The sequence below is a fragment of the Pithys albifrons genome, chromosome 5 (genome assembly GCF_047495875.1).
Source record: "Pithys albifrons albifrons isolate INPA30051 chromosome 5, PitAlb_v1, whole genome shotgun sequence".
In the NCBI taxonomy this organism is placed as follows: Eukaryota; Metazoa; Chordata; class Aves; order Passeriformes; family Thamnophilidae; genus Pithys; species Pithys albifrons.
The window spans coordinates 37,249,981-38,403,413 of NC_092462.1; the positions used below are offsets into that span (position 1 = coordinate 37,249,981).

Genomic DNA, 1,153,433 nt, shown 5'->3' on the forward strand with positions numbered 1-1,153,433 from the left:
GCTTTGCACTGAGTGTAAGATCTGGAAGAATAATGCAAAGAATGAGGATTCTGATTCTGGCATATGTAAGTGTAAAACTTTAATTGACTTTCATTGAGCCACGATAACACCCGCTAGTGTTTTTGCATGTCATTGCAAATATAGATCAAAACATATGAACTACACGTTCTGAGACATGGTTCACTATGTTTGAAACCCTTGTCTTTCTTTTATACCTGACCATGACACAGAATTCCTGTTCACCCTGTTCATATCATGCTTGCTATGCTTTCTTTGGGGAAAAAAAAAAAAAAGAAGAGCAAAATATACAGAAATTCTGGTAACATACTGTGAGACCAACTTCTGAATCATTGTGGAAGTATTTTGCAAAACATTAAACTCACACAGATATTGTCAATTCAAAGTGCTAAGTCTTGTTCTATTAGCTTTGTAGTGGATTTCCCTGCTGTATCCAAGTGCATACACAACTGTGCTAAGAAATTTCAAACACAACCTTCCGCATCACTTTTGTGCAGGAGGCAAAGAACTCCCTGTCAGAAGTTGCTAACTCTGCACACTGAAATCTCCAACTGGCTTCAAGTAAGGGCAGAAGTTTTATTTGGAAGAGATGTTTCAAGTAGTGATGAATGATGTAATGGATTTTTAATGTGAGCAAATGGACACTTAGGATATATAACTGTTCTTCCTTTGTACCATTTATCCAAGTTCAAAATTTGTAATTCATTTAGTGTTTTATAAATTGTTATTTTGGAGTTGGGCCAGAAATAAGAACAAAACTTGAAATTATCATCATATTATTTTTCATCTGAAGTGTGCATGTAAATGGATGGAACCAAATCAAGACATAATTCAGACTCATTATAGATAGCAGTGTAACACTTACATATGCTGATACAAAAATTAAGTGCAGGATTAATTATAGATAAAAATAATGTAAACATGTGCAATAAAATAATTAGACATGAACTTGCTAATAGAAAAAAGAATGTTTACCCTGTTGAGAGACAGACTTAAGATCTACTGATAGTTACAAGATCCTGCTAGTAGTGCTAAAGGACATTAAAAATTTCTACAAAGTATTTCATCAGATGATACTATTCAAAATACAGGAAACTGCAAATGTTTTCATTCACTTTAGTACCATGTGCTTCAGCAGTTATTAAATATAAAAAGGTATATAAAGCTATAGCTTCTGGATGGCACTGGCCTTGCAATATTTCTACTCTATGCTAGTTCTCCTGTAACAGATTAGATTTTGTACTGAAACCCTTCAGGTTATTTTGGGCCATTTCTGCCTCTTGCACCAAATGAAATTTAACTTTGTACATTATCAAATATCATTAGGACAGCTAATTTCTATAACAAATATTCACCTGTTCTACTCTAAGTATCTATCCTTGGAGACCTTTGATGTTTAATTTATGGAAAATCTAAATTTAAATGAAGAATTACCCAAAGGTTATGAGTCAAGTAGTACACACTCAGTATGACAGCTTGTTGCCAGGCTAATGGGGAAAATACAGTAAGGTCAATAAAACCTTTCAAAGTTTTCAAAAGGCATGTAACTGTAGACTTTCTTGTTAGATCAGGGTTTGTTTTAGCAAATTATTGTAATTTGCCACAATCCAAATATCCTCATCACTTCAAAACTGTGTGCAAAGCATTCACCAATCCATTCTCAATTTCATGAGTATGATTCAATGCTGAAGTCTCCTCAATAGTCAATTTGTGCTGTTGTAGTGAAATGCATATTGATGAAAATAGTGGTTCAAGAATAAAAACCATTCTTAATTAGTCAAATTTTCCACTTCAGAGACTTCTTGACACAGTTTCCAAAGCACTGATCTAACTCCAGCCCAACAGTCAGTTGGGGAGCAACAGAACAGTTTGTGGCAAGTATGCACTGCCCTAAGCTGGACCTCTAAGAGATATCAAAGCATTAAACAGGGCATAGGCAAAAGTCCAAGTGTCATGACCTTACCTCTGATATCTTGTTTGAACAGGAGAGACGTAAAGGCTATTCCAATAGTACCTGGAGCCAGTTGTCTGTATAGAGATGAGAAATGAGAAATGGTCTCTAAGCACAGAAATAACAGCTGTCCCTGTGCTTCCTTGTTTTAAAGAAGGATTGATTTATCTTTTTAACCCATCTCTGTACTTTACATACATACACATAAATATATATGTTTCAGGAACTGATGTGAACTTTGTGAAACGAGGTGATTGTTATTTTTCCGTCCTTGTTGTGCTTTATCCATAGGAGCTTTTTTCTTGTGTTTTTCTTTCTTGCTAAAGGGTATTTGCATTTACCTTCAGGCTAATGCCAAGACCCAGTGATTAGAAGAAGTGTATTTGTGGGTTTCAGAGAAACCATTTTTTTAAAGTCCCTGAGACAGCACCACTTACAGAGAGTGTTCTGGATCCTTTATGATGTTGCATGATGGTGAATTTCATAATTTACTACTACACCGCGTGCTAATAAATGCCTCCCTAATAGGCAAATACTTTTATTCCTAAAATGTCGATTACTGTAAGTGATTCAGAAATCCTAATGAATAGTTATGTATAAGGAAGCAATTTTGAAAATTAGTTTTTGGAGTGCATGAAAACAAAAAGACATGTAGCTTGCTTAGGACGTGCTGATGAGATCAAAGAAGTCCAGCAGAAAATGGAACTCTTGGACTTGACAGGAATAATTTTGTTAAGTGTGATCAGATATGACTCTCAAAAAGAGTCAGCATCCAAATAAAAGGCATTTAATCTTACAATAAAACAGTGCTTGAAGCATTTGTGACCATTCATCAAATCCCTTCAGTATGGGCAAGGAATATTTTAGGCTAGATTGTCACTATCCTTTCTGGCAGAATTCAAGTTATGAATACAAATAGCCTCTATATATTTGGCTAACAGGGTAGAGGATGCCTCTGAACCCACTGCTGGCTTAAAAAGATCGTAGCTGATGAGGAGGTCCAAGGCTGTTTCCATGTGTGATGTTTCTTGTGGCAATGGTTAAATTTATAAGTTAGGCTGACATAATTTTCCTGTGGATATACCACAGGCCCGATTTGCATTTTTGTGCATTCTTCCATGGGTTGATTTCTTCTGGAGAATTTAATTCTTATCTGAGTCCAATCATGCCCTCTTCCTCTCAGACTTTCAGCAATCGTCCTACTTCACTTGTCCTCTAAGTAAAAACTTTCTTCAATATTTCAGGAGTCCTACAGTGTTTCTACAGTCCTGTTACACTTCAGGTGCTGGGGAGGTTGGCCTTTATTTTTTGGATTTTTTTTTCAGTAAAAATGTAAGTCTTTCTTTTCTGCATGATTTTTTGAAATTTTCCTCAGAGTGTCTGAGAAAAACCTTACAAACAGTTTGCTGCAGACTTCTTACTCTTTCTTTCCAAGTCTCTACACAACACAAACAAAGTTTCTCTCTCCACCTTTTTAGTTTTATTTAACACTCTTTCATTTGAAGAATGCCTTTTCTTTTTTTCATTTTCATTTTCTCTCAGGTGAGACTGGATTACCTCATGATGTCTTACATTAAATTTTGAACAAGAAAGGATGATCGGCTTACACACTGAGTACCGAGTGCTAAGATAGATGCCTGAAGATTTGATATGCCTCATGTACAAACCCTTCTGAGATCCTCTTGTGTAAGTCACATACCTTCTTCTTTCCCCAGTTCAGACAGCATCCTAGGAAACTACACGCAGTATGAACATCAGCAATGCCACTGCACTGTGTTTAGGCTGTGAGTCCTGTACTAATAAAAGTGATCTTTAAATTGCTGATTTGAATTCAGGAATTGCATAGAAAATCATCATACCATGTGTCTTAGACTGTAAAATTAAGAGAGGAGCATTTGAACTGCTAACTACTGAAATGCAAATGGCTCACTCTTATGCCAGTAATTTTACTGAAAAGGGTATGCTATCAATTTCACAACACTTCCATGCTGCCTGCTGTGTACATAAATTCTCACTTGAAATATCACCAGTGAGAACCAGCATATAGCCACACATAGTTAGTTATCTCATACTATCTTTCTCAGGAGAATGGATTTTGACATATGGGTACACCTAAAAATTCTCTTTGCTAAGCACCTGGTCTTGAGAAAAGCAGTATGTTCCATAAAGTTTAAGTAGTTGTTATTAGTCATTTTACTTTCTTAGAGAATGCTGTTTATCAGATTGGCATGTAGGCAGTCAGACTAGCATTTAACTACCACTAGTTGAAAACCAAGCAATGGCTGATGATCAGCTGCCAAAGGTCAAAGTGACATATTTGCCACTCTGGAAAGTCAGAAGAGTCAGTTTGGATAAACTGGACCTTTTGCTTTTCTTCCATTGCTTTGAATCAGGAAAGCAATGGCTATAACACAAAGTCTCAGAAAATGCTTCTGGTGATCAGACAACCATTTTCTCCAGAAAAATGCAATGAGTGACACATGTGATCTCATAGAACCACCTGCAGTAGAATCCAAATTCATGCAGCTCCTGACAAAAAGGAACTCCAGAGCTTGACCAGTTCGATGTCTACCTGGGGACATGAAAGATGTTTCCAGTGCTTTATGTAGGCCTTTAGTCCTAAATGACCTGGCTTTGTGCTCTGTGGACTCATAATGGGTAGCAAAGACCTTAAGCTTCCTTCTGTGATTCTTCGTAACCCGTGTCTGGTTTTGTTGCAGACTTTTGTTGCATATCTTTTCAGAGTGTTTTAAGGCATGCAGTTTGATGGCACCTAGGCAGTCACAGCTCCACCTCACTCAAAATTTACTGTGAGCCTCATTATTGGTAATGCTTCAAATATGTTCAATATTCTGAAAATGGTGAAAAAAGTAACAATTTCAGTACGGAGAAAGGAGGATAAAGTTTACAGGTAGAGAGGGAGCACTGGAAATCCTAGAGTTTTCATGTAAGTATTCAGCATATTTTATTATTAATAACTTAATAGCTGATAAACAAGTTATTTGACTGTATTCAGTTTTAGTAGTTTTTTAAATAGTGCAATATTTACAAATACTAAACAAGTAAAGAATTTTATTCAGGTATTAGATTTTGTTTTGAGGAAGGAAAATAACTTTCAGTACAGACACTTCTGATAACAGAGTAAAAAATAAATAAATCACTTTATCAGTGAAAGAAGAAAACAATCCTGAAGAAACATTTAATCTTTCCTTTTGTGTACACAAGGAAAGAATCCAAACTGCTTTAATCTGGGGTTGTATTGGTTTCAGTTTGCTCCAGTGATGAATAAGGATGCAATTATTTGTGACAAATATGAATTTCTTGTAGGTATTTTATATAAAAACACAGGAAAGTGACAAGAAACCTAATAGGTATTTGGACCACAGAGGAAGTTTAATCTAGCTTTGAACCACATTTAGTTCTGTAGGAGTGTACTGCACTTATCCCTGAATGAGATTAGTTATTTTGTGCACAGATTATGATATCACCACAATAAGCATGACAAATGCTCCAATTCGAGCAGGAATCCTGTCTGAATGTTAAAGATCCCCTTCTAGGCATTGCCTCTGAATTTCTAATTTGCTAACCATGTTCATTATGAAAAATATATGAGACATCACAAATCCATCTTTTCATAAAGAACAGGAAAAACATCGAATTAAAATTCTCTAGGAGAAGGGCTTTTTCCTTATATACATACAGACATGCACATATGCATCCACACACACCCTTTTTCCAATACAAAATTTTTAATTGTTTTGGGGTTGTCTCCAGTAAAAACTCTTCATGGGGACCTGATCAATACTGTGTTTTTCAGGTGCTCGTAAAAGTGTTTTCTGTACCATTTCTGTAGGATCAAGCAGATCTAGTCTGAAAACCTTGAGTTCAGCATAACAAAATACAATGAGAAGGTATTTTCTGACAACAAAATTTTTTTCACAGGAAATGCAGGTGAAAAATTAGAGATTTTCATCGGGTCTCAAATGTATACAACCCAGCCTTCTTCCAGCTCAAAAATGCTGATCACATATAAAGCTTTCAAGATAAATGAGGAGAAGAGGTAAAATAAAGAGAATAGAAATATATTTTGCCCTTTGATTAAGTTTATTTGTAAGGCATTATATATGACATTAAATGACTTGTTAAACTTTCAAATCTGGCATCAAAAGACATTGCTAAGACTTATGATTGTGATTGTGGCCTTAAAATGTCCTTGATCTGAGCACATTTTTTTTCAATTTACATACCTACCTTGCTGAGATTCTCTATTTGTAATTTTGGTTTTTACACTTCTGTATTTTGTGAAACCTATCACTAGCTTGAGTCCAAAATAGAGCTCTTATTTTGACTTTTTCCTTGTGTATAATGGCTTGTTCCTATACAATAGCTATCTGTAATCAGGAGGTTCTACTGAAGTTCAAATATTTTAATGAAAATTTGAACTGTGAAACTGTCAAATGGTTTGGAATATGAGCTGGACTGTCTTGGTTATGGTAACATGAGTTATAAAAGGTATTTTTTTAACATACTCTCATTAAATACTTTGCAAATTTTGTCTTAAGATTAGTTACATAAACCTGGTTATTCTGTGTAAAATTCAGCTCAGTCACATAAACCTTTATTTTGTTTGGCTAAATTCATGTGATACACAAAAATATGCTTTTATATATGCACTATGTAACTTGAATCTTTGTTTATAAAGATATTTTTATGAACTATTTGGTGGAAGGTGATCCTAATAGGAAAGTTAAACTGTAGTATCTATTAAGTAATCAAGGTAAACTTATTTATTAAGTAAAATAAGGTTTTTTATAATTGGAAGTGATCAGTGTACTTCATATAATCTGGCAGTAGAAGACTGCGCACCCACAGGGCTACTTAAGTTCAAAACCAATTTGGTAATCTTCCAACTGGAAATTACAATAAATTAAGGTCATTTCTCCAAGGAATGACATAAGCACTAAGTAATGGAGCTTCTTTTTTATGTTGAATCACATAAGTAAAATTAGAGCCTGTTTAATTACATCTATTGTTGAATGTTTTGATCGGACATTTAAATACTTGCAGTGAGGCTCACAATCCCATTTCTTCTTGCTAAGCTGCAAACATTAAACCCCCAAACAATCAGGGCAGGCATATCTGTTTTGCACAAAATGAAGCAGGAGAAAACAAGCTAACTAGTAAAGCTATAAAAAGAAAAAAAAAAAAAAAAGAAAAAAGGGAAAAAAATGCACCAGGCCCTACAGATTGTGGATTTCTATAGTTCATATTAAAATATATCTTGGTGTCTATTTTTTACACTATGCCATTAAAGTTTTACTGATTTCAAAAGGCCTAGGATATGAGGGTAAGTAGGTATTTTCCCTTCTTGTTCTTCCATATAGCCATGCAATTTTGAAAGGTATACCATATCTTCAAAGGAAAGGCTGATCATTGTACAGTACTGTGTGGAACCACACAGCTGAATTGTTTTTAGCCTTCATTGAACTTGAAAAATGACGCTGACCTTTGAGATTCACACAGGCTTTCTGATAGTAGTATTGCACTAAGAAAGATGATTCGACTTGAGGCCACCATATCCTTTTTAAGAGAGCTGACACGAGTCTTTTGGGGCAATTCTTTGCATCAGTTTACTATTAGCTTAGTTTTGCACTCCATGATCCCTTGTTTTCCTTCCTTATTTAAGAAAATAGGAATAGAAAATAGTGCTCTGAGGGCTTGAAGAAGTAAAAAGGAAAGACAATATTGCACTGCCCAGATGAGATTGTACAGATGCAGCAGAATTTTGTTCAGGCTCTTAGGTCTTGTGAGCAATAGATGCTAACTCTGCAAATACCCGTGAATTTCATGTTTTTCATGTTTAAACTTTTGGGCCTATTTGGGTAAACTGAGAGGCAATAAGTTGACTCAAGAAATGCAAAGAAGGTCTACATTCAGATGGATTAGCTGGAAAAGCCTGTGCAAACTGTAGTTGATATTGACAAGTGAACTAGAGTCTGTGCTTTATTGAATTTTGTACAGTTAAATAATGTAAGAAAATGACACAAGGAAATGTGTTAAACTTATGCATATGGATGTTACAGTCATGCATGAACATTTTGGACATAAAAAGCTACTTAATCATCTTTCTCAGATAATAATGTTTGATGTTGTTCTCAAAAGCACTTTAAATATAAGAAGACAGTATTAATAAAGCATTAGAATTGAATTTTAATAGGAATTTTAGTTCAGTTCATGAATATTCATCCAGGTAACTTCTGCCTCTGGACTAGATATCCATGATTTTCAACGCCTGCATAGCATGACTGTAGTCCTGGGTAGTCAATTAAAAACTTATTATTCATAACAATAGATGCATAAGCCAAGACCTCCTACATGGATACAAGTCTATATTGTTATAAGAAATATTCCATTTAATGTAGACAAAACTGCAAGTTTCTGAACAGTAATTATGGTTTTGCAATGAGTTATAATTGGACAAATAAGGTTGAAAATGCTTTCCTTTTTATATTCTGTAGAACCAGAACAGTGGTGAATGAGATATGCTAAAAGCACATGAAATCAATTTCTCTTGCTTATTTATTTATGGCATTTTATGTTTCATTGTAAATTTATAATTAGATTTTGTGAGTATATACGTGACACAAGAGTGACAAGATGTTCCATTTTTAAAAACACATTATTATAGCAATGTTTAACAACTGAGTTAATTTTTTTTTAAATCTTACTTTGCTCAGTAGAATAAAAAAAATGATAAAATATGTATTTCAACCTTGCTTAGCAAGTAAAATTTAAAAAAAAATATTTGGACTCCTCCTACATGTCATTATCAGTGGGTGAAATACAGGGTTTTCAGAAAATGGAGGAAAAGATATTAAATCCATTCACTGTGCAAGGATTATAAAGGACTCTAAGTTTACTTAATCCTTGCTTAAGGGTTTGTTAAGTCACTCTGTATTTTATCTCAGTGGTTGGGTAATTGCTTCATTGAAAAAAAAAAGGTTTGCCATTGGCTTCAGCCGAAACCAACATTTTTCCCCATGAAGTGCAAAGTAATGTAGATATTCCATTTATTTTCTCAATAGGGTGCTTACTATAAGATGTTAGAGAACTTTCTCCAGATCTGTCCTCAAAAGAATTTCGCCACACCAATATTAAACATCATAATAACATTCTGGGTTCCAGAAACTAAATCCTGCTTTTAGAAGGACTGAGTGAATATGTTCAAGCAATAGGAATTTAAAAATGCTGTGTCTATGTTTTGGAATCCATTTCAAACACAGATGGACTTGTTTCTCTTTTCAGATTCAGCCAAACTTCCCTTACTGGCTGAGTCGTCCCACCTATTCTGATATTTCCACAGGGATTCACATGAATCCCTGTCTTGTCTCATATAGTTTTTGTGTGAGTGGTGCTGCTTAGTGTGATTCTCAGTACTCACCAGCTGACACCTGAGTAGAAATGTTAACAAACACTAAGCTATGTGCCAAAACATATTTGATTTAAGATTCATGTAAGTTACTAACACTTTTGAACTGGAAACTGTGTTCTGTTGAGACACGTCATATTAAAACTGAAAAGGTTATGCTTTGTGTTTCTGTGCACAAAGCATGAAACAGGCTAACTTGAAAGCTTAGATAAATACGGTTAGATTGTAACTTTCTTAATGACAAACTTTGCTTTCCTGCATGACTAGTGGTTTCTCTAGCCAGAGACAGAGAATAACTTAGGCCGGAACTTCAGGAAATGCTTTTTAACGTGGTCAGGAGTCATGTCTTGATTTATCTCACTTTGATTTCAGTGAGGGTTGGAAGGGCCTCTGTACTGATTATATGGATTTTGTGTTTATACTAAAGTATGAATATAATATTAAAAATAGTATTTGCTTATTACATATTGGTGGGCTGAAACTTGTCTAAGTAGCTGGTTTAGTTTCAAAGTTGCAGTTCATGAAGATAATTTTAAAATCGTGCCAATAAACTAAAGGAAAGGTCAAAATATTTATTGCACTTTTCCCTTCCTTTTAGTATTTGATTATTAAAGTGCTCCTGCCAGAAGCAGCTTTTCCATTAGGCTTCTGTGACTATCCCTCCTTTAGGACAGACCTTTCAGACTTGAAAGGCAGATCAAAAGGAAAAAGAAGTCTCGGAAATATCTTAATATCTCTGCTCACTCTGCATATCATAAAATATAAAATTGATACATCACTTTAATCATCTCTTAGTGTTTCTATTACTACAGCATCTACAGAAAGTGTCAGATCAATGGTTCCTCAGTGCTAGACATCGTACCCCAAGTACAATACAATCCTACATCCAAGAGCTTATGATCTTCAGTTCCTAGTCTTGCAAAGGATCCCAGTACCCAAATAGAGCACAGAAAAGCCTAAAGAAAAGCCCATAATATCCAAACTCATGGACCTTTTGTTGCAGAGTTGTAAAAGCAATAAACAGTGGTAGCAGCAATAGGAAAGAAAAATTTCAAGCTCCTTTTGTTAGTTCATATTAAGGACCCATTCAGAAGTGCCTAGTGTGCCAACTAGAAGACTAGGTCACAGTACTTTAGGCAATTTCATTATAAACACTGCTATTGAGAAATTTATAAGACTGCTATAAAACTCCACTCAAGACTGATCAGTGCCAAAGAACATTCCTTTTCCAAAAATAACATGCGGCTGCTGTTTATAAATTATAGAACGGAGAAAGGAAAATCTGCAAAGGCATAATTTGGGATTGGACACCCATTCTCTCTTTCTTGGAATAGTAGTCAATAAATGAAAAAATGGGTGAAGCAAAAAACTTGTATGCAATTCCCATGTAACAAAGCATAAATTTTGATTAATAGGAGGAAGTAACAATGGAAATTTGCCTGCATAAATTTTTCCCCCCTCAACAGGCAATTTTTTTCCAACTCTCTCTTTTAAAATTATAATTACACTTTGGATTATGTTCTTTTGGTTATTGAAACTTTAAAAGGACAAGTTGCTAGAGTTTCAAAATTATCTTCTGTAACTTCTCCTTCATATAATTTTATACCTGCCCATATTGTCATTTTAACAACTTCCTGCTGTGATAAATTGTAATGACTATCTGCCCATGATCACCTGTCAGCTATAAAATATTGCAATATACATTTTGAAATTGGACAAATTAATCTTTACGTGATAGACTTTTTCACTGTCTTATTTCTTATATGCCTCTAATATTTCTTCTTCTAAATTTGGCTGGCTTCTAATTAATAAAATTAAATAAGAAGAGTTAGACAAAGGAAATTAAATTTCAAGTTGCCAAAGGACAAAAGTTTGAGTAATACATAAAAAATGCATGAAAAATCATAGTTTTTGCTGCACCTCTGTTCTTCAAGGATTTACAAAGAATGCAGAAATCAACATCTGTTAATTTATTTATGTTTTCAGTATAAGTCGTGAGTATGCACAGTATTATTAACAATATGTATTTTCTGGATGTGTTTTCTCCTTTCCATCAACACTAATTTCTAGAAAAGTGTAGTTGGCATTGACTTGGATATAACAATCTCCCTTATAAGCAGTCCACCTCCTCTCCAAGAACAAATTTATCATATGCTCTTGTGGCATATTCTTAACACAGAAACGTGAAAAATAAATAGTAACTTCAGACATGAACAAAAGGAAAAGGTGATGTTTAGGAAAAGGTGTTTCTCACTATCACTCTAAAATGAACATCTGAATAATACCTCTCTTTACAACTCTGCTGGTTTTGACTTTCTTTTCTCTGGTGTTTCAACTCATACAGTGGATGATCAAAAGAATGCTGCTGGTGGAAGACAACCCAGCAAAAAGGAATGAATGCAGTAAAGTGATCTAAGTCCTTGGAATACAAGTAGAGGGTGGGATCCTTCAGCCCTCTAAGTTCTTAGGTTTTGTGGGAACAGACTGACTTACAGGGTACAGAACATCTACCTTTTCCTTTTAAAATCCTCCGACATTAAAAGGGAAAATTTCATAGAGTCGCCGCTTTGGAGAAAATACAAATTATGTCTAGATCAGTAAAATGTCTTAAAATGTCTTCTAGTTGCAGTTAAACTGTAATCCAGATCAAACTGGGAATTAAAACCAGCCTTGTACCTCCTACAGTATTTAAAGGCCTTTAGGACGGAATTCCTAACAAATTTTAGAAAGGAACAAAGGACCTGTTAGAAATGTGAGGTGAGTCTTATCTAATCTAGCATTGTGTTACCTTCCTGTTTCCAGATATATATTGCTATACCTACATAAGGAATAAACAAGGAATAACATTTTTGGATTTTCCTATACTTGTCATTCATAATTTCATAAATACATTTATATACACTAAAAATATCATATATGTTGTGTGTAGAGATTTTTGAGATGTAGCAAATCTGCTTTTCATAGTAGCAAATGGCGGCTGGAATTTTTTCTCCCATATATGATATGGTACTGAAATATGAGGGGTATGATTTTGCAGGAGAATAACAGTTTTAACTATATAACATGTTTAAAATCCCAACTGAACATAATATAACTTTACTAGCTCATTTCTCCTGAGGCATCAACACCATTTATCACTACTACTTCCATCTGGCATGTCTGAACTATCATGATCAGCATTTTATGGGGAAATGAAAGCATTCAATATGGTCTCTCTTCTCTAATGCTCTTGGGTCAGATACCATACTGCTGGAGGCAGTGAAGATGCATTTTTATCACACACTTGAGAGACATCCATTTGACATATTTTATAGGTTAAGACCAGCCAAGCTTTCCTTATTTGCACTGACCTGGCATGGGGTCATTTGGTATGATAACAATCTAAGATTAACTGAAGTTTTTATTCTGCAGTAAAAGTTTGCACATGCAGACAAATATCTGGGGGTATAACCACAAATTTCTGGTACATTTTTTGCAGATCTTATAAAGGCAATGGAATCTCCTGCCCAACTGTTTTCTCCCTAAGAAAAGGCTGCATGTGATTTAACTTAGCTGATATCTTGTGAGGAGGTGTTAGTTACTCTCATTTTCTCACACAGGATTCATGGAATGTGGGCTGATAACTTAGTTAAGTGCATCTTGTAGTTTAGGTTTAAAACTTCAATTCTAGTGTGTAAAAATACATGGCTGTTCCTTTTTACACCACGATTTCATGAGTCTCTGTCAATTTTTAAGCCTCAGTAATCCATCATGTGAGAAGCAGTGTTACCACAAATACTTTTTATCATCAGCTCTTCTACAGTCATTTGTGATCATTTTAAGATAGAGGAGGAATTCTGGAATAAAATATTAGTCTGTAACACTCCACAGACCACACCACAATACTGAATTTTTTTAGAATTCATCCTAATAACATATATCTACTTACATAATTTCAAACTCCATTTTTCAGTGCGACATCAATATAAAGACGTTCCTTTTACTGACATTATAGAGGTTGTGAAAAAAATACAGGTAAATTTAGTATAACAGGATGTAGTGAGTACATGGGAGATTTGGACAAAATTAGTTCTGAGCATTGCCTTTTATTGCCTCATGCTTTTTCTTGATTGAATAATATTACATTAATTGGGCAAGCCTCCCTGACACCCAATCCCATCAGATCTCAGAAGCCAAGCAGGGTCAGGCCCGGTTAATACTTGGATGGGAGACCTCCTGGAAATACTGGGGGCTGTAGGTTCTAGTCCTGAGGACTTCACTGTTACTGTCCAAGCTCTCTTGGCCATGGCAGATGAACCTTAGGAGTTAAAGGGAGGGGCCAGTTCTGTGCACGCTGTGCCTCACCTAAAAAATCCACTGCGCAGGCTGGAAGGGCACACCCACGTGGGCAGAGCCCTTCCCAAATCTTCGTTCGTGAAGCCTGGTCACACATACATATATTCAATGTTACATTAAGACAAACAACTTCCAAAAGTTGTCATTTGTGTAGTCATCCTCAACTCTCAAATTTCTCTTTCTCTCTCTCTTGTTTAGTGTCACAACTGAAGAAATTCCTGTCATCACCTGCTATAAAATGGCTAATCAGGATGTCTTGTGCAGGATTGTGGCCTAATTTCTCTTACATACCTCAGCAAATGAAGATGTCAGCTAAAGGCAGCCCTTCTTTACACAAATCCAGGTCCAGCTTATGTTAGGACACAGCTAATAGCAGGTTTGAGCCTGAACTCAAACATCAACCCCATAATTCCATTCTAATCTGCCAGAAAAATCTGGATGTATGCACATGTAAATATACATATATATTCCTCATCCAAGAGCATCTTGAGAGAGAGAGAGAGAGAGAGAGAGAGAGAGAGAGAGAGAGAGAGAGAGAGAGAGAGAGAGAGAGAGAGAACACACAAAATAAGGGAAGCTTGAATCCTAAAGGCTCTTTATTTTGGAATACTGGTGATTTTTCTAAATTCCTTGTCTCTAACACTGAAACCTAACTTAAGCAGCTTTAAAGGTTTTGAGCAGTGAAATAACCTTTCTCAACCTAAGTTAGCACTTGTGAGCTAACTGGAAGAAAGCCATTCCAAAATGATAAGGTCTCTGGTGCAGGTGACTTCTCAGCTGCATCCCACCTCCTCTGGATGGTGGATGATACAGGAGTGATTCCACTTCTGCCTTATGATATTCTGCTTGCTATGAGAAAGCAATTTCACAGTGTGACTCCACTGACAGTGAGGGCACCCAGGTGACCAGGAGTCTGATATAAGCCACTGCATGTACCACCTGTCCAGTGCAGATAGTTTTGATAGTGTCCAAATTTCATCTTTTCCTCTATATTTCACTTACATATAGTTCAGGTATCATATAACTAAGTCAAAATTCTTCACATGTCTTCTTGGAAAGGGAGGTCACTTACACTTGGAACAGAAACCCTTTTGGGAAAGGTTTGTTTTGAACAGTAAAATTTAGAGAGGTCTTTGAAAATTCTCATGTGTTAATCCAGTTCTTAGTGTTGTGTTCAACAGCACTGACACAATGCCAGCCTTGTGGACATGACAATCATGAAGCACTAAAATCTCTTATGAACTCTAAATTCAGGTATGTTAATTCAACTAGCTGTCTAATACAGAACTAATATGTAGTTTATTTTTAGAAAATAGATAATTACAGAGCAGAGGCAAAACTGAAAGAATCTTACTGACACTACAATTTCCATTAATAGAGTCAAAATTGCTTCTTATATATTAGCATAATGATACCAAATACAAATATATTTACATTATCACAAATATTTTGAAAAACCTTTTACAACATTCGTATCTGTTAATTCTCAAAAAGTTGATTTTTTTCTTAACTTACTGCTTCGCCATTAATACTTTCAAATCGCTTTTTGCATTCTCTGAAAACATTTCAGTATCCATCAGAGAAACTAAAACTAGCACAACTTTGGAGGATGAAACCTAACTGACAAGGATAGCAAAGAGTCCTGAGGGAATGGTTATTCCTAGGTTTGCAAAATACTATTGGAAACTACTGGAAAACAACTAATAAGTGAGGGTTTTCTCTAGCTTCATATATCTTTTTATACTTTCCCTAGAGATAAACATGTTTTATATACTCTTTAAAGGGAAGGAGAAATGTCTTGATTTATTTATATTTCCTATTTTAAATCTCAGAGTTGAAATCCTTTGAACAGTCAAAACAAAAATGAAAATTCTAAAAATTGCAAATCAGAGTTCCTAAATTTCTACCATTCCATACTAACTCTGGCTCCTCTGTGATAGTCAGTGACATCATTGTCAGAGGTCCTGAAAGGCTTTAAGCATTCAGATCAAAAGCAGACACTTATTATACATTAAAAAAAACACAAAAAAAACCAAAACAAAACACAACAAACCAGAATACTTAACAAATATTTTCTTTTCTATATGATGAGATTAGTGTAATATTGTATACCAAACTAGAACTCATCTATACAATTATCATTTATACACTGATTTGAATTTTTTTCCCAAGTGTTTTATGTGACATGTACAGGAATCACATTGCTGTGAATGATGACTTTGAGATACTATCTCCCTGGAGTTTTTTTAAGCCTTCTAGCATTCTTATTGAATATTCATTTTCTTTTGTTTGGTTGGGTTTTTCAGGTATGAATCAGTAATACGATGAAAAAAACTATGAAAATTACCCCAGAAGAGCACACATATTTGAGTGAAAAGTTGCTTGTACGTTAGAAGTTTGTGTTTAACCTGTGTTCATGTACCAATTTCCTAATATACAATATATTAGTCACTGAAGTTTTATCAGGACAAAATTATGTCCTTAAGTAGAACTGAAATGTGAGTTGAGGATTAGTGTGCTGTTACACCTTTTGACTGGACAGAAATGGAGCGTGCCTATAAATCTAGCTGTTAAGAAGTCAGTGCAGATTAAATCAGATTACCTCAGTTAACCTGGGGTTTTGCTCTTCTCCATTTGGGAATTGCATGCCACAGTAAGACTTTTATTAAGCCAGATTTCAAATACCTATCAAATTATATGCTTTTCCACAGAAGCATGAACAAGAGCTTATTTTTCACTCGTTTATGATGATCTAACTAATGCCAGTTTATTGCAGAAAACATACATCACAAACAAGCTGAGACAAGCTAAACAAACTTCTCGAAAACTAGGACAGGGCATTCTCTTTCCATGTGTGCTCAACTATTTGTACAAGCCTCAATGAAATCCGTTGTGTCATCTCTGTTCAATGAGGCTAGAGAAAACAGAAACATTAGCATCACCGAACTGTCAAAAAGCAGACCTATTTGCAAGTGTTGAGTTTGAAGCACAGAAGGGAATGCACATGATAATGGAGACAGGAGACAGAAGCCTTGCCTAACGGAGACAGGCTCAAGGTGTGGGCCAAACAAGTCTAGCATCACAGCTTAAGGGACAATTTTTACAGGGTGTTCACAGTCCTGCTTTTCCTAGGTGTTACAATCTGATTAATTAGAATTATTAAAGAGATGCCCCTGCCTGAATTAAGGTGCAAATGAGACCATATGCTGAAGTTAATAGTATGGATTTTATTTAACAGCAAATATGAGATAGAAATCGGGGAAAAGTAGCAGAGATAGGAAGCAAGAGAGTGACAGAGAGACAGATTAAGGAGACAGACAGTCATCACCATGTGAATTCTGATGGTGTCCTATTGGTCCTCCTCTTCTGGTCCTCTTGGTCGTGAGGGTCCCAAGAAACATAAAGTTCAATGGATTAATTACATTCAAACTAGGTGGGAATGCCTGGGTACCTCCCCTATTGAGTGTGGAGAGGCGGGGAGTTTTACACTGTCTCTTGCAACAGACCCTGGATCTTTTGCAAACTTTTGGATCACGTACAGTCCTCTGGTGGAAGGCTTCAGGAATGAGTCTGAGGGGCACTTTGTTTGATGGTTTATGACCCATTCGTGGCTGCCTCTCATGTGAATATCCCAGGTAAATGTGGGAGGTGAGAGTTGGGGAAGGTGGGGGTGGAGTTTAACAACCAAGCCAGTGTAGGGGAGGGCAATTACTGTGAGAAGAAGCACAATCTCATCTTGCAGGATCTGCCTCTAACTGGCCTCAAAGCCTGGCTTGTACCTTCCCTCTCAGGGAATGCAAACCTGGCCTCAGCAAATGAGCCTGTTGTCTATGGCCTCTCTGTGCTGAACTCAGTCAGAGCTGATTTTCAACACAGCTGCTGAGTTTAGTTTCCTTGTGGATACCTTCTTCTCCCCCAAGCTTTGCTTACTTCTTCTTTGACCGGAGATAACTGAACAATAGTACCATCTTATGTCAAGTTCCCATCACAGTCCAAATTCCAATCTGAAGGCATTTTTGGGAAGGGGTGGGTTTCAGTGGTTGAAGATGAGCAGTTGCTTATTTGCGCAATTTGCTACTGTGGACAAGTCCTTCAGTGATTTTAACAATTTTTAATTCATTAACCATTTCTGTCTGCCACACTAGGTTTTTATCATGTTTCGGAGCAATATATAGTGGAAAGATGGTACGGGAGAGGAACCACCTCTAAATTCAGTGAAAACAGGATTGTGCCCATCACATAACTGCAAAAGTATTTTTTAACTACAGACAATACCAGTAAACAGAAATTACAATTTATAATGCTCTGTTTTAAAACACTCTGTAGCAAATAACAGAGTGCTATCAGAGTTTCAAAATAAGTCATTGCATACCTGCACCTCAAGATCTTTTCACTGGCCTTCTGATTGTTGTCAATGAAGCTAATAGTTAGCTTAGAAAAACAAACCAAAACACAAAAACATTGTGTGAAAAACAAGGTTCTTTTTAATTAATGCACTGGGACAGTTCCTGTAGCAAGGTGCCATAACTCCTCCCTTGCCATGAACATACTTTGGTGCTTACTTATTGGAAAAACCTTTGACTAATACAGAATAAATATTTGGAGAGCTTGAATGTGGATTGTGCTTCAGAGATTTTCACTGCAAAATGAGAATGTTACTATTTTCTTGCTTTATTCTTTAATTACCTTATGTAAAATGCAAATAAAAACTTATATTCACTTACAGCAAGACCATATGGCTTTTCTGCTTGAACCCCTGTATTGGAACTTAGTTCCACAAATGTCCTGTTTTAAGAAACATGAGATAGCTTTCTTGCAAAAAGAAATCAATCTCTGCAGAAAATGTTGCAAAAGAATCTTCGAAAAGAATCTGAGTTTCTCTGTAAATATTGAAAATATCAGCAGACTACTCTGAAGTTTAGAATGTATCAGGCACAACATCACCAGCCAAGGAAGGGAAGGGGATTGTTCCACTGCACTCTGTGCTGGTGCAGCCTCACCTCAAGCACCATGTGCAGTTTTGGGTGCCACAATGTAAGGATATAAAGCTACTAGAACGCATCCAAAAGGACCACAAAGATAGTGAAGGGTCTGGAGGGGAAGCTGTATGAGAAGCAGCTGAGGGCACTTGGTCTATTCAGCCTGTAGAAGAGGAGGCTGAGGGGAGACCTCATTGCAGTTACAACTTCCTTGTGAGGGGAAGAAGGGCAGGCACTGATTGAGGGCTGAGAGAATGGCCTGAAATTGCATCAGAGGAAGTTCAGGCTGACTATTAGGGAAATGTTCTTCACCCAGAGGGGGGTTGGGCACTGGAACAGGCTCCCCAGGGTAGTGGTCACAGCACCAAGCCTGATATCAGCAGATTGTAAAAGGCCCACTGACACAGTGGAGAGGTTTCTGCTTCCAGGAGCAAGAGGCCAGCGGGGCTCCCTAGGATCAAGCCCCTTAGAAGCGAGGTCGGCTCCTCCCCCCCCCCGGCCCGGCAACCACCCCGAAGGGAATAAGTACACACCACCCCAAGGTCCACAAGTAAAAGCCAAGTTTATTGCCGCGCGCTAGCTTATAAGGAGAGCATGGGAATTCCCCGGATGTAGGCGGGGAAGAGGGGTGGAGACGGGGCGGAGTAACACACTTCATTGGGTGCATGCAAATGAAGGGAAGGAGGGAGGGAAGGAGCGGCAAAAGGACCAATGGAGAATGAGGTGGGCGGGGAAATTCTACCGTAGGGCTTCCGGCACTCCGAGGCAGGGACAGCCCCCGTCCGGGCTCCAGCGGCACCTCGTGGGCGGCACCGCCGGCAACTGCCCCCATGGCCGGGGCGGGCCAGGACGGGCCAGGACAGGGGACTGTGACCCGGAGGGTTTTGTGGGAAGAGGAAACTTGGATAAGGAACGACTAAGGGAAAAATAACCAGGGTAGCCACATTAAGGGTATAACATTTAAACTGGGGAAACATCAATATAGGGTGTGAACTTATTAAAGTCCTTATAAATCTCTCACAGAGCTTCCATATTCGGGGAGCCGGGTTCCTGGACTTCGACATACTCGTCTATCCATCTCTTGTAGTATTTTTGTCACAGTATAAACCCTGGGTTTCCTTCGACAGCCTGACAGAGTTCAAGAAGTGTTTGGCCAATGCTTTCAGGCACATGGTGTGATTCATGGGGCAACATGTTCTCTGCAGGGCCAGGAGTTACACTATTAGCCTTCTAACTCTGGATATTCTATGATTTTATTGTTATGCCAATGTTGTTTTAGTAAGCAATAAGAAAATGATTCAATACTCTTTTTTATGTTGTCTCTAAAAGAAACTGAAAATCCAATTTGAAAGCAAATTCTTTAAAGCACCGAACAACTATGATAGCAGTTTTCCCTAGTTTCATTCACCTGCTTTCTGTTCTTGCAAACTGTTCTTCATTTCAGGTAATATTCCTCATATTTTCTGTAGTTACTATGTGTCTCCTGAGGGTGGATGTGTATTTAGCTATTCCCATCTACTTCATAAAGCCTATGATTATGGCTGTATCTCATTTTTAAAACTCATCTATTCCTTGGAAGAATTTTGAGCCTCTACTAATCAGTAAATGTAGCAAAAGAATTGGTACATTACTTACACAGAGAAAAGAATGTCACCTAAATATGACAACTTGGACCAATTTTGCTTCACCTGGGATCTTTTATATAAAATGCCATTCCTTGATTGCTTCCACTTATTTCTGCTCTCATATGACCCGTTTTCTGTCCTTCTCAGTCCTTCCTTTCTGCTGCTGCTTCTCACCTCCTTTCAGCTTTCTACTGTTGTTTTTTCTCTGGATTTCTTTTGAAATATTTGGTGTTCAGAATTACTGGGATTAACAATACATACACTATCTCTTGCTGTATGAATATTTACCATGGACACAGCTTAATTAATATTTTCAGTATTTTAGATCATGACACAATTACAGTGCTGGGACGTACATAAGACAATTGTTTATCTAGTGTAATTAACTGAATGTTACTCAATTGACAGGTCTTGGAGGCTTTACTTCCAAATTTTTATGTTATCCATAATGTCAATAATGAAGACAAAAAATGAAACTAAAAAACAGTATCATGTAGTTAGACAGCTAAATCTAAAACTGCAAAGCAAAATAGTACGTCGTAGCTTGCTGTTTCTTTACATTATGTAGATGTCCAGGTAGTAGTAGGTCTGTGAAAATCTGTGGTATTTGGATTTGGATTCTGAATTTGGAAAATCTTTCGATTTAATTCTTGCTGGAGGTGATAAGGAGTCTGGAAGCTGAGCCATAGTTTTTATCCTGAGAAAGGTATGATCATGAAAACTAGAGATAAGAAAGACATAAAACTAAAAAATTTGATGTAAATTTTAAACAGATAAATGAAGGTAATACTTATAAAGAGCAATTTGAAAAGATAAATATTAATGTTACTGTGTTCACCATTTAATACATTCATTTAAGGAAGTTAGGGTGCAAATACATAGACCGTTTTTTAAAATCTTGACCCCAGATTTACACCTCATCTATCTAGTAACAGAAATAACATTAATTTTGTGTGTATAGGTCTAGAACTATGACATTGCTTAGAGTTGTGAAATAGAAAACTGACTCTGGTAGCTTTAACTTCAATGCTTTGATAGCTGAAAAGAAGCTCTGTATAAATCTGTGTTAAGTTTTACAGAGACACTGGAACTACTTTTCTGAAATGAAGAAAATAAGCAGTGAGTCCTGAGGATGACAAAAACAGCAGCATGAAGACACTAACAAAGTAAGTTGAGTGAAAGAAGATAATAGGGAAAAGAATCCATTAGAGCTAAAATTAAAGAAATAGGAAAGAAAAAAATATAAAGTGCAGCGTACCTCAAAAAATTGTGCATAGGTAAAAGGTATGCTATTTAAAAGAAATCAACAATGTTTTTTGGTACATGCTATGTACTTATCATTTTTAAATCACATAAAAGAGATCAACAACATACACTGCAAAAGTTTCAGAAGTATGGCACTGCACACATAAATGCAATTTTTTTTAGATTCCAAATTTTTAATCATTCTGACAGTGTCGCTGCCTGTAATAGATTTATTAGATTCAAAGCAGCACTTTCTTCTATGTAGACTCCAGTGAGGCCTTCTTCTCTGCAGTTCAGGAAAGGGCCAGACTCAATCAGGTTTGTAGAAACTGAGGCAAACTCCTAAGTTAGTATGAATTGTACTCCTTGCATTCTCAGCAAGATGGATAAATGAGCTAATTTGTGCAGTTTATGAGATACAGGTTTCCAGAGAGTGCATAACACACAGCTCTGTTGCCTCATCAAAGTTAGTTCCTGCCCTCTCTGCTGCATAAACTAATCTCTGCTGAAACTTTATTCAGTTCCCCCAGTCATCTTTCTCCTCTTTTCTACCTGCTATAGAGAAGTATGATATATTAATGACATAATTAACTCATCTTCTTTGTAATTAACCTGGCCTTCTCTTTATCCTGACTATCTTCACTGGAAAGAAGGATGTCAGGTGGATTAATTTACAGCAATCTGAGTGTTTACATGCATATAGGCAGTTTAAAACAAGTAGTAGGTTAAAAAGGTCCCAATAGAAAAAAAAGTTATGTTAGCCACTGAGGTAGCTAAAAAATGGCACTTTCATTGCAGTTGTAGTTTCAAATGCTCTGCTTGTGAAAATTAGAGTATTTGCTGGGAAAAGTTGGAAAATATTCCCACTGGGCAGAAAAACGTAAGAGGGAAAGATTAGTCTGAAACAACCCCCTGCTGGAAGGATGCAGGATCAGGAAGAGCATTTCCTGACAGCAAGCCTTGGGTAAGGTATTAGTCATTCTCTCCTGCCTGGAGCACTTTTCTTTATGTAGGTGAGTGTCCTGGGGGAAATCCTGCTAAAGGGTGTTTAGGAGCAAGTAGTTCTTAAGGTTAGACTACTGCTTCATTCTGTTTGATTTAGGTGAATGCTGTTATGGAGGAATTTAATTTTTAACTTGCAAGGTTGTGAGTGTAACAAAACATTTTTAAACAACTAAGATTAAATCAAAAAGAGAGTTATGTATTATTACAAAATAATTCTAGTGCCTTGCTTTTAAGTGATTAATCTCTTGACTGGAACCCAAAACCTGATAGGAACTTTTCAGTGTAGAAATGTATATTTTATTCATTCCTTCTCCAGACCACAGGTGACCTAGCCACCGGAGGCTCAAAGTTGTAATTTGTTTCTACTTTGGAACTCTAATGTGGAGCATTTTGTTTACAGTTCTCCTTTAAAAAGAAACATTAAAAACTGGAAAAGGGGGAGAGATGAACCAAAGTACCCAGTAACTGCACTTCTGTGGTGTCAATTTTAACTGATTTTCATGAGAAATCTAGTCTGTAGTGTTTTACATATTTTACCCAGTTAAAGTTTAATGAAAATATATAAATAGACTTAGCACCTAGGGCTTCCTTTTACAAGTAAGGTTTTTTCTTTCTTTTTCTTTTATAGTTGTATATGGGTTTTTTTAGTTCTCTTTTTACTTGCTTTAACAATTGAGTTGCTACATGAAAGTTCTTGATAATATTTTTCCACGCAGTATTTAGAAGAATTAAGAGACAGACTACTAGTATGACTTTATGCATATCTCTATTCTGAAGGCATTCTGTGACTACTTTCAAGAATCACAGAAGGGCAGGAAAGAAAGAAAAAAAATTCCATTTTTTTAATATTAGATTTAGGTGGCAGTTTGTGTGGTCTGTCTGCTCAGCTTTGTCAGGACTGAGGTGTTTGTGGAATTACACTAGAAAAAACTTTCAGCACTTGAGAATCTATTAGGATAAAGAACTAGAGGCAACAATGCTGCTTTGAATTGTTCAAAGTGTGCTCAGGTAGATGAACAGATACTTCTAGAACAATAAATTCTGATATAAATATCCATCTTCTATCTAAGTCATGCTTCAGATGCTGAAATCTTATTTTAAATGAGGCTACTAAAGCTTACATAGGAGTGGTATAAACCCAAAGGAGTAATAGCTCTATATTGCTTGGGTGAAGTGAAGAATAGACTCTTTTTTTCCCACTCCATTTTCTCCCTACTCTTTTCATAAACTCACAGCCTTTTTTTTTTTTTTTGAGGAAAATGTGAGATGGGTTTAAAAAGGCTTCCAGAAAGCCTTTTCTGCTTATTTCTAGCATTTGGCCAGTGTTCAAATGCAACATAGTAATTAACTCGTCCTCAGATTAGGTGATTCTTTAGGTCTTTTCATTTACAGTAGAAAGAATTTTATCTTTAGAAATTTGAGGAGCACCCTCTTGAGTGCAGTGCACATGGGTGATACATGACATGGAAGATGCAGTCCATATGCTGCCATGTGACTCACAGGGAAGAATGTTCTCAGAGCAAGACAATGCTGTCAATCCTGATCTTCTAATTTGAGTTTATTTGCTGTAGTTGCTCTTCTGGAAACATGATCAACTTTAAATTAGCACTTGAGACACCTTTAACAGATTTGTATATTTAGCTGAAAGAAAGCAAAACTCCATGACATTTTTCACTTTGCTCTGTTGCAGTAATCTGTGTTGGCTGGAGTATGAGACACAGCCTGTAGATGTTAAGTGTGGTCTTATTTGTATGTCTACAGAGGTAGTTAGGATGGGAACACGGTCTGTCAGAAATCAGTTTGCATTTGTCAGAAATCAGTTTGCATTATTCCAAACTTTACTAGTTCCAGAACAAAGTGCCTTTTCGAGATATGTCATCAGGAGGGGATGTTAATGAGTCCAGACAATCAGTATGCTGCAGGACCTGCCAACCATGTCATATAACTGTAGGGAATGGGCTTGTTCAAGCATACACAGATAATGTTCTCTGTGTGGTTTTTGAAACTGCATCTGTATGATTCTAAAGGTCCTTATCAGCTCTGGGCACCATGGAGGCGAGAACTGTTGTCTTAGGAGATGCTGGGGGTGTGCAGCAGCTTTTTATACTGACTCCTTTGTTTGTTAGGAAGGATCTGTACCTTTGAATCTTATCAAAGGGCTGCTGCCTCCAGACGGGAAGAAATTGGCTTCCCAGTGTTCGTTTCAGGATCCTCCCGGCCTTACAGCTCTTCATGTATTTTCTTCAATTCACTTTAAACTAGCATTATGAATTTTCATTCATTCCAGCACTAACACATGTTCATTGAAGACAGTGGGGCCTGCACCTGAGCTACTCGCTGCCTTAACAGCCATCATCCAAAGAAAACACACAGCACTGGAGAATGAGGTTCTGTTTGAGTCATAGCTAATTTTTTTCAAGAACATTACTGTTTCTAAAAGAAAAGGGAAATAAGAAGAGCACAGATAGTTGTCTATGCCAAAGTTAAAAAATCCTGACCAATAAAGAGTGAAATAAACTGCATGTTATATCCTGAGCAACAGCCAACTAAATCACCCCTGATTATTCCTGACATCAGCCTCTGGGATTCCCTCTTTCCTCCTGAACTTTGTGCTCTATGAAGAATTTACAAAATAAAAAAAATTGCCAACTGCTATTCAAATGATAAGTGGTGCATGTTAATTACATTTTATATGGTGATTAATTAAAAATAACCATGCAAATGTCTAATTTAAGAGTCACTCAATTCACTAAGTCTTCAGACACTGCCTAGCTGCCCTAGGCATTAGGTTGTTAGGCATTTATTCAAGCTTTCAAAACATTCTCAAAAAGTCTAAGATAATGAAGGTTCTTGAAAAAGTTCCAGCTAGCTTGGAATATATAAACAGAGGTTTCAGAACAGTAAAATAGCACTGCATATATTTGCATTTTTGAGCCACAGTACTCTGTGTATACATAAAAATAGACCAGGAAAGGAATAATAGAGATCTTAAATAATCTGGATATTTAGCTGCAGTACATAGCAGACTACTTCATAGATTATTTCAGGAGCTGAATAAAATTAAATATAATCTTTCTTAAATCTAGTTTCTTTACATATAAAGCTGCAGACAGAGTGTTTGCCTTTTTCACAAATATATATAGTTGCATCAGGACAGATACACTATAACTGTGACTTGGTTCAAATATAATGAACTATAATCAATGGAATATGCAATTTACAGAGCTAATTACAATGGCCTAGCACATGGGAGAATAAAGTATGCAATCTGAAGAAAAGTTTCAGAAAGTAATGAATAAAATTTTACAGAAGAATAATTTGCCATTTTTGTTAATTGAAAAATGATATTAATCACTCAATTGCTGTTTTAAGATCTCTTTCCATAAGCTTTTTTGTAGAATTTTTATTGAATTTGGTCAATAAATAACAAAAACAAACAAACAAAAGAATATGTCCAAGAAAACCACTTCATTTGATTGCATGTTTCTTCTTATGTAGAAATGATACTGCAATAAATATTGACACAATTGTTCCTAGACAAAATACTTGCTGTTTCTGTTCAATGTAAGAAAATTTATGCTATTCTACAGCATCAGACTCTCAAAACTAACCTTTTTAAATTTAAGTCTCTATCAGATACCAAAATATTTTCTCCAGAGGGGAGTCTTTGATTATGACAAATGGTTTTAAAAGTGTTACCTGCACTGGGTCAGTTTCACTCCAGTAAAGAAATAATCGATACAGCAATCTTGAAGAAGAGAATGATGTTGTAGAGGCATTAGCCATGCCATTCTGGACCAGCTGGGAACTGTTTCATCTCTGAAACTTTTTTAGTAAATTCTATGTATACAGGAAGTTTATCTGCAGGAATATTCTTGTATTAAACCAGAGAAAATTTAGATCTACAAATGCAGAGGCCACTTATTTTAGCATGTCTTAGGGATGTTCCAACTGCTCTCCAAATATAAAACCATAGTCTCCATATATCATAAATACATATAAATATCAAATACATTTCAAAAACAACAGATTTTTTTTTCTGAGACTGTTTACAGAAGGCTAAAATTGGATTCATAAGCTTCTGTGTCTGCAGACATTCTTACCCGCAAACTCTTCACACACCGAAGAGTAAAATTAATTAGTTGCAGTATTAATTGTGAAGTATTTCTCCAGGTTTTATAAATAGAAACATTTCTTGCCACACAGAGTGAAACATACAATAGCTGAGATTATATAATTACATTTTATGCTATTCTTTAGAATGAGTTTTACATACAGAATAAATATTTTTGAATGTTTAAATAGAGTTTACTGTTTAAACAGTTTACATAGAAGCTGTATAGAATCAGGAATAATAGAGATGGAAAAGACATAATGAGGTAAATTTTTTTTTCTTTGTTCATACAAACTAGTTACCTGTTAAAAAATAATACACTGGGTGGATGCATCTACCAAATTCCCTCTTTGTGTGTCCAGAAATTGTGGAAATTATTTCCTAGGAAGCTTGAAAAGTCAATCAAACGATTGTGAGTACCAACAAAGTAAGGAATAAAGTTGCTAATAAGGCCTGTTTCACACTGGCGAGAAGCACAAGAGATCTGACTGGGACCACAAAGTAGTCAGTGATAAAAAACTAACATGTTGTCTTCCAACTATACCCTTTTTGTTGAAACAGTGACAGAAGACAAAGCTCAGACTCCCCTGAACCTCCTGCCTGTATGGTCCAGAAGTCCACAACTTGCTTCTCTCATCCTGCTGGAGCCTGCTAGCTCCCGTTTCTACCCCATCCTGATAGCCCCTACTATGGTTCCATCCTGGGCTCTGTGTGGGCAAACACAGGCAGCCAGTCTGTGAAAGAGAGATTGCACCAAGCAGGTGTGAACTTCATTTGTCCTGGCCAGCATCTCCTGTATGTACATAACAGCTACATTTAGCCTGTGGAATAATGTGATTCAACCAAGTTGAAAATTCTGATGAGCCCTGAGTAATGCTGTTAATCAAACACCTATTTCAATTGCCTGACTGTGACTGACCTTTTTTCTTCCTTTTTTATTTTTTTATTTGACAAATTTTAAAATTCGAGTGAAAGAAGAAGCTGTCTAATAGGATGTCTCATTGAGTTTGTTCTCCCTTTTCTTTCAGAGTATACAAATGTTATATAATCATTAACATTTAAAAAGTGCAAACAAAACAAGTGTTTATAATTCAGAATAGTAATGGTGACTGGATCTCTTTGTAGTTCTTTTATTCCATACTTTATCCTCTGAATCGGTTTGAAAGGATTTTAATGGAAAAACTGAATACAAACAATTCAGCAGAGAAAAATACCTAAACATTTTGTAAGCTCATTTGCCCTTTTCACAGACCTTGTTACCATAACAACTTGAATTGTTGCTATAGTAATATTCTTTTATTATGAAACAGAGTGCTTTTTGTATGCAAGATATTTTCATAAGCATCTCACCTTCAAAATTAAAGTTATCTGGAATATTTTCTGGAAAATATTTCATAGTTTCATAGGACAATATATGCAAGGGATAATTAAAAAAAAGGGTGTTTGATTTTTACTCAGAAAAATCAAAAAGATTCTCCCAAATAAACAAAATTTTATATACTTATATTGTGAGGGTCTACTATCTATCCCCCTACAATTCTTTTTCTCGCATAATTTTTTGGCTAATGAAAAGCAGAAAACATAGATCTTTTTAAAAGCCTATTTTTGCTTCTCACATATTTCTCTGCTCATCTGTATAAGGGTGATAATTGCTTGAAACACGATCATTTCTTTTTATATATGGAAGAACATAAGAATCACAAAAGAAGAAAGACAGTGTTTAGGAAATGTCTTCAATTTAAAAAGAATAATACATCAATATAATAGATGTAAATAATAGAATATTATTTCATCTCATATATAAATTATAAATAATAGCAAATTTCCCTTTATTATGCAGCTTGCTATATGTTATGACAGAAATGTCTAAATTTTCTAGTTCCAAATAATATATGGTAAGTATATATATTTTTCCACCAGCTTCTGTTTATTTCTCCCATTGCAGTTTCCTAGTTTTTTTCACCTTTGTGAAATTTTGTCTTACTTTTGCTGTATAATGAGAAGCTGGTTCCCAGCTCTTATTCTAGGTCTCCAAGGATAGAAGACTGTATTCTAAAGTGAGCTTTAGCAAATAAATCAAAGAAGTTAAAAGTTAGGTTCTCTAGAGCAAGCTAGATTTTTAGAAAACAAACAAACAAAAACAAAAAAACACCTGAAACAATACAACAAAAGTATTCAGAGGGATGCTATTTTTAAGCAAGACATTTTAAAGAACTTAGATATAAAATCCATCAGAAGTCTAAAGATTATTAAAACAAAAATTGGATTAGAAGGTTGATAATACAAAATAGATATTTTAATTTCATCAGTCTGATTGTATTTCTGATACCTATTTTTAGACTCATCTTTTCCTCACAGGTGTTTCCTCCCTGCCACTTATTTTGAAGGTAAGAGGTGAGAAATGTGGAGAACTGCACATGTTCCCCCATTTTGTAAGGGACAAAATGAGACAATTTTGATGCTTGCAATTTTGTACTTGGACTGTTGGAAAACTCCAGCCAAGTCCTGATTCAGATCTCTTCCTTCCTCCTGTTAGTGATTACAACTGCAGAAAGGTTATAAGTGTTAATAATTTTTTCTGTGACATCATGTAGAGATCTTTGTTCTGATGTAAACAGTGTTTAGAAAGTACAGTGTCTCTATATTGAAACTTTCTGGTACTGAACATCTCTTTTAGAAAATGCTGCTTTGGCAGAGTAAAACCTATAACCTCCATAAAGAAGCTGCTAAGCTAGTTCACTTATCTCTTGTTCATACACAACTTCATTTTCTGGATTTTGTGTAGAAGAATCACAGTAATTCATCAAACACTCTGAGCAATTTTCCACTTCTGTAATTATAAATGTATTGACCTATGCTTATGTAACAATGCAAAGAAGACTGGAGGTCATCTCTGAATTCATTTTAATGCCATAATTGCAAAATCTACAGGAGGATCCATTTTCTAGAAAGACGGCCTACAATGTTACGAAGGATTTATGTTTAGTTATTTTCTGTTCACATATTTGACATTATTAATTTTTTTTTCATTCTGTACAGCTTGTTAAAAATTATTCCCACTTCCATCAATTGCACTGATAAAACATCAAAAGGACTTTCACTACATTCTCTCTCTATTTTTCATTTTCATCTTACCACCATTATCTCATTTCTCATTACTGTCTAGTCTGACACTATGTAATAGGTCTTTAGGACAGAGTGCTACCTTTCAAGTAGACCATTTTTATTCATAGTATTTATCTCCATAAGAGTATATCTACTGTATAGACACTGACAATATGTATGCATAACACATTATTAGTTATATATATGGAAATTCATAGTGGGCATAACACTCAGTGTCTATATAATGTTCTATTTCTATATAACATCATAGATAAACTGCTAGACTGGTCTGTTCAGCCCTGAGGAGAATGAGCAGAGACCTCACTGCTGTCTACAACTAGTGAGAAGAGGAGGGGTAGGCACTGATCTATTGAGGTGACCAATGGTAGGATCCAAAGGAATGGCCTGAAGTTGTGTCAGGGGCAGTTTAGGCTGGATATTAGAAAGAGATTCTTCACCAGAGTATGGTTGGTCACTGGAACAGGCTCCCCAGGGAAGTGGTCATAGCACCAAGCCTGACAAGGTCAAAAAGCATTTAGACAATACTTTCAGGCACATGGTATGACTCTTGGGGATGGTCCTGTGACTGGACTTGATGATCCTTCCAGGTTCCTTCTAACTCAGCATATTCTTTGATTCTGTGAAATTTGTGGTTGCAACAAAGATGCTCTGAAGTGGTTACACTGATAGGTCTTTGTTTTAATGTGAAAATCTTTTACATGGTAACAGCAAATTTCCAGAGTAGTTACTCTACTAGGTTTTCTGATAAGTTGTAAGCAAGATATTAAGTCTTTGGTTTTGCTGCTTACATTATGGTTATACTAAATACAGCAAGGCTTTAAGTAGTGTTTACCTCTAAAACATTTTTTTGTCTTGAAAAAGGCTGGGATCATATTCAGTGTCAGTTATTCATATCTAGAAATACTTCATTTTTGTTATTGGAAATAATGAGGGTGTTCTTACAATAACAAAAATTAATTTACACAATAAATTATAGGAAAAATCAAGTCACCTCTATAAGACCAAACTCTGATATTAACATGAGCTCTGTACAGAACTGCATTTTACTCTCAATTACGTTTTGTGCACAAGTTATTGGGATACGCAATTGTGCTTACAATGCTGTAGGGGAAAATTTCTGCAAGCACTCTTACTTGCAGAAGCCAGGCAGAGATATAACTACCCCAAACCTGCCACTGTATTTGTCTTCTCTTCCTGCAGCAACATTGTCATCAATGTCATGTAGAAAATCTGATACCCTGGAAAGGTTCCAGTACTGCATTTGCAAAGTGCAGTAAGATCCATCGGACAGACTGCACTCAGGTTGGAGCAATGCAGCTTCACTGTATAAAACTAGATGTCTTTCAGCTACTAATACAGGTGCCTGGAGCAGGGCTTAAGGCAAATGCTAATCTGTAATCAGGTCCTTAACATACATAACATCTAAAATTTATCGTTAGAGAGGCTGCTGCGACAGGGGACTGAGGGCTTCATAAGTGGCGAGAACATTCATAAGATAAAGTAGATTGACTTGACTTTGTGTACTATTGTCTACTTTTCCTCTTAACAAAATTTTTACAGAAGGAATTTTCTAGGTTCCCCCTTTTTCTTCCCATATATATTTTTTTTTACAAGAGATACTGTAGTAATGCTGTTTGAAAGTCCATGCTATCCTGTGCATCTGAGATACTGAAAGTGCTAATTAATGAGCTTTCTTTGCAGTCCCACCTTTCTCTTAATTTTTAAGTGTTCTGCAACCCTCCCAGAGCAGTCACGCAGTACTTTTCAAATAGTTGCATTAAAAATTAGCTTGTATTTTCAGGGTCAGTTTGGAGAACTTTTTTTTTATATTATTCACTTTCTAAATATAGTCAAGTAATTTTTTGGGTCTTGTTTTGCTCTCTTATCATGCCCATTCACAGTCTTGAATGAAAAACATACTTCTCAGCAAAGCTGTACAATTAACTCCTCACTGCATTCTTTAAAGTGTGAAGGGAAAGATATGTAACCATGTTGGGCTTTATAGTTAATGATGGTATTTCTCTACAAATAAAACCAAGTGGTTGCACCAAAATGAGTTCCAAATTTCAAGTTCCAAAAATTATGTTTTATTTCGCAGTGCTACTGGAACTAGAGATGCAGAGCACTAAATTTAGTACCATAAAATTTCACTTAGACTTCTGAATTTAAAAATACAGTTCATTACTGTTCGAACCTTGGTATCAGGATCAGTAGTGTCAAGGCAGTAGCTGATTCCACATTCCTCAGAAAGACCTACCACTCATAGAAATGGTCTGTGGAAGGGAAGAAAATGGCTCATCACATAAGAAAATATTACAATTCTGAGAGTCTTGGGGCTCTGGTGACTAAACCAGACGTGTCCTGGTTTCATCTACAATAAACCTAATTTTCTTTCTAGTAGCCAATATGGTACCATGTTTTGGATTTGTTTTTACCTTATTGCATTAAAATGATAGTGATGGCTCTATATGATTCATTAGCCAAGATACTGTGAGATTCATCTTTTCACAGAATGGTTTGAATTTGTACCCCACCATGGGCAGGGACGCCTTCTACTAGACCAGTTTGCTCAAAGCCCCATCTACCCTGGCCTTAAACACTTCCAGGGATGGGGCATCCACAGCCCCTCTGGGCAAGTGGTTTCAGAGCCTCACTACCCTCACAGTAAAGAATTTCTTCCTAATATCTAATCTAAATCTATCCTCTGTCAGTTTAAAGCCATTCCCCCATGTCCTATCCCTATATGCCCTTGTAAAAAGTCCCTTTCCGGCTCTCTTCTGAGGTTGAGCAACCCAAATTCTCTCATGCCTTTACAGGAGAGGTGCTCCAATACTCCTATTCTCTAGTTCTTAAAAATATCATCCTTGAAAACTGGACTAAATTACATCTAATTCTACTTTTGTGTATTTCCCAATCAATTCAAATAAATTTACTCACTTAAATTACTCTTTCTTACACCAATAATAATTACTGCACAATATGATTGATTTTATCACTTTTGACAGTGAAGAAGTATATCTACAAGTCTGCATTGTGTAGTATTCTATTAACTCACTAAAATATTTTTGCTTATGTCTATCCAGACTTAGGCACCTCAAACCAAAATAGCACTTCAAGAATCATCTTGCTGAATTTAAGAAATTCAGTTTTCCATGAAATAATGCCCATCAGTGGCTCACTAAAGAGTATCTGATGCTAAAACAATCGAGGAGAACTGCTCAAAACTTAGTGGTTATATAGAAAATCTTCAGCCATTCAAAGGAAGCCTTTAAGGGGCTAATCTCAAACAGCATGAGCTTGACATTGATTTCTGAGGGCAGAGGATATTTGGTAAAGGTCAATAGTCTTAAAGAATCAGAGGTAAATTCTGTTTTAAGGGATGCCTTAGAGATAGGGTCATTGTGAGAAAGGAATCAGATGAAAGTTACCTTTCTAGTATTGACATACAACAAAGAATTCATAAAGATAAAATACTCTTGAAGAATTTTGAAGAATTTTGAATAATACTAACTTGGAAAGAGAAGAGTAACAGTAAGAATTTGATGTAAATAAACTCCCCATTTCTCATGACTCTCACATACTTGATTCCTAATGATTCCTAGCACAATAAAATATAATGAGTATGTAATGACAGCTCAATTTCATGCTCTTCAGAAGTAGTAGCTGGGTCTTGCTCACGAATGAGAAAGCTTGAAGCTCAAATCATTCCGAAGTTCTCCTGCAACAGTAATTGTACATTTGTATTACCCTTCATGTTTTCTGTTGAGAGCCAACAAACCATTCACTGCCTTCTGAAGCACAAGTATGTTATTTTTAAAAGATTAATGGTTCTGCAGTGCAGTATCATATATAATTAGGAAGCCTGTATTCCTCCTTTTAACCCAATTCAGTGCCCCAGACTTGAAAGAAATGTAGAATTTGGCACTCTGGTTGAGTTCTGTTGATATATGAACCAAAAACTCTTTAGCTATAGAGCCTACAAGGAAGTAGAATGACAGCAAGACTGAAAGTAGCTTGATCCACTTAGAATCAAAGGCACCTTTTCATCAGGTAAGAGAGGGGTAATATTCTGAGAAACAGTGATATAATTGTTGAATCTAGAAAAATTAGGAACAGTATCACGAATGGAAGGCTATGGCTTATGGCAGCATTTATGATAGATACTTGAAAGGTAATGGAGCCTGCAGTGGTTAGAATGGCAATAAGCTAAACCTAAGCCATTATATTCAAAATAATATGTAACTGTAACCAGGAGGTACCCATAAATTCCGAGATTACTGCACACGATATTTAGAGTGGTCTGAACAGCTCCTTCTTGTTTAAGAGAAACCAATACAAAACACAAACACACCAGAGCATCAAGGGCAACCATAACTTTTCTTTATAATTTTTTTTTAAATTGGATTAGTGTAGGAGATGGGTTTTATTTCCCCATTAATGTTTTGGGGTTTTTTCCTCACTAATGCTATGTCTATATCTAAATTGGCCCTGGCTACATCTGGAACCAGAAACTGAAAAGGAATACAAATATGGTATGTTATGGTATACTATCGTATGCAGAAGTTTAGCCTATTTCATCCAAGAGATGTTGTTGGAATATTGATCATAACAATTTGTCTTAAAACAAGTATTCTACAAAACAGTAGGGACTAGAAATTTGGGTTGATAAACATGCAGAGAAAGTTCTTAACTTCTTCCAGAAATTCCAAGGGAAGCTAGCATCTTTCTAAGTCATAGTTCTCTAATAATATATCTTGAGTAGACTGCCAAGAAAAGCAAAATTTTGTGTTACACATTAATATAAAGATATCAGAAAGATATTAAAAATTCCATGTGAAAAAAGTTTTCCTACTTATTATGGGTAAAATGAAAATCTTGAAAGCCTGGGTAATTCTTCTCCCCTCTACTCAGCACTAGTAAGACATGTCTGGAGTGCTGTGTCTGTGTCTGAGCTCCTCACTAAAAGGGGCATACTGAAACCAGTCCAGCAAAGGACATGGAGGTGGTTAAGGGATTGTGGTACGTTTAATGTGAGGAAAGGCTGAGGGAGCTGAGAATGTTCAGCCCAGAGAAAAGAAAGCTCAGGCTTATCCATGTGTACAAATACCTGATGGCAGGAAGGGGAGAGAAGTAAAGACAACAGATGGCATTTACTATTGCTAGTTTTTATGAGAACCCCCTAAAGGATGTTGTACAAAAGAATTAGGAATCTTGGTAGCTATAGGCAGGTCCAGAGGAATAATTAAATAGTTATAAATACTGTAACATTTATCATAGGCAATTAGATTAGGAATAAAATACTGCTATGATTAGATTAATAAAAGTGAAAAGGCAGAGTTTTGGAAATTTCTTGAGTGTAAGAAAATGTGCCAGAATAAAAAAAGTAATTTTTACATGACCTCTTCTGTTCCTGAAATAACAGACTGGAGTGTACATAGTCTTCATAATTTGAATTCTTGTTGGTGTTCAATTTCTCTGTATTACACACTCTGGTAAGGCACAGAAAGAGGGAAGGAGAAAAGCAGATAAATATTAATGATTTTAGGCAAACCTTCATAAAAGTTTTGATAATGTCAATTGAGATACAAATGTCTACAGCAGGGGAAAATTTCAGTGGACCTCTGATAATAAACATGATCAGTAAGAAGTTCAGAATGGACATTGACTATAGTCTATGTCCTACAATGCTTTTTCCTCCCTCCCTCCCTCCCTCCCTTCCTCCCTCCCTCCCTCCCTCCCTCCCTCCCTCCCTCCCTCCCTCCCTCCCTCCCTCCCTCCCTCCCTCCCTCCCTCCCTCCCTCCCTCCCTTCCTTCCTTCCTTCCTTCCTTCCTTCCTTCCTTCCTTCCTTCCTTCCTTCCTTCCTTCCTTCCTTCCTTCCTTCCTTCCTTCCTTCCTTCCTTCCTTCCTTCCTTCCTTCCTTCCTTCCTTCCTTCCTTCCTTCCTTCCTTCCTTCCTTCCTTCCTTCCTTCCTTCCTTCCTTCCTTCCTTCCTTCCTTCCTTCCTTCCTTCCTTCCTTCCTTCCTTCCTTCCTTCCTTCCTTCCTTCCTTCCTTCCTTCCTTCCTTCCTTCCTTCCTTCCTTCCTTCCTTCCTTCCTTCCTTCCTTCCTTCCTCCCTCCCTCCCTCCCTCCCTCCCTCCCTCCCTCCCTCCCTCCCTCCCTCCCTCCCTTCCTCCCTCCCTCCCTCCCTCCCTCCCTCCCTCCCTCCCTCCCTCCCTCCCTCCCTTCCTCCCTTCCTCCCTCCCTTCCTCCCGTCTTACTGAGGGCATTTTTTGTTGTTTTTTGGGTTTTTTTAACCCACCATGCTTACATTGCTACTTTACACACTAATTACTCCTACCTACTCAGAGGTCTTGCATATTTCTTGACCCAGCAACTACAATGCCTCCGTTGCTTTCTATCACAGAGCGTGAGGCCCTATTGTACTACTGGCTGTTATGGGATATTCTTTTGAGTTCTCAGCAAGTTGTAATATTCAAACATTAATGTTGTCACTATATTTCATTGTAAAACAGCTCTCACATGTTGTTTTCTCAGGACTATTGGTTCAGATAGCAATACTTGATTCATGAACAGGTTTCAGATGAAATGTGCTGTCTTAAGGGGGAATGGAATGTGAATGCTTTTATGTTTTCAGCTGTTTGTAGCATGGTGCTTTTAGATGATTAGTCTGCTGGGGGAAAGGTATAGTTTACTTACATCAGTTTAAGTTTACAAAAATGAATCACAGCAAGGCAGGCTGATTCACATAGAATTTCTTCAGCTTGCTTACTAAGTGAAGCTCTTCCAAATAGTATGGTAATCCCTACATGACTCTAGAGAAACAAAAAATAAGGAAACTTTGAAAGTCCACAAAAACAGCTGTAGAATGAGCTAATAATATTTACAGTTATCAGTTGAGAAGAATGTATGGTAACATTAACTTGGTGATATGCTGAGAAACTGAAAAAACAGACTGGAATGGTGATGCAGTCTCTAAAAATCTTATACACAGCAGGATTAAAATTAGATAATTTGTAATATATTACTTAGTGGTTTTTATGCTTTTCAGTATTTACTTCTCACATAACACAGAAGAGGATTTTTTTACCATAGCTGAAAGGAAAAACACTTGAATATGACTTGCTAAAATTGACCTTTACTTACACATTGTGACTTTTACATGGCAGTATTATGATAAACTGACTCTAGCTTCAAATTTATTACTCAACCCTGACCTTTGGTTATATTAGAATATTGCTTTCAACCAGACTAAATAATAATGTCTCTGTGAATGTAAGGAACTGGCAGATCTGAGATGTCAATTGCCAGCTCAATTTTCCTTTCACCTGGGAGTACAGCATGTCATAGTGCTTTATTGATCTGAGAGTCATTAAAGTTCAGTGTTTTAACTCCAGTTTTCCACACAGTGCAATACTGTAAAAGGGATGAAGCATGACTCCATTCAAGACTGCTCAAAATTTGGAATGTCTGTTTCACCAGAAAAAAGTATAATGATTTTAATTTTTGTTTTTCATACGTTGGAATAAGCACCCAAAATATCTTTAGAAAGATATTCAAAAAGATTCTTCCAAAATTATTTTGATAGATTTTGCTGATGTGTTTTATTTAATAAAATCAGTATGAGTTGATGAAAACTGTTTAGGTAATCAGAAAATTTTCAACCTTCTGTAAGCTAGAGTATAATAATGAATAAAATCACCTTCTTGCCACTTCCGTTCATCATGCTTCAGAAGAATTAATGTATTTTTGTGTCAGAATGTCTTTCAAAGGGTGCAGCAGTTTTAGGTGTTGTTGCTTTTTCAGTAGTGACTTAAATCAGTAGGATTCTTGCTTTCTCTAGAACTATGATTATAATCCTATAGAAAGTTGCCTTATTAAAATAAGGATTTATTTACTTAACATCTACATAAATATCAAAGTGTTTGACAAACTATTATTTTTATTCCCTTGGTGACAGGATTCTTCTGGATACTGCATTTCTGTTAACATGCAGGTCTTAACCAATTTTTAAGCATAGCATCATTGAACAGTTTGTGTTGGAAGGGATTTGAAAGATCATCTAGTTCAAACCGCCCTGCCATGGGCAGGGACACCTCCCATTAGGCCAGCTTGCTCCATGTCCCAACCAGCCCAGCCTTGAACATTGCCAGGAACAGGGGATCCAAAACTTCTTTTGGCAAGCAGTTCCAGAGCCTCACCATCCTTACAGTAAAGTTTCTTCTGCATATTTAACCTAAATTTCCCCTCTTCCAGTTTGAACCAATTACTCCTTGTCCTATCACTACTGTTCCTGATGTAGGATCCCTCTCCGGCTTCCTTGTAGCCTCTCTTCTGAAACTGGACAATTGCTATGAGGTCTTCATGCAACCTACCCTTCTTCAGGCTGAATAGCCCAAACTTTCTCAGCTTGTTTTCATAGGAGAGGTGCTCTAGTTCCCTTATCAGCTTCTTGGCCCTCCCCTGGACTTGCTCCAGCAGTTCCACGTGTTTATGTAGAGGGTACCAGAACTGTATGTCTATTCATAAAGCTCTTGTTGAGTCTCACACCAACTTGTCACATATTTCTGTCTGCTCTTTTGCTCTGTGGATGTCTTCACTATCCAAATTATTTTTGAGGTATTTGTGTTCATTGAACATGAAAGTAACTAAGTAGGTAGGTATCCATAATATACAGATATTTTAGCTAAGTATTTTCTAGAAGACATAGGCAGTTAAATGCCTCCCTGACATCCGATCCCATCAGATCTTGAAAGCTAAGCAGGGTCAGCCCCAGACTAATACTTGGATGGGAGACCTCCTGGGAAATACCGGGTGCTGTAGGTTCTAGTCCTGAGGACTTCACTGGCACTGTCCAAGCTTGCTCGGCCGTGGCAGATGAACCTCAGGACTTAAACAGTGGGGCCAGTTCTGCACTCACTGAGCCTCACCTAAAATCCACTGCACAGGCTGGAAGGGCCCACCCACGTGGGGACAGCCACACACATTTTCTAGAAGACATATAATTGAATTCTTTTATTTGTTCAGTGACATTTAGTTAACAGTGGAAAAGAGAATTTCTGCCTAGATTAGCGGTGTGTAGTTTTGTGGTTTAATACTTTCTTCAAATGAAATACATAGTGGTGGTGTTTTTAATATTTTAGGCAGTTTTGTACGTTATGTACATTTTTCCTTTCTTACTCATGGTGGATAGAAATATACTTTAAAAGCTATCAGAGCAAATTAATAAGGATGGAGATGATAAGAGAAATAAAAAGCATTGATATTGTCTTACAAATTTCAATGTCCTTCAAATTAACATTTGTTAAAACCTGATTTTGTTATTATTATACTTGAAGACACATGTAGATACTGTATATAATGATTTATGCTTTTCAACATCATCTGTAAAATTCACTAGTAGTCATTGAACCATCACAAAGAGGTCTCCAGTCATCTTGCTTTAACATCAGAACTGCTTACAACAGATGTAAGATTTTACTAGTTTGTTGTCAGCAATAGGGTTACCTTTAAAATGTTTGAATTAAAGAAGAGGTGCTTTCTGAAAAAAAGAAATCAATATATGTGATGCATTGGAAACACCCATCAGTCAGCAAAATGTTTGTAGAAAAATATTCCAACAAATATTGCTCACTTTATTTTACTTATCAGATAAGGCCAGTATACAAGAAGCAGATTTTTATTCCAAGACTTCTAAACTAATCTCACATGAGGAAAAAAAAATCAATCATCATTTTAAGCTCTTTAGAAGACTCCGTATCTTATTTTACAAAGCAAATACTTGTTCCTATTATGATGGAGGAAATAAAAATACAACTTTTGTCTAGAAATAACTGCTTAGCTTATTTCTGTTTTATGAGCATTTCTTCCCCCAACTGAGAATGTAGTTTAATTGCTCAATAAAAGTGTAAGGTTTTAAGACAAAAAAATCTGCTATAAAATGAAATGAGATTTTAAAAAAATATACGCTAAGCAATGTGTCAGTTCATTGTACCAGTGCTGGTGGCTCTAAGGTGAGAGTTAGGGAGTCAGATTCATTAAAACTGACTTGATGTCAGAGGAAGTTGAGGCAGCATTTTGTCCTAAGTGTACAGCATATTCTAATTCGGCAAAACTGACACAAAAAATTGGTGGAACTGATCTCTGCTGGGGATATGAGGTCTTTATTCACAGATCACCACTTCTTCTCAAATGAAAGAGTCAGATTGCAACACTGTTCTTTGGGGGTTGTGGGTTCTGCTACATTTTTCCTGCTAATTTCATTTACTGGACAATGACAACATAGACAAACAGAATTCAGCATGTCTGCTCTGCTGTTCAAAATTAATGAAAAAACCAGTAAAACCTGGGTTTTAAATCTCCTGAGAACTGGTAGTTGGAGATGCACCACAAGGGAAGTATTTTTGCTGTAGAATTCTTACGGATTCACAGATTTGTGAATAAAGCCAGTGCCTGAGAGTTCAATAAGAAGGCTACTCCACAGAAACTTGTCAGCCATTGCCTTCATCTCCATGAAGCACTTGGTAATAAGATGGCTACTCCACAGAAACTTGTCAGCCATTGCCTTCATCTCCGTGAGGCACTTGGTACTTCTGTGCTTTAACCTTCAAACCATAATGAGGACACTTTTTCATACTGATTTCGGCATCCTGTCAAACCAAAAGCAGCTTTTCTCAAGGACTGTGGCCAAACAGCGGTTAGAGGAACAGGCCCAGGACTGGATGTCTAGACAAGGTTTTCCCTTCACTCTGCTTGTGCAGGAGATGGATGGTCCTGGTTCAGGTGGGACTTAGGCAACAGGATGCTACTCCCTGACAGGGTGTCAATAGGAAGCAACAGTGGGCAGCAGCACAGAGAGCAAATTTTGAGAAACCATTGATGAGACAGAAAGAGATCAAACAGAGGTTTCCAGTTCCATTTTGATATAAAATCAGAAAACTTGGGAGTGCTTGGTGTTGTGGGTTTTAAAGAATTACTTATATATACAAAATTCAGGTATTTTATAAGCAAATGTGATACTAAATTTTAAACTGTGAATACTTTTCATAATCCTGGTCAAGATTAAATCATATTGATGACACAAATATTATGGATGTTTTTACACGTTTGCTTTCTGTTCTTTAATATATATTTATTTCATTGTCTGTTAAATCCTTGCACCACTAGAGAGTCTAAAATTGTTTGTTTCTAAAGCTGAAGCCAAGTGAACTTTATTACAATGGAAACAGCATATTTTATTCTTCATTATTGTTTTGTTTCACCATTAACCTCTGTACCTCATAGCTTTTCATCTGCTACTGAACTTTGTTTTACAGGTTGGAGAAGAATGAATTCCATATTAATAAGTCCAATTTGAGTAACAAGGTAAATTCACTGGCTCTACCCTCATCCTCAACCAGGAAGCCAGGACTTTTTATTACAGGTTGCACCCTTGAGTCTCAGTCATACGTGTTGTCAGAGAAGTATTTATCTTTACAGGAATATGCTAGCAGAATTTCTGAATCTCTCACTGTTCTTGTAATCTGTTGTTAAAATTCCATTTTGTGGATATTTCATGAATTTATGGATTTTCTCCCTGATGATGGGTTAAATCATAACAACACAGCATCTATTTCCACACTGCTGAGTAGAAGGTGGCACAGGTTTTGACTTACTGACCACTTCAGGTTGAATCATCTACCAACAGGGAACACTTCTTTGGACTTTGGTTACTCTGTTTAATATCTCTGCTTTTCTGAGATTGATTCTGTTTCCAGATGTCCTCTGAATATTTGATGAAAATACATGCATCAAACATGTGGAAAATTCCTTATACAAATGGAACAAGAGGAACAGGTCTCACTTGGAAAAGCTCTGGGCAGTGATACCTATTGAGGTTTCTCTCCAAAAAAAGAAATACAAGATATTATTTCATCTATTGCAACCTTGTAAAATGTCAGTAGCACTAACCTGACTTTTCAGTTCATGTTAGCAGTTTCTCTAACATACCTTTCACACCTGAAAGAAAGAATATTTACTATATGGGTTTTAGAAGCAATGGCTTTGAAATCAGTCATTTACACAGTAAAATTAATGGCCTTGAGTTTCAGGTCCTGAGCAGAGAAGTGCTGCTGACTTGCAGGGGAGTTCTCAGATTGCCACTAAAAGTTTTAATTCTGGATTGATGCATTTTCTCCTTCCAAATATTCCATGTAATGTATAAAAAAGGTGATGATGTTCATTCTTTTAGCTACTTCTGGCACTTCAGAAAAAAAGAAGTGCCATCTTTCTTCCTTTGTTCTAGAATCTGGCACCTTTCATTAAAGATATCTGGACACTATCTATTACGATCATAAAGTGAAAGTTTAAAAAACTATTATGCCTGTTTTTACAACTGTATGCTTTCAGTTTTCCACTTTTCATAGGTCTTGATAATTGAGTATATAAAAGACACAGTTCATGTTTGCTACTGAGATTGCAGCTAAATATTTAATTTCACTTAAGTTTCCATGCTATTCTCACCTATTTTTGTGTGTCAAGTCAAATATTTATTAGTGAAATGTGTTATTGTATTATAGGCATCTCAGTAAAGGTGTATGCCTTCCCACATACAACTTTTATGACTAAATGCCCTATGATTCTCTGAATTAATTTATCATTCAGAATTTCAAATGTTTTTTGAATAATGTTTCAATAACTCAATGTTCTACCAAAGAACTTTTTCACACACTTTGGTATTTCAAAGAAGCGTCATGGTGAGTGATCAAGGTTGTGAGTGACTTAAAACATTGGGGGAATTACCTTCTTTAATCCTGATAAAATTATATTGTAAATAATGCACTCATTCATTTTGAATAAACATTACAAAATTTGAAATTAATTGGTACTGATTCTCTCACTATGTCATTTTTCTGAAGCAGCTTCAGTACTCAGTCTGAGGCATTTTGCCGTGCTTTTTGGTGCATAAATTATAGAGATGTACTTTGATATTATATTTCATTTTAGAAAGCCTCAACCACTGATTGGAAGGAATCCTACTTTTCTTCAGGACATGTAGGACTCAGCAGACAGAAGTGGAAGAAACTTTTTTATTTTGCTCTGTCAAAACAACTGGATCAGTTAACGAAGCAGACAAAGTATTGAAGAGGTATCCATCTACACCTTAAAGCAGAGATAGATAATTCTTTGTTGTTCGTTGTATTTGATGTAATTAGGATATATTTTTTTCAGTAATTCTGGATGCATTCAAGTTGTAAGTGGCTCAGGATAACATAGTGAATTATTATACTGTTGGTCTATACTGAAAGCTTTATGAGCAGTTCTGCATCTTGATTTGTTAAAGGAAGATAAAACCACATAAAAGTCAAGCTGAAAGGTACAAAAAGCATTACTGCTTTGTTTTTCATATTTATGAAGCACTGAACTGTAGAGTACTCTAATGATAGCTTGTATTAATTTTAACAAACTTGAAAATCTTGCTGACTAATCTAACATTTAGATGCTTTTTCATTCTGTTTCTCATCAACCTTTAGCTTTTTGCTGGAGGCACCCCATTTGTTATGTTAGTGTAAGTAGATAATCACAAACAGTGGTAAAAGGAAACACCACCACTGGTAAAGCTAAGAGGCTTTTAAAAGCGTCATCCCATTCAGCTACAAAAAAATTAATCTAAATTAAAATACATGGATTGTGAATATACCATTTTTATTTACACAAACACCCTCCTTTTTTATTTTTTTTTCCTGCTTGCTAAGTAGCTCCAATTCTGTTAGAAAACATCCTGTTTCCTGAAACTAGCATTTTCTGGTTATTGTTTTCTACTTACACATAAACAGTGGAATTTGTCTTCAAAAACTACCCATGGGATTTGAGGGAGTTATAAAAAGTAATGCCTCTTCTCACAGATTGGTCTGTAACTAAAGGTTAAACTGTATAACACTTGAAACACTGGTGATCCTGAGTTGTCTGTTGGTGGTGATCTTTAGTCTTTTGTAAGCAGGGGTCTATTTTGCAAAGAGACAGGGGACATGTTGTAGGGGAGGTAGGGTGTAATGCCTGATGTGTTGTACTGGAGGGCTGAAGAAGAGAATATTAAAGAGGGGATAATAAGTGTTAGGAGAATAGCATGGGGCACAAGTGCCTCCTCTTAGGATAAATTCAGGACATGAAAAAGTACTGGTGGTTCATTTGGAACCTTAACCTATAGCTGCATCTATTGATGTTCCTTCACTTTATTTATATCTAAGCAGACTATACTTTATATATGCCCTGTAAACACTACAGCTCTTGATGCTTTCTTTGGCCTTTGACCTACACAAACCTTCAGTCACTGAGGCTCCAGCAGCTGTGAGCAAAGTGAAGTCTGTGGGGGGGGGCCCAGATATACAGGGGGCTTCCTGCATCCAGGAACACCCAAGCAGCAGCCCCACAACTTGGAACCCCTTGGCAGCCAACCAGGTGAAGAGGGGGCAGTGCTGGGAGAGACCAATGGGAGTTTAAATGGCTCCAGGGAGCACAGTGAACAGAGTGTGCAAACAGGGGCATGGCATGGCATGACAGTTCACGCAGGCAGGGAAAGCAGGAAAAATCCAGGAGTAGCCACGGGAGGCAACGAACAATCTCTGTAGCTGGTAAGGAAGAGCAAAGAGATCCTTTCAGCCTCAGTCTTATTCGTGTATTAGTTTAAGTTTCCTCAGTTATGGTGTTGACTCACTGTAAAGTCTCCTGGAGTCACTGAACCAGCCATGTCAGAGGCCTTCAGCCAGCCAGTCCTGCTGATGGCAGACACAGCTTTCCAGGTCACAGGGTGCCAGGAGTGCCTGATGGCTCTTTGTGAGGCTAGGGATGACAAACAGTTATTTTGAAGAAGGTGTGCCATGGTTGAAGAGCAGTGGCGCCAGGTGAGGGAGCTATGGGAAGATGTGAAGAGGTTTTGTACCATTTGGGTGATAGGGCAAGAAACAAACAGATTGTATTTAGAGGTGCTACAGTCTCAAGGCTCTCAGGAGTCTTGAACCTCCATTGCAGTGGAGAAGCAGGTGGACTCAGAACCCTACAGGGTAATTAGTCAAAGGGCTGTTGCTCAAGGGCCTGTTAAAGATGAAGGCTAGAAGCAGGTCACTGTATGTGCCAGGAAGAAGGTTCCTCTTCCTTCTCAAATTTTGACAGGTAAGAGCACTAACTTTTACACCAGGCAAATGGGAAAATGTTTTTGGGTCCATCAGTGCTGGTCACTTTTCAGATATCACCTCCTAAGGGTACAGGAGCAGGCAATTCCCAAATGTCTGAAGTCAAGTAGACAAGGCAGAAGACCAGCCTGGCTGAGCAAGGAACTTCTCTTGGTAATGACGCAAAAAAGAAAGGTGTATTCCCAGTGAAAGCAAGGTCAAATAACATGGAAAGAATACAGAGATTCTGCTTGATGCTGTAGGGACAAAATTTGTGCGGCCAAATTTCAACTGGAGTTGGATGTGGCCAGAAAAGTGGGGGACAATAAAAAGAGTTTTTTCAAATACATTAAGGGCATGTGACAGTATAGAAATATCATTGGCCCCCTATAGGATGAGAATTGTCACCTCACAAGCAGGGACAGCAACAAGGCAGAGGTGTATAATGCTTTCTTCAACACAGATAAGAAACCAAGGGGGTCTCAGTGCCCTGAGAATCATGACCATGAAAATGATCAACTCCCAGGTGATCCTGAAGTTGTGCACAATCTTGCTACTCTAGCCAAATCTCTAGAAACCTATGGGGACTGATGTGATTCATCCCAGAATACAAAGAGCCAGACGATACCATCACAAAACCTCTCTCGATGATTTGTGAGTGGTTGAGGTCCCAGTTGGGTGAAAGCTGGCAAATGTTGTCCTGATTTTCAAGAAGGAGGATCCTGAAAACTATAGGCCTGTCAGTTTCACTTCAGTGCCTTGTAAAGTTATGGAGAAGATTATTCTGGGAGGTATGGAAAAACACCTGAAAGACAACTCGGTCATCGGTCAGAGCCAGCACAGCTTCATGAGGGGAACGTCCTACTTATCAAACCTGATTTTCTCTTATGACAAGGTAACCCATCTACCTGAACAGGGTAAGTCAGTTGATGTCATCTTTTTGGATTTCAGTAAAGTTTTTAAAAGCGTCTCTCACAGTATCCTACTGGACAAAATGTCCAGCACACAGCTGGATAAACAAATTATACAGTGGGCGAGCACTTGACTCAAGGGTCAACCAAGGAGAATAATAGTGAATAGGGTAACATCAAACCTGTCACTTAGTGAGATTCCACAAAGTTCCATTTTAGGCCAAGTACTCTTCAACATTTTAAATCCCTTGGATGCAGGACTGGAAGGGATATTAAGCAGGTCTGCAGATGACGCAAAACTGGGAGGAGCTGTTGACTCCCTGGAAGGCAGCAAGGCCCTGCAGAGAGACTTCAAAAAAATTGGAGGGCTGGGCAATCACCAACCATATGAAGTTCAAGAAGGGAAAGTGCTGGATTCTGCACATGGAATGGGGCAACCCTGGATCTACACACTGACTGGGGAATGAGATGCTGGAAAGCAGTGCCATGGAAAGGGACCTCAAAGTCCTAGTCAATGGCAAGTTGAATGTGAGTCAGAAGTACCCTGGCAGCCAGGAGTGCCAACTGTGTCCTGGGGGACATCAGGCACACCATCACCAGCCGGTCAAGGGAGGGGATTGTCCCAGTCTGCTCTGCACTGGGGCAGCCTCTTCTGGAATGTGCAGGTTTGGGCACTGCAATGAACAAAAGATATTAAGCTGTTAGAGAGCGTTCAAAGGAGGGCAGTGAAGATGGTGAAGGGCCTTGAGGGGAAGCCATATGAGGAGTGGCTGAGGTCAATTGGTCTGTTCAGCCTGGAGAAGAGGAGGCTGAGGGGAGACCTCATTGCTGTCTACAACCTCTTTGTGAGAAGAGGAGGGGCAGACAGTGATCTCTCTGGTGTCCAGAGACAGAACTCAAGGGAATGGCCTGAAGCTGTGCCAGGGGAGGTTTAGGTTGGATATTAGAAAAAGATTCTTCATCTAGAGGGTGCTTGGGCACTGTAACAGGCTCCCAAGGGAAGCAGTCACAGCACCAAGCCTGACAGACTTCAAGAGGTGCTTGGATGCTACTCTCAGGCACACGGTCCTTTGGATGGTTCTCTGCAGGGCTGAGGGTTGGACTTGGTTGTCCTTCTGGGTCCCTTCCAAATGAGCATATTCTGTGACACTGCATTATCCGGTGTGAAATCCATCCCGGGAGCAGACACTGGGAATGAGATTACACAAGACTCAATGAAGTTGTCAAATTAAAATCTTAATAGGACATGTGTTGGCCCTTCTCCAAAGATGAATTTCACAATTTTTGGCTTGAATTTCTGATTTCTTCCTTTGTGATAGATCCTCTCTTTCTATTGAATAGTCCTTATGCACTTTAGAAATGCATATGTATTTTAGTCCTTTTATTAAAAAATGTGACAAGAATACTGGCAACTAAGTAATGTCTTTTCTATTCTTTCATCTTACAGAGGCTGGTTATAGAAGAGAAAAAATAAGAAAATAGAAATTCACTGGCACTTCATTAATATTATTTGTAAATAATATCCTCAAAATCATATTCCTTCTTTTTTAATTTGTTTTTTTCCCTGTCCTATTTCAATATTATCATAAACCCTATGTAACCCTATAAAAAATGTAAATACATTGTTACTATTCTTTTATTTCCACCTATGCAAAAGAGTAATCAATATGGCAGCACTGTAGTTTTTTAATCCCCTGACTTTATTATGCATAAATAATGCATATTGTATCCACAGATGTTTGCTACTCACCTTGTATTCATATGATTCTTGATAGAAGTAAGGGTGATATCTTGTCTTAAATCTGCAAACAGGGATGTGTTTTGTAGTAACATTTTTCTAAACATCATGCTATAGAATTCCCCTTTAAAGCCTGGTTAGCGATGACCTATAGAATCATAGAGCTGATTGGGTTGGAAAAGACCTCCGAGATCATCAAGTCCAACCCTTGGTCCAACTCCAGTCCGTTTATTAGATCATGGAACTCAGTGCCACATCCAATCTCAGTTTAAAAACCTCCAGGGATGGTGAATCCACCAGCTCTCTGGGCAGGCCATTCCAATGCCTGATTACTCTCTCTGGAAAGAATTTTTTTCTGATATCCAACTTGTGTATTGCAATATCAATACCTGTGTACTACAATGTAATTAATTTGCTAGGGTTTTGACTATAATTTTAATTTTTAAAGTGTTTTTTTCACACAAAAACTGTGCATGCAAATATTTATGTATACTGTAATTCAATTTTCAGTATACTTCATAAAGGTCACATTTTCAAGGAAAGCAGATGGTTCAGGAAAAAATTTCCTACGCATATACATGCAACAAAGCACACATGCCATATTTATGACATAGTTTATTCTGATAGAAATAGAAATGAAATATATTGGGTGAAAGGGAAATTTTTAGGCTAAAGAAGAAATACTTTAGTTGTTGTCCTTGTGTTAAGAGGAGAAACAGTAACCATATGAGTTTTCCAGGCATATTAAAATAGTCTAGTGTTAGAAACTGTGTAAGCAAATGTGTATTTCAAGATGGGAATGAGGCATATGGCAAAGTGGTTGAGTATCTTATTGCAGGAGTTGCAAGCTGATTTCAGTTTAGGTCAGGTATTGACACTCCCCAGAACTCAAATCAGCCTTATTTACCAATATTCTGCATCTGTAGCAAATGTGGTGGTTTGTGGTTTTTTTTTCAGAAAGGAAAAATGCTCTTGCATTTTCCAAGTAGTTTTAAGAAGCAAAAACACAAAGGAAGTGCTTTATATCAAACTAAATGCCTGGAAAAAAACAGATTGTTGTTTTCCAACTTCTTTCTTATGCTACAGCTTCAAAGTGTTATTAACTGGTTGTTGCACTCTATAATAAATGTGTTTCAACTGAAGAAGCATTCAATCGGCTGTTAACATTTTAAATTAATCAATGTGTACCTCACAGCCAGCTAAAACTATTTTTTGTGACTGTAAAGTGCCATCTTTGTCATCTTCTAGTACAACATATTTTCTCCACAATACCTTTAAAGTAGTTTTAAAGTGATCTCCAGGGACCATCCTTGTCATGAGATAATTACTGTCCTGTCCTGTACAAAACTCTTGGCTGCTGTTCACGCTTTACGACATCCCAGGAGAATAATCACTGTATTACAAATGAATTCTCTATTGTGATTTAATATCTTCTTATGCTGATTGACAAAGCAGTCAAAGACGAAATTAATTGATCTTGTACCAGTAGTTTCTCAGCACAGTTTGCAGCAAAAAGACATCAGGTAAATGCTGCTCAGAAGTGCATCACAGCCCTTCTTTCTGAAAATCATGCTTCAGCTACCTACATTTAAAAAGATATGAAACACGACATCTGGCAAGCTCATTTTCCTCAACCACTCTTTGTAATCAGGCTTAAGATCTCACTGGATATTCCCTAGGATGCACAAAGCATAGCTGCTGATACAGTCTTTAGATCTTAACAGACGTAGGTGGTATATTAACTTACAGCTTGAGAAGACGCTGATATCCAGAACCTGAGAAACTCATAATTCAGATCTCTTTGGGGTTATGTCACTACTGACAGATGGAGTTAGTTTGTACAAAGGTATTCCAGATCCCCAAATACAGGAGGAAGTAAATCAGGAAGAACTGTGCACGTTGACTTCATCTATTGATGAGGGAACAGGCAATCACTGAGGAAACCTCTGTGGTTATGTCTACTTTTTCCTTGGGAGATTCACACACATTGCTCTCCAAGGGATGCAGTATACATCGTGATTGGGGTAAGACTTGGGTATGCAGCTTCTGGGGCTAAAAAGGTGGACGTTCCTGACCCTTTGCCACCAGCACTGACCTTCAATATCACATACTAGCATCCCATGGAGCAGCTTTTCTCCCCCCAGACTCCGTGGTGCCTAGCAGTCAGAACAGAACCTTTTCATTCAGGGGCCACAGCCTGCTTTATTTTGTAGGACTCCCCAACTTATGACAGTAAAAAGACCAGTTAATGGTATTTTGAAAGGAAAAGGGAACCAGGTCAGAGGCAGTTTGGTAAAGGGACAAGGGGGCAAAAAAAAGCATTCACAAATCCAAGAGAATATTTTAATTTTCAAAGGAAGGATGACTGCTTCTTAAAGACAGGAATTTGGTTTAGTGAATGCTTTTGTGATTGCATGTGCTTTTGAAATTTATGTATCATTTTTTTAAAAAAAGAAACCCCACAAACTACAAATACAAAACATTAATTTTTATTACTTATGTATTACAGCAAAGAAGTATATGAAAAGAAGGCTGGAAACCATTTAAATCATTGTTTGATTTATTTTGAGAGGAAAAGTAAATTTATATGAGAATTTCTGATTCCTCATTCTCCAGCTGAAATACAGAGAAAAAGAATAATATGGCAATTATTTGTAACACAATTTCTCATTTGCCCTTAAGATATTTATGAAACTGTTATCCTTATTTCCCTTTTTTATTCTCATATAATTTGATTTGTGGGAAAATTAATAAAAGAAATTACATACACAAAAGCATAGCCCATAACTGCTGCATACTCAAATTGATAAATGTGAACCATACTCACTGTGATATTTAACAGAAATGAAAATATGAAGGTACTAAAGTTATATTTCTTTTTTTTTCTTTTCATTGGCCCTGCTATTAAATGAAAGGAAATCTGAATATTATGCATCTTGACAATGGACTCTTATATAGTGAAACACCACTTAGTGTTATTAAAATGTGAGTTATTCTTGTAATTGAAATTTTTTTCAACAATAAAACAATGATTGATGTACATAATATTCACTTGATAAGTCACAGAAAATACAATAACAGTAAATTCCTAAAAGCAATTAAGTTGTCTTTTGTTAACATTAAAACTACAAGCAAAGATTGCTTATTAAGTTAATAAAGGTATTTGCTGGATATATAATTGAGATTAAGGTAGAAACTAATCAAAACTGAATTAAAATATATTTTTACACATAATATGCTTCTAATAATATGTCTGGTTGCTTAGACAGGCAACCACAAGCTCAATATATGCACTTTGTTGCAGAAGTGAAAATATGTTTCAGTTAAGCAATGATAGTTAATGGCTGGACTGAAGATCTTAGAGGTCTTTTCCAATCTTCTTCATTCTATGACACTGCAAAACTCATCATAGAAAGCAACATTTTTAAGTGGAAAAGCCAGTCCAGTACTTCTTTCTTTCATGCTTTAGTATTGTGGTTCCTCTGTTTTCCATGTAGAAAATAAGAACTTTTCCCTACCTTATTGTTGTGTTTATCTTCATCAGTGTAAGATCATAACAAAAGGCCTCAGATGCTATGGTAACAGTGACTTATGAGCCTGGAAAATCACTAAAACCACTCTATTGCTTGAATAAAATGAAAAATGTATTTGCTTGTAGAGCCAAAGAAAATTAAAAGAAGGAAGAAAAAGCCAGGAAGAATGATGTGCACAAAGCAAAGACAAGCATAGCATGCAGGTAAAACACGGTTGTGTTGACATGCAATGAAGATTTTATAGATGCTCAAATCAGAGTGACTTTCAGAATCACCTTAAAAGCAGGAATTATAGAAAGCCTTTCTATTGTGGTCAAGAAACAATTTGTCATACTTTGGCAATGCATATTCTGTGGTTGTTAGATATTTTACAGAAAAAACCTGAAAATACTGTCTTTTAAATACGTTTTTGTATCACTTTTTATTAACACCTATTTTTGCATATAAAGACTGAATACTCAGTATGTGGGGCAAAATATATAAGTATACTTCAGAAATCTATGAAATTGAAGTGGAAGGTGTCCCTGCCCATGGGGGCATTGGAACTAGATGATCTCTAAAGTCCCTTCCAAACCAAGACATACTATGACTCTGTGATGATTCCATGAAAAGCTTCAGTTTTACCATCATAATCCCAAGTCTCACTGTCTCTTTATAGGTTACAAAAGAGAGGCCCCTTTTGCCTTTGGGAACATAGGCTTCTTGGATTCCAATTACTGGAAGCTCAATGAAGTATCATGTGCCAAACATTTTTCTAATGTGAAGTTAAATGTTGCTAGTTTAGGATTGCTTCTCAGAGAGAAAATTCCATGTTAAAAAGCAAAGCACTTTGCTCTCTTTCAAACACTGTAGTTATTTGAAGCTATTCAGAGGGTACATCATAGCTTTATCAAGATTTCTGTTTTCCTAGAAAATTTCCTAAAGTGTGTTTCTAAGCAAATGATGAGTCCGTTGTGTTCATATGCATGAATGTTAGCTCTAGGTAGAGTGGCACTGAAGTCCTGCTGTGTTTATTTCTGGATTTTCAAATAATCTGCCTAAAGAAGTGTTTTCTATCCATGCTCAGGCTTTTGGCATAAAGAGTAAGAGAACCAAAGTGAAAGAAGGGCTTTGCTTTTCTGGGACCTTAGGTCTCCATGATTTATTCCAAAATACTCCACATTAATTTCCCCAGATGAAGTGATAGCAACAGGAGGTTTGATGTTCAGTGGGACCAAAACTTCACACCAAACCACTGCCCATAATTCAATGACACAGTGGCAGTGGCAGGAAAATCCCAGCCCTTTCTCATATATGACTTTTCTCCTGATTTGCAACATAAGTGAAATATGCACACCTGAGTATTCAGCTGTTACTGTTGGCAAGTCTCTACTTGCACAAGTTATACAGTTGCAGGGTTACAAATTAAAACATCATATTCAGAAAGTGGTTCCCCTGTTTTTGAAGGGGTTTTTTATTCCAAGTTTCTTCTAGTGTAGCAAAGAATAAAACTATGTGTTTCTTCTCTCCTGGATGGCAGGGCTGACCTTCAATCAAATATTTAAGGAACTCTGCAGAGCCTGAAGTGCTCCACATTGCATGATTTGATGGGAAGGGAGCCTTCCTCTACAGGATGTCATCAAGAGATGAAGATAAGACAGCACTCTGAAAGGATCAGCAGCAGGACATATCTCAAAATATTATCAAAGGAAGAAAACTGTTTTCTGAAAGGGCAGCAGTCTCCATTGCAGAGGTAATACATTTGCATTGTGACACTTTTAGAAGATATGTGATTTTCAGTGCTGTGTCATGGCATTCAGACAAAATGCCACACACAAAAAGAAGTTTCATAATCTACAGTACGTTTTTAAAACCTTCTTGAATCTGTTCTGCCACTACAAAGAATTTAAGTAGTTTAAAGAGAAAACGTTCTGCAGCTTTCTCACTTAAACAAAAAATAATTCTTTCCCCTTTAAAGGAAAGGACATGGGTAAGTATTAAAATATTGGTTGCAACTTTAACTATAGGGGTCGTATAGAGTAGATGTAGTAACAGCACATATTTTTCAATATTTTTTTTTTAATTCAGAATTTATTTCTGAAGGGACAACCAAGGCTCTTACACATAAATGTCAGGAGCAATATTTTTTAAGAAAGAATTCATAACACTTACTTAAAAGTAAATTTTGATAGTCACAAACACATTGTCATATAATATTTCAGTGTGTTTTTATATACTCTGTTCAATGATTATAATAGTCGAATATATAACATGAAGACTGAAGGCAAAGGAACTTCAGAAGAAATACATTATGAGAATAAAAATTACATAAAACTAGCCTTCTAAGTAAGTAAGAGTCAGTCATGGCACTGGCAAATGTCAAAACATATAAGGATTATCATGTCCAAATTCATATCTGAATGATGGTATGGGGTAGCTCTCCCATGAACTCTGTACCTTTTCTGAAAGTTATTTAATTTCCCCCTCAGATTTTGCCCAATTTGTTTGCACTACTCTAGTCTTTAATGAGTAACATGATAAAAAGAATGTAAACATCTAAATTTAAATTAGATGCATACTAGGTGTCGTGTTTAAAAAAGACAACTAACACTCTCACCTGCAAAAGGAAAGCCCACCTCCCACATAGTGAAAATCATAGCCATGACTAGATTTATTAAAAATGCCAACTGAATAATTCCCATTATTGACAAACATATTGCAACTTCATAATTCAACTGCTGGTATATGATACGAACTTTTAACTGACCTGGTTTATCTGCATGTGATTTGATTACCTTAGTATCCTTTTCTCCTTAAATGCTGTAGCATTAGAAATGTAGCAATCACAGTTGCATTGGAATGTTCCTAGTGGTCAGAGCAACAGCCTATCACTGCTGAATCCCGTCTCTGACAGTGCCTGGTCACAGGTGCATAGGGAAAGCGTATTGAACATATAGGTAGAGTAGATGCACGATCCTTCAGTATTTCCTCCAAAACTCAATAATTTATATTTTATTAGGTTATTCTCTCTCGCATCATATACACCAAGTTTTTATGGGTGTTCTTTTATTACTTTTTTAATTATTTCTTAACCCATTTTGGCTACTGCTAAGTGCCATGACAAAGTTATGTAATTTACAATAATTATTTTCTTTCCCTTGTTTTAAATCTGTTGCTTGATAGTTTAAGGGCATCACTTAGGTCAGGTGTTTTGGCAGGAAAAAGTGAATAGAATTTTTTTTTCCACTTAATTCCAAGCTTTAATAAGCTCACAGAACTCTATCAGAACCTCTCCAAGTGATCCCTTTTTCAAGGTGGAAAATATATAGCTGCCTATGTATTTTTATATAAAAGCTACTCATCACCCTTTGTTTGATATCTAGGGGTTTTTTTAAGTACTAATTTAAGTCTGTGTAACAAAATTTATCAATTTTTGTTTGTGCATTTTTGCAGAATAACCTAGGTTCCTCTAGGAAGCTGGAATTCCACCAGTGATCTTCATTTCCTTGGCAGTAAAGCTGATTGAAAGCATAAGTAATATACTTAACATATTGGCCATTTCACACTGAAATGTTGAGCAAATATCACATGATCTGTGTGATTTATTACCATTCAATTCATTGATCTCTGATTGAAAATGATTTATTAGCATGTCTGACTGAAATAATTCCTAAGACTTATCTCCTGTAAAGAATGGTCTGTGCTACAGGCTTTCCTCAGCTTCTCTGCTATGAACACCAAGGTATTGGAATGCTCAAATTTTCCATGATGGCTTTTTCTTCCCACAATAATCCTTTTTGTACCTACAGGATCTATTCACCCCAAAATCACAGATCTTTGGCAAAGGATTGCAAGGCCATACAACTACTGGGCAGATTCCATGTTTGTGATAAGTCATTAAAATTATTCAAGCCTGGGAGTACTTACTAAGACATTCCTCAAATCTTTTATTTGTTCTGCATTGTTAATGTTTTCATTTTTATGTTATCAAAGGTAATGATTCTCTTGGCCTGATTTACTCATAAGTTCCCCATCTTTGATTTATTTTTGCTCTAAGATCCTCCTCTTTCATTTAAGTATGGTACATCCTATAAATAAAATGGCTTTTTTTTCAGAGATGGAGCCTTTTAGATGGGCTTTTGTTGTAATATTATTTTTATTCTGATTGGCTAGTGTGGTGTCCTTATCTGTTTTCCATGGTGTATTTTACCCTATCAGCTGCTCTTTTTTCATTTCCTTTTTTAACAGGCTTCACATTTTTATATACTACTGCTAATTAAAGGCAAGCAAAAGTATTATGAATAGTTAATACTGTAGCTCTTATTTCTATAAGGATATAGGTTACTGTCACAAAGTCATTATTTGATAAGGGTATTTGAACCAAATTCTGCCCTTGACCCAGAACTAAATCAGGTTGATTTTTCTCTCTTTTTGCAAGTTCTACAATGAGTTGCTTTAAGTAGAAGTCATACATGATATCAAAAACCTATACTTTAAATTATATACCATGTGGCATTTATCCACTCTGGATTACGTTTTCATTTATAGTTTTATTGACCACTCTTGAAACAAGATATACATTCATGAGTTTAATTCAGCCTTTCTTCTGACCTAAAAACAGATCAATCAAACTTCTGATGTACTCATATACAGTGAAATGTACTTACTATTAAAATACATCCCAGAATTACTTTGGGAATATTAATTTCAAAACATCTATGGGAAATCTAGTCCACAGATAAGGAATGAAAAGAAACAAATTTTAAACAGGGAAGAAGAAAAGTCTTCCATAAGCTGCAGAATCTTATATCCAGGCAATGCTTTCAGGCCCTTGATGTGAATATTGGGGAGTCCTGTGCAGGGCCGAGAGTTGGACTTGATGATCCCGATGGGTCCTTTCCAACTCAGCATCTTCTGTGATTCTAAGAGAAGTGTACAGATTAAAGCAAATTTCACCAAAGCACAGAATTAGAAGTAGCCCCCAGAGGAACTGTGGAGTTCTGTAAGAGTGAAATAAAGTGAAATAAAGTTGCCTACAGAGAATAATGGAGAATATAGTAAAACTTATTTGTTACTAGGTTACACAAGAACCAAAATCTCCCCTTTCTCCCCAGACTACAGGATAGCAAGTTGCTTTTATGAGAAGAAATGCAATCTAGAAATTGTGCTTTAATTTAGACTTTTGTCACATGTTTCAGGTGTATTTTGTAATTTCACGTGATGAGGTTTTAAGATATAAGGAAGAAATATTTTCCCAAATTACTAAGGTATGCCTCTGTTTTGCTGAACCTGTGCATTTGCTACACCCTAGATTTGTACAAAACTCTAGTATTCCTTCTCTGAACCCATGGCACTTCATATAAATGCCACTGCAAATGAAATGCTAAACTGAAGTACTAGTTAAAATTGCCTAACCTTGTAATCTGTTAGCTAATTTCAATAATCTGTAAAAGGAAACAGATTGTGTCATGTTAAAGTTTTCTGCTGTACCTCCATGAGTGCAGTTCTGCAGTCACAGTCACTCTGGGAAATTTTCCTAATGCCTCAGGTGAAGAAAGGTCTTCAGCATCTTATACTTGTAGTCCAGATCTCCAAGAGTGAAAGAAATAGATGTTCCTGTACCTGTTCAGAAAATATAGTCTTCCCTTTTGACCTACAATTCTAGAATGAATAGTTAAAGTCTGGGGAATAGCATGGCACTATTGAATAGGGAAGAAATGGAAATTGTATCATGTCATTCTGATCTACTACACAACATAAATGCATGCTTTATATAAAAACAAAACAAAACAAACTGCGACAATATGAAACAACAAAAACCCTTTCTGTGAGAATTTGAAAGAGGAGTGGTTACTTTGAGGCTTTTCTTTCAATTTGATGTAGTATGTAATGTATGCATGCCATAATCCCACCGCTCAAAAGAATGCAACCAGGATGGGTCCACTTAGAAAAATGGTCTCTTGCGAAGCTGGTGACATATCTTAAAGCTGCTGAATATACTAGTCAGCCTTAGTCATTCAGGACTACTCAAGTGTTTACAGTGAATTACAAAGAATTTACAGGATCATTGTGAGAGTGAAAAAACATTTTTTGTCTTCAAAAGTGCTGACAATGTTATAATACAGAAAGACAAGTATGGGTGCTTTATGATCCATAGCAAAGGAAGAATTTGGCATTGCTGTTATTTTAGTACAGTTGCATAACAAGAAACAGTCAAAAAATAAAACTACATGGCTGAGATTCAAGTATGGTCATAAAGCACAGTGTCTGGATGCTCAGTGAGCTTTGTAGCCCCAATAATTCTCACTTGTGTCATATCAGAAGCCTTAGGCACTCCTGTCCTATGATGGCATCTTGTTAGCGAGCAGCAGACTCGAGCAGAAACAAAGGCTTAGGGCAGCTCTGCCTAACTGTCCATGAACTCCAGTTTCATTATAATTCTGCCTAACAAGAAACTTGGTTACTAAAATTTGATTGTGGAAGAGAAAACCCTGGCAAATTAGAAGCAGCAAACGTTCCCAAGTGATTTGCTGCAAAGCAGAATAAATGAGCATCTGCTTTAAATGAATAATATTCCATTAATTTCATGTAGCAGCAAAAGTGGGATTCTTTTTTCCCTTGTTTATGGGTGAAAATGTCTAGTCTGAAAACATCCATTATTGGCAGTATTGATATTAAAGATGGCTTATAGAAAATACTTGATTATAGAAATTCTTGATTCAGAAGTTGCCATTTAGACAGTATTATCAATGTCAGGGGGCCAACAAGTCATTACATCTTTTTCAAAAATTGCTTCAGAGTTCAGATGAGAAATGTATTTGGAAAACAGTGGGAAAGTTTTAATCTTTTCCCATCCTTACCACACAACTATGAGAAATGAGAAATATTTCTCACACGGATGTCTCATAATCTAGTGAAATAATTACTCGAACACCTAAGTTCAAGATCAAAGAGCCTGGGCATAGTCAAATATATTTTGCCATTGTTTTCTCAGCACAAATTTTACAAGACCTTGTAACAAGAGTTAACTCAGTAGAAGAAATTAAACAAAAGAAAACTGGAACAGATGGGTCTATTCTAGGTTTTCACCTACAGAAGGTTTTGAGAATCCAAAGTGCCTTGACCTATTTTGCAAGGTCAGAGCTAAGGCAAAGTTTCTCAATAATTCTTGAAATAGCATCATTCCCTACAAATATAAAAATATAGAAAAAGGAGGACTTCCAGCCATAATGTTAGATGGAATGAAACATTTCTCTTAACATTGGCATGCTGGGCTCTTACTCATCATTCATTCTGCACCATCTTATTGTTTTTCTCTGTGATTTCTGTGACTCTTCTGTAAATAAAATAAAACAAATGTGTCAATTTTCACACAGAGATCTCTCCTTGTAGTGCTCAGCATCATTCATTGTTTTATTTCCTTTTCTTTTCAAAAACTTTCTGTTAAAGCTAAGATAAATCTTAAGTTGTAAAACTTATTCAGCTCCTGGTTTTAACAACAGTTTATTAATCTTTATGCACCTTAGCAGCCCCACTACAGTGTAATACTTAGTTTACACTAATAATCCCAGTTACTTCATTTGGTGCCTGTTATGGGCCTGAAAGCCAAATATGCATCTTTAATCACATGCCTGATCAGCCCATTTGGCATTCCATCCCACAACAGGAACCAGATGAAGTAATTGGATTGGAGCATCTATACAAGTTAAACATGTAGGTATTTTCTGGACAAATAGCCAATTGTACTTAACTGTTTCTCACAGTATGAAATAAGTAATGTGAATTGTCATTATTATATTTCTAACAATCATGGAATCAAAAAACAAGTTCCTTCCTTGGAGGCTGTTTAGGATTGCTTTTTAATTTGAAATATAAAAGATACAAACTATAGAGAAGTACAGCCTACAGAGATACATGCTACATATAACATTTAAAAGTATAACTCACTGCTAATTGTGTGAAGGCCTTGCAGAATATGGTGATATTTTCTTACCATAGGAAGTATTTAACTGCTGTAAACCCTTGCGCTATTTCTGTGGCTTAGTTATTAAAATATATTTTTACAAGGTAGAAATAAATAGTGGGTTTTCTGTGGAAAGAGGTCAACACTGAAGTCCCACCAGAATATCTATTTGAACCTGTCATGATTTATGTATTCTTAAATACCCTGAAAAGGAAGTTGAATAAGAGAGAACAAATGGTTTGCTGTTAAAAAATTACAGGAGCTTAGTAAAGAAAAAGACCAACAATGAGCAATTATAGAGGGACAATGAAACCACTGAGTGACTGGGTGACAAAATGTCTGATGAAAATAATAGTATATAATATTAAGGAAAATATTTGATTATATGTACTTGAACTTTATATGAGTTCTGAGCTGACTATTATTATTCAGGGATGAGATATGAGACTTGGCAGATAAAGCTATCCACATTACAATAGATGCTTTCTAAGAAATCAGAATGTCAATGTACATGTTTCAAAAAATCCCAAACACAGTCCAAAAGAAGAGTAAACAGGAAAAGTCCTTCTGGTACTCTATAAAACTATATTTCCTATTTTAGAAAACTCTGCACAGTGCTTTGGATCATCTCAAAAGGGATTAGAATGGATCTGCATGTTGCCATAGGACAATGTATGACAAGGGTACAACATGACTGGGCATTTGGTCTTGCTCGCTGTGACTGCTTTCACAGACTAGCAAACCTGTATCAGCAAGGCAAATGGCTCGGAAAGAAGATACTTCAGTTAGCCCAAATGTCCAGTCCACTTGCAGATCCACAGGGGATGAAGAAGACCCTGTGTAAGACAGAACACCCCTTTGGGTTTGGTGTCTGACAATCAGTGTGACTCCGCATCCAAGGGCTGATCTGTCACTTTCTGTTGATGCTCCTCCAACTCTTTGGGGTTCATTCAGTTTATTGGTGATGATTTTTCTCATGTGTCTACAAAAATGGATCACAACTTGATAAAGGAAAAGCCTCCTTATGATCGATATGGGTATTACACTTCTTACAACTTCTCAGATATTTTTTCCCAGTTATGTTTTCTGTGCCTTTTAGTGCTACCCTAGGTAACTGTGGAACTAGTCTGACACCTCCTCAGCAGCAGTTAACAACAAAGTAAAAAAGCTCTGATAACACTTTATGTCTAGTTGCAGTAACATTCAGAATTTTCATGTAAATTGGAGCTCTCTTTTTTACTTCCTTCTGAAAATTGTATTCATATAGTTAACTAGAATAATTTTTGATTCTTGATCAAGAAAAAATCTTGAGGTCTGGAAAGGTCAAACAACTCATGGTGTGTACTTTTTTTACAGATTATTTGACACAAGAGAAGTAATTATAAAGCTTGGAATTCACAACAGGAAAATTGTCAGTCTGTGAAGAGCATGTTCATGGGAAGGAGCTAGGTAAGAGAAGGAGAAATGTGTTTCCTGTTCTCAGCAATTTGAGCTATTTCTAAGCAAGAATGAGAAATAGAAGGTAGTTCTCACCATTTAAAAGTTTTGTACAATAGAAACTACTAAGCAGTAAAGACCACAGTGAGGACCCTTAAGGTAAGCTTAGATAAACAAAGGAACTAAATTACTACAGCATAGCTTGATATCTCTTAAGAACTGGCAGTGTAGGCTCCCTTTACCTCCTTTTACTGTGAAATGCACTGGTGCAATATACCGTGCTTTAGGTTTTAAAAATCTGGATTTCAATAATTTCCTTTGTTAGGTTGAATTTGATGGGGAAACTACATTTTTATTTGCAAGCAAATATGCATTAAGTGAATCATAAAATGTGGTGTAGTCTGTAGATGTGGGAGATGGATGTGTGCATGGACCAGCTAATGCCTTTGACTGAGTCCTAGTACCTATAAAGTGGTGAGTATCACTTTAGGGCCAAATAGCTGTGAAGCAGCAGGATTTTTCAGACATACATACTCTATTTACTATGGTCAGTGCAAGACAAAAGCAGAACAGTGAGAGTTGATGGTATCTATTCTTTAATATAGTTTTCTTGACAGTCACTACTCACCAGAGGGAGCTGCTTGCTCTAGAAATTTTTGAAAAATAGCTTATTTGTGAATTTTGACTTCAAGATATAATTCTTCCTCACCTTCAACTTAAAGGAACAGGGATGTTTTAGAAGTATGTTTACTGAAGTATAAGATCAATCCTAACACATGCAGTATGTCTTTTTATAACCATGTGTGGTGGCTTTATCCTTTTTGTAAACAAATTTCAATCCTAGGGTTCATGAGAAAAGCTAATGTTCAGGGCTCTGTGCCAGTCTAAGGACATAGTTATTAAGATAAGATATTAATGGAAATGACCCCTGTCAGTAAGATGGACTAAGCTTGCTTCTGAAGCCTATCCAGTCTTTACCAGTTTTATATTTCAGATGCTCCCTTAGGCCCACAAGTGCATTGGCACATAAAGAATTAAATGGAATATAAGTTCCACCAGTAAAAGTAAAGTAATTAAAAAGTTTAAACTTGATCAAAATTTGTTGAGCTCGTGACTTCTAAATACTAAAAACTTTCTTTTCTAGATGTTAGACTGGACTCTTCAAGAATCATTCAGTACTGGACCAATTTGATCTCTTATTTTGCTTTTCTTTGCTTCTCAATGCTCTGGAAGAATCCATCTATTTTATGGATACATTTTATTATATTTAGTTATAACTAAGGCATACTCTTAGGAATATTCTTATCAATCCTGAAATTTATATATATGTATCATCATATATTAAGCTGTACACATCGACTCCGAATATTTCTGAAACCAACCCTTTTAACAGCAAATTACAAAGCAACTTAGGTCAGGTTTATAGTCTTTAAATTGCAACTATTTATGTTGGTCATCCTTTGGATTACTATTCCAGGTAAATAAGTAGGTATATTTAAAAATTTAGTTGCTGGGAATGATTGAATTTGCTCGGCTTTCCACTGCGAACAAATACAATCATGTTCAACGTAATTTGAGAGGAGTTTTGCTTCATATTGAGATGGTCTGTATATATACAGGGCAAATAGGAACAACCCTTTGAAAATATGACTCTACATAAATTTTAAAGCTCCATATATCTAAAATGAAAGTAGATGAACTGGGTGCATTTTACAGTATCTATTTTTCTGTCTCACTCACAAAGAAATATAATTACCTATTCCTAGAGTAATTTGAGAAAGGACAAACCCCAAAATACTTGGAGAGCAATACTTAACAGCCAGAGACTTAATTTCTTTGCTGGAATGCTAAAACTGTAGTACCTTCTTTTCTAAGGTTATATAAAACAGTAATATATTCTAAATGTTCATATGTTTTGTTATGTACAGAAAATTAGTATTTTTTGAAAGCAGCTGCCGCTACTCATCAATTGTTCATCCACATTGTGCTTCAAAGCTGCTGGACATGTTTTTAACAAAGAAGAACTTTTGTATCAAACAGTAGGTGGATTAAATGTAATTTATTGAGATTAAGTTTGAGGCAGATTTCTGAGTCGACTTGCCAGTTGCATCTTTTTGAAAAGCTACAGGTAGCTTCAGTAAGAGGCATTTAGAACTTCCAATAAGCTTAAATCTAAATGATCAGCAGCATGCCTGGGGCTGTGTTGAAAAACTAGGGCAGATTCACTGTCTTAGAAACCAATAAAGGCAAGTTTGCTTCATGCTACAGCTGCTGGCAAGGGAGTGCATCCATTCAGCACCTGCTATATTTCAAGCTCCATTGAGCTTCTTCTGGGCAGCTCATCTTATAGCCCTGAAGGAGAGTTCAAATTTGAGTGAAGTCCAAAGAAAAATCAAACAAATGTTTTGTACCTTGAAGCAATAGATAGAAAGTTTAGATACTGCATATAGTAACTAACATACATTTGTATATGCTTTACATAATTTTGTAGGTTCATCTTACGTTTCACTGACAAAGGGAATGCCAGTTAAGACTGACACCACAGCTTTTTTTACCACTCTTGCAGTAGAAAGAGACATTTTGAATGCATTTTGATGTGACGTGATCTTTCCTAGGAGCACCATTAGTGGTCACAGATCCTAAGAGTCCCAGTCAACTCTGGATATTGGTCTTAACATATAAATTTATCATAGTAAATTTCTAATAAGAAAAAGTTACTATTACATTTACTGCTGCTGTAATTTCCACTTTAATTGCTTTTCTGCCTCAATTAATCGCATACAAATTTTGGTACAGCTCCCACATTGGGAAAGAGCATCAAAACAGGTGCTCTGAAGTCCAAAATATATTAACACAGGTGACCCATTAGATTCCCCCATCACTGTCGCCTTCTTAAATTGAGACTGGTTGTCCCAGCTTCACACCAGATTATCAGCAAAGTGTATAATTTCTGCCTTAGGCTTTCTTACCAGGAATTGTCCTTTAATTTAATTTCAACATTATCAGCTTGTGACATGATCTTCCAGAGAGAAATGTCATGTTTTAGACACAGGCTGTGATTTGGTTTTAATATTATTTGGTGTTCTCCCTTTTTCTGTATTCAACAGCATAGATAAAACTGCAAGAAAAATAATCCTTCTTTTCTTTTTCATTCCAACTGGTCAAACTAGAAAGGTTGCTGAGGCATTTAGTCCAGAAAGGTATTTATGGAAAAAGAAATTTCCTTTTCCTATTAATTTCTTTTTCATACAGGTAACTTTTTCTGAAGTGTTATTAGAGGTGAAGAAAGAAAAAGAACTGGAAGGAACTGAAAATTTCTGGAAAGCAGTTTCCCAGTTACTATGGAGGAAAGGTTTTAAAAGCCTTCTGCAAATTTGGAGTTTCTCTCCAAAGGATATCTTTGCTATTTCAGATTTGAGAAAATGGAGAGATGTCTGGAACACTGAAATATTAAAAGAAGTAAAGTTATTTTATTTTCTCAGTGTTGATTAAAACTACAGATGCTTCATACAGATATAAAGGGGGAAAGGAATATTTTGAGACTGAGGCATTTTAGTCAATATATCCTCTAAGGGAAATTACAAAGTGATTAACAACATGAAGCAGACCCAGGGCATACAGCCAGGGATTTATCTCCTCTAATAAGTAAGATATGAGAAGAGGCTATTGCAATGATATTACTCAAAGTTTCACTGAATGCAGGTATTATTGGAACATTTACCCTGACCTCTATAGAAACTGGTCCTTTTCTTTTGCCAAGATACCCTGTACTGAATCCAAAAAGTATTCCTGGATAAAGTATGTCTCCAGAAAAATAGCATGTGGGTCCACCCATCCTATTAATAAAGCATGGCAAGGCTTAATCCCACTAATTGTTGAAATTGCTTCATTTTCTATTTCCTTCTTGCTGTTTTCTTTTACTGTTAGGTACTGCCCTCACATTGTGCTGAACTGGGACATGTTTTAGGATATCATTCTCGCCTGAATAACAGCATTGTTACTTCACAATTCTTACACTCTAGCAGGTATCTTATTTTAAAAGAGTTTCCAAATTTCTTTTTACATCTTTTTCCTTAAATATTGTTTTCTAACCTACTTGACTTACGATGGCCTTTATTTTGAGGGAAATCACTTCTTTGGAAATTTATGTACTAACACAATTCTTAGTGTCTAGGACGATATTCCTTTTCCTTGAGGAGAAATAGGTGGGCAGCTGCTTTATTGTTATTGGGCTGTAGGGTCCAAAAATATTCTCTTCTGTTATTATTAAGTAAACATATTGATGTCAAAATTAAAATGAAATTGTAGTTAAAAAAATGTCTTTTGATCTTGGTAGTTATTTTCTTTATTTAGCATTGTTACAATTATCCTCATTTGTATCTTACATGCCTTGATAAAACTGTATTGCCCACAATCCATCCAAGTTTTCTTTATGCATGTTGGAAAAACAGCTAAGGACTACATCATCATGGTAACATTTTTTTAAATAACTCTTTTCAAATATTTGTATGAGCTTTCTTAACTACCACAGTTTCTTAAACATGGGGATTTTTAGACCATGTCTTCAGCAATTCATATGTGTTACAGTTCTGCATTATCATTACTTGACTTAGCTACAGATTTTTCATGTAGAGAGTTACTCCCCTCCCAAACACCCCCCCTTCCCCCCACCCCCCTTCCCCCTTTTTTAGCCACCTTCTTCATCTTGGTTAGCAGCATAGGTAAATTTTTAGCATTGCATTAATCTGACTTGTTCCCCCAGATTTCATGTAATTCCTTTCCTTTTCAGATGAGTCATAACAATTCTTTTCCTTAGCAAAACAACTGGCATTGGTTATATAAGCAGCTTTATGTTCCTTGTCAGCTCAGCTGAACTTCTCTGCAATACGCTGAGTAGGTGTCTGCGTGACAGTTGTCATCTCAGCACCCTTTTCTCCCTGTTGCTAATGCAACAGCCTCCTTGATGTCCAGCTGGTCTCTGAGATCATTAGTTCATTATCATAATCAGTGGAAGTGCAGCCTGTTCTCATTGGCTAGCCTTCTTCCTTATGGGGATTTGGTACACTATTTTGCAAAAACAGATCTTTCTCTTTACACCAGCTATGCAAATAGTAGTATGTCACAATAACAAACTATGCTGCAATAAAAACTTTGCTAGTATCCTGAAAGCTCCTCCTCTTGAAGCAGGTCTCTAATGGCGAATTATGTCCTTAGAGGCATCATACAATTTTATAATCATGTGTGATTTAATGTTGCATTTTTACTTTTGCTCCAGGCAATTTGCACAATATCTTGTACTTACTGCCAGGAGCTTTCACTCTCACCTGTAGCTGTAGTAATGCTTCCAGCTCTCTGTCTTCCATCTCGGAAATACTGTTTAAGTAGATACATCTCTTAACTGAAGAGCTTACAAATTAGAAAGGTATATTTTAGTTCAAACAGTACTTCTCAGGATTGATCTTACTTCAGAGCTTACTTAACCTCTAACACTAGGACAAATGGAAATTCACTACAAACTTGCGATGTATATTTCAATAGCTAGTGTTCTCTCCCGTTTAAATGAATGGTTTAAATGAATGAAGATGGATTAAGTATGATAGGCCAACAGCTACGTATAAAAATGTACTCTGTTAACATTCTGTATCTACCTCTGAATAGGAAGTACCCTTTCCAAAATGAGTACAGGATGTGCATGCCAGTTGCATATGCAAACTAAAATTTTATATTCTCCCTAATTGCTAGTATACTGGATGATTTTCATACATACAAATGAACACTTAACCCATTTTTGTCGCTCATTTGCTTTTATAAGTATCCTTAAAGGGCACAGCCATGAAAATTCTATCTCCAGAAAGTTGCAGAAGTGACACCCTGTTACCACTCTTGAATGAGGAGTAAATGTCATTCCTGGAGTGTTAATTACCAGTGAGGACACTGTTTAAGAAACCTGGGAGGATGCTGTTAATTCTTTACATCAGCCAGGCAAAACTTTAGCACTGTCAAAGGAATCTGCTCCAGCTGTAACAAGGAACTGAAAGCTGGGCTCCTCAAATCAGGGTGCACTTTGCTTGCTTCAAAACAAGAAGTAACCCACTGTTGTCAGACATTAAGTGAGTTCTGATAACATCATTTTTAGAAATTTTCAAAGTGAAGGTTCACAAAGCTTGACTGTCTGTTACACTCAGTGGTTCATCCACAGCAATAACCTAACATCTGAACTCTGTTTCCACAAATTCACAAGCAATGTAGTAAAGTGGTAGTGCATTTTTGTATCTCCAATGTGACAAGAAGAAATGCATTAGGAAGCACCCATTCTCCTTCTAAGAGTAATCTGTCTTGACTGGACATGGGGAGTAGCTTCAAGCTTCATTCATGATGTCAGGTTTTATGCCTTTATTGTTAATGAAATAACTATACATATCTAGTGTAAAATAACCTAGAACTGTTTTTATTTTACATAATTATTTTTGCTCATATTATTTTAATGGGTATCTGAACATTAAAGTTTAAAATACTTGAAAAGTAATCATTTCAAAGAACAAAACAACTTTCAGTTTTGGAAATGAGATTAAGGCTTCACTAAAAACTGATATATATGGCCCTTCGTATTTGAAAATATGCTTGTGATAAAGAAAGAGTACTCTCTGTTTTATGAAGCTAATTTTGGAATGATTCTTTAACAGACAAATTACTTATGCACTTCATCTGAATTAAGATACTTTACACTGAATTGTATGTTTTATTGGCATATGAAAGTATTTATCTAAAATCAAAGATACTGACTGTCCCCAGGACACTTGATATCTTGTCTGATATCTTTGTGGAATAGCTTTTTTTGTATGATTTCCTTTCTGAAATGGAAATTTCCCCCTTGCTGTGGTATACTTATGATATAATCTATACTCAGCAGCAATGAAACTTGATGACTGGCACTCTAAAAACAACTAGCTATTTCAGTTAATGAAATAGACTTCCTGACACACTTCAGTTGCAGCTTAGTTCAAGAAATAACCGTTCTGTAGGGCATGCTGGAACAAAGTGATTCTGTAGGAAGCTGGATGCTGTCACACTTTCATTATGTTTCTGATTCTCTCTCAGCTGTAAGTGTAAAGCCCATGCTTTTGGCTCCACCATGGAGTTACCAAATGTAACTGCAACTGCACTGTTGACACTCATCATACTACTTGAATATTAAACTTAAATGTCTTTATATTACTATCTCTACCCTACCTGTTTGTAGTATAACTTCAGACAGTCATATTTTAAAAGCACATGATGTTTTATTGAGGAATACAAAGAAGAAAAAGATTGCTAAGCTATCAAAAGTAAAGTTTGCAAGTTAATGCATTTTTGAGACTTTAGAAATACAAACATGACCAAAAGAAAAATCTTTTAAAATCTCAGTGAAGAAGTTGTTTTAGTACATTCCTATTCATCAAACAACTCTTTAACCTCATCATAATTTTCCTATGCTTATGAACTTTTGGCAGTCATAAAAATGGCTTTCTTACTGAATCATCTCAGTATGTATATCAAAACTGCGGAATTTTGGTCTTCTTTGGTGACACTTTTTGTGATTTCCACCTTGAAAGCTGTTATATACCATTTATTTCATGTTTCATACTGTGTCAATTCTACATTAGACTCAGCTTTTAAATTCTATTGCTGTTTTCCAAAAAGGAGCTAACTCTTCCCATGATCATAAAAAAAAAAATCTTTAAAATGTTTGAAATGCAAAAAAATAGTTGCATATTCTGACATATCACATATTACTTGTGTCCTGGTATTCCCTCAAATAAGAACATAGCACAGTTCACAATGTTAGGGTTGCCGTATTTTAGACACAGGTAGCTGGAATGGCAGTTATTAGTTTTACAACATACTTTGTATGTATTGAAAAGATTCACCAGTCCTTCTGTCCGGTACAGATTGATGGGTGTGGACTAATCAAGAAGGATTACTAGCCAAGCTTGACTAGGGTTGCTATATTTAGAAACAGATTCTCCTGCTTCAAAATCTTGGCAACTCATACATGAATCACTTTATGAAGTTCAATTTTTCAGAATTTTAAGAAATATGACTATGCCAAATTAATAAAATAAATGTGTGCAAATCTATTTCCATCCTACATCAGCCATCCTCTTTATAAGGCAGCTTCATATGCAATTTTCCAGAACTTACTGGCAAGTAATTGCTGAACATGAGTGGATCTTTGGCCATGCAAAATACCTGACAGTCCAGCCATGAAAAAAAACCCCAGTATTTCATATCTTACTAAGCCAGAAACTTTATGGGGTGGATTCCCACCAAATGTAGAATTTTCATCTGTTGGACTATATCATGATGTATACTGAGAAACTTTGATGCTTTTCAACTTATCATCAATGTCCTTATACAGTGACACTGACCAAAACTATTAGGGCTGTGTTACAGCTTTCTTGCTTCACAAATAAACAAACAAAATCTAAAGACCTATTTTGTCTTTTGATTTTGGACCTTTGTTCTGAATCAGTTGGAGATGAAATAGTAGGCTTATGTGACTCATTACATAGTCAGTGACCCAATCCGTAGAAGCAGCTTTACTGCTTCCCTTAAAAGGCACTCTGACCCTACTCCAGCTTGGTTTCAGTAGGGTTTTAGTTGAGCAGAAACAATATTTCCCTTCTCTGCTCCATCTGCTTCATCTTCTGCTCTTTTTGTTTAGCAGCTGATTTCTCAAAGTGACTAAGCCATCAGCACTTTGAAATGTAAGCATTTTCAAAAGGATCCAGTTTTTAAATACTAAACCTTAAAATAAGTAAGTAGTTGGAAAATAGATAAGACAATTCTCCTGACTCTTGAGTAGAAGGACAATACAGAATTTTGAGAGTTTCAGACAGAGGTAAGAGTCAAATAGATTCAACAAATCAGCCAAGCCCCTCAGCTGGAAGGGACCCCCTTGATCTATTAAGCAAGGTCTCTGCTGCTGCACATAGCCACAATGTAGTTTCCTAATTGTAAAGTTAAAAAGATCCCTTTCAAAGAATTAAGTTGTTTTCCTCTAATACTTGATGAAATGTTAGTCTACTAGACAAAATTTCGTTCCAAATTTGCATGATTTTTCTCTGGATATTTTACATATGGTCTTGTCCCATGCTATACTAAAGTCAGTTTTGCATTTATTATTCTAGCCCTCAAGGCATACTATCTTTTCCTCTATAACATTCTAAACTTTTCCTTTATTGATGATGATTCTCAAAATGTCATATGCCAAGATCTTTCTGTGCCAAGATCTAAGGTAATGATCAGCAGCATTTTTCCCAAAGACTGGTGCTTGACCAGCCTCTAGAAGAACTGAATTTTACACAGTGAAGATAGATTTATGAAAAGAAAAAAAAAAAAGAAGGAACATATATCTAAATTATAATTTGAAATACTGCATGTCCCCTGAGGACATAAGTATATTTCTCAGTCAACTTGATTGAATACAAGAATCAAGCTGAAGGAAAAACAAAATACCAAATCACTCATGCCAGTAATAAAAAGTGCTTCTAAATACAGATCTATATGCAGATGGCTTCCCTTTTCTTTCACAGAAACATTTAGTATGGGACATGGGTGAACTAATTTTCCCAGAACCTAGAGACCAGAGGAAATTACCATACTGAAATTTGAATTAGCTTTAGCAAGGAATAAAATTTTGACTGACATCAGGCTGACCAATAACTGATGTAGTGCTGCACTATTAATCACAAAATCTAGGTAAGCTTGAGTGAGGTATTTTCCTTTCTTGGAATTTTTGTCTCATTGTCTTCTGCACTGACAAAATAAACCTACTACCATATAGGTAGATGCCTTTTTTCTGAAAATTAGGTGGTATAGATGTGCTTCTATAACTATATTTATAGAGTTATGTTTGTTAAACATATCATGGAAAGTTCTCATAGCAGTAACAGCACATCTTCTACGTGCTGCCTGTGATCCATCTCCTCCAAAACATACCTCTCTGCTATAATTTTTGAATACTTTCCAAGAAAGTGCTCAAACAACAGTGCTTAAGTAGCTCTTTAAGAGCACATGCATAAACGTGGTCAACAACTGCATATTAGAAGTTGTTGAAACTCAGATACATAAGAATCTTCCTTGTAAATGCATGGGGTATTGGTTACAAAACAGAGTTTCTGTGAGAACAGGTCCTTAGTTGCAGTGGCCTATGTCTTAATTATGTGGTACCAGCTATAAGCAGGTTCATTGCCTCGTACACAGTGGCAGTTCCATCTTCACTCAAAACCAGACATAAGCAATACTGAGAAAACTCTAAATACTGAGGGTTCTTTTCCACTTTTTCATCAATAAAATTTGTGCCTCTGCAAGTTATAAACATATGTGTCCAAGATATAAGAGTATGTGTCATTGTTATTCATGGAAACTGTCAGGCTTTTTAACTGTGCTGAGAAACAAGAAGAGTGAATGACAGATGGTGCCCGCTCTCTTGGCAAGGAAGTTTTCTGCTAGCAGAATGCCATAGTATGAGACCTGAAAGAAAGAAGAAATGACAATTTAACTTGTTCTTATACATAAACATAATCTAAAAAGAGTCGTTTCTTAGTGAAGTAGCCTGATTTGTCATATTAACTCCTGTGTATACAGGCTGATACAGTCTTCAGTCTCACCCTTAGATGACAAATGGTCTTAAAAAGTTTGAAACATATGTAATAAATGTAATACCACTAATGCAATCTGCTTTTGTTGCTTCCCAAAGACTGGAAAGAACTTAACTCAAGTGTGAAACCTTGAGAAGATGAGCTTGAAGATTTCATAAGAAGTTTCAAAATTCCTACTTATCGCTGAGGTGCTCAAATTGTAGTGGCTCTTTATCTTGCAAAGTGCTTAGTATAATATGACTTTATATGCTTATTATATGCTCTTCAGGTCTGAAACATGAATCAGAGTAATTAGCTACAATAGTCTACATCTACATTCATGATGTAGCAATGTCGTCAATGCAAGGTCATTTAAAGTATGGGAAGGATGTAAGTGAAAAACTCTTCAACTAAGCCTGGGGGGGGTGGGGTGGGGGAGGGAACACAGGTGGGCAGGAGGAGGAGGCTGATGGCTGAAAGGAAAAAGTGAAAAAGAAAATTAATTTTGAATTATGCAAAAGCCCTCATATACATTGAAATGGAATACTTTTTCTGAGCTGTGTTTAAAAAGGCTTTAAGAGGTTTTGCTGTTTCAAATTTTAAAAGTTGCTTTACTGTGGTTGTGTTCTATCTTAAGTTTGATGGGTTGGGGTTTTTTTTCTGTTGTTATTGGTTAGTTTTTAACCAAATAATTTGCTTCTGCATCAACTCAAATTCAGACTTTTTTCCCATTGAGTAGAATCTCATTATAGCAGATAGCTTCTTCCTACTTTTTTCTCTGTCCTCTAGTACATATAAAATTGCAGATCCATGTAGCTGAAAAGTTTTAGAGATTTGGGGACTTACTATCTGACAGACTTCATTAATCACTTCATAAAAGAGCCCTTAACATTAGCTATTCTTAAATTTATCATTAACCTTAGGATGAATGTTTTTTCAAAATCCATTTAGCTCTATTCTTAGCTATTTTCTATCCTTGACCATGGAATGATTGTCTTCATATCTTATTGACTAAAATTAGCCCCCCAAAGTGTGGAGGGCCCTCAGTATCCTGGTTATAAAAAATGTTTCCTCTATATAATGAGGTGGGAAAATTTCTAAATTACATTTGTTAAGATTGAACATTACCATGGAATAACATTTCTCTTTCAGAATGTTAGCTTTTAAAAAAAAATTAGTTTGCCAAGCCACATGAACAAGTACTGGTTTATTGCCTGTAGCCTGATTTACCTCTCATTTGCTTCTGACTGCTGTAGCTAAAATGCAGCTCTTTTTGTTCTCACTTAAGGAAAAACTTCAAGCCAGACACATGTGTTCAAGAGCTCTAACTCTGAAGTGAAAGGACAGGACAGCATTCTTATTGATTCACTCTATGACAGCAGAGGATGTTATTGGCTTTACCCACATACATTTTAGTGTTGTCTAAGCACTATCAGCTCTCAAGTTAAGGTACTGCTGTTCCAGCACCTGGTGTTGCTTCTCTTTATTTGGAGTCAAAATCACATGTAGAAACACAGAGTAAGCTGGGTATTTTGAGACAATAAATTTGTATATATTTTGAAACTAGAAATTGGCAACTCTCAAACATTCATAAAAAGAATAAGCATGAGCTCATGGAATGTCCACACATTTGTTAAAATTTTCTCTGCTCTCAGTTTCTTGATAGTTATTATCTAGTCTTTTATTCAGAGTGTGAGAACATGCCTCCTCTCCCTATAAAAAAAAAAAAAAAGAAAAATACTCCTTCTAGGATTCTTTAAATTTATGACTAATTAGATACACGTAACATTTTTTACATTTGATAACAATATTTTATTTCCTCACCTTTGCACTATTATGTAATTCCTCAAAATGGAATATTACAGTTACAAATTTTATATAAGCTTTTGAAGAAACTATTTGGTTCATTTCATCTTTATTTCCTTCATAATATTTGGTGATGTCTGTATTTCTTATGTTTGATCCTTTAATGTATTCTGAGTCCTACTACTGTGGAATATCCTACGAGCCTGAATGAAGTCTAAGACTGAAAAAAACAGCTTGTGATGTCTAAATTGCAATATCTGAAAAAATCTTCCAGTTCTTATGATGGCTATTTTAAATATAAAAAACAACATCCATGGGAAAAACTAAATATCTAGTTAGTAAGACTGTAGATCATCCTGACAGTAGCTATTGGTTATAAAGGTACTGGTAAGCACTTTTTTTGAGTGGAATTTTAGTCCTTTATGTTTCACCTTGGCTTATCTCTGCTCTTCAATATTTGCATGTAAAATGTCAAAAATGTTAATTACAAAAAGCAGAAAAAACTTACTGACATCCCATACAAAAATACCTTCTAATATAAACTATTTATCTTGAGCCCTGTTTTTTCACCATTCATTTTTTACCAAATATGGTGGAATCAGTATTTCAAATCACACATTCACATAGCTCATCAGAAGTCACTTGATTGGGTGATTATCATTTTAAATAAAATGAAATTTTCACCTTAATGATGGAGCACTATGCAGTCATTAGAATACAGGTTAGGTAATTGCAGAGTTGCACCCAGAACAGACCATTATCTTGCCTTCTGTGGCATCTATTATGCACACGACAGAATACAATGAACTAATATAGAAATGCGCTGCTTATTATTTGCTTCATGTTTTTATATACATGTATACTAGAAATTTGCACTAATGGAAGTGGAGCTGTCAGCATTATGATCTTCATTTAAATTCTCTTTGACAGTTTCTTCATCTACGAATGAAGAAAGTATTTACATAGCATCCGTTGTCCTAGGTATAATTCACAGAAATTGTCAACCATTGGTGAGTTAGGGAAATTCTGCATGTATATTGAACTTTAAGTAGAAAGCCAACATTTTAGTGTGCTCACTTTTCAAGCTGATATCTTGAGCTCTGACACAACAGGGAGAGAAAAATATGCAGGCCATTACAGCTTGTGAGGTGACATGAGGTCTCTGTGCAAGCTGCTAAAGCGAATTCTTCAGACCTCAAGGATGTGTAATGTACCATAGGGAATGGCAGCAAGGCATGACAAGGGTCTGGAGCATGTGATGCTCTGCAGACCGGGAGGATGATATAAAGATGCCAGAGATGTGAACAGCCTGGTGCTACCTCATCCATTCATCCTTTTACACTGTTAATGGACATAAATGATTCCCAGTGATGGACCCAGGCACAGTCCAGCCAAGTATCATCCCAAAAAACCTGTAAGGCAAATGAGCAGCTAAGCAGTGTGAAGCTCTCTCTAGCCCATTTTTCTCCTCTGTTTATCAGTGTAGACATCTCTGTAGTTTGTTGGTGATGCCTCTAGTGGAAAGTCAGAGCTGAAGGTGGCATCTGCTACCTTTTGATACATTCTGCATATTATAAAAAATTGGTGAGATGAGACTTTCAACCTTGTTAAAGAAGTTTTGCAGAATGTACTGTTTTATTTCCAGTAATATGTTACTTTAGATCCAACCTGATCAGATTGCGTGATGAGAGTGTGAAGGCCCCAGATATCAGACCAAGGAGTCTCTCGCATATGAAAACAGTAATGGTGATATGAGGCCATAGTAGATACTTGAAAAATGTATTGCAAATTTTCTGAAATGGGACAGCGAGAAGACTGAAAAGGAGCGTTGGTCTTCAAAAAAAGCACAGTGCTAACTATCACAGAGTTGAGTTTGTTCTGTTCTTGTAAAGCTAGTATATTGCCTCTGTTTGTTGAAAAAGATCATCTAAAAGAAGATAAGTATTCTCATCCAACTTTCTGCAAATGCCATGTTCCAGTACCATATTTAGGTCCAAATTACTGTGGATTTTTGTGAAAGGAAGAATGAGCAACTATTTTTCCTGACATCAGTGTTTTATGATTACTGAGCTATTTAGAAATATTTGATATTGTACTGATTTTCCCTCTCAAAATAAACTTTCCTGATTACCCTTACATTTCAGTGATTTCTTTTGTGCAGTAGTGAATCTGCAGCTTGTGAGGTAACTGGCAAAAAGTCTGATCCATCAGCATTTTTGTTTGCTTTCTTTAGTTTGTAGTGGCACAGCAACAATGAAGAAGCAATCATCCATCATCCAGCTACTCAAACAGAATAAAGATCTGAAAGTGGAAATAATTCATGGTGTTACTCATTTAAGTTCTATCTGACTTTTAATGAAGTTTTTCTGGAAAATTTATACCAAACTTTGTAATTCTGAAAGAGGAGGGTAAGGAGGTGGGGGTGGGGGAAGGGACACACAACTTCCTTAATAATATTTTCATATACTTTAGTTCTTTTCATTGCTATTATACTTTTTATTTAAGGTAATGGACCTTTAAGTGTATAATGACTAGAAAACTTCCACTAGCTTAAAAGATCTTCCGATTTATAATTGCTTCAATTTTAATAAATGGTTCTAGTGTACTTCTCAAGTAAATTTTCTGCTCTATGCAATATTGTCAAACCTTGTAACTTAAAAAATACAGGTCAGGATCCAAAAATTTTAATAAAGGGAACTTCTCCTGAGTTTCTCTCTGGGAGGTTAATTTCTTTATTTCCTGTAAGCATAGGAGGGCTCCTAAATTTCTGTTTTAGTTGAAATTCTCAAATAACATTGAGAACAAGAGATTGATTCCAAGAAAAACCCAACAAATGAGGTTTACAAAAAATGTTTCCACAGTTAGCATCAGTAGAAACATGAGATGAAAATTTTGAAACTTGATGACAAAACGGGAAACAGAGAAGACCCAAATGACTTAGGAACAGAAACTCATTTAAAAAACCCTTTTGCATGTATTGTTATTTATACTCAGAGTCTGCATAAAAACAAGCATTTCAGTTTTTGAGGTGAATACACTGAAAATTTTCTATGCAAAAAACATTGAAAATAAATGTTTCCTGTGGGAGTTCAGAGGATCTTGGATTTTGAGCTTTTGTAAAAGAGTACTTTTGTATCACATTGAATTTCCATTTCTCTTTCCAGTGTGCTACCAGTGTCATGCCTTTCTCTTGAGGTTTTGGTGGTCATAAGACAAGTGATACAGAGAGAGGATGTGAGGTGCTCTGAGGGACCCTTGGAGGTCTGAGGATTAAAACTAGCCATGATATAGCATGTCAGTCCCCTATATACCAGAATCACCAGCTGTTTGCAACTGTTTCAGATCAGGGTTGTACTAGTTAAAGAACAGATCACTTTCCTTGTCTTGCTTCCTTGGAGTCGTTTGCAACACTACATGTCTCTCCCTCTAAGCAGACTGAAAAGTACACATGGGAACAGATCTGGCCATTTTACATTCTGAGTTACCTGTAGGTAAATACTGCAATTAAAGCGAACTCCCTTTTCATTACGTTTATTCACTCTTTTATATGGCAATATTACAGATGGTTAATCATCATTTTACTAGATTCATTCTCTGCTTAGAGCACATCAACCTCTGCTATTTGTAACAGTGAAAGTGAGGGCGGGTACATTTCTTTCATGTGAGTTCAGAGTTTGGCTGCTGCAATAGATATATTGCATAGTAGCTTTCCTGCATGAAGGGTATTGATTACTCCTGAGCTGGAGTCCCTTTTGAAAAATTCTATACATAAAGCTGTGATCTCAAAAAATTTACCTCACAGGCTGCCAGAGTTCAGCTTCTAGGTTTGAAATGCATGTCTGAACAGCTTCTCATAGTCATCTTGCTTGGTAGTTCTCATCCCTGTTTAGTCTGTTTTACACTCTTACTTCCTGTCCTAGGTCATATCAGAAATCATGGTGGAACTTAGGGCTTAGGAGGACATGTAAGAGTGGAAATGGAAATATGTCCCCAATACACTAAATTGTGGAGCCGAGATGTGCACAGTTTCAGGATGCACCTCTTTAATTCTTTATCATTTATGGCTTGAGATTTCAAACATCAAATACTTGAAGGTTTGTACATACCCCCAGTGAAGAAACTGTATATTCGCACCTCCACTGTGAGTTCTTCCAGGGCAAGCATAAGTCATTGCCACATGTCTAGTTGTGTACTTCCAGCTTTTAACTTACACAACAGTGATACTTTCTTTTACCTTCCTTTAAACTAGATTAGCATGTTGAAAGTTCAGCAGTGCTTAATAGGGCTAGATGGCTTAAGATCGTGTGAAAAAATTATTTACTGAAAAATATACCTTTAATTCTTTACAAAGCAGAGCTGGATTTGTCAGATGTGGACTATGGCCCTACAATAAAATTGTTCTCAGGATTCAGGAAATTAAAGTAAATTTCATCTCCTGAGAGTCAAAGTCTGCATTCACTTTGACCTCCAGAGATAAGCTTAACTGGCATGCTATGGAATTCTAGATGCAACATCTCCTAAATATTTCCTACCAGGTATTCTACTTTTCTATACAATTATTATATGATCTCATAGAAATAATTTCTATACTTAGGATGGTTTTAGTTATTATGCTTTTTGCACTGAGTAGAAGAACATCACGGCTGAACATCTTCAGACAAAAAGGCAGCTGAATCAAAATCTTCTATGCGCTTGGTAAATTTGCTAATTCTGGATGATAAGCTAAAAAGTAAGTGGAATTTCTGACTAGATAAATGCCCTTTGGTTGTCTGAGTACTTCTCATCTTTAGGTGGATACAGCTGTTGAATAAAACCCCAAATTTTTAAAGTTCAATTGAACTGCATACCTTACCTCCTTGGTTAGCTGCAACAATTGAAAAGTGTAAATGCTTGCATAGCATTTTTGGTGATCTTCTATGACATCCTTTATAACCTGGTAGGAGTGAAACGGAAACAATGAAGTACATCCTTTGTCACTAAGACAATAGAACAAAGCCTCACACATGAGATTCCTCTAAACAAGATTAGTTTACTTAGGTATTTCAATTATCAGGGCGAGTGCAAAATTGTCTGGAAACTACAGAGTAAAGTATTAATGGCGCAATATCATTTCACAGAAGACTGCAAGGATCTGTCCTGCATCTGAACACACAGTCTGAATTGCAGAATTGAACAAATTTATTACATTTGTATATGACAGTGGAAAATAGGCTTAAATTCAAAGTGATTTTGACAAACTAGATAAATATTCTGGAAAGAAAATTACATTAAATAAAGACAGTACAAAGGGGAGAAATATTCAACCATAGAAATAACAACAAAACTAATTAGGTGATCTTGAGGGGAACAAAACAAACCGGTGCTTAAATGAAATGGTCATTAATTAACAGCCTACTGCTGTTACAACCAAAGCTTACATTCCACATGGAAGCATGGAAAAAAGAGTACACTGTGTGACACACACACAGTTCTTTTCTTATAAACACTTACAAGGTTCCAAGTAGCTTATTAGCTCCATCTTTGGACGTTGCACCTCAAATAAGATACAAATCAGTTGAAGACAGTCCTTATGAAAGCAGGAAGAGACATCAGCTCTCGAGATGTCCTGGAGTGCCTATGAAGCAGTGTTTGGAAGTGGGCTTTCACTATGTAAAGACTGAGAAGAATACTCTGCTTGCTGTCCCTTTGGTGGATAATGTAATATTCTGAAATTACAGAAGGGAAGGTTCAGGCTAAACGTTAAGGAACAGTTTGCAACGGCAAGTCAGAACAGATTGCCTGAGGAGGCTGGAGTGGTGCTGTCGCTGGAGGACTTCAGAATGGGTTAGACAAACACTTGTCAAAAATGACACAGATGTAGCTGATCGTGCCTTGGGGCAGAGCCACGGTGGAGCTGACCTTGCAAGGTCCCTTCCAGTCCTACTTTTATGTATTGAGCATTATGCTATTTTTTCCCATCCCACCTTCATAGTTAGGTTTTCCTGTTCCTCCCACAAGCTTTCCTTTATCTCCAGCTACTCTCCTAAACATAACCTTTATCTGCCTCTTTTACTGTTTTATGCATAGGCAAGAAATGCTTTCTGCACAAGACACTTCTGTGGATGGACAATGCTGATCTCACCTATAGAAAAAGACAGGACTACTTCTCACCATTTGCAAAGATGAACTGTGGTTATGGAAAGAGGACTCTTACTGAAGGATTAGGACCTAGACATCCAGGAATATTTTAGCCACCAATAGAAACATGGACTGTCACTGAAGTGATAGCTTTCTTTATGCAAGGCAGAAAAAAACCTTAAGTTAGGTATACATTTGTTTTTCAATATTCATTCTGTACACGTTAACATTATAAGTCTGGTACACATTTTTCCACTGTTTGATATGACAAACCTGAAAGGACACTAGGTCTTAGTAAGTTTAACCTGAGCGTCCTCTTGTTTTGCTGTGAGAAGTTAGTTTGAGATGGAAAGGTAACTGCACTGCGTAGTCAGAATGAGTAGCTGAACTCAGACCAGATGGCCAAACGGGTCCAATTGTAACAAGATGAGTACAAGTCGACACCCCGAGGGACATCGCTTTGAACAGCTCCTTCCCTGAGTGCTGCTACCGAAGTGGGGGGTGACCTCACCCTCGCGATTCGGGGATGGCTTGAGGTGCTCGGGTTGCGGCCAGGCGGGCTAAGGAAAGGCGGCGCTGCTCGGGGAGCACGGGGAAAGCCCGGCAGGTGAGCGCCCCGCCCCGCCTGGCGCAGCGGGTCGGACCCCGGGCAGGGAGCCGCCCGCGGGCTCTCCGCGCGGTTCCCCCCGCGTTTCACGTAGCGCCGAGGAGGACGGACCGGAACGGGAATTGCAAGCTCAGTCCCTGGTGCGCGGCGGCAGAACCAGCATCGGCAGCAGCACCACCCGGCTGCGACCCGTGGGACCCGCGCCGGGCTCAGGCTCAGTGCCTCGCCCGCCGGGGGAACAGCCACGGACCCGGCAGATAGCGCACATGGGGCGGCCGGCATGAGGGGGCGCGGCGGGGCGGGCCCGATGTCGCCTGCCCCCGGCCCGGCCGGCGCACGTGGTGGCGGGGGGTACGGGGACGCCCCTTCTTGCCCGCCTCCCCGGCGCGGAGGGACGCGCTGTGCCGCCGCGCCGCCCTCAGCCCTCTTCTCCTGTGGTTTTTGTTTTCTTTTTTTTTTTTTTTGAACTCTTGCTAAGCAAATTGCGCGTGATGAGCTCATGATGCCGCGCCCCCCGGCCCGGGCCCGGGCAGGCAGGGGTACGTGAGGCGGGCGGGCGCGGCCAGCCGCGGGGGCTGCGCGCAGCCGGGGGAGGGGGCGTTCTTGGTCCCACGCTGTTTACTGGACTCGGGTTGCGGGATTTTCCCCTCCTTTTTTGTTTTCTTCTTCTTTTTTTTTTTTTTTTTTTTTTTTTTGTTAACGTGTGTGTTGCCCGTCTCCCGCTGCGTGCCGGGCTGTTCGCCGCTCTGTGCGCAGGTGGATCCATGAGCTGCTCCGGGTGCGGCTCCGCCGGGGCGGGAGGAGCGGCCGCCAGCCCTGGCCCCGCCGCCTCCGCGGGGGGCGGCCCCGCCCGGGCACGGGCTGGGCAGGCGTGAGGCGGGCGAAGTTTCTCCGCCGTGCGGGGCACCTCGGAGGGACGGCGGAGAGGGAAGGAGCTGGCCCCGCGGTGCCGGGGAAGCTCACACCGCCACCGCTGCCAGCAGAGCAGCCTGCCTTTGGCCATGAAGAGGAAACAGAAGAGGTTTTTGCAAATGACGCTGCTCTTCACCGCGGCTCTGATTTTCCTGCCCGACATCGGCCTCTGGTCTCTCTATAAGGAGAAGCACCTGGTGAAGCCGCCTGAGCTTGCCGAGCCTCAGGTAGGTGCGAAGCCGCCCGAGAGCCCTGCCGTGCCCCGCAGCGCTGCCGCCTCCCGGGGCACGGCCCCGGCGCGCCCGGCCCGGCAGCGGGCGGTGCGGGCAGCGGCAGCACGTGCGCTCGTCCGGCCGCCGCGCCCGACAGGGAAAGTTGTGAGTGAGGATCTGAGCCCGCCGGGCTGCGCTTCCCTGGGAAGGGGAAGGGTGAGCAGTCACAGAGGCTGCCTCTGAAATTAGGAGGACGTGGGATGTTGTATGCTTCTTTGGTGAGCCGAGGGTGCTGCTGGGCTCTGATTTTCATTGCGAGAAGGGGAGGTTTTACCGCAACTTTTGTTTGTATTAAGACTGCAATACTTCTCGAAGTGGCATATGGCTGCAGGTCCGCTGAAATTGCTCGGCATTTGTCTAGGTGTCATACCGCCCAGATATTTTGTTTCCACTTCTGTTGAAAACTCGACAGAAGTGACTGGCAGTATTTTTCTCTTATGAATGTTACTGTTGTGACCTGATACAGCTACGCTGTGTGTAACTGCTTGTCAGACTGATGTCACAACGAACTCCCAAATATTTTCAGTGTGCAGTTTCTTCAATCACTATTATTAATAACAGCAGTTGATATTAGCTGTTTTTTCTTGAGTTGTTCCTCAACTTCCTGCGTTTATGTATGGCTCATAAATCACAGTATGACCTGCATTAAGGGAAGTTTAGTTTTAAGGAGTTGTTGTAATGCAGTTCTTTATAACCCTGCCTGTAATTTACCAAAGCTTATGTTTGTTCTGTTCAGCAGTGCTATGCCCCTACTCTATAACTGCCAGTGTAATTTAAATTTAACATGAATATTTCATAGATCATTAGTAAGAAATTATGGGATTGTTTGATCTTTTAGTTTGTTTACCACTTGCATAGCCTACATGTTAGAGTGTATTAGATAGCATCATTTATCATTTTATTGTATTAGTAGTCTTCATTTCAGGGGTCATCACCCATGTATGTAATGCACTTTCCACATACTGAACATATTTAAGTCAATTACTTCAACTGAGCAATAACATATTTAATTCTTTGTTAATATAGCTGGCTATTACAGGAGTTAGTTCTCCAAAATAACATAACTTTGGTTAGTGAAATATCCTGAATATTAATAGAGGAGGAAGTTGGAGATAGCTTCTTAATTTGAAGCTTGTTTTATCTTTCCATGTGTTTTAAAATGCAGTATGTGTCAGGTACTAGAATTTAGTTGGAAGTAATTTCTGCTGAAAGAAAATTATACACAATCATAAATGACTGTCATTAGTTTACAAGGTGCACACTGCAGTCTGCTGTTTCCAGTGCCAAAATGATTTCCATTTGTGTTGCATGGCTCTTTAAAACACACATGCCTTGACATAAGATGATATTTCTAAAGTTCAAGACTGCACTCTTAAGTAGAGCATGATTGGTTAGCACTCAAAGGGCGATAACTTTTTTAATTAAAAAAAAAAAAGATAAAATTCTGTATAAAGTGGTGGAAGAAAATCTTGGGAATAAGCATCTGAGCATACCTGAAGGGTTAGTGAGACTTGCTAATAAGACTCCAGAAAATTTTAAATTCTAAGTTTTCTGGTTTGCTTTTCTCTCTCCTTTTTTTTTTTTTTTTTACCTCCTTCCCTTTTCTCCCAACATGAATACCAATTGAGCAGTAATGGGACTGTTTAATGGGAAAACAATAAAAAATGAACAGTGTAACTTTGAACCTTACAACTGACTCTAATGTTACTGCACTAACACCGTAAGTATTGAAATCATGTTGGCAATGCCATTATCCAGTGAAGAAGGCAGGTTTAAGTACAGGCGAGTAATGCAATTAGGTTACTTGTGTCTTTTGATGTGCACATTATAACCCAAAATACTTAGAAGGAACAAGGGTTGAAATACAAGTTTGAGTTCAACTCCCTTAAATGTAAAGGAAATGGTAAGATAAGACTTCCTTGAGACAACACTGAAAATGAGGTCATACTAGAAAATACTGCATTAGAAATAGTGAAATAGTATCATAGTAGAAATGTAACTTTCTTTTTCCCTAGTAAGTTAGTTAGATGTGAGAATTTAAACACTCAGCACAGTCATTCTTTGCCCTTGAGGTGTTCAGGTACTTGATACTCAATGTGACTTAACACAAGTTTGGAGGTTAGTCCTACTGAAACTGCAGCAGACTTTTGTTATATATTCTATGATTGTGTTAAGTTACATAGGTATATATTTAGAGTCAGCATGTGATAGTGATGTATGGTTGGACTGTTATGGTGTGTCTTGACTGTGGAAGACAAGCAAAGCTGTCTGTGGCTTCAGTAATTTGGTTACAGGCTCAAGTGGTTTTGTCTTCATGGGTAAAATGTGTATCTGGTGTTATTCTAATATTGACAATAATGTTTATAAATGTACCATCTTGTTTTAAGAACAATTAAATTAATGTTATTGATCATCAGATCTTTTTGAGGAGATAGCGAAATGTTTTGACTAGTTATATGTTAAGCTTTCCAATTCATTGCTAAAACTGGCATCCTCAAACTTTCCTGGGAATGAGGGCTCTGTCAGCCTCTCCCACCACCTCAGCTGCTTCACAGCACCAGAGCAAGGGAAGGATAGCAGCCTGAAGGAGGAGACATTGAATTCCTGACAGCAGTAAGCAGAGAAACTGCTTAAAAACAGTCCACAATGCAAAAATAGTCTGCTTCTGTCAGTGGTAGAACAGTGTCCCCTGGGGACTGTGTCATTCTCAGTGCCTGGAAGAGGTACTTGTGTTCTTTAGTGCTATCTAGAAATTCTAATATGACAAAATAAGTTGACTTTTTATGCATGAAAATAGTGCTACAATAAGTTACATAAGAGTATTTTTTGTCACTGCAAGTTCTGTTGCTGAGCAGAGGAGCTCTTCTGTAGGAAAAATTAAAAGATGAGAAAATTATATTGACAACTGTGATTCAGACAACAATAATGATTTTGATCACTTTAATTCTATAAACATTATTAATCTCTATGAATCATTGTTTTCATTGAAACTTTCTCTAAGCTATCATGTTTCTGTAGGTTTTTCTCTTGAGAACTTAATAGGCTTGATCTTTTTATTTTGATAACTATAATTTACTTTTGGTTTCTCACAGTATTTAAAGTGGAGCTTCAATGGTAAAGGAACATATATTAAGTTTCTAAGCTGCATAGTGCAAGAAGATCTTCATAAAATATAGTTTGACAGTAAAGTGGCACACATGAGAAAAAAAAAAGTCTGATTCTTTCTAAGTCAGTCTTCCTTGCTATAATATGGGATTAAAGGAAGTCGAATAGAGTAGTTTTACTGCCTTTTAAAAAAAGTCTTGTAAATTCCTTAGTTTCATATTTCTTTCATTGATTTGTCATCTCCCTGCTGCCCAGTGTCAAATCTCCTCACTTAAAATTGGACTGAATAGCAGCATCTCTTAGTCACGGTTGCCTTGTAATACTTACTCATAGGCGTATTACTGAAATGCTTTATGATGTGTAAAGTACGGAAGGAAGGTAGATTTCTGGCCTCATTTCACCTACACTTTGGTGCAGTGAGGCATGCTGCTTTAACCTTCTGATCATGGCACTTCTACCAGAGAAATTCTGGATGGTTTTGGTCCTTTTTATTTTGGTGCATGCATGGTGTCCAGAACAGAGAGCAAAATACAGCTGTGCTGGGAGGAGAAAGCACTGGTTCATGGGATAGAGTCACACTCTCTTTATGTTGTCCTGTGAAGTCTTTATTTCTGTCTGGTTAACCCCAAGATTGCCTCTTTCTCATGGGTTTTAAATCAACTCCTTAGGATAAGGAGAACTTAGTCCTTGCAAATCCTGTGGTCTTGTGCTGTAGCTGGTAAACATTGACCTTCCAAGACTGGTGGCTGTGAAAGTACTGACTTTGTCTTCTGAATCCAGAAAGTGGTTTCAGGTTGAAATCTGTCTTTGAACTAGTCATTAATGTGTGAAGTCTGTGAAAGAGGTAAAAATTTAAATTTACCCAAAAGTTCAATGTTTCCTAATGTTTAGCACACAGGTTCTGGTAATCATAAATTTTCCAGGACAGTCAACTCTGTTAACTTCCTATTGATTCCAGTGAAGTACAAAGCTCGGGTTGGTGAATTCTGTTTCTGGAGCTGCATGAAAGCTGTATCTTGAGAGAAAACCTTACCTTTCTCCCCCTCAGCTCTTAGCTGTATTTCCATTGTTTTTGTAGTTGATTTTAATAGCTGCAATATCTTGTACAAATTATGGTTTGGTTAGCATTCAAATACACACCTATTTTCTCTTATTACACTGTCAGAACACTGTTGGTTACTTACGTATATAGTTCCGCTGTCTCACCTTTGCTTTCACTGCAAACTTATGAGGTTGTGAGAGTTTTGTTTGTCTTTAGCAGAGGAGTAAATAAAGTATAGGATGACAAACAGTCTTAAGTCTGCAAAAGTAGCTGCTTGACTGTTGCTGACATTCATTTGTACTATTTTGGGAGAGTACCTGTCAAACCATAAAAAATACTGATAATATGAAATCTCAGTTACAATGCATGTGCTGTTCCAAGCAAGTCCTCATTTCTCTCCCCAGAGCAGCAGCGGGGACTTGGTGTGTTCAATCCCCTTTTATTCTACAGCCATGTTCATTGCTGTGCTGGTGTGTCAGTTCCAAGAGCCCCTGTACATGGCATGACAAAACAGAGCTAGCGTCTTAAAATGCAATGCACTGGGAACCTGAGTTTGCCTTTTAGGTGTTTAAGTCATACCTGTAATTCACTTCTTTAGCTAAATTGTTCATGTATAATTTTATACCCTTGTGTATATTGAAGCCTACTGAGGAAAATATGATTTGAGGTCTAAAATCTTTGTTACTTTTAAGATATAATATTATTTTTGACAATAAACAGTATGATTCTGTTGTATTCAGTATACCAGAGGGAGCCCTCCTGTGGTTAATTTAATACCTATCAATTTTCAGGAATGTTACTAAGCAGAGTATATCTTACAGGATAAAATGGACTGCTTTCTATATTTAATTTTCTTTCAATTTAACTTAGCATTTGTAATGCATTTCAGCCAGTATTATTATGTGTGGTCATTTTAGATTAGTCTAAATCAAAGTGCAGGATCAAGAAACCTCTGTGCATGCCAACACTCGGACTTGTAGAAAGATTACTGTGATAAGGAGGACTACCGTGGAGTGCAAGATTGCTCACTGATGAGGAGGGCATACCCAAGCTTTGTCTTGTCCTTTAACTGGGACATGATGCTCAGTTTTTTTGTAAACTTCCTCATCTCCCTGTCCAGGGAATTTGTCTCTTGTGTTTGGCTCTGGAGAATTACAGTGGCACTGTAGGTGCATCTCAGTCAGGAGCCAGACTGCTCTGTGTGTACCATTCAGTGGAGATGCAAGTGTGTGTGTAGGCAGGTGTCTGTTCATGAATAGAAGAAAGAACAATTCACCTTTTCTCGTGTTTTTAATGCTTAGACAGGTAACTTACGGTCTTTGTCTAGCAATATGCTGATGCACACATTTATAGCAATTGTTTTCAGCAAAACTGAGTGTATAGTAACTATTTTGATGAATTTGGACCAGGAGTAGACACATTAAGCTACTTTAAATAAGTCTGAAAAAAATAAGCTCAGAGATCAACAAGTGCAACTCAGGAATCCCAAGCTGAAAATCCTACATATATTGTGAATGTTCCTCATGGTCAAGAGACCAAACTACACTGACTGAAAGAATAGCAGCCCCAGTTTTTTAATGCTTCTTTAAAATGTGTAAAGGCTTTGAGGGGATGACAACTTTCTGAAACAACTTCTTTCTGATAATTCCATTGTGTTGTGGTTTAAACCTGGCAGGCAACTAAGCACTGTACCACCACCGCTCACTTCCTCCCATGGTGGTGGGTTGGGGAAGAGAAGCTGAAGGGTAAAAATAATAAAACTCATAGGTTGAGGTAAAGGTATGTGTAATAGGTAAAGAAAAAGCCACTCATACAGGGAAAACAGGGAAATAGTTCACCATTTCGTAAGGGCAGGCAGGTGTTCAGCCATCTCCAGGAAAGCAGGGCTCCATCCCTCATAACAATTACTTGGGAAGAAAAATGTCATCACTCCTAATGTCCCTCCTTCCTTCTTCCTTCAGTTTTATTGCTGAGTCTGATGTCATATGATATGGCGTTTCCCATTGGTTGATTGGTTTCAGCTGTCCCAACTGTGTCTTCTTCCAACTGCTTTTTTTGCACCTCCAGCCTCCTTGCTGGCAGGGCTGTTCCAGAAGCAGAAAAGGCCTTGACCCTATATAAGCACTGCTCAGCAACAAAAAACATCCCTGTGTTGTCTACATTGTTTCCAGAACAAATTCAAAACACAGCTACTGTGTTTTACCCATACCAGCTACTGTGAAGAAAATGAATTCTATCCTGTCCATAATCAGCACACAATGTAAACGAGTTTTTAAGGTCAAGCTCTGTAGTGATTCATTGGTTTCAAGCTGATTTTGACAATTGGCACATTTGGAGGAGTTTTGCTGGATGATATGCTTGTCTGGGTAGTTTTTCCTCAAAAATATGTCTTTGACAGAGAAATCCTTTCCTTCTCCTTTATGAAAAAACAACATGGGAGAGACCTGCTTCTGGAGGTTTGCTCAAGAGTTAAAGAAGAGGGGGAAAAAAATCTATTGCAGGAATTTAACAACTTCTGAATTTATCTTTCAAATTCTTTACCTTCATGTCCATGATTTTCACATATTTTTCTTCATTGAAAAGATGACATGGCTCCAAGTCTGTGCAAACACTTGGTGATTGAAGTCGCCTATTTAGTCACCAAACTAAGAATAATATCCTAGGAGAATTGCGAGAACAAAAATTATGAGGTGTATGTCCAGATAAAATAGAAATAGGTAAGCTATAATAGCACACTCTTTTCTGAATGATTGTACTCTGCAGGGTCAGAGCTGTCATGTTTCTGTGTAGTCATGTTTCACAGGGACAATGTTATCGTATGCTATGGCTTTATGATCTCTTGGAAGATCCTGTTTAAGGAATTTCCTATCATCTCTTTCTTCTGGTCAAATCCTGTTTATTGAAGACCTCTGCCCATAGGAAGCAGTCACGAGCGGGAATAGGAGGCTTTCATGTAGCCACATATGGATTTAACATATGACTACAGCATCGCTTTTACCACCATCACCTCCAGCTGTTGGTTACCATCCCAGTCCTGAACTTTTCAGCCAAGTCTCTGATGACAGGACACAACAGTTTTTTACTGATACTTCATTAGTTCACCTGAAACCACCTCCACAACAGTTTAAGCTTATCTGCCAGACTTCTCCCTGAAGACATTGGAGAATATTTATATGTTGTCTTCCAAGCCACATAAGTAGTAACCCCTCTGAGAGCTGCAGCAATAAGGAGTTTGGAGATTGGTGCCATTTGGCAGTAGCATAAACACACAGTGGCATGAAATTCTGTCAGGTTTGTTCCATCTAAGAGCTACCATGTCCTGTGCATTGCCAATTGTTTTTTGTTTGTTTCTTTTTAATGCCAAATTTACAGTGCAAATTGGACATAGTAGACTAGAAAATCTGGACTGTACAACCTAAATGTTTCATCAATCAGCTATAAACCATTGATTCCGTGCTTAAGAAGCAGTGGCAATTTAACAGTTTACTTCTTCGCTACACAGCCGTTTATAACAGTGTGTGATACTGTTAAGAGATTTAGCTAGGCAGACCAATTATCTGAACTAGAATTTTTGTCAGGACACCAGTGTTAATACAGAGTGCTTTAGAAATTGGATTGCTCACTGAAGTGTGTAAGTGTAGATTTAGCAGACTAACTTAAGGTACTCATTTGCTTTAAAAAGCATAATTTTTCATAATTTTACTTAAAAATAGAATAACAGATGAATTTACTTAGAAAATTTTAGTCTGTTTACTTATTTTTGCTCCCTGAAAATAGTTTTCTGTAAATTACTGTCTTGGGTTGAGCTGGCAAAATGCCAACTGCCCAACACAGAGTCAGTCAGTCTCTTTCTCCTCCACACTGAGAAAAGGGAGAACAGGAAAAAACCCCTCAAAGTAGGTTTAAACTTAAACTAACTATATATATTTATACAGAAAAGAGAACATTAAAAGAAAACTATCACACTTATACAAGTTAGATATAACAACTTTTTACCTCCCACCGTAAACAGATGCCATCACTCTAGATCCATAAGCACCTCAAAAGACACCCAGCAAGAAACAGAAAGTATAACAACAAAATATTTCTATTTCCATGAACTCAAACAAAATGCAAGTAGTGGCAGCAGCAGGGCCCAAGACAGCAAGACACCAGCTGCATGTCTTGACTGTACTTTGGCTATGATGGAACTGAGAAACTCCTCCTACCTATCTGAGGTTTGCGTCATCTGGTATGAAATATTTCTTTGGTTACTTAAGTCAGGTGATACCTGTCTCTCCTAATCTACATAGATTCTCTGAGCCTGCTAATATGAGGCCTAGCTAAAACTACCACAATTACTAAGAGAATGCAAACAAATATTTAGGACAAATAAGAACATTTTATTGCAGCATATTACAAGTTCTGTTTATATATGAAGATTTGGAAAAGGAAAGATTCCTTGTGTCTCTGTTCTGAGCCAGTGCCTGGGAAACACAGGCCCTGCAATGTTCACAGCTTCACTGCTGTGAGAGAAATTTATCCTGTATGCTTTTGCTTCACTGTGTTTAAAATTCAGTTTTGCATTAGATAAAATAATTTTCTGTCACCGTCAGTTTGTCTTTCTGTTTTGTCATCCAATCCCTGGACTAAAATTTGTGGATGGAATGTAACTTTTAGGTAATGTTGCTGGAACTTCATGTGGTTGTTCCAAGAAACCAGGGTCAAATAGTACACATGTACTAGGAAGGTTTGAGACTTCTCCACCCACAGGAGTTAACTCCAGCAGATATTGGCAACTGAAATATCTTCTGCACAGATTAACTTCACCCTTTGCAAAGTTTTCCCAGTCCCTTACAAAGCCTTCACAGATGCAGCAGTAGTTATCCAGAGCAAGATAACTTGAGAAGAGGCTGTAAATCGTACCAAATCTTGTGCTTAACCACCAGTGGTACTCCAGTTCTGAATTGTCTCTCTTGCACAGAATATAGTTTAATGCAATAGTTGACTTTTTTAGCAGGGAAAGCCCTTTTATTTTCAGCAGAGCAGTACACCTCCCTGTCTTGCCTCTTTTTGTCCTTTTATTTTTTTGAGAATAACCCCCCACATTTCAGATTCTTTAATGTTTTTGATCTCTCACTTGGCTGTTGGGTAAATTGCTATATTGAATTGAGTAATGGAAATTTTTTGATTGCTTTTTCTATGAAAGAGGTAGTTTCACATTAGCATGGAGAATGCATGTAAAAGACACATTATTGGCATCCTACAAGCAATATCTTTCTATTTTTCTCACTCTCGTAAATGACTACATTTTAAGCTGCATTTATTATGGGTACACAATGAATGACAGGCTTGAACGGATGTTGTTTTCCCCAAATTGCTCAATATAAACTCAAGTGACAGTCAAATTGCTGATCAAATTTTGCAATTATAACACCAGTATAAAAATGTAAGTTCAGAACTTTTATGACATTGAGTAACAAATTCTTCACTAAAGTTACAGAATCATTAAAGATGGAACATACATGGACATAAAAAGTACTTGGTATGGCTGTAAAAATGAGCAGAATATTTAAAAAAAAATGATGTGAAAACCTCACAGCAGAATATTCCTGCAGTATATTTAACCCATGTTTCATATCAGATTAAATCTTTTTCAGCGTAAGGACATCCTTGACCTGCTTTCCAGTAATGGTGAAACAATGGGAGTTTCTCCAAGTACATGGAGACACTCCTCCTAATGATGGTCAGATTTTGAGCTACATTACTATATAGTCTGAGAAGAGTGTGGTTTTCTATCTCCATTTTCCCTAAAGTAGTCCATTTAAGAACTACAAGCGTGAAGAAAGTGCAGCCAGGATATACATATTAGCCTGTACTTCACTAACATTCACCTGTACCACCTGAAGTTACATTCACCTCTACCAACTGCCTATACTGATGGAATTTAAAAGCAAAAGTGAAAGCTGCCATCTTCAACAATGCAAACAGACGTGCCATATGAGCAGGAAGGGCTGCAGAGGAGGACAGGAAACTTCAGGAACTCCATCAGGGAAAGCAGCAAAACTGCAAAGGGGTGGGAAATAAATTTGTCTGGAAACATTGTCCACTACTGTTTGCGATCTTTCCCCATCTTCCCTGCCTTCTCGCCCCATGAGGAGAAGGTGCACCAAGAGCAATAAAGATGAAGATGCTGACATATCTTTAAACCATTCATATATAAAGTGTTGAGAGAAACTGCTTGAAAAAGACTTATGTATGTGAGACTTGCTTTCTATAAAACTGAGGTGGTATCCCAGCAAAAAACTGCTCAGAAATTTCAAGTGCTGTAGTGCATGCTCTGATGCCACACACAGTAATAGTGCAGTCATGATTAAGGTGTTTTCTTTGAAGCAACTTCAATATGAACGTGTGAGACACATTTTTCTTCAAATGCACTAGACTTAAAACAGATGTCTCCTTCAGAAGCAATGAAGAAAAATTGTATTTTATATTGGGAACAAGGAAATGGAGATGGCATCATGCTAAGCAGCAACCTGCTTCTGCATCTGGAATGAATATGAATGACAAATGAACATGGGAGATCAAGGCCAGGACGTGTATTTACTGCCTGTGCACTTTGTAACCTCTTCCAAGACATAGGTCTTGGAAAAACTTTTGCTTTCGTGTGTCCTAATAATGTTTGTTTTGTGGCTTACAAGAGTAAAATCTTACTGATTAAGCTTAAAACTAAATTTTAAAGACATTGTTAGTAGAATTGACTCTCCAGAGGTACTAATTAGCATGGGCTTTGGGATTTTCCTTTTATTTAAATATATACACACATACCTACAGATATGTATGTTTGTCTACAGGCAGGAGGAGGTGAGGAGACCATCTTTGCTTCCTACATGCAGAGGAAATTTATTTTTCTTAGTGTAGCATGCCAACAATCTTGTGAGGAATGGAACCATATTGTGAGGGACACCATGCAAATACATGGAGAAGCATATCGTAATGAGTATAAATGCAGTACAATCTACAGTGTCTTTGGCATTTTCAAGTTTATTTTATTATTTTGGATTTTTATTTTGTTTTTGTCTTGTCTCTTGTCTCTTTTTAAGCACAACTTGTATGTGGGCTGACTTTCTGTTTAGTTTTTCAGCACTGATAACTCTCAACAATCTATTGAATGTTTTTTCTCCTCTCTACTTCTAAGTCTTGAAATACATGTGAAATATGATGTTGGCTCCCTTCATTTATGCCCCTGTTTCTATTCTCTCCTTCCTGTTAGTCATTTCTACTCTTCACAGAGTTGACTCCCATATAGAATTTTTTAGACCATACACAAGTTTGTTCAAAATTACTTGCCCAAGGCTGCTGTCTTTACAATACACTTTGCTAACCTGCCATTCTTCTGACTTGTGTGATCTAAAATAAACAACTGGCCTTTTCTTCCATTTAGTATCATTCTCCATATTGCAGATAAATGTCAGCTAATCTGGTTGTTTAAAAGACTGGCAACTCTTAAAGATAGAGGAGACTTAGAAACTGACACAATGCTAGGATGGAAGTGACAAGAAGGAAACATGAAAGTCAGAAAAATGTATATCTGTGAGAATAATAAGGAAAATGCATCCCATCGAGTATATTTCTTGAATTTCTCAGTCGTGTTGCTATTGTGTTTTCTCTTTCATGTTGCTCTAATCTGCATGCTTGGCATATTTTGTTATCATATTATTTTTTTAAATGCATGCTAACTACAACCTTGATTCTCTGTTCTAATTTATTATACCATATTAGTAAAGCTGCTTTGGAATACCCTGGATTAATGATGCATTTAAACTGTTTTAAAATGACCCTGAGCTAGGTCAATTATTGAAGTAATGCCAGTAAGGAATATTTTATTTTGATTGCAGTAAGCTTTTAGTTTTATGTTAACTGCATCATACAAACATGACCTGTAGGCTTTTAATGTTGTAGTGAATTGAAAATGTGTGAGTAAAGCTTTATATTTTTACATAGCAAACTAGGACTATTTCTTGAGAGGAGACTCTATAATCTTGTTTTCTTCTGTTATGTACAGGGTCACCTTTTTTGTGCAAATGCTCTGAGAATACAAGGTTGCCTTTTCAATATGAAGGGAAGACATAGTGAAGTGTGGGTACTGCTTATGGAATGTTGGGTGTCAGTGCAATTGCCCCTTCTGTATCCCAAGTTTGCACAGACCCATGCTACTACACCTATACTCTCCCTTTCTCTGCGGCCTGAAAGTTGGAAGGACTGAGCAGTTCAGCCTGTTATTGTTATTTGTGCTATAGGGTGGGAGAATTCTGTGATATAGGTTATTTCTCAAAATTTCATTTGTAAATGCTGTGCTTTTATATGTTTTTCTTGTGAAATTCACATCCTTAATTATTGCAATATTCCTTTCCTTTTTGGAAATGTAAAATGTTATTTGCTCTGTTCTTCTTTAGAATTGAGCAGGGATGAGGTCTTATATATTTCTCAAAATTCATGGATATGATTTTTCACATCCCAAATATGTCTCTATGTTTTAATCTGATCTGCTTTTCTGTGCAAAACTGCAGTATAGTTGCTGTACTAGAGTCTAAGATTAGGGGCAACTCATATTGCAAATTTAAAAAACGAAGAAAGATCTGCCCAATATAACAAAATTTAGTAACACAATGTTATGTCAGTAGAACTGGCATTGACTTTTCTTCAATGACATTGGACTTTTCAGGTTTGGCAGTGCTTTAGAAGCTGAAGTAACTTGTTAAGTTTTACAAGTAGCTTGTGGATGTAGTTTTTTGTTAAAAAGGTCTTCTGAAGGTGAAGCTGAAAAGGGATTCCAGTCATGGCCTTAAAGTACACCTATACATAACTTGTAGAAATTTACTTAAACTAAACAGAATATGCACTTGCCCAGAACAGTGTTTTCAAATAATTTGGAGGTCTATTAACTATCTAAAGAGAGTTTTTAAAATGAGGGCTCCTACTTTGTGTGGGAGAACAGTGATTTGGCAGTGACTGAGATGCTCATTAGAACAGCAGAGATCTTCAACATCAAGCCACTTGCAAGATAAACCAAAATGTAACACAAGACTGGAAAGATAATTCTGATTGCTTCTGAAGAATCATGGGAAGGAAAACAAAAGCCTTTTTATGTTTTGGGGTTGTTAGTTGTCTGAGATACTTCCCAGGTGCTTGAAAACTAAGATATTCCATGCCTAGTAATCAGAGGCATAAACACATGATCTGTGTATTCAATGGCTGGTGTTTGGAGGATTCATTGTAATGGACAGAGTTAATGTAATGGAATAGAGAGAAAATAAAGAAATGGGAAATTCGGGGAGACTATAGGCAGAATTTTGCAGCTATGTTTCAGGATCTCTCCATATAATCTTCTGTCTTTGTCTAGCACTCTGAAGAAAATGTGGATAAATTATAAAATTTTGTATATGGGGAAATAAATAATCCTAGGTTTAGATATGCAGCAATAACTTTTGACACAGTAATTGCTACTCAGGAAGGAGCTCTTGATGCTTATATTAGTTTTATGAAAGTGTTAGCTTTCGTTCAATGAGAATACCATTATTATGACTACTGTGTAAATTCATCGTGTACTCTGAAGTACTGTATGCAATTCCTGTGCAATCATAATCATCGCAGATGGGGTAGAAAAGATACCTATTAAGGGCGAGTGAATTAAGTAAAGGTTTCTTTGTTGAGTGACTGATGAGAGGACTGAGAGTATGATAGAGGTACTTTAGAAGAAAGTAACATGGAAAAGATATGCAGGTATCACTTCATTGACTCTCATTAGACATAATAGCATCAAATTAAATGCTGTACCAGTTTCAAAACAAATGGTATGTACAGGATGGCGTACAATATATTATTAAGCTGTGGAGCTTTTTGAACCAGGGATTGTGAATACTAAAAGGTTGCATTGCTTCAAGAAACAATTAAATACATTCATGGAGGAAAAATACATTAGGGATAAAGTCACTGCCTCTGTTTTGCAATGTCCTTGAACCATCAGTTGCTGGAGGCTAGAAGGGTATATAATAGGGAAATGAAGTTGTTTTTTTACCATGTATTTATATTTTTCCTTAGGATTTGCTGTTGTTCATTGTCAGAAACGAATAGTTTTCTAGATGGACCTTTTTGTATGACTTATAAAAGTCATTCTTAAAATAATAATGTGTAAGTTAAAGTCATCCATAGTAGTTGCTGGTATGAAATCAAGCTGTGGGACAGGAGATGATTTTGAATGAGTTTCTTTATGACAGAGACTGTTCTGGTAAGGCAGAAAGAGTAATATTGCCAGACAGATCCAATGTTGCTTCTCTACAATGAATTTTAGGGGTGGCAGAGTGAGAAAGCACGTACCCTAGACTACGTGTAACTGTTACAATATGCATTTTCCTATTACAAATACACATCTTGGTGTATGAATTAATATTTGAGGGAGGCTAGACACAATAAAGATCTCCATCCTCTGTTAGGTGCTAGTTGTAGAATCCTATAGTCTTTTGTGTAGTTAGCATGCTTTTAATTTTTATGTAACTTTTTCTGTATCTTAAATAATGTTAAAGTTTTCCTCCTCGGGATAAAATGTTGAATATGGTAAAGCGTCATAAGGAACATTTTCAGTCTGAGGTCATGATTTTGTTCAATATATGTGAAGCAGCTTGAAGAGGTTGTGGTTTTCAATGTAGGGGTGTTTTTTAACCAATGAAGGAAAATATTTTTTTTTAGTTGATACATTACATATAAAGAGGAGGTTATGACCTTAAAGTATTCTGATTACTCTTTGGAATATCTGCAGAGCTGTACATTCATTATCCTGTATTCTGAACTCTTGAGTACGTATAGATAGGAAGGTGGTGGTTTTCTATTTCCAAATGGTTCCCATTTTTCTGGTATTGAACTTTTTCTTTATATTAAGGCTGTATCTTTATTTCAATATGAATAAAATTACCACAGGTATGTGTATCTTAACCATCTAGGACTGAAGAAAATACCTTTTCTCCTCCTGCCTCAGTAGAGGTTACTTACAGGAAATGTTATTCATCAGGATTCTGTACACTGTGCTCCTCAGAGACTTGCCAGGTGCTTACCAGAACAGCACTCGTAGTTTGCTGACAGTAACTCATGAAGATAAAAGCTCATCTCTTTTTTCCTTTTTTTTCAATTCTTTTTTTTTTTTTTAATGTGAGTAGCGTATAATGAAGTTTCTAACGCAAAGCAGTACATCTAAGATGGAAAAGGTATTTTTAAAGAATCATGGAATCATTTATGTTGGAAAATACCTTTAAGATCATGGCCAGCTGTTAACCCAGCACTGCCAAGTCCACCATTAAACAGTGTCCCTAAGTGCCACATCTACATGTCTTTAATACCTCCAAGAATGGTGACTCCACATTTCCCTGGGCAGTCTGTTCCAGTGCTTGACAACCCTTTCAGTAAAGGAATTTTTCCTAATAACCGATCTAAACCTCCCCTGGCTCAACTTGAGGTCATTTCCTCTTGTCACAGGAAAACTGTAATTCCCGCTTGTTAGCTGGGAGGAGAGGCTGACCCCCACTTGTCTACTTGTCTACAACCTCCTTTCAGGTAGTAAAAGAGTTGATAACCTCCTTTTCTCCAGGCTAAACACCACCAGATCTCTCAGCTGCGACTCGGAAGACTTGTGCTCCAGATCCTTCACCACCTCCATTGTCCTTCTCTGGACACGCTCCAACATCTCAATGTCCTTCCTGGTGCAGAAGCAGTGGCTTCACCACTGCCAAGAACAGGGGGACAATCACTGACCTGGTCCTGCTGGCCACACCATTTCTAATACAAGCCAGATGCCACTGGCCTTTTGGCCACCTGGTGATACTGCTAACTCCCGTTCAGCCAGCTCTCAACTAGCATCCCCAGATCCTTTTCCACCAGGCAACTTTTCAACCACAAGCCTGTAGCAATGCCTGAGGTGTTTGTGGCTGAAGTCGTAGTACTCTTCAATCTTGTGGAATTCAGTTTTAGAATCATAAAAAGGGTTTAGTTCAAAGGGACTGTAAAGATCATCTAGTTCCAACCCCACTACCATGGGCAGGGACACCTTCCACTAGACCAGGTTTCTCAGAGCCCTGTACAACCTGACCTTGAACACTTCAAGGGATGGAGCATCCTCACTGTGAAGAATTTCTTCCTTAATCTGTCATGGTTTAACAGTAGTCAGCAGTTAAGGACCACACAGCTGCTTGCTTACTCCCCCAATGATAGGACAGGAAAGAGAATTGGAATGAGTTAAAGGGAGAAAATTCAAGGGTTGAGAAAAAGTTTAAGAAATAAAGCAAAAGCTATGCATACAAACAAAGCAAAACAAGGAATTCATTCACTACTTCCCAAGGGCAGGCACTACTCAGCAATAATGAAAACATCCCTATGTTATCAACACTGTTACCAGCACAAATCCAAAACTTAGCCCCATTCCAGCTACTATGAAAAAAGTTATCTCTTATCCCAGCTGAAACCAGGACCTAGTTATTCTAAAATCTGCCCTTTTTCAGTTTAGAACCATTATCCTTTGCCCTATCACTTAATGCCCTTGTAAAAAAGCTTCAGCTCTCTTGTAGACACCCGTTGGATACTGGAAGGTGCTCTGAGGTCTTCTCAAAGCTGAACAATTTCAGTTCTCTCAGCCTGTCTTCATGGTAGAGGTACTTCAGCTTAGGATCATGTTTATGGCCTTCCTCTGGACTCTAACAAAGTTCATGTCTTTCATTTGCAAGGGATCCCAGAGCTGGACTCAGTACTCCAGGTGGAGTTCCATGAGAGGAGAGTAGAGGGACAGAATTGCCTCCCCTGACCTGCTGGTCATGCGTCTTGTGATGCAGTGCAGGATGTTTGGCTTTTTGGGCTGCAAGTGCATATTGCTGAGTTATGTCAAGCTTCTTGTCAATCAGCATTTCCAAGGCCTTCTCCTCAGAGCTGCTGTCAATTGATTCTCTGCCCAGCCTGTATTTTTACTTGGGCTTGCTATCAGGGTCCCTCTGGATGGCATCCCTTCCTTCCGGTATGTCAACTGCACTACACAGGTTGCTGATGGTGACAAACGTGCTGAGAGTGCACTGAATCCCACAGTCCATGTTGCCTACAAAAATGTTAAATGACACGTGTTCTGATACTGACCCCTGAGGAGTGCTGCTCATTGCCAGTCTCTGCTTGAACATTGAACTGTTGACCACAACTCTTTGAGTGCATGTATCCATCTAATTCCTTATCCACTGAGTGGTCCATCCATCAAATCCATAACTTCTGGCTTAGAACCAAGAATTTCATGCAGGACAATGTAAAATGCTTTGCACAAGTCTGGGTCTTCCTGAACCGTTGCACAGTTATTTGCTAAATCCTGCTTCTGTACTGCACTTTTACATATGATGTAGATATTAGTTTAATTTCTTTCTTACATATATGCCTGCTATGTAGACTTAGCTTTTATATACAAGTTGCGATATGATCCAGTCAGCTATAATCTTGATCAGTGTTAGAGCTTGAATTTAAGAATTATAAAAGTTCTTTTAAAGTATTTCATAGCAAAATAATATTTCCCAAAAAATAGACTGCATTGCCATAATCCCCATTACTGGAGTAAAGCTCTTGTTGCCTTCAGTGGGAACTGAGTTTTGTAATCAGTGCTGTCAGTCACCATCTGTACTGACACAATCTTGCCATAACAAGAGTCTGTCCTTTCTGGGATGCCATCTGTCAGGCCATTTCTTTTGACTTGTTCCCAACATCAGCCTTTATACCTTCTTTCATGCTCTCTTTTGTGCTCCAAGCAACCTCTCAAATCTTCATTCTTCCTGCTGTTTTCAAAATATGTTTTTGAACACTGATGAACACCATGAAGTACCCTAGCAATAATGTCTATCACCAAACTCTGGGGCAAAATCACAGTCATCTGAAGAAAATCTGTCAGGAGGCTAAGGAGTAGATCCCAAACGCTTTTCTCATCCCTTCAAGTGATATTTCAAAGCAGTGGCTAAGGAAGGTATTTGAACCACTGATTACTTGGAGTCTTTGCTGTGGATGAAAGAAATTGGTTAGTTGTGACAGTTAAGCCTAATAATAGCTTACAAAAGTATCAGCTCTTACAAGTTTAAAAATAAGATCAAGTAGCATTAATCTAATGGTATAACTGTTTTGAAAGGCTTTTACTTAGTAAAACCAGATTTATGAAGTCTTAAAAAATTGTAGTTTTGAGCTGATACTTCGTAACAGTCTTGCAGTGTTTCATCCTGATGTAGTTAAATGCCAACAATTTATTTGGCACTACATAAGCAAATAGAATGAAAAGTGTGAACCTAAAACCTTCCATTTTGAAAGGGAGAACAAAACATAAGAATATATTAGAAATAATAATTATGTAAGAGGTGCATCTTCTTAATAAAATAACAGTAGTTATCATGTGGTTTAATGTGTTTTAAATATAATTCACTAATGATTTTTATTGTAATTCGTGCATGGAGAAGATGTGGATGTATCAGAACAGCAGCCTTTCTTCCAAGTGGTTTCAGGGATGTGATTTCTCCAAACAAAATTTGAGTGAGCTCTTGGTTTATGAATTTGATTTGAACTGTAAACAAGAATGATTTAGAGTTTCACAGAGATAGAAGCAGTAACTTTTATAGTAGTAGCCTCTTTTTAGTGCATGTGTATATATATATATTTACATATATATATATATCACCCACCAAAGTCTCTCATGTTGTGTTCTACCTGTAAATATCCTACAGATAGAAACAGACAAGTTCCTATATTCATATTGTATTCATTCTCAGAGCAGTAGCCCTAACTATTTCAAAAGTTAAAAATTGTGCAACAGTTATGTAACAGATAATTAAAGTGGATTTTACACCATCAAAGCTTGCCAAAAACTTATGATTCTATGTTTCCTTATGGTTATTTTACATAAAAATTAGAATACTGTACTGAAAAAGTATAACTACATTGCAGACTGATTAAGAACTGACATACAATATCTATAGACACTTTCATTTGTTTAAATGTATTGAAGTGAGAATCATCACTATTCTTTCTGAGAAGCTAAACTGCCATAAGACACCTTTCTTTTTCCAAATGTGAAATCCATTTCTTCTTGGGAAGTGGTGTGGATGACCAAATATTGTTATACGCATGTGACTGAGGTTCTCTTCATGACTCTTCAGTCCCTCTGTTTGCAGTGTCTAGCTTATTACTTCACTAGTTTATTATTTGTGTGATTAGCTTCCCTTGTATTTAAGGTGTGGCTAGGAAATCTTCCTCTGGAAAGCAGTTCTCACTTGACAGATGTCCAGTAACTATTGTGTGACTGATGTTACTTCTCAGCTTTACTTTACATTGGTTTCTTGAAGGCTCTTTCCTCTCTGGTAGATGCTGCAGAGAGCTGGATATGTGCCAGCTTTTTTAATTCTAGAATAAGATAGTTGCATTTAACTTTCATGTCCAGCTGTATGGTGTTAGTCTTGTACTGTTCCTCCTTGAGAGGAAAATGAAGAAATTACTCTGACAGAAAACTTAGGTTTTTCACTAAGATTAGTGACACACAAGTATTTTTCAGTCTTACATCAAACTTTCAAGGTTTCCCATACAATCAGTTTGAACTATTTCTGTCATGAAAAACTGTCCATTTCCTTCATTACACTCTTCCTTCTAAGTAGGCAAATAGATATGAGGGGGAAAAAAAATTATCATTTGAGCTTTGCCACCAAATTCACTTGTGTTGTCTTTCTGTGGAATAATGGTAGGTGAGAGCAAGCATGAGAAATCTGGCTGCTTTATGTCAGCTTTCACCAGCTCTACTAAGTTACCACTTTAATATTTTTCAAGGCGAAGCTCCAGAAGCTCATAGTTTGGCTTTTTTGTGGTCTATCTTGGAATTTTTCTGATTCAGTTCAAGCACTCTTAGCTGAAACAGGGGAAGAAAATGAAAATCTGTGAAACAACCACTGTCCTGTTGTCACCGATCCTCTCTCCCCAGTAAAATTCTGTGGGGTGGTGACAGCCTCACTCAAGTGGCCTGTGAGCTTGTTATGTCATAAGCTATGTGGAAGGAGCACATGTATGACTAGATTTTCTTTTCAGGCAGTGAAATGTATAAAGTTAAAATGCTGCTTGAAATGGTAATAAAGTAATGTATGGGAGTTTTTCACATGCACCAGAAATATTTGTTGATGCTTCAGACTTCGTTGAATGTCTCTATCTTGAGTGATCTCTTGAAGTGCATATCTTTGGTTTGGAGGCTTTCATTGTACTTATTTAGGGGTGCAATTCCGTCATTTTATCAATTCTCTTAGACCTGGTGCTGAGCAGTTAAGAGCCATGAATCAGCCTTCCTGCAACCAGCTAATTTCAAATAACTTCTACGATGCAGTAAAAAAACTATACATGTAGCCATCAGGGAATTGTAAAAAGACAACCCATTTAATAGTGGGGGATCATATCTAGAGCTTACTGTGCTTTTTCATGTATCTTACTAATATGCTGTGTCTTCAAAGTCCTCTGAAGCAGAAGTTTCCAAGGGAAAGTTCCTCACTTTTTAAGAAATCATTTCAAAAACCTAGGTATTATTAGGAACTTGGTAAAAATTATACTACTTAATTTGACTATGTAAGCTTTTTAAATAAATATTGTTTATCTTTTGTTTGTAACTATTTGCCTTTTACACTTTATTTGCAAAGAATAATCACAGTATATTTACAAAATATGAACCTCTGTGTTTGGTAAATTGGTTTTTATATCAGTCTCAGGAGCATCAGCCCCTCTCCAGCCCTGACTAGTAAGAGGTGTTAGGATTTTTTTTAGTTCCTTTGGTGGATGGTTATGGAATATCATGCTCACAGGGGAAAACTATTCCTAATCTTTGTTAGTTGGTTTATTTCCTGTAGTCTGAAGACTTATATCCTATATTCTAATTCATACAGCACTTCATTTTAGCTGCCCTCAAATTTTATTAATTACTGACTCCCAGCTTGGGCATATTATTATTCCTTATTGTCTGCACTTGGACAAAATCAGTCAAGATGCCATCACTCTAACAAAAAATTGACGGTTTTAAAAATAAATGATGCTTGCACTGACACAAGAGAGCAAAAAGATTCATTTAAACTTGTGTTGGAGAACTCTCATTACTCTTTTCCCATTGCATTTGACATGACCTGAAAGACTGTTACATGTTATGTTTATTTTAAGAGACTATTCTCTCCATACCTGCTCTGCCACTTGAGGAAAACAATAATGCTTTCAAACAGAACTTAAATTTGCAGAAGGAAGACTTTGCATATTTTTGTTATAATGTGGCTACTTTGTGAATTATCTCTTTAAAAGTAAGTTTGAGTTTGACAGGGAATTAAAAACCCCCAAATATAAGGAGAATCACAGGCTGCTTTAGGGCATACAGATTGCAAACCTGTGCACCTTTTCTCAAGAATGTAATAACATTTATGAGACCTTTAACACCTCATGCTCATTTTAATAATTTCTTTTGAAGTGCTGAAAAGTCAAACTAGTTTCATATAGTCTTAATTTTTACCCCATGATTGACCTACTCTATTACTCGTCGTCCTCACGTACGGAGCTCATACAAAACTAACATGTCATGTAACACAAAAAAGATGTTGGAATGAGTCCAGAGAACGACCACTAAGCTGATCACAGGGCTGGTCCACCTCTCCAGGATGAGAAGAGAATTTTGGCTGTTCAGCCTGGAGAAGAGAAGGCTTCAGGGAGACCTTAGAGCAGCCATCCAGTACTTGAAGAGGGCCTGCAAGGGAGCTGGAGAGGGACTTTTCACAAAGGTATGTATAAATAGGACAAGGGGGAATGGCTTTAACCTTGAAGGAGGGTAGATTTATATGAGGTATTAGGAAGAAATTCTTTCCTATAAGGATGGTTAGGTACTGGAACAGGTTGCCCACGAAGTGGACTTCCCATACCTGGAGGTGTTTAAGGCCAGACTGGATGTGGCTTTGAGCAACCTGGTCTAATGGAAGGTGTCCCTGCCCATAATAGTGGAGTTGGTACTAGATGATCTCTAAGGTCTTTTCCAACCCAAACTACTCTGTGATTCTGTGATAGTCGTATGGTTGTGTTATGGGTTTAGCCAAGGAGGCCAACAATTTAGGCTTTAAAGTTCAGACTAGGCCTGGAATTGTAAGCTGACTTGAGCTGAGCTGGGCTAGCTAACAGCTGACTTCTTCTAGCCAGTAATATTGAATTCCATACCATATTACATCATCTCAAAAGGGGTAAAATCCAGTGTGTGGGAGTGGCTTAGTCCGTTCCACCATACCTGAAGTACAGACAGGACCTGCTAGAGTTGTTTTGCTATGCCAGGCCCTGCTGCTCCTGCTGCTGCCATTACTTGCCTTTTGTTTGAGTTCAGGGAAGTAGAAATACTGTGTTATTACTCTTTCTGTTTCTTGCAGAGTGTCTTTTAGAGTACTTATAGAACTAGAGTGATACACTTTGTATTAACTGGGGAGTGGGAAGTTATTTCTTGTTATATATATATAACTTGTGTAAGTGTGTGTTATATTGTAGTTTTAATTTTCTCTTTTCTGAATAAATACATGTAGTTAGTTTCAGCATAAACCTGGTTTAGAGGTTTTTTTTCCTCTCCCCCTTCTTCCCTTTTCACTCTGTCTTGGACAGTTGGCATTTTGCCAGCTCAACCCAAGACAAGTTAGAAAGGCAAACACCCTTTCACAGTTAGAGTAAATGAATTGAAATATGTTTCAGTTTCTTTTTTAAGGCATTTAATATAAGCCAGTAAGAAAATGACGAATTACTTTGGTTATATCATAGACCAAAGCTAAAGTACAACTAGTTTCAATTGAAATGTATTTAATACACTTGAAAAAAATATGGTTTAACCAGAAAATTTGTAAAACAACACATTTCATGTATTTTCCAAACTCGTAGACAAAATCAGGGAAAGCTACCCATTTTGCATGTGCTTACCTCGATTTCTTTGTCCTCCTCTATGTTTCAATAACTAGTTATTTTGCAGGGAAAAATTACTAGTTTCAAAAATGCATTAGCTATTGCAGTGGCCTTGTTTCTCTTTTCAGGTGCCCTGTGGGTTTGTCTTGTACAATAAACATTACATGGGCTACAGGGTTGTGGTTTTCAGAGGCTGTGAATTCACATTTGCAATCCCTTTGTTTTAGCTCTCAAGACTGACTTTTGGTCAGATGACTCAGAACACATCATCCTATTTACCTGTAAATCACACCATGATTCTTCTCTTTCACATTAATACCAGGGCATCATGACTTGCTTTCATCTGAAATCAGCATTTTTACAGAGAAAGAGATTAGTGAGTAAATAAAAATTCAGAAAGTAAAGCCATCATTACATATTCTACATGGCTGAAACTGCTAACGCATTAGAACAGCTGCAAAATTACCTGTAATGAACATCCACACAATAGAAAGCACTCTGCATGCTGATTAAGTTGTGATTAACACCTATTAGCAGCATGGAATTTGTCAATGAAAAAGTAAAGATGATTCAGTGCAATATTCCAAAAGAATGCTGTCTGTAAAGTTTCCTGATTTAAGGCATAGTATTTTTATATTGTTGTTGGAAATCTGCTATTGGTTTGAAAATATGCCTTGAAACACTGTGTTCATAACTACTAAGAAAAGGAAGTGTGTTGCAAAATGATGCCTTAATGGAAAAAGTAGGTGGGTCTGTCTTTCTGGCTCTTATCCCCACCCTGTCCCCACTTCTGACTGTATTTTTTTAGTCGTTTTAGCTCTCAAATTTCCTTGGAACTTCTGTCAAGATTGTTGTTTTTTTTTCTCTTTCCTTATTTTATTCTGCATCCAAGCTCTATTAAAATTTGCTGTGTAACCTGCAATAGAAGGATATATTAATTACTGTAATACCAACCTTGTTAATCCCCCTGGAATAATGTAGAGAGTACATGGGCTTCTCTGTAGAATAGTTACTAGAAGTAGCATGTCAAGAAAATGTGCTTTGCTAATGCTCTTTTTTTAATGGCCCCAAAATCTCAGGAAATAAGTAGGGACACTGAATAGAGTATTTTAATTATTTCTTAAATTGGCCTTGTCTTGGGACTTTATGGCACAAAAGTCAGCTTTGAATCCTGTTTCTGGGTTCTAACCAGCTTGGAACCCTAGGATGATGTCTCAACTTTGGTAGTGCCGTAGAAATCTATATTTCTATGATGATAATTCTATGGAATTCACCTTGGGAATTTGTGTGCTTGTGCTTTGACTTGTTTGACTTAAGACTAGATTTGTAAAGAGGTCTGAATGTTAGAAGTGCCAAACTTCTCAACACTTACTGCTTAGGCAAGTGCACAGCGATCCAGAAACCTGTTTGGCCCTGAGGATTAAATGCCTTGATGATATGCTTACTTATGACCTGCATAACTTAAAGACGGGGGAATGAACCTGCATGGAAGTAGCTGGAAAAAATGCTACTCAATGCTGCTCAGCATGTGTTTCCTTCACAGCATGCTTCTTGAGAAGCCAAACTGAGGGGAGATGTAGATCACTTTCCTCAGTGGTGACCTTGGAATTGTGTTTTAACATTCTTCATCGAAAAGAGATGTAGTGGAAGTCTTTTTTGCATTTTTTTTTCCTAGGCATTTTTCTTTCAGACATTCACGTAGCTATGAGGGTATGTGAAGACTCAGATTTAATTCCTCCTTTGCCTGAAGGGAGCTAAGGGTCAGTTTTCATCTCTCTGGAGAAAGAAACTACCAATTTTCAGGCAATTTTAGGATAGGAATGCTCACTTTCCTGCCTTTTGAAGGTATACTTGAAGAGGATTCAACATTTGTTTATCATCCAGGGAAAATATGTAATTTCAGTGTCTTGTCTCTCAAGTGTCTTAACTTTAAGATATGCTCAGTATCAATGCCACCTAACTGGTTAAATAGGGGGTACTGGTCAACTTCCATGGTGTGTGTGGGAGGAAGACATTCAGTGCAGCCTGGGGTGAGCTGCTGAGTGGTTGAGAGGTAGTTGGATTTCTGAAGGAAGGAAGCCTGCAGATGAGGTCAGCCTATTCAACATGAGTTCTGGAAAAACAGGGTCAAATATCTTATTATGGCAACAAAAAAATTACCGTAAAACATCCTCACTGTGTTCTACTGAGACATCTCATGTCAAGAGTTCCTGGTTTGTTCTTTTTCTGCAGTGTGTTTTGTCAGATACATTTTTTGACTAATTCACTGACAAAATGGGCCTGTCAAATCTTCTCATCATGGTTTAGGAAAAGGAATAAATTTAGTAATTATTAAGTTATTTGAAGATTAGTCAGTCTCTGTGATAGTCTACTGTCTTCTGCCAGCAGAGTAGCATCATTAGCCAAATTTGGTCTTTGTTTCATCTGTGTAATCCCCATCGATGCTAACAGAGGCATACAGCTGTAGCTAAGAAGAATAACTTGAGCCAGAAAATACAAAACCAGAATTCATATGCAGAGAACTCTAATGGTAGTGCTTTTTTCATCATTGAAGACTATGTAGATGTTAAACAGTTGGCGGGGGGGGGGATTGGTTGATTTAAGAATGTGGCAGTTGAGATGGAAAATCCGCAGTGCTGTGCTTTTTTTTCCTCTGGTGACATGACAACTGGCAGAACTCATGTGCACCTCTGATAAGACATCAGAGATAATTAACTTGGGGGTTTGGACTCTTTTGGTGTGCATCTGTCACTAACACTGAAGCTCGGAAACTGGAAAAATGTGGTTTATTAGTTTAGAAATACCTGAAATGTTTACAAGGGACAGGGAGGAGTTGAGTCTGAAGCTAAGTTGCTAGAAAAGTTGTATTGATGCAGTCCTTACATTTTTTTATAGATAGACATTTCAAAGGTACAAAGGAAAATTATTCTGTGAAGTCAGTAGGCGCCCATGTTAAAGGAAGACAAGTTGAACTTTATCTGTCCAGAGTTGTTCTTTGAGAATGAAGGCTGATGTTTTTAAGACTACAAGAATTCTTTAAACATTGAAGATTTGTATTTTATATATATACAGCCCCTTAAAGAGGCAAAGGGCATAATGGGGGGTGCACTTAAGAGCATCTAGCACTGTAACTCTGCTATTTTTGATGCTACCAGGACATAACACATAGTCTGAACTACATAGCATCTGATGCCTCTTGTTTGTTGAGTTTTGCTTCCTTTGCACCAGGTGTAAGGTCTTGTCACTGGATCCTAATGACCTTTAAGGCCTCTATAACTTAAACCCCATGGAGATTGTTGTGATGTTATGCAGGGAGAAAATTTGAAGAGCACTGGTGAGGCCACACCTCGAATCCTGTGTTCATTTTTGTCCCTTCTCTACAAAAAAAGATGTTCAATCACTGGAGGATGTATAGAAAAGGGCTGGTGAAGGGTCTGGAGCACAGGTCTTACAAGAAGTGGCTGAGGGAGCTGGTGTTGTTTAGCTGGGAGAAAAGGAGTCTTGAGAGGAGACCATACTATTTGGTGGGGGAACTATTTGGTGGCAGCATTGCAAGGCTCTTAACTGTAGCTAAGGCTGCCTCCCCCCTCAGAGGCAAATTAATTTCTGAGCAATGTCCTGTGCTTTAGCTGCTATGATTGTTTCATGAATCTGCAATGGGAACAGTTTCAGAAATGGAATAAGCACGATTCCTATCTTCTATATAACTGTTTTGGTAGTACTTGAAGGAACAACCTTAAAATGTCATAATTTCTACGAATATATATATTGACATATAGTAAAGTTTCAGACCTAGCATAGAAAGCTAATGTCTCATCAGGGTTGCTGTTTAATTTTACTCTTTTCTGCTCAGAATCCGAATAGCATGCAATAAAGTAATGCAGTTGTTTGGAATATAATGTAAACCAGTGAAATATGAGACTCATCCAGCAAATGGAGGTAAGTGTATTGCAGAGAAGGTGATTGATTTGGAGTCCTTTTAGTGCTTCCGAGTTTGGTTTTCAAGGTGATTTTACCTTATTGAAAATTTTCTACGTGTTTTTGAATGACTAAAGGATTCAGTATTGATGTACTGTGGATGTTTAGGGTTTTTTTTGTTTTGTTTTTAAATTGTTAAATTTTTACTTTAATTTGCATTTTAAACAGAAGGGACCAATTTTCCTGTCTGGTGTTTAGATTTTGTTTGGTTTGGTTTTTAGCCTTGTGTTGTCACTTGTGTGCTTTTAAAGTGGGAATAAAAAACTACCAAAATAGAACAGCAGTGTTTCACATCTGCTTCACACCTGGTTCAGGAGATATAAATGTTAACACACAGTGCATACCATGCTCCTACTCTTCATTCTTGACCAGAATTTTTTCTTTATTTAATGGAAAATAGAGCAATCGAAAATATTTTTCTCTTTATTGTTCCAGGGAGTTCCTAGATAAATGTTTACTTGTTTAGAGCTTTAGTGGCAGGCCTTTGCTTTTGCTCAAATGGAAGTTCCTATATTTTAAAATAAATAAAACCCAATGTTATCTAAGCACAGTTTCTCATGTTTATTTTTGTACTGAAAAAAAGCATGACATAGAAATACTCACAATCAACGCTTCATTTTTATGCCATGGTTTGTTGTGTAGACATACTGTCTGTTTGCAGTATGTGCTGAGAAAAACCAGAGCTCTTACAGATCATGTGCAGGCTGAACACCCAGGCCCTTTATCAAATTTGAGACATTTGATATATTCAGATATTGCTGTCTGAACCCAGTGCCAAAGTGTTACTTTTAATTTTTTAATCCTCTTGTAAGGATAGTACAAGAGGATTGTAATAATGTTTTTTCTTGTGTTATCTGACTATCTAGGAAGACTAACCCTGAACTGTTACACTCCTAGCATTACCTTTTGAAAGACGGCAGTTGGTATTTTCTTCTCTCTTATAGGCTATGAAGTCTCTTGTCAGATTGCGATTTTATGCGTCTTGCTTTCAGATGGATTTGGCTCGTTCATGAGTTTTTGGCTTTGGTACCCATCACCTTTTTGTACTGGTAGTCTTTCTACACGCATGTGTCCAGAAGTTATTCAGGTATTGGAGAGGAAACAAGATAGCAAGTTGGATTAAGTGCAATTCACAGATTAATGTGAAATGAAAAAATCTACCTGATAAAGAAACCTCTCTGGTGGAGAAGAGCAGGAGGGAAATTAAGTTGATGAAAGAGCATGAAAGGGGAGGGGAGGTAATTGCTAAGAGCAGACATGGATGGATTTTAATTTTGGTTCCTAACATGTCAGTAATTTATAACAAAAAAAAACAAACCAAAAAAAGGCGGGAGGAGTGCCATCTCTGTCTACAGCCAAATATACTCCTTGCGTGTTTGTTTTTTGGGTGTTTTTTTGGATGAAAAAGAAAATGTATCATCCTGTAGACCTCCTGGAATGAAACAGAATAATCCATTTTTGCTTTGAAGGGCAGTTTCTGAGCTATGTGCAAGTCCATGTCTTATAGAAATCTTAAACAAAACTCATATATTTCAGGAAACCTGAGTGTATTCACTCCATTGCTATTGGTGATTGACTAGAACTAGTGTGACAGATACAGGAAACTTTTAGCTTTTTGAATCACCACACAATGCAAGACAATAAATTATCAAAATAATCCGGGGGAAAGCTTGAGACCCACATTTACCTTTTCAGAATGTATTTTCTAATGTAATTCCATGTTGCTAAAGCAGCTTATTATATTGGGTTCTCATGTGAAAAAAATAGTCATTATTTCTTGAGCTAGATATGATTTTAAATAACAAACCCCACACATGAGTTTCACTTATTTTATAATTTCATGTTTTTATATAAAGTCAGAATTCATACAGCTCATGTTCGTCACTCAGGTTTTGCTTATCCTTAGTGATTTTCTGTACTCTTTTTTCTGTGGTTTTCCTCTTCTAATTTTGTAAAGAACTTGGCACTTTTAAGGAAAGGTACACCATTATTTAGTACACAAGGCTCAAATGCTTTCTGTGTCTTTTTAATAACGTTCCTTTCACCTCTGTTTTTATATTATTAGTATTATTAATACTGTGTAGTACCTGAAGAATTTTAGTGTCCTTTATCATAACAACTCTGGATTGATTAACATTGAGATACAAAAAGTATTTTGTCTTAAAGATATTCTGTTGATTTTAAAAACTCATGTGTTTGTAGTATTTCAGTGTATTTCAGTAATATGTCAGAGATGACTGTTTTTAAATGCAGTGCCTGACTACAGTGGGAGAGAGTGCTCAGCATCACAACTACTTGTCTCCTGCTCCTCTGACTTGCTCTCAGAAATATAATCATAGAATCATAGATTGGCTTGGGTTGGAAGGGATCTTAACGGTCATCTAGTTTAAGCCATCTCTTCTCCAGGCTGAGCAAACTGAATTCTGTCAGCTGTTCCTCATAAGAAAGGTGCTCCAACCCTCTGATTGTCTTAGTGGCCTCCTCTGAACTCACTCTAACAGGTCTTTGTCCTTTCTGTGTTGGGGACCCCAGAGCAGGGTGCAGTGTTCCATGTGGGATCTCACCAGGGAAGAGTAGAGGGGCAGAATGACCTCCCTTGACCTGCTGGCCACACTTCTTTTGGTGCAATCCAGGATACAGTTGGCTTTCTGGGCTGCAAGTGCACATTGACAGGTCATGTCCAACCTCTCATCCACCAGCACCTCCAAGACCTCAGTGGGGCTGCTCTTGATCTCTTCATCCCTCAGCCTGTATTTAGATGTAGAAATATATTATTTGCATATATTCACAGGAACATATATAAATATATACGTATATAGATACATATAAATATATTCATCAATTCCTATAGAAGTGGAACTCAATGGCTTTACAAACACCAACCATATGCATGGGTTTCCATATGCTCAGTCTAAAGGACTTCTTATGTTGGATCTATGACTTGGCTGAAAGATTGATCAAAAGGTGTATAAAGACCCACAAACCTTACTGAAAGTAATTTCCAACACAGTTGTTCAGAGACATTTTGTTTCATGTTTTCTTGAGTTTAAAATAATAATAAAAAAAGCAATTAAGATGTATCTCTCCCTTCCTTCGATCTCACCCGGATTTCTGAATTTGAGGTCTGTTTGTTCAGCTTGGCTCACTGGTCATTAAAGTTGAAATATGAAATATGAAAAGGATTTGGGAAAGGTCTCAGTGGGACAATTTGAAATTAACCTACGCCAGCTACACTTTGTTTATATTGTAGATTTTTGGGGGTTTACTGATTATGGGACTACAGTGTTGTTGTAAAATTTATAGTTCTGAGTTAATATATACTTTGGAAATATGCCAATATTATGATTAACTTATTAAAATCACTTATCAATTTATATAATTTATGCAAGTTTTTATTGCTTTAGTGTTGAATATTATGTTTTCCTGCACTTGCCCATCTTTTAATATGCTTTGCTTGCCTCAAAATAAAAAGTTGTTTCCTGTTGCATATATATAGGTGTGGCAGCCAAAGACATTTTTAAATTGTTTTTCAGAGTACTTCACAATGACCTCTAGAAACAAATCTATAATACTTTAGATTAAATTCAGTGATGATGTTTTACTGAGTTCATGAAAATGAGTTTCATAGGATCTGCACAGATGGATCCCTACACCATTTCAACAATCCCTCCTGTGATTTTTTTTTTCATAGTTTTCCATGTCTTAACAGAATGACTTGCCAGTGTTGAATCCTAGATTTGATAGTCCGAGCTTCTAGTGTTTGTCTGGGAATTAATTATTGTGTCAGTGTCTGTCAACTTACAGTAATCACTGAATTTTTTAAAGTATTAACCTTTTTAGTTGTCACAAAAGTAGCCCTGCCTGTGGTACGTGGCCGTGGATGATTTCCTGTGCTGTTCTAATGGAAATAGTTGTGCTGACAGTGTTTCAGTGAAAGCCTAAGTCAATCCCATAGTTATAGGCTGTCCTAAAGATAGAAAGTCTCTTTTACAAGCAGAAAGCCAGCTGTCAGGAACATGGCTTTGATGAGGAAGTGCTGACTCAATAACTTGGGGCTGTTGACCAGCTCCTGGGGGAACACAGAGGGAGTGTGTATCTTGTGCCCTCCCTGTTACACAATACCAGCTGGTTCAGGTGACACGGAGGGGAGGTGTTAAGGCATATTATAATCCACAGGATGTCACCAACCATGCAAAACTAGTGGAGAGAGAGCAGGACCTGTGCCTAATACTATCCATGTGGCTGTTTGGAGTATGTACAATGGTGTGCCAAGCAAGAGAAACACCTCAAGTTACAGAAATTACACACACACTGAGCAAGCAAGGTCATTTGAATCAGGTATGATATATCAAAACCTTTCTGAAGGCAAGACAATAGTTGGTGATACATAAAGACCATTTCAAATAAACGCTTTTTCTAAAAGCCAGGAACTTGACTTAGTCCATAAGTGCACTTCTGTTGCAAGGCAGTAAGTATTTGAATAAGAAGTATTTCATTAAATGACTATTTCATTAAATTAGTATTGACTGGGTTAAATTTGGAGTTTCTTAACACTTTTTACAGGTTTCTCCTATTTTAAGTATGACAGTAAGTATGAATGCATTTTGCACAGCTATCGACATGTTGTCACTGCACATTTACTTTTTAAATGAGCATTTTCCCTAAAATTCCTCCACACTGGGGACTAAGTCTTTAATGCTGCTCTATGGTTTGGGATCATCCAGGCACTAAAAGTAATTTTTTTAAATTGTCTTAACTGGAGCCATGGGATTTTTTTTTCTGTGATTCAATGTAAGTGCTTAAGAGCTCATCACTGGTGTGGCCCTCACCTGCTGGAGAGTGGTAGTTGTTTGGTCATTGACAGCAGAATAACACGCTTTAATATGAAGATGCAAATGCAGTTAGGGAAGAATAATGAGCCAATTCCTGCATCATGCAGACAGTAGCAGACCTGTGCTGTTATACATCAAGTAAGAATTTGACTCAAACCCTGACTAATGAACTCATTTAACTCCTGTGACTCAGAAATATGACTTCTGAGGTGTGTTCAAGCAGATTTAATTAACCTATCTAAACTTGATCATCAGACTAATGAGTGTTCCTGTTCATTTAGGGATGAGGCAGAATCATTGTATTTTCTAATTAAGAACTAATCTTGAGGTTTTATGTCTATTTAAAGTACATAGTGTTTGGATTGGAAGGGGAAATATGGAAAGAAAAAGCAAGCCATCTGAACATTTAATAGAAGGAAACTTGGCCAGAGAGGACACATAAGAATTGCTGGTCATTACTCCAAGATAGGGGCAGTTAAATGCCTCCCTGACATCTGATCCCGTCAGATCTCGGAAGCTAAGCAGGGTCAGCCCCGGATTAGTACTTGGATGGGAGACCTCCTGGGAAATGCCGGGTGCTGTAGGTTCTAGTCCTGAGGACTTCACTGTCACTGTCCAAGCTCGCTCGGCTGTGGCAGATGAACCTCAGGACTTAAACGGTGGGGCCAGTTCTGCGCACGCTGAGCCTCACCTAAAATCCACTGCGCAGGCTGGAAGGGCACACCCATGTGGGGACAGCCCTTCCCAAATCTTCATTCGCGAAGTTTGGCCATACATACATACTCCAAGATAACAGCAAATAGATTAGATACTACGCTTTTTTTTTTTTTAATGTATTTTGCAATCATCCTTTTTCAGGGTTTTCATACCTGATGTTTTACATCTTTTTCAAATTTACATCTCATTTGCTTTCCTTTGTTCTCCCTGAAAGAACAAGCTGTGGGAAGACTGGGTTTAAGTTTATTTCTTTCAAGAGAAGTCTGATTCATCCCACCTCTGCCTCCAGTTTAAATAAAGCATTTGTGATGCTCTGTTAAAGCACATGTGATTTTTGTCCTCTTCCTTTCTGCTGCCCTTTGTTTTACTTTCCTATTCTCCCCAGTTCCCTGTGCCTGACAGCTCAGGGTCTCCTTGTCTCCTCTACTGAATTTACCACATGCTTGCTTCCATGCCCTTACTTGTTTTACCATTTTCAGAGCTTCCATGGCATTTCTCTGGTCATGGGAAAATTCTCCCTTTACTTCTTCCCCCCCAGGGCATCTTTGTTTTCCCTTCAATTCCATCTGTACTCACTGCCCCCAAACCATCATCATCTCCTTTGTGAGCCGAAATGATACTGGAAATGCTGTCTTCTCTATTGCTCCTGGTTGTTCTTGGGTCATTTCTTTGCTTCTCATTCCCTCTGTATGCTCTGACCTTGTTACAGCTACTCTTCTTCCTACTCTTAATTCTCTCCTCCTCAGGATGCTTTAGAACTATGAGGAAGGATAGTTAGGATAACACAGATTAGGAACATGTGCCAATCTTTATGATACTGTTCTGTTATAAGCTGATCATGACCACCCTGATCAGAAAAATACAGTCTCTGGCCTCTACTGACATTATCTCTTATGTTTGCTTTTTTTGTTACATAAAACTGATCTGAATTTCTGCTTTTTAGAGCCACTTTTACTTTGGATCGTTGTTTGCCATGCAGCAGTGGGAAGACTTCTCTATTCTCTTTATTTCTCTCAGTTTCTGAAATTGATCTTATTGTACTGAAATTTGCTGTATTGAAGGCTTTGTAGAGAATGGATTTTTCCCGGTTTGTTAGTAACTGAAAAAGTAGGAATTTAAATGAGTTTTTAAATAGTGAATAATCCTGTGCCCTTCTCATTTTCCATATCATTAATGATTTTTAGGGATTTTCATCATCTATCATGTTTTCTCCTCGTTAATTCTCGAGTTGGAGAATCCCAGTCTTTAATCTTGCCTTTTAAGATGACAGGTTGTGTGCTTGTGATCATCTCTTTCAAGTGCTACTATAGCTTATGAAATTAGGAAGAACTAAAATTTCATGCATCCTTCAAAATGTAGGTACACCATGACTTACGCAGCAGCACAGTAATGTTTCTTTCTAAAAATTCTTAGCATTCTGTGTTCCCGAATATCTACTGAGAACTGTCTGTAGTATGTACTTTACTTTTACCTAGTACATATGATTTGCAATTCTGGCAATAACTGAGGGCAGTTGTTAGTGCACTGACAATTTCAGGTAGGTAAAAATGCAAACCATGGAATTTGGGTAAAATACTGCAATTAACAGACTGGTGTAGCTGAGTTTGAGTGTGTATATATCTATATATTCATATATATTTATGTGTACACACACACATATCTATCAGCTGAGAAATGAGAGATTGCAGTATTGGGAACTGTTTAGAAGACTGATGTATCAGGCAAGTTCTAAACTTTAAAAGTGAACTTTATTAAAGTAGGCAAACACTAACAGCACACTTGTGTTAATAGTTTCTTGTACATTATGAATCTTTGTCACTGTGTTCAAAGTAGGTAGCCCTTAAAGTTTGCATTCTGCCCAAGTTGGGAGTATAGAATATGGCAGAGCTGGTGCACTAGTAGATGACAAATGCTGGTTTTACAAACATCGTTAGTGGGAACCAAGACAGCTTTAGGTCTTCCCACCTTCCCATTCTGCTCTTTGACTTTTCACAGGAAGTTTGGTGGAATTTTTCATTTCTCACTCTGAATCATAAAGAGGTACTTGTGAGAGAGAAATGCTGGGAGAAGCTGGGTGGCTCAGAAGAGCACTCAGGAATTCAGATATAGTTGATCTTTGGATCCTTGTGACCTGACCCTACTCATGGCAACGTGGGTAGAAAGATTATGCTTTTCGTTGGTGTCATGTGGGTCCTTACAGAGCTCTGCTGTTTTAGTGGTAGGTCATATGAGTCTATGCACCCAAAGCCATAGAGAGAAGTTTCCTCTAGTGGGAACTGCAAATCTCAACTTGGGTGGCACTCATTCAAGGCCAACAGTCACTGGTGTGTTATGGTTTGTGGAGGTCAATATTAACCTTCTCTGCAATAATGGATGTTAACTCTGGAAATCTTTTCTAATTTCAAATTCATGAGATTTAATAACATAAAAAACTGCCCCATTGAACTACTGGTATGTTGCTAATGTTCAAAGAAATTTGGTTGAGGTTAAGAAGGAAAAATACCCCAAAAAACATAAACGCATGCCGTGACTGGTCTTCACTTACTGTAGGTTGTTGTAGTTTGTGATTTCAGGATACTGGAGCTATAAAAGTTTACACTGGCTGAGAAACTTCTTAGTTTTTTGAAAATACATCAACAGCATTAGGTTCTGTAAATATGGTATTTCAGCATTTCAGAAGTAAGAAGAGTGTAAGCTGATTCTCAGCACTAAATGAGAAAGCTGTTTGGTGGGAATTCTGGATGTGATGACAACGTTAGAATAAAAATCATATTTAGGCACTTTAGGCATAAAATTAAAATCATTTGGCTATGTTTCTTAATGGACATACACACACAGAGGTATATTCTCTGCCTCTCCCTCTCTCATACTGAATTCAGTTTCATCAGTCTAACTGTAGCATTGTACCCAAATTGCATGGTTTGCATTTGCAAACTTGAAACTGTCAGATGATATTTGTAAATAATATATCCATACATATGTAGAAATAGATGTTTTCAAGTAAAGATGCAAAGCTGTGCTATGAATTTTTACGAAGTCCTTACCAGAACACCAGAATTACTGTATAGAAAATTTTGCATATGCCCTTGAGAAATGAAGGCTTCAAAGTTTAAAAAAAAGGAAGAGGAGAGAAAGCAGCAGCAGCTTGTAATAAGGTACTTAGAATTTTCGCAAGTTTTGTAGTGGAAAAAAATGATACTTTTTTCATTCAAAATGAAGAGAATTCAAAAAAGTGAGTTTAAATCATCAGCTGATGGTCTGTGGCATCTGGCAATAGTTACTGTAACTTCAAACAAAATATTTCAGGCTGTTTGGTGGTCTGCAATACTTGAGTTTAGTTAAATTGTTCAGAAAAAAGTGTGGTCATTTTTTACTTTCCACAATATAAAGGATAAAAAAAATTCTTAGAAAGCATTTTAAAAACTATTCAAATTTATTTTTTTTGTATCTGTTTCATTATGCATATTTACAAAGTCATTACTGATACACATATGTGGCCATTTTCAAACTCATTTAATACTGTCAGATTGGTATTAAGAGACTTTGACTTGTTTCTGGAGCTCATCCGTAGCTTATTCTGATTATACTGCAACTTTTCTTCTTGGCCTCAGAATTGTTGTGGGGATGGAGTTATCTTATTTCTACAAATACTGTGAATTCTACTTACACTGTTCTAGTTTTCCGTATTTTTTCTATAGTCACACAGCACAAGTTCCGTAGCATCTGTACATTGTAATCACAAATGTTTGCAAAATTGATAATATGAAAGTACATCTGAAAATTGTGTGCTCAGATTTTCTATTCATGATGAGGATAGGCTGCTAGAACTGTATCATACTTAAAATTTCATTGCAAAGTTGCTCATCAGTGGTTCACCACTATGAATAACTTAATTTTCTTGTAAAGCAAGGGACTAGGAATTGAAGAAATCATATTGTACAAAGATGCATAAGGTGTTTAAAGCTTCAGAATTTCTTCTTTCAAAAAAGAGCTCATTACTTGGAAGTGGCAGCTGAAAAAAGAACAAACCTAGTCTCATCAGATCATTGAATAATTGCAATCTACTAATGTGATTCAGTAGGAAAAAGGCACGTGTGGGTGTAATTTTATAAGGAAAGGGTCATGGAAGTGCTACCACAACTCCACATGTTGCTGCCAGTACTGTGTTCCAAAATGAAGAATGTAAACATGTGCAGAGAGACCCTCCTGGGTTACCAGATGAGGGGAGATGGAGCATGTGAGAGGAGATTAAAAAATCCTTTGTGTTTCGTCATTCAGGAGAAAAAAATTAAAAAAAACAGCAAAACTCCACAACCATCTGCAAACTCCACATCTGCAAACATCCAGCACAACTGCAGACTCCAAAAATTTATAAATTGCTCAGGAACACATCAAGTTGAGAATGTAAAGGAGGTCGTTAAGTATAAAAATCATGCAGAAATAGTCTGTCAGAGCAGTAATAAAGGGGTGAAGAATCCTTGAAGGCTGTGTTTACCTAGTTGGTGAAGTAGATTAAGCAGTTTTTGAGGTAGTAGGCAGCAGAAGTCAGTGTCTTTGGGTTTCCTTGTTGTTTCTACCCTACAAAATGCTAAGTTTTATAGAAGACACACTCAAAATATACTCCAAAAAACAGAGCTATCAATGAAATTCTGAAAGGCTAATTATTTAATATTAAAAGATTGAGTTGGACAACATAATTAAAAATAAAAATTAGTTGCATTTTTAAAAGACTTTCTAAATCAGTGTATGGGAGCTTTGCTTTGCAATATGCTGGATGGTTCTAATGCAGTTTTGTGAAAGTTCAGGGTGTCAGTCCCTTGCATGGTTGTGCTTTCTTTCATTTCTGCGTTGGCTTGATGTAATTATATTCGGTTTCCTTGAAACTGCCAAGTTATTCTCTGTGATAATATGGATCTCTTATGCGTAGGGGGTGGCAGACTTTGCATAAATATTCAGAAAGAGAATTTTAATAAGCAGATTTACTGTGTGTACCAGGAACAATAATTTACAACCTAATACCAACCAACTGTGTTTCAGGACACAGTGAATTAAGTGTCAGCACTTGCGTATTTCAGTGATGGTTATGTACTTTTTAAGAAGTCTTCTAAGCTCCTACATGCTGTTTAAATACCTAATTATTACAGGAAATCTGCCTTGTGATTTTTAAATCTATTCACTGCTATTAAGAAAAGTCAGAAAAGAGGAGGGCAGCTTGCTAGCAGTCAAATTTTTTGCTAGTCAAAAAATTAATTTATAAGAAATAGTCTTAAAGTGGTTTTATTGTAAAATACTCAACTTGGGATCCACGAGTGTGTTCTGAAGTTTGCAAGGTCATTCTGACAGAAATACCTCATAAAATGTTTCCACCTGTACTCTGTGAAAGGATACCTCATACAGGTTTCAGGTCTCCTAGAGGGTGCTGTAAATCTTCCAAAGACTGCTGTTTCTGGTTTGTGTGGACAGGGGAAGCAATGACAGCACTACAGCATAACTCTGCAACGGCTGCAGAGGCTTCCCTACAGTGTGGGCATTGCACTGCCAATGAGGCTTGGGCTTCTGTGTCAGTCAGTCCTAAACATTGGTGTCCTTGTGTGCTGTAAGGGTTGAAGCAATTTTGTGCCCATTAAAAACAATGTTGTCCTTACTAATAACTGTGCTTCCTTTGAACAGGCATTGTGCTAACAGTGCAGGGCCCTGCCCTGGCCTTTTATTATGCTCATTATCAACTAATTATGAGGACTTTATTGTACAGACAGTGCCATAGTGCAGGTTGCTGTGAGCATGATGTACAGTCTAGGGGCTGGGATAATAGCAAAGGCTTCGAAAGCATGAATACCAGGTGCCAGCAGGGGCCTCACAGCCACCCTGCCCTTCTGATGGGCAATGAAAAGGGTACCCTGGAGATACAAGAAAAGGTTTGTTTTGTTTTAGCCAAGCCAACAGGGTGAGGCAGCTTCTTTGGCCAGGGAAAGAAACACCTGGCGAGCACCTTGCAGCTAGCAGTGCAGCCAAGGGGTGCCAGTTTTCTGCAAAATCAAATGTCTGATGGAAGGACAAGATACCCAAGTGCAAGAAGGGGTGCATCCCCCTCTTGATTCTATCTCTCCTTCTGGATGAAGTCTCCCGAGTCTGTTTGCTTTGCCCCTGAGGTTTGAGATCACCGAAATTGTGGTGACTATCAGCTCAGTGGAGTCAGATCAAAAAACCCCAAAACAACCCACCCCAAAACCTTTCTCTTAGTGTTAAAATGAATGTATGATTTAATATCTATTCATCGATAGTGTCATGTTTATATTAGCTTTGTAATACATCAGTGTTTTACCTTACTGACAGAATATCCTGAGCTTGTATGTTGCGTGTTGTGGTTGGCACATTTCTGTTTACATCAGGCTCTGGGTTGCAGAGTAGCAAACTAACTGCCTGAAATTTAACAAAGGCAAATGCAGGGTCCTGTGACTGGGGAGGAATAACCCCAGACACCAGCACAGGCTGGGAGCTGACCTGCTGAAAAGCTGCTTGTGAAGTATGATGTGGGTGGGGGGTCCTGGTAGACAACAAGCTGTCCATGAGCCAGCAGAGTGCCCATGTGGCCAAGAAAACTAATGGTATCCTGGGTTGCACTAGGGAGAGTATTGCCAGAGGTAGAGGAAGGGGATCCTGCCCCTCTACTCAGCACTGGTGAGTGAGACCTCATCTGGAGTGCTATATCCAAGTCTGGGCTCCTCAGGACAAGAGAGACATGGAGCTCCTGGAGCAGGTCCAGCAGAGGTCAATGAAGTTGATCAAGGACCTGGAACATCTCTCTTACGAGGACAGGCCAAGGGAGCTGGGTCTGTTCATCGTGGAGAAGAGACAACTGAGAGGGAACCTCAATGTGTGTATGTATCTGGAGGGTGGGTGTCAAGAGGATGGAGTCAGGCTCTTCTTAGTGGTGCCAGGCAATAGAACAAGAGACAGGGGGGAGAAACTGATGTACAGGAAGTACCATGTGAACATGAGGCAGAACTTCTTTATTCGGCAGTAGCGGTGCACAGAGGGGTCATGGAGTCTCCCTCACTGGAGATTTTCAAGAATGGTCTGTGGGCAGTCCTGTGCCATGTGCTCTAGGGTGACTCTGCTTGAGCAGGGAAGTTGGACCAGATGACCCACTGTGGTCTTTTCCAACCTTATCTGTCCTGTGATTCTGTGATTGTAGGGAGCACAGACACATCTCTTAGAACAACCTACACTGTAGTAGGCTGTAATAGGCATACTGTGTGTGCCTCAGGAATAGCATACACAAATGGAATCTAAACATGTGAGCCATTGGGGGCTCACTTTTAAGTTCTGCAAAGAGCCTTTTTATGGTCTAATACTAGTCATGTGGAGCCTTTTACCTTTGGCACATTGAGTATTGGTCATTGGTTGCTGGCTACTAGCTGCAGGCAGTGCCAGATCCAGTCCAGCTTCCAACAGATAAAACCTAATTTGTGTAGAGAGAATTCCAAAGGTGGAGATACTCAAAATCACTAAAAATTACTCAACAACTTCCTTTTTTATTTTTTTTAATGTAGTTTGTGGTATTTTCAATCATTCCTCTGTCCTAGATAATACAAGAGACAAAGGCTTATTTTTTAGCATGAGTGAGAACCAGTTCATATTACTATAGGGAGTTTGACTAATAATTTGCAAGTGAGAAGCTGGAGAGATCTGAAAGGTTCAGGAAATGAGAGTACTTTTTCTTTATGAGTTACTGAATATAAAAGACTGATTATGTCTTTTGTTTTTCTGGAGGACAGAACTCATCATCACAACACTACCAACACCATCAATCTGAACAACCCGACAATTTAAAAATATTCTGTCATAGCTTGTAGTTGTGTATTATTCAGCTCCTTCCTCTAGAGTTAAATAATCTGGTGGTAGTGTTGAAACTGCCACTAAGAATTGTTAATGTATAATTTATCTTTGCAATTAAAAAGCATTTTTAACCAAGTGTCACAACATAGTGACAAGTAAATTAGGCTGTGATTTACATTACAGTGCTTTGCAACTTGATTTAGTGTCACCCTGGAGGAACTGACAAACAGCCCCAGTGGAGTGAGACAGTGCTTTCAGTTAAGAATGAATTCATTTCCCATGTGTTAGCAAGGATTGAAAGATAGTTGCTGCCTCATACTGAAACACTGAGTTCTATTTTTTGTTTGTTTTCTAACATGTTAGACAATACAATAGGAAAACTTTCCAGACAATAAAAATACTTGGGTCAGACACAGTGATTGATGTCAGTGTTTTTAGAAAATAAAACTTAGTTTCATCTTTTAAGGCATTTAAAAAAATATTGTTAATAATTAAAAAGGAAGATGAATCTGGTTATTTTGTATTTTCTTTAGTCATGGTCTTAAATAGGAAGCTTTGGAATGTCATAATATGAAAAAAATGAAATAGGTTAAATATTGCTAAATGTAACTAGCCAAATATAACCTAGGTGAAACACATTGGATTTATAAAAAAATATAGTCCCTTAAATATCATCACTAATATGAAATATGCACTACATTAGTATTTTGGGTATCGTTCACTCTTGATTTTGGATGATTCCATGTTTTCTTGTCCTCTTTCCAGTGAGACAACATAGAAAGTAAATGTGAAGTTGTAATGATGGTGAGATTTTTGTTGAGAGAAAAAAAAATCTTATAAATGAGCTAAATGAATAATTAATTCTCCTCATTAGCTGTAGTTAGCAGTTTCTAGGGAAACTATATGAACAGGGATAGAGTGAGGTTTACCAATTTGTTCCTTCTTTCTCCAGTTACTGTAAGTAGCTGAATGAACTTCTTGTTGTCCTGGCAATGTGAGAAATGTTCCTGAGTGTGTGGGATGACTTGGTAGTTGCAATCACCAGAGATGGTTAAGCAAAGACTGTTCCAGGAATGGGAAAAAAATCATATATTATCCTGAGTTGAAAGGGACCCTCAAGGTTCCACATCATGAAGAGGTCCACAAGGAACTTGCATTATTGTGAGATGTTCATAACAGTCAATCCTTTAATCCACAATTAGAGAGATTTTTCTCCTCAGGTTGCTGTAGTACAAACAGTTGCAAACAAGTCATAAAAAGGTAACGCTAGTTCCACATTCTAAGCACATTCACTGACTTATCACAGTGGATATTCATACATGCCAGATATAAACCAGTAAGTATGAGCTCTGCAGGACATTCTGTGACCTGCTTACTCTAAGAAACTCACAAGAGCCTGCAAGGAATGAAGTGTTTTTCACAGTTTACAAAAGTTAGTTTCCCCACCAATTTTTCGAATCAGAGTCTGAGAAAATGATATCAATTTTGACAAAAAGTGTAATCCTTTGTATCACGAAGTAATTTGGCCTTACTGTGACTTGGTCTCAAGTGCCAGCTATTGCTGTATAAAATATAGGTAGGAAGAAGGCAGATCTAGGCCCAGTGATATTTCAAAAATAATTTGCTTCTTAATGAGTTATTCTTGTTCTCATTCATCTGCTGTAGCCTTAGTACCTTAGTAAAGTGTACTCAAAGCTACTGAAAAAAATAAAATAAATTTGGAGGAAATTACATGGCATTTTTCTGCCCCCATGGAATATTAATTCAGCCCTAAATACAAATTGTTAGCTGTGACTTGTTACATAAGTTCTTGTTAGACAAACATCCCCAAGAAAAAGTACAGAAGGCCAAGATTATGTTTTGGTACAGCTCAGTTGTAACAGCTCTGATTCCTGATTTCTGAGGGTGAAGGCTTGATTACTTTGCACACATGAGGTTATGTATGCCTTGGTGTGGTCTGCTCCAGAACACTGTAAAGCCAGAAATAAAAGCATCATAAAATGATTTTTCTTTCTTGAGTAAGTTTGCTTCTGTTTTGCTCCTGCTGTTGGTGGATTCAATAACAGGACTGACTTCAGAGCTGGAAGTTCAGTCATCTTTGGTCTTTCGTATTTAAAAGTCAGGGAGCAGAAGAGTGATAAGACTGGAGCAAGAGGTGTTTATTATATGTTGACATGTCTTTATTAGGAGAGCTATATACTCAATCACAGTGAAGAAGGAAAACATTTATATGACCTGCCTAACATGAAAAACATAAATCTTGTCTTTTTGAAGCTCTTAAATGTTACTAGTAATTTTCAGAAAGTTTATTTTTGAGTTTTTTTCCCTTCTTTGAATTCTCATAGGATTCTTATTTGTATGTTTATGTCATAATAAATAAAAAGATGCTTAATAGAAATTGAACAATGCCCCTTCAGTGCCTTTTTTTCTGGGTGGTCCAATTAGAGTAATAGAGGAATAAGTGCAGATGTGTGGCAAGTGTGGTGGAGAGAGCTTCATATATTGAAAAGCTAGGTAGACCAATAACTGTTCTTTCCCTGTTTGGTATTAGAAAGGTATATTTTCTATTTAAAAAATAGTAGGTAAGTCCTCTTTTCAAAAGCTGTGAATTACTGTTGAGAACACAGGAGCTAAGTTTGGTATTTCTGATTTTTATAGATGTGACTTGAAAGATAGCCAGACTTTTGGATTTCCTCTGCTTAAATTAATGAGTAACCTGCACTTATCTTGACTTGTGCCCTCCTTTCTTTCTCTCCATGGCATAGGTCAGCATTACAGAAAACCTCTTTTATGTCTGTCTAAAGTGATTGTATTGTGCTATTGATTTATGCATCAAATATGTCTGTGCTATTGTCCAGTGTAAGCTTGACTATATAAGGGACATTAACTGAATGTACATTGTTTTCTCAAGGTACCTAAGATATCTTTGCAGTGTTAATATCAGAAGATGAAAATGCAGAATATGGGTAGCAAGCACTATGAAGAGAAGAAAAATCTTGTAGTTCGTGTAACGTAAAGAGGAGCTACTGGCAAACCATACCAAGGGAAGGGACTGATTTATTTAACTTTTTGTGTGTGTGACATAGAAACAAAGATATTTGTGGACTTCCATTTAGCACTGTACTTACAAAACTAAAATATATGAAATATTAAAAGATAATGTAATTGAAAGTAGCTGGAGTCACAAATGGGTGTCTCCATTCCTTTAACCCAGCCTTTCTCCAAAGATCTGAGAACTATGTGGCATTTAGTAAGAATTAACTGCTTGGAGCTGGGCTTCATACTTTCCATAAGACTGTGTGCAGTTTACATGTTTGTATGCACTAATAAAAACCTGTTTATCTGCTATGATTTACTTTATGAGTTTGACTCATTTCCTGGTGCCGTCAGGGTGGATTAGAAATAGAAGAGGCAGTGGGAAGGGACAAAAGCAAAAGTGGTGGAGCAGGAGACTTCAGGAGACAGGGGATGTGACAGTAGCAGGAAAGAATTCTTCCTAAAAAAGGAAAATATATGTATTACTGATGATAACCAAAGATGCCTGGAACTGAAGAAGAGTGTAAATAGGGGAGAAAATCACAGTGCCTTTGAATTTTCTGCCACAAATGAGGTTGCAGCACCTTCATCACAGGACATGGTTGGTGAAGAAGGAAGGATAAGGAAGATGAAGTCAGGATTGTTTTGCTTGTTTCTGGTTAGTGTTTTAAAATATCCACCAAATACACTAATTGCTTTGTTACAAGTATTGTTATACACAACAAAAATCAAAGGGCAGGTTTCTTTGATACTTTTTTTTTCCAAAACCAATTTGGGAAGGTGATAGAGGAAACAGACATTTAAGAAATACTGAACAAAATATTTTGCAACATATATTAAATTACATTAATTTCCCAGCCAGTTTAATTAACCACAGCTCAAGCAAACTAGAATGCACAATCTTTCCTAAAAAATTGTTAGATTATTCTTAAATTATAAGAACATTTGAAATATGATGCATATGTTTTCATATGATGGGAGCTTAATTTACAGAAGACATACTGTGAATATCTTGCTGCTTTATGTAATGTTATATCCTTAAAGCTGTTTCATATGTGGCTAACAATAGGGACTTTGAAGGCGTTTAAGTTTGTATACTGTAAAGATAGACAAAAAAAGGAAAGGGCTTGTGTTATTAATATGTGTATTTTAGTAAGAAATACCGTAACAATAGTCATTTGGAAGGAATAAAAAATTGATAAATGTTGGGATGAATTGTGGGGTAAAGTTTTTAACTAAGAAATTACTATTAAGTGGCGTGGAATTGTGCTTCTTTACTCTCAGATTCACCAGTTTCTTTCTATTTTCTGGTCTTTCAGTCTTATCCAAGTAAGTATCTTTTTTTCTAAAATTTTACTGCATACTCTTATGGCACGCAATAGAAGTCTTCAGGATTGAGTCATAAATGTACTGACAAGTTGCACCGCAGCCTTCACAGTGCTTCAAGTATACTGAATTGAATGGCACAAAATTATGTCTTGAGCCACAGAAGGCTCCCAGCTGGGGCCAAGAACCATGTCATGAAGGTAGCAGTGTGCGTGTGAGACACCCTGGCCTGAGAAGCCACTTACTTTTACCACCACAGGTTCTTGCCAAGTGTGAGAACATGTAGATACACATTAGAAAAATCTGGGATGTAATCCATTTGATTTTACATTGAAGTAGAGTGGAGAATTGTTCTCAAAGCCAACAGCTGGTGCTCAGCATGGAGGAGGAAAGTATCAGCACACCAGAGCCCAAGTAAAATGTCTGCTGTGTCTCAGCTGATAGCAGTGCCTGTCTGAATGGGCTTTTTTTCCCCACCTACTTCCATCCAGCTCAGAGAAGTGGTGCAGACAGTGTAAGTTGAAACAATTTGATATTTTGTAGAGCAGAGGAGAACAAAAAAAGGCAGAAAATAAGAGTCAGGTTTTGTAGGAAAATACAAAAGTATACAAATGTGCATTCAGGGACTCATCTTACTGAGAAACTAACTGCAAGTAATAACATACAGAAAATGTTTGCCTTTCTGAAAGAGTAATACTGTGTATTGTCGAGACCCAAGTTTACAATTACATTTGTTATGCAGTCAAAATCATGCTTTTTTATTGGCATTCTTTCTAATTGTTCAAAATTTATTGTTTTCTTAGATTCTAATAGTGTATCAGAAATCTCAGAGTGGTACTTTGAGCATTTTATACTGAGAAGTAACTGCAGTGTTTAATTCCCTTTTGGTCTCACTTTCTCCATTTCTTTTTTCTCTGTTTATCTCCTTGGGAAAAAACATAGTTGATTTTGTATTTATATACTAAGTGTAGTTCAGCTGTGATCGTAACTCCTCAGTCAAAAGAGTCCATAGTATCTAATGAGTCAGGAATGGTTCTATCTCTTGTGGAAGTGAAACACAAAAGACAGAAACAATGTATAGAATGTCTGTGATAGATATTAATGTTGGTACGTATTACTCTAGTAATTGTTTATAAATACATTTTTTTCGCTAAAAGAAAGCAATAAGTGCTTATAGTAATCATGTAATAAAACTGTCTGAATTTAAATTCTTATTTTCTAATTTAATAGCTGTAGGATGGTTGCAGAATTACAAGTTCTAGCCATGTAAAAAAATATGACAGCCTTAATAGTTTTACACTATTCACTTTCAATTAAAAAGAAATATTCCAAAGAGAGTCCAGACAAGCATTTAAAACACGTCTCAGACTTCAAATGGTATAAAGTGCTAGTGCTGTACTGACTGGCAATAATTCTAATTGTTGAGAAACTGTCTTTTCTCCCTGAATCTTTAGTAATTCATCACAGTAGATGAGTTTGTGGAAAATTGCTGTTAGATTCCACAATCATGAAAGAAAATGCAAAAATTCTAGTGGAAAAAAATTCAAAGGAACTTTTACAATAATTGATGTTTAATATCCTATTCATGAGCAAAAATGTGTATTAATGCAGTTAATATAATGGTAAAAGCTTTCTATTTGAAACTCAGAAGGACTTCAGAAACTGCCAAAGGAGACATGGAGGAGTTTATGGTAAACCTTCCTACGAGGAGAAATTCTTAAATGTTTGGTTTTTCAGTAGCAGCTTCCTTAAAGATTTATGTGCTGTTGCAGTATAATTTTTGGTACACCATGTTAAAAAAGCTATGGTTGTAAGCCCTATCCCTGAAGCAAATCATTAGCATAAATACCATTATAAAATTTTTCTTTATTTTCCTCAGTAAGTGACATATGTGATGCTGATTGCTCCCTTCCAAAGAGAAAAACTGGAGAGTTGTTGGATTTAGAGCAAATGTGTTTGAAGCATTGTTATCTTTGTATGAATCCCCCTAGACTGAAAGCAGAGCCAATGAGAAGGTGCTTTTTCATATTAGCCAGAAATGTTGTGTGGTAGAAAATGCTGTGTATAGAAGACTCAGTAAACAAAATACAGGTATTAAAAAGGTGAGTGAAAAAAGCAGTTTACAGGCTGGAAAGAGGACTACATCAATAAGAATAAAGTTTTGATTTTGTGTTTTTTCTTTCATAGAAAAATAAAGCAAATTTGGAAGTGAAAGCACTCAAATAGAAGGTTCAACAGGAACATAAAATTTTGTATGTCTCAGTGAAGAGATTTTCATGCAGTTTTTTTATTTATATAGTTTTATAGTCAGTGGCTAAACAATATAGTCCCTGGACCTTTAGAGTGATTTAACTTATCCTAAGAATGGTAGTCAATGGAAAAAAGAAAATGAGCAGATTAATTGTTGGGGTCACCATTTGTAGGGGTAAGGGGGGTTAGTTAATGAAGATCAGAAGAGGGTCATGCACAGCAGGCATCAGAGGGCTTGATCAGAAGGCTTAGCACTTAGTTTAGAATTCACAACTGCTTTATTTTTAGTTACAGCTTCACCTTTTATCTCCTCTGGTGTTCAACATGTCATCACACTATTGGCTAGCTATTTCAGGTAAGCATACATGGAAACTTTCTACTGGCTACAAGGTGTCCCACATTCTACAGGTGGCTCTCTGCTCCTTAAGGGTGCACTCCAAACTGCTTTCCTTCAAGGATACACTCTGAACTGCTCCATATCAATCTCTTCATCAGTACCTCAGACATTAGGAGATCCACAAACACACTGTCACTCCCTACAATTAATGAAGTTGTAATTTGTAATCTGGATTATGTATAAACTCCATTGAGGAGTTTATAAAGAACATACATAGGTATGTTCTTTATAAGACACTTAAAAGTGATTCAGTGCTACTCATAGTAAAATCTAGTAAACTGTAGAACTATTTTTAAAAATTGTCAGAAGAAGAAGAAAAAAAAAAAAAGGACTTTGCAGGTATGGCAGTTATTTTGGATGCTGTGATAATAAAAGATGATCAGCAGGAGGGGAGTAACAACAGTGCAGTAATGAGTTCTGTAGGGGAGAGAATGGCAAAATGTGTTAATTTACAGTTGCCACATATGTAGGAATTTTAATTGGGACTGCATTCACTACTTTCAAGGACAATGACTAAGAATTTAGTTTATGGTTTTGTAAAGGCATCAGCTGGGATGCTTCAGCAGTTTTATTTTGAATATCATCCCTGCAGTTTTGTGCAATTGTTTGCATTCTATCTTTACTCTCTTGGCCTTTTTGTGATCATGTCACTTCTTTCAGAGAGTAGGATAACTAGGGGAGACAGGCACCTGGTGTAATTAAACTATCATTAACAGAGATACAAATACTGAAAGGTAATAAATAACAATACCTAACAATATTTAGGTATTTTTACTAAGTGATTACCCTCTTCTCCACCTTTCTTTCCCACCTCCAGTGGAATACTTTACTGAAGCCTACTCAATAAGTAAAGGTTACTTTTTTTAAAATAAATATATATTTTTCAGTTTGAGATGGTCTGCTTTCTGTACCTCATTCATACCTAGGCACACAAGCACATGCTTTTTTTCTGTGTAGGGATCATGTTGTAGTTCTGTGAGAATACAAAGTGGATATTGTTGCACCGACAAAACCAACCAAACAAAAACACCCAATCCAGACAGTAACCTATGTGAGTATAATAAAGGAATAGAGTTATTAAACTGTATTCCATAAATTTGATCTGTTCATTGTCAAAATGTCTTGATATTTCTACTTGGACTTGAGGGTCAATAAGAGATATGGATGGGAGCCCCAGTAAATTAGGTTCCTTATTTCTTGTGGCCAACATTTTATAGGGGTTTTTTGCAGAAAATCAGCAGAGACAATTCCACAATACTTTCAGTAAAAATTAAAAATATAACCTTTATATTTGGAGAGAGAGGGAAAAATAAAATCTCTGCAAACTATAGTCTTTATCCCAAAGGAATATAAGAGATTTGCATGCTGTGAATACATTAACTGTGCATGCTAATGCAACACTATCAGTGTAGCAATCTCTGGCATTATTGAAGTATGTTCCAGAGTTTGGGCTTATCTAAATCTGTTAATTAAATACTGCATTTAATATTTGAAAAATTATGTTTTCTGTGCATTAAGGTCTAACAAATGTAACATATTGCTTATCTTCTAGTAACCAGCAATTTGTCTTAAACCAATCATAATGGAAGCCTCTGCTTTTCCTTGAATACTTTGAAAGGGGATGTTTTAAAAGTACAATTAGAAGATGTAGCTAGAGCAACTACTAAAAGCAACAAGGAATACCTGAAGAAGTTTTGTCAAATGTGGTGTTTGAAAGGAGTTTGTATTTCATCATCATAATTAGGAATGATAGATTTTTAACTTTGTTTGGTATTAGCAGCGGCAGAGACTTGGACTAGTAACAGTTCATTTTTCTTTCATAATAAGCTTCTATAGATGCACATACTTTTTTCGCTTGACCAAAATCTCAGTGACATCCACCAGCATACAGCTGGTCTGTCTGTATGCCATTTGGAAGCACGAGTTCTTTGAGATTCATACCTGATGGAGCATTTCCAAACCTACTTATCTGTAAGCAAAGGATTTTAAACAGGTGTCCAAATTTCAGCCAAGGACAGGGTTAATTTTTCACAGTAGCTGTGAGGGAGGGGAGCCTGGAGCCATGTGGGTATGACCAAGACTTTGTGTTATTCAATACCATCTTACATCATGGCCAGGGGCAGGGTAAAGTGACTTTCGCTCTTCTGAGAAGGGGTGTGGTTTCTGGCCCTGGGCAAACCTGATGGATATAGGCTCCATCTGTTATTGTTCATTGTCTCAGCTTGGTATTTTGCATGTAAATCACTCTCTTTTCTGTACACTGTTGTTGCTATTAGTAATTGTTACAGTACTGTTCATTCTTTTATCCCATTACTCTTTCCAGTAACTGTTCTTCTCTCAACATGTGATCTCTGCCTTTTGTGTCTCCGCCAGAGGACAGGGAAGGGGAGCAAGTGTCTTCTGGTTTGAGAGAGTCTCAGTGAGTGGGACAATAAATTAGGGATTACCATTCCTAAACTACAACACCAGGTGATTCCAGAGTGAGAATCTAGAGTTTGTCACTTTTGATAAAATGAGGTGTGAGAAATTTTAAGTTTTAAAAAAAAATCTACTATTAAAATTCTAAAAGCAGCTCCTTTCTGAACATTGGCTGGGACATGGGCATTGCAGCTGGGAGGGATCCAAAATTGTATTTGCTCTGTATTGCAATGAAAACAAAAGCTTTTGCATGTTGTTTGTAAAATGCCACAATCTTTCTCCAATCATTTTATTTTAGCCTAGTGATAAGGGCAAATCTGTACTATAGGAGTGTTACAAGTTAAATAAGTTTGAGGCAATGTCCTACTTGATTAAGGTAAGAATTTTTTACCTTAACAACTTGCCTAAAATGTCAGAGGTACTTGAGTTGATACTGCCCAAGTAACTAAACATAACTGACATCAGTAATGATGAGTGGAGATTAGCAATGATGTGTACCAGAAATTGCTTATGCTTCTAGGTTTGAAATTGCATCCACTCTGCTTGTTTATGGTGTTGCTTGGAGCCACCAGGTCGTTTAGCTCTAGCTCTGATATTTTGTAACCATGCTGTGTAAACTTCTCCTAAGTAGGAAGAGCAAAGACCAAAAGCTTCTTCAGATGCATAACCATGATCATTAACGTTAAGGACAGAAACCATTATTTCAGGCACAATACTAAGTACTTGCATGAGGCATCATGATTGTAACCTGTCATTTTGTAGCAGGATGCATATACTGTAAGGTAGTTGGAGAGAGCACCATTACATAAAATCTGTGATGGTGGAAACGTTTTCTGAGTGCCACTGAGTGTGATGGATGTTTTCCATGAATGGAGTTCCTGTTTCTGTACTGTAATGAACTTACTCTGCCACCACTGAAATTATGTACCCAGTTATTCTAAAGTGACAATATGTCTTGTTAATTGAAGTAAATGGATATACACAAAAGAACCTCTTTTCTGTGAGAGGGTTTGAGTATCAATACTCAACATAAGTCTTAGGATTTTTTTCAGAAAAAAATAGCAAAACTTCCCTGGTTTATATGTACTATAAAAAGGGAAAAATAGTGATTACGCAAAGTCTGATCAAGGTTTTTGGTACTCAAGTACCATTGTAAAATCTGATCTCATCAGACAAAGTAATTGGTGGCATGAGGCATTTTGTCTAGACATAAGAAAATCTGTTTCAGAGATGTTACTTGCTTAAAAATAGTTTAACACCCCCCCACACACACGCTCCACAGTTACTCTGTGAAATTTTGGAAGCCAAATTTTCTTCATTCCGATGTTCCTGATGATGTAATGAGTGTCTGTTCGAAACAGCCAGTGGTTACCCAGATGGATGTGCACAGCTTTTCACTCTCTAGGTAGTAACCTTTGGTGGAGAGGTATTTCAGGCCTTCATAGATGATTATTTCATGACCACGCTGTGGAAATACAAGGTGCAACAGGTAGATCTTCAAGAAAAAAATACCATCTATAGAGTTGCAGAGTAAACTCTGCAAATCATTGCTCCTCCGTTTTAAACCATTATTTAATTAATTCATTAATTGAGCTAATTGAAATTATATCAAATTGTTTCCTAGTAAATTTATTTAATTCAATTTAGTGGAAAAAATGTGGTGTGGAAAAAGCATATGTAATTATTAGGAATTGCCACTGCAATTAAAATCCTCTCTTCCAATAGGATATATTGGATGTATTGAAGCAAGTTGTATTCTCAATAATATTTCTGTCTTTTTTGACATAAGATAGAGTTGTTCTTGTCATTTCTTAGATCTGTTAGTTTTATAACTAGGTAACTTTAATGGGCTTGAGCATTTTTGTTGCAAATTGATACATATATGTATCAGCCATCTCCCTGAAAAGTCTGAAGCACCCAGAACATCAGTTTTGAAATACCAGGGACAGGTTAGTGTATAAAGTATGAATCTATACAGTTCTTTCTAATGTAGGCTTTAAAATTATTCATAATGCTTCTTGTATATTATCAAGTGTTGACTGGAAAACCACAACTCTAGCAAAGTTTTAAAATGTTTTTATGAATCGCCCTCTTCTGTATAGACATACGTTCCTGTGTGTACCCTTCAGTGATAAAAATATTTGGTGTTTTCTAATCTCTTCTGAAACCGGAATTAAAAGTGGGTGTTGCACTAAGATATTGCACAAGAAAGTTATATTTGAAAAGGTTACATGTGCCTAAGGGCAGTTAAATGCCACCCTGACGTCAGATCTCAGAAGCTGAGCAGGGTCAGCCCCGGTTAGTACTTGGATGGGAGACCTCCTGACAATACTGGGGGCTGTAGGTTCTAGTCCTGGTGACTTCACTGTCACCATTCAAACTCGCTCGGCTGTGGCAGATGAACCTTAGGAGTTAAAGGGTGGGGCCAGTTCCGCACAGGCTGTGCCTCAATTAAAAAAAAAAACCACCACGCAGGATCGAAGGACACACCTACATGGGTAGAGCCCTTCCCAAATCTTTGTTCACAAAGCCTGGCTATGCATACATACATACATACATCTGTCTAAGTGGAAGTAATGTATATCCCTTATTCACAGGTGATTTCAATAGCAAAAATCCACATCCTTAGACAGCTAAATACTGATTTTTAGATTCAGCTTGGTACCCTAACACCTGCAAGGATCTGAATAGTAGAAAAGAAGATCTTATGTAAATCAGTAGGACTATATAAACAAAATACATTTATTTTCCCATTAAATTTACTGAAAGTGAGTAAATGTTGTAGCTCATAAATAAAGCTTTGCAAATCTGAAATCATGTTAATAAGTAATGAAATATGAAATATTTTTGCAGTTCTTATTAATAACTGGTTAATGTGATATGTTAAGCAATCTCATAATTCTCTTCTAGCTGTGTAAAACTGTGTTTAAATTATGAATTCCATCAGTTGACAACCAGTTACACTAAAATGATTTTTTATAACCATCTATTTCTTACATTTCTAATTTTCTCAAATTGCTGGGTTCTTGCAGTAAATTTCATGGGAGCCTTAAATGCCAATTGAAGCAGCTGTTCTTCCAGAGTACTGGCACTTCTTCTTGTAAGTTTAGTTTATTCTAGTCTCTGCTTAAAATTGTGTATAGTCCAGTCCAATTATTTTAAAGGAATATTGCAAAGAGCACAACTTTAAAACTGCAGAGTTTCCAAATGTGTCTATTGTTGTGTAAAATAACACAACAATTCTGTTTTACCTTCAGATGCTTGTTTTTCATGTGCAGGTCTCTTAATTTTCAGTGGTAGTAATTATCAGGTGAGAAAGACTGGCCATTTCAATTCATGTGTAATGTGGATCTGTATTCATATGTATGAAATGTATGTGTTTATGTATGTGCACATGCTATTTAGCTCACATATTTTCATATTTATAGATGTAGATTCTTCCTTTATTGATCTGTCACATCTCTGTACAACCCACACACTTTATTGTTGATAGTATAAAAATTTCATAAAAAGCCAACTTGGTATAACAGGGACCAAGCATAGGCAAATATGATAATCAAAACAATAGAGTTTATGAATTAGAGTAACTGCACGTTTTATTATATGACACATTTTACATTTTATTATAGTACTCATTTTAACATTATCACAAATATTCCAACTCCTGAAATAATTTAGGTATTTATTTGCTACTAGTACTAAATTGCTTTTTACTTTTAGCTGATACAGCTATAGTTATTACCTGTTCTATTGCCTGATGGCAAAAAGAAAGAATAAAATAAAAGAAAAAAAAAGATTCTCAGGTCCAGACAAAGTTTTGTGTGTTCTGACTGCAGTCCCAGTGAAGTCAAAGAGCGTAACGTTGTCTGGCAGCATAATGGCAACATGGATGTAGTTTGGTGGAGACTCCTGAAGCAAAGAAATCCAAAGATCTGAAGTGTCAGACTACCTAGCAGGGAGAGTAGTGAAGGATCATAACCCTACTGTTTAAAAGTCATCTGGAACTCTTGGAGTGTCAATATAGGAGAAATTGTGATACTCTTCATTAATTGGTTTGAGTACAACTCTGTGTGATGAGTGTTTTAACAGGTGACTGGTCTAATGCATACTGTCAGTTTCCAAGCAAGAATATCATTCTAGGCATTTGTAAATGAGGGGATAAACTCAGAATATCTGTGTAAAGAATTAATATTTTCTACTGTTTCAAAGTATACTTGAATAGCTTTTTGTTTTCATCAGAGACAGAGTGTCTCTAGTAGGACTGTCTCCTTAATGAAATGTCTTCTGATGACTTCTCCCTTCTGTGAGAATGATATGCATTTATATTTTTAAGAGTATCTTTAAATTTGGGGAGTCCTGATAAATTGTGTACACTTTATCTTACTGACTTCCATAGGAGCATGGTCCATGGTACTCGTTGCCAGTGGATCCAGGAAATACTTCCATTTGGTACTTGATGCAAGAACGTTCAAGAACATAGGGTTTAGGTTAAATAATATGAGGTGAAAACTAGAGAGCTGTCAGGATGGAGCTTCTACTCCTTCAATTTTTTAACAAACAGGGTGGAAATTTTCTCTGGTGAAGCGTGAACCTGCTTCAATCCCAGCTGTGCCCTTTAGCTTTCATGTCTTTCTTAATATGGTATAGGATTCTCCCATTTCTAATCAGTGCAACATTTGTACGGTGAGCCCAATACTTCTGCCTTATTGTGAGTGTGTTAGCACATAGCTGATAAATCCAGTGTGATCTGAGTTTGCAGGTTGAGCCTGGCAAGTCTGAGGGGTTATGATGGTGTTGGATTCAATATGCAGGTGTCAATTTTTCCTGCAAAGTAAGGTCATCTTGGATATGTTGGACTTGCTATTAGCACACAGCTTCTGTAAATTGTGGCTGCATGTGCTCTGGACAAATTTCTGAGGGGAATAAAAGCAGACTGCATATTACACTTCTGACTTCAAACCCTTTGAGTAGTTGTATACATTTTTGTATTGTGAGCAAATGCTCCTTTGTAGCAGAAATGAACTGGTAGAATGATACTTGATTTGATATTTGTAGAATATCAAAGGAAAGTTGAGATGCCTTCTGAACTTTTCCTTTACAAACAAAATTCTTAATTGTCTTCACTCCTGTCAAAATATGGTTGAATGGTTTGCTTTATGCCTTCAAGAATTAGTTGGAAGTCCAGGACACTGAATATTTCTGACCAGTAAAGGTTTTTCTTGTAAGAGGAAAATATTTCTCATACTGTCTCTAGGTTTATGCACAACTTTATTTCCAGGTAGATTGCATAGCAAAAGAAGCGTAAAACAGTCTTTGAAAGACTTATGCATAGAGGGGTTTTAATACAAGCCAAGCATTAGCATTAGTACATAAGGCATTAATAGGCACAGATATTTGAATTTTCTAGAGCTGGGAATATATTTAAAAGGAGACAATAATGAGAGTGATACAGCTTTAGTGTCATAACAGTGAACGTAGCAAACCATAAACTGCCTTTGGTGTGGGATGTGAAGGAAGCCAGAGGGGAAATACAATCTAGTTCTTTGGATCTATTCAGATGTCAGGGAAAAGTAAAAGAAACAGGTGGCAAGAGATTGATTTCCTCCTGAGTGAGTTCAGTGGGGACTGATTGTGGAACTCATAAATCCAGATGGGAATTTCTGATAGTCATTAATAAATAAATAATCTTTTTATAACATTAAACTCTATGATTAGGTTTTGGTTTTTTTTAACTGTGCCTCTGACATGATTTCATTAGTCCTCAGATTAATCAGGATCACTGTACTATGCAAAAAAAACGTGTATCCTTAAAGAAGATGAGGTTCTAGTCAGAGTTAACAGTTACTGGTTTTTTAACTATACATACTTTTAATTTTAAATGTCACCTCTGAGGGCCATTGAGCAGGGGAGTAGTTTGTGCTTGACTTGGTGTATCTGTCGTCATGCTGTGTATCCTCAGGTGGTGTAGTCTCTGGAGCTGAACAACTGTACCACTGTTTCTGAAAAGGGTAGAAACTGTGCCATTTTTGACATCAAGTGTAGTTCTGTAATTTTAAAACATGCTTTCTACTTCACAAATGGCAAATATCAGGGAGCAGAGGATTAAAATGCAAGAATTTTTCCTAATTTGGATAATGACTTGGTGAGCAGAACTCCTGAGCCTGATGGAAGTTGCAGTGTTAACGTCACCAGAAGAATGTATCAAAAAATTAGAATTTTTAAATAGTGCATAGGTAAAAAAAACAAAACAAGAGCTAGCAATTCTGATCTATATAAGACTCTGTGAGACTGAAAGCAGCTGAGAATATACAAGGCCACAGCTGCTTGGAGGAGCTCACTCCCCAGGAGTTCTTAGCAACTCCCTAGAGGCTTCTCTTGAGAACTCCTCGGGTTTCTCACAGCACACTGGAGATGTTCCTGAAAACAATTAGGATAAGTTCACCAAAACACTGGACTTGTGAGGTATGGTTTATAACCAATGGGGATTTGCAGTTATATAGTGTGAGGTTCAATTTAACCAATAGAACATAGCTTTAACTCTATATAAACCGTGTGCAGTGTGTAACAAATGGGCATTCACTTGATCACAGTGGTCTGGTTTCTCTGCCATTTATTTATTGTTTAATAGTGCAGGATAACTTGAGTATTTTCTTTCATCATGCTGGAAGCAGCCAGAGAGGTATTCAAGACCTCTCTACTAGCTCTCCAAGTGCTTGAGGGGGATTCAGAATGTCATTCTGACCCAGTTCTTTTAAGGTGATTTGTAGCTTCAAAGCAGTTGCGCGTCACTGCTTTTCCTTTTGAAGTTTGCTGAGCAGAGGTCAATTGTCTTTTGAAGACCCACAGTTACCAAGAACCCCCCAAACTTCTGTCTGCCTCATCCAGCCTTTTCTGACCACTGCCAATCACTCCTGCCCATCTTCGTGAATATGCATTTGCAAGTGGTTCTTGTTTAGTATCTGTTTGTTAATTAAATGTGTAGTGTAATTAATACATTAAACTGTTATGCAATAAATTGTTTTGTTCTGCTCTCCTTCCTTGCCCAATATCTGAAGAAATACCCATCATGACCATACTACTCTCCTGCCCAATTAAGTGCTGGACTGTAATTCCACTCAAAAATAAATATATTTAAAAAAAATCTATCAGGACTTTTTCTTTTCTTAAATAGGGAATTTATTTTTGCAGTGTTACATTTTGATATAGAGTTAGAAGTCTTGGTGCCTACACTAGTAATTTCTTTAGGCCCTATACTGAAAATGAGAGAGAAGCCTTTTTTTAAGAGTTTGAAAAGAATGGAGTTGAATTGTATGACTAAAAATCGATTAAAGAAATTGTGAAGTATTTTGGTATAATTCCTTACCTTAAAAGCATATTATATAAATTATATCAAAATCTTAGACTTTAAAAAGATAATTCTCATCAAAAACTGTGCAAATTGTGTGCTAGATTGTTGGACATTTTTAGATAATGTATGGCTATTTCACTGAGTAATCTTTAAGAGGTATTGGTGGTGAAGAGAGGCAAACAGTGTATCAAAAGTGTCCTCTACCCAGAGATTAATGCCAGGTATTTGATTAGGGAAAATTTAATTTCTGTGGTAGATCACTTGTTCACACAATGCTGGAACAGTCCTATCCTTGAACTTGTTCCATTCAGTCAGAGCTCTCAAAATCAGCAAGCAGAGTCTCAACAGCTTGCAAAAGTAGGATGTTTTGTGTGAATCCAGGTGACCTAAATTCTACCCAGATCTCCCCCTTCATCTTTTTTTTTTCTTTATTGACTGCCTGTAAGCCTCCAGAACCAAAGGTCTCAGGAACATAAATAGAATTCAGACTATCAGAATCTGCGCTTTTGTCCTCAAGATAAAATGAGATTGATTGCATGTGCCAACTGATGTTTGTGTCCTTTATCTGGTGTTCCATATACAAGTGAATTTCACTCTTTAAAACATGAGTTAGTGTATTTGGTTCCTAAAAGAGAGGTTTTCATCCTGAAGTTTTGGATTTTCTTTAAAAACCTCCATAATAAACTTGTCGTAAGTACGGAAAATTCTGCTTTCATCCAGTGTCATGTGACTTTTTTGTAAATAAATAGGCAGCACTGAGAGTATACTGAAGTATGCTGAAAACAGATGGAGCACATTTAACAGGGAAACTTGGAATATCTGATCTTTCTACATATCACTTTTATAATGCCTTTATGGGTTTGGGGTTTTTTGGAGAATTTTGTTAGAAGCTGCCTAAGAAATGTGTTCATTTTGCATAGTCATGCCTGAAAATTCTCTCTTAAAAATAACAGGAGAGAAGTTATTATTCTGTGTCATATTTTAATTTACAGTGATCTTTTGTAAGAGTTTGCAGTCTTCAACTTTTGCACCAGGAGTAAACTATTTAGGGAAAAAAACCCGCACCTTTAAAAACGTTTTGTTGAATACACTGCAATCATTATTTTACCCATGAGAATTTTTATGGTTAAAAAAATTGTAATCACAGAATAGACAGACTTTTCTATATTCTTTTACCTAATTGTCAATTAAAATTTAATTTAACTGAAATGGGTAACAATTCTTGTTCACTTTTTGTACTTTATCTCTAAAATGGTTTAGTATTTTACTTGGGTCTAGATGCCTCACATTTTTTCCTCTTTCCCCTGAGATATTACAATAGCAGTGGGTTTTGTTACCTTTCACAGGATGCTCTGAAAAAATTTGAAATGTTCCGACTTTACTTTGATCTCACTTCACATTGCATGATGGAGATAGTTCAGTTGCAAAACGCAGCATATTTCTTAGATCTTTTTGTCTGGAAACCACTTCTTGAATTCAGATTTTTGCACCAATCAAGTTTACAGCATGAACCAGCTAGGTAAAAGATATGATTAGGCCAAGTGAGTTGGAAGTAGACTGTCATATGTTACTATATGATAGTAGATATACATGTAAATATCTCAAAGGCAGGTGCCAAGAGGGTGGTTCCAGACTTTTCATTGGTGCCCAGCAACAGAACAAGGATCAATGGCTGTAAACTAAACTACAAGAGGTTTCACCTCAACATGAGGAAGAACTTTACATTGAGAGTTGCAGAGCACTGGAACAGGCTGCCCAGGGAGATCACGCAGTCTCCCTCACTGGATACATTCAAAATCTGCTTAGATGTGTTCCTGTCTAACCTGTTTTAGGTGACCTTGCCTTGGTGGGAGGGTTGGACTAGGTGATCTCCAGAAGTCACTTCCAACCCTAAGAGTTCTGTGATTCTTGGTTAATTTCTGCTTTTCCCCCCTCTCCATGCTCTTGTAAAACAAAACTCCATGTGGTATCTTTTTTTTTCCCCTGGATAGTGTCTGTGCCTATCCCTTTGTTTCATAGTTTTGTGCCCCTTTGCAGATGCTCAGTCAGTGAAAATGACTGTATGGAGTAACCTTTGAAAGAGAAATGGTGGTGATGTCTTTCATCACCTGACAGATGAAAAAGGAACAATGGAGAAATGATTTATTCTCCTGCCCCTGCTCTTGCATCCCTACAGAAGAGCCAAGCAGAAATCAGTCCTATGCCAGTATTTAATTTCTCTTTGTTATGCTATGTAGCAGATAGCAGCAGATGTTTCTTGACTGAATACAGGTGAAAGGAAAAAAATACCTTTTTCTTTTCATATACTTGCAGTAAATACTGCCTTACTCTGCATTCGAACTGCTAGCATTAAAGAAATGTCTTTTGCTTCTCATTTATCAACTCTGACAAAGTATGCCAGAATCTGTTCCAGAGATTGCAATGAATGAATGAATGGCTTTTCTACATAGTTATTTTTAAAACTATAGAGCCCTAAAACATCAGTAATAACATTAGAAAACAATTTTATTTCCTTTTTCATGTTGCAGAATGTTTCCTTCTAAAGTGGGGAAATAAACTACTTATAAAAATGAGTTACTGTATTTTTTACAAGCAGTAATTTGTAATTCTTAGGTATATGTCTAGTGGATGCTACAAGGAGATTACCTGTATGTTCATAGAAAAATAGCAGGGAAACAAACATGCCTTGCCTTCCAAAGATGCATGGGGACTTTTTCTTTAAAATGCCCAATAAAAATCTTTTATTTTCAAATAGAAATAAGAGGGAGATTTATGCCCAGTATCTGCGTAATCTTCACTATAAGATCAGTAAAGGTCAAGAGTAAAAAAAATACAGGATGGTTAATAACCAAAGAGAAGTGTAATGAATTGACAGCAAGGAAACAAAGGCAGATGATGTAAATAAGGTGTAAAATTTAAACTTTGTTAATACAGTTGGATGATTGACTATAAATGGAAAGAGAATGATGAGAAGTTTATTAATCTCCCATTCTCTTTTCTACTATTACAATGGATTATCTTTGCCTGGTAGTATGCCTAACAGTAAAGTATTATTAGTAGTGAATAGAAGTGAAAAATTGGTCATACACTTTTATTTTGCTATTGAATGCTTGTTTCAAAATCTGCTGCAGAAAATCACTGTGAATCAGCAGCTGCTATTATTACAAAATAGAGACTGTTGGTGACTGAAGATAGAGTTTTCTAGTCTTTGATTTGCATAAGTGTTTTTTCTGAACAGAGTGAACAGTTATAATCTAGACGTTTGGTGTTTTCAATTGGATTTTCCAGTCACTTTCTCCTCTACTAGACCTTTCACAATCCAGAGGAAATGCACAGAATCAACACAAATAAAGTGTTTTTTCTTCAGCAGTTTGCATTTAAGAGCTGGTCTTTCTTAGCACAGTCATTGGCTATGCTAGAGGTGAAAAAAGAAAAAAAATAAAAGGAAAACAGGTAAAAATATGGAATATAAATTCAGGTATTTTGTTCTTGTTGCTTTAATGGGTTTGTTACACAAAAAAGATGTATGGTCTGTGCTCTCAGCTGGTGACAGCTTTCATAAAGAAGCTCCAGCTAAGACTCATATAATTGGAGCTTTTACAAGAGGATTTGCTTTTCTCTCAGTGTGGCAACCCCACAATAACTTGTAGCAGGTAGAGAGCTCCCTGAGAAGGTTCATGATCAATGGAGAGCAGCTGAACAAGGCAGCCCAAAGCCAGCAGGCTTGCTAAAACCTTTCAAAGGCAAAATCTGTCCTGCATGGGAAACAGCTGGTAAATGGAATGTCTCATTTGTATGAAGGTCTCCTGTTAACACAGGTTTTTTAAAAAAGGGAAATGCTTTGGAAGCAGAATAGTCATGGAGAATTTTTTGGCACTATTTATGGATTAAAGCTCATGAAAAGCTGAAGAAAATTAAATTAATATTAAAAAAAGGAATGAGCATTAAGTAATATTTTAGTAATATATATAAGGGTAATATGTGAAATACCATTTTATGTTTTTTAAATCTAAGGTGTAATAAAGCGTAGATTTTTAAAATAGTTAATCATGTTTATTAAGAAATACTTACATATTAGTGAGTTAAATGATTTCATAGCTCTATAGTCCTCATCCTCATAACTGTAAACACAATAGTATTATAGAGAAAGATGAGGTGTGTAGGCTATATAATGTGCAATACCATGATTATGACACTTCTGAGGTCTCTTGTTTCCCCAAGCAGACCAGAAAAGCTTATTATAAGTTGTCACACAGGGCTTTTAAGGGCAAGAGGCTGTGACTGCGCAAAATACTCTCCCCTTATCTTCAAAGTACTTCCATGACAGATGTCAACTATATTGAAGATTGCTATATAATTTCAAAGGGAAAATTAGACTGCTAATTAAATGTATGACACAACTGTACATAGTAAATTATTATATTTATAAAAAATTATTTTGTGTTTTCAATATTAGCCTCAATTTTGTCTTGTCCCCTGTTGGTTAGCTAAGTCATGCTAATTCTTTGAAGGAATGTGTACGTTCACAAACAATTCAGGAAGGAATCATAAGACTTTTCTGTAATTTATTCCCTTCAGTATCTGGACTACTACATTTTCATAGCTTGTTCACTGAATGTAAGGTACTTTATGAAACATATGCACATTATGTATTTTATATGCATGTATGTATATAGACACATTAACTCCCCCCTCATTCTTGCCCCTTTTACTGCAGTGCTTTCTCTGTTCACTGCATTGATATTTCTGCAGAGCCAAGCCTATAATTCTGGTTTACTTCATTGCTGCAGTAAAAGGTATGTGTTTTTTGTTTTTAGTTGTTTTTAATAGTGTTATTCCTCCTCTCTGAAGTGTAGAAGTCCTGCAGAAAAAAATAGAGCTGTGGATTTCTTTTTTTTTTTTCTTGCTTAGTTTTTTTCTTCTCCATTTTCCTACCACTTCAATATCTGTCACTTATAGAATTAGAGCTTGAGTTAATCATTGGCTGAAATTGGTTTTGTCTTTTCTAAGAAAATAAGATTTTTTTTTCACTGCTCCAACTTTGAGTGACACTTGGGTAGGTAGGTCAATGTTTATTTCACAATCTTAGTCTTAAAGTAAAAAAAAAAAAATCAGAGGAAATTATTTTTTCACAAAAGCAATGGATTATTAAAAAATAAAAAAACCCTACACCCTACAGTTTGCAGGAGATAATATATATGCACTTTACAACGTGTATCTTCTTTTGGATATAACTCTTTGTGAGGTTTTGTGTGTATGTAATTGCAAATGTGATACAAAGAAATGCTACATACCTGCTGGAAAAAATATAATAAAAATAGTATTTGTATTGTTGTATGCCCAAACTTCGCAAACAAAGATTTGGGAAGGGCTCTCCCCAGGTGGGGGTGTGCCCTTCGATTCTGCGCAGTGGATTTTTTAGGTGAGGCACAGCGTGCGCAGAACTGGCCCCACCGTTTAAGTCCCAAGGTCCATCTGCCACGGCCGAGCGAGCTTGGACAGTGACAGTGAAGTCCTCAGGACTGTCTACAGCACCTGGTACTAACCGGGGCTGACCCTGCTGAGCATCAGGGAGTCATTGAACTGCCTGGTACGGTCTCCACTGAGACTCGAACTCACGACCTTGTGATCAGAGTCCGGAGTGCTCACCATTACACCACGGGACTGCCCTTAATAAAAATAGTAGAGTGATTGCAAATGCTATTTTGCAGGGAAGAATTAGTTATCACCTTTTACCTTTATACTTCAAATATTTTATTATTTTGAATAACCAAAATATGAATAAAACCATTTTGTCAAGGTAAAATAAATGGTGTTCTTTTCCTCTTCTCTTCTTCTGTAGTATCTCAAAACTTCTACTACTAGGTCAGAAATTTCTGTGATATTCACTGTCATTTCTCCATGCAGTAAACATTCTTTGTAGCTGGTGAGAATTTAACAAAGAACAGCTATAAGATCAGCCTATCTCTGTAGAAATAGCTGAGGATGTGGCTCACTGTTATTTAGAGGTTTTGTTGTGCTTTTTTTGGTCTCAGGGATCTCCACCAGACTCTTTAATATAAATGAACATGCCATGTTTAGTAGTAATAAAGCAGATGTAGAACTGTTATCAAAATGGACTGTGTCAGAACAGAAGTTGTGTAGAACACCTTAGGCTAAGAACCTTTTTGTTCTTTTGTAACTGAATATGCAAATATATCTCCCCAATATGTTTCTGTTCTGCAGCTGGCTTTTTTTCCTTTACATACAAATCACTAACTAAGAAAATGTCAAAATCCTGAGATAAAAAGGCTTGTATGGAAAAGATACTGTATACTATAAACATCTATATGGACAAAATTTATATACATTATAGGAAATTTTCTTAGTATTTTTTAAGAAATAGCTTTTAAACAATTTATTTACCTACAGCAATAAATCAATAGAATAGTGTTACATCTATGAACAGATTTGGAAGGATTGATCTGAACATTAAAAACATCTCTTAGGTATTAAAAGGCATTATGTTCCGAAACCATAATATATCTTGAACTTCTTACAAGAAAAGAATTTAATCAGAGACGTTCACTGTAATCACAAAAAGTTTAAAAATTAATTTAAAAATTCATGAGTTTGTCCATGGAATGTCTGTAAATGGTTGAGGTTACATTTATAATTACTTACAGTTTTTTAGAAGCAAGTTTGTTTAACTTTGTCTGAGTTCTGTGCATGTCTACATTATATTCTTTAAAATACTGTGTTGCGATTTGTATTTTAGGAATGGTTGATGCTCTGTCTGCTCTCTCCTGCTTCTATGCTGTTAACCTGTGATTACAAAACATACTGCACTATTACAATTTTAAACATCAAGAGCTACTACAATTCAATACCACCACCACCACTCCCAATGTGAAAAGTGTCTTTTTCTCTGTGTAAGAATTCAGAATGTTACATTTTAATGTCACAAAGTGAAACTAGTCTTCTCTTAATACCTTTTGAATTAAGAAGCTCCTGTTACTGGTTAGTTGTGATTGATCTATTTGACTTCCCAGTAGTCACAAGTGGCAAAAGCAGCTGCTGTCCTGATCAGCTTTTCTGTGTGCACAGGTGGGTGCAGGTGTGCATCTGAGTCTGTGGAATGATTCTCCTTTTGCTGGGGTGAAAAAAGTTACCTAGATTACTATCCTAAACATACTGCTTGACTGTCGTACCTTACACCTTCCTTGACTGGTTCCACGAATGCTATAAAAATGCTTATGGGATTACTTACAATCCAGCTACATCACATTGGATTTCTGTTCTTTTAGCTCTAGTCTGAGCTTTAGGGTCAGACTTAGATGTTATTAGATGTTATTAGTTTTGTTGTGAGACCATCTATTTTATTGTGGGATGTTGGAATATTTTAATAGAGCATGGCCATGGAAGGGTAACTAAGCTGGTGAAATGTCCGGAAATGATGAGTGGCTGAGGGAGGTGGAGTTCTTCAGCCTGAAGACAAGACTGATGAGACATTGTTTCTGTCTACAACTACCTGAAAGGAGATTGTGACAAGGTGAGTGTCAGCCTTTTCTCCCATGCAGCTAACAACAGGACAAGAGGAAACAGTCTGAAGTTGCACCCAGTGATGTTCAGATTGGATATTAGGAAATTTTTTTCTCTGATAGAGTGGTTAAGCATTGCAACAGGCTCCCAGGGAAATGAGAGGGTCACCATTCCTGGAAGTGTTAAAAAAAAAAAAAAAGTAGACATGGCACTTAGTGATAGGATTTAGTTGACATGGTGGTATTTGGTTGAAGGTTGGACTTCATGATCATTACATAGAAAAGCTATGCTGTTCCACATATATAATTCCTAGGCTATAACATGCCTGTATCTACTCAGGAGATTCCTTGATTTATTGTGAAACTAATTCATTGGAAAAAGAAAGTCAAGCTTCAAGTTTAATGTTATTCCTGGTTAAAGACAATACGACAATACTCTTCAAGCATTGGAATTATTCTTTTTCAATTCCCTAGACCTTGTAGTGTTCTGGTTTCCAAATCACAGATGACACTGTCTTTTTTATCACTAGCATTAGGTCTTTATTGCAAAACACGTTGCAGAAGTTGAAGCAGAGTCATTATAGCAACTCTAAGTCTCTACATAATAACAGAATCTACTTTCATGTTGGCTATGATCTAACCTGGCAGACAAGATAGAGACAGGAGCAAGACTCCTACATTATGCTGGACTGTGTTCACAAATCCCAGCTTGAAGTTAAAGTGTAAATGTGTGCATTCATAAAAGTCAAATGTATACTTCAGAAAGTCATACAGAAAAAATAACCACCAAAATATAGTGCCACTTGCACACTCTAAAACATTAAAGTGAAGACTCTTGTAAACATTGTATAAATCACAATATATGCAGATTTCACATTAAGGTTTTTTTTAGGCTACACCATTTTTTGCCCCCCATAAATTTGCCCAATTAAAAGAAATACCTTACACAATTTCTGCAAAGCCAATGATCTGGTCACTAATCCCTCTATTCTATATTCCAATTATATGAAATTTTGTCTTAAAAGTTTTTTACCTGTGTTATCTGTAAATTCCCCACAGGAAAATTTTCCCAGTGTTGCATTAATTTAAGCAGGTAGGTGTATTTTTCATTTACATACTCTGTAAAAGGTCTTTACTGCATTGAGTCTCATGACTGGATATGAAGTGTGAATACTCTTTAAAAGTTTTGTTGGCTTCAACCTAACAGTTTTATTCTCACATTAGTAAATCATCTCAATAGTGCTACCTTTTTCATGTGGTATGTCTAGAAACTCAGTTATCATTAACAAAACAAATGCTGCATTGCAAGTGTACTCTTCAAAACAGCTAAGAAAATTATTATCTCCAAGTGCCTAAAGCTGCAGAGGAGCCTGTGTGCCTGACTGTTGAATAACTGAAATTGTTTTCTTGTAAATATTTCAATATTGTTTATGAGGGCAAATTAACACACCGATCCCTCAGAATCCGGTGATGTGTGGTTCCTAAATGACAAATTATTAGCATCAGTTTGTGGTTGCAGATCGGGTTTCCTTGACTCATTCCTGTTGATTTTCATTCTTGACCTTTGTTTGCTTCTGTGGCTGCCAGATGAGTATCTGAGCTCTGATTAATTCTGATGAACCAAATGCAATAAGGTCTGTCCTTTTCATGATGAAGGCTTAGCTTGTTTGAAAGTAGCACCACTGGGTTGTAGCAGCTTTCTTACCATTTATGCCATAAATATGTCCCCAGAAATGACAAAAATGCTACTCCTATTTTCCCTTGTCCCCTCTATTGGCGGGTACCAACTGACAGCAGAGTACCACCCATACTGTTCCTACTGGAGGAACTAGAGCTTTCCCTGCCCAGCTTCCTACTATCTCCCAGATACTTTGTGTTTCAATGTCAAAATAAAAGTCAGTTCTTTTGTATGGCAGAGAAAGGTTCAAGTGAAATATGATTTATTTTTATTTGTGGTAGCTGTTACTACAACATGGCTCCATAGGATCATAGTGCGGTTCCTTTTATACTAAATCAAAACCAATACGCCAGCCATTCTTAGTGCTTATAAAGGTTTTGATCTAGATATAGACAGTGCAAATGCAGAAACCTATTGAACTATTAAAACCCAGCATATCTGAAATCTCTGTGCAACTATGTGCAACTTAAGCCTTGTCATTTGTATTAATTTTTAAGTACTACTGTTTTTTTCTTTTTGTGTGTGTGTGGTAAAGCAAGAGTGTTGTTGGATTTTCTTTGGTGGCTGTTGCTCCTTTTTGTTCTGGGGGATAAGTTTCTCAATGGAGAAAAACTAATAAAAGACTATTTTCTTTTTCTCATCTTGTTTGCGAAGGAATTACAAGGAAGGGAAGGTTGAAAATCAAGTATAATTTCCTGTGAATGTGACAGTAAATGGAAAAAATACTTTGTTTATTTCTTTTGAACTGGTAGGAGTCATAAACAGAAAAGTAAGTGTTGCTTTGAATCAGCTTGTCTTATGAAATAAAACTTTTGTCTTCAGTATTTTTATTTCTTCTGACATTACAGAATTCTTCAATTTGAAACTAAAATAAGTAGCATATATAGTAATTTGTATTAGTGAAGCCAGTGGCTTCAGTATTGAAATACTGAAAAATTATGACTGAGGTCAGAAAATGTATGGTATATTAGCAATGGTTAGACTCTTTAATATTAGAGTTTGCTAACATACACAATTTTTTTTTAATAAAGGCATTTTAAAAAATGTTCATTTATTTAATTTTGCTGAGAATATTCATTCAGAATGTCTGAGTCTCATTTGCATGGGAGAATGCATAGGAATATTAATTTTGAAATGCACTTTTTAAAAATCATGCTCAATTTCTAAATTTCCTTGCCTTGATGTGGTATTCACAGTGATTGAGACCTGCATATGCATGTGTATGTGTGTGTGTGTCCCTTTGCATTTAGGGAGCAGTTATCCAATTTGTGAGCATAACTAATTTCAAAATGTGTGTCTGGAGCAGCAACATTCTTCTCTTCCATACTTGTACAAGAAACTGGTTTGCCTTCTCTGTAAACTGCTTTCACCTTTGAAGGCTTTGCTTTTTTCTGTTGTGAGTTGCTGCCAGTGCCAGAACTGCTGTGCAGAGAGATGATCCTTCCCCAGGTGCCTGGATTGGTGTGAATGTTTGCTTTTTGGATGAAATCTGCTGCTTCAGTGTCACTCAGTACTATCTCGGCATCTGTGTATTTTCAACTACAAATCTTTGTGCTTAAATAAACTTGAACATTTGCTTATACTCTTTTTTAAATTGGTCATTGTGCCAGGTGATAAAAGAAGAGAGGAACCCAGGCCTATAATGTAAGGTTAGTCCTTAGATCTTAGGAGTTTGGGGTGTGCAAAGCCCCGCTTCAAGTCTTTGGGTTACAGGCAGGATGAATCTTTGGAGTTTTCTTTCACTCAAGCTGTGAGAGGGTGAAGAGTTTAATGAAGTTAGGGTTTTCTCAGAAGATCTATTTTGTGATTTTTTTTAATATTTCTGTGGATGTCGATATTTGAAAATTGTTTCTTACAAGATGTGTTTCCTTCAAAGATGAGCATGTCATAGGCAGAAATATTTTTTATTACCATTATATACTTTACAGGGAAAGCTATTTGAGAACTAAAGTGTCATGCCTTTAAAATAGATAATTAAGAGAACATACATAAAGCAAATTGTTATTAAGCATTTAAAAAATAAATTAGGCTGTGATCTCTGAATCATGATTTCAAGACTCTTTCATGTTATCTTATGGTATGTTCTTTTTTACAGACCTTTGTAAAGCCTATAACTTCATGTCATATAATTAGCTAGTAATTTAGCTACTGTACAGTTGTGTGCTCGTACTGCAAAAGGAGGAATAATCTGCCAAAATATCTAAGAATATTTTTACTCTATATGTTTTCTACTGACAGAATAGATACAATTTAGAATAAATGGATTTCCTGGATGTATTTGAAAGTCTTTAGAGAAAACTAATAGTTTTCCTTTGGCTCCCTTCCCCTCAAATAAAAGAGTTTTAAATGCTTTGTTGCTGTTGTGTTTTGTTAGCAGAAGTATACTGGAGCAGATGTCTCCACATCAGTGTCAACTTCTGCTGTACAGGGTGTAGTTTGCTGATTTCTTTTACTAATGGAAGTAAGCAAGGCTGTAGGTCAAAATTTTATTTTTCAGAGTCAGTTTATTTAATGACATCATTGTTATTGCCTTCTAATGAATTTTTACTACTATACGGTGTTTAGTAACCCTTTAATATATCTGGCTTCTACACCATCCTACATTGGCTGGTTCTTTTGTTTTATGGTGCCTTGAAAGAGGGCCTTCTAGGAATTTTCCCTCCAAATTAAATGGCAGAATCTTTGTCTTTAGCTCAGTGGCAAAAAGAAAATAATATTTACCTTTTTTACTGGAAAGTCTTTTAACTGTAATGTTAGTTGATTAATCTCTGTTCAGTGATCCTTCTGCTGAGGTTTCCAGAAACACTTTGAATCTACAAAATAGAATTGGTTTTACAGTTCACGTGATGTCTGAGAAAGAATTTTGTCATTGGCTGGTTGATCTTTTTCTGTTATTTGAAGGGTGCTTGCATTATGAGAAACATTAAATAATGTTGTTTTATCAACTTGCCCCTTTCCCATTTAGCTTTACTTTTTGTCATTATGAATAACTACAAAGAATTATTAAACTTCTATATAACATTGCATTTTCCCTCTTCATACCATTTGCTGAACATACTGAGGAATACAGGGCTCAGAACAGATACTGGAAAACTTATGAATACTGTTTATTGTGGAGAGGACCATAGTTCTTCCCTTCGGTTTCTCATCTCTAATTCCACAAGAATGTTTTTCATTTAATTTCATGATAAGTTAGTTCTTTAAGAAATTTTGAAAAACTGAAAACATTCTGGGAATTCAGATAGTCAATAAGACCAGCTTATTTCTTTATGTCATCCTTTGCTTTTAAGAATAAAAATGTTATTGTCAAATACAACTTCCTTCAAGCCAATACTTAGCTATACACTATTGCATGGAATGCCACCTGAAGGGCTTTTCTGATTGATGAAATTTACCTTTATGAGTACTTTATCGATTTTGTTTAGAAGGTATGTAATAAATTGTTATATGGTGCTACATAATGTATATGCATGGTGTATTGATTAATAGAGATAGTATTGCATGTTCACTTTCTAGAGGTTTCTGTCTGCTGGCAATGTATTTGCCTAACAAGGCCAAGAACCAACATTATGACTTGACGATTCTAGAGAAATCCTGTGGTGAGGCATCTTATTCCATCAGTGTCTCCAATGAATTATGCCAATGCCAATATAATCATTCCTATCTTCAGTAGTCAGTGAGGACAGATAGGTTCCCAGAGCCAACCTGCAAAACTGTATGTCATGTACATTCTGTGCATGACTAGTCAAGTGTCTTTCATGGTCCTGATGTTGTGTTTCTGAAATAATGTGTGAATTCAGTTGAGTCTGTATGTCTGTTATATTACTGGGTGCTAAAGGACAGACACTATATATAACCAGTCATTGCAGCAAAATCCCCCACATGATGCAAAAGACTGTGAATGGTAAAGAAATGCTTTTTAAAACATGAAAATGCTTTAACAGAATATAAATAAGGAATTGTCAGACTCAGTTTGGTTTGTCCACAGGAATAAACTCCTTTAACCTAGTAAAACATTAATATCTTCTTCTCATTAACATTAAAGCAATACTGTGAATAATTAAAAACTGTAGATTGTCATCATCCTGTAACAAGAAAATATTTTCCTTTTCTTCATTAATAAATAGTGATACAATAATTTTTTAATTTTTTTTTATTTCTCTCCGTGTAAGGTGCTCAGCATAGTTCTCTCCTGTCTCTGTGCAGTATTTTCATTTTGATGGGTAAATAGAAGGTGTAAAACAGTGTGATTAAAGCCGTAGCTCTAACCTTACAATTGCTGTAGCTCATTGCTATTCTTTAGCAGCAAATATGCATGTGACATAAAGCAGGTATATTTCCTATTTCACTACATCTCTGCTTTATCTGGTGTCCTGCTGCTAAGGACAGATTCCCATAGAAGACCATTTAGTAGATATATTTGGAAATGCATCACTTAAGTTATTATTCTGAATATTATAAATATATAGATCAGAACAACTAATTTTCCTATATGATGTGTTTGGGAGAGAGGGTTTTACATACAAATGGTCTGATACTTGAATCACTTAGGGCCACATTCAGTCAAAACTATAGACAAAGTGTGCAGTATTTGGTTAGCAGATTAGGGCAGGCTTCCTAACTTATTCAGGTGATTATAGCAAGAAAGAGAATGAAGCACTGTGCCTTGCATGCCAAAGAGCAAAGCAGAGAAATTGTCTGTATTTGCCAAAATATATGAGAATTATCTTTAATTTTGTAATTCATAACAATACTGCGCATCCTGAATTATCTGGAACCATTGTATGTAGAATTCTTAAAGCTTGGCCTGTGAAAATGTCACATAGACACTGAATTTATGATTTTTTTATAAGCAAAGTCGTATAATTAAAATTGCAAATTCACTTTAGTGCTGTTGTTCTAAACAGCCCACCTAGGCTGAACCCAGTTAGGCCCACCTAGGTGAACCCATAACACACTTCTAGAGCATTTGCTGTCTCATAGCTTTGATTTTTTGGCACACTTCAACAGATGTTATATGAGTCCCAGCGAACTATACCAAATGTATATATCATTGCCAATTGGAAATCCTTTAGCTTACTTCACTTCTGTGCAATGTACTCAGGTCTTCACACAAATCTTTACGCTTGTTGTTCCTTATTGTATGAGGCAGGATTTATTAGATCAAATGTTACCTGAGGATGTACAGAAGGACAGTAAAATTGTAACCCATGAAGAAGCTCTTTCCAGCCCATACTGTATGGATGTTGCCTCAGGATCCTTGGTAGTAACTGATGAAACAGGAAGTACTGCTTATGGTTATCCTGCAAATATCCAGGTTCAGATCACTGTGATGTGTACAGAATTTCAGGCACTGCAGCAGAAATCTTGGGGTCGCAGAGGATCACACTGTATTTGGGATGATAAGATCAGGATAAATTTGGGAAAGGAAAGAATATTTCTTCATATTTATGAGAGATGTAGCAGTAGCGACATTTTTTATGGGGATAATTTACTGAGGTTAGCAGCCTTTGTTAAAATCACAGGCATGAGGGAATTTTCCTAAATGTTAACACTAGACCGGTGGCAAGAGGATAACAAAGAATTATTTTTTTTTAAATTATGATTTTTAAATTATTTTACTCACATTTCAAGACCTAAAGAGAGTAGTAATTCTGATGATTAGGAGTGAAGCTTGGGGGGGTGCGTGTTTCTTGGACTTTTTGTTTCTTTGTGTAGGAAGGGTTTTTGGTGCATATCTTGGATAATCCAGAAAGTTCAGTTCTGTATCTGACTATTGTAATACTATATGAGAAATTAAGTTCTGTATTAGGGATACCTTGACATTACAGGCATTTACAATATGTGTGCTTTAAAAGCTGATGCAAAAGTAGTAGGGTTTTTGCTCTTGTGGGTTTTTTTCCCCCTGTTCAAAATAAACTATATTGCGGTTCATAATATATGGTACTTGAAGTGGCTTGTAAGAGGAGCAGAAGGGATATTGGTACTCTTGCTGCTAATAACTAGCAGTAAATAAAATAATGTGATGGGGTAAAACACATGGAAGAAGCAGGACAAGAGGATTAGCTTGGGATACTGTGCACTTGCAATTTTTGCCAGCCCACATGGTAAAAGAGGGAAGTCTGTCTGCCTCAACTGAACTGCAGGAGTAAAAGAGAATAGAAATGTAGAACTGCATATAAATACACAGCTTTGCAATAAGTTGGTTGCATATAATGGGGGCAGAGAAACAAGAATTATGTAAAGCAGTTCTTAAATGTGCTGATTGGTAGAATAATTTACTAGCAAAGGGCAGTGAAATGAGCACTGAGAAGACAGATGTTGTAGCAGTAATCTGTTGGGAATTCAGAAGCTCTAAAGAGTGTGAGCAATAATCCATTGGAAATGATTGAGAAAAAACTGTAAATGTGTTGCACCACTCACTATGGATCTACGCACAGATTTGCCAGGTATTTCCTCAAGTGTTGTCAAAATTTAGAGGTAAAGAATCTTCAGTATAACATGTATTTCAATTGATAATGAGCTGGTAGTTTATCTAAATGACCCCAACAGAGAATACTGTGCTGTAAATCAGCAAGTCAGCTGGTTTCAGGATTGGACAAAGCAATCACGGCTGTAAATGTGGGGCAAAAGAAAGATCAATTAGATTGTGTGTAAGGGGGTATTCTTAATTGAGATTTTCAGAATTTTTTTCCCTGTTAAATATTTGAGATTTCGGTCCTCTGTAACTAGGATAACTAACTTCAGATACAAAAACTTAGAAGAACTTAAAATTTTGCTGTGAAATTATTTCCTTATTGTATCAAGACTGGAGATCTAGGCTTCAAAGAGAGTATCTTGCAGACTCTAAAACTGAACTCAATACCAGATTAACTTCTGTTTTAGCTGCACTACAGTTTAGCGGTAACAATAACAACTTTAAAAATCTTTTTACTTCTTGATGTGACAGAATAATCCAAAATAATTTTTGCTTGGTTATTCTAATCTCTTGCTCAGTTTAGGTGTTTTCCTGCTTTTTACCATATTCAGTAATTACTCAAAACCAAAAGCAGAAATCCTGCATCTGAAGCACGTGAACTAGTCTGTGTTACGTGCAATAAGCTTCCACGTTCTTGACAGAAACAGTCCTCTGTGTCTTCTTTTCGCACTTAAATAGATTTATAAGTAATAATGGTCAGTATTGGTCTGTCAAAGACTTTTCAAACTCTTAGTTTGAAAGACCGACTCCTGCAACACTGTATGAACTTTGACTCTGCTAAACATTAGTCCCTGTTGTCGAATGCCAATTAGTCTTGTAATTTTCCTTGATATTTTGCAGCTGTTGCTAATCTGAGGAAGATTAGTTGAAAAACAGCCAGTTTGTTGATGTCTTTCTCTGCCTGCTTATGGAACAAGAGAATTGTTTTGTAATTCTTTCTGGTAGATGTCTGTGTAAGTGAGGACTGCACGTCTGTGACACCTCTGCTGTTTGTAGCTGTGGTACTGAAATGAGGCAGTGACATATTTTTAGCACCTGGTAGCAATTACCGGCACCTTAATATCTATCTGTCTGTCTGTCTGTCTATCTATCTATCTAATAAAAAATAATAGAAAAAAGCTTCTCACTATCCCTCTGTGTGTTCAGTAACTTGGTAACAGAAATTGGATGGGTTTGAGCATGGTACTGACTTTTCCTTTCTCTTGCAAACCTTGCCTTTTCCCATTTTTATGTATCTTTTGTTTCAAGCAAATGCTACTTTAGGAAGATTATTATCAGTTAATACTGCTGCTTGCCTGTGGCTATTCACTCACTGCAGATATTGCTGCACTTGACAAGTAAGGGCCTCTGTGTCACTGTCTAACATGAAAATTGTAAACTTCTCATATCCATTCATACTGATAAACTGATAATTTTCTGTGGCAATATTTTTCCAGTCCTCCTATGAAGAACTTCATTTGATTAATGTTACTTTTCTTATCCTTTTTGGCAGTGCTGTACTTGCTTTGCTGTGTTTTCACATTCAGTTTTTGATCCTTGCAAAAACCTGCAAAGATGAGAACATATTGTCCTTTTTTGCACTTTCTTTCCAATTTGAGCACTACCTAGACTTGTATCACTTGCTGCAGTTTGTGTGGCTTGCAATACATGAGTTGTTTTTCATGTCTTTTTTTTTTCCCCCTCTATGTTTTTAATCCTATTTGCTTTTCTTTCTCAGGAATATTTGCCACGTTGCTTTTCGTTGTATGTCCATAATGTTGCACATAGCAGAGTGAGGTTTCTGTCACCTTCATATATATTATGCAAGCACTAGTGGTTGTAAACTGTTGCAAAGTAATGCAATGTGGATTATATTTTTGTGTAATTCCCAGACAGTTTTAGACTTTGCTTATTTGTGTGTTATTACTCCAGAACAGTTTTTTACGACTCTCATAAAGTTTTTTCCCATAGCCTTCTCTTATCTCATAGGGTCTTAAGTTGCTTGTAAGATTAGAAAATGTCAGCACACTTGTCTGGCACATTCTGTTGATTTTTGACACAGAATGCTAGGATATGTCATTCTCAGTGTTTTGGTCCAGAACATTCTGATCATGTTTCATGTACTTGGTAGTCTGGAATATTTTTAGGCAGATGGCAGTACTTCTGAAATTTGACACATTCCTAACATGTTGCTTTAAGTTGACTGAAGATATCGTCTTATTTCCTATAAACAAAAATAAGACAAAACCAAACAAACTGCATAAGAACTAGTTCTGTGTTCATTGAGAAGAATTATTTTTTTCACTAGTGCTCAATAAGAATTTGAAGTGCTATGTGAAATTGCTTTTTTCCCTGCATATTTCCGTTCTTTTAAAGACTATTTAATATTATAGTGAATAGTGTTTCAGCTTTCTGACTATTTCTAGTAATTGCATAGAGTCACAAAGCTTGACTTAATAGTGCCTATAACCTAATTTTTGTATCATAATTTCTGCATAAGACAGAAACAAGTTCCAACAACTAGTATAAATATCCCAAGCCTTGTAATAATAAACTTCTTGCCTTATATTATAAGCGATCACAGAGTCAGAAGTATAAAATGTTTTGGTTTGCAGTGAGGCTGTTGCTTTGACAGATGCCAATTTATGCATGGTAATGGGGCAATTTGTTATTGTATGTTAATCTGTTATTTTTCTCTTTTAAAAATATAATGAATGCTTGATAGGTTGAAATACATTTGCATAAACTATTATGAGTCAAATTCATGGATCTTCTTTCTGAGTTTGTAATGAGACATGAAAATTCTCGTGAGGCATTCTAAATGAAAGAGGTTCTTAATATGGTTCTCTGAATGTGTCTGTGAAATGTGTCATGAGGAATGGAACAAAAAGAGGACAAGGTAGTGTTTTCTCTCATAAGAGATTTCTAAAAGCATCCGACCTTACAGGACATCATCTTACATTGTTTCTTTGCTGACTCCGTCCAAACTCCATTGAAGTGACCTTTGGAAAAAGATCAGCAATGGAGAAACCAGTTGGGAATTTATAAAATTTTATTCTTTTATGATGTGAGACCACAAAGACATCTACAATATCTCAGTCAATAGACAGAGGGTCTTGCTGACTTAAAGAAAGGGCTAAGGCATCGCTGAGTGCTATCACCCAGAGTATGGTGTTGCTTATGTCAGCTACCACTTGTTTAAACACTGCATCAGCAAAATTCAGGACTGGTCACCACTACCAAAATTTGCCATATTTACTTACTTGAGGGCTTGGAGCGTTTGGCATATGTGTATCAGTTAGTTTTAGAGGTAGAGAATGCTGTCTGACCAGTGTAGATACAGGTTAAATGAGTGACTGCAAATTAAGTAATCAGCTCATTTTTATTAATCTTTGTTAGCTAATATTGAATTCATATACTGCCTTTTCTAGTTTAATGTATACAATGTGAATACTGGTTTCTTTGAACAGAATGTAAAACTCAGACCAGTTTATGAACTTAGCTTCTAATTTCTGAAAGTTGTTGCTCACAGCATTATGTACTTATGCAACCCATAGTAACAGAGAAAATGAAAAAAAATCTAGGTATGGAGTATTTTTTAAAGTTCTGAGCAATAATAGCACAAAAGATAATAATTTCTGTTATAAAAGACTGTTGCAGTTATAAGTTATCAAATTCTGTAATGTTGTAAATATTAATAGAACAGTATTTTCTTTTTTAAATTAAGATATTCTGAAAGATCATACAAAATGACTGAATAATATCAGAAATCCTGAGTTACTGGACAATTTTCCAGAAGGTCTCCTGAAAAAAAATCTGCTGAATCCATGCTGTCATCTCCTCTCAATGATGCCTGGTGTGCCAGCACAGCTAAAAGAGTACATTTATCTCCTTACACCTCATTTGAATCCTTTATTAATGCTGACATCTGTTCAAATCTTAATTACCACATTACCACAAATAGTCCCTTGTCAAATCTAACCTAATTTAAAAATAGCTCAAAAACAGAAGTGCAAAATGTGTCTCTATGTAATACAATGATGTTTTATTAATAAAGTAAATGGATATATCATTTGCACAGCATTAAAAACATCAAGATTACAAAGATTTTTATTCAGTTTATAGCAATTTTTTGGCATGAAAATTTATATTTTTGATAACACATTTGAGTCAATTTTAACATATTCAAAACTTATGCGGGAAAATACCTAGAAAAAAACTACGTAGAAAAACTGTTCTGTATGACATACAGTCATTTCCTAGTTTTATGTCCCTATTGATGCCTTTTATAGGACAACTGCAAACATTATTATTAAAAAAAAAAAACCAAACAAAATACCAGCCACCAAGACCGAAGTATTTTTGTGCTGTTTTTGATACCTAAATATTGAGCACCTTATCAAGGATTTGAAATGAGTGTTTGGGTGGCAGAACCAGAATATTAGAATATTTTCCCTCATCCAAAAAAATAACAGTAAATCAATGGTCTTCCTTTCTTGATGCACATGTTTTCAGAGGTGTGGAAAGACCCTTGAAAGGTCATTACCAAGTGTGTGCAAGTCCAGATGGACTGAAGTGGCAAAATCTCGGACAGTCAAAATGATGGCAAAAGTAAAAATTTGTCCCTAAGGCCTATGTAGATAAATTGTAGCCCTTTCAAGTGCATACAGACCCTTGATCAGGGTTTTAAAGAATCTCAAAGATGTGTTAGTCAGGCTAAGAATATGGGGTGCCTTCTGATATACTGCTCATCTGCTTGTAACTAAACAAAACCAAAGATGTGATATAGACAGGGGAAAAGTATATATATATATCTATATATCTCTATATATCTATATATAGATATAGATATATAGAGATATATAGATATAGATAAATGTCTGGACCTTCTGCCTGGGCATTTGAGCCCAGAGCTTGATTGCCAAGGCTAGTATCTGAAAGTGTCATTTCACCAGAAGTGTTGACAAAATAATAGCTATATCTGAAGCTTACAAATTGCCTTTACTACATGGGTCATTGCTTTTGTGAAAAATTTTGAGGTAAAATCTATCAGATTGGATTTGAGACTTTGATAATCCATAGGGATTTCCTTGGGTACAGCTCATCTGTGCAAAGGAACTTTATTAATAGTTATGTCAAACCTAAGAATACAACCCCCCACACACACTTTGTAGACTATAACTTTACAAAAAGTCAATTAGTCATTATTTTATCAAGTTTAATAAAATTGCTTTAGAGCAGGACAGGAAGTTTATTGCTTCCAAAGTGGTTTTCTGAGGTGTTGAAGGAATGCAGGAGGTTAAACCTGAGAAGCATTATCAGCAAGCACTTTTAGACAGTATGCTGAGGGAGTACTTTGTGTTGAAATAATAAAAAAAATTAACCTAGTATGGTGAGTTGACCCTGGTAGGATGCAAGGTGCCCATCAAAACTTCTCTGTCACTCCCCTCCTAAGCTGTGCAGGGGAGAGAAAATATAATGGAAGGTTCAAATGTCAAAATAAGGGTACGGAGAGATCACTCGCTCTTTACTGTCATGGGCAAACCAGACTCAAGTTGGAGAAATTGTTACCAAAATAATCCCTTCCACAGATGTGTAGGCTCCTCTGTCCATGGGACCACAGGTCTACCAGAAGTCTGCTTAAGCATAGGCTTACCATGGAGTCACAGCCTCCTTTGGGCATACACCTGCTCTGGCATAGGGTCCTCAATGGGCTGCAGATGGATACCTGCTCTGCTGTAGAGCTCCATCCACATGGTCTTCACCACAGGCTACAGGGGAGGGAATCTCCGCTCCTGTACCTGGAGCACTACTCTAACTTATTCTTTACTGCCCTTCGTGTCTGCAGGGCTGTTGCTCTCAGATATTCTCACTCATCTCCCTGACTGCAGTTGCACAGTAACTTTTGTCACTTGTCACATCTGTTATGCCCGAGGCGCTACCACCATTGCTGAGAGGCTTGGCCTTTGCCAGTAGCAGGTCTGTCTTGTATCCATATTCTGGTTTAAAGGTAAACCAGCAGGAGAAATGAACCCAGCTCAAGAGAGATTGTCAGAGTTACAATTTAATAAAAGTATTACAATAAATGCAATGACACAAAGAAAATTTTGGTTTAACCCACAAAACCCAGAAGTATAACCCAGCACAAACCCCTGGGGCACAAACAGAATAGTGTTTGTTAGCCCTGTGCTGAGCCCCATGTGGTTCCTCTGAGTCCAAAATAAAAGGAAGGAAAAAAACCCTGTTGGTGCAGATGATGTCACGGTCTGGTCAAGAGTGGTGGTTGCAGTCTTGTGGAGAGTGGTGGCTGCAGTCCTGTTGAAGGTCTCGTCCTCCTCTGGATCTGATGAGCAGTACCAGAAGTCTCCAAACCCCGTGATTATATATCCTCAGGTTCAGGTGGGAATGCCCATTACCTCCCCCAGAGTGGGGAGTTCCACAGTGGGTGATCTAAGTCTGTGAGTCATGAGGTATTTTGGAAATCATTGATAGCCCATTAGGGTGGTCCTGTGGTGTAATGGTGAGCACTTCGGACTCTGGATCACAAGGTCATGAGTTCGAATCTCAGTGGAGACCGTACCAGGCAGTTCAATGCCTCCCTGTCGTCCGATCCCGTCAGATCTCGGATGCTCATCAGGGGCAGCCCCAGTTATTACCGGGTGCTGTGACAGTCCTGAGGTTTTCACTGTTACTGTCCGAGCTTGCTCGGCCGTGGCAAATGGATCTCAGGACTTAAACGGTGGGGCCAGTTCTGCACACGCTGTGCCTTCACCTAAAAAAAATCCACTACGCAGGCTCGAAGGCTCCCCACCTGGGGAGAGCCCTTCCTAAATCTTCGTTCGCGAAGTTTGGCCGTACAAGTTTGGCCGTACGGGATAACCCATTAGCAGACACACCCGCACAGGATGGGTGTGAAGGTGCTAATGACTCCCTAGAGAGGAAGTTATCACAGCTCTTATCTCACAGGCCTCTTTAACACCTAGCTTACAGCCTGAGGAGTCAGGTGTGCCCCAAGCTGCTGCTGCAACTGGTCCATTGTTAACAGTTCATGGAAAATTACATAGAGGGTGGAGAATACACAGCTTTGACCACACTCACACACTGAGTAACTGGTCCCACCTGCTGAACTAGGATAATCTATCTGCCCTTGGCCCTGTCAGACATAGGTAAGCTTTGGCCACTTCTCACAGAAGCCACCCCTGTAGACCCCCGCTGTAAAAACTTGTGACAAACCCAAATACACCCAGTCAGATGCTGATTCATGGTTCAGAACCCTGTGGGTATAAAGAAACCAAAATATAAAGTATTTGCTCGTTCTCTTTCTGAAAAACCCTTGTAATACAGAAAACCAGTGGTCATGTAGCAATGTTATTACTTCTATGCATCATCATGTCATTTTGTGCTTCTCTAGATGAGACCCATCTGTCTCACATAGACAACAGATTTCTGTGGTGATCTTCATAAGATCTGGAGTAATGTGGGATCTCTTCATGGGATGGGGGATTTAATCTCTGTTCTCTGAGTTATTTTCAATCTGTAAAAGGCAATTATCATTTACATACTTTTCTTGTATTGTTTTTGGTGAATTATAGATTGTGTTCATCAAGAGAAAGACAATGTTGTAAATCTCTTAGTGGCACAATCAATGACAATTGTTCATCTAGTGTTTATTTGTGTTTTAAGAGGTCAAGCCAACACATCATAAAAACTTGTGGGATTTTAAGCACATAAGCACTCTTAATGACTTTTCTGATTATTTAATGTTTCATCATAAATACATTCAATATTTGTAACTTGCCATTAGGTAAGCTTCTAAATACGTGTGCTTTTTTGTAAAAATAGTGTACAGGAAGAAACATAGATACAATACTGGTAATGTTTATTGTGCAGTTTCAAATATATGGTAAACTCTACCAACATTAAAGATTGTAGCCTCTGATTGCAGGAACATTATTCCCCCAAAATGCAGATTTTAATTGTTGTGCTTTAATTTAAATGTAAAGCACAAATAGAGTGTTATATTACCTTCCAAGTTTATGCATACCCTTATATTTCGATTGCAGGCTGAGAACACTCCTATAAAAACTTGACCGAAAAATACCATAAGGTAAGCTTGTGAAGTAAAGGAAAATGTAGACAGAGGTCTCACATTTTCAGTTCTCCGCAATATGCTTCAGCTTCATCTACCAGCTGACTAGGCAGTTAAATGCCACCCTGATGCCCGATCCCATCAGATCTTGGAAGCTAAGCAGAGTCAGCCCCAGTTAGTACTTGGATGGGAGACCTCCTGACAATTCTGGGGGTGTAGTTTCTAGTCCTGAGGACTTCATTGTCACTGTCCAAGCTCTCTTGGCCGTGGCAGATGCACCTTAGGAGTTAGAGGGTGGTGCCAGTTCTGCGCACGCTGTGCCTCACTTAAAAAATCCACTGCACAGGCTCGAAGGACACACCCACGTGGGAAGAGCCCTTCCCGAATCTTCGATAGCGAAGCCTGGCCAATTGTCATCACCAGCTGACTGTAAGAAGACTCAGATGATGATGTTTTCTTGGAAGGTTTATAAAACCAAGATCATGTATTTCAAGAGATCCGATGAATAAAGATATTTGTCTAATCTATTGTGTATTGAAAATGCTGTCTTGTGATGCATCAGTAACACTGATTTTTTTTCAGCAATGCCTTTTGTGAATAAAAACTCATAAGAATCTTTCAAAATTTTGAATGAGACAAATCAATGAGCTGAGAAATCAAATAATGCCTTCCACCTAAAAATTGCATTGTCTTGAGACATCAAGAATATGAAATTATGACTAAAGCAGGCAGCTGAATTTGTTATTTTCTCATCTTTCTGTAAGAAAAAAAGAACATTTTCTCTTATATTTCTCAAACTCCTGAGTTACTGGACATCAATGATTTTAAAAGACTTAAAGGAGAGCAAATCTACTGAACATAAGGTGATGTATCTGAAAGAGATTTTTTTTTTTTATGGTGCAAGAATAGCAGACAAGTATTTGCTTTTATTTTTTCCTATATTTTTGTTATACAGAAATTAACTTAGCTTATGATCCAATGCATTCCTTCCTATAAAACCAGTAAAAACTCTGTTCTCTCACTGTCCAGCTAAAGGTACTGAAGGATGGTGCATGCAACAGAAACATGGTATCCTTATTCTTGGGAAGCCCGGTTCATCCTCAATTAAATACAATATTCTTTGGCCCACCATGACTTTGTTCTAGACTACATGTGTAAAAATGATGCAGGGGTGTTGTGTACTTTCTGGATTTGGATATTTTGTAACATTTGGTGATGAAATTTGTTTTAGGGTTTGGTTTTTTTTTTGTTGTTGTTGTTGTTTTTTTTTTTCTTATTCTAGCACAGAATTCTTTTCTAGTGTGGGATAGCTTACCCACAACTAATGAGTAACATCTGTGAGGCTCAAGCAAAAGCAGCTGATGCTTAAAGTCCATTTTGGATTACCAAACTATTATTGTGTCTAATCTCATGATAGCAAACATTGCACTGACCTCTCTCTAGCCCACAGCTAACTGCTGAGGGAAAATAATCTTTTTTTTCATGTTCAAATGCAGCACATTTTTGATAGCCAGTGGGAACAGAATGCTCAGTAATGGCATAGTTTAAGACTTTAAACTTTCTAATGGATATCTAGGTAATTGCTTGCTTTTCCCTCTCAGAAGCAAGTGAATGAGACAAGAGTCAGGCAATGCTGTACAAAATTATTTTCTAATTATTGAGCCAACTACCTCTAAATACACCCACAACTCTCAGTCTTGTCCAATTTCTATCACAGGGCAGCCTCTTTCTTAGTCAAGACCATTTAAATGCAATGCTTTTTATCAGTAGCAATTTTATGTCTGTATCAGGATTGCTCAGATCAATGCCCAAAGACTCAACCTCCAGAGGAGATCAATGTAATTGTTGCTTAAAACTTAGTGTGCCATCAGCGCTTTTGTTTTAGAAATGGTAACATAAGCCTTCAGCACCGAGGACCTGGCTGAAGGCTTACACACGTGAAAGCAGCAGCAAGTCTGTTGCTGTAATTGTAGTGTGTTGTTGCTAATTGTTATGCCCGTTGGGTGTGTTGCTTTAAATGTGTGTTTCCTTTTCCATCTTTTTTTTTTTATATGTCATCTTCTCAGAAGTTTGGAGAGACTTTAAAAACAAAGTGGGATTTAGTAAATGTGTACATGACACTGAGTGACTTTTCATGTGTTAAAAAGGAGATGAAGTTCTGAAATGGAATACAGAGCTTTAGATTTTTTCCTGGCAGTGAAGTATTTTGGTATCCTGATCTTATTTACTCACTTTTACAAATATATATAAAGTCTCATATCACTATATTGAGATATACAGTCTATGTGTCTCAGCAACCAATTGATTAATTATATTTTCACCTGCAGTGGTAAAAATTGAAGATGTATAAAGTCAGGTTTTGTATATACATTCAAGATTGGCTATCCAAAAGTTTACTAAAATGGTTAGACTGATTGGAGTCCCTTGAACAAGAACAGGTTGCAAAGAGTACTTTCTTGAGGAGCAAGTGCTTTCTCAGGAGCTTGTCTTAGATCCATCACATTTTCCCATAGGTCTTAAAAATTCGAATGCCTAGGTGGTAAATAGTAAAGCTTGCTATTCCACTAATGAATTAGCACAGTAATTATAAGGTCTGCACACTCTGTAGGGAGATAAAGTTACTATATTTGAAAGTATGATGTATCTCCTTGATCATAATTGTCCTGCAAAGGTGTTCTCAGTGCTTATGTGACTCAGCTGATTGATTTCTAAGACAGTATCTGTACAGAGGCATGAAATATCTCTTGCTTCTCATTCTCTGATTATGTTCTCTGTGTACTTTATTAAAATCACTGTCTGATTTTAGCTCTGGGAGTGATCTGATTCCTATAAATTTATGTTCCACCCTGATATCTTCAGTAAAGTAACAGGACATACATTCCCATCTCAGTCTTCAACCACAGAGCTTGTGTTACTGGAATCACATTTGTGAAATGACTGCTCCTTCAGCATTGCAAAAATAAGAATAATTCAAACTAATTATTCTTGATTGTTTGACTGTTACTTTGATTTATCGTTATTCCATATTTGGCTTCATTTCTACACATATTCCTTACCTCTCTTTCCAATTCAGTGCTTCCCCAGTGCCAGTGAATTTTCAGTCTCTTTATTCTCTTGTTATTCTTTGCTGAAGGGGAATGTCTTTTCATTCATCACAAAGGCACAGTTGTCTTTGGCTTCTTAAGTGGGTATTACTGTTCTTTGAATACAGAGAATGTGCATTCTAAATTCTTGTTGACTGATAAAATCATAATTTTTTGCTTCAATATGTTCATTGGATCCCATCTTCTGTGCTTCAGATTTTTTTTCTGGTTCTCTACCTACCTACATACATAATTGTAATTTATAGATGTTCATACATAAAATACCTATATGTATGTAGGGTTTTTGCCCAGTGCAAAACAGTGCCCTGTGAATTCTGTATTTTTTTTTGCCACTGTTTTTTTCTTTGACTGCCTTTGGTCTTGTCACCCTTTGCACTTATTTTTAGCCTTTAAAGAACATCCTTGTTGCCCAGACATAGATAGGGACAGAGATCCTCCATGAATTCAGATTATATTTATCTAATGGAGCATCTGTTTATTTTTGCTGCGTCCTTAAAAGGTTGGATTGTCCTTTGCTGTATCTCTGAAAGATGTGCATCTTTGACATTACAACAGGGAAATAACCTCAGGTTGGAAGGCATCATGAGATTCATATCCCAAGAAGAAATTTTCCACCCTAGGCATCTGATTCCTATTTTCTGCTATCAAAAACAAAATAAAGTACTGGTCTTCACACAGTTGTGTATGTAATCTTATTGCTCAAAACAAAAGATGGAATTATATTTTTAGAGTATTCTTAGTAATGCATTAGTAATACTTGTTTGACCAGTTTTGACGAAAGAATCAGTTTTTAGTGTCTCTTGGAGCTGTGGTTACCATGTTTTCAGTTTAGTTTAAATCCAGTTTGGGGATTTTCACCTCTTAGAAAAATATCCTGCACTATGTAACCAAAAATAATTAGCTCTATATTATTTTTCCATATGTAGAACACCAGTTTTAAGTCACTAGCACTAAACACTAAATGTTTAAGTATTAATAATCTTAACTTAGTGTACAAATATTTTTAAAAAGTGTGGAAGAAATAGCTTAGGTAAAAATGCAGTTACTCAGGGAAAAGTAGGTACAACAAAGCATTTTTACATGCAATATTTTTCTCCCACCTATTAAAAAAATACATTTTTTCATTGCTAAAATGTATATTTTTTTTATTCCATGTAATGGAATAAAATAGCATATAATAGAATTACTGGTAAGGGGAAGCATATTTTGAAGCTAGCTTATTGAGATTACTGTTTGAATTTCTGTAACTTTCAATGTGTAAACAGCATCATCCAACTAATGTTCATTTCATTAGTGAAATGAATAAAAGTTATTTATGTTTAAATGTAAATAGTTCACTAGAATAGCGTCATTATATGGGCAGAATAAACTTAATTATAAGCAAACATTTTTTGATTTCATGCCTTTCTAATGATATGAAATATTTTCTGAATTCTATTTTATTTTAGAGAATTTGAGAGATTATTTTTCATTTAAGGATCAATTTGCTATGTTTCTCTCTTCTGTTTGGCCACAATTAAGCAGTTCTGCACACTATACAGCTATTGTTAGTTTTCTGTGTGCAAAAAACTATGCTTTTCTGAGTGTATTGATCCACAATGCCTGATCTACAAGAAGATTTCTTAGTTGTCAGCATTCATAAGCAAATTCAAATAGTGTATCTCCTTCCTCCTGTGCTCAGAGTGTTCTGTCTCATGGGAAGTCACAAAATAATTTTCAACAGTTTATAATGATTGAAGAGAGGTTTTTTGTCCAGCCTGGAGGTAATATGTGCTCTTTTTAAGCTACTTGTGGTGCTTATCTCTGTCCCTAAGCACCTGGTCACTCTTAGTTCCACCTGAAAAACTGTATTTGTCCATCATAGCAAGCTTTTTTTGTTCTGCTGAGAATGACTTTGCAAAGTGTACTCCACGGAGCAAAATGATTTAAATCCCAAACAAATTTTAAGAACCTTTTCTTCAGATCTGTAATTTATGCTAATCTGTTTTCCTGGTGCTCAGACTGTTGTTTCATTGCAATAGATTCTCCTTCATGGAAAGAAATACTCAATTCTGGGTGTAAACTTACATTTTTGAGTTCAGGAAATAGCAAGTCCTAATTTCTTTTGGACATTAAATTTATGAAAAATTTATTTGTCCATGACATAGATAAATAGAGTGCCTGTGGTACAACACATGGTGGCTGTGGCAGTATGAATGCACAGTTTCCCATTTAGATTTGCATCCATTCCTTACAGTGTGTGATTAATTCAAGTAGATTAGACCATATTATAAGGGCCATGCAGCTGATGAAGAGTCATATGTGTAATTCATATGGGGAGCAGCTGAAGGAGCTGGGGTTCTTTAGTCTGGAGAAAAGGAATCTCAGGGGAGACCTTATCACTCTACCACTACCTTAAAGGAGGGTGTAGCCACGTGGGGATCAGTCCCTTCTCCCAGGCAAACAGTGACAGGGCAAGAGGAAATGGCCTCAAGCTGTGCCAGGGGAGGTTCAAGCTGGACATCAGGAATTTATTCACTGAAGAGTTGTCAAGCATTGGAACTCTAGAGAGGTGGTGGAGTCACCATCCCTGGAGATGTTCAAGAAATGACTGGACATGGTACTTAGTGCCTGTCTAGTTGAGAGGGTAGTGATTGTTTAAAGTTTGGACTTGATCCTTGGAGGTCTCTTCAAGCCTACATGATGTTGTGATGTTTCTGTATTCTTATGTTTTTATAACAGCCATTGCATTTGACATTCTTACTGCACTGCCTGAATAAAAAGAACAATTTCTGTTATGCTTTCATTACTTGAGTTATTTTAGAGAATAAATGTAAATTGTGGTTCTGTTGTTGGAATGTGCCACAGTTGCCAGCATTTTATTTTGCTCTCCTATTTCTTACATCACATAAGCAGGAGCTGAATTATTTTTTTGACATTCTCTTTATATTACATTTATTTAAAAATCAATAAAGAAGCCATTTTTTTTTAAATCTGGAAGTGTTTTTTTCTGTATTCTGTCTTTGCCAACATTCTTCCTAGGAAAACAAACAAAGAAACCAATGAAAATTCTACATGTCACTTGTTACTTTGTAATAATGTTATTTAAGGAGTTTATTCATGAATTTGTTAGAAAGGCTTTCATGTAGGTGATTGAATTGCTTATACAACAGAAGTCAGTTAAGTCTGAAGCCTTGCAAGTTGGGAAAACTCAGAACTTGTATATAGGCTGTACTTAAATCTGTTTTGTAATAACTCAGACAGGATGGGGAGTGTATGAGAGAGATTTGTTTTAAAACTCTAAAACTTGAATATTACTTGTAGCTACCCCACACCATACTGTCAAAAGAAGGGTTTTTTTCTTGTAACAGTGATCTTATATTTTTAATTAAGCTTTTTCTTAAGCTAATTTATTTTCACAGGATAACATTAAAATGTAATGACAGATTCTTTTCTTAACTTACACCATGTTCATTCCATTACCTCACAACAGAATTTGATCACTGGTGTTTCAAAAACATGTGCCACAACTAAATGCTTTGTCTCAGGGCAATGTGTTTTTAGGAAATTGATTTTTGAGTTAAACAGTGAACATGGTAAATCTGGGAAGCCTTTTCTATGCTACTAGTGCTATTTATTATCTGTCAGATAGGGAGTGAACTTCTGTGTTTTGGGCTGAACTCAGCCTTTGCTTCCTGATTGAGGAAGACTGGGGTACGGTGATTCAAAAGCATAGTAGTAATCACATTGGGATAAATCTTTTAAGCTGGTGCTTATGCTGATGTATGGCTGAGAAACGCCAGACAAAAATTGCTTTCTCTTTCTTTTTCTTCTTGATCAGTATAGGAATGGGCTAAAAGAAAGTGTGTTAACCCCTGTTTCTAGGAAATGGCAGAGAATATTGCTGTTTATTTCGGTAGCAGTTTTATCTCTTAAACTCTGCATGAGGCTGTGAATACCTACCTAGGTACTGCTTGCTGATTGTAGGTGGTTTATGTCACAAAGGAACTGCCATTTTTTGAGCTCATTTTATTTTGTTTATCATACCAGTTATATCATGGCAATTAAGTAAGTGAGAATACAAAGAAAGCAAAATATGTTCAGTTAAATCAACTGGAGCATTCAGCACCGTGTTATTTGATCACATGTTCAACTACCAAGAAAAGAGTTGAAATCTTCTGGTTTGAAACATTTTTGACAGTAGTTTCTTGTGTATAGGAAACAAAAGGACTTCAGATAATCACTAGTTTAGAAGTTTAACTTAAAACCAAAATTAAATAAGAATATTTGATTGTTTGCTTTGGGATTAAAACATGTTTCAATCAAAGTTCTTCACAGAATCTCTGTTTAAACTTGTTTTTCTGCCTTTCACATTTTTTTGTTATTACATTCTGGTTTTTCGTTTCTAATTACCAGCTGCGTTTGCTAATCACCCTATCAGACTTCAGGCTTTCATTAATTTCTGGAGATTTTTGGGTTTTGTTTGTTTGTTTGTTTTTCTAATTAGGAAGAAACTTTCTTGTGCTGGTATTGTGTTGATTTTAAAAAGTTCTCTGAAAGTATCCAGTTTGCTTTTTACTGAATCTCACAATGCCTTAGGCTGGTTTGTTTCTCATGATGTAGTCACCTTTTAACAAAGGTCTCTACTTACAGGATGTAAGTAAATGTTCTGATTTTTTCCAATGTTCAGTTTTTCATATGATGCCTTGTATGCCAAGGTAAGTTCTCAAGCTGTTTAGATAACGGTCCACTTACTCTGGAAGTGGTAGCAAATGATATTTCACACACTGGAAATATTTTCAATGTACTAGAAGTCCTTATCATAATGAAAGGTATGGTTAAGAATGGTCTAAGAGAGGAGCCTGGAATCGTCAGCAGGATTTGCAGATAGGAATTTCAGATGTTACTGTGGACCTCTGTAGGTGGTAGATTGACCTTGAAGGTCTAGAGATGGCTTATTGAATGAGTAGGGTCAGCATGCAGTGGAGCCTGTGAAATCCTGTGCTGATTTCTCAGTAGCTGATTGTCCAGAACATTAAAACTCTGTATATTAATTGTTGTAGAATTATTTTGACTTAAATGTTGCTACATGGAGGAATACCAGCAAAGTGACTAAGCTAGATTAAACCCAAGAGCAGTCTTTGAGTTTAAACCTTACTACATTTCTTGTTTTGAGTTTTTATTGCTTTTTCTCTCCTTGGACATCTAATTACAGCCAGCTATTAAGATTAACGCTTACCTTGAGCAAGCTGTATTTGCCTGGTTTACCTTTTGTTTTGTCTGCCTGATAGATGTGCTGAAAAGAGAAGGCTTACAGGATTCCCCCTCAAAAACAGGGAAGATTGATCAACTGTAATGGTAAGAACAGCAGCATATTTTTGGCTTTAGCGTGAGGTAAAAGTGTATCAAAATGATACAGCTAAACAGAAGTGAAAGCCAATTAGTCAGTGACTGTAGTTTTTCTGTAGGAATTTTGTTAACCTTTTATCACCTGACTGAATTTCTGTTTCATACAGCTGTAGAAAATGGAAGAATGTGAACATTTTTTTTTAAAATACAGGAGCTATTATCTTTTAGTAGTAACTTGTTAGTTTATTTCACTAAGAGATTGTCGCTTCCGTTCCTAAAGTAAACAACATTTGCAGTCATCTCAGCACAATGAATAGACAGTAAGCTCAGTAAGTTTAGTCAGAGGAGTTTTAAAATCTACGTAAGAGTAGAGGAAAAAAGGACAAAAGAGAAGAAAGCTGTTAGGGCCCTTTATGGCTCTTAGACCTGTGAAATATGGTATTTCCTTCTCTGCGCTCTACATGTGTACAGTGATCTGCATTTTCTTCTTTCTTGTGAAGAGATGTGTACTGTGTAACAGGACAGTAATGCTGGTTTGTTCAGTTAAGCCATATTTGCCTTTAATTATGGTGTCAGAAGTTGAGCTAAAATTTTTCAAAACCTTTTGTTAGTGCATTCTTCAAGCTGAGAGACTCCTTGATTTTTTAAAAATAATAGCTAAAGTTAAATAATCTGATTAAGTAATGATGTGCAGTCATACATCCCCCTCTCTCCCTTTTTGAAAATATTGTTATTGATAGGACTGAGAATGAAATCAAGTAATGACTCAATCCTCCTGAAAAGCTGCATCATTAACCTCACTGCGTATAAATTTTAATGAAGGAAGGTGCGGTTGTCATGCTGATGAATATGGGTAGCACTCCAGTGTCCATGACAGGTTTTCATTAGAGTTTGGCTACTCATGGTGTTCATTGGGCAGTGTGAGATTCGTCTGTCAGAGAGACAAGCAGCTCCCTTGGGGACAGGCACTCTGATACTGCAGCATAGAGATGACCATGCTAGAAAAATAAAAAAAGCTGCCTATGCAAAGGGATTTGTAGAAGAGGGATGTATGTAGCTATGGTGGTGTGTTGCTCCTTAGCCTGATGCAAGTGCTGAGATACTCAACATGCTCCAGGCATAGATGTTCTGAAAGGTAGCCCCTGCAGGAGGCAACAAAGGTCAGTTGATTCTAATGCTTCGTGATATATCAAATATGGTGCATCAGTTCATGAACTCTTAGCTCTCAAGAAGAAATATTCTACCAAGTAAAACAGGAGACTACTTACTAGTGCCAAGGTAGTCCTTCTCCTATCTTGTTTATTAAAAAGTGGATGCTCCTAAAAATCTTGAAGTTGATCTTACTGGTCTAATATCCTGTCTAATTAATTTTCTTGATTTGTTTACAAATATTTTGTGTTCTTTTGTTGGATCACAAAGCATTTGCTCCCCTAAAACTTCATAGTCTGCAAGTTTAATGAGTTATAAATAAAAGCACTGAATAATATGCTGTCTTGTTTTATAAGGAACCATTTGCAATGAGTTTTCAGGTATATTTCCACACTATATCCATGGAAGGGTTTGCTAATTGATTACCTGCCTCTTTTTCTAAACATGGTTCCTAACACATCTCAAGAACTTGTTGGGCAGCTGTTTTCAGCAGTCCTTTATTAAACACATAGCTGGGGAAGTGAAACTTCCTATCCACACTAAGTCTAGAATTTTGTATGCTTCTGTTTAATAATTTCAAAAGAAACTCCCACCCATACTACCTGTTTAGACAATGCATATAGAACCTTGTTATGAATTTTATGTGTATATTTATATATGGAAAACTAAATTACCTGGACAGAATAAATACAACAAATCTGAAGTTTATTTTTCTGATTGTTGCCACTTCAAATTGATATGCATTGTGGAGATTATATTGTAAAAACACTAGTTTGTTGAAAGAATAATAATTGAAATTCTGAATATTTAAAAAAAAACGTTCCATCTGGAGACTAAACACAGAAAACAATAATAAAAAAATCCCATTTTTTTCTCTATAAATTACTCCCAAATAAAACTTTTATCTATTTGAATACTTTGTTTATTTCTTGAAATACTTCATATTAAACATGTACATTTGTTTTGCAGTGGGAATGCTGAAATAATGCTATCATATTCTGAAATCCAAGTGAATCAGAAGACCTATATTAGCATAATCTGTTAAAAGGAAATCTACCTGTTGGTTTGATGATAAGGCCATATTTTATTTAATCCACTTTTTTGTAAATATATATGCATATCTTAAAACTGAAACAAATTATATAATAAACTACTAAAGAAAATATAAGACTTCAGAAAAGGCTGAAATAAACTTTTGGGAATTTATTCCAGCAACTAATATTTTAACCAATGTTCATAAGAAAAATCTAATCTGCATTGTTTCTTTTTATTGTGCTTTGTTTTTTCTCCCAAAGCTAAATGTGCCAGGCATTGTAATGAATTCATTACACATAGACCACAGAATTGGCTTTGGCTCTTTACATTTGCTAACAGGTAATGAACTAGAACAATTGACAATCTATGCAGATTTCTTAATGTGAAAGCAGTTTCTTTAATTTGAGCAGATGACCTGAGTGTAGGGTCCGTTAGCATAACTGTGGATGGTGTGCAAGGGGTATTTAGCAAGTAGAGTTTCTTAGTATTTTTCCTTTTCTTTCTTTTGACAGAAATAGATGACATTTGATTTTGCAGTTACTTAAAGCCAAGAACACTTTTGTCAAGGACAGGGTTTTGCTAACAGAAAACCCTAAATAATCTTGACAACAAACTGTAGAAGTATGAATTTTTCATGTTGAGTATCTTTGCTGCTAAGTTGTATAATGATCATCCCACAATATACCACAAATAAATTGTTTTTTGACTTAAAATAGGGACGACAAATTACAGAGCATGGGGATCAGAACCTGGAGTGTGACACCATCTTTTAAATATAGTTCTGTAGGCAGCAAAGACTAATTCATTTGCATCCCTCCCAAGCATTATTTCCCTCAATTTTCATCTGCAGTCATCTTCATAACTTTATTTTTCTTTGTTATCTAAGTGTAAGGATTTTTGGCTTATGATTCCAGCTATCCAGTTTTATTTTGTTGAGACTGAGTAAGTTTTTTTAAATAGCAGTGAAGTCATACTTGAAGGGTCAAAACTTGGTGTGTGAATTGCACACTGCAAGGAGGATAAACTTGGCTATTAGGATAATTTGTTGAGTGCTGACACATGATATAAACCAGGAAGACATGGCCTGTGTTGTAAAACAGCTTGTAAGGGTTAATTGCTGCCTCTGGCTAAGCAGAAATGCAAACACAGAAAAAACCTTACAATTCACAGTTTGTAGTTAAAAGTCTCCTTTGTTGGTAGATGTCAGGCTTTTGTGTAAGTGTTTAGGGGTAACACAAAGATAAATAGAGGGGAAAAGAAGAAAGCATTGGAAGGAAATAAACAGAACCATAACAACCTGAAGGATTGTGGAGTTTCTGTGCCAAACCCTCCGTTGTGTTTTCCTAGTTTCTAGGTAGCCTACATGAGTTCCTAAACTCTGTCTGTAAGCTGTGGTGCTGCTTCCATTGCTGCCTTATTTTTGTAAGTTTAAGTAAGGAAAGTAAAGCAATGAAAGCGAGTCAATGCATTTGACTTGCCATGGTGCATGAATGCTAGGATCATGGGTGTCTTCCTGTCCCTGCTAGCCTCCAAGCTTTACTGTCTCAAAAGAGTTTCAGAAGGGGGGAATTCTGTCTTTGCTATCTCATTTAAGAACTCAGAACCTTTTGCTAAATGAGTACATTCTAAAGCTGAAAATTATCATAAGAGGACAAACTGAGTGTCTTCTCTTAATTCCTCTGTTAGTGAAGTACTAATGTAGAAAATAATGTAAGGGAATCTAATTCACTAACACAAGCATGAAACTTATGGCTGGAGACATTTTGATAAAGGATGCCTATTTTCAGTTGTTACAAAGTGCTGCCTACAGGAAAAATTGCCACCCTCTTGGTAAGCAGTCATATTTGAAGATTGATAAAATATGTTTTAAAGTGGAAGCACAAAATTTCCATAAAGTCACTATTTTAAATCCAGTAAACTGAATCTCCTTCCATTATTCAACTTTCTTGCATATCATATTCCTTTGACCTGTATTGAGTTTTTCTTGTCAAATAGAATTTTGAGCTCGCTCTGCTTTTTTCACACAGCAAATAATTGCAGGGTGTCCATTTTGTCCCTTTTCTTGCCCACATGAAGCAAAAAAATCTGTTCACATACCCATATTCATGTCAGTGCAAAAGGAACAAAACCCTTTGCTTACGTCTCTTACTGTCCTGAATTATCCTATTTGTCTTCTTTCCAGAGCTGTTCTTTTTATCAATTTATTCCTGATTTTAAAAGTTCCTGGATATGCTGGAACAACAGAAGACATTTCCTTTAACTAAACAAAACCTAGAATTACACGGCTGCAGATGGAATGCCTGACTTAAAACTCCATCTTATTCTGTCATCTTGGTTTAGCAAACCTTAATATCAGATGAAGTCCACAGTAGAGGCAGGTGCTAACTAACCATTCGTCTTCTCAAACATAGTGGATAGACAGGAAAAAAATACCAGATATATGTTTTTCTGTTCCTTACTCTGTTCCAGTTCTGAACAAACAGAGGCTCAAGTAAAACACTGGACTTCATCGGAGGGATAATAATCACTTGGTAAGAGAACTGAAACTTTCAGCAAAAACCACCAAAGCAATCAATAAGAAAGTAATTGTGGTCAGAATGAACTCTGTAGAAAATAAGTTTCCTATTCATTTGTGTGTGGTTTGGGTTTTTCCATTTATTTGTTTTGTTTTAACTGTCCCCATTGTATTTTTTCCAATCTCAATTTAACAGTACTTTAAAGAAAATATGATTTTTTTTGTTTGTTTTTGGTGGGTTTTTTAGTTTTGTGGCCTAGCCAGTCACATTTCTTCTGACAGTATAGTGTTTCCTGCGTGGTGGTGGGTGTCAGATTTATCCTTGGCAATGTAATCACAGGTAAAAAAACAAAAGAGATCTTGCAATTTCTTTTTGGCTCTTGAGTATACAGTGGTAAAACACATTGCCTGTAAGATGGTAGTCTGAATGTGCTTTTCTCCATACAGCCTTTGCAAATTTTCTAGTAATTGTGTTCAAAAATTGTGATTCTCTGCCATCTCTGATGGTGATGAGATGGTGAAATTATGCTCTTTTTGCTGAGATAGGCTGAGACAGCTGCTTCAGCAAAGTGTGGACTACTTATTTGTTCGGGTTCTCTAATGAACATACAAGTTGGAGAAATTCTACTGCTGGTGAATTGTTTAGATACATATTCATAAAGGCTTCTTGGAAGCTTATATCTTGCTAGCAATATTCTCGGGAATTTGTTAAGAAAAAAGCAGAGACTCTATTTACTTATTTATTTATTCTTAATGTGTTATGAGCTGCAATAATTGCTTATCTAGGCCCAAAGTTTAAATCCAGAGCTTATGTTCAAAGAAGGTGAAACAGTGACACTGCTTTTGCACTGCTGGTGGTATAGGCATTATGCTGTCAACAAATTAAGACGGATAGCAGTAGTTAGGTGTGAAAACAAGCTGTCATTTCTCCAGGTCTTTATTTAGTGCATAATCACAGAAGGTCTGTTGTCAGGAGATTACAGAACTCTGTAAATGAAGCTAGAGAACACACCAAAAGAATTGCCATCTCTACACCAACTGTTGAAGAAAGTTTAAAGTAGCTTGTTTTGTATATTTTTCCAAAAATGCAGTGAACATAAGAAAATTGTAAGAAAGGTTGTTAAGCCAGTTGGTGTAAGATTTGCTGGGAAAAAAATGACTGGACTGCTGATTCACCTACAGGTTAATTTTGTAACCTACATCCTATGGAAATGATTGGTCTACCTTACCAATTCTTTAAAAGTCAACTGCATCAGGAAGCATGATTGAGTAATGCAAAATGATGTAGCAAAACTGTGAAAATTTTTCTTCTTCTAGTACAAGGGATAACTAGAGCAGTTGTACCAAAGTGCACTGCATGGAATTGACTCATGGAGGTAATTAACAAACGCAGCAGCTAAGTGTGCAGCTGTCAATCATCCTAAAGAATTAAAGAAAAATCAATTAACAATTTAATTGAAAGTCATTTGATGACCTCAGTTATTGTTAAAATAAGATCATAATTTCACTTCCCAGTTTAGAATTTAGACCAATTATTTAATTAAAATACCAATGAAATATTGACCTAGTGAAACCTTTGTTCTAGGTGTTTTAAATATAGATTATCAAATTATCTTTACATCTACATATCCCATGAGATATGGTAGTGTTTCCTTTATTTTGTGAAATATTCTTACTGCTTGTGAATTCTTATGCTCTAATATAGCTGTGTTTTCTGGAAGAAGGGCACTCAGACTGTTTTTATTTATTTCTCAAATTTTTAGCTGTCATCAGAAAGCTATTTTTCTTTTAGTCACAGTGTTTGTCCATTTTCTTGCATTTTGTTCTGACAATAACGAACTCTGGGAGGGAATTTACTGGCTTTTTTAAATTCTTTTCCAAATATCTTTGCTGCTGGGGTTTGCCCCTTCCTTACATACATGAGGAATCTCAGTCCTTGATTGAGTTCTGTATTGTCTGTGGGAATTTCTGTTTTCTTAGGTTCAGATTTCTCAGATTGTGAAAGATTGTGTTAACACTCAGTTCAGTTATTTAGGTTATTCTTTTAAAGGCAACTAGATGAATTTTAAATAGAATATTGTACTGTTTTGGATATATAATTTAGTCAGCCACTGTGTTTTTATTTGATTTGGTTTCTACTTAAAACTTCTGCAGAGTTGTGAACTTGCCTCTTGCATATCTGTCTACATGTGTTTCTACTAGTAAAGGTTAAAAGTATTAAATGTTGAAAGAAAAGTTGAAACTTAACATTCTTTGAATGCTTTCATTCTTGAGCAAAGAAAATGGAGCAGAAGAATATAGACTATATAAAAACCCATTATAGCTGCGGTCCTGTCTTGTCACTGATATAGTTAAGATGGTGAGGGACCTGATATGAAAGAAGTAATTACCACCCTCCCTGCCTCTGCATTCTGCTGTGGCACTCACAAGCATCTGTGACAATGAACATGTATTTCCCCATTGCTGAAGTGCAAGTTCCTGATAACAGAAGGTTATCAGCATTATCACCTGTTGTCATGGATGGGAAGGGAGGAACTTGAACTTATTAACGTAACTTGGTGGTAGGACAGGCACAAACATATCAAGCAGAAATGGGGCATCCAAGCTAACAGCAGCTAGGTAATGTGGATCTTTGCCACTGTAGAAGGTGTTACATAACTTTGAGCAATCTTTATGCATTTCTCTTGAGTAAATTTCTGTAAATCTTTGATTGTATGCGTATGGTGAGATGTTTCTAATGGGCCCTGCCTCATCAACATTCATGTGATGGGGAAATAGACAATTTGGTAAACTTAGGCTCAGGATCATCTACATTTTAAATGTCGTTTTATGCCAGTGAAGCCAGTATGAGCATTCTGCTGTTGGCAGTGTTCCCATTAGGATATTGGAGAACAGGGACTAACACTTACTAAATTACTTGGAAAAATTACTGAATCAGTAACACAAACAGACCATTGAGTTCAGTGCTCCATATTCCTCTGTGCCTTTTGAAGATGACAGAAGTATGTAGTCTTTCAGCCCAGCTCCTGTATGTAAAGGCACTCTGTCTCTCCCCATAGTTCTATGCGTAGCATGTTCTGTTAAGCAGAAGGAGAGCAGTTTATACAATGTTGGTTTTACAATTCCCTTTGCTGTCACAAGAAAGCACAGATTGGGGGTTTTTCAGATTTATATTGTGAAGCAAGCTTGAACTATTTTTACAAAGCTCTAAAAGCACCAATGAGTATCTGTGAGGACTTACACTAGAAAATGAATAATTTGAACAGTCTTGAGTTTAGGGGTTTTTGTTTGTTTGTTTGGGTTTTTTTATTTCATTTTTTTCTATGGAAATTATTCATTAAATTGACTTGAGTTTAGACTGTTAAAAATAGGGAAGGTGCATAATGTCACAGCCATATTGAAGGTCACATTAAATATTTTCTGTGAACAAATTGAAGTGTTACTGAGTGTCCTGGTCTTTGGGGAGTAGTTGCCTCCATCCTTCAATCCGTGAAAGCAAGCTTAACATTCAGAGCTCCCCATTCTTACATTGCAATAGCATATAAAAATCTAACAGATAGCGGAACATGCAGCCAGATAGCTAATGATTTTTTGCTAAAATAGAAGTCAATAGGAGTGTAAAATTTTTGTGAAAGCTGAATTATATACAGTGCATACACAGTCCAGTCAGTAGTTGTACTGCAGAGTATATAAGATATCTGTGGCATGGTAGATTTGTTAGTTCATATCAGGTGCTATTACAACTTGATGCCCTAACTAAATCTTGCCCACAGTATATGTAGTTTTAATGTACAAAAATATACTTGAAATGTGATTAAATTGGTTGTCATGTGGTTTGGAACATTTTGCATCCTCTTGTCTGTCAATGTCTTCTGGATATGCTCACCTTTAAACACTTTTAAACTTCTTGTTTCTCTTATGCAATTATAGTCAACTGTTATATGTCCATTTTTATTTCACTTGTAGACCTTTATATTGCACCTTGCCATTATGTGCTGCTTTACAATTTATTTTATAACACTCAACTATAAGACAAGGAGTGTATCTTTCAGTCTTTTACACTAATCTAAATTGATGTACTGCCTGATTTAATAGACCAGGTCATGAGCCAGGCTTGGTTTTGCTAGCTGCAGTTTATTTATACTGGTTTAAAATGTCCATTTACCCGCTTCATTTTTTTTTCTGCCTTTAAATGTGATGATTTTGTGATTGCTCATTTTCATTTTGACTGAAATGTTAAGTTTAAAGCTATTCTAAGTATAAGAGTACAAACTCATTTTTTCTTTTATGATTTTTTAATTTCATTTCTATCCTAGTCATGGATGATTGCAATGTAATTTCTTTAGGTTTTTTTTCCTTTTTTTCTCCATCTACATAATGTCTTTCTAAGTTCATTAAAAATAAGCATGTGGTGGTGTTAAACTTGACTAAAGATATCGTTTGACAGTGTTGTATGTGATTTTTATAATGGTGGTTTACTTCACGATTCTGTTGTTTTGTTAGGTTGTAAATGTCTTTTCACTTGTTTCTGTAAGTTTTATGTTAACTCTTGCACATTGAATTCTCATAAACACTGAAAATTAGCTTGGCTTCTTCTGGCAGAGGCATCGACAGCACTAAAGACCACAACTTAGTTATCAGTTCTGCTGACAATGATTTTGACTAGTTTCTCTGTCATCGAGACCCATTACAGTACTGTGTGCAAAATATAGCAGTAATTTTTTTTTTATCATTGGAAGAACATAATCTTCTTGTTGCTGCATGTCTGTTACCCTAAATTAAATAGACAAAGATTTTCTGGGCAAATTAGCCTAATGCTGCTGTCCTTCCGTAAGTACCAGGTACAATAGTAATTTGACTACTGGACTTGCAGTCCTGCCTCTGCCCCATTTCTTGCTTCTTTCCCTCATAGTTAGAGACAATTTGTGTATACAGCTCAAAATATCATGAACATTCTTTGTTTTTTTCCCAAAACAAATTTAGTTATCCCATGTGCAGTTTTAAATCCTCTTTTGTCTGCAATTTACCTAATTTCTTCTTTTTTTTTGTTGTAACTTTGTAGTATGTGGCTGAACATCTTTTCTTCATGGTTTCCTGAATTTATAAAAGTAATGTGTTCATTTCTAAACCATCTCCAAACACAGTTTAAAGTTTTTAGGTTTTCGTGGGTCATAATTTTGTGCTCTTTCTTCTTTTTCCTTCAAGGAGCTATAGATATATTCAGCAAACTGGATGGTAGGTTTACCGTAAAATTGAGTGATTCTAGAAGTCAGATATTAACAGAACAACTCTATTCTTTGGAAATAAGAATGGCTAAAATTTTAGTAACTTTCCATACCATTTCCTAACTCCTGGACCTTTTTTACCACTTCTGTTGGACTCTTCATCTATCTCCTTTTATTTTGAACAGGTTTTTTTTCTGTTTTATTCTTAAACTTAGCTATTTATGTGTATTCATATTTTTTTCATCATCTTACAATATAAAAGAAGGGGTTTATTGTTACATGATCTTTTACATTTCTTTATATTCCTTTTATCACTGCTATAAACTTCATTTTGTGAAGTATTTTAACATATGCTCTCCATGAAAGATATAATATTGTATGAAATTTTATTGTTCTCTTTAAGATTGTGAAGACGTCATTCTTAAGGGTAGTAAATTGTTTAATGTATGGCAATGACTATTAAGAATAATATGGAACATAAACCCCCAGGAACATATATTTACAGTGGAAAGTTTGGTGGTAATTATCTTTCACACTGTGATGAATGTTTCAGTATGTAAGTGATGGCAATTTCTGAGTGATAAATCTCTCAGGTATTAGAAAGGCTAAGAGCAAAACTTTTGCATCAAAAGCTGTCATTCTTTTCTGGTTCAGATATTTGTTAAGGCAGCCTGGAAAATAAGTCTTCCTTTATAATAGCATCCGAAGTTTCACAGCGTATTTTTGTCAGTTGTTTTTTTTTTAACAGACCATGCTAAAGGTAGTTTATCTAACTTCAGCCTTATGTAGAGATCATTAGTGTGGTAAAAATAATTACAACGTGGCAAAATTACCTGAACTGTGGATTGTACTTCCACTACTTAATACGGGGTGACAACAGCATTACCTTCCCACTACAGTTTTCCTTGAGATACATGTGAATTTTCTCGTCTGAAGTTTCATGATACACTTTTTGTATCATCCTTCCTATAAGATAATATACATGAAAATTTGGACAGATTTGAAGTATATTTAACATAAGCAGAACTTTTCTACATGAAGCCTTGACCTTGAAAACTTCTAGAACCAGTAGGGCTTTGTTACACAAAGGCCACTGCTTTTGCCATTAATCATAATAGACTGTGCCTACAGCTATTGTTGGCTGAATTATTAAAGATATTGGAATATGAGAAGTATTTATTGCAGATCATTTTATCAAACCAAAAGGGCAGAAGTCATTTTGTATGGAGTACAGCAAAAGGGATGTTCTTCCTGTCTGCTTTTAGAATAAGTCAGCTTAAAATCAATGTACTATTAAAGGAGTAAGGATTCGATAAACCAATTGCTAAATATTAGTGTCTTTATTCACAAAAGCATCTTCAGGATCCTTTATTCTGATCCATGTCATCTTAATTCTCCTTGCATATTTGAACAACATTCTTTTCTATCTTTGTGCATTTTTGCAAGCATACAGGATGTCAGCACAAAATCCTAGGGGCTATTTGTTAGATAAAGAAGAAAATTCTTGACTGCTGTTTTATCTTAATTAAATCATCATTGATGAAATGATGTATTGATTTATAGCTCACAGACATGCCAGGAACTTGGGGTTTTAAACTCAAATAACAATGCTGAAAATACTTTTTAAAAACAAAACAAAAATTGAATAGTAATATTCCTTTTTCAAAAAGCTCATCATTCTCTTTCTGTTTGGTTTAATCAGTTGGACTAAAGCCAGAAGAAAAAAAAGTGTAATTAGCAGTCATAAGAAATACATCATTTATGAGGCAGATAAATACAGACAGCGAAGAAGGGCTGAGACAAGTCCAACTGTGGCTCCTTAATGATGCATGATTAAGTCACTGAGCAGGTGGATAGGATTTTCCTGGAGAGGGTATGTGTGAGACTGTTGGATGCTGTACTAGGATGCACCAGTTAGGAATTTCCAGTAAATTTCCAGAGTTCCATTTACTGGAAATTCCTGATTGGTCCATTCAGTTGCCATGGCCATTCAGAACACAGCGCTATAATTTGAGGTTGACTAACAGGCTTTTCTGTGAGACAACAGCTTGGTTTATGTGTGTCTGAAGGCGTATATTTGTTCATTCAGGCTCAGGTACTTCAGAGTTAGTCTCAGTAAAAGTGGAACAAAGGGAAGACAGGTTCCTCCAGAAAGTTCCAGAATGGGCTGTTGTCACAGAGGTGAGTTGATTCCTACAGAGAAGACCAGAGAAACTGTGAAAGCCATCATCATTGGTGATGTTCTAAATTCCGTTTCTTTCAGTTTGAAGAGTCAAGAGTTAAATGAGTGCAAGCACTAAGCGCATCATTCCTTTGTTAATCCATTGAATATGGTCAGGTGACCTATGGGGAACACTTTTTTTTTTGTGCATAAAAATACGAATATATACTTATATTATTACGTTAAATCTTCTTCTTCGTTGATTGAATGCCATCAGTTCCACAAATAGATGATGTTTCTGTTAGTTGATCCTTGTTATCAGGCTATGGATGCAAAGGTTCCCAAAAACATGTTTATAGTACACTTTTTGTTCATGTAAAATCAGAAAGGTTTTAAACTTATCATATATGGTAAATAGTTAATTGCATAGCTACTCACAAGATTATGTGCATACAAGGATGCACCAATGATACGATATTGCAGAGAAAGGTAGGACCAAGGTGTATTCTTCTAGCCTAGGAAATTAATCTGAGAATTTTTGTGTCACAGCTTCCAACTTTATTCAGCCATCTGAAATTCACTGCTTGAGTCTCTAAGTGGGTTGCCAGTTAGAGTGGATGCTTCATCTTTGAAATCAACTTTGAAAAGAGAATATTACAATATTCATAGTACTTAGTGGTACAGTGGCTGCTAAGGCATAAATGCTCTGCTTTCTTTGTGTCAGAATAGACTTGAGTTTGAAAAGTTTATTGTGTGCAGTGTAACAAGTTCGGTTCCATTTTTTAATGTGTCTTTACTGTCAGTGTTTGGCTAACTCAAGTTTCTTTTCACTTTGCCAGTGTGAAATTGAAGGACATATTAATATATTTCAGGAAAAGCAGGGGTTTTTCCCCCTGGAACAAGTAGAAAACATATTTTTCTACTCAAGGTGATAATTTATATATAAGGTGTTGTAAACAGATACTTATATTGGATATAGTAATTTTCAGATTTTCTTTTGATCTGAAAACCCAATTAACCATTGGCCAGATAAGCTGCTAAACCCTCTTATGGTTAACCATGATTTAAATTACTCCATACCTTCCTCTGAGAAGAAAAATCAGGAAAATAAATTTATTTGTACTTAGAGAACTGAAATAAAACATTGTAATGCAGACATTGAAAGGAGATTATAATGATTTTATACATCTGTAGTATTTTAAGCTGGATTTTAGCAATTGCTAAATATTTTGGGTTTTGCAGTTTTGAAAGGCTTCCAGTGAATACTTCTGCTTAATGAGGACAGTGCACAGTGTTGGATGAAAAATGAGAATGCTTTTTTTCTGAGGGGAAAAACAAAGGTACACTAGAGAACCTTAGATTTTTCATACGGTATTAGCTTAGGAGTCCGTCTTCCAAAGGAGTCTAAATACATCAAACTTGACTGCTAAATTTCTGAGCTTACAACTGGGTGCAGTCTATTCCAGAGCTTCGTTAGAAGACCTTTCTAATGGTGTAACCGAGCATCAGTTGAAGGCCATTTCTTTTTGACGTGTTCATCAAAGATATGTTTCAGATTTATCTGTTTTAAAATTGCTATGGGCCTGCAGCACAGCTCTTACTTGTATATGAGAAATTTAGTTTGGGTATGAGAATAAGTTAAGGATGAAGTTATCCAGAATGATGAACGGTAGCACAAAGAAGGTGGCAATGGTCAGAGACAGTATTTTGAAGCCTCCTCTCTGACCTTTAGTGGGAAGGTCTGAGATCTCTTGAAAGGATTACTGTTTTCTAGGGTGCTTCCAGGCGTGTGTGAATTCCAGGGAATAATATCAGTCTTAGTTTGTATTTCAGGTTTCAGCAAGAAAATTTGGACTACACAAGCAGCTAGTCCTGCATGGGCATGGGCAAGAGGGCTCTGCCAGTTGGGACACTGTTGCTTTCAGGGCCAAGCACCTGTGTTTCATGCTTCTAAATTTGAATTTGATAGAGTATTTAAAATCTATTAGATGTGTGAGTAACAAAGCAGGCATCCAGATTGTTAGTGAATTGTTTGCTAGTAAATACATAACTGCGTCAAAGGTCCTGTTATTGTGTTTAACCTATGTTATAAATTAGGTGACGAGTTACATAAATCAGGGGCAGACTGTATTAATATATTTTTTATATCATTACAGTCTGGAGAAAAGTCCTGTATTTTGAAATATCTGCAAGTTGGAGCCAGCAAATATGTTCTTTGATGAGAATTTAAATTTTCTGAGAATTTTGCTCATCAAAAATGTGAGAACCATAACACAAATAAAGTTGAGTCTGAACCTTAAAGTAAAAGTCTCCTGTCCTTATTGTATTCTGTGGTGGATTTTAATTGTAAAAACATCATAGATTTTTTTTTTTTAGAAATAATCTAATGTTTTTGTGTCACTGTTAGAGGATACAAAAAAGAGCTGCATTAGAATACTCTCTCAGCAGAGAATTTCATTATAAATAAAAATATGCACTAGTGGTAGATAAGTATATATATCAATATTAACAGACATTTAAAATCTTGAGTTTTATATGTTTCATAAATTTCTTTCAGCCAAAACCACAAGTCTGTAACCCACTAGTAATGCTTTTGGAGAAAAGTATTACAGAAAATACTGTATAGCACTCCCACAAGATGAAGGTGTGAATTTTCCCATACATCATCTTAATGGCAACAATTTCTGCAAAATGACATGGAGCACTCCTTTCATATTTCATGACTTCTATTTGCCCAGCTTCAAAATGCCAAATATGCCAGTGAGCAGCACTTTAATATTCATGGGTTTCTGGGATGGCTTTGACAGTTGTCAACTAGAAAAATGGCTTAATTAGAAGGAATATGACTAGTGATTTCTTCTTCATACTCAGCCACATACACAAACATGCAACATGTATCTCCACATTTGTCTTCTAGAAAAAACATAATTCTCAAGTGGGAGTATTCTTTTCCCGTCACACTTGACTATATTGATTGAAAATGCATTTTCATTTATTGTAATTACTAGTATAATATCTTAATGGCAAATACACTCTAATGTGTGTGTGTGTGGGGAAATCCTGATCAGCACTAAAAGTGATGATTTAAAAATTTGTATTTTTTCATTTATGATTAAAATAGTATCATTATTAATTTATCAAATAAATAGAAAGCTAAACTACAGGCAGACATTTTCCAGACACCTGAGCTATTTGTGTGAGAAACAGGTTTTTGTAGAGATGAGAGTAAGTCAGGATGTTTTAAAATAACAGAACTTCTGGTGGGGGATTGATCATGTCCATACTGAATTTTTAACAGCAGGAGAGGGTAAGCTAAACAAAAGCTTCAGAAATTAATTGGACTAATCTGTAAGGAAAATCAAAGGTAGTTGCAGAACATGTTCTGAGAGGAGGAAACAGTGGACCTAAGGCTTACCGTGGTGGATGAAGTCCTAAGGGGTCTGGAGTTCTTATAACTTCATACAAACTGTAGAAAATAAGAAAATGACCATCAGTATGAAAACTTATGTATATTATCAACTCCCTCTAGTTCATCAAGTATTCATTCAAAGTGAGGTCAAGTGCAGATTTTGTCATCCAAATTGCACTGAATATAATGATATACATACATTTTGAAGCTGTTCTCAACCCAGGTTGTTACTCTACTTCACCAGTACGTCTAAAAGTGTATTGTGGCTATGCAGAAGTGTGGGGCTTTTTTCTCTGCATTTTATTCAGTGCTTGATTTGATTCTCATATCACTTATGGTAGATTCCTTAAGGAATTCTGTGAAATCATGTGTGTAAACTGCAGATGCTGTACATTGTAGGCAAGTGCAAAATGGGACATGCTTAGCAGTTCTTAACCAAAAATGTTTTCCTCACTAAATTCACAACGAAATTTCTGTAGTCAGAAAGATACCATCCTAACATTTTACTACTAGTAGTAGTAGATCTGAAGATAATATGAATTTTAATTTAAATTTATCATATAAAGTGTTCTTCATAATTTCTTGCCCTTTACTGCTGTGCAAATATTGTTATTAGATAGTAGATTCTGAGCAGTGGAGATACTCATGTTGATGAGTAGGTGCTTTGCTACACTAAGTAGTCACATAGCTGAGACAGTAGCTCTGTAGAACTAACTTTATGCAACATCCATTTATGAAAAATACCCATCATTTTCTTCAAATCCATCTGTAGTCAGGGAAGCACTTAAAAGTTTGTTTAAAATACCCAACTTCCGTAGCATTCAATGAAAAGGTATGGCATCTAAGTCTTGTATTCTGAACACCATGTTTAGATTTGATATGACAGAGCATCAATCCTGGACTTTCTCTTCAGTTGCAAAATCTGTAAACCAAAACTCTGATCTTTTGGTTATATCAGCAGTGAAATCTGTGGCAGTAGATGTTAATCTGTACAGGAAATCAGGCTTGTCTGGGTTACTTCATGCTAATTTATTTGGATTTTAGTTACTCTAGAATTCTAATACATGTTTTTTTAGCTTCTTCAAATGCTTTGGCTTATTATTATGCTTATTCCCTGTAAAACTGTCTTTTTGAAGGAAGACATTTGATTTGTTGCACGTTTTACCAGTAGAGAACCTTTTCTTGAATGCATGTATCACAGTCAATGCTACAGGTAATTAAGTCTTGAGAGAAAAGGACAGCAGGGTTTTAATTGTTTTTATTAAGAAATGAACATGAAGTTTGATAAATAATGATGAGGGTAGCCACACAATGTTACTATACTGACTTACTGTTTCCAATCATCAATAATTACTGGGTTTTTTCTGGACTTAAATACTGATCCTCTATATACTTTTATTCATGTGTATATAAATTCAAATAAACTTCCATTAACTTCAGAAGAGTTCGCATAAAATTATATATTCATAAGCTTTGCAGAAGTGGCACTTCAGATTATTATTATTCTAGACAGAAACCAGAGAATTAACTTCTACCTGGCATTAGCTGAAATAAAACTGTAGCTTTCCCTGAAACTGATCTATGTCATCTGATTTTTTTCCTTCAAAGTTTTTAGATTTGATGATGATACAAATCTGCATTTTGTCAATCAGTATTAACAGTATTCAAAGTCAGCTTTGCCGCACACAGAGATGGGAAATCAAGGAGATTATAAAGCAACTGCGGTAGCTGTTTATCTTGGGATCCCAATTTCTCAAGTACCCTGCCCTTTTCACTTAACACAGCATTATGTAACATAAGTAATATATTATATTCCAAAATAATACTTCTTTTTTAAAAAAAATTGCAATTCTGTAGTTATGGTTGCCTGATACGAGATAATCAATTCATCTATCAATGCTATGGGACTTTTAAATAAGGAATACTAATTGGACTCTTTCATCATCTGGATGAGGAATAGGTCACGAAAGAGTATAAATTTCTTAGGTGACATGCCATTATACAACATGGACATCTCTGAGAAATTCTTTGACATGGCAGTATTTCTTAGCCTGATTTGCCCATAGCTGAAGTCAAATGTGTTGTAGTCCTGCACAGCTAGTAAATCCACCGTCAGTCTGTCAGTTAACATCAGCACAGCTACGTTTTCCCAGGTGTCAGTCTGTAAATCCTTCATTGTATTTATTGATTGAGTCACACGTTATTTCACCTTTGGCCTTCTTTTTCTGGTAAAAGAACAGCAAAAAATTGTTTCTTCCTCAAAAAGAATGTTAAATTTACATTATGTGTAATATGTGATGAAAAAATCTGCATCCCCTTCACATCCCCTTGTCCTTGATGTAATTCATCTTACTTCTCTTGTTAGTAGAATTTAGCAAACTGTGGGAATTTTTCTTGAGTTTACAAGTGATTTGTTAAAAGAAGTAGTATACTTCAGTGGAAAGTCTTGAATCTTAAATTTTAATCTGGCATGTTCCATTTAGAGCATTTAATACTTTTGACATGTTCAGAAAGCACCACAAAAGTGAGAGGAATAAAGATTGGACTTAGTGCTGTTATGTGATGTATATGCTATAAAGTCTTGAAATCAGTGTAAAATGCAATGGATTTTTGCTCATTTTCTGTTAACTATAAACTATTTCAATGTATGTAGAATCAGTTACGATAATCATGACTTGAGGGGGGAAAAAAGGCTGTACCAAGTTAGCTGTGGAACAAAAATATAAAAAAGCTGTATTTGAGAGCAGTTGCGCAGATCAGTAACATTTTCAGTAATGTACATTTTGCATATGGCTCTATAAGTTTTCATCAAGCTTGTGTCTGCCTTCATACTACTGCATCATAGACTTACTCAAGTTTGACATTATTGGATTTTGAACAGATCCTAAATTTTAGCTTATTTTACAGTGAAATGCAACTTTTGAAAGGAAGGGATTTGATTTTTTCAAGGACAGGCAGTTAAATTAATATGTAGCTATTTTTGTGTCATTCTTGTGTTGTTTTATGCAAGAAATATGATATTATGGTACTAATTTTTTAGTAAAAAATAAGAAAATGAAACACAGAGGAAACATGAGACTTTAGGAAAATATACCGCAGTCAGGTCCTTCTGATTTTCCATGTTATTAAGAAAAAGACACTTGCTTGAATATATTAATTTCAATAGTAGGAAGCAGTGAGTGATAGATAATGTCATGTTAGTGCATGGAGCATTAATATTCTAGAGAAACAAGTCATCAGGTACAGCCTTCACCAGGGCAGTTTTTAACCTTTTGTGTGATGATGGGTTTGTTAAAATGGGATAGACATGAGAATGCAGATTGCAAAGAAACAATTGGAGTATGCATATTTTCTTTCTCTCTACTTTGGCAGCACCAGGAAGGGTTCTTGGAACATATCTAAAATGTTAGTAGCTCTGAAGTTAATGAAGATGAGAAGATGGATTTTGGGAATTGGGGTGAAGATGTAAATGGAAGCCAACACATTTTAGTCTGCAGCATGCTGAATTTAATGTGGACAGACTCAACAGAATAGCACAAAAATAATGAGGTTTCAGTTTATGATGTTTGAGAAGGTTGTGCTGAACACAGCAGAAAACTTTTGAGTTCTGTAGTTTGAGTAGTCTTATAAACAATATACTTCACCTATGCAGTAATTTTCCCACATCTAAAATATGTGCCATTAGAATTATATGGTGCAGGTTAACACATGCTATAAGTTAGTAAAGTACTATACCATTTCAAGTATTTATTGAGGTCCTCAGTGTTGTTGGACTCCTCAAAGCCACAACTCTTAGCTCTTATTTCACCAGCTCTGCAGTTTTTATCTCCACCTCAGCCATCTCTGATGCCCATTGCACCACCCTCTGATGTCTTCCCTCCATTCAGAGCCTCCTCAGCTCCTGCTCACCCTTGATTATTTATTGCTTTTCAATGTTCACTTATTGCTGTGGATCTCTTATGGTCATCCAAAGCAGTCTGCCAGCTTTGCCACCCCTTCTAACCAGAGTTCCCCAAAATGTGTATTGACCTTTACTAGCGATACCAGATTTTCCTGAAACTGTTGGGACGTCACCATTACTGTAGAAGTTGTATTATCCTTATTGCAGGGACACTCTCTGTTGTCAACGTGCAGAGATTTGTCTATGACCGAATTAAATTCATAGCAATCAACAAGTAGAAAATAGAAAAGAAATCCAATAAGCTGTTATCTTACAGCATCTCTTCTTTCTTTCCATACCTGTGTGACTACTTTTTAATTAACTTTATTTTTTCTAGTACATTGTTACTTAAATTCTTTCTTCCTTTCAGTTTGTATACTGACATTGTAACTAGCTTAGTACTCATACTGCTAAATCCTCAAAAAACTACCTATTTGCTCTCTTTATTTTCAGTTAATTCAGCTAGACTATTCATGATTATTAAATGGTTGTACTTGTTAGCAGGGCGAAAGTTAAGCCATAAGTAATAAACAAAGAGATATGCAAGAAAGAAGTTTGGAGTAGAAGTATAATTTATAAATTTATCATAAAGCCCAGATCCTGTCATTATGCTGAGGAATTAAGTGGAAAGGTCAATACTTTAATATTTTCTGTGCCTCATCAGATATGCTATTAAATGTCAGAACTTTACTATGGTGCATACTAAATTCATCTCCAGTATTTTGGTCTCTCAGTCTTTGCCAGGGCCTGTTGTTTTTCCAAAGTGGCAGAATACAGCCCATTGTTTTAATGGCTCCAATAGAAATTGTACTCTGGCAATTTTGGAGGATAAGATGACTCATAGGTTTTCTGTGTTTGTAAAAACTTTAGTAAGGACAGGGTTTCACAACATATTACACTGAGTTTAAGCATGGAAAGGGTACCTGCTGTCCTCTTCTGCAACTCACTGTCATGTTTTAATTGACTGACCCATCATCTGCTTTTCCTCAGTTGCTGTGTTCCCTGCATCTCTATTGATTTTAAGGTAAAAAAAAGGTTCACCGAGACAGCTGCACTTGAATCTAGCATGTTGGAGTTTTTTGTTTGTTTTTGGACTTTGATTAATTTGAATTTGTCAGTTTAAACAAGACAAGTTGTGGTTTTCTCTTACAATGGATAGATAGTATAAAAATATATGAAACAATTATGGTGGCCTAAAAGATTCATTAAAATTAAAATACAGAAGACATTATATTATATGACCAATAGGAAGGTGCACACCACTGGGTAGATAACAATGTGACAAAAAGATGAATTAGTGGAGTTTCATTTAGTTTTTTTCCTTCCCCCATAACCTGGAAAAGAATTTCCAAATCTCAAAATACTGGTTAGGAAAACAACTGAGATGGACAATGAATTGTTGAATGAATTACATAAACAAAGTATATGTAGACTTAATAAGAATAAATTCATAGAGGTTTTTTTTCATTTGTAGATTGCAGTGTGATAATTGTATAACCAAAAATTAAATTGTATTTTTCATTAATTTGTAGATTTCTTGGTAAAGGAGGTTCTATACAGTATTGTCCTTCTTTTTGTTAAAATTAATAATATATTTTCAGAAAATAGAAGCATTTTGAACAGTTGGATTTTAATTTTAATATTTCAGCTCTACGTGGAATGGAAAAGTAAGTGTCCAACTTTGGTTCTGTAATTATATCTTTGTACTTGCCTAGCACCTCTTATCTAGATCAAGAAGGCATTCAAGGTTAGACATGTCCAGTTTGCATGTCTGAAAGGCTTTGCTCTTTATCAGTCCACATGTCCAATTTTTCCTCATTGCTAAGGATTTGGAAAAAGTACAATTCCAGCTCATTATGGAACTGCAGAAAACCTCCCTCTGCCATCTCACAAATAGTTTATTCTAGTCAGGACTGGAACACATGATCTCTCAAACCAGCCTTGCAATTTATCTCCTGGTGTAAAATCACTTGTGTATCTAGACCTTTAGATCAATAGAGAGTCTGAGCAGGGCAGTAAAGTTACTGATAGAGGGCAACCCAGATTAAATTAAATCAGGACACATTCAATTAGGTTTACCAGAGACGTTGGGAGAGAACATGTCATGAAAAAGAGCAGGAGAATTGTGATAACATCACATTGCTGGTGACAGCTGATGTGCACTGTGAGTGTCTTTTAGATCTGTCTACAGAAACATAATTTATTGGTTCCTGATCTGTGTTTGTGGTGTGTGTATGGGGTGCAGTAGTACTACAATTGCATATAAAAGCAAACAGTAATCTAACATTAGTAGAGTTGCTGTATGTAAAACGCTTGGTTGTTTCAAAGCCACAAGTTAATGAAGCCTGTCAAACAGTTTAGCCTTTCTCAAGCATAAAGCCCTGAGGAAATATTACAGAATTATTTTATCTGAAACCCTAAAACTACACGCCGTATATAATATTTAAAAATAAATGAACAGAACAAAACGTAGCAATTGAAGTGTTTGTTTGAACAGAGGAATGGAGTCTAGCCAAGAGTTTTTTTCCTGACTTTAGAGCATGTGACAAAATTGCTCCATTGGCACTGGGAGTGATTCTAACCAGAAGAATTCCTGGTCCCTTGTATCCCATTTACAATTGTGCACTGCCTGCTATGAATTCTGATTTAAACACAATAGTAACAGATGATGATTCTCCTTTTTTTCCGTTTATTTGGGTTTAGATATTTTTAGTTAGTGTTTGGGGGATTTTTGTACTTGAACAGTAAAGGCTTGGATTGGTTTAGAAGAAACGTTGAGGTCACAGGTAATTCTATTCCTTTATGTAAAGGAGGTTACAAAACTTTACTCACTACCCTCCAACAAGAATCAAATAAATTTCTTCAGTAGCTTCAAAAGGTTTTTGAAATATCCTTAGTATTTTCAAACAAAACTATCATAGTACACATTTATTTGTTCTCATTCACTGCTACCTATGGCCTCTCCAGCCAATTTTAATGAGTTGCTGTCTGTATTTTGTATGATTTTTATAAACTGTGACATCCTGACTATACTTTTCACTTTAAGTTTAAAAAAAGCTTCTGCTTTCTCAGCTGTTGCATGACTAAAGTTGCAAACAGGTGTAGCCCTTGCTAAAAACTGAGTTAGTTTTTAAAAAGATTGCCGTATTTTCTCTTTATTTTGGGTGGACTTTTTTCAAGATCGAGTAGTTACTTTATCGTGTAGAGGTAGTTATGTCACTCCATAGTGGTATCAAAATGCAGCAAGACCACAATAAGTTTTAAGGACAGCAACATACCACTGTCCCAGCATTCTCCAAAGCACAGTTGGCTCTGTCAAAAGGTTTTCCCTTGAGTTTTTCAAGCCTTGTAAACTAAGCCACTATATTATGTTATCTTGTGTTTAAAGCCATGGAGTCATCAGCATGGGATATTCAGTGGAGTTAAAATACCAGCTCACTGATGGACTGAAATTTGGGAGTTTAGCCTTCCAGCCTGGTCTGAGTTCCAGTCCCAGGAGTACTTGCCACTTCAGTCTCCCTACAGATACTGATGTGTTTTCCCTTTTTACTCTCTGACACCTTTACTGCTGCCTGGTGGGAATGGTAAAGCAGTCTTACCCTTGGTGGCATGCTGTGACAGGTAAGCTAGACATTGGATAATGACGCTAAATAAATACTGTCATGGAGTTCCATACCGATTATTGTCAACCCCATCTGTTTTTCTGAAGAGTGATTTCTGTAATAGTTAAAGGTAAAAATCAAAATCTAAAAGAATTAGGATGATGTAAAATAATCTTCTTTCATCCTCTCTACTGCTGGAAGGTAGAGGTCTGATCCTGTCCTCCAGCTGCTGTCAGCTGGAAATGATACACTCTATATTTTACGTATTAGCATCCTATATGTAACAGTTAACCCTTGGTATGTTGCTAAGACTCTCTTGAGCCTCTTGTTTCCATGACAGGTTTATCAGCCCTTGTTTTTTAACCAACTCCTTGGAATACAATTAATGCAGATGAGCAGTAAGCTACATCTATAAACTCTGCAGACAGTAAGAGCAGGAAGCTTGGGCATTGGATTTTCATTTCAGAAGTTTTATTCTGCAAGTAGTAATGCATTAAGTTTCTTCTTATTTTGCAGGGTAATTTTTAAGCAACTTGTCTAGAGATTTTCAAAGTACAGGTTAAACATTTGTAAGATTCTTCATTATCTAAAGAAGTTTTGATTGGAGCCTCACTGCCCTGCGCAACATGTGAAAATATTGAAAAATTGGCTGGACGTTTTTAAATTATTAGTTCAATGGAGAAAAAAGACCTGATGTCTGAAGTGTACACTGGTCTCAGCTAGAAAGCAGCTCAGTGTGATAAGTGTAAGTGTGAAATGAATAAGAACAGATGAATGAAAATAATGGAGAAGTTTTGCAGCAGCATTGGGTTTAAATTTATTCTGGGTACAAAATATGTAATTAGAAGTACTGTAATCTTTTTTGCTATAATTACATTTTAAAAATTAGAGGATAATTAGTGCTAAGGAGCATTCCCTTTTATTCATTTCTTACTGCATGCTTTTTAGAACACTGCATTTAAAATGTGTAATCCATAGTATACTAACTTCAAGGTCTTTTTCATGAGCTGAAAAGAAGGAAGGACATTCTTCTTGGTTCTGAAGGGGTCTTGCATTCTATGTTTTCTCCTGAGCATTGCCTTTTTTGGTGGGTGTGTATGTACACAATTCTGAAGTGACTCCAAGGTAAGGAATTGCGGATGTTATGAAATGTAGCAAGGTCCCCTGCAAATCCTGCTCACCTGGGAGATGTACCTTTTTGGTGCCATCTCTATTATCAGCAGAAGAGAAGATTTAACTTTCAAAGTGGAATCTCCTTATCCTGTATTCTTCATTTGAATTGGAACACTTGTCCTGGTTGTACAATTCTATAAAATAAAATTATCAATCACAACTGAGTTTTCTTCTCAAGTGCTATAGTCAGAGAATTTAGACCCAGATACCTAGGAGTTCTACATGCTTCACTGCTGATGGCATCTACAGCAACTCCTTTTGAAAATATGCCAGACTGAAAGTTAAGGCATTAAATATTTTAAATACTAGGAGGTTTAAACTAATTTAGAAGTACTTAAATTATGCAGTGTCTCAGTTTAAAAGAAACCATATGTCTATCAAGGAAAGTGAGGAATACTTCTGGACTAGGAAAGGGGCCTCTCCCCAAAAACTACCACAACCTTTGAAATTAAGAGACTATAATCAGAAAATGTATAGGAAAAAGGATAGCAATTCTTTACTACAAATAAATATATGTATAACCAAAACCGGAATAGAACAAAACGCCATAACCAAAACTTTCAAACAAATCAAGTCCTGTCTCTGCCCCTTCGGTGCAGTTATATTTACAGACAGCAGGAGACAAGGCAAAGACAGGGTGAGGCTCTGGCTCCAAAACCTTACGTGGGAATGGTGGCCACAGGGACGGGACGAAACTTGTCCGATGGGTAGTGCAAGGACTGTCTTCTACCGTCCTTTGTCCAAAAATGTATTGCAGGGGTGGGGAAGCAACTCCTCTGCAGATGGCGTTGGCTGCTCGAGGAATCTGCAGCAAATCCAGGCAACGGTGACTGCTGTCCCAGAAGAATGGCACAGAGTGCACAGAATTGGTGGGTGAAGCAGAAAACCCTTTTCTAGTGCTTCCACCAGCCAGCAAACAGTGGCTGCTAGGTGCCAGACAGAGGAGAGAAGTGTGCCAGCACCAGGGAAACCTCTCTCCCTGCCATCTCCACAAGTCCTCTCCCCAGCCATCACATTGGAATGCTGGTTTTAGGCTTTAGGCAGTTAACTGACTCTGGGAGCAGATAGTGGCAAGTTGGCCTTCAACAGACCAAAACACTGTGTTGGTAAGGGAGAGAAAAAAATTCCATGAAGGATTTTGAAAACTTAATGTGCAATTACTACAAAGGAGTTGGTAACTGATGTATCTTAGTAGAAGAAAAAATAAGCAGACTCGTTAAAGCATCAAGAGGAAAAATCTGCTTGTTGCTGATCAGAAAAAAAGTACATATTAGAAGAATATAATTTTTTGAATTCAGAAATTAATGTGCTTTACTTACTACCTTGCATGATAGCTTAAAAATTTATATATCTATGACTTTTTTTTTTTTTGTTAGAACAGAGCTGGAATTTATGCTCTTCTTTGTTACTATTTTCTGGGCATGTCTGACAGCTGAGCTCTTGGCTTAACCATAAGATTTAGAAGTCTGACAGAGAATGAGAATGATTAATCTCTCAACCCCAAATTAAAGTCTTTCTGATATTTTGATGTAATACTTTACACCTCAGTAAGTGAGTGTCGAGTGGAGGCACTGACATCTGGCACTACAAAGACTAAAATATTCATGCATATTAAAAATACAGAATGTAAGAAATACTGCACTCTACCCACATTCATTGCTAGGAGTTAAGGCAAATATATTAATCGTTTCTTTGGTATCTCTTTATACTTTTCTTTAGTTGCCCAAAACTAAGGATATGACATGCAGCTTTTGAGCAAGTTCTCATCTTTCATTGTTTTGAATCCTGAGCATGTTGGAAAAAGAAGACAGAAAATGTCCATTTAAGATTTCCAGTATTCATCCTGTATGCAATTCTCTTCGAAAGTAATCTTTTAAAAGAAGGAGAAAGATAATAAGTTTGCATTCTTTATTGTTTTAAAATAATTATTGCCATCACTTTTCTCTCTCTTGGCAAATTGGAAAATCTCCCACAATGTAATGATTGGATGGAGCCATTAAGCATTAGCATATCCACACCTCAGAAAAAGTCATATACAGAGGAATTATATCAATCTGAAGAAAACCTATTCCTTCTGTTCTGTTCTGTTTTCTTATTTCTGTGCACCATCTAGTTTATCTTTGGAAATAAAAAGCCAATATTTATTCTGTATCTTTCTTTACTTTTGAACAGGTGGTGGGACAAGCACATCAATATACAGCAAAAACTGTACTAGAGCTATAATTTCTACTACCTATTGTTTCACTGCTCCAGTAGAAATCTTTTGTGAATATTTCTGTAATGTGATAATAGTTTTGCTTTTGGCAGCTCTTGTACTGCCTTTGAAGTGCTTTACTATTTAGTATGCATGTGGGAAGTAGCTTGAGGAAAGTGGAAGGGAGGGAAAGACAGTGTTTTCCCCTCACTTATGAATCTGTGTTTTTAGCTAATTGAGACAACAGACAAAGCCTGTGATACACAAAGACAAAACACTTTCATTTAAAATTGTATTTCAAATATAAAGAAAATAACAATTTTTGTTTGGGTTTTTTATTTCAAAAAGTTATATTTCTTTGCCATATCTGTGATAGAAAAGAGAGGCAAGTAATTACTTTTGATTTGTAGGATCATCAGTATTGCTTTTTATAAAACTGATATTTCATTTCTGGTTTTTGAATTCAGTTATCTGATGGGTTTGTGTAAATGACAGGTTTTAGAATGAATTATATGTGAATGACTTAGATATACAAAAGAAATGGATGAATTCAGCTGTATTGAATATTTCTCATGTACTTCAACTCAGTCACTGCCCAGTCAGATGTTTTGTGATTTTTTTTACCTTTTAACCATAAATAAAAAGGTATCTTTTTTGTCTTATTATTAAGCATTTACAGAGTTATAAAAAGGAAACAGTGGAAGATAAATTCAGTTACTTTGGAAAAGTGTGTTTTCCAGCTTGTTCTGTTTTTGTCTAAGATAATTTTCTTCCCAGTAGCTAGTATAGGACTATATTTTGGTTTTGTGCTGGAAACAGCTTTGGTAATTCATAAATGTTTTAATTATTGCTGAGCAGTGCTTGCACAGTGAGGGCATTTTCCGCCGCTCCCCTCAACCTGCCAGTGAGGAGGCTGGGGCTACATGACCCATTGGGAGGGGACAAAGCCAGGACAGCTGATCTCAGCTGGCCAAAGGGATATCCCATACCATATGACATCGTGCATTGGTCAGCTGGCAATGAGCAATTGTTTTTCATTTATATCATATATCTGCCTTGGGTTTTATTTCTCTCTCCTTTTTTTTGTTGTTTTCCCTTCCATTTAAATTTTTATTGGCAGCATCATCACCACTACTGGAATTATTAACTATTAAATGATTCTTATTTCAACCCATGAGTTTTCTCACTTTAACCCAACATGATAAATTTCTTGATGCCCTTCCCATCCTATGATGTTTCCTTGAAAACTGGTACCTAGATTTAGTGTTGTTGACATCACGTTAGACTAATAGTTAAAAACCAAACCAAAACAAAAAACCCTATAGATGTAATTTACTATAATTATGAAAACTGAGAGAACATTTAGAGTCAACCAGACTCTAGATGACTAAATATAAAGCTTCTGTATGACTTAAATATGAAAAGATTCCATTTTTATTAGAAAATTAAGAAAAACAATTAATTAATTAATCAGTGGAGTAAAAAGAAATAAATATCAAAACAAATGACACTCACTAAAGGACAAGAGTGATATCTGTTCTACCACAAATTAAAAAGTAATAAATTCACTCAGCATTTTTCAATAGAACCTTGATATAATCATAGAATTATATTTGTGATAACCAAGAGCCTCTGTTTTGTCTCTGCGTCTACTCTAAAATTGCTTCTCCCTTGACTTATTCTACATGCACAGGGAAATCAACACTGTGTTCACCTGGAACATCATCTTCATACTCTCACCATAATTTTTTTTTCTATGCCAAGTATCCTCATTACTTGTTTTATTATTCAAGGAATCATAGAAGTATGTTATCACTATTAGGATTAGGGATTTTTTTGTTTGTTTGCTGTTGTTGTACTTTGAAGTTCCATTGCACCAAGCAGAAAGATTTTCAAGATTTTAAGTAGTAGTTTCTAATACTTTGTGATTTGCAGAGGAGCTCTGAGAGAGGAGTAGGAATAGTAGTAGCAAAGCCTAGATTACAATGAAGAGATTGGCAAAACTAAATAAATAAGATTTTTAAAAAACAGATTCTAGTGTTACCAGTTGAGATTACAAAGACAGTTTGAAAACATTACTTTTCAATTTCTGGTATTTAAGGACCATAAAAATACATATTTTGGTATACATAATTTTTGCCAGATAATTTTGTAGTGCTCTTCAAATATATGTCAAACTGACTTTCCCAAAGAAGTTTAAATTGTAGCTCAAAATCTTACCTATTGAAAACTTAAATCAGTACTTGAGAAATAAAATACAATTATTACTAATATTATCTGTGCAGTTGATTATTTAAATTTCTAATTATGCTTCTAAGATGTTTTCAGGAGTAATTATAGTCACAGCCAGTTATATTGTGAGTAGTACCATCTCTTATGGAAAGGGGCTGAAATTCCAGAGGCTGAGTATGATATAAACCTTTTGTTTCATGTTACCTATGATAGTGATTATCTTTCTGTGATCTGGCAATGTTATAGAAAATGCTTGAGGTGAATGGACTGTGAAAGTAATTAAACAAAGAAAAAACCCAAGAGGCTGTATTATTTCCACTGCTGACAATGATATATGTATTTTCATAATTTTTATTAGCTCTCTTTACATTTATAAGAAGTTACTGTATTCTTTAAATAGCCTTTTTTATCTAATGTATATTACCTCATTTCCCTTACCCATTCCTTTATAAAGTATGCCTTCTAATTTTTATCACACTTACTGCTCTTGCATTACACAATGCAATTCACTGTTCTGCATTCTTGTTATCACTGTTCAAACTATATATATTAACAGCATATTTACAGTATTCTGTGTTTATATCAATGAATCAACAAGATAATTGCCCCACTAAAACTCTGTAGAGCCTCTCTATTGTACAATACTTAGCATATACTGCTAATTTTGTAATTTTCCTCCCATTTAGCATATTTTATTTTTTTCTCATATCTTTTTCTACAGTATTATTACCTAGTCAGTATTTTCTGAGGTTTATATTTGTTTCTTAGAGCTTTTCCTCTCTAATGGGTGTCTTGATAAAGTCTGGCTCAAATTATTGTCATATTTATCCAGTAAATAGTATATCTTTAGTCAAAATGTTAAGTCCCAAAATGTTTTCTCCTGATTCTTGAAGAAATTGTGATTTCACCTGAAACTTGCTTACTCAACCTTCTTCCTATTTAACAGAGCATGGTTAAGACATGGTCGTGCTTTTTATCATCCTTATATTAATGCTGGGATTTTTTCAGACATTCTTTTGTGCTATTTTTGAAATTTGGAGATTGTCACTTTAAATGGTTATGTGACAAACCATCATGGCTATATATATTGCCATAAATGTAGCAACTGCTTATTTCTGTGGCTTTGGTTTTAGTTATGCAAGCATTTCTTAGGGTCTTAGTAAGACATGGAGTACTGAGGATGGATTTATAAAATGTTTTATCTTTTATAAGGCCTTCTTAAACCTTCCTGTTTATAGAAACTCTTACTGTAGAGGGGAAAGGAAGCAATGCAGCTGCTTATATGCTGAAGTAGTCAATCTGATTAGGGTGAGGGTGTGAGCAGGGCAGCATATGCAGAGGTGTTCCAAGCAGCAGTGATTTTGTGGCTGAATGTTTTAGTGAGAGCTCCTCCTTCCACTCTCCTTTGACACTTGACCTTGCATCAGTGTTACCCTCTATGTGCTCTCCTCCAGCTGCACTGTGAATCCCGGCCGGATTGGATGCATGCCATGTGTCTCACCTTTCTCTGTTCTTTGCTACAGTGTGAGAGGGCTCTTGAGTTTGTTTAAGAATATTCTTCGGGCTCTTTTGCTAGCAATCAGTGACATATTTCAGTTGTAGATAGAGTAGAAATAGAGTTCTTATGGAGGAAATAGAAGTCCATTAACATAATCATAAGGCTATTTAATGTCTGCAGCTGTAGTGTTGTCACTAGTCATGAGTCATGGTAGGAAGACCTTTTCTTTTTCTCAGCCTTATCAAGATAAATGTAGAGTTTCTACAGCAGTCATTTAAGCAACCGGGAAGAACTAAATATATTCCATTTGAAGTCAACTAGAAAGCAAAACAGTAATCGAGGCATACCAAGCTGAATAATGGCATAAGATTGTGCCATTAATAGATTAATTGTATTATGAAACACTATGAGACAGTATGCAGAGGACTCAATTTCTGGGTTGTTTTTTTTTGTATTAGATATTTTTTTCCTTGGATCACTAATTGACAGTTACAGTATTGCAACATGAACTTGGAAAAGAAATGCTCAACTACAGAAAAAACTTCAGAATGTTTAGTTTATTTTCTGAATAAAAATAGAGCATTATGTTGTTATAGTGAATTATAAATGCATAATTGATTTCTAACTGACCATTTTATTATTTTTTTTCTCTTAAAGTTTGGGAAGGTAACAGCTCTCCTTTGATGGCTATATTATACAATCATCATCAAAGGAATTGGACTGGAAGCAACCTTTAAGATCATCTAGTTCCAAACCCTGGCCATAGGCAGAGATGCTACCCACTAGATCAGGTTGCCTGAAGGCCTGATTCAACCTTGTCTTTATCTCTTCCCGGGATGGGGCATCCACAACTTCTCTGGACAACCTGTTCGTTGACTCACTACCCTCTGAGTGAAGAATTTCTCCTAATACTTAGTTTAAATCTCTTCTCATTTAGTTTAAAACCATTCATCCTTATCCTATCACATATGTTATCTCACATGCTGTACAACACAGAAAGTAAATGTAAAAGTAGATCTCTTTCAGTAGTTCGTTAAGTGTAAGAAATACGGATGCAGAATCCCCCTGTTCATGTTTCTTATAGAGTTTATGTCAAGGATTCAATTATTCCTGTTATTTCCAACAGAATAATATATGAAGAAGTATTTAGTCTTAAAAAAGCAATGAATTATGTTACTACTTAATTTAATGTGACATAGGTTGCAGTAGGACAATAAATCATATGCATCCTTAGCTGGGCTTTGAAACATTTTATGACCAAGATCAGAATGTAAATTGAAAAACTGACATACCATTTTAGAATAATGATACAGCTGCAGCAGGGAGCGAGATGGCCAAGGATAAAGAGGCAGCCTCATTTGCCAAGGTAATTGCACCTGTGCTTCTCTCATAGTTTTTGACATTGTAAGAGCAAGGCCTCAGAAAGTAATTTCAGTTTATTGCCAGTGCTTCTCTTCTTGTCTGGAACAGGGATAGTGTAAACCTGGGGTCAAATGTCTTATGAAGTAACTTTTATTATAAAAAATATTTTTATGAATAAATTATGGATTTGTGGTTTACCGAGAGATTGTAGACTGTAGATAAGAAATATTTTAGATCTAATTATACAACTCTTTTGTTAATTGTTTTTGTTCCTTTAACTGTTCAAGTGAGGTTTCTTTCTCACACATTCATTTTGTTTCTCTTTCCTCTTCTCTTGAGGTTAGGTAAATGAAGTTCATTTTTCCTTTAGGAAATTGTAATTTGGATTTTTTCTTTTTTTTTTTTTTTGAGAATAGCCTTTAATTCTGTAGCTAACTGTGAATCAGTTGAATGGGTATTAAATAAGAACATTTATTCAGGTCTTTTGTCTTTATGTCCTACGAAAATTTTAATCATTGTGTATGTCACCAAACACAATATATGAGATTACTATGGAGCTATGAGCCATTGTAAAAGTACCAATAATGTAAGAGATATTAATGATAATCATTATGTTTAACAAGGTGTCCATGTGAAGGTAATGCGTGTACAATTTTATTTGCCTTGGAGAACAGTTTAAATGCAGATGAGCAATACAACCAACTCACATTTGAAATATATAAGTGGAGTTACACTATATTCAGACTTAGGAGAAGATATCAATACGGCATGACTGTTAGTATCTAATTTAGCAGGCTAAATTACCTCACTAATCTCCCTAGCATCTCTTCAAAGTATATGAGAGAACATGTCTTCTCCAGAGAGCAATTCTTCAGCAGAAGCCTAATTTCAGGTGCTGAATTATCCTCTGAAGAAGTTTATTGCTCTCCTTTCAATAAGCCAGGAGCTTGATTAATAATGCTAAGTATCAAAACAGGAAATCAGAATATGTATGAAAAGTTGACCTAGTTATGGCATATTGGGAGAGTCTATAATTTTAGGCAAAATGCCCCACATTGGAGTTTTTGTAACTCCAGACTTCTTGTTGAAGGGAAAAAAATGCTTATAGTTATATTTACCAAAAGACAAGGTATGAAAATTGGCTTCACATAAAGACATCACAAAAGAACTTCACAAAGATATTGGGCTTAATGCATAAAGGAAGACCAGAAGTAGATTGAAAGAGGCTGTAAAAGAACTCATCAATCCACGAATTCCTGGGTGTTACCCAGATGTATCTTATAAAGCCTAATAGGTCTGCCACCCCTATCCTTGTCTTTCAAAGACAGTCTCTGCAAGAGATGCAGAGGTAGCAGCACAGTCATTACCTTCTTGAAGGTAAATGTCTTTCCTTAGACCCATAAATAGCAACTGCCAAGTTGCATCCAGAGAACTCATCTTGGGAGTTCTACAGCTATTGTGTTGTAAGTAGCAGAAACTGTGGTGTTGGTGTGGGGATTTTCTTGCTTTGCCTTCAAATTGTGTGATGGTTGCATTATTTGAAGTTAAACATTTTCAGAAAGTCTTTAAATTGATGTAAAAATTATAGGTAATTTTCTGCATGGTAGGTGTTTATTTGCTGAACACACATAAGCTCATATACATGCAATATATATGCATTTATGTACAAGTGAATGAGCTCATAAGGCAAACCTCTCAGGTGAGTTCTGTTTCCAGGCTAGGAAAATCTTTTAAGCAGTACTGAGTTTCCAAAAACCAGAATAAGTGTCTTGAGATTGAGCCAGTTTATGGCCTTGTAGGACCTCTTAAATTGAATTTGAGCTAGCTCAACCTTCTGCTTAGACTGCTTCCTAAATTGGAGTAATTGCATTAGAACTGTGAAGAGATTTATTATCCCTTCAGTTCTTCCATCTAATTAATTTTGGTCTAATTGTATCCACCAGACTCAAAAAGATTTAAAAAGAAGAAAAAAAAAAGAGAAAGTAAGTGGAATTACAATTAAGGGGCACCACAATGTTAGAGAAGTCTACCTTTGATGTTTTGTTTGGGATTTTTTTGTGTTTTTTTTCTTTTCAGTGTATAAGAAGGTGAATGGTTTTATGAAAACATGTAAAATATCACTTAGGCTTTCCTGCCTGTTGTGGGTATTTCTGTACTGCAGTTAGAATGTAAGACTACCAGATTAGTTATGCATATCTGTTCTACCTTTAATTGAGCTGGCCTGGATCATCAGTGATGTCATAGCTTCACCGGTTTCTGCATTGAGTTATTCTTCACTAGATCTTGTATATTAGTTTGTGTATTCACTGCTATTGCACTTCATAATCATATGATATCACTCCTGTATCAGTGAAGTAATTAGATAAAAACTGCACTGGTGAATTACTGGTATGTTGATTTGATGCACAGGTTTTTAATGTGTTAAAAGCATGTCCTGTTCACTCTCTAAAAAATGGGAAGCTTCTTGAATAAAGTTTGCTTAACACAACAAGCAGAGATACTGAACCTAGCTCAGCCTAGTGGGCACTATTTTCAGATGGCACAAGATAATTGCATACAGCTGCCAGTTAGCAGCTAACACAGTACTCCACCTGGGTATGTATTACTCTGTAGTGTAGGTAATTAAATAAAGCAGAAAAGATTAAATCGCATTTTCCTCTTTTATATCTGTAGGTTAATATAAGTTCCTAGTGTTCTGTTAAGTAAATACACTTAAAGTTGGAAGTACGGGGAACAATGAAACAAAACATTGTCTACTAATGATATAATTGGTACTATCCTACATTGTTTTACAGGAAGATGGTGTTCTTGATGACAATGAATCTTTTTGACAGTATTATTTTGGCATGTCTTGTCACAAATAATCAGCTGTGTTTTATAATACAGAAAGTTTTATTTTCCTGATATATATCACAACTTTCCTATTCTCTAACAGTTATAATTTGAGTTACTATGCTCCAGTGTCTTATCACAATGCTTTAATTTACAATTCTAACATGACCAATGCCAGTAAAATGTTCTACTTTATTATCTGGCAGTAAGTAAAACCTGTCAAAAAATCGATAAAAAGAACAGTGCTTAACAAAAGACATATGCCTCATAAATAATATGTCATGACAACTGGCAGCTCTAGTAACATATTTGAAGAAATATGCTGAAAAAAGTAACCAACCATAAGGAGCTAATGCGTTATTTTTGCTAGAAATCTGCCATAGACTTTTCCTGTCACAATATTATTGCGTTTGTGATAAAGCAAAAGGATTTATATTCTGATTTTTCTAGCATACTATAGAAACTTCAATTAGCAAATATCATCTCATTTTTATAAAGGGCAAGTCTGATACCCCATCACTAATCCCTTTATATATCAGTATTCTGTTAACATTACTCTGCTGTTTTAACCCCAGATCTGGCGCATTGTTTTCCAAAAATACATGATGCAAAAGGCACATTGACATTTTGGCAGAAAGACGTTCTGATACTTTGGAAATGACAGGTTAATGGATTTGAGAGAAATCTTTGTTTCACTTGTATTGACAAACTGAATAACTTTCAAATCCCTTGATACTAATGTGGGGATTTTTGCAAGGCTTTTTTTTGTTTGTTTGTTTTTGTTTTGTTTTGGTTATCTCTTTTAAATGAATATGCTGGAAATATTTGTAGCTAAGGAGCATATTTTCTCTAGTGCAGCATATGATGGTGAAGTGTAATATTACAATAATAGCATCAAAATGCCACACCACCACCACCCCCTGCCAGAAAAAGCCACCCAAAAATGCACAATCTTGTCTCCCAAAAACAAGATATAAAGGTATGGTGAAACATGGGAAACTTTTAATATGAAGGCCAAATATTTATACAGAATATGGAGAACACATAGTATAGGGCAATAGGTTATAACGCAGTATAAAACAGCAGTAATATAGTAATAAAATAGAATTACAAAGAAAAGCAATTTCTGGAAATTTCAAACTAATTCAAAATTAGAAATTTAGTTAGCATGGCCAAGGGGTATGAGTGAAAGCAGGAAGAGTCATGGTGCAGCATTTGCAGTGGCAGGAAGGGAATGGATCATGACATTGGTGATTGCAAAGAATTTTTGTGTTTTATTCTTTGTGTTTATTTTTGTGTCAACTTTGCATTTAGCTCATAAATGTTAGTCTTCCATGTGTTCCCTGATGCAAAGAAAGTGTAGAGAAAGGTGTAATGTAAATACATGAGAGTTCTTTGGGTATTTATTGGGCTGGTTTATTAAAAGTTCAGTACTTGTCCAATTTATCTGCATTTACTCTATGTGTGGCAGAACAGCTATTATGAAGTATTGTCTTCCAGTACTAACATTAAAAAAAATTACATGACATGACACTTAAGTTAAATATGAGGCATCTCCAATCTTAATACATTCATGATTTTCCTTTGTTTCGTTTGTGATTTTGCTGTACAAAGAATTCAGTGCTTCTATTACTGCTGGTGAAATGAAAGTGTATTATTATCACATCAGCCTTACAGAAGGTGGTATGTGAAATAATGGTAGGAGTGCAACATCACAACCCTCCTGGTGTGTGAGGTGCAGAAGTCGTGTGATTTGGTAATTATTTACCTTTTCTTCTGTGAACAGAGATACTGAATAAGACCAGAAATGATTGAGTGGTGTTGACTGCCTGTATCAGAGAACAGTGTGTCACAATTTAAACAAAAGAGATCTGTTCTTCTTAAATAAGAAATTCTCCTTTAAGGATGAAGAATGGTATTTCTGTTATTTTAGAAGAGAGGTAAAAAGACCCAGTAGATTCATAGGTTGTTCCAGATGCTTTTCAAATGTGTCTGCTTCTGAAGTGATGTCTGATGCTTTTTGTGGATACAGTGGTATTAGATATGATTTTAGTCTTTCTGTATATTTACCTAGGAAGCATAGTGAGGATAAATACATATGTAGATAAAAGACCAGTTTGGATCATGTGAATAATATAAAGAGGATCATCTCAGCACTCTAAGAGTATGGTCCTCTGTGTCATTTGGTAAAAACTCCAAGTAGACAGGAATTTGCAAGGTTTTAGTATATTTCTCTTTTAATTCTCCGTTGATGAGAAGACACACGATGAATGAAAAAGTATTTCCAGTAAAATATTACCAAGTGTTACTTTGTGGTGTTAGTAGATCCAAGGATGGATTTTGTACTGCTTAGGATTTTCTGCTCTTATGGTTATACAGACATTTGTCCTACTTAAAACACAATTGTCTACAGATCAGATGGAATGTTCATTGTCTCTTTTGGGGTGGGACTGAGATTAATTATCTTCATTTTGCCTTGTGCTAGGCCTGCATGTGTCTAATGTCACATCTCTTGAATGCTTACTGGCATCATCTACTGTTATGAATACAAGAAGCCTTGCACACTTCTCTGTGCCAGTATTGGAAATGCAAATTAAAATATTCTCTCAGCAAGTGGTGCTGCAGAGGTCAATATGAGGAAGAATACTCTGTCTGCAATTTGTGCAGTACAAAAGATAGCCAAAGAATCAAGCTGCAGAAAACAAAAGAAAATATAAGCACATATTAAAACCCACAAAAATCATATTTAGAGACCTCAAAGCACAGAGTGAAACCATGAAAAGGGATTTATGATATATCGCTTTTAATTCTGATTTGCAGTCTGTTATTATGATATAATCTGTAGTTCTCTTCGGGGAACAGCAAACAGCATCTGGTAGCTCTTTGGATTCCCTCCAAACTCCTTTGAAATAGATGTAAATATAGTAAAGTAGTGTTAAGGATAGGCAGCTGGTGCATGTATCTGAACAATAAGAAATTCTTGTTTTCCAGGGTACTTTGTTCTTTATATTCTGGTAAAGTTTATTGTAATGAATGCTGAGTTTAAAACTTAAGTAAGCTTCTTATTTCAAGTGCTGAAATACTGTTTTGCAGTGTGAATGTGTTTGCTGCTGTCACTGAAGGTTTCTGTAAATTGGATAACATAGAACTGTGGAGACAGCTGAGCTTACCAGTCAGTCTGGAGCACTGTGCCAGAGTGACTGAACCATTTTTGGGCTGTGTTTAGGTTCACTGTCTCTTTGAAGTGCCATTTATCCCACAGCATCACAGCCAGGGAAGTCTGTCTGGGGATGAGACATCATAACTGGGAAAGCCCACCACAGCTGGCTGACTTCTGCAGATACAGCAGCCTTTAAAGGTGATAGCTCAACTTCTACTGACAGAAAATCTGCATAACCTTTTTGCAGATCACTGTGAGCTGACTGTCAATAGCTTAGGCTGATGCAAATGAATTTCCTTCTGAAAATAAAACTATTTGGTTGTGTTTTCACAGTGCAGAATGCAAGCTTACATATGCCATTTTTTAGTTTTGGTTTTGATAGGTGGTCATCACTGGCTAAGTTTATGTCAACAGACAGTGTTGTTAGCACCACGGATGCTTCTGAGCACCTGGTGTCTAGTTCTGTGTGCTCTAGAGGAGTTTATCCTTTAGTGGCTCTAGACTGGTCCCATGGACTGAATGCTTGCTAGCTGTTAGCTAGTAGAAGATCTGGAAAAGCTCAGTTCTGTGAGCCTGGGCAGTTAGTTCTTGTCTCTCTCCAAAAGTCTGTATAGATGAAGCGTAGAAGCCTAAGCAGAGGAATACCACTTTGTAGGTATACACATATACCACATTTTCCTTCCTTGCCTCCCTTGGCATTTTAATAAAATATAATCACTTCCTTTGGAAAATTAAATTACAGTTTAATTAACCTAAGTGTTATGAAATGCCTTTTAGTGTCCTGTCCAATTTCTTTAAATTGTGTCATACCTTTAATTATTTCTTACAGAAAGCAGAGAACTTGCATGAAAGTATTGTAAGATGACAGTGCTTAAATCTGTATAAAAGATTTATTTTCTGCACCATATGGGATTATTTTCCATTTATAGTTATTTACTTTAAAAATATGAATAATGAATAAGTGATAAATATATAAGAAATATAATTATGTAGGAAGTAAAGGCTATTTTTCACCCCAAAGACTTCTCATAGAGTTTCTTTTATTTCCCCTTCCAGGTGCAGCTTTTTTGTTTTGTTTTGTTTAATGGTTTATTAATAGTTGCCTCACACGGTGATCCTAATTACCATTTATTTGGCTCACTCACTGTGCTGATCTCCAAAGATGCTGAGGCCTATTCAGTGAGTGCCCAGTATTGGAAATAAGTTTCTTCTAATGAAGTCCCTGTACCTTCTGATTTGCTTTTATGTTTATAACTTCCAACCTGCATGCTTAGATTATAAGTACCATATAGTGTAAATTAAAGATTCATGATAAAATCCATGATAAGAAGGATGTATAGGATTTTTCAAGCCTTTTAGTTTTATCTCTGTTCTCCAAAAGTCACATTAATCATGAGCATGAATAGAACAGCTAAGCTCTTTATTGCTACATATGTCTTGTGAAAATGCTTACAGTATAGAGAATGTTACATACTCTGTCACAGTGAAGAAATGCAAAGAGGTGGTTATTTAATTATGTGAAATGTCTGAACAGACATAGTGAAAGCCATCAAGAAAGAGCTATATTCTTTCTATATAATGCTTTCATCAGTCAGTTGTCTCACAGATTTATAAAGACCTTTCCCATCAGTAGAAGTATTTGATTATTTTTTGGTAGAGTTCGAGTTCCAAGCATGACAGGCAAACTAAAGATTTCACGAAGTCAGTCTTTACTTGTAATATGAGAAATAATAAAATAATTTGTTAGCTAAACCAGACTTTCTTCATCAGCCCCTTAAGGTGTTATTAAAATAGGAAATGTTTTCTATGTTTACCGTACTATTTGCTTACTCTGAAACAGTTTTTTTCCCCTCTCTCTTTCATTGCATGACAATCTATTAATGGTAGGGTCAAATCATTGCGAACTTCAATCTCGCAGCCTTTGTGATTTGGAGTGTACTGAACTAGAGTGTCACTTTATTGTTTTTAAAAGCAAAGATATACACAATAATTGGGAATGTTTGTCTGTATTTCTTTTTAACATAAAGTCTACTTTAAAGTAATTTAACAGAACACAGATCCCTATTTAACAGAAAAGGATTCTTGTCAGTGCCTGGATGTGTGAGAACATCCGTATAGCACTCCCTTCGTAGAAGAAAAGTGAATAAGTCTTTGGAAAGCGCAGTCATTATCATGGTCAAAAGTTTAACCTTCCAAAAATAGATGAGTGCTATTTGCTGTTTCTTATTAGGGAAGCAGAATGACTCTGAATCCCAGCTTGTGGATTCCACAGTGCTCTTGTAGGAAAAAGTTTTAAATTACATTTTTATTCTTAAAACCCATCCATCCGTATCAGAGGGAAAAGTAGACTACTTCACTTTATTGCAGTGGGAAGTTATTTGTTCCTAAAAATCCTTGAAAAATATAATGGAGATCATTAATAAAGGAAGTCTCTTACAACTCTGCTGGATAAGTACCTTTGCAGTATGCCCAGTGACCCAAGCAAAACTGGTCCTAAACTATGTCAGAACATTTTGGGTGGGTACTTCTGTAGGATTCTTCTTCTTCTTAGAAGTTTCTTGTTTTCATATGATCATAGAATCGGCTGGGTTGGAAGAGACCTCTGAGATGATCAAGTCCAACCCTTGATCCAACCTCACTTTGATTACTAGATCATGGCATTCAGTGCCACATCCAGTCTCATCTTAAAAACCTCTCTGGGCAGGCTATTCCAATGGCTGACCACTCTCTGTAAAGAAGTTTGGGTTGGGTTTTATTTGCTTGTTTCCTACATATAAGGCGTGCCTGATGATCATGTGCTATTATGTTATGAATTACATAACACCTGGCTGAAATGGAAACTAATAAATCTTACCTCTGACAAAAAATAACAATTGCTTATAATTTATAAAACTGTATTTTTATTTATTGTATGCAAGCAGTGTAAGACATGATAGGGAATTATTTTCTCCCTTTATTTTAAGTACTGTGAATTTCTGAGTCAGGAACATTTGTGCGTTTTAATGATCTTTACCAGATTTTTAAGTTAAGCATTTGGGGTTTTTGCAGCCCAGAAAGTCAACCAAATCCTGTGTTGCATCAAAAGGAATGTGGCCAGCAGGTCAAAGGAGGTGATTCTATCCCTCTACTCTTCTCTTGTGAGACCTCACTTGAAGTACTGCATTCAGTTTTGATGTTCCAAACATAACAACATGGAACTCCTTGTTGGAACAAGTCCAGAGGAGGGCCATGAATTGATGAGGACTGGAGCACCTCTGCTATGAAAATAGCCTGAGAGAGTTGGGGCTTTTCAGCCTGGAAAAGAGAAGGTTGCATGGAGACCTCACAGCAACCTTCCAGTATCTGAGGGGGGACTACAGGGAAGCCAAGAAGGAACTCTTTGTTATGAACTCTAATGATAGGACAAGGAGTGATGGGTACAAACTGAAAGAGTGAAAATTTAGGTTGGGTATTAGGAATATTTTTTTTTTACTGTGAGAGTATTTAGACACTGGAACAGTTTGCCCAGAGAGGCTGAGGGTGCCACAACCCTGGCACTGCTTAAGGCCATGTTGGATAAGGGAGACACACCTGGGAAGTGTCCCTGCCGATGACAGGGGGAGCTGGGACTAGATGATCTTTGGGGTCCATTCTAACCCCTTAATTTTCTATGACTCTGTGATTCTTTGAGAGTTAACAGCAACATTTTAATTCAGGTTAGCTGAAGGAACTCAAATAATTTAAACAGATTAGTTGATGACATTATTATTAAACTCTTCAAATTCATTATTACAAGTATTGTTTGTCTGTAAATCTTAGTGTTTAAGAGATAAATTTGCAAGAGGGTTGCTGGTGCCTAAATATCCCTGCAGGCATCTAAATCAAGCATTTTAAATGTCAATGTATTCACACCTCACCTGTCAAGTACTGAGGAGAAAACTACTTTGGATTTTTAGTTTCAAATTCCATAGCTGTATAAGCTGAAAATTTGTTGCTCCTCAGCATTTGCATGTCTTGCAAAATGTGACCAGTGAAATGAGCTGCAAGGAACCTTTGCACCAGTGACCTTATTTGTGGAAAGAGTGGAAATGCAACATGGATGCTCATATCTCTTTTTCCATAATGATATGCAAACAATGTCCTAAAATGAGCTGGTGAGAAAAGAGCTCATGGTGTAAAATGATTTTGCTTGAAATATTTTGCTGAAATATTTGAGAAACTGGAGTAGCACTTCCTCCCTTTCTCTGAGTTTTGCATTCAGTTTCTCATGTTAAACAATTGACTAGTCCGTTCAGAGGCTTTCATGATAGAGCTGTTGTATTTAGAATTAAGTACTTAAATGTCTTTTAAGCCAGAGAGAAGAACTTTTTAACCTAGTGATTAAGGTGGCCCTCTGGGATGGGAAAGCAGCCTTGCAGATTCCTCAGTGATGAACATTTCAGTATTCTGAATTAAACATTCATTATAACAGGGTCTTGAACTCAGTTCTCCATCCTCCCAAATGAATAACCTAATCATAGAGCTATGGCAATTCTTTCATGTTCACTGTGATCCAGGAGTTATCTCCGGTTTCCTTGTGGTGCCAGAGAGGTGTGCTTCGAGAGTATAAGGATGAATGCAGAGTGTGTTATCACAAGCTGGCTGAGGCAGTCTTCTCAAAGTGGAGAGCAAGTATTCAGATGCCCCTTATTTGAAGGAGTTTTGGCATTGTGCTTTCTTTTATATCATGTGTGCCTTGTAACTAGTGAGCAACCAGGTAAAACAGCAACTCTGTCAAATGTATTTTGAAAGAATTGATGCCGCTTAGAATTATTGCTGCTTCTATCTGCTTAGTTTTCACATGGAAGCTCAGGACCCTGTATCAGAGAATTTAAGAGTAAAAAATCAGGATAAAGGCCACCTTCTGCCAGAAGTGAGCTGCCCGAGCCTATGAAGGGAAAGAACTCAGCTTTCTTGTCAGCCTTTTGTACTGGCTAGCATGGATGCTGTATGATGAGTGTGCTGGATGTAGTAAACTCCTTTCCTAGACATGCACTAGTTCCTACACATTATCAAAGTGTCATATATATATATATGTATATATATGGATAAATTTGTAGTCATGTCTAAAAAATATAGGTACATTTTGTAATAGGTGTTTTTTTTAAGAAAAATGGTACATTTAATCTAAACATCAAGTTTTGAAACACCAGGTAAAAAACCCCAACCCTCTCTATGTAATTTTCCCTATCATTAAAACCAGCAAATTAGTCATGATAATTGAAAGTGATTTGTATGACATAAGTGTATGCTGTTTGGTAAAATAATTGCAGTTCTTGTGCCAAATACTTCTAATTCTGTACTTGATTTTTAATATCTTTTGATAGAAGGTTCCTTTTGTCAGCTTTAACTATTAATACTGTAATAGAGCAATCTAGGGACTTCCATGATTTAGCTCTAACAGTTTATACTCTAATGCATTATAGAATTCTGCATTCAATTACTCTAAGTAGACCTGATAAACTGTCTGTTAAGTTTGTTCTGTATTTCTCAATATAATTTTCGCTTTTAAGAGGCTTATGAGTGACTATTGAGTGTAAGGCATAATGATTGGAATTTCTAATGTGAGGTATCTGCATCAGGTTTAATATTTGGAGAGAGATTTTATTGCAAAAATGTGTATTTCTGAAACCTCAAGTAGAGAAAACAGTATTTTGCTTATTTGTACACATTATTTTACTTTGAATGGTCTTACTGTCCTAGTTTGAAGCAGGAAGATGAAATTACTGAGAAAAAGAATTTTATCAAATCCATCCTTATTCTCTGCTACATAGGCCAAATTTGGACAAGTTTTAAAATTTTTAATAATAATACTTTTTGCATTCCTAATGATATTTCAATTCTTTCTAGATAGCTGTATCTGTCATTTAGCATCATTACCCTTGACCATTCTGTGGTATATTAAGTCAGAATCCTGTGGACTAGTAGGTTGGAAATGTCGTGATGTCTGCTGAGGCAAACTTATAATTGAAAATGGGCACACAAGATTTGTGTTGTAAGTGACGTTGGAAAAGGAAGGGAGAAAAACGGGTACAAAATCTGATAAGAATAGGAGATGGGTATGAGGGAAGGAAGCTAGGACTGAATTTACAAAGGAAAGGCACCAGAACAAAGAGAAATAAGGAATGGAAAGAGAATCTATACAATTTTATCTCGTGACTATCTCTGGGCTAGGTGAGGTATTTTGGAAACAGGGAAGTGAAAGTGGGACAAATTTCAGGTAAGGAAATGCGCCAATGACTTTGTGGTCTTGGTTTCACTTACATTGCTGGAGATTAGATTTGGAAGGTATTGTGACTTAATTCCCTTCTCTCCCTTTAAATATCTGATCCAAAAAATAGTCATTATGCAATGAAGAATGTTTGAATTCCAGACAGTAGGAAAGAACATGTTTTAAGTTCAAGAATAATGCTGCCTCATAAGCAGGGCCAGAGTAGACACAGAAAGGAAAAGAGAGAGTGGAATTCCTTTAACTTGATGAAATTCATCATCAGTCCCTCCAGTCTTGCCCTTGTCTCTGTAGCAGTTAGGAACCATTAATACTAGGTATATATTCAAATGTTTGAATGGTGCCTTAGTGGCTGATGGCTTATTTGATTGCATGTCGCAGTCTTGGTCTCTTTGGGAAGGGACCAGACCAGCGACGGGGGTTCGCAGACTGCTGACTGAGTTGTCGTTCGCCGGGATTCCTAGGCCCTAGGTAAGGTTTGCTTCGCGACGAGAGAACAAACACCCAGGAGCCAAGGATGGTCTGAACTGATCCGCAGATCAGAGCTGATCCAACTTTATTGAGGGGAACAGGGGTTTATATAACTTGGGATAGGGAAGGTTCTGGAAAAGGGGAGGAGCTGAGGCGGAGCATGCAAATCCGCTAACAACTATAGGGTAGGAGAACTGAGGGGGAGTGAACTGGGGTGTGGACTGATGACAGGCAGGACAAGGCCCGCCCCCTAGTGGGAGCCGGCCAATGGTAGCTGCACCCTTGGGGACAGCTCCTGCCTGCCTGGGGAAGGTTCTGGAACTGGGAGAGACAGAGGCAACATGACCTCAAGAAAAATGAAATGGGGTAGTAACAAGCAAAGTCCGTAGTAAAAGGCACAGTCCAGTTCAGGAATGGTCCTCCTGGACCTTCCAGATGTCAGACTCTGTCCGGCGATCCCTCGCCCTCCTTCATTCCTGCTTGTCCAGGTACTTGCCACCTCCAACAATTGCAGATGAGGCTGTAAATATATTTGTGTGACAGAGATAATGGCTACAAGGTGTAGTGCTTTCAGCATGAATTTTAATTTGGTAGAGATAAGATGTCTATTTTTTGATTTTGTAGTAGAGATACACACTTGAAATTGATTATTTGGAATGTTAATGCTAGGGGAATCTCAAAATAGTTTAAAATAGGAAATAACATCTGTCTGTGTTTATGATTTCCCAAGGAAGGCAACCATGTCTTGCCTAATTTTAGAGGTAAGTTCTAGCAAAATTCCATCAATAATAGTTATTCATTGTCTTTAAATTTAATGAGGGCTTTGACAACCAATTTGGCATCTAATCTACAGATACCAAACTTAGCAAATACAGTTCTGTAAGATTTCCTTAAAATACAGGATTTTAGATGGGTGAGTGAGTTCATCTTTCTGCTTCTCTTGGGGATGCTCCTTCCTGTGACTCTTACCTGATGGGAGGCAAACAATACCTTGATAAACCCATACTGCCATCACCCAGAAGTAAAGCTGCACATTCCCTTGCTATGAAGAGGTGTGTGGGAGTTGGACCACTTTCCCTCTCCTCACCTGCTCCCCTGAGCTCAAGTGATGTTATTTTTATTTCTCATGTAACTGAAGCTATACTTGATAACATTTGTACATTTCAAATGGTACAGTTTCTGAATTCATATATAAAAAGATACTGTATGTTCATAAAAATCTAGTTTGCTAATGAAGAGGATTTAACCATAATTGACAGTTAAGAACTATTCCTGCCAAGACATAGCAATCACCTTCTCTGAATGTTTAGTGTATAGTCTTGTTTCTTAGTTGAGAAAAGTTGGGAGTTTTTTTCTGTAAAGTTTCTTTTCCATAGAAGATGTAGGAATTGCTTCTTTTCATTGTTCCTGTCCATTCATTTTAAGTCTTTGGAAGACATTAATTTTGCAAGTGTTGAAAAGCAGGCCAAAATTGGTGCCTCTTGCATTATAACGTAAGATCTATTGTAAATATAAATTATGCTAAACTGCTAATTTTAAACGACTTCATCAGACAATTTAATAATATTGCTTTAGTTTGCTGTTTACAGCTTTAGACAGATTCTCTTTTTCTGCATTATTTTTGAGCCCTCAAAACTAGAAACTTTTTATATATGAGCTTTAGAAAATAAGCTGGAATAGTTGGGGTTTTTTAATATGAAGGAAGCATTTCATGGTTGACATAATTAACACAAATAACTTTTTAACAAGTTATAGGGTGTTTTTTTAAAAGATAAAATGGAAGAGATTTTTGCATTTAAAATCAATGAAGATGGGCCAGTATGTCCGTGGGCATTAACTGAGGTCCTGGAAGTCAATTTAAGGAAAAATGATGGTAAGGATGAAAAAAACTTGAGTCTTTAGAAGAACACTGCATCAGTGTTCCAAAGCATGGAGTGTAGGTTTATCAGGGAAGCTGTGAAATACCTACCTTTGGAAATGGTCCTGGGTACCCTGCTCTAGCTGGCCCTGCTTGAGCAGGGCTTTGGACCAGATGACCTGCAGAGGTCCCTTCCAACCTCAGCCATTTTGTGAATCTCTGATAACCATATATTGAGTCTGTAGTGCTTAGAGGCTTAGATTTTTGACTGGATAAGGTCCTTGGAAGTGAAAAAGAGGTGCAAAACCCACCATATTTAATTTTTTATTTTTAATGATCCAGCTTAACCAATATTCATGTCTTTTATTTCCTTTTGCAAGAGATCAGAGCACATGTGAATTTAATTCCACATAAGGAATTAATGTCTCTGAGATTATTAATCTGATACAATTAATCTACTCTGAGTAGTCTTGATTTTCTCAGTGTCTTGCAAGTGAAATAAATACAACTGCAGCCAGATCATGGCATAATTTGGAAAAGAGTTTACTTTACAATTTATTTATTTGAAGGAATTGTATAGCTCAAGAGAATGTTAATGGGATATATAATCTATCACTGTGAAATAACCAGTGTAAATAAGGTCACCATGATTAGTGATCAGACTTTTTTTGGCATTCCAGTGGGTCAGTGAATACCTTTATGAAATGAAATTGGTCTCAATCCAGTTCATAGAGTTTCAGTGTGATTTTTACCTCAGGAAATGTCAGCTTTTGCTCACAGTTTCCACCAACAGATCAACGACTTGTGCGGTCAGTCTGTTTGAGAGAAGAGTTACAGGTTCTGGTACTGTATCTGTATATAATTGGTTGTTTCAGGGTCAGCTGACTAGATATCTCTGGGTTTTGTTCACTTTTAGAAATGTGTGTTGCTACTTTTAAGTAAATATCTGTAATTTTTAATGGTGCCTTATCTTAATTTTTTCTACAATAAGAAACAATTTAGTTGCAACTTTATTGCTAAGAGTGTTTAATTGCACTCACAAAGCTAATTTGTATTCTGAGCTTCTCTGCTTTTTCTTCTGCTCTTTTAAAGACTTTTGCAGATTTTCAATTTTATTTACGTTTTAATAATTAGATCCTGTCAAAAATCTTCAGTCAGTAAACTCTTGAATTAGCAAAAGCCAAGACTGTGCATGGCAAAAAATCTTAATTACAGGGTGTAAATGAACATGATTTTCCTGAGAATTTTGCTTGGAGATTGGTTTAAAAAAAATTCCATATGTCCTATGAGACTGATGAAGTAATATATACTGTGAAGGCTGATGTAAGGCATAATGATGTGGCAATTTACTGGATCAAATCTCTGTGGCTTTTCTCACACTGTCTATTAATTCATCAACAGAGAAGATACAAATTTAATTTTGCTTGCCAGAGCCTGAAATACCATCTTGTACTGCTTTCCTGCTACCAACTATTCTAGACAATAAAATTGTGACATTTCCTAAATATTTATAGCAATGAAAGACTATAATTTAGAGGTTAGGAGTAGATAGTTTTTATTTTGGATAGGAACATAAGCATATAAAGAATGGTTGTTTTTAAACTAAATGTTCATGAAAAATTAAACTCATTTTGCATTTAGTTTATTCATTCCAGGTAAGAGATTAAAAACCTAGAGGTTTGTGAGTTTGAAAAATGATGTTTAAAAGCTCATTAAAAAGTACTAAATAATGTATCCTTCCCTCCAGACAGTATGTATAACCTTCTGTAAGCAAATATACTCACTATTGACAGTCACTTCCTTGCTTGTCATGTGATGGAGCCATTGATTCTTCCACTAATTCTTTCATCCTAGTTTGGACAACTTTGCTGAGATCATTGAAGTAGTCACCTTCATGTCTTAAGAAACAGAGTCATCATTAGTAATTGTAAGATTCTTCCATGCAGGCATAATAGACAGGTGATTTGGTGGAGGGGACTTTATTGCAATTTATTCTCCATCTAATTTATTGGTAATTGTAACTTACCTTAGGACTTTTCAGAATATAGCTGAGTAGAACAAATAAAGGCAAGGTAATTGTTCTCTTGTGTATGGTAAGTATGAAATGGTTTTAAACACTGTGCTGCTGGTTCCACAAACATGTACTGTCCAAACAGGATAATGGATTGCATTGTTTTGGCCTGTGCAGAAAGAATTTCAAGGGTCGATGGAAGCTCCTCCATTAAATCTTTCTCCTCATACTCAGTATTAACATGCATGCCTACTTCCTTGGTCTGTCCAGTCTCTCTTTTTCATCCTTGATTTTCAGAGATCCTAGGCTGACTTTATTCCCACTAAAAACTTCTAAAATTATCACAATAAAATGTTTGATAACCATATTAAAGACAGTACCTCCAATATTACTTTATATTTCTTATACGTGGTTTGTACCAAATCTTGCGCAGTATGTGAAGATTTTTTTCTATTTCTATTATTGTGTGCTCAAAGAGAAGGTGGAAATGAGACATTTTGTAATTTTTCTGCAGACATTTTTGTGATGTAAACATGAAGGTTAAGCTCCTTGTACTTTACCCCCACTTTGTTATAAAAATACTTGTGTACTTACCAGTTGCACTTCTTAATTTCTATCTTCTTTTGTACTTTCCTAACATTGACTAATTCTTTACTGATGTGTGTTGGCCAACAAAGCCTTGTTCCTAAGTTGATTCAGGCCTGTGTAGAAGCATACAGTTAAACATTGCTTTGACCACTTCCTTTTAAAACAAAATTGTCATTAAACTGTGTGTGCCATAAAGTTCCTTAACATCCAGGACAGTGATTTGATTTTTTTCATTTCATTCCATTTTGTGCTAATAAAAACTTACCTTCATACCTATAATCATAGAATGGCTTGGGTTGGAAGGGACCTTAAACATCATGTAGTTCCAACACCCAGTTGTGCACAGGGATACCTTTCATTAGATCCAGTTTCTCAGGGTTCCATCCAGCCTGGCCTTGAACACTTTGAAGGATGGGGCATGCACAGCTTCTCTGAGCAACCTGTTCCAGTGCCTCACTAATCTCACAGTAAAGAATTTCTTTCTAATATCTAATTTATACCTACGCTCTTGAATCCATTCCCTCTTGTCCTATTACTACATTCTCTTGTGTACAGTTCCTCTCTAGATTTCTTGCAGGCTCCTTTCAGGTAATCGAAGGCCACAATTAGGTCACTGGATTAGAGGGGGAGAATCACCTCCTTCAAGGCAGAGGCATGGCTGGCTATGCTTCTTTTGATGCAGCCCAGGGTGCACTTGGCTTTCTGGGCTGTGAGTGCACTTTGCCAGCTCATGTCTAGCCTCACAGCCACCAGCACCCCCAATTCCTTCTTGTCAGGGCTGCTCTCCATCCATTCATCCCCCAGCCTGTATTGATACTTGAGATTGCCCTAACCCAAGTGCAGCACTTTGCACTTGGCCTTCTTAAACCTTAGGAAATTCACACTGGCCCACTTATCAAGCCAGGTCCCTCTAGATGACATCATATCTTTCAGTTATGTTGACCACACTACTCAGCTTGGTGTCATGTTCAAATTTGATGAGGGTGACTTGATCCCTTTTTCTATGTCATTAATGAAGCTTTTAGATAGCACTTAGTACAGATCCCTAAGAGACACCACTTGTCACTGATGTCCATTGGGCCTCTGTGCCATTGACCACTACCCTCTGGATGCAACCATCCAGCCAGTTCTGTATCTGTCTAACAGTCCACCCATTGAATCCATCCTTCTCCAATTTAGAGAGAAGAATGTTGTGGGGAACTGTGTCAAAACCTTACAGAAGTCCAGATAAATGACATCTGTAACCTTTCTCTTTTCCATTGATGTAGTTACTCCATCGTAAGATGCCACTGGGTTGGTCAGGCAGGACTCACCATTGGTGGAGCTGCGCTGGCTGTCTCAAATCACCTCCCTGTCCTCCATGTACCTTGGCATGGCTTCCCGGAGGATCTGTTCTGTGATCTTCCAAAGCACAGAGGTGAGGCTGACAGGTCGATAGTTACCAGGGTCCTACTTTCTCCCCTTTTTAAAGATGAATACAGTGTTTCCTTTTTTCCAGTCACCTAGAACTTCATCTGACTGCCATGACTTTTCAAGTATCATGAGGAATGGGTTGGCAACTCTCAGCAAATTCTCTCGGAACTGGTATGCATGTCATTGGGTTCCATACACTTATGTACATTCAGGTTCTTCAGGTGGTCATGAACCTGATTTTTACTTACAGCGGGAAGAGCTTTGCTTCCCCATTTCTGTCCTGCTGTCTGTCTACTCAAGAGGTGTGAGAAGAGAGGCTGCCATTGAAGACTGAGGCAAAGAAGTTGTGCAGTACCTCAGCTTTCTCATCATCCATTTCTGTCAGTGTTGTTTATCAGGGTGATGTACACCTTCTTTGACCTTTCTTTCCTGGATCACATACCTGGAGAAGCTGTGCCTTGTGATCCTTACCAGGTTCCATTCCAGCTTCACCCCACTCCCTACACAAGCAGGTTTCATGTCTGTACTCTTCCAGGTTATCTGTCCTTGTTTCCACTGCTTGTTTATTTGCTTATTTTCTCTTAGTTTGACCAGCAATTCACTACTCAGCCATGCCAGTCTCTTGCCTTCCTTGCCTGATTTCCTGCCCCTGGAGATTACTCACTGCTGCACTCTATGGAAGACCTCCTTAAAGTTCTGCCATCTCTTTCTCACCCCCTTGTTCCTGAGGGCAGTCTCCCAGGGGATCTTGGTGACTGTCTCTTTGACGTGCTGGAATTTGGCTTTCCTAAGGTTAAGGGGCCTAACTTTACCCCTTATTTGACCCATATCCCTCAGGACTGCAAACTCCACAAATGTGCAGTCACCTCAGCCCAGGCTGCCTCCAATCATGATGTGTCTAATTAGCTTGATTATATTAGTGACTACTCATGCTTTCTCTTGGATTGTGTACAGCTCATTGTGTATTTTTCCAGCAGATGCTGTGGTGATTGAACTCCCCCACCAGGAAAAGAGCCTGCAAGCATGATAGCTTCTGCAAATGGAGTGATAAAGCTTCATCAATAGGCTACCCTTGATCAAGCAGTCTGTAGTAGACACCAACTACTAGGTTCTCTTTGTTGCCTTGGTCCTTGATTCTTACCCACAGGCTTTTGACCTGCTCATGGCTGTTCTTCAGAGACAATTCTTCACACTCAATCCAACTCTTGATGTAGAGGGCAACCTTCCCATCTCTCCTTCCTCCCCTGTCTCTTCTGAACAGCCTGTAGCCATTGATAGCCCCACTCCAGTCATGGAAGTCATCCTACCAAGTTTCAGTAATGACAACAAGGTTGTAACTTTCTAACAGCATGGTTTCTTCCAGCTCCTCCTGTTGGTTGTCCGTGCTGCGTGTTTTGGTGTAAAGACACCTCTGCTGGGCTGTTGGCCATCTTGCCTTCTTAGAGGAACACCCCCTAATTCCTTTGAGATATTTCCCTGTTGTCTCCTTGTTGGTTTCTGTTACCTCAGGAGTCCTGGCTTTATCACCATAAGACTGCAAGGGTACTTCAATGTGGCTGGAAGAGTTCAGAGTCACTGGCAGAGGACTCTCACTAGTACCCTGTCCCACGATCCTTTGTGTCTCATCTCACAGCTTGCCAGAGACAAACCTGATACTATCCTGCTTCCCCCTCACATTTGATTTAAATCTCTGCCAGTGAACCTCATTAGCTCCCAAGCAAAGATTCTCCTCCTTTGCTGAGAACGGTGAGTCCGATGCCAGCGTGCCTGGTGCTTCCTAGGCCATTCCATTGTCAAAAAACTCCCAATATTTTGGTGGTGACACCAGAGTAGAATATAATTTGTGCCCCAGATTCTCTTACCAGTCATCCCTAAGCCTTGAAGTCCTTTTTGATCATCCTTGGACTATGTGTTTCCACTTCGTTGCCTGCTGTGTAGAAGATTAGTAATGGGTATTAGTGAAAGTTTCCTGGTGACTTAGTTAACCCAGGCCCCAGGTAGGCAGCAGTTCTCCCTATGGGTAGAATCCAGTTGGTATATTGGGCCCTCTGCTCACCCTAGAACAGGATTGCCCACAGTGAAAGGCATAGGTACTCCCTACAGCCTGAAACATGGATGGTCACATGTTTTTGGGAGCTCTGTCTGGTCGCTACATCCTTTTTGGCAAATATGGATGACTTGGCTCCCTGTTGAGTGGATACTATAGCAGAGCTCCTCCCAAGAGGACAGTGATACAGATTGAGCTCTGGAGCCAGTACAGTATCCACAACCTGCCTGCACAAACTGCATACAGGAACTGCCACATGCTCAGTTGCTCTCACTCCCTGGGGATAGTTTCTGGGTGAGGATGGGCGCATCCCTGCTGGCACCACTCACACTCCTATCTGCTGGGTCAGAGCTATCTCCAAGTCTTGACTCCACCACTTTCCGCTCAGGAGTGGGGGGTTGGGGTGCCTCTCTCTATTTCACTGTGGAAGTCTTGCTGGGCAGGACAGCTCACATCCCTCCCTTGGTAGGATTCTCAGCTCCAGAGCATTTTTGTCTATGCAGAATATCTCAGAGTCTTCACAAAAGAAGGCTTATATTTATATAATAAATATACCAATTGTGATGCATTCAGTGTTTTTGGGTTAAAAGGAAGAAATTATACCTACCTGCCAAAACATGTAAGTCTTTATACACAGAGCTTAAGTAAATTACAGCAGTTCAAGTCTATAACAACAAAGCAGGAAACGTTAATCCACCTCTCCATGTAGTACTCATGTCTTGTGGCTGCTGTTATTGGGCTATATTATTATTCAGATTTTCAGTATAGTGTATAGGAGTGAAATAAGGTTTATTTAAGCCATAAAGGCAGATTACTCATAATTTTTATTACTTACTTGTGGCTTAGGTTGCAGCTCATATTTTATGATATTTGTGATTCAGTCATTATAGATCTGAAAAAAAGCTATGGTCATTTTCTTCAAGAGTTTGCTCATTTCTTTGAAAAGATAAGGCTTTTATTTTAAGTCCTCCATGTGGGATAGTCTTGCAACTATTGAGCTTTGGAAAGTCAAGGCCATGCAGAATGAAGAAATCAAAGGTCCTTAAGAAAAATTTACTGTCTTTTTTGCCTGACTAGGATATAAGAATCTCTGGGAATTGCCAGTTGCAATATCTTCTGTGAGTAAAGTTCCTTTTTATTCCAAGAGAGTGGAAAATAAAACCTATAGACAGGGCATTAAGGTGAACTTCATTCCAGATAGTTTAAATTATTTTATTATTACTCTCGTATTGGAGTTGAAGAAAAGACTAACTAAAAAGTGAGAGTAGTACTTCATCCACCTTCAAGTAATCCTGGATGCCCGTCTACTCACGGTTTTCTAATGAGTAAAAAAGTAAAAACCTTGGTGGCATTTCTGTCTTATATAATTTTAAATAATTTTTCTGTATCAGTGATAACTAAGAATACATAATTAAGATAAAGCCATTAGTATATTTTTAGACATAAACCCCACACCTACGTAAGCCCACACATATGGACAATCATCTCTTAATCAATGTCAGAAGCAGGGGAGGATGTAAAGCAAGACAGGTTATTGTGGTAGTGAAAATAGGATAAGTAATAGCAGGATAATTATAGAAAGATGCAGATTTTGCTATGGGGGATCAGGCTGCAGAAGACAGAGAAGGAGCTCTGAGATAAACTCCTCTTTATATTACTTTTATGTATACACAACCACAGTGCAGCTGCATTGGGGATTTTTTTTATGTATAACCTCCAGGCTGTAAATACGAAAATAGTCCTATCATAAAAACTAAATCTGAAGAATAAAATCACCTTTAAAAGAAGTGTTCATCTAGCAGTATGTAGCTTTTCATTGATAAGAAATGGTAATTAAGTAATTTAAAGTGTACACTAGAATAAAATGGTAAAATGGGTATCGAAATTATGAGGACTTCTGCTCTTAACAGCTACCAAAACACAGTTGCACACAGTTCACCTACTGAGTGCCTTGTGTCTTTTTTGAGATTTCATGGTAACTATTTCTGATCTACCTTTCAAGCTGACCCTTTTGTGGAGTTGTATGTTTAATGTACATTTCACAAGTGACTTACCTTGTCACTAGAATCTGTGCTACTGTTCTTCTAATACGTGTGTTTTTGTGTTGTGTCCACAGCTGTGAACTACTTGTTTTTGAAAATCTTCATGTTAATAAAACAAAGCAGAACACAGGCTAAGCAACTGAATATTCTACTAAGAAGCACTTTGTGGTGGTGGGAATTGTGGGGTTTTTAATTGGAAGAGGAGTGCTGAATAAAAGATGCATCTCTGTTTCTTGGAGGTGCTTTGGACTGTCATCTCCAGATGTTGTCCTTCAAGAGCCTTTACATCCAGCTTCTCAGTGTCAGGCTTCAGCATTACTGCAGGCTCAGTCTTTGCACTCAGTCATTTCTTGAGGCCTTATTGGTCTTGTTTTGCTCCTGGTGGTCCATTTGAACTCCATTCTGCTAAGAAACACACCGTTTAAAAAGCACAATGGGTTATATCCCTGTTGCTCTGCTCCTGACATTTATCCAGTTCCCTATCATCAACTCCTGAGTAAATGGATGTTGAGAGTTAATGGCCGTGCTGGTAGACAACATGTTATTCCTGTACAGTGGAGCTGTTAAGTGCAGAAAGCTCTTGATTCTTCTGTCACAGATTCCGAGACAGAGAATATCTGCTACTTGTTCAGCTTCTGATAAAAAATGGGTACTGTAATTTGCAGAGAGGATTCTGATTATAAATAACTCTCTTGTATCAAAATCAAATTCATAACCTGTGATAGGGTATCCTGAAAACTCCCATGAGTTTGAGATAAGCAACTGAAATTTTTAAATCAAAATAGTCCAAGATGCAAAAAATAGAAATTCCCCAATATTTATGGAAAGGCATTGTTTATTTTCATCACATAAAATCTTAGATAGAATGGTGTGGATCATTCAGGAATGTGACAGTTGAGGATAGAAGTATTTTCTCATGAGAGTATAGTAATGCAATCAGAGAAGGAAATAAGGCGCCTGCAAAATTCTGATAAAGAAAATTGTATATATTGATGATTGTAAGTCTGTGGAAAGAGCTTGTCTAATCTATCTCAACAGCCACTAAAGCAGCTGAACTCATTATTGAAAGGTTGACCTATCTGCTGTACAGCCTATTCAGTTCTCTGTCTTTCAGGAATAGCTTTTAAAGGATCTTGGATGTACTCTATATCAGATGCTTCAGTCTCAGCATCACTGGGGTTTTGCTACAGCAATTATGACCAAAAGACCTAAACCAAAAAAATCTAAGTGCAATTTATCTCCTTCTGTGAAATTCTTCAGACACTATTAAAAAAAAAATTGCTGCCCTGACACTAATGACTCACTCACTGTTCGTATTTGCTCTATCTAAAATTCTTATTGCAACTACTAGTGCATGTTATTTACACTAATGGACATGCAAGTAACAATATCAGCATTTTGGTGTTTGAAGCTGGTAAGTTTTTGGTTTAAAATATACTAGAAGTTGTTTCAGTTAGGTCAAATTCTGTCAGCCAGGTATAGTGCATCTTCTCTTGATATTTATTTATCTTCTTAGGTATAAGCATATGGGAATTTAATCAATCTCAGACAGGATCATGACATCCAGGTCTTATCTGGGAATCATATGAATTAAATTAAGACATTTGGAATTACTGTTTTAAATCTAGAATCCCCTTGACTAAATATATTTCAATTTTATTTTTCATATTCCATTGTAAGCAGTATGAGGTACAACATCAGAACAGAGTTGAACAAAATTGATTTGAAAGGTTTAAATGGTTCATTTTGACCACCCGACCTCACAGTGCCCTGTTTTAATTTTTTTTTTTTCCAATTTCAAGCAATCTGGAATTTCTTTTGTTTTATTTTGGGCAATGAATGGAGAAAATAAATGGTTGCCGTGTTTGCATGCATAGCCATCTATATTTTCACACCACATCAGCTGGGAATGGGCGTGGCAGGAGTAGGAATAAGAGTTTCTAGGTCAATGACAGAATAATCTCAATTGAAAATAACATTCCTGTAATGTTCTATTCTGTGCTGTCATCACATGTAGGGCATATTCTTTTCTCCTCCCTCCTCCCCCCACTCCCCCCATTTGCTTTCTGGAGCATCTACTGCATTTGGACTTCACTATGGAACCTGATCTGTTCGCTACTTATATCATTGTATTACAGATGCGAATAATGCTTGTGAGCAGTGGGGAATTGCTGAGGGAATCCCTTCACTTTCTATTGCAGAATTAGCTGCTAGGTCATGGTATGGCTAGAACTAGACAGAGCATCAGTTCTGAGACCTGAGCATGTCCAGGGAACTGTATACTGCTGCATGATTTTACCATGCTTGCAAAAATAATACACTGTGCCCTGTTTACACTATATCAAATTAAACTTAAAAATCTATGACACAGTGACGGAATATCTTATTTAACCTGTCTATTTAGGCAAAAGCACATACACAGAAATTAAATATGGACACATAATGCAAACTGGTAGTGCATTTAATATTTATTATAGTCAAAAGGTATATTTATGACTGCTTGCTATTCTAGAAATACACATTTTTTGCAGCAGCAGTATTCACAGTTTGTTATCTTTCTGCTCCAAGACCTTTTGCAAGGGCAAGTTATGTCAGGAGAAGGGTTAATGGCCTTACAGTGACAGTGGGTAGGCTTAGATGAGGTATTAGGAGGAAATTTCTTAGAGGGTGGTTAGAAACAGGTTGCCCAGAGAAATTGTGGATGCCCCATTTGTGGAAATGTTCAAGGCCACTTGGGTGGCGTTTTGAGCAACCTGGTCTAGTGGAAGGTGTTCCTGCTCATGGCAGGGTAATTGAAACTAGATGATGTTTAAGATCCCTTTTAACACAAATTGTTCTGTGGTCTTAGAAAGGTCATGTACTTGTCTCAACGTGTAAGATTTTTAATAACAAAAGAAAGCTATCATGCTTCAGTTTTAAAATGCAGTGGTGCATCACCTATTCTTGCAGAACTGTAATGTGTATTTGATAGTTCCATAAACATTGATCATGTATATTTTTTGTTATTTTACAGTTTCATTTGCATCCCTATAACAAAATCTACCAACACTGAATGTTTAAAACAAGTAATTCATCATAAACAAAGGTCAGACATAACTTGAAAAATATTTATATACATTATGTGTATTACATATGCATATGTCTGCACAGGCATCTTGTGCTGCTTATAAGCTTTAGACACTCAGAGTTGTTCGAGACAGTTTGGAGGAAGAGCAAGTGGACAGGACAAGATCTGCTAATTAGAGTTGTCACTACGCAAAGTGATATTCCTGGCTTCTAAGCTCCTGTATAAAGGCTACGAATCCACTCTCTTTCTTCCCTACTCATTTGCTTGGCACATCAGAAAAGTAAATATGATTAAATTCTTTTTGCATTTATTCAAACTGAAAGAGTGGTTTTCACAATATGATATGACATAGTGTTGCACAGTTATACATGAAACATACTCTCATAAGCTGACATTTAACCTGACTTGAGGAAGGACGAAAGTGGTAAAAATCAAACTTTGACCAGAACTCCAGAGGCTGTGCAAGGGAAGCAGAAATAATATACAGCAATTTTCAAATTCATTCAAAACATGTCTGTGCATGTTACAACCTGGCCTACAACCATGCAGTCACAGAGCTGTTCTGAAGTGTTCCAGAATCCTCAGCCTAAGGAGAGAAGCATTAGGTGTTTCTGCTCTGAATGTCTGGCCACTCTGGTAGTTCTTGGGACTCTGGTCCAACATACTCCTTTAAACAAGCTGACTGCAATATTTCAACTCTGAAATCCCTGTCTTGAGTCTCCCACAAGTCCATCCCATTGTCACTCACACACACATTTGATAGCACTCAAGCATTCACTTCTGGTTATGATAGACAGAAAGTTGTGTAGGCACAGCACAGCCAATTATAAAGCATTTGGAGAAAAATACCTAAAAAATATTCTTACAGTTCAAATTGAGCATTTGGATTGGCAGAGAAGGGCACCTTGCTTCATTATTTTTCAATATATGACATCAATACATGACATATGGTATCAGTAAAAAACATCCTCTTCCTTTGAAAGGAATCTATTTCCATAAGTTCAGCTGGAAATTCAACTCTCTTTCCCTAGTCCCACTCATCCCATCTGTGCATAGAAAATGTACCGCTTCAGAGAACAGATGGAGTCAGTGGCTGTACTTTGTTGTGCTGTGGGGTCCACATTCTGGCTTACTCATGTTCCTTGAGGAGGGTACTTTTCTTCAGTATAAGACAGCAAGCACCATTATGTGAGTTTATTAAATATTCAGTATATAAGAAAAAAAAATAGAGTTTAGAGTACTATTCATCAAGCTTTATTCTACACCACCAGAGTTTCATTTTCTGGATGCATTTGAAATTTCATAGTATCTCCTTAAATGTGATTCTGTTTGTTCATAATTTTCCTTAGTTTTGCTTTCTAATTATATATCTGCTCTGGAAAAACAAAGTCAACAACTGTTCTAAAACTAAAAAATCCACCTCTTGCAATTTGACTTTAAAAATACTTGCAGTTGCAGAAAGCACAGTATTCACAATGCAGAAATTTTCAAGAGAGATTTGTGGTCAAAAGGGTCCTTTTCAGCTTCTTAAACAAGGATAGATTCAAAAGTTGTAGGAACAAGTGCGGAAGGATAGAGTGTGGATGGTACCACAGATGTAACATTCATCTCTTGGGTGCAGTTGAAATTTTTGTGAGTTTCCTGTGAGATTTGTTTGAAATTTGCTGTTTAGAGCAACCACAAAGGAAACAGGAAAAAAGCTTTCAAGCATATGTGAGTCATCAATACCTTCGTTCCAATACTGTAATGGATGAGACTCAGACCCCTGATGTGGTTGAACAAGAAATCATGTAATGGTGGATACATGTGCATATTTAAATCTTTTTTAGTTTTGGTTTCTATTGCAGTCCTCCAACCTGCATGTGACACACAAGCACATCCTTCTCAATCATTATGCTGTGCGTGTTCCTCCCACCCATCAGCTCCCATCACTCAGTGTCCATGTGTCCAGCTCCTGACATTGGCCACCTCCATCCAGCCACACGGCACTGGCATCCTGCGATCCTTCTCCACCTTGTCTTTGTTAGGAATCTCCACAGGGTGCCACTACTGTCTAGAGAAGACTAAGGCTTTCTTACTGCAACTACAAAGTTATTTTAAGGTAAACTTCTACATCTTCTGGGTTTAGGTTAAGTATTATATTCATCGTGGCTAGGCTTCATAAACAAAGATTGGGGAAGAGCTCTACCCATGGTTGCTGCAAGTGTGCTGGTGGCTAAAAAGACTGATGCTGGAGGCAAGTCTGGTTGCAAAAGTATTATATTAAATTTAAACATTAACAAAAATCTTCTCTTTTGTAAAAAAAAAAACACAACATTTTTTTCTTCCACTGGAATAAACTTCTGTGGTTTTTAGAGCAGATGGCTTGATTTTTCTTGTAAGAAAGGTGAAAATAATGTATTGCATATATTACTGAAATTGAAGTCTGTTAATGACTTACCAAAGAGCAGATTTTCAAAAGTAAAATCAGAATATGTAAAAATAAATAAAAAATGCATTTAGTTCTTTACTCCAAAGTGTAACCAATTTAATCTTCCTGTTGTGGGAATAGGCTAATTAATGAATAAAAGAAGCAGCTAGTATGCTTTGCTGTCATAAACACATAGGATAACCTTGTATGAAAATGATAAGCCTTTACATCCACTTGTTCTTTAAAAAATATTCCAACTGGCAAATGTAGTACACACAAAGGATCTTACATTATACTCAGGAAAGAGAGACTCAGAGACCTCTGTAAGTGGACAAAGCCTTTGCTAGTGTCATTTCTTAGATCTTCTGCGTTGCTTCTTGCAAGCTGTAAATGCTGCCAGTTTGTGGATGAGGTATATCTTTGCCTATTGATAATATTTTTTTCCACCCTCCTTTAGAAGCAAATATTCATTATTCTCTAGAATAACTGTCTTTTGACACTTTGAAAGTTCTGAGGCATTTTGATGGTACTTATCTTCAGTGATAATCATAGCTGGACACACAGATTTCTGCAGCATGCCACAATTTTTGAAAATAGTCTGTTGTTACCCCATAATGTGAAAAATTTAAAAGCTGGTAAAAATTCTAGGTGGCAGCTTTGCAGGAAAACAAAGACACTAATGATGTAACGATAATACTGCTTTCATGCCATCCAAGTAAAATACTTTTTAAGATGCTTTACAGTGTTATATAAAAACACATTTTTCATGCTGCTTGAATTAAGCTCCAGTGCCCCGTCCATATTTGTTTCTGAAAACCACATTTATGGATAGTGTGCTCTGAGGTTTTAGTCTGGGCTATTCCTAGATTTTGATCCTATGTAGATTATTTCTGTGTCTGCGAAGATTGTTTTATAGATGTCATTCTTTTTAGAGTCTTAGATAATATTACTGTATCTCTTATTTGTATTTACTGTACCTGAATTGAGATGTACCAAGAGAGTGAAAGAGTGTTGTGCTCATATGGTCATCTCCTCGGTCTTCCCTGTCAAAGGTACTGCACCATACTGGGAATACATTGGCCACATGGGATAATTTATTTCCTTCTTGAACAGTATTTCAGGGTACTAGACTACATAGAATCTATTGGGAAGAAAGGGTTAAGAGCAGAAAAATGGTGAGGAGGATGGTAGATTCACTTAAGTGTCCTGGCAGCTGGCTGCCAAGGCGCATGGGAAACCCCACATATATTATGCCTACTGCTCTCTATTGTCTGTCCATTTTGAGAAGTGGAATTTCTGTGTTGACATAATGTAGGTGTTTTGAGAGACTTGAAGGCACTCTCCTGGACGTGGGTGGGCACCCTGTTTTGGGAGAGAGAAAATCAAAGCTCAGTGATACTATGAAGCACAGAGGAGATCCAGCATGATGGGAAACTACATGTGCACAGGCCCTTGATAAACGGACACAAACAGGAGGCACACCACCTGCTGGACTGAGCCAAACAGTGCCAATGTTACCATTCATGTGTCTCCACCTGGGTGATGCTTTGGGATCCTCAGATTAGCAAGGTGATGAAATAAATTCACTCTTTATGTTTCAGCCATGTTTTTGTAGTTTTTGGCTGCCTGCCTCTGTCAACTAACACAGAATCTATTTTAGATATTTAAATATTTTGTCTCCACTATAGTTATGTATTCACCAACTGAACACCATGCCCATAAGCAATTATTATGCATTGTAATACTTTGCAGACAATATACAAAATAAAATAAGGAACATGGGCTTTGCACAATGCTAAAGGTCAGAGGCTCAGGGCTTATGAAAGGTTTGATCTTCAGGAAAAGTGAGAGAAACAGTGCAAGGTCTCCTCTCTGTCCTCACTTCCTTAGACCAGATATCTTTTCAGGCAGATCTTTTCTTGTGTGTACAGGTCCTTTTTGATAATGGTGATTAACCAGGAAAAATACTTCATTAAATAAAGTGTCTTTCGGTTCTTATGACAGCCAATACTCAGCATCACTTCAGAGATCCTCTTTAGCAAAACCTTCTTTTAAGAGTGAAGTCCTTACATTAAGATGACAGTCACTACCGGTGACACTTGTGGAAGCCATCCGAGAGGGTGACAGGCATTCCAAAACCAGTCAGCAGCCTACCTGTGACAGCTACTTCTGGGTTATATGTTCTTGAAACGTAGGACACGCTTTTCCAAATACAACTACAATGTCAAATTAAGGTCACAACTTTGATACAAATGCGTACGGGTATGTATCCATTACTCTAAACCATGAGGATTAAGCAGAAAACAATGAGATGGTATTTAGGATCAATTAAGACACCATGAAGATTTTCTGTCTGTGTACATTTTGACTGTATAGTAGCTGTAGTACTTCAGTATTTGTGATTAAATTGTTGTGATGCCGAAAGGGTTTTTGTTCTGATTTTCACATTTTGTAGATTTTAGGAACACAGTAGTTGTAGATTTTTAGAGGGTTAAAATTTCTAACAGTTTAAGTTTAATGCCTATCTATCACTACCCCTGTCTCAGAACAGGGAGCTCAAATTCCTTTAGTTAATTAATCTTGTTTAGACTCCTTTCCAAGGTAAAGAGCTGAAGGATATCAGAAGGCCTACAGAACGAAACATAAACATAGGTCAGAGTGACCCAAAAGCCAAAACTGGATGAGCTCCAAGAGATCTTTGTGTGCCTGAGGAAGAAGAGTTGATGAAGACAGAGGGTCTTGACGACCCCAGACCCAATTCCGGGGCGTTGGACCAGGGGTGGGACTGGGGCTGAACTGAGAAATGTGTAAAGCAATGATTGGAGGGATCTTATTATAAAAGCCATGGAAACAAGAACTAAGACACATGCATGTCATCCTGTATTCCTGTGGGCTGTAGGCCCTGTGTTATTAAAGGACCTTTACTTTTTATCTTACCCTACACTAACGTGGCTCGAAGTCCTTTTTTTGGGGGGAAGGGTCATTCACGCCATCAGTTGTCCTATGATGTTTGTAGTGCTGGTATTTGATATGGCAAGAGAAAGGTATAGGAAACACCTTTGGCACTTTAATTAAATTCTCTCTACTTTCAGTTAATAACCATCGAAGCTATAGTAGTTATATGTACATGATAGACAATGTAGGCTTTATTTCTGTGTCTTCAAGGACTGTTTTATAGATTTCATTCTTTTTACAATATTAGGTAATATTGCAGTGTCTCTTATGTGTATTTACTGTACCTGAATTGAAATTTGCCAACTGGTGATTCAAACATTGTGAATTAACTGACATAATGAAAACTTGTTTGTGTGCTACTCAGTGCTGTGCTACACACTACAATATTGCCTGTAGTTTCTTGGGCAGGATTTGACATTACTGAAATTAAAATGAAATTTAAGTGAGTTAAAGCTGATGTATTTAGAATTTTTTCATGCAGTCAGTTAACTGTACTTCGCAGATATGAAAGGGTTTTAGTATATTTCATGATTGTTAAGTGTTAATGTTAAAACAGAGAAATTGGATGATGGAGTGAGACAGCTGATTGTTGACTGTGTTATGTTAATACTTTGTCCACGCAGTGGATTTATTACATGTAATACCCAAATTATTAACACTTTCCATGAATGGTGGCCAACTGTCAGAGTGGCCAGCATCCTCACTATTAAGTTCATGGTCTCGAAAACAAGACATCTGAATGAATAGCACCAGATGTGAATTGATGCTTAGGATATGATGACTGCAGAAATGTAGTCTAGTTGGTAAGGAATAAAAGCATGACAGGGATCATTTTAATGGTTCTCATTTATGAAAAGCTATGTTCCTTGGCCCAAAGTTACTCCAAAGGACTTTCAGAAGTGTTAGTACAGGTATAGCTTCTCATCTTTCATAGGCTGCATTCTGGTCTGTCAAATTATTACCCTTTTAAAAGCAACAAATTGTATCATTTGTTTTTATGTAGTGCCTGATTTAGTAATATCTCTGGTATCTAGACTTTTTGATAGATGACAGGTTGTTTCTATACTGACTTGACTTACATGCAGTGCAAATGATTTTTCTTCATGATTTTCCCTTCCCTTGTTGGTTTTATTTTTGTCTTCTGCTCCCATTTTTATGACTGAGATGTATTTTGGCAAGCATATTCTGTCATGTCTGATCTTCCTTTTGCTTTTTAGTAGGTAGTACTGCTTGACTGTAGCCTTATATTTTCCTCAAAGAAATACTGCTCTTTATGGCATTTGTTTTCAGATATGTTCATTTAATTGAGTGCATTACGGTCTAAACAGTATGGTCTTTCTCTTGTAAATGATTCATATTGGGTCCAGAAGTCAGGTGCCTGTGTGGTTTTACCAGAGGTGCTTTGAAGAAGCCTCTAGGTTGCTTTAAACTCAGGTGCATCACGAGCCACAGGAAATCGACTTCCATCTATTGTTCCCCTGATTTAGTTCAGCCCAGGTTTTACACATTTCTCAGGTACTAAGTTTAACAACCAACTTGAGCAGATGATCTCCTATGGGCCCTGCTGCGTTTGTCTTACAGATCCCCATGTGCATGGATGGTTCTTGGGCCTCAAGAACAGCTTTCTGGAGAGAAGTTGTGACCTTTTCTTTGTTTCTAGGTCACAAGGGTGATCCTGTGGTGGTGGTTGGGTGGCTGCAGGTGTTGACTTTTTAGCTGAGTTTATGATGTTCTTACTTAACATTATGTAACAATTAATTAATGCAGTCATAATTGTGCTAAGTATTAATTAGCGTTATGTAATGATCCCACTTAGTGATTTATATTTCTGGGGATAATGTATCTCCAAATTTCTAGTGAGCTTTGTATTTTTTAAAGGTACTGCCATGCCTTTTAAACTTGAGAAAGTGAGTAATATTTTTGGTGTAGGACCAGCCAGAGCAGCAAGTGCCCAGCTGGAGGGATGGGCCAGTCCTTAGGGTCAGGTGGCACAGTCGAGCCAGGCCACCAGCACACAGGTATGAGGGTATGGCACGGGGAACCAACCAGGATGAGATGCAGCCTGGATAGCCAGGCAGGAACAGGGGGATGAACAGACAACCTGTGGCTTGGGGTTGGGCTCACAGGCCCATGGATGGACCCAGTTTGGCATCAGCAGTCACTCGAGTAAGGTATGGGTCTCCCCAGTGAGACCCTAGAGGGGGAGATGCTGCAGTCTGACAAGATTATTGTATTCAAAGTACCTTACATAGTGCAATTTTTAATATATTGATTCATTCTAACAACAGTGAAGCATTTAAGGATAACTGTAATGTGATTATTTGCCACTAAGTTGCACTTTAGTAACTAAGATACAGTGTTTGTGAAAAATATTTCAGTATAGCATTCACAATGATTATATTATGGTTATATAATTTCTGTTTCAAGAATCACAATTTTTTAGATAATACAAATTCATAGACAGAAAGAAAAAAGCTATTTGGAAATACAAATTCAAATTAAACTCTTCCAAATAGATTTTTCTACAGTGAGTTTTCCCTTTCTATATGTGCATTAGCTACAGGCACCTGGTGATCGATCCAAGGATAATTCCATCCTTTAAAGAGATATAGAAAACTTTATTGAATGAAAAAGAAGTCACATCCAGTTGCTGCAGAAATTGAATGAGTCTTGAGTTGAATGAATTGCTTTAGCTGAATTTCTTATTGAATGAATTGCTTAAGTTGCACTGCTACAGATATTGATAGTAGGCATAGATTAGAGATTATTTTTCATCTCAGAAGAGATTGTTAGCAATAACTGAAGGGGGTTTTGCCCCCTGTAGTATGGGAAGAACTGGGTTATAGCTTCTCTTGAAGCTTTTAATTCCTCTTCAGGTGAGGTTAAGGAGAACTATTCTCACTCATGTTGAACTGAAATTGCATAGCAGAAACACTGAAACGAAACTGTTCTTAAATTATTTTGGTATGTTTCTGAATACAGATGATCTGACAGATGACTATCTGAACACAGATGAATGACAAGTGCTGCCTTAATCAGTACTGAATGGTAGTGAATCCAGAGCAGCTTATGAAAATGAAACCGTGGGCATAGAACTGGTGTATATTTGCATGCCAGGAGGTATGATGGAGGACTTCTCCAAGTCAGGACATGTCCTGGGGTAGCTGTTGCAGTGTCCGAATGATGCACTTTCTGTTGGATTTGCATGTGCGATGTCCTGATAGAGGCAATCAGTGAAATATATGCCTAACCAAGGACTATGTCATGCACATGTTCTCCAGGAAGAGCAGAGTAGCATGAGGCCTTCACTGACAGTACAGTTTGGTTTCTCCCTTTTTCATTAGTGTCATGTCCATAGGAATGAGACAAAGAGGCATGGGGGGCAGGCAGGAATGCATGAGTCCAGCTGACTGTGTAAAACCCAACAGGCATGCTTAATGTGTATGAAGAAAATTGCATCTTACAAAAAAATCAGCAAGCTAAAGAGTTACTTCTGTTTTAAGTATAGTGTATGATGTCTTGTTTGAAGACAAATTGGAAACATAAGGCTTTTTTCCATATCCTTAGGGATGTATAGCCTTTCCTATTGATCCATACAACTGAGTATTTTTTTCAGCATCAGCATCTCAATTACTGTTGTATCTTTCTCCCTGGAATTGACAAAGATCAAGGAGAAGACTACTGCCTTGACTATGACACATTGTTATTCCTAACATATAGCATGAAGCATTCTCGTCTTGATTTTAATCCCCAAGTGATTTAGAAATCACTTCATCTTGTTCATTAGGTCTTGTAATACCAACTCTCATCAGCCCATGGAACTCGGGACCCTGATCTCCCTTTTGTGTAGATGCCTGGGAGGTGCACGACATAAACTCTTATGAAATGTAACTACTCCTTTATTAAAAAGACAAATACTTTGTTGTGATGACTGGTTATTGAATTTAGTACTAGTTAGTTTCAGAATGTACTGAAAACGTAATTTTCCATATGAATAATACTGTCTCAGTGCTTTTATTTTTCTCCTCATCTTCTAGGCTTTGTAAACAAATTTTGGCAAAAACTGGAATTTGCTGCTGAGCACAGTAGACAGTGTATGATTCTTAACTAGAGTTGTTAGGCACTATCCCACTGAAGGATCTATATAAAACTTAAATTGCATCTGTTCTTGATACTGTTGCTGAAACTTTGTTTATAGTAAAAACTTAAGATTTGCTTGTACTCTGAAAGTCTGTTTAAAAAGAAATTTTCTGTTCAGCAGATTTGCTTTTAGTATGAATGCAGAGGTGAGGGTGTTTAATTTAGTAGCAGAACTAGATCCCTTTCTTTTCCTTCTGTTAACATTGTTCATGCTGAGCACAAGTAAGAGTACAACTTCAGTTTATTTCTTTTCCTTCACTCTGACTGAGTTTGATAACTCACCTGCAATTAGGGGTTTAAGAGGCTTCAGGGCTGTAAACTCAGGGAGGCACATGTACACAGGTGGCTCTGGGGGTTCAGATTTTGTTGCTCAGAAGATGTCTTGGAGGAAAATACTGTCAGAACCTTGTTTCATTTAGAGTTCATGGTGACCTGATCAACTTTATGTGACAGGCTTCTTCACATGGCTTTATCTAAGATCTAACAGTACAGATACTGATACCTCTCTTTTGAAGGTACATATATTGATGACTGTTAATATGGTGATAGATGCTGTAATATAATAAAAAGACCTTTAAATATATTTCTGAGATATTTTACTAAGTGTTACTGAGCTATTCATATTTCATTGTATAGTCTGTATGCCAAGACACTGTATATCAGAGTGATAATAGGAGAGGTACTGTATATGAGAGTGATAATAGTACATTCAGAAGTGAAAATTTGCAGTTAAATTTATACTGTTGGTGGCATTCAGAATATACTTTGCCAGGTGTCATGCTTGTAACTCTGATTTTACAGAATTACATGTTTAAATACAACCTGGAAATGCAGTTCTAGTTGCTAGGTAAAGTTAGGGAGATGTGTGCCTTTCAGTTTTGGTTTTTGTCTATGAAACATCTAGTATTGAATTTTGCCTCACTGTGTTTCTGTCAAATGTGCAAGAATCTACCACTACATACCGAATATCTCCCAGATTGGTTTTTATTTTGTAACTAAAAATTTTTGTCTTCAGGGTGGAGTAAAGGAATATCAGCTTTTATACCTGTAGGGAGGGGTTGTGTGTATGAGTAAATAATAGAGGAAAAAAGATAAATTAAAAATGTACCAAAAATAAGCTGCTACTTGGTTGACCCGTGATACTTTGATTTCCTATTTATTTTTAGATATTTCTTTCCTTGTATTTTGTGTATGATGTCATGCAATCAGTACATATTGCTTTATCTTTTTGCATAATCCCCATGTGTCTGGGTTTTTGAATTACTGTATTTATAGTTAGAGACTTTGAAGTCTCCAGAATAGGAGGCATGGAAGGAACAAGGGAGATCTGGATGTAGCTATTACTATGATTTTTGATTGTGGTTATGAATTCTTTAGTTTAAGGTAAGGCATCTTGCTCTGTGAATTGTTCTCAAGTCACCCAAGAAATGTCTGTGGGCTCTCAGTTTGAATATTATACATGAATATAACTACGCATTAAATTTATTCCCATTTATTTGTGTTTTACATGAAAATTCTGCTTGTAGAAATATGTATAGAATTCTCAATAGCCCCTTTAAAATTAGGTTTACTTGAATCTCTGTTTTTCATCTATTGTACGTTCTGGGTTTTATGGTAGTTCTGTGGTTTTGACCTTTATTAACTTCCCTTGTGAACTTTCTTCCTCTGTATACGAGCTAAGTCATAGCTCTCTGATGTTTCACTAATGTCTTTGTACTTGAGACCTCATTAATGTTTAATATTCATAGATGGAAAGTGAAATTTAATGTCTTCATGGATTCTAATATATATTAAACTGACAATTTAATGTGTTTCCTTTTTGACTCCTCCCTAGATCTGAGGCATTATAAAGTTCAGGTTTTTTTCAGTATTTAAATATTCAGCTAATAGGAAAAGGGAACTAATAATATTAATCCCTGTAATTGTAACAGTCATCCATAAAAAGTCAGTTTTTAAAGAACAGCTACTTCATGGTTTTAGTTGCGATAATACTGTTTTTTTTCTCTGTGTCTACATGGTAGTAATGGCCCTGCTTGTAGAGAGAATTGGTCTTTAAGGGAGCCCTGGAGCTTGTCTTAGAGCCTTTGAAGCATGGCTGGATATCAGATCTGCTGGGGAACATAAGGATACTGGGTTCAGCCAAGGTAGTGTGAAGGGAATAAGAGTGTTTTATGTTTATGCATAGAGAGTTCACAAAGACAGAAGGGAGACTCTCCTAAGCTCTCAGCCAGAAGGTCTAGTGAAAGCCAGCCTGCAGGCAGACATGGACTTGCTGGGATGAAAGCCTCCACAAGGGCCAGGGTTAGCTGGCACTGGAGCTGTGACCCAGCACGAGACTGACAGGAAGGTCTGTTGCCTTGAATTTACTGGAAACCTGCCCTCAGAGAGGGGGATTATTGAAAGGGTCTGAAGACCTTGCTCTGCAGCACCTTTTTTCAAGCGTAAGGATTGTGGATAGAGTAAAATTTCTTTATTTGCCATGATTTCTGCAGAATTTAATGGCTCTTGAGCACCAACTTTGCATGAATCCCTCAGTGCAATGCCACAGGAAGATCTAAAGTACAAGATGTTTGGGTATAGTAACTAACATTAACGTAAACTTAAAAGTTGACATTGGTAGAACTGTGGGTACCAATGAAAATTAGGCAGCCTGTATTAATTGATACATGTAAACACAGAGTTACTACCTAGCTTTGGACATGGGGTGAGTTCTAGTTCTTAGAAGACTAAAGGTCTTATTTTAATGAACTGAAATAGTGAACCCACACTACAAGAGAATTATTGTCTTGCATTCTAAGGAAGACTTTTTCAAAAATCTCTAAAAAATAGTCTGTAGTAAAGATGGATATTGAGTCTTCTGCCAAAAGAACTATGATAATTAATTTTAATGCTTGTCTCAGTTTGTTGTTGTGGGGTTTTCTTACATAAAAACTTTAGGCACAGCTCCCGACCTATCAATTTTTTGTCCATATGCTACAGGAAGAAAAAAAAAAAGATCTGAGAAAAAGTGAAGGTCAGCTCTTTGAAGCTACATTTGAGTTACAGTAGCTTACCCCATTTGATGATGTGTAACCTTCAATTCCTACCAAAAGAGTGGGAGACAAGGAATTGGAAATTAAAACACAGTGTATCAATCAAAGCTCACTTTGACCTTACTTTAATATGCTAGTCACACATTCTGGCTGTTGATAAAATAGATTTAACTAATCAGAGTACTCCTTTTAGTGAAATATACTGCAATTGCTTCTGTAATTGAAAACTATTGGCATAAAATGGAAAGGTCATTTTAAATAGCATTGGGCAGAGGAGATCGTCAGTTTGTCCAATATCAATGTTTTTGGTTCAGAGGCAAAAAATGAGGTCATTGTTTCAATTTGAACCTCTCATAAGTCTTCCCTCCTTCCACTCCTGTTCCTATTTTCCCATTTGGGGATGACTTCCTTTGCATATGTGAATTCTTTAAATATACTCTCACTGCTAGGGGAAAAATCAGGCACAACCAGAAGTATAAGACCTGTTAGATCGTTATTGCTGGTAGTTTGGTAATTTGAAATATATGAATCCCGTTGAACTTTAGTGTCTTTCCAGGTTTAGAACGTAATGTAACCTTGACTGCCCTAATTATGTCTAAACATTTCAATCATTTGTCCCCTTTAATTAGGAGAATTCACTGCTGCTTTACAAAATAGCGAGGTTGGGTTGGAAGTATGAAGAATATGAACACACAACATGCATGTGTGAGGCTGTTTTATTCTCAGAGAAAAAGCATGTTACAGTAGATTATTTCATCTCTCTTAATTTCAGGAAATGTTAGCTCTCCTGGTACTTGTCTTAGTTCTTTGTCCATTTAGTAATCATGTTCCTTGTTGATTTGTTTGAGGGTTTTAATAAGGGGTTTATTACTTGCTATTCTTAGCCTTAGCCAATTACTAAGAAAGTAATACTGTTCTCCTTAAACTTTCATATAGTCCCAGGGTCAGCAACAAGAGCTGAGAAGCTGAAAAAATAGGAGTATTTAGTCTAGGGGAGAAAATAATTTTCATGCCCATGAAATGTAGCTGCTGGAAAGGAAATATGTTATTCCTGTCCCTGGTGAAAAGAACAAAGAAATAAAAGGCTTAAATTATGGCAAGTAATGCAGGTTAGATGAAAGGGAAGTTTTCTAATTGCAAGAATAAAGAAGTTTGATGGAGAGGGCCTTGAGCGATTTGTGCAATCTCTGCTATTGGAAATGTGCAAGAGCAGATGTGATTTAGGCATACCCAGTCCAGATCTGAGGCAGGGCAATATTATGTCTCAAAGGAAGTTCCAGATATATTTTTATAATCTGTGACTGATTGTTGAATTTCACACAAAAAAACCCTTAAAACTTTCTGAAGTAGTCAATTTATTTTCAGCAAAAATGGACATGACAGGGTAGCAACAGGAGCTGACATAATACCTTGGTATTAAGACGTTTCAGTATTAATTTGCCAGTTCTTGCAAGTAAATGGATTCAGTTAAAGGTGAGCAAAATCTATTCTAGTTTAATTTGTTAAGGAATTCATTATGTTCTTATGTTATTTTTCCACTGGTAGAAATTAAGAGTGAAAACCTGTATCTCACATGAAACATTATGTAAACAGTGCTTTTTTATCAAATCTCCCTCAATTTACCTCATTTTTAGAGAGTTACCTATAAAAAGTATATGCATAGGAATACTTTGACTTAAAAACACTCAGAAGTAAGGAAATGATTGTGGGAATGAGTATTAGATTAGAAGGAAACAAGCATAGAATTGTCACATGGAGAAAGCATGATGAGACTGAAAAAAAACCCCAACAAAACCACAAAAACTAAAATCAATTTATTAATAGTAGGAAGAAGGGTGGGGAATAAAAAGCCATATAAATGCCATCTGACTTTGCATAGGGAAGTGAAACAAAGTCTTAAGCTCAGAGCTTAGGAACTGTTTTAAGTGGATGAGCCTCACACTTCACTCATTGTCAACGGTGAAAATGCACAACCAGATGTGCCAAAAATTTCAGTTTCTTTATTTGCAAACTTCATCATGCTGGAAATACTACGAAGACCATCTTTGATCTCAATACACCTGCACTGAGTTCATGCAAAGCACAGAAATTGTCATGCATCCAAAGACCTTGCAAGAGGTCTCCTTATCAGCTTTGAGCTGTCTTAAGAAAGCTGAAAGAGAATGAAAATCTGTCAGTTAAGTTTAATCAACTTGCTTTCTGCAGCAGTCTGTGGACTTTGAAAATCTCTTAGACAATGGAAATTACTATCCAGTGCCCACCATAAGAAGAGAATTCTTTGAGAGATCGAGTAATTCTTTGAGAGATTGAAGCTTGCTGATAAGAGTTGTCTCTCTTATTTGGACAGATTAGTTTGATTTGAGGTTTTTAGAGTACAAGATAATAATTCTTTTCCAACATGGGTTCACACTTTAGTTAACTAAACATTGTGGTTTTTTCTTAAATCCAGTGTAACCTAACCTGCAGATTACAAAATCAATTATTAATGCCAAAAGCCTTAGTATTCTGCAAATCGGTACCCATGGAGCTTGAGTTCTGTTGTGGCATGGATCAGCAAGAAACTACAAAAATACTGATTTAAACAAATCACTATTTTCCTTCTGCTGTTTCTGAAAATGTGCAGGTAATTGCATAAAATAGAAAGACACTGTATTTCACCTGTATGCAGAGCTGTTTCATCGTAAGCTAATGTAACTGTAGAGATTATAATTTAAAGCTCATTAAAATATTTGTTAAAAATCTATTGTATTGTAACAATTTAAAAAAAAATGTACTCATAGAAGGCTTTTAGCTTTTACAAATACTTAGACAGGTCAAGATAAGTTTTACCATATAGTGCAGTCAAAAATACAGAATATGCTATCTCATTGCTGCAGAAATTGATGTTTTGTACCAAATTTTTTGTTTGTGCTCAAACATTCCAGGTGGCAAATTTGGCTAAAGTTACTTTCTGCATCTGACCCTTCTCTTAAAATGTTTCTATTACAACAGAATGTGCAAACAAAAACCAAAAATCCATTTCTATTGAAAAGATTGGTCAGCTTGGGTTATTTAAGAAAAGCAGTAATAAATGGTAGTTATCTTTTTTCTAATATTACTGTGTCTGCTGGATCAGTGGTTTCAGATTTGCTGCAATGGTGTTATCAGTTGTATCAGATATTTGAACAATGTTACAGTCATGAAGCAAATTTTATTTTTATAAATAAGAGTTGCACCAAAGGAGAAGAAGGAAATAGAAAATGCTTCTGTCATTATTGCTGTTCTCATGAAGCAACAAATAAGTTGAATATTACATGTGAGGGATAACTGTAGTGAACATTCTGTACTGTTTTATAAAATCTGTTATGGAAGAGCTAATGGGCTTTTAGGAAAAAAAGATAACGGGCTTTTATTCAAAAGCAAATTACTTTAGAAATTATCATAATAAAATAAAATTTTAATCACCATCACATCAAATAGGTATCTCAAAGTGAGAAATATATTCCTACTTAAAACACCTGACTCAAATATAAAAGCACTTTATGTGTCAAGTTGGTCCTGTGGCCAGTGCGAAACAGCGTGACATTTAGCACAGTAAAAATCTAAAGACACTTTCCTAGATTTGAGGAAAAATGTGTATGTGAAAAGTCTATAAACAATAAGCACTCTTGTATCTTTATTATATTCATCCTTGCAGTGTTGCACACTGCAGGTAGTCAAAAACTTAATTAGTCCCCAGACTGTAAATAGCTGTCTCTGGTTTTTGTGTTTTTTTTTTTTTTTAATTAACTTTTAGAAATGACAAAATTACTAGGAATCTGATTCTCTGCCATGAACACAGGGTTCTGTTTTGGTTTTGGGGATTTGGTGTTTTGTTGGTTTTGTGGAGAATTTTTTGTGTGTGTTTGTTTTTCTGTTTGTAAGGAGAAGAAGGCTGTTTATATAAAAGAACATACTGAAAATTTTCTGTGACTGTGGGGGACATGATTAAAAACCTCATAAACCTAACATGTAATTAATTCTTTCAGGAGTCACTCAAACCATTGGTTATGTTGTTCATCAGAAGGGTCTTAGACACCTTTTTTGGCTCAAAGACCAATACTGACAAAAATCCTGCTTAGTCTCTTCAAGCCCCGTTCATATCTCTTGATGTTAAAAATAATGTTAAAAAAACAGTCATTAATAATGTGCAGCATTAACAAAACATCAGGTATGATTTTTAAACTTGCTGAAAATGAAAAGTTGAATATGGTTGCAGGCTCTCCTACAAGCTTACACTGTTGTGCTGCCAAAGCACTCTTCATTTGAAAGAGAAGACCTGGAGAAGCGTACTCTGTCAGCATGCGTTCATTTAGATCTGTCATAGATGCTTATGTTCCTTGAGTTTGGTTGCTTTTCATCAAATTGGAAATAAGTCAAGTGAAAATAAAACAAAAGAATTAGGGTTTAGATGTTTTCATTATTGAGCAAATCCATCAGCAGCTTTGACCAGAAGGCAGAAAGAGATGAGGGTTGCATGATCTGAGGATTTATTTTTTTAATTATGCCTTCTAGACCCTATCTCTTGTCCTACAGTCAGTTCAAATTGTCCTTTGGGAAGCCAGGATTCACTCCCAGACCTTGTAGGTCACCTTTGACAACTCATGGTGTTTCACATTGAATTAATATGGAGCCCAAAATCCTCTGAAGTTCTATGTATTTCATTTCCCGTCTGTTGAACTAATAATACCAACACTGTCCTCCAAAGCAATTGGAGTATGTGTTTTCTGGAGAGAAGCTCAGGGAGCTGTGTCTGCTTGGCCTTAACCAGAACAGGTGTTCATATGCATTATATTAGTGGGTATAAATATCTGACCATGAGGAGTAAAGAAGACACGGAGCCAGACCTTTTTTAGTGGTGCTGAGGGAGAGGGTAAAAGGCAATTGGCACTGACTGAAGCATAGTAAAATCCATTTAGACATACTGCGATGTGCCCAGGATAGCTACTTGGTGCTATTGATTTTCATTCTGCTGTCTTCTTTGGGGGATTTAGAGTACTTTTGCCTGTGTTACCCAAGTCATTCTTATCAGTCAAGAAATACAGCTTTTCAATTGCTTCTCCTTTATAGTAATACGAGATGTCAGCATGTAACTCATTGTTGATGTGACAAATTAACTGAAATTGCCCTGGTCCTTTCATCGAGTTGAGAATGGATGTTTTGAAGATGTTAGGTATTAAAAGAAATCAGAATTTTTTGAGAATATTTTCAATAGCTTTTAGGATAGATACAACAGAATTGTTAAGCTCAGAACTTTCATTGGGGTATCACCTGATGTAGTCAACACAGGAGTCCATGAGCCCTTTTCCTGATACTTGTAAAATACATGTGTTTAAAATTCTGCATCCTGAATGACAGTGCATACTGCAAGATCTTAATCCATGGATGATGGATGCAAGACAGTGCCTGTGCTAAAGAAGCTGTTAATCTTTTCATGCCAATGTATATTATTAAACATCTGTAATCCTCCATAACTTGACATGATAAATCACAACTTTCCAGCATGCAAATGCAGCATTACAGACTTCTCATTCACCCAATGCTCAAGCACTCATACACTGGGTCAGTAGGAAATTCTGAAGTTTTTAAGACTCATGTTTTAAGTTAGTTTTTGGCTCCAGTTTTGTGACTTTAAAAACATAACTGTAGTACAGCAATAACAGCTTTTACAGCTGTCTATAAAAAAAATCTCAGTAATGAAATGCTTGGGAGCTTGGCATTTTCTAAATAACATTATTAACAACTTTGATTTGGATTTGATGGCATGATCCTACTGGGTAGTTCATGATAATGTAAAATATAAAAGCACAAAAAGTCTGATGTAAGTGTTTCAAAATGAAATAAACTTGAGTCATTCAGATGTCACAGACTAAATCAAGTGCTGCCCTTTTTTTGATATGCTGGGCTAATTATTTCTACTAATGTAAATGTCAGTGCAATGAACACTTATTTACTGTGGCATAACAAATAAATGGCACAGGAAATCTGAGCATATGAAGAAATTTATCATGTCCCAGAGTCTCTATTATATAGCTTCAATCTAAGGATTTAGAAAAGAATTGGTTTCATATTTTTAAAAATGTTTTAAAAGCATATAAAAATGCAGTAAAAATAAAAGGCAATAATTATGTCTTAATGTATTCTTTTTCCTTATTTTTTAAATATTTCAGATTTAGAGCCTTTACCACCTTCTCTTGATAGCAAGTAGTAGTTTTCTACATTTTACTGAACATAATTTGCTTCATCGTCAGTGTCTCCCAACCTAATGTGGGTCCATCGAGATCTGCAGTAGTCATTTGTTTGAAGTGTGTGGGAGAGTGACACTGCAGGATGATGTCCCACAAATGTCCCCCTGATGCTCTTGTCTCTCCAGTTCTGTGTGGGGATGTCTCATATGTCTCTGAAGTGCCTCTCCAGTGGGCAACAGTTTTGGCAGGCATTGGCTGGCCAGCAGCAGTGCGGGACTGATTGGAACTGTCTGTGAATGGCATCAAAAGGTGGGTGCCACAGCGTGCAGGGCAGCTGCTGCTCCCCCTCAGAGTGTGCCAGTGCATGTACTGCAGCCACTGCTCCCCACCTAGAGGGATAGAATCCCAGAGAAGGACCCTGACAGGAAACAGGTTGTTTGGGTGCTCAAAACTATCAGCTGATATTTTTAGTCTGTGTGATGCCTTGCTTCTTCTGTCTTTAGGAAAGATCCGTAATGGATCCAAATTACTATATACGATATTTTATGGTTATGGGAACCTTACAGGTGCTTAAGGACTGATTTGTACCTGTTCACTGTGCATAATACTTGTATGCAGATCTCAGTTCAGATATAGGGTCTTTTTTGGTTTTTTTTTAGTCTTAACACTGAAGAGATGCAGGAAAAGAGAGCCACAGAGACAATGTTCAGAGCTTAAGCATAAAGGTGTAGAGATGAGATAATGTGATGCTTGGAATTTATACCTTTTCCATAGATCAAGCTGTCTTGAATCAAGCACATCCTTAGGGCAAATAATACTTTGGGTTTTACCTCTAAGATCCTCTGCCAGTCACTGTATGAGAATGGATTTTGCTTGACTATGGAAGTGAGAGAGCACTTGACTTCAGATTTGGGTGCCATGGTGCTAAGATTTCAGTTTGATGGTCTTGTGCTAAAATATAGCATAATAGGAAAAAGGGGAAATCTTTTAAAATGAATAGTTTTCATGACTGACCCAGCTACGGGGGAGGAAGTTTCATGAGGATGTCTGTCTTCATATATTTGTGATAATACTAGAAGAGAAACTTGGATAATGAAGATGTTGTGATTTTGCAGCTGATTTATAATAAATATATGGTCATATATCTAGTGACGCCACTCTTTAAAAAATCATCCTTAATTTTATTCTGATAAAAGAATGAATTTCATTGCTCAGTGTGTTCTGATTTTTTTTTTGGTTATTGGTCAGAGCTTAGAGCCCTGAGAGTGATCAGTATTAACAAGGATAGAAAAAAAAAGTTATGAATTATCTGTTTTACACAACACTGTTTACAAATACCATACAGAATCTTTTATTCCAAGAACAAAGAGGAATCAAAAAAAGTTGGTTTTATGCTTCTTTTGAAACATCCCTGGAGGTGTCCAAGCTCAGTACTTATTTATGCCTTTATTTCCCATGTGCATCTTTTCCTGTGTGTGAATAAGTGCTTGTTTTCTAAGTAAGATTATTTTCTAAAATTCGTTAAACAGATTATGCTGATTGACATATGATATTTTGTTAATGCAGTATCCAGTTGTATATTGGTGTTTAGTAAAATAACCCTAGAGCTAGTGAGCAAAGCTTCAGGCTCAAAGTGAATCTGTAATTGTATCTTCTTTTAAACAAAACAAAGCAAAACAAGAAAAAAAAAGGAAAAAGTAATATGCATTTCCATTGATATATCCTCTTCCCTTGAATCAGTCACCTCTAATTGTCTGCCTCCACAGAGTGAAATTAAAAATAAATGAATTATTCAATGAAGGTACTTGTCTCTGAGTTGGAGCTTTCAAATGTCACAGCAGAGAAGCTTTTTTCCCTCTCTGAGGGATGCAATAGTCTGTGACTGAGTTTTCCGTAATTGTGCTATTTTTGGGGCTTATAATATTCTCTGTAATTGTACCAGATGTTGAGTCTTCTCTGGAGGAGAAAAGTCTTCTGAGTCTATGTAGTAGTACATCAGTCTTCCATCCCAAAAGGTTTGAGGTTAATGTGAAAATGAAATAGTAAGGCAGTTGCTGTATGTAATGTTCCTGTAGATGGGTAATTCCTTTTGGACTGAAACACTTAACAGTGTGCAACGCAAAGGTGCATACTACATGTTAAAAATGGTTGGATGATACATTGTTGTAGGATTTTTTTTGACAGTCAGTCAAAATCTAAGACTTTGTATGCTATTATTTGCTATTGTAATAGTTCTGAAATTATGAAAATTTGTGAGTTCAAGAGGCTGTAAAGGCATACTGCACTGTGTGCGGGTGACTTACAGATGTGTTTTGGAGGGGAAAATTCTGAGTATGTTTGGGCTAATCAGCTGAGCTTGTTTCTCATCGCTGTATCAGCTCATGGTTAATTGTGTATTCAGCACAAATTCAGAATCAGGATCCATTGGCACATTCTATCATGTGATGTCATACTCACCTACTCAGAACTTGTCTTACTGAGATGAACTGTAGAGGTTTATGGGCTTTCTTTTGTGTCCTTACAAATAGAAACACTTGAATATTGTTATCTGTTATTCTACCAGAGAGTCAACCTGTGTGTAATTAAAGCTGAGCTCATTCTAGTTTGATGCAAAATAGAAAATAGTTTAAATTTTCAATGCATCCAAAAAGATGGAGAACTGAAATAAGTATATTACAAATTTTTTAATTTTTTTTTTCTTTTCCTTCCTTCTCAGCTAGAAATGCTTTAGAAATGGGAGCTCTTCCTGTCATTATCATCTGGAAAAAAAGAGTCATGTGAGCATACTTGCAGTTTTACAGTGGACCCTTTTAGCAGTTTTAAACATTCCAGAAACTGTGTTTTGAGGTCTTTCAAAATGCAATTTGTTTACCCTTAGGCAGAAGTGCTTTTGTATCTTGTTAAACAATATAGCAACAACAGCAACAACAATTTAAAAAAAAATCCTTCAGTTGCTGACAAGGGAGACATTTAGTGGAGAAACCAAAGGCAGTTCTGATTTCTTCAGAGCTATACAATTTGCACTGCAAAACTCTTGCTCTTTCCAGAGAGTTTGGCTGTGAAACTTGACATCCCATCCTAAGCCCTGTTTCATGCTCACTGCAGAAGTAAAACTAGTGTGTACACAGGGTGAATTTCATGAAGTCCAGTCCAGTCCCTCTAAGGGTCTCAATGATGAGTCCTCATTGAGACTATGCTGTCTGAATACTAGTCTTAAGAAGTGTCATGCAAGAGCATTGCATTTAATTCCCCTTACATTGTAAGGGTGTTAGAGCTGAAAAATCATGATATGATGTGAGGGAATTAAGGACTTTATTACCGAAAAAATCCAACTATCCAAACAAAACTCAGTTCTTAAACAGAGACTTATGATGGCACCAACACTATGGTTTTTGATTTGTTCATGTCTTATGTCCTCTTAGGGCAATGTTACCCTTCCAAAATATAAGCCACACAAAGATTTCTATTAGCTTTTTGTGTATCGTGTGATACTTGGGTTTATATTTATCCTTTAACTAACTTTAGTGGCTATATTTATTTAACTATATTATGCTTGCAAGAAGGCCTGCTGGTACTTGTAAAAGTTATCAGGTAAAGTAACTACGTGTAATTAATATTTTAACAGCAATGGCATCAAAATGCAAATAGACTACAGGAACTCAGCTCTAAAATGTACTACTCAGCTTTCTTTCAGTGTCCTGCAAACTTACCATTAAATCACTATTTTAAGGGATAGAAGCTAGCATAGAAATAAAGGGTCACAACAGTAAAGTTTATCCTGCTTCTGATAGTTTTGATAGTCTTGATTTTTTGAGATCAAGTGATTCACACCAGCTGTACCCATACTGACAAGAGCTAGAAGTTTAATTGAAGTGAATCTGGCTGGGCCTGACTTCCAAAGAGCCATCTAGTGCCTCAGAGTAGATGGTTTTTGGAATTTGGACTCATGAATCATGACTAATGCTCTTGCAGACTGTGTTCTACCTTATGCTTCTTACTTTAAAAACCAAGCAATTTCATATTACTATTAGATCATTAGCATTGTTTGAACTGAATTTAGTGAGTTCATTTTAAGGACATGAAAGGTTAGATATTTTGTTAACTTGAAATATTTTTATCAGGATGTATTAAGTTCTTTGGTTCTTGCAGGTGTGAATCTCTGACCTGTATGATGTTAAAATATAAAAACAGAGTATTTTCTTGGAATATATCTGCAAAAGTTTTAATAGAAGGGTAAACTCAGACTGGATTGCATTTTGATATTTGTTACCTGTAATACTAAGACTAAAAAATGTAGGTCATGCAAGCAGAATATTATGGATTTTTTTTTTTAGTATCTTAGGGATTCATTGGAGAGCACTGAGCTCACAACACTTTGTCTTGAATATCCAACATTGTCAGCTAACCCAAAACAGAGATTTTCAGCATGAATCTTTGTCAGCCAGGACTTCTAGCATCTTTTGCTTGAAGGTAACCAGTGATGCCTGGTATTCCTGACTTCTTGCTTAGAAATTCAAAAGCCTTAGAACCTCAGTTTTAAGGATGGCTTAGCTACCAGATCTGCATCATGTAGCTTGGCAAATATTTGTCTGTCCTAAAAAGAGAAACCTAACTGAACATGCTGGGACAATTTCACTTGGAGCCTTTGTGTGTCATCCACTTTTGTAGATTTGCACCCAGTAGTGTAAAATCAGAAAGGGAAGATGGGTGAGTCCAACATTTGGTGGTTTTTCAAACAATACATGAAGTGCAAAGCTTCACTGTTACATATACGTACAATTTTTGTAGAGCTTTTAATATTTCCTGTTAGAAGGATGATCAGATGCTGCATCCCTGGAAGAGTTTTTTGAGAGTGTTTTCACATAAGTTTGATAACAGCATTTGTAACATGCATTATATATATGCCCTTTGTACTGAACGTCTTGCTGATTCAAACCTACTGATTCAATCATCTTTGCTTTTCAAAATTTTGTCCACTTCCTTTACCACATTTTTCTGAAGCTTTGTACTACTTCCTACAGATCTACATTTGATGTACTTCTAATGGAACTTTTCAGTTCTTAGTTTTCATAAAAATACTAGCATTTGACAGACAGAATGATGGAAAAAAAAAAGCTCTAGAAAGATAATTTTGCATAGAAGCAAAATGCAGTTCTTAGCTTTGCCCAAGAACTTGGAGTCTGGAAAGGGGAAGTCAACTTGCCAGCTACATGTTGTATGGAGGTTTTATGCTGGGTATTTTGTGTTGGTGGTAGTGTGGGTTTAGGTTTTTTTTCCCCTTATTGCTTATCATGAAGAAAAATCTACAGGATTTGAAAGTGTTTAGAGGATCTCTTTGCTCTGTGCCTTTGATATAGGCCTTTGACCTTGTGTGAGTACCAGTAATGCAGCAGTAGCTATTGAAAATACTTGAAAAAATATTAAAGGGGACCAATGAAAGGTACAGAGTAACTGTAACTCCAATTTTGCACAGGTGATAGTTTACGGAAAAAATCAAGGTGTATTTCATTGTTGGAAGATGAAGCATTTTTGAAACTTGTTCAGTTTTAGTGGTATTTTTGACTTCCGTGAGCTTCTTGCCAAGCAGTGATGTCAGAACACCGCTGGAAAAAGAAATGCTAAGCACGAGTTCTTTGATATATTTCAACTAAATATTTGTCAAGAACTAAATTCACTGTTTTCTCACACTGTTTAGAAAACTGGCTTCCTTTACCACAGTAAAGCTTCAATATTTGCATTGAATAAGCTGAATGTTTTATTTGCTTGTGCCAGGAGTGTTCCTCTGTAATAATGCAAAACACATATGTATGTATATACTTATTTTATTTATTCATTTCTTTACTGTTTTCACAGACACTTTCATTGGGGCTGGGAGAAGGACAGCTCTTTACCTGGACTGATGGCTTGAAAAGGAAGGACTGGCATGATTATGAAAGCATTCAGAAAGATGCTATGCGTTCAGGTATACATGAGTTCAGAACAAATTAAAGTGGTTCACTCATTCTTTATGGTTATTTTTTCTTTTAAGTCATCTAAAAGGCATTCCTAGCAACCTTTTTTTTTTAATTGCAACATCACAAGGGCATAATGTTCGGAAATAAGGGGTTGGATGAAGCACCTTGTCTCTGAAAACAGCCAGGTTATAATAAAAAATGATGTGTTTCATGCTAATTACTGTATAATGATTTTGCAGTGGGTAAAAATGCTATAAACAAAATATTTGTCATGTTGAAATCACTTATTAGATGGTGACCAAACAGGAACAAATTGTTGGTTTCCAAAGGGACATTTAACTGAAGCCAAGTTGCCCTTAAATCAATGAATAATACCTGAGTTCAATGAGCTCAGTAGCTATAACTGCCAAGAATATCTAAGTTTATCTTGGAAGAAAACTTTTGACACTTTTAGCCTTGTCAAACTCCAATCCTAAATGCTAAAGCTACTTCACTTCATTCTGACAGTCTAAAATTATTTGAAAATAGGAGAAAATTGTATTTGCAGATACACTGAAGGACACTTTGTTACAATGAGTAATGTAATTTTAATGTACCTTCATGTGCTGCATGCCATAATTGCAAAGGATGGTTTATGTTCCTCTTTCTGTCATTAGAGTGTGTTCAGATTTGAATTCTTCTTTTCTAATATAATGTACAACTATTCAACATAAGATGAATTAAATTACAAGAAAGGAAGGGAAACAACAGTTGAATTGCACCTTAATCAGTGTTTGAAAGTCGTTATTTTACAAAGGCCAATCTACTGTTGTAAAATAAATTACGCTGTCTTGATCCCACTCTCTTGAGACAGCAAACACCTCCAAAATACCTCTATAGCTGAATCTAGCTGACAAATTCATAAGACTTGGGAAGTACTTAATTTTGCAGTAAGTACAAGTAAAACAAGTAAAATATTGCAAATGTAGATCAATTTTGTAAGCTGTTTCCCCCTTTCTCTATTGTCTTTTTCTCCCCCATGTGCTTAGCTTGGGAGGTAAAAAGGGTGGGTAGGAGGAGGAGAAAGTTGTTTTAGGCAACCTAGAAGTTGTCAGACAAATAAGTATTCTGTTCCACATTTCTAAATGTAAAATGATAAATATCTAACAGAGAATGTACAAAATAGAAGCAACGTGTGTGTAGAAACTTGCACATGTGTAGGCAATATTACATTTTCTGGTTAGAATGGACTTTTTGGAGGAATTTGCACTGATGCTTTGGCAATGTACTTTTAATTCTGACTTATTTATTTTTCTAAATAAAAATATATATTTATTTTTCTGTTTCCTGAGTTTTATATTTTAAGAAACATATTTTAAATTATTTTTGTCATCATTTTTCAATAGATTAAAATAACTTCTAATACTTTCTTTTTTGGAAAATCACGATATAGTAATAAAATACAAAGCTAGATTATCTCAGTGCACTCTTTTGGGCATACTATGTAATTTCTCTTCCAAATAACAAAGCAAAATATAGTTGAAATGAATTTGTAGTTAAAAATCTATCTGAAAGCAGGAAATAACAACAGAGAAAACATTTCTCGGGATATTTCAGGGAAGGCAGTCAATGCTTAATGCACAGAAAAGAAGAAAGAATTGGAGTGTTTCTTTTAATTCAGTCTAGCTGCTTATCTGTAAAGCTTACAATTTCCTAAGCACTGGGAACATGTATTTCATATTTTCTAATTATGGAGAGGTACTAGTTTCTCATGAGTATTTCTTCTGTTTCACAGCCAAATATTTTGATCCATTTTTATTTCATGAAGTTGAAATCTATGTTCCTGAATTTGCATGTTCTCTCCTCTTAAAGCCAAGGAGTAAAGCCATTTGCTTTATGAATATACTACTTATCAGTGTAGAACAAATGTGATGAAATGAAGATGATGTCATTCATTCAACCCAATCACTTCCATTTTTCTTTGAATGTTATTCTGTCATTAGCTCAAAATCAGTGACTGAAATATAGAAAAAGGAATGCAAAAATTTACCTTAAAAGGAAGTAATTTCTAACTAAACATAGATAGTTTAGAAGGAAAAAAAAGGAAAAAAACAAAGTTTAATTGCTTCCATTTTCTGAAGTGAGGCATTAAGTCAATCAGATATTACAATGGAGGGAGAAGGAACAAAATAAGCTAATCAGAAAAACTGACTTTATTGGAGTTGATATGTCATGCCATCTTTTTTGACAAGAAATCAGCATTTAAAATAAGAGCTTTTACTATTGATTTATTTTCCTTTGGGAATACAACTGATGACATGCCTTGATGAAGAATATGCTTAATTTGCATTAAAAATATGAGAACTGTAAACAAATGCAAATCTTACATCTGTCAATTTTTGTTTCAGTAAGCAATAAACAATGTCTTAAGTATGTATTGGAAGAGTGCTCTTGCACTGAAGTTCAGAGTTGTGAGTGCACCCTGCATAAACACAGCTTGCATAGCAATAACCTAGGTAGCTGCTGGTGTGCATTATTAGTCCAACTCCAGCAACACTGATTGTATCTTGGCAGTGTAAACTACCTGCATCTCTAGATAGACTGGACAACCTGAATGCTGAAGCCCCTTATATTGCCATTAGTCAACTACTCTAATTGTCATTTCTTCATTTCATCAGAGATTTTCCTACTTCCCTTCAGTTGCCTGGGGAGGACCCTGAGGACTTTTCTACCAATATGTTCATTTCAGCTTCTTTGTCACAAGCAGCCACCGGTTTTCCAAACTTTATGAACTAGGAATCCGAGATCCCTGAATGCTCCCATGAGGGATGAGATTCACAGGAGAGAGCCATGAAAAAGCCTAAGGTAGTAATTCAGAAGTATCCATGAGAAGAAATTATGTTGGTTTTACCTCTGTCTTTATGTCCTGGATAGTGAGACTAAAAGTCCTCAAGAATCGGTCAGTGTCATTATTCCTACATTTTTGAAAGTTATTTTATCTGTTTCACTCAAAAAAATTCTCAGCTCTACCATCAGTTCCAAGTAGTACCAGTATGAATTATAGCCCTTTTCAGGTAAAAGGATGGATTCATATATGTAATTCTTAGGCTTTTAAAGAAGTACAGATGGAATGTTTATATTTTAATATGGTGCTATTTCTGATCATAAAAAGCTATTTCTTACTACAAGTGATAGTTTTCCCCATGTAAAGTACTAGAAAAAGGGAACTAAAGGATTAGAAAAGGGGAGAATTTCCAGCTAGCAGAACTGATGGAAAAGAAGAAATAAGGTTTAATTTCAGAAATCGTTTTATCAGTTCTATTAGTTATATTAATAGCTATAAGATAGATATAGAAGGATTGCACACTTGAAGTTCTGTAGTGGTTTTTTTTCATTTTCAATTTTTGTTTTTTAAATACAGTCTATTTTTTATTCCTTTATAATGCTTTGGAGATATTTTTGTCTGATTGCATGTGTTTGCTGAAATGATTATTTTCTGTGAGGTTCATTGAAAATTTAGTGTCATTAGCAAGTTTCTGAGAGAATGGTCACATGTAGAGCTGTGTAAATATAAATATATAAAAACCTTTGTCTTCAAATGAAATTAGTTAAGGGATTGATGAAGTGAATTCTGAGATGTGGCTGTCAATACTTTTGTGTTTGACTAGTGAGACATTTTGCTTGTCTGCTAATAAGATCTCAGAGAAAAAACCTTTTAGAATGTACAAGAACAGCCAATGGTTATTCCAGCAGTTGTCAAGCCATTTGTACAGTCTTTTTTCCTCCTATTTGTATATTTAAATAGTACATCAAAGCATATTATGGAGGGAAGGAATGTACTATTTAAGTAGTACTTTTAATTCTTTCCTTTGTTCAGTATTGTTTTACCTTTCTGCTTCTTGAAAATGTTACCTTGACTGGGCGAAGGGAATTTTAAAGATCTTGACCTTTACATGCCTCAGTGCAGGCATTTCCTAGAGATTAGTTCTATAAACAAACAGAGAGTATGTTGTATATTTCTACAAACAAACATTCATACTGATTAGTTATATAAACAAGCTAAGCAGAGATATTGATAAATAAGTGAACTGTACATGTTTATGATGGAAATAGAATGAAGCTCTGTATTCTTGGTGTGGAATGTTAAAAAGAAGCAAAAGACTCTGCTTTTGTACTGAAGTAAAACAAGTATTGAGCACCTTATATTTGTCTTCAATGTGATCTAAACAAATTGGGCAGTCATGATTTTTTCCCAACAATTCTGTTCAAGTGTTTTTGAAAATAAAGTGCAGTAATAATCCCCCACAAGTTCCATGATTAAACCTTATAATTTTGAACAGTGCCCATTCATAAATTCAGAAGAACTTGTCAAGGCAAAGCCTAGTGTTAGAATGCCTCTAAAAGGTATGAGGCAGCATGATACAAAAGCAAAATTAAATTTAATTCCCTATTGGTTATGAAAAACTTGGTTCTGTGATACTTATACAGGTAAATGTAACAAAGGATGTGCAAGAAATGACATGTGTACTAAAATATTGATTTACTTACCCCATATTTTGTATGGGATCATACACTGGGGATTTTGTCAGCATTATATTTTTTAAAAAATTGACTACATTTAGTTTAGGTCCCTGAACTTGCAATTCTTTGCAAAAGAATTTGAGAACTTGCAGTATAATTGGAACTGTAGTAGTAACCAAGGTTTCAATAAATATTCCTAACCTAATTGTTCATAGCGTTAATCACAAATATGCTTCATGCAGTTTATAATGTATTGCTTTGTGAAAGAGAAAAAGTTTATCAGTTGTCTTAATACAAGTCTGACATGATTAAAAAATTCTAAACTGTAAGGTTAATTACAGCTTGTAAAAGAGATGGCACATAAAAAATACATAATATGAAAGATGTTTACAATCTACTGCAGTTACATAAAGTGTTTGAAATATTAAAATGCATTTGCTCTGTAAATAAAGTGTTGTAGACTGTGATGTGATTTTACCACTCTTAATGGTGTGGATATCCCACTGAAAACAGTGAGATCAGATTGCACCTAGATGCCAAGCACAAAACTCCATGTAATATACTCTCAAATAATGATTTGGGAAGATTTTCTTTTCAGTGGTGCCTTCTTCACAAATTTAAACCATGATATCTAGAAAATATGGTTTGATTAGTTTCATTTTTTTTTCACAAATGCTTATGTTTTTCCCTGGGTGACTACAGACTAGCTTCCCCAGATGGTTGTATGGCATATCACAGCATTATTCAAGTGGTAATTTGGGTTACTAGACACCCTCACTGGGTCTCAAGTTACAACTTAATATTATACTGCTGCAGAAGAAGCCAGGAAGGTTAAGGCTGTCACTGTGTAGAATTTGTTTCTGTCAGAAAACTGTGCATGTAATAGAACTAACTCATGCCAGTAAAATCTGTGCATAAGAAAGAGTTTATAGGTATTGTAAGTCATAGCACAATGCCTCTGTTGCCTTGGCTAGATTTAAGGCACTTCTTGTGATTGAAGTTAATTTGATTCTTCTCCTGCTCTTACCCATCTGTCCCCCCTGCCCCCTCCCCCCCACCCTACTCCCCCACACACTTTGGAAACTCATCAATTAAAGCACTTAAATGTAATTGATGAGCTAATTTTGTAGAGCTACCAGAGAGGCTAAGGAAGGGGAAGCAGACTTCATAATAGCACTTATATTTAGAACACTGAAAATTATCTTCTGCATACCTTTCTGTGCTGGCCATTGGCATGTTGATTTTGACCATGATAGGCAGAAAGAAAATTGTATTTCCAGAAACTTGTCAAGAAATGTCTATGGCTATGTGGGAAATCAAGTATACATATCCTAGATTGAAACTAGCATCCAGCTTTCAAGAAATGCCATTTACAATCTTGCCATTTGCTTGTGATAGTCCCAAATATGTTATTACCATTTCTCTATTAGTGATCAAGTGCTGATATTACTGAATGTGTTTCATGTGTAATACTTGTAGGTTTAGTAGAACTGCTGCCTGAAAAATAAAGGAAAACTTGACTTTAGACATTTTGGGGTTGAGGTTTTTTTGGGAGAAGAGGAGGTCTCAGCTAAAATGGATCTTTTAATTTGGCACTTGCAGTTTAGGAAGGTGGTTTGGGTTTAGCCTCTATTAGTTGTCTTTATCCTCGTGCTTGAACTTTTTCATGACTAAGTGTTATTTAGTAGGAGTTCATCTGTAGATACTTGGTTGTTTGGGGTTTTTGGTTGGTTGGTTGGTTGGTTTTTTTAAAGAATATTCTGTAGTAATTCCAGAAAAAGAATTTTATCTGGATTATCTTTTAAAATGTGTCATATTTGTGGGGAGAATTTGGAGTGAACAGCTTAAAGGCCTTCAGGCTAGACCTATCAGTGTGTATGAAGGAGAAGAGCTCTATGGACCCTCTAAATTGAGCTTGTTGTTTCCTGTGATAGGTGTAAAAATAATGAAATTTGTCTGTTCAGGGCAATTACTACTTGAGTGAACAAAGAAACATTGCTTGGTTTACTATGAAAACTCAAATTCGTAGAAGAAGGAAATTAATCCTGACTAAACTGTAGTGAAAGAGCTTTAACAAGTACTTGGCAGCAATTATAGCATATCAAGACCATGCTTTTCAATTCAGATGAGATGAGAAAATTAATTTTTCCTTACTAGTTTTGTGTCATCTTTTAATTTTAAAACATAGAATAAACTGCTGTCAACCAGTTTTGAAGTCTATTTCTTTAAAGATTTAAGAAAGACATTCCTTTCATCTTAATCCAGGTCAAAACACCCATAAGAAGAACTTCAATTTTAAAAGTTTGCCAAATGGGCAAGTCTCTTTTTTGGTCTAATCTACATGCTATTTAAGTACATTTGCTATCACCATTTTACACTAGTGCCTCATATTGCTTGCACGCTAGTCAGCAACCATGTTACAGACTTCATCATCTTGAATAATCATGATAATAATCACAAGCACATCATTCCAAAGACATTAGAAAGCTCCTTATACTCTAAAATTCACAACTTGCTTTCCCTAACATTGCAATGGACTTGCTACTGTAAACTTAATTATTTTCATATATATGGAAAATATTTTTTAACAGAGGATGTAATTCAATTCACCAACACATTTTTGGACATTATTTTAGCCTTTTGGCCTTCCAAAGGACAAAAAAAATGTTTGGATTCCTAAAAAAAAAAAAAAAACCCAAACAAAAAACAAAAACCAACAAAACCCAACAACAAAACAAAGCAAACAAAAAACACCAACCAATACATTTTGCCTACTTTCCTATCATAGCCTTTTTCTTTTGAGGATATGAATTAAGTTTGCAAGTATGAAACTGTAGTATAGTTATCTCAGTGTAGTTTATGACTGAAATATGTGTAAGGTGACTTTCCTTCTTTTCTTTCCTGCTTTCATTAAACAGGCTGACAGAGGAAAATTACTGGACTGGTGAAACAATTTGTCTCACATCCGTTGAATATATGTGAAAAGGCAGAGATATATGATTGTTTTGCTATAATTTGCTTTATAGACACTAGCTCATCAAATGATGCTCTGTAATCACTGCTTCCGAAGCAACACAGCTACCTTTTGGATGCTATTATTTAACACAAAGTCATCCGCCCTCCATGCTTGCACTGAAGTGGTGTCTGGGGGAATCTGTCCTGCTTCTAACAAAAAGAAAGTAAAAAAATGAAATGACATGCTAGGAGAGTCATTTTGTTCTGTCAACCTGTGTGAAAGTTCAGCTATCTAGAAGCTGGAAATAAACATTTTTTAGGCAATCCCGACTAGAGGCTCTGTAGGTGATATTGAAACATGAATAGCAAAACTTGCCAGGAAATTCAGTGGAAAAATAGTCAGATTAAAAATACCCAACAAGAAACATATTTAGATTGCATTATGGGTATTCCTTAAACATGGAAATAGTCTTCCTTTTGGTATACATTTTCGGGTATGTTTTTAAATGCTAGCTAAAAGTAATTTCAGGTTACTCTGATTATTACTTCTGTTTTACATGCTAATTAATTGGATATCTTGTATGTATTTTGGAAACTATGGTCAGTGTATATGAGACTGCTGATACTTCTATTTGCTTCTTGTATTTTTGTTCTATGGCAGCTTACAAAAGGTGAGACTGATCCTGAAACACAGAAACTACAAGCAGGGAAGGAGTCATCTCCAGAGCACAAGTGACAAACACTAAAAGGATACTGGTTATGTTGTCCTCCAAGGTCTTCTTTCCACTCTTGAGCAACTTTGGTTATGGAATACTTCAAGGATTTTTTATTTGAGAGACTAATCTATTTCTAATATTGTCACACAAAAAGAAAAGAAGTCTTTAAATAAATAACATGTCATTTTATTTTGAGGTTTTTGATATACTTTGTTCCCAGCTTTTAATTAAGTTCTGTCATTTTGGAAAACTTAGACTGTAATTTTAAAATGTTGGTTTTCAAAATTATATTTTTCGTTTGCTTGTTTCTACCCAGGTATGGAAATAAATCAAACAAACAAACAAACAAACTAAAACCAACCAACCAAACAAAAAGAACCCCAGCAAATACTTTTGGTTGGAACTAAATATCAGTTTTCAGCAAGTTAACTTCTGAAAAAAAGTTGCCAATGGACATACTAGTTTCCTGCTGAATTATGCATAAATGTGGCCTTGGGATAAATATTTAGTTGTGTTCTGAGGGTGATGAGTTGTCCTTTTGAATAGAAAATATTTTAAACTAATTAGTGGAAAATCTGTTCGGTTCATGGCTGAAGGTGATTCTTTGAGTCGCCACATCTGCTTCTGCCTGATTCCACAGCATATATTGACTGGGAATTTCAGTTGAATTTAGTACAGGGAATTTACTCAAATTTGTGCCAGGCATTTGAAAAACAGTTGGCCTTAATTAACTTGTGTTATTCAGAAAGATGTGAATCAATGGCAAGGGAAGGAAAGGACTGTGTAGAGCTGTGCTCCTAGCAGGTCAAGCATTAAGTTTAGCTTTCCTTACCACAAGAATGTCAGTCAGTTATAAGGTTCTTTAAAATAAAGAATGCATTTCAAACCACAAAATGAATGATAAAAGACAATATTAATGATTGCAGCATTAGTGGTATCTTTTGTAAGAAGAGGGAAAGTCAGTCACTGGAAAGTGCAGTAGTAGTGAGTATATGCAGCAGTGATGTAGTGCTGAAGCAGTTTTCACAGGCAGGAGTAATGTGTCTCATTTGAAACGTAAAAGATGGAATAACCTATAAAATTAATTTAACTATGTGTGAGTCAACAATGTGCAATAGCATAATCTTTGTGTTACAGCAACGAAGCCAGTTTCTGGAGCTACTGTAGGTTGAATTCACCAAAGAAGAAAAAAAAAGAAAGTCTTGTATTAATAAATTTGTTCCATGGAACATCCTGTTTGTTTTCCTGTGATAGTATAAAGTAAATGGCACATGGTTATAATCTGTCTTAGAATGAAGAAAAACAGAGGAGGCATAAATCTGGTGGTAACTGTAGCTGTTAGAACCGTATCATTTCTTTTGGGGGGGTTTCTGAAACACTACCTTTCAACTGTAGTTTTGTATTAATTTTGTGGAGCTGTTTAATCCTATATATAACCATGTTAGGAACACTTTAGTTTGAGCTTTTTCAAGATACTAACTTGACCATATGCATTAATTATAGAAGACCCACTGATCCTAGAGACTATTACAATCCCATTCTTGATGCAGGTTGTGTGTGTTAATTTATTTAAGTACTGAAACAAACACCTTACCGTTTTTAGTAGATTTTTTCCCCCAAGTAATCTTGTTCTGTAGTAGATACTTTTTATTCTACCAGGTTGTTCAATTACTAAATGAAACTGTGAAGTCTTTTTTTATGGTTGAATTCTGTTTCTCACATGCTTGCTCACTGGGTATTTCGCTCTGATTAATGGTCTCCACCCAGACTGTTCTAATGTTAAAAGGAAAAACATTCTGGTGGCTATCACACTTGATGATAAGTAGTTAGACTAAATAGAAGATGTACTGTGCATCCCTTGGCTACAGAGTTATGATTAGATTCAGCTCAGCCTGCAGAATGCTACTGAGGATATTGCTGCTCTGCTGTAGTGATAAAGCAACTCATATCAAAACAGCATATGTTACTGCTTATCTTGTGTTGTACACTGTGGCATTCTAAATACACTGGACAAACCAAATAGTATGGTCTATTTTTTCTTTTCTTTTTTTCCTTTTTTTTTTTTCTTCTAGACTTACTAAGATGTGAAAGGTGGTAGAATGAGTCTTTCCACTCACCAAGCCATTGTGGTACCTGCAGCATTTTAAAAGTCATAGATTTTTTTTTTTTTAAATTCTGTTACTTATTTTTGTAAAGTGTTTATTCAAACCTTCAGACAATTTACTTTTCAGAGTACATATGCAATCACTCTTAGGCTAAAACAAAATGATGCCACTGGCTAACCTTATGATTTATTTTAAAACAATCACTTGGCCCCCACAAACACACTGTGTTTATACTCTGCAAGCTGTATGTTGGAAATTTAGAGGCTGCATTTTTAATGTTTCAAATGAATGAAAAAGGTGAGGGATGCCCTACAGTAATATTTCATAAGGCACAGACTATAAGATTTAGGAATTAATTATTGATCAAAAAATGCACATATTTAAAATCAACCACATAGTCTTGCTTTCGTATTACTTATTTCATGATGGTTATTTGAAAGTTGTAAGATGAAGAGTTAGATTGTTCCAATGGTTAGCTCTATAATGCAGTTTTTCTGCTAGGACACCACTGCCAACAGCGAAGGCCAGGTTTAAATTTAAAGTGAGATTAGTAAAATGCCTCGGTATCTGCAAGAATTAATCTCAAGAGCACTGAGGTAAGTCTTTTTCTTGCAAATGAATTGACTCAGCAATTCATTTTATTAAAGATAAACAGATAACATATAAGGGCTAATTCCTGAAATAAAGCAATTATAATTTGTCCTCTTTTCCAAGGCAACAGCTAAGTCAGCTGGTTGTTCCCTGCTCCCGAACTAAAGCTTTCCTTTGTTTTGGGAACTGTGGAGTCCTGCAAGGCAACAAGCCCCAGCTGAAGTTGCCAGAGCTTTGTGCTGTGATCCGGGGCTTTTGATGCTCTGCCAGATGCTGCTGTTGATTCCTCCATTTGCTATGCTGATTCATTCTTGTGCTCACTGCCACTATCACTTCTCATTTTTGAACTGTCCTGCCTCACCACTGGAATTTTGTAGCATTTGCTCTTGTTTCAGCTTTTAAAGAGTGCTCACTCATGAAGTCTGGCCGTGTCCGTGATGGGTACAGAATATTGGTAATCAACTTCTCCCACTTCATGTACTTGTAGAAAAAAATCTTACGCCATTTTTAGCTTGCAGTTTGGCCCAGGCCTAGGAAGACTGTGGAAACCTGGAAATTATGTCTAATGCAGTTAAAAAACTATTTTCCCCCCATTTTTATATTAATTTCTTTTTACAGAAATGCTTCTCAAACATATGTAAAATAAGTGCATTTCAGAGGTTCCCATTCGTCTGTCTTACCTCCTTACTCTCCAGGAAATGCTCTTTCTTTACCTACTTCCTACCACTATGGGTTAAGGAGTGGGGAAACACATCACTGCTAGAAGAAGAGATCTCATTTTGTGTTAGTAATAGGTTCCTTTCATTTTTACCTCATGTAAATGATAAACAAACAATATTCCAAAGATCCAACTATAGTACATTATGTATGTACCCTTTTACATTTTTTAAGGAACATGTTCTTCTCTCTGTTTGGTTTTTTTTGTTGTTTGTTTTTTTCCTTGGGGTTTGGTTGCTTTTTTCAGGGGCTTTTTTTAGTTCTGGATGTGAGCAGGTAGTTAAAATAACAAAATTTAAAGATATATGTTTTTAGTTCCTTTTTCTCCCAATCTATGCTATTTGTATAAAGCCATTCCTAAGGAGAGAAGCAATTCAGTTCCTATTTCTCCTGACAATCATCATATTACTGTAGCAGCAATCTGGAGAACAAAGCCTCATATTTGTTCCCAGTACAATCTCCATACCACTTACCAAGGACTACTTGGTCATTGAACAGAAAAGCTGTATACACTGCTGTCATCTGAAGGTGGATAAAATAGTAGGGACTTGAATACTTCCTACCAGAAAACTGAGTTAATGTTTGATTGTTGTTTTCTGTAGTTTGATATTGAAACTGTAATAAATAAATTTTGTTGTGTATTTACAAAGACACCATTTATTCTTGCTTCAAAATATATTGTTAAGGATTTCCTTGACAAGGTTCTTATTTATCCCAATTGCATAAGTACGATTTGATTACAACTGTGTCTGTAATGCTAAGTAAAAGCCTTTTATATTGCCTCAGATCTTGAGAGAGTTATGTAATAAATAGTTAAAAGTGTTGTAAATCTTACTGCAGTGGCTTTTCAAGCTGTTACATGGTAGACCAGAAATAAAATAATTTTTAAAAGGTAATTTTGATCCCCTTTTTGTTGATGTAAAATCAGTTTTATTACTTTCCTATTAAGTAGACTAATGAAATTTTACAACCTAGTGACATGCTCTGAGAAGTTTGGAAAAGTAGAAGAGACTTGAGATGTATATATTTCAGTTTCTGATGGAAATATTATGGGCTCTTATGGAACATATCGTCAATTCTCCTCCTGTTTCTCATAGTGTTCATAGAAATTTAAGGTTGGGATAAACTGCAGTGGATCACCAAAACCGATCATCTCTCTGAGGCATGGTATCAGTTTTTGCTTGCTTATATGTAGAGTCTGCAGTTTCCTGGTTTGCTTATTCTGTTTTTTCACTACTCATACAGTTAGAAAAATGTTCTTTACTTTCAATCTGAAAAGCCATTATATATATATTTATACCTACATATTTTTTGCAACTTGATGGTTTCATTTAATATGAAGGAAACTAAATTAATGTGAGAAGTGCAGTTTTAATTTTCTGTCTCCATAACAAATTGGAAAAAAGAAAAAAGTTCCTTTGTGAATGTATTAAAGTTTTCATATTTTTTGTTGGAAATTAACATAAATGTGCAAACCCACAGAAGGCATTTGCTCAAAGCATGCAATTCCTCTCTAATTATGAAAGGAGAAAGTGATTTGATATAACAGGTTTCTTTTTCTCCTTTTTTTTTCCCCCAAGGGCTAGTCTATACTAATCCCTGTTTTGCCTCTTAAACTAAATTTATATTAAAATTGTTCCCTTGTATGTCTTCCCAAGGGTTCAACATATAAAATTTGTGAATAGGATGAGAATTCCACCAAGTGTAGATACTCCAGGTGAAGAGGAGGTGTATACAGTCAAAAAAAATATTTTGTGCATATATCAAATCATGTCTCTGTTAAAAGTAATTTAACCAATTTTTTAGCTGAGGTACTGCATCCTGCTCTCCTGTCTGTGAGGAAAATGATAAACAAGGAATACAATTATTTTGTTTGAACTCAAATGGAAATTCACTTCCTGAAGAAGCAGAATGTGCTGGCAGCTTGAATGGCTAATCTGTTATACTTACCAATCTAAGTAACGTGAGACTGATCTCCACAACACAAGACGGCATATTTGTATACAACTGTACATTAGGGAAATTCAGAAGTTATATAAAAGATGCTACAGATTGCCTTAAACAGAGGTTTTGCCCTCTGACCGGGCCAGTTACCATATCAGGAATCAAAGGTTATTGTGTAGTTTATATGGCAAAAAGATGTAAGGGGTCTGATTCAATGTTCTTATTTTTTTTGCTGATTTTATTTCCCATTTTACTTATCACATGCTTTTTTTCAATCTGATATGTGACTGCCTTCATTTGGAATTTGTGTTTCTCTGTCTACCCTTGCTAAGAAATGCAATCACTCTCCTCTCATGGGACTTCAGTTCTGTATTGAAATATTGCTCTAGGATAAGCCTGGATAGCTGTTCTCACTTTGAGAACTTTCTTGAGAGAGAATGGACTTGAAGTTTATGTGTGATGAGCACAGACAAGGTTGTACTAGATTCTCAATGGAATGTTACAGAGATAGTAGACAAAATTAATAATATATTTTTTTAAAATATCAGAATTAACTTATTCAAAATAATAAAATGCACTAGAAGTAAAAGTACTTATTTATAGATTCATGCATTAAACATCTTGTATTTACTAAAGCTTTTAGCATATGGAGAATTCTTATTCCCTTATACAAATGTATAAAAGGATTAAAGGATGCTTGAATTAAAGGGTGTGCTAAAATACTTTCATGAATTATAGTCTTGATTTGATGTAGCTGTGTAGCCATGCCTGAGTAAACTAATAGCAGTGAGTATAAACAGTAAATAATTCAGATTTGTACACAGTTCTTCCCCACAGACACTGAGTGGTTTGTGTTCTTTATCCATTTGGTTTCCTGTGTTAAGATGTCAAGTAATTGCTTAACTTCTTGGACCTATATGGCAAAGGCAATCTTTTTTACCATGCCTATTGAATTATAAATAATGTTCATCTGAATTTTATTTAAAAAAGAATGAAAACCCAAAAGACCTTGAAAAGAGAACCTGTTGCCATGTTTTTTATTGGAGTTTTTAAAGCAAGGTTCCCTGTCCATTATATAAGGAAGTAGTGCAGAACTCCACTTCTGTTGCATATTCAAATTTATTTACAGCTGATCTATTTGCCAATGATATCCCTATTCTCATTACAGTTGTAGTACCTGGCAACTATACCAATGTGGCTGATCTATTATTGTGAAATTAGACTTTTGTACCAAGTATACAGAAGAGTTTTTTAGTTTCTTGTTTCACCCTAATCCTCTTCCCTTTGTGCCATCTGTTGAATAAGAGAATTTATTCTCCTTCTGCTGTGTCTGCATTATAAATAAGCAGAAGATGCTTTAACTGAGGTGTCCTTGAACTGTCAGTTACCACAAGTTGTCAAGCATAAAACTTAAAATCTTTAGGGCTAGGTGTAGAGTGTATTGTTCCTTTGGAGACAGTAACATCCTTGAGTGGGCCTAAAACGGCCTTATATATCTTCTAATATTTGGCCAAGCCAGTAATTTATCTTTATGACTATAATATCTTTCTTTACCTTTTTTTTTAATCTGAATATCTACAGAGAAGCATTTTGAGATGGTATATTAAAACTCTTAAAATAACATAATACTAAGCAATGTAGAGATATTGACTTGAAAACCATCACAATGTTTTAAGAAAAAAAGCATATTTTCAAAATGTTGCTTGTATTGAGTACTGAGTTAAAAATCAGTGTAATAATTCTGTAATCACAATGGTTAGACAGCACTGTATGAATTAAACGTTGATGTTAGGCTTCCCATACAGTGTAGCATTCTGATGGGATTTTGGGGCCCAGGTTGCATATATTTCCCATTTTTGTGCTATTGAGCACTATCCCTCCTTTCTCATGTCAAAATCCTTATCTAAAACTTCTTATTGTGCTTAGTTTCTTGGGTTATTTTTACTGTAATTGTAAATTAGCCTCAGAGAAATTTGTTATCAAGTCTTAGTGCTGGTTTAGTTCTATTTATCACATTTGTGTGAGCCTCCTTTTAGATGCAGAGAGATCAGAAAATTCACCATCAGGCTTTTTTGCTCTCTGTTCCTATAATAATTTATTGCCTTGGTGCACTCTCTGTATTGCTGTTTTACCTACAGACAGAGTATAGGAGGGCTCGTATCTGTCAGTGGATTTAAACTGGCCTGCTGTAGCCAGTAATGGAACACTAAACTTATTTGTGATCCTTTTCACCAAGATTTTACTCTTCTTGCATTGTGAAGTTTCCTTGTCATCCTGGCATTTAGGTTTACCTCCAAACCAGTGTGCAATCATAACAATTACTGTCAGTCATCTAGGAAAGTAAATCAATGGCAGGAGAGTTTGATGTGCTTATAATAATTTTTAATGCTGAGGAGACTCATACATGGTACTTTTCTGTACAAAGGAAACCCTTCAAGCCTAATGATTATCCAAAAGTTGAACCATTTTTTTTAATACTTCTCTTCTAAGCTCTCTATTTTTCTCCTTCCAAAATCACTAATAAGTAGTCGTCTCTTTTTACACGAGCTCTTTTAGAGAAATTAGCAAACTGCTTTCAGCTGGATCTTGGTAGATGACCACCCCAGCTGCAAGCAATCAAGAAAACTGAGGGAAGTATTTGTGAGCTTCCTGAAGAAGGGCAAGCTGCTCTTTGTGCTCTACAGGTATGTTTTAATATAGTGTTAGGAAAGAGTTATGCTTCACAACTTCTAGTGCACATGGCTCAGCTTACTGCCAATATGCAAATACAATTTATAGACTGCAATTGGACAAATACTTCTGCAGCATAAGAAAGTTCAGCCCATTCCTCAGTTGCTCTAGATAACAACCCTGATATCTATTCTCCTGATTTATGCACAATGATACTCCTCCATTTTCAGTGGGGAAGAATGGAAGACTGTTTTAAAAATATTTATCTTCAGTTTCACTAGCAAGGGACATTATGAAGAAATGAATGCTATGAAAAATACTCATCTCCTGAATAGCCAAATGGACTCCTTTAAGAAAACCAAAACAAGAATCCACCTTTCTTTACACAAGGTCAATAGCTGGAATATAAAGAAAATTTTACAATAAAAAGAAAAAAATACTAGCAATAGTATATTTTATCATATAGAAAATTTATTCTGGAAATTCCACAGTATTTGTAACCAACTTATTAATAACCAGTTAAAATAGTTATTCTTTGTCTATCTAGAATATTTGCTGAAAGAGAGGGGCTAAGATTTCTGTGTCTTGGGGGTTGAGCAGTGTTAGCTTATTGTTACTTTATTATGAATCATTTTGATGCAAGTGTACTATTGAATTTTGAATAGTACTTTGACTCATCTGCTCCTTCTCTAATATCATGATTCCTCCCCATATTTAATATTAAATCATAGAGACTCACGTAGAGGGTTAGTCTCAGCTTTTGTACTATGTTAGTATGTTGTGTGCATTTGGGAACGTTTGAAAGTAAAAGTGACAAGCTACCTGTTAATAATGAAATAGCATAAGCAAAGCGTATTTCATGATACAAACTAACTTTTTTTTTCTCCTTGTAAGTAATATTAAATTGTTTTTATTAAGAATTTAAATGAAATTGTAAATACATGCACAAAGCTTGGAATAAAAAAATAGTTTAGCTGGAAAAATATAAAATTGAGCAACTACAGAACCTTTACCTGCATATTCTATGTTTTTAATGTCTTTTGCTTGTGCAATATGAAATAAACAGAGCATTAAGAGAGGCTCACAGGCTTTAAGGATACCACTGGATGTTTCTTTTGGCTCCCGATTGCTTTCCTCCTCACCCCCTCCTGTAGCTGCTCCTGATTAGTTGAGGCTCAGGTGCCTTTGGGCATCTACTGAATCCAGCAGGGAAATTGATTAATTTCTCTGTAAGAGCACAGGTAAAAGGAGGTATTTTTTTATGAGTGGGCTCAGAGGGAGAACAAGAGAGAGGTTATATATAACCTGATCAATTAGCTGTAGTGGAAAGAATATTTTCTTGAGAACCTGAGTAGGCATAAAGGGCTTTGAAGGGTACATTCTCTGCAAGAATGAGAAGAATAAAAATAGTTGAGAAAAAGTGAAGGTTTTTTTATCTTCTGGTTATCTTTGAAGTGTTTTTGTTTGTTCTCTGCTCTCGAACTGGAAGAGTTAGAGATATAGTAGCCCGAGGTAGGTACTAAGCAAGTTGAGTGACTGATGATGAGAACTCACTTGGAAGTGAAAGGCCTGAATAGAAAGTCTCTCCTTTGCCATAGATCAAGCCGATGATTGCAAAACCATCAGTGACTAGTTTCTGAAACCAGATCGGCTGTGCTGTGACATTAAAAGCACTGAGCACATCTGCTTGTCCCTAAGAGTGCAATTGTGTTCAAGGAGCCTAGAGCAAAACATTTGGTTTCCTTACTGTTTCTTCTGGAAAGTTGGACACCCTAAACTTTAACGCTAAAGTTGTTTTCTGAAAAGATTATTCGGTGCTAGGTGTGTTCTGACTGCTAAAATGTGAAGTAACTTAGTAACCTGGTTCCTCATTAATCAAAAGGAGTATGGAACTGATCCATTTGTTCATAATTTTGCTATCAAAAGTTTATTCTAATGCAAAAGCATCTTAGCTTAGTTTACAGTTAAAATTTTTCTGTATAAGATGGCTTTAAGCTGATTGTGTATCTGGAAAGAGGAAAACTAGTTGAATTGTGTGAATTCAGAAGAACTTCTGACTCTCATTATTTATCCCCACTTTGTGGTTTTATGTTGGAAGTAACAGGAATGTTCCGAAAGACATTATAAGGCGTTTCTTTGAGATGTTCCAGGCACAGTGTACTAATTTAAGTTCAGTGTTATTTACTGTTCTCTTTGTAGTCCATTTTGTGCTGTGAGTTTGAGACAAATAAATGTTTTGTTTTGTTATAGGGAAAGGTGAACATGGAAAACCATACCCTCTTACAGAAGAAGACCATGATGATTCTGCTTATAGGGAAAATGGCTTCAACATATTTGTTAGCAACAATATAGCACTGGAACGATCACTGCCAGACATCCGACATCCGAAGTATGTAAATTGTTTCCTGGACTATTTAATTTTTAAGATTTATCTTTTGTATATCTCTAAATAACCTGTTTTTCTGGAAGGTCAAATGTGAATCCTTAGTCAACAGAAAATGAGAAGTTAATTAAAGAGGAAATGGAAAATTTATCACCATTGTTACATTCCTTCCTCTGTCTTTTAAACTGACTTCTCATCTTACTAGTAGAACATTTAGACTATAGAAGGGCTTTTTTCTTTACAGAATGATTTTCATTGAATTTCTGGGTAGGGCTTTCTTCTAAAAAAATAATTCACATGCTTTTTCATGTGCTCATTTGGTTAATAGCTGCAGTTCTTTGGTCTGGGGAGCAGAGTAACAAGTTGCATACAGTTTATGGCTAAAGGTTTTGACCCATGTTTGTGAAATGTTCATTTTGATTTTGTGACATAAAAAGTTAAACCAGTCCAATAGCTACAGCTTGTCAGGTGCTGGTACTACAGCTAATTTATTAAGTAGAGAATTATGTAAAGACAGACGTGCATGATGCACTTCCAGAAGCTGGGGGCACTGGATGATGGTATTGCTTCCTAATAGCACTAATATAAGATGGAGAAATAGGATAAAGATTATTCTGGGAAATAGCCACTGAGATAAAAATGGTCATCCAGTTCTCAGCAAACATAACTTGCTTTTCACATTCTGTAATTTTGCATCCTTTATATGAAGAGTAAAGTTTCCTATCTGTAACAAGAAAAGGAACACTTTTGCCTTCTGAGGGTCCAAGTTCCATTCCTCAGAGTCACTCTCAGCTCTGATTTGTCTCTTTATCTGGTATTTTCTCCCTCTTTAATTAGATGTTATACAATTAGTGGGGGGGAGAAAGATACAGGAGTAAGAGAAAACTAATTTTTTTCATATAATGTTTGCATTTTCTTTCAGATATAATTCTCTTTATTATACAACTTTTCATGTTAAGATATCTACTCACTTCTTAACTTTAAAAATTTTGGCCTGTGAATTAGTTTAAAAATTTTCAGGGAACAGAACTTCAGAGTTTGACAGAAGTTCTTGGTGAAGGGGAAAAAAATATGGCAACTAATACTTCTTTTTCTTTCAAATGTGAAACTGTCTTTTCAAAGAATGAATAGTATATAAATGTTTTCACAGTAAGAGTTTAAAACAATAATTCACAGTGAAGGAATTAATCTTTTCTTAGAGATGTTTCTAATTTAATTTTAAATGTTAATTGTCTAATTTAATTGTTGTGTTTTTGAGGAAAATAACCTTGCTACTCCTCTAATTTGTATATATTAGTATTGTTTGCATAGAATTAAGTCAAAAGAAATAACATTTTATAACAAGCTGTATGTTTTATATACTTTCTTTGCTTTCTACTTTGCCAAGTTACCTGAAATTATTTAAATAAAGAGTACTTCCAAGAAGTTTGAGTTCTAATGTACAGCTGTACAGCATTAAATATGTGGTAAATTATGTTGTTGGTATAATAAATATGTCCATCAAGTATTCTCCTCTGTTAGCAAAACTGCAGAGGAAAATTAGTAAACACTAAAGGAAGCTGTCAGGTTTATCATCCCTTTGTATTTTTGTGAATTGGTCTTTTGGCAACTTGTTGGTCGCTGCTTGTACACACAGTCAGTGACATCTCCACGCGTGTTCCCAGAAGCAATTTGAGTGGTGTGTCCTCCGAAGTGACATACTAGGAACAAATCAGTGCTACACCAGCCTTTTTCTGCCCTCCTTCCCCAAGCACAAGGCCTTTTGTGACTTCACTTATGTGTCTCCCTTGGGAATATATGGGCATTGTTTCTGTGTTCCAGCTAGGCTCTTGTGGCAGTCAGTGAAATCCTGTGTGGTGGAGGTTTTAATAGTATACCAAGTGAACTGACTTTCTGTCATCTCCTTCTAACCTTCCTTATGTTAAACACTAGTAACACCAGTGGTCCATTATTTCATTAGCTGTATCACCATCTAAAGAAAAGGAAACAAATATGCTTGCATTAAAATTACGTGCTAATTAATATGCTGATTAAGGTGACAAAGCTGAGCTCTTTACTTCTGATAGTTATACCTCGAAACAAGTTTATTTCTTGAACTTCCAAGAGACACAGAATTCTGAAAATTCTTTCTGACGTACTGTCAGAAACAAACCCCTCTCTTGGCTGCTCTTTGTTAAATATGGCTAGTCTCAAATTTCACTTCACTTTTTGAAATGTGTCCTTTCTTCAGAAGTGTGTATGAAATGTGAAGTAGTTCATACCTGATTATGCTGCTTTTGGCTGGGTAAGGTTAATTTGCTTTGCAGATTTGCATGTTGTCCTTGCAGAGGGGACATGCTAGAGGCTGGAGTTAAACTGCAACACTCAAAGTTGCTTTCAGAGAAACTAATTGGAAATTTATGCCATTTCTACTCCAGGAAAGGGTGTTATTTCAATAGGATTACAGTAGATAAATCAGGTGAGGTATAGCAGGCAAGATCTGGTTTGTTCAGTTTCTGAACAATTTAAAGAGCTTTGGCTTGGTGGAGCTTCTAAACTGCCTTGAGGCTTTTAACTGTCATCATCTTCAAATTTGTGAGAGGTGCTTTTACTATGGACTTGGAGTCTTTGATCCTCTGTCTCTATTCTGTGTACACCATTTGCAGAGGGACTCATCTGCTGAAGACTAATGTCCTGAAAATGCTGTCTACAATATATATATTTACAGAGCTGAATAGAATGATTTTGTTGCCATCAGTACAGAAAACTCGCAAATTGAAGCTTCAAATATGACCAAAAACTGCGTGATGAATCCTGTAACTTGAATCAAAACTTATTTAAATCAAAAAGCAGCTACAGTAGTTCCAAAATTTATCTGAAATAACTTCAAAAATATTTTGACCTGTAGGTAAACCAAGGAAATTTCAAGTACCCCTTCCAAGTGTTTGGTTTTATGGGAGGTATGAAAAGATAGCAGATAACCAAAACTTGCTCTTTTCAATCCAAATAAACTTTCTCCTTCTGAGTCTCTTTGCAAACTGGGCTCAGGATGTGGCGTCTTCTGGTAAGGGGAATGGATGGAACTAAACAAACGCTTAGATGATTGAGCTCAGAGAAATTAGTCTTAATTTTTTTATAATATTCTTGTGTTTTTCCTGTGATTCCTTTAAAACACCTCAGTAGGATGTGTTATGGTTGATTTTTCTTTCTGTTTTAAAACGCCTAAATGTGTGTACTGTAAAAATCCCTAGAGAAATTCTGTTTCAAGGCAGACTTAACAGCTTTTCTGTGTCTTTAATATGTTTCTATTGCATCCCACTATTATCTCCTGTGATTTTTTTCACTCTCTCATAGCTATGGTCTAAGAATATTTTTTCCATTTCTGAGTGGTCTTTGATGTCTTATTTTTGTCACACTCTTGTGTGAAAGTCTTTGCACAGTGGGTTCTCTTGTCAAACTGCATTAACTAATTCTCCGTTCTTTTCCCAGTCACTCCCTAGTTTTAAGTTTAAACAAACAAAACTTTTTTTACCCCTTACCTGTAAATTAAAGTCCTAAACAAGATTATCATCTCAGTTCATTGTGTTTTAGTGAAAATGAGAGTTCTGGTCCCCTAAAGTAGGAGATAACATTATGACCTTTGGATAGTATTAAGTGAAAGCAATGAAATTAATATCTAGGGGGTAGAAATTCTACATGACTATTAAAAAAACATTTCAAAACCTGTAAGAAGAGTGTTTTCATTTTTTCCTTTTCACCTGCTTCATGCCACTTTCTGTAGTACGACAAACCTGCTAATTCTAGGGAAAGTGTTGCCTGCATTATTTTCTATTGTAGAAAGAGAAATACTATTTATTCAAACTATTGAATGTATCAGTTACAATTAATTCTTATCTTCTCCACATTATTAAGTATTCTACCATTCATACCAGTTTTGTTCAAATAAATAAAACTGAATCTGATTCAGGTTTTGAAAAGCATTCTAAATGTGATTTTAATGAGGGCTTGGGGGAATGATTGCAATCATCTAGTCCGAACAGTGAATATAAATTTTGTGATCTATCTTGTTTCAAACTCTTAAGTCCTTGTAAACTAGAGAATCCATGTTTTTTAGCTTTTCATTCTTGAATCAAAGAATTCAAATTAGTTCCTGATATCAGTAGATTTGTGACTTTTATAAATTAGAGTCTTTGGGCTTGGTATGTTTGTGCAGCTTTATTTTAGCAACAAGACTCCTTCTGTCTAAAATTTGTAGACTAATTGCAGATAACCATATCACAGATATGTTTGGACAATTCTCTCATGCAAACACTGTGATTCTTAGCATTATCCTGTGCAGGGCCAGTAGCTGGACTCAGTGATCCTGATAGGTTCCTTCCAAATCAGGATATTCTATGATCCTATATGACTTATGTAGTCACAGATCAGATGTGCAAATCCTTCTTAGCTTGCCTGAGTAACCTATCATGAGAAACCCTATCCTTTTAAGGTTTTCCTGGGCACAGATATATGCATTTTGTACTGAAAATCTTATTATTCTTATTGTACGTTAAAGATGTCAAGTCTTATTCTTGTGATGCCAGGTTTTTAGGGCTGGAGTCAGTGTTTCCAAGCATTGCCTGCTGGTCTTGCTATTGCTAAGTGAAGTGATGGCCTTTCACTGTCACTCCCAGCAGTATTTCTTTTTAGAAATCCCAACTATGCTTAATTTTCTTACACATTAAATTTTTCACAGCCCTCAGAAGAAATGCATTTTCATATTCAATGAAATATCAGTGTTTAGCTAAGGGCTGTGAGATCTTTGTCCTGAACACTAATGAGATTTTATTTCTATTTAATAATAAAACCAAATTTCACTCTACGGATTCTGCATAGCTGAAACTCTTCTTTATAGCAGCAGAAGCTGAGAGAATGCCTAAATGATTCTCTCCAAATATTTGAATGTGATGCGGTTGCTCTCTGTTGTATTTTTAAAAGAGGCTAAAATGAATATGCAATGGCATTTCTCGGGGGAGCATGTTTTTTGATTGACTGTATTTTTGTGTGTCTTTAGAGTAGTTGCAGAGTTAACAGAGTTGAAGTTACTGTTTATTACTGTGTTTCAGTAAACTTTACAAGAACACTAACTAGTATTAAGACTCACATGGGAAAAGGGGTATAGTTATACAATTGAGCAGTAGTTCATATCTGACTCCTCTAAAAAAGTAGTTATTGTATTTGTCACTTTCTATTTATAAATACAGTACAGTTGTCACAGTCTAAGCTAGGTATATTATTTCTAAAAATAAAATATAAAAATTCATCTTTAGTTTACTAGTCTCCAAATCTATTCCAAAATAAATTCCAATTAATTCCTTTAGTATTCTATGATCTTGAAGATGGGCTACCCTCCTTCACTAAAAGAAAAATTATTTAATCTAATTTAAATGTGCTGAACTTCATAATATTTAATAAAGCTCATGGAAATAATTAGTTGTCGGGATTGATCTGTTGAGTTTTTGATTATATGTTGGAAGAAACAAAGATATTAGAAGGTTTCTTTGTAGTTCTTATTCATTTCGGGAAATCAGAATTGTCTTCAGACATGCTGCATTGCCTCATGCTGCTGATTGCTAGTATTAGCTTTACCTTTTCTGGCCACAGAACAGCTGCTTAAACTCCAATTGTGCTTTTAGTGGGTAGTGAAAAAGCTGGAGGTTATTACCGTGGCTGCTTTTTGAAGTGTTTTGTGTAGTTAGTAAGTAAGGTATTGAAAGTGAGAAGTCATGTGGTCCAAAACATGATAGGCAATGTCCCCTTTTCCAAGTGTCATTGGATTGTTCCCTGCAGTTGCTTCAAGGCATCCCATTTAATGTGCATCACCTCAAAACAGAAACAGGAATATTTTATACTCAAGAAACTCTATGGTTTTCTGTCTCTGTCATGCCTGCTGTCAGTTCCTTTGCAGAATATGCATTGATAGTAGCAAGTAACATGGAATAATTCCCAAGTGCTCTCTGGGTGCTTTGTGTGTCTTTTTTTTTATGGCAGCAACAGCTAAAATGTGGCTGAAGATTGATGATTCCCCTTCCATCCTTGTGTTGAGAAACAAGCTGCACTGTTATATAGTCCAGTGAGGAGAGTCCAAGCCTGATGTGTTTGTTTCTGTTTACTGAAAATTATTTGATAAAAGAAATAATCTGCTTATATAAGTAGGCAAATGCCTTGCATGTTACTAAGAATCTAGTAAAGCCTCCCATGCTGCTGTGAAAATAGCAAGCTGCAGTAAAAATAACTGTGAAATCTAAACTTAATGGGAACGGGAATTCTAAAGCATATTTATCCTCCAGCCAGTTCTGTACATCTGGGATAGCCAAGTCTATTAACATTTGGCAATGATTGAAGCTTGAACTTTTAACTGTCAAATAATACAGTAGTAAAAGTGAAAAGTGTATCTATCTTTGTTAAGGTCTGTGTTCTTGTGTTTTGTATCTTTGGAGTTCATAGGTGAAGTGATGATGTATGTTGTTATTTTCACACTTTCATGAAAAGCCTCATTCTAACTTTTTCTCAAAAAACCTTTCTTGCTTCCTTTTCTTTTTTTTTTCATACAGTTAGGTATGTATCTGATGTGAATTTGTATGGACTGGATACTCCTTAAACAAGTGAAATTCCAACTCTGATATTAACCAAAAAAAGCAAGTGCCAGCAGTAGCTTGGCTGTTACAGCTCATGTAATAACAAGAGCAAATGTGCAGCAGTGCTGGAATGGAAAAGTGACTTCTATTTTGCCTGATTTGATTATGAATAACCTTACTGGGGTCCACTTTTCTGAAGGCTGTACTGGCCACAAGATGTGGTAGTAGGTATGAGAACTTACTGATCTTGTTGACACATGTGGTCCATGAGGCCCAACAGCTGCACTTTCACATCATTTGCTCCCACATCTACCACCTGTGATTTTGGTGTTATAGACACTGGTCAGACCTAGTAATATCTTGCCTGTTATTTTATCTCTTTTATTGCATACAGGCAGTGTTGTTGAGAGGCGTAAGGCTGACCACATATTGCCATGAAAGGAAGTGGAGAAGAGATGTACCTAGATCACAGAAAGACTGTATTTGAGAATTAAGTGTAGGGAAACCTTTTCGTTTGAAAGACAAAGTGATACAAACTCAATGACTTTGATTTCTTCAAAGACATGCAGTGCTGCTGCAGAGACTGTAATGACAGGCCAAAATGTTGCAACTTGTCATAAAGTAGTAAGTAACCTAGTTCAGTTCTGATGAAGTCCATGCTGAAGGAGGCATACATAAGGAGCACAGGGCTTTGCCTCTTTAGTTTCCAAGACATGATCACTGTTAGTGCATTTAATAGCAATAGTACAAACAATTTCTACTGTACAATTTAATCTTTTTCCTTTTTCATGAAAATAGCACTAGTGTTTTGGAGAAGGTTTATTTGTTCTAGTAAAGTGTTGTGACATTTATTGAGGCCCATACCCAGTGATGCCTGCTTGTTTCCCAGCTGCAAGCCACTGTGAAAATAGAAATTCCTTTCCCTGCTGTCAGCTCACACCCAAGCTAATTTTACAGCCCTGTCAAATGGCAGCAGAAATTACTAGTTATCACTGCTTAATCAGGCTCAGTTGACAGGACTAGATTGGAACAGAAACACAGTGTGACTGAAGCTTGTTGCTGTAAATTGAATACTTTGACATGCTAAGACAATTACTATGTAAATCTTCACTGGAAAATGTTTTGTCCTAGCAGCTTATAGAAGTCTTGTCAGTAGCTGGGAGCCCAATGATGCTGTTGTTTCTTTTAATAAAGAGAAGGAAAAGGTCAGATCTGAAAAAGCAGTTCAGCTAAGAGAGCATGAGCTGACAAAGCCAGTGGGGAAAATCTCTTTCTGTTTTGCTTTAACTTTCTTTGGCATTCTGTAAGAGGAGAAAATCAGAGGTGGGGTACTTTAATGATCCAGAAATTGATGCTACCTTGCTTCCTAAATGCAGTAAGGGGATGTCTGTGAGACACTTAACTTTTGCCATATTCTTATTTCTCAGAAGGGGCAGATTACAAGGTTGTTGATGTGTCTAGAAGGCACAGAGCCTGGTAACTGACCACAGAATTTCTACTGGTATCCCTTAATGTGCATAAAATATGGTTGATATATCCACAGGGTCAAGTAAATTGCTACTTTTATGAATTGGCCTTTGCTGTCAATTGCCTGAAATGGGGCCAGCTTTGCTTTCCTTTCTTATGATTTTAGAATCCTATTTTCTTTAGTTTTGTCTCCTACAGAGGCAGTAGATTTCTGCATGTTTCTCTTAAAAGAGAAGCTGCAAAGATGGAGAGTTTGCAAGTTCTCTATCTTGTCTTAGGACATTTTTTCCCTACATGTAAACTCATCAGAGAATTAAACAGAACTATCCCTATTCCTTGAAGTAACAGGATGCTGTTTTATCTGCCCAGTAGAGTAAGCTAATCTACAGGATTAAATCATAATAGTTTTAGGACTCTTAGTAATGAGTAAGAAAGAAGTGTAATTGTAGCTCCTTTTCACAACTTCTCTGTTTATGAATAGTCCTCTTAAAATTGTATTTTATTAGTGCCTGCTGCAGATTGCTTCACAGTGTTTCTGTGACAATTTTTTTTTCCCCGGACAGGTTAATATTTCAGCAATAAAGGAACCTCTTGCTGTTCTCTTAACCTTCCAGAGGTCTCACTGCAACTTTGGAGCCAACTCAAAAATTGTTCAGAAACTCAGTTTTGATGAGTGTTTCAACTCAGTAGAAGAATTCTGTATCTCAAAAGAACAATTAAGTCAATATTAAGTGTTTTAAAGCAAGTTAGAATATGACAGTGTATCATTTTTATAAATAAGCCTTGAACTCCAGGAGTCAAGTACCCAGCTCCAGTAACAAATTGTAGGAGCAGCATGCCAAATACAAAGCTGGTAGAAATTTCCACTTGGTCAGTTACGTATATTTAACACGTTTTACTATAGAATTTATTTGCAAATGAATTGTACCTGACCTTTTTGTAAAAAAACCTTTGGTTTCCTAGCTAGCCATTTTCTGGTGACTCTGTGACAACTGTGCATAATAAACAGTGTTGTCCAGCTTTCTGACTTTAGTTTTTCTAAACACTAATAAATGTTGTACTGTATTCATACATATTATTAGCGCTTAGTAATGTATCTAATAATGAGAGAGGAAGAAGATTCTTTGCACAGAGATAGTGAATTTGTACTTACTGCTTTGAAAACTTACATGGAAACATGGACTGATAGATGTCCTTTGTTTTTAAAAATCTCATCTGAAAATCTCTGAGGGATAAATTAATGATGAAGTGTTAGTTTTTAGTAAGAAATTCCAGATACTAAGTTCTGAAATGCTATGGAAAGAAAGACAAAATAGATCAAGAATAGCAATATATTAAAGCATAATGCAATGTTCATAACTTCTGATTCATTATAATCTTAAAGATGTTATTGTATCTGATTCATTGACAATTTTGTCATTTGGTGCCACCTTTTCATAGATACACAAGTGTTGGCATTTATAGCTTTTTTTTTGTTAAGTCCACATTGCTAGTGTTATTTCATAATTCTGAGTATTTGTGCAGGGGCAAAGTTCACTGAGAGAACACAGTGGACATCCACTTCCCAGTTTGCCTTTATGACAGTACCAGCATGCAGTATATATGCAGTATTATACTACAGAAGTAAATTATTTTGATTCAGTAGGTAACTTACCATATGACATAATGGTCAGCTAGTGTTTTTTCCCTTGTTCTTTGTGATCTTCTCCGACTGAGTGCAAGCAGTTAGCGTGTGTGTGTATGTATGTATGTATGTATTTAGGGGTGGAGGAGATATCCCTAGGAGTAACTTATTAGTTGTATCTTCAGATTATTAGGAGGAAAGAGAATAGACATATCAGTACAGTGTGCATGTCTGATAGAGACACACCTGCAATTACATAGTAACTAATGTGTCACTGTGCAAATCAGCAATAAGATGAGGTACCTGCCTCCAAGAAAGGAAGTATTCGTAAGGCATTCTGTGAGAAAAACTGAAGATGATCAATAGTATAGGCAGTATAGTCCTAAACAGTGAAAGCTGCTGTCTTTCAAAGCTCTTAAGAGTTGGCATGTTACTCACATATGATGAGACTGCATGGCAAAAGAACAAGAGAGATTACATTCCCATATATTGCTGAATTCCAGCCCTGGCTGTTAAATGGACAAGCTGTTGAATTCACCAGCCCAGTCTGGCAGTCTATAAAAGTAGGAATAATCAGAAATCTACCCTCTTGAGAAGACTGGAGGCATGGATCTATTCAGCTAGGATGAACCACAGGATGTGTAGGTGCTTGTTAAACTCCACTGGGTGCTGATGATACTCCAGAGATATGGCATGTATTTGAGCTAAGCTAACTGATCAGGATCTTTCAGAATACTCTGGTGAAGAGAGCATTAAACTTTGAGCAATTAAGCCTCCAGTTCTGTAAATAATCACTTACTCGCCATTAATGAGGAGATTGGATTAGTCTTGTAAGTGAACAAGGTAAGCTGAGAAAGAGGTGTAGCATGAGGTTTTGGAGCAAAGTGAGTAAGTGGTACCACAAATATTAAACCTTAAAAATTCTACTGAACTGAGATATTTGGTTGTTTGAAGAAACACAAGTATGGAGGAAAGGATAAAAGTGAGAAAAAGTGTGATGAAAACAGTGGAAGATGAGTAAAATACTGTGCTCTTAACATCCTTAAATATTTATCCTCTTATCAGTATGGGACTGATGAGTATACATACATAGCCAGGACTGATTACAGAGAACACTTTTATGAATATTATTGTGATCAAAGCCAAAGTGAAAAATCAGCTTGGTATAATAATTTCAGGTAGACTGATTGAGTTTTCTGCTCTCAATCCTGTAGGTAAAATTATAAAATTACATGGCAAGTTTTTCTTCTGAAATTTTGTGTGTTTATGTTAATATGTATTTCATTCAAACAAGACATTTTACAACATATACAGATCAAGTTATCAGAGTCAAATGACCTGTCTTCATTTACCATTTAAATCAGTCTTGTTACTGCAGACTTCTCATGTTATTTTACAAATTAATCCAGATTAAAATACCTCTAGGGGAAAAACTAGTCCTGATGGAAACAAGCTAAAAATAGCAAATAACACCTTAGTATTAAAAATTATTTTGAAAACTGAGTAGATGTACCCTTTTCTCAGTTACCCACTGACTTTTTTTTCTTTTTTAATTCCTTAATCAGAATATGATGTGATACTAAAATGCTACATTAATGCATTTCCCCTTATTGGTTGCCCTATGTTTTGATAATGAGAAGGAGAGCAGAAAATAATGTTGATTGACATCAGCTATGTTGCAGTCTTTTCTGTGCTGAGTTTGATCTTTGAGCAAACCCTTAGGCTGAACTGCCTATCCGTCTGTCTTAAATCTACTAACCTTTTCTGAGTATTGATTTTAGGATTTATTTCCAGGTCTGTATGGTTTTCTCACTATTCCAAACCTCACTGAAAGTCAGTGTGCTCTTTGAACACTTTATTTTGCCATTCAAACTACCTGAATAATACTGACTGTCCACATAGCACCTACAGTTACATAAAGTGCATGAGTAAGTTGCAGTGCTTTAGGCAGAGGCTGATGGTGTGCAAATTTTTGTGCAAATTTGCTAAAGCAGTAGAAGTTTGACAAAATTTTCCACTGCAATTGTGAGGCATTTGGAAAAAAAATGGAAGAAAATACTGGTTTGCTCAGTCATATTTTAAATATTTCTGTTGGAAGACAGTTCAGTTTCACTTTACACATATTCCATAATTAAAAAAGTTTACCTAATATATTTGATCTTATGGATACATAGCTTTTATACATGGCGTTTTTCCATTCTACAGTAAACCTTGCTTAATTTTTTTTTTAATAAATTTTGGTGAGACTGCCTTCTTCAGGAAATCTGAAAGAATCTTGAATTACAATTTCTTTTTTCTTTGGAGAATCAATAATCTCACCTTTAAAACAAGAAGCAGTATCTGTGCTTCCAAGTAGTCTTCTTGCAGCCAAGGTTTTTTGCATCACTTCTAAAATGCAGGACATAAAGAACCACACTGATGGACTTTGAACAAACGATGCATGCATATATGACTATTCTTTTGGTAAATTAAGTGTCTGTCATGTGAAAAGGGGAGAAGGGCAGAAATGGAAAGATTTTTAGTTCTATCTGTATTAATATAAAGTCATTAGCTATAGACATCCTTGGAACAATCAAAGCTTTATGAACCCAGCACTGCCTGTCAAACACTAGACAGAACACAGGCTGGAAATATTTTTGACCTTCCTGTGAGGACCACACTTAAGCCAGGGAGAATTTAATAGCTCTAAGTGTCTCCCGAAAGTCAGTCTTATAGACCCAACACTGCCTGTCGAACACTGGGCAGCACACAGGTTGGAAGGCTCTCTGACCTCTGCTATGAGACCACACTTAATAGCAAAAAAAGAACTTTCCACAACAGCTCCCAAAACAACATTTATTAATACAAGTATGTGACAGTTATTGTGGGGTTTGTGTTGCCGGTGATAACGTTTAGCTGGAGGATTGTATTTAATTGATTAAAAAAAAACACCCCAAAAGAAAATTGCATACCAAACTTAAGTTTCAATACAGCAGTGTATCCCAGTCCCACACAGGCAGAAACTAACAACAGAAAACTACTAACCAGAAACACAACAACTTAAAACACAAATCTAAATCCCCTCCTCGGTAACACAGGGCAACACAATGACTTGCACACCACTTTCTCTGTAATGTAAAGCAAAAGGAAAGAACAGAGCTGTTTCCCATTAACACAGATGTTGAAAAGGAACTGCACACCGTAAAGGAACACAACAACTAATGTAAAGTAAGGTATATACCTAGTAAGTTGCGAAGTGTAAGGCAAGTTATTGTTATTAATATTAAATTAACAAAACACAGTTAGTAAATAAGGTGCTTATAGAGTAAGGATCAAAGTAGCTGTAATGTAGAAGTAGAAGCATATTATAAGGGAATAAAATGCTTAATAAGGTTTAACGTAACAGGCATAGTGTAAGATAGAATGTATAAAGTAATAGGCATTGTAAGAGAGTAAAGTATAAGATATAAATTATAGAGAGCACATGGTTTCTCACCTCTACATTGACTGAAGAGGTGGGAGGAGACAGGGCAGCTGCTCTCAGCTACCCGTGCAGAGATGATGATTTCTTCCCAGTTTTTGTTCATGCCCAATCTCTTTTTATACCTTTTTTTCCTTAGGTAGGTTGAGTGAATATAGTCAGTACTTTGGGGGTGACTTTGGTGACTCCTTCGGTCTCTGAAGGGTGTCACAGAGTGTGGCAAAGAAAGGCTAGGTCATTCCTATAACACTCTATTCTTCGGTAACCCCATCAACATGACTTAAGTACTTTCAGGGAGACACTGGAATCTCTTTGTCCTCTAACAATGGTTCCTGCAAGCATCCCTCCAGGGGGTTGAGCCATTTCCCTCTGCCCATGTCAGGGGTATCACCCCACAGTGTCTCACCTGTAGAGGTCTAACTCCATCTTTATTGCAATTCTTGGGCCTTTCCTGAGCATTACAGCTATTCATCAGGTCTGTCCTGCAGCCCCTCACAGCACAGAGCAAGCTATACTCTGCTGTAGATGCTGTTGAATAGGACTTCAAATAAAATGGATTTCATATTACACATTTTGAAACAGTGACCTTCTGCTACAGTTAGAGTCCCATGTCAGAGAGCAAGGGGCTAAAAATGAGCAGAATTCCGTTTGCTGAAGAAAGGCAAGTAAGCCACTACTGTGAAACCCAGCAGACTGTCTTAGCAATAGAAGATGATGAAATTTAAGGTTTCATTTTTATGATTTTGAGAATCCAACCAGCATTTTTTGAGAAAAGTGGGAAAAGGGCATTTTGGTGGTTTGTGGCTCTTACTAGAAATCAATTTGCATATAGTCAGATACCTTTGCAATGGCAATCAAAAGTAAAAGTAAATATAAATGAGGATTAAAGGTCAAAATTGAATGATGGAGTCATGTTAAGAAAGTGTAAGATACTTTCCTCTTCTGTCTTTTAAGCATTGCTCTTTTTTAGAGCAATCTATTCAGCAGGAAGAATTGAAATAAGTTTAAATTAAATCCATCAATATTACTTTTCCTTTTTCTCACTTAGAATATGCAATTAGTCTGAACCTGTCAATGAGAACATCCAAATCCAATGACCTTCCCCAGAACTATACGCATCTGGTTACAGTATTGACCATGCAAATACACAGATTTAAGTACAATTGCTTTCAAAAGGTACATTCTTATAAAGTAAAGGTGAAATTAAAAAAACAAAACAAAACCAAAAATAACCCCCCCAAAACACCAGAGAGCATTCTGATCTGTTTGGGTGTTGTGAGCCTTTTTTTTCCTCTTACCCTTTACAATTTGTAGTCTGACTTGAGTGCATCTCTTTTACTTGTTTTTTTGTGAGCTTTTTGTTTTTTTGGCTTGGACTTTTATGGGGATGCAAACTTACTACTTTTAAAATCATGTTTACTGGTATTTGAAAATGCTGAAGGAAAAGCTTTTACTTTCAAGAACACTGTAAGAGTTACATGCACATATGGTAGTTGCATTTGTTCTAGTCAAAGAAGCATCACTGTTGGCAGTGTTGGTTTTATAGGTGGTTTTCTTAACTTGCTAGCTGAAGTCACTGCATATTAATAATGGGCTTCATTTATTGTAATTGTTCCTACAAATAAAAAAAATATGTTTTACTAAATTCTATTGCTGCAGTGGATTTTCTTTTTCTTAGAAAATATATATATTGAATGCATACCTAGACATTTCTGTCACTTGGTAATGAGCACTGTTTTCTCCAGAGCTTTACATTTTTGCTAAGCAGCAGTCCTTTTTCCAGTGTGCATGCATGTTCTACCAACAAGCTGCTTATTAAAAAGTTTTGAAAGTTTTTATTTCTAGAAATGGCTTGTCTTTAAATTGTCAACATGTTTTAGGAAGAAAAGTCTGAATTAGAAATTTAAATATTTTTCTTTTTTTTTTTAGGAAAGCATCTAAAAACTAGATAGTTTATTCAAAGCTACATAGCCATTAATATTTTGCAAATACAACTCCAGCAGCTATGAGTTTTTATTACATCTTTCGAACATTTCATCAGTGTGGTAGCTGTACAATAAATTGGTAAATATTGATTTCTAAGTGACATTTAAAAAGAGGAAATGTAAACTAAGCTGCAAATATATGTAAATCAAATTTATAACCTACAGCAGTGTTTGATATGCACAGCTATTCTTTCTGGCAAGGAGCAAATATGTCTCTACTTCTTTAAACCTAGAAGTTGCAGGTCTAAACTTTTTTTTCCTTTTTTTCTTCGTCATATTATTTTGCTTGTTTATTGCAAAACTGACATGTTCTGGCTCGTGGGGATACCTTAATCATGGTGTGACTTAGTTGGTTTTTGGGAATGAGAAATTGTGCAGTTACTTTTTCGCCTGGAGGTGAAAATGCCAGGTTTTCTTAACAACAGAGGAATGTGTCTCTTTCTTCAACAAAACATGAAAGATGAGGTCTGATCAGTTGCAGTACCTTAAAATTTAGTCATAAAATATTTTCAGATATTAAGAGAAACTGAATTAAAATTAAGATGTTGAATGTACAGTGCTTTCCTTTGAAAAAAATGAAAAGTTATTTACATGTTGGAAGCACTTATCACTCGGGATAATACTGAATTATTTTCTAGAGTTTATCTCCTGGTTTAGTAGACTGTACAAGTTTTGTTTGTGGAATTCTTTCTGGTAAGACGGTTTGTTTTCTGGAAATGAAGTCATAGAAGATGTGTGCTCTGTCATTTTCCAGGAACATGTTTCCATCAAAGGAAAAGAATTCCAGCCAGTTAAATTTTTCACTCATTCCACTCTAAGTTTTGTCATTGTTACAATTTATTCTGTGTTGCAAGCAATATACATGTTTTAAATTAACTAGTTATTGTCACATGAAAGTGCTGCTTGATTGCACTGTTGAATTTTTATGCTAGAAACCATCATGGCTGAATGGCCCAAACAGATGATGGTATATGCCAACTCAGATTTTTGTTATGCTTATACAATTATTTTCTTGCCTCTCCAGCTGTAAGCACAAGGTGTACCTGGAAACACTACCAAACACGAGCATAATTATCCCATTTCATAATGAAGGCTGGACTTCACTCTTGCGAACAATACACAGTATTATCAACCGCACTCCAGACAGCCTGATAGCAGAAATCATTCTTGTGGATGACTTCAGTGACAGAGGTAAGGCCCAACCGATTTTGTTTCAACTTTAAATGCAGTGTGGTCTGTACAGAAACTAAAAGGAAGGAAGAAAAAGAGAGGAGACCACAGACTTAGTGGACTGCTTGCCTCGAAGTACACTTTGATTTTTAGTGGGAGTCAACATTCATAAATGACTTTTGTTTCACTTGGCATGCATACAGAGGTTCACATCAAAGGGAAGAGACTGTGAACTGTTCCTTAGCCCTTATTAATAAAGTATTTTTAATATACTATTTCTGAAATACTTCACATTTTCATATTTCCCCAGCTCTTCCTTATACTTTCCTTTTATTCTGAAAATGCATTAAATTTGACCATTTTGGGATGCAGCTTATCAGTGTATTAGACTTTGATCCTGGAATTTTATTAAGCTAGGCAGCTTCACATACTAGTACAAAATAGCCATACAGAGAAATGCAACTTTTTTGAATGGTATGTTAAAAAAGTGTGTTAGAATAGTTGATCCAAGTTTACATAATTTATATGTAGTAAAATCAAGAAAACTGCAATCGCTTAATGGCTTCTGCCATCATTGCTTCTTGAATGCAACACACAAAGTGAATGTCTCAAGTTATGGAAATGAATTTTAACAATTTTTAGGTGAAATCCATCTGTGATAAGAATATGGAACTGGGAAATAGTTTTTCTTTCAAATTCCAGGGCGTCTCTTAGAAGTTTAAGCATGAAGACCTTTGACTTTTCTTTGGTGTTTGCGGGATGAGTTTTCTGTTTCTGTTGAAACATCAGTTGCTGATGTGTATGTGAGCTTTATTCTGGGTAGATTGATAGCAGGAGAGAAAATTGTACCATTTGTAATGTTTTACTTAAAACCTTTATCTCAGCTCGGACCTTAGAGAAGCAAATTTCTGACCTACTGTTGTGGGAGGCCCCTGGGTGAGTGAGAGGAATATTAGTAGAGCACTGCAGCAGCAGAATCATTTTTTAAGATTTTTAACTTGATATTTCAGAGTTTAGAAAGATTAATGCTGCACACATCTATCTTGCCCTCTCATATCTTCTGATTTACTTGCAATGTCCTTTGATGAACTGCCTCTTGGTCTGCAATGCAATTTAAGAGAAATTGTAAAGTGAGTAAAGTTCTGACTATTCTGTGTTGAGGAAATATAGACCAGGGATGAAAGTTTGTGAAACAGGAGCTGCAAAATAGCATGACCATTTTTCTGCAGGCTAACAGTTTCTTAGAGGGAAGTCTGCAAGTTGGTTTTATGAGGTACCTGACAAGAGTCAAAAGTGAAAATGGGATATTTCAGTAACACTGGTATTTTGAATGTAATCATTAAATAGCAAACATTTTTCTCTAAAGTGTTCTGCTAATCAAACTTTTCCTTTTTTTTTTTTTGCAAACATCTAGGAATTTGTAATGAAATGTCAGTTCCTGTTAAGAATAAATGAGAAAAAGTAGGAAGTTGAAAGCTGTGTAAAAGATGGAGCTTTTTAAATTTTTTTTAACAGATGCAAATATAAATACAGAAATGCAGTTAGAGAACTTTTGACAACAGGTGATGAAAATGTTTTAGTAAACAGCTAGGTACCAAGCAGTTTGCTCGTTTGTCTGAATTACTTCTATGCCTTCATTTTATTCATATTCGCTCTTTTGGCTTTTATGATCAAACCCAAAAGTTTTAGATAGTTCATGCATAATATTCACTGTAAATTAGGACATTTAGATGTTATAAAAGTAAAAGAACAGCTGCACCTTTTTAAAATATCAATATATTGCACTTTAGAGGCTTGGTATTGAGAGGGAGGTAAGGAAATGTTATGAAATTTGGAAGTACAATATTTGGTTATGGACAGATTTAATGAAGTCTACATTAATATAGAAAGTCATCTGTGGCAGAAGGAAATGTAGATTTAAATATAGGTGCAAAGTGTTGCACAATTTCTTTATTCATTTAATTTATAGAGAATTCTTACACTTGAAAATGATGAAACAATAGGATGGAGAAAAATTACTGAATTAGTGGAACCCTGTCCCAATAAATATAACAGGTTTGATTTACATTGTACAAAAACAGCCAAATGGTGGTGCACTGGTGAGATGAAAGATCTAGAGTTTATAGGAGCTCTAGAACACGTAAAATAAAAACATTGTCACTTAAGAATTTTTATAAAAGAGAGGCAAGTATTAGACTTCTACTTAGTTTACATTAGAAAGCTATGGATAAGGGAGCTAGCTGTGATATGTGCTGTTGGACACATAAAATTTAAGAAGGTTTTTTATTCTTCCCAGTTGATTTTTGCAGTCAGGTCTTCAATTGAGACTTCCACTGAATAACGTAGTCCTGGGTCCAAGTACCTTGCCTTTTTAACAAATTTAATTTGTTGGATTTAATTTAACAATTTAATGATGCACACGTTTTTGCATGCTAAAGTATGGAAAATATTTCTACTTTGTAATGGATTTGGGATTGAAAATTCCAATACCTGATTCATGTAGTTTGTGTTCCAAATTCTGTGTAAGTCAAAGACTTGCCAGTCTCAGAAATGGTCATCTACTATGGAAAATGAAGCTTTATATTGGAGGTACCAGCATACCTTTGTGACAGATATCTCTGAAGTGGCTTTTTGTGCAGCTCTGCTTTTGTGATCCTGGTTTCGTGATCCTGGTTTCAGGGAAAATGAGCCTAGTGGAAAGTGGCTTTTTTTTTTCTTCCAGGAGGGTTTGACCGTGAGATTAGTTCAGTTGGTTAGAGGATGGAGTTAATAACATCAAGGCTGTGAGTTTGATGAACCATTCAATTAAGAGCTGAACTCTGATCCTTGTGGGTCCCTTTCAACTCAGAATATTCTGTGATTCTCTGTGAAATGGGAGGAGGGGGAAGAGGATTGGTTTGCAGGTGTGACTTTGGTGATGGGGTGTTTCTTATTGACATAGTTTGCTCTGAAGTTAGTCTGTCAGCAGATGTCGCTGAAAAAGGGGCAAGAAGGAGAATGTGGGCAATAGTCTTAAAGGAAAGGGCAAAATGAAAAAGGCAACATGTTTTCGTTGGTTCTGTTATGGAACATCTTGCATTTACAAAGGAGTACTAAAAATTCTAATTAATGCTCTGAAACTTAAGGGGAACATAGATTTGCATAATCAATTAGTTAAACAGTTCATGTAGGTTGCCAACGTGATAGGTTTGAACATCAACATTTATTTCTTTTGTCTTTTAATTACTTTATTAGCATAGTCAGACCTGTGAACTGTTACTAACACAGTGTGTGCCCATGAATGTAACATTGACTTACCAGGCATTTCTGCTTTACCCTGTAGTTCATGAACTGGTACAGCACCTATTATAACAAAAAAATAAAAAATACCACAACCAACAAATAAACTTATTAGTAGTAATAATTATCAGATAGCATTTTAGTTTGGGAAAAAAACCATCAGATTTGCCACAGAAAAGAAATACTTGACAACTTAGTAGTCAACAGCTTCCTGCAGAACATAACTAGTTTCTGTCACTGGCAGTGAACTGATGTTTGGTAGAAAATAACAAACTGTGAACTTTTCCTTCATGCTAATGAGCCAGTCCTTTTCCATGTTGCTATTTGTTATGTTCTCCTATCTCTGTCCCCTTGCTGAGGTCTGTTTGCTGCACTGCTGCTACTCATTTGAGAGTATCATACTGTCCCATATCAAGTGCCATATGCTTTGTGCCAGGTTTCTGAATAGCCCAGATCAATAATGTGAAAGTTGGTGTTCAAAAGCAACCTATGACTACTTGATCAGAGCTCAGTTTAGTTGGTCAGTGAACTTTAATGCCAGTGATGTGCTTTGTTTTGTGTGAACATAGAGGAATACCTGATCTATTATTATCTTTTTTAAACTGTAGTTCTGTAAATTATATTAGTCATACAATAATGATAGGGTAAGGGAATTTGTTCTATAAGCAAAGCAACTCTATCAGAGTATCAAATTGCACAACTTTTCACTGAAGGAATAATTCAACAAATAGCTTGTAAGGTGAAATTCCCTGTAATTTTTTTGTAGACAGTTAATTTATGTAACATGTCATTGTGATTCCAATTTGTGGATGCTTAGCTTCAGGTCATGTCTGGATATAACTCTTCTGGTGGAATGAAAGTGAAGGTTCTACTGTATGAATGACTGTTTTGTCATAAGAAACCTGATAAGCGAAAACGCCTCAAAGAACTGCTAAGAGAAGGTTTTTTTATCCGTTAGCAGCAGGTATTTATTTCTGCACAGGAAGCAAGGCAGAAAAATGCCACAAAAACTTGCTTATCCTACAGGTGTCAAAGCAGGATAATTTATGCATTTGAACATGAGTGATTACAGCATCTTATTACATATTGATTACAGGCGGGGTCTGGGTGGAGGTGGGGCAGTGTTTTCTTCTGGCATCAGTTTTGGGGAGGGGTCCTTCTGTTTTATATCCCCAAAAGGAGGGTCCAACTGAGTCTTCCTCTCCTTGACCCAGCTTGCTTCCTTTCATAAGTGACCCAGACAAAACTAGTAGAAAAAAATCTTGGCTAGCCACCATTTTGCTCTATTCAAATGTCTACCATTACCTGATTAGTCAGCTCTAGGCTATGGTACAGAGAACTGAGCAATACCCAAGTCCTGGTAAAGAGAACAGAACCTGCTTGGTGATAAAGCTAGAGCAAACAGGCCTAAAACTTGGGAAGGGGATTTGGGTATTGGCCCTTGTTCCTTCTCAAAACCTCTGCTATAGACAGAAATTTTCTGGTATGATGAAAGCTCATGTCTCCAAAAATTGCCATTTTTTTTCAAAATATACAACATTTAAAATGAAAACTTGGAAGCAGATGTTCTAATATTGTGAAAGTCAGCCTCTACCAGAGAAAATGTTTATAAGCTTCCCTTTCCGTAAGTTTGGGAGTCTGTTGTTCAACATGGTATATAATTGCACAATGACTTTTAATCTGAGCTCTTCAAAGTTACACAAGTGATTTACTCTTCTTCTATATAAATGATTTGTCAGCTTCATATGTATCAGCGACCAAACTTTTGAACTCAGGTGGCTGCTTATCCCTGAAAATTAACCGCCCTTCTCAACAAAAAAAAAAATCAAACCAAAAGCAGTGTGTGCCTGTAGGGATTGGAGCACTAAGGAGAACTTAGAGCAGTGTCTTCTGGAGCACTCCTATGGAGCTGTGGTGCTGCCGTGGACAGCTCCGAGGTACGGCTGAGCCTGCCAGGGCCAGGCGGTGCAAGGTCTGCATCTTGGCAGATGTTCTCCCAGCCCAGCGGTGGAGAGGTGGATGTGGCAGGCCAAGCACCTGCAGAGAGCTGAGCTCAGCCAGCAACTACATATCCCCTTACTTGGGTAAACTAGCTCTCCACGTTTTGGTTTGTTCTCCCATTGTTTTCTTTTGTTGGGCTGGGTGGATGGGTTGGTTGGCAGGAAGGACCCTCCGCCATTCATTTTCCCCTTTGTTCCCAGGGGACCATGTGATGCACGGAACTCCTTTTTTGTGGAGAAGCCAGTTCCCTTGTATCTTTGTGGTGCTGCTATTTTCTATCTTGTTACTAAACTTATTTTTTCACTTCTAAACTTATATTTTTTTCTCGCTTTATATTTTGAGGGGGAGGGGGGTGGTGTAAAAAAGGAGAGGGAGTTAATTTTATTGGAGTTCCTGTACCAATATTTGTCTGTAAACCAAGACAAAAGTCTATAACTGTAAAGTGATTGATAACAGCAGAAGCCTGTGCTTGGCAAGACTTGCTGGAAGTCAAAGCTCTAGGTGTAATCAGTGGTGTGTGTGTGGAGGCAACAGTGGTGGCAAATGGAGAGGCTGAGGACCATGCTTGCTCTTGACCTTTCTGGCTTTTGATGGCAGGAGCCTGACTGTGTAATGCTTCTCTGAAGGCTGAGAAACAACTTCTTATATATACAGAAAAATAATTCTATCTAAGTAATTTTATGGCAGTATTTTATGACAAATCACTGGGTTTGGGTTTGATGGTGAGGAGTTTGTTTTGGTGGTTTTGTTGCTGTTCTCCATATTGTGATGACTTGGGACATTGTGTGTTGTTTGTGGTTAGAATATCTCTCTGTGGCAGAAAGGGGAGCGGAGTGAGGGGGAAGTGAAAGGAGAAAGGCTGAAGCAGAAACAAGTACATGGTTCTACAGGTATTACTATGCTAACAATGGGTGTTCCCAGTGACGTTACAAGTATCCAATTTTGCTGAGTAAGGTTAATAAGCCTTGGGGAAATGCTGCGCTTGTGGATTGCTTTTGGAATGATGCTAGCTTGACTACTTCTCTGGCATTCTGTTGAACAGCATAAATATCTAATGTAGGAGAACTGTGCTGGTGCAATTTTCTGCTGCCAACCTAAGATGTCCCATGGCTGGGAGTTTTACAATAGGAAAAGCTTTTGTAACTACCTGCTACACAAGAGGATAGATTGTAGCAACTAATAGCAGTTAAAAATGGTGCACAGAAATATGTTGCCTTAACTGAGTACTAAACTGAAATAATTCAAATCAAAAATCAAGCATTATTCTGTTTTTGCTATACAGAGGAAAACACTTTGTTAGTACTGTAGTATGCATACATCAATATTTACACTTAAGTCAAGCTGACTTTAGGATAAAACGGTCCTCTGGAGAACAGTAGTAATTTGATTGAGACTAGAGAGATCTGCTTCATTTTGGAACAGCTGAGAAACTATCAAACTAAGTGATGAACATTGAATTTGAAGCACGCTTACTCTAACAGAAGGCATGAGGAGTTGCATTATCTTCTTCATGAATGTCTTTTGTGTATTGAATTGACAAGAAGTTTGAGATGGCCATTGTTATTCCAGTATCAATAGCAAAATCTGAGGGACATGTTGCAACTTTCTGAAGCAAACTGCCGAGTATTGTTAATAAAAAGAAGCACTGAGGAATAGGAAAAGAAATTCTAATAAAAGTGCTTGGATAGGGCTTGGTACTTGATATAGTTTCAAAATAATTGATTTTTTTTTTAAGAACAAACTGTGGGTAACTGTGTGAAACTTCAATCAAAACAGTGAGTAAACAAGCATATGCTTATGCAAATGGTATTGATTTATTCCTTCCCCTCCTCCTCTTCCTTCCTAGATTTTGGGTATCCCAAAATACGACTTTGACAAAGAAGTGACACTTCACTCCGTGAAGTGAAAAGCACTGAAGTAAATTTTAAATCAGCCAAAAGGGCTAGACCAGATATTGCTGTCTTTTAAAGTAACCAGGGACTGGGGAACCTGGAAGTGACTTGAAAGGAGCAGTCTGTGCCTGTGATGTAAAACAGGCTTTCAGTGAAGGATTAAACATGCAGACTCCTCACAGAAGAGCACTCTAAGTGTTTACCATTCCTGTCTCCTTGAAGTGTCTGTCCTTGTGGTGTAGCATGAACAGAAGGGAGACTGCTGAGAACAAGAGGCATTACTGTACCTGTTAGACCACCCCAGTTTCTGCCTCTTCAAGTCAGAATGATTAGTAAGCTGTTAGAATAAGGCTGCTTGGTGACCTGATCAATTACAGCAGGATTCCTACAGTAGACACAATACCTAGGAGGACGACTTACAGGTGAGTTGGTGTCATCCGAAAGCCATCTCAAATGTAAATGTTGACAGCGCAGGTGTTTGAAAGCTGTAAACTTGCGAGAGCTAACACTGCTATCTTGAAAACTCTTGTCAAGTTCAGTGTGCTCTCACCAGCCACAGTGTTGGCAGGTATTTGCAATGCTAGGCGTAACTCATGTAAGACATTATTTGCGAGAAAGTAAGTGTGAATCCACATATCTATTAGGTTTATAGATGAATAGTTAGACCTGAAACACACAGCCTTACCAGCTGAGAAACCTATTGCTGCGGTCAAGTAATTATACAGAGGTAAAAATAGATGTTTCCTACTTCCTAAAGTATTTGTGGTGGCTTCACACTTGCTTAGTGCAACGTCCTGGAAACCAGAGTAAACTGAGCAACTTGAGTTGCACTGTTCATGTCACTGAGAGGGTAAACAAACCTTTACAGGAGCAGAATTTAATGTAGCAAAGTTTTGAAGTAATGTTTGACCTTAATATTAGCATATTAATGCATGTGTACTACATCAGAAAAAAAATAATCTTAACTTTTAACCCCATATGAAGGTCAGTCTCATTTTAAAGGAGATAAAAACAAACAAACAAAAAAACAACCAAAGGTCAGTCTCATTTTAAAGGAGATAAAAACAAACAAACAAAAAAACAACCAAAGGTCAGTCTCATTTTAAAGGAGATAAAAACAAACAAACAAAAAAACCACAACCAAACAAAAAAATGTAAAGGCCAAATAGAAAATGAAAGAAATTAAGTTTCAGGATATCTATATTTACTAGAGATCTAACTAAACACAGGATTTACATTTTTGTACTTGAAATCTTGAGCTATAAAATGCCTCTTTCATATCCTGTGCAATGCACTTATGCAGTTGTTTGAATTTAATGAAACTTGGCCTTGCTTCTGGTCAAAATGAAATACACTGTAACAAGTGGAACTTTAAAGATATCTGAGCATGCGTTGGAAAAAACTAATTTGAATCTATAATACCATACTATTTGAATCTGTTCTTCACTGTACGTTCTCAATTTTGATTATAAATTTTGTTATAGGGTTTTTATTCTGAAATTATAGTGTACAAGACTTTGCCTTCAGCTCCTTGATGTACCTTTGCCTTCAGCTCCTTGATGTACCTTGCAATAGCAGTTTCATTACTGAAGGCACTCTGACTTGACAGAAGGCTTTACCAGTGTGAAAAAGAAAGGGTTGCCTTGAGGGTGGGAAGACTTCAGCTTGAAGAATGTTATCTTGAAGGTTACTAGAGCCCATCTCAAAATGCATTTAATTTTCTGGAGTAGAAGAATGTTGTCTTGTTGTGAGAAAAGGAAAGGTGAGAACCTCAAATAGTTGAAAGTTTCCACTTTACCTAGAAAGAATTAATTGGGAATGCATCTGCTGAGGGAGAAATTTAGGAGTATCCCCACATCCCAATGGTGTCTGCACTTGGGCAGCTCAAATAGAACTGTGCTGTAAAAATGAAAACCCCAGTGATGAAACATCAATATGAAAACTAATTCTTACTTTTCACATAGTTTATTGAATTGCTTATAATGCATAAGTAATTTCACTTCTGAGTATTTGTGGAGTCAGAATACAAAATTTGTGTTTCCACAAACTGTATTGGTCAGTCTTTCTTTACTTGCCCACCCTGAGAACCTCTTGCTGGATCTGCATCACGCCTACAGCATCCCTTTTGTGTGTGAACATGCGAAGAATTTTTGAGATGGGGACCAGTGAGCATCCTGTACTTAGCACAATGGTGTTCTTTGTGTCAGCTTCTAAAAATGTTGTGCCATACTTGTTCTAAGTGTGGTTCATGAGATACCTGAAGAAAACTTGGATGTAAAACAGTATAGTCACTCTGAGTAATCTTAAAATGTTAGAAGTATGTTTATTCATGTGGCAAATCAAATGCATTCTTGTTGTGTTGGGTTTTCATTTTGTATTTTCTACTGTGCATCTCAGCTTTGCTTTACATTTCCTTGGGGTTAAATTGAATTATGGCTGAAATTATATTACTTTAAAATTTGTCATGTGGAATACGCAAATTTGATCTCATAAACAGGAGAGAAAATTTCTAAACATGAGTAAACATTGGTTTCTACATTGGCTTTTCTCTGAAACATCAGTTGTTTACTTTCCACTTGAAAAAGCATTATTGTATTACAGTAATACACTAAACAACTTGACAAGAGACTTGAACAATTAGCTCAGGATTATCTTCTTCAGCTCCAGTTAATGAACTATGGAAAATATCCACATTAGTTTTTGAAAAATTGGAAAATATATAGTTCTTACACCACATTTCCCTACATTTCTTTTAAGTTTTTATTTTTCTTCATAAGTTTCAAGATTTTATTTTTCTTCATAAGTTTCAAGATTTTATTTTTCTTCATAAGTTTCAAGATTTTATTTATTTTTCATGTCAAAGTTAATGGTGTGAATGAGATGATCTTGGGAATCTTATTTGCTTTAGACAATTCTTAATTCTATATTCTAAAAGTATTACTTCCACAACTTCACAGAGTAGTATAATGAAAATGTTAGTTTTACATCTTTGGTTGATATGTCTCCTGAATAAAAAGGATGAAAATCTGCAATCAGATTATGTAGGATAGCAGCTGAAATCTGTTGATTTGGACTTCTTGCAAGCATTCTATGTAAAGTGATAAAATTTTCTTCTCTGGATGGTTCTTTGTTATTAGATGTCAGGAGAACATGCCTGAGCTATTAAATGGTTTTGGTTTTTATAAGCTAACCAACTAGTTTGTAGTATCAACATAAAGGGTTCTTGCCAAGTATTAGTTGTCTGTTACTTATAAACTTTCTTTTCATTTAAAATTGAAATTTATTCATGATTCTCTTCATACATTACTGTTTCCTTATTTAAAATGACTCATCTTCTCATTGTACACAGAAAGAGATAGCAACTTTAGGTTTTCAAAGTTAATTGCAGTGTAATACGGTGTGATAATCTTTTGAATTCATGTCCTAGTAGTCTTTCCTAGGATGGTAGATTGTTACAGTCAAGGTTGCATATTTGAGTTCACCTAAGTAGGCTATATTTCATGAATGTAGATTTTCAAGTAGGCTACTAATTACCAATCAAAATAACAGTATCCTTAAAGAAGTGGCAATAACATTGTGCATTCAATGAGTTACATTTTATGTATCTTAAAGAAAATAACTTCAGAAAAACTTTACCTTATTTTTCCATATTATAAATGTTAAGTATTTTCTTTGGCCTTAAAGAGAGGTTATTTTCCTGTTCATTCATACTGAACTTCACATAAAGTATAAAAAAAAAAAAAGGTGGATGGTATTAGGAAAGCCAGGAGATGACCAAAGAAGGAAATTGTGATTTTCACTTGTAAGAGAATTTTAAACCCAGAGTTCTGGTGGCAAAACACTGTGTTTTACTAAAAGGCCTGTCAGATATGGGGTGCAGATAGCATCTAATAATTTTCCTGTGAGATAACTGGTAGAAAGTTGATTTGATTGCTATGTAATTTCTATTTTTTACCCAAACTAAGTCCTGGTGTCTTTTCTAGACTGATGAAGTAAAACAGATAATTTCAATTGATGTTCTGGTATATTCTATTCCAGTGAAAACAGAATCTTTCCTATGAGTATTAAGACAGCTGCTATTCATCTATATTAATTTAATCTTGATGCTTTTCTCTTGAGATAACACAAAGTATAATTTGACAACATTTGTTTCTGATGATTCTTTCCTGGATAATGGCAAGCAGTTACACTGTTATCAGTATTTATTTTATTTATTTATTCAGAATAAATGAAGGCCCTGTTGCCAAAAGCATCTATTTGTTTGGTGTTGTATATATTTATGCAAAATTTTGTTTTCTGCAGCCAAAAATCACAAGTGTACTTATGTGTGTTTGTTCATTGCTCTGCACATCTTGAATGTGTCCCAGGAAGCATTCATGACATATGGAATTTAGTTAGAAATCTTCTTCTAAAAAAATACAGTTAGTGTTTTGATTATATCGTTTGATTATTACTTGAAAAGACATGTTTTGTTGCTCTCAGAAATAACATTGAGTCAACTTTGGGGTTTTTTTGATAGGTGCTAATTTCTCAAAATGAACTGATGCATCTTTCAGGCAAGTGGACAATTTTATGAAGTTTATAAATGACTGAATGCTTTAATTGCTCTCTCACACAGTTTGTTTTATAAATGTTACTGATTTGTAAACATCACTAATTTGTATAGAGGAATTATAAAGAATTTATTCTAATAGGGCTGCTTTGAACCAGGTTCTCTAAATCAGAATAAGTTCCACATACAGTGGAAGATTTCAGTAAAGAAGAGTATGACAGAAGCAAGATTATTTATTACATGCTAAGAGCTTTTAACACTCCCCTTGCCTTCCCAAGTCACAGGTATAAAATCATTTTACTTGGGAGGCTCATTTTTTTTTCCTCTTTTTATCCAGTCATATGCTTATGCATTGTAAGAGTACACACTTCATTTTTCTTCAGCTTCACAGGGCTGCTGCATAATTTGATCAAGACATGCAGCACACAGAGGCAAACAAATATGTTGATTTTGTTCATCCTCAGTGACTTAGCAACCTTTGTTTACCAGCTGTAGGAACCCCCATATGTGCTCTCCCCACAAATTCAAGAAATATGCCTTAGGACAAATAAGAAAGGTCAGATGCCTGCAGTGTTTGAGTAAAGCAGCATTCACTACACAATATGGAATGTCCTAGCCATTTAGCACAGGTAATTGCTGAGGATTTTATTTTTATGCAGTGGAGAAAACCCTTCTAATTACATTGGTAAAAATGTACTGCAAATATGTTCATGGCATTCAGGGATGAAAACTTTCCAGTCTCTGCTGATTTCTGGCAGTTGAGTAACTGTTGCTATCATCAGAGAGGTGTGTGGGGGTTTGGGGGATTTTGGTTTTGTTTGTTCATTTTTTAAAAATAATTTTAATCTAATTTCTTCTACTGTCACATCAGGATGTTTTTACAGAACATTTTCTGTGTCTGAAAAAACAATCATAGGGAATGCTCAGTATTTATATGCAGACAATATATCGATTCTTTACTAGGGACTTAATAGTTCTTTAATTGGTAGAAATCTCTCAACAAATCTAGAAGAGGATGTCTGGCTGAAGGCTATTTATTTCCCCTTCAGTTGGAGGGCAACATACTGAATTTAGAAAAGAGAGTTGACATTCTTTGTAAAGATACTGTTTGTGCACATCTATTAAAATAGCAAACCTACTGCTTTAAATTCAGCAGGATAGACATGAGGTTGTTGTCTTACTCCATTTCTGCCTCATTTAGTCACAGAAAATACCCAAATTAATTGTTCTTAATAAGGCAGTCTTTGCAGGCTGTCTTTTGAAGAAAAACCTCCCTTGTCCTGTGGATTTTTCTGATGTTCTCTGGCTATACTGAGTACAGTAGTTTCCTGTTCAGTCTAGTATTTTCCTGTAAGAAGCCTAGGATTTGATTGTTTTTTCCTTAAGAATTTCTGAATGCTCTTATCATTAGCCATAGGAATGCAGCCTGTACAACAGCTGGGTAAGAAAGGGAGTGTTCTGTAAGAGTGGGGAACCTTTCTGGATATTGGATGTATCCTGCAATCTTAAAGTTCAAAAGACCATTAAAGTTTTGTTTCTCATAATAATGAAATTATATGTCTTCCATTTTAAATCTACATATTACATCATCTCCCATACTGCAAATCAATACTGATGAAGAAGGTGATTTAAATGACAATTAACAAGGTGTAAGATTTGTCATTTGGTGTTTGTATAGCAGTTGTCTCTGCTGAAGTTCCACAGAGTACCTGTGAGTAACATTCCTTTGCCTATTTGCATCATTTTCTGTATTTGTGATACACTCTTTCTAGTCAAAAAGAAAATCTGCTTAAGACAAAATTGTAAATATTCTAACTACACAGACTTTCTTTTTAAATGTATGTTATACAGGTCTAGGGGAAAGTGGCGATGCTTTAAAACATGTTTCAAGTACAACTAATTCATTTAGATAAGAATTGAGAAAAAATTACTCAAGGACCTTAGTCCTGTAGTCTGTTGTATAAAGCAGTCCCAGGTGTGTAGAAAGACATAGTATGTACAAACAAATGTAATAATATTGAAGTCAATATCCTTGAGCACTACCAAGCAGTACAGAACAGATGTTAGTCTTGTTCTTGAGTGGTTTACCTATTGCAATGACAGATTATGCTAATGGATGGAAAAAATTAAAGTAATCCACACTTATATTTGAATCTAAAGCTATTGCAGTTCTTGAATGTGTTTCAAGACTGAGCTGAAGTGCTTTTCATCTGCAAACCTTGTTCTTCTCTTTTTATATTGGCAGTTTGATATTAATTACAAGAAATAAGTTTGGGGCTACAAACTGTAATAATACATGAATACAGCATTGAGGTGTGCTACATGGCAAATTCACATATTTGCATCTAATCAGAGTGTTATTTACAGGACCTTAAACATCCTTTTTTTAACATTCTTTCTGGTTGTATTTTTTTCTTTGAAAGAAAGTTGTACATATTCTTAACCAGTGAGTGACAATCTGGATGCCAGCTGTGAATGTAAGGGCATGAAGTGTAAAACAGGTTAATGATGCCGATTATGCAGAAGCTCTTTTTTTAATGTATGTTCCTGAAGTACAGGTGATTAAATTTTGAAGGTAATTGATGATTATTATTTCTGAACTGAATGGATTATTTCTGTAGAGTCTTGTAAGTGTTGCCAGTAGAGGTAATTTAACTGAATTTAGAGCTTCACAAAAAAGTGTGAGCTAATTTCATTTTCCTCTTTCTCGTGTCCCTGTGTTCATTTTTGTTTTTTTTGAGGTGTTACATATTTCAGCTTTGTTTCCTTCATGGAGGGGGCAACTTATGCTGTACCTGACAAATGTCATGCATTCTAAAATGCTATGATTTTGAATGACTGTGAAGTAACAGTACATACAAAAATTCAATTAAAAGCAAATTTCCTTTATTTCAATGGGATGGAGTTTGATAGTCCTTCAAAGAGGTATGAGATTCTGTAAAGTATATGCAAATATGAAGTAGCAAAATATTCTAGCACAGTTGTTGGTAATGATGTCATCTTCTTTTTTTTTATATGAACAGTCGCTTGCCTTCCTCTGTTCTTGTTTGTCCCTTCTGGTATTAGAAGGCACGAGTTCACAGAATCACAGAATAAACTGAGCTGGAAGGGGCCCACAAGTGTAATCCAAATGCTTCTTGAAAGCTGTCATACTTGGTGATTACTTCCCTGGAGAGCCTGTTCCAGTGCCCAGCCACCCTCAGGGTTAAGAACCTTTTCCTAATATCCAACCTAAACTGCAGCGTCTGAGAAAAATGCTGAGGACAGGCTTCTGCGGTGCAAGCAGGCAAAACCACCATTTATTGTATTTCTTCTATATTTATCCCATACAGATACTGATCTGAGCTATGAGGCCAAACAGATACCTTGGCAAACCATTCACACAGGACGCGATTGTTTTCAGTAACAAGGCGTGTTCTCTGTGCAATCATACCACAGGCAGTTTTCTAGCCCAACCTTTCACTACTTCCTTGCACACAAGGCCTGTTTGACTTGCTGAAGACCTTGATATATGTCTTTTGTTTTCTTCTAATCTCCTTCTTTGATTATCCAGGCATTTCAGGCATCTGGAGCACAGCATTCTGTAGCTCCCACACTAAATCTCCCCTAACACAACTTCAGGCCATTCCCTCGGATCCTGTCACTGGTCACCACGGAGAAGAGATCAGTGCCTGCCGCTCCTCTTCCCCACACAATGACGTTGTAATTTCAGTGAGGTCTCCCCTCAGTCTCCTGTTGTCCAGGCTGAGCAGACCAAGTGCCCTCAGCCATTTCTCCTATGGCTTTGCCTCTAGGCCTTTCACCACCTTCATTGCCCTCCTTTGGATGTTCTCCAATAGCTTAATATCTTTTCTATATTTTAGTGCCCAGAACTGCACACAATATTCAATGTGAGGTCACACCAGTGCTGAACAGAGCAGGACAATCCCCTCCCTTGTCCAGGTGGTGCCCCCCAGGACGCGGTTGGCCCTCCTGGCTGCGAGGACGCTGCTGACTCAGATTCAGCCCCCAGGTCCCTTTCCATGGCACTGCTTTCCAGCATCTCATTCCCCAGTCTGTGTGAACATCCAGGTTTGCCCTGTTCCGTGTGCGGAATCCAGCACTTTCCCTTGTGGGACTTCATATGGTTGGTGATTTCACAGTCCTCTAATTTGCTGAGGTCTCTCTGCAGGCTCTTTCTGCTTTCGGGGGAGTCAACAGCTCCTCACAATTCTGTGTCATCTGCAAACTTGCTTACCATCCCCTCCAGTCCCGCATCCAAGTCATTTATCAAGATGTTGAGGAGCACAGGGCCTAAGAGGGAGCCCTGTGGAACCCCACTACTGACAGGTCAGCAGTGTGATGTCACCCCATTCACTATTACCCTCTGTGCTTGACCCATGAGCCAATTGCTCACCTACCACATGCTTGTTCTAGTATAAGACAATTGTGCTGACTGAAAAGGTCTGTGACTAAAATGGTTTTATCTCTTCTATGCTATCTAATTAAGCTGGCATATACTGAGTTGAATTTTAGCAATGTGCTTTAGGTCAAAAAATATGAAACCTATCATGTGCCCAAGAACAATTGCCCCCCAGAAACATGTACCCAAATCCCCTTCCCCCCCTCCCTCCCCCCGCCCCGCTCTAGAAAACACGCTGACATCTGCATTCTGTATTATGAAAAGATAATCATTTCACTTTCAATCTGTTCTGTAAACAGTTTATTTTTAGACAGGTGGCATTTTATTTTGGATAGAGTCACCTTCTATTCGAAGACATTGTCTGCCTCAGTAGTCTGTCTGTGATGGGAGACTTGTAACTTGTGTGGCTCTCCTGTATTACAGGAGCATGAGCATCCTCACATGTATACAAGACACAAATGGTGGTGGAAAACCAGAATTGTCTCTCTTTTAACTGTCTTCATTCTCCCCCTTCAGGCTGTGTTCTTTAGCATCATGGAAAATGGATTTTCTTGCTTCTTTTAGATTTTTGTTGAAAACACAGTGTCCCTGAAGCTTTAAAGCCCTGCATAGCTATGGAATGGGATACTAAATACCAGGGAACCTGAATGATTCCAATTTTCAGTAGGTGGGAGGGAAGTGTACAGATGGGGATCAAGGGGGATCTTGTTCAGTACCATCTATGAGGAGCTGAGGGGCAAGAATAAGAATTTGTTTTGCAGGAAATGTGGAGGAAGATCATAGCAGAAAAAAATGACTGACAGAAGAAATCAAGGCAGTTCAGAAACATAATTCTGATATATTCATTTTCAACTTTGAGATGCATTTGTTTTTCTAGTTTTATCTTGCTGCATAATGTTGCATTTAAGATGAATCAGCAATATTTTTCTTAATTTCTTAGTGTAGAATAAGAGAGCTGGAGCACCTCTCCTATGAAGACAGGCTGAGAGATCTGGGGTTGTTCAACCAGCAGAAGGGAAGGCTCCGGGGGGACCTTATAGCAGCCTTCCAGTACCTAAAAGAGACCTCCAAGAAAGCTGAAGAGAGAGTTTTGATGTGGGCATGTAGTGAAAGAACAAGGGGGAATGGCTTTGAGCTGGAAGAGGGTAGTTTTAGATGTTCTATTGAGAAGAAACTCCTTTTTATGAGGGTGGTGAAGCACTGGAACAGATTGCCCAAAAGTTATGAGTGACCATCCCTGGAAGTGTTTAAGGCAAGGTTGGATGGGGCTTGGAGCAACCTGGTCTAGTGGAAGATGTCCCTGCCCATTGCAGGATGGTTGAAACTAGATGATCTTTAAGGTCCCCTCTAGTCCAAACGATTCAATGATTAATCAGGTATCAATCAGACATCTAAAAGGAAGCTTCCATTTGCTGTAAAGGTTAAAGCAGATTTTTCTGAGTGTATATATGTACAAATGCGATATATAACTAGAATTCTTCCTGTCTGCTTTAGATCGCTGAACAGAGCTTTGAAATCATATGGTTATACTAGTTTTCTGATTAGTATGTGATATATACATGTTTTTGATACAATAGTTCTAACATATTTGTGAGTATAAACAGAATTATTTAAGCATTACATGTAAATATAAATAATCTAGTAAATTTAGTGTTCCCAGAGATGTATTTCAGAAAAACAAATCCAGAACTATAAGCAATGTTGGTTGTCTCACAGTGGCACACTCATTTATTTAATTGACTGTTTTATTCAAAGCTATGTTGTGAGAAAAGTATTGTATAATGCTTTTTCAATCATTCAAAGAGTATCTTGCCAGAAAAATGTTCTTATTAAATGTTCATATACAACTTTGTGGCATGTTGCCAAATGTATATGTTATTTGAATTCTGTTGCTCTTAGAATTATTGCACAAGGAAACTAGTAATACTAGGTCTATGGAAATTGTTCTTGAATTTAATTACTATTTTATTGGTTTATTTCAATGTATAAAATAAAAAAATGGTTACTATGTTTATTTTTTGAAAGAATAATTTGTTTTAAAACTACCAACATGAGCATGCCTCCTCTGTGGCATGTCAGTTCTCTCCTTTAAATTAGTTTCAGAAATGCAATGTGAAGAAACACATTAAGGTTTTTATGAGTAACACAATTCACAGAATCACAGAATGGGTAAGGTTGGAAGGCACCACAGGGGGTCATCTGATCCAACCTCCCTCCTCAGGTGGGGTCAGAAATTGCACCCACACAGTTCTTGATTATCTGCAGTGAGGAAGATTACACAGCCTCTCTGGACAGCCTGTTCCAGTACTCAGTCACTGCAGAGTAATGTTCTCCCTCATATTCAGGTGGGACTTCTGTACATCAGTTTCTGTTCACTGCCTCTCGTCCTGTTGCTTGGCACCACTGAGAAGAGCCTGAATCCATCCTCTTGGCACCCTCCCCTCAGATACTTACAGTCAGTGATGGGATCTCCCCTCAGCCATCCTTCTTGAGGTGGAACAGGCCCAGCTCCCTCAGCACTTCTTTTACCTGCCTTCATAAGTATTACTGAAGAATACTGTATTGTGCACTTTGTATTTTCTTTCATATTTGTATTTGATTTTACGTGGCAAGGTTTTTATAGTGTGAGGGCTATAAGGATGTTTTCTGCCAGAAGATTCTCCAGGTGGAACAGAGACAATGCCAGCCAGCTTCAAGACGCACCTGCCGCTGGCCGCGGCTGAGCCCCATAGGTGTTGGTGGTGGTACCACTGGGATAACAAATTTAATAAGTGGAAAGAAGTTACTGTGCAGGAGCAGTTTCAGACAAAGAAAAGAGGAGTGAGTATATAAAGTCTATAAAGTCAGTGAACAAGGAGGGAATGGATGTGCTCCACACAGTGGAGCAGAGGTTCCCCTGCAGCCTGTGGGGAAGACCACAGTGAGGCAGGTTGTGTCCCTGCAGCAGTGGGGGTCCACAGTCTACAGATATCACATGTAGCCTATGGTGGAGTCCCACAACAAAGCAGGAGATTGGCTGAAGGATGCTGTGACCCAGTAGTAAGCCTGTGCTGGAGCAGACTCCTGGCAGGACCTGTCCAGGGGGGAGCCCACACTGAAGGACTGAACCTCATGGAAGGGACCTCCTCTGGAGTAGTTTGTGAAGAACTGCAGCCTGTGGGAAGGGCTCATGTTGGGGAAGGTGGTGGAGAACTGTTTCCCATGGGAGATACCCCACACTCAAGCAGAGGAAGAGTGTTAAGAGTCCTCCTCTGAGCAGGAAAGGAGTGAGTGGCTGAGTCATGTGATGAGCTGATTGCAGCCTCCATTCCCCATCTGCCTGCACAGTCTGGGGGAAGGAGGCAGAGTAAATCGGGAGTGAAGTTAAGCCTGGGAAAACAAGAGTGGGGGGAAGGTGTATTAAAATTTGGCTTTATTTTCTCATTATCCCATTATGGAGGGGGCAATTAAAATACTTAGAATAAGTCATGAGAAATCAGAGTAGCGAAACGGCTCATTTCTGGGTCTGATGAAGCAGCTCTGTGATGACATAAAATGCTATTCTTCACTATTTTACTGCATGGCTTAGGGGACTAGTAGTTGTCAAGTAGAATTGAAGTAGAGTGATTGATGTGTTAAGGTTAAAAGTCAGTGATGTAACCTTTATCCCAGAAGGCATGTTGTTCCTTGGTATATCGCCTGTTTTACAGGGAAAGACTTAGAGTAGATTGATTATGTATGAGAAAAGTAAACTAGAAGAATTAGCCAAGAGAGCATACATCTAGACAGTTTCCTTCTTAAACTGAACAACAGCAACAACAAAATCTATGCAAGTGATGATAATGACAAGCAAATAACCTTAGGGTGAAACATAAGTAAGAAATCTATTGTGTGGAGGGAAGAAGAAATCAACTGTCTTTGTAATCATTGCAACAGGGATGTGTGTTTCCAGCTACATGAACCTATCTAATGCTTGTCTCTTTTCTCCTGGGAAACTTTGTAGGGAACACTATTAGATAAGGTGGCAACTAGAAAAAAAAACATTAAGGAAGTTTTGTTGCTTTCGTATGTATTTCTAATGAAAATTTTCATTTTAATTATAACTTCATAAGTCCAGGGTATATGCAAAGGTATCTAATGCAGCTTCATGATTTTTGTTCTATGTTCTTTGAGTCTGTGTCTGTGTTCCAAGATTTATTTGGGAGGTTTTAAAAATAAAAACAAATAAACCCTGTGGTTTCAAAAAAAATAGGAATAATACATCTTATTGATTTTTTTGTTGATTATGTTGGGTTTTTTCTGTTTGTTAGTGGACTTCTGTTACATAAAGCATTTTAATTTTGTGCTGAAAGCTGGTGAGTGATGGGTTCTTTTGCTAAATTGATTCTGCTGTCTGATAAACAACTAAGTACTGTGGCTTTTGCTGGTTTAGGAAAGATAGAGTTGACCAAAAAGTGAAATAGAAGACAAAGTGTAATTAATTTCTGGGAAACCAATTTAGAATTTCTCTTGGATGTTGCAAATTATCTATTTTCCACTGAGAAATCTGAGAAACTTATTTTTAATTGGAGCATGTTTTAGAAGAAGAGACATTTTTTATACTTGAATCCTGTTTCCAGCTTTTTTAATTATCTTTAATATTTGTCTTGATTTTTTCCTGATGTTGGACATCTCTGAACCTACTTAAGTCCAAAGTCATTCTATCTGGTGTTTGATATCATGCAGTAAACTTGCTTTGCCAGTGTAATAATCTAATTTTATTTTGTCTATTTTGCAATTATTTTTCAACAAGGAAATTAACGACATCTTATCTAATTGAGCAAAATGAACTTAGACTCCTTAAAATTTCTGTTGATTTGTATGATAGTCTCATACCAGGGAAAGCATCTCATTCACTAGTTTGCTCAGCAGTACTTTTAGCCAGCTGGAATGCTAACCCAGCAGATAAGATTATGCATTTGAGAAGCTTCATGCCAAACGAGTATCTCTTCTGTTGGTATCCAGCAATATTCCACAAGCATAGAACATCTTACATTAACATCTTATTGTTAACATAACATGAGCAGGGAAAAGAGGTTTGCTGTGGGAGCATTCTCAGGTGGGCCTCAAGATTTGCATACGTTTATGCTTGTTTTGTGTTTTAAACTTCTATGCGATTCCCTGGCGCTCTGATCAGATCTCTTGCCTTGCCAGCAGTTGAATGCATTCTGTCGGTGGGGCCTCAAAGCACATGTTAATGACTCCAATGTTTGAACTGTAAGACAAATGTTTGTTGGCTGTGGGATGCAATGAAAACAAGATGCGTGTAAAGTGTGGTGTACTCTAGTGGCACAACACAAACAATGAATAATGAGGAAAGTTTAATTTGCTTTTTGCACAATTTGTTGTAGAAGATTAGTGTCTTCCCCCAATGCCTATGTTCTGTTACTGTTGAATGTTGTGTCTTGGGAACGCAACTCTTAGGTGAATGACCATGTATTTCTCTGTTACTTGCATTTTCATGTCCACTGCAATTTTAATGTCTGTTTTAATGTCTGTTTGAATCTCTGTTCTGTAGAAGTTGAAAATTATTTTGGGTGGGCAATGTCTCAGGTAGGTCCTAACAGGAACCAAAGCAAAACATACCTTTTTCTTAAGCCTACATTGAGCAGAATGAGACATCTAGGGTTGATATTTTCCCTACAGTTTGTATCACCTTGAGGTCACTAAACTGCTGTTACAGTAAGTAAGTACTATGTTTTAGAAAAATGTTAACAGTATAAATGCTTTTAGACTGATAAAACTGTCCATACTGAAATGAAACAATCTTCTAAATGGCTTTCCTTAACTGTTCAATGCAGGATAAACACTGAGGTGAGTCAATGTAAGGTCAGCAATCCTAACATGAAGTGGAAGGTCAGCAGCTATGTAAAGCAAGTTGCTTCCCTAACTTGGCTGGCCTTATTGGCATTACATTAATGATTTATTTAAGATTATATCTACCTTCAGCATAAAAGTTAGGCTTGAAAAAAATTGATAAATCATTAAAGTAGTAGATCATGACTGAAAAATAACCTTATTTTGGTCACAGGATTGTAGTGGAGCACTGAATTAGGTTTTAATAGACTTATTCGACTATCTGTTTAATTTTTCCTTAAAGTGAATGTTACTAAAAGTGACACTACAGATTATTAGTCAATACATTGCTATTGCAGCATAGCATAAATTACATTATAAAGTAAGAAAATAAATGAGGAATTTCATTTGGTACACTTGACTATTAAGACCAATTATCACTCTTTCAGTGTTGCCTCACTCATTTTGAAAATCCCTTTAATTCAAACTTTTTCTCTAAAAAGTTTTGTATATAAAATTCCAATGTTGAAGATTAACTGGAAGAAATTACCTGCCATAGGAAGGGAACCAATTGTTCCAAATGCCATCCTGTTTCTTAATGCCTCAACAAGAGGTTCATGTCAGGCTCTGCTCACTTCTCCCCACTTTGCTAGAACTTTCTTGGTTTTGTTGCTTGATGGTAAGACTGTCCTGTGATGTAATGGACTCTAGAGTTTTTTAGTAACGAGCACAAATTGCTCCCAGGGTGACAATAAATTATTTGCATGTTTTCAGTGTTCCTAATTGCTGCTTTTGCAGCCTTTCCACAGGGTTGTCAGGTGTGTCTTAAGCTGACTGTAGGTCATGACTGAAGCAAGAAAGACAGTGAAGAAGTAAAGGGCAAAAAGACATAACGAATTCTTGACATTGCTTAACTTTCATCTCAGACCATTATGGTTACTTAAAACTTCTTGAATTTAAAGCACATACTTAAGTAGCAATTAATTATATTTAGTGGATGATGCATAAATGATACTGTAATTTGTAATGTATTGCTATTTTAAACACTCAACAAGAAACTGTATGTGCATTTCTTATATATCCAGCACTTACCAGACATAAAAGCTGCAGATCTTGTATAATTTCTGCATTAAACGTGGTGACAGGTCTGGAGTATGCCACCAGAGAGATGATCATGAACAACCCATTTGCCTTGGGAGTTGAATCTTGATTTTAGCTGTTTAGGCACTGGAGTCTTTTGCCGTAAACCTATTTTCCCTTCCTTTCTTGAAAGTTGTGCTCTCTGTGCAGTTTCTAAAGCTTTGTACTTACATCTAAGAATATCACCATTGTGGGGTTTGGTTGGGTTTGTTTGTTTTTAATTGCATCTGTAATGATGGTACAGTGTTGCGTGTGGAAACTAAATGCTGAGAGCTTTTGACCTGATCAGATTACAAAGGAGAAGAAAGTTATCTTTTGGATAAAATACAGAATTTATTCTTTTCCGCTCCTATTTGCTCCTTAATACTTTTGCAATAATGCTAGAGATTGAGACAGTCTTTAACTTGTATGTCTTTGCATAGACATTGTGACAACTGTGTAGTGTCTGTCAGAGAAGTTAAAGAAGATAATCTTCTTAGAAGTCTGTATTCAGCACATATATGGGCACAGTTATCTTGGCTACCTTCTGACTTAAACCTAATTGCTCTTACATCTCAGAAGTGCTTGTTACTTTAGGGATAACTTCTTTAGGGATGTCTACTGAAACTTGAAACACAGTGTCTGTATTCACTTTATATTTTTAGAGACATTTTGCTTTCTAGGTAGTTCTTAGCTGCCCATTTATAACAGCAGGAAAATTCTGTCAGTAAGGGCAGAAGTAATGACATCAGGGAAACTGTTTTGTTTTTTTTTTCATTATCTTATTTTTTTGAAACACACTGTTAAAGTGTTGTTGAGATTACATTTATAATATTTCTCCAACATTTTTTAGATGCACTCAAGTATCTAGCAAGTGAACAGATGCACATCCTGCAGCAGCAAGGTAAAATAAGAAAAGAAATAAATGCCAATGGCTCCTTTAGGGCTGAGTTTCTTCAGTTGTCATTTTATTCAGTTGTCTGATTCTGCAGTCAACTGTAGGCGCACTGAAACAAGAGCTATTTTGGGGAGAATGTGTCTGTGTGTGTCTAGCATGGTTGCAATCTCAAGTGATGCATGTAGGAATTACTACAAAACACATTGAAAATACAAAAAAAAAGATTACCTCATAAACAATTAATATTAATTGTGTCTTTTAAAGGTAAGTACTAGTGATGGCTTGAATATTAAAGAATGCCTCAGGCTGAATGAAGCTTGCCATTATGTGATGCAGGTATGCTTTTCTCTTCATGAATTATTTAATTCCTTTCTCTTTTTATGTGACAGGTGGTACCTTCTTGGAAATGCTTATAGTTTTCCATGGAAATAGCTTGCAAAATTTTCCAACATTACATTTCCAAAACTATGTTATTACAAGTAGTAAATGATCATTTAAAGCAGTAAACTGTTCCTGCTTCATGCTAATGTATGCTATTAACCTCATGCTCTTGACTCACTTCCTAAAGTTTCCTTCTAGAGCGTGAATGTCATTGTGAATGCCATCGCTCTCAGTACTTCTTAGAACACTTTTGTTACAGTTGGCTCATAGTTTGGAAACTTCATTTAATTTTGATTAATTACCCATTCAGCAATGTACAGACTGTAACTCCTGGACTCCTTAAATCAGTAAGTGTTGCTTATTTTGTCTTGTCATTTCCTGGGATAAATCATCATGACCCAAGCAACCAAAATTATTCCGGTTATGAAAGATGAGTCAAACTTAATTTCTGGAGGTGAAAACCAATAGTGTATATTAAAGCACACTGCCACCTTCCTCTCTAGTTAGCAGTTTCATTTGCACTGTGAAGATGGCAGCCAGAATGGTTAAAACAAATTGCTTATTTTATGATATGAAATGGGGATAGAATTAGTTTATTTCTTATATGAAATTGGGAGAGGTAAGCCGTGGAAATGTAGTAGTGCATTGGTGACATTTCTCAAAAGAACTCAAAAACTTCTGTATGTTTGAAAAATAAAACCAACTTTAAACTTCTGGATGAATTTACCCAGAAAGTAAAAACTGGAAAAATGCAGACAGCTTTCTTCAAAACGGCAGTTACATTAAAGGAAAAGGCAGCAATGAAATGCAGTTTTAATGTCATGTCCCTGGTATTTGATAAAGAATACAATACAAAGTAAAACCAGAATTTATTTGAAGGTGGTATGTGTGTATATGTTTTACTACTTCTACACCTATCCTTGCATAGACAGAATTCTCATGATAAGTGCACAATACGCACACTTTTTTAATAAATAAAGCTCTTAGCTCTGTAACATTTTTCTCTGTCTTTTGCACTTCCCTAGGTCCACTCAGCAACATTTGTGTTTCTACTCGCCCATGTATTTATTGAGACATAAACCAAATCTGTGAGCAGCAAACTCTTTTCTTTGAATAGATATGTTACGATTGCATCCCCACTGATGCTTTTTATGGTTTTTAGAAGTTTGGGGTTTTTTTGTGAAAGTAGTAATATCTTTATTGGTCTTCATAATGATTTAATTTATGTAACTTATACGTGTCTATGTATATATTGAACAAGCTTATTATCTCATATTAGTTGATCTTAAAGTACTTTATCATGCCTTCTAAATCTGCATGCTTTAAGTTCTAGTTGAAAGCAAAATAAAAAAAATCCTCTGCCTCACTCTCCCCCTTGCAATTTTTTATCTTTGATCAATCTCAAATATGCAGGTTGAAGATCTCCCTGGTCTGGTTGTGTTGTCTAAACACAGCTGAATGTTTTTCACTGTGGGTTTTCTGATGTATTATTGTCCTAAATAGCTCCTTAAGGTTTGCTCGAAAAAGACTATAGACTGTTTTTACAAAACACCTTAAGTAGCACATTCCTTCTGTGAAACACTTAAGATCTTTATTAAGACAAGTTTTTTCTGGAACTCAGTAATATTACAGGAGGATTTTAAAGACAGCATACTCTTACAGAACTGTTAAGTTGATTCTCTTTGATATTGAGTTTTCAAAAAGTTTTAAAATGTTTGCTTCTTACCTGAGGAATGTAATAACTTATTTCATTGAAGTGAATTTATCAAGAGCTGTTATATTTGTGGAAATTGTGCAAAAATAGCAAAGAAAAATATGAATTTCTAAGTTGTATAAAGCACCCAGTAAAGAAGTATTTGTATCTTTAAACCTAACTAGAATTAAATGTCTAAATGCTAATGAGATTAAAAGAATAGAGATTTTCTCAATAACTACTAAGTAATAATCACCAGCCAGTGTAATATTAACAGCGTAAGCTTGTGTCATCATTGTCATCATCATTATAGTATTCTTCTCAATTTTTTTTAAAATATCTGTCTCCAGAACAGTGGTCTTTTATCATACTGTCAAGATCAGCAGTTCTCTGTATTTTGTACTAATCTGGTCACTGCACTCATAACTTGAATTTTGCACAAAACAGGTGGTTACACACATCAGACCTTAAACTAACACATTAAAACAATCAATGACTTCACTTTTCCATTTCCGTAGTATACAACACTATGATAAATTAGGCTCTCTGCAGTGATAGATACAGTGTTCAATTTGACTTTATTGTGATTATCTAAGCTAAAACTTAGAAGAGTACTAGCCAGATTTATAGGTAGCAGAAAACATTATTGTTTGCAGTTTATCTTTCAGTTATTCTGAAGTAACTGGAAAACTGATAAAACCTGCTTTCTCCTTTTGAATACCCACAGAAAGTCAGCAGTCTTCATACAATTTTTTGTTCTATTTTTGCTGTTGTGGTGATATGATCCAGTTAGTGAGAGATGCCTCTGCCCGAATTAAGGTGCAAACAAAGCCATACGCCAAAGTCAATAATACAGATTATATTTAACAATAAATATGAGGTACAGAGATAGAAAAAAACAGGAAAGAGTGGAGGGAAGAGACAGAGAGATCAAGCAGAAGATAGTGGTGACCCATTGGTCCTTTTTCACCCTGGGGTTCTTGGTGGTGGGGGTTCTGGGGATGTTCTTCTGAGGGTACCACCTTTATACAGTGAAGTTCCCGGTATCTACAGTGTGGTTGTAGATATTCCCATAACTTAGAGTTGCGTGTGTATGAGTTGCTTCCTTTCCCATGGTTTGCCACTATGGGGAAATTTTGTTTGCATGCATTAACCAGGATGTGCTAACCAGATCTCACCTCTGCCAGGTGTGGAATTAGCACCTTCCTGTTGTAAATTTCTCCCATCTTTACTTATCTCAAGTTCCTGCTGTGGTGGCCCTTTTGTGGCCTTGACAGTGTTTTGAGACAGGCAACTGTGATTTGTAAGTCCTTACAAGTGACAGGATGCCATTGGCCAAAATTAATGGTTTTCTATTATTAAAGTGGTACAGGATGTCTAGGGCATGCTTACTATTTAATTCTGGAGGAATATAGGGTTTACCATATAGTCAGAGCAATGCTCTGCGTCCCATTCCCATGAGGCTCATAGCACATACTTGAGAATGAGTAAACAGGTAAAAAAATGATGGTTACGTGAAATACTGGTTCAACAACCTGTGCCTTAGTAACTCTTTGACTCTGAAGGGCTAATTTCTTTATTTTTAGAACTTTGTAGCTTTTCCTTCCAGGATTTTTTGTCATTATTTTGAACAGTTTTTTTGTGGCATTGAGCTCTGTTTTTTTAAAATGCATGTAGTGTAGAACAAGTACCTGTTTTGTTCACTTGCGTTTGCTTTCCTACTTGCTGGTTCTTCCAATGTAAGAATCAGTAAAAAGAAGCAGGGTTATCTCTCTTTTCTCCATCATTCATGATTTCATACATAAGGCTTGCCTTCAGTCCTCACTCACCTCTTTTGTATACTGAAGACTCTTGCTCCACCTACTATTCCTATAATTTCTTGTTCAGAAACAGTAATTTTTACCTTTGTTTTGTTTTTTCTATCTCTATTTTTAGCTGTCCTTGTCCTTGAGTGATGTCAGAGGGGTGCTGTAGATAACACTGAAAATCTGGGCACACAGATTTGAGTGGGTTTATATTTTCCTTGCACTTTGTTTCCTGTTTTACTAGTGAACATTAAGCTGTCATTTCCACTGAGATGTCTATATTTATACCTAATGTCAACATTTTTTTCTGTGTAGTAGTTCTCAACTCAGTCCATCACGTATTTGAAGTTAATCTTTCTTTTCCCATGTGAGTTATTTTGTTGATCTACATTGAAATTCATCTGCCATCAGTTATCAGTGAAAGAATTTCATCTATTTACTAGCCTTTTTGTCATGAAAAAAAATGTCATTTCACTTTTAACTCTTTTCTGAATCGTATAAATTGAAAAGCAGTTGTTAAGTAGATCTTTGTGTAAATTTAGTATTGTTTTTCCTCTGATATGAAAACTTAGCATTTGCCTACGATTAATCTTGTGATTAGTCATTAATCCATTTATTAAAGGAATTTTTCCTTCTTAACGTTTCTATTGCTTTCTATTTCTATGTTTGGTAAAAACAACACAGATTCTGTAGAGTAATGTATTATCCATATGGGCATTAATTATGTATAATTCTGATATGTGTATATGTGCATTAATTCCAATAAATAATTTTCCACTTTTTGTCAGTTTTCTTTACTGGTGTCAGACTTCAGGAGCTGTAGTTTTCTAGATCCTGCAGTCACACTCCTATTAAATACTGAGTCTATATTTGCCACCTGCCGTTTCTCTAATGTCCAAATGCTAACTGATAGTTATGGGCTGGAGTTGCATTTCAGCCATTTCATGCTAGAGTTCCCTTAAATTTCAGGTGGGATAGCCTCTGCTTCTGACATTATGAATTTGTTTTATAGCTTCTTCTACTAAGATAGATGATCTTCTACCTGAGAGATCTTCCACCATATCTGTGATAAGTAGAAGTTGTAATGTGAAAATCACCACAAACTCTTTTACAGCGTATGCACATGCCACTTACTGTGCAAAGATTTCTGCTCTGTTCATGTCTAATTGGTTTTATATGGTAGTCTTAACGGTTTTGGCAAGCTTCTCTTTTTTGGAAAAGAATTTATTAGGCATGTATGCTTTTGCAAGCTGTTCCTCAACATCTTTTTTCTTTTTTGTCCTACCTTCATGAGGTAGGACACTCAATTTTATAGCCGTGAGGGAGTTTTTAATAATTTAGATTTGACATAGAGTATAACCTTATTTTAAACAGGCTTTGATGCCTTATTGTTTGACCAGGAAAACTTCTTCTCACTCTCTCTTTTTCTAAGCTGTTATACATTTATTGCTCAGAGACAAGTATAGACAGTACAAAGACTATGAAACCAAAAAATCCTTCACTGCCTCAGGGATGCTTTTCACCTTTTCTGATGCTCCTCTTAAAATTCTCTTACTTTGTTATTTTGATGTAATTCTTGTTGGACTATCTTACTGCAGACTTGTGCAAAAATGTAGAATATAGGAAATTTCAAAATCTGAATGGAAGTTGCATTAAATTATTTAAAACATCTTGGATAGTCTTAGGATAGAGTGAAAACTAATTTTTCTTTATGTACTTTACTGCACTCTCTGCTGACATATTTTTGGTGTTATCATGAATAAGTCTTTGAAATTGTGTCCTGACCTGAACTTTAGATAAATTGCACTGGTAATGAAGTCATTGCTGATTTAATGTTTCCTTATCACCATTTAATTTGTTGCACAGTACTGTTTTTCCCCGATCAGACCAGAAGTGTCAGTTCATATTTACTGTCTGCCAAAAAACCCAGCCCAAAAAAACCTCAAAGTAAAACACATAAAAGCTCCAACCAACCAACCAAATCCAAAACCCATGAAAATAAAAAAAGCAAAACCAAATAAACAAACTAGCAAAATAAGGGACTTTTTGATGTACTGATGAATGCTAGATTGATGAACACTGAGAAAATTGGAGCTGTCCAGTTAAACTGATAAAGGTTTTTTCTTTAATATTAATGAAAAATGAACACTTAGTGGTGCTCAGCAGTTCAAATAACTGTCAGTCGTTACAATTTGGTGGATGATTTTTTTCAAGTAATATTTAGTAATCCTGCCCCATAAAGGAGGGTGACTGGTAAAGTCTTGCTGAAACAGAGTGGAAGAGCTGATTATTCCTCATTGCTGCAATGAATATATCAGGCTGTCTCATATTAGCAAGTGCTGGAATTGTTATGGTGTTTGCCTCTTCAATATCAGTCAACATAGGATCTTCCAGACATTTAGATTTGAATCTCATCCATTAGAGTAGCATAATATTAACAATTACACCTGACTGTTCCTCCTTTTGCACATTATCATGTCTTCCCTTTCTAACATTTGGTGTTTGGTTTTCCTTTCGATCTTAATGTATTTCTAATAAACAACTAAATGTAAACCAATCACTGTGTCTTCCAGTATCTTGTTGCAGTCTAGTCCCAGGTGATCATGTAAGGGACAAACTCGTGTTTATTAACTACTATTTAACCACTATTTAAGCATTTTTGTGACACTGAAACAGTCAAATTCATATTGATACAGTTGAATTTGCCCTCTTGCTTTTACTCATCTGAGAGATTGATGTGTAACCATATACCTAGAAAGGAGTAATGTTTCTAAAATGTTTTATGAAATGTAAAAAGCAAAAATTGTTAAATTTATTTTATTAAGGATGTACACAAACAAAGACATAGTGAATATCTCCCTGCTCCTTTTGAGCTGAATAGACTTAAATTTTCAGTGATGACTGCAGAACAAATCATGATGAAGCAAAGGTTGGCCCTTTTGACTGCAATTTTAAGTAGCTTCTATATGTCTTGTTAGGTGTTACCAACATTGCAGCTTCAGCGTATGGAGGGCTTGGGGCATATAAATCTTGGCTTCTTTTTTAATTGCAAAGAATTGTGACTATTATGTAGCTGATCTTGCAAATTCAAAAATATTCAGTACTTTAATTATGCTTACTTTATTTAAGTGCTAAAGGCCGCAGCAGGCCTGCAATTGCTAGCATGCTAACATCATATAATGCAGCCAATTGCAAACAGCAGTCTAATTTGTTGATTTCAACTGAGGTGTAATTATATTGCTTCATTTGCTGAGCAAATCATATGAGAGCTTCTCTAAATCAGCCTGATTGTGTAATGAAGAGCTAATTACAAACAGCAGTGTTCTTGCAGTAAATTTATGGTGACTGCTAATGCCAGGTTGGCACCACTATGACAATGGCTCATTAGTACATTTACAAAAGCAACAGTGGAACTCTGCCCAAAGCACAGCAACTGTTCTCTATTTTGGGAGATGAGAGTGATTAACTCTCTCCCTTCCATTGTTACTACTTCAAACAAGAAAACATAACCCCACATTTTTGTCACTCCTTGGAAGGAATTAAATACCACTTCTAGAAAAGTCCACCGTAAGATAGAATGACTTGGAAGGAGTTCTTCCTAACATTTAAGTCATCATCTGGTATGTCCTTTTGCAATTTCTCTTCTCCCCTTCTGCCTTTGCTGCATGCAGTCGAGAATTGTCTTCACAGTCATAAGGCTGAAAGAGAATGTCTGACAATGACTTTTGTTTCAGCCCTGTGATGATTACACGTTTTGAGGTTTCTGCATTTCAATTTTTTTTCTGTTTAAGTTATAATTAGTGGTGACCTGATACAGCTTCTTTTATTTAATTCTCAGTTGTTTAGTGTCAGACCAACCAACTCAAGTGGAAAGATGAACTGGTCACTTTACAAATTCACAGCAGGATAAGTTCTCTTTTTGAAATTTCCACTAATCTGTGGTGTTTTATTAATTTCTTTGAGTTCCATGAAGCATACTTTCTTATAGGTACTTTGAAGCAATCAGAATAATTTATTGCTGAATTTGATGTGTGTAATTGCCTGTTCGATTTTAAGCCTGACACCCACAGTAGATTGAATGCTATTTTACACAAAGGCTTCTAATCTATTAAATGGTGCAGTGGGACTGATTTCCTATGAAATTGTCTGAATCACTTTCTCTCTTGGCACAATAGCATAGAATAAATTTCTTCCTGTATATTTCCATCTTGCTTTTTTTCTCCTGTAAAACAGAACAATGAAACTATGGCCTTTTTTATATTTCCTCTGTAATTTTGCGTAGTTGCAGGTGACCCTTGTTGAGTGGTTTGAATTGGACAACCACCCTGAATATGGAAATACTTATTAGATCGCAGCAATGGCCTTGAACTTAGAGAAAGCAGACTTCTTTGAAAAATATTTTTATATTTAACTCAAAAAAAAAGTAGTGCTTTGGGTTTTTTCTCTACAAGCTCCAAAGTAGCTGCTTGCTTTCATGACTTTAAATTTTGACTGCTTTTGGAGCTTGTATATATCATGAAGACAGTCCAGGCTAAATTTCTAGATCAACACTTTGTGGTCAGTAGTGAATTTGTGGAGAAAAGGTAAAAGAAAGCTAGTAGAAAGAATAAAGCAGTCACTGATAGCTATTGACTCTATACGGGCATGCATGCGCAGTGTTATTTTGAAATTCCAGAGAGGAAAGAATACATGAAAATTTCATCTAATTACACATTATTTAGGCATAGGAAATGCTTTGTAAATAGTGATTTTTTTTAAAAAGGTACTTTGCCTCAGTCTTCTGAAGTATACATTCTCACTGAAATATTATACATGCTCTCTATTTTAGCACTGTATTCTGATATAAAATCTGTTTCACTAAGATCATCTTCTGCTCCAAAGCTAATATAGCTGTTAGTGAGACTATCAAAAGAACCATATTTTCACATTTCATGAGACACAGCCAAAATATTGCAGTACAGAATATCATGTTTATTTTTGTATTTCCCTAATTGTTCCTTTGTTCTGTGGAGAATATGGGGAGAGGAGGTCCCAAAGGCATAGCAAAAATTATTTCCCAAATTTATTCTCCCAGTTTTTCAGACTAATATACAAAATAATTTCAAGAGGACCCTGTCATATTCAGGGTCAAATGGAAAGAAAGAAGGAAAAATGGAATGACATGGCAAGATTGATGAATGATTTGGCCCACAGAGCAGGCTTCATTTTTTTCCAAAGTCATAGTGACTCAGTTGACTGAAGATGATGAACAGATGCAGGATTATTCTGGGGCAGCAATACTATTTTAAAGGCATTAATGGAGATTATGGATAAATAGGGAATTTTTTTTAGGAATGCTGATACTATATTTTGTTTTGCAGCACTTTGCTAATTCAGTTATGTCTGTTAGATGTCAGTGAACTAATTTTTTTTTTTAATAACATGAGAAATAATTTGACGGAGTGTTTGAAGTGTATTTGGGGCATAAGAAGTAGAAGTTATGACTTCTGATTGTAGAAGTTTGTATGTTTGGATTTGGTTTGCATTTGAATGTGTATGTATGCATGCACAATGCATGCATTTGTACACCACATCTTCTGGATTGTACGATACTATTTATCTTAACTGTCTTTATAAGTATTAGGTAGGTATCTTGCTTAGTGCTTTCACTTAAACAGCGATTTTCACTGATAGAAGAGTGTCTCATTTTGATTAGCATATTTCTAATCATTCTGAGTGATATCATCTTGCACTCATGATCCTTTTGTGGAACTGTTTGGTTTGAGGTCTCCTGAAGCCAGTTGTCCTTAAGTGTTCCCTACAGCTGTTCAAGTCTATCTTTTAATTCTGCATTTGTCAACTGGTGCATTTAAGGTTTAGGGTTAACTATTTATTTCTGTTTATCACTTCATTAAACCCACTTCATGCTATCCAAAATCATCCCAGTTACATTGATTTCATGCTACTAGTGTCGTGTTTCGATAATACTTACTGCAATTCCATATTGTTAGCTGAATCAGTTTCCTGAGACTTGTTAATGAAATAGCTATCCCAATTGAGCATATCCTAATTAAACCAAGTATTTTTTAGTAATGTATTACACTTGTGCAGCAGTTCTCGTGAAGCCTTTTACAATCACATATCGAACAGCTCCTGAAATGGTAGAGGGCAGCTATTAACTGAGGTTTTAGACAGTGCAGATTAATGACAAGAGGAGAAAGTTCAAACAGTTATGTTAAGGCAAACATCTTATTTTAACATGCAGTACAGGCTCTTCAGCATCAGTTCAGTTCAGTCACTACTGAAGCTTTAGAACCTACCTGAAAGCCCTTAGAATAAATGATCTAAGACTTTGTCATTGAAAGATGTACTCATTTTCCTGTTGCATTCACCAAGCTTTGCACTGGTCTCCCTTGAAGGACTGGAAATTCTGTTTTATTTGAGAAGCTACTTTGCCTTGAAACTTGTTTGCAATATTGTAAATACACTACTAGCACATCTTGTTGTGTTATCGAAGTACTGAGAGCACCTCTGAAGTACTAATAACTTTTCATTCAGTTCAAGTTGCCATCTTCAAAAGGAATATTGACTGGATTTCACCCTACACATCCCCATCTTTCACAAATACTGGCAATAGCCTGGCAACTGGCTGTTTCTCATCTGCATGTCTTTAAAAGACATCTTTTCTCTGCTTAGAACAGGTTAGAGATTAATATTAGTAATAATTGGATATGGAAATATGGTCATAAAATCTCTTAGAAAAAAAAACTATTTATATTTGTCCCAATTTCTGATTGAACATGGTAGAAGCTTCCTTCATCAAGTCTTTTCTGCTGCCTTCAATCTGTCTAAATATTTATTTCTTCCTAAGGAAGAGGGGTTTTGCAATTGCATCAGCTTAAAGTATAAAGGTCATATATAGGCTCCAAAGAGCAAGCCCATTGCAGGAGTTTTGATATCCTGATATTCATTTGCAGTTATTTTTGTTTCAGAAATGCTAATGGGTCACTCGCACCAAAATGTCTGTGCTGAAAACTGTCACTGAAATGAGCAGCTGAAAACAATCTGAAAGTGTCCAATTTTCACAGTTTAGGAAACGTAGGATTTCATAGTTAGTGAAAACTAGTATTGACAAAAGAGAATAAAGGAGAAAAAAGAGGGGGAAAGTAGGTTTTTCATTATCTGTTTGTGTTGCAACTGCAATGAAATTACACTCTCCAAGGAAATCAGATAGCTCTGAGCAGAATTCAAGTAGAGCCCAGAAAAATTCTTCCACTCTTCTGCAGTGTCACTGACAATTTTTTATGGTACCATCCCAATAGCAGAAAGGTATTGTGTTATCAATATCATGAGGATAGACGCTGAGGGAAAAGGACTCAGAATTTTTGGGTGAGCTGTCAGTTCAGCCTTTGGGAAGTAAAACTGAAAATCACATACTAGTGAAAGGGAACAGATAAGCGTACAAAATTTTAAAGTCACCAAGTGAGACATTCTGTGCATAAATGTCACATAAGTTTTAAATATAATACAGTTAGAGCAACGAGATATAACTGTGTTGCATTTCTGAAACATCAATAAAATTATGTAGTCATGTGCACATCTCATATATACGAGTTTCTTCTCTGAGGAATTGAAAAAGCAGTTGTTGTCAACTGTCATTTGCTCTCAGAATACATGAGTTGCAACCAAAATTTTTGTATATATTTAGGAAAGTTCTAACTAGGAAGTGCTGGGTTTGCATTATTTTTAAATGAATGGTAATTTATTAAAGTATTTGGATCAAGGATTTGTAGGTGAATAACAGATAGACAAACTGTACAAAGGGTTTCAAGTGTTAAAAAGATGATACTCTTTAGTCACAATTCCATGTTGTTTTGCTATTTTGCAGTATTTTAATGCTGGCTCCAGAGCATAAATATTAAAACATATCTGAACTTCAATAAGAAACTGTCTCAATTATGTAAAATATATTTTGAGCATGCTTTTCATAAATTTTCTAATAAATGGGTTTACTGATCAAAATAGTTTTTAAAAAATTGAGTGTCTTTAAAAAATATCACTTGATTAATCTTCTTAAAGGTTTCTTAAACTATAATTCTGAGGAAACTAAAAGCTGTACTCGCACCATTTCAGATTTGAAGCTTGTTATTTCTGCTCAAGTTTTGACTGAGTATTTCAATGAACCTGTTACTAAGCAATAAATACTTGTGTAACTTGATTGGCCAATTTTTATTAGAGATCCATACATGGGAGTCTTGATAAGTTCACAAACACTACATGAACAGACTGAGGGAAATTACAAAGATCAGTTACAACGTTTCAGAATGGTTTCAATGTTAGTTTGATGGCATATGCAAAAATAATAAATTATATCTCTAACCATGCAAAAGTACATTCCTTAATTACAGAGAGATTGCAGTTAAATGTTATAAAAACAAATTGTCAATATTTATGAATATATTAGTTCTCCTCTAGTATCTTCCAGTCATTCCATATGGACTTGAAGTCTGACTTCATGCCATTATGTATTATTTTTTCATCAAACATCACTAGAATCAAGCTATGGGCAAAATCCTTTTTGTGAAGCTGCATGCATTCTAAATTGGCAAACATCAATTCTTATAAACAGGAATTCAGTGCAGCTCTGTCTGAATGCTTATTTTAAAGAAGCTAGCATGGTATAATCTGCTGAAATGGAAATCAATTTTTTATTTTTCTCTTGTTTGGCAGTGGTGTTGGTTGAAGGGATCCCCAGTGTTATTTTACATTTGCATGCACTTTTCATGGTGTACTCATAATATTTGGCTCTGACACAGTGCACTTCAAACTACTGATGAGAAGTACTTTCCTGGGGAGGCCAGCATTACTATCTCAATTCAGATTGAGACTAGGAGGCACACATATAGTCACCATTTCTCTGAAGTCACTAAAAATCTCAGTAACAAGAGAGGGAATATTCTCAGTTCTTGAAACTTAACAGAAAAAAATATAGTCGAGTCCTGTTTTACAAACTGCATAGTTTTGAATTTTCTCATGGCAAATTGCTGGCTTGAAAGCCTTGGTATCTAATTTTACAGTATAGGCAAACTCTTCAAACAAATAGTACACCTTCCTGTCTTTTTCTTTCTCTTGATACAGTAGTATATAAAATAAACTAGAATTTCTCATTTCATGTTTTGCCATTAATAAACATAGTATTTTCTTTAGTGTTAGAAATTTAGTTGACCTTTACATCCAGGTGAACTCAAATGCTACATTATTTTAATATAGCTTAACTAGGCAAGGTGTTTTTCCATTTTGCTAGTCCTATTCAGTTCCTGTCAGCGTTCAGCTCTGTTCATTGGAGCCTTAGGAAAATCCAGTTTAAGTCTCAGAAAGTATTAATATGGACTGTTTTCTGTAAACAGACTTGGATTGGCAAGCAGCTGTTGGAAACATGGAAAGTTTTAGTTCTTTGCAGCATCCAACTTGTGTGCAAGTCAGCTGGAGAGAGATAAACTCTGCATCTAGAACAGGAGATACACAGTGTTGTGTGTCAGTATCACCTGAATTCTGTTTCCAAGACTCACAACAGATTGTATTACAACTTTGGAAATATCATTCAGTTTGTTTTTCTCATCAGTACAGTAGGATATTATTTACTTTTAAAGCCCTTGGAGGGCAAGTGAGCTGTATGCAGAAAATAAGCATTTGAATTCCTATTCTTTCCTCATAGGTCACTCTTAACGAGTATTCCTTTACTTGTCTTCAAAATTTAAGTTCACACTTTGAAGGTTAATTTAGCTCACGGCAGAATTAAGTTGGCAGACAAATGTGACAACACGTGAATGTTCTCATATAAGAAATCCTACCCTTGACTCTCACAGTTTTTTAAGCTACATGATAGTTTAGTGGTGAACAGTTAGAGCCATCTGTGAAGGTGGCATGTAGCCCATTTCTAATAGGTGCCAGATAAACATATTCTTAGATGGCAATCTTGTGCAATACTGCAAATGCCATTTCAGCTACAGAAAGGTCATGTGTTGTGAAAGCATCTCGTTACACTTCTTGATACTTATTGACATTAACAGACCAGAAAAAGAGGTTTTTTCTTAAAAAGTAGCCACCTGTGCCTCCCCACAAGGAACTATAACTGTAGGAGTGACCTTGAATAACAGAATTTGTCAGAAAATTAATGTACAAAACTCCTGTTGCAATGCTCTATTATTAATCTAATTCCAGAGTGCATTAGTAAATTAAAGAACAGGGCAAAAATTTCAAACTTTATAAAGAAATTGGTAACTAGTAATGAAAACAGAAAGTACTTCCTCCCACAAACTGTCATTGTTGAGTTTTGGCGTTGCAGTTAAATGAAAAGCCATCTTACAGATTTGCCATTTGTCATGATGACTAGTCAATTTTCTTACAGCCAGCTTAATTAGACTCTTATTTCAGCTCAGAAAAGTTCTGACCTTTGCAAAATATCGAATTGATAAAGTGAAACTTTCTGCTTTGTGTTTTGTTATCTCTTTTTTTATCCTTAAATCCTTACCTGCCTGCCTGCCTTTTAACACTTCACAAGGAATTACATATAAAGTGTCATCTGCTGTACTTTTCAGCACAGTTCACTGCACAAACTTGCAAACAAGGTGTATTTAAAATACTGAATTTTCATCACATGGAAGCCTTTGAAGAAATTTTGTATCTTAAATATACATATTTAAAAAAACAAACTAGGCAAAACCCTATACTGGATGTGGTTCGTATTTGGAAATTTTGCTTACATAAAGAAATAATACATGTTTGAGAAACCTTATCTATAATTTAGACCATGTTTTGTCATTTCAGAACTCATCAAAAAGTTTATCACACTAATTCCCTCTTTAGAATCTAAATAAAAATTTGGGCATGTTTATACCCAGGCATTATCTTAGGTGTAGTTACTCTTAAGAGTACCATTTGAACTAATTATTTTTTTGTGCAACATTAACATCATTAGTCTTACATTAGGATTCTGCTTTCTTTCTTTTTCCTTTTTTTTCCTTCCCTATTATAAGAGAATGTAAGATTTGGGAGAAGAATGAGGGGCATAAAAATGTTAATGAAAACATAAGTAGTTTTCTTGTGATGTTGCTATTCCCCACTGCATATGCACATTTTACCATGGCTGAAGTATCAGAAGAAAGGATTAATTTATCTATCTTGATTATCCTAAAGAGAGTGACGTAACTCACAAAATTACGGATCTAGTAGAATAATTAAAATCCAATTTGTGCAACTTACTCATAAATCTGAGTGAATGATAAATTCATTTTATCTTGGACAGAAAAAAATGTGTTATCCCTTCCAGAATGGTTCAGTTTTGAGTAGTGAAAATTAACAGTATAAAAATGAATGAACTGATTCATTTCTGCCTTGACTATAGTGATGATCCCAAGTTGTGTTTTCATAGCTGGAAGGTGTTTGTACAAATGCTACAACATCTGCTCTTATTTTTCAGCTGAGGACATGATTATGGTGCAATGTAATCAGTTCTACTAGTATCATAAACTACAAGGGCATAATCTGTACCATCTGTCGAATATCAGCAACTATAGCAGAGTATTTCTGCATTGGTATGCAGTTCCAGCTAAGGTATTGTCTTCTGTACTTAGTACAAAATAGTATTCTTTGCCCTCAGTTACAACAACAATTTATAGTACTCGGTTACAGCAAGTAGAGTTGGTGCAAACTGGCTTCAGAGAATGCCCATTACTAGCACAAAGGCTGTGGATGCTGATGAAACACAGAAACAGAAAAGAAGCCTAAAATGCAGATTTGTTTTGGTTTGTCTCTTGCTGCAGCATTTGATGTGTGAGAAGGGTGGTCCTTGTAAATAGCACTGTGGTTGCATTCAGGTGACTCTGTGCAGTTGTGACTTCTGCTGCTGACCTGCTGTGTATACTTCGGTAATAATATTTTATCTCTTCAATAGCCATTCTTTTCTGATGAAATTGCATATTAGTAAACCAGGACTGTTTGGTACTGCGTACAGAGCCTGGTATAACACATTCTTAAACTTGATTAGCTCCACCTTATATTTTACTGTAATGGGCCCTGCCCACGCCCCTGAAAGTTATGTAAGTCTAACTGATGAGTTTTTTTAGTCACCTTTCATTACTGTCCAATGTTGACACCACATGATTCTAGGATTTAAGTTCAGAGAATTAATATTTTGAGACTGTTTCTGTCCTCTTTCTTCATACAGATTTTATATGTAAGTTCAAAATAACTTTTTTATTCTTATTTATATAACTAAAGTTTTAGTAATATGTTGTCTGTGTTTAAAAAATTTTTGAGCACCAAAGTGCTACTATATATGTTATGAATGAAACATGATGAAAACTGATATTTAAACTTGCTGAGTTTTTTTCTTTAGTGTTAGTGGTTGTATTGTTCCCATGTATGTGGCTCTATCCACATTCTGTTTAGAGCAGTATTCAATCTAAGACTGCTAAGAAGCACTTGTCTGTTTCAAAAAGGACTAGTCATTCATATGATTGTCATATAGACTTTGAGAGTCTAAGTATATGATCAGAATTAGAGCCAAATTTCTCTTAATGTTCCTTCTGTTTGTCTTTACTTTCATTAATTTCACCACCACTCCATCATGGTTGAGAGGCCTGAGTCATTTTTTCCATCTCTAACACATCTTTTTAACCCCAAGGAGATAATACATTTAAAAGTTAATTAGTTTCCTCACAAATGTGCAAGTCAATAAAATTGAGTTATGATTATTAAAATCATAAAAATTACATCAGTTCTGCAGATCTGGAGTATTTCTGAACATGTATTCATCACATGCAAATTTCATTGGGATACAGATCATCTGCCCTTCAGTCTCTGACAAGACAATATGCCAAGACAGGGATGATCTCAAAAAAAAAACCCCAAAACCAAAAAAAACCACAAACCCACACGGTCATGCTTAAAGAAACAAAGGAGTGAAATGTTAACTGATGCTAGCCTGCAGAACCTTTCTGCTGTTTGGACTCTCTTTTTTTCTTTCACTCTTCTTTCTTGGTTCTAGTTTTCATTTGGATAATTTTGGGAGTGCAATTAAGTTACTTGCCTGTGTAAGTGTGCTGGTAATAACAGGAAGGTAAATGCCTGATGTGGTAGTGAATAATTTAGCTACAAGTAGAATATCTGAAGGGAATAAAAACACCAACAGGAAATAAGCAGCAATTTACCAGAAATTTTGTGTGTCAGGTACCTTTAAGTTCCACATTTCTGTTTTTGGCAAACGTAATTTTTCAGGAAACTCAGGGTTGCATGTGGGAAAATGTCATTTACTGTATGTGTCCTACTGTGTAATTAGTGTAAGTCAACAGTATATCCAGTGGCTGGGGCTATTGATAATTACTCTTCAAAGTGCAATATGAAGACCTTAAAAATTGGTTTAGGAATTGAACAGGGTTATGTGTTTTTTGTAAAGGATATGAATATTGTCTCTTTTTTTCTGTATGCTACTTTCTTTTGCATGGGATTAAGCTATTTTATTTCCATGCCTTATTTCTAGCCTAAATATTTCTGAAGCTGCTGCTATTGATTCACAGTTTGCTACAGTTCTAGTACAGTTTTAGATATGGATCATTTCCATTGTGGCTGAGAATGTCAAGATGTGATTTTCATTTTAAAAACTTATAAATTATATTTGCATTAATTAGTGACTCATAGGTGAAACTACTCTAATATGTGCAACTGTGCTTAGAGTGATTTTTAGTGTCTATGTAGGCATTTGTAAGTCTATCACCTACATGTTATATATGAGACGCCACATGAAACTAAAACAGGCAACGAGGCAAAAAATGATGCAATGCACTTTTTCTTTTACTCATTTGTACTTTTCACAAACCTTCACAGGAAGGTTGTAGATTTCTCCCTAGTTTTATGGTAAAGGATTTTTTTCTGCTTTTGGCTGAATGTGAACTGCCACTATTTCACAAGGGTTGCCCTTTCTTCTACCGTGAAGGTATGAGGAACAATGAAAGAATCCGTAGTTTTCTGCAAGTACAAGATATGTCCATTTTTCTACACTGTATGTCTACATTTTTTCTACTGTACTTGTAGTATGAACTTTAATGTTAAGAAAGAGCCAACTCTCATTGTTTAATCATTATATTACAATTTTAACACAAACACTAAAATAAAGCTGTTCTGAAATGTGTCACACCTATGCAAAGCTTAATTCCCTTCATTTATTTTCTCTTCCTGACAGCATAATCTTCTACTGATATGCAATTTCTATTAAATGATACAAAACAGGAAAACAATTTCTTAATATAACAAGGAAAAAACTGTTCTTAAGTTTATATGTTCAGAATAAAAAGACTTTGTTTTCATGAGAAAGCTTTATGCTTTTTCAGTAAATAAGGCTTTTAAATCTAGTATAGGAGTACTTGAAAATCTCACTGAAATACGAGCATCTGTACTACAAGTAATAAAGGTCAGAGAAGAGACTTGGACAAAATGTGACAAATCAACATAGCTTCCACAAGTTTTTCAGGCTTTCCCCAAGAGAAATAGCAGTCTTGTAACTAGTGACAGTGAGTCCTGATATGGGGTTTTTTTTGAGTTATTGCTTAAATAATCTCCTTTTCCTTAAACTACAATGTGTAATTTTGAGTTCAGTTTGAAGGAGATTTTTCATAATTGAAATATTTCTCATTCAAAGAAATTGTATTTCCTGAACTTTCCGTGAGAATGGATCTTCAGAGATTTATGTACTTTATAGTAGCAGTCAACAGGGACAAGAATTTTCATTTTGTTTTAAAAAAATAGTTGTCCATTTTCTGCTGAAGACTCACAGCATGTATTTCACTGGTCTTTCAGTTCTAACTTTGAACAGTTGAGATACAATAAAAATGCATTCCTCTGCTGATGGACAAAGACGTTAGAAAAATCTCCAATTGTGTGTTGGATTTTTTTTTCTTTTCAAAGAGAAACCATATGGAGGATGCTTTATATCACTGATTTTCTAATATATATATAGGCTTTCATTTTTTAAGCTGTAACTGCTAAACACTTACAGCATATAATTTATTAGGTGTATTTAAGCAGTTACATATTTGTTCTAAATTTTTAAAAGAGGGGAGACTGAATGCTATGGGCTTTTTCCCAGTATTTTGCTCTGAAGTACTTTATTTCTGTTTCATTTTCAATGGCAAGTTTTCCAGGCAATTCAGTAGCATCCCTCTTGGACAGCAGAGCTGGCCAGACACCCCTTATAATTATGTCACAGTCATGTGTGTCAAAACTCCTAGTCATATTATAACTATGTACTTGGGAAGTGGATAATCTAGTAGTATCAGTTCACAGTTGTGTAAATTGAATTAGTATAATAGGAAAATCAAATACTTAGAGTTTAAATATTTTATTATATGTTTGTAAACATATGCTCTCTTTCCTTTTATGAAGTGAGTTTCTCAGATTTATTCTTTATTTTTTAATTCTTTTTTTATTTTTTGTCTTAATTTTAAATTTTATTGATCAAGACAGCGAGATAATGTGACAGCAGTACAAAGGATGTAACTGTTGTTGTAAAAGTGTAATCATAGATTTATATTATGATACAGTCTTGTACTTCAGGCTCATGAGGTTACTTTCCTGTGGCAAGACTTTAAGAAAGCAATGAGGTATTTTTCAATAGCACCAAGAATTTTTAATTTTTTTGCTAAGAATATATTCGAAATCATATAATTTGATTTTGATATTTGTCTTAACTGTTCAAATCACTTTAGCTTCTAAAGTATGTCTCATATTTCAGTCTGCCATGTGCTCTGCTTTTGGCCAGGGTAGGTTAATTTTTGCAGTAGCTGGGAGGGGACATGGCTAAGGCCCAGATATTTTTTATGCTACTTCAGGATATTGCCAGAGACAGGGGAAAGGGACTCTCTCTTCTGAGGAGAATTATGTTCCTTCCAGTTGAGAAACCATAGCAAGGTGTTTTTCATGTAAATAATTTTTTTTGTCTTGCACCTTTTTGTTACTAATACTGTTGCTGTTACTGTTCCTTTTCTTATCTCATTGCTGTTTCCAGTAAATTGTTCTTTTCTCAACCAGTGATCTCCAAATTCGTGCCTCCAGTTCTCTACTCCATCCCCAGAGCAGTAGTAAGGTGAGAGGGAAGGGAAAGCAAGACAGCAGCAGAGTAGTTTGGAAGAGAGTCAGTGGGGACACTGAATTGGGGAGTACTTTTTCTAAACCATGACAGCATGTTTGGATAGAATTCTCCTTTAGGACAACTGCTGTACTATTCCTTATTCTAACTGAATTCCTGTAATTTCTTTTGCATTTTTTTTAACATACTGATTTATAGTTGGGGATTTTTCTGTTTCAAATGTACTGTTATGAGCATGTCTTGATGATAAATAGATATAACCAAATCCAAGCTTGGCTGCCGATACTTAAGCGTACTCACATATCCTCACATGAATACAATGGGAATATATTTAGCACCCATTCTTTAATAAGCATTATTTATCTTGTACAATAGAAAATATCAGTAGAATCTGGTAGAAACTGGTTTCTAAACAAGCCAGAGAAAGGGTAGCTTGTTTATGAAACACAGGTCATGCAGCTGTAGAATTCAGTGGGCAAGACTGTATTTGCTGCAGTGGAGGCGCATTCAAGGGAAGACTGGAAAATTCATTAAGAAATACATAAGAAGCCAGAAAATCCTGAAACTGCCTTTAATGAAAATTGTTAAGACCACTGGGGGAAGTATTGTGTACATTTGCCCTAATTTTTTCTTTACTTTTCCCTGGCTTTTGGAGACAGGATAGTTGAATCGAGTTGTTGATTAGTTCAGTTCTGTACACCTGTTCTTACATTGCACCATGAACCATACCTGAGTTTGCTTTTTGAAAGAAAATTCTTTTACCTTCCTCCTTGCTCCCTAGATTTATTCATAGTGTGAAGTATTTTAAAAAGGGTCATTGCACAAAAAAGGCATATAAAAGTTCAGTATTTGATTTTGATCTGAATGAAATTGTTATATTAAAAGGAAGTTGATTAGAAAATCAAGGTTCATGTTATATCTGTTGAGAAACAGTAGAAAATTTACAAATAAAATTTGAAATACATATATATTATATTTTGCTCCTAGTGTGTAGTATATATCAGAATTTTGCTTGACTAAAGTTTCACTGGAGTCCAGAAGGTAATTCCTGACTCTCTATTGAAGCATAAATGTCAAGTTACAAAGTCAAAACCTTTAAACAGGCCAATTAAGAGTAGTTAAGATTATTTTTTTTAGATGTAGTATGGCTGATACTCCTTTAAGTTCATCAAAAGAGTAATATGTAAAATGTTGGTTTAATTGCAAAATTATGTGCACCTATATTTTGCTTTTTCTTGTGTATGAGATTTCTACAACCTTCTTTGTAATTCTTATGATTTATGCTGTGATTGCAGTTGTAAAATGTGTTCAGGCATAATGAGTACAATGAACCTTATGGAATAACTCATGTAGCTGTTAGGAAAAGAAGGTATCCTTCTGAGTAATACAAGTCTGAGTTAATTTGAAAAAAAATTCTCTGCTTCATGGGAGAACAAAACATTCTTATGGAAGTGATGGTGACAGGAAGAGTTTGATCATTTTATATCCGTATAAAACAGGTAAAAAATAGATGAAATTTTTAGTAATTTTTAATAATTTTAAAAGAGACTCAACACCAGAATCAATTATATTAGATATCAATGAGGAAGGCTTTTATCCTGCAATAACTACGTGGTCTGTAAAAAGACTTAACAGGATTCCAACAAAAAAAAATAAGAATTTAAGAATTGCTTCAAGCAAATGTTTCATGATGCATTACCTAAATATATATCATTTAGATTCCGACGGCCTCAGCTACTTGAGAAACACTGGATTTAGAGTCAGTAATGTACAACTAACTAAAAGATAGAAGGTACACTGATACTCATTTCTTCACATTATGGGAAAAAATATCATTAGAGTTGATCTTACATAGGAAAGATATCTTATTAAAGAGTATATGGAATTGGTTTTGTTTGCTAAATAAGTGATGTGCAGTTGGAAAAACAAAGAAACAAAAAAACACCTGTAGCAGATCTTGCTGATTTTCATTCACATGTCATATATGGATGTGTAAGTGAGAAGAGGTCTGATTTAATGTAGACCTGAACTCGGAGATGATTTACTTTAGCTAAGCCTGCTTGTAGTAAAGAGCAATTTCTATGTGACTGTTAGTAGCCAATTAGTTTCTTTTTATTTAATTTGCTTTTATGCAAATCTTACAACTTTAATTTTATTGAAAGTGTTCATATGATGAGTAAATCTGAATGGATAGTTCCATTTTGTTACTGATTTTTTACTAAATCAAGGAGTTGCAAAACCAGCTTGAAAACCATTTTTTTTAAAATGAGTAAAACATTACATTAAATTTACGTCTTTACTCCTTTTCATTCTTAAAGTAACAAAAGATAACTCCAAATCAAGAGTTGGATGTCAAGTATTTTAAATGAAAATTGTGACTTCAGTTTTTGTTACTTTAATCAGAACAATTTACTAAATTTCACATGAACTTCTGTTCAACCAAAATGCATTGCCCAGCAAAGAAATTACTTTCTACATTTTTTTGAGATGTGGTATTGAGTCTGATTTAATTATGAGTGCTGACATGTTAACAGCTACCATCTGCTTTATGTAAATTGAAAAAGGGAAGTAATAAAAATGCAAGTAGTTAATGATATACCCCTCTCATATCCCAGGCTATGTGTTAATTACTTTATTCCACAGTTTGGTGGAAAAAAAAATTTAGATCACAGGTATTAACATTGTTCATATTTCTCACACTCCAAGTTTGACATTCCATAAATGATTATTGTCTCTTGCCAATGTCAGTTTCTCTATTAATAATGTCCTTTTTAAGAGTTGTTTTTAATTTTATATGTGTAATTGCAGTCAGAAATGACTAGATATACCTGCCTAACTAATTACTTCTTTTAAAATTCTATTATCTGAGCCTTAAATTAATTGTGAGTGAAAATAAAATTTAAGTACCTAGACTTTCACTGAAAAAATTAGAAATTGAAGTTTAAAATATCTTTAAACATGTTCTTTGCCATGTGAAGAGACATTATTCATGTTATGCCACTTTAATTATGGACTATGCTTGGAAATAAGAATAGAGGGGAAATCTTTACCATGTAGAGATATGCACGCTGTGAGACTGACAAGCTGCTGTTGTCCAGTAGGGGTGAGTCTTGCTTTTGCCAGACCTACAGATGCTCTTGAACCAGAGTTGTGCATGAATCTCTGAGAGCAAAAGAGCATAAATCCAAAGGACCAAGTAGTGTGCTTGGGATTTAGTGGCCTGTTTTATTGTGCATGTACTTAATCCGGTGAATTACATCAGTTTATAACATCTGAGATGTGTATTTGGATTTCTGGCCTTCTTGCTACTTGAGGCAGACCTATAAATAAACTACACGGACATAGCTAAATTTTTCTGATTTTCTTCTTTCTCTGTTTGCACATGACCTTCATCATATAAGGTCTTTTTCTCAGCCCATCTCATGGTCACAAGTATCTGCAAAGGAAAGGAGTTGACAGTAACAGTACAAGTTGCATAGTCTGTACTAGAACTCGAGACCAAATGAAAACTTCTCTCAAGATCAGCACCTATGTTTATCAAATTTCAGAGACCAAAATTAATTTTGTATTTATTGAGTGAATTCTAATATGAAATTTATTTCAGAACCAAATAGGATATGGAGAGATTATATATTCCCTTACTTCTGTGTTAATAGGTTATTTAATCATTTTTCAGCAACAGTTTCAATAAATATCAAGATACTCTTTGTGTTATGCTGAGCCACTCTGAAGTTCAGTGTAGACATTAAGCATTTTTTTTGTGTTTGTTGTTTGATGTACTTCAGTGCAATGTAGCAAAGTAAGATCTATGCAGAATCTGTTCCCATTGGCAGTGGTATGGAAAGGTGGTCTCCAAGCCTCAGTTACTATATTTTTACCACTTCTAAGCTAATAGTATTCCTTCCTGTAAGCTGAAGTAGTTGTTATGTTATAGCTGTTTTACTGAGCTTTTCTTCTGGTTTTTCTTCTTTTTTTTTTCTTTCTCTTGCTTGTTTATAACTTATTGATTTCTGTAAAATTTTATTTGTTGAACATCATGACTATTGTTAGTAAAGGTTTTCCATTTTCTTCAGTAGTTTTGGTTGATACCAACAAATTCACTTACAATTTAAACATCTATTCCACCACAATGAAGCATGAATTGAAAACATGACATGGAAGTCAGAGCAATTATACCACCTAAGAGCTTGCAGTTGTATTGAATGCTTCTAGACTAACACCATAGGTTAAAGCTTTCTTAAGACTATTCAAATCTCTCCTGAACAGTTACATGAGTTATAATTATACCAATGACTATTGAACAGCCGTCATTTATAAAACATTCAAATCAGAAATGTTGCTGATTGTAAAATTAATGAAAATCAATGAAAGAGTTTCAAGATTTTAAAATTGAAGTCAAATTGAGTACTTGAATTAGTCAAAATAATTGTCTAATTTGGATGTGGGTTCTTGGGTTTGGTAAATTTACCTTAAATAGGTGTCTTCATTGGTAGACAAAGGAATGTGATTTCTCACTATTTGTTATAAGCGTTATTGTGACATGTTTATTGAATGTCAGTGGATTAAATCTTATTGAATTTTGATTGCCTAGCAGATTTGTAATGGATTGCATAGCAAGAGACTTTGGCTTATATTTACAGCTCTAATATACTACTTAAAATTCCATTTCCTCATAAACAATTTCATTTAATGATTCTGTTTGACATATGAGTCAGCAATGAAATGCAAAAACTTACCTATTGCCTGTCATAAGTATGCTTTAATAGAGCAGAAAAATAAAAATGTGAGGTTTTTTGTGTTTGAATGAAAGGCAAAATCTAATTTCATTTGGACTGACTTGTAGAGTTAAATAAAGAAAATGTCATATTGGGGAAAATGGCAAGGTCAGATGAAGAAGAATTTAATTTGGTTTTTTTTAACTCATTACACTGTGTGACTAAACTTGATGAAGAAAAGCTTTCCCATTATTTTCAATTGACTTTTGATCTATGTGTATAATAGCCTGTTCCCAACAATAACTTTATCAGGAACCTTTTACTTAGCACAACATTTTATAGCCTCATTGACCAAATATACTGTGCAAATGTTTCTACTAAATCTTTCAGTGATAATTTTTCAGTGGGTAAAAATACACCAGGTAAACATATATTGTGGGAACTTTTCAAAGATTTCCTGTTTGTGCAGAAAAGGTAGAACAACTGAGGCATCATATGCGAAAAAGGGAGTCAACTACTGCAGCAGTAGATCTGAAGTGAGACCATCATACGTAACAGATTTGTGTAGGAGGAGAAATGCAGCTAAGCTCCTGGTTTGGTAGCCAAAGTGCCTTGGTAGTCAGATCTGTCCATATTTGCTCTTTTCAGTCACTGCAGACCTGACCCAGCAGTTAGAATCAATGCTAGAAGGTAAAAGTATTATGTCACAATGTTTTAGTGTCTCTCTTACTAAGGTCTGAAATAAAAGAACTCATTGTCAGGAGCTGACAGTTTTACCAGAAAATATTTTGTCAGCATGGTATCAATTCTGTATTCTACTTCATCTGCCTTTCCTCTGGTTTGAAGAAGGAATTTTGCTGCGCATTACAGGTCTAGCAAGTTCGCTTCCTATTGAGATATGTATTCTGATTTTTCAGCTGTGTAATAAGCAGTAGCAATGGGCTGCTCATTGACCTTGAAAAACGGTCTCTTAGTGTTTTGCTGTATCTATAAATGTTCTTTTAAATATTCCTTATCTTTATTGTGCTGGTACTAATAACCCCTGAAAAAAGAAACAGCTTTTTTTTTTCTTTTTTTTTTTTTTTCCAATTACCACTTCTTTCCTTTGTAATGTGTTAAGGAAGCTTCCCTGTCTGGCCATCCAGCAGTCACTCTGGCACTCACTCTCGCACCACCTGAGCTGGGACCGATGTCCCTTCGCAGCTACACCCCCGCCCCTCACACTATCAGACTGCATTTCCTTACTGGATCGACCCCAGGTTTCCCTTAGCAGAATCTCAGGCGTTCAGATCTTTAAAATAATGTAATCATGGGCAATAACTAAATAACAAAGTAACAGCTGAAGCTGGTGCCTCCGAGAAGGTACTCTGAACAAAGGAACCCTTGGGCAGTTATACCCTCACAGTCTAAGCACTGGAAAGTCTGGGGGCCATAGGCTCCTGCTATGTCTCTGAGTGTCCAGTCTCCTGGCTGGGCCTTGGGCCCGGTCCCTGTGCTCTTTGTTATGCAAAGGGCTGACAGTTCACTGCCTCTTGCCTCAGGCCTGAGCACCTGCTCCCTCCCAGAGCTCAACCTGCAGCTCCCAGTGCAGCTGCACACCAAGCTACTTGCACCGAATGTATTCTTTAACAAATGGGTGACCGTTTATATATACCATTGTGAAATATTTGCGGTATTTCAGCCAGATACCTCTAGATACTCCAAAGTATTTTAAGTAACAAAACAGATGCTATTCATGCAGAGCTCTATGGACTTGCATTGTGTTCTGTAGGAGGAGCTTGAATAATTTATTTCCACGAGTGTTTGCAGAATCATGATGGTTGAAAGAGACCTTCAAGATTACCTACTCAACAGTAAACCTAACCTCACCATAATCACTTATAAACCACATCCCCAGGTGTCACATCCAGATGACTCATGAACCCTTCCAGAGACCACCTCCCTGTGCAATGTCTTCCAGTGCCTAACCACTCCTCCAGCAAATTTTTTTTTTCTAATATCAAGTTGGAACCTCCCTTAGTGAAACTTAGTGCATTGCCTCTCATCCTTTCACTTGGGACATGGCAGAAGAGACCCACACTCACCTCACTACAGCCTCCCCTTAGGAGGCCCTGTTGAATTTTATACAGCTGGCTTTGGCCCATTAATCAAGTCTGTCCAGACCTCTCTGTAGAGCCTTCCTACCCTCAAGCAGAACAACACTCCCACCTAACTTGGTGTTGTGTGGAAACTTCCTGTGCACTTAATCCCCTTATCCAAATCATTGATAAATATGTTAAACAGGACTGGCCATAATATTAAGACCTGTGGAACACCACTAGTGACTGGCCACCAGCTGGATTTAGTTCCACTCACAGCCACAGTGTTAGGGAATACAATCAAAAGTAGAAGGTCTGCCTGCATTAGAAGGCAAATGTTAGACCTCCCTGGTTATTTCTCAGACTAGGCTTTTGATCTCAGGAAAAAAAAAATTACTTACTTTGAGAAGTGATTTCATCAATAACCTTGGGCAGAGACTTTTTTCTTTTAATACAGCCTGCTTTAAAATGGCTCTTGTTGCTTGTGTTGCTGTCATAGCTTGTAATGTCCCTGGTGATTTTGCTGAGTTTGAGTCATTCTTTAAAGATCTTTGTCTGTTGCGTATTTAGAAAGAAAGAAATAACTGTATAACATCCAAATATTTCCTGGGAAGGAGGAAGCAATAGTTTTATCTCTTAGTCATTTGCTGTGGCACTAGCACTTGCCTTTCTAATGTGTTTCAGCAGCTCCTTTGAGAGTCAACAAACGTCAAGTGAATGGCCAGAAATCAGAGAAAGGCTTTATTCCACTTCTCAGGATGGTGACACACTTAAGGCTGTGTCTGCTAATTACTGTAGATTAGAGTCAGAGTGGAATTTAGTCGTCTCACATTGCTGTGGTAGAAAAAGGCTTTGGCTCTGTTATCTTTCTCCTCTCTGTGTCTGGGCTAGAGAATAGCAAAAATAGGAGGACATGAGTACAGTTAAAAGCTTGAATTTCTTCTACATTCTAGGGTCTTTTAAATGACACATAGCTCAGAAGACAAAGTGGAAGAAGTACTGGGTTGTGACAAGTTGGGGGGAAAGGGACAAAAGAGCATTCCCTAGAGAAAAAGGTATAATAGTTAATTTCTTACGGCAAATCAGTAAAGGTGAACATTTCTTGACCCTTTGCCATGTCAGTCAAACAGATAATGAATGACTTGCAGCAGTCTGGTATCTGCGAAGTCTCAGCTATTACGACTGTTTCACTGTTGGTAACAAGTTGCAACCAGAAGCTGCTAAATTGTATCTCTAAATGCTTTGAGTCAGAGATCTATTTGACAGCCTTTTGCTGCCTCAACCAAAGAAAGCTTCCAGCCTTGAATAGTTTAAAAGTTTGGCAGGAGGTAGTTCCTACAGGGAGCAAATTTAGAGTTCAAATTTAATAATCTTGACTTCCATATCCCTTCTATGGTAGACTATGCAATGCACACAAGTAGTCTTAAGGTATGTCTGCTTGGATTAGTTATTTACATGGATTGATATTGTTAGGTTTTGTCCTGCAGATTGTGAGTTTTGCACTTCATGGGCAAATGGAGGAAGGTTACAAGAGGTTTCTCTCTAGCACTCTGAGTGTGTATTTGCTCAGTAAATAGCCCCAAATGAAATATATAGGGTTTATCTCAAGAATCTGTTTTTTTCTACATAAAGACAAATCCTTCTGATGTAAAGATTTTATGGATTTCTGAAAATATAGAATGCACATTTCTCATGTCCCTGATGTGCATGACAATTAATTATTATGTTAGCAACTAACTGGACCCTTTGAATGAAATTATGTGAATGCTAAATTCTGACAATTCTTTCCTTCCCAGTCCTTGAGGAGTAAAGAAGAAACTTCATTTTTTTACTGGATTTGTTCCTCCAGTTACTTACACATACAATTCTAGTAAATAGAGCTCAGTTTAATATCCTTACTCAGTATAACCCTTCTGAGAGAGTGTTTCATGTCAAATGGAATTAGACATGCACCAGACTCTTAATTTGAGGCCTAGGTTTGGCACAGGAATTATCCTTTCATCCTTTCACGTGTGAAATTGAAGGTTCCCTGCTGGCTTAACACAGCCCTTAACAGCTGAGCACTTGGATGTAGTGCTTGAGCTGCGAGTATCTTTCCACAAATACTTCCCCCCCATGCCTATTAATCTGGGGAGACTGTGAGCAAGGCAGCTCAGTGTGTGGCTATTGCAGATTTCTGTACAGTTCTGCTGACACTTAAGGAAAAAAGCTAACCTATACAATTTAGTAGATCTTTTCCCTTTATAATGATTATTTGTACCAGAAGTCTGTATTCAAAGGTCTCAGAGTATTACCAAGTACATATGTTTGATAAAGATTTTAAACTGAGAAAGTAAGTAAACTAATTATTGTAGTTATATCTGAGGCCCGTAAAATTCTCCAGTTGTCAACAATAGCTGCAACCCACAGTCTGTATGTGAAAGTCTTTTTCTGCTAAGTGTATTATTTGCATCAGTGTGAAAGATCAATAGGTAAAATTGTTTATTTTATATATTTTATTTATTCACAGTAGCAGAATCACAGAATTGCTGGGGTTGGAAAAGACCTCTAGAGATTCTCTAGGCAACACCCCCTACACTGTTTGCCAGCTTTGATAGTACTAGAGCAAAGACATTCCTTCAAAGCTTTGGTACAGCTAGTTGTTGGGGTTTTTTTCTTTTCTCATATTCTTGTGCTCTCATTGGCACATTGTTAGATACTTATAGACCATTATGTTCCATTTGAAACTATTTTGTAAATAACTCTTTTAGGTGGAAATTATCTCTGCTCTCTCCTTTTGAATGTGTTGTTGGCTACAAAGTCAAAGACTGTGCTATTTGTCTCAGATTTTCTACATACAACTAATAGTTTAAGAGGCTTTAGAAAAATCTAAGGAACAATCTTGCATAATAATATGCAGTGATAATAGTTGAGGGAGCATCTTTTTTTCTAAAACTACTGTCATTATAAAATACATTCATGTTTTTCATGCAAATACCTAAAGTAGCAAAATACAATTAGGTCAAAGGTAAGGTTTTGAGAACTTTAAATCAGAAGGAGGCCCTTGCTAATTGTCTGTTCTGTTAAATACTTAAAATCTGATAGAATGTACACCTCTGGGGGAAAGTATTTTGTGTAGTACCATTCTGCATGCTGTGAAGAATTCATTTAGAATTGGTTCAATAGTAAAGAACCAAGGTTTCATTCAACTTTTAATAGCTATTTAAAGAAACAGGAAACTACATATAACAGTTAAAATACCTTATGTTTTTGGGGAGGGTTTGTGGTTTTTTTCCAGCAGACAAATATTAAAAGAGCATCAAAACATAAGAATTAGTGGCTGTCATCCATAGTGTTTGAAATAGTAATGTAATGAGCCTTAGGATGAAATTGGAACTATTGTTCTAGTTTAACTCTATTAGAATATACCATTCATTATAAAGAATATGCTCTTCTAAAGCTAATAAATGTAAATGGTAGTTTTATGAAGTCAGTGGCAGTATACAAAATATATTTTAAACTACGTAATAAATTGCAGGAATAAAATTCTATACCGGGCAATTTTTTCAGCCTTGGAGGTCATATTGTAACTGCACCATATTTTCATTATTAAAATTTTAGAAGTACTCATTACTTGATGTGGGTCACTGCATGCTCAACGTGTGAATTGCATTTCAGTGATCACTGAATGGCTAGAATTCTATGAATTACTGAAGTCCACTAACATGTGAAAGTTTGTCTTGATTGCACTATTGTCCTTTCTTGGGACCACATTGAAGCAGGAAATTTATTCTAAAAGGCCGGCAGATGAATTCTCAAGATGGTAATTCAATGCAATTTTAATTGAATTTGAAAAATTATTTGATGTAAGCAGTTGTTCATCTTTAAGCCTTGTTATAGACTTAAAAATATATAAACTCCTGCAGATGAAAATTTCTCCACCCATCTTCATGTACGAGCCACTTTAATGATTCCTCAGGTGATTTATTGGATGAAGGTGTTAGTGTTGTGACTTTATTTGACCTCTACCCAAAGAGGGAGTAAAGGGGATTAAATGAGAGGTTGCTCCATTTGTATATATGTCTGGTCTGGTTATTCATTTTCAGGCTAACTACAGCAACCCAAAATGAGCATGAGTTCCACTACAAATTAAAGGAATGTTTTAGGATTTAGAATTTGGGGGTTTTGTTGGTTGTTTTTTTGTGTTCTAATCACAATCTTGAAGTGAATTTAATATTAGGCCAGGTGCAAATTAATATCTTGTTTATTTACACTTGTTTGGATTTTTAAATCCCCAACTGGTATAAATTTTCATGGCAATAGACTTTTTAGTCAATCTTCAATGCAGTTTTTCCAAATGGCAGTTAGAACTTCAGAATCCCTGTCATAGAGTTTCATTAGGTTAAAAAACATATATATATAAAGGGCATAAGAAGTATATGAGAAAAATATGAAGACTCATTTTTACTTAAAATCTGTGAAATCCTTCCTTTGTACTTGATGTTTGAGATTATTTTAGTCTTTGTTCTAGACAAAGTCTTCTATTCTTACAGTTCCAGGAGCAATTTCCATTGGAGTCATAGTACTATTCATGTGCCTGAACTTCCTTAAAGGATTTCTGGGCAAATTAAATGATCAAAGATATAGGCAATTGCTTCACTGTTATTTTGTTTTCTCCTTTCCCACTCTGTTCAATGGAACCTACTGTAAATTCATTTTACTGAAACTTACAGTGGAGGTAGAGATGACAAAAAGTGATATATTCGTGCCCTGAAAAGAAGCTTATAGTGCAAGAAAAATAGTTGTCTGTGTCCATCGAGTTCTTCTTCTACAGAAATTAATGACTTTGAAAAGCCTCTTTCTGAAAAGATCAGACTACTGAATGCACAATGCTCAGAAAAAAAAGGCAACAACAAAAACAACACCCCAATCTAATTTACACATCTCCTAATTCTAAAATATGAGTACTACATTGTTTAAAATGCAGATGTCCCAGATATTGATGTTATTATTTGAGTATTTCTATAAATTGTGGCAGTGTATAAACATACTTTTTGAGAGAGAAGGGAAAAGTCTTCTGTTACCTATGTGGCCATATACACTTTTTTGTGTATTAATATATTTGTGCTTTTATTGGTTTCTTTCACTGTGATGACAAAGGAGTAAATCCTTGAGTCTTAGTGACCACAAAGGGTGTCACAAAAACTTGTCACAGTAGCATGTCTGATTGGAAGTGTTTTAACTGTTTTGGAATGAGTGTGACTCCAGCCTGATGTTTAGTGTGTGTACTTCACAGAATCGCAGGGGACCCACCAGGGTAATTGAGTCCAACTCCTGGCCCTGCACACAACCACCCCAAAAATCACACCATCTGCCTGAGTGTATTGTCCAAATGCTTCCTGAATTCTGTCAGGCTTGGTGATGTGAGCATTTCCCTGGGGAGCCTGTTCCAGTGCCCAGCCACCCTCTGGGTGAAGAACTGTTTTCTGATATCCAACCTAAACCTCCCCTGACACAACTTCAGGCCATTCCCTTGTGTTCTTTCACTGGTCACCACAGAAAAGATCCATGTCTGCCTCTCCTCTTCCCCTCAAAAGGAAGTTGTAGACTGCAATGAGGTCTCGCCTCAGTCTCCTCCAGACTGAGAAGACCAAGTGTCCTCAGCTGCTCCTAATATGGCTTCCTCTCAAGGCCCTTCACCATCTTCATTGCCCTTCTTTGGACACTCTCTAACAGCTTAATACCTTTCTTCTATTGTGGCACCCCAAACTGTGCACAATATTGAAGGTGTGACCTCACCAGTGCAGAGCAGAGTGAGACAATCCCCTCCGTCAACCAGCTGGTGATACTGTGCCTGATGCACCCAGGATACTTATTCCTTGTTTAAATGTAGTGATATTTTTAAAACTTTAGTGTCAACAGCTTTATACGTCTATGTAAATACCCCAGGCTCCACTTAAAATTGTGTGTCTGTGTTTGGAGCAAGTTTCTTCCTGTATTTGACTATATTCTAATGTTTTGATGTGTATGAAATAAACAATCTTTTCTTATGGCATAGAATTGTAATGGAAAAGAATGAAGCTTAAGATAATGCTGAATAAAAGGGGTTTTTTTAGAAAGTGCACCAGCTCTGGTTTTGGTTGGTTTTTGGGGGTTTTTTTGGGTAAATACAGGTACATGCAGTGTAATCATCAATATTTTTGTCTCTTTTTGTTTTGTTTCCCTCTAAGAGATTAATAAGGCAGGATGATGTTAGAAGGAAGGAGAGATTTTCTCTTATTATTTTATATGAATTTTATGTCTTTTTTTCATTGCTCACTTTGAATAGTCTGAAAAATTTATAACAATGACTAAGTGATTAGCTGGCTAGCCTGCAGACCCTGAGTGAATTTCTGCTATTCAGAGGTGGCAGAATTTTTCAAATCTATTTCTTTGGTTTGTGTGCCTTTACCACAATGATATGTTTGTAAAAATAATTTGGGAACTTTTTTCTTTTCAAAAATCATACTTAAAATGTAATTGCATTTCTGTCTTCATTACATTTCACTGATTTATTTCTGAAAGTTCGATGCCAGTATGTTGCAGTTGATTCACTGAGATTTGGTTATACTTTATAGTTCTTGAAAATTGCAGTGAGTGTCATTGACAAGAGTCTGGCAGACATCCAGAGACCCTTTGAGTAAACTTAGTCTTCCAACTAAGTTTAGCCCTCTTAGCCCTCTTTATTCTCTTTGGAAAGCATGTTTTCTTTCTTAAAGCAAGAAAATTGTTAACTGCAGAGAGGAATATTAGATATTGAGAACCAGGCAGTGAGCATTCAGAATTTGGAAGATTTTTTTTCCTCTCATTAGAAGTTCTGATTTTTAACTTCTCTATGTCCTGAACAATTGGAAGCTATTCTTACCTCCCAATAAGGATGAAAAATATTCACTTAATGATCAGGCATCTCAGTTTTGCACTGTGAACATTGATCTGTTGTTGTATGTATAATACCCAAACATCTTAGTGACCAAAACAAAGATTCTGTTAGTGTGAAGATGCTGACAGGAACGGAACCACTCATACTACTCATGGCAATGCTTCCAATGTTTTTAGAAATATTACCTCATTGGACTAATATCAAAGACTTCTAAAACCTTTACTAGAGTCTATCATCAGGCATGCTGAGAGGTGAGAGATAGTTGAGTACTGAAACTCCTGTTCAGTGAGAAATGGATAAAAGAGTATATGATGGACTGACCTGAGCAAAAACTGCTTTGCAGTTTTTAACACACTTTGCAGAACAAATGATACTACTGGTAAACATTTTTGGCTTAAACTTAATTGTGTAGGGGCAAAAAACTGTGAAAGACCCTTGCTTTCATCATTTATGTGAAAGCAGCCAGAAGAAATGATGCTATCGGAATCTCTAGACTAATGGAACTGTCTGAATAGGTAGGCTGTTCTTCCTTTATCTGATGAGTTGATATTTGGGTTACTGAACCTTACGGTGCATTTTGTCAGTTTTACTGCTTGTGGTTCCCTGTGGAAAAAATAAATCAGCAAATATTTTCTATTCAACAGCCACAAAACTGTGAGGAAAATAATGTATTGAAGGAGTGAGTATCTCTTTTCAATAAATGCTATTGTTTTATTTTTTTCTTCTACTTCTTTTTCCAAATGCATTTGCTTTCTAATATTTCCTTTTTTTTTTTTGTTAATTGCTGTGGTGCCATTTCTCTTTTTTTTTTTTTTTTTTGCTTAATCATTCAACCTGTGTGCCACAGAAAAGCAGGACAGTAGATTAGCACTTTCTAATGTCTTTAATAACTAATGTAGTTCTTAAAATGTAATCAGTATAATTAGTTAAAATCATTCGTGATATTTTTGGTTTTAACCCAAATAAGTTTTTATTTAAATAAGGAGAAAAATATTATTAAAGCATCTATATCAACTTTTGTATGCATTTCTGTATATCTTTAACAATCAGGTGATAATAATCATAGCACCTCTCAGATCTGTAGACATCAGGGTGCAGGCAGGCACGATTTGGTCTGCCGGTGCCAACCTAGCTATTTGAATCACTAGGAGTATGCTAATTGCTTGACAATGCTCAGGCACTTTTTCAGACGTCTTTACCATGAGCAAGTCTTTTCAGAACTTCTTTGCATCATCAGACTTGTGGGTGTCTGGATCAAGAAGACCAGAGAGGACTTCCCACCATGATCACATCCAGATTCTTGATTTTCAGCTTTGATCTCCTTTGCACCTGATAAGCCTGATTTAGATGATAGTAAAAACTATGGGGTCAGCATCATCCAGCAGGTTATATATTTTATCAATATTGTTAAGCAAATGATAACCTCAGCAAATTCTCTTGATTCCCAGGGAACAATACTAATTAAATTCTGCATGGTGAATACACGTGTATGGAACTCGTGATTCGGGAGTCCTGGTGGTTCTTCTGTCTGATCAGACCAACAGGCCAGATGTTACTTGATATAACTGTCGTGCTAGATAAAGCCTAGAGTTGTTTTGTTTCTATATTTGATCCTTTAGCCCATTCACAGTCTGCTATGAGGAGGTGAGTTCCTTTGCCCAACCTGTGGTGGGCCATTTTACATGCCTTTTGACAACTTCAGCTATTTTCTTTATTTAGTCTGTTATATATATTCAAAGAGAAGCTGAGGAATTCCTTTCACATGTGTACTTCGTGTCACTCAGTTTAAAGTGCAGAATTTGAGCATTCTTTGTGCATGTTTGCAGTGAACCTGAGACATAGTCAGTGCAGTGTGAGCATGCCAATACAGAGAAAGGAATGAACACAGATATGATTCTTAAGAGGTGAGACGTAATTGTGACTCTAATTTCTTCTCAAGCTTTAACTTTTTCGTTTATTCAGCTCTGATTCTCTGGAATTTTACAGAATGTGTATGGAAGGATAGAGGAAGATATAAAAATAGTGCAGAGGAAATTTTTTCTGCTTTCCAGTCTCACTTGTGTTGCTTGCAGTAGACCAGGTCTTTGTGAATTGAAATTTCCCTGCCTGCACATCTGAGCAGTCTAAGACAGGAACGTACGACAAAAAAGTAGATTAAAAATGAGCACAGCAACATATCTTCAATTTCTCTATTTTTTGCCTTTTTCTCTTCTGTTGATATTACTCCTGATGTTCCAAATTTGATGAAAATATGTACAGTTCAAATGAGGGAGAGCAGAATGGTGAAATGTGGAATTTATTTCCAACTGTAGGTAGTGCATTTCTCTGCAGATTCACATTTCTATATGAAAATAATGTTTGCACACAATACATAAACTGATAAATTGACAAAGGCAGTCACATTTCCATATACAGAGCAATAAGATGCATCCTGTGAGAGGACTGTCACCATTTTATTCTGACAAGTTTGTGTGTTTGCATATGTTTCCATATGTATGGCCATATTCATTTAAAGTATTTTTCAAATATCAGCTAAATTCTTTCCACTGATTCCTCAGTTAATTTTGCTTTTCTAGGAAGATAGTGGATAGAGTTTTACCATTTAATTTCCGGGTGAAATTGATCTGAACTGTCCACATATTGAGCACCTCTAGAAGCAAGTCCTCACCTGATATATTCCTTAATTCTATTAAGTCAGTGGAGCTACAGCAGTATTTATATATCATCTTTAAATAAGGTATGAAATATCTCTTCTTCCTTTTCTGAGAATTTTTGTACCATTGTTCCATGCATCTTTCTTTTTGTTTGCCAACACAGAATCAGTCTTAAAATATTTGCAGGTATTAATTTTTTTAGAAGTTTATTTAAATGGTTATACTTTAGGTTTTACTTTCTGAATATCCAGTAAGTGCACAGACGTTTTAAAGCAAAGTTAAGATAAGGATCTGTTTTGATATATTTTGCCATTCAAGCCTGCCTTGAATTATTATGTTCCTCTATTCCAAGTGAACCCTCTTATGATATATTATTACCATTTCTTGTTAGCATTTTTTAATTATTGATATTCATATGGATTCAGTTTATTACAACTGAGAATGGGACTATGCCTCATTATTGTGGGTGTCTGAGCAATTTTTTTTCCATGATTTTTTAATTGTTGAGACCAATCCTCCATTTTGACTTTTACTTCCTGAGATTCAAGAGAATAATCCAAAATTTCAAGAAATTTTACAGTTGAGGCTTAAAATTTCTTTTCTATCCTCTTTTATGAAAGTAATTCTAACACACACAAGAAAGCAACCTACTCTTCATTAAGATAGTAACACAGCTGTGAATACAGGGAAGTCATCCAAAATAAGTAAAAGGTCAGTGAAAAAGGTAAAAACCCTTGAATATAAATATTAACTTTAGTTTCCTGATTTAAAAAGTAAACCACCTTAGGAAGATATATTTTTATTGTGTTTGCCTCATTACCTTTGCTTGGATGCATGTAAGAAGGTGATAGAAGTGGGTCTGAAGAAAGCCACCTGGGGGGAGAGTAAATGGAAGCAAATAAGACTTACACACATGGAAACGGAGAACTATTAATATGTGAAAAATGTGTTTAGCAACATGTGTGAAAGACAGTCTGCCACATTTGGTGCTTGTGTTGTGCTTGTTTGCTATCTCCTTCAGTGGGCTTCTCCATTGCAGGATTTTCATGAACTGCCAGACAAAAAGCAGCAGTAGAAAACCACCAGTTGGAAAGTCACCACTGCTGATAGCACAACTTACTGCACAAAAATCCGTAGTGGCATATTTTAATGTCCTTTTCTATCTGCTTATGCTCCAGAAGTAACTGGAAAAATAAGTAAATGCTGTACTACTGCTGCTTTATACGGAAGAATCCTGTGACAATGGAGCCCACCTGCTGTTTCTTGGGATAAGGAAGTTGAAACAATGTAGAAACCCATTCCAACTGTGAAAGGAGGCTTTTCAAAGAAACTGAAAGAAAATTTGTAGCTACAAAAATAAAAGAAGAAAAAATCCAAAACAACAATGAAAAAACACTGGTAGCTACTTATAGTTGAGAATAAGAACTGTTTTCTGTCTAAAATTAGAATATGTATTTGTTCCTAGTCATTCACGTAAAGGATTTGGGTGCTGTTCATGCATGATGCTGCGTTGAACTGTCCCATCCAGAGGCTGTTTGCTATTCCCCTTTCCCTGAAATCCACCCTTTAGTTTCTGAAAATTCAGCAATAGAGAGTAGAAAAGCTTGTTGTTCAAAACTACAAATAAACATACGTGTCAGATTGTATACAATCTGCATTTCCCTATAGGACAACAAGGGTAGGCAGTTTTCAGTTTCTGTTACAGAAAACGAGAAGGCACCATACGTTCACTTGAGCAGAAAATCCTCCCGTGACCCACCACAGTCAGAGCTGCCAGCCTGTCCTGCAGTTTTCCTGTGTTGCCTCCTCTCTGGAGTGAATGTGCATGTCTTCCTGAAGCAGAACAGACACATGGCTCTCCCACCGGGAGTCTATTACCATATTGCCCTATATTGTCTTTGTTTCTGATAATGTTTGGTTCAGACAAATGTTGCCTACTGCAAAAAAAGAAAAAAAGGTACTCTGTTCTCCACAGCGCCTTTTCCATGGGATTCCCATCTTCACAAGTATAATGATCCATGAGGTGATATTCCCCTATTGCTAATGGGTTCTGATTTTCACTTTTAAGTGCCTATAGCTTGCTACTGCTTCATCTTCTGAAGTGTACATAAACCTGAAAGAAAACAGCTTTAGCCCTTTTCTTTTTCCCACCTGTGTCTAAACTATTCATAATTAATACTCTGTATAAATCTTATAAAGTTAGTTACCAAAGCAAGAGAGCCCCAATCTATGTTTTATACCTCACTGCAATAACTCACTTCACTGTTCTTCTCATAAAAGCCCTTTTTATATGTGTTCTAGTAGATTTGCTGTAGTATTTGTGTGTGTTCATGGGGTGGTTCTGATTCCTTCACAGATTTTCTTCTCCCCTTCTTGCTTCTAAGCAATTGCATGCTTTTCTGATTTTTTTATCTTTGCCAATTCTTCATCCCTTTTCTATGATAATCCAACCATTTTCTTCTTGGAATTTTAGTATCACCATAACTATATTATTTCATGAAATAAGGAGAGATCAAATACATTTCAGTGTCTTAGCAGAATTTTCAAGTATTTGCATCTGCTCGTGTAAGTGCTAATATTTGTGGAGAAAAAAAAATGTTGCTAAAGTGATTCCTACATGACTGTCAAATCAGTAAGTATTTTGAGTCAGCTTTAAGGTATTTGTTTGCTTTTTTGGTGTTTTCCTATATGTACTTGCAACTGTGTAACTACCATTTGTACCAGATACAATGTTGTATTTACTGAAACTCAGTTCACAAACATGGCCTCTTAATCAGTTTGTGTACTTATATTAAGAGGGCTAGTGCAATCCTTTGCAATATTGATACATGAAATGAAGCAGTTTTTCAAAATGTTTTTTTCTGTGGTTTTGTCCTTATTTTGTATTTTTCTTTCTTCTTTTTTTTTCCCCATCTTAAACACAAGTCTTGCTCGTGGCTGTTTTCTTAGTTTTTACATCCAAACTTTAACCTAGCCAATTTCCTGCTGCAGAATCTTAGTAACTGTTGGTCTGATCTGGGATATCCTACACTGTGCCTCACTATTGTCTTCAAATCTTTCTTTGATAACTATAAATCTTATGGGGCTGTTTCCCATGAGCAGCTGTGAAATGCCCTGTCTTCCTTGACTGTGAATGAATAGGAATCCCTTTATTCTTGATTTTGTGTTGCTACATCTGTGTGCCTTTTTTTTTTACTTTTTTTTTTTTTTATGTCTGTGACCCTTTATATAGAGGGAAAGCAAGAACTAGTTACTTTTACATCATAGGGCTTTAATGTTCTGAAATGTTTGTAGATGTCAGGCAATGCTTATTACAAAAAATCCTAGTACATCATGTCAAATAACCTTTCCAGAAAGGCACTGTTCCTACAGTGTCTCATCCTCTTGGCAGTTTATCTGTTTGAGAAGAGAACCGAATTGTTTTCAATACTTTTCTATTGGCAAACTTGTGGTTGTTTCACATCGTCTTCTGTTATAGATGCTCATGGGGGTTTTCTGTTGTTTTTCATTTGGCTTTTTTTTAAAGTATTTTTCTAGGCAATAAATCAATTTGGACTAGTCTATAAAGTCTTAGGCTCTCAATTGTTCATACGTTCTATAAAAATAGGTACCATGTTTGCCCTCTTCCAGTCCTCTTGGATTCTCATCCTCCTTTAGTTCACAGTGACACTGTAGAAGTTGCTTCAGATCCTTAGTTACTCTAGAGTAAGTTCCATCTAGTGCTGTGGGCTGTTCTGGGCCTTTTATCCTTAAGATTATTCTTGTTGAGTAGCTATACATAATTTATTGCTCTTACAAATATTCTTTTTTTATTCAAGTCTCCTTGAGTCGTGGAGATCTCCTTAAAGCAGTTACACTGTGTCCCTAATATCAGTGTCTTTCCACCACATCAGGTTAGTCACTCAGGAAGGCATTGAATGTTCCTTTCTAGCAACTTTCATGCTTGCTTAAAGTCTGTGGTCTTCTCAGCAACACTATTTTGTAAAACTGTGCCATGATGTTCCTCTTGATGCTGTCTCCAGTGCTGTGCTTTTGCCTCTAGTGGTATTTGAATGAATGTCCACAGTGCAGCAGAAAATTATTTGCAGAAAAAAAAGTAGGTGCTGAGGAGCCAAAATATTCACTATTATGGTTTGTGTTGGAAGGGACCTTAAATACCATCTAGTTTCAAGCTCCCTGCCGTAGGCTTGTCCTGGTCTACATAGGTATGTGCAAAAGGAGATGGTAAGAGTCTGATGACGATAGTTCTCATTGTCTTGCTATCACAATGGAAAGATATTTAAGAAAGTATTAGGCTGAGAATATAAAAGGAAAGAAATTTCACTTTATCCTGTGAAGTATAACTACAACATGGAACTTATTCTTTAAGATGTGCAAAAATTTCATTAGGTGAAGCTATATATACCAGATTTACTGCTTACTGGGAAAAATGATGTTCCACATGCGATTTAGCCTATTGTTCCCTCCCAGGTAGGGATGCATCACTGAAGAGTTCACTCACTACCCAGCAGTTTTCTTCTGATTTTCTGCTACTGAGAAATGGAGGAAGTGTAGCAGTGCATCATTATGCTTTCCTCTGGTCCTGGGTTGGAATAGTTTTGCCTTCAGTGAAACCCGTCAGATGGCCACATCTATCTGAGGTATCAAGCCTGGCCTTTCAGCACCACACTCAGGGACCTTTTGAACTTTCCAGACAGGCCTGGAACCACTGAACTCTAAAGTCAGTTTTGTAACACGTTTGTACTTAAATTTGAGCATTTGCTATTTGAGAAGAGCAATGCAAATTTCCTTAGCAGGAACCATTTTTATAGTATAGGCAATCTGTCTGCTTGAATAACACCAGACTTAATCTTCTGAATGCAGAGTTGAGATAAAAGGATTACACTCTAGCAAACCTATTGTTTACTGATATATTTGGTGTTTAGAGAGGTTGAGTGCATGAACATGCATATATTTTTAAGTGATTCTGTACTGCTTTTAAGAGGTATCGTATGGATAGCTAACATTTTGTCTATGTCTCCACTGAAACTTTGCAAACTTCAATGTACATGTTGTTGAAACCATAACAGACACAAAATAGATTCTTTTTTCAAGTCTTTAGTTACAGGTATGAAACGCTTTTCCACACTTAAAATGTGTCCTAATAGGCCTATAGAATGTTTTTCCTGCTTTCCATCCACTCCCTATCCCTTCCTCCCACCTCACCTCCTACCCCCAGTTCATGTGCAGTTGTTAGTGGTGAATATTGTACGTGTTCTAGTATATATTATAGTGCAGAAAACTTTTTGCATGTTGTAGGAAGAACAGGTTTTGTTTTAAATGAAACATGAAGGCCTCAAAGAGGGAAAAACACAGCATTTTAATGCCAAAGTCATGCTGGCTTCCATCTTAATACATTAAAGGAATTACAAAAGTAATTCCTGTAGAAGATAGATAAAACTTATCAGCAGTGCAATCTTACGACTCTTTTTCTTTGACTTTCTCTTTAGAAGGACCGTTAACTTTGATTGTAATTCCGTTGTCATGTCCTATTATAAATATTTTTCCCAATGAAAAGACAGAAAGACATCCATATTGTATAACTATATTTACCTATCATAATCAATAATATAATTAGACCATGTAAACTTTCTTACTACAGCATGTAATGCTATTACAGTGATTTAATGCAGGGTCTTTTACATCAAGCAAGCCAACCATAAACTATAGACTACGTTCTTGGTTATGAATTCAGAATAATGTCACAACTGATGGTTAATTTTTATCCTGTAAAGTGACATAGGAAAGATGTGAAGATTTATAGAGGTTGGCCCATGTTATTTAGGAGGTTAACACAATTTGTATTATTTTACTGTGGTGTTGATTTCCAGATGTATTTTTAGTTCTGGAAGAAATGCTCTGGTCTTGTTTTCCAAATGCATGCTAGGTCCATGTGAAAATCCATCCCAGATTACTGTTATTTAACCAACTACATATACAAATGCAATTTCTATATATTTATTCCATGTGCTTTGATGTTGTTTGCTTTGTTTCAGTTTTCCCTCAACAAATATGTTCAGAAATAGGCCTTGTTCAAAGGGGTTTGAGACACAACTACAGTAAACAGATGTCTCATAAAGTTGCCTTTTACTGTAATTGTTTCGTGTTCCCATTCCTCACAGGATTATTTTGCTTCTGCATTTCTCATACTTGTAAATTTGATTATTCTACTACACTGACTTACTCTAAGAAAATTAATATAATCTGTTCGAAACTCTCAGTTGTGAGCTGTAACTCCCTGGACTGCTGTTTTACTTTCCAGGCATTATAAATGCATTTCCCTAGTTGTTCCTTGTGGAAGTCATCTCACAGTGAAGTGTCATTTTCCCAGAAGACTCAGGGCATAGAGTAATAATAAGTGCAAATAGTAAATATTTTTAAGACTTGTGGTACACCATTCAGAGAATACCACCCTATTTATGAGAAACATTCAAATAGTAGCTTTCTATTTTAAACTTAAAATGGTATCCTGAGTGTGAAGTGTGATGTGTCAAACAAGTTCAGAGCTATGTACCTGCTGATGGAACCTCATGAATATAAACTTGGTAACTTTGTGGATAGCTTTTTGGATGATGAAGTTATGAAGATGTAGGAAAAGTATGTGTGAGAGAGATACACCGCATCAGACAATATTCCAAATTTTAATGAAAAATACAGCTTCGTTGCCTACCTTTAAGTGCAAAAGATGAAGAGTTAGCAGTCCAAAAATGTGTTCTTACTTTGCTGTATATACCTCATCAGATACTTAAGGAATGCCTTCTAAGTGCTTTAGACAGCAAGTGCTTCAAATATTAATTTTTAATTGCTTCAAATATTGTATTTCTGAGCATTATGTGGCTTAACTCAATCATTTAATTACAGTACTTACCATTCACATGTCGCCAGGTTTTTTCCATCATATGCGTGGGGAGAATTCTTTACCTAACTCTGTAAAAACTCTGAATCATGATATATAGAGTGATAGAAATTCTGCAAAGAAGATTTTTTAAAAATAGTAAATGCATGTGTCTTGGTTTGAGATAAGCAACTGCCAACCCCCCCCCCCAAGCACAGAGAGAAAAGCCTCCCTCCTAACACCAGGGAAAGGGAGGAAAAGAGAAGGGAAAGAAGAAAACACTTCAAACCGCGTTTATACTAAAACTACACATATTTTTACAGAAAGAAAGAGACAATTAGAAGAGAGTACAAATATACACTCACACAAGTCTGCAACAACAAGTTCCCCACCTCAACTTCATAACGAACACACAAATTCTACTGTCTTAACTATTACTTAAGAAAAGACTTATTCCCCAGGGAGACAAACTCAAGCAGAAAGGAGAGACCCCGAACAACACATTTTACTTTCCTGAGATACCCTGTGAGCCTGTAGTGGGCCTGGTCCTCTCCATCCCCCCTGGGACAGCATCGTGCATCCTCCCAAGAGGAGGGCTGAGAAGCGACTGCCTTAACCACTCCCACACTGGTTCCTACTTCCCTGGAGATGATGTCATAATGTGGTATGGAATACAAAATTACTGGCTAGAAGAGGTCAGCTGCTAGCTCAGCCCAGCTCAAGTCAGCTGACAGCTTCGGCCTGGTCCACACTTCAGAGCCCAAATTTAGGCCCACCTAGGTGAACCCATAACAGCGTGCATGGGCATAGACACACATGTATATGTATTTCTATGTATAAAGGCCACATGTCCTTTTTCATACCTGTGCAGAAAAATTGTACTGTTTTCAGTTTTACTGAATTGAATTTAAGCATCTTTAATTTGATTCTGTTACTGAGAAAAAAGTTAATATGTGGACGTGAGAACAGAAATGTCAGAGGGTGAATGCTCTTTGTAATAGGAGGCACTGAATGCTTGCACCTTGTTGTCATCCCCTTTGACTATAAGCATTTTGAAGATGGTTAAGGTAATAAATAGGATTATATTTTGTTGAATGTTCCCTCCCAGTGTTAATTTCCAAAAAAAGTACACAGCTTAGGTAGAAAAGCAATGCATTTCTTCTCTCTGGGTCTGAAATGAAGACTTCTCAAGAGAAGATTCAGAAAAGTGTATGCTTTCTTGAAAGAGAAACTAAATGAAAAAGAAAATTCTTACTTGTTTGAACAAAGTAGAAGAAAAAAGGTATCAGTCATCATAGGGTTGAAGATTTTAGTTGCTGTACAAAGAGTGTTTTACCAGACCTTACTTTAAGACTGCCTGTGACAGCAAGGACTGGGACCCAAAATGTTTCTTCCAGATCAGTGGTTGTAAGGCTGAGGTAGTGATATGTATCTGTGTTAATTTGAGATAAACTGAGAGAAGAAATCAGATTTTCCAGTATTCATCGAAGGGGGGATTCTGTTCTTTAACCCCTGACAAGATGAATTTCCTCTTTGCTATTGTATGTAAGCTATTCTGATAGGACAAGCATGTAGGGTAAGGAGACAAATAGGAAAGTGCAAGACAGTTCCATGTTCTTACTTGCGTTCCATAGAAGTACACCTCTTTCTCATGAAATGTTAATAGCAACAATGCTTGATTATTACCAACAATTCTTGTCTGTTATTGTAACAATACTTCATTGGCTTCACAGCCATCTGGCTACTGGTGCTTGAAACATACATTTTACTCTCTTCTGGGATTCTACAATGATAAGAAACTATTTTCAAATTGTTATTTATAACTTTGGTTTAGACAGAAGTTTCTACGATTTGCTGATGAGAGTACATGAAAGCATTTTGTAACTTCATAATTCATTCTTAGGACTGCAAGAATTGCCTACATTAGCTTTCCTTTATTATCTCTATATTATTTCAGTATGTACAATTGGGCAGGTGTAAATGTGTACGCAACATAGGTTGCCTTGGAATACATTGCCTATAACAAACATATATTCTTCAATTGTCCTAATGAGGCAAGAGTGCATCTATCATGATTGCTTTTCTGTTTTCAAAATAATACCATGAGATTCTTTTTCCATCTGTTGTGTTTCTGTATTAAAAAAAATTTGCATATTATAACCATATTTCCCCTGTCAGGTGTAATATCTCTTCTAAGAGAAGTGTCTGCCTTTTTTGGGTGAACCGTGAGGGCGTGAGCTCCTCTCCAGTGAAAAGCAGACTGATGGCTGCAGTAAGTGAGAGAGTCTGGACTGAAGTTAGTTCTTAGTAGCTTGTTGTGCAGTTAAAACAGTCAGCCAAGCTTCATTAAAAAGGTGAAATTCAATAAAGGTAAACAGAACTCAATAATCTGTGAAGCCAGCCTTACCTTAGACTTTCCAAAAGATGGTATAAAACCTTAATTATCATTGTATCATCATTATTGTCAACATAAATTAAAGTGGTGTTACATTACTGATAAGGGTCATAAATGCCTTTTTTCCATTAGTGATCACTATGATGTCTATTTTCATAGAAATTTGCATAATTTGTAATTTTTCACTGGTGAGTTCTGAGAGTATTTCATCAATAGATATGCTACATTTTCATAGTCTTCTAAATGCTGCAAGAATTTACTAGTGTTCCCATTGTCCCATGTCTAGATAGAACACTTGCTGATGTAATAACTTAAAAAGCACCGTTCCATTCACATCACAGAATCACTCAATAGCTGAGCTGTTATAATTTACATACCAGTGATTAAGAAAAACCTTATACAAGGGTGGAGTTCTGCTGGGCTTCCCAACTCCCAATACATTATTGAACAGTTACCAGCTAAATGATACATGCTGTCATAATTGTAAAATGAGTAGCTGTACATCTATGACCACTGGTGAAGACTGTGAAAATGCATTTTTGTTTTGGAGCAGACCATTGTAATATTAACTCCAAATTAAATTAGGCTGGTTCTCCAGTCTAGTACATTCGTTCTTGTATATTTGCTCTTGACTACTGAGGTTAAAAGAACAGCCTCATTACAGGTCTAAGAATTTACATAAGCAAGTACCACAAAACCAATGCCACATGAGTTTGTTTCAAGGTTGCTTTACTGAAGGCAGTGACAGTGATGTTATAATATATATCTGAGCTACTGACCAAATTTTTATTTCATTCTTTAGTTGTACATGATTATTTGGAAGATGCCATCTAGACAGCTTTTTTCATAGCTGGCCAAAACTTTACATCCAGAATTTTTTTGTCTGTTACTGACTCAAAAGTAGTGGTGAGAAATCTCTTGGCACTTGCAACCAGTAAGCAGAATTTGGTCCTTTTGTCTTCCCCTCATCTCATCCCGAAGGCCTAGTCGTGACTCCTGATGTTACACTGTTTCATCATTTTGTGACAAAATTTGGTTTCAACCCAAGTCATAGTAGTTTGTCCATCTTACTCCTTTTTGTTACCTAGCATACTCATCTTGTTAATGTTTAGCATGACATACTCAGTTTAGTTTTATTTTCAATGTCCTTGAGAAGACATGTCTCTGTCAACTATGTTTGCTAGCCCTTGCTGGTTCTAGCATGAAAAGTATCTGATCTGATATAATGTAGTTATTTTGCACACCTAGATGTGCCTACAGTACAAATCTATGGCACTGGGGTACAGATTGTACCAGTTGCATTTCGCTGACCTTGATGTCAAAGAATGACTCTAGGCTAAATGAACTTGATTAGTTTTTCAGCCTTGAACTGCTGCATTTCAAGTCTGTAATATATGGCAGTTGAGGGAAACAAAAGGTTTTGGGAGAGACTTATAAAAAAGAACAGTGGTACTCTACAGGCTGTCGTAAGGAACCCTTAAAATAGGTCAAAATAAGATGGAAAGGAGAAAGGGCTGTTAGATAAATAACTGATGTCAGCATCCTTTGTAGATATAAATGAAATTATCTTTGATAACTTCCATGGTGAGCATTTAGACAGTGCTCTCAAGTAAGATGTCCTTAAAACTGATCTCCTTTGGATTTTAGTCTTGGAAAACAAAATATTAAAATGCTTATTACTCAGAATTTTCAGACGTTCAAGGAAATGCAGAGACTGACCATTCAAGTTTAGAACAAAATTATTTTAGTCCTTCTTTGAGGCCTGTTTCAGTGAAATACATAAATGCCCATTTTGGAGTCTTACTGAAATTAAGATTTAAACAATGTTATAGCTTTATTGTTTCAGGGTATATATGCAAACGCTAAATGAACTTTCACTACACATACCTGCATCTTGTTAGGATATATTAAGGCAGAATGATTCCTGCTCAGCTTTATACTCTCAGCCTCCTGTTTATGTGTATTCTGGAAATATTAAAGGGATCAATAATTTTTCTGCAAACATACACTGGTTTTGTGGATAGATTGCTCAGCTACATCACTTATTTATTAAATAATACAGTAATTATTTATTTTGAAAGTTTTTATGCTGTTGTGTTAACCATATAAATTGTAGCTCAATGCACATGAGTTTGTGAATAATTAGGTACTGTAGGAGCTGGCTGAAAATGCGGGTGAGCAGTCGGTGTTGTTCCTTTAAACATACGCAGCTTGAAAAGCAGATGGAATTGTGTTCTCATGATGTTTAAGGACTTTTAGAGCACTGCATATCACCAGCATCTGGAGACCAATTACTGAAGAGTCTCCATAGGGGTCCTGCCTCAGGGTTTTTATTTGGATGAATAATATATAAACTCTATAGTTTCCCACAGAGAGCAACTGGAGCAGTATCAGAAGGAAATAAGCCTTTTAGGAGTCGAGCTGAAAATGAAATAGAAGCATAGGATTTAAAATGAGGCAGTTTTGCTTTTACTTGCAAAGTTGGGTATTGCATATTAGTTACATGAATTCTGATTATTTTCTTTTTAGCCTTTATCTTTCAAAATCACGCTCTTTCTAATTTTGTTGCACATCTATTTGAAAGCCTTAGCAAAATGCTGTAAGGCATATTCAATTACTCCAACAACTAGCATGCTAAATTTCCTTTTTTAGGAAGTGGTGGAAATTATGTTTTATATGTACATCATTCATTTTATAACACAGGTTCAACATTATAGTACTCAAACCATAATCAGATTTTATCTTACCTGTCATTGTGTCTGGTTCTGGGTTTATTCGGTATACTTATGAGAACTAGAAACGGTTGCAAAATAGCATATTCTCTACTATTCAAAACCCTCTTTCAACTCAAGACATATACCTTCAAATTCCTAGTCACTGTGTTCTGTTTAAATTTACTTGAAAGCAGAATACCTTTGAGAAGGAAATAAAAATACTCCAATGCTAATACTTTGATCTGAATAGAAATTATGTCTTTTTCCTAATTATAATAGAAATTCTTCTCTACTGATTTGCTGCAATACTGATGCAAGTCAAAATTCCATGAGTGGGTACTTTAGAACTGAAGAGTGTATTAGCTGAAGAACACTATTGAGACCTATACAGAAGAAAACAAATGAGAGTGTATCTTTTATGAAAAACAAAAAAACCAACTAAATAAAAAACAAACAACAAACCCCAACAAAAACAAACACACAAAAAGAAAAAAAACAAACCCAAAACCTACAAAAACCAACCAACCATAAAAAAGTCCCCAGCATTGTCATTGGTGCTGTGCTTGTTTTAGTCTGCAACTCTCCACTAGATATTTTGGGCAAATTTGGAAGCTCAGTGCCTTGAATTTTTAACTGTGGTAGTAATCCTCATAAGGCAAATGTTCCTATCAACTTTAGTATAACTATTCACCTGAATAGGCGACAGAATCACAGAATGATTAAGGTTGGAAGGGACCACTGGAAGTCATCTGGTCCAACCTCTCTGCTCAAGCAGGGTCATCCTAGAGCATGTTACTCAGAATTGTTTCCAAATGGCTTTCCAGTATCTCCAGGGAAAAACACTCCACAACTTCTCTGGGCAGCCTGTTCCAGTGCTCGGTCACCTGCACAGTAAAGTTCTTCCTAATGTTCAGGTGGAACTTCTTGTGCCCATTGCCTCTCATCCTATTGATTGGCAGCACCAAGAAGAGCCTGTTTACATCCTCTTAACACCTTCCCTTCAGATACTTACAGGCATGGATAAGGTCCCCTTTTGGTCTTCTCCAGGCTAAAGAGGCTCAGCTCCCTCATCCTTTCCTTGTGAGAAAATAAACTGAAGCATTTGAATGTTTGATCGTGGCACCAAAATGTCCTAAATTTTAAATCAGAATTGAAGGAAAAAGGTAGCAGTAGAGTCATATTCCTGGGATAAAAGGATCAGATTATGTGTGTAAGCTATGTGTTTTATTATGTCAATCAATTTGGTATTTAGAGCTTTAGAAAAACAAATGCAGCTTACCTCCAAAGAAGAGAAAGTGCTATATTATTAATAAAATAGCGATTGGCATGTAGTGGAATGCTAGACCCACAAGAAAAATCAGGGTATAATTATGCTAGATTACATATTAAACTGTATTGAAGTTATGTGAGTTATCCTGCTTTTTTGCATGAGGAACTACCCATGTAATAAAGGGAAAGAAAAGTAGTTACCAGGACTAGGTATCAGACTAAACTGAACCTGGCTAACATTGCAGAGCTCAAGCTGCACTTTAATGAGATTAAAACAATCCCTTGGCTTTGATGGTTCCAAACCCTATATCTGTATTTGAATAGTCTTGAGTTGTTCATGTGCATCATTGCTCTTTAGGTCTGGTACTCTGTTTCTGATAATGTTTGAAAAAGTCATTCATCATCTCTCCTCTGTTCCCTGTTTTTGTTTTCCAGCCTCTGTTTTCATTCAAAAACATTGTATCTAGTGTGAGTCAGTGGTACCAAATCATCCTTGATCTGGTCATAGTTGGTGTGCCAGGCCATTGCTTCTTTGTGAAAAAAGTATCAAGGTTATTCACCTCAAAGTTTGAACTGAAGACTTTAAAATAACCAAAATTTGATTTATGTGGAAATAGCATATCTTGGTAACTTCTAACACATTCCCAGAACATTCAGGTGAACTGAAATGAAATCCCTGAGAGCACCGAAATATGTGATTCAGGTATAAACTGTCTCCATAACATGACTTCTGAGTCTGCAATCTTGAGTAGTGCTGCTACATAGCAATAAAACAGTTTAGGAGCATTTCTGCAAATGGTCCCATAATACAATCATTATTCAATGTCTGTGCAGAGTCCTGGCTTAGACCAGGCCAGGAGTGGGGGAGCTGCTTGTTTCTGCTGCCTGCATGCAGGGACTTACCATTCCCTCTCCAGGAGAATTCTACCTAAGTTGTTTCTTTTCCTTATCCATTGGTCAGCCTCAGAGGTTGCAGCCAAATATTCCACATTTTTTCTGAGCATCTTCATAGCAAGATGAAAGCTCTGGGAACTCAGCATAAGTCCATAAAATGAGAAGTCTCTAAAAATAGTCAATAATAAGGGATGTTTGATCCCTCAAGGCACAAAGGCATAGGTTTCCTGCGCTGCTGGAGTGAATCGTTCCACTCTTGGACTGGATTCAGCTACATGTGGGAATAGAAATGCAGGCATCAAAATAAAAGTACAAAGAAAAAAGATACAGCACATCATTTTCAATGTCTTTCTTTCTGCTTATGACAGCACTTTTACTAAGCCATTAAAATTCCTGAGAATGGAAGACAAAATTATATCTGATTTAGCATGTCATCTTAGTACCCATTTCTACTCCATGCCCCTCCACCTGTGAGAAATGGCGTACACTAATTTTGCACAACAGCTGAATCTAAAAAATGTAAGCTTTGGCCCTGCAACTTCATGTGCTCATTTTAGTATCTGATATACGTGAGAAAATAATTATCAATTAGGCATAATTCTTTTCCTAATTTGTCTGATATGATTTTTTTGTTACCTCTTAGTTTTGTCATAATTGAAATGCATTTCCTGCATTTCCTGCATTTTGCAGGAAATCATTGCTTTTAAACTTTGTTTTCTCTAAAGCTGTACATGACTCAACAAATAAAACTACTAGTTAATTTACAAAAGCAAAACCTTTTTTAACAATAGTGGAAAAATTAAACAAACATAATTGGATTTCAGTTCTGGACTTTACAACATTAAAAAAGACAAAAAGTCCTTCTTGATTTGCAAATCTAAAAACTTCAGCAGTAGGCCCATTTGGAGAAAGTAGGTATCCGTACTGGAAAAATTTTTTTTTTTTTTAGGAAAACACATATTGATGCATTCCAGTAAGTTGAGAGATGTTTATTTTATGTTCTGGGTCTCAGCCTCTGGAGAGCCTTCTTTCTCAGCAGCCTGTAATTATCAGGCCTGTCAAGACTCTGATTTCCATCTTGTTACAGCTTTAGTGCTGGATCCTTCATTTGAAAGTTTCACAAAAACCTTCCTCTGGTATTTCCTGTCTAATTCAACATATCTGTAAACATTGCAAATAAATACCACTTTTCCAAAATCTCTAAACTGCTTTGGTCTTCTAGGAGTACTAATAGCAATAGATGACACTCTTTTTTTTTTTTCCCCTTCAAAAGAGCTTTATGGTTTAGTTCTTTTTCTGTTATGCATATAAGAGGAATTTTTGAGTAAAAGGACTTGTATCTGCATGTAGGAAAGAATTCTTCACTGAAAGGCCTGTCAAGCACTGGAACAGGTTGAATCACCATCCTGGCAGTATTTAAAAGATGTGTGGATGTGGCATTTAGGGCTATGGTTTACTAGTGGACTTGGTAGTGCTGGGTTGGATTCAATGATCTTTACCAAACTAAATGATTCTTTGATCCTGTATATTCATTTTTTGTAGTGGACAAAAGGAAGAATTAAGAATCAGAGTCTTTGCATTTCATAGCATCATCTGCTGTATTGCAGTTCAAACAACAGGTTGACTAAAAAAATCACTTAGCAAATTTTTAATGAAAAATGAATTCTATTATAAAATACACTGCAATTTTACATCTTCAAGGTTTCTTTAACCTTTTAAAGCTAGTTTAGCTTTTTAAAAAAGAAACAAGTGTCTTAGCTGCTTTACGTAGCATATGTGTGATTGTATTCCATAGTCATGCAATGTTTACAAACTGTAGTATTTTATTTAAATACCTATTAAATAGACTCCTTCTTATTTTTTTCTGCTGCTTGCTGTGCCAAGAGTTGTTTGGTCAAAATTGTCATCTTTCCAGCAAACTAGCTCCTTTGTCCAGTTCACTCTTTGCAACATTGTGACTGCTCAGCCATTTCCCAGGAGGTGAACCATGATGTTTCATGCAATTTTACAGTTCTCTCCTTATTTTTGTTACTGTATTAAAGCAGACTGGTCACAAAAGAAAAAACTTCTCTTGGACCAGAGATACTCTGCACACTACTTTGATAAAGAATTTGCTTTTTTTTTTTTTTTTTTTTAATCGTGTACCACAGTGTGGCAGTAGTTCTTTTTCGTTCTCATGTGCTGATCCTTTCTGTTGCAAAACTTAAGCATTTCCTATTTGGCATCCATCTGACACTTTTGAACAAATTTCAACTCTTGTGCTACTAATAGTGACAGGATTCCGGCAGCATTATAGTAGAGATATGATCTTCTAGCATCCAAAGTATTTTCCTCCTTCCCTTTTCATGGGTATTCAATACAAAATGTCCTTCTTTATTAAATGGGTGACCCAGATTGAGGTATCTCTGGCAGGATTTTCTTCAGGCACACACCCCTGAATTTCTACTAGAAGTCAGTAGTTTGATGGTTGAGCTCTGCCACTCTCTGTACTCTTCCTTCAGGCTCTTTGCTGTTTTTCCCTTCATTTCATCACTCTTTCATGGTGGTGGTGACAATGGTCATTCTCCAACATCTCAATCTACCTGTTGATTCAACTCTTATTTTTTCATTGTTATTCCAGCCTTATGCAGGTATGATGCAGTATAATTAACGGCTCTGTTTAGTCCAACATCATAGTCTGGTCTAAGTCTATAGACTAGAAAGAAAAATCAGTATACAAGGTAGCTCTGTGTGTCTGCATTGTGATTACAACTCTAATCAATCGATTGTATCACCAAAGTACTAAGAAGGTTGTGCCATCAATAACCTGACTCAGTAGAAATGTACTCATTCATAAAACTTTTAAAAGTGCTGTCCCTCTAAGCCTCTGAGAGGCAATATTATCTGATAATGTGTTCTCTTAAAAAGAAAGGTCAGTCTGGAGATAGTAACCTTCTCTGTGCTTCCTTCAAGTGTGGGAACACAAGGGACTGCATTCTGATTTTGTTGCGTGGATACTTTTGATGTTGCATGGATACTTTTGATATTACATGTTAATAGAAGTTTCTTGTACTCAGAGCAACCAGAGAAAGGCTAGCCAGTCTGTTATGTACTTCTAAATAAACAGTTGAGTGTGTTATGAATTGAATCTTCAGAGCAAATGCTGAGCATTAACCAAAAATACTGTATTTTCTTTTGAGTGAAATATAAGACTGCTTTGTGAATATGCCTGTCTACAAGGTTATCCTTACAGAAATTTCTGGTCTGTTGATGGAAAGTGAGTGTAGGCATTTTCCCTGAGTTTAAAATATGGAAGCTGAAATTACATTTTATTCATTCCAGCTCTGGTGGCAAGGCACAATGCATAACATTATCTGTTTATGGAAGTAGTTAGACTGCTTCGTCAGCAGCCATGAAGAGAGTATTAGTGCTTTGTCTTCAAAATAGCCAAGAAATACCTGCAAGATGAAAAGATTTTGTTTGAGATTTTCTGTCGGTTTGGAGAGCTGGTATATGCACTGGGTCTGATTACATGAGTGTGTGCTGGCATTATTTGTTAAGTGAGAAAAGTTTATGAAGAGGAGGCAGGTTTTATTATAGAGAATGCCTGAAGTGTCTGAATCCAGGGAGCTCATAGAAATTGATGTGCAAAATTCATTAACAGAAAAACTAGCAGGAGGTCAGCTGGAGAGCTACAAGAGTTTCTCAAGCTATGTTGTAGCTCAGCCACTGGAGGGTGAAAGGACAAGATAATTGCTGATGTCTGTGTGGTGTGAATGACATAGCATCTCAAGCTGTATTAGCAGTGATTAAGGCAAATAATTTCAACTACATGTGTTGGTAAGATTTGCTGACAGTTCCAGAAATCAAAGGATTCTTAAAGGGAAAGTAACAGTAAATTATCTCAGTAAATTTCTACAAAGCTGTGAAAAGTTCCATAACTCTGTCTCAAAGGGGAGGGAGAGAAAAAGGAGGAAATAAGAATTGTTACCTAAGAAGCTGGCACTGTACAATAGTCAAAGATCTGATGAATACTCTTTGTCATCTCTCTTTTTAGTGACTTCTTCAAAGACAGACAGTGTGGTTATTTCTTAGTTACTAAAAATGAGCCAGCTACAGAAAATAGATAGCAATTTAAAAATGCCCTCTGATGTTTTGCTGACTAAAAGATAGAGCTATGCTGAATAAAATTAATCCTGTGCACAGCACCTGGAGTTTTGGGCATGTGTAAAATTTTGATGTAGTCCTTTATATCCACACAGTATTTACCGTAAGGACGAAGTTTCCTCAATTCCTTGAGTTATAGCATCATAGTTTAAGGATTTTAAGAATTTTTTTTTGTCCTCAATGTAGTTTAATGCACTGGTACCAGCTTAGAGGTATAGCTAAAAGCAGGTAGCATTGACCAAAAGGTTAACTCTGAAATAGCAGCCAAGAAAGCAAATTAGGAAAGGAGTTGAGAAAAGCAAATGGCGACATTGTTCTATCGATGATGTACCCTATAAGCTATAAGTTGAATCCTGTGTGGAACGCTTTCATTTCAAAAATGGCAGTGTAGAATGGGGATAGATTTGTAGAAGAGTAGCATGAATGCTCAACAGTGTGAAATTATTTTTCTACAAGTGTCATGAATACTAGATGATTGTATTGATTCAAAAGACTGAAAAAATTAAGGCAAATTCATTGAGGCTCCATAAATACATAGGCAAGTCCTTCACCTCAGGACTCAGAGGATCACAGCTGTAGAAGCAGAGAGGTGTGGAAAGATACAATGACAAATTCATTGTTCTCATAACATTTTGAAATTACCTGCTATTGGTCACTCAGAAGATGCTGAGCTAACTAAACCCAGAAAGGATTTCTAATCCAAACTGACTGAAGAGAAAAGTGAAGCTGAGAAATTATTCATATTAAAATTCCATTTTACAATAGAATAGAATATGAACAATATACAATGAAATCCAGGTTTAGAACTTTTCACACAGCTACGTTAAGCTAGGCATAGAACCCTCCCTGAAAGCCTTTCTGAAGTAAATGAAGTTTTCCCAAGTTTATGACTGAAGAGTTACTCAACACTTTATTTTTCCAAGGAAAATAGTTTCTAAAAGTATGATGTGAGTAGATAAAATATAGATCAATTAGTAAATATTTAATGGGAAAGGAATATTTATTGGGAAAGACATGCAGTTGTTTTAATAAAGTGAAAGGAACTGAGTTTAATGAAAAGCCATTTTTATGTTTTCCTGCTGTTATTGTGGTATCATCGTAAAGATTTACTGTTCATATTAATTCTTTATGAGACCTCTTAAATTTAATGATTCAGGACTGATTTGCGCTGCTTACAAATAGAAATCTGGAAACTTGTCTCAAATTATTGAAGGTTTGCTTCAAGGTAATCAAGATTCAGTTTTGACCCTCTTTTTTCTTGGGAAAAAGAGATTAATAAAATAATAAAAATAGAATTTTACACTATTGAAATAATCAAAATAATAACCTATTGTTTAAAAGGTAAAAAAAAGTTAATAAGTAGTATGTTGTCCATTCTTCTCTTGCCATGTTCTTCTTTTCTGTTCACAGCACAAAGGATAGACAACTTAGCGTTCAGTAGTCTGATGCCTTTTCAGTTCCATGAAGTGTGGAACATATGTTACTTCCGTGAAAAAAAAAAAAATAGTCTTGTTTTGGTAATGTTTCCTATGGGTCCTGGATCTACTGCAAAGGAGTAATATCTCAAGAAAACATTACAGCTGCAGGTGTTGGCTTAACGTTCAAAGAATGGAAACTAAAATTATCTGCCAGGGAGTGTAGTTAGTCTGGATGTAAAGGAAGCTGAGCTCGTGGTATACTGAAAGCCCATAAAGGAGTAGTAGAAAAATCAGAAAGAAGCATGATATAAACTTTCATAGTTACTTTCTACTTATTGAAATATAAATTGTATCAGTATTTTTTCAATATTTATTCTCCATGTATGATATGAACGTGTATGTCTCATACTAGCTGTGCAAACTATCGATATTTTGAAACTTTAAAAAAGCCTATATAATTTCCACAGTGCCAAGGTTAAATATGGGGACCATTTGTCATTTATTTATTGCTACTGTTTTTGTTCATACTGTAGTTGTATAAAGAACATGTTAATCATTATAAAAACAGAAAGACTGTTTTTCGTCAGGAGTTTCCTGTTTGTCTTTCACATCATATTTCTGACTGGCATTTACAGATTCTGCAACAAAACTGTTAATTTAATTTTGACATCTTTTAGCCAAGGGAAAGAAAATACTTTCTGCTGTGAAAGTCTTCATCACTTTTTAGTGAAACGTTTCCCCTTTGGAAAATAGGGTTTTCTGAAAGTAATTTCTTCTGTGAAGAATCATACCTTCATTAAACACGTCAACAATGTAACAGAAAATTAAACAAAATAAAATTTAAAAAGTGATTTCAAAACCATTTTCACTTTCCCTTGCACCATGGTTTAGTCTAGGACAGAAAAACAATTGTGACCCATTCTCAGATCTTAGGATTGCTTATATTTTAACTTTTTTTTAGCTTTGAAGCTGTTCAATGAAGTCAGTCTGTAATTATGTCATCTACATCTTTTTTTTATTGTTGCTTTCCTTAGCTTTGCTAAACAGACAAATATAAATAATAAACAATAATAAATTATGAAGCATCTGAACAAAACCTTGCATATAGCATAATGCCTTGAAAACTTTGTAACAAAGACATATCAAAGAGTAGTCCCATTTTTCTATTTTAAGACTTGGGAAATCTGGCGTTTTTAACAATATGTTAATGGAAACAGGAGTTCCAACTCTTTATTAAGGTCTAATGAAAGTTTAAATAAAGTCTAATTAAAGTTTAATGAATGTAGAAAATTTTAATAAGTGTTGTGCTATGTATGTGTGCTGTGAAGTGCGTGCTGTTGTGAACGAGTTGGCAGAACATGGGCTTTTAGAGTTTGCATTTACAGCTTTCATAAAACTTTCTTTTGATTTTGCCAGTTCTGCATATCTTTGAAAAGCTTGAGCAATTTGAAGGGAGAGCATTGTGATCTTGTTCCCAGGTGAAAAAACTGTTCTGCCTTTGGTTGCAGTTTCTTATTTTCTTTGTACTTTCAGTATGATATTTGTAGCACCTTGGATCTGCAAATGTATTTTGCTGCAGATATTGCTCATTGTTAATGGCTAATTGTAAACCCATAACACATCTCAAAATGTTTAACTATTAACACCATAAACAATACTTTTTGAAGAATACTGAAAGCTGTCCTAAGAGTAGCTCCTGAAAGGCTGTAAGTACCACAAGATGCAGAAGGTAACTGGTGACTTATTTAAAGCTCACCTATGAGGTATCAAACCTCAACATCTCTGGCAGCTCCCATTTCCTGTTCTGGAACTTTTTCTCTTCTGTCTTTGGAGAATGGGCCAAATAAATTTGGAAAACTGTAGCCATAAGCTATTATGTTCTGTATAATTATTACTGTAGTTGTTTTTTTCCCCATAGTTCAAATAGATGTCATTAAAAATATTACTTGAAAAGCAATTGTTTCCTTATAAAGCCATAGTAAGTAGCTAAAAACAAAAATCTAGATAAAAAATGGAATAGGTATTTTATTTATTTTACGGGTATTAGATACAATTCAAAAAGTATGATGATGATCAAGCTTCACGAACGAAGATTTGGGAAGGGCTCTCCCCACATGGGTGAGCCCTTCGAGCCTGTGCAGTGGATTTTTTAGGTGAGGCACAGCGTGCACAGAACTGACCCCACCCTTTAACTCCTAAGGTTCATCTGCCATGGCCAAGTGAGCTTGGATGGTGACAGTGAAGTCCTCAGGACTAGAACCTACAGCCCCCAGTATGTTCCCAGTCTCCCATCCAGGTACTAACTGGCGTTGACCCTGCTTAGCTTCCAAGATCTGACAGAATCAGGCATCAGGGTGGCATTTAACTGCCCCTCAAAAGGTATAACATTTGCATTTATTACTAAAATATATAGCTATGAGATGTGTCTGCCTTCTAGAATATACTTAATATGGGGATAAAAAGGAAGATTCAGAAATTTTTAATCTCTTTTTATCTGCTATGGCATTTTTCTTCCCATAATTACACATTTTCCATTTGTGTCGCCCCCATTACAAACACTTTTTAGGCCTTTGAAGGACTGAAGAACTCTACATTTAGAATTTGGGGGGAAAAAAAGAGCAGTCTTTTAGTACAAACAGACCTTTGGCAGGTTTAGCACATCCGTAACAGCTGTTATAATTTGCCATAATTTTTTATGCAACATCATAAAGGAAAGGCTGTAACTCCTGTCTCTAAATGCAACTGGCATATATCTCCCTGCTTCTCCTGCTGTGGACTGCCAATTACCAAGAGTGAGTAATGAAAGAGTAAAGCCTTTGGAACAGCCAATTCTCAGAGCCATTAGTTTTCTTTTATACTCAAGCCTAATTCCAGGGATGTGCTAGATGAGAAATAAGACATATCATGTCATTTCAGGATAATACCATGTAATTTTGGCGTAATAAAGAATTCATTTCTGGAGAGAGAACTGATCTGATATGGAAAAGTTCAATTTCGGTCTCTCCAGAGAGCTTTATCTCTTCAGATGTGACCTTGTATAATTAAATATATTTCAAATATCAAAAGAAATGGCAGCAGAGCAGACAATAGAAATCTCTATTTTATGTAGAAATGAAATGAAATTATATGAAGCAGTCAGTGTAATATAAGATGAAGTAGATTGCTACTATTCATTGTTTCCAGTGGAATTCCTACTGTTTGATTTTATTCATTACCGTTTCATGAGAAGGCAATTGTGTCGTTATGACTAGAGTTTTAGATTCACACTTAATTGCATTAATTCAGAAAGTACTGGCAAGAATCAGTACTTAATTGCTGTTATTACTTGAACATAAAAGAGAAGAGAGATGATGTCCACTATATCAGAAGTGACAGATTTCACACATGAAATATCAGGTGTCAGAAAATACAGTTCTGATCCTTAGAATAATATGTGTTTAGTCAAAGAGGATCAAATTCCCTTTTTAATCCAACAATAAATGAAAAATATTCCAAAACAAACTCTAAAAACAACAGACCTCATTAATCTAAGTCACTAAGTTTTGACTGTTTTGAGATGAGAGGCTCAGACACAAAAATTGCCATTGCATTAACATACCTAGAGATTAGCTCAATATGTTTTTAAATCTGATTTTGTTAGTGTCAGTCCTTATTCAGAAGGAAAGTGAAAAAAGATAATTGTTGATATTATGTTAACTGCTAAAAATGAGTGAGAATGGTTGAAAACATTTTCCCTGAAACCAGTATGTGTCTGTCCTCTGTTGCATTTTCACATTTCACATTCAGTCTTTTTGAGCTGTTACTTAAGCATAGTGGTTAATGATGCTCAGCAAATAATTTTTATTGTTGTGTTCATTGGGTTGCTTTCAGAGTAGAGGCGTAGGGTTCTTTCTTGAGCTCTTATCCAATTCTGGTGAGTCTTGTAGCATACAAGTGGGGAAAAAAGGAGCATGATGTGTTCTCACCTTGTGTCTCTCCTGCTTGCAGTGTGGCTGGACTTGCAATGTAGGCTTGTCACTGGGCCACTTAGACATGCTGTTCCTGAATTGGCAGGTGTTTTGCAGGTGGCAATGTGGGTGCACAGAGTCTGAGTTACAAAATATGCTGAACTTCAGCCTGCTCTCTGACAGGCTCTCTGGAAGGCATGGCAAACATAAATTTTGTAAATGTTTTCTTTAGCTCTGATTTTAGAGCTTTGGCACATGTCAGATGCTATCTAGAAAATATATAATAGATGTAACTCCTTGCAGTGGATGGGCCCTAAACGTTTCCTTATGAGTGGTGTCATTTTTAAAGCAATAACATAACTTAAAGTAACATGGCAAATTCTATTCCATAAATTAAGCCTGAAAGAAAATTAGATTTAGATTTCCATTCACTTAGGGTACTTGTGGTTAATGGCATTTCAATACTCACTGAAAAGGCAGTTTTAGGAAGTTGTGGTTCGAGGTATATTAATAATACAGCAAGGTGACTCAGTATTGAGCTAGATTTTTTGTTTCCTTCCCATCATATGAAATGTTAAGAAATGTAAATCTTGAGCATAATGATTTTTAATGATTTTCTGTAAGACTTGCTGTAAAAAGAAATGTGCCAGTTTCAGCATAAAGTGTGGGGTGTGATTTTGGGTTGGTTTGGGGGTATTTTCCATAGTATTGATTAAAAATTACCCTCCACTCTGGGGTGGAGGAATAGTGGGTTGAAGCATCTGTCTCAGAACATGGCCTTGTGTTTTAAAGAAAAATATAAACTCATGTTTATGCCAAGCTGAAGGCATGAGTTAGACCTTATTGTTGTTCACAGCAGCTTCTTGAAGTTCCACAGGAAGGTGAACCATTAAAATCTCTTTGAACAGAAAGGCTTCAACGTGTTCTCTACACTGGCACAGTAACCTACTCTACAAAACAATGTCAGTTTTTCCATGTTGCTGTTTATTTTGAGAAAGATAGTAGGTTTTAGAATGAGATGCAAGCGAGAAGCATTTTGAGCTGATTTACTTTGCTAGTGTCTGAGCTGTTGCCTTATGCATCTGTGTTGGAAAGAAAGGTATTTTCTTGTCTTTTGCAAGTGTTCTGTGAGAATGATCTAAGCAAAGGTCAGAACAGGAAACAGCTATCTTAATTCACTCTAATTTGAGAATCTACAATGTTGTGAAGTCAGTGACAGAAAGAGTTTTGAAACAGATAGGTGGTTTTGGTGTAGCCTCAAAATTAATATTGTATTCATTACCTTTTGAACTGCGTGAAAATCATGCTTTGCTGAGCTTTTAAACTATTCCAAATGTACACTGTTGCTGGGCTTTTATAACTCATGTACATCTCAATTCAATTCATAAAAGTTTCTTGTCTTTCTAACTCTAGTAAAAGTTAATTTTATGGAAGTTGCCAATTCATGTATTTTTATACTGCTAAAATGTTCTGTAAATTGTAGTTTTACATTTCACTTGGATTTAAAATTATATGATTAGTTTACGGTTTATTTTTTCAAAGCGCAAATTGCAACTGAGTATCTGAACATGAATTATGCAAATTCACATTCAGCTTAATGTCAAAAGTCCTCATTTAGGCTTATTAATTTCATTAATATGACTCGGTATCAGCTACACATATAAATTTGTTTGAAATGCTGAAGACTTACTAATATTAAAGGACCTGGAAATTTAAGTAGTATTTTCTACTCCCCCAAGGATACCAAATGAAAAACATATGCAATTAATATATCAAGCCAATGTTATTTTGGTGGTTTGTAGACAAATAGTCAGGAGCTAGAGGTAAAGAGTTTCATAAAGATATATGCATAGTTCCATTTTGTGTATTATTTCTTTCAAAGAAAAGATAGTTGATTATGTGACCCCAGACTTCTATAAAAGATAGGAGCAAAATAAAAAGATTTTTTTCATTATGGCATCAGTCAAACCAGTAGGATAGAGATCTGATAATGCTTGTCAAATGTTTCCACATCTCTTCCTGTGTATTGCCACAAAATGGTTTGATCATGATAACAAGGGACTTGATAAGATGATGACTGGTATGTTGTTTAATTTTACATCATGGCAACTAAATACATGAAATTGTAATAGCCTTTAGCAGAACAATCTCAGTAACTGACCTTTTCTGGCTTTTTGTCTGTGCCTCTGTGTGACCCTAATATACCCTAATATATTCAAGTTAGTATCTTAAAAAAATTGCAATGATTATGAAGAATTTGTATTGATAGTTCTCACATGTAGTCCTGTGCTGTTATGTGCATGTACAAAAGTAGAAAAAAAAAGTATTTCAGTAGAAGAATTGTAAATGGTATTATTTTAAAAGAAATGTTTAAATTCTTTTTTAAAAAGCAAACTTTAAATGTATCGTTATTTTTCGTGTTGCCAGTATCTTAAATAAATGTAGATACAGGTTTTCAATGGAAGTCTTATATTTACTCTAAGTTTACTTATATTATTCAAAACAGAATTTTAGTTACTTATGATTATGAAAGGTTATTTGTCTGCTCTCTCTCTTTTCCTATTCCCATATTCTTTACCAAGTAAGTGTGTATGTATGGAAAGCATTTTTATGTGTGGTGGGCCAATAAATCTCTAGACATATGTATGTAGCTATCACTAGGTTTCTTGTGAAGTGATGGCCTATGAATGAAAGGCAGGGAGCCCACACATGTTATGTGTCAGACAAGCGTAGCATCTTCTGTCTGGCATCCTGAGAACACCTAGATCCACCTGAGACCTGCCCCTATTTTGAATTCACATTTTAGAAGTTCTCAAGGATGAGCACAACTGACAAAGAGTGTAGAAAAGCTCCAAGGAACTTAGCAGCTAAAATCTACATCTCTAGGGAACATATGCAAACTTTATTGAAAAGACTACCATGGAAATGACAAAGAACAAAACTCTGCACAAGCTACACCTACATCTATCAAATTTCAGTTGTCTGTTGTGAAACAAAGTTTCTCAACAGGACTTTTTCCTTTTGCTTTTTTCCCAGAGCAACAATGCTGAAAATTGTCTTTCATTAAAGAAATATTTTTTTCCTAGTTATTCAGAAGCTGTTGAGCCCTTTTCTGAAGTTACTTTTATGATTAGAAAATTAAAATAAATCTTCATTAGGACCATGATATGGAAGGTTCCAGCACTGATCATTAAGTTTTTCTAAGGCTGACATAGTGAAAGTCGACTTGTACCAAGGAATTTTTGAAAAACATTATCAATAAATAATACTACAATTTTTTCTGTATAAGATTATTGCAAAGCACCTTCAGTATGTACTACTACTTCTTAACAGCAGTGTATTAGGCCCAAAATGGCCTATCTTCTTAAAGGGAGATATTTGTGAAATACAGAATTTGATGAATTGCTGACAAAGCAGTTTTGTAAAAACGCCAGTAGAATGGTCAGACTCTTTCTGTTCCATGTGCTTTGACTTACCTGTACAGTCATGCTGTTGTACTGGGAAAAGGATTAAGTTTCTTAAACATTGGGTTTCCCTGACAGCAAAATAAGACATGGTTTTATTCCTACTGGTTTTCATTCTATTTAGAAAGCAGCAAACAGTCTCTAATATCACAGAAGGAAAAAAAAATAAATTAGTTCAGAATAACTGTATGGAATTCTTGTATTCATGAGCAGCCTTAACCTTAAATGAAAATACCTAACTGAAGCCCTGGATCATGCTACTTACAAAAGAACAAGAAGGGGGTGGGGGGATGGCGGTTGGGCAGGATGGGAACACCTTTCATTTTGATTAATATTTTTCTTTGATCTTCCTTTTGAAAGCAAAAGAATTTTTAGTGCAAGCATTGTTATTCCCAATACCTACAGTTCTCTAGTGACTCATTTCTCAGGAGTTCCTAAGAAATACCTTGAAAAATATCTCATAAGTTTTCAGATTAGAAGAATATAAATTAGTAATGTTCTGACCATTTATGAAATACTATGTTTTTAAGTGCCTCTCTCTTTGGTCTTTAGCTTACAAAGTTATTTTTTTTAGTGAGTTACAGTAAGTCTCAAATACTGAAAACAAGACTCTTCCAAGTTGATAATGGTGAATCATAACTTATTAAGGTTTTTCTTTTAATAATAGTTTTCCAGTATATACTTAGTAGAAGAGGTAATAGGAAAGAACATTGTAATCATAAATAATGTAGAAGATAAACCATGCAGGTATATTCATAATAACTCCTTTGATAACATCTCCAACAGTTTAGCTATGACTTAGACCTGAAAATATGACCATTAAGATGAACAAAATTAATAAATTTCAAGGTCTTAAAAAGCCTCTGGCCTTGTAAAGACAAGGATTCTTTCGTCTGTGCACTGCTGTGGTGAATCCACTGGGGTGGAGTCTCTTTCTCTGTGTTGGGCAGTTGGCATTTTACCAGCCCAACCTAACACAACTGCATGTGAATAAAATCTGTCAAATATTATACAACTGTAGAGTTGAGCACATCATCTTTTTGTAACACAGAGAAGCAAACCAGTCAGAAAGACGAACAGTAACAATGCTGACGTTTCACAGAGCTACCTGCTTGCTTTTTGAAGTGTTTCACTGCAGTACTTTAGAAGGGGAAAGCAAATGAATATCTGAATGTTTGCTCTAATATATAAAAAAAGGTAATCTATAACCAAAATGTATATAGTTGACCCTGAAGGTTACACACCAGAGTACGTTTTCCAGTTTGTAGCACAAGCTACTAAGGTGTTAGTAGCTATCAAAGTTGTCAATGCTGTCTAGCTTTGAAGAGTTGCAGGATCTTGGTAAGATTTTAGAAAGTCTTATCATGTTTCAGTCAGGGTTCTAAATTTTTCATAACAAAACTACTTATTGTGATCACCCTTGACTAATGCATTCTTCACACCAGCAAAGAGCCATAGGAGTTGGAAACAGTGGTTGTGCCAGGTTTAAAGCAATCCCCATGGGCTGTCTTAAAGAAACTAAGAGAAGCCCACTTGAGATTCTGAACTTTTGCTCCCTTCTGAATTTCATTACTATGTTTAGACCAAAACATCTCATTACCTCTTTATTTTGACAACCATGCAATGAGGAAATATTACTAAGTTCTCTGTTTAGCTGAGACGATTGCCAGATAATGTTTCAGGAGGATAGTTTAAAACCTTGGAGCTGAGTGTATTCTTTTTGCCTCTTTTATGAAACTTCAGTGTTTTTTTTTAGCTTTAGGTGGGTATTTTGAAAGACAAAGAAGCGTAGGGAGTCACAAAAGTAAATGTTTATTCATAAATATTTTTATATGTAAATGAATTAAAATATAATTTCCATATCAAATATATGCATCTATTTTTGAATTTTTGAAAGTATTCACTAATACTAGTTTTTGCGTTTCTTGTATTCAGATTTTATTTCTTGCAATGCAAGCTTTTCACAAGTACAGGATTACCTGTGCTTTTGTCTCCTTCTGCATATCTCTAAGTGCTTCTGTAAGCTTTTTAGACATGAACTTTTATTTCTTATGTAGTATTTTCAACTGGAGACAGCACTGTGATGCAGCTACCATTTTTGTTCAAAAATCTGTCTGTCTTTCCTTGGCTCTGGCCACTAACACGTGTAATAATCAGACACGCTTTTTGAAATAAATGTTTATATCCCTCTTCAGAGGAAAAACATGTTTAAAAATACTCCACATTTATTTTCCTAAAGGTCTTTCTACTCTTAATTTCTAGCTGAACAGACTTGCCTTCAGTTAACCTTAGTAAACTGTCTTCCCTTACTCTCCCTGATCCTAGTTCCCTACTGTGTCCGAGAGTAGCATTCCTATAGAATTTGAAGAGAAATGACTTATCCTGAACACTTCATTTCTATCTTTGTACTAGACCTTGAACCAAACTTTTATATATATATATTTTGTAACCTGTGCACCAGTATATCATCACCTGGTATATGGGTAAGCAATTCTATAGTTCTTCCCTTTTGTTAAATATATTAGATTAAAATTATTTTGTCAACTGTGAGCTTTGAGGCTTTGAAATCATTCTGCATCTTGACACAATAGTTTGAGCAAAATTGTTTCAGTTTCTAAGGGGAACTATAGTACTGTTGTGAAGGACCTAGCAAGATATTATCAGTATTCTCTGTTTTGTACTGATATCCTGACCTATATTGAATCATAGATTAAATTCTCACTTAACATAAATAAGCATTATTCTGTTTATTTCACTTTATTCCTACAGATTAATTTTACCTGTGATTCTGTTCCAGTAAATTCCTCTTCAGCTTGCAAATATGAAAGATCAAACCATTATAATATAAAGAATTTTTAGGTATTATTTCAGATGCCCAGATTCCTTGAAATCATGAAAGAGAAAAGCTATTCCTTAAAAGATGTTAATAAACCTTTTCTTTAACTTCAGTATATGAGACAAAAATAAAATAGCTACATCATTATTAGCTAGTTATGGGCATTGCTAAGAGCACCAAATACAGTGATTCTGCTACTTTATTTGTACTTTACTGCTTTCCAGAATTTTGATTCATTTGGCAGAGTTGGTAAAGTTGATCAGGGAGAGTAAATTCCATTTCTCTAAATACAAATAAAGCAATTTAGTGGTTATCTTGGTACTTTTTTAATCTGCTTTATATTAAGTTTTCCTGGCGAACTCTGGCTCTCGAAGATGTGTCTTCACAGACTCTGTGATTGCCAGGTAAAGCATATTAAGGGGAGTTAACAGTTTGACCTTGTCTGAGTATTCCACAAAAATAGGTGCTAGTGTTTTTTGTAATGCAAAGCACACGGAATTTACAAATTGCCACTGTGTTGTGATGTCCTAATATTATTTAATATCCATGAATTTTTACTTAACACAAATAAAATTAGGATGAAAGATGTTTATTAATGTACAAAAGCCACAGTGAACTATGCTCAATGTAATGAAAAAAATAAAAACACAATGATCCACTTATAACACCAAAAGCAAAAACCTGCTGGCCACTTACTCCTTCCTTCATGCAGCTGACAATTAATATAATCAGAAGTTCAACCCTGAAACAATTTTTCTAACTTTTATATTCTTGGAGAGAAAATTCAAATTCAAATTTTGCTCCTGAAAAAGAGTGTTGATCCTTCAGCACTCTCCTCATGTGAAAATATTCCATAAATTTAAGTGAGAAATTAAGCTATAATCCCCAAGTTCCATGGTAATATTTTACACAGAAGAATTGATTTAACTGAGTTAGAAGAAACATATCAGAAGAACATTACTTACAATTTTCCTCCCTCTTATCTTCTGGAGTTTTGGATTGATTTTGGTTTGGTTTGGGCTTTGTTTTTTGGGGTTTTTTTCTGACTGTGGTGAATGTACATGGTCAGGTGAATAAGACAGAGGTCTACATCACTTCTTTACTTCACCTGCACCCTGTAGATTGTGCTTGGCAGTATCTGCCGTGCTTGAATTTCTTACAAGTTGTGTGGATAAGAAACAGTAAGATCTCGTTTCACTTCCACACTGCTCCTGATGTCTAGCACCTCCAATTAAATCAAAGACTATGAACCCAAGAGTTTAAAATTATTCTGTCTTCATCAGAAGATACTTTTAGAAATTGCTAATTGGCAAATACTTCAAAGGCTATCATGACAAGTCAAGACCATGCTGAGTCTGTAAAGGATTCTGCTATTTAAGGGGATGTATTTGCCTCCCCTTGCTGGATTTCAGATCTCATCTCCAGTCACTCAGCACCATGGATGGAATGTTTCCTTGATGGGGGTCACAATATATAGATTTTGTTTATTACTACCAAAGTCTCAGAAATGCCTAGAGGTAAGAATTCTAATGGCTGGCAATGTGACATTTGGTATATAATCTAAGAAAACATTCTAATTTTGCACACTGTAAATGAAAAGATTTGCAAACAGGCTCATACCCAGAGCTTCTCTCATGAAAGGCAGTCGGTCTAGTATTATTTACCATCCTGGGTATAAATGCATCTCACTAATGAAATGATGCCACTAATCTTTTCAGAGGCATCTGTTGTTATGAAGCAAAGATATCATCTATCAAAATAAAAAAATCTTTTTAATGAACAAAACTTCAAAGGAAATTTGACAAATTATTTTTTTCTTTTTTCTTATTCTAAAATAGATGCTAGATGCCTTCTGTAATAGAAATGGGGAAAATAAGATTAAGCACTTTTTTGCCCTAATTATTTCTGTTTTCCTTTTTTTGTCATCATTATTGGAAGAAACAAAGGCCTACAAGTTTGCAGGATATTAATTGCTGTTTATTAATGAGTATATCTAGCAGGAGGATTACAGGATTCTGTAAAATCATTCCTGTAGATTTCTAATTGTGATTCAAATGCTTTATCCACTCTTGCAAATGATCCAAAATGAACCTTCTAGTGACCAGTTTTAAGGTTTAACAGCAAGGTGGTGGTTGCATTGCAAGACAGATTCTAAAAACTAATTTTGTGACACTTAATACTAGAGAAACTGTAGCAGCTACAGAAGTTTAAAGTGAGATCATCTTTGCTACCAGTTCAATTATTTTCTTTACTATTTATTTAACTTTGGTTTTATAGCTAGAATTTATCAATAATGTGATATGTTGCTCTCTGTTGCATACAAAAGGTGCCGTGATAAAGTATTTTATTAACAAATTCATTGGTGAAAGGTAGTGAAGCTACAGAGGTGATTCTGGAGTCACCTGCAGTTCATAGTGATTAGTGTAACTTAAAGTCTTGCATATGTAAGTGCATATGCACTTCTGCTGAGTATTATGTGCTCACTAGTTTGGGATAAGATATTTGACCTTATCCCTTTTCATCTTCTTGTGCGTTAGATACATTATTATTAGTTGTTATTTAAAATACTGAAAAATCCTATGGCTCATATAACTCAAATATATTACACAGGTGCTTTAAAAGTCTACTTGCCACATAAACTGACTTATTAAGGTGTATTACACTCTCCGTTTACAATTAACATTTGAGTCTATAACTGCTTTTTGCACTGGTTTGTGTTGTAGTCTTCTGTTATTTTCCAGTGCCACTAAGTAAGTAAAAATGCTACAATAGTTGGAGTTATATTTGGACAGATGATGTTTTAACAGTAGCCTTCATATAAAATCTTAATGTTGTTGTTAATTAATTAGTCTTGGTTTTGAAATGAATGGTTTTATCTTTCAAATCCTGCTCCGGTATTCATGAAATTCAGAATCTGAATTTCCCAGAGCCATAGACTGAATCTTCTGAAGTTAAAGTTTACAATGAAGAGTATGCAAAGTGCTTTCCAGATGATGAATCATGTAGATAATTTTTCAAGGAATGCAAAATAAATAAGATAAAAAACTTTTACATATTATGTATGCATATTTGAGCTGTCCTCTCCATATTTAAGCACGTATTTATTATTACATGCTAATACTGTTTTTGAGATGGAACCACCTGGAGAAAGAAGTGCTCTTGTGTGACTTTTTTATATGGAAACATTGCAGGGGTATCTTTTCCTAGTAATTAAGAAGACTTCTGCAATGATATTTTAAAAAATAACTGAATCCTGAATACAGGAAGCCGGGCAAATAATTTTTTCCTCCTTTTGAGTTACATGGCTTAAGGATGCTAAGAATTAAGCTGCAGTCAGATAAACATGGTAATACTGGTAAATTCTATCCTTCAATATGTAGTGTATAAAGCGTTGTCTTCTTGTTGCAAATTATTTTCCTATGATGGAGAATAGCATCCGGCACTCCTCAGCACAAGAATGTGCGCAGCTTTGTCATGTAGTAGTGGTGCTTTTTGGAAGGGAAGAAAGCAATCTCTTTTCCTTTTTTCTCTCTCTGTCTCTTTCTGTGTTTACAATGTCAATGGAGTTACCAAAGTCATCTGGAAGTCAGTGTTCTGACTCTACACAATGATTTAAGCTTTTTCATGACTGATTATTTAGTCTGAATTTCTTGTGAAATAGTCCTTGTTTGTTTTTCCTCCCAAATATTTCATTGACAACAGATCTTAGTTAGAGGAACGGCAGTTATTGAAACTTGACTAAGAAGGGTCTAATACCAGCAGTGACTCTGTCTTGCTAATAATGATCCAGACATATTTGAATATAAAAATACTTTCTCAGTATTTTTAGATACAGTTAGGTAATTAGAAATCAGCCAAAGAGGAAAGAAAAATGCTGAAGATAACATGTCAGGCCCAGTTTAATATATGTGATATAACAGAGCAAGCATAATGCATGCTTCCTTCAAGGTCAGTTATCGCCACTAACCATAGTAAATGTTGGCTCAGAAGGAACGAGAGAATATTTCATGGAACTTTGACTTGAAATTTCATTGTTTGTGTAAGGGAACAAAATATACCTTATAATGATTATATTGTAGACATGCTCATGATACAACATCACTGCAACTCTAGTACACAAGTTGCTGTGTATAGCTACTGAATTAGATACAAGATAAATGCTAGAATTGCAAATATAATTACATACATAAAAATCAAGATAAAAAAAGCATTCAAAAGTAATAAATCCAGAAGTGACAAAGTAGTATTTTCTCAATTAAATGCATGTCTCAGAGTATATGAATTATTTTCTAGTTTTTCACATTACACCTCTATGTGTGCTTAATTGCAATTCCATGGGAAGATATGTTGCTAAGTTGTCCAAAGGCAAAAAGAATCATAGAACCTAAGATTTTCTAAAATCTGGATATGCAAGCTGACCTCTGTTTCATTGCATACTGGACAGTAAAAGATGGCACTTTTTATAGCAGTGGAATAATAGAAAAAAAAGCAAAAAAGGGTTTTTTCTAATTGTTCATACACAAAAGTAGTAAAACTTTTTGACAAACTTTTTGACAAACTTTTCAAAGTTTGAAAATTTCTGTGAAAATATTTTGGTTTCATTTAAAATTAGAATTCAATCTTTAAAAGATTTAAAAATTGAATAGCTGAGATGAAACCAAAAGGCACATTTGGTTGTGTTCCCCAAATAAAAAATAGGGCCATTGCTTTGTTGTTGGTGTTTTTTTGTGTGTATGTGCGGGGCTGCTTATGAAATTTATATTGTCAAAATGGCCTTGAGTTTAGCATACTTGCTTATGTGTAAACTCGCAGAAACCAGGTTTGATACTATCATTTTCATGTGACAAGATAAAGATGCAAATGTGGGGATACAAGGGAAAGAGAGAAATACTTATTAAGGAAAATAATTATTATAGGAGCCTCTAGTGGTCTGCATATAGAGTTCTATTCATAGTCTTGGGGAAAGATTGCAAACTCCAAACAGTTTTGCTACTTGTCTCAGGAAAAAGGTACTTATCTTCCCCAGAAGGAGACTATGAATATTAAATACTTAATGTATTTGATAAGCTTAGAAGGTGACAAGGAATTTAACAGTACTAGGTTTTAAGGATACATTCTAATATACCTGGTAAAATTGCCTGGTGCCTAACTATTATGTAAAATAAGCAAAAGAGTTGTATTTTGTTGTAGTAATTCTATATTTATCTGTGCATTAGTAATAATTCCTATTGATCCTAGATATTTCCACTCACTTCAGTAACATAAGGCCTTTGTTTCTGGTCTTTGACTTAATCTTACCAATCTATTGAGAAAGTGGGGAAGTAACTCTTCTGATAACCTCACTGAGATTCTTGTGAGTGGTTTTGCATTCTTCAAATATGGTGTTATTCCCTGTGGTATCTTGACAATGTAGGAAGTCTGTATGTTGGGTTGATGATATACCGTTACTCTCATCATTTACAAGCCACAATTTTGTGTATTAGATGTGAGTGAAACACTGGCCATTTGTGAAACTTCAATCCCTATTTGATTTCTTCTGTCTCACTTCTGTAGATTTTTTTATTATTTCCCAGAAGGCTTGATAGTAGTTGTATTTGCCTCTGAAAATTTGATGCAGTGTGATGTTGCTGCTACAACCTACTCAAACCAGAGGGGAAAAGAAAAGGCATTTGAACACACTATCAGAAATACTAGTTGATGGAGGAAAAAAGTGACAGCATGAGGCTGTCTTCAACAGAGTAGTTTTAAGGATAGAGTATTTGTTATGGAAGTATGAGCAGAGTCTGACTGTCCAAGCTGTCTCTCCAACCTACCTCTAGTTCCCTGAAGCCTTTTTTTTTGTTGTGAAAAATGACCCAGGACTCATCCCCATGAGAGAAAATTCATTTCTGCACATTAAACTGAGGAGTGTGGAAGCAGTTCTGGCAGCTACTGAGAGACTTATATAAGGATCCAGCTTTCAGATTAATCCCTGTCACTCAAAACCAATATAAGAAATGTACCTCCAACAAGTTTTAGCACTGTGTCACCGTTTTTTCCTTTAAATATTTGAGGTCCACTACTGTAGTATTTCTTAAAGTTTGTTCTAAAATGTGAATCAGTTGTTTCCATAGTGAATGCACTTGAAGAAAAGCAGTCAAAGAGAGAATGTTGTGGTTGGTGGCAGGGAGAGGGAAGATTCATTTACCAGAAATATTGTTATTATTTTCCAAACTGAAAGAATGTAAGTATTATAATAGGTCATTTAGGAGTACAAGGTACTGGAAATATTTCTGAATTTTGAAATTAAGTATTCCTTTCTCTGGAGAGGAAATTTTTAATGGAGTATGTCATTGTGTGGGCAACCCTGTACATCTGTAAGTCTATTGTATATCAGAAAGTGAGAGTTGTTTCTTGTTATAGGTGTTGATTACTATTGATCTGCTAGTGATATAAATGATTATATGTCTAAGCAGTCTCCACTTTTCATGTGAATTCAGACAGATGTGCTTGGGTCCTTTTCCTTTTTCAACAAGCTATTTATGAGTTTTACCAACATTTTTTCTTCAGGAATCTGTCTCTGAAGTTGTATATGTAAAAGAAAAAACACCAAAATAAAACAGAAGAGTGTGTTTTTAGGGAACATTTATTAGGACCTGTTTGGTTATAATGCTAGCAGTTTGCAATCAATATTATTTAGCATGAACTTTTTCTACATAAGGCATGTTTTCATGTGAATAGCCATTTGTGTTGACAGACCACTGTGAGAGCCCACAATGTGGTACATGTATATAATCATATAGCATGTGTTACTTTGTGAAATGCAAAACAACTCGGTTTTGCTGTACAACTTTAGAAGACTTTTAAAGATATCTGTGATAACTTCAGTTTTGGTGGATACATCACAGAGACTTAGTTCTTTCAGTGTCTGAAAAGTCTTCATTCTTTTTTATGTCGATTTTTATGTTAACTAGAGAACTCTCAGGTTGCTTCTATAGGGCAAGCAAAGTACAAACTTCTCTGTCAAATACCTCTTCAAGGAATCAGTCTCCTTATTTTGGACCACTGTCGCAGTTGTCAGATATTTCTGACCCTTTTTAGAATTCCTGCATGTCTGTAGTCATGTCCTTCTACAGATTGTAATCTCTTAAATACCTTATAGCACATTAAAAATTATTTTGTGAAGTTTTTTAGGTACAGAATACCATCCAAATGGCAAAAATGTCTTTTAAGAATGAAAGTTAATTTTGTTATAGCACCTTACAAAATCTTGCTGACATCTCAAATATTAAACATCTGTCATATTTCCTGCAGTGTCTCCTCATATATTTGTTCAGAGCACAAAATGTTCCATCCTTAATCTTTAAATACAGAAGCCCATCAACTCTGACTGTGATTTAATTAATCCTTTAACTCAGCCATCTAGCAAAAATATATACAAAATATAATATTGCTCTCTCCAATGATCTCTAATGATTTTAGCCCTAACTTTTTGCTAATTTTAAAAATACTGCTTGATGCAATGTTATCTCAGTACTCAGTTACTCAGCTGTTGAGATTCTTGGGTATAAATAAGGTGTGAATACCTCCAAAGACTAGGGAAGACCTAAATACTATCAGTAGTTGTCTTCTCTTTGTCTTTTTGGTTTGTAGTGCTTGGGGTTTTGTTAGTATTTTGCACATTAATAATACACGTCAGCAACTTACAATGAATGTATCTGATTGCCAGAGGAATTGTGAAAGGAATCTAATTTTTAGCAACGTATCACAAATGCTGTCCTGATTTGAGAACTTGTGCCTCATCAACAAGGTATTCCCCAGCAGACAATAAAACAAAACATGTTCCAGAGAGAATTGGAGGCAAAAACAATTGTGTTCATCATGTCTTTAAATGAACTGATTCAGAGTATGTTTTAGGATATGTAGGGGAGGCAGAAGGCATCACTGTAAACAGTAATAAATAAAATGTGGGCATGAATAAGAAGCGTAGTTCCTCGTCTTTTCAAGTAAAAGCTGCATAATTAAATCCAGTTATTTATGTTATGAGAGAAGATATAGGGTTAAATTTCTGATTGATGTTAAAATTGCAGAATCCCAGTAATTAGACTCATGTTCTCAATATCAAAATATGTTTTTTATTCTCTGATAATATTAGCATTCTCATACATTTAACTGTGCTTCAGTAAGTTTTATTTTCTACTATTAGACTACTCCATACATCAGCTTTCCAAGGTTTTAAGAGATTAATTATATTTCAGTCCTGCAGTAGTCCATACTTGTGTGGCCTAATAAAACACACCTTCACTGCTAATCCAGACAGGAGATTAATAATAATATTGACATGTAAAAATAAACTATTCTTTGAACTGTATGCGCAGAAGAGGTTGCATGCAGAGTGTGGAGGCAACAACTGCTTTACAGGCAGCTCTGACTGATGGATTGACTGGAGTAGTGATGGGTGCTTCTATCAGGGGAAGCTCTTGGTCCACAGAGTGAGAGCAAGGCTACTGCACTCCTGTATCTTTGAAGTGGAAAAATTGAGTCCTCAGCATATAGGAAGGCAGCTGAGTTATCAGCTGTCTGATGCTAAATACTGGGAGTCTGGTAGTTCGTGGTGAGTTAATTCTATGTTTGCTAAGCAGTGTATTTGATGGTGCATCCTGTCAGAAGGTAACTAACTACTTTCTGTGAGGGTCTGCTGTGTGGGAAGACCACCTCTGACTCTTCAACTGTTCATCCTGGAAATCTCTTCTAAAATGACACGTGCTGGTGTTATAGGGAAGATTCAGAAGAATGCTGAAAGTGAAACTAAAACACTGTTGAAAACTTAACAAAACAGAATTTTATTACCAGAGTTGGCCAAGTAAATGGGAACCCAAGAGAGCGAGAAGGAGGGAAATAAGCCCTATGTGTAACACCCCCCCACTCACCTAAGTGTTACTCATGAGGTTGTCTTACTGCCCCTAGAATGCCAAGACAGCCCAGAGCAGAAACTGCATTCTCAAAGCATCGGCAGGCTCACAAAGTAGCAGGCATCACCACCAGAGGTAATGTTGTTCTTCATTTGAAGGAAGTGAGCTTAGAGTATGAGCTGTCTGCTTTTTATCCAATCTGCAAATGATGTCTACCTGGACAGGTGTGGCCACCACCACCCACTCAGAGGCCCTTGGTTCCTCCACCTGTTATGTAAGTGGTACTCCTGCACGTGTGTGTGGGCATTGGAATTTCCCCGCACTTGCATGTTAGGATCCAGAGGGTCTTTATCAAATGGGTCTGGGGGCTTACTTCATCACTCTCCTTTTCACTTTCTCCTTCAAATGCCCTTGAAGAGCCAGTAGCCAATAAGGAGACCCCAACTAATTTTAGTTTATATAAAATGCTGCCTTCAAGGCTGAAGTCTTTGTTTATCAGTCCTTGTTTTCCCATAACTTGGCAGGAAAATAATAAACTCTTAGCAGGGTACTGGTCAATACACAAACCAAAAGTATTAGCATCTAATTAAGCCCAGATACAGCTGGGATGCCTAAAAAATACCTGGTTTTCCTCTACCGGTGATATTGATCATTCAATTGGTCAAAATAGATGCACTAATTTTATGAATCAGCAGTGTGCCCAGCTGGCCAAAACGTCCAATGTCATCCTGGCCTGTATCATCAATAGCATGGCCAGCAGGACCAGGGCGGTGATCATCCCTGTGGTGGTGCTGCACCTTCAGTCCTGTGTCCAGTTTTGAGCCCCTAAGTACAAGACAGACATTGAGGTGCTGGGAAGAATCCAGAGAAGGACAATGAAGGTGGTGAAGGGTCTGGAGCACAAATCTTATGAGGAGTTGCTGAGGGATTGTTTATCCTGGAGAAAAGAAGTCTCAGGGAAAGCCTTATTCTCTGCAACTACCTGAAAGGTGTCAGCATTTTCTCCCAGGTAACAAGTGGCAGGACAAGAGGAAATTTGTGCCTGGAGAGGTTTAGACTGGATATTGGGAAAAATTTCTTCACTGAAATGGTGATGAAGCATTGGAACAGGCTGTCCAAGGAAGTGTTTGAGTCACCATCTCTGGAGGTACTTAAAAGATGTGTAGATGTGGCATTTAGGGACATAGTTTAGTGGTGGACTTGGCACTGCTGGATTTATGGTTGGACTCTGATCTTAGAAGCTTTTCCCACACTTAATAGTTGTATGATTCTGTCATTCAGCTTACCTTCTCATTGCCTATTTGTCTTACCCACAAGCTGCAGAGCTTTCTATTATATGCGCTTTGTGTGGCAGTGTGTGATGCTTACTGGTGCTTGGTGAGTCTTGGTGAAACTCTACCTGTAGATTTATGTTCTTTTTCATATGTTTTGCTTCCTTTCTGTGCTTTCAGAACACATTGAAGGGTAAAACTGTAACAGGACTAAACTCAGAATAGTAAGTGTAACCTCTGCTTCACTTAGAACAGCTTTTAAATGTGATACACTCTCTTGGACAGAGTTCTTCAGTCTGGTTCTTATCTATCGAGAGACACAGGGCCACGTACCTTGATACACATTCTTTACTTGAAATACCATGTAACTTTCACTGTTTTGTATGACTATGAGCAGTAGAAAATTACAGTAAGCAAACCTGCTTTAGGTTTTGTTTAGGAATTAATTGAATTTTTTAGATTCGATTTGCTAGGTAACATACCATTCTCTGTGTCTAGCAGCTCTCTGAATCTTCTTAATGGACAGATAAGGAAAATATCTTTTTCTTTCTCTGCATTTCCTAAGTATTCCTGAGTTTCATAAAAACAAAAAGTTGGAGGACTAAGAAACTTGTAAATTAGTTTAGCTTCTCCTCTCTAGTGTGTTCTGCAAGGTATTAATATTTTACTCTGTAGTCATAGATTCTGTTCTATACCTTTGTTAGAGCTATTTTTTTTCTGAAGTCATAGGCTTCTTTTCTCTTTGCAAGATTCTTTTTATTGTTTTATTATCTACATTTTCTCTGAGTGTCTTCTGCATTGTATATTAAGCTCCTAATGTAAATGGTTGCCATTTTGTATTGCTTTTAACTGTTTTTGAAGCTTTCCGTTCTGAGGAGGAATTCCCTGGCATGCTCAGGTCTTTATGCTTTCCCTAGTCTGTGTATGACAATACTCCCAATGGCCCTGCTTGAAGTTAGTGTGAGATGAGAAACTGGCAAGTAATGCTCTTTTGGGATGCAGTTATTACCCTTTGGATACTGGATGATTAATGAGGTTTGGGTACAGAAATGAATATTATCATAATCTGATCTCTCTTGTATACTTGTATGCAGCATACCTGTGGTTTTTTAGGAATCATGCTTTCAGCAGCACTAGTGCCCCTAGAATGTTATTCCTCTCCCCCTGCACTGAAAATGTCATTACTTTCAGACTAAAGGACTTGCTGCTTAACCAGGCCTCTACAGAAGATGAGAAAACCTGTCTCAATAGTTAATCACTGACTATCAGTGTGTCCTCAATATCATCCTGAGCAGCGATTGAATTTTCTAACCAAGCCTGAAGAGAGAATAGTATCTGTATGATTTCTAGTAGTTGCATAACTAATATGGTGGTGTATAATATTTTGCGACTTCTTAACTTTGTATGCTCTTTTTTAAAGTTTTTATGTAGCTGGCATTTTTCATATGTGTTTGTTTAATTAGAATCTATTGATTTCTCTGAGTAAGAAAGGTTTTCCTCTTTGAAAATCAGCATAGGGGCAATGTTTATCTTCTTCTCATAAACCTATATTGCATAAATTTTTGATATTTGGCTTCTCTGGCTTTTATGATACTGAGATCTCCACAAGGTTTCTAAAGTTGGTCTCTTGTCACTTTTTTCTCCTCTTTTTAAAGCTACCAAGAGATAGAACAGAGAATAATTGCTGCCATAATTACTGAAATTGTTTACATAGCTATACAATTTGTCAAATTTTGTTCTGCTTAAAAATGGTTCTTTATAGATCCAATTCACCAAGCATCAATAAAGAATAAGGACAATTAAAACTGAATTTTAATGCAAATGTGGCCTTTTCCCTATTCTGCATGAATACACATTTATCAGGCTCATAAACCCTGCTGTTGACAGCATACCATTGAAATAACCAAGAAACAGCCATACTGTTATTGTTTCATGAGCCTTTGATAGCAAGATTCATTTCCCTCCAGAAAAAGATTGCAAAAGGTCAGTAACATGCCACGGAAGTCTGTACCAAAACAGCTTGGGGACATATTTGCCAAAATTTCTGCAGTCTGCAACACTGATGAGCCAGATCCCTGAAGACTGAGTCATTCGAACAAGCATTTAACACAAAACTGATCTCATCCTCCCTTCACCTATTACCTTATTACTGACAAGTTGGGATTGTAGAATCATGAAGTGGTTGGGGTTGGAAGGGACCTCTCGAGATAACCTCATTCAGTGCTGCTGGCTGGGCATTGTCACTGGATGGTGAGCATTTGCACTTGTTTTCTATTGTAGTAGTAGTAGCTTCCCTTCTATTTCTGCCCTATTAAATTGTCTATATCTGAAAACATAAACTTTACCTTTTTTCTTCCAAGTTCTGTCTCCCATCTCATCAGGATGAGAGGGAGTTGTCAAGCAGCTGTGTGGTGTTCAGCTCCCTTCCAGGTTCCCCCATGTCCCACAGAATGAACCTCTTATACTTGAAAGCTGAATGTTTATTTATGTAAAGTAGATGCCCTAAAATCAAGCTTCTGAAAGGCAAATGATGTTACAAGACTCATTTCAACTCACGAAAATTCATAGTCCCACAATGAGAAATAAGAGCAACTGCTGTGAATTCTGAAATCCTGAGTGATGTTTGATGCATTGATGTGTTATGTATATATATATAGCAAAAGTAGACAGTATCAGTCTTGTTGAGATTATACCACCAAGCAATTCATTAATGTGTAGGGACAATGCAGGTTAGAATAAGCAAGACAGTTTGTGACTGAGCAGCTGTTGAGTTCCCGAACAAGCCTACAGCTCTGGGTCAGAATTTCATGCAGTGCATGCATTATGGGAGAACCGATAAGAAATTGAATGGTGCTTTCACCTTTTCAAGGTATGGATTTATTTTGTTAAAAAGCTTTACTCCTTAATGGCAGTCTTGAAAATTATATCACTCTTTTTCCTTTTCTCCACTTAGGGGTTGGTAGTGACTTCTGATAGTTTTGGGGGATTTTTTTAATAGGATGTTTTTTTCACTTGCATCAGAACTGTCTTGATCAAAGCCATCTTAACAGTTCTAAAACCCAATAATATAGCAATGATTTTAGAGATCTCATCATCAGGATCTTAGACTCCTTTCCATCCAGCAGCCAAATTCAGACTGGAATTAAAAAGTATTCCATACTTGAATCTAAACCTGCCCACTACATTCAATGTTGGATTTGGAATTTTTAAATTGTTGTTAAGCTTTGTGATGTAAAGCAAGAAAAGCATGACAACATGTGCAGTTTATTACATTTAATGATAATTTTTATTGTGTTATTTTTATGCAGTAAAGTGTAGGCATGTTTGAGTTAGAACATCTGAGCTTGTCATATATGATATGTGATCCTTCAAGTAATAATAATAATGTAAAAAAAGTATTAGCGTCATTCCAATAATGATACTGCTTAATAGATTTTCATGGTAAAGATCATTATCATTATCATCATCATTGTATTTTTACAGGAAGTTTTGAACTACTTCATCTGAAGTGCTGTGCCCACTAGATTGGGGTGCTAAGTAGTAGGGCTAGAGCTGCATTACATATACGTGTAGTGAGCCCCATAGCTGATTTTGGAAGGACAGAGTTTGTTCAATATTCTGAATGTGTTGACCATGCACAGTTAGAGTTGTCATCTCTTTACAAATTCCTAAGTACTAGAGAGATGCTCCTTAGAGCTTGAAATAGCAGATTTATGCACACACTGAAGCTGGAAAAGTAAGGAGAAAACTCCATGTCCCCTGAATTTTTCCTGCTAAAGTAGAGCTACCTCTTATAGTTGTTTCATAAACTGGTTATTGTTGCAAAGTGAATGAGAATGCATCTACATTTGGGAATTACAGACATGGGTCCTTTTAATTTTTTTTCTATACTTAAAGAAAAAATTACAAAATCACAAAATCATTTCCCTACTTTGTGAGAACTTGTAGAGAAGTTTCTCTCCAGTTTTGACCACTGTTTCATTTATAATAGAAGTTCCTAGATGAACTTCCTATTTTGTTCTTCTTTTGCTTTGTAAACCCTTTGTTTGGATCTATAGAAGCAGCATAAAAGTTCCAAATTAAATTGCTAATGGATCACTGTTGTTCAGTAATATAAATGAAAATACTGAGTATATAAATATCACCCCATGTAGTTATTGTTCCCAGAGTCCTATTCATTTGCATCCTCCTGGATGCAGTAACAAAGCTAATAGATTTGCTACCAGGGGACATTAATTGGGGATGGCACTATTTTAGTTGTGTGCACATTCCTATTCAGCTGTTTTATTGTAACTTGATTACTTTTCATTCAATTCTAAAAACTGTATTATATCAAATTACCATAGCATAACTTCTGATATGATTTTCTGAAAAATTAGAATGCCTGTTATCAGTATACTTGGATTAATTCAAATCATTAATCATGCTGGATTTCAGTGTTCTCTGGAGGAATATTACAGGAATCACTAACACCTCAGTACTGATTTAGCAGCATTATATATGAGTTACCTGTGCTTTGAGTAACAGAGAAAGGACTGTATTCTTATGTTGGAGGAACTGGATGTCAATACTTAAAACTATGGAAAATATTTTTAAATGGATTTTATTTAGTTTGCAAGTTTCCTCTTACTAGCTTGCATGGCATAGGAGTAATTGTTGTAATGTTTAATGATTTGATTATTTGTATACTGTAATTTGATCAGTCCTGAGTTGGATGCAGAATTGGTTTTTATTTATTTTACTGCTAACAAAGATAGAGGCATATAACACTTTCTAGTTAATACACTCAGTATCTCTTAAGATCATTAAGCTTAATAAAAGCTCCAGTAGGTAGAATTTTACTTCAGACTGTGACTGGTACTTAACTGCTAACACAAACTTTACAGACCTGCCCAGAGTGCCCACTGCTTCAGAAACACTGCCCACATAGATGTTCCCATGGCATTACACAACCCAAACTAATGGGACCTTGATGGGCTCCTACTGCTTTTCACAGTCTGTCTCTCTGCCAGTTCAGCACTAAAGGTACCCAAGCACATCAGCAAATGCAGCATTGCCTGTGACAATTCAAACCTGTTGATTTCATGTGAGACAAACACAGCTCTGTTAAAGGTTCAAAGAAAAAGATGGGGGGAGGAAAGGTTTGGGGAGTTGAAGTGCCAGGACCGAGAACAAAGGAGTGCTTGATGACTCTAGATTCCAGCTTAATGGTGGAGTGGAGGTGAGGAACAGACCCCCAGCACCTGGGAGGGGGAGAAGCTTTTCCTGTGTGCTGACTTCACTTTGTTTCAAGTGGCTGCAGTGACTGGAAGCTGCCATTTGCCAAACTGGTGAGCACACTTTAGAGGGTGGTTGGTTCTTCCTGCTTTCCGTGCACCCCTGGGCTTTGGAGGGAGAGGCAGCCTCCAGCTCCCAGCGCCTCCTTCTTTGGACAACGGGACAAGGAGAGAGAGAGCCTCCTCTCTCCCTCCTCCCCCCAAGAACAGGTTCCATCCCGCCCCTGTGTGACCGCTATTGCCACATGAAGCATTCAGAGGAGTCAATACCGATTCTTTCATCTTTGTTTTACTGGAGAACTGTGACTTAGCGGCCAGCCAAGGTGTGGCAGCAACCTCTGCTGTCTGTAAATATAATTATACCAAAGGAGCAAAGACAAAAATTTGGTTTCATTTAAAGGGTTTGTTCTTTGAGGGGTACAGTGTGGTTGTTTGTTCCGTTGTTCTGCCCTAGTTTTGATTATATATATATATATATAGTTATCTAATTTTTCAGATTATATATATATAGTTAAGAACTGTTATCCTGTTTCTATACTTTTCCTGACTAAAACTCCTAAATTTCAAAGCTGTGGTGATTCCCTGGGGGAGACTCTTCTTTCCTGGTCCATATAAATCTTTTCCTTTTCTTCTAAACTAAGACAAGCTCACAGGCTGAGGATGATGCATGTGACAGTGAGAGAGAAAATGGTCATGGCTGAGGAGTGCTGGTTGTAGAAAAAACCTTTTATGGAGAGTGGAATACGCCTTTTGAATTCTGTTAATATGGACACTATTTCACAGTATCTTTTATTGATAAAGCTTTCCCACCACAGCCAGAATAACTTGCTTGCTTAAAGGAAAAGGGAGAAGAGAATGGTTTTCAACCAGGTTCACCTGGAACATTTTAGGGCAGATAAACATTGCTTGCATGGTGATTGGTTCTATAGGTGGATTATCCTATATGTCATTTGATAGCTATGTCATTTTCTCCAAGAAGGTAAAATGTATTTCTATTTTGAGTTGCTTGGCTCATTATGTAGTCATCTTTGTGTTCTTCTTCACAGTGTCCTGAGACAGACGAGCACCCTAGCCCTGTTGTAAGCATGATGAACACAGTTATGAAATTTAGTGAAATCTAACTTTGATTCAGGATTAGATTATTCGAAACACAATGGTTAGTTTTATCTGTCATAGCCCTCTATATTTTCTTTCATATTTAGACTGCAAACCTTTCTGTTCAATGCAGGTGGAAAATTTGGCAGCTTGCAGAGTAATGCAAAATGCCAGACTCATCAGGAAATCACTTCAGAAAAATATGAGCCATGACTCCCCAAATATTGATCCTTTTTCTGCTTTAGTGCTGTGGATGCCACTTCAATATTAAGTTGGAAGCAGACATATACTTTTAAAAAATATCTCCCTGTCATCCCATTTGACTGTGCTTTAGCTCACATCATGAAGAGTTCCTGGTCTGAATCAGCTTAGCTTCCTTTGCAACCTGTTTTTTTGCAAAGCCATCACACACAGAACAGTGGAGGTTGGAAGGGACCTCTGGAGATCATCTTGTCTGAGCTCAAGAAGGGGCAGCTAGAGTAAGTTGCCTAAGACTATGTCAGACAGCTTTTGAATATCTCCAAGGATGGTGACTCCAAATAACTAATCATTGTGGGGAAAAACTGGAGAATGAAAAGCAACAAAATAAAAGTATTTAAAGCAAAAATTTTCAATAAGTAGCCAGTTCTATGACAAAAATGGTGTCCTAATTATAAAATGAACATCTGTCCTAAAAGTATGTTCTCTACAATAATGGCAAAGAAAAAATATATCGCTGCACCACAAAGATTATGACATTCCCATAAGTTTATGATATGGCGTTACAAGCCAGCCAAAAGACAACGGCAACCCAGGTTCTTGTTAATAGATCCTTTGGGGCAGATTAGAATGAAATGACACTGAAAGATCAGTGTTCATAAATACATACATGTAGGGTTTCTTTTAGTACAGTGTGGTTGCAAATTTGCTGAGGTGGTACACTCCACCCCCTTCATCTATGCCATTAATGAAGATATTAAATAACAATAGCCCCTCAGGGACACCACTTGTCACGGATGTTCATCAAGACTGAACCATTGACCATAGTGGCAACCATCCAGCTGTTTCCTTATCCAGCTAACTTTCCACCCATCAAATTATTCTCTGTCAAATTTAGAGACAAGGATGTTGGGGAGGACCGTGTCAAAGGCAGAAGTACAGATGAATAACATCTGTAACCCTTCCCTTGTCCACTGATGTAGCCCCTCTGTTATAGAAGGCCACTAGGTTGGCCAGGTGTCATGTGAAAAACAGCAGAAATGCAAAGATTTCTGGTCCCACCTGTATTAATATATCTTTACTGGCTATAAGTGTCCCCAGAATATCAGAGCCTTTTAAAGCCCAAATCAGTCTGTCTGTGTCTCACTTAAAAAGACTCTTCACTAGACAGATTAACTGTCTGGACAGGACTTTTGATACCCTGATATGAGACTATACTTAATAGCAAGAGGGAACCTTCTCCATAAAGTTCTCCTATAAGTTATGTCACTGGCAGCACCACAAACAAAATGGACTAACTCTAGCAGTTCCCAAAATAACTTTTATTAATACAAGTATGTGACAATTAGTAAACGGGTTGCATTGTTGATGATAAGGTTTAATCTGCATGGTTGCACTTAACTAATAAGAAAAATACAAAACCAGAAAGACACTGCACAAAGCAGCACAACAATCTAAGCTTCAATAAAAAAATCCAGCAACAATATAAAACTCAAACAACCCCTGCCCTCCATGACTAATACTGGAACAAAATCTAAACACACTAGTTAACATAATGTAAAAAAAAAGAAACAATAGAGCTGCTTTCCACTAACACACATTTTAACTCACTAAGATAAGGGACAGCACATAAAGCAAATGACTAACAGTGAGTCAGCAATAAAGTACGGTGTAACAAAACAAAATAAAACAACAAATATAAAGTAAGATATATACCCGGTGAGTTACGAGGTGTAAGGCAAGGTAAAAGTAGTATCAAAGTAGCACAGTATAGTTAGTAAACAATGTGTCTATGTAATAAAGATATAGTAAGGTAAGATTATTAAATAAGGTAGCTATAAAATAAAAAGTGAAAGACAGTAATCCAGAAGGCATGAAGTATTATAAGGGTACAAAGTATAGGGGTATAACGTAAAGTATAAGGTAATAGGCATTATGAGTATAAGGTACAAGTTCTAAGACATAGGAAAACAGAATACATGATTGCTCATCCCACATTGAATGGGAGACAGGGCAGCTCATTGGTTACCCCCACAGAGATGATGGCATTTCTCCCTGGTTTTTGCCCATGTCTGATCTCTTTTCATACTTTTTTCTTAGGCAGTTTGAGTGACTGTAGTCAATAATAGTTTTGGGGGTGATAGACAGATGATACAGGCGTAAGGGTTGGGTCCCTGTGTCTCCATAAGATGTGGTGAAGAAAGGCCATGCTATCTCCATAACACTCCATTCTCCATTCTCTGTTAATCCTATCAAGTCTCTTTTGAACACTAGGAAAGCCACTGGAGCTTCTTTGTCCTTCTTGTGTAGTCCATTGCCATGTGACAATGGTTTCTGGGAACACCCCATCCAGGGGCTGGAGTGTTTCCTGTAACCCATGAGGCCTTGAATGGGTCTATCACCCTACACCAGGCAGTACTTGCCCTTGGTGAAGCCATGCTGGCTATCTTGAATCACCTTGTTTTCAAGATGAGCAAAATGATCCTTCAAATCATAGTGAGTTATAACAGAGTATTTGATAAAATTTTCTGTATCATTTCAGTAGTTTTTTATTCTGTTGTAACAGTTTTCAGATGTCTTATAAAGACATCTGATGTAATTGGAAGAATTATGATTTTATTTTTTCTTTCGGTAAAATAGCAGTAGTTCAGGTCCACCACCTCTCACTACTCAGAATTCTGATGACTCCTGTGTACTTGATAGATAGTTTTCAGACTTTCTGGTCATGAAGTCCCTCTAAATTTCAAAACTAAACCAATGGCTTTACAGTGAGATTTTCTGTTTGAAAGATGCATCCATGAAGTGGTCATGAATAAAGTTATTTTGTAAACAAAGTTTTAATACATTTCAGTTTACTTTTGAAAGGGTAAGAACATCCTCTTATGCTCCACTTTCAACCCTGAGTTTAGCAAAGGCAGACCAGTGAGTAGAACTATGACTATGCTGTTAAGTGTCTAGCAAAGCAGCCTTTTTCACCTCAGATGTGGGAGTATATATGTAGGGCATTCAGTCCCTTTGTAGCAGCAATGGGGAACTAGGAAGGAAATTCTTAACCAATCATCAAAAGCTGCTGGTTAATGTGACTCTGAACAAAGCTCCTCTCTCACTTTTCTTTAGGCTTTGGTGCAGTCACAGTGTTCTTGAGGTTTTCTTTCATACTACTTTTCATGTCTTCAATTCAAATAAAGTCATAATTTGAAAGTCATTTTCTTTGAGTAATATTATTCTCACTCATTTTCTATGTTCTCTTTGTACCTTTCTGTCCCCTGTTAATAATTTCTTTCCACGCAAGCAGTAAAGCATACAGTAAATCTCTAATTGTTCTTTTTTTTCCTCTTTCTTTTCTGAAAAAAAATCACAGGGGTTTGGAGGTTTCTGTTTTATTGCTTTTCCATTCTTCTGCTTGCTATCTAAACGTGAATAATGATGGATCTTTCGCTACACTGGCTTTTCTCTACATATTGAATAGAGTCCTTCATTTTTCTATGTTCGTGGCATCCTCTTTCTGCCAGACGTAACACAATTCTTACCAGCACATACACACAAAGATTCCTGAATTAGAAAATTATGTTGTATGTATGACCAGTGTGTTGTTCAGTGGTAAAAAAAAAAATACACTATATATATTCTAATAGAAGATTTCTGCCTCAAATACTAACTTATTCTCAAAGACATACTTTTTTATGGTGACTAACAGAACAGTTAATCTCCAACTCATTAAGTAAGCTCTGTGATATCATAGGTAGGCATTCATGCCTTGATGTGGAAGGGCAATGTTTTCTCTTCCTTCTTCAAATTTCTGCTGTGGGATAACAGTATATCCTTTAAGCAGTGATGCCCCAAGCTGGACCTCCCATCTCCCATCACTGTTTGTGTTGGATGTGAACTAAGTTGGTAGGTTTTGTCTGGCCTGTTTATGTCAACAAAAAAGGTTCCAATCCTCTGAATCAGAGATCTTCAAAATAGGGGGTAAACCCCATCCTTCCTATATGAATACTGTTGTAGCATTGGATCTTGACTTTGGTTGTTGCTAAAATTGCTGTGCAAAGACAGCACGGGAAGCATTATTTCCTATTTTTGTCCTTTTGGAAAAATCTGTCTGCTGTTTTGTGAAGCCCATGGGGAGCAGAAATTCTGCTTTTTACTGTGTACTCTGTGGCTTTGTTTTTCTTTTTTTTTTTTTTTTTTTTTTTTTTTTGGGTAGGTGGGGGAGAAGCTGCACTTTTTAGCAGGTCTTTTCAACATATTGATCATACAAGCAAAAAAATTTATTTATACTTTTGAAGAATGAATACTGAATGTGATGTCAACTCCATTTTGCCTTCCTTTATTTGAACAAAACTATGTGGAAAAGTTGATGTACACTATTTCTAAAAATTACATTCAGATGATAGCCAGCAATGATCATTCAATGGAAGGCTGCTTACAGGCTTCAGGGAAGTTTATAAAAGTCACTTTAACTGCCTCTTAACTTTGTATCTGAAGAAAAGAATCTGCAACATATATTTTAAAGGATCTATTGCACTGAGACAAAAATCTGTCATCTGATCCTTTGAGAGTTAGTATGTCAAATCTTATGCAGTAGTCTTAAAATAACCAGATGGGCTACAATTCTGAGTAGAACTCAGGAAGCATTGTCAGCATTGTAAACTTAATAAGGTAGGTGATGTGGATCAATTTGTTCTGTCCTTGACTTTCTGCTTCTATTAGAATTCTGGAAGATCATTAGTCACCTCTGGGATGTATTTGATTAATAGGCTTGGTTAAACAAAAGAGGTGAGGTCAAGCGTGATCTGAAAAATATGAAAAATGTGTATCCCAAAGGGACTTTTCACTTTCCAAATTACAAATGAGGGAAAGTACCTTCTCTCTTTTGATTCTGATTAATTTGACAATTTTTAACATAGTGATAACCAGCAAAATCTTAGTTTTGTCTATTTTATGCTATACTGCACTGTTTAAAAGCAGCATGTTAAAGTCTGTACCGTTAGTATGCATGTTAGGGAATAATAAATGACAGCTCTAAGGAACTAGTGTACAAGACAGATTGTTTAACCTAGAATAAGACAGGCAAGTGTGCATCTTTCTGATGACCATTTTTTTTCTCTGAGAATGATGGTATGGACTTTATTTTGTATCTTCATAATTTTGGACAGAAGACAATCCAGCCAATTCATATTCCATTATCTATGTGCCCATATTTTTCAGTGCCAGAGAAGAATCTGTTGTCTGGTTGTTACAAATGATATGTTGATTTAAAAAGAGTGAAAATGAAAATGTATTTCAGCCATTAGTAATCTGTGCTTTTCTACTTCTCTTCCTCCTCAGTTCTGGCTCTGCCAAAATTTGTCAAACAGATCATTTATTTCAAACAATGATGTAAAGCAGAAATTATATGGACACATATAATGCTATAGTTTGCTTATCAGTGGCTTTTATTGGTTTTTTCTGTTGCTCGTATTTTCTTCTTAAGGTCCATTAGTTTGTGCAGGTTAAGTGTGTTTTATAGCTTAAAGATGCTATTTCTGTCTACTTAGTTCCCCATGAGATGAAAGCAATGAGTTTCATTGTCTTTATTTCTGTGCAATTCACAATTACTGTTATGATCTATACCAAGCATGTCTATGTCCTATAAATCCAATCCATAACTCTCACTTTTCTGATGATGACAGTGAGTTCCCTGGAGACAGAGTATGACATAATTTCGTTATTATAACATCCTTTTCATCTAAATTATTGCTGTACTAAAAAATGCTGCCAACACACATAACAGGTTTGCACTAGCTAGATTGCAATCTGGAACAGTGGTATCATTAGCTTTAATTAATATGAGTAATTTTCTGTTTATTATGTTCCAAAGGCATGATTTTGTTTTGTAAAATAGGTAGTTTTGCATTTTTATGCAATTTTTATTTACAAAACTTTGACAGTTGCATCAAGTGCTTTACCACTAAAGTAAAGCTTGATTGGTTTTCATCTTTTCAGAGCTGGTATTACTCTGTCATCATGTGCTTGCTCAGATCTTAAAGATCTGTACCAATTTCTTTAATAAGAAGAACTTATTACTGAGATGATTTTTCTACATTTGTCTTGGTTGCCTCTAAACAACTTGATTTCGTTTTCATTAGATACAAATGAAATTCAGTGTAATTATATATGTTTAAACAGCTGTTTCCTTTATTGACAGGCTTCACAAAATCTATTTCAAACTCCATCTGCTGCTTCTGACACAAAAGCAGTGACATACTTTGCCTATAAACCTAGTCACATCAATAAATGAAGATGTGCAAGAAACTATTTAAAGCTGAGCATAGGGATTTTATTCTGTCATTACCAGATTTCCCAAAGTTATTCAAATATTATAGACATATGGACAAATAGTGTGGAAATATTATGGACACACTGACGTATTCAGATGTTGAGTCATTCTACAGTCAGATTTACAAAAACAGAATGTAGATTCCAAGTGCTCCCAAAGAATAAAAAATCCTAAACATAAGTGGCCATAAGGTCTGAATCTAATGGATAAAAGAAAGTCTTTGTTTTTCATCTGAGTTGTATTACTGGCTTAAATTTAGATACTAATAATTTAGTATCCTCAGGCCTATGTATTGTTCAAGCTCCTCGTACATGCTCTTTACAACTAGCCATTTACTTGACTTTGTATAATCAACAAACTAATGTCAGCATGCATTTTTCTCCCTTTTTCAGGTTATTTTTAGTGTATTGAATGGCATAGGTCCTAGCACACACTGTGGCAAAACTTCACTGTCAATATCCTATAAGAAATAAGCATTTTCTTTTACCCTCTACACTCTGTATTTCAATCACAGCATTTCTGCATATGCTGTCTCTGTTCCCCAGAAAGCACCGGTCCACATGTGTCTGAAACAGCATTATGACTTTAGGTGTTAGGCAGTTCACCTGGATGGTGCATATAAAAATTGGAAGTAGTAATTTTGTAAAGCCATACTTCTACAAAGTTCTGGTTGTTTTAGTTCTTTTGAATGGAGGATATCTCTTTAGAATGCTTTGCTTCTTGGTTTTAGAAGAAGGATTTCATGACTTCATACTCAGGAAGTCTGCTTCTTGGCTTTTTGCAGACAGCAGCAAGCTTGGAATGTGTGCAAAAACATGGAGGAACAAGTAAATATAAATATATTTATATACATATATATATCTGACAGTTATTCTGACAAATAAGTAAACTGATGTAATAAGAAGATGCCATTCAGTAATGGCAAATGCAATGTTTCTACACTTTTATATAGATAAATATTGTAATTATTGTAATATTATAACATAATAATAATAATAATAATAATAATAATAATAATAATAATAATGCCATTATCTATAAATAGATATATTAAGAGAACTAGAAATAAAGAGAAATGGAAACAATTAGCAAGTAGAGAATAGAGAAGCTTACTCTCTAGCAAAATAGGAACTTGGTGTCATGTTGCTTCACAGAGTGACTTAATAGTCTTTTTGTGTTGCCAAAACTTAAAAATATTCCAAGTCTTATTACTATATAAATATATATTCTATATTTCACAGAAATTTCACTGCCTCCATTGATGTACACTACTCAAGTTTTGTTTCCACATTGCATAAGTTTCTGGAGTTAATGTTTTAAAAAAGATGTGACAAAATCAGGTCTATATGCTGCACTCTGTTAATTTGTTCCATTTACTGACAAAACTATCTCTTGCAATCTGGTAACACTGGAAAAACAAGACAAGTAAATTAATATAGTTTCAATACACAAGATTTGAAGTAAAAGTTTTTATCAACAGGCCCATTAAGAATATGCGCTTACTTTCCTAAGCAAATCTACATTATCTGTCATTAAAAAAAAATGATTTAACCATTTTGAAAAGTAGATGCTTTGAAATCATAGAGAAGAAATAATCTTAGGTCCTACAACATTTTCCTTTATTCTACAACTGTTATTAGGATGACTGAGAGGAATTATTTCTGACCATTACATAATCATTTTACATGCTGAAATCTGAGATTTGATCACCATTGCTAAAATATCTGGAAGTTAAAAAACTGACAAGTAGTTCTTCCAGTCCAGGAATCCACAACTTCCTCCACTGTTCTCCCCAAAGTCAGCCACTGGCTGTCTTAAAACCTGTTGTTTTTTCTGGGCTGTCCATCATATAGTGCTTTGTTCCTAAATTGGCCCTTGACTAGATTTACATGGAAAACTGTTTCCATGTGGTTGCAGGGATAGGTGCTTTTTTTTAATAGTGTATAATAGACATTCAGTTAATGACTTGCACGTGTCTCTTTTGAGCCTGAATATAAAGGCATGGATTCCGCATCATTACCTTAAAAATTTATTTTAAGACTCTTATGTCTGTACCTGAATGCAGGTACCTTTTTGGAGAAAGTCATATGACTTTAGGTAAGCCTGTGGAGCATTATGGACATTCAGCTTGCAATTTAAAACTGACAGTTGAGATGGTCTAATTTAGAAAACAGAAATTAATTATTACAGTTCAGATGGATTAAGGTTTCATGTTAGTAAGATACTAACTTTTAATATAAAATTGTGTTGTTTTTCTGCTGTGTAAAGTGATGTAATCATATCTTGATAAATAATCTGATTTGACTCTTCATAGAATCACAGAATATGCTGAGTTGGAAGGGACCCAACAGGATAATTGAGTCCAACCCTTAGCCCTGCACAGGACCATCACCAAGAGTCACACCATGCGCCTGAGAGTATCATCCAAGCACTTCTTGAACTCTGTCAGGCTTGGTGCTGTGACCACTTCCCTGGGGAGCCTATTCCAGTGCCCAACCACTCTTGGTGACAAAACGTTTTCTAATACCCAACTTAAACATCCCCTGACACAACTTCAGGCCATGCCCTCAGGTCCTGTCACTGGTCATCACAGAACTGAGATCAGTGTCAACCCCTCTTCTTCCCCTCACAAGGAAGTTGTAGACTGCAATGGGATCTCCTCTCAGTCTCCTTCAGGCCGAACAGACCAAGTGGCCTCAGCCGCTCCTCATGCAGCTTCCCCTCAAGGCCCTTCACCATCTCCATTGCCATCCTTTGGACACTCTCTAACAGCTTAATACCTTTCTTATATTTTGATGCCCCAAACTGCACACAATATAGCAAGGTGAGGCTGCCCCAGTGCCAAGCAGGGCAGGACAATCCCTTCCCTTGACTGGCTGGTGATGCTGTGCCTGATGCCCCCCAGGACATGGTTGGCCCTCCTGGCTGCCAGGGCACTGCTGACTCAGATTCAACTTGCCATTCACCGGAACTCCCAGGTCCCTTTCCATGGCACTGCTTTACAGGATCTCATTCCCCAGTCTGTACGTACTTCCAGGGTTGGCCTGTTCCATGTGCAGAATCCAGCACTTTCCCTTGTTGAACTTCATATGGCTGGAGATTGCCCAGCCCTCAAATTTGTCAAGGTCTCTCTGCAGAGCCTCGCTGTCTTCCAGGGAGTCATCAGCTCCTCCCAGTTTTGTGTAATCTGTAAACTTGATTAGTATCCTTTCCAGTCCTACATCCAGGTATTTCTAAAGATGCTGAAGAGCACAGGACCCCAGATGGAGTCCTGTGAAACCCCACTGATGACAGGCCACCAGTCTGATATCTCCCCATTCAGTGTCACTCTATGTGCTCAACCCATGAGCCAATTGCTCACCCACTGCATGATGTGTTTATTCAGCTGTGTGCTGGACATTTTGTCCAGAAGGATACTGTGAGAGGCTTGTGCTTAAAGAAGTTTTTACCTAATTTATGATAGTCTAAGATTCTTTAAGAGAAAGGTAGTGCAGTTTGCAAACAAAGTAGTTAATTTTGAATGTTGCTTCTGGTCTTTTCACTTAGCCCAGAAATATGGAGTTTCCCCTCTGCTAGTGTACAGCATCATTAGAAATCATATGTATAAATTCTTTGGTTTAAATGTTATTTGAAACATTTTTAAGAGTTTTGGAGAATCTTTTTATCCATTTTTTAAAAAGAAATTGGACAGATGGAAAAATGCAGACTGAAAGTTGATCAGGATAAATATATAGTCTTATTCTGTATGCCATTGTTAAATGTAGGCATTAAAGATGTAGGTATTTGTGTTTATATATGTAGTTAGCAGTTTCGTACTAGAGCACACCACAGATGATTACTACTCTTTTTAATCTCAGAACACTTCTGTTGTTTGACATAATCAGTCAAATCTCCCTTCATAGTAATGGTTGCTTTCTAAATTATCTGGCCGTATTAGGTTATAATGTTATTGGAGCAGTAACTCAACTAACAATAATTTAAATATTAATAATTGTAAGCTTTTTAATTTGATACATTCTATTGAATTTCTTGCTCTCTTATGACTAAGCTTATAAAGAAAAGAATATTAGGTTCATATTTTTTTAAACCTAAATTGCTTCCTTTCCCAAATAGACCAAAACAGTGTGAAATACATTAGCAATAATATATAAGAAAGTGTGTCATATTTCTCGTACTTTTCAATCTTTAACCATAAATTCTATGGCATGCCATACAGCTGAAACCATACAGCCACAGCCTGTAGCTAGGAATTTTCTAAGATATATTACTCATAAATTAACATATCATGTATAGAAAAAACAGTCTTGACCACGATGATGTCAGTTTTGTATATCTTGATTATGAACATCAGAATACCATATATTATCCTACATTCATTGATTACAGTTCACATGCAAATATGTATCATAAATTTTGGAAGCCGTGTACCTTTCTGCAGAAGTTATCAGTGATGAATAATGTACTCTTGATAAACGGTGATAAAAGGTGTAACATCTTGTTGTTGCACATTTTTGAAGGATTTTTTCATGAAGAATAAAACTATAGACAGCATATCTTTAGAAGAATATGCTTATAGGATCTCAATCAGTAAGTTTGTACAGATTGAATTTGTTAAAACTCAGCCCACTCTTTAAGGTACAGTCACTCTTTAAGGTACTTTCATATTTCTCTAGAATTTGTTCTCCAGTGCCTCATTGTGGTGAAACTGAGCTTCTGCTTGTGGTCTTGGAATAGAAAAAATACACACAATTGACTTCTCCTCTAAAAGTCAGAAGATCTTTGTGGTAAAACACATTAAATTACTTACACAAGAGAAATTTTATCAAAGCTGGATTAATAACAGAGCTGTTTCAGTCATTAAAAGAGAAGTTTATTTAATTGCTGTGATTTACCATTTCTTGTGAACTGAACCATTACTGGTATTTAGAGACCTCATTCCACAGGTTTCTTGTTGCACAGAAATACTGACATGTTTCTGTCAGAGTATAGCCATCTGTTTTAAAGCTTACACAGCCTGTTGCTATTCTAAAATTTGCTTTGTTGGCATATATGTAAGCCATGATGCTTTCTGACAGAAAGAAGTTTCATAAAAACACTGTAGCAGAATCAGGAAATATGTATTTCCTTCCTAGTACAATATGTATTCCTTACCTATATTACTAGGTAATGTAATCCCTACTAATAGAATACCTGTGGCCTTATCCTGTCTAATATTTAATAAAGCTATGATATTTGGGATAATCAGGTATATTACTAATTTTCTTATATAGTCTAAGCTTTCATGCATTAACTTAGCCTACAGTTTGGGATGTTTTCTAAGGGCCAGTTATTGTGTTGACATGTGACAGTGTTTTCAGAAGTCCTAATTCTTGGTTGTTCTTCCCTAATAATGAGCTCTACAATTTAATATCATCATCTTTACTGTAGATACAGTAATTACAGGATTTTTTTTATAGGCTGAGGTTATGCCTATTGAGTAGACATTGATAAAGAAATGGTGGGATTTTGGAGTAATGTTTCTCAGTATCATTTTATTAAGAATGAGTGAGATGTGTGCCTTTTGCAATGCAATGTTCAGAACAGTTCTGAGCAGTTGCAAGCCAGCATCGTCTTCTTTATCTTGCTGATTCACCACTCATATCAGATGCTGCTGTGATTTATTTTATAAAAATGGAAGACTTCTCAATAAAATATCTTTAGTTTTAAAAATAGACACAGCAACAAAACCCCTTTTTATTTATTTTTACACAGTTAATTAGATGGCAACTAAATTCCGTAGAGGAGATAGTATGAATTTCTGTATGTGTAATCTGATTTTGGTTTATATCTGCAGTTATTAGTGAAAAAATACAATATATTATAGCTATTAAAGATGTTGCTTATGATGTAGGAAGCACATAAGTACAGAGCACTTAGTTATTACTCCTGATTGACCCAGTTGAGAGCAGTTTGGTCATTGAATGAGAGGTCCACTTTGTGACCAAGAAGAAGTTCAGCTTCATGCTACAAGAAAACTACCTGAAGGCGCTTTTTTTTTCTTTCTTTTTTTTGTTCTTTAAAATCTGTCTCTTTTTAACCTACCACTCTCATGTGATTAAATTTCAACTTATGACTCAGTGGCATACAGCCACCAAGTCTATCATTATATGTCTCAAAAGAGAGTCCATACACAGTTTTCCCTGCAGTAGAATTTTTCTTTTAGAATTCCACCATTTTCATTTTCCCTTAATTATTTATATTTCCATTAAAAAAGATAAATCGATCTAGGAGAACAAGAGAATAAAAGGTGATGCTTTGAAGGGCCAATTCATTAGGTGAAAACAAATATACCTATCTTTGTTTTCTGATTATAGCTGAATAATAGTAGACCTGAGTACATCTGGCTCTGTCTTCCACGCAGCATGTACATCTGTTTTTAACAGAACTGAATCCACAAGAGACATGAACAGGAGGAGTATTTTCTGAACAACCAAATTACTGACTCCTTGAGATGCCTGTTGCCTCTACCTGCTTTCCTTTGAAGTAATGTAAAAGAAAGAGGTAGGCACAGGAGGCAACGGTCTCCTAATGTTATTGAAGAAGACCACTAAAGATAAGTCAAGAGTGCAAACAAGCCTGAAAGCAGCCTTTAGATGTCAGACTTTTAAGAGAATCCTACTTTGTGTGACTAAATTTGCAGTAGACTACTGAAGGGTGAAATAGAAGATAGTGTCTAACCTGATCAATAGGTGTCATATTGTTCACCTGCTGACTTCAGTTTTAAATTCTGAGAATAAAACTTCAGGCTAAATATAAAATAATTCTCTGAAGTTTTACAATGGTCAGAATCCAACTTTACTTTGTCATCTTAAAAAGAAAGCCACAATCACTGTAAAAGTTTCAAAGATTTTAGGAGATTTATGCTTATAATATATTATGGCTCATTCCCTCAAAGATCATAAAAAGAGACTTGATTTTTAGAAATGATTAAGCAACACCCAAATTCTAACAGTTGGATACTACAGAGTCCATGGACTCAGCATCTAAACATGCTGCATTTCCGATATGATTTGTTGTGAATTATTCACTTTACTGTCAGCTATCTGTTGTTCCCTAAAGCTGAGGGATTATGTTAACTGCTTTGATAGATCTTCGTTTTTCTAATTGCATTTCTTTGCCCTCTCTTACAAAGTATTTTGATTCAACTCTCAATCCTACTGGTTGGTTGCTCCAGTAACAAGGACTGTCAATGACTGTGGTTAGTAATTATGCTGATGTGGGCAGACAATCCATCATAGTGGGTTTTGCATGTGTTGCTTTATAATTAATCATGGGGCCATGGTGCAGAAACCACACAGCAAAGTAGAAATTTGTCTTTTAAAGGCCATTCAGGGTTGGAGCATAAAGAATAATGAGCCCCAGAGTTGGTAACTCTTGTTTACCAATCAATCTTCCTATTTTGTCTTTTAAACTCTTCTGTAGGGTTTCATGAAATCATCCATGGAAGTGACAATCATAGCTCAATGGAAAAAAAATGCACATTTGAAGATTTCAATTTTTTATTTGCTGGAGTGTCATTTTTTGTGGAGTTTTTTATGTTTTAGTGCACAGTAAGAGGAGTTAAGTAACTGATAAATTAGAAACTGGATATATTAGTTCTAGCACCATGTAAAGAGAAAGGAGTCAGTGCTAGGTTGGAAGGTCTTGTTGCTATAGGTGTGACAGAGGTAAAGTATTCCTCATAAGATCAGAAAAAAAAAAAAGCCTGAAAATAATGTGAATGTTTTGTGATCATGCTTTGGCAATGTATCTGGAGATAACTAGTGTTCTGCCAATGTATCTGCACTCAGATTCATTGAAAGTGTTCGTGCTTCTAAGGATTCAGTATCTTGACTGTAGGATATTGTATGAAAATGATTAAAAAGCATTAAGTTCTTTCAAGCTTGTGCCCTGAACTTGCCTAGTACTAACTAAGATGGTGTTCCCACAGATGTTGTACCCCAATGTTTCCATAAGGATAGAATCCCTCGGCCACACAGTATGTAGTTGAGGAGAACAGACTGCATTTGTCTGTGATAATAAAGGCTTATGGAAATTCAGAACACAAAAGGACCAAGCCAGCATTCATTTTTTGTCACTTGACAATAGCAATCTCAGAGCTGCTCTTTGAAAATTTTGTCAGTTTCTTCTCAGTTTTTGTTTTACTGCTAAGTTTCATTTTCTATGCAGGCTTTCTCAGCCTTTCCTGATAATTATTCTTTTACTGTCTCCCATGTCAAGCACTGGGTGGTGGTATCAGCTACAATGTGAACTCTACCTCATGGTGTTTGAAATTAATCCTACCAGAAGATATGTCTTGCCTATAACTGCCAATCTTAGAGCTGCTCAGTTTTATCCATTCAGTCCAGAATCCAGCACATCAGAAGGAAATTTGGCCCAGTAACCAGAAAGGAAGACCAAGCAACAATGATTTCATTATTGCAATCTATACTTGTTTCTACATGAAGGAGTTTTGTCAAACGGGAGATAAGCTGAAATTCCACTCCTTTTCCCTCCCTCATGAACACTTCTGCTGAAGCTAGCCTGTCAGACAGCCTGTGTGAGAGACCAATTTTTGATTTTTTTTAAAGAAAAATGTTTTAAAAAAACCACCCCAGCTTATAAAAAGTAGCACTTTAGAAAATCATTAAACTGAGTGTCATTTTTCGTGTTTTAAAAGTCATTGTCTGTCTGACAGCAATAGGATATTGAGTGAAATGGACTATAGTCTGACTCAGTATGGCTACCTTATTAATAACAATCTCTCTGAAAGCTTCATGGCCTCTTAGGTTCTTTAAACACAAAGCTGTAGTGCATCAGATATATACAGTGTACCTTGAACTAGTCCCCAGATATACCCTAGATAAACCTTGCATCCAGCCTAGTGGGTTGAGCAGGTGACTTCTGAATAGGTGATATATGACTATACAATGGACACTTCAATACACTGTCAATTTCTCCTAAAATGAGAGGTGATTGGTTTTTCTCCTGATATTAACCTGAACTCCTAATGTTCTAACACTGGTGACATTTCCACCCCGAGTACTTTTAAGTATGCGTGAGATAAGTGTCTGCCATAAAAATATCTTGCTCAAAGTAGAGGGATGGATTAGCTAGTGCTGAAGGACTCCTTCAGCAATTTGTATTAGATTTTGATCTATATTTTACAAAAAAACACAACAGCTTCTCAGTAGTGCTTTTGGACAAAATTTGATATATGCCTATGTATGTTAATTATTAACACAATATCATTTACTCTGCTTCTTAGACAATTTCTAAACATGCACATTTTGTGTCCAGTAGTTTATTGAATGCAAAGCACTGAATTCATTATTTCATTATTATTTAAATCCTCCCTTTAATTGTCAGAGTTCACACAATGTGTATGGACCTTTCTATTTTGAGTGGTAACTGTATAATTCCACTAAAGATTTTTCATCCTCTCTTTTTTTCTGTTCCAGTGAAATATTTCAAAATCTCGGTATGTTACACCACAATATCATTTGCTCTCTGGGATGCTTCTTTGCCTTTCTGTTACAACCATTCTCAAGCTTATTTACTCAGATTCTGGAGACCTGAAATCCATGCTACTTATTTATTAGACCTCTGTAATACTGACCTATTCTATATTAAGTAGCAATTTTCATCTCTTTTCAGAGATATTTTGCCTGATGAGAAAATGGTGACTTTTGTCTAGAGGACTCTGGGTAAAATTTTGCTTCTGAACTTTTGTGCAGCTTCTCCCTCATCATGAACAAGTCACTTTCCTTTCTGTGTTTGTCTCATACTCTGTGAAGTGTGGCATGGTTATCTTCATTTTTGGCAATTCTAAAAACTAAGTGTTCTTGATTTTGCTATTATTTAGGCTTTCTATGCAAAATTAGTAGAACTCCTCCCTTTTCCATGCAAATGATTTAGTATAGAAAAGACCCTAATTAAAGGTCTGTCATCAAGAGGATGAAAGATTAAAGAGGGGTGGCTGTTTCACTCATATAAGAAAAGTAAGGATCTATGATTTCGCCTGAGAGCTTAATCAAATCAAAAGCACTGTTCAGTCGGCAGAAAGCTCTGTGAGACTACACAGAAGCAAACAGAGAAAAGTGAAATCAGACTTTCTTCTGATGAAGAGACACATGCATCTGGACTTGATTGTAGAAATGAAACTTTTAATATTGAAAACTTAAGTGATGCACAGTTTTGTCATTCACAGAATCACAGACTATTCTGAGTTGGAAGGGACCCACAAGGATCATCGAGTCCAACTCTTAAGTCGATGGCCCACATAGGGGATTGAACCCATGACCTTGGCATTATTACACCCAAGTTTTAACCAACTGAGCTAATCTCAGAGTATATGTACACAGTGAGAATCTGTACGTGAACAAATAGTACTTTTCAGTAGTATGAGCTGAGGTGGGTTCTCTAATGGTTTTATTCTCTGTCCTAAACTTCACATAAAGAATTCGAGAAAGAAAAAGAGCTCATCTTCTCTCCCGGTAATTTGTTCTTCCTCTCCTTCTTAGTTGCACTTTACAGCTTCTCAACAAAGCAATATTTTTTGCAGTTTGTTTAGTGCCACTAGTGCCTAATCTCTTTTCATGGGTTATGGGTTTAGCTAGGCCTAACTTTAGGCTTTGATTTTTAGAGCAGGCCTGGGATTATCAGCTGGCTGGAGCTGGGTCAGGGCAAGTACCCAAACACAGAGTCAGAGATTCCCTCCCCCACATCGAGGGAAAAGGGAAAGAAGGAAAAAAACTAAAACTTAAAACAGGTTTATATATTTACACAGAAGATGGAAAATTAAAAGGTAAAACTACAATATAACACATATATACAAAGGTAAAAATAAACAATAACTCCCCATCAACACAATTCACAAACCATTCTGAACCCACAAAGGACCCCAAAAGACACCTCCCAAGAGAGTTCAAATGCCCTAGGGACAAACCCAAACAGGGAGAAAACTAAGACTAAACATTTTGCTTCTCTATGATAACATGGTGGTAAACTAGCACTACAAACCTACAGCCATGTAAAAAGGACCTGTCTGCTTTCTCTTGTCTCTGCTCCGCCTTCACCTGTTTCCTCATTTGGGTCATTAGAACCAACATAAGACAAATAATAATAGTGACTCTCAAATATTGAAAAAAGTTCCATTTCTCTTACTGTTATAAAAGTGAGAGCAAGGAAATTGGTAAGTATCACAAGATGAAACACAAGACATATATTTAGAGGCAGCACTACTTGGCACAAGTATCAGAGATTGTCTGGTTTGTATCACTAAGGGTTTTATTGATTGCTAAAACTTATTTTAAATTTCTGTGTGTACTATTTACATGTAGTAAGGAGAAAATGAAATAATTGGCATAGTTTGAGGAGTACAGATGTCATGCAGGAGGATTGTTTTCTGACGCTTCATATGTTTGCATTGTAAAGTTACCATCATGTATTTCAGTACTTGAGTAGGTGCCAAAAGGTTACTCTGTCACAGGCAGCAGTATAGCAACAGGATTTAAAATGCATGAGACTGACCTGTGTGACGCTGCATTAATTGAAGTTGGTACACTGTACACTGGCAAAGAGAATGACACTGATTAAATGCTGAAGTTAAAAATGTCTGAGTCAACATTGCTGTTACCATTAAACTACAATAAAGACAACAGTCTTGGAATATTTTGAGACTATGAAATAACTGTTTTGACTATACTGTTTGAATAAGATTCTAAAGACCCAACAACATTCTGTAGCCTTGAGTACTGTAGGAGTTAAAAATTATTTGGATGATGACACTAAGCATAAAGATTAGTGGTAGAGATTGGATTATTAACGCCTCGTAATATCATACCCTTTTTTTCCAGCTTGCAAATGTATATCCTATTTGAGAAATTACTCCCAAAAATTCTACATTTCTCCTAAGTCACTGAAGTGCTGCCTACATCTGCACTAAAAGAAAGAGCACACATAAGAGATCAGTATAAAGTAATCCTTGAAAACAAAAGTCTCAACTGCATTTGCCATGGCTAAACCATTGTTCTTTGGGTGTAGCAAAAAGGTCTAATACCCATTGCATCATCCTACCTATTGATGAGGTACATAGTGTCAGTTTTTAAAGATATGATGTATCATTTACCTGTGGGGTTTTTTTTTCCCCACAGTGTATCCTGTAAATCAGCACTATCAAACCTGTGATCTACTTAACTATGTCAGTTCAGGTTTTTTTATTAAGTAACAGTAACAGTTTTACTTGATGAGAAGGTCTAAAGAAGAGCAAACAAAATGCTTTTCAGTTGAATCAAAAGAAAACTGATTTGAACAGAACAGTTCCTGCAACCACTGCAGGATTCAAAGGTAGAAATGCTGTGTTGCAGGATGGAGGGGGGAAAAAAAAAAGGATATTTCTTCATGCTTTGGGTTGTGAAAGGTGGCATCATATCAGTTCTAGGAAGAATATTGTGAGGAATAACTTTTGCAGTTTTCAAAACAGACAGACATTGAAAACTGAATCCATTACTGCTTCTTTTCCTTAAGCTAGGGAGTTTCTGGGACTTGAGCCCAGAAACTTAGTGTGAGACACAGGCTGAGAATTGATTGAGAGCCAGCTTTTGATCTTTAGGTAAATTCCTAAGAATTTAGGAAGAATGAGATGGAGTGTTAGAAAGGGCCATTTGACCTGGTTCCTGCCGTCTTTATTTCTTCCAAGTAGAACATGCTGCATATGATTTCTGAGGATTTATAGGTAACAATAGTACAGTCCAAGTTAAGAGAAACTGAGGGAATTTAATTTTTTTTTTCTTAAAGGAGTATTGGACAACAAACATTTTAGCAACAAACATGGAAAGGGCAAGTTCTTTCCAGGATAAAGAAAATCAAGTGCTTTAGGGGAGAAAGAACTGCTCGTGTTTTCTACACCTTTCATTACTGCATCCCCATTTGGAGACATTTCTGACAGTAATATTCACATTTATGCCATATTTCTCATGGTTATCAAAGTTTTACAATAAGTTGACATATCTTTGGGTGTTGCTCTGGGGTAGTAGAAGTATGTTCATTATCTACCAGGATTAGTGCTACTTTCTTGGGAAATAACATAGAGAAGTCATGATTGCATGTGACATCCGCATCTGGAGAAGTCAGGGGAAGATTGCTGTATTGATTGCCCTGTAAAAACAGGGTTGAAATGGTAAAATTTGTCTTTAGAAGTTCAGTTTTTACTGTGGCAGTGTAGTGGGTCTGGCTGAGCTGGAATTTATTTTCCCATAGTAGTCCTTGCAGTGCTGTGCTCTGCCTTGGGAGCTGGAGAAGTGTTGATAACAAGCCTGTGTTTTGTTTACTGCTGTGTGCAGCGATGTAACATTTCTTCTTCAGTCAGGGACAAGATCCAGCAAGGGGATATAGGTAGGCCAGCTGATCCACACTGACCAAGGGGATATTCCATACCATATGACATCAATCCATATGTAAAACTGAGGCAAGGAGCTGGAAGGGAGGGATTCATTGTCTTGTAATGGCTGCTTGCTGTGCCTGCTGACAACCGTGATACCCAGAGAACAACTGGTCTTGCTATTAAAGACTGAGGCAAAGAAGATATTAAGTACCACCACCTTTGTCACTTTGCTTCCTCCAACAGAGGATGAAGATTCTCCTTAGCCTTCTTTTTGTTGCTAAAGTATATATAAACATTTTTTCATGCGTTTTAAGACAGTTCTGCTTGGGTTTTGACCTTTCTAATTTTCTCCCTGCATAACCTTGCGACATCCTTGCAGTCTTCCTGAGATGCCTGCCCCTTCTTCCAAAGCTGATAAATTCTGGGTTTTATCCTGAATTCCTGAGTCTCTGTACAGCCAGGCCAGTCTCCTTCCCTGCTGGGTCATCTTTTAGCACATGGAGATGGCCTGCCCCTGTGCCTTTACGTTTTCCTTCCTGAAGAATGTCCAGCCTTCCTGGATTCCTTTGCCTCTCAGGACTGCCTCCCAAGCTGCTCTGTCCACCAGCCTCCTGAACAGGTCAAAGCCTGCCCTCTAGAAGTCTGGGGTAGCTTTTCTGCTGATCCCACTCTTTACTTGTCCAAGAATCAAAAAGTCTGTAATTTCACAGTCATTGTGCCCAAAGTGGCCTCCAACTGTCACTTCACCCACTAGTCCTTCTTTGCTGGGAGCAGTAGGTTCAGTGAGGCACCTTCCTTTCTTGTCAGTGGAGGTTAAACCATTACTGTAACTATAAAGTTAAAAGGTTTTTATTGTTAACTGCAGATTTTTAGAGGAAAAATATTTCATTATATTTAGTTTTCTGTAATTGTATGTTACCATATATATGATCATAGAATGGGCTGGGTTGGAAAGCACCCAAAAATAATCTAGTTCCAATCCACCTGCCAGGGGCAGGGACACCTTCCTCTAGTCCAGGTTGCTCAGAGCTCCATCCAGCCTGGCCTTGAATACTTCCAGGCATGGGGCATCCACAGCTTCTCTGGACAATCTGTGCCACTGTCTCACCACCTGCACAGTAAAGAATGTCTTCCTAATACCTAATCTAAACCTACCCTCTGTCAGTTTAAAACTATTGCCCTTTGTCCTATCGCTCGATGTCCTTATACAAAGTCTCTCTCCATCTTAATTGTAGCCTCCTTTTAGGTGCTGGCAGACTGCCATTAGGTCACCCCTAAGCCTTCTCTTGACCAGGCTGAACAATCACATTTCTCTTAGCTTTTCCTCATAGGAGAGGTGCTCCATATCTCTAATCATCTTGGTGACCCTCTTCTGGACTGGCTCCAACAGGTCGATGTCCTTCCTGTGCTGAAAACCCCAGAGCTGGATGCAGCACTCCAGTACTCTCACCAGAGCAGAGGGGCAGAAGCTCCTCTCTCAGTCTGCTGGCTGCACTTCTTTTGGTGCAGCCCCAGGACACAATTGGCTTTCTGCGTTGGGAGTACACATTGCCTCCTCATGTCCAGCCTCTAATCCACGCATATCCCCAAGTCCTTCCCAGCATGGCTGCTCTCAATCTGTTAATCCCCCAGCCTGTATTGATACCAGGAGTTGCCCTGACCCAGTGCAACACCTTACATCTTGTTAAATCTCATAATTACCATGGGCCCACTTCTTGAGCTTGTCCAGGAATATATTTTTCATCTACTGCATCAGCTGTGTTCCCTTTGGCTGTGGTTTAAAAAGGAATAGGAAGATGAAATGAGACAGTTGTGTTCTATTCTGACATGGGCCTATAGAATTCTGTGAAAGAACAGCAAATTTGGAGACAACAAGGGGCTCAAGTCTGCATGTTTCTGGGCCTTGTTTAATCCTTTACACATTTACAAAATCAGTGTGAAGCATAAACATGCTGATTTTTGTAGCATGCTCACTTTTCGCTCAGTTTTAACAGAATGAGTTACACTGAATGTTTGTCCTTTGGGCAATCAGAGCATGGCATGCTTTGACTCTCTTCTGATAAATAGTAGTACTGCGCATATTTTTTTTACTGCAGCCTGGAAGAGCATGTTAGACTGTTAGCCATTTTAAATAATGTTTTTAGTGGCAACGTCAATGTTATGACCCAGAAGTTAGTTTAATTAGCCTTTGTCCGGCAAGTTCATTCAAAGCTTAAAATTGTGACATGATCCAGTGCACTTAAACTAAGCAAAATAAGTGCATACAAATGGCTTTATAATCAAATAATTAGTTGAAGACTCTAAGGGACAGACATTGATTAAGTGAGATAGGTGCACAGAGAGCACAGGGAAATGCCAGAGCAGAGTCTGTAATCAGCTCTGCAAATGTTGGGGGTTTTTTGTGAGTTTTCCATTAACTCAAAGTAAACTTGATGATTACTTTTGGAAGCCTTTAATTTGATATCATACCATGCTGGAGGGAAGTCCACTAAATAAACTGGGCTTAATTGAATGTGTGGAAGGAATTGACAATAAGTTTTCAGGACGTCAGAACAATGGTGCAAAGATCTGTGACTGCTGTCCTCTGTGAGAAGAAAGAGGTGTTTGTATGCACACATGTAGTCACACTTATAAAGCATTTGGATACAAAGTCACTATACTGAAGGTGCTAGAAAGAGAAAAATTCCATACATGATGTGATTCCAGCCATTAAATACTGGAATTCTGTTGTCATGTTACAGATGTTTATTTTGTTGAAACACTTTCAGTTACAGACTGCAATGAAAGTAATTGATTTGGTATGAAAGTCAAAAATAATTGTGCTTTGAGAAAGTTTCTTCAAAGGATTTAGATCTTTTTTCTGAATCAGAATTAAGTGCAAGTATTTTCTGCACTCACTAATAATATGTGTCACGTATCTACTTACTGTGTCTTGCCAGGTTCTTACCATTGTTACAGGGGCTTGCTGCTTTGTGTTTAAAAAATCAACTGACATCAATCTAATTATGCATTATCCCTCAGGCTTAAATAAATATTTGTAAAGAGGAAAGAGAAAAGCTGACCTGTGCACAGAGAAAAATATTGTCAGTCATTTTGAATTTTTAGGACAGAATAACGCAATTTTTTTTGCAAGTATGAATGTGTTCTGGAAATTGCTTATTAAAATATAGTAATTCTTAAGCAGAAAACCTATTGGGTTCTAATTGAATTAATGGATAACTGAGTTAATTACAATTTCCTGTGAAGAAAATATTGCTAAAAGAGAAGAAGTTTGGGCACTGGATTAAATTCGTGGCTGTAACAGCTTTCATGCCTCATTTTGGCACATTTCTGATTGTCTGTATATCATTCCCTTTCCTTGGCTAAAAAATCATCAGCTTCCCTGATCTCCAGCCATGCTGTCAGAAGTAATTCACTAATGCCTGTAAAAGCAAAAATGGCACAAAAATAAATAAATATACACAATCTGTTTGACCTGAATTCCCCTAATCTGATTTACAGCACAGCCGCATAAGTGCTCGTGCTAGCATAAGAGGAACAAGATCAAGTAGTGAGGTGAAAGGGTGGGAAAAAGGCTTCTTTTGGAGCTACCAGCTTAAAAAGATTCATGAAACATCATCTTTAATGGATCTTAGGGCCCCTGAATACACAAAGAGGAGTACCAGCCTGTTTTAATCATACATGAGCAGTTCTAAAAGGTAAAAGGAAAACTCACCATGACTTCAAAAAAGCAAGATTTTAACTCACCTGAAAAAATGTAACTGTTTCAGCTATTCCCCATCACTGCTATCTAACTCAAGTTTAAATATGCCTAATAGTATACAACTCTGAACAAGTACTAATCAATTTCCAGATTTGGAAGGTTTTTCCTTTTTTTTTTTTATTTTTTCCTAAGAATCAAAAAGTAATTGGGTTTGAGGGAAGGAACTGACCTCAGAGGTAAAGCAGGTTACCCAGGGCTTTGTCCAGTTTAGTTTTGAATATTCCTAGTTGTGAAGATTCTGCAATCTGTGTGGTCAAGTGTTTGATCCATGAAAAACCAGTTTGACAGAAACAACACTGATAATCAAATGTAAGATTTATTTATCTTGATAATCTTTCCAGGTTTATCGTGCCAGTACTTTTAGAGAATTACTTCGATCATTTTTATACATTTTGACTTGTTCTTATTCCTCATGTTTGTTTGAAAATAACAAGTGTTATTTTCCAGTGTTGATGGCTTTGCCTGCAAGTTGTCAAGTCTGGGGATACAGCAATGTTCAGTAGTTACCATGAAGTAAAGCTAGAGTTGGCTTCATGGAATTAATTCTGTAGCTGTGTTGCTTAATTGACAGCCTGCAATACCTTTGAATGCTTCATTCACTAGGGAAATAAACAAACATGTAAACGCTACAGTAAATTTTGTGTTCTAAAATATGCAGGATTAGAAGAAACAAATCATTCAAAAGGCATTTAATTAGATAGGAATTTAGAAGTTTATTTGACTAGTGTTTCATCATCAATTCATTGAATTTTCTCATTAAACTCCTTATGTTAATGTACACTTTCTTCTGTCTTTGTCAACTGATTCAAAATGGAATGAAGGTCTGCCTTTGCTTCTAAAATATTCCAAGTGAAATCCTTCAGGTGCTGAGTCTTTTTTGACAATCATCCTGGTATGAAGAGTTGGCTTTTAACTGGCTCACTCCAGTGTGTTAAGCTGGGTGTTCAGAAGTTTGAGAACGACTATTGTGGCAATTAAGCCAACTGAAATGTGTTATTTATCCTGTAGTAGGAAATTTCTCAGACAGGAATCTGATTCTCTAAGCTTAAGAACTGCTCAGAAAGCCTGGATATAAGCTTAGGCACTTGCACCTTATCTTGCTCTGAATTCTGGAGCGGATCTGAATGTGGTCTGACAAGGCATTAGTACTTTCCTTTGTAATATTTACATGCTGGCATGGCTTACAAAAACTCTCTTATTTCTGTGGACTGAAAATGGAGTTATAAAGATGCATAATAGCGGTTTGCTTTGCTTTCAGACTGTGTTAAGAAACATTGCTTTTTCTATACCATTTTGTACAGAATGTCTGCACTACTTTCTTTTTATAGAGGATAAAAACTAGTCTTGCTTTTCTTACTGTTTTAGAGGGAGAATTTGAGTCTACTTTTGTAGGCAGTTATTGATAAAATAATTGCATCCTCCCTTAATTATGAAAAATATTCTGCACCCATATGTCATAACTGAAGAAGTAGTAACTAGTCTCATCCTAAGACATTAGGATTTTAAAAGAGAAAGTGAATAAATATAATTAATGAATTGAGCTTCTTAATTTTGTTAGCGCATAGGTACATTCAGAAGAACAAGAAAGATTTTACGGGAACATGTGCAGCTAACAGTGTTTTCCACTTACTAATTAGAAGTTTGATTACATGTCATCTAACTTTGATTACCTATGGAAAAGTGATTTTTTTCTCTTATAAATTGTGGAATTGACACCATTTTGTATTAAGCAGGGCAGAAAACCCAACACCATTGGAACTAATGGCAAAAGATAGATCTATTGGTGTAGATGCCTGTTTTCATTTTTCTTAGAAAGTGATACCTGAAGCATTTTTAGCAAAGGGATATAGCTGTAAGCTGAACAGTACCAGACACTTGTATAAATACTTAAACTCAGTGATCTAGATGGCTAAACACTTTAAATTTGTAGAAATGTTTGTGGCTCAGCTTTAGCCTAAGGCAACCAACTGTTCAAAACAGTTCCCAGGCATGATTTAGAAGGGTCCAAGACTATTCCTGATATACAGTATGAGGGTTCTGTGATGGCTGGAGAGGTTCAAAGAGTTTAATTGAGGCTTTGTAAATTATGGAAGTGTCAAAGGAGGGAATTGATACAGGACAATTTGATCTAAACAAGCAAGGAGACAAAATCAGAACACAAATCTGTAGCAAAACAAGGGGGTTTAGAATAAGTTAATTCTAACTAGTATGCACAGCTATAAAGCACAGGTTGTACCTAGATATAGTGATGAAAAGCAAAATATTCTGACAGAACAGATTGGCTCAAGAGATTGGAAAATTACATGTACTTATACCTGCGTGTTATACAGATGAAAAAAAGGGGAAGGTTTTTTCTCTGATGGAATGCATGATAAGTGGGGTGATCACCATGCATCTGGTGCTGTCACTAAAGAATGCCTGCCTTCTGAATAACCACATTGGTGTCAGAGGGTTCTCTTTATTTTCTGAGATTTCGGTAACATAGTAATGTGGTTGTCATTGATCTTCTACTGCCCTGATGGCAAAATTAGCATAGATTCAGTCTGTGAGCTGTATGTCACATTGACCCTTGTTTCACAGGATGCCTGATTTTACCTACCTGCTGGCTATGCTCCTGTACACCGTGCCAGAACCATGCTAAATGAACAGACATCCTCAGGTGCCTGAAGTTCCAGCTAAAGCCCTGCTTTCAGCTTTGAAGTAAAGGCAGATGTGGATCTGCTTGTGACTTTCAGTCACACCTCATATGCAGTCCACTGGGACCACCTTTCCATTCCAGTTTTCTGTAGTGTGAGAGTCACGACAACTCTGGTAGTAACCAAAAAACAGGCAGGGAGGATCATGGAAATACTTTAACAGGCACTATACTAGCCATAATCTGTGCATCTGTTGGAGGATTACATATAAACTTGGCTCCATCTTGTTCTTTTCTGGCTCTGTCAGTCCATTGCTATGAACTCAAATGCACATTTGCGGCTGAATAGCGTTAGAATCAGCACAATTCTGGTTGTATGCATAGCAGCATATAATGAAGTGGAATGCTTAGGTGAGACACTTAATATGTAAGTACAATTTGCTCTGGAAGTAGAACTTTCTTCTCATTTTAGATGCTGAAGAGGAAATCACTGAATAAAATTCTGTGATCTGTATTATGCAAAGCATCTTGCTGACTCATGTTCAGCTTCTGATATACTATAGATCAGAGAATTGCTTTGAGGCACTACTAGGTGAAGGAAAGTGTTTCTCATCCAGTTGTTGCACAATTGCTTATTTGCCCTGGGATGTTAGAGGCTTTCCTTTGTTGAGTGAAATTCTTTTTCTTCAGATCATCTCTCCAGTTTGACCAGATCATTTTGAATTCTAATCCCATACTTTTTTACTTTTTTTTGGCATTTTTCAGCTCTCTGTCATGTGGAAACCTATCTGAAATGCTATTGAATAAATTACATGATCTTTTCCAGATCTTAATGGAAAAAAATAGAGCAAAGGCAGGACAGATTGCATCAAATCCACATATGATACCTCTTTCTATTTTAGAAAGCTAATGATTGACAATGAAGAAAAATAATTAACTATACTATATATAATTTTCTGTGGCTGAGAAAAAAAAAAGACTATGCAAAATGAGTAAAAGGTGCATATTTCAAGTTCAGTTCATTTAACCTCCTTTAACTTAAATAAAATGTTCTGTATGAATTTAAAAGGTGTGATGGGAATGAATGACAAGTATCTGGCTTTAAAATTCAAATTTTGTCAGTTAAATATTCCTATATACATTGAGTTTGTCGCCCTTCCTGGTGGGAATTAATTTTTCATTTCACTTCTTTTCTGAGGCGTGATTTTAGCCTACAGATGTAGTATATTGGAAAGGCGGCGGGGGAATAGGTGGGTAGTGGAACATCTTTCTGGTCTCTAGTATCAGGAACCATGTACAGACCATGAAGTCATCTGAATGCTTTCAAGCTACATGAAAGAGCTTAAATAGGGTAAAGGTAGTGTTCCATTAACCAGTTGAGTGAAAGCCTAATTTCCTTCACTAATCATTTTTTCCAGTATATTCAAATATTACGCTGGAATCATTTAATCAAAGAAACATGTTGTGAATTTCTCATATTATAAACAATCAAATTATATGGGGTAAAACTAAAGAAAATAACCCTGATGCAGGTTTTGACATGATTAAAACCAAAATAATTCCTCAAGTATTTGTTCCTTTAGCCCAAGACTCCATTACTACTGAAGGCTGATTGTGCACTGTGTTACCTGTTCAATGGAAGACAGGCACAGAGTGATTTAATCATTCCACTGATGGATTTGTTGAGCTGTGGTGTCATATATGCCTGCAGACTGAACAAACTGCTTAAGAGAGTGGGAATGCTTTTTCCTTTGGCGGGTAGCTGCCAAATACCACAGAATATCAGATTTCATTCCTTTTCTTAGCCTATGGGGAAGCATCTGAGGACAACAAATTCTGTCACATATTCACAACCTCGCAAGTATTGAAATCCCTGGTTTTCTCTGTAAAGACAGCGATTTATACTTCCATATCCATAAATAGAGCTGTGAGTACACTCGCCAGGAGCTTTATCTGATTGCTGGTTTTAGTCTAGAAAAAAAAAAAAGCCATAAGGATCTGGCATTAAAAGAAAGTAGTTAAAATGCCTTTTGATACTTATATAGAGAGAGAATTATGAAATGGCATTCTTAAGCACAGAATATTTTGCTGCTGTTTTTCCTGCACCTGATACTTTGAGTTCACTCAGTTGTAGAGAGATCCCATTTAAATTCAGTGGAAGGATGTGAGGCAGGTGTGCCAGAGGAAGCTTGCACGGCTTCCCCAGCTCCAGAGCAACCACTGAGGACTTGTGCATGGCATGTAAGATTTGAGTTCTACTTAGTGACTCGTGGAGAATACATAAGATGACTGTTCTGATCTCCAAATTAGTTTTCTAATGCAAAAACTTGCCAAATGAGAGGTCTGTTAAACTGGGAAGAATCAGGAGATTACAGACCAAGGGGTTTGTTCTATGCCATGAAAAGAGTATGTAGTGGCTCCTGAATCACCACTTGCAACCTACAGTATTTTCCAACTGTAATCTGTGAGAAACAGTAACTATTTTTTCTCTGGTGACTTAAAAAGATTTGCTTTTTGAGTTCAAGCATATCAAATTACAGCATTTGTGAAATGTCTTGGACAGCCTTCTGGGAAGTTAAGCAGCTTTAAACCTTAAATCTGTAAATCTTTACAGATTTTTTAGGCTGACCAAGCACAAAGCAAATCCCTGATGCATGAGAAGTTATCAGATACTTCTACTTCTTCATGATGTATTTTTGTCTAATATTGTTTTATGAAGAAGATGTCTTCACTTTCACAAGCTGTCTGTTCCATTGCTTCATGTCTCCTACAGTGAGAAGGTTTTTGCTACGGTGTAATGTTAATCTTCCATGCTGCAAGCAGTTAGGCCCATTTTGTTCTATCTTGACTGCTATGAATTTGAGATGGTCTTTTCCTCTACAAACAGCTTTTTATTTACATAAAGACTTGTCAGTCCCTTCAGTGCGGACATCTAAGACAGTTCACGACCTCTTCAAACTATCTCCACACATCTAAACCTTTGCAAAATTCTGCAAGGACTTCTAGTTCAACTACTTGCTGCCTGTTGTTGGTGTGCAGTTGACAATTTCTCATATATTTTGGGGTTTGCATTTGACTTTTCCCAGTGCTTTACTTTCTGCTCACACCACCATAATGTACCTATGAGTGATAAATCCTTTCCTCTGAATAGCTCTTGCATAATTTCTTTTATGAACTATTGAACTATAAAAGGACTTACATATATTAGATGCCACATCTCAATCTTTTCTAAGTGTGAGCACACTCTTCTATCCGAGGCCGATATCTGTTACTAAGATGATTTTCAGCTTTAGTATCTGTGGAATTATCAACCCTTTTCCAGAAAGAATTCATCTAGGAAAATATGGGCATGAAACATTTAATTTTAAGTAAAATAAAATATTTTAAAAATCACCAAAGAAAATTTTCCTGCATCTTTATATTCCCTTCCCAGCCAGAAGTATAGTTAACTTCTTTTCTGATATATGAGGTTTTACAAGATCTCCCTTGATTTTCATCCAATGCTGTTGAAATTCTGAATCATAAATCCAGCTTATTGGAGTACTGAGAGACTTTCAGCATTCAATTATTCTGAAGATTCCTTGCCTACATTTGAACCTCTCCTCAAGACCTAAATGAGCAGAAAGACATTAAAGCAAGTGTGCTACAGAAACAGTAACGGCAATTTTGTTGTTTCATTTGAGCACAAATCAAACCAAACAAGCCTTTCCTTTATGTTCTTTGAAAATAGAAACAGTTTCCCCCTTAATATTGCACTATCATTAAATTTTTCTCTGTGTATTTTTGCAAAGTGCCAAAAGTAGAGGCACAAACCTTCAGTTCACTGCAACAACAGTTTTGGTCTTTACTCATTACAAGAAATTGTTACAAAAAGTTGAAGAAAGTACAGAAACAGGTATACAGATGATAAAACTAGCTGGGGCAGAGCTGACAGCAGTTGGTGAGCATTCAATTTTGTTCTCAAACAACCCCACAACTTGCAAGCTGAAGATTTAAAAAGAAAAAAAAAAAAGTCCTTGGGAGAGAGGCTTTCTTTACCTATTCCTTTAGCATCCAAGTCTTTCATCCAAGTCTTTGGGAGATTTCTATGGGTGAGGCTTCTGTTTTGCACTGAGTTTTCACTTTGCTTTTGGAAGTATCTGTGCTGTAATATACCTTAGAGGAAAGTGAGCTGTATTAAAAATTGAGATTAAGCTTGTAATGTTTAACAGCAAAAAGAACAAAATTCAAAATGCTGCCAGTCAATGTTTGCTGCAGTTAATCTACCTAAAATTCATGAGATGTAGGAAAAGTTACTTCCAAAACCTTGGTGGCACTTTCACAAGGTGATGGCATTGCAAAAGCAGTTTAGAGGATCACCTTAATATGAAACATGTTTTGAGGGGGTTTTTTGAGGACAAAATCATTTTGGATAAAAACTGTGATTTGGAACTGAATTTTAGCAACCAGTTTCCACTTCATGCCACCATTTGAAACAAATTGTACTTGGAAAACAAAAAACACTTGGAAGCAAGTCCTTTAAAAGATACACAGATAACAGCAGAAGTAAAGCCAGCAGTCCTTTGCAGTACTCATATAGTGTGCCATGTTACTAGTTCTGACATTTTTCAATTATACTGTAAGCCTGAGTTCATACTCTGAACCCCCTGAAATGCCACCTACCATCCACTGACACAGTTTGTGAATTGACTAAATTTTCTTGGTTCAGTTCTCTTGTAAGAATTGCTTACAGAAGAAAAACTATTCACTTAAACTGATGATGGCTCTGGGAGCTTTTTTGTGCTGTCTTCAGTTAATGATATTGTTTGCTTTACTCTTGACTTTAGTAACAGAATTTTGTTTATAAATAGTATATCTTTTGAAATGAAATTGGAAATCAGTCAACTTAAGGATATGTCTGTTACTCCTGCATGGAGCAGGAACATGAGACACCTTCTTACACAACCGGAATGATTTTAAGGATGAGATATCAGTTTTGTTGTAGATGACTGTGAAGCAAGCTGAAATAAAAAAAAATTAAAAGGCAAAATGCAGATTTGACAGCTAAAAAAGAGAGTGGAAATAAAATGAAACATGCATATTCATAAAGAAAGTACAAAATGCATATCCTATTATACACTGAAATTATCTCTTGTAATTAGGTCTGCCAGCAATGTGCTGTGCAGATATTAAACACTATATCATTCTAGAGTTTATAAAAAACATTTGTATCCAAATAATTATGTATAGAGCGTGTCTACTTAAAATATTATCTACTGTCATGGATGCTAAAGGTGGTACACCTATTGCAGTGAGACAGTTCTAATACAGTTATATATAGCCAAATATCTTGTAACATGCCATGTTCAACTTTTATAGTGTCACAGTGGAAGGCCCTCTGTATTTAAACATTAATGTCAGCATGTCTCTTCTTGTGAATATTGTTAACAACACTATGATAAGGGTCATCAGTTTTTGAAAGGGAAGAACATTGTTTCATAAAGTCAAACTTGTGGCATACTTCAAAAACTTGTTACTTCTTGAGAAAGCTACATAGTTTATAGTATTTTCTTTTTCTTGGGTGGTCATGTATCACACTTCCAGCCTGATATATTAATTTATTGGAAGAAAGTTGAACAGCAAATTATCAGTTATTCTAGATTATATATCTGTTTAGGTTATTAAAATATTTAGACGGGTATAAAGTGCAGTCTGTGATAAGAAAGTTCAGTCTGTGACAATGTCCTCTAAGGCAGTCTGGTGCCCACACTGGGTAAGACCCTGTTTCCAGAAAATAGTAGCCTTGTGAATCAGTCTCAAAACTTAGGAGCACAGCAGTTTCAAGCACATTCCTACCTTTGATCTCTCCTGTGATTGCCATGTGGATGAATTGTGGGTATAACCAGCATAAATTTGTACTTGTGAACCAACTCTAGCTGGTGCCTCTCTTATTCCTCTTGACTGTGAATCAGTACTGTATCTTCACCTGCATAGCATGAATTAATCTATGTGGGTTGATGGCACAGTGGTGGAGAAACAATTGCACACTTGGCCATCATTTTCAGCCTTGAGATGTGCTTAATCACAGAATATGCTGAGTTGGAAGGGTCCCACAAAGATCATTGAGTCCAACCCTTAGCCCAGTGCAGGACCATTGCCAAGAGTCATACCATGTGCCTGAGAGTATCATCCAAGCACTTCTTGAACTCTGTCAGGCTTGGTGCTGTGACCACTTCCCTGGGGAGCCTGTTCCAGTGCCCAACCATACTCTGGGTGAAGAAGCTTTTTCTAATATCCAACCTAAACCTCCCCTGACACAACTTCAGGCCATTCCCTCAGGTTCTGACACTGGTCACCACAGACAAAGGATCAGTGCCTGCCTCGCCTCCTCCCCTCACAAGAAAGTTGTAGACAGCAATGTGGTCTCCCCTCAGTCTCCTCCAGGCCGAACAGACCAAGTGCCTTCAGCCACTCCTCATATGGCATCCCCTTAAGGCCCTTCACCATCTTCATTGCCATCCTTTGGACACTCTCTAACAGCTTAATACCTTTCTTATATTTTGGTGCCCAAAACTGCACACAATATATCAAGGTGAGGCTGCCCCAGTGCCGAGCAGAGCAGGGCAATCCCTTCCCTCGACTGGCTGGCGATGCTTTGCCTGATGCCTCCCAGGACACAGTTGGCCCTCCTGGCTGTCAGGGCACTGCTGACTCAGATTCAACTTGTCATTCACCAGGACTCTCAAGTCCCTTTCCATGGCACTGCTTTCCAGCATCTCATTCCACAGTTTGTGCGTACTTCCAGGTTTGGCCTGTTCCATGTGCAAAATGCCTTGTTGAACTTCATATGGCTGGAGATTGCCCAGCCCTCAAATTTGTCAAGGTCTCTCTGCAGGGCCTCTTCACCTTTCAGGGAGTCAACAGCTCCTCCCAGTTTTTATGTCATGTGCAAACTTGCTTAGTATCCCTGTACCGCCCTTCAGAAAGACCTCAACAGGCTGGGAAGATGGGCAGAGAAGAACTGTCTGAAATTCAACAAAAGCAAATGCAGAGTCCTCCATCTGGGGAGGAATAAACCTATGCACCAGTACAGGCTAGAAGCTGATCTGCTGGAAAGCAGCTCTGTGGAGAATGACCTGGGGGTCTTGGTGGACAGCAAGCTGTCCATGAGAGAGCCAGCAGTGTGTCCTTACAGACAAGACCAGTGGTATCCTGGCGTACGTTAGGAAGAGCATTGCCAGCAGGTCACAGAAGACAATCCTGCCTCTCTTACCAGCCCTGGTGAGGCCACGTCCGGAATACTGTGTTCCGGTCTGAGCTCCTCAGTGCAAGACAGACTTGGGGCTCCTGGAGAGAGTCCAGCAGCATGATTAAGGGACTGGAGCATCTGTCTTACAGGGAAAGGCCGAGGGAGCTGGACCTGTTCAGTCTCAGGAAGAGATGGCTGAGAGGCGTCCTCATCAATGTCTATAATTATCTGAAAGGGAGTGTCCAGAGGATGGAGCCAGACTCTTCTTGGTGCTGCCAAGTGATAGGACAAGAGGCAACAGGAAGAAAAGGCTGCACAGGAAAGTTCCACCTGAATATGAGGCAGAACTTCTTTAAAGTGAAAGTGAAGGTGCACTGGAACAGATTGTCCAGAGGGGTTGTGGAGTCTCCCTCACTAGAGATATTCAGGAACTGTCTGGATGCAATGCTGTGCCATGTGCTCTAGGATGACCCTGCTTGAGCGGGGAGATTGAACCAGATGACCCACTGTGGTCCTTTCCAGCCTTACCCATTCTGTGATTCTGTAGTGGCTAAGATGTATTTTAAGCTGTTCCTTGCCATTGTCCACTGTTGCTGTCTCTCTTCTGACATTAAATAATTAGCATTCATGCATCATATTGTGCGGTCACCTAACTCATGAGTGTCCTTTACACTAAAATTCTCAGGTTATTACAGGCAGAACAAACAAGTGTTTATATTCTAGAAAAGTAACATTTTTGCACTCAAGAGATTATATCTCTCTAGCTGAACTTGAATATCTGCTTATTACTTAGTTTCAGTAGCTCTGTGTTGTGCTCTGAAAAGAGGGATATATTCTTCTTGGAGTTACTTTATCATAGATTATTTTTTCATTGTAGTCATTCAGACCCTAAAGGTCTGAGCTTTTGAATTTGTGGGGAGAGTACAAAATTGAAAACTTTGACTTCAAAGTTATCAGGTTTCAGGTATTTATTATCTTCCTATAAATAATAATTATCCATTAATGAACTTCAATAAGTTTCATTTTAATAGTCCATATTAGAGTTCTGAGCCAAAGCAGGTGACTTTCTCATGGATTTGTATTTACTTACATACACTTCATGAGGTTCATGTCATGATGTCTGTGCTATTAGTTTTTGTGTGAATTTGCACAGCCAGTTTCTTTAATAGGTTTTGTGGTTCTATGTTGTGCAGGAAGAATCAGGAAGACTATTTTAAGAGAATGATGTCCAGAAAATGTGTTTGACAGTACTGCCCAACCATCATTTTCTTATTTCTTTTTATTCTGTATTGCTGGTCTTGCATCAGTGGCACAAAGTACTTGCTTTGTTTTCAGAGTAGTCAATTACAGATGAACAAGATGAGCTGAAGTGAATGACAAGGAAAATAGAACATTTTATTAACCCTGAGCTGACTCAGTACTTGCTGTTGTCTTTATGCTGAGATCTTGAGCTGTTGCCACTTGGTAACTTTCAAAATGTTCCTTTTGCATTCCAAATTTTTTTATAAAAGCATAGTTTATTGTTACAGAAAAGTCAGGTTTTAGCTAAATAGCAAGCAGTAAAACAGAGAGGAAAGGGCTACCAGAAACTTTATCCAAGCTAGTTATTAATTTTTTTAGAAGTCAAAGAGTTGAAAACACCATAATAAACTTTTAATTACTAGTGTGGAACATGGACTTAATGGAGCAGTAAGTGTAAATGGGTACTAGAATAACCAGTTTTCTGTATTGCACTGTTATTTTTTGTGACGGTGTAGTCTGATCAGTACCATGTAAAATAATTTTAAAAAGAAATCATGGTAATCTAAAACAGAACTGCAAGACTGTTTTCTTGTGTGTGTGGTTGGTCACATTGCTGATGATTTCATCTATTCACTCCTGCTAGCTGTGAAAAGCCAAGCCATCTATGAATGATTGAACAGTATTGTATTGCAATTCAGCAGAATTGCTTCTCAAAAAAAAGCCAGCCCAGTGAATAAGTTAGTAGAGATCCTTTGGCTTGTATCTGCAGAATGCATTAATAAATATTATATTCTGGGAGGTATAAACAATGATGAAAATGTATAGTACTCTTTATTGTAGAATATAACCTCTGCGGAGGCAAGCATGATAATTTTAAAAGATGCTCTATGGCTGAATTATCCCTCCTGAGGGAAAAGTCCTTTAAGATAGATGGAGACACAAAGATTCTGTCAACATCCCTTTTCAATGCTTGGAGAGTGCTTCCTCTGTCTCTACTGAGGCATTTAATGACTGTAATGTTCCTACATATGCATGGCTACACAGTTAGGAATTGCTGCCGTTAGGTGGTATTCCAAAGAATCAGTATACAGCCCTTTGCTTCTGGTAGGAAACTTCTTTTTAAAGGATTTATGTATTATCACTTCGTTATTTTGGGCACGCTACACATGCCTGTTTGCGTGCCTTTGGCAAGAGCTGCTCAGATCTGTCTCCTGGAGTTACATACTTTCTTCCAAACAACAGGAAAGGCCAAGACCATTCTTTTAATGTGTGGTAAATGTGTGGAAGTAAAAATTATGCCATATATACTTACCAGAGGAAGGAAAATTTTATGAGTTATCAGTAGGTAGCATAGTTTTCCTATGGAAGTGGGAAATTTTATGCCACAGACTGTTTATATTTTTTATCCAATGGATATATTATTATGCAATATTGACAGCAAGGTGTGAAATAGAGATTCTTTATCAGGCAAAGTGAATCTTTTCCATATATTTGGATATATGCAAGTACAGGCTCACACAGATGAGCACACAGATAGGCACAGTGCTGGGAGCCTTGAAAAATGTGTTACCAGCTACTTAAGTTATGCAAAGATTTAGGTGGATTCCAAGGACTACAGTCCTAGACAGAGCCACACATGCTTTTCAGAGGAGTTTTTGTGGATTTCTTCTTAATATTTATGTTTATAGGTCAAGACTGAAGATTTTTTTGTATGTCAGTTGTCTAAAAGTGATAGTAGCTTGTTCAATTAACTATGTGTATGTTGTTCACTGTAATATTTGGCAAGTATCCATACATTCTGTATTCTTTAGTCTTTTATCATTTCCAAACAATATTGTGGCCCATACTATCAAAATTAAATTTTTCTTCAATAAGTACTTTTAAAGAATGATTTGTGTCCAGTTAAATCATTCTAAAATTCACTGTCATAAAAGCAATACATTAAAAGGCTTGCTTTTTTTTTTCAAAAATACTACTCTCACAGAATAAAAGTGGTTATAAGACAACACTTCTGCCTTTGGAAAGCCTCTTGTCATAATTCTGTGAATTTCTTGAACACCATATAAATATAACTCACAGCCAAATGTGTTTTACAGCTTTGAAAGCTAACTGAAACAGATTTATTGGACTAGGGTGTTAGGTACAACATTAGTTTATAGTCAAAAAATGTTCTTGTCTATGGTTTTCACTGGTTTATATTTTTATTTATGGGAAGGAGACTTCAGGGTATGCAGGGTGTTAGTCCATGCTTGTAGTTAGCACTGGTGAAGATCATCTCACTACAGTGCATGAAGTCAGGCACCAGATCTTTTTCACCACCCAGAGGGCAGCTGAACTTCTTGAGGTTTTGATTCCTTTTTGAAACTCTGATGCTTGGCTCCTAGGTTCATAACTCAAGTATCTCCTAATTATCAGCAGCTGAATTTTTGACAGGAAGCTGCAGCCTTACCTTCACTGCTGTGTTGAGCATCACCCTCGGGAGACATCACAAGGAGGGTTTGATGTTTCCTGTCTTCCCAGCACGATAACAATTGTTTCCCTAGTGTAACTCAAAATTATGTTAAATCCCTGCCTGGTATTTTCGTAATGTCAACACAAGAAAGTTTGGAAGGTCCTTGTCTTAACTCCTCTTAGTGATTTCAGGGCAAATTATGATGAGCTATGCCAGCAAAGTTTGCCTTATTTAAAAATACCAAATCATTTCACAGAAAATTAATGAAATCTGCTTGCTATTTCCCTAGCCAGCAAAAAATATTACAGGGTGTAAACTGCTGTCAGACTGCTTCTCCCACCACTCCAACTCCTTTTTCTCACGCCACTCATGGTATCAGAGAGAGACCAGAGGAACCTCTAGGTGACTCTGCTCCATTCAAAGTGCCTGCCACAGCTTGTGTCACCTGCCCACTCACCACTAGAAATGTGCATAAGCCAGAATAATGCTGGGTTTGACTCTCCACTGTGTGACGTGTGTTTTAGTGAATGAGTTCAATCTTATCTTGTGCTGCCCTAATTCTAAGAAGCCCAGTCCAAATTAACATATCAAGAATCCCTCCATTTTAACCACCTTCCTCAAATAAACACACACAAACAGATGTGGGGCATAAATCCTGTCACTCTGTACAAAAGGATCTTGTCCTCAGCTTTCTGCCCTGCAAGTCCTTCTTTCCCTAACCTATCGAATCTTTGCTTTCCATCTTCTTTTTTTTGCTTCTTTTTCTGATTTTGTTTTCTCTCAGAATCAAAATAAGGCTGTCACTCCCATTCTCACTAGCCCCTCTGCTCTGAAACCCTAGCAGTGCTTTCAAAGCATACAGTAAGTCTGAAGCATATCCATAGTGATGGGGTATCTGAAAGTTTCCCTGGAGCCTCTAGTGCCTTGAGTTTACTACTCTGTCATAAAACAAATCCCACTCATGACACACACTGATTATTTTCTTGTGTCGAAAGGCATAATGCCTGATGAGACTCCGCAGCATGCCAGTAATGCAGCATGCTGACGTCTCCTCTTTTGACCATTACACAGTTGAGACCCATGCTCATCTAGAAGAAATACGTAGGCTGGCTATAATGCTTAAAGAGCTGAGGAACTGTGGTGTTCCTTAGCTCTGCAGTGGTCTGAGAGGTATGCTTAAGACACTTTTGTTTCATGCAGGCCGGATACCATCCAGTGTGAACCAAAAGCTGTACAGCAATTGTGGTCCTAGCACTAAGTCCCAACAAGCACAATTCTGTTGTGCAGAAATTGTGTCTGTTTTGGAGCTGGATAGTGGCCTGAGCAAATGCACACAAATTCTCCCATGTAGTTACATAAACCTTATGAGTGAACCTCAGGTTAAAAAGGTATTGCATTTTTAAGCTTCGGGTTAACTTCCAGTAGCTGGTCTTGAAGCCTGCCCACTAGAATGAGGATGCACCAGGCTCATTGCTACTGATTCTCAGTACATTATTTTTCTTGTCTTTGCCCTTGAGTTTTTGAATGTGCAGTGCGGTCTTGAGTGCTTGGGGAAGGGGGATATGATCTCATTTATATTGCTGTATCTTTTGGCTCGAATTCAAAGAAGTTATCAGACTGCAGGACTAGTGGGCACTGTGGTTGTTCTAGATTTATTTTAAAGTATGGTGCATGAAAATCTGATCTGTTTTATTTAAAAGTCATAAAATTGTGGGCATTAGCCTTACTATCTTGGGAATGTTTGAGTTTGTTGATTTTTTAATAAAAATGTCTATACTCTCAATTATGCATAGTAGTCTTCCCTTTCTCCTCTGTACCTCTTCACTGAGTAATGTACTGTGAAATATTTCTTAAGCTGCTCAAGAGAGCCAGATTTTAATCCTGAAAAGCAATGCCTCTGGAGTTTAAGAAGAAAATACAACTCTGAGTTAGATGAATATAAATCCAGGTTAACTCCACTAATTTCTGTTATCTGTATTGTAATTATAAAACTAAAGGCAAAAATATTTATAAAAGCATTTTTGAAAATCGGTTTTAACCTCTCTCAGGACATTAGTTTATATACAGTTGTTGGCACATAATTCATTAATCACATTATGTAATTCTCTGATAGGGACATCACAGATTTTACCAAGCTTGCACACTATTTCCTTCCCCAATATTGAAACATGTATGTGATTTGTGCTACAAAACATCTTGAGAAATGCTACATGCCATGTACTTGTTGGAAAGGCACCTTACCTTATTTTCTCCCTTTCATCCCATCTCAGAAACCAGGTCATATTTAAAGCTGCCGTAGTGAGCTTTCCTTCAACCTTCACACTTTTTCCACGTTGTTTAATTGCGTTTAATAACCATGAATGCTATGCAGTGTCATAAAGGCTGAACATCATTTCCTTATCCAGAACCCAGAATACATTTAACAACATATTGAGAGTGAAGTCGTATCAATTCAAATGTTTAGTAGCTATGCATATTAAATGGCTGTTAGTAGAATCATCAAAATCAATAGTTCATTTGTGTCTCAGGATGTGATTGAACTGGAGTTTCATTCATTCCTTGTCTAATTATCCCTAATCTGCTGCTCCACATGCTCAGCAAGTGAAGCAATTGAGATAATAAAGTTGTATTAAGGCCACCCTGGCAATAATGCAAGTGTTTTGGATAATGGAGGAATTTTGTTCATTTTGTTGCTTAGAAACAAAAATACTGCAAATAGGTTATGTGAAAAAAATTGAATTTTTTATTCAGGTATTCATATTCTGCATATTTATAGATCATGTTGCTGCTCAGTTTTGACAGGACACTGTGTTTAGGTTTTGAATCTGCAGTAAATAAGAAAATGGCACTTGGTATATATGTTTTTTTCTTTTTTATAGAGAACTCCAAGTACAGTTTAAAAATTTTTTGCTGATATTCTCTTAGGCTAGGCAAGAGGCTGTCTAATTGGTGTAAATGCTGGCAAGAGAGGACTGCAGAGCATGATAGAGCCAGTGCATATGCATACATGTAGCATTCTGTACCATGAGAATGTCTATTTACAGTAAGAACACCTTTATTTGTCCTTGGGTCTCTCATGCTGCATAAAGAGTAGGTACAGAAGTTTGTAGCTTTATGCCAGTGGATTCTTCTACTTCTTTCTTTGTATAATGGGAGAGGATTTTTATGCTGGGACCAGTGAGAAACTTGGAAAGGTACAGTTGGATCTCAGCAGTGGTTTTGTTGAGAAGAGCAAAGCACAGTGCTTCAGTAAGAGGGTAGAGCAGCCAGAACTAATTTCCACAGAATAAAACAATTGCATACACATTAAGCATAATATTTTTTAGAATACTACTATCCAATTTTGCATATGAGCCTTGGTCTTAAGAGGCTAAAACAATTTCTGAACTGTAATCATGTCTTCTGTACTTAGTGGAATGGCCACGGGTACCACAGAGGCTATACTGCTTTTCAGTATATACAGTTCTTCTGGTGTGATTCTTGGGATGGTGCTCTGCAGGGCCAGAAGTCAGATTTTGATGGTCCTTGTAGGTCCCTTTCAACTTAGGATATTCTATGATTCTATAATTCTTACTTTGTTTACTAAATGTATAAATCATTTGCTATTGTTACTCATCCCAAAGTAGCTTAATGTAAGGTATTTTCAAGTTGCTTCACTCAGTAACCACAGAATGCTCAAGGTTGGAAGAGGTCTTCAAGACCAAGTCCAGCCACCAATCCCACACCACCGTAATTACCCCAAAATGATATCTCCGAGTGCCACATCCAGTCACTTCTTGAACACCTCCAGAGGCAGTGACTCCACCATCTCCCTGAGTGACTTATTCCAATGCCTAACCATGCTTACAGTGAACATTTTGTTTTCTAATATTCAATCTGAACCTCCCCTGGCACAACTTAAGGTCATTTCTTCTTACTCTTTCACTTGAGTCATGTCAGGAGAGACCAAGCCCCACCTCACTACAACCTCCTTCCACGTAGTTTAGAGAGCAATGGAGTCCTTCCTGAGCTTCCTCTTCTCCAGATTAAACAGCCCCAGCTTCCTCAGCCACTCCTCACAGGACATGTTTTCTAGACCCTCCACCAGCTTCATTGCCCTTCTTTGGACACACTCCAGCATCTCAATGTACTTTTTGCATTGTCGACCCCAAAACTGAACACAGGATTTAAGGTGCAGTCTCATCAGTGCTGCGTATAATTGGGACAATCACTTTTCTAGTCCTATTGGCCACACTATTTCTGATACAGGTCAAGATACCATTGGCCTTCTTGTCGACCTGGGCACACTGCTGGCTCACATCCAGCTGGCTGTCAAACAGCACCCACAAGTCCTTACTACTGTGCAGGTTTCCAGCCATTCTTCCCCCAGCCTGTAGTGCTGCATGGGGTTGTTGCAATCCAAGTGCAGTACCTGGCACTTGACCTTGTTGAACCTCACACCATTATTCTCAGCCCATTGTTCCTGTCTGTACGGATCTCTTTGAAGAGTCTTCCTACCCCTACAGCAAACAGATTGATAATAACTTATTCCACTTGTTATAGTGTCTGGCAGAGTGGCATTGCTACTCTTGATAGCAGAATTATGACCATCAGAAAACACAACAATCTAACCCCCAAGTATTCTAATAATATGCACTTGTAATGAACAGTCAGTATTTTGAGAGCAGCACTCACTTTTTCTAAATGTTGTTGACTGATAAAGCATATGTTGAAGTATTCTACAAATCTGAATGTAAGTTTTGGGGTTTTTTTTACACAATTCACGTTTGAATTGTAGTTACTTGTGTTATTATTTTAAACATTATTTTCCATGTTATTTCTAATAATCATTAAATATTTATACTTCAAAGTTCATTATGGAAAAAAGCAAACTTTAAATTATTGTGTTTCAAGACATCCAGTGTTAATTATGACAGCAAAGTATGGGTAGTATTGATCTTGAATGTTAACTGTCTTTCAGTAAAAGGCAAAACATTTCAAAGTTGCTGAGTTCCTTCAGCATTTCTGGGAAGCCCAATTGCTATCGCCTGCAGTAAAAGATCTAAAGTGTTTACCCTTTCCTAAAGGTCAGTCAAAATAATTACTATAGAGAAATTATTGCTACTGAAACAAATAAAAAACATTCATTTTTGTAGAATAAGCATTATCAGCATTATTCCAGGGCTTCCCACCTTACCAAGAATTCAGTTGTGCTTGACATTGCAATTTTAGAGAAAAATCCTTAATTATGAAACATTCTGGTCCTTGGATTAAATTGTTGAAACTTCATGTTTTCTTTAAGAAGTACATTTCTGAAGGATTAAAACTCACAGTTTCACACATGGGTAAATCTTAAGTGTTCAAAGTGAATCCCAAAAGCCACCTTCTTATTCGGTTTTCAAATCAATTTGCTTTGAGGCAGAATTTATTTTTTTTAATTATGCTATTTCCTCATATTTTGTCTTGTTTCTTTAAGGGTGAGGGTAGGATTTAAGTAGTAATTTCAATAGCTTGTAATGTGTGCAAACATTCACTTCAGACATGGTTTTTGAAGTAAGATGCTGAATTTCTTTTATTTCCAGTTAGTTGGGAGGTTGTATAACTGTGAAAATGCTGTTATAATGACAAGTACAGAGAAAGCTAAGATGTGCTGCCTCAGAGGTGTGGAAGAAGAGGCATCAATGTTTGTGTAACTGTAGGAGGATAGTTCCTTTCTGGGACTTGGCAGTATCCAGTAGTGATTGTGTTGTATATGGTCATTGTGTGGTTTAAGACCATTCTTGAAACAAACTTGCATTGTGCTTATTTTGTCCATAAAATATTACTAACCCAATATCTATAGCAGATTCTTCATAAACCAGCCCTGCAGTTCAGACTTTTTCTTCTTCAATATATTTCTGTTTCTATTTATTTTAACTTACTCAAGGGTGGATCTTCCATTGCTAACATTGGTAGCAAAAGATCCTTTCATCTAATAGATCTATATTTAATCCTTGAAGTTGTTTTAATACAGGAGTCATGAATTGTCTTCTACAGGTCACTTCTCAACTAAGTTAGCTAAGAAATTAAAAATACAGTATTTTGAGGGCTTTGAAACTTAGGGGTTTTTTTTTGTAAGTATGTGTTACTAAATGTCTTGGACAGATATCACTTCAAATTACAGACTGCTAACTTGAATTCATCCTACTCACTTCCTTAAAGTCAGATTACTTTTCATTAACATTTATTTTACTTATGTAACACCCTCTATTAGATTTGGTGACCTAATTGAAAAAAAAAGATATATTCATTACATCACCTACTTTAATGAAAGATTTCATCTCTCCTGCAAATCTTTGTTTCCTCTTTACTCTTAGACTGTCACAGGTACATAACACTGATATCAGTAATTCTCATCTAAATATAATTTTTCTAAAGAACAGAGAATCTCTTGCCTTGAGTGGCATTGGTTAACTAAATTAAATGTGCACTGTTTAAAAGAATTTACATGAAGAGAATAAAGAGGAGGGAGATTACCACCACCAAGAGCTTTAACCATCTTATTCCTCTTTCTCATTTTTTGATTTTATCTTGTATCTTTTATATCCCATATCTTCAGATAAAATCAGAAATCTAGCATAAAATAGTGTTTAGTAGGAACTTGGTGAAACTTGCTCTCAGCTCCTCAGGAGTCCTCTTCTCATAAATTAGAAATTAAACTGGATCTCTGATCTTCTGGAATAGCATTAATAGTTCCTGACATTGTATATGCTCCATATTTTAAATTACCAATTCTTGTATAAACATACTGAATGAGCTTCTCAAAATTGATTTCTTATGGTGTTCAATCAATATCTGACTCAAGTGCCTGGCAGCCTGTTCTCTAATCATTCACCTGAGCAGTGTACTATGAAATTCTTCAACTGACTTAAATGAGGATGTTTTAAGAATATCTCTGAAAGCTTAACTTTGGAAGTTTGATTTTTGTCTGTTTTCTTAGTACTGACTGGTAGCTTACAAAGAGCTTTTTAACTTTAAACAATAAAGTTCCATTTACCTGAATGAGACTATCTAGATTCCTAAAGCAAAGACTGAACATAAATATCTGCAGCATTAAGTCTCTTTATGGTTGTCTGACCCCAGACGAGCCTGCAGGATTACACCATATTTTCCAAGTATTGTGTTAATGGAAAATGTTTAATATACTCTGTCTTTCTTGGAAATTAACATTTTATTCATCCCTAGTAAGTCATTGTTATGTGCGGTTGGGCATAATTTGTAATGTTCTAGTACACAAGTGAGCATGTAGATAATTATGTGAGATCTACAGTACAGAGTGCAAATCTGGTGATGTGGTAAAGGTTTAAATTAGCAAGAGAAAACCACCAAACTTTCTGTGAGTATCAGGCTAAAGCTTCTAGTTTAACATTCATGTATTTTGTATATGCCATTTGTGATATATATAAGCTACTTAAGAAATTTTTCAAACTTTTTTTTATGGTTTGGGCATTTTGACTCAATGCAAGGTATTGCTGCTGGGATAAATATAGTATTCCCTGAAGTGATTAATATCTTCTGCTATTATTATGGAGTGTGTAAGAATTTAGGTTCATAATAAACACCATTACAGTTATCATCCTGTATGATCATCATTATCATAATTTTCTTGACCTGTATCCAGCTCAAACATAATAGATATCTGTCCTCTAAGGTCTAAGTCTTCCTGTTTCAGACTTATATCATGACGAAAGTTATTGACTCCATTTGTTCAGTGCACTGACTAGTCTAATGTTGAGAATGTGAAATGGGAAATATTTCACTATGGAACTCAATATACAGCAGGGGGAGGGCGAGAAAACAATAAATCTCTGTAGGAGACTATTAGCAGACTTGGGCTGAAATGAGCTTCAAATCACATCCAAAAAGAGCCTTACATGGAAAAGAAAGTTTGCCACAATTAAATTTGTAGATAAATCAGTATCTGGGACCACAGCATGAATAAGTAACTACCTTGTCAGTGCTTAAGTAACTGCATCATGATGGAATTTTTAAGGGTAATGCCTCTATTATAAATACCTTTACTATATGCATTGTATCAATGTCAAGATTTATTCTTATTTCACAATTTTTTCTTATTCTGATCCTTCTTTTCCAAACTGACTTTCTCATGCATAAGGCATAATATGACAGTGAAGGCTGTGCCTCAAATAATTAGACTCACAAGTTCTCATCAATGCACATCAGTAATTTGAGGAACCAATCTAAACTGTCAAATATGCTTACTCCAGTTCAGACTTGGAGTACTACTGTACTACTTGTTTTTCCCAGCAGGATGAAAAATGCAAAATGCAAATGCATATTGATATTTAGAATTCTTCACGGGCCAAAGTTCAGAAATAATAACCACTGGAATTTTTATTAGTTACAACTGTTTTCATTTTCTAGACTCAGTATTATCTTAGGTTCAGCCTTCAAAGCCAGCTGGGATCTGTTCACCTCTTAACAGGCTGCAGAGTTCCAGGCATCCCTAGACTCATAAAGATAAAAGTGCATGACTGGCTTCATTTTGATTTCAGTAACTGCTCCCTGGGCTCTGGTTTCTACCCAGGTAGGGGCTACAGAAGGCTGGCTCAAAATATTAAAGAGGATAGGATGGACCAGAACTGAAGTCATCCTCCACACAATCTCACTTTCAGCTACCTGACTATCAGTGAGCCACAAATGCTTATAATTACTTAGCAAAGGCTAAATTGCCCAGAAGACCTTACTTTTTTTGCAAGTCTGATAATGCCTAATGACAAAAAGTCATTTCACTACTTAAATTGCCTTGTACTACATTAGGTACATCAATAGGAACTCTATCAGAGTTAAAGCTGTTGGATCAAATTGTTAATTTGTGCAGATGTTGAGACAACTTTGCTTACAGTACACTAACCTGTGACCAAAGTGTTTCTCCAGTGTGTACATGTAATTTTAGTTTGACAGTTATGTGTTAAAACAGAGGTTAAATGTATCATTCTGCACTATAAATAGCAGAGCTTATAAAGACATCCTTTCTGTGGCATATGAAATGTACTTTTTACCATTTTTTTTCATTTTTGTCTCAAAACCTGCTTGGTTTTGGTCACCACAACTTGGTTATGGTCAGTCTGATAGAAAGGAAATATTTCTGTTAATTTTACACCTCTCTTTCCCCCTGTTTTTACTACTGAAGAAGTGCCAGCAAAATATGCTTTACTGGCTGGTATCTTAACAATTTATAAACAGTTCAGAGAAGCATATTCACAGTGGCAATCAGACTGATAATAATCACAATAACACATGCAATTAACTTGGAAGTTGATGATAAATTCTAAATGTTGTGAGTCATGGAGAGATATCACTTCTAATGAAGAGCATCTTATAAGACTTTGCTTGGGATGTGGAGATTAATATTATTCTTTTTGAGATTTGTTAAGGTCAAGGATCGAGTCTCCTGTATTTTTTGCTAGCAATTAACTCCTTTCATATTATTAGTATTACTGTATTATATTATCCAGTAACATTGGCAAACCTACTTGAAAAATTGCAAGCCTTTTTTGAACATGCTGAACATTCAGAACAGTTCTGACTGTAATAAAGATATGTCCTCACTGACTTCATCTGCCTGAAGCTGTTGGTGTGCAAGCTTTATTTCTATTTATTATCTACTGTCCTGTCAATCTGCATTTGTTTTGGCTCCATGTCCTTGTCCATGTGCAAGTGTTGTCACTTGCACTAGTAATGGTGCTTCGGGTTTTTTTCATTTGTTTCTGACATTTAGGCTGTTCAAAATAAGCTAAGCTTCACTGTCTGCCAGATCCATCAGCATTGTGAACATATGTTCTAGTACATGTGTTAGTTCTTCTTTTTTCAGTTTGCACTGTGAACTTCAGTCTCCCCATCCCAATGCAATGCTCTGCTTCACTCTCAGTGCTGCTACCCATGGCAAAGCAGATTGCATGTGAACGAACATAAGATTTTTAGTAACTACCAATGACCAAAATATTTTGTTCATATAAGTGGTTCAGAATGTTGTAATGCAATCAGGTAGATTAATATTGACACTCAAAATTCTGGTTTTGCTTACCACTTTCCTACTTATCTGAGTTGCAGTGCTTTGATTATTAAGTACACATGCACTGCTTTTAAGTCATTTTACAGTGATAAATATTGCTCACTAATTATATCCAATTCCATTTTTCAGGTAGCTTTTACAAATGAACTTGATGAAGAAAAATAGCAGGAAGTGAGGTCAGAATATTTTTACCTATTATGCTTTTTTGTTATTAATGAGAGTTTTAAAGGTATTTAAATACTTATCTCTCATTGTTTCCAAGGACTGCTCAATGCTTGAAGAGCTTTAGCATTCTGGCCATTACTTACCAATTAGTTTATCTGACATGGTTATTGCTAGTTAAAGGATTTTCTGTACTTAGTTTAGCCATATCACTTAATGAGAACTTAAAAATGTAAGGAAGGAAACTTTTCTAAAAGCATTTAACTAACTACCATTAATTCATCTCACTTCAGATAAAGAAGGAAAGGGATCTTCAGAGATTAAATAAATGGCAGCTCTTTTACTAATGCCCTGCAACACTGGCTGAACTGTGAAAATTTTATATTACACAGAAAAATATCCCAGCCTAATGTGTGCAATTCATAGCTGTCTGAAGGTGTTTATGTGAGGAATTGTTGCTAAAGCATATATTCATAAGTTATCCTTGCAGGGATGAATTGTGCAAAGCAAAAAGAACATGAATCGTTCAGTGAGGTCTTTTTTAAAACAGTCTTTGCATTTTCCCTTCAGCAAGAACGTTTAGAGGATCTAGATTATACTTGGGGAGAAATTTTCAATTCCACAAGACAGTAATTTAATTGCTGCCACAGGATGTATCATTCCATGCTTCCCATAAGCATCAATCTGTGGTAACAGCAGTTGCCGTTTTCCAACTGTACGTTTTCCTGGACAGTTCAGATTTGAGAACAGGTGTTCATGTGGCAATTACAGGGTACAACGCTGTGTTGTTTCAAACTGAGGTGTATAACAGAAAGGAAACAGAGAAACAGGTTGTTCTTTACATAGAATTTTCGTGACATGACAGAAAAATCTGAGAGAAATTATACTGTGGATCAGATGACTGTTTCTGCTTTGCTATATTAGCTGAAGTGCAAGGTAACCATTTTAAAAACACACATATATTCACTTTGGCTTTATTTTTGGAAAAATTCAGAACGTTCATAAAAATTAATTGGGTGTTTAAAAGTGCATGTGACAGTACTATAAAATATTAAAAGAAAAATATGTCCTGCAGAGGCCTTTTAGTTTAGTCACTTTAGTAAGTCTTACATGACATGAACTACATGATGTCATTCCAGTACAGAATAACTAAAAGAGTTTCCCAAAGTTACCAATAGTAACCATTCTCCATTTTTGCCAAGGTGATCGTCTTTTCACTCAGAAATATGAAAAGAAAATTACCTTCAACTTATAATAATGAAAAATAACAAGTGATGTCTGTCTTTTTCTCTAAACAGTGCCCACAGTATAGTTTTATTCTTTAATTTCATGTAACCATAGCTCTAATAGCAATAACATAAAGTGTATGACAATTTATGAATACATAATTAACTGACTTTAAAAGTCCCTCTTTTTTGTATTTTTTTTGTTTGTTTGGGTTTTTTTTCCCTAGGAAGACAGACTGAAGAAGTGTGAAAACTATCATAGGTAATGTTTGGTACAGATAAACATATGAACTGGGCTTCACTGAAAAAAAGAAACTAAAGTTTCTACAACCTGACAATTTGGGAAAAGCTCCAAAATTAATCAAAATACTTATAAAAACTCATGGTATTAAATTGACTCCTATGAAATAAATAGCCCTAAGATTGAGTCAAATTATTTTTTCTCAGCTTTACCTTCCTAAGATGGTAGTTTGTTCAGTTTTGCTGTCCAGCCAGTCACCAGTGAGATGGGAGCTTCAGAGAGTCAGTTTCCCATCTGCTGTCACCTTCTGTCCTCATGTGTATACACACAGAGGGAGAATGTTTTGTATTACTACCTGGGGGCAATGTCTGAAAGACAGTCTTTCTGTGTAGCCTTACACAGTCCTTAGGCTACACTGGCTCACTGGAGTCAGAAATTTCCCTGCTTCCCCAGGAGTTCTTAAAGCTCCTCTTAAAGCACTTCACATGCCCCAGAAACAAGGCTCAGGAAATATGAAATGAGACAGGGACTGACCTGGGGTCCCACAGTACCCTTGTGGCTCTGGTGAACAGCAGCTTTTGGTGAGCTTGTACATGGCTGTCTGGGGTTTAGTGAAGTTCATTTGAGCTGTCAAATAACAAAGATGGCAGCATAAATTCCACCACCTGTTCTTCTGTATATGCTGTCGTTTTCCATGTATACTTCATAAATTAATCTGTGTTATATAAAACTCCTTTTCAGAACATCTTGGCTCAAAACAAAGTGAATTTTCATAAACTTTCTAGATATATAAAGCAATTGCTTGTGTGTGTACCTCAGTCTTATGGCAGATACTGAATCATTACACTAACAAGCCCTAAGTCCCATGATAAACCGCTGTCTGATGAAACAGATAGCTCTGGTGTTCAGAGGCTGCAAAAGGCCTTAAAAGTAAAAACAATATTGACATTGACGAATAGATGAAATACTGCCTTGCTGACTTAGTTGCTTTAAAGGTATTCTGCAGAGTTTTGCCAGAGTAGTTGCTAAAGGAAACACACAATAAGGTTATTGCAACAAGATACTAGGAGAAGTTTCAAGAAATGTTCAAAGGAAACTGAACTATTTTCTCATATTCAGTGAGATCTTTCCAAAGCATGATGTAAGTGTGCTGCTATATATACAATTTCGTAATGGTAAACAAAAGACCACACATTGGTATCCAAGAATTAAAATATACTTCAATTGCCTAATCAAGATATCACAGTCACTTAATTTAGTGCAATTGAAATTGTATTTACAGTTCTGCAAATTATCTAATTATTCCTTGTTCTTATTAATGATGCAACTGAAATAGTTCTAAGGCATCCTATTATCTACTGTTTTCTCTGGTGTTATGTTCACCCTCCCTATTTCTTGCTCTGTTGAGTTCTTTGCCAGCAGGAGTGTGAAGTAGAGAGGGTGAGGATTTCTTCCTCCAGGGGTTGATAATTTAGGGTTTTTTAGTCCTTCTCTGTAGATGCTATGATTTTGTTTTAGGGGGAGAACCATGCAACTACACAAAGCTAAACAAGATGCAACAGAAAAAGATCAGATATAATGTAAGTAAAGCTTAGAAACACAGAATGAGCAGCTGCCAATCTCCCACCAGTAATTGTGGTATTATAGCTAAGGAAAGCTAGACAATATCATCAGCCCTTATAGCAAGTTGCAGGTATGGTTTATGTTTCTTATGTATTTTTACAAATACAGCAAATCAAGATAGAGTAAGTTTAAGACACGGGACAAGTCCCAATGTCCTGATGCATTTAATTTATTTTTTTTTATAAAGGCTGAGGCCTATTCCTAGGGCTTAGCCATTCCAAGGTGAGTGGTCCACAGAGCTACAATATAAATGAGCCTTGAAACTGAAATTTGCACTTCTGCAAAGCTCTTACTTTACAAAGTTGTCTCATATTCTTAATAAATGGAGCAGATCACCTTCATACTGAGGCAAATTTCCTATTACGGGAGTTTCTTATCCTAAAGAGAATTTTTTCTCTGCAAAGTGAAATGTGTGTCAGTGAAAGAAACCAGGTAACATGCTATATCCTTCTGAATATCTCCAGCTGTTCATTTGGAAATTGGATTCATTTGTCTGTGAGCTTTAAGTATTTTCTTTTAGAATATGTATTGCTAAAATGCAGTTTGCCCTTTACAGCAGAACTAAAATCCCGACATTTTCTACAGCAGAATGATAGCCTGGTATGAATAGAAGTCAAATCAGTATCAGAATATTGTATTTATTTTCACTTTACCTTTTACTTATGTACTCTCTGCTGCTTTGAGTTTTATAGTTTTCCTGTATTCAGCTTTTCCCACTGTAACTTTTATCAACTCCCCTGTTATTTTTCTGATGCTCTTACTTTCTTTCAGCTGCTTCCAAGAAAATATGAACATAGACACATGTCTCAGGAAAAAAATTTAGAGCTCCAGCTCTCAGGTAGCATTGAAATTAAGGCAAACATGTGCTTGATGTATAAGTGCTGTCACAGTTTACTTTCCAGAGTGTGATAAGCATGTGTCACTCTAGCTGATAAGTAAATCTAGGAATGTCTTAGCTAATCAGAGTATTTGAGACAATTTTTTCCCCAGGGTTTCATTCCTTTCTAAACAATTCTCTAAATGGGAACAGTTACAAAACTGGTACGTGGGTCATTCTGTTTGGTTCTTACCTGTTTCACTTGAGCCTAAGATGTGCACTTACCAGAAGTGGAAAAGAACTGAACCAGGGAAGCAAACCAGGGAGTAAGTTATAAAAAATTAAACAAACATTTGAAAAAAAAAAAAGGAAAAAAAGAAAGGTGGTTACAACATTTCTATGGAAAAAAAACTACCAACTCTACAGGTCAAACTACAGCTAAAATGCAAAATACTTGTATTTTTCCCAGGTAGTCTTTGCTTGAGCATCCATGGGGATGAGTAAGTTGATTATTGGAAAGGTACAGCTGCTTATGTGATTCTGAATAATTGGAAGAGGTTGTTTGTAATACCGGTATATGTCTTGATTTGTATCTTGGACAATGCAAAGTTTTTGCAGGGAGAACATTTTCTGCCTTGATTTACTTTTGCATTGCACTTCACATGCTTACCATACTAGATCTTCACATGGCTGGTTTTTGGCTTAGAGTGCAGAGGACACACAGATTAAAAAAAAATAAATGTTTGTAGCAGATGACAGTAACTTTCCCACTCCTTTTGTTACACCTTTTCATAAAAAAGATTTACTCTGCTAAAGGTGGGAAAGCTCACACCAGCACAAAACTGGGAGAAAGTGTAAGTGAAATACACTGTGTGAACCACAACACTTCCAGTTCAGTGAAAAGATGATGGTATGGGGAAGATTCATATAGTTTTGGTCATGACCAGTGGGACTTCAGAGGTCAGCCAAGATATTGAAAGTCCACTAAATACTCAATAAGAAGTGTTTTAAAATGAAAATGACACCATTTTTTGTTTTTCTATTAACATATTTTTATAGTTTTATTATAGATTTACATGGTTATTTTTCATATATTAAGGAATTATCAAGGAAATATGAAATAAAATGCTATGCCCTCTATTGAATCTATAATTTGTAGTTTTAACAGTAGTAAAGGCATGAAAAGGTGTTCAGAATTACAACATTTTGTCTGTCTTTAAAGATCAGTAAAATCCTGCAAAGCAGATATGTCCATTCTGACTTTGAAAGAACTTTAAACTTTTTAAGAGCAATAAGACATGTTCATGACAGTGATTTTTTTTTCACTTGATACCAGCTAATCCATTTATGCTTTACTTATGAGACTTGAAAAGATCCCTAGGATAATACTGTGTTTATAAAGTAAAGGCCAGATGTAACAAATTCTTGTGTTTGGATCTGAATTCACATGGCTGTCCATATGAAAATGGAACAAGCCTGAAGCTCACTTTTCCACAGGAATTTAGAACAGTCCATGCCATCCTTATTCCTTGTATCCAGAGATGACCATGTTACCATTAATTTTGTCAGCATGTAAATTAAAAAAATACTAAGTTATATCCTATGTCACATCCTTTGTCTTCTGACATTGTAAGATAGAGAGCAGTTTGGGTCATGGAAAGTGATGGAAGAGTATTCAAAATAAGTTATATAGAAATGTATGGGCATAGTCTAAGCCTAATTGCATTGTCATCATATGAAAACTGCTAGGAGCTTTGATCTGGTTGTTAATATTCAATATAATATTTATTTATTTAATTATTTAAACTTTAGATCTTAGCTGTTTATTTAATATTCAGTATGTCATTCTATTTCTTATCCATAAAGAGGATGTGAAGAGCATTAGTGATATTGCGGAACAATTGTGACAACTGAGAGACAGGAAAAGGCAGATTGATTCAATGTTTAAAACAAAAGGACAAAAACATAAGGAAAAGAAAGGACTCTCTATGTCTCCTCTTCCAAAGCTTGATTTATGTAGCAGCTCATTTGTTTATTCTTTTTCTTGTTTTAAATAAAAATTGAAAAGTGGATCATCTATCCACGAAAAAACACGGTGTTACTCTTTGATTAATAGTTCATATTGATGTTAGGAGATGCCTAATTATCCATCAGAGTTTGCCTCATTACATAGAGGAACATCATCATAGCAGATTAGTCTATGAACAGAGAATCCTTTTTGATAATTAATTCTCATGCTTTAAAGTGTGTAGCCCAAGCAGCAGTCTAGTTCTTCCACTGTAAGATTTCTATATACATAATTTTGGAAGCAAACTGTTTGTTGCAAATATTGATGGGGGGTAAAAAGATGCCTGACCTAATCTGAAAGACTTGACTTAAACTGATTTCTTTTCTTTGCCAGTAGGTTGTCAGAGAATTCCCATGGACTGCAGCTTTCTGAAAACCTCTTATTAACTCCATCTTCTTTCACCATACTCCTTGACATAGCAGGGAGTGCAAAGGTTATGTTTTAACAACACAGCTAACTTTTGTAATTAAATGGGTGAAACAGCTAGAACTACAGTTCTAGCTTAGTAAAAGCAGAAACTTTTTAGTATCAAAGTATCAGAAGAAGGGTTGTAGTTCCACTCTAGACAAAATTGAAAAGAGAAAAACTCTCCAAATAACAGCTAAGAAAAGAAAATATTTGGATGATGGAGTGCAGCAATTGAGAGAAGGAACTGAATACTTGATTCAAGAATAAATGTTCTTGAAGCTTATAAAGGCCTGCATTCCAACTGTAAAAAGTCTAGTAATGCCAGGTGCTTTGTTATAGGAAATAAAATCCAGGAGATACAACAGAAAATCAGAAGTTTATGCCTTCATACTTAGTTCTAACATTTACTCTGCTATAAATTTAAGGCCTCTTTCAGTAGGTTAGAGAAACCTAATTAAGTATCTTCATGTTTCATGATACTTTCGCACTATGCAGAACATAGGTAAATTCAATACTCCATAGGAAAGACTTTATGCCTCAGAACTCTAGTTCTTATGTCAGTGAGAGAGGGCATTTTTAAAAACAAAAATGTTGATACGGAAGTTGGAAGGCAAGAGCAATCTCTTGATATAATACCAAATTTCAAGGAGAAATATCAATTTCAAGAGAGCCTATGCTCTCTTTCATATTTTGAAATCTCTGCTTCAAAGATATTTCAAAGACTTCTCTTATTTACAAGAACAAACTCATGCAATAGGAAAAAAACATTGAATTCTTGAAGAACAGGATTAATTGGAAGCTCTGTTTAGGACCTGACTATTTACCTGGGATGGCTACCACATACAATGCAAAACAATTACAGAAGTGTAGCCCTTTCAGTTTGGCAGACAGCTATTCAAAGGTTTTGTCAGTAGATGGCTATATCACAATACCTTGTTGGTAGAGCCTAAGACTTGCAATGAGTTAGAATGTCAGTGGAATTAGTCTGGCAGAATTTGATGCCATGTAAAAAGTAATTACATGAGTTCTGTGACTTCTATTTCCTTTGTTCCCAAGGACCTGTGTTACGATCCTCTGCAAATGTAAGGTCAGTGCCACCCTCATAGTGGTATTTTCCAGTTCTTCAATACAATCTGTTCTCGGCATCTGAGAGGTTAAAAGGAGTGGAATCAAAGAAAAACTATATTCTGAAGACAACACCTATCGCAAAAGTCAGTGATATATTTTAAAGGAAGAATTAAAAGTATGTCAAAGATAGTTTCAGGCAAAACAGAGAAAATGTCAGTCTAAAGACAGGTCTCAAAATCTGCAAGGCTTTTTGCAGTGTTACAAAATGTCATATGACGGGTCATCATTTACAACTTTTAACAATCAATATTGTCAGGATGCAAAATTGTGACTCTGCAAGCAAGGGGATAGTGTTGGAGAGTAATGTATTGATCTTAAGGAAAGTTACACTTTCCTGGATTCACTTAAAAATAGCGTTCTTCTAATTGGCCTTGCAACCTGGAAGGAACCTTACAATATGCTTCCTTGGGAATAAGTTACTGTATAAATAGCTGTGTGATAAACAGACCTCTTAGAAAGAATCAAATTTTTATGCAGCAAGGTCACTCTTTTGACAGATCTAATTGTGTCCAGAGAATGATCTGTAAAGACAGCTGTACATTTCTTTGTTATCTTACTGTATGCTTATCATAGTTTCCCTGATAACTAATGCAGTTGCCCAGATTCATGTTCAAACTGTAGCCACAGTTACATTCATGGAATTAATGGTTTAAGAAAGTACCAAAGCAAGTGCATCTATCGACATGTTGTGAATGAGAGTGGGGCTTTAGACAAAGTTTATTAGAGAAGCCCTTTGGTTGAGTCACAAGATGCAGAAAGGACCCCCATGCTTTCTAAACTCCTACTCAGAGAGGAGCCTGGATCCAGTCTTAGGCCCAGACTTTGTCGATGGTTTTAAATACAACTTTGTCCTGCAGAGTTAGAGATGGCAAACCAGATACGTTTACATGAAATGAATTATTTATTATGACAAATGATTAGACAAAGGAACTTACCCAGGATTATTTACTACACAACAAAAAGCTAAAACTACTAGTAGTGTACTAAATCAAAGCAATTATATTAAAGCTAGCTAAAAGCAACAATCATTAGAGATCAGTGTAACTCACCATATCAATGCTTGTGGACAGATTTCTTTCTCTTAAACTCAAAGAGTGTCTTTGAAGGGGCATCCCCACTTCAAGGGAGAATTTCCACACACTTCAAGAAAAGTATGTTAGAAGACTCTGATCCTATGACAGTGGACTGAACTTGTATAGTGTAAAGTGATTGACTGTCAGTCACATATCTCCAGGTCAGCTTAGCAGTTTATCTGCCAAATCTTTGCCTCACTATCAGGGTGATGATTTGGGGTTGATGAACCAAAGTGATTTTAGCATAATTCAATACCAAAAGCAGTATGTGGCCCTCTTCCAGCCCACCACTGACAGATTTGCAAATAGGGCTTTGTCCTGTTGAGTTGCTTGACCACATTCCAGGATGAAGAGCCCTGCTACACCACAGTAAAGTCTGTTGTAAAAAGATTGTCCATTAAAAAAGCTTTTGCAACATCTTCTACCTTCCTTCTCATCACCCGAGCAGCACAGTATGTACCTGAGCACCATCATGGGGGCCAGGTGAGACTCAGGACTATCAAGAAACAAATTCTTCCCAGTTTGGTTGAACTTATTCCATAAGCTACTGTTGTGATAAAGCTATTCCAGGAAGCAAAATGTTCTGCAAAGTGCCATTCAGAGTTGTATGGTTTCTTTTCACTCTTAAGGCCAGTCACTCTACTCTCAGTGCTCTCAACCCATACATTTAGCTAGAGGGTAAGCAGAGAGGAACATAGCTTTTGTTTCCTGTTTGTGTACTAAGAACTCCTTCCTGATTAGTCTGCTGTGTTATTAATTGGTTCAGTTTTTTGATTATTATATTTACCTTGCAGCAAAAATAAGTTCCTGTTAATTAATTTTTACTTCTCTTCTAAGACTGCTTTGCTGTATATTTTAACAAACCTCCTTATCCACCATAAGGTGGTTGTATTTTATAATATGTGTCCTTCCTCTGGTGAACAAAATTATTCGTCCATGGAATATAGATGGCAAACTACTTGGATATAACAAGTGAAACCGAGCTATAAAAATAACTTATTTCCTCACTTTTTTCAAAGCTGATATTGGGGAAGCATTAAAAAATAGGTACGGGCACATATAGGAAGAAGCAGGTCATATTTTTTTTCAGTTCCAAAACCCTTTTCTGAACACAGACAATGAAAGGATGTGAACAGCCTGAGATATATAAAAGATAATTCCTTCAAAGTTAGATATAAAGATAAATCAAAGAAATAGCAATTGTCTTTATTTTAAATATTTTAGTTTAAAACATTTATTTATTTGGGAGAGACTGGGCAAAATGCTGAGGTGGATACCAGCGCTTGGGGTTTTTTTAGTTGGTTTAATTTCGTACATTAACTATAGGATCAATTATTCAGTATGTCTTAGGTTATTTCTGTCTCCATTTTAATGTACAAAATACACTAGACATTGCTTAATACCTGCAAGATTTTAACTGTGATGTGAAAATAAGATTTTGGTCATTTCCTTGCTTTGGAGGTTTTCAAATGATAAATAATGATTAGATATTTAGTCTATGGCTAAAAGGTAGTCCCACCTTTCTCCCAGCTGTAGGAACTCTTTTTCTGAGCTAGACTGACACAAATGAAGGAGTCTGCTATCAACTGCAAAACAGACATGTTACCACACCACAACACCACTGAGAGTATCAGGAACCAACTCTTTTAACTGGCAGTTGGAATATATCCATAAAAAAGAAAAATCTTTCTTTATTCCTTATAAAAATAGGAAAACTTGAGCTATGTCAGCACTACTGACAAACTAGCAAGCCAGCTCTAGCTGCTTATGGGTTGGTCTAACTTACTGTGCTAGATTACTACAACCTACATTGAAGTGTTTCACTCCTTTCCCTGTTGACAAAATCTGGAATGGAAAAGTACGTCAAGGGTTTAATGATGCTTCAGTGGCATCTGTGTAAGCAGTCACCACATCCCATATCGAGATATATATATATATATATATATATATGTAACTTGAATGTATTAAATTATCTCAACACTCATCTTGTTGACAAAGGGTTCCCAGATGCTTCTCTGTTGGCACCAGAAAGATGGAACAACTGTGGTAAGTCACAATTACCTGGACTTGGGGAATTGGAACAAAGATAGCAGGATTTCTGCATGTCTCTATTGACTGGAGCTATAGCCTGAGAAAGTTTCACCAAATTCAACTGGCCCCACAGATTCTGCAGTTTCACTCGCTCCTTTCCTCCTTTCATGACTATGCGAAAACCCATACACAACAAAACAGGTTTGTTCAGAGAAGTTTATCTTAAGTCTGTCATGAAGGAAATCAAGCTAAACTATTATTCATCTGCTCTGTTCAGCATCCTGCTCTTAGTAATGCTGACCTTTTCAGGCTGTGGCAAAAGAATGTGTATTTACTACCCATTTTGAAGATATTTCAACTTTAACAGGCTGTAGTTGAAATTCAACATCAAAATGAAGGTGATATCTGGGAGTTTATAGTCATTGATGTGCAAGCAATGCACATTCAGGATACTCTCCTTAGCCTTGCAGTATATCGTCCAAGGACTTTCCCTTATTATTAATATCAGAAAAGGAACCTACATTTTAGCTTGGCTCATTATTAATATCAGAAAAAAAGACTGCATTTTAAGCTTGCCTCTAGCCAGCTAACTCAAACATGACAGCCCAAACAAGGTTCCAAGTGATTGGCACAAATGTCTCCCTAAACAACACTACTTCCAGATCAACAGTAAGTACATGGCTTTTCTCAAGTGATCTTACTCTTAGGTGTGCAAAACCATTTTGAAAGAATCGGTTATCTAGTGCTAAAATAAGATTGTCTTAGCTAATTGCAAGTAGTTACAGATTTTGCTCTTATTTATCAGTCTGTATCAAACTTACCATATCTAGTAGTTTCCACACTACCTGTCTGCTTTTGGAACTTGCTGTAGTCTGGAACGGCATGGATCAGATTTTAAAGTCTGTTTGCCAGAAAACTTCCCCATCCTTCATCTGGGTTTACTTAGGAATAATTGGCAGAATATCTTACATAAATACAGGGGTCAATGTTAGTTACCAATAGCTTACATGATGAGACAGTGGACCCTCAGCAAATCTGTGGATGATACTAAAATACAGAAAGTGATTTGACACATCAAATAATATAGGAGGCTCTAGGATTGGGCAAAATAAATCTCATTAGGTTCAACAAGGTCTGCTAGGTTCTGCACCTTAGTGAATAACCACATGTACCAATAAAGATGCAAGCTGGCTAGCTGGTGTGCCATAAAGGCCCTGCAAAAGTTACACTGGATACCAAGTAAATAGGAGAAAGTGGTGGCCTTTAATCACCAGGAAGACAGATTGGAGCAGGGTATGTTAGAATGCGTGTAAACAGATAAAATTAAATTATGCTTTTTACAATGTTCATTTTGCATACAGCTGTAATTCTGCATCCAGTTTTGGGCTCTGCAATTCAAGGACAGCTGGAGTCAGCCCAGCTGGGAACTAACAGGACTGTCATGGGCCAAAAGTACGTGACCTTTGAGAAGAAGCTGAGGAACCTGGACTTGTTTAGTCTGGCAAAGCAGCAGCTGAATGGTAATCTAGTAGCTGCCCACAGCAGATTGAATGGCAATTGCACAGATGACAGAAGCAAATTCCTCCTGATACTGGCAGATGGTACACTAAGAGGCAACAACCCCAAAATGCAGCTTGGAAGATTCAGTTTAGAATTTAGGAAAGACATTCATAAGAAGGGTATTGCAGCAGTGGATTAGTTTACTCAGAGCTGTAAGCAGAGGAATTGTCCTTATGGTCTTTAACTTGGCTAGAAAAAGTGGCAGCTGACAGTGCAACCTTTCTATGTTTAACTAGCACTTCCAACCAACCTTGTGCAAGCAAGAAAATTGAAGAGAAACTGGAAGAAAAAAAATCACGAACCCAAATTCATAGGCTCACATTGTACTCTCTCTTCAGACTGATTTGCTTTTATTTAGCATATATATAGGCAGGGAAAGTAAAAAAAAAAAAAGCCAAAGTGTTGGAGAGGGCTGTTTTGTTAATTACAACAGAAACCAAATAACTGAATAACCATAGGCCACTGAGTTTCCTTTCTATATTTTCTGTCAAGCTTAAGTCGATCATCAAAAAATTAAGCTGATTTATTCCAAGATAAAGGTATACTCAAGGCTTCAGGAAAGGAATGGAGGGTATCCTTACTAATTTTAGCTGGGAAGATAATCCCATCTTGCAGAAAGGACATGATAAGTTGATGGAGGTCCTTCTCATTGTGTATTGTTTTTCTGTGCATATTGGGCACAAAGCTCTTTGCTGCTGGTCAGAGAATAAAAAAGATTGAGAAAATTCTTGAGCCTCAAAGAAGCTGGCATCCTGGTTGCTGCATGCCAAAAAAGCCATTTGACTGCTTTCAGAAATAGTCACTTGTATATTGTTTTACTGACCTAAGATCACAACTACTATGGTTTTGGCCATGTTGCTTCCTCCCATATGCTTGTGCTGAGATAACAAAAGAGGCCAGCGTACCTTTTCTACTACTGTTTTTCTTGAACTATTCTTATATGGCTCATGTTGGGAATGGCAGAACATGAAATTACCTCTCAGTCAATTAAGGTTAGAAATAAACAGATTAAGTTCAGATTGTTTATTTGGACATTTAGCAGACTCTGTTACTGCTTTTAATTATTTGATAATTTGCGGATCAATACTATAATAGAAGTTGTTAGGTGTATGTGGCATAAATTTTAGGTGCTACAGAGGTGGAGAGGGGCTGTGTTACAGGCACAGATTTGGGGTGGGCCTGCATGGTTGGCCAGAAGAGGAGCTTAACAAAAGGCTTTCTTTTCTTTGTATTTTCTTTCCTTTTTCATGGTCCATGCTGCACTCAAACAAGTCCTGAAAACCAGCTCTATCTTTCACATGATCTTTTAAGTCTCTCTTAATGCCTTCTCTATAACCCCATAACCTTGGAGGAACATTTCCTGTCACGCAGTGCCTGTTGCCATGTGGTTCTAATGTGATAATGAAATACTCTCTCTATGCATGCCAACAAGACAAGAGAATTGTGGTTCTGCTTTTTACTACTATGCAATTTATTTTTTTTCCTGACAAAGGCAGAACCTTGATTTCTAATTTATTTCTGGGCCCCAGATTAAGTAAATTGATACTCCGCCTGAGTAGATCTTCACTTACTATGACCAGGCAATTGTGTGTGCTATTATTTTAGGAAAACTTCTCCAGACTCAAAATGAAGATGGAAGAAGCCCATGCAGAACAATTACAATGGAGAATTTGTTTACAGGTTGTCATTAGAAGAGACATAATGCTTCCCTTTATCATCACTTGGCAGAGCAGTGACAGCCTGTAAACCTCCTGCCCATGCATTATTCTTTATTTGTCACTGTTTGTGCCAACTCTTGCCCTGGCAGGTGCCTGGCATGTGTCAAACTTACAATTCATGGCTTCATTTGATCAACACTGTAAAGAAAAGTATGATGTATTTTCTTCTGAATTACACATTAGACATTTGCTACCCATATCTGGTGACAGGGACTTTGACTTCTTTATATGCAAAAGGTAACATTTATAGCTCACTGTAGAATTTAAATACTGGCTTCTCTCTCATGCCCAGCTCTGAAAGTGGAATTTATGTAATACTACAGCATATAAATTAAACTATCCTACTTCCTTGTTCTGTTGTCGTGGCAAACCTGTTCAAACTGTTTCCTTTGGTAATAAATGGACAGAGTGTGTTGTCTGCTGGACATTTAAATATCTTTTTATTACAGGTTGCTTTCTAGTTTACTCACCACATTATAATTTTTTTCTAAGAGCTTCTTTAGAATTATAGGTTTGTGCTGACATTGATTCATACATGTTTAGTTGTGCATTTGAGTTTACTTACTTGTAACTGTATGTCTGTAATGTGCAGGGTTTGGGCGTGAGATGCTTCTTCTGGAGACAATAACAGCACCAAGATAATTGGAATCTTTGAGAACATGCAGTTGTACTGTAGGAAATAAAATATAACATGGTCTTCTCTTCTGTAAAGGAAATTTATGGAGTTCTGTGAAAAGGGCCAATTGATTTTAATATATTTGGCAAAAGACAAGATTAAAAAAATCTGTCTATAATCACAAACACTGAGATAATTTGTTAATCAAAGTTATTCCCACACAGAGAATTCTAAAACCTTGTGTAGTCTGTTTTAAGCAACAGTTGAGCTGTGAGATTCCCAGTTATTGTCTTTGTCAGAGCATGTATGTCTTCATGACCCTTGACGCAAATGTGGGCTCTTTTATTAAGTAGTTAGGATTTAAAGCCAGTTGCCAACCCCAGGTCCTTCAGAATTACCATTTTACTTTAAAGAATCAAATATATGAAAAAAACAGTAAGTAAAGCATGAGTGCCTTTAATAAGTGGTTCAACTTACATAAATAGTAGAAAACACTACAGTATTCTTTAAAACTACTACTGTTCTGCTGTTGCTAGCTGTTACTCTGTTTATTTATGCTTTCAGAGATTGGTAAGATTCAAAACAGATAGTGCCACAAGATACAGTAGCAGAAATTATAATATGAGAGCACTTTCATATTGATTTAAGTTTAAAAAATCATTACTTATGGATCCAAAAGTGATTTTTTCTTTCACTTTAAGATGTTTTCATTCTCATAACTATATTGGAGTTGGTCATTAAATACTTTGCAATGTTTTCTTCTCTATTTGTAGTTACTGAGGGTTTTTTCCAAAATAAATTCCCAAACCACTTTCATTGCCATATCTCTAAACTAAAGATACAGTAGGTATTGTTACAGGCATCTATTTGCCTATTTTGACTTACTGTCAGGATATGACTAACTGTAAGTCTTTATGTATCTCTAGTAATCTGTATATGTTGATTTGTATGTAGACCTGATCTTTTAATGTCACTCATCTAAACTCAGTAAAATTTACCACTTATTTCTTGTTGTTTTCTTCCTGATTACTTCCAGATATATCTAAATGAGAATACATTCAGAATTCTGTGTAAACAAGATGTGCAAATTTTTTTGTATGCTGCTTTTGTGCTACTTCTTCTTTGAGCAATGAGGAGAAAATAATAAAACTATTCAGTCATGGAACTAATTGAGTAGGATGAAAACAATTTTGGCATATGTAATTCTGGCATCAAAAGATATCCTGGATGTTTTAATGCAGTACTTCACAAATCAGGTGACATGCTGTCTGAAATGTGTGAAGAGCTATCTGAGAGAGGGAGGAAGGTGGTGCAGAGCTCTTGTTTGTTCCACAGAATTTCAGATATTATTCTCACCAAAAAGGAGAAATATTTAAAATTTGAGACACCTTTTTCCTGAGCTGGCAAGGAATATGGAGCAATGAAAGAATTGTGTGAACTACCATTTATTTCATGGAGTTCAATTTCCAATACAACTGATGACAATCAAATTATATTATTCAACTCCATCGTTATTTAGCAATTGATATATGAACAGAAAAGAATGTAGCTAATATAAGAGTTTACATCATCTCTCCCTGAAGTGTTTTCCTGAAAAGATAGGCACTCAGCTTTCAGAATTTGCTCACTGTAGGATATGAAAAGAATAAAATTAGGTCATTTACATGCTACTGAATTTTGCTGAATTGATGTGGCCCAAGAAAAGTGATAAAAATCAGAATACATTAAAACAGTGTGTTGGTATTATTTAAACGTCAGTGGTGGCTATATTCAAATTGCCTATTGAAAGGGTCTTACCTTAACCATTGTGATACCTAACTAGTGGATGTCCAATTCAGGTGTGCCTATAGGCAACAGAGAGCCTAGCAACACCACAAACAATTTGGGTTGTCAGAGTAAGGTTCCTGCTTTTCTCCATCAGAGAGTTCAGGTGCTTTCTTGGTAGCTACCTTCACATACAAAGAGGGAAACTGCCCAGAACCAGCTCAAACGGAAGACTAAAGTAATTGTATCTGACACATAGCCAAATTCAGAGCTATCCTCTGATCAGCTGGAGTCTTACCAGTGAACCCATCTCTAAGGGTAGGCAGGTGATGATTGAGTATTTGCACTATAGCCAAGTCACTTGCTTCCACAGTTGGAGAACTGTATTGAGGCTGAGGATCCTGATTCTTGTTATTACTTGTCTGTATAGTGCACAGCAGTGTGACCGTGCTCTTGGTACTGGGTCCCTATGCACTATTCAGTGCAAACTAAAGACTTGTGGGTGGAAGAGGTCAGAGTAGAAGGGTTAGGTCACCTTAGAGAAATACAGAAAATTTCTAGTGTCTGAGGACTAACAGAAGCTATGGTACCTAACATACTAGGTTTGATTTACTTTGGAAATATGTAATAACCTGTCAATTTGGAGCTGTTTCAATTTTTCACGGCTATTAGATGATACGATTTACAAAATAGAAAAAAAATCCAGACTGACAGCCCTAACAGACTTTCTTATATTACCTGCAAGGTCTTTGTATCTTTGGTTTTAAGGTCTATTTCCTTCTTCTGTATTCCTGCACCAAGGGAATAGTCTCAATGGAGTTCATAAAAACAGTTCAGTAAATACACACTTTAAACTGTCTTGCCCGTGGGCACAAAATGATCCAACACTTGAATTAGCCTCAGTTCAGCCACAATACTAAATTGTAGCTGGTACCTAAAATGAGTCAGAGTAGAAAGGTCCTTGTCCGTGATTATGGTTGGTCATAAAAAATTCACCATTCAAGACACAAAACATCTCTTGACATTGTGACTGTTGGGAGATTGTGTTAGGGTTTTTTTATTGAGTATGTAAATAGTGAAATGGGATTGAAAAAGGAATACCTCCCCTCTTCTTATTTCAGAGTTTAAATGTGTATTCTACACTCAACCACAGAGTAGAAAACAAAATTTATCTGAATGTCATTCTCTTTTTCCTTTTCTTTCCTCAATCTTGGCTTTTCTCACTTGATCTAATGCTTCTCCTGGGCAGTACTGTGAGCACAAACCACTCTCCTGACTCAGCATGTCTCCAAAGTGTTGAATTTCTCCTCCCAAAAGCCCCAACCTTTTCTGTAATCCTTGAAGACTGATGTTCCCAGATGCCTCTTCTGTGCCAGCATGCATCAGGATTCCTCAGTACAAAGGAGCATCACATGTAGTACTCTCACACTAAATACACATGAATACACTTCAGTGTTCTACTTCTTTCTAATCTGCAGGTAGATTTGGAAAGTCTTACCTGTTTGTCAGCTGAGAAAGAAAGGAGATGAGAAGGAGCATGTGTCAGGTGCTCTACTTCAGTGGAGCTTAATTTTATTTTCACACAAGGTCCTGTATTGTCTGCACTGTGACTTGTTTGCCCATTGCTTGTAGTCTGTGTGTCAACAGGTACTCCAGTACCCCAGAGTACTGCTAAATGGTAGTCCTTTTGGATATCTTGGAATCTGTAATGATATAATATCTGGATCAAGGCCTGTGCTGTCCATAAAAGTCCAAAGAATTAGTAGCTAACGTAAGAAACAGTCATAACCTGGTGAAGTCATTTCAGTGAGACTTAGCTTGCAAGCCCTAGCATCACTAAATGTGGCTTATCAACAGTTTTAATTATCAGAGACTAAGCTTTTCTTTCCCTTTGTCCCTGACAAATGAAGTTACCATATTTTGCTAAAGTAATGAGTCTGGCAAGCAGAGGTATAATAGCAAAGATCAGGATTTGTGATGTAAGTGCATTTAGGAAGCAGCAAAACTACAGGGTGTTTTTTGTTGTTGGATTTTTTATTATTTTTAGTGTGTGTTTCTAGCCAGAAGAAAAGATTTTCCCAAAGATAGTGTTTTGTGATACAGAGCCAGATTTTGCAGATCAGAGAACATACCAACTACTTTACATTTGCAGCTTACTTTTACTAGGAAGTCAGCTGTGTGCTTTGTGCTTGTATCCAGCTATTAAGATCTTTCTTCATGTCTGTTTCCCTTCCCATTGCAAAAACATTCTGATCATTCTAGTTTTATTTTTTAAAAAATTATTTCCATGCCTAGTTCTTAATAATTAGTTGATATAGGAAACCCATTTGGAAAGGACACTGTTTATAAAACAGCATGCCAGAATGTTTATATGGCCTTGGGCTGCAGGAACCAGAGGACAGATGAATATCCTGCAGTTGTTTTGGCCATTATATCATGGATGGCAGGTTGCCAGTAGCAACTGCAGCAGAGTGTCAGTGTCTTCCTCTGTGTAAAAAAACAGAATATTTGCTCTTTCTGAACCATCTCAGGGAGAATTTGTGTCAGAGTTTGGAGGACTTGAAGTGACAAGAGATAGAAGTAGATAAGCTGCTTGCAGGTTGTATGCCAACCTGTCCTTCTGTTAGCTCCTCCAGGCCAGGCACCACTGACGCTTTTTTTGCCCTTCCTTCTAGAACATTTAAAAGAGAAGCTGGAGGAATACATGGTCCGTTTTACCAAAGTGAGGATTGTACGTACCAAGAAACGAGAAGGGCTCATTCGGACCAGACTGCTAGGAGCCTCACTGGCTAGAGGAGAAGTCTTGACATTTCTGGATTCCCATTGCGAAGTCAACGTGAATTGGCTGCCTCCCTTGCTTAGTAAGTGTATGAGTGTTCATCAGACATTAAAATTAGAACATCCAGCAAGCAATCAGAGTTATGCCCGACAATAAGCAGGACATACACTGTATCAAACTTTTTGGAGTTTTGCTGCAGTGTCTCAAGTGTCAGTATGAGAGACAACTATGAGAAATGTAAGAAGCTCCATTTTGTTTCTTGTGGCTAAAGAATTAGTAAAATTTTGAAGTATCACTTTGACCCATTATAGTTACAATTTATTTTATTATTAATGCTACTCAATGCACTACTAAATCTAGTATTTTGCTATGTCCTTATTATACACCAGAAAAGTCTTCTTATGCAGGTATTGTACTCCTTCCCAGTCTTCCACATTTCATTAAAATAATATTTGCTGTAAATGTATCTATGGCCTCAGTGTTAAAGCCAATAGCAACTGCATTCACCACAGGAAGCTCAGAAAGAGTCATTTGCTATTGACTGCTTTGCTGAATCCCAACTGCAGCCAGCAAAGCTCCATTAGTCAAAGAAATGGAAAGAATCAATTGTAGTCTAGGATTTCACTTCAGGAAAAAATCTCGCCTTTTCTACACACCTGACTACATGCAAAGTATATATGCTTTGTAAAGTGAGTGCTTTTTTGCTACCATAAGAAAAATTCTGAGTTTCCTATTAAAGAAATTTGTATTAATTAAAACAGTCTGTTTTAAGTACACAGCAGGTTATGGTTTCACCAATTAAGTTATTGTTTCTTGAATTTTGTTGTTAGGATTCTTGGGCCACACAATGAGTTGATAAAGCATTTGCAGGCAAGATGTCTTGTCCTGCTAATAAACTATCACTAGAGACCAAAAAAAAAAAAAACCCCAACTAGTAACTAGTTTCCTTTCAGATCAGTAACAAGATAATGCACAAAATTCCAAATTTTTATACTTTCTAGCTTCCTTTTCAAATTACGCATACAGTCTTTTCCCTTGTTACTCCTTTACCCTTTGTCACAACATCTACATTTTTAAAAATAACCTCCATGTCTTCATGTGAAGCACAAATAGCATAAAGGAGCAGAGGGAAATAGACATTTCAACAAGTCTTCTACAAGCAACTCCAATAAGTAGCTGTTAAACCCTCCAGAGTACTCTACATATACAGCCACCTTTCCTTAGTTTTCTGATTTTGCCCCACTGCACATAATGCATTGCCACAAATTTAAAAAATCTCAAGAAGTTTCTCACTCTAGTCCTCTGAAGTCTTTTGCTAAGCTACACCAGGAACTTTTCTGTTTTGTAAACTTAAACATGAGAAAATTGCAAGTTGCAAAACCAGTTCGTATTCTTGCTTTCTTGTCTGAACTGAGTCATAGACTGATTAAAATCGTAATGACCTGCAAGATCATGAAGTTCAACCTTTGACCTAATACTACCATGTCCACTAAACAATATTGTGAGGTGCTCAAACCAAGACACACATCCACTCATTTTTTTAACACTTAGAGGGATGGTGAGCCCACCGCTTCCCTGAGTGGCCTGTTTTGATGCTTAACCACTTGCCCAGTGAAGAAATTTTTCCTAATATCCAACCTGGACCTTCTCTGGTGCAGCTTGAAGCTATTTCCCCTTGTCCTATCACTAGTTGCCTGGAAGAAGAGACCAACCCCAACCTCACCACAACCTTATTTCAGGGAGTTGTAGAGGGCAGTAAGGTCTCCACTAAGTCTCCTTTTCTGCAGACTGAACAACTGTAGTACTTGCAGCCACTTCTCATAACGCTTGTGCTCCAGATCCTCCACCAGCTCCATTGCCCTTCCGTGGACAAACTCCAGAAGTTCAGTGTCTTTCCTGTAGTGAGGGGCCCAAAACTGACCGCAGCACTTGAGATGCAGCCACATCAGTGACCAGTGAAGTGCAGTGATTGCTGCCCTGGTCCTTCTGACCACACTATTTGTGGATACAGGCCAGTATGCCATTGGCCTTCTTGGCCACCTGAGTGTTGCTGGCTCATTTTCAGCCTGCAGTCAACCACCACCCTCAGAGCCTTTTCTGCCAGGCAGTTTTCCAGACACTCTTCTCCAAGCCTGTAGCACTCCATGGAGTAGTGACCCATAGAGAGCCAACCAGCTAGAGGATCTAGAAATTAATCCCGAGGAATGCTGAAGCCCAGAATCAATTTGCTTTATTCTGAAAGAAAAAGTAGAGCATTACATGAAGAAGGACAAATAGAGAATGAACACACATTTAGTATATTTAAGGATGCCCTGTTTTCTTAAAGGGCTTAGAGAATTTCTTAGAAACATTAGATGGTAAGTATTTACTATACTGAAATCAGATGACATCTGGCTGCTAATAATAGTAAAGTTAATGTATATTTTCAAGTGTTTATCTAAAGATCTATCTTGTGATTCATTCAGCACCGCATGTGACTGAGTGACATTTAGGGAAACTACAACAGAGAATATGTTGGGTGTCTATTGCTTCGAAGCTCACCTGTTTTAGCTCTGATTGTATCTGCCATCTGTAGTGAAAAATCCTCAACAAAAACACAGTTCAGCTCTGCTCTGGACTGACAGTCTTTGTTGAGAGGGGCAATGGTTTCCACTGTTCCAACCCATGTTTTTTTTCAAAACAAGACCTTGAAAGTTAGAGGACAGGGAGGTGATGTGGAATCACTTAAAGACAGTTCTCACAGTTATTTAGTTATCTTATGTATTGCAGAATAGACTGTCAGCCATTAGACCAAAGGAAAAATGAGTTATTTCAGTACTTATAGGGCATTTAAATGGCTTTGTGGAGCTTAGCCACAGTTGCTTTTAGTTACATGCCTTTGGTTTTTTACTTTTATTTTCTTAAAAAGTGATGTAAAATGGCTTTATTTTCTTTAAGCTTTATTTAGTTAATTTATTTAGCTTTAAAGGGCTGTTAAACTTAGATACCAGGTAGTTTTGACTGATGTTTACTGAGTAGACAGCTGTAGTGATGTAAAAAGGTTGGCAAAACAGCTGTTTTGTTGTCATTTCTCAGCAGAAGGAAAGATGTGACTTGGGTTCTAGCTGTTGTAGTTGGCAGTTTAGTGCAGTGTGAAGTCACAGTTATTGCAGGTAAGAAATTGAATGGCAAACCAGCTGCAATGTGCAGGCACATATTTCCTTCTTTCCTTCTGCTGATGTTGCTGCAAGGGCAGTAAGAGGAGAGAGGACAAGAGATCAGTAGTGCCATAGGCTACCAGAATTAGGTTTGTTAAAAAGTATGTTTTTGTGACCAAGAATTTAAAATGTATCATGATTAGATTATGCTTAGCAAGTTGTCAAAACAGCTGCTCTCTATAGCTGTCCATCTCTACAACATATATGGCTTGACAGTGGGATATCTGAAGATACAAGAGATCTCAGATGGTATCTCAGATGACAAGAGATAATTTGCTGAGGCACTGCAATGTTGTCACTATCTGTAATCATGTATTGGAATAGGACAATAAGAGTATTTGCATTGAAAAATTGCAAAAGTAAGGGTGCTTGCAATTTGGCATTGTTACTTTATCCAGGCCAATTTGAAACAAGAACTTGAAATTAAAGAGTTGTATCCTTCTCATAAAAGTAAAACCTACTGAGGTAGTGACACATTCTGTTTGTGTATGCACACTCTGCTTGATACTAAAAGTGCAGAATTCAAGTATGTATGTATATATTGCTTAAAATTCCTAGGGAGAAAGCTCTGAGCAATGCTTCCTCTTGTTCACAGATATTCCCTCAAATCTGCAACATTTTTGCATGTACAGTGATGCTTATCTATCTGTTCTTCCCTTTAACTGCAGCATATATGCCCTGAATTAATGCATGGATATTTTCAGACAGTAGAAATTTGTGAGAGGATGATGAGTAAAGACAATAGAAAAGAAATTGTAAAGTGTTTCAGCTGTGGCTTTCAATGTCTCCCATTAGGAGCAGGTGGGGTAAAGAGCAGTGGCTGGCTAAGGCAGCAGCATATTTATATCTCTAAAGTTATGGTACGAGCATACTTGTGAAATGTAAGCTAGCCCTACATCTTTTTTCTGTTTCCTAAATTTGTATTGGGCCTAAATTGAAGCCTAAGTAGCATGTACACAAAATTCAATATTTTAGGCATACAAAAGAAACATTGAACCTGCAAGTTTGGTTGCTCTGCCACTTGGTGTCCACAACTACAAACACCTTGGTTTCATCAAAAGTCAAGATCTTCCTGTGGTTCCTCATCTTTAAAACATTTTGGGGTCTGAGAAGTAAGTCCTGCAGAAACACAAAAAAACAGACAGGTAAGCATCATCATACTTGCAAAATTCTTGAGAATTACAGAAATGAAGACTGGTATTGAATTCAAGCATTGCTCAGATAAGTTTCTCCCTGACTTTCTCTGCATGTGACTTGGAGATTTCAAATCCCTCAGTGTATTTTAAAGACAGCAGCTTTTAAAGATGAAGAGAAGGATACTAAAGCATTATGAGTCTACCTTTGACCTGCTCCAGCCAAATCAATCCCACTTACTTTCTCTCCTCCAATCAATTTAGAAGCGGGGGAGAAGAGACAGGCTGTTATAAGTCCTATAACTATTAGCAGGACCATCACAGGAAAGAGATTATGTAAAAGTGACTTTATATAATGATCGCAGATAACACTACACAGTATACTGGTGAATGTAATTATATTTGGCAATAGCAACAGTAATGCAGCCATTATCTCTGCAATGAGTTTCCTAGAATTTTGTGAGAGCCTGTGCTTTAAATTTATTTCACTATTAAAGGGTAAGGTTGTAAAAACCTGCTGAACTTCCAGTCACAGTAATTTCTCACTAGCAGTCAGCATTCATCCCTCATTCGAACAGTCTCTAAACAGCAACTTAGAATAAATATAAAATCTCAGATATTTTGCTAAAATACTCTTTTTTTCTTAATTTCAGTGCCTCAGAAGCATGGAAGCAGAATCTGTGTTATTAATCATCACACCAGTATTATCTGCCTTCCTGTCTAAATGTTCAATCCACACTCAGTCCTCTGATTATTTTTAGGGTATTATCAAGCACTAGTGAAATCTAATCCCTAAAAACAAAACCCATGTTTTCCACATAGGTCCTAAATTGTACTAAATAATGTAAAGGATCCAGGCTGCCATTCCAACAAAAAGCTTTATTATACTTGGAATTTTGAGATTTTAGGGGTTTGGGAGGGTTTTGGGTAGTTTTTCTATTGTCCTGTCATGTCAGTCCTTCCAGATTTTCTCTGTACTACCTCATTTCAAACCATTACTCGTCTGCCTAGTTCTTGCAGTTGGCTTATCTTATTTATTTCTCTTTTCTTTTTTTTTTTTTGAGGAACTCTATAGAATTAAGCAATAGGATTCACCAAAGCAGAATGAAGCCCACCCCGAGCTTATACTCAATAAGGGAATTTGATATAGTCTCCCAGCACTAACTTTAAAAAAAATCCCAAACAAAACAAACAAAACAAAACTAAACTGCTTTCATTAGAAAGTAGGTAAGAATAAGACTGTGGAGCCTTCTTTATATTACAAAGATTGATACCAAAATACTGATGCAAGCTCTGTTTTGCTCTTCATGTTGGAGTTTGCCTTAAATTCGGGGTATTTGATCTCAGAGCTGCTGCACGCTACATCCATAGGAACAGCAGCTGAGTGGTTGCAAGTCCTGAGACTCACATTTAGGAATACAAAACCCTCTTGCAGGAGCTTGCCATACACACTCCCCACAGCTGAAAGGAGTAATTTTACAGTTTGCTTGCTGGCTTGTTTCATAGCTGACAGACTGGGGACAGCTCAGAGTAGCAAAGTGACAGAGATATAGCTGACTGGACTCGTGTGGGTCTCACAGGGACATGCCTCCCTTTAAAGAACTGTAAATACTTCTAATCATTTCCCAACTGCATTAATTCCACTTTAGATAAAAGTTTGATACAGATTTGAAAAATGAAATTATTTGGGGTGGCCATAGGGCATAAAGCAAGCAATCTTCAAACATCAGAAACCTGTGGGATTTGCTTTGCAGTAATATGATAGATGGCTTGACTAGACATGCTGTTTCCTATTTTCTACTTTCATTTTTCAGACCAGATTGCACTTAACCACAAAACCATCGTCTGTCCTATGATCGATGTCATTGACCACAATCACTTTGGCTACGAGGCACAGGCGGGGGATGCCATGCGAGGAGCTTTTGACTGGGAAATGTACTACAAAAGAATACCGATTCCTCCAGAGCTCCAGAGAGCTGATCCCAGCGACCCCTTTGAGTAAGTAATGATAAAGGGGAGAGTGGGAACATGAAGAAGAGCAAGGAGAAAAGGTAACTGTAGCAGAATCCAAGCCCAGGCATTTCCATATAGGCCATTCCCTACTAATGAAAGGTAGTAGAAGCGAACAGTTTCTGTAGAGGTTTATTGAACCTCAAAACTAGGAAAAAGATCAGGGCAACAATTTGCAGAAATCACAAGCTGTGCCTGGAAACACAACCTGGCTCACGCGATTATGCATAAAAGAAACCGGTACATTCTTGTAGTTAAGTATTAGCATTGGACAAGAAGTGAATGCAATTACAGATATTCTGTTTAATCCACAGAAGACTTCCTGAACGGACATTATTTAATGATTTATTTGCTGAAAGTTGGTGCAATATATGCATCAGCAGTTGAGTCCACATTATGCCAGCAGATGCTTTGTTTACAACTGGTAATATTGTTACTGTAAATGTATTGCTGTAACTTAAATACAGAGCTCTCAAACAGTGTCAAGATGATTTGTAAATAGTTTTAGATAAGCCAGCCTCTGATCCCAGTTTTATACATATCAGCTCATTCACAGAAATGATTTTCTACTTTTCACATTTTCTACTTTTTCTTATATTTTCTTTTAATATTCTTGCAAGGATGAGCTAGGATTAACAAGCATCAACAGAGAAAGGACACAGACAGACACAGATCAATGTGAGAAAGTCTCCAGGTCTCTCGCACAGTCTCATCCCAGCAGGGCTAGCAGCAGAGGGGATTTGATGCTATCCTTAGCCCTGGCTGAAACTCCACACTCTAGTTTTGGCAGTTTGAAAACTCAGCGTTTTCTCCTTCACAAAGTAAAACTGGAAAACAATAGCAACAGAAAACTTGTGTCTCTGATCTAGGCTCTGCACTATTTTGAAGTAATAGATCTAATTCATGCAGAAATTGATCCTAATATCCAGGAAATGACTAGCTCTGTATAGGGAGGAGAAGGTAATTGTGACATTCGTGGGCTTGTTTTCATTATTTTGCTTGTTCCTTTTTACTTATGTCCATCCAGGCCCCTCAGTCTTTATCTTGCATTAGCATAAGTGCTGATGAAGCACTTTACATCAGCTGCCAGTGTGATCACTGCCCAACACAGATGGAGGTATTGCAATCACGTAACATTCTGGAGCTGCTAGGGCCTGCTCTGTTCTTCCACAAGTCTTCTTGGTCCTCTGAGCAGTTGTAATTTCTTGGCAAATACTGAAAGTTACCTAGCACATTGTATAATTTGGTTCAGCCTTCGAAGTTTGTGTATAAGTTAAACTTCTGTATTGACATCAGAGATATGGGGTCGCTTAACAGCCATTTCATACGTTTGTAGTTTGTAATGTGCATCTTTCAAATACAAGAGAGGCTGAAGAGGAGGCAATTCTTAGGAAGCTTTCTCAAAAGATGAGGTTTGAGCAGTACAGAATAGATGTGGTGGTTTTGCATACTGTTCCAGTCAACATGGCAGCAGTTGATACTCACCTTGCCCTGCCAGCAATTGTAAGACACAGGCGGATAAACAGATTCACAGGGAACAGTGTATAGGAAAACATAGCCTATAAATCTCTTGTCATCTGAGTAGTTGTTAGGTGGAAAGGCTTCCCAGTTCTTACACAAATCAAGGAGAGTCTTCGCTTGTTTTCACTGTCACAGGATCTGCACCAGAGCAATGCAGGTAGCAAAGCAGCATTGCATGTGAAACCACCATGTCTGTCCCCACACGTGCCAGCAGGACAGAAGGCTGGCTGAGGTAGGATGATATGCTTGCTTAAAAGTACTCTCTGCCTAGAATGGCAAGGGAATAGAACTGGTTTGGATAATCAGTTTGAATTTTGCTTAAGGGAGAAATTATTTTCTAATTCAAAGTCAGTACTGCTTTTCTCCTAGGGCCTTCTCTGCTGAGACCTGAAGCTTTTAATACCTTGCTTACAACAAATACAGTAAACGTTACAAACCATTTTAGCTATCAGTAACTTAATTGACCAAGACAGCTTCTATGAAATTAAAGAGACAGAACAGTTTTCCTTTGGATGCATATACAGTAAAACTAGAAATTACTTCAGCTAGCTTCAGCTATAATTGTTATGTTACTATTTTGTAAGCAATAAGGATTTTTTTTTATTTAGGCTAAATGCTTTAATGTTGGTATTCTAATAGCTTTATTTCTTGCCAGCAGAGCCAAATCTGAGATGATCCTTAATGAACTGGAAAATTTCCAGCATTTTCAAGTAAAACACCAGCAAATAATGGATACATGATCCAAAAATTGTGCTGATGAGTATTTTCCCTCACTTAAAATGCCAGCACAGTATGTGTGTGAAGCAGAAAAAGTTACATCAGCCTAAGAAATAATGTATATTAAACCAGATCAAACTACAGAAGACCTAAGAGCAGTCATTGTATTATCTGCATGGTACACTTGCTTTCCATCCACACATGATCGAATTTCTGCTGCAGCAGACATCAGCAGCATGTTTGCATTGACACAACAAACTGAAGTGTTGTCAGGTAGGCTCTTGGTGTGACAGTAGCATGGAGCTTACTGTGCTCCAACACCAGAAGAGCTAGTGTAACAGGGCGGGTTCTACAGATGCTGGAAAAGTAAGACTGAGCACTGTAGAGAGTTCAGAAAAACATTACCTTTGTTGACAGGAGTGACTGAATAGCAGGAACGCAAAGAGAAGGGAAAGAGAAGGAAGGAGACTGAAGCACTAAGCCCAAACATGTAAGCACCCCAGTCACCAGAGTTACTCATGTGAGATTGTCTTACCAACTCAGGAAACTACACTGAAGGCAGGAGCTACATCTTCTAAGCATTGGCAGACAGCAGGCGCACCTGCTGTCTTTTTGGGGAAAGAACCATCAATACCAAGAGCACTAGCCCTCTCACCTATTTTTTTGAGCCTGCTAGAGATGTCTGCTTGGGGGGGATGAGGCCACCTACCCCCCCAGGAAGAGGTCGCAGACCCTACTGCTCATTCTCTCTCTCTTCCTCCTTGCTCTCCCCCCCTCAGCTCTCCTCCCAAGGCTATCAAGCCAATAGGAGAGACTCAAGTAACTTTAGTTTATGCAAAGTCTGTCTTCAAGGACAAAGCCTTCACTGTATCAGCTTTTGTTCCCTAGAACTTGGCAGGAAAAGGATAAATCTTTTCACAGGTGGCATTGGCAAAAACACAGACCAAAATGTCAACAGTTTTAATTCCTGACACAGCTAGTGTTTCTGGAATGAATTTTTCCCCACTTTTAATTTTTTTTTTATTCTATTTAATGGTGGTCAGTTCTTGACAGGTGCCTTCCTGTTTGACTGCTATCTATCTGGACACAGTCTTTCGGTTCAAAATCCCTCTTGTGAAGAAAACACATTCTCATCCATTTCAAGTGTGACTGTAGTCATGGTTTATTGTTCCTACATCTGCAATACCACTTCAGCAGCATCTCTACCCTTTGCTGTGACAGAATTTGAAGCTTCATTACAGATCTCAGCTTTTCCTTATGTACACTCCCACCTATTCTCAGGCCCTCTGCAGTTGTTCACAACAAGTAGCCTTATACCAAGTTTCGGCTTGATGTTTATGACTTTAGGACTGTAAAAAGATTCTCAAAAGCTTCCAGTGTCAAGTTCAGGTGATGATGTACTAGCACCAACCTGAGATCACGTGGCAAATGTGTAACTGCATCTGGATCAGGCTGCATTAATCCACAAATTTCATCCATTTGGTTCATGTGTACTTTGTCATTGGCCATGCCAAGTTTCCGATAGGTTTCACTGAACCAAACTACAGCCATGTAAAATGTATTTTCAATCAAAGCTCCCATGTGAATTACTGGATATTGTTATATGCTTTATTGTAGCATTTAAGAAAGTTTAACAACTATTCCATAAATGGATCTCATGTAGCTTTTAAGATTAGATGCTTTTCTGAAAGATATGCAGCTATTTTTCAGTACTTATTGAATTCTTAGATGCATGGAAATTGGACTTCACCCCTAATAATGTTGCCTTCTCATCCAGAGACTAAATCTCTGAACTGCTTCTTGATTTCCCTTTTTCACATGCCACAAAAAACCCAGAAGTTTCATATTTCGTTCAACTGATCTGCCAGAGTTGCAGCTCATCACAGTGACTGTAGTGATTTTTCTCTTGGAATTTGTGTACAACTACCCTAATATACTTTGTAGGGGACTTTGTGTTATTTTCTTCTGATTCATTCAAGGTTGTGTAAACAACACAAGACAAATTGGTATTCTGATGTCTGGCAGAAAATTGTCAGACAATTGTGAAATCATCATGCCATGATGATGCTCACTGTCCTGATCCCGGGATCAGTGATCATTCAGCAGAATTAGAGATGACTTGGGGTATTTTCTTCTAGTCTATAAGCAGAGAGGGCCAGAGATGTTTGTCTCCTTTGTGGCAAGGGTCACATTCGCCTGTTGCCTCTTGATGGTTTGTTCCTCCGTCATGGCAGAGGATTAAGACTATGCCCTTACAAGACACATAGTTTTGGGACATAAGAGCATGGTCTTCTATGGCTGTTTCGTACAACCACTCCAGTCTCTGGAGGAGTTGCCCTAACCCAAGCAATAGTCACTTAAACTAATAGGGTAACCTTTCTTCTATAATGGACTGTGATGTACAGCATGTCAGTTTATATGATTTAGTAGCCTGTTTGGGTAAAAACTCTGTGGAGGTTTAAAGCAGAGGTTTGATATGCTGAAGCCTGCGGGGGATGACTGCTCTTTATTTCCTGGCAGCACTTACATCAATCCATGTTATCACATGTCCGATCTGTAAACTGGCATCAGTGTCCATTCATGCCAGCAGCAACATATTTTTACCAGACAAGAAAACATCAATTGAGCTCTAAAAACTACTTTGAAAATCCACAAACTGATCAAGAAGATTAACACAGCACAGATCAATTAGGATAGGAAAGGGCTGCACAGCTCCTTGGAGCAGTTTTAGGATAGTGTAACTGTTTGATGCAGCAGAGAAGGAAAGGTGCAGGTGAGAGACCTAACAACATTGCTGTTGAATTGCAATTCAAGATGGAAATTCTAACCAATGAGAGAAGTGTTGTGCTATTTACTGGATGCTAAAACTTCCAGCACCTATCTGAGAAAGTTATAAGTGTTTTGGTGCATGACCACTCCTTACTCTCCAAGAGTTCTTTCTTTGCCTTCTGGTGTAGAGCTGTGACCTCCAGAACTCCCTGAGGGGAGACAAAGCTGAAGAGTCATATTATTCTAGTAAAGGACCAGAACAATAGTTTGGCAAATACTGAGCTTACTCAAGTAAGTAGAAACAATTTTGTAACATCTGACAAGACATTTTAGTTCCTGTACTCAGTTTCCTATTTATGAAATAGAAATAGAATCACTCCACCATCACAAGGCTCTCACAGTAATAGGGACCACTTCTGTTTAATGGATGTACTTTTAGGTAAAATTTTGGACATGCTCAAGAGATTAAATTGGGTGATCAGTACATTTTTCTTCTCCCTTGCATCACAGGCTCTCAACCTTGACTGTAATGTATGACCTTAATGTAGTCAGTTGTGTGCAAGATTAGAAGGTTACTTGGCATTTTCTGTTGAATTGTGTATCTGAAGTCATACTATTATTTTGCAAGCTGTCATCAGGATGCTCTTTTATTCGAATTTGATATGGTCTCAGAAATGCTCTTTCCACAGCTCCCTACTCTCAGTTTTTAAATGTATTCTTTTTACAACATGTTGGTGCAAAGAAAGTCTATGCTAAGACTGCATTTCAAATCTGACAAGTACTTTTACAATTTTATTATCATTTTCTGAAGTTCAGAAAGTGCTTTGGATGATGATTTCTGTTCTATAGGTCTCAGTGCTTTATAGTCTGTGTCTTTTATGGCTGATTTCTGCCTATAAACATATTCATAAAACCTCTCACGACCAGAAACAATCATCTATTTTTTAAAGCCTAGATATGACCTACTATTTTGAACTGTTCTATAGGAATGTTTTATGCAAAGGCATTATTCTACAGAGAAGCAGTCTCCAAACAGTGTGAGTTTGTGTAACTTAGAGTCTTGATTTATTGTTTTGAAAAGCTATGGTCTGTAAAAGACTGTTAGAGGAGATAACAATAGTGGATATAACAATAGCTTTTACAGACTTTCATCCACCCATGGCCCCATGAAATCTCAGAATTTTTTTCAAAGAAAAATACCAACACTAACACACAATTTGTGAGTATGCATGTGCTCATATTGGATCATTTTGACCTGCCTTTGGTATGATTTCTGTGTAGTCGTTCTATACAACCAGTACATTTTCTCTGAGGACCAGTGCAGAAAAGAGAACTCTACAGAGAATGTAAACTGTCAGAATAAGAAAAATAAAAATCAAAAACAAAAAGCTGCTTCTTGTTAAGTTTTAATTGCGGAATTAGTCAAGGAATTAGTGAAGTTCTACATGCTAGTTGAATTGGGTACATTCAGATTTGATATACAACTTTTCACTGAAATACTCATAGTGGCTTATGCCACCCAAGAAAAAAGGGCACTAATTTTGTTCCTTGCCTTGATGTAGCAATGCCAAAGTATCTATATTGTTTTATTTCTGTGGAAACTCATATTTCCAATTTTTTTTAACATTTGCAGCATCAGGGTTGGCATAATAATGTAAAAGTCTTGAATGTAATGTTTCTAGAGCCGTTAGCCTGCTACTTCACACAAGTATAACTTTAGAGCTTGACAGTCTATATGTCCATGTTCTGGGGCAGAGTCATAAAATGGGTCACCAAAACTATCAGTAATTAGAAAATTAAGTAGTTTCTGGGCATTATTTTATTATATCTTTACATAAAAAAGACTAGGATGGTGGCCAAGAAGAAGACAGGTATGTTGTTCAATGTATACAGTTGAGCTATTTAACACTGTACTGTGCTATTGATACAGATGACTTAGCTTTCAAAATTATATAACTGTTTCTGAACACTTTTTCATAAAGAAAAAGAAGTCATCTCTTTAAAGCAATTTTTTTCATTCTTAGTTATATATTTTAAGCCATTTTCTCTAGAATTTTCATGCAGAATTTGGTGACACCTATTGGTATTAAGAAGCAGAAGACAAACACCTTTCTCTTCAATTTTGTAGTGTTTATCAGCATAATATATATATATATATATAGTCAGGGGTTCAGTACTGTTCTGACAATATCCAATTAGAACCTTGCTTGCCACAGCTTTAATCCTCTAAATTTTGTCATGTACACTGGGAGCAGACTTTTTAAGTACTTGAGAACTCATTTCAGATCAATTCATTGTTCATTTTCAAGTAAATTATATCCTTTTCTTCAGTATCTCTTAATAAGTAATGTTTTCTAAATCTCTGATGATTATCTTTGCCCTTCTCTGGACTATTTGCATACTGAGAGCATATTGCACCAGCCCAAGTCTTATCATTTCCTGGTAGAATAGGCAGGTGATTTTTCCTGTCTCAGAGACTGTGTTCCTGTTTATATTTCCTTGACAGTATTGATTCATGCCAGGCTTGTGCTGAGGTGTAACCTCCACATCATTTTCTGCAGAACTGGTATCTAGCCAAATGTTCATCATTCTCCTCTTGTAATTCAGATTTTACATATTTAAAGGCAAGGCATTTATCTTCATATCTGTTTCAAGTGCCATGTCCAAAAGGATAATTTGTCTTCATTATCCCTAGACCTATGTGATATTTTGTTGCTGAACATGTAGAATTTTATCTTTTTTTCTTTTATTTACTTCACTTCTCCATTTTGCTAAGATTATTTAATTCTGATTAACCCTCCAATTTTTTACAGCCTATTGCAGTGTTATTTGAGCTTTACTTGAGGTTTATGCAAATAGCAAATTCTGTTCTAAATCCTGATTGCAATAACGTCTGTTTGGTTCATGCCAGAAATCAAGGAATGTGAAGTCCCTCCCTTTCCAACAATCCATTATTCAGCCAAAAATGCAGCATGTACCACTCTGTGGCCCTTGAAAATTGGTCAGTTTTGGAAGCCTTGCTTCCTGCCAAGCAAGCCTTTAGAAAATGGTATAGAATTGCTCCACATCCTGTAGATGGCATCAGGTTTACAGCACAATAGCAGCCTGCTCTTCAGGTCCCTTTCCAGCTCTGAGATCAAGATCTAGGACCTCATGGGCACATGTTCCAACCTGATACAGTTATGCACAAAGCCCTTTTCAAAGCTCCAGGGAATGGAGCTGCTGAATTGCACTATGCAGATTTTTAATGCAACACCGAAGTGAATCAGATGCAGGACAATGTTTGTAGATAATCTCAAGCAATTTCCATTTTGGTGTTGGATTGCAGGTTATCAGCAGTTTTTGTATATCTGACAGCAATTATGTATCTTCCATATTTCTGCCGTTGTTAACCCTGACAGTTTATCTGGGATTCAGATGTTTTGTCTGAGACTTGAGTGAGAAAAGAAGAGTGAATACATATTTTGTTTACAGTCTGAGGAGTTTTCACTATAGGCATTGACATTATGAAGACCTTAGAAGTAAGACATGAGACATCACATCTGAATTATTCCCAGACAAACTATCATCTGCTCTGTTTTCATGGAAGTAACTAAAATATCATTATTCCAGCTGGAAGACAAGGTTTGTCAAGAGGCAAAAGTAAATGCCTCCTGCAATCTGTGATGAGGTGAAAACACTGAATTTTGCTGTTAGTTTATTTATAAAATGCAATGCATATCTTTTGAGAGACAAAGAACGAAACAGTTGACATTAATTCTTCCATAAACTGCCAAGACAGTGTGTCTTGTTAGGGAATAAGATTCATGTATCAATTTTGCTCATTTCTAAACATACTTAGTTTAGCTGTGGCGAAACACCACAGAAATATCTCCTCAAGTGAATTATTTGGTAAATCAACCCCTCTCATGTTTTCTGTAGTTAAGGTGGTGTATCTGTGTTATTTTCAGTGCTGGAAAGGCACTGTAGGCATGAAATTTTACAAGTCCATTTGCCCTCTATAGAGAATGAGATGCCTGCAAGGAGAGAGAAGATCCCACTCCCTCCACTCTTGTGGTTCTCCAGCAGAAAGTTTAGCTGACACTGCAGAAATTCCCTGGCCTTTTTTATGCTAGGACAAATAGCCACTCTGTTTTTCCAAGAGCACAAATGACCTGTGGACATGTAGTGAATTAAGAGGGGGAAAGTTGCTGATAAGCCAGGAGGAACACAGTGGGAGAACAGTAACACTTTTCTCTTCAAAGCACTGCAAACATGCAAAGGACCTCTCAGGGCACCCAAGGAAAAGGTAAACAATGAGGAAGAAAGTAGTTTGGAGCAGTGTCTTCAGACCACTGTCTGGCAAGTTGCAGGGCAGTGGTTTTGAAGAGACTCCCAGAAGCCCCTGAAGGAGGGCAAACCCTAAGCTCTCAGCCCACAGGAAATGTTTCAAGTCCCCAGCTCTCTGCTTTGCAAGAGATTTTAATGCTGAGCTTGTCATGTAGTGATTTTTTGACAGCAAAACTCTTCAAAGCACAGTCTTTGTTCCTTCTTGTTCAAAGGGCATTCAGGGAAGACGAATAGCCATTTCTTAGCCATATATAATTAATTTTATGTCTAATTCATATGGGTCCTGTTATTTTGGGGGTGTTTTCGTTTGACCTTAAACCAAAGACATTGTTATAAACATTCAACTATATTGCCTTATTTTTTATACTTTATCTTACATTACTGCATTTGTTTGCATTTCCATTTCTGCTAGAGATAGGGATATTATTATTCTATAGCAGAGTGATGCTAAGAGATGTGATTGTGTGTTTTGTAAATCACAAGATATTATTGCTATTGCAACCAATTTCCAGTATGAGTTCCTATAATGGTAATTTAATAGATTCATAAATCTTTAATGCCAAAACAGAGTATTGTGACTGTCTCAATGGAAGTGGTAATACTTTGTATATGTACTGGAAGGTAATAATAACATGCTCATAATTTCTGTAGGCATGAAAGGACACAAAACTTGTCAAAATGGGCATTCTGTATACCTGAGACTATAATTTTTTTTCAATACTACCTTTTTTTTTTAATGTGTTATAACAGGATACTGATCAAGCTTTTTAAAAATACTTGATTTTACGTAGTCGTGTATTAGAAATTTTGGAGTTTGATCACCTATTTAGCTTTTTGCCCTATTACTTTCATAAATAGTTTGTTGGATATGAAAGTTTCCTGAGCTCTTTGGACACAGCTGGCCATAAACTTGTAAGAATGTCTGTGGCAAGGAAGGCTGATAGATGGGCTTTAACTGCAGACATATTACATCTGTCTCATCTAATACTTATTAAGGAATCTAACCTCAGATAAATTGTATTGGACAAACCTTCAATTGTATCAAGGATTGCCAAATAGCAGTTTTCTGCTTTTACTGGACTTATATCTCCACCTACTGGATGATGGAACAAACTCCCATGACAGTGTTAGTTTAAATGAAATACAAGCAGTGTTTTACTGTCAAAGCTTTTCTTATGATATTAAAATCATATATAGCCATGATTTTCAGGGGACGTTTGTTCAAAGTTGTTTGGCCATGTATATAATGAGGCCACTGATTTCAAACCCATTGATATATGCATATTCACCTGGGTCTTAATAAAGAAAATATGACGAAAATTTTAAATCGGAAAAAATACCTATTGAAAGCCACCTACAGAGCCTTTCAATGGGAATGCATGAGTACATCCAATAGCCAAGTATGCAGTAGACCTATAGAAAGATATTTCTGTGTAAGTCAGTAAAGATAAATAGCTAACAGAAATTATGTCAGTAGATAAATAATTTTTTTTTAAAGAGAAACAGAAAAACATGTTGTAGCAAGGAATGCAGATTACCCATCAGGTGATTATCAGTATTATTTTACTGCATCCAGAAGGAAAAAAAGAGTATGGAAAAAAAATCCCAATGTCATTTTAGAAGTTAGCAAAGAGAACAGGCTGAAATTTGATAACAAAAAGTTCCAATTCAAAGTGAACTGGTAATTAGAATTTCTTTCATAATGGTGTCATTCATTTGTAGCAGTAGAGGAAAAGCTGTTTGTAAGAGCTGATGTTCATAGATAACTATGACTCTCCAATGCGATAGCTGTGAAAAGTGCAAATGCAATCCTGGAACTTACTTTGCGTGTAGCTTTTGGCCCTGGTTACGGAATATTTCAGAATCCTAACTGTCCCCTTCTACACGTCAGGATGTGATCTCCTTTCATCCTCACATGGTATCATGCTTCTGTTGTCTTTGAGGCACTAGAACATCTTCCTCATATCCTGTGGGAGAAGGAGAGAACATTAAACAGGCACAAAGTTAGAGCAGAAAGTGTCCTTTCATGCCTTAATTTTCTCCAAAGGCTTGGCTTTCTCATTCTTTATGATGGGGCATTCACCTTTGAAAGTTGATGTCCCATCCTGCCTTCCTGTACCTCAAATCTTTTGACTGGCATTTCTACTTCATAGCAAGCTTCTGGCTTCAGAAAGCTTCCTACTCAAGACACAGCGGTAAAATATTAACTGTTCTGAGGAATATTAAGTACACAATCTCCCTCTTAGTCTATAAAGAATAAATACAGTACTGTGTCTGGTGAAACTAAAAATCTACTGCTTGGGCTGAGTAATGGTAGCTCTCTCACATAAACACAGAGTTAGTTTTACAGGGATCAGTTCAGATCAGATACCGCATCAGTTGCATCTACAAAAAAGTCCTATAAGCCACTAAGAATTAATATCTTTTTCTACAAAAGTTTGTGTTAAGCAGCCCTAGAATTCAGATACTATATGATATAGGTTTCTTCTGAATTTTTTTTTTGTCTGATCATTTTCTTCAAATAATTACAGAAATAACACAAAATAGGAACATGCAGTGGTTGGAAAAGCAACTGTCACCCAACTGGAACCAAAATTTTCAAAAAATGTGGAAGATAACTGAAAGAAGCTTGAATGACACTTCACTTTGTATCTGTAAGCAATAGGTACCAGCAGAAACATTAATTACATAATGAGACAATCACTGTAGTTCTCAAGATAGCTGATTTTTGAATGATTTCATTTGACTCAAATAAACAAAGTTTAATAATTAAACTTAGTTAACTGAAGTTGTGAATTACTGCATGTTGTGACATTTCATACATATTAGAGAATCCAAACTCCCCCAAGAGCAGAACTGAAGCAGAAGGATGTGGAGTTCAACCCGTAATACTGGAACACCAGCAGGGCTAGAGAGCTTCCTGAAACTTGACAGCAGCAGAGATGATGCCTCAGATCTCTGAAAATGCTGGTCTTTCTGGAAATTAATTGAACACATCTAAGCAGTCAGGTTGTTTAAAAATACTTGATCTGTTGATAATTCCTGGTCTATTGATAAAGAGAAATTACATCCTGCTTCAGTCTTCACTTCATTGGCCTTCTTCAGCCTTTTCTCATAAAATACCAGCTCTGTATTCCTCTGGTTGTTGTGGCACAGCTCTAAGTTTATTTTCATTTCTACTATTTTGAAAAATGCAGGCCAGATTTGAACACAGCATCATACTGCATGCAATCCCCAGCAGTTGACGTATATCTGCTGGAAAGATCTCTACTAATAGATCTTCAAGTTGTCTTTGCCCTTTCCAAAACTTATCTGTTACCTTTTAGTTCCATTTCTGAACAATCTGACCTTGCATATCTCAGATACTTGGGACAACTATTCTTGTAAATGTTCAGTTGATCCAGTCATGGCTCTGATGAAGTAATGGGCACAGGGGGTACAGGAGAGCAGCAAAAGTATTTGAAAGATTCCTTAAGAACTTTGTTGTTGCTTTTCTGACACTTGAATCCATTTTTATTCAGTAAGCATTGTCCTTTTTTTCACTTCCATTTCTAATGAAGCCTGAAATTAACATAGCTTTTTGTTTTACTTTCTTACTTGCATCATCATGGATAGTAGTAGCATGGTCCTGGGAATAATTATTGTAAAGCTAGAGGCAGAAGTGAAAAGTATTTTGGAGAAACCCTGTATGTTGGAAGGAGAGGAGTGTTGTGAGAAATTTGATCCTTCCTGATATTACTAACATTTAATATCTCTACATTTAAGCTGCTGGGGTTTGTGGCAGGGAGACAGTCCATGTGAATTTTAGTTAAAAGTTATTTTGACTGTGAACTCAGGTAAGGCATCACCCTACCTAAACACAGATGTTGTTTTGTTAAAAAACTGAAGTAAATACACCAATTTTATTTTTGTGATTTAATTTTCTTATTGTGACTTGCATGTGAAATAGAATGAAAAAATCTTATATTTTTAAGGGAAGAACTATAGCAGTTGATTTTTCTGAAACCCACAGGTTAGCAAATGTTACCGGTGAGCAAGATTTTAGTAAGTAAATTTAGCAAGTTGGAAGTGTGACAGGGATGACTAGCATTTTGGTATTTAAAATACATCATGAAGTTTCTACTGTCTATGTTTGCTATTTATTTAAATAAACTTGGTGTTAGCTCTAAGGTCAGAGTCTGTTAATATTTACTTTGGAGAATTCTGCCTTTCTGAGCTTTTTTGTCTCTCCCTGATTTGTGTATAAGAGTAACGTCAGCAGTATACACATCCTTCAGGGAAAAAAACTTTGTTGTCCTTAATTCATTTTTCAAAATTAGATATTTCAGTCTAAGGAAGGCATTGCTTTGCAGATTTTCATGTAGGGACACAAAAAAATCTGTAGGTGATGATTATAGCTGGATCAGTAGGGGCTCATCACAGTGCCAGGGGCAGGGCTGGTCACTGAGGTGCTGTCATTTTTGTTAACTAAAACAGAACCCTGGCGATTTTCATGACAGCCTTCTTTTTTCTGCACATTTGGAATTCCTTATTTCTGAATTATTCAGCATTGTTGCTGCTTAGCCAGAGAGTGCCTCTGGAGCATAATTAGCTAAGCAACAGTTAAAAACAGGGGAAAAGAAATGTCTCGATTATATATTCATTGTTTGGTGAGTACTTGGATAGCAGTTTAAAATACCAACTATAGTCCACAGGAACTTGCAAGGGAGGGCTGGGAAACTCTGGAAAAGATATCCTGGTCCCAGTGACGTTAGTAACAAAACTCCTATTGTAAGCAGGGCAAAAATGAAACCTTTCAAGATATGTAGAAATAGACCCAAACCAATGCTGAAATGTAGTCTATCCTGCATCTGTCTCTCTTTTGAAAGAATTGGAAGGACAGTCCCTTTCTCGACGTGCTAAATACTTTGGCTGTTCTTTTCAGAAATTGAACATAATTTAGTTCTTACCAAGATAATAATGAGAGTATTTAGCTAGTGTTTGATCTACTGTTTTTATTGCTGGAGCTCTGTTTTGCTATAAAAGGAATGATGTTTCAAGAATGGGAGCTTGGTAAGCTTTATTTTAGATGTCTAGTTGCTTTAATATTCGTCTCATGGTAACTCGAAGTATTCCTGGTTTGTTTGCTTTCAATAAAAATAGGCTGGTTTAGCTTGAAAAACATTGTCTTTCATGGCAATCATCATGCATTTGTAATCTATGGCAAAAGCTACTATGAGGGATGCAGAGTAAATAACCTCTGTCTTTGCCATGACTGATGATATGGAAGAAATAGACTTTGCTACTGGTCCTTGGTCACTGCAAGTGAACCCACTTTGGTTTTTCCTTTGGAAGACAGATATTAGTGTCTGATGGCCACTAACTAAAATGAACCCTTGAAAATCTCTGAAAAAAAATAATATACACACTTCTTGGGATTGAACCAAAGTTTTAAAAAATTGAGAAAATTACTTTGTTAATTCCACGAGCACTTAATTAAAAGAAATTACTTCTTATTTTTTTGGTCTTTCACTGGGACCTTTAAAGATCTCTCTTGAAACCTTTTATTTGCATCACAAGCTTGAATGAATGTGTTACCAAAGCACTGCACTGAAGTAGAAAGATATTAATACTGAATTTAATAGATTAAGCACAGAGCAAGTGACTTATCAAAGAGGCATGTGATGAAATCAGGAACAGAGCAAAAATCATGTAGTTATCACAAATGTCTCCTCTCCTGTCATGACAAAAGAATTAGATATTCTGGATGTGAGTAGTTTTGATATTTTGAACCCTTCTTACACCTACTGTCTTGAGGAAAGAAATAGCACTTTCCCACTGGAATTCAGGACTTGAAGGGCTGGGCCCTTTTTTATTGCTGGATGTCAATTGCTAGGGCATATGTTTCTTGCAGCTATCTGCATTTGAATTTGTCAAGAATTTTTCAGCCATCCAATTTTTTATATAGACTGTCTCCATACTAAACTTAAAATAGTCTGGTGCTGGTGTTAAAGTCAAACAGAAGTTTCCACAGAGGACTTTTGAGGCCAAATGTTGCCATGACATACTAGGCTTTCTTCCCCCATTTTCTCCAGCTGTTACCTTTCTTTACAATTTAATTGTTTAAATTAATGAGCTAATTAGCACTTTGGCAGATACAATAATAAAAAAAAAACCACCAGCATTTCCTAAAATATTTTTTGGCATTTAGTTATCACATGTATAAATTTAAGGAAATAACACAAAAATAAATTTCACCAATATTTAATGTCAACTAGAATCCATTTCGCTTGGTCTTCAGTTGATGTATACACAGCTTTATTATCTTTAAAACACATGGAAAACTGATTACAGCTTTCTTTGTACAGACCTTACTGGAAAGCAAATGGACAGCCGTATATTTACACTGAATTAAGGAGAAAGAGCAGTATCATACCAGGTGACTCAGTTGACTGATCTCAACAAATACAGCTCGGAATATGGAACTTTTGATCCATGAAGATAAATTCCAAAATATTATTAATGAAATAATTTTGAGTGACAGAGATGCTCAGAGAAAAGTGCATGTTTTATTTCCAGTTTTTTTCTTTCCTCCCTTTTCTCGGGGTGGGGGTGGGGGGTGGGGGTGGTGTAGGCTTTGATTCTCTGGCAGTTGGCATTTTGCCAGCTCAATCCAAGACAGAGTTTTAGAAGCTCCAAAAGAAAACTGATTTCAACATGAAAAACATTTAGAATTTGAGATTTTGGTATGTAAATGTCAGTGTTGTGGAAAATAAATGAGAAGAATCAGGAATGCTGGCATAAAGCGAAATGTTTTGTTATAGTTGTTATGTTTTCTCATTATCAGAAGCAAGCTTGATTAGTGAGTAGAACATCCTGGAGGACAGGCTTAAAGCCAAATTAGTCATTCGTCTGTATTAGTTACCTGCAGGAGTGATGTCAGAGTTGGCTCCAGGAACACTCCAGCTGGTGTTCTTTGAGCAAAATACTGAATGTCATCAGTCTGAGTGCACCTTGCAGACACACTTTCCTGACCTGTAGGTAGGGTCAACACACTCCAATAATAAGAACAAGCAGAGGAGGTGAGCCAGGGAAGTTGTGCTGTCTGTGGCCTCCCCAGGTTCTTCCAAAACTAAAGTGACTGTGTGATTCTGATTTCAAGCACCCAGAAACCTGCAGATCTGAGGCATCATTGCAGGTGCAAATGATGCTACCTACTGGGTGCAGCATAACTGGAAAGGGTGGGCATATTCTTCTAGGTCTCAGAAGCAGTTTAAGGTTCAGAATGCTCCCAGGAGTGGTGCTCTGCTATGTAGACCAGATGCTGGGATTACTCCAGTGATTTGCAACTCCAATCTAGACTGAGAAGGAGGAGAATTTGTGTGGTATGCAAGATTATGCATACTTGCTATGAAATTTTGGGACACATGAGTGACAGGTTTATTAACTGACTCTGGATGAGGGAAGAAGGGAAAAGAAAAGGATGATGGTATATATTATAGAATACTTAATCTGTGTTTAAACCACCTAATTCAGAGGTGATTATGGTGGTTCTAGGTTGAAGGTTGGACTAGATGATCTGGGAGGTCTCTTCCAACCTTGATGATTCTGTGATTCTGTAATTATAAAGACATGAATAAGGCTCTCTTTCAACATGGATCCAAAATTTGTAAAAAATACTAAATAATCCACTTTAAGTTATCTTATATATAATTAAAATGTCAATATGGGCTTGTCAGGAACTGACCCTGTCGTAAAACTTTACCTTTTTTGGCAGAGGAAACAAGCTCCCTGCCACTGGACTGGGGAGAGGGTGCTTCTGCTGTAGGGCAGTCTGTCACACTGGTGACTTGGTGCTGCCTTCTGTGCTCTACTATATCCACATCTAGGAGCCACGTAAACTCAAAAAAACCCCTTCACACTCAGGAAAAAAAGTCTAGTTTTATACTAATAGGCTGAATTCAGCAGTTCAAGGAGGATAAAGCTGTTGTTCCATGGGGATAAGACCATACAACTGCAACCTATAGTAGAGAGGATTAGAGGAATGGGTGGGGAATGGGTTCTCTCCCTTTGGTGGCAAAAAGACATTAGATCTGTTAAGCCATATTAGGAACTTGGCTGCTTTAAAGAAGAGGGAGGCAGTGAATGTGATCTCTATTCTAAGGCTTTTGGTGTTGCCATACTTACTTTCTCATAAAGTTGATAGAGTGTCAATACATCTTTATTTTGTATCATATAAACTGTGAGATTTTCTCAAGTACTGGTGCAAGTCCTTGAGGCTAATGTCTCTGCAGAACCTCACGTCCTGGCTCTGTTCAGTGTCTTCATTCATTATCTGAGCAATAATTTATTAAAAAATAATTAAGTGGCATCAGCAGGGGCTTACAAGCAGTAGTGTGGTGTTGTCCTGGCAAATTGAAGAAATAATTAGAATAAAATAATGTGAAATTCAGCACTGAAAAGCAAAGAGTGCCACGGCTGAGGAGAAATTTAAAACATAAGTGCAAATAGCTAGTTAGCATTGTGACAGGAAAGTATGAGAGTGTTATATTGTTCAGTTAAGCTCAATTTTCATTGTGTGGTGTGTTAACATCCATAAAAGTTGCAGGTAAATATCCCAGTCTTTATATCTGTGAAATCACAGGTGCATTGCTGTGTCCAGATTTGACCACTGTACCTGGGAACCATGGAACAGTAACTTGGAGACTCCAGATGAACTTTGGAACAGAGAGGACTGAGAAGGAAGGCACTGTATCTGTCTTCTGATGTGAAAAAAGAAAGTCATTAAAAAGAGTATAGTGTTGAGTTGTTCCCATGGAGACTGGAGCAGGTTTTCACAGTTGTAGCATTGTTCCCTCTTTGTTTATTTACTGAAGTTTGCAGCAGGCAAGAAGCAGTGTGTGACATGGTCAAGGAGAAGACAATGTGGTAGGTCATTAGCCCCCAGTGTTGCATAACACTTCAGTAACAGTGGTGGTTTACTTGTGAACAAATAATTGTTTTGCTGTGCAAATTGCTTTTCCCCAGACAATGAGCACTGTTTAGTGATTAGTTGAACTCTTCAGTTCAGTCAAGAAACTTAATTTAGTAACTGAGACATAAGGAGGAGTGTTCTTAATTCACTAATGTACTTAATTTATGTCTTTGTTTCCTAAGAGGGAAATGTAACATAATAATTAAACCTTTTGTGATAAAGTCAGTTTGCAATGCTTACAATAACAAGTAATGTTTAACTTGAAAAAGTTTTATTTTAAGATTTATATTACTGTATCATAATTCAAGGTAAAATTCAAACAATATATTCAAAGTTAACATGTGAAATTGTATTTCAAAGGATTTTTTTTAATGTAAAATCCTGTGTAGTAGCCCTGAATAAATTTTATTTGGTCTTATAGGTCAGTTATAAAAGAGGCCCAGCTGAAGTAGTTTAGTGACTGAGAAAAGACTTCCTCACCTATCAGTTTCTGAACAAACATCTTTTTTTGCAAGAACTGATATTTCAAAGGGTTATTTACACCAGCAGACAAGTCATGCATTTGTTGAAAATGGATTATTTCTGTGTTTTACTACTTACTGCAATAGATTGTATGCTGACTTCTTATTAGAAAATATATTTAAAAGACCTTACATTAAAATCCATCTAGAGTATAAATTAGCTGTGCTGCATCGATAAAACCATAGCTGGAAAACTAAACCCAAAATCTTTCAAGCAAGAAAAAAAATGTTCTTGACTATATTCCTTTGTCTGAAACAGGAGGTTTTTATTACATACATTATTTGTCAAGAATATGATACATATTTCTTTCTGCATACTTGGCTGTTGGCTTTTGTCTTGATAATGAAATGCATAGACACATGCTCTGAATGTGTCTTGACAGTGGAGTGAGCTTCATTATTCTACAAAGATGTGAAGATCTATTGTAGGAATATTGGCTCTGTTGCACAGTGTTCATCACATGGATGCCATTTCTCATGGCAATAGGAGTTTGTGGAGGATGGCGTTATTCATTTGGAGTTTTGCCTGGCACCTGTCTTTATTAGTAGCACTCAGCAAATAATGTGGTGATATTGAAAAACTACCAGGAATGCATGCATGGATCTTTTGCTAGCATCTATGTAGTTTCAGAGTTGTTCAAGTTCCTTAATTTTCTTCTTAGTAATCATTTCAGATGGCACCTGTCTGTAATGAAAGTCTGTGTCCTACAGCAACTGTCTTTAAAAACTAAGCCCCAAAAAGATTGTGCATCTTTTACATAAATTGCTCTCTGATTTAATAAATCCCACAGGAAGTGTAATCAAGTCTCAAGGTGAATCTCTCCCCTGTGATGCAGGAATAGGAAGGTTCCTTTGTGTGTTGCTTCTACATGGGGAGTTGAAGTATGCTGAAATTTCTCCTTGGAAAACACAGGTATATGTACCACTTCCAGATTAATGGGAAGATATCTAAAGGGTGTTGGTACAGACAGGGTGATGTATAGAGGAAGAAAACCACTAATGCAGAGCATGCTGTGTCAGATTTGCTTGAAGCTGTTCTTCCTGCTATGGAAAGAGAAGCAATGAAGACAAAATGCTGACCTCTGTGAAACTCATTCTTCTTCTAAGAAAATGTACTTAGTCTTTCTTTCTTGCTATTACTCTCTGTCAAGAAATTGTATCTTCCAGGTAGAGCAGGTTTTGGCCTCCAGGAATAGTTGCACCTGCAAGTGATTGAAAGATGTTGTCAGAAATCCACTTCACCTGACCCCAAAAGACAGTTTAGTTCTGACTATATTGCTTTTCTGCCTCCATTGAGAGATTAAGCCTCATCTTTAAATAGCAAACTCAGTTATGAAGGGGATTATTTTAGCAATACTTGTAAGCAGATTTTTCCCTATGGCTTGTTTGCTTTCCCACTCACTCTTAATTGTCAATGGAATAGCATCTTATGTAATTACAGCAGAAGCATGGTTTTGCTTTTGAAGTATAGTTATGAGGAGAAAATATTTGTAATGTTCTGTTTCATTTTATTTTTATTTATAAACATATCATTTAGAAGAATAGCATCCTGTGTACAGCTTGAGAAGGAAAGCTTTAAAAGCAATTTTGTCAATGCTAATAATTTCAATCTTTGACCTGCAATTCTGCATTTCATAATGTAGTTATTTGTGGTTTGCAATTTGTATTTAATTGCATGTCTTAAGAAGGCTCATGGATAACATTATTCCTTTAAATCTTTCATAAGTTTTATTTTCTTGCCAGCAGAATATGGCTGAATGCTACAGCAGCTGCTTTACAACTGTAACTCTTCTCTCTTATTACTGGTAATGACAACCAACTGTGTGTATTAAGTTTGGTTCTGTGTTGTTGTGAAACTGAAGTTTTTACAAAAATATTTTCACAAAGATAGGACAACAAATGTCAGGCTGACCTAATTACTGTTCTTCTCTACAGTTTCTATGGGCTCTCTTCTGTTAGCTGGAGATGAGTGATTTGAAAACATATTCTCTAGCAAAGTATTCAGATTTATTATCTTGTGGTTTATGGCATCATAGCTCTCATTTCTGGTTAGCTGGTATTGAGGGATTATTTTTACACACAAAAGTAAGGGAAGGACTGCCCTAAGTGGAAGGAGTGAAACCTGCTGGTGAGATCCATGTTCCCTAGCTCACACCACCAGAGAGAACTCTCACTTCCCTGAGATAGTCTCAAAGATTAAAGATAGATTATTGCAGCACAAACAGAGGTGAGATAAGTACCTGCAGAGATAAAGTGATGTTCCATGGTAGGAAGTTTTTGTTCAGATAGAGCAGTTTGATTCCTTGGGGGAAAACAGGTGATTTAAGCCATGAAGCTCATTGTTGTCCTGACACCAAGCCAGGGCAACAGCAGCACCTTAGCCTCTCACTGAGATTCAATTCACACTCCCAAGGACAGCCTCCACATTTGAGGCCACGAAGCTGGGGAAAAAACTGGAAACATCTCAGTGTGGACTCAGGGCCTTAAAGCAGACAGTGAGAGTCCTCTTTGAATCTGTGTTTGCAGTATTTCTCAGAGGAGCTAATAAACCCATTGAATCAGAAGCACTGAGAACTCTTTGTGTAGTCTGTAAAATGATAACAGTATTATCAATTCCCTCTAATGAATATCATCTACTTAATGAGGCTATCTGTCAGTAACCATCTGGATGATATAGAGCCCATTTGTTTGTGGTGATGAATGTAGCCGTGATGGAGGAGATCAAGTGAAATGACAGTTTCAGTGGGCCAGTGGCTGCCATTTCTAACAAAGATTATTCTGATTATTTGTTATTAAGGATTTGCTTTCTCTCTTGTGGGTTTTTTGTTGGTTTTTAGTGGGTTTGGGTGTTGTTTTTTTTGTAAACACTTAACAATAAAGCCTTTATAGGTCAGTTACAAGAGTCCTTATTACTATTCAGTTTACCTTCCTGCCAGTTCAGGATTTGATACAACATTTTTTGTGCTTTCTAATTTAATTCTGAAGTGATACGACTATCACTAATAAATTTCTGTAAATGAGTCAGGGCCTACTGATTGCCTCAAATTCCTCCAACTTGTCAGATGTTTATTAAAATAACTGTAGCACTTACTTTTTCCTTATAGTATTAGTCTAGAGAAATGCAGAAGAATAGTATTTCCTGGAAGCAAATCCAGACAGTAGTCTTGGCATTTGAGTTAATGCAGTTGCAGCGTTTATATATTATTGTTTTCAGTTGTCAACTTCTTCTTGCAGTATTTTCATTATAGATGCATAATAGGTTAGGGTGACCCCATGTGCTCTTACATGGCAAGCAGTAGGATGATGCTGGTACAGGAGTAGCTGGGCTGTGCGAGCCTCTGGATCCAGGAGGGAAAAAGCTTTCAAGGCAGCTGCAGTCTCTGTTGGTGAGTCACCTAAAAGCCAGCTGGGTACCCAGTCCAGTATGATGCAGGATTACTTCTGGGGCTCTCCCCTTAACCTGCTTTTGAATGACTCCCAAAAGTCCTGTTCTGCTTGATGTTCTTAGAAATGCGTCTTGTATATCTTCCAGCTAGATGAAAATTTTAGTGTGCAGCTCCTGGGGTGAGGGAGATTGGCTCTCTCACTGGTGGAGGTACTCTTCTATATGTGAGAACTTATAGTACACAGGGATTCTTGTTTCTGACTCTGAGATAAGTATGGGTTTTTTCAGCGTAGTTTCCACTATGTCCTGTACAAATTAACAGAACTCTATGACAAATTCATTATCCTTATTTGCCTTTAAGGTCAGGACCAGAGTTCTTAGCTTAATTTCACTGCATTTGATAATAGACCAGAAAGGTTCATTTCTCTGTTTTTTCACAGCCTTGCCTGTCCATCTTTACAACAAACTCAGATTAAAAGCAGGTGTTTTCATGGGACAATCACGTGCTGAACCTCATCAGTTCAACTCCTTCACTGAGAAGAACTTTCCAGTATCTGTCAGTTCCATTTTTGGAAAACTGCTTTCCACTGCTTCAGAGTTTTTTACAAGAAAATATTGTTGTGCCTCTGGTGCAGACTAGGAGAAATCTAATTTTGTTGTAGTAAAGTGCCTGCCTGCCCATTACCCTCCATAAAAGGGTAGCACAACAAATTACAGAGCTTTAATAAATGGCAGTGATGCATCCAGGAGCACATTTCCAGAATACCTTTGGCTGCATATTTGCCTCTTTAGGCATAATTTTTTTGTATCCTTAAAACTTAATGCAATGTCCTTGAAATTTTTGACCACTAGCAAATGAATGATCTGCTTTTTGTAGCAATGGCACAGCTACACAGGCTCCAGTCTCCCTCTCTATCAGTATGGAATCATTTCAGGCTTTTGCATCAATCCCCAAAGACAGACATAAATGAAATATTAAAGTTACCTTTTGTCCCCATTTCCTGCATGCATTTGAAGCAGTGTGTGTGCATAAGGGTAGAGTGGGGGCAGTTGCTGACAGTACTACTGAAGAAATGATCAAAGAAATAACATTCATCCATATCCTCAGCTCCCTGGCAGATCACAGCCGTTTCATTAACTGTGTGTCTCATCTACTTAGCCTAGTGTGAGAGCTCTGTCTGCTTGAGTCAGAGTCGCCAGGGGCAGTTTGTGGGACCCTAAAGAAAAGCCAATTTCATCAGCATGCTAGGCAGCAGTATTTTTGGAGACTTTGATAAAAAATCAGAAGCAGGTTATTGTAACTATACTTTCACTTATTTAAAATCTTTCCAGCTCTGAAATGTTCTGGAAATGGCCTTCACTAACTATTCAGTCTTATCTGTATGAACAGTGGCATTCACAAAAAACAAAACCCACTGAAACTCCAGCTACCATTTTCTTGAAATGCTTCATTACTAACTCCTCTTCTTTGCCCAGCTGAATCATGCAAGTGTTGCACAAACAAAGCTTTAGCCTGAGATACTGCAGAAGATCCAGAAGAAGCAAAGACTTCTCTTTTGCATGGAGTTTATGCTGTTGATTGTCATTCAGCTGCCTTTTCGGTCTTTTTCAAAGTTCCCAACTATTACAAATATGCACATGGTGCTATACAGTAGCATGGAGTATATTTATGTGAATAGCCTCTTTTCCTCACCTGCAAGTCATAAAAAGACCCAGGCTGCTCTTTTGCCAGTCCCCATTTAGTTCATATGATTCAGGAAACAGCACAGGCATGATGGACACAGCCCCACTGACCCTGCTTGCAGAGCAGACACTACAGGGAGTGGCACTGCTGGAGCACACTGTGGTTCAGCTGCCTTGTTCTGTTTGTGAGCTGGAAGGTATCATTGCGAGGCTTCACGAACAAAGATTTGGGAAAGGCTCTATCCACATGGGTGCACGTTTTGAGCCTGCGCAGTGGATTTTTTGGGTGAGGCACAGCATGCGTGAAACTGGCCCTACCCTTTGCTCCTAAGATTCATCTGCCAAGGCCGAGCGAGCTCGGATGGTGACAGTGAAGTCCTCAGGACTAGATCCTACAGCCCCCAGTATTCCCAGGAGGTCTCCCATCCAAGAACTGACTGGGGCTGACCCTGCTTAACTTCCAAGATCTGACTGAATCAAGTGTCAGAGAGACATTTAACTGCCTCGCTGGAAGGTGTGAACAGCGCAGAAAAGGCTGCTCCTGGAGCAATTTGTAATCTGTAGTTGTGATGTCACTTTTGCACATTATGAACAAAGCTATTTTGGGAGGGCTGTGGTGTCTTTAAATCTACTTTAATCTGCAATAAGTACATAATGTTTCAGAGTTCTAGCAATCATAGTATTATAGTAATCCAAACAACTTAGTTGGAATCACCTGTAACTTTTGATAGAAGAGTGCTAACTGGTTAGATTTATAATATTTATTCATCTAGGAATCTCTCTTGAGAGGACAAAGTCTGAATTAAAGGACTGTTTTGGAAATAAGAACCTATCATTGGGCCAGTGGTTATGTTTTAAGAGGAATCATTTATTGTCTTTAATGAAAATTTGTCCTTGAGTTTAAACTTTGCTTATGATGCTATAAAGGACAGGAGACATTGGATAGTATCTCTGTTCATCTCCTGCCCCCATATGATCTGAGAGAACTTCCTCGAAATAGTGATGGGATTTAATGAACTGTTGTGTATTCATAACATCATAGAATATGCTGAGTTGGGATGTTCCATTAGGAACATCAAGTCCAGCTTTGGCCCTGAGCAGGACACCCCATGAGTCACCCAGTGCCTGAGAGTATTGTCCAAATCTTCTTGAATTCAGTCAGACTTGGTGCTGTGACCACTTCCCTGGTGAGTCCTTTCTGGTGTCCAACCACCCTCTGGGTGAAAAACTTTTTCCTGATATCTCACCAATACCTCCCCTTGATGCCAGTCCCCTAATGGTCAGGAGGTTGTGATAGAGTTACTATGTATCTGGCCTTGTTCCTTCTTTGAAAACAGAAGTTCAATCTCACATGACATGTCCATGCACCCAAGTGTTATCTTCCATTGACATGGATTTCTTTCTTAGCTTGAACAGATATTTCTTCTTTAAAGATTTACACTCAGATTACACTATTGGCATTGTCTTAAAATTTCAGCTTCCTGTTTCATAATAACCCAGAGGAAAAAGATATGCTTTCATAATCAAAATAATTGGATTTTCACAAGAACCAGAAACAGAGTGACTTCGTAGACATCCAAAATTCTTACTTTGTGCAAAATACTACTTATCTGTTTAAATCCTTAGTTATCTTTAAATCCAGGATCTAGTGTACCTGAGAATCTAGACAAGTTGAGACTCTCTGTCTCTCCGCCTCTGTCTCTTTGTCTCTCTGTGTCTCTCTCTCCCTGTCTCTCCCTCTCTCATTATTTTTTTGTGTTTAGTTTTGGATAGGCTTCAAACTGAAGCTTAGCAAAAGCCAGGAAGGCTAAAGTAAGTTTTTATTTTAGGGACAGTTAAAATAGTATTTTGTCTCCAATCAATCTTTATTTCTACATTTAATTTTCAAAAATTATATTTTCAAGGGACAATCCTGAATGCAAATGATACCCATCAATATGGAAAGGTTTTGAATTGACAGAGTTGTTTCAAATTGTGTTTAGAAGTTGTTTTTGTTTTCTCCAGCAGTTCTTACTTCCTACTGACAGTTGCAAAATTGATGCTCTCAGCTCTGCACCCAGGCCTTAGTCTGGTGAGACTGTTGGTGCACTGGATTTGTCTCTTTAGTATGACTTGCAGCTGTACTTTTGCTCCTTAGTTTTAACTTTGAACACCTTTGCCTGCAAGACATTTCCAGAAGCTTTCATTTACTTTTTGCTTCAGGATGCGTATTTCTGCTGATCCACTTCCTTAATTTGAGTGCTGTAGATTCCCTCTAACAATAATTCAGATAGATTTCCCTTGGATTATGAGTGGTAATTATGAGAAGGGGAAGCCTTAGCTTTAGAGTCTTCTCTCTCTACCCAACTTACTTTGTCTACAGCTTCATTAATTTTCTAAATATGAGAGGAAAGGCTAAATGAGTCTCAGCATCATCACCCACACTCATCACTCTTTTACAATACCATTTTTTTCAATTAAGTTTAGCAATGTGGTAAGGAAAATAAGCATGTTTGATGAAATCACAGTGGAAACTTTTATAAACTGAAAATCAAGCGCTTTTAGAGCTTTCTTTGTAGCTGACTCTCCACACTTTCTAGCTCGCCATTTGAAGAAAGGGGTTTTATCTTAGTATTTCCCAAACGTCTAGTTTAAAAATGAAATGTGATTATAGAGATACTTTAAATAGAGAGATTTTAAATTATGAGACTTAGCTGCTACGTGTTTTAGAACTATGATAGTTTGAACTGGTAGTTTACATAAAAACTAAACCTGATGCTTTTTTCTTTCTCTTTCATACTTGTAAGAATGTTTAGTTAAATGCAAAAAAATTACATTTCTAAGCTTCAAGTGAGTGAGATGTATATAATCCCATTTACACACATTTCATAATGAAACTAACTGGTCATAATATCTAAAAAAATTTGTTATGTAAGAACACAATTATTTATCAAAACTTTCTGAACTCTGCTGTTCATGAAAATTTTGCCACATTTGGCATCAAAATGAGACCTTGTTGCAGTTTTTGTAGTGAGACTGTTGATTATGCAGAGATGCAGGCTACAAAAGTCAAAATAAATTGGCTTTGATGTCCATCCTGCATAATAGTGCTTTCTGTGCTAGAAAATACTGGAGAGCCAGGGAAAGCTTGTGTGACTTTGTCAATGCCTTTCACAAGCAGCTCTAATCACTAGCTCATACTATTGGGTGTGTGTGTGGCTCGACTTCGCGAACGAAGATTTGGGAAGGGCTCTCCCCACGTGGGTGTGCCCTTCCAGCCTGAGCAGTGGATTTTAGGTGAGGCTCAGCGTGCGCAGAACTGGCCCCACCGTTTAAGTCCTGAGGTTCATCAGCCACGGCCGAGCGAGCTTGGACGGTGCCAGTGAAGTCCTCGGGACTAGAACCTACAGCACCCGGCATTTCCCAGAAAGTCTCCCATCCAAGTACTAATCCGGGGCTGACCCTGCTGAGCTTCCAAGATCTGACGGGATCGGATGTCAGGGAGGCATAAAAAAAAATAACTATTGGGTACATACCCACTTTTCTGCAACATTAGCTTTGAATCGTTCAGGAAAGATATTGGTTAAAGTTAAAATACAATGGAACTCTGCTAAATCTGAATGCAACTCTGCTCTGAGAAAGGGAATTACTGTGTTGTCAACATTGAATAGAATTGGGATGGAACTGCTTAAAAAGCAAGACATTTATTATTGCAAAGTTTAATCATTTTGTGCTAGCCTAAGTGTAAGTAATCTCTTAGACTGAGCACTTTAGGGTTTGATTTTGGGAAAAAATCAGGAGAATATTTAGCATGAGTGAAGTTTTAATGCTGTGCCTCTTAAAGGACTGACATTTCACGACTTAATTATCACTCTTACGATAGTTGATCAGATGCCAGTGAGTAGAAATGTATGAAATATATATACATTCACACAGGTGTTTATTGTAGGTAAGATGGAGACTGTGCATCTGTATTAAGTCTGTCAATATATGACTAATTTTGCAAACAACTCATTAGAAAGATATAGTGAAGGAAAATTAACATAAGAACATCCCAGCTGCTTAAGAGTGGCAATAAAATTATACAACGGTTCAATAAGAGAATACAGATTACTGAAACTAGCTGGATATACAGAAGGAGTCTGCACAGTGGGATACAGCTCTATAAATTTGAATTCGCATGAGAGTAGGTTCAGTTTGCTTTGTGAAAGTTGCTGGTACACATTAAGTAGCCGGGACTTCAGAGTTACATACATTAACTGGAAAAACATCAGCTGGTGATTTATAGTGTACTGTGATGACAACTTTGAATGCACAGTGAATGAACTGGGTTGGTGTCAGCTTTTGTGGGGAGCAAACCAACTAATAGAGGCCTTTTCCTTACATAGTTGATCTGACGTATATTGAGAGATACTGCTTCTAGACTCTAAGGAGATAATGATGTGGACATCAGGAATACAGTGGTTTCAAAACCTGTGTGATCATTTGGTACAGACAGGGGCACAAATTCATCTAGGGTAAAAGTTGTTCAGCAAACTGGACATTTGAGGGAAAAAAAGAAATAATAACTGCCATAAGCTAATGTCACAGATACAGGTTTTACTTTATAAATGTTGATGATTTTACAAAAGTGGAGATGACTCATGTTGTTAGAATGGATAAAAGATAAAGTAATGCCTTACAGAAATATTAAATGTAAAACAGTCCATACATTTAAAGTTACTTTTTAAATACATTTTAATTCTATTTGATTAGATAATTAAGCATATAAAACATTCCATTTATTTTTTTGCTTCTTGAGAAATTTAGTAGGTCTTATCCATATTCATTCCAGCTAGATCAGCATCTTTTTGTATGCACAATACAGAATCTGTCTTTAGCTGGAGCAACCTCTAAGTTCATATTTTTGCCATTTATTTTTTTAATATCTGTCACCTTCTTGCCATTTGATGAACTCATCTTAATTTCAGTTTGATTTATTTCTGCATTCACTTCATCTGAGTGGCTAAGTCTGTCTTTTATGTTACCCATACATAGATTTTAATTTTTAGTTTTATTAGAATCTTTTATTATCTAGCATTAGTGTCAATTTCTCCTATTTGCTGCCAGGAATCACAGCAGAGAGCACCTGGAGCAGTCACCAGGAAAACAAGGTATTTGAATTTATAACCTCTCTTGAGGTGCCTTTGTGTAATATCATAGGGTGAAGGGACACTCTTCTTGTTTAGCAAGACATTGAAATTCATTATAAAAAGTGAAGAAGCCTAGCTCAAAGCTGCATCAAGGAAGGTTACCAGTCATTTCTGGGACTGCTGCTGTGCCAGCAGCAATATGGCCCCCTTCCTCCTTGCCCATTACATCCCTGGCTCCACAAGATCAGCAGGACCTAGTCCTGATTCCTGTTGTGGGCTGACACTTGCCTGAGTATTTGTGCAACATGCCAGTGGCTTTGGCAGTAAAGGTTAATTTGTAATGTATCCTGCACAAGATGGACTCCTCTTTTCACCATTCATCCTTTTGTGTTCAGTTGTTCAGCATAGCGCCTTTAATCAGTCTGGTTATGCAGAGAGATGCATAGTGCAATATGCCCATTCACTGGATACAATCATAATGGCCAAATTTCAGCTGTTTCAGGCAGGTGATTCCTATCAGTGTATCTACTTTGCATGTCATCTAGCACAAGTGCTTTCTCATTTTCATTTCCCTCATTTTCTTTCCACATGCTGTCAAAGCTCCTCTTCTCATTAGACAAATCCTTTAGTTCCACAGTATATATCACTCCTGCAGTATAATGATTCCAAACTCTGCTATGCCGTTCGCTTGTTTGCAATATACCACATTTGTTTCTAATGCAACTTCACACTCTTTTTAAGTTCATGTCATTTTTCTCTTACCTTGAAAATTCATAGGTGAGATTATCACTTTTCTTCCACTGCATATAATTTGCAAGCAGTTATAAAATTCTTTACTGACTACAGTTTGAGCTGCTGCTACTCTTCTTTTAGTGCACTTTTAAAACTTGTTTCTGAGCTGTCTTTTCACATTAAGCATTTGCCTGCCTTTCTCTTAGTCTATCTTTTTTTGCAAAACAATTTTCTTGGGTTTTGTGTTTTTCGTTTTTTTTAACACTGTCACTAAATCAAATTCTTCTTCTGTCTTGGCACAGAAATCTTTGACCTCTTGGAACATTTTTGGATCAGCTAGCTTTTACTTCCAATATTGTTCTTTTAGGAATAGTCAGTGAGTCTGTGTGGTAGTTCTCATGTGGAAGATTTTACAACTATTTTTAACTTTAGCAACCTTCCAGCTTCCTTGATGTTTTGGGAGTATTTGTCCTTTTAAGTTTTTTACTATAAGCATTTTACAGCTTCTCATTGTAATTACTCATATAATATTATGCTACAGTAGCTCAGGTCTGATTGTTTAAGCATCTGGGTAGGACATTTCATGAAAAAAATCCCTTCCACAAACATAGCTCGACATTTCTGTACAGAAGCCATTAAACAAGAGATTAATTCTTCTCCTTTGGGCTCAGTGCAGTTCTTTTACCTGTGTGAGTGATCCTACAACTACATAAGGACTTCTTGTATCAGGCATGATTGCAAGACTGAACTCTTGTCTTCATATTTTAGAAATGATTTAAGGCCTGTTCAGCAGTAGCTGCTTGTGTCATGTTGTGGAATACACATGCTATGCTAGCCAGTGAGTTTCACACAGCTCATTACTCATCCCACTCCAGTGAAAACCAAAAGGCCATCCTGTTTTTCCTCTCCATTGCTCTTCCTGCAAAACAACAAACGTCAGAACAACTTGTGGAATAGGAATTAATGGAGCAACATTACATTCAATTTCTTCTTTTTTTAAGAAGTACAAAAGCTCTTAGTTTGTTACTGTTCCAGTCATTGGGTAGTTTTGTTAGTTGTAATACATGTTTTGAACTTTTCAATTGTAATTAATAAGGGGTTTCTTTACTCAGTATTTATCACTGGAAAAATCTGTAGATTCAAATGCAGTTTGTAAGTATTTGCCAATTCTTCTGCAATCTTAAGTCATTTTTTTTATCTTCCATCTGATTCACCTGTATGGATTGCCTTTTATAGGCGATTGACTGTGTTGAGAGAAATGCTCAGGAAATATTGTATCTATGAGAATTAGAGAAATCCTGCATTTTCCCTGTGATTTCTGGGACTTCATTTCTTCTGCCAGTAGCAATTGGGTTATAAGCATTCCTCATACAAGTCCATCTTTATAAAAGGACATTGTGTTTTGATTATTTAGGACCTGAAGTCACAAAGGACATATTGTAATTAGATCTACTTCGATAGGAATTGAAAATGTATTGTAGTAGTTAGAGTCCTCAGGGGAAGATTTCTAATAAAATCTCCATTTGAATTTATTCATATGTGGAAATACAGTCAATATTTGGGATATGAAATGTCAATAAAAGTAAAGTATTAGCATTTGGTGTATGTTACAGTGCACAGCCTTGCCCGTTTGAGTATTTTTTTCACAAAGCTTTGTTTCACAAAGCTTCTGTGTCCTTTTAAAAGTATAATCTCTAAAGGAAAATTAAATTAGTCTGCTAGAGCTCCCCAGTCCTGAAAATGGGTAGTTTAATTTTATTTCTTTAAAGCAATCTTACAGAATTGAAGGAAAAAACCTCATGTTATCATGAATGCAAATGAGAGGATCATTTTCTATCATTCATGCATGGGAATTCACTGGCCTCCTAATGATAGCAGAGACCACTCAGCTGTCTGCTTGCTATTTTATTGACTCTACTGGCTTGGATAAAAGCCAGCAACATAAAAAAGTGTTAAGGCACAGAAAATATGGCAGAATGTTTCACTAACATGATGTCCTCTTCAGTAAACTTCTAACTTGTGCATGAATTTCTGAAATACCTACCAGTCCCAAGTTCTCTGCCAAATCCTGAAAGGGGAAGTTTTTATTTTCCAATGAGGGTTTCAGGGATGATACTATCTGCTTCGATAGCCCCAAACAAACCACCAGTAATAATTAAAAATAAAAATTCCCCAGGGTGGAATAATTTTCCCTTGGGCTTCAGTGTTACAAGGCACAAAGCATGGGATCCAGTTTCAAGTCATTCTCTGGTAAGGAAGTGTTGCCTGGAAGCCATCCAGGTCTCCATGCACTGTATCTTTTCTGTCTCTGACAAGCCATCAGGCTGAATGTGTTCTTTCTAGCCTCCTTGTTCTAAAACTCATAAGGCTGCATAGTTGGGTTGGACTCTCTTCAGCCTGTTGTGTCCCTCCTGTTCAGCATAGATTCCTTTGTATTCCACTTCCACCACAATTTCAAGCAATCAGTGAGCAGCATTTGAATCTCGAAAGCTATTGATGGATTTACTGCATTAGAAGCATGGTCTCCTCTCGGTAGTGAAAGAAAAAAAGAGGGGAAAAAGGCTTATTTTCCAATACAAATTCCTGCTTATAAATTTACAATGTGCTTTTCATCAATATTCTCTAACACTAACTTTAAATATCTCATTTATTTTCTATATTGTCTGTGAAAAAAGTGAGTTAATTCAAGTCAATTCCATAAGTTTATTCATGGAATCAATGGAAACTTGGGAAGCATAGCAAATTGTTTGTCTCTTAAGTTAAATTACCACTTTGAGACACACTTGAGGGAATTTTAAATTCTTAGAAAAGCAGATGTCTAACTTCCAACAGCTACTCTGTAGCCATATTCTGTCACCTTTCTACCTTTCTCTAGTCAGCACTTATGAGACTGAAATGAATTGAGAGCTTTTGCTAACTTGCAGATGAAAGTTACTTCACATAGAGTACTGACACTCAGTATTTTGGCAGGTTTCCAGAGTCCATCCTTTCTCTGTTATGTGAGTTTATTTAGCAATGAACAGAACTTTTTTTTTTAAATACAAGGAATTTGTGCATGACTGTCTATCATGCTCAAGATCCATCATATTGCCTATTTCTCATCTAGAGTCCATTTTTGGGTTAATAAAGGTAAATGTTTGCTTATGCTACTGTTTGGCTACACCTTCTGCAGCTTCGCAATTCAAACAATGTTCACTGAAACACAGAGGCACATGCACACATGGTCCAAACATCTTCATTATTGTTTGTGTTGTTTTATTCATCCTTCAGGTCTCCTGTAATGGCTGGAGGTCTATTTGCTGTTAACCGGAAGTGGTTTTGGGAGCTGGGAGGCTACGATCCAGGATTAGAAATATGGGGAGGAGAGCAGTATGAAATCTCCTTTAAGGTAAGTCATCAGGTCATCTTACAGAATACTTGAAGTTACCATGGTGCTTTCATTCATACTGGCTTTTGTCTGTTAATTAAAATAATATAATACAATACTTCTTTTTGTTAGGAATTTCCACTAGTTTCACAAAGAATTATGTAATAAATATATGCTCCAGAAGCCATAAAAAATCACCCTGAATGCAGTTCCCTCTAAAAATCTGGTGCCATATGACCATTTAGGAATGAAGTTCTACCTTGTTCCTTTCATCAAGTCTTGTCCACTTACCTTTTTGCAGGCAGTGTGTTTACTTTCTGCTCAAGTTTGAGCTCTGCTCAATAAGCCAACAGAGAACTATCCCAGCAAAAAAAGAAAAGAACATCATTTCCTGCCCAGATCAACAAGTCTAATCATCACTGGGGACAGGATTCCCTGGAGTCAGCTCAGGGAAATGGATGCAAATGGAAAGTCATAGGAAGAAAGACCCCTTTCTGTAGCAGTAGATCACTAGAGCAGCTCAGCTGCTATGAGCTGTTATCTGCAAACCAGCTGTTCAAAAGCAGATTTTTTTTCAATTGCATATAAATTATTGTAATGATATATGGAGAGTTTTCAAGTTCTCAGGTTAAGTGCAACCCATGATATACCCTCATATCCTCTATATGGCCATGTGTATTCAAATCAGTTACTTGGTATTTACATCTTGAGTTGAGTGTCTCGTTACTTTCTGCATGTAAAACAGGCATTTTTATTAGTTCGATGAGGACTAACAAGACTAATTTTGAAAACTGAGTTTATTTTTTTCCTGTGTACCCAAAGACATAAGAACTTTGCCTCATGGTCCCTACATGAAAAGTTTTTCAATTCCTTGATAGAATTTCATGACATAGATGAATTGAGTCAAACGTTGGATATAGCTTGGAAGTGACTTATAATTCGAATTTAGCTTCAGGTACTTCCAAGCTCTGTCAGTTTAAAGCTCTGTAAATAAATTCAGTGTGTCAGCCATGACTAATATCATACATCTTGCTAAATCTGAGTTTCAACAGCAATTAAAACAACAGTGCTGAGGCAAACCATACAGTGTGACCTGACACTGGGCTTCTAGGCTGTCTTTGCAGGAGTTACTGAGAACAGCAAAATGTTTTGCATTAACCAGCTTACTCTCGTGTTTCTCCAAATCATTTTTATACCTCATCAAAATAAAACTGGAAGGCAGGGGAAACCCAATATCTAGACCATATATTTAGAATATATTGATTTACCTCCTGTCCATTTAGATTGTTGCAGAGGCAAATACAAGTAGTTACTTGCAGCTATCACAATGGTCTGAACAGATTACCCATGATTTTATTATCCTATTTCAAATACTCCTTTTATTCATCATCACAAAGAATATACTTGTAGTGCTCTCCAGACTTTGTTTAGAAACCATGGTAACTCAACTGGAAATTGAGATACCAAATTGTCCCAGTGTGTTTTGTTCAAGTGACGGATTTTTTTTTCTTTTAAGGCAGCTGTGTCACATTTGGTCTCATTTCAGTCATAGCTCTGAATCCATGTCATTACTATATAATGTTCTTAGGATCTCTGTCCTTACTTACTGGTGTTAAATGAAGAAAAAAATAGCCTTTAATGATGAGTGTCAAATAGGAGTAACTTCCTCTTGGAAGGATTTAACAGATGTATGTTTTAAAAAGAAGACTGCTGTTTGATTTGGAATACGAAACAATGGGAGAAAAATCATGGTTGGCAGAAGGGAGAAACAGAAAGGACTGGAGTTTATTATATCAGAATCGCCACTATCAGCTTGGGAAAGGTTTCTGTTTCAACAGTTTTTACTGTAGCTATAGATTCAGTCATCTTAAAACTTGTTTACATGAGGACAAGTGTCCTAGTTTAGAAGAAAACTGGATGTCAGTTTGATCTACGCAGGGAGCCTCTTTCCCAAAAAAACACAACCTTTGAAATTGATATACTTTAATCAAAAGATGTGTAGAAAAAGACAACAGTTCTTATCTACAAATATATATAACAAAAAAAACCCCTCAGAACAGAACAAACAGCAACACTGTTAAACCAAAACCTTTACACAAATTGAGTTTTGTCTTTGCTCCTTTTGGTGCAGTTACATTTACAGACAGCAAGGGGAGATGCTGTGCCTCGGCTGGCCTTGGCCACAAGGGTCTCTCCCTGGTTTTCCAGCAAAGCAAAGACAAAGGGGCAGGGAGAGGCACTGGCTCCGTCTCTGGTGACCCACACGAGAATGGGGGCTCCAAAGAGGGGGGGGGGAATCTTTTGCATGGGCAGCTCAGAGACTCCTCCTTGTCTTCTCAAAGACAAAGCGCTGGGGTTAGGGTATGGTGGTGGTGATCTGCCACTTCTCTGTAGATAAAAACTGGCCCTCGGAAAAAAAATCCACAGCAAATCCCAAGCAGTGGTGATGGCTCTCTCTGGACAGCACCACACTGGGTACACAGCGCCAATAGGGGCCCGAAGCAAGAGAGTGCCAAATGCCTCCACCCACCCAGGAAACAGGGCTCTGGCCCACACCGCAGCCAAAAGCAGCAAGGTGTGGCAACAAGAAAAAAAAATGGAGAGAACCTCTCTATCCCCATCCCCCACCCCACTCCACCTCTCCATCGACCAAGTTGGAATGCAAAGCAGTTGACCACCCTGTTGTTAACTGGCTCCAAGGGCAGGTTTTGGGGGCAGGGGCATAGCTCCCCAAACCTCCCCATTGGTAGGGAGAGAAAAAAAATCCATGACAGATTTCAAAACAAGTTAGTCAAACAGTTCAATTTACCAGGTTTATTCACAAAACTTGGCAAGATGGTGGACTTGGCAAAGGGTTACAAAGTCAGTGAAAGTCAGTGACAAAGCCTAACAATCAGATTGGTTGTTTCCATGGTTACTTGAGTGAATCTGAAACTACAGTTTACTTATTCTTAGTGTGTTACATCTATGACCTGTGGAATTGTTGTAGGATGAGTGTGCCCTGTGTTGATGGCCACGTCTTACATTAATTTGCTTGGAAAATAATTATTTGGAATATCATGCCTCAAGAACATCTCTAATCACCAGATAGTTAGGTATTCTTACACAATTTTAATTTGATTCAACTAATTCTTAAGTATTTTGTAAAAGTATGTCTGCTTTTCATTAAGAAGTTTTAAAGAGAAGTGGATCCAAAATGTCCCATAATTGTGTGAAGTTTGCATATAGAGGACTGTTTTATACTGATCTTTAACCTCAGAGACAGACACAGTCTTCCTTTTATGTTCTTCAGGTATCTTGTTTTTAACTTTGAGATTCATTTGTACAAAAGCTGCATTATAAGAGAAAATAAATAAACAATCTATCTGCTACAAATGGAGACTATTCTGATGACATGACCCTCATCATGTCAGACAGGAGATTCTTGTAGTGAATTCAAATACAGTGATGCAGTTATGGAGGGATGTGTGTCAGAGCAAAAATCATCATGTACTTCCTGAAGTGAAGTAGTGTCTGATCCATCTTGAACATTAAATCTCTGGGGTGAGAAGTGTTTACAGACCATTTCCGATCCTCAGTGATGCATTGTAAGCTCTATGGATTGACATACTACTGGAACTCTTCTGTTTAACATTTTAGCAGTATATTCAGGTACTTTAGAATCCAGGTAGGTGGTGGCATGTTTTTAATTAGCACTGCCAATGTTTTGCTGCAAAGGAAAGCTTTCAGGTATGTTTAGGGAGATTTTTCACAAGTATGTGTGTCAAATATCAAGTTTGTGTGTTGAGATCCAGTGGTGGCAAATGTAGAATAAGTTATTTGGAGAATTGCCTAGATGTTGGAATGCAACTTGACTGCACAGAACCATTCATACATTATGTAGGGAAAAGATCACTTAAAAATGGATATCCTATTAAGAAAAAGCATCTTCTCAACCAAAAGCCTCCTTGTTTCTGTAGCAGAGACACCTGCAGCCATCCCAACAAGTCAAGTTACAGGAGCATTTGCTGCAAAGCAAATGAGAAACCATGATTGCAAAGTGATGGGAGGAGTGGAAGGCTTTTAGACAATGTTTATTAAAGAAGCCCTGATGTTGTGTCATGAGGTGCAGAAAGGATTCCCTTGCTTTCTAAACTCCTTGTCAGAGAGGTGCCTGGGTGCAGCTGGATCCGATCTTAACCTCAGATTTTGTCAATGGTTTAAATTTAAGGAATTATAGACATGTGATTAAATCACTTTGTCCTGCAGGTTTTAATGATGACAAATCAGATATATTTATATAAAATTAATTATTTATTATGACAAATGAACAGACAAGGGAACAGATGAAAGATCTTAATCAGAAATATTTACTATGCTACTTATTACTATTTTTAATGTAAAAGCTAAAAATCCACTAGTAGAGTATTAGAGCATAAAATAGTATAGTGTATCAAAGCTTTTCTATTAAAGCAATTGTGTCAAAGCTAGCAAAAAGAACCAATCATTAAGTAGAGATTGATGCAACTCACCATATGATGGTATCAGGCAGATCTCTCTTCCTCTTCTGTGGAGTAACCATGAGCAGACGTCTCTGCTTCATGGGCAAAGCTCCACATGCTTCAGGAAAGTATGGGGAAGAATCTGCCATATGAAAGTTGGATTGGGCTTTTATACTTATAAAGTGATTGGCTGCTAGTCACTTATTTACAGGCCAACTATTAGTTTATCTATCAAATCCTGCTTCAAAAGCAGGATGTGTGTTTGAAGTTTGTCAAACCAGGCTGGTTTTAGCATAATTCCACACTAAAAACATTACTATAGTGCCACTGGTAACTCACTACAGATAGCTTGCATTGTTCTGTGATCAGATGTTAGGTCTTACAGGAGCACAGCATCCTGCTTAGAGAGCCAGAAAAATTGGATCTTTCTGAAAAGTATGATGGCTAGATCTATACTAGTCAAGACTCAATAAAATAGTTTGTCTACAGTCCTGTGACTTAAGGAATTATTAGCTTCTTCATCGTGAGCTTAATATCAACTACACTGCTCTCTGTAATCTTCTGCTGCATTTTGCAAAACCCAGACATGCAATGACTTGAAGTCTCATCCTGGGTGCCATCATGCAAGTCCAAAGGAATTCCTAATAATAGCCATAATGCTTTATGAGTTCAACACACTAAGACAGAATTCAAAGACCAATTAAAAATTAAATTAGTAGGAGAAATGGAGGTTGAACCAGATTTAGGTGAGGTATTCAGGCTGGAAAGCTTGGAGAGAAAGTGTCAATTTTGACATTTGTCTCCAGCTATTTCATTAGTTGTGACCTGGTGTGGTCACATGGATCACCATGGTCACCTAGGCTTCTTGTTATGGGAGGAAGGTTGCATTATCTCATTGTACATTCAGTAAGTATCTCCAAAATATAGTGTGCTTTATCATGTTTCTGTGACATTTGCAATTGTGCCATTTGTAAGAAGCTTCCTCAAACTTTATCCGTATCTATTTCAGGTGCTGTGTCAGGAACACAGTAAGGCAGGTTAAAAAAAGAGTTGCTGCTTAAAAATTTGCTTGATCTTTATTTCCTCAATTATAAAAACCGGCGTGTTTCTCTTTTGTTCTCTTCTTGCTTGCTAAATCACTGCAGAGGACAACAGCAAGCATCGCATAGTGTGCCATGCTGATTAACTCATGTTTCCAAATCAGAGTGCACACGTACACATTCAGTGGATGGTGACACAGCCACAAACCGTGTCTCAAAATGTGATGTCTTTATTAAATAGTTTCTTAAGGTAAATTTACATAAGAAAATGTGCAGGATTTTTTTTTGAGGGGGAGCATCAGGATCGATTTTGTTATTAAAAAGATGTATGAGATCTTGTTGATGATACTGTTCAGTGCGTGCTAGACTTGTGAAAGCTGGCAAAGCCCTGGAACTCACCTGATTAATAGTGTCTCTTCTCAATAACAAGTGAAGCCACTCTTCAGGAAATGCTAGATTTAAATCTCTTAGACAGGCACAGTTTATGTAGTAATCACCAAAAGGCAGAGTTGTGAAAGATACTAATTTCTTGTGTTTCCTGTAGTTCCCATAGTAGATTGACCTTGGGTATCTATGTCAGATACCAGCAAAGCTTCTCTGTCACTCCCCTCCTCACTCGGGCACGGGAGAGAAAATATAACAAAAGCCTTGTCAGGGAAGATAAGGGCAGGGAGAGATCACTCACCAGTCACTGTCTCAAGCAAAACTACCTTGACTTGGGGAAAAATTAGTTTATTACCAAGTAGGGCAATTAGTTTATTACTGAGTAGGGCAATGAGAAATAAACTCAACTCTTAAATTACATTCTCCCCACCCGTCTCTTCTTACTGGGCTCAAATTCACGCCTTATTTTCTCTACCTCCTTGCCTTCAGGAAGATGGGGACAGGGAGCTGCAGTCAGTTCATCACACATTAACTCTGCTATTCCTTCCTTCTCAGGAGGAAAACTACTCACACTCTTCCCATGCTGCAGCATGGGATCCTCCAGGGGCTGGTGGTGTATGTTTGCTCCACCATGGAACTCCATGGGGTGCAGGGGCACAACCTGCCTCCCCATTGTATGCATCACCATGGGCTGCAGGGAAATCTCTGCTCCAGCATCTGGAGCACCCCCTCCTCCTCCTTCTGCACTGACCTTGGTGTCTGCAGGGCTGTTGCTCGCACATATTCTCAGTCCTGTCTCTGGCTAAAATTGCACGGTAACTTTTCCCTTCTTAAATATGTTATCCTGAAGGTGTTACCACCATCACTGGTGGCCTTGGCTAGCAGCAGGTCCATCTTGGAGCCAGCTGCCATTGGCTCTGTGACATGGGGAAAGCTTCTGGCATCTTCTCACAGAAGCCACTCCTGTAGCCACTCTGCTACTAAAACCTTACTGCATAAACTGAGTACAATCCTTTGCCCTGGACATTCCGTAGGCATCATAAATCATACCTTAACAAAAATGCCAATGATGATCCCCTAGCCTATTGAAGCTAGTCACCTGTATCTAGAGTTGTTCTATGCTTATCCATGACAACACATCTTCCAGATAATCTTAATCCCTGTTTTCCGAAATACACCTCCAAATTCATTAATCCCTTTCTTCATCATCATTATCATAATAATCTTTATTAATTCCCTCCACAGCTATCAGTCTTGGCAGGACATGGGGAGTGGGGGAGCATTGCCACTTATCAATGCAGTTGTAATCTATATGAAGTACTGACAAACATGAATTACCAGTTTTCTCAGAATTTTAGAGGTGCCAATGAGTATTGTTGAAATGTCCACAGTCATCAGTTCCCAGTTTACATAGTATGGTTTTAATATCTCTGACAGGAAGTCCTATGCACCTCCAGTAAATGGTTCTGCAGTTTGTGAACACATTGACTGTAGATTTGCAGTCAGTTATTCTATTTTTCAATTTCTTTTTTCATTTAGCTGAACATTCTCACTACCTGTAAAAGTTCACAGGAATATATTTGTCTTTCTCCTTTTCTACAACTGCCAAACCCGTTCTTTTGGCTTCTGTTTCAAGAAGAGTGACTGAAAAATCCCATAAGGTTTCTATATCCTTATTTTCTACAACTTTTTCAGCCTCATTGTTGTAATACATTTCTCCTATTTGTAGCCCATCCCTCTTGCAGAAATGTGGACAGTACCAAGCTGTTGCCTTAGCGTTAAATACTTTAGATTCCTCTTCCACCAATTTACTGTGTGTTTTTTCTGTCCATTTCAGTGCCTCCCACTGTTGTCTGTCTTGTTACTCTCAACAGCAGTTATTTCTTAATTAGTTTTGAAACTGATCCAAAGTCCATTCAATACCTTTTAAATCCTTTGCATAATTTGCTGTATGTTTATGTTCCTGTTCCACAGCAACACATTCCCCACTGCTCAAAACTCATGAGTCTCTTACTACAGTAATTATGATTACAGTGTAAGACATGGATTGGAGTCTCAGACTCGCATGCACAGTACTTATATTTTCCAGATAGTCTCCAGGCTAGGTCACTCATAAACCAGAGATAAGGTGGCAGGACGGGAAACCACGAGAGAAGGCAGAATTCAATGTTAAAGACAAAGAAGTGATGTGAAAAGAGGGTGATTCACCCAAAATCCCACAGGAACAGTAGAACAGAGCCAAAATATGTATCTGTGACATTTAAGCTCCAGTCAGGAACAAAGCCACATAACCACAGCTTAATTTCTTTTAAAGCTTGTATTAATGCCTCCCTTTTGCTTTAAACCATCCCTATAAAGTGTTTTGCAACATTCTGTCGGAAGAACCTTTACAAAGATAAATTGTGAGGTAGTCTCTAGCTGACATATAAACTACTCTTTTTTATTTTCTATCTTTCCAAGCTGGAATTGCATTATGTTGGTTTTGTCTTCATTTTTTATACTTCAGCTGCACACCAGATTCATTGCTTTTGTGAGAAGAAGACATTAGCCATCCTGAGAATTTCATTGCTTCTGATATCATTTTGCCAAATGTCCCACACCACTTGAATTCTTTTCATGCTACACTGGAGGTCTGTAATATTTAACACAGAAGTCATTCTCCAATTTCTCGCATTTAGTGCATGTGACATAAAAATGCACATTTTAAAGACAAAGTTGCCAGAATTGATCTTCCCAGGAAAATATAAAAAATGCTTTTAATATCACTCTGATGCTGAAAGATAAACAGGAACAGCTGCTAAATGTCCTTCAAGACAGCCCAAGATTCATTTCGATTATCCTGCACAGTGTACCTCAGGTACAGCACAGCATTTTCAGGTTTTATATCTATCAAATATAAGCCTAACACTGTGTTATTTCCTCCCACTTATTATTGCCTCAGCATATCTGACTGGGTTATTTTTTTTTGTTTCCTTTTCTCCTCTTTTTAACTGCTATCCTACTGCTTTAGAGGAAATGCAGTATATGTCTACTTCAGCTCTCATTGCCTCAATTAATGTAATACTGGCCTACATTTATACAGTTTCTGCTTTCTTGTCTTTTAAATTTGTTCTGGGGTTAGCCTTTGAGTCAAACTGCTATGCTGTCCACTTTTTAAAGGCTATGAAGCTTTGATTAGTCACTGTAATAACTTGTCTAGCCTTTGAAATGACACCTTTATTTAAAAGCCAAGAACAAATGCTAAGTGTAGGTCTCCACTGCCATTGGTGCACTGGGTTGTTTGAAGACAGCCACAGAGAGAAGGTTCCCACCAAAAAAGGTACAAGTGATGTAACATACAAATGGAGTACTGTTAGAAAGGTGAGCAACAGTATTTTAACACTATAATTTTTTTGTTATTTTCCTATGTTTATGCACATGTTTTCCAGTGAATTGGGTGACATGAGATGAAACAGGTGAGGATTTCAAGATTTATTTAAGAGGCAAATTTTACAAAATGTGTTTTTTTTAAAGCAAGTGATCTTCATGTCTACATGGCCTGACTACATGCAAGATTGCTCTGGGCAGTAATGAGCTATTTTGGCATGGAGGCAGAGCATTCATTTGAGTCTCCATTCCCAACCCACCAGTAAATCTCCTCCCTGAGGACTGTGCTCACTAGGAGACCAGATGACATGTCCTCATCGCAGAAACAGGTACTGAAATACTCTTCATTCCATCAGCGTACAGGCTTCCATTTGGCAGAGTGGTACCCAGGACAGCTGTCTTTACTACACTGTACTACTGACCTGCAAATTTGTCTCCTCTGCTGAGATGCTACTGTGTACCAGAAGTACCTATACAGAGCTTTATGCCTTAGTTAATTCTGTGATGGGAGGTAGTAAGCAGCAGCTTCTTGACTGGCTCTCAGCTTTACCCGACTGCACAAGCATGTCCATGGAATTTAAGGACAAAGCCTCACTTTTGCTGGTTTCAAACCTTCCTTGAATATTTACACTAGTGTATTTAGCTTTGTCCTGCAATGAACTTAGATCCTCAAGCATTTCATTACCAGATCTCATCTGGATGCTGTGGCTATCAACTAAGTGCTATTACACAAATAAACCATAAGAAGCAACTACCTAAATCGCTTTACAGTTCAAGCCTTCCCTCTAATCTGTTTTCTCCATTCACAGTATGAATAGCAGGTGAGCAGAACAAAAGAGATGGAATACAAAATATAATACACTTTGCTCTCTTCAGGCTTCATGCACAATGTCAAGTATATGTGATCACATCATATTTTCCAATACCTTTTTTTAAGGGTCTGGTTACTATTGTTTTAACTCAGAGCATGTTAACTTATGGGTTAATTCCTTTCTGTATGAAAATTATTGCTGAAACTTTCAGTTGCTTATGTTCTTCTCTGCTTTAGTCTCAGGCACAAACTTATTTCCCACCATTTTGCTTCAGAGTGCATCAAATACAGCTAAAATTCCCTTGTATATATAGGGCACAGACCTAAATTCTCACCCAGATTCATGGAGATGTTTAATGAAGCATCTTTATGTATATCCACATGAAGAGACATGGAAAGGAAAAACCCTTCCTCTTTCTCAGCTTTCATGTGGTTACCTTTTAAATTGAGTGGGAGGGGGTTGGGATTTTTTTTGGTTTTCACTCTGAAGGCTGAAAGCTGAGACCATGTGTCCCTTATGTGGAATAAAAGTCATTCTGCTCTAAATTTGTGAGGGGAAAAAATTAATCATACAGGATCAGGAAATAGGTTTTATAATACTGATGTTTTCATTCTGAATTAAATTCCTGTTGTGTGGTTGGTTTTAGGATACTCAAAAGGTTCTGCTTGAGGGGTTATTGTCTTACATTTCCCTGACTTGCAAAGTCAGATTGCTTTTTTGATATAAGAAAGTTATGAATGTAGTCAGGATGCTACATAAGTCATCTAATAGCCATGTTAAAGTTCAGTAGCTCTACATTGCTGGAGCATAGAAAATCATGTTCATTGGTTGGCATGATTGCCACTGGTCTGATATGGCACACAACCTTGCTCTCACATACACTTAATAAAGCCTAGTCATCCTAGGTGAAGAATTATGAAGAATTCATTGCTTACTGCCCATCAGGATGCAGTGTGATTTTTAGGGCTGCAAAGTACTTGCTTACAGCTCCCATCAGTTTTGACTGAGTTTTGGTTGTTCAGACCTGAAGCATCAGACCTGTGTAATCCAGATGGTTCTGTCTCTTTCAGTTTTAAAGTGTTAATGATGAAACATAGTGGCCTGTTCTTTCTCTGCCTACATAAATTAGATCAGAAGGAAATTGATTTTTGTTCCTTTTCCTGTACAAAATGAAAACCATCTTTACAAAATTAAGAGCATCTTAATATTTGAGCTCTGTATTCACTATTCAAAATACAAGCCATGAGTTTTGGAAAAAAAATACTACTTCTGATTGATGGTTTAGTTTAATCACATAGCCTTCTTTTGAAATTTTGATCTCTTAGGTTTTAAACAGCAGACACAATAATGTCTTGATTAGGTTGCAGGAGTACCATTGATAGCTATCGGATTGAGTTGGAACTAGATGATTTAAAGTCCCTTCCAACTCTAACCATTCTATTCTATTCTAAATATGCTTTATAATTTTATCATGAACATTCTCTGCTTTTGCATAGTGAGATTCCACCTAGGAGAGTTAATAAATCCCACCTACCAGCATACCAAGAGGCCACCATAATTGTGGGAGGGGTCAGTACAGAATGATGTGTCATTTTCACATACACATTAATTAAAACATTTTTGCCTCAGTTATTTCCAGGAATCATTCTTTAACTTGATTTCTGTCTCCTTTCCAGGTGTGGATGTGTGGAGGTGGCATGTATGATGTTCCATGCTCTCGAGTTGGACATATCTACAGGAAGTATGTCCCATATAAAGTCCCTTCTGGAACCAGTTTAGCACGGGTGAGTAACTGGGTGTTACTGTTTCTTATTTTCATTTGTTATCAGTCTCTTCATTCCCTGTGAACCAGTTTCCAGTAAACCATTACAATGGAAAATTAATGTTTCTTTATTTTTCTGAAATGAGATGTGCAATTAATGTAGTTATTTTACCTTTCAGAGATAAGATTGCCAAGAATAAAATAGAAGCTTCAAATTATGGGGTTGGACGTCTCAGCACTGAAGCATGTTTCATGCTGATTCAAAAGAACCTAGGAATAACCTAAGGGTTGCAGTTCTCAAACTGCACAGTGTTGTCAGTCATAGTTTTTATGAGGACCAATTTGAATGTACTTTTTCTTACCAGTCAGCAAAATAGGCCAAATCTCATGGAAGGAATGTTTTCTGAGGCAAAAGGACTGAATAACAATGACTTGAGTGACTGTCTGATTATTGTCTAAAATCAGGTTGTGGAATACAGCCAGCTTGGAGCTATGAGAGTGAGAAATTGCAAGACCTCTAGACATTTCTCAAAGACTACTGAACACATCCATATCCATGAGAGGCTTTTTTGCTCAAGAGAAAATGTTCTATAACTTTCTAGAGATGTTCACAGTATGTCAAAAGATGGGAGATGAAGGGCACAGATGTAGCTTCCAGGCACTAGTACTTATTCATGCTTGAGTTTAATCTTTTCTGTTTTAGAAGAATTTTTTTAATAAAATGGTATTAATATTGAAGTCTGCCTATTGCCATAGGGAAATATTTTATGAATCATATTTTTTCTTAATAATGAAAATGTGTTATGAATAAAAGAATTAATTTCTTACTTTAAGGGGGAGTTATCCTTGGTTTCAGCACCACAGGGCAGGGCTAACTGTACTAACAGCAGCAGAAAAAGAGGCCCCCTGTACTGCCTGCCTCACAGCTGCCTAGGCAGAAAGAAGGATTTGCCTTAAAGGAGCATCAGTGCAGACACTGTGACATGCAATTCCATAATGGGATTAGTGGTGGGGACAAAAATTGTATTAACTAAATTGTGAGATTAATATCTTCCCCCAGTATAAGTCTGTGTAGTATCAGAGTTTCCCCATCCAGATATTTGGACTGCTTGAATTAAACTGCTTCTTTTATGATATCCCCTGCAAAAGTCACACACAACTCAAGAAATTCAAAGCTCATTCTCTGGGGGTTTTTTCTATTACAGCACATAGTATCTGATTAGAGAACATGCTGTCTCATGCATGACCTGTAGGAGCAAAATGCAATGATTTCTATTTGAACTACTAGTATCTTGCATGCTTTAATACTTAACTGGTGTTCATAGTTGTACTGTGAGTGCTTAGAACCATCAGGTAGGCACAGCCTGCAGCCTCCCTGTATTTTAGCTTGATTTCAATAAATCACTCATGAAATATTGCTGAAAAACATTCCCAGTTTATAAAAATTATATCTCTGCCCATGCACAGATTGACCATCCTATATCTCATGGGGAAAGATTTAGTGGTGGGTCTTATCCTTCTGTCCTAGTTAGAGTGGCTGGGACCAGCTTATCACTGTGTGGGTGTAACCAAAACTGTGTCTTCTAAACCCTTTATGTCATTTCTCATGAACTGTTAATAACTGATCATTTGCAGCAGCTGCCCAGGACACACCTGACAACTCAGGCTACAAACTGAGTGTTAGAGAACCCCGAGAGACAGGGGAGTGTTTCTTTGTTTTCATACCAGTGTGTGATAACTCCCCTCCAGGGAGGCATTAGCACCTTCACCCCCAGCCTGAGGGGTCATGTCTGCTAATGGACCTTAAGGGACTGGCACAACAGGCAGTTGCAAGGACCTAGACCATTAATTATTCCAAAACCATGCCATGACTCACAGACTTAAATCACCCATTATGAAACTCCCACCCTGGGAGGAGGTATTAGGCATTCTCACCTGAACCTAAGAATATATAATATTCGGATCTGGGGAATTCTGGTACCACTTGTCAGATCCAGAGGAGGACCAGAACCTCAGCAGGACTGTGACTGCCACTCTCAAGACTGCAACCATCATCCTCATCAACAGGTTTTCTTTTCTTTTACTTTACACATGGTGCCACATGGTGTTTAGCACAGGGGCTAACAAACACCATTCTGTTCATGCCTCAGGGTGCCGGGTTATATATCTGAATTTTGTGGGTTAAAAACCAGGTTTTCTCTGTATCATTGTATTTTTTGTAATATTTTTGTTACATTGTAGCTCTGACTTGTCTTTTCAACTTGGGAACTTGGGTTCATTTCTACTGCCAGTTTACCTTTGAACTGGTACATCTTTCCATTCAAATAATGGAAAGTTTTTTCTGTGTTGTGTCAGTCCAAAACACAATGCATAAATAATTTTTTGGCATATATTTATCACTAAAAGAAACTGAATCCTCAGATTCACAGCTTCCTTCCAGTACAATATTCTTTAAATTGCATCGAGGCTGCCAAGGGCTCAAGGGCACATGTATGTTTTTGTGTCTGGGGCTATCTCAATAAGTAGCAAGGTAGAGAGTTTTGTCCCTGACCCATGAAAATTGTGTGTTGTTTTAAGCCTAAAAATATTCTCTTTCTCTCATCCAAGCCAGAAAAAGAAAATCAAGGACAGATTAATCTTCATTGTGACAATCCCTTTGATAAATATCACTTGTGTTCTAAGTAAAATGCCCCAAACAGAGCTGTTAGCCAAAATAATTCTAGGGAAGTATGCACAGGAGTGGCCTGGATATTTCAGCTGTCTTTGCATAATCCTCTAAATTTTATATCATCTAAAGATTATAGTCTACACCTTAGGAGTATTTTATCTAAAATTTCCCTCTAGTTCAAATATATCATGAATAACACACTCAAGAATATCTGTAGGTATTATCCCCACTGCCAAAAGCAGTACTGCTAACTACTAAGTAGTTTCCATGAAGGTTTTTACTAAATCCTTTTCCATCGTGTGCTGTTTAAAGGAGCATGCAGGAGATGTGGTTCACAAAGGAATGAGCCCTACAAAGCCCAAGTGTGATTGTATAAATGATTGCAAGAGCCCTTTATTAATCAAAGGAGAATTTCTCCTTGTGCAGATACTGCATTAAAGATTGACAGATTTTCCCATCCTATCCCACAGCACCAGCACAAGGGATATGGGCACTGGAATTAGGAAGAGAACAGAGCTTCTAGACAAATCAGGCATAGCTGAAATCATGCTGTGGATTTCCTTTCAGGCTGTTTCAACTTATGTTTGCTCTTAACAAATGATCCTCATAGCAAGCATTTTACTTTCCCTTGGGATTTCACCTCACTTTATCTTTTAGCAGTGAGTTTCAGCACACAGCTTCAGCCAGCTATGTAATACCTGACCAATCTAGATAGCTCTTTAGAGAGCTGTGGCCTGGCATGAGGATTGCATATGCTTTATTAAATGAGAAACCTGTCAAAAACTTTGTTCTGCCTCCCCATCAACAAATAATCATTAGCGTACTGCACACTGTGTAATATCATGACCTCAATTTTCTATGTTCTTCTTATCTGTCACTCAAGATCTGCAAAGCTTATGCATATTTGTTGCTGCCACACACACCACCACCACCCCCAAACTGAAAAGAATACATGTATCAAAACACTCTGTTAGTGAAGTTGTTTAGCAGTTCACAGCAAAAGTAAAACAAGCTGTAAACAAGCATAGTAGATTTATAAAACAGATTCTGACAATCAAATGCAGATAAAAAAGCTAAATATTTTTGTCTGGAGATGTCTTAGGGTGTTGCTGCTTGCCAAAAGCAGTCAGTGTTCAATTTACAGGCAATTGTAAATAAAGAAATATTTACAATGTTAGCACCAATTCCATTTAATAACCCGGAAACACCACATAATTATTCTTCCATTCCAAACCTTTGCACAAAACTGCAGTGACTAATAACTAATTTTGCCTATTTGTTTTAGGAAAGGCATATTTAGAAAGCAAATCCCCAAGTCTTGAAGTCCTATGCAAGTCCTAAAAACTTCTGAATTGTCATACTGGATTAATTTAATTGCTTTGTAGTATTTCTGACTGTTGTTTCCTTTTTAACAATTCTACCTAAGCCATTTCTTTTAGCTAGTTATCTATGAAATTAGACTGCAGAATATTAACATTTTCTTTTAGGTGTAACTCATTTTTTTCTTTAGTTTCCTATTTGCTTTTGGGTTTTGTTTCTCTATTTGTCATTCTATAAAAGCCATAGGAAATACATCAATAGACTCTCACTCTTCTGTAAGATATGAAAAGATGAAGTCCGTTTCAAAATATATCTACAGAATTGTTTTTTGTTTGCAGATTTTTTTGCACAGCATTCTAGCATTAATTATAGAACATTAGCATATTAGGCCTTTCTGAAGGGAAGTGCAATCCTATTGAAGTTCAAATTGGATGCTAACCCAACAGCATGGTGAATCCTAATGTTAAAAATTGAATTACTCTCTGTGCCAGGACATGGGATCCCAGAGCACAGTGATCTTCTGACTTAGCAGGCACAAGCACAATGATGTTTCTGTCATTATACAGCATCACTGAATTGGAACTTATATGAGTTTGGTTTCAGAAATTCACCTGATAAAGGTGGTTTCAGACTCCTACCTGAGCCATTTGTTCAGCCTTTTTGTGTGGATTCAAAGGGATCTTCAAAAAAATTACTGTAGCTACACCATCTGGTGCTCTGACCACATTTGCATTTTTGATGGAGCATGTTTAATATTAATGCTGGTTTAGTCTGTTCTTTTCCAGCTGCAAACAGTATTTGGGAATTTCTTAAAGTGGTCCATGAACATTTTGTATTCAGTTTCCAGGCAGGTTAAAGAATCAAGGAGAATCAGTTAGGTAACGGCTATGTTTTCTTGTGACCAGAGTGTCCTTGTGGCCAAGGACATTGCCAGCAGGTTGAAGGAGGTGATCCTGCCCCTCTACTCACCCTGGAGAGGCCACATCTGGAGCACTTTGTCCAGGTCTGGGCTCATCAGCATAAGTGAGACTGGAGCTCCTGGAGCAGGTCCAGCGGAGGCTGACAATGTTGATCAAGAGACTGGAGCATCTCTTATGGGGAAAGGCTGCTGAAGCTGTGTCTGTTGAACCTTGAGAAGAGACAACTTAGAGGGGACCTCATCAGTGCCCATAAGTATCTGAAGGGAGAGTGTCAAGAGGATGGAGCCAGGCTTTTCTTGGTGATGCCAAGCAAGAGATTGAGAAGCAAGTGGGAGAAATGGTTGTGCAGGAAGTTCCACTTGGATATGAGGAAGCATTTCTTTACTGTATGGGTGACCAAGCACTGGAACAGGTTGCCCAGAGAGGGTGCAGGGGCTTCCTCACTGGAGATATTCAAGAACTATCTGGACACAACATGTGCAATGTGCTCTAGGACAACCCTGCATGAGGGGGGCTGGACTAGGTGACCCAATATGGTCCCTTGCCTACCTTACCATTTTGTGATTCCGTGATCATCTAATACTTGAACCCAAAAAAGATGAAGCACTTTTTTGTCCTACTTTTTTATGTTTTATGTTTTTTATGTTTTCTCTAGTATGAATAAAAGTTTTGCTTTTAAGTTAATAAATGCCATGGGACAGGCAGCTCAGCTATCCAAAAGGAACAGAAAGACAGAAAACTAGATATTCTTGGACAATAGCGACATCAAAGTAGTAGTAGCTAAACTCTTCCAGGCTTAGCTTCAAGCATGGGCTGTGGTCTGTATGTGCCCACAGGGTATGGGTCTGTAAGGCAAGCACAGCAGCAGCCAAAAAATTTGCAGAGGTATCACTGTTTTCTACAGCTCCCTCACAGACACAGAGCTAGGAGCAGGCAGCATCTTCCGCAGGACAATCCCTACCTTGCAAGCCCTGCAGGCTGGCCTCAAGTGAGCCAGAGGTGTAGCCTCTAGTCAGTGGACTGTTTTGGGGCAGGCATGGATTTCCCTTTTTTCCAATTCATAGGTCTTAAAATTACTATTTTTGTGTGTGTAGTGGAGATGCAAACCTTTATAGCAAGAATGGAATCCTGGCTGTTTTCAGATGATATTTGTGGAATTTCAGTTCTAGGTATTTGCAGACTACAAGCTGAGAATAAATAGCCTCTTGTTTCTCTCCCAGCTGTGCTAACTCTTAGAAGATTTATTTATATACAACACCAGTTTTGTCACCTAGTTAGAATACTATCTTTCATGTAGAAGCATTTCTTTTATGTCTGCAGACATTTCTTTATTTGGTAGGGGGTTGGTTTGTTTGTTTGTTTTTATAGAAACACAAACCATTGCTGGAATGAAACTTAGTTAAGTTTTAAACACGGTTAAGTATAAAGGACCAAGAATAAGATACCCAAGATGGGGAAATACTGCCTAAGTTTAAAGGGAGTTAGGCGAGAAAGGAAATGGTATGGAAAATCCCCTTTGAGACTTAACTGATGTGGGCAGCACTTAGGTATTGAGCCCTGAACATCACAAGACTGTAATTAGTGTCAAGGAACTGTTTTATTGTTTTTCCACTGTAGAAATACACAGAAATTATAAACAGCTGTGTTCTGGCACTGATGGAAGAACCTTTGCATGAAATTGAGGGTACCATTTTTCTCCTTGTGAGTGCTCTGGAGTTTTGTACCCTGATGATTCTGGCATATTAATCCATACCTGTTGGATGAGCTCCTCCAGCCAGTTCTCCTCTTCTGCGATGATTTATTGTAACACTGTGCTACCCATATTTCAGAGGAACATAAAGTATAGTTGTCTTGTCTGGCTGGATGCCAGTGCACTTTTTAAATACCTCTTCTGTAAAACAAACTGTATTTTATATTATTTCCAGCCAAATTAAAAACAGCTGCTTCCATAGGCAAACAGGGCACCCATTTTGAAGTAGCAACAACACTGTGCTTCACAAAACAAAAGTAGAAAGTATTTAAGTTCAGAAGACAATGTAGGTGGAATGAAAATAGCCCCAATGGAATTTTACTAGAAAGGAAAAGAGATTAATATGTTAGTTGTTGCTGAGACTGTGATGTTATTATTAGCAAATAAGCAGTCATATCCCCTCTTGTATTTCACAACTGAGATACAATCAGGCCTCAGACATGCTGTGCTGATTCATATTTGATTGGCATAACTGAAAGTGATTTTTGATTTCCTGACTGATGAGAGAAGTGACTAACATAACAAATAAGACTACCAGCTGGTGACATCCAGCTTCCTGGAAAATGTTCGGATTAAATGCAGGACAACAGGAGCTCATTGCAGGATTCAGATGTTCCTGTAGTAGTTTAATATTGACAAAAGTAAAGTCTGTTGATTGGGATCAGGGTTGGTTTCATGCATTGAGACAGACACAAAAGCAGACAAAACGGGTTATGCAGGCGAAGTGATACAAATAATAGAACCATTGTGCTCCTTTCGTGACACCTGATAACAAAAATCTACTTTAGAACATCTGGAGAAACTAAGAACATGAATTACATTTTTATATTAGTCTAACTGCTGCATCTAGAATGTTAATTGGAAAAGATGTAACTAGAGGATGAAGGTGTACTGGCTTACAGTACAGTTAGGTAGCTCTCCTGTAAGTGCTGTCATTGCAAGCCAGCCCACCAGCCACTGTTCTGAAATGTGAAACTATCCTTCTTCTGTTAGGGATTAATCTGGTTAAACCTTGCTTAGAGGTAATACTTATGAACCTGTCCTTTAGCATGTCCCTGCCTCACTCCCCTTTTCCATTCTCATGGCCTGTGCCTACATCCTTCTCGTGTTTATTTGAGTAATATCACGTCTCTTGAAAATGGCAGGTGATCTTCCCTACTCACTGAACAAAATGGCCCATGAAAAATTTTCTTTTTTTTCAAGTGGAGAAGTTGTCATTTATCTCTCTCTTTCTTCAATTAAGTTGATTTAAACTCCTTTATCAAAGTCCAGTGTGCTGGCTTTGGCTGGGATAGAGTTAATTTTCTGGGAAGTAGCTAGTATGGGGCTGTGTTTTGGATTTGTGCTGGAAACTGTTCTCAACATAGAGATGTTTTACTTACTGCTCAACAGTGCTCACACAGCATCAAGGCCTTTTCTGCTCCTCACTCCACCCCACAAGCAAGCAGCCTGGAAGTGCACAAGAAGCTGGGAGGGGACATGGGCAGAACAACTGATCCCTGCTGACCAAAGGGGTATTCCATATCATATAGCATCAAGCTCAGTATATAAAGCTAGGGGAAGAAGTAGTAAGGGGCGATATTTGAAGTGATGGGTTTTGTCCTCCCAAGTAATCATTATGCATGATGGAGCCTGGCTTTCTGGAAATGGCTGAACACCTGTCTGGTCATGGGAAGCGGTGAATTAATTCCTTGTTTTGCTTTTCTTGAGTGCACAGCTTTTCCTTTCCCTATTGAACTATCTTTATCTCAACTTGCGAGTTTTCTCACTTTTACTTTCTGATTCTCACATTCCTTTGAGGGGGACTGAGTGGCTATATGGTGCTTAGTTGACAGCTGAGGTTAAACCATGACATCCACGTATCAGTGACATAGTAGCTGTAGACTATTACCAAGTGAAAATACAAAGCAAAGTCACAGTCTTAAATGTGTAAGTTCATACAAACTTAAACTTTTCTTTACCAGTGGCAAAGAATTTACCAGAGAGTAAAATTGCAACAGTGATTAAAATTGTATCAAGAATGCGTAAATGAGTAACTGATGACAGCTGATGACTCATTCTTCGTGTGGTTGCCATCACTGTTGTATTCATCTCACAGCTTTTTGATGACAGCTGTCACAAGCTTACATATAGAAACATGCATCTACTGAAATATCACTTGTCCTTATTTATTCTCATACAAAAATTTTTCACTGAAAAACACAAAAGAGAGAACAAATTGTTCTTGGTCTTCTTGCATAGGTCCTGAGAAATTCCTCAGATGTCCATCTAGAGTCCCCATGACTTCCTTATATTGTGTGCCAATTCATGTAACTGATGAATATTTAATTGATCTTAATTTAATTGTGCTTTACCCCCCTTTTTTTTCCTATTAAGATTAACCAATCTAGACATCTGTAGCTTTGCATTGAATTTGTCAACCAAGCTAAGCTTCACCATTTTCAGCTGTAGAAACTTGTAGTCAAGCAAATCTAGCAGCATGTGGGCTATGGCCTCCTCCCTTCAGCCAAATTTTTTGTCCCCTGGCAGAGGGCTTGCAAAGCTCACTCCAGTAGCAATGTCTTAAGTCTATTAATAGAGTCCAGTTCCTCACACTGAGGTCTACAAACCTGTTTAAAACTAAATTGTTTGGATGCTGAGTGCTTGCTTCCTAGTAACTGGCATCTTTAGAAAAAGCTTCCCACTACTCCAGAACAGAGAGTTCCTTGCAGTCATAGTCATAATAGGCTGGAGATTTAGAGCCAGCAAATCTAGGGGTTTTGTTTTTAAAAACGAACCTATTGAAATTCAAAGGGCTGCCTCATAAGCGTTAGGCTTGTGACAGCAATCTATAAATGTACTAAGAATAATATACAAGTTCATTACAGATGATTTTTAGCATAAAATGGAAAGAATGGTCTTGAAAGAACTTAGGGACAAACTTTTAAATAGATTTGTCCAAAGTGTCCTGATACTTGGGGAATGGTAGGAAGAACTGACTTTTATTTTAATACAATGTTTTGGTGAGTCCCAAACAGCGATAAAGGTCTTACTGGAAAACAAAGAGGTTTTGACTGGTGAATGAGAATTTTGAGTTATTGACCAGGTATAATATCAAGATTTTTGTTGGGCTCATGTTTTATGTTAGAATCATCTAAATCATAATGCAGTTCTTTTACTGCAGCCAAATAACAGAAGAAAAAACTCTATCAGAGACTACTCCTAATATTGGTGGGGTAAGTTGCTTCAGGAGTTAATTTGAATTTTTCTTTCCTATGAGAAGGTTTTTAACTGTACTTTTACTGTATAGTTCTTTTTAATTTATGTTTTTTAAATATAGAAATAGCCTATCAGTTAAAGTGATTGCAAAAAGTATTTTCTAGAATGTTTCTAAATCACATTTGCATTGTAGCAAAAGAGATGAGCAGCATTACAGGGAAAGATATGCTAGAAATCACACATTTTCATTATTTTGCCTTCTTGTTTAATGTTTTTCATTAAGTGTTTGCTTCATCTGGAAAGTCTCATCACATAGTATTTTTACTTGTCAGGAGATTTCTGTGTTACAGGTTTTCTGCCAGAAAGGTGAGATTGTAATTTAGATGTTGTTCTTGAATTTGTTCTGCTTTTCTTTGTCCTACCCAGTTCCTGTATTCTTGAATTCTAATTTCTTTTCAAGTTATTTAGGTTTTTATGAAACTTCAATAAAAGTCAACCTTATGTGGGCCACAAGCCATTTTTGAATAGGAGCATTGTGAATTCTCATACTGCTTTAATGTCACTTGCTTTATCCCTGCAGGTTTTAACGTATTTGCTTTACAGAGAGAAAGCACATAGAAACTTCTCTGGCAGTGTCAGCTAAAAGTACTTCTTTTGTTCTGTATCTTGCTGTCTTTGTATTCAGATAAGCCTTATTAGTTTAGAGACATTTAGTTTATGTGTATTAATAAAATTCAGGAAAGGAATTTTTAAATTAATCTTGAAAGCAAGTCAGAGTATGAATCAGGCTTACTTCAATGCAGAGAATGTTTGGAGAAGAAACATTACCTTATGTTGATGATAATCAGATGTATGTTGTCTCCCAGCTTATTACAGAGTGAATCTCAGCATTTTGCAGTTAGTGTTCTATAAAAAGAATATTATAAAACTTGATTGTCTTGTTTTTACACAAAGCAATAAGAACACACTATTGTCTTGATGTTTTCCAGTGAGATGTTGCTTTGTTAGTGGGATAAAAGGTTATTGGGCAGCTGTGGCAATACAGAATGGACTAAGCTTCCAGTACAACATCTGCATATAAATTTGTGCAGATTGAGTTGCAGGAGGAATTTTAAAAACAAATAGAAATATGTGAAAATTTCCCTGAAACCTATTTAGACTCCTTGATGGTAAATTACAAGGAAATACATCTCTTCGGTCTTGTTTTATTTTATAGTTTGAGTCAGCTAATGTAATTAATTGTAATTTGAATAAATTCTTACACAACGAAATAGGTAATTCTGTTTATTACAAAATGCCTACAAAAATAAGCTTTTTGGAGCACAAGCCAGAAGTGGGTTTCATGGAACCTAAATAGTCTCAGATGCGTTCATAGGATGAGTGCAGAAAGCCACAAGATATCAGATCAGTCTCATGAGGTGTTTTGCTTCAGGTCAACTCCCCTTCATGGTTCTGTACTATGTCTTTGCACAGACATACTAGCACAGTGACATGGCAAAGCATCCAGTTCAGGGGTTGTGCAAAACAAGCTGTGAGATGGGGTAGGCCCCTAAACATGCACATGCAAGACCTGACCCTAAAATTTAGGTAGGATTTGCTAGGTGACTAAGCAGTATAACAGATTAAAATTCAGATGCCTTTTAAATGTAAAGTTAAATACATCAGAAGGAATAATTTGAACCATTCTTTCACACTAGCAGGTCCTGAGCTAACAGGAAGAAAACAGGTACCAATGTGAGGCAGCTGAAAGAAAAATTCTGTTCAACATCCAACATTGATCAAAACCAATGCGAAGAATATGCATAAAGAATATAAAGGAAAATGTGATGTTCAACAGACAGAAGACTCTATCTTACAGGGTCAATAGGAAAGCACGGCACTTTCTTCTACTACTCCCTAGTGTTTTCTCAACACTGTTATGAAGATGGTGTATGTTTACCACTACTTTTCCATGTTTTAAGATTGAGAAATTAGACCAGCTAAGCTTAAAAGTTGTGTAGAATACAAATTCTTTGTTTTGTTTTGTTTGGGTTTTTTTTAGATCTCCCTATTAGGAATACTGTTCACTCAAAGCATGAAGAAATTAATGTTTGGGTTTTTTTCTACTGCACAGAACCTGAAGCGTGTGGCAGAGACATGGATGGATGAGTTTGCAGAGTACATTTACCAACGACGGCCTGAGTACAGACATCTCTCAACTGGTGATATCTCTGCCCAGAAGGAGCTGCGCAAGCACCTAAAGTGTAAAGATTTCAAGTGGTTCATGGCTGCAGTGGCTTGGGATGTCCCAAAATATTACCCTCCTGTGGAGCCTCCACCTGCTGCCTGGGGAGAGGTGAGGAATACAGAAATTAAATCAAATTTAAATGAGTCTAACATTTTAGATTGTGGGAAATGAAAATTATTAATTCAGACATAACCCAGTGATAAGTAGTGTTATTAAGGGAGTTCACAGTGGTTGGAACAATCCCTGAACTATTCATTAAAATGAGAAACTCTCATGTCTTGGAACTATCACTGTCAATTTTATCAGTCATTACAATTTTGTGTGTACAGAGTGTAAGATGCATGCACAATGAGGACAAGAATGAGGAAAAGAGTATGTGGCACCCACTATTGCATGTCAGAAGATTTCAGACTCAGAGAATCACAGTAAAAAGGAGGTTTGAAGTCAATGCTTATCTTTTTTTGGATATCTACCTATACACCTCCTCCTATCCTTACAAGGGCAATTGTATCCAGGTTTGATCTTTTCTGCTCACATATGGAAGTGTAATAATTGAGGCCTGGATACATCCCTTTTAAAAAGACTGATTTTGCTCAGCTGTTTTCTGCATTCTGTTGGTGCTGTCATGTCTGGGTGCCATTAGCAAACAAATGCAATTTCTCTATTGACGGGTGAGGGGAGGGAGAGATCATTAAAGAGAGGACAATTTCTGAGCATCACTCCAGAGCAGGGGATGAGCAAACAGCTGGCTAGAACTCTGGAATTCTGCATTCAGACATGTATACAGCTGTAGCACACCTTGCTGTGACAGTTTTGTGCAGAAGAAATGAGAACACAAAGAGTGCAGGGACAGGAAATTACTTCCTCAGCTGCACTAAAAAATTGCTGTGGCCTTTACCCCCAGGAACTAAAGTGGTTTCACTCGATGGAGAGGTGGCATGCAAAGGACTTTTTCCTCTCAGATCATTAAGATCTATAAAGAAGGCTTCACTTTCTCAGTGTATTGTGCTACCTTTTCAAAAACCATAGTAATATATGTACTGTGAATTCTAGGCTTCTCTGATTTTACTGGAGATGTTCTTGGGGCTTTCAGACAACTGTCTTTAATATTGCAAACCAAAGGATGAAGTTGAAGTTTTTACTAAAACATTTGGTATTATCAGACATACCCCTGCAATATTCCCAGGGGTCAAGACTGGACCACAGACTTCTAAATGTAGGTGCCTTTACTATTCTCCTTAACTGCCTTTTAAAAAAGTAAATTACCTCATAGTGAGATTTTTAAAATAACTTTCTTGGGTAGTAGCAATCCTTAATTCTTCTTTATAAGCTATCAGTTCCAGACATTCAAAAGAACTTCAATTTATGTGTCTTACTCTTTGCTGCTTGGTATCACATATCTTGGCAGTAATGAATTCCTTTGTTGTTAAAGTTTCTTCCATCTTTGATGCTGCTGCCCACACTTTATGAGATTAATGTGTACCAGGAGGTACGGAGTTTATCAGCAGAAGTCAGGCTGAATCAGATTGCTGTAACTGCTCCCGTGATCTTCCTTTACCATCTTCCACATGTACACATGTATGTTCTTGGAGGACTGTAATCATGAAATGTGTAATTTCTTTGGCCAGCTGGACAATCCTTAATCAAGAAGAGTCTAAGTGGAGAAGATTGTGATTCAGGTATTTATTTTGTCACAGCAACATTAATATAATCTTTGCATAAAACCAAGTATTTTTAAAACTAAATCAAAGTTCATAGCAGTGGTGTCAAATCTGTGCTTTAAAAGCCCTTATTAAATACTTAGGAAGGATGTGAAAACCAAAGACTGACTTTTTCCTTTAAAACATGCTTTCTCTAAAATAACGAGAAATTTCAGCCCTACTACTGAGTCTGTCACATTCCTGTGCAGTTTTAATTAATTTGTTGGCACTTGCAAGGAACTTGAAAAAACTTGAAGATTAATTGCTGTCAGAAGCTGAAAGAGGGAAACAGACTGTAATGTTACTGCTTTGTAAGAGTCAAGCAGCTCTAGAAACCTTGCTGACTGTACACGCCAAAAGTGTGTGCCAAGACTGACTGTCATTTAGTAGCCTCTCTGCTTCCATTTGGAAATACTTTACGTCTGCTTTCCATGCCACTCTGAAAGAGTAAACAATGAGGTACTCAGACAATTTTGGCTCCAGTATTTGATATTTAGCTAGTAAAAGCATGTGGTGTGAAAGTAGACATCTCAGAAACAGCCCCTTCTCAACTATTCTTTTTTTGCAAGTCCATTTATTTAAAATCTGACTTTTACATTTCTTGACAAAATCTGTTTATGATGGAAAAGAAGGACATTTGGAAAAAAAAAAGCAATTTTTTTTTTTTTGCTACACTTGTCATGGCCTTATCTCTTCTGTGTGTTTGTACCTTTTGTCCTTTGTAGCTGGCAAGATGTATGTTCCTTTGATACTATGCTCTGCCTTGTAACATCTGAAATATGTGCAGTAAAGCAATGTAACAGTGAATCCAGACAGATTAAGGTTAGTGAAACTGACAGTTCTGTGTTTGAATGAGGTACTTGTACTCTTTCCCACTGTGGAAAAGTCAAATAGGTTTTGTTCTCATCCTTTTGAATATATTGGGAAGTACTCTATAAGTTGCAAAACAATAATACCCATCCCATTCTCTTTCTAAGACAGAATAATGTATTTGTAATGTGTATTTGAAATCCTAATGAAGGAAGTTAAAACAATGGGTGAGAATTAAACACCAAGTTATTTTTAGGAAGTACTAATGCATCTACAAGCTGTGATCCAGCATGAATGTATTGTGCTGGTATTACAGCTTCCAATATCTTTGAAAACACATTTTACAGTAAATCAGTCATAGCATGTCACACATTGTCATTTATTTTAGATTTCATGAGTCCTATAATCAAAGTTATATGAATTTTATTTTTTAACTAGGTCAAAAGGGAGTTATTTAAGCTTGGTTTCATTTGCTGTTACCCAAACTTGTTATTCAGTGATTTAATAAGGAAGTGTGTCAGTCACTGCAGCGGTGCTAAGCTGTAGGACCAGAAAGTACTCCTTTCTTATGGATTTTACAGAACTATTTTACAGCACTGACATGAAAATGTCACCCATGAAGTTAAGTAGTACACTTGAAAAGAGATGAAAGACTAAGAACTCACTAACTTTCTTTCTATTACTTTCTTTTTTTAAAGTGTGTCATCCTCATACCCTTAATGACTCAATTTCAGCTCACTAAGTATCATACATCTGTTGTACAAAAGTGATATCACCCCACCCTGCACAGACTGAGTGCTCCACAGCTGGACTATTCAAATTCTTTCATCAGGATCAGTGTTGCACTGAATAAGACTCCCCTGTTTCTTCAGTGAGTTCTTTGGCAGTGCTTGACTTCCTTTACCTTTGACTTTTCCTCTTTTATAGCTCATACAAAGGATAAATACTTCTAAAATTACTATGTATCAGTTGACAGGAGAGGTGGCTCATTTTTCCATATTTGATCCATTGATGTTAATGGCCCTAGGGTTATCTAAGAATGAAGTCAGTGCACTAAAACTGGCTCTAAGTGCTGCTCAAACAAAAAAAGCAACATAAATGAACATTGATAATATCTTCTTAGAGCTACAGCCACTTTCTTATTTAAGGGATTAAATCAGATAGATGGAAAGTATTATGTAAACGGATAGCACCAAGGTGCCTCTCTTGTTGCTGTATTGGGGCACCTCAGGGATTGTCCCAACATCATCTCCACACTCATGATTCACAAATGACCATATTGAACATAGAGTTGTCTTTAGATTACTACACTTTCCCACCCTTTGCTTATGGCAAAGACAGTTTCATGTATGATGAGCATGCAGGGTAGCTCCCAGAACACCTGAGAGTGCCCCTCCCTCTCTAGTTCACCCCTCTCTGCCCCCAGAAAGGCTGAAGTACTCCTGAACCTGGCTCCAGTACAGGTAGGGCAAGGCATCACCCACTACCTCAACAGCAAGGCTTGCAGGAACTCATTTACCTGTGAACAAAGCTGTAGAGTTTTGGAATTATCAAAGAATATTGGTCAATATAACTGCTGGACTCTTGGAAGCTGTATTGTCTCTGCTTCTATGCCTCTGTAAGAAGTAGAGTGCCCATGACCTTAATGTCTATGTCCCAAAGTAAGTTAGGATAGCATTTGAAGGACAAAATATGTATAAGACTTACGGAGACTATCCTGTGTTTGTTTCCAAAACAGCCTTTAATATGACCACTAACCATCCCTGTTAGTCCAGTCAGGTCCTTGAAAGCATGTTTTTCCTGTATGCTTGTCTGCATGTACAAATGATGGCATTTAAGGTTGAGCAGACAAGCTTTGTATGTAGCAACTCATTGCTCTGCTTACATGGCTGATAAAATCTGTGTCCTGTTCATGCCCAGCCTCTACAGTTGCGCAAATATGAAAATTGGAAATGTGAGTATTAGGATCACTAGCTATTGGTTTTCTAGTTCTAATTCATAACCTCAAAATCTGTTGTGCTTTGTGGATGGAAACAAGGAAGTTCCAATGCATATTGGTGTATAAATGAGAAAAAAGCCTCTGTGCTTCTACTTTCCTTCATTTGTCCATGGAAGCATCTTAGGGGATTTGCAGGCTGTGTGGTACTAATGCTTGGCAGAACATTGCCTGTGGCTCTGGCATGATGACTTAGTTCAGTTTCCAGCAACTGCCAAGGCCACACAGAAGCACCAGAGAACTAAAGCACAGACTTGATTGAAATGCCTGTATTACAAAAAGAAAACAAAAACCAGTGACCCCTCTGCAGCTGAAAGGATGAAACAAACAAAAAAAATCAAAAAAAAAACCAAACAAAAACAAACAATAAAAACCCCAATAAGCTAACACATAAGCTGCAACAAACCAAAAGAAAAACTAACTCAAGCAAACCTTTCAGGAGCAGAGGGAAGAGGAGAGGAAATAAAAAAACATGAGACAGATTCCAGCAGTGAAGGAATTAAATGTAGCTTCAGCTCAAGTCTTTTCCAGAAATGGACTGAACACATTTACTGCACAGTCCAAATGACTGAGAATGGGATGAAGCATGCTATCAAGACAAAATTATGAAAGCCCTTTAATCCAATAAGTATTCAGTGTATTCACTGTCTCTTTACAATTCTGAATCACATAAATATACCCTAATTACTAAAGGGAGTTGTTAGCAGCTACATTTTAATTAACTTACATGTCCTAAGAACAGACCTGATGTATCACTTTATTTTCTATTGGACCAGAAATCTTTATCAATACAATGGAAATTAGGTGCATAGAGAAATGATTGAACATTCTCAAAAAAAATTATATTTGAAGTAGGTATTTCACATGAAACTTTAATAATATTATATTAAAATCTATGCCCCTCATTATTCTTTCCTGCCTCTTTTGCTGGGTGATATGAAAAGGAAGGCAGGGTTGTTGAGAACTAATTGGCTTTCATCATTTTTACTGTGGGGCTGCTCAGTGCTGGGTTTCTACATCCAGTTGAATGTCTGCATGAACTACCAGTGTTTTACCTCATCTTTAGCAATTTTTATTGTATTAAAAAAAAAAAGAAAAATATCCTAGAAATGAGTTTGTCCAAGTCTTAGAAGAATGTTTCTCTGAGCTCTGATGAAGGATCAAAGTTCTTTGGAGCCAGTTGCTCAAACTGATGCTCCTCCACCTTTCCCCAGTCTGCTCTTTTCTAGGCTAAACAAATGCAGCTTCTAAAACCTTTCCTGAAGGTGATGGTTTTTACATTTTTGCCCCTACTTATTGCTTTCCCATCTGTCTAAATCTTTCTTGATCATGGTGAATAGACTCTGACTCCTTCAGAATCAGAAAAAGAGCAGAGTAACTCTGGCATGCGACGTACATGCATGAGGAGTTTCTCTTCTTGCAATGTTTTGTGCTGTGCTGACAAGTTTTCCATTCTTTGAATGTATGCAGTGACAATATTTACATTTGTCTAGCATATTATGGCAACAATAGGGCAGTCCCGTGGTGTAATGGAGAGCACTCTGGACTCTCAATCCCAAGGACCTGCATTCGAGTCTCAGTGGGGACCATCCCCTGGCAGTTAAATGGCTCCCTGCCATTCAATCCTGTCAGAACTCGGATGCTGAGCAGGGTCAGCCCCGGTTAGTACCAGGTGCTGTGACAGTCCTGAGGACTTCCCTCTCACTGTCTAAGCTCGCTTGGCCATGGCAAATGGACCTTAGGACTTAAACAATGGGGCCAGTTCTGCGCACGCTGTGCCTCACATGAAAAATCCACTGTGCAGGCTGGAAGGGCACACCCACGTGGGGAGAGCCCTTCCCAAATCTTCGTTCACGAAGTTTGGCCACACACATACACAGTGACTTCTAAAGAGATTTTTGTGAAAAAACCCGTAAGCGCTAACTCAACTGTATCTCTACTCAAAATCTAACTTTTTCTTAAATAACAGTCAAAGTAGCATCCAGAATGTCAAAATATGCACCTGCTTTCAATATATTATACATATGGAATTTGTGCATGTTTCCATGCATGTATGTGCACCTTCATTACTCAGTTTCTGTTTATCTCATTGATAAACATTGATTTCATTATGGAAGTGTGTAAAGGATTTTTAACTAAGGTACTCAAGGAGAAATGTCCATGTATTTGCAAAATAAATCAAGGATTTTGCTCCTTTTGGTGGCAGTGGCCACTGCTGCTTTTCAACCCAGTGTTTCAAAGAAAATATATATGGCAGTGATACATAACTGGCATGATTGATAGTCACAGATTAATTATTACTCAGTTACTTCAGTCTCAAGAATGAGGTTTTCCTTTTAAGGGTAAGTTACACAGAAGTGTTTGCAGCAGACATGCAAAAGAAACAAAAGTCCATGGGTAAGCATAAGTTTCAGTAGAGAATTGTTAACTACTTTTTAATTTTATGCACTTCAGGCAGTAATGTGTGACCTTATCTACAATGGTGTTATTGTGTCAAAGTAAGAGCAAGGATTGGAACAAGGCATGCCTGAGTTTTTAATGCCTACTGCTCCAAAGCCTGTGAGAGACTTATACAGAAATCAATCACTTCTAATACAATTGACTTCTCTTGCTCTTGCAGGATGGAAGAAGCAGTCAGACCAAGTTTTGAACTTCTCAGACTTTTTTCTCTTAGTTTCTTTGCATGAAAATATTTCTTAATGCCTACCTTTTTTTAAGCAGAATATTTCAAATTTTGCTGCTTCTGAAGCTGCTCCTAAACAGAGTAGTTCATTCCAGAACATGGCTCTCTACCCTGTAAAAACTAACTCTTGCCAGTTTTAGATAACTAATGGTCAGTCTCAAGCCCTTCAGAGTTAAACTTCTAACCCCCTATTGCTGGAAGCCCACTTTAATATGAAATGTTGCCGCTTGGTTTTGCAGATTCGAAATGTGGCAGCCAACCTCTGTGTGGACAGTAAACACGGAGCCACGGGGACTGAGCTTAGGCTAGACATCTGTGTGAAGGATGGCTCAGAACGAACATGGTCACATGAACAGGTATTTTAACGGCAGAAAGAGGAAATCAGGGTAAAATTGTTGCTTCTCTTTTCCAGTTTTTAAACATTTCTTGAGGGCTTCTCCTTTTCCTAAAGTGAACCAGAGTGTACAAATTGTTTGTGAATTGTTACTGGCCTTAATGTCTTTAAGGACTTTTACAAAGTACTCCTTAACATAACCTCAGAAATTCCAGCTGCTACCTGGGCTGTATATTAGTTTTCATTTCCAAAAGGAATTACAGTGCCCAAAGTCCTTTTAAGTTTCCCCACTATGTCATGAAAACATGTAGATTTTGGTTCAGTTACTGAAAAATATTTTAAATATAGTACCTGGGCTTGCAAAACTCTAGTTATTGTCTGCTTTTATGCTTTCATCTCAATAAGCAGCTCTATTTTAAATAACTATGAGGTATAAGCAAGATCAATGGGGAAAAGCAAGGGGGAAAAGCATTCCTAAAAGACAAGGAATTATAAAGAAAAGGAAAAGCTTTTGTCTAGGTTAGTTAGGTAGAAAAATATCAGCCCTTAGGAGTACAGAGGAAAAGAGTTCCAATTTGTACTCACTGTGAGAGCCATAGGAAAGGGATCATGACCCCCCAGGCTATGGGTCTGACCAGTGTGAGCAACAAGAACCTAGATGGAAAGTACAACCATTATATTATTAGGAATTTCAGTGAGCATGCCTTTCACAGCCAAAGGTCCCAGCTTAGAGAAAAATTCCCAGTGCTGAAGAGAAAAATTGACCTGGCAGTCACACATGGCACTTTGTAAAAACTTAAAAGCTCAGGAGAGGGGAGGTCTGAGGGGTATTTGAAGTTCTGAGGTCAAGAAATCGTTCTCTGAGAACAGTGGAAATGCAGGGGGTGAGGTGCATGAAACGGAGAAGCTGAAGGATGATCGCAATTTAGGTAAGTGCCAACATGGCAATAAAGGAAGTTGCTGAAAGGAGACTTCTTCAGATAGCTACCAAAGATACTGCACAGGGATAGGGTGCCAAGACTAGTTAAATATAATCCTGGGGTTTTTATGAAAGACATCCAGTCATTGAAACAGTTAATTGAAGGAAGTTGTATGGTGCAGACTAGACCATCACAGTGTTCTCTGGCTCAAATCTGCAAACCTGAAAAGCTCCAAACCCTCCTTGAGGGAGAGGGAGGGAGTCCCGAAGCTGCTAGAGATGAGAAAGGAGGGAAGAAAATTGGATGAAAAGATGAGAGAGGAAAAAAGCAGAGAAAAGGGACACTTCAAATATCCTTTGAAAGAGTAAAGGCTTGGGTGAAGGGGAAGGGACACAAAGGGACAAGTATGTTAGGGAGGAATAGATGTTTCAGTGTGCTCCAGTGCCTTATGAAGTTTGGGATCAGACTCAGTATAAAAGTCTCATTCCATATTAAGGACAAAGGGAATTCAACCAGCCAGCTCCTCAGATTCCAGAACCTGAGCTAGGAAGCCTCAAGCACTTTGGTGCTCAACGTGTGCCCAAGGGACAGCACGAATTGTTTCTAACAGGCTGGTGGGGGAAAGCGCGTACCCTCGCACTGCCCGAGAGTGTGGAAAGCACTGCCTGGGAGCAGTTGTCCAGCCTTGCCATGGAATAGGTGGACAGGCACCATCTCTAATATGGCACAGCAAGTAGCTGTGCAGCCTGCCCAGCTCTTTCTTCTCTGCTTGGAGGTATAGTTCAAAACAGATCCCAGCTCTGAAATGTGATGTTTCATCTTTGCACGGGGTGCATGTTGTCTTCTCAAGTTTAATGCTGGAGACAAAGCACACCACCAGCTGATGGACCCCAGCCAGACAGCAAGTAATTGAGCAATGTTGTCAGGCTGAAAAGCATTAATAATATCAAAAGAGCCTTTGTCCTATAGACCGTCCCAGGCCAATGGCTGTATCAGGCAATCATTCTTCAGGCCCTGTGCCAATTATAAATGAAGCTGGAAAGCTGTATTTTCGCCAGTTACTCTGTGACAGAGCTAGGCTACATGAAAAGGCAAAGTGTGAGGGCTGAAGGGTTATTTAATTGCAAATGCAAAGGATGGGATTGTGTTTTACAGATTCTGTGTTATGAGAGAAGGCAGAGGAGGAGAATGAGCATACACTGAGCCAAGACAGTGGGTTTCTTGAGTCCAGCAGGGAGCAGTGAACAGCAGCCCCATGTGTTGTAGGTGAAGAATCAACCTGCTGTTGGTTAATATGGTGTCTGCAAATTTAGATGCAGCCTTGTTTCAAATCAACAAGCAGTCAGAAATTAATGAAGTACAAAAAGGGTACAAAAGGGTTCAGCCATTTATTGTGAAATCTGGCACAGTTGGCTTCTAACAAAGGAACAACAAAATACAAAGTGACAAGTGGTGGCAAAGCAGAGCATTATATACTCTGGGCTCCAGCTAATATTGTGTAGCATTGTTGCACATTATGCAGTGAAAAGATAATATTTATCTTGGCCAGATTCAGTGTTAACTAGAGAAAAATTACTGTTTAAAGGAGGATAGCCTAGAATTATGGGATTGGAAGGACTATTTGTCTGTAATTGCAAGATCTTAATATTAATTGTGTATATAGAGAAGTATAACTTTTTTCTGATCATTTTTTTCTCTTCTCTCTGTTAGTCCTAAAACTGAGTTCCTGTCCCTAGCAAGGCTGGTTTTATAACAGTATCACTGGGGGGAAGGCATACTTGTTGATTTAAAAAAAACAGGAAGCTAAATAAAAAGGAAGAAGAATCTGTGCTAGTCTAAACATTGAGATCTAGTGTTACACAGATCCTGGTTTTCAATGTAAGGGAATAAAATCCCCATTCTATTAACCATGTCTTGAAGTGCAAACAGGACACAGCCCTCACAGTCTTCAGAAACCACATGGGAGTGGAAAGAGCAAAGGGATAATTTGGATCAGGATTATCTGATTTAAAGGCTAGCTTGAGCTCTTTCTTGTGTACTGATGCATTCAGTGGGATAGTAGTCCTCAGTCCAAGGTCCAGAGAGCAGCAAGAATTGATGCCTGAGCTCACCAGTCATGCACAGAATGAGAAATTCAGAGAGCCATCCACTAGCAAGGATGAGGATGGTTCTGCAATAGGATCTCTCTCTAGTAGTAGTGATGAGAGTGAGAATATCGCAGAACTACTGTTCCACACCATTCATCTAGGAATTTGTTATCACTTTCAGCTCTATGTTTATTTCATGTCTGTAGAAAGGTAAAGATAAAGAAAATTACTTCTGTTGGTTTTTCTTTAAAGGAAAATTATCTCAGGCTTCTCTTTTTCTAAAGAAACAGCAGCATAGGTGTTTTTTTTCCTGTACCAAATCTTAACTTCTGTCTTTGCTTGTGAAATGATAAGTTATTATTGTAGGGAGTCCATGATGCTACTTCAAAGAAGCACGAAGAAAAGTGAAAATAGATTTAACCTTTTGAAAAGCAGAAATTGCTTTGAAAATGAAGTTAAAGCTGTCCACTGCATTTTACTGCAGATAAATATAAAATGCACTCTGGGAGAAAGAAGAAATAAGCAGGACACAGGGACAGATTACAAAAACACTCTCAAGAAAACCTATAGTACACAAGTAAACAGGGAATAACAGCAGAGGACAAGGGCTTACAGCAAGAAACACAACAAAAAAGGAAAATATTCACATATATGCTTGTATTTTGGGCCTGCAGGCCAAGAGAGACAGTAACACCTCTCAATTTTGTTATTTAGAGGATGATACAGCATTGAAGATGCAGAATTTTTAAAAGCTGTATGTTTTAGGAAGACTGTGGGAAGAAGATAACTGTAGCAATGAAAGGGTTAAAACCGAGGAATCACCACAGAATTATTCAGGATCAGACCCACATGATATTAAGCATCAACTTATAGTTTGTTCTATCAGGGAGATAAGGACCAAAAGGACTCTGAGATGAGGTACTGGAGGCAGTCTGAGCTCAGTATGGGGAGTTGCTTTTCCAGACAACAAGCTTTCATGCAGTTCTACATGAACCATCACAGCTAAACAGTTTCTACCAGCAAAGTTTGCTCATTTAAAGAGAGCATCACTTTTTCAGTGTTATTTTTTTTTCTATAGAGAATCAAAAGTCATGCAGAAAGGCAAAGAATAGCACTCACACAAAAGGAAAAGAAATTTAAAAAAAAAAAAGAAACCTCACAGCTCTTGGCAGAGCTTCTAGGTAGTAATTTACAACCTGCAGCCTCTTCTCTGCAAGAATTGGTCCATGGGAAAGGAAAATTCACTCCACATCTTTAAATTTGATGCTGTCAAACCTGTCACCTTCATCTGATGATTAAAAGACTGCAATGTCACAGCATCACTTCAGACAACTGGTGTCTAATTGAGAAGGATTCCTTTTATTAACTGTGACCCTCTATGACTCCTCTCAGGCAGCAAGAAGAAGGGCTTTTACAAGCTGCCTGCAGCTCACAGGTTTCACAGCAGAAAGATGAAGATCATTTAACCTGTGTTGCTTGGGGGAAAAAAGGCAGTTGAGAGGTTATGGTAACAGTGTCCCATATAAACAGAAGGAAACTTCATTAAACATAGGAAACATGCTATGATGGGAAGATCTCTCTAGGCAGCTCCTTCAGACCCAAATAAAAGCTAGAGGAACATCACTGACAGAAGCTTTTTGAGTCCTAAGTAGCTGAAGTCCTAGAGCATACATGTGCTGCTTTGACTGGGGTAACTAAAGGCTTTAATACAGCATATCCCCTCTCCTCTCCACAATACTGTGTCACCAGAGATTTTTTCCTTCCATGATGCAAGGATTGTGCCTTCCTGGGGTATATTCCCCATCACTGCTGATGCACTTAAATTGAGGTGGTTGGTGTCACTGAATCATACACAGACAGGATGTCATTAACCAGTGTCTGGGGTGTGTGAAAAGGGAATCATGCATCAAGCTTTGTTTGTTGTTTTAAATATTTTTCACTAGTGACATATCATTATTTTGCCTGATTGTTTTTCTAGCTCTTCACCTTTGGTTGGAGAGAAGACATCCGCCCTGGAGAGCCACTTCACACCAGGAAGTTCTGCTTCGACGCCATTTCACACAGTAGCCCTGTCACACTTTATGACTGTCATGGGATGAAGGGAAACCAGCACTGGAGCTATAAGAAGGTCAGAGTCAGAGTCGGCATCTCAGAGGCTCAGATGGTCTTGAACCTATATTCAGTTTAACACAGGCTTGTGTTTTCTCATCAGAGAAGTTTTGTTTTAAAATCCACCACACCTTATTCCAATTTAATTTTGTGGTAATCTCTCTAGATTATGTTCTTTTTGAGCATTCCACTATTTAGGTCAAATTTAAATGAAAGTGGATCTGATCCAGCTCAGAGGGTGTCTGTGTTAGATCTGTTCCCTGAAAGGTGTTTTACCATTCTGGTGCTTGTGTCATTTTAACAGAGGCGCTGTTGGAAATATTTTCATCCAATGTGACAGCAGCAAGAGATGCTGCTTGTGAGTTAAATGTTATTACTTTACTACATTTTAAAGATTACAAGTGTCAGAAAAGTCTCCCTCAAAAAAAAAAAAACAACAAACCAACCAAACAAAAAAAGATCCCAAACACAACAAACCAACAAAAAAAAAAAACCAACTCAACATTAAAATCACTGCTGTAAGCCCAAAGAAGGCAGGAGTTTATAAACTAAGATAAGCAGCTTAGACACTGCTTTGATCTGCTGAGTTTCAGCTCATTTTTATAAATCACTGAAAACAGAAGGCCAAGCTAGAAACTCTCAGGGCCTCATTTATGGTAAAAAGTCCTGGTAATATTATTGAGTTGTTGTTGTTGATGTTAAGTGTTTTTAATGGCTAACCATCAAGTTGCCTTAAAGATTTCAGATTTCACTAAAAAAGATTAAAGATTTCACTAAAAAGCTCTGCATTCCATTCAGGACAAGGACATACATTTTTCTGAAGCACTGAGGATTCCTCTCACACAAGCTTCAGTTTTCTTTGACCATTTTGCCTTGCCCTCCACCTTGCTTAAGCTGAGGCCAAAGTGCCAGGAATTGGTCTTTTCCAAACAAATCTCAATATTGCTTTCAGTTTGAGAATATAAATATTAGAAAACTAATCCAGAACCATTACAAATAGGTTTGCCCTGACCCTTTTTCTGAGTGTATACTTATTAGTTATTACAGACACTGTGCCTTTTTATCTTACTTCTTTTGCAAATGGAGGTCCACCACAAGATTTCCCAGAAACATAATGCTTTTGAAACTGAGGTATTACCTGTAAAAAAGTTAGAATGTATGTGCCAGATATTTAGGAGATATAACTTGTGACAGCCGTATTGCTGCCTTTCTGAATTTATAATATCATAATAATACCTTTTTGCTTCAAAACCCTTCCAATTTATCTTTTTGCCTACCTAAGCTGCAAGAAAGTAGCTTTCATACCTTCGCTGTTGCTTAATGTAGCCAGTTCATAAGAAAAAATGTGAGTCTGGAGCTGCCCTCTGTAAGACTCATCACCTTTGATGAGGACAGAAGACAGCAGGTAACTAAAAGAAAATGACATTTGAAAAAAAATACGTCATGGAGTTCTATTTAATTCTCTGCACAACTTCCTTCTTAATTTCCAGAAGGTTGACAGGGCTCATGTAAAAATTCTCAATGCAAGACACGCATTTCCATCTCAGCAAGAAACACCACAAACTTTTTTCATGGTAATACTGACACAGTTTTAACTGTAATACAAACTTTTAGTTTGCATAAACCTTCAACTTAAGAAATTGCATGGTAATAATAGAATTATATATGCCCAGGGTTTTTTAAGCTCTCATTTTAGTTCGGCTACACCATAAGTAGTTTTTTATTGTTTCCCATGGTCTATTTCCTCAGATAGAGGGCAGATTTTCATTAGATATTTTTGATAGTATAGTTATATCTCCAAAATCCTAATGATATAATCCTTACCTAGTTTTGAAAGCATCTTGGCAATAGCGTTTTTAGTGTTTTCCCCCACAAACAAATAAAAAGCATACAAGGAAAAGTATGTTATATTGTTTAACTGCATCTGTACTACAGCCCTTTACCTACAGGATAGTATGTTACTAAATCTGCATCCTAAATAAAAATAAACACATTGTTAAGTAAGAAGTGTCTGCTTTAAAAAAACAGAGAGCAGATCAGCAACTCTCTTTTGTCCTCTGCACCACTTACAGACACTGAAGCTTCCTGATGGTGATATATCCATCCTGCCAGTAATTCTTCTCATGCTTTAGGAAAAATGACCCTGCTTGTCAGTGTCTTACAAGATGCTTAATATGAAGCATTTCTTACCATGTTGTCATATTATTTCTATAAAACTAGAAGATAAAGAGGTTTTTATTAATTTAAAGATGAGTCTCTTCTCATGATCATTTGCATCATTGAGCCAATGCTAAGAAGAAGTTAGGGCTGTGAAATGATTACAAAGGGCTGTAAATGCAATTTGAAGCCAGGCAGTTTTCAGATTCCATATTCTTCTAGCATAGAAACACTAACAGCCTGGTTTTGGGTACTGGCAAATAAAAATAGCTTAAATATTTTACTGGAAAATAGAATATCTTAATATTTTACTTCAGGTAAGGAGTGCTCTTCTGGAAAAAATTTAGAGCTTTACCTGCACTTTGCTTCTGATTGCAGTACAGTCTCAAAGTGTGCGGACTGCATTCTTTTCAGATGAATGAAACCAAAACTACCAGGAACAAACATGTGTCAAAAAAACTATTCTTATTCCCATAGTGCTTAAACTACATCTGAGCAGCTATTTGAAAGTCCAGTAAGTCAGCAATATTAAGCAATCAATTTTCTTAGGACCAATACAAAATACTGGTCTATAGCCAAGCATGCCTTTAAGAAAACCCTCTAAGAAGAAGAATAAATCCAAGTAGTACTGTGGGTTGTAAATAGAAGAATGTGAATTTAGTACCAGGAAAAAATTATTTGACACCATATTGGAGCAATGTAAGAAATTATGTAGATAAATATAAATAACCTGTAATTATTAGAGATTTGGGAGAATGGCTTTAGCTTTCCAAGCCTAATGCCATTTCTTTGAATCTGTTTGAGATTCCTAAGCATGCCAGAGCCAATGGCCAGCAGTGCCTGCAAATTTCTGTTCTTCACAATGAAGGAATACACCTCTGGTTTTCAGTGGAGCATCATTCTGATGAAGTATGATTCAATTTATGTGCCACAGGCCCGCTAGTGCTATTTGTAGAGCACAAGTATCCAAGAGATGGCTGATTTAGTAGGTCTTTAAAAAGAAACAATTGTGCAAAATCAGTTTCTTTATAAAATAATTCTACCCTGAGCCTAGTGCTTATGATAGATGCTAGACTGACAATGTCAAAAACTGTGCCTAGAAGAGAGTGGTTTGCTCATAGTCTCCTGACAGCTTCAGGGACAAACTGGGTGAGTAAGTTCACTCTTCATACGGTAGGTGCATAGATTATTTCCTCAGGCAACCAAAGATATGTCATTGTGATAGTGGCTTTTATCATATGGACATCTCTCCTGCTGAAACTACACTAATTTCAGATAAGCTACTGCAGCCACCAGCTGATAATGACTTCCAGTTGTTCTTGGCATTGGCCAAAGTTATAGCAGTGACCTAGAAGAAATTAGAGGCTCTGTGTCTCATTACCAACCCCCTGAACTGTCAAGACCCATTAGCTTGTGGAGGAATTCCTTCTTCTGCAAATAATCTTCAGGCTTGCCATCATGCAGAAGGAAAAAAATCCCTTTGCTGTTTTCAGATGTTAGAAGTGTCTCCACAAGGGCACTTGTGATTTCTCAATAGTGCTGTAAAGAGGGATTGATGTATTTCTTTTGTAAAGTTCTTTGCTGGGGTGCACACAACTGCTACCCCTTTAAGTCCTGAGCCTGTTTCCATAACAGCAGCAGGCTTTGACCTTAGGTCAGCATAAGCTTCAGTTTATAAATTAATAGGCCTTCATATATAGCTAAGTCAGCCAGAAGTTTTTCAGAGTGATAACTCTGTCCCTATTCTTAAAAGACACTCTTCTTTCCTAATAACCAGACTCTCCAAAAGAAAGCACCAACAATGGTTCGCTCAAAAATTGCATCCCTGGGATATTTCTGTGGGAAGAAAAGCCACTAGCTTTCTGGAAATGCTGCAGTGTTTTTCATAGCAAGCTGTTTGTGCTGAAGCTGTTTCCTTTCTTCCCATACCAACTATCTTATTAAAGCTTTTAGTATTCCAGCTTTGGCCCCCTAATAGCTTGGCTGACCCTCATGACTGGCTATAGTACAACAAAAACCAGATGCCCTCTTCCTCTGAGGCCCCACATCAGGCAGGGTGACCACAGCTCAGTACTGCGTCCTGATTTCAGGCAGTGCTACTCCATCAGTCTCTTATTAGAAGGACAGGAGGAGCTGGCAAGATGTAGATGGGTGCCTGCACCACCCCATAAGGTGCTTGGGAGTTCATGCAGACCCACTTCTTATTAGACACACAATAGCTTTTTGTACACAGTACAGATACCTCCTTCTTGCAAGCTGAAGTATCCTCCCTGCATTCCTTGTAGAACATGAGGGAAAGGCCTCTATTCATTTGATTTAGTCCTGTCAGCTGTGATGGCATGTGGGGAAGGGCAGATGCTGGAAGTAAAAAACAGGGTTTGTGAAAGGTAGATGTAACAACATCACTCCCAGCAAGAGCACAAGATGCTTTTGACTTTGTTCTTTCTAGTATATATTCTTTTTTTAAAAAGGGCATTGTACTTTACCAGAGTTTCACAACCCCCAAAATCAATCCATTTCTTCTTTTGTAAATTCAAAATATATATATTTCTTTTTCAAGGTGGTTTTAAATAGCTGCTGTTTCTTTTTTATCTTCAAACTTTTCTTTTTGAATGTGGAGTATTTGTAGTTAAAGAGAAGTTGTTCAGCACCCACAGCAGTTGTATGAGTTAATCAACTACAATTTGACAAGTAGATTGTTTTGTCCCTCTCACAAACTGGGCAAGCAGGCACATCCTGGATTAGTATTAAAATACTGGCAGGGGATGTTTTGGTGTGCAGGGGAAAAGCCTGGATGTGGTTTACCAAGAGTAATCTGAAATTTATTTCAACAGATGCAGTATAGTCCCTGGAAACTTTCAAACCATCTAATCACTGCCACATCTGTCTCTCAAAATACTTGCTATGTGAACTAAGTATGTTGAAACTACCCAACTCACATGTACCAGCTGCTCAATTGAGTAGTTTCTGCTTTAACAAAGATTCACAGTCAGGTTACTTAATATTCACTCTAGTTTTGCGAAGTGAAATTAATAAAACTACTAATCCTAAATATGCTTTTTAAAGCAACTTAATCCATCTTTACCCTCCCCAACTCTCCATATGGAGCTAAATCAGTATTAGGAGAGAGAGTGTATTTCATTGGCCAGTCTTATCAAGGCCACAGGCAAAGTCTGCATTGTGTGGGGTGAAAACTGAGAACATCAGTCCTGTGTCCATCTGTCCACTACTTCAGTTAGTAATTCATTTTTAACATCTTCACCAAGTTGATTGTTACAGGTTCTCCTGGCCAGAAACACAAAACTGTCAAGAACAAGTCTTAAACTAAAACCACTTCAGACATTTAAATAGGCTCCAGGCAAATACATGATATGCAAAGATATTAAAAGACATTCTAGTTTTTCATTATATTATATAGTTGTTAGTAAAAGACCATAGGATGTCTTCTCCTTCTTTCTTGAATCCTGTTTCACAAAGGATAGTCACACAAGGGAAGAAAACATGCCATTCTCTACGGCTTCCTAGTAATTGCTGTAGTTATTACATAGGGTTTATGCACAGAGACCACAAAATCATTTCAGATAAGTCTGTGTTAACCCATGTTCTGTAAAATGAGAATACTTGCAATGATTTGGCATTTGCTATGTAATTCTATTTTTTTCATTCTTCTAGGATAAAACTTTGTTCCATCCAGTAAGCAGCAGCTGCATAGATTGCAACCCAGCTGAGAAGAAGATTTTCATGAACAGATGTGATCCTTTATCTGAAACTCAACAGTGGATTTTTGAACATATTAATATGACTATTTTAGAAAAATTTAACAGCAAGACCAGTTCCTAGAAATAAAGAAAAAAATAAAAAGGAGAAATTAACACAACAATTTACGTACAGACTACAGACTACATTTTCGCCAGCATCTGGGTCAAAGGAGTCAGGAATTAAATATCCTAGATCCAGGAAATCTGTTCTGAGGATTAAGAAAATGCCACAGCAAAAGCCAGCAGGCTGTCCTTGTGGATGTACAGTATCTGGAGAACTTGGCCAAGAGCCTCACCGGATGCTGCTGAGAACTTCAGGCTGGAAATTCCCTTGCTGGGCGAGGGAAAAACTTTGTTAAAAACTGTTTAAAAGTACTCCAAGTTAATAAAGTATAACAAAACTCTAGTTTCTCAGGTCAAATCCTGCTGTAGTGAGTAGCTCAGAACAGGCAGTGTAATTTGGGATGGGTATATGGTGTGCATGACAACTACAGGAACCTGAAGAAATCCCAGGTTTTAGAACTAAACATGCTGGTAGAAGAATAATGATGTCCCAGCACTCCCTAACAAGATATATGCTCTGTTGATATCCTCATAATATTGGGTTAAGCAGGTTTAACCCTCAGAACTGCTGCAATTAATTTTAAATACCTCCCTTTTACATTCCATTCATTACCAAAATAGAAATGGTAGAAGTCTTAGGGTCTAGAATTACACTGTAGTGAAGCATGAAATAAACTGTAAGGTTTTGCCCTCATATTTTCCCCTATTTCCTCTTTCAGGAAAAAAAGTAAAGCAATCAAATTTCTATACATTATATATTTATCCATTGTGATTCAAATCCCATTGTCACATAGGTGAGATTTCTTTTTAAATGACAAATATAACAGCAGCAGCTGCAGCATAATGGAAAGCTTGTGGACTAGCTATCTTTTCTAAAGGTATAATCCTTGCCAACATATAAATTAAATTGAAAATAGGCTGGGAAAAAAATCAGGGGAGTAGGAAATAATTGCATACTGCATGCTGAACTAGGTTAGTCAAATTAACATTGGTATGCTGCCATCACCTGAAAGCATGTTGACTCCCTGCAGTGCAGCTTGAAAGATCTTGCAGTGCTCTTGACAGATAGGAATGGAGAGAAAAATTGACATGAAATCGTCTGGGTGGTTTCTGAGTTTTTAAAATCTGTGATAGAAATCATGTGAACTTTGCAGAGTTAGCAAGTGTATGGTATTGTAGATGTCATGAGGGAGGAAACAAGAAGTGCAAACAAGTTCAACATTACAATATTTTGGTACTTTAGACACAGGCACAATTCACAGTAACACAGGCTTCCATCACAAGATGGTCATTAGGGTGTGTCTCAGACCCATCAAGCTGTTGGAGTAAGAGGCTCTAAAACTTCTTTGGGAGGATGTCTGTGGTTCTCCTCATTTAGTAGTGGTGTGTGGAACATGACTGTTGGCTTTGAAATTGTTCAAGGTAAGAGCCTGTATAAATTTATATCAAGTAAATACGTGGCCTGCTTTTATTTGAAAGATGAATTCACAGATGAAAGCACCATAAATGCAAATAGATCACATCCTCTGTGCTGTAACTCCTTTTAGGTTCCAAAAATAACATTTGTAGTTAAATTGCTTATTCTGATTGCTGAAGAGGTGGCTGAGTAATCAAAATACTGATGTGCAATCTACACTGTTTTGAGGCAGTGGAGTGACTGTGTTTTGTTTATTTCTCTTTAAGGTGGGTTTATGGACAAAGAGCATTGATTGCACCCAGAGGATGGTTCTAGTACCAATAACTATTTGCTATTTTATGGCAGCACCTTGTAGTTGCAGGTGACAGGAAATTTTTAGGAGAGGAATGAGATCCTGTAGCACTCAGGATGCATGCACTTTGGAAATTGTGAAATGCATCCATATATTTAGCAATTGCTTCAAGTTAGTGAAGAGATCTTTCAAATAATTTGAAATGTGTCTGTAGAGTTAGACTTCTCATTTTATAGTTTTAAAATAAGTGAGCTTGTTTAAGTATTGTTTAAATTTGAGTTGAAGATAGGGTGCACTCAGGAACAGAAGGAGTAAGGCTTCAATAGGAGGATACTTCAGATTTGTTTATCTGCCAGTAGACAGAACCAAACTAGCCACTGCAAACTGTCAGCCTTTCCAGGTGCTGTGCTCACAGCAGCGTTTATTTGTAGCTTGAACATAAGGAAAGAAGGCTTGGAAAAAGAAGAAAATGGCTTCTTCAAATGTAAATGCAGCCCTCAAACTGCTGATTGTAACTGGCCCCAAACTGTCAAAAGTCCTGGAAGCAACACTATATGCCCAAAATAGAGAGGCAAAGGAGGATTGCTAAATCAGAACAGATTGGTAGGGTTATAGCATTGGTAGGGTTATAGCATTCAGTTGTGTGACTGCATCTCAGTGGTCTGATTTTGAGATGTCTAATGAGAACTAGGCTGCTGTTGGGGCAAAGAACTTCTATGCTTTACAGCCCTCATTGAGTAGTACTGCACAGCGTCTTGCACTGCCAAAGGAAACCTTGTCCTTACTTGTAGCTGATCACTAGCTGTAAACTCCAGCAGTCCTTGTCAGAAAATAACTAATATTCAGATGTTCTGGGGAAAGAGAACAGTCCTTGCACAAGATTCCTTCTATAGAAGTTTTATTAATAATAAATGATCATCGCTACCTCTCAATTAAATTCTGTCTTGGGTGTTCTCCAAAGGTTTCCAGTGTAAGAGTATTTCATTACTAATTTATCATTCGGAATTTCTTTAATTATTCCTACAGCCATATCTTTTCTACCCAGCAAATTTATTAATAACTTGATAGGTTGGACAGATGGATCTTCCTCTCATATTTCACCAGGAGAATTTAACTCTGTGTTTCTTCAAAAGACTGGGAAATTTCTTCCCAGAATTTTTTTTTTTTTGAATACCAGATAGTTCAGAACATGTTTTAAATGTAGTGCATAGGTGACATTAACTGATGTGGGCTCATCATTTCAGTGAAGTTATATTGATATCCCAAACTAATGACTTGCTTAATTTTTTTCAATTATTTATTTTATGGCTGAGAGGGCTTTAATCAACATGCCTTAAAAGAAGATTTTGGATCTACCCTAATTTTTTTTCCAGTTAAGGCTATATGACTTTTTTTTTGTGGCCAGAAAACCCCTACAACAGGAGAGAGCAACTAGAAAAGCTGGAATAAACTCCCAAGTGCGACTAAAACCCTAAAATCACAGATTTCACTGCATATTTTCCAGAATGTAAACTAACTCCTGGAGGGAGAGCCTAAACAGGGCTTAAAGGAGAGAGGAGGAGTTGGGAAACAAAACATTTCATGTGTGGGAGAGCAGCCCCTTGTTGAAGAGGCATGAAAAGGTTTCACTTTTCACTGTCCACAGTCTTATTTCAGAAAAATGGGATTGCTTTAGAACAAATGTTTCTGCAACAGTATGGATATTTTAATTATAATAATGGATATTTTAGTTATAATAATGCATTATTCCTGGGTTTTATCTGTTTATGAATAAATGGTCTGTAGCTGCTGAACTAAGTCTGCCTCATGATAAAGATAGACTGAGTTTAAAAGGAAGCTGACAAGCACTTAACAACCTTTAGTTACTGGCAACTTACCAAGCATCAATGTCTCCATGACCTCAGTGAAATCGAATGCCACAGAAGATCATAGAAGAATACCATATAAATAGCTTGACCAAATTGATTAGATAGGTTACACTTCTGTAAGAGTGGATGTTACCTTTGTTTAAAAAAAAAGTCATAATCATAATTAATTTGCATTTTTACTGATAACTTCTGCAAGGGACTGATTGAGGGGGACCCTTTAAACCTACCCAGATGGATTGGGATGGAGCATTTTAGGAAGACAGTACTGAGAGACTTTCAATGTGGCTGACACCAGTGGTACATCCATTTTCTATTTAAAGAGAATCTGTAATGTTGTTAACCAAGTGTTTTTCAAGAGAACAGAGGAGGTACATTAAAAAAGGATCAAGAGAATGGTTTTATTTTTTTTTAATCCAAGTGATTTTTTTCATGAAATAATTTCAAAACCCTTGAAAACAAAGCAAACTGATGAGAAGTAACCTTTTTTATAGCTAGTAATAGTATTATAATGTTCATTAATTAATTTGTTTAACCCCCTTCCAAATCTGTTTCATATCCTCTTAGAAAGAGTACCAAGGTCCAAGAGTGCTATTACATACCATTTTCAGGATCTTGCCTTGTCAGAAAGTTTTGAAAGACCTTAAAAAAAAGTAGTAAATATAAATCGAAAGGCAACAAGATAAAATACCTGGCTGTTATGTCTGGTGTGCCAAAAGACTTTGCTAAACTTGTGCAAAAATAATATATTTTGACTAGAAAATTTTAGATAAATAATCAATATAGTTTAGTAAATATTTATGGTGTAGTGCTTTCTATTTAAGATTTTTAATTTAAAAAAAAAAAAAGTGAATTTGTGTGGTTAGTTGCTGACAGGTTTTTTTTTTAACCACATGTAAGACATAAATCTGTCCTAAGGTCTTCTGTAATCTCATGTTTCCTTGTTATAATTCCTAATGCACTGGATTTAAGAAAATGTGAATAGAGGGGAAAAAAACTCTAAAAAGTAAGAAACCTGTGTAAAAACAAACAAATGAACAATGAGAAAGTTTAGCTAGAGGTGTTTAGAAAAATGCGTCATGTTTCGAAAGCTTTAGCTGCATCCAGAAAATATATTTGCTCCGTGAAAGGGCTTTCTGTCCTTTCAGTGTATCATTAATATCATTGGTATTACTCCTGAGGCAAGACTTCTGAAAATGGTCTTGCTAGCATTTGGCACTGTACATGGACAGCATGGTACTAGAGGAAAAAAATCTAGGAACAGCTCCTGAAAAAATTTGCATTCAAACATTGCAATCTGATATGCCTTTAGATCTTAGCTGTTTATAGGGTTCCTGTTATCTTAGTAATTTTTCCTGTTTTACAGGACCTGATAGTGCAGTAGGTGCTTCAGGGGCCCTTACAAAAACAATGCAGGCAACAGTGTAACAAAGAGGACATTGGTTAATACAACAATAATATGTGGGTCCCTAAAGGTGTGGTTAGTGCAGCAATGTCAAGCAGGTTAATTACACACAAATTTGGTTTATTTTGTATGGCCACTATAGTAGGTGCACAGAACAGATGAATGAGAAGAGGCCTTGTAAATTGGGCCAGTAGAAAAGCTTGTACTCAACAGAAGATGTAGAAAAAGTCCCAGTGATCCATTTTAGAAAAGCAGAAGAGGGTGTTGAGATGGATATCATGGGCAATGTAAGGGATGTGGGGGGAACTGCAGTGAAGCAAGTCTGGTAAGTGGCACTATCTGAAAGATATTAAGACATAGGAAAAGAAAATTTGGTTCTAATTAACTTTGGTCCTCATTAACCTTAGCCCTCATTGACCTTGGCAGGATCCCTAACACTTTATTAAAGTATTAGTTGATTTAATTAAGTTGATCTTCATCTCTCCCAGTAAATGACTCAGCCTGGAAGGACAGTCCAAGCAAATTTCTGTTGATCAATCTGAAGTATCTAATCAGCAAAAGATACCACTAAACACAGCTTAGTCAAAAACCCAAATGGCACCAGAAACAAAACAGTATTATCAGCCTGAAAGATCAGTAGGCCTTTGGCATCCCTCTGTGAAAAAAAAAAAATTCACTTGTCTAAAGGGGTGATTGATGGTAATGATCCTAGATTAAGAAGATCAGAAATTGTGAGCTTTCAAGGAGGTGAAAGGCCATGGTGAGATTAGGAGCTGGCAGTTTAATTGAGAGACAAAGGAGAAAATAGGTGGTAAAAGGGAAGAAGCAGGAATCGGGTTTAATTCTGTATATGAAGGAAGTATGATTTACAAAGGTCAGTCACTGATAATTTTGGATACCTCTTTATAGTAGGGATTGCATGTTCATTTCCATCACAAATATTCAGGAAATGAGAGGCAATCAAGTCTCTTGCAAGGATTTAAATTTAGAATAGAAACTGGATAATCTGAAATGTGTTGATTGTGAACTACATGATCACAACTAGAGAAAAGCTTTGCTGGATCCCAAGCTTGTTCTAAGTTTTCCACCAAAGGTATGTGTGCTTTCCTGCAGATACCTTGCAGATAGTATGCAGAAGCAGAACATTATGGTAACTGTTTTACCTCAAATTAATGTTTCTCTGTATCTCAGGCTTTTTTGAAAGAGGAAATGTGTTTAGCTAAATTTTTCAGGAAATGTGAACTTTGATCAGTGCAAAGTAGCTCTGCCTGCTCCCTATGTGGATCAAGATAATTGTTTCTCTTCAGACATCACAAACCACTCTGAAAGAGAAAGAATGGTGTGGCTCTGACTTCATGGCTCCTTGCAGCATTCACCTCTTTTTATCCATTTCATTTATTACTTTTTTTTTCCTATTTGGCATTTCTTCCCTTCTGCTGGCTCCCTATCTGCAGGATTCTGCCAGAATGTTGGTCCTCTTTCTTGCCACCTTTCTAGTGTGTGCCAAAGGTATTTCTGCTGTTGCAGATCCCTTCCTTAACATAAAAGTGACTGAAGCTGCTTTGATCTTGACTTGGCAGAACCGCAAGTCCTTCTGCCTCAGGATATATGGTTTGTAGTGGGATGAGGAGGAGAAATGCACCTTAGGACAAGTCTCATAAGAGATTTTGTCAGTGGAAGAGTTATAGTTCATAGTACCGACAGACAAACATCTTTGAGGGAGAAAATTGCATTGGTGATCTCCTTTCTCATCCATCTTCAAAATTCCGTGCTGCCCAGAGAAGGAAGTGTGTAATAACAGGAAGCATCTTAGTCAGTGGATATACTTTATACTAATGTTTAGAAGCAGCCAAACTTAGTCTTGACATCAGGTTTTTAACTTTTGATTATCCATATTGAGCTAACATAGATACAAGAAACTGAGTAGAATTATACTAAAACATGGTTTGTGTAAGCCACCAAGGGGTTATAATAACTTTAATTGAAGACATTATTCCAAATCTGAAATGGATGTGTAATCTGTGATGAATGCATGATACTGGTTAACTTCTAATCAAGCTGCAAAGAGTCAGAGGGCCTTTTTTAACAAAAACACAAAAAGGGAGAGACTGTCCAGTGTTCAGCAGCTTTTGCTTACAGATGTATAGGGCTCCCATTTATTCCCCAGCATGTCAGCAAAGTTAAAATCTATAATGATTCGCATTATCCAAGCAACATTTGCAGAGATGGCAGTAAACATCACCTTTTCTTTCCTACTAGTAAGGAATCCTTTCACTAGTTTCATATTTGTTTTTAAGCACTTCCAGGGTCATTTGTTTGTAACCAGAACACATGGATAGGAGTTGTATCCTGCCCCATCACTAAACAAGTTCATAGGAAATCAGAGTACCAGTGTAAAGGCTATACAAATGCACTGTTAAAAGAATTGTCAGCCAAGGAATGGAGATTTCATACAAAAGAAAAATAAGCCCCTCTAAATGGACGTGAGCTGGCAATGTGAGCTCACAGCACAAAAAGCCAATTGTATCCTCAGCTGCATCAATACAACTTGACCAGCAGGTTGAGAAAGGCGATTCTCCCCATCTTCTCTACTCTGGTGAGACCCCACCTAGACTACTGCATCCAGCTCTGGGGCCCCCAGCACAGGGAGGACACGGACCTGTTGGACCAAGCCCAGAGGAGGGCCACCAAGTTGATAAGACATATGGAGCACCTCTCCAGTGAGAAAAGGCTAAGACAATTTGGCCTGTGCAGCCTGGAAAAGAGAGGGCTAAATTCTTTACTGTAGGGCTGGTGACGCACTGGAAAAGGCTGCCCAGAGAAGTTGTGAATGCCCCATCCTTGGAAGTGTTTATGGTGAGGCTGGATGGAGTTCTGAGCTACCTGGTCTAGTGCAAGGTGTCCCTGCTCATGGCAGAGGAGTTGGAACTGGGTGATCTTTAAGGTCCCTTCCAACCCAAATGTTTCTATGATTCTAAAGTTTGTTTTTCTTTATTCCTGTCATATCAGCCTCTGTATTGTAGCTACTGCTCTACATCAAAACATAACATGGCAATCGACACCTAGAAAGATAATTATGCTTCATCAGGGCTTTGCTGCTGGTTTTTCATACAAATCTGCACCATAGTTATATAAAACCATTCTTTGGGGTTGGGGATTGTTCTCCACAGTTGTTATCCTGGCAAGGGGTACATTCCTTCCACTGTTGGCCTGATCTGCAGTTTTCCACCTCAGACTCTTTTGGCTGAAGTAGCTGGATATTGCCTAGCTCTCCAGGTGATGTGGTTCATCACCTTCACATCTCTCAACACTTCACAGCAGTCCAGCCCACATAAACACACAGAGACAGAGTTTACTAATTATTAGGTGGCAAAATAGAAATATGTGGTCCCTTCTGAGTCTCTGAGATGCTTCTATTTATCAGCTACCCTTTCTGACAGTCAGACTGTTTTCCAGGCATCTCTGTGAATAAACACCCTTTCCTGCAGGTATCCTGCAAAATATCCATTTCTCTCACTTTTCTGAGAGTCTGGAATTACAGCCTTCACTTGCTGTTAACCACCATTCAGGACAAAATATTCCATGGAATTCAACTAATGTAAACTATATATAAAGGGCCAAGAAGACCTGGAGAAAAATTTGTGTAATCCCTGTCCAATGTACCAGTAGGCAAGACAGCCAGTAATGAGCTGGGCTGATAAGCAGCCAGCAGAGCTCAATCAAGTAAGAAGGAGTTGTCTAATTTTCTGTGAATCAAGGTCAAATTCTTTGGTTATTGTAATTTTAGGAAACATATATCTCTGAAAAAAATGGGGAAAATATTTTCAGGTGTGTGCATTTGAAGTATTATACAATAGACTACAATTAGTAATATATACCTTATAATAAGTAAAATGAAAATATACACTTCTGTGCTGACTAGCCTAAGATAGTTGGCTTAGATGTTATTAAACAATGGCCATAGAAGCTTTGACCTACTGATAGATTAAAATAAAATTTTCAAGACATGCTTAAAGTGTTTACAGAGAGCACATGCCTGTAAATTTCTGGACTGTAATTAAGATGCTGAATTATGGAATAAAAGTTGTACACTTGTCCTAGTTTTAATTTGGATACATTACATTACAGAATACAAGGCAAAAGATTGCAGAAGAGCAGTTTCAAAAAAAAATACCATAATGTGAATGAATAAATACCTCTCAGAAGATACAGCATTAATTTTTCAGTTTGTGGTAGATCTACTGCTGCTAAAAGATCCTGCTGTGGGTGGGTGAAGAACTGGACAAGCCCAGCCAGCTGCAGAGCTGCCCAGGGCCATATGGCTGTTCACATTTCCACAGCCCTGGCAATGCCAGCTGTGTAGTATCAACAGAAAGGGAAACCAAAGTCCTCTTCTTTAACAAAGGGTACTGTTAGCTCTGGCAATACTGTAAATGATATCTTGAATGGCCACTTAAATAAGAGGCAAATACAGAAGTGAGGACTAAACAGCTGTACACACATAATAGTCCTCAACTGACAAGTAACAAACCTTTGGAAAGGTTTGTGAGGACTTGATTCCAGTGAAAAGTCATGCAAGTCAAGATTGATCTGTTCCACTTCCACACCAAATTAAAAAACAAACAAACCCCAACAACAGCAACAATAACTTGTCCCCTATTGTTTCCCCATCCCCTCCCCGCCCCCCCCACCTAGAAATGACCAGCACCACTGGTTCTTTTTCTACCTATAACAGGTAAGAAATAAAACACATCATCTTCCTAAAGAGGTTTAACTGCAGAAGTTTAAAAGTCATACATAAGAACAGTATTAGTCAATTAATAATCTTCAAAGACGAAGACAGAAAGAGTTGCTTATTGCCTATTATTTATCTTTAAAAGGATTTCTTTTTCTTTTTTTTCTAATTTGTCTTTCATTACCTTAAACCCTAGAACTTAATTTTATGTATATCCACACACTTCAGTTCTCCAGTGCTGTACCTCTATCCTAAAACCTTCTAATCTAAAATAGTTGGTTAAACTCATCCCTGACATCCCCTACACATGGCAGAGTTGTAGTAGCATTTAACAGGACATAATCTAATTTTTGTTTATTCAAGCAGCTTTCTGAGGGAGCAGTTAAACTGAACGTTGCTTCCAAAGACCTCTGAACATCAAAACCAACAAAACTAAGAAAACTATAAGCATGCATTGAAAATAGGTGAGTGTTCCTCATCTAGAGAGCTTTATAGGGTAGTGTAGTCAAATACAAACTGAAGACATCCCCCACTGGGGAAAAAAAATATTATTTTCTACCTAACCTCTCTATTTAAAGTGTTTGAGGCTAATTTCTTACAGGCAGTTCTACTGAACAAACCTTGGTAAATATCTTCCAATAGTGATGATGGACTGAAATGGTGATTATAACAACAAAGCAAATGACAAGTGAGAAGGATTTGATACCAAGTCCCTAATGAGACTGGAGTCATTAACATTACAGGCACTACCCACTGCAAGGGAACAACTAGGAACAAAGGCAAATTATTATTAAAAGAACAATGCAGTGCTTTAGATACAACAAAATCAATTAGGCATTAGTTTTAATGTAGCCTAAAGTTAAAATTTCTAAAACAACAGAGAATTTTCCCATTTGTACTATTTAAAGTTTGTAGCTCGAGGAAAACACCATGTATAAAGAAACCAGAGAGCCTTTTGTGAATTTTGTGTCAATTATCTAATTACCTTTGATAACATCAGGTGCAAACCTTCAAGTAAAAAAGCTTTAAAGAGCTCTTGCAGGTAAGGGTGCATCAGGAGAGTTATAAGACTAAACAGAAAGAAGAGAAAGTAAAAGAAACTGCATCTTACTTTGAAGTGAGTGTCCTGACCCTAGTTGCAAGGATCAGTGATGGACCAGAGGTATTCATTGGTTACTGGAGCATGTTCATTAACTCCAAACTTTCAACATGGGAAGAGGGACAAGGAGACTGGGCAGGTTTCTGCTTTGCTTTTCTTTTACTTTAAAGCTGAGATGCTGCCACACATACTGCTGCTAGTCAGGAAGGGGAGAATCCAAGTCTAGCTCCTACCTCCTGGCTTCCCTCTCTCCTCTGCAATGCCTGTGGATGGGGAGGGGTGAGGGCAGTTTGTGATACTCCCAGATGGGCACCTCCTTGCAGAGGTGGGAGTATTCTCTGACCGAGGAGGTCAGCAGCAGCTACAACATCTCAGCCTACAGATAGAGCTCTACCTTAGCAGCAGCAATTTGTAAGTGCTTCTTCCATAGGGCAGCTGCTCTTGAATTCCATCATGAAAAGCCAGTAGTTTGTGAAGTAGCTCTGCACATTAGCTACCTAGTAGCTCAATCATGGTGCCCACAACCCTGCTTCTCTGACTGGTAATTCCCTGCAGCAGCTGGAGATGTGTTGTCTTTCTGCACAACAGACAATGCTATGAGCTCTGAACAAAAAGCTGCCCCAGCTGGGTGGGAAGGAGATGTGTCTTCACATTCCTGGTAAGAAGCAGTATCTCCTCTTTGGTATTAAAGGGGAATTGTAGTGTCCTCTTCCACTAAAGGTCTTGGTAAATGGATTCAGAAGATAGGGTGTGGGGCTCTGGAAGACAACAGATGGCTTCTTTCTGGTCTGTTCTGAGTCGTTGATGTCCACAGAAGATCTTCAGCCCATATAGACCACTGTTTCCTTGTGCCTTTTCTTTTGAGACTCTATAATCTGTTAGTCCCAAAAAGTTTAACAAACTTATAGTGAGCTGGATGTGCTCATCTTGATCTTCGTCAGCAATTAGTGTATCATCCACGTATTACAAAACAGCTCCTTCTGACTGCTGTCTTCTCCAGTCCTCCAATTCTTTCACCAGCTGATTTCCAAATATAGATGGACTATTCTTGAAACCCTGGGGTAGATCGTCCCAGGTGAGTTGAGTTCTTCTCCCTGGGGTAAAGGGTGGAGTGTTTGTATGTGCATGATTACTCTGACTAGGTTTTTGGTTGTTTTTTTTTTGGCTTGCAAGATGGGGTGGAGGCGGGGCAGGGAACCCATGGGGGTTTTAAATACTATTTTTTCTTCTACCTGACTAAGTGATTCTCAAGTGACATTCACCTCTGTCTTAATTAAACATGTCTCCTGATATAGAACTAATGAGTTTCTACTTCAAAGAAATGCCAGGGTAAACTTTTATTTTGGCAGGGGGAAGCAAAACTGGCAAGCAGAAGGACAGTGTCTCCCAACACACACAAAAGTGGAAAGAGTTGAGAAAGTGCAGCCAAGGGGACTAACCCCAGTAATAGCACTTGCAAGCCAATTACTTGCAGCTCTTTGCCAAAGAGGTTGGCTCTGCAGCTACTGCCTGAACTGGAGGAGAAAATGTACCCTATATTTGGATTACTTGGTTATTCTTATCTCCCCAGTGCTTCCTAGAACCAAATTGAGAGCAGGAAAACAGTCATCATTGGACATCCCTCTGAAGTTCCTCCTTAGGCCACCCTGCATGCTTCAGGTAACCCAGGAGGGTCCATGCTGACATCACCAGGACCAGAGACTGCAGTTGGAAGGGGAACTGCCAGCTCCTCCTCATTCCACACAGCAACAGGCCATACCAAAGACAACATAAAGACCTTTTGCAGGTTCATGCTCAGGATTTGGTTTGCCTTTTTTTTTTCCAGCTGTTTCACTCAAAAGTTCCTGTTTGTACCTCCTGCTTAGTGAGTAGCTCTGGCTTTACCATTTTCATGCCAAGAAACCTGCATTTGCAGCACTCTAAGAAGATATGCCTGACTCTCCAAGGACCAGGACACACAACTGAAAGAAGACCACATCAACTCAAAATCAGGTCAGTGATTAAACTTCTTGATGTTGGAAAGTCCAGTGTCAGTATCATAAGGTTACTCATGAAGTTATTTGCAGTTGTAGGCCTGCGAGCAATAACTGTCTAATTATCTGTTTCTGAAATAGCAGCGTGGGGAGGGGAAGGCAGGGAGACATTGCTTTTCTGTTAAGAAATATAAAATACTAGAAGTGTGAGTGCTGTTTTTGGAGCTGCCGCATTCTAATTTCCAGTAAATTAAAAGCAACAACCATAAATTTCATATCCTTTATGCTAGCTACTTTTCGTAGGGAATGTCGCTGAACTTCCGTTCCATGCAAAAAAATCTTTCTCTTGCATTAAACCTTCACCTGACTCATTACTGAGTTACCCTTCAGTGAGCTTACACCTAAAAAGGCTGAATCTGTGGTGATTCTCAGAGCAGTCTTGTCAATACATGGGTGATGAAATTAAGCAAAGTCCAGCCATGAATAAGGTCTATAACATTTTCAGTGCCCCTGAGACCTTCCATCAAAGTAAACCTAAAGTAAAATATTTCCTTTCTCAAAGCACATGTTTGAAGCTAGGTGAACTAGATATTTTTCTATTATTTGCCTGCCACAATATCCTTTACTTGGTGTCTGAGCACAGTGGTTGGCTTATACAAATACAGCAGCTCATTTTTTAAAAATTTCTGTGTCATTAATAAAGAAAACGGTTTGCATTTCAGATGAAGAGACGACCACATATCACAAAATATTTACTGTGCCCAGAAGAGCAGCAATTTACAGACCATTTAACAGCAGTTTGTGTATGCATTTAAAGATTGCATCTTTTTTTTAACTAAAGTTACTATTTGTGTGTTAAGTAGTTTTCCGTAAGTAAAAGGTTAGTTTTTTGTCTGACATCTTTGAATTTATATTCTGTGAAAAGCAGTAGTGATTTAGATCTGAGTTTTTATAGCATGTGGCATGTAGCTTCTTGTGGAGGTTTTTTAGACTTTTTTTTTAATAAATCATAGTCTTTATTTGCTTCTCTAGGAAGGGTAAACATAAGCTCATAAGTGTTCCGCTTTTAAGCAACATAGAAAACGTAACCTCTTTGCCTTTTAGTTCAGTGGTCTTACTGTATTCACCAAACAAGAACATTTTCACTGAGGATGGATCTTGGTCTCTCTCTCTTTTCTCTGGCTTACCCAAACCAACCAACTTAAAAAACCAAATACATGAACTTCTCAGTTCACCAGAAGGAAAAAAACTCTCCACACAGCACCTATTCTTCCAAAATTATGGAGAAAGAAAGAAAGAAATCAGAAGGGAGCAAGAAGGGGTAGGAAGAGCCTAGTTAGTGCATAGCCCTGAGACAGATTCTTGCAGTCTCTTGCTCCATGTCCTGTGAGCTGAGTGAACTGGCACAATGGAATTTTGTACTGCTGTCACTTGAGTGCATCTAGACACAAAACTGTATTGCAGGCCTCTCTTTAAGCTTTATTGACTGTAGTGGTGACAGCTGCATGCAAGGACCAAATATGAGCTTACTCGAATGGAGATGTTCTCATCTACAAAGCCAAACCCCAGTGATGGTTCTTAGGTTCCACAGTGCTGGATGGCTTGTGAATCTGACTAGGAACAGGAGCTGCTCATGTGCTGGGGGCAAGAAATCTGATAGTTCATAATGAAATACTGTTTATAAGGAGAATATCTATTGGTACTTTGGTCATGCCCAACAAGATTGAGCTGCTGTATCTTCCCTTACAGAATATCCCACTATACAACGTTGGGAGGGAAGGAGATGGTTCCCATAGGTCCCTCCAAGCCAGGGAGCACAAGTGGGATATCTGTTCACTCAGAGAGACTGGAGGGGAAAACCCATTTATTATAAAATCGTGAGGCTTTTATAGGATTCTGAGGGGTGCTGGAACTTGGACAGGATTGGATAAGGACTCTGGAAGAAGGGAGTGACTTGGGCACTCAGCCGGCCAATAGGAAAAAAGGAAGGATCAACCACAATAGGAACCCAGGGATTGGGGATAGACATGTGAGATAACCAATGGGGTTAGGACAGAGGCGGAAACTGATTGGAGGGGTGGGTGCGGCACCTGCAGCTATATCGGTAGCTCAAGGCAGAGGTGATTCCCAAACGGGGCTGTCCTGACCCAGACTGGCAGGGAAAGCCCTGGCAAGTCCCAGCTGCTGCCCCTTGGCAGCAGTGGCAGCCGCAGAGGCAGCTGCGTTGGCAATGTGGGGTGGGGATGCCCACCAGGCGGAGCATTCCCGGCCTAGGAGACAATCCGTGCACCTAATGGGTGCAATGGCTCATCGGGAACAAAGCCTCAGGGGAACAGACAGGAGGGGTGGCAACTATGAACGGAGGGGGGGTGCAGGGGGGTAGTGGGGCAGTGGGGTGACAATAAAACCTTTTGAATTCAAACCTGCACAGCAAAATGCATAACTTTTAAACTCCCACCACCAAAATCTTTCACATAATGCATTAGTACAGTCTGGGCTGTTTGCCAGCACCGTCTTCCATGTGGGTCTGTATCAGAACTTGTTCTTTCCATATCTCATAGTCCGTTTTGTTTCACACACACCACCACTCACCATTCTGAAACATATACTCTCAGGCCAAGGTGAAGTTGATTAAGTGTAGAAGAGCTCTCAAAATGAACCTTTTGCATGACCAATTCACAAAAAAAGTAATTTGCTCCTTAAATGATGTCACTACCTATCTGTAGCAAGATATGCCATGTCAGATAACACAGGCAACATCTATATATCCCTACCTAATTGCTGTACTACTTGTGGTAGCGATGCCTCAGAAGAAAGTCCTCAAGCCTTTTGACTGGACCTGGGGCCCTGGCTTCCACTACCATGGCAACAGAAATGCTGCCTGCTGGAAAAGCCAGCTGAGTCCAGAAAAGGTCACTGGAGTCCTTTAGAAGCCCAGGGAAGCTTTATCCTCAAAGGAAAAGGAAGAGGCACAAGTCTGAAGCTGGAAAGACTAAATAGTTTGTCAATGGCAGGCATACAAAATTTCTGATTTATCTCATAAAGTATATTTTTAATGTGCTTGTATTGACTTTAGGGCTAGTTGAGGTCTCAGCACGTTTTGGGGGGAGTGGAGGGTGACAGGGCATGGGGAACAGGGATGGGAAGATTGTGTTTTTCTTCAGTTGTCATGGCTAGAATTTATTCATAAGGCTGTAAGGACTGAGGCCTTACAGAAAAGGTCCCAGAATTGCAAGAACTTCTGTCAAAAAGGAGAAAATATCTTTCCTATGGCTTCTTTTCTGGGCTGTCCTGCTCCAGCACTTGATAGACCATATGTAAAATATGGCATGCTGCTTTTGAGGATGCTTCTTACAGTACCAGATCTGTGGATGTCGGAGGCAGCTTAGTCCCACCACTTACAACATCCTGAAGTTGTGGGAACTGTTGGGTCCATTTACCAGATCCAGGCAGGATCATCCTTTAATTGGAAAGCTTTTTAAAGAATTACAATTCTTGAAGCATCCTTTCATGTTTAAGGCTGTACATGATTGCAGAAGTTCTCTCTTGCATGATTAAAGCATTTGTGTAATACTTCCTTAAACCTGTATAAACTGTATCTGATAATAACTAGGTTGGAAAGAAAAGGATTTCCCCCACACACCAAAAGAAAGGTTTATTAAGGCTGATGGCATTAATTCAGGGAAGAAACTGAATGCACAGCAGCAAATGCAGCCTGGCTTGCTGACCTGAAGTGCTGTGCTGGCCACGGAACAACAGCCTGACTCTGGTCTCCTTTCCTATGCCTGCCCTAAAACATCCATGCCAAGTCACATCACTGGGCAGCCAAATGAAGCAAAAAGATGCCATCACCACCCGCCTCCCCAAACTCTCTGTATTTAAAGAGGATAAACTAAATGGTGCTGTAAGGACACATGCATTGAGGATTCAGACACATCCTCAGTACTGCAACCTCCTCTACTCCCTGTGTGTGCTAAGCAAGTAGGTGATTCTGAATGCAGGAAACTTTTGTCCTTCAAAATTATAACACTTTAAGATACCTACAACATACTTGGTGTTACAGTTGTATTACTAAGAAGTGAAGGTAAAAGTAAGTACAAAAGCATAGTGTCAAGGAATAGATAAGAGTGAAGCCTCCTAAACACCTTAATATGTGGAAATAGTCAACAGTCTTGACTTTTTAAACATTACCTTTTTACCTGTCTTTCAGCTTTTCATGTCTATGCATGCTGTTGTTGTAACCTTAACACTTTCCAGGGTCTTTAAGAAGTCTGCAGCCAAATGGTTTTGGGGTTTTTGTTCCTTCAATGAACAGTTAAATCCATCAGTGGGTACTGCTGTCTCAATTATAGAAAAGTCAATAAACTTCTACAGCTTTGGGCAGTGTGACAGACACAGCACAAGCCCCAGTACCTTGATTATCAAATGACTTAGGCATACATGTAACAGCATGATAAGAGGGTGTCATAAGGTGACTATCCTACAATCCCTGAGGAAAGCAGAAGGCAAATGAGGCTGTATGTGAAAACCTATATATGTGCTAGACAGCTTTTTTTCATTCCCTCCATTCCAGCAGACTTGGATAGCACTCTTATTCTCCAGTTATTTGTAATTATGTTTCCCATAGCTCATTATTGACAGAATCAACTGGCTAAACAAAAAGCTGCTGCCAAGGCAAAACTTGGAACTCAAAATGTGGTATACAGAGGAAGCAGTTGAATAACGTACTTTTGGGATACAAAGGGCTTCAGCACATGCTGAAGAAAACAGCAGGATGATATGTGGTTTCACTGTGCTGGGAAAGGTAGGTGAAGGAAGGAAAAAAAACAATAAAATATGACTGTATCCTGGATTGCATCAGGAAGCTGGATTTCAGGTTGATGACTGTCCCAAAGCATCCAGAGCACACACAGCAGCAGGTGTGGATGGAGGAGTGCCGTGCTGACCTCAGACCATGCAAATACTTCACTGATGCAATCAGTAAAGCCAACTCACCTTGTTTGGCACACTGGCATACCTGTGGTACCGCAGCAGTGCAAGAGCAAACAATGGCATGCAAGGTTAGACTCGACAAACCCAGCCCAAATCACAAAGTCAAGCATACTGCAGGCAATAGTTACATGCAAGGTAGGCTTACTTGTCGTGAAACTTGATGTGAAATAATAATATAAAGTATAACAGACTATGAAATGTCAGAACAATTGTACCAGCCAAGCTGGTCTGCAAAACCTGGTAATTTTATATTAACATTTTCAGCATTCCTAACTTGAAAAATGTGGCACATGAGTCTACCATTTTCAATTGGACTGAAACTTTACCTAAGATATCTATAAGTTATTCCACTTATCAGTGGAAATGTGGTCAGGCAAAGAAAGAGAATGAGCTGCCCATTAAAGAAATGTGGAGTGCAAATATTTTATGTATACAAATGCTAAGAGAAGAGTGGAGGCAAGTTGGACAAAAACTGCAGCATATCAGCTGCTGCTAAGGATGACGCATCCTCGGGTTATAAAGTTGCATGTTAAGGGTGGATGTTCACAAGCTCCTCAGGCACAATAAGTAACTTGAAAGAGAAAAGGGTATCTGTGCTGTAAAGGATGTGTGCTTTGACCACAGTGTTTACAAGCCAGCAGCACAAAGAAAGTGATTTTTTGAAAATCTTTTAACTCTAAAGAATAAATCTTTATAGCAGCACAAGGGAGTCATGCCCTCAAATCTCATTATTCTGAAAGCTGCTTAGAAACTTTAGCCTTTAGAGTCAACATACCACAATGCATTAAAAGTACAATTTCAAAGAGTTACAAATGCTTTTAACAATTAACTAATTTAATTAAAAAAGTAAAATAAAATTAGGATTTAAAAAGATTTACAAGGAAATAGTTGGGAAGGCGGGTGTTATACTTTAAGAAGGAGGTAACTGAAAGGGTTTGAGAGGAGTACAGTAGCAAGTGGATGTGGTTAAGGCATTTGCAAGATTAGTTAAAGAAAAGCCTGGTAAAACTGGAAGTACGAAGCCAAATCCTGGGACAAATGAACATACTTTCTTTTATATATTTGGAGCTGCATAATTTATACATACTCAGCATCTAGCCTGTGTACCTTAAGAATAATTGGGTAAAAATAGTGATGAAATCTTATAAAAATACTACCCAAAAAAGCAATATATAGTATTTGATGCAGAAAAGGAACTTACATTTTCAGAGATTAAATACCCAGTCATTGGTACTGAACAACTGCAGGTATTTCAGTGCCAGGGGTTTTAGAGAATTAAGCAACTTAACAGTGAAAAAAGCTGACTTGCTGTGCAAGCTGGTTTATTGAAAACAAAAATTGTCACAGGATCCATTACTGCTTTAGAGATGGACTGTGAATTTGAATTTTCAAATGTGTCTCACAGAAGCAAGGTGATGTGATGTTAAATTTGGAGTGGTTAAGGGATGTTTGAGGTGATAAGTAAAGCTCTGGCATGCAAGTGATATAGATTCTAATCAGTGCAGGTACACCATTTGAAATTCCCATGGGGTTTTTGTATCTATTGAAACATATTAAAATTCACAGGCAAGTTGTGTGTGCGTGCTTGAGGTCTCAGCTTCTTCCAGGATTAAGAGACTGCAAATACATGCACTATCCTTAGGTGCTCTAACAGCCTGGACTGGTCTGTGCTAGGTACTGAGTAAACACAGGACAAGGATACACAATAGACTTTGTACTACACAAAAGACAACAGAGAAAGATAAATAGCAAGCTGAACCATGACAGCATAAAAGTATCCCAACTTTGTACTCCTTGCTGAGCCTGCAGACCTCCAAGGATCTTTTTCCATTTTGCATACTGAAATTTCAAAACCAGAAGGCAAGGGAATCTTTGTCTTGATGTTAAGCAGAACTGTTTCTAAGATGACTCCTATTTCATTTTCCTTGACTCAGAGAGCCAGAGCCATGATCAGAGCAGTGTCAGCATTCTGGAAGAACAGAAAAGCACTGAGAGTTTCATGCTCTTAAAAATAAACACTGTCAGCAGGATACATAAAGTAATGTATTGAATTTGAAATACAACATCACAGGAGAATGAAGAAAACCAGATGCATCTGCGAAGGATTTCTGGACAGATCAATTTACATAATGATGTTCTTTAACTTTGCAACTTTATTTTAGAAGTTAGATGGGACAGTGGTAAGAAAGCACTGTCTTTTGTTACCTTGGTTCAAAGATCATCAGGATGCTTATCCTCAGAACTTCTGAGCTTATACTTGGTGGAAAATTGGGTGTGTTCAGACAAACTGTGTGAAGATTTGTTGGCTTGGTTTCTGCTGCTTCTTTAGAGCTCAGATGTTGGCACACTCAATACAAGGATTGTTGCAATGAAGGTAGGACCTGTTGTGCAGAGCTCAGGAACCACAGAGTCATAAATTTAGGCAGGATGCAGGTATTTGTTAAGGATTGTAACCATCAGAAGCTCTTGAACCACAACAGCCCTTTACTGAATGATTCTGCCAATTATTTACTTTTTATACCAAGTCACAGGTTTCATCAGCAACAGACTGGTATTACCCTGAAGTGCTGGAGGCTTGTCTGATCACTGTGAGAACCTTCTCCTACACCTCTATGTAGCAGGGAGAAGCTGAGGCACAAGAAGCTTTAAAAAGGTCTAGCTTTGTCTATGTAGTGAATGTACATGCTGATGCTATTGCTGGTCCTTTCCATGCACCATGGTGCAGAGTAAAACACTTGCCTTCCTAATGATGATTACTGTGGATAATTGAATGGAGAGGTAACTGCCCAGGTAACTGCCCAGGAAGCTGGAAATCCTGGTATCAGGGGCATGATAAGGAATTTATAATGTATAAAACAATCTCTTTTTTTAGTTTATTTTTGTTTGTTTCATTGGTTTGTTTTTGTAGGAGCAAAAAGGATGACCGACTAACAAAAGGACAGTAGAAGGAAAGGAATAATTACGTGCAAGCTTTAAATGATCAGAGAGGATCATCCCTCTTATCAGATGAAGCAATTTCTGGCATTCAAGGTATACAGTGAACTATTTTAATTTTTCAACAACAGTGCAAGTTGTGCAGGCACTTGTAAAAACTTAAAAGCTCTTTTTAAGATAATTGCATGTGTTTTCCATAAACTGCATTCTCTCACTCTTTCAAACAGTATAAGTTGTTTCTCAAAGCAATAACTAATATTTTAATTAACTTTTGTAAGTGTTACAAGGAAAATTATTTCTTATGGAGTCTAAAATCCATACTCTTGAATATATGGCATTTTTAAATTAACATGACTGATACAATTTTTAATAAAAACTTTGTGGGTTTTGTTGATACAAGGCAATAACACTCCAAGTTTAGAACCTGTAGAATCCACACAAATAGTCCACCTTTCTTTCTCCTCTCTCTTTCTCTCTCATCAAGACATTACCATGAAGACTATAAGTAACTCCAAGAACTGTAGCTTTTGCTCAGCTGCTTAAGACTGATGAGTTTAAGAGGCTGGTCACTAAAAACATGGTGAAAACTTAGTATCCTAGTGGGCATTGTGCATGATGGGAAATGGCAAGATTAGAGACCCCTTAGGTGTCTTCATCTTGCTACCACCACAAAACCACGGTTTGTACAGTGTTTGAACTGAGTGATGAAGCACAAGAAGGGGTAAGATCTCTAAAGCAAAAGGACAAATATGCTTTAATCTCTCAGTAATGGTACTCTGTCCCACATTATGCTTATTTTGGTATTTTACTGCATAACATCAGAAAGCCAATCACTCTTAAAAACACTTGTAGAAACCTAGTTCATCTTTCAGCTCAGAATTGAGCTGCTTGGCCAAAATCCAGGCAGAACCTACCTGCCACTTATGGTTAGTGGACTTTCAGATACAGCCAGAAATATGGGCCACAACAAAAAATAAGAATCCCTCTCCTACAGTGAAGTCCAGTGTTGTGGTAGGGGACCTCAGTGGAAAAGCAGTGTGAATTGTGAGGGCTTATACTAACTTGGAATATTTTTAATAGCACATCACCAGCCTGCATGCATTTTTCACCTGTCAAAATGACATTTTTTTACCTATCTGTGGGTTCATCCTAAGACATTAAGTGCAAGTTATTGGGATTTGACATTTTCACAGCATTGGCTATGGAATGAAATACACCTATATACACTTTTGCTGCTGTACACTCATCCTGCTTCTAATATGAGCTAAAACTTAAGATGACTTCTTAAACACAGGTGTGAAGCATGTTAATGCAGGTATCTGCTGACGCATGACTGCACATTTGAAGGGCAGGTAAATCTTAACAAGGGCAAATTCACGATTGATACTGATTTGACTATTTCTCAAGTGATGTTAAAAATAAAAAAAAAAAAGATAAGAAGTCTTTTAATAAGTTTTTTTTTTGGGGGTGGGGGTTAGTGTGTTGGTACTGAGCATTTATGAATAGCATTTCCTACTTTAGTAATCAACTCACATAGGACGGGAAAACAAGTACGTGAAAAATCTGCATCTTATTTACATTTGTAATATTACATAAATCTGAAGGTATTAATACAAACATTTAAATGAAGGTTTGACAACCAAATGCAGGGAAAATCCTTTTGATGTTTAACTAAAGGAGATTGTAAGGATACAATTTGAAAAGTGAAGGGTGGAGTTTAAAAACATACCTCACCCACTGCAAAAATGTCTAGGCTGTTCTTGGCCTATGTTTTAAAGTGCATATTAATAGATCTTCAATAACAGGTGTTTCTTGTTCTGCAAGTAGTAAGTTAGCTTGTCATTTAGTGTATTTTAATCAAGTATAAAAAAAGTCAACTGGCTTTTTGCATACTAGATGAATGCATGTTCATAAAGCATTTATTTCAAAAGTTATGATACTTTGCCCCGAAGATACAAATGTGGTACTGCTCGAGATACCCAGCACCTTGCCTAATTACATATAAATTTAGCATTGCTAATTAATGCTTTATTTTCTACTGTGATTCTGTACTTCACTATTGTGATATCCAGAAAATAGATGCAGTGTGTCCTTAGTTCAGTAAGTGCACTGGGTTATTTTTTAGTGGTCACCAGTTACGTGTCTGCTGCTCAACAGTGTTGGCTTATCTTGATTTGTATATCACCTGGAGCTGCTGAGTGTCTTTGCAAATTGTTTATGTAATTTCAGCAATGACCATGACAGACTGTAGACTGTAGCTTAAGATGGACAAAAACAATTTAGTTCCTTAAATTTTCTGATCTCAAATAGGCTTATAGATGGTATTGTTATTTTATTTTTCAGATCTTCTGCATTTTCTGATCTTAGTTTGATTAAACACTTTGAATTTGCATTTGGCTTAGAAAAAGAAAAAATACATGATTCTTTTGAATAGCAACATCAAACTTAGAGTTGAGAAGGCTGGTAAATTTTGTTCTGAAACAGTCGGGTGTGAAATCTTGGCTCTGTTTAAATCTGTGGCAACATTACAGTAATTTCAAGTGAAGGTATTCACCTCTACTAAATACTTTACATCCTAAGGGCTCTGCAAGTTGTTGCATAAACATTATGTAGTTAGATGATGAAAGAAACTACTCTCATTTCCCTTTAGAAAAGGGAAATTCCTCCCCTAAGGTGAAAAAATCTTTGCTGCCAGGTTTCTGAGGGAGAAGAGGTAATCCAGCAATGAAGGAATATTCTGGGATTAATTTGGTGTGGCCTAGATACATGCTGGAGAGTATCAGAGCTGACCCAAATGTTTTGAGGAACAGTGCCTGCTTTCTACTAATCAGCCCGGACACCAAGAGTTAGCAGGGCAATTTTGGAGAAACTGTTTGGATATAAACCTGAAAGAGAGGCAAATTGTTAAATTAATTTTCACTCATAAGTCTGCTTATTTAAATCTAAAATGTTTAGAAGATGTGCTTGCTTATGATATCTTGTAGGTTAGTAAGAAGTCAACCATATTTTTCAAGCAGTTAGCCAAGAGTCTACAGAAGTCTGTCTGTGGATCACCATGCTTTAACAGAATATGCAGTTTTCCTGTCACTTCTGTGTTGTCCCAAAGTATCATTTGAGTGGAAAAAGAAAAATCTATTAATTACACAGATGCTCTGTTCATTTTATTATATATATAAATATGTCAGAATTGTTGATAGTAAATCATGAATTGAATAAATTTCACTTTGGCCTAAGGTTTACAGTAACAGCTTTCATTACTCAAAGGGTCAATGAATAAAAATAAGAATAAACCAGTGATTTTTTTCAGTTTAATTTGAAATAATGTTAATTGAACTAGTCTTCTGTTCTTTAAGTATGATTTTCAAGTTGGGACCAGAGGAGGTTTTGTTTTATTTTTAAGGACAAAATTTTAATTCAACTTTTTCCTGCTTACTCTCTAAACTCCAGCTAACATCTAAAGGTGTCTCTGAGTTGAGCAAACTACTCAGAATGATGATTTAGTTAAGCCAGACTTGAAAGTACAGTCTAGAGATCTGCTTCCTGGTAATTGCACACAGCTGGGAATTTAGAGAAGTTTTGGTTTAATTGGAATACTTGGGCAACTAGTTTTTAAATCATTACAGTTTGCTATGGTTTAACCCCAGCCAGCAGCCAAACTCCACTCAGTCCCTTGCTCACAACCCCACCAGTAGGATTGGAGAGAGAGTCAGAAGGGTTAAAACTAGAAAAGTCATGTTTTGAGATAAATAGTTTAATAGGAAAAGCAAAAGCCACAACGGACAAGCAATGCAAAACAAAGAATTAATTCACTACTTCCCATGGGCAGGAAGGTTTTCAGTCATCTCCAGGAGGTCAGAGACCCATCATATGTAATGGTTACTTGGAAGACAAACACCATCACTCAGAACGTTCCCGCCTTCCTCCTTCTTCTCCCCACTTTATGTACTGAATAAGATGCCATATGGTCTGAAATAGCTGTTTGGTCAGTTTGGGTCACTTGTCCTGGCTTCATCTCCTTCCAATTTTCCATACACCTCCAGTTTCCTCTCCAGCATGGCAGTACATGGATGTGTAAGCCCTGCTCAGCAGTAATGAAAACACCTCTATATTATCAGCCCTGTGTTTAGCACAATTCCTAAACACAGCCCCATTCTGGCCAGTGCAAAGAAAATTAACTCTACCCCAGGCAAAACCAGCACAGCATTATACATTACAAAAAGAAAGCTGAATGGCAGTAAGCTGAGAGATCTGGAAACTTACAAGTATTTGAAGATGGATGAGATTCTGACAATGTCACTCTTACTTGTCACAGGTGACTTAAAAGCAGTGGAGTTCAGCTTGCCAAGACAATGAATTTATTACAGTTCTTCACCTTTATTTCAAACTTGTCTTGACAGATCTAATTAGTTTTTCTCTTGAGTTACGATTTGGATGGGTTTGGGGGTTAGTTGTTTTTGGTTTTGTGGGGTTTTTTTGTGGTTTAGGTTTGGGGGGGGGGGTTTGTGTGTGTTTTGTTTTGTTTTTATTTAGCTTTCAGTTTGGGCAAAAAGTAGAAAACACAATTTAAAAATTGAAAGAAATATCTATATTGATACCACAGCTAAAACTGCACAAACTGGAAATCATTTAGTTCATATCAAGTAGGGGTATCTGTGTAACTTTGGACCTAAGGAAGGAGAGAAACTTGCACAAAACAACATATCTACATGGTGTACTAAAGCCCTTATGAAATCTATTTTATTGTGATTATATTTAGTAAAAGACTTGAATGTGTGCAGCGTTATGATACAACAGCTGCTGTTGTCTGCAATTCCCACAAAGCGTGCCTTTTATAACAGAATCATTTCATTGAATTACTAATCAATACAATTTGGTGTCAGACACTACATAATAGAAATAATCTACTGTTCAAGAATTTTTCTCCAAATGGCAGCTCACTAAGAGGCTGCACAACATTATGGTGTTTCTTTCCAACCACCTATAAGATCAAACCTACAGCTGATGAAATCTGCAGAGAATTAAGAAAGCTCAGAGCTGCCTAGCAGTGGTTTTATGATTCATTGCCATTAAGACTCTTAACTTCCAGTTATCCATCTGTGATACAATACCACAAACTTCATATGACTAATGGCAGTAGTCTTGCCATCATTCTCTGTTGCAGACACCATTGCCATACCCCAGGCATCCAGGGACCCCAGATTTCTGTGATGTTAATTCAGTTTCTATTATTTCAGTGTTAATGAATAAATCTATCTAATGGACTGGTCTTTTCCAGTAATTATTAGTTGACCTTTTATGTATTGATGTAAAATGAGGTAGGCCACATTTTCTCAAATGGTATTTTGCTCACTTACCCTCCTGTTACTAAGCTAAGGAACAAAAGAAAATACTGGTTTTAGCATCTATTAACTGTTGTACCTCCACACTTGCACTTATTTGTTACATTAAGTAACAAATTTGGAGTGCCTCATTTTATTTGTCTTTGAAATGTCATAGGGCTCTATCTTGTGCAGATTTGACATGTTGGATTTATTCAACTTTGCCAATGCTTTACAAATGTTTCTTATTTCCCCTAGTAAGGTTTTGTTTAATTTTAAACAACATAGCCGAATGTATCCTGAAGAGAAATCTGTGAAAGTTATTGAAGATTTATTGCTGATAAATGATACTGAATTGTTAATACCCAAATTGACAGTTATTTGCTAAACTATCAACAGTTCATTACTAAACAGCAAAATTCCAAAGAAATACAGAACTCTAATTAATTTCCAGTTGTAAAATTTCCAATTTTTGCCTCAAAGACACTGTGGATCTTGTTCAGCCCAACAATTTCATCAAATTAACTCCAATTATTTACTATATTTGAGAAGTCTTTTAGAAAAGTAAATCAGCATCTGAAATGTGGGTGTTTACAGCAACCATTTTTTCAGCATAACAGAAAGTGCAGCAGCCTCTTTCAATTTGCTCTGCCCTAGATTCAGGAAATGATGCAAGTTAATTTCGGTTTGAAGTGCTTGGAAATATAGTGCCTTGAAAAAGGAAATTTTCTGGACCTGAGATATATAACTATTCACACTTATGTCTGCCTCAAAATACAGGTGAGAGTTATTTTGAAAAGTAGTTTAAATATATATTTTCCCTTTTAAATGGCATAACTATGCTTAGAATCATTCCAATTCTTTTCAAACACCCACATAACAGACTATCCCATCCACTCTTTTAATGAGATCTAAATCTGTCAACAATTGTCAACACTCATCAGTATTTGGATATTTTGAGGACTTGTAAGTGCAAAAGAAGTTAAATTTATTTAGACAAAAGCAGTATTAATAATACAATGTAGTTCATAAACATTGACTGGTACTCATTAACAGAAAGGGCAGCTGGAAAAAATATTTTTGCATTACAGTCTTCAGGACATTGGTAGCATCCAGATCAGTACAAAATAATGAGCTTGCTTACTGTTGCTGTGTGGGAAAAGAGAAGAGGAGCTAGAGGTGATACTGTAGGAGAAAAACAGACTAAGTAGGCATGACAGGAGTATGGGGGCTAAATGTAATGACAGGAACTTCATAACATGTTCTTCATAAAAGTGACAGGGAAAGCAAAGGAGGCAAACAGCACTCTGCCAGAAGCATCCGTTCAAATCCTGACATACTGAAGAATAATATTTGGTAGGACACACATGGCTGAAACTCTGGCTTTAAAAAAAAAAAAAAAGAAAGAAAAAGAAAAAGAAGGATAATTGAGAATAACAAGAAGAATGGTACTAAAGATTGTAAAGATTGGAAATCATGAACAGAAAAGCATGAAGATTAAGCACATCCTAGTCTAAATTGCAAAAGCATGTATTAAGTACTATTGGGAGACACTTACTTTATTACAGTACTTTTAAAACAATCTCAGAAATAAGGAAGAATTTAAAATCCTGTCCTGTGTGTGCAATCTCTCAGATGTAAACTAGAGGTGTGTCTTGGATTCCTCCTGGATAGCCCAGGATTTCAATATGCAGCACTAATAAGTTGGCTATTGGGGTAATACACTACACAAGTTTTCCATAAATGTCAACACCCAGCTTGCCTTAGATCCAAAGTAACAATATGGAAAACCGCATAGGCTTTGTTCAGAGATGACCACCTAAATGCAAATGGTCTTAAAAGTCAAGTGAAATAGAAAAGGTCAGAAAGGATGGGAAAAGGGATTGCATGGAGCTGGAAGGTTTCACTAGAGCAGAGGTGTTGCTTGTGTTGAGAGTATTCAGTTTAGAAAAGCAAGTTACTGTCTGCCACCTGGCATTTTCCAACGCTTTCTTTTATCGAAGCATGATCAAGTTTGCTGTTATAGGAAGCCCAGTGAAATACTGCAATAAATGAAGTGTGGGTACTTATATCTGGAAACATCTAAGAAAAGTGAAATTGATTAAGGTCTACAATCCATTTGTCATGGTTTGACCCCAGCTGTCAACTAAGCACCAAATCACCTCTCACTCACTCAGGCCCAACAGGATGGGGGGAAGAACTGGAAGGGCAAAAGTGAGAAAACTTTTGGGTTGAGATAAAGACAGTTAAATAAGTAAAGGAAAAACCACACAAGCAAAGCAAAACAAGGCATTCATTCACAACTTCCCATGGGCAGCAATCCCCAGAAAAGCCAGGTTCCATCACGTGTAACAGTGACTTGGGAAGAAAAATGTCATCACTCCAAACATCCCCCCTTCCTCCTCCTTCCCTCAGCTTTATATGCTGAGACACCATATGTTATGGAATATCCCTTTAGTCAGCTGGAATCAGCTGTCCCAACTGTGTCCCATACCAACCTCTTGTGCATACGCACTCTCCTCTCTGTCGGGGTGGGGTGAGGAGCATAAAAGGCCTTGACTCTGTGCAAACACTGCTCAGCAACTACCTGATTATCAACATTGTTTCCAGCACAAATCCAAAATGTATCCCTATACCAGCTACTATGAAGAGAAACTCTTTCATAGCCCAAACCGACCCATTGTTGATAATTTCAATGAAACCCTTTGTGTTTTGTGCTCACTGAACTCAGCAGAAAAAAAATTTGGTCTCTGACTTGCAGGTTTTACATAGACCACCTATGTTCTGACAGAAAAAAAGCCCTCAGACGAGCAAAATGGGAGGTTTATGTACAGTGAAGCCTTTACAGCAGTTTGTTGTTTTATGAATTTTGTAATATGTGACTTTTTTCTTGGTAGGTACAAAAGTCTATAGGAATTTGCTTTCAGACATTGTATTGAAGCAGTTTGTTTTATTGTGACCGGATATGCAGGACAAGAGTTAAGAAACACATCCAAATGCAGATGTTTCTCCCATGTGAGCAACTGCATAAGATCTTGACATTTGTTAATGACCTTGCTCCATACACCATCCCCCAAATCCCCAGCAATAAGGCAACTAACTGCGTGGCTTAGGGGATTGGTAATCGGATACCTCACCTCCAGGTCATCGTAGGTCTCTGATTCAAGAGCAGCAAGGCTTTGTAGTCACTTATATGCCTTTGGATATTTATTTGGAGGCATATCAGGCATATTTGGAGAAGTGAACATGATTTCTGTGCAACAAGCAGTAGATGTCCACATATGGATACAAATATTATGACAGTTGCCAGTCTGTTTGAAACATTTGAATGACTATCAGTTTAAAAGAGGTTGATTATAATAACAGTTAGGATTGTGTCTTGTTTTACTGCTGCCTGCACAGTAGAAATATCATGGCCTTTATATATATATATATATATATATGCACTTATATTCTGTAACTGAGAGAGGCAAAAATTTGTGTTTAACCCTCCCTCTTTTCCCCTCCAGGACATAAAATACTTTGAAAAATGATTTTGAATGTTACTGCAGGCAATCCAAAGCCAACTTTAATTTGCATATTCTGCCTTAGCAGGTATGAATTCAACAAGAGTGAAAATATGTTCTGAGGGTCTTAGGCACTTTACTACATAGGAGAAACTGTAAGTGCAGAATTTAAGACTTCAGCACATCCTTAGTGAGGATAAAACTGAAATAGAACTACTTTCAAGGTCAGTATTATCTAATAGTTCTGAAGTCAAACTGCCTGGCCTGTGCATGAGAAAAAAAAAAAAAACAACAAACAAATCAAACAGGTAGATGATGCTCCCTGCTGTGGAGGCACCAGGGCAGGCAGGTGTAACAGTCAACCAGGAACATGATGCCTTCTCCAGTTTCCCGTCATTGGCCGTTCTGGAAGAGAGAGGGGCTGGCTGGATGGCATGAACATCCTGTCCATTGGCCCGTACTGCCTCCCAGTGGACTTCAGCTACTTCTCTTTCAGGGTAAAAAGCAGGTGTTTTTTTTTTTAAATGCCAGGAACAGAAGCCGTTGTCCTCAAACAACTAATAGGAGAATTCACTGACAGCAAGACTTTGGGTATCTAAAACCAAAAGAACAAAACTTTTGGTCATCTTCCAGTATGTAGCTCTCTGTGATCATCACGGATGCATGCTTTGCCTGTGGGTTTCTGCAGAACATATACCTCCATATAAAAAAAACCTCAAAACCAGTTCTGGCAGGCAGCCTTACAAATGTGAGTTCTCATCACATCCACTTGGCACATAGAGGTCTCTTTCCCTGTCACTCTCAGCTCTGGGAAGCAGCAGCAGAGTAGTATCACATCCAATGGCTGTAGCCAGTTTTACTGTACTTTCAATGGATTAGAGCTGTTGCCAATGCCTTAAACACTACATTTGTCTGTCTTGTACCTTGGTCTTACAGAATGGGGAGGAAAAAAAGCACACAGTGCTACAGCACACGTTATACAAATAAACAAAGACTTTTGTGTTTAGGTGTGTCCAGCTACAAAGGTCACTTAGGTGTGGGGATTTTTTTCCTCCAAAGTGATCCTGTTCAGAGTGGAATATCCTGTTTCATTGCTATACTCCTTATCATTGAAAGTTAACGTTCAGAATCCTTGGATCTGATATCCTTACACTCCAGAAAAGAAATAGAACTAAAAACATCAAGGCAAGTGGATAGAACCGAATACACAGGGAAAAAAAGTATTACATTGGAAGAATTGTTCTTGTATCACTCTGAATTGTGGAGAGCTTACAATATCAGGCTTGTGTGTGTGTGTGTGCATGCACGTGTCAGACTCCTTCAAAGGAGGAAATAGGATGCCTAACATTTAGTGTAGAAAATTAGCAACAAAATACACACCAGCTATGGGGCTGATAGCATCTCTGTAATCTTGTACTTAATCTACTATCCCCAAGAAAACATCTGTTGACTTTCCAGAGCTACTCTGCCCTGGCTGCACACAATTAACGGGCCTGTGGCAACCCCTAAAATTAAGCGTTTGCACCTGCATTTTTAATAGTCGGTGCCCGAGCAGCGCTGCCCATTCAGCTGGGAAAGCCCAAACCCCACTGGAACTCTCCCACTCCTCCCCCTTTGCTGGAGCGGTGCAGGCGCGTCTGCCCCAGCCGCGCTCCGGGGGGCAGCAGGTGAACGGGAGCGCACGGCCGGCGGAGCGGCGGGGCGGCGGGGCGGGGGCAGGAGCGAGCGGCGGCCCGGGGCGAGGCGCCCCCGCCCCGGTGCGGGGCGGCCACGTGGAACCGCGGCTCCCGCGGTGGCCACTTCCTGCTCCGCATCACCCCGTCCGCTGCGCCCAGCGGGGAGGCAGGCGCGCAGCCCGCAACGGGGAGCGGGAGAGGGAGAGAAAAAAAGAGAGAAAAAGAAAAAAAAAAAGAAACTTTGTACGTGCGGCGGCGGGAGCACAGCCTCCGCAGGCGGGCGGCTGCCGGAGAGCAGCGGCGGCCGTGGGAGGCGGGGGAACGGCGGCGGGGCCGGGCCGGGCTGTGCCAGGGGGGGCGGAAGGCGGCCGGTGCGCGGGGCCGGGCGCTGCGTGCGCGGCGGCGGGAGACAGAGGGCGGGCGGGCGGGAGGGAGGATGCGGCTGAAGCTGGGCTTCCTGCTGCGCGCCGTGCTGCTGGCGGGCAGCTTCTTGGGGCTGCTGCTGCTCTGGTCCTCGCTGTCGCCTCGCGCCGAGGAGCCGGATCTCCCGGGACGGACGCGGGTGAGTGCGCGACCGCGCAGGGCGCGCTGGAGCGGGTGGCGGGGCCGCCGCCCGGGATGTGACCGGCGGCGGCTGCGAGCGGGCGGGGGGCGGGTGCCCGGGCTGCGGCCTGCCGAGCCTTGCAGGCCCGAGAGGGGAGCGCGGACCGGCGGGGCCGGCCTCATCCGGAGCCCGGGTGGCGCAGCGCCGTGGGGCTGCCCGCGGCCGGGCTCGGCGGCGCCGTGTTCCGAGGGACCCCGGCGGCAGAGCCCGGCCGGGGTCCGATCCGCGCCGCCGCACTCGGCGAGGGGCCGCCACGACCCTCCCACCCGTCCGGTGCCCGCTACCGGCGCGGCGGTGCGGGCAGTGCCCCGCCGGGAACCCTTCCCTTCCTCCACGGGACGTCCCCGCTGGTGGTGCCCCGGGCACACGAAACCCGTGGGCTCGTCTCCTCTTTGGGGATTTTCCATCCCCTTAATACCCGCGCCGGTGCCCGCTGCGTGTGTCCTGCAAAGGTCTCCCCAGAGCTGCAACGAAGGTTGCAGGTGTTTCCTCGCCAACTCACCTAGCCGCCGCGGTTCGGCTTCCTGATGCTTTGCTAACCAAAGGGCAGGGAGAAGCAGCAGATCAGGTAATTTAAAAACAGAGCACGGAAAGCCTAAAGGCGCTGAATTTATCCAGCTGGTGGTGCAGATCTCCCAACCCGAAATAGTGGGACCACAGGTGAGGTGTGTGTGTGGGGGGGGGGGGGGCAGCACGCTGACTAACCTCCAGAAATGCTTTCAGGGGGGTCAGACGACAAATCTGCAGAGTGAGTCTTGCCGTGGCCTTGTATTAGTCAAGTGCAAATAATCTGACCCTTTGACACCAGGGTCTCAGAAGGAGTCAAAGTGCTTCTTCTGTTTTCACCAGATGCTGTAGAGTTCAGGAACATAACTGGATTTAAGAAGATCTGCTTGAAGTAAGATTAGCCAAGATTAAAATAATCTCGGTAAAGTCATAAAATTTTCCAGTGATTATCTTAGAAAGGAATCTGTTATGATGTGTTCGCTAATGATCTTGGCCCTCTCTAGTGGGCTGCTTTGGATAATTGTGGAAGGCAAGTGAGCAGTCAGAACTCTTGCTTTCAAAAACTGGGAATGACTTTTGACTCCTTCAGCAGATGTTCTGCCTTCTGAAGCTGTTGCAGTTTGCTGTATCTTGGCAGTTATTGCTGAGATAATAGGCCATAGCAGTTCTTTTGGAGATAAGCCGTTTATTAAGTGGTGAAATTTCTGAAATCTGTTCTTCTAGACACAACATGGACTTTTCTGTGTGCAGAAAATCTTCAGGAATTTATTTGCATACCTCACAAGGAAATGTCAGGCAGCAGACATTTTGCATCAAAAGCAGTTCAAATTACGTTTCCTGCTCAGGAGGGGGCTGTAAACAGACCTGCAAAGTGGCAATGTCTGGAAAAAAAGTAGTTGTGATTGCATTGCTGCATAGGACAGTGGCTATCTTCAGATGCTTATTCTGGGGTGACAGCTGAAGTATTGCAGCCCTATAGTACATATGCTGTATCAACTTACTCAGGTACTGTAATGAATCATGTTCTCCTTTCTCAAGAGCCTAGTCTTTTGCTCAGAGACTTTTGAGCTCAACCCTTATATCCACTTCCATTCATATTTGAGGTATAATTCAGAAACTTTCTCTAGCTGGTGTGCATGCCACTAAAGGAATTGGAATAGTTCTTATGGTCCTGCCCCTGATAAAGCAGCATTCTGTCTTGATTGCCCTCTCTTGACAGAGGAGAAAATGTCCATGACAGCCATCTCAGGAAATAATTCAGTCTGTCTTGAGAACAAATATAATCCTATTAAGTAAACACTGACAAAGCTGAAATCTAAACAGAATATCTGGTTCATTAGGTAGATCATCTGTTTACTTGCTGTTGTGATATATATGAGAGTGAGAAACACATGCTGCTTCAACATATTTTGGGAAACGGTATTGTTATAACTAAATTCATGTTTTGGTTTGAAGTGTTTTCCATCTCAGAAGCTGCTTAAGTAAGGAATAGCAGTTAAATAGTAATGACTGTGTTCACTACTAGCAGTGCTCCAGCATATTTCTAGGGAGCTGTCAGAGCACAAGAATATGTCCAGAGGTTAGTACGTGGACACCCGGCATGATGCTAGGAGAGGTAGGACTGTCACCAAGAGGTGGGCTTGTATCTCATGGTATGCTTCCTGCAACACCTGCAGACAGACTGTGCATTGGTAGAGCTTCAGTATGTGGGAAGTAGGAGTTTAATCTTACTGCTTCTCTGAGATGCAGCGGTGTGCACTTTGTTCATTATACAAATGTGTATGTTTGCTCTGTTGTTAGTTGTCCAAAAGTTTGTTAAGCTAAAGATGACAGATTAATTCTTCTTCCTGTACAACACCCTCCTCCCTTTGCTTGTGCTGAAAGCTCTAGCCAACAAATATAAAATTCCTCCTCAGACTGTACCAGCTTAAAATAGAATTAAGCTTTTTCAGCTAACCTCAGGCAGTACCCTTTCCCTCTCTGCACTGTAATCCTGGGTATTTTTTAACAACACCAAAGCATTAAAGATCAAACAAAAAGATCTGCTATATTGTTCTTTTTTATGTTTATAACCTTGAATCTTTTCTTGATTGCAGCAGGAGACAATAAGTAATACTGAAGATCTTGTAGTGTAGTGTTACAACTATGCACCTCTTAAAAAACATTCTTTCAAATACTGTGTTCATTTTTTCTACAGATTTTAAAACATTCAAGAGATCATTTGGAGAGCCAAAAAGGTTAATGTATAAAGAGTTTTCAAAACCAAAATGAAAGTGGAGAAGTGGCTGTTTAGGAAGGAAATGAGAGACCAAAGAGGTAATAACAGTAATACAGACAGTTAGAGATAAGACCTTTCTGATAGAAAACTCACAGAGATGCTGTGTTCACTGAAAGCATATGTAGAAGTTGCAGGAACAAAACTCTTCTCCAGAAAACCCAACTGTGGAACTTTCTCCAAGAATCCATTGGAAGAAAAAGTGCTTGTGGGATTTGGAGGGAGAGGTGAAGTATTTATTTGCATTATCAGAAATATCCAAAGAAAATAAAATAACTCTTATCCTTAAGAGCTTTCAGTTTTCTATCTAAACCAAATATAAATAATAAAAATATATCAAGGTCTGCCCTCAGAGTCTTTAAATGCTTTCGTGTAAGTAAGGATACCTGCTATCTTATAGACAGGACTGCAAGGTTACCGAATACTTAGGCAGAGACTCCCTTGTTTATGGCTGTGAGAAAAGATTAGGTAGAATAATTGATTTGATTAGCATGTTGTGGTGTCTTTTGGATGTTTTCTGATACCTTCTGCGCTTCTGGTTCAAGGGGTCATGGTTTTGGGGCCAGAAGGAAGTGATTGAGAATCATAGATTGATAGAATATGCTGAGTTGGAAGGGACCCATTAGAATCAAGTCCAACTTCTAGCCTGGCCCAGGACACCAGAAGAACCACACAATGTGCCAATCACACAACTGAGGCCATTCATCATAAGAAGATTGCTGTAGAGATCCCATCTGTAGTACTTGTTGGTCTCCAGCAAGATGTGTCACGAATTATCAACCTCAGAGTTACAGCCTTAAAAGCTGGTGTTGTCAAAGAGTAGGTGGTACAGCAGGCAGAACCAATGGACTGAAATAGTAAAGAAAGATTCATTACTGAAAAGTTGAAAGCATATTTGGAGGAGAAAATAAACTATAGGTCAACTTTAACTCTCCAAATCTGACCAAATTACCCTATTTATTTTTCTGTATGAAGGACAGTAAGGAAGAGTGTCCATTGAGTTCCTGGACTCCAGAAGGGGATTATTAAGGTAGTAAAATATTTACTGAAGGTGTGTGACTGACCTTGCACAAGTCAGAAATGTTGTGGTAAGGTTGCTAAACCCATAAAATAAATACCATGTTCTGTCCTGTTCACATGTGCAATGAAGAGAACTTCCTGAAAACTTGTCATGGGCTGCTTGACCTCATATCTAGGAATCTAGTGCTTCAGATTTGAAGCATTTGAGTATTTTCAGAATTTCCCATAGCCACTGCACCTGAGCCACTGATGGGCTTGTCATATATTGAAAGTATTTAATTTTCTGTGTCTGTAGGTGGAATGTTTTTATTGGGCTTTTGTTTACATCATGTTTATTTCTCATCAGTTCTCAGACTTTCTGGACTGTGTTCCCAGGGCTTTTTTTGTGTGCTTAAGTAGTTGGACAATTGTTCCCTTCCTCCTACCACCCCTAAAAGTGTGCACATCTCCTATACCAGATGTGTTTTCAGCACTCTATGACTTAACAGGAGCTTTTGAGGTCAGTCTCCCACCCTTAGATATTTAAACGCTCATCTCTCCACCAGGACAGTTAGCTGTCCTTGCTGCCAGAAGTCACAGCAGCCATGCCAGAGTGAGGGAAGAGTGGTTACCCTTGGAATGAGAGAGGAGATACTGCTGAGTGCTGTAGTGCAGGTGGTGATTCTAGCATGTCCTGGTTCAGGAAACCAGCTGATGGGCTTACAGCTGGGGCTGTGGACCTTCACCAACTGCCAAGTTTAAACATTACAATTCCCACATGGACATTAGACGGTGGAGAATTTAGGATGTGGAAGCAGAAGCATTAGAAAATAAAGAAACAAGAGCTGAATGGACATTTTTGAGCTTTCTGGTAACACCTCTTTTCCCCCACTTTAAGAACTGTTAATATCCTGTATACCTTGACTGGATTGTCACTGAGATCTTAATGACAAGTTGCAGACTGAACTTGAAGTGTTATTGTGTTTAAAATTAGATTCTTTGTGGTGGAAATCCCAGAAAAAATTCTTCACTTTCTCTTAAGGGGTAATGGCAAGTGTGCTTAGAAGAGAAACTGAGATGCAGGAATTTGAAGTTGATACCATTACTGGACAAAAGGCAGGAATTAAAATAAAATGATAAATCTGATGTAACAGGGAGAGTGGTGTTCAGTAGTAAAAGTATTCAAGTTGTCTGAACTTGGTAAAAATGTGGAGGTACACGAGTGATGAAATAACAAAATAATCTCTCTTCAATTGCTTTGTATAGTTATCTAGATCTTGATCACTTTTTCAGCTGATTTGCCTTTCCGTAATTGCATGAGACCTAACACAATGGGCACTGCATCAGGTCTGCCACTCTGGCATTATCTGAAAGCTCAACACGATCATTCATCACCTGGTACAGGGCTAGACGTAGCCACGCTGCCTTTGACAATCAAAGCTGTAATAAGTCACTGCTTCTCATAGGGCATGCAACAGAAATTAACACTTTGGCAAATTTTTCATGCTCAACAAGTTAGATTTGAAATCGGTGCGCAGTGAGGTAGCGAGCTTGCTCTAGCCAGAGTATTGCTGTTGTAGAAAGTAAGCATCACTTATTACAGTAATCTTTAGTGTTGTAAGCAACAGTAATAGGCAAAATGTTTTGAGATATTAAATGCTAATTTTTTTATGTGTGCTTTCATCTAAATTGGCTTTGAAAAAGCTTGTAAAAATCTATCACCCTTGGGAGAATGTAAAACCCCCAATCCCTATCATATTAAAAGGGAAATAATTTCACAAATGCTTCCAGTTATGTTGCAGAATCAATGGCCACAAAGCGAATAATGTGGAGAAATGGAAAAAAAGAAAACCTACATAATACCTACAATTTAAGTCTACATATATAGATTGCATTGAAAAGTTCTTGAACTCTCTTGTCATTAAGATCCCTTGTATTAAATTAGGTAAAGAACTCATTATTATATCAAGACTATTAATTATGTAAATGTCTACTCTATAAAGAGCATGTTTGCACTATTTTTATGTATGTGACAAGACTCCTTTTTTCCCATTTTTTGCCCCCCCAAAAATCTTAAACTAGGTCTGGCAATGGCTTTTCAAGAATGATATTGCAGGAGAAGAGGGATTTAGAGTATCCAGGGGACCTCTGGCAGGATCTTCAGCGTAGGTTGAAAGGTGACCCTGTACACTCAGGTAGCATAATGTCATCATGGCTAGGCTTCGTGAACGAAGATTTGAGAAGGGCACTACCCACGCTTGCTGCAAGCGTGCTGGTGGCTAAAAAGGCCAATATGGGATAGGCAGGTCCAGTCACAAAAGACACAGCGGAATGTCTCCCTAGGTGATATTGGCAAGGAACGGTTCTTTCTGCATTGTCTTTTCTCCTCAAGACTGACTCTCCATCCATTCTCAAAGGAAGCAGCAGCGCCGTGAATGCTGTGTCTCCATGAATCCCGATTTGAGGCCAGAGTGGACCATTGGGGCAGTTGATATGGCCAAGACTGAGGTATTGTTTCAGGCAGTCCTTGTACCTCTTCTTCGGGGCTCCTCTCTTGCGGCAGCCGGTGGCGAGTTCACCATAGAGCACAATCTTTGGGAGGCGGTGATCCTCCATCCTGGAGACGTGCCCTGCCCAGCACAGCTGCATTCTCATCAGCATGGCCTCAATACTGCTGACCCCTGCCTGTTCAAGAACAGACACATTGGTCACGTAATCAGACCAGTGGATGTTTAGGATTGAATGGAGGCAGCGCTGATGGAAGCGTTCGAGAAGCCGCAGGTGGTGGCGGTAGATGACCCATGATTCAGACCCATATAAAAGAGTAGACAGTACAATGGCTCTGTAGACGCTGATCTTTGTACTTTTCTTCAGGTGTTTATTGGACCAGACTCTTTCATGGAGTTTTCCAAAGGCTCTGTATGCCTTTGCTAGCCTGTTGTCTATCTCTTTGTCAATCTTACCGTCTGAGGAAATGATACTTCCCAGATAGGTGAACTGCTGGACTGACTTAAGCTCTGAATTGCCTATGGTGATGTGAGGATGATGGAAGACTTCTTGAGGTGCAGGTTGGTAGAGAACTTCCATCTTCAGGCTGACTTCCAGCCCAAAGAGCTCAGCAGCCTCTGCCAAGCAGGATGTTAAGCGCTGCAGAGCTGCTTCTGTGTGAGCAACGAGGGCGGCATCATCAGCAAAAAGCAGCTCGCAGACAAGGTGATTCAGGGTCTTGGTGTGGGCCTTCAGTTGCCTTAGGTTGAATAGGCTTCCATTGGTACGATAGCGGATGTAGATGCCGTTTTTTTCATCGAGGTCTGCTGTGGCTCTTTGGAGCATCATGCTGAAGAAGACCGTGAATAGAGTTGGTGCAAGAACACAACCTTGTTTCACACCACTGGTTATTGGAAAGGGCTCAAAGAATGCATCGCCATATCTGATTTGTCCATGCTGATCCTCATGTAGCAGGACGATCATTTTGAGGAACTTGGGGGGACATCCTAAACGTTACAAGATCTGCCACAGACCTTTTCTGCTCACAGTGTCGAAAGCTTTGGTGAGGTCAACGAAGGTTACATAGAGACCTTTGTTCTGTTCCCTACACTTCTCTTGCAGTTGTCTGAGAACAAACACCATGTCTGTGGTGCTCCCATTGGCTCTGAAACCACACTGGCTTTCAGGTAGAAGATCTTCTGCAATAGTGGGTAGTAATCTGTTCAGAAGTATTCTTGCAAGGATTTTACCAGCAAGGGAGAGCAAAGTAATACCTCTGTAATTTGAGCAGTCTGATCTTTCTCCTTTCTTCTTGTACAGGGTGATGATGATTGTGTCATGGAGATCTGGTGGTAGTTCCCCTTGTTCCCAGCAATGCAGAACAAGCTCGTGGAATTTGGCTTGGAGTGCTTGACCTCCATGCTTCCAGATTTCAGGTGGAATTCCATCAACCCCAGCTGTCTTGCCAGTTTTCACCTGTTGTATGGCCTTGAGTATCTCTCCCATAGTAGGGGCTGCATCCACTTCATGTTTCACTGGTTGTTGTGTAATGTGTTGAATTGCTGAGCCTTGGATTACACGGTTGGCACTGAAGAGAGTCTGAAAGTGCCCAGACCATCGGTTCAGGATGGAGGTTTTATCTGTTAGAAGCAGTTGACCATCTGCACTGAGTAGGGGGCTTTGAACCTGGTGTGTGAGTCCATACACTGTTTTCAGGGCCTCATATAATCCTCTTTGGTCACCCAAATCTGCGCATAGTTGTGTCTTTTCTGCTAGGTTGAGCCACCATTTGTTCTGGATGTCTCAAAGTTTCTGTTGGAGCTTACTGCATGCAAGACAAAAGGTGGCTTTTCTTATATGGCAAGATGGCTGAGCAAGGTGTGCTTGGTTAGCAGTTCTCTTCTTCTTCAGCAATTCCTGGATCTCTTGATTGTTCTCATCAAACCAGTCTTTGTTTTTCTTGGAGGAGAACCCTAGGAACTCTTCAGAGGACTGCAGGATGCAACTTTTAATACGTTGCCAAAGCGCTTCAGGAGAGGGATCTATGGGATTATCTTTAAGTCTAGTTTGAAGGTTTCCCTGGAAGCTGTCTCTCACTGTGGCTGTTTGAAGATTGCTGACTTGGAGCCTCCTCCTTGGAATGCCGCCTCTCTTAGGTTTGGGCTTGAAGTGGAGGTTAAGTTTGCAGCGCACAAGGCGGTGGTCTGTTTGACATTCTGCACTCGGCATCACTGACATTTCTCTGTTGTACTAAGATATAGTCAGTGAGGTGCCAGTGCTTGGATCAAGGATGCATCCAGGTTGTCTTCAGGCTGTCTTTCTGTTGACAGACAGTGTTGGTGATGGTGAGCTGCCGTTCTGCACAAAACTCTAGCAGGAGGTGTCCGTTGTCGTTGCAGTTTCCAATGCCATGCTTGCCCAGGACTCCTTTCCAGGCTTCAGAATTCTTACCTACTCTGGCATTGAAGTCACCAAGGATTATGATCTTATCATCTGCAGGAACATTTTGGGTGAGGCGGCGCAGGTCTGTGTAGAATTTGTCTTTTTCCGCTGAGTCAGCTTGGAGAGTTGGGGCATATACGCTAAAGAGAACAACATGTTGCTTGTTGTGTAGAGGGAGGCATAAGGACATAATGCGATTGGAATGACCTGTCGGCAGATTTTCAAGTTTGGAGGCAATGGAGTTTTTAGTCATGAAGCCAACTCCTGAAAGGTGTCTTTCAGTTTTGGGTTTGCCTGAGCAGTAGAGTGTGTACCCAGCACCATGTTCTTTAAGCCTGCCTTCCTCATGAAGATGAACTTCACTGAGAGCAGCAATGTCAATGTTGAGCCGTGACAGTTCATGGGCAATTAGAGCAGAACGACGCTCAGGACATCCACTATCCCCAGTATCAAGCATGGTTCTGATGTTCCAACATGCAAGTGTTAGTTTGAGCACACCTTTGCAGGCAGGTGTATGCCTTTGAAATCTCTTTGTTTTTGTTTGACCACATGGAAGATGCCGGTTGGCTGCGGTTATCCAACCGGGTGTAGAGATGAGCTTTGTTTAGGCCACCTTTGCTAGGCCCCTCTCTGTGTGGAGCAAGCAGTGCTGTCCCTAGAAAAGGCTGCTTGGTCATTCAGGATGCTGCTGCAAGAGACTGTCATCTCCGGGGTCAAGTCTCTAATGACCAATATCCTGAACCGCCTGCATGCAGGGTTGGGTCTGCAGCTTCCAGCTGCTTCCGATCGCCTGTCGCTACAGGGCTTTGCAATGTGGGTGAACCCTTCAGGCCTGCGCAATGGATTTTTTTGGTGAGGCACAGCGTGCACAAAACTGGCCCCACCCTTTACTCCTAAGGTTCATCTGCCATGGCCTAGCGAGCTTGGACGGTGACAGCGAATACCTCAGGATGTAGGTTTGGTTAGAGTATCCTTCTCTTAGATGGATGGCCTTACAGGGCTAAGTGACCTCCATCTACCTGGGTTTGGGGTTGGAGTTGTCCTTCTCCTAGGATGGTTGCCAGATGGCTAGCGAGCCCATCCTGCCCGTGGACACACTTTGTCTGACCCTTCAGCTGAGACCTGTCTGGTATGGGAGACCCTACCGGCAGCACAAACCACCTCCAGCATAGCTCTCAACCTCATGAGGGCACGCAAGCTTCTCCCCCGCGACAAGGGGGTGTCCCTGGAGAAGAGCATAATGTAACAAAAAAACCTTAATAATTGTGTCTAGTTTGGGGATCACAAAGGTAAAACTATTCATCTGTTGCAGTACTTAATGAAGATACTGTGAGTGAGATCACAGAAATTGGGATGAATGGCTGTGGACTGGGTAGGTGTAATTGGTTTTTTGAGGAAAAGAAAAAAAAGGTCCAAAACAGAAGTGGTAATTTGTGCTGCTTAGCAGCCAAACAGTGGGGCATTTAAAATAGCATGTAATAAATTCCTCTTTTAAATCAAAATCTGGGTAATAGTTAACCTTCAGTTTTAAATGTAGTGGAGTAAGATATGGCTGGCTAAGCTTAAGTAGTAGAAATTCTGGTGCTAGTAAATTTAGTTATTGGAAAAGGCTCAGTGGGTCATCAGGATGACAGCCTGAGAGAAAGGTGTATCTTATCCAGAAGTAGATATGTGGGTTTTTTGCCACATGGCCAAGCAGCATTCACCTTCCTTAACCCAAGCTCAGCAGAGTTAAAATTGCTTGTATTGAGCTGACATTCTCTAATGAAAAATGACAGTGTCTTTGTCCTATTTTTGTCAGATATTAAATCAGCATTACGGGAGACCGCCAAGTGAAAATAGGGCAGGCTAAGCTGTTACATTAATAGGTTTGACTTCTACCTTGGTGGGTGGGATGCTTTTTGCAGTAACTAGGCCATATAATCTGAGAGAAGGACGCCAAGTCTGGTAACAGTTGCATTTAATTACTAGATTTCCTCCATAACTATGGAAAACAAATGTCTACTGTGGATGATTAGTTTAAAAATAGCAATATAGAATCAAAGAGTGTTCTGAACTGGAAGGGATCCACAAGTGTCATTGAAGTCCAGCTCCTGGCCCTGCGCAGGACAGGCCCAAGAGTCACACCATGTTCCTGAGAGCATTGTCCAAATGCCTGAACCTCTGTCAGGCTTGATGTTGTGACCACCTCCCTGGGGACCCTGTTCCGGTGCTCAACCACCCGCTAGGTGAAGAACCTTTTTCTAGTAATCAGCCTAAACTTCCCCTGACACAACTTCAGGCCACTCCCTCAGGTCCTGTCACTCATCACCACAGAGAAGAGATCAGTGCCTGCCCCTCCGTTTCTGCCCTTCCTCATGAGGAAACTGTAGACTGCAATGAGGTCTCCCCTCAATCTCATCTTCTAAACAGACCAAGTGTTCTCAGCCACCCTCATATGGCTTCCCCTTGAGGTCTTTCACCAACTTGATTGCCCTCTCTTTGACTCTCTCTAACAAACAGCTTAATATCTTTCCTATATTGCAGTGCCCAAAACTGCACACAATATTCAAGGTAAGGCTGCCCCAGTGCAGAGCAGAGCAGGACAATCATGTCCCTTGACCGGCTAGTGATGCTTTGCCAGATGCATCCCTGGAGACAGTGTTAAGGAATGCATTCAGTACAGGAGACTACATTTGAGAAACAGGAGCAGAGCAGCCCAGATTGACCTGATCTTAGAGCTTAGACTGTGCATCTATAAAAGCCAGGGTTTCCTTTGTTCATCATCCCTCCCTTGGAGGCATCCAAGTTGATCTGTTATTTTATTATTTAGTTATTGCACCAAGATTAAACTTTTTGAAGGATCTGGATGTCTGAGACTCTGTTATGGGAAACCTCGGATTGAGCCAGTAAGGAAACCTGCTCTGGATGTGTGAGTGTGGGGTGTGTAGGGAGTCAAGCGGGGAACCTTTTGGCTCACTGGAGGTGCCCACTGCAAAGGGGCCACTGTTCGCAGGTAATGTGGGTGTGACTGCCAGAGTGGCTCCTGAATATTTGGACAGGGAACTTTCCTTAACAACAGTTAGCCTTCCCGGCTGCCAGGGCAATGCTGACTAATAAGCGGCTTGCCATTGACCAGGATCCCAGGTCCCTTTCCATGGCACTACTTTCTAACATCTCATTCCCAGTCTGTACCTATAATCCAGAGTTGCTTCATCCCAGGTGCAGAATCCGGCACTTCCCCTTGCTCAGCTTCATATGGTTGGTGATTTCCCAGCACTCTAATTTGTCAAGGTTTCTCTGCCTTCCAGGGAGTCAACAGCTCCTCACAATTTTGTCTCATCTGCAAACTTACTTAGTATCTCTTCAAGTCCTGTGTCCAAGTCATTTATGAAGATGTTGAAGACCACAGAGCCTAAGATGGAGCCCTGTGGAACCCCACTAGGGACAGGTGGCCAGTCTGATGTTACCCCATTCACTGTTACCCTCTGTGTTCAACCCACGAGCCACCCACCACATGATGTGTTCATCCAGCTCTGTGCTGGACGTTTTGTTTAGATGGATCGTGTGAGAGACAGTATGGAAAGCTTTACTAAAATCCCTAAAGACTACATCCACTGGTTTCCCTTTATCAGCTACTTGGGTTACCTTGTCCTGAAAGGAAATCAGATTTGACAAGCAGGAATTCCCCCTCATGAACTGTGGCTATGACCAATGACTGTCTTGCCTTTCAGATGTTTTTCGCTACATCCCAGAATAATCTTAGCTTTACCAGGCACTGAAGTGAAACTAACAGGCCTGTAGTTTCCAGGATCATCCTTCTTGCCCTTTTTGAAAGTTGGAACAATGTTAGCTAGCTTCCAGTCAATTGGGACCTCTCCAGATTCTCAAGACCTTCCAAAAATCACCAAGAGAGGCCTTGTGATGACTTCAGACAGCTCTTTAAGTATTTTCATAAGAATTCTGTCAGGCCCATGGAGATTTAAGGATATCCATCAGAGCAGCAGATCTCTCACAGCTTCCGGTTCAACTGGGAGTTTATCATTATCATAGTCATGGTCCCTCAGCTCAGGGTGCTGGAACCCCCTTAGTCCATAATTGATGTCGAAGGCAGAGGCAAAGAAACTGTTAAGCATCTCCACCTTGTCAATGCCCCTGTTTGTGAGGTTCCGATCCTCATCCTGTAATGTGTCAGTGTAATTCCTGCACTACCTTTTGCCTTTGTATGTATTTTTGAAAAAAAAATAAAATCTTTTTATTGCCCCCCACAGTTCTGGCCAGCTTCAACTCCAGTTGAGTTTTGACCGCAAAGCCATGCTGCTCAAAAGACCACCTCCACTGTCAGTTTTCTTTATTATTTTTGTGAATTAAAGGGAATTTATCTTGCTTGAATCTGCCTTTAGCTGTCCATCTCTGTCCCACAGTGTGCTGGGTTTAGACACTGTTTTGGTATGTGAGGTTTTCCCCTCCATGACTAATTGCAAGGTCACATTCAGGAAGGAAGATGTTGCCAAAATAGCCCAACAAAGGGGAGCAGTTTGCAGCCAGCAACATGCATGTACTCACAACCTGTGATACTGTTTAGGCTTGGATTTGGGGGTTTTCTGGCCTTTCACCCAATATACGTTATAGGAGAAAAAATTAAACTTGGTGGGTTTCTGTAAACGTAAAAAAAGTTAAAGTTGTGCCTTACGGTAGATTAGAATTTATCAGTTTAATTATAGCCTTCTCCTCATCTTTGAAGGAACTTGTGGGGAAAGTATGTGCTTTTGTGGATAAGGAGTATTTTGTTGTTAATAACTGTGAAAAAATACACAAAAGAGAGCTACCACTTGTATTCTACCTTTGTTTTTTTTCAAATAAGTGTGCTTATTGTCTTCCTCCTTCATGGATCAAACAGTTTTGAAATGTTGGCTTACTCATTGGAGCATCATTTGAATTGGTAGATCTGAAATTTGGAAAAAAAAATTCTTTGCTTAGTGTAAGCTTGTTTTGAAAGCACTTGTTGGTGCTTTCCTACAAGTACATTTTATAAAACAAAATTCCTATTTTCTGAAAACCCATGGGCTTCCCATAGGGGAATAAATTTTTTTTCTTGCCGCTCTGTGGTGGTCTGTATTTCTTTAAAGTTTCTCTCTGACCCTGTCTTCTTGAATCCCTCATTCTAATCCTTGACTACAGTAACATTCTTTAGTATTGCTCTTGCTTTCCTAAGCTACAATGTATTTTCCTTTCATTTCCTTGTGGAACTTTCAGTTGCAAATAGCAGCAGGAGAGAACTGGAGGAAGGTAGATGGTAAAAGCAATATACTAGTTTACATGCTGTTTACATTTGGAAAACTTGCTTTACAGTTGATGGTCTGAGAATATAACTGTTAATGAAATTAAAGCGTAAGCAGATGGTGCTCAGCCCACAAAGTTTCTTACTTATTTTGCTGCATTTTAAAACATTGGCGATGAAAACGGCTCAGCAAGAACTGTTCTGACTCGAGTGAATACAGTTGATTTTTTCAATAAGGCAAAAAATTATGTAAATACCATGTTTTAGAAAAAAAATACAGTATTTTTAATTAAATACAGGGGTTTTTCATATTCAGACATTTTTATTACAACTTGGGGATTAAAATTTATTTTAGTTTTAACCTGTAGTAAAAGATTTTCCTTTTGAGCATGACTAAATGACCAAAGGGCCAAAGCATAGCAACACCCCATTTAATTTCTTAGTTCCTGCCTTTATGGATTTGAGATATTTGAGCAATGTCATTGTTTTGAGCTATTTAATAAGAGTTTTAGAAATGTCAGAGAAAGAGACATTTAGCTTTTTAAACTGGCTGTAGAAAATGCCTCATATATAATAATGTTTTGAAACAAAACTGAAAAAAAGTAACCAAGCTACCTCATAAAAGAAATTTCTGTTTTCCCTGCTGAGGAAGGAAGGTCAAGAAAGACATTATTAAGATAACGTGTTCTTCAGAGAAAATTAATTGTTCTCTGCATTGTTCTCTCTGAAACAAGATTTGCTACACTCACTTAAATGAGGCCTTGAAGTCAGCTGTTCAAGACTTGTAATATATGGCTTTTATAAGACTGCTTCATCTACTCTGGCTCAGTTAATCCATCTCCTGCAGTGTTATTCTAACATTTCAAAGTCTCTAGAAGCTTTAAACCACAGCTATGAAATGCACTGGGTTTTTTCGTACTTCTTCCATTTCCCTCCCCTCTATGAAATATGTTACTCCTGCAACAGAGGCAAGACCTTCTCTAGTGATAGCATAAAAACAGTATCTCAGTAACCTGCAGATATAGAAAAGTGTGGTAAGTGGGGTTTTGTTGCTTGTTTCTTTTGATGGAATATGAGATTTTAGTGGTTGTAAATTGTTTGATTACCTCTGATCACAGAGTTCTTAGGCAAGAGCACTCATATCCAGAAGGATGCTGCATGTGTTTCCTGTTTCTCAACTCCTGTTGGTAAGGGAGAAGAATCTCTTGCCATTTTTTGTCTTGAGTTTTGAAGGTCCTTAACAGCATGCTCCTACAGCATTACTAAATTAGAGGTTTACCAAATTAGTAAAGTGGTCTTGAATACTCTTTGTAGGGGTATTACAACCCTGAGTGTCTAAAATAAGACTGCAAATTAGTTCCTCTGATGCATTTGTGTGATCTTGGTGAATCTTCTATCCCTCTTTGTGTTTACTAGTCTAAAATACTCATCTTGAACACTTGCTTATTTTTCATCTATGTAAATAGTACAGGAAAGTTTAGTCTAAGTAACTCCAAGAAGTGTTGCCATGACAGTGAGGTTGTGGAGTTCTGTGCAGGTCCAGGCATAATGTCTTCTTTCAGGTCCATCTGCAGGAACAAAAAACATCCTCAAGGAGAGCAACTACGCATAATGCTGGAATCAAGACTGGGAGAAGACTTAGATGTCACACTTGGGGCAAATGGTTACTCTGGCCCAGCTTCAGCAGTGGATTAGGAGACCCTTGAGTGCTTGTTGACAAAGCAGTGAGTAGGTGTCCAGAGTGTCAAAGCCATCACCATTATTTCATGTAAACAGGGTCAAATCTCTTCAAGATGCAGAGTGGCTGTAGTAGACAGCAGGCTTACCCTTTCCATGAATAGTCACGTCAGTCACCTCTTGGGAAGTTAACGAGTTTTGCTCCCATTATTATCTTCTACCAAGGCTGCTGATGACAAGGGAGTTGTCAAGCTGTTGTGATAAAAGGCAGCAGACTGCCAGGATAGTTCATGTAGCTTTTAATCTTTGTGTATGCCTGAGGGGCCTTGGGAAAAGAGGATGGCAGGGAGCAGGCTGGATTAATTTTTCTGGATGAAATGGATATGTCCTGGGGGTTGGCCTACTTTAAAAATAATTAGAATTCTTTGAAATCTGCTGTCCTTGAGCACACTTCATCTGTCCTATGTCCCCTTTCTTTGATTCCCATATGCCTTGATCTTGTGGTTGAGAGATGCCTTGTGCCTCTTTGGGAGACATTTGTTTTGGTAATATTTCCTAGGGGTGCATAATTTCAAATCAAAGCTGACTTGCTTATATTTCTGTGGTGAAATTCACACAGGGATTGCAGGTAATCAGAGGTACCTAGTTGTGGTTTTGCTCCTAAGCTGAGAACAAAGAGGCTGCTGCACTTACAGTAAGGCATGTGAGATACTGATTCTCAGTTCTTAACATAACTTTTATATTTACTATAAACTGTGGTAGTTTTTTTCCCTTTAAAATGAACTTTTAAAAATAATGTTGTATATTTGAATTGTGTGACAAAGGTATAATTGGGTTGTTACAGTGGGGCTTGATGGTTATCACAGGTTGACTGCAACCATCACAAATCCATGTGATTACACAATTAGTGTAATGAGATGCATTGATCTTAGTTATTCCAGGTTCTTATTCAAATCTCATCCTCAGCTGAAGGGTGAATAACTCACTTAATCTAGTAATTTTTTTCCTGGTCAGCTTTTTTTGGTTGTTCATTCTTTGTGGGAGTCTGGGGAGGTAATTAGGCATATTCTTACAGCTCACTGTTCAACAGTTTAAGAGTTTTCTTGCACTGCTGTAAGGTATCAAGTGAAAAGGATATTTAGAAATAAGGAAGAAAGATAAATGGCCAGCCTGCTCCTCTTGATTTTATCCCCTCTAATAGCTTGGGCAATCTATCTTCCAACAGGTTTGTCACAGGATATAAAATACTAAGGGTTTTGGGGGGAGGGGGGGATGTTACATTTTAAACTCTACAATTCATGTCTATGATCAAAGAAATCTTCACAGTCTTATTCACTAAGCACTAAGTGATAGACTTGACCAGTTAGCATTGCTGCAAAGGAGAGTGAGATTAAACAGATTTTAGAACAGGTTTTATCTTGTACGATATTTGAAAGAATTTATTCTGTACTGATAATTTGTCAAAATACTGTTTGCAGTCCCAGCAATCATAATTTTCAGGAATGGCTTTGCGGCTGTTAATTTCTAAGAAATTGACAGAATTTTATCTATAATTTGGCTTATCTAACAACCATAATGTATAACATAATGTTACCAAAGGCATAATGTTGCAAGCAGAATTCATTATACTTTTTAGGTACATACTTTAAAAATATGTTTTATTAGATTAAGTGAATAATCTTGACTGTGATGCCTCAAAATGTTCATTGGTGAGAATGCTTTTGCATATCAAAAATACTTGTATGTTTTTAAATTCTCCAATCTGAGATTTCCTTATTGCAGAGCATTGTATTTTGACATATTTAATAAAATAAATGGGCATTTATCTTCAAGCCCAGTTTTACTCATGAGGAAATTAAAGTTTCAGGTAGACGATCACTGTCTTATAACTGAACCCACTAAATATCCCTGTATGTAATTGTATGTAGCTGGTGTTCTGTTAAGTCACTTCCGCTTCACAAATGGAAACCTTTCAGCAGTGTATATTTAGGAGATCTATTCATAGTCTAACACCAAACCCCAACAACTTTACTGTAGGAAGTCTATTTTCTGCCCTGTATGCATTTGTTAATTTTGTCAGACCGTAATGTTCCTTATCTGGTTTTATGCTGCATTGGCTATAGCACTGAAAGAAACATTAAACTGCATGAAAAAGACCAGTTATGGCAACTCAAATGTTTTATAACCAGTGCCAGTTTTATCCCAATGAATGTTAACATCTATGATCTTCCTTTACCTTCCTGCTTTTAAAGTTTTTGTTTCTTAACCAATTTGGTTTTGTCTTTAGACTGAAGACATGCCAGTACTAGACTGGCACATTCTCTAATACTCTTTTTTATCTAGCTGTAGTGGCATAAAAGATTGGATACAGGATTGAGAAAATACTTATGTGGAAGGGAGTTCTGTCTGATATTTGAGTGCACATTCTAAGGAAAGGAGACTTGGAAATACGTGTTGAAATCATCATGCTGTGAAAAGTCACCAATGCTATATATTTTTTTAATGGGAACGCTATTGAGACTTGGAATTCTCCTGAAAAGGGAGAAGTGACCTCACCTAGCACAGGGGAACTGCTGGTTAATTCAAGAACATGCATCTGTCTCCTTAATTCTTTAGTAAGAGGGGAAATAATCTTAGTTTTCTAACTTTGGTTTGAGAGAAGAAAGAAAGATTGATATTGCTAAGAATACTTAACAGAAACATGCTTAGAGCATAACAGGTTCCTGCATTACCCTCAATTCCACAGGAATCCCTGGGGAGAGCAGTCATGGACTCCTGGGGAAGAGGAACAGCTGCTATCGCCCAGGCCACCCAAAATAATCCGTATTACTGTTATGGACTTTTTCTGCTTGGATTATTTCCACTTGGATTATTTCTGATACAGGATCTGGATGTGGAGACTTAGTAAACCACCCGACTGGGCAAGCCTGCTTTTTTTTTTCCTGATCCTCTTTAGGACACCGCAAGTGTCTTGTGGTAAAGGCAAGAGGAACATAAGAGTGCTGCCTTTTGTATCTCTGCTTTCTCAGCACAGCAAAACAGAGGAGAAATGTTTTGAAAGTTGAACTCTGGGTGGGGGTTTTTTGGTGGTGTTTATTTTGTTTAATTTTTAGAATCACGGAATAGTTTGGATTGGAAGCAACTTAAAAAATCATCTAATTCCAACCCACCTGCATGAGCAGGGGTGGCTTCCCCTAGTCCAGGTTGCTCAAAACCCAATTCAACCTGGCCTTAACCAATTCCTGGGCTGGTGCACCTACAACTTCTCTAGGCAACCTGTTCCAGTACCTCACCAGCCTCACAGTAAAGGATTTTTAGTAATATTAAATCTAAACTGATCCCCTTTCAGTTTAAATCCATTCTCCTTTGTCCTTATGCCCTTATAAAAAGTTCCTTCCCACTTCTCTTGTAGTCTCCCTTTACATACTGGACAATGCTCTAAGGCCACCCCGAAGCCTTCCCTTTTCCAGGCTGAACTCTCTCAGCCTGTCTTCATAGGAGACCTGCTCCAGCCCTCCGACCCTCCTCCTAGTGTTGTGTTGTAGTTGAATTGTGTTGTTTTATTTTAAAGGTACAAAAGAAGCAAACCTTATCAAGTCAAGCATCTGCAGGTTCTTGCTCTTCCTAGTGTCCCAGATAGATGCTGAGGAGGACTCTGAGGATGGCTTGGCATTGCTGAGGGGAGCAGGGCTGTGTAGCTCTTGTGTCTCTGCTGGATGCCTGTGCACAAGTAATGGTTGTAAACAAAGCAGGGAGTCAGCTGCGTTCTGTGTGTTTTGCTACTAGGCTCTCTGTGTTTTCCAGCTACCCCTCACTTCCAGCAACTTCCCCCCTGCCCTGTTCCTGTTTTGAACTACCTCAGCACTTGTGTTCACCCTGCTTATGGATGCCAAATTCATTTGACTTGCTAATCCGGCTGACTGTGGGAAGTCCTTGATCCAGCTCAGCATGTGGACATAAAGGTGCTTGTGTTGGCACACAGACAGGACAAAAATGTGTGGCACAGAAGTAAAGTGACTGTGGAAATTTATTCATTTCATTCTGTAGCATCAGCTTGAAAAATCCAGCACTTACCAGACAGAGGTTTGAATCCAAACCAAATTAGCAAAAACAAAAATTTAAAGGCAGCTCACCTGCAGCAGCTAAAAAATACAGTTTTCATGAATCTTCTGCAAGACTTAGGTGCATTTTGTAATCATATTTCTGCTCTTCCACAGTTCTTCTTACAGCAGAGCTGGAAAATATCCCCTTCAGCTTTTGCTGTATATCTGAAATCATGGAAGATAAATGTCCATGTAATGCATCATAGTACTGACATTCAGAAGTCTTACAAGCTTTGCTTTTTGAATAGAATTGGGAAGTTAGCTTTGAGTCTCTTCACTCAGTAGGAAGAGTAGGCAAGTGAATTTTTTTTTTGTGCCACATCTCATATAAATTTGACATCCTTTACAAATCTACAGTTGTCATACTGTCAAGAATTGTAGAATTGGAAGTGCTATACTAAACAAAAGGAACATACGCTGTTTTCAGTTCAAGTACTATGTCTGAAGCAACAGCTAAAGGGATCCATAGAGTTATGCTGTCCATGTTCTGTTGAAATTATTAAAAATGGAAACATGAGTAGCAGTTTATTTTTAAGATGTTATATTTTTTTAGTGGAAGTGAGTTGAAATGTCAAAAGCTCCAGCTTTTGGTGGAATTTTTGCTTTTTTTTTTTTTGTTTACTTATTTTTAATCATTTATTGAAACTGTTTAGCAGGATAGGAAATCAAGCTGGTTTTCTCTGTCTTAACTTACAAGATTTTTCCAAGTCTACAGTGATTGATAATGTGTTGAAAAAATGCTGATTTGTGTAACTCACATATGACAGTTTTAAATAGAGCACATACCACTTATGTTGTGCTGTTGTCTTGTGTGCAAGAACTTTTGAAAAGAAAGCACCTCATGACAAAAGGCAACTGATTGATAACAGCAATGATATTGGCTTGGTTGACAACCATGAGAATGTATTGCCTCTTGCAGGAAAGGTTCTTTCATATGGCTTTTCCTTATAGTTTTCAATCTAATAGTTTTCCAGGTTATTGAACAGTAGCAAAACACAGTGAACATTATTTCTTTTTTATTTTGATTAAAGTATCATCCTTGTGGATTTTGGTTTCTTTTACTGATACTGTTTGATGTACAGTAAACAATTCTGTATTATTTACTGTTCTGTCCTGGTACATCTGACAGTTTATCCTTCTGTGGTATTTGATGGCTCATGTATGTAGTGTCTCTTTCATATTGGAGATTGAAATACTGACAGCTCTTCCTCTTGGAAGACACTATCTCTTCTCAGTCAGACTAAACTGTGAACTGCCTTGCTGACTCTTTCTTCTCCAGCTGATGACCAAAATTTGGTGTGCTAGAGACAATAGACTCTTTCTTGAGGACTACAGAGGACTTTTGAAGTGAGTTTTCTGACAGACTTTAACAAAATTGTCTTTGTTAGAAGTTAAAGTCCAAGGCTAGCACATAAAGGTCTTGATTCAGCAAACTGTGTTCTGACTTAAACACCCATTTAATGAACTGAATAGATTGTAAGTAGACTTTGCTAATGTCTCTTCTATGTTAAATGCAGTAAGTAAAGAACATAGCTTTCATAAATTCAGTTATTAGCATCCTCATTTGAAGTCTACCAGGAGTGGGCTAAGGGCTGATGGAAATTGTTCCAGCTGGAAATAGCATTCCCAGGGCAAGTCCAAGCCAAGGAAAGGCTCTCTGTCATTTTAAGGTCAATTTTTAACCAATGTTCTATTCTCAGTATTTACATGGAGAGTCTGAATTGGTAAGACTTTTGATTTCATAACAAAACATATTTACAAGGAGTGAACACTTGTTGAAAAGATTACAGTGATTCAGAGAAATGGCTCTTGTCGTGCTATTTGGATGATGAATGTATCCTGCAGATAGAGACTCAGTGCTGAGGACACTGACTTCCATGTGTTCCAAGTGAGAAGCCTCACACATCTTTCATTATGTTGTACGCCTATTAATTTAAACAGTAGAAGTTATAGTCCCATTGCTAAGGAATCAGTGCACATGGGAGGATGATGTTCGTTTGCATCTTCTCTAGACATGTGATCAGAAATGCCAGCCATAGTGTATCTGAGCTGGAAACACGAGGGTCATGTTAAAACTCTCTTCGGGATCTGACAGATGTAGGAAGGTCCCTCAAAAGATGTTCAGGGCTAGAAGTTGATCCTTGGCTCCTTGTTAAGAGAAGGCAGTAGGATGTCAATTCCCAAAGTTAGTTTTGAGAGTAGTGTTTTGATCATTAGTCTCAGCTGCTTCAAGTTTATATTGAGGTACCACTGTGGATCACCTGCACTAACAAAGCAAATGTCAAGTCAGTCCATTACTCGAGGGTCAGGTGAAAATGTTTGCCTCTCTCACTGGTCCTGTGATCTCAAGATGACCATGTTGGCTTCCATACTTGAAATAAAAGATATTGCATGGTGAATGCAGAGCAAAGTGCAAAGCTGGAAGCACAGTGGAGAACAGGCTATTTAGTGAAGTCCATTTGACGAAGTTTGTGCATTATATTACAGTATTCTTGCTGGCTGTCTAAAAGATGCAGATAACCTGGCTATGCTCATACATTATTTGGCTTCTAAAGTAAAGATGTAAATTAGGTTTTGATATTCATTGCAAAACAAGCAATATCATTAGCTGCATTTGTCACAGAAAGAATAATAAATTTACCAAAATTGATTTATCTGTTCAATAAATTGGTTCTTACTGTTTTAGAATTATTTCAGATTTTTTTTATGCTTCAAATGCATGTATTGTGTTGATTTTTATTTAATTTAAAGTATTTAATACAGCTAAGAACTTTTCTTACCTCAATAGTTCAACAGACTATAACTCACTTATTGGCAAATGCTACAGATCTTCTCCTATGCAGAAAAGATCAAGAATGAAGGGTCAAGGAAAGACGAGACAGAGAACACAATTTATCATAATAAATTCTTTCCCTTTTCTTATCTAGTCAAGCAATATGCAAGGTAATTACATAGATACTCTGAATTTCTGAAATCTTTTGGGAGTTCAGATGAAACTTGCAGAAACAGGTTTTATACTATGTATAATTTGCATACAATGCTGCTTTTGGCTTCAGCTGTTTCATTGAAAAAGCTTTCAAAATGGTAGGGTTGATCAAATTCTAAAATGGAATTCAAAAAAAGACAAAAATAGATTATTGTAAAGCTTGTGAATCGTGACAATATTTCAAGATAAATGAAAATGTAGTCATGCAGTTTGCTTCTTAATAGCAAAGAATATGAAATGAGATTGACGTATCTGTCTTTAAAAATTGAGGGAAACAAGGTATAGCACAGAAACCTGCATCCCTTGATGAAGTATGTATATCAGTGATGGATTTATTGTATTGTAAATGTAATTTACTCATTGAACTATTTAGAAGAAATGCATGATTTTTAAATATCCATCTGTCTTAGATGATTGAGAAACAAAGATGAAGTTCCTGTGCAGGCTTGAACCAGTGCAGCGTTCACAGCTGATGCCTGAAGGGCCAGAAAACCTGTCCTCAGTCACTTGCAACATGAATATTGATGATAGTTTTTGTTTCTTTCTAAGACTTTTTCTGAAAAATAATAGAAGTTGGATATTTTCAATAGCAAAAGTATGGATTATAAATTGTAAGTCTGGCCTCTTTTTTAATTCAAAGTATATGTTTGTTTTTACCTGTTTATCTCTACAGCTTAAAACAAAATTACTTAAATTTTGATACTTTAAGTCCAAAAGAAACAGCTTCATCTTTTTTCTTCAGTCTATAGAGAACATTATTAAAATGGTTTTGGTCTCAGTAAAATGAAAAGCCTTTCCCCTCATAGTCCACTGTGTAACAGTACTACACAGGAAAAGGAAAATAATTCTTCCTTTGTGGAAAGAAATTAAGCTGGGCAGAGGACATCTGAGAAGTTCTTAAAAATCTACTTTTCATATGAATAAACATGAGTTCTATTTTTAAGATCTCATTCAAACATATGCATAGAATTAAGGATATTCCTAGAATGAAACAAAATGTGAAAGGAGCAATGACTCAACTAGAAAGGTCACAAGCTTCATTTAATGTTGAAATGTAGTGACAAGAACCAATCTTGTACTGAAGCTCTTGAGTGATGCTGTGATTTAAGCCTTTCACCTTCGAGGGCACAGCTTCCAAGAAAAAAGATGAAAGATATCTGGGATGCAAAAGATATAGCTATTATTGCACTATTAAGGGCTGTGGAATAAAGTTTTTACCATTTGTAGCAATACCTTAAGTATGAGTATAGGACTGGGTGAGAACAGCTACTGGGCACAGAAGACAAGGTGATGCAGCTGAAGATCACAGAGTGCAGGAGTGAAATGCAAAACTACCAGAGAGAAGGTCTGAGTGAAAGAGGTGTTAGTGTTATGGATTATGGCAATATTCCAATGAAATAATTAATTCTCTTATTTTCCTTCCATTTTGATGGCAAAAACTATTGGAATTTTTTTGCCAAGCACTTGAAAGCGTGTGGATTGTGGCAGTAGTAGAAAACTACTGTAGAAATAGTTAAACTGCATGGATCAGCATATACTAAATTGGTAAGAAATCAATACAAAACCATTTTCAGGTATTCAGGCTAATTTCTCCTATTTTTTAGTAATTGTTAGAATTGCATTGTCTTGGGGATCTCTAAAGGGAGGAGGCCATTTAAGTTTTTAAGAAATGGGACCTGCTTTCCTCTGTGAACACCATTTTACTAATCTACTTTATTAACAGAGACTATCTGCTCTTCTGCTAGCCTCTAATTGGCAATGCAGAGAAAGACAGTAAAGGTGAGGTAAAAAGTCAGTGCATTTTTTAATGAAGGGGGAAAGAAATACTCTGAGTCATGACCTGAAATCCTGAGGTCCTTTTGCATCTTGCAGTCAGCTCCGATAGAGATGATGTCTTAAGCAATTGTGTATTTTGTTCTTCATACTCACAATTTTTCCAGTTAAGCATTTATAAAGTCACTCTAGAGAGAAAAGTTGTGAACAGTTTTCTAATTATGGTATATTTCTCTTTTTTTCTTGTATCATAGGCCAGCAAGGTGTTAGTTCTTCAAAGTATTATGAAGCAATTTGTTATAGCCCAAGTATGCTTCTGATTAAGCATTGTTTTCAAAATCTGACTGAATTGCTCTAAGCTACATGGCCATGTGCAAACATGGTACTCCTAATCACTTGGAGGATGGAGACAGGAAATCCTGCATTTGGTACCATCCATTTCTGTAATCCGTTTTTGAAAGAGATTTCCTGATACTCAGCTTTTTGCCTGGAAGAAAGAATTGGAAAATTTCTTGCCTCTGCCTTCTGCTGTACTAAAATAGGGTAAGCAATGGCATCATCTTCATTAAAACTGTAAACAAACACAGAAATTTGAGAGAAATTAAAAAGAGAACAGAAGGTTGCATTTGAACAAAATACATAGTAGTAAATATTTACAGAAATAAGAAATGTTAATATTGGTTACAGCCACCAGAATTCTGAGCATTTGGAGACTTCCCACGGCCTTCATCTGCTTAAATATTGTTCTGGGGCTGGCTGTGTCCCTAGAAGCCAGTTTCATGCACTTCTTGTTTAGAAAAGCATCTTTATATCTTCTTTGCTCCTCCTGTGATATCTACAGTTGCTGGCACATTAGCTTGAGGAACAAGTCACCTTACTGAACCTCTTGCTCAGCAAGGCATCCTTCAAGTTGTGAAGTTGAAAAATAATTACTTTTATTACATTTCTTAAGAGAAAATAAGATTTAACTTTCTGGTCAATATGTCTTGGCTTTTCTATGAGTAGATGCCACTTGACATCTCTGAAGACTTGAGTTGGAGAGTTACTTCAGGACAAGAAAGAAAACTGATAGTGATCAGGTCCTTAGCGTCTACTCTCAAAACTAAACTAGAAACTAAACTTTATTTTGCTAAGTCAGGGATCAGGATCTAATGGGCTTTGCTTATGTGGGACAGATTTTCTCCCTGGTGCCACAGAGCTTGGTGCTCTCCTTGCTCTTTGGCCTCTTCATGGGACTTTGCTGTTACCATAACAGCATTCTGAACAACTAAATTGCAATAAAATATGTTAAATGGCTGAATTTAGCAAGAAATGAGTCAACTGGCATACAAATTAGATTTTTTTTTATTTATATGGTGTCTCATCTGCAGTATAGTAACCCATATGGTGTATTGAGACTTAAGTATAATGAACAGGTGATTTTTTTGTTGACTTGGAGAACTGAGTCACTGCAGTCTCTGTTTAAGAATGAATTAATGTGAATGGTACTCCACAGAAGTTTGTAGTTGCAATACCATGCTAAATACATGCTAATGACAATGTAGGCTGCAGTATGTAGAAATTTTTCTGTTGTGCAGAGAAAGAAGGAAGGTTATGGACATTTGAAAAGCAGTTGATGGCAGACTATTTTATGGTCACTGGGTCAGCTGGTGGTTGATTAGACCAGTCTTAAGTGCTTAATCTAAACTGACTTACCTTGTGTGATGTACAATATTTGGCTCTTCTCAATTTTTGTCAAGAAGAGAGGGTCAGAATTAGTGCAGGTAGGGAAAGTGTGTGATTGCTTGTGGTCTCTTGTTTCCTGGGTTCTAGACAAATAGCACTTTGATCCAATACGAAAAGCCACTTAATTAACAAGGAGCAAAAACACCTGAAAAGATTCAGTGTGCAGGGATATACTTGCTTTTATACTCTTCTTTTCATTTATCTTCTCTCCCACTTGATCAAGACCACTTTTGATGGGGCTTTGAGCAACCTGTCTAGTGGAAGGCATCCCTGCCCACCACAAGGGGGTTGGAACTAGATGATATTTAAGATTCCTTCCAACCTCCACCATTCTATGGTTCTATGATCATTTTGGCTTTCTTCTACTGAAGATGTTGGTTGGTCTATTTGTCATATTGTAATTGATTCTTGCTATTCTGAGTTTAAAAGTCTTTCTGTCATCTTTGGTGTGCTGCCTGTAGGGAGAGGATTTAAGAGGTTTTGGATCATCAGTCCTTTAACAACTTTTCTATTATTCTGCAACAAGCAGCTGCAGATGTATTTTTTGTTCTTTTTATTGCATAGGCTACTAGTGCCAACATGTTTTCATTTCTAGAACATAGGAGAGACTAAAATACATCCCCTTAGGTAATGCAGCAGCTTCATTTGTGATTCAGTTTAAGAATATTTGTATTACTTGAAAGTGATTGTGGTTTTAACAATAACAGACTATTTTGCCTGCTTTAAAACTAGCCTTAAGTTACAAAGTCAAGTAGAGATTTCTTTAGTATCCATTTATTCAGGTATTTATCTGAGTCTTTCTGGTTTAGATTTCATTAATTACTATCCCAGATTACATGGAGTTCTCTAGAGCCCCAAGGAGAAGTACATTGAGAGGTATGAAAGAGTAGGTTTAGATTTGATATTAGGAAAAAATTCTCTGCTATGAGGGCAGTGATGTGCTGGAACAGGTTGCCTGGGGAAGTTGTGGATTCCCCAACCCTGATGGTGTTCAAGACCATACTGGATGTGGCTCTGAGCAGTCTGGTCTAGTTGAAGGTGTCCTTGCCCATGGCAGGGGAAGTAGAATTAGGTGATCTTCAGGGTTCTTTCCAACCCAGGTCATTCTATGATCGCTTTTGGTTAATGCCATAAAGTTCTTGGGCTTCTCTTAAGTGGAGGCTTTGAGTGAAGTGCATCTCTGTCAAGACTTCTCTAACACACCACAAGTATTGAACTGCAGGTGAGATCAGGGGCAGTATGATAGTACCAGGAATGGAAGGATGGGATGTGTAAAAGGTAAGTAGGAGTTGAATCTCAAGCAACGATGAAGGCTGATTGGTAGGTTTAAGGGCTGGTTCAATATTTCCCTAGCATTGAGTGCTGGTGCAAACAAGGACTATAAGACTGCTGGTTTTTACAATGATTTGTTCTGAAGCACTGTCTTTATTTTTACTTACTTTCAATCAGACAGAGTCTAGTTGTGAAACTACTTGTAGAGCAGGAATTTGAGCAGTACTGCACCTCCCCTAAGGAAGCATCCTGTAAGATAGGTAAGGTACAGACCATGTTCTCTCTGTCCTTTTTGTACTCTCAAATCTCCCTAAATGTGATATATAGAGAGAAGTTTGCAGGTTTTGGGTGGCCAGTGACATCCTCTGTAAAAGACTGAGTCTACCACAAAGGACTCTGGTGAGGTCTCTCGGTAGTCTCTGCTTTTGATAAAGGTAACTGAACTTCACAAAGGAACTTGCTCAGTCTGGACCAGATGTGTGAGTGTGACCACTGCATTTATAGAAAATCCGGACTCCAGGAGAGACATATACAGCAGGAAGTTATGGGGAATCAATGTCATTGGAAAAGGAATTGAGGAGCAAGGAGAGGGGTTAAAGCAATGCAATTCGAAAGAGCACTTGTGGCAGAATTGCATTACCCTGCAGGAATTTTAAGTGATACGTGCACAGCAAGGCCAAAGAGGATGACAGAAGTATGATTAGCTGAGATAAATTCTCCTTGCAAGTGAAATATAATATCACAACAGAACAATTTCATCTAAGTGGGATGCTTAGATGGGTGTCATATTGACATCCAAATATGTGAATACATATTTTTAAACAAGGTACTCTGCAGTAAACAAGTAAAACTTGGAATTGATTATGTTCCCTTCTGTTAGGCAAATAGGTTATTTCTGCTGAAAGTAAGTATTCTTCCTTCTTTCATAAGATTTGTTACCTGAGGCCTCCCATAGTTTAATACAACTTTGTATGCAATGACCTTGTGAAATGTTGGCTGCAGACCATGTCAGTATGCAGCATTAGCCTAAAGTCACTGTCCTAGATGAATGCTTCTGCTGTGACAAAGTAGATGGTATCCAAGAAGACAGGAAGAGCTAGTTCATCTTTTTGCCCAGGGAACTCTTAGAGCAACCATTTTAAAAATAAAATAAAGAACTGAGCCTTATTTTCCTCAGTGTCTTTCTTGAACTCACGGGTTCAAACACCAGCAGAAATTACCTCAGATGTTAGTAAATATTACTGAATAACAAGAAGTTGTTTTTACCCGTTATTTGGAATCAGTGTTAGAGAGACTCAAGTGGATTATTGCAAGTCACTCAGAACTTGAATACTAAGTTCTATCAAACTCCTTCATTATAGCAGAACATTGAGCTGTTACCAAATTCACATCTTTACAGTTCCTCTCCTTTATTACATGTCCTTATTTTTGAGCATGCCACTTACTTTTCCGTAAGCAATGCTCTTGCATCTCAGATATAAGGCAGAATAAAATTTTTGATCTTCCTCCCCTAACTTGTTTTGCCTTGGCCCCTTTTTATTTTTTCTGAGTCATGAGTCAATATCGATGACTGTGGTCTGCTGGTATCTATTGAAAACTCAGCAACTTCTGTATTGTAGAAGCTTATGTACTAGTGATTGTCCTGTTCTGCCTTATCAGATAAGACATAAGGCATGAGGGGGAAAGGTATTTTACTCCATGTTGATGACTAGCAGTTTATCACAGGTATCTCTCCCTGGCAAAACAATTTTCTCTCAAGGAGCTACTTGGGACCTGAGAGAAAACAGGCAAGAAACAGCAAGCTGGGTAAATTCTCATGATCCCACTCCTAATCTGAGGCAACATGATTGTCTTGTGATGAAATAGTTTGATGAAAGCTTTTGTGAAATAGGACTTAGAGGCAGTGCTGCATGTGATGCTTAAAACACTTCAAAAAGTTGTAGAGATTGAGGGCTTTAAACATTATTTATTTTCTGAAATGGTTGCAGTTGTGCCATGGATCTTTCTCCTCCTTTGAGAAACTGAGTTTTTTGCATTTCTGTATGCTTTTGGTTTTGTTTTTCCCGTCTGCAACTGGTCTTGCAGTAGGTAGAATTTCTAATTACTTGGGTGGAGGTTACCGTGGTGGGGATGGAAGTGGAAGGTATGCAACCTTACAGGATGGATCCCTTTGATAGTCAGACCACTGTGTTGTGGGAATTATAGCTTATTTTATTTATTCTGGAGTTAGTGAGTATGTAGAGTGAAATCTATTTAGAAATATTTCACTGGATGTGTTGATATTCTCTTTTGTCTGTGTTTCATCCTGTATACTGAAAACTTACTGTTTTTGGTCATAAGTGTTCTGGAGTCTTTTTGACCTGTGGAACAAAAATATTTGAAGGACTAAGTAAAGCAGCATGACACTTTACTTATTCTGTCTATGCCCTACACTGAAATGGGGTATGTGAGATCCACACATGATTCAAAGCAAAGAAAAATATACATGCTGGGTTTTTTCCTCTCTCTCATAGGCTGGCAGAACAAAATCATGCTAGAAGCTTGGCTGAGAACAGGTATTATTTTAGCATCTTCCCAGCATGAGTCTAGTCTATAATGAAATCTGTGAATCCAGCTCGTAGTCCTTTTTTCTTCCTCTTCCTCCCCCCTCCTCCGCCCCCAAGGTAACTAACTGAAAAAGTGAAAACAACTCCCTCCTGTTTAGTGAAATAACTGAAAATGCTAAACTCTGCATCAGTTCTCTCAAGTGACTTTTTTCCTTCAATAAGCTTTGATCAACTGCATTAAGTTGATGTGAACAAAGCAAAATACTTTAAATATATTGAGATCCTTACTAAAGTGATAGTTGTGTAGGTCTGTATCAGAGTACCTATGACAGAAGCTTTATTCCAAATGCTCCTTTTTTGCATAGAGTAGGAACTTGCATCAGGTGAGCTCTGAATGCTATTCATTTATTCTCAGTTAAAAGTCCTTGAACCCTCCCTTATGATATAAGAACAAACATTGTATTTGTGTTTCATGGTAATTGCAGGATTGTATATTCACCCAAGAGGTAAGAAAGGTAAAAGCTGCACTGGATAACTACATATGGATTGGCTTCCTCTGTTACTAAAATATTAAACTATATCAGTTTTATAGGGTTTTTTTCACAAGGAGCACCAGAATATTGCAGTGCTCCATAGCTGTCTTTATTCAGCTAGGTATGAACATGTATATTCTAAAAATGTAAGGTTTTTTAAATTTCATTTTGCAGCCGTAGGTAATGAAAACACTGCTGGATTCTACTTAATTATTTCCCTTTTCATTTTTTATTCATTATTGATTTTTGTCTAGATGAACAAGTTGCTTTTATAATCATTGCTTTTAATTAGAAAGCCTTTTTTCAGTATGATATTTCATTTTAGAAAACAAGCAAATCCACTTTTCTATCACTTTGTGTTCTGACATTATTCACAAAGGGTTTTAGGGAGTTGCTAGTGTTGAACTAGATAGTTGACTGAGGAAAATGAGATTAAACAACTTTCACATTTGCAGTTTTATTGCCAGCGACAACTCCAACCCTCTTGGCAGCTGACCTGTCTTACAGCCCTAGTAAGACATCTCCCTCCCACTTTTTCCTTTTACTTTGTGTAGCTCCTAAGCATGTTTCCAAAGGGAAACAGTGATGTTTTCTATACCTGCATTCTTGTCTTCTGCAAAAAGCTACCTAATTTGCAAAATAAAATGACAATAACACCCTTTTTTAAGTTGCTTTGTTGTTGTTGTTGTTGTTTTTACAGGTCAGGTAGTGACTATTTATATCATCTCACTGTTTTGGAAACACCCATTGCAGTGACTCATACATAATTCCTTAAGGAACAAAATAACATCTAAAAAGTAAAGAAACATGCACCAACCTGGAGCTAGAAAGCCCATAGCAAATCCTAACTCCAGCCCTATAGAAAAAAACAATGATCTGTCTTTCTGGTCTTTCATCTCAACACACCTATCTACCTTCTCCTTCATTCTGGTTACCCTTCTGTGTACTTTCTCTAACTTCTTTTGAGATTTGGAGACCAGAACTAAATATTACTGAACACATGAATGCCTCAAAATTTTATGAAGTCAAAATGATGGTCACTTTAAGCATCCTTCCTGATGATGCCCACCATTTTGTTGACTCTTGTAGCTGTCTCTGCACTTTGAGCAGGAATTAGATGTGAGTTGGTAAGACCTGAGAGCTCAGAAGTGTTCTGACTAGTGGCAAAATCTTCCTTTTGATTTCTAGGATAAGTGTGAAATTATGCTCCCTACAAAAATTCTCTCAGGGCTTTATTTAGACCTATGGCAACCTTCTATTTCCTTGCAAAATGTGCCTTTTCACATGTCATTATACTTCCCTTTTCTCACACTGGCTTTTGAGTTCCTCAAAAAATGTTGGAAGAACAAAATAATATAGCACTTCTGTGTATTGTATGTCTTCCCTGTTTAAACTACAGAAGTAGAGAGCTCAGAAAGTTTCTTGAATAACTTTTATTCTGAATTGGAGCCTGTCTGACTCTCATTGTTGTCATGTTAACCTAAAAATATTATATACTGTTTTTTCCTTAATTTCTGAAGTTTTTTTATGCAGAATGATATGTGAGGAAAATACTGTAATGTAGTAGTAAGTATTGTGTAGTTTAGTTACACATGGACATGAGTCAGCATTGTGCCCTTGTCTCAGTAAAGGCAAAGCGTGTAATGGATGGATGCCCTAGAAAGAGCTTAGCTGTCTGGAGCAGTGTGTCTGGTTTCTCCTTCTGCACTGCTCCAGTACAGGAGAGATGTTAAGAGGTGCAGAGGACTAGTAAAGACCTGCTATGAAGACTGGGTTTGGCTGGAGGAATGTCTAATGGGGAATCTAATTGCATCTTTTCACCTTGAAAAGTGAGGTTACAGAGAAAATGGAAATAAAAATCTGAGGGGTGCACACTTGAAAGGACAAGAGACAATCGCCATAAGAAGCAACATGAGAAACTTCTACTGAGTTGTGAGAAAAATAATTTCACTGTGAGCTGAGTCAAGTGACTGGAACAGGTTGTCCAGAGAAACTGGGTGTTTTCAGGGTGTGACTGGACAAGCCTCTCAGAAATCTAACTGCCTTCAGCAGGTTTAAACAGGTGACTTCCTTCTGCCTTCAATTTTTGTTTAATTCTGTATTTATGAATAGATAGTGAGACATTGCTAAAATGTGTGTGTTGATTCCAGCAGATTTTGGTATGATCTAACATTTTTCCTGCTTACAAATAAATAATCTAATCTTAGCAGGAAATCTGAACTTTCAGCAATGTTTCCCTGTCATCGTCTTGGATAGGATTATTGGAAAAAGCAGTGACTGTTTTGGAGTGCATTTGTGGGTGGGGCTGTTGTGCTCTGGAGACTTCACACTCAGACACTTCAGAGCCTTTCTGTCTAGTTTCTTCCAAAATCACCCACCCTTGTTCTAACCCCATCACCCTTACTGATCACTGAAAATATCAAGTGGGGAGACAAGGAGGAGAGCTGTAAAATTGTTTTAAGCAATTATGCAGAAGATGCCAGTGCCTGTGGTAATCTCTTCAGCCCCAGCACTGCCTTTCCAAGCAGGCGTCTCATTTCTGCCTGCTGTCCCCAGTGCCATCAGCATAACCTCACAGCTCTAAATAAACAGCACTGCTGTTGCAGCATAGGGAGTAATGCCTGGTGGGAGCAATTTGGGTGGGGAGGTGTGGGGTGTGAAGGGTAGGGATTATATATGCCTCGCAGCTGCCAGAGATGTGTGTGCTAGACTGCATGTAGTCACAGTATTCTTTCCCGGCACAGGAGCATGTTAAGGCTGTGCTTAGCAACAACTGAGACCTTGTAGAGGTCTGAGCCACCAGTATGCATAGTGTCAAAAACACCTGTCCAAGAGTGGACCCAAGGATGCCATGCTTTGTACTGTGGCACCTTCTCCTTCATAAAATGCAGTCAATGCACCCTGCAAATCACTTTGGTGTGCAGCTTGAACCACATTCAAGTTAACATGTCCTACATGGATATTTGGTCTTTGGGAATGTTTCAGGCATTAGCCATTCCCAGGACCAACTCACTAAGGTAAGTGTGGACAGTAGCTAGTGATGTCCTCCAGCAATTAGTAGCTTTAGTAAAAGGTGTTCATCGAGCCCCTCAACAGAGATTTATCCCTTCTTGCTTAGCATGTATTTAGTACCAACTGTCAGTGTGTTAAGCTACTGAATGTAAATAAATAAAGGGTCATCAATTCACATAGTCTTCTGTTTTTCTATGTGTGTATATAGGATGACAAAGAAGCCAACAGACCTCTGCTGAACAAAGGAGACCATGGACTAGGAAATGAGAAGTTCAAGCCTGTGGTACCTTGGCCTCATGTTGAAGGTGTAGAAGTGGACTTGGAATCCATTCGAAGGAAAAATAAGGCCAAAAATGAACTAAATCATCATGGTGGTGATAACAAACAGCAAAACATCATCCAGAGGCAGTATTTCACATTTAAACCTCAGACATTTGTATACCCAGATCCTGTTTTACGACCTGGAGTCCTTGGTAATTTTGAACCCAAAGAGCCTGAGCCTCATGGAGTTGCTGGTGGCCCTGGAGAGGAAGCAAAGCCATATGTTTTAGGACCAGATTACAAAGAATCCATTCAAGCCAGCATTAAAGAGTTTGGGTTTAATATGGTGGCAAGTGATATGATCTCACTAGATCGGAGTGTTAATGACTTGCGTCAAGAAGAGTAAGCAAACCTTTTGTTTTCTTTTAGCTCTTTATGGTATTCAATTAGTTTCTTTCCATATATCTTAACTGATGCTTAAAATAATCTTATTTATTAGGCCAAATACTTAAAGCTTCTTGTACCGAGAGGCAAGAGCCATATACCAGATATTTCCATATATTCTTCTTAATGCTGTTGCAATTATTCCTTTCATGAAGAGTTAATCTGTAGTGATTTATCTCTGAAGTCATCTGTTTTAGTGTCTAATTGCATGTATTTTCATGTTCTATGTCTAGCCACAGTCTTCTTTGTCATATCTTTTTTTAATCCATAACTTCTTAGGATTTGTCTTGGAGGAAGGATTGTCTCTATTAGACGCTCCTAGTTAGTTTGTTCAGTTTTGGTTTACTCCGATGATTTTAAAATGAAACATAAAGAGAGAACAGAAACAAAAATACTGTTCTCTTCAGGTAACGCTGCTTAATTACCTGCAGTAAGAGAAATATGGATCTGCCATAATGATGGTTGGAACAGTCTTCTAATAGTTTCTCACAGCCTGTGTCATAAAGAAGGAAGCAATTTTAGATAAAACATTTTTTTTTACTTCCTGGGAGGGTGTCTACTTTGTTGTGGGAAAATTCTGGTAAATTACTCGTATTTGCTCAATCATCATGGCCAGGCTTCACAAACAAAGATTTGGGAAGGGCTCTCCCCACGTGGGTGTGTCCTTCGAGCCTGCACAGTGGATTTTTTTAGGTGAGGCACAGCGTGCGCAGAACTGGCCCCACCCTTTGCTCCTAAGGTTCATCTGCCGCAGCCGAGCTTGGACAGTGACAGTGAAGTCCTCAGGACTAGAACCTACAGTCCCCAGTATTCCCGGGAGGTCTTCCATCCAAGAACTACCCGGGCCTGACCCTGCTTAGTTTCTGAGATCTGAGGGGATAAGGTGTCAGGGTGGCATTTAACTGCTCAGTAATGACAACCAGCTTTACACAGTCTATTCTGCCCTTTCATATATGTTGGAGCCAATTTTACTTTTAGGCTAATTTGCATTTGATATAATTTTCCTTGCTAAATATCAGCTAAGGACAGGTCTCTGAGCAAACTGATTGATTGGTAAGTCGTTTTTTAGTCTGTTTTTTGGTTGGAATTTTGTGAAGGGTGTATGAGTTTAAATATGAAATGAAGTACTTTGCAACTTTCACTTCCCCCTCATCCCTAGCATTGGAACTGTGCTGATCCCTAGACTGGGTGCCAGCCTCTGAGCTTATGTTTCCAGCTGTGGCAGCTGATCTGTTTGGCTGGTCCCTGTCTGGTTACTGGGCTTCTGCTCTGGCCTTTTATGGTGGGTGTTCTTTCCATTCTTCAAGGCAGGAGACAACTGGCCAGCTGAGGGTCTGACTCATACCTATGCATGTACACCTGCTTGAATTTACTACCCAGTGTGTACTCAATGAAAGCAAATGAAGTACATAGAGCATAGCATTTCCCTTTGTGCTGTGATCCTCAGGTAACTTACTAAAGGTTTCCACTTGCTGGCAGTCAGAGGAGAGGACTGTTCCTGTTCACTGCCTGTGGCAAGGAAGTGCCACCTGTCCTGTGGGTTCACTTTGTTTTTCTTTCTTTGCTGTGGTCAGCATTTGGTCCTCTGTGCTTAAAAGAGGGGAAGAAATGATCTGCTAAACTGTGTATGTCAGCATTTTCTTTTTAAGAGGTTATTCCCTAGACACTGCTGCTCCTGCTGAGGCATTTGCAGCCATTGGGATCCCTTTTATAGGAAGAAACAGGACCAAGAAAACAGAGAAAAAGCATTTCCCCGTCAGGTGTTGTGATTAACTGAGCTGAGGAAAGCTGCTTGCTGCCTGCTGTTGCCAGGAGTTCATCTTAGCAGAACAGGGCTTTGGCCCTGCCTTCCATAAAGAGAGAAGGGGAATGAGGTGGAAGCACACTCCCCTTCTTGCCCTCAACTCTGTAAGGACAACAAAGCAGAAATGGCAGCATGGTGTGTGCAGGTGGGACTGCGCTACCTCTGCCCCGGCTAGCAGTCACATCTTTGGCAGCAGAACTCAAGTACTCCTTCCCTTCCATTTTTACCCAAGGCGAAAGGCATCAGAGAGCATAGATATCTGCCAAATAGCTCCACACGTGTAGCTTCCTGAACTATTTTTGGCGTAATCTCAAAATCTGTCTTTACGTCTGTTCTGAAGAACATTAATAAATAGAAATTCCCAAAGATGATTAAATATTTCAGGGAAGAGGAGGGCCAGCCATGAAAAGATGATTTTCAGAAACAGTTTCCTTCAAGCACAGCTGCAGATAAGCCTTCATGGAGGTGAAAGCCAGTAGCTCAAATCAAAATTAGGTTTTATTATTTAATGTTCTAAGCAAGTAAACAAAACAGCATGAAAAAACAATGGGAACAAAAGACATCTTTTAGATATCATTTCATTTACTGAATACTTGGGATGCTTGCAATTGCCCTAAATAAGTTAAAGGTTTATAGCTTTCATGTGTCTCCTGAGAACAGCAGAAGAGAGGGGAAGCAAGTGATATTGACTGATGGTGTTGTATGCTTTTAGGCATCCACATCCTCACTTACCTGCTTATCCCCCAGTATGAGCAAGAAATGCAGCAAAAGGTAGCAGATTGCCTATTGAATGCACCGTTTGTTTTCCTCCTACCAATTTGTTTAAAAAGACCATAAGCCTTTGTGGTTGTTAAGGCTGGTCTACATTCAGTTTAATCCTACTGAAGAGCATTATAGTAATATTTTTATGGTTAATGCAATCTTGACATTTCTGATTGAGGAGGATCTTTCTGGTAAAGACCAGGTTATTTTTTCATAGACAGGTAGATCTCACCTCAGCCCTCTCTTCCTTCAAGCAGCAGAATTTTTAAGCTTCACCCTATGCAGTCAGGTTTGTTCAGTGAAGTATGTCAAATGCTTTCCCAAGCTGTGCTAGCAAGAGTGAAATAGTGCTGTAAGAGTTGTCTCTCCCAGCTGAAAAGCTATGTAGCCTTAGCGCTTGTCCCTGCTGGAGGAAGAAAAGGAAAGAAATTACTTAAAGGGGAATTCAATTCTGCTCTGTTTAGATTTCACTTTACAGTCTCACAAGTTACCAAAATGATTTACCAGCTGCCTTTATTGATTCAGTAGGAACTTTGCTGGTGATTCTGGACAGTCTTAACTTCTGCAAAAATCCTCTCTTGCTGTGTCCTGTAGAGAAGAATAGTGTTGGATGTCATGTTGCAGTTTTTTGTCAGGCACATCAGAATATTTCTGTTTTGCATATTCATGGCTTATGGATTTTAACCAGTATATTTCAGTGTTGAAGCCCAGTACTTCTGTTGACATACAGCAAATTGTATGTTTGGTTAAACAAAAGCAAGAATATATGGGGATATGTAAAAGTCAGTGTACAAACTTCCAAAGATGTCTCATCTGACTGCAGCTTTTTCAGCACACCATAGGAGGGCCAGGGGAGACATAAACTGGATTTAGGTGAAGGAATAACTGCTTTCCACCTTCTTTCTTGTTGCAAAGAAGTACAGCAGCCTTAGCAGGCCCTGTCAAAACCTCTGTACAGTAGCTGGAAGAAACTTTTTCTTAAAACTTGGTGATTTTTACCTTTTTTGGGTCTATTTTTATCATCCTGGCAGGTGGCAGCCTTTTAAGAGCAGTCATTTATATTGGATTTTACATGTTGCACCTGCTTCCTAGCAGACCTCTGATAAAACTAATGTTAGGTTTCAGGGAGAAAGATATTAATTTGATTGTTCCCTGGACTATATTTTGTAATCAGGAGTCTCCACAGAGGTGGAGCTGAGGTAAAACTAGAGTGATAAAGTTTCTGGATTCCTTTGGATCCAAGATAAACAAACCATGCTAGGGAAATAAAAAGTGGACCTAGGTTTGAGGAATAATGCTGTGGAGTAACAAAATGTGTCCTCTCAAAAAAACAAACAAACCAACAAGCAAACAAAAAGTCTCTAGAGAGACCATCAAGACTTGCAGCTAGGAATAACAAGTTAGTTGTTTATCCAGTATAAGATCCACTTGTCCAGAAAACTATAAAAATTTAATTTAAGAAATACATCTATACTGGGCCTGATCAGTGATTATTTTTGTTGGCAATCTTATCTCTAGCTCTGGCCAATAACATATACTAGTGAGAAAATATAGAAGAATGGATAAGCTTCATTCCTGGCAACCAGTGGGCTGGGAGTGTTGACCCAAAAATTGCAACAAGATTGTCATGCTTCGTAAACCCCTTTCTGTGCACAGACTTGTCTTTAAAATGCATTTATATACCTGAAATTAATGACATCCTGGGTCAATGACTGCAAAATGTGGTGTTTGTTTTAACCTCTCCTCCCAGATACTGTAATGTACTTCTGTTACTCTGCTGCCCCATGATATGGGAATACCAAAAGATATGTTGATGAAGCTACTATGTAAATGTTTCATATTCCTTCTTTATTATTCTTGCCCTTTTATTTCCCCTTTCATTAATGTGGAGCTAAAATTCTGGAAGAGCTATCAACATTTGAGTCCAGGATTTTATTTTCTTTTCCAATGGTAATGCAGTGTTTAGGGTCTGTCACTGAGTATATGCACTGAGTAGTCTAACACTCCATATGCAGTCATTACACTTGCAATGAGCTCTCCTGCCAGCTCATTTCCTTGGTAGTGTCCTTGAATTATTCTGCAGCTGTTTATAGTCATTTTAATTGCAACTACCAAGAACTTTTTATTGTTCAATAATGACCTGGAAGAGGAGGTGAACTGCTTGGCTCCCAGCACTGACATTTTTGCTGTTACAATCACAAACTCACGCAAAAATTGGAATGAACAGACTGCAGCAGTTATTAATCTAAGAGATCTGCCATACTTCGGTGAAGAAACGCCCCTGTAAAGAAAGCAAAGAATCTCATCAAATATTTTGGAAATTTGGTTACTGTATTAATACCTTCACCCATGTCCACATAACTTTTTATTTCTTAAAAAAATTATAGTATTTTTCTGTGACATGGCTTTTTTCCACAAAAGCTCTGTCCATGGTTTACTAATTTTGTTATTTTTTACTAGCTTCTATTCACCACAGTAGTCAGATTTAGTGGCCTGCAATTCTTTAGTTCCCTAGGGCCCTTTGATAAAGATTGGTGTCACGTTCTCCTCCTCTGTTGGATAACAAGGCTGGAGTCAACAATAGTTATACTCTACAACTGTTTGGCCATTTATGTTGCATTGTTTGGGTAATACTGGGTTTATTAAAAAAAAAAAAGGGCAATAGTCTATTAATGGCAGAAAATAGGAAATTCCAGAAGAAGTGTTAGGTAGCTGAAGAAAGGAGCGTAGAGAGGGAAATATCACTGTGTACTTGCCCTGCTTTTGATCTCTTCTCTGGGTATCTGGCATTTGTCACTGCTGAGAGTTCAATGGAAAGACTTAATTTAGCTTTCCGGCTTCTGAATCAGTCTCTTTTCATTTTGATCATGTATCAGCCCAACAGACTTTCTGGCAGGCATCCTACTTCTGGCGTTTGAAAGATATGTTTCAATAGCAGCTTTTATACTTCAGTAAGCTATTTCTCAAACTTGGTTATTGTTTGGGGGGGGGGGGGGGGTTAGGAGGTTGGTTGTGAGTTTTTTTGTTTGTTTGTTTTTTACATGCATTTAACCTAAATAATGCTCATTCTTGTTCCCTAGTTTGGACACCAACCTGTGCATTTGAAGAATGCATGTCTTACTGCTAGCAGCATCTGGGCTCTTCATCATGTTGTCTTTACCTTCTTCGTAGTTCCCTTTTTCAAAAGGAGGTGTCTCCTGCTTGTGTCTTCTGTCCTGTCAGGTGCTCTGATTCTTCCATACATGTCATAGGTACTGTCTGAGTCTTTCTTGGGCAGTCAGTATTTCTGTGTGATTGTATTGATGGCTTTCCCTTGTCCTTATGCTAAACTATTCCTGGCATATTAGCTCTAATAAACTGGTTCTGACATATTTTAGCAGAAGGCAGTCCTTCATGGATAAAATCTATCCGTTTCTAAAATTTCATCTGGTGCTAATGACTTCAAGGCTGTAGCTTCCTGGATCCTTCCTTTCTTGAAGGTGGACAAGAATTTGTCTTTGTCAGTCTTCAGAAACCACTCTCAAGCACCAGAACCTTGTAAATGTGGTAGAGTGTGACCTCACAATGACATCACAAGTTTCCTCAGTGTCTTCTGGTGTGATCCATCCAGTCTCACGGACCTGTGCTGTGTTTATCCCATTTGCTGTGATATGTCCTGTGAAGTGATCCCTGACTCACCTCTATGGTGGATATTCCTTCACTTCTGAAGACTTTGCCCTGAGACACAGGGAGCTGGGAAGTGTGACAGCAAACCTTACAAAGTAAAGACTGAAGGAAAACAGATGTTGAGTGTCTCAGTCTTTTCTATGTCCCATCTCTTTTATCACTAAACCCATGTTTTCTTTAGTCTTCCTTTGGCCTACAGGCTTTTCTCATTGCACTTCCTATCTTGTGGATTTCAAGTCCACAAAACTTTGTCTTTAATTCTCTCTGCACGGGCTCAGGCAATATTTCTGTACTCCATCTAGGGTAGCCAGTCCATGCATCTACCTTCTCTGCTCTTCCTTCTGGACTTACTGGTGCAGCCAGATGCATTTTCTGCCATGCCTGTTTGACTTACTACATATGGAAATTGAGGGTTCCAGTGCTTCAGGGGAGGTTGTCCTCAAAGATGCCATTCCTGAGCCCTTTTTGACAAAGTTGTTGCACCTGAAATTATTAACTTCTTTTGACAGATGTTAGGAAACATGTAAATAATGTGTGAAAGAGTCAAAAAGGGAGAGAAAACTTCCTGACAGACAAAACCATTGATGACTACAGGTGTAGAGCTCTGAGAAGGAAGGGGCTGTTTGGGCTCACAGAAGCTGCACCTGGTTATACAAGACCAAAACCGTGTTGAGTTGTTCCAAAGAATCTGTATTCAGTATTTCTAAAAAATACATATCTACGATGCATTGATTGCAGTAGTCTCTTTTTATACTTTTAGCTCAAAACCACTAAGAATCAATGTAGGTTTTCCTTTATGAAGTCCACTTTCACAGTAGAGCTTCCAATCCACATCTGCCGTTTCTATTCCTGTATTTTGCTGCATTTGGGTCATGCTTATTGCCCTTTAGATTGAAATTCAAGTCAAGAAGTATTCTCTTAAAGTGTATTTTAAGTGATGCACTGTGAAACCCCCTGTTTCTTCTATTACCAAACTTGCATAACTGTAGAACCCTTAAGCCACGGGTGTTTGTACTGCCGATCAGATTTCATGCCAGGGTATTTAACTCTGTTGACTGTAAGAAATTATCAGAACTCAACATGCTTTGCTCAGGCATGATATGCTGTTGTTATCCAACCCATGAAAGAGTTGCTTACAAATTATTCTTAATGACCCAGAAGGTTTTAGTCTTATGACACTATTTAAACTAGATTTTTTTTTACATCTTCTTTTGAAAAATATTGTAGGAATTTTATCCTGATTAGTTTGACTGGGAGAGGAAACATCATTAATGTTTATGGCATGAGACAAATTAATCTCTTGATGGATTTTTTTGTTCAATATGACAATAGATATCTTCTGTTTGCTCACCAGTGCGAGCCAGAATTTCAGCTGTATCACCCACACACACCTGTCACTATGATCATGGCAGAATAAATATTTTGAAGTGTCTTTTTTTTTTCTTCTATGGATTATCCAGTTTGAGTTTTTCTTTTTAAGGACATTATTGCTGTTACAGGGCATACTCCCTGGGCCATACAAATTTGTGGTTTAATAATTGGATCTGTTGCCATGGGTCACCTTTTGACTTCAAACAGAACAACTGGCAATAAGGTCTTGTTGAAAAACCTGAAATGGTAACTCCTCCTTGCTTGAGTACAATGCTGATTACATACAGAAATGCATTTTTGACAACTGTTTTTGCAGCTCATTCTATAAAACAAAAGGGAATGAGAATTGGCTTGTTTTAAAAAATTGTACATGTAGTTTTGAAGGGTTTTGTTTTATTTTTCAATTATTTTTAGTACAAAAACAAGAGGGAATTCTTGCCAAAAATAAAGACTTCTAACTTTATCAAGAACACACACATGCAGAGCTGTGTGATAGTAAGGCAGAGCTTTTAGTAAAGATATTTTTCCTATCATAGTTTGATGGTGACAGCTTGGATCCTTTGTGTGGTCCAAATGCTATTAAAAATATCAAATTGCATAGAAAAGATTTGGTGCTGGACTGGAGTCAAAAAATACTGAAATCTTTAGTTATAACTAATTACTCAGTGTATGAAATAAGGCAGATGAGTCTTGACTGCTCATTTGAAATGGACAGTCTTATTACTCTGGGCAAATAACATGAATTTAATATGTTCTCTTACAGTAAGTAGTTACTTGTGCAGTCAATCTTATTGTAGCTAAGAAGATTGAATAGACAGGCTCTGGAGTAAAGCCTGCTTTCTTCAGGAATGTGATTAGTTCCTTAATTAGAGCACTGAACAAATTACATATTTGATACTGTTATAAGAAAAAGGATTTCAGTAATTACTCTTGATATCTATGTCATTGGAAATGAAGCATTAGGGACTTGGTTTCATTTCACAAGGTACCTTGGGAAAAACTTTTATTCAAGTGCCGTGTAGTACACTAGAACTGTTCTGTAACTAAGAAAACTAATTTTATAATGTGCACATAAATCTTTGTGAACCTGAGCAAGAGCCAAGATTGGGAATCGAGTGAATTATAGTGGTCGAACTAAATCAGGAAGGCTGGCTTTCCACTGCAGATTATCAGCTGTCTTACTGCTGGCAAGAGACCTTGAGGGAGAAAAAAATTCATTTAAATTGTAATTAGCCATATATTGTGAGAGCATCTCCTTGTGGAGATTGAGGAAAGATTTGAATTCTGGGCATTGGCCTTATTACAAAACCCAGCATTTTCGTTAAACATTTCAGGTCCCAGTAGTGACAACTAGAGAGAAAATGGATTCTTCATCTTTTTAGTGTTGGCTGCTAGCTTTTCAAATGTTAAGTTTTGAGGGAGAAATAGTTCACCCAAAGAGTACAAAGAAGTTGACAGAGACACCAAGTGTGTTATCTGTAGCTGGATTTACTTACATCTCTGTGTACACATCTGAAATGAGATGACCAAATTCTGAACATGACCTTTTACTCAACAAAAATGTAGAGCACAGCACCTGGAGTATATTTAAATTCTGTCTTAAACTTTGACTTCGGTGGAGGGGCAGTTCTGAGCGACTTTCTGCAGCTGTTTGTGTAACCCTTCAGATGCTGACTTCCAGCACAGAAATTTTGGGACAGATGGAGGAAACATTCTGTCAAATGAGTTGTAATCTGAATGTGAAACAAAAAAATTAGATTGACTTCTTATGCTCTGTCTTATTCCTGTTTACCAGAATGTACTGTCCTAGAGCATTCAAGTGAATGTACATCATACAAGTATAGTGCAGTCCAGGTGAGCATGGGCATGACCTTCAAGGTTTAATGTCTGATGAGCAAGGCATGAAGAAAATACAGTGTTTCTGTGGGACTGAGTTCACTGCTTCAAGCTTTGTTTATTACAGTAGGCAAAACATGTCAATGTTTGATAAATCCAAAATTATGCATAGTCTGGACTCTTTGGAGCTGTTCGTAAGCAAATACATCAAGCTATAACTTCCTAAACTAGTGCCTACTCAATGGAGAAATAACAAGAATTGCCATATGCTGGCTGCTCAACTCTGAAGACACAGCACTCACTGTCTCAGCAAGGAGAGGGGAGTGTGTCCCATCCAAACTGCTTTTGTGCCACTGGCCCACAGCAGTGCCCTGCCCTGGTCCTGAGGGAGCCGCTTGGCCCCTGTGCTCCCTGCAGTACACGTGGTGTGTCACAGGACTGCAGAAGGCCTAGAGACCTGTAGGGACTTCACCACTTTAAACCAGAACAGGAAAGAAGAGGGTTTTGTCTTCATCTCCCTTTACAGAATCATCCCCTTCCTTGAGGAAGGGAATTTATTTTTGCCACCTAGCTACCCCCAGCTTTCTTGCCCTATGATGTTTATTGCTTCAACTTTTTCAGTGTTGGATAAGTGATAATATGGGCAAGAATCTTGTGATTAAAAAAAATGCAAAGGTTATTCCTTTAATTCTTCTGTTATCCCTGATGTTGGGTGTCCTTGCCCTGAATTTGATTGTGATTCTTTCAGAAGTATAGTAAATGTATCTTGTACTCCCAAGGGCATTAATGATAAAATGTAGTCACATGGCCTCACAGTTTACTTCACGAATGGAAATGGGCAAAGCTTGCAGCTATGGTAAAAATAGAAAATGCTGTTTCAGTGAAGGTTTAAGCTGTTTGTTAGTGTGTCATAGAGGTTTTGCTGCTGTCTGCTGAAAGAAAAAAAAAACTTAACTCAGCTGGTCAATCTGTCCTTAGGTTGTCTGTTCACTTCTCTTCCAGAACCCTTGTTTTGCAAATTGACTACTAAAATCTTACATTTATGTTGATGGTGCATAAAAATAAGGCTTCATAGGTAACAAATGCAGTATTAACATTAGATTTAGTTAGTTGTATTTTAACAAAGAAATGCCCAGTTTTTTAATCTGTTTCTGTCTACTCTAGACTTAGTTCCCTCTGACTTGCAGGTGTCAAGCAGCCAGTCTCAGCTGTGACCTTGATGATGTTGACTATACAGATGAGCAAACAGTTGGAAGTGTTTTGTGAAGAGGAAAAAAATCTTGTCCATCTTCCTAGGAGCTAGATTCAGTTTACTGCAGTAGTCATAATAAATTGATAATTAAAATAATGAGCAGCCCTGAAATCAGCATGAAAAGTATGTAAACAGCATGCTATCAGCTGAAGGACTGTCTTCTTGTAAGATAAGTACAGGACTTTCTAGGAAAGGAACTACAAAGTAAAATAGAGCTCATAACTTACTTCTGTGTTTTGCTAGTGCTGGACCCTCTCAAAGTAGAAAAATGCATACACTATATAGAAATTATAAATAGGTGATAATACAACTGTGAACCTCATACCACTTTAAACATGAAATAAAATTTAAAATACAATTTATGAACAATTTTATACTAATAAAGAAGAGAGATTCTGTTTTTAATGTCAGTTATGATTTGGGGATAAATACTAAATTCAGACCTTCAGGTTTGTTCTGATTTGGGGCCCTCATCTTGCAAGACCTGATTAACTTCTTAGGAGCTTCTTGGGAGCTGGCCTCTGGAATTGTTACAGGAATGCAATGTCAGCTGTCTTCTCTGAGGAACCAGTGCTGCAACACAAGTACAGTGCTTAAAACCCAGAGGGTACTGATGTGTCATTGATAAGCATAGGTGCAAGTTAAATAGTTGACTTGGGGATAGAGAGTCATGATATGCAGCCATGGTACCTCTTACTTTTATTGGAGCTTAATTGCTGGTATGTTGGGAAAGTTAGGGATTCAGGATGACATGAGAAGCACTTCTGTTGGCTCAAGACCTTAAATTGCCCTCTAAGTATCTATCAGATGAGGCTCACTTGTATATTGCTGTGAGGTTGCTTTCCTTTTCTAGTTCTTGCCTTTTTGTTTAATGGCTGGATTACTCTTCCAGGAGAAGGAGATTCTAGTCTTGGCTTTTTTTAAACTGAGGAAATTCAAGCCTACATCTGCATCTTCAGCAATTGCTAAGAGGGATTCTGTATGGTCATCCCATCCTCAGAGCATATACCCATGGTCATGAGTTTGGGGCCTCAGGACATCTGTAAGAGCAAGCCAATGAAGAGAGTACAAAGATCTAAGAGCAGAAATTTCCACAAGCCAAGGAGCACTCCAGCCCAGATGCTCAGCTTTTTTTCTGAAGGGGTCCCCCATTAAAGGAATCCTCTCTGCTGTGGCCGGTGCACAGCTTTGTGATTGAGAGATAAGGGATCTTGAAATGGCACAAGCTCGAACAGTGCTGTTTCCTCCAAGGGTGGAGAGGGAGTAGGACCAACTCACATCTTAAGTATGCAGGCTAATAGTCTGAAGAAACATTACTCACCCTGCTTCTTGATTAGATCCCTTCTGTTCCTTTTGAAAGGTTTTGTCTTGCTCCAGTGATGAGTCAGTCCTGGTTTTGCTCAGTAATACCAGTGCTGATTTGGGAATGGAAAGTTTTTATTTATGAACTGTTCTTATTCCAAAAAAAGCAGATATTAATAGCCTCAGAAATAGCCAAGAGACAGAGGAACTAACTAAAACTTTTACTCAAATAAAAGGAAAGAATTCAGTGGACAATCACCCAATGAGGTCTCTCAACTTGATAGAGGTTGCAGCCTCTTTTATCCCCTCTGCCCAAGACACAAGTCCCTCCCTGTTTCTCCATTGGCTGAGATACTCTGGGACTACAGACTTACCGACACGCCTACTACATGTCCCCCACTACATGCTCATTAGGGGCTTTGAGGGTCCCCAACATTTTCAAAATGGAGGTTACTGCATATTTATTTCTTGCTGCAGATTGGTCTCCCTGTTCTGGGCACTGTATTATCTTATGCTGGGCAGCTACATAACTAATAACTTTTCTATCCCTACCACAAACTTTGCAAGAACAATCTACTTATTCCTAAAATCCAAAGGGCTTGTTTCCCTTCACCCATGAGTTCCTCAAGGAAAGGGGAAATCAACAGAGCTGTTCTTCCCTGCAGCACTGCCCAGAGAAGGTCTTGCCAGCCCTTCACAGATCTGTGCATGGCTGTTCCTCTTGCCCATACGATGACTCTTTACAAGGGTCAGGAAAAGTGATGTGAAGTGTCTATAGGAAAGAGTTAAGGATGCTACCCTGTCATTCCTGAATATCTGCTGCAATGTGCCATAGTGTATATTGCATAGTGTATTACCACAGCTGGCCTGCAGGCTACACCTGAATGGGCACTGTGATATGTGGGCAGGACTCCACCCAGGGTATGAAGCCAGAGGTTGAAATGTATTTAAATCCTCTCTCTCACAGACCCTTCTGTACTTTGAATCTGCTTATGCCAATTTTCAATAGCTTGCAGCTTTTGCCTCAACATTGATCCTCTCTTTTAAAACTGAAGAAAGTTCGTGTTAATTCAGGCATATTATTTTCCTTTTTTGGTGCCTAAAACCTACAGGGAAAACAGTACTCTGAAATTTAGCTTCAAACACAAGGAAAATACGCTTATGGCTTCTTGGTATGTGATTTGCCAACCACTGGATGTCAGTGCTGCTCCACTGAGGAAAGGCTTATCCCTGCTTCCTTCCCTATAGATGTGAAGGAAATGAGAGTGGAGGGTTCTGGCTTTTGTCATTCAGATACCTGATCAGTATTCACATTTATTGAGAAAAAACTGCCACAGATATTAAAAAAAATTAATTGTACGTATCTAAAACAACTACTATATTTCAAACCTCTAATTCTCAATGCAAGATGAGAGAGAAGGTTGTGCATAAGAGTTACTGCAGTCTGTCAGAGCTTATAGGCTTAAGGATTCAGTTTGTGGACTGTCTAATGAATGAAATAAAACCTTTGGAAAAAAACTAAAAGAATGCTCTTACTAGGGATCTAAATGTAGTATTTCACTACTTGCAAATGACACATTTAGCAACACATATTTTTTCAAGTTCAAAAAGTAGAATGTGTTGACAGATTTGAGCAGATTAAATCAGATGTGTGGCAAAAAAAGCCTTTCTAGACCTCTGGTTTTATATTTTAAAAATGTATTAAGTACAGATTAAAAATGGCTTATAAATTGTTCACAGCTGTATTGTTAAATTCAGGGTGTTGTAATTGGTTTGGCTTTTTAAAATGATGTCAAGTTACTTACTGTCCTTTTTTCTTATGCTCTTCACCAATTTGTTCCTAATTGCAACTAACCTATTCTGCCTTTGAGGCAAAGGATGTTATTTTACTACCTTTTACACAGAGCTCTTGAATGGCATTCAGCTGGTATGCTGGTTTTTGAATGTATGTCACCCCATTTTCCTTCATTTTAACGTAACTGTATCACCAAAATTAATATACATGTTTAAAGCAACACATTCTGTTATAAATCTCTTATTAAACATATCATATCTTCCTTTTACACAGCCTACTTAACACACCTGTGTAGGATATCCATTTTAGTTTTGCAAATGACTAAGCAAGTTGTTGACAGCTTAAATGCTTGTGCTACAAATGGAAACACTGTGATCTGTAATCAGCTGGAATCTGAGAGGGATCTGTGGAAGGAAGGCACCTGTCACCTGAACTTTTTGAATAGCTAGTCTAGCACTTTATGTTGGTAACTTTTAACTATGATTAGCTGCAGTCACCTCAGGCTTAAAAACGTCTGAGGTGGAGGATTTTAGTCAGTAAATCATAGTTTTAGGGATTGCACTGTTACAGAGGTTGCTTACAGCATACCTAAGAAAACAAATGCTTTAGTAGATACCATTTTGTTATAGTCTGTTTTGATTCTGTAATTTTGTTTCTCCACAGGACCAAAATTAATAGTATGTTTCTACCAATGTCTTTAATTTTCTGGGATGAGATATAAAAACTGATATTGGTGGCTGACAATAAGTGAAGTGTGTCCTTCTTCACCAAAGAAACACTCTTTAAACACCTATAGGTACCTCTGTGATGCACTTAAGTTGAATTACCTTTTATATCCCTTGTCTCTTAAATTTAAAGAATAGCCATCAGCAAAGACATCATTTGCACAAAGGTGTTGTTAAGCAGTTCCATAAATCACTTAGTGAAAACTAATGAAATCCAATCTTTTTACAGATGCAAATACTGGCATTATGATGATAACCTGCTCACCTCCAGCGTTGTCATTGTCTTCCATAATGAAGGATGGTCCACGCTCATGAGGACAGTCCACAGTGTCATTAAGAGAACACCAAGGAAATACTTGGCAGAAATTGTGCTGATTGATGATTTTAGCAACAAAGGTATATGTAGAGTATTAGCACACTACTTGTAGAAAAGGAAACTTTTTTATTTTCCTTAAATAGTTTTCTTTTGATTTATTACCTGCCATGATTTGAGTTGACTTTAGAAGGAAAGTAAGTTTCTTCTTCACAGTCCTTTGAGTTTTCAGTGAAAGGAAAGCTCTTCCAATGAACTGCTTTTGTAAAAGTGACAATCCTTTGTCTGTAATCAGCTGCTTGAAGTACAGGACTTGTAGCAAGCTCTTTACAACAGTTGTTGAGTAGTATATAGAAGAAAGTTGGGATAGCTAGTATCCCTCTTAGCTCTTATGAAATAAAGTAGTTTGAACAGAACAGTATCAGAGGACTTTGAACTAAGCCTATTAGGAATTATTCCTTTCTTTAGTCCATGTAGGAATCCAGATGTATCTCTTTTTTTAAAAAACTCTCATAAAAATGTGTCTATCAAATTATTCTGATTAATTTTCAATATTTTTAGTTTCTAACATCCTTTATTAATTAAACATCCTATTAAGTGTTTATTGTTTCTTATTTAGAGGGTGGATCTTATAAGGACTTCAGCATGTTTTAGTTTCTGCCTTTCCTTGAGTCCTACATATCAGCATAAGTCCAGAGATTTTCTTCTTCTTTTGTGATTTACATTCTTGTCTTGGTTTTATAGTCAGAATGCATGTGCTTGTATGTGATTCTTATAAATATAAATGTACACTGTTCTGGTTTTTTTTTCTTCTTTAATGATGATATCTTCATAATTAGCGCAACTCAATGCTGAATACAGAGAAGAACTGAAAATGTTATCCTAGAGATACAAGTTGATTGACGTATAGGAAATCTAACTTATTTTAAACTTTAAAAAAATTTCAGAATAGTGCATCAAGCTGCACATTCTGTAGGATTTTATTGTAGCATAATTTTTGAGTAGTAGTTGTCAGAGAAAAAGAGTAGACATATAAACAAAAACATAATTTTGAATGTATCACATGACAGTCTCTTCTAGACAATGATGATGGCTTTTAGGAACACAGGCAAGTTTGGTCAGCAGCCCAGGATATCCTCCTCTTTGTTTTTCTAATAGCTGAATTGTGTAGTGGCATAGAAAACAGATGACTGTTCTGAAACTCTTCTTTTTATTAAGTGTTCTGGGCTTCTCCCAGTTCCAGCCTCATGGGACTTCTTTTCTGAGGGTGTATTATTCATGATAAATTTTAAAACTGAACTCCTCACATAGCTGAGGTTTACCTTTTCTGAGCATAAGTCACTACCAAAAATAGTTATTGTAGTTAATTTTTGCATCATATCCGTACATAACTAGCACGTACATTTTATATTTGTTTTAACAGGAGACGAAAAGTTACCTGTATTGTAAACTTGACTAAGTTTGGCTTAGTCTAATAAAGATACTTGTCCTGGTTTGAGCTGGCAAAATGCCAACTGTCCAGGACACAGTGAAAAGGGTTCCTCCCCCCCAGCCAGCCAAGGGAAGAGAGGAGGGAGAGAGGAAAGAAAACCCTCAAAGCAGGGTTTATGCTGAAACTAACTACATGTATTTATACAGAAAAGAGAAAATTAAGAGGATACTACAATATAACACACACTTACACAAGTTACATATATATAACAAGGAATAACTTCCCACTCCCCAATTAATACAAAGCCCATTACTCTAAATTCATAAGCACTCCAAAAGACACTCAGCAAGAAAGAGAAAGTATAACAACAAAATATTTCTACTTCCCTGAATGCAAACAAAATGCGAGGCAACAGAAGCAGGGCCTAGCACAGTAGAGGAGCTGCTAGATGTCCTCCTCTTAGTGCAGCCATGGTGGAACTAACCAAGCCACTCCCACACACTGGATTTTACACCCTTTGAGATGATGTAGTATGGTATGGAATACAATATTATTGGCTGGAAGAAGTCAGCTGTTAGCTAGCTCAGCCCAGCTTAAATCAGCTGACAATTCTAGGCCTAGCTGAACTTTAAAACCTAAGTTTAGGCCCACCTGGCTAAACCCATAACAATACTGAATACTAAATTATATTCTCCTGTATCCTTTAACAGTTGAGAATTTAGCTTAGATATACACACACACTATAAAACAAAACTATCTTCCCTCCTAAGGGTTATAATTTTAATAATTCAGTCAGCAGACATATGCTGTGTTTTTGCTTTTCAGCTGAGATCACAGCTTTCCTTCAAAGATGTTCAAGGCTGAATTAGCTGTATAAAGTAACTATGACACCAGCTGTCTCTGGAAAACTTACCAGATGTTCTACTAATGATAGAACTCGGTATTTGGGTTTCTCATAAGTTTTAGCTGACTCTGTAATGTATATGTAGTTCATGGAATGAGTTTTTCTGACGTAACAACTCATATTAGTTTTCCAATTTATGATGTTTGTTAAATAAAGGCATTATTTTTCAAGAAATTTATTTTGAAATACAAATTTTTTTTTTTTTTGCTTATAAACAAATGGTTAGCAGATATAGCTAGACTGGACCTAACATCCAGCAGACTTTTGCCTCTGTGTTTCCCACACTTCAGTTTCCCATGTAACTTTCTTGAATCAAAAAATTCAATAAAGAAAGCTCAAGGTGCAGTTTTTTTATGTATGAGTGACTGGAAGACAAGCACAGGCTGGAATTGCTCTGAACACCTTGATGCAACTGAACTATTTAATTATAACAATTCTTCAAACAGCTTTAGGTTATTACTTGGTAAATATAATTAACTTAATTTCAATTATTCAAATTGTGTTCTAGATAAAAATAGCCAAGAGAGTAGAATCTTGCTCCACTTCTTTCTCATCAGAGAGAGGGATGAACTAGTACAGGCTGCAAAGCATGCCAAGCTACCTGAAGAGATCTCCAGTTGTTACACTCTCAATCACAGCAAAGGTGCTGGCAGCATTTTGCCTTTTCAGCCAGAAGAAAAGCCATGCTGACAGCACAGATACAGGACTTTCTCCTTCCCCCCCTGCTTTCAGGCTGCACACTTCATATCTGCCTTTCCATCCAGTAAAAACCATCTTACGCTCTTAGAGCCCAGTGTTGAGTGATACACATGCATGTAGATGTTTGCTCACACTCAGTGTGACTGTCCTTATTTCTTAGCTGCTGCCTTTTTCAGCAATATAAAATTAAAATGGAACACAGTGGTTGCGGACATTTCCAAAGGCTGGCTCATAAAAACCCCTGCCTGTCCTTCCATATGAAAAATCCTCTTTCATCAGAAGGCAGTTACAGCTGTGTAGGAGCTTATATATGTTATGTCTTACAAGGAGGAATAGTTGCAATGCTTGAAAAATGTTCTTTTCATTATAATTCTTTCTATGAAGTCAGTTGGGAGCAATCTTTTTGCGGAATGACACTCTTTCCCTAATCTCCTCTGCAAATGGTGGAGTTTGACTATGGAGAACTGTGCAGTGATATATGCTGAATTCTACTCTGGTGTTTTTTCCTTTGTCAGAGCAGAAAGGGAACAGTAACAAAAAGAGGATGCCTGGCTAAGTAAATGATGTTTTCCAATGGAGACCTCTGTATTAATTCATGTTAGAGTCCAAGAAGTGTTGCAGCAGTGTCAGTGATGCCACACTGTTGCACATGGGGGTTTTCCTCCAGTTTTTCTTGTGTTTCTTGATAGAAACAGTTTGCTTTTTCTGTGAGTGCTAGCTGTGTGAAGGAAACAGCTGTTCTGAAAGGGCAATGACAGTGCATAAAACTCTATTTTTATTGCTATCTGTATTTCCCACTGTTGCAGCATCCCATGAGATAACCAAAAGAGAAGTAATGAGAGTAGACAGGTAACAGAATTTTTATTAACCTATTTAATGTTGCTTACTGTGGGGAAACTGAAGCACTGATCAGTTCTTGTGTTACAGCCAAGAGCCCCACAATAGTAGTATTACAGTGCAGCATAGCCAAAGGCAGCTGCTTTAAGGAAGACTTCCAATACCATTTTTCTAATTCTCAAATTGATGTCCATGAATCAAAGGGGGAAAAACTGCTTTCCTCCTCCCTTGTAATCTGCAATGCCTAAAATCCTTGGGAGAAACTGTGTTTTTAAAAGACACTGATTTATGCTTTAATCATTCAATGAGACATGAGAGAGGAACTTAAACAGGGGAAGGCCAGATTGGTGGTTATAATATCTTGAAAGGTAAAATATACATTTTTGAACAAAAAACAGATTGCTGTAAGGCTGTTGACTGATGTCATAAATACATGATCCAGATGAACAAAATTTAATACTGGCAAACAGTATTTTTAACTGTAGAAGTATTGGGATTTTATACACTACTGTCCTGCATACTTTGTAGAATGGGAAGAAGGAAAAATTCAGCTTTCCTGTGGGAAATAGCACTTGCTGCTAACCCTGGCATGGTTTCAGACAATGGACTGCAAAGTCCTGAGACTTTTACTGTAGAAAAGCTTTACACAATCAATATGACAGGTTTTTACAACTCCCTATGAGCCTTACATAGTTGAACATTTGACAACTAAAACATTTGGCTTCATAGGCAGGAGAGCTGGAAATAACTTCAGGTTTTAAATCTTTAGAACATTCCTGACAGTACTTCTGTAACACATACTTGGAATTTTCAGCATAAATAATGGTGTGATAAAAAGATTCTCTTAGTACCACTTCAGCATGACCTCAAAAATCTTGCTGATTTTATCCTATAAAAATTTATATTACAGCTATCATGTCATATATTCTCTATTTATTACATGGTATGTTATTCTGTTCAGCATATGTGATAAAATTGTTCTTTCTAGTTTGACATTTGTGTATCCTTGAAATTTTCCTAATGCACAAGGATTTACAAAAGAAATTGATAATCTGTGTTGGAAGAGAATACATAAAACACAGTTGAGAAAACTTTTATAATGACAGAGGAAGAATAACAAGTGTATCAAAAGACAGTTATTTCAGAAGATTGTTCTTTGGTAGAATTGCTGAATTTTCAGTTTTGAAATATTGACTTCAAAAGAACACCATTTCCACTACAATTATAAGTAGCATTTTTTTAAACTAGAATACAAAACATACTGAAACTAAGTTTCGGAAATCTCCAGACTTTATGGCTTTCATTCAAATTGCAGAAAATGTTGCTACTGAAGTAACCTGAGGGCCTGTTGCAGCTGCTATGGGCATCCTTCTTCTTTGCCTCCACATGCCTCTTCTCCAGTTAGATCAGCACAGCCAGTTAGATCTATCAGCCCTTCGGAGCTGATGCAAACTGTGCGTGGATGCCTTGGCTGTAGCTTAGGTGGTTTATCTTGGTTCCTGACTGAGAAACTGAAGAAGTAGGCAATTCTTCTGAGCACTTTAGTACAAAATTAGATTTTAAATTAGCACCAGTAGCTAACTCAGCATAGCCTCAAACAGCAGGCTCCTGATTATCAACCCTGCTGCCTTCATGAGTCTTCTCAACAGAATCATGTGGGCAAAAGTGTTATGCAACACTAGGATCCTTTTTTTCAAATGTAGGAATGTAGTTTCCAGAGTAGTTTGGCAAAGATCAATGTGCGATACAAATATGAAACTATTTAACTATATCTTATCTTGATCTTTATGAGGTCACTTGTCCCCTTACTGACAGAAGTCCCTTTGGCTAGAGGTTTGCTGTCTTAGCAGTATGATCCACTTCTGACACTCTGATTATTCTTACTACTTTTATTGAAAGATTATTGTAAGACCTCCCCAAGAGGGCACAGATCTGCATGAGGGAGGGCAATAATTTGAGCATAGTGGGTTTCTGCCTCAGGTTTCCAAATGTAATAGACTGACAGAAAATTTTGTGAGGCAGTAAGTGAGTGAAGTAAAATGTTTAACTGAAAACTAGTGCCTTGAACTGTACATGTGTCATTATCTGATGAGGAAAGGCTCTGTGCTGAAGTGTAGAAACTTCTCTGCCCACCTGGAATACAGATGAAAACCTGAAAGCCACTATGAGGTATTTTGAAGGGAGTGGGAATTGCCCACCCAGCTCCCTGCGGTGTGGCAAACCACTCCAGATGCTTTTTCTATAGATATGCTAGAGACAAACCTGTGCCATGAGGTCAGAGGTCTTGATCTCCTCAGTTTTAATGTTTGTGAGTAGTCAAAATAAAGGTTCTTGTAAATACTTGTAGATATTTTTGGGTTATAGTAATAGTACAAAACTGTTTATTATTAAACCTCCCCAAAATATTTTTTATTTTGTTATTTGATAGCACACTTACAAGAAAGGCTGGATGACTATATCAAGCAGTGGAATGGCCTTGTAAAGGTATTTCGAAATGAAAGGAGAGAAGGTTTGATCCAAGCTAGAAGCATTGGAGCCCAGAAGGCTAAACTTGGACAGGTATGAGCCAGTTCATGCACAAGTGGTTTTTTCCCTTTTTTGGGGGAAGAGGTTGTGGTGGTTCCAATAGATATATGGAAATGTTGTATTATATTATTGATACTATTTTAAGAATTAATTTTACTCATTTAATCTTCATGTTCTTGTTTATAATATGAATGTATTTCTATATAAATATGCTTAATTAATCATTGTGATCTTGTATGCAGAAATATGACTTTTTTTTTCTTTCAAAGGTTTTGATTTACCTTGATGCCCATTGTGAGGTGGGAATTAATTGGTATGCACCACTTATAGCTCCTATATCTAAGGACAGGTAATGTTCTCATTATTTCCAGTGTTTGGCCTTTTAGGGAACAAAAGTCACAATTACAATCCTCACTTTTCAAACTATAGTCAATATGGTTTATAGCTATATCAAGCTATATAAATGTTTTCTGTATGATGATTATAATCTCCCAGCATAAAACATATGTAAGGAGGAAGGAAAATAGTCAGGCAAATTAATCTCCAGATAGTTTATTTTAATAAGCATACTGAATATTTTGCATAATGTAGATCACATATAAGACAATTCTTGTCTTTTACAATGATCTGAGACACTGTTATAAAATATTCTGTTCTTGCTGAATAGAGAGCCTGAATAAACAAAATAACTAAACCAAAACATGATTTTTGGTAGAGGAAAAGTAACAATAATTGTTTTGATTTAATGGAAATTTAAAGCCTCTATGAACTCAAGAGTTTTATCTTTCTCATTTTTGGTCTTGTTATATGACTTATTTCCTCTGAAGTGCTTTGGAGTGTTATCTGTAGCAAAGTGAGGCCATAGCTTGAGCCTGTCTCTACTACAAACCCAGACACTTGCTAGGAGTCTGTGATGGAAGTGCCTGCACTGTGAGGGGGAGAGGTCTGTGAGAGGTGACAGAGGAGAGAGATGCCTGGGGGTTTAATTTCTTCCAGCTGTTGAAATGCTGTTGTTGCTATGTGCCACCACACTCTTAGCTTGTGCAGTCAGGGGTATGTGTGTTTAGGAACCCATGTGCTTGTTTAAATTCTTTAATCCCATAAAATAACTGCTTAATCCTAAAAACTATTTGTTAACCTGTCATGCTAGCAGCATTCTCTTGAAGAATTGGGGTTTGTGTGCTTTAAAGACTGTAACTCAACTTCAAGACTATATTTGGGCCAGGATCCTAGAGAAGGTGGAAATGCTTGTGTGCTTCCATTGAGTGTGTATTGCTGTTTTACACAAGAAAGGCTGGCAAGAACAGGCAGCTTTAGAGGCATCCTCCAGCAATGTCTATGGAAGTGGAGTTTACAGGAGGACCAGCAATGCTGAGACATGAGGTGCCAGAGGGCAGTACCTGACAGCCTTTTTCCAAGCCCTAGTACCCTGGATGCAGCATGCTGCTGCTTCTGCCTCAAAGAAGATCATAGTGTTAATGTTTCTTTTCCCCCAAATTTTCTGTCTCATAAGATTTCACTTAAAAAGATGGAAGTGCTCCAAGTTTGGTCACTGGGAAACTTGATTGGAAAACATGGGAAGAATAACAAGATGATGTCTTTTCCTAGGTGAATATTGTGTGTGATCAATCACGATGAGGAGTGTATTGCAAATGAAACAGGAAGAATTCTATTGAAGACTGCTGCTAGGAGAGAACTAGTAATGTTTTTTTATCCTGAGAAATTATATTTTCAGGGCAATTGACTAGGACAGAAAATGAATATCCCTGTTAACACTAGTAAAAGGCAAGAGTTCATCATACCTGTTGACAGCTAGGATCTAATATGAATAGAAATTACAGGAAATAATAATAGTGTGAGAACCCTAACCCTCTAAGGGCTCCTTTGTTGCTTCCAGCAGTGCTTTATTAGAAGACCAATGTCAAGAAGTACACATAAAAGTAGTGATAAATAAATTGATATATTCACATCTCAGACCTAACTTTTCTTCTTTCAGAACCTCTCAAAACAACATAAAGGAAAGACTACTCTTGTTTCTTCTAATGAGGCTTCATTTTTTAATAATATGTTTACAAGTAATTTTTTATATTCACTGCTCTATAAGCATAATTAATGGGGTAAATTTCTGATTAGAGAGATTTCTCTTCTGAAATTGTATTTTGCTCTTTCTTTCCCTTCTATAAATGTTTCAGAACTACATGTACTGTACCTCTAATAGATTACATAGATGGGAATGATTATTCCATTGAGCCACAACAAGGTGGGGATGAAGATGGTTTTGCCAGAGGGGCCTGGGACTGGAGTTTGCTATGGAAACGAATTCCATTAAGCCACAAGGAAAAGTCCAAACGAAAACATAAAACTGAGCCTTATCGGTAAAGAAAGCTGTTTACATACTGTGAATCATAATGAATAATTTTCTAAACCCTTTCGTTTTTCCCTCCACCCCTGTTTTCCCATGAACAACGGTCGGTGCACGTGTGCCACGCGGGGCCTTGCACATAACCACATCTTCCCTGCCACCCTCCGCCACCCTGCAGAACCACATGCACTGTGCCGCTTATAGATGTCATAGATGGCAACACTTATAAGATTGTGCCCCAAGGGGGTGGTGACGAAGATGGGTTTGCTAGAGGAGCGTGGGATTGGAGTATGCTATGGAAGAGGGTTCCCCTGACCAAGAGAGAGAAGGAAAGCAGAAAGACAAAAACTGAACCGTATCGGTAATCACTAAATCACTTACCCATTTCTCTTTTTTTCTGAAGTCAATATTGATCACTAAAACTTGCATGTACTTCTAGCGTGAAAACCTTCCTATTTCTAACCACACTAGCTGCTTTGTTTAGTTGGACCTGTTTGCCACAACTGACTATTTGCACAAAATATCTTTGCTACTTTGTGTTGCCTCTCCATTCCTGCTCTTATGTGGTTAACAGGGTGTACATTAGGGTTTTGTTTGGCAAAATAAAATACTGTATAACTTTGTTGTGAGGGGAAACTATTTAGCTATGATATTTTCTTTAAAGTAGTGTTGGAAACAACAGTGCTTGTTTAACCATTTGATTTGAAATAGCAAGCATGCTGTAAGTACTTGTAATAGAATGTAATGCATAAAATCTGTAGCCTGCTGTCATGGCCTGGTGCATGCATACAGCTGGTGGATTATGCATGTATATCAAAAAAATCCCTTTTGTTGTATTTCTCCCACTTGCTTCACAATAGATCACACCTGACAAAGAAGCATCCTGTTTAATAATATGGGCTAGATATATTCAAAGAATTTTAATATAGTGCATGTAACATTAAAAAAAAAAGAAGAAATACAAAAACAACATCTTGTATTGTGGGAAAACTCCAATAATTTTCACAAAAGTCCTGCCTTTTTATTATGGTTTGTAGTGGGGTATGGTTTCTTTCCAGAAAACAAAAACTGGCTAGAAATCTTAGCTTAGAAACTAGGGTTTCTGGTGGCTTTCAAGACTGGGAGACTGTGGTTCTGCTGGTTTCTATTACTTTCCCCTTCACACTTAACTAATTTTGTATTACATTTGAAAGCAATCCTCACATCTTCAGAATCTAATGTCTTCTATTGCTTGTATATATGATTTAAACATTGTAAGAATTGATGCTGGTAATTCCCTATCCTCACCCATGATTGTTCTTTGCTAAAATGGCAACACATGCAAACAAGTTATGAAGCTTTGATCTGTTTTGTATATAGTATAAATAATACCATTTTCTGACAAGGCTGTCCACATTGGAACTTTAATATTTGCTTAGAGGGGGATAAACTATTTCAAACATCGCTGTTATGTTCTGTGTTTACCATCCAAACAGGTCTTAAAATTGTTTAAATGGTTCCCAGAAACAAAGAACACATGTTTTCAGAATGGTTTAAAAGATGGCTATATTTTTAATAATACTTTCAGAGACATGCCCTCCATCTGTTTATGTCCAGGCTGTGTGCATTTTCTTGCAGCAGTACCATGGCAAGTAAGACCAAATAAAAGTCTTGCCGAAACTATAGCAAAGATTGCTTAGTTTAAAAGGAAAACAAACAAAAAGATCCTCAACAGCTTAAAGCAGAGACACAAACTTTTTGTAATGTAAGAATTGCCCACGGACTGAATCCTTTCAGTAACATTATGCTTATCTCTTCATATCCTATAAAATAAGCTCCTGAGCTTATGTAGATTTTGCTGTGTTCTTTAACATGCTTGACTGCTCATTGGAGGCCAAGACTGAAATTTCAGTGTCTAAGGCCTGTACACTTGCCAAGTCTTTATGATGCTGAGGAAAACCAAAAGTGCAGGAAAGCCATGAGGCTGTGATGTGTAATATGCTTCCCTCTGCTGTGCCTGCTGGCTTCCCGCCCATTGAATCCCTGGAATGCAAAAGCAGTGTTGGAGGAAAATACAATAGAAAGCAAGTAGAAAGGAACATTTAGCAGTAACTCAGCATCTCATCAGCTGATTTGGACAGCAACTAAACTGATAACCATTACACTTAGAGTCAGTGGCTCTGTTTCTGCTGCCTTGCCTCTGCTGTGCAGAGACAGGTATATGTTAACCCTGCAGGTTACTTTTTCTTAAGCAGTTCTCCAGACATTTATGTGTGGAAGGAAAATACATTATCATTGTTGTTACAAGGAACACTACTAAGCTCGAAATGTAATAGAATGAAGAGACCGAATAGTGCTAGAAATTATCCATCTCAATAGTTTGGTGATGCAGAAGTATTTAACTTGTGTTTTACTTGGCTCACCAGGGTAATCTGGACTCCTGGATCCTCCTTTCAGTACTGCAGGTCATTTGAAGTCAGAAAGAGTTTTCTTTATCCTTAAATTTTTCCTTTTTTTTTTTTAATTGTCAATTAGTAAGAACTCCAGATTGTATACATTAGAGTTTATATATATTTATTGATCTTCATGTGAAGAATGTTTGCTGTGTGCACTGGAAATGGCTTAACATATCCTACTCTCTATTTCAGTGTGAGCAAGCTACCAAAGAATTTTTCTTAGAGCTGTTCTGCAAAAATGCTCTGTCATGGTTTAACCCCAGCCAGCAACCAAGCACCATTCAGCTGCTTGCTCATGCCCCCACCAGCAGGAGGGGGAAGAAAATCAGAAGCGTAAAATCTAGAAAACTCATGGTTTGAGGTAAAGACTGTTTAATAAGGAAAGCAAAAGCCACACACACAAGCAAGGCAAAATAAGGAATTAATTCACTCCTTCCCATGGGCAGGCAGGTGTTCAGCCATCTCTAGGAGGTCAGAGCCCCATCACGTGTAAACACCATCACTCCAAACATTCCGTCTTCTTCCCTCTAGTTTCATATGTTGAGCATGATGTCATATGGCCTGGAGTATCCTTTTGGCCAATTGGGATCACCTGTCCTGGCTGTGTCTCCTGCCAGTTTCCCACAGACCCTCAACTTCCTTGCCAGCATGGTTGTATGAAAAGAAGAAAAGGCCTTGGCTCTGTGTAAACCCTGCTCAGCAATAACAAAAACATCTCTAGATTATCAACACTGTGCTCATCATAAATCCAAAGTACAGCCCTATATCAGCCACTGAGAAGATAATTAACTCTATCCCAGGCAAAACCAGCACATGCTGTCGTCCAAACCACAGCATCTTTTTGACACATTAAAACTTGCTAATTGAATCTTGCCATATGGGAAGGGATTTACTAAGCCATTAAATGAAAAACAAACAAACAAACACTAAACCAAAATGGAAACCTTGTACAATTTTATCCACACCCTCTTAAAAATTTCACCGAGTAAAATGTTTCATACAGCAGTAGTAAAAAAAGAGCTAAAGGAAGAAGATAAGAATGCTATCATATTCAGCTGGAAAAACTCTGTTGGTTTGTTTAATAGACAATATGTTTCAGTGTGGCAGCTCCTCAGAACATAAACATAAGCTGGCTTTACAGTCTCACATGTTATCTCAAAAACTTGAAAAACTTTAAAGAGACAAATATCACACTGAGTCTTATCTACTTTATTTATTTATTTTAATAGAAGCATGCAGATTGGCTGAATGGATAATTTGGTCCAAACTTAAGTATCATCAAATTCATTAATTAAATAAATAGATTATAGAAGAAAACCTACAACATAATAAAAAGTGTTACTTCAGCAAAAATTATATGGATGTCACATCAGAAAATTGCTGCAAGCTGGTGACAAAGCTTTATGATTTTTCAGTGTATTGCCATTTACCAGGTCTTTACTACATTTTTGCTTCCTTAACCTTTGCTTTCTCTAAGTGCTATTGTATCCTTTTGGCAGAAGGAGTTACAATGTATTCCTTTTTTAGGTCGCCTGCAATGGCTGGTGGATTGTTTGCTATTGAACGTGATTTCTTCTTTGAACTGGGTCTGTATGATCCAGGGCTTCAGATTTGGGGTGGTGAAAATTTTGAAATTTCTTACAAGGTAACACCAATATTTGAATCTTTATTTAATAGATTTTTTTTTCTGTAAATATTTCTGTCTGGAGTTCAGGCCTCATGAAACTCAGAAGGTTTTGGTGTGAGGAGATGTTGTGGAAGAGATGTGACTCTTGTCTGTTTGTGGGTTTTGGCACAAAAGTGTTCAGAGAGCTGGCCTAGTGCTGAGACACAAATGATGCATAATCTAGGTTTTCTTAATGGTTTGGGATTGCGCCCCTCACCCCTCAAACATCTAATGTGAAAGCACACTAGCAAATTTGGCAGGGGGAAACCCAGTGTTCTCACAGTGACTATAGAAAAATGTGGTTTCTAATGAAACCGATGATAGAGAACAAGTAGCACTCAGTTTATGCAGGTGTGCCTATGAAGTATATAATGGTGCAACAAAAAGTAATCTGCCTCCTTCCTACCATTATTGTGAGTAAAAAATTATCACATATACTTTTCAGAAATTCAAGAACTTCTTTATGAGGGAAGTCTTCATAACTGACACGCTAACTGCATAATTCATAGTCACTGTAGAAGATTTTATTTTCACTCCTAGGAATATGCATACTCTTCAGTTAGCAGGAAGTGTAAGATGATCGTAATTAGCTTCTTGTAGCTTCAGTACTCATAATGACACAAGTGGCAGACAGCAGGAGTCTGTCCCAATTAACAAACAAAAGTGGAGAAGTCTAACATCCTCAGTAGTGATCTGAGAAATCGTAGCTGAATTTTACTAAAAGTACATTCAGAGCTCCCCTAGCTGCCCTTGCTCTTCTTGATATAGAGAAAAGCTCTGAGTGCACTTGCTCAGCTGTAAATCCATATGCAAAAGAGGATGTTACACACATTGGGTCTTTATCCATATAATTCTCCATCTTTCTTAGAGTCAAATCATGATTGAAATTACATACAGTAGTTTTCTATTTGAAGTGCTCATTACACAGAGACCTCCAAATTGGTTTCATGTAGATCACAACCAATCTTCAGAAGACCTAAACATTTATCAGTCTCGCGCACTGACTCCTAGATAGCAGACACAATGAATGCCCTTGCATATCTGACGAGTTTTTTGATGAAACATAAGAAAATTAATATCCTGATGCAATGAAGAAAGTAAACTATTCTGTCCATTTTTTCTAATACTGGTGAGTCATACTTTTAATCTGGAATTTGGACTAATTTGGAACATCCCCAAAGTTAGCTTGAATTTGGATTTGATGCTACAATTAAATTTGTCTAAACTATGAGCAACTAAACTCAGATTTAGGCACATTTTCTTTTCCCCATAAAGAGATTATCCAAGGATATGTGGGAGAGAGGGCATTTCAGAATGGTAATATATTTTACCCATTTTTTTTATTTTCAGCCACTATAACTAAAGAAAAATCCATTTCTACTTGGAATAATGGGTTACCTAAGACATCCTACTAGTCTTTATTGAGAAAAACTTAAATATGAGTGGGCATCTAACCAAGACCCATCTTAGTGATGGCATGTGAGGTACTTTAATGAAATCAAAGTACCATTTATTCTGTCATAATAAAAATTACCCGGTTCCAGATTTTTTACACTCATTTGTTACTGTTGTTTTAAAATAGTAATGGGCTGAGGTGGCCAACTTTTTAAAAAATTTTTTAAAAAATCTTTTTTTAAAAGTAATTTAGTTGAGTAACTTCATGGCCGAGTTGATGATGTACTCAGTACAGCCTTTCATTTCAGAGAGCTATTTTCTTTATGCTTACAACTGAAGCAAAAATTGTGTAAATATATCACAATCAGTATAGTAAGAAAAGTAGCTGACATTTCTTCCATAATTTATTATCTGTCTTAAACTCCTGTGCATATTTGTTAATAGTACCTTTGCTTTAACTTGTAGATCTGGCAATGTGGGGGAAAACTGCTGTTTGTTCCCTGTTCTCGTGTTGGACATATCTATCGTCTCCAGGGCTGGCAAGGAAATCCTCCCCCTGTGTATGTTGGGTCTTCTCCTACATTAAAGGTACTGTTTTGAAGGTGATTTTGATTTCAGATAAGAACAGTTTTAGGCAAATCTGTTTAAATTATAAGTAACAACGTAGAGAGCTATTTAAGTGTCTAAAACTGAGATGATCATACTCATGGGAGAGAAATCTTTGTGCTAATCCCACTGCTATTAAGAGGAGAAGTTCCTGAAATGCATCTTCTTGCTCTAAAGCCTTCCCCCACCATCTTTGAGGTACAAATCACATTTTCTATTACTTAATCTCAGCACTTCAAGCCTTTGCTGCAGTGTGCCCAACTACGTGTGAACAACTCTAGTAACTATGGCACACTCCTTGAGCTGATGACCATGGGTTTGAAATCCCCCTTTATCTTGATAGGGTGTGATCCTAGGCTGAGTTAGTGAATTCTGGAATCTAGCATCACTCAGACTCGTGACTGCATTTTTTAGTTAAGAAGCAGTAAATGACACCTGGGAAAATGGCATGCTTGACATTTCACCATAAATGTTGGTAACTCCTCAGGATACCTTGCAGGTTTTGTAAGTGTTACTCAAGCCATGAGATGAAAATTAGACATCACCTAAAGAAAAGAGTGAGCCAGCTGTCTATATCTGAAGAAACAATTTGAATCAAGAAAAGCTGTTTCATATCAGTAGGAATTTACCAGCAGGAAGAGAGGCAACCCTCCTGTCAAGATTTCTTGTTGTCTCTTTTAAACTTTCACTTGTGTACTGTTTTGCCATTGGTAAATCGCATTCCCAAAGAACAAATTCCTTGTAAATTCCAATTCCAGAGCAGTCTTCCAATACATTACCTTTAACAATGACTACTGGTAGGATTACAGAGTATGGCCTGAGCCAAACTAGCAGTTAATTGAAAAGGGAATGCCCCAGCCTAGCTTAATGGTAGAAAACTAACCTGGTGCACACACACCCAGCCAAAAAAAAAAGTCTCATATTAGTAATATGAATTGATTAGCATTTTGATTAAACAAGGACTAAGACTACTAAAAGGGAGGCCAGGGAACACATCTGGGAGTAAAAACAGAGCATAGCAAATGATAGCTCCATATTGCTCAATGCAGGCAAGATATGTGTTTACCTCACGAGAAATGATAAAAACCATTTCAGTCTTCTGAAAACCTGATAAAAAATATTTACTGCTTTTATTAACACCTTACATGAGTCTGCTGGTCTGCTTACTGAATGCAACAAAACACTACAGTGTTTCAAAATATTAAGTTACTTCTCTGTCCAAGGCAAGATGTAGAAAGAACTTTTTCCCTCTTCAGGTACCCTTCTATTCCCCACAATAAATGCCCCTTTTTTATAGCTTTGTTCAATTTGTGCTGGATGTGGATTAAAGTCACAATAACTTGTGTCTTTAGTCAGATCTGTTAAGACTGCTTTCACACCAGGTCATTAATGCTAAAGAATTGTACAAAGTGAGGTGCGCATCCAGAATGTATATAAGTAATATAGAGGTAGGAGCCAACAAACAGAATGAGATGTGAGAGAGAGGCTTGTTCACCAAGTGAAGCCATCCAATTTTTCCCCTTCTCCAAACAGCTGACCCATCAAGACTGCAGTTTTTCCCCATAATGGACTAATGCATATCATTCTCCGTATGAATAGAAACCCTGAATTGCAGTTCTGATAACAGCAAATTAATGAAATATTTTATTGTACCCAAAACTGAAAAGGCTTTATTTTCAAATAAACATTTTCTAACCTTAGCAAAAGACTTTGCATTGTCATTAAGCAAGCTAGTTTAATTTGCTAGCTTCAGTCCAAAACTACAATTTAAAAATAATATTCACTCATCTTATATAATCTATTGATGGCAACAGATTATTAGTGCTATATAATAATTTTATGCTGTTACTTTTTAAGCGGATAAATTCTTAAATTTCTGTTATTAACATGGAATTGTGCCTGACCTGTTGTGTGTGCTTTGAGGTCACAGCAGTGTCTTTGTTCTTCACAGAACTATGTCAGAGTTGTAGAGGTGTGGTGGGATGAATACAAAGATTACTTCTATGCCAGTCGGCCGGAGACAAAAGCACTACCCTATGGAGATATATCTGAGCTGAAAAAATTCCGTGAAGATCACAACTGCAAAAGTTTTAAGTGGTTTATGGAAGAAATAGCATATGACATAACTTCGTATTATCCCTTACCGCCTAAAAATGTGGACTGGGGAGAGGTAAATACAACATATATGTACTTTATGTATTTTAGGAGGTTTTTTTTTTTAAATTGAGAATTCAAAAGGAAGCAATTGTTGCTTGACATCACTCTGTGAACAGGCAGTTTGATTACTTCTGTTCTAAGCTATATGATACTATCCAGAGAGCTATAGAGATATAATCCCAGAAAAAAAATTATATCTACTTTAGCAGGTGTGATTTTTTTTTAATTAGCTCCACCAGTCCTTGAAGGATGATTTGTGTCTAGCCTTGTCTTCAGTTATATGTAAAGCTCTTTTTTCCATAATTGGAATATGTGTTTTCTCAAATGATAAAATGTGAATCCTGCATGTAGGACTATTGGTGAAGATTAACAAGTGAGAATATTTTTCTGTGAAGCCCTAAAGAATAGATCATGAAATCCAGGTGAAGTACATTCTGCCTGCCTTTGGCAGACTAGGGTGTACTCATACAATTACAGCTTCAGTGATTCCCTTATCTGCAGATAATAATTTGATATGATTCTGTAACCACTGTTTCCAGCATTAGTATGGGAGTATGACCTCTAAATGAAGAAAGTGGTTACAAATGTGGCATTTTCATGTGGTTGACAGAGTGAGGTAGCATATCACCAGGTGAATGCAGGAAACCTCACTGAATCCTCCTGATCTCATTCTGTCATTTAACCCACACTTGGGAGAGCACTTACTGCAGTTCCCTGCTAGCTTTAGATTGACTTTTTCCCCTCTGCAGTTGGTTCCAGTCTTGCCCTATCTCTCCTCTTAATTTCACTTTTGCAGATTGTTGAGGCAAAATCAGAAAAATCTTTCATTAGCTGAGGAGTACTCCTGTGTCACACCAAATTTAACAATCTTCTTTCCCAAGATATAATGGACGTTATTTTGTAACTTCAAAAGTGCATTAGAAACTACAGATCTATGCTGTTTCCTATGGCCAAGAAAGTGTCATCTCTAATTTCTCAGAAGAATGAGCAATACAGAGCATGTGCATGCTGAAAGGTGGTACAAATTATCTTATCTGAGGGACCAGGTGAACAATGCACCTTGATATCTTGCCTGAAAGCTAGCACAAAGGATCAGCTACTATATTAGCATTAGATCTTCTTTTGAATCCACATAAAGGGTTAAGAAGACACACTGTATAATGCTATTCACCAAGGAGAAAGCGTCTGAAGAGAATAAAATAATAATGGTGACCCTATGGGAAATCATCTCTGATAAAAGCAAGTAGGTCTACTGAAGCAACAGGAAAGCTCTAAGTTCAGAGACTTCTCTGAAATTTTCTTCAACTCTTCTTCACAGTCTACTACTTATTCTACCTCTGATAAATCCCTTCTCCCCATTTGTAATGCCACACTGATTGCATTTCCAAACTATAAGGTTTGAAATTATGGACTTCATCTTCCCTAATGCTCTCTGAAAGTCAGGGCTAAGCTTAGTCCTCCAGATTTTCTATACTCTTACAAAGAAGAAAGAGGGTCTGGCAAAGAAAATAGATCTGGGAAAAATGTTACTTGTGTCATAAAGTCTGTATAAATCTGCTTGTTGGCTCTTCTGTGCAGGGAGTGAGATAATCAGCAGTTGAGGCATGCGTTATGACAGGACTTCTGTTCCTTATCCCTGTGTCTCTGCCTGTCCCTCATCACTTTTACTTATTTTTTTTTTTCTGTGTAATTGCTGCTGCAGAAAGAATATCTGAGCAGCTGGGCCAGTGGACTGTGCCTGTCTGTGGATAATAGCTGCTGTGCATAACTTTTCCACATCCCACTTCTCTTCATCCATAAGATGAAAGAGAACAATTTAGCTGAGCTCCTGCTTTATTTATGAAGACCTGGGAGATGAAACATGCTCTGACAGAAGACTGAATAAATTAAAATACTTGATATTTTTTGTGTTATTAATTTGGAACTAAGCTTTGCAACTCTAACTTTATCAGTGTACTCCAACTCTCATAAGAGCCTGCAAATTAATATGGGCATCTTGAAGCTTCATCTTCCAGACTGGGTTAGCATAAATATTTAAATTTCATACTCAGGTTTGTCTCATCTCTCTCTGTCAGATACCTGTTTCTGGTTTGAAAATAGGTGGGAATTTTCTAAGTCCTCGTCACTTATTTTTTCCTGGAGACTAACTTAGAATGCAAAACCTCTTTTCCAGATTAGAGGCTTTGAAACCTCTTATTGCATTGACAGCATGGGCCACACCAATGGTGGCTTTGTTGAGCTTGGCCCATGTCACAGAATGGGAGGAAATCAGGTAAGGAGCTTGGAGACAAGTCTGAAGGAGAATTGATTGCTGTGGATTGATAACAGGCTGATTTTCTGTTAAGCTTGTACATAAAGCCACTTACAAGGATGGAAGTTAGGATTTTCCATAAGTGTACTGACATTGCTAAAATATGGCAATCAGAAAATACCATTTCAAACATTAGTGGTACAAAATTGGAGGCAAATTCATAATCGCTTCTTCAGAGAAGCACGTACAGGAAGAAGCAACCATATCACTGCATTAGAATAACTACAGCTCTTACCATTGCTACTGATTCATCACTTATCTTCACTTAATAATTAATCCTGCAGGACAACCCCTTTACTCACTTAGGCCCAATTATTTCACAAAGTTGTTTTGTGCTAATGGCAGTACAAAACACTTTTGTACAACAAGCCATCTCCCAATAAATGAGAGAAGAAATTGAAAAGAAATTTGTCTCTGCTTCATTTACAATTTACTTGACAGAACATAATTACTATTAGATGATTGCAATCCAAGCTTCTCATGTGTTTGACCTGTATCTTCACCAACCTACCCACACTACCCCACACACCTGCTGTTCTCTCTCTACATCTCCTTTTTTTGGTTGGAAAATTTTTCAGAATTTAAAGTCCTTATTTAAGCCATTGTAAACTTAAACCTGGCATTTTTTTTACAACAATCATGAAATCACATGCAGAATGATGCTTTTAGAAGTAATATGTGGGTTAGCTCTTAATAGCCTCTGGAAATACCTCTTTTATTTTAATACTTAATGAAAAGGTTCCCTAAACTACTTTTTCTGTATATGATACTCAAAACATCCTGTAATAATTATTTCATAAGTAGCTAGGATAATCTTTGTGTATCTAGATGCCTTAGTTTGATTTTCTGCATGGGTAAAATGCCAAAGTTTTGCTGTCTTCACATGAAATTACTGTCCAGGACCAAGGACTTAGTACCAGACTTTTACAAAGATAGTGGATTGTTTGATCATCAAATCATATAAAGGTTTTAATCAAACACATTCAGAAGTCTCCCAAATAGGAATCCCTTTACCATTTTTGTCTTGCTGGTTAACTTCCTTAGCCTTCGAAATCCTACTGAAAGTTATCCATGAAATTCAGTGGTGTGATAGTAAAAGTGTGTTACATTGTGTAAAATAAAGAACCCTCCTGAAGGATCATCAGAATAAAACCAGAGAACATTTTGAATGTAGCAGTTTCATTGTATTTTCAGTGTGTCTAAAATACTCTTGACCCAACTGTTAAAAAAATGTCTTTTTTTCTTCTGTTAGCTTTTCCGAATCAATGAAGCTAATCAACTTATGCAGTACGATCAGTGCTTAACTAAAGGACCAGATGGATCCAAAATTATGATTACACACTGTAATCAAAATGAGTACAAGGATTGGCAATTCTTCAAGGTATGCAACAGATATATAGAAGAAACCAAATTTTTAGATTTCATCCTGTGTTTTTGCACCTTTTCAAAATTGTTTTATGTATATCTGAAATTAAAGCTCTATGACAAGGTTAACTGTATCAAGTAAATTGTAAATGGTAGATTCTCAGAAATACATGCTTGCCAGAAAAACTTACTCTAGGAAGATGCTTTTGTTTAGAAGCTCTAAGTTCTGCCTTCTGTACCAAATCTTTAAGGAAAATTTCATGAGTCTCATGTGCTGCCACAGGTATGTTAGGAGTTAGCGCTTGTCTCCAAGGAAGCAAAGAGTATGTCCACTACCAGGAACAATGTTTATAAAAGCTTTTAGTGCCATCACCACCTCTGCTTGCATGCTTTCTATCAAGAAAGTTTCTTTATCTCATGTATGCTGTGAGGAGATTGCTTAAATGCTGGAGTGCATATAGCAGCTAGAGCCAGTATTAAATCTAATTTTGGCTGATCTAAATTGAAATGTTTCTCTGTTTAAAGACAGACAATACTTTTAATCCTGCATAGGTGCAGGTAAATGTAATACTACACTGTGTTTTGTGTTGTCTTTGTCTACTTCAATATTTCTTTTTCCTGTTCATTAGCCATCCTCGAATAAAAATAACATGTTCTGTTGTGAATTCTGGGTATGGTGCTGTTATAATGCTATTGCAAAATCTATGACTTTTTAATAAGGATTTGGAATGTTAGCTGATATACATGTGAAGGCTGCTACAGTCTATTTAGTCACTTGATCTGTGAGTTCTCTGTTCATAATTGTTTTGTGTTACTTCAAAAAATGTCTAAGGTTCTATTTCTGTTTGTCACTTAAAAAATTAAACTGAATAGTCTAAGGGTGCTGTTATCCTGGATGTAGCCACACATGACTTGCCTCTGTATCTAAGAAACTATTCTGTGTCAATTTTTCTTCATTCTGTCTAGCATATTGCATATTTATTATTTCATCACCTGGTTATCTGGATTGCTTGTTATTTGTCTGAAAGATTTGGGCACTGTTGAGTGCAGCAAAATATTTTTGTTATCCTTTAAGCCATTCCACTATTTCTGGTGTTTGCATAGATCTAGGAAATACCAGGCACTGTAATGCCATTTCCAACCAGATCAGCTTTCTTGTGCCATATAGACAGACAAAATTCTTTAAATCTGAAATGTAAAAATCAATAGACAGTGTTTTGCTGCCTTCTTTGGCTTTAAAGTTGTAATAATACGTAGCATTTGTTAACTCTTATCCATTCTAGTGTGCCAGCATGTTACTTGACTTCTTTCTAAGCATTTCTTTTATTCAAGAAGATCCATTTCCTCTACACTGGTACCAAGTTGTGCAATTGCTTGCTTATTACCACAAATTTCAAGGAAGCCCAATGGGCACAGTCTGGACTGTAGAACAAAACCCTGACTGGCTTTTAGAAGGAAAAAAAAGGGAGGGTGAGAGTGAAAGGACCAGCAGTGAGCAGTAGCAGTAGCAGTGCTTCAGTGCCCATGAGCAAGCACTGAGAACAGGGCTGGCAGTGGTGTGCCTGTTGCTTTTCTCCAGACATCGATTTACCTCTCCAAGTAGAGGCCCCCCATATCTGGCCACACGAAAGGAGCAAGTATTGAGGTGAACCAACATTTGGCCGTGCAAATGGGGGAGGGGGGCGTGGGGCTGAGGGGAGGTGGAAAGGCTCCTCATGTTAGGGTGAGCTGGGCACATGGGGGAAGGGCTGCTGAGCCCCGGCCCAGCTGCAAGCGCCATGGGCTTCCTTTTGCTCCCTTACCCTCCACACTACACGCAACCAGTTGGTAAGTCAGGGCTGCATCTGGCACAGAGGGGTCAGCAAGCAGGAGATCAAAGTAAGGAAGCATGCAAAGCGTGGAAGGAGCCAAATGTGCAAGAATCAGCCTGAATGTAGCTGGTACAATAGGTATGCAGTTCCGTAGGCAGCCTCCTGTTCCTCCAGAAGCCAAACTTAACTCTCATACTCTCTACTCTTCCTTTTGCCAGCCAAATGGGGAATTAAGTTAGTACTGTTTTTTCCCCTGTGTGGTTGATGTTGGTCTTCTGCTCTTGCTTTCTGTGAGGGCTAACCAGAGGAGGATCTGCCCAGTGAAATCCTCATAGAGCTGACCTCAAGAGTCAGTTTTTAGTTTGGTTATAGGATGAATGAAATGACTAGAAGCATTTTAGATACAGGTTTTCTCATTCCTTAGCAGTTTATTGCCTAAGAGAAACAGTAGGCATCTAAACTACACTTATGTGAACCAAGGAAGGCTATGAAGGCTATGAAACTCTAGGTTTAACAAATAGTAAAATGAGTATGGAACTAATATGTTCTGGGACCTTGAAACCTGGTTTTGTAAATAGCTATATTAAAGTTGTAAAGTAAATGTTAAAAAACCCCAAACCAAACAAAAATAAACCAACAGATTTTCCTGATGGTTTTGTTTTTCAGAATCTGCACAGATTTACTCACATTCCGTCGGGCAAGTGCTTGGATCGCTCCGAAGTCCTCCATCAAGTTTTCATTTCAGAGTGTGACTCCAGTAAAGCAACACAAAAGTGGGAAATGAACAACATCCTTAGTGTGTAGACAGACAAAACCTACCTACTGATGCATTCATTTGTACAGGACTGAAAATAGCCTGAAAACTGCTGCAGTTATTAACTTTGTACAGCTGTGAGCCTCCTGGCTTGGATGAAGGACATAGAGGAACTGTGATTATTACAATAACATTATCATCCGCAGTTAATGTTTACAAAACTGCTTTACCTTAAACTCTGTAGATGTTTACATCTTTTTGTTTTAAGATGTTGGTAAATTTATGTGCTGTTAGCTATGTTTCTTAGGAACATAGTTAAAAGCGTTGTCTTCTTCGGGATTACACTCAGGGGTCTGAAGGCAGTTCTTTTAAACACACTTGAAAAGGTTGGAGTAACCAGATTTTCATAGAACTTGGTGATTATCAACCTATTGTATATTTTTATTTAATTTTACATCTTACTAAGCACTGCCACAGGTTATTAGCCAGGGTGGCCTTCTTTCACAGTCATGCTGCTTTTTTGGAAGATGAATTTCAACATATTTAGTGCCTCTTTCATTTCTCTCTTTCACAAGAAAAGCATTTGTTGAAAATTATAAAATGGATTTTTCTGAGCTGTCACCAGAGGTAGGGACAAACTGTACCACCCTTTGTAATTATTGTATTAGCAAAGACAAAATTTTATTGCCAGTTTGGCTGCTCTACTTCAACTGAATGCTTTGTGCAGTGGAAGGAAGAGTTTCAAGTTTAGTGGTAATGTAGTATGTTTTTAGGAGGTAAGCACCCTCACAATTCCAGTTAAAAATTTATAAGCACTAACTTGCTTGTTTAAACCATGCCTTACATAAAAATAATTGAAATAAACAACAAAAGAAAAAAGGCCGTACAATTATGTAAAACTTGGAAATAATCAAATGCTTCATTTATATTGTTATTTTGAATGGAAATCACTTAGAGGTGGACTAAAACTTTCAATTAGAGGTGGACTAAACTTTTAATTAGGAAAAAGTATCCAGCTTTTAACACATCTGCGTAATTCATTGCAAGGACATCTGCCAAACTGTTTGGATGCTAGATTGCTAGATTTAGATTTGAAAAAAGAAATTGAAATCCAGAAACTACATTTATTTGTACTAATTTTCTTATTATTTTTGTCATTTGCAACTTCTCCAGAGGGATTACAAACACAAAAACAAATGATTGGTGCTATAGTGTACAGAGTAGAATGAGAAGAAGTTGTTTCTTAAAATGATCTGGAAAGGAGGTAATGTAAACTCCCTTAGAAGTATAAATATTTACACTGAATGAATAGAGAGATGGAGGAGAAATGACTTATCCTCACTTCCTTTGTCCAGATTTTGGACTTAAATGTTGACATCAGTGTACTGATTTCATAACAGTTACCCCTGTAACATATCACACAATTAAGTGTGACTAAATACTTCCCTGAAGTCTAGAATAGCATTGCATGCAGCTTCCATTGATGTTAACAAGGGTTATGTAACATATTTGGTGACAGAGTTTGATCTTTACCAGGCTGTCTGCACTGATCTATTAGTTTGGGATCTTTCCTAGTTTCTTTAAACTTCTCATCTAACCTTTCAGAGCTATGAAAAGAAACCAGAAAATAAAGGAGGGAGAAACTGAAAAAAAAAAAGGAAAATAAGAATAAGGTTGTATGCCGGTACTTGTTACTTGTGTGTATGAAAACTGACTCCATTTGTGTGTTGGGTAGATTAATTTAATCATACAACTATGCATAAGAGAAAGAATGGTGGCACATAAATTGAGCGGGTGTGCATTTTAAATGGATATTATGTGCAATTCATTGAAAGCTGATGCTGTATGTGAATATGGATCTGTATGTGAGACTAAAACCTTACAAAACATGAGATCATAAGAAGCTGTTGCTGTAATGATTTTTTATTACTATAGCCGGCTTGGAAAAACATAATTCCCATATTCTTGATTTGTAAGTTGATGATAATATCACTATGCATTTCTACATATTTTATAAATTTGATTTATGCAGATTTTGATACACTGTATGTTTCTGTAGAAATTGTATAAATCTTTGACAAATTTATTAGGGATAAATCTGGGAAACCTGTGTATATCTTACTCATGGGTTGCTTGTTTTTTAGGTGAAGTAAATAAAATATTTGAATTTTTTGGTTTACTATATTTTTACAGAGCAAAAATTGATTATTATCTTTATAGAAACCCATATCTCAAAATCTAGACAACTTCAATGTTACAAACTTAAAAATATTAAAAGTGGTTTATTTTAATTTTTATCTAGGTTTTGTTTGTTGCATCTGTGGGGACTCAGGTTTATTCCCAGTGAAATGAAAAATTAAATTCCCACTGAGAGTTGCCACATAGACTTGTTTGGATTTTTGTATCATCTGCCCTGATCTAATTAAATAGATGTAATATGCTTGTAGAAAATGAACTTGAGAATGATTTCTAAAGTAGAACCAAGGGTCAGGACTAGTTTGTAGTGTTTTGACTAAATTTTTTCTTAGTCTATTTACGTTTCTGCCAACAAACAGGTTTCAATCAGACTATTTTTTCCTGAGAAGGTTCATTAACAAAAGAGTATGCAATTAAATCAGGACATGAAAGACACAAGTTCTGCCCTAAGAGCAAACCTAAATAGTGAAATCTACAGGGCTTTTTTACAGATGGGATTCTTGCTTCCCAGCAAGTCAGTGCCCTTTTGTGTATTCAGATTTCAAAAGGCTCCTTTGACAAAACCCTGAAGGTATAACAGCAGACGATCCATGTAGGCAATACCCTTTTATATATGAAAACAGGGATCGATAGGAAAGAAGGAACATCTTTCTTCATTACCAGAGATCCTAGCACCAGGAGAACCTAGATCACACTTTTGGCAGTACCAAAGACGCTGTTCCCACTGGTGGCATTCTAGAATCAACACATTCTCTTTCCCAAATGCTAATCAAGCTCCTTTACTACTGTTTGCTTCTTCCATACCATTTGCTTCCAAACGACAGTCCCTAAAGCCAAAAATTAGCAACTTACTGCTCTGAAACTTGATCAAGAAGCTTGAGATCTATTACACCATGCCAGAGGTGTAAAAATTTTATGCTTACCTCTGAGCAGTGAAGAAACAGCACAATATACCACTGCCTATAAAAAGATAAAAGGTGCTTTGGGAAATTTTGCTGTATATTAGTTTTATGTAAAAGATCAAATTGTGCAAGATTCATGGAAGCCAAGTAATAAGAAGAGGAATTTAAGAACATGAAGAAGAAATTATCTACACCACTGAACACAAACTGTATTTCTGTAAAAATATTTATTGTTTGTTACCTCCTGGTGAGCTTAGATCCATCAATTGTAATAGGTGAAAAGAAACAATTCAAGGCAAAACAAATTGCCAGTGTTTCCATTTGTTGTTTTCCTTACTATAAAAGGCATGGGAATGCTATGTCTTGCTGTGTTCTGAAATCTTATCTTGCTTACTTTTATGAGAATAGTCCTTGAGAAGTGTCATTAGTTGTCTTTCAGGATAATATGCACTTTCTAGGAACATCAGAAGTAGTTGCCAGCACTTAGTACTCTGGTTGTTGACTTTACTTAATCTGCAAGCCTCCTGTGAACTCCTGTAGTGTTGGAATAGTAAGTTGTGTAGCTTGGCTGGCACTGTGTAAGAGGATTCTCTATGTAGAATGAATCTAGGTAGCAAAAGTGATAGACTATCAAAAAACATACGTGATTTTGGCTCTCTTGGGGTTTAAAAAAAAAAACAAAACTAAACAAAAAAAAAAAAAAAAAAAAAAAGAACTGTGAATGAGCCCTGAACTCTGAAACCACTTTGGCATCCTGTTGCTATGGGGAACTTCAGGCCATCTTCCCTCACACACTTCTACAGCAAGCATTGTATGCTGCCTTCCTCATTGCACCCTCAGCTCCTATCACTGGTATGGATCACAGCAAAGTGGAAAGAGATGCTTTTGTGGATTATACATCTTGGTAATGCAGATAATGGTTAGTAACCTTTGTGTTTTTTAAATCTTAAAAATCTAGTCTATTCTTTACATGGAGAAACAGATGAAGTATTCTTCATTACCATGTAATGTGGGTCCTGGTAAAACTAAAACTAAGTGATCTGCACAACCCTTATGATTTTTACCACACTGTTCTGCTCTGGGGCTTTTCTGAACAACAGTGTGGATGGAGACTCTTCATCGAGATAGGGGCATAGCTGATGGTCTAATGGGTCTAAACTGACCAATGAAAAATGTGTGTTCCTTCAGCCAACAGGTCAACAAAGGTGACAAGCATCAAAGCCTGTAAGGAGGAGTCAGAGCTGCTAAAGCACAAAGATTAAAAGGTATGTTTGCATGTTAGATCCTTTTTCTCACTAATATGCTTCACAGAGAAAAAACATGATTGTTTTAAGGACAAAAAGAGTGTCCCCTTTGAAATTGAGTGCAGGTAATGCAGGGCTGAGGGCTGGGTGAGTCCCACAGCTCTCACGAATGGGATCATTCTGTGGGAAAGCAGAACTGCTGCCAGTGGTGTTACAGTTCAAGCAAGTCCGTGATGTTTCCTGTGCAAGTGTAATGTCTCCTGCACAAGAAAGGAGCAGAAAGGTGGGAGAAGTAGCATAGCACTAACTATTAATAAAATCAAAACAAACTAGTGCCTGAGATGCACATGTTGGCAACAGCAGCCCTTTGGCTGAGCATCCCAGGGGTACTGACAGGTAAAGGGAAAATAATGGACAGAAGATATTTTACTTCCCTAGAAAGAGCTGTTGGTGGCAGTATTTGTCAGCTAAGAAGGCACCATGCCCAGACAGTTACTAAACTACAGTCTTCAAATGAAGAAGCCTGGTTTGGAATAGGCTTTTTGAATCACTTGAAGGCGTTAGGGCAGAAATATGAATCAAAATACAGCCTTTGCCCTTGAAATTTATGGAAGGATTTCCTCAGGAAAATAAGGTAGGCCAGTATCTTTCAACAAGACCTAGCATTAAACAGCATTGGGTCTTTGAGTATAAAGTCCTCTGGATCTTCAGTGTGTGTGGGTGCACATTCTCTGAGTTAGACCTGCCACAGGATACAGCATTAGTGCTTGTGGGTAACAGCTGGGCCAGAGCCATGAAGACTGGTACTGTCATTTCTGAGGGCTGTTGGGTGCAAACACCCTTTTGCAAGTTGTGCTTCCATACACCCAGGGATCTTGTCACACTGGTGAAACATTGCGTCATTCATTCTGTGGTAGGCATAGGAGACCCTGAGATCTGCCTGGCAATGGACACCTTGCTGTCCTGAGCCTATGGTATGGCTACAGACTCTTGCCAGAGGCCTCAAGGCCATCACAGTTGCCCAACAGGCAGGTACAAATGCAGTTTTATTTCTAAGGCAGCAGAAACTGTGAAAGAAAGCAGAACTGGAAGAAAGTAGAAGCCTTCTGGAAGCTTTTTGTGAGTTCAGAAGGGGAGATTTGGGAAAAGTGGACCAGGAGAAAAAGCACACCCAACTCTGGAAGCACTTCAAGTCATGCTGCTCTTTCAATTGCACTGAGGAATGCACTGAAGTCTTACCTGTCCTGAAGATGCCAAGGAAACCCTGAAGACCAAGCTAATCAACCTAGCCATGGAAGGGAAAGCTATTTGTCCTGCTGTCTGTAAGTGAAAGTAAGATGGTGTGGGGTCTTGCTGAAGAAAACAATTCTGTAACCCTATAGCAGCCTTGGGTCTGGTTACTACTGATATTAAAGCTATTGGGGATAAAGTAATATTGAACTGGGCCATTCCCACTTGGAGATTGGAAACACTCATGTTCGTTTTTTTTTCTTTTCCTGCTACAGTATCCCATTATCTTCCATGTGATGATTATGAGCAAAATGGAATCCATGGTCCAGAAATATCACGACCCTTTGTCTCTGATGGACAAGCTGAAAATTATCCTGAATTAGGATAAGAACTGAACCTAACGTTAGAATATAAAAGCATATGCAAGATCAAATCAAAAGCCCAGGTAGCGCAGCAGCCTGTCTCAATGATCAGAAGGATCAGTGTGGTCAAAGAGCATGGGGCAGAGTGAAAGGATATAGCAAGGATACTTGTCTAAAATTGTCCCCACTTCTGGCATTATATAACGCAAACACTTTCTGACTAGAAATAGTATTTTGTATTTAATAGTCCAGAATTTGTCCAACTGCTGCTTGAATCTAGGCAGACTTTGGTCATGCATCATCTGATTTATGCAAAAAGTTTGAAGGTTTCTGAAGAGGCTTGCTGGCTCTGGAGTGCACTCCTCTGCTGTGACAAATCAGTGAGATAAAGGCAGATTATGAAGTCTTGTTAAAGGTCTTATTTCCTAAAGGAGTAGTCCATGCTAGGTCCATGCAAGGTTCAGCCAGCCAGGAGTTAGTTTCAAAGTAGCAGCACTGACAATAACATCATCAAGAGCTCATTTTTCAAAAGGTCTTTTAGAATGTTGTGATCTTGTCCACAAAAACATCAACCCTCTAGCTCTGCTGGAGAACTGGTGTATGGGTACAAATTTTACCATTAGATATTTGGGCCAGGAAATACTGAGAACAGCCATACAACTTATAGGTAGAGCAGTGGATCTGCTGACAAGATTTTTCTGGTGGCTGATTTCATATTCAGTCCTGGAACATCACAAGTCTCTCCAACACCGAGGCTAAGGAGGATAGTTTATCTGAGGATGTTAGGATAATCAGAGCAATGTACATGTTCACTCACTAATCGGTGCTGGCCTGTGACAATTAAGTAATTTGAGGAATCTATGTAGGCAGTCAGCTTTTTTATCAGGTAGGCCTGAATCTTATGATATCCCACAGTTAGGAGACCTTTTTATCCCTGGAGGGTTGTATGCATTGGACAATGCAGCAGTGAGCTCAGGATCTGGGCTCTGCTATAGGATCCTTGACACTGGATTCAAATGGGATCATGGAAAAGCAGATGGGCTGTGATGCAGCTCATACAAGAGGCCCAGAAATTTTGGAAATGCAGAGGTTGGTGGCAAAAGACTTAGACATTACAAGATGTGGAAAGAAATACAAGCCAAGATGAGAAAATAAACAGAAAAATACATATATGCTAAGCATGGCAAGGCAAGGCAAGTGAAGGAGGGTCAGCGACACACCACAGCATCACCATCGCAAATAGTCCCTCACTGAGCAATATGCACTAGATTATGTCCCAGTGTTATATATCAGATGGCTATGGTACACTGTTATGAAACAATTCAATGGATCATTGGCAAATCAAAGGTAAAACTCCCATTTAACTTTTTTCTGATTTTCTCTCCACACTCATTTGCAACTTCATTTGTGGTTTAGGAGTTCTAGAGCCCATATATACTGCAGTCAGTTCCCATCTGTAGCTGTTCTTATCAAGACACACAAATGCATATTTACAATTTTCCAGACCATAGGTTTTGCTTTGTAAATAGGCTTTGTTCTAAGATGACCTAAGAAAAAGGAAATTATATATTCCTTTAGGAAGGTGATAAGGCAATACTGTATATTTGTTTTTTTCTTGACTCTTTTACCTAATAATGTCTAACATGCTATTTGCTTTTCTAGCAAATGTTCATTACATCTTCACAGAATTACCTATTACAGTTCCAGCTTCTCCTCCAGACTAATGTAATGTAGTTTATTGTCTACCTATATTACCCATGACATGAACATTAGGTCTGCTTTTCCATCTTCATATGTGATGAGGAAGCACATATTAACATGTAATACATTTTGTATTAATATCACATTTCACCTCCTGGTTTTACTATCCTGTCACTTTGGGCTGCAGGCTGGCTTTGCAATTTTTCACTGTAAGCTCTTTTTATTCATGAAGGATCTTCAACAGCGACATTTCTTTTATGAAAAGTAGATCAGACCAAACTCAAGTAGACCAGAACTATCTGATCTCCTTTGCCTTCATGTTCATAGATTTATTTGAAGAATATTTACAGGTCTATGGAACAGCATTTCCTCTTGTGAAATCACAAGTTCTGTGTAGTCATTTGTCCAGCAGCTCTTGGATGTACTGTGGCTCCTACCAACTTGCCATATCGGCAATATTGCTCTGAAGCTCCCAGTATCTCCACAGAATGCTTTCTAAAAATTAATGTAATATTTGTGACCTTTCATTCTTCTAGCACTGATGCAGTTTTAGGGGGAAAAAATAAAATAGGGTTCATAGTTCAGCCATTTCAGCATTTGAATTTCCTTAGAACTCTTGGATGAATACCATCTGTTCTGTCATTTTGTTTCAAGACCTTTTACACATGGATTTGAGACAGATGCTTCACCATGCCTCTTCATGAAAACTTCCTGAAGCTTCTCTGCAAGGTTAAAAAAGTATTCTTTTCCTGAAATCTTCTTTAGTCATTGCTACTGTATTTGAGTATATATTGTCCCTAGAACAGTTTACCAGTCCTCTTGATTCTGAGGATGCCCTGGTTTTGGAGGAGTTGGAGTTAATTTTGATGGTACAGTGTGTATTGAATTGGATTCTCATTATTGGATGAGAATAATGTTGATAGCACACTGATGGTTTAGTTGTCACTGAGCAGTGTTTACACTAAGTCAAGGACTTTTGGACTTCTCATACTGTCCTGCCAGCAAGGAGGCTGGGGGCGCACAAGAAGCTGTAAGGGGACACAGCTGGGACAACTGATGTCCACTGACTAAACAGATATTCCATACCATATGGATCAGCATATAACTAGGGTGAAAGCTGGTTGAGGGCCACTGCTGGAGAACTGGGTGGGTTGGGAGCGAGAAATTATTTTTCATATTCATCACTTGTTTGTCGTGGGGTTTATTTCTCTTTTTTTTTTTGTTATTTTTCTTTTCATTATAATTTGTTATTATTTTATTTCAATTATTCAACTGTTTTTATCTCAAGACATGTTTTCTTACTTTTATCCTTCCAATTCTGTCTTGTCCCACCATGTAGGGGAGTGAGTGAGTGGCTGCATGGGACTTGGTTGCCAGACAGGGTTAAACCACGACAGATGTGTTTGAAAGTTGTTATTAGTCCATCTGTTTTTTCAAGTTACTCTGATGCTTCTTCCTTGCCACATGTTGCTGTATCTGGCCTGTTGATGTGCTGTTTTTTTCTGGCTTATTGGTTTAGAAATAATTTGAATTTTCTGAAGACTTGCTTTCCTATATTTGATATTCTCTCATTCCTGCTAATTATCCACTTCAGCCATATTTTTCGTGGTCTTTTGATCTGCTTTACTAAGTGGGATGCCTTTAAGCTGGACCTCTAGTGCAAGGTGAGCATTATCCCTGATGCCTTGCAACCATTTGAGGCACCCCTTTTAGTTTCAATTTTAGACAGACCTCCCAGTTTACCTTCAGTGAAAATCTTCCAGTGAGCTACTTCATAAGTTTGTCCGTGTTAAACACTGATGCAAAAAACTAATTTAGTCTTTCTTCTATGGCCCTATTTTTTCTGAACGTTCCCATTACACTTTGTTCACTTACTAGTCCTTTCCACTGAGCGCTCACAGAGGGGCATGATCTGAACCCCCTAACCTGACCTATCATAATTTTGGAAGTTTAATTTGAAAGTACTCATTTTCACATGTTTTTTTGCATTTGCCTTTATATTCAACATCCTTAGAGAATGGACAAAATGTTTCTTTTTTAAATGCTAATTATCTTTAGCCATGACATCATTCTCAGTTGACAGATCAGCCCAATGCAGAGCATTGCTGTGGCTTGCTGTAGCACATGCTGAGATTGTGTGTACACAATGATACTTGTGTCCTGATGTGGGGCAGGCTATAGAGCAATGCAGTAGCCTGTATTTTGCAAAGATCTCTCCAGCAGTCAAGATATATTTGTGAATGAAATCATATACAAAAGTAAGCCACAGCTAGTGTTTCATAGAGCATCATTAGAATGTGGGACGAGAGTGGAAACATTAGGCAGCTCTGCACTGATTTATGCAGTTGTGCTGAAGCTAAAATAGCAGTTAAAGATTAAATGAAATAGAATCCAAAAGCCATTTTACCTCATTGAGGAAAATATTCTTATTCTGAACTTTCTCAGGATATGCTCTTACTCTGACACAGTATTTAAAATTCTGTAACCCTCACAGCTCCTAGGACACCTGAAGGATTTTATTTTGTTTCAATTAAAAAGCACTTGAGCAGAAGTAAAAAAACATTTCCATTAATCAAATTAGTCAATTTACTCTGATGCTACTGCAGATTATTCAAATCTAATCAGAAAGACTTCTTGAAGCATCAATGTTCTGCACAGGGAAGGAGCATGAGGGAGGTGACGGTACATTTCTGCAAGGAAATCTGAACAGGATATGCTGACAAGTGAGACCAGAATGGTCTTGGCTACACACTGTGGCAGAGAATTGCCTCTAGCTGGCAGAATTTTTAAGGATACAGGTGCTGTAGGACTGCAAATTCTACATGAGAAAATGTTCTTGAGCACTGGAGGCACTGTGCACAGAACCACTGCCTCTCACTTTCAGTTTTTGCCTGTGGCTTTGCAAAATCTGACCTTGAAATATGGAGCCATTGATCCTGCCTGTGCCAAGTATCTCTGGCAGGTCCAGTATGTAAAACAGCAGCTAATCCTTCTTGATGCTACTGTATATCAGGGCATGGTGAGGAAAACACAACCCTGCATTTCTAAGGGTCCCAAAGATTAATACCTACTTCCCTATAAAAATGTTTGAATTGCCTTTACAGTTACTTTATTTACATACTTACAGAAATATACAAAGTATTTTCTGTCAAGACTGGTTTCTGAAAGTGCTACATTATCATTGACTTACTACAGTGCCATTTACCACAGTTATAGTGCTGAAAACTTAACTTACACATGGACAATTATGGGTCACGAACTTATTTCCTAAGTTGATGGACAAGAGGGAGACAGTTTAAACAAAAACCTTGGAAACCTGCCCTTTAATTTTCTTGATATTACACATTTCAGGGTTAGGCTTTCAAAGGCTAGTAAAGCTATTTCCTGGTATTTATCTCAAAAAATTACTTAGTTTAGTTGTAGGATCCCAAACTTCCCACTTGCAAATATTGTTAGGTTTTAGATTTAGGCTTTTGAATATAGTAAAGAAAACGCAAAAGCCAAGAAATAGTGTAACTGGCAATACTGTTACCACCACAAACAGGAACATAAGGAACATATGAACAGGAGCACATGTTCTTTACAACTGCCTTCTCTCCTTTCTGCAGGAATCTACTGGCATGTGTGGAGATAACATTCCAGCATTTTTCATGCTGTTCTGCAAGCTGTGTATTTTATGAGAAGCCCTAGTACTGGGGCCAGGGGAAAAGGGAAGGAGTAGGCAACATCTGGGAAGACGTGCCTCTAACCACATCTGTCATATAGCCAGCTTTCCAGTCCTGATACAGACAACAGAAAAGGCCAGTGAGCTCCCCAAGCTCTGGGAGAGAAAGTTCCAAAGATTCACTTATTAGCTACCACACCAAAACAAAACTATTAAGATCTGTGCTCCAGCAGTGTGGGAAAGAAAACAACCCAGGAATAATAACCAGCAACTTCAGTAACTAAGAGATTTTTTTTCTACTCACAAGGTAATACAGGCAATCACTAGCATAAGGAAAGCATCAGTCACAACTAATAGTAGTATATGTGGGAGAAGAAATCATGGTTTAAAAATTTTAAAGGCCTGTGTAAGCTCCAGGAGTCACAGCGTAAGAGACTTGCCAGTTTTGCGGTAACAGTTAATAGCCAAAGAACACTGCAGAGCACTTCCCTGCACAGGACTCCAGCATGATATGATGGGAGTGCCCAGCCTCTCAGAAACATCATGAATACAGCAACAATCATGTACAACATTTTATTACAAAACTGTTAAAAAAGTAATACAATGCAACAAAATGCTACAAAATATAAGATCAGCTATTAAGCTACCTCCTTTCTTTTACTGAGCTATAAAGAAATACCTATCAGTCACTGAATTTTAACAAAACCATTAAATATGAAGAAACAGCAGAAACATTCAACAACCCTTTTTTTTCAAACCAAACTGTAGCAGCCCTTGGCTACTACTTACATTACAGATTGAAGTCTCCCTACAGAGAACAACATTACCTATACACAATTCTGTACAGATTTTTATAATGAAGCTAACCATGAGCTGCACTTGAGTTCACATTCTTAGCAAAATACTGGATTTTGCGCATAAATCTTTACAGCAGGACATTCATTTATTCTTCATCCTCATCTTCTTCCTCCTCTTCCTCCTCATCTTCCTCTTCCTCCTCCTCCTCCTCCGGTTCTGCTTTCTTCTTAGATCCTGCAGGCCTACCTGGGCCCTTTTTTCCTGCATCACCCTTGTTCTTGGCACGATATGCTGCAATATCCTGCACGAGAAATGCTGTTAAGTTGCTAGCAATATAACTGTGAAGACAAATTTGTACTGCTTCAGTAATTCAGTAATACTATACTGTGCAGATCAAAATACAGCATATGCAAAAAAGAGGGATTTCAGCCTTGGGACTTTCATGCTTAAACCTGCTGGCAAGAGTGCACGCCATCCAGACAGTTTTAAGAATTTTATGACCACAGTGCTTTTCAGTACTGCTGTGTATTTATTTTAGCAAGCAGGTGACCTGTTTTCTGATAGTAAAGCATCTTATTGGTAAAATCTCTACAACATGCAAAAACCACATTCAGGTTCACTGTAAGGGTTCCAGATACCTGTCCCAGCACACCTCTTCATGTACTCTAAAGCCTAACAAAGGCTGACAAGCATTTAGAATTATGAGCCTTATCTGATCCAGGTGTAAAATATGTCACATATTTACAGTGAGCTCTACAACTTTAGCCAGTATTTTATTCCCTTTACTGTACCTTTTCATATTTCTCCTTTAGTTTTGCAGCCTTCTGTTCATATGGCTGTTTATCTTTGGCCGACTGTTCAGACCACATTTCACCTAATTTCTTTGCTGTATCTCCAATAGACAAGCCAGGATGATCATTTTTGATTTTTGGACGGTGTTCAGAACAGAAAAGGAAGAACGCAGATCTACATTGAAAGACAGTGATTAAAGTCAAGTATTAAACTATTAGAACTAATATTTTCTGGTTTGGGGGAGGGGTTCATAGAAACACTTACGGTGGTCTTTTAGGAGCGTTGGGGTCCTTTTTCTTTCCCTTCTTCTCACCTTTGGGAGGAACATAATTTTTCATCTCCCTGTCATAACGAGCTTTGTCTCCTTTAGCCATTTCTTCAAACTTTCCTTTTTCCTTGCTCGACATTGTCTGTGGACACACAGGATGAGAAAGAAGAGTCTGGATGAGATAAAGCGGCTGCTGACCCACTAACGCCTAAGCAGCAGCTGCCACCAGGGATCTTTTCCCAGCAGCCCGCAGCAGGGGCGGGGGCCGGCCCGGCAAGGGCTCAGCACGGCTTTGCCTGGCCCCATTCACCTTCCATCGCTCCGAGCACTTCCGCGAGAACTCGGCGAAGTTGACGGACGAGTCCGGGTGCTTCTTCTTGTGCTCCTCGCGGCAGGTCTGCACGAAGTAGGCGTACGAGGACATCTTGCCCCGCGGCTTGTTGGGGTCGCCTTTGCCCATGGTGAAGTCTGCGGCAGGTCCCTGAGGGAGGAGGTGGGTGGAGAGGTGGCGTGAGGCGGGGCTGCGCCCCGGGACGCTCCCGCCTCTCGCCCGCCGGCGCCTTCCCGCCCAGGACCGCCCAGCCCCGCCCCCGCCGCAGCCCCTCAGCGCCTGCCGCCCGCCCCACAGCCCCTTCCACCCCCTGGGCGCCTCTCCCCGCCCCCCGCGGCGGCTGCGGCGGGCGGCCCGCCCGGCCCCACCGGCCGCACCCCAGCCCGCCCCGCCGGGGCCGGAGCCGCCGCCGCCCTCCCCGCCCCATCTGCCCGCCGGGAATCCTCTTCTCAGTCCCGGGCGCGCCACCCGCCCGCCGCGGGAGCCCCGCGCTCCCTCCGCGCCCAGGACCGCCGCTGGCGTCCCCTCCGCCCCGCTCCCTCCGTCCCTTCCTCCCGGCGCGCTCCCGCTCGGCGCGCGGGCCTTGCCTGGCTGAGCGGGGCGGGTGGCGCGGGCTCTGCTCGCTCGGGCGCTGCAGCCGAATGGAGCCGCGGCCGCGCACTTACCGCCTCTTGTTTTCCGCGGCGCTGCCCGCCACAGCAACCCGACCCGCGCCGCCGGGCCCGCCCCCGCAACAGCCCATTGGCTGCCGCGCCCGTTCAAACTGCAAGAGACTCCGCCCCGCGGCGCCGAGACCAGCCGGGATTGGCTGCTTTCCGCTCTGACGTCAGTGGCCGAGCAACTCCCGGGCTAGGTGGAGCGCGAGGGGGTCGCTGGCGCTCATACCCGTTGGAACCGGTTGGGGGGAGGAGGGAGGGGGGAGGGGCGGGGCCGCTGGGCGGTGATTGGGGGAGAGGGACGGTTTAAAAAACCGCGGGGGCGCTCGCCATTGACCGTCGGAGGCCGCGCCCGATGTGATTGGGCGGAGCGGGGAGGCTGCGGCGTAGTTTAAAATACAAAGGCTGCGGGCATGGCCGGGGGTTTGTTGGTGCTGCTTTTCCACAGGCCGGGAGGCGACGAGTGCTGCTGTCCCTATCTCCGAACGGAGCGCGGCCCCGCGGGCAGCAGCTGCCGGCTGTGAAACTGGGCTGAAAGTTGGGTTTCGCTGCCCGAGCAAGACCCGCTGCTGTGGGCTGCCCTCTCCGAGCAGGGTTGGGGCGGTGCTCGCCGCGCGGGGCAGGGTTAGAGGGGCTGAGCTGGGGCCGCGCTGGTGGAGCGGGCTCGGTTTGCAGCTGTGTCCGGGCACAGAGAGGGCTGGCGAGTCCGCAGGGAACGCCTGCTTCCCCCTCCCAGACTGGCGGGGCTTGGGAGAGTCCGGCACTGCTTGTGAGGGGTGCGTGTTCCCACTCTCGCCGGACTGGAAGCACCGGCGCCGAAAAAGGAAGGTGTCGGCTCTTTCTGAGTCTTGTGCTCCCCATAAAAAGTGCAAGCCGCGGCAGTACAAAGCCTGGGATCCAGACTTGGTCAGCTGAGGTTTTAATCCAAACCACGCCTGTGCTTTCAAGTGCACACCACCAGTGAATCTGGCTCTTTCGATCTGGGGACAAATGAAGTTTCTATAGAATCCTTTATTTTATTGCAATATGACGCCAGTCTACGTGATACAGGGTTTGCTGATGTTGGTTTTCTTCCGCCTGGTTATTTTCATCCAATTCTCTAGTTACCGTCAGTCAGTCAAGGTCAATATTCTTAGTAACCTAAGTGTGTTTTAACAGTCTTGTTTTTTTTCCACTGGTGAAAAGCTGGTTACAACTTCGTTTACCAAAGATGCAATACCAATGCCTTCAGTAAAACTCTAATCATGTTAACCTATCTCAATGGTAAAAAACCCAAACAAACTAAAAGACAGCAGCACAAATCCCTAAGGTTATGTGAGAGGATTGACTACTTGAAGGTGTGAGAGCAGACAATATCTTAATCTCCAGAGTTTCCCCCATTACAGACTTGCTCAGTGTAAGAAACACACAGTATAGCCCTTTTTATTTTCTTTGTCCTTCTGATGAGGATGTGTTAATGAAGAACAGTTCACTAACATGGTATCAAATGCCTCTTTTATCACTGTTTCTTTTTAAGTTTTGTGTACTTACCCAAACTGCAACCCTAAAAGTCATAATGTAAACTGGGAAAAGTTAGTCAAAATCCTCTATGAGGACACGGAGGTAAACTGACAGAGCAACACAGAGATATGTGTTCCGTCTCCAGATGTTAAAGCCTCCACAAGCCAGTTATCCAAATTCTTTTATCAGTTTACTTATGTGGCTATTAGTTTTGATAGTGTTTAACATACAAACAAAGCTTACCGTTCCTTACCTTCTAGAATAAACATGGGGGATATTCCAGGTTCCAGTTTGGTTTCACTGTTACTGGAAACCATCCTACTACTTAGTAGCAAATTAATGTTCTCAGTTCTATGGTACTGAATTCTATGAATGCCTCTCCACTTTGCAAATAGTTGTATTAATGTATACTGTGACTTTAAAAATGCCTTTACTTCATATGTTACATGGAAAGCACTCTTCTGTTTGGTGAATTAAGCTGCCAGATGGGTCACTCATTCCCTTTGTGGTAAACCACCTGTGTACGACAGTTTCTTGTGAAGTGTTTTCTAGTTAATAAAGCAGTTTTGTAAAAGATGATAGAATCTTACTAGTGTGTACTGAATGAATCATAGTTCAGCTATTGGTATCTGTGGTGTAAAAGCATTCTTTGCCTACCAGACCAGCCTAGAGCTCTCCATGTCACACCATGCAAAAAAATTTATACTTTATGCATTGTTTGCAGCCGTATAAAAATGTTGGTTAACTCCCACAAAATCAGTTTTAATTCTGAATCTTCATCAATGCAGTTCAAAGAACAACTAATTTTCAGGAAACAGTTTTCTCAATACCAGTGCTTTAAAAGTAGCAAGTCATAACCTTTTGTCACTGAAAAGTTATCAGGATGGCTACAAGCATCAGAAATTATTTTTTTAACATTGCAAAGAATAATTTGTCTCATTTGACCTGTTCAAATCCACTCTCTGTCAGTTCATGGAGGGAAGGGGGAGAAAAAGATTTACATAAGTTTTAACATTTTCATTCTTTCTGTTAACAGTAATGTACCAAGTTCATGGAAAAAAAATTACTTTCGAATAGTCTTTGGAAATTATGGGCTAAACCCATAACAAGTTGCAGTGAGGCTTCCTCTGTGGCATCTGTTTTTATATCTAAGAAAATGAAGAAAATGATTGTGGAAAAGCTGGTAGGGTGAGAAAGTGTAATTAGTGCTATGGGGAAAAAATTAGATCTGCCTTTCAAATTATTTAATCAAGCTTTTTAAGAAGGAAACTAGGTTCCTTGAATTCTCTGAAAAAGAAAACCTGTGTACAATTAAATAGATCCATAGAGAGTTATGTCATGCTATGTCATATAACACAGGGCACAGAAGAAACCAAACAGTTGTACTCTTTAACATCTGCCTGTCCTCCAACAAGGAAGGCAGTATTGAAAATTTTCCATGCTTGAACATGATACTGGAAGCTTTCCATGGCACTGCCAATGCTGAAAGTCCCACACAAGAATGCTGATGTTAGAAACTTATCATTCGCAACTCTGTGCCTTCCTCCCAGCACCCTTGCACCTGGAAAAGTGCTTGTCTGTGCACCTGGTTCCACAATACTCCTCTCACTGTTTTTTCATCACACCACAGTGTTCCTTTTCAGACAAACCCACAACTTCTGTCTTGAGAGATTCAGTCACTGTTACTTTTCTAAAGCAGTGATCTGCACAGTATTGACTTTGGTCGGTCTGCGTGGTTAATTTATTAGCCACATGTGGGTGACAGTTGTGGGGAAGAAGCATGAGCTCCAGGACTTGAAGTTTACTTCTGCATGAATAATTCAGCTCATGAAATGACTGTTAAGTTTTATAGCTCCCTGGCTTTGAGTCCTTTTGAGCCTCTAGTCTGCTCCACAATTACAATTTGGGGCACTATGTTAACTTCATCTTCAGCAAACTGCATGTGAGGAGAGAGAGAGTGGCTAGAAATGCTGCGTATAAGGTGAAGACCAGATGGGGGAGAACAGGTTATAGAGACAAGAAATGGATTTAAAGAAAAATATGCCATGGACAACAAAAATTTATGATGGGACTGATACTGCTTTATATTATATTGAGTCTCTTGGCATCTGTGGACAGCTTCTACAGTGTTTCTGGATAATGGTGTCGGTGTGGACAAAGCAAAGGAAGAAAGTAACAAAGACATTTTCTTTGAATGAATGTTTCCATCAGTGGATCCATTGCAACAGATACTGTTCAACTGAGGAAATCGCAAACTACAGTTGCATGACCTTAACTCTGACCAAACTTTCATGCTGGTGTAAATGTATTTATGTGATGATGCTGTACATTTTAATTCAGTCAGTTTAATGAAGGTCTACTGCCTCTCCTAAAAAAATCTACTAGCCAAATTCCTGTATGAAATATGCCTCAATGTAGCCTTAATGGCAGTAAAATTCTGCTTTGGAAAGTGATCAGTCTTGTTTACTGCTGAAAGGATCTCTTCTTATAGACCTGAAAAGTCAGTGTTTACTGGATGAATAATGAAAGCAAGTTACAGCTGCTCTCGATTTTAATCTCACCTAACTTCACTAATAGGAATGCAATATGTTGAGGAAAAAAAAACAACAAACCAAATTTAACTTTAATCAGCATTTTTTTTGTTCCAGGAAAAAGTTTAAAATTCAAGACACAAAAAGAATTTAAGTAGGTCACTCCTTTAAAAAGGCTGCTAATGTGAATTACAAAGTGTACAGACAACATCAAAGTTTTTGGCCTATTTCATGTGAGTATCTCACACTAGATATATGGTGGAAGCTGTAGGATGAAAAGCAAAAATCAGAACTACCTAAGCTGCTGCTTACCTAAATTCAAAACAAAACTTATTTTGCTGTAGTGTTCTAGTTATAAGCAGCTACTTTCTTTGTACTTTGATAAAACCACATGTAACTGCTGCCCAAAAGTTCACAAAACTGGTATTTCTGTAAATATCTTTAAAAAATGCATTTAAGATAATATATTAGAATATTCTCTGGGTTTTTTTCTGGTGTTTATAACATGTAAATAATAAGTATGTTATAAAAATTAAATATATTTACCCCTTGAAAAGTAGAGTTTTATTACACGGGCTATTGTAAAGCTTGAATAACCAGTTCAGCAGCTCATAGGCAAATGCAGCTGTGTTAGTTATACCAGGCTGGTTTAGTCTGAAAGCTCAGGAGCTTGTTTTGACTTTGTGCTGTGTACCCAATACCTGAAACAAAAGCAGCCTGCATGTGACACCACCCAGGACAGCTGCAGAGCACAGGCTGAAACTGCAGTGGTCATATGATAGGAAATAAATACAACAACTCTCTCCTGGTACTAATGCAGATAATATTAGGAACAATGGCTGTTCCTGGACACAATAACTGAACTTTGAAAGTCGTAATTTGACAATAACTTTTCTTGCACAGGGTTTACAAGCTTTTAACTTTTTTTATCTTTTTATTTTTCTATTTCTAGACCTCGCTTTCTTATTTACATTCAAAGTAATATTCATGTAGCATTTTCCCCTCAAGAGAGCAACAAACTTTCTTTATATTTTGCTATACTGTTAATCCCTTTTTGCAGGTATAAGAAGAAAGCAGCAACTTGCATTTATTTATCTATTGGATAGTTTCACAGGCAGTTTACAGTGGTTCTAAAATGTGGATAGCTCTAATTCACATTAAGAAATGGGTTTAAATGGGTAAAAAAAAAGTTTCTATTCTTGTGTCTCCACCCCCAGAGTCTTCCTGTCTTGGTGAATGTTGGTACTTCACTTGAAACACACATTGAACTTACTTTTAAGAAATAAAATTTAATTGCCAATGAAAATCTTATGTCATTTGGGAATTAGAGAAAATAGTTTGAGGATTTTGTTTTTCTCCTTATAAAATGTGACTCAAAGGGTTGGACTGTATCTGGCTGACACACTGGAGATATGACATCCAGAGAGCAGATCCAAAGAGGCTGTAGTCACAGTCCTACTTCTGTGTGCCGTTTAGTGCTGCCAAAATGAAGTAGTACCTGTCAATCCATGGTGACCTACAAATACTGATAAATTTCTACAGAACAAATGACAGTGTTTTCTCTGTACGTTTGTCTAGTCTGAAGGACTGTCTCCTTCTGTGGTCATGAAGGCTAGAAACTTAAAATTAGGCTGAACTTGACAGTAGAAGCTGTTTTCTATGTCACTGCAGCTCTACAGTCTCTTAGGAAGGAGAAATGATAGCGTGAGTTGAGAAGGCTGTGTGGCACAGGGTGCAAGAGGAAGGAGGAATCATGCCCTCCTGTCTCCCAGAGCCAGCAGAGAAAAGCAGGTTTGGCTGGTAACAGGTTTTGGCTGTTTTTCTCCTCATAGGCTTCGTCAATACATTGGTCTTGCATCAAAGTAGTGGAAAGCCTTAAATTAATTTCAATGGGTCTCATTAAACTTATATGGGTCTTGAGTTTTGGTCATGTGGACTGCATCCTGTTGCTGCTGTAGATATTGGCTTGGCAGAATAATTTATTCTGTTACTTCTGGCAAGTAGTTCTGTCATATGTGTCATAGAAACGACCACTGGATACATGGGAAATCTGAGACAAGAAAGAAGATGCTTAAGAAATTTTGAAATTGACTGAATCATCAGTCTCATTTTTAGTCATATATCCTGTGGGATTTTCCAACAACTGCTGTAAAGTTTTTTTAGAGCATCCCATTACTTACCCTACTGAATACTGCGAAAGTATTTTACAGTTAACAGGAAAGGTTGTTTCAGAGCTATTACACTACTAGAAAATGTGTCTGTCTATAATACCACTCGAAAGCTAATGCTTCTACTCCACAGCCCCAACTCTTGTGGAAAAAATATATCTTAAAGAAGCTTGATAATAAACTCTCGGGGCTACGGTCAGTCCTCATTGTCTAGTGTGACCACATGTGAAGTTAAGTAGAAGCTCTCCCTAAGTATTGGCAGGAATAAGGGCCTACTACAAATGAAAAAGAAGTGGCAAGTTCTGCATTTGAAGAAATAAATAAGGAAATCTTAAGTTGTTCTGTGTCAAACCCCGGGTTGATTATCCAAGCTACTGAGAAACTCAATTGCAGCCCAAAACATGTCTTTCCCAGTATTTAAAAGTTTTAAAAAAAATCCATAAACCTGTAAACTCTCAACTTCAATGTAAACCTTTAAGAGAGAAACCACCCTGATGAATACACTCCAGTTCATAGGCTTGATCAAGTTGTGCAATTTTTGTTGCTACATTTTATACTGATAATTAGCATTTATATTATGTTAAATTATTGCAATATGTACAAATATTAAAAGCATAAACCCTTCATTCTCATTTTCTAGTAGTTAAAAAGTTCACTTTGTAAAGATACTAATTTTCTAACAGACTTTGATGATGTAACTAGACACATAGACAATCACACAACAAAGAGGTAAAAGTTAAGAGGTAAAATATCTACATTATTAGACCCTGAGTTTAGCTCAGTTTGGTAGAGCATGGTGCTAATAACACTAAAGTTGTGGGTTTGATCCCACATGGAGCATTCACTTAAGAGATGGACTCGATGATCCATGTGGGTTCCTTCCAACGGAGAATATTCTGTGATTTTCCTAATTCTGATGTATTTTACAAGATGATGTAAAACCCTGTACCAGCAGTCACTTCTGGAGAGAGGTAAGGGTATTTTTAGCAACTATGGATAGTGGGAATAGAAAAGTTGAGTCTCATTTGTAGTGCTTATAAAGTTAATAAATATTGGATTAAAAAAAAGGCAAAACAAAATCAACTTCTAAACCCATATCTGTTTAAAACTCTAATGTTGAAACTGGAGGGTGGGGAGGTCTTTTTTTGTGTTCTATAGTTTAGGATGTCCTCCATATTCAGATATACCTTTGCAACTATAAAGGCTAGAAGCTTTATCAGTATGAAAGGCTGAGACTAATATTATCTTGCAAGTAAGATGAGGTTTGAAAGCACCAAAAGTTGAGTGGCAATATCTAATGAAGAAGCAATGCTTTTGATCATCTGCTCTGTATTGAATGTGAGTTATAACAGTAGGTACTGTTTGAACATAGAAACATTCTTCCTAGTGGCTATTTTTGTTAGAAACTTTGCAAAACATTTTATCTGATCCTTTTCCCACAACATTTTTCAGTTAAAGGTTTATTGTCAAGTAAAATCAACAAAAATCTACAGTTCAGAACAGTTGTTATACTTGAGTTTGTTGGAGTATAAGCCCATCTGTATCTTTTACCCAGAATGAGCTCTGCAGGAAGTCAGAAAGGCATGTTACCCACCCTCCCCCAACCCACATGTAATTTTACTAATGTTATTTTTATAAAAATGTCTGCATTTGTATCAGACTCAGTGTTGTTTTTACTGATGGAATCCAAGTATCTAACTGATGCTTGGGTGAAGGAGGTATTCACCTGCTCCCAAGGGGCACTTAAAATCTGCTCTTAAGTTCAAGAAGAGCTAAGTCAGATCTAGAGCTGGTTATAACTGTACTGCAAAGACAAGGGCATTGGAAGAAGCTTCAGAGCACTGTTTGCAGGACCTTCTGACAAAACCGTGAAAATGATGTAATATGCGTTATACAAAGTAAAAACAAGTGATTAAAGCCAGTGTCAAATCTAAATTTCTATAAGCAGAAAACAGTGGTTCACAAGATATAAGACTAGCACAGAGTATACAGTGCTTTTGATAGAGAGCATTAGAGACCAACAAAATTTACTGAAAAGAGATGACAATTTCTCTTATGTAAAAAGAAAATTGAGCAATCTTTTTATTTAATTTCAAGGGATTAAGAAATAACTCTTAAGAAATGTACTACATCAGTCTCATACCTTTATTGCATTACACAAAACCTCTGAGGGTGATGCTTTCCCACTACGTTCCAGACAGCTGCATTACACTTCAGAAAAGCACCAAGGATTATTTAGTTGGATCTCCTCCTAACTGCAGTCTTATATAATGTGAAATAAAATGTTAATCAAAGCAACCTGGATGAACAAGTGATCAGTGATTCTCAAAAAAGCAGATGGAGGTGCACTTTTAACTTGGCTGAATGGGAGCTTCTGAGGAGGAGAAGGAGTAGCTGAGAGGAACATCAGTGCAAAGCTGGAGGTTGATTTCTCTATTTCTGTGCGGTGGTTGTGTTTGAGCTAGGTCTCCTGTCTCATAATTCATTGTTTAAGTCCACCAATAAACAATTTGTCACATACATTCAGCAAAGAACATATAAGTTTCTGTATTTTTGCATGTAAAAACGAAGCCTTCTACCAGAAGATCCTTTGATGCCTCCTGTAACTAACTGATTATTGGCAAAGTAAATTGGCACAAACCATTAGGGAAAATGTATTACAAAACTAAAGCTTTTACAGTACACGGGTTTATCAGTTTTAGTCCTGTAACACCTAGATTATTTTTAAAATACAATGTGCAGTTTTGGACCTTGTTTAGTTTCCATTGTACAAGGCAGACAGCTTAAAAAAGACTGGCTTCACCTGGCTTCAGACCTGGAAATAATTTTGGTTAGTTATAATTTTTTTTCTCTTACCACATTACTTGAATCATGTACACCAAGCTCTATGTCTACCAATACAGATTTGTTAGAAGATTAATTATCTGAAGATATATTTTAACTACCTAGCATAAAACATGTAAAGAAGGAAAAAAAATATAGTCTGTGGATAAGTTCCAATATTCCTGTTCTTTGGGCTCTAGCTTTAACAAATTTTGGTGATAAATTGGAAGCAGATCAACAGGGAGTAGCACAGTTAGTTGGTGCTGGAATGGGAAAGGAAAATCAGATATTAAAAAAATCAGGAAAAAAAAGGTAAAAATAAAAAGAATAGGCCTTGTTCCTGATAAAGAAGGAGAGATTTGGTCACTGTTCTTTATCACAGGCCATGAATGCCTATCAAGTAGGTTGCTTTTTTGTCAAAACCACCAGGGTGTGTGGTGGAATTTGCAGAATTTTTCAAGTGTTTAAAGGAATCTATTTTTCACTGAAATAATTAGAATATGTAACAAAGAAAATGTGTATGTGCTGAGAAAAATGTGTATCACTAGTTTTTCTTATTATCCCATTTGCTAACAGAATAATTTCAGGTGCTAATGAACACTTGGATTTCAGCTGAATGGTACCTGATGGGGAAGGGAACAGATATCCCCAGTTGAACCTTATCACGTGGAGGTGTATACACAGTTACAAGCCACATTTCCTTTCTAGGATTAATTACTGATAGTATATTTGCAAAGTTCTTGCAATATATCCAAGGTGATGCATCTTATTATCATTCTTCTCTCTCAAATTACAAAATGCATCAATCAAAAGCTAAGAGGAGCTGGGACATATGGCATCTCAGAGGCACAAGCTGCTCGGCTCCCACCTGTGCCTGGCCTGTCTCAGTGCCAGGAGGGGCCACTGAGTCCCACTGACTTCAGAGCCTGGGAGCTGTGAATTCAGGCAGACTTCTCAAGATACTGTAGCTCCTGCTCCTTCTGCATGCCACTTACAAGTCATCCATGCTGTGTTCTTGGCACTCAAAAGGGATGTAGATTACTGCTGCTTTCCACACTATTCAGCTCCACTGTGAGTGCTAGTGATGCCTCATGTTCAGAGTTGTTTCGGAGCTGCTATTTCCTTTGAACTGATTTAATTTTTGAATTTTAATCACTATATTGTTGCAATGCTGCATGGTTTTATGTTTATTTAGAATCTCCCCCTATATACCCTTTATTTATATCTGAATACTTATGCTAGCCACTACTAGGGCTTATGTCACAAAATAATTTTAGTCAACATACTCTATGACAGATTTTCTTTTTATTTTAGGGGGCCCAAGCTTTGTGAAAGTTTGCAGATCTATCCGGTAGTAAGCTTTGTACCGTCTGATAAGCCCATTTAGCTGCAGCTCTTTGTATTCTTTTATCCCACGTATGATGCAAGATTGAAAGCGACATGATTTCTTTGTTACTGTAAGCAGGCATTCATACCAAATGAGGTGGTCATCTCCCTGCACCAGTAACATGGTCCTGCCCTTCTTCTGGACCTTCCTGTGTGCTGGGACATCATGCAACTGAGTGTGGTAAAGCAGATCAGGATAATACCTAAATGATTTTTCTTGTTGCTAGTCTAGTTATAACCCAATACAGTTTGCCATGCTGCCATAGAAATGTTTTTACAGGCACAAAGAAATGCAGGGCACAGGTGTGTAAACAAGGAGCTTAAGCAGAAGCAGAACTATCTTTCTCAGTCCCACAACTGTCTTATCATGATCTAATCATGAAACTATGATACCACTCTACTTGAAATTATGCTTATGAATTACCATCTTGGCAAGCATGGCTAGGTAACATACTAACAGGCTTTGAACTGGTCTCAAACTGTACAAAAAGGATCAGAAACATTTAAAATTCACAAGTGAACTTTGCAACATACCAAATCACAGCAGCAGACCCAGACTGGCATATTTTATGCTCACAGTAAAGTCAAATCCATCTAACAAAAAAACAAAAAAGGAACTTCAAAAGACATTATCTGAGAATCTAGAAATTGCTATTCATGACCCAGATTTCCATGAAAGAATTCCTGGAACTCACCCTTGTCCCACTTTTCCCAGCTCATGTTTCCTATGTTCTCCTTTAGGGCCCACTATGATTGTTACTGTTTTTTTTGTTTTCTTTTTTTATTCTAACATTGCTACATTTTTCGAAAGTTTGAAATCACAAAAAATTCAAAGGGTGAGTTAAATCTTTGCTGCCTGAGATTGCACAGCAGTAGAGCATGGAATCCAACTTATGCATTACTCAGTCTTCAGCCTGGCTGGTAACAAAGTGAGGTTTAATTTTTTTCAACTCTTTAACTCCCCTCTCTAATCACTAGAAAGTGCCTTCTGGATAACTGCAGTCTGTGACTTTATGCTCAGTTTAGCTTCAGTTACTGTATCTTTCATTCAATTGCGACAGTAGGGAGCGTGAAGTGGGACCTACCTTTATTCTCTAATACCAAGTTATGCAATCAGATTAAGGAGCCATCTGCAGCACAAACTGAAATTGTTCTATAATCGTGTTCCCGGCTCATGCAGAACTTGGCTTATGCAGGATCTGTGTCTCCTCAAATTATTCACCAGCCTCCCTGCTACTCCTTCTTCAAGCTGGAAACGCGCGGCAAAGCGATATGGTCAAATATTTCAGTGATTGAATCATTGCGCTTTGAGTAAGCTCGGCTCTGATGCGTTTTCTGAGATTTAAAGGAGTATTTTCTGCAGTTCAAAAGGAAAGCAAAACTCTCCCTCCACTGTGTGTCATTTTAATGTGCTTGAAGATAGGTCAGAGCTTGCTGCTTTTGCCGCTCTGCTGTCGAGAGCTGAATCGTTAAATGGTTTAATGCCAACTCATCTCGTACGCTTTGTAGTCTCGAAACTAAAATACCTGCTTTTTTCAATGTCATTTTAGCTAGTTGCGTGCACAGCAAGGTCTTGGTTCATCAAAATAATTCTGCATTCTCAATCTGTCCCGTTCTTAAACTCACCTTTATTAATAAAAAATCCTCTTAAATGACAGAACTGGAAACTCGCATTGCGAGTCGTCTTTGTCTTCAGAGAGTTTTATTACAGGAACGCAGGACGGACCCCTGACTACGTGTGTTCTAAAAGCAGCTCTAACAAAGGACGGAGCTTCGTCTGTTTTCGGCTGAGGGACAGAGCCGGGGGCTGCGCTGCGGCTCCCGGGGAGCTCCCTCCCTGCCGCAGGTAGAGGGGCAGGAGCGGCCGAACCGAGTCAGCCCGCCCTCCCTCCGGCCGGCTGGACCCGCTCGCGAGCCATGGCCGAAAGCAAAAACGGGAAAGGAAGGTAGCAGGGAAGAAAGAGGCCGAAAAAGAGGACAGGAGACAGAAGATCCGGGACCAGCAGCCCGAGCAATGCCGGCTTCGGCTAAAACCTTAGAGCGAGGACAAGTGAAGGTGGAGCTGCTGCGCAGAGCGCTGCGACGCCAGGGCCGGAGAAGGCGGCGGGGGCGCCCGGGCCCGAGTGCGCTGGAGCGGCGGCTCCCGCCCGTGACACCCTCCGGGGCCGCTGGAGCGGCGGCTCCGACCCGTGACACCCTCCGGGGCCGCCCTTCCCAATCCCTCGGCCACGCGGGAGAGGAGGGAATGCGGGGCTGGCCCAAGGGGCCCTTTAAAGGTGGGCTGAGACGCCGCTGCTGCCGCTCCCGCGCGGCGGGCTGGGCCTCCCAATGGGAGGGAGGGAGGAAAGCAGGGAGGGAAGGAAGGAAGGAGCAAGCGAGCGAACGGAGCGCGGGACATAAGAGAGAAGTGGCTGCCCCCACCGCCTGCGCGGGACAGCCCCGCCAGCCCATCCGCCCCGCCGCTCCCCCGGGAGATGCGGCTGTGCCGCAGCGGCGGCCGGCCAAGAACTGCGCTTCCCGTGGGGCTGCGCGCGCAGGCGGCATGCTCGGCGGGCGGGGCGGGGCGCGCAGGTTGCTGTTGTTACATAGGAAACAGCTGAAGAGTCTCCACATGACAGAGGGGGAAGGAGGAAGTGGGGCGGCCCGTGGGGCTCTGTCGCCGCTGCTCTGGTAGTCGCGGGGCTCGGGCAGCGGCCGCCGGCGGGAAGGAGTCGTTCCTGAGACACGTAGGCTGGCCGCCCTTGAGGGCGGACTTGCGCCCCGGTACCGCCGCTGAAGGGAGGCGGGCAGGGAGCGGGGGTAGCGCCCTGCCGGGCCGCATCTCTTTGCCAGGGAAGTTTGGTGCGGGGCGGGATCGCGCCAACCGCGGCAGTGGCGCCGGGCATGAACGGCTTCGCCCCCGAGGAGGTGACCCAGCGCGGGGCAGACCCCGCCGCCGCGGTGCTGGGCAGTGCGGGCTCTGCTGTGGAGGTGCCGCCGCCGCCAGTGGGGCCGGGGCTGGGTCCGGCCCCTGCCGCGGGCTCGGCGAGCGCCGGGTGCGCGGGTGGCCCCGGGGCTGGGCAGCTGTGCTGCCTCCGGGAGGAGGGAGAGCGGTGCGGCCGCGCTGCTGGCAACGCCAGCTTCAGCAAACGGATCCAGAAGAGCATTTCGCAGAAGAAGGTGAAGATCGAGCTGGACAAGAGCGTAAGTCCGGGAGGGGAGGACGCGCCGGGGCCGCCGGTAGGGCGGGCGGACAAAAGCGCTCGGCGGCTTAGTTGGTTTGTGGGGCTTTTAAAGTTTAATGTGAGAAGGAGGGTGTTTGGCCGCGAGGAAGCGTTCGTTCCCCTTCCCCCCTTTGCTGTCGCACGGCGGAGTTTGACTGGCACAGCAGAAGCACTGCCTGAAAGTCCTCTCCCTCCGCGGCGAGAGGAGCCCCCGCCTCCCCTCCCTGCTCCTGGACTCCCTCCCAGCCCCGAGAACCGGGGGCATCGGCTACTCGTTCCCCCTTGCAGAAGCGTGGCTGGGAAGCGCCGCTCCCCGCCGGAGCGGAGCGGAGCCTGCATGGCCCCCGGCGCGCTAGTTTGTCTGTGTTCCTTGCCAGGGCCGCGCTCGCCGCTCCGCCTCGTGTTGCAGCGCTGCACGTCTCGCCGTGCTGCTGTGTTCCGCTCGGCAGCCATCAGGCGCAGCGCGGCTCGGCAGGGCTGGGCAGGGCAGCGGACCCCCCGGCCCGGGGGCGGCCGCCTCTTAGCGCGGTGGGACGCCTGGGCGCTCGGAGCGTGTCCGTTCCCTGCCCGGTGCTGCGGGAGGGCAAAGCGGGGCTACAACGCGCGACTGCCGTGGGAGTCCCAAGCGCCCCGGCCGGGGCTGCCTGAGCCCAGGGAGCCCGGCCCGGCGGCACGCCGCGCTGCGGCCGGACCCGAACGCTGCCCGCTGCTCTCACTGCCCTTAAAGCATGCGGATCTGGACTTCAGGACCTGGTACGCTCAGACATCATGTCCCGCAGTGTGCGGATCCCTACAAAGGGAAACTTGTAAAAAAAAAAAAAGATAAGTGTGTTGCGTGACCATGCCGGGTAGAGGAAGTAAAACAAGGAGGGAAGGATAAGGATGGGCATACGGGAGCCGTCTTCTTGCCCTGCGGAGAACAACTGGAAGCTTGTTTTTTGTTTGCGTGCTGCCCGCCCCCCGCGCCGTGATGAGCGGGCGGAGGGAGGGCTGTGCTCGCGTGTCTCCGCAGCCTGGCACTGCTTGAACCGGCCCATTGCAGCATTTCGGCGTGCCCTCAGCCCAGCCGGTGGCAGCGATCTGTAGCACAGCACACTGTTTAGAAGAAGACTGTAGGAAAAGCTTCCTCAGCTCAGTTAATGCTGCCGTGGTTACTGAGGGGTTGTCTCTACGCGTTTGTATCTTAAGTCCGGGAGATAAACTGTATGGATTTGATTGACAGACGCCGTTTTATTCTTGTAGGCAAGACATCTGTATATTTGTGACTTCCACAAAAACTTAATTCAGAGTGTGAGAAATAGAAGAAAGAGGAAAGGCAGCGATGATGATGGTGACTCACCAGTGCAAGATATTGACACTCCAGAGGTATCTAAATAGTTGTTTTGTTGGTTTTTTTCTGGTTACTCTGTTAAGTGTGTTTTTAATGACTGCCAAGTATCTGTACTGATACTGCTTTCTTGCTTATACAACTTTCATTAGTCTGGGGCATGTGGGAAAGGGATGATTCTTGAGTCACAATGTTCTTAATAAAACAGAATTTAACTGAATTTTATGGCATGTTTTCTGACTAAATTGTTCCAAGTAGCATGAATAAGAATCTATTTTTAAGTGGTGGTTCTCTCAGAAATTGACTGTTTTCAGCCCACTCCTTAGTGCTTCCTCTCCAGAGTGGTGATTTGCCACGTACCAGCAAACTCTACCTTCGGTAGGAGCTGACAACTTGAAGAGAGTTGCACATAGGGCTCAGGATATAAATGTTTCTCTGCTCTGTCCCTCCAGGTCTTTCTTCAGTGCTAAATGCATTGCAGATGGGTCTTGGCACTTACTGCATAGCCTTAGTCACGTTAAGCACTGTGAGAAGAGCCATTTGGGGAGCTATGAAGGAGTGGAGAAAGATGGTGTTTTTCCAGCCTGTTTTCTCCACTGCAGACCAGTGAAACCTCACCCATTTAAAATAGGAGAACTACAGCTTTCAACCTTTTTTTATAGTGTAGTGGAAGGGTCTTGCACCTAGGGCTCCTTTTTTCCTACCTGTGCTCTGGGTTCTTTCTGCTACGGCGTGGCTTAGCAGATGCTCCTCAATGTACTAATTTTGAGCAGAGACTGTCATACCTACCTGGTCCCTTCTGAGAGAGATCATTAAAGCATTCTTCAGCAACAGCTCTGTGTTTAATGGCATCTGCAGATAGCTACAACATCAGTGAGGAAATTTTGTACAAGGATCTGTGCCTAAAGGCACGTGGCTCCAGTCTGAAGGCTCTGGCTAAGAGGATTTTAGGGGATTGAGGGTAGTTTGATGTTGGGTTGTGTTGTTTGTCTGTTAAATATCTGTGACTGCTTCTTGGAAAGTTCTGTTTAAAGCTCGTGCTCTGTGTGACTTCAGGTAGCTCTCTGACACTGTAATTGCGGCTCTCCTGCAAGCCTGTTTTGTTTTCTTATGCCAGAATTATAAAACATAACTGATAGATATCTCCAGAACAAGAAAACGAGCTTTTTTTCCTAACAATACTACTGCAGGGCAGAAAACTGTCTGAGAACTATTTTTTGAGGAGTTTCAGCTGGCTGTTTGGACAAGGGCAGTATGTTCATTCCATGCAATTACCACGTGCCTTAGATGCCTTTTGGCTGTTGCCCACCTTTGTGTTTAATTACTATCCAGTTTACTAAGGGAAAAAAGCATTTTTCTGAAGACATGTAAGGCCTTCCTGTTTCCATCTCAGTCATGACCATCTTTACTGGTTAGACGTGATACCTGCAGGAAGGGAAGAGATTCCTGCAGTATTGGTAACTTCTGGGACTTGGTGAAAAGCTGCTGCTACTCTGCATGAGATGCTGCAGGTGTGGGGAACTTGGGGAAGTAGAACTTACTATCATGTAAACTTTAGAACACCCCTCCTTACCATGTAAGGTGGCTTTATCTCAAGTCTGGCCAGGTTGCCAAGTGTGCAGTAGTATTGCTGTTAGAGTATTCTACAGTTAGGCTGTTAAATTAATTGAAAGCAAAAGTGAATGCCTTCATCAGTCTTTAATGCAGTGAGTTTGGAGAATACATCTAGTAGAAGTTCTCATTCAGCCTGCTTTCTCAGCTTGCTTTCCCATTCAGTTATCTGATTAAGCTCTTATGTTGTCAAGGAGGATGGGTGGGGTGAGCTGTTGCCGAGAGAAGTGACTGTTGATCAGAGTTCATGGGATTCAAAACTGATGGAGTACTGGATTAAGGCTGTATATTTGTATCCCTAAGAAGACCTCGTGCAATTCTCTCAACTGTGGACTCACACTGAAAAATAGATTTGGATACCTATGCCCACGCACATAATTCTTGCATTGTGCTTGTGTAGCAGGGATAAGTTTGAAGAGCTGTTTCCTCTTCCCACCTCAAGTCAAGAAAACTTTATGCTGCAGACTTTTTCCTGATTCCTGCTCTTTCATGTTGCAGATGTGCTGTGTCTTACATGTAATTTGTGTGTGGCTGATACCATGTTATAGGGACCTCCTTTGAATCACCATCTTCATAGATGTTATATGAAAGGGATTACTGGACTTTGTGTTATCATACTTGAACTGGGGAACAAACAAAACCCCCAGAACTGGCTAAAGTGCAATAATTAGTTCAAAATACTGTCCACAGCTAAAGGGAGGCAGAGCCATGCTCAGTAACAATAAAATGCTCTTAAACTAACTGGGCTATTTTCCTTTCTGCTGGAAGGTGCAGGATGGAGTTTGTTTTTTGTCAAAACGACATCTGCTGAGCTGACTGTTTATACTTGCGTATCTGTGAGATTCCAAAATGTTTTTGAGGGGCAAACTATTAATGACTGAATCTTTTTCAATTACATTAGATTGTTTTTCTCTCCTTCTCCCTTCTTTTCTTCTAGGTTGATTTATATCAGTTACAAGTAAACACACTTCGAAGGTACAAAAGACACTTCAAGCTACAGACCAGACCAGGACTTAACAAAGCACAGCTTGTTGAAGTATGTATGAGTGTTTTTCCATAACAGAAAATGCATTGTGCTATGGCATGTGGGTTTCTATATAATTTGGTCCTTACATATAGTACCTATATAATCTGGATTTTAAGGAGAACAAAAAGGAGCTTCCTTCATTAGCCACAGCTCCTGAGCCAAGTAAATAAAAAATAGAAGGTCTTTCCAGAGGAGGAACTCTTAACTTCCAAAAGGAGTGTTTGCTGCTTAAAAACAGTGTTGAGTTGGAACACTAAAGTTGGAAGATGTGTGTCCCTCTGAATATCATAGAATCACAGGTTAAGTGTATCTGTATATCACTCACAGCTTCACCTGAAATGCCCTGCTGAAAAGAGAAACTGAGATGTGTCAGTGAAGTCCTATTAAGGTTCAGACTTTTCTTTACAAAGCTATTTACTGCAACCATAGGTGTGTCTGTACATGTAAAGAACAGAAATCTGAAAAAACATGCTTCTGTTGATAATTAATTCTGTTTAAACCACTGGAATCTACTGTCAGAAAAGTAGATTTTTGTGACATTAGGGGGTTTCTTGCCAATATTTCTAAAAATGCTTAAGATGTGTGTGAGTACAGCTGTACATAAATGTCTTTGCTTCATATGAGTGCAATTTTAAAGGAATTCTTTTGTGCTGCAAACATGCAGTCACAGCATATTCATGTAAATAAGTGGAAGAGGTGGTGATCTCTTAGCAGGGAATTATAGCTACTGTTTTTTCTCTTCCGTGCAGTGATACACTTAGTTGTGTTTAAGTGCTGACACACTGTCTCTCCCTTAATCTCTGTGGATTAAAAGCAAGGTTCTTCAATGTATGGGTGATCTGAAGGCTGAGCTGTAAAAGAATCGTGCTGCTGCCACTATGTGTAAGAATGCAAAATCAGTCTTCCATTTTCTTAAAAGTGGGTTAAGGTGCAGCTAGCTCTTGAATGAGCAGGACTGTGATTTGAAAAAAACACAAGCAGTTTTTGTTCTGCAAAACTGTTGTTTCTAAGGATCTGCTTTAGGCACATCTCATGATGCAATCTCATGATTGCACTGATTTATTCTTATGCTGCATGGTGTGCATGAACAAAGCTGTTTCTTTCACATGCTTGATTTGACTGATCTGCAGGTCTTTGTTAGCTGTAGCCACAGAACTTCATTAGTGTACAGTATCTGTGATTCCTTGTAGCCTGTCCTAACATAAAATAGACACTGCTCTAGCTGTTGTTCAAAGTCTGCTTCAAAGGAGACTGTCAAACTGCTTCTCTCTGGAAGTTTTTGGGGGTAGAGTTTAGAAGACTTCCTAACTCTTTAATTAGGCTAAACATTTATTCTTATATCGTGTGGTAGTTAAATGAGCAGTCCCATGTTTCTCACTTGCTAATTTTAATCTACCAGCCTGGCAAAACGCCAGAGAAAGACAGGTATAATATTTTGCATACTTTCTTTTAAAGCTGGTGTTCATTTTGGTGAAGGGAAAGACTTTTGAACTTACAGAATTGATTCAAGAACTGTTTACAGATTATCATATTCTAGTGGTTACAGCATGATGAATTTTATTGATAGCTCTGTTTTGAAGAATGTTCAGTTACAATTCCTGAATATTCTTGTGTTAGATGTTTGTGTATGTGGTTTGATGCAGATACAAACCATCTCCCAGCCTGAGTGGTGAGCAGTAGCCTCTAATTTCTGTGCCGTCACTGTTGATATTCTATAGTCATTACTTGCTTTATATTCAGGTTTTAACTAAATGGATGTAACGATAGTCCCATGCTTGTTTTGATAACATTGGATTTTTTCCTGGAAATATTCTGGACTTTTTATTTTGGAAATCAGGGTACAGTCAGCTGTATTTAGTTCATACTTCTCAATAAAATGGTACCTGTTTACCTTTTTTATGACTATTAAAGACTTTTGAAGAGAGGCAACTTTTTCTTTTTTTTGCAAGCTTCTTGATATGTCTCTCAGACTTCAATGTAGTAAATTTAAATCTGAATCTTAAATTTCTGCATGTAAGAGTGTTAATTTAATTTCCTCGCATTCTTTCTTTATAGATAATTGGCTGCCATTTTAGGACAATTCCAGTGAATGAAAAGGACACCTTAACGTACTTCATCTACTCAGTGAAGAATGACAAGAACAAACCAGATCTAAAAATGGATAGTGGGGTTCATTAGGCAGAAAAGGTTGGAACTGAGATTCAGGCTGCAAATCAAAAGACTGAGGTTTTGTTGTTATGCAAAAACTTTCTTTGTAACTTTTTCTCCTGAGAGCAATTGTCTCTGTTTTATTTTTCATAACCTTGCTGATTTGTTTGAAAACCATCTCTTACGAAACAAATTTCCTCAGCAAAATATTTTAAATAAATATCACTGGCATTGTTGCTCAAGTGGGTGTGTCTGTAACTTTAGTGAGTTGGACTTGATGATCCTGATGGGTTCCTTCCACCTCAGCATATTCTGATACTTGTACCTAACAGTTAAGCTTTGATGAATTATGTAATAATATTAAAATATTTTTCAATTAAAGTGTGCCAAGGATATATTTATGAATGTACTTCAAGTTCTAATGATGCAATGCCTTTAAAAAAAATGCTGTAGCAGACCTGGCAATAGGTTCTTTTTCCTAAGGTAAAAGGCTTTAAGTAACAGTTCCAGTTGTTAGCTGAGCAGAAATGGCTGAATGACGCTTTCTTTCTCACATTTGGAAACATGAATAGATGGAGGTTTTTCTCATTTGTTTATTAATTTTGTCATTGCTGAGATATGTGCTTCCAAGCTCTGAGGCCTTCCTGCTACTCCTATATTAAAGTGGAAAAAAATGCAGCTCTTGAATTTCAAGCTGTAAGCATGGATGAAGAGACTACTGCAGCTTACTGTGCTGAGAAATCCTTCACCTCAGTAAGAAATCCTGTAGACACTGACTTTTCCATTCATCTACATGGACCGCTGCTAAGAACTTAATTGGAGAATGAGAGTCTGTGCGGGATCAATACAGTATCTTCTGATAGGCATGCTGTTTCTTTTTCAGTGCATGCATTAGCTCAGGCCTGTTTAAAAAAAAAACAAGAACTCCCCACAATAAAACCAAAACTTATGGTAACATATGAGGAAAATATCCAGCAATACTTACACTTTTAATTGAGTGTCTTCGTAAAAGACTGATATTGAAGGTGGTATTATGATTGACTTCTTGTATTGTCCTTTAACTATTGTGCTAGTCTCTATGTGTGGTGTATGAAGTATGATTTCTCTCTGCTTTAAGCTGTGCACACAGGTTGAAGAAAAAGCTGAGGGAAAATAGTTTTCATCTTAAAGCAGAACAGGACATGGCTTCAGCTTGTTCAGTTAGCATTTATTGCAACTCCTAACCTTATCAGATGTTTGTAAGCTTTCTCTTAATTTGGTAAAAATGAGAAAGCAATACGTCCATTGTCTAATCTGCTCAATGTGAATCTTGTGAGTTTTTTTGAAAATTACTACTTTTCTGACATCACTTGCAACTGCGATGCTTCACTTTGCTTTTTTTGACTTGTGACGCTTGCATAGAACTGAATGATGATAAACCTTAACCTCAAACTGGCTGCCTTCCCAGTATCTCTCAGTGATATGATTTTTCACTTGCACTGTTTTATGTATTTCCACATTAGAGTTCTGCAGTGCTGGCCTAAGTTCAAGATGGTTAGCGATGTCTAGCTAGTGACAGCTAAAATTGGTTCTCCTTTGAAGATAACGTTTTCATGCCCATTTCACTCCAGGGACTGTAAATTTGTTTGCTAAATATCCTTTGCACAAATTCAGCTTCTTATCTTCGAAGTGCAAGTTGCGTAAACAGCCAGGGAACCTAGTCATGGATAGGACATGGAGTGATAAAGACTCTTCTCTGAGTGCATGTTTGTAGTTCAGTGTTCTCACTTAGGCCTGACAGGACCTGTAGAAGAAGCTGTGTGAGGGAAGGAGTGGAGAGAGGAACAAAAGCAAGCTTCTATGGGAAGCCAGTCTGAAAGTAGTACCTTAAGTGACCCTATCCTTCTGCATGTGGAAAATGGCAAAATTTTGCTCCAGTAGATTATGGATTTTCCAGGAGTGGTGGAAGAAAGGTAACTGAAAGCCACCAACTTAGTACCCAAATTTGCATTTGCCTTAATTTTTTTTTTTGCTACTGCTGCCTTGGAAAGCTGTGAATGCCAGGCATATGCAACATGATTCTGGTAGAAACTGGATGGCACAAACAACAGAAGTTACATACCCTAGAAACTTAGAGAAGACTTTGCACAAGAGCATATACCATATGTTTTGTTAGCATAGCACTGACTTTGGATACTTTCACTGGGTTGCCAGTTTTATGGGGTTTATTTTACTCCTAACTGATGATTTGGTAGGAAGCCCAGATGACTCAGGAATGATTGCACAAACAAAGCTTAAAATGCCTGGTGACATAAACTGTTTAACAGTCAGTAGTGCAAAAATAGTACACACAGATTTACTTGAAACATTTATTATTGGCAACATATAATCACCCCCCTCGTTCAGTATCCAACCCTTGTTTACTAACAGGAAGAAAAATAGTCATGCTGATGTTTTATACTGACATTTGAAGTAGCCTGGTGAACTGGTGGTAGCAGTTTGGGCTAATGTGTAAGATTTAGTGAACAATGCACTTTTTGAGTGGGGAAGATTGAATAGTTACTTCAGTACTGCACACCTTCCATGTGACTGACTTGACAGCTCAAGAGTCCTTATGTGTAAGGCAACAAGACAGGTTTACTGCCTGTTCAGGTGGCTTTCCTTAAACTTACACAGTTGCCTCTCAACACCTGCCAATACAGACTGCAGTATAAGCGAAAAACAGCCAAAAAATTTATGTCTCTTTCTATCTATTGCCTAGGTCATGATACGTCTTAAACATTAAGATGATTATATCTTCTATAGCTATTTCCTTACAGGGCTAGCCTAAAACTAAAAAGCCAGCATTTTAACTTGATTCTGGAGTACTGTTTTTCAAAAAAGGCTTGTTTAAAAAAATCCTACTGTTCTAATATTTTAAATATTCAATGTTAAGATTAAGCAATTTAAGTTTTTACATATTTCGTAGTTAAGGCAGGTGACCAGTTACATGTAGTTAAGACTTAAGTGTGCTTTAGTACTATTAATGTCAGTTTTGGCTTTTTTTTTTAATTACAGTGAATTATTTTCAAATACAAATATACATGCCTTTTGCATGTGCATGTATTTTAGGATGCCAGAATAGAACATGGGAGCCTGTCTGCAAAAGTGACACGGTAGCTTCAGCTTAAAAAGGCATTGACCACGTGATGGCAATAGTGCAATAGGAAGCTGTAGTGCCATAGGTTGCTATGACAGTCATGTTCCTAATGACATGAAGGCCTAGGCTTGAAGTTTCTTCATACAAAGTAGTTTAAAATATTGTGCTGAGTAAGAAGAGTTATACTTTTTGCTGAGGTGAAGCATATTAAAATGCATTAAGAGCTTGTGCAGTCTCTTAAACCATTGTGGAAACTAAGTCAGCTACCAAATTTGAAAGAACTTCTTACATGCTTGATATTTCATAAAGGTAGAAAGGAATTTTTTGTACAGTGTAAACTGAGACACTTTCTTTTTGTGGTTAGAGAGGAAATTTCTTTTTGGTGGTGGTTTTGTTTTTCCCTTGAAAGCATTATTATATGATTGTAGAATGACGTCTGTTATCCTGCGGACTTGAATCATTGACTGTTGCAGGGGATCATAAAAGATATCTTTGGTCCAAAGAAAATATCCCTGAAAGATATGATCAGATATTTACATAATTAGATCATGGGTTTATCAGATTTTTAACATGACATGCATTTCCTGTTGTGAATATTTCTTTGCATATGTTGTGAAATATGTGGGATTACTGTGTTTGTGGGATGTCCTTCCAGCAATGCAAATGCAACTACAGATATGAATGAAGATACTGTATTTCTACCTCTGCTGGCCAGGTTTAGAAGTGATGACAAAACTTTCATTGACTGACCAGATTGCCAGAACTCCGCCCTGGTATTTTTAGCTTTGAGAAAATAAACTTACCAAGTAGAGTATATTATCAAAATAAAGGACTTTGGCATATGCACGTGTACTGTTTTAGTGCAGTTTGTCCTGAGAGCAGACATGCAAAGTAGGTTTTAGGTAGCTCAGGTTGGTGGAAGGTATATTTTCCTAGGTATTTTTTAGGCTGCTCAGAAGTTGAAGCTAGAAACCCAAAGTGTGCTTCAGGGTAAGGACATTATATCTGGTTTTAGGGAAAGTAGAAGATGAAACATTTATTTAAACCCTGCTCTCAGTTTGAATGTGAGATTTTTTAGCTTTAGAAGTCTTTGCAACTTGGTTGAACTTGAGCCCCCTACAACAGTGTCAAAAAGTTGCCCTTTATTGGGTTTTAGGAACTTGAGAAATGAGTGTTAAGAGGAGCAAATATAAAAATCATTTTTGCATGCCTATATAATGCCATCACATGTGCTCCTGAAGTATTAATAAGTTTTGAACTGTTGATATTCCTAATCCAAATTTACTGAAGAAAAGATGTTGCTGAAAAGCTGAATGAAATAATACCTCAATACATTTTATTACTTAAAAACCAGTATGGGCTGGTGGTGCTTTTTAGCTCAGTAATGTTTTTTCTGTGTAACAACAACAAAAGCCCCATGTTCAGTGAGAACGTCACTGTTCAGCTTTGTCAGCAGTGCCAGCAAACCAGGGGAGTGTAGGTTTTCCGAGGCTAAATCTATTCCCTGCCTTACAGGTATTTGTGTGAACCTCTGTTCCCCCCATTTGCTTTCCCACATTTAACAGCTATCTTGACAGAATCATTTATTTAACTGACATATGTATTAGCAATAGTTTATATTAGCAATAGTTCTCTTCCATACAGTAGAAGTCAAATAGTTTTGCCCTGAAAACATCTTCATTGCAAGATGCTATGAGTAAGTTTAGTTTGGATCAAACAGAGGAGTTAAAAGTTGAGTGATTTAAATGCTGAAGTCCCCACAAATAGGGAGGTTTACAAGTCCTGCATGAGCCCCTAGAAACCAAAACATGAAAACTGACTGTATCAAATAATTGGCACTATCTTAATATAATTTCAAGCTATCTGAAGTGATGAATTTCTTTAAAATGGTATCTTATTTCACCTGTGGAAACTGTAAAAGGATGGAAATACAAGGAACAGTTGTGAAAAACTAGTTTACGTGAAATGAGCATGATCTTACTTTGGGCAGCAGAGCAATTCATTCAAGTTGCAGTAACAGATCACCTCACAGCCCTTTCCGTCCCAAAAGTGATCTTGCAGACCATCATCGATCTGTCGAAGGTTCTCCATGCCTTTGGGAATGTTGTGACAGTTGTGGTCTTTGAGGACCCTCTTGTAACAGGAAGGGCGCTGGGAAGGCATCGCGAGGGTACCTAGAAGGGTGCTCAGCACAAGCAACACTGAGAACATCTTCATTTTTGCAGCTTCCCACAGCAGGGTGCTAAAGAGAAATGAGGTACATGACACAGGTATTGCAGTTGAACAGACCACTTTCCCCAATTTGCTTTCTTACTTGCATTTTTCTTTTCTTCCCTGTGAAGTTTTGGAGGTTTGAGCCTGACTTCTGGAGAGCATTTTCTTCTACAAGGTAAATAATATTGCAGCAGAATTGATATTCATTACTTTCTGTGGAACCTTGGAAATCTTTTCATCAGGAATTGAGGCTTCTGGTGCTGGCAATTTTGTTGTTTCTTTGGCCTTTCACCTTGAGAAAATTGCTTAGAGCTGGCTGCATTTTCTCAGTGGTGTAAGTGATTGTATTGATTGCTGCCAAACCAGGGGAAAATGTCTAGGTGTGTGTCCTTGCCTTCCTGGCCATTTTCCCTGTCAAAACAGGAGTCACTCACATAATAGTATCCTTCCCCATCAAAGTTGTGGAAAAATGGTTTGCTGATTGAATCGTCTGTCACTGACTACTTGAGAAACAGAAGCCTTAACCAGCTGAGGAAGCTGAAGCTCTCTGCAGTGCTGCCAAGCGCTGCTGTTCTGGACTTCAGCCTTGGGTATGATACAACTGTAAGGGGATTTTTTTTTTTTTATTATTTTTTTTAGTACTGCAGACTACTTAGTCGAGACTTGCTACTGGAGGTCATTATGGTGTAATTGGCTTTTTAAAAAATGGAATAAATGATCCCTTGAAAAACTGTTCTGCTGGCGACTAGGCTTTCCATCGTCTTTAACATTAACTCTGCTGTTCCATGCTGCTTTGCACAGTTTGACTGTGCAACAAAGCTTTGGATAAGATCCTTGAACTTGCATTCACTTTTAAATTAGTATTTTGAACATTTCATTCTAGACTTTATTGGTTTTAGGAGAGAGAGAGGGTGTTTTACCTTTCCTCATGCTTGAACAAAAGTGATCTGATATCTTACAGAATTTAAATAGGAATTCTGCTCTGAAAAGTAACCTAAAGCAATGACCAGCTCTGCCTAACACTCTCCCTTTGTACTCCTTACTGTACTTGTGCTAGCCTCAAGGAAGACTGTGCCGTCCTTCATCCTGTTGGCACTTCAGAGTTGATCCCCTGACATAAAGGTGTTATGGGCCAGCCCTAGTCTTTCTTGTGGGAATACAGGTTAGAATGCTCTTGGCTAACCCAAAAATAACAAAGCGTAAGGCAATGTCTGATCAAAGACTATCAAAGGCCAAGTTATGATGGCAGGGCTCTTATCTGGTTAAGGAAAAAAATGAAGTATGCCAGCTATAGAAGCCAATTAACAGAGTCCCATATGAGTTATTTTGTGAAAATCTTAAGATCACCCTTGAAAAAACAAACAGTAAACGTTTAAATATATAAATTTACAGTGTTTTGTAGTAATTTTTCTTGGGTAATTGTCACTATAGATTTATATTTGGGATAAAATATGACACCTCAATGCTCTTTGGTTATTTTTTATATATATTTAAACTTGGGTTTTTTTGAACATCAGTCTTTAAACTGCATTTTTTGAACAGCAGTAGCAAAATAAAATATTAAAAAGTGGCCAATACCTTGAAGAACGTGGCTGATGTGAAAATAAGGTCTTGTGTATATTTTTTAAACTTCTATTTTAAAAGTAATATTCATCAAATAATTTCTTTTAGTTTCCATGGACTTGTATGGGAACTTTTGAGTAGAAAACTCCTATAAACTACTAGTAATGGAGCCTTGGGGATCTGTTTTTTAATTACCATAGAGTGCAGTATTTAATAACATACTGTCTTTATTAGTTTTAGACCTCAAAACTACTTCTCAAATAAAGTAAACATTGTTCTAACTTTGCCTTATGTTGTTTTTAGACTTGAGTGAAGAATCTGTATTATTATATTAATGATTTTATTTTGTAGGACTATAAATGCTGCACTTACGGGGATTTTGCCCAGAGAAGTCTAATGCTTAAAGAGAACAAATTGATTTATACTATATCTAAATAAATGCCAGTGTCAGGGAGTACAATTTCATCTTTTGTTCAAGTAGTTGAGCTCAATTATTTAGGTATTTAATGGAAGAAAATTTCCATCCAAGAGAAATTTAGGAAGCAGGGAGTTTATGCCTTTGTTTCCTGTGATTGGATTATTTTGTAAGTTCTTTTCTTGACTATGAGGCACTCATGATATCTTGCTGTTGTGTACTTTTTTAAAAATGATTTATAATAATTCATGTGATCTTTCCCTACCTGAAGTTCAGATGGAATGCTCATTTGAATCTATTCCCAGCTGCCGGTCTCCGCAAAATTTGAAGGAAGTCACTCTCCTGAGAATGGGCAGATTCCTTACTGTCGAATTGCTGGATTAAAAAGTCATGACCTAGAGTTTATGGTGATTCTGTAACTCACTACTTGCCTTGAAATATAACACGATATTGCTGTAGTGCATCATCAGGAGGGTTTATATGGGCAGGTGCCAAATCAGCATTAGCAAAGTTTTAACATGGTGGAGAGCTACGGATAGACAGCTTCTCTGACAGGTCAGTTATGCACCTTACCAATGTTCAGCACTGTTATTATTCAGAAAAAAGTATTTATTATAATTTTGTTTCTGCTGTAATACTTTATCTGGTTGTTTGGGGTTTGGTTTTTTTTGTTTTTTTTGTTTGTTTTTTTCAGATTGTAACCACATGGAAACTTTTAGTCAAAAGACCTTTCCTCAAAAGGCTATGTCTGTCCTGAAGAGAACGGTCCCTATTTGCAGATGAAAAATTGCCAAGAACCTGAAGTGTTTCATCAGCTCCCTGTACAGGATCGATGCTGGTAAACTCAGCAAACCTTTCAGATGCGGCATCTTTGTCTGACAAACTGCTGCAGCTTCTTTCCCTGAGTATGGTTGCACAGATGTTGGACTCCTACTAATTGCCTAGGTAAAGAACAGAGCTAGGATGTGCATATTTGTTTCAAAATGAGTGTCAAAGCCTTATCTGCTTTTGCATACCACAGATGACAATCTTTTCTCATAAAACAGGTCAGGAAAACATGGTGAACAAAACCAATCTCTAAGGTGGCTCAAAGACTCATTGACAGCAAGCATCCTCTTACATTTTGCTATTTTATAAAACCTTCTGTAAAGATAGCAATGCCTGACCACGTTGCTCTACCAAAGTTGTATAATTTCAGATTCTAGCAGAAGTAAAGCCATCTGAAAATACTGAAAATTGACTCTTTTCATTTTCATAAGTTCTTTTCAGGTAATTATTTTGGTTACTTTTACATAGTATAAGTAAAGTTTGAGACCAGATGCAGCTGGGAATACAAGTGCTTTGAAATAGTTTGGAGCTTTTTGTAAAGGAAAAGGGTTATTTTGGGAATATGCATCCTGAGTCAGGAGTCAGTGCTGCCTCTGCTTGTTCAGCTGACAGTGTTTGAATTATCCTGCCAGACAATTTGGCACTGTCTAGTCTTTGGATCTTCCAGATGCAGAGGTAATCAGAGAAGACTGAAGAGAAAAACCCGTTTCGGCCTCCTTGTCCAAGAAAACAGGGTAACAGTTCATGAGAAATGATGACCTTTAAAGGTCACATAGCATCCGTAGGAGCTCAGGTGTTAGAAACAGGTTAAACAGAAATGGCACAAAATGTGTATTTTGGCACCTCTGGGGGGATCCTCCATGTTTGGGAAAATATAAATATTTACAGATTGGTCTATCAACCATTAAATATATCCTTCTTATACCCTTAAGCAGGCTGTTTCTCTAGTTGCCTAATGTTGAAAACAAGAAATACATTAACTGGTATACTTTTGGTGTATCTTCTCCAGTCTGTCCAGTGGAATGTGCTAGGTTAACAAGTTGCACTTAAGAAGCAAATATGTATTAAATTTGTTTCTCTTTAATGTGTTTTGAGTTCAAGAGCTAAAAATATTTATTAAAAATAAAATGTATTCTATTGTTTATTTGTTTGTCAATTTTTCCTTTCAAAAACACCTGTAAAATGCTGAGCTAAATATTTCATATTTAGTTGTATCAGTGTGTGATAGTTAGGTTTGTTAGTGCATTCCAAAGAAATCATTACACAAGAGCTGTAAAGCTGAAAATATTGTGAAGAATTTTTTTCCATAGGAAAAAAATCCTTGATATCTATTTTGTTTGTACTGTTGGTGCACTGTGAGGACAGCAGCTATTCCACTGAGGATGAATGCAGTGAATTACTGCTTTGTAATTATCATCAATACCATGATTCTTTCCAGAAACCGAGTTCTCATTAAACACCATTTACTTTTCTTTGTACAGCAATTCTTTGTGAACACACTCATCTCCATATTCACCAAGTCTGCAATAACATTGAGCACTGGAAGGCAATCTAGTACTTTTAATGACTTCAGATGTTAATATGTAGCATCCAACTTTGAAAAAAGCAAGATAGTAAAAGAATTATTTTGAACTGAATCATAGCCATATATCTGTCTTAAATAGCACCTCTTGCCTACAATATAGCAGCTTCTCCCAAATCTTCTTCTGCATGTTCCCATATATATTTCTAATTCTGTACTCTGTAACTAACAGCAGTGGAACAAGTGCACCAGGATAATTTCAGGAGCAAAACATACCTTTTTCTTCTGCTTTACTCCTTTCACTTTCTTGGCAGCTGTATCTTTTTAGATGTACCCAGAGAGAGCTAGAGCTAGCCGGGATGAGAAGAGAGAGGAGGGCTGATGGGAGATGCTGTACAAACAGCCCTTTGTTTGTCCTGACTTCTGCCTGTGACTGACGAGCTGTTCTCCAGCACAGGGTCAGAGGATGGGCTTTAAGAACCACTTTTCAGTCACTGTCAGCCTCGTCTAGGGGCAAAAAAATGAACCATGTTCCTTCTAGCAGCAAGCAATTTATCCAGGACCTGATGTGAAGGTGTCTCCTCAAAGAGCGAAGCATAACATCTAGAACAGAAAAAGAGGAAATATCCTGTGGAATAACTGTGTCTTGCTTGTGGAGTAAGAGCAGGGTGAGGGGAGCAAAAAGGAGCAGGCTTCTGGGGTTGCACAGCCAGAAGAATGTGATTTCTGGACAGATGCCTTATTTTGCATTTGGTGGAGAAGAGCAGACCTACCCAACAATCTCATGCAATGGTTTAATTCATGACTTGGGAATTCTTTCAGTTTTCTGAATAAATAATAAAACCCTCCTTTAATTATTTTAAACAGTCTTCTAGTACAGCGTACTTAGTTATACAGTTATACCTACTCAGATAGTCATGCATTGAGTTTACTGAACAAGTTCAATCAGGAACTAAAGCATTACATTGAACAGTATTTCAGAGGAAGTTACTTTAGACACATACAGCTAATCAAATTATCTGGTACCATAAAAACACGTAACATGACTCGTAAACGGAATCCAAGTATTATGTAGTAATGAGAAAATAGTCTTGAGGGTGAAGCTTGTGTCCTTATATTTCTGTGACAATTTGACCTTCTCTCTGTTATAGCCATCCCAGAGCTATGTTGTGATGGGAATAGAGAAGTATGATTTTTGAGCTGCAATTCTTACATTTTCTTGTGTGCATTGTTTTGATTTTGATGTTGTGCTGTAAGAGTTTGGTTTTCTCTATTGGATGAGCTGCTTCCAGTGTGGAGGTTTGTTAGGAGTACCTCTACCTCCTCTTTGAGAGGAGTGCATCTGCTCAGCTGGCTCAGTTTACAATTTCATGTCTTGCTCCTTGTTCAGTTTGATTTATGGTATGCCAGAAATGAGCTAAGGCCTCTGTGAGAAGTTCATATTTGTCTTCTGCTGCCTCAGCAAAGAGTAGGCAAAAAGCACAGGTCTTTGGAAGCAAACCTTTTGAAACTGAGCCTACCTATTCAAGATGGTCCCAACGAGCAGGGTGTTCCCCCTCTCTGATGGAGCTGGACAGCTGGGATGGCAGAGAGCAGGATGCATGGTTGCACCTCTGCCTCTAAGTTAGGTTAGAAATATTAGGAGGGACTTTTTTTGCCACTGCTGTTATATACGTAGCATCTTAAAAGGAGAGGAAGAGCTAGCTGCAAGCAGCAGCTGTCAGAACAGGACAGCCTTGCCTTTTCAGGGTGACAAAATGCCTGATGCTGCCTCTGCTTTTCTACATAAATTCTTTTCTGGTGCAGATCCTGGCCATGGCAGGCTGCACCTTAAATCAGATTATTGTAATGCCTCTGGGAGTACACAGTGTTCCAGGGCAGCATTCTGCTGTGGGAGGAGGCTGTGAGCCTAGTGTAGATGTACATCAGCAGGGAACTGGCTATATATAAGCAGGGATAAACCTTGGGAGGAGGGAATGAGAGCATATTGTGTTGATGTTCTGTTGAATGCCTTTTGAGTTAATTGCAAATAAATTTTGGTATGATAAGTTGAAATTTTTATTAGAAGGTGTAATAAAAGTATATTAGGATTGTCCCCTTGTTGTCTAAGTTCTCTTGTTTTTTCCAGGGAGTATCTGTTTCCAAAACACATTTTGAGAGCCCTATTTGGACAGCAGTCTAGTGAACTGATAGTTTTGTATATAAAGTGAAGTGTGTGAGGCATAGGTTTTTTCAGGAAATGTCCTGCTGCATTTTGAGAAAAGACAGTTCTAACAAAATTAGTGTTTTCCTGCTGACTTTTTTTTTCTGCTCCCTCCATAATTCCATGTATGATGTTTTCTGTCGCTGAAAATGTTTAAGGTCAAGAGAAAATTTTCTCCTTTGTGATGCTGCTTCAGAGCAGAGACTGAGAAACAAACTGGGATTTGGAGGAAGCAAAATTTTGGGGAATTTCATCAGGGAAATGCAGCCCAAACAGAGGTAGAAGAAGGCTGCTGTAGGAACAAATAGTTCTCTGAGGTGTTAAAAGTGAGGGAGTTTATAGGAAATGCATTGAGGGACTGGGGAGGCTGCAATGGGAAAAGCAGTACTTCCAGATCTTACCACATTTCCCCTTTCTTCACTTTGCCCCTGACCCACTGCCCTGAATATCAGTTTTTATACTGACTCTATCTCCCTCCTTGCCTCCAGCCCTGATAGCCCTTTATTTTTGGTTCCCTTCTGCCTTTCTGCTCCAGCACCACATCCCCAGTGGGCGCAGCAGCTGCTGTCTGGCATAGGCTGGCAGGGTGCCAGCTGTGACAGAGGGTTATTGAAAATTGCAGAGGCTTTTTTGTTCCCTACCATGGCATCTGGGAGCTGCAAGAGAACTGTAGGAAAGTCTTGCTTTTTCGCTCTCCTTTATCTGTGTAGAGATAGTAATCCTGAACTGTGTTTGACTCATTTTATTTAGAGACACTGTTTCAGATGTACGCATATCCATGTTTCTGTCTGAAGAAGTATGGCAATATTAGAGGTAAGATGCAAAGTAGAGCGGCTTTGCTCTTTTTTTTTCTTCCCCAGGCTGGAGCCAGGGAAAAGTGATGGCCCATGATGAGGCCTTGGCAGATGGAGGCAGGAGGGGGTGTGACAAGGTAGCAGCAGCTATCCGTAGAAGAGAAGTAGTTTTCAAAAGAGAATGGCCCCTGGTAGGGTGAGGCAGAAGAAAGGAAACGCAGCATTGAAATTCAGCTGCAAAAGCCTGGCTGTCTCTGACATATAGCATTACTAAGTTTGTGTAACATGCCCTGAGAAAATGATCTTTTTAATAGGGTTTTTTTTTAAAGTACTCCATGCACTTTAAATGTGCTTTGCATTTTTAACATGAGCTACACAGGTTTAGGTTTTTGTTGTAAGCAAAAGCCAGTTTGCATCTTGTTTGTATCCTTGATATCAACACTGTTCTTTGCAGGCTGACAGTGAGAAATACCAATGCATCTCCACTCACATTAAATCTTTTTAAAAGATATCAACTTACCTATGAGTCAGATGGCTCATTAATATGTAGAGTGTATATAAGGAAATCTATAAGGAGCCTGATTTTGGCAGATTATGCAGTCTAAAACCTGTACTTGAAGACTATAAAGTAATGTAAGTATTATAGGGATGCATAAAAACCTTGGAGACTTAATGCCAGTAGTAATGGCACTGCCAGCGCAGCTAAGGCATTAACTGCTTGTTGTCATTTGTTACAGGATCACAGTAGGGTAGGGTGCCTTGGAATCAATCATCAGCACAATGGATTTTAAAGCAAAGATAAAAATCTTACGTGTTTGTTTTGCAAATATACATAAGTGTAAAACAAGTATATCTCATGTTACACTGTCATGTCATGTTTTCCATTGCTCAAAATATGTAATTTCAGTTAGAAAAAGTATTTTAAAACAGTTTTTTGTGCTTTTACTTCATATAATTTTAATTTTGTGTCCTTTCTTTGGTTGATGATTTTTTAATTTTTTTTTTAGAAAATATCTGTGCTGTTAAATACTCTACACTTGCCTTTGCAATTTTTCCATCTGAGAATTTGCTTTCTACCTTGTACTTGCATTAGCCTGAGGGATTCATCTGAGTTATCTGGAAGACTGTTCATGGTTTGTTCTGTACAGCAGTTCTTGTTCATCCAATGTTTCTTCTGTCTCTTGCCTTTCTTATTGGGCACTGCTTTATTTCCAGAGGCTGTTCCCTGTGGAGTCCCAAAGCCCCTCTGTTTCCTCTCTCTCTAATTTTCAGCTTCCTGGTTTTATTGTTAGTTTTCACAACTTTTCTGCAGGCTACAATCTGTGCTTGGTTCAAATATGCAACCCAAAGTACTGGGCTAACGAAAGGCATCTTTTAATGTATTTCCTCAGATCAGTGGTCTGTTGGCATGCTCAAGCTGTTGCTGTTTTTTTTCTGTGAAGTCAAAGAAAATGCAGTATATTCAGAACCTACTGATGTAATGAACTATCAGTTCCAGACAGGCCAAATGAGTCAATGTTGTAAGTATGTATGTGTAAAGTTTGGTGTCTCAAGCTGGCAAATGAGTCTAAATGTATTATGGAAAAATTATTCTAAATTGAGAAAATGTTCCCAGCCATCACAGATATTGCTTATCTGATCCCTAGAAATCCATGCCTGTTCTGATTCTTTGATGATTCAGGATGTTACTGGGTTTTGTTTGGGTGTGGTTTTTTGCTGTTTTGCTACGAATTAGCTATTGATACTTAAAGGCACCTGGCCTTGAGAGTGTGGAGCATTCTGCAGCTGCTGAAGCTGGTTGGTGCCAGAGATGGAAAACCTCTATCACCTGTGCTATTTTCTCTGCAGTTAAAGAAAACAAAAATGAAAATTAACCCAAAAACTTTAAGCTTAATTAGAAGGTTTAACTTAGTTTTTCTTAATCACCACCACAAATGGCTACTGCACTGACTTTTGAAGTCCTTGACCACACCACTGCCTTTTGCTTGTTCCAGGGTAGCTGTGACCCTACAGAAGGCTACTTGCCAGGATCTCAGCTCTAGAGTGTTGCAGTGAAACTTTAATGTCTTGTCCAGTCTTCAGAATTTCACCCTTGCTGCTCATTTGTGTGGGCAGCAACAATACAGCCAGCAGAGACCTGAAAGTGTGTGTGGCTGCATGAGGCAAAAGCATCTTTGCCAACAGGTTGGCTAACTTAGGGAGGAGAGCTTTAAAAAGGAACAAAAAGGGAGGGAGATGGCAACCCACAATTGAGTGAAGAAGTGGTGACTACCTCAGGAAGCTGGCAGAAGAGTCAGGAGCAAAGAGAGGAGACCATGCACTTAATGGTTAGGCTGCCACTGAAAGGGCCTGGAGAAAAAGACTGTCAGGAACATCATAATGTTCAACAAAAACAAATCTAAAGTCCTGTACATGGTGAAGAATGACCCCGTGCATTCTGATAGGCTGGGGACCAACTGGTTGGAATACAGCATTGGAAAGTAGGGCCCAAGGGTTCTGGATAGTACCAGGCTGGATGAGCCAGCAGTGGACTCTTGCAGAAAAAAAGGCCAACAGTATCTTGACCTGCATGAGAAGTGTTGTCAGCAAGTTGAGGGAGGTGATCCTTCCCTCCTTCATAGGTGAGACATACCTGGAGTGCTTGGGCCCAGGTCTGGGTGACCTAGTATGGAAGGGATGTGGATGAATTGGAGTAAACAGTGAAGGGCCACAAAGGTGATTATGGGACTGGAGCATCTATTGTATGAAGAGGCTGAGAGAACTGGGCCTCTTCAGCCTGGAGAAGGGAAGCCAAGGAGAGCCAGACTCTTCTCAGTGATGCCCAGTAACAGGACAGGAGGCAATGGATACCAGCTTGAACATAAGAGATTTGACTTCAAAATCTGAAGAACTTTTTTATATGTGAGGATGGTGAAACAGTGCCCACAGAGACTGTAGAGATCTCCTTAGAGATGTTAAAAACTCAGCTGAATACAGGCCAAGGCAACTGCTGTAGCTAACACTGCGTGAGCAGGAGAATTGGGCTACCTGGTCTCCAGAGGTGCCTTTCCACCTGAACTATCTGTGATTTCAGCCCCATGCACAAATGAATATCAGTTAGCAGTACAGCTCAGCTCCTGATCTGTAATCATCTGTACTGAGTGCACTGTCATGAGTGAGTTCATGTAGTTGTGGTTTTACAAAGCAAATCTTTTGTTTGCAGATGCCCTATTGGTCCCTATCACTCTTTGTGAGGTCACAACCCAGATGCCCTGCAAGAACAGCAACCTCCCTGTGTGTGTCACCATTTGTTTCTGAACATTTAGTATGACAAGACAATTTTAATTCCTTAAGAGCCTCTGATGAGGGATTTTTGCCAAAAACTTTCTGAAACCTACAAGTGCTGTGATAGAAGCTGAATCAACTTTACCACTTAGTCATAATTCATCTCAAAGCATTGTTCTTCCACCTGCTTTACCTGCCAGAAATAGTTTTGGGCATATAAAAGCTGAAAGGTCTTTTGCCTTTGAGTGTTATGAGAATCTCTTCATTTGTTGATAGATAATAATGAGGTAATTTTAGATATTTATTGAAAGGGAAAGGATTTGTTTTTTCTAATAGCTAACATAGAGTAATGGTTACAATTCTTAAATATTCATCTCATTTTTGCAAAGTTGTCCATCTGGACTTTTTTATCAAAGGAAATATTATTACCTTTACTTTCTATTACATGGTTCCTTGGAAACTTCAAATTAATTTACAAAGGGTTTGTACCTGTAAAGGGCTGCGGCGCCTGAGCAAAACTGCTGCTATCTTTTCCAGGTCTTTATGAATCCTACAGTTGCTGATAGCAAATGTTACCAGCTTTAGGGATAATACAAAATAGCTAGCAAATCCATGTTAATGGAGCTAATGGTGTTTGTGCTATTTCATATCTCGTGGGATGACAACTTTGGAAACTGGGTACACAACTATGCGTGTACCCCAAATGAAGCCCCACACAAGGCATCTTGGTGTTTGACCCAACCATTTCTGCTGCTGACAGATATGGCATTCTGCAGCCCTCTGAAACATATCTAAAAAGATAGATCTTTAGCTTTTAGGCAGACGTGGCTCTGTTAGAGGATGGAAAGAGGAACATATCCCCTGTGTAGGGACCTCTCCATGCAAAGTGAGTCTGCATGCTTCACTGCTGGAAAGGCTGTCTTAAGTATGCTGTAGGCCCTAGGCTAAATACTGCCTGGGCTTCTTTAATGTAATGAATAAAGAGGAATTTTTGAATAAAGAGGAATTTTACTGAAATCACTTTTAAATCCAGACTTTTATTCCGGACTCAAAACAAGTCAAAACATCAATGTCATTTGTGAGCAAGATACAGATTGCAGTCATAACTGACATTAAGACTGTTCCCTAGACTTCTGGGTAACAAAGCTACAAATCACAGCTGAACATTTTTTTTGAATGATATTATACCTGACACTCACCAGAGACAAATAACATGGTATTATTTGTAACATGTGTCAGTGCAGCTCATTTTTAATCAGCTTTCACTACTAAAGAAGATCGTTTACAGACCGTTTACTGTTGTGGTTTACTATCATCATAACTCAGAAAAGTCCATGAAGGAATGTTATTTGTGGAAAAATGAATTCAGCTTATCAATCTTTATTGCTGAAGAGAAGCTGAACAGGAATGGAATATTCTCTCTCTGGGGTATGCAACTTGCAATGAATACTTTTTTCATTGTTCTCCTGGGTCACTACGGTCAAGTGTTTTATTTCTGATACTATTTTATTTCCTCAATCTTTATGGACTGTAATTAAATTGGAAAACAAGTAATAAAACTATGTCTTAATATGCCTTTTTTAGTGATCCTCAAGTCAATAAAGAGTATATCTTGGTTTTTGTGAGAAACAATTTAGGTAGCTCCTTCAAGTAGGTGACTACTTCATTTTTGCATGTTTCTTGTTATCATTGTAAATAGTTTGCATACCTTCTAACTTTACATTTAAATTCAATATGTCATGTTACAGTAGATCTCTATTTTTCAGTGTTTGAACATAAAATACATCTTTACAAGGTATCTTTTATGCAATGTATAATATAAGTGTGTATATAGGTCCTCAGCTTCTTTTTATGCATACTTTCTTGGTCACTGGAGTGACTGAGAACTTAATCCAAAGCATTGTTGAAAATACTTTCCAGACTGTCCCTGTTTCAATGGAGACTTAAATGCTTCATGTTAAGAGCATCTAAAATGTCATTATTGTCTTAGAATCCTTGCACAGACCCTTGATTGTATTAGCAAGACCTGAAAGTTGAGTGTTAGGTTAATATTAGGCAACTCTTGAATATAGACCTAGTAGAGTTCAGCGTTTTGACAGTAAGAAGCCAAAGAAAAATGACAATTTTTCGTAAAGCAAAAGCAATGAAACTGTTTACTGTTGTCCTCAGCATCCATGGCACTTGTTAAGCTTAAGATATACCCAACACATGGAAAATAAAAAAATAATTTGACCTGAGAATGCTGTATGTATTTATGTAAATGTTTATATAAAATTAATATTTTCTATATTTTGCTTTATGTCTGTCAACACCAAATTAATCAGGACTCATCACCCGGAATCACAGAATAGGTAAGGTTGGAAGGACCACAGTGGGTCGCTGGTCCAACCTCCCATCTCAAGCAGGATCATCCTAGAGCATATTGCCTTTCTCCTTAAAAAAATTAATCACTATATTTGCAAGATAGCTCTGTGGAAGTAAACTATAGAAACAGTTTCATCTGGGCTTTTGTTTATATGTCATAGCATAAAAGTTTAATTGTCTGTATGAGGTACATTTGCAGCAGAGTTCCCACTAGATGATTAATGTTTTGTGGGTTTTTTTGGTTTATGATTTCTGTTTTAATAGTTCAGAAACAAATGCAGAGAAACCTTTCTGTCTGGTAGAGTGACAATCCAAGAGTGAGCATTCATTGCATTTCTCGAGGCATGCTTCTTAGGGAGGGAGCTAGTTAACCAGTTCAAAATGTTAACCAGTTCCCTATTTCCAACATATTTTTGTTAGTTTTGTTGTCTTGTAAAGGGACTGTCTCCCTAGGATTCACAGCTCAAATAAAAATGATTACTTGAGTTGTACTTTTAACCCCTCTTGACAATGCTGTTCCTCACTGTTGAACTTGTATAATTTTTAGTCAGTGCTGCCAGCTTGTTTTTGTCACTACCAGAACTTGAGCATACACAATTCAGGGACCATTTTTATACCCTGAAATATAAGCTGTCTCAGCACAGTCAGTAAAAGACCTGGTACAGTTTGGCAAATGTGTCCTTGAAAATAACTGGCACGCAAAGCAGCAAACTGACTTCTAGGTGGTGAATATTCACCATTTATAAATTCATCACGTAGAGTTCATGCTGGAAGGATGTTTGCATTATATATATTGGGTTTGCTTTCTCACCAACTGAATAAACATAGGAAGGCTTACTTAAATCATAGTCCTTACTCTGCCAGTTCTTGAGGGCTCTTAGTTGCCCAGTAGGAATGTAATTCATTGTTAATTGTGTACTATAATGCTGGATTTGCTGAAAAGCTTGAAGATTCTCATGGTTTGAATACTCCTGAAGTGTTTACTATAATGCCCTTTCCTTTACTTGCCTTCTTCATGGTAGATCTTATGTAATTAATGACTTGATAAATTCTCCTGTTGGATAGGGAATAATTTCTGCTGTCATGTTACTTGATGATGAGCCTAATTTAATGTGAAAAATAAACCTAAGCATAGCTAATTTGCTCATTTTTCTTATCTTTATATGCTATTCAATTTCTATCACTGTCCTATCATATGTAAAGCTCAGACAACACCACCCTCATGCCAAAGCATTTAAAATGTAAAAGTATGAATGCTATTGACAGGACACCATAGCAGCATACCAAAGGTGGATTCTGAAGTGGAATAAGTCAGCCTTCTAGTGATCGCAACTTGTCACTTGTTAGGTAATGTTGTTTCTAAAAAAGTTATTTTGGTAGACATCACATATTTCTTTAGGTTTTTATTTTCCCATTTTATGCTTTGAAGAGGTTACATGTCATTTATAGGTTGTTTTGACACTGTCTGCTCGGTAGGTGGGATTTGTCTTAAATTTAAACCCCAAGGCTTTGTTCTGCTTGGGGTGGCTAATGGATAAGGAGGATAATGTTTTCCCATACCAAATCCCTGGAACTTCTGCCCTCGGTCTGTTATCATCATTAAAAGTATGCAAGACATGTATGGGAGGAGAAGGTCAGAATAGTGAGGAACTTCCTTCCATGATGGCTTTCCCTAAGAAATGAGATTTTCAACAACAACAAAAAAAAAAGGTTGTGAAGAAAGATTAGTCCATAAAGTGTAATGTTGTTGCCAGATGTATGGAGAAGGTGTTCCTGCACAACATTAAAAGGCAAAGAAAGACCATACAGTTCAGAAAAATATGAAGTCTGTGGCTGTATCTATCACGTGAGATCATATGGATGAAATATGCCAGGGTTTTTCTGATCTCTCATAGGCCCAGTACTTTTTGTACTCAGAAACCTAAACTCAGTCACTTGAAAAGAAAGCAAGAATCTGCTTTTCTCCTTCCTCAAGCTAGAAAGGGAACTATATAGTAGTTCAGTGGTTAGCCAGTTTTACCAAGATAAGAAAGGCAGTTCCTTTCTCTGCAATCAGAGTGCTCTAAGTAGCTGGGCATAATTTATGTAGGATAATTGACAGCTTTTGTGTTTTGCATAGTTGTTTTTCTGTTTATGGAAGAGAAAGAGGAGAGAATAACTTGCCTCCGTTACAGGTAAGATGAGCTGTCCTTGGGGATCAGGCATCTCAGTTCTTGATCAGCCAAACTGAACAATGTCTAACTTCACCTAGGCCAATCTGTCTGGTCACTGTGGATGAGTTATTGCATGAAACATGGCATTTCCCCTGCCACTGCTTGCATTTTGTGTGATGGCCTGAGGGTCACCTTTTCAGCAATTCAGACAGGTGGGTTATGTGTGATTTTTTGCTGTTTTTTAACTTGTTCCGATGGTGCTAATCACACCCCCAAACTTGCCATTGTCTGGAGAATTTACATTGTGATAATTGTGAACCTGCTTATAGGGTTAGTTTGCTAAGCATAATGGTCATAAGGCATGTGTGTATAGTACAAAATATCCATGTTTTTTGTAGATAATATGGCTTATTTTATCCTGTCTCCTGCTGCTCAGCCCTCCATGTTGCTCTGTCCCAAGGTGCTGGGGATGCGTAACCTGCAACAGCTGGTAGCTCCGTGGAATATCTGTGCTTCATCTACTGGACAATCTCTAACAACAGCTTGAACTTTTGCCACCAAAACTTGGGGAAACTTCAGGGTTAAGTTTCTGTTTATGAGTTTAAGAGCAGTCTCTGTTCTTTGGAAGATGTGAATATTTAAATTCTGATCACTCCCCTTTGCATCCCACAAAGGAAATATAATTAAATAATTGGAATTGGATTGAACACCTGTGGCATGTAACAGACAGTAATTAAGATAACTGTATCAACCTGTGTAAGCAGGTTTTCCTTTGCCTCGGTTTGGAAAATCACCTGTGGCAGTACTGTGGTTTCTCAACTGCTTACATGGTGGCCTTCAAGTATGCTTTTTGTGTGTGTGCACACAGAAAGCACACACACACACACATGCAATCCCACCAGAATAACTTTATTGATTATATCAATTTAAATTTGAAGTAACTTCACTGTGAGCAATATAGAGACTCAAAGCTACCTAACAGGTAATGGTATTCTGTATTTGTACTGGTTGTTAAATGTTTTCCCTAATTTAATTGTTTCTGACTTTGTTAAACAAGAAACATATTCCAAGGGCTTGATTGATCCACTGGAGGCCTGAACAGCTGGATTGATCCACTGGGACCTCCACAGACTGGAGGAATGGTACAGCACCAACTTCAGTATGTTCAGTGGAGTAACACCTTGCACCTGCACAGGCTGGTAGCTGACCAGTCTGGGCAGCTTAGCAGCAGAGGACATGTGGGTGCTGGCAAACCATGGTAGGCATGAGCCAGTACTGCACTCAAGTGCTGGTGAACAGCTGACATCTACTGAGCTGTGGGAGCAAGACATGATTCCCCCCCTAGGGCTTATGAGGCTGTATCTGGGGTACTACACCTGGATTTTGGTACCACAGTTCAAAGAGGAAGCAGTAAACTGTAGAAAGGCCAGTGTAGAGCAGCCATAGGGGTTTAGGGAATGGAGATGCGATGTGTGACAAGAGGTTGAGTTTGCTCAGCTGCCAGAGGAGGAGATGGCCTTGGAAGGCTCCTTCCTTCGAGAAGGGAAGGAGCAATGAAAGGATAGAGCAAGGCTCTTCCCAGGAGTGTATATTAATAAATGCACAGCAAGTTACAGTAAGAGAAATTATGGCTGGTTGTGAGAGTGTCTGAGAACTGGAGTGCATTGTCCAGAGATACTTTGGGATTTTTACCTTAAAGGTTTCTAAAGTTTCATAACAAAAGACGTTGAACTACCTCGTCTATTTTGTTAGCCCATCTTTGAGCAGCAGGAATGCAGTCTGTGGCTTCCAAAAGTCCCTTTCAATAATTTTATGGTTATGCAAAACACCACAGTGAAAAGCCTTCATACTAGGTAGAATTACAGTGCTTCTAAAATTATAATTGATCATGAAAATGTTGAAAAAAGTGGTCTAGAACTTTCTCATGAAGGGAAGTGGAGGGGCAAACACCAATCATTTTTTTCTGGTAACCAGTCACAGGACCTGAGGGAACAGCATGAAGCTGTGTTGGGGAGGTTTAGGTTGGACAATAGGATAAGGTTCTTCACCCAGAGGGTGGCTGGGCACTGAAACAGGCTCCCCAGGGTAGTGGTCACAGCACCAAACCTGTCTGAGTTCAAGAAGTATTTGAACAATGCTTTCAGGCACATGATATGACTCTTGGGGATGGTCCCGTGCAGGATCAGGAGTTGGACTCAATGCTCCTTGTGAGTCCTTGCCTACTCAGCATATTCTATGATTCTGTGATAAAAGCAAACCAGCTAGTTCATCTTCTCATGACATTGATCCTCTGAACAATACTCTGCAGAGGAGAAAACCCCACCCTTTCTACCCTATCCCAGTGCAGGAACACATTACCCAGTTCTGTGCCCAGCATGTAAAATTTGGCATTTGGGCTATTGCAAAGACAATGAGCTGTCAGGCTTACCTAAGTGTGGGGCTAGAAATCAGCTACGTTGATTGTCCAGCATGTCTCATCTGCAATTACATGCTCCAAAAGCATGATTTCTCTTCCCCAAAGTACTGCCCTTGCTCTCATTGGCAGGCTATGATCTCACTGAGCAATGTTAGGTGATGTTGGTGGCAAGGAGAGCCCCACTCAGAAAGCTGGTGGCATTGTAGCAGTTAATTAGGAAGAATATGTGTTGTGAGCTGTTGAGATAGTTACTTCTCTCAGGTTCCGGAGCGTGCATCTGGCTGGGGTGCCTGTCTGTCCCACCATCTCTCACCATCTCCCTTTAGATGGAGGCGTTGCTCTTGGTGAACTCAGCCCAGATTAATTGTGAGGTTTGTTGGGATTTTTGTTGTTGCTGTTGTTTGGTTGGTTTTTGGTTTGATTTGGTGTTGGTTGATTGAGGGACTTTTTTTGTCGGTTTGGATATTTTTGGTTTTTACACTATTACACCGTTCTGTGGGACCTTTTCACCGACTTCAAACAAACAAAAACACAGCAAAACAAGCCACGTTATTGAAACTTGTTATTTGGTGCCACCTGGTGTTTAAAATGGCTAGCCTGAGGAAGGACCTGCGCCCGAGATGACTTGCTAGTGGTTTTGGAGTACAAGCGCACATCGTGACGGGATGCGGTAGGCAGGAGCTACAGCTTGGTGCGGCTGTCAGGTGGGCAAATGCGCACGAAACAGGGAATCTCATTTATCCTAGACAGCTTTGTGAGTGAGTGCTTTCCTGCGGGAAAGGCGGTGATTCTGCGCTGGAATTCGCCGGGACAGACGGCAGAGGGCATGAGTGAATGCCTTTAAGCATCGGGGCTTGCTTCCGACAGAACCCTAAATTTCGCTGGTAGTGTAAATGTAACATTTTCTTTCAACCTTTCTCCCCTCTTTTTTAGTATGATGATGGTTATGTTTGTCATTAATTCCTGCATGCCCTGTTTTCATTTCTGCATGTTTCCTTTGTATACATCCTGTATAAAAATAAAGCAAAATTTTGCCGACAAACCCAGGACTACTCTGCCTGAGGGGATGCGAACGTACAGAGCAGAAAGATCCTAAAACGTCAGGCATATGGTTGAGCAAGCCTAAGCTTCATGAAGAATAGCAAAAAGCTCTAAGCCTTTTCCCCCTCCTTACTGTTTGGTTATGGCAAAAGGAGTCATCTGAGACATCCTTTTGATGGGAGTATTGCTGAGTTTAACAGACCCGGCGGACTGCCCTTTTAAAACTGTAGGACTGATCAAGAGAAAATGCTCAGCTACTCTGACCCTTTATAGGCATGTTTCACTCTTGTACTATTTAATTTCTGATAGACAAGTTCAGGACTGAACTAATTTAGACCTGGCATGAAGCCTAGGATGTAAGATGCCAAAGAGCAGTATATAATAACTACAATTGGATGGAGGAGTGTAGGTCAGCACATGTTTCACACCACTCCTTTTACTACTGGAGTCATGGGGTAAAATCTACTCTTTTTGCCAACTTTGGTGAAGGTGTAAATGCACATGCACAATGTAATGGCTTTAAATCTTGGATTCCTACTTGTATGCGCCAGATGGATCTTGTATAAATGTTCCACTTTACAGCATGTTAGCATTTGCTAGTAGTTAGCTGGAGGTTATAGCTGCCAGACTTTTCTGTGGCAGTTTCCAGGCTTTTAAAAAAAAAAGGCAAAAAGAGAAAAAACAAACAGACAAAACAACTACCCACACAAGAGACAAAACTAGTTTTAAAAATTGCATGTACCTGCATTTCTTCATGAATCCTATTTGATTTGAATTCTGGTGATTTGAACTCAATGGGGTACAGGAATATTAGGATTTTTGCGAAAACCTGTATTGGTTTATCAATAGTGATTGAAAAAGTCTTATAAATGTTTGTGTATTGTACACAGGATTGTGGTTATATTAGGAAATATATATATGTATATGTGTATATATTTCTCTTAAAAACAATTCTGGAACCTAGATAGATTCCAAATTAATTTAACAATAACTTAATTTTATTAGACAGATCAGAAGTGTTTTTCAGGATTTACACTACCATATATGAACCACATTTGTACTTTTTGTATTTGTTCAATGCTTTTGTCTTTGCTAGCTGGAAATATAATTCTTAAAGACCACATTTTTAAGACATGATAATATGTATTTTAATGGGCTATGAATTTTTGCCTCAAGTCTGAGTTTGTTCCTCTATACACCTGAGGAACATATTAATGGTACTGGTAAAATATGCTTTAGAGTTCTTTTCATATTTCTCCCTTTCCTTTCATTTTAATTTGGAATTAAACATGTAATTGCTGGGGGGGAAAATAATTTTTTTAATTAAAAAGAAAAAGAACCAAAAAGAAGGCAAAAGGAGGTTCCAAAAGTGCAGAATTAAAATTCACTACAATACTGGTTGAGGAATTGTTTAAAAAAGGCAAAACAAGGCCTTTCTTAGCTGGCATCTTTCTCTTGTTTTCCTTCTACTGCCTCATTCCCACTTCCTCCCAGAACTTTGCTGTACTCCAACCAACAAGCACATTTTTGTCCTAATGAAAAGCATGTCAACACTTTAGTTCCAACATTACCATTGCAGGTGTATAAGAGGTACATGATGCTGCTCCAGTGACTTCCAGGAGGATTTCACCACAATCACACAGAGGGATGGCAAGGTGTCTGTGGCACTGCTGTTAGCCCTACCAAGTGCAAGTGACATCTTCATCCCTGTCTCCCCTGAGTGGGCTGGAAGCAGAAAGCCTTGATGTATTCTGGCCGCAACCCTGAATGGCCAGTGCCTCAGGAGGCATGGAGAGCCGCATCCAGCCATAATTCATGCACTCCTGAAAGTCAGTGGCTGCAAAATTCCCCTTACCTTGGGAGAGAACAATTTTGGTAGCACCAAAGGCATTAGAAGTATTGCTCCTGGGCTCCCACATCTCAAAGAATGACACACATGCCCTGTTTATGTGCTGTGAATAGTCCTGCTGAAATTACTTGTTTCAATTTAAGCAACTACATACTTTAGGAGGTTTAGTCTGGCAAGACCTGTGTCTGTCCTGTGATAAACCTGGGCAGTACCACTTTTGTCAAAGGGCTCTCAAGAGGTCATGCCAATCTGTAACATTGTGATTTTCTTCCTTTACAAGGTCATGTTCAAAGTCTTTTGTTGTGAGGGAAAATTTAGTGTTGTTTCCTTAAATTCCTCCTGTACATGAAGAAGGAAACACTCATGGCTGTGATCATAGCCAAATGTCACAACTGCATCTATTGCCTTTTTCTGCAAGATCTTGCCACTACTCCTGGGTTTAACTTCAGATAATGGCCTCGTGTGGTATTTATAGATGACAATGTCACATTTTTTTAAAATGTAGTTTAAAATGTCTGGAAATTTAATAGTTGAGCTTTCCACCATAGAAAGCACATTTGCAGAAAACCTAATTGTTAGCAATAGGTCTAATTGCCAGCCTGGATCATTAAACTTTGCCTTGGGTCAGTCTTTCACTCTGCCAGAAAATTATTAAGTACAGACTAAGAGACCATTGCATTAACATTGCACTCATAAGACATTGCTGTTCGCAAATACTGTGCATTTTATTTGAACGAGCTTCAGCAGCACAGCATTTTTCTTACTACTTCCATTAGTGACCAACTTTCAGAGAGACTGAGGGCCATAATCGGATTATTCACTTCCTGCTGGATGCAGAGGATACAGGCTTCTGCTTGTCTCATGCTGCAGTTGGGTCCTTGCCTGCTCCCTCTCACAGCTGAGGTATTGTTGAACGGCTGCGGTCCGGGGGCTGTGTCCTTTTGTGCTGCAAGGTCTTGCATTCCCTTGTGCTCTCCAGCAGTGTCTCCATACTGGAATGCTCAGTGGAACATTTTAATCGTTGGAAGTGTTCGCTTCTGAGCTCACCATGCATTTTAGTTCTGCACTGCTGGCCAGGATTGATATATGTGGGAGAAGAGAGCTTTAAAATGCCTTTGGGTGTGGTTTACTAAAAGCTTATTTACTGTATGGATTGTAAGAAAAAATGAAATGTGCGTATCATACCAGGCCATGCACAGTTTCCAGGCACATCTTGCTGATAAAAAAAAAAAAAAAAATCTTTCCTGACTGTTGAATTTATGGCTGAGATGGCCAGATTACTAGAAACACTTATGTGTTTAAGGTTTTCATGTTTTAAGCGGGAGAATGTAGGGCAAGGAAAATGGAGTGGAATTGCTTTTTATTTTGTGGAGATTGTAAATTCTGTTGTGGAAAATGTAATAAAGAAGCAGCTTAAACAAAAAGAGTGGCTGTGTGAAATTGCAAAATTTCCATTGGGTGAAAACAAATCCTAACTTTATGTACATTTCCCCAGGGAGATGTAATGTGAATGCTTACAGCTGGTTTTAGTTTCTTATTCCCTGATTAGGTTTAAATTAAAGGAAGGATGTCATATTGAATTATGAAGAATTACTTATTTTACATATTTTGGTTTATACATACCTTCTCTCACAATCTCACTGTAGCACTTGCAAGAACATATTGAACATGTGCACACAAATAATATTAAAAGTAAACTGGCTGCAGTGTAGTGGTTCTGACAGAGAAATGTGTACAGCTCCCACATCTTCCTTCCCAGTTCCTTCACTAGGAAGGGAAATTTACACTGCCATGCTGAACCTTCCCCTGCAAGTCAAGTTGTTTGGTGCCTGGGAAAGACGGGCTCTGTCTTTTTGAAACATCACCTGCTGGACCTTCTACTCCAGGGGGTCCTGCTGAGGGACCAGCAGCCCAGAAAAACTTTGCTGGCCCAGATCACAGGGGACAAGATTCCTGAGACAGCCAGTGTGTCCAATGCTGAACGATAGATACCTGGAGCAAGCTGAGCAGGATGGGAGGGGAGAAGGAAATGCCTCAACCATCCGTGCCATTTCTAAATGCAGGCTCTTTACTTAATGTCTGCTTTCAGCAAGCATCCAGGCGATCCAGCAGCCCAGAGGTTTGATATTCACTCTCTGGGGAGATTTATGTGTTTCTTCCAAAGGGAAGTGCTTTCTTCCTGGAGAAGATGGTATTATATGACTTACCTAAGCAGTCACAGCTATGCAGCACAGCTCAGACTGGCTTCATATTTGATTCTGGTGCATACGAAAAGATTAGAAGAGCTTGGTTCAATCAATTGGCATGCTCACTGCCTTTGTGTGCATGTGTACGAAGACAAAAGCCAATTGGTAAATTGGTTTTAGAGTATTCCATAGGATGCTCTCACTAAAATTTTTCTTGCAAATTATCAGCTCTGCAGGAGTTGTAAGACCTAAAGCGTTCATTAATAGAAACTACTCTGGTAAATATTTATATAAGCACATACATTGTTAAAGTCAAGTAGGAAAAAAAAGAATAAAATTATCTACACTGGACAGAAAAAGCGTCTGTTTGAGTGATGGGGTTTACTGAGCTATGCTGTGTACTGTAGCATACCATTTGAGGTTGGGATCAGAGGGGAAGAAATCTTGCAGGAGCTCCCTGGCTGGTGGGCATCTATAGGTTACACAAGTGAGTGAACAGCTTGCTAGCACAGCCTCTGCAGTGCAAGATGCATTAATGCAATCTAGAGATGCAAAGAAGATGCTTTCTTAGTGCAGCTGGAAATTACACTCTTCTTAGAAGTGAAGAGCTGAAAGTCCCGTCTATTTCTTTGTGCTTTTGTAATGCTCTTCCCTGTTTCCTTCTCCAGAACAGGTTATTCATACCATGCTGTGTTTTTGAGTGGAGGACAAGAAGCCTGCTGCTGACCTGCATGGTAATTACAACAAAAAAGAGATTACTGTACTCTGAGAAGTGGGATTCTAAAAGCTGACAAGCAAGGGAAAGGGAACATGGAGACAAAGGTGTGAGAAGCAGTTTTGCTATGAGCCTCTGGGCATCCTGAGGAGCAGCACCTATCAGGTATGCTTGCCTTGGCCTCCACAGGGCTTCACTAAATGCTCTGACCCCTCCAGTCCCTTTTTCCTTTGAAGATGGCATTTGGGCCAGGTCTGGTGGTGGGGAAAGGGAGGCTACCCCTGGAAATGCAAATGGTGGCCGAAACTGATGGTGAGGGTGCTACAGCCTGCTCTAGAGCATCCTGGTGGCTGAAGCCACCCTCCATGCCTTAGAGCCAGGAGAGGAAGAGGAGAAGTGGAGCAGGACATGGAGTGAGAGAGCTGCTGGTTGCCACCGAGATTTTTGACAGACACTACTTTAAGAAAACTAATAATAATGGCATTGGAATACAGCAGAGCTGGCCATACACTTATAATTAATTAGTGTGACTTAAGGAGCAATTATTCCTGGTATTCTGTATAGAACAGAAAGAAATTAAAACTCCTCAATGTGCTTAAAAACATCTAATCTAATGACCCCTTCAGTGAGCATCAGCACAACCCCCAGTTTTCATCATCCCATCTGAAGATGATGATAATTTGCCAGTCACAGTGTGTAACACTACTAATGCTCTTTCCTGTCTACTAGTCTAGAGTCATTGGGATATTTGTAGTCTCCAGCAACAACATTGTATAGTAATAGTAATAGAATTAGGAATAATAATAGTATACAACAACAACAGCAATAATGCTGTTCTATTTATCCAAAGGATTCAAAGAGGCATTTGCCATCATTCTTGGAAAAAGGATGACCAGCAAATCACAGTCATGCCCAGAAATCTCTAGATTCATCTTGTTCTATCACTGTATATATCTCATCTGACATTGAATCAGAATACTTCTGTATCATTTCCCCCACTGTAATATGGAGGCAAAAGAAACATCTGCTTCTCAAATGTACATAGTAAAATTAAATACCTTTCTGTTTTCAAGCACTTTAATGCAATATGAACAGGAGCCATAAAAGTACCTCAGACTGAGGTGAAAGATTCTTTTATTACATACATTTTGGAAAAAGGATTCTGCAGAATAGACAATGGATATATCATCGGTTTCTTTACCTTCCTTTTTAAATCAGCTATGAGATATATAAACTTGTAACTTGACTACATTAATGCTTTTTTCTTTTCTTCCATTCTATGTGCATATATATAGCTTATTACAGCTTCCTTGTCTCCTTTCAGTCAGATTACTTTTTCCTATCATACTGTGATATTTTGCTAAGTAAATAAAATATCCTTGAATAATACCACTCTTTAGTCAGTAATGTCACTGATCTATTTCAAATCGACCCATTTCAAGTTCCTAATGTACATATTGCAGCCCATATCATGTTTTGTCTGCACAGAGAAAGTCACTGTACCACAGCATCTCCTAATTTTTTAGATCAGTGAGTAAAACTGTGGCATTTCTCATTTTCAGGAAAAGAGGACAATAAGCAACAATGGTTACATTAAACAGATAGTCACTCTACACATTTGGATGCACAAAAAAAATTTAAACAAAGCTCCCTCTGCTTTGGAAAGCTGAGATTTTCTTCTGCATATCCTTGACTGAGATAGTGACCAACAAGGATGTTATTCCTTGGAAGGATGTTAGTCCCTGCAGTCCCTAGTCTCTGAAAGGGAAAACAGAAACAAATTTTCCAGTACCAACTACTCAATTACACCCTTGCTGTCAGGCGAGGTGTTCCATGAAGAGAGCTAGTGTGGTTTTGAACATGTCACTTAGTGATGCATTTAATCAAGAACACCTTGCAGTTGTGCAGCTTGCTTTTTTCTTTTTATTTTTTCTCCCCCCCCCCGCCCCCCAACTTCTTCCCCCCCTTTTTTTATTCTTTCCTCTTTTTTTCTGCTTCTGTCCCTTTTTCCTCTCTTCTCTCACCCCTCTTTTGCTTTTCCTTCTCTCTCTCTCTCCTTAATAGCTGAATCTACTGACAAGTAAAACCCTTCCTTCAGTGACTTTAATATGCTTTCATACCATGTTTGCTCCACTTTATTTCTCAGCTTTGTTATTTCCACTCCCCAGTAAAATCTATCACCTCTGAGTGAGTTATTTGCTTTTCTGGACTGCAGCAAATACCACCCACTCTGTTAAGGTCAGGCTTCAACTCCTTGACTTCTCTATTGTTCCGTCCTTTCCTTACCCACTCTGTCATTGCAGTACGACAGCTCCAGCTGGGAGGGCAGGGAAATCACTCCCTCAAGAGCAGTTTATCATGGCAATAAATGTTATGTGTTTTACTAGGATGCCATCAAAGTTCACCATCACACCATCATGCTGAAGCTGAAACAATTGTTTCTTTTATTCATCTATTATATATACTTTATTGGGTAGGTGTCAGTATCCTGCAGAGATCAGCATCCTGAAGGTACAAGATGCTAATTCAAGCTTCTGCTGTGTTGTGAAAATTACAGAATTTGGAGAGAGAAAAGTCATAATACTTTTAATTAATGGCGCTTCCCAATTTTCTTCCTGTTCTCCCCACTGCCTGGGTTTTAATGACTTTGCTCACATAGGCATCTCCAAAGTCAGTCATTAAATGATATTCATGGCCTTTACATTTCTTTCTGGTAGTTTGCTTCTTTTTATAGTACTGCCTGTGCCAGCTCTGTTAACTTAAAAGCATAAGAGGCATGAGATATTTGTGACTGCAACTGGTGCTCAGCAGAATCTGGCCAGTCAGCTGAATTGGTCTATCATTCATGAAATTAGATTTTTTTTTTAAACATACAAGACAGAAAAGAGAATCTTTTCTACCTGCATTCCCTCCCCTATCTTCAATTAACTATTGATCTTTCCTCACCCAAGAGAGCTTAATAAAAACTGAGATTACACTTTACTGTATTAATTTCATCTAGCAGAATTGCTTGTAGCAAGATGAAAAAAAAGTTGTTGAATGTGTCACAGGGTAATTCACTGAGCACTAAAGGAAATTGCTTAAAACAAAATGAAATTTGTTATACTGTAAGCTCTCAATGACATATGAGACCTCCAGTATTCTGCTGGGAAAAATGGTCAGCAGCCTCGCACTGAAATGTATTAGGTATCTACTCCTTGAAAGGAAGATTTGGATTGACTGAAAATATCTGGGACTTTAGGTGAAATTCCCAGCAACATTTTCAGGCAACAACATGAAGGAAAAAGCTGAAACCCAGAATATCTAGTTTCAACATTTTTCTACAGAAACTACTGTCATGCTGGGATCTTAATTTTGGGATGACTGTATGATTTATTTCATTTTATGTTAGACAAGAATGCTAGCTCTGACAAATTGAAGAAAACTTTGCTTTGACTAATGAACACAATCATGTATATTGAGTATGCTAGAGGAATAAAGGAAGATGTGTCACTGGTGGATGGGATTCAGCTTCAAGGAGGTAAATATCAAGTAGAAAAGTAGAGTATCATTAAATGGGATGATACAGCAAGACTGTTCCTATTGGTGTCTACAGCTGGTTTCTTTCTCCTGATATGAACAGTGTTCACTTATTGGTTCTTGATTAAGCTGGAGTAAATGCTTTTGATCAAAAGGCAAAAGAGGACACATTTGCCTGTCCCATATGTTCCTGGTTTTGAGGGTTCTTTTTTTATGATGGGGATAGATATTTGGCCACAAATATAAAAATGTTGTATCCTTGCCTCTATGGGCTTTCAAGAAAGAATACTGACTGAGGGTTAAGAAGGTTACTCAAAACAAGTGCAAATGCTTGAGCCTAGAAGCAGTGTTTTCTGAATGCATTCCTACTAGGATGTAGTATGCCTTCCCACTACCTTAATTGTTGAGCACTGACATGTGGTTCTGGAATCTGGTCAGGGTTTGGGGCTGTTTTCTGGTAAGCAGTTCGAACAGTAACAAGAGCTGAATGAGGCTTTTCAGGTGATACAATTCAATAATTGCATGGCACTGACTTGGGTCATTTCATGGTTTCTGTGGGTTCACTCAGCTTCAGCCAGCACAGACTTTGTCCTCTACTGAACTCCTGAGCCAGGGTTTCAGAGCTAGAACTAGGACATGCAGAAAGCACAGCACTTTTCCCACCTGGCTACCACCTTTTTATTTTCAAGTCCAAAAACTGCCTCCATGTTGGGATACGCATTTATTTCAGGTCCCCGGAGACCTAATGGAGCCTGTTACCACCAGACACTGGAAGGGATGGAGTTTCCTCTGTGTGCTACTATTATGCTTGGTTTTATCTAAGGCTGAAATGTATTTGGGCATCGTTATTCCTAGTTTCTATCTCTTGGCTTGCCTTCCATTCTAACTAAACCACTGACCAAAAGGTAGTGACATAGGCTGATGGCAACAGAATGTTTGCTTTGAAATGTTGTAATAGGTTTCTTTGTGCTTTGAGTGACTGCACAATCAGTGTAGTTTTGTATGAACAAAAAATATTAACAAAGTATGGATTTATTTATTGTAGCTAGGCCGAGATAGAAGTCAAAGGGACAGCCTGCTATCCGTCTCAGCCAACTACAAAATGGAAGATTATTTAAATTCAGCATATAAATAGAGCTTTGCAGAAAAGGTGTAAATTGTACAGGGGCAGCTTTAATGCCTTCCAAGGTCATCAACAATTATTTCACTTCCATTTTAATTCACATGGTCAGGTCCCAGAGACCAATAGCTTAATGGTCTTGGGAGTATGCAGGTGCTCTTCTAGTCACCTGACTTCTGTTTAATTTGATTTGAAATGTTGCCTCTGGTCAAAGGAGTGACTATGGCTTCCTGTGTTGAAAAGGCTTTTCATATCCCTTCCGTACATAACAAGAGCTGTTCAATAAAATTGTTGTCTTCTTGCCATTGCCTTTTAGAGCTGTGTTACATCACATCCAAGATAGCTCACCATTTTGGTCCCCCAAAATTAAAACTGACCAGACAAACAAATAAACAAATTATTTAAAGCCTTACCAAGCCTGTAGTCATTTTGCGTGGCTATGTTATCAGCAGCTCAGACCACTGCCTACTCAATATGAGCATGTTTGGTTAAAATAGTGGGGTCAAAATAATGAATGGAATGGCTACATCATATCTTGGAAAAACATTTAAAAGGGTGTTTTGTTTCTGTGAGGACACTTGAGATTTGATGTAATAGTGCTTGCAAGAGTTGATATAGAGGAAATTCTTGCTTCTCAATAAAAATCTCCATTTTTACTGGCTCACATACACAGAGTGGCAGCCAGCTGATAAAATATTTGATGGAGTTTTCTTTCCATCCAGCCACATACTCTACAGCTATGAAGTCTATTTTTTTTTATGTGGGAAAATTATGATGTTTTGAAAGCATTTTGTGTTTATCATACTGCTCTTTAGGTGGGAGTCTGCATATTTTGTGCTTCAACTGAAACTTTGTCTTTTAAACCTGCTGGATGAGACAGTAAAGTAAAAAATAATCATAAAAATAATCATATAAATCTCTTATCTCTGTCAGTTACTTACACGCAAAGTAAGATGTATATTCTGCAAAAGTATTTTTAGCTTTTCATGTGCTGTTTGGATTCCTTATAGAATGACTAGTTAAGAAGATATATATAAATACATGTATCTATATACATAATATGGCTTTGTAAGACAGAAACTGTAAACAACATTTGCAAAATATTACTTCATCAGGGACATGAAAATCTAGAAAACAGAGCAGTTCTACTATCTTACCTAAAATAAACACAGACTTCCTCAGTAATTTAAACTCTGCAGCATTACTTGCATTTACTAATAACAATTCCTTAACTTTCCAGAATGGAAAGTCTTCGAATTCCTACTCATTTAGTTACTCAAGAGTATGAAACATTTTATCACATTAAACTGCTGGGTTGTTTTTTTTTTGTTCACAATGGGGAATTTGATTCCTAATGCTAGAGCCAGAAGAGGTCCTGGCTGGTGGGATTTTAGGTGCCTGCTCTCTGGAACAAATACTATACTCTCCATCTTCCCAGGCTATGCACTGAGAAAACTGGGTTGCTGCAGGGAAGAAGCCACGGCAGTCAAAATAACACAGAACTATCCTACTCTGTGACAGGTACAGAGCATCAGGTATGTTAAATCTGGTACCCCCTTCTGCAGGGCTACAGGAGAGGCCCCTCCCTGAATGGCATCAGTAGATATTTCAAGGGACATCTCCAACAAGAAGGGTAAAGAGTGTCTTTTCTACCTAAGATGCAAAAGAGCACTCTCCTGGTGGGTAACTGTGAAAGCACTGAAAAGCACCACCTTGGCAGTTTTCACTGTTGCTTGTGAGGACTTGAAGCTTGGTAATGTGGTATGTTGTGTTTTTGTGGGCCTCCCACAGCATTTTCTCCAGGCATCAGTTTCTCTGGATTCTACTTTCTCTGTCTGGTTAACCAGTGAGATGAGCTCTCCTGCAATCCTGGTAGATGTGGCTACCAGTAATTGCTAAAATTAAAAAGAGCAGGAAGCCAGTTGAGCTTGATGCTACAGGGCTCAGCTGAGTAAAGGCTGCAGAATCACAGTTTTGGACTTAAGCAGCAGTGTATCACCCGAACTCTGATCTCCATGCTATTTCCTGACCTCCCCTTCTGTTTCAGTGATATTCTGGCTAGAACTCAGCAGGGATTGGGTTCAGCTGTGTAAAAGCCTGCTTAACTGTAGCAAAGCAAAGCAGTTCAGTGCTGTCCACATCTGGTTGGTAAGTTGTAGAGGTACCAGTGATGGTAATAACGTATTATATCTACTTTCTGGGCAAGCAGTGGGTGAGAAAGGGATGTAACAGTGGGGACTGAGGTGTCTATGTCCATTTCTTGGTCCAGCCCTGTCCACCATTTATGTAGTAGTGATACTCTCAGTCTACCTGCTTCTCTGACACTGGGAATTTACAGACTGCCTTACTGTTCCCATCATTATCCAGTTTGGTTTGCTGGTCAGAGGATGCATGGAAAACAGCCCACTCTCACTGATTAGCTCCAGGCCTGGGGGGAAACCATGCAAAGGTGATAGCAATCATTTTCATACCAGTTATAGAGTCTGGTGAAGTCTAGTCTTTCCCCACAACTATGGAAGATGCAAATCCTCTGACTGCTGCTGCAGAGACTAGCAAAGAGTACAGGAGAGCCTCAGCCATGAAACCCATTTGTTTTAATGTGCAGCATTCTCCCCAGAGAAGTCCTCTGGGACATGTCTCAGCCCCTTGGTGTACTGGCATGTTTCCAGCTGGTGGGTGTGATTCACCAGACTCACCCTGAAGGTGTCCATGTAACACCCATACATTATGTATATAGATCGACTTTCACCTGAAGAATGGGAATGTCTTTTCTGTCAAGTGAACATGAGCTGTGAAGAACCTGCAGAGTGTGTTATAGCAGTCCTGAACAGTTGTTAGCTTTTCAGAAGGATTACGCTCTTAGTTGGAAATGCCTCCTTGTTCAGTTCCTAGAGTTTTTCCAGGCCTAAAGTCTCCTCATCTGAGTTGTCAAACATATAATTGTCACCAGAGACAGCTGACATGGGAAATAATGCCATGAAAGAAGTAAGTGATACAGCAACTTTGCGAAATATTTTACAAATCTCTATTAAAGCCAGGCTTTTACTTCTAATTTAATTAACATTGTACTGTGCTGAAATTTTTATGCACAAGTTTAAGAGTTACAGCTAAATGATGTTATGACTCATTATGGCAATATGCAGCAGCATTGAACAAGACTTGTCTCCCTGTCCTCCAAATCTTATCCATTCCACACTTGGTTTACCACAAAAATGGTCTTCATTACTATAAGCTTAAAACAAGAGGACATATTTTAACATAGATTCTATATTTCAAATGTGCAATGATGGTCTTGTTAAGAGGAAGCAGAGTCAAGTGTGCTTCAGACACACTAGCAATTAAGTATATATTATTCCTCCCTTCTGCCAGAGCACAGAGTGAAAGGGGATATCCCTTCTCTGGAGTGAAGATGACCAGTTATGGATCTTAGGAAATATTTAAATGAAAATATTAGTTTTTGATTAAATAAACCATAGTAAGGAAATTAATTTCTGTGCTGCACACTCCTGAGAATCACTTCCACACAGGACAATGTAGAGAAGATGGAATTTTCTTCTCAGGTGTGCACAGCAGAAGGACAAAAGGTAACAGACACAGGCTGGAAAATAGGAAATCCCAACTCAGTATATGGAGTGATCAGACCCTGGAGCAGGTTGTGCAAGCCCCATCTTTGGACATCTCTTAAACCTGGATGGACACACAGTCACTGAGCAAAGTGTGGTGGTTGTTGTTGATCATGTAATCACTGAACATGCTGAGTTGAAACGGACACAAAAGGGTCATTGAGTCCACCTCCTGGCCCTGCACAGGACCATCCCCAAGTGTCACACCATGTGCCTGAGGGCATTGTCTAAACACTTCTTGAACTCTATCAGGCTGGGTGCTGTGACCACTTCCCTGGGGATCCTGTTCCTGTGCCCAGCCACCCTCTGGGTGAAGACTCTTTGTCTAATATTCAGTCTAAACCTCCCCTAACACAACTTCAGGCCATTGCCTTGAGTCCTGTCACTGGTCACCCCTGATTCTGCTCTTCCCCTCACGAGGAAGTTCTAGATTGCAGTGAGGTCTCCCCTCACTCTCCTCATCTCCAGGCTGAACAGACCACTTCCGCTCAAGGCTCTTCACCATCTTCTTTGACCTCCTTTGGATGCTGAAATGATACCAGCAGCTTGCCAGGAATGCTTGTATCACACAATGTGATTCTTTAGAGCAATCAGTATTTCAGTTATTTCTTTCAGAATGAGTTCTAAAAGATGATTTGTGACTGCCCATATGAGGTGTGTATCTCATGTCACTCTTATTGGAAGGAGCCATAATTTGAGGCATTTTTGAGGTACTTCTGTGGCTTGGCTGATGGCTGTCGTTCGTTTCTTCAGTAAATTTGGGTTAATATCACTGGCTGGCTTCAAGCAACCCTTCTTAAAACAGTGCTTCTGATAACAACTGAAACATTTCCAAAAATGAGCATTTAGACATTATTAGAATCCAAGTAATGTAAAGATGTAAAGAGCATTGCTTTCTTCTTTTTTTTTTTCAGATTCACACTCACAAGTGTATAAAGATGTCATTTATATCCTAGACACATTAATTTCTGATTTTTTTCCTTTAACTCTCTTAATTGGAAGAAAGTATGTTGCTGCTGATTTATGAACTCTTCAGAAGTGCCAGGGATCATTTTAAATGTACACAGCTGCTCTGCAGTAGTTTAACTTGGCAGATAGTATTAAACCATTGAATTGTGTCATTTATTTGTGTATGCACACAATAAGTTCCTTGTGCAGGTTCTTCAGAAAAAGTCTCAATTTGATTCGGAAATGTGGCCTAAAAATAACCTAGCCCCATGATTTATTGTTTTGGTGCTTGTCTTCAAACAGTACATCTAAAATGAAGAATGAGATACCATGTATACCCCAGATAAGGCAATGGAATGGAAGTCATCCGCAAGAGGAACTGTAGACTGAGGTCTAAAATGCAAAAGTTCCCAGGGTGAATGAGCAAGACACATGATGGGAATCGACTCGTGTTGCTGGTATTTGGGAATGCTGCAACTTATTTCATTGCTAGGAAGGGAGTGTATGACGTTGTGTAATGAGAAAGAGCAGCAGTCATGACAGCAGTATCACTGGTTATAATGTAGTATAAATCAGGGCAGTTTACTCTGTCATTCCATTCAGGGCATCATAAAAGTAATGCCTGTCGTCTGGAAAAAATCTAAACTCAGAGAATAATATAATGCATTTTACATACACCCTACAGAATGTATAAGAATAAAACACTTAGGAATCGAGTCTTTATACTAAGGGGTGACATCTGCAAATATATTCTACAATCAATATTATGGGACTTGATTTATGTCTCAAACTGTTCTATGGGGGGAAAAAAGAAGCAGTATAGATTCTATTATAGCTCTAAAAAATAACTTTTTCGGCCATGATACTAATCTCTTTGATCCATATAACTTAACGTATTGGAAAGCAAAAGAACTTCCCTTATTTCTTCTTTGGCTGTAAAGTGGACTGAAAACAGCCTTCAGGGAATTGTAGATTCAGTTACATCCTCAACAAGAGAACCTAATGGACAGTGTTTAAAGACTGATTGATAGACATCATCTCTTGATGATCATAGCAGAACTTTTTAGACTGCTGATTGCAAACACAGACATTCGGAAAAGCAAAGCAAAATTTATGCCTGTCAGGATTTTTGCTGTGCTTTGTCTCCTTTTTTCTTTCCTTCCCTCAAACCAGATTTCAGCAGTCTGACCTGGAAATCAGTAATAATGGCCAAAAAAAGGTGAGCCAAAGACTAATATCAGATGTACAAGTTTGAAATATTTTTCTTTGGTAAATGGTCTAAAAGACAGAAATTTAAAATGAAATTGAATGTAAGTTTGTTTAGTCCTCTGGAAAATTATGAAACTTTTGCATATCAGAAGCTTTAGGAGCTAGAAGAACTTCAGAAGGTAGGTGCAGCATTGTTTATTCATGATGATTCAGTTCTTTCCTTCGTCACTGTCACAAAATTTCTGTGTGCTCTGCATAGACACAGCATGGAGAACAAGTTGTTTTCAGGAAGTCATGAAATTTCTGTTGTCTTGTTATGAAGGGCTGTGAAGCATAGATTTACTTTTTGTTCAGGATCAGTGCTGGCATTAGCTGATGAAATTGAAATATCTGTCGTATTTCCCTTTTTATTCCTTGCACTCTGAGGTGGCAACCTGTGAGGTGATTGTGGAATCACTCAGATGCCTTACCCAAGACTCCAGTGTAAAGGAGCTCAGATCACCAAGGAGCAGACCTGGAGCACTTTGAGTCTTCTGCTTTAAAGAAACTGGGCTACTAAGCTACCACTCAGAGAGTTAAAGCAGAAAGTATTATCAGTGATCTGAGTGAAGATCATGTTGAGCGCTATTGTCTTCTTGTTTTGCAGAACCCCAGACCTCAACACAGAGAGATAAGGCTGCCCATGTACTCACATTGGATACAGGTTGTGTGCACTATGGCAACTGGTTTGCATATTTATGATCTGTTGGGCAGTATGCTGGACAGATCACTGGAGCCATCTAATTTGTGTAGGACTTCTTGGTCCCTTTCATCATTTCTACCACTGTACAAACCACAAATCTGGTCTACTGTTTTTCTAACTGCTACTTCTCCATTGCAGTAAGAGTTGGGGGGTTTGGAGAGTAGAAGAGATTTTTGCTTAAGGCAATAGGAGAAGGAAATAAATATCAATGTATGTAACAGAATATATGAGAATTGCCTTGGTAGATTGGTCTTCTGTTCTTGAATCCTCTACTTTTTATTTGGACTATCAAAGTATAAGACATTTCATCCAAGACTTTCTTTTGTAATTAATGCATTTGTATGTTGACATTGCCTACAATTATCTAATTTTAATGTTAAAGTATAGAGGGAATTGTTGGAAGTGTCCTCTGTGCATCATTTTATTGCTACACAGGCCCACCGCAGTGGGCTGAACAATAATCAGTTTACCAAAAGCTGCAGCTAGAGCCCCATTAAAATGTTTGATGATGAAATTTTTAGAACTTATGCAAACATAGGGGGTTTTAAGCAAAATTATTACTAGGCCAATGGTGCAGATGCTCCATATTTTATTCTTTATGAGTAAAAGTTATGTACAACAATCTCAGGAACCAGCTAGAAAACAAGTCCCAGAAAGCACCTTTAAACCTGAAAAGGACTAAGATTTCTGTTTCTGGGATGTCAGGTTTACAGAATTTTCAGTAATGGCATACAGATAACTTGTTAACTAAATAATGCCCTTCTTTAGAACTGATTTTTTGGTATTCTATGGACTAGCCTGTTATATGGATGGGGTATAGCTATGCCACAGTCCAGGAAGCACTACAAAATCAATCCTTCAAGAGAGTTCAGTCTTGGGTAACGATTCCTAAGGAAAATCTTTCAGAGAAGAGCTAGTTATTGCTTTCCTTCAGTCTTAGAAGATAAATGTCAGTGTTATTCCCTTTGCCAAAGATATATTCCACTTTTGTATCAGTGAAAATGCACATTAACAGAGATAAGAAAGCTTAAAATGTCTTTTTCTTTTTTCATTTCCCTTGTAGACAACCTTGTAAAATTGCATATAAGGCACAGGATGCAACCTTGCTCGTCATAGATAATTCTGCTTCTTCAGCAGTATGGACTGAACATGTGTCTCTGTGTTTGAAATGCGAAGACAGATTTTGCTGCATTAACTTGCTTCTAACTGTGAATGAGAAAGACTGTGTTCCTGGTATTGAAAAGGGGGATACTTTGGACTGGGATTCCAAAGCTCATCGAATACTTAAGTTTGATTTCAACATCTTTTACCAAACTGAATTAATTAAATATTTTGAAAATTCTCTTATTTGGTGGTGGCGGTGGTACTAGTAGTAATCATAATCATAATAACAACAATAATAGTAAAGTAACAACAACAACAAAAACAGACCTTTAATGCAAACCAACACAGAAAAGAAAATTTATTTCTTGTGCAGAAGTGAGAAAAAATCAGCTCATGACTAAGGAGGATGTTGATGTTCTAATTTATGCCAGAGCAGATTTCTGGTAACTTTCATTAGGAAGAATTAGAGGGTACCAGAGGCAAATAGCAAGATCCTGACCTTGAGAGAAACTGGAAAACAAAGTTGGTGCTGCAGAGACACTGCCATGTGCACCCGGAGATACCAGATGCAGGTCAGTGGAGACAAGCACTCAAATCCTGCCTGTCAGCTGGATATGTGGTCTAGAAAATTATAGTGAAAATCTATAAGCCAAGTATCAGCTTAGAAAACACCATGTCCTCAGATGTTAGAACTGGTAAAAAGTTGTATTTTTTTACAATAAATATTAATAGCTTTTTTTTTTAAGATAACTATTCTAAAGAAGAAAGGAAACTAGTGCAGTTGTCATCCCTGCTGGGCAAAACCTTACTTCCTTAACCCATATTAAAAGCCCTTACCCTCTAAAGGCTGATTCACCAAGTACTTCTGAAGTGTAGCTGTGTAGTGTTTTTCTAATGAAACATAAGACCAGGCAAAACCCCACCTGGGTTCAGGGTTTTTTTAGTGAGCCTAAAGTTCAGATTTGAGTTTACCAAAGATTGGTGATAACTGGAGATAAATTTGCAGCTCAGGTTTGAAACATAATTCCCTGCTTACTAAACCCCAAATGCATGCCAGATATAAATTAAGCATCATAAAATGAAAAAAAAAAATCTAACACTGCTATTCAAACAGGGAACTTGAAATGCTGAACAATTTCTAGGGCAAATACCTCCATAACTTCATTTTTGCATTTCTGGACAACTGTATATGAAAGGACACAAAATTCCCACAAAATTGGAATTATGGTAACTACAGATAAACTACTCCCCTCCAAAAGGCCTCCCACAGGTGTGCTTGAAAGGTCAGGTTAAAACCTTCTCAGCTTTGCATGGTCTAAATTAGTCCTGAACAAGAACCGTACATTAATCAAAATGAATGAAAATTTTCCTTTAGCTCAAGTGATGAGGCCTGTGGTTTGGGAGCAGAAGGATGTGATTACTGCTTGTGAGGCTATATCCAGGCCAGAATCTGCTATTACACTCCTGTAAGTCAGCAATAACTCAGCTAGGTATTGGGGTTTATATCACAATGCACTGGAAGTCAGAAACTAATCCATCTCAAAAAACACTCTTGAAAATGAACTCTCATTGATCATTTTAACATCAATATTACTATTGCAATACTTCTGATAACTAATTCAAGCTCCCATTTGGTCTACTCAGGGCACTGGAGGGCAGAGGATTTATTCTGATTCTCAGGTGCCACATTTGGACCCTTTCATGCACTTTCCCAGCTCCAGAAGAGCAACCTGTGAAAATCCTGCTGTCCCTTCTACTGCAGTCCTTTCAGTGATGTCTGTAAAACATGACTTTTAGACCTGCTTCCCAGAAATCAGGCAGAAAAAGTTCAGCAGAAAAGCATCATCTGATACCCATGATGCTGCCTCCAGGATCCAGCACTGGATGGATTGGAGCTTGATTCACTGCAAAGTCTTGAGACATAAATAATGAGTTATGACCTCAAGATTTGGATAGCAGTCAAATGTTGAGTTAATGTAACAATTTTATTTATCAACACTGTGTTAAAGTTTATAAAAAAAATTTCAAAATTAAGACTCTCTTTAATAACTGATGCTCAGTGATTTTAGATGTATATACCTGATCACCAATAGGACTCAGCAGAAAATTACCTTCTTGAACTGTACTTTGAGGAATGGAAGTCTGTGGAGAGCTGTTGTGTTGGGATTAGTGGTGCAGTACACCTCATGGGCTTCTCTGTGGATCCCCCCTTGTTGAAGTGGACAAGCTTGCGTGCCCTCATGAGGTTGTGTGCTATGCTGGCAGTGGTATGTGCCTCCAGTAGTGTCTCTCATGCCAGACAGGTCTCAGCTGAAGGGTCAGACAAAGTGTGTCCATGGGCAGGATGGGCTCACTAACAAAATTTGAACTTTCCCTTTTCTATTTTTTTGCCATTGTTAGGCTCCAAAAGGTGGGACATTCCTTTCCCTTTATTTCTGTGAAAGCTTATAAAATATGAGTCAATAATCCAGCAATCCTGGATTTAAATTCATGGTTAAACAGATTAATTCCTTATTCTTAAATTAAAATTTAAAAACTCTGAGATGTATGAATTGCAAATTGTAGATGCATTATTCAAGTACTGGCAGCTACTCTTTTCTCAGGAGCCTTGTGATGCTGACTGAATGTTTCTGAATGGCACTTCTATAACCTGCTCATGTGTTTTGTTTTGAACCTTAGCTTTGCAGTTCTTTTTCCTCCTGAGTTAGGTTGGAGTAGGTCAATGATGTTAGTGTGAGTTGTGAGTCACTTCCTAGTGACTTTCTAGACACTTTTAGGCTGCTGTGGAAGTTGTATGTGATGATTACCTGCTGATGAATTGAATAAAAACAATCAAGAATATTCTCATCCTCTAGTATCTTATAGTTCAGGTACTGTTTTTTAACTGTGGGTGTTATGGGTGTTACAGAAGAGAAGGAAAGAGGTTTGCAAGTGTGAGAAATAAATATCTTGTGTTTCCTGCCCAAGTGCATGGTTGTACACTGGTAAACCTGGATGGGTTCACCCAGGATGACATTGCTGTGACTGTAGAGCTTCCTCTGTCTTATGGGTAGCTGGTTTCCTTCTCTCACAACCCAGCAATCTTTCTTCCTTTTTTTTTTTTTACAAATAGTGCTACACTTTGTGCTATGTTCCACAATATAATCTCCATCTTCCAGACACGTCAACAACTTTCCATTCTCCATCCCGCTTACTTCATTGTGGCCAAATGTCTTGCAACAGATGAATAATGGATTTATTCTTCCTTTGAGTATGTACCTTTATGTTATCTCTTGAAATATTTTTGCTTCACAGACTGGCCCTAAAACAAATTTTAAGACATTATGGAACTTCAAAACAAGCCACCTACTCTTGGAAACCTTACTAGTAACTTAGTCTGCTTTATTTTGTTCGTAATGTATTTCAAGATGTTTATCTTGGAAATGAGAATGGTGGCTGATTCCAGCTTTCATGACTCTCATTAGTTTATTGCATCTAAAAATGACCACCAAAAGTCAAATGCATTTCTAAGTACAATATTATGGTTATACATATCTGTTTGGAATGAGGTCAGAGGCATGGCTTCCAAGCAGGCTGACTCTTTGCCTTCATCCTTGCACTGCCATTTACAGGGGTGGAAAAGCTGAGTACTTCAGTGCTCTGGCCAGGGTTGCACACCCACTTGCCTCAGGTTGTAGTGGAGTGGAGTGGAGGAACTAGGTTATGGCATTCCCAGAATAACAGAATCACAGAATGAGTGGGGTTGTTAAGGGACCACAATGGGTCATTTGGTCCAACCTCCCTGTTCAAGCAGGGTCATTATAGAGCACATGGCACAGGATTGTATCCAGACAGTTCTTGAATATCTCCAGTGAGGGAGACTCCACAAACGCTAGGCAGTCTGTTCCAGTGCTGGGTCACCTGCACAGTAAAGAAGTTCTTCCTCATGTTCAAGTAGAACTTCCTGTGCATCAGTTTCTGCCCATTTCCTCTTGTCCTACTGCTTGGCACCATCGAGAAGAGCCTGGCTCCATCTTCTTGACACCTTCCATTGAGATACCTATAAACATTGTTGAGATCTCCTCTCAGTCATCTCTTCTTGAGACTGAACAGGCCCAGCTCTCTCAGTCTTTCCTCATAAGGGAGATTCTCCAGTCGCTTAGTCATCTTTATTACCCTCTGCTGAACCTTCTCCAGAAGCTCCATGTCTCAAAATAAGGAGCCCAGAACAGGACACAGCACTCCAGATTCAGCTGAGTAGAGGGGTTGCATCTGGAGTACTGTGTCCAATTTTGCTTCAGTTCAGCTGGAGCGGCATCACACTTGGACCATCAAGCCAGACTTCCTCATGACATGGCAAACAAGCTGCCTGGTGCATGGTGTAGATGTTGTCCTGCTGTAAATTTGGACAGACTCTGGCCCATAATTATTTATCTGACCAGAATGAAACTCATGTGCTGAGTGTAATGATAGATAGAAACTCTACAGAGTCACCCCCTGCTCCCTAATGGGTATGTTTGGGAGAGTTTAGGTCAGTGCTAGCTTTGCAGTAAACACTGGCTCGACTTTGCTCAGGAATAATAGAATATAAGTCCCAGAGCACAGACTTTTTCCTAGCAGTGAATGGCTTAATTAAACTTGCGTTTGAAGGAAGCAGCATATGTTACTAGTGCCCTTCCAGAAATGGAGGACAATTTGCAGGACTATTTTTTGGAGATGAGGACAGAGCTGGGCAGAAACCATCAGATATGCTGGCTGCTCCATGTACAGATATCCCTTGGCCAGGAAAAGATGCTCTGGCTTTGTACTATTCAAATGTCCTCCTGTGAGACTCAATTTAAATAGTATCTGTGTCCTGAGAGCCAGTGAAAGGAAAGCTGGACCACGTCCATGAGGTTTTGTGTTGTTCCCACTCTTATTATAATAATTTTCATATTTTGAATATGTTCCAAGAACATTTTGCATCTTCCCTTTTACTACAGATATGAACAGCTGTTTGAAAATTAAAAAAGAAACTGATAAATAGATGAGATCTTGTGTGTTTTCCAAATATTCGCTTAACTACAATGACTGCATTGGGAAAAAACAGTTTCTGGACTTTGACTTAATTTGTAAATAGCTGAATTATGCAAACACTTGATTTATGATCCAGTGGGTAGTAATTTATTCAGTATCATGGGACCAGACTGCCAGTTCGGTATTCGTTTTTATATACTTAGTTAAAGGAAAATGAAGAGAATTCTCTTCAGGAAGTTCTCTGTTCAAAGAAAAATCTCAGGCTTGCCTTATACTACTGATAATTGAGAGTTCCCCTGGGAAAACATAGTTTTCACCTTGGATTAATTCTCAACCCTTTGACCTTGGCCACTGGAATTCCAACTGATCTCTGTGATCTGTGGGGACAAAATTTCATCCATGTGTATAACCAAATCTGGGGCAATGAGTTGTGTTGGTTTTGGCTGGGATAGAGTTAATATTCTTCAGAGTAGCCAGTATAGGGCTATACTTTGGATTTTTCCTGGAAAGCATGTTGATAACACAGGGAAGTTTTAGTTATTGCTGAGCAGTGCTTGCACAGAGTCAAGGCCTTTTCTGCTCCTCACTCCACCTCACCAGGGAGGAGGCTGGGGCTACACAAAGACTTGGGAGGCGATACAGGCAGGACAGCTTTTTCAAATGACCGAAAAGATATTCCATACCATATGGTGTCTCAGCATATAAAGCTGGGGGATAAAGGAGGAAGAAGGGGGTCATTCAGAGTGATGGCATTTTTTTTCCCAAACCACTGTTGTGCATGATAGGACTCTGTGCTCCTGGAGATGGCCTGTATGTGGGAAGTGGTGAATGAATTTCTCGTTTGGCTTTGCTTGGCCATACAGCTTTTGCTTTATTTATTAAACTGACTTTATCTCAACCCACAAGTTTTTTTCACTTTTAACCTTTTGATTCTCTCCCCAATTCCACCAAGGGCAAATGGGTAAGTGGCTGTGTAGGACTTAGTTGCCAGCCAGGGTTAAACTGAGACACAGATATAGAAGATATTTATTTCATTCCTTAATGAGAACTAAGAGCTTATTTCTATGTGTTGCCAAAGAGGTTGTTTCTCCTTCTCCAACAACTAGTCCAGAATGATGTAGTCTTTAAAGAAAGATTCCAGCAGAGGTATTCAATCTGGAGTTATTTGTCAAATTAGTCATGATACTTGTTTGTAAGTAATAACAAATGGAAAACTTCACATTACATGCTAGAAGGAAAAATAGGCTAAATAATTCTTATGCAATGTTGAGATGTCAGGCAGGAAATCCTGCTCACGTGGGACCATATCATGTTGCACACCTTTTTGGGGCTCTTTGCTGAGAAAGGATTTCTGTTTCTTTTTAAAAGAGCAGAAGGGTTGTAGGAGAGAGGTGAAGAGATGCCTTTAACAGCCAAGGAAGATCTGATGACTGCTGAGGGCAAAATCAGGAAAGACTCAGATTCCTGAGCACAGCATAATCTGGGGCTGACTGAACTAGGAGTGGACCACCTGAGCTTGACACACCCCAGGGGATCTCTGGAGTGCCCTTCAGTGACGTAGGTGAGAAAATTGTCTGTGGCACAAATGCACCAGTCTGCTTGTGAGCATTGCCAGGAGATTTTGCTTAGGACCAAAATCAGTTTTTTCAATACTCACAACAGCAGATAAGAAATAGTGTGATACACAAGAGAATGTGTGTCAGGTGAGAGCAGAAAGAGTGCTGTACATGTCACCACTGGAAGATGGAGCTAGCTCTGAAAGCAGAAGTTGGTAGGGTACTGAGCTGACCAAACATTTCTGGGGATGGATGAGGTACTTCCACTGTGACTGGCAAGTGTGGCCCTGCAGGGCTGCTATCAAGCTCAGCCTGACAAGGGCAGGCTGTGGCTGCTGGAGCTGTGCTGTCTCCCCAAGGTTCAAAGCCTATAGGGATGTCTGGGACCTCAGCAGCACGTGAAAATACATGATACAGGGATTATTTGTGTTTGTTTGCTTTTGGCTTAGATAACAACCCAGACTAGGACTCCCACTTTAGCCACTGGTTCTTACCCTGCCTTGGGGCTTAGCTTGTGTGGGAGCTTGGACAGGCAAGGAGCCATCTCAGTCAGTGCTGCTGCTGTGTGTCCCAATGCCCAATCTTACATGTGGGCAAGGAGCTCAGGCCAGAGAAAAGTGGGGCAGCCAGGCATGTCAAGTGCATCAAAGAGGAGTGAGGAGAAAAAGCAAACTGGAGCTTAATTTTTCAGTCCAGGTGTAGACTGAGGAAGACTGGAAATTTATCCCTTCCCCCTGTGACAGTGTATATGGATTTATTTTTCAGTCAATAGGCACCTGACTTTCCTCTTAGTTACCATCAGACTGATGATGCCAGCACACTCCTGTTATTTGGGGAAGGAGTTTTGTGTCCCTAACTGCAGAAAAGCTTAGTTTCAGCCGAGAATTGGGTGAGAATGTCCCATTAGCCTGGTGTTTTGGGAATCCTTGTGAGAGGGTAGACCCTGTGAGGCTGAGGGTGGACCAGACACTGCATCATCCAGTTCCAAACCAAGTGCTCTGAGGGGGATGTTAGGAAAAAGCCAGCCTCTGAAAAAACTCCTAACAGTTTCTGAGCTGAACTCACTGCTGTCTGTGGATGATAAGCATGCTTAGGGCAAGCTTAAGGAGCTAAGACCTTTTAGAAACTGACATGTCCTCAGCTTAGTCCAGAAAGGATACTATCAGTACAGCCTTTGCTGCCTGTGTTAAGCTTGTGATTCAGTTATAGACATCTATAATGTAAAATTCTAAATCTGCCTTACCTTCTAGAGTCCCTTTAGAGCAATTTGAAAGAAATAAGCACCTTTAAGGTGTGATTAATTTCTCTCAAAAGTAGCCATACAAATGGATCACACAGATTTGCACCCAAAGAGGTTTCGAAGAACCCTTACTTGATTGCCTTATATGTTTATATAGGATTTTTTTTCCTGACTTGCTGTGATGAACATAAATGCTTATGATAACACTGAGGGGAAAGGAATCCTGGGGGAATTTAATCCTGGACAAGACTGTTTTAGCTAAAGACTTTCCATTTTGTCTTGGCAAAGTGCCATGTGAATATTCATGATTGTCTAAGAAGCAATGTGATTATTCAGTTCATGACTGCCTGTAGACTGAAAATGCAAGACCAAATGCCCATCAATGGTAAGTTGGCTAAATAGCCCAAAGAAACATTTCCCTAACCTTTTGATTTCAAACATAGACTTCTTAGGGTCTGTTTCCAAAGATATGTGCAGGGAGTTGCACATTGCTCTGCCCATACTTGGAGCTACTAGACAAGGATCAGTTCTGGAAGCCATTTAACACCACAGCAAATTCGCATTCCTCAGGCCTCCTTAGATCTCTGCTACAAATCCTAGAAAGTCAGTCCTTTGATCAGAATTAGGGACCAACTTTTAACTATTCCCTCATTCCCTTTTCCTTCCTCCTTCTCTCTTTTCTCCCTTCCCACCTTCCTCTCTTCTCTCCTATCTCCCTTTCTTCTCTTCCTACCTGTCCGCCCCTATGTAACCCCTCCAAATCTAAAATAATATATTGGGGGTTTTCAAGATAAATAAAAAAGAAATGGTTCTGGGTCTTTCCCCCATAGTTCTATGTGGTATTTATGTCTTTCATCCCTTCTATGTTACTTCTGGTTTTACATCAAGCAGGACACAAAGTGTCTCTGCAGCAACTATTGCAATCATATACATAGAAAAGTTTTGGTGAAATAAGTTTTAGTATAGTATTTAATGAAAAAAATTTAGAATAATATTTTCCTAGGTAGAGGAGCACATGAATGTTCTCACTTCCAAAAACTGGTAACATAAAAGGGAAAAGAGAAAGTACATACTTATTTCCCATGAGGATATATAGAATGATATACCAGTAGGGATGCAAACACAAATAATGTGCAGAAAGGAATGGAGATGAAGAAAAAAGAGGAAAAGAAAGAAGGGAGGGAGGAAGGGAGGAAGGGAGGGAGGGAGGGAGGGAGGGAGGGAGGGAGGGAGGGAGGGAGGGAGGAAGGAAGGAAGGAAGGAAGGAAGGAAGGAAGGAAGGAAGGAAGGAAGGAAGGAAGGAAGGAAGGAAGGAAGGAAGGAAGGAAGGAAGGAAGGAAGGAAGGAAGGAAGGAAGGAAGGAAGGAAGGAAGGAAGGAAGGAAGGAAGGAAGGAAGGAAGGAAGGAAGGAAGGAAGGAAGGAAGGAAGGAAGGAAGGAAGGAAGGAAGGAAGGAAGGAAGGAAGGAAGGAAGGAAGGAAGGAAGGAAGGAAGGAAGGAAGGAAGGAAGGAAGGAAGAACAATTTATTGAATTGCATACAGCTCTTACGACAGTCCGATTTTGCTTACTTGAAGATGCCCATATTGAACTGATGTTTCTTCCACATTTCACAGGATGCGTGAGATACAGAAGCTACATTAAAAGGGATCTCAGCTCAGTTCACATTATCATCAAGCCTATAAAGTATTGGGCATACCAGCTTTGCTCAGGTTCACTGAGCCTGTGAAGCTGTAGGTGCTCTCCCTGCCTTCCCTTCAGCCCAGTGCATGACCACAATATCTGTGCTGCATTTTCTCCATCTGTAGAGTGGGGATAACAAAGCTGCCTGCTTTTTACAAAAGTAATAAAAATAAATAAATTTTTAAAGCTGGCAAAAGACACTACTGTATTATATTATTGTATTATATTTTGGAGTTAAAAAAAAGAAGAACTTTTGAGATTACAACAGCTAATACAACTTCTTAGTGAGTGAAGAGTCCACATTTATAACTTTTTGAAAGACACACTTTTGCATGTGGATGGTGCTTGAACTTTGTCTTTTCACTTACAAGACACTTTAACATAATTTAGGAAGTGAATCAAGTACAAAGGTGTCAGAGTACAAATTTCATAGAGGAAGTGACAGTAAGGTCATCAACCACACTAAAGCTAATCAAGCCAAGATTCTTGAAGCCAAGTGTTGGGGGTTTTTCCCTATGAAAAAAAGTAACATATAAGAACTGATTTCTTAGGGTTTTTTTAATGTGTTTTTGTTGCATTCCCAAAATTTGAACAGACTTGGTCAAAATGAGAATTGAACTTAATTTCCAGCTCTGAATTTCCAGCTCCTCTCAAGTAGACATATACAGAATTAAGGTGATTTGTTCTTGTAGCCATTTTGCAGCCTAATGGGCAGTGCAACCCACAGACAAAAAAGAGCTTTCAGTCCTTTTGAAAATATCTCAATGAAAAATTTACATGGCAACAAGTTAGCTTCACTCTTTATCTTCAAAGCACTTACCACACCTCCACTGGTAGTCCACTTATGTTTGTGACAACACTTCAACACTTTTCTGTAGGCAAAATTGTTCCATTTAGTTTATTTGTGCCACAAACTGGCCTCTATTAACTGAGTTTGTGCTGTTTAAAAATACAAAGCATCCAGAGTGTATCAGTGAAGATGAATCTTACTTAGGATGCTTTTACTTATCCAATTGATCCCCATGCAGGACTCACCTGACTTTAAAACTCGGGGTAAATGTAGGAAGTAAAAGTGCAGCTTTGTAAATCTCCACATATTACTTGTTCGTCAAGGTGCAGACCTTTGTAACCTCTGTTGGTTGGAGGCTATGATCAGAGTTGAAAGTACTTAAGCAATTTTAGCCTTGATTAACATTTGAAATGAGTGCATCTGCCTGGCTCCCACCTGACCTAGTGCTGAGAACTTCCTGGGCTCTGGCCATCAGACTTGGCCAAGTAAAGTGAGCCAACTCCAAGCAGAAGTTGGTGGGGTGGAGTACATTGGAAACTGCTTAAAGAGAAAATGATTATTTAATGGGAAAAGCGTGATTTTTCCAAGTAATTTGACTCGAGCAGAAACAAAGCTTGTCAGAGACTGCATTTACGTGAAAATGTTTGAAGAATGATGTCAGTGTGTTAGCACTGTTAGTAGACAGTTTATTCACAAAAAGGGCATATTTTCACTGCATGTAGTAGATTCATAAGTGAGACTTTCTGTGCACAAATGAGCTCAGTGAAAACGTAACTCTTTCATTTTGAAGAAAACGACATTTCTTGCTTAGATGGACCTTCAAAGGTTTGTACTTGGATTTGATTCTCTCTAAGCAAAGGGTAGGGAAGGAGACTGAGCCACAGGCTCAAAAGGACCTGATTTCCCAAGGATCAGGTATAGTCCACTGCTCTGTCCACTGCTCTCATCATGGTAGCTCAGGTCAAAAATCCACCTACCTCAGCCTCCTCTGTCCCTGGCACTTATTTAGGGAAATGTGTAAGGAGCAAGGAATGTATGAAGTGTTTCGTTTTCAGATATCCTGTTGTGTCTCTGACAGTCTCCACAGCAACTACATCACACAATCAGCTCCATAAGACAATTGGGAAAATATGGTTTATTTGGGTTTTACCAGATCTTCTAGCTCAATGGTGTTTTGTGCTGGAGATGATAAACTCTAAGACAGTGTGGACAAGCAGTAAATGTGGGGGAGGGAATTGGAGGAATATTTTGCGGGACGTGGGAAGCCTGAAGTCAGTCTCAAGTGTGGAGACAGACAACCAGTCAATAATATTTGGGAGAAGCCCAGGCACCCGTTTCCATGTGAGTGGGAGTCTATGAATGCTAATCAAAGGATGAGATTCACAGTACTGGGTAAAGGGAAACAGAGGCCACTTGGTCAGCCACTGTATGGGTCAACGTTTTTTAGTGCTCCTGCTGCTCTTTGCCTCAAAATCAACATTAAGGAGCTTGTGAAGGAGCTGTTCCAGGCAAGTCTTCAGGGAAAACTTTTAATTTTGTGGAGCTGACCCTTGCTCCTCTCTTTGGGAGTGAGGAGTGAATACTACTTGTATCATTTCTAGCTTGCTGCCATCAGTTTCTATGGAATAAAATAATCCCCTTTCCTCTCTGCTCCAGGTTTTCTGAAAAGAAATGATATATAATCTGCAGGTGGTCTGTGGGATGGTCCCTTGCCAATGATTTCATTTTTGTTGTGGTGCAATATATTGCTATTGTTATTTGCACATCTTCAGTAGTAACATGCTCGGGAAATACGGATATTTTTATTAGAGTAGGTTGAAGCACCTTAGCATTTGGGAATGATTTGGCTTTATGGTACTTGCTGTGCCCCAGGTTCAATGTACATGTGTGCAAGTACATCCATAACAGAAGGTAGAACATACTTCTTCAGCATAATTTCCTATCCCCTCCCATACAGGTTCCTACCTTGCACTGTCCATGGGTGTCTGAAGCTTAGTCCTGTAGTGCATTAAGTGATGTGACTAACATCTGTCATGTGTTGTACTCTGAAGGAAAGTGTGTGTAGCAGATTTAAATCCTCCTTTATTCTTAATGCACATGTATTTCATTTAAAAGTCTGACAAAAGAAAAAAAAAAAAGAAAAGAAAACAAAAGAAAGAAAGAAAAAGAAATAAATCAACATGGTCTGCCCTCACTGTTTAATTAGTTCTTATTGTATTCATAGCCCTTCGTTATTCACAAATGTCAGTTCACTTTTTTCTTTCCTTGTTTAATTAAAATTATTAAAGAGAAATCAGAGCGAGGCGAGGGTGCCTGACTTCCAGGCTGAGGGACCAAATTCTTTCTGCGTATGTCAAGTAGAGTATAGGCAGCTGTAATGAAAGCTGATATCTAATAATCTGCTACAAGCTCTGATTAGGGGAAAGAGACAAAGTAAAACTGTCTCCACATTAATTTCTCCAGCCAAATTTCTTCTTCCTTCCTTGGTTTGACTTGTGTCTATTGATACTTTGCTTCAGTGCATCAGGACTCTGGAGGTGAACCTTGGCTCTCTGCTCTTCTCAAATCTTCCTGAAAGACAATATGAAACAACTGAAAGTCAGACACCTTCACAGGAACCTCTTGTCAGAAATCATGAGCCAACAGGCTTCTGCCATAATCCAAACCTCTTTACTTGTATCTCTGTGTTTATTGATCTGTAGCATGGCAGTCATGAAGTCTGGAAGCCTGCTTCCCTGGAAAGAGGACCCTGAGGACGGTTGACGATTGCCCTGGAGTTGACTCTGCTTCACTTGTTTTCTTTGGTTGACAAGCATTTGGGAGACCATGTCAGCAATACCCAGTTAAGATTTCTTCCTGTTTCAATAAGAGCAGCTGGTGCAGATGCCAGGCTCACACCATGCCACCAGGAGCCTGGGCCTCAGAGCTCAGTGGGCAGGAGACCAAAGGATACAGCCAGTGGCAGGGCTGTGGGAACAATGATGAAAGCTTCTTGGGCTGGGGCAGTTTCCCCACCTTTCATTCACACTGGGGCACTGAAAGTTGTTTCCAGATGGAGCAGTCTGCAAGGTGCTTTTAGCCATTGATGACAGGACAAGAAGCTGGGGACACAAAAGTGAGAGTAGCTTCTCAGGGTGTCCTCCAGAAAAAAAGGGGTCTCCTGTTATTTCAGAGGAGCAATAGCAATGGGGCTTGCTGGGGGCAGGTTAGGGGCCAGCAGATGGGAAGACTGTAAACAGGTGCTGAGTAGGAGAGAAAAAACATGCAAACATACATGAGGGAGAGGACAACCCTAGAGATTTTTAAACGCAGATTGGACATGGCGCTGAGTGCCATGATCTAGTAAATGGACTAGAGTTGGACCAAGGGTTGGACTCGATGATCTTGGAGGTCTTTTCCAACCCAATCGATTCTATGATTCTATGATTCTATGACACATAGCTCACTTGGTCCTCTCAGGGAGTGGTTCACACTAGTTTTGCTGCCTATTTCCAGGTCCAATAGACTGACCAGCAAAATTGCCTGTGCTGTACCACATTTCTCTGTGGTATTGCAGTAGCTAAGGAAAACATTTCGTCTCAGCATCTGGTGGAAACCGTTGTTAGTGAGAAATCCTTAGCTATTTTCATTTTCTCCTTCCTAAATTCTGAACCTGTTCAGGTAATGCTGTCAGCATTTTTATTGAGAGATAAGGACTGCAGGTGTTTATTGGCAGTGGAAAAGTTTGAAGAATTTGGGGATGACCAGGATTTAAATACTTGGGTTTGATTTTGAGCACCCCAATACTAACTCTAAAGTCAGCACATTTCTTTGACCTCAAAAATCAATGAAACTGTGACCATTGTAAAGAGCTAAACTGGGACATTACTTTACATTTTACAGAGAACACTTGTTTTTGTGCCTTCTGCACTGGCATAATCAGGCCACTGTTCAGGTGCATATTGCTCTTCAGGAAGGACACATAAGCATGTGTTTAAGACCTATGAAATCACCAGCCTTTTTTGCCTTTCCTAAATCAACAAGACTTAAGCATGTGCTTAAAGCATTTTTTCCGAACTGGGGTCTTAAAGAGCTGAGTTAGCTTATCCACCTTTCTATTTAAAAGATGGATATGGAAAATTTCCCAGATTATACATCTGCTCTTCCAATTTACATTGCAGAGGTTAAGGCTGAGTATGGAGGGAGCAGAAAGGGTAAAGAAAAGTAAAAACTATTCTGAATTGGCTGCCTGGCAAAAAGAAACTGAAACAGCTGCTTACCAGATTGGGAGGGCTGCACACTGTGAGCACCATGGCAGGCCCATCTGCTCACCAGGCTTGCATCAGGTGCTGTATTTAAAATAGAAGGAAAGCCTGAAGAGAGAAAGCAAACCTGTTTAGAGTCAAGAAGTGTCTTACATTGCAATCTCCTCCTGCTCTTTTGTCTCCATCTGATATCCTCCTTGCTTTTTCCCTGTAAGCTCTTGCAATGGTACCCATAACAGAGAGGAATGATGAGTTTAGGAAGGCTTCTGCCTTGATTTTGATTTTTCTTCCCAGCACTGTGTGTTACCAGTGCATGGAAACACAAAGAAAACTCCTGCCATTCAGAGATGTGACATTTGGGGCACCCCACAAAAAAAGGATTGTTTTGGTACAAATTTTTGGGGTGGACAGTGCAGTTCAGGTATGAGGACAGGCATGAGGAGAAAAGGCAGCACTGTGCCTGTGGTTGTGTGTGCACTGCCCACAGCCTGCACATCATTTTCCCTGGATGGAGGGTCTGCACTCCCTTTTATTTGTGCTGCCTGCATGGACAAGGTGAGCTGGTCTCTCTGTATGGGTAGGAAAGACATGCTTACTTCAGCAATCATAGCAGAACGTGGGTCACTAGCAAGGCTGGCTCAAGCCTTCAGTGAACAAGACATTATAGATACAATCTTTGATCCTCCAGCTTTGACCCTGACATGCTTCTCATCCCAGACAGTTCCAATGAAAATTTTTTTGTTTTCTTTCACTGATTTCTACCCCCATCACAGGAAGTTTTCTTTCAATGCAATAAGGATTTGGCTAGTTTTTCACTAAGACTATGACAAAATAAAACAGAGACCAATGCCAGTTATCCCGTAGTCAGTCTGAGCTCAATGCAGGCCTGATGGGATGAAATTTAGTGACCCACAGTGTGTGCAGGGTTGACACTGAAAAACTCCTCTTTCCTTAAACCTGGGGAATTTATGACCCTTATCTTGGCTGCTAGACCATCCTTCTCTTCTTTACTTGTGCTTTACTTCCTCTCTGTAAGTTTTAAAGCTTTATCTGGACCTAGGCTGTTCTTTACATCACATACTCTCTCTTTGATTCCAAAGATGGAAGGGAAGTTATTTAAAAATAGGCTTCATCATAGACAGCATTTTGGCAATTAGGCACGGAGCTAGACCTCGTAAGTACATCTGTGACTCTGAGGGAGGTCAGCATGGTTTAACTTTTGAGGAAGAGAAGAAAATCAAACTGTTTCACCATTTGACTGGTGAGAGCCAGAGATCCCTTTGTATGAGTTTGTTCATGTCGCGCAGCTTTGGATTTTTTTTATTCAGCTTTCCAGTTACTCTGACAATGTAGTAGGTATAAAATGGAATTCCACAGGAGAGCACTTGGTGCTGAAAGAGCCGAATGGCTAGCTGTGGCTGCATTTATACAGTTCCCAGAGTGACCAGAGCATTGCTGAGAAGGCACATGCGTATTTGAAGCTGGAATGAAACTGCCAAACTGCTCTCTTAGTAAAATACTGTTGATGAAGATCTTTTACTGGTCTTTTTTTTAATCATGCTAATGAAGCTAACTTTCTTTTCAGTGTAGTATAAAACACTGAAATGGATGACTGTGTTACTCCATTCTTTGCATTTGCAGCAACAATGGGTTGTGGAGGAATTAGAAATCTCAGGTGGTAGTATTTTACACCTAGCACAGGTCACTTGGGAGGATATTGTTCAAGTACAAGCTTTGCCACTAGTCTGTAGTTACACCCCATGGGACAATTCAGCTCATCTTCTGTGCCTCTGTTTCCCATCTGCAACATAATCATTAAGTATTTTGCAATCAAAGGCACAGATCATTATTACTTTGCACATGGCACAAGCAGCGAAGAATCAGTCTCAGGGAAAAAGTGAAGGTGAGAGTAACACATGGCTATGTGTATGTCGTTAGCAATCCCCAGAGCCTCTTGTCCTCCCAAAGCTCATAAACAGCAATATGAATGTTTCAAAAGTAACTTTTAAGAAAAAAATGTAAAAGGCTACTTTAATTAAATGAACATATCTTTACGCTTGGATCATAACCTTGGATCTCAATAATTATGCTGGGAATTCAAAAGCATTTCAAATAATTAAAAAAATAAAAAGAGAGAGTGATTTTTTTAATAGTTGGCAATTTTTCAGGCTTCTTATATTAAACCAGATTTTTCTTTTGTTAAAAGCAAGTTGAAATTTTTGTAGTAAGATATTTAAAGTGGTTAACATCCTGGATAGTTAATAACAATGCTTAAATGTAGACTTTAAGACTTTAAAAATAGTGATACAAATCTATATATAAAGTTGCTTTATGCGGTTCTTTTTTGTTTGACAGAACAGGATCTTACAAAAATGAAAATATTGTGTGACAAAGTTGGACTTTCACTCTGAATAACAAATGGAACAAATAATCTTACTTTTTAATGGTTTAATCTACTGCCATTCCCAGTGTAAAGATGATGAGAGCTTGGGCTTGTGGTCTGGGCTCAGTCTGAGGTGACACAGTAGCTTACAGCAGGCAGGAGAGAACAGAGTGATTACCTAGTGCCATGGGCCAGTACCCACTGGTTGGCATAACCATGTCCCCATGGTGGTGATCTCTTAGGGCTGGCACAGCACTGTGTGGTCAGGCTGCCAGAGTGACGCCCAGCACAGGACAGACCCTGCACACAGCTTTGGTTTGTTATGGTATGAGCACGGAAGACCATCTTGGGAAACAGAGAAATTCTGCTTTCTCACTACCCCATAGCTCCTTTTCTCCCAGATCTAGATGATCTGCTGCTGCCAGTCCCTTAAAAATAAAGATGGTCAGAAGATGCTTGTTTCTTCGTCTACCACTGGAACAATATGGTAACCCTTTCTGTCCTTCAAGAACACTGAACAACAGGACACAGAGATCCCCTTGTTGCAGGCAGCAAGGGGCGGTCATCTGCATTTGCTTTCCTAATTTTTAACTTGTTTTAAGTTGTGAAACTGTATTATTTGCTGTGGAAATGTGTGAAGTATGTGTGGACACTGAATACAACATTTCTATGATCTTCCTTAACCCTTCAGGTCTTCACAATACACAGACAGGCGTGTTAAATTAATAATGTTGAAAATACTGTTGATACCTCTCAGGTGACCAGTATAACTAAGGGACTTGTCAAGGTAGGTCTTATTTCTGGTTTAATTGTGGCTGAACACTATTCTTGTGTGTTCAGAATGTTCTCAACTATGTGTGGAAGTTGAAGTTACTTTTTTAGCACTGTTTTAGTGCCTGTCTTGACGTGGCAAAATTTCTTAATTATGCAGCCAAATTTTAGTAACTTGTTTAATACCTACTGCTAAGATGTCCGTAGAGCTCTTGCCACAGACACCAAGAAATTTAAATCAGTTTTTGATTATCCTGGGTCTTACTTCCCAGACCATTGCTCCACCAACTGTTTTCCCCACCTAGTACCTCCCCTTGTTCATCAAGATAGGCTTTTGTGAAGCATAATGCCTGGAACCTCTTTAAAGCTTGAACATTAGCTTCATGGGAGTTCATGATTCCCTGCTTCTGGAAATCTGCTGGTCAGGGCTCAGATCTTTTTGTTCATCTTCAGTCATCAGTGCTTTTCAGTCATTGCCCATCTCACAGCCACAGTAGTGGCTCAGTATAATGAAGCAGTGACACTGCCTTGATGGGAATACATGTGCACGATGTATTTACTGAGCAGCTCTCAAGGAACTCATTTATATATGTCAGTATGTTGGTAAATGGTAGCTAGTTCATGAATAAAAAAAAAAAAAGAAGTTGGATCTACAAATCACGACAAATTATTTATTGTGTCCATATTCATTTGCAACAATGGGCTTGGATGCAAGGAAATCTTGAACTTTGGCCAGAAATCCCTTCTTTTGTTGTTAGCAGTTACATCTGCTGCTTCTTTTTTTTCTAGGGCTACACAGATCTACTTAATCTCTCAAATGTGTTTACAATTCAATTATATTTACATATGTGTCTGTAGCCTCATGGAAAATACCAGCCCTACTCTTCATCACACGTCCATGCAGTGTTAAGGTTTTGTTTGGATAGTGTCACTTTTCTTGTGCCTGGAGAATTTGGCTCCCTGTGAGCTTTTGGAATTTGGCTTATTCCTTCATACATCAGAGGGGTTTTCTTTTCCTTTCTCTCTCTCTCTTTCTTTTTTTTTTCCTGTTCCTTCCACCCCTTTCTTTTCCCCCCAGTTTTCTTTATAGTTCTCCTTTCAACCTGCTAAGAGAGCCAAGCATGTCTACTGCATACCCTCTGGCCTGCCATGTTTAGTTCAAATGAAGACTCAGTGCAAACCATGTACATGAGAATTTGTATTATATTTGAAGTGGGTGCAAGCCATGCTCTGTGGCTGAGGGTCCTGCAGGAACCATCATGAAGATGCAGGAAGTTGCAATGAGTTATGTCTGAAGCAAACCCAATTCAACCAAACCCAACCAAAAGAAACTAAAACCTGTTGTATCTGAGTTAACAGATTTTAGCCCTTGATTCCTGTGATCAGAGCTAATGTCACCTCATGCAGACTCCTGGTCAATGCAATTCCCGTAAATGAGCGTTGTTGGTTGTGAGCTAGCACTCAAGAAATGTGGTGATTCACTGTCTCCCAAGGGTAGCCTGTGCCTCATTAAGAGATAAGATCCAGAAGCCTAGCACTCATGTTAAACACTAGGTTGTGTGTTCATATCTGACATGGGCAGAGCAAGGAAATCTTTACCACAGGCCTCAGAGCCAGCAACCCCTTTGTGTGTTAGTGACCCTCAAAAGGCAGAGGTGCCTTTGCCATACCACTGCCCACCTCCTCCTGGCTCTTGTGTAAAAAAGGAATTCATATCAGACAAGTGCCTGTGCAAGCAGAGGGTGCACAGTGGTGGCACAGTGGGCTTCTCTGAATCCAGCCTCAATGTGAGAAGTTCAGGTTAAGAAGAAGCTGGTTCCCATGGCCTCCCTGGTTGAGCTAGGAGTTTGCTCCTAGTTTCTCAAGTAAGGAAGGGCAATGACAGTGCTATTGTGTCCCACACCAAACCTTTATGTTGTGGTAGGGCTTTTTCACATCATGAGCACATTCAAACACCTGGGAGTGAGTTTTCTAAGCATGCAAATTCCCCAAAAAGACCAGTGCTGACAACTTTTTTAGAATTCAAACACATATCATGACAGTCATGAGAACAAAATATTCCTTAATATGTTTTTTTTTCTATTAGCACAGAAAATGTACAATACTTTTGTCCATATGTCCTTAAAATTGTACACTAAAAAGAACTTAGGTTTCTGAAAAGATACTCCAATCATCCCTCCAGAAAAATCATGACTAATCACAGATGGTAGTGAAAAATCGACCCAACCTAGTTCTGTGCAAAATTACAAACCCAAGACTTGTAGACCAGATATATAACTTTTTCCAGCTGATGGGATTTTTCCTATGTTTTACCACTGAGCTTATGAGGGACAGGTAGATTAATTTTAAAAATATACTATAAACATTTTTCACATTAAAAATCAACATATTATACTACATCCCTTTCTCTTGAAGTTGAAATAGAAACTCAGTTTTCCAGACTCAAGAGACCCTGTTTCTACAGTTGGACAGATCTGTTGCATTAATTTACCAAGAACATCCACTTGAATTAGTTGAAATAACACTTATAAAGTAATAAATGTTTAGTTTAAGAGAATGCTTATTGAGCAAAGTTTATTACTTATGGGAAAATCATTGAAATTGAAAGCCACACATATTTACATAAAGTATATGGTATCTGAAAGAAATCCAAAGAATTTTGTTACTAATTTCCTGTGTTGTTTACATGTGTTAGAGCTATGTTTATTCCAGAAAAATTACTCACCAGGAGTGATAGAAATCAAAGTGCAAACTGGTTTATTTTTCTCAGTAACTTAATAACAGCATCAGTTTCTGGTGTTAGATAGATGATATGCAACAGACAGAGATATTTTTCTTTAAATATACACACAGTATGTGACAAAATAAAGCAAAGAAATGTGAAGTCAAGTGAGTTTTTATTAAGTGAAATAAAATAAATATTAAATACCATTTTTGCAATGTCATATTTTTTCTATATATACTAGTCACAACACATTTTACAGTGCAGTATTTCACATATGTTTCAATAACCAAATCCTTATACAATGAAGCACTAACCAAGATACTAAAACCATCAAGGGTTTCATTATGCTTTCTCAAGAACTTATGATTTAAAAAGTAAAGTTGCCTTAACAAATCAAAGACAGAAGAGTTTATAAAGTCTTCTTTTAAAGCTGGAAAAGAACACGTCTCATATTTTTATGGCAAGTTATGTTAAAGTACATTCTTATTTTTCACATTTGGTGTGAAAATTTTCCTGCATGTTTCTTAACTGCAGACCCTTTCCTCTTATATTTAGCTTGACTGTAGAAAGCAGCTGGCTTTTTCTAAACTATCTAGAGAGGAAGTTATTCCTGTCCTTTTCCTACTCCCAGTCCTGACTCTTCAGTTCTTAGGTCTGCAGAATCTTCCTTGAAGGGAGTTTTGCTATACAGCAAATACAACAGTGTGGGACTTGTTCAATTCATTTGTGGGTCTGTAAGAGAAAGAATATGAATTGAGTGGCTTTTCCAAGTGTGCATATTATAGCCCTGCAGCCAGAACTCACTTGTTTTAATAAAGGCAGACATGGCCGAGATTGAATCCTTGAAGAGTGAATCTTCTAACACCAGATAAGTAGGTTATATTTATGTTTTACTGTGCAATATGTGGAATACCTCTTTTCTTCATCATCTGCCAAATATTTCTGTGTTTGGAGTTTGTCTTGCAACAGTTGAGATACTCCAACAATTTAAGGATCAAGTCCTCACACCGCCAATGTATGTGCAAGCAATCCCTCTGCTACTAAGGGACTGGCCAAGTGCTCCAGGCTCTGCACGTGCAAGTGAGAGATGGGGGGACAATGCACCCACCACCTCAGGACAGCTTTTCTCCCAGTGAGAAATAATGACTTTAATCCTGCCTGGGGTGCACACACCAGAGGAAACTTCACACCACAGGCACGGGGGCTCCAGATCCCTGCTGGGGAATGTGTGTACCTCCTTGGAGCAGTCTCTCTGGTACCCCTCTGCAAAGGGAACAGAATTTTAGTTTTCAGCCCTATTGCACTCCAAACCCAACTCCACTGTGGGAGGTTTAACACTTACTTAATGAGGACTATGTGTGTGCATACATATGGATGTGTGTATATCTGTCTACACATACACACAATATAAATTAACTAAACATGTTACTAGGATACATCAGGAAACCACATCCAAACAAAGAGTCCAATATGGGAAAAGCTATTAAAAGATCCGAGCATTTTAAGTTGTTGTGTATAGAAATAAATATGATTACAGTATACCAATTCTACATTTTGTTCTTTTCCTAATGATAAGAAGTGATGTTTTCTGGGGTTAAAGGAAAGATTGCAAATGGAAGAAAGCAATTCTGTTCTTTGCAAATAACATGATGCTCATTATTTAGTTGCCCACCTCCTGAAAACTTGGGGATGAGCTCCACAGTCAAAATTAAGTGTACTGGTCTTTTTTAAATGTTACAAAAGACCAAGAGGCCTCAACAGGACCCTGAGCTCTGCCCTTGGAACTTTTAAGAGAAATGTAAGCAAGAACTATTTTTGTGCTCAGTGCACAGAGGATCAGAATACCCTCACATGAACTCAGTACTGAAAGATGAAGACAGGAATTAAGTTTACAACTTACTTTTCATCACAACCTTCTTTTAGGCTGTATAGGTAGCTTAAATAATTTTACTCCTTCTTATTAAATGCAAAGACACACAGTCAGAGGACACACACATTGCAGGGCTCAGCACTGGCATGCACCAGCCTGAGGCAAAGCTCAGGCTCACTGGATTGAGGAGTACCTGAAGATGTTTTTGCAACCCTAAAGTGAGGATGGGCCCATTTTTCCAGGGTTCTGCCACAGCCCTTAAGCAACTCACAACAGACAAAAATGTACCAATTTATCTATCCACCTGGCAAATACTCCCTCTCGAGTCAAGTAAGTGAACCAGATGTACCTTGCCTCAGTCTAGGTATTGTAACATTCTATGTAGCAATGCTCTGGTTTTTGAATACCCTGCTGCCTCGTGTACTATTTCATCCAAGCTCTGCACCCTAGACATAATGTTGTAAAGACAACAACTCAGCCAAGCTAACAGAACTGAGTCCTGCAAGCCGGGTTTCTATAGGGAGAACAGATCCGGACAGTTACAATAATTTTTTAAAAAAACCTAAAACAAAGCATGTCTTAAAAGTAAACCCTTAGAGGTAAGTGATTCAGGCCTGCGACTTCCCTGGGCACTGCACCTGGTCCATCTCCCATGCTTCAGATGATATGATGCAGTAAGAGTTGGCATAAGCAACATGCTCAGGCTGGCAATGTGCAGCTTTTCTGGGCAAAGTCAAATGCCCTGGCCCCAGACATTCTGAAATGCTGGGGCAAGTAATTAAATGCTAATTTAAATGGCACTAGTTGTGTAACTAAAAGACTGAGATTTTTTTTGTACTCATGTTTTTCCAAACTGGAATCCCTCTTGGAACTGACTTTGAAGTCAGTAACAAGCCTCCCATTGGGTTTAATGCAAATAGAATCATCTCTCATTGGCATTTTTAGTGCAGTAGAGAAAAATATTTTTCCTTTTAAAAGATTTTTCTATTAGTACAAACACATAAAAGACTTCTCAAAGTTCTAGTGTTAAATATTTTAATGTCCTGCCAAACCTCATCAATTCTTATTGTTTAGCAAAAATGGCAAAGACATTCTGAGTTGTTGCTATGCCATTTTCTGCATATTAAGATCAATAATATGCTTTACAAGGAATAAAGGGTTGTCTAATGAGAAAAGTCTTTTAAAAGTCAAGGCAATTCCAACTGTTATGAATGATTACAAATTATATGGTTATTTGTATGGGGATGGAGTAGGAGGAGATTAAGGCCTTGAGCACATGAACTATACTTCCACATTTCCTTTCTTCAGAAGAAACTGTACTCCCCAAAACCTCCCCTACTGATTAGCTGTGTGAATTCTAGGTGAGACTGACAGTGCAAGGCACTAAATTTTCTGTTTTAGCACTGCCCCTGGATTCTTAAAATATTTATTAGAATAAATTTCTTTGGCAGGCTCTACTGACACATACAGAAGAAACACTTAGTTCAGATCTCTCAAAAGTTGTGCTTTTTGGACCTTATGTTCTACTCTTAATTCAAGCAGCCTCAATAAATAATAGATGTGTGGGTTTGGGCCTTTGAGTTTTTTCACTCTAAGCAATTCAGATGCGCATTCTAAGGTCCCTTCTCTTGTGCTGAGTTTGGCCTGGCTTCACAAAGGCTGTATGTGAGGTCGAACTAAACTTCTAGGACTTAATTTTTCAGATGATAAGGGCAATGTGAGGTCTGAACAAGGAACCTAGGGAGGGTAAGGAGTCACAGCGAGGGGATGGCAGCATCTGTGGGTGGCGGAGGAGATAGATGCACAAAGCCTGCAGTTGTCCTCAAGAAGGATAGGTGTCTGACGTGTGCATTTCTTGAGGACGCCAGCTGCAGCTAGTTCATGCCAACAGTGACCCACATAAGTGGCATCCTGTTCTGGTGCCTTTGAGAACATGTGTTTGCAGCCACACGGGCACAGCCACTCACTGTCATTATGCAGGATCTAGAAGTTCATTGCTCATGCAATCCAATCAGAGAAGTCCAGTTTGGACCTTTTCCAAAGCCTCTTCATTGACTACTTCAGGAGAGATGGACATATCAGATGCTTAAACACTCTTCCACCATTTTTCCCATGGCAATGAAGTCTTCCATGGCTTTCTTGCAAACATCTCAGTGTGACCAAGGTCTCTCAGGGATGGATGCCCAGCTCAACAGCTTTCAGTCTTTTTCTGCATTGGGGTAGCAGAAAATAAATCTTCTTAATCAGAAACTGAAAAATAAATTGCAAATTTTTTATAGATATTGGGTTCTGGAGACCTCATTCTGTTCCTTAGAAAGGTTAAACTTCTATCTCTCCCTCTCTGTAACAGCACAGTGATGTCTGGGTAGAAGCTCTTCTGTTGTTGGCACAGGAGAAAGGAGAAGAAAAGAGGGACCAAACCATCAATTATGCCATGGAGATTAGTGCAGCATCAAAAGAAAGAAGACTATTTCTTGTCTCTGTCCTTTGGATGCCTCATATTATGCAATCTACACTCCACAGTGATGGGAAATGTGGTTGTGAATTCCCTAAAGCAGAGAGATGAAGAAGATGGCTCCCTTAATACTTGCATGTCTCACAACCTATTCTGAAAAATGAGGCTGCTGGCATTTCCCCACTGTGCTCTGGTGCCACTGTGTTTTGTGCAGATCCCTTGTTTGTGTGCATGCGTTATATGTGCACTGCCAGAAGCAGCTCCTCAAGGGAGGAGGCATGCTTTGTCTTTGAATCCTGATGGGATTAGGTGTGAGATATGCACTTAGCCCGTCAAGACCAAAAGGCTTCAGTGCATGTGTGGAGTAGAACTTCAGGCATCTTAGTGACTTCTCTGGTGCTGAGGAGTTACTTGGTAAAGACCTGATGTTGTGAAAAAAGTCTAAATTTAAACACCAGATTTCCACACATTCCACAGCACTGTTAATTTTGTGAGTTGGATTTGTGTCCCAGTTAAGTAATAAGAACTTCCTAGGTGTAGACAGTATGAGGGAATTCTTTCTAAATTTTATGTCCTGCGTTCTCTGCAAAAACCTTAGATTTTTCTCTAGATTTGTTATGGCAATGAGAAATAAGTGCACACATAAATATGTAGCATTTTTTGTAGTATACTGCAGAATATTAATTGGTGCACACAAGCCTATTGTTTTTGGTTTTTTATAAGCTCTCACAATAATGGTGTGAATGAATGAAAAATTTAAAAATATACATATTTTTATGTATATATGTATACATAATCTTTAAAATGTGTTATGAATCTTTAAATAATCTTTAAAATGTGTTATGAATTCACAGGTTCCTCCTAAATCAGAACTATTCATTACCTAAAATGTTTAAAAGACTTTTTCTTGAATACTCATGCAGAACCAAATGGTCTTAATTTCATTTACCATCTTCTATCTGCTCCCCACCAGTCCAGAGCCTTAAAATCCTCCTCCATTTTTCATTATAACCCATATCAGATCCTACTGTGTCTCCAGACCTTGGTAGATCATAGGATAGGTCACATGCAGTGGCCAAGTAGAGTTAAAGGAGTATCCACCAGGTCCTTGGACTTCAGATGGAAATATTTCTTTGAGTGAAATAGATGTTGGAGGGTTGGATGGATGTAGATGCACACAGGTGAGACATTGAATGTGAAGGCTGAGTTTGGACGTGAATTTTGGGTTGATGCCTATTTTGTACAGAACATGAGCTAAATTTGCAGAGGCCCGAAAAGATAATTAAAAACACCCCTGGATGACAATGTCTATTAATTTGCCACAAGTCACTGTAGCCCCATTGACAAAAAAAGGAAACTAGTGTCCCCCCAGACCCACTTTGAGAAGCTGTATGTATGCTGTATGCATGCACAGACCATCTCTATAAGCCTATAGGTCCCTGCTTCTTCTCTGCAGTCCTGTGAGGGTACAGAGGGGCCAGGTCTGGTATAGCAGAAAAATGCCAGGAAACACATTTTGGCAGAAAAGACTTGCGAGGCTCCCATGTGTGCTCCACATTGTCTATTGGATGCCCTTTGATGTTGGGTTTGGTTCATGCAAAGGCGTGAGGCCAGATCCACATCCCAACGGATGGTGCCAGCTCAATACACCAAGCTGCAACGAAAGTGTAGGTGAGGATCCAACCTGTCCACAGCACATAAGGCAGTTTTTCACCCTTTTTTCTGCCCTTTTTAATCTTTTTTCTTTTACCCTTTTTCTCACTCTTTTTTCTCTTCTATTTTTTAATTCTTTTAATTTTTCTTTCGGTTTGCAATTTTTATTTTCCTTTTTTTGTTCTTCTGTTTTTCTGTTTTCCACTGGTGTTTGGGCTTTTTTTTTTTGTTGTTGTTGTTGGTTTGTTGGTTTTTTTTATCATGTCGCTAATAACTAAGAGCTTGCTGTGTTCCTCACTGCAAATGTGATTGTTTCGTACCCGAGTGAAGCATCGTCACAGAATCCTGCCTTCCGTGTATGCGCAGGCCAGAGCCTGCCCCGGGCGCTGCCCCGAGGAGGGGCCGGCAGCCGTGCCCTGTGAGGTGCCGGCCTGGCCGCTGTCTGGCCGCGTACTTGACCTGAAACCAAATCCCCATTTCCCCCGCGGGAAGAAAGGGCTATTTAATGGCTGTGACCTTCCAGCTCCCTGGCTTCAGGGGCTCGGCACTTCACTTTACCTTACTCTGTGCCAGCTCTCAGCTCTTCGTGAAAGACATGGTTGGGAAAATAACAGTCAAAATGGTGGTGCCCTCTTTCCCTTTCCCTTTCCCGTTCCCCTTGCCGCTCCCCGCTCCCTCTCCTCTCGTCAGTGGGCTTGGATTTTTGTTATCCTCTTTTTATTGCTTTAACTAAGCGAATAATTTAGGTCTGAAATCACTGTTCTGATATGTTACACGGTGACTTTATAGGAGATAATTAAAGGAGGGATGGATGGTTGCATTAATCCATGACCTTTATACACCACTGCATGCATTATAGAAGAAAAATAATAATAAAAAAGTAGGGGAATGCCTGTTCTTTCGTAAGTTTTGTAAGGAGGTATTTGAAAGCTCTAGTCTGTGCCACGTGAGTTTTGGTAGTAGCAGGTTGAGGCACTTGGGAAAGTTTTGCAAAAAGAAGCATGAAGGAAAACCAGCTTCGCCTCTTCGCAGTGCACCGAGGAGAGATCATCCCGTTTCGTACTGTCGGTTGGGAGCTCTCTCCTTCGAATTTGTTTTCTTTCTTTTTTCTTTGGGACCTGGGGGTGGGATGAGAAGGATATCTGCTCGTAACTCCAGGCACCTCTTGCCTACTCTGATAAATTAGACAGCTTCTTATGCCGGGAAGGAACGGAGGTGACACTGTGCTGTCTCTCAAACAGGGCATCGTGTCTCACTGCCTCACCTCGCCCGAGCACGAAGCAGCGTCCGGGAAATCCTGTCCCTTTGTCACGGACTGCAGCGGGCAAAGCCCAAGGGGTTAGGGAGGTGGGGTACCACAGCTGTCAGCCCTGGGAGGTGTAGCCTGGCAGACCCACCGCGAGCTCCATATCCGAAGGACCACTGTATTATTACTCCCTATCACATTATATCTCATGTGCATCCTACCTTATCATCAAACCGGAGCATTTCAGTTAAGTTTTCACATGCATTTATGCATACATGTTGATATGTGGTTACATATATATAGCATATTTGAGTATGGTTTTATATTTTTAAATATGTAAAATGTATCTTTAAATATTCCTCAGTCTATGTTTCTTACAGCTCTCCAAGCTCATGAAACAAATGAAGAGAATTGTGGGACCAGCTCACTATTCTTTAGTAAGGTAACGAAAACAATCTAATGTTTATTCGACTGCATTAATTTAACATAAATTAATGGTACATGTGCATACATTTATATACACATTGCATAGATCTTTATGAAGACTCACTCACACGCATGCATCTACATGCTGGGACTCTCCGGTCAGGCTTGATGCTCTATCCCGCCCCGCTGAGCCCACGCGGACCTGGCGCGCACACGCAGGGAGAAGCCTCGCCGCCCACGGAAGCGCCTGGGGCGATGGAGGTGGGATGGGAGGGTTGTTTGTTTGGTCCCACCGCTGCTCTCTCTGACCTGTGGGGAGTGTGCGATATTCGGCTTACAAACCTGAGCAGCTCCTCGAGGGGCTTGGTTCCTTTCCCGCCGGCGCTGCGGCGGTACAGGCGGCAGCACGCCACCCACCCCACTCGCGGGAAGGGGAAGGTACCCTACGGGACGGGGTCGGCCCGGTGGTGGCGGCAGCGGGAGCAGGTGGGGGCCTGCATCTCGCTAGTGCCGCTGCCACCTGCCCCACGTAAGGCGGGGAGTTCACAGTCGCGGGCAGTACGCGGTGACAACTTTCCGCGGGTCACAGCTATTTCTAAGGACCCGCCTTGGCCGCTCATCTGAGGTGTCCGCTGCTGCCGTGCTCGAGTCCCGATGTTCTTAACCTCGTCTTGCATCTGCAGAGAGCATCTTTTCCCTGAAGGTTCTCCTAGCTGTCGACTTAAATGTCCATGCGCTATTTGAATAAACGATATGACCAAGTTGAAACACACTTCATGTAGGGCAGGGTATGGTTTCCATCTAGTCTCAGGACTTCGGCCAGCAGCAAATTGGTAGAAGAGACCCCTTATAGTTACACCTGAGCAGCGAAGGCCTCTGCCTGGTTTATGTAGCACCGCAGGTCCCTCACTTTGGACAGGACTTAGGGTCTTGCTAAGGCCTAAGGAGCACGAGGGAGGAGGCGGCCCTGTCCGTACGGACATCCACGCTGTTGAGGTGGGCGAGAGCCTCGAGCGTGGAGCATCTGGAGTCCCACGCACAGAGGGCTAGGTAGGTGCGGGAAAACGCCGAGAGCTGGGGACCAGCGGGCGATGGGAAGGCTGCCTGCTGAGCTCCTGCCGCCGGGGAGGGTGCTCGCCGCCCGGTGCCATCAGGGAAAGCGAAGAAAGGCAGGAGAGTTGCTGTGGGATGGAAGCCGTCGGGTTGTTGAGGAGGTCTGAACCAGGTCTTTGGCTCCGGTGTGGTGTTTTCTTCTGTTGGGTGGATGGGAAGGGGAGAAAGACTTCATGTTCTCTCTGGGATGGTGCTCCGGCTGGGGTAAAGCAACCTGAGGGCTTGCAAATTCCACAGGAAGTGAAAAATGTCGGTAAGTCCCTTCCTTCGTGCCCGAACACGAGCGAAGTGCCGCCCTCCTCGATCATACACGCTGTTCCCCGTCCGACTTCGTGAGCACAGCCCTTGGCACATAAACCGGGTGAGGTCGGGCCGAGGCAGCGTCACCCGGCTGGCCCTAGGAACGACGGGGAGAGGCTGCAGCTTGGGCAAGGGCAGGGCAGCCGGGGAAATCGCGTTCCCCGCCTGGGAATCAGCCTCTAGGAGGTCTCAGCAGCCTCTGCCTCGGGAGCTGTCCTGGCCCCGCAACCTCAGTTTCTCCCCGTGAGGCACACCCCGCGCGGCACACCCCGCGCCAGCCCTTAGGGCATTTTCTGACTGCGAGGGGAAAAGCCAGATAGGGGTAATGGAGTGTCCCGCCAAGTGCGCATTCCTGACGGATTTCCCTTTCCCGCCACAAGTTTTTAACGGGTTCTGAACGGAGAGCAAACGCGAAGCTGAGGGATGCTGCAACGCTTACAAGGCTGAGAGCGTTCACCGGGCGCTAGGGACGATGTACTTGGTACTTGTGAGTCTAGAGAGCTGGAAGGAGAGCACGGCCGCGCCAGACTCTAGAGATGCTCTTGCTTTGCGCCAGGGCCAAGTCCCTTGTTTTCTGGGGTCAAATAAGCCGAATAAACCCCTTCAGGCTCTTAATGACAACCTACAAGTACCACTGCTTCAAAGGCTATGCACAGCTTGTCTGACCGCCCGATTTAGCAGAATTAGGCTTTCTGGGGGAATTTTGTGCTTCTCGAAGACAAGTGCTCTTACTGCGAGCTGGTGAGATCCTAGTCTAACGGTTTTACTGGGGACGGTGTTTGCAAGTTTGGAAGGGAGTGACAAGAAATGTCACTTGGAATTTCCAAGCGATTATTTCAGTGAGAAAATTGAACAGGAAACGCTCCTCCGATCGGCTCTTTCCTGCGGCGTGCGTTCGGCTATCGCATCGTCCCTTGTGAGCTCGGGGAAAAGGAGGCCTTCTCCCCGCCCTTGGCTTTTCGGGGTGAATGGTGGGGCCGGGGCGTGGTCAGCTACCGCCAGAGCGGGGCGGCTGATGCCCTCGGCCCGTCTCAGAGGCACCGTGTGCCGGGCTGGGGCGGGCCAGGGCAGTACCAGCTGCCGGCAACCGCGATGGGCAGCAGCTGAAAGGTGCGCTCCACCACCGACTCTCAAAGTATCCCCACCCAAAAGAAAAAAAAAAAACAAAAACAAACCGCCAGCTACAGGCAAGATCCATTCTGCTTTTGACACACACACTCCCAGCCCCGTGTGACTTCCCTCTCGCCTGGAGGTGGTGGCCGCAGAGCCCAGGCAGCATAGCTGACCCTGAGGCGGTTTTCCACGCCGAGAGACTTGCATCTGAAATATAACCCAGGACGCTGAAGCGGCTCTGGCAGTATCTTCTCGTTTTCCCCCTAAAGGTATCCAGGGAATCCTTCCTCTTCCTTGCCCGCCAAAGCCCTTTCAAGGAAAGCCAGCCCGACGTGTTAGCCTAAGCACGAAGCATCCGAGGAATTTCCACTAGGGAAACGAGCCCTTTCCGCGGGGCTGGCGGCGGTCCCGCCGCTGCGGCCCGGCCTGACAGGGGCCTGGGGGCCGCCAAGCGCAGCCCCTGGCGAGGCATACATTTAGACAAGGAAGCGTTTAGCGGTTTCGGCGGTATTAACTCCTAACAGGGTGTGAAAAGTATTGGGGATTGAAAAAGCTGTGGGAAAGTGGATTCTTTCCAAGTCAGGCGGGCTGGAGCTTTCCTCTCCTCTACAGGCGGACACCTTGTACTGCTCCTGCCTCCAGGCCCCCCGAGGAGCAGCCCCTTCCCTGCGGCTGGAAGCCAGACAGCCCGGCAGGTGCGGTGCCCCTCGCTGCTTAACCGTGAGCTTTTATAGCTGGAAAACACGGCATCTAGTTTCGCCACTCTGCCAGCGCCATGTCGGCGAGTGCGGGAGATGCCACTCGGGCAAGGTCTTCCCGTCTTTTTCAGCCCCAGGAGCCTCTTTGCCTCCAGCCGCCGCGGCCCCCCACCCCTGTTCTTTCATTCCAGTCCCGCCGACGCAGCCGCCTGGGCGGCGTAAGCATCGCCGAGCTCTCAGAGGCACACGGACAAAAGCCTACGAACTCTTCTCCCCACACTCACTTGCTGTTTCCCCTCGCCCCGTCTCCCCGTCCCCCTTTCCCCCCACTTTTTTCGCCAGTACATCCCGTTTTTTTAAAGTGTGAACTGTTCAAAAAATGACCACAACTTACAAATATTTCAGACCTGATCAAATTACATTAGCCGTTAACTCTTGTTCTAATTAAAGCAGAGATTCACTCCGCTGGCCCGGCCTCCCCGAAGCAGCATTGCAGTCTTTAAACTATGTCCACATTCAGACTCTCCCTTCTCCGGGGCCAAGCCAAGGAAAATTAAACATTAACAAGAAAAATTACGGGGGGGTTGGGGGGGGGGGTGGGGGGGAAGGAGCAGAAGGGGTTGGTTTCCCCTAGCCGGAGAAGCCCGTGGATGGCCAAGAGGTAACCTGCTCTCGTCCCGACCACGGCTGCCTCGCAGAGAGAGGGTAGCTGCAGGCCGGTGCCGCCGGCCTGCCTGTGCCTCCGCCCTCCGCGAAGGGGCCGAGTGGGTACCCGTGTGTGCGGCGGTGAAACCGCTCCCCAGGAAGGAGCTCCAAGGGCTCCCTGTCAGGGAGAGGTGCGGGGCGAGCCGCTGCAGAGGTAACCGAGCATAGCATCACTTACCTGGCTTAGGCAAAAGGCACAAAAAGAAAAACCCTCCTCTGGGAAAAATAAATGCAAATCCTCCTCAAGCACCCCCGGAGCAGTGTCCCAAGCTACGGCCTTGCCCAGACGCAGGGAAAGGCACCGGCGACGGCTGCTCCGCTGAGCGGTTTCGAGGAAGCACTGCATAAAAAGACAAGCTCCTTCTGTGAAGAAATCAATTTCTAAGCATCGGAGAGAGGTTTTAAACAAATAAATTAAATTTAAAAAAGCCCCCCTCCGACCTTTGATTGAGGGACAGTTAAAAATAATTGCCCGTGTTAAGAGACAGAAGACCAGCTTACACGGGAAACTACCTTCTTTCAAAGCCCGCTAATGGCCGTACGATTCATTAGGTTACTTAATCCTAATAACCTCGCTAGCATCAGTCCCGGTGACCCAGCCCATTAAGCACCACCAGCGAAACCCTATAAAACAGGCAAGGGGAATGTCCAACATCTGAGCACATTTATTAGCATTATGTTCCTGAGATAACATGCCCCGGCCTCCCCTGGATACTGTTAAAGGCAGGTTGGGGAAAGAGAGAGCTCTGGTTTGAGAAATGTTGAGCACAGGACTAGGGCTCCGGGTGACGGATAGCTAGTCCCACCGTCACTGTCTTACACGGTCTCCCGTCTTCCCTGCTTTCCTTCCCCGGCCCCCATCTTTCCAGCCAAACAATAGCTACATTTGTGGCGAGCATTTTTTCTCCCTGATTAAACCCAGGCCAACCAATGGCAGTCAGAATGAAACAAAACGCAGAGAGTAACATTTCGATCATAAATGGGAGTTAACAACTTTTTTTAAAAAAGGGGTGGGAGTGTGAGACAGTAAAGGTTCCCTTCCACCCAAACGTGCCAGTGAGTCATTGCGTTATCACCCTCCGTGAAAGAGGTGGCTGAGGATGAAAACGGGAAATCGGGGAAGCAGCAAGGCCGGTTTCTCCTTTGCCTTCCAGAGCTGCAGACAAACCGGACGCCTCCCCGGCATCTCCCTGCCAGGGTGAGGTCTCTGTAATTTTACGACACGAGAGCTGTAACGGTATTTGCCTCGGCTCGGAGCGGAGCTGCTCGGGGCGCAGGCACATGCAATGGATTAGAGGAACCGAAGACTCTCGGTGACCGGGAGGGACTTCTAGCGCGCCAGTCCCCCTCGGCCCGCGGGAGCCGCTCTGCTCCCGGCTGGGAATGCCCCCGCTCCGACCGGAGTGAAACCCCTCCCAGAATCTCCAGAGAAACAAAGCGTCTTCAGACTTTTACTCTATAACCCACCCACCAACACTTTCTTAGTTTCCGTCTCTATTTCTAGAGAAAAGTGCACCCAGAGACAGCGGGATGGCGTTGTTTGCACGCTGGCCGCGCGTTAAGAGATGCAGGCCCGGGGTGAAAAGGAGTCCCGGTGGATACCCATCCCAGGCTCCTGACGCTGTCCGCCCCAGGCAGCAGCGACGGGGCGGGTGACAGGAGCCGTGGGAGCATTCCCTGCCACCGGAATAACCACCAGTTGAGTTGAAGGTGACCAGGCAGAGTTCAGCCCCCACAGAGAGCTGACGCGAACCCTCTCTATTTTCGCAATAGTTTTAACACGCTAGAAGGGATGAAAGAAAGAAAGACAAGCGGGGCGGAGGAAACTGCAGCGCCCTACCAAGCAGCCAATTCCCGATGCTGCCCGCTCTGTGGAGGGTTTCCAGTGTTTAACCCTGAGGGCTGATCCTGCAACCTCTCCTCTCCGGGAGCGGTGCCCACCCTGCACACCGTGGTGCCCGGGGCACAGGCAGCTCCGCTGCAGTGAGTCTTAGGGCGAGGTGAGCCCTGTGCCCCTGTCCCACAACTCCGCAACTGACGGCGATCCCGTTGTTAAAGGCCTTTTTTTTTTTCTCTTTTTCCCTCAAGGGCTGTTTTAACTCATAAAATCTTGCTCTGGCTTGGAACTTGTCATAACAGGAGCCTGCTTTATTTATTAGGTTATTTATTTCTTTTACACGCAACAACAATATCCCGAACACAATGCGATTGAAAGAAGTTTTCAAAAGCAAGGGGGGGGGGGGAACGGACAGAGAGGGAGAAGGGGAGAGAGGGAAAGGAAAGGAGACAGGAAGAGAGGGAAAGAGGGAGAGCAAGAGAGAGAGAGAGAGGGAAATGTAGAAGAAAGCAAGAAGTGGGAGGACGAAGCAAGAAATTGAAAGAAATTAAGATGGAAGGAAAGAGAGAGAAAGAAAGGGAGAAAGAAAGAGAGAGGAAGAGAGAGGAGAGAGAGAAGAGAGAGAAGAGAGAGGAGAGAAAGAGAGGAAGAAGAAAGAGAGAAAGAGAGAAAGAGAAGAAAGAGAGAAAGAAAGAAAGAAAGAAGAGAGAAAGAGAGAAAGAAAGAGAGAAAGAGAGAAGAGAGAAAGAGAGAAAGAAAGAGAAGAAGAGAGAAGAGAAAGAGAGAAAGAGAGAAGAGAGAAAGAGAGAAAGAAGAGAAGAGAAAGAGAAAGAGAAAGAGAAAGAAAGAAGAAAGAAAGAAAGAGAGAAAGAGAGAAAGAAGAAGAGAGAAAGAAAGAAAGAAAGAAAGAAAGAAAGAAAGAAAGAAAGAAAGAAAGAAAGAAAGAAAGAAAGAAAGAAAGAAAGAAAGAAAGAAAGAAAGAAAGAAAGAAAGAAAGAAAGAAAGAAAGAAAGAAAGAAAGAAAGAAAGAAAGAAAGAAAGAAAGAAAGAAAGAAAGAAAGAAAGAAAGAAAGAAAGAAAGAAAGAAAGAAAGAAAGAAAGAAAGAAAGAAAGAAAGAAAGAAAGAAAGAAAGAAAGAAAGAAAGAAAGAAAGAAAGAAAGAAAGAAAGAAAGAAACCCATGCATGCCAGCCCTTCAAAATTAAAACAAACAGCCCTGTAGTACTCATTTTGGTATTATTACTGTTTAACATTAAAAAGTTCGGGAACTTCAGAAATTTTTTTGCAGGAAAAAGAACGAGAAAAGAACTGCTCTCCCAAAACCAATTGTTCACAACTCAAATTGTGCCGTTTTGGCTTGGAAACAAAACTCGAGACGCCCTACTCTGTCCCCCCTTCCCCAGCATATATCTTTTCAGCACACATTTTTAAATATACTTACGACTTTTTTAGAATGTCTCCTTGTTATGCATTGATAGAATACAACATACCCCAGCTGTGTGCCTGGAAGTTGGGATTTAGCCCTGTAAATGCCAGGACAACATCTGCAGGGAAAATAATTATGGAGGATTCGCACCGCTCCTCTGGGTGCTGCCTGCGGGTACTGTGGGGGCGCGACGCCCTGAGCGGGGTCTCTGCGGGCACCCTTCATGTGGGTACACCCTCGGCTTCCGGGGCAGCCCTGCATAGCAGCAGCCGAGCAGTTGGTGGGCTGGGTGCAGCTAGCCCCGGGAAGGAACCCCCAAGTAGGTGAAGGAGCAAGGAGTGCTTTTTCTGAGTCTTCCAGCAAGGTATTTTAATTTCATCATGCTTTTCGTCCTACTGCTCAGCAAGTCAAAATAAAGTAAATCCAGTATCTAGTCTCCAAAGAATTTAATAAAATAGCGAAAAAGTTGCCAGAGGTCTCCTTGGAGGCATTCAGCTTGTGAAACACGGGCCGAATCGACACATTCTTCGTCCCAACGCAAAATTAATTCAACCTTGAAGACATTTTGTAGGACGTTTACTTAGTAGAGTTTGCCTGTCCGACAAGTGTGCTTATCAGTACAAAAATCCCAGAAAGCACTTACAGTGTGATCTTCTGTTTTGGAGCTTACAACAGGTGTCAGAGCTCCCTTCAGGGAGAATTAAATATATATATAAATACGTAAATGGATATATACCATTAAGTAAAATGACCACTTTGTTTTAAACCATATGTGTTCAAAAGAAATGTCAGAAAAATGTTACCGCTTTATACACCTTCTATGGTTATATGGCTTAAATTCAGTCAGAATGTATAATGTGACTTTATCATATTTCAATCTGTATTTCTTGTCACTTTTAATGAGATGCTGCCGCGGGAACAGTTGTTGTCCGTCTTTAATAAGCTTTCAGTCTTAGGTTACTGTGCATCTTCTTAGGGTTGGACGAGTCAAAAATACTTTTGTTTTCAAAAATAAGAAAGACGCTCGAGTAATGACATTGTGAATGACGTCACAGTATTGATATGATGATCGGCTCTCACAAATAAAAAGGTATGATGAAGCACATGCTTAAGGTGATATACCTCTAGAAAATTAGCTACTGTTGCTTCTCGTCTCCCTGTATCCAGTGTGATACTCCCCTCTTTCAGCCAAGAGCGGGGGCAGGTGGGTGGGGGGTGAAATAAAAAAAAAAAAAAACAACAAAAAACAAACAAAAAAACCCAAACAAAAAGACCTCATTGTCCGGCAGAGAACATCATTTCTAACAGCTGCTTTTACAGAGTAGGAGCCAATAAACAAAAAAACCCTGAGGAGTGAGCCCTTAACCTTGGCCAATGCACAGCTTTTTATCCATGCTCCCACATATATGTTTATGTCCACATGTTTCTACAGTTCCACATGTTTCTACAGTTAGCTCTTAAAACACCAGCAGAGTGCTACTCTGGGTCATGGAAACGGAGTGCGTATAAAACCCTCACAGGTCTAGTGATTTTAGGTTGCTGCTTGTTTTAGGGAAGCTCCAGAAAGTTTAAAAACTGCGTGTGGGAATAATATTTCCTTTCCTTTGGCAACCCCCCCTTGGCTAGTGCAAACGGCCGCCGCGCCAGGTAGGGGCTGGGCAGAGGGAAGGGGCTCGGAGACGGGCGAACCCGCACTAACGAGCCACCGGCTCCTCCCGCAGAGGGATGTGTTCATGGAACTCCCGCCAGGGCATAGCCCGGCACCCTCTGACCAGCCACGGTGCGCAGGGAAAGGACACACTCCTGCCTGCAGAAGCCCTCGCTCCAAACCAAACCACAGTTTTGTCTCTCATCCCTTTCTCCTTCCAAGACCCCCACCAGAGTCAAGTCAGAACCGGTTTCCTAAAGGCAAACCTTTAAATCCTAGCCCAGTCCCAGGATACAGCGCTCACGAGGATGAGTACTTATCCACTCTGCGGTGGATAAAGGAGAGGGAGCAATGAAATACTGAAAGTGCTCACAGCTGGCAGAGCAGCGCAGTGCCCATGGGAAGGTGGGCTTCGGCGGAGACAAGGGAGTCCCAGGGCTTGAATTGCTGCCCGTGCTAGCGCGGCCGCGGAGCTCCGGCAACGGAGAACAGCTTCCTCCCCCTTCCCCCCCTTTTTACATTCCTCCCCTCCTTTTTTTTGACTTCTCCTTTCCCAGGAAATGCCGAATTCACGTGCAGAAAACGGTAGAAAGGGAACGAGAGGCTGGGTTGGGCTGCGCTGCCCCTGCCTTCGCCCGGCCGCCCCCCGGCCATAGGAGCATAGGACTGCCTGCCTCTCCCGAGGATAGATGTGCTTCATGCCCTTGCCGCGTATGGAAACCCAGGCCATCCTGCGAGCGACATGTTGTCTAAATAAAGATAAAATGTGCTATACATCACAGGCTTTCCCGGTTATTCTCAATGACTTGTCGATTTCTTCCCACTCCCCAGCCACCCTTCTGCCCCCCCCCCCCCCCCCGGCACATGTACAATGATAGAAAATGGTTTTAAATGACGAGGGGTCACGTAGAGCCATACTGATCGTTTAGTAAAAATAACAGAGCTATTATAGAGCTGAAGGAAGGAGCCAGGGAGTTCACCCACACATGTTTCAGTGCTGTGCCTCGACTGAACGCACAAGCAAATTATATATATATAAATATATATATGTATATGTATATATATATGTATATATATATATGTATATGTATATATATATATGCATGTAGATACAGAGGGACCGCCCCATGTGACACCGCTCATCACGCTCTCATTAGGCCCTAAATGCACACATGCGTGCACAGATGACAGCGTGCGCCCATCAGTGTAGGGCAGGGGGTGTGTGTGGAGGGGCTGCTTGTGTCTTCAGGATGGAAATGTACATAAACTCTTTTATGAGAGCTTGGGAGACAGCAGTTGCTCACTAACCTACTTTATTTTTTTCCATCTCTATTGCCGAAAACTGGAAATAATTAAATTCTTTAAAGGTTTACTTTTGAAACCGTGGCTGGAGTAAACTATGATTCAGGTGTAAATAATTACCAAAGTCATGAAAGCGGCAACAGCTACATGTGGTTTATTCATTGCTTGCTTGCTTTTCTTCTTTTTTTTTTTTTTTTAATCGTTTGATCATTGTCATCCCTGTCTGCCAAATTCACATATTTGTAATTTACTAAGCTTTATCGTCCCTAACAGCATAGGGATGTTGTACATTAGTTTCTAGACCCCTCCTGCCCTGCGCTGGTGGAAAAGCCTGGCTGGAACAAACTGGATGCTCCGCAAGAAGGGATAACACTATTACCACGGTATTTGGAAAAGCTTTCCATATCAGTTTAGAAAAATTAGAACTGAATAAAAGATGCTTCCTCTTTCATAAACGCTACCAGACCTACTCGATTTTAGACTCCAGAGAATAACTGAGTTATTAAAAGAAAGAAACTGTTTAAACACAATAGATCCTTGCCCAAATGAAAGCCCTCCCTGGGGCAAGACTAGCAGGATTTGGCCCAAGAGTATGAAACGAAACACTTTCATTAAATGAAAGCCTTAGAAAAAAAGGAGAAACGTGGACATATAGTGTACACTATATAAACAGAACCCCGGGATTGATTTCATCCCTGTTTTCTTTAGCCTGCATCTATTTTTTTTTTCGTTCCTTACATTATAATTTCGACCCATTCGTCTCTTCAAAAAGCCATGGTGGAAAAAGGAAGGAAAAAGAACTTTTTTTCTTGCCTGTGTCCTATTTTAAAATATTTTTGCATAGTAAGCCACCATCTGAACATGTTCTGGTGTTGTAAAAGTATTTTTTGTCAGGCTGTAAATTACTGTCACTCTGACAGGGTAGCCGGAAATGTAAATCACACCGTAGAGTTGAAGTTATGAAAAAGTTTGTTCCCTTTTCTGAGTCCCAAGAAGATCACGGGGCTGCTGAGTTGAGAAGGAAGGGGGAAGGCTTGTTTACTATTTTCCTTCTCCACCAAACTGTTGGCTCCACGGTGCCTGGAACTTTGATGAAAAAGAATGGACAATGTGCAGAGTCCCTTTCTATGACACCCAGGCCACCGCCACTTGGGAGGTCTTTTGGCCTAATGCAACCGCAGCTAACTGCTCCCAACAGGAGGCTCTGTGGATCAGGCAGGGTCACAATTATACTTCTGCTAAAGGCAAGAAAAAAAAAGTGAGAGAGAGAGGGGGCGGCGGGCAGTTGAATTAAAGCCTTCCAATTATTCTGGAGAAGGAAAGACGGAAAATGGGGTTAGTTGGAACTGTGTCCAAGAGGCATGAGCAAAATCAGTTTGCATCCATCCAGAGGGAAGTTTTGGGGAATTCGGGTCCGCGGCACTTCGCATGGGGGTTACCCCCATCCCAGGGCTGTCACCCTAAATCGTCTGTCGGGAGCAGCAAACCTCCCCCTCGTTCATGCAAAGGGTTCTGAAGTCTCATTCGCCGGAGGGAGTCCTCGTTGGTGCCAGACACTTCTTGGACATTGTTCCTCTAAGGTGGGGAGGGGGAGGAGGAGGGTACGTAGCCACAGCCTATAACGCGCTCCCAAGCATCACTCACTCGCGAGGAGCGGGAGAAGGGCTCCAGGAGGAGACATCACATCCCCTTGGCCTCTGATTCCAGCACTCGGGGGTTGCTGATATTTTCTGGGGTGGGAGGGCAGGAATGTTGAAACATATGTCTCGAGGAGGGGCATGACTTTTCCAGCGCTGTTAAACCCCGTGCCTCTTGCATTTATGTGAAGAGGTGAAAAAAAGCGGGGAGGATGGAAGAATAGGGTCTCCCGACCTCCGCCGTTTACCGAGGTGGTGATTGCTGGTGACGATGATGGAAGCGGCTCCTCTGGGTCCGCAGCTGGCTCGGCCACCTGGCAAGCCGGGCGGGTGTGCGCCTAGAGCCGCCCGGCTACTCTTTCCGTACTCCACCGGCTCTTCCTCCTCTCCCCCCGTCTAAAGCCTTTAAATTCAGGCCGCTCCGTTACCACCCCTCGGTATCCTGAACCCTGTCGAGCAGGGAGATTTGGGCGGATCCTGCTCTTGGCTGCAGCCTCTCGCTGCGGCGGGCGGGACAAGGTGAGGGGTCTTACCTTGTCCCCCTATTCCCATCCTCTCCCCGCGCCTGGGGCAGGGGGACACCTCTGCCGGACAGTTCAGGGCAACTCCTTTCAGGCAGCGAGATCCGACTGCTGGAGCAGAGACGGGCTCCGGGGACCACCCCGGTCGTCAGCTCCGGCCCCGCTCCCGGCCGTCCCCCGCTTACCTGGACGAGCCTCCCCGTGCTCGGCGACGGACTTGCAGCGGGACGTTGACGAGAGGGGAAGCCTAGGCCCCCTCGGTAGGGAAGGGTCCGGTCACGGCTCCCCCACCCCACACCCCAGAGAGATCCGGCGGGAGGAAGCGAGAGGGAGGAGAGGGGAAAAGCCTTTTTTTTCCCTCCCCTTTCTTTCCTCGTTTGAGCTGAAGTGACCCGCAGTATCTGGAGGAGGTTTTTGAAGACGTTTGGGAGGGAGGAAGAGAGTTTTCTGCTGAGAAACTCAATCTGCCATACAGTAGCGGCTGCATCTGGGATCTGTCACCGCTGACAGCACCACAGGGCACAGACATGATCTTCCGCACAACACTGCAACTCCCCAAAATACCCTCCTTGCTCCCAAGGTATCTGCCGGGTTACATTGCACTCCTTCGCCAAAAAGGGGGAAAGCAACCTAAATCCCCGCAAACAAACACACTGAGGGGAAGGCAAGAGAGAGGTAAAAACACTTCTCCCCCTTCCCCTACGCGATGCTGAACACGCGGCCGCCGAGGACGCAGGGCGAGAGGCAATGTCATGCTCGGAGGGCGCGCAAAGGCCATAAACGTCCTCGCGCTGCGAGATTCCAGGGAATGACTTTAATGAATAATTTCGGAGACAGTTATGGCTTTAGGTAATTACAGCGCGGCCCTATGAAAACCAGATTTGGCAGGGAGGCAGTCAAGGCCGAGCCGTGTGCTTCGGCTCTCCCCTGCTACTCCCTTTCAGGCGTCCACTCCACCTCGCTTTGTCGCCCGACCCTCGGGCGTACCCGGTCTCCTGCAACACACTCACACACTCACACAGCCGCCGAGAACCTCCTTTAGGCAGCGCTGCCAGCAACTTTGTGAAGGCTGGAGGCTTGTGGGGGAAGCACCTAATATTATTATTCTTTTTAATCTCTTCCTCCTCCTGTATTTTCTAGCAGGACTTTTCATTGTCTTTTAGGCCGGTTCTAGAAAACTTCTCCGCGTTTGCACGCGTATATAGCTTTTTAAGTTCATTATACGCAGCTGTTGCAACCTATAGCCACATATGGCATGCAAATAGAGACCCCTATAGGAGAGTCGACCTCTCTATTATCCTCCCATGTTTGTTCAATAGACGAGGCGGGCAAAACGACTCTACTGCTATATAATAAAATAGAATTATACATTTTTCTCCCGAATCCTTTGGGCAACGCAAGGGTTTGTTCCTGCTTTAAACAGCCTCCATGGTTAGCAAATGAACGGCTCCAAGATGCGGGCACGCTGAACTCCATTGTTTCGCTAACACATTACTGTTGTTCCCAGAAGCCTGCTCCGGGAGGCAACGAAACTCGCCCCCAACCTGGAGGATTGCAGGCCCCTGTACCTTGCATATACAAGCTCACAGGACCCGGCTTGCTTCCCACCAGTGTTCACCAGGCCTTCGCCGGCTGGAAGACGGCTCCAGACTCAGGACCGGAGACTTCCCAGGGAGAAGTATAGCGGCTACAGCCTTAGCCCTGCTGCAGAGCCCTCAGCAGACAGAGCTCTGTCGTAAAGCCCAGAGAGGGGATTGTGCTGTTTTTTTTTTTCATTTAGGGTTTGTTCCACAGGTTTTTTGTTGTTTTTGTTTGGTTGTTTGTTTGTGTTTTTTTGTCGTTGATTGTTTTAGCCTTTTTTTGTATTTAAATTCACTTACTACGCCCGATCCCCTGGGTCGGTGGCTGTGGTGGGAAACCGGGCTCACAGCATACCGTTTGCACTGATTCAGAAAGGAAATAGTTCCTTTTCCTTTCCAGATTACAGATAGACACAGCAAAGCGTTGCGGTATCTTAGAGAGTTTATTTTATTTTATTCTGCTGGTACAAAGAAATAGAAGTGTTTTTAAATTTTTTTAGGGTTACGCGTTTTTGGTTTGTTTTGGGTTTTTTGTTTTGTTTTTTTTTCTCTTCCTTCTCCTGGCAAGCGTATTTTACCGCGAGAATTTAATCCTTTAGATAAACATTCTAACATTATCTTTTTCCTCTGGAGACGAGACCAACTGCTTTCTCATCCACACGCCACCGCACCCCACCCCCTGCTCCTTCCTGGTAGCAGCACTGATTGTAACGTACAACTGAACAAGTGTCAGCCGTCCAGGAGCACTAACAGCCAGCAGAAGCTCAAGTTGTATTTTTTCAATTATTATATTTTTTCCCCTTGGGGGAAAAGATAAAGAGTGGTACAAAATATAAAAAAAATCATAAAGCAAAAGGTGTGTCAAAATAAGCGTATCAAACGTAGTCTTGGATCTCGCTGAGTCAAGGCTTCCACGCTTGGCTGTTCAGCGTTACGGTGAGCCTGCCTCAGATCTCAATTAGAGGCGATTCATTAGGATTTAATAGCAGGTGCAGGGCCATCTCCTTGCTACCAGCATTGCCGTTTGGGTAGGGAATTGTCTTGTTTTAGTGCAGCTTCCAGCTGTCCCGGCTTGTTGTAAACTTGACTACCACTTTGGACAGCGGGCCGTCGGCGCGCCTGCGACTGCCCGCACATAAGCGTTGCACTTTGTTTGGCTAATTTCTCCCTGCCAAGACATAAGGTGGAAATCTGCCTGGCTCGATATTTATTTTGGAAGACAGAGCTGTAAGCGAATGCGCCGGGAGAAATCGGGCTGAGATAAAGCAAGCCCTGAGCCGGGGGTTGGGGGCGGGCCTGAATGGGTGGAAGAATATAGCACCGCCCGCGGCATGAGCCGCTTTTGCTTTCTCAAAGTCTCAAAGAGATAAATAAACAAACAACCTCGGCAGCAAACTCCAGAAGTGCCGGAGCCTTCAGGAGCTCAAAACTGGGATGTGCCGAGGAGCCCCGAGGCGGGAGTGCTTCGTCCCGCTGCACCCGCGTCCCAGCTGGCGGCCGCGGCCGGGCCGGGGCTTGGAAAGCGTCGCCGTGATTACACCCAAGTGGAGTGCAGGATGGCTCCGAGCCGTCTGATCTGACGTCAACATGTCTCTAGCTCCTCGCTGCAAGATAGAGGGAGCAGAGCCGGGGGAGGGACGGCTCTAATCATTCCCAGATGTCTCTAATAGCAGATATAAAGACTTATATAGTGTCTGAGAATAAATTTGTAATCAATGCTCTAAAATCGCATCATCAAAGCAATGGTATTTCTAGAGGAAAATGGGGTTGGGGGAGGGAAAGCTACGGAAAAAGAAGACACACACCACGCTGGTTTGGAAAGTGGAGAGGAAGGCACGAGGAACACCAGAGTCGCTGGCCCTGTGTATCACTCGGCTTTGCTAGAATTTATGTGAATATATAATTCAGATAACAGCTCTGCTTTACTGTCCATTGTGACAAGCTGAAACAGCTGAACAGTAATTGGCCAATTAGAAATAAAAAAGATCAGAGCTAGTTTGCAAGGGCATATATTTCATGGCCCACGGAAAAAAAATCCCAAATTAAAAATATATAAAACGTTGATAAGCCCCTCGTTACAGCAGAGGGGATTATGTCTGTAGGCATGTGGAATGCGTTTCCTTCCCATCGCTACTTGGAGGTTTCTTCTGTGTGTGTTTGTGAGTAGCCGGGCGAATATGTGTGAAAAAAAGATTAAGATTAGATTTCCAAGTGCAAAAAGAGGATATTTTGCTTAGAGGTTTTATTATTAACCTTCTGTCCCCTCCTCTCCGCCCACCTTTCAAGCTCATGCTGTCTCCACGGCATCCTCCAGTCGTGTTTATATCCCTACATTTGACTGCGTATGTCCCGGAGCTTATTATGGGGGTGCCTGCGACTCGACTAGAGAGTCGTTACACCTCTTTGACAACGATAGCAAATAAGCACTAATTATTGCAATAATCTTTTGACGTAGAGAAGAGATTCTGGGAACGATGGGGGAGAGGACGGGAGGTGGAGGTGGTGGTGAAAAAAAACCCCAAACTCCTCACAACACAAAGCAAAATGGAGGAAAAAAAGGCCCCAGCACAATTTATCTCCCTTGCCTGCAGGAATGCAGGCATGGCATACACATCCGATAACAACGAGGTCCTACAGGGGTCCCGCACATTGCAGGGAGTCTCACAAAACTCAGTATTGCCAGTGGCCGATGGGGTCGTCGACAGTGGCGGGGCACAGGACCCTCACTGCATCCCCGCTTCCAAAAACCAGGACGAGCTCTAAACTCCCACTTTTCTGTCTGCCCAAACCAACACCCTCTGGATCCTCCCGGGGCTCACGCCGCCTCTGGGGAGTTCCTGACCTCTCTGCGATGGGGCCACTGCGCTGTTTCGGGCGTGCAGCCGGGTCCGCTCCCCGGGGGAACCGAGGGGATGCTCCCTGCGAGGGCAAGGAAGGCGGGACGTCACCCAGGGGAATTTTGTCGCTGTTCCTCTTTAAGGGGAAGAAAAACAATTAAAATGGTATGTTCTCTTGAGACCGAGCAGAGGAACTCGCTACCCTAGCCATGAAACGAAGCGACGGGCCTAAAACACGGGTCCGAGAACCTGTCTGCGGGTACAGGGTTTCAGCGACTCTGCTGCTCTCCATCGGTCCCCAGTCCTCCCCTTTCTCTTCCTCCCCGCACAGAAATGTTAAAGAGTGGGAAAGGTTATCCTTCCTCCTCCTACGTGCCTTTCACCTCGGTTAAAGCTTCCCAAAATGTTTTGGTCACGAGGAATTACCGGACAGGTCGACGGGACGGCGATGCCCCCGGGTGCGGACAGGGAGCGGGGCACAGTGCTCCACTGTTATCAGGCCTCGGCTCCGCCGGCGGAGGGCTGAGGCCAGGGCACTGACATCCCCATCTACCATCAATTTACCTTCTGCTTCCCCATTTAGCTTTTAACGTCAAAACCTACATTTTTGTCGGCTCCGGGCTGTCTAGGGCTCTTGTAATTTAGCTGCAGGAATGGCTGCTTCTGAGAAAATAGCAACATCCTCATTAGTGAGCAATTAAAAGAGGTCCTTAGTGGACCCAGCGGAGCTCATGGTTCTGATATACCGATGTTTCAAAAATGGAAAATTATTGATGGGGAAATAGCGGACGGGCGATTGGAAGATTGCATATCGGAGCAGCCCGCCGTTCCCCGGCCCCGCAGCGCATCCCCGGGGGAATTGCGGCCCAGTAACTCGGTCCAGAGAAGACACAGCATCTGCAGAGAGGCTGCCCGGAACGTGTCACACCGCAGCATTCGCAACTAACTCTCTCTCCCCTTTTTACTCTTTCGTGTGCCGCTAATAATAAAAAAAAAAGTTTGAGCTGAGAGAACAGACTGCGAGAGAGTGGGGAGTGCGAGAAGGTCCAGTTCATTAGCTGGACAACCAATAGGCAAGAAAAAGCAAACAAGAGGGGGAGATTCTTCTCTCCACTTGTTATAAACAGAGGCAAGTGTCTGTAAACACAAACCCACGACGGAGAGCACAGCAGGGCTGCCTGACCCGACGGGAGTGAGGGCACATCACTTTTGTCCAGTTGTTGTAACCCTGCAACCTCCCCACTGTCAGCAGGGGCGACGAAACGGCGCAGGGGCTCCCTTATCTTTTTATGGGCAATTGCATATCTACCTACGCTTGAGCCTAGTCTCCTCGGGAACCATTTCCTTAGGGGCGGCGGCACGGGAAGGCAGGCAGGTATGCAGCCCTGGACCTGGAGAGAGAGCCAGCTTGGTTTAAGTTGAGACGATTTAAATAAGAGTTTACATATGAGCCTGCATTTTATTATGGAAAAGGTGAGAAACCTTGCCCTTAACCAACAATGACCACAATTACCTAGACCAGCTTCCTTATGTGAAAACCTTTTAATTTTTCCCTTGCCTGCCTCTGATAGAGAAGGATGCCACTCATTTCTCCGCGCTGAATGTCTGCAGCTTGCCCTGGTACCAAGGAGCACAAAAGTCTCCAGACTGGCAACGAGCCCCTTGTAAAGGAGTCTATAGACAGGGTGAAAGATATACGGGAAGAGAGATCCTGTTGGGAAAGCAGTGAACATAGTAGGCAGAGGCAAAGCATAGGCTGTTGCAGTTTGCACTTAGATAAAAAAGGTTAAAAAACCCTATACTCGCTATGATGTACTGGAAACGTGCAACCCAGGAGAGTTTTAGGAACCTCAAAGTTAATATTAAGTTCACCGTAGCTCATTGTAAATCTTACATATTCCCTACAAGACCACCTCCTCCCCTACCCCTACGCCCCCGCAAATCCCTTGCCTTATTCATTTCTTATTCCTTGACGTAAAATTACCTGCTACATAATCACTCTGAGCAAAGCCCGCCGACCTCTCTCGCCTGCCTTCGGCCCCTCTCCGGGAAGCCGCCCCCGCGGTCCGCCCCCGCTCCGGGCCCGCGCCTGGCACCGCCGCCGCCCGGGCTCCGGCGGCAAGAAAACCGCGCATCTCTGCTATTCCTTACCCGCCCGGGGTTTGCACCCTTGTCCGTTTCCCGTTCGCAGTAGGTCTCCTGCATGGAGAACACCACCACAAGAAATTCCTATTCAGCTGAACTGCCGATTTCTGTTCAACACTCACGGGCTGCGAGATCCCTCCCTCTACCCCTCCTTGCACTCAGTCACTTGTTTAAAAATAAACTTAGAAGCCATCTTTATAATTTAGTTTACTTCCGAATATTTTAAATATTATGAAAAAGCCATAAACAACGCTGTTATTCAAAACATTTTGAGGTATAAAACATAAAAAGATTTGGATTTTCTTCTTTTTTCTTTTTTCTTTTTTTTTTTTTTGTTTTGTAAAAAACACACACAGTGGTTTATTGAGTACTTACAACGTTTACACCTTCAATATTAATTAGATTCCACTTTTTCCCTTACGGACGGAAGTGCACATAACCAATAACTGTTGAAAACATCTTCAAATACCTAACGACCACAACAAAATTACAACACTAAATACCGAGTCAATCGAAATTGGTGCAACTGCTTCTGTTGAAATATAGCTTTATAATCCCATGAATATTTATATCCAAAAGGCCAAGTATTAAAGATACACTTCACATACACACTAATGCCAGGGAGGGATTTTTTTTCCTTTTCTATGGTTCTGTTTTCCCCATGTGTTTTATACAGAGCAAATAACATTCACGAAACATTTAGGAACATTACTCCTTACCAAGCTGGAGTTTCCTCTTCATATATGGAATGCTTTTTCCCTCTCCTTCAAATATCCACATTTTGGGGGGGGGGGCGGGGGATTTGGGGGAGAAATTGCACATAAATAAACTGGACGATTCCAAATACAAAGAGTCCTCAGAGGAGAGCTCGCTACCGAGACTAAGAGGACGGTTCCTCCAGTCCTGCCGTGCTCACTGCTTGAGCTCCAAAGCCCAGACATGCTGCGGCCAGCCAGTCCTCCCTTTGGTTTTCTTATCGTTGCTGCTAACTGTGCTTTTCAAGATTTCGTTCTGGGGAGACAGGATGTCAGGGAAGAGAGAGAAACAGAAGGGGGAGAGGAGAAAAAAAAAAGGTTAGATATTTTCCTTCCCTTTCCAGGTCCCATCTGCCTTGCCTCGAGATCGAAAACTACGAGGAGACCTGAGCTGTTGTCGAGGCCTGCAAGCTGCAGGGGACATAGCGCGTCCCACTCCACAAGGTCTCGAGCTGAGCGAAGCCGGCGCCCGTGGGAGAGGCCCGCGTCGCGCGCGGCCGCCGGTAGATTCCCGTTCGCGTCACCCGGTTGCCCTGCCACGCCTGGAGCACAGAGAAGCCGGTGGAGGCTGAGCGGCGCCGGCCATCCACGAGGAGATGGGAATTACGATAAGGTTCCCGCTAAATCATCCCCTCCCTGACTGTGGGGAGAAGATGGGCCCTGGCATGTACCGGGCAAAACATCGGACCCGCGGCCACCTCAAATCTATGGGAATCAAACACACGCGAGAGTGCCATAGGGCCTAGGCGAAATTGGGCTTGCGCTCCCTAAGCCGACTCTCCCGTTAAAAATAAAAATGTTGAAGCTCCGAGCGCAAGGTCAGGAAAGCCTGTCGCCGCAGATTCCTAACTTGTCGAGGGATTTTTAAAGCCGGGCTGGGCTTAGCAGATAATCATGCCTCCAGACTTTTACTTAAAGAAAGTGGAGGCTTGTCTCCTGCGGGATCACGGTTTGGGATCCGGGACAAGCAGCAACCCGGAAAGTAACCTCCCCGGGGGGCCCTAATGTGGCAACGTTTTCCCCGCGGCTGATCTCAGCTGCCGGGTCGGATTCTGACGCGGACAGCCGCCCGTGGCTAGCATTGTCCCACTTTTGGCCCGCAGGTACGGCCAGGGACGTGTGGGACCGGGATGTCCCCTACGGACATCCCTTGGCCACCCTGCTCAGCCAGACGCTGAGGTGCGCGGGGATGAGGCGACGGCGGGCAGCAGGGCAGCCTCCTCTCCGTACCTTCCCTGCACCATCCCCCCTGTCCCGTTCCGGAGCACTGACCAGCTCTTTCTTCCTCTTCTCTTCCTTCACGTCTGTTTTCTTGATCTCTGCCTTGAAGGCCTCCGCCTCCCCGTTCTGGTCGTCCTTCGCCAGCAGGTCCATGAGGTAGGCGATGTAGCTGGTGGCCAGACGGAGGGTTTTGATCTTGGAGAGCTTAGTGTCGGCAGGCACGTTGGGGATGCACTCCCTCAGCTCTGCGAAGGCGCTGTTGATGCTTTGAGTCCTGCGCCGTTCCTTGCGGTTCGCCGTGCCCCTGCGTTTCACCGGCCGGGGCCCCCCGAGCCCTGGCGGGCCGTTCCCGGGAGGCACCCCCCCGTAATGGGAGTGGTCCATGCCCGGCGCCCCGTTGGCATACTCGGGACTGTAGGACAGAGCCATGCTGTAGTCGGGGGGGGACATCTCTGGGTGGCTGCTGATGAGCCAGCCGTGGAAGTAGGGGTTCTCCTCGTGGCCGCACCGTGTGGCGGCGGCGGCAGCGGCAGCGGCGGCGGCAGCGAAAGGGTAGCCCTCATGGTGCACCACCGGGTGGTGGGGGAAGCCGCCCACTAGACTCATCCCCGCTCCCTAGAGCACCCCACCCCGCCCCTCCTCGGGCCCCAAAACAAAAGTTTCCCCTCCCCGCCCGCCCCCCACCTCCGCTGCAGCGGCGGGAGACGCTGCCCGCCGCTCACCCTTCAGCACTGCCTCACTGCCCGCTGCCTCTCCATAGGGAGCTGCTGAAAAGTCCCTGCGGGTGCCCGAGCGATCCCCCCTCCCCGGGCGCCGCCGCCGCTGCTCATGCGTTGTGCCTCCTCCTCCTTGCCCGCGGCCGGGTCTTCGAGGAAGCGCGCACAGAAAAAAATAATAAAAAAAAGCTATAGAGAGTTGTCGACCAAAACAAAATGGCTTGGCTTCCCAGCCCGGGATCTTCCTCTCCTCTTTCTTCCCTCTGCTCTCGCCAACTCCGTCGCGGCCCGGCCGGGTAGTACTTACACGCGGCCCCCCTCCATGCGCCCCTGGCTCGGGGCGGGCGGGCGGGCGGCGCTCCCCTCTGCCCTGCGCGGCTGCGGGGCCGTCAGTGCCGGGCGGGCACACGCATTCCTGCTCAGCCCGCCGCGGGGGTCAGTGCCCCGGAGCTCCTCTGGGGCATTCGTGCCGCTTTGCCGGGCGCGGTGGCGGGGGACGGCGGCGGCGCTCGGCGAGGCGCGGGGCACTGGCGGGGCTCCCCGGCCCGATCTCCATGTACAGCTACATGTTTAGGGCCGCTCGGGTTAATATATGTCGTCAGAAGCGGCGGCCGCCAATGGCCGGGGCGGGGGCGGGGCCCGCCTCCATCCGTAATAAAACTTTTTGATGTTCGCTCTGCTAATTGCCGAGCTCCTCTTTTAGGATTGGCTGCCCCTCCGCATCCCTAATGTAATTAAAACAAGGGGGAAAAAATATCATGGAGGCAGAGGTTAATGCAAGTGTTTAGCAGATGCCTTATAGTAAATCTGCATTAAAAAAGATATTAAAAAAAGCAATAACAACCTCCCCCTACAAACTAATTAAAACTTAAATATCGGATAATCTCAAATCAGGTACAGTATGGATCCAAGAAATTTCTTGGCAAAAAAATTTGTGAGAGTTTAATAGACTCCGAGGTTGCTTTGGCAAAGTGCTTTGTGCCGGTCCGGTAGAGGAACAAATAAAACCGGCTTCGAAGAGCGCACTTCATCGATGCCCGTTTGTGATAGGCATGCCCCAGCAACGCTGCGGCTAATACTTGTATTGCCGGTTAATATACACAACCAGATCATTAGTTCCCGTGAGGAGGGAGGCGAAGCTACCCTGCCTCGCCTGTCACCCGACATGCGATGCGGGCTAGCATGGGCTGGCTAGGCTGCGTGGCTGCTGACCGACCGAGGGAGCGGAGCTCTCGGGGTTCGGCCAGTGATGGTATTTTCTTCCAGAAATATTGCCTTGAGACTCTAAGTCTGACTCTAACTAATTCTTTTCCAGTTTCCTGGCTGCGCCTATGCACCTCCACCGGTGTTCACCCGAGTGATTTACGCGCCTGAAATCAGTTTCATGCTTCTTTAACTGGTATGATCGGTAAGTAATCGAGTATTTTTACATGTTCCGTTCTAATTTTCTAGCTTTCACTAACAAATGCATAAATATTTTGCCGCATTCCTCCTCCTGCAATGAAAAAGACCACCATCTGCAGAAAGCAGGTTTAGTTAACGAACGTTTAACGGCCAGGCCAGGAGGAAATGTCCCATAGCTGTTTGGGTGCTTTGCTTGGGTAACCTTGAAGACATTATAAAATAAAACTGGATCTCAAGCTGCAACTCATGAATAACTAGGAGTTGAGGCGAATTGTTATCATCTTCCAATGGAGCCGAGCATTACTAAATAGCTGCGAAATACCAAATACCTACCCTTAGTTGCGATGGCTGACTTCTAGGCTTCTTCGGCGTATATTACAATACAATTCTACAGTATACACAGTGTGGAAAACTGTGTCAGTAGGAGCTGGGGAGTTATAAATTAAAGAAAGAGAAAGATAGAGTTGGAGAGGTTTGCGAAAGGAGGCAGCAAGAGCTGCAAGTCTGATTTCTGCAGCAGCTCAATTTGCTTTCCGGTCCCATTGCAGAGGTGGTGGGGAATATCGCAGGAGAAAACGCTGGGTGCTGGGAAGACGGCAAAAATCAACTCAATGCTCTGGTAGAGGAGGCAAGTTGAACCCGGGCGGTGTCGACCCGGAGAGGGGCTGCCGATGGGCTGGCCCTCGGGAATGCCGCCGGGACACGGGGGCTTGCTGAGGTCCGGGGGCTTTGCGGGTGGGTCTGCGGGCTCTCAACAGGGAATGCCCTGCAGGGAGTGGGCAGTCTCCGCAGATGAGGCCGTCCGCCAAGGAGCAGCCTGCTGCGGTACCGGGAAGCTGGCTTCGTCGGGGAAATACCAAAGGCGAAGTAGGGCACTGACTCCGCAGTTCGGCAGGTCGGGGAGTACAGAGCTGGACCTGGTGAAGGGATGTGCACGGCGCACTGAAACGCAGGCGTACATTTTATAAGCATATACACATATGCGTGATCGTCTGGGTGTAAGCTGAGTGCGAAAGTGAAAAACTAATCCAGATGTAGAATTGATGTCTATACACATATATCTTATACGTACACACACATGCTTGTAACCGACTGACGTATATCTGTATCAATATATACACAAGCACAAGTGTATATATTGTACTATCCTAAGGAAACAACGCGTCTGCAGTGCGGATTTTTAAGTGTAAGGAAGGACGTGGGCAGACCGTGAAGGCAGATCTGGAGTAGCCAGGCAGCGCGCCTCCATTGCTTGGGATGCAATGTCTGCAGAGCATAGCCTGAAAATCCTGCCAGATTCTGCAGCCGTTCACGAATTTTATTTTGCTGCAATATTTTCGTGATGCGAAGAAGAAGCGGACATTGTCAAGGCCGGAAAGTTATATGGGCTTAAAAACAGAATTGTGTTTCTTTGCACTCTCCCAGTTTGTGTAGGAGCTTTCCAATATACTGCAGGCTGGACTGCAACTGTGACAGTCTCTGTGGCAGGCCACTCCAGTCACTTCGATAACATCTCAAAAGATGAAGGAAACGGAAAACATGAGATAGAGCAAAAGTAATAAAATATACAGGCAGTATCGATCAGAACACGAGCCTTTAAAACTAGCATTATTGCTTAATTAGCTCTGTAGAAAGAGAGTGTCAGGATAAAGTACCCAGAAAAATCTTATATTTTCCTCCTATCCTATCCCAGCAATTGTTTATGAGTTTTATAAAGCGAGTTTTAGGGTGAATGCAACTCTTGTGTTCTCCCTCTGCTTTTCACTACTCAGGATGCCCGATCAGGGGTGGCAGACTTTTCCGTTTGACCCATGAGTTGAAAACCGCTGCAGCTCAAAGTACCTTTCCCAATACTATGTTCACGTCCGCTAAAAACATCAGCATCTTGCCGATATCCTATTTATTGATTTGATTAGATTTTTTGTCCACGTATCATGAAAAGAAAAGAAAAGAAAAGAAGAAAAGAAAGAAAAGAAAAGAAAAAGAAGCCCTAGCCTTATGTCACTTATTTCCTTGCCAAAATGGTTTCATGTTAGGCGACGATTTCTCTGAACTCTTCTGCCAGACAGGACTTTCCTAGCTTGCTATAATAAAGAAATTTTGATGACGACTTTGCCGAAGCTAGTTTTATCTTTCTCTTCCAACTTTTTAAAATTTATTTTAGTTTGTCGGGAGTTCGTGTGGGGCTGTATCGTTGGTTTTGCCCTGCTTTTGTTGCCTCTCCAGCACGACAGCCCTCCGAGGGGCTGAGCGGGTGGAAGGGGCTGCCCGTACCCCCCGGTGGGTGCCCCGTGGCGCCTGGGGAGTGGGCGGCAGGAACCCGAGAGTGAGGCGGCAGCGGGGGGTGGCGGACAGGGCCCTGTCCCGGCGCTCAGTCGCCTCCGGTCCGCTTATCGCCAGGTCACTTCTCTCCTCCGGGCCAAGAGTAGGATGGGAATTGGGATAACAGAACAATAGAGTTGTGCCCCCACCCCTCGGGCTTATGTGAATTAAGCTAAATTGTAAATTAAGCTTGTTTCTCCGAAATAGTCAGGGAAAACCGTATGGAAACAGGGACGAGGTACCGACTCTGGGTGGTCGGAAACCCACATCTGCTGGGGACTCCTGTGCTGGCTGACGGGGAGCGCCGTAAGCCACCCCGGGACAGGTCCTGTAAGGAGCAGGCCAGGGGCAGGGAAGCGCCTCGCCGGTGCCTGGGCAGTCAACCTCGCGTTCATTTGCTTCTTTATCACATCTTCCTTTTGAGGACCGTACGATACCGGCGGGGCGATTTTGGGGGACAGGACGGCACTCGGGACAGGGCAGCGGTGACAGCAGCGGCCCCGCGTCGGCACTGCGGTACCTGGTACCAACCTCAGATAAACCCGTCTCCGCTCAGTGCAGCAGCGCCGGGATCTCCCTTCATAATTTTCATTCAAGCAAAGAAACAATCAGATATGTGGAAGCATCCTAAGGCCAAGCACCTCATCCTTTGCATTTGACTCCCTGCCCTAGGCGGGCAGCACCCTCGACGGCTCTTGCCCCTGCAGCTCCCAAAGTACCGGGATGCCGATTCCCTCTCCTTCCGCCCGGCTGCCTATCACGTCGCTCAGCCGCTCGGTGCTCTGCTTGAAAAGCCAAGACGCTTTTGAATTTATAGAGTGAGTGATGTCGTTGACCCGGGACCAAACGTATCAGAAAGGAGTATCGTTCTCAGATGGGTTTGGGGGCCACTGGAGCAGCCCGTGTCCCAGGGATGCGACACATCCTATCCCTGGGCCATCTTTTAGGAGCTGGAGAAAGGACACAAAACCGGAAGACATTGGATTTTTGAAAAGGGGCATGGAGAAATATCATTTGGAGGTCAGCATGTCAGTGTGGGTTAATGAAAAGGACTTGTGCCTAATGGGCCTGCTTGCACCTTCTCTTGCGCTCACACAACCTGGATTTAAATGTCCAGGGCAGAGGGCGGGATCGGGCCCAGCAGGCCTGGATTAATTGCTGCCTTTAGAAGTGGAGGAACCCTGGTTTATGTTACTATTAACAGTAATGAACGTCCACATATTACAGACATGATAATCTCGCAGCCATTGTATATACAGAAAAAAAAATCAGGGACATGAAAAAACCAAGACATCGAACATTTCGTAAATCTCAATGAAGTCACAATGATTGGCGGTAAGCGCAGGATCCTACGTGTTTAACCACTGCATGTGCAAGCAATTATTCGAGGATTGCTTATATTTGTGACCGAGGATCCAGAGTTGCATTTAGACCCTGGACAGGAATCACAGAAAACCCCGAAAAACATAACGAACTTCAAACAAGACCCCTTCTTTGCGAGAACGCTAATAAAGACCTTACCAAATTCTGCAGTGAATTGTGTGTCTCTATTTATTGGAATTGTTATATATACACATGTTATATGAACATGTATAAATACGCACATGTATACAGACATACTGTTTTTCCACGTAGTATTGTTTGCATTCCCGAGAAAAGCATCTTAAGCGCTCTTGAGCCCGACGCTGATGAAATAGCTCACAATGTAACTGACTCAATTCATGAATATTTGTCCTCCAGCATCAGAAATTCAGGCGTTGGAGGAAGAAGGTGGTTAGGCTGGCATCGTTTTGGATTTAGGTTAACCAAAATCAACACTTCTATTGTCATTCTTCATGGAAAGCCTCTATTTAACGGGTCTGGGGTTTAAGAAACATTCACAGATCAAAGGTAACATCGCTTGGCTTAAAAAAAGTAAAAAGTCCCTCTGGAGCAGTGAAAATTAACTGCAATTTTGCCCTAACTACAAGCCCTAAAATGTCAGTGTCGTCCTGTTGGTGCCCCCCGCGCCGTGTACCTGCTGCATTGCAACCCCCTCTCGCTTGCTCGGGACCGACTGCAGCACATGGACTCAGTGGCTGAGTCTTGCAAATGTCGGCTGCACACTTGTTGGAAGGATCAGCCCGTACCGCAATTCCTGTACGCGCGTCTCGAAGTAATTGATCTGGCTGAGTGAGGTCTTTTTGGCAATTTGGATACACCAAGTCTCCAGTTAATGACATATAATCAGCCTTTAGGTCTCTTGGTCATTCTCTTATTACAACCCCCTCCTGCTCTCTCTGATCTCCTTTCAAACTAAATTTCACACAAACAAATAAAGCAAGACAGGGACAAGTTCTTAAAATGCAAGAGAGAAATATTGGAGAATTGCTCATGGGGAACTATAAACATTTTTTAAAAGAAAAAACCGAAAAGATAGGACAGAACATCTTATCGAAAAAGAGAACATTGTATACAAAACACGGAGGGAAAACCGGTCTGGCTTCTGTTAAAAGTGACATAAAATTAAAATAAAATAATTACAAACAGAAATGGCATTACATAAACAGAAGACCGAAGACTTTACTAGAAACGCGCAGCCGCGTATTGTAACTTGTTCGTACAGGTGATACAACCTATCTGTGGATACGTAAAATGTTTATTTGCTTCACTTTAGCCGGAAATTTATTTTTTTTACTCTTCTTTTCAGGAAAGTTTAGAAGCCAGAAAATGGAGAACTGAGTGTCATGTACCTCCCCAGACCTGCAGAGAAACGGAGTCGTGGCCAAAACGTGTGGGTGTAAATGCGACAACAAAAATAAATATTTACATCACCGTGTAGAACTTATTTTACTAAGTCAACACTTTGTTTTTCTGCTTTTCGCTCTTTCTTTTCTCTAGGGAGAGGCAATGCTCGCTTTTTATTTGGTATTCCCTAGAAGTTTATTTTGATCCTCGTCCAGGTGTATATACATACATACATTTATACATATTTATATATATACACACAGATACATGATCAATAGGCTGACGGAGATTTGTGAGCAGAGGCTGGTGCAATAGCGGGGGAGAAGGGCGAGCAGACATGCTCTAGGTAAGATCCCAGGGCCCTGCAGACTACAGGCAGCTCATTGGGAAAGCAAGCCCCGTTTTTCGGATTCAAAGTTGATTTATAAAATCCAGAGCGTGGAGATCTCAGTGTCATTCAAGTGTTAACCCTTGGAGAAAGCAGCCTGCAGAGGAGGACTGTGATCCACACTCCCTCATAGACTTTAGCGCCTTTTAAAATATTATCAACATGCGTTTTACCAGAGGTCTCCTTTGTGTGTAATACAGGGCTCAGACAGGCGCTAATCACGTAGCGTGTGCGAGGTTGCGAGAATGAGTGTCGGGGCAGGCTCATACAGTAAGAAAAATGGGAGCGCTGAATACATGAAAGAGAGTTTCATAGGTCTCCGCGCAGTGCGTGTTGGTGTGTCACATACCGTTACTTGTTCAATACATTCCCGATCTTTTCAGCATTTCTAAAAGCCGCTTTATTTCCCTCTCCCGCCTTTGAGCTACTGGGTTGAAGCATCAGCCCGTAGCCACCCGGCTATCCAACCCAGTACATCAAAGGGCGGCGAGGGGCAGAGCCCCGACGCCGCAGTCCCCTCAGGGAGCACGCTCGGGGGCAAGGGCCGTCCCCTCCAGGAGACATCGGGGATGCTCAGCCTTGCCCCGGCACTGCTCTGACGGGGCCGCCTCCACCCCTCCCACCGACCGGTGACCGAAATACTGAAGGCTGAGGGGCAGGCGGCGGGCTGGCCCCCGCTGCCCACCGCACCTACCAGGGGCGGGCCACCTCGTCGGTGCCCCGCGGGCGGTGCCGCGCCCAGGAGGAGCCCAGAAGGTCTGCGGGAGGCTGGAAAGGGTTAAATGCTTCCCCTCCTCCTACTGGAGCCCCCTGAATGCCACCGCTTTCCTCTAGAGGTCTCATTAGGGAAACCCTAACTGCTATTTTCAACATTTCCTCAATCAAGCGCCTTTAAATAGAGCTGCACAAACAAATTGGCGGCAAAAAGCGCAGATCTTGTCACGGGCGACGCCGATCCAATATTTCACTCTTGTTTGCTTTGTAATTACAGCCTGGCTTGTGGCTACCGGCATACCGGGGCGAACTCCCCTTGCGCCCCTCCGCCCCAGCCTTTGCCGTAGAGCCCCGTAGACACATTTCCCGGGGCAGAGGGTTGAAGCGGTACCGCCCGCAGGAGCCACTGAGCTAGTGATCTTCGGTCAAAATCAAAAAATCAAACCAAAAAGCAGAATCTTCCCTTTCAAATGCTGAGGGTGGTTGGCCTTTTTTTTTTTTCTTTTTCCCAAGAGGTACTCTGAAGCCACGAGCTTTCCTGCAGAAGAGATTTCTCCCGGGCGCCGCCTTGCCTTCCGTGCCTCCATGCCCGTTTGTCCCCACGCAGAGTAGTCCGAGCTGTTGGTTTGCTCTGCGGGCTCTGCTCTCCTTCTCTCTCTGTTTAAAAGCTCTTATGATTTGTTATATTTTTCACTGCTGCTTATTCTTTTTTGACTGTGGTACAAAGCCGCTTTAAATCTTCGTCAGGAAGAATAAAAGTTATAACTCCTTGGACGGGTTCCTACAGATTTGCGGACTGATGCGGGTCCACCTTGGTCCCGGCACGACGACCCCTCTGCACACATCAGATCTCGATAAGCTTCCTTACTGCGGCTTGGGGCAGTGGTATCAAGGCAAATAGGAGCTAATTCGATTACGTCTGAAAGCGGAGTGTAACAGAGGGGAATTTGGCGTTTATGAACTAAGCTACTGTATTTTCTTTGCTATAAGCCGACAAGAATATTTTATGATGGAGGGGAACAGTACAACACAAAAGGGAAATATGACAATAAATCTTTTTTTATGGTTTCTCTTTAGCAGCAAAACATAAAGATTCAGCGGTTTTATGACTCAACTCTTCTGCAGATATTTCTAAAGATACCTACATAGAAAAATATACCACATATTTCTCTTTTCAGCCCCACTGGATGGCAGAAATCCAACTCTGTACCCCTCAGTTCAGTGACAAAATTCCCTATGACTTCCAGGGGAACAATACTTGCACAGGACTTTACCTCTAACCACTGCAGGGATATGTTTTGATTATTTACCGTGCCACTGGCACTAATCTTTCATAGTTTACTTATACACACAACTTTTATTCAGAAGTAATGTTCCACCTTCCATCTCATAATGAGCACATTAGGCTGTTTTCTTTCTAGTTACTCTAGTACTATTAAGGTTTGAGATAATTTATGCATCCATAGAGCTAAAATACAACTTTAGTTTCATTGGGACATTCTTCTTCTTTTTGTAAGAAATGACTCGCATGCCAGAATAGAGATAGGTACTTCAGAGGAAGTGGCTAAGTGTCAGAGGGGCTAACGCTCCTTGAATTAAGTGCAGGTTCTGCATATAAATTCCTCTAAGGATTTAAATCCTGTATGTTATATCAGAGACATGTTCCATTGTAAAAAACATTCATACGTCCTCAAATTGTTTTATACAATGCAAGCATATTTGTATCTAAGGTGCTAGACATACTTTTTTATCTGTCTCCACACCATGTTTTTGTTCTTTCTTATGATCAAGTCTTGATATTGTTTACTGTGAGCACCCAGATCAGGTTTAGGTCACCTAGAGAGTAGGGAATAGCTAGTAGGTCCAGTGGTCTGCTGCTGGGCTGCAGTGATTTGGAAGTGCAGATTTTGAAACACTTGCTTCACATATCTGACAGTGCAGAGCTTTTCCTATGTCAGCACACACATATGTATGCAGCATGGTGCTTTCAGGGGCTCATCACTTGAAAGTCCAGGAGCTACAAAAGCAGAATGTAGCTAAACATATTCTTTTAAAGTAAGTATTTTTAGTTTTTTTTTTCATGTACTGCTAAGTGAAAGTCACACTGCTCTTTTTTCCCCTGTACACCTCTCACCCCCCCCCCCCCCCCCCCCCCCCCCAGAACAGGCAAATGAATTCATGGCCCTGATTTTATTAAGAAAGTTTGTAGAATGACCAGTTCACGTATGTCAGTCCTAATCATGTGTGGAACAACATCTACAAAACACATCCATGGGAAAAAGAAAGATCACAAAACCTCTCAAAAACAGACCTCATCACTACAAGTTGAGCCACTGAAGCCAACTGCTGATCAGAGTGGCACCTATTTCTATGACTTGAAGTTTTGCATGTGCCTACTGTTGGTGAAAAAAAATTGTACATAGTTGAGCTAGCTCATATACCATTACCAGTCTTGCACAGGGAGACAGAGTGCAGTGCAGGCTGGTTCTAAGTTCTTACTGACCAGAGTAGCCTGGAACGAGTTCCATTCTCTTGCACTAAAGGACTGCAAGCACTTTATTGAAGTCACTTCAAGGACCTTTCTACACTAGACTGCAGTCTGCAGTATAGAGTAGTGGGAAAAGTGAGTACTGTATATGCATGCATCTTTGCTTACCTGGAGGTCAGGGCATGCCCTTCATACCCTGGAGTTCACAAAGGGCTTCCTCTGGTTCCATTTGTGTAGTGTTCATAAAGATATGTCCTAGCTTGTAAAAACAGTACATGCCCATTTTTTGGGTTATGTGCATGCACACATCTGGGCTGCATGTGTGGCAAAGTAAAGGCACACACTACAAGCAATTTTACTTGTGCAATTTTCCAAGTATGGGTCTATGGGTCTGTGATACAGCACATCTACAGTGCAGAAAATGACATTCTTCTGCAAAGGAAGGCATTTAAAGTGGATTTCAAATTAAAAAAAAAACTTGCATCACTGTTCTTGGTAGCAGAGTTAGTAGCAGTTTATTTCTCCTAGTGGTTCCCGAATTTTTCTGCAAACCCACCAAGATGGAGTGTTACTCCTAAACAGCAACATGCACACAGCAATCAGAATATTTCAGATATTCATTTCTATAGGCTGATGTTATTAAAATTAAAAACATCTGCTTTAAGGAATGCAGATTTTCTGGATGTAAATGCTTCTCTACTCCCACAGTAATTTCAGCTACCCGGGAAACAAAATGTGATCCTAAACAGTCATTGCATTGTTTGACACAGTAGCAAATGGAACAAAACTGCCCTTAATGTTGTTGTTCAATAGACAATTGAAATTGGATAAAGGCTTTCATCTGGGTACACTTTTCTAATACCTCTGTAGGTAATGGAAGTCCTGTTGCACACTGCTCTGTGACCATCAGGCCCTGCATACTGGGCAAGTTTCACCTTCATCTCATCGAGACAGCTCCTGAAGGGATGAGTTTGTGCCCGTGATAGGCTTTTAAGTGCTTGTCTGTTATCAGTTCACTGACACAGTTTTGCAACTGAGGAGAGTGGCAAATGGAGCCCCAGTTGCCTGTGTTTCAGATGCTATCGCCTAATCCTGATTAGAGGCACTGTGGGTTAGAAATTCCTCTGCAAAGTCAGGGAAGAGAAACTTCCTTTTGCATGCCCCTTAAAAACAGTTGGGAAAATCTTCTATTACTGTGTTGGCTTCTCCTACACTGAAGCTTCGAAGTGATATTGACTACCACGTAGCACATTGATTGCTGTGCTAATGACATAAGTGCAACCAACATCAAAAGTGGAGTTGCACTGATGCTGTGGCATTTCCATGAGATATTTTGTTGCTTTACCCTGTCAGGCCGACTCTAAATAGACAAAAACCCCAAAAGCAGCAAATGGCAAGTATCGATTCTGCAGACAGGGGAATAACCAAAAGCGGAAGATAATCCAGGGAAAGACACTTTCCTAAACTACACATAGGCAGTGCATAACTAAGAAAGCATTATGTGACATACAAGTGTGCACAGTGCTACCCCAAATAATAGACGTTAATGTCCTTTTCTTTCTCTGACTCCTTATAAATCTGCCACTGGATAAATCTGGGTGTATCAGAAATGATGCATAAATGTACACTTTGACAAAATATCCATTAGTAAAAGTAACATTCACCAAATACCTTAATGCCCATCTATCTTTTAGGAAAAATATAATAGTCAATATTGATTTTTATATATAATATTAGTAGTTATTATACATTAATGTAGAATATATATTATTAAATAATATGTATTATTAAATAATTCAAATACTTGTCTGCATTGTGAAGTATTGGTTCTTCCTTTGGGTTGTAGGTAAAACAATATAGAGACTGATTGTGTTTTAGGGGTCTGGAAAACCTTCAGGACATTTAAAACACTGACTGCCACTATACCATCCCATGGTTGCTGTCAACAGGAAATTTGATGTTTGTAGGGTGGATGTTATGAAGTTATAAATAAGATGAAACCAGGAGTTTAAATTCTAGTACTGTTCGTATCCTATATAAGTTGACAAACACATCTACACATACACGTACACATATATATAGGACTCTGGAAAAAAAACCACCAAACCCAGGACTTAAATATTTCCTTTCCGTATTTACATCTTAACCATGTTAGCCAGTGTTCTAGTTCAAAAGACACACTGGGATCTCACAGCATTAGCAGTATTTGAACCATCTAGCTCTTGAAAAATGTCTGATGCTTTTTCCTTGGGATTCTCATGGAACATGGTCTTTATGAAGGCAGATGTCTTCATTCTGTCTGTCCACATGGAGTTTCACTAAGTATCGTTTGTGCAGAATGCTTCAAATGTTGCTCACTGTAGTAATTTAGACTATTTGTACCTTTAAAGATGGAGATTAAAATAATGAGAAAAAGAAAGTAAAATCCTTTCAATATGTCTGACTTTAAGGAAATGTTTATAGAAGGGAAACAGGTGATTATGAGACAAACATATTTCTTATGGTTATGACTATGAAACACTGGTTGCTTTTCTTGTCTGCAGTAAGAAGTGTTGCCAGTGGACTACAGGTTAGACACTTAGTCTGAGAACAGGCAAAACACATTTTACTTCCTTGATATATGAAGAACAGAACAAGAGTTGCCAGGTAGAACTCTACTCTTGAAAACTTGAGACAGGTCTGAAGGGGAAAATGAACACAGAGATCCATTGCAGTCCAGGGGATGTTACCCAGAAACAGAGATACAATTTTAAAAAAAGTTGGAAAAGTGTTTTTTTTCAGTGACTTAAAAATACTGCAATTAAAGCTATTATTAAACTAGATTAAATGAAGCGGAAATTTGCTTTCAGGTTTTAAAGCCAAGAATGTTCTTTGTGCCTCTATCCATTTTTGTTCTCCATGTACCCTGTGCTGTTTACACAAGAATTATCTTGTTTATTTTACAGATATTATGCTTCATAGAAACTAATGAAGAGAATATTTCTTTTTTTTTATGACAAAAAGTCATTGTCAAATTGCTCAAGTTGCTTTTATACAACATTCTTGGGTTTGTGATAGTGTGATATTTAATAAAGTGTTTATAAAGACAGATATAATAGTTTATCAGATCTTGGGCAGTCATAATAACAAAACTGCCCTTACCCTGAGTGTTATGTACTTCGTAATTTACAACACAGCACTTTCTAAATTACTTCATGAACTCAGAAAGTTGTCTACTAAAGAATCAATCTTATACGAACTATTTTCCTAAATATTTTTTCTGTTACTTAGTCTCCATACAAGTCATTAGTAACAGCTTGGACTCAGACACTGCATTTCCTACAGCGTGCAACACATGCATGCTGTAAGATATTTTCATACAGTACAATGTATTTAAATTCCAGTGAAACAGGCATTTCAGTTTAAAATACTGCATGTCTAAAATGCTATCCTGCACAAACAATGGGGTAAAGTGAAGGGAAAAGACCAAAAGAAAGCCGAAAACCTTACAGTGGGAATCTAATAGAGCAATTCAAGTGTGAGTTAATAGTTTATGAGGCCATGAATAGAGAATGGCGCCTTTCATTTCTGTGTTGCCAGTCCAAGTCCTTACCAATTTACATCAAGTCTGTTTGGTGGATTCACTGTAACAGCATGTGTACAGACTTCTGCAGCAGGAAACAAAGCCTGTACCAATGAGTCCAGTCTTCCTCTCTGCTTAGGCACCTACCCTGAGAAATCCATCCAGCAAACAACAGAAGACTTGGGTATGCATTCTAACTTAATACTAGCCTCTCCTCATTCTTCCTCAAATTTCACAGTCTTGTTATTCCCTATGCAGAGTCTGTCTGCTATTGCATGGAAAATAGAAAGAAGATAGATATTTACAAGCAGAGAACTGTTAATTGTAACTTATGGCTGATATTTGTTCTGCATTGAGGTAACTACCTCCTTGATAGTCTAGTGTTTACTTAATCCTTATATGGTGGAAGCAACTTCTGCAGTTATGCGCAACATGCTTTTCTAGATACAAAACAACCTTAATAGTCACTATGAAATCATCATCCAGCTACACTTTCACATTCTATATAGTTTACACTTTAACCTTCTATATCATTAAGGAGGAAAAGTATCGTTCATGCATGCTTACATTGTCCATTTCATTTTTAAGCAGCATAAATAAACATCAAATTCACATTCTCCTGTTAGCAGGTATATCTTCTATCCAGGCAAATCTAGTCCTTGTATTTCTATCAGTTCAGAGCAGCACAAAATTGTCATCACTTTTTGTAAAAAGAACTGTGAATTTTAATTCTTGATCAGGCTTTGACCTAAGTGTAGAAATTACACTCTGCTGGAGTAAAAATTAAAAAAAAAAAAATCCACTGATCGTTGTGCAAGGAACAAGGGGCTTCCTTACATGTCTAAGAATTTCTTGTCAGATTGCAAGAAGGCTAGGAAAGATGAGAAATTTATGTCCTGATTATTAGTTTTAGTGGACATGTACGACAGTCCAAGGTGTCTATTCAATATCAGAAGAGAAGCAGTAGAGAAAGGGTGATTGAATGTGATTGAATGTGATACAGGCAGATAAACAGTTTTCACCTGGTAAAGCATGTTCTTAAAGGGCTTTGTGGGAGACCATCAAATACATCTGATCTACTGGAAGTTTTTTTTAAAAAAGTAAGGGTCATAGTCAAGAAGGTGGGAGGGTCAGCTACTTGGTTTCTTCCAACATTTTCATGGATTCATGTCACATTGGTATCATAGAAAGACTGAAGTACTAGAACTACCCTTTACATGACTTCAAAACACCAGGTGGGTAACCAGGTGTTTTTCTTATCATCCGTGGAAATATATGCAGTTGAAAAGCTGCAGACTTGGAATATATTCATAGATAATTTCTTGCAAGTATATTTATACTTCAAAATTTTGTTTTCCCAAGTTTATATAATCTGATCAGAATAATATCGATATTTCCATGTTCTATATCCACAGCTGATGTTGCAATAGATAACCAAAAGCCATCTCCAGATGGAAGGTGGGTAGGATTCCTGGTGAGTTCCAAGAACCAGTCTTGTCTTTGACTTAGACTTCTTGAGCAATAAGATTTCTTGCATGCCAGTTGGTTAGAAAATAGAGGCAACAGATACATTTTTCCTGATGCAAAATGTTAGAAGAAAACTGTAGAGGAATTGGTAGCATTTTGAAGTAGTGTGGAAATTTATCATGGTGTGCTATTTCATTTACTTTAAGAACTGAGGGGATGGAATAGCAGAGCAGGTTGTGAACGAGATCTCATCAGATGAACAGATACCGTGGTAGTAGAAAAGAAGGTTGCATTCAGAACTAGGCAGAGTGTGATGACTTAGAATTTAAAAAAATGCAACCTGAAGAAGAGAGAAGTTAAGGATTTTGGTGAAAATCAAACTTATAATGAAAGCATGACATAAAAGGAGCAGAAAATAATAGATTTATTGAGTGGTAGTGAGATTACTGACTTTGAAGAGAGAGTAAGAGATAGTGTGCTGGTTTAAAGGTAAACTGGCAGGAGAAGTGAATCCAACACAAAAGAGATTATAAGTCAGAGTTACAATTTAATAAAAATATTACAATGAATGCAATGATACAAAGAGAAATTGGGTTTGCCCCTCAAACCCCAGAAGCATAACCCAGCACCCTGGGACACAAACAGAATGACGTTCGTTAGCCCCTGTGCTGGGACCCCCGTTGTTCCCCTGAGTCCAAAGTAAAAGGAAGGGAAAAAACTTGCTGCAGATGATGGCTGCAGTCTTGTTGAGAGTGGTGGTCACAGTCCTGTCAAGGTTCTGCTTCTCCTCTGGATCCAGTGAGTGGTCCCAAAAGTCCCCAAACCCCAAGACTATATATGCTTAGGTTCAGGTGGGAGCACCCAGTACTTCACTCAGGGAGGGGAGTTCCACAATGGGTGACCTAACTCTGTGAGTCATGGGGTATTTTTGGAATCATTGATGGTCCATTAGCAGACATGACCCCTCAGGATGGGTGTGGAGGTGCTAATGACTTCCTGGAGGGGAGTTATCACAGCTCCTATCTCACAGGCTTCTTTAGCACCCAGCTTACATTCTGAGGGATCAAATGTGCCATGGGCAGCTGTTGCAAATGGTTCTTTGTTAACAGTTCATGAGAAATGACATGGAGAGTTTAGAATACACAGCAAAGCTTTGGTCACACCCACACAGTGATAAACTGGTCCCGTGGTTTGTTGAACTAGGACAGATAGAGTCAAAAAAGGAAAGGAAAATAAGAGCAGAGAGAGAAAAGAGCAAAGACAGAAGAGCAGACTCAACAAAGAGGTAAAAGTTCTACAGGGAAAGGACAGGAAAAAAAGAAGATAAAATCTGGAACATGAGAGGTGGATATAATATTAAAACTGTAAGAAGTAGGGGAAGTAACTGAAGAGTTGAAGGTAAGGCTCAAATTGCTCCTGCCTGGCAGGTATCCCACAGGAGAGTACCAGACATGCCAGCTCATGTCTGCATGCCATGAGGCACTGAGACCCTATTCTAAGTACTCCTCCCAGTCACTTATACAGCATTCCCTATGTAAAATCTGGTTGGCCCTTGTGGTAAGCTGTATCAGTTCTAGGGTCACTCTAATAAGGTCACCTCTGTGGACACCAAAGACCATTCCCAACTTGAGAACCACACATCCACAGTTTGGCTTCTGCTGTTTCATGATACCCTGAAACAGATATCAGTGGTTAAATCAAGAAGTGACCACTGCTACTCCTTCTGTGGTCTCCCTTTCCAGTCCCAGTGGTGGAACTTCTCAGTCCTTGGATCAATCAGCACCATAGTAGCTGTTGTTGGCTCAGAGTAGTCCAGAGCCATTAAAAAATGTGCTCATATAAGATGTCTTCCTACTGAGAACTCTTAGTGAAAAATTTGTCAGAAAAATTGGAATGAGACTCAAGAAAAGCTTCCCAGTGCTTTAAAAACTAGTGACTAATTAGAGCATTTTACTTATGTATTCTGTTTTGCCTCCTTATTTCACTGAAATCAGAGACATACAGATTGCATTTGAGAACAGAACCTGGTCCCATGTTAGCTCACTTCTGATCTTTGCTGGAGATATTGTAAAAAGGTATAGTACGCAGTTACACAACAAGACTTGTCAAGAGCACACATGTAACACAAAATTCATAACGGACTAAATATTGCTGGGAGATATTCATCAAGAATTAAAAAAAAATACAAATAAAAAATTAAATTAAACTAAATATAAATTAAAAAGACATGTTAATAATGATCCTGTTTTCTACTTGACACTTTCGTATAGCTGTAACAGTGTATAACAGCTTTTAACACTTCTTGTGGCTGCCTCATCTCGGTGGAAGGAAGGTGGTCCCACTTAATTATACACATCTTTGTTATCTCCCATATGAAGTAAAACAGTACCATACAGCTGAGTAGGGAGATGTGAATGTGTGCTTAGCTTCAGAATGATAGCAGAGTGCTGCAGAAGGTGTCTCCACTGAGCAGTAGTACCTCCCACCCACTCTACACAGTCTTTATTGGCTTTATGTGGAGTGGTGCAAAGTTGTTCAATGACCTCTGGACACTGCAGATAAAACTACTGACTATAGGTAACTGTTCTACCAGTTACAAAGTCTATCAGAAAGGTGGATTCACCAGCTCCAATATAAGAAATTTTCTTCCAGTTTTGCTACTTCAGATCTAACCTGCTAATGTACCTTTAGAAACAAAAATAGCCTTAAAAATCTCCTAGGAAACAGTTTAGTGCACCCAGGAGACAGGATGAAAAAGACACCGTCACTGAGTGCCCCATCACTCTGCCGCATGCTACTACACAGGGTGTCAAGGGCTGCTGCCTCTGTGAAGAAGAGATTAGGATGGAAAGCAGAGCTTTCTGGAGAACACCCCCATCACTTTGCCTGTGTTGAGAGGCTTGACTAGAAAATTATGCATCACCTGTTGCATCCACGACAGGGCAAAAGAATTGGTGGCTTGGGACACTCCAGTTCTGCTCCAGAAGTTCTCTGACATATTGGGCAAGGCATGTCACTTTGGGCAAGCCAAAATACAAGTGCTAAAATCCTCAAGCCATTATTTATCAGCCTGGAAATTGCTTTTAGTCTATAATTAATCAGAGCTCCACACAAGTGCTGTAAATCCGTACTTGAATGCAATTGTTACCAGTTCCTCTCTGACTTTATAAAATCACATATTTTTCAGAAATGTCACCCAAACGAGGAACGAAACAGCCTCCTTCACTACCTGAAGTGGGGTTTGGACCATGAAGATGGAGATAGTGGGCCACTTATCCCAGGGTGAGGAAAGAGATGCTGGTGCCAGTGTGCAAGAAAAGACCATGAAGTTCAGGGACATCTTTGCAAACTTAGGGTTTGTATGCTTAAGGCTACCAAACAGCTAGATCTCCTGAACACATCCTCTTTTTCAGTCCAGAAGCATTGTTTAGGTAGATGTTGATAGATTTATACATTTGTTAGGATTTCAAGCTGTTTGGGAGCTGTGGCAGGTCAGATGCTCTGCCCAGGATGCTCTACAAGCAGGTTGTATGTAGCCTGGTGGTAACCACAAGACTGCAAGAACCCTCGTAGTCAGGACAACATTTTAACAGAGCGTCATATTTATTATGCACATGTGATGAAGTCACTGCATGCCTGCACAGTAAGACTTACACTTCTGGGGGTTGTCTAATGGACCTACTGCCCATGTGCTGACCAGTCACTGAGAATATGCACAGAAAAGCCTCTGTAAGTCAGATTTACTGTGAATATGCAGAACAATGAAATGCTGCATGTGCAACAGGACGTGTTGCTTCCTGAAGTGTGGGGTGGAGTGCACATACGCTGCACAGATTTCCTAGGCTGAAATATGGGAGTTCTATACTAACCAAATGCTTCAGTCTTGATGAGGGACAAAATTTTAAGATGTGTTATGCATGAGTGCCCCAAGGACTTTGCTGCTCAGCAGAGTGTTTCTACATGGTGCTCATTGCAAAATGCTTCATATGCACTGAGAAAAAGATGTTCTGTGTCTGAATCACAATGCCAGGTTCCTCTAACAGACAGGTGTTGCAGCTATAGGGGATGCAGAACTCATGCTGGTCTGTGGTATTAGTCCATCTGTATCTTAATTTCTCATCTGAATAGGAATATATGAGTTCACGATAACAATGATGCCTAAAATAGATTATGAGTCTTTCAGATTTTATACTGAGTAGGCAGTATGTAAATTATTTTATTTCAAGAACAGCATCAATCCCTGAAAAGCTGATAACACCTTTATGGTAATCCTCAACCCCTCATAAGAGAGCATTTGGTTACAATTAGAGAAAGTCTCAAACTACTTATTCATATCTTCCTGAAATTCAGACAAAAAAGATATACTGACGTAGCCACCTCAAGAAATTAGTTTTACAAAAACAAAACAAAATTAGTGGAATATTTTAAACCCAAAATTTCCAACTTTAGCTCACTTTTAGTTTCAGTGCAATTAACTATTTTTATTTTACTATTTATGGGTTTGCATAAGAAAAATGTGAGCAGGCTAGAAGCTAGTTTGATTCTTTGAGGTTGAGCTGAGGTCAGCAAAAATTTGATAGCAACTTTTGAGAAGAAAAAAATCATCAAAGCTAAAGGAAGCTTCTCAAAGTAGGATTTAATAGCAGCTATCATATTGCCTTCAATGGCTTGACCATTTCTTCTGCAGCTGTTTTATTTTAAAAGATTTCACCCCCATCCCACATGTATAGTCCTGTACACTGACCTAAGTACACACATCCAAGTACTTTGGTCACTCACGATAACTATAAAACCTTCAGTGAGCTACAGAAATGTAGTTCAAATGGAAATGGTGAAATTCAATATAGCGTTTAACTAAGTCACTGTCTAAGGTTAAACCCAAGAAACAATCAGTAACACTGGAAGGGAAGACAAATATATTAATTAGTATGAGGACACATGAGATACATGTGACTTTCCTGGAAGCTGTCAAATAACCACATTTCAATGTGAGTGAAGCAAATGAGTCTATTCAAATATATAGTTTAATTCAAATCTACACATATGTATGTGTGTGTGTTCCTAGAAAACCCTAGATACAGATTTAGGTACAAAAAGAAAATTGAGAAGCAAGATGGCAATTTTAGCTGGTAGTCCTGCTGCCTTTCTGCGTGCCTTATCATGGATGGAGTGAAGCTCTCAAAGCTCCTTTGTAGTAGACACCCAAGCTCCATTGCCTCACAGGGTAGACTAGATTTCTGACTTACTATGGGCTTTTTGAAAACTCTGCTTTTTTCTGTTATGCAAGTGATAACTGAGAGCCTTATCTGTATTTCATGCGAAGATATCAGTCTTTATCACAATAAACATAGTCTAATCAAGACAGAGGGAGATTATCAAGATGATAAAATGGAAATTATGTGCATGCAAATGAAAAATAATGGGTCCATGTATGTGTTTATTATTGAATATTTCCATTGCTCTATATTTTTTTATATACACTTCATAAAAAACTGGTCAAACAGCATTCCTTAATATCAGTGGTGGATCAGCAAAATTTAAAATCCACATTTGATTAACTAAAGAAATGTTACTATTTCCTATTTAATTATCTTTTCCTTCTGATGTGAAAAATACACCAATAGTTTTGATGAAATTTTGTAGATGGAAATATTATGGTAAAATGTCTACCATAAAGCTGAGTCTAAAAGAACTGAGAAATGACCTCTTCACTACAGACTGACAGATGCAAATAATTTTACCATCTCTGAGATTTTTTTCATCATGTAATGTCTCCTTTTACAGCCAAACATTTATCAATAGCAACAATAAAACATTAATTTCTAACTGGTCTTTGCTCATCCCTTGATTATTCTCCACTCCAAAATCAAACAGCACTCCTGCAAAGCCAGCCTATAGTTTATGCTTTAAAAATGGGAACTTCAGTGTCCTGTGAAAGGTAAACAAATTGTAGAGTGATTGTAGAGAGAATAGTATGCCAACAAATTAGGCAGATACTCTCAGGGCTATTTTTTTTCCAGAGCCTTATAGTCTCTTCCTGCACATACAAGTGAGCTGCTGGTGTGAGATGGAAAATCTGTGAAACAGCTGACCTGTCTTCCAGCTTCCCATGTAAGTGAATGGTCCATACTCTTAACTTCTAAATTGTCTGAAACAACTTGAAATTTCTTCATGATTACTGTAAATCTGCGATGCCACTGATCTATACTATCTGCAGTCATCTGCAATCACTGAAGAGCCAGGGCTGAAAAAGCTTATGGAGGTCTGTAGCCCAATTTCTGTTTCAAAGCAGAGTGAACTATGGGAGCAGAAAAGGACTTTCTCTGATTGGATCCTGAAAACTCTTGAGAACAGAGAGAGCACAACCTCTTTGCACAACGTGTCCAATCATTTAACTCTCTTCATATGGTGTTTTTTTCCACAATATCCAGAACATCCCATGCTTCAATTTAAGAAACAATCTTGGTAGCTTTTCACTAGACTGATATGTGTTTATTGGCTGTGCTACCTGTCTGTATGCTGCTTTCTCCCTTTCATTTCTGAAGGGCCACAGGTAAGATTTACTAGCTGAACTTGAATGCATCAATCAGGCTAGGCTAATCTGAGAGATGTATTTTTGTCTTTCACCTGCCTTGGGCTTCTTTCAGTTGTACGGCTGCAGGTATAATCAGCTTAATTTCACTCAGAACCTGTAACTTAACAACGTAGAGGGTACCAGGAAATACCATCATCATGCTGCTTGTTAAATGGTGATTGGGATTGAGGTAATCAAAATCATTAATTTCCATCATACCAGCTCTTCAATTCTTACAACATAAGAAAATGAGTAATGCACAAAGTGATGGAAGCATTGCATATATGTTCACATTTTATCCTGCTCAACAGATTTACAGCTAATAGAAATGTACTTTACTGCAGATGAACATTTCCTTCACTCTGAAAGGAAGCAGTGAATGATTCCCAGCTCAACTTGCTGGTTGGTATTTTGTGGAGTATCAGATATTATAGAAGAGACCACTGAATCTTCATTAGTATTGTCAGAGACAACACCTAGGTCTGGATAGAGTAGGCAACTCTCACACTCTATATGGACAGTAGATACATTCCTCAAACTAATCTGTCACCTGAGACAATCTATATCAAATTGGTATATTTGGCCTTATTAAAGGATTACAGGATGAGATGATGTCTTAATATTCATGTTGGATTTTTGATGATTTATAACAGGAAGAATTATTAATGGTGCTAGGGAAAATAAGAGGTTGATCATGTTTAATTGGAATAAACTCAATCTGTTCATTCACAGAAACTACTTTTAAAAAGCTCAGAACAACTGATATAATTGAAAAAGTAATAATTTTTTTCCAGTGTACCATGGAAAGTTTTTTAAAATATATACAAGAGCTTTGTGTAAGGCACTGAATGTGTGGAAACCACTTTGAGAAGAATCTTCCAACCTATAATTCAGCACATAAGCTTTGATTCATCTTTCTTTTTCAATTATTCAGCATTTGTGAAGCACAATAATGTCAGAAAACCCTAGGTAGTAAAGTCACCAACACTTCCCTCTGTGTGAAATCCTGTCTCTAGTAATATCTGCTTCACCTTCACTTGGTAGTTTACTTATAACTTCTCTAACTTGGTTTCTATAAAATGAAACATTCAAGTATGCTTAATGCTTCATTATTTTAAAATTACCTTGCTGTATATTAGTTTTCTAGTTCAGATTTTTGTTGCTGTCTGTAAAGAGATTTACAAGTCAAGATGTTTTTAGAAGTCATACATATAAATACTGGATGGACCTAATTTGTCACTGTAAGCATGACTAATAAAATCTGGGATTTGAATGCACAAGAAATGTGAAGTTATTTAATAGCTGAGACCTTATGAAGTAATTATATTTTCTTTGATATCTGTTTTTGAAGTAATAAGAGATGTCTCAAATTGGTTCATAGGTCTTTTTTACAATCACGGTGATAGTTACTAGTATTATCCATTAAGTGCTTTCAGCTATTTGCAAGGCTTTTATGAAATTTTAAAAATAGTATCTTGTGGTTATTCACAACAGAACAGCAAACTGTATGATAGTTATCTGTGTTTAAAGATAAAACTGTGAAGTTATTAGGCTACATTTATTTCCACAGCCCAGGAAGATGACATAGATTTAAAGGCACAGCTCAAGATCAAAGAACCCAATAAATGATGCAGGAAATAGCAAATTAAAAAGGAAAATTTCTCTAAAGCAAAAACTCATTTGTTAATATGAAGTCGGGTTTTAAGACAAGAGACACCATTTGTAATAGGACTTTTTTTTTTTTTTTGTGAGCAAAGTTCCGTATTAGACTTGAGATTTTGTAGAAGTAGGATTCTGTCATAATTTTCACTTCAGTTTCTTAGGCATTACAAACTTGTTCCAACAGCCACTGATAACCAGAAACTGATAGCAAGCCTTGGAAATTCAAGGTTGGTTTCCCTTTGCTTTGCTAAAGGCTGGAAAGCTGTCCTGCTTTTCTGCTGCCCTGGCTACTGGTTCCTAGGACTGAGAGCACGCAAGCAAGGTGGAGGGCTATCTGAAAGATTGATAGTGCCAGACTGACCAGAATCTTTTTACTGGAGAAAGAATGGCATCCAGAGAGCAGGAAAAGACATCCACATATAGTATACTACAGGATTAGTCTAATCTTGGATAAAATGACCTACCATCTTTCACTGACAGAGAAATGAACATGGCTTAGAGTGCAGAGGGAAAGTCAAAATGCTTTAAGATCTTGGAGAACACCTGTTGTCTTTTTCAGGTGGCCCAAATAAAATTCTTCCTCTTCTCCTGCTTTCAGAAATGTTATGAATTTGTGTCTATGCAGATTTTCCATTTTTTGCCATATTTATCTGGCATTTCAGGTATGTGTTGAGAGCTGAACTCACAAATACATACACAAATGCATAAGTTTACTTCTTCAAAGCTAGTTATGATTTTGACTGCTCTCCATTCTCCTTCATTTCTTGTGAACTCAATGATGAAGATTCAATGCAAAGTTATTAGCCTATACTTACCTACCCACAAATAGAAACATTGGTTATTTACTTTTCCTGAACTTTAGTCAGTGTCCACACTGTCATGGTTTGTTGTAGATGCTGTTGAGGCCCTTAATGTACTCAAAGAAATCTGTTTTCAGCATTCGTTTTAGCTCAGAGCTTGTTAATCCATTGCTCAATATGTTGCCACTTTTGTGTCTGTTGTTATGCTATCCTTGGGCCTGGGCCAGTTTCTTATATTCTTCTCTAACAAAAGGTATTTCTGCACTTCTCTACAGCTAGAACAATTTTGAGACATTAACATATTTTCTTCATATATTTGTAAAATCCAATGTAAATTTGGCACAGGCTGTAATAAATGTATGAACAGTTCTGCTGGCAAGAGGTATGATGATTTTTCCTGGAACTGCTGTTCACATGACACGACAAATGTACTGAGGTTCTTCGATGTCTTTGAACCTGCCATCTGATGTATATCAGTATCATTTAGTAATTTTTTATCTGTGTTAGTAATTGTTTAATGTTTAGCTGGCTGAGATTTTCAGTGTTCTAATATTAGAAAACAGTAAAAGATTTGCAGAAATAAACTGGCAATTCTGTTGAAATCTAGATGGCTTGTCAGGCCCACTGGGTGAAGGCATGTCAGCTGAGTAGAAAGTGACACAGACTGGATTGCTGTACTGTGCAGGTTTAAGGCTAAACTGGCAGGTGAAATGAACCCGACTCAAGAGAGATTACAAGTCAGAGTTACAACTTATTAAAAAGATTACAATAAAGACAATGATACAGAGGAAAACTGGTTTTAACCCACAAAAACAGATGTATAACCTAGCATCCTGGGGCACAAACAGAACAGAGTTCCTTATCCCCTGTGCTGAGCACCACGTTGTCCCCCTGAGTGCAAAGTAAAAGGAAATGAAACTTGTTGGTGAGGATGATGATCACAGTTCTGTCAAAGTAATGATTGCAGTCTTGTTGAGAGTGGCAGTCGCAGTCCTGTTGAGGTTCTGGTCCTCTGCTGTATTCCATGAATGATACCAGAAGTCCCAAAACCGGAAGATTATCTGTGCACAGGTTCAGGTAGGCATGCCCACTACCTCCCCCAGGTTGGGAGTTTCACAATGGGTAATTTAACTCTGTGAATCATGGGATATTTTTGTAAGCTTTGGTGGTCTAGGTTATTGCAGCTGCCTATTGTGCCAGTCCCTAAAGGCCCATTAGCAGATGTGACCCCTCAAGCTGGGTGTGAAGGTGCGAATGCCTCCTCAGAAGGGAGTTATCACTGCTGAGTCGTTGGTTTGATGACAGAAGCACTCATCTGTATCACAGGGTTCTTTAATACCCAGCTTGTAGCTTGAGTGTCAGCTGCCCTGAGCAGCTGCTGCAAATGATCTATTAGTTCATCAGAAAAGATATAGAGGGTGTTGAATACACAGTTTTGGTTATAGACACATAGTGGTAAACAAGTCTTGTCCTCTGTGACCAGGACAGTGTGCTTTAATTACAGACTCATAGAATCATGAAGGTTAGAAATGACATACAAGATCATTTATTCCAACCTTTGAATGATCATCACCATCTTAACTAAACTAACCATAGCACTAAGTGCCATGTCCAGTCACTTCTTGAACACCTCCAGGAATGGTGACTCCACCACCTCTCTGGGCATCCTGTTCCAACTCCTGACTACCCTTTCAATGAAGAAATCCTTCCTGATGCCCAACTGAACCTCTCCTGTTGCAGCTTGAGGCCATTTCCTCTTACCCCTTGCTCCTTGCCAGGGAGAAGATGCTAACACGTACCTTGCTGCAATCTCCTTTCAGGTAGTTGTGGAGAGCAATAAAGTCTCATCTCAGTCTCCTTTTCTCCAGGCTAAACAACCCCAGCTCCCTCAGCTGCTCCTCAGACTTACTGTCTAGACTCCTTGCCAGCTTCATTGTCCTTTTCTGGAAATGCTCCAGTACCAAAATGTCCTTCTCATAGTGAGTGGCTCAGAACTAGAAACAATACTTGAGATGTGGCCTCACCAGTGCAGAATACAGGGGCACAATCACTGCCCTGGTCCTGCTGGCCACACTATTGTTGATACAGGCCAGGATACCATTGACCTTCTGGGCCACCTGGTCACACTGCTGGCTCTTGTTCAGCTGCTGTTGACCATCACTCCAGGTCCTTTTCCTCTGGGCCACTTTCCAGCCACTCTTCTCCCTGCCTGTAGTTCTGCAGGGGCTGTTGTGACTCAAGTGCAGGATCTGGCACTTTACCTTATTGAATCTTAGACAATTGGCCTCAGCCCACTGATCCAGCTTATCCAGATCCCTCTGCACAGCCTTCCTACCCTGCAGCAGATAGAGACTCCCACCCAACTTGGTGTTGCCTGTGAACTTACCAAGAGTGCTCTCAGTCCCCTCATCCAGATCATTGTTAAAGATATTAAACAGGACTGGACCCAATACTGAGCCTTGGGGAATAGCAACTAGTGACTGGCTGAAAACTGGATGTAACTCCATTCATCATCACTCTCTGGGCTCAGCCATCCAGCCAGTTTTTTACCCATCAATGAGTGCACCGGTCCAATATTTGACTGCATGATCCATCTTGATGACCAAGAATCAATTTGTACATCTAATGACTGAAAGGAGACTTCTGTAGAAGTTTGGAAACTAAACTTTAGTACATGTTTCAGGATCCACTGAAAGAGAGTATCTTTAAATCAAGAATATACATAGGGTAATTGGCATAGGAAGAGAAATAAAAAATATGAGTTTAGCTTAAATATGGATACAATATATGATTTTGTGTCTAAAAGAAAGAAACTAGAGCTTCCAATTATTTTTCAGAGGTGACAGTGAACTTACTTTTTGCAAGAGTAATCTTCCAGTTCTTACAGTGACTTATTGTAATTTCATTTCCTTAGGAGTTAATAGTGATAAATTGCTACTGCTGTAGCTTTCTGCTCTGTAATAGATTAAATATGCCATCATTTCAGTATTAATAATCATTAATAATAATTATTTCTGGGTTTTCCTTTTTTTTGCAGTTATCAGAAGAACTAATATAAAATACATTTGAAGTCCAATTCTTCTCATACTTTTATTTCTTTGTAGAACTATCTTCTTTCTTAGCCTAATGTAGATATTATTTGCAGTTCATTCCCTAAAAAGGTTTAATAGGTAGACTATTTTTTATTACAAGTACACAATCTAATTTTCAAATACAAATATGCAACACCCCGCCCCAAAATTGTACACCCTTCTTTGACCTGAAGAGTCTATTTCATCTGTTTTTCTTCAAAGTTATTTTGTTTTACACATTCCATAGTTAAGTTTTAATTTGCATTACTTAAAAGCTGTTTGTAATAGCTCCAATTGCCTTAGCACATGGGTATATTATACCACCTCAAGCACAAAATGTTTTTGTCTTCCTCCAGGCTGTAGTTAATAATGTATCTTCATTTTCTGTTTTTAAATAATGGCTTAATAAGGCTGGATAAAAGACCTGATAAAACAGATAGTTTTGGATGAGCTCCTAAATGTATTGAATCTGAGTTGTGTTTGACTATAAGAAGGAGGACAATGTACAATTATAAGGAATTCACTGAGAGGCTTAGTGGGAGGAAGAGAGGTTTGGGATATTTAATATTGATAAAAAACAAAAGTACTTGTTCATGGTAAGGCTTTTCTTAACTACTGAACTTTACTACATGTTTACAAAGGAAGAGTAAAGGGCTTAAGGTAGGATTGACTAAAGCTGGTAAGGGCTAAAAGGGAAACATTTCCAGAAAGGGAATGGTTTCCTCTAGGTCTAGTTCAATGAAGTTCTGAGCAATACAAAACATTTTTCAAAAACTCTTCAAAGCTGTTACTACAGAATACACACTCAGGCTTCTCATGAAAGTTTTACAGTTCCATTGCAAAAAAGTTACTGAGATGTGGGTATGGCTGTATGTAGCAATGCATGTATTTATTTGTCATCCAATATTTACTGTTAGAGACTTGAAATGCAGTACACCTGAGCAATATTTTATAGTGTTTATAAAATTAAATTTCACTGAGTATGATATATGAGATTTATTTTCTTGTTTTATGCCAAACATGTCAGAACCACAATTACCATGAAGTGGAAACAAACTTTGTTGAAATTGATTTTGTAAGTAAAACAAGGACTTTTTAATGCAAATATTATTGGAGGACTAATTCAACTGAAAGTATTAGGGAAAAATTAATGGAGTGGTTCAGGAGAAAGGTAATGATATAGCCCACAAAATATTTTCCTCTAGCACCATCATAAGAAAAATTAGGAACATCCTCTATTCACTTTATTTGGGAGTCACAATGATCTTAAGGGAAATGCACAGGAACCCAATTTTCCAAAAGACATTAGGTACACGGTAACTCAAAAACATCTGATATTTCATCTTTGGCATATCAAGGAAAGAGCTGAAGTGTACTTGTAAGCAATGAGACTTGCTCTAAGAGCTATCCACTGTTATAGCTTTACAATTTATGAGTTTTTTTCTATATTAAATGACTAACCAGTGCATTTCTTGCTGCTTTGATAATAAAGAAATAACTTGTCTCTTCCTTTCAAAAAGTGCTGTCTTTTTTTCCTCCTTGAAAAACAAATCTTGAAGAGCTAGTTGAAGCATCAATATAAGTAAAAGAAAATGGAAAGAATACATCACTGGAAATCTTGGAAACTTTTCAGCAGTGTGTTTGTTTCAGAATAAATGAAGGCCTCTGAACTAATCCTCAGATGAAAAGAGGTTCATATACATCTTTAATTAGATCATGTTATTGGAACACAATATTGTGATAAAGAAGATTTAATAAAGCATTTTGTTCTTTTATTACTTTCTTTTCATGCAACATATCTCCTTATCCAAGCAAGATGTTTGACTTCAAAGGAAGTGCTATCTATCCTCCCTTTGCTCAATAAATAACTCCCAAAGGAGTAAAAACAATATATGTTTGTAGCTTTGCTGATGTTGTTGAGTGGCGAGATCAATCATTGTTGTTCTTTACTGTAGCTGTAGGTCTAAGATGAATCTCTTCCTTAAAGAAATTTCTGTATAATTTGTTGTGTGTCATTAACCCCTCACTTTTTTGAGAGAGCACCCTAATAATAAAATGAAATCAAGTGATTTCCCTTGCTGGAAAACATTAATCTGAGCAGAAGACGACCATGTGCAGAGAGTCTGATCAAAATCATACTAATAAAGGGACTGAAAGGTAGCTAAATAAATGTGTTGGATAAATGGTCAGAAGACGATCACTGACATAGTTTTCTTCACTATGAATATGTTGAGTATGCTGTTGACATGACAAGATAGCCTCTCTCTTCTATTTTCAAGGAAACATAGTATTTTCAGATAGAAAGGTTAGACTCCAAAGTTAGCATTACTATGGTTAATTTGACAAGCTATCTCTGCTTGCACTGTAAAGAGTAAAAGAAACCAGAGAAAACAAAAGGCTGGACCATGTCTGAAAAGGCAAATATTTCACCTTCCGCTACAAGGTGTTATCATCTGTCAAAAACAGCATGCCTGGCAGGGGCTTGTATTTTCACAGATTTCTAATGGTCATTCGTTTTTATTTCTGGTCATTTACTTCATTATTTCTTTCTTTCTTGCAATAGTTGTTCCCAAATCTTTGATAAGCCTTCTGCAGCTGCTATTGAAGCTTACCTTGTCTTCTAGTTACTGTCAACATAGAGAGTGGTTTATCTTTTCTTCTTTATGCCTGTCTTCTATGTATTGATTAGCATGTTTCTCCTTAGCATTCTTTTCTCTACATCAGTACACCAGACGACTGACTTTTCTTTTTTAAAATTATTTTTATTATGCTTCTTACATGTCTAATGTGTTTTTCTATCCCATTAATTATACTGTATATTTCTTGTAATTGGGTAGCTAAGACTGCACACAGTAGGACAACTAGACCCCTCCTGCACTGAGCAGAATTGAAGTTTACCTCACCTGTCTTACAGCCTGTATGTCTCTTCATATCTCCTATTAGCTGTTTACTTCTCTTTTAATGGTAGTTTGACATTGATGGTTTGTGTTCAGCTGGTGTTTTACAACAATCAGTAAACCTTCCCTAAAAGTTATACCAGTCTGGGATATCTCCTTGTTTTTATGCAAATGATTACTCCAAGAAGTGTGATAGCCTTCTTATCCTTCCATCCATATTGAGTTCTTGGTAGCTTGATGTCACTCTTTTTTGTGTCTAAAATTTATGTATGAAGTGTATGTATATCCTGTAGTTTATAATTTGGTTAATTCATGACGATGTTGACAAGAATCAGTCCCTGGATTTATCTCTTCAGAACTCCACTTGATCCACCTTTCTATTTGCAAAACAAACTATTGATAACTATTTTGTGGATACTGTTATCCAGCCACTGGACAATTGAAAGCTGGGGAAGCAGGGAAGTGAACATCCATCTATTATATGATTAAGAAAGTTTCTAGATAAAATAGTTTGAAAATATTCCCCCTAAAACGCTCAGACTGAAGACTTTTATAGTTAGATTTTATTCCTCAACACCTACAGTTCCCCAGAATTTGTGCAGAACTTGGAAATCTGGCTAATTATTTGTAAAAACGTAATATGAGGAAAAGGAAAAAATGTAGTAGGAATAAAACTGTAGTACAAGATTTTATCTGAGACAGATATGTGATGTCAAACACACAACAGTGAATAAAGATTATGAGCTAGTTGTTTTGAGATTATGATGTTTTATTCTTTCTCTAACAGTTTGCTTTTAAATGATGTAGAATTTGTCAGGGTTCTTTTTGAGGGAGTATGTGCTTTGGCATTGGATTTCAAGGAGGAAACAGGATGAAAAAATGAAATTACCATTTATGATTTAACTAGAATTAAAGGAAGAAGGGATAAATTCTGCTTTTAGTTGCGCTATAGGCATTTCAGACCTTCTATATATGTGCAACAATCTTCTATTTTAAACTCCTATGTCATTTCACGTTGACTAAGTTAAAACTCTAATTGAATTTTAATTTACCTGTAATCTCCAGAATCTATTGCAATAATCTTTTCAATGGCATCCCTGTGTGTTATTTTTTCCTCATTTATTCAGCTTGTTTCAATATTGTTTTCTTTTCACTTTGTATTATAACAAGCTTGGTATTTAGTTTTAGAGTAATTTGTGATCACCCCAAAATGTAAGTTTATTTTATTTTAGTGTTTCTTTCACAACTAACCTGAACTTACATCTGGCTTTAAAGAAATATTTACATAGAAATAACACGAAATTGCATCGTGTAAATATAGTGCCATTCAGCTATGTAAATAGCAGCAAAGATGTTTAATTGATTATAAAACACTGGCAAAATGTAAACATTGGTTGGTTTTCTTCCAGTTGCTTTATCCTTGAACTTTATGATACAAATGAAGAGAACTAATTGATAATGGAAGTCAGTTTGAAGTGTGTTCTCACAACTATATTTTGCACATAGAAATATATATTCCACCAATTCTTTTTTCCCTTCTTCCACTGTCTTCAAGTTATGCAGTCCTTGATTTACAGCTACAATCATCACAGTGTGAAGTCATGTACTACTGTACATAAAACAAAACAGGTAGAGCCCCCTCTATCCAACCCTTTCAAGGGTGTGTGTTGAAATAACAAAAGCTGCCAGATGCAGCTGTAACCATTTTTTAAAATAACTGCTTATTTGCACCTACAACATTTAAGGAAGGAACCCCCCCCCAGGATTATAGCTGAATGTGAAGTTGGCCATACAAAAGCAGTAGTGTCTGGGATTCTGCCAGGGAGTGAAGACATTCACCTTCTGCTAAGGTTACTTTAGGCACCAAAGCATAAATTTTTGAACCATAGAGGGGCCAGTACAATGAGAGATGATTACTACCCAAAGCACTGTGATCCAGAGGGCTATCTCTGCTTTTAATTGAAGGTTTCACCCATTACTTTTACCTTGCTGAAAAGCATATCCACCTCTTTGACCTGGGAGGGTTTTTTGTTGCACAGGACTGGCAGTCTGACTTCTTGTTCTGTCTGTCCGCACTCATGTCTCATTGCTGCTGTGATTCATGGCATGATTTTCACAGCTTCAAAGGGAAGTTTAGAGACATCTGAAGGCAGTGAAGTGAGGAGCTGTCAGGTCAGGCAACTCCATCACGGGAGAGGAAAAAAAATGAGGGAAGAAGAAGACCGAGGGCAAAGTGTTGAGTCCATGCTTGTTTCCCTTACCACTCCTATTCTCAGGTGGATGCTGCCACCACCATTTCCAGCGGGCTCTACTATGACACTGGCAGGCATGTCACAGCATTTCGACTGATTTTGATGTGAATTAAACCTGAGGAAACATCAGAGCACGGAGCTCAGCTACAGATGGAAAGCTTGTGGGGCAGGCCCGGGCAGAAATTCCCACGAGGGCTTATGGGTTTCCAGCCAAGCCACCTCCTGGTGAGGCTGATTAGCCCAAGGGCAAGACCCCAGCAGAGAATGATGTAGTTTAGGAGGCATATACATACTTTCCTATTTATGCTCTAATTTTGTGCTTAAACCCACTCACATTCTTACCTTACAATCAACTTATTTTTGGCAATAAATAGTACTTGCTGATTAAAAGACCATCTCAGAAATATAACTTCTAAATATTTCTTATTTCTTTAATTCAAGGTCCTGTTATATTCAGCTTTAGTTTGTTCTGTTATCTTCATACTGTCATCTTCAATACACCTTGGATAACTCTTAACTAGGCTTTCAGTTACTGCCATTCACAGTAAAATGGTACAGCTTAGTGTGGTAGGCACAGAATTACTGCAGGAAAGAAAATGCCAGTGTGCACTGTCCTCTGCCCAGCTGATTTAGAGAAGAGGAAAAGGAACTGGGTAGGGTAGTGCAGCAGCATCATTATTAGCAAAGTTTAGCAATTATAGGAATTTGTTTTCCCATATGATTATTGACTTTGATGTTTGCATGAATAAATATCAAACTGTTAATTCTCCTTCAATTAAATCTGGATGGAAGTGGTGGCCACATACCCATTACATAGTCTCCATGCTGAGCTATCATTTTCCAGCAAATGTTCCAACAAAGAACATTTGCTGAAAGACAGCTTTTAAAGTGAAAAATGATTGAATCTTTGCAACATTTAAGAATTGAATGTGAAAATTCTATCAGGATAAACTAATTCTGAAAATTATAATCACCTTATCAGGTCACATTATTACTATTTAACATCTAAACATAGTAGTGCTACTAAGTGAAGATTTTATTGCTGTATAAAATATGGTGCATTCATGCCTCCACACAACAAGAATAGTGTAAGGGATGACTTAAGATTTGGGTGGGAATGAGGAGATGGAACAAAGAGAAATTGATGACTTTAGCAAATAGAACAAATCAGAAAAGAGAGTATATGTTAATCTTATCAAATTATATAGCTTGGTCATTAAAATATGATTGATGCATAACCACACTAGCTCCCAGTTTTTTCTTTTACAAGCTACTTGAAAACCTGCTCAATAATGGGTAAGAAAATCACTTATGAATTTTAAATAATATCAATCAATTGATTTAAAAAAATCAATCACATCTTGTTTTCTGGATTAATTGTAAAGACAAAATTAAATGGAACTGTGCCAAATTGTTTTACCTATTACTTTCTCATATCTAATTAACATTTACTAGCTATGATATTTTTAAAAGTAGAAATTATACAAACATGTAAAAATTGTTAAAGGCCTAAAAATTCTTCCAGGTGCTCTCATTTTCAACATCAATGCCCAATCATTTCTACCCTTACTTTTCCGTGAGGTGTTTTTTTTTTTTTTCCCTTTCTGACATTTTATACAGCTAGACACTGAATAAAAAACCCCCACATGTTCAGGGAAATTAAAATGCACATCTTAAGATTATTGACTTTAGCCCAGAAAAACAAGCCCATTCAAAATGAAGACTGTACATTGATGTTTGACCAATGCAATTTTACCTTAATAGAAGAGAAACTATAAACAGGAGTGATCTCCCTGTCATATTAGTCTTGCAGAGAATGGAATTCAAATAGGTTGAATCAAGGACAAAGTTGTGTATTTCCATTAGTTTCTTTCAGCTTTTTCAGTACTTGTCAATCTTTGCATTATTTGAAGAGTAATTGAATTTATAGATGATTTTAAATCATGTGTTTAGAAAACAGCATGTCTGTGGTGATGTTATTAGCTTGGGTAAATGCAGATAATTCTGCATGTCAAAGACAATTAACACATATCCTGTAGTCTTAATTATGAGGTTCAAGGAAATTTTGTCCACAAGAAATTGTGGTAAAGCCTTATGGAAAGTTAAAGGAACCTGCCCTACAATTAAAAGGGGAAGGTAATGGATCCCCCACTTTTTTTCATATTTGACTATAAACCGTGCCTCAAGGGACTGTTCTCAGAGGATACAGTTAGAGCAGTAAAGTATAAAAAGAGCTTCTTTTAGTTTTGAATGTGTCTACATTCCTCAGCTGCTTTTCTTAAGAAAAAAAAAAATAAAAGTAGGTAACACCACACTAAGTCTCACTAAGGAAGAACATGCAAGAGAGGCATCAAATGTAGATTAGGTGAGTTTGTACTTATACTATGTCAAAAGTCTTTTCTTTCAGTGTGTTCTACATATAGATAAGTCACTTTATATACTTGTTCTAGTCCATTTCTCATAAGCTCTGGAAAACAAATCATTAACTGACATAAAAACAACTTAGAATACCTCTTCTGTGCCTAATATATTTTTAGTTCATTTGCAATAATTAATCCTTAAATTGAAGAGAAGAAATCTTAACAACCCTTTAAGTCAAAAGCTGAGGAGGGCTGTTACCAGGCCTTTTAATTGTTGTGGAGAAACTGCGCTGCAAGCCAAGGCAGGATGCTGTCAGTTGCAGGAGCTCAGATCCACTCCAGTGCAGGGTTATGCTCTGCAATCTTTGCCTGATGTTGGAAACCCAACCAGCCATGCTGGTGGCCTTGGCCAAGCTGGAGGAGCTGATTATAACACAGGGTAACCACAAAAATTTTCAGTGTGAATTAGTGTATAGTGTGAAGGGAGTTGAGATCAGGATGGAGGAAGGTTTAGCTAGTTGCAAGGAAAAATAGAGGGATTGGACCTGAGTTTAGGGCTAAGATTTGACCAAGAAAGCCACACAGGAGACAGAACTTGGGGGATGACAACCAGGAATGTGATGGAATAACCAAGAAAAGTGACAAAGCAAAGGGGAGAATGCAGAGGTGAAACATGTCTACTTCTGTGCACAGATAATCTCTGGAAGCAAGGTAGGGTTGTCCCCTGGCACCCATATCAATCTTGGTCCCATGCACTGCTCTGCCCATGACTAGCTCCTCTTGCTTTTCCATGAGCCACCTAGCATCCTGGTCAGCTTCACTCTTTCTGGGTACATGCAGACTCATCCCTTCTCCCTCTGGGATATCTGTGTCTTTGCCAGAGTGGTAAACAATGCAATTGTGTGTGGGTCGGTGGAACAGCATAGTCCCATCAGTGTTACCAAGCCTGAAACTGCAAGGCAGGACAGGGATTTTTGACAGGTCAGGAGCAGAGCTGCTCAGAGCTATCAATCTCATTCAGATGTCTCTTCCAGTTCTATACATATGGTGATCGTTCCTTGAGAAGGCAAAGGCTGGTGCCTGGTTTCTGAATACCTGTCACTGATTGCTCTGCCCAGAAGGCCAAAGAGAGGGCAAACAGCAACTGTTAGGTAAATTTAGGGTGCATTGAAGACGGGAACCTACATCTGAGGAGAAACTCTACAGTGGAGTTACTGCTGTCTAGATTTAGGAGCCTCCAGAGTTAGGCTGTGCTCAAAAGTAGGATTTCTCAGTCTCTAATTTGAGAGATGGGGCAGCTAAAATCCTCCTGATTTCTGTCCTGGGGACTAAAGGTGATCTTGGTCTTTATATTCACTGCATCTCATTGTAGATTTCTTTTTTTTGCAAGAAAAATGGAGAAAGTAAGAAGTGTTCTTAGCTATGAGGGAGAAGAGCAAAGAAAGTTCCAACAAGCTCAAGGGTTGAAGAATCAGAATTTGATACCACATCTCGAAGGTGGTAGGGATTTCAGTAAAAAGGAGTGGTATCTGATGAAGGAAAGGTTGTTAGTCACTTTAAGGAGAGCATTAGAGAGGAGAGCAGCTAGATCAATGTATGATCAATGTACCATCAATATAAAGCCTCATGCAAGTTTAATGGTCCTTCAGGAATACATTTCCACCCTGCAGATTTTTTCTTCAGACACAGCCCAAAGGTGAGCTCAGCCTCTCATACCATAAAAGGATAAATCTGTCACTGGTTGATTAGTCTTACACCCACACACTCAAAATGAAAACCTTGTAGTTTCAGATCAGAGGAATGAATTTTTTGCTTTAATGGTATTGAAAGTAAAGCAGCAGCCTTTCCATTATACTAAAATAAGGAAATAAAACAAACAAAAAAGAAAGGCAACTTCAACCTTCACTGGCAAACAGTAAAGTTTAGGTGTTTTCCACTTCTGGTTATTTTTTTTTTTCTGAGCTAATTGCATATGTTATGCTTCTGTACCCAAATTATTGGTGTGAATCCCCTTGTCGAAAAATTCATGACTTGTAAGAGTGCAGTAGTGTTTATACTTCTCAGTTTGGCCCCACAGCACTGTATGCACACAGTTGCCTAAGGCTCACTTTACAAATCTAGCCTGCTAGCTGCCAGCCAGCATCTACAGGTTTTCTGCACTGTCAAGGCACTTTCTAGTAAAAATTTTCAGGAGGAAAATAAATGGTGCTATCAACCTATAAATGGTACTATCAAGCTATACCACTCCCTACAAAACAATGGCAACAAATGTCATGACTAGAGCAGTGGAAATATATTTATTATTTATTTTGGTAGACCCACTATTTCTTCAATGAATGTGTATTGCTTCGAAATCTCTGCATAGAGGTGTTAGGAGAGTGAACTGAAAGCAAAGCAAATAAGGAATCTGCTGGACCTTGTAGACTCTCTTTCATATGCACTCTTTTTAAGAGTCCTGCTTGCACATACTTCATCATCAGGATATGTGCTAAGGATGAATGCTCCTTAAAGACTAGTTGCTAGTGAAGGCATAAAGTAACTCTTAAAATCTACTAGTTTTGTTTTTGTTGAAAGCACATAGTTGCCATTCAGGTACAATGCTCCATTTGTCTAACTTTCAGCAAATGTGCTGTCACACAGTTAGGATAATGATTAAGGGTACTTTAAGAAGCTTACCACCTTTGCTTGTTGAGAGAGAGTACCTTGACCTATACAAGACCCAAGTGGTACACTTAATAAATTTATAATTTGCTAGATGGGTCCATCCATGAATGTTTTATTTATAATTCATTGTTATTAGAACATTTCTAGAACAGTGAAAGCTTGCAGCTAAGATTTAACTCTTAGCTCTCTTTTAACTCTATTTTGAAGTATGTAGTGGTGAAATAACAGAAAGCACAGCTCAATGAATCGTTCTGTTATTATGAGAGGAGAATGTTTGCATGGAGAGTGCAGTTTTGAAAACCAAGATCTTAATATGAAAAGTGCATTATTGCATTATCTCAGATGCTTCTTCCAAAAGAACCAAACAAGAAATGAAGTTCTTGCTCTGAACCTTGCGTAGATCACAATGGTAAGGTCCACACAAACTCATCTCCCATTTCCCATGTTTCATGTGAACACTGGCAATTTCTAAATAAATATAATATTGTGGTAATAAATAGACCAGTATCTTTGAATGAGTGATTTCTGTGGTCATATTTAGCTATAGAAAAAGATGAAGTGCAAAAGAGAAAGAAAATAACTTTTTTCAAAGAGATTTGAAAGCTGGGATGCAATAAAGAACTGATGAGCTTGAAATAGTTTATTTTTGAGAGCCAATGAGATTAAGTCAATACTGTCTTTTTTGTACTGATTGGAAAATGGTCTTCCCTTGAATAACCACAGTAGCTACAGAAGCTTCTGGGATTCAGGCATGGTCAAAACCTAAAGTCTGATTTTCTTTGAAATTTTTTATTATGTGTCAAGTTTTCAAATAAAAGGCAACATGCTACACATGTGATGACAACCAAACAACATATTTTTCACAGAAATAGGTGGCTAGTAGTCTCCGTGTGTCTAAATATCAGTCAGAGCAAAGGCAGGTTAAGTTATGGTAGCACTGGTAATGACTGTGGGTGTCTTGTGCATATCTCAAATCAACAACGACAGAGGCAGTATAAAAACAATTTATGAACCACAGTCCTCTTGGGAACTACTTTTCAAGCCATAATTTCATCTAAACTGTTTATCGGCTGCTTTTATTTAATGTATGAAGCGTCAAAAATTTTCTTTGACATTAGGCTTGTTACTGCCTTTTGATTTATGTATTAAAGCCAAACTTAGTAAATACAAAGATTGCTTAGTGTATTTGTGTTTGAAAAAATATGAGACACATTTGCTATAGAGGTAAAATCATTCATACGGTAGTTAAAAATTAAGAAATTAGTCATGAACTTTTAAATTTTAAATAGCTTAGGACAGAGAAGATGTGAACATTAAAATTTTTACTGTACAAGACTCCTCTTGACAATAGAATTGTTTATATTTTTGGGGGCATCCAGGACCATATGCATGCAAATGAATAGCTGGACAAGGCTTTCAGAACTGGGAATGCAAAACATTCCCTGGTAGGTGTGTATGAAAGCATCAATCCAAGTATCCAGAAATGCCAGGGTGAATCTCTGCATTTGGCATTTATTTAGCTTGACCAGTGACTATGTGCATTCTCTTATCTGTAAGTTTTGATTTTAATAGCCACTGAAGCATACTTACAGTGTGAAAAAGTCTTGGGATGAAATTTCTTGAAACCACACAGAGACCCATCAGCATGTACATGAACTTCATCCATCTCTCATCCCATGAAAGCGTGGATGGCAGTGGCATCAGAGAGATGTCATAGTCTTCTGGTTGGGAATAGACAAGGGGAAAGCAGTCCCCACGTTAACAGAACATTAGTGCATCAAAAATATAAGTGGCAGCCTTAGATAGAGAAGTGTGGTGGGATACAGCAGATACATGACACTTGGGGAGGCTGAGTGCTGAACCAGCACAAACCCCTACAAAGTGAGTCTACTTCCTCCAAAGAAAACACGTCAAAACAGCTTGTAATACCAGCTATATGCCAAACTCCTATGTATGAAATTTCCATATTGATGCATTTTTATTATTCATTTACTGCAATTGCTCTTGAAGACTGGTACATAAAGAAGCTTTAGAATTTGTCAATTGAATATATGAAATATCAAATATGGATCTGTAGGGGGAAACTCTCTTGGTGCTCCCTCATTTCACAATGCTTAGCAGAGACTTAAGCACTTTGCCTTATCAGATGTATTCTTGTGGAGGACGGGGGACACTTACGCTGAAGACATGAAGGGAATGACCTGCTACAGGTCTCCATAAGCAGAGACAAAAGAGCCTAGGACACTTCTTTTGGGGTGATGGGGAGAGTGTGTGGAAGGATTTAACTGTTGTCAAGTCCATCATCATGTGGTATGGGCATTTTGACCAGTGATCCACGAAGTGATTTCTTGGAACTGTCTAGAGAGCTTCTGCACATAGGAAAACTAGAGGTAGGACAATGGACTCACATTATACAGAAAAACCAGACTGAAATGAAAGAGGGGAACTCAGCATTCAGGATAATCTTGTACTACATCTTTAGCCTATCTTTCTTTGAATATTGAAGCACCTGTTTTCTATGATTTTTTTGACCATGTGTTTTTTGCCTTGGCATGCTTTTCCTACAGATGTATAATCCACATGTACAAGTAAAAGAGTGTAAAGAACAGCCAAATGGTGGACTTGGCCTTAGCACCATCTGTAATGGTTATGAGTAAAGTTCATAGAACACCACCAGGACTGATACTTAACACTTATGCAAACTGGGATGTAAGGGGAAAATTATGGTCAGCAGCCTGATATTAATGTAGTTACACAGAATTTACCTGGTTTTTATTTTCACATTCTGGCCACAAGGTGTATCTTACAGATATCAAATGGAGGAAACCTGTGTTTTGCAGCCTACTTTGCTTGTCTTGCCTTTCAAACTTCCTGCTTGTAAAAAAACACACTACTGTTGATCCAGAGAGTGAATATATTCTGCAACTAACATATGCAAATTATTTCATTAACACAATATCTTTAAAGTAGACACATGTTTTGTTACTTCATACTGTAGATTTACTGGTCTTCAACCCATATGGAATTACGTCTGAATATTTGCTCATTGTCATCCTTTAAAACAAGAGTGATTTTAGGCTCAGACCCGCTGTGAGCAGATCTGTGAGAGGACTCGTATATGAGAGAACTGCTAATCAGTAAAGTTAACAGCTGCAATAGACTGTGAATTCAAGTAAGTTTTAATTATATTCATGCTTACCTTGCATGTCTCTCAACTTATCTCTGTTCTTTTTATTTGTGAAGGAAGGCTCTCTGGGAACTGGGAGATATTCACTTACACCCTGCAAATGGAACTGGTTTAAAAACTCATAAAGTCTGATGGGTTTGTGCAGCTCTTAAAGCCCTCTACCCTGTAAAAGCACATTTTTAATGAATTTGTTCAATCCAGCCAGTTGTGTTCATTTAGAAGAGGAGAAACCCACTAAACCACTGCAACACCAACTAATTTTCATTTATTTAATAGGAAATGAATGTTTTGACAAATAAGTGTTGAACTTTTCTTTTTTTAAGGATGCATAAAGTCTGTCTTCCTACGTGGCTTTTAGGATCTTTATAAATAGTTCAATTATTTTTCAGAAGTAGGGACTAAATGTGAGAAGATTTTGCAATCCTGAGAGACTTGAGCATAAACAATTGAGGTTGTGTCTGTGTTTGGGCAATTTCTTTTTTCCCCTTTCCATAGATTCTGCACATCTATACTGCAATTGCAAAGAGACTTCTCTTAAACTTATTACTATTATTTTCTTAACACATGCTTGTAAAAAAAAACCCCAACAAACCCCAAACCATATTGAAAACAGAGAAGTGACTTTCAGCTGAAGGGACAGGTTTGTTTTTCTCCATAAAGAAAAAGATGTTGTGCACTAAAATGTCTTTGTATTAAACATTACCATATATAAACAGACATTAGTGTCTTTACATATTGATCTAACGGGCATGTGCATTAAAGAGATGTAAATCTTCAGAAAATATATATTGAGTTGAGTCCTAACTTTCCACACAGATTTCCAGGAGAATTTAATCTAGCAGACATAATAATGTGTCTAAGGCTGGTCTCATAACAGCTGTACAAAGCAGTCACACTTGACAATACTGGATATGACTTCTCATCTTTCAGGCCTCCCTATTTTAAAAATATATTCGTTAAAACTGATCAACCTACAAAAACCCAGCCTAAACTGAATCAGTACTTCTGGGCCTTAGAAGTCTGGTAAAACTGCAGTTGTGAAGTGTTGATGTTGAGTGCACGCACATATAATTGTATTGGGTACATGTTATGAATGACAGAAGTGAGAAAAACCACTCCTTACTTTTCAGTTTTTAATGGTCTCTGATGTAGGATTTTTATAAAAATCAAAGATCTGTGAGTAGTCGTCTTTGGCAAGCGTGCCACTTCTGGCAGGGGCCTGCAGTACAAATGGAAAAGGATTTTATTATCAAATTAAAGGCACAGTATGAAGTACCTAAGTCACAAGTAGGTCTTGTCTCTAACAGGAAAGTATTTGACACAGCAAATCTTTTTGGTGCATTTGGAAAAATTACTCTTCTCAGTTGAAGAAATACATTTTATAGCATTTTAAAAATCACTAAATAAATCATTAAATAGAGGTAATAATCATAAAAGACTTACAAGTCAAAATTCTCCTAGCTGAAAATTTTTATTTGCAAGATGCTGACCTGTCAGTTTGACAAGCTTAATAGAGAAACATTCTGCTGACTTTTTGTAAAAATGCAGAAAAATGTTTTATTTTGTAAAACCCCAAAACTTTTACAAGCTGTTTTGTGAAAAACTCCTAGATTCACTTTGCTTTTGGCCTTCTTCAAGTTTTAAAATTCGTGGAAATCCACAAGCTGGAAATATAGTCTGTTGTTAAGTTCAGAATTAATGAGGCAGATTCATTAGTTCCTTAATTTTGCTGTGGGAATTTTATCCTTTTGTCAACTCCTTTTGTTTAGGTACTGTCTGAAAGCTGTGTCTTTTCCATCTTGTCACTATCAAACCAGCAAAAGGACCAGAAAGCTAAACTGCTACAGCTCAGTGTGTGATCTTAATGTGTCTGCAAACAACAAGAAGAGAAATACAGTTTTCTCCAGAGTACTATTTGGCGTTGAAGTGATTTAGGTCTGGAAAATCAATCTGTTCATCCTTCTGGACAATTTCTGAAACAAATATTTAGCAAGATTTATAGTGTTGTACATATGCAGGTCAAAGGATTCCACTGGAGGGCAGATTTTTGTAATACCATATAATCAACTACTCCATAAGATGTTTTATTATTTAGGCATTTTTTTCTGTGTAATAAATGCAATTCTGCAACATGTTTTAGGGTCATATAAATATAACGAATCATTCAACTTTTCATTTCTCCTGTAACTAGATGATTTTATATTATCCTGTTTATAGAATAGATACAAAAACACTGGAGGCCTTTAGATGAAAGCAAACAAACAAAAAACTAAATGAAACACCTCCCCTTACATGAACTTTAATTACTGAAATTTCATTTTCATCTTAGTCATTTGAACCCATTAAAGTGTAGACTTTTCAGAAATGCTTACGTAAGTTCAGCTGAAACCTTAGCACATAAATATAAGGTAAAAAGAAGTTTAAAAATGAAATTCATTATGGTAGTTTTAAACATGTTAAGGCTATTTGTTTTTTGTTAATAGTGCTCTCAGTTTACTCTAATCACATAGTCTAGGAATATTGTTGCACAGTGGGGTAATGTAGCACACTTCCTCTCAACCATCATCTGAAAGCCTTTACACTTGTGCATGAGTTGAGAGAAAACAGATAAGTGCACACGTGTGCAGGCAGGAGAGCCTGGGCAAACAATGCTGGCTGCCATGCTGTGTCCTGGTATTGGTGAACCTGTATCTGGAGGGGTGTGAAGTTCTCAGTCTCCATCATGAAGACTGAGAATGTACCTGAAGACTGACATGGAAATCCTGCCAGTGTGAGGAGTTGCACAAGAAAGGCTTCAAGGCTTTAATTTTAAAATGCAAGTGGTTAATAAGGTTCAGAGCAGCTTTAGTGGCTTGGGCAAGCTGGAATCATTAAGTGAGGTATGAGCTCACACAAACAAGAAAACAAAGGCCCAGGCAGTTTATTGTCCATCATTCAGGGCAGTGAGGGTTTTGATCTTTTTTGTTTGGCTTATGCTGCTCACTTGCAGTCTCCTAAGGTAAGTATTTTGGCTGTTGTGGAGAGGAGGAAGCAGGTGAGCTTGGCTGAGCTAGTGTTTGTCCAGGCACCACGAGGACATGTGCAGTCCTATGTAGACACCCCCAGCCCACTTACAGCAGCAGAAGCTACAGAAAGTCTGTGTGTATAGCAATTTGACTTTATTTTCCAAAACACAAGCTCAGGACAACTTTTCATCAGTAATTTTTAGGGCTGTGAACACTTGAGTGCTTTGCATTCAGCTTCCTCTGATCAGCTCTATGGGGAGTGGGACTATCCCACACATGGGATGTGGTTTTGAAAGCTCTCAAAGCTATTCCCATCCCTCCTGTGTTTATCCCCATCTTTCCCTGCAGCATGGCACTGGCAAGACTCCTCCACCATCCCTGACTTTGACACTAAAGCCTTGTTACCTTGCAATGAATCGTGTACCACAGGCACAGGCTCAGATCTGGCTGAAACATGGGCTCATAATGTCTAACAGGAGTCTTATGGGGCAGAAGGGAGAGCAAATACTCTATAAGTGGGCATCATTGGGAACAGATATTTAATTGCTTTAAGTAACTTTTCTCTTAATTTGTAGAAAATTTTTCATGTAGCTATAAATTGGAACGTACTTAGAACTTCAAAGGTAAAATATGAAGCATTCTGATGTATAGAAGAGGCAATCCTGGCAAAATTAGGATATATCTTTATCCAGACTTCTCCATTCTGTGTATTTTGATAACAGCAGCAAAGCCAAGACACCAGCACACAGAAGCATGAAAATTTCTGCTATAGTTATAGTTGGCCAAAAGTTAGTTTTGAAGCCACCAAAAATAATCATTTCATCTGATCAGCTCTATAAAGCATTTAGAATAAGTTGCATCAAAGCAAGTTTATTCTCCCTGCTCTGAACGCAGTGCTTCAGTTAAAAAAATTAAAATTAAATAAAAGAACAAAAGGTGGAAAATTTGTTTGAAAAATAGTGGGCTTTATACACAATTTTTGAGACTCTTTTTAACTGTAGAAGAGAACAGATTTTTGCATCTTTCTATAGCTTAGAATTGCTTCTCAGTTTTAAGTATGGGGTGAATAAAAGAGCAATCCCTTCCTCGGTTTTAAATTTGCTAGTTTATTTTCACTGAACCTGGTTGAAGTGTTCTATCATATGAGCCAAGGCCAAAAGATCTTTTTAGTTAATCTTGTTGATGTTTTTTTTCAGGATGTTAATAACATAAATAATCTTGCCAGTTCGTGTTCTTATGATAGTTTACATGCAAACAACAGCACTTAGAATTGTTAATGAACGCATTCTAATTCTCCAATAGCCTTTAAAACTGTAGTGAGCACTGATGCACGTGTTATTACAGTCACTGAATACTATAACTGTTACCTTAGAAAAGTCCATGTTCTCTTCTAACCTGTTATGTATCCATCCAAACTGTGTGTTTACTCTTTTAATCACATTGACTCCACTGGAACAGTTTTTATGCAATACCATCCTTTCCTCTTTTAATTATGATGAGCTAATAATCCTAAAAAGTGGAAGTAGCAGCTGAATTTTTCACTTCATAGTCAATAGAGAAGTTTTTCCTGTCTGCTGTGTCCTTATCTTATGGCAATTAATGGCAGAATTGACTAGATGAAGTGACAAAACAATACTCTCTGCCATTAAGCAAGTAAACCCATTTAGTCCTGTCTGAAGAGTAGCATTTTGGGAACTTTTCTTGGTCCATTTCTGTCTCAGGAAAGTTATCTTCCTGTAGCTAGTCCTATCCTGAGCAATATATCTTCTTGGTAGTTTTTCTTAATTCTTATGATCAATGACCTTTTAATCTGCAATTATTTCATCAAAAGTACAACTGAAACTGAATAAATTGAGTATTCATTTTTGATAATGATGGTTATTCTTCTTCAACATGGATCTGAGATATAATTTTGTCTTCCTTTATCACCAAGACAAACTCTGGAGATTCACCATACCCATTTGTAAACACTTCTGTTGCTTCCTATTCGGCTGCATACGTTTCTCCTGATCTATAGCCACAAATCACTATGGGAAACTTCTTTACAAAATGAACCTTTCTATCTTTTGAAATAACACCCTCATCCCCCTTTTTTTTTAAAACAGGTTGTGCATGGAGACAGAAGATAGTGTTAATTTTTATACGAATTGTGTTAGTGTGTAATTTTTACCTTTGTTTTCTGTCAGTTTTGAAAGCAAAGCTTTGCTTTTTCATGATGAATTGGTATTTTTCTGTTGATCTCTGTTGTGCCTGTTTTTCTTTGTGTGATGTTCTCTGAATTAATGCAGCTATTGACAAGATGCATGAAATAAAGTCTACAGGTTTTCTTTTGCCATTCTGTTTCTATGAAAAATATTTTGTCAGTTATTTTCTGTTTCCAGTGTTGATTATTTTCAGTTATACATACGTCAGTAAGTCAGACCCTACTGACTGGATAGCTCACCACTGACTGATACTACACTGTCCTCTTTGGTAACACTGATATGGCCATATGGGTGCAGAACTATTTGTATAAACTTACGCTACAACCAAAGGCATTCCAATACATTCTGGAGGTGAAAAGACAGATGTAAGTTCAGGCTTTTTTTCCAACAGAGTGCGTAAGCAGGTACTTAAGTTTAAGCCAAAGGGTTGTAAGTGTGTGCTTCTCCCCTAGGAGTATCAAAACCACTGTAATGTTTTGATAGGGTTAATAGCTAATTTTCAAATATGCTGAACCTCCATTAAATTTGTAAACAGAAGCTGCATATGATCAGAGAGTAATGAGATAGGACAAGTGAGTCCCTCCAAGGGGAGAGAAACATTCTATTCTGCTTGCCATGGCCAAGGAATGTCAGGATTTTGAGAATATAGGTTTTTTTATTTTACTCAGAACACTCTTTTCTGAAAAAAATATAAGCAATTCATGCTGACAACAGATGAGTAACCTAGGTTTTAGATGATCTTTAGTGTCATACACATGTATTGCTATATTTATGGATTGCCTTTAAAATGCTCATAGTAGGAGAACTGAGAAGCAAACTGATGCATGTAGATTGTAGCAGTTGTCAGAAAGCAACCATATGATTGGCAATTTTCCAGGGAGACCTGAACGAGGCAAGTTGCATTTATGTGATCTAAATCCACTGGTTGCATTCAGAGGGGATTAACATCTGTTAAAAGTATTATGTTTATCATGCAGGTGTTTCAATATTTGTATTTATTATGTGTTGCAGCAACAGTCTCTGAGAAAACATTCATATAACAATCTGGTTGTTTTATTGTCTGAATCTGTCAGGACAGTCATTTTGTTATTCCAACATTGCGATCCCCTTGCAAGCTGTAAACTATTTAATGAAGTGAGTATATGGAGAAAGATGACAGACCTTCAAACTTTTGGAAGACAGTTTTACGTCAGTGACATTAGTTTTTACACTTGGGATTGTTCCTAATACATGTATGGCAAAATGTTGAATTAGCCTGAAAATTTCCAGAATTCCAATGTATTTCCCTGTGCAGTTCTATATTTGAAATTACTCTCATTTTGTCAATAAACAATACACATGGATTCCAAAATTAATGAAAATAAATATTACATAAAATGCCTCATAGAAAATGTAATTATGTCTGAATTTGAAGAACTTTGCTTCATATGTTGATAATGTTTTTATTGCTCAAAAAGTAACTCTAAGTATTGTGATTTGCAGGAAAAGCTGTTGCCTGTTAAAAAAAAAAAAAGAAAAAATAAAAAGAAGGAAAAAGAAGATAAAATTTAAAAGCTAGACATCTGCTGATTTGCATTGTAGTGTAACGTAACACTGCCAGTACCACAGACAGGACAGCTATGTTAAAAATTTTGAGGTTGCAAAATCAGGTGCTCAAAAGCATGAGGAAATACAACAGTCTGGTCACCTGTGTGATCTTAATTTAGCTCCCTTGAGTGATTACATTACGATGCAGTCTTTATTATATTATCATGGATGTTTTTGTTCACAGGACCCCTTGAATCTCATCCAGCTTGCACTCGAGCTAATGGAAATATTTTCATTGACTTCAGTAAGTTTCAGGCCAGGTTCCAAATTGCCAGTTTTTTTCTCTTATTTAACCCATATTTCTTGAAATAACATAGGTGCATACAGTGACAAAGTTTATCTGGTGAATAAGACATGATCCTTTTCCTGAACAATTTACAAAGGCCCTGTTCATATGAAGAACTGAAGGTGATTAGTTCCCTTTGCCTAAATGGATCACTGTTTTCCTTTGATTAACTCACAAAAATATAAGTTTATTTCTATATGGAGTTCACTGCTTTACAAAAGAAAACAAAAACAAAACAACAAAAAAAAAAAAGAAAAAAAGGCCAGTGAGCTAGGGGTTTCTTTTAGTAAATAATTTATATGAAGGACAGACAACACAATTCATCTGTAGAAGAGTCTACATAGGTGACTGATTGCAGAAAAGGTAAGAGGTAGGGCTGAAGAAACAGGTATTTTTTTTTCCTTTAAATATTTGTAGATCAATAGATTATACAAGTTACAATGATTACTTTGGAAAGATAATTTTCAATAATAAATGCCCAGACAAAAATGATATTTAGGTGGAAATGACACAGCTACTGCCAAAGATTGAGTTGGAAAGAGATTTGTACCAGCCATTTGTTGGATAAGTTCCTCAATTTACCCTTTTGCTTCATTAAATATCAGCCTATTTATGCTCATTTTGGTCCTAAAATTGGTCAGGCATTAGCTGCAATTAAATGACTTGCCTTAAATTATTAGAATTGCATTTAAATCACTGCCTCCAGGAACAAGTTTCCATTACCCACCCTGTATACTGAGAATTAAGATGATTTAATATGTCAACATCTCACCATAACACATCCCCTTATATACTCTTTCAGATGATTTGCATTCATTTCTATTGTGGCCTTCAGAAAACCAGGATCACAATCAATTTATTTTCTATTTTCTATTAGCAATTTAACTTACTACATTCAATCCTCATTCAGCAGGACTCCCTCCTGACCATTGAGGTCTTCCAAAAATATCAAGAGCAGCATGATTCCATTTTTTAAACTTTTGCATTTATTGGTTCTATCATCAAAAGAATATGACTGAAATATTCATATGTATTATGTACTTATAATTTTATTCTTTCTTTTGGTCTACTGAATTAGTAACATCTGTTACCACTGATGGAAAATATCCTCTGGGCCACAGAGGAATCACAGTCACATGTTGCCGCTGGAACAGCCGGTGTGAATCAGCAGTAAGATAGACTCATCACTCTGCACCTAACAGATATAACATCAAAATGGAGCCAAGACATTCCTGTCCAAAGTGGGAGGTAACAGTCCTTTCTCTAGCTTGAAAAGAAGTCTCAAACCATTTTCCCAGTGTTTGCAGCCTAACAGAGCTGACTTTGTATGATTCAATGTAAGCTTCACGTTTTCATCGGCTATCCTCCCTACTTAATATAAGGAATAATGTGATCCATAAACTAACTGTAAGAGCAACAACAACAACAACAAAAATAGAGATTCAGAAATATAGAGTGTACAGCATGAGAGGTCCCCAAATCTTTGTGGTTTTTTGATTCCAAAGGATGGCTTTAGAGTAGTCTTCAGCATTTCTCATTCATGGCAAGTCTAAAATTTCAAAGATCTGTAAAGCAGCACACAATACCAAGGTGTTGGTCATTGCCTGAGGAGTCTGCAACAAGGAGTCAGCAAAATATTACCCTGTATGATGCTGTTGTTGGAGGAAAAAAAGAAATTTTTTGTTTGCAAAGGGACAGAATTTCTCCACCTTTTGAAAAATGACCTGGAATCTTTTATATATGGTATCCAGAATTACTGGCTTCAGTACAAAATAAGTGATAATCTCTTACTCAGAGTAGTATGCATTGAGCACAACACAAACTAGCAATTAAGGTAGTAATTAGGTGTTTTATGTTTGTACAGTGTCTAGCACACTCACAATGGGAGCATGTGACCAGGTCAAGCTACTCAGGTAAGCCGTGCATACTCTAAGTCTTAGTCAGATAGTAATTGAAGCCTAATAAATAGTTTTTCTTTAAAAAAGTTTTTTTGAAAGACCCATGGTGAAGGGCTACTTTGAGGGAACCTATATGAAATTTTATCTTTGAGTCCTACATCTATAGAGAAGACAACTATTTATGCAAACTCACTCATGTAGATCACCAGATAAGCAATAAGAGAAGATATCTCTCTATATAGATATATATATTTGTAGGATATCATGTATAGAGAGCCTCTATTTCTGTGCAAAGATTTAGGTGCATTATATTGCTTAAAAAATATTGTGGTATCCAAACAGATTGATGAATTATTTATTTAGTGTATTTTAAGCCTACACATGCAGCAACCCTATTTATACCACTTGTATGCACTTGTGCAAGCAGATTTCTTCATTTCACTTGGTATATATAATAATTTCTCATTAAATTATGCAAATTTTTTTTGTATTTTTCTTTTATCTCTCTATATTTCTTCTGTATTTATCTCAAATGCAACCATTCTGGATAAAGAATCTCCAGAATGTACACAATAAGAACAAACAAATAAATCTGAATTTGATTAAGTCAAATTGAGTCACTAAATGTCATCAGTCACTTTACCTTACTTTTGATTATAGTATTTATACTGCAGAGAAAAAAGGCTTAAAGAATATAAAAAGCCCCAATTCCCAAGACCCTTGAGTCAAAGTAGGAAACCTAGGTTGTGTTCCAGAAATGTTTGACTCTGGTTTGTTACATATTTGTACTGATTTTCTCTTGTTATTATCTCTTGAGCAGTATCATAGCAACATATTTTGCATAGTAGTAAATTATCACAAATGGAGAGATGCAATATATGGCTAAAAATAATGCCCACATTTCGCATAGCTCTTGAGTTTTAACTGAAAAGCTTCATCAGCTCTTTAGAAAGTCACAACATCTGATCTGTAAGGTGCTATCCACCTTTGTTTTCAGTGAGAGCTGAGGACGTACAGTTCTCCAGAGACCTGACACCTGTAGAGAATATTATAGAAGTTAAGTAACTGACATGTGATAGTGGGGCTCATCCAATAAGGAATGGATTGTTTAACACCAACAAAGTGGAGTGAGTAACTAGCTATCAGAGACATTTTTGACATAGAGCCATAAAGTGGGAAGCGGTATGCCATTTTAGCAGGCATTAATGCAGCAGATGACTGTCCTAATGATCTATAAATAAAGCAGAAAAAATGTCTTCCTGGCTTAAGTGAATTATTGTTGCCATTAAAGATGATAGCATGACATGGGAGGAAAGGTACTGCAACTTCTTTAAAATAGTGTTCCTCCCGCACACTTGTTATAAACTCCAGTTAGAAATTGGAGTAACACAAACACAGCCTTCTTCTGTCCAGGTTTGACATTGCATTTACACAAAAGGAAAAGACAACTTTTTTTATCTGAAACAATAGTCAAGCAGCCTCTACAATACCTGCAGATGCAAATAAGAAAACTTTTATACAAATATCTACCTGTATCTTTATCTGCTTTCTAACAGAAATTGTGGTTCCAGTGTGTTGGGAACAGGACATACAAGAAATTTTAATAATTTATTACTCTTACAACCAAATGGCTGGCTGTTTGTTTTCTTGTTTTGATGTCAAAATATGAATTTTAAGTCATGTCACCTCAGTTGAAATAAGGAATTTAAGTATATGATCATATGTCAAGCCTTTTTCAAGTATGTCATGAGGTATATAATGTAATGTTCTGTGGAAAGCTGGAGATCAGACTGGGTTACTTCAGGTTTACCCAGATGAGTTTTGAAAACCCTCAAGCACGGAGCCTGCACAACCTCTTTGAAACATGACTGCCTGTGGCCAGTGGGTGATTTTGAGTGGGTTTGTTTGAATATGAGATAGGAGGTAGGAGTGATCTCTTTGCCTTCCCTATTGATTAGCAGGGTAATGAGGTTGTTATGAACAAATAGCTCTATAAGACTGAGGATGATGGTTTATTTAAGGTCTATACATTATTTGCAATTTTTATCTGGATCTGAATATATCTTTGTATGGAGCCACATTTATTTCTTTTTATATCAGAGTGTGGTAGAACTTCACGTTTCTAGTTCCTTTCAATGTACTTTGTATCAGTCATGAGAACAGCTGGTGAGATCTCTAGAAGATGTAAAATAACCAGGTACAGCATTGCCTGTACCCATGCAGTTGAAGCAACACAGCTTGATCATACATGACTGAGAGAAGATTGAGGTGACTTTGTTTTTGCTGACACTCCTTTCTTGACTGAGGCTTGGTACAGTGAAATCTACCAGAATTTTTCTTTATCTCTACTCCAAGCCTTTCTGCCCTCCTGTGTTTTCTTTAATATTTGTCTTTTGTTAAGACCACGTTTGCAATGTAAAAAAAGAGAAGGGTGAAGTGAGCTTGATGTGTTTCTGATACATTGATCATAGTTCATCTATTCAGAAACCCTCTCTTAGGATTTGCTATTCAGAAACTTAGATTTGGTTTTAATACTCTCAGTTGTAGGCCAGAAGAAGAGGAAAGGATAGAATTGCTTTCTCATGTAACGGATGAATACTCCCTTCAGTACTTAAATGTAAATAATAAGCCTATTCATCTCGCCAGAGGTGTTCTGAAGGTGCCACTACTTGATGTTCTGGGTTTCCGCAGGTGTACTCCTAAACACCAGCTCATGTTCTCTGCTGGCTACACTCTGTTTAATTGCATCACATGGTTCTTGAGATTTCTACCTGGTGTAGGACACCTGTATTGCTTGTCTAGTTTGAACGCCCCCCCATCCTCCGTTTTCCCATTATTCATGTGTGTTATTTTTAAAAATTGTAATCAAAGGCAGAAAGCTTTAAGTGTTGTACTTAAATAGATCAAAATTCAAGGTCTTGGACTGCGTATTTAAGACTGTTAAAATACCCCAAGCATTTTCAAGTTTATGTCTCTAAAATTTAATTTTATAATTCAAAATGCTATGGATTTTCTTAATTTGAAAAATATGGATGAAAAGAGTAATTCCCTTGTCTCAGGCCTGCTTTCTTAACCTAGCGATCAGTTCAGTAAATCCTGTGAAGTGCCCCTTAGCACTTTTCCGATGTTTTACAGAACTTCATTACTGTAGATAAATGTAGTTATAGTTCACATAATAGGAACACAAAATTCTTGTGCAGGTACTTAATTGAAGCGGATAAATTTTTACGCAGCAATACTTTGTTCCTCCTAAACCTTTAGTAGTCCATGGGTAGTAATATAAGTGGTAGTAGTGTTAGGTGAACTTTTTAAATGAAAATAAAAAATACTGCATTTTGTTTTGTGTTTTTAGTCTCCGACAACAAATGAAATGAGGGAGACTTTTATTCCAAAGAATTATAAAGGGTTAAAAAAACATAGATCTCCATAAAGAAACAACATTTGTAAGTTTTATGGTTAAATCAACCATTGCTTTGCTGACCAATAAAATGGAAAATGTGTGCTTTTATAGGTTTATAAAAAAGGCAAACTCCAGTTGCATGAAAAATAACTTTTACCGATTGAGTACAGGTGGTGACTTGTTTAAACTCTGAAGATGTAAAGGCTTAGGATGTATGACTGAAAAAGGGAACATGGCACAATAAAAAGTCTTCCTTTCTTTACTCATCAATCCTTTGGGTATTCCATGTCAAATAAATGTTACAACAATTTATAGTAAAAGTATACAGTGGAAGTGCCAACGTTAACACTTCTTAGGATTGGACAAGGTCCAAATTTTTCACACCAATATTTAATGTGAAGCAAAATGTCTTTTCCATTGGAAGTGTCAGCTGTAACATGCTTTCCTATATTTGGCAACATGTTCATGTGAAGTATAAAGTCAAATGCACATGATGTTCTTTTTATTTCAACCATGATAAATTGTGTTCATTTGTTTAAGTGCAAGTGGCAGTTTTAGTGTTCCTACTATAAATTTTGGTTAGCTTCTATTGACATGCTGTATTAAACTTAAGAAAAACAAATTACACTTCACCCATTTTAATTGACTAAATGTGTCAAAAACACAATAAGTATAACACAAAGGGTCAAAGTCTCAGACTTCACCATAATGGGTGTCATGGCAAGGATCCAGCTTTTTGTGCATTTCATTTTTCATAAAGTTTTAGTATGAGGCGTACATTTAACATTCACTTCCACTTCAGATTTGTAGCTTAAAAAAAAGTCTTGTGTTCTGTTCCCATTGCACTCACTCCTCATATTGTTAAAAGGTTCTGGTATTTTTTTTAAGTGATAGTACAGATGAATATAGATGAACCGATACAAACGTAAGATTTCAAAACTGACTTTGGTATTTGAAGGAATGAATTCATGATTTATGTGGTATAAATGGATTTGTGTCAAAACCCATGCCTGAGACCATGGTTAGGAATCCATGAGACCAGTTTTTTAAATAGGCAAGTGTGGTTGAGTGCCAGATGAATCTTGGCATGCCTCATTCCCTGAGGATTTGAATAGAGCCTGTCACTTTTAGTACATGCATTTCATGCTAAAGAATTGATTTCTGTTTTTGTCTTTGGAGATCTTTACCTGTTTTCTGGATTTTAACAAGTGACAATTAAGGAAAACCACTAGTAGATGGTATGATTATTGGCAAAATGCCCCTAAGCACTGAAGTACCTTAATGTATTTTAAGCCATTTGATTGCCTCAGTGTGGATTAATTCTTACGAATTGTGAACAAGGGATCAGCATTTGTTGCAAGTGCCAGAATACTTTTTAATTCTGCTCCCATTGCTGTGTAAGCCTGTACCCACTGGAAGGAAGGCTTTTGTTCTCAGTCTGAATCTCTGGCTGGTTTGCTGTAGCAAGGTGGACTGGTCAGAGAACACAGGCTGTGTAACGGCACTGGTCCTGCTTGCTCTTGTTCGTTGTGCTGCTGGCAGTGTAAAGACATTCCTCTGACCTGGGCAGTAACACAGCCTCACTCTAATGCCAGTGGTAAAAAAGATGGGTCGAGATTTACATTGGTGCCATATAGAAATAGAAAGAAAAATTTTCAGCCGCAATGGGTGTGTTTTTAGTCTGCAGTGTTTCCCTACCTTCTGGAAGTTTGATGAGATGTATGAACTCCATAATTATTAAGAAAGAATTAAGAGAAACTAGAGAAACTGATTGAGCCTAATGGAAACTGTTTGGGGGCAGTATATTTCTACTGCTCTCAAGAGAGGGAAGCAGGTGGGAGCAGATCCCTCACACTGAGAGTGGTGCCGGTCTCAGTCCCTTTGAGAAACAGGAAGGAGGAGGAGTGCCAGGCTGCCAATCTGACCACTGCAAGGGTGATTGTGCACATACGTGCAGAAAGCAAGGGGCTTGAAGGATGTCCAGGAGTGACCTGAACCTTCAACCTGTGGTAGACACCAAAGTACAAATCCTGCTGAAAGGACCTCAGTGAGGGAACTGGGCCTCATCAGTTTGAGAGGGCTCATATTGTGCAGCCTTCTGCACTTGTGCTGAACAATGTTCCTTTACCCACAGTTTTTGTAGTTGTATTCTGTTGTAGGCACTTTCACAACGGGTAAGTTACCTCTTAGCATACATCATATGGAACATTTCTTTACTTTTGAGCTTTTGTTGCAAAAGATTACTCTTTTATTCCAAGGCACCCTGCTGTATCCATTCAACTAGAAAGTATTAATGTGGAAGTCTTCTGTTTCAAGGTAAATTTTATTTGCTTTTGAGGGTTTTATGATCCTGTCACAACTTAAATAACTGGTTTCATAAAAGTATTTTTAGCTACCAGAAAAGTCTATGCATTCCTCAAGGCTGAAAATACATCAGCTGGGATCATATATATATACACCATCCCAAAGGGAACTTAAAACTTTCTTCATGATAGTCTAAATGACAAAAACTTTCCAAAAGTTATAGTTCAGTAGGTAGGAAACCTTACTAACTCCGTGGATATTGTCAACAAAGCAGGCAGTGCTGTCTGTAGTTCCATTTTTATGCTGCTTTTAATGCAGAATCACAGAATATGCTGTTTTCAGTATGAATTTGAGAAGCTAACTACTGAATTCTTGTTTTTGCTCTTTTTCTCCCCTCCCTCCTCTTTTGAGAATTTGCTTTATCAGAAAAAAAAAGCAAAAAGGAAAAAGAAAAAGAAAAAGGTTATTGAAAATCCCTCCTGTACCAGCCTATATAGCCTTAAAATTTACAAAAGGAAAATATTGCATCTGCTGCTTGGAAAGTGCCTTTTACTAGATCTCTTGTGATATGCCTGAACTTGGCCAAGCTAAACACATTTAACACCTTCCACTGTAGCAACAGCATCAAAGATACACTGTCGGCTGGGATCCCCCTTAGAGTTTAGCAGCTCATTTGCTGAGTATTTCCTTGGGGCTGAGTGTGCCCCAGGCCAGAGCTGGCAGGTTGACAGCTTTCCCTGTAACTCCAAATTTTGGCTACTGTGGGACAATGTGAGTATGGGGACTGAAGGCGGAGACTCCCTCACTAGTTTTCCTTCTGTTCATGCTTAGGCAGTATAAAGAAAAAAAACCAAATTCACAATAATGAAAAGGAGAACCCATCTCGGTGTAATATACTGCAAAGATACAGAGGGCAGGACTGGGACAGGATACTGTAAAGAAAACTTTTGTTTTCACTATATAGTTAAAATTATTTAATAATGCACAAGTCAAAAAAAGCCAAAATAAGCATTTGTGTAGGGCAATTGGATTGTGGTGATTTGTATTTTCTGGTGCTTTACTTTGCTTTAAGTATTCCTTAAAAGTTGTGCATGTGTTTTATATTTTATTTTATTGTGGATAGAATACAAATAAAACTTGTCTTTTATTGAAATAACAATAATGGCACACAATTATTAGATAACATAATTATTATATCACAAAATTGTAATATCACAATAAATAATGTGATAATTAAGCTTTTGACTGGTATGGGATTCATGGGCTGCAGCAGACTTTCATAAATTGGACCAGAAGATTTCTATAGGTCAGAAAGATACAATTACCTGAAATATCATCCTCATCTTACAGTAGGAAAACAATGATTAAAATCAGTGATTATTTCTTTCAAAACACCAGCTCAAGCATATTTGTCTCAAATGCTGCTTTGCAGAAAATTTATTTCTGCCTTCCAAATTCGAAAATAGCACATGTATGTAATTTCATAGTATTGATTTTTTATCATCTTGACCTTTGAAAATCTCAGCCTAGAACTACAAATAGAATACCTTAAAAGATTTGAAAATCCTAGGAATCCAGTTTTATTTGTCCATTGAATGGCTGATTATCAATTTTGTGGAAAATCGATGATGTATATTTAACTATTTCCTTTGAAACAGTTCTGTCTTTCTGGTCCTCTTAGTATCAAAACCACTACCCTGCAGAAGTCTCTGCCCTTCAATAAAGCACAGTACTACAAAAAACTGGATTATCAGATTACAGCAAATAAGTGCCAGGGAGATAAGCAGGTTCACACAATCCAACTCAGAGGGAAACATTGGTGTTTCAAATGCTCAAAAAATTATTCTGATGACCCTGAGTGAAAGTAACATGACAAATATTTGATGCTGCTTTAGTGCTCCCTGACACTGATAATACAGACTTCCACAGCCCTCCTTCACCTCACGGTTAAAGGCAAAACCCATATCCATTTGACTGAAGTTGAAGTGCTCCTGCTTTCAATATAACATCATTGAAAATATTCTGTATTGCAATCTGGGTGTTTTCAGGTGATTTGTCTCCTGAGTTTTCTCTAAGACATGCTGTGAGAAACACTCCACTGTACTTTACTTCTTTTCGAGACTGTGAATCTGTATTACACACACAACTCATCTTGTCATTCTTCTGCATTGTCTGTTAGAGCACAGCTTATTTCTGTTATTTACTAAATAATGTCAGTCAACCTTGACGTTCCTGGTGGCTCCATACTGTTCTTGGCTCCATACCAGTCCTTTCTGCTAAAGCTTGTTCATCATGGTAAGGTAAATTTTGCAGGTTCCTCATATAATTATCAACTGATTTCAACTGAGTTTTTTAACCTATAACATCCTTTTTATTTTTTCTACATACAGTCTAGCAAAGGTCTAAAGCGCCTTCACTTTCACATACATACAAAAAAACACTCCTCTGACCGTAACTGAAAGGTAGCATCTTTATATACATTTTGGTGTGAGTATAGAAATTATTTCTTATCATATCTAACATTCTTGCCTGTTTTGAATCTTGTTATTATGGGCCAAGAACTGACCTTGATACCAGCTGTAAAAATGTACATACTTCTTTTCCTGCCAATAACATTCAATTATACAACTTTAGTCTCCAGAAAATAAATAAGGTTTTCCATTCATCTAGAAAGTATTCTCCCAAGTAATTGGTAGAAAATTCAGTAGATTTCTTATAGTCAGATGATCTGTATAATATCCTTCTGTTAGATTAAGAATGTGTCTCTCATAGTGTTGATTTTCTTTTCTCCTTTAATACATGGAATCAAAGGATATATCTAAATTTTGTATTTAAGTACAGTAAACCTTGTCTATAAACACTGGATAAACTATACAAAATGTTGATTTTTCCTTCCTCGATAACTGCATAAAATATTTTAAAATTTAGAAAGTTAATAACTTTTGTATTTTCAGTAGAATAAGTATCCCAAGAGTGCTAAAAACTAACTAGATGCCAAACTTATCAAAAGTGCACATAAGATGAAATATGAAAATTTCTTCAACTATGAGTTCTGAAACAAGCAAATGGAGGCTGCTTATGGTGTCATGGCACAGCAGAAACAGCTACACTCCTTCTGGCTGCTGGAGGGGTGCTATCCACATCTCTATTTAGAGTTGCTGATGCACTGAAGAATTTGGACAGGTATGCTATTTATGTCTTCATGGCAGCATGGGCTCCAGTCCCTGTGGAAATTTGTCAATATATTTTTGCAATGCACCTGCATGGGCTTACTGGGATGTGTCTGAGATTTAGCAGGGATTGGTAGATAGAAAGACACTACTCCAAATCCCTGAACCTCCCACATTTCTGGAAAACTCTTTTTTTTCAAGAAGCTTACACCACTAAAAACCCAAACACACATCAATAGTAATGGATGACCTTTAATTGCTGAAATAGTCAGCCTATAGTAGGAACCACTTCACAATCTTTGAGGTATGAGAAGCTCTTTTTTAATGAGCATTTATATTAGATTGCTAAGTGATTTATTATAGAAAGAAGATTCATTTTTTTCTCATTGTATATGTTATTATTATCAACTTCTACAGTACTGCTGTTGTTGCCAGTACTGAACAACATGGACAGAGACAATTCTTGCCCCCCAGAAATTAACTAGAATGAACAGAAAACATTTTTCTCCTTGGAACACTTGCCATGTAGAGGCAATTAATGAAGTTTGGAGGTATTCATTACTGGAAGCTGACAGGTTTGATAAGCTATGACTATGGAAGAGTGGTAGGTGTGGTTGAGCTAATTCACAGATGTGCCTTGTGGCAGTTTTCTCACCAGACAGCTCCCATACTATTGCCTGGAAAGTGCACATCAGACCTTGCAGGTTGGAAGTATTGGTATCGATGGAGGACCCATAAGTTAGTGTACTCCACATCCAGGAGCACAGGATATACTTTTCAAGTCACACAGCTGCGGTTCCTTTCCTCTTGGAAAACTAATGTGGTTTAATAGAGCAACATACAGAATTAGCAAAGCCTGCTCATTTGGGTATGGCTACTAGACATTGCTGTGGAGAACAAGACATCAAAAATTTCTGTGGGAATGCCCTGGTGGAAACCAAGGTTCCTGTGCCAAGAATTTGATCTTCTCACATATAATGGTCATTTGCTCACAATTTTCATATGTTCAACAGCCCAGCCAAGATATTTATTAATTAAATAATTAATTTTTAAACTGTACCATATGTCCAGAAAGTACAAAGAAACCATCAAACTCTTCTTCAATAAAATAAAACTTCTAGACCAAAGAGGAGGACTTGTCCACCAGATAAAAGCAGTATGATAACCCAGTTTACAATAGAAATGAATACATATTAGATGGAGTGGTGACTTGAACTACATATTCAGTGTTGCAGGTTCTTTATCTCACTGAAAGCTATCCAGGCCCTGAAAGCTTTTGGACAACATCTGTCACAGTGCCACAAAATTTCAGTTTTGATAAACTACTGTCTTTCTAGCTAAAACAAGGTTTCTTTGGAAAATTCCTGACTCACTAGATTCATCTAAACACATGTTGACAATATGGTTCAAACATACGGGTTACATAGGAAGACAGAGCAAATTTCAGTTTGTATTTGGGCTCCAATCCTACACTAAGAAATGTGTAGCCTCATTCCTAAGCCCTGGTGAAGCCTTGATGTGGGATACAGGTCGTGGCCATGGCCACTTATGATTGAAATTCTTCCCAGAAGAAATTTGTAGGGGCATTGGCATAATTCTGCCATCACATTCTCACCTCTGCAGTGTGAGCAAAGGTATTCAGTGTGTGCCTTTTACTATATCTGTCCATGGTGCAGACATGACAGTGTAACTGGAAAAGTTGCAGGCCAGATGTATGGCTCTTTAGCTTTCTTTTTGGGATATTTGGCAGAGCTTCAGTGATGTAACAGTGAAGCCTTCTAAACCTTGATGCACATGACAGACCAGGACTAATTGTTTCCTGTAAATCTGTGGCTGAATATCATTGTTGACTTTCAAAATTCCAAGAAATATAATTTCCCTTTAGATCATTATAAATTTATAAGCTGTTGTACAGTGTAGGACTCATCTCAGGGGAAATGAGCATAAACCTATCATATTTTCATTAACAATTTTTTTCACCCTTGACTTAATCCACATTTACTGTTGAATTTGATTACATGTTATAAAGCACCATAAAACAAAATTAGGTATGTATCAAAGTATCCATTTTCCTGGTCATGTCAAATTACTAATTTTCTTGGTTTAAAATCTTGAGTTCTTTCTATCTAACTCAAACAAAGTCAACCTGTGTGTTTACCGTCATCCACCTGAGAAGCAATATAGCAATTTCTTTTTTTTTTTTTGTCTTTCCATTAATGCCTCTTTACTATAAGAAAAGAAAAAATAATAGAAGAAAAGAGGACTGGAAAGGAAAATGGAAAAAAAATTTTAATAAATTTACTATATTAATTTGATCTGAAAGTAGGGGTTTTATGTTCTGCACCTTTCTTTTAGTTTGATTGTGTAATACTTAAACATGCAGACTCCCCTCCAGAACTCAAGTCTACAAAATACACCAAAAAATACCAATCCATAGAGTGCAACCCACTTCCATGACCCTGTTTAGAGATGTGGAATGATCAGTGGTTGGGGAAGAAGTGGTTAGGAAGGCTTAAAAACTTACATGCATAGGGTTTTGGAATAAAACCATATTTTAGAGTACAATGTGGATATTTTCATCACTGTTGCCTAGATGATTATTCTGAAATCTGCAATTCCTTACTGTCACAGTCATAGCTTCTGTGTTTTTTGAATCAGACAAAATAGTCTATGGAAATTTCAGGCTACTTATGTACGTTGTTGTCTACTGGCCATATCGTTTGTCTGTATTTTAAAAATATTATTTTTAAAAATTATTACTTCTGTTAAACCATTAGCACAGGAAGTCTGCTACTTGAAAATAAGTTCATTGTTCACCATTAAGTAAATGAAATGTGTTGCATTTCACATAGTCCTTAGATAGTTGGCTGGCATTTCATAGCATCTGCAGTTGCAAAAATCTAACAAGAACTTAATGTCAGCACTACAGTTTTGCAAACAACACTTCAGCTCATTCAGCTGCACAAGTTGTATGGCAAAAATAAAGTCTGATCATATTTATCACTATTTAAAAAAATTTTCTGAATTGTCTCCACAACATACAATGACACCATTGTACAGAATATTTTGCATCCACCAATACACCAGGAGAGAAACTATGGATAAAGAGAAGTGTATAATTGCAAGGGAGAGATTTTATACATGAAAAGCATCATACCTTTTTTGTGACTGTTCAAAATGGACATAAAAAGATCAAAAAAGAAGCAAAATGTTGGAAAGTTCGCTATGTAGCAACTTGCCTTTACCTACTTTGAAAATAATACTGTGTAAAAGCACAGAGGAAAAAAGGGGAAAGGTCTTGGAAGTTATATTGATAAACTATGTGTGGATCCCACAGCTGGCATAAAATATCTTGTTTGGGCTGTAAAATTATATTAGCATGTCATGTTATCTTCATAAATTCTTCCAACACATAAGGTGGGTAGTGTCCCCCTGAATCCCAAGACTCATTACCATTTCTGCTTGCTCTTACCATTCATCAGCCTCTTTGTCATACAGAGCAGGCGTGCGGTTGGGGCCGGAGCATTATGATTCTGGAGGGGTAGATACTGAGTGAGTTATTAGCTGTGGGAGACAGCCCTGTTCCCAAACACTCCTGAGAAGGTTCTTCACTTAGGGAAGCAACAATTACAATGGCATTCCCAACCTAGGGAATGCCAGAAAGTTCTAAATAGAGCCTGTGGGTTTCAGTTTTCCTTTTACAATGACTTTGATTAGACATTAATCATGATTTCCAGAGCTTTCCAAAGTTCACAAAAACAGTTCAAACATTTAGGAAATTCAAAAGAATTTGTATTCCACTAAAACGATCCAATTTAAATGTTATTCTCATTTGTAAGAAAGCTTCATATTCTATTTCTGTGTGTAAGGCTATGATCTGAAACCCCAAGCAACTAAGGATTTTTGCGTCTGGCAAAATTTGAGACATAAAGGAAACCTGTAAATTAACACATGAATTATATTGTTTTTCAGACTTGTAAAAGTTTAGAAGCATCAGACCGTTTTCCTTTTATTTTTTTAATGTTTCTCAAATTTACACATTTAAAAATGACTATGTTTTAGGCTTACTGTCTGCTTGCTCTAATGATGAACACTGCATTTTTTAAAAATAGAATTATTCCTTTGTCTTACTATTTGGACACAAGGACAATGAAACACCTTTCCAGGCAACTCATGCCAGATTAAAAATCAATTCAATATTATTTAAAAGTGATGCTAACTGATATTGATACATAAAGCCTGAGTGATCTAGGTATGTGCCTATCTTATTTTCAAATGACTTAGGAAGTAAATCAGTTTTAGCAGGAAATTAATTAACTTTTGCTTTTCATAATGATAAGATTTAAACCCCCTATTTGTTGTTTAAGATTTTACTGATCTGGCATGATGAAACGACATTTACTTTTAGTAAAATCAGGTTTTCTGTTTGTTTCCCTACAGCACTAAATCTTGAAGAACTAACACAGGTGAAAACCTTCTGTTTTCTATTTAATACACTACACATTTTCAACAGCAAGGTGAGACCTTGGAGCAGAAGCACCCCATAGGAATTTTTCATTAAAAAAACTTTGATTTAATATTTTCAGAACAGTGCTTAAATTATGTATTCATTCTTACATTCTGTTCTTTTAAGTGAAGTTCTAATTTAAACTACTTAAATTGGTTTGCTGTTTAGATTATCAGTATAGGTTATATATAGATGGGAAAATACTCAAGAAATGTTATGATAAAAATAAGAATGGCAGTTTAAAAAGAAAATATGGGTCAGTTTGTGAGATTGTATCCTAAAAGGCATTCTCCTTGATAGGAAAGGAAATTTCTGCATCAACTTTGATGCATAACCCTTGGTAGAGTACATATAAATTGGTCATTTTCAGAGCACATCATACATCACACAACAGGGGTTTTCATAGCCATTTTTACATATTTCAAATCTAATTTTGGTCTTCTATCACTTACAAACAAAGACAAAAGAAATATCTACATTTAAAACTGTTTCCCACATTTTATTCTGCTGAGCTATGAAGTTTCAGAGTAGGAGTGAGTAGAAAGAAGCTCAGATGCTCATGAAAAATATTTTCTCTTTCACAACTGAGGAAAGGCTTGCACTGATGCTTATAATTAATATGAAGGAATTTTACATGAAAAAATCATGCAATGACCTGCCTTGAAAAATACAATCCCAGTTTTGTCTCAAAAGCTAGTGTGGGTCTGGTAATTGTGTTCTTCCACTGTTTTTCTTGCCTTCTCCAGTAAGTGTCATAGGTAGTATGCTGTGCTTCACTTTGTTAGTCCTGGTGACAAGCACTTTTGGAGACAGAGCAAACTATTTTGCATGTATTTCTCCTCCTGTCCTGGCAGTGACAGCATGGAAATCCTTGATGTTAGCCTTTCTACTGATACTGCAGACCTGGCTACAGGTAACTCTCCAGGGAATTTTAGGTAACTCTCTACATTAAGTGTTAAGCTAAATCTTTAGTGATAACTGGTATTCCTAGATCCCAAACATTGCAGATAGTGGATAATATAGGCTCTTGCTTCCTAGGTGCAATTTTTCAATCACACTAATTTTGTTAACCTTAGGAACTGTTGCATATTATTTAAATATATTTATCCTGTTTATTTGCCACCAAAGTACTTTACTGTGTTTTCCAAAATACTTGGAATAGCCTCTTTCAAAGCTAAGCTCTATAATCTCATTGGAAGGAAACAAATCTCTCTCACTCTCTTCATATCGGATTATGTCAAAGATTAACTTCGATTTAAGCAATGTTGTACAAAGTTTTGCAAAGGATTTTCTTTTTAAACTACAACCATATGTTTTACTCCATTGAAACAGCTTACATATTGAGTATATGAGATTGATTGATGACATTTGCTCCAGTCTTTTCACTAGTCATTTATTCATTTAAGGTTAGGTTGAGGATGTTTATTAAATGATTAGCAAAGCAACTCATTGATCATTGTTTCATGTTTCTGGCTAGAAGCAACTGAAGAGCAAATATTTTGAACAAAATGTATACTAGATTGTTAGAAGTACACAGAGCTATTAGTTATTGTTCTGCAACTTCTTTATCTTAAATAGTTATAACAACTACATTACTGTTTCCCCTAAAAAAAGACCACAAACAAGGCTATAGAATAAAGAGTCACTGGCCCAATGACAGCCCAATCTCCTGCCTCCCTCTTTCCTCTGCCTCACACTCACTAAAACTGATTATAGTACATAGTATCCTAATTTTCAGTTTTCCTCATTGGCACACAGCTGAATATTTAAAGACACCTTCTTCCTATTAAGCACTCTTGAGGAAATGGATCCAAGATGCTGAAGAGCTTGGCTTGCCTCTCAAAGGTGTAGCATCCCACTTGATGCTCTCCCTCTCAGCTTCTCAGCAATTAAGCTTTCTCTGTCCTTGGTGATGTTTTCAGTAGGCTGGAGCTTGGTCTTTCCTGTCAGACTGCCCGAGACAACAAAATTCCTTTTTCCAGGAAGGAAGAGCAATGCAAAGAGCTGTTATTTTCAGATCATGTGCTTTTTCTGATTCTGGCCTTTCACTAAGGAAAAATAGTTGAGAAAGCAGTAGATATGATACAGATTTACTATGACAAAGTTTTTGACATGGTCTCAAGAGGTGTTCTAAAAGCAGTTAAACTTGGAGGAACTGAAACTGTTGTCAAGTGGGTGAATTATAAGTGAACTATCCTGTGGGAACACTCATCAGACCAGTCTTGGTTTGTTTGAAGAGTTTAGAGTTGCAGAGCTCTGCTGACCAGAGTTGAGAGCCAGGAACCAGCTTTGAAATCAACCTTGTTCAGTGCTTTGGGTGACTTCAGGGTGGTTGTAGGCTGACATAGGCAAAGAGTTTGGAAAGTCTGATCCTGTTGTTGTAATGGACGTAAACTACACCCCTTGTATACAACTGTGTGTTTTGTTTGATGGGACTGCCAAATAATGTGCTTTTCAGAGTGTTTCAAGGACTTTAGAATAAATACAGCCTTGTATAGTGTACGTTGGGGAAGTTCAAAGTTGGCACACAGGACTGCTAGGTGAGACCTGAGGGTACTTCAGCAGGAGAGGCATGTGCTCAGGTGGCCATTAACAGTGTGTTTGTTGCCGAAAGACCAGTCTCTGCAGAGGACAGACTGTTATATCATGGTTTTCATAGGACAGGCTCCAAATGTTAAAGAAATAATATTACAATGGGAATTATTCCTTTCATTTCACATGTAGCTTATCCACCTCATAATAGCATTTGCATGAAATACAGTATGAAGTGCATATACACTCCCTACAAATCTAAAGACCAGACTAATTTACATCAGAGGAATTTTGCATTTCTTTTCAGAACAAATAGAGTTTTATTGTAAATTATACTGGGACCTTAAATAGTTTCATACAAGAGTAGCTACTGCCCACTAGAAAATAAATTTGAGGAACAAATTGCTTTTTCCATGTTTATTAAAAATATTTAATACCTGTTTATCCATGTAGAGGTTATATCTGATAGTTAATGCATGTAAATAATGCTGAAAATATAAAAAAAATGGTACAGTGAAGGAGTGCCAAATATTTAGTCTATCTGCTCTAATCAAGCAAATGTAGTTGCAGTATTTGCATATAGAACAATGTACATTTTGATGTTTTGTAAAACTCATTTACAGTCTTTATAAGACTTGTGATTTTGTGATCCAAAGAAAATAAAGGCATAGTAGATTCTGATGCACTGAAGGGAGCATACAAATTTTACATTTTAAATTACTTCTAATAAGTAGCTTGTTAGCTTATTGAGGAACATTTAAGGATGGAGGAAATGAATAAGCATGAAATACAGCTGGTGTATTAAAAGGGAACCTACATGACAACTGCCAAATACCCTGCAGCAAAGAGGTTTAATAAAACAAATAGAAAAAAACACCAGGATGTTTTTTTTATTGCAGCATTACCGAAGTGTAATAAAGAAATCATACAACAAACAAAGTAAACTAAAAAGCTTATCCTACATTATTGGACTGCTAATAAATACTACTGATGGCTCACTGTTAAATGCAAATGGATCTATGAGCAGTAAGTTACAAATACGAAAACTCATCTAAAATTATTAGTAGATCCTATTGAAGATAATGTCTTCCAGGAAGTAAAATGTTGGGGGAAAAAATCAAACTAATTTGATGTCCTGTTTGATGCAGCTGCTGGAGAACCTAAACAGCACATTAGACTTGGGGTTTACTACTCTGTGAGGACTTCACCACCACCAATAAACTGGGTGTGAATTCTGGGCGATGGCTTCTAATCAATGCAGTATTACTCCCTACATCATTAAGGGCTTGACCCAGGTGAATGCAGCCTCCATGGCTGCCAGACTGCATTAAATTAAAAAGGAAAATAAACTCCATGAGCCACTTGGGACCTGCAGCTACAGAAGCTTCTTGTGACTCCAAGAGCAATATTTCCCATGGTGACCACAGAATACTGGATGGAGAATGAGAAGTCCCCAACTTGGCTGCAGAGTCTGAACCTGCTCATGTGAGTGCTGGGCTGTACCCAGAGCACAGGATTTTCAGAGTGCTACTATGGGTCCACAGTGCATGCAGCCAGAGAAAACTGTGACTTTCTAACATGGTTGTGACTTGTATATTCACACAATAAAAGAACAGCAGAGCTGAAAATAGAATTTGCTAACTCCTGCTTCCTAATCCCATCCTTCAATCAGTAAAATAAAATGAAAAAAGCCCTCTCTATATAAGTACTGACCAAATCCATTTGTGTTGCAGTATAACCCCATTGTTCTATAGTATGATGAAATCTTATAATCCATGGCACATATATAGTTTATAAATTCAAAAAATTTGGTTGACATTCAATCCTTTCTTGGATTTGAACTCAATTCAAATACATTTCCACAAATGTCTCTGCCTGAGACTTTTATGGAATGCTCACAGCTACAGGTTTGGCCAATAAAGATACATTTCTGTGTTAAACAAAGTTGTCTTCCCTATTAAAATTGACAGCCAGGTCCAAATGTTCTATAAAATAATGGAAAGGGTCATTGCGAACAGAGCTGCTGTGGATCCCAAAGTTCTCATAAACCTTTGGAGTCTGCTTTCATACTAAATTCATGGGACCCTTTCAAAAAATATTGCTGTGCAGTTCAATCTTACCTCTCACTTACACAGAGTGGAAAACGCAGCCAAACACAGATTTTGACCATGTTTGTTTATACAGGATTCCAAATATGTGCAGTGGATTGCTTGCTGCTTTGAGAAGGAAGAAAACTACGTTTCTGTTAGGATGGCTTGGGAGTTTGTATTCAGTGTGAGTCAGTATTTCTTGATGGTCAATGTTGTCTCCTCTGCCTTCTACTACTTAATTGTTTTTTCTTTTCTCAACAGCTAAACTCAAATTCTCCCTCCTTCTGATCTAATGTGGAAGGTCATCTATTACTTTTAGTAGAGGTTTTGTGAAAAGTTTGGAGCATTTTTCATTTATAAGAGAAACTAACCACTATCAATCTTAGAAACCTCCGATGCCTGTCCTTTTTTTTTTTTTCTGGACATTATACATACATGGTAAATTGGCCATTTGCAGTGTTACCTGACCGGCTTTCCTGACATTTTGCTAGCAGTAGAACATGCCCAAGATTTCACTCATGGTTACTGTTTGTATGTTATTCTGGAAGTTATATTAGTCCTTTTCATTTGAAGGTCTAGGATTCATTTTACAGGGCATTGTTGCCACAGGCTATGACAAAAAATATAAGGTATCACAAGAATACACTTGAGTAATCAGTGATAGTCTCCTGCATTTTTCCAAATAGGGGCAATCAATATAATAGCCACTCTAAAGCAGACAGCTCAGTAGTTCATTTGACCACACACACATCTAATCTAATTAAAATATATCAGAACTTTTACACTTTGGGTAAGAATATTTTTATTATCTGCACTGAACACTTAATATACTGTGCTCATATTGGCTCTTGCAGACCAAGTGGAAGTGGGCTCCAGCATCAGTTGGAACTGCAGCTGCCACAGAAAGTTGCACTTTCCCCCCGAGCCAATTCTAAAGTATGAGCTCTAGGATGATATTAAAAACAGTATACTTCAATAAAGGTCACATAATTTATCTAAAAGGATAAACATGTCTAAAATCCATGTTGTGATCCGTACTTGGGTCTACTTTTTCCTGAGGGTTCATAGAGTTCTTTGTTACGATTAATGGTAACATTCCACTTAGAGGTTCTCAATAGTCTACTACTCTTTTAATCCAATTTATTGCAATGTAATCTTTCCCTAGGCTTGGCTAAGCAGGGAGGTACAGCTTTGGTAAGAATATACTTTGTGCTTATTGGTATTCTAAGCAAAGGCAGTCAGGTGTAGGACATGGCACTGTCAGCTACTGCTTCCATCATGCTGCTTGTTCTCTCTATGCCACTTTGCTTACACTTGAAATAGTGCTATGGTCTTCTTCTGCTTCTTCACCTTTTCAAAAAGAGAGATATGGATGATCGTTTTTCTCACCAATATGGAAAGAATTCAGCCTGGACTTGCCCGCGTCTTCTGCTCTTGAATGCTGACAAGCCCAGAAATCCCTTCAGTTTCTCTATCCTAGATCCATTCTTAAGCTGCTGAATTAACTGTTTTTCAACAGAAAAAAGAATCTGAATTACCTTTGCCATTTCTTTATTGTTGTCATGAAGATTGTACATCTTAATTCAGTCTATTTGCTTTTTGTCATTTTTTGCCATTGGTTTTTTGATGGTGTTTTTCTTTGCTGCTGACACCAAAACATTTGGGATAATTCTGTTTCCTCCACTACCTGTGACTAGTTTTCTTCTCTATAACCTCGCAGCTCAGCTTTCAAATATATTTATTTCCCCACAAGAATAGCTCCAAAATTCCTTACCCTCTTCTTCCAGTGTGAAACCATTCTCCACCATCTTAGATAATCAGGAGGCTATAGCAGTCCAGACATATTAAAAATTAGTGATTTATTGTAGCCAATGTGATGTGGTGGTAGTATTTTAGCAGCTAGTGTATTTCTTCTGTGCATTAAATACAAGGAAGGCCTATTGCATTCAGTGTGGGAAAGCAAATAATTTTTAAAATGTGATTGATTGTGTAAGTGTGGATCTTTTAAGTACATGTGGCAAAGCCTATGCTTTGGGAATGGCACTTACTGCTCCCTCAGCATGAGTCTGGAGAGTAAACAAAAGTTAAAATACAGCTGATGGTCTCCCTGGCATTCATTAACATAGCATAGAAAGCAGAAACTAGCCACATTTTATATAAAAATACTCTAGAAATCTGTGTCTACTTACATTAACATTAGCCAGTTGGTGGGTGCCAACTATGTACATAATATGTTTTATTTATAGGTCTATATAGTAGTCAAAAACATTCTATCATGGAAATGTGCTATTCATTAATTCATATTTTGCTCAGCCTTACTTTACTTCTTGAACCCATCCAGGTGTTTTTTTAAACTGGGAGTAATTCAATACCAAACAGCATTCATATTCACCCTATTTTTCAATTCCACGTAACTAAATATTTCTCCTAATTTTGTCTATTTTTTTACCCTTAATTAGCTCATATATATTGCAAGCTAGAGTTTCCCTGTGTTTTTATAATAAAATTCCACACAATGGTAAAAAATAAAGGTGAAAAAATGGTCAGCTTGCCGAACAGAGTATTTGACATTAACTTTTTCTTATATATATGTTCTTTATATCAACGAGAATGGCAAAGAGTGCTTTAGATATATGCTTCTGGAGCCCAATTTGTTTTAAAGTGTTCATTTAAAATGTTTAAAATGTTCATTTTAGCCTACTGTTTCAAAGCTCTGTATGAGATCTAGTCACACATTGCAGAACATAGATCATATCAAATGACCTCAACAAATCCAGTAACATGGAATATATATGTGTTCTCACTAAAGGAGCTTTATAGGTTTCCATGACTTAACCTATGAGGTTTAAGGGGGTTTAAAGAGGAAAAACAAACCCCTTTTCTTGTTAGTTCTTTTTATCTTAAATGTGAATGGGAGCTTGGCATAATCTAATTTTAATCATGAAGAAAAATTAAAACAAATTTAAACCAGTAACAATATATCAACACTAAAATGCTGTCAATTATTGCTTATTACCATATTTGTCATGTACAGTGGTCATATAGATCATTTATGAGTAGCCATAAAGCAACTTCTTCCAATTACAAGGCATACAACCTTTGCCATTCAGAAATGTATGTAAATACTGGTGTTAAAACTACTTCTGAAACACCATCACTGGAGAGCAAGAGAGAAATCTTGCTGCCATTAGACACAAGACTTCAGCCTCTGAAGAAAAATAACTTCTTATAATTACACTTGATAAAGGGAAAAATGTCAACATTGTAAATGATTTCTGCTGGGGAGAAGAGTGTTAAATTGGGGTCAAAGGTTTTTGAAGAAAATTTACAAATTTTTGCTAACATCCTTGAAATAAAAAGCTATTTTTAAGCCTTACTTGCAGGGTAAGTCAATTGTTTCCTGTTAGATGTTTTTACTTTCTTTAAATTTATGTCTGAATTTAATTTACTTTCTTTTAATGTATTTGTTTTATTTTTTAAAACTAATGACCATACTGTCACACGTCTTCTACATATTTCGGTTCCGAGATAGAGACAGACTGAAAAATTTTGGTTTTCCTTTTCTGTGGAAACTATAAATTTTCAACCACTTACAATATCTTTTCTGAGGTTTACAGCCTCAGGTAAACACGTCCTGTTTTGTGGAATAATACAACATTTTAGAAGGGTTTCAGGTATAGCCAACATTTCTTGATCTTCTCTACAGACTTTCCAGAAGGATTTCAGAGGGTGCAACTAGGCATTTGGAAGGATGAACAGAAGAATTTCAATTCTGCAAAATCCTGTTCAAAAACTTGAATGTTGTGTTTCACACCTTGACTTTTGGAAGCCTCCAGGAGCAGCATCACCTATCTGTCTTGTGTTCTGTAAGATAGTTAAGGCAACAATAATTAAAAAAAAATCAGTCTGATTCTAACACTTTCTATTTCCACAGGATGTGTGAGATTTAAGAGCTCTTCTCTTCAGAGCTACCCAGCTGTAGAGAAGTCATGTTAAAGGGATTCTGTTCCTTAGCTCAGAGTTTCTAGATAGGAAGGCTGCAGCTGCTCATGTATTTGAAAAAGAAAAAAATCAGGGTCATATTCTACAAAATGAGGCTAGGTTAAGTCTGAAGGATGTATTGATCAGACTGTGGTACAGTTGAAGAAAGCCAGAGCACTTAGATAGAAACGTTGCCTTGGATGAAACCTTCTTATTGGAAACTTTACCCTGACTTTATCAGCTGCCTGAAGTCCTGAATTAAGGACCCTTTGCTCTTCCACTGAAAACCAGACTTTCTTCAACAGCATTTCCCAATAAATAATAGTGGTTATAGTAATTTCCCAAACACTGACTTTACAAGTCATGAAAAGCGTTTGGGTCTAGCATGCAATTTAGGCAGAGATTAGGTTTCCATATTCAAAACAACCATCCTTAACCATTGCACATCCTACATTTTGCTATTATTCATGTCTACATGGATCATAACCTTAGTCAAATTGAGCCTATCTCTAAAACAGTTTAGGATATCTGGAAGTCCCTTGAGAGGTCTGGTGTCTTACACACTGGCATAGGAATCCCAAAACAATTTGTCAGCAGCAGCAAGTTTAGCACGAAGCAGAGCACCAGAATTACTTTCACTAAATAAAGTAATTTTTGAAAAGAGTAACCCTTCACTGTTTGCATGATTAGTTACTGCTAGTTAGGGGTTAAAGAATTTTCCCAGGAAGAGGGAGGCTTGATTTCTGCTCCCTTACTCACCCCAAGACATCCAGACTTCCTTCTGTCAGGAGAAAGGGAAAACCATGTCTGCAGTGTAAAAAGACTTACATACCCCTGGTGCAGAATTGTGCCAAAGATGCAGCGAGTTAGAAACAAAACCAAGAGCAAATGCATCCCTGTTAGGGCATATTAATGAAAGGGGAGCTACCTACTAATAGTGATTCTTGTCTTTAGACAGTGTTATTATTCAAGACAATTTTTGAAAGGGAAAATAGTTCTGCTTGCTGCTGAGTCTATTGCTATTCAAAGTCTGCTGTTGTTTAGTCAACACTGAACACTGAGGACATATCCAGAATTTGCATCAGTTTTTCCTTTTCCAGTAGGAGTGTGGTCCTACATATATGCAAAAGGACAAAATAGCCTTTTGCACAGAAAGAACTGAAAAAAAGAGTATTTTTCCTATCTCTGTTTACATGCTGTGTGTAATTTTGATTCTGATGGACAAAGAAAGATGTGCCTTATACTACTTATAAGTGTGCATTCTACTTATATCTAGAATTTTTCTAGCAGGTTTTTAATACCAAATTAGCAAGTCCTTGAGCATACATGTGTAATTACTGAATTGTAAATAAAATCAGAATTTGGTTTCCCATATTACTTTGAGGTATCCCTTTGTGAAGACAGTTTTATAAAATTAAGATGATGATAAAGTGGATGAATCTTCTGGAAGTTGCTTAAACTCTGTCTTCAACAACAGTGATTCATGTACACACAGAACATCTGTATAAGCTGGTTACACTGCTCTCTGTGTTTTGCCTGATGTTCCTCAATAACATTTACTGGCAATGCTGAATCATCCAGAACATACGTGTAAACAGTTAAGCTGCAGGTGTTTTTCAGGTTCTACCACACTGAGATTCTGAGGACTCCCCCAATTTAATTTCTGATTGTTTACAATCTCCTGCTGTGCCTGCAATATGCTTGAATTGTACTTTAAACACATAAATCTGCCTTCAAAGGCTGCTTGGGAGGCAGAAGTGTGGCTAGGGAATTTTAAACGGAGGGACAAGCAATGGCTACAAAGAGTTCAGTTTTTAGTAGTAGGTGTTACAGTTTGTTCCAATTACAGCACACACTAGAGTGTGAAATGTTCATGCCGATCTAGTAAAGAGAAAAAGTACATGCAATGCTGAAATTAACACCTTTGTAATTACAGACGAGCTCCTTTTACTACTATCCAGCAAGTGCAGCTAAGGCAGGTTTAGAGAAATGCAAGCATAATGGGTTGTGGATGAGAACATGTTACTTCTTTTTTCAATCTGACTTGATGATTGGAACCTTCTTTGTCAGATAAAAGTTTCTATTTCTGAGGAGAAGAATATAAGAGTCTACTACATCTCAGTGTATACTACATCTATATTTACCTCACCAAAAGCAAGACACAGAAAGGGGCTTTTTTTACCTTTTCTTTCCCTCACGTACCATTAAAATCACAAAACTATATATTTGGCATTCTTAAACATAATTTATAGTTCTTTTTGCAAATCAAGCCAGTAACAGACCGTCACAGAGACAAACATGCCTTTTATTTGCATTAAGTGAGCTGTCTCAGACTCATAGGAAAATGAACAGCTGGATAACCCCCAATAATCCTGGTCCCTTATTATTCCCACACATTCTTAGTGACTCATCCAGGAAAATATCACTGAGTGTGTCTTTTAATTTTATTCATGTTTCCACTATAACCCTGCAGAGGCTTCTTAGTGATTGTAAGATTATTTTAGTTAGCTTCACTTGCCAAACAGATCTTTCCCCACTTTATTATACTGTCATTATTATTTCTTCTATATAGGAAGTATATTGCCACATATCATATATCAAAATATTACTAATGCCATTAAGACAATGCCAAGGCTATTCATGTTATATGCATGTAAAGGCAGCTCAGTTCTTCAGAGAGCCTTGAACCTTAGCTGACCAATTAGCTGCCTAGTTTTGCATTAGAATGCCAAGTCCAGAAACAGACATCCTGCCCTGGATAGAAGAAGGAACCTCTCTCTTCTGAAATAAGAGGCGCAGGGACACCTCCTTGTATCTGAGGATATTTTGAAAAAGCAGCATGCTCTCATTCAAATACTTTCAAGGTGTTGCCAATGTCAGAATAGATGCTTCCATGGAAGATATAATTTAACAAGGTTTATGCAGAGAAAACTTTTGACACGGCTGTAACATTTTGTTTGCATAGGTGCTTTTTGAATAAAGGGGAGGAAAAATGTGTCATTCATTTATGTCACAAAGGACAGAAGTAAGATCACAGGCAATGGTAGTTCTGGTATTTTTTGACCTCTTAAACCTTAGTTCTGGAATCTCATGATCATTTTGACAGAGTCTTCCTGTAATATAATGAGAAATCTCTTCACAATAGGTCCTGTCTCTTGGCCTCTTAAGTGCAGCTATTTCCATATGCTTGTGTGGGTAATGGAGGGCACTACAGTTCTGAACTTTACTGCTGATTTTTTTTTTTGTGGGGCATCTGGAAACAAAATGCTAAAACAATAGAAATGCTTTAATTTTTACCTTTCCTTTTTCTAGTTTATATTTTCTGGTAATATTGTATACTACATATGAAATGAGAAATGGATGAATAGATTGTAATATTTACTATCCCTGTTAGCAGCAGCCTGACTATAATTATAACCTACGAAAAATGAGTGTTTGGTCTTCCCTTACTGCAGTCCATGTTGCTTTTCATTTGTATATCTTAACAGAAAATACAGTGTATCTAGTCACCATAGGAACACATTCCCCATCTGCTCTATTATCACATATTTTCCTCTTGACTTCTATAGATTGCAGTACTCTCTACTATGTTGTCAAGATATGTAGGGGCCAATTTCCTCCCCATCTAAAAGGAGTTATGACAGACATGAAAGCAGTCCTGTTTCCTAACTCTTGGAATTCCAGGGCTTTTCATGTACACAAGATTTTCAACAATATAGCTGCAAAACAATTCCTCCTTTTCTAACATTTCTAGCAGTACTAGTTTTGAAGAAAGAGGGTTGGAAAATGTGTCAAATGCTTTTTAAGGAAAAATGCAGTTTCTTTTGCAACAGTTTATGTCCCATTATGCATCATGAGCTCTCCTCTGTCTGAGCCTTATGGCTCACCATTAGTTACGTGCTGTGGTTCAATGGGAGAAAATTTGCCAAGAAGCTGAGCCCATATGAAAGCATGGGAACTGGGGGGTACTACCAAATTCCCATGAGGCACAATGGGCCAAAACAGATTAATGTTGAACTGACTTGAAACACAGTGTTTGGGTTCAGTTCAAGAAAATAAACCACTTTGATTTGGTAAGCAAAAAATAAACATAAACATTTCCAAATTGAATTATTTTGGAACATTTCATTAAAAAAAATGTTATATTTTAACTTTTTGTTTCTTTTCAGAAGGAAAATCATGTTGAAATACTGGTTTTGCCTGTGGGATATTTTCTATTCCCAGTGAGGAAAAAATAGTATACAAAACAAAAAATTAATTCAAAGTCAATCATATCTGTGTATTGTATTCAATGCTTTTGTTGCCAATTTTGTTTTCAATTTTAAATGTAATAAGGATTAGTGCACATACATGAGGAGAAGGAGATAAAAACATTTCCATTTTATTGAGTTACTGGAATGTGAAAAATACTTATGCTCCATCCATAAATGTTAATTAGATAATTCAAATTTGAAAACTGAAAAGTAACAAAATTTTTATATAGAGGCACAGCATAGCCACAGGAATAAATTCATCTGTTTAAAATTTTGGTTTTGGTTTCGACATGTTCTGCTCTTATAAAGGAATTTAAGACAGTTTTTATAGTTCATTAGATTTAGGAACATGGAAATACTGATCTGAATTTTCTGTGATTGAAAATCAGCCTCTACTATCACTGTTTTTTTTTCCATGAACTGATGAGGCATGATCTTAAAACTATTTAGTTTTAACTCCTACTAATCCTAATTGGACAATAATCCTTTTCTGCTACAAACAACTTAGCAGAAAGCCACAATTTATTCATTATTAATATTTACAAAATATTACTGTAATTACATTCTTTCAGCAAAACAATTTGCTTCCTCTGGCGTTCCCCTTTCTGATAAATGAAGTTTCCAGCACTTGATCTCTCTATATTTTTTTTTTCCATCTGCTATAAATTTACTTTTGCTTTCATGCCCTCATTCCCATTGAGGCATTCTGCTCTTGCTCCCACGTTCATCACCACTCTCGGAGCGAAACCCTGAAGAAGGAGCTGGCTAGTTGTGCCAACCAGGTCTTCATTACATTTATTCCCTCTGGTCCATCATGTTGCATCTCTTTCTTACTGCTGAACAACATTTTACTACATGTTAATTGGAAGCTGGATTTGGTGAAATGAGGGATTGTCCTTCCAGGCTTAGATTCCTTAAACATTCCTCAGTGACCTTTCCAATTTGTTCTGACTCCAAGACTACACACTTGCTCTTGAGGCCTGGATTTACTGAAAAAGCTTGTGGTAGCACAAGCTGAATCCATCTTTAGACTTTCCTCAGGGCTGGCTGCCTTTGTATCTGACTCCCCAAAACACATGCCAGGGTCTCTTACTTATTCCACATCCAGGTGAGATAAAACATTGCTTTCACCAGCAAAACACATTGAAGCTTTTCTCAGTTTAAGTCATTTTAGTATTATTATTAGTCAGATTAACTCCTGGCAGGCTTTTCTTCCAAATACAGTGCATCTCCATAGAAACACAGAACTGCATGGAAAACTGAATATTGAACACACATAGTAAAATATCATTTAAAATGCTATTGAGGCACGTTTACTATTCTTATACAGAGAAGTTATTCATTGGTGAATCCCTATAATTTACAAAGCTAACACTTGCAAGACCACTCAAAAGACTTGGATAGTTATGTTTTCCTAACTTTTAACAGGATTTAACAATTTTGGCACATTATTCAAAAGGGCCTGTCACCTAGTTTGGACTAGAGCGTACTCTTGAAGCAAATTTATCCCCACTCAACAGGACTTCAGTTCACACCATGGAGTGGTCTGGGAGTGCACAGAACCAGATCTTGGAAATGGAAACTGGAAGATGTGCCCTAGGAGTCCCCATCACTGACCTTCAGTGGCTAGCAGGGATTTGGCTCCAAGATCAGGCTAACAGGAGCCAGAGAGACATGTATTGAGCAGCAGCTCTTTGTCCCCTGTGTTTGGTTGAGCTGGCAAAATGCCAACTACCCAAACACAGACTAAGAGTTCCGTCACCCTACCAAGAAAAGGGAAAAAAACCTGGAAAACTTAAAAGAGGTTTATATATTTATACAGAAAAGATAAAATTAAAAGTAAACTCCAATATAACACACACCTACACAAGTCAGATATAATAACAATCCTCTACCTCACACCGAAAACAGATCCCACCACTCTGGATCCATAAAACACCCCAAAAGATACCCAGCAAGGAAAAGACAGAGAATAACAATAAAATGTTTTCTCCCCTTAACTAAAACAAAATGTGAAGTAGTGGCAGGGCAGCACCAAGGCCTACCTCAGCAGAACAGCAGCAGTCTGTCCTGTCTCGGCCATGATGGGAACTGAGAGAACTCCTCCTAGTCTACTGTATTTATACTTGAGGTGATGTCAGAATATGGTATGGAATACCATTGGCCAGTAGAATCAGCTATCAGCTGCCTAACCCAGCTCAAGTCAGCTGATAATCCAAGACCTAGTCTGAAAACTAAAGCCTAAATTTCATAGAATCATAGAATTGATTGGGTTGGAAAAGACCTCCGAGATCATCGAGTCCAACCCTTGGTCCAACTCCAGTCCATTTACTAGATCATGGCACTCAGCACCACGTTCAATCTGCGTTTAAAAATCTCCAGGGATGGTGAATCCACCACCTCTCTAGGCAGCCCATTCCAATGCCTGATTACTCTCTCTGTAAAGAATTTTTTTCTGATCTCCAACTTAAATTTCCCCTGGCAGAGCTTAAGCCCGTGCCCCCTTGTCCTATTGCTGAGTGCCTGGGAGAAGAGACCAGCCCCCACCTGGCTAGAACTTCCCTTCAGGTAGTTATAGACAGTGATGAGGTCACCTCTGAGCCTCCTCTTCTCCAGGCTAAACAACCCCAGCTCCCTCAGCCTCTCCCCATAGGGCTTGTGCTCCAGTCCCTTCACCAGCCTTGTTGCTCTTCTCTGGACTCGCTCCAGCCCCTCAATATCCTTTCTGAACTGAGGGGCCCAGCACTGAACACAGTACTCAAGGTGTGGCCTCACCAACGCAGAGTACAGGGGAGGGATCACTTCCCTGGTCCTGCTGGTCATGCTATTTTTGATACAGGACAGGATCCCATTGGCCTTCTTGGCCACCTGGGCACACTGTTGGCTCGTGTTGAGCTTCCTGTCAATTAGTACCCCAAGGTCCCTTTCTGCCTGGCTGCTCTCCAGCCACTCTGTGCCCAGCCTGTAGCGCTGCAGGGGGTTGTTGTGGCCAAAGTGCAGGACCTGGCACTTGGCCTTATTGAACTTCATCCCATTGGAATCAGTCCATCTCTCAAGTCTATCCAGATCCCTCTGCATAGAGGCCTAGCAGAGGGCCTAGCTAAACCCATAACATCCCCCTCCACATCCACTCCTATCAGGACACTAGTTTCTAGTGAAGATAGAGATTCAGCATCTCAGGTTGTGTGCTTTGCTGTCTTAAATACTTGTGCACTCTTACTGAAGATGAAATAAAGCTCTAATACAAAGTATAACCACTTCTTTGACTTTCTTTTTTGCCCCATTTTTTCCAGTATAGAACAGATGTGGCTGACTGTTTAAATTACTTGGTACACAGACCCAGAAGAGTGGATAAAGTTCTTTCAAGATCATGGATATTTAACTTATTTATACATATTTGTTCATACAACATTTTGTTCCAAGAATAACATTGAGATTGTTTGTATTTTATGCACCTATTAAAATCATAGCATATTCCTTACTTGGAGTAAGGGTTGAGTTGAAAAATCAGAGCAGAAAGGGATATGGGGGAGCAAAATGATTTGGTTATCAAATGTGCTAGATCATCTTGCCTGTCCAAATTTGTGCCTGTTGAAAGGTTTATCCTAAAAGTTGCTCTTCACTTTTAACCCTCTTTGAAGTCAATTAAGAGCTGAAGTCAGCAGGACCATCATGCTCAGGCTCTTATTGTTGAATAGCAGATTCCCTACTGCCTATATATATTGCAATTATCCTTGTTTCTATAATTACACTATGCAATCATAGCTGTCCAGGACAAGATCCTTATTAGGCTAATAGTATAACTTAAAGGGGTCAGACTGTCCTTTTGGCATGTTTCACATACCCTGTGCTTTTGTAGAAAAATGAGTTCACTAAAAAAAATTATACATTGATCATAATTAAACAGCCACTCCAAAGTTTCCCATGTTTAATTTATAGCTGTAGTCTAGAGATTACTTTTAATCCTGATTTAATCTTCCTTTTTTGTTTTTGTATATTTGTTTGTTACTTAGAGCAATGTTATTGCTTTCAGCCATAATTTGGAATAACCTGTTAAACTTTTACTGCAAATACAACTTTAATGCAGAACTCTTCCAAATGATATGAATAGAAGCAGTTCATCCAATGACAAACTCTTAAATGCTTCTGTCTATAACATTTTAAATAGTTAAATTAAGCAAATATTAGTTCTACTCCAGTTGGTGATAATGGGGAAGATAAACTATGCTTTACATAATTTGAAGAATCTAATATTTTTCTGCACCAAATGTTCATCATTCTTACATCAGCTATATGAGACAGAAAATTCACAATTTTTTGGTTTTTCTCTCCCCCGCCCCAGCTTTGCACATTGTTTTATGTAACAGAGCAAGTAGAAATATGAGGGGTTGGAAAGAGGGAGAAGGTTGGGATAACTTTTAGTGAATTACAGTATTTTCCTATTTCTGACTCTTTACAATAGATATGTCAAAAATTTTTAAATGAAGCTTTTCTTGATGTTTACAAAGTGTTTATTTTCTATCAAGTCTATAAATGCAAAATCAAAAGGATAGATATTTGCATTCTAATAAAGGCAGTCTAAATAATTTAATCAGTGGAAAAACATACTTTTATCTGTATTGTTTTAATTTTCTCCCCCCCTTTTTTTTCTTGATGCTTTATTTTTATTGTTTCACACTGTTTCTCTTAATTATTCCATTGACTTTAGATTGGCATAGTTCAGAAAATCATGCTATCTGCAATTTTTCTTAAGTTTCAGCACTGCTGTTTGGCCTAAGGCTTAGTCTTGTAGTTGTTGGGAGGTTTTGCAGTTGGATTACAGTGTGGCCACTTTTTTCTCTGATTGCTCCAAGTATAACCTGCCTCAGTTGCATCTTCTATCCCCACCACTGCCATTCAGCCATTGCTGGACTTTTCTTTCTCTGCTGTCAGTGTTCAAGATCAGATTTGTTCTTTGAGCATTATTCACATGCACCATCAATACTTTTCCTTATACAATAACTCTTGAATGGTTATTCTTTACGGCTAGAAGTATGAAATAATAAAACAAACCAACCAACCAATAAAAAACAAAGAATGAGGTTTGTAGAAGCTATAGCACAGAGAAATATTTATAACAGATATAGGTCCTTTTGATCTAAAACCTGTTTGGGAAATTGTCAGAATAATTGGATGATAAAAAACACTTCTGCAAAATGGAAATTTTTCAAAAGGAAATATAGAGTTCCATTAGAAACATAACTACTTACAAAATCAAAATTGAACATACATTTTGGGGCAGATTTCTTTTAAAGTAAAACAGTTTAATTTGCTGGGAAAAAAACTCTATTTCTTTTTATAAAGTCAGTTTTTCATTAAATTTCACTTACTCAAAGCCTACAGTACTTAACTGGACTTGTAGGATTGGCAGCATAGGTTTCTCTGTTCCTTCTCTGTGAAACAGATAGGTAGAACAGGAAAAACACTTTCATGCTCATAGTATTCAAATGTCTTCCCAAAGACTTCACAAGCTGTGATATTTCTCCTAATTCAGGTAATGCACATTTACACTGCCAAACCTGTTTGCATAGATCTTAAAAATGCCACACTGTTGCTAGTTTTATAAAAGACAGATAATTGGTGAGTATTCTGATGCGCCGCCTGCCTCATTTTTTTGTCAGTTTAACACACATAATTCATATCCATGGGCATTGCTTTGACTCATTGCTCCCAAGTGTGCTACAAGAGGTTGTTAGGATATAATAGCAATATTTTGATGACAGACTATGTGTACTCCAATGCTGAATAACATGTAAGGCTTGTGTGCATATGGATTTTTTTTCAAAATACATAAAACTTTGTTTACTTCCATGTGTTGATGATGATGGAATCTTACAATTTATTTCTTTGGGCCAAAGTATAATGAAAAAATTTGCACATTCAAAGGTACCAATACCTTTGAATGAAATGAACTAATTTTGCTTATTTTAAGTTCCAGTTCTGCTCCAAAGGACATTATAATAATTACATGAAGAATTCCAATGACATGCAAGCTATACAAATAATGACTTCTGTCACCCTTGAAAAAAAATTTATTCTTAAAGACAACAATTCATTACAAGAACAAGCAACTGAAATTTTCAAATGAGTGTTACAGATACCTGGACAGTTGGTATGTTGAATGATTTTCCTCTTACAAAATTGCCAAACATCCAGGAAGCCCCAGATAACTGGAAATGAACTCTGAATGCTGGTCTGACATCTTTATCTAAAAATCGGCATCATCATTAGAATGTCTATGAACTTTCAAGTTCTTGTGGGAAAATTACCAGCAGAAATGCCATCATAGTTTATATGTCTTTTCCCAGTTTCTGGCAGAACTGTATCAGCTATTAGACTTGATGGTGATACTTTACAACATGCATTGTTATTTGCTTTGTAAGATATACAAAAATTGTGGGCAATTCAGATGAAATATAGGTGCAAAAGTGATCTGATGTTTTACATCACTACTCTTTCACTTGTTCCACAATGGTTTTCTCAAGTGTGTGTCTTAGAAAATTCAGAATAAAGTCTGTATTTTTTTCAGGCTGATTAATACAAAGGTATTACATTAAGTTTCATATAATTTCAATAGCTTGTCATGAAAGATTACATTAATAGTTAACTTTTAAATTAGTCTGAATGTCTTTGCTTTATTAAATGTCTCTTCTTGGCATATTTTAATTAGTATTAAAAAATAGGTTGTTTAGTGTCATAAACTACTCAATAAAATACATACAGTACTATCCAATGTCGAACATTAAAAAATCTGACAAAATGTTATGTAGCTGGTTATTGTGTCATAATGCCTCTTTTTCCAGCAACTATCAAAATATGCATTTGATGAGCTATTGAAGTTCACTATCTGGTCAGCAACAGAATTACTATGAAATTAATCATTAATAACACATTGCAAATATTATGTCTACTAAAAAGATAGACATATCATACTGTCAGACTCGTGGGAGAAGACGTACACTCTTCCTGAAGACATTTTCTGACCTGAAACCAGAAGTTGCTTAATCTAGTCTCAGTCACAGTGTGTTCATTCTGGTGTCATATGTAAGTGAAGATTTCTCTCTAGGGAAGTAAGCAAAAAAATCTCAAATGAAATCACTGCTGAAACTTATGAATATGACATAGGAGAACTTTTGAGCTTCTTACAAAAACAGTAAGCTGCACACTAACCTGGTGCACTAACCTAGTGCAAATACTCATTATTTGTCTGGAAGTACATGGTTTGGTGAAAGATTTTAAGCTGGATATAGCATGGAGTTGTAAGGACATAAAAATAGGACATGTCAAGGTCCTCAAAATTGTCCAAGGAAGAAACTTAGTAAGAGCATCTATCTGGTATGGATACTTGCCTCTTGAAAGTGTAGATATTCACTTACATTTTCTGCTACTTAAAACTGTCAGATAATTTTAACCTACATGAACTCAGAAGTAGTTAAATTAGAAATAAGTAGACATAGCTACAATTTTTACAAAAGCAATGTTCCGTGAATCCCTGCTTTCAAACAGTTAGGCATTATGTGACTGTTTCATCATGACATGTCATCCTGTCATGACAGGAGCCATGAAGTTTAAAACATTTTCAGCACTTTGTTTTGCATGGTATAATTCAGGCATTATAGCAGGCTAAGAGAAACCCTTTATTGTACTGCTGTGCTTGCTGGATGGTAGAGGGATACATCCTGAGTGTTCTTTCCTCCAAGATATGTTTGAAAAAGTACCTAAATAATTGCACCATTACTCCAGTAAAGGCTTTGCTTCTGATTACTGGAGTTTAAAACACAATCAATGTTTAAAGAAGTGTTCTCTTTGGCTGCTATACATCATCTGGAATGATGTGAATTTTTGGAATGGCTCAGCAACAAGCCCAGTCTTAGTCAGCAAGGTCTTTTCCTTGGGATCGCTTGTGAAGACTAGAAAGCTATGTTCACACCCAGAGAACAACACAGTTCAACACATGTAGAAAATAAACAGACCCTCCAGCTTCAGCCCAGTCCCATGACCCCTGCCCACAGAGCTTAACCTTCCAAAAGGCATTCAACTTCTTTAGGTCACTGGAGGAGGGGTGAAGATGTCCTGTTTGCTGGAAAATGCCGCTGTGATCAGGGAAGTCTTTTGTGAGACAATATCCTGATGAAAGCATTTACCTTTGTGTGATATACCTATGTTATTTCAAGCCAAAGATCAAGACATGACACTCCCTTCTGGGATACTATTATCATTCATCAAGTGCTACTTGATAGAGAATTGTAGTCCTAGACTTCAGAGATTTAAAGGGGGTGAAGTGCATCAAGAATCACACTCTTTGATTTTTGAAAAAAAACAAACCAAAACAAAACAAAATGAGATAAAAAACAAGCACTAGAAATTGTAAACCTGTTTAAATTAGGAATTGTAAACACTTTAAATTGCAATGCAAAATGCATTTTTTTTGTGTAACATGGGATAGCAACAGATACCTCATATACAGAGGAAAGATCTGTTAAATATGAATGTCATTTTTACCACTGGAGACCTGGGTAGAAATTCCCATTAGGGGATACCTTTATAGATCTCATTTCAGGATATTATAGTCATACCATTATAAAATCATCAAATGCAATTTGGCACAGCATGATACTTAAGTGGTCGCCTGAAATTAACAGACTGAATTATCAACTAAAAGCAGCCAAGGTTATTTATAAATGGGTATTCAGATAAGTAAGCAAAGTATCTTACTGAGCTCTGTACTTTTATATTCCCAATCTCTGCTTTCTGTGCTTGAAATATTTTTTCAGTCGTCCTTTACTTGAACTTCCAAAATATTTGACCACTCAAAATGGGAGCAAAAACTGAGACCAGAATGCTGTATTAGGTGCTTACAAGAGACAGTGTTTTTACCTTTGTAAACTATGTTGTAAAAAATTTTAATTTAAACGGCTACGTCTTGGCATCTGTGAGGTCTAGAGCAATTAGTAGCTTTAAACTCCATTTTCTCCTCTTGCTGCCAATTAAGCATAACTTGTGTACAAAAGTAACGGTTGCCTCAGTGACAAAATCAGAACATGCTAAATAATGTGATTAAACTTGTTAAAAGCCAAAATAAACACTTATAATTATCTCAAGAAAATCCGCATAGCCAAGTGAGAGCTCTATAAAGTGAAACTCTGCATCCATAATTTCAGACTTTCCTACACAATAGATCATAGTTAAAGATCTGTTAACAGACCTCTGACTGCTGAACTGGGCAGCTTATGGTTCTCTTCTAAACCTATTGGCATAATGTGGATTTATGCAAGAGGTGCAAATTGGAAGTTGTCTGCTATTGGAGCCGTTGGCAGAACAGAAATCATACTGTAGGGTTAGCAGCGTGAAGTACATTGCTTTGAAATTACACAGCAGGGTTTCCGCTTGTTGCTCCCCTTGCCTTTAAGACCAAGGTCTTATACTGTCTGGCCATGATTAAAATCAAAGTGTAGGCCTCTTTGCTGGGTGCCAGTAAATGAAGGTGAAAACCAGAAACAATCTGTATTCTTAATTATTTTAAAATGCAACATAGGCAAAAAACAAAGATGAAAGCATTTGTTACTAATCTATCCTAATTATTCCACATAAAATGATTTCCTAAAGAGGTCTATATCTTGAGACAGTCACTTTCTATGACTATGCAAGATCTTTTTTATCATATTGCATCTTTTATTTAAACCTAGTTATGTATACAGGAAATAAGAACTGACAAAGAGTTTAAATGATAGGCTTATTTATACCCAGGTTCAAGGTTACACCAAGCATTGAAATAAACCAAGACACCACACTGAATTTACTGCAAATTAAAGGATCATTAGCTTGGTCCCTTAGTAAAAAGGTGCCCATTTGGACATGCTCCATTCTGTTGCCATGCTACAAAGATAATCGTGGGCATGTACATACTGGCAAGTGGGATCAGAAAAAAGAAAAAGATACAGTAGTGGCATAGGATCCCTCACTGTAAATCCACGGCTTTCTACTCTGATAATTGTACCCTTGTTTCAGTCACTGTGGTCACCTTTAAAGTAAAACCATAGCAAAATAATGGCATTTGACAGAAAGTCAATGCTAAAAGTGGGCACTGTGAGAGCTATCTATGCTACTGTAAGTTTTACCATAAGTGAACAAGGGACTTTTTCTTTACTTGTCAGTGTATTCCAAAGTACTTGCTGTCAGAATATTTTTCCTAATCAGCTCTTGGAGGTCTTACTGATAGACAGACCTCTTGACTATAATGAAGATGCTGCAGGCATATCTGGATACAGTCAAGGACAAGCATTAAAATTGATGTGCAAATTACTTACCCACTTTAACTTTGGACATATTTAACATGTAATCTTTCCACTTAGACTACAATGCTTGAAAGTCAGCTTTTAGACCTCATATGAAAAGTATCTTATTTGTTCCTAGTTTAGGCTTGTTGCTAGTGATGCCTTTTCTTTCAGAAGGCAAATGCATACTTTCCAGGTTAACAGCAAAAAAAATAGATTACATATAAGAGAAAACATGATTAAAGCAATCACTTTGAAATGTATTGCATTTTGCCTGTTCCTTTAATATATTTTACCCTATTTTGAACACTTTTTTTCCTTAATAAATAAAATTTTATTTAATGTCATACAGTTTGTTGAGGCCCAGACAATTATTTGTAAAAAAATTTTCCATTCCTTTAAATCTACAGGAAAGAGAGGGAGATGTTTCTTTTGTGCACTAGTTCAGAGCAGTCCCTGATGTTAAATTTATTCCCAACTCACAGCTTCTGAGAGACTTTCTGAAGCCAGTTCTTTTGAATGGGCTTGTCTCCGGTCCAGCACTGGCAAGGCAGTATTGGATAATGTTGGTGGGAACAGGAAAGGTGAGCTCCTTTCTCACCTCCTCCCTGGGAGCAGGGAGGCCATCTGTACTGCTTGCCTACTACCATACTCAAGCACAAACATGTATTTAACATCACTGTGGGTAAAACATTGAAAGCAGAATTTCTACTGGAGTTTCTACTTCTCTGGGAAGACTCTTGTAATCTTTTCCTATTTTGTCTTTTTCCCTTAAGAGAAAATCTCATTACTGTTAGGAAACCACATTGTTTGGCTTTTGCCCTGTATCAAGGTATGCTGAGTGCACACTGTCGCAAACCTTGCCTCATAAAAATTGCTGCTCTGTCTTTACTTCAAAATCATATAATGCAATGCTGCACTGGAGAGTTTTAAATACATTTCCCATCTTTGAAAGCTGTACAATCTCCAAATAATTTAATAAAGTGAATTAGAAAAATACATCGAAAAAATTCCTGGTGTTAGTGAAGCTTGTTTTCTGCAAAACACTCAACAAGACAGACATGCAGTTTTGCCCTATAATATTCCAGCTTTGGTGCTAACAGTAAAAATTGCAGTGAAGACAAAACTCTGACCACCACTGCTTCCAGAACTGGTGCTGGTGCAAGAAATTCACTGACACAGGATTTTAATGACTACATGCTATCAACCTCTTTGCACAGCTGCTGCCATGAGAGCAACTGCATGAGGGATAAAAAAGCAAGCCCAAGCGGAAACACTGTCAGGAAGGAGGTGCTCACTTCACATAACAGTCCATCACAAAGGAAGATGAAAGCAAACAGCTGTGAAAAGCAGATCTATTTCATGCAAATTCTGTAAGGACAATTTCGAGCACTTCTCTTTGAATTCTTCCTCTATTTCTTCAAACCTCTTGTTGCAATCTGCCTAAGGTAAGGAGAGTTCTTCAAGTTAAGACTTAGGTGTTTTGCCTGCTGTGTGTTCTCTGCAAAACAGTTTTCCTAAGCATTAATTCTCATTGTTCTCCCTGTGCTTGGCCCATGTTCCCTGTGAGACAGGCATCTGTCTCTTCCTTCTCTTCTAACTTTTTCCACAATCTGCATGTTGCTTCCAGTATATTCACTGGGAGATCAATCCCAAAATATCTGTTAGAGGCTGTTTCTGTAAGGGAATCCCTTAGGAAATGACTATTACAGCCTGCTGACTCCTTGCAATATTGCTTGAACCTGAAAGGCAAAAATTGTTTTCTTTTTGGTTTGTGATCTGACAGTTGGGCACTCAGAACTTTGCAACAAAATGGTGAAAACCAGAAAAAGTATCACTCCTTCCTTCTTCACGTGTTGCGTCTTGGTTTACATTACCTAACTTCAGAAGTAATGCATTCTCACTGAAATTAATGTATCTTAAACAAAACAATGAATTCTAGCTGCAAAAGTCTTAAGAGTGTATAAAGGGAAAAAACCTCTAAACCATAGAAAACCAATCGGTTCAAGAGAAAATGTTTCTTCTAAACCATTTCTGGTTGATTGATGTTTTCATTTACGGGTTTGTGTATCATCTGAAACTTTTGAAATCCTATTTTGGAATAATTGCATGTGTTTTAAAACACATAGAAAAATTAGTGTGAATGAATAGATATTTCTCAGGGCAAAGGAAGAGAATAATGTAAGAGTATATATTACTAATATAAAAACAAAAAAAGCTACGTTAGTTGATTGGCAGAGGAAAGAAAACCTGGCAATTAATCTCAACTTCAAGTTGAAAAATAGAACAATTAAAAACATGGAAAAAGTCAAAGGCAAAGCAGTGAATGTGGCCTTAATAGTGCTACTATAATACATTAGGACTAATAGGGCCTTTGAGTCCTGTGATTCTTTGCATCACAGTCTTGGGCATATACCTCTGGATAATTCACTGAATCTGTCCTCAGCCACAGAATGGGATAAAATACTCATCCTAATGTGATATGAAGACTGTTAATACGTTTTAAAAAATGTTTTAAGTTAAGAAGAGGAAAAAAAAGAAAAGTAAAATAGAAATTACTCCCAAACCCATGTGGAGCAGGCAATATTGTGTGAACAAAAATATATGTTGCCACTGTATTTTTATGCTCTTTAGGAGAAATTCAAAATTAATGAAACAATGGAATACAGTAGCTTAAGATGATTGTCTTAGCTCAAGTACTTAGTAAAGTCTCATGGCCCGTAACTTGAAAACATAATTCAATCTTTTATGTAAATGAGGACACAGAGATTGGAAAAAAAGATAATGATTAATGGCAAAATATCTAACTATACAAGCCAATGGAAGGATCAATGTAAGAGCTGTTTTTAATTAACATCTCAGTTGTTTGGAAATGGAATAAAGACCATATTAAATAAATTTGCTGATGATGTTGCACTGAAAGATTTTGCCAAAAGTAAAGCCTAGAAAATACAAAGGACTAGAGAGGTTAAATAAATATGGCAAGGGAAGGAAACCTTCAACCCGGGATAAAAAAAAAAAAAGGTGCTAGTTAACATTAAAAAAAAAAAGATGAAATATACAAGGGAAAGAAAGCAATAGCAGTGAGCAATACCTTTGGTTCATACCAAAATCAAGTTAGACTTGCAGTTTTATCAAGATCAGACATCAAAAGAGTTGTTTTCCTTGGGCTGTCTCTGCCATGGCAGGTGTAAAGGAAAGTGTTGCTCTCTGACTACAGTCTTGCACAATAATAGAGTGCTTGTAATGAATTTCAGTGCATAAAAGATGAAACAATACACAGTGCTGCTAAGACCAGTTATCAAAGATTTATGATTCAGACTCATCTTCCTTATTGCAAGCTATAAAAAGCACCATATTTTAAAAGTAGGAAGTGCTCTGTTATTTCAGCTTTTGGAAACATTAAGCCCTTCATTTTAAGTTTTTCAGTGAGGGAGAGGGCTATGAAAAAAAACCCCAGACCAACTGTCTTTGATATTGTTGTTGGTTTTGTTTCCAGAGATGGAACAAAAAGCTGAGATTTGCTTTTTGCATGTGATTTTGGGAGCTGGTGCCTTAAAACAAACAAGCACTATGAGGTCAATGATAAAATCATTGGACTGTGCAAGAGTACAATATCTTGCAAGGTGTAGTGTTCACTTAACAGTACCTACAACTGAAGGATGATGATTCAACTATTAGAATTTCCAAGAAAATAATGAAATTAAGATGAAAGGCCATCTTATTCTAAAGGTCCCCTGGTGAAGTGGCTGTTACTGAGCTGTTGCTGTGTAGTGATATGGCAGATGCTGACAGAGATCAGAAACATCTTCTGGGTCTGGCTGCTCCGTTTGAGGATCACCTATAGAAACTCAGGTCCGTCTCAGTCTTAGGGCAGACTTCATATTTGCACATTAGTTATCCACATAGCACTATTATTATTATTTTTTATTAGGTTTAATGTGCCTGTGTATACACCTGCAAATTATCTGTGGTTAATGTTCTGTAATATATCATCTCTATCTAGAAAAGTTGGAGGATTGTGAATGTGGCAATAATTAACTATAAAATTTTAAGAGAATAAAGCATGCTTTCTGCTGTGCTCCTCTAGTTGCAAACCCATTCCTTATACAGCATGCTGCAGCTCAGAAGAGCTCAGGAAATGTGTTTAATCCACTTAAGATTGGGAGATTATTAAATATTATTACCATTACTTCATTTGATTGAAAAACTGAAGTGGATTGGTATAGATGCCATGAGTGGTAATAAGGGGAATAGAATGCAAAGTATAGCCAACACTGAAGTAGTATGTTCGAGGTAATGTTTATAATAAAGGCTGAGTTTTTACACAGTGCTGTTGAAAAATTTCAGTCTTTGTCTTGTTTTTCTGCAGCTCACTATCTCTACTTATGCAAATGAACACTGACTATTTGTTTTATAATGGCCTACATTTCTGATCTGTTCTTCCGTCAACAGCCACTGGCACCAATCAGAGTTGAAAACATCTGTGCATATAGCCAATTCTGTCCACCTCTTCTAAAGTATTTGCAAGTCCTTGTACAAGCAATAAATTAGAAGCTTTTTTAAATGTAAAATGCCACTTGCTTCAACATGAGGGAGAGCTGTTAAAAAATGTCACATAAAAAACCCTCCTGTAAATAAAACCATCAGAAAAAAGAGATATTTAGAAACAAATTTAGTTTATGTAAAATAAAATCAAGGAACACATTTAGACATACTTGTTTGTTACTAAAAACAAAGATGTAATAAAATGAATTTTAAATGCTATGACTCTACAAAAAAGATGGAGGCAAATATTAAATTTAAATTCACGTTATGTTGGGCTTGTGTTGCATGTAATATTCTCATTATTTATATAATAAAACAGAGAATACAGAAATGACTTTATAGCTCAACATTTATTCTTAAAGTATATAAAAAACCTAGAAAAAATGTGATTTTAATAGAAGGATAGTAGAAAAGGTCTATTCAAAAATAATTTTTTTGAGAAAATGCAGCAGCATTAAATGACTTTAAAAAAGACAAAGGGACTTAAAAACTTCATGGTTTAAAATTTTTTGAAGCAGAATTTAGAATCTGGTTTGAGGGACTGGCCTATCTAACAGTCTTGCATGGAGAGTTAAAGAAATGGATGTCAATGGACAGGTGGAATTTATGTGCAGCTTCTCAAAGTACAGCAAGCAGGGGAAGTCTAAGGGCAGACATACAATTTATGTCCTTGAGCAGCTTCATTAAAGAAGCAGAGTGGCTGCATACCAGAGACTTAAACCTTAAGGCTCATGGAGTTCTGAGAATTGCTATTCAAGTTTTGTTAGCCTTTTTTGAATAAGGCAGCAAAACACTTCATGCTTCTATAAAGTTCAACACTATAGACAGATGTGCTAGACAAGTAAAAATTCTTACCTTAACACTTTCTACCATAGCATTTTAATGACATTAATTAATGAATAAATGAAACAAAAATATATCCTTCTGATAATATGTTTAGTTTCAAAATCTTCATGTGCTATTATTAGTCCATAATGCCTTTAAAGTATAATCACTATCGCAAATGTAAAACCACATTTACACAGGCCAAAAATTATTTAGCAACTGGCTGAAAGAAAAATTGTTAATAATAAAAAACTCCACCAAACTGAAAGAACAAAAGCTTTTCAAAGATAAGTTGGGGATGTTGGATGATCTTGATATAAAAGGACATGTCAAGGAAAATCAAAAAGCAAAAGTGAATTCTTTGCACTGTTATTCATCACAGCAGAGATGATATACACAACTTGTGCTTTACTGCAGAGCACTCTGAAGAACTATTTCCAGCTGAAATATGAGTCAAAGAGGTCTGTTCTGTGGTGATAAATTAAGGAAGAAAAATTATTCAGAATCTAAATGGCATTTCCAGGAGTGCCAAAGATACTCAGATAGGAAAATCCTGTACTTATAATAGGGAAGTGTTAATTATTGCTTACATTTGCTTTGCTACTGTCGTGGTTTAGGAATGGTACTCCCCAATTTAGTGCCCCCCACCCCGTTCACTGACTCTCCTAAACTAGATGGTGCTCATTTGCCTTTCTCCTCTCCCTTCCTGCTCTGGGTATGGAGTTGAGAATTGGAGGCTCAAAAAAGTGAAAATTGTGGATTGAAATAAGGACAATTTACTAGAAACAACAATGAGATAAGAAAACAAACAGTAGCAGCAACAATGTTGATAACAAAAGGTGTAAGACAAAGAAACCCTTTTACACCCAAATTCCAAGACAAATATGGACCAGCTCTTCCCCGCCTCTGTCCCAACTGGAAAAAGGAATGCCCTTCTTCCTTGTAAAGAGAGTCCATTTCCCTTGTCCCCTGGCAATGATATAAGATGGCATTGAATAGCATTAGGGTCTTGGCCACTCCCACTTGACACAGTGCACTGCAGGCCAGAATTCCTGAGCTCAAGCAATACAGGAGGCTCAGCCTTCCTGACAGCTGGGATTATAGGTGTATACTACTGTGCTCTGCTACTGTAAAAAAATTAACTCTCTCCTGGCTGGAACTAGGACAGATACTAAGAGAATATGCCACAAATCTTTTTTATCCCATCAGATATTAATCAGTGTTTTGTTTCTAGACTGTCTTTAAGCCTAGATAGATGGAGAACGTACTGGAGTATGATATACGGATATGATCCTTTGGGGAAGAGGTGGTAAGTTTTGCAGATGTAAGTATGATTTGCAAGCCCCATAGAGTTCTTTGAAAGAATGATTTACCACATGAATAAGGGGAAATACAGTTTGTAAGGTGGAGCTGGACTTTTGGTTTCCTTTGCCAGATATTCTTACAGAAGCTGTGCCCTTACAGAGTAAAAAGGAAGGACTTGTCATATAGTGACAACTGATTGACAACTGCTTAAATGATGAGAAATGAAGGGTAGGAATAAGTGCTCATTTCTTTCTTGTGAGAAATGTTAGGAATATTCTCCCTCAGGGATTTATATTGATCCCTGTACTGGTAAAATGGAATGGAAGGTGGCCAAGTACATGTGTGACAGTTTGCAGGTGACATGGACTTATTTTAGAAAAACAGTAGACATAGTAGTACTAGTAGGAGTATCATGTATTTGCCACAGTTTAAGTGAATATACACATGCAATTTTTGTGATATGGTTCTGTTCTTTAAAATGAAACAATTCAGTCAGAGGTGTGAATCTTGTATTTTCAAGAGCTTTGAAACAACAGAATTACTGCAGTATAATAATTTTTTCAGTAATGCTACTGAAATGTTAGCATAGAGCAGTATAAAACCAGGTATCTGGAGCAGTTTAAACAGGAGTTAAGGGATATTTTTTTCTTGAAAAAGAACATATGTTTTGTTCTGTCATAAACTGTATTCAATGCAGAGGCTACAATAGCATAAGGAGGGGAAAATTATATTATGAATCTAAGAAAAGCATTTAGGCAGATAATTTCTTAACACAATCAAGACATAAGCAATAAAATGCTCTGAAAGGTATTTTGTTTTCTTGAAAATGGGGCTATGTGGACACAGGACTTAAATGTCTTGGGAATTAACAAGGAGCTCTTGAGTTTCCTGAAATATTTCCCTCATGCATGAAACCTCTATTTTCAAAGGAGATTTGATTAAAAACATGTTTTTAAACAAAACTGGGACTGCCTGGTAATTTATAAAAACAAAATAAAAATTTAAATGGATCTCTTCACTTCTCAAGAAAACCATAGAAGATGGGCTAATGATTAGCATTCTTAAGGAGACAGATAACTAAACAATGACAATGGAAAATTGCCGTAATTCATGGAGAACATGTTAAGAGAAAAAAGTATTCACCAACAATTATTGAGATCAAATGCATACAATAATATATTAAGTCTTGGAGACAAGATGCCAATAAAAATTCCACACACAAATAAAGAAAAGAATTTAATGTGACAAGAAAAAAAAATCCAACAAAAATACCAAGCTTCCACAGCTTTTCCACTGCCTTGCACTAGGGACCCCACCCTGAGAGCACTGTTTCTAGTCCCTTTCTTACAGTCTCCCACCAAGTGTAATACAACCAATGGAGGCGAGAAACCATGACAGCAATTCCTACAAGTTTTCACTTTTAGCAACAGCATGCTAATATTTAGCATTCCTACAAAATATAACAAAGAGAAGAATCTCCCTATATTAGTTGAAGTTGGGCACATAAAATTTTTTTTTACACATTGCATTAAAATGTAAGGTTATGGTACATTCAAGGGCGATTGACGTCTCCTTATTCAACACTGTGACTGCTGGCCTTCATGAGGCTTTTCACAGGGATACGTATATTTTATTGTCCCTACACCAGTTTGAACTGGTTATACTTTCTTTCTTATATTAGCAGATAGTCCAGCCCCTTATCAAAGTTTATTATTGTTGATGTCCATGAATAGTGAATGAGTCCATGAGCTTTGTGCAAATCTACAGCTTCCTGCTATCCTGGACATCATATCTGGGTAATCTGGTGTACAAGGTGAGCCTTCCTGTGTATACAGACCTGACTGGAGCACTGCTAATTTTTCAACCTTTTTTTGTCTTATATCAGTTTAGTGTTGTCTTTGCAAAGCACTTCTGTAGCCAAAAATATGGGAAAAAATTATATGTAGAGAGTAATATGCTGGTTTCTAACTGGGTTTATGCAAACTCAAGCAGATTGCTATGTTATGTCTACTGACTCTGTAGAAAAAGAACAAAAATATATTCCAGCTGTCTGAGAAGTTCAAGGCCAAAGTCTCTCCTATTCAGACAGAAATGCCTTCCACTGAGGTTAATGGGACTAGGGTGCTTACATTATAGGGTCCCTAATTGTTTCTTGGCTGGCTATCATTCGATATCAATACACATACAGACAGTATTAAAATAGATGTGTCATATCAGTATGATCAGCTAGATGATAAACAATACCCTGGCATTAGCTCTGACTGGAGAAAGAGATCTTAGTATGCAATCAAGGAAAGTAATTGTTGGAAATGTAATAATTGCACGTAGCTTCTTGATGAATTACTGAACTTCGAGAACAATCCTCATGTTTTTGTGGTCTTATAAGCCAGCAATCAAGTAGTAAGACTGAATATCCCTGTGAAAGTTCTAAGTGGCTTTAGACCTTCAGATGAGGAAGAATTATTTGTTATGCTGTCTTCATGTATCTTTTTTATAGCTTTTGCATTTTGGTTTTGAAATTAACAATTTAGTGATTAGTGTTGACATGCAGCTAGTCAAAACTAACACACTGCTTATCAGAAGAGCACCATGTTAGAATTTAATGGATGACTTTTATAAGGTGACTTCTGTAATAACTCCTAGATCATTGCACAAAAAGCATCAGATAATGTCACTGCTATGGTAAACCAGAAACTTTCTGAACTAAATGTAGTGCAATCCAATAAAAAAATCCAGGAAAATACTGCAAGTAACTGATAAACTGGTAATACAAGTAATACACAGGTCAGCTTAGGTGTTTGCTAGGCATGAGTTGTCTTCAATTCATAATTAAGTATGTAAAGACTTTAGGAGTTTTGTATGAGCTCTTGTTTTACCTTTCCAATGAAAAACATCAATGTATGTTGCTCAATTTTGCTTATAACAAAAGAGGAAACATTCAGGAAAATGTAACTGGGGTATCCATGATAGAAAATAAACAGTGCTCTTATTTATTGCAATAATTTAATTCCCTGAAAAAGTCACCAAGACCCTGATACCTTATAGGTAGATTTAATACTCTCTCTTTTTTTTTCCTTTAGTGATATTTTCAAGGCTTTCCTTGAAAGGCACAAGCAGAATACCTATTTCAAGCTATTGCAATATTCTTACTATAGGTCAGACAAGTCTGCTTATTCCTTAAGGAAATACTAACTTCTGGCCAGATTCATTTGGAATTATAATCAATCTGAAATATAATATTTTTTTTTGTTGTTTTTTTTTTTTTTTTTTTTTTTTTTACTCCTAGTTCCAGGCTATGGCCTCATTATGCCATATCATGTGAAATCAGAGAGATGAATGTTGAACAACAGCTCTGGCATTCAAATCTATGAAAATCATCTGTTAGTCTTCAGATATCCTCATGCAGATTGCTCAAACTCTCTCACAGATGTCATTCTTTACATCAGGATATATACATCAGTTTATGTTTTGACTTTATTTAAAAGTCCAGATTTTTCAGATCTCTCTTTACATCCTGTTTCTGTGAATGGAAATAGTATGTTGGCTCAGTGGTCTTGGTTTCTTCCACTTCCTCACTCATCACTGAATGTGAGGTGTTGAGCTGGCATCAAGTCTCTGACTCATGACTGCCCTGCAGCTGCTTCCTTCCTATGGATCTGGGATCCCTTCTCCTTGCCCCATGAGAGCTTGTGGGTATGCTGTCACTGAGATGGATGAAGTGGGAAGAAGAGTGGGGCTGGACTCATCGGAACCCATGGATGAGGATTTTTGATTGGTTTTGCTGTCCTGGCAGCCATGAAGTGCCTGGGCAACAAGCAGATATACTGGCTATAAACACTGCTGAATCCTCTGCCAGTGTGGTATGTATCGCTCTGACTAAGTGCCAGAAGAGGAACCATTTCTAAAAAAAATGGTGGTTTTTAAAATGTTTTACCAGTGTCAGGAATGTTCCTTCTCTTCAAATTTTTTTCAGATTCTGATGCGTAAACACTTCTGTACTGGAACATAATTTGTTAGTATTATGTCAGCAGGTCAACTATAAGAAGTCAACCATTTTCCTCAAAAGTGTAAAAACTTCTGAGAAAGATACTCACCGTGTCATATGCAACTAACAGAGCCCTACCACTGCACAGGCCTGTGCTGTCTTCAAAACATGACATGGAAGGGCACTGATAAAAATCATGTAGTGGAGAAAAGCCTGTATAGTAAATACGGTCTAATCTGGAAAGGAAACTACTGGGTCCAGTCCTAGAGGGCTCAGCAAGCAAAACTTCCACTGAAGGTACAAGGGAATAAACAACTTCCAAATAGGCATGCCTCTTTACATCATAAAAAATCTGTTACTGAACACGTAGATTATATGTTCATCCTACATCTTACTGAGCAGGATATACCTAACAGAAATGTAAGTAAGAGGAGAAAAGGATTTTAGCAGATTATTTTTTTCCATGATACAAAGATATAATTTTATGTGGAAAAAACATTAAACTAGTGGAAAATGGAACCTTTCTGAAGAGGAGACGTTAGTTGAACTTAACCTGGGTATCTGATGTTTGGCTTACAGAATACAAAAGGATAGGGAATTCCAGTTAAGATTTAGGCTGACTTTTTAAAAAGTGTTGCAGAAGCCTAATGACTACTCTGCATAAATTACTTCCAGATGCTGACCTCCTTGAAAATGCTGGGATGGGATAATCCCAAGTTTTAATCAGTGCCTGTAACAGGTGACAGATATCCAAATTTTTTTTCAAAAAACACAAATGTATGATTTTGTTTAACATCGATGAGAAATGCAGTGAAGTGTAAATTTTTCATGAGAAATTTTCTTGAAATAGTATTCTGTAAGGCTTTTTACATCCTAGAAAAACATTTGGTCTAGTTTTTGCGGTCACAAAGTAGAATTAAATAAACCAAACTCCAAGTATAACCCTTTCAAGCTATGGTTTTCAATTTACAGAGATTAAGAATGAAAACAATTAATTTACAAATATTCTGTTATTTCCTTTGTTTTGCTTCCTGCCATGAACCAAACCAACACAGTTCCAGAGCACATGCCTTGGTGTGCTGAGCTGATCTACAATAGGGGTTGTCAGGAAGAACTTTGGCAATTATAATGTTGCTTCTGATCAATGTCCTGCAAGTGCATTTGACTGATTTCTTCAGAGATTGGGAATCTGATGAAAGAATTATATGCATAACAAACAAAACCAGAAAAACAATGTTTATCATAATCCAAGGGTAAAATCCCAATTGAAGGCTGTATCTTCTCTAGGGCTGTTTTTACAGGCCAAGAACACTGAGGCACTAAGGATGCTAGGGAATAAAGGGTTCATTGCTTGTGAAGGGACTTATCTCTCATTTTTCATTTCTGTTTGTAATCTCTGTCATTTTTGTTTCTTATGATTTGGATAAAAAAGGTGACTTTTATATTTATTAGAACTGGGTTTCAATAAACATTATGCAATATGGTAGACCAGGAAATGATTTATTGATAATTTGTCACTTATATTTATTCAAGTGTAGACCCTGGAGCCCTAGGGCTGGTAAATCATATTATACAGCTACAAATGTTTTTTTATTCTTTGTTGCCAAAGTGCACCATGTAAACTGATTGCCTCACCAAGCCCCTGAGGCCTGATAATGATGCACTTGCTAATACAAAGGAAGGAGGGGTGACTAGAAGACAAGTAATTATAAGTTTATTTTTGTTTCAATATGTTTGCCATTTAATCTAGAGTTTCATAAACAACAGATTGATGAAATATAATTAGAAGGAAGATTACAGTTTAATGAGGCAAAAGATTGGGAAAGAATGTAAATGGAGCAGTAGGCCATGCAGTTTTTAGCTGTTTATTATTGTACAGCTGTAAGGCACTTTCACACAGTTCCCAGATGGAAGCAGCTGTTAGCTCTTCACCATTAGAAAAAAAGAGCTTCATAGTTCATTTTTATCCACTTGTTCCAGCCTAGTAATATTCACTACAACACTTAAAGTCACAACTCTCAGCTATGGCTGATTGTCAGGATGGGCACCCTGTCTTCATGTGCCACTTTGCCATTCACTTATCACATCTGGCAACCTCTCAAGCAACAAGCTGTTCCACTCCCTGTAATATGTTTATCTCCCATGGTGATGTCAGCAAAAGTCAGCAAATCTAATATTCATGCTCAAGCAGATTTGTTGGTGTTCTTTGTTTGCAAGAAAGAGCTCTATATCACCCCTGCAGCTGCTTCCTCTTCACCAAGCTTTGTTTTTTTACAGTACTCTTCAGATAGGCTCTGGGAGCTGTAGAAAGCATGGCCCTTCTGACTTAACAGTGTTTTATTTTGGGTTTTTTTTGTTTGTTTGTTTGTTTTTTTTAAATATAAAAATGCTAACTCTCCCTTTTTTTCCATAGCATGTTATGAAAGGTACATTTTCCCCTCAGCTTGTCAAGGGCTCATACACACAAGACAGAATATGAAAGACAAATAAAGAGGTGTTTCTTTAAAACACTCACTGGGAAAGAAAAAAGTAGACTTTCAAGAATGAATATTATAGTAACACTTCTCTTGTAGTGCTTGAAAAAATCCACATTATGGGCCAAGATACCCACTGCCCTGCATAAGGATTTGCATCAGCGCAAAGTGAGTGCAAAGGTTTACTATTACAAACAGGTTGCATGTTATATTTGGTATCAAGGTATTACACGTGCTATAGAGAATTAGAGAACTTGGTGCTTGTTTTTATAGTAATTTATACATTTCATACTTCTCATTTCACAGTGTTTGGAACTATCTCAGATACTTTCTATGGCCTATTCTGTTTGTACTTATATCAATTTATATCTCTAAGGTACCTCATGCATGACAGTCCTATCAGTCAAGGAAAAGGCAGACTGTTTACACCAGGTTGGCATTAGTGTCCTAGTTCAGCTGGAGGGACCAGCTAACCCTGTGTGGTGGTGATCAAACCTGTGTATTCCACCCCCTCTATTCATTCCCCAAGGACAATGGGCCATTAGCAGCAGCTGCCCAGGGAGCCATTATCACTTCACACCCAGCCTGAGGGGGGCGGAGCTGCTAATGGGCCATCAACAGCTCAACAACCCCTGGCTCTCAGAGTTAATCACCCATTGTGTGAGTCCCCGCCCAGGGGGAGGGACTGAGTGCTCCCTGAGGGTACATAAGTGGTGGGTAAGAAGACCTCAGGACCTTCTCGTCGGATCTAGAGCAGCAGCAGGACCTCGACAGCAGGAGATCACCGCTCTCGCCCAGACCACAGCCCTCGCCTGCACCAACAGGTTTTTCTTTTCCTTTTGCTCTGGACTTGGGGGAGCCACAGGGGTCTCAGCAGAAGGGCAAACAAACCCCCTTGGGTTTGTGCCCCAGGACACTGGGTTATACTGCTGGGGTATTGTGAGTTGAAAGCAATTTCCCTTGTGTATCAGTGTTGTTATTGTAATATTATTATTAAATTTTAGCTCTGACTTATAATCTCTCTCGTGGTGAGTTCATTTCCCCTGCTGGTTCACCTTCAAACCAGCACATCTTTTGGCGCCCAACGTGGGGCACGAGAGAGAAGTCAGAACTACAATTTCATTTTGTGTATTTGGGTACAGAAACTCCCTGACTACCATGTTGCTTGATGTATTCATGTGGATGGTGTATCTGGGCCTGTTCATATTTCGACACATGGGGAACCATGTGCCTGTTTTGATGCTCTCTTTAATACCAGGGAGAAGGATCAAAATTGCTTTATTAATATACTATGTTTATGTTGTCATAACATCAGAAGCAATGAATTTCATTGTGAATGTATATTCAGTCTGGTGTGCCTGTCCTGGTTTGGGTTGTTACCTCTGGGGTCTCATTAAAAATAGCACCCAGACTGTGGGGAAAACAGGCGGAGATGGTTACTTCCACCTTTTCACCTCTGCTACAACAATCATTGAAAATATTGAGCTTCCTTTTGATGTTAGGGACAGCATAATCCTGCTGTTAGTGTTGCTTTGTCTCCTCTGTACTGTATACACCATGTTTAGGGTCAGAACTGGGCTCTCTAAGGAGACTTGCTGGAGGCCTGCCCTGGGAGCGGATGATGTTGAGTGGCACGGGAAGTGGGAAGATATGGGCCAGTATTTGGAGACCTTCTCTCCTCAAATGATCTGGAAATTCACCCCGGAACAACTGCAGGACCCTGCCAAAATGCTAAGCTATGTGAAAGGAAGATGCTCTGGTAGTCCCAGAGATGTGCAGCTCACAGCAACCTGCTGGGCCCTGGCCACTGCCTACCGCACACTGCTTGGTGTGGTACAGCATCATCAGGAGGAGGAGAAAAGGAGCAAACCCACCAGCACCATGTCCACCCAGACCATGACTGAGCCAGAGAGGAAGAGAGATACATCAACTAGCGCCATGTCCACCCAGACCATGACTGAGCCAGAGAGGAAGAGAGATACATCAAATAGCGCCATGTCCACCCAGACCATGACTGAGCCAGAGAGGAAGAGAGATACATCAACCAGCACCATGTCCACGCAAACCATGGAGGAGCCAGAAGGACAACAGAAACCGATAGCAGTTGCCCCTGTCCAGAAAAGAAAATCAAAGGCCAAATCAGTTCGTATAGTGCATGACGAGGAAGAGTCAGGACCTTCATCTCAAGCAGAAGAAATGGAGCCAGAAATAATCACCCGGTCCCTATCCCTGGGAGAGCTGCGTGAGCTCCGGAGAGAGTTCACACGACAGGCAAATGAGTCCATCTTGACCTGGCTACTTCGAATCTGGGATGCTGCAGCCAATGATACAATTCTAGATGGGAGTGAGGCAAGGCAGCTGGGATCCCTGTCTCGAGATGTTGTCATTGATCAGGGCATTGGAAAGAGACAGGAAACTCTCAGCCTCTGGCGGCGACTGTTGTCAAGCGTGAGGGAGAGATATCTTTGTAAGGAGGACCTCCACGTACAGCAAGGACAGTGGAACACGATGGAACAAGGTATCCGGTGCTTAAGGGAATTAGCCGTACTGGAGATAATCTTTTCAGAGGATGAGAGATTCCCTAAAAGTCCAGATGGTGTCCAGTGCACATCCCAGATGTGGTTAAAATTTGCACGACTTGGGCCAGAAATGTATTCTCGCTACCTTGCAACATTGCAGTGGAGAGAGGGAGAAGACAAGGTGGGTGCACTGGTCAGCAAACTCAGGATTTATGAAGACACTGTCACTGCTCCATTACGAGCCCATGTCTCAGCTGTGGAAACAAAACTGGCTGAACTGGAAGAGAAGATTAAGGAAGGACTCTTCCATATCTCTCCAGAACAAACAAGAGTCTCCGCCATCAGAAGCAGGCGTCTCCCAGCTAAGGAGAAAGGGTACACTCCACGCGGCAATCTGTGGTTTTACCTCCATGAGCATGGAGAAGATATGAGGAAGTGGGATGGGAAACCCACCTCTTCCTTAGCAGCTCGGGTACGTGAATTGCAAAGAGGCACAACTAACACAGGGAATTCTTCAAGGCTGAAGGCTGCTCCGGTCTCTCGTGGGCAAGGCTCCAGACAGTATAGGAATGATGATGTTATGCCCGATCCTCTTGAAGGAACCTCCCGGTCATATTCACAGGGAGAGCGCAGTGAATACCATGACCAGAACTAGGGGGGCCCTGCCTCTAGCCAGGTAGAGGAGAGGGACAATCGGGTTTATTGGACTGTGTGGATTCGGTGGCCTGGCTCATCAGACCCACAGAAATACAAAGCTTTAGTGGACACTGGCGCACAATGCACGTTGATGCCATCAGGATACGTCGGGGCAGAATCCATCTCTATTTCTGGGGTAACAGGGGGATCCCAACAGCTGACTGTACTGGAAGCTGAAGTCAGCTTGACTGGCAAGGAATGGCATAGACACCCCATTGTGACTGGTCCAGAAGCCCCATGTATCCTTGGCATAGACTACCTGAGGAATGGATATTTCAAAGACCCAAAGGGACTGCGTTGGGCCTTTGGCATAGCTGCTGTGGAGACAGAGGAAATCAGACAGCTGAGCACCTTGCCTGGCCTCTCAGAGGACCCTTCTGCTGTAGGACTGCTGAAAGTTGAAGAACAATTGGTACCGCTGGCCACAGCCACAGTGCACCGTCGGCAATACCGCACTGACCGAGACTCTGTGACCCCCATACACAAGATGATTCGTGAGCTGGAGAGCCAAGGGGTGGTCAGCAAGACTCACTCACCCTTTAATAGCCCCATATGGCCAGTACGAAAGTCCAGTGGAGAGTGGAGGCTGACGGTGGATTACCGTGGTCTCAATGAGGTCACACCCCCCCTGAGTGCCGCTGTGCCGGACATGCTGGAGCTTCAGTATGAGCTGGAGTCCAAGGCAGCCAAGTGGTATGCCACCATCGACATTGCCAATGCCTTTTTCTCCATTCCGTTGGCAGCAGAGTGCAGGCCGCAGTTTGCTTTCACCTGGAAGGGGGTGCAGTACACCTGGAATCGACTGCCCCAGGGGTGGAAACACAGTCCCACCATTTGCCATGGACTGATCCAGACTGCATTGGAAAAGGGTGAGGCTCCAGAACATCTACAGTACATCGATGACATCATTGTATGGGGGAACACAGCAGGGGAGGTTTATGAGAAAGGAAAGAAGATAATCCAGATTCTCCTAAGAGCTGGTTTTGCCATTAAACGAAGTAAGGTCAAGGGACCTGCTCAGGAAATTCAGTTCCTAGGAGTGAAGTGGCAAGACGGGCGTCGTCAGATTCCAACAGAGGTGATCAACAAAATAGCAGCTATGTCCCCACCGACCAGCAAGAAGGAAACTCAGGCTTTCCTAGGCGCCGTGGGCTTTTGGAGGATGCATATCCCTGAGTACAGTCAGATTGTAAGCCCTCTCTACCTTGTGACACGGAAGAAAAATGATTTCCAGTGGGGCCCTGAACAACAACAAGCCTTTGAGCAGATTAAACAGGAGATTACCCATGCAGTAGCCCTTGGGCCAGTCAGGACAGGACAGGATGTGAAGAATGTGCTCTACACTGCAGCCGGGGAGAATGGCCCATCCTGGAGCCTCTGGCAGAAAGTACCTGGGGAGACTCGAGGACGACCGCTGGGATTCTGGAGCCGGGGATACAAAGGATCTGAGGCCAGCTACACCCCAACTGAGAAAGAGATCCTGGCAGCGTATGAAGGAGTTCGAGCTGCCTCAGAAGTGATTGGCACTGAGGCACAGCTCATCCTGGCACCCCGACTACCAGTGTTGGGCTGGATGTTCAAAGGAAAAGCTCCTTCTACCCATCACGCCACTGATGCCACATGGAGTAAGTGGATCGCTCTGATCACACAGCGAACCCGGATAGGGAATCCTAATCGCCCTGGGATTTTGGAAATCATCACCAACTGGCCGGAAGGTGAGAGTTTCGGATTGTCCTCTGAAGAAGAAGAGGAGCAGGTGACACGAGCTGAGGAGGCCCCACCATATAACCAGCTACCAGAAGAGGAGAAGCGATATGCTCTCTTCACAGATGGCTCCTGCCGCATTGTAGGGACAAGCCGGAAATGGAAAGCAGCTGTATGGAGTCCTACACGTCGAGTTGCAGAAGCGACTGAAGGACAAGGTGGATCAAGTCAGGTCGCAGAGCTGAAAGCTGTTCAGCTGGCTTTGGATATCGCCGAACGAGAGAAGTGGCCAAGACTCTACCTTTACACTGACTCGTGGATGGTGGCCAATGCTCTGTGGGGATGGCTGGAGCGCTGGAGAAAGGCCGGCTGGCAGCGCAAAGGGAAACCCATCTGGGCGGCTGAGATGTGGCAGGACATCGCTGCCCGGGTAGAGAAGCTGAGTGTGAAGGTCCGTCACGTAGATGCTCATGTACCCAAGAGCCGGGCTAATGAGGAGCATCGTAACAACGAGCAGGTGGATCGAGCTGCCAGGATTGAAGTCTCTCAGGTGGATCTGGATTGGCAGCATAAAGGTGAATTGTTTCTAGCCCGATGGGCCCATGATGCTTCTGGTCATCAAGGCAGAGATGCAACATACAGATGGGCTCGTGACCGAGGGGTGGATCTAACTATGGACAGTGTCTCACAGGTTATCCACGACTGTGACACATGTGCTGCCATCAAGCAGGCCAAGCGGGTGAAGCCTCTATGGTATGGTGGACGGTGGTCGAAATACAGGTATGGGGAAGCCTGGCAAGTTGACTACATCACACTTCCCCAAACACGCCAAGGCAAGCGCTACGTGCTGACCATGGTAGAGGCAACCACTGGATGGCTGGAGACATACCCCGTATCTCACGCCACTGCCCGGAATACCATCCTGGGCCTTGAGAAACAAGTCCTGTGGAGACACGGCACACCAGAAAGAATAGAGTCTGACAACGGCACCCACTTCAAGAACAGCCTCATAGACACCTGGGCCAGAGAGCACGGCATTGAGTGGGTGTATCATATCCCCTACCATGCTCCAGCTGCCGGGAAAGTTGAGCGATGTAATGGACTGCTGAAAACAACCTTGAAGGCGTTGGGTGGGGGAACTTTCAAACACTGGGAGCTGCATTTGGCAAAGGCCACCTGGTTGGTCAACACCCGGGGCTCCATCAATCGAGCTGGCCCTGCCCAATCAGAACTCTTGAATACTGTAGATGGAGATAAAGTCCCTGTGGTCCATATGAGAGGTATGTTAGGAAAGACTGTTTGGGTTAGTCCCACCTCAAACAAAGGCAAACCCACCCGAGGGATTGTCTTTGCTCAAGGACCTGGTTGCACTTGGTGGGTAATGCAAAAAGATGGAGAAACACGTTGTGTACCACAAGGGGACCTAATTTTGAGCGAGAAGAGTTTGTAATGTTTCATTGTATACATGTGTATATATATGTATAGGTAAAAAGGGGGTTAATTTGGGAATGACTAGATGGAGTGGAATAAGGGGTGGATAATGTCCTAGTTCAGCTGGAGGGACCAGCTAACCCTGTGTGGTGGTGATCAAACCTGTGTATTCCACCCCCTCTATTCATTCCCCAAGGACAATGGGCCATTAGCAGCAGCTGCCCAGGGAGCCATTATCACTTCACACCCAGGCTGAGGGGGGCGGAGCTGCTAATGGGCCATCAACAGCTCAACAACCCCTGGCTCTCAGAGTTAATCACCCATTGTGTGAGTCCCCGCCCAGGGGGAGGGACTGAGTGCTCCCTGAGGGTACATAAGTGGTGGGTAAGAAGACCTCAGGACCTTCTCGTCGGATCCAGAGCAGCAGCAGGACCTCGACAGCAGGAGATCACCGCTCTCGCCCAGACCACAGCCCTCGCCTGCACCAACAGGTTTTTCTTTTCCTTTTGCTCTGGACTTGGGGGAGCCACAGGGGTCTCAGCAGAAGGGCAAACAAACCCCCTTGGGTTTGTGCCCCAGGACACTGGGTTATACTGCTGGGGTATTGTGAGTTGAAAGCAATTTCCCTTGTGTATCAGTGTTGTTATTGTAATATTATTATTAAATTTTAGCTCTGACTTATAATCTCTCTCGTGGTGAGTTCATTTCCCCTGCTGGTTCACCTTCAAACCAGCACAATTAGGCATAATGTTTTTGAACAATTTCTCAGTCTGGGTGAGGTATGTTCTTCTGCATTTGTTTCTGTTTTGAGATTAGATTTTCTAAAATTTCTTTTAGGCTACTTAACTATTAATTCAGATTTTGGCTAGAGTTTCATTCCAGTTCCACAGTTTATTTGTCCCAGTACAGGATAATTTTGAGGATCTGGGTTTAACTAGGTGGCAATTGTGGCACTTCCCTTTCTACTAATATAAACGAGTGTGGTTCTAAAGCTCCTTAAAAAAAACAAAGAAAAAGAAAAAGCCCAGAGTGTTGCTTTAAACATTGATTTGAATGCTGGTCTCTTTATACTATTTTGCAATTGGCTGCCAAAGGACAATTTATTTCAGTTTCCATAACAGCTTTCAACATTAATATACATTACATTTTTTATATTTAAGATTTATGAGAATCTTAAGAGTAGAATTATATCTTGATCTGTAAAAAAATAAAAGACACAATACAAAAAATTCCAGCAGTATAAAGTTGCTTTTTTATTTATTTTAAATTGTATCTCTATCAACAGGCCACCCACATGCTTAAACTAGAAGAACCACCTCTAGGCTATGAGAAAGTCTCTGTGCCCCCAGAAAACTTGGCTATTTCACTGACAAGGATGCCAGTTAAAGCCAATTATGGTGGAGAGTTTTATGTTCCAAACAGCTGTCCAGTTGGAATTGGGCTAAGACCACCAAGTTATTTCATGTGTCACAAACAGCCATCTGATTGGTTTACTAAAGCTGCATATATATTTTTATGAATAGAAGTGGAGGGTTTAATTTGCTTTTGTTTGTGGGGTCTTATTTATTGCTTGAAAGTGCTTGGATGCCTGCCGGGTATTTTTGAAAAAGGGCTGCTAAAGCTGCACATATTTCACCTGCAGTTCTGGAGCAGAAATACAGTGTTGTGGTTAAGGCTAACCATAGTAGGAAAACTGTATGCCATTGGAGCAAGATAAAAAAGATATTGCCAAGGTTGTAGACCAAAACTAAAAACCCACTAGCCCACCTAAGAAACCCAGCTCATATTTATCTATGTATTGTGTGTATGTATGTGTTTATTTCATATTAACAAACCACTTATACTCAAAAATTTTCTTTCCAGTTTAGGCATGCTACTACTTCAAATTACAACAATTTAAATTACTTCCTTACCTGCTCTTTAATGCCTGTTTACTCTTCTTTGATTAGTTCGTGCACCTAGAGCACTTTCCTATATGCAGTTTTTACTGTTTCCCCTGTTTAGCCAGTCTGGTTTTTCATCCTGTCTTTAATATGAAAGTCTTATGCAGCAACTTAGGAGGAAAAAGCACTTTTAAATTTCAAAATTATTACTTTACGAAAAAAAATCCAATGATAAAATGGGAAATGCTAACAGAAGAAGTCCAAGATAGCCCGAGTATCTACAGCTATGTCTAATTCCTAAAAACAGACCATCAGTATAAAAATCAATGGCATCATTTTGAGATACTGACTCCAAAATTCCTGAATTCATGGATTGCATGCATATTTCTCATTAGACTAATAACACTACTAAACATTTTTAATACAGCCACTATTTCTGAATTTTCTTTCAAAACATCCTTCTAAAGTAAATTGTTTGTCCATGGCACAGAACTAAACCTTCCCAAAGCTATGTGTTACCTGCTTCCTAGCTTCCTTATACAAAACCAAAAAGGTTTACTGCAGAGTAGTGGATTGTCTTTAGCATCAGTGCTTTCTTAATGTTTGCTTTCTCTCACAAGACATCTATACCCATCTTCCTTTCCTGCTGTCTCACTGCTTACCTTCTTTTCCCTTCAGATAGCTTACTTTTTCCCCTGCCTTCTCCATCCTTCCTTTTTCCTTTAAACGACCTATTATCATCTGTCTCATTCATGCCTTGTCTGTCTGCAGTTTTCACATCCAAAAGGTTTTTTATAATTTCAAGGCTGTTATTTACATCTTATTCCTCTTATCTCCTTCTTTTCTTCCTTCTTTCTTTTGTGTTGTGTTTTTTCCAGACACTGATGTTCTGCCTGCCTACAGCTTATTTTCTTTCAAATCTTTGTTTTATCACTAAGTATTCTTGTTATACTGTCAATAAGATTTTCACACTGTTGGTCCTTTCCCTGTCATTTTTATCCTCATCCATTCCAAATCTTGCTCCAGAAAAGTAATTTAATTTATCTTAAACTTTCCCAGATTTCCCAGATGTTCTGGTTTTGACCTTAGTCAATCAGCTGCTTTCTCAACCTTTTTTTCAAATATCAGGCCTTGTTCAAGGAATTTCCAAAATTTCATTTTGGCTTTTATTTGATTTGTAATAGCAGTCGAGAATTTTCTAAAACCAGACTTTTTATTTAAAGTAGGACATTGAAGAACAAGTAACAGTATTCCATGCTGTTGATCAGGTAATAAAATCTATAATAAGCCCTGCATGGTTTTCTCTTCTTTGCAGTAAGGAATGACCTTCTATGTTAAGGCACATCAGCATGTTAAAGGCTTGGAAAGTGAAATAAATTCTTTACTGTCATAATTCTTTCTCATTTTCCAGTGGTCTAGCATGCTAGGTAGTACATGGTTTAGTAAATAAACTATAGGCTCTATCTAAATCAAAAGAAGCATATCCAATAAATTATCTTTGTATATCTGTAAAGAATTCTTTCCCTTTTCATATCTTAATATTGTTAACTATTAACATAAAACAGCAAGATTTCTGTAATTTGAGGCAAATATGTAAAATGAAACTGATAATTAAGAATGGTGATTTATTACCTCATTGAAGCAAGGAAAGTTGTGATAAGTATCACAGAAAAAGGTTGTCTACAATTCTGCTTTCCTCTCTGTTAAATTACTGCAGTATGGGAATGGTTGCATGGATCCTAGTGAAGAATTTCATCTCCAAGATACTACATGGCCAGAAATAACTTTTATGACCATCTAGCCTGTTCTTTAGCATAACATAATAGAAAGAACTGACTTAATCATTAGGTTCCTTTTAAGCCCATTAAATATATTTGAGACTTGATATATACTTTAGAAGAACACCTAACTGTAAAGACCACAACTGATGGAAAAGCCACTGTACCCCACTTAATTTGTACTTGACCAAAAGGTAAGCCTCCTGTGGAAGTAGTCTTAACCAGATGAAAAAGTGTGTGAAGCATGTTGGTTTACAGTGAAGCTGTATGAAAATTCCCAAAAGTAAATCAGAGGAAGTTTTCTGCTCTAAAAATTTCACTAGAGGTTTTGTAAGTTTTGCGGGTTTGAATATATATTGACCCATGCTAACTATCCACCATAAGGCATGGGTAAACCTGATATGTCTTTCATAAGAGAAGAATAAAAGAGACCAGAAAAGAGAAGAGAAGGAAAAGTGCCAGGGTTTTCCTTGATAACAAGATTTCTCCCATTCAAAAAACCCCACCAAGAACTCAAAGATAATTTTAGCTTAACAGGTTTAAAAAAACTTACACAGAGGCACTGTCTAAGTATTTCAGACGAACATCAAAACAGTCTGGGTGTGTAATTCACCTGCTAATATATGCTGCACTCTTGTAGCATGATAATCAGACTTAACAAATTGTTATACTGTGGCCATCAATAAGGACACAGAAGTTTTAAAACTCACCAGAAATGGAGAGTTTCTATGTATGTGCCTGAATATCTCCACTTGGCCTCAAGGCCATTTCAAGTCCCCTAGAAAGCTGATATTTAGCACCTCATAAAAAACTGTGTACAACTGAGTAGAGGAAAAAAGTGACATTTGTTAGTGGTTTATATGGAGGATCACATTACTTTTCTTAAAAGTAAGGGAAAGAAAGGTCTTCCTTTATGTGTTTAGGACAAGGAGGAAGGGTGGTTTTCCAAAAATCTTTGTTTTGGATATGTTATTAAAAAAAAGAAAAGGGTTTGTAGAGCTGCAAGCAAGCATACTGTTTTATATAACTTCAAAGACTTGCATTGTTTTTGTCCTGAGTTAAAGGATTTACAGTACACACCTAAGAAACTCTATAGCTACTCTACATTTACCTTTCAAGTACCTTGTGGCTTTTCAACTATTGCGCTCAGAAAGATCTCTCTCTGAATATTCCCGTATCCATGTAAGGGGTCTGCTTGCTTTAAGGACAGATAAGAAGTTGCACAGCTTTATTTTCCTCAAGTGAAACATGATTTTAAATCTAAATACTGAAGCAACACAAAATATTTTAAATATGTTATAGTTAGTGAGGTTTTCCACACTGCAGGTTTGTTTTCCATTCCCCCCATGACATCTCACAACTCTAAGTGCTCAATGACAGCCTGTAGAGGTTTCGCCATAATCCACCTTTATCCATTAACAGACACTCAATCACTAAAGTGCTTACTAGACTAAACATATTTATCCAACCAAATCACACTTTACAATGCAACGCTGCCAATCAGACCCCAGCTATTAATGAGGGACTGCTTTAAGGGGATTTTGGTGTTTGTGCTGTGAAGAGCATGCTTACCTCCAACAAACGACTAAACCAAATTAACATAGCTATATCCTCATAAAAGAAACCAGATATCCTGTTGTGAAAATAGAAAGCTTGGTAGGACAGGGCTCCTTTGATGGCTAACAGTGTGGCAGAGGAAGGCTTCAGACTACAAATCTGGTTACCACAGGCTCATTACAAAACTTGAGCATTAAGCTTTTGCTAACTGAAAAACAAAATAAAAATTTATCATTTGAGTAACTCAGTAAGTCATCAAGTTACTAAGTTACTATTGTAATGGCAATAAGTTCTGTAATTGTTGAATAAGGTTCCTTAATTCTAATTGCTCCTTTGTCCAAGACCATGTTGTAAAAATGCTTGCATTAGCCAAAATAAAATCCAAGAGACACAAATGTGGTAGTAATAATAATTCTTTTTATTAGCCTGGAAAAGAGGAAGAGAACAAAGCTTTAAAAAGACTTCAAAGTTCTGACCAAGAAAAAACCCTAAAATTGGAGAAACATGCTTACACTCTGCCCTTTTATTAGACTCATACAGACTAAGTGCCATCACCAAAACTTAGAGCTTGACAGCATTTCTTTCCCAGGCAGCAGGAAAAGTTAAACCATCCATGTTGCAGGGATAATTTAAGTTCTCTGTCAAAAACTACATAAAACAGTCCTGTATATTCTCACCAGGAAGCCCTAATAGTTTTAGACTTATTGGTATTATACCTCCTTTAAATCCCAATATTTTAAAGCTGGATTTGACATTTGCTGAGACTTGGTGTATTTTCTCTCCATTTAACCATAGCTAAAAGAAAGGTTTACAGTTTTCAACTCCGAGGTAAGTGACTCATGAAAAGTCATGTTTTTAAGAAACACTTATCAGTTTAAAAAATTGCACATATATCCTTTCTTACTTTCAAATAGGTCTCTGTTATTGAAATATGTATTTCCAGTCCTCAACTGCTTATCAAAAATAATGAGCACTCTCTTTTTTATTAGCTTTTTATAAACACTTCTGGGGAAAATTTTATGAGCAGCTAGGACAAGTTTTACTTCTTGCAGAGAAGGCTTCATACTGGAATCATATCCAAAATGAGCAAACCACAACATGAACAGATTTTCCAAAAATTCACTAGAGCAGACTTCTAAGTTAGAGCTGGAAACATAAAAAGTACAAATTAAGTTGTCATGTAGCAGAGTGGTATAGTTTTGTATGGTAGAGTTTTACACCATGTTCCATAACAATATGTATCCATCTACACTATCTCTGTTCTGAATTGTTACGAGTAACACAAAAATTTGGAAATTAATGTTATTCCAGGTTTGTGCATAGGCATGCCAATGTATATTTTCATATGAAAGAAGCCAATGTAGGTTTTCAGTGCATAATTATATCACTTACAGAAAGGGAAAAACATCATAAGACTAGAAATACAAGAAGAAAAGCGCAAATTACAATATAAATTAAGAAGAATTACTGTGGACCACACTGAATTTCAACATTTAGAAAATTCTTGTTGTGGTTCGTAAAAAATACATGCTTTCACGTCTTTGCTAAATATCCATGTTAATAGATTTTATATTCTGTATTTTATATGTGTGTCACAGAAACCAATGAAAATACATGCAGAAAGCTGCCAAAACAATTTTTTCTTATTAACTGAGAAAGCAATGTTAATAACTGTAATGCTGCAAATTTGGTTCTGTAACACCGATTTGAAACAATTTGTTGTTTCATGAAACTTGAATTTCTCAGTGTTCCACTCAGTTATTTTTAATTGGTGTTTTGTTTTGAAAGGTACCACATGTAATATATTGAAACTTTCCAGCTAGCAGAAAGTGAAGAATAGTGCAAACACTGGGACAACAAAATATTTCATTCTTTCATAACTTTGTTACTTAAGTAAAAAACACAACCACATAATTAAAGCATTGTATTTGAATCCTCATGTTATGTTTGGAGACTAGAGAGGTTAATGAACTGTACGACGGCTTCCTAAACACAGAGGAAGTGAGGGAACAGCTAATCTGTTGAATTATGTGATGCAACTCATACCTATAATGTGTACAAGTAATAACAGAATACTGCCCATAGCTCTAAGTACCATGGCCCCAATTTCCATGTACAAGGGCAGTATTGCGCCTTTTCATTTGTGATGCATGAAAGTGTCAAACCTCCCATTTATTATGGAGTTGTGTCTTTAAATAGACACAATGCATCCAACCAGATTGCCTACATTTTCCACCACATGGCTAGGCTTGAGCTGTCTTCTGGAAATGACGTGATTCATCCTTTAAACTTACCCTGTCAAAAGGCTATTCCACATGCTACCCAGTTTTGATAATGTCTGCAGAATTATATTTGTTGGAGACAGAGTAAATAAGAAAGTGTAAAATTTGTAGCTGTCTCTAAGCATCTTTGACTGATGCATAAAGAGTAAGTATTTTCTGTAGAATTCTTTAAAGCAATTTCGTTTTCAAATAGGGATAACATTATACCATATTTTGGATTTTCTTCAGGCTAAGGATTGAATCTGAAGGTATTAATTAGAAAATATATTATAAACAACTTGATAGATCTTACATATGCAAGCCTTTTTACAGTTTCTGCTTTATTTATTTCCCCAGTACAGTTGTCATCATGGCATGTTGGCCAATACTCCAGTAGCACAAGCTCAGGTGCTTCTGTTAAGATTGTTTACTATGCAAAGTCTTTTTAGCTTATTTAAGGCAACTTCACACTCTACTGAAAATCTTCAAAGTTATTGCATCTATTCTTTGTGTCTTTTAAATGTTACCATCAGGCCATTTTCTGCTGGTAATTGACCTAATGTGAAAGGATAATCATATTATCAATTCTTCATTACCCAGGCCAATATAAGCCGAAGAGTAGGCAAAAAATACAGTATTTGACATCATGGGGACTTCTATAAATGATCATGGGGTGTCGGGTCCTTCGGGATTATCAGGTCCTACTCAGTACTCTTTGTGCTGGTCTGCAGCTCTCCCTCACAGAGACATCCATGTATATCTGTGCTTTGTTCCTTATCTCTCCAAATACAAAAAGGCTGATTACTTTAACAGAGCAGACTATTCTTGTGATGACAGGTATGGACTGGCTCAGGACTAGCTTCCATACAAGCTAATAAGGACTATTTAAACCAACACAAATGTTCTGAATACTTATAAAAACTGCTAGCTCAAACCAGAAGGCCAAGAGGAGAAAGCACTTGCTGCCTGGCCAAGTGGTCAGTCAAGACACTTTCCTCTTGGCTACCCCAAACTTGTTTCTTTCTCATTTCATGCTCAAGCAAATTGCTCAGGAAACTTTGTATTGTGTAACCCTGTATCAGGGTACTTGAAGGATTAGGTTACTCTGCTTTCTGGGGAAACCCATTGGCTACCAGTAGGTCCTCCCTAATTTGCATGTTTGATGAAAATGTTTTAAAAAGAAGATGTTTTCTTAACAAATCATAAATAATATCTCTCCTTTATAATGTTAAATAGCATAAAAATATATGGTAAATAGTTTTTACCTGTAGTCAAAGTTTCTAATAATTATTTATCCCAAGTACAGCAGCCATCTGTCTGAAAAGAGGCTCCAGAAAGCAAGATTATCATAATGGACAGTGTCCTAGTTCAGCAGGTGGGACCAGTTAACACTGTGTGCAGGTGATCAAAGCTGTGAATTCTACCCCCTCTATTTATTCCCCAAGGACAATGGACCATTAGCAGCAGCTGCCTAGGGAGTCATTAGCACCTTCACACCCAGACTGGGGGGTGGGGGGGTGGTGGCTGCTAATGGGCCATCAACCATTCAGGGATACCCCATGACTCTAGAGTTAATCGCCCATTGTGAGAGTCCCCATCCTGGGGGAGGGACTGGGTGCTCCCTGAGGGTACATAAGTGGTGGGTAAGAAGAACTTGGGAACCTCTCATCAGATCCAGAGGAGCAGAAGGACCTTAACAGGAGGAGATCACCACTCTTGACCAGACTACAGCCATCACCTGCACCATCAGGTTTTTCACTTCCTTTTGCTTTGGACTTGGGGGAACCATGTGGGTCTCAGCACAAGGGCAAATAAACTCCTTTGGATTTGTGCCCCAGGACACTGGGTTATACTGTTGGGTTTTGTGAGTTGAAAGCAATTTCCCTTTGTGTCAGTGTATTTATTGTAATATTATTATTAAATTTTAGCTCTGACTTATAATCTCTCTCGTGGTGAGTTCATTTCCCCTCCTGGTTTATCTTTAAACCATCACAGACAGATAGCATCTAATCTGCTATTTAGAAACATTTGCCATAAGAAACCTTCAAATTCTATTTTTCCCTTTGCTAATCTATTAAAGAAAGATGATAATTTATTATCACCTTTTAGGTTTACAAAGGATTCTAAAAATGTACCACATTCCCTCCACAGTTCAGTGGCAAATGGATCCTGAAATAAAGAGTATTTAATCTCAAATGGATGTTACAGGCACATATGAGTGGAACATACTGTTCTCCTATGCTTTAGTTAAGCTTTATAGGAAAGTACTTAAAAGGAAAACTCGCAGCAAAAATGAAATGTATATTCCAACCAGAATGCACATAAACAGGGCCTTTTAGGTTTTCATCAATTTGACATGTCAAGTTCTGACATCATATAATGTATTAAAAGTTTTATAAGCCAAATAACTCAGTGTGGGAAGAAATTTGGAAGCCATAACTGCAATATCTAAAAATATCTATACTCTATTTAGTATAACAACTGCAGATTGTTGAGCACTTTAATGTTAGTTGCCCTTTTTTCTTTACATATACAAGAGCACATAGTTTTGGTTTAGACATATTCTATGTCACTGATATTAGAAACTATTGGGAGAAATATTTATCCCATTTGCATTGACATAGGAAGGGAAGAAATTGTTCCTTGGCCATGAAGATGTGGTATATGTTTCAGAAGCATTTGTTGTACTAGCTGGTGCTCAGGGGAAGGGTTGCTGCCATTTTACTATTGTGGCAAACTTGAGCCTCAATTTTTTATTCAGAAATTTGCTGGGTTCTAATAGAGCTTTCTCAAAGCAAAGTTATATCATGCTTCTGGAGAAGTTTTCCTAATGCAGAAATGTGTTAACTACATGTACACTTCTGTGTTTAAAACACATGGATTGATTGACCTATTTATCTCAATACTTCAATTTGAGTTAATGAGAGATATAGCTAGTCATGTCAGGCTTCATTGGTCTCACAAATTTTACCAAAATATCTGTGGGAAAACAGAATGCACCATTAATTGAAAAAAACCCCATTTGACAAGTCATTACTGTCATACCTTTGTTCCTTGGCTGTTTCACACCATTGCCTCAGCAGTTCCATGTGGGATCCACAACATAATATGATGTTGATCAGGATGATGTTTGCTGACATTTCATAAGCTCACAGTTTGCATTTAGTAGCCATTGCATTTTTATGTAGTGATGCACTGTTGTTTCTCCCCCCAAATCATATCCTACAACATTCAGGTACTGACTACACCTTTCCTCCTCCATATTTATTTTAGCATATGACAGCATAAAAATAAAATAGGTCTTTCCACTTCTAGATACTAAATCCCTGAAAAGCTTGCATGAAATTCAGTCTCATTTTTTTTCTGCTGTGAAACTACATGAACCTATCATTTACACAGGCTTAAGTATGACCATTTCTTTATTAATGGCAAACCAAACATTTTTTTCAGTTTGTTTGCTTCATAAAAGTATTTATCTGGTTCCTGTTTCATAATCCACTACTGAAAGGTCAAAGATTAAAACTAAGCACTCCTCCTGTGCCCTCAAACCAAGCGTAGCAGACAACCTCCATTTTCTTGGTTTCCTGCTACTCTGAGTTTGTCAGACACTGATTACGAATAACACCCTGAGCAGTTATCTCTATATGGTATGTTTCTAACCTCAATGTCATAACCAATGAGTCACCATGAGTAGGAGAAATAAGATTACCTTTTAAAATAAGTTCGCAGTAATCCTTTTCTTAAATGTCATAGCTAACAAGTCATTCTTTTGCATGACATGAAACTTTGTAGTAAAACCCACTTGGGAATGTACAATCATTTGGTATTTCCATGATGAAGAAAGAAATGGATTACTTTTCCCACGGATCTTTATTTTTCACATTTTGGAACTCAGAACTGTTTGCCCCCCAGACTTAAATTCAAGAGTATCAGTATAAATATACGAGCATTTCTTTCACACATTTCTCTGTTTTTTTTTTTTTGTTTGTTTTGTTTTTTTTTGTTTGTTTTTTTTTTTTTTGCATTCACAACACTTGATGGTGAGGAAATGTCATACTACTGAAAATTGGAAACATTAAAATAAAATAATGAGCAAAGAATTTTCCAGTAGGTGGGGAAATAAAAATGAAAGGCAGGTCCCCCAACAGTCACAAACACAGAAGATTACAGCAGAGGAAACTGTCAAGATTGGATAAGCTGGCTGAACAGAGAGGAACAACACCAGAGACACAGGCTAAATGATTCCACAAAGGAGAATGGAAAGGGAATTTTAAATTGATGATAAAGAACCCATTATCTAAGTTTCTTTAATTGACTGATGTTATAATAGATGTCAAATAAAAACAAAAATCCAGTGGAACCACTAATATTTATACAAGTGTTTTGAGGGAAAGGCTCAGAGACAGAGAAATTCACCTGGAGTGGTAGAGGTTCATCAAGTTCTGAATCTATTTCCACGTATAGTGGCATCATTATAGGGTCTAATAACTGCTATAAATTTGTCTGTGCTCATGCAAACCTTGTAGATTTATTTCTCCATCTAGCCAATTTGTTATGTGCAAGAATTTGTGTTGTTGCTGTATCTGCCACTGATGGGCAGACCTGTGACAGATGCATTCTGGCATCCAAGCCCAGGTCCAATGGCAAACTCAGAGGTGCTTTTAGTTTCTGTGTTTCATACTCAGGGTGACCAAAGCATCCACCCAGCACCAGAACAGCTCTGGGGAACAGCCATGCTCCTGGCAGGATCTGTTCTGTTACAACACTGAGGGCCCCTGCCTGGAAAGTCTTATGCAACTTGTGGACTTTATGTTCCTTATCTCAGAAAGACACATATTTAAAACTTAAAAGAGATTGAAATCTGTCTACTGTTTTCACCACACGAATATACAGGAAGGCAAAGAGTTTTTTGCTTCCTGTTGTACTAAACTGTACACACAGATTGGTGAAAGGGATTGGGGTTCAGGACTGAGAAAGTCCTTCAGACTAATCCCCACCTACAGACAAGCTTTATCATTTTTTTTGCTTAGCCAGCTCTTTGGAAAAGATTACTTCAATGGACAAACATTCTTTCCATTTGTCAGACAGTCTCAAGGAGTTTTCTGTAAAAAGCTGGAATTGTGCCAGGAAATGCAGATCTCCTGACCAATCTTAGGCCTCCTCTACTAACAACACACCATCACCAGATAATAGAATGGATGTTACTTTTTAAAAATTTTTATTTTTCAAATCTTCAGGATGCAGAGTCCATATTTACATTTCAGAAATGGGTTTTATTTCAAAGACTTTAAGTACCACTGATCGTTTCAAAGTCCAGTTTAACAGCTAGAGTGCTAAACATGGACATAGGAGTATAATTTCAGTTGGAGTAGAGTCGGAAAATACAAGGGAAATTGCTTCACCTTGTTTCTTTGCAGCTGCCTCACATTTCCTTCTATCAAAAACTTCCCTTAAGACTATTGAAACATCATTTAGATGAATCAGTACACTTTTCTTGAAAAGTTGATCCATTTTTGAAGATCTGCATATCTAAAAAATTTTAAAAACTTTACAAGTAACAGATTTAGTACATAATCTATGAAACTATCAACTATATCATTTTTTAAGGAATCTCCTCCCCAAGGCAAGTTTTCTAATCAAGTTGTGCTACACAATCAGCACAAGTTCCAGTCAGTCCTTTGAATACAGGGATTTTGATACTTCCTTATTCTATCATCTTTATCTCCTTAGGGGCTTTTTGGTAATTAACACAAGGATAATTGCTAGATTTCAGAGGGATTTTGCTTCTCTTCTTCTAACATATATCTTTTAAAAAACCCTGTAGTTTAAGAGAGGGAAAATTGTACTTTTTAGACTTGAGAATGCTTTCTTTTAACCACTATGTATTTCTGAAATTCTCTTAAAAATGATTTTTCCACAGAAGCAATATATGTGAAATGAAAACAGATATTTTTCTGATGCTGTACAATTATCAAGCTTTCAGAGGAAGGGTTAAAAAAAGCTGAATCACTTTTAAAACTTTGTAAAAAAGACTAAAATATCTCTGTCATGTAAAATTTAAAAACATTTCTAAACACAATTATATTTGGAACTCAAAAGAAAGCACTTTAATTAAGCAATGTTCAAGAATGAGAATGAAGTAACATACAGTATTTGTCTCAACACCATGGATTTTTCATTATTTTCTAATAACAGGTAAGTTGTAGATTTTAAGAACTTATCCTAAACATTGTCTCACAATGAATGTATTTGCCTGGCCATTGGCAGGGGAATAATCAACCTGTTCTACTTAAATATCCACAGAGAGAGATGTCATTGCTATGAAGACATGGAGATCAAGTCTAGTCTGACTAAAAATTTCTGACAAACTCTCACTAATAATAATACTATGCAAAAGGTGAATATGGACATTGCTATTACATTTTCCTCTCCTTGGAGAACTACATGAGTTTAGATGAGAGGCAGACACTGATCTCTTGTCTATGGTGACCAGTGACAAGACCTGAGGGAACGGCCCGAAGTTGTGTCAGGGGAGGTTTATGCTGGATATTAGAAAGATGTTCTTCACCCACAGGGGGATTGGGCACTGAAACAGGCTCCCCATGGGAGTGGTCACAGCACCAGGCTTGACAGAGTTCGAGAAGTGTTTGGATGATACTCTTGGGCACATGGTGTGATTCTTGGGGATGATCCTCTGTGGGGCTAAGGGTTGGACTGGATCATCCTTGTGGGTTGCTTCCAACGCAGCATATTCTCTAATTCTGTGATTCTGTGACTTTGTAAACCAGGATGGCTGTAGATGGGAGACAATAGGCTGTGGTGGTCATTCTGTTTTGAGAATGACACTTACCTACTCTGTTGGTAAGCCAAAAACATCCTGGAGGCAGAGACCAGAACCTTACCTCTCTTCTGCTTTTCATCTCTTTCATGCTCAGTCCCACAATGGCTCTGTCTCAATTGGAGAAAATTCAATCCATCTGTGGCAAAGAAGCCAGTTCATTTGCACAGAGCTTTGATTACAGGTCTGCAGCTCTAAGCTGTCTAACCAACAGGTTATGACCAACAGGTGAGTGTGGATGTCCTCACCATATTCTCCTCCTCCTTCTCTGGACATCTCATGTAGGACTTATGTGGTCATTTGTCTAAATACAGATCATAACAGTGTGTTCATGCAGGAACTTGTCTACCAGAAAAGGCAGAACTGACAGATAAGGGACAAGCTGATCTCCCCAAGAACCTCAAGGTTACTTAAAGAAGTGACTATCATAGAATCATAGAATACACTGAGTTGTAAGGGATTCATCAGGATCGCTGAGTTCAACTCCTGGCCCAGCACAGGACAGCCCAAAAGTCACACTATGAATGTGGGGCAAACAATTTATGAGAACAGATTAACTGGCACCATTGAGAGTAATGATTTTCCTGTTATTTATAATACTGAACTACTTTTCTCTTTCAGTTCAGTTTTACATGCCCAAAGACCTTGAATAGACCATAGAAGTGCTATACTGAGTTAGGCTAGTGGTCTACCCAGAATTCTATGCTGCCTGAAAAAGTAGCAATATGGGGCATTTAAAAAGAGACTGCAAAGATGACTACTCCGTGTAATTATTTTAACTTGTGTTTCTCCAGTATTCATGATTGATGCAGTTGGGATATTAGAGGAAACATCCTTCCCAGTCATTTTGGAATCTATTTATGGACCCGTTTTACTCTACAGAATTTATTGAACATCTTTCTACTGTCAACCTCCACAACCTCCTCTGACAATAGGCTCCATAATTTCCCAACCTGCTGAGAAAATAATCACTTTTTGACCTGTTTTAAACCAAAGTCATGGTGCACTTATTATCCAGAACAACCAGCTGAGTAACAGTTCTCTGCTTAACTTACAGAAAATAAATTACTTTGTGAATCCAAGTCATATTTCCCTTCAGGATTTTTTGATCTATATTGAAGATTGCTAGCTTTTCAAAGCCTTGCCTCTAAGGGTCCCATCTTCTTAGCCCTTCTTTTGTTGCCCTTCTGTCTAACATCTTTAATTAAGTACCATGTACTTTTTCTTGAGTTATAAAATCAGAAACAAGCACAGAACTCACACTAATGCATGTCTTTTTGTTGACTTTGTTTCTGAAAGGTTGGGATTTGAGCTTTGATAAGTGACTACAGAAGACCTTTTTTCCCATCTGGTGCTCAGCAGTAGGACAAGAAATATCAAGCCTCAGCACCTCATTCAAAAAAGCTTCTTCAGAACAATTATAAAGTTTCAATCAGTAAGTCCTTCATGGACAGGAACAAGTTCCCTGCTCCCCTCTTCCCCCCCCCATTATTTATAAGAAAATAATTTGAATAATTATCTCTCCCTCTGTATGTTTAAAGAATATACAGTAGCTCAATCAGACAAATTTCCTTAAAAGTATTTCAAGACAGTAAAACAACTTGACTTCTTATTGCACTGGCACAATTAAGACCAGGGTCAAGTATTTCAAACCTTAAACAAATGCAAAATACATTTAGAGTTGAGAAGCCTGTACTATCAATGAGTTCTGCAAATACCATAGCTAAATGATTCTGATTATGTTAGTTTAGTATTCTAGTGAAGTCATTCAGTGGGCAAGCCTACACACAATACTTCCAGGAAGCTAACAGATTCTGTTTCCAATTCAAATCAGGTTTCCAGCCTGTGCAGCACTGATTCCTACCACCTTTATAGAGACTGTGTGTGCTTTATCTTGATCTTTATTGTATGACACTGAGCAACAGCTGACATTGAGACCCCAATACCATAAACTATTCCTCAGGGTCACATCTCTACATTCATGCAGAGATTCAGAGAGTAAAACTGTCCTTTCAAAATTGTTTTTGTAATTGTGAGTTCAAGTCAACTCAAAAGTCCAATGGGTCTTTGTAATCCAGTATTAAGAGATCTTCAGGGAGCAAGAAATTTGAGATAAATTACTTCTATCCAGTATGTTTCACCATCTCGCAAAAACTATGACTCCAGTTCATCCCCAGTTTGTATCCTCTGATAGTAGTAAGGATGCAATTTCTTCTCTAATATATATCAACTCCTTTACTCAAGCTCTAATGCTTATCTATTGTCTCTCTACTGAAAGACTATAAAAGTTCTATTTGAGCAGACTTCCTCCAAATCAGCATCCTGGTCTGAGCATCTCCCTAACTTCCTTTCTCAGTCAGTAATCTGTAACCCTCTACTTCCAAAGAGGAAGAAAATATTATTTTAATCCAGACTGTGATAAAATATGCTGATTAACTCATGTTAAACTCTTACTTGGAGATGAGATTATTGCAGTGTCAATGATGTCAGCTAGTGTCACATGAAAGAGGGGCAGAAATGCAAAGATTTCTTGTCCCACCCATATTGATACATTTTTATCGGCTATAAGTGTCCCTATAATATCAAAGCCTTTTAAAGCCCAACACACTCTGTCTGCATCTCAACTAAAGAGACCCTTTGCCAGACAGATTCACTGCAATGGACAGGACTTTTGATACTCTGACATGAGGACTGCACTTAATTGCAAGGGAGAACCTTCTCTGTAAAATTCTCCTACAAGTTATATTGCTGCCAGTACCGGAAACAAACTGGACTAAGCCTAGCAGTTCCTGAAATAATGTATTAATACAAGTATGTGACAATTACTGTGGATTTCGTGTTGTCAGTGATAATGTTTAACTACATGATTGCACTTAACTAATAACAAAATCCCAAAACCCAGAAATGTGCTGCACAATACAGTGCAACATCTTAAGTCTCAATACAAAACTCAAGCAACCCCCTCTTCCACGTCAGACCAATTTACAAAGACTAAGACAGAATCTAAACATACCTGTTAACACAACGCAAAAAGAAAGAATAGAGCCGCTTTCCACAAACACACATTTTAACTCACTAAGATAAAGAACCACACACCTAAGCAAACCACTAACTACGAGTCAGCAATAAAGTACAGTGTAACAAAACAAAACAGAACAATGAATATAAAGTAAGATATATACCTGGGTATGAGGTGTTGGGCAAGGTAAAATTTGTATCCAAGTAGCAAATAAGTTAGTAAATAAGGTATCTTATGAGATAAAGGTGAAAGATGTTATTATATAAAACATAAGACATATAAGGTATAGGGTGTAAGGTACAAGGTATAGAAAAACAGAGTAAATGGTAGCTCACCTCTTCAGTGTCCAAAGGAGTGGAAGGAGACCTGGCAGCTGGTTGGTTATCCCCATGGAGATGATGGAACTTATCTTTCCCTTTTGCTCATATCCGATCTTTTTTTATACTTTTTTCTTAGGCAGTTTGAGTGACTATAATCAATAATATTTTTGGGACGATAGACAGATGACATAGGCCTAAGGGTTGAGTCCCTGTGTGTTCCTGCAGGATGTCGCGAAGAAAGGCCAGGCTATCTCCATAACACTCCATTCTTCTGTAATCCTATCATCAGTCTGTCTTCAGCACTTTCAGGAAGCCCCTGGGATCTCCTTGTCCCTTCTTGTGTAATCCATTATCATGGTTTCTGGGAACACCCCCTCCAGGTCCCAAGGTGTTTCCTGTGACACATCAGGACTGTTATCATGGTCTTGAATGGGTCTATCACCCTACACCTAGTTTCCAGAAGCAGTGAAGACTTACTAAGGTGGTTTTTAAATTATCTCAATATTTATTTCCGTACTCTTTCACTTTGGCAGTAGAAGTCTTCCTATACACTGTAACAAACAGAAAAGTTGTAGATCAGTAAAGCTGATGCTAAAGTATTCTTTCAATAGGAATTTTCTAATTGATTGAAAGAGAGGTATTTTGCTGCAGTATGCTTGAGGTAAAAGAGTTCACATTAACCCCTGGCGAGTTTGGAAAGTTACTTGATTTCCTTGCTTCTGCTCTGCCTGAATCCTGCCCCGTCTAATGTGGTGAGAGAAGCCTGGAAGCTCAGCTGCCTGTCACTGAGCAAGGCAACAGCCTGTCTCTAAAGGCTTTCTATTCTCCTGCCCTGTACTAGCCAGCACACTGTTAAAACTGGAGATGCTAGATCCACCTGTACTTCACTCCCCAGAACAGCCTCTAAGGAAAGTGGAAAAAAAAGGTCCTTAATTTATGTTTATGAATGTAATGAAACAAAATATGAGGAGATCTGAGTGTTATAGAATTAAATTTTTCTACTAAACTTGATATCCTGGTTGAAAATCTTTGTTTACTTGATGCATCCAGACAATGTGAATCCTCTTTCCATTACCTGGCCAATTGGCTGACATAAGTGGTGCTTAGAATATCTCTCAGGGAACATTACACAACAGAATCTTTCTTTTATGTTATTTATTATCTGTGTTGGCTGATCTTCAAAATTTTCATCATCTTCATAGCGATTGTGTTTCCTTTCAGTGTCTCTCACCATCCTTGGGGACTCTTAAACGTTTATGTCTACACTCAACAGGAGAAATTGAAGATATGGTACGTGACTTCCAGCTAAAGCCTACAGTAATATATTAGTAGGGAAATCATGATATTCTGGCAGATCTGCCAGTTTTATTTTCAAGCATAACTATGGAAAACTTGTATTTGTAGCCGTCAAGTGGCAGATTTGAACAGTAATATAATAAAGTGTAAGGCAAGTATTTAACAAATCATATAATTATTTGCACTTCTCGTTTCTGTAGATTCTTAAAGGCACATCAGCATTTGGACCCTTGAACTAAGGGGAGACTGGTTGTCTTATCTCAAAGATACCACACGTATTTTTTCTCCACTGTTCTAAAATTTCAAAAGGGACATTATTAGGAAAAATCAGAATTATCAGAGAAACCTGATTTTCAGATCATAGGTACTCAACACTTTTTTGAGACTATCAAGCTGTTTTGAGGGCAAGGATTGGGGTTATCCATTAGTCATGTTTCTAAAAATATTTGGGATGACATATTATCTTATCCATAAGCAACTCTGCAGCAGGCAGATCACAAATTTTATTTTTTTATTTTTTTATTCTTTTTAAGAAATGTCTTTAAAAATACTGTTCTACTCTCAGACAACTTTGACTTCAGAAGTCCAGAATGGTTTGAGAACTGTGATGACTCAGACATCTGCCCCTCTTGTTCTCTTGTAGTGAGTTATAAATGATGCCAATCATTTTAGCCTTGATGCACTGCATTCAGTGGGATTTGTCCTATTAACTTTAGTGGGATCACATTATGATTTTGAAGTTAAAGAAAAAAGTTCCATGTTTCCTTTGACAAACCATCATATAATAAAAAAGTGCATTAAATTCTAGTTCTGTACAAAATGGGAAATAAAGGAGATTGATGACCATTTGATTTTTTTCCTTTTTTTTTTTCAATAGCATTATTGTCACAGAAAAGGTATAATCTTTTTCTTATAATCTATCAGCAACTTAGCAAGGAAACTTTGCTCCAGCTCTTCTCTGGAATCACAATAACATTTTAAAAGAAGCCTAAGTGTTTCAGGAAGATGAGTGTCATGAGAAGTAAATGACTACTACTAAATCTGTGCATATTCAATGTATTTATTGTAGCAAAGGGTACTCCAAAGTGGCTTTTAATTTGACTTTTAACACTTTTGTTTTATGAATTTTACTTAAAGGCAATCATGGAGAATTTGAATGAACATTCAAGGAATATTTTTATTACCATATCTTTACTAGAAATTATTTAAAAAATTATTTTCTCAGATTTTGTACCATTTTCCTCTCATCCACTTCTTTTGCACCAGCTTATATGGCTGCATTTCTTGAATCTTCTACAGAAACTGTCAGTTCATATTTTGATGGCCTGGGAAAGGTAGTGCCTTGAAAAATTTATATTGGTGTTTTATTTCATTATTTTATTTTTAAATGTATGCTCTCATTCATGGCCATAGGTTTAGAAGGATTATTATGCACGTTCTGGTTTTCATTACTTGTCACCAAAACTTTTTAAATTTGTTGTGAGGCTAGTGTCCTCCAGTATCAATTCTTGAGAATATTTCTGAAGATTGCATTGGTAGTTTTTCAGTCTTTAACTACTCTACTTGCATAGGTCATCTTTGTCTTTAAGTTCCATGTAAATATTTACATAAAATTTTATTCCATTCACTGAAAATAATTTAAGAATGCTTGTCTCAAAACAGCACCTGTATTGAGATAAGAAAAAACCCCCTCAAATAAACTGCTGTATCTCTTGTCTATTCCAGGTTTACACTCAGTCCTCAGTGTAGATACTAGGTTCTGTTTTTCCACAGACTTGTCTTGCTACAGAAACAACACAAATTAATACAATAAACTGTTTCCATTTTATGATAAGATAAAGAACTTTTCCTGAAGGTTTGTTTTGGGGTGAATATATTTTCCAATACTGATAATTCATTGTTAGCCATTTCATTATTTTCCTTAATCTGTACCCATCTGTAGCAATCTATTTAGAGTTACTAGAGAACCTAATTAACTCCCAACTTGCTTGAACATAGGAAAACATAGGAAACTAGGTGTTTTCCTGCTTTTAGCCTATGAACCCCCTTTTTATAAGCCAATTGGCATTTGACAGGGAGAAAGTTAGTAGGATTACTTTCAAACCTGCTAATCCTGTGTGTATATTTTGGACTATACTGGAGATGTGCCTAGCACAGAACATCAAGCACACATTATTAATGTACAATTTCCTTTTGCATAAAATATATTTCTTCTCCTCTAATGTCCATGAAACCTAGATGGTAAAGAGCAAACATTTCTCTTTATAGTGGAAATGCTTCCGTGTGTAGGCATGCTTTCTAAACTAATTTGAGCTCGGTTATCAAATACAAATGCAAAAAGTCTGGAAACTCTAACTTTGTGATGGTTGGAAATAATTTCCCTGAAGAAATACTGCTGTGGACACTTAACTTTCAAAACAACAACAACAAAACCTCAAAGAAAGTTTTGTGGTTTCTTGAAAACCCAAGAACCTAAATGTATATGATACACATTTTTATTTTGACATTCAGCTCTCATATGGTATGCACTCAACATGTTTTTGTAGCATGACATATTAGAAAAAAGATTTCTAACTTGTTATTTTCTATGCAGATTGAAATCTGCTCAAACAGGATTTGCACTGATTTCTCTCCAATTAAAATAGAATGTAAATATCTGAAAGTTCTTAAACAACATAAACAGCAACAGTAAGGGTACTATTAAAAGTATCTGGCTGTAATTTAACTTTTAAAACTCTGTTTTTAATTTTTCCTTTCATACCACTGGCAAGAAAAAAAAAGAAAAGAAAACAAGAAAGTTTCTGTCTCTATAAGGACAAATGAACAACAATGTGAAGGAAATATGAAGAATATTTTGACATATATTTTTAGCTGAATTCCCTGCTTCAAGATAACTGCAGCCTAAGATTTCACCATCTCAGCCTTCCTTTTAGTTATGTCATGTAATTGTTTTCTTACTTTAAAATCCAACAAGTAGTGAAGATTTTTGTAAGTTGCATAACAGTGTAAATATCTATGTGTTGCTGTTCAGATCTCCCTTGGAGAAAGAGGTGAACCCACTGGTCCCCTCCTGATAGCACCAAGGACAGTGAAATCTGTGTCCCACCTGTAGGATTCCATTGACACATAATGTAGTCTGTTATGATTTTTGCCATCTCTTCAGTGTCTCCAACCACGCTTTTTGTCTGAAAAGATGAACAAAGCTTTTTCACCTTATAGACCTTTACTTTCTCTACTGACCCAGGCAAGAAAGAGATTTTGTGAATAGAACAATAGAAGGCTAGCATGCATGTTTGTGCACTGGCTTAATATAAATAAATCTGTTCTTTCCATTCCCAGGTTTATTCAAGGAGTTGTGCTGGTGTTTAGAACTTACTGTAGGTTCTTCCTGAATTTAGAGCTTTCACACTCCTTAATTTTGTAAAAAAAAAAATTAAAAAAAATCCCCTAGTCCTGTATGATTGTAGTTTTGTCAGAAGTACTATTAACTCTCTGCCTTGAAGCCTCAAAACTGTAAAAATTAAAGCTGTTCAGGTCAGTTTTGAGGAAGAAGGAAAGCTGAGATTGCTAGTAGGACAAAACAATCAGTTACAAGCAGTTTTACTTTAGTCTTTTATAGAGACCTGCCAAAATGCCACAAATTATGAGCTAGCAATTGATTGTGTTGTTTTGATAGCTGCAGGTTTCCTTACAGTAATTTCTGTAACAGGAGAAAAAAGAGTTTCAAAAATTTTAAATGTATTTTACAATTAGCAATGTAGACCACAGAGACATGCAGAAATAGCATAGTTCATCTGTTTACCACCAACAACATGGTTATTAAGAAATTTTTACTGTTGCAGAGCTGTTACATGTTTTTCCATCTGAAGTAATAGTGCTAGTGATGACTTAAAATTTGTGCAGCAGGAAAGAGTAAACTTCCCTATCATGATTGAAAATATTGCTTCCAGTGTCAACCTATGTGTCTGAGTTCTTATGAGGAAAAAGATAATATTTGTTTCTGGACCTCTTTGTTAAATACAATGGGTAAAAAATTTCTGTTTATGCATGTGGAGATCTGATTGGTACCAGATAGACTCCATTTTAGCAAAAGGGGGAATTCAGTTCTTAACTGCTAAATATTTCATGGCTGTCTCTTTTCAGTCACCTGCTGTGTACAGACATGGCAAAATGAGAGATAAAACTGGAAAAAGTTTTTCAATCATTTTATTTTACGTTTAAATTATCTATTGTGTACCATGTAGGAAATCTTCAGAATTCAAATATATATGAGTATTGCTGATACTATTTTTCATTTATAGTTTTTAAAATGTTGCTTTAGTTACTGACATTATGAACAATGAAATACATAAGAATGTAATGACAGTGAAGAAATTTTCAAGTTCAGTAAGATCAGAGGAATAAAAGTTGAAAAATACAGTGGAATTTCTGATATTTTGTACTCTCCTTTTTGGATGCACATAGGTATAGCTGAAAATTTGACTATTATGCTGATAATGTTCAAAGAAAATGTAGATGTTTTTCTGCAGCTAAGGATGTTTATGCACTGTTTGAATATGCCAACAGTGTAGGAAACAGGTTCTCAGAAACTATCAAAGTTAGTCTCACATCATCCACAGTGATGAGCTCATCTGTCAGCCCAGTAATGCATGCCTCTTATGTGGCACATGATTGACAATAGAACTATTCAATGTTTGAAGAGATTTTAACTGATGATAGGTAAGGTTAAAACCAAGGGTTTCTTTTAATAGTCATTCCACTTTGTGATCCCTGTTTTTTACTGACTTCTGGGTTATCCAATCTTGAACAATAAGTTCCTTGCAACAGAGATGCGAATTTTGCATTGTGCTCCACAAAACACTTAGGTTGTTGGTCAAGTAACTACTAATGCCATGTTACATTTTTCCTCCTATGTTCTGGGCTGTAATCCCAGTCACTGGCCACATGCACCAATTTTTTAAATTCAGTATTATACTTAAATCCCAGTGAGATTACTCAAGTTGTTCAAACATAAATCTTTCTAAGACTGGGGCCTAAGGCTATGTAGTCCCAGGACAGGAAAGGTTTTTAGCTTTTCTTCTAAAAGGCAAAGCTCACTGTCAGACATAACAAATAAATAATGCAGTGGAAAAATCACTATCTGAATCACAAGCCTATTTTTACAAAAGTATCATGTTCCCTAGCAGTTGAAGCATTATTCCAGCCCAGATTAATCTTGAGTTCATATTTCAACATCGCATATCATAGCATAGCCAAATACTATGTAATTCATCCAGGACGTAGGAATTCATGGATTCTTATTTACCATTAAAAACAGCATAGGTTTCTTTCAAGAAAAGAGTTAAGATTTTACCATTTTCTTCCCATGAACACAGTGAAATTAGCATTACAACAGAAAAGATCCACTTAATGTCAACTATTACCTTTCATTTTTATAAGGGCTATGATACGCTTTGACCTTCTAATTTTATATTGGTGATACTGACTCTACTGTATTCAGTTTGTACATAGTACCTGTAATTAATTACTATGCATATTCTTGCTTCATGTTTACATGCACAGGTTATCTCTACAGTAACACTTGAGTTCAGGCTGTCAGTGACACCCTTTCCAGATAAATAAGAACTGCAAACCCCTGTAGATTTCGGTCTTTTTAAAATGTTTCCCTCCTGACTATAAGAAATTCTGTCTGGGTGTTGAAATTGTATCATGCACTGTTGAAGAAGACTATTCCTCTCCTGCCAGGTAGGATCTACTAAAACACTGTCATCAATGGGTTTTTGTTGAACCTATTCTGAGAGACTGATGACAAGTGGGGTTTCCCAAGGCTCTACCTTGGGCCCTGTACTCTTCAACATCTTCATAAATGACTTGGATGCAGGAATGGATGGGATACTAAGCAAATTTGCAAATAATACAAAACTAGGAAAAGCTGTTGACTCTCTTGAAGGCAGGGAGGCCCTGCAGAGAGACCTTGAAAAATTAGAGGACTGGACAATCATCAACCATATGAAGTTCAAAAAAGGAAAGTGCTGGATTCTGCATCTGGAATGGGGCAACCTTGGATATTCATACAGACTGAGGAACGAGATCCTGGGAAGCAGTACCATGGAAAGGAACCTGGGGGTCCTGGTTGATGACAAGTTGAATCTGAATCAGTAGTGCCCTGGCTGCCAGGAGGACCAATGATGTCCTGCAGGGCATCAGGCAAAGCATCACCAGCCGGTCAAGGGAAGGATTGTCCCACTCTGCTCTGCATTGGGATGGCCTCACCTGGAATGCTGTGTGCAGTTTTGGGCACCACAATATGAGAAAAATATTAAGCTATTGGAGAGTGTCCAAAGGAGGACAATGAAGATGGTGAAGGGCCTTGAGGAGAAGCCATATGAGGAGCGGCTGAGGACACTTAGTCTGTTCAGTCTGGAGAAGACTGAGGCAAGACCTCATTGCAGTCTACAACCTTCCTCACGAGGGGAAGCAGAGGGGGAGGCACTCATCTCTTCTCGGTGATGACCAGTGAGAGGACCCTAGGGAATGGTCTGAAGTTGTGTCAGGGAAGGTTGGATATTAGAAAAAAGCTTCTTCACTCAGAGGCCCTGGAACAGGCTCCCCTTGTTGCGACATCAAGACTGACAGTTCAAGAAGTGTTTGGATGATACTCTCAGGCATGTGGTGTGACTCTTGGTCCTGTGCAGGGCCAAGAGTTGGACCAGTTTATCCCTGTGGAACCATTGTAACTCAGCATATTCTGTGATTCTGTCATTCTGTGAAAACTCAAGAGGTGGAGACTCTGCTTCACCTCCGTGGAATATGCTTCACAGTCTTCACCATTAGAGAGTCTTGTTTCATGTCTAAATAAATTATTTCCTTTGTATTAAATGGTTGGAAGTATATTCTACTTTCACACTCTGTTTTGTTCCCTTTTCTAGTCATGCAAAACCTTTGAAATTTTTTACTGAGAACAAGGCTTCAGCAGCAAAAAATAAGGTAGTTAACTCTTCATCATTCAACCCTCTGGAGTCTTAAAATTGCATATAAAAATGTTTAATCTCTCATCCTCTCATATAGTTCATGGGACAAAACTGAAAATATGGGTATAAAGGTTCAACCTGACTGATTACCTCATCATAATAACCACTGATTGTCCTTGTTAGTACAGAATTTCTACACACCTTATTTCCTAATCACAATATTACCTCAAATTATTCTTATATAAAATTATTTTGAATTACATTAATGTTTTCATCTTACTCTGGTTACAGGTACCACCTGGACATTCTTCTCGAGGACCCAGTTCTTTGGTTTTCCCGCTCCCCTGTCACCTGAAAATTAACCCCTTGTTACCAGTCAATTAGTCAAGAAGAAAAGGAACAATGTAAAGGAAATGGTTTTTTTTGCTGTGACTCTGGAACCACAAAAGTATGTCTTCAGTAGTGTGATGTAAAAACTAAATGAAAAAGCTGCAGCATTAGAATAATTGCAGTTTTGCCAACCTATTCCTCTTCCTGGGAACTGTTACTCAGAGGAGCCCCATGCACTGTTTCTTTTCCTCTCCTGGAGCAAGTCTCCCATAGATCACCTGTCTTGGCTCTCCATCACCTAAACTGAGACCTGGAAGACCAGCATCTCTGTCTCACACATCATCCAAATTTTCAGCTGAGAGTCACCATCCAGGGATGCCCAGCTGGTATGGGGACCTGGGTATTCATGAAAGAAAAAGGTCAGTGAAACATTTGGATATTGTTCAGGTGCATACTGTGAACCACTTTCATGATTGGTCTACTCCTGGTTATATTTCTGATGCAAGTATCCCTGTAAGTTCTTATCCATATCTATCACTTCTCTCTCTTCACTTTCCATCAGCCAGAGACTGATGTTCCTCCTGGGATTCATCCGCTGTTCATTTTCACCTTCTTTCCTCATGGTACAACCAATGAAACTAGTCAACAGACCTAGACAGTAGCACAGAACATGTTGTATATACCATTGGGATGAAAGGACTGCTTAGTGAACAGAACATGAGTGAACTGAGTCCACCAGCCCTTTCTGCTTTCAGGTATGTCCTACTTCCTTCTTGTAGAAGTCTTCTCCCATTCCTTGTGAACTGGTGAATTTTGTGGATTCTGTTTTTAAATATACTTTTTAATGGAATCATGACTATTGTCAAAACAGTAAAACAAAATACAAAATACAGCTCTATGAAACATGCAATGAAAAAAAAAAAGATGGATAATAGTAAGCATACTGGAGAATCCAGAAGAGTGACCTGCTTAGTGAATAGGACTGGGCAGCATTAACTAAGACAGCTATTAGCAATCTGAAAGTTTCCACATCTTTTGAACCAGTTTGGAGGTGAAAGTTGTGCCAACTCTCATTTCATAATAGTGTTTTGATGTGCATACGCAGTCAACAACAAAATATAGTTTAAGAATCTAGGGAGACTTAGAAAGCAAAAGGTCTCTTGGCAACAAAACCCCAGAACTAATGTGAAGCAGCTGTGATTGTTCTAGAAAATAGCTCAAACTGTTGAAAAGCCATTAGGAAGCTGATATATAGAGAATAAAACGAACCACTCAGCTTTAAAAAGTTTTCCCAATATGGAGTGTTATGTTATTTTATAACCAAATCTTAGTCATCCAAAGTTTACACGCCAGAAAATGCTATTTATGACCATGTGGCTGGACTTTTAACAAGTAGCTGAAATTCCATCACATACCTGAAATTTCCCCTTAAAAACAAAATTGCCAATGGCTAAGTACATATTCTTCTGTGGTAAAGGTGCAATTGCTATATTTTAGTGAGGCTGATGCCACTTATGGTTTGATTTATTATATGCACTTGGGATGGGATCCTAAATAATTGGATTCAATTTCTTTAATCCTATAACTGTCACTCTCTACTGGAAATAATGAAAGCCACTTGTTTTTGGTAGGTTTTGTGTATTGCTGATCATCAGACATTAGCTAAAAAGCTTTTTAGCTTATTTGACTGCTTCTTTAATTGGAAATATCCAGTAGCTTGACAAATGACATATTTTAAAAAAAGTAACTGGAGCATAAAATTAGAGGTGTCAGGAACAACTGACTTGATTGGTTTACTCTTCAAGCTGGTACTGACTGATGAATTAATAACAATTTTTATTACTCATCTTTATTATTTTACTATGGTTTCACAATAGCCGAAAACTTCAGGCAGGCAAACAGTCTCAGTAAATATGTCAGCTGGCTTCTACTGGCTTAAAGTAGGCTTAAACTCTATTTTGAATAAAGGCCAAAGACTGAAAAGATAAAGAATATTAATTAGACAATCTTCATCAGACAGAAACAGCTCTACAAGCTGAGTTGGATGAGCTTCCAGATACTCAACAGTCCTACATAAATGTGGAGTGAGCTACATAATTTATCTGTGTATGCAGTGTGAAAAACTCCTTTGTGCAACCTGGGCACATCAGGCTTACGGCTTTTGAGTTAACCCTTGCCATCACATCTGACTGCACAAGAGGAGACCTGTATTCAGTCCCATTACCTGTGTTGGGCAGTTGAGCTCCCATTTGCTTACATGAAAAATAATTGTACTTGGAGATTTGACCACTGCAAAACCTGCTCAAACAATTGCTGGCAACCTTAATTTGTCAGACCTTATCTGCTTCCTAGCAAAGACAGCTAAAGGGATGTTTTTTGGACAAACTCCCTTAACGGACACAAGAGGTAAGATATATGCTATGGTATTAAAACATAGCTATTGAGAAATCGCATATATAATCAGCTATATAAAAATTAAGTTTTGAGAGAAATAATTGAAGAAACAGCAACAAAATTTAGGATGATCAGATGTTAAAAAGTGCATAAATAGAGCTTCCAGCTCTGATATCCATTAAGTAAGAAGCCAGAAGATTACTTATAAAAATGCAAAAGTAAACAAGTTTTCATAAATAAGTGAATTCCTGAAAATTCAGTGAATTGTTTTTGGTATTCCTCAATAAATAACAAGGAAAGCTCCACTTTTTCAGTACCATGTTCATGTCTGCCTTTTTAGATTCTTTGTTTTATATCCCCTGACATTAAACTGAGGATGGACTGCTGCAAAACAAGTAATGAAGCATAGGAAATGCCGTGTAATGAGTTAAAAATCTGGTGGTTTAGACTGCTTCTAATTGGATTTACTCATACAGTCTCTTTCATCTGTTACATGAGATAATAAGTTTGGTAGTGTTAAAAAATAGTCAAGATTACATGACAAATAAACTAAATCTAGTAAAAGTTATGGGATTATACAGAAATTATGCACTTAGTGGCCTTGACTTAAAGTAGGAAGGAAATTGACAACACTGACAAAGATTCACTTTTGGCTCCAAGTCAGCTCAGAATTCAAAAGAAGTCAAGTAAACAAAAAAGAGAATATTTTTTCAGGAATGTCCATAAAACTTGATTCACGTAAAAATGTAATTTTTTTGTTTACATTTTTGACAAAGTAGCTAAACATCTATTGTTCAGTAACAAATGACAGTGCAGTCATCTTTCCATCAAAGCTGGTTAAACAAAAACAATCTGTACTACTATTTGGAAGCTTCCTGAAATATGTACTTTGTCTTATCACTATCTTTTCTAGGCAGTATTTCTTGTCACCCAATTTCCATTTCTCTCATACAGCTACTACTGTCTTTAAAATAATTTAACCTAGTTTTTTCTCCATGTTTCCTCAAAATCTTGTTTCATTCTACCATCCTTTGCTCTTTCTCCTTCAATGCCACATGCATAGAATATCCAGCCTAAAAAGCAGACTACCTTGGATTTTGCTTGTTACTTGTGTTTGTGTCAGGTTTTATTTCATACTGAGACTAGTCATCTGTCTTTTCTCTTACCAATATAAATAATCATCATGAAGGTACAAAAACTGCTTCATGTGTTAAAGCCAAGTCAGTATCCACCTTTTTTGAAAAGTCAGGCTCTTTGGAACATAGTCAGCAAAACACTTAGAGTTCGCAAGAAGACAATCTGCAAGTGCCTTGAAGCCCACTTCTGTGATACACAATACTAAATCTTAGCAAGCAGTACTTAAAATGATATCCTTTCACAGACAGGAAACCATCACAGGATGGAGCTGTCAGAGTTGGCTGCTAATTAGCCAACTTTTGGAGTAGTGTAATTTGAGAGTAATAATAGAATAAGAGGTCTCTTTCAGTACTCCTGAGTGATGTATTGACTTGAAATTGTGCCACTACCCTCACTACATGCTTTGGAAATGTATTCAGAACAGTCTTGTTGAGAACCAATGCTGTGTTTACAACATACTAATGAATTATTTATTAATAGTAAATGAATAAGATGCTCAACCCAAAAAGCAGAGACCACATTTGTTCATGAATTTAAACATCATAGAATTTTAAATGATGATATCCTTACCATTTATCAGTGAACTTATTGTCTATGATGTGATCCTTCTGTATCTCGTATTTCACATAAAAGGGATATTCTGTCTTTAGGTGCCTATTTTAAGAGGCCAACCTCCCTTACACTTAGTGGAAAGTGTTAAGCTCTTTCCAAATTTAACTGTGGGACAATAAATTAGGCCCCCCCTTTGAATGACTATCTGAAAAAAACTGATGCCCATCTGCAAATCAAAAGGAAGGTCATTAGCCATTGTTATTTACTGGTATAAATCTCAACCTTAATCTTTACTCTGGTTTTGTAACTATATGTTATGTAAAATATTCAGAAGCTTAAAATGGCATTTCTTTTCCACTAATGTGCCTGTAAGATCATATTATAAACCTGCCTTGCCTCAAGGGACAGAGTGCCTGGGTCTTTGTTCCTAACAGCAGCAAGGCAATACCTGGTTGAAGGGTGAATTGAGACTCCTTAATATCATTTTAATGTTTAAACTGATTTCTCAGTTTTTGATCACTGAGAGTGAGACTTTCAAGATGGCTTTTCTTTAACTAAAACTACAAAATACATCATGACAAAGAGTACTTTAAAGAATTTATCCAGTTGACTTTTAGCTCTGTTTTAATATGCTACTGATATGTCTTAATTTGTGAATTGAGAAAATTATGAGACCTATAAATCAAACGGGAGAGAGGATAAGCAATCCAAACTGACAATTTGATTAATATGAATTAGTACAAGTCTATTTTAGTACTTCATTAGTTCATGTCAGCAATGATAAAAAAACAACATTAATGATGATACTGGAATGCTGAACTTTTAAAATTCTAACTCAAGTATTGTGCAAGCTGCAAAACAGCCTTGCTGACCCTCATGCTCTAGCTGTAGTGGGTGTTTAGTTGAGATTGAGATCTATAAGCTGAGTAATGTTTTCAGAAATCTTCATTATAAAATTCTTAGTTTGTAATGAAAAAAAACAGTCAGTTTTGGTAAGTTGATACCAGGTATATGTGTTATATCTCTAGGTCTTTGAAACAGCATAAACTGCCTCAATTACTGCTGTGGAAATTATTCGAAGGACTGACAGAAAAAGTTCAGCTTTTGGTCCTAAGATCGCAGTTCTTGTGAAGAGAAAATTCTTATCACCAGATCCTGATAGGGAGAAACATAAGGAGCAATCAAATAATTGCAGCCTTGATTATGAAGTGGTCTATGCAACAAGACTAATACTCTAAATTGTATCTGTTGGTTCACTGGCAACAATTACAGAATAGTATGTAGGAGGTAAGAAACCTCTTTATTGCTTTCATATACTAGGATACATAGGGTCACAGTTTGAGAATCCAAGATGATTTGTAGGGAAATTCAACTCTATACTATTAGTCCAGAAGGATGATAAAAGTGTGGAAGACAATGACAAGTTTTGTACATGAGAAGTACATGTGGGGTTACTATGGCAGGAGTTGGATTTCCATGTTTACTGTGTCAGCATCTTTTCACCACGACTCTGCTGGGTCTGAATTTTGGAGAGTCATTCAAATGTAGTCACAGTCAAAGAGACAGCTCACAAAGATTAAATGAGATGAAAAAGAAATGTATTCCATAAAAAATGCACCTGAAGGAATCTAAGTCTGCCACATTCTTTGGGGGAAGAGAGCTGCCCACATCATAGAAATGTTTTAATTTCTTGATTTCCATCTTCTAGAACGCTTCTGAGGACACCTTGTCAATCTACACATAGTTCCACCACTGACATTGATGGTGACTGATAAGAATAACCATATGTGAGAGTTCATTTCTGAAGGAGATGTAATAATGATTATTTGTCCTTTGTTCCCAGGACCCAATTCTTGTAATTGGCACTACAGGGAGTGACTGCTTATATCTTTCCAGGGTTCTACACAAACCACAAGTCCTCCTGCAGCATCACAGAGATGTCACCTGTACGGCTGTCCTGGTAAGGGTTGATGCAATACTGTACAAAATATGTGAGTGTGTACACATATGCTTGTATTTTTGAATTTGCCCAATATAGAAGCTGAAATCAACACATTTGCAGGTTTATCTTCAAGTTCTTGTGTCATTGTTTTTCAGCAAATGTTAAAATGCTGTGAACAAAGTGAATGTGAACAGCAGAATAAATAATGTATAAAAAAATCTGATTCTGTTGGCATCAAAGATATAACCCACTGATTTCAGTGAGCTGATCCTTAATTCTGATCTGATTATAAGGTAATGATCCCATGTTCATGGAAAGGACTTTAGCTCTGAATATGAAGAGCTAAATCTCCAAGTTTGTTGTACTCTTCTGCTTGAAGGTTTATTTTGTGAGGGAAATATTTCCATTGTTTTGCAAAATACTTTTTCTTATGTGCTACTGTGCTAACTGTTTAAAGTAAATTCACCTTATACATGGAGTTATTTCAGCGTTTTTTGTTGTTGTTCTTGTTGGGGTTTTTTACAATTACATTTCTTGATATAACAAAAACAAATTGAGAGTTTTTCTTACAGGAGCTAAAGTCACTATGCCTTGAGATATATAAAGGGTTACCCTTAGGCTTTTATGATGTAGAAGTAAAAATTAATAGTGAAGTGATATGTTATACTTTGTCTAAAAAAGCTAATTTAATTTTATGGCATGGGGTTTGCATCTGTTTTCTTTTTTTCCAATGATACTTTATAAAATCTTCTCCACATCTTTCAAAGTCTGTTATATAACACAAAAAAGTCTTTAAAAACTCATTAAAAGCTATTGTGGCAAGATAAAAATGAATTTCCTCATGTTCTCCAGTAAGTATCCTGTTGAGTATCCTGTATGTTATTGTGACTTCCTTCATCATAGAGGGTGGTCCACTGGTAATGTAAAAAAAAAAGGATAGCATACAAAAATTAAATTATTATTTGACCCCAAATCATTATATGCCACATAACTAATTAAAGAGCACTTTAACAATGTACTCTTAATGTGCTGTCTGTTACTTGCATGACTCACTCATCTTTCACAAAGAATAAGTGATTTGTGCTAGATGAGAGTTGCTAAGGATGTTTTTGGGGCTAGCAATTGCTGTCACTGCTATGTTAAATCACAGGCCCAAGCCTGGGATAGAAAGAGACAGGCTTATCTTGAGCCAGGAAAACAGCACCACAGAACTGATAGCTCTGACTTAGGGCCTTGTTTAAAAAGTTATGACTCAATGCAAGCAGCCAAGGATCCTTAGCCTTCCTCAGTTCACTGCAAAGCAGCCATTAAGAGCCCTAATGTTCAGGTTGCGTGCCTCACTCTGATTATTTTTGGGAAGTTGATCACAGCAAGCCCTTTTTTTCCTAATAAGCATTCATCTTCATTTACTGGATGAAGGGAGCTCTCAGTGAAAGCTTTATACATGGTGCAGAACTTTCTGCCAAGCTCTGTAACTGTATGTGCACATGGACTGTGAGCTTCTCTTTTCCTTTGATTGTAAAGTAAAAAGCATGTATAATAGCTCTCCCAGATACAAGTGCAAGCAAATTATAAATACAGATAACAATTTGTGAGGGGATGAAGCTCTTTGGGCTAAATCAACAATGAATGATGCTAAAAGTCTATCGTACAAGTGCATAGAATATATGAGAATCTTACGCAGCAGTGCCAAAGTTTTAAAAACTGCAGAGGATTAATTTCTCTTTTCTAAAGACATTCTTTTCCCTACTGCCTCATTCTTACAGATAGACTTGTTCAGCAACATGCATTTAGTTTGACAATAATCTGTGGAGAAATTGTAAAACATTGCAAAAGTGACCTTAGATAATTTGTTTATGCTTAAGAAGACAATTATTTAAAACTCTTTTAAACTTGGAAATTGCTTATCGGTATGATTACGGTGTTAAACACATAGAAGTTGGTGAATCAAACAGTAAAATTGTGTTTTGATAACTCTGTCCCTTGAAAGTATGGGTCACCAAATGGTTCATACTTTTTAAACAATAGAATATGATATTCCAGAGAAGATGGTACTGTTTGAAGGGCAAAAATCTGAGGCAGTAGGCACAGTGATATATGCCGGCCTGATTGTGAAAATATGAATAAAAATATTTATATAAATAAATGAAAATACCCAATTGCTACAGAGTTACTGTTGAAGCTACAATTGAAGTTAATCCAGGTTTTCAGTATGTCTTTTACTAACAAAAGTGTTTTTTGTTCAATAGGAAGCAGGCTCAAGTAGGGCATTAAAAATATACTAATATGCAAAAGAATGTCAATAAAATGTAATCTCCCCCTCTCTCACACACCTGCAAACAAACAATGGTAAAAACAAACCAGTAAAAATATGAAAATAGTTGTTTAAACATAGTCACAGGATCTATCATTTTTAAAGGGATAACCTTTGTTTCATTCTTCAGAAATTTGTTCTGCTTACATTTTTCTCCCACCCCAAAATAAATTTGTGTTTTTATTTTTCTGCCTTATTTTCTTCTCCTCGCTTCCAATTTTTCTCAAAAATAACAGGCTCAGGGGAGAAAATATAGAAAAGTTCTAATGAAAGGGAAAAATTGTCACTCCTAAAAATGATTTTTCACTTCCAGGTCTGTAGCAGTTCATGTATTCTCTTATAAAAATATGAGAAGACAAGAAACTTTCACAAGACATCTAATTATTTGAAGGACATAATTTTCTCTAAAAAAAACAACCAATCAACCAAAAACCCTTGTTAATTTTGACTAGTTGAAATACTCAGAATCCTAGCCCCATGGTCAGCCTAGTTTGCGTTTTATTCATGTTCAAAGTATTTACACTGTGTTTATTCTATTCTATTCTATTCTATTCTATTCTATTCTATTCTATTCTATTCTATTCTATTCTATTCTATTCCAATTTTATAGCATGGGTTTTTACTTTTATCTCAAGATCTCTATGCTGATGTAATAAACTGGATTGAAGGGGCATTTCAGCATAACTTTCTGGAACCTCCTCTCACACTGGTCTCCCAGCTGGCTGTGCAAGGTGATCTCACACCAGCATGAGATAGGCTCCTTTCAGGTAAAATGAATTCTGGAAGATGCACTAGCTTCAAATGGGTAGATGGAGAAAGAGATTAGCCCTGAGACTCATAAAGTAGTAGAAAATCCTGAAACAAATGTATTGTTTGCATTAAACCCTCAGCAGCAACTCTTGTACTCTACAGATTTGCTTCAGTACCACTGTGTTACTTGCCATATTACCTAAATGCAATCTCTGAAAAGAGGATGATAACTACTATCTAGGTAGTGTCTCCTTAATCCAACTCTGCTTTCTCTCTGCTCAGCACTAGAATCTAAAGTTGTCAAATGAAGTAAAGAACAGGACTGGTATTTAATGCAGTCTTGTAGTTGTCACTGACTTCTCTCCCAGCAACATCTTTTCCCTGACATAAAAAATCATGGAATACTCAGCCGGTGGTAATTTGAAGACATCGCATGTTTCTTGCTATGTGATGACTTTCCTGGCATCTTTTATTGGCTATCATATAAGTCCACATTGGCTCACTTGCAAAACCAGATTAAAAAACCTCAGCCCAGTCTTGGTGCTAAAAGAAATGTGGGCCTGTTCCTCTTGCTGTGGTATACTCAACTCTGAGGGTGTTTTTGCCTTTAGCCAGATAGACAGATTCTGCTCTACTGTACTTCCATTTATGTAAGTGTAGATGATGGCAGAGGTTATGTTAACAGGAAATAATCATAAATGGGCAATTCCAAAATAAAATTGTAGCTTTTTTACTTGCAGATCTCTACATGTGTTTTGTCTCATTCCCTGTTTTCCACATACATCTTCAAGAAAACTACAAGATAAAAGACCAAATTGATATGAACTTGATGGAAAAATAAGTATAATTTCTGGCCACAAACCACAATGCCAACTTCAGTAAAAACTGAGGAGTGGAGAAGAGAGAGAAGAAAGATCGAACTAGATAATGTTTTCATTAATTTGAAAAAGACTCTTTTTAGAAGTACCCTATGGTGGATAATAGGACAAAACCATACAGCAATAACATTCTGGGAACAACAACATTTATAGAAGGCATGTGTACTGTAGTGCAAATAATGACAAATTAAACAAAAGCTTCAGGTCAGTGTGAGAATGAAGCAAGAAATCAATCATGGTCAGATCTCACACATTCTTAAACCAAATACTAAGTAGACGAATTAGAACACATGACTTTGGATGATCTAAACTCCTTAGACCACTGATAAGCAAGTGTCAGACATGCTTGACTCATGCTTGTTACCCTATTATACTGGACATCAGTCAATTCAGACTCATAAATGCCAAGATGACAAAGCAGGTATAACTCAGTAAAGTAATAAATAGTTAGTGTTGAAATGCAGCCATGGTGAGGTTGTAAGCATATTCTTACCAACATTTAGCAGCATCAAGAGCCAACAACTCCTCATGAACTGTTAACACTGAATTGGAGAAGGTTAAAGGAAGAAGCAAGGCAGTTTTCTGAAAAGTGAAAGATGTAAAATGGAATGATTTTGGATGGTACAATGGAAACAGGATTTAAAATTCAACATACCGTACTGGTTACACCTGAAAGGAATGGGACAGTAAGATATTTCTGAAAACAGAGAGGCTATAATGCAAAATAAAAGCATATGTAAGTACGGTCAAGGTCAGTTTGAAGCAAGAATCAACCACTAGTTAGTTTGGAGTTTATAATAAAGTGTCCAAGTTGCTCTTAGTGGAAGAAATGGTCTTCAATGAGAATGACTAGCAAAACTGCATGCCAAAGATCTGTCAGAATGCTCTAAGATTAAAAGACATAACCAATTAAGAGGATAAGTTGATATTTATTTGAAACTCCATAAGAAGAAAACCTTGATTCTTGCTAGATTTTATCATTTTGGGGAAGGAACAGGTACAGAGCACTACAAATAATCAGATTCTAGTGTGTGCCAGCTATAAGCAGCTGTTAGACTAGATAGATACTTATTTTTTGCAACATTATTCAGTAAGACACTGATCAGCAGGTTCTTCCAGGCTCTTTTGTTCTCAGTCATTATGGAAAGCATTCTAATACGGGTGTTTGAGACTTCAGATTGCTACCCTTACCTCTTCTTTTCCTGAATTTTCTTCATGCCTGGTTTCTTACCCTGCTTTCTTGACGAAGTGTCATTATTCACATCAATCACATTATGGACTGCTTGAACAATCTTCAAAATATGGCAGAAATGGTGGCTTCTAGAGCACAGATCATAGAATATCTAAGCAGGTTCTGGCATCAGATGTTGAAAGATCTTAGTGCTGAAGTTCACAGGTACAAGTTTTAGTGAAATGAGTTTGTCTTTCACCCCAACAAAAGAGACATGGGTGGATATATGCAAGTTTTAGGGAAATCCCTGGAGACTTGTTGTTTTAACCTATTCTGATAGTGATGCTGGGAAGAAACGAGCTACATAGTGTATATAACAGATGTTTAATTGCATCTGGGGAAATATTCATTATGGGTATCATTCACACCATACTTTACCTGCTCCTCTGGTGAACACCTGTGTGTTAGTAGTGCATGTGGTGGTAATGTGAGAAACTCTCACTACCAGCCTTTTAAATTTTACTATTCCCTCTTTTTAAAAATGTGCTAAATTAGATACAGAAACAAAGAAACACACCTAAATAAACAAAGCAACTTAAGGAACATGAGCAATACCACACTGCCAGAAAGAGCAGGTGGAAATGTAAGTTTAAGGGCCATTAAAGCACTGTGAAATTTTTCAGTGTGTCACAATTACAGGAACACCTGGGTCAAATAAATTAGGACTAATCCATTGGGGGTGTTCTTTACAGTCTACACTGGCCTCAGAATGGCTTGACCCTAACCTGTAATTCCAAACCCAAAAAGAATAAATTACATGAAAAAGCTTACCAGTTCAGGTGGCTATTGGCAATCCATTGGTTTCTAGTAGACTGCAAAGAAGACAGAGTATAGGTAAGGAAATGTCTCCATGGACCTTAAAGAGGAAATTCAATATGAATATATGTTTGGCTAGAGTGTGAATATTGATAAAGGCCTTCTCTCTCTTTGCTATATAATTTCAACTATAATGAAGGCAGCACTGAAGTAAAACTAAAGAAAAGTTTGGGTATGAGAGCTACTTTATGAAAATTGTTCAAAAACTAGTTCAAACTTCTTGATTTCCAAAAGCTGAGAAGACATTCTGTTCAAAGAATATGTTTGCAGCTTTAAGATAAGTTCCATAGGAACATTTATTTGTGTTTTCTCCTTGGAAAGGAAAAGAAATCAGTAGATATAACCTATCCTGGAAGACTGGAAAAATTGAGGAATTTTTATAAATGAACCTCTTTTACTAGTCTGATTAGCAGGACCATTGCCCCTAATTTTCTTGCCAAGAACTAGCTGACACTTCTATTTTAGGTTCCTTTACCTTAATTTTATCTACCATGGCAGTGGAGCAGACTTCCCTTAGACCTAAAAGAGAGTCAGAGAAAGGTCACAAACTGTTTTCCACTCCTCACAAATCTGCTAAAGACACTGTATTTTCCTCTTTAGAAAAGCAATGATTAGTTAAGAGAACAGACAATCACCTTTGTGTATTTTTTCCATGGCAAGGGTTTTGGCCATGAAATCTGTTGCAGGGATAATTTTTCAAGGGCACAAAGCTTGATTTAATTAAAAATTTAACAGTTAAAAAACAAAAATAAATATCACAGTGGTAATATGTGTATTAACTGTACTCTAATATCTTGCTGTATTAGGTAATAACAGATTTAACAACTATAGAATTAATACAATGACTATCATCCTTGCACACACACAACCATTAATCTTACCTAAAATAATAAAAAAGGAAAAACAAGCCACTTTAAAATCTGTGAATTCTGAAAGCAGAAGCATATTGACAGCTAAGCAAGAAATGGTGCTTTCTTTGTTGAATGTTATACAACAGTCTCAACAAACAAATAGATGTATGCCTGGAAACCTGTTGAACTTAATTTATAAAGTTCTAATATATCTAAGGAAATTCAAAGAACATAAATTTAACCTTTTTAATAACTATGTCAGCACTTAAAACAAAGGACCTTTTAAAGCAAGAGTTTCTCCTTTTTTACAAGGGTTCTCCTCCCTGTTAGATTTAGGCAGAAATATCTCTGCTTTTGAAAACAGATCATCTAAAATTTATTATCCTAATCTACATGGAAGGAGTCCTAATAACACAAATAAACTGAATTACAGTACTTTGAGGACACTGATGAATGACAGTTCAAATGAAAGAAAAGGAAGACTGTACCAAGTGAAACACTGTTATCATGTTCTTCAAGCTAAAAAATTGAGCTGTGCTTAGCAGGATGTGATTATTATCTCTTTAGAGAGACCAGAATATTAGTTTTGCTAAAATGTGGGCAAGGTTGTAGGACCCATCACTTGAACAGAAGCAGAACCAAAATCAAATAATCCTTATTTCAAAACACAGTCCTTTGAAGACTGGTGATTATGAAAGGAAGAACAGTTGAAGATGAGCTTAGGGATCACAAAGAGATCCATAAAGGGTCTAAATGGTATATCAGGAATCTAAACACTGCATTTATCTAATGTGAAGTCTTTCAGAAGTTCATGTAATTGCAGGCAGAAATCACCAATTTTTACTTGAAATACAAGGAAACATCCCAGTCCTGATCTATAAAGCTACCCATGTCAGATCTCCCGTACCTGAACTAAATGTGGTGTTATTTTTTTTTTTTGTCAGTAGAAGATTTATTTTGATTTCTCAAGGATATTTGCCTAGTTTGTAATTGACATGGTTTGGCATCAGTTTAAATTTTTGTGCCATTTTATAATTACCAAAATTTGGACAAATAATAGTTTACATATGTTCAGCACCTAAAACAAATCAATCTAAACTAGAATACAAACACTTGTAGAATGCACAAGGCCATACATTAGCTTTTGTAGCTTTACTTCAAGGTTAAAATAAAATATTTTCAAGGCGCAAGTTTTCCATGTGACCTATATGTAGAGAGTCTTGCAACATTAGAAATTGAAATAATGTTAAAATAAGGATCTACACATAAAAGGACAGGTTTACATAAAATGAGATTGTAATGCCAGTGAATCTGCTATAATTTTGGAATTGCATAGAAATATTCTATTTCCAGGAAAGTGGTTACAGTACTAGTCTTGTCAAGAAGCATTTGAACATTGCTTTTAGGCACAAGGTGTGATTCTTGGGGTGTCCTGTGCAGAAACAGGAGCTAGACTTTCATGATCCTAATGGGTCCCTTCTAACTCAGGATGTTCTATGATTCTATGACTGTAAATTAGACAGAATATCCATTTTACCTTTGATGCAGGAATAAATTCATGGGTGTTTTTACACATCCCTAAGAAAATAACTAGGTTTTCTTAGATAAAACTCAACATGAAGTCAGCCGAGAATACTTATTAAGTGGGTCCATTTAATCTGAGGGAACTTCCTAGTAAAAACTTGATTAGAAATATTTGGCATAGCGTTCCAGAAATAAACCCACAAAGATAAATTAATTTGCATGAGATTTAGTACCTATAACAGACATATGCATCTTTTGCAGTTTCTCTGTTACTGTTTTTTGGTAGCTTTCCTAGAGAAATCTAGAATATAGAATATAGAAAAGCAAATTCTGACTAACCTTACTAAGCAACAATGACCTTTTCTACAAGTCCCAGTGTTGCAAAACAACAATCAAAGCCCTCTTGTTAAAAACCTGCCTTGTATTTTAACTATGAATAGAGACATTAGGCTACCTGTGAGAGCTCAGATATATGTCACTTGTTTCCATTAATTTAAATAGACTTCTTGGAAGGCCTTAAAAGATTTCAGCTACCTAGACCTGGAATTGTAGAACAAAGCATCTAATGTTTTGTTAGCAAACAGCTTTTGGCAATAGCACATCCTTTGATCTCAGTGTTTGCAGCTGGGAGGTTACTACACTGACTGTGGTGGAATGATCAGATAGCAGGAAAAAGATTAAGCCAAGAACAGAAAAAGGTACTGCAAACTTTTATATCCAGTGGATTTGATTTGAAAACTGTATTGCAAATGCAGAGACCAACTCATTAGCTGCTATATCACATTAGTGAGGCTGTAATGCCTCTGAGCAAACCACGCCATTTTACACCAGATGACAGAACAGTCCACCCTTTTATTTCTGAAAATTGTGCTTATGGAGAAGGTTCACATTTTTCTTAATGTTCACCAAGTGTTTAGTTCTGCTGGGGGAAGAGAGAAAATTTTGAGTGGTTTGGACAAAGGCCAAAGTAAATTTCTTTTTCTGAGCAGTCCTATACCTATCTGTTCTGGCCAGACCAGGTGAGACACCAAATGAAGCAGACCTCTGTTGTATTGCTATGCTGCAACAGATACAGATCATGGAAACACAAGCAAATTAAGAAGTCCTGTGTGAAATGTTGGTGCAAATTGAAAGTCTCAAGAAATATGGACTGAAAGTTTAATATCCAAGTCTAAACATTTTTATCTTTTAATATTCTTTCAGTTATTTCAGAAAAGAAACCTAGTTATGAAATTGTAGGACACAAATTTCAGGAACTATGTGTCCCCCATGCACAACTGGAACACTTCTGATTGATAAGATAAAGGAAGAAAATGCAGAATATGGGAATTTAGTTTAAGGCCAAAGGGAGAACCTTATTATGGAGATAGAGACTAACAAGGGCGTGTGAGTTAGGTTGCTGTTAAGTGAGAGGGACAGGGAGAGGAAACAGGGACCGAAAACCAGTTTCTGAAAAGAGTGAGGAAGAAGGGTGTCAGAGTAGGGTAACTCTGAAGCCAAAATATGTTAAGACAGGAAACCCACAAAGGACTTGGAAAAAAATCCTGGTAGTAGGAATAAAGCTGTGTGAATTTAAAATGAGTAGCACAATGAGAAAATTGTTATATTTTGTCACAATCACAAAAAACAAAAAAGCAGACTAAATCAACATGAGAGCACTGTACAGTGGCCTAGGAGTTGGCATAGATTGGAATAATGAATATTAATGGACTTGCAGATATTTAATGAGGGTTTAGAAAAAACAAAATTCTGGTAAACCCAGCTTCATAATATATATGCATACACCTGTGAATTTTTACTATTTCTCTGTTGAGTTTTATATTTGCAAAGGCTGCAGTTTTAGTTCAAATGAAATTAAATGCTCTTGTAGCCAGATGTTTAGATATGAAGCTATCTACAGGAATAAGTCATTGTAACTTGAAAGGGGAAGAATGAGCAGGATAAAGAGAATTAAAGGACCATGTTCAGTAATAAAGAAGATATCTCCTCTCCTGCTCCTTTTTCATTCTACCACGGCCATACCTAACCTATATTTCCTAAACTGTGCAGTAGTCCCTTGCAGGCAGTTGTAGGCACAGCAAGGAGAAAGAGTGGAACCACATCTCCCAAAGGAGTTACACCGTCACTGCTTCTGAATGAAATGCTGCAAAACAGAGAATGGGTATGTGTCCATGCTGGCTATGGCAAGAAAGAGCAGACCTGAAATGCTGACAGGAAGATCATTCTCAACCACTAAGTAGAGACTTTGGGGTACTTAATCACAAAAAGAGATTATATGGGAAAGTTTGGGTTATCCCAGGTCTAGAGGGCCTTTAGGTACAAGCCAAACAAACATTTTCAAGGATAACACAGCTAGAGCTGATCATATCCTGGGGCAAGAGATAGACCAGATGACTTCTGAAGTCCCCTTAGTAGTCTATTTTTCTGTGTCTGTAACTGCTCTGACTCACCCCTTGTGCAGACAGTATCTATTGTAACGCTGGCTATAAATTAATAATACCCAATTTTCAACCACTGAGGAGGCTGATCATTCCTTATTCTAGGCAATGGAACAAGACTAGGAACTAATTTGCTATTTCACCTCTGTACATGAATATCACTAGCAGCAGTAACTTCCAGCAGTGTCACGTGTCTGCCAAGTGACAAGAGTGAGTCTTTAACTATTTTTAACATCAATGTATTTTCACACAGTTTTTCCCCCCAAACTGAGACAGTAAAAAACCCAATGGCTACAAATAATAATGTTTGTTCTGAAAGGCAGTCAGTAAACCTTTAACAAACAATGTCACTGTAATCCTTAAATAGTAATCATACTGCCTAAGGCATCTGATAAAGGATTCTAGTGTTCTTGCTATACTGTGTCAGGCAGATACATCAATCAAACTCCATAATGGACTAAATTGGAAAATAGGGTAGTGGGAATAAACAGTTCTAAAAAGAGGTGAAACTTTGTGACAAGCAGCCTTAACAGACCAATCTTGATTCTAAACATAGAAACAAATTTAGGGCTTCACTGGAGGCAAAGGACAATTATTGCCTAAACAAATAAACTAGTGTCTCAGTACCTCAGGCATTCATTGAAGTTAGTTTGAAACAGTTTTGAGATCTGACTAGTGGAGTTTCAGGGACATTATAGCTTGACTCATTAACTTTTATTGAACTGTATGTAGACTTCCTTTTAGATAATCCATATACCAAATGGGACTATAATGAGAAAACTGGAATATGTTTTGATTTTAGTACCAATTCTTCTGCCAACAAAAATAACTAGATCTAAACTAAGATTGAATATATGTCAGGAGCTGAATTTGATTCCACATCAAGACTGCACACTTAAGGTTCTTAAGTTCAATAAAAGACCTGAATTTCATCTTTTTTTGAGAGTATTTATTTTAGTCAGTACAGAAAAGAAAAAAAAAAGGGACTTATCTGCTCATTTATATTGTACTGTCCCTCCATGTCTTGTAGGTGAACATGGAGTCCAGGGCCTCAAGACTCATGCATGCATTCATATTTGCAGTATATACTGAATGGAATCATATTATGACAGAGGAAAAATAGAGCTTCCCAAGAGTTTTTCCTCCCTGGGAAGTGGTTATTCAGACTCTGAGAACAATTTTAAATATCACAAGGATTTAAGTTTCTCTGAAGTAGTTTAGCCTCTGTTATAGCTTGCAGTGGAATTTTGCTCTCACTCCCAAGACTACCTGAAGAGATTTTCTACAAGGATTAGCTAAGATACAAAGTTCAAATAAACTTGCTATCTGCATATAATCAGCATGGTTCTCATGGCAATATGATTTTAAAGAAGTATGAAAGCTAATTTATAATCTAATATATGTTGCATCACCATTCTATAACATTCTATCTAATATGATTTTACTTCAAATGCAGAGCCATATCAGCATGCAGTTGTGGAGCAACTGCAGTGGTTTTTATACAACATCACATTACTCCAGTGGTATGATTGGTACTTTTGCATCTGACAACAATCTGGCTGATAAGCAGTCGCTCATTTCCAAAGTTGTTTTTATCAGAAGAATTTAAAATAGTTCTCCAACTCACAGTGTAACACCCTGCTTAAACATATACATCTTCCTGAAGAGGTGCTGCCCAGTCATATTGTAATACTATTTTCCATTCATATGACATTACATTTTTTGTGCAGGAACATAGAATACATCTTGAAAATCAGGACCATTATCTTTCCTCTCTATGAATTGAAATTTGGGTAGGTTGAATTTTATTATGATACAGATATTTCGGATTTCTAGTTTGCTAATCCAAATGCAGTTATGTTTTCCTGGAACTTTTATTCTCCCTTCTTTTTATTTGTTCTGGTATCAGTACCATGAACTGTTTAGTATTCTTAGCTATTTCCTTTGTTTCTTTTGCTGTTCAGTAGAGATGCTTTCATGTCTTACTGTCATCATGTCATTGTAGTATTTTGTGTAATACAAGAAATGCAAGCATCCCTTTAAGTTATTAGGTTTTAGTTTAATTTTACTTTTTGTTTGTTTTGGTTTATTTTCTTACTAGAATTGTTCTAACATTTCAGATCTACCATTTCTACTTTATCTGGCATTATTTTAACAGTGTAAAATATATTAACATGACTAGACATAGGGGACATAATTTATAGGAATAAATAATGTTTCCATGCATATTCCTGTTGGATTTCTACTGACTACGCTTGTTAATTAAAAAAAAAAAAAAGAAAAAAAGAAAAAAAAAGAAAAATCAAATCCTATTGTTTGTATTTTTTTGACTATAGGAAATATCCACCTACATTAGAACTGGAAAAGATCACACTATTAGAATTGCCAAGCAGTACAATACGCCAGAACAAAACAAGAGCGATGTAATATCACATTCTGTCTCCAGCTGTGGCCAAACCAGACCCCAAAAGAGTGTGAAAATGGCAGGTCTAGATGGTATTTGTGGCTCACCAAGAAGCTCAATTCAAAAGATTTACAATTTGTAATAGAGGGGAAATCCAACCTTTTTTCACACAAAAACTATCCAGTATTCTGTATAACTTTTTTCATATTGCTAAAAAAAGTGATGTTAGGACACTTTTGATATAATCAACCATATTTAATTCTACTATAAACACAAAAAGATAAAAGCCACCAATGCAAGGTAATTTATCTTTAGACTAAAATACTGCTTACTTTCATAAACTAGACGTAAGATATCTCCTAAACTCTGCTATTTAAAGTTGAGAAAAGTTTTCATTAGACAAAGTTTAGTTAGATTAGAAAGTGGATTGGAACAGTTTGAAGCTATTTCAAAATTAAGTTTTCAAAAGTTGTTTTGATATGTCTTTTCACAGAGTTTGAAGGTACAAAGGAATGTAGCCACTGGAAAGGGGAAAAAAGTATTTGCCTCATGTGTAACCTCATGAGTTTTTTAAAGTATTTTTAAGGGAAATTAGTCTCAGTCTAATTTTATTCCTAAGAGTTTATTTATCCCTAACATTACTTATCTGCTTGCAATATAGACAACTGTTCAAGGTCTACATAAATGGGTAGCAGTACTGTATTCCTCTCCTCCAGATACATTGTCTTTCCTTCTATGTGAACAGTATCTAATATTACTACCATCTTGTGAAGTATTATTGCAGCTGAGCAAAAACTTGAAAACAGTATTACTTGTAAAAAGTAGAGCTAAGGAATGCATCATGAATCTAGAAGTTAGTTTTGGTGTGAATTTTGCTAAAGTATTCATACATGTGATGTGTGCCGATCCTTCTGATCAGTAATGTAATTTATCTGGCATGAAGAAGGTTAACATTTCCACCTAGTCGTGATGACTTAAACTTTCACACAGATGTGCAGAGCAAGTAATTTGGGACATCCTCTGGCAAAACCGTTGTCAGTTCCAGACCGATAAAGCATTTTGTATTTGTCAGTTACTGGACAAAACCTGGGTGATAGCATATGCACAATATTTTGGCCCGAAGATACTAAATGGGATTAAATTGCATTATCTTCTTTCTTTTTCAAAAGTAAAAGGGGAAAATGTCAGCTAGGCTGGTCTTGTGTGTAGCAGCTTTCTATATATATTTCCTAAAATCAAATACAGGAGAATCAAAATACTTTTGTTTAGATAGCTGACCACAATATGTATTTTGGAATTTTTCCTCCTTTGCCTCTCTTTGAAACCTTTCCCTTCCCTTGCCTTCCCTTCCCTTGCCTTCCCTTGCCTTCCCTTGCCTTCCATTCCCTTGCCTTGCCTTGCCTTGCCTTGCCTTGCCTTGCCTTGCCTTGCCTTCCCTTCCCTTCCCTTCCCTTCCCTTCCCTTCCCTTCCCTTCCCTTCCCTCCCCTCCCCTCCCCTCCCCTTCCTTTCCCTCTCCCTCTCCCTCTCCCTCTCCCTCTCCGCCTCCCTCTCCGCCTCCCTCTCCGCCTCCCCCTCCGCCTCCCCCTCCCTCCCCCTCCCCCTCCCTTCCCCTTCCCCTTCCCCTTCCCCTTCCCCTTCCCCTTCCCCTTCCCCTTCCCCTTCCCCTTCCCCTTCCCCTTTCCCCTTTTCCCTTTTCCCCTTTCCCCTTTTCCCTTTCCCCTTTCCCCTTTTCTCTTCTCCCTTCCCCTTCCCCTTCCCCTTTTCCCCTTTCCTCTTTCTTCGTGTGAACTCTCCACTGTATAATGAAGCACACTCTTCTTGCTGCCATTGCTCGAAAAGCCTGGGCTGCAGAGGATCATGGGAATGATAAGATTATGGACTACAGCTGCCTAATGTATTATGGTAGTATTTCATTACCCAAGTATTTTAATTGTGAGCCAAATTATTTCATATTTTGTTTAATTTTGAAGCTAAAATTTCCCACCGTTTCCCTAAATAGCTTTCATGCTATGCAGTCTGAAAATGATCCTGGGTATCTCACACTGGACATTCAAAATTAATTTAGGTAGTTTTCCCTCAATTTCCCCAGGTTAGTCTTAACAATAGGCATAATAATAGAACATCACCTTTAAGAAGAGTTGCCAAATTAAACTAATGTTTAAGCATGCGATGCTAGAGTTAAAAGTTTTTGAAAAACCATAGTAAAAGTAGAAATGTGTTCAAATAAGGTTGTCAGAGAATCACATTTCTGGAATTAAACAGAATTTTTATTGGAATTTATGTAGGTATTCAGTTCACTAAAATTTTGATGTCATACTACAGACATATTAGGCTTTTGTAATGCAGTAGGAACATCACAAATTGAATACAAATACTACTGCTGAAGACATTATAAAGCACCTTTATTCAAGAGCTCCCTTTCCAGCAAGCATAAACAAAGTTTTCTACATGTTTATTGTGCGAGAATACAATTGTTCTTCATATATACAATACTACGATATTTGCTAATAATTAGTGTGACCTTTAACAAACTTATACCTCGATTTCACTGTTTTCAAGTTAGTAGTGGGGAGGAAGAAGTATTTGTATCAGCTAAACTCTTCAGTCTTCTTTAGTACTGTCAGATCAGACATATTAACACATTGCTCTTCCTTAGGACACTTATCTGACCAGCCCATGCTGATACACTCACAGGTTTGGATTGCAGTGGCAATTACGTTGTGTGTTCCTTTTAGGTTTTGGACAACGCTGAACCTGCTCATAAAACACAAGCAATATAACCAAACCATGATATCCCTGGTGGCTCAGGAATTTTAAAGTTTGATGATCAAATAACTCTTGGCTTTGTAAACATCACTGTTTTTCACAGTGGCACATGCATGTCTGTGACTGTAATGTATTAATGATAAGTATTGCTTTGTCAGAGTTGCCTGAAATGTGTCTGCGAGGGATCTTTACTGTATGTGTTTACCATGCCTGCTCCTTGTCAGTTGGAGGAGACACTACAGCTTACTAGGCTCATGCACAGATTTTTATGAGATGTCAGAACAAAATGATTTTTTATTGATGAAGAATCAAAAAAGTTGTACTTTTTGTTGTGTCACACTAAACAATATGAGAAACATAGCAGAAAAGCTCACTAGATGGCAAAGACTATGAGAAATGATTTAAAGCTACATTATCCTGTTTCTAATTCCTTTTCTTTCTTCCTGCGGAAATGTAATTGCAAGAGGCTGGAAGAAGGGATTGAAGCTTTGGCTTCTATGTCAACCTTGAAGAGAGTCGTAAAGTCTCTTTTATGGCTTTCTCTCTAGACTAGTTCTACTTTTCCAAATTAGAGGAGACAATAAGACAATCTCAGCCAGCTCTGATCTTACATCTTAATTTGCAAACTCACCAGAAATATCAGTGCTCAACTTTAGGGGATATGGGGAAATATTTTTGAATTTAAACAATTTCCCATTAACTTGCAGTAAAGGCCCCTTTTACAATTGTCTGCACACTGTTTTAAAGACTTCCTCCCACTTTCCCCCCCCTCCCCCCCAAAAAAAATGTTCTGATAATAAATATTCTGGATATCCAATGTTTGTCTTAAGAGGTCTGTTCGATCCTAAATATAGAAGTCAAATATGCAGCTGGAAGATTCAAGCAATAAATTTCTCCAATTTTTTTCTGAACTGAGCACAGCAAACATAGGCCCTAGGAATACATAATTCTGTGAAGCAGTTGAAGACTTATTTTTCATACTAATTAGCTCAGATGGTTTTATATATTTTGAATAACTTTAAACTAGTATCATTATGTATTAAACTCCAAAACCTTATAGTACTGTGCATCACCTATTTGCTAACATTTCCTGGCATCACTTTATAAAATTATTGTAACTCCAGCATGCTGCTGCTGCTGCTGCTCCTGGTGTACCTTGGTCATGACCTGGAAGGACCACCCACTCCTGTAAAAGAGAGGGTAAGACTGTCTCTACGCTAATTTGATTTTAGACCTCCTTTGAAGAAAAATTACATGTTCTTCAGTCAGATTCAGTCTGGACTGAGCTATTTCTGTGATGCAAATTTGTCTTCAGGAGCCACTTATAGCTGTGTGCATAAGACAGAAGGTATTTTGGATGTGTAGGTGAGGAGACAGGAAACATTTGTTAATATTCTTGTTTCTCTTCCACTTAAAGAAATCCCAAATATTTTGCTAAATATATTTGAAAAAATGTCCAAGAAAAATAAAAGGATTAATATTATCGAGATGAATCTTTAGTTATTGAGATGTGATTGATCACTGTGAAAGGAAAAAAGTAATATCCTATGACATATAAATCTTAGTGCATTGGTTAAAGATCTAAATAATTTTATTTGCCACAAAAAAAAAAAAGCACTCGAAATTAGAAACGATAAATGCAGTAAGTCAGCAAAGAGAAAATAAATTTGTTGAAGTGATTTTGCAAGTCACAGTTAATTGAGCCACAAACAAAGCAGCAAATAAAGGAAATAATGTGGTAATTGGAACCCTCATCCCTTATTGGCATAGATTATGGTTTGCTATCTTTTAGCAGTATTAAATCATTGCATGTGAATGTTGCCAAAAAAACTCTTCATTTCCTTTTAGTGACTTCTTACTGCCCTCAGTTGAAGTTTAATAGAAAAGGAAGGACATGATGTAGTTTTAATGACAGGAAACCCGTGGCTTCCAAATGAATAAATTCCATCACTGGCTGCCACAAAGTGTGCTAATTATTTCCTTTGATAAATTAAAAGCCGTAAAAGTCCAAAGTATATAGCATGTGGTTTACAGTTATGGTCTGCCTGTCTGCATTATTGAAAGTTCATATAAACCTCATTATTTTAATTTAATAAACATTATAATTATTTTTTACACCAGTGCACTATATAGAAAGCACATGTCAAAGACAAACTTGTCTGATGGCAGGGTAAATAGCCCACAAACAGAATAAGAAAGTAACATGATATATCATGTCATGATATCTCAGGGATTTTATGATACTTTTGAATGAGTGGATGGTTATTATTTTAGCTTTAGCAATAAGAGACTAGTGACTACCTTTATCCTGTAAATGAGTATTTCATTCTGCAAAGTGTGCTTTGATGAATGATTAAGTCCCTTGTATTTTAGAACAGTCTGGGAAAACTTGGGGAAAGTCTAGGGAAATGTTAGAGAGGAAAATGGAGGTTTCATAATAAACATTGCAAGGCAAAAGAAAAAAAATACTCCTATTTTATCTGAAGAAATGAAAGAGAGCCAAAAATGACGTAAAATAACAAGAGTTGATTTGGTGCTGGTGTTTTTTTGGGTTTTTTTTTGTGTGTGTGTTAGGGTTTTTTTGTCCAAAAAATGCCATATCCAATGAGAGAATGAGAGATTGAATACTTTTAGTGACTGTTTTATTAATGACATTCAGGCCTTGTCAGTACCTCACGGGATCAGACCTTTACCCTAATTTAAAAAAAAAAAAAAAAAAGACGACTGAAGAAACTGAAGAATGAGAAGCAAACCCAATATTTATAGGTTATGGAAGTCCATCTTATTCTAAGACATTTTAAATGACAAAGACTTTATTTTCAGATTAGTCAGACAATTCAGTAAAAGAAAGATGCTACAGTACCAAATCTTTTGCTGTGTCCTATCTAATGTATCTGATTCCAGCTGTAAAGTGGCTCAAATGCACTTTTAAAAGTAAAAATGCATTCAGCTGGGCAGCATGACTAGTTTTGCTTAGTGTATTCATTTGGTATTGAGACTAGGAATTCCTGGAGATGCAAGACAGCAATGACATGCCAGAACAGAGGGCACAAGTTCATACAGTAGGTATCTGGAACCAGCAGGAAGATGAACAGAACTAGGTTTGGCAGGACCAGGAAAAGGCAAAAGACAGGCAAACCATTCTGCCTTCTTAAATTTAAAATGCAGGTTGAAGAAAGCCACCAGAGACACTAATTAAAATTACAGGAACTGCAGCATGTAGTGGTTTTCCACCATATCTGATAAAATGCATTCCAGAGGTGGATATACACAGATATTTATGTCTTACTGTCAGACAGCTGCAGCTCCCAAATGACTGATCAATGTGTCTCATCAAATGGGTGATGCTACAGCTCACATTGGAAAGCTTCTTTGTGCTGCTGTCATAGTTCAGCAGGTGGGACCACTTTATCACTGTGTGGGTGTGATCAAAGCTAAGTATTCTACATCCTCCATTCATTTCCCAGGAACTGTTACCAATGGACCATTTGCAGTAGATGCCCAGGGTGCACCCAATCCCTCAGGCTGGGAGCTGGGTGTGAAAGACGCCTGTGAGATAAGAGCTGTGATAACTCCCTTTCAGGAAGTCGTTAGCACCTCCGCACCCAGCCTGAGGGTTCATGTCTGCTAATGGGCCATCAATTAATCCAAAATACCCTATGACTCACAAAGTGAGATCACCCATTGTGTAATACCCTGCCCTGAGGGAGGTACTGGGCTGTCCCACCTGGACCTGAGGGGATATAATCTTGAAGGTTTGGGGACTTGGGGAACCACCCATTGGATACAGAAAAGAACCAGAACCTCGACAGGAGGAGACCACTACTCTTGACCAGACTGCAACTGTCATCTGCACCAACAGGTTTCTCGCTTCCTTTTACTTTGGACTTGGGGGAAGTATGTGGGGTTCAGCACAGGGGCTACAAACCCCTTTGTGTTTGTGCCCCAGGATGCTGGGTTATACTTCTGGGTTTTGTGAGTTAAAACCAATTTCTCTTTGTGCCATTGCATTTATTATAATATTGTTATTAAATTGTAACTCTGACTTATAATCTCTTTTGGGTTGGGTTCATTACTCCTGCTGGTTTACCTTTAAACCAGTACAACTGCTTATTGGACTATGTTGACCCTAGCTCAAATCAAACCCTATTGACCATTACAAATGTACTACTGGTCTATCTTGCTTGTGCTGCAGAGTAGCTCTTCTGGAAATAGAGACCTCTTGCTATTTATGTCTATGACCAATTCATTTAGTAGTTCCATGTAAAACTAGGAACTTGATGAAGGAAATTTATACTTGCTTGTGCTACATGGAAGAAGTCAGTGGAATTGTGTCTAATTGCAATGATGTTGACATGGTGCTATAGTGATTTGATATTTCAGCTATAACTTACCAGTTTTAGAAAGACTGAAACTGCATCTTGTTTGATTTTGAGAGAAATAGGTAAGTGAGGAATTTTCTGAAACCTTTTAGCTGCAAGGGTGGTTGAGAGAGAACTGGGGGAGGTGTTTTAATATTCTGGTAGATGTAATTGGTGTTGCAAGGAAATGTAGGAGGGTGAATTCTTCTACATTGCAACATAATGCAGTCCCAGGCGTACTAATATGTACCTTACATTCTGCTTGACGTATAATTAATTGCAAAAAGTTAAATAAAGTAGATAAAAAATGCTAAGTTTATAGTAACATTTGCAAGAATATCACCTTAAAGAAGGCAACACTCCCTTAACATTTAGATGTCATTACTTCTCCGTAACAAGAAACTTATGAAAAAGAGAAAAGAGGGTTATCAATAGCACAGTGAGGTCAAATCAAATTCAAAAAAAAAATCATAATAAATTGTGACAAGATTCCAGTGAAAAAATTATTATTGGCTAACAATTAAAGGACCTGTCATAAACTTGTTATGTCTGTGGTATGAAATTTGAGATAGACTTAGTAGTACTTTTTTTGGTTTTGTTTATAAAGACATATTAGTGCCTGCTTGGAAAATGCAAACACATAGAAGGGAAAAGACAAGGTTGCTGTGAAAATCCTTTTGTCTTACCATTTATCAGAGGTTAAAGGCAACCCTAAGAGCTGGAAAGAATTATGATCAAATGAATACTCTGTCACTTGCTGGCTTCTCATTCAAAAACAAGTAGGAGTTACCTCTCTGTAAAAAGTTATTGCAGTTGACTATGAGAAACAGAAGGAGGAGTGGCTGTGGTTTCTTTCTATACCTGCAGGAGGTCAATGTAAGTGACAGTGATGAAATTCTCTCCTTGGGTTTTCTGGGCTGTTTACAGCTCATGTAGTACAACACCACAAGTGAGAATGAGGTTATGACATGAAGTCTCTCTGGTGTTCTGGGGTAATATAAATGCACTTTCAAATGCTTTATTTTGTTTAGGCACTAGAAGAGTTCTTGATTTAAAGACTATAAATCAAATGCTCTTCCACACTACATGTCACTGACATTCCTTGGAGAGTAGGTTGAGACTTCTTGGTTTCAGGTTGGGAAGAAACAGCAATCTTTTGGGGGGCAGTGTGACTACTTCTGCTTTATCTAGAGGGCACAGGGCAGGGAAGTAGCAAGACAGGGGTGTGGCTGTTCCATCTGCTAAAGGAGAGATGATTATTTTAAAGCTGGTATTGATGCATTATAGCTGGTTCGCAGAATAGGTTAGCACACTCTTTCCTCATTTCCAGGTGACTTGGCCAACACAGGCCAGTGCAAAACTATAGATGTAATTACCACTAGAAAAATGTTAGATAGCTGCATTTGTTGAAATATAGGGTTTCTTATTGTCACAAAAGTTTTATCTGCTTTTTTCAGATTTCTATTCCTGTCTAATGAGTGAGCAAGCTAAATAGTGTTATCTTATGATATATAATGTTTCCGTTGCCATGAGGTGGGAAAGCAAGAGGGTTAAATACCAAATGGGCTGCTTCAAGCTCTAATTGGAAATCCCATCAGGGTCACTTGTTTACTAGCACTAATAGTTAACTAGTGCACAGCCTTTAAATTACTGCTTACTACAGAGGTGCTGTTCACACCACTCTGCTTAAGGACCTGTCAGCATTTCCAGAGGAAAACTCTGCTTACAAAGGCTTATGACTTTGTCATGAATATTTGCCCTGAAACTTGCCAAATGTCATCTTAGGCTAGAAACAGATTATTTCCTTTACTGGAGACTGCTTGACCTGAGTTGGGAATAAATCAGTTTTCAGATTGTTTTGAGTGTAAGGAGAGGTGACTGAAATGTTTCTCACCACCACACTGTATTTAAAATAATGCAAATGAGGCAGGTTCAGGAACATTGGGGTAAGGAAAGGGTAATAGACTGAAAAAAAACACTGTTGTAGCCTTGCAGTGAGTTCTATGGTGGTAACAATAAACATCGATAAATTTGTTTAGCATTTGTAATGTATTATTGAGGCTTTGGCCATTAGAACTTTGGCGTTTTGATACTTCAATGTACTCCTTTATATTGACCTCTTTAATTCACTTTATTTGACCTAACTGCACTCGAACTGAGGTGACCAGAGTTTGATTCTTAGCTGTCCATAGATATTTTTATAGCCTCAGACTTGCAACACAGACAAACTTGTGTCTCATTGCACCATCAGCTCTGGTTTCCCATGGCTATCTACCAACCCCCATGGTCTGGTTAGGTGTTGAGGATGTGAGAGCTGCTTCAAGACCTCAGGTTCAGTGCTGTAAATGACACTGAGGATTCTCAAATTAGAGCACTGTTATTCTGGGGGAAATTCCTCTTGCCTTTCAGAAAAGTAACTTCCCTATGCTTTTCTTTGTTACTGATCTGTATTCAAGAAATACGTTCTTACTCCAGAAAACAACTCAGAGCTTTTAATGGTGAATTGCTTTACGAAGGAATGACTTTCACTTTGCTATTGATATATTAGAGTTTCTTTCCTTTGCTTTTGCTTCTTAGTTTTCCTTGAACAATAAATGTACCTAGACTCCAATGTTTTATACTGTGTTAAATTTTGTTGACTTTTTTTCAGTTTGAGTTACCAGAATACTTCATGAACCAAATTAGTGTATTCCTTGATGTCAGGTGTTACACTGTACTAAAACTGAGCAGATAACAGCTTCAAACTTTCAAGGGTCTTTAGTTATTTCTGTTTCTTTTGGTTTTGTTTCCCTTCTTATTTATTTCTTTTTATTTTGAAGTACTGCTTTTATATTTTCAGAACTCACACATTATGCTCAACCACACAAAAATATTACTGTTTTGGATATTTCAATGCACATTTTTGAGAAATACATAAATCTGCAAATCCGCAGTTTGGGAAATAGTTAAATAGGCAGCAGTCCCATATGGTTATCTTCAGCTCCATAGTTTGTCATGCATTTCCTGCTGGACAATCTTCAGGTTTTGAGGTACAGTATTGCCACAGCACTATTATTCATGCTTTCTTGTTCACAGCTACAGTGTGTCTTATTCAGCGTACTTATGTCTCTTGCTGTCTGCTTGCAGGTGTTAGCCAGGAAAAAAGATTCATATGCTAATTGACTTTTTCATGGAGAAAAAAATGCAAGCATAAATGTCATCAAAGTGTATTTTACTTATGAAGTGAGAGCATTTATTGCAAATAAATATAATTTTATGTCACTATTTTGCAAAGGACTGAAAGAAATTACTGAAATAAATATGTATGCAAATACATCAAATAATCACTCAGAAATCTGAGTGAAACCACAGAGTGATCAAGGCCTAAAGGAAAGTAAATATAATAGCTTTAAAGTTAGTTTTTATATCTGATAGGAATTGGTATATAAGCTGGGGCAAGCCAAGGTCAGATTCTAAACCGGGGAGTGAAAAAGGCCTGTAACCCTGCATATGTGGGGGATTTTTTACATTAGAATCACTACAAGGTTAGGAAGATAAAAGAGAAGATTTCAAGAGATTTCATAATAAAAAATTTATATTTTTGATGTAATAATATATGCAAAAATTAGAAAGTGAGATGGAAAAGCACAGTTCTTCCTCTAAGTTATGCATTCTTTAAACTGAACAGGAATACTCCATGCTTATAGCAAACCGTCTTTATAGAGGATCAAATGTAGATTATTAAAGCTGAAAAGGTGAATAAAAATGAATTGCAGTGATGTTGCAATGAAGACTTAAAACAAGGTGAAAGACCATTCTAAGGTAAAGATGCTCTGAAGTGTCATGACTATTGGAGAAGAACTCTATTGTTCATTAATATTATAAACTAGGATTACAGGAGTATTATTTTAACCCCTTGGCTTCACCATGAACATCTGTGTGCTTTTGAACACATCATACACACTCATGTTTCCACTGATCTGAGTGCAAAGCTAACAATGTTGATTCATTATTGTGGTTATTATGCTTCATGCAGAAAAAAATTAACCTTGAAAAACAGTAAATTTACTTTCCTTCAAAATCTTTGTATCACATGCAAATGTTAATTATTTCCTATGTGATTTCTGTCACTTGGGTGAAGGATCCATGTGTGCTTTCCATGACCCCAACTAGATTGTTAGCTGCAACAGAAAAACAGGACTTCAGAGGGAGTTGCTAACCTTCACTGACTAGCCTGTCAGCCAGAGAATGATACAGAGCACCTTCAAAAGGTCCCCTAAGTAATGAGCCCTAAGGAGGGTTATAATGGACCCATCATTAGCTCCAGCTAATATTTTGACCTAATGCCCACATATAGTACAGGTGCCATGCAGGGCCACCATAGGATTAATCTGCAGGATGTTTTGTGGCTATATGATGACAACACATTTCTTGAGCATGTTTCCCAGCTTGTAAACCTTTATACTTATTTTGTATAATGCAAGTAAATTATGACTTCTTGTATGTATTTTTCGATTCTTTCTTTAAGCTCAGTCAAGCACAATGACAATCAATTACATAGGCATATAAAAGAAAAAAAAAACAAGTCACTAAAAGGCATCCCTCTAAAAAGAATGTAATAAAATGTAAATACAGCTACAAGAAAACCTCATCCTTCCTCCTATTAGGCGTTCTTTCAACTGTTTTTGTTTGTTTGTTTGTTGTTTGATTGGCTGGTGTGTGCTTTTCCTCCTCTGGATTCCCCCTCCAAATCCAAATACTACTTGCAATTTTGAAAAGGATAAAAACTTGTGCAATTCACTTCTCCGTGTTTTTTGTGGGTCTCCTGTAAACTCATTCTGTGACTTCCAAAATGAGCTTACTTTCATGTTAAATAACTTCTTTTGGTCCTTTCTTTAATGTGTCTGTTTTTTACTTTACCAAACACTCACTTGCTTCTTCAAGATGTTCTTGCCTTCTTTTTTGATAGTACCATCTCAGAAGTTATAGCTTTCCTTCCTTTTGTTTTAGTACTTTCTTTACATCATTTCCTAAAGAACAGGAGTCACATTATAAGATGAGGTGAGCAAATATTTAATATAATTTGTATTCTCAATGAGATTTAGGCACAAATTCACCTGATTCCATTTGCCTGGACTTTTCTCAACACAGCATAGATAGTTAAATTTTATTAACCTGTACAGCCAAACTGCTGAGTGTTTCATGTAACTAATTTGGCAGTCATATTGTCGAATGCATTAAATGTAAAAAGACAATTCATACTCTTTTAGCCCAGTACTACCAAAAACATACTGGAAGTTTATGATCAGCTCATTTAGTAGGATATTTAATATAAGAAGGAGGCAATATTTGACTGATAAGTACCTTCTTTTAAATTCTTTGCACACACAGAGTACACACTCTGAAACTTTGTATTCTTGTATTACATATCAAAAACACGTGCACCAAAAATGTCATGTTATTTAAACTTACAAAGATGAAGAAACAGAGAATATTCATTCATACTCAAACATCAGTTAATTAAAGCAAAAACATCTAGTAAGATGGTAAAAACATAAAATCTTTAAAAATTACACAAATTGAGCTAAAATTTCAAGTTAGCTTAATAAGTGTAAAGCTTCTCAGAGCGCAGGAGGTTTGCGTGTGGGCTCATATAGATTGTTTTTTCTTTGGATTATGCAACTAGATGAATAAAAGTTGTTTTTTCCTCTAGGCAAGAACTTGTTAAGATACAATACAGACTTCATGAAGAAATGTTAGCTGTCAGTTTAAAATTGAAGTACCAAAACTTACTGTGTTTCTGAGTACCTTTATAATCCACATTTATCTATGCACACTTATGCTGAGATATTGCTAGAAATGGATTCTATATCACTCTGCCAATTTAGATAGCTTATTAAGGGCCCTAGTATTTTGAGGAGTTGGATAATGTTAAACTCTAAAAGACTATGGCAAATAATGTCATTCATCAAGAGACAACACTTAACAGAAGAGAAAAGAAAGTATTTTGGATGACATTTAACTAGACTTTATTGAGCACGAGACCTTGAAATTCTCAGTTGGGTTTACTGAGTACAAATTAATGTTTTGTTTGTTTTTTTTTTCTTTTTCTTTCTCAGTGAAGGACATTCAAGCACTTTCAGTGCAGTCTATTTTTTTCTTAAAAGAAAAAAGGAAGGAATGAAAACTTTTGTTGAGACTAAGCTATTCAGTCCTTAAAATGATAAAGTCTGGTCAATTCAAGTTTGTTGTTTCTTTCTCTATCGCCACTAAAAATAAATCCTTCAGGAGAACATTTCTTTAGTTCACTTTTTCATTATTTCCAGAGGCAAAAGCTGGCAAGGCAATTTATAATTCAATTTTTGCTAAATCCACAACACCTAATATATATGTCAGGCATTTCAACAGCAGGGTACTTTGGGGATAAGTGATAAATTGTACTGATTATAAGTGCAAGCTGTTCTTCCATAATATCATATCCAAAAGAAGGCAAGTATTATTAGGAGAATGTAATGTATCTTTAGAATGTCCAGAAACATAAGAGATAATCACTTCATGTGAATATATTTTCCCTTGAGTTTTACAGCTCAATATTAAGGTCTTACTGTGTTTTTGATAGCACTCATCTGAAGGCAGGGACCATCATAGGTTGGTAGTCTTTCAGCAGCCATAGAATTCTTAGGCCTCCAATAATTCATTTCTTCCAGTAAAGGGCTTACCATGAAACCTGAAACACAGTCATAATAATTTTCTGACTGCGTTGGGGCATGTGAAAAGTCTAAATATTATTCTATAATATAATCTCTCCTGATCTTTTAAACATCCTTTCAATGTTTCCATGTATTTTCCTGTGAGGTACAGTGATTAACTGTTGATCAATACTGCTGAGCTACACCAAAAAAGTTCTTCAGCTTAATCTTGATTGCTAAGATAATCTGAAAATGGGGGGAAAGGCACTATGTCTTGGGATCTTTCCTTTCAGATTTTGCTTTTTTTAAACCAAAAATCTGTTAGTATTACAAGATGAGATTGACATATCAGTTACAAGTATGTAGAATGAAAAAAATAGGCAAATATAAATGGGTAGTCGAGATGTGGTGAGTGAAGGAAACATTTTCAACCTAATTTTGTTGGTCAGAATGTATCTTTGCTGATTTTGGCCTGGCTGTTCAGCAGATGCTCCTTGTTTGTTTGGCCAACCATAATTTGTATCCTGCTCAGGCTCTCCAAGGAACAGACTGGTTTTGTGTCCTTTTTTTTTTTTAAATCAATTTAATACTCATCCTACACTATCTTCTTGTTCTAGGCATGTTTCCTTCTTGTTAGCTTCTCAGGAAATTATTTTCTTGCTTTAAAGACAGGCACTCATTAACTTTTTAAAAACATATAAAATTCAGCTTAAAGGAAAGAAAATAATATTACAAAACTTATGTGCATCTAAGATTAAATAAAGTGCCAATAATAAAACCAATATGGTGTAGAGGAGAAAAAGGGAGTTTCAAAAACTCCTATTTTATCTAGTTTGTATTCATCTGCTACTTTTATTTCTCAGTTTCTTTCAAATTTTGTCCTAGAGTTCTCCTTATTGTGTATAATATCAGCAACATTTTGTTGATTCAAGTCCACCAATCCCCTTTTCCCTCAAACTCTCACTTTTTGTTTTTGTATGATCTAAACTCATTTAGTGAAAATGATGAACTAAAGTGAAAAACAAATGATCACTCGTGAACCAGACCAGCCTAGTGTGTCTGAGAGACTGACGAGATAATACCTGTAAAAGAATGGTCTGCTTTGACAGGAAAAGGAGAACCAATGTATCCAGAACACTCAATAGCTCATCTGGCAGTAAATGAGAGGTCAAAATGTCAGTCTTCCAGTCCTGCCCCTTGCGGTGTTAGAAATCTATCAAAGAAGCCCTAACATGTATTCAATAGTATTGTAGACATTCTTATAGCATGCCTGGGAAATTAAGAATGGGTAGAAGTACGGATATCAAAAATGTTCTCTCAAAGTAAAAGTGAAACAAAACTGGAGGAAGATTAAGAAATACACTGCAAGGAAGTCAGTCAGAAAAAGATTCTTTCTAACCAGAAGCAGGGAAAGATGCTTCAAGACATTTGAAGAAACCCCAAAGAATAAAATGAGGAAGAATCATGAAAGTGTTTGCCCTCTTATTATTCTTTCCCTTTGAGATTCAAAAATAAGTTTTTTGAAAAGTGGTTAAGTGTAGTTGAGAATTGCCTGCTCATGATTAATGATACAAGGCAGGCATGGTTTCTGTTTGGCTATGTTGCTTGGGAAGAGTAGGATAGTGTTATAATACCCTGCCAGATAAAGACATGCTGAAATTCGTAAAGCTGTTAGTTGAACCTGATCTCACACTGGCAAAAGTTGTTACTACACCAGGTCAGATTGAATCAGCTACTAATAATGCAAAGTCATCATTACATCCTAGAAGATATTCTTAGCACAGTTTGTAGGAGAGATTAATATTATTCATGTTATTAGAAGCAGACCTACAGAGGGACATTGTCTGCTGTAGGATTAGAAAGTTTTTGGTTTTCCTGAAGAGCATTTGAAAGAACAAAAAAAAGATCCATACTAGAGGAGTTAAATGATACAATTTTTTTTCTCATAATTTTCCATTAGCAAAATTAAAATCCGGGCATCCATTAATATAAAATTCTTAGTATGGATATATTCTTGGCCTTGAGGAGTATGGTGAAGAAGAGGAGATTTTTTTTAGAGGGAATGTTTACTTTTGGATATATTTGCTTATGACTTTAAAGGGCCAGGATTGAGGCTTGCATATGAATATCCTCAAGTCAATGTAAAAAACATAGTTCTCAACCTTCTTGAATAAGAGAAGACTTTTGATGCAGGTGTTATGACTTCACATTGTTTTTCTTATTCTTGATTTTTTTTTTTGGTGGTGGGGGGAAAAGCTTATTAATGAATCAGTGGATTTTGGGGATAGCATCTTTTATCTTCTTCTCTTGTGTATGAATTTATGCACAAAACTTTAGAATTTGAACCATGGGTGTAGTATTTCTAAAACTTCTCTAACTGACAGAGTTGAAGAAAACAGGAAGGTTGCATGCTTTTGTGAGTCTGAAGGACCTTGAAGCCAGTCAAACATAAACTTGATATTGAGACATAGATAATTTTTTTAAAATAAATATAAATGTAGCTCCTCCTGAATATGATACTTTTTAAGTGAGCTATTAAAAATTTTACTAGCCCTTTATACATGAGATTGAGAAAGACAATTCCAGACTTCACACAGGGGCCAACGGTCAGCCAGTCCCCCAGTTATGAGAGCCTGTTTCTGTACACTCACTAAAATAAAAATAATTAAATAAAGATCCAGTTATTTTTCTCTCCTTTTCATAGAAATCAGAATAGCACTGACTTTCAAATGCTTTTACAGAAACATCTTGTTGCTCACATGCATTCTTATAGGAGGTGGCAATATAGCATAGGAAGCTATGGGTGAATAAGAAAAGACCAGCATCTGATCAATATGATGTAAATGCCATGAGGCTGCTAAGGAGTTCTTTGGTCTTTACATACATTTCTGGCAGAAAATAATGGACATAAATCCTAGATCAGCCTTGTGTTCTCTAAATCTTGACAGATGCAAATCTCATGTCAACAAATTTGTTGAGATTTTTAACAAAAGAAAGCTCTTCAGGGGATGTCACAGACATGAAAACATACAGTAGGATCAACACCCACCTCCCAACCCCCCCAAACCCAAACCCCAAACAATTAAGTTTTTCTTAAATTACTTCAAAGTGAATGAGATTTGGTTTTTAGTTACTTCAAAGGCTTCTATGAGAGGTATTCCTCCTGGCTTTCCTGTAACTACCTAATGTTGAAGAATAAATAGGCATGACTCCATTAGAAAATAGAACATCAGGTCCTTCTATATAATATAGTCCCACTGTTTTATTTAGGGTGTTTAGGGCTGACATCTTTTGTAAGAAACATTTCAGTCTACTGTCATCGAGGGGGTGCAAAGAGGGAAAGATAACAGGACTGTAATTAATTTTATAATACTGACGGAATTTTAGTGAAGTTAAAGTAAATAAATAGTCATCTTGAGCAAATGCAAATCAAACTTTCAATTACTCTAAAATAGATTCTGGCTAATTCAATCTAGCTGACACTTAGATGTGTTTAAATCCTTGCAGACACTATGTAAGGACTGAATCCAGGCCAATTACACCCCCTTTGTTCTTAAAAATGCAGAAGCAGTGCATCTCAACAGTAAGAGGACCTGCTCTTTCAAGAAGGAAATTTCTAGATATAACATGAACAGTGACTATCATTAAAAGTCAAATGACTACTTTTAGATATTGATGGTGAAGGTTATCAGAAAGCAAATATGGCACATTAGATTATGCAACTTACTTTGAGGGATTTGTTGTGGGATTTTTTGTTTAACAGGAACACCTCATGCTTTCTGATAAAACAAAAAACATGTTGCAAATGACCTGATTCAGCAAAAGAAGAAAAAATGCAATATACATAGTATTTATTTTACTGTACTTAATCAGTAATTTCATAATCATAGGTATTTTTAAGAGTATAAACATTTCCCATTCCTACAGTCAGTATCTTAAAACTGCACACTCATAACAACCAAACAAGTTATTTATATATCAAGGCAGTTACAAGAAAGAATTAAAGTTTGTGCTTTCAATAACTTATTCTGTTGTGAATGAACACACACACACACAAAAAAAATCAGGAAACATGAGGAATCCCAAAGACAGTATAATTCTAACACTTGGTTTTAATTAAATACTTTTTCTAGACCTTAAGCCACATGTTGCTTGTATATATTATCAGGATATAGGAATGAAGTGGAATTTCACTGAGGCTTGTTAACCCAATATTCAAGGCAGTCCAGTTAAGAGAAGGAGACCAAACAGACAATAAATAAGGAAGGCTGTGAAGTGAAGGTGAAATTCTTTTAATGAAATCAGAGTGATGGTACTTTATAAAACGAGATTCCAAAAAGTGTTTGGAGGCTCTGTAAGGATAATTAGTCCTTTTTAAATTTTCATAGTGTATTATCCTGAATGTGTAAAACATCAGGAACAGCTACTTGATCTAAAAAGGCATCAAATAATTTAAAATTAAATATGTCCTAAGAAAAAAAGGTTAACTCTTCCCCAAAGGAAGGTCCTATGTGTATCTTGTGGATTCTTTTCCTTTCTCTTTCTACACAGTCAGTGAAGTTCTCTGTTTGTATCCCAAGCTGAATTTCCTGATTGGAAAGAAGGTAAAAAAATAAAAAAATCAGTGATTCACCTCAGACTGGAGAACATCATGGCACTGCAACTTAGTCTATAAATATTCCAGTATACAATGCAGGACTGTTGCCAAATAAAGCACTCATGGGTGGATTTGGAAGTAGATAGGAAGGTGGATCAGCTGAAAAAAGTTATCTGAAAAAGGATTGACTTCCAAGGTTGTCTGTGAAATAACTTTAGCCATGAAATATGTGCTAGAACAAGAAAGGAAAACCACCACATGCCAATATTGGATGGCTAAAGTGCATGACAACAAAACAAAAAGCTTTCCTTAAAACTCCATTGTCATAACATATTCCTCCGCTGGGTCCATGAACAAAACACTTCCCAGGAAGTGCAGTGCATTAACAGGAGGTCAGTGAAAATTATAGAAGGGGAAGCAAATGCAGCTGAGAGGTTCAGAATGGGTATATAGCACAGAGCTGTGAGTTGGAGCAAATATGAACACTGTGCTGAGTACAGGATGGGAAAGTGCACAGGAACAAGCATATTCTGGGACTGAGTTGAGCTGGGTATAATTGAAGTGTTCTTACAGACAAGCTACTTCAAGAAAAAAAATGATGTCACTCTTTTTACATTGCAAAAATGTAGGCTAACATACCCTCGTGATGGGGAGTGCAGATACAGTGATAGGGCCAGGAGAGCTATGCTTGAGGTTAACGGAATGCCTAACATGTGTGTTCAAGTGGGAGGAAACTGTGGTGAGACAAGAAATGAGAGAAATAATTCATATAGTGTCTAGCATTTTGACGGTGAATTTCTTTAAAGATAATTTCTTTGGTTTGTGGGCTTTTGTGTCTTTCTTTACAGCTGCAGCAAAGAAGTACATCTCTTTGCTAGAACTAAATTATGATTACTTCAGTTTTATAGCTATTAATCAAGAGAAGGCATTTGTAAGCCTTTCCCAGCCACATATCCTTTGCGGACTTTGAAAGCTATAGAATGCAGTTTATCTGTCACTGCAAGGCCGTGCCAAGTTCCATGATGCAGTGAAAGCAAAGTCATATGCTGCAGCTGACACTTTCCCACTGACCTCAGCTCATTGCACTGCATAAACAGAAGCTATTACAAGTCAATATGGTTCTTGGAGTGAGGTTACACTGAAAGGAGTGTAAGAAAGCTTTCCACATTTCTGCAAGCTTCAAAGCGAACCATGAGCTTTTTCTGTCACATCAGCAGATGAGGCTGTCATATCCTCAGTGCACCTCATAAATAATAGGCATAGAGGATAGTAGTATAAGGCTGCGGTTCAAAAGGGTTGTAATCTGACAGCAGACACTGCCTTTTCTTGACATGCTCACCTTTAGCCATGCTTAATGGTTGGTGTGTTTCAATTTAATACATGCTTTTAATGTCCGCTTGGTGAATCGGCACCCAGCCATGTAATGTGAAGCCACTGGGGCAAAGGACGAAAAAACAATTTTTGGGTAAAACCTGGAAGCACTGTGACAGCTTCTGAGAGGACACAAACCTGGGAGCTAGTAACCAGGCTTGAGGACCTGTCACAAACCTAGCCTGGGTTGGTGGCCACTGTCAGTGAAGGGAACTGAAAGGAACTGACTGTAACCTCCAGGGAGGCACCAGCAATCTGGAGGTGGTGGTAGGCAGAGAGGTTGTTTTGTTTCCTGCCTCATTCCTAAAGGTAAATGTGAAGGATTGGAGAAATAAAGTGGGGATTTATTGGGAGGGAGCAGATTTACTAGGAACTGGTGGGCAGGGGAGCATTAACCTTCTGCTCCCTCTCCAAGCTGATCTGATGGTGGTGGGGTGCACAACTCCTCTCCTTGCCTGTCTTTCTCTCAGTGTTCTCCAAACAGACGGTGAGGCCATGGCACCCTGTATAGGGGCATTTTATTTCCTCCCTTCCCCCCACCCCATGATCTGCCAATGTAAACAACTTCCTACTTTTACCTAAACTGAAACCCAGATCTGCCTCTAATCACGTTGGGTGACTGTTGACATGTGTAGAGTTTGATATTTTGATAATATTATATGTCTGTGATAATACTTCATTACAGTTATGTCCTTGGCTATAATTCTTTCATCACAGTCACTTTTGTGCAGTCCTTTGAGTTAAAGGAAAGCACTGTAAAGCAAAATTTTGCTCTGTTGGTCAGATTAGAATTCAGAACATTTAGAATTTAATCAGCATTTGACCTACCTTTGAGAAAGAGCAAGCAATGCATTTATAACTCTTATTTTTCTTCTAAGGGAAATTGTGCATGTGTTTGGGAGAAAGGAAGAGATTTTTTTTATCCCTGCCCAGATCTGCTTGTAATTTGAAACCATTACTGGTGTGATATTGTATATTATACTCCTCCATTTTACAGACTCTTTACAGTTATTTCCCTGATTGCTTGCCTACACAAAGATTATTAAACTAAGACTTGAAAATAAGTATGTCAATCAGCAGTTTGCATTTTGAATGTGTGGGGTTTTATTCTTTGTGTAGAGAAAAAACTGTATGTTAGATTGTACATTTACTTTAATTTCTCCAAAGTAATCTTCTTGTGATTTGAACAGCAGAAACTTTTCTGTTATATTTTGAGTGATCGAAAACCGTATCTTACCACATATTTCACAGATAGTATATGCTTATGTCTTATCTAAAGTCTGAAATGTCACAAATAGTCTAAAGGAAATAATATAATATTTTATCATCTGCTAAAATGAAAGTTTAGGCATAATTGAAAAATGAATTTTGTGATGTGTAAAATATTTAAGAATATTTTCTATACTTCCTTGAAGTAATCTTTCCTTTGGATCAATCAATTAAAACATTTTATTTAGATAAACATGAAATGTATTGTGTTGCTGTTGACCAGTTTTTATTAATCCTATAGAGTAAATTTAAAGTGGCTTTAGAAATAGAACAATCTGTCCCTTGAAAATAAGGACACTATTTTTGAGGCTAAGATAAGAAATTGTATTTGCAAAGTTGATCAATGTTTTCTAGAAATTTGTTCTAAAGATCATGAGGGCAAACTACTAACTGTATTTTTGTTTTCTATTTTAAAACTAGCAAATTAGACAAATACAAATATATTTCTTCAGGAAAAGTTGGAAATTACAGCTTTTGCAGTAGATTCTATGCTTAGACTAAAATAGCAGTTTTTGTAGTTGAATCTAATTCCTATAAATTTGTCAGGAAGAAGTACCTGACATCTCCAGCGTCCCGAACTTTGGAAAAGATTAATATGTAGAGTCTGCTAAAACACACACCTGACGCATTTTTCTACCTGTCATCCTGAGCCCATAAGATTTGGGGCAAAAAAAATGTGCCTCTTTTCCTCTTGCTCATTATGGAAGATGGAGGCGAACAAATCTATGCAGGAGCAACTGATAGTGTGTTGACTTAATACTTAATGAGAATTGTAAGAATGTTTTTCTGGTGCAATCTTATCATTACACTGTCATCAGTAGTCAAGACACCACTAAAATCCTATTAGAGGTAGTCAAGATTATGGCCTTTCTTGAATCATTTAGATTCACTTTACTACTTATGTTTGGCCTCACGGAAGGGTTATTTCAATGTCTCCAGATGCTGTCTACAGAACATACAACTTCAAGTATCTCCTTGTGCATGGAGTCCAGTCTAACTCTTTATCATGCAAAGAGTGTGCACATATGTGCTCATGCTTCTCTTTTGCAGCAGAGAGGCAGGAGCTCTTCCTTTGTATAGATGTCTCTCTGATAGAGGTTTGCACCTGGAATCCCACTGTGGTTGATAAAAAGGTATTCACCTTAGATCTAAAGTAGATCTGAAGATGCGTACCCAAACATTACCCATTACCCCAAAATGCCTCTACAAGGAGATGTCTGTAAACACTTAAATTCAGATGAGATGTGTGTCCCCTTTTGCAGCACTTACAATTTGCCCTGTCAAAAACTAACTGCAGGTTTGAGATAAGGCCTTTTATTTCTTATATTATCCTTATCTGTCTCATTTTTTTTTTTAATTTCCAGCTGTTTTGTGTGTAATAGAAAAGAGTTATAAAGACAGGCATTGACTCTGCAGTTGTAGAAGAAAAAATGCATGATTTGGAGATGGAGGACACAAGGACTGAGAGCAAAACCTGCAAACAGCTTCTATTATTCTTTTTGATGATCTAGTTAGTGTTTAACTTAAAGGGAAAAGAATTGACATAAGAAACATGCAGGAACTAGCCCCAATTGCCATCTGCTTTTCCCATAAGAACCAAAAACCTTGGAGATTTTTGTGAAAGTCTCCCTCACATTTTCACTTTGTCCAGCCTGATTTTTTTTCTCAGCAGATGTTAAATCAAAACAAATCCTTAGCTTACAAATTTTGTTTTGATGGTTCATTATAGTCTGAAAAAAAATTCCAAATCAGCTGTTACATAAGCAAAGAATAAAGCAGTGTTGGGAGAAAATAACTGACTGAATAGTAATCTGGTTGATAACAAGGTTACGTGCTGGTGTCTCCCTTACTAAGCTAAATATTCAAATCCCTTTTTCAGAAATAATCTGAATCTCTTTTAGGTGTTCAAACTCTGGATGTATATTTTCTTTCTCAATGAACCTTTCATCCTTTTACTGACATTATTTCTTCTTTTTATTCAATTAACCCAGAAAGAAAGCTTCTGGCAAGATGAGTCAGCTGTTGTCTGTCGAAAAGAGACACACAAATCTTGTCACATAGCTTTTATTTTTATGGTCAGGAACCCTCAGGCCTAGTATTAAGGCAACTTAGGCTTGTGTGGAACTTTACTGTCTCCTGCACACTCTGAAATAAGATTACATGATGGAGAAGATCAATTTACTGAGAACATTTAAGCTCAGAATATTAAGCTTTTTGTGCAATCACATCTCCTCTCTAGCTGTGTGGCAGAAAAGCTAGCCACAAGATCCTTGACAAATTAGATATTACCACATCTAACTGTATATTTAAGCTTATCAAACTGAATCGCTACATTGTGACTGTGCTTTTACACAGACAAGGACTCCATTTAATAAATGCAGTGCCATTTAATAGTAATTAATCACCCAACTAAAATGTCACATTAAGGTCAAAGAGACCAGAAGACAAAAAGAAGAGAACATTAAATTCAGCTGACAAACATAGGAGAGGAGAATATAGAGCCAAAGGAAGTTCTGGGACATTGGCACTGGTAAAACATTTAATCCAAACTTCTTTACTTTCCATTCAATTCAGAAGTAATACATTCACTTGGTTCAAAGGAAGGTCATTTTTGTAACTTTTAAATGAAATTTCCTCATTGCATGTGCAGTGACAGCCCACTGCAAGCTTGGAATTGTTGGTGCATTTTACAGATGTTGTGATGTGAGTATTTTTTGTTTCCTTCCTTCCTGTTTCTCTCCTTTTTTCTTTATTATTATGACATTCTTAATTTGTGTGGAATTTTCCGCAATGTATCCTGGACCCAAGCACCCTAAAAAAATCTCAAGTTTTTGGAGTATACAATACAGAATTTGATTTCACATTACAACTGTGTAAAGCTTTAGCTTTTGTCGTGATTTAACCATTCAGCAGCAACAAAACCAAAGAGAAATTATTGAGTTAAATAAGAGGGTTTTTTGCATCCAATATAATTTGTATAAATTCTACATAGAGTATATACATATACTCTGTTCCAGAGGAAGTATATTTACCACCTGCAGAAGCAAGTATTTAGAGTTCCTTATAGTGAAAGCTGAACATTGCAGAAAACTAAATCTCCATTGTTAATTCCACTTCAAAACGTTGTTCATCAGCTTCAGTATAAGTGTATGAATACATTTATACACGTGACTCCATATGTATATGTGTGCATGATTTCTCAGTGCCCTTTTCCCCTTTTTTTAATAAAATATAGAACTAAGCAATCACTATCCACTTTTAAAACATATATTTTGAAAGACTAAACATACTGCCTTGTGTACATGAAGAACTGAGCTAGTAAAATACAGCTAAGCATGAAAATATGTTATTGTCTCGGTGGATGTTACAAAATTCAGACAAATGGCTTCTAAATAGACTAATTTTTTAAAGTATCTATCATTTCTCCTTCCTGTTTCAGAGTTCTCAGTTTTACGTCCAAGGATTTTTGTATTAACATTGTGAAAAAGAGTAATACTTCAAAAATTACTCTCCATTTGGCAAGATCTGACTCTATAACTTCTGCATCAGTCCAAAGAATTTTGGCCTTTCCAAAGGTTAAATATTATCTTTCAAAATTGTGTAATTCTGACTTTGTCAGGAAATGTCTCAATTTTCTAAAATAACCTTTTCTTTCCTTATGTTTTATGTTAAAAAGTTCACATATGAATACCCAAACTCATAATATTGAATTATTTAGTATTAGTTTGTCATATTTAGTTGCATGATAAATATTAACTTAACATTGGTTATGGCTGAAACACCTCCAGAGAGATATTTTCATGCGTGAAGGGAAATCATGGTCTACAGTGATGCTGATCACACATTGATGCACATTTCAGTTTTTTAATGAAGGTTTTGATGATGTAAAATTCAAGAGTTCTGATGGTAACATCTGAATTAACTTTACAGGCTTTTTAGATGAAAAATTACTATTTTCTTTGAGTTATTTTTGCTTGTGCTGATTTATGGAAGAACATATCTCTTCCTTACACAGTTTTCTGTATTTCCACTGAGCTTCTGCGGCAATACCGTCGATGAGAGCTTATCTCTTACTCAGATCTGATAGTCTTCCATGAAAAGTTTTCCTTTACATGTTTGACAGTATAGATAAAAATATTATTGTGTTTATATCATGATCCAGTGGTTTCCAAACTGTGGTCTGCATTCCAACCTAGTTCACTGTTTTTAGTAGCACTTGGCTAGTCTGTGGTCTGTAGCAGATCCCTGTGATCTGTTGGGGCTCAGTTAGGAACAACATCTGGCCAGCACCACAGCCCCTTCCAAACTATGTGACCCAAAGCCCCTAGAACACAATATAGTCCTATATTGAACCTTTGCATGTATGAATAAGCTGCAGAGTCAAAAATAATAGGGACATGTTCTTATGACACGTGTATAAGTGAGAGGAATTCGAATCACCTGGACAACCTGGAGACTAGAGATTCATGGCATTGGGGCAGTCACCTCTGAAATGTAATTCCACTACTTCTCTGTTTTGCTTTTTAATTTAAAAAAAAAAACAAAAAACCCATCTCAGAGTAAGTTCTGACTTGTGGAATCGCATAAGAGACCAATGGGCAGATTTTTTCCCAAAAACTAGTTTCCACTGCATTTGAACAAATTAACAGCTGGCTACATAGCAATTGGTACTTGTAGTAGTAGGTGATTTACCACAGACTTTTCAGCACCTAGAGGAAATCCAGTCGCTTTTATTAGTGCAATTCACAGCATACAACAGAGGCAGTTCACAAACTTGTAACTGAAGTAGAACATTCACCAACATTTACAATTTTCAGTTCCTCAGCATCCCTACAATGGCATTCTCTTTCCCTTTCCCTTTATTAGTGTCTTACATTCATCCTTTCATATACTCTGGCTTTGGCTCTTCTCTTTTTCTTTGAATTCAGTGTTGGTTTCTGTCTTTGATTTTCTTCTCACACTCCTTTCTGCTCTCTCTCACCTTTCCAACTCCTATAAACTTGCTGTGTATCCAAATATGCCTTCTACTTCTCCTGGCTCTGTAGGCCATTTTTTTACTCCATTTCCTCTCTACCCGGAGTGCACTCAGAGTGGAAGGGCTTTGCTCTCAAATCGGTGCTTTCCAGAGACCACTCTCTTGCTATCTGTTCCCTCCAAAAACTCCTTGTTCAGCTCCTTGTAGCTCAAGATTGAAACAAGCTCTTTTGACAGACTTCTTGGTGAGTAACTAAGTCTTGTATGTACAGTCCCAGCATATACAATATGAGTTTGGTTAAATATAGGTGCAAGTATGTTACTGGGATAACCTGCTAAAAATAAATATGCAAAAAAGATAACATCTTTCTTTATACCCACGTATTTGAAACATATTTAGAAAATGTTTCTTTGTGGAAAAGGATTATTAGGTTAAACTATCATTAAAAAAGTTATCTTCTTCAGCCAGAAAGTTTGACTCCCATGTATATAACACTGTGTAATGTATACTTTTGCTTTTTTTTTTTTGCATATGGGTATAACATTGTGTTTTCACTTTCCGTCTGTGATTTTCCTGTGTTTAGCACTTCATTTTCCATGAAATTGTTGCCAGAAGATGGGGTTTTCTAAACCCAAGGAAACACAGAATAGTTTACTGTCTAAATGAAATATTGTACCTTGACTTCCATTTTCCTACAGCCAAAGGTCCCTGGGACAGGAAAAAGTGAACACATTTGAAATAAACTCAAGTTTAGTTACAAAAACCCCCAGAAGTCTTGAGCTAGTGTATGTCAGTAGCTAGTATCTGTCACTACCTGCATTTGACACTCCTTTTGATAGTGACATAAAACCACTGTTACAGTTGCCTCACTTTAAAATTGCAAGAAAATTTTTTCTGCAATAGATCTCAAGGCAGAAATAAATCACTGATCCAATTGCTAATTTCATTCTCACCAAGTGTTTGCATGATGCTGATTATGTCAGTGTAGCCCCAGAGCTACCAAAAATGGGGAGGCTCCCCTATCCAAACTTGTACTCTCCCTATGAGCAAGATCCAATTTAAATGGGTTTCGGTTTATGAGCTGAGCTTAATGCAAATACAACTTTGATGCCATGAATTGGGATACAAACTTTTAAAATCCCTACACATATAGCAACCTGTGTGTAACACAGTGAAAGAAGTCTGCTGGTTTGCAAAGGGGGATGAATATATTTTCAATACAATCCTCTCCTGAGCCTTGAGTGACACTAGTGCCTTTGAAAGACATGGCCCCATGATGGGGCTCACAAGGAGTCAAATAAAACCGTGCACATTATGTATACATATATTTATATGTAACGGCTGTACGCTCTGGTCACAGTACAGAGGAAGCAGGCAGTGCTGAAGTCCCTTTCTTTCTAATGTGCTTCTCTGCCTCCTGAGCGATGCTGGAAGGAGCTTACCTTGTTGAGGGTCCCTTATCCCTCAAGGGAACATCATTCCTCAGCCTGTGCCTGTGCTGCGACATGCTGGGTATCTTTTATTTGTTTTCTTTCCTGGCAATACTACCCCTCTTGGGGCAGACGCTTTAGTGAGATGGATGGCACTCAGGTAACTGGCAGTTCAAGGAAGTCTTTTCCTGGGTTGTTTACACCAAGGCGTTTTAGAGCAGCCATTTAGCTTCCACCCCATCCCACCCTGCTGACCAGCTGTAAGTGTAAAGGCCGCCAGCGGGCCTGCAGGTCGCTGATAAACTAAACCCCCATTTGGCAGGCAAGGAAGCCAGGATGATAAGGATGTTGATTTATGTTTTATCTGTCACTACATTTTCAGTAAAGCTGGGCAGCGAGCCTTAACGAAGCGAAGGCTGTTATCACCTCCCCTTAGCCCTTTAAGTGCAGCAGGCTCTTTGGTGTCTCTCGCTGAATGCCGCTTTGTTAATTGCAATGGTAAACAGGACACACAGCGCTGACCATCACCGTGTTCGGCTCAGGCAGCACTTAGCACAAAACCAGTAGATTTGGGGAAGGAGTCTGAGTCCAGGGGGAGTCACACACGAAAGAGAGTTCGTAGAAGTACTCAGCATTTCCTGGACTTGTTTCTATCATTTAAAATGTATTGCATACCTTGAAGTGAATGTAATGGCTGGCTTAATTGGAGATAACTTCACTGAAGTGGCCGTAGTTACCATTTATGTCAGCAGTGAATGTGCCCTTTAATGCCATGTCCCTCAGGTATGATGGTTTAACATAGGAAAAACCTGACAACTTTCATTACCAGTGAAATAAATGTGAATTATATATATGATTAGGTCCCATTTCCCCCTCATTTTGGTTGTGAGCATTATTTTTCTGAAAGCATTGTAAGATTTTACACATTATATTTAATGGCAAACACATTTTCAGTTTTGAGAAGCACCACATGCTTTTTAGGGACAGCAGAAATGCCCATAGAGAAGTGAGTGGAAAGAGCTGTGAGAGAAATGTGAGTAGTAAAATACTGAAGTATTCTGACAAAACCAAAACATGGAAAATCTGAAAAAACCCCCACCCTAAGCAATTCTTGTTACATCCTATGTAAAATGTTAAAAACACAGTTTTTTCTTTAACCTTGTCCCCTTCTGATTTCTTTTCCTTTATTCTTTCTTTGTCTCCCTCTCCCCAAATATTTCATCTTACCTTTCAAGTCTGTCATTATATTTCTTTATAAACAAATCTAGAAAGAGAAAAAGGAGCTAGTTCCTGCTTGAGGTCAGTGGGAACTTTGCCATTGACTTTAAATAGGTCTAGAAGCGGGCCCAACCGAGCATTTTATAGCTTCCTTTATTTATCTTAGGTTTTATTTTGAGCAATGTGTCTTTTGTATGACTGCATATTTCCACAGCGAACACCATAATGATATTATTATATACATACATACTGAACAAAGCATTGCTGATAGTTACGCTCTTTTAAACAACAGACAGTTATAAAAGTACAGGACAAGGTATAGTGCATATTCAGTACAAGATTAGAGTTCTCCATAAGGCTGTGCTTGCTACTACTCCATACCAATTTTCAACAAATCTGTTGAATACTGAGAAACAGGTGATTAAGAAGAAGTAATTATTGCTTTAGTCAAAGAAGCCTGGGCTGCATTTTCTTTGGTTTTGCAAATGATGCTCATAGCCAATCTATTCTTTCTGATAGACATGGTAGACAAATCAGTATCCTCCAAACTGGAACACATTAGGAAATGTACTGACACGCTTGAGCTTAATATCTCTAGGCTAGTGGGCCAAGGATAACATTACAAGGTTTGGCAGAAAATTGGCTAAAAACCAGGGATATCAGCTGTGGAGTGTGATGGCCATTTGTTACACAAGATTCAGAGAAACAAAAGATGGAAGGGACTATTTCTGTTTCTTGTTGATGACAGTTATGAATCTTTGGTTCTTTGCAAAACTGCCTCCAAGGAATCCACAAAGAGTCATCTCATGAATAGAGATAATTTATCACAATTACAAATGTAGTGTATCGAAACCATACCAACAGTGTTTTCTTTGCCTCTGTCTTCAGCATGCAGATCAAGGGAGTCTCAGTATCCCTGAGCTGGAGGACCACAACTGCGAGAATGATCAACTCCCCGTTGATCCTGAAACTGTGTGGGACCTGCTTCTCCAGCTGAATCTCTAAAAATCTATGAAGCCTTGTGGAATTCATCCCAGAATCCTCAAAGAGCTAGCTGGTGTCATTGCAAAACCTCTCTCAACAATTTTTGAATAGTCTTGGGAATCTGGATAGGTTGCAGCTGACAGGAAGATGGAGAATCTTGTCCCGTTTTTCAAAAACGGTGAAGAAGGACCCAAGAAAGTACAGACCTGTCAGTCTCACTTCAGTACCTGGTAAAGTTATGGAGAAGATTACTCTGGGAGGTATTGAAAAACACCTGAAAGATAATGCAGTCATCAGTCACAGCCCACACAGCTTCATGAGAGGAAAGTCCTGCTTATCAAACCTGGTTTCCTTCTATGACAAGGTAACCCACCTAGTTGATCAAGGGAAGCCAGCTGACTTAACCTTTTTGGATTTCAGTGAAGCTCTTGATAATGTCTCTCACAGGATCCTTATGGACAAAATGTCCACACAGCTGGATAAACACATCATTCAGTGGGTGAAGAATTGGCTCGTGGGTCTAGCACAGAGGATAATAGTGAGACTGGTGACCTGCCATTAGTGGAGTTCCACAGGGCTCCTTCTTAGGCCCTGTGCTCTTCAACATCTTCATAAATGACTTGAACACAGGACTGGAAGGGATACTAAGCAAGTTTGCAGATGACACAAAACTGGGAGGAGCTGTTGATTTGCTCAGAAGTAGGGAGGCCCTGCAGAGAGACTGTGGCAACTTAGATGGCTGGGCAATCACCAACCATATGAAGTTCAACAAGGGAAAGTGCTGGATTCTGCACATGGAATGGGGCAACCCTGGATGTATGTACAGACTGGAGAATGAGATGCTGGAAAGTAGTACCATGGAAAGGGATCTGGGGGTCCTGGTCAATGGCAAGTTGAATCTGAGTCAGCAGTACCCTGGCAGCTGGGAGGGCCAACCATGCCCTGGGGGACATCAGGCACAGCATTGCCAGCCGGTTAAGGGAGGGGATTGTGCCACTCTGCTCTGCACTGGGGTGGCCTCACCTAGAATATTGTGTGCAGTTTTTGGGCACTGAATCTCATAGAAGAGATATCAAGCTGTTAGAGAGTGTCCAAAGGAGGGCAATGGAGATGGTGAAGAGCCTTGAAGGGAAGCCGTATGAGGAGCTCTTGATCTGTTCAGCTTGGAGAAGAGAAGACTGAGGGGAGACCTCATTGCAGTTACAACTTCCTCATGAGTGGAACAAGAAGGGTGGACACTGATCTCTTCTCTGTGATGGCCCGTGACAGGATCCAAGAGAATAGTCCGAAGTTGTGTTAGGGGAGGTTAACTTTGGATATTAAAACAAGGTTCTTCACCCAGGGGATGATTTGGCACTGGAAGCCTGACAGAGTTCAAGAAGCATTTAGACAATACTCTCAGGCACACGGTGTGATTCTTAGGGATGGTCCTGCGCAGGCCTAGGAGTTGGACTTGCTGATCCTTGGGAGTCCTTTCCAACTTGGCATATTCTCTGAGTCTGTAATATAAAAGAAAGAAATGAAGGTGGATAAAAGCCCCAGCTTGCAAAGATCTGGAAACAAGGATAGATCTAAGGCATATTTTTCTCTCACAGTTCTTCCAAGGGATACCTCTGGATCAGCTGTACTCAGGACACACTGATCTGAGAGAGCAGCATCTTTTTCACCCCAGCCAAAACAACCAGCTGAACCATGCGGATGTGTTGCAGGAATAAAACAAAGTCATTGTTGTGTCCTTTCCCTTCAGCAAGCTGAGATTAAAATTCAATTTTCCTCCCAGTTAGTATAGTTACACTACTCATAGGGCTTCTTTGATACTGCTGGGTTTGTATTCTACAATAAGTTACAGCAGCTGTCTGGAGAATGTATAACCTATTTACTTATCATGGAAAGAATTTAATGCTAGGAGAAAAAGAAGCATATATAAAAACACACTGGTAAGGAGAGGCCACAGAGCCTGCATCTTACAGTGACTGAAATCCTGTCCTCTGAACAGAGGCACACAGTGTCCCGCACATGGGTTGAAATATCAACTCATTGCAGCATACAAAATGGGATTGGTGACAAACTGCTTGCACCTAAATACATTTCTGAAGATGAAAAAAACCCCATAGACATTAGTTACCACAAAAATACACTGCTGGCAACAAAATGTTGCTCTAGCAACCTCAAGGGAAGAAACAACTGCTTGTTGAGTGGCCAGCCTTGGCTTCAGCAAAACAGACCACTATATTTGTTAGATTGGAGTTGAGTAGGAAACTTTATAAATCTATTTCTTTTCTCTAATTGATCAATTTCCCACAAGCCATCATGGCTGATCTCCAGTATCTTTGTTCTGCCAGGTATTTGTTGAAAGCTTTCTATAAACGTATCTCTGGTGCTCATACTAAATTTGCCTGAATGCATAGTTTTCTAGTGGTTTTGTCATTTATTTGTGGCAGAACAAATAAATCTCTAAAGGTTTGGATTTTACAAAAAAATGCATAATGTGAAAATACTATATATTCTTGCACAGGCTTTAATTTCTGTTTTTCCAAGCTTTCCTACCATTAAACTGAATATTCATGGAAAATAGATTAAGAAAGGGTGTCAATAACACTGAAATAAAACCAGTGTTATATTCAAGTGATTATCCAGGAACATTTTTGGTTCAATTTCCCAATTTTTATTAAAAATAATAAAAAAAGAGTGAAAGAAGTCCTCCCATTTATGAGTTATGCCACTTTAAAAATGTCTGTATTTAATTACACAGGTCCACACCCAAACACACTTTTTTGCCCAAATACAGTTTGCTGCTAGATGGATCCAGAGCAGCTGCCTTGCCCCAGGACAGCTGCTGGTGCCCAGTATCTGCAGCTTCCTTTTGCTCTCTGATACTCCATAAAACTGTTTATATTCCCCATAGAAGTATTTTCACTCTGTTTGCTTAGTGACCGTGCATGACAAATATTCTCTTTACCACTAATAATCATGAAATGAAAATGTTTACAAAACTTTATTTAGTGCCAGTACCTAATAAACTATAGAAATGTTCTGAAGTGAATGTGCGTGTGTGTGTGCACTTGCATATGAATGAAGTATTTTTCTAATTCTGTGCAGCAGAAATGTGATGATGCCCTTTTACTAGGACTACTCCAAGACTGCATGCATTTGGTGTCTACTGCTTGGTTTTATAATTCTTTGAAGCTCATTTATGGTCTGTGGAAGAACTGACATGAACTAGGCTAACTATTTTTGAAGACTTTTTTTTTTTTGAGCATTGGCAATATCTATTCAAGATCACGTGTTTGTGCCACGTCAATGAAAACCTGTTGCTTTTCCTACCTCAGATCAGGTATTTGAGCTCCTTATTCCTGCACTACTTTAATCCTGCCTGTCACAAATTATTCACACATTTCTCCCTGCATTGTTGTAACCTGATGTGATCTGAAAGATGAATTGGCCCACAGCTTTTATTAAGGTGGCACATTTCAGAACATTTGCTTCAATAGTTGGAGGGAGAATATTTGCCTTTAAAGGAACTCTGCTCCATAAGAGGGAATCATATGGCACATTTTAGTTCATTGAGTCAATGTCTGCTACCCTAAGAGTCTGAGGTATATTTGTTTACTGTTCCGTTTGCAGCTGACTGCACTTTCTCAGATGATACACAGGGTGGCTGAACAATACTTGGTAGCTTTCATCCTTTGCTACTTTCATTTGATATCTCACACACAGTATGTATTTCCAATGCCAAATCCTCTTTATCACACAAAAACTGGCTGTGATGTGTTGCCAGCAGGAACAATGTGTAACAGGGTAAAGTTTTGAAAAGAAGAGCTTTGCTTCTGCACAGAAAATGTTCATATCTGGCCACAGTACGATTTTCTCTCAGGCTGATCTGTTTTCAAAACAGGGTAGGATTTGGGCAGAACCACCACAGTACCCAGTCTCTCTGAACTACAGAGACTGAGAAACTAATATTTACCTATTGTTTAGGGTATTATTTTTAAAGCATGTAGTTTGGCTTAGAAAATATATTTCTTCTCCTGTGACCCTGAAACCCATTACTACTGTCAACAGAGTACCTGTATTTCTTTTATGTCTTGATCTTGCTCCCACAGTTTCAGTCTGCAATGGAGATTCTTTGGCTTGGTGCTTTTCATTCATATATAAGTGAAGAATAATAAATGGATGGATTCCTTATTTTGATACATTCTGATAATCTTGCAAATTAAATACATTGGGTTTTTTTCTAGCATTATGATTTTTTTTCTAATAATTTATTTGCCACTGCTAACCAAGGACATAACTCAGAAGTCTTCAGTTGAATTTAGTTGTTTCAGTTGCTTTTCCTGCCCTAATCAAGTGCAGGAACCAGAATTACAAGGAGACAGACTGAGAAAATTGTATTTCACAAATACATCTCTGTTGTCTCCTACATAGCAGGAGTCTCACACTCCAAAAATTAGTCTTTCCACAGCAACTAACTGCCAGTACACAGAGGAAGGCAGTTAAATGCCACCCTGACACCCGATCCCGTCAGACCTCAGAAGCTGAACAGGGTCAGCCCCGGTTAGTACTTGGATGGGAGACCTTCTGGAAATACCGGAGGCTGTAGCTTTTAGTCCTGAGGACTTCACTGTCACTGTCCAAGCTCGCTTGAACCTTAGGGGTTAAAGGGTGTGGGGCCAGTTCTGCGCACGCTGTGCCTCACCTAAAGCATCCACTGGGGAGGGTCGAAGGACACACACACGTGGGGGGAGCCCTTCCCTAGTCTTTGTTTGCAAAGCCTGGCCATGACACAGAGGAATCAAAAGTGGTGCTTGCCAGCAGTGACAGACCTTATTCTCTCTTAACCGGATCTCAGAACACAGAGTATAATAAACTGTTCTGATAGAAAACTTCAGGCTAAGAGAGTTTATAACAGGGCAGTGCATAAGTACTTTTTTTTCCCTGGTATCTGTGTAGCACAATTTTCCTTAAAGTTGAGTTTTGTAGCATGGAGGCTTTCGAGGCTTCAGAACAAAATCTTTCAAAATGTTCATGAAAATTGCCTGTACATCCCTTTGTCTAATCAGAAAAATCTTTCATTTAAAAAAAATTCTGTATTTCTCAACAGTGAAGAGATTGCTTTCTCTGAAGGATTAAAGACATTGCACCTGCTCCTTTTCCTCCTTTTACATGCACAATAGATGCCATATACTACTTTTACCTGATCGTCTTCCACAACATTCATGTTACAGCAGGTACGTCTCCAATTAAGATGCCACAGATTTGCTTCTGTGCACTAAGGAACAGCCTTTGTGTTTCTACAAGTTCTTCTTGGTCTTTGGGAAAGTAGCCAGAGCTACCTCATGAACCCTAAATTTAGAGGGTCCTCTGTTCATCCAAACCAGTTCAGAATATCTGATACTATAAAAAGTGTGGGAGAGATGGTTTTCTCTCTTAAGCATCCCCCTCCATATCTTCAGGAATAACTAACTTTTCCTTTAAATCTGTAGACTGCATATGTTTTAGATTAGTTTCATTTGTGTTTTTGTAGGTTTTATGTTGTTTTTTTTAAAATAATTTTCCTGTTTTCTGAGTAAATTATATGAAACATCTGCCCTAAATTTAATCTATCAAGCTCATAAAGGGAAAAGGCAGACGTTTTATGAGTGATATTATAAAATTTAGATAATTATCTTGTTTGTTTTAGCAGTTTCTATTTTGGTCCCGGTACAGTATTCTTCCATTAAAAGACAATTTTTGCATGGTGTACTGGTCAAGGGGAACAGCCAGTGATCACATAAAATGTACATCTAATAATGGTCTTGTTAATCTGTAATACTCTATGTATTTATTCACTGTATAAGCATAAACTTAATTTCATGCCTGTTATATGCTTCTCAGATTTTTTAGAAAAGAAAATCCTCTTTATAGACAGCATATAATTCCACTAGCCTTCATTAGTTATGTGATTTATGCAAGTTAAAGTAGGATGTATAAAAGTATGGCTAGAGCAATGAATGCAAGGTGTACCTGTAATAGCCTTTTCCACTGTCATCTCCATCAGTGCACTGAAGTTCTTCCATCCTGTATCTGCCACATGTACAAACCTACCTAATGGAAGGTGGAAAAAATATTCTGGAGAGACATCATCATGCGCACGCCTGTTCTTATCTTCTTCACTAGATATCTGCAACTATCTGTTGTCAAAGACAATATCCTGAGCTAGTGCCAACCTCTGGTATGTCCTGATGTGGTTATTCTTGCTCCTCATATGGTTATTTCTGCCTTTCTTTTGTTTGTTTTTTTTTGTTGTTGTTGCTTTTGGTTTGGCGTTTGGGGGTTTTGTTTGTTTCTTTGTTTTTGTTTGTATTTTTTCTTTTGGGGTTTGGTTTGGTTTTTTTTCCAAAGCAGCTTTTTCCCTCAACTTCACTGCATAGAACCAAGTCTGGGATCAAGAAACTGATGACAAAAGTCTTTTATTGAAGAAAAGATGATGGTAGTTTAGTTTCAAAACAAAACAAAAAAGCCACTGGGGATCTCTTGCTTGTAGTAGTCTGTGAGAATACTCACCAAACCAACCTTGTTACAATTGTTAGTGATCTTCCTTGTCTCAGAGCTCAATCAAAACTTTTCAAAGTTCATATGGATTCACAATAATGTTTTGACTGCCTTGGTCGGACCTTACTTCTTCTGGGAAGTTTTTGGATGGTACTTGCTCCAGCCTGTATTATGCCATCTTTAAACATTTCTAAGGAGGATATCAATTGCTATTGCTCTTCTTGTTCACATACCATTTTTCCTGATTTCCACAGTACTTTCCTCAGCCTGCATGCCCAGTTTGCATCCTGGGACTCCATACTGGTCAGAAGGCCCAACATGTATCTATTTAAATTAGCCTCTGTGCTGGCTCGGTGGGAAAAACTGATCATTTTTGGCTTCAAAAGTTTTCACATGGTCTGTAAAAGAAGGTAAAAAAATGATTGAAGAACAAATGTCCTATAGAAATATAGTAATTTTTTTGGTTAGCAATGTAAAACCAGAGCATCTTAATAAAGGCTATTTATGTTGCAGAGGAGCTGAGAAAGGTAAGAGAAGCATGCATGTTCTTTTTCAATGCAAAGAGTCTGCATTTTTCCCCAACCCCCCACTATATATAAATGGATAGAGACTTCATTCATTTGGAGCTTACTAAGTGGTGCCAGAAGGCAATAGAAAATAATAGCACTGCTAAAGGCTTAGCTGTATGAATGATATGCAGTTTGTGTCCAGAATCTATTATAGTTAGTTAGAACTACAGGGTTTAAAATACAGATTTTTCAGATTTCTCTTAATCCAAACTATACTCCAACAAGGCTCCAGGGTCATGAACTAGTTAAAATTCTAATTCTGCCTTGTGGGTAGACTATGCAATAGCATGCATTTGTAGGCCCCATTCTCTTACTAAAAGTTAAGAATAACTGAGTAATTCTCTGAAAGTATCTGAATATTTTTTGCTTGTTTCCTCTTTGAGGATTCTTGATTTCCACACATTCATCCATGATACAGTTTTACTGAAATCTTTTCATATTTTTTCTGACCACTCAATGCCCTAAATTCAGGGTTTTGTTTGTTATCTATGCCATAATTCCTGCTCCCCAGTTGGATAAACACAATGATTTTTAAACACCTTCCTGATCAGTAAGTTTAAACGAAATAAGCACTACAGACCAGGGAGATCTACAACCTCATCTGGATTTCAGGCTCTCACTACAAGCAGTACCGCAGCTTCATGAGGAATTGAAACCACACAAACACAGTATGTCAGTGAGAGGCACTCCTGCTCTTTCTGCTTAGCCTGTGACTGCCATCCACAGTCCTGGCATCAACACTTGGTTCAGTGGCACAAGCACTCACAAAGCCATAGTACCCCACTTTGGCTTGTCCTGCAGCCTGTACCTGTTAACTGCTCTATGGGGCCCAGGAAGGAGCAGTGGAGAGTGATGTGGGGATTTTGGTTCTCAACAGCAGCAGCAGCAGTCTGCTATCTTAAGCTAACCCTGAGACTGTGGGCTGAGTAACAGTAATAGGAAAATATAGCTGCCTGCCTCAGGACGTGGCTACTTACAATTTTTCTCCATTACAGTAATTTCTGGTAGCTGGATTTGCTATTTATCTTCTCTAGGTACAGATCAGTGAGAAGCCATTTAGACTGATTTTTAGCAAAGCTGTACTGCTTGATGTTGCCTGCTTCCAAGCATCATCAAGATTCCTGAGAAATCAGTGGTCTTTGCAGTTCTTCACACCAATAAAATCATGCTTGCCTGTTATCCCATGCTGGGAGTAAAAGCACTAACTGTGCATATGAGAAATAGGAAGGGGTATTTTTACCTCAGAAGCCGGGGAAGGAAAGGGAGTTTAAGTCACAGGAGACTTTGGGACTTCTGGTTTTTTGCAGTGCGAGCGGAGCCAGAGGGCAAATGCTTCCCTCCTGCTCAGTGTCATTATTCTGCCCCCTGTATAACCCACCATCCCACTGACATCCCAAGCAGGGAAAGGAAAAATAGACTTCTGGGACCTAGTAGGAGAGCTGACTGAGTCTCACTATTCTGTATGTGTGAATCTGGTATAAGCCAAAACAGAGCACAAAATTAAAATACTTTCTCCTGTATATGCTTTCCATAATACCATTTTTTGAGGATTTGAAATGCCAGAAAGGATTGTCAATGTTTCATCTGGTTAGCTTACATGCTGATTGATGACTTTGATAATATGGCTAGTTTAATGATATTTTACACTGTTTGTCCAGCTAGGTATATTAGAAGAATGTTGAGAAAATAGTAGACGTGCTAAAATACTATGGCAACAGCTCATACATTAGTGTTTTGTTGTGAAGAAAGTAATTTTTCAGCCAAGTCATAAAGTAGCCTAAAAACAAGTGTGGCACTGTTTGCTTCAAATGAGACTGTTGCCATGTGACCACCATTCATCTGACATCATTACTGACATAGCTTTCGTTAGTATGATATCTGATTAAGGCTCCCAGCCATGGTGGAGCCAGACTAAGTAGTCTAAGTGAGGTGGCTGAGGAAAGTTAATGTGTCAATGTTACTATTGGGTGAGAGTGTCTGCTCAAAGTTTCCTTTGGAGAATGAGGATAGAAATGGTTGATGTTTCTAATGGGAATCTTCTGAAAATATTTGAAGATCTGGTAGTAATTAAAGATGTACTGAACTCCAATGAGAGATGTAATCACTTCAGCAAAAGATACCATTTCTTTGTGGGGAAATGTGAATATGGTGAAGAATTAAATAAAAACAAAAAAAGAAAATAAGCTAGAAAAATGCAATTAATCACATATTTACAGAAACCAATTAACTAAATCTCTATATAGCATGTGAACAAATTTCTGACTTGTACATATAAATAAGTATTCAGACTCTTTTAAGTCTTAATTTCCTTTTATATAAAAAATTAAAACACGAATTCTTATTAGGAAAAAGTAGTTTTCAACAGGTGCAGTGAAATACTTTTGCAGTGTTCGTCTGAGATAGGATGAGTTTCACTATTTCTGTTTAGGCTTTTAAAATCCACAGTGATTACCTCTGCATATAGTAATTTGGAAAACATATGGACTAGCCTGCTGAAGTAAAGAATATGTAAACATAATTTTTTTTATCTCTGTGAATGGGATGATGGCATAATTTATTTTGGCAGTTCTATTTCTAAAGTCTGATATTAATCTGTGCTCCAATTTTGGTTTTGAACTATAATACGATAAGTTATTTTCCTTGCATAGATGCCTTAATATTTGATATATCTATTATACTTTAAAGTGTTATGGGACTAAGACCCATCTTATACTGACATGAGACTAAGATCCACATCTAACACCTCTAGAGCACTAGAAGCATTACCTTCTCATATCTGATGCTCAGGTGATTTGGGAGCCCATTTTACATTGTCAAGGGTGACAGAGGAGGATAAACCCCAGTAACTTCCAGTGGAAAGTATGGTTGCCAGTGCCCTTGGGAAAAGGATTTAGAAAATATACTGTTAAAGAGAGGAATTAAGGATTTGACACTGGTAAGAAGTAACACTCACCAAAGAGTAGGTTACATATAGTTTTAACAAGCAATTTTAGGTCAAGGCAATCTTTGATGTCAAATGATGGTCTGACCCATAGTGTCTGGACACTAACTTTAGATGACCAGAAGTCAGCAGTTCAGAAGGTGTACTGCACCTGCATGGAACTTTTTCCTAAAAGCACAGTTGTTGGCACAATCAAGTGACACAGGCCATTACAAATCCAAAAAAGGAAAATTACCAAGGGCTATAGCTTCAAGTGAAATTGTTCTGATAAATCCTAGGTTTTCCTGTACAAATAAACATGAAGAAGAATAGAGCCCATTTAAAAGAAATACATATTCATGATATGGATTCCTCATCAATATTCAAAATCTTCAATGGTCTAAATTCTGTACTATTTGGGCTCTGACTAGTCAATGGGAAATACTGAGATTTCATGTGGGATTGAGTTGGTGCAATTTGAACATTAGTCCTCTAAAAGAAACTGAAATGGATGGAGAGACTTAAATACTGAGCTGCAATTTACTTTTGCTAGAAAAAATAGTAGAGTCTGCTCTATCTTAATATACCTTGTAAAAACATTTTTCTGCTCAAAGGAATAATGATAAAATCACTTTGAAATTGTTAGAAAAATTCTGACTATTAATCTACTGCAGCCTTTTAAGGGACTTTCATATACATTTAATCTTCTTTTCCTTTAATTAGAAAAGGTTGTAATGTGATAGATCCTTTTGACATTAAACTCAGCAACACATTACTTAGATGAAATCACACTTAAGAGTCCTGCAGACTGAACCTGAGTAGCTTAGCTGATAAGGCACTGGTTTGTCATCTACAAGACAACAGTTCAAGACTTCTCTGATTTCTTAAGTCAAATTAATTTAGTTATGTCAGCTATGCTGCCATAAGATGATAATACAAGCTGCATGGATGCCAGACATACTATTACCTTCTTTGGCTAGATTGAAACTGTGTCAGAAACACTGGGGGTAGCTAGAATTCAAATCAGGTGTGATGAGAACAGGAACATGTGAATTTCATGAATTATAAAATAACTGTCGATATAGAATTGTTCCCTTAATACACCTTGTCTAGGTTTTAGGGGGTTTTTCCTGTAAGACCCAGAGTGAAACACTTCAAGCCTACTTGAACTCTGGTTGGACCTAGGATCTATCTGTTAAGTTTACTTAAAATAACCTCCCCAACAAGCAAGCTGGAACCCCCACCTCACTGCCTTCTTTGTGTAGGGCTCTAGCATCCACTATTATCACGACTCAGCAGAGGAACTGGCCACTTTCTGTGTTTCTAGGGTCAATCAGCATCTTGCAAACTATTCCTCTGAAGGCACACCGTCTCCAGTGCTATGGCTTCATGGATGCCTGTTGCCTATATGAATTCTCACTGTGACAATAAATGTTTACAGAAGAGATATGAGGATAACAGAGCTTAAATGCTTACAGAGAAAACTCAAACATGCTTGTGCAAAAGTGACTCAGTCACTGAGAGATAAAGGGGCTGGAATTTTCCTGAGGAAATGTCTTATTAACTTATGTTTTCTGTCTGTATCTCTGTCACAAAAAGCTGTCATTCCACCTACTTCCTCAATAACTTCCATTTCAGTCAAAATCTTGCAGAGGGAGAAAAATCTCAGATGTAAAATACATTCTAGTTTTGTCAAAGTGTGAATGTGGGTAGGGTAGCAAAGTTTGTTATCAGTCCACTGATAAAAACAATTTTCTGCATGAGTCATGAGAATATCCACTTGTGAAAGTATTGTTACGAAGATTCAAACTGCAACACATACTTACTGCACTGCCAGCACCGTGCATAGGTTTCCATCCTGAAGTAAATATGCTGGTTTGTACTTGTCTAGGAGAGCATGTTGGCAGAAATCAGTATTTAAGGAGAATGAAATAATTCTGATACTAGAATGAACTGCTCAAATTTATGTATCATTGCAGATATCTGGTAACACTGACACCATTCTGTAAACCTGCAACTAGTAAAGCTAAAATAACATCCTTCCCTATTTTAATGCCAAGAGAAGGTATTTATTTGTGTTGCAAAAGATTAGGATATCAGAAATAGAAAGAGAAGTGCAAATGAAACTTTGGAGGTAGTGTGAACTGTAGAGATTCTTTTAGTTTAGTGTACTTCAAGCAAGGCAACTGATAGGCTCAGCTTGAAGATAATTGATCTCCTGAAAATGTGACACTGTCATGGTATTTCCAAGAAACCTTGTTTGCTGTGGGGGTATGTAATTGAATTTTTTATTCACTATTAATAAATATACTTTAGTCTTCTTATGCCACTTCTACATCAGCATCTCAATTTTAGGATTTACTGAGCCAGTAGCATCTCTTCAGTTTTTGCAATAGACTCAGCGATGATCAAATTTCTCAGGAATGATTGTCCACAATCCATCAGAGCTTGTAAAACTACATTTATCATAGAGCAAATAATCTGGTAAGCGGCCAAGCCTTCTTTTTCCATCAAAGAATACTAAAAAGAATCCAATTCCTGGAATCTGATGCAAATGTGTTTTCCGTGAACTGCTCTGTAGCCATGCACAGTTCAGAAGATGACATCAGAGAAGTTATTTAATGAGTAAAATATTGTTGTTTCTCCCCCTCCCTCCACTAGAATTCCACATATCATGTTTTCCAAGACACATATGATCTTTTTAATGACTTGAAATACTTTCCTAATGATTAAATTCTGCTTAGCTATAGTAGGCTCTTCCAGAATGTTTATAAGCCAATATAATGTATGCATCAGATGATAGGCTATAAACATTCGTTTTAGGTCACTAAAAGCAATGCTTGGAAAACTGTTGTCCATAACCAACTTTTTTTAACAGTGATAATCATTCCTGAAATTATATATTATGACTCAATAAAGACATTTGGCCTTGCAATAGTGCTGTCCAGCTGCCAAAGATGTTCAGCTACTTGAAACTGCAATGTCTAAATTTTTCAGTCTCATTTCCACAATACTTCTGAGTCATGAAGAGTTTTTTTTGCCTTGAAGTTCAGTAGGCAGCTTGATTTCAAGAAGGTACTTCTTGAAGATTTGAGAAGTAAAAAGTCAATTACTCTATTTAATGTGAAAGTATTGTTTTCATACTGGTAGGGACTTCTGTTTCCTATACTTTTCAATAACTTCCAGCCACAAAAATATAAATTTATTAGTGTGCAGCAGAAGGCTACAGTCTCGCACTTTATATTTCAGAAGTGTCATTAGATAACTGGTGTCTACACGTGCATATGATTGGATAAAGGCCTGTTTGGCCAAAGATAAGTAATGCTGTGGACAAGGTACCATCAAGTCAACTTTTATGGTGAGGCAATCAGACTAATTTTCTCAATCACACAATTGTTCAATAGCACATGAAGATATTAGCTCTGCTGCATGTGGAATATGGAATGTGGTGCTGCCCCTGTCAGCGTCTTCTGGGCTCTGTGGTGGCTCAGCTACAGTAAATACTGAGAATTTGGGCACTGCTGCACAATTAGGCAGCTACATTATATATACAGATTGGCAGAGGTACTATATTCCTAAGTTATCTTCCCACAGCTGCTGACAAGGAACATGAATTTGCATGTTGTGCAGGACTTTCTTTTCTACTCACCTACAACCTTATTTAATGAACTGAAGAATTTACTATAAAATCACCTTATTAATTATATAGTTTCTAATTGTTCCTAGTGTTGTGAAGAGCTATGACAGAGCAGTGAAGGAGATCTTAGGATGGAGATCATTGGGCTGTGCATCACCTTTCCTCCCTCCCACAACAATTTACCTCCTATACATACTTGTTCCTGTAGAGATTAGGAGAACCTTTTAGGACTTCACCAAACAGGGATGGCACTGTAGCCTGAGAAGCCAAACTTGCCCAGATTCCTGGCCTTTCATCAGAGTTCACATCTATATGCTTAGTGTATATCCTTCACCAGCTCTTCCTTTTAGTACCTCCTTTTATGCATGCCAAGTGTACCATAGAACAATGACAGCCTAACTTCCACCTTTTCATATGGGCATGCTATCATGGTGGGTATCGCCCTCTTTTTTTTCTTTCTGGTGGCCAAGTTGCTAGCTCTTCTGGTGTCTTGACTCTGCATGCCCTGACTTATAAAAATTCTTCTTGTTTTCCATTGAACTTTCCTGCTCTGTTCTCTGGGTCCTTGCCTTTTACTCATGTTTCCAAGTCCACTTTTTTATTTCTTCCTCTTCACCTCATGCCTGCCATTGCTTTGTTGCCTTCTGTTTCTGTCTTCCTGCATTGCAGTTTTTGCTTCTTCCCACAGGCTGCTCTGGAATTTTTTTTTCTTTTTAGTAGACTCTCAGACATTATCTGCTCACACATATGATTAATTTGCTGCCTTTGAGGTATGCAGACAGTAGAAGGTAACAATAGTAGAATTAAACAGTCTGGAGGGCCTGAATGTACCTAAGCAAGGTTTTTCTTGTGTTCTAAATTGCATGAAAAGCAAAGCATTTGTGTCTTTGGGTTCTTGGAATACGTTGGCACTTAGCAGCTGAAACACTCCCAAATTGTCATCTTATAAAAAGAGCAGCTTGGGCTGGTGTTGGATTTTCCTGTACCACACCACTCAGAAGCTAATGGCATGATCAGGGAGAGAGAAAAAAAAAGAAGATTTAAGTGCAATGGGAGATCTGTGGAAGGTTTTTGCATGTTGTATAATTTTCTTATATGGGTAGTGGTTTTTTTTCCAGTCTTATACTGAGCTTCATTTAAATATGCAGCTTCTTAAACTCCAAATCCAAAATCCAAAAGGTTTATAGTCACTCACTGATATTTTGAAGTTCTTTTTTCAAATTTGGTACTTTGAACCTCCAAATGAACCTCCAAACTAGACGTACAAAGGTTTAAAAAAAAAACACAAACAAAACCCAAAGTGAAAACCTGGAGTTAGTTTTTGGTTTCAACATTACAACTGTAGTTCTTTGGAATATCTTGTCATAATGGTGCAATTTTCCCATGTTTTAGATGACACCATAAATAAAGAGTTCTGCACAGATCATGCTATCCTCTATGATAGCACTGTGTAAATCAAGCTTATACCTTGAATCTCAAAAACTGATAGACTAGATCCGAAAAATATTCAGGAAGGGGGGAACAGGATTGAATCAAAGCAAAGAAAGGCTTCCTTAGGGAAAAAAAAAACCCCACCTTTTTGGAGAGAAATATTATGGAGGAGACAGAAGATGAAAGAGACCAATAAACTTGGAACTAGCATGCAGAATTTAAAAAAACATCAAATGTTCACTCTTTCTCTGAATATTGCAACAAAGGGTCATCAAAGCAAACAGAGAAGAGGTTCTTTGTGCCTATGGATAGATCAGGTGAAGAACTCTGCCAATGGATGCAGCAAATGTTTAAAAAGTGTGTGTTTTGTGGAGCAGTCTGACATATGCATGAAGCAATTATTTGGTGTGACTAGACATACAGAAATAATTTCTTAGCTAAACCCTCCCTTTAAAAAATAAGGTGATTCTGTGAATATCTTAATTTTCATAAGCTTTTTCAGATGTGTCACTCTTAGAGACCAAGTACTGTCCTATATGGACTATAAGTAGTCTACATAGTACTATTTTCTTGTAATTCATCACTTCATAAAATTGTTTGACAAGTGATTTTTGGTTGTTCTAATAACCATATATCTACTCACCAATTTTAAAAACTTTATTATACCGAAAATACTGTAAAGTGGAAGCTTAAGGGAAAAAAAAAGATTTATTATTTTGTGGGAATTGATACCTCAAAAGATCTTGTTTCCTGCTGTCCATTCTTGGCTGTCATATATCAACAAATTGGTTGAAATTCTTTATGTTATTGGCTCTTTTGAATATCTATCATCAAAGTCATGTATTTGAGAACTTTTAGAATAGATGCAAAAATGTGACCATGTTGCAGAAATGCAGAGTACCGATTTTGAGTAAAAGTCCAAGTTGAGGAATCTACAGATACAACTGTTTGGACGGTATTTCCTCTTCTGGTTCTCAAGACAGATTTGGCAAGACACAGTAGTGGGATTCTGATAAGGAAAACAGATTGCAGGCCTTTAATCTCTGCAAGCTCTCAAAGAACTTGATCACTCAGAAAAAAATGGCCCTAGAACTTAGTGTGTACTTAATATCTAGTTTTCTGCTCTGGTCAATTTTGTTTTAATGAGTACTGTTAGATAATGTGAAGTATGGTAGCAGTGTTGGATTTCTTTTGAAGCAAATTTAATTTTCACTTTTATTTTTTACATTTTGCCTAGTCTTGGCTTTAGAGCATATAGACAAAGTCTTTTTTTCATTGTCCACTTTATTAAGTCTTGTTCAAGATATAGAGAAAAATTGACAGAAATCTGCTGCAAAAATTTGACAGAATATAATATAGAAAGGTATACTGGGATCAAGGGAGATACCTTTGTAAGCCAATTTAATACTCGTAAAAAAATCAACTGTATTAATTTCTTTCACTACTAAAAGATCTGTATGGATAGGCTTTTAACTGATTAGCTAATCTTCTTAATTTGGTTTTCAATAGCAAGTTAACATAAAACATAAAAGCAAAAGAGTTCAAGAAAAGTAGAACTTAGAATTAGCAGCATTATTTCTTGTGATGCTTTTCTTTCACCCTGGGGAAGATGAAAAAAAAAAGGCTAAATATGTTCTTTTTTCTCTTGTAACTTATTTTGAATTTGGGCCAATATGGTTGTGCATTTGGGTGCCAGCTCAAAGTTTTAGCTAACTGTAGACCCCATTACTAATCTGCCATGTGTAATTTGTTACAGTCTGAAGTAGGTCTGTGTGTAGATTAGGAAAGTGAAGCTGGCAGAAATTTAGGTCAAGGGATGGCAAAAAGATTTTGTAATTATCTCCAGTGCTCATGATTAATTCTCAGAACAACACTGAGAAGAAAGCTGCAATGACAAGGTCAGCAGGCCCTCACGAAGTGAACAAAGTCTCAAAATGCCTGTAAGTTTTGGGAGGCAAAGGTCATAGGAGCAATATTGGGCCACTCCAACTCTATGTCATAAACTGTCAATAAAGAGCTCTTGTGCAGAGCAGACCTCATGTTTTCTCTGCCTATGTTTGTTTTTCCCCAGCACCCCATCAATTCACAGCACAGGGTTAATAAAAATCCACACAAGTCTCAAGGTGTTTCCTTTAAACTTCTTTGGAGGTTGCGTGGATAGACAATAACACACATCTGAGTGCATGCTCAGACCCCTAGTGGTCTGTGCCCTTTTTGCAGTGCATTTTAACATGCAGTGTGCGTATCTGGCAGGATTAAACTGTAGGGCTGCAAAAAGTTTGCATATAACATAAATTGCAGGAATATGTCACAAGAGGAAGACCTGAATCATCTTGGCCACACTGCCAGCATATCTAATCAAATTTATCACTGCATGACAAAGACTAAACCCCAAGTCTGGTAAAAGAGAAGATGAAGTTCTTCTGTCTGATCTTCCTGGCCCTCAATTAATTTTTATTCAACTTTTAAAAAGGATATCTATGACCTTTACTCTCATTTTCTCTTCTTAAACATCTTCTGGTTGTCTTCAGATTCTACAACATTTTACAAAATTGTGTTTGGGTGGAAAATTCATATAATATAAGGCTGAAAAATCAAAGACTAATACCTTGGAATCACAGCAGCTATTCATCAAGTTTAATTGCCATCAGGTCTATTAAACAGATAGCTGATTTACCTACACTGCATTGCACAGTAAAGGAGTATTATATGGAAAATACCAGGAGACAATTATTTTAGCAGGTGCACATTGATTTGTGGTTGAGCTAATTTCTAACCTAATGAGCTAAGTTCCCATGTCTTGTTTGGGTTTTTTTTCTTTAACATTCTGAAAAAATATATTTACAGGTCAGTTTTACCAAGGATTTCTGTGATCATAAGAAAATTTGTACATAAATGACAGCAAGTCAGATAGTTGTTCAAATGTGGTTTTATCATGCATTTCACTATGTTAAGACACAGATAGAATAACTGAAAATTATTTGATCAGCTGTCTGTCAGCTCCAAGGTCTCTGTGATGTTTTATCTCTACTTCTAGTAATTTAAAAGGTCAAATGCTTATTTTACAGAAAAAAACAGTTAAAGCAGAGTGTCAGGAAGTGAGATAAAGAAAATCCTTTTATGTTTGAAAATATAACCTTATCTTAAAGTTCACTTTTTATGTGAAAATAAGCTCAGCTCTGAAAAGAACAAACAATATTTTATTTTGTAAAGGAAGCAAATACAATTGGTGCATTTTTTTTTCAGTAGCAGAACACAGGCATATTTTTTTTTAAACTGTCTTCACCTATCAAAACAACTGTGGATGTATATATCTATATATATATAGATATATATATACTTCATTACCAAAATTTAGGGGTTTTTCCCCCATGAATGCTCTTACCTTTGTGCCAAAGTGTAATTAAATGAAAAAGAACTAAACTTGAAGTTCCAGGGTAGACTTTGCTATGGACAAGCCATTTCATCACTGGATTCAAAAATTATCCTGAGGAAGAGATAGTTTTAATAAATCAGTACTAATAAGATCATGACTGAGAAAACTACCTAGACCTCTTTATGAACAGGAGTATCTATCTCTCACAATTGATCATAGCACATTTATTTTACAGGAAAATGTAATCCTTTTTTAGGTTTTAACATTGTTACACCCTGACCTTAAAAAGTCAACACTATGCCACCAAACTATCACACTTCAGTACTGATGCTTCTGGAAAGAGCAGAAAAATTACAAGGTCACATTAACATTATAGGTAGCGAAATATCAAAATCAAATTCAGGTTCTTGAGCATACTCCCAAACCTAACATCCTGATTAATCAGGAACTACCACAGCTGCACTTACTGTTGGCAAAAAGCACATAAACTATTTGATAATTTTGTAATTTATTATAAATTTAAAATACAGATCTGGCCAACTGAAAAGTTAAATACATACTTACAAATTGTTAATCATAGCATTATTGTAATTAAACTGTTTTAAAACAATTTAGTTAACTTAGTGAGCAAATCTTATAAAATAGTTTTCTGGATTTATTCAGAATATTGTTTGGCTGCAGAGCTGTTCTTAGATGTTTCTGTGTAGTAGTAGATGAAACCTTCTCTTCATTTCCTTATGCACTTTCTTTCACAGAGCTTTTTCAAGAAAGGAATTAAAGAGTCCTGGCAGAGTGATCAGAAGTGTGACATTCAGGAGAGGAAAATATATTTCTCCTAACCTCTTGCATGAGGTATTAATAGTAATCTCCTTTAAAATTCTTGTGGACATCTAGATAGGCTGCTTAATAGAAGTCTAACTGTATGGTTACAATACATAAATTAAAGTAAGCCAATACAAGAATTGGTGTAGCTGACAAAGTGGTGATCAGACAAAGGTTAGACTCAATGATCTTGGAGGAGTTTCCCAACCTAAAGATTCTGTGATATTTCATACTTCTTTCAGCATTAATGTACTGAGTGATGAAGTACATAGTACAGCATATCTGTCAGATGAGAAGAGTCTACAGAGTTCATGGTCATCTATACACCAAGTTCATGGTCATCTATACACAAATTGAAAGGCATTAGTATTGAGATATTTAAGAACTAGTGTAGAAAAATAGTTTGTCCTACAATGTCTGTTTATGCCTTTCTGAACATGTATGAATGTAACTAAAAGCACACAGAACTGTGCAATTCCTATTTGCGTATTTTTATTATTTCAAAATTGTTTTCTTCTAATGACTCTTCATGTCAGCCATTGTAATTTTACACATTCCGATCAAGTCAATTGATTGATTGGCAATGGTTCCAAGAGAATTGCTTCTTGTCTATAACAGAAATATTTCTACAGGAAATAGCATTCAACCTTCCAAATTGCCCAAATAAAAGTCTATCAAAAAGTTAATTGCTTCTCTTTTTAGATCAGTTTTCTACAGTAGAAAAGTAAGACATTTTACTGAACTCCCCAAATTACAAATATAATGCTCTCTCACAAAGGAATGAAAGAGTGACTTTTGAACCTCTGATTTTGGTAGAAATTTCCTATTTATCCATTTTAAATATATGGGCAAACAATACCTTATTTCTATACAGAGTTTCTGTTTTATTTGCTTGAGATGTACTTTGTATGGTACATAGCTCGAAACTTCCTTTTTTAAATTCAAAATAATGGCAGATTTTCTACCTAGTTTAAATAGAAAGCAATATGGTCCTAAAGGTTTTAAACTAGGGACTAGGAAAATAATTTGACTAAAATAAAACTACCTGAAGCTTTCTGTAAGATTGAAACAAAACTTTGCATCTTGCAAAACTCTGATTTAAAATAATCTCCATATATAATAGGCTATCATGACAGGAAAATTATATAATTTTTGTCTGTTCTATGAGGCAAATACCCTTCTTTTGGGGATCTTGCGTTGATTCAGATAAGCATCCAGATTTTTAGCTGCTTATTTAATTGAACCTCTAAACCTTTTGACTTTGCCCATCTCCAATTAAAAAATCCTCTCTGGGAAATTTATTCAGATGTAAGTTCTACAAAAGCACACCTGGCAAAACAACATCTGCCTGACAATGACTTAGTGAGCCTCAGTAAAGGCTGACATATGTGCACATACAATTGGACCTTATAGCAACAAAGTGTTTTACATATTAGTGTACACTGGGGAGTCCTGAATCCTGACAGAAAAATATGACGGCTTTTACACTTTAAATTACAGTGAAGCTGTATCCACAGATGGTGCAGGTACAACATGTGCTCTGATACAGCTGGCAGGTAAGGGAGGTCATTTCCATAACTGCCTCTTCCTGATTTCTAGTGTTTGCTTCCATGCAGTTGTTGCAACTTGACATCAGCATTTTCAGTGCTGACTGGAAGACTGTATGCTCCAGTATCTCATACAGATGACTAAATATCATTCACTCTCCTTTATTATAGCCTCTCTTTCATGAGGTATGGGGCACTGTTTGTTGTGGTTTGGTCAGAGACAGGCATTGAGTAAGTAAACAGTTTCTTTGAGATTAGTCAGCTGGAGAATTCAAAGACCTATTGCTATGTACCAAATGGCCACACTTTGAACATAGGGAAAGCAAATATTACATCATCAGGTTATTGAAAATGAACAAAGGAGCTTTAATTCTGAAGGATAATGGACTAACACATTGCCTGTTTTTTTATGCTTACCTACCTTTGTTTCAAAATTATAACAAAAATTCCTGGAAATATTTATGCTTGGGCAAATTCTGAGAGCAGGACATGTCCCAGCTGACCACCAAAATCTGAATGTGGAATAAAAAGACATTTACATTCACGAAGCAGAGCAGCAGTGCTGCACTGCTTGCTTCAGAGCTGCAGGAGCGCTCTGACTAAGGCAGGCTTTATTAATTTTTTCCCAAGCAGTGCATTCCCCTGGATATCCAGTCTCACGCATAGTCTTTCTCAACCTACCCTCAAGATTCACAGACTATTCTGAGTTGGAAGGGACCCACAAGGATCATCAAGTCCTACTCTTAAGTCAATGACCCATATAGGGGATTGAACCCATGACCTTGGCATTATTACAACCAAGTTTTAACCAACTGAGCTAATCTCAGGGCTTTATGTTTTTGAGAGAGTTGTGCATTACAGAGTTTGGTCTAAGAGGACCAGGATTGCTTTTAGAAAGGCAGGCTTGAATTTTTATCAAGGTGGCTTCAGAGGATAAATGGCCAGGGATAAAAACGGCCTGTGAGGGTTAGGGAAATCCTCTGCCTACTTTTAGTAGGCCTAATCTAAGTGCAGTGTGTGCTCATCCATTTTTAAAGTAACACTTTCCTGCCTCTTATTTTGGCATCTACAACTCATGAAAATATTCCTTCATTTTCAGACAACAAGGGGTGGTTGTGCCATAGTGTAGGATTAACAGGGAATTAAAATTTTGTGACAGTTCCACAAGCAAAGATGAATAGCCTAGTGATAAGGAAAAAATGAGCCAGAAGAGTAAGTTGGCAGAGTTTGCAGCTGGAAGGACATCATTAAAATCTTTCCCCTATTTCCAAGCTGGTCATATTTATGTTGTCTTTAACCTCTTTTAATTGGGCATGAATCTGTTTTTGTTCAAAGCCCACACTGCACAGTATGAAAAGTATGATCTGCCTCTTCCAAACCACTTCCAGTGAAACCTTTTGTCATTGCCATCTCTCAGCTCACTTCTGTGCTGTAGACTTTTCCAAAAGCTTAGGTTGGCTAGATGTATGATAAGATGTGACTCAAGTTTTGGACAATAGTATCAGCAGAGATGAGAGTTGTCAAGGTGTACAGCTGTCTCCTTAACAAAGGAACTGTTTCTAGTGCTGTGCATGTCACTCACTCCTGTCTTTACTGTATTCACTGCTATGTGATTTTTAGATGTTGAAAATTCTGTAATCACATTTCTTTTCCTGGAAAGGGATATAAGTATTGAATAGATGCAGGCTCGACTACGTCTGCATCTGGAATCAAGTAGCCTCTTGAGAACTGACCTTAAAGACCAAGGCCAAATTTTTTAATGAGAACTTAGGCAGTGTCTTATAACAGCATGTTTGACTTTTTGGGAGGTATGTATAACACCTACCAAACTGAATTTCCATCAGGTTAGGGCATTTACACATTTAAGCAATATATCTTTTATTCCATTTAACTGTATTTCACTAAACTCTTTTTTTCCTTCTTATAAATGTTCTGTTCACATTTTTTATTTTCTTTTTTTTTATTTGACTGGGCAATTATTTTATTTCAGTAAGAGAACAAAAGTTCTGCAAATCATTAGATTTTTATAGATATTGGAAATAACCGAATAATTTCTTATTAAAAGGTCACTGTAGAATACTGAGTATATATTTGACACAAGCCTAGAGGAACAACATATCCAAAAGTAAAGCTTCTCCATTTCAGCAGATATCAAAAAATCTGACTGAAAGTCTGAATAGACTGAAATATTGGTCCATTCTTTCATGACAAATAAAGATTTCAAAGATTGTCAACACAGCTTCTGAGAAAAGCTAATAGTTGTTAAATCATCAGATTAAATGAGATAATGAAAAGTATATCTGTGAAAGTCAGGGAGAAACTAAAGCTAATGAACCAAGACTGATCATGTAATTCATGGTCTTTATCCTGACTTTGTTCAACCTGGGAAAGGAAAAGTAAAGGATGAGAACCTCAGATATGGAATACAAACTCTGAGTCTCTATAGTGTGGCAACATAGGACAGGATAGCTTAAACTGGCTGAAAAGCATGTAGAAGTTGAATGGAATGATTACTACACATACTGCAAAAGGTTATTGGAGACTTCAGTAACTGGCATTTGTCCAGCAGGAAATACCTTATAGTTTTGGACATGTGAGTTACTTTTAGTACGGCCAGCAAGGTCACAAATGTAGGTGGACAGAGCTATCAGTTCATCTTTGACACCTATCATTGTACCAGGACCCTCAGGTGGAAAAAGCTTAAAGAAGTATCTTCCAACACCAATAGCACCGATACTGCTGGGACTTCAAAAGTTTGGTCTCACTAGTTAGTGAAGATCAGGCAGCTATTAGCACATGGGATGCAATGCCACTGGCTTTGTTGGTCTCAATGTTTCTTTGCTGAAAGGGATCAAAAGAAATTGTAAAGAACTGAGAAGCTGCTGTTTTTTTTCTAAGCTTGGAAGAAAGCAGATGATGCATGCTATGATCATTCATGAGACTGAAGAATGAGAAATTTGGATTGATTGGACAGGACTATGTCAATTAACTATGTCAGTATGGGAATGTATTAATTGTATTCAACTATACATTTAAATTCAAATAATTGAACATCAGCACAACATTTTAAAGAATGGTTATTAGTAAATCTAGCCTCCAGAATGTTTTAATTAAAGTTATTTTCAATAGGATTTACAATGTTTCCTGTGCTGACTGCAAGATCTTTTTGTCAGAGATTTATTTATGGTAGTGTTAAGATCTAATCCTGTATTTTACTTTTTGAAATGCTGTAAAGCATTGTAACCCCAGGCTCTGTTTCAGAAAAAAGTTACAGTGAGGTGTAGAAAAAAAAGTATATAATAATGGTACATAACATAGTCTCATGACCCCTCCACCATTTCAGTCATACCACAGATATTTCTGGATACTGTGGCAGCATCTGTGGAACTATATTCCAGCTGTTCTCAGACTTTCCCATTTCTGGAAGCCTGCCCCTCCCTCAGCTCCAACAGCAAATGTCCACACAATAGAAATTCTGTCTTCCTCCAAGAGATCAGTCCTACACTAACCGGAGATTACACCAGAATGACTCTATTATTTTTTCACTCTCATGTAAGGACCTTTAGAAACAAAAAGTCAGACATGGATTCGTTATCTCAAAGTAACACACCAAAACTTTCAGGAACTAACTTGGGCAGAATAGTGTTTAAAGGTCTTTCCCAAAGTTACCGAGGTCTTTGGCGCAGGTATGTTCAAGCTGTGAATCAGGATGTCAAAATATGCAAAAACCTACACTTTAATGAATCACAAAAAATCCCCAAACCAAATGAATGAATGTGCTTTCTGTTCTCTTTAAATTTAGGCAACTTGCATGATGGCAATCAGCAGTTCTGTCACTTGCAGATATCACCAGCCGTCACTTGTTGCTGCTTTACTTCAGATTTGAACTTCTATCTGCTCATCCTTTACTCTGATTTGATTTGAAATAACTCTTCCTACCTACCATGATGTCTAAATACTCGGGAAAGCATTTTCAAAAGATACAAAACTTCTGCAGGCTACTTTAGATTTTCTTTAACAAGACAGAAAAAGAAATAACCCTTCAGATTTCTGTGAAGAATTTTGATATATACAGATACACCTGATTCCTGATGTCTGTAACCTCAATTCTAGTATCCAGAACTCCACTGCATTCTTATTTCCAATAAGTCTTAGTAATAATATATTCTACTTAATTTTTACAATACTGCATGCTAAGTTTACCTTTAAGTCATATATTATGTTGGTTAAATATGTACATGTAGAATGGTTGTGTGTGCACCCAGAAATATTAAAAAAAAAAGATAAAAATTAAACTACTAAACTTGAAGTGTATTCAAATAAATTACTTACCCTCATCCCTATTCTACCCTATTCTATTGTTTTTTCAGGTTTGTTTTTTATTTAATCTGATTTTTCTGCAGGATTTTTTGCAAGTTTGCTAAGGAGGTACAGAATTTAGCCAATGGATGTGAAAAAAAAAAAAAAGAGCCTGTTCCTGGAAATATTAATGTGCACTGGTTACATACCAGACTTTAGGCTTCTCTGTCTAAGCAATAGGGAGCACTTTATCTTGTGCATCTTATTTTCTTATTTTCTAAGCTTTTCTTATGGTGCAAGTTGTATTCATTCTTGTTAGTGTAAGTTGCCTTTCTGATCCTGTTCAGAAGGATGCCTCTTAAGTATCTAAAAAGAAAATATTTCAAAATTTGTTAAGCTCATCATTAAATGCTATTGCATGAAATATAGGAATAGTCATGAGAGTTTAAAGCAAATGACTATTCTTATCATTCTTACATAAAGATAAAAACTAGGTAGCCCTCATTATACTAGACACAGAAAATCAATCAATTTCTCCATTATCATGATACTGAGAAGCATACTAAATGCAGCATATTAGGAAGTGTCATTCTCATCCCTAAAGCTAAAAGACAAGAATAAAACAAAAAGGGGATACAGATAAGGGGAATTATTTTCCTATGCAATTAGCAGTGTTATTCCCTTTTGCAGGGTGACATGGCAGCCAGGAGTTCAGGAAGTTTGTTGTTGTTTTTTTTTTCCCGAAGAGATTTTTGGCTATATAGAACGTCCTGTGTAGTTAGGACTAAAATACCAAGAGTTTCCAGTGAGTTTCAACTCTCTGGCTGTTGTTCTTTAACTTACTTCTGAATAATAACATAAATTTTAAAATCTCTTTTCTTCTATATGTCTTCTTCACAGCAGGCTTTCTGCAACAAATTTATATCCTCTTTTTTTCAGGACATCAGTACTAAACTAGCAAATCTTGGGAAGAAAGATCTGTCATGGTAAGCTGCTGACAATATGATCAATAACTTTAACTAGAAAAAGGGAAGACTACATAAGTGAAGCCTAGAATAACCAATAGTGTTACTGAAGAATTACTAAAATTATCATGATATCCAGGGGTTTCATTTTGCTGCATTTTGGGCCAAAAATTAATTTTTGTCCAAAGAGCTTGACAAATGATAGTGGAACAACTGGCAGACAAGCAGACAGAGATGATATGTGAGCGATTATGGTTGCTTGCAGAAAAAAAATTTCTGTGATTTGATTTAAGTTTTATTTGCTGTGGCAATGTTTTTCTTTATTTCCATGACAACAAAAAAGAAGATTATATCTTAAAAACTTGCTTTAAAACCTTGCATTATTTTTTCTTGGCTTTCCCTAAATATGAGCAGAAAGAGAGTAATGGTTATTTTCCGTGGGGAAAATCCAAGATTAGAAAAAGTGTGGGAATACTGACCTATTGTTCATTCATTTAAAAGTTAACTTTTCTGCATAATTCCTTACTTATTTTCATGTCTCAACATTTACATGCAATCACTAAATGAAATGAGTACTAGGTGAGTGTGCAAAAATGCATTTGACAGTGTCTCAATAATATATGTCTAGAGAAGGATGAACACAATTACAGTTTGAATATGTGGGGGGAAGTCCATATGTTCATGACTGGGTTACACAGAAGAATGAGGTGGATCAAATAGCACTAGTAGGGAAAGAACTTTCCTAATAGGTCCGGGAGAACAGTGCATAATTTGCATAAAAATAAGTGGAAGTGGAATACGTGACCATGTTAATAGATCTCTCCTCATACCCTCCTCATCTTAGTAGCATGTAAGCCATCCCATTTGCTACATTAAAGACTGCGGGCTTTGGAGTATGAGCGCTCCTTGATTTGACTTCCAGGTTGGCCCTTATAAAAGACAGCTCCTGTGAGGTCATAAAATACTTGGGATGTAGGGCTTTAAAATGATTGCCAAAGTTATGGTTGAGTCAGTCAAAATAAAGAAACTACTCTAAATCCATTTTTGGGGACCAGGGAAAATTGCCATACTGGTGTTAGGTGGACGGTCTTGATAGAAGATGACATAGAATCTTGTATTGCTTTTATCAGCAAACACCCTTTGATGCATATTTTTCTTAAAACGAGCCCTTAGGTAATAGATAATTGTAGAATGTATTTGATTTTGGACACATTCCATGTTTACTTGCAATAACTGCCCTTGGAGACTCATTAATACTTTAAAGCTTCCTATTAAATGGAAACCTCACAGTACTTTCTTTTTAATAAAATAAACTGTAAGGTGAAAATATTTTCTATTTGCTTTTTAATTATGAATGCCTATCTCAAAAATTACTCCTAATTTGTTTTAAGTGTTATGTCCTTTCACAGGCATGTAAATGAATAATGAAAAAAAGTGTAATAAAAGCAAACAATGATTTTTCATATTGACCTGAGGCATTTAATGAAATAGAAGAAAGCCTAAAGAAACAATTTCCTATAGTGCTGCTTTCTTAAGTGTACCAAGGTAATTAGCTTTAAGAGGAGATAATTTCAGTTCACTGATGTTGCTCTTTTAAGTCTTTCTGGGAAATTTGGATTTAACATTGATAGTAATTTCAACATGTCACACTGGAGCCAAAGTGAATTAAAGTGAAGAGCTACACAGTCTAAACAAATAGTCCTTCCCATAATCAGAAGCCTGACAGCATAACAGCATAAATTATAGTCACATGCCCACAAGTAATGCAGGAACAATTAAGAAAAATAATAAGAAAGCCTCACTGGAATCCATAAACAATGTCTTCTATTGAGCTAACATTTTAATCTGTCTTATTTTCCAGTTTATCATGTTGCATTTTTACCGATCTTAAGAAAATAAACAACAAATGTTCCTTTCTTTGCAATGTATTGTTTCTTCTGATTAAGTGGTGACATAGTAATTCTCCATGAAAATAACTTGGTAAATCCTCAAAACCATCAATAAATAACAGAAAAGGTCCAGTTCTTATCTCATTTTGAAGGATAGTTAGGATATATACAATATATTTGTTTGTGAGTAGGGGTGTTTTAGTAACTTATTTTACATATTGAAAGTATCTATTTTATTCTATCACTTACATGTCAATATTGATTTTTGTACACAGTTGTATTTTACTTGTCCCTACTAATTTTTATATGAAAAACATCATACATTATCCCCATTTTTTTAATCTATCTTATTTCCCCCATATTTCTCTTACTAGTTTGGATGTGCCCCATTTAATTCTTTTTTCTCATTCAGGGCAAGTATTCCTGTACTTGCTAAATCTCATTTGAGCTTCCTCTGCATATCTTCTCTATAACAATTTTTAAATTCTTCTCATGCTACTTTCTAACTAAACTAGAATTTAAAGTGTCTGACTACTACTTGCTGTGAGAATCTCCCACTCTTTGGCATGGTTATTCTCATCATGGAACATCCTCGTTATGTGCAATTGTCTGTGGAGAATTTAAGCACAAAGCGATTGGGGGCTCTGATTCATTCAGCAGACAAACAATCCAACGCTGTTTTTGGCATTTCCACCTTCCTTGCTCTCCACAGGTGTGTGTTGCTATCCTGTGGCACAGTTGTGCTCCTCTAGAAAGCTTACATTTCACTGTTTTCAGTTCACAGTCTTCAGTGGCAACTTCAGATATCTGGAAGCTGAAGCTTAGGTGCAGGATGTGTGACAGCACACCCCATCTGATATCCCTGCAAGCAGATGCCAGTCTTCTCCCTATGCTTTTGTTAGCCTCCCAGCAGTGACTTCTCCTCAGCATCACCTACAACAGGAATGGAGAAAGGCTCTTTCAGCTTTTGGGTTTTTTTCTATGTTACTACAGATATTTTCTTGTTTAAGATGCGTTCTCTCATTGCACCTTTGGCCAAGTGTAAGTTAAATGGTAAAGTTGATGGCAATGCCTCTCATGAGCCATTCCGCTCTCTGTACCTGCAGACAAGAGGCACTTGATAATGACAGTACCTTGAGGACTTCCCTAACTCGATGATAAACAGGAGAGGTTTTTCCCTAACTGTGTAATATTGAAAGATTACTGTGTAGCACACAGGGTGAGAGTATGCTTCTCAACATGAAATCATCCAGGTGGGTGCTGCAGATAAGAAAAAGTATTAGATTTTTTTCATGTATCACCTAGTCCTCTCTCAGTCTCAATCTTAAAATACACTGTTTTCATAGCTATTTTTTTGTTGATCACCTATCATGGTCAACTACAGCTCAGAAAAGTGTCTTAAGAATTTAAATCAAAGTCTGCAGAAGCATCATTAGAAACTATTTGTGTTTTTCTAACTTGGATGTATTTTTCACATTTTATCAGTCAACAAATTACACCTGCAAGAAGTTAATATTTATCTCTTCTAAGAAAAAATGGCATTTGGAAAGAATGAATAAGAGATGAAGACTTACAATACCTAAAGAAACAGTAAGCCCTTCAGTAGATTCATGTTGTTTTCCCTCTCAATAAAAATCATTGTAAGCAACATTAAGCAAGAAGTTAGTTGTATATTGGTTTGGCTCTATGGCAGCTATTTTTTAAAAGAGGGAATTAAAATATTAAAAATCTAAGTGAATTAGGTGCCCATCCCATTTTAGAATGACCTGAGCATTAGGAGCAAACAGTTTACCCAGACTCCTAAAATCAAGACCAGATGCCTTTCTAAATACCATGCTGTAATTCAACCATATTTTTATTGGACACAGTACAGGAATTACAGGGTGAAATTCCATGGGTTTTGTTATGTAAGACGTCAGAGTACATGATGGCACAATCCCTTATGTCACTAAAATCTCTGAATAACTGAAGATGATATCCCATCTTATTTGCTCAAATTTCACTTCTTTGGTTCTTGCAGTGTTGTAACTTCATTCAATTTTTAGCCACTGAAGTAGATTCTGGGAAATCTTTGTAGGCCAGGTTTGCATTTTTAATTTAACAAACAAGGAAAACCCTCAAAACATTGGGAAAACCTTTCCATGACATTTCACCATGCTTTAATATGTTTATCTCACTTCAGGATTGAACTGAAGGGAATGCATGTCTATGTTTTCACATTCACTCTAATGTTATTATCACCAGGCAATAAATCTGGGAATTTATGCTGGGTTCATATTCATCAGCTTTATTAGCAAAATAATAATACTGATTAAAAAAAATAGAATCTATTTCTGAACTAGGACTTCCATGAATTTGGAAATGATAATACCTACTGAAAGACCTTTCTTATACCTTCAGATTCACTTCTGATGAGATTCAAAAATTTTCTTTTGTGCTTTGTAAAAAATCTCTTCTCCTTTTCAGCACGCTAAAAGCCAAGTATTTAAAAGAGTTCAAGTGGTGTTAAAACTTCTGAAGAACTCTATTGTCAATAAAACCTGTACATGCTTAAACCATGTCCAACTACAAAATGAGTTTGGAATGGCTTTTCTGTTAGCCATGATCATTTGAATGGAAGAAAATCGAAGGTCGAGTCTGTCTAATGTAAGACTCAAGAATGAAAAAACCCCCACCACTCTACCGAAAAACAGCCCAGAGCAATCAGTGTCAGTGGGAAATGGAAGGAAACAATAGGTGTGCTTTGACCTCATATTGTTTTTTCCTTTGGGTCTGTGAAGTCATTAGAAAACTCTGGTACCCTCTGCTGGTCAAGTAATAAATCTGTAGCCCGAGAGCTGTGCTGACATTTCCATCGATGCTCACATGCAAGCAAGAAACAAGAGCCACGTTAACTTGCATTCTGTTAAAGAAAAAAAACAAAAAACCAAACAAGTCCCTTCCAAAAAAAACCCAAAAACAAAAACAAAAGCAAAAACCACAAAAAAAAAACAAATGCAAAACAAACCCCAACAAAACAACATATCAGAAAGTGGAAGTCAGGAAAAAGATTCAGGCTACCCAGAGAGTGCTATAAAAAAAGATCTTCACTAACTAATATATTTAATACTATAGCTTTTAATAAAACTTTTTTAAAATATTAAGCCTCTACCTAAGGTTATTAGATTTTCAGATTATATTGTAGCAGTGCTATGCAATGACTGCAAGCATGGTTGTGCTGTTCATCTTATCTCTCAGGTCAGAACTCACTGCAGCTAAACAGAGGGAGCATGGCACATCTGGCACACTGCTTTAACATCTAAAAAATACATATGCGTATTTCTTTGAAATGGAGCAATACCCTCCATTACACGAATTCACTTTTAAACAGAAATAAGTAAAGTTAAAACTGTTTTATCCATTTAAAATAATATGTATTTTGTGCCTTACAGTTCATGAGGTTAAAAAGGTAAATGGTTTCATGTATACCATAGGCCTCTGCTAAAAAGTGGACAATAATGATGAGCCAGCCACTTTTGCAGAGGTGGAAAGTAACTAGTCAGAATAGTTAATCTTTTGAGATACATCCCTGGCATTAAGTGGATTCTTCTCATTCAGCTGAAGGTGCAGCAGCTGGATTCTGTCATCTCTGACTAGGGCGGTCTTGTTAGTGTAGGATGACCTCTGGAGCACTAACACAGATAATACTGGCACCTCTCTCCACTCTAATCAACTACCAGTCTGAGCAATTCTACAGGAGATGGGGGCATTAAGGCCATATTATTCTAAACAAAATTCATTGATGGTAGCAGGGTATTGTGACAGCAAAAGACAGATTTTACCTTTCCCACCAAAGGTTTTTAAGGCTAAATTTGTGGAATGATCTGTAAAAACAACATAGCTCTGTATTTTCTCCCTTTTCTTAAAATCATATTTTGCAAATCTAGACTGTTTGTGTCAAGTATGTCTAAGCTAAGACTCTCACAGTGTTACTGTCGTATATAAAACTGCTGATTGAAACCACATATAGCTAATGTGCTTGCTCTTCATCTCTTTCCACATAGATTAGAGCTGGCAGGAAATTTTTGGGCATTTAGCCAGAATGTGAAAGGCTCAGGTTTAAATTGCTGTTCTGTCCTGTCCTGTTGCAGAGCAGGGCATTGAAAAAAGATCTCCTAGATCTGAATAGTCTACTCTTGTGGCTATATCAGATGCTGTTTTGGTGATGGAGCTCTTGCATTTTGAGCATTTTCAAAGAAGTCTCATTAAAAACTGACCTTTTCTCTTTATGTGCATCGGTCTTCACTGAAAATATTTCCTGTTGTAAAGTTTTCAGTCATAGCTAATCCAGGAAGCTATATGTGAAAAAAAAAAAAAAAGAAAAAAGAAAAAGAAAAAAGACAACTAAGCTATCAGTAGTTATGAAACAGCAAAATAAAGGTAGCAAACTATGTTGAAAGGGATTCATATGACACATGGGCTTTTAGTGCTCTGCATCTCACTATACTTGCAGAGCACAGGCATGTGGTTGATACATGTAAAATACAGTATGCTAATTTCATAGATAGCAACAATTCTGTTTATTCTTCTCACTTATATATAATTTATTGGAAAATTACCACTATCCACACTGTCAGCTCATTTGTGTCTACAAATATAAAGTGTGCTTAGCTTCAGTTTTCTGCTGTGCTTGTCCTTCTATAGCAGTAAGAAAGGCTTTCTGAATCCTTGGGATACTGGAACATTGCTGCCTCGTGCCTGGACGACAGAGAGACATTGGCTTTGGTTGTGTTGGAAAGGGGCTTCAGTTGTGTTTGGGAGGGTTCACCTCTGAAATTCAGATCCTACTGTTAAAGCATAACAGAAATAAATGTCTGCATCTGAATTAAGATTGTTTACATTTACTGTCATGGATAGAAATAGGATAGCGTTTATCCACACTCCCCCCCAATAAATATTAATTAGTTGACAAATCCTATTTTTGATTTTTGCTGTCAAATCAGAAAAGAACAATGATCAGCTGTGAAAATTTGGGGTGCTTACTTGTCTACAGTCCTTCATGTCAAAGTTGGGGATAAAACCTAGCTCTTCAGTGTAGCTTTGCTTATTTGGAGTAAGCATTGCGACACACGCTCTGTTGACATTTTTAATACAACACCGCCAGCTTTATTTGCGATACAGATGCAGTTCTCTGTTGGGAAGCAAATGAATTACTCAGTTTTTGAGGCAGGAGTACAAAGTGTCCATGTGATTGAGGACTATGCCATAAAAATTGCAGACATGGAGGTCTAATACAGTGTGTCTTTGATGTGGGCAAAATGTTGTAGAAGTGAGAAAGTTGTATAGTTTCTTAAGCTTCTAAAAGATCATGGAAAATGAAAGCCTGATCCTTTAGAAATTCATCAATATTACTGAACTTCTTCATTAATACACCATAGCCTTTTATCCTTCAAACTAGTGATAGCAGATGGAGGAGAGGTGTCATCCTATTTGTGAACCACTAAAGAAGGCTCCTTGAAGCTTTCATTTTCATAGGTTTTGGTAGAAAGTTAAAGAATTTTAAAGTTCAAGAACTCATCTGATCTTACAGTAGAACTTTGGTGGGAGGTAGGAGAGTAGTGAAGAGAGGAAGACAGTGTGATTTTGACACTACTTTCAGCAAATAAAAGGACACAAATGTTAACAAAACCTGTGAGCTTTTTATTTCAAATTAACAAAAAAAAAAAAAAAAGGAAGTAAATATCGTCATCATGGAAATGACCACTAATTTGGTCCTTAGGACACTTATCTAGCCCTAAGTTTCAGTCCCTTACCTGCCTGATGTATATCTGGCCTGTCATCTTGATCTCCTGTATTCTGTATGAGTTTGCCTGTTACAAAGAAATTCTTGTTCTTCCTGTAACTTCTTTCAAACCCATCACAACTTTTGCAACCTTCCTACTCTGCTTCTTAGAAAGATTAGGTTTCAACTGCAGATTGCTTAGGGTATGTGGGTTGGTGATTTTGGGTCATTTGCCATTGTGGTCTCTGATTTTGTCCATCTCCTCGTCTCTGTGATTTCCTCTACTGTTTCTATTTCTTTAACTCCGTCCAAGCAGTTTCTTTCCACTGTTAGCTCCAGCCCTTGCAGATCATTTTCCTGATTGAACACTGTCAGCAGGGGGAGCATCAACAGCACAGGAGGCTCCCACAAGGGCTAATGGAGCTTCATGGAGGAACAGACTCAGACCTGCTGAATCTTAAAGAAAGACATTTGGCCATTACATATAGATCAAAGACAGTTCCATGCTGGGAAATGTTGACTCACATGGAAAAGATAGTGATTTCTTAATATTTAAATGGAAAGAAAAAGATGCCAACCTACATATATGTCAGAGTTGGCATAAAAAAAAAAGGCAACACAGGAAAAGTAGGATTGTTCTTGAGGTCTTTCCCCAACTTATTTTTAATTATTTATTTTAGACTTCACTTTTCCCTTGCATTCCTTGTTCAGTGACTCTCTAGAGAGCAAGTTAGTTCTTTTCTGGTAGTTTTCAAGGCTAATAAATTATGTTATATGGACCAAATTAAAAATAAACTGATTTTGAATATGTGGGCATTGAAAGAAAGTAACTTGGGCACTCTGCACTGTCTGGACATGCTGTATCCTTGACTGATTCTTTCCTTTAGTGAGTCACTGTTTTCTGGTAAATGTTGATTATGTCTCCATGTGCATTTGTGAAATTTTCATCTAAACTCCGTTGTTGCAATTGGTGCAAATGTCAATACCCTATCAACATATGCCTAAATCAAAATGGTGCACCCTGGATTCTATCTTCAGATTTCAGAGTTATCATATATAACACAATACATGAATGCTTCTATAAAATTATCATACAGTATTTGAACATACAAATGAGGGAAGCCGGCAACCTAGATAAATATAAAACCATAGAAAAAACCCAAATGAAATTCACTGTTGTTACATGGAGATATATATGTTTGAACAATTTGTGTACATTGAGGCTGGGAGCAAAATATTAATTAAAGACTAAGTTAACTGTGACTATTCTTGAAACACAAGACTTAAATAAGCTTTGAAGACTCTCCAACCACAATGGAGCATAGGAACCTCAATTTTTCTGAAGTGATGCCCTTGGTGTAGAAAATTGTGGTAGGACTTGTCCTCCTGTTGTCTGAAGCAAGCCAATTGTCTTTCACTTCATGTTCCTAGCTACTTATGAGTCACAGACAAAATAGCCCTGTGGCTGAATTTTCTGCAGGCCATGGTAAGGTAGGCATCTTCTGAATGTATTTAACTCACACCACTTATACTGCATTCAGCCATAGTAAATTTTTCAGAGGAAAAATTTACGCTGCTGGCATATATGGTGATGATGTTGGTGCACATTTTTGTTATTGCCTAATGGTTAGAGTTCTCTTCTACATTTAATCTCTCCTTAAGCTTGCATGAGCTTCAGTTTACCACACTTGGAAGAGGGCCTGTCCTGGCTGAGGAAACACAATGATGTTCCTGCCTTGGACCAGCAGTGAATGTTCAGGACCAAGACGAGGGACAGATCAGAAAAGAACTTCTATTAGGGCTTATAGCTGCTTCTCTGAAGAAATGGGAATGTCCCCACAGTTGTTTTTGTTACCCTGCAGCTAGAACTAGGGGAGGCTTCCACAATTTTGGCATCAGCAGTGCAGATTGTGGGACAGTGACTGTTTTGGTACCAGAAGCTGTTTGTTGATGGAGGTAGATACCTTCTTTGCCTCTCTTTACATCCCATCCTAAGTGCTTCTTGAAGCACAACATCAGAACCTGCCACGCTTTTTTTAATATACTTATCTATTTCATTTTATAAATACAAAAGTATTTCTTTCTTGCCTACAGAAGAACAGAGAAGGATAGTTTATGATCACATAGGAAGATGATGGTAACACAAAGTCCTGAATTTTTCAGTGCTAAATCCTAAAGCAGGGTCTTCATGTATCGATCCTCTTTCTTTTCTGCATGTTCTTGTTGTCTTGTTAGAAAATATTGTAAAGTTGTGATTATCTTTTCTCCAGGGCTGTTCTGCAAGTTGAGTAGGTAAATTGTTTCAAGCAATAAACCAATTGGTAAATATAGTATTCCTATGTTAAAAAATGCCTTTTAATATTTGTCCAAAGCTCATTGAAGCCAATGGCATCTTTGTTTAATTTCAATATTATACGTATCAGAATGTGGATTGAAAGAGAGATTGTGGTCCTGCTTCTGCATTGAGAATTAAAACAGGCATTCTTGAAGCTATAGGATATTATTTCATTGTAGAAGTATTAAGAGAATCTGGAATCATGACATTTCACAGAAATTATTCTTTTTTCACAGTTTCTGAATCGTGCACTACAGTCTAAAGCAGAAGCTTTGTGAACAAAACTTAAACATACATATTCTCTGAGAAGAGATTCGTTTTTCACCAAAATTCCTTTTATTTTAAATAGAGCAAAAGTGGAGAGAAAATTTATCTCTCCATTTAAAATTAATTTAGAAAAACATTGTAATCTACAAGAACATTGTAAATCAAATTAAGATAACTGCCTGAGTTTTGCTTTACATGGCAATGTTTTCATTATGTCTAAAGCTGTTACTCATGGAATCATAGGATAATTTGTTTTGGAAGGGATCTTTCAAGGTCATCTAACCCAATACCACTGCAATTAGCAGGTTCATCTTAAACCAGATCAGGTTGCTCAGAGCCCCATCCAACCTGACCTTAAATGTTTACAGGGATGGGGCATCCACTACCTCCATGGGCACCAAGTTTCAGTGTTTCATCATCCCCACTGTAAAAAATTAGTTTCTTATGTCTAAACTGCATGTACCCTCTTTCGATTTAAAACCACTTGTTCCTGTCCTATTTCAACTGGCCTGGCTAAAAGGTGTGTCTTCTTCTGTGTAAGCCCCATTAATTACTGAATAGGCATTATAAAGTCTCCCTGGAGCTTTCTCTTCTCCAAGCTGAGCAGCCCCGACCCTCTCACTCTGCCTTCAGAGGAGAGGTGTTCCTTTGATCATCTTTGTGATCCTGCTGACTCACTTCAACAGGTCCTTATTCTCCTTATGTTGGGATCCCAGAGCTAAACACTGTACTGCAGGTGGGGTCTCATGAAAATGGAAAGGAGGAACAGAATCCCCTCCCTGGACCTGCTAGGCACACTGTTTTTGATGCAGCCCAGGACACAATTGGTTTTTTGGGCTAGAAGCACACATTACTGGCTCAGGTCCAGCCTCTCATCCATCAGCACCACCAGGTCCTTCCTGGCAGGGCTACTCTTGATCTGTTCAGCCCACCACCTCTATTGATACCCTGGCCCAGTGTGGGGTGATGGCCCTGATAATCCTGGATGGGTTGAGGGAAACGTCTCAGCCCCCAGAGGGGTGCTCCCAGCAGGGGACAAAAGCTTTCAAACTGATGAGATTAACAAAGGACGGAGTGTTAAAAAATTATGCAGCCTCCCTTTGTGATATCTTCTATAACCACTCAAGGACCCACCACCCTCAGGCATCTGTATCACCCCCCCCAAAAGATTGACTTTAGTCACACAACCACCTGAAGAAAGAAAAGGTATAAAAAGAGATGCAGTTTTAACTTCAGGAGAAAGGGAGGAATGCCATTGTCTCTGTTGAGGTAGCTGCGGGCAGTTTGTCCTGCCTCCTCCTCCTACCTCCTGGAAAAATGTAAGGGTAAGGAGACCATGTGATTTCTATTTTTCTATACTTTACTTTCTTAACTTTACTTTCTTGCAAAGCTTATTCCTTTATACATTCTATCTTACATCTTATGCTAACAGCTACTTTGATTCTTACTTTATAAGCACCTCCTTTACTAATTGTGTTTTGCTACCTTAATAACAGTAACTTGCTTTACACTTTGCTACTTTATATTAGTTATTGCTTTCTCTTGCAATGTGCAGTTGCTTTTCCAACATGTGTGTTGATAAGAAGCAGCTCTGTTCTTTCCTTTTGCTTTGTGTTACAGAGAGAGTGGTGTGTTATTGAAAGAGTGTCTAGATAAGTGTTTTAGGTGGCTGTGTTTTTAGTTAGTAGTTCTTTGTTGCTGGTTTTTGTCTGTGGTGAAAATGGGACACACTGCTGTATTGCAACTTGAGTTTGGTGTTTGTCTCTGTAAAATGTGTTTTGTGCTGGTTTCTTTTGGGGGTCTTTTATTATCAATTAAAAACAATCTTGCAGCTAAACATTATCACCGGCAAAGCGGAACTCACAATAACTGTCACATACTTGTATTAATAAATGTTATTTCGGGAGCTGTTGTGGGGAAAGTGCTTTTCTAGGTATTAAGTGTGGCTTCAAAGCAGAGGTTAGAAATCCTTCCAGCCTGTGTTCTGTCCAGCAGTTCAGCAGGCAGTGCTGGGTTCATAAGGCTCTAATTTTTCTAGAAGCATTTATTTAGCTGATAAGTTCTCCCTGGCTTACGTGTTGGCTTCATATCAGAGGTCAGAAACCCTTCCAACCTGTGTGCTGTCCATAGTCGATAGGCAGTGTTGGGAACAAAAGGAAGAACTTATTGCTAATAATTTCTTATTAATACAGTTAAGACTAGAAATCTGCATTTCTGTCTCCCTCCTCCCTTTCGTGTGACACCCAGGTGCAGCACCCTGCATTTGGCTTTGTTGAAACTTGTGTTGAACTTATCAAGCTTGTCCAGGTCCCTCTGAATGGCATCATATTAGTTTTAAAGTATTGTTTTCAACTTTAACAAACCTGCATCAAATTGAAAATCCTGTTGAGCACATACAGTCAATTATTTTTTAAGTCCCCTGGACAGATTTGCTACTAATTGTAGCAACACTGTATCCTTTTAATTAAATGGGAAAAAAAATAATTTTTAACAATTGGAAAGTCTTCATAGGTCGAAATTTGGACTGTTTTTAGAATAAAAATGGAGAAAATCCCTTGCACCTTAAAGTAATAGTAGCATGAAAAACCCACCATTTGTCAATGTGCTGATATTATTAACAGAATTGTTTATTTTCTAAAAAAACTAACGCCATCTTTAAGGAATGGTTACATTATTTTTTAGCAGTTTGAGTGTGTAATTTCTGAAAAAAAATTAAATTAAAAGAAAATTATAGTCTCCATTTCTACTTCATTACAACCTTGTGGGGATTTAATTTTAAATTATCTACATCTCAAAATTTTATTTGCCGTAAATTGTAACACAAAAAAATCAGCTTTGACACAAATTGTTTTGTTTTGACCTTAAACATTTTTCTAGGGAAGGGAGAAACATGTGCACTACTCTGGACAGTGAATACATGATGAGCTACATTGAAGTGTGCTCGCTAAAACCACAAACCTTTCAGCTGCTGGCAACAGTTCACTCCTGGTAAATACAACATGAGTTTATCACACTGTGAGTGCAATAGTGCTATGCAACTGCAGAACCAGGTTTGAATTGCAGAACATTTGAATGTGAACGAGACATTTGCTGATGAGACGTAATTAGACAGAATTATTATTTTTCTTGTAAGCCTCCAGTATAATCTGAAGCCAGTACTGTTTCATTTTCACTGTGTACTTGCATATGGAGAAAACAAAAGTTGTTACAAAGAGAAAAATTGTATTTCTGGTAAACTACAGGCTTCTTTCAAACATTTCTGCTGTCTTCAGAACAAATTGCAAATTTCATCTTTTTTCTTGTCTGTTAAGTCTTTTGAACATCTTTCAGCTTTCTCAATTACCCATCTATCTCACCAATCAGCCTATTGTTACTGAGGAAATACCCTTCAAGAAGAGTATTAGGAAGATCATTTCAGTGGTTATTTTGCATGGAATAATGACCACTTTGTTTCATTAGTGTCCTTCTGGTTCTAATCAGACTTTTATTGTTCACATTCACCAAAAAAGGTTGCCCAGCATATGTTAACAGAATTGTGTGTGTACCATGAGGCTAAGAATAAAAAATGGTATATAAAATGGAGGGAGTGAAAGAGGAAGAGTAAAGTAATATAATAGATTGTGAATTCTGCTACATCGTATTATTTTATCATTATGAGGCTGCAAAGATGAAGGAATAGTATAGAGAACACATGGACTTTAAACCCCAGTGATTTTTTTCTTTCAGTATTCTAAGCTGCAATTTCTTTTCCCTCATTGTGATCAGATGTCTCCGTAGTCATGAAATAACAAATTCTTGTACACAGTTCTACTGCCTAACTCTAGTTTCAAGAGAGATAAAGCACATTAAGTCCAGGTATGTGAAACTGGAATCACCACTGAGGCAGCCCTACTATATGTTGGCACTGGAATAGGTTTTCTGTGTTGTAAAACAGCACGCTGGTAATTTCTATGTACTAAAATCACATACTCCAGCTTACACTAAAAAATGTAGGCTCCACAGTCTATTTAAACATTCCTTTTAGAACTTGGCTGGGCTTCAGAAAGTGAATTTTCCCATTGCTCTAATCACCTCCTCTTCAGGTTTGAAGTAAGTAAGAATCTTAAGCTCAAATCACTAGAATGAAGGGCTGAAATAAAAATGTTTTGATTTCCTAACCAAGATCCACAATTTTGAAGAGGCATTCTGGAAAAAAATTGCTTGTTGGATGATAGTGTGAAATATAGAGGGGACATATCAAGCCATAATTTAGCGCAAATTATTACCTGATATTAGACCTACCTTGCTATTGTTTGGAGTTTGGCTTATTCTGTGATCAAAATCCCACACAGTATTGAAGACTTCAGACTTAGTATACATAGTGAAATCTGTATTTGGCTTGGGCAATTATCTGATTTGTTATCAAGTGAAATCTGAAGCTATTATCTGAATGTAAACTGGCTCAGAACAAACTACCTTGATCCACACAGAGCCTCATCTTAATAGTGCCCCATTTCAAAGGTATGCTATTTTTGAAAGTAAAGTACGCTCAATGCTCACAGTTTTACTTTTAGCTTGTGTATTAGAGTCACGGTTGTACATCACATACTGTCTATAACCTTACTTACATAGATTATAATTCATGATTGTTACAGCTACAAGATATTTAAGATCAATACCAAAAAACTATGTTCATTAGGCTCTTAACCCATGTCTCTCCTTGAAAAGCGTATTGTCATAGCTGGCAATATCAATAATTTTGCCTAAAGTAAGCAGCACAATGCTGCCTTGATTTTATGATTTAAAGGTAGTTACTGAGAACCCTTGAGTTCTTAATATATAATTTAGAATCAGCTAAAGGTACACAAGACCTCATTTATTGGAAAATCAGAGGTGTATAAATCCATATTAGCTTTTCTTTTCAACTTTTGTTTCAAATGTACCTGGTAGATTTATGGCTTGACTGTGCTTCGGAAGTCTGACTCCCTGTGGTGATTTCCAAAAGTCTGCAGGCAGGAATATACCCTTAGAGTTGCAAAAGATTATGACATTATGGATGTTAAAAAGAGAATGAATGATGTGGGTAGTCATGCATTCAATATATTACTAGAGAGGAGGTTATATGAAAACATGGCCTTTCTGTCAGGAGGAATAAATGAAATACTTAATTTGTTCTGTCCTTCTCTTAAAAGAACAAGGGAAAGGAGATAATCTGTCTTAATAAGGGCATGCTTAGAGTATCAACCATCAAGAAACTAATATATTCTTAAACATCCATATGTGATCTCCTTATTAAATTAGGATGTTGACTTAAATTTAAAGTATCAATATATAAATCAGTCAGTCAGTTAAATTAGCCAGTTTTATTCTGATAAATGGGAGTTAATAAAGCAATTACTTCTTTCTGAACCATAAGGCTCTGGTTTCCAAATCAGTTGTATGAGTTATGGATTACTGACATAATTTACAAGTTTTCATTTATGTGAATTATATCCTTGACTTTTGAGTAATTAGTCCTTTATTGTATTAAAGGCACAACAAAACAGCATTTGAGTAACATTAAGGTTTGAGCAAAGCAACAGTATCTGACATCACAATTTATGGTGACAGTGTTCCTTACTCTAGCTGCTGTTGTTCATAATATACAGAGAGTTAAGGACAGAATTGTTGCCTTAATATTGAAGGTCATGACTTTTCAATGTGTGTTGTGATCTATGTTATATACCTGTAGAGTTGTGCCTTTTCTTTCTCTCATTTCTATAAGTACACACCACTAGCAGGCAGTTCTGCACCTATGTTGGCCATTTGCTATGAAAGAAATGGTATTATAACTTGTCAGTATATTGCCACACAATCTTCAGGTTTTCTATGTTTATGAGGCCCAGCTATGTATAGGTTGACATTATTGAAGGATTTTCATTTTAATTTTTCACATGCCTTTCTGCTTTTAATGTTTATTGCCTGGTATTTAGTGCATTATTCTATATCTATCCATCTATTCTACTCAGACAGAAGCAGCTTGACTCTTGGGACACACAAGTCTCAAAGAGCTGCACAAATCAGCAAAAGTCAGATAGAATTTTGCCAAAGCTGAAATAGTTTTACAATGCAGTTTTAAAATTCAAGAAAGGTAATGGTTTGTAGATCAAGACATTTACTATCCTCTACTATGTTATTCATTAGAAGCACATTAACACCAATGGTAATAGCTGTTACAAAAGAGCATAATAAAAGTATTTCAGGAAGACATCATAATGCATACTGATGGTATCTGTGTAGTTCCGTTCATCCAGTATTTCAAAAAAACCAAAAGCAAAACAAAAATGGAACTCTAATCAATAAAATCATGTTCAGATTGAAAACATCATGTTTCTCATGAAAAACATAATTGATTGGGAAGCAACAACCTGAGAAACCAAACCTGGCTATATAGTGCCTGAGACATCCCAGATAAAAGTAAGGAATGAATAAGAATGTAGAAAAAAAAAGGTAAAAATAAGGGCCCCAACAACCCACTAAAGTAGAATTCTCGGGGTGGGGGGGTGGGGCGGGAAGAACAACATATCAAGATTCATATGGCCAACAGTAGGCTTACCCTGAACTCTGCCCCAAATATCAGACTCTCTTTTACAGACTAGTAGAATTAACAGGAGTCTGGTGAAAGAGTAACTCTAGTCTGCTTATTTACTTTGTTACATTTACCTTGCAGGCAATCCAGAAACTTGATTTAGGACTAATCATGGGATGAACAATTTGAGAGATTGTCTTCCATCTTCCCACCATATCTCCATTCAAACATCAACAACAAGGCAAGACTTGTAGAATCTGTCCTTCCTAATGGCATGACCAGCGCTGTAGTGTGATGTGGAGCCAGTGTACTTAGCCATTTGCCATAAAGAAATTGTTTTCATTAATAAAAATAATTCTCCTGATAAGAATTTTGGGGTCTTTTTCCCCCACCGAAATGTATTAAAACACATAAATATCTACTCCAGAATTGTTATACACCAGTATGTGTCCAGTACATCATATATTTTAAAGTTCACAACGTCTGAGCTTTAAATATTAATGAGCCAAACAATAAGTCATGACAGAGGCAATCAGGTGGTGATCTCCATGGTATGTGTTTGAGACCAAGGTTTGTTTCAGATCTCATACTGTATAAAAGTACTTCTAAGGAAACATCATAATGGGTTTCCTTAATTTTATCAACATTTACTGACAACCTTATATAATTGGATAATATCTGTTGTGTCAAACAGCTTCTACCAGAGCAATTTGGCCTGTGCTATTGGCATTAATATTATAGCAAGGAATCAATAAGTCTGCCAGTTTTGTTGGTGTTACCTACATCTGAACTACATGCCTGGCTAACAGAAAACTAAACGGATTTACTATCAAATAGGATATATTTCTAATAAAATATTAAAGCACCTTAATAAACTTTATTGAAATGGCCAGAGTTTGATAGACCTAACAGAAAGTGAAATAAACTATTGCAGTGTTAACTCAGGAACAGCCAAACTGCTTCCATTCACACATTTTTCTTTTTGGGCCAAACTAAAATGAAAGTTATTTTAATTATTTAAAAGAAGGGGCATTTTGACAGAACTTCAGTTTCCCCTTCAGTCATCTATAATTTTATGGGATTTTTAGATAACAGAACTTCCCTAAATTTCCCTTCCAGGATGCTAAAGGAAAGCTATTTGTTTACAGTATACAGAGTGATACCAGATCTAGCTAGTCTGGAGGCAAGATTTTTCAAACTTTTGATCTGCAGGCTCTGGTTTCCAGAATGTTGAGAATCCATGTTAAAAAGGAATCTGGTGTACAGAGTCTGTTCATCATATTGCCACAACCATAAAACAGAACCAGATAAAAAATATGGGGTGGTAAGTGCTGATTAGAAGTATGGAATAAGTATGGATAGCAAAACAGTAATGGTCCATATAGAGGAGGTATTACAAAATCAAGGAGTATGTGGAAGAGATGAATATGAGATGTTTATTTAGTTTTTCTTCACACAAGAACACAGCACATGAAAAGAGAGTCAAGATAAAGGTTTTTTCTTTCCCTACATAACTAAATGGTATTCACAGAGTACTGTGGTATGGAGTTGTTAGCCACAGAGTGCTATGGAAGGTAAAATACAAAAAGTATTTGTAAGCAAACAGTACTAAGCCAAAGATGGATCCACCAGCAAATTTCAAACATGAAGGAAACTGCTCAGCAACTGCATAATGTTGAGAAACTGTATCAAATTATTTTGTACCTGTTTCTTATATCCCTACATGACCACATCTAGGGGCAAGATACTGAGCTATGTAGACTTTTGTTTCCATAACCCTTTTGACATGCTCCATTGTCAAGGGCTTAAGGAAAGGAAAAATTCTCATCAATTATGACTGATTTTTACCCCATCTCTCTAAACTGCCCTATGGACCAGCTCTTCTTCTTACTCTTCTGTGCTTCTTTTTTTTTTCCCCATTTCCTTCTTGTCACATACACTGCCTTTAGGAAGGACATTGCAGATGGAAAGAACCACATCTGATGTATGGCCACATCTGAACTCCATAGGCAGTAGTCTTTCCTTCAGCATGACTTTGGCATGATGACTGATCATGACTATATTGCTGCTGTGTTCATTTCCTTCATCAGATTGTTGCCTAAAATTTTAGAAAAAAACACTTCGAGCAATATTATCTGGATGAGTTAGAGAATAGCACAAAATTTATAGATGCACATGCTGCATAGGCGTGCTTACTAATTTTATAACACTATTTAATTACCATAACTAAAGGTTACATCCAACCCAAGAATCATCCTCCCCCATAACCTCCCCTAGATCTGCCCCTTGGGGTGTCTACTGAGATGTATAGTAACATCTGTTAGTGCGTGGTGTCTAGTTCACAGCTTGCTGAAAAAACAAATTCTGCATCTTAAAAATAGTTGTGAGAACTGGGGTGAGAAGTTAATACTCCAAAACTTTTAATGGAGAAAAATTCATCAATATCTAGCCACAGATACACTCCAGGGATCTAGAGGGCTCCTGTTTCACAACATCCTGCTTGGTGGCCAGTAAAAGAGTCCGAGAGCTTTAAAGCTGGAGCTCTAATGAGCTTCCTTGTTTGGAACAGGATGAAGCTCTTAAGAACACAAATGTAGAGATAACTAACAAGAGCTATCAAAAAAGCAATGTGAATGAAAGACTCTGCAACCCCTTACTTCTTCATCATCATCATCTTCACTTCACATTTCCTTCTTTGGAGCTTTCCAAGGTCTCTGGGGCTTCTATAGCTTCTATAGCTTTGACTCAAATGGTACCTAATTTTGGCTGTAATAAGTACTGCTACTCTAGTCCTGGTACTTTTGTCCCAGGCATGGTGTTCTAGTCGCTATCTTACCCTTAACACAGAGATTCAGGAATATGACACAAAGGTAGAAACTGCTAGTTGCTGCATCAAATATGAGAAACTGTGCAGCTATATAAAAATTTACAAATATTTAAAAATATATACATATATGTACAAATACATAAAGTCCCCAGGCATCAAGATAAGAACTAGACTTTCATACCGGATTGTTCTGAGCTAGATTGTTTGTATGTACTTCTTTTGTTAGATGTAACATACAAGACAGTGGTTCTAAACGACCACATGACCATGATAGTTATTGTAAGCAACAACTAAAATGTTTTTGGTTTTGAAAAACAGAGAAAGTTAGATTAAATTCAGGCTGCATGTATTTATCATTATCCAAAATGTTAAAGGTAGGTTTAACAGAAGCCTGATTTTGATAAATTCTTCCAACACTGAAGCCACATTGCAATATTTCTAAATTCTTTCGAGATGATTAGACTGGTAGTTTAGCATCTATCATTTAAGATAGACTAGCATGACAATGATTAGAGGTATCTCATTACACATCCCTGCTATTGCTCTCCCCTTAGTCTCAGGGAATAAGTACTTAATTCCCTTATACATGTCAAAGAACACACTATGATGTTTCTTTTACTGTTGGGTGTTGTTTGTATTTATGCCTTTTCTTAGCCACCAGCACACTTGCAGCAAGCGTGGGTAGCGCCCTTCCCAAATCTTCGTTCACAAAGCCTAGCCATGATGATGATGATGCCTCTAAGGTTGTATTCTTAGACCGCTGGCACAAAACTGAAGGAAATACACAAAAACTTCATTCTTTGTCTGGGTTACCATGAGACATTTTGTAATGGCAAGGCAAAAACAGTGTAAAACATTTTGGATGATTTCAGCCACCTGGATTAGTAGAAGCCATCCTTGCTTGTGGCATGACCTAGATGATCTTTGAGGCCCCTTCCAACCAAAGCTGTTCTAAGATTCTGTGATTCACTTCCCTCTCCCTTGGAGAAGCTTGGGTGTCTCTCTTTTTGGGTCTGCCAAATTGTTATCCTCTGGGCAGCTCAATGGCCAGTGCAGGCAGATGCCCTTACCTCTGAAGGTAGCACTTTTGTACGCATGGCTAAAAGGCCATGCAGGTGCCAAGAAGGTGCAGAACTGCAGGGGGATTTTCCTTCTGCATGCCTGTAGTGGACCCTTAGCACCCATTGTTGTCACCTTTGCTGAATCTCTACTCTCCAAGGAAGATTAATACTCTTTTGACATTGAAGAGTTAAACAAGGGGAAAAAAGACTTTTACACTGCTCTGTAAAAGTCATGTTTTGCTGGCAAACAGCAGCAAACTTGCTAGGCTTTCTTCATTAGAGCCTTGCCATTTAAGCCATCAGCATCATTTTGTGAGGGCATCAAACATGTGTACACCAGATGCCTGCAATGCAGAGCAGCACTAAGGACCTGACTCAACTTAACAATAATCTGCGGACAGCGGGTGTGAACCTGAGCTGGGCCAACACCTCATCAGACTGCATGGCTAATTGATTTCAAAATTAGAGTTGGTATTTCTGAACAATAATCTTAAAAGGCAGCAATAAAATACATCAGAATCCTTTGAGCTAGCCAACCTTTCATCCAAATGGCTTATTACAAAGAGCTGGCACACCTGAACTTTGGCATAGACAAATAAATCCCAAAACAGTAAATGGAAACCACATTTGTCACTGGAGGTTTGTCAAGAGAAGTTTGTAGTCATCAGGAAACAAGATTTTGGATTTTTTTTCTTTCATGGCAGGAAATCATTCACTGGATGTATTTTATTCCAACTTCTGTGATTTATGCAATGAAAATATAGGTAGTGTTGAGGAGAATGCTTTTTTTTAAAAGTTTGTTGTTGTTGTTGTTTTTTAACACTTCACAGTCTTCAGGATTCCAGAAGCACTAAAGGCACAGGAAGGGTTACAGTTATCCCAACAGTGATAACTTAATTGCCTCTGTCGGCCTCCCTCTTTGAACTTTGAACTGCTGGTTTGTGGCATCATGGTCCAAAAGGATTTAGATCTGACTTTTGTGTGGCTACAATAAATTATGTCCAAGTATCTGAGCAATGCCAGGAATCTTATCTTCAAGGCAGGATGAGGCATCTCACTTAAGGGATGATATAAATTTGGAATACAAATCTCTTTGGGAACTAGCATTACAAATGAGGTAGAGAAGTTTTAATTATAAGAAAATCAAGAATATATATAAAAAAATCATTAACTCCCTTAAATATTTCCTGAAAAAATGACTCCCCAGAAGTGCTCAAAGATGGTACTAAACAAACCTGTGATGTCAGAGGCTGATCTGTGCAGTACCTGAAACCATTTGTATTCAACAACAACATTGTTTGTAAATAACTTTATACATTTGAATTTGATAACTAAAGATATATCAGTCTAGAGGCAACTGCAGGTTTCATCATTAGTTGGTCTAACAGAAATGTTATTCACTGCTTGATTACTAGCTTTGTGTTTAAAATTAGTGGTTAAATTTTGCTGTTCTGACAGTCTCAGCTTGAGTTTGTGTGAACTGAGAGAGTTCTGTTTGTGGTTTTGAGTAATTCTGATCAGTACCGTTTATATTCATGTTAGTATGGTATCAAACTTAGCTCAAAATGTGAGTCTTGATGGTATGGATTACATCTTCACAAACAGTCCTAAGATAAGTACAACTGCAGAATTATATATTACTTTGCCAATTGATACAAGCAGTCTTTTTGCTATGCATCTGACAGATGTAGCAAGACAGCTTTTGATGGTTCAAAATATTGTTTTTTTCTTTCTGTTTATGTCTAATTACAATTTTCAGGCATGGCCTGATTGTCATCTCACTTACAACATGAGTTTCCAGATGTACTCCTGGATTTTTACAGGGTTATTCATGACAGACAAAACTGGTCTGTGATATGCCAACTTTCTGATTATCCAGGGTTCAATTCAGTTATACATGTTTAAAACCAGCTTAATTCTATTAACTGCCAATCTGTAGTGCTGTGAGAGGATCGTGAGACTTTGTAGATTCATCTTGCCCTTTTGAAAAATTTTGCTACCCTCATTGTTACATCTCTCGATCTTGCCAATATATTATTCTGTTTCCAGTGGACTAGGCATGTTAGAGCACCTTTTAGTCATGTACTATATTTTAGCCACGATTAAGTTTAGAAATGTTTTTCAGTTTCACAAGTTTGGGGAATGTGGGGAGACTCACATTTTTACCCATTAATTAACTGCCAAAGTTACTCTTCTCACTATTTCAGTCTAGTAAATTGTGCTGAAATAATGGAGGGGTTTTATAAAATATTTCAGCTTGTATTATGGGCAGCTTTTGATACAATAACCAAAGTTTCTCACATCCATACAGATGCTGACTTAACATTCAATCACTTAGCCATTAATGGTAATTCAATTGTTTGGTTTTAAAATAAAATATAAAATAACATAATTGTGTTATATGCAAATGAAGACTAACTGGGCAGATTCAGACTTCTCTTACTTCTGCTCAAACAAGCTCACTTCATCAAGTGTTACATAGGTGCAAATGAGGGCAGATTTCCCTCTAAATTTTTGCACTGCTCATAATGACACTTCCTTTTGCTTGTGTAGCATAAAATCAAGGACTTGTTTTTGTCAAATTGAATAAGAGATTGACATTTGTAACTTAATTCCAGCACATGGCTGTTCATGTTTTCCTCCTACTTCTACAAGTATTTATATGTAAAGCAAGAGAATACATCAAAGTGACACAAACAGCATAACATGAATCTGTCTACAAAGTCCTACACCAGCTGGTACTCTTACATGGTTTAGATTAGAGTCCAGAAAGTACTAAGGCTGGACCACCACAGGAGAAACAACTAGGGGACACTACAAGTGTTCCCATGCACAGTAATAGACAAACACCTGGGTCAAATTAATCTAGGCTTATCCACTGAGAAAATTCACAGGGTTTAATGGCTTTCCTTACCTGTGTAGGGGTGGTCTTGTTATAGGACTTCTGTACAGAGTCTGATGCAGAGGGGCAGACTGCAGACTTTGTGTGTTAAAGGTCAAAATCTGTAGTAAGAGGCAAACAGGTGGGAGTCAACACACAGCAAACAGAAAAATACCGCAAAGATATGAATTCCTCAGTGTTCATTAACTTTTTGTTTTGCAAAGCAACTGAGATGTTACTAAATCAAGTTTCAAGAGAAAATTATACTTCCTGACTATGAGGAAAAATAGTAAACCGGATTCCTGCTGTATTTTGCAGGATAATTTTGTTCTAGAGAAAGATGATGATATAAATGTGATGTTTGCACTTCTGTGTAATCAGTTTAAAGGCTTTTCCCCTGTTGATCTCTTAGGCAGGCACTTCATTATAAGACATTTCTCTATTTTCTCCAATTTTGACCACTCTGTCTCAAAATATGGAGCATGATTTTGCTGTAGTTAAAGGTTCTTCAACTAGGACAGACCAGAACAAATGGAGAGGGGATATGGACCCATCCATTTACAGAAAATTAAAAACAAGAAAAAAAAACAAATTTGGCTGAACCATGTAGTTTGAAGACTATGCTTCAAATATATCATTAGTCCCATTAGCTGTCATGCATGACGAGAGTTAATCAGCAAGTTTCCTAGCTCTAATGCTGTAGTTAAAATAGCTTTGGATTAGGGTTTGTTTGTTTGCTTTATCCATGCACTAGTCTTTGATAACAATGCTACAAACAAGATTGTGCTTGTCTTCTATATGGAGATGGATGAATTGGTTGTCTCCTAAACAAAGACAGGAATTCAACCAGATAACATGAGGGAAATCAGACAGTAACTGGAATTTTTACAGGACTTATACACTGTGCGTATCTCTAAAGATTATTGTACTGTTAGGTAGAAGAGCTCCTTGGTGCTTACATTGCTTACATTACTCTAAGCTTACATTGCTTACATTGCTGTAAGCTTACATTGTTGAAAGGCCAGTAGGTACCCCAATGTTCTCAGTTGGCTCCCTGAACAAAATCAAATGGTTTAATGTGACCCATCACAGCTAAGAGCAATCTGTGTTGTGATGTAGTGTTATTACTTTACCTATAGTAATAAAGCAAGAGTCTTGCTGTAGGAAGCCTGGTGCCTTATCATTGTGGGTAAGAAAAAGTCCTTCCATTAAGTTTTAATGCTTATTAAATATTATACTTACACTGACATTTGCATACATGTTTCTCTGTCAGCAATTTGGACATAAGATTTGCCTTTTGTTTCCAGTTTTAAATAAGATTACCAACCTATCAATACAAAAAGTAGAACTGAGGCAAAGGTACTGAGCAGTTCTTAAAAAAGAGTAATCTCGACTCTTAAGTTGGGGGAGAGTTAGAAATGGAGAAACAGATGTGTTACGTATTGGAAGAATAAAGATTTGAGGATTGTAAAATACTACAGTTTAGCAAAACTCAAACCTCAACTTGAATATTTAAATCTATATTGCATATAGAAAGATGTAATGTACACAATGATTAATGAATGTATAGTTGTCTGGAAACTGACTCTTAAAAGGAGCACTAAAGAACCCTGATACCATTGCTGTAATATAGGAAATTTTTGAGGAATGGTGATTTTATGATTCCCAGGCAGGGAAGAAAAGACTTAGAAAGTCCTATGACCAGACAACCACTACAGATCAACATTAACTACTTGCACCATGGCAGTCAGTTGAGGCGATGCAATGGCCCTCTGGGAAGAGAATGAAAGCTCTGTAAATACACAACTAAAAACATCAGTATGTTGCTTTTTTCGTTGATTTCTAGGTCTTGACCCTTGCAAAGTTACAAATAAAAATCCCAAAGGAACAGGATGAAGCAGACATGACAACAGTAGGGGAGAAAATAATTTGCAATACTCAAAATAACATTAAGGAATATGATATATGGGTATACCACATTACTAAAACATTACATTGGCCTGCAGTTCTTTGGTTTTTCTTCCCAGATGTTGCTTTGTTAAATCATATGGGCAGTTACAGAATACATAATACACAATGTGCAGACTGTTAAAGGCAATGATGATATACTATTTATCCTTCTGGTACTTCTGCAGTGTGTCTGTTTGTCTCTTCTAGCCTTGAGTTCATGCTGACAGAGTCTAACAGATATTGAGAAAAGTGAAAACTGCATGTCTCTCTGTAAATGATTACCTGTGACATAGTGTGGCCTGGCCCTTCAAAACAACGTCAGCAACCACTGGTCTAAAGAAAAGCATACACACAGAAAGACAAGGGTATTAAAAAGAGTGCTAAAGACTTTTACTTCATCAGAAGGGCAAAATTGTAATTTAGGCACCTGCAAATTAATTGTTTATCTTCTACCAAATATTTCTAGCCATAGTGAAATGTCTGTCCTAATTTATGTCAACTGAAGAAACTGATGGTAGTGATGAAACAGGACAAAAATATTATGATTTGAGAGTGGAGTAACATAAAAAGAGACAGTAATAAGGACATCAAGCTATCTGATGTGCAGTATGAGGAAAATAACATCAAGAATAAACAAAATGCTGATAATACGCCTAATTGTAATCATGTTAGTTTCAGAATTGATTTAAATTTTTTTGTTACCCCTTTATCTCTATTGCTGTGGAAATCAACCTATGCCATGTTTCTCCCTTTGTAGCCTTATTTTTTCTTCTTTTCCCAGTGTTATCAAACCATGACACAAATTCAATTACAATGTTGTGATGCCAAACCTGTGGTCCTGGCAAAATGTATCATGCAGCATATCTAGGTAAGTGAATTAAAAAAGCATCTGACCAGGTATCTGGTGTGTGTCACAGTTCATTCTTCCATAATAAACTATGTTCTCCTTCACATTCATTTGTCAATCACAGTAACTAAAGATTATTATATGCTGTATGTACGTGACACCAGCAATTTGCAAAGTCTGTTGGCAAGAAAATCAGGTTACAATGACAGAGTGAGAAATTAAGCAGAAGTCTGATGTAATTAGCTGCAACAATCAGTGCTCTAATTTCTGATTTATTGTTTCCTGTTGTCCTGTTGCTTTCAGTCCATGCTTACTGTATGTGCTTCATATAGGTCAAACAATTGTCTTATCAGTTCTGGCAAACCAAGAGGTCAGAGTTAACAATATTTATTTAAACATGCAGGATGCTTCCCACTGCAATTAGGAAATAAGTATTACTAATAGGTTTTCAGTGCTGTTTCCTCATTTATACATCTTTGTAAAGAAATAAGGCAATAGGGAATTCAGATTTCAGGCTTCTTCATAAATATTTTTTGCAGATAGACTAGTAGCGTTTTTTATCTGACCACACTGAATTCCACCAAGTGACAATTTGACAACAAGATATCAATGTGAAATATTTACATTGCCATTTATCAGTTTAATAACAATGGACATGTGGCATATTTTCCATTTTGTAACACCAGACCTTAAAAAAACAGTCTCAAAGTCTTGATCCATCCAGAAGAAATGAGAGCTTTATTGCTGTGGTGGGATTATGACTTGGCCCTACAAATTTGTTCTGGCTGCCTTTTTGATATGGTACAAAATTCAAGGTCTTTGGATGAGCAATTCGTTTAGTAATCCAGCACTGTTTACTCTCACACAGTTCTTGCAATTCCAGTAGGAATTCATATGACCACTTGTTTTGATTTGAAATCAGCATAACAAATTTTGCATCTCACATATTTACTATATTTACTGTAGGTATTGAAGTCTTCAGGTAACAGACATGCTTTTATAAGAAGTGAGGCTAGGAGATATGCTCAGAGGTCATCTAGTCTGTAAGCTAGAACTAAAAATTTCCTGACAGAAGCTGTTTTGGTCTACCTTCTAAAAACTACAGAAATGGAGATCCCATAACCTGCTTGTGTCATCATTTCCCCTGTCTCTCCAGTAACCTTACAGAGAGATAATAAAGGGAAAGTTCCAACCTAAATACTTTTGCTGTAAATTAATCCAATTGCTTATTTTCCTTTCTATAGTAGACATGGGGACTAATTTGTTCTTTGTAGTAATCTTTTACATAGCTATGTCTCATTTCTTCTTAGTCTTTTTTTTTTCCTCACTAAAATAATCCTTTTGTTGCTGTTGTTCCTTGAAATTCACATTTACTTAATGTCTGATTTTTTTTTCCTGGGCCTTGTCCAATCTTGACAGAGCAATTGCAAAACTGGGTGCTGTACATACAAGTATTGTGATTATACTTCCCATTGTGGTATTTGCTTTATTGAAATGTTAACACATTGATGACTTGTTTGATACACTATAGCATCCAGATTTTTTTCTGTGGGATTGCTATCTAGGCAAGACATTTCTAATGGAGTACTTGTGAAGTTGATTGTTTCTACTTAAATATTTTATTTGTCTTGATTCAATTCGTTTCTATTTATTATAGCTTCTTTCTCCCATTTGTCTTGCTTATTTTGAATTCTAACCTTGTCCTCCAAAATGCTTGCACTCCTCCTAGCTTGCTATCATATATGAATTTAATAAACTTATTGCCTGTTGTACTACTCAGAGCATTAATGAATTGATTGCACAGTACCAGACTCCAGACAGATTTCAGTAGAATCGTAGTTGATACAGCCTTTCAACATACTGTTTTACAGTCTCTTTTTCACCTGTGTTACAGTGATGTAAGGAAGAAAGTTATTTTCCTGTTTTTTCTTTTTCTTTTTTTTTTTTTTTGGGAGGGGGCCCGTTCTGAAGTCAACTGTGTGAGCCCCAGGGCAGTGATGGAAAGCAGTCATGACTGCAGCATAAAACAGCAGCAAATTTAGGTAATATCAAGGAATAAGAGTCTACAGGCTTAATTAATATCATGTGACGTCTGTGACCTCTAGAGTTGTGTGACATTGCTCTTGCACCAGAATGGAGGGAAAAGGAATGATGAAGGGGAAGAACATAAATGTGAAAACTGTCAGCAATATGAATTGCTAATATTATTTTCAGGGAATAGGAAAGGAAGAATGTTTCCACTAAAGAATATGTTACGCAGAATACTTTGAAAAAAAAATATTGGGTTCAGACAAGTAAGAAAATAAAGTTTGAACTTAACTGAGGGGATTCTATGGATGAATGGAATATGGGATTGGCTAGTTAGCATTCACTGAGGGTTTGGTCTTCTGCCCATTGCTATCAATGGGAAATCTCCCATTAAGTTAAAAGGTTGTGGAACCAGGTCTTTAAAAAATTATACTGAAACATGACATAGTCATAAATGTTAGAAGAACTTTCAAGAGTGATCTTTCAATGGCCCTAAGAATTCAAAGCTGATCCATATGAGCTCTTCTGATTTTCTGCAAAAGCTCAGTGCACTGAAATGTTGCAAAATCTCTCCCCATTTCCCATCCTCCTGAAAATTAAGAGAAGCGTAGAGTGTTTCTCAGAAAACTTGTGCTCTCAGGATGGATACCTGCTCATGGAGCAGATGTCTCAGGTAGACTGCAGCACATGTTCATGAGCTTTCTATAGATACCTTGAATGCTGAAATCTGGATGCCCATCTCTGTTCCTGGGCTGAAATGTGAGCACTGGCAATGGCCTGACCTTGGACTGGAGCACGATCTGAGTGTGCATGAGGAAGTCCACACCAGCAAAGAAAGAACTATTTTGCCTTCCAACCTCTACAGTGACGGACACAAGGCTCCGAAGAGACTCACAGTTTAGACATAAACCTCTAACAGCAAACTAAAGCAGTGCTTTAGGTTCTCTTTTTGTCTATTCTGATGTGCACTAGCTGCTACAATCTCTGGATGCTTCTGAAGTTTCCAGTTGTTTCTAGTTTACTGTTATAATACTTATGATTTTGGAAACTTTACCAATACTACTTATTTCTCTTGCATAACAAAGCAATTCATAAACAGTAAGAGCCTAATTCATCATTATTCACATGTCAAAGTTTGGGTAAAAAGTGACAGCACAACTAGAACTTATATGTCAAATGTGTGTGTGAAGGGACTGTAGGAAAATGTGTTGCCTTGCTGGTTATCATGCAAGGATACAAGAAAATATCTCAAAGTTTCCTGGGACCACAAAATAAACCACTATAAGAGCCAATATATAGCTGAAGAATTCTTATTTCTTTGACTGACAGTTCTTTACAAATTAACATCTTAGCCAAATGTTCAGCAAATATCAGTCATTATAGATTCCCACAAGCCAAGTTACACCACCTTACAGTAGATGAAAATAGCTGTAGCATATCATAAAGAATGCATTTATTATTTGTCGCTGATAATCATTGCTCAGGTTATTGATACTAAATATCAGTTTCATTTTCTACAATATCAGGAAAGTGGAACCCAACAGTAATATGGTCTACAGCCATCCCAATATTTATGTCCATCAAATTTTAGTGGACTAGTTTTGGGGGATTTTTCCCCTCAAAGTCGTTCATTTACTTAGTTGCTTCAAGGTATTCATGCTAATTCTCTCTGAGAGTTAATTTGGGGGCAGAAAATATAACTTGGGCTCAATTCCCCTTGTTTGATAATTTAATACCAATATTATTTAAGTTATTGGTTTTACTGGTAAACTAAGAAGCAAGTTGCCAGAATACAGCTGTGACCCCAGGGCAGGAACTTTCTGCCGGCTGTCACCTTCTGACATTTTGGGCTGTTAATTATGTCCAACAGTTGGAGTACAAGCACCTCTATGTCTGCCAGCTGGAAGCCTCTGCCTCACACTGGCAGCCTAAGAAGATTTAAAACCTGTAACAAAAGGCTGCTATGTAAACTGTTTATTGTATAATACACAATGGCAGCAGTAGACCCATGCAGGGAAGCAAAGATAGTCTCTGCATTCATGAGTAGTTAAGGCTGGAAATGATGCAAACTCCTGCTTGCCTCTTTCTGTCAGTCAGCAGACAAAACATGAAGTCCAAAGCGAAACAGTCCAAGCTAAGCCTTTTGAGACTCTGCATACTGGGATCCAAGTGTTTGAGTTGTTGCGGTACTATTGAACTATACCAATTACTTTAACATGTGAAAATAAAATACTTTAATTGCCTGGTGGAACACCAGTCCAGAGAAACTGCAAAAATAATTTTTGAGATTTTCTTCTCAGAAAACAAATGCAGATTTCATGAGTGCATTCTCAGGTCCTCTCATCTAAGGACTCATTCCTTAAAGTGACACAGATGTCCCCTGGAACCTTAGTTGGTATATATCAGGAAAAGAGCTCATGATTACACTTCTGAGGGAGCAGTGTCACCATGCTGTATATAAAACTTGAGCTGTTCAAAAGGTGTGTGAAGCAGGTTTCTTATTCCAAATTCATGAAAGGATCTCTTTATAGTCAAAATGGCTCAAAGTGTGCAGCTAAGCCAGTGCTGGAGTCAGGCAATGGGAAATGCCCAAGAACTGTCTTGCAATTCAGCTTCTGGAAAGTCTATGTCTTGTCAATCATTTAAGATTGTAAAAAGAGAACTACTCTAAGCAAAAAGAAAGTACCCAAACCCCTTTTTTAGCTTCACCTGAGTGGTTGAAGTACTTTCTGAGAGGCAGAACTGGATTGCCATTCATCCCAAGCTGGAGAAGATTCAAGTCCCCACCTCATTTTTCTGTTAATTTCCAGGTGAGCTTTGGCCACCAGAGACCTAGAATTACAGAACTGATGAAATTAAACAGAGTGAGAAGGAGCCCAGGTATGGAGCAGGATGAGACAGTCTTCCCTGGCAGGGAGGTGTGCTGGATCACATCCCTATTCTCTGTACTGCTCAAGTATTTTATATTCTGTTTGTTTGGTGCAATAATAACAGTGTTTCTGTTACAGAAATTTGGAATTTCAAAGACCTGAGGTAACAACAAAATCATGAGTTATCTCACAATTTTCAATTGTGTGTACATAAATTTGAATTAAATAAATGCATGTAAAGAATATTCCCTACTATTATTTTTACATATACAATATAAGAATGTTCAGACATCTGCTTTCTCTCTATCATGCTTAAGTAAAGGACACTAATACTCATAGTAAGAAAAATCTTCTTGAGGTGTTTTAATGGTATTAAAACAGAGGAAATCAAGTCGAGCAGTAAACTTACTTTTCAGGATCAGAAATAAGTGAAAGAGAGATTTGTAAAAAAATTATTGCAGTGGAAATATTTTTGCATGTTGATTATAGAACATGCTTTTATTCTCTGTCTTACTAAGTTTTTACTCAGAGTCAAAAGAATCCAATCATACCTTGGTTTAAATACTATTTCTTACAAGGAAATAAAATTTTATGTCAGCAGTACATTTTTCACAGATGACAAAATACTGTATATTACATTTATTCTAAGAAACACCACAGCTTATGTTAATTGAGATAACTCCTAGACAAAAGGAGCAACTCTTGACTTAGAGAAAGAAGTTACTGTAAATGCGCGAGTCTCAGGGATTTGTGAAGTAGAAGTGAGCCTGAGTTCCCTTATGTAGATATCGTTCTCAGTATTTTCAAGTATTTCACCTATCTTTTAGGTAGACTTCAATAGAGAGTTTTCTTTTCAATATATTTCATATGAGGTGTGGGAACACTTAACCTCCTCCATCCCTTGCAGACAAAGGCAAGCTAGAACCAGAATAAAGCTGTTCAGGAAAAGGGGAGGCTGAACTGTCAGCTTAAAAAAAAGTTAGCAGAAGCAGCCCAAGTACTGGTCTGCTGACTTCCAAATAAATCTAAGCCTCCCAGGCCAGAGATATCCACTTAATTTTTAAAAAAGAAACATCTGCAAATGGCTTTTATATCACCACAGAGTGTGCAATTTCATTCCTATACTTGCCAATTTGTGTCTTCCTGACAGTTCTTACAAGGCTACAGGCTTAATGAGGGTTAATTTCACAATATCAGTTTAGAGCAAATGGCTCCTGAGGTGGAAGATATCAAATTGTGGGTTTGACTACAATATATCTTCCCACTATTACAAACAGGAAAAAAGTTTGGTCCAGTGATTTCACACAGATATAACAATGGGAGGACTCCTAAAATGTATACGTATACTGAAGTTTGAAATTTAATGTTAAAGAAAGACAAAAGTAACTTTAAATCAGTGTTTTACACAATTTATACATATGAAACATTGCTTACAAATTCTCTTCACATTACTGTTGAAGAATGCTTTATGAATGAGGCACGGGAATGAAATTAATTGCCAATGTAAAGAAAGCCTGTCTTCGCTGAGCTAAAGCAATGTCCATTTCTTTGCATTCTTCTCTCTAAAGTTGTGGCAAACCTTTTAACAGGTCCTGTTCCTGCAGGCAATTGCTCTCTCTCATGGTTAACTGCTTCATTGCTGTCCCAGCAGTCACATTTGCCCTGTCTTACCATATCACATCGATGCTCCCTTGAAGCTGGGAGCCTATCACCAGCAGTCAAGATCCTGGCATCTATCACCAGCAGTAAACTATCAGACAACTGACTGGAGCAAAGCCATTTTAAATTTAAATTGCAAAATTTTCTATAGTTTTCACAGATCTGAAGCAGCCTGACAGTATTGGTTTGGGGGATTTTTTTGGTGTTTTGTTTGTTAGTTAGTTAGTTTGTTTGTTTTTTCCCATTTAAATAGACTTCTATTTTATTTTGCAGTTAAAATAGCAGGCAAAAAACTATGTCAGCATGGCTGTTCTTGTTATATTTAACATTTTATTTAAAATATTTCCTAGAGGGGTATTTTTAGCACATATATTGTCTTCTAGCCATGTTAGTTGTAATAATCATTAAAATACAGTTTCTTTTGCCTGAAGATGTTTGTATTCCTCTTTCCTTTCCAAAATATACTTGGTTTCTGATAGGATGTTTATATTATTGGAAAAATTCAAAATATGTTTTTCCCTTTTTCCTAAAATATACATCTATCGTAGTCTATTTCATAGATACAGTGCTGTATTTTTAAGTTGTTATGCTATTTGAGCTCTTCCACTTGCTTCTCTTTTCCAATTTTCATTTGTATAATTTATTTATGTTTAAGGGTTGTTTTTTAATGATGGCACACTCCCCAACCCCATCCCAACAGACATTATGCATTTGCTATATTTGTGTAGTTTCATGTGGGTAATTTTATGCATGTGAGTGATCCCGCCTAATTCAATTGCTTTGCCTTGCTAATGATGTAGAATAGTGAGTGCCAGGAGTGCACATGTTCCTTGGCACTCACTGTCCAAAGTACATCATAATCTGTTGAGTGACAGCCCTGTAACATGAGTGAGTCTAGTGGTTTGATGGTTCCCCCTGTTGAAGAGATAAAATTCCACACTTGAGATTGGAGGAGATGTGGCCTGCAGGAGAGGGATACCTTATATTTCCCTTTCTTTGTTGGTTTTTTTTTTTTTGGTTTGGTTTGGTTTGCTTTGGTTTGGTTTGGTTTGGTTTGGTTTTTTTGTGATTTCCAGTACCAGAGAACAGAGGGAAGTGAAGGAGGAAGAGGTTCAGGAGGAAGAGGCCTTGCCGAGGCTTTCTTTGATCTGCTCCAGGTGAAGCTTTTCTGACCCAGGCAGTCAGATCAAAGAAAGGAGCCACAATATAGAGCACTTAAGACATTTCATGACTGTAGAAAATACTGCCACAAAAGTGCTCCTTTTTATTTTGAAAATATGTTTACCTTACATATAACCTGCTGTGGCACTTATTACTAAAATCAGATGATCACAAACCATTGGTTATTTTATATATCTCTGTCAGGAAGGCTTTAGCTATGTAGTATCTCAGATAAAAAAACCATGACTGGTACATGTAGAGTGCAATAAAACCAGCAGAATCAAATGATAACAAATTGTATATCTATTTTACTTCTAAATATGCCTTTGCTTAAAGAGATTCTAATTTCAAATCTTCAGTAATCCAGTGATTCCAGTGAGAAGACTTCCTTTGAACATTAGTAAACCCTAACTATCTTAATGATTCAGTGAGATTTAGCAAATGAGTTACAATCTGCAATGTGCAGTACTGAGTGGTCTTCGAAGAGTAGAGCAGTATATCTGAATAAGGACTAAATCTTGATTGCAGTATAAGCTACGTGCTGCATACTTTATAGCCATAATTAGACCATTTTCTTCCCCAAAAGGGCCTCTAGCAAGGGCTGATCCTTGTGATTAACTTCCTGCACTGTGAGCAGTCATGCTGATCCCCATGAACTCTTCATGGACCTTGAGATTTCTCACAGTGCTTGAACATCACTCGTGCGACATGCCTTCAGTACCAGCCACAGCAGCAACCCCTTTGCTGAAAACTCACAATAGCCTTGCTTATGTGGTGTGCTGGCTATTTTTCCACAGCTGGAGCTGATAAGCAACAGCAACAGGGCTGAGCATGGGTTCCTTTTTCTCTGAGGCAGAGAGAAGGGTGCCATCTACTGAGGCACTCACATCCCCTCCTGCTTCCCACAGGCTTTTCACAGAAACCTCTCAGCCATATGCCAAGCTGGGAAGCTTGTAAGACCAAAGTAAATCCATGAATTTGATGAAACTCATTAAAAGGAGCATTTCAAGAAGAGCTGCATTTGTTTAAATTACTATGTTACTCCATTTGGTGTGTACTAAGTGAGAGAGAGCAGCTTTATAATGAACAAGGATCCGATACAAAAGATCATTTTGGTGCATATGTTTTAAAATAACAAAATTCATCATGGAAATCTGCTATTTACACTCTTGTAGGATGGGATGAATTGAATAGTTATCTTGTAGCCATTTTGGTTTTAACCCCGAATTCACTCTGTGTATTTTTGTGGAATCTGAAGTTTCTATTAATCTTTTGTTAGAATCTGCTTCATATTGATAGTTCTATAGCTAATATCATTTAGTGGCAAGCAGGGAACCCCAAACCCACTATCTGAAAATAGATTGCAGAATTATTTCAGTTAGTACTTTTATCTGATACTAGAAAATCCATCACTGTGACATTTTGTATAACAAGGGTCACAAATTAACAACATATTTTGCTCTTGCAAGATCACCTTTGAAAATTGTCTTCTACTGCTTCAGTCAGTATGCTTGTTTCAAAAGCCAGATCTGTATTTTACAAAACAGACCCATTTCATTGTCTGTTGGTATCTGTCTTCTTTAATGAGAAAAGAGCACTAAAGACACTGGAGAGACAGAGCAAATACCTTCATATGTGACTGTGAGTAAATCACCATCTGCGTGTAAGCCCAACACATGCTTTCTGTTCATAATCCACAGGGGAGTGTACTAATCATGCATTTTTACTGCATTTTTCTGTGTGTCCAAACATTTGACCAGGTAAAATTATTGGAGATGTCAGGGAAAAAGATGTATTTGCTGTTCTTACTTTCACCTCATCTTAGAACATCAAACCCTGTAAATAAAAGCTAATCTTGGCAAATAATGCAGGAAAAGTCAAAATAAAGTTGTCAAAGTAATAAACAGTTCAATACAGCTGTCAGGTTTATTTGTTACAAAATAATATATGTGACAGCTGTAAAAAAGATAGGCTGAGACCTGAATGTACTGTTTTTGAAACAAGTATGAAAAGCTCTTGTTCTCAGGAAACTATGCAACTGAGCTATGGTAAGCTTGAAAAGGAATTTTCTTTTTTTTTCCCTAAACATTTTGCATCAGCCTACCCTAATCAACTATTTACTACAGTCTGATAGTAAAAGCAAAGAGGAACATTGGTAATTATCTGTACTGGCTTTGGGGGATTTTTAAAATTTCATCAGTGAATGACATGATTGAAATGATTCAAGGTTATGTTGTTTATGCCGTTGTCATTCTTACCACCTTACTATGAAATAAATGTAGATTTTCAAGTGGAGATGTAAATGTCATGTGTGTATTTGCTATCAAGAAATATTTATGGCATATCAAATTGTTCTCCGATGGTTTTGGACAGATTTTACAATCAACAGGTTAACAGAAGTTGTGAATTATATCTAAATGTTATTTATAGACAACAGTCAAATTTATGCATGCAGGAAGATATTGAGAAGTTTGAATAATACTGTCACCTTCTCTACAGTCTTCCTCCTGCTATTTACTACTCACTGGTAGGATTCTATTTTCAAGATAGATAAATCTCTAACCACGTATGTGTGTATCGATTTAAATGTCCAAATAAAACAGAGCACTGCAGCTATTATTGCAGAGGCCACACAATGTGAAAGCACTTTTATTTTTTAGTTTCTGATCTTCCTAGAGTATTGTCACTTCTTTAATGCAGCTAAACAACGTTCAAAATACTTAAAGCCAAGTTCATATTTCTGACAGATTGTGCAATTTAACCCAGTAGGAGTAAGTGTTCCTTGGTGTTTTTGCAATAGAGGATTGAATAAGGGATTTGAAAAAAAGCATTGAAGAAATAAGAGTTGAGCATACCTGTTAAAAAGTTTAGGTGGGTTATTTTTCTTTTCTATACTTTTTCATTATTATGTATTACAGAGTTTCTGAGCTCAAAGAAGCCAGTCATAGAACAGATATGAAACAAAAGGCAGTGCCTATTCAATGCACCTTGTGGTGATTTATTGTTTGGGGGTTTGTTTTGGTTTGGTTTGGTTTTAATGCTGTCTGTCCCAAAATTATGAAGAATCATCACAGACTTAATGCAGTCTGTCTGGCCTACCTCTAAAGACAGATGCCAAAATGTCATAGTCTGGACACTACTAAATTATATTTTTAATAAATCCCTATAAAGTTGTTGAAAAGTATAAAATAATCAAGAAAATATTGTCTTCACATTTCCTAGTTAAAATGTGAGCAATATGCATGTGAACTCTGTAGCCTATTGCATTCATGGAGTGCTATGAATCGTGAACAGTATTTTAACTCCAGCTTTTATATTCAGTCATTGTTTGGCTTGAGCACTGAGCCAAGGCACTCCATACTTTATTTTCTGTATATTTAAGAAAAGGAAGAGATAGCAACAGCATACTTACCCACCTCCCCTTTTAAGGAATGATCAGTTAATGCTGTTATAACACTTGAAGGTAGGCTTTTCAGAACTTAAATATGATTAGACTTTATATAGATAATAAAACATTCATACTTGCCTAGGATAAGATACAAGGGATTTAAAATACCCAAGCTTTCTGGCATAACTAGCTGCTTGAGATTAGGAGGAAAACCTTTGGTACAGGCAAGTTATTAGAGTATTACTTTTGGTGGTTGTGGGATAGCTTTGTGTATTACTTTGAATCATCAAACGCTGTTGGCTGGAGCAGGATACTAAGTTAAAAAAACTTCTGGCTTTAACAAGAATGGCAAGTCCTAGTCTTCTGTGTTTCTAGATTCTCACTGACTGATGGAGAAGAATCCTTTTGCTTCTGCATGCATCTAAATGATGTACAATGTACTTGTCTATGGCTACACCATATGGCTAAGACATGTCCCATCTTACCAAGCCCTTAGGTATTTCAGTTTTTCATATTTGTTGATGAAATTTTGAAGTTTGTAGTTCTGATTTGGTTCAGTGGATATAATTCCAGTAAGAAGAGTCTTACTAATTAAAAACTCAAAGCAACTGAGCTCCCTTTGACAGAAGTAGAAAGAAATGAGACAAACAGTTGTGGTGACAATTATTTTGTGTTGGGTCATCTCCACTGACAGAACAAGAACAGCACACCTGAGCATCATACTGATTGATATACGCCAACTCTCCTCTAATCATTGCTCACCTGTTGAGGGGAATGGGTTAAAATCTAGCAGGTTGTCAGGGAAGACTTTAGGCCACTTTGTGGTACTGACTGCAATGTCCTTTTTGGGCTATTTCAAGAAGAAGTAAAAACAAAGCAGTAGGTATGGGCTTACTAGCAAATTGCAACCTTCCTCCTTGAGAAAATGCTTTTTGCAGCACTGTGTATTTTTACATTTTGCATTTTTAAAAAAACATTTGCATCTTTGTGGCAGCAGTTATATTTTTAAGTGCATACAACTACTACATGCAGTATGTGTGTGGTATGTGTTCACATGTTTGTGTAATAACTAGCTTAAATTCACACATGATTATTTTTTTAAAACTTGCTTATCAGACAGCATGGTGTAATATAATTCTTATTCAGTTCATAGTTTCTGTTTTACTGCCTCATTATATTCTTCAAGTTCACTGGATATTTCTCTCTCTACCTTTTCTTCCCTTTTGTTGTATACTTTTTGCATATAAACATAGACATATATACACGGAGAGAGCAAAATAATTGCTCAGGAGAAATCTTGCAACCCTTTTCCTTCCCTAAACAGCAACAAGAGATTTACATTTATAAACAGGGAGCCAGGGTCCAGGAGGCAGAAAGCTAACACACAGCTAACACACGACAGCAGTGAAGTTACACAGATAAATTTTTCAGTTCTTTTATCTAGTAAACATCCTAATGATCAACATCAAAGGCTGAAGTAAGAAGCCGTTCTTCTCTTTTGTGCCAGATTGAGAAAGAGTGGGCTCTTTTACATCTCATATGGGAGATATGAGGAGCCTTTGAATGGATCATTGCTTTTTATGAGTAGTAATGAGGTGAGAAGTATTCTAGTGTGTGGCACAGGCCTTCATTAAAAGCGTGAAACAGAATGGCTTATGGTTAAAAGGAGTAATTTGTTCTAACGTACTTGCTAAATTGTGCTGTATCCATGCCAGGTCACTAGACTACATTTTCCACAGTATTTCCAAATGCATTTGTGTGTAATTATTCTGCCTGTGCAGAGCTGAGGGATTTTTCCAATGCTTTGTGCTAACTAGTTGACAATGCTCATTCCTTTACTGGAATCTTCTCTAAATGCTTTATTTTAAGATGTGGGGAAGAGCACAGATTTTGTTGCTCAATACTATGTTTCCTCAAAAGAATAAGAATGAGCAAAACATCATAAAACAAGCATAACTGATCTGAAGGTCCCAATAACATGATGAAAAAGCAGGGAACCCTCTCCACAGTCTCCAACTTCGGTCTGCAAGGATTTTATCAGAGAGCTCTATGCAAACCAGAGGCAAGTAAACTGCAATATACTGCTGTCTCTTACAGTAGCACGTTTGAGCTGCCTGATTTCCTAAAGCATTGCTTAGCCACTTCTCACATCACAGTCAATGGCAAGTGACGACGGTCGTCACTTTGGAAAATCAGCCACTTGTATTTTGCTGCTGCTGAGAAACATGATATTAATTAAGCAGCAGCACAGATGCCACATTATGCAAATGCTTTTCCAAGTTCTCATTTCTGTCATGCTTGAAAAGAGAGGAAACTTCTGTCTTCAGTACAAATTTCAGCCCAGATAATTCTTTTCAGAGAACAGAAAGAGGTATAATCCCTGGGAACCACACTCTTGAAATGTGAAGGACTGTAATAAATTACAGTGGCAAAGGAATAGTTTTTCTAGTACAGGTTATACACACAATGGGAGTCCTTTTTTGAGCAAAACACTTGTAACATCCAGAGCTGACCTTTAGGCATTAAAGTCTGTTGAGGATTGTACATTCAGTTGATGGCAGCGTAAGGAAAAGAGTGGAGACTACAGCCTTCACCTGCTCCAGTTACCACATTACACCACCTCTCTGCTCACTAAACCTTTCTCTGTTCACAGCACTGACAGAGATACTGGCTTTAATCTTTGCCACACAAAAAAAATGACAGTTCTAAGCTTTATATGACATAGGAGTAACAGCTGATCAGGGGATTTTTCTAGTAAGCTTCTTTAGAAGGAAGTGCAAGAAGGAAGTGCTAAGGTATCCAAATGAAAACTACAGAAATTATCTGCTCCAGTTTATGTATTTTTAAACTAACAGAAGAAATGGGAGGAAATTCAATGAACACTTTTTTTTTTGTCTGTCCCATTTTAGGACAAACAGCAGTATCTAAAAATAATAAAAATTCTACCAAAATATTTTTATTAACTCAAGCCAAGGTTTTGTTTGGAATGCACATTGATGAAAATTTATGAGATTTCAACTTTTTGCCTTGAGTCAGAGCAGGAAAATATTTGAATCTCAAAACCATCTCATTCCTAGCTTTGAACTAAGAGAAGGGACAGGACTCTGTGTATGTGCGTGCGCATGTGTATTTGGCAGCAATTAAAATATGAGAGTTGTGCTTAGAACCATATGCTTCCTCAGAAACTGATAAAAGTTGCATGTGTATAACTGATGGAGAATTTGTCCTATAAAGTTAAGACAGTTGAGTTAAGTACCGTTGTTTCTTTAAATCAGATTACTATTGTTTTCTGTATAAGTCAAGACAGACTAGTCCACTTTAACCTATGCATATGAATGAAGAAACAAAGAAGTTTTGTGAGGAACATAGGAAATCAAGTCCTATCACCCTTTCTCTTCTGAGCACCAAACACTTAGAAACCTGAGAAACAGATGAATTCTTCTCTCCACATATTTTCTAGCCATATTGTGAAACATAGAAGGCTTCAATGTTTAATGCTCATCAGTAACTGCTGGGGTCATTCCTCATAATCCTATATGCAACATTTTGTTTAAAAAAGTTAGTGACAATGATTGAAATTGCTTATTTTAATGATGCCGTGAAAAAAGTAGAATAAAGCAGAGAAGCACAGTCTGCTTTACTGAAACAGCCATTCTCCTGAAAGTGATGTATATATATGAGTCTGTGTATGTATATATGCAAGTGTAGTGTATATATATTATTATATATTATTATATAATATGTATACATTATGCTGGTTGAACAAGCAACTAAATACAATGTTAGATTTTCCTGTATGTTAAATTGTTTTTCCTGGTTTTTCAGACAGACAAGTTAAATGACAAGAAAAAGATTAGGTAGTTTGTCAGTAGACATCTGGAAATCATAACAGTTCAGCCAGTGACTATGTTTTCTTCTTGACTACAAGTGAGGAAACTCACCTGGTTTCTTATAACAATGAGGTGAGCTCAGGTTGTTGTGAAGGTTTTTAAAGGATGCCTCTGAAAAATGTCAGCTACTTGCTTATTGGAAAGGTCTGAATGTCATGGCATTGGAAGATTTTCATCACCTTTAACCCAGATTAATCAGGGTATGTATATCCATACACCCTACAGTTAGAGTATGAATAGAAATTTTCAATTGTCTCATGTTATAAATCACATTTTTTAACATTTATCTTGGCATTGATTATTTCTCTGTGGTTTTAAATAATGTTTAAAATTAAAAATCTATTTTTTATCAGTGTCTTGGAATTTAGATCTTCAGAGCTAGGATTGGTCACCTTGCAAGCAGCATAGAGTTTGTGATGCAACTACAATTAAAATGCATGTTAAACCAAAAATTACTTGAATATGATGTTACTAGGTTGACAGTGTTGTCTGATCTTTCTCTTTCTCCAACTTGAGCTGCAAAATTACTTTGCAACTGTTTGTTTGAAGCCATTTTTTCTGTGAATAGTTGTTGAATTGATGATTGCTTAAAAGGAGCAGAAAATAAAGACGAGCAAATTGCAATCACTTGAGGTTATGTAGGAGAGAAATACTCCATATATATGGGTACCAGAAGGTAGAATCCTTACCACAATTTGGAGCTCTGGAGTTAAGTTTACTCATGTAAGAAATGAAGATCCAGAAAATGTTGGTCCTAATTCTACCCTGATCTTCCAGACAGTATTATGATATACTTTTTTTTACATAGAAACAGAGGGTTTAATTTTGCAGAGGACTCACAGATTCTGATAACAGGACTGTAAATGCTTTTATTAATGCCTTCTTTATTAAATTATTAAAAAAGAAGGAATACAAGCATTGTAAAAATAGAGAGTCTTGCCCCATGCCTCAAGAGGTTTTTGTATCTGAACTTCACAGAATTCAAATGATTGGATGGTATTCAACCCCTTCTTAACAATAGAATCTGAAAGGGATATGGTCATGTCTATATATAGTTGCTTCGCACAATAATGTCATAAATTACCCTAAACCTCTCTTGGTTAATCTTGAATCAAATCATCTTCAATCATTTCTCTGCATATTTGTTACTGCATGGAACCTAGCAGTGATGATTTAAAAAACTCAATAAACCCCCTCCCCCCCTCCCCCGCTATCAGAGGGAAAAAAATTACAGTGAGTCTAGTCTCTGTGTTGTTTTTAGGAATCTGTGTCAAAGACCCATTATCCCTGTCTATCCATAAAGCATCACACAGAGGAGGAACATATATGTCAGCTATGTTTTTCACAGACAGTTTGAGTACAACCAAAATCCTGTTGCTTTTTTCACGTTACATCAGTCCTGACAATCCAGAATCAACCTATCATTTAGGAAGAAATTTTAGAAGGTAGGGATACATCTCCTCTTCGTTCCTATAATTTTGTACAGGGCTGGATTTCTAAATTGTGTTATATTTTTTGCCTAGTACAAGTTTCTCAAGAAGTCAACTGCATTTTTTTAAGGTGGCTGATCACATACTTTGGCTGCAAGTTTTATTTATTTGCCTTCTTCCCATTTCTCCTGCCTTCAGGCACAGGGCAAATCTTCAGCTGACAAGACAGGCCTTATTCAAGCTTTCCAGGGCTGCTTTCTTGGGCTTTGAACCCCAATGCTGTGGCATGACCACTGCAGGGAGCTGCAGCCTTGCCTGGCATTAATATTCACATGATGCCAGTGTCTGAATTATTCAAAATTCTGTTGATTTCTTAAAGGCCTGAGTATGTGCTGAAAAGTTCAGTTATCCAGTGTAGCTATTTACAGATGTAACCAATTTGTAGGTTTTGGATTAGAAGTTTCATTTCTTGCCCTTATCCACCATGCAGTTTTACCAGGCAGACCTTACCCAAGTTAAGAGCTGTGCAGGTATGGAGCTACATCCACTCCAGCAGTCCCCTGCAACTAGATGTTATGCATTTATGAACCTTAATTAACTGTTGAGACAGTAGGGGAAAAGGATAAGGGGACCAGAATCAAAATTAGCACATTAATGGTTTTAGCCATAAATACATTATCTTTATCCTAGTACTAAAATTTTATTTTTGGAACTTGCAAAATATTGATTGGAATAAATGTATTCCATTTTTACTTTCTGAAAAAGCTGGAAGTCTATCCTGTGAAATAGGATGTTCCTCTAGTAAATTTAGGATTAAACCTAAGTCTGTTTCTGAGCACTCAGAGGTGCCAGAGGCTGGAACTGGGTAGAAAACCAACTGAAGTAATTTTCCTCTATAACCTGCCTGGGGCGAGATCTCAGATATTTGAATGGAAGCTGCAGGTCAGGAAGTCTCTCTCAGTTGTCTGTGCTTAAAAATATATCTAAAGCAAACACACCTTGGTGACTTTGAACGGAGATAGTGCTGAAATTTCACCTGTCACTATAATCCCCAAAAAATGGAGTACAATGAGAAAAATTGGTCATATTGCAGACTAAAAGAGTGAAATGGAAATGTAGGAATAATTTTTCCAAAGTATTGTTCAGTTAGAAAAAAAAAAAAAACCTAAAAAAAAAAGACAAAACTTACTGCTGCCTTTTTTTTTTGTTTGTTTTTTACTTTCCCCCGCTCTCCCCCCCACCTCAGGTATTTTGTATCATTTCAGTGTACTGATCTGACATAAAGCGCAGCCATATAAACAGTTGCATTGGCCCAGATGGGAAGGCAATAAATTAGAGCTGGAGTTGAGTCAGTAGGTAGATGAAACCAGAAAGAATAGCAACATCTTTTATGCATGTTGCTGTTGGATTAATCATAACTTGAGAACAAACCTGTGCTTTACAGAGGTTTAACTTCCTGTCCCAGATTTATGCACATTTTAATACACCAACACAAAGGAAGATTTCCTGGTAATGGCACTTGGACTGACTGTGCCCCATACCAGCATGGGACAGTGCTAATACAGTGCAGAATACTGAAATCTATGAAGTGTTATTTTGACCTACTGAAAGTGGACCACATAGGTACTGCTTAAATTGCCATTTCCCATAAAAGTTGCACTATTCTGGTGTGTTTCCTACTATTTTTTTCTTTCAAAATGCCTAGAGGAAATTCATTTTTATAAAAATGACAGTTAAGCTTGACTTTCCACATTTAGGCTCCCACTTATACTTTAGAGATCCAGCACATATGGTACAGTATGTTACAACCAGCTGCTAATTGGACTCCCTGCAAACATGACTATTAAGGTCAACTGAATCAAATAAAGACAGCTCAAGCTTTAAATCTGAAGGATATATGCCCTTCTGCTTATTGCTCCCTTTGCTACTGGCAAGAATGAAATGGACTTACCCAGAAAAAAATAGGCTCCTAGCCAGCTTTGATATTATTCCTAATACTTCTAATATTATTATGCAGTTATAAGTGTATTTGGAGCTATATATCAGAAAGTGCAAAGTCCATGCCTCAGACACGTCAAGACAAAACTGTATGTACTTTGGTTATATATCATATAATGCATACTGAATGCATCCCTAAATTTCTGTCTCATTTTTAGTATATATAGATAAAAATGAATGGTAAAATTAGAAAACTAGAAATTGTAATATTTTAGACTATATTAGAATATCAGAAATGCTATTCCTTCTGTATTGTGAGAACATATTTCAAGAAGTACACTGTTAATCTTGTTCATGCTGTCATAAAGTGATAGAGTACTACTTTTAGCAAGATCAGTGGATGCAAGACAAAGCTTAGGAGAATCCTACAGCACTGTATAATAACAGAAGTCTTCTAATCTACACGAAATCTCGACAGTGGCCAAATAGAGTGTTTGTTTTTCAGTCTGTTGCTTTGTGAACTTGCTGCCAACAGAGCATGAACTTCACATTTATCTTAAGCTTGACCATCAAAGTCAACAGAGAATCTCACTTTGCTCCCAAATGTATGTATTAATAAACTGTGTAAACAAAACTTTTGTGGATACCTCTCTGGCTCTGAAGTCTTATGGAACTGTTGCTGATTAAGGAGTCTCTTTACTTAACATTTGTCTTTCACATTTATTTTTCAAAGTATTTCCGTAACAGGCCAATGTGACTGATGTTTCCTGACCCTCTGCCAATCACAATATAACCTTCAAAGGAAAGAGATAACCTCCCACTGAAGTAAGCAATGAGAAAATGTTCTTCAGAAGAAAGTCCAGTAAAATTCAAATGGGGAGTGCAAAACTGGAGCTGGTATAGAGAGCCAAATACTGAGATTAATTTAACTCTTTAACTAGTCAGTCCCATAGAAAAGGGGCTGATTTAAATCAGAGTTCCACCTACCTAGCTATACTGCAAGGAGCGAAGGCAGGGTGAGATAAGCCCTTCTGTGGCAGACACTTTGAAAGGCAGTGAGAAGCAAGGATCTTTGAGCTGGGACTGCTTGATGTTTGTCAAATGGGAAGAGCTGAGATAAAAGCAGGACCTGAAATTCTTGTTTGCATTATAACTGAGTGAGCAGTGAAGCTTTGGTCCCTTGACATATTCTGATACACTGATACTTGTTTTCATTTCAAATCATAAAGAAGTTTGGAACATTGTGTTTTGAATTATTGGGTTTCTTTTTTTGTTTGGCTATTTTTTTTTGGAATGAACAATTCCTAACAAACCTGATTTTGAAAGGATGGTAATCCCTTGTGCCCTAACTCTTCTCATGTCCAGGTTTTCTGGTGGAGTGAATTTTCTTTTCAGTCACCAGTTGCACTGTATTTCAATCAAAGGGGTGATTGCAGAGAATAATAGGAACTGTAGCAGGAAATTCTACTCCTATGAGAGCACCTATGACAATGGTATGTCTCCATTTATAACCTTCAGACCAACATGGTAACCTTCTCTGATACAAGCAACCAAAACAATGTTCTTTAAAGGAAGTTCACTTGACAGAGAATAAAAAGAATTTTTTTCATGCTTTACACAATTTTCACTGAAAAGGTAATTTCCGCTGAGTATGTTTTTTTAATCTATATGTCTTCTTGCCAGACAAATAGTAAAATTATGCTGTTTAATTGGTGAGAGACTTGGCTAATTTCAAGTGCTATAGTCAGTAATGTTACTGAAACTTCATTAGAGGCTTTGATTATTTTTAGAATTCATTTTTACCTTTGTTTGTTTCTTTGTTTTGTGAGTGGCACTTAGATAACTCCCTAGAAGCTCGAGCTTTTGGACTGAAAATTGAAACTTTTTGTCCTTGTTACATAGTGGTCAAATTTTTATTTATTATTTTGTTTATTTAAATTTTGTTCAAATTCTGAAGGGAAATAGTTCAGGATCAGACTGCGAATAGCCCTTGCACAAAGCATAGGCAATGACATCTTTTCTAGTTTTGGGTAACCTCCAGGAACATGTGTGTTCATTTGGAATATGTCTGCAAATATTGCTCACACCCTCACTATCTTCTCTGAGTAGAGGAAGATTAATTAGTCAACCCTGATAAATGCCACAACAACCATTATTGTTTTAACCAGTGCCAGCCTTCATTTACAGATTAAAACCAAAGAAGAAGCTGCTGTCCTTCTTGACTAATATTTGATCTAAGTCTCTAAACATAATGCCATGTTCCTTCTCATGAATCAAACAACATTTTGGTTGTATGGGTCCAGTGCTTCCTGAAGTCTAGAGGAGGAAGAGTGGGGAGAGACTGTGCAATAAATGCTAGTTCAGAAGTTATGTGATTATGATCATAGGATCATTATCATCTAAATAATTTTTTTTTCCACTGGAAGTTAGTCATATTTTATTTTTCACATTTTTCAATGAATTAAAACATCTAAATTTACCAGCTTTGTCATAGGAAGTTTGTCTTATTCTCTAACCAAGATAACAATGCAGATTTAAGCTGAGGCAACAAATACAGTGTTATGACAAATGTTTAAAATTAGTTGTCCAGCTTTCACAAAGGCAATTTAAAATTCTGTTTTGATATTAAATGCAAGGTAATATGAAAGGAAAAAAGAGAAAGAAATCCCAGGTCATATCTTTAAAGCTCTGGAATGGTGTAAATTATTACGGTGGTTTCACATTTTCATGGGATCAAGGCAACAACAGTAAGCTCATAAAACAGATACCACTAATTATGCAGAGGAGAAGTCATTAAGTCACTGATGGAAGCATGGTTTATATTCATGAACACATCATTAAAATTTTAAGATGCACTATCAAATTCTACATTTTAATACTACACCAAACAGCATTAAACCCTCCCAACATGAAAATCAAATTGTTTAATGATTATGTTTGTCACACAGGTTTTATATGTCTGCCGTTGAAGCAGATGTAGTCTTTTCTGTTGCTGGACAGCTTTTATCACTGGACAATTAAAATAATTTTTTGCAGTTTGTAGTAAAACTAAATACAATGAAAAGGAAAGAAAATCACCAAAAAGTTAGGAATGTTTAATTGCAAAAATATTTAAATTTAGCCAATCACATAAAACTCTTTTTATGGTGTTGTCAATTTGGTTTTAATTCTCTTGTATTTTATTTTAATTAAAAAAACATTTTAAAGTAACAGGATAGTGATTCAGGCAGGGTACAACCCAGCACACAAACGTTAGGTATTTTATACCTCTGATGTGGACACACAGTATTACTGCTCCGTTCTCCTTCACTTCAGAGTGAATTGTGTTGCTGCTTACATTTGGGACCTCTAGAAATAACTCTCTCTCTAGAGGGCACATTCAATCAAATTAAGATTCAGTCTAATTTGTCAGTATCAGCAACTAAAATCTCAAATACTTAATGCTATACGTAAAGGAGAGGGGTTTTAATATTTAACAATGGAGATTTGTTAAAACCTTATTGAAAAAGCTAAACTGGTCTATTTCTAATTAATTACTGTATGATATCCAAGTGCTGTCTAATACCATTGTAAAACGTTTATCTGAAAAAACTTGAGTGAGATGTTTCACTTGTCAATATAAATTTGTCAAAGCGAATTCTGTTAGGACTCAGTGAAGACTTCTGCCTAAAATTTCAGCAGCTCAATGTGGCCTAACATTAGGTCTTTTCTGAACCTTTCTTTCTCCAGATCCAATATTTGGCCTACACTATCTGCCAGCATATATTTAATGAGAAGCACACATCTAAAAGCTCTCACAGCTCTCAAAATTTAGGAGTAAATATTTTTAAATGAAAACCGTATGCTAAGCAGTGCAGATTTGCTGGTGCAGATGTTATTTTTGGCTCATTTTCTTTAACTAATTCATAACCAACGTACTTCAGCCTACTTTTCCACATTTATTATTGGTATTCAGAATACCACAGATGTAGTGAAAGATCTTAATAACATAGTATCTCAAGATATTTTAGGTAGTTTTCTACTTAGCAGCAAATCCATCATCAAAATTCTGTGAATAAGTTGTATCCTCAGGACCCTCTAAATAGCAAAATTGATAAAAAAAAAAGAGAAAATTGAGATAAAAAACACTTAACCAGAGAATGGGACAAGAAAGACCATTTAGCATGAAATTCTGCACTCCATTTTTCTCAGGAGCTTCACACAATCCTCTGGCATTTAATTGCTGAATCCATTATGCAGTTCTGCAAGCACAGGACAATCATTTCAGCTTTTGTGCTTTATGTGGATGGTGCTCCTACATTCATTCTACTTACTGAGATTCATAATTATTCCCCTTATCCACAGTGTCATTCTTGCCTGAAAGAAACTGAAGTCTCTGGCAAAAGTCACAGAATTTTCCACACTCTGCTAATACTTAATTAATACAGAATTAGTTAATTGTCTGGTTATGGGAGACCCTGTTCTAAGCCATTTTATATTGGCCAATGGTTTCTTAAAGAATGGATCATGCATTTTTTCCATAAATTGATCTAATTAGCTTTTTTCTTGAAATGTTGAATATTCCTGAGGTCTTGAAACCATACTATTTAGAAGAACATGAGCTTCTCTTCTGGTTGTGGATGGAAAAACATTTCACATATTTTTTGGATTGCAAAAAACTAGATCAACTCAGTTTAACATCAGAGTGGACAGTGCAGTGACAGAAGGATTAAAGCACAGAGATGCTGTTCATGCCATTTACATTGATCTGTTCAGATATTTTTCTTAGAGGCCAAAATTGCCAATTCTTAGTTTCAGCAAGAACAAATTTTATTTTTTCAGCTGTATTTAAATAAGATGAAGGGGATTTGACTGTGTGATTATGCTGTTCTGACTATTGTGAGGATCTACCCTGTAAATAAATATTTTTAATGTGCATACTATATAGGATTAATATGGGACTAATTTTTAGCCCAAAACTTGCTTAGAGACTTGAAATTCTAAACAATTTGGACACTGGACAACAGAATAAGTAAGCCAAGGAATGTGAAATTTGAGAATGAGAAGCTCCTCTGTCACAGACATGAAAACAAAATAATAGACTAAAATAAATTAATTATACATGAGCTTACAAAGGGAGTCTGAAATGGTTTAGAAATGTGTCGGGACGCTAAGAATCAAATCCAGTAAACATTTAAAACTGTGCTTACTACCAGGATAAGTAGGCCCAGAACTGCTAGAGAACTGATCAAGGTAGTAAATAGCAAATGCAGCTTTTGCAGGATCATGTCTGTTGGCAGAAGTGCATAGGGTTTGCAGATTTCCCATTTTTATGTCTTGAAACATTTTTGATTGAGGTCTTTCTGTTAAGTTTTGCCAATTATACCTTAAACCGATACAAGATACTTCACTAGCTTTGATGCTGAAACAGTAACATTGTAACTTTACAAAATGTCTTTAGTTACTAGAAAGTTATAAAGTATGAAAACTAAGTTGTTACGGGGTTCTTAGGTATTTTTAAATGATTTTCAAAAAATTGTGGATTTTTTTAGAGAGTCACCTTTGTTTGGAAAGAAACAAAACCCAGACCTGTAGGTCATTTATTCTTACTGCCCTCTGGAACAAAACAGAAACATGAAAGTGATGGGAAAAGTCAAACCCAACATCCTAAGTGAATTGTTTAAAAAGTCCTGATATTTTGATGAGAAAAGATTCAGGAAAAAAGACCCAACACTTTTGAATGACATGTTTACAGACTGTCATTCCATCACCAGAAGGATATGTATTTAAAACAGATAATTCTCTTTACTAAATCTAATAATGGCACCTTGCTAGATAAACTGTCTAATCAGGCAGAAACTGAATCTAGGCATAATTTATCAGACAAACTAAATTAAATAATTTTTATATTGCACATTTCACAAACTCAAACTCTATAATTTGGATTAATTGCTGCCTTCATCAGTTTTAGCGAGGTCAAGGATTAAGTAGGCTTGGAGTATGATCTGATCTTTCATTGCAATTCTAATTGCTTCAAAATCTTTAGCTGTCAAATTCCCAGTTGCAGGTTTCACAGGAGATTGCTGCAAAATAGATTTTGATGCTGTATGGTATTATCCATGCCTTACATTATCTAGCCATGAAATATCCAGGCATTAACAAAAGAGGTGTTTTGAAAGAGAGTGTGAAAATCATATTAATGTGCAAGTTTTTCCATGCTTTGGATTTTTTTGTCACAAATTATGAACAAAAGTTGAAAAATCAACCACATTAAAAGGAAAAAAGATAAGCAAGATTTAATTTTATGTTTATAGGAAGAAAAATTTTAAATTTGATATAACTAGCTGAAAATTTCATATAAAACATTTTTCCTTTGAAAAATGTTTTATGATTTCATCTTTTCATACAAATGCCACTAAACAAAATATTTTAAGCCAAAAACTTGTCTGGTTTTGGTTATTTGGGAGGGAGGATGTCGAGGAAGAATTAAGTTTTTACAATATGGGTCTAGAAGTGCTCTTCTGCACTTGGTTATGTATATTTAAGACATATCTCCCTCCTGGCATGATTTGCAACACAATGATGGAGCAATGTTGAGAAACCCATGCTATTGCTTTCTACTTAAGTTCCCAGAATTGTCAATCTGGCAGCTCTCATAGTACAACATTTACATAATTTTTAAATTACAGACAATAATACAAAACCCTTCTCCATCAAAGGATCAGTTTCCTTCCCCACCCTACCCCTGAAGTCAATAGCAAAATGTCCTTTCTCAGCAGTGGAAATAAAATGTCTTGGTTATTCCTACAGTATGCTTGAAATTATATTTTGCTTTTACCTAATACTATGGTATTTGAGAAGGTACACTAGTATATGGGTTGCTATAAATAGTAACTATAAAGTCTTTGATAGTAAATGTAGTACATGTAGAGCGTATATGATGACTATTTATGGAAATTTTTGGTTTTGTAAAACTGGACTCCAGTGCCTAGAGATGAAAAGAGTTTTTTCAGGAAAATTATTGATCTCTTTTTTTCTTTTTTTTTGGTGAGACAAAAATGAGCATATTCCTAAATGAATGTAAATTATAATTGTCAATCAAGGAAACACAATTTTCTCTCATGCCTCCTTTCTGTTGCCATCATCCCTTCAGCTATATGAGAAGGACATTCTTTACAACTGCTAGCATGAAACAACACAGGATTGCTCTTATCTGTCACTAGTGCTGTGATTTTTTTAGCTAAATTGTAGACAGATGGATAGACAGATGCAAAAACGATTGACCTATCCCTCATTTCACTTCAGATGACAATGTAAGCCTGTCTGTGTATGTGTATATAATATACAATGTTTATGTGTGGGTCCGTATACGCACACATGTATTGTGACTGGTGAGAGAGAGAGAACTTGAGCACTTTTTCTATACTTTTATATAATTATTCGCAAAAGTGTTTAATTATAAAAAGCTAAGTCCAAATGCCTTTTCTTTTGCTAAAGCAGCTGTTCATATAAAAAAGAAAAAAAGAAAACAAACCAGCAACTTTTCTTTTACTGCAGGATACATGCTCGGCTGCTCTTATTGTGATGCCTACAGTGCCGTGGAGCAGTGGACCTTGCCTCTTTTTGTAGTTAACTGGTGAAAAAGACTGCATCTGCTTATTCTCAGACATCAAATCAGCTAAAGGAATAAGACATGAGAGGCCTGTGAATGAGAAGGTCTTTTTAAATTTACAAAGCATTTGCTCCTGAATCCACCTCAGCCAGTTTGGGGAAAGCGCTTTTGGCACCAAGTCACCCTTCAGGGAAAGACTGATAATGATCACTAGAGACATACTATGGGCTCCTGCCTCACTCACTTCAAAGGCCTTCTCTCTTAATCAACATTAAATCATCATTTTGTCTTGGATATAGAGACAGCTGTACACAATCTATTTGTTTTAAAACAGATTAAGAATGGGTTTTCTTCCAGAGTATAAGCTGCATCAGAAATGTACTTTAAAGCTGCAACTAGGAAAAACATTGCTCCCTTCGTTAGCTAGATTCCAATACTAGCTGAGAATATATATTGTCCCAGGACTGGATCCTTCCTCAGTTGTTTCACAATCCCCAGGAGCACTCAGGAGATATGACAAGTTAAAAAAATCAAGTATCTCTTGTTCTTAGCTGTGTCTTCTGATGAGTTTTCCAGGAAAGCCCATAGCCATAGTAAGTATTATAAGATCATCTTGATGTGGTTTCTGTTTTTTTTTTTTACCTCAGAGGCACCCTATTTCATCCACTGACAGTCTCACAAGGTGACAGCAAAGGCTTTTTATTACCCAATTAAAAGTTGATAGCCAAAGAGTTGTTAAAGAATTAAGTAAAAGCCCTAAATTACAGGGGGAAAAAAACCCTTGTCTAGATCCATGCTGGAGATATTTTTACATAGTTGCTACCCATCTCTTTACAAGCTGTTTTTCTTGCACAATAGAGATGCACTGAAATGTGCACAATTTAAAAGTCTAGAAACAAGGGATATTTCCTGAACAAGATACTATGCATTGGGAAGCAGTGGTTCCCAAAAAAAGATTTCAGACTTAAAATGAGGACCCAATTGAATGCCATTCCCAGCATAAATTTATGGTGAAATGAGCTATTTAGGTTTTTTTATGTGTAGAAAGAATATTGATAATGGAAGATGGCAATGAGCCCTAATTTTCATTTTTTAAAAAAGATATCAAAAAATTGAAATAGGTATATAAAAATATGGCAAAGAATATTTATCACAATGAATAACTTAGAATATTCAGTATGTGTTATTTAAAACAGAAACAAAAAGCTTGGCAAACAACATGATTTTATGACACTAGCTCCATCACAGAGATAAAACAGTGGCTTAATCCTTCACATATTAGAGAAACACAAAATGGGTTTAAGAAAGTGTAGGCCAAAGTGAGATGAATTCAAACTGAAGATGAGGTCCAGCTTCTAAGCTGAACTGATCCCTTCTGCACTTGTTCCATCTCTTACCGTCTTTAAGTCAAAATCAGCTAACTTTTTGGAGGTTTGTTTCTTAGCCAAGCATTAGCTGCTTTAATTCAAATTGGACTCCATTCAGAAGAAGCTGAGTGAAATGTAGTTCTGTCCAAAACAAGAGTGAAGTAGACACGATGATCTTGAGCTTCAGCCTTTCTCACATGTCCTTGGTTCAAGTACAGGTGCCACTAGCATTTTCACTCAGCTACCTTAACTGCAAGAATAAATCATAGGCCTGTGCATGTGAATTGATATGCCAATAGATTCCATCAGTTACACAAACAGCATGCTTGCAAGACATTGTGACTATTGTGTCAACACAGAATGACAATTGTGCCTACTTATTTCATAGAATCACAGAATATGCTGAGTTGAAAAGGCCCCACAAGAATCAAATTCAACTCTTAGTCCTGCACAGGACCACCGCAAGAGACACACCATGTGCCTGAGAGTATCATCCAAACACTTTAGCTCTAGCAGGTTTGGTGCTGTGACCATTTCCCTGGGGAGCCAGTTCCAGTACCCAGATATTTGTTAGGACACTTTTCTAAAACCAAGAAAATAAATTATTGAAAATGAAAATTCAGATTTTATAAATTAGAATAAATCACAGTTTTGTCTTAAGCGCTTATTCTCTCTTTAAATATTAAAGACAAAGATACTCCAATGACCAAATTCAGAATATTGTACTCTAAAAGAAGTCTGATTAATATTTCTTTCCTTTATATAAATGTATGCATGTGTATATATATATATATGTATAAAATAGCACAGTCACATATATACGTATATATATATTTTATGTGTGTGTGTGTGTGTATGTATGTGACTGTGGTATTTTGGGATAAAGATAATTGAATATGAGCCAGTTTACCAGAAAACTGGAACACAGTGTAGCAAGGTGGATATTACTACTTACTTCAGTTTTCATACTGTGCTTATCACATGATGAATAGGGAGTAAATGAGAAATGCAGCTCAACTTGGTTATGTAGGTGCCATCATAAAGAATATTAGATTTCCAAGAAGATACAGCCAGGCATGGGAATAAAACGTGAAGAAAAAATTACTAAACTAAATTTTAGCTAGTAAACAGCAGAGGAAAACAGCTAAGGAAAGGAAGATAAGGAAGGAAATTCAGTAAAAACTGGGTAGATTTTTGACAGAAAAAGGATTAAATACTGAGAGGGAAAAATCCTAGTAACATGGAACAGAAGACACTAAACCATTGTGGAAAAACTGCACACTAGCTAGAAAAGGGCTTCACTCACTAGAACTGAGCAGGAGTATTATTTTGAATAAAGGGAGGCTCGTTCCTTTTCCTCACAGAGGGATGAGAATATACCAGATGATCTAGTTAGTGAGCAGGATGCAAGGAAGGAAAAATTCATATAAAATGACTCCAAAGCAGTTGAAAAACAACAGAATGCAAATCAAGGCAACATAAATTATTGAGAGGGAGTGAGAGTTACTCCAGGGGTTTTATCCCCTTCCCCCCACAGGATACAAGATATTTCCTTTGAGTTTACAATAGTAATTTCAGAATGCTTCTCCTGGCACTGTGAGAGACGCATGTATTTTCAGCACTTGGCAAGGAGACATTTAGAAGATAGGGGTTGTTCTTTTACTTGGGAAAGGGAATTCAACTTCTTTCACTGTGACAGTAAATAATCCATTTCTCCACTGATGTCACCTTTGCACAGACAACAGTAAACTTGGCATTTCCTAATTTTTTGCTCCTTGCCTTTACAACCTAAATAACTTTCTTCTTTTCACTGAGTAATTGTCCACATGGAGTCCATTTTTATTGTGTGCATGCTCATGGCTAGTTCAGGAACAAGGAGCACGTACAGTCCAAGAATGGACTACATGTGCACAACACATTTCAAAGTACAGTTCCTGAGAGGTAAATAACTCCTTACTAGAGTGCAATATTGAATAAATTAAGAGGGAATTGCCTGATCACTACCAATGCAAATTACTGATCTTTCATAATGTGCAGTAGATAGAAAGGGTTCTGATTTTTCAACAAATTTTCACAACTAAGTAATCCTACAACACAATTTGGGACAATTAATTATTTGATAGAACTGAAAAATTTGTCCCTTTGTAAAGTACGTCAAGCTGATAAAATACTGCAGAATTAAATTCCAACAGTGTACACCAGTATTTTATATTTCTCAGATATCTACATCCTATACAATATAGAAATGCTAGCTGGTGTGATCAACAGTAATGGGAAGGGGAAATGCTTCACCTTTAATTTATGAAAGCACTTATAGGGCATAGGAATAGCCATTCTGGATTAGATCAAAGGCCCAGTCTGTAACAATGACCAGTAGCAGATGTTACAGGAATAAAAGAAAGAGATGGCAACCTCTCCTTTTCTATGCAATCAGACACTGTAAGTCTATACCACCTGACTTTCCTGCAGAGGGGCACATATGCAAGAAGGTAAAAACTGGCTGATATATTTACCTGTTTATTTAAAGAATTCTGTTTTCAGAATTCTGTTTCATGCTGTGAAGGATTGCAGCCTCTTGACAAAAGACAAAAAGAAATTTTATATATCACTCATATTCACTGAGTCAAGAATGTGATCCTCTTCAAAGAAGTTATGACATACTAAATGCCAAGATCAAGCAAAAAACCCAAAGTGTAAATCTGAGTTTATTCCTATTGTATCTAATGGAACTGCTGAGATTGCTGTATGTCTGTCATCTTTCAGTGTCAGGGTATGAAACTCACAGACCCATCTAGATAACTGATCCTTATTGAATTGGCAAATTGTAGCTTTGATTTTTATTTTTATCTAGTATTAAAGGAAAAACAAAAGCTGAATTTAAGAAAGAGAAATCACTTCAATTTTGTGTATTTTTAATATATTCGTTACTGATGGATGTAATTTCTTGTGGGAGGAGACGCTCATGGTAGTTACATTTGGGCATAAGAAATATGTTTTTATTAGTTTATATAACTCTGGTCTTGCTTTGTCAGTAGATATTATTTTGAAAAACTAGCAGACTTAAATGAATTCAGATTGAAAGCTTCACTTTCAAGCAATGACAAATGGCTGCCAGCATGCTTGGGGAAAAATATGTACCTGTTGGATGCAAATAAGAAAAAGGGAGGGATTAAAATCATGGCTAAACTGTGTCTGGTTTGGATCTTGTTGGTCATGTAAAGATCTGATTAAGAGAATCTGAGCCTGGGTATTTGTTTATAGGAAGCTATTCTCCAAATTATAATGGGAAAGTCTGAATCTCAAACGGTGGTGAAATTGCTTCAATACATTGTAGCATCTGGGCACCAACTTAGAGACAATATCAGGTCTTGTGTAGAAGTGGTACCGCAAAGTGAATTGGTATTCATGTCTTTCAGATTATGTGCCTCCCTAGATGAGAAAGGGTTAAGCATTACTTAGGGATGCATGTGAAAATATATGGGTGAAGTAGGAAAAAAAATTCTCTTCTAGCTTGAGCCAGTCCATCTGTTCCTTTAATTCAGTGGCAGACCTTGATTGGATCCTGGGATCGGCTAGTCACACACTTCATACGGCTTCTCTCTGTAAATTAAATTGTTGGCCTGTGTTACTGAGGGTTTAGGAAGGTGAGTGATGACCTTGGTTTGAGTATGTTTGTATAGAAACATGTCACTGTAGGGTGATGTCTTTCCTCCAGGGACATAGGGCCCAATACTAACCATTTGTTAAGAAAATACCAAAGCTAAACATATCCAGTGTATGAAAGGATCCAACACCCTTGCCAAGTGTAACTTTCACTCATCTTTGAAACATCAATCTACAATGTATTTTAAAGGTTATTTTTAGCACTTGTCTTTTAAACTGTTTCCCATCTGATGTTAACATCTTGCAACTTTCAAACTAATATGAGTTATTTTTATTATTAAAATGGGAAATCTCTTTAATATAGTGTAGTATGGCAATATGTTTAAGATATATTTTTAAAAGAAGATCAAAAATAATATTTATTCTCAAGAATCAGGATACATAATTCCAGAGAAGTCCCACAATGCTTTCAAGTTCTGTGTTTCTTTATATAGCAAAGATTAAAAGTAAAATTTTAATGACAATATAGTTCTACTTTATTCCATCTTTCCTGAAGTATTTTCCCAGAAGTGGTCTATATTCCTCAGTTCTGACACATGTATATTTTTCTTTGGAGAATCGGTTGTGGTTATGCAGTTGCTGGAGAAAGGTCTGCCGCTAAAAGGCAGGAATTATCCTGCAGCATGTATTTTGAAATAATGAGTAAGGAGTTCAGTCATATCAGTAGTATTCTTTAGTTTGTGAAGCTCACAAGAAAACAAGAAGAGATAAATTCAGATTAGAACCAGATTTTTCAAGCCAGGTAGTCTTAAAACTGAATTCCTAACTGTGGATTTAAGTTTGAACTTTAGTCATCTCAGTCTGAAAATGTTGGCCTTGTTTAATATTCCTATTGAGGATTGATTAATGTATACTCAGGATGTTTTTCCATACAGCCAGTCTATAAATGTTACCTTTCTAAAGTTCAGCCCAAGCTTACTTGGTATATCTTTAAATAATTTATCTTCCTTCCCTATGCTTTTTAAATATTTTAGCCTATTTTAGTTTGTGAAACAGTTGTGAAATTGATGATTCAGTGTTAGAGCTTCTCCATGGGTATGAGGAGTAGCTGGAGCAGGGGATAGCCTTTGTTTAAACAGAAAACGATGCAATTTTATCCCCATCAGAGTCAATGGGAGCGTTTCTGCTGGATTCCACATGGCCTGGATTTTACCCAGGTATCCACCTTTGGTCTTAAATGATGTAAATCAAGCATGACTGCACCAAAGACTGTGAGGATGCAAAATGCAAGACTGGTATGTGAAGGGAAATCAAACCAAAACCAGTCAGAACAACTATGAAAAGCTGGTCAAAGAAATTAAAGGAAGGTGTATTAGAGGAGGGTGCATTTTAGCATTTTCTACCCTGCAAAATTTTCTCAGAAAATGTGTTTCAGGAAAGACTATAAGGAAACATTCCCAATGGATGGCATAGGAAGTAAATTATAAAAATGCTGTGTATGTCAGGTTTTTTGGTGTCGCACAATAAATGGCTAAAGAAGTTAGCTAAAACTGATCATGAACCATTTCTAAATGTCTCCTTTCCTCCACATGTAAACAACCTTTTTGTCATACCTGCTCACTCCAACATAAGCAGAAACCCACCAACATATTTTAGCAGTTCTTCTGTTGCAACTGTGCCCTTTAATTTCATCTGTTTAAAGAACTGTATTAGTTAAGAATGACAATGCAAAACATGCACTCAAGCTCTTCAGCTGAAAATAATCTTAATTTACTATCAGTTTTGGATATTTTTTTCGATACTGTCATTCCATTGCTTTTGACTTAAGTCAAAGCATAAAATAAATATATTTGAGTAGAAGAGCAGAAACTAAAGGTCATTTTATTGAAGAAAAAATATGTACTTTATTTGAGCCAGCCCTGAAGAATAGAATAAAAGATTGGACAGATGTTTGGAGGAATGTTTTCTGGGTGAGAAAACACTTTTAATGCAATAAATTAATAAACATCTAAATAAACAGAATAAAATATTAAGTGCATTCTGTTTTATATAGAGCACAAAGAAGAAAATAACAAACCCTTTTAACAACAGTCAGGATATTATTCCAGAAATAACTTAAAGAGATGCAAAAGACTGTGTGGTGAGAGGAATGCAGCTAAATACCTTTGGTGTAGGGAAAATGATCTGCAGTAGTCAGGTGAAAACCACCTATACCCCCTTCCTTCAAGAACAAAACTCCACTTCGTGACAACTATCAGACTCTAATGAAAAGAAATCAAACCCTTTAAAACCCTCTTAAGAGCAGAGAATTCTCCAGCTTTGAGTTTTTCCATCAGGAACAGAAAGGCACATTAGAGTGTCCTGAGAAATCTAGTCATGCCAGCCAAACTCCAGAGGTGTGTGTTGGGGCTGGTTAACATCTTGATTTTAGTTTCAGATAGCATGGTGGGCTGGGAGTTGAAGCAGTGGATAAGGTGGACTCTGTTATGAGGAAGGTTTGCTTCAAAGCAGAGAAGTAGGTGGGTGAGGTGGTCACCTCTGAAATTGCCTCAACTTGAGGCATCAAAACCTGTGGACTGATCGGGTCAGAGCTCAGATTGCAGCATCCCTGTCTCTCCTACCTACTGTAGGCTATTTTTCTGTAGCAAAAAGTTTTGTGAGTTTTTATTCCTCAGAGAGAAGAAAAATACTGAAATCTCCCACAAACTAGAAAGCTCCTCACAATTTGGGCTAGCAGCAAATGCCATAACTCAGCTAAAAACTGAAATCATCAGATGCTGAAGATGTGCTAGATCTGTAAACACTTCAGACTTTTCTTGTGACAGAAACTCCTCCTTTACCAGGGACTACTCAGGTACCCAGTCACTATCCTTACCTGCGGAAGGAAGATAGTTCCCCACCTGAGATCACCCCAATTGCCACACAGATGGAGCATCTTTTGCATAGTATTTGGAGAACAGCTGTTCCTTCAGCTTCTCTATTTCTTGCTCTGTTTCCTGTCATTGCCTTTTGCTGCCAGGTCTGAGGAAGAATGAATTTCTACCGGGACAGTGGTTAAATATAAAAGAAGGAAGAAATAGTTGAATTTATTTACCTTTATCTCTGGTAGAACAAAGTGAATGAAGTAAATGGGACAATAGGCTCTACAAAGAAGCATTTTGAACAGAGATGATAATATAAAAGGTCAGAATTATCTTGCTCCTATTTTTTCTTTCTTCTAGTTGTGTGGATTTGGCATAATTGTAAGAGATTTTTAACAACATGTTAGCTTACCTCAGTTTAAAAAGCAAAAGCTGTCTTTCCTTAGGGCCTGTTACTGTGTGCTCCCAGACAGAGGAGAGGTGCATGGGCTTAAGGCTGTTTATACGTGACACTTTAAGTAAATTTACAATCCTGTTTCAGTACTTCAGTGAGCTCTTGTCTATAAGAAATTTTAATGTGCCTTGTCATTCACTTGTCAGATATGTGTATTTTTAAACTGATTAATACAAATCAGGGAAAATTTTGGTTTCATCTGTATAGTTATATCTATAGGGGCTTACAGCTTTTTCTCTCAATAACCTGTCAGTAATACAAAACTTCCAAACTCATATTTATTATTATATTCATCACCTGTATGGTAACTTGGATGAATAATTTTTTGCCTTGTTTAGTACCAGCATCCTTAGATGATGTATATTTCCATAACCACAAGACCTGAGCAACAAGAAGGACTAAACAAAAAAGCAGTGGCAGGAAGGGTATGAGAGATCTTCTTGCATTGTGTTTAAGGATTAACTTTGGAGAAAAAAAAAATAGAAACACCTTGAACACTTCAGATTTTTAAAAATATTTGGGAATTTGATGGTATAGCTATGTTCACTGCATCCTTTAACTTTTTTTTTGTTCTTTAAGTAAAATGTGACGTATGCAATTATTTCAGTCTCAGATCCTCCCTAGAATTAATTTTTGGGTAAAGAATAAAAAGTATATGGCTCAGTACCACTTGCAGAAAGGAAAATAATTGTTTCAAATTTTAAACCAGATTTTCTTCAAATGTAATTTTAGTCATTTTTTAAGGGAAAGTCTGCAGATGTCAGGCAATCTTCATGTGCATGCCTGTGAATATATTTCTATTTTATTAATAGTTTAATATTGCTGCTAAGTACTTAAAAGCTGTAGGCAAAAATGTTGATGCAATTCTATGTCAAGTAAAAGATGTTGTAAACAGAAGGCAGGTTGAGCTTTCAAAACCAGATTTGGACACAGTTTTTTCAAAAGCTGATAATTTACTTTCCTTTGTCCTATTCTAAAGATTAAAATAATATGTGAAATTCTGGCACATTTGATGTCTGAACTTGTCTCACCATTTTCCCAAACTGAGGTGTTTGGATTTGTATTCTGATCGACTTCTTCTATAACAAGTTATCAGAATGTCTCCTGGCAGGTTATCTGAGTCTTTCCACAGCACATTTAATTTTTTGGTGACAATTTTTTGTCTCTGTTAAAATTCATTTAAGAAAACCCTAAAGCAGTGGAGTACCTAAAGAACAGGTACTTCTCTGCCTCTTTTCCTTTAGAATTTAATTCAAGCTGAATTTTAGTCTTATTGCTCTTTCCCTTCCCTGTGTGGCAATCTCCTGGAGAAATGCTGGCATCAGGGGATATTAGCATGGAAACATAACCCCAGGATTACATTGATGCAAGAGGCAGGAGATAGAGCAGAGGGCAATGAGTGAGAGCTGGGGAAAAAATTGGTGTGGAGAGAGAAATTAGACCAGCCACCTCTGAATTTCCTTTTCTGTCATGTGGCACTAGACACACAGATTCCCACCTCCTCCTTAAAACAAGAGAGGAAAAAAAAAACCAAGGTAGGCTAAATCAAGCACACTGATTGTCATTATGAAATCAAAAGCAGCATTTGGACCTGTTCTGCAGCCCAGGCACTTTTGGGTATAAATTTCAATGTTCAGTAGTTGAACCACCATAATGGCAAGGAGGAGTTGACTATGGGGGTTTTGTTGTCTGTACAGAAAAAAACCTTGGAAATTATATGCAACACCAACATTAAACAGATCCTGAAATTGAAAAATCTAGGGTTTGAAAATGGAAACAACAAATTTATACACTATATCTTTCTGCAATCTGAACTCCACAATCTGTTATAATGTGCATGTGCATTAAGTTGTGACTTTTAGTTTTGCTAACTCACAAGCTGCAAAAATAAGCAGTGTCAAATTTTTATCATAGTGGTGATTTGCACATATACGAACAAGGAACTTTCTAACACAGAAACTCCTATGTTAGAGTTGAAAGAATGATCTCTTCACTTAATATACTTTCTGATACATAGCTTTAGATCTAACATGAAGACCCTAATTTTTTTTTCTTAAGTCCCCTGTAAGCATCATCAAGATTTTAGAACTTGAGGAAAAAAAAGTGTAATACAATCAGAAGCTAAGTCAGTAGTAGTTTAAGATGGTTAACGCTTTCCAAACTCAGAAAAGTAGTAATTTAAACCATCTTACTTCTGTAGTTATGGCAGAATGATAAATTTATTAAGCACAACTGAAATAATCAAAATGCTTTCAAATAATTCTGAAATAATAATTGAAAATAGTTTTCTATCTCCTGACATGTTAAATAATGATCTTGGGAGAGAAAATGAAGATAAGTAATAGAAAATAATGTACTACAGTGATAAATCACTTGTTTCCTATTAATGTTACAGAAAATTGTACTGAAATTTTATGATGTTTAATGACAAATATGAACTTTTTTTTGCTTCCTTTTAATTCAACACTTAGTTGAAATTGATAGCTCTTGAACAGCATAGAATATGTGAGTAGTAGTTTATTTGAGAAGTTTCTATTGCCATCTAGTGGCTCCCACCCTCCTCCCCTGTGCACCAGCTAGGATTTCCAAAGGGTTCTCAGCTGTCTGGAGCAAATGGGTTTGCCGGCTGATAAGAGAGGGAGCGGTGCAATTCTTTAAACTTTTTAGACACGTTAAAAAGAAAGGTGTAAATATAAATTTCCCCATTATATGGACTGAAAACGAATTCTTTGAATATATAAATATCCCCCCAGCTGACAGAAATTAAGAACCGATACAGTATTAAGAACCATACAGTAACTTAGTAATGAGCATTACTTTGAAAAAGACAAGCTTATAAAGATATGCTTTTTTGGTTGTTGTATGAAACCCATGATATGGATTTGATGTGATTATGTCTTGCCTGAGTTTTAATCTTCTAAAGTTCTCTCTGATTTCTGTTGTATTGATCAATTTTTACCTATGGAGAAAAACCTGCTTTGGCTCTTATAAAAAGAGTGAGAAATTCATGTTGGTCTTGATAAGGCATGTTGAGATAGATTGTCAGAGATATGAAGTCTTCAGTTTTCTTTGCTTTTCTTGATAAGGGTAAATGCAAACCTTGTTGGTGCTTTCAATACTGCACTCTGAGAGTTAAAATAGAAATGAGTAAGAGTCTTAATACCTCATACTCATGCCACTGTAAAATCTGAGGGTTCACTGAAGCCAGTGGAGGTACTCATGTCTATGGAGGTAAGACTTGCTGTAAATTAAATTAGAATGAAACCCATAAACCTAAATAATGTCCAGAATCTTTTCATTGTATCTGGTCTCATGTGGATAGTACAGTACTGTAATGCAGATTATAATACATAACACCTATATGTAAGAGCTCCTTGTATTGGAGTTTTATTTCTCCATGGGACAGTTTTTCAGAATGTGCTTCCTTTTGTATAAAAATTTTCCTCTATAAAACTTACTTTTTTTTTAAATTTCAGTATAGGCTAGAAAATGTTATTTTTATTTCTCAAAAGTTCTATTTTAAGAACAAGTAAAAATTGTAAGGAATAATTTTTGCCTTCACTGCTTAAACAGAAATAGTATATTCTGAGTGATAACCACTCCTCCTTTTAAAATAAACCACACACTTTTGTCTTGGCAGACACTCAGCTCTAGAAGACTTATCTGCTTGTAAAGTTTTCCTTTGCATACATGGTCAGTTGGTTTAAATACATTTTAAAAGTATGGAGCAAACTACAGAATGGAAAAAATTGTGAAGATTTTGATATATATTCTGGCTTTAATGTGTGAATATGCAATTAACTCTCTCTTTTCTGGTGAGTGGTTCATTCCCCTGGATTTGGTATGTCTTTTTAGTTACAAGAATTGCCCATCTGAAACTTTTACATCCTACAAACGGAGGCTTTTCTGAATATTTTTAGTGCACAAATTGGCTGGGAAAAGGACTGCTATGAGCCTGACATGGAACTCAGAGACATGCATTAATTTTCACATTCAGACAAATCCTGCCTCTGTAACCTTGACCAGTTCCTGTAGGCTCATTATTTTCAATACTTTAAAAACATTTTAAGAGGTACTTTTTAAGTGCTCTTCTGCCTCAGTTGTCCACCTATAAAATAACATGCTCCACAGTAGCACTTCTATTCCCTGTCTTGTGCTTGTTTATGCAGGGTATTTAGGAAGAGCAAAGCACTTACCTGGCTTTTGTCTCTGCAAATCCCTCTGAAAGACTGAAACGTTTTGGAGGTTCAGTCTGTCCTCTCACAAGAGGATCTACCTCAGTTAAAACCAGGAGGCCCCATACTGGGTTTAGCCTTTGAGCTGCTGCCACATTTTAAGCAGTAAAATAGAACAGGAAACCAATGTGAGTGGTCATTCTTCAAACTGAGTGTGGTTTATTTGCACTGAAACTTCTAATTGCAGAACAAGTAATTGCAATGACTGTACCCTAAGAAATAAAAACAGCTGATGGAAGAGACAGTACACTTCAGTGAGGATATCAGGGCTATCTGCCAGTCCTGCAACCATGCTTGCTTGATAGCTCCAGGACAGGAGCTAAGCTGATGTCTCTAGGAACAGCAGAATCTCCAGTGACTCCTGATGGAAAGTAGAGCCAGTAAGAGCCATCAGTGACTTGTAATGCCAATTTTCTTACTTAAATGCAATTGATATATCTGTCTAGGTATATCTGTATATCACACTTTCAGCAAGCATGGGTAGTGCCCTTCCCGAATATTTGTTCGTGAAGACTAGCCATGATGTCTGTATACACACGAACAGTTGAATCTGGAAAAGGTTGCCCGCATTCTCAGTTGACAGGGAAAATTTTCAGTGTTCTCTTGCATTATTTCTTGAAAGGTTTCAAAGTTCATTATTCTATGGGCTTTAGTAAGAAAATCAATTTAACATTAGATTTTTGGTTTTTATTTCTTTTATTGTCTCTAGAGGCATTTTTCGTTGAATGACCTGCCTAGGCTAATGCAATAACCATCTTTGAAACATACTTTAAGTGTTTTGTTTATGCCATATTTCAGATTACATGTTGTGGGGTTATTTTGCTGAGTGAATTTAAACTCTGTGTTTTATTTTGGTGTTTGGGGTCGGGTTGGGGTTTTTGTTTCATTTTTGATTTTGGTTTAGTTTTTTGTTTGGTTGGATGGTTGGTTGGTTTTTTTAATGGGAAACACAGCTTCCAAATGCAAGACGTTTTCTTCTCAAATAACACAACAAAAAACCCTTACCAGGTTATATATTTAAATCTGTCTGTTGTGTTTCAGTATGAAAAGCACGAATACCTTAGTTTTAGGAGTGCTAGTAGCCACCTGCAAAATTTGTCTGATTAAAGACAGGAGTCAATGGAAAATTGAAGTTTTCTTTACAGCTCAGTAATATGATAAATTTCCCAAGTGCTCTGGGATGCCAGATTAAACTGTAGTTTACAGGGTTAGGCATTTGTGCCAGGTAGCTGGTATTGTGCTTCCACAAAGCAGTCACACTCCAGACAAATGTAAACTTTACAAGCGCTGACGCTGGAATGGCTGTGTTTAAAGCTACAGAAGTCTAAGAAAAAAATTCTGTAAGGTCATAACATATAAAAACTTGACAGCTAACTGGTAGGGTGAGAAGGTCACAGGGAAGTGCTGGTCACTTGGATGCCTGAGATTGTAAATATCTTTTTGAAATATGACATTTTATGCAGCTGCAGTGAGTGAATAAAAAAAAGAATGAGACATGGGAAAAGATTGAAATGGTTGAGTTACAAGAGATGTAAGTGCTTCTAGTTGTTCAGTTGTTCAGACTCAATAATTGATGATGAGTTTTTCTGAGTCTCTGGGTTGCCATGCGTATAGATGCTCATCACAGCAGCCCTCTGGAATGAGCTCAGGTGAGTTCAGAAGTTGTGCCTCTGCATAGATATATGACTGAGTCTTGTTCAGGTCCTCACCAGAAATCCCCGGTACCATAACTGGTACCATGTTGTGTGCTGTAAATATTTTCTTATTGACATAGGATATTCTGCAAAGTGGGAAAAGACTATTTTACTTAACAAAAATAGGCATGTTCATGGAATTTTGGTTATATGCTATAATTTTGGAGGTTAAAGTCAATACTATAGAAGCTTCTGAGATGTCTGGGCTACCAGCTGGTGGTGTGCAGTGTATCTTCTAGTTAGCTCTGGGCAACACAGTCTTACTGCAGTTCATTCAGGTTCAGCACGTTTGAGAGGGCTGGGTAGGTGACTACCTCCTTGGCCTAGATACACCTGTTCTGCTTGGGATATCCCCTGCTCACGTCAAGAGGAAGATGAAGACATACCGCCTGCTCATTGTCCTTGCTGTGACCTGGTGAATGGACAAATAAGCGTTATCAGGCTTCAGGTTTCCACCTTCACATCTTCTCTCAGTACTGATATAGTAGGTGTCCTGGGTTGAGCTGGCAAAACCCCAACTGTCCAGGACAGGGTGAAAAGGGTTCCTCCTCCCCCCAACCAGCCAAGGGAAAAAGAAGAGGGAGAGAGGAAAAAAAAACTTCCAAAGCCAGGTCTATGCTGAAACTAACTATATGTATTCATACAGAAAGGAGAAAATTAAGAGGATACTACAATATAACACACACTTACACAAGTTATGTATAACAAGAAATAACTTCCCACTTCCCAGTAAACACAAATTCTACCATTTTAACTACAAATCATTCTAGAGATGTTGGTTCTTCAGAGACAGACTTAAGCAGAGAGAAAAGCTAAGAACAAACATTTTACTTCGCTCAGATAACATGATGTTAAGCCGGTGCTCTGAGCTTGGGCCTCCCCATCCCTCCTGGGACAGCAGAGTGTCTTGCTGGCACCACAGCTGTGAAGCAACTGACCAAGCCACACCCACACACCAGCTCTTACCCCTTTTGAGATGATGCAATATGGTATGGAATACAATATTATTGGCTAGAAGAAGTCAGCTGTTAGCTAGCTCAGCCCAGCTCAAGTCAGCTGACAATTCCCAGGCCTAGCTGAACTTTAAAACCTAAATTTAGGCCCACCTGGCTAAACCCATAACATATTCCACCCCTTATTCCATACCATATTACATCACTCATATCTTCAATTTATCTATTCCCGCGCTTAAAGTCTTCGTTCTTTCCAGGGCTGTCTTCCACCCCTCCATAAAGTCTCAGATTTGGCAAAGTGCATAATTTAAATGAGTAGGCAGGTGAGTTTCCTCCTTAGTGAGGCAAAGCATGCATTTAAATCCTATTAAAGCTTGTTGGGATTAATCATATACTTGAAGTTTGGTGGAGTTGAAACACGGAATTGGAAAATTATATTGAAGAAATGCAATTCTGCCTACTGGTTTAACAAAGGACTGACTGTACGCTCATGCTTGTGTGGATTCTAGCTGCAGTACTTTACTGACAAAAATGTCCCAATACAGACAGGTGACATTATTACAGAGGATTGACATTCTTTGCAGGTAGATTAGGATTTAGTTAGATCCTAATCATCTTTATTCACCAGCAAATTTGCCAAAGTTACATCCTAAGCACAAACATGAGATTTTCCTCCAACAAATTCTGGGCCCAGTACAAGCATTTGGCAGAGAGGGAGAAATGTCAGTCTACTCTGAATACAGTTTGCATTTGAAATGGTATTTTCTAAAAACTCATTCTCCTGGTAGATTAACTTTGCTAAAAAAAGTCTCAAGCACTAAGTTTGAGAAGGAAAGTGAAGGGTCATCCCATGCTCAGTGAAAAGATGAGTTGGGTTTGGATTTGTTTAATATAAATATTCTGAGGTTAAACAAACAAACAAACCAACAAACATCGTGAACTGCCTCCCTTCAGCCAACACCATCACTGATTTTCCAATAATTGATGATTCTAAAATTCCCTCTGGGAACAGCAAGTCATGATGATGAGGTGGAGAAAAAAAGCACCATTGCTATTAGGCCCCCTGGGTTCTGTTCTGCCTTGCTCTCTGATGACACAAAGTTCATTTCCTGACTTCTGGAGGGATGAGAGGGGAAAAAAAAAAGAAAGAAAGAAAACAACCCTTAATGCTAAGGAATGAACATGGAGTTCAACTTGAAATATAGGGAAGACAGTCTTTCAAAAGTTGTAGCTGTATTTAGCATCAGAGTTCATGAGATCCACATGTCCCATCTCCTTTTTCTAAAAATCCCAGAGGGGGAAAAAAAATTTATTCTGATAGCCTGGAAAGAAAAAAAATGTCTGTTCATCAATTTCCCCTTTTTTAAGAGATAACCACTGACTCTACCCATATGTTATCTTTATTCTTAGGCACCAATTTTATCATAATTTATTCTGGTATATTCTAAATTTACCATGTTGATTACCACTGTATAAACAACGTCTGGCATTTGCCTCAGTCGAAGAATTGAGGCTGGTGCTGATTTGCAGTAGAGATCTGTGGAAAACTTCAATTTACTGAAGTGGCTGTAATATCAGTACAAACACCAGAGATAGATAGCTAAGGATATGGTAGTTTTAAAAGGAAAAAAGTAAGGATTCCTCTCCTATGTGATGCTCATGAGCCACTTACTGTAATGTATCTGTTTGGAGAGGGAAGTCTAAATGACACGAGGTTAAAAAACATTAGAAAGTGGTCTGCAAGTACAGCTGACTGGACTCTCTCATGGAAAAAGTTGCTCTTAATTCTTCTTAGGAATCAGTGGATAAGGGTTAAGGAAATCTTTATGTAATTACTGCATACAAATGTGAGTAACATGAAAGGATTCTTACAAGGCTGAACTGAAAACAGTCCTATCTTTGGGGACTAAAAGAGATTTAAAAGGAGGACCAAAAAAGAGGAGAGAGTACCTTAACTGGAGATGTTTCTAGTTAGAGGGAAAAAAAATTATTTGATCAATTTGCCAAACTTTATATTTACTGAAAAATAACTGAGACCTCCATGCAAGCAAGTAGAAGGATCAAATTTTATATCTGTTCCCTCAAACAATTAAAAGATGTTTCCCTTCTTCACAGCTCTTCAAACATGATTCTAATTTACATAGCAAATTCTGAAAATAAAGTCAATTTATGAACCAAATTTATAAATAACATGATGAGTTCTTTCATTAAATAGCATGTTCAGGATTTAATTTCTTTATATGATTCTTGAAATCATGTTTCTCTGTTGTCCTGTGCAGCATATTTATACTAGAATACCACTTTGGCCTTAAGACCATGTCTGAACTGTGCCTGACCTTAATGAGGTTGGAGAGCCTAACTGACTTTCTTGACCAGCTCTTTACTCTGGCCTTCTTTTTTGCTGTGAGACATACTCAGAAAAGGTGCAATGTATATGGATTTGTTTTATTAACTAAAAGTAGAATAGCATTAATTACAATATTTAATAGTTTATTCCTGGTTCAATGATGTATCTTCTATTGTTAGGGAGAAAAAAAGAAAAGAAAAAAAAAGACACCAACTTGTCATGTTAGAGCTCTAGCTTGTATGTTAGCTGATTAAAATGAAAAATTAGCTCCCGTTGCGTGTGAAGTCTGCACTGTCATGATCTATGTAATCATGAAAGCTTTTGGGCAAGAAGTGTGTGTATAAGCTTAGTAAATGCATCTTTGGAAGCATCTTAGAGAGTCTGTCTCTAATATTCTGTGGTTTTGTTTGCAATTTTTTATCTTTGTTTAATACTGTTAAGGAAATCCAGACATAAACTATGTTTCTGATTTTCTAAGCTAAGCTAGAAAGATACTTTCAAATTGTTTTCCTCCAAATTGACCCTTTCTACTCATCCTGCTGTACTCTCCTCTTCTCTTGCAGAGATTGCTTAAATTTAGTATCAAAATACAATTCATCGCTAAAAAGCAGCAAAGGAAATGGATAAGGTTATTTGCAGTGACATTAATAAATGTACTGTCCTCTGTTTTCAAAGACACAGTGCATCCCAAGGGGAATGTGGATGATAACTTCTACACAAGAAGCAGTGTCAGAAAATTCCATTTCCCCTTAGACCACAATTGACCTGAGCGATGTGTTAGTTCATTTACTTCCTAAACTCATGACACTTGTTGCTTTGTGGATGAAACTGGATTGAACAAGATCTTGCTGGACTAAATATTGGAATCTATTTTTCATATCTCATCATTCAGTCGTGTCATTTCAGCCTAAATTCAGCATCTTTGATTCTACACAAATAGATGTATCTTCTAAATAGGAACAGCAGAAAAACATAGGGATCTGTGTGTAAATAAAATAACATTTAGCACCACTTTGAAGTTTCTTTTTTGGCTATTATCATATGAGAGCAAACTCAAAGACTTGACACAGTGAGGTGCAGGAACATGCAGTGACCTCTGAGCATGTCATTTCACCTGCAACATTATATTCTTGTAGGTATGCACTCTGTTTCAACCCACTCTCTTTCAACATTTTGCTTTGTTGGAGTGTATAAAGTTTGGTGGATTTCCACATTAAATCCAAAGAAAGTTGCTACTTTTGGTCTTAGCTCTTTACAGGACTATATTCTGAAATCGAGCATTCTGCATGACACAGCAGCAGTATGAAATCTGATTTTATTTTTTTTTCAGTACCTGTCAACCAGGAAATGAGTTTATTGTAAAAGCAGCTGAATTTTTTTTTAACTCTGGCTTGTTTGATGGTGTGCTAAAAGAAAGCAAAAAACTCCTTATAATTGCAGGCCAAATCAGGCTTCCACTTCTATGCAAATGCAGGATAGGAAAGAAAATAAGAATATCAGGACTCCCCAACAGCAGTGGCTGACTCCTTGGCCCCCCAAGCACAGATTTAAACATCCTCATCTGCAGTAGGCAGGTCAGAAGACATTTGGGACAGCCAAAGGTAGCCTTGGGAGATGTTCATGAATCAGTCTGTATAACCCTCTAGAGCAGCTTTACCAAAGTGTGCAGCAACAGTATGACTGTGATTTTCAATCTGCACGTTTGAAGCATAGATAAAAATGAGACTGCATCTCTGAAAAGATAGTTACTTTATCCAGCCAAATAAAAATTAAATGACTTTTACTTTAAAGTGAAAATGTTTTGCCCTCAGCAGGTGTTGCAATGTTTGATAGGCCATATGCTGTGATTCTTATGCCCTCTTTCTCTATTCCTGAATCTTCAACTTGGTTTTCTGCAAAGCCAGCAGTTGTGAAGAATCCTTCTGTCAGTCCTTTCCTGTGTTCTGTTCTGAATAGTTTCTTAATACCCACTTCTTATAATGTTAAGTAAATATTTATAGGAATTGATTTTGACAGAGTAGTTTGAAATGCTAAATTTCTCTTTATGTTATCATAATCTTGTGAGACTTGAAGACAGAAACCTTTGTTCCCACTTGATATCTTTTGAATAATATTCTTCTTAAATATTATATTCTGAATAACCAAGTTAAAATGCCACCTTCTAAATGGTTTGGAGGACTTTTTGGCTGGAAGACAGAGATTGAGTCTTTGTTAATGTGTTGTTTAAAGCCCGGTACTGTGAAATACAGTATTTTATTGAGAATACAGAACAAACACACTCTGACAGGAAAAAAAAAAAAGCTGTGCTAATATTCTGAGATATGGCAGTTTCTTCCGTGGCTTTAGCAGCTAAGACATGTTATTCATACATCAGTTTGGAAAGTATTGATCATTCAGAATGGTATGGTTAGAAACAATATGCGTAAAATACTTACAAGTATTCCATTTCATATCATGTCATGTTTCTAGTAATGCTACTAAGAAAAAGCAAAAGTTCTTTCACAAAATGTAATATAGCCTAAAAATAAATAATATTGTCTTGTAATTTAGTAGTTATAAAAATGTGCTAGCCTTCTACAAAATACTATACTCACTTTCTCTTCACAGACTGCAAGCTAGGAGCCAGGCTAACAAAACAGAGAAAAGGGGTACACTAGCAGATTTAAGACATAAAATAGAAATAGACTCACTGCTTTTGGTGAAGTTACATAACAACTTGTTAGAGACAGAGACTACATAGGAGACACTCCTTACAATAGGATTACATAGCACTGGGTGAGATGCAAGGGGTGATCATTGCTGCAGGGCAGATCATGGCTATCTGCAGTATTGATCATGCTGTTTCATGTGCGTTACTCTGGAAGTCTGGATGACTTGCTATGGCCCAACTTTTCATATGGACTCATGGTCACCTTTGGGGGCTGGCACTGCCCCCTCTCAGGAGTGCACCAACCAACATCTCGGATGTGTGATAATAGGTCAGGAAAAAGCACAATAATGCTGTGGAGTGATTGTGGGGTTATTTTGGTATTGTGTTGGGATTTTTTTCTAGAATGTGGGGAAAGAGTGAGGAGCTGAATAAAGCAGCTTCTTGAGACTATCTGAAGCTATAGCTCAATGAAAAGTACTGAGCAATATGTGCCAGAATATATTTTGAATGAACTACGCTGCAGAACATGATGTTACATGAAGAACTCTTTCTGCATACAGAGTACAAGCCACCATGCTCTGATGCACTGTAGTGAAAATAGTGGAGACAATAACATCACCATTTTGGGGAAGAAATTGTTAGCAGAGGCAGGAAACATTGTCTCTGATTGTAAATAGAATTACAGTAACTAGATCAAGATCTGAAAGAAATATCACAGCTGTCTCCTAGGAGACTGTGTTATGACATTCCAAAAAGGCATGGAGTTGATTTGGGCATCCAAACACTAATCTGGGTACTTCCAGTACAAATGGATGGGGAAGAAACCTGAAGATGCCATAAATAGAATTGGCAGTCAAACAGCCTACATTTCCTGTGAAAATTGGTCTTTAGGTGAAAGCAGAAGTTTCCCCACACCTGCTTTGCATTGCAGACTCATCTTTTTGGAACTTCTCCTTTAAATTTGGTCACTGAACTTTAAGCAGATGAACTTCTCAACTGGCTCACTAGGGCAGAGACAGTTTCTTGAAGGTAAGAGTTTGGTTTCCCAGAATAACATCACTGAACCTGTCTAGTTTTATCCATGCATTGCAAGCCATTTCCACTATGATGAGTCTAAACATAGAAAAAAAAGAGAAAGAATTATCTCAGCCTGTTTGTGTTTTCAGCTTTTAATTTAAATAAGATATTATGATGTCTTTTAACCTAAAGTAAACTTTTGCTGCTTTGACACTGCAAAATGTAATGCTGTAAACTAACTGGATCTTTTCCAGCTTTACCTTGTGTGCCTGGGTTGGCCTAGAACCAGATTTTAATGTTACTATTGGGACTACATTTTCAAAGTAATAAAAAATTAAACAGTAGCAATGTGGTGGTGAGTACATTTCTTTAGTGTAAGACTTCAGTTGGCTCAGATTTCTGTTTCCAGTGACTTTACAAGCAAACTAAATTCCTTCTTTATTTTTTCCTTGGATGACTTACAATCAAACCAGAGCAGGAAAAGTTCAGTATCATAATCTTAGTAATTATTTAATTCTGTGATTCTCTGTCAGTTACACAGAACCAGACTTTTTCAATCAGTGATCTCTCTACTACTATTTTTAATCATAATTTTTGTTGATGAAAATATAGGACCAAAGCTATGTACTAGACCAACTCTCAGTGTAACTTCTATTAGTTTGATTGTTATGGACTGCAATAGTCACAGATAAAATAATGTAATAGTGAGTGAGAAGAAAGCTTTGAGGAAATTTTTGTAACAACTATCCAGCTCTTTCAACTCAGATGTTCTCTCTCCTGAATCTCAAAAGGAAATCTCTATGCTTTCCAATATATTAAAATGTCCATAGGAGTTTTCTGCGTAGGTGCTACATAACATCTGTGCTCAAGGAGTAATATCTGAGCTTCAGTCTTGTGATGTGCTAAATTTAATTATAACTTAATATCCAGTCAGAATAATGGATGCACTCATTAGTAGAGAGAACCCTTTATTTCAAAACTCCAAAAGGACAAATATAAGAGCAAAAAGACAGAAAAGCAAAAGAGACAGAAAAACAAATTTCATTGAGAGGAAAAACCTTACATCTTAAAGGTCTCATCCTGCACTTTGAATACTGTTTATTATCAGTGGAAATGTTAGACAGTCCTGGACAAAATGTTGGAAATCCGGAGACATAGTGATTTTTCTTTGCTTGTTAATTTCTTTGATCTTCACAGATTTTGGCAGTGTGGGCCCCAAGACATACACAGTGTACCAGCAGTGCTCCCAAATCTGCAGTACACAAATTGCTGCCCTGAGCTGCAGAACGGGCTGAGGCAGTGCCTCTACCTCAGCAGAGGTCACAGACATAGATGCTTTCAGGTGTCCTCCCACAATTACAGTGCTCATGAGCATATTACTCAAGATATTTTATTTCCTGCTCCAGCCCTTCTTACACTTGATCCAGTGCCATGAAGTTTTAGCAAGCTTCATTCTTGCACAGATGAAATAAAGAGATGAACATCCTTGTAAGCTAAGATCAAGACTGTCCCACAGGTAAAAATGGTAGAAGATAATCCAGGATTCCCTCCCCACTTCTAATCAGGCCTTTTTTTTTTTTTTTGTGCTGCTTTCCCAGACATTTTTTCAAAGCATCCTGCTCTAGTGTCACATTTTAAATCCACATGCAGTTGCTGTTCTTTCCACTGACTTTAAAGAGCTTTGGTTCAGGCCCTAAGTAAATAATGAGAATTTCTTCCACCTTAATTTATGTTTAATTTCCAAACTAATCATTTATGTCTTTCATCTTTGTCCTTTATATTTTTTCATGACTCTGCTTGTTATTTTAAGGAAGTGGTAATATATACAGCATCTATATATACAGGCTGTAATGTAAGTATACTCCCTAAAGTCCAGTGGATTGTCTTGGTGAAGGGATGAATATATAATTGTAAGAAGCTCTTTAGAGTTCATCCAGAATGCATAGTTGCTCATTATATTGTAGCCTGGATTCAGTCAAAGGTGTATATAATAGTAATTTAAGATTTTTCTTTTTTTTTACCAGTGCAAACCATGATGAATGGTTTGGAAAAAATGCATATTCTGGGAGGACAAAAGCACTCTGTTAGTCTCCAGTTTGCTGCTTAAACCTGTAAATACAAGAAAATGTTAATAGATATTCAGCAGAAAGTTAAAGACTAAAACTAGTTATCTCATCTACTGACCAAGGCAAAGTTTTTCCCAACTGTTTTTCTGGTGTTCAATCCCAAAACTAAGTGGTTTTAATACCGTTCCTGTGCATATGTGCATTTATGTGAGGGCCTTTCAGTACAAAATCACATCACACTAGAGATATTGGCTTCACCCTTCCATTTTCCAAATTAACTGTTGTCTATGAATGATATCATCACTGGTATGCTGTCTGTAGGCTGTTTTTGCTATGACATGAAGTGGTTTGCATAATACTGTACATTTTGTCATACACTAGCTCTCATTTTCATTTCTGAGTTGAAGGATAAATATTGCCTTTGGAAAGAGTGGCAGCAGAGGAAAAAGAGCACCACACATCAGAGATTGCTGTGGTTGTCGTGCCTTAACAAAGAGTCCTGTGAGGTGTTGATCTGGATGCACCCCACTGCCCTGTAAAGATGGAAATTAAGGGCCTTCATTTGAAGTAACCTTTGTTGAGACAATGTTACCCTATCTCCAAAGGCGAATTTGTGTTCCAGATGCCTCTTCCCACTGCTGGTGGAGAGGACCTGTGGTTAGCTAGTGTCTTCGCAAGGTGGGATTTATCAGAAATTTGTGCTACTGGGAGGAGCAATACCAATCTAAGGGCAAAAATAGTATCTAGCTGTCACCTATGTAAATGTGACCAAGGCATATAGGGAACACATATGAGAATTAGAGTATGGACTACTACTACAATGTGGTACATAAAATCCTAAGTATATAGACCCTTCCACTATAAGACTTAATGCTTTCTTTCACTTCTGTACTGACCTAACTTTTGGAATAAATTAGGACCACTTGTTAGCCTTTCCACTTCTTTAAGTGACACGCTGAAGTGGTACATGGTTCTTTTTTTTTCAGAATTTTGTTTGGTTGGGGTCTTTTGAATTCATATATATTTTAATAACATTTAATAACTGCCACTTATGTGTTTTCCTAGTGCTGGCAAAGCAAATAAGAAGATCAAGGATTGAAACAGTCCAGTGGACACATGTAGAAATGATTGTTGGTATATGTCCTTTGGATTTGAAATATGGGTCTTTGGGAGAGGAAGAGCAAGGAAGGGAAAATAATGCCAAGTGTACCAACTCCCTAGAAAGCCAGAAACAAAGGGTAGAGGGTAAGGAATTATTCCTTGTATTACCTTTTAACATGAGATCTGTACTGCCTGTTCATATACTATCCTCTTCGTACAGACCTCAATGATTCAATTGCGTCATTTGGGGTTTATTTAAGAAAGGAATGAGACAAAAAAAAAAAAAAAAAAAAAAAAGAGGCCCCCTGGATTGTGAGGAAAGTGTTTAACTTCAACTATGTATAATTCAAAAGAAGGACCAGGGAAATTATCCAGACCAAAAAACCCTGCTGGGTATTCTGAATTAAGCGTGCACAGCATCCTCTCTCCAGATGTGCCTCTGTGAAGAACTAGACTGGAAAAAAACCTTCATTTTAATACTCTTTGGGCAGTTTCAGGGTGCAATTTTATTTAAAAAATAAACCAACTTAACAGATGACTCTGCTATAGTACCCTGTTTAAAAGTTCCTCTTCAGATTTCACTGTGGTCTTTCTAGGGATAGGCTTCATGGCTTTTATGTTCACTGAAAAATGCTGAGTGGATAGTTTCAGTTTGTGCATGAATTAACTGTGAAATACTGTTGTTGTTTATGCAGCAGCTACCTGTTCTCATGATCCTGCTGAAATATAGACCTTATTCTATGCAGCTGTTGCTGCAGGCTGAGTGTGCTTTTGAAATAGTTCTTGCTCTGTGTATCTAAAGAGTTGCAGTATTTGCTTTTCTCTTGATAGCTCTCTAAGATATCTCATTTAACCATCCAGTGAACACATCCACATCACGCTATGAAGTTCTGGCTAGCTATAACTGTATAAATAATTATTTATCCAAAATAATTGAAAATGGACATGGAGAGTGACTTAATGAGAACATCTAGGCACCAGATTTGAACTGTAAAAGAATTCAGTTGATCTGTTTCAATGTAGAATATTTATTAACCTACTTTTGTTTCTGTTATAAACCCAGCAGTTGGTGTGGCCTTCAAGTTCAATATGTATATGTTCATTTCTGACCATTCAGTAAAAGTAACCGAAAAATCACAGACACTGTAAAGCAATTATTTGAGATCCTACTGAGCACAAAAGATCTAACTTACTTTTTTAGACAACAGAGACATAGATGCTTGAAATCATGCCCTTCAATATCCATTTCTTTCATTTAGTGTAAAAGATAACTTAGACAACAGCTTTTGCTGTGGATGTAACTGTGAACACATAACTAGTATGTAAATCTGATTGGATGATTCCGATACTGATAAATTAAATAATAAAATACAAGATACAAACAACATTTGCTGTTGTAAAAGGAGTCTGAGTGAGGGTTTATGTGTTACTTCAAAACTGAAGAATTATAGATGATTTGAGGTAATAAACTCCAGGCAGAAAGTATCCTAGTTTGCAGGATAACAAAATAGCAAAGGTTAATTTGGCATGCCCTGAAGAACAGACATGTTTGTGTTACTGGAACATACACCTTTAGCTGCTGAAAATTAATTTAGCTGATGGGTAGGGTCACCGGAAAAATGTCTCCTGTCTTTTTGTTTGAACTGTTACTGTGAGTGCAGGTGACTCAGATATGGGCCAATAAAAAAGACTTCCTAGTTATTTTTTAACTCTGTCTTGCTTATAAATTCCCAAAATAATGTCTGAGATTATCTGTGTGAAGTTAAGCAACAAGAAGGAGCATGATAATGATGGTAAACCCACTGGTACTCATGTACAGCCTTGTAAAGATATATCTACAGTTATACAGCCTTTCAGCACTTTGTACCAAAGATAAAATGTCATGTGACTATATTACTGTGAGGGACAATATTTTAAGCTAAATCCCCAGCCATGGAAACACCTTCACTGAAACCTGGAGACATTTTCAAATAAGAAAGTTCATGTTCAGGTGTCTTTGCCCTAAAGCATGTAGGATTCTTCAAATTAATCATAGGGTCCCCAGAGATAGTTTGACCAAGTCTAGAGACTGGGCACTTGGCTTTGCTCCTCATAAGTTAAAACATATCTTAACTTTTTAAAAGGCGGAGGGGAGAGAGAGGGTAAGCCTCTTCCTTTTTTTTTTTTTTCTTTTCTTTTTCTTTTTTTTCTTTTTTTTGTTTTCCATGAATGAAGAAAAGAAACCAGGAGAGGAGAATTAAAGCAGAGAGATCATTCTGTGCATGGCAGTACCACACTGTAGCCTGGCTCCAAGACAGATGAGGCTGTTGCAGCTAAGGTAGAATTCTGTAGGAATTGTGCATCTTGTCACAGATACTGGAAAGAGATGAAACAATCAGGGAACAAAAAAAAAATACGCTCATAGTGAGTGCTTTCTTGAGAACCCCTTTTCGGATGTTTTCACTCCCCCAGTTGAGAGAAACAGCAAAGCATTCAAATGCTAGTACTCTCAGTAAGATTTATCTTACAATTTCTTATGTAAACTAATATGAAAGACCCATGGCCAGCATTTCAGGGGTACTGAGTCCTCAATACTACTGCTGAAAAATTTCAGTCCTGACTTACAGAATCTATGTATATTGTATATACATATTGATATATGTATATCTATGTCAAATTTTTCACAGTACTATGTATGTTAAGATTGTCTCAAAAATTTGTGAATGGTCCTGACAAGAATTTTTTGTTTCTCTATGTGGTTAAAAATACAAGTAATTTCAGTGGTCTTAATAGTAAGGTGGCATGAAAATGAATCTGCAAAGTACTCCATTAAGCTGGGTGTGAGGGAGGAAGGTGAAAGTGGGCATAAAAACATGAAGTTCATAGTTTTCCTTTCAAAGTAGGACTAGATAGCATGCCTCTGTGTAATGTTTAAGCTTACAATCAATGCAGAAGACAAAAAAAAAATACAGTATTATGATTTCACCAAATAATACAGGAGTCCTGTATTATTATTATTATTATTATCTGATGCAGGATCATAGAATTAAAGCTGGATAAAAGTGCAGTTGCACAAAGAAGAAACTGATATCCATAGATCACATGAATTCAGACAACATTTTTCTGGCATTTCCAAACTTAAGCCACCAACCTTTGTATTTGTTGAGTATCCTCTGAGCATACAAGTAATATAGTGTTTCCCATTTTGCTCAAAGTATTGTGAAGGGTTAGTTTTGCGTTTACTTTTAATAGTTTGAATGTTTAGATTTAGGAAAGTCAAGCTCTTTCAAGGAAACCTCATACACATGATAAGAACCCCATCATTCCTTGGCATTCTTTTGTTATAAATAACCATGTTACAGTTCTGTCGGAGATTATCTGCATCTAAATGTAAAAAAAATATTTGTTAAAGCTGAAATGTATGATAGCACTATTAACACTCATAGAAGAAATGTATAGACCTTTAAAATATTTAACTAACCCTGTATTGTACTAGGCCAAAAATTCAGAATATGCTGTTTGGGTCCCTCAAATTCCATTTTTGTACAGGCTAAGTATGGAATCTGAGAGACATGTAACTATATCTGGTGTGGCTTTTGTGAAATCTTATAATTAGGGAAATTAATTGTTTCTTTATTTCCTATTTGCTAAAAATGAATGACTGATAGTCTGTATGGACGGGGGAAGTGCACTGTTCTTTATTTGTATTTTTATAGTGCCTTTAATTATAAATATTGGCCATGAGAAAAGGTGTCTAAAGACATTCTGGAAAAGGATACTGTGTAAAACTACAGCACTTGAGACAATAAATATACTATGAACTTGGAAATTATGTAGTTTCTTTGAGGTTGCGCTATTGAGGGTGATGATTAAGTTCTTCAGTATGGAAAATGTAGCAATTTATTCTGTCACCTTAGAAATATTGCATCTGCATAGAGAAGAGGTTGAATTATTCTGAAATGTGCATGGAGTGCTTTCCTGAATATGGTTTTGGCACATGATATGGCAAAAATTTAACACTACTGTTCTCTTGATTCTGTGTCCTGGTGAAGTCAATATAAAGCTTTTATAGTTACAGAGTGCCTCAGAATTTGGATCAGAGCTTTCAAAATTTAGCTTCAGAAAACTAAACATATGGGCTTACAAATAAAGCTTAGAGAACTGTGGAGAGTCGTATCTGTGTAAATCCAGATTGTGTTTCACCTCTTTGTTTCATTTCTGTGCACAGAGTACACAGCATTCTTGATAGTTGCACACACAGCAGCCTGTTAAATTTGTTGGTATCATTGTACTTTCTCATAAACATGAGTTTTTTCATGAAAGTAATTAATGAACGTGAGATTACATTGCAGAATCTTAGCTGGTGAAGAGATAAGAAAAAAGCTGCAAGATAAATATGTCAATATCATTCCCGAAGTAGAATGAAAATCTCAACTTCAGCAATGTCAACAAAACCATGTTTCTCTTCAGACTTAATTTCCATGAGAAACTATGTTAAATTAAAACCTTCCAGTGCAGTGTCCTTCCATTTTTTGCATTTTATTACCTAGAGATCAAACGGTTTGACACAGCAAAAATTCTAGTGAGTTAGGAAGAAATGCTGATTGGTTTGTTGGCTGGTGGCCGGGGTAATGTTATGACCGAGTAATTATGTGTTCTGGACAGATGTATTAACCAGGCTTCGAGCTGGAGCCACTGGATATTATTTTAGTCATAAGACTAGAGGAACTGAATCATTTTCAAAGAGCTGGCTGGCTGACACTGCTTTAGTGATGCCTGTTCCAATGATTCTCTGGCAACAACTTCCAACGCTGCACTTATGACACAGTAAACAAAAACTACATTAAAGGTTTGTTTTTTAATCATAGAGAAGTTGAATATTTCCACTGAGCTTTTTTGCTATTTATCAAGAAGCACTGAAGGTTTTTGTAAAGCTTCCACCCTGGTTTCTCTTAAAAACAGGGAGCTGTTTAGCAAAACTCTTTTAGATCTGGTCATAGTAAGAATACTCCAAGGTTTTTATCAATTCATTGACTTCTTATCTCTAAACCTGCTGTGTCATGTTTGTTTAATCCCTCACTTTGTGAGGTGTGTAAGAATGGCAGGTTTTTATTGGACTGACAAGTAGGATGAAGGAGGCTTATATTGTCAGTCTCAAGTTCAGAGATTATGAGATTTCTCCTGTTCTGGTAAGTAATAACATTATTTTGCAAGATTCTGGAGTATTATATTTTTAGGTGAAGAAAGAAGTTGGAAGGGAAAAAAATCTCTTAAATGCAGTCTTTGCTGAAAAAAAATGTAACTATGACAAATAAAAAAAGGCATAATGTGTGCATACATTAATAGTTAATATATCCTAAATATGATACTTAAAATATTTCAGCAAGGTTTGCCACCTGACAACCAAGCATTGAAAGGCCTTTGAGTTTTGAAGACAAGTTATTTTATTAATTTTTAAGCCATTTGATTTCTGCATTTTCTAAATGCACATTGCCAAAGTGTTAATTTTCAAATACACATTGTTGAGGTTTGTTGTTTTGAGGGGGTTTTGGTGGGGGGGGCAGAGAGTGGGTCTTGTGTTTTTCATAGTTCTAAACTGGTTCTTTCCCAAGGACACAACATAGAACAAGAGTAGCTCTTCATAATGAAGCGGGAAAGAGTCTGTTGTTTTGATTTCCCTCTGCAGTGATGGATTATGAATGTAAACTGTTATGTAAGGTCATTTTGAACATTGCCCTGGAGGCGGTATGTCAAGGGAAGCATAGCAAACAAGTCAAAGATTCCCTTTCTTGGAATCACAATGGATTGAAATGAAGAAGGCTCTTTTCTGCCCTCAGATTATAAGGGCATAGAATGTGACTAGAAAAATACAAATCTGTACCTAGAGGCCTGGAAGATGATTACAGGAGTCTTGAGAAATTTTATTTTTAGGTCTCCTACTTGCTCATTTAACTGTGGTAAATGGCAGACTCTCTGTGCTTCAGGTTCAGCTTTTGTAAAGCACAGGCGATAAAGTGTTGTGGTTGGCGACAACTACCACAGTACTAAATGTCTGAGGCTCATTCATTGTTTGGTTTAGGGGTGCTATGAATAAATGAATAGTAAAAAAACATGACAGAAAGAGTGTGCTATGGCCAAATGTAAAAGAGAGATCAAAACTCCCTTCCGAAATGTGCAGGGGTAAATTATCCCTGTCTCTGGTGATTCATGTTGTCTTTTGATGGTGTGTGTGTGCTGGAGTGCCTTATAATTTGTATACCCTGACCAATTATGGAGGATCAATTTGGTCTGCACATTTGTCTTCCTCCCAACTCCTCTTGGCAAAAGAGGGGTTTGTCTGCAAACTTGCTTCCCATATACACCTCAGCTGCCAAAACCCCAGAGTCAGCTTGCTAAGACAGTGAACAAGGAAGTGAGATCCTGAGGATGTATTTGTTCTCTTTCTTCATCAGGATAGCAAAATGTTTCAGAAAGCATAATGTTTCCCTCTGAAAAAAAAAGAAAAAAAAAGGGAAAGATACAGTAATTGGGCTCCCGTACAAATACATATTTTATAGTTGCTTTGTTTTCTTAATATTTTTAATAAATGATAACTTGTGACTAATGCAACATCAAATATTGCAAATTTCTCTGTATTCTCTAGCTTGACAGAAACTTAGTGAACAGCAGACAAACAGATGCTTCTTTAACATGGAACTGCTGAGGGAGGACTCAAGGGATACCTACATGCTTCTGTTTCGTTGCCAGTTCAGTCATTGCTCTGTTTTTGAAGAATCTTTCTAGTCCAGGGAAGACTTGAAAGAAAGTAAATATTGTTTTCCCTTTCAGAATCAGAAAGGGAATCAGAAAAGCATACCCTTAATTTTCTACATAAGTCTTCATGCTCTGCATCTTAGAGTGTATCTATGCATGTGCAACTGTCTAGGTGTGTGCATAAATGATTCAGATGATAACCTGAAAGCCATTCAGTAGAAGACTAACAGAAATAAATTAAAATCTCAAGTGACACTTATAAATTTGTTCAACATTCCCAGTGTGTCTGCGTCTGGGCAAGAAAAATCTGAAAATGCCTTCAAGACATGTTTTCTTCAATAGGCCAAACCCAAAGCATCCTAAGCCAACAACAGACTCTCCATTTCCATTTGTCTGATTTGAAATGGGTTCAGTGGATCCAACAGGTTGATGTAATGAGAAGCTAAGTGATTTCATATGCAATAAATAAAATTCTGCTGCTGTACATGTCTAAATTATGCTAATTTAAATCCCCAGAATGCATGAGTGCTCAACAGTTATTAATTCCTTATCCAAAATAATGAGCTTAAATTTTGAGATGAAGTCCCTGGAAGATTTATGGAAAATGTCTCCTTTTCTTTAATTGGAAGAATTTGGCTTGTTTTTTTTTTTTTGTAAGAGTAAAAATAAACCAAATCTTTCTGATTTAGACAAGATTTCTTTTCTTGTAGTTAAATTTGAGATGTTAACACCAAAGTGTACAGCCCAGAGGCAAATATGGTAATGGTTTATAGATTACAATAGCTATTATCCTATTTACTCTGAGAACAAGCTATGAGCTCTAAAAAATTAACAGTATAATGACTAAATATATTGGAACCTAGACCAAACGTTGTTTTCTAAAGTTTAAAAGTGTAAGGTCATGGCAGTTCAGGCTGGCACTCTTTCAATAAATTGTGCTGACAATTGTGTCAGTTTGCTATAATCCTTGGGCTACATTATACATTATCCTACAAATTGCTGTAAATGGAAATAAACAATGGTGCTCAGGGGACTGACTTAGCCCACACAGAGCAAAATAACCCAATCAGAGTGCAAGGGAAGATCATAGCTTTTATCCTTCGTTTAATTTATTTAATGTGTTTGTACACTACTAAGTCTATGAAAAAATATTGAAGTATATTCTCAATTGGATATATGGATGAACACACGGAAATGGGATGGATAAATACCCACAAGCATTAGGACCAAAAATACATGATTTGGGGCATTTTGAATGGTAAATCATCCACTGATACAATTCTAAGAGCTGAGAACCAACAACATATTTAGACAGCATTTACCAAGAAGTGACATTTCACTGCTTTTTTGATATTTGAAAGTCAGTGGGAGGAAGGAACTGCTACCTTGAAAGAAATTAAATTCTGCTCATCTGCAAGTGGGTGGCATCTTTACTCCTTTAGTCAAAGCAGCTCTTGAATCCTAGTTGGCTTATAATTTCAGTTTTAAAACTTTAATGAATACAACATTTAATACCTCCCATAAAACTAAAAGCATTTTCATCTTGTACACAGGACACAAGTGAAACCAAGTGCCACCTCTCCTTACCCTACTGTGTGTTCTTGCTGCAAACACACAAGTTGGTCTGGTGCTGGGCTGCTAGGTTGCTTTGGAGTGATTAAATCCTGTGTGATTTAGAGGCTGATTTGCTTTGCCCTGTTATCTTAGAAATAGAAATGCTTTTTTTTTTTTTGTACTGGCAATAGTCCTGATAGAGGTATGTTATGAATACAAAGGAAAGCAGGCTATCAATGAAGATACTTTTGTTTGGTTTTGAAACAAAACAAAACAAAAACAACAAACAAAAACCACCCAAACAACAAACAAACAAACAAAAAACCAACAAAAACCCAACAAATCTTGGTTCTAGTGGTTTAGGGATGAGGATGTTTACAGGATAATTTGAGTGGAGACTAAAACAAGGGGAACACTTTCATCCTTTCTGATAAATAGATGTTTGTACAGCATCATGAAGATGAGAGACATGATAAGTGTTATTAATTAATATTATTTCAAAATAGTTATAAGATATTGATAATATTTATATATTTATGACAACAAAAATATTTCAATATCAAAGTGAATTATCCCAGAAAAAATGCCAAGCTTTTGATCTGCTTATACATCACATCAGTGGAAACTTTTTCCTTTCAACCTAGAGTTACATTCAAAAGCAGAAAGATATACAGCTGACGTTTCAAACTGAACGACACTACGATAAACTAGGGTTTCTCTAGAAGATAAAATACATCATAAATCGGTGTAACACTTACCTCATTTTAAATATTACTGTCTCCTTTTATCAGGTAACACTATATAACCTCCCTTTACCTCCTTTCTTCCCATATTTTATTTGGTATATTAATTCTGAACAATGATCACAACCAGAATTTTTTTAATTAAAATCAAATATATGGCTTTAGAGGCTTAGGTTATCTGATAAAAATATTTTAATTAAAAGTATACTGATTCTTTTGGCTCCCTGATGAATTGACAATAATTGAAATGTACAGTGTTAATTTTAATCTGCAGACAGTTGTTTAAAGGAATAATTTTTACCCTTTTTCAAAGTAAAAAATAAATATGGAAAAAGAAACGCCTTAAGGGAAAGAGGTAACTGTGGCCCAATGATCTTTTTATTGCAGACTGTCAAAAAAAACCATTATTGGATAAAGCTTATTACATTTACTTATAAAGTTATTTTATTTTATATTTCTAAGGATTAAGAAATACTTCTATGACAGCAGTTACTGAGTTGTTTCTATTTTCATTGTACTCTGCCTCTAGATGAACTTTAAATCTCTTGCAAATATACTTTCTGCACAAAATGCTGATTCCATCATGATCAATTGTGAAAGATTTCACTAAAGTGAGGATTCATCCCTGGGTCTTGCCCCGAGGAATATGAATGTAACAAGTACAAATTTCAAACTGAGAAAACTATTTGTATGTCAGGAATGTGGCTGCTGTGTAGAAGCTCTGCAACATCCCATTAGAGAAATGTGGTTTGAGGAGAGGATAAGAAACAGCACTCTAACACCTAAATTAAAAAAAAATCAAGATCACACAAAAACCAAGAAAGAGAAAAGAAATGTCAATTTTTTAAATATATTTGTTTGTTTATTTATACTGTAACCCACTGTCAGAATAACTTTTTTCTGGTATTTTTGAGAAGTTCTGGGTCAAACATCTATATGAAAATTGATTCTAGTATGATCTTTGTAAGACAGGTCAGAAGCTAGGAGTGGTAAATTATTTTAAACGGACATATATTTTAACATGAATTTGAAAGCTGGGACTGAAGCAAAAGTATAGATATTGAGTGGCAGCTACTATATAAAAGTTTCTGCATAAGAAAAATTGGAAATGCCAGAAACATGTGCTTAAGTTACTACAGTTTTTTTTTTCCTTTTGAAATTGTTGAACTTAATTAGATATTAATTCCAGGTGGGATGTTGCCTGGAATTCTTTCATTTATAATGATTGATTTTTAAGATCTAATCCATTTTTATAAATCACTGTATGAGCATGACTCCATTCAGAACAGAGATTTAAACCTATTGTGACTGTTCTGACCTTAAATATTATGCAACCATGGAATAGACAGTAAAAGTTACTATGGGATACTCTTACAAATAAATAAATTAAATAATTTACACTTTTACAGAAATTTGAAATGTCTTTATTTTCTAAGGCTGATGATGATTACTCAAAATTAACTTGCTACAATAAAAATCAAATAAATTCAAATAAACTATCATGTTTCGGTTTAGGTTTCTAATGTATCAACTTAGGTTGATCTACACATTAAAATGAAACAAAAATATTAAAAGGCTTGGAAATAGACAGAATCTGTGTGTGCCACTGAATACTACAGAAAAGTAAAAGCTGTTCCTGTGCTACCCACATTAACAACAGCATAAACTAGGTGCAGTAACAGACTAAGTACACTGAGAGTGTGTGTGCAAATGTCAAGATGTGAAGGGTTACTCTCTCCCTTTAATGTGCCTTCTCCCTAAGCAAGCACTTTATTTAGGCAATTTTCAGAAGTGTGGGACACTGTCCATTAATATTGTTGGCCAGACTTCACTAGGGGGCTAAATAAGATCCTGAGAGTTCAGCTGTGGGCATATACCTTTAAAAATTTTGTTCTGCAGTGTTAACCTTTAAAAATTTCTTAATTTATGCACAGTTGATTACTGTCATTCGTTCCAGATCTTGCAAATACTCCTGGAGTCAAGCTTATTCTTGTGAGTTGTGTAGATAGTGCCTAAATATTTTTCTGTGTATCAGTTTTCACTTTGCACTGTGATCCTCTAGTAAGGAAAGGAGGAAGATTTATTTTTGCACACTGTTTCTTATTTTTTATTATATTTCTGTAAATGTTTTGTAAGTTTTAATAAGATTTGTAAATTTTCAATATTTCCTGATAATGGGTGTTTAGGGTGTGAGAGAAGATGAAACTTGAGTTGGCAAATCAATGAAATCACAAACCAGAAATTTTAGAAACAGGTAGGTAACTGATTTTAATTCCTTGACATTAAACTAAAAAATGTTGGTTTCTGAAGTGGTGTTGCTGTTTTCTCATCATTTAATGTTATAACTTGACATTTTTGCCTTTCTTATACATACCTAATTATGATTGGGTAACCATAATAACAGAATTAATGAGGTATTCTGCATAAATGTTTTAAATCAACACTAATCCTTAGTTAATAGTATTCTTTCTTTAGGATAAAATGCCTCTGTTATCAGCTTCCTAAAATGCTTATCAGTTGGTGCTTTTTAGTCTCTTTTAGCTGTTTAATAGCAAAAAATAAATGAAAATCAGTGTGGAAATGTTGCCTCCACTAGATCAGTGGCTTGGTTTAGAAGCAGGCTTGTGGCAACCAGGCATCCAATGGCTTTTACTTGTCATTCATCTCATATCTATACTGTTTGCTCCATAAGACAACAATAACAGACAATATGATGAAACTTGAACTGCTTAAATGTTTTGTCAGCCTGTGCTTTTCTTGAGTATAGTTTGAAACAACATACTTCTTATCTCCTCTGGTTGGTTTTTTCCGCCCATTTTTTATTATCTTCCTTCACAGAAGGGTAACATTTGTTTCTTTATTTTTGCATATGAATTTACTGCAACAGATAACAGGATATTGCAGTCTTTGTGATGATTTAAAAGCAAGGAAGAGTTCTTTTTTTTTTTTTTTTTTTTTTTTTTTTTTTACATGCTGTTTCTTTACCTCCTTTGCTTTTGGTTTTGCTTGTGTTGGATTGACCTGCACATGTGCTGTAGACAGTCTTCTGGCTTGTATGCATGCACACACATGTGGTGCATATACCAAGAGGATCTACCACAAGTGTCTGCATGTATTCCTACAATTAAAACTGCTCTCTTTTGAAAAGAGGGCTTATTGACATGTGTCACTACAAACAAACAAAAAAAATATTCCCGATCTCATAATCAGCATATCCTGAGAGAGAAATGCGCAGAAGCAATATTAATATCTGGGAGAGTGTTCTGGTTTTGTGACTGCTTTTCACTTCCTGTTTCTCTACAGGAGAAATCCCAGTACTGTGTGGGGTAGTCTTTCAGCTTTGAAAAACATACACACCCTCTGCAGTGACTGCACCCTTAATACGTGCCTGCTGCATATTTTGATGGTGAATCAACATGTATCATTAAGATAATTTTTGGTTTTCTGATATAGAAGCAGAAATAATCATATGGAACACAGAAAAATGATATTTCTATTTACTTTTTCACCATTTAATATAGCAATGGAATAGTCTGTTAAATGAGGACATTGACCTGTTTATTCTTAACGTCTGTGAATACTTTCATTGTTTTGAAAAAAAAGTCTTAAAAAGTTTCAGAGGAAAATCATATTAATTCTTTTGAGATAACATTTATATTTTTGGTTATATGTAGATAAAAATGAAAACACATTAAGTTATGTCTGAGTACATATTTTGTTCAGAAATTAATAGTACTAATGAAATAGTATTTTTCTTAAGCAGGAATAAAGGAAAACCTTTTAAATACCACAAATATTGCCACCAAGCTTTGCATTTTATAAGCCTCTGTCTGACTTTATACAATTTTACTCCCCCATCAGAAGAAAAATGGATCCACTTCTAACTGTGCTTTCCTGCTAAAGGTATGAAAAGTTGTTAAAAAGGAAATATAGGATCAATTTACTGTTAAATGTATTACAGAAGTAAAATGTTAAAATGCTGCAATGGTATGTTGGAAGCATTTAATTTTGATAGGCATGATATATAGCTAGGGAAGTAAATGTACTCAAATAATTATGCTGTCTTTGAAAGATTAGGTAATTTAGAAGTAGATTATCCAATGAGACTGAAGTAGTAGTTGTCGAATTTTCAGGAAGCAATTAAGCAAGCAGAGGGTCTCTCTTTTTTACTGGCCGTTTCTGGATTACATAGTGATTATGAAGAGAGACAAGAAAAATGACAGAGCAGGCTAAACAGCACATCAAACTCCCCTTGAAGAAAGCTTTTTTTTCCCAAAGTGGTTTTCTGAATTACGAATAAGATAGGTAATATCTTGGGATACTTTTGGTGCAGATACATGAGAAATTATGCCCTTTGGAAAGGCAGGAGACACCATAGGCAACTAAATTTTTTTAATACCTCTCAATGAAATCTGTATTACCCCAAAAGACTACTTTCCTGTTTAGGGTTTGGACGAGGGGTTTTTTCCCTTCCCCTCCCCACACTGTTTTGGGGATTTTTTTCTTTGTTTCTTTCTTTTTTTTTTTTCTTGTTCTTTTTATTTTATTTAAGGTTTTTGTTTAGACCTCAGCTCTTCTGGTTGGTTGCCATCTGGCACTCTGCCTTTTCTTTCTAAAAGTGGGGCCACGATATCTTCTCCAGCTGTTGTTGGTGCTGCCCGAGCCTTCACACAGCTCCACAGCACTCACAGAGCACCTCAGTCCTTCTTGGGTGTACACAGACCCATTTCATAATGCTCTGATTTTTTCAATTTGCATGTTGGAACATTAAATAACTACTTTTGGGTTTCTCAGCAAGATTGATTATGTCAGGTAATGAGCTTGGGTCTCAGTTTTGCAGGCTAAGAAATTTCAGGGCCTGCCCCTTGGAGCAGAAGGCAAGAGTCCAGAGTAGAGATGCAGTACGATGATCAAAAACCCGCCCACTGGGCAGTGGAAACGGAGCAGGGCTGTGTCTTTTGATTTTGTAAATTCTTATGTAACCGTCTTAGGAATCAGTCCTTGAGTATCTATGTAATAAGTGCTGTAAAACCAAGACGTTTTCTGACTTCATGAAGATGAGAAAAATGAGTGTTCAGCCATTAAAATGGCTTTCATCTTTATTCTCAATTTTTCATCCGTCTTTCTCAATGTATTTCTGTAGAACTAATGCAAGAGAAGAAATCACAACGGTAGCATCCGGGAAGGTGAGGAATTAGATCAGATCACTGCTGCTGGTTTCTTTGAGAAATAGGCAGCAAAAAACACTCCTGACCTTACACAAGACTTTAGGAAACCTCTCATAGTGTTCTGTGCCTGGATTTGCACCACACAAAGCCGTAAGGGACCACCTGGGACCACTTGACTGGCCTCAGAAAAAGAGAAGAGTAATCTAAGTATTTTGAATAGCCAGACTGACATTACAATTGCCTACAAGTAGTCACTTCTCTCTTGACTTTTTCCTGAGGCATGAAATTTCTCCTGGGAGCATTCTGCAGACCTTGGCCTTTTCAGTTTCCTAAAGAGCTAATTGTTATGCACATCAATCAGTGCTTCAGCCACTCTCTCGAATAGTGCTAGGAGTAGTGTGGAAACTTTCCATCTTGAAAACAGAGCCAGCTTTCTTTACTTTATTTTTTCATATGATAGACTAATGCAAGATTTCTCCTCAAGACATAAGGATTGATATGTGTTCACCTTCCCTGTTCACTGCTTTAAACTGCAGTATGTAGACTTCTGATTAATGTTGCTAACTACTGAACACCTGCTGCTGTGTTCCCTTAAGAGGACTGGAAGTCACTGATGGGATCTCTTGGAATCTATAGTTTCCTGTGCAGCAAATAATCTGATAACAATTCCATAACTAAATCTTATAAATGAACTGCAAATTAAATGTCCATTTTCATTTTAAAATTTTAAAAAATTGGAATTTGAGAAATTTAGAAGAATTTTTTTTACAATTTTTTAAGCAGTCACCTTAAATGTTTTCACTTCCACACTTAATGGGTGGTTAATTTTTTCTCAAAACTAAATTACCTTTTTTATTATTATTTCATCAGCTTTTTATTATTATTTTATCAGCTTTTATTATTATTTTATCAGCATTTCTATGTGAAAACCGTATTTTCAAAACACTGTATCTGGTAGCTGGAAAATTAAGATAGTAGGAAATTATGACAGTAGATGAAGGTGATAGTTATTTTTCTTAAGACTTTCCAAGGTCACAGACAAAATGGCCTGAACCAGCCTGAGAAGCCTTTGCTTTTCTGCATTGCACCATCTGATTAGCAGTGCATGCATGACACTAGATAGTGTTGATGACACTAAACAGGCCCTTTTCAACCTCTTCGTTCCTGGTAAAACCAGATATGCACCTGCACATCAAGAATACTGCACTTCTGACTGCATCCATAATGTACAGGAGAAGTATCTGAAAAAGTACTGATATTTCTTAGATATATGCATATGTGCTTATTAATTGAGTTTTAGGACAGATCTGTTGACAGACTGCTTTCTTTTATTAACTGAAACTGCTGAATAGAACTGATTGTATTGCCTTTGGAGTTACCAGACTGTTGTTTTTAAGGGAAATGATACTGGAAACAGTGTCCAGGGAGAGGCTGACTTGTGAAAAGTAAGTTGTTGCAAACAAATTTAGGACTGGTGGGGAAAGGCTTTCCTTGATACCCTAGAGAGGGGTACCTGAAAGGACATATTAGAGAAATGTTTGAGAGTTGTTTTGCATATGGTAATAACACCAAAACCTGCAAACTGCAGATCAGCAGTACATTTTCATATGGAGAACACTATGAGACACTAAACTGAAGCTGTTAATCACAGTTGTTATTAATTACTGTGGGTGAACAAGGGATTACAGAAGGAATAAGATTGATTTGCAGTCTGAAAGCATGTGTCCAAAGCATCTTTCGGTATTATGTACTCTCTCGAGTTAAAGAGCTAAAATTCTTCAAACAAGTGTGGTGTGAATAACTGCACAGTTCCGAGGTGCATTATCCTCTACATCTGGGGAATTATTGGGCATGATTATAAATTCAAGGAGAAAAACTTGTGGGTGTATATGAGACACCGAAAAGCCTTGAGATTCGTTTTCAGTTCATTGTTGTATTGGGTCAGATTTACAAAGTTTCAGATTTGTCCCCAAATAATTAAATATGACTGATTTTGGAGCCCACGTTTGATCCTTTGGCTTCTGTGCAGAGAAACGTGTACGAATATGCTTGCCAAGGCACTTAGTTTAAAGAAAAAACCAAACCCTGTCAAACCATTTTTTTAACCCGCTAAAAAGCTGTGTTCTTTTCCTAGTCCCGCGGCACTCCTCGAGCAACAGACGGGAGAAAAAAATATTTATTTTCACTGTATTTTGTTTGCACCTTTCCAGCCTTGCTGCCCGTTTGCCACTGGTTATGCAGGAGCGACCGGCTCCCAACCCTTTCACGGCTACAGGTAATCCCCGGCTTCACTCCCCACAGGGGTGGCAGCTCTCCGTGCCGCTCAGCCTTTCGCCCCTGTTCCTGAACTTCTCTTAATACTTTTTTTTTTCTTTCGAGGAGACGGCCGGGCGAAGGTAAATCTCCCGTCGGCGGCAGGGGCAAGAGGAGCCCCCGAGCTCCCCCCGTGTTCTCTGTGCTCTGGCTTTCCTCTCCGTGAAGCCCTGTGTACAGAAAGGGCTCCCTTCTGCCTTTCAATTAGGTAAGCGAGATTTATTTACTTTTACTCTTTCTCCCATACCTACACGTATTTAGTGTCTGTAGCTCCTGTCAGTTTTAGGATTGGGTGTTCTTTTGATTTCCACCCTCTACCTCCTCCAGATTAAGTTATTTATTTGCATTTCCCCGGAGGCAGATTTAAATCAAATGTCCGTGTAAGGGAGGACTTCATCCCGCCTGACTCCTACAGCCAGGAGACAGACGGCTCTCGCTCAGGCCGCAGTGTGCGGGAGACGGGCAGCAGAGCACTCCGGCTGAGCGCCTCGCCCTCGCCTCGGCTGAGGCTCCCGCGGCTCTGGGAGTCCTCAAGGAGCCCCCGTTGGGTGGGAGGCTTCTTCCCAGCATGTCTGAGGGGCTCGCTGAACTCAACCTCAGTACATATCCTCAGGGAAAAAAACATCAAAAAAACCCCCAACAACACAAAACGCAACAAAACCACCAGGGTATCGCTGGAGAAGGAGGGTTTCCCGATGTTTAAGGACCAAAGTTGTGGGGACAGCGCTTGGCACCGGCGGGTCCTTTTGAGCTTTGCCGGAGCGCCTTATATGGTGGGGGCAGGGAGGGGGGCACCCCGGGCACGGCTGCGAGGCGCCGAGCCCAAGCCGCGGGGAGCGTGTGCATGGGGGGTCGCTCTGTGTTACACGCGCTTGTGTGTCATTCCAGGGGGCACAGAGAGAGGCTGCCGGAGGAGATGGGGGATTTCCGAGGAGATCAAAGCCCGCCAGAAGAGAGAGCGATAGCATCCTTCGCGGCCGCAACAGGTAAATCGTATTTAGCTACTGTACGTCGGGGTTTTGTTGCTGTTGTTAGTTGAACTTTTTGGGTTGGTTTGAGCTTTTTATTTGGCTTTGTGGTTTTGGTTTGTTTTGGTTTGGTTTTTTGTGTGTATGTGTGTGTGTGCATTTGTGGTAGGTTTAATACATTTTTTTCAAAAAAATTTCTCCCTTTTCCCCTCCTCTCGGCGTTTACTGAATGTCACGGACCTGCCTGGGGGACGTGGCTGTTGGCATCCCGAGGAGCTCCGCCGCCCTGTCCTAAGCCAGGTGCCTGTCCCGAGCAGGGGGACGGATCCCGCCGGCTCCGCGCCGGCGACGGGAACAACGCGGAGATGCGAAGTGCCCGTCCCAGCCGGAGCGCTCTTCCGCCCGCCGCCCTTCCCTCCTCCCTCTGCGCAGCTCGGCCCCAGCCCCACGGGCGCGGAGCTCTGCGGGCCCTTCGCTGCCAGCCACCGCGGGCGATGACACGGGAGAACACATTCCACTCCGAAGCTCCAGGCGCGACTTCCCTGAAGAAACGGAGGGGAGTAAAGCCAAAGATTTGTCTATTTGGCATTAAAAAGGGGTCACCTGCTACGCGCCCTGACCGCAGGAGAGCCCAGCATGGCCCGAGGGGTACGGTCCCGAGCGAGGCCTGCGGGAGCTTTTATCGCCCATAAGGAGGACCGAGAGAGTGGCCAGTAATGCGATCAGGAAAGGAGGCATTAGGCAGAACAGGGCTCAGGCACTGAGTGCCTAAAAGCGCGCTCTCAAAAGACACTTCGGGTCGACCCGCAGTAAAGGTTTTATTGGTAACTCAAAAGCGCCTCGCAGCCGCAGGTTTAGCATTAATGACCGCCTCGGTGGGTAGGAATTATAGTGCCGGGTTGGTGGCGAGACCTAGCGGGCAAAGGGCACTAAGCGGTAATAACAACTATTTACTAAAGGAGTTACTACCAAATGAATGCCGGGATTCAGGCTTCGATTTGCCGGATAAATTTATAGTAATTACGAAAGCAGGTCAATAACATTTATAGAGGAAAGAAAAATATTTGAAGTGAGAAACTACTCTAGTAGCTGAAAATTAACTTCTGACAACGAGCGGGATTTCCCTCCTCGTTCAATGAAAGAAACGTCTATACTTAAATTTCACCCTAAAAGATCTGCTATTTTAAAAATAACGGTACCCCGCAGGGCAGTTTTTCAGCTGTAGAAGAACCTTTAAAACCAAAAGCGAAGTGCTGCCTGTGGGCAGGCATGTGCTCTTAGAGACGGTGGATGAAACTATTTGTTAGGATTTTTCAGGTATGCAGGGAGCACAGAAATGTTATTCTCTTCTGCAAATCTTGAAGTTCCTCCTACACGATTTTCTTTTTGACCTGCTTGTTGTCAAATAATTAGCAAAAGGAATTACCCGCTCTGTCGTTGTGCCTTCCTGTAGCAGAGACTGCAAATTAGAACTGCAAATTTCGCATTTTCTGAATGCCTCCGTCTCACCTTACTCCTCCATCAGCACCGGTCCTTTCAGGAGGGTTAAAATTTTAGTTTCTTGTGATTATAAAGGGCTGGGTTATGCCGCCATCTCTGCCCACTGGTTCCAGTGACTTTTCCTCTCCGGACAAAGGCTAAGGGGGATTTTGTGGTAAATCAACGCTGCCGGCAAGCCCCTGTTCTGACTCCCCACTGCCGCCCTACCCGCCCCGCGGCAGAGTTCGCATGCACCGGGGGCACAGGTAGGAAAATAGGATGGCGTGACAATCAGCGAAGCTTCCACTGTCTTTGGAAAGGCTCTCTCTTTTTGTCTTAGAAAATCTGCCGCGCGAATTTCCCCAAGTGGACCTCCGTATTTTAATACAGTCTGTAATGTTAACGTTATCTTTAAAAAAGAGACAGAAAGAAGAACGCGAAGGCGCTTGTAAACTAATCCTTTTATCTTTTAGAAAACACGAATTTAAGCCCTAAATTTTATCTGTGCAAAATAAAACAGTAAACATTGAGATACGGATTCATAAAGATACCTCAGCAAACACTAGCTTTAGCGTGAGTGCGTGCACATGCATAAAAGCAGTTTTGTCACGTGTTCGGAGCACTTTCCTTGAAAAAGAAGAGAGGCTGAAGAAATTATTATCCCTTCATGAGATTTAAATCCGTCTGTTATTTTTAAATCTTTAAATACTTTCGTCAGGAGTATGGCTTTATTCCAGATGATGAAAGAGAGGAATTTTGCTTGTAACAGGAAACATAAACAAACAAAAAACCAAAAACAACCAAAAAACCCCCCCGAAAGAAACAAACTACTCCACCCACAAAAGATTTTCTCCACCTTCCCACCTCCAAAACAACAACAAACCTCCAGAGCATCTGAGAATTTTTTGTTTTATTTTGCTTGCATATTCAACGCCAAAACTTAACAATAGCAGGTTGGAAAACTCATTTGAAAATAGTAGGACTACGTTACGACAAAGGTCTGGCCAGCATTATTCTAATGTTTGGAAAACAGCTGACAGTTGCAAAGGTTCCCCTCTTTCCTTTAAAAATAAACCCCTTCGAATTCCAGACCCTATCTCAGACTCTCTCGGTAAAGTCCCCTCTCTCTCTTTCCAGTTGCATGAAGGAGTGAATTGAAAAATCATTTAATTATTTTCATTCTAATCGCCTTAATCCCCCTTATACTAGGAGCAAATGATGATAATGGGATCCACATGGGAAAGACCCCCGGGAGAGGGCGGTTAGGGCAGATTTTCCCGGTCCTCCATCCTGGCAGGTGGAGACAGATGGGGCGGGGCGGGGCGGGGCGGGGCGGGGCGGGGCGGGGCGGGGCTGGGCGGGGCTGGGCTGGGCTGGGCTGGGCTGGGCTGGGCTGGGCTGGGCTCGGCTCGGCTTCGCGCTGGAGGGGCTGTGGCTTCTAACACACAAAAAGCACTGGAGTAAGACTCCTCAATCTGTAAGCAGCTTGCTTTTTATTATTTTATTTTTGCTCCAGGTGACACGGCTGTAAAGTGAGCCTGTTGTCACCCTGGGGGGACAGGGGACCCTCCTGAAACAGGGAAACTAAAGACACTGCTCTGCTCCCCATTCCCCCATTCCCCCGCCTCCCCGGAGCCTGAACAAGCACAAGCTGATTAATTTTCTCGGGTCGCCCTCACAATCCCCGAGGAGCGCTCCGCTTCGCCACCATCCGCGGCCAGCGCCCGTGCAAATCGCGCTCCGCGGCAGCCCAGGAGGAGGATGGGCAGTTCGCCGGCGGCACTGGGTAGAAGCAGTGCCATAACAGTACTCCCATCTGAGGCTGCAGGAATAGAGCCAACAGCGAGATCACGAGCGCTTGGTTTTCTTTGCGTGTTTGCAGATTGTACAAATACAGGATCTGCCGGTTTTTATGAACAACTTTCGGGACGCAGTCAATCATTCATGCTGGCAAGCAGACTAGGAACCTAGGATATATACAAGGCATAAATATATACATATAAACCCTGCCAGCTATGGAGTAGTTAGATTTTTTTTTCTTTAAGCCTGGCTATGACAAACCGTATCTAGAAAGATTCTGACAAAGTCAGGAAATCACAGTGAAAAAGTAGGAGATATTATTAGGAAGTTTTGTTACATTGTATGTTTTAATACCAGCAAGGGAAATATTGGAAAAGAGAAAGAAAAAAGTGCCTAAGTAAGCTGAAGACTTAAAAAAATGTTATGCTTACAGTCAGAGAGACAATTTCAAGAATGCATGGCTGAAAAATATGAAACCTGACCGTTCTAAAATGCAATGCAATAGATACATCTGGAAAAGACATGAGTTTATCCGATTTGCTAGTCAGCCCAGTATTCTTTATGTTGCAGTCCTTTCTAGCCTTACTTTTTAATTTGAAACATATTTGTATCCATGGATAGGTCTCTGCAAAGGCACTGTTGTTTTGGCTTGGGTTTTTTTAATGATCTTTTGATAATAAGAGCTCTGCACAGCACGGTGTTTATGCCCTCTCTGACACTGAGTCTTTTGCATACAAAAGGACTTGTGTAAGAAAGGAATCCCAGTAATGCAGAAAGAATAGTTACATAGCAAGGTAGGAGAAGATAACGAAGTGTCAGGACTTAAGAGAGAAGGGCATATTTTACGCTCCTGTAAATTAAGAGTTTCACAGGAATAGAGGACTGGATGGTACTGCAGAAATGCTGTGTTCTTATGCTGCCACGATCCGAAACTGTGCCTCCTTCTGGATAGTGAGAATTGAGGAGAGCCTGAGGAATGATGCACAAGGTATCAAGAGGAGCTTTCCCAACTGGTGGAACCTGCCAAATAAGCTTGTAAAATTGAGGACTGGTGGTTTTGCTCAGGAAAGACCTTGTGACTGCATTACATCCATGGAGCTATTGTCAAGAATAATTTCCTTTTCTTTTGAAATTATTGCATTTGTTGTGCAAGTTTTCCTACCAAGAATAAACTTGGTATTTGGTAATTTCACTTTGTGGTTGTCATCTGTTAAATCCTATAAGGAGCCTAAGTCAAATACTACTCATATCAGGAGAATGGGTTTTGGTGGTGCCCTTCCAAGCTGACTGGGTCTTAGATATAAGTAGTTGGAAAAGTTGTTTCACTGGATTTTCAGAAACTTAACATGTTTAAATATGTGTATGGTCAGCAGAATAGCAATTGGGCTGCATCTAACCCCTCCCCCCCTCCCCCCCTCCCCCTTCCCCTTCCCCCCTCCCCCTTCCCCTCCCCCCCCTCCCCCTTCCCCTCCCCCTCCCCTTCCCCCCATTTTAAGGACTTCTATTGAAAATAGATTGGATAATTTACTCTCTTAAAGGAAGTATCATTTTCATATTACAATTAATACTTCTCACCATATAAATGAAAGTTCATCAAGCTTTACTCTTGTGGATCCGATGTATTAATTTCTACAGTGATGTATTATGGAGTCCTGTGACAGAAACTTGCCTTGATTTGTGATGTATAAGATTAACTCAATGAATGATAAATGTATTAAATTACAATTTCCAGTGAACTAGTACATGAAATACATAATAATTAAAATAGTATTTGATGACTCTGTAAATGCTTAATAATTTTGATGTAAGTGATATTAATGTTATGGAAAAACTGTGAAAGCTCACAGTTTTTTATCCTCAAAAATTCACTTTTTTTTTTTCCTCCCCAAGATAAGTGATTGTTAAGACCAACATAAATAAGCTTTTCTGGAAATGAAAACACTGGAAAAGGAGGAAAGAGGAAGGCAATACACATACCTGACAGTATAAACAACCCCACCCCCCAACCTGGCTTTCTTCAGCCTTTGAGCATTCCTTCTAACTTTGTGATAAAGCAAGTGACAAATCTCTTTCTGGAAGACCTAACAATGCTGCTGACTCACCAAAGACTGTGAGAACTGTCGGCAAGAGCAGACAGCCTATTAACACATAAATTCTCCTTTGCTACATTATGTGGTATGCAGGTACAATGAGAACTGGCTACAGAGGGGGTAAAACCAAATGGGCACTTTCATCACTGCTTGAAAAAAATTATAGTTTACTAAACCTGGACACCTTTTTTTAGACAAATATTGTGCTATACCTGTACAAGTGGGACTCTGCTATTTATTTTACAGATCTCCTATGCAACATGGGCATTGAATTTTATTGTTTCTCTTTCCTCTGAAGTTAAATGCTTTTTGGCACTACTTGTATTAACTATTACTTGCACTACTTGTAAGCATAAAGCCTCCAAAGAGTCAACCTGCTTTTGCTTCTCTTCTTTATTGAGAATGGGTTATCCAAAAAGATTTGAAAATACTGTTATGTTTCAATTGATAACAGTGACATTTATCAGCTTAAAGAGAATGTTGAGACCATGGGTCTGTCAGGTGAGGCATTAAAGCTACTGCTAAGCTTTTTTTTCTTCCAAATTGCAATAACATCCTGACTCTACTCCCATGAGTTAGCAATTTGGTTTTGACAGTGGCGGTACAACAATTTTACTAAGGTGTAACTTGTTACATGTGTGGTAAGAATAATGTAGATAAGCTTCTCCAAGTCTCATCTCATATTCTATGTAAGATTCTTCTCAAGTATGTAGAGAAAAACTTCTAAAATTTGAGGATGATTTTGGAATGGATTAAAGTTATAAAGATGAATCAAAGATATAAAACTGTATGATTGGAACAGGGACTTCCTTTTCTGTTCCTTTTATATAATAGAACACCTGCCTGCATGTAGAAAATATTAATACTCACTGAGAATACATTTTAACTGCTAATTTCTCTTGCATCTGTTATTTACATTGTTAAGATATTACAGAGAACATTTTGCATTTTAAAAACAACAGAACTGCATGCAGTTTATTTACTAATTTGTCAATAGGCTGTAAGGAACACTGCTCAGCCTCCCTGTGGGCAGTTGTGGAGATGTGCAGATGTGTTGGGCAGGGCAGGAAGGCTGTTACTGTTATTGCAGGAAAGAGGGAGGATGAGGTACAAATACGTCTGGGACCAGGTATCCTCTTACAGAAAGCACTAATATCACCTCTTCAAAACTTGTCTTGATCAGCATTAAAACCAGCAAAATTTTAGTTTTAATGAAAAATCTTATCAAAGAAAACTTCTTCCTTTGGCTCTTTCCATTTTATTATTTTGAATTTTTAGACTCCCATCATAAATCTTGATATGACAATTTAACTTAATACTCTTAAATATCACTAATTTAATTTTCAATAAATTCCAGTGTCTTCATGACTTTAAATATATCTTATATAGGAAGTTGGAACAATGTCTGTCTACATACCATCTAAAATTTCATATTAGGCCTGTCTAGTACAACTCAGAAATGGTACTGTCAGACTTTAGACAGCATGGAACAATAACATACATTTATTGATATAAATTCCTAAGTGGAGTATAGAAACAAGAAGTCACATTTAATGTAAAAAAATTCAGCACCTTGTTACTAAGAAGCATGCCGAGAGATGCACTTCTCTAGCACTGCTAAAGCAGTTCCGTGATTTCCTTGCTTATTTTGTTGTGCTGGTGATTAATGCTGCAGAAGGTAAGTATACTTAAGTTCCTTAGTTATAAACATGTATTTCAGTTCAATGGTGTTACAAGTAATGATGAAATTAGTCTGAATTTTGGATATGAAGATGAGGAAACTGCAGTTGTGAAAATACTTATTTTAACACATAAGAAATAGCTGAGTCATGCCAAGATATATGTGCCACCATGCCCCATAATGAGTGTGTTCTGGTGTAGCAGAGCAGTACGAAGTCTTTTTCACCATCTACATCACTGTGAAGCCTCACAGGATTTTTGGCCTGCTGAGTAAATTGATAGAACTGGTGTTTAATGGGGTCCATAGGAGTGAATGCAAAGTCAGTTTGTTGATACAACATTATGTGATTGCAGAAAGACTTGTGCTGCACAGGCAGGCATATCTTTTATTGGAAGGGGAAGGCTGCTTCTGAAATTAAAATAGTCTTTTCAGTTTTTGTGTATTTCATGTGTAAGGAGAACACAATACTCAAGCTGTAGGCCAACAGAATAAATTTCCTCAAGGAAAGCAAAATGGACAAATTGTAAATAATTTTCTGTATCTTCCCTACATTTCAGAAGAATTACTCATTTTGTTATGTTATGGTCCTGTGAACTTGTCAGATTTTGGTTATTGGCATACATGTGCACACAGATGTGTCTGCCTCAAGTCCAACAAATCATTCATATCAACCTACTGCTGTGTGTAGAACTCAGAGGATGAGAATCTCCTAATGAAATACAGTTAAAAATGAGACAGGTTATGTAGATGTCTTTCCCCAGAAAAACTTGGCTAAATAAGTTTTGATATATTTTTTTCCCTTTTAAAGAATTTCTCTTCTGTATGGATTATAAGACTTTCCGAAAGGTTAATAATAAAGGCTATGCTTGCTCTGAAAACTTCAGTTTCCACTGGTATCCACTGTCAAAACCAGATTTTTGAAATAATGAATGAGGTTCACTTCCTTAGAATGTGTGAATGTCCCAAGTTCCAGTTAAACTTTCAACAGCTGAAAGACAATACCATTGACATGTACCTGGCACTAGTTACTCAGGTTTATTTTTTCCTGGAAAGCAGTTTTGGGCGACAGAGTGGCGTCCGGGTTTCCCAGGTTGTTGTGCTGACAAACTGCAGTGGTGGTAAAGGCAGGGAGTTTGACAAAATCTCATTAATCATTTTAAATTAAATCCAACATTCCTCTCCAGCACTGCCAAGAAGAAAAGTTTTACAAATGAATACTCTCTCTGAAAAGAACTGGTATCCTGACCATGTTGCTTTCACATAAATATGTTTGATTTCTGTTAGGTACACATACCGTATTAATAAGCAGTATTTTTAATCTTAAAAAATAATGAATTTTTTTAATTGCTAGGAATTTGAAAACTCCTTTTTGCTTGTTTTCTGTATTAGGTGCTACAAGTGAAACACACAGCTAAAAATTAGAGGCTCTTCCTTCTTTCAATGAATTGCAGTTTTTTGCTTTTTGTAAAATTGTAAATACAGAAAGTTTCTTTTTAATGCAAATAAGTTTCACATATGAAGTGGAAGTATTCTCTGTAAATGTTTCCTAATACATCTTTTCTCTAAGCCCACTTATATGAATAAGAAAGGAAAACTGCAAATTTACTAACATGTCAGCAAAAACACGGAGGTGAGGAGCAATGTGATCTCTCTATTTTTCCACATACACATTTCTGAAACTAATCCTACCTATTTGGTTATGATTTAACTGCACATATTTTATGGAAAGTCTGAACTTTTAATATCTGATAAATAATATCAGAATATCATAGCAAATTTTATCCTATTAAAATCATTCTTACATGTAGATTATAAAAGTTTGTATATTATTTCTCTTAAAGGCAAAATGAAGCCATAATGTGCCTATGGGAGAAACAGGAAATACTTTAAGTCTGTTCTTTGTCCATTTTAATAGTGCTTTTGAGCTTTGAGTGGTAGATCTTACAATGGCAGAGGACAAGTCATCAGCCTTAATGTATATTAATTTGATACACCCATGAAATATTTGAAAAGAAAATCCCAATCCAATACAAGGCAAGTAAATCTGACTTTTCTAAATACTAATTATTGTTATTTTGACATTTTAACAGGATCAAGTAGGTGTACCTCAATTTTGTTTAAGTACTTAAAATAATTTAATACTTGTTTTCTAAAAACAGAGCTATAAACAAATATCAGATTGAACAATGGCATCCTTACACAGAGAACAAAACTATTACCACTTCAAGAAAAGAAATTCCTGTAGGTAATTTTTTTTTCTCTAAAGAACATTAATAAACTGCAGAATACTAAAGAGAAACAGTACATTTATTTTCCTAGCTAGTCAGTTTATTTTCCTAAAGCTGTATTTTGAAACTGTCTTTCTGCGGTGTGGGAGGTGGAAGGGAAAGGTTGAATAGAACAAACTGAATTTTTTTTCCCAAATTTGATTTTCTTGCCCCCTTCAAAATTGACAAATATGTCTCTAACTTACATGTGCTTGGGGTTTTGTATGTTGAAGAAGTTTTGATTTACTTTAAAAAGTCAAACATGTATAAATGTGTTTAGAGCTTGAATGGAAAGTATTCTAGACAGAAACAGAGATTAAGAAAACGTATAATATCAGTGTCTACAACTAAGCCACATGAATATGTAATATATGCCATATTCCTTCTATAAATGCACTGAGTCTGAGAATTTAATAAATGCAACTATGAGCTGTATTTGTGTGACATTTTACATGGACACACTCATTTCACCTACATGGTTACAGAACAGTTTTCCTTCTGTCACATCTGTGCATACTGAAGTTAGCAAAATTTCAGAAATGGTTATTCAGAACCATTTCAGTGTCTTTTAGGATCAGAATAGCCAGCATTTGCAGGGCAGTGGGCTGCAGGCTCATTTCTTCCTTCAGCTATGTACATTGTGTACATTTAGCATTAAGGCAAAACCACATGGCCAAAGTTCAAAGGACACGCAGCGGTGGAATCGCAATAGCTTGGGAATCACTTTGCAGTTACAAGCATGATCATGCCCATGTAATTAGGCCTGGGATCCTCTACCAAAATCTTCTGAAGTGATTGATCAAGCAGCAATTTCCACATCACATCACTTAGTCACAACTGGATCAATGAAGTATCTATGACTATTTTCTTTTAAAATGTGCATTGAAGAAGACACTGCCCAAAACTTAGTTTTGTAAAGGGTTTTTGGAGGATGACTAACAGAATTTTTCTCACTTTGTAAGAGTAATATTACACCTGCTTAAGAAGTTTTTTTTTTTAGCTTTTAAGACAGAAAATTACCTAACTTCATGTAAAGTCTAGATTAAGATTTCTGAAAAATTACTTCGAAGCCACTCTGGAGAAAGACTCAAAGTGGAAAAGGAAAAAGGACAGAAGTAATGTGTATATTCCTTTTTTGTTTCTTGGTTGCCTCTGAGGTAATTCACATTTGACATGTTGTGTTTGCTGTTGTCTGTTCCACTCTTGAGTTGGTAAAACAATGTAAACGAGTTGGGCACTACTCATCTAACAATGTGAAAAATCCTACGGTGAAGATCAGATGCTGATATCTGTATGTTGTTAGGGTTTTGTTTTGTTTTCTGCTGGACTTGTCTTATGGAAACTTTAATCGTATCATCATGTTTCTAATTTATCATCTTCTTGGCTGCTACACTGGCCTTGAAGCCTTCTAAACCTTGCTAATAGACGTACTCATGCAGTCCACAAAAAAACATGTTCTGTCTGCCTGAAGATTTTGTTTTATATCAGGGTAACTGGAAATGCAGACTAGCAGTTCATACTCTCTAATCAGCGCAAAATCAAAACCAGTATCACTAATGTCAACCTAAACACATGACAGAAGAGAATTAGGCCTTGCTCTGCATTTATGGTTTGGGAAGAAAACATTTCCTAAAACAACAGTTCTAATTTCAAAATTCACTGCATTCTTCTTTTTATAAGTTCTGAGGAATGTTTTCTAGAAAACTGAATTCTGCAGTCTCCACTTAGGATCACTTTAAGGAGCCCAGGAGACACTTTACTGGTTGTTTTGCATATTAAGAGTTTTTGAATTTGTTTTTTTATTTTTACTAACACAGGAGTAGATACCTGTGCCTTAAACTAAGCACCCCATCATACCATATACTCCTTATTTGTGTTCAAGATTAATTGACCACTGCAGAATGCATCTTTCAACTTTCTGAAATACATGAAACAACACAGGGTGAAGTGAAGAGTAGTTACCCTGAGAGAGACAAGTGATACTGTAAACCTGTTGGGAAGATAGCTGCAATGCTGCTGGCTCCTTGCTTTGTCTGTGTATGCTACATAAATACAAATGGCATTTACACTTGACAAAGGTAATGTAATAAAAAGTGCAACTTTTTCTTGCATTTTTGTATGTGACCAGAGCTACAAACAAAATGTACTAAACACTTGAAATAGCAGCAATAGTTACTTTTTTTTCTTCCTGTTATTTATGCAGTCCTTATGTGACTGTCACTGTCATGATTATTCTCACATCTACATAAAATATATCACTACTTAGGTGCCAAATGGAAAGCAGCAGCATAGGCAAAGTGTGTGCCTATAGGGGTATGACCTGCATTCACTTCCTGGCTCTGCAGGCTTTCTACACAGAAAATCAGATTAATCTGTAAAACACAATTAAGAGTACCTTCCCACCTCACCTCATGGTGTGGTAGGAAAAAAGAATATATGTACTTTTTGTCACGATGAATCCAGATGCTACTGATAGCTGAATATTATGTAAACAAAGATAATCAGGAACAGCTCTTACTTCAACTATGTTATGTCAGTTTAAGAAAAGCACTGCTCTGAGTTGTCTGAACAAAAACCAGGCAAATCCTCAGTCAATTCCTGCACATGCACAGCAGTTGCACTGCTAATATTCTACATGCTTCAGAAAATGTCAACACAACCCAAGTTATTTTTGAACTATTTCCATAAATCTACAACTGTTTAAAAATCTAGCTACATGACTGATTTAGAAAATAATTCAGTATCTGACTCTGAAACAGCTCTCCAATCATGCACAGTCACTGCTCTAATCTTGCACAGTCAGTTTTTAACAGCTTTAGCAATGAGTCACCTGGTATATATCTGCCTAGGCATTTCCATCACTGACACTTCCAGACTGAGGGAACCAGTTGCAAGCAGGAACACGTTAGTCACCCCCACTACTTTCCCTGTTCAGATTTTTCCTGGCTTACTGTGCCAAATAGGTGATTGCAGTTGCCCTGTTTCTCAAAAACTAGTGTCTGCAAAATAGGCTACATATGTAGATTATGTAAAACTCTGTACACTCCATGATTTCCCGTGGCTATCTGAGTATGACATCACTGTTCTCCTAAAGTAAGAGCCTGTTATCTTTAAAACTGAGTGAATAGCAGAATGGAAATATGCTAATCCAAGTTAGCAAATATAATATAAAATACCAGCTTAGATATTTTACAAGTGTTCTGTCATCTCTTAGAATAAACTTTATTGTAGTATTCAGACCAATGCTTTTCTAATTTATGCATCTGAGGTAGTCAGCATGGTAAAAATTGCAAACAAAAGTACAACACTACTTTAGGAGATAAAAGGAGACATTTTAGTTAAAATATTTTACAACAAAATAATTACGATTATAAATCTCTTTAGTTAAATATATACACATTACATGGTATTCTAAAAAGAATGAACTTATTAAAGTTCCAAGCACATCTAATGCACAAATTCACCACTTTGTCAGCTTAGACTGTAATGTCAGTTTTAACATTCGTAAATGGCCGTGTCAGACTAATGGCATTGTTTGTGCAAAACAAAGAAAAATGATGAAAACCAAGTCCTTTCATTCCCACAGCAAATAAGATAGTAAAGGTAGTTTACACATACACACACTTACACACACAGACCTTGATTGCATACAGAGGTTAGAATGACCAGCACTAAAATAACCCCCATCTCTACAAAATAATTAATGTCTTGAATTGATGTAATTTTTGAAAATTACAAATTTTAAGTGCTAGCAAATTGTGCTTTTAGGCAGCCACATGGCCAATAAGGTAGATGTTGTCATATAGGTGCCCTACAAAATCTTCACTAATATTCTGTGCAGCTCGTCTTGTATTTCGGATGAATTCCCTCTTTGACATTTTGTTCTTCACATGAGGGCTTGTTAGATCAATTGAAAGTAGAATCAAAGAGTAACACAGTACATAAACTGCATCTAGAGAAGAGAAAATAAATAAAAAAAAGTTTAAAAATGAAATTGTGATCATTAAAAATATTGTTCCCTCTTCAAGAACCCTACAGTCTTCATCAATTGGGCTCATAATTTTATTCACATATTCATAAGTATATATACAAAACAATTCAAAAGGATATCCCAGTGAAATAAGATTTAATACAGCAACTTTCTAAATCATAGTTTCAGCACTCTGCTAAATGAGAATTTACAAATCACTTAACACTGTTACATAATCCAAAAGTCACTAAGGGCTTTATGCATGTTCATTTAAAGAGATTCTTGAAGCTTTTGTAAACTAAAACCAACACCCTACAAAAGCTTAGCTTTTAAATACATAAGCAGTTCCACTGCTGAAAATTGCCTCCCCCAAGCCAGTTAGAAATGCTTTTTAGCTTTATGTGGCCCAAAAAATTCCCTTTCATTTCTGTGAGTCTAAAAGGCAAAATGTTAAGTGTGTAAGACTCTGCAAGAAAAAATTCAGATAGTAAAAAACTCAAGCATAGACAAAAGTGAAGAAAAGACAACATGGAAATAAACTCTACTGATCAGCTGAAAAAAAGAATCTCTAAGGTTTTGTTTTTGTTTTTTTTTTTTAAACCCAAGTAGAAATGTGACTCTACACTCAACCATGTTTGTACTTTGAGAAATACTTGTTTAGGTGCTCATTTTAAAGCTATCAGACAAAGCAGCATTATCCAAAAATATAAAGACTCATCCACAGAATCAAAGCGCATTTTAGCTTACCAGGGCTAAGGCCAAGTTCTCTCATCAAATCGGGATTACAAGCACAGAATCTGTGCGAGAACTTTGTTATGAGAGTTTCAAGGTACTCCCCACGCTCCTCAGGAGCATGAATGTGTCTGAAGAACTCTCTCAGTGCATTTGGCAAGAACTGATTTCTGAAGTTGTGCAGCGTCACAAGGTCATCCAAAACATCTCGCCTGGGAGGATGAAACCCCACATTATTAGAGAAGTTTATTTTAACTGCTTAAATATTAAAATGTACATTTTAATAATAAAACTGAAAGCTTTAGAGTAGTATGATCTTTACAAACGTAATACAAACATGTTCTTCACTTCTATAGTAGTGAAATACTATAAAAATATACATTAATCAGAATTCAAAGTTTCTTTATATATATATTTATTCAGTCTACATAGAGACTTTGCTTCCTCTGAATTGTGACAAAGCCACTAAAAAAAAGACAGTAAAGGGAAAAAAATCATGTATCACACATTTTGATGCCTAAGTAGAAGGTGCTACAGGAGTGTCTTGTTAAAACCAGGCTTCAGCTACACAAAATTTGCTCACATTAAGTCCATCAAGGTGTGATGCTCTCAAGTGTTTTCCACTGAACACAGAAACATCTAAAGGATTCAGACCAGCCTATGGATGGGCAAAAAACATCTGAAGAAAATTTGGAAGCAAATTTGAAGGGAACCAAAGAATATTCTACTATGTTTAACCTAATTTTTACCTTTCAGTACTAAGATGAGAGTTTCAACATTAGAAAACTAGTTTTTAGTTTTAGTACCTGATTACACTCTGTGTATGAAGGGAAGATGAACAGTGGTAGCGGTTGTTAACACTACCTTGCAATCTCATCCGTTAAATGGTTTGGTATTTTTTCCTATTGACTAAAAAAATTGATAATCTGAAGTTTTACAGCACAGGACTGTAAGTGGCGGTAACACTACAGAATGATTCCTTTTATTCCTTTAATAGAACAGGCTGAAGAGGATGAGAAGCAGGAAAAGATTCCCGCTAGAACTGCTGCTGTCCTTCTGCTCTTCCTATTTAGGTGCCATTACTATTCTCCTTCTCTTTCAACTTCTCTTGAAGGTGCTGGTGCTCCTCTTTCCTCATACTGCCCTACCCCAAGAAAACAGTGTAGAGTAGAAGAGCACGCAGCACAGAGACTATTTCCTCCCTACCTGCAGCTTATGATGCCTCCAAGAGGATGCCCCATTGCATCTTATGAGGTAAGTGGGATTTCCAATTGACAAATATCAGATAACCAAATAATGGTTAGATGATTCAACATTAGTTAAAAAACTCTACCATCCCTTGGTACAGTGATTACTACTTTTTCTGACTAATACCCATACTAGACAGGGGAAAAAACCCTCAAGTCAAAAAAAGCAGCAAAGTATCTATAAAATCTGAATGTTAAACAGCACAAAGACTATCCTGTGCAGTTTAAATGCTCACCATAACTTCAAAAGAATTTATGCCCAGAACTGCAAAAATGCAGGAAAGTCCCAGGATTTGAGATTTATTGGTTATAGGTGGTATTTTCGCGGTTCTTATAAATTGTTATAATCACATAAATATTTGAACTGAAAAACCATTCAGATTTAGCACATCATTATTTAGTTGTATTTTCTTGCCTTTTCACATCTATATAATTGCATCACTATAAAGCAAAATACTGTTGAATGGTGTACATTGAAAATTCATAGAAAATGTTGTAAGAGAAATTCAAATTACCTTTCATCAAGGTAGATTCTCAGCTTCTTCCAATTTAGTGTTCTTGTGCAAAAGATAAACTTAGCTATTTCTTTTGGTGAATCATCTAGTATGCCTTTGGACATAAAGTAGTTGACTCCCTGAGATAAAATACATGTACACATAAATTTGTTTAATGTTCATAATGTACCTGGGCACAAGTATTATACTTCACAATGTAGGAACATCATCCTACTAATCAGTTGGTTTGTTTTTCAGAATGAATCCTCCTCTTCTAAAACACATTTCAACATGCACAATACACTCTAAAATTATAATGCAAATGCAAAGGAACAATTTATTGTTATGGTTGAGATTTCGCACACAGTCATAGTAGGAAAATTTTAAATTATGAGCCCCATAATGAGTATGATGGTTCTTTACAGTGCAGATGAATATTCTGGTTTTCATTGTTTGCAACAGAATTTAAAATGCTGCGCGGACCGTAACTGTTAATTTTATAGCTTCTGTAAGTAAGAAGATCTTAGCCATGTGTTTAGTCTCTAATATCTTCCATTAAAACAGTAATGTTCTCACACGTATACGATGTATCACATTCAAATAGATGCATTAAATGCATTTATTTAAATGGGCAATAATGCAAATAAACACAGGCACGTGGATTTCGAAGCATAGGTAAATATCAACATATGTAAATATGCATTGACATAAGTAAGAACACTATGCCTAACAAAAATAGTTTAAAATACAACATTGTGTATATTTTATATTCATATTATGATTTCCAGAATTTTACACTTTCATAAGCACACATTTCTTATGGAATAAATGCGCCAAATTTAATTTTAAAATATTTCTGGAATCTTTCTGGTCAGTGAAATATCCCAAAGCACAAAACTATTTTCTTATGATCTCAGAAATCAAACCCCAACCAATGCATTTAAGAAATGTTCATGTTTTCCAATGACAAAAATCTAAACTCGAGAATAACTAACCAACTTATTCCAATTCAATTTGGTAGGGGCTGGAAGTGGTTCTGAGCATTTGTTACAAAGAAGTGTTACAATATTTCAGTACAATATATCTTGACTATAGCATAATATTTAAATGTAAAAGGAGTAAGACAGAGCATTTCTGCATAGAGTAATGTACCTTCAAAATACTTCTGAAATATTTTTTCATAAATCTCCTCCTATCAGGCTTCAAAATATTTTGCAAGTTTGTCCTTTTAGTTTACATTACATTTATAAAGATGTAGGGGCAACCTGTCATTTGGTGTATAAAATAAACTTCCTAATGATCTTCAATTTTGTGTGAAAAAGAAATAAAGGACTGAGTGCAGGTTTGGAGCATTTTATGTAGTGAATTAGTAGAGGAAAGCCTCAGTTACATCAATCAAAAAAAAAGTTATCAGAAAATATTCTTAAGAACAGAAGTGAAAAGCCAAGAAACACTTGTAATATTAACTAGCTGGTTTTACCAGTTCATAATTTTTGCTTATATATTTATAGGAAACAGCATTTAATCAGCATACATTTATTTTGTTAAAATAATAGTTTCTAAAAATATATAAAAATAAACCTAGCAAGGTTAGGCCCCAGTTTGAAGAAGAATTTGTGTTTAGGACCACAAGGAAACATGTATAGCAATGCAAGTTCAAGTTGCAGTCCAAATTAGATGATATTTAAGTTTGTTCATAATATGGATGGACATCATCATCATCATGGCTAAGCTTTGTGAACAAAGATTTGGGAAGGGCTCTGCCCACATGGGTGTGTCCTTTGAGCTTGCAGATCTAGTGGATTTTTTAGGTGAGGCACAGCGTGCACAGAACTGACCCCACCCTTTACTCCTAAGGCTCATCTGCCACAGCCGAGCGAGCTTGGACCGTAACAGTGAAGTCCTCAGGACTAGAACCTACAGCCTTCGGTATTGCCAGGAGGTCTCCTATCCAAGTACTAACCAGGCCTGACCCTGCTGAGCTTCCAAGATCTGACGGGATTGGATGCCAGGGTGGCATTTAACTGCCCAATGGATGGACAACATAATGTTAAATACTGTCTTGAATTACAGCTAAATAAGAAACGAAAAGAGGGAGATTAAAATAATAACAAATGTGTTTAATACCTCAAGGACTTTGGCAATTTATGTAAGATGAGCAGCAGAACATCTCCTTTACATATATCCTGACTTAATGAGATTTATGCATTTGCTTAAGGCAGTACAAATTGAAGTCTGGCGAGGAAGTCTGAGTAGCATTCCTGCTACAATGAACAAACACTTCTGCAACACATCCAGAAAATACCTGGCATATCATAGATAAGGAAGGATGAAAATAATGCCTTCTTTAAGATAGACAATGGGTTGTTTCCTCTGTGACTGTAAATGCTGTAATTTCTTTTGCATGCACTATATTGCAACTCAATCTAGGATCTTCACCTGACAGGCTACCAAGTCTTTGCAAAGCAGTTTTATTCCATGTCTCTAATTCCTTCTCTTTTTCCCCACCACATATAATGCTTGATAGTATCTTTCTCTGTGAATGCAGTCTCAATCATTTTCCTCAACTCCTTCACAAATAAACATGGCATAAATAAAAGGTACTTCACCACATGCTATCATTTTTAGTTGCTTTTTATTTCATTTTAAGCTATCAAAAATACTTTGCAACAGTAGAAACCTGATATCCCTTTTAAGTTCCTAACTTTTGTCTCACAGCAAGTGAAATTCATTTACAAGGTTTACAGCACATCATGGAATCTGCTTTTTGTAGCACTGTAAATACTGCCTTGAAACTGTTTCAGAACCCATGCTTGAAATATTGATTTTGGTAGCTAAGATGGTCACTTGTGGCATATATACTAGCTGAAATAAGTAGTTCTATACACTATTAAAACCTATGCTAAGATTATTTATCAGTCAGTGGGTGATTCTCTTAGGAAACATTTGACCGCAGTGAGGTAAGCAGATCTGTGCCACTAAGTGCCAGGTCTGAAGAGGCATTTAGGAGACACTGCGGGCTGAGCACATGCCGTATATTCTTTTAATTCTGATTCAGAGCATTGTAATGCTCTTAGCATTACAGAGTTGGGAAAGATGCCTTAAAGATACCTTGCCTCTGTGGCAAGAGTATTATCACTGGACTTCAGACAGCTCTGAATAAAGTATTAATGTCTGAAAGTGTTGATTTAAATTCCACGCGCAAACAACAGTCATAATTATAGACTGATAGTAACAACAAAAACCCTTTGTTGTATTTCAAGATGTTATTTTTTACAGTTGCTCCGTTTTTTCCAGGCACATAATGCTTATTTTAACCAACTTATTCTATTGCAGCACTGACACTCCTTGCTTGCTTTCTGCCTGTTTCCAAGAACCTTTGCATTTGTTTATATCCATACAGGATATCTAAAATGGAAAACTTTTTCAGGATTGGTTTCATTTCTGCATTGATTTTGTCCCCTGCCAAGAATACTTTCATAGTACTTTCAGAACACTTTAGTACAGCAGTCAACATTAAAACGTTTTTAGTTGCTTTTGATACCTCTGCTTACATATGCATACAAAACAAACCACACATATACTAAGTTGATGGCCCAGAAATTTTGGAATCAATGTTTTTCTACACATGTAAATCCAATTTTTCATATTCAAATGTTACTATTTGCAAAGTCAGAGTTGGGAAACAACAAAGCTTTTTACCTAATGCCTATTTAAAGGTAGTGCAGGAAAATATATGACAAATACATTTGTTAATAAAGACAAATTTCACTTAATATTTCAAATTTCACATAAACAGTTTTACACATGCTGTATTTGTTTACCTTAATTAGTTTTAAAAGGTGACTAAGGAAAACACTAGTAGCATTTTTAGGTGATTTATAGTTCTGCAAGTTATATGCTATTATGTTTTGGTAGAATTACAGTAGCAACATAAAGTGCTTATTTCTTTCTAGTTTGTACTGTATTAAAAAAGGTGACTTTGATCACCAATCAAATTAAAACATTTTTAAATAAAAGCTGAGAAAACACAGTAATTTAAGTTTAAATACTAGCTCATTTTGAAAAATTCCTTGGGTGCAGTGACTGTCATTTTATTCCTTATATAGAGCATCTAGCATAGGAGGGTCTCAATTCCTAATTGGGGATTCTAGGTAACATTATTAGTAAATAATAACTAGACATGTATGGTATTACTGTTCCCATTTTTCTACGGAAATGCAGTATCTTAATATATTATTTCATAGTGCATCTTCTGGAAAAAAAATGCACAGTACTGGGGAGATATTTTCTAATAGAAATTTTTACTGTTACTAAGTTAAGAATGAAGTAATTTGGTGACAAACATGGACATAATATATAACATACATTTCAAACAGTGTCTCTCTCTATGTTTTCACAATACAGTCTCAGTGATACAAACTTATGATGGCAGAAATTTCAAGTAGAACACAGAAATATTTTCCATGTTTCACAGGATCCATAATTAATAATTTACAAGATTAAACCTCTCTGACTTTAATGTAATGTTTTCAAAAGGTTTCAGATGTATGTTCCTTCCCAACTTTTTTGATAAATCACACAAAAAAACTTCTCTCTACAACATACACATACTTCTAATATTCTTCAGACAGATAAATCAATGCATCTAAAAATTGTCTGGCTTAGTAAATCATTATGAAATAGAATGTATTTCAAAAAAATTTGCTTAGAAATATACAGTATAGTAAACATTCCATCATCTACACTCTATTCATAACAAAAAGTTATAGATAGGGAAGGTAGCTTTATACAAGTGGCAAACCTTAAAAATCAGGAAAAGGTCAGAAAAAACTGACATCCCTGACAAAAACTAAGGGCAGTTGGAAGTGGAGGAGACAATCAGCTGCTTAGCGTAAGCACTGTCTTACTATACTTTACATAAAGGAAATCCCAACCTCAGTAAAGACTGACAGTTTTGGTACTGAACAGATTCCAAAAGATCCATAAAAATAAAGGCTATTAAATAAATCAGAATCATTATCACTAAGGATGAAGCAAAAAATAGATCTTTCCCGAACAAAAGATTCTCTTTTGTACCTTCACTTTCAATTTAACTACATAGCATAGCTCCTTGTATTAAACTTGACAACATATTTTTTGTAGGGAGTTAGAAACTGGAAACAAAACAGGAGTAAATAACTTCTGGTTGCTTAGAAATTCTGAGTCATAGGCACATGAAATGACATGAGCAGTGCATGAGAAACAGTTCACATACACCATACACTCTTTAAAATACAAATACAGTAGAGGCCACGTATGCAGGTTCAATGTTAATATTGTTATTCAAGTGTTAATACTAACACTAAATCACCCTCTCTCTCAAAAAAACCCCCAAACCTCAGGTTTCCAAAATCCTGTCTCCAATGGTGGCACCATATGAAAAAACCCAACAAAACCAACCAACCAACCAAAAAAACCCCAAACCCAAACATGCACTGGAGGGGTTTTTTTTCAGATTATGTGCAATGTGATTAGGCACATCCTTTCAGCAGAATGTGAGCACCTGCTACAAATTATGCAAGCTCATGCACACAATCAACACATTAAATTACAGCAGATATCACAACACCATGCACACAACAATGGCTAACCAGAGAATCCTACCACAAAGTGTGTAGATGCTCTTCCCTACCCCGTGAGCCACCGCTAGCTCTGGAGCTGTTGCTGTGGAGCCTGGTTACCCATTTTCATGACATGGGTGGTGTCCTTTGGAGAATCTTGCTCCTGTGGCTGTAAGTATTCCTATTTTTATAGTAATTTGATCAGGTCTGTTATCAAATGAAAGCAGAGTTTGGCAGGAAATTCGGAGACACAATTTGTAATAGTGGAATGTCATATCATATAGTCCAGTCACAGTGTCCTTATAATAATAATTCTGCCAATATCACAGTTGTAAACAATAAAAGTCGTAGTATTTGTGAATTGTCCTGAAACTCAGGCCCTGAATGATTCCTACCAGGCTATGGTGCTCCACAGGGAGAGAGGAACAGAGCCCTTAGGAGATACCCTGAGGTTCTTGTCTCTCATTGAAGCAGACTGTTTGTACTGCTACTACTGTACAATATAACCATAATGAACCCAGAAGGAGGAAGAGTAGCATAATAAATACCTAATTTAAGTATACTAAGTTAGCTCTAATCTGCAGATCTTAACTTCCCTTAAAAATAATGAATCTTTTATTAAATGCCTTTTCTGAAGGCTCCAAATGCTTTAAACATACCAAGATTACTTTAAATAAGGTTGAAATATAACAGCATGTTATAAAATAACATAGTTAAGTGAAAAATTATGTTAAACTGAAATACAAAGCAAAATTTGGATGGACAAAGTTGCTACCAATTAAACTTGATATATTATTCAAAACGTTTAAGTTACCTAAACATTGCATTTAATTTGAAAACCTTTACATTTATTACTAATTTGAGAAAATTTTGCTGAAAATTGATAGGAATCACTCAAGTGGCAAGGCGCTGATGTCTCAACACTGTGTATCAGAGTTCAAGGCAGAGTTCTACCAGTGAAACTACAAAATACTCTGATTTTTGACTGGTAAAAGTAGTGGTCTCTCGATCAAGCAGAATATTAGATAAAGCAAGAGTTTAAACAAAATCATTTATTGTAATGATTTATACAACTACTTTATTTATTTCACTCCGTGGTCACATGCTCATGTTTTCTCTATCATATCAGCAATTTGCTTCTGGAAGTATATTTTCCTATCTCTTAATCCTTCTCCTCCTTTGAATTTATTCAATTTTCACTTCCTTGTGTATGTACAACTATAGGCAGGAAGTTAAATCTACTTTTCTTCAGTATTGCATTGTGTATCCTCTTTTCCTAGGAAATATTAAGCAGGAATCTGGTTTTATAGACAAAAGACTCCCACTTAGGCATTAATTGCATATACCCCAGGCAAAACCTGTCTACCCTTAAACTCTTTTCTTCTTTGAAAGGTGACAGACCAAAAGAAGTAACTGACTTTTCTAGTAAGTTAAATGAATTAATAAATGCAAACCTTTCAATTTGACGTAGGGTATTTTTTGAAGATAAATTTATATTTTTCTATACTATAAAGAAAGATTATGCACAACAGACATCCACAGAAATCGAATCAAACTGAACTTCAGGATAGTTCAGCAGTGTATCTTTTTCATCATATTTCAAGATCTGCTTCTCGATAGTGGAAATTAGGTGAAAATCCCTTACAAGAAAACACAATTTTCAGACAAGTAGTCAGACTTCATACCTCATCGTACTTTGACTGAAGTGGAACAAAAGTCATACCCTGCAGAAGCATTTTAGCTTTTTGATTTATGTAAGCATATTATCCTTTTAAAATTCATCACTGTCTCTCCAGTAAGGATTAGCTGCTTCATTCCTAAGGTCAATACGTAGTTACCAATTTCTGGCATCCGTAAGTCAGACTGGTGTACAGAGCACTCAAGAGGCAAGTCATGTAAATGATGTGCACAGGTATGATATTCAAAAAAAGACCAGAACAGGGCTGTGGCTTACCATCCCTACAGTACAGCAAACAGCTATTAAAACTTGGTTTTTACATGGCTATAACTATAAAACAACAATCACAATGATTTTAACTCTTTACTACTGTCAGCAACAGTTCACTTACCTCATCAGGGTTGGCATTAAAGGTGAGACTTCCCTCATCTAGCTGCATATATAATTTTCTAAAGGAAAATCCTAGAGGCGGATTCTTATTGTATATAGAACAGTGACCCCAAGTGGATTTGCACAACCTATGAAAATAGAATTAGTCTATTATAAAAATTCTTTTCTGAATTTCATGTATTTTATGGAAGCAAAATGTAATCAGCCCTGCAAAGCTAAGTACCAAACCATAGCAAGGTTGCTTGTAACACTTAGTTATCAAGCCTTTTGCATATGTGTTGCTAAAATCTTCAATGATATGATCTTTGTTTTCTTCTTACAGATGTTTTGGAGTATTTGAGTGCAAACTTGAAAGATATTCCAGTAGGTGGCATCAAAACAAAATCCACACAGCAGAGAACTATAGCCCTTTTAGGACTGTGACAAGTTGTTCCCCTGCAGTACTATCACAAAGATTGTTTCTTTTCTTGTGCCCCAGTTATGAAGTAAATGGGACAACACATTTGCAAAAAATTATGACATTAACTCACCACTTTCCCTACCTTTTCCACCCAACTCTTCTTTTTCATGTCTTGGCCAGTCCTAATTACTAGATCCGGCCCCATCCCTCCGTCAGTTTCTTACCCTTCTACCCCACTCTGACTCCGTGTCTGTTTCATTGGGTTTTGTCCCTCATCTCAGTCTCTTCGATGACATCATCTATAATTCCCTTGAACTTTCACTTTCTATGCACTCTAGATTCCTTATTAAACTGGTAGTTCTGCTTCAACATACCTGCTTTGTAACTAATTGGGCAAAATGTTTACGACCCAGTAGGTAGCCACTGAGGACATGACAAAGACTTTGTTTCCAGTTCAGGAACCTGGGTCTTATTTGGACTGAGTTTGGAACTGCAGCCACAGGACCTGCCAAAGCTTAAACGCATCCAATACACATGGAATGTTGAAGAATTTTAGATGTCTATAGTATGCAAATTGAGTTTTTTTATTAATCTCTCAAATCAGGACACATTACCAAAGTACATACTTTGAATGTTAGTGTTATTTGGGAAGATTTCACTAAAAATATTGAGCTACTTCCCAGAAAGAACTTTGAGGAAAATACGCTGGGGCTTTTTCTGCATACAATTCAGAAGCTCTGGTATCTTCAAGCTTTGGTATAGGGAATTTATTAGTATTTATAGGGTGGGTTTGATACAAAGAAGTGAGCACAATACAAAGCATACTGATTAACTTAGAAGCTTACTGGTATCCTTCACTAGAATTCCTATTTCCTGTTAATATAACAATCCCCAAGAGCAGAACAATCGTGACTAAGACATTGCATTCCATCATAGTATTGCTAGGTTCAGAAAACATGATAGGAAAGGAAGCTGCTTATTTCAAATGCAGAGGAGCAAGGAAATACATGAGGGAAGGAAGAGAAGTAGAGCATAATGAAAGCAAAAGAAAAAACCTGAACAACAATCCAACTACTACAGTAATAGAGCGGTAAGAAAATGTTGTGAAAGAAGTTACAAGTTCTGCTGACCAGGTACTCTGAAGGAAGTATGATTTAAAGAGGTTTTCCTACTGTTATAAAATATAAAAGAAAATATTGTTAATTACATTTTGATATTACACTATTTTATCTGAAAGAATGCTCCTTTATTTATTTCCTGGACATACAAACTCTGCATATGTTATATATAAGCTTGTTTATATACAGACTGCTGAAATTTCACTTGAGAAAAATTGACCTTTTCTTTCCTCCCTCCATAACAGTCTTCCAAAAAACATACACTTAATTTGCTCTAAGACAGATACAGTGGATGATTTTTTCCAGCCTTTTCATTTGGAAGTTTGGCTGGATAGGTCTGCTTGCTTAAGCTAGATATTCATGTGAAGTACAGAGAAGCAACAATACAAACATTTGAGATGTGCTCTGAGCTAACACAGAAGCAAAAACAAGTCCCTGTTTTTTTCTCTGTGATCTCTCAACCAAGAGGTGTGTAATAATACACTGTACACTTGCACCAAGTACACCTGTATATGCAGTAATCTCCAATAACATCCAATAGTAATTAAAAATCCAGAATAGCATTTTAAACTATATACACTTCCTCTAAATCAAATCTCATATAACTCAGGAAACCTTTGCTAAGGTTAGAATGGCAAAAAGCACTTACTGAGACAAAGTTAAAATCTAATTGTTTTTTTCATGCTTACCCTTGCCAGAGGAGCTCATCATTAGCAAGATCCTGCCAGACACATGAAGCTAGACAGAGATCAGTTGCATTCAGGTATGACAGAATGGTAAAACTAAGCTCTGGTGGCAGCATTTCCAGGTTAATGAATCCTTCTTGTTCCTTAGATTTTCTTGTCTTCAACAGGTGGTAGATGTCAATGCCTCCTTGGGCTTGTTTGCGATGGCTTGTATTGGCAGCGCTGTTAGCAACTATCCTCCTACCATGCTCTCTGGTAAGGTAGCCTTGTCCACTGTATCCTTGCTGTTGCAATTGCTGGTTCCTCGCAACTCTCCAGAGTCCCTGACCCATCTGAGAGCCTACTGGACATAAAATCCAAAACAAATTAATAAACATTTGTAAGACAGATGTAAATAAACATTTGTAAGGCAGACTCAGCACACACTGGAAAATAAAATTATAGGGCTGATCTGAATAGATAAAACATGAGTTTTGTCAAAGTTATGCTGACTATGTAATGTTGTCTCCATGAGGCAACTGAAGAAATACTGAAAACCCCATAAAAGAACTCTAGATTTTTTTCAAAAACTTCCATACTTGAAGAGTTACTAAATCAACAATAAGCTTCTGCAAAGATCACCAAATATTATCTATACCCTATACAAGTTAAGATGACTTAACCTTCAGAACAATTGGAATCTTCAGACTTCCTTTAAAATTTAATAAAAATATCTCATTTAGAGTCAATGAAGGGCTATAAAACATAAGGAGAAACAAAAAAGTCCTGAGTGTTGGGTAGCACACAAGATGTGCCTGTGACTGACATTGAAACAAAGTTTAATGACTTCAGTGATAATGCAGTAAGAATTTTTGGTGCTTAGAAACAAGAAATAAGTATCTTTTCAAGCTTTCTTGTCTAGTGGCATAACGTAAAACCTTCAGAATAAGATAATCATATACTTAAAAAGAGGACATCACTGAAGAAATAGTATAAAAAGCCTTTTTGTAATGTAAAAAAAAAGATTAAAAATATATTTGCTAATTTAAGGCCCAACTGAAGAAATATCAGGAAAGAAACAAAGTGAAGCACAATTTAAAACACTGAAGAATTAGCTACTGGAAATCCACAAGCTCTAATATGCATGTAGCTATTCAGCAGCTTATATGCCTTTTGTTAGAACACATATAATCTTCCCCATCATGTAATTACTTTCAACATTGCAGTAATTCAGGATGAACGCTTTCAGAACTCACTCATAACATGAGATAAGCAAACCCATTGTTATAAAAAAGTCTTTAAGTAATGGTGTGAAGAAATCTATTTTTAAGTTGTTTTGAACATACATTTTCAATCACCAGGTTCAACGGGCCACTCAAAAGTATGTTTTCAATTTTCCAATAATGCAACTTTATTTAGTAATTAAAACGTTAGTAGCTTGGCTGTAATAATTACCACAGTAAAAATAACCAATCTTGTTTATAAATTGCTGATTTTCTCCAGCTCTGTCTGGTGTCTATCAAAGCCTGATTTAAATTCTAATTTTATCTTATTCATGTTACTTTGCTACTGTGTAATAATTCTATTGCAGTGCTGACAAGCATGATAGGATAGTAAAAGTAATCCAGATTAATACTGCATTAGTACCGGCTTCATTAAGTAAAAAGCAACACGCACTCGTGATCGAAACGCTCTGCGCTTTATGGCAACCGAGCCCTACAGCTGCTACTTTGCAGCCACAATTATCCCAACAGTAGAACGTTCCTTCCTCCGATGCTATCGAAACTGATAGCTTCGTTCATCGCAGTTGCATTCGTCACCGAGGCCCGTAACGTGAGAGCCCTTCACTCCCGACTCCGGCCAAGGAGGCGGAGGCCCAGCGCGCCCCGCAAGCCCAAAGCCGCCCCAGCGGCCGAGAGTGACCCGGGGAGCTGAGGGCCACAGCTGCTCAAAGCGGCCCCCCGTCACCAGGAGCTGCGCACGGCGTTGTTCGCTGCCCGCCCGACCCGCGGGGCCTCGGCCGGGCAGGACGCGCCGCTCCTGGAGAGCCCGGCGGGCACCGCCCCTGCGCCCCATTGGGCCGCCCGCAGGGCCGCCGCTCCCCATTGGCCGCGCCGGCCGCCCGGCCGCCCCCGCCCGGCCCCCCGAGGGCCCGTACCTGTGCCAGTTCGGTCCGACCGCCGCCGCGACGAGCCCGGCCCAAGTCCGTGTGAGAGCCGCGCCGGGCGGGAAGGGGCTGCGCGGCCCCGGGGACAGACGGGGCACAGCAAGGAGCCTCGGCAGGGAGGCCGCGCCGCCGCCGGCCCCGTCCCGGCCGCGCAGCTCTGACGGCCACTGTTGTTGCTGGAAGTGGCGTCACGGCGTGGGCGGGCGCGCGGGAAGCGGAAGTGGCGGTTGGTGGCGGCGGCAGATTTGGTGTGTACCCGGCCCGGCGCCCGCGGGAGCGCTCGGATCTTTGCTGGGACAGGGCTTTGTCCAAGCACTGCGGGTCGGCTTCCAACGCAGGGCTTTCCCCCTCCTCAGGGCCGGAGAGCCCCGGGCCGGAACGCGAGAGCGCGGTCCCCGGTCGGTCTGTGGGCGAAGAAGGGCGGGTGGAGAGCCGGGCCCGGGCCCGCTCCTGGAGCTCGTCCCAGCGGGCTGGCGGGGTCGGAGCCCGCCTTGCCGTGTCCTGGCTGGGACACACATTTTTTCCGCCCGGTGTTTCCGTGGCATCTGGCCCACTTCGCGCTGTTCCTTGGGTAGCTCACTCACGTGCAAGTAGCCTGCCTGCGTGCTCGAAGTGCGTCGGTCGCATCTGGCACGATAGCGAAATCGGTGACGTTTTTGTATCTCTACAGAATGATGAGATTTCCCCTTAGTTTTCCCCCTCCCCCCCCCCCCCCCCATCCCCCTTGCAACAGGAGAATTTAGATACAATTAGAAGAAATCAGAGCTCCTTTTTGTTTGGCATTTCAAAGATAACGCTTTACAGTGTTAAGATACTCGGTAATTTGCACGAGTTATTTCGATTTGTGGTTGGTTATTGGTTTTTTTTTCACATTAAAAAATACACTGACTTTGTGAGTTTGCTAATAGGCTTTCTCAAGTTCTGTCAGTCTGTCCAGATTGTTAAGATGCAAGCCATTTGATTTTAGTTGTGACTTAAGAGCTGGGCTATGATCCAGTCTGTGCTCTTAAGTTTTATATTGGAGAAGAGCTAACATTGGTTGCATGTAAACAAACGGTGGCAAGGTACATTACTCTTAGGCTATCTCTAAATATGGATTTATTTTCAAGGATGATTATTAATACTTATATTTGAAGATACTGCTTCAGGTGTTTCATTTTGCTATCTGCCAGCCAGGCAGAATTGCCAGTACTTTTAGATCTCTCATGGCAATTTTTCATTCCCCGCCCCCATTCTCCTCTTCTTCCATTTGACAATTTACTGATCAGTTCTGTTTGGTAAAACATACTAAAATCAGGAGCTTCCTGTACTTATTTATGCCATTGATAGATTTAAAATCATAATTGGATGTTGGTGGTTTCACGCTTTGCAGATTCTCTTTTGTTTTCTTTTTTTTTCCCCTTTTTTTGCTTTTCAATCTTCAGTTTCCTTGTGGCATAATTCTGCAGGAAGACAGCTTTTTGTACTTTGCACCAAGTGCTTAGATGAGTCTTCTGCAAAGCTCACAATAAATTACAAATGGGTTCTCAACTTGGGTGTTGCAATGTAGAAGTTAAAGAGGGACTTTTTGGTTATCATACCGATAAACTATTTTGCCTGCTCTAGATGTTCTGTTACGCCCTCTCCCTTAATAAGTATATTTATTGGATTATCTAAATAGACAAGTATTGCTGTGATGAGTTGATAGTCCTGTCTTGTGTCTGCACAGCCAGATGTTGCTCTTTTGGTCAGTGTCTTGGGGCCAGGTGAAGAAAAGAATAAGCAGCATTCCAAATTACAGAATGCAAAGGTTTTCACCTGCTCCTTTGAAGTAGCCAGGAAACTTGTTTTCATTGTTTTAGTGGATTTAGCCAGCACTGAATTCTTAACATGCTTTCAGGTGTCTTTAAAATTCTTTGATATTTGATCACATTGAGAATTACTACTTGATCCCCTTCAGAATGAAAATGATGGCTGGTATTAATTGGTATTGAGCTGTAGTTCTGTGCTGTATTGTAATGATTGGGAAATGGTACTATCTTGAAAGGGGAGCAAAAACCTTTGAATTTCAGGGATAATTCTGTTGCATTTTGTAATTTTCGTGTACATAATTTTTTTAAAGGGGATGTACTTTATTACACTTATTTCATAATCTGAAGGAAGAATATTTGGAATAATGGCAACAGGAGACCTAAATGGAAGCTTAAGAAAAATAGAACAAGGACTTCGCTTGTTAAGTTATCCAAGAGATGTTGATTATACAGTGTAAGTGACAATGTGAAAATTTGTGCTAAAATGTGATGATTGTAAGATGTGTAAACAAGCTATGTATAAATCTTAGCATTGCACCCAGTGATGAGGAAGCAGAGCATATGTCTGTGGGAAGCTGGGATTTGGTAAATGTGAACTAGAGTACAAAAAGGTGCAATTTTCCTCTTCTTCGGAATAATCCTGAAGTGTATCACTGTTTTACTCTTTTCTTCTGCTGTTCTTCTGTTACAATTTCTTTGTAAGTGTTTTCAAAACTTCCTTCAGAAAGTTTCAGCCTGTAAGGTTTAAAAAAAAATAGAGGTGTTGAGTGTTGAGCTGGAAATGCTGCTAGGCTTTGGACCTGTCAATGTTTAAATTATATGAAGATCACAAAACCCTTTTTTTGAGCATTATACATATAGCAGCAAAAACTGCTGAATGAGAAATGCCTAGACAAAACCCCCTTAAAATGAAAGAGATACTTGGACATAACATGCTGGCTATACTAATGCCCTTCACGTTAAATGTTTGAATTCTTGTAATCCAAAGGCTTTTGGTTATCTTCTGCTGTGTAAAACACTTTTGTTTCTTTATAGGCTAGTAAAGGGTGATCCAGCTGCGTTTTTACCTATCATCAACTATTGTTTTACGTCTTTTTCAACTTGCATAGCAGAGCTTTTGGTAAAGTGTGATGTGGAACTGGCAGCAAAGAGTGACTTGCGTTTTATTGAAGCTGTTTATAAGGTATCTGTCTTTGTGTTCTTTGCGGAAGAAACGCAGTTTTGAGTGGAGCCTTACGAAAATATCTACTATGAGTTTTACTGGAAAGTGAAAATTTTGGGTAATGAATGTGAATTGTAGCTCTGTTAGAATTTAAGTACTAAGTCACTGCGTGGCAAGTGTTTAAATTTTCATGAAAATAAGGATAGATGGTGTTAGCCGACTGTCTCTCCATTTTGAGACAGTTGCAGAAATAGTAATACTGTTTTCTGTTAGTTTTGAATATTTAAATATTTATTGTCCCACATGATTTATAGGAGTGACCTTCATAGATCTTCATGAGAAATCATAACCATCAAAAAACCCCTACATAAAACTTAAAAAATTGTAATGAAAGCTCAATAAGAAATAAGGCTATTTTAAAACACTATGCCATTTTAATCTATAAAATTGAATATTTAACAGTTTATAAATTGGAATCAAATTCTTAACTGATTGAAATGAAACTATTCTTAAAATATCCATAAGCATGCTTTTAGAAAAGGTGGCTTGATGTATTAACCAATAATGGCTTATTCAGACTAGTTTTCCATCTGAGGACAGAGACTGCTTTGGAGAAAAGTTCTTGGGAAGGCTGACTTAGCCCTCTCTACTGCAGTTGCTGAGATTGATACAACATTGACTTTGGAAAGTATTTGTTGTAAATTTTTTAATATAAATAATTTGTTTCACAAATCTTGAGGCTGCGAGTTAAAGTTTACAAAGTGACATGAACAAAATGTTTCTGGAAGAGGAGGTATATTTAAAGCCTAGTTAGAATAAACAGATATATATCTATAGATATCTATATATATCTATATATATCTATCTGAAATTGAATGAGAAAAGGTTTAACTGCTGAAGTGCAGAATGAAAGAAAAGGTCATAGTAAAATAAGGACATAAGCATGCCAGTTCTACAGCAAATTGTGTGGTGAATTTGAAAGTGAATTAAACTCTTGTTTTTGTTGCAGTTCCTTCGAGATCAATTTCAGTATAAACCAATTTTAACAAAAGAGCAGTTTCTTCAGTTTGGCTTTGCGGAAAGAAAAATGCAAATTGTTTGTGACATTATCAATTGTGTGGTGAAAAAACATAAGGAATTGAGTAACTCTAATAAGGTACTGTTTAAATACTTGCTTTTATTGTAAGTTTCCTTTGGCATGCTTGATGCTGCTGGTAAAATCTGAAGACCAGTCTATTTAAGGTGCTGCATTACTGATGGACAAAAAAATGGGAAATCAGTATGAATTTCCATTGTAAGATGTTTGAATGCTATCATTCCAGACACGAAGCTGTAAATAGTTTGTAGCATAAACAAAAAAAATATTAGAATGAAGATAAATCTAGTACTTTGTGTCTTTACAGTAAGTGATATATTTGCTTTGGAACTTCCTGACATAATCAATATAGTAAACCTTGCAGATTGATTTAAAAGCAAGGCAAGACCAATTGATAGGCTGAAGTTCTGTAACAATTTAAACATGACACTTTCATTTGTTCTCAAATTGGATTATTTTTGTCAATGATACTTGTTTGACATTGTCAAGGTATTGTTTTTATCAGCATATGTTGTGTATCTGTCTGTGCTTTAATGAAAAGAATTTCGAGTCTTACTATTTTAGAGGATTTTGTTTCCTTTGAGTTTGTAACAGTCTTCAGGACTTATTTATACTTAATTTGCCACTTTTGGGGACATAACTGCCTTTTTTTCTATTTGTTTCCATTTCAGCTCTGGTGCAAGTTGTCTTTTCTATTCATAACCATCTTTGATGCAACCTTGCATAGTCATTAATGAGTATATAAATATGGCATTCACTTGTGGATCTGTGTTGTTTGTAAATTGTGGTAGCTATTTTTTTTTTGTTCAGATATTATTGTACAACAGAGGTTTAAATGTGTTTGTTTGTGTGTGCCACGAAATATTTGTGACTGTTAATGATGGTAGAAAGTGGAGTGTGTAATCCTGAAAGATTTTCCTATGTTATTTTCTTCTGTTCACTTTGGAGGTTAAATCCAAAATGAGGAAAAAAGTCAGACCTTTTAAATATGAAATAAGGTCAATTTGTGGTAAAGGCCTTGCTGATCCTAGTGGCTGTGCTGTGAATTCCAAACAGGTATGAAAATAATATTTATGTCTTAAGTGTGAAAGTTAATCTCATTTGTAGCAAGTCACACTCTTGATGGAATTTGTGCTTTCCTTTAGGTTTTAATGCTTAATCAGACCAGTTTTGAGGTAGGCTGGTGTTTGTTTTTCCACTAAGTGTGGTTGGCTGAAATAGTAGCTGAAATGCAGAGGATGTTGCCTCTGTCTTTTACTGAGTAGTTGATCTCAAAGTCTTGGTGGCAATGATCTAGTGCTGTTGTTTGTCATTTGAATTATATGAAATGGAGGGACAGTAATGAAAAAAGATAGAAAAATAAGCTACATCGTGTTTGGAGAATGAAGTGTACAGGGCCTAATGTATATTTTCAACACAACTTTCAAACCACTTTTTGCTCTTTTGTTTGAATCTGTTCAGCAAATATTTCTTAATGTAACATTCCTCTTGGCTTCAGTTTCACAAGAATAAAATGATTATGCATTAAGTAAAAATGATTCTGCATTATGCTACTCTTGACACATGGAGGAGGCAGCTTTCCTAATATTTTCTGCTAAAGGGATGCAAAATAAAATTTTACAGAACTTTTAGGACTGTGACTGCCCAAAGTTGGGGATTTCTATTTAGAAGGAAAATGCTACTTTTATGAGTGTGGAAAACTTCAGAAAGAAAGTATTTGAAATGGCATCTCTGTCTCTTCTGGTTGTTTAATGGTAGAAATGAATGGGGATATCTATGTATGTATTAAGACTTCCCTAAAAGAGGAGTGTTTCAGTTTCACCAAGTCATCTAGGAATCTGTACCTGTTAAAATGCTGCACAAAACTGGTACTTGTGCCTTCTTAATGATTGAGAATTTTGGTTTGTGTCAGGATCATAGGACTTAATCCACCTAGAAAGAATTACAAAATTTGTCTCTTACTTTTTTTGTAAGGGAAGTCTTCAAAGGAAACTAAATTTGCAGCTCATATAGGGCTGTTTTGCTGACTTTTTTTTTTCCTGAATGTTTTAGTCATAGTTTTGATGTTGGAACTTTCTCACTGTATGTATTAACATACCTCCTAATCCACACTTAGAAATCTAACAACCCTTACATTAAGAGAGGAGATTAATGCCTTCATTACTGTTTGTGAAAGGGAAACAAAGTATGCAGTATATATGGTAAAGTGTGTGCATGTTTGTTTTAGAGTTCTTTCAAGTTTGTATGATTTCTTTAAAATGAAACTGCCTGCTATTGGTTTTTTTATTTTGTAACTTGTTGGGATAAGATTGTCAGATTTAAATAAATACTAAAATGATAGATTTTATGCATCATTACTTGGCTAATGAATTGAAATGTTCTTGTAATGAATAACACCAGCGATTTGTTGGGTTTTTTGTTTGTTTATTTTTTAACATACACAAAAGAAGCCTCTAGTAGAACGGCACTCAGGAAATGAAGTTAGTGGCAACCTTCATCCACTATTTCTTCCGGCACAGAGGGGTAATGACGAGGAATTGTGCCTGGATCATGACATTGTGGAAATAAAATGTGAACAAGTAAGAGCTTTCATTTTAAGATGCTGTCTGCATGTATTCTTAAATTTTTTTTAACAGGGTTTTTCTAAAGAAATAAAGGTTTTTACGAGATAGCTGGATGCCCCTTATGTATAACTAATAGTTATATAGCAAATATACTGAAAAAGTTGGAAAAAAGTCAGTTAAATTGTATGGTCCTTTCAAGAGACTGTTCTGGCAACCAGTTTTATTAAAAACTGAGTTCCCTGAATAGGCATATTATAACAATCCTTGGAGAAAAAATATTTTCTAGAGTAGCAGCATGTAATTATTGAACCTGAGGAAGATTGCACTTAACTTGATTGATCAAATAATTAATTACATCTGTTTTGAAATTAGCAGACATTTTCTTACCCACATTTTCAGGTCATAGAAGATAATTCTGAGATTGAGTTTTTAAAGAGTCAACTTGCTGATTGCCAGGAAAAGCTTCATAAGCTAGATTGGATAGAAGATAAACTACAAGTTTTAGAAGAGAAACTGCAAGGAAAAGTGATCATAGATGAGAAGGATTGGAATAACTTGTTGAATCGAGTTTTGCTTCTTGAAACAGAACTGTTGTTACAATCCAAAAAGGTATGTTACCTTCTATATTGATTCTATAAAAATATTGCCCAGGCACGGTGTTCTTGGTCTGTTTCTGCCCTTCCTACCTCCTGTGTGTGCTCTTTCACTGGTTTTAAAGGCATGATCTGAATGGAAGTGCTGTTTATGGAGTTGTTGTTGGTTTTTCTTTAATGTGTAATTATATGGTTCTATCATGCTCTATGAACAAAGCTCTCTGTTGGAAATATATCTTTGCAGGAAGAGCTAAGCCTGTTTTTCATTAGTAATGCTTCAGTGTGTTTTTATTTATTAGTGAAGTTATAGAAGGAAGTTTTTGAAGACTTTCGAACATCATTCTATACAACTGATGTGGACAAAAATAGATGGCCTGCAATGGAAAATACAGGGCATAATAAAGAGTTAGTTATTATTTTAGTCCTATATTTGTGGCTTCTTGAAATCTGCCTGGTTGATGGTTTTTCTCCTCCCACTTCCTATTGCTTGTCCATGATGGCCATTACATTTTTAAATGTGTGAAAGTGCTAAAATTTTGATGTGGCTAATTTGGCATAGCAAATAAAGTCTTTTGTTGCATTAAGACTCTGGACTATTTTTCATGCTGTTGAAAGGTCCTTGTACACACATTATATAATTTCATATAAGTACACATGTAAGTATTTTGAGATGCAGTGAACCATAGCATCATTTTTTTGATCACATGCTTAATTTCAAAATGTATTTGCATGTGCATCTCATGTGTATCCTTCAAATACTGTCAGATGCTTTCCAGAAGTTGAAAACTCTGGTGGAAAATAATTGTGTTTTTCTCTGCAGTTATAAAAACATTGAATTTATTCATAACCAGGTGCTCTGTGTGTGTTGGTGACCCTGCAAGTTTGAAATGTTGCTAAAACTTGTATACAGGACATGTTTTTTATTACATGCCTTGAAAGTTGGCTAGTTATGCAAAGTCTTGAACAGGGTAACTGTTCAGACTGATCACTAGATTATTTCTAAAGGCCGTAGCTCAAATAGTAAGGTTTGACATTCTCAGTCACTTTTTTAAAATGGTTTCAGGTCAGTAATGGCTCAAGTGATTTACCATCTGAAATCAGTTTCTTATGGATATTGGAATTTAATTATCAGTAGACATATATGCAAATAACACCGCCAATGAAAATGTTTTCTTCTGCTGGCAGTCTCAAGATGCCTTCAGGTGAACAGCCGTAGACAGTTTTGCTCCTGTTTCAAATGTATTCTTTTCAAGAGATTGTTGTAGCAGCACAGGAAAGCTTGTGTTTCAGACTAGACTTGTTCTTTCTTTTCTGTACATTTAGTTTATTATTACTTCAGTAACATGTTTATTGCAGTTGTTCATGTGGTTGGAATACTATTTGGAAAATACTCTCAAAAATTTCCAGTGAGGTCACCTACAGAAACAAGTTCAAATGTAGTTTCTGGGTGGCATTGTTGCTGGTCTTTTTTTGAAGCAAAATAAGCTACTGTTCAGTAATTCTATAGGCTATTTTTTTAGGACTGAGGACTGTATTTCTGAACATCAACCAGCAGTGGAAGGTGCATGTACTTTGTTAAGCTAATGACAGCCAATGTCAAGATGAAATGGTTAGTACAGGATAAGAGCAGTCCCATTGTTGTACTCATACCTAAGTTATATGCACTATGTTTTGGCTGGGTTTTGACTTGTTTACAAACAGTATTATTGCTATTAAACCAACCCTCCCCCCCCCCCCCCCCCCCATGAAACAGACTACTTTTTAATGAAGTGTTTGATTTTTTTAGTTCTGTAAAGACACCTGTGCAGTTCCAACTTGTCTGGATGGTGTATCAAATGCATATATAATTAGTACTTAAACATACTTTTGTTCAGTCAAAAGATGATTTAAACAGGGTGCATAGCTATAACACCAGTAACCTTCTATTTCAGAGAGACTTACCTACAGAGTTCAGCAATATAAATCAAGAATCTACTGCTAGTAGCATTACAGTTTCTTCTGGTGAGTATTAAATGATTTTCCTTTTCATTAACATAAATATGTTAAACATGTCTTGCTGACCTTGACTAAAATACTGTTTTTAAGTAGACCATTGCAATTTCGTGACCTCTGAATTTAAGTCCATACTGCAGATTACAAGTTAGAACCTCCTCATGTTTTCATGTTTGTAATTTGTTCTTCAGAAGGTTTATTTACTATAGAATAGTCATTAATAGTTACAAATAACTACTAAAATATCAGCGATACAAATTCAATTAAGGTGCTATTGCTGAGGCTGTGAAAAATAACGTTACCTGGACTTTAAAGTTGTTACTCTGTTTTGAAAACACACTGTTCATAAGCACAGAAGGAATTCTTTTTGCTGCCACAGGTTTTATGATGCTGTTTTCTACTTTTATAGTGGAGCTCAAGACACACTAGAACCTTTTCATTCATTAATTTGTGTTGTTTTTCAAATCACTGCTCACCGTTTTCTGTTTCATCTCTTTTGAAGCAGTTAGCAGCTATCCAACTGGCATTTTTGCTAATCTTTCTTTTTTTGAAGAGGAAGACTAAATCTTTTTCTCCCATTTCCAACTTAATTTTGGTAACGTACAAGAAGTAAATGAAACAGCCTTAAGTGGGAAAGAAATTAAAAACATTGCCCAGGCCAGAAGTAATTCTTCTGTTTTCCTCACTGATAGCTCTTTATGTAAGGAGCTTGCATCATTCACTTCACTGATTTGGCCTGTTTCCCCTGTTACTCCTACCCCCCATGGTAAGGAGGAGACGCTATTTTGCATTCTCATATATAGGTGTTTTTGTCTAATGTTGGGCTGTTGCATTGTAATTAAAAGAGAATCTCAGTAATTCAGTTTCCATGGAAGTTAGGAAGTCAGTTTCTTGGTTTTGTCAAGTTTTGTTTTCATAGTCTCAGAAATGGGACTTTCATTTTACAAGACATAGAAAGCTTGCAACATGTCTATTTCCTGCCATAAATTTAGTGGTCTGTTACTGATACCTGAGGACTTTGTAGTCAGTAAATGGACAGATGGTCTTTAAAAGAGAATTTACATATTTTTAGACCTCTTGAATTCTTCTGAATTTGTTATTCCTGTTTTTCTAAATTCAGGAAATTTTAGGCATACAAGTTATGGGGCCAATCTTAACTCTTCTATCTGAGATGTACAGTACAGGAATGGTTTCAGTTCAATAGTTGTAGTGCTCTTCAGAAATCACAGCTGTACAGAAGAAATAATTTTAAATTTTAATTGCTTAAAATTTTTTTAAGATTTTTAGACACAATAGTGTAGCTAAACATGTTCCAAAGGTGTGATGCATTGAGGATAACCTTACTAAAAAAAAAAGGCATAGGAACACTTTTTTTCCTAGATAATAAGTTCTCTTCCCTGAGAAATTTTAGTAATCTAAAATTGCAAAGAATATCACGACCTTCCCAAAGTGACAGGAAAAAAAAAGTCTGTCTGTGCTGAGTGATTGTTACAGATATCCCAGGGGAAGGAAAGCCAGAAGACAGCAAGAGCTTGGTATAAATTTTAAGCTAAACAAGAAGGTGATCATTTTTTATAATATTTCTGCTACTTATAAGACAGGTTACTTAACATAAATTAAAGATGTTTTTGAACAGGCAGTTTACAATAAAAATAATGTAAACTATTTGAAATTACTGTTAAATGTTTAACACTGTAATCAGATGTTTGTAAGTTTTGGTTTTACTCTAATCAGGATAAAATAACCTTCCTAGTAATCTTTTTGAAATTTGCTTTGTCTATCTTATAGATAGTAATACTGCACTTCCCTTGTTAAAAAAAAAAAGAAACCTATTTTGGACTCTTATAGTAACTTTTCCTTTTCCCTCTCTAAACAATGCAATCTCTTCTGTTATTACATACTGTAAATCAAGTTATTTGATAGCTGACCTTGCAAAAGGGAGCAAAAAGGCAAAGGTGACACAAACCCAAGTATTTCTTTATAGATATAGAAAGGAATGAGATGCCAGAGAGTCATCTTCAGTCCTCTGGATGCAGTTCAGTACTATCCACAAACCCATCTCCTAAAGCCATGACCATTAATTCTCATGATCTGACAGACATTTCAAAGGTAAGTAAAACTGGGGAATGCTCAGTTGATTTCCTTTCTGAGGTCAAGAGAACAAGTAAGCATTGGTTTTAGTTGTATATACTACTAGTGAAAAACAAGGAAAGTAAGCAAAACTACATCTAGGTCTGTCTCATAAAAATACTTTTTATATGTAAACAGTGCTTAAAGTCACATTTTCTCTGAATTTTTAAGTTGAAAGTCCATCTGAAAAATGTCATCTTTGAAGAGTTCACTAACTTTGTTGCTTTTAAATTGTAGGAGACAATAAGACAAAGAATGGAAAAGATAAGTAAAATGTAAGTAAATAGGAAAGTACAGCAGGAATTTATTTCCCAGGAGGGAGTTGTACTGGACTAAGGCATATAGGGAATGTACACATGTGTTCCAAACCTCAAAGGTCTCTCCATCAGGTGCGGCATTTCCTTATGATTCCACCGGATAATAAATCCACTTACAGTTCTGTATTTGTGGGATGAGTCACTGTTTTGGTTTCTAAAAAAGCAATAGAAAACATTCTTAATAATATTAACTAGAGATTAAAATGTGTTTAGAATTTGGTTGACAAGAAATAGGAATATTAGTTATCTTCTGATAGGGATTCCCTGATACTTGCAACTTTTTTTCCTGAAAAATAACAACATTATCCTAATTCTGCTCTTTATTATTTAAGAAAAAGTAAAAGCAATTTTCGTTTAAGAATTATGATAACTTATTAAGATGTATTTGATACTAATATTGAGATCTGTAATGAATTTTTTTGGTAAGAAATGTTTTTATTGAAGAGAAGTGCATTGTTGTATCATGTTTCTTTAACAAGGGATTTCTATAAGTGTCTGGCCTATAAAAAGGTCTAGCCTTTTCTATGATTTTTAATTTATTGTGTGGTACTTCTTTCTTTATGTGTATGTAAGGTTTATTGATATGTGGTTGGCATTTAAAATACAAACCAATTGCAGAGGAGAAGAGGGAATGAGAGAAAACTTGGTTTCATGCTGCTTGTTAGTATTTTGGAGAATTAAAAAGTTAAAAGCAAGTCTGTTATTTCTTGCCTGATTATAATAAGCATGTGTAAACAACATTTATTTTTAGAATTGAAGAAACCTTCAAATTGTTGAAAACATCAAGCCCACCTCTGAGGATACCTGAAAACACAGATCTTCAGACCTGGTCTCTGCAGACTTATGGATACCAGGAGTAATATGTATGTTTGTACAGCATTCAGTTTTTAATATATTGAATTTATAATGATTACCAGTGCTTTTATTGCTTTGAATAAATATTTTTCTGATGCACCTGTGTATTGATTTCTCTCCCCCCAGCCTCAATTTTCAGTTTTAAGAACTGTTCAGATAGCCTCTCCCCCTCTCCCTGCACTTCTGTAAATTGAAGTCATTACAGCAGTGTATTCTTGTGTTGACATTTGTTAGCAGTGTGCTAAGTATTATGTTTTTTAAAGTGTGGGCTTGAGGACTGTGGTTTACATCCTGTTGGAAACATTCCAGCTGGAACTTGCATGGTGCACCCGAGAGGCATTCTTACATACCATCCTACCATCTGTACTGTGCAATAAATCTTATAAAAACTTACATACATAGTTTCAAGTATGTGCCTCTTTTGCTGTTTTTTTGTTGTTTTTTTAAATATAAGTTTTCATATTGAGCTGGAGAGCACCAACTATTTATGGCTTCCATTAATACTGACAAAGTGGGGGTCAGTTTGATCCTAAACACTAAAATGTGCAAGTAAGTCCACAGACTTTGACTGCAAGAGATGTGTTGAGTGTTTTAGTGCTCTTACCCAACACGTTTTAAGATCAGCAGCACAGATGGGGACCAGTCAGTATACAAAGAAATGCAACATTTTCATTATTTGAAGCCATGCTAAGATTTCTTTTTAGAGACATAAGTAGATGTAAGACTTCGAAAAACCTAATCAAATCAAAGATGTGTGAGGTTTGGATAAGATTAATTAATTAATTTTTTTTTACTCTTTGTCCATTGATAGGCTATCATATCAAAGTTTCCTTGTGCTTTAATACTTCATTTTAAAAGATTTTTTTGAGTTTAATATTACAAAACCACTAGATTTTTTTGTTTGTTTTTTTGGCAGAGACAAAACCAGCTGTTTCACAAGGTATAAAAAGTGATTTATAGGTTTTAACAATAATTATGATTTTTTCTATAACCATAAGGATTATAGATTGACTTTATTTTACATACAAACAGAATAACTTAGAGTGATTCATTATGCTATATAAAATGTAGTTGAGGGTTTTTTTGACTTCTGCAACTTTTTTTGTTGTTTAAAAAAGAAAAACGGATTGGAAAGTTAGATAACATGAGTGTGTTTTGCTCCTTATTTGAAAATAGACCTTGCAAACCACTGTTCATTATTCTAACAATGAAATGAAATGAGGTTTTCTAAATGTTAGAGCAATTCATGTTTTTAAAATAGGACTACAGCACCATCTTGTGGAAATCTTTATACAAAGCAATTATCAAAGGAGTAAGAATTAATATTCTTATACAGATAGTTATTGCTTTAAATCAGTAATGATGAAATATTTTGAATTAATATCTGTCTCTTATTGTTCCTCTTTGCCTTGAAATAAAATATTTTTTTCTCTATGATATTTGGTAATATTTCTGGCAGGAACCAGAGGAATGAATCTGGTTTTTTTGTTGATGTCATGGCAAAAATGAGACGTGGTAGTCAGTATCATTCATTCAAGTTACAGGAATTTATCGTTGAATGCATCTGGGGAATGCAGCAAGAGTTAGGTGTATGTGTGCAGTTCAATATCTTCTCTGTTTAGTGCTACAACATTGAAAATCCAGAGCTTCTTCCAGCAGCTTAAATGCATAAATAGTAATGAAAAGCCAGAATCAAGAACATGGACAAACTGAAGTGCATTATTGTCTTATAGAGGTTAATTTTTTGGAAAAAAAAGAGAAAAGATGATCAAAATATATGAGAAGCTACTAATATTTGGGGAATTTATTGAGCATCATTGTATTAGAGATGCTTAAAATTCTTTACTAATCAGTGAACAGGGTTTAAAACAACTTTTTCTATCACCTGCTTGTTTTGACACTGGGAGTTAGCCAGCATTTCGAGTAGTCATAGTTTTAATATATTCTGACGTAAAATTATTTTATTTGTTAATTATTTACAGTTCTCTTTCCAAACCCTTTATGCCACCTATAGTTTCTGTTCACTTTTTTTCTAGGATCTTTTTTAACTCTGGTGAAAATATCTTTGTTCACTTATAATGCCAGACAGCAAACTATGCTGCTTCAGGAAAGGTCTTACATCTGCAAAAATTGTTTAAAGATAGTGTGTTGCTTCTGTGGTATCTAGGCAGATTTCTGTGGAATGGAGATCTGTGTTGTGGTGTTTATAGGGTATACTTACAATTATGCACTCTGTCAGCTATGTCAGATAAGCAATCAGTAGAAGGATACTAATTAAAACACTTTTAACTTGAGTGTTTCAAATGGGCAAAAGAAGTTATACTAAAACCATGATATTCCTTCACCTGAGCATATCCTACAGCTTGTTTAATGAGCTGTAGTGAATTAGTTGCTCTGTTTAGGCAGTGTGACCTTATCTGAGAGAAAGATGCTATATCTGTCATTGCAAAATTTACTCTATAATATCTGAGCAGATGCTTGGAGACAGTGAGGCTTTTTACCCTCTGGGAGCAAACTCTCTGCTTACAGGTTAACAACAATTAGCAGTAGTGTGGAGCACTGATGCTCTAATCCAGCATTGTGTGTTTTTCCTGTCCCCTTTCCCTTTGCAATTATTGTAACGAAAACTTAGCTGTCAAGCAAAGACACTTCATAATAGGCTCCAGAATCAACAGAAATATAATTTTGCTAATGTTAGGTTTATAGTGATTAATTTTTAGCATAAGCAATGTCAAGAATATCATGCCCCTTGGTATTTTAATTATAGATGCAATTATATTTCTAAAACATACTGCTAGGTCTTCATAAATGTTCACATTTGCATGTCTGTTCTCTTCTTACCTAGTGTTGGTTCACTGCAGTGCATTTGGAACTATGAACTGGATTAAGAAAACTGCAGTTAGAGTGCCTTGAATACTTTCTGTGAATGCTGAGAATAGTTTCACGAAGCTTAAGTTTTTGGCAGCTTAAGGGATTTCCTCCCAGTGCTGCTCATTCCCATCTGTCTGTGTTATGAACTGTGTTTTGTAACTGATAGGACTTAAGTATACACTTAGGAAAATACATAGGGAGGGGTATTGATTGTTGGGTTTGTGTGGTCTTGGGGTTTTTTTGGTGTTTTTTTTTTCTGATTCATCTCAGGCCTGTGATCCAGCTTATGCCATTGTAGACAAACATTTGTGCCTGAACTTTCAGTAGGAGAAGCATGCTGTGCTCTCAACAAGTAGTTGGGCAGCAGGAGAAAGAAATGGGTCAAGCTGATGTTTTATTGCTGAAGGTTGTTTTCTCTGAGCCCATAGTGAGCTAGAAGTAAAGAGATTCCTCTACAGAATCCCAGTGTATGTATTCATGAAAACTTGTTTGATTTATTTTTGAACTGACTGACTGAAGGGGCAAATTTGTGTCTGAGAAAAACATGGAAAGTAGGGTTAAAGGGAGTCTAAATCTACACTTTTGAATTGGGTCAGTTTTCAGGTTAAAAGTTAAAATAGCTCTGTTTCTTACATGTCCTTGTGATTTTACTTCTTTTTTTCCCCTGGCTAGTTTTTGTGGATATAGAGTCATACCTTTCATATATTAAAAATAACCACAAAAACTTCTGTCCTGTTGCTGGGTAAAATGACCATAAGATACACAGGCAAATGCAATCCTTATGGAATATTTTTTGAAACTTTCATATTGGGTAATAAACGTGTATGAATGTGTTCATAACACATTTGAAGTGTTTCAGATAGGTAATCACACTGTATTATAAAAATATGAAACAAATTCTCCTTTCAACCTTAGTCTAACTGTAAAGTGATAAGCTAGATAATATAGTTAATTGAGTTTGGAGCAATTTATTGTTCTCAATATAAGCAAGTTTTAATATGCATGAAGACTGTTTTAGCAGTGCATATTGATGTGCTTCATAGGTGATCAAGTAGAGGGCACCAAGCCTTTCCTGTCATATTGACATCATCTGGAATTGCATAGTGTTTATATCATTGCATAAGTAATTTCTAGTAATTTTGTTGTCTGCTTTCTCTAAAATTAAGTGATTCCCCCTTGTTTTTCTCCTGAGAGTATTATGTGGTTTGGTTCAGTGTTTATGCCCACTTTAAGAATTACTTAAGAAAAAAGCTAATGAAAAAAAATGTAGCCTGGTTTTAAGAGTTCTTGTAATTGAAATCATCCCACTGGAACCTATTGAAGGAACTGAAGAGTAGATTCATGAACTTGAGCTTGTATGTTAGTATTAACTTAAGCTTCAGCTTCTCATAGTTATATAAGTAGTTGGCAGCTGTGATAATTTAAGATAAAGTAGTTGTGCTTTCGTGTGAACTATGGAAAAATAGATACTTGTATGGTGGGAGATAATTAACTGGAATACTTTAACAAGTTCCATTTTAAGCTGAGCTATAACAATTTAAGACCAATGACTCAAATTTTCTGTACGTTTTTTCATGTATCTGGGAGAACATTTCTGTATTCTCTGTATTACATAATAGCCTTTTTCGTGAAAATACACTAGCAAACAATTTATTGTTCTAAATATTTAGGGATTGAATGTCATATTAAAACTGTTAAAATTTTTTGTTTGAAACTGATTTTGACTTGCATAATACTGAGTTATGAACTGATCATAAATTCTTCAGTCTTTTTCTAAAGTTGTCAGTATAAAATATCCTCTTACCTCTATAGAGGGAAGGGATACAACTGCTACATTGCTTTAGCATGAAAAAAAAGGCAATTATGTTGGTGATCGGGAGGGACTGAGATTATTGTTATTTCATAGTTAATTTCATGACTTCAGCCCTGAGTGAAAGTATTTTTGTTGCAGGCATGTCTTTTATATGTGTTTGGATTTTGATTTAGTGAGTTTCTGAGGGTCTTGTCCCCATCTTGAAAGATTTCACATAAATATTTACTAACTAATACCAATGTAGAACTACAAGTTGCAATCTGTAGTTTTTCTGGTAAGGTTTGTGAGCATTGCTGTACAGGTGTAGTTTCACCTTAGCAATAAATTAGATAAATTATGATCTATGAATTCCTTCTTGCTTAGAAGAAAAGCTTTGTTGAGGAAAGAGCAAACTGAAGTCCTAATAGAGATGTTTATGACCTTGAAATATCAAAACCCAGAATATGAAGGTCTTTCCTGCTTATTTAAATAAGGTCCACATAGCAGGAGATCAGGGGATTCTTCTGGATGAGGTAAAAATGGAACTAAAAGGAAAGCAGGAAAAAGACTCTGGATGAACCAAAAGCAGGACATATTTTATTTAAGTAATGCTTTAAAAGCTACCTTCATATTGTAATGTGTCTGTCAATCAAGCAGCTTGAAATACTACAAGGGTGCTTTTAATAAAAAGTATACTAATTTTGAGAACCATTTGAAATTAAAACAGCTCAAATAAGCAGGGAGAATCCACAGTAGTGGTGGTCAAATGCATAAGACAATGAAATACCTCTTTTCATGACCAAGACAGCATGATTACAGCTTAATCTCCAAATGCAATGTGCAGGAAGAGAGGAGTTGGTTCAGACTCCTTTATTCCTCAGAATTTCAGCAAACTTTCCACCCAGGAATCCCTCTGTAACTAGGAGAGTGGAGAGCGGTGATTTTAGTAAGAAGATGATTGATGTAATTCTGATTTGCACATAAAGGGGAAAAAATGAGGCTATATTCCTTTGGAGTGAGGTACTTGTACTTGGAATCCGAATTGGTGTTTCTGTTCAAAGCCTATTTTTGATTTTGTTCTGCTTCCAGGATTTAGGTAATCCCCTCTGAATTCTTCATGCTTTCATCAGAACACTGCTAAAACAAAAGTATAAAATTCTCATGCTTCAGAACGTAAGTCATCGAGGTGAAGGAGGAATTTGTGTCCAGTGCGTGTGTATTTGATGAGGTGTATAGAGGGTTTGTGGAAAATGGAATGGGATTTTTGTTTGTCTAAAAGAAAAAATATGGTCCAATATTCATTGCAAATATTAATATATGTTAATATCTCCTTAAAAACAATTTTAGCATAATATAAAATTATAGTATTATATATTATGATTTATTATGTAAATTCTGTATTGGTATGTTGATTGATAATCTCAAGCACAAATAGAGGCTAGGCAGAGTATAGATTGAGAGCAGCAATGAGAAGGAATTTGGGATGTTGGTGGATAAATAACTTGACATGTGAGCAACATGCACTTGCCGCCCAGAAGGCCGACTGTACCCTGGGCTGCATCAAAAGAACTGTGGTCAGCAGGTGAATTGAGGCGATTCTGCCCCTCTACTCCACTTTTGTGAGACTCCACCTGGAATACTGCATCCAGCTCTATGGCTGCTAACATAAGGACATGGACCTGTTGGAGAAAGTCCAGAGAAGGGCCACTAAGATGATTAGAGGGCTGGAGTATCTCTGCTGTGAAGACAGCCTGGGAGAGGGGATTGTTCAGCCTGGAAAGGGCTCCAGAGAGACCTTAACAGCAGCCTTCCAGTACTTAAAGGAAGCTGAAAAGGGACATCTTGTGAGGACATGGAGTGATGAGTCAAGGGAGAATGTAGGTTTAAACTGGACATTAGGAAGAAATTCTTTGTTGTGGTGAATCACCTGGAACAGGTTTCGCAGAGAAGCTGTGGATGCCCCATCCCTGGAAGTGTGCAAGTTTTTTGAGCTACTTGGCCTAGTCGAAGGTGTCCCTGCCCATGGCAGGGGGGTTGGAACTAAATGATATTTAAGGTTGCTTTGAACATAAAGCATGCTGTGATTCTGTGATAATTATCTATGAGGAAGCAGTGCAGACGTAACAGTGTGAAATGGGTCAGTTCAGCTCAGGGGAGACCAGATGCAAGAGAGGAGCACATTTTGATCAAACTGAATTGTCTTGATTGAAACTCAGGGCAACACCAGAAGGCAAAGACAGGGATGTGCATTTGGGGGTATCTAGCAGTGAACTTGAGGTGAATATCCTCTTGGCATTAAGAGCCTGTGGTAGTGCATTACAGTATTTACAGGACATTACCTTCAGTTTTCTGGGGACTAAAACTAACTTCACTACTAAGAACTTTATTGTTATTTGTTTGCCTGCACAGGTCAGTTTGCCTCTGTTATGATTTGTGGTGTGAGTGGATACTTTGATACTTCATCTGCTATTACAGTACCTCCTCTGAAAGGCTATTTCCAGCCTTCTTTAGGTCTGCTGGGGTGATTTTTTGAGAGCTGTAACATTTTACAATATATATGACATCTGGCCTAGTATCACAGATATCACAGTCACCTTGACTACAGTGAAAGCTAAGGTTGTGGTGGGGAGTTTGTTGGTTTGTTTGAGGAGGTTTTCTTTGGGGTTTGTTCGTTCGGGTTGTTTTGGGTTTTATTAAGGTGTTGCTGAGCAGCCAGAGTTGTATATATCTATATTTTAGTTTTCCTGTCTTTAAGACAGCCATAGCTACATAGCTGTATAATAATAACAACACATTATATAAGTGAAACTATTGATACTGTTCCTAGATCTGTAAAGCACACAAAACACTTTCATCAGTGAATTAGTAACTTTCAATGACATCATTAATCTTTAAATACCTTTCAGTGCTTTCTATAATATTTGTAATAATGCGAAAAAGAAGAAATAAACAGATTGCTAAAGAAAACCAAACACTGGCACAGTAAGAGCCTCACTACTAAAATAGTCATTAGTACACAAAATTAGTTATTTTCAAGCCTCTGAATTACAGCAAAAGGAATTCTGGCAACTCCTTATTTAGGTGTTAGTGATATGTTTGAATTGATGTAACAGATGCATACTGCTTAGAGATCCTAGTCCTTTCCCCACTGTTGACTTTAAGCTTTCATTCACTTTCCTAAGCCTATTGTCACCTCAAGAGAACTGTTCCAGAGTTCCATCTTGGAACAAGTGTTTTGACTCTGTGGGGAACCATTACAGCCATATACCAGTGCAGGAATGGCAGGTGTTCCTGAGAAAAGCAGCAGAAACAGGACTTGTTTGGCCTACCAGGCAGTCAAATGACATTGCTGCAGCTTCACAGTGAACTATTGTGTGTCTTCTCATTATCAGCTATGATTGCTCGTGTCCTTTATTCCACTCCAACCTTATCTACTATGTAGGTCTGTTTCTATATTTTGTTCCAGGTTTTAAAGTGCTACGGTTTATTTAACATATGCTGTTCCAGTACTAGTACAGGCGTTTAGGAATGGTACTCCCCAGTTCAGTACCCAGACTGAGACTCTCCAAAATCCACACTGCTGCTCTCTCTCGTTCTTCCCCCCTGTTTTCCCCTCCCCCTCTCTGTTGTGGTGGGATGGAGTTGAGAATTTGAAGCGCAAAAGTCAAAGACTACGGGTAGAGATACGAACACTTTACTGAAAACAGCAATGAGATAAGAAAATAAACAGTAAAACCCAACAATATTAGTAACAAAAGTGTACAAAAGAGAGAGTGATTCACATGCAAAATGCTCACCAAGCCAGACCTGACCACAGCTGGCACCACCCCTCCACTCTCTGGCTTCAGACCAGTGCCATGCTACCCCAACTGCTCCATCCACCACATTTTCTTGACCAGAAGAATCCCCCCCTTCTCCCCAAAAGAGGATCCCTTTCCTCTGCCCCTGGCAGTGACATGAGGTGGTATAGAATAACTGCTATGTCCTAATTGTGCCCCCTTCTTGCTACTCCAAAAATTATCGCTGTCCTAGCCAGAACTGGGACAGACAGCAATATTACTTCTGCACATGGTTTCATAGACTTTTAAGTCAATGTGAAGGTGGAATACGACATTATCATGAATCTTGTACAAATCACATACCTGTAAATGAGAGGAGAAAACAAAATTTGACAGGTAATTTAAAATTGCCTAGATGTCAGAGAGGTTTTTGAGCTTTAAACCTTTCGTACTGACCTCAGCAGCACACTTCAGCACATAACTAACTAAAATATCCCCTGAAGTTGTTGTCTTAATTACTCACTTAGCTCTTCACTTGCAGTGTCTAAGTTATCAGTCAATTGAGTAGCCCAAGTTATGTAGTTGCACTATCTCATGTATCCCACAGTGAGTGTTGCATGTGTATTTTTTGTTGGAACTGAAGGGAAGAATATGCTTAGAAATATATATAAAATGTTCAAAACATAATTGGCACTAGTTTTTAACAGAAATGGTAAAGTCAGGTACAGAATATCTGAACTCAAGATTTCTATCTTAAAATGGGCTCAATGCTTTCCTGTTAAAAATTAAAATTGTATTAAGAGTGATTTAAAAAATAACCTCGTGTCCCATATAAAGTAAGCTCATTATTCATGCAAAAATGATGTTTTAAAATCTAAATGTTGTCAGACAATTTGCTGAAGGATCATTCTTTTTTTGTTGCTCCACTGTTAGTCATTATGCAAAATAAAAAGTTGACTCTTTTTCAAATAGATTCTGAATAAAGCCCATAAAGTATCATACATGTTTTCTATTTCAGTGTAGTTTATTGGCAAATGTAGACAGACTTGTCTACTGTAATATAAACAGTTTAGTCCTTAAACAACACATTTTTCATATAGGATTGACATTTGCTGCTTTTTCGAGATAACAGTAGCCAGTGTTGTCTTATCAGAAAAAAGTATAGCTGCAGTTCTGTGAGTCATGAGGAGGATAAGAGTAACTTTGAATATGGTGAAGCAAGGCCTTTATATTTGAGAAAAGATTACAGACTAAAGAGCTTCTCCATAACCTGATAAAATCAGCCCTTTCTTTCCACATAAAAATTCTCAAATCACTTAAAAATATGAACTTAAGATAAAGATGTTAATTTATACAGCTTATAAAAATCTCAAGCTCTTAAACAGTAAAATAAAAGCTGTATGCAATTTGAAAAATATTTAAAAATTGTGGTTTTTTAATAAGAGAAATTCAATTTAATATTAAGTTTTTATTCCTCCTATGGCCTCTTATTTGTAACACTGAGCCTATGCTGCAGCTATAATCCCTCTAATTCAATTTTTTTCTAACATCTAAGAAAAGATACCCAAGAATGTCGATGATGAATACGTTATTGCACATAATGGTGGATAGGCTCAGTTAATTCCAACTCTCTTGCTATTATTAGCAGGTATGTCACATAGTCTATACTGTAAGTTGTTAGAACTGTTTTTGTAACTGAAAAGGGGGTTTACTCCCCTTTTACTTCCTTTCCTTATATTTGGCCTGCTAATGTTTTCTTTCTGTACAAACTGAAGCTATGTTTTCTGTTTCAGAAACTGCTTCTTGCATTCAATGTCTGGACTCCATAGCTGGAGGAAGAGAGAAGAGCAAGCTCATTGCTTCTGCTACCAGAACTAAAGCTAATTCTCTTTCTAGTTTTACCTTTGCAATTTATTTAATTGAAAAGGAAAAAAAAAATCATCCCTGCCCTTATTTAAGGACAAACAGAATTTAATTAATTTACTCTGTGATTATGTGAAAGAAAAAGAATCAAAAAGCAGGATCTTTAAGAAATGAGAGAAATACTATTTCTGGCCGTATTATTGTAATACAGCTTTTAACATACCTATTACGTTAAGCCCTGGTATTATCTTTTCTGAATAGCACTTAAGCTGATCTTTTTTTCTTTCCTTCAGTAAAGAAGAAATTGTTACTGGTGTTTTTTACTATATTACGTGAATATGTGAATATTTTTCTTGCCAATACTTTCTTTTATGTCTTCCATTTCAGAGAGAGAAGCTATTATTGTGATGGGTTTTGTGTACCAGTGAATCTTGGAGAAATAGAGGGAATAAATAAACAGGATCATTCAAGTACTGTGGCTAAAGTGCTGTTCTTGTTACCTTCATTCTATTCTATAGGTAGAGATTTTTCATCACTTAGGATAATTTTTCAAAAATGTTGGCCACTAGGGACATTGCGCAGGCTCTTGCAGAATGTGACCCATGAGAGGTCATGGTCTAGGAAAGGTAAATCTGGGAAATATCCCAGGGAAGCTGTAGATAAGCATACAAGTAAAATTATGACTGTGTTTATCATTTGCATGACTGGAGACAAAAAACAATGCTTGCAGAACATTAACAGGTCAGCAGGACACTAGCATGAGTATGTCCAATCTAACTTGAAAAGGTGTGAGTTTGGGATTCTGTAGAAATCATATTCTCTACTGTTTTTCTGTTTGAGACCTGAATTCTTCACAGCAAAACATAATATCTCTGAGATTTTCTAAAGGGGCTATTTTGCCTCCTAGACTCATCTATACACCCACTAGCTGCCTTTTACATAGGGAGAATTAATCCACCACTGCAAAGTTAGAGTTGTAATATATCTTTAATGTTTGTCAGCATGGAACTTTTTCAGTGATTCTTTTTTCACTCAGTATTTTCAGTAAATATTTTTTCAGCATTTCTCATCTTAACAGTCTGAATATTATCAGTGAAAATGATCATATCACAAGATAACCAGGTCTTCTAGAACATTTATGAATAGATTTGCATTTGATATTTCTACTTTGTAGCAGTAGCTGCTCAGCAAAGTCTGTGAAAAGGGTAGTACACTTTAAATCTTTGTCAAAACAGTCTTCTTGTAAGTTTTCTTCAGCTTTCTCTTGTCTGACCATTAGCTAAATATCACTCTAGAAATTTCAGAGATTTGTCTGAAAGAAAAATTTCCAAAATTCAGGAATGATTGTCATTGTCAGAACCTTTTCCGAATTATAGAATTGTATATCCATGTTTCTTTCCTTACTTGTTCCTCCTGATTTATCCAGGCAAAGCAATTTTATCTTTTCACTTTCTTTTTACCTTTCTTAAGTCAAACATTTGGTTCTTTTTGGCATTTTAGATCCATGTGAAATGTGATCTGTAATGGAGAATATTGGAAACATAACATTAAACAGAAGTTCTCACCTAAAAATCCCATTAAAATAAAGATGCTGAAGAGAGGTTCTGCTTCTTCTTTTGAATTCTCTGAGGCTATTGTATATCTAATATTTATATGACTTGAAGAAAATTAGACATTTGTCACAGATAAGTGCAAAAAGACAATATAGATAAACTTAATGGATTCCTGGGAATGATCATACCTATCACATAATTGCAGAAACTGCAAGTTAAGCTGAGTGCAGCATCCTCCAAAGGGAATAGAATTTCATACTGTCAGTAGTGTAACATAACTGATTACTTGGTACTTAATAGCAACTTTAACTTAGAGGTATTGATTTTACATTTAGACTCCCATTAAAAGGATAAACACCTTTAAACTAAACTGACCACTGAGTTCACTTAACCACTGTGTCTATTTAGTATGAAAGACTTCATGCATTTTTTCCTCTTTCTTTTTGGTTTCTGAGGTCCTGTCTGGTACTAACAACTTTTAACAATTGTCTGCCTGACAAGGGAGAAGGGCCATGCAGAGGTCTCTGATGAAATCGAGGAACATAAAAAGCTCCTTATATAGCTAAAATTGCATCACATGACCTGTGAGAAACAGGTACCACTGCAAATTCAAGTGAATGTTAAGATTCCTGTCAGCAAAGGCAATAATTTCAGCCCTTTCTTGCAAAGCAACCAAATAAAGTATTACTCAAACATCTGTCAGCAAAGACTTGAGGGTCTAACCCTCAGCTAAACTAGAAACCTATAATAAAGGACAGCTGGTCCAAAATGTTTCTACTTAGACAAGACTTCGGCACTTCTTTGATATATTGGGGAGTAACATTTGTGACATAATTTTCTAGAAATAATCTGTCCTACCTAATTTATGCAGTCAGTTTAACTCTTCTTCATTAGACTTTTTTATGTTGTGTTATAAAAATTATCTGCATGCGAATGTGTTGTATTTCTTTAAAACTGCTCAAATTTGCTTTGCTAGTTTTTCTTTGTAAAGAAATGAACTATTTAATAATTCTGAGATATTCAGAAGCCTTCTGATCTCCTTTCCATATCCCTGTCTTATACCAAGCCACCAGAATGTAATTCCTTCCTTTTATAAAATGGTAAATATTCTACTATTTATGTGTCTTCTTCTTCTACTTCAATGTGCATGCTTGCTATTTCAGCCTTTTGTCAGAGGGATGGGCTTGATTCCCTTAGATTCTTAGATTTTTTAGGTACTCCAATGCTTCCAGAAGTTTTTCAAAGCTCAAGTTCATCTGAAGTCTGAAAGCTTAGAATAACCAAGATTTCACATTGCATTTCTAAATGAGGTAGAAGGTGAAGGGCTTTTTTTAACAAGACATTGTCACTTCAGGAGAGAATTTAACTGTTATGGTTGACTAGAGATAGGAGATTTAATTTACTTGGAAAAAGTAAATGAAAGGCCTCTAACAAAACTCATAGTGCATGCCATCATATAATTACTTCTAACCTGAAACTTAGAGTTGTTTTGGGAAATAAAAAGTCTGAATCCCACAGGAAACAGGGTCTTTGTCTTCTCATTTTTTTTCTCCTGTCAAATAGGCCTATCCTAACAAGCTTTTGAATAAGTACCTAATTGTTAAAACTTTTTACACTCCAGTTTGTCTTGCTATTCAAACTTGAAGTTTCTTAATTTCTTATATTGCAAAAAGCCTGTTTTCTCTTGTAGCCTTTCTGTATGGATCCCTGATTCTTTTTCAAGCATTATCTAGAAATTTTGTTGAGGATAATTTAAATTGCCAGTTGCTTAAGGAGTGAATCTCTCTTGTGGTATCACAAGGAAGGATATTTTTTGAAAAGTGAATACATACAACTCCTTAATTTCTCAACCTTGTAGATAGAAATCCTGAGAAAACTAGAATTAGTGTTAGCTGTGTTACACGACTGTCACTTTTCTCAAGAAAGTGTAGAAAGGTTTTGTAGATGAAAAGAGGTTAATTGGAGTGAAAAATTTGAATAACCTGAGCAATTACTGACTGTTCAAAGGATCTTTTTTTAGTTCACAGTAAGATGTTTCTTTCATGTTTGAATGTGATTTGGCTATAGCAGGGCCATGTTCTTGGTTCTGAGGTCCTGAGGAAAAGTGACCCTTAAGCATTGTTGACTAACTGCTTGAAGATAAATGATTTTTTTTTCAATGTCTCTAACCCTACATTCATTTTCTCATATCTCCAGGTATACTTTTATGTTACCTTGACCCATCTTAGCATGTGTGAATATGACTTCCTATAAATACCTGAGGTACATTGTAAGTTATTGCTGATTTTGAGATAGTTCTTCTTCTTGTTTTGTTTGATCGTTGTTTTTTAACAAACTCTAAATTGTTTGTAAAACTTCTATGGATTTTATGCAGACTTTTGGCTTCACTGTATTTTAAATGAGGTTTTTTTGTATGGCATTAGTGCTTGAAAACTGAATGATGTATAATGTACTTATGAACTGTATTTCTATGTCCTGAGGGACTTTGCAATGTTCTGCTATTGATGAAGTAGCTTGAACAGGACGTCCTTTACTTTAACAGTGACCTCTTATACTGGCTGGTTCAAAATACAGTAGCACTTACTGACTTGCTTCCTAATGACATTAGAGCTACTGCAAGCTTCCCCTATACTTAGAAAAGAAAATATTTCATCTCTATCGTGTGTCTGTCAAACATTTTTGGAATGGTTTTTCCTGTAGATGGAATAATAGAATAATAGAATAATAATTAAGTAACATGTAAGTTTTGTCATCTTCCTCAGACACATTAATAAAATTATATTTTAAGCAATGGATAAAGATGTCCCTTTTCAACATAAAATAATTTTCTCACTGAAAATTTTCTACTTCCGCTAATTGCTGAGGGATGTGTAAATCCATTTCTAAATATAGCACTGATTGAAGATGCAAAATCAGTTACAATAAGCATGTTCATGTAATTTTGTTATCTATTCTAATGTACAATTTATGAATAACTTTCTTCCACCAAACCAAGCTAACAAACCCCAAATATCCACAAAATCCTTTTTCCTGTTTGTTTTTCTTTTCAGAAAAACACCCAGACTGCCAATAGTGAATCAAATTACTGCTGCACAGTATTTCAACATGTTCTTTCTAATGTTCAGTCCATCTCAGAAAGATGGGTTAATTCCTGAATGAGACATTCACATTGTGTTATACACCTGTCATTGAATCATACGAATTACAGGTGTTAAGCCTATAGCAGGTCTGAGTTTTGCTGACTAGTTTTCAGAACTGAGAAGAAAGAGAAAATTCCAGGACTTGCTGCCTGTTCATGTTTGCATATGCACTGCAATCTATTTTCTAGTGCTAGAAAACCTGAATTGATATAAAAATTTGAAATGTGGTAAGATAATTAAATTATTTGAACTCCAGACTTGGAATTTGATAGGTTAAATCAGCACAGAACCAGGGGTAATTGGCAAAAATGCATTGGCAGATAAAATGTAAACAGTATTTCATGATAATTTAAAGGAAAAATATGTCCAAATGAGTGTGTTTAAGTACTTTAAAAATAGGAAAATTTGAAGAATCAGTAACCTTATTAAAGTAAATATCATTAAACACCTATTGAAACTAAATCAAAATGATCAGAACATAATCACTAAAACTGGGCTATTTTTAATCAATGCATTATTATCTAATAGTGGATGTTTTACTGGGTCCAAATATTAAACTCACAACACTTCTAGTTGAAATCTACATTACCCATCTGTTGTTCTGAGATAAATACAAAGAGAAATATATGTCTCTAAATACCTTGAGTCATAGAATGGTTTGGGTTGGAAGGGACCTTAAAGAATATCTAGATCCATCCCACCTGCCATGGGCAGGGGCAGCTTCCACTAGACCAGGTTGCTCAAAGCCCCATCCAGCCTGAGCTGAACACTTCCAGGGATGGGGCTCCACAGCTTCTTCTTTTGGAAACCTGTTCCAGGGCCTTACCACCTTCCCAGTACAGACTTTCTTCCTGATATCTAATTTAACTTACCGTCTTTCAGTTTAAAGTCATTTGCCCTTATCATATGACTCCATACCCATGTAAAAAGTACCTCTCCTTGTCCCTTTCAGGTTCACTGTAGGTACTGGAAGGCTGCTATGAAGCCTCCCTGGATGCTTTTCTTCTCCAGGCTCAATGAACCAAATTCTCTCAAGTCTGTCTCCATAGGAGAGGTTCTCCATTCCTCTGATCACACGTGTGGCTCCCCTGGACTTGCTCTAACAGGTCCACATCCTTCTTATGTTGTGATCTCATAGCAGGGCCTAGTACTCAAGGTGGAGAGTCACACTGGTGGAGTAGAGGGGCGGAATCACCTCCCTCAGCCTGCTGGCCAGGCTGCTTTTGATGCAGCGCAAGGTACACTTGGTGTTCAGGGCTGCCAGTGCACATTGCTGTAGCATGTTGAGCTTCTTGTCCACCAGAGAAAGCAATCTGTGATCACAGAATCACAGAATATGCCAAGTTGGAAGCGACCTACAAGGATCCCTCCTAGCCAACTTAGTCCAACTCTTAGCCCTGCACAGGACCATGCCCAAGAGTCACACCATGTGCCTGAGAGTATAATCCAAATACTTCTTGAACTCTGTCAGGCTTGGTGCTGTGACCATTTCCAGTGCCCAGCCACCCTCTGGGTGAAGAATCAAAACCTGCCCTGACACAATGTCGGCCCATTCTCTCAGGTCCTCTCACTGGTCACCACAGAGAAGGGATCAGTGTCTGCCCCTCCTCTTCCTGTCACAAGGGAACTGAAGACTGCAATGAGGTCTCCCCTGAGTCTCCTTTTCTCCAGGCTGAACCGACCAAGTGTCCTCAACCATTCATATGACTTCCCCTCAAGGTCCTTCACCATTTTTGTTGCCCTCTTTTGGACACTGTATCACCTTAATATCTTTCTTATATTGTGGTGCCCAAAACTGCACACGATATTCAAGGTGAGGCCACCCCAGCTCAGAGCAGAGCCGGACAATCCCCTCCCTTGACCAGCTGGCAATGCTGTGCCTGAGGCCCCCCAGGACATGGCTGGCAAGGAAGGCCCTGGCTGGTGCAAGCAGTTTATGAGAATTTGTCAGGCAGTCTAACCCAGCACTGTGTCTATAGAACATTTAAGTTAATTTTCCTTCTAATTAGGTAAACCTGAAGTATATCACTGACCCTTTACCTTCCTGGAATTGAAATTTAGAACATAATATGAGTGACTGAGTTGCTTGCTAATTGAAGCAATCAGTCAAGATAATGAGGGAGGATTTTCTAGTGAGTGGTAGTGGTTGGGGGATAGGAGAGACATTCAGGAACTCATTGAAAGTAGAAACATGATTAGTGGGTACTGACTTGGGAGGATTTGTGCCAGGGTTGGCAGTGAAGAAGTTGTGCACTCTTCACTAAGGAATGAAATTTGAAGAGGGCATTGTTTATGTTTGTTGCACTGAGCTGTTTTATACTCCTATTAAGAAATTTATTTTGATATATGGCAATCATAGAATTACTATTGGCTTAAATTAGAAAGGTAACTGCAAGTTCTAATTTAAATTGAATCGTCACTTCAGTGTGGAATGTTTACTTGCTTGCTGTAGTTCTTACAAGTAAGTATGCGATCTGGATGGTGTTCAGCACTCATTAATCACTTTTGCATACCCCTTTTACAGCTGGATTTTCAAATCTGGTTTTAGAGTTCATTTAACATGCCTTCCAGAAAGTAAATATGTCAGTAACTTTTGGTTTGTTTTACATACTCCTTCTGATAGTTTAACTTAGTACAAATCTATACTGCATTCAAACTTTGTTCAGAGTTGGTCAAGACTAGTTTCATTTCAGATTATGGAAAGTAATTCAGAAACACCTGGAGCTGAGATTTATATTCTTACCTAAATTCTGAAAGCACTATATTTTTACAGCTCTTCTGAGGAAAGGCAGGAACTACATTAACACTTGTTAGAGCAACAGTTAATGCAATGGTGACTGTAACTTAAACCCTCAAATATTCATGTTAAAATGTAAAAAAACCCCAAAAAACCACAAAGGGAAAGGGAATAAATATAAATATTTGTTCTTTAATGAAGGAAATTAATTTTTCTTCTTTAAGGAAAAAAACAAGTTATAAAGCATTTCAGAGACATTAAAGTAATTTGAGCAAGGTTTGCTTCTTTATTTTCTGCTGATCCAGTATTGAAAGTAAAGACCTCAAGTCCTCCTGGAAGTTATTTCACTGGAATTAGTATGTGCAGATTTTAAATCCTCACAGGTTGTGTACACCAGTCATAGACTTGGAAACTAGTTTATTTCTCAATTGAAATATCTCATTGAAAGTTAGCCTGTGCTTAGCTTTTTCTTCTGGCAGATTCAGATTCAGTATCTTGGAAATCTAGGTTTCAAGTTGCAAGGATTTGAAAACATCTAACTTTGAGTGGTTTTGTATAGTAATGCTATATCATTTAGAAAATTTGTGTCTGCATAAAGTTGTGCTCATATTCAAAACCTCCTCCAGAGATGATGAAAAAACACTGTTTGTGGCCTCTTAATCTACACGGTAAAATTCCCTTGCTTAAAGAAGATAGTAGAAGACCACTAATTGTAGAAATTCTGGAAGGTTTCAGCACTTCAGACTGCTTTTCCAAACTGTAAAATAGTGAAATGATGCCATCTTTTGCTTTCTTTAGAAAAGTTCACTCAGCTGGAGCTGTCATTCATCAATGACAGCACTCTATTCAATATCATTTCACTTGAGTAAGGGTGATAAATCATACTCTGCAATTTCTCCGAAAAGCATAAAACTGTTCCAACACTACATCTGTTAAGAATATAATGCTAGTCTTTCCATACAGGAGAATGTCAAAGATTTAATCATAACAGCACCATTTACAGGTATCCATTCATGTATTTGGATATTTTGACTAAGAAAGATTGGTTACTTCCTGAATGAGAAACAAATATATCTTCAGATAATCTCTTCTATCCAAGCTCTTTCCTATGTAAAATGGGATTTTGAGATGTACTTGTTTAAAATACCTTCAGTAACTTGAAAGCAACAAGTGTTTCCAGTATTTCTGCAGCTGTGTGAAATGTTTTGCACATAAAAATGAAGGTGATCAATTATGGTTGCACAAAAGAGGCAAGCAAATTCTATTAAGACTGTCAGCAGAAGTAAGTGTTGTAGCTTTCTTGAAAAAGTTAAAACATTTCCTGTTAAAAGCACCACAAAATAAAGTTATGTATTTGATTTTTTCTTTTTTTTTTTCTATGAGACTGTGATGCATTATTTTTGTCTGCCTGAAAGAGAAAAGAGACCAAAAAAACCCTAGTTTGTGAAATTTCTAATTCTGCTTTGCAAAATGTTGTTTCCACAGCAAGGCCACTTAACAGCATGAAGTGCTGGAGTTGCTTTGCTCTGGTACGTACTGTCTAGCAATTATGGAGACCAGTGTTCCATGGACTAGAAGCCATACATTAAAGCAAGCTAGACACTTCAACAGAATGAAATGGTAAAGACTCAAGATTTTACAAGTTTGACAGGTCATGTCATTGAACAAAGAAAAGGCGCAAGTCCAACAATGATGAAGACGCTTCAAGACCACCTAAGGGATGAAGTCAGGAGACAACTACCAAAATTCGAAGCCAAAAGGAAAGCTCCACCCAAGATTTCACCCAGTCATTAATATGGAAATTGGAAGGTGTTAACCATGAACTTAAGACTATAAATGGCTTATTGTACACAGACAAGTTAAGCAAGTTTTTGCCCAGTATGAACTGGCTTCCCTCCAACGTTGTCAATAAATGCCTGCTGCTAATGGAATACAAAACTGTCTCTTAGCGGTTCTTTTTTGTGGCATTTTTTGCTATCCCTGCCTCCCGAAATATGTTCTGGAGAAAACCAAATTGTTTTCAAGTATTGGAGTGAACTAACAAAAGTTGACAGATCTACCTTCTTCTCTGCCACCTAAATCTCCATGACTCATTTATACATTGTCTTGTCTCCTCTCCCTGTATTGTTTTCTGCCCTTAGCCTAGTTAGTGTTATGAATAGCTCTTACTCCTTTGCAGCCAGTGTGACCCTACGGTATATATTCTGCATGCTTTGGTTTGGGTTAGACCCAATTTGGCCATGTAAAATGAATACCTATCAGTAGTTCGAATGTTATAGTTCTCCCAACTCAGCAGCTGGCAAATGGTTGTTTTTGTTAAAACTGACCAATTTAATGTTCCAGAGGTATCTGTAAATGTATCAAATATGTGACAAAAAATGAAAACAAATCTAGTTCCTCTTGTGAGGCTAGCATGCAGTCAGTAGGAAACTAGTTTGATAATATACTTTATCATCTTATCATGGTTTGTACTTTTAATTTCACACTGTGGCTGCAGTTTGGACGAAATGATGAGCATTGACCTAGTTTGCGGTGTTGCAAGCTCTTGGAAAAGGTTTTCAGAGAGAAATATTTCTCAAAATTCTATGCTTGTAAATGCCTTGCTTTTCTTGATGTGTGTTTATTATTCATATACTTTTCAAGAACTGAAATATTTTCACTGGTTAAATCATCATATCTTCCATATGATGATTATTTTTAAGAATGCATCTATCTACATTTTTTAGTAACATTAAGTGTGGTCTATCTGTTATATTTTATCTGAATATGAACAAAGATGTTGCCTTATAAACTGGAGTAATAGGACTGTTCAAAAGGGTTATTAAATTATGAAGAAGGTTGGCATCAACTTAAGTTAGGTTGCCTAAGCACAAAACTGTCTCTCAAAAGCCACCAGAATTCAAAAGAAACATTAAAATTAAAATTCATATAGTCTAGAGCTCCCCAAACTTGAACATCTCTTTGTGTCCAGACCTAAACAGTGCTGAGAAACATTTCAAAGAGTCAGCATCCAAATCAAACCATCTCATTTACAAATATTTCCTTGAGACTTGGACTGATAGATGTCCTTGGAGCCCACTTACTGGGCTGATCTGCTTTGTAAGATTAGTGGCAGGATTGGATGAGGGGAAGGCTGTGGATGTAAGCTACCTGGACTTCATCAAAGCCTTTGACACTGTCTCCGTAGCATTCTCCCAGAAAAGCTGTCAGCCCACAGCTTGGACAGGTACACTCATCGCTGGGTTAAAAATTGGCTGGATGGCTGGGCTCAGGGAGTGGTGGTGAAAGGAACTAAATGCAATTGTCGGCCAGTCACTAGTGGCTGTTCCCCAGGGCTCTATATTGGACCCGCTCCTGTTTAATATCTATCGATGATCTGTATGAGAGGATCGAGGACCCTCAGGAAGTTCGCAAATGACACAGATTTTGGGTGGAAGTGTCAATCTTCTGGAGGGTAGGAAAGCCCTGCAGAGGAATCTGGACAGGCTGGATCATGGGCCAAGGTCAGTCGGCTGAGGTTCAACAAGGCCAAGTGCTGGGTCCTGCTCTTGGCTCACAACAACCCGCTGCAGCACTACAGGCTGCAGGAAGAGTGGCTGGAAAGCAGCCTCGTGGAAAAGGACTTTGGAATGCTGGTCGACAGTGGCTGAACATGAGCCAGCAGTGCGGCCAGGTGGCCAGGAAGGCCAGTGGCATCCTGACCTGTATCAGCAATAGTGTGGCCAGCAGGACCAGGGCACTGATTGTCCCCCTGTACTTGGCACTGGTGATGCTGCACTTCGAGTCCTGTGTTTTGGGCCTCTCACTACAAAAAAGGCATTGAGGTGATGGAGCATGTCCAGAGAAGGGCAACAAAGCTAATGAAGAGTCTAAGTCCTATGAGGAGTCACTGAAGGAGCTGGGGGTTTTTAGCCCGGAGAAAAGGAGTCTCAGAGGAGACCTTATTGCTCTCTACAACTACCTGAAATGAGGTTGTAACAAGGTGTGGGTTGCATCTTCTCCCAGACAACTAGCAACATGATGAAAGGAAATGGCCTCAAGTTGCATTAGGGGTGTTTCAGCTTGGACATTAGAAAGAATTTCTACATGTAAAGGGTTGTTAAACATTGGAATGGACTGCCCAGGGAGGTGGTGGTGTCACCACATCCTAGGAATGTTCAAGAAACAATTGGATGTGGCACTCAGTGCTAAGGTCTAGTTGAGAAGGTGGTGATTAGTCAGTGGTTGGAGTCAGTGACCTTAGATCTTTTCTAATCTAATGATGTTGTGACTTGGCTTTTGTATTACAGCTTAGAACATGTGGTAGTTTCCTCAGCAGCAGGAATGCAAATATGTGGCTCCACTTTCAGGGATTATCTTAATCACCAATTTGTAGAGTAGTTCCCATAAGGAGTATGTTTTTTCTTTTTTTTTTTTCTGCTTCACAAGTCTATTCTTCTTATTGCATTATATGTACCACTACAAGGTAAGCAGTCTTGGGATGCCTAGACCAGAATTTCATGGATTTTTTGTCGTTAGGGTCCAGAAAATTTTATCTGGATTACTTCATAAACATCATCATCATGGGTGTTTTAAAAGAGAAAAGTGCTTTCCTTGGTAGGTACTTGTAATTTGAAGGTTATAATCACAAATAGAGAGAGGTAGGTAAAACATCTAAACCACAAAGAAGATTTGTTTTGGTTTGGTTTTGTAAGAGTTTTATATAAATGGCTTCAAGAAAGGAATGAATGGCTGCAGTCAGGGAGGAAACGCATGGGAAAATCTTAAACTGACTTTGCTGTCTAAAGACAAGACAGTATATCATGTAATTGCACCTTAATGCAGATGTTTGGATTCCTTTGTAATCCTTTGAGGGAGGAGCAGGTCAAGTGCTTAAGACACTGACTGCAGCACCTCTAAACTTTATAAATGTGAAATTAAAATTTATTGGACTGTGAAGCCCTTCACTGTCCCTGCCGAAATTATGTGATCTCAGTAGTACAAAGAAAATTAATTGTTATAATTTATTTTAATACTTTTGCATGTAGTCCCAATCATAAAGCTCCATGTTGTCCTACCCAGCAATTAAGATATTAAAATAAGGTTATATGTAAAAACCTCCAAAACCTAACAAAAACATATTTACATAGAACCCAAAAGATATTACGTACTTTGGAGACAAGTCTGCAGGTTACTTTTTTCTTTTTTCCTTCAAGACTAGCTTGAAAACAAAAGCATGAATTCATCATCCTTGGTTTGTATTCAGAGAGATGTTTTGTGAGGAATCAACTCTTCTCCCTGCCACTATGCTCTTGGATCTTAAGTGCATGTCATGTGCTTTCCTGATTTGGGACCTCTGTCAACACATAAATAGAGAGTAAACCAGGCAAGATTATAAAGTGAGTTTTAAATAATTGCTTAAAGTAGGAGGATGGGAAGATGGGGGACAGCTGCTTAAGGAACATCATTGTATGATAGATACTTGCAGGTGGCATGTGTGTATATTTGCAGTTATCCTTCTTAAGCAGTCCTTTTCAAGAAAGATTATATGCACCAAATTTTGTTCCCATGATTTAATTTAAAATTAAACTGCTTTATTAATTTTATCTACTTTCAAACAGCATAGATTCAATTGAAATGTGGATGCCTTTATTTCCAAAGAGCACACTTTGTTCTACTTTTCTCAGAACTGTTTCATGTTTTCTTTTTAATGTCTTTTCTCTTTTGTTGTCTTTTGAACAAGTGCTCACCTGCTTCAATGGATCTAAACTTACTACTAAAACCACCCCTAAATATATAACAGATGCAGAAGTGAATATAAGTGGAAACAGTTGAATAAGAGAAGCAGACCCAGAGCTGTCATCAAGCTCTTCACAGTCACTAGATTTTTTTTTTTCACCTGCTCATGTAGTGCTTGCTCAAGACCTGTTGGCAAGACTATATTTCATCCCTCACCATTTTTTCTGCCTGTACCTCACAGGCTTTTTCTGAGAGTTTGTGACTGTATTAGATTCATCTTTAAATCCTGCTAAATGTGTGAAACAATGTAAAGTGGTTGCCATTAAAAAGACAAATTTATGTGCTGCCAATCTTTTAACTTGAGCCTTCTTCTAAAGTTTGTCCTTGGAGACTCTATGGAATCCTTCCAACTTGTGAGAATCTGGTGTGGGAGGGTGCATGTCAACTTGGTGAGGAGACCAGTGTAGGGCTAGGAGTTTGTGGCTTTGTTTTTTCCACATAAACAAAATGAATTTTGTGAAGAAGTGGCAAACATTTTATGCAGTATTTTGAGTCTTGGTACAGTAATCATAGACATACAAAAGCTATTGAAAATACCATGGTCCTATGTGTAAAATTGAGAGCAAAAGAAATTCCATTTATATTTCTTCAAAAAATGTTTTTGAAAGCAATAGATGCTTGCTGTTCTCATGTTCCACATGTGAGAGTTGTGTTTACAGAGATTTTTCTACATATACGATGAAACTTCTGGGCAAGATGGCTATAAACAAGGTGCAGAGAATTTTTGATTTGGTTACAAAAATAAGTACTCCAGAAATAATAATTGCATGGGCATTTATTTTCTGCCAAGAGTATTCTCAGATTCCTTTAAACACATCAGACTTTGTTGCCTTAGTTATTTTGTGGATGAAAAATAGGAAAGTAGAGCCTATCAAGCTTAGAATCTAACAGGTGATATGAAATAATAAAGTCAGTTGCATTCTTCATTGTTAATTTTATCTCCATTTTTGGTTGTAATACTGTAGTTGGACAGTACACTTATGGAGTTGGTGGCACACCAGCATGGTTCTATTAAGTTAAAACAGAACACTTATAAGGGATTTGTAAGTTTAGTTTCATTTAAGTTCTGCTTCCATGTCCTACAGTGCTTGGCAGTGCAATGATGGAGAGTGAAATAAGCTATAAACACAGATATATTTTTAGAGGCTTTTTCAAGGACTTGTGATACGACTGTCTCTGTTGGCATCATAGACAGCATATCCCCAATTCTCTACCAGAGAGTACAAACAGAAAAACAGTTTTGATCTCCTTCCCTTTCTCTGTCCTCTTTCCTCTATCCCATGTGAAGTGAAACGGAGCACTCCAAGAGTCACAGCATTTTTTCCCCAGCTAAATTAAACAATAGGATTTCTGCAATTGATGGTGCATGTTCAAAGGTATTTTGTAGTTTGTGGTGTTTATTGAATTGATCACCTGCGTGCAGTATGACTGATTTTCTTTCCCAAACTGAACTACTGGGTCCTCTACTTTCTGTTCAACAGACCTCTTGAAATCACACATCTTTCTTTTATGGAATCTAGTGATCACTTACCTGTACAGAGGGAGAGCAGGACAGTAGTGAAAGTCTGTTTGTTGGTTCATGTTATACAGTGCACTTCTTTTCCCCCTGCTCAGTATAAGTCTTTAAATATAAAGTTTAAACTAGCTCTGCTGTAGAGAGACCTGTTTCTCTGTGTCAGATGTTGTGTATTGAGCATACAGACAAATTATAAGTAAAACTTTATTCTCCTTTGGTTGCAGCCTCATCAATTCTATATCGTTCAGAGTTTTAAGTATGCATAGAAATAACCATGCACTAAAACACACATGCACTGACCTCAGTTATGTCATTGTAAATCTAGATGGTAAGTGTTATAATTTGTTTTTATGCTAGTGGTATTAAATAAAAAAAGTTTGTGATTTGTTGGTGATGAATGGAGTTTTTATGGCCATGTCAGTCTTACACAAGTTTATAAGGTTGTTTAAGTATCAATACTAACAAGTTTAACTTTTTCATTTATTATATGTAAAGACATCTGGGGCAGGTCACTGCTTGCACAGTAAGTGAATGGTATTAAAGTGTATATTAATTAAAAGTCATGTTATTCGAGGAAATGGCTTGTTGAATTTTCTTTAAGGTCTCTGAGCTACTGTACAGTCCTTACTTCAACTAATTAATTATTTTTAATACAATATTTCTGTCTAATATGTATCACTACTGCATGAGACTATCATAATCTCAAAGGAAGTGCAAGACAGTGAGCATGTTTTTAATTTCCCTTAGGGATACAGAGTGTGTTTGGCGTGATACATTTTCTGGACACCTGCAGAAAATGTATCCAACATTCAACAACAAGGGAGGGAGGCACAAAAAAAGTTGTTTCAAAGGTATTAAGCATGATTCAGGATTCATGCTGCTGCTTGGTCTGTTTTTGTCTTTTCATTCATAGCTCTCTATTCTTTCATGCTCTACTGAAGAGAGATAAATAGATAAAGAAATTTCCATATGTAAAAAGAATTAAAAAACCCCACTTCAGTCTATAAAAACTTTTGTCTACGTTAGCCAGTTCAAATATTTAATGAGTATAAAATACTGTGATCTTATATCTTTTGAATAGTGTCTAAATAAATTAACATTGTGGGATATACTTAATTACTTTATTAACTAATATTTTGAACACTGCAAACATTCTCTAATGTGCAAAAATGCAACTCTGGTAAGAAAACTGCCAGTAAAATAATTTGAATTTAGAAGTCACAGAAAGGGCAGAAGTGACTGCTCTTATAAAGCATGATACAGCACCACTGAAGTCTGTGACAATATTGTCTTGTGCACTTATCACTCGATTTTGAATTAATTGTACAATTTTTCTTTAAAACAGCACCTCATTAATTTCATGTTTAGGAGAATTTGAAGGCTCGAACTGTATTTGTGAACCTCAGCAGAAAAAAATCATAACTTCTATGATGAATATTTAAAAAATAAGTCCTTTAAAGAAGATTCCTGTTTCCTGCATCCTGAAAAACTGTTTAATATCCAAGGGTATAGCACTGAAGGTATTGTGTATGTCATTGTGCCATTAATATAAGCAACATGTAGACAGTAGGAATTTTCCTGAGATACACATATGAATAAAAGCAAAGTCAAGCCCCTAAACCAGCCCAGAAATAATCATCTCTCTTGATGTCTATAGATTTTCAGAGACACTACTTTTACTTACCTGAAAGTGGTTATTCTTACCTTGACACGCTTATATAAAACTTCTATGAGTTTGCAAGAATCTGTGGGAAATTATGCAAGTATACTGTGGGGAAAGGACTCACAAAATCCCCTAAAGATGGATGTTTAAATAATACAGAGAAATTCTCTACTAACATCAAATCCTGATTGAGCGAAGCATGGACTTGTGGTCCTTTCAGACACACTGAGTTGAGAGAGCTGTAAATATCAAAGTGATTTCTGATGTTCAGCTCTAAGGCAATAAAAATAGATCTTCAGATTTTATGTATGAATACCGGGCTTATATAATAATAATGGCCACCAGGAGGATGCTGCACATTTGCTGACCTGCCATTTTTGGTGCTGATATGCTGCCCATATGTTTTCTTCTGCAGTTTTGAGATGACTGAGGTTGTATAACACCAGCCCTTGTTCATCCAGCCTTTGAATAATCTCCTTCAGTGCTGACTACAAGCGTGACAAGTCACAATTTGTCTTGAAGGATTGCTTTGCAATCAGAATCAGCTGTCAGAGTTTGCTCTTTGTGACACAGCAACTTAATTCTGTTTTGTTCTGTAATAAAGACAAGCATTAAGTGTCTTGAAGTAGTCTTAAAAGTAGGAAGAAAAAAGACCTTTCATAACAGATGTCTCTATTCTTGATTCTTGACCTGGATATTTTTGGAAGAAGGGCAATGTACTAACCTAGACAAAGGTGTTAATTTTTAATTTTTTTTTCAAGAGTAGATTTCTTCCATGGCAAACCTCCCTTGTTATTATCACTGCATGAATGAATGATGAATTAAAAAAAAAAAGGGGGAGGGGGAGTAGCATGAGAATTGAGAGGCAGCATTTGAATTGGAAGTGTTTTTGTCAAAATCCTAAAGGGTGGTATTTGTTTTGACTGATAGCTTGCAGTTTTTTATTATTAATTTTAAGGATTCTTAGTTCTCAGCTTGCATTCATTGCATAATATCAGCATTCCATTGTATATAGACAGAAAAAAATATTGGAAAATATATCTAGAAACATGAAATTTTGCACCTGCAATATCAGATAAACTTTTGTAGGCAGCAAAAGAGGAATGCAATCCCTGAATTTGTTGTTGAAAGCCAAGCAAACTATTTGATACACTTGAGAGAGTCTTGCAGAGCAGAGCCTTTAAAGATGTCCTACAAATGATTCCTTATTTAGGGCCTAAACCAATTTGCTCTATAAGTTCCAATTTAGACAGTTATTCTGATAACTATGTTACCTGAGTAGAAGGTATTATTGCAACAAGAGAGTTAAATGATCATCTCAAAATATTTCTTGGATTGGTTCTAATTCTCTACAGTTTAGCACATCTTGAGTTCACAAGTCTAAGTTGAAGCTGGAAAACATAGTTTCTGCTATTTAATATATCACCATTAATTTTATATTTGAACTCTAGAAAACTATTAAGAATATAGTCAATATTAACAGTTGACAATGGAGTCAATTTTGGTGAATTTGGCCTATTATTCTAGTTTTCTAGGATACCAGTTTCCTTTTAGTTCCTGAGAGCTCCAAACCAAAACATCTAGGATATTTGGCATTTGTATATGCAGAACAATTTTACCAATGTATTCTATAAAGTGGAAGACAGGTCTACTCATATGAGTAAATGAGTGATGACATACTGGATTGCACAAACCAGAATGGAGTACTTCCATCTGCAGTTAAATAGGTAAAATAATTCAAGACTTAAAAGAAAGGCAGATAGTCATATTTATGTGTAATATATGATCATGTATAGATCAGATTATCTGTTTCCACATAACTGCTAGTTTGTGTTGAATTAGTCTGCCTCTTGTGTAAAACCTATATAAAGGTTTCTGTAGTATTTTATGGGATTATACATACTCTGTGGGAAAGGGTAACAGTAAAACCAGTTACTCAACTGGAAAATACAGGAAAATTCTGTCTTCCTTTAGATTCAGTTTAAGTGAAGCTGTCAGGGACTTCACATGATTAGATATATAAAAATGTATTCTTCTGGTATTCTGCTGTATTGTGACTTTAGCTGCAGAATCTGCAGAATTTGCCTAACAAATAGCAGAGAACTGTGATGTGTGTTTTGTTTTTTGTTTGGTGTTTTGGGTTTTTTTTGTTTGCTGACTGGGGTTTTTTATTTATTTTGTTAGGCATGTGAAGTACCTGTGGTATTTTATGTGTGGATTTGAGTTTATGTCTGTCCCTAAGATTTGAAAAATTCCAGTCATATGCTTGCTATCAAATACACTTAAAAGCACTGTACGTATTTATACATACAACATATGATGATTTCTGAAGGTCTTAAAATTTGTCTGCGCTAAATTCGAGGTGGAATTTCTTTGGGTTTAGCTTAATTCTGAGAACAGATATATTTTTTTTCTTTTCAGTTGTTTTCACTGTGTCATCTTTCACAGCAGCATTATATGATTCTAATTTACATTTTGGGTGACATAGCATTGACACCTTGTCTACTGTCAGGATATGCCAGGTGATAATCACCTCACAGCATATTTACCATCAACACACTGAATTATTCCAAAACATTTAGGCATTTTCAATAACACTGGAAGAAATTGCTGAATGGCCTTAAACATGTGAAACTGTTAATACCTTTTCAGAAAGTTAGACATCCGTTACTTAAATGTCAGTTGGTAATGAGATTTAATACAAAATGCTTGGCAAGACTATTAATTCTGTGTATATATTTTGTATCTATCGCCGCACTAATACAGACACAACGTTCACCAATGTATTTGGCTTTATTAAAATAATCACATCTTATAAAGAATAGGAATTCAAAGAATAAGTTGTCACCAGGTACAAATAGTTAAATGTAAACCTCCTTATTGCCACTTTAATTTCATTGTATATTCAGTTAGTTTCCTTCTTAATATTAGTGCATTTTTGTTATTTGTCATCAAATTTCACTAGAGAAAATTTGTTTTTTGAGGGCTTGAATCCAGACATTCCTCCCATGACAGATATTTATTTTTCTAAAAACTAGAACTGTGACAATAATATTAGCATGGTATTTTATAATTTCGTCCTTCATCTTTGCAAGAGCCTTAAAATAGCATTTATTTTGTGATATTCAATGAGGAAATATACCTGTGTCAACATGTACTTGTTTGATTTATATCATAGAAATAAAACTAACTTGTGACAGCATTTTGAAAATGCCAGAGTTACTGCATTCTATCCATACAGGCATGATGTACTTGCTACAGTTGCAACAGGCAAGTGTTCAATATATATTTTATCAAGTCCAGGAAATAGAAATGTCTAGTTCTTTGCCAACTTCACTTATATTGTGCCATGTTCTGTGTTTGAAGTGGAAATTATTTGATAAAAATTATTTTATGTACCATATTAAATTACATTATACATTGGTCAAGACAGATAGTATATTTGGTTTTAGACTAAATGTATGCATACACATTTTTGTGTATACATTTGAAAAGACTGAATGTTTCTATTAAGTAATTATTTTCATGCTTGTTAGCATTTTTTGAAATTTAATAAGCAGGTGGTTTCAGAATTGCTCAGACTTGTAGCTGGATTTATTCTATCGTCATTTGAAGCTTCCCAGAATCTAGTTCCCTTTCACTTTCCTATCTTGTGCCAAAAATCACAGGATGTTATGAGTATTGACCTAACAGTACATTCCCCAAAATGACTCTGAAAAAATAGCTTCACAGTCTCACAATGCAGAAGAATATCAGACATTATTATCTGAATAACATTTATTTTTAAAAAATAAACCTTTTAAATAGAACTTTCTTATAGTTTTGGTATTTTTTCATACAACTGGATCTGCAGCAGTGGGAGATGAGAGATTCTGGATGTGGTATTTCATCATAACTGAGGGAGGGTCTTATTGGTTGTTGCAGTTTTCACTCAAGTAAAGCATATTCCATGTCCTGTTCTATATCTCCCACCCCACTTTGGCCAGTGGTCTTCCTGTCCCATCCATGATTAACAAAGGTAGGCTTGTTTGTATTTTGAGGGCAAACAGGACTGAAATGGATTTTTTTTTTTCATTCAGGATCTGAAAATTCATTAGTCTTTCTGCTGGGATGATAGAGTGACACTGTTATGAAATGCTGTATAATCTTCATGAGCTAAAATATATATTTGGAACTGTTTGGGGAATGTGATGTACACAAAGATGTATTCATACTTAGTGGCCTGTGGAAGTGTGGTAGAGATGGATAAGGGAGATTAACTTGAAGATAGAGTAGGTCCAGGTGAAAACATGGAACACTTGAATACATGTTTTTTTAAAATATACCAAACTGACAGCCCATAAAAGAAGCATCAGGGCACATTTGCAAAAACTTGAGACTTGATCCCAGTTGTAGTTTTGCAGCAGTTACTATTCACATTGCAGAGTTTCGTACCCCGTGTTGTGGTATTTTGTTTTTTTAATGTTTATGGGTGGTTCCTTTAACATTATCAATCTCAATATAATGAATTTCAATAAAATAGAGTATTAGGCAAGTTCTTATCCTTTTGCTGCAACTACCTGATATAAAACTAACAGCAACTGACTAATGGTTTCTTTATGAGTCCTGTATGAAAAACACATGCCTTATGGTTCTTATGGGCTACACTGGAGAGGAAAAATGTTTTAGCCTGGAAAGGGTGATGAAGTGCTTCTTTCAGATTCATGGCACAGCTATTCCCACTCTGGCCATGAATTCTCCTCAGTGACAGCTCCTCTGAGAGTGAAAAATGTACAGGTGTTATTAGCAATGCTGAGCAGGTGATGGATAAATTGTAGGTGAGAGGATGTATTCAAATGGAGGATTCTACAAACCTGATGCTGGAAAATGAGAATATTCCAATTGGTCACTGAGAGGCGTTCAATGTTATGGGATTTTTTCTCTCTGCTGCTGATTTTGTCTGAGTTGCACTTTGAACTACAAGCTTGGTGCAGAATGTACCTATTCTTTTATAGAATAGGAAAATAAGTTGAAGTTAAATTGATACTGTCCTATTAAAAATTGTTTACATGTCTAATAGATAAGAACAACATACTAAAGAAATGGAAATTTCCTTTTGAAATGGTGTTTGATCCAGAAAAATCCAATCAATGGAAAATGGATACTTTCCACAAGATGGCGGTGTAGATACATTTTTTTAACTTTTTTGAATGAAAAGAATTTGTTCAGCAAAACACAAATGTTAGTGGTAACCTAGCCATTTATAGCTACAAATACTTGCTAAGTGGTTTATTGTTGTAATTAGTCAGATCCTGGGTGATACAGAATTTCAGTTACTTCCATTATCACTGTGTTTTAATGAGATTAATTTTAAATGCATATAAGTATTTTGTTGTCCTTTGTTTTGTGGTTAGACATCATAAGCACTCTGAGCAATGAGGTGTCTGTTTAGAAAATGTACAGTGAAGGAACACAAAAGATGATGAAAACCTTTTGCATCTTTTACCCCAAGGTAAAATCAAGGGTAAGGTTTATCATCAGAGCATACAGAGTAGAAGTTTCTGTGAGGAAAAAAAATATTTTGTTTTGGTGTTAAGAACAAAATGCTCTCCCATAAGTATTATTAGCTTTTAATTGTCCTACATTTTGTCAAGATAAGGCTGATAGGTTTCTTTTTGAGGGTGGGTTCCCCCTGCAGGTTTCCCCCCACTTTCTCCACTTCTAAGTTAATTCAGGGTTTTAACTAATTCCTCTGCTCAGTGTAGCAAGGTGTCTTTCATAAGTGTTTATATCTGTGTGAATTTTTCTAAGGTGTATTTCATTCAACCCAAACTGATTTGTCTCTGGCCTATCAGAGTGGAATTTCCTGTGCATCCACAAATACATGCTCTGATCTTTAAAACTCCTTCATCATGGAGTGCAAATTTCATAAGAAAACACTAGCCTGTACTTTATATAACAATGTGCGTTGGAAAATGTCAGCCTCACAAAACTATTTTGCTAAAACTTCAGCTTTTCCTCAATGCTGATGTAGAGTCTCCAGCATATGGCTCATTGTGCACATAAGCAGCTGGTGCATCTTCAAAGGACTGGAAATCACAACCAGGAGGCACTGGAGATGGCTGGAAGGATTTCTTTCCAGAAAGAGCTACACAGAATATTTGCTAGGTTCTCTATTCTAGGAACTCCCCAAAAGGGCTTAGATAGGTATTGTTTTGAATAGAGCTGGGAAGCAATCAAAGACAATTTTTCAGACCCCTCTGCCTTTTTTTCATATTATAAGATGTCAATATATGTTCTGCCAGACTGCTTTACTGATTTTTTTAGATTGTTCATTGGAAAAATCAGGAATAATTGTATTTTCCTGTAGCCAAAAAAAGTGAATTTGTTTGTGAGATCTGATAGTTTTCTTTTCTACAATACTACTGGAAACATTCAAAAGAAAATATAGGACTCTTAAAGTCCTAGTACTTAGGATTTTATAGAATATAGAATACTTTGAAGTCTTGGAAATAAGCAATTAAATGTTAGATGAAATAGCATCTTTAGGCACTCAAAAGAAGTTTTCTAGGTCACTGTCTACATCATAGAAGAACAAGCTATTGTAATACAACATTTATTTGATACTTATAACATGCTGATATATCATAGAGCAGAAGAAAAGAAATTAATCTTCCAAACAAAAGGACTGGAAGTAATGGAAATATAAGGCTGAAAATTAAACATAGCTGTATTATTCCAGTGTTTTAGAAAATGAAAGAGAACTCCTACTAATCATAAGTAGTCATCAACCAAGTTTTCATATCTTACAAAGGAGAAAAATGAACACATTGTTATTAAAATATCACTACTAGACTGAAAAAAATAGAATCTTTCAAACTGGAGAGTTAATGCTGCTTTTTGGCTGAATTTGATTCACCAAATATTTGAAAACAGACTTCTTGTATAGTCAGAATTTCTATGTATGTGGTCTTTTCCTTGGATACCCATTTACCTTTAAGAATGTGTATTCTTAAAGGCCTCATAATGCATTCAGTCATCTAGTTGGTACTAACTGGTATCTATGCCTCTAGGAGCAGGGAAAGATTATGCTCTTAAATAATAAAAACTGTGATTTACAAGTATACCATGCATGTTGTTCAGGGTTTTTACTAGATGTGTGGAATCAACTTGGTTCAGCTTATACTTATGTTATCATTGTATAAGAAATAATTAAAACTTCAAAACAAGAAAGGTGGAGAGGCAGAGAGGCTGAAGGTTAAACACTTATCAAGCAATATATGTGACTGTAACATACTTTTGTAAGCTGAACTATAAATGTTTTATTTTACATGTCAGGAATCAGTAAGGGGTAGGAAAGGTTTCCAAAGTTAAACTGAATTTGCTGACAAAACACCACTACCTTACAGCAATGAGCTCTTCTGATATCAGAGAATTTCTGCATACCTCATCCAGTGATATCTTGCTCTAATCAGTATAACAAAAATTGTCCATTGATAAGTGATCCAGATGGGTTTTGCACACAGTGCTTGAGAGCTTTCAGTTAAGTGATCTTATTTGTAAAATGAGTGATTTAATTTTCTGAAATTTGATTAAAATCTGCAAATATGCTCCCCTTCCCAGTTTGTGTTCCCAAGTACCTGAAAAGGCAAATATACATCTGAACAAAATAAAGGTCAAGCCATATTAAGTGTTACTTTCCCAAATAGGGCATTAGAAGAATACAGAATGTATAATTTGTGTTAATTTCAACTTCTAGAATTATCATTGAAGTACAAGTGATAGAAAGTTCCATGTGGTTTTATTGTTTTGTTAGATTTTTTTTTCCCTTGGAAAAATGGGTGCCAAATGCTTGCTATAGAATGTGATCTGACAGTGTCAAAAACTTAAAATCCATTAATTCATTGGTAAACTCCAGATTAAGTGTAGCTATTATGAAAAGCCAGAATGGGAAGAGTTAGGCTTCCCACAACTTGATTTGACTGCAGCCAGGAGAAAGTGGAAAAAGTTGAGGGGAGCTTCAGTATAAAGAAACCATCTTTCATCAGCATGTAAAATGTGGTGATGTATCTGTATCAAATACCTTGCTTTGTTGCAGCAGTGCACAAAAACTACAGTCTTGGAGGCTTAACAAGTTTATCTTTGTCCTTTTGGCCTATTTCTTGTCTGGCTGGCACAGCCAAATCTGAGCAGGTTTCAGGGAAGTGTTGAGGCTTTTCATATTTTGCAGAGGTATGTTACTGATTAGTAATAAAGCTGTTTTGTGTGATATATGTCTCCACAAGCACATTGACATAGGATGGAGAATATCTTGCCAGTGTATGGAAGAGAGCCAGCAAAGAATATTTCTGGTTAATCCCAACAACCAGTAATTTCGTGCAAATATATTCACTACTTTGGTGTCCAGTAGGATTTGTGTTATGTTACCTAGGTTATCTTACAGTTTCAATATGCTTCTTAAATTTATATCAGATCCTAAAACTGATATAATGTCCAGGAACTTTACTAGTTGACTGGCAATTATTGTAGTGAAAAGTGTTTGGCAATGTTTGTCAGTGAAGTCATGGAAATTTACTGTACAGGTCAACTACTGTTGTTTGCTTAGTAGATTTCAGTAACTTGTTAAGGTCTCAGTCACTGCCCTGAGGAATTTACAATCAAAGATAAGTGGAGATAACAAACCCATATTGAGTTAACTTGGCTGAAAATTGTTAGACAAACCAAACATGACACATCAAGCGTGACAGATAGCATATACCTTGCATTCCAGAATTAGTAAGCCAGTGAAAAATAATTCAAATTTATAAATTAAATACAGGAAGAATTGAATTGAAATTAGGACTGGAGGAATACTGTGGCAAATGAGGTAGCTTGCATTGCCCAGTGAATGTTTGGAAAGGAGTGGATTTTTATGTTCAAAAGTCATAGAATTGCAGACGTGATTATTTTATTCTTCAGAGCAAACTGTTTACATAGGTAAGTGGCCCAAAAAGGGTTCAGTTTCAGATTGTATATAAAAGTCAGGATGAGAATTAAGGTTTAATACTAGGAGATTTTCAGTTATTTCTGAGTATTTTGAAGACCAAAGAATAGATATGAATTTTGTGTGGAAAATTACTTTTCTGACAGCCTTCAGAATATAATTTTTTTCTTGAAAGCAATTGATCTCATTTCATTTTTTGGGTCAATGGTTTTGAGTTGATGCCTTAAGATTTTTATATATTTGTAGATTTTAAGGTAGTTGTATAGTTTCTCACTCTTAAGTCGCAGTCAACAATTTCTAAACCCCTTTCTCATAGTTTGTGCCACATTCTTGAAGTTCTGTTTAATGCTTTTTACAAGGAAAGAGATTTTAGCAGGGCATTCTGTTTGGGACATGCACCTGGACCAGAATAACAAGGTATATTGTAGACAAAATAAGACAAGAGGGAAAGGCTGCAATGGGGCAGTTCTGAGGTTGGTACCAGGGGCAAATGGGTTTTGGGCTGAAAATATCCATTAGATATGATAATTAGGTACTGTTATAAATTTGTAAGAACCACATCTTGGGTGTGCATTTATGTATTGTGGTACCTGAAAAAGCTTTCATTAAAGACTAGCTCTATTTTGTCTATATTAATATTGTCTCAAAAGTTTTTTTCTCCCATTTTAGGCAACAGGGTCACAAGGTGTGTCAATGTCTTGGCAATCTCAGTGCCAGCCTGCTCAATTCTGTTTTCTCTATTTCAGAACACACTACTTCATCATACCCGTGTCAGTGCTTCACAGAGCATTCAAGTGCAAGTCCTGCACTTGAATGTGTGTGCTGAAACAGGCAACTGAATTTTAATTAGATTTAAAGTTGTCCTTTCGTATCTCATCCAACACTGATAGTGATGTGTTTTATCACTTAGAAGAGAATTGTTGCACATGTCTTGTTGGTAAAACCAGAGTTATCTGTGTAACACATTTGCCACAGATTCATCATCAAGGTTACCTTAATTCTTGCTCAGTTTTACTGAACAGATTTATGTTGGCTTTTTTTGCAGATAGACAGAGAAGATAAGCAAAACACAAGAAATAATTTGTTCCTTTAATTTCAAATTTGAAATTGAATATGGTAGATGAATTGAATGAATCCAGTTTTGCTTTATTCATCTTTATATGCTCTCATTTGTTCAGATGGCAAAAATCTTATCAGAAAAGAGAAAAATTTGAAGGAGAAATCTATGGGCTGAAAGGACAGAGGCAATAATCTTCCTAGTCTCAAGAGCTTGTGAAAAGAATGTAAAAAACTCAGAAGACTAACATTGTCAGAAACTTTGGTGACATGAACTTAAAAGGGCAAAAGCAACACCCCTAAAAACTCGTAAATAGAAGGAAGAGCCATCAGAATAGTTAATAAAAATAGGTACTGGAGAAAATTGATGAGTAGGAAGTCTTTGACAACTTTTTCAGGAAAGCAACATGGTGCATGAAGTAGGGGAAATTGGGGAGAAGAGGAATATTGAACTGTCACAAAAGATACCTCACTGTCTACAACTACCTGAAGGGAGGTTGTAGCCAGGTGGAGGTCTGTCTCTTGTCTCAACTAACAAGATATGGGACAAAAAGAAACGGCCTTAGTTTGTGCCAGGGAAGGTTTAGATTGGATATGAGGAAAATTTCCTCACCAAAGGGATTGTCAAGCCTTGGAACAGTCTGCCCAGGGAAATGGTTGAGTCATCATCCCCAGAGGTATTTAAAAGACATGTAGATATAGCACTTGGAGATATGGTGTAGTGGTGGACTTGGCAGTATTGTGTTAATGGTTGGACTTGGTAGTCCTCAAAGTCTTTTCCAGCCTAAAATATTCTGTGATTATTGAGTGAACCAGAGCATAAGAGAATGATGTTCTTGCACAGAAGAGGACATCAAACTTAATGAAGGTTACTTCTTGGAATAAAATATAGTCTGATTTGGACTGTGAGAAGGGAAAAGTGATAATTACTAGTAACTAGGTTTATCCTGTACAATAACTATATTTGTGAATGCAATAATGCAGGTGGACCATCCTGTCTGGTAATCACACTCTGTTTTAAATACAATAGCAAATTTTTGATTTTTAATTTATTAAAGGAGGTATGAGAAGCAGTGAAAAGTTTTTTCTTTTTTCTTTTTTTTTTTTTTAATAAGAACAGGAAGATATATCTTCATTTTTTCTTACCTTTACCAGCTCCATGTCCAATAAAATAAAATTATGTTGGTTTGTTTTAGGGGTGGTCCCCTGGTGTAATAGAGAGCACTACAGACTCTGAATCCCAGGGTCGTGAGTTCGAGTCTCAGTAGGGACCGTCCCCTGGCAGTTCAATGCCTCCCTGCCATCCCATCCCGTCAGATCTCAGATGCTCAGCAGGGTCAGCCCCGGTTAGTACCGGGTGCTGTAGACAGTCCCGAGGACTTCACTGTCACTGTTCAAGCTTGCTCGGCCATGGCAGATGGGACCTTAGGATTTTAAATGGTAGGGCCAGTTCCGTGCACGCTGTGCCTCACCTTAAAAAATCCACTGTGCAGGCTCTTGAAGGGCACACCCACATGGGGAGAGCCCTTCCCAAATCTTCACTCACAAAGTTTGGCCATATATATATACACATGTTGATTTATTTTGTTATTTTTCTCCTTCAGATCACTTCAGTTAGAATAACACTTCCAAGGAGTTGTTGCATTACAGTCTGAGCAAGCTGAGGAGTATGTTTCAATTCAGATGGCATCCCCAGCCCGTGGATTGATGGACCCATGTATTATTCCTCTATTCAGATTCCTAGTGGCAAAATCTAATGGGAGGAACCAAAGAGGGAAATGTCATGAGAATTAAAAACAAAAACAAAAACAAAAACCTACAAGAAAACAAATATCAACAAAGCCAAGAAACCAACTCTGCAGGATTGGGAGGCTCCTTTAGAGTGCAGGCAGTAGACCATGTAATCATTCTGCTGTATTGCTGGGTAAGAGTTGTGACTGTATTATCTCTAACCTGGAATACATACTTTGTCCTGATGGGAGTCACAGCTGGATATTTGTAACCTGAAGCTAAACAGTCAATTAAGGGATCAATGTACTGTGTTCTTGCTTCTATTGTTCCTGAAATCCTAAGTAAACAGATGTTTAACTAATAGGTCTAAGGAATAGCACCTTTTATTTTACATATTTCCATTAAGATAGTTCTGAAGTTGTAAAGACTCATATGAGAAACCCTGACAATCCTGACTTTCTCTGGATCTTGTTACAAGCACCTGTTCATATGTTATAATGGAAGGCTCATAGCATTATCATTTAGCAGAGCGATTACCAAGTATGCAAACATTTACAATAGGTTTTTCAAGATTCTGGAGAAAACTGAATGATAAAAATGATTCCTAGGCATCAGAGTGCATTTCCTCTTGTTTTGGTTAAGGCAAGAGTACAAATGAGGAAACTGCTGGTTAATGATGCCCTGCCTGTAAGTCATTGATTTCCTTCTCTCTTCCCTTAGAACTTTGTAGGATTCTTTTACTTTCTAAATCAATCTCAATCACTCAAGTAGGAATATATTGTTGAGAGCTACCAAGTGTCTTGTCTGATTGCTAATCCTTTAGCCAGAGTATTTCATATTTTGGGTTTTGGTTTGTTTATTGTTTTTTTTTTTCATTTTTTTAATTTTTTTTTTCATTTCCATTGTTCCATACACCCTGGCATCACACTGTGTTCACTGGCAGTATGCTGTTTGGGATGAATCAAATGTGTTATAACACTAGTAATACGGACTGGAGTATCTCACTGGAGTCCCCACAAAAATAATAACAGTGAGTATGAGTCAGAGCAGGAGTGGCTAAGATTAACTCAGAGTTTCGGGCAGCCAAGAGGTGATTCATCCTTTCAACTAAAGAGAAGCTGCTAATAAACATTAATAGATATTTTCAGTTTTGTTTGCAGTGTACCAGCCCTCAGTGTAGATACTGAGAAAGTGACATGAAGAACTGAGCATGTCACACTAGAAGCAGTTTTATAATCAATGACTTATGAATGTTGATTTGTCACTGTCGTTGCTATCAGCACTCTGTCGTATAAAGATACAGCAACAAACTTTGCTAGTTTAGCTATTGCAGCAGCTTTGTTTTGCACTTGGAATTTTCTGTGTGTTTCCAAGGATTTCTGTATGCTATGTGCATATCAACAACTAAGTTAAATTTATGACATTTAAAGTGGTAAATGACTCAGATAACAGGAAAGCCAATGTGACGTAGATTTACTTGACAGAAGAATGAATTTGTTCTCCAGAGAGTGGATGTTTGCTGCTCCAGCTAACAGTAGTCTTTGCATATCTGCCAAATCATTTTAATTAGGACCTCATGCTACTCTGCCTGCTGTGACTGTCACTGAACCCTGTACTGCCTCAAAGCCGTCTTCACAATGCAATGCTGAACTGTACCCAGTTGTCGTCCCATGTGCTTCCAGCTCATGGAGAACTCTTTTGCTTCAGGTGAAAAACATTGTGATGCTTACTTTGCTTAGCTGTCAGGCAATGTCTTTGACTCCCTTGCTGGTGTGTGGTCTTGTAATAGAACTTTTATGCTTTCTAATCACTGCTTATATTTGGGCTGTTTTTATGCGGTCAAAGGAAAGACAGGTCAGAGCCAGACTCGAGAGCATCATGATAAACTCCAATTAGTATCCAATGTGATAGAGAGCTTTCTGCACTCAGGAATTTTATTCCTCTCTACACATGGTTCAAAGTGGGAGCTAGCCTGTTCCATCAAAAACTGCCATCTTTTCCTGGCATATTTAATGCACATACAACTGCTGGTTTTGCTGCCTGTGCAGTGGCTCAGACCATGGTGGCCACTGTTCTTCCTTTGTTCAGTCAAAACTGTTTCATTGTGTAAACTAATAACTTGTGCTTTTAGAAGCAAAGACAGGAGAGAAAGCACGAATGATACTTTTACTGGCCATGCTTGTTCATATTCTTGATTTTAAAAAAAATTATTAATTTTTTCCCCAATATGAGGTGTTTAAGTGGGCCAAGACCTACTTCACAAAAAAAGATATGACAGGCACTTTTCTTAAGAAACATATACTCCTTTCATCTGTGTGACTGTAAAATTAATCTTTTCAATACACACCCTTAGATTTAGAGACTGCATCTACACCTCCTTTTTTATTTTTTCCTCTTTTCATGGCTTATATAAACCTGGTTTATCAATGGAATTGAGCTGACTCTGCTTGCATATTTGACATATATCTTGTTAAAAATTTTTTGTTCTGGTTCCATTTTGTTATTGTTGTGTATGAGTGTATTGGTTTAGGCTGGTATAGAGTTAATCTTCACATTAGCTTGTATGGTGCTATGTTTTGTATTTGTGGCCAAAACAGTGTTGATAACACAGGAATGCTTTTGTTGTTGCTGAGCAGCACTTACACAAGGTCAAGGCCTTTTCTATTTCTCACATCGTCCAGCCAGAGAGGAGGCTGGAGGTACACAAGGCTTCGAGAGGAGACACAGCCAGGACAGATGATCCCCACTGGCCAAAGGGGTATTCCATACTATAAGCTGCCATTCTCAGTATATAAAGCTGGGGGAAGAAAAGGAAAATGGCATATTTAGAGTGATGGCATTTGTCT

The 1,153,433-nt window shown here is 37.7% G+C and overlaps 8 protein-coding genes and 2 long non-coding RNA genes across 25 annotated transcripts; 5 read left to right on the forward strand and 5 right to left on the reverse strand.

Annotated features, from left to right (window-relative positions):
• Window positions 1-42,846: 42,846 nt before the first annotated feature.
• LOC139671875 (uncharacterized) lies at window positions 42,847-61,738 on the forward strand. Its single transcript, XR_011697804.1, has 5 exons — window positions 42,847-42,951; window positions 51,279-51,356; window positions 52,673-52,885; window positions 60,452-60,544; window positions 61,677-61,738. It is a non-coding gene; the product is annotated as an uncharacterized lncRNA (long non-coding RNA).
• Window positions 61,739-79,791: 18,053 nt separating this feature from the next.
• GALNTL6 (polypeptide N-acetylgalactosaminyltransferase like 6) lies at window positions 79,792-551,501 on the forward strand. 2 transcript variants are annotated; one of them, XM_071556243.1, is made up of 12 exons: window positions 79,792-80,823; window positions 252,120-252,228; window positions 270,669-270,807; window positions 286,958-287,124; window positions 460,298-460,483; window positions 466,546-466,729; window positions 499,733-499,850; window positions 511,589-511,696; window positions 523,644-523,865; window positions 531,186-531,302; window positions 536,266-536,415; window positions 542,226-551,501. In XM_071556243.1, exons 1-12 carry the CDS (start codon window positions 80,686-80,688, stop codon window positions 542,391-542,393), a joined length of 1,806 nt encoding a protein of 601 aa, XP_071412344.1. In that variant the 5' UTR covers window positions 79,792-80,685; the 3' UTR covers window positions 542,394-551,501. The 2 variants fall into 2 exon arrangements, with proteins under 2 accessions (XP_071412344.1, XP_071412345.1); XM_071556244.1 differs by lacking the exon at window positions 460,298-460,483.
• A 3,314-nt stretch (window positions 551,502-554,815) lies between these two features.
• On the forward strand, window positions 554,816-648,875 carry GALNT7 (polypeptide N-acetylgalactosaminyltransferase 7). 2 transcript variants are annotated; one of them, XM_071556246.1, is made up of 13 exons: window positions 554,816-555,179; window positions 563,061-563,182; window positions 607,996-608,450; window positions 623,235-623,401; window positions 629,619-629,749; window positions 629,986-630,065; window positions 632,257-632,439; window positions 636,041-636,158; window positions 638,040-638,162; window positions 640,132-640,350; window positions 642,511-642,609; window positions 643,901-644,029; window positions 646,491-648,875. In XM_071556246.1, exons 2-13 carry the CDS (start codon window positions 563,129-563,131, stop codon window positions 646,626-646,628), a joined length of 1,896 nt encoding a protein of 631 aa, XP_071412347.1. In that variant the 5' UTR covers window positions 554,816-555,179; window positions 563,061-563,128; the 3' UTR covers window positions 646,629-648,875. The 2 variants fall into 2 exon arrangements, with proteins under 2 accessions (XP_071412347.1, XP_071412346.1); XM_071556245.1 differs by lacking the exons at window positions 554,816-555,179; window positions 563,061-563,182 and adding an exon at window positions 574,023-574,148.
• Window positions 648,876-658,436: 9,561 nt separating this feature from the next.
• Window positions 658,437-660,803, reverse strand: HMGB2 (high mobility group box 2). Of its 2 annotated transcripts, none has more exons than XM_071555171.1 (5): window positions 660,732-660,803; window positions 660,046-660,216; window positions 659,732-659,877; window positions 659,467-659,641; window positions 658,437-658,976 (listed from the first exon to the last, which is right to left on the reverse strand). In XM_071555171.1, the coding sequence occupies exons 2-5, from the start codon at window positions 660,193-660,195 to the stop codon at window positions 658,821-658,823; spliced, it is 627 nt and encodes a 208-aa protein (XP_071411272.1). In that variant the 5' UTR covers window positions 660,196-660,216; window positions 660,732-660,803; the 3' UTR covers window positions 658,437-658,820. The 2 variants fall into 2 exon arrangements, with proteins under 2 accessions (XP_071411272.1, XP_071411271.1); XM_071555170.1 differs by having other exon boundaries at window positions 660,654-660,775.
• A 12,707-nt stretch (window positions 660,804-673,510) lies between these two features.
• SAP30 (Sin3A associated protein 30) lies at window positions 673,511-680,827 on the forward strand. Its single transcript, XM_071556247.1, has 4 exons — window positions 673,511-674,313; window positions 675,576-675,698; window positions 678,209-678,307; window positions 680,354-680,827. The coding sequence occupies exons 1-4, from the start codon at window positions 674,014-674,016 to the stop codon at window positions 680,474-680,476; spliced, it is 645 nt and encodes a 214-aa protein (XP_071412348.1). The 5' UTR covers window positions 673,511-674,013; the 3' UTR covers window positions 680,477-680,827.
• Window positions 680,828-682,654: 1,827 nt separating this feature from the next.
• SCRG1 (stimulator of chondrogenesis 1) lies at window positions 682,655-690,455 on the reverse strand. The gene is made up of 3 exons (XM_071556248.1): window positions 690,383-690,455; window positions 685,546-685,806; window positions 682,655-684,076 (listed from the first exon to the last, which is right to left on the reverse strand). The coding sequence occupies exons 2-3, from the start codon at window positions 685,779-685,781 to the stop codon at window positions 684,022-684,024; spliced, it is 291 nt and encodes a 96-aa protein (XP_071412349.1). The 5' UTR covers window positions 685,782-685,806; window positions 690,383-690,455; the 3' UTR covers window positions 682,655-684,021.
• A 77,990-nt stretch (window positions 690,456-768,445) lies between these two features.
• Window positions 768,446-770,833, reverse strand: HAND2 (heart and neural crest derivatives expressed 2). Its single transcript, XM_071555172.1, has 2 exons — window positions 770,279-770,833; window positions 768,446-769,262 (listed from the first exon to the last, which is right to left on the reverse strand). Exons 1-2 carry the CDS (start codon window positions 770,831-770,833, stop codon window positions 769,164-769,166), a joined length of 654 nt encoding a protein of 217 aa, XP_071411273.1. The 3' UTR covers window positions 768,446-769,163.
• A 179,528-nt stretch (window positions 770,834-950,361) lies between these two features.
• Window positions 950,362-1,001,482, reverse strand: LOC139672362 (uncharacterized). Of its 7 annotated transcripts, XR_011697916.1 has the most exons (8): window positions 1,001,322-1,001,482; window positions 983,866-983,943; window positions 982,358-982,511; window positions 980,371-980,542; window positions 970,097-970,198; window positions 961,490-961,599; window positions 958,388-958,552; window positions 950,362-953,122 (listed from the first exon to the last, which is right to left on the reverse strand). It is a non-coding gene; the product is annotated as an uncharacterized lncRNA (long non-coding RNA). The 7 variants fall into 7 exon arrangements; XR_011697913.1 differs by lacking the exon at window positions 950,362-953,122 and having other exon boundaries at window positions 958,057-958,552; window positions 1,001,322-1,001,479; XR_011697918.1 differs by lacking the exons at window positions 950,362-953,122; window positions 961,490-961,599; window positions 970,097-970,198 and adding an exon at window positions 976,965-977,121 and having other exon boundaries at window positions 958,057-958,552; window positions 1,001,322-1,001,479.
• An 83,012-nt stretch (window positions 1,001,483-1,084,494) lies between these two features.
• FBXO8 (F-box protein 8) lies at window positions 1,084,495-1,099,852 on the reverse strand. 4 transcript variants are annotated; one of them, XM_071556255.1, is made up of 6 exons: window positions 1,099,639-1,099,852; window positions 1,097,505-1,097,841; window positions 1,095,299-1,095,425; window positions 1,087,648-1,087,766; window positions 1,085,901-1,086,097; window positions 1,084,495-1,085,135 (listed from the first exon to the last, which is right to left on the reverse strand). In XM_071556255.1, exons 2-6 carry the CDS (start codon window positions 1,097,831-1,097,833, stop codon window positions 1,084,948-1,084,950), a joined length of 960 nt encoding a protein of 319 aa, XP_071412356.1. In that variant the 5' UTR covers window positions 1,097,834-1,097,841; window positions 1,099,639-1,099,852; the 3' UTR covers window positions 1,084,495-1,084,947. The 4 variants fall into 4 exon arrangements, with proteins under 4 accessions (XP_071412356.1, XP_071412355.1, XP_071412357.1 ...); XM_071556254.1 differs by having other exon boundaries at window positions 1,097,505-1,097,844; XM_071556256.1 differs by lacking the exon at window positions 1,099,639-1,099,852 and adding an exon at window positions 1,099,158-1,099,527.
• Window positions 1,099,648-1,122,922, forward strand: CEP44 (centrosomal protein 44). Of its 4 annotated transcripts, none has more exons than XM_071556253.1 (12): window positions 1,099,648-1,099,895; window positions 1,101,749-1,101,891; window positions 1,102,473-1,102,620; window positions 1,103,609-1,103,755; window positions 1,104,644-1,104,751; window positions 1,106,143-1,106,274; window positions 1,106,716-1,106,868; window positions 1,108,784-1,108,853; window positions 1,110,829-1,110,953; window positions 1,111,212-1,111,249; window positions 1,112,043-1,112,154; window positions 1,122,382-1,122,922. In XM_071556253.1, exons 2-11 carry the CDS (start codon window positions 1,101,803-1,101,805, stop codon window positions 1,112,149-1,112,151), a joined length of 1,119 nt encoding a protein of 372 aa, XP_071412354.1. In that variant the 5' UTR covers window positions 1,099,648-1,099,895; window positions 1,101,749-1,101,802; the 3' UTR covers window positions 1,112,152-1,112,154; window positions 1,122,382-1,122,922. The 4 variants fall into 4 exon arrangements, with proteins under 4 accessions (XP_071412354.1, XP_071412353.1, XP_071412351.1 ...); XM_071556252.1 differs by having other exon boundaries at window positions 1,099,649-1,099,895; window positions 1,106,146-1,106,274; window positions 1,106,659-1,106,868; XM_071556250.1 differs by having other exon boundaries at window positions 1,099,651-1,099,895; window positions 1,106,659-1,106,868.
• Window positions 1,122,923-1,153,433: the final 30,511 nt, after the last annotated feature.

Excerpts from the sequence above, each read along its gene's own strand:
- CEP44 (XM_071556250.1), top strand. The coding sequence starts at position 1,101,803 with ATGGCAACAGGAGACCTAAATGGAAGCTTAAGAAAAATAGAACAAGGA. Across the intron at positions 1,106,275-1,106,658 it reads TGGAAATAAAATGTGAACAA|GTCATAGAAGATAATTCTGA; the intron begins GTAAGAGCTTTC and ends CCACATTTTCAG. Across the intron at positions 1,110,954-1,111,211 it reads ATCTGACAGACATTTCAAAG|GAGACAATAAGACAAAGAAT; the intron begins GTAAGTAAAACT and ends TTTAAATTGTAG.
- HMGB2 (XM_071555171.1), bottom strand. The coding sequence starts at position 660,195 with ATGGGCAAAGGCGACCCCAACAAGCCGCGGGGCAAGATGTCCTCGTAC. Across the intron at positions 659,642-659,731 it reads AACGCTCCTAAAAGACCACC|ATCTGCGTTCTTCCTTTTCT; the intron begins GTAAGTGTTTCT and ends CTTTCAATGTAG. Across the intron at positions 658,977-659,466 it reads TAAAGGAGAAATATGAAAAG|GATATTGCAGCATATCGTGC; the intron begins GTACAGTAAAGG and ends TTTCTCGTGCAG.
- GALNT7 (XM_071556245.1), top strand. The coding sequence starts at position 574,023 with ATGCGGCTGAAGCTGGGCTTCCTGCTGCGCGCCGTGCTGCTGGCGGGC. Across the intron at positions 574,149-607,995 it reads ATCTCCCGGGACGGACGCGG|GATGACAAAGAAGCCAACAG; the intron begins GTGAGTGCGCGA and ends GTGTGTATATAG. Across the intron at positions 644,030-646,490 it reads AGGATTGGCAATTCTTCAAG|AATCTGCACAGATTTACTCA; the intron begins GTATGCAACAGA and ends TTTGTTTTTCAG.
- HAND2 (XM_071555172.1), bottom strand. The coding sequence starts at position 770,833 with ATGAGTCTAGTGGGCGGCTTCCCCCACCACCCGGTGGTGCACCATGAG. Across the intron at positions 769,263-770,278 it reads AGAAGAGGAAGAAAGAGCTG|AACGAAATCTTGAAAAGCAC; the intron begins GTCAGTGCTCCG and ends CTGTCTCCCCAG.
- GALNTL6 (XM_071556243.1), top strand. The coding sequence starts at position 80,686 with ATGAAGAGGAAACAGAAGAGGTTTTTGCAAATGACGCTGCTCTTCACC. Across the intron at positions 252,229-270,668 it reads GAAAGATGCTATGCGTTCAG|GGAAAGGTGAACATGGAAAA; the intron begins GTATACATGAGT and ends GTTTTGTTATAG. Across the intron at positions 531,303-536,265 it reads GAACATGGTCACATGAACAG|CTCTTCACCTTTGGTTGGAG; the intron begins GTATTTTAACGG and ends TTGTTTTTCTAG.
- FBXO8 (XM_071556255.1), bottom strand. The coding sequence starts at position 1,097,833 with ATGGGTCAGGGACTCTGGAGAGTTGCGAGGAACCAGCAATTGCAACAG. Across the intron at positions 1,086,098-1,087,647 it reads AGAATCTACCTTGATGAAAG|GCGAGATGTTTTGGATGACC; the intron begins GTAATTTGAATT and ends TCATCCTCCCAG. Across the intron at positions 1,085,136-1,085,900 it reads AGAACTTGGCCTTAGCCCTG|ATGCAGTTTATGTACTGTGT; the intron begins GTAAGCTAAAAT and ends TCTCTTCTCTAG.
- SAP30 (XM_071556247.1), top strand. The coding sequence starts at position 674,014 with ATGAACGGCTTCGCCCCCGAGGAGGTGACCCAGCGCGGGGCAGACCCC. Across the intron at positions 674,314-675,575 it reads AGATCGAGCTGGACAAGAGC|GCAAGACATCTGTATATTTG; the intron begins GTAAGTCCGGGA and ends TTATTCTTGTAG. Across the intron at positions 678,308-680,353 it reads ACAAAGCACAGCTTGTTGAA|ATAATTGGCTGCCATTTTAG; the intron begins GTATGTATGAGT and ends CTTTCTTTATAG.
- SCRG1 (XM_071556248.1), bottom strand. The coding sequence starts at position 685,781 with ATGAAGATGTTCTCAGTGTTGCTTGTGCTGAGCACCCTTCTAGGTACC. Across the intron at positions 684,077-685,545 it reads GAATTGCTCTGCTGCCCAAA|GGATATTTTCTTTGGACCAA; the intron begins GTAAGATCATGC and ends CATATCTTTCAG.